Here is a 1,153,433-nt window from a genome sequence, read left to right as displayed (position 1 = left end):
AGTAAGACTGTAGCTGGCAAACACGAAATTTTCCAATCCGTGTCCGTGCTGGGCCTGAATATGGAAGTAGACCATGACATTTTATCGAGATTTGTGACGTAAAAATTAACGTGATCCTAGACTTTGAAAAACAAAAACGGAGTGGTACATTTTTCAACAATTTAAGACACTAAAAAATACTCAAAATAAGGGATTTTGAAAAAAATTTCACGATCCTAGAATTGAACAAAACAAAAATCATTATATTCAACCTTGGAAAATTTTCAAGTTTCGGGTTTCAAATAATTTTAATAATATTCCATAGAATCTTGACCTGAATACCTATAGAATTTTTCGGAAAATTTAAAAAGAATTGAAGTGTTGATATCAACAAAATTTGGAAGATAATTCCTACAAAAATCTTGGAAAATTGGTAAGGAGTTCTGACAAGAACTCTAACATAATTCTGAGATGAAGAATCAAGATTAAGAACCAATGGAATCATACTCAGTGATTAATTGAAAAATGGAATCATACTCAGTGATTAATTGAAAAATAAAAAATAAAAAGAAATTCTTACGACATTTTCATGAAAATTCTAAGGGTTTTCTGAGGAGAATTTCAAGAGATTTCAGAAAGGACTTCCGAAGGATTTCTAATGAGAGTTTTGACTAGAGTTCAAAGAAAACTTTTGAAACGTTCTCCGTGTTACGCTAAGCTGACGGCTTAAGCGCCACCTTTCAAAGAAGGACCGTCAACTCGTTCTTAATTACCCGGCAAGAAACTTCCCTTCTCAGGGCAGGTCACTCAGATGTTGACACAAACGAACTTACTTATTTTGACCCAAACGTCTAAAGCCAACCAATCAGATTAGGATACTCAAATTTAAAAACACCAATTCAAACCGCAAAAATGAAATAATTCTTTAAAATCAACCAAGGGGAAATATGCAATAGTTATTTAAACCCAAACCAATCTAACAAATATAAACATATACAAATAACGTGACGCAAAAGATGTGTGGAGTAACTAATCTAAACTAGAAGTAATTTTTATTTTATTCAATTTAATTGGACGAAACCCGAATATACTAAACTTGAATTTATCGAGCTAGCGATTTATTAATTAAAATTCAAGGGAAATCGAAATTTATTGAATTAAGGCAAACCTAACAGTTTCCTACTGTGACGTCACGTTTCTAGTTCATGTATGTTAGCATATGCATTCAAGATCACATAAAACTAATGTGAGCAGTTTTCGGACAGATCTGACCTGGTTCCTTCAGCGTCCGGATGTCCCGCGACGTTCTAGTACGCGAACTCAAACAGGTCAGGTGGTCACCAAAAGCTTACGCACCAAGATGACTCGCGCGTGGGCAAGTAAGGGGTATAGCAGGCGTCCCCAAGCGTAGTGGAGTGATGAGCTGTAGTAGCGGTTCGCAGTTTACGCCGCACGACTTGGCGAGACGAGTCGTTTCAACTAAGGCTACCAATTGCGCAGTAGCAGTGGTAGTGCGTCGTAGCCGAACGGTTGTGCTACGAGAAAATGCGCAGTAGCAGTAATGGGTGGGCGTAATGGCCGTCCGACTAACAGCCAGCATAAGACGCTGGATGTCCTAGCTGCTTGAAACAGCCCGCTCCAGTTTCGACGATATTTGCCAATTCTAGCACTAGCCAACACAAGCCGATACAAGCCGCCCGCGTTGACTGGGCAAGGAGGGCCTGTTAACGCGGAAATCTCACATAATTTGCTCATCAATTTACTACTAACTAATTAGGCTTACCTGTATTTCAAATTTCACCAACTTTACAATATATCTAGACTAACATTTGAAAGGGGCGGAAGAGCCAAAATGTAAACAAACCATATTTTGCCACATATAGAGAGAATAGTTCACAAACTACTCGATAAACACGAAAATGTAGAAGAAAATATCACTTCAAATCATCAAAAACGTTTCTTCTTACATGGCGTATTTCCAACTTTCAACTCTATGATGCATCTGGTTGTTACGCCTTGCACCAGAACTACGAATTATATCGTTTTAATATGCCAAACGTATTGAGTCTGTAGTATCTAGTCACGCCCGATTCATTTGAAATGCATCCGATTGATAGTTCACGTGTAAACAACGAACAGAAAGGAGACCAAAAAATCTCCGGGCGTAATTCCACTCTCACAAAATTTGCGAACGAAGAACCAAGGCGGAACAACAAACAAAAAATCGCGAGGGTGTACTTCCACGGCGTATCACCAGTGTTGACAGTTCAAAGGGTGGAAGATTCGGGGGGTAACAACATGTATGAAATTATCAGGGTGTATGATGTTTTCTTCTCAATTTCACGACAAAGAGAACTTTTTTTGAGCTTTTAGTGATGCATGATGATAGATTACACTATTAACTATATGTCAAGCTTATAAAATCATCCAGAAAATGGAAAGTCGTGAAATAGGATTAATTTTTAGGTCATCAAAATTCAGAAGCGATTTTCTCGATACGGTCATTTTGGAATTACGCCCTTTTCAAATGTTAGTCTAGATATATTCAATATCAATTTCTATTTTGATCAAAATATGATCCTGCACTCGACAAATTCAAAACTGTGGAAAATTATTTAAATGGATTTAAATCATCAAAATTCACAAACCGCCCGAACTTACTTCGAGTTTAGATGTTGCGCAGTAAATTTCAATCTATTCTCTTTAACTTAAATCAGCAATTATCAACTTCTGATAATTTCAAAGCACTCCACTCAAATGATTCGATAGACGCAGAGTAGCTTGGGTTGTGCCTAAAAACTACTGCGTAATTTCTACCTATTGGCAGATTCGAGAGAATAAACGAAGTTGTACAAGGTGTTAGGCACAATAGCCAAATCTATTGAACTCTCTACGACGCAATGGTTTTAAATTTTAAAAATGGTATCTTAACTGCCGTGTCAAAAACTAGGTGGCGTCTACAAAAGGTGTGTGTCTAAGATAGCATACAGACTGACAGCATGCTCTGAAAATTCATGGACATCCAAAGCTTTCATGAAGCTTATCTTTACTTGTATAGGTAGTACGAACGAACGGGTAAACATTAATAGAAAAATAATAGGGTTCAAAACAACGTTACACTTTGAAAAGAATTTCATAGGGATCGAATACTCAGGATAGTGGATAAATGGAATTCTAAGGACAATTCCATGGAAATTCCTATGAGAATTGCAAGGGAATTCGAAAGCGAATTCTAAAGTATTGAAAGAAGAGTTTTCTGTTAGTTTTGACAAGTATTTCACAGTTGTTCTGGAATTAACGCGATGGAAAATTTAATAAGAATACTGATTTGGAACCTTAAAAAATCTAATCAAGGTATATGTTATGTTGAGATTCAATTTTCATACATATCTTTTTTTGTACGTGTGTTAAGATTTATTGATTTTTCCCAGTTATTTAATTTCTATATCAGCAATGAAGAATCTTTTCAGTCCTTGATATAACTTGTAATGCAACTTGGGCTTCCTGCGGTTTGTCTGGATACGCCGATCGCAAAGGTATGATACAATAACACATCAAATAATCTCACGTCCAAGTCTAAACGATGAAACACTCTTGTTTTTGTAGCCCTTTTCCAAATTCGCCAGGCTGGTAGTAAGCACGAAACTGATTAAAAGTTTTCCACATTCCCACCATTTCACGTACACTTCACCAAAATAACATTCCAACGAAGTGGTTCACTAAGAGCACCATCCGTTTGACCGTCCATAACCACCAACTAAGCTCAACGAACGATGGCAGCAAAGAATATGAATATAGTTAACCTTTGACCTCTCTGCTGTATGTACTGTGTTGTGATATTACATGACAGTTACAGAGATAGGTCTCTTTATATTCATCGCAGAATAAACATTTGCTTTCATCCAACATGGCTCCTGGTTCGGGCTACCGGAAAGGGGACAACTACAACGAGCGAGCTTTTTCACGTGGGAAGGACAATAAAAGCTCCGACTTTGGCGAACGTAGCTGTGTCGTGTGGTTTGCTGATGATAAGAAAAGCTAAGCTTGGGAGGTCATCAGTAAGTGGAAGCTTGTTAAAATTGAGTTTATTAGCGAATTTAAATTGCAAATATGTGTTTCGCAAGATCAAACAAACTAAGGGTCATGCTTGGTCACGTTCACAAAGCTGAAGAACTCGTCATCTCTGATTGCATCATAAAATCAGGCCACACTTGCTGGCAACTGGAAATCATTTTGATATGAATTTTTCACTCAAGCCCGATTTAGAAGCGTAGGAAAAAAAATGGTTGAGTTATTAAAAACTAATCAAATGCTCCTATCTAATCCCATCAAATAATCTTCGCGCTCCACACTCTTAACAAAACAGAAAAACCTTTGAATTTCTCACGATTAGCGCGTGAGTCAGCACTGTTTCCAGAAAACTACTTAACCGGCCACTTACCAGCACCCAAAGTTGGCACTTGACCAAAGTAAATGGACTCGATGTTATTGCTTTATTGCTATACGAAAACATACCGCGCAAACATTCAGTTCAACCTCACTTACGAACTTACTGTACTTTAAAAGTACACCCCTTCGTATCTTGGTTTTTGTATTGTTCAACTTTATGTCAGCTTCCGTCCCTATTCTATCCCTATAATTTCATTGCGTTTTGCAGCTCCTCCTCCAAAAACATCACCTCTGACCGCACACCGAGCATCGCGCGATGCTCTATGCTACCGATTGAGGTGTGGCGCGGTCACGGTGATTGTCACATGCCGGCTCATTCCACGAACCATTCAAAAGACCCCACGACGACGACATTTTCGATGGGAACCGCGGTGCGGTGGGTTGGGAAATTAATCCACATTTCGTCAGAGATCGTCATCTTGGCCATCACCGGCGGTTGCCATCATCGTTAGGCGTGGAGAATAATTACCGGGTGGACGGGTTGATGTGGGCTACGTTATTACGAGGCACTTTTTAAGAGGTTGCTGCTTGGCACTTTTATTGTTTCAAAACGACCGAAAAGAACACTGCTGCACAGTGCACACGTACTTACCTAGCTCTCCCACTCTCGGACCCGGGCTGTGCTGGATTAATGAAGATACACGTTTCGGAGCATACGTATGCACTTGACGGAAGAGAGCCGGATCGTAAGGAAAATACGTGAAGTTGTATGTTCTCTATTATGACAAGCTTGTTAAAAATGAGCTTTTGTGTGTCACGTACTTATCACGGTGGTGGGAGGCACTTCGCGAAAGACTTCCTTTAACATTATTCCTGGCCTTGTTTTGCGATGTATGCTTTTACAGTTTTAGCTGACTAAAAATTTGAAGGCTTTAAAAAGTCACACCGGATTTTAGGATTACTTTTTTTTCCTAGCCATCCAAACCTTCCCTACTCTTTGCTTTCGATCAGTTCACTCGATTCATCCTGAAGCAACCCAATGCTAGACGTTTTCATCGAGCCAAGCTTATCAACACCCTTGATAGTGGTAATCACATCGCTTCCGGACACATTCAGCTTAGACTTCACCAGCAGCACATCCTTCGAATCTGTGGTACAGGCTTGGGCTTCCGCCAGAGCAGCAAACTCATCCGGCCGAAGGCTTCTCAGCTTTGGCACCTCCGTAAACCAATCGCCGATCAATGCTTCCTCCACCGTCCACCGAATGATCGGATTCGGTTCCAGCAGATTCGCGATCAACGATCTGACCTGATCGGAGAGCTTGCTGCGAACTTTCGACCGAAACTGCCAATTCCGGGACATCTGCGCATCGTAGACCACCTTGGTGCGACCTTTGAACGGCATCGACTTATTCAACATCACGTACAACAGCACCCCGTAAGCCCACATGTCTGAAGCCCTGGCTTCGTACGGTTGTCCCTTCAGAATCTCCGGAGCCGCATAATCAAACGATCCGCAATACGTACGGCTCAGCTCGGCCAAGCCATCCTTCATAACGTGCCGCGCAAATCCGAAATCGCTCAGTTTTGCGTTGAAGTTCGTGGTGATCAAGATGTTTTCACACTTCATATCCCGGTGAGCGATCCCAAGCTCGTGCAGATACTGTAAAGCCAACGCCACCTGTCGTCCCCAAATTCGCGATTGATTTTCCCCTATCGGTCCGCGGGCCAAGATGAACGTCAGCAAGTCGCCCATCTCGGCATAGCGCATGAAGATGAATATCTTCGAGTGACATTTCAGTATCGTGTGCACTCGAATGATGTGCGGGTGACGGATCCTCAGCAGGACTGCTAGCTCCCTCGGTAGAAACTTCTTTTTGAACTTTGAACTGCAAGATGTGGTGTCGATCAATTTGCATGCCAGCTTTTCTACACCAGCCGAATCTTTGGATGCGTACTCCGTTAGGTAGACCTGAGGAGGAAGGCAACCGGTTGAAGTATAGATGTGAGATTGTCAGGACTATTTGACGCACCTTGGAAAATGTCCCCTCACCCAGGCGGGCGATAAATCGGTACCCTAAAGTTTTGATATGCTCTTGTGCTGACTTTTTTCCGCCGACGGATTCTACTTTGGAACACATAATTTGGAAAACATGTCTAAAGAGAAGGCAAATTTTGACAGAAATTCAATTTACGTTTGTCATCAGAGAGCGTAATTTGTTTACGAATGTGGAACAATCGGTGGCATACTTGGATGCCACATTGTGCATCTAAAAGGTGGGTAAATGTAACCCGATTATGTCAATCCACAGAGCCCCTTCGGGGGACGGACGGACGTGCCCTTGAAGGCATCGTAAATCACGATACCCCATCGTCATTGGACGTCCGTTAGTGTTGTTACCCTGCATAATAGCCTCTGTCATCGGTAACATTGAAATCCATTCATTCATGCACCCGTTGAATGAAGTTGTCACATCCGGATGACGGTCCCCTCCGGATCTCGCGTGGATATCACAAAGAGCACAGCTCCAATGCCATTCGACGAGGCCTTATTGCGCTTTGAAGGTGAATGGATCTCCTCTCAAATGCAAACGCAGAAAAAAGAAGAAGACAAGCGAACACATTCCATGAATAGACTAGCCTGAGATTTCCCATTCAAATGCTGCTCTCTTTTGAATTGTGGGACTCTGGATTGCTTTCATGCATAACGAGACTCACTCAGGGCATTATGGGCCGCAATGATCAAGGAATAATTCTAAAGCATGGCGACGAGGTAAAACGCTAAATGCCATTTGAGAAGGTGTAGTCTGAATGTGTGCTGAATGCTTGACAGTGGAAAGTACGAAAGCATTTTTACTCCTCTATGGAGATGAATTCGATTGACTATGTCAATATTGGGGTGATTTACTGCTTTTGGGTATGGGTATTAAAAATAAGGATTATCTTAGATTAAACAAAATGATGAAATTGGAAGAAAAGCGGTTGTCTGTTATCGTTTAGGGGAAAACTTTGTTATGAATGTAAAACTATAGGGGAAATGCAGGTAATGTCGGCCTAAGTGTCCCTAATTTGGGCCCATACATAAATTCAGTAATCGACTAAATTTTCAATAGCAACCAAAAATATCCATTAGTAACGTCCCAATAACGCGTTCATCTAGATAAAATTGATAAATAGCAGATTTTTAGCGATGGGCCCAATCTTAGATCCATAGCCCAAAATTAGAGACATTTCCCCAATTACAGGGTTTCTAAATCAGTGGGTCGTAGATATATCGTAGGAATTTAAACAACTTGTTTTCCAAATTTTATGGAAATTTGATTTGAACATTATGTTTAGTTCATCAATATTGAATTAAAATAAGGACGAAGACAACATATCAAGAAGACTGACAGCAACTGCACTATGTATGTATGTATACGTAAAGGATACCACTCATTGTTGCAGGACACAGTCATATGACTTGATCAAGTGCGACACCTGGTTGTATTCAATTTACCATTGTATGAAGGGCAACAAACGGAGGGTGGACCCATAAGCAGAGCCACTTACGCGTGATCCACGTGAGCAAGAAGAATCTCCTTCCAATGATAAAAATGTCCCATCGGTACTTAATAAATTTATATAATTTTATGCAAATATGTAGAATATAAAAATATAATACAGTCAACTCTCCACACCACGATATTCTATAACACGATATTCTATAACATGATATTTTCTATGACTCGATAGATTCTGTGGTCCCTTAATTTTCCCATGTATCGTACTCTACATAAGTCGATATTTTTACAATTGATGCTTCCTTTGGTCGAAGATCTATGTAGCGTTATTTTGTTCCTTATTTTGAAATATATCAAGCAGGTTATATTGAATGTTCGAGGCGGATGCTGGGTTATTAGGCCGAAGATAAGTAGGCTGAATGGTTACTAAGCCGAACGGTCATTAGACCGAGTGGTTATTAGGCCGAATGTCCATTAGGCCAAATTGTGGAAAATTATTTCTAAGCATTTGCGACGAAAATTTGCTGGTTTGAAAAAGGGAATAACCAGCAAATAATAGAAGGAAAAATAAGGTTATTCAATATTGGACTCAAATCGCTCACAATTATTCCGTCTCATGTCAGGAAGAAGAAGAAGAATAGAAATTCAGGATGTCTACTACCTTGTAAAACCTAAAAAACCGGTCATCTTCAGGAAATTTTATATTCCTTGGAAAAATCTGGAATTCTCGAGGAATTTCATCATTACTCAGATTATTTTCATATTCTCTTACTAAGATTTTTTTAAAGAATATAATGCATTTTATTATGCAGGTATTTAATTTTCCTCATGATTTTCTTTCATCTCATTGAACTTAAATAGATCCTGAGCAAATGTATCTTCAGTAACACAATAAATTTAAAAAATCAAAGGCTTGAATTTTTAAATTTGTGTATTTTTTTTTAATTGTGTACTTAAACATAATTCAGGGTGTCGACTCAATGAAGAAAACCAAATTCCCTGATATTCCAACAATAAAAAAAAAACATGTTCAGTACCTACCCGTTTTTGGCAACACGGTCTATAACATTAGCTATTACATACTTTCCCCAGATATGTACTAGTACAGTACTAGTACTAGTATTCTCTGACAATTTTGTTGATGAAATACCACATGGACAACTAGCCCATGAAGAGCGGTTCAGTAAAATCTCAAATTGAATAAAGCAAAGAATGCAAAAAACCATAAATCACGTGTTGCCAAAAACGAGAAGGCACAACATTTTTCAAAATTCACAAATTTAAAACGTTGTAAGCGCCAGGTGATCAGTGCAAGCAGTAACCGGGATGCTACTATGATTGATAGTGATGTGTGCAGGAAACAGTAATCATCTTGATATAAATCAGCAAGTTCATGATAAGTTGCTAACCTCGATTTACTTTAAGAAACGGGAAGAATATATCTGCCCCTCGTGTTATACATATGAAACACTTGTTTTTAATCCCATTATATTTGTTTTGTTTTCGGCACATTTTGAGACCCAGCTCCGCAAGAACATTATTCCGGATAAGAGGCTTAACCAAAAGCTAATTCACGGGTGGATTCCTCCAGTGGGAAATTGTAGAAATAGCACTTTCACCTCCAAAATTATGTTAGTTAATTTCATCTAAATTGCAATAGCAGCAACACTACAATGCTAAAACTTCACTGAGAAGCTAATTTTACGAGGTTCCCAATGAAGACCTAGACTACTCAATAAAGCCACTCTATGCTGTCAAGGCAATGAATCAATGTCGTATATTTGAATCATTATTCAATCATAAAATGTGCTACTCCAAGCAATTGACAAAATCCTCCCAAGCCCAATGTCGAAAATTCACATTTAATTAGTTCTCTGAGCTAATCAAGCTGTTAAGAACACCATAAGGAACAATAATTAGAAGTATTAAAAAAAAGTAGAAGAGTCTGTGTCTAGGGGCACGAAAGGAAGCTTGACGTAGGACCGCTAGTGGACGGAACAAATGTGAGTTCTTTTAATTGATCAATCATCAATTATCTTAACCCTTTCCGTTTTTTATTTGTAAGCGTATCAAATTTGTAGTATTTATTTCAAAGAGAAAGTTGATGAAGAGAATCCATGGGACTATCAACTTGAGCATTTTCGATTCATCTACCCGACTTTAAAAGGTGTATTTTGATTTTTTTGTTACTTATGAATTTTTAAGTTTTGTGCATTTTGGTATTAAAGTGTATTCAATTCACCCCTCACAGGATTTCCTTCCGAATTATATGAATGGAGCGGGGCGGAAAGTATCGTTTGTGCAGACTATGTAAAAAAGGAGGGACTTCGAGATATTGAACTCGTGAGAGGTAATTTTCTCACAAATTTGATTTTATTGGCTTTCTGGGGCTGAATATACACCCAAAGCGAATTATTCCCACTTCTCTCAAATTCTATATGGATTTTTAACACTTCCTACCAGCGTGTTCTGGAAAATGGTCGGACGATGATTAATCTCACCAATACATTCGGGCCTACAATTCCACACCTTCTATAGAGACCAGGTTGAGCCTTGATAGCTAGCAAATAATACTCTTTAACAAATTTTTGGTGGCTCTGAAAAGGACCGTTTTTTAGTGATGGTTGAGTAATTCTGAGCTGGGTGTTCAACACTTACTACTCTCTGACGACTGTGCTGGGGAAGCAGCATATGCATGTAGGTAATTGGTGGATTTGTTAGTTAATTCGATGCTTTTTGACAATGCTGGACATTTTACAGTTTTTCAATAGTTTCTTGTTGAAAATCAACATTCGGAAGCATTGTTATCGATGCGTAGCCATATTTATGATCGATTGGTGATAAAATTATTGAAATTGGACCAGGGCAGCTGAGTTCTTAACGTTCAAAATCTTTCCTAATTTGTTACATGTTCCATTTTCGGTTTTCACAAGGTGTACCCCCATATAGAAATCAAAAAAACGTAGTCCTACGTCAAAAAATCATCATCTTCTCTTACAGCAGGGTTTGGACAAGGCAAGTTAATTGATCAATTTAGTTAAAACCATGCAATTCAACTGACTTGATCAACTCAGAAAAAAGTTGAACCAGACTCAACTCTTCAAGCCAACAGACTTCAACTGAGTTGATCAATGACTTGCCTTGTATAAACCCAGCTTAACTCTTTACCATTCTTGCATTTAGTTAAAGGCACTCCAATGCACTCAAAGGATTCAACTGAATCGAGCAGACGCGGCAATCTACTCGAAGGTTAAATTATGTCAGATGCAATTAGGTGTAGCATCTATTAAGAGCTTCCCATTTGAAAGTTAAATTTTGCAACAACTAACAACGTTTAGCTTCTGACGGATTTCACGCCAACTCGTCTTCGGAGTTGGCAGCACCCTCTCAGAACCTTATGAAACTTTGTGGGTGTGGAGACTTAGCAATTTTAAGCAACTTTGAGTACTTATTTTTTTCAAAATTTATCTCGCCTAACATTTGATAAGGGTCAAAGTTTTTTGTCGATTTTTTTTTCAAATCGATATAGCTTAAAAATGACAAGCCCTACAAAATAGTGATGTATGGCGAACTTTTAGCAAATAATCTGAAATTTTATAAAAAAATTTAAATAAATTAAAAAATTGGTTTCTACACTCTAAAAAAATATATTTAAAAATTAAAAGTCATTTTCCCAAAAATGGTACCCCTCAGATTTGCTTGATATTTTTTCTCGTGAAAGGCAATATAATTACCTAACTTTTCTTCATACATCGCAAAGTGGGCGCTTTTAAGGAAAAAAAGTTGTTCGAACAACAACTTTTTCATGTTAATTTTTTTTAGCGTGTTTCACTCAAAGTCGAATAGTAATACGCGCACAACCTTATTAAAATCCGTTGAAACTTAATGAGCATAAAGATTTTGACCTTTTGATAATCTGGGCGTGCTTAAAACAAAATTCTAGCCTAACATTTGAAAGGGCCTAATACAGAGGATTTTCCTGCATTTCGAATGGTGTTTTAATAAATGAAAACTCTAGTGTTTTTGTTTAGTGCATAATTTATTTTCCTATAATTCTCCATACATAATTTGAGTTTTTCATTGATTATTAGTCTATCGGAAACAGAGTGAAATTTTTCGGAGTTTCCTTTGAATGTGAAAATCGCTTAGTAGAAATTATGTTTTGAGAAATAGGTACAAAACAATGAAATTTTTGTGTACCAGGTATAGTTTTTACATGACTGAACAGCTCCTTAAGTTCATCGGACATCTTTGTGTATTGATCATTTGATATGAAGCAGAAGTTCAATTTTGTTATGCTTGTATCTGTTTGTTTAACTGCCCAGTCATACAGTTCTTGTGGAGTTGTGATTGTGTTTCCATAATCTAGAGCAAGACTTGCTCTCTTTGCCATTCGTTTGAGAGTTCCTCCAATTGCGTCACATGGGCCTTTCCCATGAGACGTTGCGAAGAAGTGCCATTCTGCTTCCAATCCATACTTGGACTTGAAGTTGCACAAACTGGCAAAATTCTTTTTATTTTTGTAATGAGCCGCTGCTCCATCTGACATGAAAGTAATTTTTGTGAAACTAATAGATTGTTTAATGAAATCTAACAATTTTGATATAAATAATTGAACTGCTATTGTATCATGGGTGAATACTTCTGAAATAATAATAAAGCTTAAATATTCCAACTTGTTTTCTTTTATGTAGTAAATTTCGAAAGGATGTATCGTAGCTTGATTATTGTTCCAATGATACCCCTGTGCTGAGTTTTGAATAATAAATGAATAATTTTCAGAAAAGTCGCAAATCACTAAAATTTCACCGTTTTGAAGAGAATTTTTTTTATTACTTATAATGAATTACTTATAATGAATTACTTATAATGAATTACTTTTAATGAATACGAAGAGCATTAAGTCATAACTTTTTGGATTAGCTGCATTATCAAAGTTACCTCCATTATCAAAGACATCCCCGTTTACGGTACATCGATGCCGCATCTGAATTTTCCCCATGTTTGTGGAGCACGAGCTGCATAAACCGCATATCGTACAGTCGTGAAAATTTGATAGATTGTTCACCGAGGTTGGCCTACCAATCGATCAAATTTGTACGATAAGCGGTTCATCCAGCTCGTGCTCTAAAAAAATGTTGAAAATGAAGTTGTATCTTCGATGTACAATCCTTAAACCACACAGTTGAAACAGTTAAAGTTATTATTATTTACCTAGTAGTGTATCATCAAATTCCTGATGTTCTGATTGCTGATGACTTGTTGATGGTTGCGGCTCTTCAAACTTCCGAGCATGGCTTGATTCTTTTCCATCCGATCGCCTCTTTTTCGGGAGAGGTGTCCTATTGTGCACTAAAATTCCACGACACGATTCACAAATACGCATTGTTACATCCAATTGATGATCAAAGCCCCATGAATGTATTTTCTCTATGAGACTTGATGATAAATTACGTAAATTATTGCGGCTGCAATTGGGATTGTTTATGTTGGCACTACATTGCACCCTTTTAATAATCAATTCAGCAGATTTTTCCATTGTTGTATATATAAACACTTTTTCGTTTCAACAACTATGCAGCACTACACTTTCAACAACTATGCACTACAGCAACTATGAGCATTGTTGTGATATCACCAAACTTAAATATTAGATTATGTCGGTAGAAACAGACTGCGGTGCTTTAAGTTTATACCTTATATCTCTCATGTGACTACCTGCGTTGTTATATAACTGCTATATAGCAGGTAACTTAACGATTATTTTAGGCATGCCTTAAATAATCGTTAAGTTACCTGCGCTATTATATGTATTCACTTGAGAGATGAGGTATAAACATATATATGCATATTGCTTACTAATGGACACACCTAATACATAAAAATAAATGAATGATTATTTTTCTAATTAAATTAATCACAAATACATGAATTGAAATATTTTCATGAATAAAACATACTAAGTGATTTTTACTTAGTTTACCTGTTGATTTGGAACAATTTGAGGGTGGTTTTATAGAAGTTGGATAGAGTGTATGCATATATTATAATACAATCCATCACAGGAAAGTGCAAACCATGCTGAGATGGCTGTTCCTCATTAGAACGTTTTGTTCTGAACTCTTATTGGACGATTTGCAGGTAACTTCTCTGTACCCTTTTCAAATGTTAGGCTAGATTTCGCCCAGATTATCGAAAAGTATACCCATAAAGTTTAATCGAATTTTAATAAGGTTGTGTGCGTATTATATTCGACTTTGAGTGAAACACGCTAAAAAAAAATTAACATGAAAAAGTTGTTGTTCGAACAACTTTTTTTCCTTAAAAGCGCCCACTTTGCGATGTATGAAGAAAAGTTAGGTAATTATATTGCCTTTCATGAGAAAAAATATCAAGCAAATCTGAGGGGTACCATTTTTGGGAAAATGACTTTTAATTTTTAAATATATTTTTTTAGAGTGTAGAAACCGATTTTTTATTTTATTTAAATTTTTTTATAAAATTTCAGATTATTTGTTAAAAGTTCGCCATACATCACTTTTTTGTAGGGCTTGTCATTTTTAAGCTATATCGATTTGAAAAAAAAAATCGACAAAAAACTTTGACCCTTATCAAATGTTAGGCGAGATAAATTTTGAAAAAAATAAGTACGCAAAGTTGCTTAAAATTGCTAAGTCTCCACACCCACAAAGTTCCATAAGGTTCTGAGAGGGTGCTGCCAACCACTGGATGAGTTGGCGTAAAATCCGTCTTCTACGGAAATGGGTTTGTATCTACCCTCACGATCTCAGTTCAACTCAGGAATGTGCCAACACCAGTGGGAGCTGAATCTATATTAGGCCCAAAATCATTGAAATACCCTTTTACATAAATGAGTGTTTCTTGCTCAACTTACAAAAATGCAACATCAAGCATTGAGCAATCCAAGGGGTAATTAACTCTGCACACTGTGCCGAAACACAGCATGGCACACTACTCGGCACTTTAGGACAAACGTTGACAAGTAGGATACAATCAACATAATATAAAACGGCATCACTGTCGAGACGTTTTGCCAATCGTTGCTAAGGTTGACTTCTTTGTTTACTGCATTGGGCTTCACATTGGGTTCGGATTGCAAGGAAAAATGCTGTGAGTATTGCCTGCACCTGTCTGCACCATGAAACTAAGTTTATCCCAAATTCCAGCGGCTCGTGGTTTCGTCCAGCTTCACGCCAACAGAGTTCTTCCACACGAAATGCAATCGGCGAACTGAATGGACAACAATCCTCTGAACGACGACAATATTGTGCCAACTGGGGAGGATTTTTGTTTTGTTCTACAAGGTTGTTATGCAGAACGAACGATAAAGGAAAAAAAAACCACATCATAGGGGGTGTGGGTGATGGGTTTTGTATTTCGACCAGGTTTGAATCCCGGTCTTGCCAAATTTTATCGTTTACTCCTACGTTTTTCCTTAGGTATCCTTGCCAGTCATTGGTTTAAATCTTCGATGGGAAATCCACAGGACTTTATAGGGATGTCCATTCAAGTCCCAGTACTTATTGGGGGGGGGGATGTCGATACGTATTAACCCCAAATATTCTATCAGATCTGGACGATTGTCTTAGCGAAACAGATCAATGCAATCAAAAATGTAATTACATTTTATTCCATGAGTACACCCCCATCATCAACGATTCAATCTGCACTCTTCTGTTGCACTAGTTCGTCTCAAAAGGACCCGGTGCGATGGGTGGCCTACCAATCAATCAACTATAAGGCCTTGCTCAATCTCGAAAGTGCATAAGGCATGACGACACTAAGTATTTTGCTGTTCGGTAAGATCCCATGGGCGTACAGATGAACAACAACAACCACAGGGTACAGTTGAACTGCAGATGCGAAGTTTATCTGGATCGTGCACAATTTCCGAGGTATGACAGATTTGACGTGGGGGGACATTTAATGATTTTCACTGGTGGTACATTGGCCATTGAACTTGATAGGCTTGAACGTATTCCAAGCAACACATATCCATCAAAATAGGTTGCTGTAACTTGATTGTGACTGAAATAAGGTGCATTCAAGTGTCCACAACTGTTATGTGACAAGTGTGTTACTAGGGATGTAATTCGGTGATGGTAGGAGACATCACAATCTGCGATACGATAGGCTTGATGATGTCTTCGAGGTTGCGTAGTTCTGAGTCGATCAGAACTATTTTGAGGATGTTGTTTCTAGGGTGGGAGTGAACTTTCGTCCGTTCGAGTTCTGGGTTAGATTTTGTCGGGAAGCATTTTACTGGTAGCTGGTGAAAATTTCGTCCACCGTCCGTTTCTTGTGGACGGGTCGTATAGGTTGTATTGCTTCCAGTTCCTCCTCCACTGCCCAATCCGCTCTCATTCTAATAAGAACCATGGTCACGAATTACTGAAATGGAAAATGTAAACACAATCACAAAAGTCTATCTTCAGGGTTGCCAAACTCATGGGATATTGACACTTTGATTTATACACTTCTGAATGATCGACACAACGCTTGGCACAGCTTTCGGCACTGCCAAAACTCTTGGCACAGCATTTGTAGCAATCAAAAGTTCGCAACTCTATTTAAAATTTGAGATGATCAACCATGCTTAAACTATATCGAATAATTCAGTTGTTTGAAACTAGCGTTGTCAGACATACTTAGTAATAAGTTTCTGTGATTCAGAAATATTTCCCTGAATTCGAATTAAATTCTCTGAGATTCCCTGATTTTTCAGGACCAAAAATTAATTCCCTGATACTCCCTGATTTTTCTAGGTAGTCGACACCCTGTAATTATACTCGGAGAAATTTTCAAGAACCTTCTTTCCTTGGTACTTTTCAAGATCACAAATTTGAAACGAATCAAGATTAAGGACCTTGCATGATTTCCAAGGCTCATGAAATTGGATGATAATTTCTAAGTATGCTTGGTATACACAGTTTTGGCCACGAACTGTTCATTTGCTAATAATTTTGCACAGAGTTGACGAAGCATAGATCTTTTTGAAGCAATCGATAGAATAAAGTAGTATATTTTAATTCTAGTAATAAACTGTATTTGATTTTGCGTCGCAAAAATGAAGTGAGAAATGCTCGCTGCACATCTCGGACTATAAGTGTAAAAATTCATTGTTGTTGATTAAAATGTTAAGAGTTACCTACTATTTGCATGTCTATAGTAAACTATGATCCTAATCCATCAATTACTTTAAAGAAAAAAAATCAACACCTGAGTGAAAAGCTATTAACAAATGAGCAGTTGGTGTGTACAACTGTGCATGTCAAACATGTTTCTAAGGAACCCATTCCAAGGGAGTTCTGGAAAGAACTGTTAGGAAAACATCAAGTGCCATCTACTTTCAAGGTAGTCATGACACCAGATTTTATGTTAAATCTGAATAGGGGAAATGCTCCTATAGTTGCGGTACGTTAGAAGCGTTAGGTTCGTATAGTTGTGCATGGAGACTCAATACACAACTATAGGAACCAAACGCTTCTAACTTACCGCAACTATAGGAGCGTTTACCCTACCAAGGTAGTTCTGAGTAGAATAGGATTCGAAAGAAATTTTAATGAAAATTAATATGAATTTCTGAAGTTAATTCCTAAGGAATTCTTAAGATGACTCCAAGGAAATTCGAAGAAGAATTCCAAAGAAAGTCTGAGGATAATTTCAAGAAGTTTCAGAGAGAAAAATAATCCGAAGCATAATTCCAGCAGGCGTGTTTTCCGAAATCAAAAACATTCGGCTCCAGTGTTAACTGAAGTCAGAAAAACTCGGCTTCGGTGTTTGCCGAAGCATCATACACCGGTACAAAAAATATGTTTGCTATCAAGCACTGACAAGGAGTGTAAAACTCAATGCTCTTGGTGGTGTGTTTGTATGCAAAATCCGTGCAAAATGGTTCGGTGTTTTTACCATGGGTGGCAGAAAGTTGAAAGATACTTCTGAGAAACTCTGAAGTACACTCCCGAGCATTTTTTTAAGGACACCCCCAAAAAAACATGACAAATTTGTTATGTTCATATCTCTGTCATGTTACGTCCAATTTTCGTTCGCTTTAGATCATTTGAAAGGTATTGAATGGAACTTTGCTCGTAGGCAAATTGTTCAATATAATTTTCAAATTTTGTCTGCTAAAAGTTCACCCAAAGTTACAATATTTTTCAAATTTTACTCTGAAGAATCGTGACTGATTTTCTCAGAATTGGGTTGGCCAAATTTTGAAATAAAAGTAGTAGTAGAACACTTAGCAGGGCTGGTAGCGATCACTGCTGTCAAAAATAGTGATTTTAGTGACCATGTTGAATAAATAAGGGACCAAATAGTGACTTATAGTTGTAAAAATAGTGACTAAAAAGTGACCTAAGACCAAGAAGTTTCCAAGAATCTGCATTCAAATTCCATGTACAGTTTTAAAGATCTGAGGAATTTTATTATAATTTCTAAGGACCTACATAATTCCAAGGGAGTTCTGGAAAAAAAAATCATTCAGAAAAACATCAAATGCAATCGAGGTAGTTCTGAGGAATTTTTAGATTTCTTATGAAGCCTTAGTTTTGAGTAGAATTCCAAGAAATCTTAGGAATTTCTGAGGAGCACAACTCTTGTGAACTTCACCGGAGAATTCCAAGGGCATTCTGAGGATAATTTCATAAAGTTTGTGGGAGAAAACGAATCCGGAGCAGAAGTCCTTGGAATATTTATGAAAATACTAAAAGGAGCATTACAAATTAAATCTGAGAATAACTCCAGAACATGTTTAAAGGAATTCGGAAAATAAATTCAGAACAGTTTGCCAAACAAATTATGAGAAGAAATCTAAGGATTTCCTGAGGAGAAATGCCAATTAATTGTTAGGAGACTTTCAATGTAAGTAGAATTCTAAGGGAAGGATTGAGATTCAAAGAGAAATCTGGAATGAATTCAATGAATACGCAGAGAATCTTTCCAAAGAATTTCTAATTGTGGAGAATTTCAAAGTAATTCTAAGGAAAACTAAAAGAAGATAGCTTCATCGAGATTTTGAGGAAATCTCCGTTAAATATTGAATGAACTTTGAGGTCTTCAGAATCACTTGAAAATTCTCAAATTTTTCCTGAAGTTAATTGAACTGCCTTGAAGTTCTTTGGTAGTTTGATAAACTAGCCTGATGCTCACAATACTTCTCCTCAAATTCTGAAGTTTCTTCAATTTTTCCAACGATCGTGGATCTTTTTTAAAGGTTTCACAATTCACTGAAGTTCTGTAAACTTCTTTAAAATTTATGTGACTTCTCTAATGTTGACGGAACTGCTCTGAGGTTCTCTGTTCTTTTCTGAAATTCCCAAAACTTCTCTAAAGTTGTTGCAGTTCTTATGAAGCTTGTTGTACTGCGCTGAATTTAATTAAATCGTCCTAAAAATGCTTCAGTGAACTTCTCAACTAATGCAAAGACCTCAAAAAAAATTTTAACGTCTCTGAAGTTATCTGAAAATCTGGGAATTGCTTTAATTTTCAAGTTTGCGGATCTCATCTCATCAAGCTCCATAGATTTCTATGAAGTAATGTTTCTGAAGACCACTGTCCTTCTGTAAAGTTGCCGAAGTTTTCTAAATTTCTGGAATTTAATGGGATTATTTTGAAGCTATCTGATCGTCCTCGAAGTACTCGGAACTTCACTGAATATCATTAAACTGTCTAAAAATATCTAAATTTAGTTCTCTGGAATTTCTTGAAGATATCGCTGCTTGGTAAAAGTTCTCTTCGTTGATGTTCTTTAATCAATTTAGCTAAATTTTCACGTTTTCCGGATGTCCATATAATTTTGATCATGTTCCAGATATTCTCTCGGAGCTTTGCAGAAGTTTCCGGAAATTCTCTGGGTTTCTACAATTTTCTTGAAATTATTTGAACTGCCCATTGATTATCTGATCTGTCTAGATGTTCTCGAAGCTCCCCTAAAGCTCTCAAGCTATTTACGATTATAGATTTTAAACTGCTCCAAAAGTCTAGACTATAGTTACGGGAACTGCTCTTAAGCTCTGAAATTCCCTAAAGATTTCTAGATCCAGCTTTTCTGAGGTGCTTAGAACTTCTTAGAAATTTGCACAATACCCCTCAAGTTTTCTTAAATTTATCAAGTTCGTTTGATACCTGTGAAGTTCTCTGAAATTCTAGGAACTTCATAAAAGTTCCTGAAAAGTCTCGGATGCTAAAAGAACCGCTTTGAGGTTCTTATAGCTTCCAGTAAGTTTCCCATATTTTTAGCGTGGTAACTTCCCTTACGTTCCTGCAGTTCGTTTAGAGGGCTTCACTGAAATTCTCAGCATTTCCTTCGCCACAGTTCCTACAATTGTTGTAAAGTTAATGGACCTACAACGATGATCTCTATCATTTCATAAAGTTAATTATGAACTTGAACCTTACTTACTTGGAAAACTCAGGTAATTTTATCCAGAAAAATGAGTAGACATCCTGTATATAGAGAGAGACGATTAAACGTCACAACGAAAAGAATAATCAATCTTGAAATAAATTCACTCTAAAAAAGTTGAAAATAGTGACTTATTGCAAGAAAAAGTGACTTTAGTGACTTGGCCTTAAAAAAAGAGACTTTTTAGTGACTGACTTGAAAAAAGTGACTCGCTACCAGCCCTGACTTAGGGATTGTCCATTAATTATGTCACACTTTTTTGGGGATGGGAGGGGGTTTGGAAACTGTGACGAGCCTTACAAAAAACAATTACGGTTCATACAAAATATGTGACAAAGGGGGGAGGGGGGTTGAAAATGGTCCAAATTGGCGTGACATAATTAATGGACCTTCCCTTATGCTATACCATTCATACCATTCAAATAACCTTTGGAGATCGAAAATTAAATAAAACATATTTGCATGTTTTTTTGGGGTGTCCTTAAACTTATCATCGGTAGTGTACATTCCGGAAAAAGACTGAAGAAACATTCAATAGTAGTTGGTATATACTTCCAGGGCAAGCCAGACTAATCTTCCAATAGAAGTTGGAAGAAATTTTTGCGGAAAGTAAGAAGAAATTCCCACAAAAAATTCAAAAGAAACCGGAAGGATGTGTAAAAAACAAAATGGAGTAGTTGACATTTGTTTCGGAGTAATTGAAAAAAAAACATCCAACGAATCGAACCCAGCCGCCTCCAGGATGGTCTTGCTTTATAGCTGCACCTTTACCTGCGACTGAGCTATAGGAGGTCCTAAATTACTCTAAGAAGTTCAAATAAGTCGTCCATTATAGAAACCTCATTGAATCCTAAAATCTTTTATTAGAGCAACACTGAGAAGCTAATTCTCTAACCAGAGGTTTTTAAGCATACAATGAATAACTAGAATACTCAATAATGCCACTCATAGACAGTCAAGGCATTGCTTGTCCAATAACCTTTGACTCAGGATTCAATCATAGCCATGCTACTCCAAACAATCAAGAATTCTTTATATCACACCAAGATTTAAACAAAATGGCAACACTGCATGCATGCATGCACGGTAAGAAAAAAGTACCCGACGGCCAGTTCACTTTTCCTTACTTTTGACTTAGTTATCTTTATTAAGGAGACTTTCAGCCGAATGCTGGTTCTCCTTCTAATGTTGTCAAAAATAAAGTGTAGTAACCCAACGTTGAGTACAATAATATTTAACTATTTTTCAATCGTGTCGAAAATATTGGTGTTACTTGCCAAAAAGGACAAAATTATCATTAATACAGTACATTTTTGTGGCCATAAAAATAACATGAGATTTTCGACATGATTGAAGTGCATCCTCTTGGATGTAATATTAAAATTTATTTTTTGCTGTGTATTGTCAATATAGTGATTCGTGTAACGAGCGCCTTAGCGTATTGCCGTTAATGTTGTCAATAGGGAAATTTATGTATTCTCGTCAATCTTTTATGGGCTTTTTTTTAAGTAACTCACACTTAGGGTAGAGAACTACTTCGGCCTAATCGCCCATTTTGGACCTATCGAGGAGAAAACTTCAAATAAATCCATGATTTCAGAGTTAACAAGTCAATTATGCGTATGGTACGATACTTTAGTAAAGAAGCTACCGAACGAAGTCAATGAGAACGCGTGATATGAAGGTTTGTCCCCTTTATTCCCAAAACAAAAGAAGCGCTCCCATCGAACCAATTTTTACCTTCATCCGATAGGCCGAAGTGAATTCATTGGCGTTTCAATGGGTTAGGCCGAGTTTAGAATCCGTAGGCCGAGTTTGACGTCAAGAAGCAGTGCTAGACTTTTGACAATATCTCAACGATTGGTTTCTCTTTATCAAATCTTACGGTACGTACGGAAATGCACAAAAAATTGGAAGCCATCAGTAATAATAACATTCCGTTTGGTGCTAAACTGCGCCAGATTAAGAAAGACGGGGAAAGGCGGGTTGGGCTTAACAGGCCGGAAATGGGGTAGTTAACCCTATGCAGTGTTTGTTTGTTTACATTCATCTGCTGCCTGCTGCTCTATCCATTCCAATCGATAGAATTGTTAAAAACCGCTTTAAAATGTTTTTGCAACACTCCAAACTACTCAGGTGAGAGTGACTATTGTAGGCAACCTCGTTTTCTTCGACAACTTTTCCATTTGAACTGCGTGTTAATCTGCTGTTCTATTATCGGCAACTCGAAATCATCAACATTTTTTAATGCGTATGTTTCATTTCAAGAAACATCTACCAAATGCGTTTGCTCAGTCGTAAAAACCTAATCAGATTGAAGTTGAAAGACTAAGGAATCGATTGAATACATTCAGCTATGGGTGCCGAAGCCGACATTTACCCTATATTGATAATATTATAATGAAAATTGACAATACGACGTTTGTCAATATATTGACATGCGTAATGGGTGCTCTAGAGAACTCTCCAACTGGTAGAAAGAATCGATACAAGAATTCTTCAAACTGGATTTACGAACAATTTAATCGTTCCTGTTGCCTCGTAGGCAGCAAATTCTTTACACAGACTAATTCACATCAAACAAATACCCGATTAAAATCCCCACATTGCGCATACACATCCTGGGAATATCACCGGAATAGTCTTTTTCTCATCCATTCTCGCGCCTTACGATCGACCACAAAAGTCAAAGAACAATCCAAGAAAACAGACGGAAACGTGCCAAGGTTGTCTGATGAGCCTTTGGCACGCCATAGATACCACCTACCGCCACACCAATCACAGTGTTGAATGCGACCGGCCAACAGCCAAATCACCCAAGGGAAAGAGAACGATTTATCGGGGAACTTCATGTCATACTGCAGCACAAGCAGATTGTACCTACACCAGTAGTCTAGATTTAACCCCCTATATTTAATACAACCAGTAACGGCCGCCACAACGACGTTGACGGCCGCGCTAATAGGCGTAGAAGATTTGTCCAAATTAGATAAATTACGGTCTGGTAAGCTCCTCCACAAGGGTACAGCCTTCTTCGGGTACTTGAACAGGAAAATTTGCGTAGCAAACCTCAGACGGATGACAATTTTTTTCCGGTTGACTTAGCCCGTGTAACATATGGATTGAAGGGGGACAAAATTAAGAGCCCCATATTTCGCTGACTTCTCTGCCATAACGGTACAATCTTGAGAGAGAGAAAAACACAATTGCCGACTGCGACGACAACCGTGACAGATATCAAGATATCAAATGTTTTTCTGGGGAGGAAACAATTACCGGAGGTGAATTATCGTGGAAAATTGAGATCCCCTGTTCCTCATCAAGTCACGTCAACCGCAACTCAGATAGCAAAAAAAAATACTATCACTCCGAAAAAGTTTTTCCCCAATGGCGGTGTGTTTTGCCATTTTTTTTTTGCCGTTAAATAATAGCTTTAGTCGGTGGCTAAGTAACAGCGGCACATGCGAGGTTGCTGAAAAATTGCTTTCGCCAGTCAATCAGTGGCGGCACTTTTGAACGAGAAAAAAAAATCTCCGACAATGCGGTAGAGCTTCATTAGTTTGTCAAATGCAAACCATCCCCTGTCGCCGATGGTGGCCTAGCAGTGTACGGAAAGCGAAAGTGCGACTCATTATCCTACACATGGCTAAAAGCTAAATGGGCGTTGGATCATCATCATGTTGTGCCGGTGAAAATTGATTTCTGCCATATGTGTACGAGCGCAGGTAAAAGTAGACTTCGATTATATCCGCAAGCAATGCCCTACTCAATCCGTGAGGTCAATCTTTGATGTAACAACTATCCAAATTCAATTACGAACTCTTGCACAACCTCACGTGCAACACGACAGATCCATTTCATCGGAATCACACCACAGTATCCGTTGTGCTCACCGAATTGTATGCGCTATATCACATGCCCGACCAACATTGGGATATACTCATGAATAAATTCCACTCGAAGCTGTCTCGCAAATCTCGATATCACTTTCCCTTGCGCCAGTCAGTACGCTTGCTCACATACACAGAAACACATCCGAATGTGTATGCATTATTCAACGAGATATATTTCACATCCTTCCTGCCCTAGCCAGCAAACCGACGACGACTGACTCCCGGATGCTTGCGGTTTACTACGAGCTTCAGGATTCATAAAACCGGCGACGATGGGTGTTGAACAATAATTTCTGCAGTATCATCATCCTTCCTGGTACTTCCACTGCTCTCAGGAACCTCATCACGAATTTTTCGTTTTTAATAGTCCCACCAGCGACGAGGGCAACCAATCTCAAAAAGGTTTGCAGAAAGCTTTTTATCACCACTCAACTTTGACAACCTCCCATCCACCCAAAAGATGCGCATTAGACTGATGCAAAATTTGAAGTTTTCGCTCCACAGCTGATTAGCCTGCCTAAACTTGAACTCATTTAGTAAGATACTGCCTTGGTACAAACCATTTGAAGTTTGTATGGAAATTACGATGGGAAATCCAAATGCTTTGTTCATATCTATCTAACAATTTACCATATCGCTCTGGTTTGAAAATTGATAACTGTGCTCATAGGGGATTTGCTCAGATACCAGACCACTTTTCGATACAATGTAAGGAACAAAAGCTAATAATTATTCAAGTCACTGATGTCTTATGATTATGCTCAATCAACTGTTCAGCATGCACCATTGGTGTTTCTGGTATGAAGAGTAGAGCACAAACGTCATGCCTACTATGTCACTCTGCAGAATACAGTGTTACCCGTAACGAATACGAAACCAAAAGGGCAGTAAAAGCCAGGCGAAAAGCACTCCGGAAGCTCAAACGCACCTCCCTAAACGATCCAGCAAGAGAATTGCTGGTCGGACTTCCTGGAGAGTATCAACGCCGAGCAATCGTCAGCGGAGCTATGGAGGCGCATTAACACCCTTAGCGGTAAGCGGAGATCTTCCCCATTCCAGATTCGAACAGACACCGTCACCATCACTGATCCAACCGTCGTAGCAGACTAACTGAGCAAATACTTCGCCAAACTATCCGACATCTGGGAGTACAGCGAAATCTTCCGACAGCGAGTTGGCCCCTTTCTGTCCTCTGCGTCTGTCTTCGGAATTCCTCCAGACAACGACGACCTACCGATCAACAGCCCATTTTCCTGGGAAGGACTCGTGTTCGCTCTCGGTCGGAGCAACGGGAACTCGGCCCGAAGGCAAAACGAAACTTCTCGACCTTTACAACCAATTCTGGACCGCTGAAGTATACCCGGAAAACTGGAGAGAAAGCCTTGTTATACCGTTACCGAAAACCAATGTCGGGACCAAGGACTGGGATCACTGGGTTCCGTCCCATTGCACTGACCTGCTACATGGTCAAAGTCCTGGAACGAATGGTCAACAGGAGGCTAAGGGGCTGCTTGACCATCGGCAGCACGCCTTAAGGCAAGGGTATGGCACCTCCACCTACTTCGCCACTCTTGGGGAAGTCCTGAAGGAGGCACAGGAACAAGGTCATCACGCGGAGATCGCTGGACATCTCCAAAGCGTTCAACCGAACATGGACACCAGCTGTATTGAAGAAGCTTGCTGATTGGAGCCTGAAAGGACACATCCTTCACTTCGTCCGGAACTTTCTGACCGACCGATCTTTTCTGGTATCGATCGGAAACGTGCAAACCGGAAGTTTCAGTGAGGAAACCGGAGTGCCACAGGGTTCGGTGATCGCGGTCACCCTCTTCCTGGTGGCCAAGAACGTTTACATTGTAACCTTCGACGAATGTTTCAACCTGTGTCAGATTTGCCTTATGAAATACCAAACCATTGTATTTAAATATAAATTTCATGCTAGAATTTATTGAATTATATAAATTAAAACCTAATAAATTTATTTCTATTTGATGAACTCCAATGCCGTAAAGTAGAAAACATTTTTTAATAAAATAGACCGAGGAAGTTGTGAACCGTTTTCATGCTTAATTTTGGAAAAAAAATCATTCCAAAAGACGAGCAGCACGATAAAAATACTGAATGTATCGTCAAATGAGACGACTCACAACCCTACGAGTCAGATAGGAGTTGTGCAGATAGGGTTTTTGAAATTCTAGCTAGTGCAGGGAATCAGGTGGCTCCACTGCTCGAACATTGCTACAGCGAAGATTACCACCTACTGCTCGACTCGCACGAAGTGAGAAAAACCCAAAGGCGCGTAAATCACGTGATACGATCGTCATCGATGGGCTGATGATCGTATGATGATAATTGGCTACCTAAATTCAAACCCGGCACTTCTATATAAAGGTCCCCGATCCTTAATAGAAGCAGGGTTGCTTCCACTCACTTGCTATAAAAAGATGATTTTCTGAATTTTGAAATCATTCGATGTTATAATGATAGTTTGTACTTGTTAGATACAAGAAGCGGATGAAAGGCAAGTATTTGACTCATAAAACCTGTCAATTTTGCTACCAGAGTGTTACAATAAGCGATTTTATGATTCGTGAGCGTTCACTCAGAGTGAGCGCTCGTGAGTCGTAAAATCGCTGATTGTGACTATCTGAAAGCAAATTGGACAGGTTTCATGTGTCAAACACTTGCCTTTCAACCTTTTCTTGTATCTAACAAGTACAAAATATGATTATAACATCTAATGATTTCAAAATTCAGAAAATCATGTTTTTATAGCAAATGAGTGGAAGCAAGCCTGAATAGAAGTCTGTTGTATCCTGGGAAGCGAAGAAGATTGGTGCATTTTAGAAAGTTAGTTCAGCAAGTGAGATTCAAACCCGTTATTCTACCGGTGTTAGAGAAGTTAAAGGACAGTCAGTAATAAGTACTCTTGCCGGTTGAGCAGTGCTGATAAAAATCCTTTCTTCTACACTCAACATAACTGAAAATGAAGACAACCTTAACAGATAGACCAACTACCTGCATGAATTTGAATTTTGATATAAACAAATTCCCTTGATCTAGGCAACCTCTGAGTATCAAAAATAACATTTGTTTTTCTTCATTCGTGGCTGGATTCTCATTATCGCCTCTGTTGTTGTAAATATTGATGTTCGTCTTCATCTTGGTCGGGATGATATTGAGAATCAAATGCAAAATGATTATTTTCATTTTAAACAAATATAGCGCTGAAGAACGTGGTTTTTAGACATAAGTCGACGGCAAAGTATTGCCTCAAGCTGAACTGATGATAATATCGAAGATTTAGGCAGTGTGGTCGACAATATTCAAAATAATCATTTTGCCCAAAATGTCGTTGATTATTTTGCTTTTGAGGATCACTTAAGATTTTGAGAATTTTGGGTTTGATAATCGAGCACTGGTGAATATCAACAAACGCGTATTCGTTGATGTATAATAAACTAATTTGTTCATTTCGCTCGTTTCGTAACTACGAAGATGTTCAAAACAAACGCAATTCATCGACACTGGGTTGAAGCGATACTCCTTGCATGTGATGGTAAATGATAAAAACAGACACTGCGGTTGAGTCTCAAAAAAAAAACGTTAAAGGAGCTTAGCTCCAAGTGAAACCTAACTCGCGAAGAACAATACACGGTAGTGCGCGCTTTAGTGGCCACGTGGTGGTAAACTGGACCTCCTTATCACTGACGTTGAGGCCAGTTAATATTCCGAGAGGTCGTCTTCCGGTTTGTGTAATGTAAGTCGACACCCTGAAGAACTGTCCGTGAAGTTTAAAACCGGTTAGACAAGGGGTCGCGGTGTGAGTTAGTTTGAATTCCTCTCGAAGTGTGTGAAGATTGTGCACAGTGAACCGCTTCCCAGATGCGCTGAACCGGTCGTACGTCAACACACGACCTAGCACCACGTTTTGTATCGGAACGGTATCAGCATCGGCCCTGAAGCGATCCAGCGACGAGGAAACACGTGGCATCCAACGGCAGCGGCGGCGGCGGTATCAGCGAGGCAAGCATCAGCAGACATCAGACAGTGAGTCCAACCCTTAGAACATTTTCCTTTTCCTAAAATAAAAAAAAGTGCTCCAAAGTTTGATTTAATTTCCTATGAATATATTTTTTTGCTTGGTGTTCTTCACGTAACGCTTGTGTTCTAAATTCTGCATGCATCGAAAGAAAAGTTTCACGTTGGGATTTTGTCGTTGGTTGGATTCAGGTGAGTTTCTTCTAGTGCGGTTTGCCGACCCTGAAAATTAGAGTTAAGCTAGCTCGGCTGGCTAGTGAAGACGTCCGCGCCAAATACGGTGGGAAGTCTCCAATAGCTACAACATCTTCGTCTACGCGGATGACGTCCTCATTGTAACGGTGCTTCCATTTATTAACGTCCTTTTAAACAAACCACCTTGAGAAATTGTAACGGTGGGTCCCACCCTGCAGAGGACGAAACTGAGAGCGCAAGCGGCAGTCTCCTCGGTGGTCAGATGGGCTGACTCTGTTGGTTTCCAGCTTTCCGCCGGCAAGAGCGTGCGCTGCCATAAATGTACCACCAGGCATCGCAACAACGGATAGCCCATCATGATGAAACAACAAGCTATACCGACCAAAAACACCGTGAGGGTCTTGGGAGTGCTCCTCGATCGGAATTTATCGTTTGAGCCGCACTTCCAACAAGTCAAAAAGGACGGTCGCAGTCGGTTCAACCTGATTAAGACCATCTCCCGCCTCCACCGATTCAACAATCGCAAAATTCGCTTCCGCGTAGCTCGAACCATCATCGACAGTCGCCTACTGTACGGTGTAGAGATTACATGCCTTGCCGCCGAGAAAGCCGATTCTGGAACCGGTGTACAACGGCTACGTTCGAACAGTCTCCGGTCTCCTGCCCTCTAGCCCGGCCGACGCTGCATGAGTTGAAGCCGGTATCCTACCTTTTCGGCTCGTTTTCACCGTAGCTACTGCTACCAAAGCCGCTGCCTTTTTCGCTAAAACGTCGGGAAACACCAGGATCGTTCTGCTCGACGAGGCGAACCAACTCCTCCGCACGGCCGCCGACTTAGATCTCCCTCCAGTGGCCAGGGTCCACTGGGACGGAGACAAAAGTTGGAAATCGCACAAGAAAAAAATTGACAGCCGAATCAAGGACCGCTTCAGGGCAGGAGACAAATCGCTGGCTTTACGCCGGTCAGTTGTCGAAACTCTCGGGGCGCACTACCAAGGTTATGAACTTAGGTACACCGACGCACAGTGGGACGAATTAAAAAAAATGGGACATGGCAATTTGCGACGAAACTACTGAGTATAGCTTTTTGTTGTATTCTAGAATGTTTCTTTATTTTTTAAGTACTTTATTTAAGTAGTGAAAATTTTAGGTTAAGGAGGGTATACACTCAGATAAAAAAAAATAACTTTTTTATGTTTTGTTAAATTTGATGAACACCTATGAAAACATTGAAGATGAAGTTTTTTTAAGAAACTTTGTCCAAGGTGTAAACTTTCTATCTCTCAATTGGACGAAGTTATAGGGTGAAAATGGACTACAAACGGTAGTACCCCCTTAAAAAACGTTTTTTCACCATAACTTTTTTCTTTGAATTTTTTCGATTTTTAAATATTCTACAAAGTTGTAGGTGCTTAGAAAATGCACATTTTTGCAGAAAACAGTAAATCATTATATCTTTGTTGGAAGGATTTACGCCTGTATTTACAATTTTTTTACGCTATCTTTAAGGGGGTGTACCTTGCAGGTTAGCAGGTATTAGCAGCTAATGACAACGTCATTTCATTCAGCAACTTGTACCCTACTGTTTCATATACAATTCATAGGGGGATCCAACGCGATGCTTAATAATTTTTTTTTAAAATGTACCTCAATGTTTTGTAACGTTTTGCTGTTTTGTTTGGAAAAATCCAAGTATGTACATACCTGAAGACAAAAAACGTGTTGCTTACTGTTAATTATGACAAAAGAAATCATTATGGTGAACATTTGCACTAGCTATCAAAAGTAAACGGCAATTAAGCAGGTGTTAAAACATTTATTCAAACTCTTTTGATTCTTGTTTGGTTACAATGTTTATTACAGTTGATCGTTCTCCTCAAAATCTTCATCGCTGGATGAACATGGCATCTCGTTATTTAAAATACTCGGTTCTTTCAAAAACTTCAATGCGTCCGAATGAAATGCTTTTCCTTCTTGGAATCTTTCGCATTGATGAAATCAATGGGTCTGAAGACACCATCAGTCGGCTTAAAATGTCTTGATGTGTGGCTACACTGTTGAATACAAAAACAAAACATAAAGCATAACTATGATTTGAAAATATAAAAAGCACATATCTGTACCGTGAACATTTCCTTGCCCGATTTTCTCGAAAGTTTTTGATGTCCTTATTTCGGCATTCTTGAGGTTCTTCTGATAGAGTACCAACAGGAAGAATAGAAGCTCTTATAATGTCTGCGCCGTGAATCAGGAAAATTCCAGGATTCGTTAGGGTCAACATCAATTACGGGATTTAAACGCAAATAAGTTCAAATGAATGTGTTACCACCTACTTTATTGCCGTTTAATATTGATAGCTAGTGAAAATGTTCACCATAATGATTTCTTTTGTCATAATTAACAGTAAGCAACACGTTTTTTGTCTCCATGTATGTACATACTTGGAAAAATCTTCATGAAAACAGCAAAACGTTACAAAACATTGAGGTACATTTTTTGAAAATTTATTAAGCATCCCCTATGAATTGTATATGAAACAGTAATGTATAAGTTGCTGAATGAAATGACGTTGTCATTAGCTGCTAATACCTGCTAACCTGCAAGGTACACCCCCTTAAAGATAGTGTAAAAAATTGTAAAAACTGGCGTAAATCCTTTTAAAAAAGAAATAATAATTTACTGTCTTCTGCAAAAATGTGCATTTTCTAAGCACCTACAACTTTGTAGAATATTTAAAAATCAAAAAAATTCAAAGAAAAAAGTTATGGTGAGAAAACGGTTTTTAAGGGGGTACTACCGTTTGTAGTCCATTTTCACCCTATAACTTCGTCCACTTGAGAGATAGAAAGTTTACACCTTGGACAAAGTTTCTTAAAAAGACTTCATCTTCAATGTTTCCATAGGTGTTCATCAAATTTAACAAGACAGAAAAAAGTTATTTTTTTTATCTGAGTGTATGCTCTCCTTAACCAAACATTTTCACTACTTAAATAAAGTACTTAAAAAATAAAGAAACATTCTACAAGACAACAAAAAGCTATACTCAATAGTTTCGTCGCAAATAGCCATGTTCCACTTTTTTTGAATTCGTCCCACTGTGCGACGGCTCTCTCTCCAGGAGCGGAGCGGGAATGGGGGTCTCCGGAGATGATCTGCTTGCAGGGTCACATTGCGCAAAAACTTTTTCATACAAGCGTTCGTACAAAAAGTGTTTCGTTTCGAGATGCGCAATGTGGCCTATTTACTTCCGGATAAAAAATCATAAATTTTGAGCCGTCGGACGATATCAGTACATAAGGTTTTGGAAGTGTACATTTGTGCCCTATCGGAGCCGGTGCCAGGGAGCCTAAATGACTAAATAGGAAAAAAAATACTGGGCAGGGTGCCATTTTAGAAACCTTTAGCCTTCTTTTGAGGCCAATAGATTAATAATCGGTTCAAACATGGATTTTTGTGAGCTAGTTGCAGTCTGGGTCTTTTTAGATCCTAATGCACAATGTGTCACTCTTTTTGAAGCACCACTCCTAGAGGTCACTGAAAGCTTCTTTTGACAGCAAAATGTTCGTTTCCGAATCTTAGAAAAGGTTAGAAAATTTCAGGTCTCTATCATATTTCGTTATTAGACCCTAATGCACTAGGAAGGTTAAAATGACGATTGACTGAAAAACTATCTTCTGTAAAGTTGCAGCTGAGAAAATTTCCTACGAGCACAGTTATCAATTTTCAAAGCAGAGCGATATGGTGAATTGTTAGATAGATGTGACCAAAAAACTTGGATTTCCCTTAGTAATTTCCATATAAACTTCAAATGGGTTGTGCCCAGCCAATTTGTTTCTAAATTAGTTCAAATTGAGGGTGACTAATTAGGACCCGATTTGGAACCGTTTGATCACTGTGGAGCGAAAATTCCAAATTTTGCATCACTCTAATGCGCATGCATAGACACCACATCAGGTCGGGGTAGACGCAATCGTTATTTTATTACCACACCGGGATTCGTAGGATGACGCTCACGTGACTTTCATTGAGATTTTTGTTTTCGTTTGAACGAACCTCTGAGAGCGAGATGAAAATTAGCATAACGAATAAGAAGCTCCAATTTTCCATTTTGGAGGATTGCATGTGCCGTTTTCAGGTGACATGCTGAAGATTTTTGGTGTGCATCTGATGCGGGTGTTACATACCGTTGCAATCTGTGGAAAAAAAGAAAAAAAGAGGAGAAATGTTAAGTTGAAAGGTGTCAAAATCATTATGAGGATTTATAGATCGTTGAGGGACAAGATAATATTTAAAAAAAATCTTCCGAAATCCTTCCTGGTACTATAAAAACAAAACAGAGCCATCGTAAGCAATTTAATGAATATTGTATTGGATGCTTCGTTCCTGAGATATTCAAGAACTGGAATTCATTTAGTGGCATATGCCACCGGCTCAAAAACGTTGAAAACCTAATTTATGGCCATATTCATATTCAACCCTGTTCAAGAATGCACAGAATCTTATAGTTTTACTAATTTGTAGTCACTTAAACGAATTGATTTGTTTTAATTTTGAGAATCGGTAAACATGTATATTGAGGCTAACGTCTACTGAAATATAATAAATAGATGTATTTCCTTGGCCGCAATTACTTAGTACTTCTAGGAAAAAACACAGAAGCTGTGAGAGGAACTGGGGGTAAGACGGACACCGTAAGGATTGTTTTCATCGACAATAAATACAGTACAGGCGATGGAAAATCTGCACCACGTAAACGACACACGGAAGTTCTACAAGAAGCTAAATAGTGCCGCAAGCCGTGTGCCTTGCACACTTGGACGGTAACCTTCTCACGAACGAGTGTGAGATGATTGAGAGGTGGAAGCAGTACTACGACGAGCACCTCAACGGTGATGCAGCAGAAAACGAAGGTGGCACGGCAATAGAGCTTGGAGTACGCGCAGAAGACGACATGCTACCGGCCCCTGATCTTCAAGAAGTTGAGGAAGAGATCGGTCGGCTGAAGAACAACAAAGCAACTGGTGTAGATCAACTACCAAGTGTGCTATTAAAATACGGTGGTCAAGCACTGGCTAGAGCGCTGCACTGGATAATTGCCAAGATTTGGGAGGAAGAGATAAAACCAGAGGAGTGGATGGGAGGTGTCGTATTCCCAATCTACAAAAAAGGACGACAAGTTGGATCGCTGCAACTACCGCGCGATCAAACTGCTGAGCGTCGCCTACAAGGTACTCTCCCAAATTCTACGCCACCGCCTGTCACCATTTGCAAGGGAGATATGGCAGATTATGGATTTCCGGATAAATTGACGCGATTGGTCAAGGCGACGATGGATCAAGTGATCTACGTTGTTCGAGTGTCGGGGACACTCTCGAAACCCTTTGTTCCTCGAAGGGGTTTACGGTAAGGTGATGAACTTTCGTGTCTGCTATTTAACATCGCGTTAGAAGGTGTGATCAGAAGAGCTGGTATATACACGAGTGGCACGATGTTCACGAAGTCCATCCAGCTTCTTTGCTACGTGACGAAGTTGACTATCTACAAGACGCTGATTAGACTGGTGGTTCTCTACGGCCACGAGACCTGTACTATGCTCGTGGAGGGCCAACGCGCCCTTGGTGTTTTCGAACGGAAGATGTTGCGTACCATCTACGGTGGAGTGCAGATGGATGACGGAACGTGGAGGAAGCGAATGAACCACGAATTGCACCAGCTGTTGGAAGAACCATCCATCGTCCACATTGCAAAAATTGGAGGAATACAGCGGGCTGGGCACGTCGTAAGAATGCCGGACGAAAACCCAGTGAAAATGGTTCTCAAAAGCAAACCAACAACCAAGAAGAAGAGGCGCGCAGCGGGCAAGGTGGATCGACCAAGTAGAAGGCGATTTACGGGCTCTTCGCAGACTACGAGGCTGGCGACGTGTGACCATGGATCGAGTAGAGTGGAGACGACTTCTTCGGACAGCAGAGAACATCAAGGCATTAGCCGAATTGGTAAGGTAAGGTTACGGAAACATGATGAAATAATTTTAAGAAACTTTGTGGAAGACGACAATTTTATATCTCTCAAGTGGACGAAGTTATGGTGCTCATTTTTGCAGGAAAAAAGCATCTCTTTGTTTTAAATATTTACGTCTGATTTTATATTTGTTTAACACCAACTTTAGGGGGTGTAACTCTCAACGTCATTTCGTTCAGCAACTTATATCCTACTATAAATAAACATATAAAATTCATAGAGGAATCCAAGGGTATGCTTAATAAATTTTCAAATAAAGTACCTCAATGTGTTGTTACGTTTTGCTGTTTTCATGACCATTTGTCCAAATATGTGCATTAGGGTGGGTCAACTTAACAATCCACTGTTTCTCACTGCTCTTCAATGCATATTGAGGTCCCCAACAACTGTGCAAATTTGAACGAATAAGGTTAAAATCTCGATATGCGGGAGAATTTTAAATTTGGTATGGGAAAATGTATTGGATCCTATTCATTTGCTTACCAAACATCCAAATATTGCTAAATTTCACCAAATTTCACCCCTTCTTCTACTTCTTCTTCTTCTTCGCATTTCAAGCTTAATGCTTATCGCAATTTAGCTTATTGCAGGGCTGGTAGCAATCACTGCTGTCAAAAATAGTGATTTTAGTGACCATGTTGATGAAATAAGTGACCAAATAGTGACTTACAGTTGTAAAAATAGTGACTAAAAGTGACCTAAAAGTAGTCCTTATGATGGCACGCCCAAAATTTAATTTTTTATGTTTTAGACTTATTCAATTAGTATCTCATAAAATTTATTTACGATATGAACCTTTAAAGCAAAAGATTCAACAGAAAGTTTATGGCCAAACCTACGGTAACTATGATAACCATTATAAACGCTCACTTATTTTCCCTGAACTTATCTACGCTTACCTGAAGTTCTCTAATTTTTTTTTAAAGAATCCGGTAAATTTTCTGATTTATATTTATAATTCCCTGACGCTTCCGACCTTTTCGGATCAACCATAGAGATCTTGAAATACCCCATAATTCCACGGAAGTCCTTATAAGTCGCTGCAAATTTGCTTAAGTGAATGGAATTATTCCGAAGCTATCTAATCATCGTCAAAGTAATCGGAATTTCGTTGAATATCGTGACACTATCTAAAAGTATCTAAATTTAATAGTAGTTCTCTGGAATTTCTTGAAGGTATCACTAAAAGGTGCTAAAAGTTCTCGCATTTTTTTAATTAATGAAACTTTGTTGATGTTCTCTAATCACCTTAGCTAAATTTTCGTATTTTTTAAAATTCTTGAAATCTCCAATCTCAACACCCTTAAAATACTCTCACGTTTCTTGGATTTTTATAACGTTCCAAAAATTCTCTCGGAGCTCTCTTTATTTACGGTTTCTACAATGTCCTTGAATTTTTTTTAGCTGCCTTTTGATTTTTTGATTTGTCTTGATGTTCTCAAAGCTTCCCTAAGGCTTTCAATTCTATCAATCTCGATTCTGCTCGGAAATAAATGGAATTCCCGTTAACACCTTTAAATTTCCCTGAAATTCGCTGGACTTCTGTGAAGATCCTGAAATGTTTCTGAAGTTTTCTTAAATTCTCTGTACTTCCCTGAAATTTTCGGAACATCTTAAGGGTAGTCGATTTTTTTTTTCCAGCACATCATGGAACTATCCTGAATTTTTCTAAATTTACTATTATAGATCTTTAAACTGGTCCAAAAGTCTGGACTAAAGCTGTGGGAACTGCTCTTAAGATCTGAAATTCCCCAAAGATCTCTAGATATAGCTTTTCTGAGGTGCTTAGAACTTCTTAAAAATTTGCACAATACCGCTCAAGTTTTCTTAAATTTCTCACCTGTGAAATTCTCTGAAATTCTAGGAACTTCATAAAAGTTCCTGAAAATTTTTGGATGCCAAAAGAACCGCTTTGAGGTTTTTAAAGCTTCCAGTAAGTTCCCCATATGTTTAGCGTAATAACTTCCCTTATGTTCCCGCAGTTTGTTTATGGAGCTTCACTGAAATTCTCAGCATTTCCTTTCATTCATCAGCACTTGTCCAAAGTTTCTACAATTGTTGTGAAGTTAATAGGACTGCAATGAAGATCATTAATTTTTCATAAAGTTACTAATGAACTTGAAATAAATCATTCATTTTTTCCCTTAATTCTGGCACTTCGGAAATTTTTAATATCTTGAAGTTGTGCATGGAATACGAAACTTCAAAACATTGAATAGTTTTAGATCTTGGACATACTTAAATTAAGTGAGTTTTTTTTTTTATTTATTAAAGAGAGAAATTATGTAAACTTCAACTGGCCTACGGATTCTAAGCTCGGCCTAACGCATTGAAACGCCATTGAATTTACTTCGGCCTATCGGATTAAGATAAAGATTGATTCTGTTGGAGCGCTGCATTTGTATTTGAGAATATTGGGTGCAAACATTCATGTCACGCGTTCTTAAAGACTTCGTTCGGTAGCATTTGAACTAAAGTATCGTACCAAACGCATAATTTACATGTTAACGCCGAAATCATGGATTTATTTGATGTTTTCTGCTTTATAGGCCCAAAATGGACGCTTAGGCCAAAGTAATTCGCTACCCTAATTTGATCAAATCTAATGCTCCGTAATGGTGCACTTAATGTTGTCTGTACTTTCAAAAGGATAAGGATGAGGCACGACAAGGCGTCCTTATGTTTTATACTGGAATAAATTTAATTTTCATTAAATGGATGGATCGCACCAAATGTTGAGCTGGATGGCTCAAATTGTTCCAACAGCAGCGTTATAAAAATGGCAAATCGATGGGAGCATCTAATCTAAAAAGGTTAAATGATGCCCATTTTTTTCCTTTGGCGGTTGGAACAAAAGCACTAACTCTAACCTTAGGTGGTCAAGTACTCACGATCCGCTAGTGTTGGTGAGTTATTTGCCATAAACAACTCCCCAGTTTGGTAAAGGAGATAATCAACCCGATTCGTACCTTCCTCAAAATTGATCTTTGCTCGCTTTCTACTCTCTATATACAATTTTCACACTGCCGTACTCTAACGGAACTAGGGTTTTTGATCTAATTTCCGTCTTACTAAGGATAACCCGTGCTTTACCTCTCTGTTCTGAACGAATTCAAACCAAAAATGGAATATTTCTGTCAAAGATGACTTCTAAATTTATCCACCTTTCCATACGTACCGTTGGAAATTGTCGAGATATCGTTCAAAATCTAATACTGCTTCTTGATTCTTAATTCGTTCTACGAGTTTCAATTCCGTCCTAACGCATTGAAACGCCATCAGATTTTCTTCGTCGTACGGATAAACGTAGAAAAAGGGGATTCGCTAGGAACGCTTCTTTTGTTTTGAGAACAATGAGCGTAAATATTCGTACAATGCGCTCTAACAGGATTTATGTTGTAGTTAATGAACTAACGCATCGGAACAAACCTATTATTGATTTGTGCACGGTGAAATCATTGATATTACCGAATATATATTAAGCTAGCTACATTTTCACTTAGAAGCTAGCTGACAATGACGTGGCTGTGGTCTGAAAGATAGATGTTTTGGACTGGCCTGCTTGTTCTCCGGCCCTAAATCAAGATAAACATTGCATTAGGTCCTAAGTAACATTGAAAGATTCTTTTCGTCGACTTCATCTTTGCATCCCCATGGTCATGTGAAGACATTCCCAGGTATTTTTAACACACAGATCGATAAAAGAATCTTTTATCTAGCATCTAATACGACAAACACATAAAGAAGCGGTTCTGTGCTCAAGTTATTACGAAAGAGAAAGTCGACGAAAAGAATCGATTAATGTTACTTAGGACCTAATGCAATGTTCAGCTTGAAATCTGATTGAGAACCTCTGGGAATAATTGTTCGATTTATAATGATAATCGTAAATTTTCAACAGTCCAGGAAGTGAAAGCTGTTATTCTTCAAGCATGGAATGAAATCAAGCTGGCAACACTGCAGAAATTCATCCTTGGTATGCCGAATGGTATCTTTCAGGCAATTAGGCCTCCTCGTGGTGTACCCTGGAAACGATGGACCACCAGTACTGCGGTACTGATCCAGTCGGATAATCGAACAACAAACGAGGGGACGCGCCGGACGGCGCCTTGCGATCGATGTCAGTAAGATCGCAAGTATGTATACTGACACACTGGCATTATGTAGGATACAGAGTGGAAACTTCTCATAAACCACGCTACGGGCTGGCGGCCAAGGTATTTCATCCTCTTAGTACAGTCGGGTGGTACCGACCGAAACGACGTTTGAGCTAATGCCTTGTTCGTCTCCGTCCCATAAAACCCTGGCAGGCCTTAGAATACGTTCCTCCCGTGCCACCCAGTTGGGGGACTGCGGTGGGAATAGGTTCGGTTGAGTTATTCTCGTCTTACGCGATCCGGCTCTGAACATAACGCCCCATGAAGGCCTATGTCAACCCTTGTCATGGACCTCACTGCTCGCATAGGCACCCATGGGGATCAATCAGCGACTATTCCATTTGCACGGTAGGATAGCGGTCTAAGGGGGAGCCAATAGTCGGGATGATTACAACAAATCATCAAAAAAGCTCAAAACCCCAAACCCCCAGTGAACAAGTCGCCGAGGAGGCGACCGCGATTCCATTCGCGAAGGGTGGTCTATCCAGATCTCCCCAACACAGTGACCCGAACAAACGGCCGAAATCTCCGCGCGACGCAGAGACAACGGCCGAGGTCGGTGGACAGCCGGAGGAGCAGCCGAAGGACTGGCCCGGGCTAATCAGAGCCATGAATAGCTTTGGGTCCCTCCCTAGGTTGCTTGCAATCGCGGGACAGCTCGACGCCATCATTGAGTTCACGAGCACGAAGAGCAACATCGCAAAGGACCTAAAGCAGGCCGAAGTCTACCCAGACGGACGCCTTCAACTTCGCGGGCAACAACACGATGTCCAGCGAGGCCCTCCACTTTGCCGTTACGCAGGGACAGAAGCGCGATCGGCCCTCACCCTCGCCAGTAAAGGGCGCGGCACGCCATAAGAGACGGAAAGTCTCTGCACAGGTGGAGTGCGTGGCGGTGGCCCATCAGTCCACTGCATCAGTGGACGTACCGCAAAAGAGGGCTGGAATAACCAATAGAAACTCAGTTGAGAAAAGTAGCGGCTCCAAGCAGGGCGGTAAGAAGAGCGCTCCCCCGAAACCCCCGGACAAAACTGCCCTCAAGAACAGTGCTGGCCGGAACAGGAACAAGATGAAGGGCGAAGCTCTCATCTTCAAGACGGAAGCGTCGAAATACGCGGAAGTCTTGAAGAAAATGAGAACGGACGAGCGTCTTGCGGAGATGGGCAGCAACGTGAGGAGCATCAGGCGCAATCGTACAGGCGAGATGCTTCTGGTGCTCAAGTGTGGTGCTAAAGACCAAGGACCAACCTACCAGAAACTGGCAAAGGAGGTCGTTGGTACTGAGGTGCAGGTGAAGTCGCTAGGCTCGACGATCACCATCCAGGTCAAGGACCTGGACGAAGTGACTGAGGCGACCGAGATAGTGACGGCGCTCCGGGAACAGTGTCAAGTTGAGGTACCGCAAACAGCGATTACCTTGAGGAAAGGACTGTTTTCCACCCAAGTCACTCACTCACTGAAGTAACCTGCGACATTTCAAATTCAATCAAAACAAATTCAATCACACAAAAAGATGTACAGTAAGTTACTCTTCCTTGCTAATGTATTGCCTGCCATTCATGCAAGCGGATATAAAATGGAGCTGTTAATCATGTCGTTTCCCTCTCGCATAACGACTGGAAACATTTCCGAAAGACGACTGCAACCGTGGACCGGGCTTGCGTGAAAGTAAAAGTTCATTAAGATGAAGATTTCTTCTTTTCAACGCGGCGTCGTGTGGTGCTTCAGTAACGTGTAAATTGACGTACGAAAAAAAAACAATTTACAAGTTGGTTTTATTAAAAGCCCCATGCTCGTTTGTGATAAACAAAGGAACAAATTAAACACCTGTTGTGCTAACAAATGATTTCCCGTGTTTCAGCGGCACATCGATAATTTGTGTGGATTTCGTTCAGCCCATTATGAAGACGGATTTACTGTTCAAGAGAGGTTGATCTGCTGTGGCGAGAAAGAGAGACCTCCAACAAAGACCCTTTCCCGTGTATCATTGTGCTGATAAATCGGCTCGAAAGCAGATATTTCAATAAATAAGACTGGAAGCACCTACAAGAGAAAAGCTCGTCACTGACCCACGTCCAAAACGCATCAAAAAGGTTCACATAACATTCAAGTGTGTGGATTTGAGCGAGGGCTTTCAAAATGATAGGAAAAAAAATAAATGAAATTCCGGGAGAGACAACGCGGCGTGTAACTGAAAATAAAATGCAAATTTTTGGAGTCAGTCAATCTTCCTATCCTGCTTTGAAACCGGCTGGTGGTTGTTCGTCAGCGAAGCTTTCTTGTTCCACATGCTTCTTTGACCTAGATGTAGATAACAGTAAGGGATATTGATTTCTTCAAAGTACCTCAAACATGCACGGTCGATCAGAGTGACTCGTCAACAGTGGATTTACGCAAAAGTGAGATGAATTTTCTTCCAAGCAAAAGCCGTGGAAATCCATGAATATTTTACTACTTCTAGACTGAGTGAAACACCAATTGGGCCCCCGGAAAATTCAACTCGCTTTTGAGTAAATTCACTTTTGACGAAGTTTTGAATCGGTCTAATCGACCGTGCGTTACCTAGAGACTTCCAAATGACAAACTGTGCAAGGACGGTACGTACTATCGTGTACGATCAGATCCGTGTGCATTGTTCACTGTACAAGCAAGAGAAATGTTCACTACATTGCAGTTGTACCGAGTACCTATTACGAAAAAAGCGTGAGTGAAACCCGTAATGCCATAACCGCACCACCAACAAACAGTGTGAATCTCCAGAGCTGGCGACGAGCACGCGCGCGCATACTTAGCGCACAAGCTATGAAACTTTACACCTCTAGGTTATGCACGGCACATGGGCTCGGGGGGGTACGAACCACTCAACTTTACTTTGTGTCATGTTTTCACCTTAACTCCTGCTTCTCCTCACATTTTCGGAATGTGTAGATACATGTATGTCCGCCGTGCGTGCGCTTTCAAGTGCTTACCCATACCATACCACCCTTAGTAGGACTCTGATTTTTAATTAAGCCTTGCGGTCAGCATTCACAATCCCCAACAAGCTGATCGCATCAGATCTCCCATGGCTGATTGATTTCACCAAAGTGCAGTGCTGCATCTAGGCTAAAGCCGACCGCTCGTGTAATCAAATATCGCCCATATTTTATAGTGCGAAAACAACAGTGGAAATCAATAGCTCAATCAAGTTGCGCTAAAACAAGCCGCATGATCTTGTATGGCAGTTGCCGTCCAGACCTACATTCTCTTCTCTGGTAAGGGGTAGGCAGCACCTGTGCCACCGATTCAATCGATCAATCGACTGCGATCGAGTGACCAATGTCGGACAAACCCAAATGTGAATGGCGGCCGCTGGCTAGCTTTAGGTTTAGGTCCTACACTGCTGCATATGGCATTTTCAACCGGTGGGCACTGGCTGTAATAGCTGACAATAAGTCTACGGGTGATAGGAGAGCGTAAATCACCATTAAAACGGTGCTTTGTGTGCTATACTGGGTGGTAATGTAGCCTTAGACGAAAATGGGGAGATTTTATCCCATTCAAGTACGAAGGTTTCATTCGAGAGATCGTGTATTGTAAAGTTTGAGCTCGCCCATCGCCATCCACTGATATGTGGATACTCGTCAAGTGATGAATGCACTGTTGAATTAGTCATTAGTGGAAAAATATGCTCAAAGGCTGGAGCTTTGAAGGCTTTTGTAGCTCTACAAAGCGTTTTTATAACTAGATGTTCTTTTGAAACATAATGATACATTACGCCAACGAAATAGGATGTTGACTCTCAAACCGAACTTGAACTTACGCAAAAGATCCGAAAAAAAACAAGCTTTGATAAGTTTCAGAATTGAAATCGATTACGGAGAAATAACAATGAATTTTCATTTCAAATTCAGAATTTTATGTTTATGTTTAGTAAAAAATAATGATTGCAATTATCACGTTATTTTCGAGGTACTTAGAATCAATTTGAATAACTTTTTTTTAGACTCCAGTCCTCTTATGATTGTAAAGCGTCATAATTAACAAAGTACCTGAATTATGGATTGTTTAAGATCGCAACGCTATCGGGCTGAATGGGTCATTTAACCAAATTTTAGAGGGAGAGATAAAATTAAGAAAGTGTTTCAAACTGAAAACGGCACAAGACATTTTTTAAAGTATCGTGATCTGTACGAATATAAATCTTAAAAATAAATGTAATCTTAAGAACAATTATAATTTATAATATTCTGAGGCTTGACATGTGTTTAGAGTAAAATTTGAAATTGATAACGGATAACCTATGAAAATCTATCCTAGATATGGAAGAAAAATAGGATTAGATTTGTATCCAACAATATGAATCTGAGAACAATACTCAAAATGTGGGATTTTGAAAACGTTTTTAGATCCCAATTTTTTTTTTTCGGTATTCCAGATTTGGAAAAATTTTGTTCACTTGGAAAAATGTTCAGGGTTCTAATAATTTAAAGACATTTTTATAGAATTTTTTAAATTCAACGGAGTTCTGACAAGAATCCCAAACTAATTCTAGGATTAAGTCCTGATGAACTCTTAGAAGAATTACAAGGGAGTTGTGAGGATAACTTCAAGTAGAATTCCTAGTTGATTCTGAAGAGAATTGTATGATTCTGAGGAAAATTTTAAGGAGAATTTAAAAGTAAATATAAACAGAATTTAAAGAGTTTTCTAATACTAATTTCAAATGAATACCGGGGAAGATTCACAAGAGAACTTTAAGCAAGATCCGAGAAAAATGCCGAAGGAATCGTGTTCTGAGGTAAATAACGAAAAATGCTGAAAAATTTAAATTACATACCAAAGTTTCAAGAAAATCAGCACAGAATTCCAAGGTATTCTGAGGAGAATTACAAAGGATTTCTGAGGAGAGTTTTGCGAAAAGTCAAATAATTTCAAAGGTATAAATAATTTCAAAGGTTTTTGAGCTGAAGAAACATGTTTGCTTGATTAAGCTCAAGCTGTTATTCAACTTTCTATTTTTGTTGCAAATTCCTGGTTGTTTCCCGGTTTTCACGGTTTGTGTAATGGTTTAACCCGATGGTTGTTTTTAACAATAATTACTCAACAAAATGCAATTCTACAAATGAATCAAATCTCGTTAAAGTGTATCTCTAAATTGAGCATACAGCTGGCCTTAAGTTTTAGATTAACGAGCACAACTTAAAAAGATAGATTTCTGAATATTTGGCTGCTGGTTATAAAACATTTATTGGTTGGGTGTGAAAAGTTGGAGCTGTTTTAGAAAAACGCTTTTTTCACAAAAAAAAAAACAATATTTTTGAAGTACAATGTACCAAAACTTTTTGAAATTTTACTCATTTATAGTCATATCTTTCATATGCTGAATTTTTACAAAACTCCATCCTCTACGAATAAAGTGCGTTTTACTAAGATAGATTACTCAAACTTCATACTCACGGATATAAATCTCCTTATACCTTTTGGCGTGTTGCTGATTATCCATAAAATGTATAAGACAATCAATAAGGAGACGCCTTTCAAAAAGTTAATGAAGATTGCGTTGCAAATGATATGTCAATGTATTTTCAAAGAAACTATGAGTAGTGTTCCAGGAGACTTTGAAGGCATTCGCAAGGGAGAGTTTCCAGAAATCCTCTGAAGGACATTTTGAGAAGAATTTCAAGGAAATTCTGAAGAAAAATTTCCATGGAATGCTGAGGTTTTACCCAGGGACATTTTGGGAGAATGGTGATCTAAATTCCAAGAGATTTACGTTGAATATTCTAAGCGAATCCGGATGAAAATTATATAAGGCATATTCTCGCGAGAATTATTAAGAATGCGAAGATAAATGAAGAGTGAATTTTAAGAGTTTTTTCGAGGGATTTTTTTTTAATTTTCTGCGCAGAATACCGAGAACTGTTGTGGAGAAATAAGATTATTGAGGAGAATCCTGAGAGTAAAACTAGGGTAAATTGCCAATTATTGCACAGCTAAGCACGTGCTTTTTGTTATTTTGCGTCATAGCATTGAGGGCCTCGTGGTCGTGCGGTTGGTGGCATCACCCGTCGTTCAGCCGTATTGTGAGTGCCACGAACTGAGGGTTCGATTCATGCTCATGCCGGTGGAACTTTTCGCATCCCGAAAATGTCCCTACTAGTCTACTGGGTGTTGTGTGTTGTCCGTTGCCTAGTGTTAAGAGTTCAGTCTGTGCAACTTTTAATTGCCTCATTCCAAGGATGAAAACGTTTTTGAGGTAAAGATTCCAAAAGAAAGCTTTGAATGCGATTCATGACTCATTTCCAGAGCTCATTTGCAAATTATTTTCGTAAAACTTTATGTGTGAAACATAATAGATCTTTTGAATGTGTCTCTTATTGCACACTAGACTGATGCATAATTTGCTTTTTTCGCTCCACAGTGCTTAAATGGTTTCAATTCGGGTCCTGATTAGCCTCCCAAAGTTACAACTCATTTAGTTAGAAACAGACTTCGCACAAGCCATTTGAAGTTTATATGTAAATTACTATGGGAAATCTCAAATTTTTGTTCATTGCCTTCTAGTCTATTTCCATATTGAGCTGCGAAAAAGTTTGATAGCTATTCTTATATAAAATTTTCTCAGCTACAACTTTGCTGAAAATCGTTTCTATGTAAAACGAGACAGGAAAAAGTTATTAATTACTTAAGAGATTGGTAAACTTATGACATGATCAAGCAGCTGCTCTGTAGGCAACACTGTATTTTGCAGTGCGACATGATTTTTGTGTCCTATTCAACGCCCCAGAGCATGATCATAAGACATCAGCGCATTGAACCATTGATAACTTTCAACTCTTGCATTTAATCAAAAAGTGGTTTTCAGCAAAGTTGTAGCTGGGAAAATTTCCTACAAGTAAAGTTGAAAGCTTTTGAAGCAGACCGATATGGTGAATTATTAGATAGACATGAACAAAAATCTTGGTTTTACCATAGTAATTCCCATACAAACTTCAAATGGTTTGTGCCATCTCAGTTTCTCACCAAATGGGTTCAAATTTTGAGAGGTTAGTTAGGATCCGATTTGGAATCATTTAAGTATTGTGGAGCGAAAATTTCAAATTTTGCATCACTCTATTGCACACCCATACAATATGGCTAAATGCATCTAAGCATATAATTTTTCAGCAAGCAGAATCATTCAGCGATTATGTTAGAAGATTGAAGGTAACTTTATGGTATATTCCGGATGAAATAAATTCCCGGTTTCTTCCCGGGTGACCAACACATTTTTCCCGGTTTAATTAAAACAACTAAATATGGTTAAAAAAAATATCGGTTAAATTTTAAAGATCTTACATTTAACAAAAAAAAAAATCAATTTTTACTCTTGGATTCGACCAAATTTTAAAATTCCAATTTTTTTAAGAAATGTCTGAATAATATTCATGAGAATACCAAATGAGTTTTGAAGAGAATTGCACAGGAATTTTAGGGATAGTTCTCAAAGAAATCTTAGGCGAATTCCAACTGAATTTGACTAGAAGTTCCACGAAAAGTTGTGAAGTTTTTCAAGAAGAACTAAAGGTGAATCCCAAGGGAGTTCTGAAGAGACTATTATTGAGATTATAAATAGAATTCTAGGAAATTCTCAAGCAAATCTGAAGGACTTTCATGGAAAAGTCTAAGGGAATTTGGAGGAGATTTCAATATGGCTACAATCCTGACACTACCCCTAATCTGCGTATGAAAATCTATTAAATGTAAATCAATCAATCAAAGAGAATTCTAAGGAGAACTCCAAGGGAATATCGATAATAGTTCATATATTCATATATTCAAAGAAATTCTGAGTAGCGCTCCAGGAGATAATGAAGAAACTTCCAAGAAAATTCCAAGATATAATTTTAAAGGCATTTTGAGACGAATTTTAAGGGAATTCTAACGAAAATTCTCATGGAATTTTTAAATGAAACAAAGTTTAGAAAATAATGGAGATAAACTAATGCCTAAAGCATCGTGAAGAATACAATGCAAAATTCACAGAGAATTTACAGGACTTTGGTGAAGGCTTTACCGAATATTCTGAAAATACCACAGCAGACATTTTGGAATGATCTTCTTTAAGAAATGATCAGAGATAAATAATAAATAATTTTGTTTATTTGGAAATTGCAAATTTTTCAAGACCCCATTTACATAGACGTTCAAGATCCAGGATTAAGATTTTTGTCTGAGAAAACTTTAACTAAACATGTTTTTATTACTCCATGCGTCAGCTTCGATTTACATAGTTGGAGATGCTGAACGTCAAATATCATACTTAAAATGGTCATTTTATACGATACACGAGGAGATGAAAGTATAGAATTGATAGTTCCGTTAGAATACGGCAGTGTGAAAATTGTATATAGAGAGTAGAAAGCGAAAAAATTGAAGGTACACATCGGGTTGATCATCTCCTTTGCCAAACTCCCCAGGGATGGGACCATCAGGGAGCCTGATTGAAGCGATTTGGATGGGAAGAGTGGAATTGCCAACTCCCTGTTGTTAACATTTCTTGAATTGAAGATGGGCTCTTCTCCCCACTCATTCGGACATTCCCTCGTATGATGGCTTGTTCTGTATCGGGTTGGTCATTTTTTCATCATCGCAATCGGATTACATCGTAAGACTTTTCAAATTGAATTTGTTATTACAGATTGAATCATATATGAAAAGGAATTAAAATTTTCACGTATATGGCCTCCCCTTTTGAATGTATAAGCCCTTTTTCTGCATGCTATACGATACGGTATATTTACGGTACATTTATCAGTCGATGCTGTAAAAACGAGGTCCTGGTGCCCCGCACGGCTGCTCCCCGTGGACGATGTTCTAAAAAACGCTTTTTGCGGTGCCAACTGCGGTTTGTGATGTAATCATCTGAAAAAAAAACCATGCCAAATCGTTAAGCATGTGTTAAACTAGTCCTTGATCGCTCGTTTTTTTTTTTTAATTTTTTTGACAAAATGGCGGCCTTGCAAAGTTGAAGTGCCGATTTTTGATCCTTAAAATTTGTCTTTGATCGGCTGTAAAAAATCGAAATTAAATGATAGACGAAATCCGAACGATCGTGGACTGCACAAAATAGTACTGAACAGAAATTAAAACGAATCGGACGAATCGAATGTATACATTTCGAGAAAATTTTGGCACCGGTTTTGAAAATATGATTCCGAGATAATCGCGTTTAAAGTTTCAAGTTGGGTTTAGTCCACTATAAGTGAATATTTTTGTACGTCTCATAACTTTCACAATTTTCATCGAAAATTGAGGAAATATTCTTGACTTTATATACTTTCGATTAGGACAATAAAAAAAATCGATTTTTTGAAAGTTTGCAGGTAGGCGTAACCCCTTAAAGGGGGAGTACACTTTGATTTTTCAAAAAATGCATTTTTTGGTTTAAAATGTTCCTTGGGATGTATACTTTAATTTAGAAAAGACTCCTAGTCCGCCAGAATATTCCTTACCGCTTTGCGAAGCGATTTCCTAAAACATGTACCGGCGCGCTGAGAGAGAGATTTTATCTTTAAACGCGTTTATCTCGAAACGGGGTTTTTCAAACTGGCGTGGGAAATAACTCTAACCAGTTATCATCAAATTTGGATATCGCCTAGATTTTCTTGTTCAGAATTAAATTCTGCTTATTCATGCGTATTCACATTTTCGATTTTGTCAAAAATTGATTTTAAATCCACGATTTTGTAAGCATTTTTAGGGTGAAAAAATTGACTTTTTTTTCTAAGGCCACAACTTTTGAAAAAATTAATTTAAAAAATCCGGAATACGTATTTCAAACCAAAATTTCATTACTAATCAGGATTTTTGTTCGATTTATGTTCCAGGCTCACATGGAAAGGAGTATTTTGCCACGCCGTTTTCCGACTTCCGCGCGAGGATGCCCGCGCGACGGGCATCGAGGAGACGCCAATCGAGTTCAAAAAAATACAAATTGTAGTTCGAAGGATGACTAATAAATGGGTTATAACATATTTGCCCTCCCTGAATGTTTTATTGTTTTAAAAAATTAACGAAAATGCCTTACTTTTTAGACGTTCAATGTACTACCCCCTTAACAAATGATGGTAGTGTTCATACGACAAACTGCATAGTAGATGTCAATGTGTGCTGCCGGTGGCAACAATACCAATTACCAAAAAGTCTGTGAAACACGATGGTGCTATGAAATCAAATTTTTAAATCAAACACTTATAACCACAAAAAAACCAATAATGATTTTAGATGGAAAATTAATCTTAAAATTTGGCAACACTGTAAACAATTTATTCTTGATTTCATGTTTTCTTGCTCGAAAAAAAAAATTTGGAAAAAAATAAAATGGATTCTTTTACTTAGAAGAACATTGAAAAAAATATAATTTCTTATGATTTTTAGCATTCTTTACTTCAAAATGCTGTATCTCAGGAAATACGCAAATGACTTTTTTGAAAACCAGTCATGATTCTTCAGAGTAAATTTTGAAAAATGTTGTAACTTTGGGTGAACTTTTAGTATACAAAATTAGAAAATTAAATTGAGCAAATAACCTACGAAGAAAGTTTCATTCAATACCTTTCAAATGACCTAAGGAGAACGAATATTGAACGTAAAATTACAGAGATATGAACGTAACATGTTTGCATGTTTTTTGGAGTGAATTCAAATTTGTTACCGGGATACTTTTATTTCATGAAAGTTAGAATTTGCAAATTGAAACCAAAACAGGAGGCCCCACTATCGAACATAGACCAGGGCCTTGCCTAAATCTGAAGAATTTTTGAAATAATCCTTATGAGATAAGTATAATCAAACATTGAAAAAATTTCAAGATTCAGATATGTGAGATCTCACACTTGGAAAAATACTCTATGGACGTGCATACAATATCGCAGAAACGGAGAAATTTTCTAAATTCTGTGACACGTAAAGTTTTCATGGTCCTAAAGGTTATTGTAAATATTCAAATTGTCAGACTCTGGGACCTGCTTGTTTTTTTTTGAACTCAACTCAGACTTTAATTATTGGTATGATGTGCATTGGAAAAATAAAGAAAAATCCGAGCATGTAGAAATATTCGATATTTCAGACTTGAATTTCGGAGATAGCAGGGTGGCCAGTGAAGTTTTGAAATTCCCGGTTTTTTTCCCAGTTCAAATCTTAAAAAAAATCCCGGTTGTTAAGGGGAGGTTTACTTGGATTTGGCTGAAAAAAGTTGAACTTTGGAATTTTTTTTCAGGAGAATGAAAAGACATACGAACTTCCGGTTTCGATAATCATATTTGTCCACTATTCCTGAATACTTGGAAATTTTTTGAAGGTAAAAAAACAAAATGGCGGCTCAAAATGGCGGCTCGCGTGGAGGAGTGTCAGTTAGGTTTTGCTGCAGAACTTCGAGTGCACACCCTCTGGTGGTGAACTGAAATGAAAATTTTGTATTGTGGTTAAAGTTGATAATATTCCCTATGGCTTATACCTAACTAGAACGAAATCCGACAAAAATTGACCAAATTATGGACATTTGAAAATTTAGTGTTTTTTTTTTTCTCACTTTGACCTTGCTTAAAAAATAGTAACTAACCATTTTTTTTTTCATTTTAGGTATAAGCCATACAAAAAATAGTATCCTTCAAAGCGCAATTTTTCGATTGTAAATCGGATCATTTGTTCAAGCCCTATGCTCTAAGTTGTTATAAAAAATATGGTTTCGAGAAAAACGCGTTTAAAGTTTTTGTAAACTATAAGTACTACCTGAGCGTCCCTCAGCGCGCATGACAAAGGTTCACTCAAAGCGCCATAACTCGCTAAATATGTTTCGGATAGTAAAATCCTTTTGGTCACATATTCTACAAACATGTAGCTTTCATTTTAGGCAAAAAAAATCAATTTTTTTTTTGAAAAAATCCAAGTAAACCTCCCCTTAATATTCAACAAAAAACCAAATTTCATGCATTTTTAAAAAGGCGGCCAACTGTAAATTTTCGGAATTTATTTGATTTTGACATTTTTACTTAGCAGATGAGTACTTAAGGGGGTTAGATTTTGATAAGTTCTTTAGTGGGAATGACACCGATGCTGTTTTATTTAAGCATTCCGTTGACAAACCAATTTAATTACTTCATGGTTCATGAAATTTAATACCCACCTTGAAGAATATTACTGAAAGGATATAAAAAAAGGTGATTTACGAAGATTCCCAAGGGGCTATGACATTTGTGTAGAGTCTGAAACTAGAACTATTCTTCAAAATTTTCGTGATGCAAGATTTGGAGAAAAAATAATTAAAATGTGTGATTTTGAAAAAAAGAAAATATCAACTGAAGTCATAATTGTCAAGGCTCTGAGACTAGGAACCATTTGAAGGGTTATAGCAAATAAAAGGACTACCTATAGAATCTTGCGAACAAACCCTGGAATTTTTAGTAAAATTTAAAGGTAGTCAAAGTGTTGATTTCAAACAAATATTGAGGAGGAACCCCACATTATTTTCGAAGGAGAAGTTCTGAGCTGAATTCCAGAATTATTCTGACATGAAGTCCTTAGAAATTGTTAGATGAATTAGGAGGGATTTCAGAGGACAGAAATGACAGATTAATTTTAAGAAGAATTCCAATAGAATTATGATGAGAATTCATCAAGAAACAGAGTTCTAAGAGTGTTCTGGGGATAATTTCAACCCTAGTGCGAAAGATTCATCACTTCAACTCCAACAAAATTGATTGCAAACAAATGCTGATAATTAGAAAGATTTTTTTTAAATAATCCAAGGGGTTTCTAAATAAAATTTCAAAAGATTTCTGCTGATTTGAATAGAATTAAAAGAAAATTTTGAAAAGAAATTCATAGGAATCAAAGTCTTCGAATAGGTTCAAGGGAATTCTAAGAAGAATTCCAATCAAATTCTTAGAAGGGGTTTCAATAAAATTCAAAAATATCAACGGTAATTATTAAGCGGAGTGTTTTCTGGTTAATTTCAGAACAAAATATGATATTTCAGAGCAGAATTCCAAGCTAATTCTGGAATTTATATCATGAGAATTTTGAGTAAAATTGCATGGTTATTTTGATTTCGAATTAAAAATGAAAAATGAAAACCTTGGAAAAGAATAGTTCAGATTCGGTTTTTACAAATATTTGTTTCCAAAGTCGATCATCTTCAAAATTTTCTTTTAATGCCCATGCACTTTACATCTGAAATTGAAACGACAAAATATTTCAATTGCTGAGTGATTAAATTCTAAAAACAATAAGGCGGGAAACTGAAGAAAATTATACAGCAAATAGAGCTAGACATTCATTTGGTGAAGAATCACTCTTTTGTAATGGTTTATTCTGAAATTTTGGTAAAAAAAATTGTTCCTATGGCATGGTAAATTTATTTTTCCCGGTTCTCTTATTGAATTCCCGGGTATTTCTCGGTTACTTTTCAAATTTCCGGATATTTCCCGGTACTTCCGGTTAGCTGGCCACCCTGGGAAAGCAAATTTTAAGGAGAGTTCCAATGGAATTCCGAGGACAATCTCAACGGCATTCCAATAAAAGTGTTTAGAGAATTCCGAAAAAAAAGTTATAGGAATTTTAAAAATAATTCCAACGGAATTCATGTCTTTTGAGATGTAATATGTAGATTCACTTCCTCGACGTTGATTCTGGACGCATAACAATGGTTGTCGGTGAAGCAAAGAATTTTACATTTGACTATGGTGTTCATTTTTAAAGTAGTTAATACCACATTTCTTAACTTGTGCTTCACAAAATTAATTATATTTTAAAGGAATAAATGTTTTCAATTCAATTCCTAGACATATCAAACGTTTAGCAACACTTACAGAATTTAAGAGACACTGCATTTCGCACTTTAAAACTGTGCTTTGAACAGTTATCCAGTGTCGGGGGTCGTGAGCATATCTGACGTTGCTGAAAATCACGATAGCATCAGATTGCGGGGTTGCTACCCGAGCAAAGTTGGATATCAAAATAATATCAAATTATGTTTTTGAAATCATGTTGCTAACATATTTTGATATCTTATTTTTTAATTTCAGTTGAGTTTATATTTTGATATTTTTTTTTTTGATATTTCTAAAACATATAATTAAAAACAAAATTTGATATTTTTTTAAAAGAGCTTCCACATTTATCACTGAAATCTACATTTTGTTTTTTTTTTTCTTACGAGTCAACCAGCACGCTTGCTATTTTCTTTATGAACATCACAAAGACAATTCAAGTTGAACATTGCATTAGGTCCTAAATAACATTGATCGATTCTCTTCGTCGACATTCTCTTTTGTTAATAACTTAAGTACAAAACCGTTTCTTGTTGTGTTTGTCGTATTAGATGCAAGATAAAAGCTTCTTTTACAGATCTGTGTGCTGAAAATACCTGGGAATGTCTTTACATGGCCGTGGAGATACAAAGAGAAAGGCGACGAAGAGAATCTGCCAATGCAATGCTCAGCTTGAATTATGATTTGTACAGTTATATTTTACAACATTTATTGATCTTAATCTACCTGCGAATTCAATTTACTAATCGACATATAATAGATATCGATAGAGCTGATTGAAATGTAGGTTTGTTTTTATTTTGAATAAATGAAAACTTATTGATAATATTTTTTGATTTTGTATCTTGATATCAACCAATAGATTTCAAAACATTCAGATTACTAAATTTGATTTCATGATATCAAAATAATAACTTATTTAGTTTTTTTTTTATTTTTTGTTTTCCTACCATAGTTATAATAACATATTGATTACTTATTTTGTTTGCAATTAACGAAATTACTGATAACAAAACGCATACATGGATTTGTTATCAAGAAAACATGATTTGTTATCTTTTTGATATCCTTCATATACCATTTAGATCTCATTTTTGTTATGATTACTGTTAACTCGACCACACGGTAGGCAAAATATGTTATCACGAACGCTGATATCAAAACATCAAAATTAGTTTTCATTTTGTTTTCATTCTCTGCTCGGGTAGTGTATTGCTTTGTTGATTATTCATGAACTCTTGATCGCTGGAAATGCTTGTGAATATTTGAAGTGGACAAAAAAGTGAACGCCTAAGCTTTTTCACATTTACATCGCTGTGAAGCAACTGAAAATTGTTGATGGTATTTATATCTCTGTAATTGTAACCAGTTTGTTTTTTGTTTGCTAATCTGTTCATACTCAGTGGCGTTTCCTTAACCTCAATCTACCTGTGCACCAACTCTCAAAACATAAACAATTATCTAAATATTGCTTGCAATGGATAGATATCGAGTAAACTAGAAGATTAAGTGTATTTTTCAACCGATTCGAGTATGAATATGGCATTAAATCTGGTTTTGAAAGTTGGTGCACAGGTAAAAAGTGAGGTTACGGGACGCCACTGTTCATACTTAATTATTTTAAACAAAACTCGTCCAGCTCAAACCTTTGTAGGGGTCATCATCATTTATTTTCTGAGCTGAATTGCAAGGAGAAATCAACATAATTATAACAGAATTGTGGCAGAACTTCCGTGATTTATGGAAGAATATTTTTTCTAAGACAATCGTACAAACAGATAAAAAAGTCAAATCGAACAAATCCACACCCCATTTGCACGAAAAATTTACGATTACATGGCACATCGTAGCAGCAGCTGTTGGAAGTTAAAATATGATGCAATGAAAAATTAACTAGATTAACACAACCCACCCTCCCCATCATCGCATCCACCATTTGCACAATGCACGGCGAGTAGTGGGATAGTCGAAAATTCTCACGCAAAAATCAATGAGATCATAAATAATAAGTGGAACAACGCCACAAAACAAATGGGAGAAAACGAAACAAGAACAACACCAGACAGCGCTCGAAAAGAGTTACGAAGCCCCCCTCCATCACAACTCTCACTCTCTACCCTAATTACTGGGGATGGAACTTGGTGTGCCTCGCATCGGAAGACGCCAAATTAGCCGCTATTTTAGGCAAATCAATAAACGCTTTTTGATCGGTAGTGGGTCGGATTTTTTGGCTACGCTTTTATGGTTTGGATGGATCTACAAAAATGTCCCGACGAAGCCGAGCTCGGAGTAATAAAAAAGACTAATATTGATTGCTGTGTGATTTTTTTTCTCGATTTGACCCTGACTATAAGACATTATTCCTGAGAAATGATTCGGCCACGAGAAGTCATCAAATCGGTAGATAAAATGCTGTATATTGCAAAATAAGAAACTCTTGAGAGACGGAACGTTTCTATTGAGTGTGAAAAGCTCATCGATGAACTGTGGTGGCTGTGGCTCTGTAGTTTATGGAGGCGAAGTAGATACTCCACTCGACCGAAGAGCTCTGCTACTGACCGTGCGTGTGGACCATGCAAGAGGGATGATGGCCAACAGCTTAACGGATTTTTCGTGCGTGTTGAATGCGGTAGGTAAGCGTGGAGAATTATGGCTTGTAATTTGGCGCTTCGCTTACCACTAACACCAGCCAGGGTTGCTTCCACTTCTTTGCTATAAAAAAAATGTTTTTTCGGAATTACGGGATCATTAGATTTTATAATGATATTTTGAGCATATAAATTACAAGAGGAGGTTGTGAAGTATGTGTTTGAAACATAAAACTCGTCAATGTCATTTTCAAAGAGTCACTTTCACATATGTGTCAAACACATGCTTCACAACCCTCTTGTGGCTTACAAATATAAAATTTCATCATAAAACCTAATTATTTTTTTTTAGAGCGAAGTGAGTGAAAGCAACCCTGCTACCAGCATCGTCCGTGATGTAATATCGTTTTCTTGAGAAAAAACCCTTTACATTGTAGCACGTATTGGAAAATATGTAAAGGAAACTATGCTTTTACAAAGTTAGTTCAAAATTGAAGTCTGTTATGTAAAAGTGAATGTGTGTTGAATTTTAGGCAATTCAGATGTCATTTTATTTGGATTGACGACCTACATGTTATCTCCAGACGCCTTCCAAAAAGTTAATGAAGATCATGTATCAAATGAAATGTATAAATGGTCACACATACCGTTTATGCTTTCCTCTATGTGGTTTGTCTTATGGAATGTATAAGGCTGATGTTTCGGCAAAAATATATAAGTGAAACACATGAATAAAATGATTAATTTTAATTTCGTGTAATTCGAAGAACGTGGTTTAAAACATGAAAGGTACCAGCTATTGAGTCAGAATCATATCTAATGACAGCTTTTCCATTGCTTTTCGTGGAACATATTTAATATCGCAATTTATGGAGGAAAACGATTTCCAAAGAATGTCCCATCCTAAATTTGCCAACTATAAATGCCTTATACAGGCACTATACCAATACCAATACAGGCACTCCAGCAGGAATTCCATCGCAGCATCCTTCCATGTGGCACTGGCTGGGAGGCAAAAGGCGTTCAAGTGGGAATAACAAGCAGGATTGTAGGGATTTACGCGCATGCGACTGTCGGCATGGGTTTGCCTTTTGCTCGTTCCGCTCGCCGGATGGAAGCGAAATCGACTGCGTGAAACTGTCTGGATCGATGATTTCATTACGGAAATAAGCAACGATTCCTTATCTCTCTACAAAATAGTGGCAAATCATGGGCTTCATAGCGGTCCAAGATCAATCATGCTAATGATATCATTAATTAGTCGCTAGTGGTGGCACAATCAGCTAGGTTTTATCTATTACAGGGTTAGATTTCCATTGACTCGAAACCTAGTAATGACAGCAAAGTAAGCGCACGTTGCCGTCGTAGTCTAAAATTAGTCCATGAAATCAATATTTATTACCTCAATTTTTCATTTCCAGCTATACGGCACACACAAGTGAAAAGTTATAATTTGATTCCGGTTGGGTGACATAGGATTTACGTCACCCATAGCGGCCGGCTTGGTTTATCTACCAACTCTGACTGACAGAATATATCGATTTCTGCAATCGATTACGCGTTCGCGCACACATGGCAAGGCACCTGCCAGCCAGCCAGTAGCGACTTGATGAACGTCAGCAGAATGACAGGAAGCCTGTCTGTGTGCAGCAGCGGCGGCAAATACCTATATCTAATGCTTCCTGTGTTTTTGTGCTGAGCTAGAACGTGTAACGCGAGGCAGCTTATCGCCGTTTCAGTTGCGATTCATTCGGTTCAGCTGAACCCGAAACTCCAATCGAAACTGCACCCTGACTCACGTAAGAGGATTAAGGTGGATCAGCAATAAATAAGTTAAACACGATGCAGAAACCACCTTCCAATTTCCGAAGAATCGTCTGGGGCGAAGAATCGACGGTGAAGACGAAGGTGGTAAACAACGTTGACCTTGAACTCTGGAGTGGGTATCCAAACCCCTTTGAACCACGCTCGGCTACTCCAAGAATAAACAAATTATCATTTTCGGGGGAGCACGGATATCGATTTCTTTTCCGGAATTTTTCCACTACTCTTCATGCGGGAAAATCGACTAGATTCATATACTACCTACCTTCTCATCAAAAGTTATAAACAACAGCAACCCGTGTTCGAAGGTGTTTGGATTGCGTGAGTTGGATTGGCTTTCGTCGTTCAAAGCCATAGGTACGCAGAGAGCGCAGAGGCGGTTCCAGGGTGTGGCATTTGCTTTTTCCCTTAACAACCACCTTCCACTCAGTCGGTGCACTAATTCAGCATGTAGTAGCCCAAATTCCCAGTCGTCCCCTTCGGTCCAATTTCGTATTCATAAAAATTAATTTCCTACACTGCATGTTCAAAAGATGCTTTCTGAGCACATCTGTAAACCTGTTCGACCGCGTTACGAAAAGTGGTGGGTTTTAATTTTAAATAAGCCAATCTATTGGAAATTTTTCTACGAATCTATTAAAATGAACACTTTATCAATTTTCAAAAGGTCTCTATTGAAAATTACACAAATGTCCAACTGTTGCAATGGTGATCAAAATTATCACCTATTGCTTGGAAAAAGCACCCTAACAGCTCAGCATTACTCAACCATCGGTTCTTTTCAGGATCACCATAAATTAGTGTTGTTTAAGAGTTAATTTTCATTGAACGTCATCACATCACCCCCAATGCTCTTTGATAATATACACAGCAACCAAACGTTTGTGTAACCGTATTGAAGTGGTACATAAAAATTCTCGCAATGACCGAATACAACATGACCTTGTCAATTAACCGGAAGCACATCGAATTAAGGTAAGGTTTTCTCCAGGACGCAGAAAACAGCAAAAAAATCTCGAATTTATATGATTTACGTGACTTCTGAGTATAGTAAAGCATTAGCGTGAGAGGTACGGTAAGGTATGAATTTATTCATTTCTTTCAAAATTTCCTGAGCTTATCTGATTTTCCCTAAATTCTTAAAGATTCCCTGAACTGGTTTACGATTTCGAAAGCTTCTCTCAGGTCCTCTGTGCTATCAGGAGTTAAATTGATTAATCAGAACTGCTATACAGAGGCGTCGAGTAACCTCAATTTTTACCTTTTTTTAAAATTCATTTGATAATGCTCAACCGAATTAACTTTACAGAGCCGATGATTCTTGTTCACTATACAATACATCTTAAAACTATTGTCAAAAGGTACAACACAATAAACATTTTATCTTCCGCTATTCAATAAGCCTCCTCCACCAGAACGGGAGCTGCTTTCAGTGGTCTTATTGTATGGCAGATTCGCCAGCGGGGGTCAGAGCGCTTCCATTGCAGCAATGGACGCAAAACGTGGTCAATACTCACACATTCATCACGAAACGGTTGCTTTCCAAAGTCGACCGAAAGAACTGCGGATGAAGAACAATGAGGGTGACCACACAATCGTTGCTGTCGAGTAAACAGAAGATCGCGTGACACACATCGAGAGTGGCCTGCTTCTGTCGACAGCCGAGTGAACACTGACTCACTTTTTACTTGTACCCCGTTGTTAGGAAATATGCATTTGTGTCTATATGTATACTCGAATCGATTGCAAAAGACCGAGAATCTCCTAGTTTTACTAATAAGTGTCCATTTGAAGCAGTGTTTTCTTATCTTTTCTAAGGTTTACCGGAACTTATTGAAAGTTGTCTTGGGCATTTACTTCTCTGAAATTACATGAGTCTTTGTTAGGTTTATCTGACCTTTTCTGAAAATTTCCTAAATTTATCTTAAATTTCCTGGGTTTTTCAGAGGTTTCCTTGGATAACTTTAAGGATATATGTATATTCTGAAGAATGATAAGATAAGAGTGATGAACTGTATACAAATTCACAAAACATCAAGGAAAAGCGGTCGAAGTTTCCTAAAACCTAAAAAACCTTCCTCGAAAGTCCTTGAACTCACTCTCCAGAAAGTGTATAAATTTCCTAATAGTGCCCTAAACTTTCTTCAGATTCTATGAAATTCTCAGAACTTTTGTTGAAACTGAGGTTCTGTGAAATTCCCCGAGGTTCCTTAAATCCTTATTAGGGTTTCAAAAGCTAATCTGAGGATTCTCGAACTTAAGCTCTCAGAACTTCATTTCACTTAACACCCGAATCGGTTACAAAAGGCTGAGAATCTTCAAGTCTTACTTATAGCCATTCCATAGCAAAACGATATAGTGGTTCTCAGAATTTCAAAAAAAAAATGTAGTTTTGTTTCTTATCTCAAAATATTAGACACTTATTATTTTTTATTTTGTCATCAGGAAGACTATTTCCATGTTAAGGTGGTCCAAACAATTGACTTTTTTTTAAATTCAAAACTTTTGAATCACTGGGCCGATTTCAAAGATTAAAATATCAAATAAAAGGTAATTGAAAATATTTTTTTAGAAAAAATAAAATCATAAAAAAAAGGGATTTTGTATTTAAGAGCATTAATTGTATTTGTTTTTATGGTTTTCATGGTTTGTAGAGAGAGAGAGAGAGCGCAATATGTTTTTATATTCTTCCATGAAAATTTAGGCTTTTCTACACAACTTATAAAAAAATCAGCTATGTCTTTATTTTTTTTTTCGTTTTTGAGTTATATTTTTTTTTAAGGTTACAAGTTTTGAGTTTTCACTCAATACTCCTACGCGACTAGGCTATGTCACGACACATGGCAGTCTAGTCTAGTCTAGCTCACCCAATCTGTTGAGGGTATCTGATAGCCATTTTTTCTCAGCTTTCAGATGGTGGCCTCAGAACCAGAAACAGTGGTTGCAAACATAGTGAACAATACGTTTTTCTGATAAAATCCAATATGGCGGTCAAATCCAATATGACTGCCAAAAAATATCCATCCTGAATGGAAGCCTTATCAATCCTCTTCATAATAACGCGTTGTTTGCAGGAGGGATTCATATTAAATTTCAACGATTTAACATGATAAATATGTCAAGAATTGTTAGAAATTCAACCTTTTTGAAAACCGTTTGGCGAGTGAGGGGTTCATTAAATGTGTCAATGGCGGCCTGGTTTCAACGACAATTACTCTATATCATTTTGCTATGGAATGGCTGTTATAATATAAATGCTGAATGTTTAGTGAACAAAATAAAACACCCTTACATGGATCGAGTGATGTGCGTTGTTCGAGTATCGGGGACACTCTCGAGTCCCTTTGAATCTCGAAGGGAGTTACGGCAGGGTGATGGACTTTCGTGTCTGCTGTTCAACATCGCGTTAGAAGGTGTGATCAGAAGAGCTGGGATAGACACGAGTGGCACGATATTCAGGAAGTCCATCCAGCTCCTTGGCTTCGCCGATGACATTGACATTATGGCACGGAACTTTGAGATGATGGCGGAAACGTACATCAGACTGAAGGCTGAAGCTAGACGGATTGGACTTGCCATCAACGCATCAAAGACAAAATACATGAAAGAAAAAGGTTCTAGGGAAGACAATGTTAGCCTCCCACCCCGAGTTCAGATTGACGGTGACGAAATCGAGGTGGTCGATGAGATCTTGTATTTGGGCTCACTGGTGACCGCCGAAAATGATACCAGCAGAGAAATTCAAAGACGCATTATGGCAGGGAATCGTGCCTACTTTGGACTCCGGATGACGCTCCGGTCGAATAAAATTCGCCGCCGCACGAAGTTGACTGTCTACAAGACGCTGATTAGACCGGTGGTCCTCTACGGCCACGAGACCTGGACTATGCTCGTGGAGGACCAACGCGCCCTTGGTGTTTTCGAACGGAAGGTGTTGCGTACCATCTACGGTGGAATTCCAGCTCAAGTGGGTACAGAATTTAAAAAAGTTGTGGTTGATGTCACCGATTTGAGCCAAACTTGGCCAAAACGCTTATTTTGGCATCCTGAACAAACGCCTTTTTTTTATTTTACTCTAAAGTGCCTAGATCCTTCTGGGCCCCCAACCCTGGATTTTCGAGATTTTTTCAAAACTTCAACTTTCAGAAGAGATTACTCCACAACCAAATAAGCTATTCGTGATATTAGAACATCAATTTGACGTTTTTTTTTTAATGAAGATTCACATAGGTATACTCACGTTTTGGTTTTGTAATAGTAACTACAGTAAACAGACTGATTACTGGCAAGCATAAAAATTGTCAAAAATGGCATATTTTCACCAAGGGGCGGGATTTTTTATTTCTTAATATTTTGGGCTCAAATTTTCACCACACTTTGGAAAACTCTTCTACTTGATATGTTTCTATGAAAAAAATGATTTTAACAAATAGTTTTTGAGATATGACCAGATGAGTGAGTGGTAGTTTTGAGCTTTTCTGGTGGAAAATCAATGCTATTTAATATTTCTTATTAAATCAGTAAGGATGTTGGCGAAAATGGAGGAAGTAAGTATCGGAGTAGTCCAAACCGCCATCCGGAAGTTCGGTGAAGAAGTTACCTTCGAGGACACATCGAAATATAGCCGTAAACCGGGACCATTGGACCGAAATGTGCACCAGAATATCACAAATCTTTCGTCAATAAGAAAAATGCCTCCGTTCGAGAGTTGTTCAAAAAACTGAGAACATCGAAGAGTAACGTCCAAAGTGCCAAGGCAAGAAACGTTCTAAAAACGTTTAATGATCAGCATCCGTCAACCCGAGGGATCGGAAGCTATATGATAGCCTGCTGTGTGGCAAATTGGTGTGTGTTATCATGGACGATAAAATGATTAGACAAAATGATCGGGACAGGCAAGTTTTGTCGAAATTCAAAATTCAAACAAATTTTGATGATGGTCAGGAAGTTGACGATGCCGATAGGTCAATTTTTACCGAAAAAATTGGTAAGAAATCCATGCTTTGGCAAGCGATATGTAAGTGTGGCGAGTTGTCAAAGCCATTTGTGCTGAAGGAGACGATGAATACTGTATAGCTTGGTACAAACCAAACAATATGCAATTCGTGCCAAAAGAGATGAATCCGGAGGCCCGGTCAATCGAAACTTTTTGAGCCCTTTCCGATGGATATCTACGGAAACACTTAAAGGCAGCAAATTCAATCGAAGAATTTTAAAAAGAGCTTGAGCTTGATTGATCGCCCACGGTTGCTACTCTGTTACTGCCAGATCAGCTGTAATTACACAGAGAATCAATAGACGATGCTTGGGACTAGCAATCATCCTCAATGTGTAAAAACTGGTGATCTTAAATTAGGCAATACCAGCGCCGGCCGCGCCCGAACACAGGTCAAGAAAGGAATGGGAAGGATTGTGTTGACATGACACTCGCTTTAATGGAAGCCGAGAACACCTCTGCACTTCCACGAGGAATCACTGGGATATTGGATAAGAGGGTTGGGTTTGCAGCAGGGTTCGTTTTGGTAAACGATAAGCTGAATTGATGTCTTAACGATCATATAACGCGAAGGAGCTTTGGACTAAACCCACGGTCTTCTGCTCAGTAAGCAAAAATGTTTGCCACTAGGCAAACGAGCACCTTTTTAATCACCGAGTTGCTGTTATTACCATGTAGTCATATTAACAAATAAAACGATTGACGAATCTTGAATGTGCATGGGCCTGAGATTAGACTCATGATGTTCTGCTCAGTAAGCAAAAACGGTTGCTCTAAGGCCACCGAGCCCCTCATATCACATAATACCGTTGCTCAAATTTGTGTATCCATTCAAACCCGGAACCAACGACAACAACGAGTTTCGCAAAATACACGATACACAAGCCATACATCTCTTTGATACGTAAGGACCTGGGACAGCGTTTTTCTGCTCAGTAAGCAGGCCACTGTAACCGACGATCTTTCAAATCCGAAAACTAAAAACTACGAAAAAGTACTTAGGCCTTCATTAAGTTCCACTGCACGTTCAATGACAGGGTCCTATCCAGGATTACATCTGAAAAATCCAAATCTGGCCAACGCCCACCCTAAACCTAAACCTGTTCTAATCCACCTGAAATGACTAACGAATGGAAGACTTTGACTACCCAGCCATGCAATAGTCTCATTCCGTGCCTTATTACAACTTGATGATTCTATTGCGCTCATCTTTTGGCACCACCCAGGGGAGACTTGGTCCTGTACCCAATGCTTAACTTATCTCCATTCCACTCAGCTACTCGCAATTTCTTGTGATATAGTGGGCGGAATATTATTATATGAGACAATTCAATGCAGACGTCTTTCCAAATTTGGCAGATCGACAGGTAATCGGTGAGTTACCACGATAGTTGCTATTCACCCACTCGACAACGTCCCATCGTCAATGCCTGCTATGAGAATTTCCCATTGCATACGTCAACGAAATGACGTCATCGAGCTATCGATCAACTACCCTGGTTATCGTCTGGTACCTTATAGCACGATGCTAGAAGGCGAACCGAAAGAATCGATGAGCTACCTCTCCCCCTCAATCGAAGAATTTTAAAAAGACTGGACAAAAGTGGCCAAAATTATCGACAAGGAATCTGTGCTGAAGCTCATGGGCAGCGTCAGATCAAAAGTTCGCTCCTTGGCATACGATTAAAGGAACTTCGGATTATATTGATCCAATTGACAGATAATACTATAGAGAACATATATATGTAAAAAAAATAGTTCATCAACACAACGTTGGTTTATTCCAATAATAAACTGTGCTTATATTTTCTGGGACACCCTATAAGTGCATGTTGGGGAGAACTCCAAGTCATTTTTTTTTCATGAGTATTATTAATAATATGAAGAAGACCTGCACAAAATTTCGAAGAGAGTTATGAAGAAACTTATAAGAGATTTCAAGTTTTCCATACAATAAATTCAAGATTCTGGACACAGAAAAAGAATCAAGATTCAAGGTTTGGAAAAAAATTAAATTTTCGGGCTTAGATTTTTGAGAATTCATGCTTAGATAATTAAATAATCCTGGATTTAGAAAAATCTTCAAAGCTCAGGGTGATTTATTTAAAATATGTTATTACGGAATTGGAGGGGAGATTAGGAAGAAGATTAGGGAACGTGAGAAGTTTTCAAGATCCAAAACTAGCAACAATATTTGAAATGCTGAACTGTGAAATGCGAATTTGAAATTAATTCAATGACTTAAACTTTGAAAATTTGAAGTTCGAAATGGTGTATGATGATGATGATAGTGGTCAACCACTCATTGTATCACGGAAACTAGTCCAATAGCTGAGGGCTCTTTTCACTGTTGAACTTGATCAAGCTTAATAACCTCTGATTGGCATCAGAAAATCGCTGTATGAAGGACCAAAAACGAATGGATGGAATGATAGACAGTTCGTCTATTCATTTCCTTGCAGTGGTGTCCCGTAACCTCACTTGTTACCTGTGCACCAACTTTCAAAACCAGATTTAATGCCATATTCATACTCGAATCGGTTGAAAAATACACTTAATCTTCTAGATTACTCGATATCTATTGATTGTAAGCAATATTTAGATAATTGTTTATGCTGTGAGAGTTGGTGCACAAGTATATTGAGGTTAAGGAAACGCCACTGTTTCCTTGGGACAGTTAAGAACCTTCTTCCAGCAACTTGATCAGCCAAATTAGTTAGTCAGAAAACGTGCCATCCAACAGGAAGATGTCCCAATGAATGGGGAGAAGAGCCCGCTCTTTATCCAGGAAATGTTAACAACAGGGAGTTGACACCTTCACTCTCCTCATCCAAACCGCTTCAATCGGGTGCCCTGATGGTCTCTCATCATCCCAAATTGGTTATATATAGTATGCTTGGTTCCGGGTCTTTATATATATTAAGTGAGTTATTTAACATTATATGCCTCTTCCAACAGCCAACCCCAGCTAACTATATTTTATAAATCATAATGTGTTTTTTTGACTTCAACCCACCAAATGAAAGATTGAAGTCCATAAAAGCTCCTTCAAGACGAACTCGATTTAAGTCAATTCTCATACACAAAAAACTGGAAAGTATGTTGAAAGTACCAAAAAAGTTATTTATTAAAAATAAAATATGTTTTAACAGCTTTCTTATAAACATGGAAATTATGGGAAAACTTCTGAAAAAAACCTGGAACTCGGAAAATTTTATTTTGCTAAATTATTAGACACCTTGCATAAGAACCAGCTAAGAATCTTACTTTAATAACCTTGGTGTTATTTCTAGGATTTCTTTCCAAATCCGCTTCAAATTCGACCAAAATAAGAAATTCCTAAAAATCCAGTCCTGTCCAAGGGCCTTGGAAACATAATTGTTTTCCTTATTTTGCATCGAAATTCACGGGCTTTTCTCGTTGATTTCTAATTCCAATTTTTTTTTTTTTTCGATGCCCAGCTCACTGGTTACCCTGAACAAGGTCCATTTAGGAGCTGTTCATTAACTAAGTCGACAGTTTTTGAGAGATTTTAATAATAATAAGATCAATTCGAGTTAGACTAGGTGCCCATGACCACATTGCTTTCTCCACATCTGGGCACGTTCCGCGTACCCCGGGGAAGTGACCAGAATCTGATTGGAGTCAAACCTCATGATATTTCTATATTGCTAAGAAGGGTCAGATCGCATCATAGGTGGATTAATTTAGGTTTCTCTCGGATTGTACTTGGTTGGACGAAAATGAGATCGAAAATTCGATTTGTATAACGAAGACAAGGCTCAAGGCTAGCGGGGGCCCTCACCAGGGCAATATGTTGTATACTTTTGAACGTAGGACCTCGGCTTTCGAGAACACATCGAAGGTGCAGTTCCAAAATTTGGCGGCATACAAATGTTAACAAGCTTGAATGTAAGTTGTTTTGTGCGATGTATGCGTGATGTTGCCTTTTCCTCGGCAGCCTGAAGCCGCCTGTGTGATGCGAGTTTTGTACTGTTAATTATTATAATTATTCTGAAAAGAGAGTGAAAAGTTTTTCTTTCCTTTCGATTGAAGCATTGACCTACTGGGGAAATCGACCGTGAAACGAGGAAGAACCTTAAACGGACGCCGCCGCCACCTTCATTGAATCGGATCCGAGTGAACTTTCCAGGAGCTTTCTCCGCCTTCAACACCTTCGGTTGGGCGACTTACTTTCGGCCTCAACCTGCTCTTCAGCGACGCATATGTATCACCACCTTCGCATTTCGTATGGCTTTCGAAATGGAAAACCGAAACAATGCAGAGCAATAAGGCACTTAGCATCCGAAATCGGTTGCATGCACTAGTAACCGCCGCGTCAACTTGAGTAACCTATTCGTTTGAACTGTGAATCGGCGCCACGGTTCGTGGCGCAGTGCGTTGGATGATGCATCAGCAACGATCATGATGATGATGATGATGATGACCGCCGTCGAGGATGATGAGATCTAAACTCTTTTAATTACCATTACAGCAACAGTAGCCGCCTTTATGACCGTTCGCTAATAGTGAAGGAAGGTACATGCGCCAGAGATAATTAACATATTGCCATGTTGGCTTTTCGCGAGCAGCTTTCATGGTGCATCTTGGATTTTAAGGTCAACGAATAGCTGCCTCAAGATGAGCAGCGCTGAGCCCAACAGCAGAATTGAATGTCTCCTTTTAAATAGCTGAACGCAGCGCGCATAGAACTCTAATCCTTATCGACAATCTTGCATTCCGGAATGCTTCTTTCAGTTGTGAGGTACATGCAAATAAGCTGTAATAAATCATGCACACTTGGGTCGTTCGGCTAAAGAACTTTCTTCGTTTACTACAAAGTTAGATTAGTAAGGGAAAAACGCCACGCTCAACTGGAATACCAATCACGCCCCGTCTGCGCACAATCTACACACATGAATCGTCGTTTGAGTATCTTTCCTGGAAACAGCACCATATAGACCTACCCGTTTTGCCATCTACCACCATCAGAGCTATTAAAGTAGACACCTTTCATGCAACTCCCCGCTGTTATTAAGCAATCAAACCAGGTAGGGTGGCTACATAGGTTCAGCGGCATCTTGGCGTTGATAATTGGGCTACCGGATTGAACAGTCAAGACCTGGGAGCTACGCACGTTGTAGTAGCTGCTTTTTCTTAAGGTCATTCGCTTTCCCGCGACTACGTTCTAAAACTCCCGGTTCTACGTATTTACCCGCCGAGTATGATGAACAAAAGGTAGAGTCCAATAATTGCTCACACGTACTTACGCTTTGCGATGACTACGGCACAAAGGTGTATAGGTAGTATAGGCACTTCCAAGGAACCTGTCGGACTAGAACGTAACATCCCCTCAAACACAGGGAACCTTGCGGCTTGGCAGTGGCACGATAGATTAATTGAATTTAAATTTCCAACCGTTTGGTTTCGTTGTTTCTGTGTGTTCTTCCTCCGAGCTAGGCACCAGCCAATGATATCCCCAACAATCGGTTGTTGTTATTCTCTGATGAAGTGAGCCCTGCTGGAGTGTTTTTGCAGCGGGAAATTCCATCTTGGCGATTTTTTTTTGTTCCTATATAATGGTCTTTAACAAACAGCTTTGCGTTGCGGTTTGCTTTTGTGGTGTCTTTTCTGCAAATTGCTTTATTCTTTCGATCGATGAGAGGATTTCAATGTGTTGATTTCAGGGTTGCTAATCGATGAATTATGGTAATCGATGCTAGCGATAACTTTGCGATAACCTTAAAATGATTCCACCCCAACGATTGTGTTAAGCATAGTCTAGAACACCGTTTCTTAAATTACGGGTCTAGGGTTGCCCTCAGGTGGGTCGCGGAAATTCTGTTTCCGTGCTGATCTTGTTTTCCGTGCTGAGCGCACCAATGCTACCGATGCCAGGGAGGCAGCTCCCATACCTGGACCCTACCTATCGACCCATCAACTCACGAACAGGGGACCAACGGCATTACTTCCCGCGTAATCAGAGATGTTATGCCTCAGAACATCCCGGCAGCGCCGACTGGGATTGAACCCAGGCCTGCTGGGGTGAGAGGTAATCACGCCTACCACTACACCACGGGCGCCGTTAAATTTAATTTTATAATTGCTCTGAATTTAAAATTATGAAAACACATAAATTTTCATATAAATAGGGAATCAAACGGAATCATTCATTAAAGGGTTTAGGTGTTTGATGAGCAATGTCTGTTTAATTCCCAAATAAAAAATGTTTCTAAATAATAATCTAAATGATCTTTGCTGTGATTTGCAGACTGTTCTTCAAACATTTTTTTACGCTTTTAGTGAATTTAATTATAGCGAAATTTTTGCGTTTTCAAGAGCCAGTCTTGAAATTTTATGATCTTTTTGGCAATGTTTCCGTTGACAGATGGCGGTGTTTCAGGCCCTTTCAGATTTTCTAAGGCCATTTTAGACGCATTGGAAACATTTTGAAGATTGTAGGTGTCCGCTCACGGACACTGAAAATGGTGTGGGAAATCTTCGGCCCGGAGGATCCCAGCTGTACGGCCAAGTCCCTCTTCAAGGGGAATACCAAAGGTATGGATGGGGGTTACGAAATGCTCGACTTGCAGGGATTATCGCATTGTGAGCCTTGAGAAAGCCTGATTGTTTTCGGCGTGTCACGGAAAAGGAGAATGCGTTTTTTGTTTAGTTTAAACTTTGTATTTGATGATCCGTTCGATACAATGGTTGGTACACGTATATGCGCTTTGCGCGAAAGGTGGCTTCTTTTATATTTTAAATTCTTTTTCTTCTTCTCCTCTTTTACTATCGTGGCTGCTGTGCTAAGCTATGAAATCCTTCTAGTAGGAGGAGCCAAAGTTTGCGTCAACATGCTCACTTTCGGTAGTGCGTGTGTTGAAGTGGAAAAGGGTTGAAGTTAGTGGGGTGACCGATTACCCGCGGTTGGCTCGGAGTTAATGGATGGGACTTTGCCAAATAATATGAGGCGGAAAACGGGGATCAATCTAATTAGCACTAAAAAGAATAAATACAAGAAAATCACACAAAACGTTCGCCTCGTGCGCGAACAGTAGGCCTTGTGACGTTTGTTACACCATTTTTGACGTCTACAAGATCAGATTGTCATTTTCAATGCTATTCAGGCTTGCACAACTTTTGATGGTATAGGACATTCTTATTCAAAAAAAGTTCAAGCCGCGGTGGAGCTATTTTTGCGTGTTTAAGCTCATTCTGGCGTTCTAAGATCGCTGTTGATCCAGTTTTAATTTTAATTATATTTTATCATTTTACAGATAATCCTTTTAATAGCTCTCCCGGTGGTGTCAGAAAATTTTTCCCATTTATTAGCTGTTTTGGTGATCAACGCTCGAAAGATATTCATGTAGTTTACAACTCGTGATGTAATTTGAAGGATTTTTTGGCGGAATTTTTTGCGATTGAGCGTGTGGAAGATCATTTTGGTCATACAACATCTATCTTCAAAATTGATGGGTGGTAAGTTTATGGAATATTTAAAAGTGGGTCACAGTCAACGAAAGTTTGAGAACCACTGTGATAGAATCTTACCTTTTTTATTAATATTTGGCGTTGTAGGTGTTTGCATCACTAAGCATAAATTCTTCTGTCGGAAACATTATCGAGCAGCTACAAACAGCCGAACAAATAGTATGAAACAGTACATAAAGGCCATTTATCTTGTTCTTCGGCCAAAGCTTGGCTCTTCTGCCAAAATATGGCAGTCTCGGGAGACTATAAAACATCTAACATATAACATATGATTCCAGAGTTATTCGTCGCCAATCCGGTGATCGCCAGCTTTCGACTACGTGAAGCTAGATAAGAAACAACGGAGCAGAAGCGTTTCATTCAACCGGCAATTCGGTTTTTCCTCGACTCGGAATCAGATGACCTAACCTCTTTCGTCGCTAACTGGGCGACCACACCAACTATCGTAAAGTTGGTCAGCACACTCTGAAACATCGTTTGGGTACTGTCTACCGTCACAGTCATGTTCTTCAAGGACTGTACCTGCTATCCGATCTCTGCGTATCGCTATAACCATATTTCTCTGCCGGTGCAAGCGCACTCGACGTTCCTCGACATCCACTGTTGACCACCCAAGGTCGAACAGGATCCGAGCCATCGGTATAAAGTCCGTTGGTACCTCATGAGCTAACCTGCTAGCCAACAGCCCAGCGATTGGAGTCGCTGGGGCGTGAGGAGATGTTAAATAATCGCTGTTGACCAAACAGCTTCCGAGTCAAACGGTATCGAGCCCATTGGTGCCTCATACGCTAACATGTAGCCATCAGTCCAGTGAACGGAGTCTCGTCAAGAGTAGAAACAACACACTTCAGTGCACAGCAGTCGTGTTGTCCCGTCAGCTTATTGAGAAAGCAAGTACACTATTCTCTGGGCGCTCTTTCCTCCAGAAAAGGAAACCTCACAACCGTGAAACCTCGGTTCGACCGAGGGCTCAGCTAGCACCTCAACTTCGGAGGTTCGGCTAGTTTGAGTATTCAGTGGAGTGCAAACGACATAAAGTGCCCTGTAAGTTCAAGTTCAGACATCAACCAAATCGGCCAACAGAAGGAATCAGAACGTAGCCTACAGATCATCGGAACTAATCCACTGAAGCCCACGAGTTGATATCAATCTTTCGCGCAAGTCTGGAGAGTAAGTTAAGACGTATGTCATCAGTCTAGCGACAGGAGCTCGCTGGAACCGCGACGAAAGTTTGAAGATCGACGAAAGAAGTTCGTCGGAGCCATGGCCGGCGTCCGGCGATGCGTTCGCTGGAGCCATGGTAAAGGCATCGTTCGACGTTCGAATGCAGCCTAGATCAGCAGTCGAAGCAGAAGCAGTGAACCGGAACAAATTTTGTGAGCTCCGAAATTTGAAACTAACAGCACAGACAAACAGACATAAATCTCGCAAGTTGTTCATCGAACATGCATTCAACGGTCAATTTAAAAGTATCTTAGTTAGCCATCTGTTCAGCGCACTGCCCACCACAGTGTACTCAACGGATGGCGGTAATGTTTTAGTGACGATGTTCTACAGTATGTCTGTTTGTCTGTGGTAACAGAATCATAACGTTTTTCTAAGTTACATGTACATTGTTCCAGTTAAAAATAAACCGTTTGTTTCCTGCCGGGATAACCTCTATTAGTTTGGGATACATTATTGACTGCTTTCGAGAACGTAATTTAATTTGAATAGCTTGACAATCGTCACGTCGGCTTGTGATATGATAGCCTGAACAATGCGTTAAGAACAAATCGAAAAATTGAACGTCCCATGAAAGTGGAACTTAACTCGTAGCTTTTAGTTTTCGGATTTGAAAGATCGTGAGTTGTGGCTTGCTTACTGAGCAGAAAAATGCGGTTCCAGGTCCTTTCATATTAAGGGGTTACGCCTACCTGCAAGCAGTGCTGAGATTTGTCATTGTCATTGACAGACTTTTGCGCGATATTGACAAAATTGTTTGTCACATTCATATCATTCACACTCATTCATTTTTTCGTCAATGACAAAGATTCACCTGGTAACAGAAAGGGTAATTTCTTGCATTCTGAGTCACATTATTGTTATCCAAGCTATTCAGGACGTAGATGCTTGTTCACTTTAATGGCTCCATGTGAATGTTTTCCTCAAGACATTTAATTTCATTTTGAATTTAGCTAATAAACAAATCAGCACATGTTCGTCACTGACAAAAATGCTACTGACAATTGACATGGTTTGCCTTGACGATGACTGTTAGCTCAAACGAGTGACCAAAGCAGAATTTTGAGTATCACCGTGTATTGTCGAAATTGTGCAGCACTGCCTGCAAGACCGAAAAAAAGCAAAAGTTTGGATTTTTTTTCTCGAAAACGACGCAACATATTGAAAATCGGTTTTCTGCCGTTTATTGAACACACATTAAATGGTACATTTATCAGTCGATGCTGTAAAAACGAGGTCCTGGTGCCCGCACGGCTGCTCCCCGTGGACGATGTTCTAAAAAACGCTTTTTGCGGTGCCAACTGCGGTTTGTGATGTAATCATCTGAAATAAAAAAAAACCATGCCAAATCGTTAAGCATGTGTTAAACTAGTCCTTGATCGTTCGGTTTTTTTTTTAATTTTTTTGACAAAATGGCGGCCTTGCAAAGTTGAAGTGCCGATTTTTTATCCTTAAAATTTGTCTTTGATCGGCTGTAAAAAATCGAAATTAAATGATAGACGAAATCCGAAAGATCGTGGACTGCACAAAATAGTACTGAACAGAAATCAAAACGAATCGGACGAATCGAATGTATACATTTCGAGAAATTTTTGGCACCGGTTTTGAAAATATGATTCCGAGATAATCGCGTTTAAAGTTTCAAGTTGGGCTTAGTCCACTATAAGTGAATATTTTTGTACGTCGCATAACTTTCACAATTTTCATCGGATCAACTTGATCTTTTGAGGAAATATTCTTGACTTTCGATTGGGACAATAAAAAAAACGATTTTTTGAAAGTTTGCAGGTAGGCGTAACCCCTTAAAGAGATTTATGGTCAAATCGGTCGTGTTTTTTTCGAAGCTTCTCGTCGTCGTCGGTGCCGTGGTTGAATGGTTACAACAACTCGATTAACGGTATGATGTGATATGAGGGGCTCGGTGGCCTTAGAGCGACCGTTTTCGCTTACTGAGCAGAACATCATGAGTCTAATCTCAGGCCCATCCGCATTCAAGATTCGCCAATCGTTTTATTTGTTAATATGACTACACGGTAATAACAGCAACTCGATGATTAAAAAGGAGCTCGTTGGCCTAGTGGCAAACGTTTTTGCTTACTGACCAGAAGACCGTGGGTTCAATCCCAGTTACGACATCAATTCAACTTATCGTTGAACGAACTCTGCTGCAAACCCAACCCTCTTAGCAAACATCCCAATGATTCCTCGTGGAAGTGCAGAGAACTCCTCGGTTTCCATCAAAGCGAGTGTCACGTCAACACATTCCTACCCATTCATTTCTTGACCTGCGTTCATGCACGGCCGGGGCTGGAATTGCCTAGTTTTAGATCACCAGTTTTTACACATTGATGATATATTCTCGGGGCAATTGTGTGGCAAGTACAATCATTCTCTATGCCCAGGGAAGTCAAGAAATTTTCCAACCCTAGAAATTCCTAGATCGGACCGGGATTCGAACCCAGCCACCTCCGGCATGGTCTTGCTTTGTAGCTGCGCCTTTACCGACAGAGCTAAGGGAGGATTTTAAAAATATGCTCTTTAAATTCTAAACGATATACTGAAAGATTTCTGACGAATATTTCAAGGACATTTTGATGAAAATGATGGAGAAAAATTCCGGTAAATTCTCTCGAGTAAAATTCCACAATTTTCTGGAGCCACATAATCAAAGACACAAGTTATAGTGCAGATATTCATAAGATTATTGAGAGGAATCCTGAAAATAACTATGAAGACATTTTGAAATGATTATAAAGAAAATCCATGAGACATTTTTGAGATAAGTTCCAAAGAATTTGTTTCCTTGATTTATTTTCCGTCGATCTTGCTTTCCGTGCTGAGCACCAATGTGATCAGAGATGTTATGCCTCAAAACATCCCGACGGCGCCGACTGGGATTGAACCCAGGCCACCACCACCACCGGCGCCGCTCAGTTCCAAAGAAATAATTTAGTCAAATCCAATGATGGCGTAATCAATTGCAAAATGATATATTTGTGCACTCATACGCTCTCAATATCACGCATGATATTGGAATACAATATCAGGCTCCTTTGGTACTGCGAGACTACTCATCACATGTGAAATTCCAGCTGAGAGTTGACTCAACACAAAATTGGTTCCGTTGCACATTTATCAAGAAAGAGATAGAAAAGATTACAATCTCTCTTTACTCTTCATCCAACTCTTAACGAAGTTACTGGTGCCAGTGGTGATCGAAGTTTCAGGTTGCGTTCGGGTGTAAAGCAAACATCTTGAAACTCAAACTCACCACAGTTTGGTGATAATCGGGGCTGGTGAGTTATGTTAGCTTAATATTTGGAGTAACGATAACACAGCTTTTCTGCTTGTTGATATTTGGTCACGAAAATCAAGCGTGGTCATCGGAGAGATTGATTTTTTGATATTTCCTCAACACTGGTCCAATCAGACATGGCAAATTTTACAAGATCTGAAATCTAAGGCCAAAGATTTAAAAAAATAAGATTCTGAGACTTCAATTGAAAACAAATCTCATGATCCTACCTGGTATAAAAAAAACTGTTCAATATTATGGGGCTTAACATTTCTGAAACGTTTATTAGCGTCTACCTCGCTGTAGTTTGAATAGGGTAATAGTAAGATGTATGAGATCTATTGGAATTGGCAAAAATCCACCGGACGATAATTCAACATCCCAGACATGAATAAATTGTCTAGATTCTGCGACAATATTTTTAAGGTTCTAACTGTGACAAGATTCTTAAGGTTTTAAAATTAACAAAAAGTATTCAAAATGTTAGACATCGGACATCAAAAAAATTTTGAGAATGCAAAGTTCACAAAATATAACGTATTTGGGGCTTAGAAATTGTTAAGGATTCTCATTGGAATCATTTAGGAGAATTATCACGATCCTGGAATTGAAATTTTTTTGAAAATTTTATACATTACTATTTTTTGAGATCTCAGACTTAATTTTAATTATTTCGTACTAAGGAAAAGATAAGAGTTCCAAATTTGAAGAAATATTCAAAATTCTAAGATATATATTCTAGAATCTCGGACTTAGATTTTTGTATTAATAGGTTTCGATATAAAGACAGAGAGAGAAGGATTAGTAATTTCCTTTTTATTCCACTACCTTATATGCTTAGCCTTGACAGATACGCGTATTTCGTCTATAATGTGCAGACTTCTTCAGTGTCTTGTACTCGACTATTAGTACAAGACAGTTAAGAAGTCTGCACGTTGTAGACGAAATACGCGTATCGGCCAAGGATAAGCTAATAAGGTAGTGGAATTAAATGGAAATTACTAATCCTTCTCTCTCTCTCTCTCTCTCTCTTAATACAGGTATTCCACGAAGACGCCCACATTCATCAGGAAGTTTCGATAGTTTGATGTTCCAATCAAATTCCCGATTAATGCCCAGTTCAGTGTTCACCCTGCTTTTCATGCTATTTTGGTAATTTCAAGACCATAATGACATTCTAAAGTCATTTAAATTTGGAAATCTAGGCCATTTTTGGCGATCTGACGGTTCAATGGGAGTTGTCATTTTTAAATTCTAAGAGCTGTGTGGCCATTTTGCCGTTTTTAAAGCTATGCTAGGCCATTTTAGTGTTTTTAAGCAATTGCCCTGTGAAACCATTTTTGGTATTTAGACGTAAAGTTTCTCCAGATATCCTTGCGGTAATGACCATAATATAAATTGAAGCTATTTAAGGTTCTACAAAGGGTAAGTAATTTTGTGTTCTTCTTCTTCTTTAAATATCATAAAATCATCATCATTAGTTTACACATACATTCATATATTATGAATACGAAAATTTAAAACATGTATTTCGTGGGTAAAACACGAAAATTTCCTGGGTAAAACACATTCACTGTATTTACTTACTTGTGTTCTTCGAAGTATAGCACAATTAAACGCAATCGAATACACGAAACTCAAAACAACTGCTTCACAAAACTCTTGGTGAACAAAATTCATCACAAAGAAAACCATTTCTACTTTACTGCTTTGCTAGCAATCGTGAAAGTATCATTGAAACAGCGGTGCCAGATGTATTGCCTCTAGCAATGAATTTAAGTTTATTAAAGCAATTAATTGCGAAGTCTGCCTTATTAACATAGATGAGTGGATGTATTTAATGGTGGATAAATATCAAAAACTGATTAAATAAAACATAAATGACCATTTTAAACATTTTACCGGTCCAATTAAAAAAGTCACAGAAGATTGAATTCAACACTAACAGGGTTGATGGCAGCAGTGCACGTAGCTTGTTATACACTTTCCCGCTCAGGGGTGTAAACAAACTTGCATACAGCGCAGTCTGGCAGTGCTTATGTTTTGTCTGCTACATTCTTATCCACTAGATAGTGTGACATCATATTTGCTGTTGTATTGAAATGAAGGAAGAAAAGAGATGGTTAAGTTTTCCTCACCATACCAGTTGATATTTATGAAAAATGGGCAGTTTTGGCGTGGGGACATGCACTTCCAATGAATTTTACCAATACATTTAGAAAATGATGATCGAAGAATATTTCAAAAAGAAGAAGTAAACAAAATAATGACCCTTTGTAGAACCTTAATTTTATGCAAAAAATGCACTTGGTGGATTAATCTGGGTTTTAATACTTGTTCGACTTTTTTTTGCTTTTGATTTAAGGCAATCAAGCAGTTTGAATGCATTCAAACGTGAAGTTTACGATTTTCAGAGTTGATTGGAAATGCTAAACTAATATCAACAAGAAGCTTTAGTGTGATAATGTATTAGCTAGAGAAAGTTCTGAAGAGGATAGCTTGATAGTTCCACTAGAGTACGGCAGTGTGAAAATGAATATAAGTTGACATTGAGCGAAGGGCCATTATTTTTTTTTATTATTATTATTATTATTATTATAGTCACTTTAACGCTCTTGGGTCATTCGTTACTTGTCTGGGGGTGAGATTTGAACTCGTGACTTTGGCGTGAGAGGTATGGATTTAAACCACTACGCCGGGGTCGCCCCCAGGGCCATTAATGCGACAGTACTAGAGTCAAACGCACACTTATCTACCTAGCTCATATATTAATGGTGTTTCTTCAAATCCACAGGCAAAAGAGTACGCGTTTGACTTGCTCATATACTGTCTGCGACTGTGGAATATTTCTACCAACGTTTATCACAACCTAAAACCTCACATTGCCTAAAGCATTTCCAGGCAATGGTGTGTTATAATGCAACTCTTCTTTACCCACCTATTGTTATGCATCTCTCGTCATGACCAACGTATTCATCTCAGAGAGAAGCAGCATTGTTAACGGTTGCAACAAAAGTTTGAGAACCACTGATCTAGAATATGATGGTTCAATTGAATCATGTATGTATCTACAGAAATTGAAAAATTCCTATCCTAAAATTGATCTCCATCCAGAGCCATTGCATGCGTTGTTTTCAGGGTTTTCGGTATCGAAGTTCAAAAGATTATAATAGGTATACAAATAAGAACTTTTAAAAATCCGCACAGCCAATCGAATATAAAACTCGAATATCAACTTTGACCCACTTATGGCTTGTTTCAAGAAATCCTCTACCAAAAAACATCAATCCCCCATTTACCCAAAAAGCTATTTATTTTGGGATTCAGATGACAAGATTTCCACCTCTATAAGCTGCTGTCAACTTCCAAAGAGGACCCAACCTCTTGCAACATATTTCCCAAACGCTGTTACACGTGTGATAAGCTGTTGTACGGAAGAAGCGGATGATGCAGAAATAATGGAATCGGAATTGCCATGTTTATTAATAGTCGCCTTCCGAAAATAAAATCCAAGTCGTGTCGTACGAAGCAGGGAAAGAAGAAAAAAATATCCAATCTGGCATTTGTTTACATTGAAAGTGGCTTCATTCGATTGGGGAACGTTCTAACTCAAGCAAGCAAGGAACGACGCAGACTGACGTTCGCTCGCAGTGGGAAATTTTACGGTTGACTGAAGAGGCGCATTAGTATCTTCAATTCCGATAGAGCGGTGTCGGCGAAGAAAGAAGGATGGTGTAATTTAGACGGATTTTATGCTTTAAATACTTTCTTCCTCTCACGGGAGATGGAGGTTCTGAACGATGGTCGGCCGGTAAGTATCAACAGTCGACCATCGCTGTTAGGTTATACATGCAGAACTTCCGGTAAATGATGACGGCGTGGCGGCGGTGCGAAGCAGTGGACCATGTGTGCGGTACTCGTTGGTACTTTATTGCACCAGGACAGCCACATAAAGTGTGAATAAACATTTTAGCAGCGTGCCTGCTTCTTATTTTTGTTTCAAAGAGAGCAACATTGTAGCTTGTTGACAAATCTGATTTGTTTGGAGCGGTGTTCAATTATTTTTTAATAGCTATGAGAACTTTTTGTTAAACAATGTATCAAATGGGAGTTTGTCATGAACCAATGGAAACTATTAATACCTATTACATCGCTTTCATCTGAATCTTAGCGACTTAATCGACGCGATTATTTCTTGATATCAATTCGGATTATATTCTTGAGGCAGTCAGAACAAATATTATGTAACAAAATAAAAACACCAAAAAACACCTTGAACAAATTGCAGTGCGCCAGATCAGCAATCTAGCTAGATAAAATGAATAATTTCTTGTGGAATCGTCTTAGCGATTTGATGTCTTCGGACAAGTTCAGTTCAGTGGATTTATTTCAAAGCAGTTCTGTTTTGTATCTTTTGATCGAGGCATTTTAGGGACTCGGTTACTTTGACGAGGGTTGCCTTGAGATACAGTCAACTTTCGCTGGCTGGGCTAAACCTTACCCAACGAGTAAGAGGCGTTCGTTAGTTGGACTGTGCTGTCATGCTGAAAATTGATTGAGGGATATACCGATTGTTTATTTTCATCAAAATCGTTCAGCAACTATCCGCTCTTCGAAAAAGAATCAGCACTGTCAGAAATGACGTTTAACTTCGATTTAGGTGGGCTACAGCCCAACTAAAGGGAACCCAACTAACGGGAGCCCAACTGAAACGTAGCCCACTTAAACTGTAGCACACTGTACCACATGATGAATTGTGGCTCAGAATCATCTTGAAGTGCTCCTCTGAATTCTTCTGAAAATTCAGTCCGAATTCTCTTTAGATTTCTAATGCTTCTCAGAAAGCTCTTGGTACTATCCTGAAAATCTTCTCATTATTTAATGAGAATTGTAACATTAAAACTCGATACTATTGGTATTCTTCTCGGAATTCTATTGAAATTATTCTCAGAATTACATTGGAATCTGCCCTAAAACTAAGCCTCAAAATTCTTCTATAAATTCCCTTGGAATTCTCATCAGAAGTCTCGTGAAATTCTTCTCAAAACTTATTCGGATGAATCAGAATTGAACCTTCCTCACAATCGGAATTCTACTTAGAATCACCTGGAAATTCTACTGAGAACGCTACTTAAATTTCCCCTGGAGCACTTCTCGGAAACACCTTAACATTGTTTTCGAAACTCCCTTATCGCAAATCATGGTGAGCAGGTTACCATCATGTGCATTTGTTTGCCCCGGAATTTTGGAAATACGGCGATACCGTGGACCCCCGGTAATCCGACCGTTTTTAATCTGCACACTTTTTAATTTGAACCTCGCTAATCTGCACGCCGTGCAAATTAAACAATGGCTTAAACGTCATTTAGCACATGGATGTTCGTAGGGAGGCAACCTGAGCCGATCTTTCCAAGGTAATCTCCGCAGGGCGAATCGAACGAAGCAACGTTGAACTCTTTCAATTCAGGCAATATGGAATTATGTCAGTCAGTTGGTCATTACTTTTCATGATTTATTGGTAATTAATTTATGATAACAAAATATTTTATTTTATTCAAGAATTTTCCTACTTGAGAAATTGTTGTCCATCAAAGGAACAAATCACAAATATTTCAATTGTAACGTCGCTGGATTCCATGAGTAAAATCACGAAAGGTCGACAAACCGACTAAATGATTATACTTTTAAAAGGACACCCAGAGCATTTTTCTGATCCAACCGACAGGATCGAGACGACGTTTCTGCGGGGAAGAAAATCAATACAGAATCCTTACCGCACACGACTACAACAACCGTACCGAAAAATTTAGCCATAAACACAAATACACACCTACCGGAAGAAGTAGCTCCGCTCGGCAATCTCTGCCAAAGTTGGTGGATCGGTTATCTCCCAGTTATTAAACTGCCACCATCAATGAAAGAGCAGGATACTTAAATCCTTACCGTTTTTATTCAACACGTAAAAGCTTCGTCTCCTTCTTTTTCTGGGGATGCACCTCAAACACGACAATCACTGCTGCCGAAAATTATTCACTTACTTATTTTGCACAATTTTTTTTTTTCATGCATTCAACTCGGACTGGCTTCATGGACCGTCACTACCACCACTAGCACTTACTGCCCGTCGCAAATGCTTCTTTTTTTTACCTCACTTTACGCAACATAATAATGGTGGAACTTGACTCTCCTCCCCGCGCACAGAGACGGGAAAAAAGCACTTTATTTACTTCTATTTTTCGTTATTTTTTCACCATGCTGAGGTGCAAGCTAAACTGCGTGCATTTCCAGTGCCACTGCTGCTGCTGCGACTGACAGACAGGAGGAGTGATTGATTCACTTTCGATTTTCTTTTTTATGATTTCTAACAGCCTCAGCACTTTACTACACTCATGCAATAATAATCGAAAAGAAGCTCTCGGTTCAATATTTTCGTCAGATTTGCGAATTGGAACTGCTGCACAGGCTGGATTGGAACACCAAACAACGCACTCCGATTCCCGTGTCCGTCTGAGATGTTTGCATGGAAAAAGCGAAAAGAAAACAGCGAACTTCTTCCTACACACGCACACCACTGTGATCGTACGGATTGTTGTTGTTTACATTCGTCGGCGGCCACGGCCAAACGGGATTCACACGCACACAACCTCACTATTCTCCGCACTCCACACGCAACGATGTCGTTCGTTACATCACGAGTGAATGTGTATGTGTGGCGCAAATTCGTGCACGAATGTTGTTCTCCAGCAGCAGTCACAGCCAGAGGAGACAGCGAGAATCCGCGCGACGTTGGTAGTGGCCCCGCACAAACAAGAGAGCAAACGAAGAAGGCCCTTCACCTTTTCCTTTCGCCACTAGCAGTCACTACGTTGGCTGAGCGAACGAGCGAGCGACGGCAACCGTCAATGCGATTCTCTGCGTGCGATGGCAGGCAGCTGCGGAGCCTGTTTACATGTGTGAGTGTTCTGCTTCTGCTCTGGCTTGCCAACCAGGATTTTTCTCCAGCCGAGCCTGAAAAAAGGCGAGACACTCCTTCTTCCTGCCCAGAATGTCCCGTGGCAAATGTTGAATTCCAGCTTCTAGGTTCAAATTTGGTCAAACCGAGGGTTCACTTTCACAGAGCACTACCTTCAGATACCACTCGACGGTGTCACACTCATGGATCTTAGCAAACTCGTTTGCCATTAACACCTTCAGCAGACACCTTCTCGATCAGGAACATCCCCTTTGAATATCCAGCATCCACTATCACTTCACTTCCAAACTGCCTGTAGCCGATCATGCAGTACTCAAAATCACCATGAACTCAATCACTCTTCTGTCACTAAATTTGCCTTTAAAAACTTCAGTCTTTCACTTAATTCAGTATTTCCACCATTCATCAAAAAGTAGTTTTTTTTTCATTTCAATCAACCGCGACGCCGATTACAGCCACCAACTCACATCGTTCCACAGAAACAGCTCAAAAACGACTGCGAGAAAGTTGTCCGTCTGAAAACCAAGCACAAGGCACAAAAGCTTACATACACACTCATCCATATGCAAACGGAGCGAACACGAGAGAGAACATTTTTGCCGCTGTGTTTGTAGGCTGTGAGACTCAATTGGCACTAGACTGGCGAACTAGCTGTGGTAATGCGTGAACGTGACCCTATTTTTAAGTCGCGAAAACAAGGAGATTTAAACCAAATTTGTTGAATTAGTACGCTCAACGATTATCAATCCATATAAAATAACCACACAATTACAATAAAATGCAATACATTCCGTTGTGGACAATGAACTCGATTGTACCAACAATCAATACGAAACTAACGATTTTAAATTGGCTCACTTCTTGACTAGCCTATTGGTCCCAAGCAAACGATTAACGTATCCCATTCTAGCCGAAATTCTACTACTACACAATGTTTGTTTTGATTTGCTATGAAAGTTTGACGGATAAAATGAGGGGTTAGTAGATTTTCCTATGTTTCGAGGGGTGAATCGATTAGCTTGGGACCGAAGAAAGTACCAGAGCTGAGCCAAAAAGTTGAGCACGTTTTTTCGGGACCTTCTACTCTTAGAGTTACCTCTATGATTGTACAGTCAACTTTCGCTCATTGGGCTAAACCTATAGCCCACTTAGTGAAACTTCTTCTTCTTCTTCGCATTCCCAGCTTATTGCATATCGCATATTAGCTTATTGCGTGCTCTCAACTTAGTATTCTAGATGCACTTCCACAGTTATTAATTGAGAGATTTCGATGCCTGTCTAATTTTTGCATTGGTATAATTGTGTGGCAAGCGAGGTGGCAAGTCCAATTATACTTCTGTGCCCAGGGAAGTCGAGAAATTTTCCAACCCGAAAAATTCCTAGACCGGACCGGGAATTGAACCCAGCCACCTCCAGCATGGTCTTGCTTTGTAGCTGCGCCTTTACCGACTGAGCTAAGGGAGGCCCCATTTAGTGAAAGGCTTGCGTTATTTGGGCTGAGCTGTCAAGCTGAAAATTTGTTGAGACCATAGAGGTAACTCTAAGACCAGATGGTCCCGAAAAAACGTGCTCTACTTTTTGGCTCAGCTCTGGTACTATATTCGGTCCCAAGCTAATTGATGCATTCCTCGGAACATAGGAAAATCCACGAGCCCCTCATTCAACACTGCGAAAAAATTACGAGGCTCCAATGTTTCGGAAACTAACACTTATTATGATTCCCTATCTCTTACCTGATTAGCTGGTTTTCCTGGTTGAGTGGCCAACCTGAATTCCTCACATTCTCATTATTATCATTGAATTCGAAAATACATTTGAGTCAATCTCCAAACATAAAAATAAAACCTAAATTCAAACAATAAAATGCATTAAAATCAAAATCAAGAGGATAGTTAAATGGATTGAACGTATCCAAAAATTACGATATGTTACCAATATCAAGAAATAAGCGAGAAAATAAGTGGACCACTAACATTTATTTTGCATTCGTCAAAAAAGTTACTTAAAAGACCATTTCAACGAAACAAGTTACGTTCAGTCGAAAATAGTGACTTTTAAGTGACCAGCAATAGAAATAAGAATTATAATTAAAAAATCTTTTGTCTGCTCGGTCACCAGCTTTCTCTCTGCCATGGTCCTTCCTTACACTTCCGATGCAAGAGAAAAAGTGCTGCCCAAGGTTGCAAATACTCATTTCAGCTAAAATAATGTTTTTCGGAATAATAAAACCAAAATATGGTATGATGGCATGTTTAACTTGTAACTTACAAGAAGAGGTTACAAAGTATGCGTTTGAAACATAAAACCTGTAAATTTTGCTTTCTATAAGTCACAATCAGCGATTTTCTGATCGCTGAGTGAGTGAGTGAGTGAGTGAGTGAGTTTGTGAAAAATCGCTGATTGTGACTCTCATGAAGTGAAATAAACAGGTTTAATATGTCAAACACATTCTTTGCAACCTCTTCTTGTATCCTACCAATTCAAAATTTGATCATGGCATCTAATTATTTCATAATTTAGAAAAACATTGTTTTAGCTGAAATGAGTATTTGCAACCTTGGTGCTGCCATCCAAAACTTCGCATCGCATTTCAGTCGAGCAATAGAGATTTTCACGTCCTGTTGTATTTGGTGTGATACGTGAGAGAGTGTTAGTGAAAATCCAAGGAAAATACACAGCAAAAAATTAATTTTAATATTACATACAAGAGGATAAACTTCAATCATGTCGAAAATCTCATGTAATTTTTATAGATACAAAAAAAAATAAATGCAGTAAAAGCCGAGGGAGACGACTCTATCTACGATGCAGAAAATATTGTGTTTTGCTGTGGTTAGCTGCGCGTACGCTGAGTAGATAGAAAGGAGATTTATCACGATTTTGAAGATTTCCTGCAAAAAGATGATGCGCGATGCAAATAGATGCGAGAAATGAAAGAAGATTTTTCGAAGATTTATTCGCTAGTGTGAGATTTTTTGAGCATCTAGAATCGAGATTTAGATGTGTCGCCCCCCTCGGTAAAAGCAACCGGTCAGCACTCGTGTTTATTTCAGTTACCGTGGGGACATAATTTGTGATTAGCCCTGGTCCCTTTCAAATTGTATCATTATTTATGTACGGTCATTATATTTGAAATGACGTTTCACATTCATCTAGTGATGGCCGATTCATTCGAATAATCGATTGACAAACCGAAAAGTAAAATATTTGTAATCGGTTATATCATGCCGACATAAGCATTAACTTCTCCAGAGGATCATCACGCATCGTTTCAAACATGTGCTATACTCTCATTGGTGGAAAAATGACAGCACAGCGAACAAAAAATAATCGATTAGTTGTTAATCGAGTACTTAAAAAATGGGACATCTCTGATGGTTTTTTTTTTAAAAGAGGGCAAAATTTTATCTCCACCGAAGGGGCAGCAAATCCGAGGGGGACGATAATAGATGCGAGAAATGAAAGAAGATTTTTCGAAGATTTATTCGATAGAGTGAGATTTTTTGAGCATCTAGAATCGAGATTTAGATGTGTCGCCCCCCTCGAGCAAATCCACAAAATTACCTTGCATACAGGGGGTATTCATTGGATGAAAGGGACCGTGAAAGAGGACATACATACATTAGAAAGTTTTTCTTCCGACAGTTTCATCTTAGTGTTCTTCTTTGGTAAAAGCAGCGTAATTTTAGTTCATGCACTGTATAGCAAATCGCTGTCAAACTTATTTTGACAAATCTAAATTCATATTTTTTTTAGGTTAGTCAGAGGAAAATAATAAACAGTTTTACACGGTGATGCACCTGCTAATGTACGTGCGTTAAACGTCTCTAATCATTATCCAGCTTTCCATTCTCGGTAATGGCGGCCTGTTTGAATGAATAAATGTATCCTTCCCTGTGCTTTTTGACACTATCTGGAGGTTCGGATTTTGAACCCTCCCTTTCCCTCTCCCAGTAACAGAAGAAAATGGAACAACATACGGCCTCCAGTAAGTGTCAAAAAGCACAGTGAAGGATATATTTATTCATACAAACAGGTCGGCATTACCGAGCATGGAATGCTGGATAGATTTAAATGAGAGAAACGCGAGGGGGACAACTCTATCTACGATGCGGAAACGATTTTGTTTTAGCGTGGATAGCTGCGCGCACGCTGAGTAGATAGAAAGAAGATTTATGACGATTCTGAAGATTTCCTGCAAAAAGATGCTGCACGATGCAAGTAGATGCGAGAAATGAAAGAAGATTTTTAGTAGATTGGTTTGCTAGTGTGAGATTTTTCGAGTATCCATAATTGAGATTTAGATGTGACGCACCCCTCGGAGAAACGAAGGAAGTTTTTTCTCTGGCTAATTCGATAGTGGTAATTTTCGAGCATGTTAAGATTGAGATTTAGAAAGGACATTAGTTAGCATAGTCCTTGAACCAGGGGGCACATTGCGCATCTCGAAACGAAAGACATTTTGTACGACCGCTCGTATGAAAAAGTTTTTCGTTTCGAGATGCGCAATGCCACCCCAGTTACGAACAATCTGAAGAGGGTTGAAGGCACTGCGATTGTTAAATACACGAGAGCACAGTCGCTAGCTCGTTTACAAAGCAAAAAAAATTAACATCGATCAACGTAATTCAAGCTGATGTTTGATTTGATTGCATCATTATCAATAGCAAAAAGCAGATACAATATAACATAACGTATTTTTTTCGCAAAATCGGTAAACATCGTACTACGTAATATAATACCCCGTTCACATTACAGCGTATATCACGTGATATACGCTGTCTTGCAATGAGCACTCATACATCTAGTTTTCACTGGAAATCCTATATATGAGTGCTCATTGCAACAGCGTTGCCAGGTCATTTTCAGAAAAATCTGGACCAGTTGAAATATAAAATCTGGAAAAATCTGGAATGCTTAAAAAAAATCCAGTTTTTAACATAATGCTATTGAATCAAAGTGATGTGCCAATCTCCCGTAAATATCGGTCAGTATGATCATCTAGAATTTATGTAAAGTACTAGAATGATTATGAATGACATGTTTAAATAAATTATATAAAGCAAATAACTTGTTAGCATTGCTGAATTCATCCAAACGTTGAAAAGTTTTGACACAGTGTGCCTAAAAAGTTTAAATATCCATTACGCAGCATTGTAAAAATTGAATTAAATGTGGGTAAAATAGTACAGAAAATATGTTTAGAATTGTTTTTTTAAACTGTCACTTTTTTAAAAGGAATGATAAGCAAAGCATCAAGCAAATTTGATGGGATGGATTTTTTTTTAATTAATAATCGAGATTTTATTAGTTCTAAATAATTCTAATATTACCCTGAGGTTGATCAGATTTACAATTCAATTCTTGACATCATACAACACACAACACCCAGTAGGCAATTTTATTTGGAAGCAAAATTCGCCTGGCTGGAAATCTAAGTCTAACATTGTGGTACTCACACACAGTTTACCTAAACTTCGGGTAACTCCACTATTCGCATGACCATTACGAATAATTTATGCCAAAGAATAATTTTATTATATTATTAAAATGAAAGTCTGATAGCTTCATTTTTTAAGCCTCAGGATCTTGAAATAATTCTATTTTTCCTGGGTCCCAGATCATTAAATTTTTGGTTAGTCTGAATTTACTTGGAACTCTTCACAGGATATGTTCGCTTTTTTTTAGTTTGATTGGAATCATTCTAATATTCCATCATACTTCTTTTCTATTTTCCCCTAAAAGATTCTTGATAATATCCAAACTTTTCTAGTAACATTCTAAGAGTTCCTAGCATTACCTCTTGTAATCTCTTATAAATTCTTAAAATATTCTTCATGATTCCCTTGGTACACTCTTAAGAATGACCGTCACGCTCTTTTCAGACTCATCCGATAATTCTCTTTGAACTGCTTTGTAGGTAAGGTTAGAATTGTTTTGAAATCCTCTTCAGTTATTTCTAATTACTCAAGTACTTTGCCAAAATGGTTTTGAAAGTTTTCCAGAAATTGCACATAATTCCGTTTAACTGCTTTAAAATTTGATTAAAATGAATATCCATAGAAACATTGTACAGAATCCCATTGAAATTATTCCCATGATTCGTATCAGCATACTCCTTAAGTTTCATCATAATAATTTTCTACGATTTCTCTTCTGGGTATTTCCTTTATTCACAAAATCTCCATGCAATTGTCATCAGAGTTGACAAGACAATTGACACCGTCTTCAACCAGAGGTTGCACAGACTGAATATTTAACACTAGACAACGGACAACCACCACACCCAGTAGACCAGTAGGTACGTTTACAGGTAGTCAAAATTTGCACCAGCTGGAGCGGGAATCGAGCCCTCACACACTCACAATACGCCTGAACGACGGATGAAATCACACTACCACGAAGCCCACAAAGATGGATGGAACTCTACTCAGAATTAGCTTGAAATTCTCGTTTGATTTCACAAGGAATTCACCCTACACTTTACTGTGAACTATTTTCAGAATAACCTTAAAATTACAATAATGTCCAACGTTGATGAACTTTAATATCAAAGTAACAAGAGTGTCTTTTTAGTTTGTGATTAGATGTTAGATAAATTTCAGTGATATTTTAAAGCAACATGTTTAAAAAATCTGGAAAAATCTGGAACATATTTAAAAAAATCTGGAAACATGCGTGGTCTGTCTGTGTATCTGGCAAGACGACTAAAAATCTGGAAAATCCAGATAAATCTGGAATACTGGCAACGCTGATTGCAAGACATCCTATATTACGTGATATAGGCTGTAATGTGAACGGGGTATAACACAACCAGCGGAATAACCTCTGTGCAGCTGCTTGGATGTAACAACTTGGATTCAACAACTTTTTGTTCTGTGTAGTTTATTTTCGTTAATTAACCCTTATAGACCTTTTATAGAATACACAATACACTGTTTCATCTTACAAATGACGTCTCGATTTGAAAGATATTTATTTAAACCGCAAGGAATTGTCATCATATATATGTGATCCACCATCTTGATTCTCGTTTATTATCATGTTCTTTAGAGCCCTTCCCCCTTATTCTAAGAGCAACGTGACTCTCTGTCACCGCTGCCGGTGAGGTGACTACCGATAATCTGACCGGTAATCTGCACGCCGGTAATCTGCACGCCGTGTAAACTAAAAATTGTTCAAACTTCATACAGCATATGAAATGGAGGAAAGCGAAATGGAATGATGCGAAACGGAAAACAAAATCAAAACAAAACAACAAATAATGCTACCAGAAACATGCATTTCTGATGCTTATATGGTTACTAGAAGCGCAAATTAAAAATAAACCCCCTAAACTCGCAGAATATGGGCGCTTGTAGCATGCCATCAAAAATATCAATGAAAAAAATATGTCTTGTTTAAAAAATATATGATAAACCCTATCCAGCTTTCGATGCTCGGTAATGGCGGCCTGTTTGTATAAATAAATGTATCCTTCACTGTGCTTTTTGACACAGTGTCTTAGAGTTACCTCTATGCTAGTAGGTCCAGAAGAAACGTACTCAAGTGTTTGGCTCAGCTCTGGTACTATCTGCGGACCCAAGCTAATCGATATCGATATATGCACCTCTCGAAGCATAGAAAAATCCATGAATCCCTCATTTTATCTGTCAAACTTTCATAGCGAATCAAAACAAACAAAGTGTAGTACTAGAATTTCTACTAGAATGGTGTATGCTTAGATGTACTTGGGACCAATAGGCTAGTCAAGTAGTGAGCCAATTTTAAATCGTTAGTTTCCACCGGTTGATAATAACCAGCATGCCTTCCATTCATTTTGGCTAAAATATGTTTTATGAAACTATGGAATAATAATATATTATGATGATATTTGTGTGTGTAAGTAACGAGAAAAGATTGTAAAGTTTGTGTTTGACACATAAAACCTGCAAATTTAGCTTTGTCAAAGTCACAATGAACGATTTTATGATTGCCTCTTCGCGAATAGTGTAGAGCGAGGAGTGGGTGAGGTAAACGTCAAAATCACTTATTGCTATTCTCATGTAGCAAAATTGGCAGGTATTATGTGTCAAACACTGACTTCACAATCTGTTATTGTTGCTTACACAAACAAAATATTATCATAATATCATAGAGATAACCCTAAGACCAGAAGGTCCCGAAGAAACGAGCTCAACTTTTTGGCTCAACACTGGTACTATCTTCGGTCCCAAGCTAATCGATTCACCCATTGAAACATAGGAAAATCCACGAACCCCTCATTTTATCTGTAAAACTTTCATAGCGAATCACAACAAAAATTGTGTAGTACTGGAATTTATACTAGAATGGGGTACGTTAATCGATTTGCTTGGGACAAATAGCTAGTCAAGTAGTGAGCCAATTTTAAATCGTTAGTTTTCACCGGTTGATATGGCTACTAGCTTTTAGAATTTTAAACATAGCTCGTTAGCGTCACTTTTGAACCAATTCATCGATAAACAAATCATATAGTGGAAATGGCTCTACTGTTGGCCTATGGATCTAAGATTGGGCCCATCGCTAAAAATCTGCTATTTATCAATTGTATCTAGATGAACGCGTCATTGGGACGGCACTAATGGATATTTTTGGTTGCTATTGAAAATTTAGTCGATTGCTACATTTATGTATGGGCCCAAATTAGGGACACTTAGGCCGACATTACATACATTTCCCCTATTCATCTAAAATAGTGCAAAATTAATGCGATTATCTAAATAAAATGGCATCAATATTGTCCCACCCCTTATTCTGCGAGTCTAATGAGGTGACAAAAGTCTCGTCGAGTGAACAAAATTTCCATTGGATTTGCACGAAGTGACCTCACATCATGTGGAACGACACATTCTCATCCTCGTTCTCATCCATCCTCATCCCACATCAATTTTATCTTCAAATTCGCATTCTAATCTAAACCCACGAAAAAAATCATACATTTTTTTTACTATTCCTGACATCCCTTTGCAACTTTTGGGCAACCCTATCTATTTATTTGCATAATATCCTGAACATCCCTGTTTATCCTCTTGTTTATTCCCATCTATTCTTCCCATCCCTAGAGTCGATGTATTGGCGTTGACGAGAGCTCTGTAACTCTTCACTCCTATGGAGAGATCTCATATGTAACTGTCAGTCCACAGACAAACAGACGTAACTCTTCATTGTGTATCTTCGTTCACGCATTTAACGGTTGATTTGAATATTATCAGTTCCGCGAACTACTCGCCGCAGCGCTGGCATCGAATCACTTTGACGTTTCTATACATTCTATAGAACTTTTATGCAATATTGTTTGCGAGTTAGCGGGCAAGCTTGTTTTCCGCGAGAAGCCTGAAAGATGTCACTACTGAGGTCCTATGTTTTGAGATACTATGTTTTCAAGAAAAACTTTTTCAAAGAGTTACGTCTGTTTGTTTGTGGTCAGTCTATGTGTGAAACATGGCGGACTTTTTCTTTTCTCTCACTCCAACGCAAAACCCCATAAGGAACTGTCAAAATGTGTGTGAAGAAACGTCACTTCGGGACTGGTGTCATGGCGAATAATGAGTCACGCCAAGAGAAAAACAGTTGAACTCGCATCACGGTTTTCGAAAGATTCCCTTTCTTTTCACTTGGCAACAGAGGACTTCTACATCAACTTCAAATGACTTCCAGCGAGAAAAAAAAATAGCGGCTGTATTAAATCATTATATCAGTGATTTTGTCAAATTATCTTATCAAAAAATAGTAGAAATTCTCATTACTGATCATTACCAAACGTATACCATGACAATTTAATGCTTACTGCGTGATTATGACCATTTCTTCGATTATATTTTATTGCAATACCTTTCGTTGACCTCTCATAGCATCGTAATGTTTGTTTACTTTGCACGATAGGTAGCCGGTTTGACAGTTCAATAGGTAGACTTGGCTTCACTCTTGGCGTGACTCATTATACACCGACTCTAGCCATCCCATGTTTAACGTAACAGAACAAGAGTAAAATCGATTGTCGCGTGTGGGATTTTCCGGTTTGGGCCGTATGTAGGGGAAATGGATGTAATGTCGGCCTAAATGTCCCTAATTTAGGCCCATACTTAAATTCAGCAATCGACTAAATTTTCAATAGCACCCAAAAATATCCATTAGTACCAACAATCAATACGAAACTAACGATTTTAAATTGGCTCACCACTTTAGTAGCCTATTGGTCCCAAGCAAACGATTAACGTACCCTATTCTAGTTGAAATTCTATTACTACACTATGTTTGTTTTGATTCGCTATGAAAGTTTGACAGATAACATCAGGGGTGTGTGGATTCATGCAGAACATGCAGGGGTGAGTGAAATAGCTTGGGACTGCTTGGGACCGTTGTTCTGGTACTGAGTGAGCCAAAAATAATAATGATTTTCTTCGGGACCTACTAGTCTTAGAGTTACCTCTATGGTATAGGTGTCGTCCGGTGTCGTCGTTTTTTAATGAGAAAATTAAACAAAAATGAGGTAGTGGACCAAATTTACCTTTAGGTAGAGTAAGCAGAGTAGTGTCATAGAGGTAACTCTAAGACCACTGGGTCCCGAAGAAAATCATTATTATTTTTGGCTCACTCAGTACCAGAACAACGGTCCCAAGCAGTCCCAAGCTATTTCACTCACCCCTGCATGTTCTGCATGAATCCACACACCCCTGATGTTATCTGTCAAACTTTCATAGCGAATCAAAACAAACATAGTGTAGTAATAGAATTTCAACTAGAATAGGGTACGTTAATCGTTTGCTTGGGACCAATAGGCTACTAAAGTGGTGAGCCAATTTAAAATCGTTAGTTTCGTATTGATTGTTGTTATAACTCTGTAGTCTGAACGTACTATTACATGATATGGGCCTTAGTCTGTACGGGGTATAATGAGGTGACAAAAGTCTCGTCGAGTGAACAAAATTGCCATTAGATTTGCACGAAGTGACCTCACATCATGTGGAACGACACATTCTCATCAATTTTATCTTCAAATTCGCATTCTAATTCACACCTACGAAAAAAATCAGATATTTTTTGACTATTCCTGACATCCCTTTACAACTTTTGTGCAGCTCTATCTATTTCTTTGCATAATATCCTGAACATCCCTGTTTATTCCGATCTATTCTTCCCATCCCACGCATCCCACACGCACGCCATAGCAGCATATAGAGTTAACTCTAAGGGTAGAAGGTCCCGAAGAAACGTGCTCAACTTTTTGAATCAGCTCTGGTACCATAGAGATAACTCTAAGACCAGCAAGTCCCGAAGAAACGTGCTCAACTTTTTGGCTCAGCTCTAGTACCATAGAGGTAACTCTAAGAATAGATGGTCCCGAAATAACGTGCTCAACTTTTTGGTTCAGCTCTGGTACTCTCTTCGGTCCCAAGCTAATCGATTCACCCCTCGAAACATAGGAAAATCCACTAACCCCTCATTATATCTATCAAACTTTCATAGCGAATCAAAACAAACATTGCGTAGTACTAGAATTTTGACTAGAATGGGATACGTTAATCAATTTGCTTTCCATCTGTCAAATTTAAACCAAAAGTTTGAAAAAAATCCACCAAATGGTTCAGAGCCTTAATCAATAACTTTCTACTGTCAAATTTTAACCAAAGTTAAAAAAAATCCACCAAATGGTTCAGAGCCTGAGTAGTGTTTTGATCGGTTGGTACATACGACAAACAGTTTTTTAAAGAGAAAATTAAACAGAAATGAGGCAGCGGGACCAAATTTACCTTTAGGTAGAGTAAACAGAGTAGTGTCTGGTACACGGTTAGAAAAAAGTACCCAAAATTAAGTTATTTTCACTCATCTCGGCACTATAGTCATAGAGGTAACTCTAAGACCACTGGGTCCCGAAGAAAATCATTATTATTTTTGGCTCACTCAGTACCAGAACAACGGTCCCAAGCAGTCCCAAGCTATTTCACTCACCCCTGCATGTTCTGCATGAATCCACACACCCCTGATGTTATCTGTCAAACTTTCATAGCCAATCAAAACAAACATAGTGTAGTAATAGAATTTCAACTAGAATAGGGTACGTTAATCGTTTGCTTGGGACCAATAGGCTACTAAAGTGGTGAGCCAATTTAAAATCGTTAGTTTCGTATTGATTGTAGCTATAGTGCAGGAACCCAAAAGTAGGTAAAGCGAGCCAAAGTAATTTTCATTTACTCTGCACACATGGAATTTTCCACTAGTTTTTTAACCAAAAGTAAGTTAGTTGTTGTACTCAACAGTAGGTAAATATGATTATACCCAACGTTGGCTTCTCACACTTTACTACCCCTGTTGGGTGGTTTTGCTCCTTCTTTTTTGACAACATTAGAAGAAGAAAATGAGACAAACTAGTCAAAAGTAGGTAAAAGTGAACTTGCCGTTGGGTACTTTTTTCTTACCGTGTAGCATTAAAATGTCAATTAGTTTACGTTTGTTACATACCACCTATTCAAAAAGCACTCCAGATATTTTATTGTAATTGGCAATCTAACGATAGCGCTCATGGCGAATAGGAGAAATAGAAAAAATATTATGGTCTCAAAATTTTGCATTTTAAATATAGGGCCTTAATGCGAGTGTCACTTCACGGTGAAGCCATAGAGGTAACTCTGCTTAGAAGGTTCTAAAATAACGAGCTCAACTATTTGGCTCAGCTCTGGTACTCTCTTCGGTCCCAAGCTAATCGATTCACCCCTCGAAACATAGGAAAAACCGAGGGAAAAACCAATAACCCCTCATTTTATCTGTCAAACTTTCATAGCGAATCAAAACAAACATTGTGTAGTAGTAGAATTTCGACTAGAATGGGGTACGTTAATCGTTTGCTTAGGACCAATAGGCTACTCAAGTAGTGAGCCAATTTAAAATCGTTAGTTTCGTATTGATTGTTGGTGAAGCTTTTGCCGTGTAAATCAAATGGGAATAACTTCATCGTGAGGTGAGGTAACTCGCTGTCACTAGTGAAGTGACAAAGGTCACCGCGAGTGAGGTTACTCTCCGTGCAAATACAATGGAGAGAGACCGAGAGAGAGACCTCACTCGCGATGACTATTTTCACCTCACAAGTGACAGCGAGTCACCTCATCTCACTAGCGGAGCAGAATAGGCATCATTATATAGGTCAGCGTTGTCCCTGCCAGATTTTTGATTTTTTTTAAGTTCATGAAAAATGCATATCTTTGGAATGTTTAAAATTATGGACATTTAAAAATTGAAAAAAAAAAGTTCAACAAGAACTTTTGGTTGAAATTTGGAACATTTTTTAAAACGTCTTTTCATGTAATTGATACTTAAAATACACAAAAACCGTACTGACAAAAATTTCAAAAGATTTATCAATAGTTCTCGTCGAACGATTTTTTGTCAGTTGTGTCCAAAATTTTAAATTTTTAATAATCCATTGCTTGAAAGAAAAAACAAATCATAATAATCTTGGGTTTTAACAATTTTAATTTTTTTTCCCTAAAATAAATGAAGCACATTGTTTATACATTTCGATCAGAAATGCCGTTTCGGTGCTACAATTGTTTGAAAAATACGCCATTTGGAAAATTTTACAAGGTCTAAAATGGCTAAATTTAAGCAAATTTTCTTACAAATCGGAGAAGTTCGATTAAAAAAATGTTTTCGCTATTTTGCCTGGAACTACTCATGTGAAAAATTCCATTCAAATTGAAGCGTCCAACCGCTGTTGGAACTGCTTTATAACAAAAGCGTCCGAACTGTTAGCAAAGCCCTATAATTATTAACTTTTATTTGACTTATTTAACACAGAAACTTCCGGTGGCAGTAAGTAAGTTAGGCATCGACATGTACACATGAGTGCTAGGTGTTTTCATAAATATTATAGAGAAGATTCCTTACTCGGTGCATTTTCTCTACCGGCATGGGAATATATTTTATGAGGGGAATAAAAACAGATGCTTTTTATGCATGTCGGACAAGCTCCGGATTTTTTTTTTATCTTTATTATAGAGATTTTTAGCCTAAGGTTAGTTCAAGAGCAAATTTTCATTACGTCGAATGTAACAAAGGTAAACAAAGTCGAGCTATCAGTGTCAATCGATTCTCCTGCTATTACATTATATACTGTCCGAATATAGGATCAAATCCCATTTTTAAATTTAATTTGCCAGTCAAATTGCTTTTTGACGTAATCACCTTCCGATCAAAATAGTTTTCGATGTTACTTAAGTCACCCAATTTCTATGGAGATGCCGTTTGACTTAAGTAACAGCGCTGAGAAACCCGTGAAAAGTGTACGTTCGTCGTTTCGCTTTCTCATTATTAAAGTGAATAAATCGAACTGTTTGTTGCTAAGATGATTTCGGTGGTCCTAAAATGATGAATGGGCTGCACGTAAGGAGACGTAATTGATAATTCTCCCGAATATCCTGGTAAATACACTTTGACTTAAGTAACAATAGGGGCCACCAAACGACGTATAATAACTTTTGACTCAAAAACCAGTATTTTTTAGCATGAAAGCTAGCGGTTTGCATTTGTATGATTAAAACCCTGCTAAATATGTGAAACATTGCTATCACTATGAGATTATATGTGTTTACTTGGAAATAGGAATAACTTTTCGGTCATCAAAACAAAACTTTATTTTTCTCGGATTGGTGCGAATGTTACTTACGACATAATGAAAATTTGCTCTTGAGTTCATCTCTACCGGATAAGTAGATCCGGGTGATCCTGGAGGCCAAAGACGAGAAAGAATAAGAGCAGTACAAGTCAAATAACAAAATAATTCTACAATGTGCATGAAACTTTGCAGAATTGTTTGTGCTAAAATTTGGCATTTTTTTCAAAATGGCGTATTCGATTTTTTTAATTAATCATAGCACGAAAACGTCACTTGCTTTTTTTTAATAAATAATAGCACGAAAAAGTTCCAAAGATTTATAAAAAGTTGTTATTTACGATTTTTGTCAATTTTCAAGTTTATTAGAGATGAACTAGCCTACACACTTAGAAAAAATCACCGACTTCGGTAATTCATTTACCGAATTCTCAACAGCTGAACGGTCGGTAATGTTTTCGGTAATCGAGAACATTACCGAAAGATCTGTAAACTGGATCAGCAAAATTAGCTGTCAAATTTACCGAACGATCGGTAACATTTACCGATGTGCATTGCTTGATTTGTAGTCGACTTTACCGGAGAACTGTAATTTGGAGGACGATATGCAAATCGAAAATTACCGAGTGATTTGTAATTTTATAAAAAGGTCACCGACTCAACTGTAATTTGCTGTAATATTGTTGGTGGTCACTGCAACGCATGCAAAAATTTGGCTGCAGCCGTGATCAATAAGCTAGTGTTGCAACACTTAAACAGAGACCCTGAGTTCGGTAAAAAAAATTACCGTCTTAGATCGGTAATGCTAAAAATTACAGATGTTTCGGTATTTTCTCGCTTTATTGCTGAAAACTGTAAATGAAATGACCGAATTTCGGTAATTTTATTTTAATTTACCGAAAACGGTAAACATTTTTACGGGCAGGTCTGTAAATCAGCTTCATCACTGACTTCGGTGAAATATTTTACTGAAGTTTCGGTAAACAAAGCGTTCCGTTACTGAGTTCGGTAACGGTCTAGGTAAACGTCAAATCCACCATATTGTTATTTTCGATCGACATTAAAAGCGTTAGTGCTTGTGCAACACCAAGATAAGCGAATCGTAGATATTTTCCGTAAATAATTAATTTTCGTTATCTAAATAAATACCGATTACAGATGGCCGATGTTATTGCTTGTTTTTTTTCTGTCGGTCCAAGTTCCATTCCCGTTGGCGACGATCTTCCAATGCTTCCTTGTTTTCAGTGTAGCGCCGAATCTTTCCGACAAAAACTTAAGTTTTCAGATAGTCGCCAACGGTTTTGTTCATTGGTGGTGTAATTTGCAACACTAGCTTATTGATCACGGCTGCAGCCAAATTTTTGCATGCGTTGCAGTGACCACCAACAATATTACAGCAAATTACAGTTGAGTCGGTGACCTTTTTATAAAATTACAAATCACTCGGTAATTTTCGATTTGCATATCGTCCTCCAAATTACAGTTCTCCGGTAAAGTCGACTACAAATCAAGCAATGCACATCGGTAAATGTTACCGATCGTTCGGTAAATTTGACAGCTAATTTTGCTGATCCAGTTTACAGATCTTTCGGTAATGTTCTCGATTACCGAAAACATTACCGACCGTTCAGCTGTTGAGAATTCGGTAAATGAATTACCGAAGTCGGTGATTTTTTCTAAGTGTGTAAGGCTAAAAATCTCTTAAATAAAGAATTGAAAAAAAAAAAAAAAAAAGTTTGTATTTTCATAAGCTTTAAAAAAATAAAGTCAGTAGTATTAAATGACATTTTTTGTTATTTAAATTTTTAACATATTCTTGGATTTTTCATTCAAAATAAAAAAAAGTGCATTTTTTTTTACGTTAAACTTTGTCTTCGACGTCATTTCGATTGGATGTGACGTTTCCGTGATGAAAAGTGACAGGATTCAAAATGGTCGAATTTTAGCACATACAGAAATATCACGATTTTTTCAGCCCCTCCACACATCAGACTTTAATTTTTCAATAATTTCATATAACCGTAATTCCAAATATGTCTCATTCCTTTTCAAGATGGATGTTTAAGGTATGTGCAAACCACTGAAAAAGCGCATGGGTTCCGTAGAATATTAGAAAAGATTTTCTGACAAAATCGGGTCATTACGTCATTACTGTATGTGAACGATTGCGCTTAATACCATAGAGGTAACTCTAAGACCAGAAGGTCCCGAAGAAACGAGCTCAACTTTTTGGCTCAGCTCTGGTACTCTCTTCGGTCTCAAGCTAATCGATTCACCCCTCGAAACATAGAAAAATCCACTAGCCCCTCATTGTATCTGTCAAACTTTCATAGCGAATCAAAACAAACATTGCATAGTACTAGAATTTCGACTAGAATGGGATACGTTCATCGTTTGCTTGGGACCAATAGGCTAGTCAAGTAGTGAGCCAATTTAAAATCGTTAGTTTCGTATTGATTGTTGTTAATACCCCGTACAGACTATCGCCTATATCATGTCCCGATCAACCATTTCGTTAATTTTCTATACATCGATAAAAATCGATAGCGATCGTCACCATTTCATGAATAATTGTAAAGATGCTAAAATTTTAATCGTGAATCGTTTATAAAGATCTTTCTCAAAATATTGCTACTGTGATTTTTATTTTTTACGAGAATCCCACCACGCATGCTATCACGGGTTATTAAATATAAAACGTGAACAACTACAATGGTAAACATTTGCAGCGTCACGGCCATCGGTCTTCTCGTTCATTTACCGGCAGATTGCTTCTTCCGATGAAATGCCGAATATGTCGATAAATAATCAAAACATTGCCATCTGTCACCTGGTGTGTCTCAAACTCTCTTTAACCAGCGATGCAAATCGATAACAAGGAGATTATAAATGTGCATCGATGGCAATCTTTGTTGTTCTTTGTCAAAGTTAAAAGTTACGATGATATCAGTATTTAAATATTTATTGATGAATATTTGTAAAGAATACTAAAGTCCATGTGACATATCGAAATTAAAAGAAATTTAGTATGGCACCTTTATAGATTACTATCATATGACCGATGAAGAAATAATCTTAAATGTAATTTTCGATCAATAAATATGCTTAAATGTGTACATCGAAATCATAGAAAATTTAAAGTAAAGAATTGCCGACATAAATCTTTATTTCTGTATAACGAACTTTGAAGAAGTTTCACGAACGGTTGGTCGGGGTAATATAGGCTGTCTTGCAATGAACACTCATACATCTAGTTTTCACTGGAAATCCCTCGGGAAATCCTTTGTATGAGTGCTCATTGCAAGACAGCCTATATTACATGATAATATAAGCCATAGTATGTACGGGGTATAACAAACAATTTATTATTAAAAGTTTCATGAAAATCGAATAAGGTCGATTCGTCATTTGCCGTGCACGCTAATTCAAAACTACCCAAATTTGGGTAGAATCCACCCAGATCGTTCAAAACTGAACCTACCCAAAAATGGGTAAACTGTGTTGGGAGTGACAAGTTGACAAATGAACAACGTTGATCGGATTCATTCTCCCAGCACAGTTAACCCATTTTTCGGTAGGTTCAGTTTTTACCGATCTGGGTGGATTGTACCCCAATTTGGGTAGTTTTGAAATAGCGTGTGGAATTGTTTAGAAGAAAAATAAAAGAAAAAACATTATTTTTAACACTTTCGGTTCCGTTAAGTTTTATCAAGACAGTTGAGCCTTTCGAAATAAACGAATTGAAAATTAAAAAAAAAAAATAGTATGCCTCGATGTTGAAGTTATGGGAGCCTAACCAGCTGTAGTTATCATTTTAAAGCAAAGGCACTATTTCATTTGAATCCTCTTTTCCATAACTGGCACATTATTAAATAAGTGCAACACCTCCCCCACGTGGCTCTTGAAGCAAGCAGTAAACAGTTCCCTTAAGTAGGTAGATTGCAATTCTAGACCTTACAGGTGCAATTTTATTTTAACCGGTTTCTCTTTCTTTCAAACCATGTTTTGAATTAAACTTATTGGGACTTAACTTTCGGATACAAAGATAGGTTTTCGATTGTCACTGAGTCATGGTCTTCGTAGGGTCTTATCCAGTCAGTTCTTTTTTTTTATACGAAGTTGAGTTTTTTGGATGCCAGATACTATTTTTTTCTCTCAAAAACACAAACATAAACAATAGACTGGTCAGACAGAAATGTTAAGTAAATACAAACAAGAAATATCTGTATTGCAAAAATACTTTTAAGGAACCACTATTGCATCTTTAAATAACATAATAAATAGCTTTTGTAAATTGTATTTGTTCTGTTGTTTGATCGTTCAAAACGAACCGGAACCGTTGTCATCAGTAGTAACCTTCCGGAGCTGGATTATCCGGACCGGACCGGTATCTCTCTCACACTAAAGCTCACTCGATGCGTCACGTCACTCCGCTCTCCGATGAGTTCGAGACGCACTATCCCACACCATGTGAGCTCTTGATTTGGTTTTGCATTGTACAGTTTCAGTCCAGTTGCGATGCTTGTAAAAAAGCACCTGCTTGTTTAGATGGAAGAAAGCGGAATCGGATTCATGGAATCCAAATAAACGTTTTGCTCCTGCCTGCTCACTGTGAGCAGCATTTGCATGTAGGTTAATTGCAAGATCTTATAACAAAATGCAGTCTCTTAGGTTTTGTTGGTTTCGATGTCACCTCAGTAGTACGTAGAGAGAACACATTTTGCTGCGATTTTATAAAAATCAGTCCCATTTGAACAGTTGAATTTCGTATAGCTAAGTCCATAAGATTTCACCACACTCGGCCGGATGTCGGCTCTCGTTATCACAATTTCTCTTCTATCATTCGAAAGGTTTCCTCTTAAATGTGATTCTTCCCGCAGATGCAGTACGAGTCGCACCCGAGGGGGGTTTTTTTTTGGATGGTATCAGGAAAGTCCAATTTGGGTTTGGTATCTCACATGTTTCGGTATTGCCCAGTCCATTTCATTTTGCACAGTGCATTGCCACCCAACGCGGACGAATGCCACCAAAATTCACACCACCAATTTTTTTTTTGTGTAGGCGAACAGTTCATGGCTACTGTTCGAAGCACCACCGTTTCTTTGGTATTCACACTGGTAAGTTTGGGAAAAAGTTCATCTCACTCGGTTGGGTTGTTTCTTAACCTTTATTTGATTACTAGTAAAAGTTCATAATTTAAATTTCATTTGTTGTTGTTGTTTGCTTTGCCTGTCGATACATAGTAGTTATGTATTTGTTGCATCATATAGAGTAGGTAAATATCTTAGTAGCATACTAGCAGTAGTAATAATTGTAGTTTTGTTTTGTTTGCAATTTTAAACTTTCTAAACACGATTACACAATTATTAATTTTTTGTATTTTTTTTTTCTTTTCTTCAGATTGTCTGTAACACACTTTTCTTTTCTACCATGGAGATGATCGAGATCCACTTTAGCACTGTGTCCATGCTACTTCCGCCTTTCCGTCGATAGACAATCACAAAGATGTTTTCTTAACTGTATGAACTTTCTTCCTATTGATGTGAGAATACTTTTTTTTTGTCGTTTCTACATGGAACAGATTTGCTCATCATGAATCTGTTAGGAAAGTTCTTCCCAAACTTTGATGTAATCTTCTGTTTCTTCTTCCAATAAAATCCATATTTTACGGACTGGAAAAATCACTTGCTTTCTTCGGGAAAATACCACACTGACAAAGGCCTAAGTCCGTTAAGAGGAACCGTCGAGCTTCATTTTAGTTTCTTCACTGTCGATTTTCAAATGGGATGGGCTACGCAAAATGCCAACACAAAAAGCACTGTCTTCTTCCGTTTCGCCATATAGCAAAACGATACGAGGGAACGAGATCACTGAAAAGTTTCACTACAGCCTCCACGTGACGGCGACGACGTCTACCTAATAAACTAGATAATTTCACTAGGCTGCTGGATAAGATGATACGAAGATTCTCTGCTCCATTTGTCGGTGTGGCAAACTACTCCAAGTATCAATTGGGTAGCCGATGCAGGTGATGATGATAAATATGATGTTGTTAATCAAAGTTGGTTATTTTTCTTCTCTGGCTCGTAAAAATCAATAATTGCATGTGGTAGTTCCATCGATGAATTATCACACGGAGCAGTAACTTATGTGCAGGTAAGGACGCAGCTTAGCGGTATCTGCTGGATGACGTCCGATGTGAAACGGGAGAGGCTGTCATAAATTGAGATAGAAAAAGATCATTCACTATGTGTGCAATGCAATGTCAAATTTAGGATTAAATTCTTTGCGGATGGCGATGTTACTCATGATCACTGGTTTAGGGTTAAATGGGATTGGTTGATTTTCCGTGATTGTAGAGACTATCGTACATAATGACATAACTTTACAGTTTACTTGATAGCTGTAGAAGAACTATGGGGGGTTGAGAGTTCATAGTCATAGAATTTTCATTACCATCAGCTTATTATTATCACATTATATTCGATGTTTGAGTCTAATATAACAGCGGGACAAACGCTCGAGCTGTTGAGTTGTTGATCTTGCATCATATCTATGAGCATTTCTTCTTTCGACCATTGTAATGATGACGGCCTATTGCTTTCACATGTGCCTATATTTTTTAGTTTTCTTATCCTTTGCAATGGAATTACCATCTTAAATGTAGCATATTGAACTACTTCCATTGAGCAGTATTATGTGTGCAACTAAGTTCTCACTGTTTTTTGATGAAAATTATTTCAGTTTAATGGTTTGGTTACAAATGAATCATTCAAACTATTGCCCATCTACAACTTTTTTTTCCATCTTTCTGGTAGAGCTCGAATACCATGACGTAGAAGTGTTCGTCTTTTGAGGCTATCCACCAAGCAAGCCATTTTGTTGTGTCTTCATATGAGCGGAACTGCAGTAATAATCGGACGGTACAATATCTGGGGAATATGGCGGGTGGGGCATGACTGTCCCTTTTGAGCGTTACTAAGTAGGTTTTAACAGGTTTGGCAACGTGAGGCCGAGCGTTGTCATGCTGTAGAATCACTTTTTCGTGCCTCTTCTCGTATTGTGGCCATATTTCGCGCAGTGCTCGGTTCAATCGCATCAATTGAGTTCGATACGGTTTCCCAGTGATGGTTTGGTTTAGTTTCAACAGCTCATAATAAATAACACCGACATGGTCCCACCAAATACACAGCATAACCTTCACAGCGTGAATATTCGACCGAGCCGACGACGTAGAAGCAAGACCGGGCAGTCCCCATTATTTTCTCTCTCTTTGGGTTGCTGTAATGAATCCATTTTTCATCACCCGTCACGACGCGATGAAGAAAACCCTTCCTTTTTGCCGCTGGACCAGTTGTTCACAGGTGGAAAAACGACGTCTCTTGGCTTCAAATCATAAGGAACCCAAGTTCGATGCTTTTGAATCATTCCCAACGCATGCAATTGCTTGGAATCGGCTTGGCGGATAACTCCTGAGCAATGCCTTCATTTTTTTCCCTTTATTAGAGATTTTTAGCCTAAGGCTAGTTCATCTCTTTTAAAAATTACAAAAAAGAATTGGGACCTCAAAAGGAGGATCCCAATCTTGGCAAGTGGGTATTTAGCTTAATTATATAAAATATTGTAAAAACACTACCAAAAGGGCCAACGAATTCCAAAGCACAAACAGAAAACACTCAAATGTTGTAAGGTTGTTGTTGAGGGCGTCTGCTGCCGGGGACTCGTCGCCAAGCAGACTTCGTATGCTGGTTCCCTCCAGACCGAAGGCAACCCGAAGGTCCTCGAGCTCCACACAGTTGATGAGGATGTGTTCTACGGAGGCTGGCACTCCGCAGGTTTCGCAGGTTCTCCGGAACGGTGTTCCTCCGAAACTATGGAAGGCCCTGCTATGCCCGGTGCGCAGCCTGGACACCACTTGCTGCTCCTTGAGGCTCGGTCGATCCTTCCAGGGATCGGTGGTCGCCTTGATTTTTCGTAGTTGGTGAGTTCGATTGTTCCTCCACTCGTTGTCCCACGCTCTCCGAACCGTCCGCTTGATCCATTTCTTGAAAGACGGCCGCTGCCTCAGCGGAAAACACCGAGCACTGGGCCGGAAGTGAATTGCTGACGACCAAACTATCTCCTGAAACCCCCATTCCCACTCCGCTGCTGGACAGCGAGCCATCAGTGTAGCTAATTTCGTGATCTTGATAGTGCGCCCCGAGAGTTTCGACGACTGTCCGGCGCAAAGCCAGTGAGTTGTCTCCTGCCCTGAAGCGGTCCTTGATTCGGCTGTCGATTCTGATCTGATGTGATTGCCAACTTTTGTCTCCGTGCCAGTGGACCCTGGCCACTGGAGGGAGATCTACGTCGGCGACCGTGCGGAGGAGTCGGTTCGCCTCGTCGAGGAGAAAGATCCTGCTGTTTCCCGACGTTTTAGCGAGGAAGGCAGCGGCTTTGGTAGCGGTAGCTGCGGTGTAGACGAGCCGAAAAGGCAGAATACCGGCTTCAACGCAAGCGGCGTCGGCCGGGGTGGAGGGCAGGAGACCGGAGACTGTTCTTACGTATCCGTTGTAGACCGGTTCCAAAGCAATGCCTTCAATTCAACGTCTTCGAAGCTGTTTGGCCTTCCTACTCCTTCCTCACTAATGTGCCACAGCGGTTTGTTTACCATATGTCTAAGCTTGGTTCATGACGTTTCCGATATGTCACAATCGACTAGCAACTGCTGGAGCCATCTATTGAAAAACAGCAAAAAGCATCTATCATATACGTATGTCATGGCTAGGACACTTTCGACTTAAAAGATTCCCCGTCATTCAATTTAACATTCACTGTTTAAGTTTTATTCAAACTGGCGAAGTGGTGCTCAACTTGATCAGTTGCTTATCTTGTATTGTATCGGAAATCACTGATTCAAAATCTGCTATCTTTCGTGATTGAATTCCATCTCTGTGCCTTCTTTGGCGTTAGAGCTATCGATATGCTTATCTTGTATCATATCTATGATCATCTCTTTCATTGGCCTTTGGTTTGAGATTCTCCATTCTTCGTGATACAATTGGCGTCTATGTTTCAGTAGACTCGCTGTTTAAGCGCTGACAAGTTGTTGAGTTTTTCAGTTTGTAATTTTTTTTACGAAGGATCTGCAAACATTTTTTTTTTTTCCTATTGAATGGTTGCATTGCCTGGACACTAAAAAATACTGATTTATTTTGCTTATCTTGTAGTACAACCATCTCAACCATTTATCATTGTGCAAGTCGTCTCTTACCTACGAAAAGAAAACAATCCAAAACAATTCAATTTAAACCGCAACCAACATGGCAACTCACCTTCAAATCATCGTCGTTCCCGGTTGTGATAGCCTCTGCCACCGCGATGGCTGCGATCGTTCCGATGATTCCGGTCACGATCCCGCTGACCACGATTGTCGTCTCGATCGTTCTTGCGACCGTGGGACGGGCCACCGCCAGCCGACAGTGGTACCACCGGTGGTGGAATATGATAGTTCGGTAGCGGTGGAGGAGGGCCTTTCATCGAGGGCAATCCACCTGCCGCCGAAGTGGGAATCGATGTTGTACCGGGAGCACCTCCCGGTGGTGGTTTCCACATGAATTCATCGTATTTGTCGTACGGATTACCACGTGGAGGCGGAACACCGGCTGCACCAGTTACGCTTCCAGGGATAGCTCCCGGCGGAAGGGGATAATCGGGAATAGGTAAGCCTTCATAATAGCGCGGTGGTGGCAAACCTTCGTACGGCATCGGCATTCCAGGGAATCCTGGCGGCGGAGCGTACGGCATGGGAGGCAACTGATGCTGCATTGTGCGCATATAATCGGCAACGTATGCTTCGGCTGCAGCGGTACTGCTATAGCGTTCCCAACTGTGAAAACCAGCAGCGGATGCTGCAGCAGCTGCGGCAGCAGCTCCATGAGGCATACGAGGACCATGCCCACGACGAAGATCCTTGCGATATGGAGGGAACATCCCTGGGCGTCCTTTTCCATGAAATATCTTCCTTCGACCACCGCGGATCGGACCACCTCCACCACCACCACCACCACCTCCTCCTCCTCCTCGGCCACCTCGCATCATCGAACTTGAAGGGCGCGAAAAGTTCGGCGGACGCCGGAACGATTTGGAAGCAGCCTTCTCTTTCATCAATTTGGATGCTTCCTTCGATTTCTTTAGAATTGGTGTCATTTCAACTGATGTATCCTCCGGGAATAATCTACACAATTCTTCCGCCACCTTCGGTTCAATTTCCTGCCCATCTCGTCCTATTTTCACCGGTTTATTTTCATTCCATGGATTATACAAGTGGGTAGTACTTGTGAACGGAAGCTCTTTTTTGCACACCCAATCGATTTTGATAACACCTCCAAGCGCCTTGGCAGACATTCCCGGTGGAAGTACCCATTCAACTGCCGGTAAATCCCGACGAGCTTCAGCTGCCATGCGAGCGAATCCGGCAAATTTGCCACTCTCTTTGACAGAAAATACCAGTACAACATTGCGGCTCTCTCGGAACGCCTGATTCAGATTAGCCTCATTCGGTGGCAAGGTGGACCAGACGCCCTTTGTCTTCGAAATGGTGACATTTTCCGTGTTATTCGATTTGATCAAGAAGAAACGAGTCTCTCGGAAGAGATAGTTAATTTTAGTAATGTAATCATACGATTTGACGGAATTTTTCACGGAGCTATTTTTCGTTCTGCTTCGTTTATTTTCCGTGGCAGTAGTCGTGGCCGCCGTCTGTGGGCTCCGACTGCGAGATTTCCGCTCCTTCTTGGTACTGTTATTCGCCGCGGCAGTTCCACCGCTACTTCCGCCATCTTTTTCCCCATCTTTTTTGGGCTCTTTCTCCTCCTTCTTCTTGGCTTTCTTCTTTTGCTGTTGCTTTTTGTCAGCAGAATTTCTCCGCTCGGTATTCTCGTCGTCATCTTCTTCGTCATCATCGTCGTCCGAGGAATCGGAGCTTACCTCACTGATACTGGGATTCGTCGTGGTACTGTCGGAACTTGCGTGAGACGCCTCACTCCTCGTATCGTAGCTATTCTCCAGCGCTTCCGCAATATCTCGTTCTGTTTCGTCCAGACCGAGATTCACTGCGTCCAGATCGGCCATCTTTTCTGTGTCTGACTACTCTCGTTCTGCGCTCGTATAGCAGAGGGACAAGATGCACATAAAAACGCACACAAACATACACGATCACTACTACAACTGCTGCTGCTACTACTGTTGCTGCTGATGTTATGTACCGACAGAGGTAACGCACACACAACAAAACAATGAACCCGTTTTCATTCGCCGCAGTCCAAGATAATTATGATGATGGCGATGATGATTGAAGAGCTACCCCGAAACAACGGCCAGTGTTGTCAGGGTTGATCGAATGTATGATCACAGGTTCTGAAAGAGAAGGAAAATGGATTGCGTTATTGAGCTGTGGGACGAAGTTTGATTGCGAAGCCTAGGGCTTCCTTTTTGAAACCTAGAAGTAGTCACATAGTCACTATGAACGGAGTTTCAATTTGTTGGTCAAGTCAAGTGACATATCAAAAATTAATGTTTGTGTCCTCATATAAACAATCGCACAGTGAAGTTCACGGAAACATGAACATGAAGTTGCAAGAAACATGCAGACATGAACCGTATTGGAGCATGTAATCCGTAATTAGCTGGTCGGGGTTCGAGATGCAGGAAACTCCTCAATCGTAGAACTCGTTCAGGTGCATAGATTTCAAATTCAGCCAAAATCCCGGGAGAATCGATTTCGCTTATCAGCACTTTTGCCGCAAAACCCTGGTTAATCTTCCGCCTATGTTCAAGAGTTTCAATACCCAGGAGTTGGCAACGATCTTCGTAGGGTGGAAGGTTCGTTGGATCATTCCAAGAATGGTGGCGAAGAGCGTAACGAACGAATTTCCTCTGAACAGACTCGATCCTCGCTATCTAAACTGTTTCATACGGACACCATACTGCTACACCGAATTCCAAGATCGATCGCACTAGAGAACAATATAGAGCTGTTAGGCTGATAGGCTTCCGAAATTCGTCAGAGATCTTAAAGATGAATTCGAGTTGCCTGTTAGCTTTGGCTATGATATCCGTGTAATGTAGCTTAAATATCTAAGCGGAATCAAGTGTAATTCCTAGATCACAAACGTTTTCCACAAACTGCAAAGGTTGGTTATCGTTCGTATTATTGAATGCAATAGGTTTTAGCTTGCGATGGAAAGTGATGAAAATACATCGCTGAACACTCAACGTGAGAAAATTCCTACAGCACCACTCTTCGAAACTATCGATCAGGTGCTACCACCGCAACCAATCAGTTAAGCATCGCACTACCACGTACATCTTGACATTGTCTGCATATAATGGCCGGCGTTGGAAGTAACAAACCGATTTTCACACAAAGTTCTCGATTTGTAAGGTACTATTCAAACCAACGAGTGAGTCCTTGAGAGATACCGAGCTTCTCCAGTTTGGCAAGTAGAATGGCATGACCAACCCGGTCGAAAGCAGCCTTGAGGTCCGTGTATCCGTGTCCGTGAGGTTTGTTGAGACCGAACGTTTGGGGGAGGAAACCATGATGGTCAGGAGAAATGTAGTTTCTACAGCTGGCAAATAAAGCGTCGTTTATGGTTATCTCGAATACTTTCCTCGGTAATTCTCCACATTTCGCTTGTATCCTTTCTTGAAAATTGGGAACATGAACGAAGATTTCCAACGAGCTTTGAAAGCTCTGTTGAGCATCGTTTGTGTATGGACGGTGGAATGCCGTCAGGCCCAACAGCGTTCGAGAATTTCAGGTTCTGGATGGCAGAGTCTCTATTATATTGGAATTCTTCCAGAAATTGTTTAAGAGCTGAATTTTGCGTTTTTAATAATTTAATTTAATATCAAAAGTGACGTACGAATGTGTCAGTCTCAATGTCGATTTTTTCACCTCCACTTAAGCCTTAAACCAGTTTAAGCGTGGAAGTGCACCTAGAACACTAAGTTGAGAGCACGCAATAAGCTAATTTGCGATTAGCAACAAGCTTGAAATGCGACGAAGCAGAAGCAACATATTTCGTCTTAACTACTGTATGGCTTTCTTAGTGCCAAGTACTCAATATAAACAATATGATGATATTTTTCAATTTCAAACCCTTCACGCTCCATATTGGTTGGGAAAAAGTGACATTAGTGAATGACTTCAAAATAGTGACCTACTGTGTTACCTGCCCTATAACGAATATACGTTGTGCCCGTGGGCCCCGGATACAACGTATACTTCGTCTAATTTAACATAGCATTTGTCATGCAAAATTAGACGAGTTCATGTTCCCCGGATACAACGTATATTCGTTATGAGTCTGGTAAGACAGTAGCCACAATCTATTTTACTCTCGTTCTATAGTTAAACATAGTGTCGGAAGTAGTGCTCCATAATCGTACAATGATGCGCTATACAGCGCACTACTTCCGACACTATGTTCAACGTCTACAGAACGAGCGTAAAATCTATTGAATTACCTGATTTATAACGAATATACGTTGTATCCGGGGGAACATGAACTGGTCTAATTTTGCATGGCAAATGCTATGTTAAATTATATGAAGTATACGTTGTATCCGGGCCCGCGGGAGCAACGTATATTCGTTATAGGTCAAGTAACACAGTAATGGGTTTTTCCGCATTTCAACTGTACCGATAATACAGTCGAAATTCGCTGGCTGGGCTTTTAATACTTGGGCCTCCGCTAGTTGGATCATAACCTAATTAAAAAGCAATTGAATGTCAAAGTCGCATGTCATGAATTTGTCAATGAAACATAAATTCTGCCAGTGGGTGAGCATTAGAGTGATGCAAAATTTTAAATTTTTGCTCCACAATACTTAAACGATTCCAAATCGGATCCTGACTAACCTCTCAAAATTTGAACCCATTTGGTAAGAAACTGAGATGGCACAAACCATTTGAAGTTTGTATGGGAATTACTATGGTAAAACCAAGATTTTTGTTCATGTCTATCTAATAATTCACCATATCGGTCTGCTTCAAAAGCTTTCAACTGTACTTGTAGGAAAGTTTCCCAGCTACAACTTTGCTAAAGACTACTTTTTGATTAAATGCAAGGATCGAAAGTTATCAATGGTTCAAAGCTCTGATGTCTTATGATCATGCTCAATCAACTGCTCAGCAGGCAACATTGGTGTTTCTGGGGCGTTGAATAGGACACAAAAATCATGGCTACTATGTCACACTGCAAAATACAGTGTTGCCTATAGAGCAGCTGCTTGATCATGTCATAAGTTTACCAATCTCTTAAATAATTAATAACTTTTTCCTGTCTCGTTTTACATAGAAACAATCTTCAGCAAAGTTGTAGCTGAGAAAATTTTCTATCGACCTGTTACGCAGCTCAATATGGAAAAATACTAGAAGGCAATGAACAAAAAGTTGAGATTTCCCATAGTAATTTACATGTAAACTTCAAATGACTTGTGCGAAGTCTGTTTCTAACCAAATGAGTTGTAACTTTAGGAGACTAATCAGGACCCGGTTTGAAACCATTTAAGCACAGTGGAGTGAAAAAGTCAAATTTTGCATCAGTCTAGTGAGCATATGCGTTTAGGACTGCAAATCAAATGTAATGAATGTAAATATTTGCTATTTGTACGAGTTTAATTTGACACGAGACATTTGAGTTTAATTTGAAATTGGTTAAAGAAAATACAAACAAAAATTGTGCACATAATATGATTTGCTTATTCCACTCAGCTTCAAGTAACTTGCTTCAATCCACTGTGATTGAATCCGTTTTTTGAAAAATCTTCCGTAGAGCTGATCATCGCAGTATTGTCCATGTGCTGTCTAACCTAGATTGGGAGCATATTCTAGATCCTGTAGACGTCAACATTGCTGCACAAACCTTTTCTCACGTCTTGGCATATGTAATTGACAGACACGTTTCCAAAAAAGATCATCCATATCGACTCTCGCGTCCCGTGGATGACGAAAGATCTTTGCTCGTTGAAAAGAACTAAGAAGGCTATGGTCTCAGAAGATTTATTAAACTCCGCACACTGCCGCTGAAATGCTACTATGTCAGACTCAACCACGAGTATAAGCAGTTAAGTCGTCTCTGTTTTCAACGCTATCAAAGGGGGATTCAACGGCGGCTAAAATCACACCCGAAATCCTCCTGGAACTTCGTCAATGCAGGGAAGTCGACTTACCCTCTTCCATGATTTTTAATGGTGAAACTGCTGGCAATCAACAAGACATTTGCAACCTGTTCTCAGCCAAATTTGCTAGTGTGGTTGAAGACAAGCAACTCTCCGCTAATCTCATTACTTCCGCGGCCAGTAATGTTCCTTTGGTCAACCAAACGCTCAGCGTGGTCGAAGCCACTACAGATACGATTTCTAGAGCAGCATCTTAACTTAAGACTTCAGCTATGGCTGAACCCGATGGTGTTCCGTCGATTATTCTTAAAAAGAACATCACTTGTCTTTTAGATCAACTGCGCCGCATTTTTCAGCTCTCTCTTTCCAGCGGTATCTTTCCGTCTTGCTGGAAGACTGCGGATATGTTTCCTGTGCATAAAAAGGGAAGCAAACGCGACGTTAACAACTACCGCGGAATCACGTCGCTGAGTGCTGTATCAAAACTTTTTGAATTGGTTGTCATAGAGTCCCTAAATGCGCATTGCTAGCAATATCTAAGTATAGATCAACACGGATTCATAACTGGGCGTTCCACAATTACGAGCTGTGCCTAACGTCTTACATCACAGACAGTTTGATTGCTCGGACCCAAAGGGACGTTATCTACACAGATCTTACGGCAGCCTTCGATAAGCTGAACCACGAAATTGCGATCGCTAAGCTTGATAGGCTAGGGATCGGTGGAAATCTTTTGAGATGGTTTCGTTCATACCTCACGGAGCGCCAACTGACAGTAACTTCCCTAATAAAAATTGTATGGTTAATTTGCTTAACGACGTGTTCTGGGTATCATCCAAACCATTTGTGGAATAGTTCAATGATTTGGGTTATCGTTTGTTTATGGTTATTTTTTATTAGGGTTTGGGTACTTGTCGCTCAGCAAGCTTCTGCGCAAAGTCCGATATACCTCAGGGTAGCCATCTGGGACCATTGGTATTTCTTTTTTTTTTATATATCTTTATTAAGGAGACTTTCAGCCGTTGGCTGGCTCGTCTCCGAATACCCCAGAGGGGGGTATTCCTAGGAGAAAAGGGGGTTTACAGAGTTTTTAGAATGTACAGAGTTTTGGTTTTTGAAACTTATGTTTCCTGTCTCAGCTAGCTGTCAAATTTTCATTTCAAAGGCTGTCTAAAGGACCCCGGTAGAGCCCCACCGGCAGAGGCTGCCAGGTGAACCTGGCAGCTGCTACCGGCAGGGGTTGCCAGGCCTGCTATCAAAATAGTATTTTTCGTGTTATAGTGACTAAATTCAGGACCCCGGTAGAGCCCCACCGGCAGAAACTGCCAGGTGACCCTGGCAGCCGCTGCCGGCAGGGTTGCCGGGCCTGCTATCAATATCGTATTTTAAATATTTTTGTAGATTCCTGCTTCCTTCGTAAAGCAGATGAGTTGGATTTCCACTACCGGGTCGTTTTGGAGGACGTCCCGAATGTTGTCGGCCAGACCGTACAACTCCCGTGATCCGTGGAAACACGGGCAGTTGATAAGGATGTGCTCAACCGTCATCGTTGTTCGGCACGCGTCGCATCTCCTCCGGAAGCCTCCACCGCTGCTGCTTCCCATGTTGTGAGTAATCCGGGTGTGACCGGTTCGAAGTCTGGAGAGTATTCTTTGTTCCACGTAACTTTTGGTGTCCGTCCATGGGGCCGTTTCCCCTTTGACCTTTCTAATGAAAAGCTCTTGGTTGCTGTTCCATTCGTTGCCCCATGCTGACCTGATGGTAGATTTTATCCAGACTTTCAGGTCTTGTCTGGGGAGTGGGCAAGACGGCCGCTTCGTCCGGTGGCCGCGAGGTGGTCGGCTTCAATGTTACCGGCGATTCCGCAGTGGCCCGGTATCCACATGAAGGTGGTGCCGGGTTGTGTGTGCTTCTGGATGGCCTGAATCCACGGGTGGCGTGCAGTGGAAGATTCCAATGCAGCCAGAGCGCTGGCGGAGTCCGTGAGTATGCATAGAGGGGAGGAGGATGGTAGGGAGGCCGCGTAATGTAGGGCTGCTGCTTCTGCTGAGAAGACCGAGCATTGGTCCGGGAGTTTCCAGAAATGGGATGTTCGGCCATCAGTTACTCCAAAACCTACTCGGCCCCTAGCCTTCGATCCGTCGGTGTATCGGAGTTGGTGGTTATGGTACATCGTTCTCAGTCGCTCGGTGAGGCAGGTTCTCATTTCCGCCGAGTTGTCCCCTGCTCTGAATCGGTTGGCCATGGTTCTATCTGATCGGATGGGGGAGGCATCCCACTCCCTGGCTCCGACCCAGTGGAGTTTAGACACCGGAGGGAGCTCCTGGTGGGCGGTCTCTTGGAGAATTCGTTTCCCCTCCGAGAGGAGATAGAAATCTCTGTCTCCGCTGAGTTGCTCGTCGAGTCCCACGGCTCTCGTACAAACCGACTCCGCAATGAAAAACCGGAACGGTAGTGTTCCGGTCTCAATGCATGCGGCGTCGGCTGGTGTTGATGGCAGTAGACCGGCTGCAATCCGAGTAGCCTGGTTGTATATCGGTGCAAGACGGGAAATGATGGAGTCGCTGGACGCGCATAGAAGTTCGATTCCATATGTCAGTCGGCTGTGGACGATGGATCTGGCGGTGTTCATCACAATACCTCGGTTGTTCACCTTGTTTGGACTGGATAGGGAGCGAAGGATGTTTAGTCTTGTTCGACAGTTGGCCTTGACCTCGTTGAGGTGGGGGCCGAACCGGAAGTTTCGGTCAATCGTGACTCCTAGTATGGAGATGGATTTCCTCCTGGGGATTGCCTGCTTGTCGATCCTAATCGGGGTCGGTAGTGGCCGGTGACCATGCCGGCAGACATGGGAAACCGAGCTTTTCTCGGCTGATATCGCAAAGCCTGTCGTGGCGGCCCATCTACCAACCGCAGAAACCGCCGCCTGCAATTTTAACTTCATTGCTTTTAGAGTTTTCCCGACTACTAGGAGCAAGATGTCGTCCGCATACACCAGGATGTATATTTCCTTTGGCAGTCCCACAAAGATTCCGTTCATTGCCACCAAGATGATGGTGACAGCAATTACGGAACCCTGTGGAACTCCAGTCTCCTCTCGCCTGGTGTTGGATCGATGATTACCGATGGTCACCTGGAATGTCCTGTCCTGTATGTAATTCCTCAGGAAGTAGAGAATATTTCCTCCAAGACCCCATTTGGACAGTTGGTGTAGGACTTGTGGTGTCCATGCCCTGTTGTAAGCCTTAGCCAGATCCAGGGAGGCCAACTCTACGTGTTGGTCCTTACGGAGTGCCTCCTGGACGATCTGGCCGAGGCTATTAAAATAGGTGCCGGTTCCGTGGATTGGTATTTCTCCTTTACTTCGACGACGTTCACCATGTTATCACAGGGCCACGATTATCGTTTGCAGACGATCTGAAAGTTTTTCTGCGCATCCGCTCACTCGCCGACTGCCGTTTTCTCCAAAATCAGACTGACTGGTGGCCAACCCAGCTAAGTGTACCATCATTACTTTCTCACGCAAGAAACAACCGATTATTTTCAACTACAAACTTCTAGGCATCGAACGGGTGCATTGCGTGAAAGACTTAGGCGTTTTTCTAGACTCAAAGCTGACATACTCACACCATATATCGTATGTCGTCGACAAAGCGTCCAGAACTCTTGGTTTTGTTTTCTAGATTACTAAGAACTGCTTGAAGTCGCTCTATTGCTCTCTCGTACGATCTACGTTGGAATACTGCTCTACAGTCTGGAGCCCGAACTACAATAATGGGGCCGAGCGAATTTAATCTGTGCAACGCGCTCCGTAAGCTGGCTTGGAGATACCCACTTCGTCTTCCAAGCTCCGAGAATCGCTGCCAATTGATCAATGTCGAGCCCTTACGTATCCGAAGAGATGTTTTCTGAGCCTTAACCGTCGCCGATAATCTGCAAGGAAGAATCGACTGCGAAGCAATTCTGCACCAAGTGCATATTAATGTTCAACCTCGATCACTACGCAACAGTCTTATGCTGAGACTTCCACTTCTTCGAACTTATTATAGCTTCGGAAGCGCTATTTACGGCTTGCCGAAAATTCTCTGCCTTTTTCGCTGACCGAAGGCGCTTGACGCCCAGCAGCTAAGTGTAAAATTTAAGACTTATACATTAAATGTAAATTTTTTTTAAGTAACTTGACAATGCTTTCCTAGTTATTTTCGTTTGTAACTTTAGTATATGTAGTCTGTATAATCTGTACTTTTTTTACAACACAACATTGGAACTATTTCTAGTCTGTTGATGCAAAAATAACAAATAAACAAATTAGTTAGTTAGACCGAGGTGGTGACCCAACCAGCGAATTTCGACTGTATAACGTATAGGACGTGAGGTCTCTCTTAGCTCAGATGGTAAAGGCGCAGCTACAAAGCAAGACCATGCTAGAGGTGGCTGGGTTCGATTCCCGGTCCGGTCTAGTAAGAATTTTTCGTGTTGGAAAATTTCTCGACTTCCCTGTGTATAGAGTATGATTGTACTTGCCACACAATTATACTAACGCAAAAATGATACAGGCATCGAAAGCTCTCAATTAATAACCGTGGAAGTGCATCTAGAACACTAAGTTGAGAGCACGCAATAAGCTAATATGCGATATGCAATAAGCACAGACAAACAGGCATAACACTCGTTAGTTGTTCATCGAACAAGCGTTTAACGGACAATTTAAAAGTATCGTAATTGGTAGTACCGCCACCTGTGGCGCGCATATGTAGTTAATTCTCTTGCGTTTAACGTTTACACACTACCGCCATCTGTTCAGTGTAGTGCCCACCACAGTGTACTCAACAGATAGCGGTAATGTTTTAGCGACGATGTTTTACAGTGAGAAATATGCAATGTGTTATGTCTGTTTGTCTGTGCAATAAGCTTGAAATGCGAAGAAGAAGAACGTATACTGTGTTACCTGACTTATAACGAATATACGTTGTATACGAGTACCCCGAATACAACGTATAGTTGGTCTAATTTTACATTGCAAATGCTACGAAAATTTAGACGAGTCATACGTTGTATTCGGGGAACTCGCATACAACGTATATTCGTCATAAGTCAGGTAACACAGTAGGATGAGAGTAAAACCGATTTTCGCTACTTAATGGGGGTTTCAGCTGTAACGATAATAAGTCTGATCGATAACTGGACAAGTAAGCGCGTTTCCTCTTATTAAAAAGTGTAATAAAAGAACACTATTACGTCAAATCGTTTTGTTGGCTTCGGTGCCAGTGTTCGGAAAATAATTCTCAAATCTCATTCATTGAGCCTCCCTTAGAGAGAGTAAACTCACGTGCGAATGTGGAAAATAAATCTCACGCTTGAGATGCTCATGCATTTTAACACACTCATGCTTACAACATTAAAAAAATAATCATTCCTGCTTAAAACTCATAAAAACGGTTAAAATATAAATTGATAGCATGCTTGGGCATGTTGGTAGTTTTCCATCCACTGATGCAATATCAACAGTAACAGCAATGGATAACGCCAAAATATAAAGCAATTAATTTTTGAACTTGTAAACTCACGGGGATTAATGTGCAGTTGAACTCATAGGCGAGTAAACCTAATAAAAAACGAACGATAACCCCAATGATAGAACTACTCCACAAAAGGTTTGGGTGATACCCTGAACACGTCGTTAAGCAAAATAATCATAGCGAATTCGTTATTACCGGATAATTTTGAGATGTGGGCGTAATTGCTTTTGTAAACAAATACGTCTATCGCCGATTTCTCGTAAATTGAAACTCAATCTCACGAACAAACCATACCAAATGATAGAGGAATCATTTCTCTACCTGTTTGTGCCGTTGCGAGAAATCGGCGATTGTCATGTTTGTTTACAAAAGCAATTACGCCCTAATCTCAAAGTTCTCCGGTCAGTTCCACCCTGGATCAGGTATCAAGATTGAGCCTGCTTGTTTTCTGACAAACGTCAGTTTGCTCGTTTGTTTTTAAAACCTAGTTCAGGTTCACACTGACAACAAGTTCGGTTTCGCACTGCGTTGGAACTGGTGTTAACCCCAATAATAAACTTGTTATTAGGAAACTCACGCATCAGATTTAAGTTTTTCCGAACACTGTTCGGTGCCCTTATTCCTTATGAAGCAAGAAATAAGTGCTCCAAAGACAATTAAACGATTTCCGTCCTACTAAGCACAACCCGTAAAGCGTGGGTTCTGTTCTGAACGAGTTTAAACAAAAAATGGAATATTTCTGTCAAAGATGACCTCTAAATTTATTCACCTTTACCTACGTACCTTTGGATTTGATAAAAAGTTACAAATTGTTGAGATATTGTTCAAAATCTAATACTGCTTCTTGATGCTTAATTCGTTCTACGAGTTTCAATTCCGTCCTAAATGGTCCTAACGCATTGAAACGCCATTAGATTTTCTTCGTCCTACGGATAAACGTAGAACAAGGGGATTCGCTATGATCGTTTTTGTTTTGTTTTGAGAACAATGAGCGTAAATATTCATACAATGCGCTCAAATAGGATTTATGTTATAGCTAATGAACTAACGCATCTGAACAAACCTATTATTGTTTTGTGCATGGTGAAATCATTGATATTATTGATCTTTTCTGATCGATAGAACGGAAATGGGCGAGTACGACGAAGTAATGCTCTACCCTATGTGCACTTTTTTGCATTTTTGGAGCAGTCCAGTTTTAGTTTCAACCAACAATATGACGTTTTTTAGTTGCAATTAACAATATGAAGTCTGTTTTATAAAATCATCAAACATTTTAATTGTCCGATTTTCAACTTTTCATAACGGTACTGAATAATTTATTATTAATAATTATTATTCTGAAAACAATCTGGCAACACTGTTGCCGTGAGAGATCAACCCGAGCCCGATGAAAAAGCGTTCACCTATCGCTTCGCCTGTCACACACTCACACTCCGACCAAAAAACCCACCCACATTTACATCGCTCCGGAGACCGGACGGACGAGGCCCTTTTGGTCATCCACCCCGGATGGCTGGGCTAGGAAAATTTCCCAAAACTTATCGCTATTTTCCCTACCAAACCTTACATTTTTTGCCGGAATTGCATTCGCACACCATTCAAGGGACACTTAATTCACTTTTTCAGCTTATTTCGCTCGGTTTGGAATCGATTTTGCACCCGAATTTTCACCGTAAAAATCGAACACTCGTAGTGCGTTTTGCTTTCTACCGTCACCAACATCACACCACTCACCACCACTACGGGAGCGGATCGATTTTCTTTTTCTTTTTTTTTGTTGGGTGCCTTAAACGTGTGAGTGTTTTGTGTTTGGAAAACATCAAGCCGGTTTTTTGTTATAATATCTAGATCAGTGTCGGTGTGCCTTTGCAGCAGAATGTCATGCAAATCCCGCCCAGCTACTCCCGCATACTTAACTCTACCAAAACATGTTTTTACTGGATGTGCTGTTGAACAAGGAGTGAATTTTGCCCAAATTTAGCGAAATTTTCGAATTTCAATAGGATAAATCTAACCATCATGAAAAGAAAGGAAAAATCCGAAAGTGAAACTGGATTCGAGGGATGGGTAAGCAGTTGGTTTTGTCGTTTTTGGACTCATAAATTTGTTATCCGAATAGTGGCGCGAATGTACTCTACCGTCGCATTAAGTTACTTTGAGACAATCTATATAAATTTAAAAAAAAAACTTCCCATCATTTCCGTAGGGCGACTACATGGGTGCCAAAATATCCAAACTGGAGGACCAATTTCGTCACAGTGCCGCAAGCGCGGGCGAAAAGCTATCGGATCTATTCGCCGGAATTTCAATCTTCGTCAATGGCTACACCAATCCTTCGTCCGACGAACTGAAGCGGCTCATGATGCAGCATGGTGGAATTTACCATCACTACAAACGCTCAACCACGACCTACACCATTGCCTCAAATCTTCCCGATGTCAAGGTGAAATCGATTACTTCCGAGGTGATCATCAGTCCCCAATGGGTAGTGGATTGCATCGAACAGAAGCGAATCGTAGACCATTCCAAATATTTGCTGTACTCCAATCATAAGCCTTCGCAACCGAAGCTGGCATTTGGGAGACTCGACAAGAATGTCGATATCCAGAAGCCGGTAGCGAAACCGGACGGAAAAGACGATATAAGCAAGGATGAATTTATGAGCCTGATGAGCAAGTTGCATGTACTGAATGAGAAGATCAAGGAATCGGCGAGTGCTGAGAAGAAATCCTCTACGGACGAAACTAAGCCACTCCAAGAAGAATCGAAACAAAACGAAATTATCGGCGAAGCGGAAATCGCAAGAATGGAGGAACAGGTCCTATCCGAATCCACAGAGGTTTTCGACCAAAACCCCACACCGGAAGAACCAACCACTAGCAAGGCGGATGTATCCGTTAACGATTCGAAAAAACCGTCTCCGCGTAAGACCATGAGAGCAACCGATCCCAATTTCCTCGCCGAATTCTTCAACAACTCCCGTCTGCATCACATAGCGACCCTGGGAGCAGGCTTCAAACAATACGTCGGAGAGTTGCGAGAATCGCACGATGGCTCGTTCCCGGAGCGAGAAACCCTGCGTCGCGCGCTACCCAAATCAGACGACCTCGATGGACCACGTGGTCCATTCATCATGCACATCGACATGGATTGTTTCTTCGTATCGGTTGGCTTGCGGAAGCATCCTCATCTGCGGGGGCAACCGGTGGCCGTGACGCATTCGAAGGGATCCGATGCGGGCAAGGTACAGTCCCGTCCGGGACAGAACCGTTCTCTGGAGATCGAACTGTACCAGAAGCGACTGGAGGAAAGGTACAAGACACCGGATATTCCGTACGAGTCGCGGCTGCTCAATATGGACGATAACAACTCGATGTCGGAGGTTGCATCCTGCAGCTACGAGGCGAGAAAGATGGGCGTCAAGAATGGGATGTTTGTCGGATCGGCACTGAAGCTGTGCCCGAAGCTGAAGACGATTCCGTACGATTTCGATGGATACCGGGAGGTGGCTTTCACGCTGTACAATACCATTGCGAGGTAAGTGCTTGTATGCACTTCTGTAGAAGGTATTGGAAAGAAGTTTAAAGGGCTTCCGTCGAATGTTTGAAGTGCTTGAAGATATGGAATGTTCAGAGAACTTGTTCTAGTCTTGTAGGCGTTGTTACGCAGGGACTTCTAGGAACGGTGTAAAGGACTTGATATGTATGTTTAGACAGCTGTTAAAGAAACATTATTCACTAAAATTGCAAAGGACTTTTAGCGGAAGTTCTGATGACTGTTAAAAGATGTGAATGCAGAAAAAAAACTAAATTGTTCAAAGGGTGTCCAGAGGAATTTCAGAAGTCTTCTTGTAAGATAAGTTTTCATAGCACGAACTCCTTACAATGTTTAAGAAAAGCATTGTAAATTGAAAGGCTGTTGACTCTTTTGGAGTCCCACCCCCGCGCACAAGGACGATGATCAGCCGCCCCTAACATGGCGAACAGACGCTTGGGTTATATAGGCCACGTTCTCCGGAGAATGAAGCACTCCCCCCCTCTCCACCAAGACACAACCAAAGTTACACCGGAATTGGTTACCCGATCTTTCATATAGGATACTGGGCAGGAAGCTAAGGACCACTACTTGGGGTCTATGTGAAGGGATCTATCACGTAATATTTCTAAGCGGTGTTTTTTTCTTAGAGCAAACCGGATTACTTTCCGAGGAACCTTACAAAACAACTCCTTTGATAATCTTATACGTCATCTTGAAGTGGCGTCCCGTAACCTCACTTTTTACCTGGGCACAAACTTTCAAAATAAGATTTAATGCCATATTCATACTCGAATCTGTTGAAAATACATTTAATCATCTAGTTTACTCGATATCTAGCCATTGCAAGCAATATTTTGATAATTTATTGTTTATGTTTTGAGAGTTGATGCACAGGTAGATTGAGGTTAAGAAAACGCCACTGATCTTCCCTAGAAACATTGGAGACCTTTAAGTTAACATTCAAAAATATTCGATTGAATAACACAAAACCGTCCAGAAAATTTCGGAGGAAAGTGCAGATGGAATAGACACAGACAAACAGACATGACACATTGAATATTTCTCACTGTAAAACCAAGGGGGGGAGGTGGCTGTCAAATACGAACAAACGTCGCCTACCTCGCATGCCTCGCATAACTGGTTCCAAAGGTAAACAAGCCATAAGAAACCTACAGCGATTGTTTACGTTTGGAGCCAGTTTCATACAAGAATGATCAGTAGGCTGATTTGACAGCACGTCCCCCCCCCAGTGTAAAACATCGTCATTAAAACATTACCGCCATCTGTTGAGTACACTGTGGTGGGCACACCGCTGAACAGATGCCGGTAGTGTGTAAACGTCAAACGCAAGTGAATTGACTATGCGCGCCACAGGTGGCGGTACTACCAACTACGATACTTTTAAATAGTCCGTTAAATGTTTGTTCGATGAACAACTTGCGAGTGTTATGTCTGTTTGTCTGTGGAATAGATATTCTTAAAAAAGCAGCAAGAAATATTTCGAGAGGAAGTTCTAGGGACTTCCAGTGCTATTAGAACTTTTATAACAGTTCTTCCACGGAAAAATTGATCAAATTCCTGGGAAGGTTTGGCGGCTTTCAGAGATCATATTGAAATTTCCAGCTTCCTTCTTGCATTTTTTTAGGAAAAACCTCATTCTCTTCGATCTTCCCCCCAGGTACACCCTGAACATCGAAGCGGTCAGCTGTGACGAGATGTTTGTAGACCTGACCGACCTGATCCAGGACATCGGTGCCGACGACGTGATGGACTTTGTCGGCTTCGTCCGAGAGCAGATCAAGGAATCCACCGGCTGTCCCTGTTCGGCCGGCGTAGGGGCCAACCGTTTGCAAGCCCGCATGGCCACCAAGAAAGCCAAGCCCAACGGGCAGTACTACCTGGCACCGGAGACGGTCGGCGAATACATGCGCGACATTCCGATTAGCGAATTGCCGGGCATTGGGCCCAGTACGACGTATCGGTTGAAGCAGCTATCTTGGAACACCTGCGAGGATCTGCAGATGGTTTCCGGTGCCATTTTACAGCGAGAGTTTGGGAAGAAATTTGGCGATACGATCTATCAGGCCTGTCGAGGAATTGATGAGCGTCCGTTGGTGTACGAGCAAGTTAGGAAATCGGTGTCCGTGGATGTAAACTACGGGATTCGGTTTAAAGAGGAGGCCGAGGTTGAGCGGTTTATGAAACAGCTGTCTGAGGAGATTCATAAACGACTGAACGAGATCAAGAAGCGTGGCAAGTTGATAACGGTAAAACTGCTGGTTAGGGCATCGGATGCACCGGTTGAGACGGCCAAGTTCATGGGCCACGGACTGTGCGATATCATTACCAAGTCTTGCCCGTTGAAGGATTTCACGTGCGATTTGGCACTAATTGAGAGGTCGGTATTGGCTTTGATGAAGCAGATAGCGGCACCACCCCATGAGCTACGGGGGATAGGGCTACAGATTTCCAAGTTCGAGGAGAAGAAGGCTCACACGGAGTCGAAGAATTCTTTGAAAACAATGTTCGAGAAAGCGGCGGCGAAGCAGGAGTCGGCTGTTCGGTCAGAGCAACCATCCGTATCGAAGCTGGAGGTTACGCCAACCAAAATCGTATTGATTTCTGCTGCCCGGACAGAAGTGACTCCAAAGAGGAAATCGGAAACAACACCGAAGAAGCTGAAACCGGCGGCGCCTAAATTCGGTCGCGGTCGCGGTCGGCCACCAAAGCACCTATCGTTGAACAAGTCCAAACAAAGCAACGATATGCTGCGGTTCCTCAAGGAGGGTAAGGCGGACTCCAGGGCAGAAGGAATCCCCGAAGGTTTGGATGCAGAATTCCTGGCTGCCCTACCGGACGAAATCCGTGCCGAGGTAATCAAAGACTACAAAATTCAAGCTAGAAGCCATAAAAGTGAACCGGTTCAGCAACTCAAACCGAGAGAACCTTCCCCGAAACCGTCCACGTCCTCGAATCGGGTAATCGAAGAAGCGCCATCCGCTACCGAGAAAATCAGCGTGGATTTGAAATTCCTTCAGGCTCTGCCGCCGGAACTCCGTCAGGAAGTCGAGAGGCAAATCGAACTGCAGAAGGATACCATGGTCATAACCAGCAGCGAACCGGAGTTCTACGAACGTTTGCAGGTCACGCCGGAGTCTAGCCCGGCGAAGGAACTTCCGCCACCTCCGGAAAGTGTTGAAACGAAGGAACCGGAAATGGGGCCGAATATTCTGCTTCGAGCGGACTGGCGCAACATGCTGTCGTCGTGGGTTGACAGCGCCGATGAGCCGGAAGACGTGGACGTGGATATGATTGCAGCCAATGCCAGGGAGCTGGTGGATGGCAAACGGTTGTGCGAGGTTCACCTGGCGTTACGATTTATGTTTCGGATCTTAGAAGAACGAGCGCTTTGCCCATGGCATCAGGCTTACTTTAGAATTGTAGATGCGGTTCAATTGGGAATGCTAGAAGTTTATCGCACCAAATTGGCCGTAAATAGGGATTTTGGCTGCGGTAATGCCGATTGTTGCAATGCTAAGGAGTAGAGGAAGTCCTTTTGAGTCCCCTTTGTTATGTTTGGAAAGTTCTAATAAACAGTTACTGCAAATACGTAAATCATTTTATTCTTAATACGCTTACTTAAGTTACTTTTGGTCACCAAAAAAAATCAAACCTACGCATCCTTCATGACCCGCTTACGCATCTCTTCTTCCCACTCGACCGGATGGACAGTTTTTCGGTGCATGTACTGCTTGTTCTTGGTGTTGAACCGCTCCGGACAATGATTGCAGCCGTACAGATTCTCCCCGGTATGATGGATCGCTATGTGTTCCTACGAGAAAAAAAAATGATGCGAATTTTAAATAACCTTTCCACGCAAGCACCCTCCCAGTCAAAACTAACCCTCATATGATGCGGCCGTTTGAACTTTTTGTGACACATTTCACACTCGAACCGGCTCTCGGTGTGCGCCCGGCGCATGTGGCAATTTAGGGCGTCCTGATTGCGCACCTGTTTGCCGCACAATTCACACGATAGTGCCACGTCTGGTTGGATGTGCATCCGCCGGATGTGCTTCGTCAGGCAGTACTTGTCCGTCAACCAAACGGAACACATACTGCACTGGACCCGGTTCTCCGTCCGCGTGCCCAGATGACCCTTGACGTGCGTGTCGAAGCACTGCTTCGAACGGAACACCCGTGCGCACACTTCGCACACGTGCTGCTCCCCGTCGCCGTGCATCGCTACCAGATGCTTTTTAAGTGAACCTTGCGATGCCAGCAACTTGGGACACTGCGGACAGGGGACGGATCCATGGGCCACCATGATGTGCGCGTTCAGGTGGGCATTGGATACGAACGGCTTCAGGCAGGTGTCGCACTTGAATGGACGACTTTCGTTCGGTGAGTGAACTTCTTTGGTGTGCTCTTTCAGCACTTTGCTGGAACTGTAACTCTTGTTACAGATATCGCAGTGGAATGCATCCGGATTCAGGTGCAGCTGAATGTGTTCAACCATCCAGCATTTTTTAAAGATCTTCTTGTTGCAGCATTTCAAATACCCCTGCTCGTCGTGGACGTACTTGTAGTGTTTGCGCAACTCCGTAAAATCCTCTAGCGGTTCGGAGCACAAATCACAAGAAAGCTTATAATGCTGCAACACAAGTTCATCGATCGAAGGCCCATCCGTCTTCGATTTTGGTTTTTGTTCTCCCTTCTCTATTTTCGCCTTCTTAGGAGTACTTTTCCTCGGTTTGTACTTTCGCTTCGGTTTCACATCTTCTATAAACTCATCGTCTCCGACGCTTGGCTTCTCATCCGACTCTGAGTCGTCAGAATCTTCCCCATCATCATCATCTTCATCATCATCGTCGTCGTCCGCTTCTCCGAAAATGCCCAACGGAGTCCAGTCTTGATCCACCTTCTCATCCGCAACCATATCTTCAGTAGCCACTTTAGCTTCTTCCCCTCCTCGATCCGCTCCAATAGTAGCTTCACAATACGTATCCAAACCCATCCATTCCGCATCGTCGGGCTCCTTCTTGACCACGTATTCCATCTTGATCAAACCACCGCTTTCTCCCATCTCCAAGGTTTCGTAGGAAGCAACCATTTCCAGTGAGCTGGACGACGATGTCGGAACTAGCGCGGTTCGTAGAAATTCCTGATTCTTTTGAACCTGCTCGGCATAATCGTAAAATCCGCTGACCGTTGCCTTGCAGGCATCGCAAACCACGGTCGGAATGTCCCGATTACGCGCGACCTGCGAAAGCAAAACAAAAAACATTCACAGCGCTGCCAGACACTCATCAAACAGAAAACCCACCTGAAAGTAGAAAATTTTGTCGATTTTCTTACGGAAATCCTCGTCCTCCAGAGCCATCGGGGTGCTGTTCGGGTTCTGGCCCAGGCAGAGACGGCAAGTCTCTGCCATGTCCATTGTGCCTTTCGATTTCACTTTGGCAGTAGCACTCCCTGGGGAGGAAAAACACTCATCTAGCGTTACGCAACTGAATGGGAAATTCGCATCGATTGAGTTAGAAATTTCATCATTACCTTAAAATAACTGTGCCACCGTGTTGAGAGACGTAATTTGGGAATACCTACAAGATTTTAGCGTTAAAATTGCTGAATATTTCTATGAGCAAATTGAAAATCCCGACAACTTTATGTTTTGTTGTTTGGTGTCGCCAATCGCCATCACTGTCATTAGTTTTGTGAGTGTGTGTGTGTCGAGGCTGAAAAGCGTTCCCATGCAGCAGACAAATGGCACTATTAAAAGAAATTCAGGAAAGAATTTTCAAAAGAACCTACCGTTAACTCCCGGTAATCTGAACACTTTTTAGTTTGAACCCCGATAATCTGCACGCCCTAATAAAATTTGTATGGTTCTTTTGCTTAACGACGTGTTCCGGGTATCATCCAAACCATTTGTGGAATAGTTCAATAATTTGGGTTATCATTCATTTATACCCCGTACAGACTATGGCTTATTATGGATATTATCATGTAATATATGTTGTCTTGCAATGAGCACTCATACATCTAGTTTTCACTGAATCCTGATGAATGTGGGCTCTTAGTGGAATACCTGTATAATGAGAAAGAGAAGGATTAGTATTTTCCATTAATTCCACTACTTTATTTGCGTATCCTTGACAGATACGCGTATTTCGTCTACAATGTGCAGACTTCTTCAGTTTCTTGTACTAATACTCGAGTCGAGTTGTTTGTTTTGATTCGCTATGAAAGTTTGACAGATAAAATGAGGGGTTAGTGGATTTTCCTATGTTTCGAGGGGTGAATCGATTAGCTTGGGACCGAAGAGAGTACCAGAGCTGAGCCAAAATGTTGAGCACGTTATTTCGGGACCTTCTGGTCTTAGAGTTGGCCTCTATGGTGTTACGGTATTTTTTCTATTAGGGCGCCGTACAAACTAAAAATTGCTCAAACGTCATCTATTACATGGAATAGAGTAAGTGAAATGGAACGATACGAAACGGAACGCAGAATCAAAACAAAACAGCAAATAAAATATTGGTTTGATATTGTAATCCCAAGGATTTTCCACAGATCTGAACTGATTTGTACTTCAACCACCGACGAACCGTCATGCCACAGGAGCTTTTCGTTTGTCCACAATTCGATTTGTTAAACGAGCGATTCTAACTTTCAAACGGGCGATCAGATATGTCAAACGAGGTGAAAGGCAAACCATGGCAATATAAATTCTACGTGGGTTCGTGTCCTTGCTCATGATATGACGCGATTGGATGAGTAGATGGCGGTAATGTTTAGCGTATTTTAAATATGGCGTCTTGGGCAAGAATTTGAATGTTGGTTGTATGAGCTGTCACGTCGATTTGTCGGTGCTTCAACTATTCACACAAAAGAAATCCGTGTCATCAAAAATATTCCTAAACACCAGGATGCTTGCAAAAATGATACAGATTTTTTTTTTTTTCATTTATCAGGAAAAGTGAAAAAGACGTGTTCCTGAATATCAGGAAGCTTAAAGTAGTTGATGTTATCTCTTTTTCTCTAACGAAAATTGCATTGAATTCACTTCGGCCTATTGGATAAAGCAAAAATATGGATAAAAATTGATTCGGTCAAAGCGCTTAATTTTTTTTTTTTTTTTGAGAATATTGGGTACAAACCTCGGTACAAACATTCAACAGTACACGGAACCAAATTTTGTTCATTTAAATCAAAAATATAAATGTTCATTATATAAAAATATAAAGAGTTCAAAGTAAATTGAAAACACGTTTTCAACAAAAAAAATGTATGTTTGAATTAAATTCAAAAGCATGTTTATTTCAACAATACATATTCTGGGTAAACAATTTTCAGCGTGTCCTTTTTTCCTTGTTGTTTACATTCGGCAAACTCAACCGAAAACGGGCTGCAAGCGGCGAAACCGAAGTAGATGTTCTGGAAATCCACGTAAGTAAGTGTTCCAAGCTCGACAAAACCAGTTGAACCCCACAATATCAACGTCACTCCGTCGTTTCTGATGCCGATCCCTATTGAGAAATCCAACTTAAATCCCTGCGCGCCAGGTGGCAGGAATAAGCAATAACCGACGGTGATAAGTTTGTGACAGCCCTTGATAATTTCATAGATTGTTTTCAAAATTGTTTAATTTCAATGTAATTTCATGCAATTTTTTTGTCAGCATGGATGAACCTTGTACAAAATGCATAAAATTATTTTGTAATGCATTGTTCCTAAATAAAAAGCTACTTCAAGACAGTTAAATTACAGAAAACATGTTAAGGTTTGAAATCATCTGCCGATAAGGCAACAGACAAAGTTGGCCGACTAAATGCATCGACGAAAAACTATTAAATAGGCCGATTGCTCGGTGTAGCACCAGACGAAAAACGATTTAATCTGCTGATTAATACACCGACTGAAATTAATTTTTAAGTGGCAATAGATTTAGTCGGTGAACGAATCGGGTGATCTGGATGATGTATGTTTATTTGGAAGATATTTTCGAAACAAAGCACGATAAAATTCAGAATTATATACCATTATTACGAGTACTACTTTTTTGCTCGGATCGTGTTTTGACTCCCACAGAAACTCGCTAGAATAAATACAAAATAATAGTTTTTTGGTTGAAATTTCAAAAATTTATTCAGTTTGACACATTATTTCGGACTTATCACCGCTGCGATTGCAGCGCCACGGTAGCCGATTGAAACTTGGATTTTTCAATTGGATTTTACAGGATTTTACCATAGGAGTAAAGAGCTATACCTGTATACAGAGTCACCGTCAACGCCAATAAACAACGACGATCGCAGGGGGATCTGTCATTTTCAGCGATGTGGAAGTCATGGTTGCCAGTAAACATTGTATGTTGCCGCTTGACATTTTGACAGCTCATTCGACACAGAAACACCCTGAAACACCCAAAAACATACAAGAAACACAATCAGCACAGTCACAAGGTGGTAGAGTGACTTACCCTCTGTCTGTGGTGGAATCATTCGAATCGGTGGAACAGCCGTAAATCGAAAATATTAAGCCGATGATGCCGTATCGGTCATGGGTTGATTTTCCATATTAGGAGATCGAACCAGAGCGTTAGACTGGGTCATTTGTAATAGAGTCGGTGTATAATGAGTCACGCCAAGAGTGAAGCCAAGTCTACCTATTGAACTGTCAAACTGGCTACCTATCGTGCAAAATAAATAAACATTACGATGCTATGAAAGCTACACGAAAGGTATTGAAATAAAATATAAAATTTAATCGAAGAAATGACCATAAACACGCAGTGAGAATTTAAATTGTAATTAGAATCGTATGGTAATGATCAGTAATGAGAATTTGTAATATACGTTGCTGATTTAATCCGACAAAATCACTAATATAATAATTTACTGCAGCCGGTAATTTAATTTCTCGCTAGAAGTCATTTGAAGTTAATGCACAAGTCCTCTGTTGCCAAGTGAAAGGGAAGGGAATCTCTCAAAAACCGTGATGCGAGTTCCACTGTTTTTCTCTTGGCGTGACTCATTATACACCGACTCTAATTTGTAAGAATGAGTTTCATTCCACTGAAAATTACAAACAAGTTTGAACAACTCTTGAGGTAATGTCCTGGATAATGTAATGCATAATTACCTGGATACTAGATTAATTCAATCCGTTGAGTCAAGTTTGTCCAAATCTGGTGCTCTGAACTATGATGAAGTCCAACATTGGCCCTGCGAAACATCTTCAAGAATGTCGGAAGCTAAAAGCGATAATCTGCGGTTCCGGTTCTGCAAAGTTAAAATTAATGAAAACTAAATATGCGATCATTCCCCAAAATTCTCACTTTAATGATTTTCTGCCTGGTAAATCCGGTGGAAGCTAGGGTGGAAGCAAAGTGAGTGAAGTGTAAACTCAATTTCCATTCAATTGGAAGCTACTTCGCCTTGTTTTGTGTCGCTCGTTAAATTTAGCGCCAAACCGAAGTCCAGTGCTGCCAAAAACATCGCAATGAAGAAGTATTTTTGACAGTTCATCAACTTTTATTTTAAAAAAATCACTTTTAAAATTACGAGTTGAAAAGTAAAAGAAACACTTTTAAATCAAAAACTTTCGTTTTGAATATTTTCAATGTTAAAACTACACAATTTGGAAAACTTTTAATTTAAAATTGCATTATTTTTATAGCAAAAATATTTGTTGTTTGTGTGTACGTATACGTAACCCTTGGATTCCGACCAGCAGCACCAGATCGGATTCTTCACAGGCTCAGAATTCAGTCAAAACTGAAATGGAAATTACGATGGTTCCATCGTTCCATTAAGGTGATACGGCACGTCATGTAACAATGGCTGTCCCCACAATCATTAAATAAACGTGTTTTGGTATGCGTACGAAAGACATCTTCCTACAAAATAGTAAATTACTAATTACATACCTTAAAAAATGGGCCGAAATTGTATGCATAAGATCTGGATACATATTTTTACACTTTTTCACCAAAATATTACCAGTTCATTCACGCATTCGCAATATTTGCATGAAAAAGTACGATCAGTCGATTTTGTTCTACTCTGGGCATGTAATTTAAATAACTGTTTTCACTAGCTTCCACTTTTCAGAACCACACTAAAAACAATAACGATACGTGCTTCTACAAGCTCTTTCAATTTAATTCACTTTTAAATATGATATTTACTTGAATAATATCATTTGCATCGTTAAAAACGCGAGCCGCGAATAATTTTGTAAGCTGAAATTGTTTTGTTTACCTTTTTTCTACACACCAAATTACGAAGGTGTGTGTGCAAATCATCTATCATCGTATCCAGTGTTGTCAATTAAATTGAAACAAAGTGTTTAAAAACAATGTTTTTATTGCTTTTGAAGGTTCTTCAACTGTGTGCAATTTATAAACCATCACTTATAAATATTAAAACAATTTCTTATTTTTTTTCAAGAAAAGAAATTGAAGTAAATAAACCTACAAATCTTCTATAGAGAACCTATTTGTCATTCTGGTTGCACTGGTCGAAGCCATCAGCTGATATTAAAAAGGCGGGAATATAATGATGCAAAATCATAAACATACACGATAAGAAAAAACGTACCTAGCGGCCAGTTCACATTTACCTACTTTTTACTTTGAGTATAATCACGATCATATTCGCCTACTCCTAGGTATAACTGACTTACTTTTGGGTAGAAAGCGAATTTTCAATTCCATAAGATTTGAACACAAGTAAATGAAAACTACTTTGACTCACTTTACCTACTTTTGGCTTCCTGTAATAAAGTGACGAGATCTGTGAAAATAACTTACTTTTGGTACTTTTTTCTTACCATGTACCTGGAGGTATGAGTGCTGGAAACATTTTTGGACCGGTCGTGTATAAACAAAGTATACAAAGTGTGGCTTTGAATTATTACTACTACTACTACTACTATGATTACTTGACTTGGTTGGCCTTGGTGGCTAGGCGTATGATATTTTTCTGTATAGAAAGGGATGTCCTTGGGAGGTGGTAGATCGTTAATTTTGGCAGATTGAATAGAAATGTAGTAATGGTGCCAATAATGAATGATAAATAGACATTCGACCTATTAATAACGAACTCTAGCAGCTATGTTTACGGTAGTTGCGACAGTACATGATGTACACCCACACCCCTACAGCATCAATGATAATCATTTCACTGACACATAGAAACGAGAGAAAAAAAAAGCAAAAAAAGCGTGACGTATCGTATCACCTTAATCCATTGGTATTAATTTTAAAACAATATATGTTACATTACTTGTTGGTTGAAAGTGTCTTTTTCGATTATATTTGCCCACCTGAGGCCACAAAACTACCCACGAAACTAAATGACCGAAATCGATATGAAAACAAAAAATTAAAGACCGGATGGAAAAAACATTATGCGCACCAGCGCAATATTTACCTTGACAAATACAAACTGAACGATTTCTACGCCTTCATCCCGACTAAGTATAATTTTGAATTTAAATTATAATCAACCCGTAAAAAAAAAGAACCGTAGAGGTACAATGAAATGTATTGTAACCATACAATAGAGTTTATGGTATTTACAATAAATCGTATTCTCCACAACGATAAAATAACAATAGAATGTATTGTTTCTACAATATAATCAATGGTAAATGGGGGAATATACAATAGATTAAGGGGGTCGTTATGTATCTTAACCATACGAAAAATCACTATTTCCCGAACAAACTTGAACCATTTACCATTAATTGTATTTTTGTTCTATTGTTGAAAACTCTTACTATATGGGACGTATTGTACATCTATTGTAATAACAATATGTTAAAACTTCGTGTACTATATACACACAATAAGATCGATTGTTGGCAATAGATTTACTTGTAACTGTATTTTATTTTATGGTAATTGTATGGTTATTTTTTCCGGGAAATCAATGTTTAAATATTGATAAAACATAAAATGATTAGTTTTTAATCTCTCTATGTTTAGTAAAATTTCTGAGTGTATTCGTACCGTGTGCGGAAATTCTTTTATGCTGCATGGGTTTTCTGCTTGACGGCTGCCAACTCAAAGTTGGTTCTACTTTATCGGTAACAAACAGTGATCCGAAACGAAGCGTAAACATCTTTTGTGGAATCGGCGTTTTTCAGATTCAACTTTTCTAAAAAAATCTTGAAAAAAGTAACTTAAGCTTAAGGGAGCTAAAGTTCTATTCGCCTGGTAATAGATAGTTTTAGTGTTGCGCAAGAAATTGCTAAAAGTTCGGTTCACTAGCAACTTTCATACGACCGACTGGTGTTGTGTAACTTGATAGGGAAGTGAAAGTATATCGTGCGGAAACTACTGATTGATTCTTTTTGGAACCGGAACTAAAATGCCTGCAAAATGCCGCTTATGCCTGTCCTACTGTCCTCCCTCGTCGGTGGAGAACGACGATCTGCGTCGGGTGGTCGATAAGGTTTTCTACTTCAAGGTACGGGGGAATTTATTTACTAGATGATTGAATTAACGCTGTTCAAACTCCGTAGATTTTCCGAAGTCAAGATGATCCAACGTTGATCTGCGAAACCTGCAAGGAGACGGTAGATGGATTCTACGAATACGCCGAGAGCGTATGGAAGAATCAGCAGTTCCTGCGGGAGAGTTCGATTCCTTCAACCAGTAGCAACAATCAAGTCGTTACGAAGCTTGAGATCGATCAGCAACTGGGTGGATTTCCTAGGGAACAAAAGCTTGCCAAGAAGGTGAAGGTAGAAGAGGACGAGGAAGAAGTTTACGAGGTAGAAACATATGTGGAAACAAGTTATGAAAATGCGGATGATGGAGAAATCGATGTTAAGACTAATCGCGTATGGATGACAGAGGACGACACTGAAGAGGTAGATGAGTCGGATGAGGCAGAGGGCGATGCGGATGAGAAGCATGATGAAACGATTGTATTCGAAATCGAAGAAGTAGATGTAGACAGAGCACCCAAACGAAAATATACCCCAAATAATAGAGTAGAAAAAACGGCTCCAAAGTCGGATCGTGAAGAGCAACTACTACAGCATTATAAATTGAGCTGTGATTTGTGTTCGGAACCGTTGGCTGGTTTCTCTGAACTGATGAGACACTTCAAACACGTTCACAACGAACAGGGATATTTGAAGTGTTGCAACAAGAAAATCGTAAAGAAATGCTGGATGATTGAACATATTCAGGTGCACATGAATCCGGATACGTTCCACTGCGCCATCTGCAAGAAGAGTTACAGCTCAAGTCGTGTTCTAAAGGAGCATACTAAAGAGGTGCACACGCCGAACGAACAGCGATCGATCAAGTGTGATACCTGTCAGAAACCGTTCGCAACGCAGCGTGCACTCAGCGCCCATTTGATGGTGGCTCACGGATCTGTTCCTTGTCCGCAGTGTCCCAAGTTGCTGGCCTCGCAGGGATCGCTGAAGAAGCATTTGGTCATGATGCATGGCGAGGGAGAGCAGTTTGTGTGCGACATTTGCGCCAGGGTTTTCCGCTCAAAACCGTGCTTCGATAAGCACGTCAAGATCCACCTAGGAACGTTTGAAGCTGCACGGGTGCAGTGCGGTTTGTGTTTCGCTTGGCTTACGAACAAGTACTGCCTGAGACAGCATATGCGTCGCATTCATACCAACGAGGACGAAGTGGTGACGTGTGAGGAGTGCGGTCGACCACAGCGCAATCAGGTCATGCTCAGACTGCACATGGGCCGGGCCCACGGAGAAAGTCGTTTCGAGTGCGACATTTGTCTCAAGAAGTTCAAACGGTCACATCACATGAGGGTGAGTTTAGTAACTGTTTGGATTTGATCTGCGTTTGTTGATGCTACGATTTTTTTTTCGGTTTTATAGGAACATAAAGCGATTCACCACACCGGCGAGGATCTTTACGGTTGCGACTACTGTCCAGAGCGGTTCAACAACAAGAACAAACAATGTTTGCACCGGAAGACGTGCCATCCGGTTGAGTTTGAGGAGGAAATGCGCAAGCGTGCTATGAAAGACATGTAGACTTAAGCCTAAGATTGTGGTTTGATGTGTTAGCTTCATACAGTAACAAACTATCTGTACCCGTACAAATGAGTCTATTTATTTTTTTCGAAACTTTCGCCTCAGCCAATCGACTCTTCGATGCAACAGCTCATCCGTGGCTCGATCTCACCCAGTCCCGAATCGCTGGTGCCCCCATCGTCAGTCACCACATCGTTCATAAAGTATTCATAGTTTGCCCAGTATGGATCTTCCTCGGTAAATTCGGCCCCTACTGTCGATGGTTGGTCACTTGATTCGTCCGCATCTCTGGAGCACTGCTTGGCGGCCACTCGCATCAGCAGTCGCTGCAACCGGGTTGGGTCGCATTTCAGCTCGATACCCAGCACAAGTGCCACTTCGCGATTCAGTTCCAACATTCCGGATGAACGTTGCTGAACGCAAACATTCCTCTTTCCAACGTTCCGGTTCAGTTCCCCCACCGATGTCTGAACGGCCATCTCGCGAACACGTGTGCTGTGGTACTTTTGCACTCCGACGTTCCGTTTTTCAACTTTCATGGTTTGGGCCGTGGCATCTTCTCGCAGCACGGTATCCGTATTGACCCCAGCGTCGGTTTTCATCTTTTTAGCCTCCTTCTGTGGAGATAATTGAATCTCAGCATCTTTCGTTTGGCGCTTCGACACGTTTGGCGATAACTGAACAGCGACATCCGTTTGGTCTGGTTTCGCAAATCCCACCTGTACCCCAAAATCCTTCGAAATGATCCCACCCCCTTGAGAAGCCTGAACTGCCGCCTCACTTTTCTCAGTGCCCTCCGTATTCACACTGACCTCCTTCCGAGCTGGACAAACATCCTCACTGAACAAATCCCGCGACTCGGTCTGGAGCTTCAGCTGTTCGTATGCCTTTCGGGACTGTTCCAGAACCCGTTCCAACAGATCGTCCCGCGGATTGCCCAGCTGTCGCTTCTCGTGTTCATCGTACTGCATCAGCAGGTCATGCTGGCCGGAGAACAAACTACCGGACACGTTGACCGAGCTTTCTTCCGTTGAGCTCTCCGGAATCTCCAATCCACCGGCACTGTCGGAAGTGCGATGCCGTTGTGAAGTTCGCGTTTTCGGCTTCCGCTGAGTGTACGATTTACGGGGTCGGCCACTTGCCCGTTTGGCACCTCGGCATGATTTTTGCGAACATTCGACTACTTCGTCTTGAGCTGGAAGGGAAGAACAGGTTTTGGTGTACAGACTTCACGAGGATTAATCAATGGAATGCTTACAAAATTCCATAGTTTTCAAATTTGAGTCGACAGTTTGCGTAAACATGTGGCCTGTTGATGCGTGAGTATAGCTTGTGAAAATCCAATGGCGGTAAGCTCCTACTCGAATTAACTTTTAATACCGTCCTTGTATGGATGATCTGCAAAGTGTTTGCATAGAGTCGTGTTGATTAACTCTGATGTCGACATCAAGGCAGCCGGACATTCTTGATCAGGATTTAATCCGAGTATAATACCGGTTGGAGCTTACCACCATAAAGGGCCACCCACATTAAATCCGTTTGCGTTGCGTTGACGTTAATTTGACAGTTAGACAATAGATTTAGCTGTCACTTTGCCGCAACGTGTCCGATCTGGATCTAATGTACGTGGGCCAGGAAGAGGAGACAATTTCTTTGGTACAAGCAGTGTAAATATTTACCTTATTTGACAGAACCCAGGTAATCATGACGTTTGATTATTGAAAACAATTTGAATGAAGAAAAGAGACCTACTGCTGGCATGATTACCTGGGTTTTTGTCAAATAAGGTAAATATTTACATTGCTTGTACCAATGAATATGGGGCTTTTTTTGAACCAATTTTTTTTGTCAAACGCGAACCAGTGTTTGATTGGTCGGGTGAACGTTTAGAAACGCGAGAAGTTTTACAACATGGAATCTTTTTTCTTGTATTTTGAAATAGTATGAAATAGTTTTTGCCTAAGAGAAGAGGTGACACTATGGGGGAAAAATTAACCACTTTTCTGTCAAACGTGAATCAGCTCGTAATTGGCTGATTTGATGTATTTATGTATTTATGTATTATTATAGCATACTTTAACACCGTGATAAAATTTACAATGTTAGTTGGGAAGCTCCGTCAAGGTGATGCAATCCATACAAAAAGATTCCGACCGTCCTAACGACCTAAGTATGAAGCTGGAAGGAACCACAGCCGATGAGGTGGTGCTAGGTATGCTTTGGAGGCCACAAAGCGATGAATTCTCCTTTTCCACCCACATGAATCCTGAGATTCATCTACTGATAGAGGACGAAACCACAGACAAACAGACGTAACTCTTCATTGTGTATCTTCGTTCACGCATTTAACGGTTGATTTGAATATTATCAGTTCCGCGAACTACTCGCCGCAGCGCTGGTATCGGATCACTTTGACGTTTCTATACATTCTATAGAACTTTTATGCAATATTGTTTGCGAGTTATCGAGCAAGCTTGTTTTCCGCGAGAATCCCGAGAGATGTCGTTACTGAGGTCGTATGTTTTGAGATATATGTTTTCAAGAAAATCTTTTTCAAAGAGTTACGTCTGTTTGTCTGTGACGAAACGATTCCAACCAAAAGGCAAGTGTTGAGGGCGGTGATGACTGTTTTCGATCCATTAGGACTCATTTCCTTTTTCACGGTACATGGGAAAATTCTAATTCAAGAAATTTGGAGAACTGGAACGGGATGGGATGAACACATAAGCCAGGACTTGTTCGTTGATTGGCAGAGATGGAGTCGAGCACTTGGTGAATTAGGAAAGGTGGCAGTTCCCCGATGCATGTTTCCGGAAAAAATTAACCAACCCGTCACGAAGGTCGAACTGCACACCGTCGTTGATGCGAGCAAGTCGGCTTATGCTTGCGTCGTGTACATCCGGTACCTCTTAGGTGATGAGGTAAAATGTTCTCTGGTAACAGCCAAGAGCAAAGTTGCGCCTTTAAAGCCACTCAGTATACCTAGGCTGGAATTACAAGCCGCTCTCATTGGAGCTCGCCTAGCGACGAACGTCTGCGAGATAATCTCGATACCTATAACACGACGAGTCTTCTGGTCGGACAGTACGACATGCTATCGACTAAGCTATCGAGGTGCAGTCCTCTATACAATCTCGCGGTATTTCTGGATGAGAACGGAGTGATGAGGATTAGAGGTCGTATAGGGGGCTGTACCTCAAATCCCCCACGAAGCTAAGTATCCCATTCTTCTCCCTAAGGATCACCCCGTAACGCTTCTGTTAATCGACAGGTACCATCGACGTTATCTTCACAGCAATCGTGAAACGGTTGTAAACGAGGTGCGCCAACGCTTTTGGATTCCGAAGCTCAGGGCGGTGGTACAACGAGTGAGCAAGGACTGCCAGTTCTGCCGGATCCGCAAAGCATCAGCTCAACCTCCAGTAATGGGACCTCTGCCTAAAGTGAGACTGACGCCATTCATCAGGCCGTTCACCTACACCGGACAGGATTATTTTGGTCCTATACTCGTCAAGGTAGGACGCGGCTTGGTCAAACGGTGGATTGCACTTTTTACGTGTCTGACAATACGTGCAGTCCACTTGGAAGTGGTCCATTCGCTGAACACCTCCTCATGCATCAAGGCTATCAGAAGATTTGTGGTCAGAAGAGGGGCCCCAGACGAGATATATTCCGACAACGGAACGTGCTTTGTCGGAGCCAACCGACAATTCTAGATAGAGCTGGAATTAGGGCGTAACAGCTTTTGTAAACAATGACTTCTATCGATGATTTCTAGGAATTCAAGGCTCTTCAACGCAGACGAACCCAACCATCGGATAGGGGAAGTATTTCCCTACCCGTTGAGGATGTTAGTTTGTGTGGGCGAGCCTTGAATTTCTAGAAATCATCAAGAGAAGTCATTGTTTACAAGAGCTGTTAGGCCCTTATTCCAGCTCTATCTAGAATTGATGGAACAGCTGAGGGAAATCAACGAAGGATGTGCGAGCGTTTTTACAAATGCGAGAACCAAGTGGTTGTTTAACCCTCCCGCAGCTCCTCACATGGGTGGAGTGTAGGAGCGAATGGTACGCTCCGTGAAAGTTGCAATGGCAGCTGTAGCAGGAGCACCACGCCATCCCGACGATGAAACTTTGGAGACAGTCGTACTAGAAGCGGAAGGCATCGTGAACACACGACCCCTCACATACGTGCCCTTGGACGTGGCCACAGATGAAGCATTAACCCCAAACCACTTCCTGTTGTACGGAAATAGAGGGGTTACTCAACCAAGCACGGAGTTTGTGGCACCTTGTCAAACATTGAGGGACAGCTGGAAACTTACTCAGCACTTGGCCGACGAGTTCTGGCGTCGCTGGGTTAGAGAGTATCTTCCAGTTTTGAGGAGACAAGTGAAATGGTTTGAACCGACCAAACCCTTGGAAGCCAATTACTTGGTCATTGTCATTGAGGAATCAGCACGGAATCATTGGGAGCGTGGAGTTATTACCGAGATCTACCCAGGATCGGATGGTCATGTGCGGTCGGCGATGGTCCAGACCAGTACTGGCATTAAGAAGAGGCCCGTAACGAAGCTTGCATTACTGGATGTCAGGAAGGCTCAGAGCAAAGAAGATGATCGTGGTTCCCAGCAACACGGGGCCGGGTATGTTGAGAAAGCCCCTCGATTGGGCAACGGAGAGGTGTAACTGGGAACACTGCACGATCGAAGAGGTGTGTCAAAAAAGAGAGAGTGAGTAGAAACGAAGGACAGAAAACAAACGTGTTCACAATTTAGAATTTCATTTTGCGCGATTATATCTCAAATCAGAAAGCTAGTTCTGAACTCGAATAATTGAATGTAAGATCGAGAGTTGTTCAAGTAAGAGAAACCATTCCAAATGTTTTCGCTAATCCTAATTACTTTTATTTACTAGGATAAGATACCCACAATTTCGGGTGGGTTAGTTAGGTTAGGATACAAAAGAGAACCGTTTTGTAAGTATGTAGCCTGTTGAACTCTGTAAAATCATAACCTAATGTTCAAATAAATTGCAGCCTTAAAGTTTCTCGAAAGCAAACTAAAGGACGGATCGCATTTGACTACTTTCTCTGCAACAGTCATCTCTTCCTCTTAGGTTTTTGCACGGTCGTTTCCGCGAGAGAAGAACTCGTCACAGACAAAAAGAAGCCAGTTGTCTCCTCATCATCAAAGGAAAAGAGCCTGAATTTATAAAGAGACGACATCTTATCCATTTGACAGGTCTTCTGCTCGATTGGAATGACTTTTCCTATGACTTTGACAGACAATCGATTGTTCCAATTTTGACATATCGCCTCTTTATAAATTTAGGCTCTTTAATCAAAGGTGTAAATTGTTTACATACACGCTAACTTGAAAGTACACCCATTAAGGGTACAAAATACCAATTTTACAAAAAAGTGAGGTTAACCCAAAAGGCCTTTTTAATGCAACACCAATGTATTGCGTATTTCACACCAAACTGGACTAATAAGTGCGTTTTCACTTATTAAAAAGTGTGATTAAAGTGCGAGCTTCCGTCTAATCGTCTTGGTGTCTTCGGTGCACTTATTTCTTATGATGCAAGTAATAAGTGCTCCGAAGACACCAAAACGATTTGACGCAAAGGTGCACACTTTTTGCATTTTTGGGGCAGTCCAGTTTCAGACGCAATCAGCAATACACAGTAAACAAAATTATTATCGATAAACGTATTTCAAGCTGATCTACGAAATAATGATGGAATAGCAAAACGCACATACAATATTACATGATATTACCAACAATCAATATGAAACTAACGATTTTAAATTGGCTCACTACTTGACTACCCGCATAAACGTGAACCATAAATTGACCTTACCTAAAATGGTTAAAAATTGTTTATAATCCCTGCTAAACTTTAACTGAAATGGTTATAGAACTTTACATGAACGTTTAATAATAAAGTTTCAACCTTATGTATTATGGTTTTTTGGAACTGGACCTTACAAATAATGGGTTGTTAAGAACCATTACCATTCCAAATTCTTGTTTTCTCCATACATTTTCAGAAAGAGAATTATATAAGAACGTTTTTACTTATGATTTGAGAATATTAATGGTAATGGTTATGGTAGTCAGTAAGGTCCATTAATGGTTTTGTATTATCGCTCAACTTTACGTGGAATATATCGTGAATTGGTAATCAGTAAATTACAGGCAACCAATTCGCGATATATTCCATATAAAGTTGATCGATGTTACAAAACCATTCGTGGACCTTACTGACTACCATAACCATTACCATTAAAGTTCTCAAACCATAAGTTAAAAGGTTCTAATATAGTTCTCTTTTCGAAAATGTATGGAGAAAACAAGAATTTGGAATGGTAATGGTTCTTAACAACCCATTATTTGTAAGGTCCAGTTCCAAAAAACCATAATACATAAGGTTGAAACTTTATCATTAAACGTTCATGTAAAGTTCTATAACCATTTCAGTTAGAGTTTAGCAAGGATTATAAACAATTTTTAACCATTTTAGGTAAGGTCAATTTATGGTTCGCGTTTATGCGGGTAGCCTATTGGTCCCAAGCAAACGATTAACGTATCCCATTCTAGTCGAAATTCTAGTACTACGCAATGTTTGTTTTGATTCGCTATCAAAGTTTGACAGATAAAATGAGGGGTTATTGGTTTTTCCTATGTTTCGAGGGGTGAATCGATTACCTTGGGACCGAAGTTAGTACCAGAACTGAGCCAAAAAGTTGAGCTCGTTTCTCCGAGACCTTCTGGTCTTAGAGTTACCTCTATGATATTACCACCGACAAACCGACATGACACTTAATTCTGACTTAAGCCTGTTAAGCCCGAATATCGTAAACGGCTGATTTAAATGTGCAGTGATCCGAACTGCCAAAACCATAGGATTGTTTGATCTAGATAAAAATAATTTGCCCAGAATAGATCAGACACGAACCAATTCATAACTTTTGCATGCGGGTTCACGGCTTAGCACACATAACACGCGTCGCGAGACAAGACACAACACTTATCGTTCTTACAACATTTAAAACGGATTAAAAATTACCTTTCTGTCGACCGGTTTCGGGCGCGATGCTGCCCATCTACGGGACAATGTCCGACTGGTTACAATAGGATTGCTACGCTGTTGTGTAGACGTCCAGAGAAGAGAGTTGTTACTGTATTTTCAGCTTCGTCAAGTTGAACAAAGATGATATGATGGGAGGATCATCTTCATTCATCAGTGGTTCCTGTGTGTTGTTGATATGCATTGATTCCCATGCATTGAGGTGTGAGGGTTTTCGTACTGTTTTGATGAGCTTCGCACTTTTCCAATCAATTTGATGATTGGAGGCCGTCGTGTGCGCCGCCACAGCTGAATCGTTTGATTTTTTGTTGTCGACAGCATTTTTGTGTTCTTTAAGGCGGACTTTTACTTTGCGACGGGTTTGTCCGATGTACACCGAGGGACAATCCTGGCAGGGAATTCGGTAAATTCCAGACTGCTCATCCGCCGGAATCTTGTCCTTAAGGTTACACAACAGGTCGCGTAGAGTGTTGTCGCTTTTGTGTACTATGTGTAGTCCTTGACGTTTGAGTGTGTTTTTGATTGGGTTTGTGACTTTTGGATAAAATGGTAGGCTAATCCTCTTAGCTTCATCCCTCTCCGGCTGTAGTGTGGTTATGTTCTGTAGGCGTTTCTTGCGTTTGTGTTTTTGTAAAATTTTGCTGGTGAACTCCTTTTCGTATCCATTTACTTCCGCCGCCTTGTAGATACGTTCCTTTTCTTCAGCGAACTCTTCTTCCTCCATAGGTACATTATAGAGACGGTGTGCCATAGAGTGGAAGGCGGCTTGCTTTTGAGCGCCGAAGTGATTGGAGTCCGAGGTGATGTATCGATCAGTGGATGTCGGTTTTCGGTAAATACCGAATTTCAACGTGTCGTCCTCCTTTCTGGTGACCATCAAATCTAGAAAGGGCAATTTTCCATCCACTTCTCTTTCTACTGTGAACTTAATTGAGCTGTGGCGGCTTAGCTAAATATTTCCCGCGAACACGGAGCCAGATGTCAGTAGTGTGTTTTGGTTAGAAATTTTATTGTTTTTGCTATGGTCATTCATGTCGGTTTGTCGGTGGTAGTGGTGTTGCCATGTGGTACACTGAAAAATTGCAATAGCAAGTGCGTCACCAAAGTTTTCGAGCCGCTCTGTCACTTCGTTTGTGGTAATAATCATAAAATTATCCAGTAGTTTCTGAAAAAGGATTGTGATATGCTCACTAATTTTAATTGTTTTGTTAGTGTTACTGGGAAGTAGAATGCATCAGTATTTTTTTTTTCAAATAGATGAAGGTCTTTATCCCTTGATTTCCTATGATCGCTGTCAAATCGAGCAGGTACATAACTTCCCCTTCAAGGAACTCGAACTTCTGGGTTAGCTTAGTATATAACGGCTAATATAGCTCATGTAGGGGATCCCCACCTTCAGCTACTGCTTCGATGTAGTGGTCACTGATGGTTTTTGTACCGCGACAATTTATTTTTGGTTTTCATCAAACGTCACTGACCAAACTGACCGTAACCAACTCTGGTGGTCAGACATATTAGGCATATCCTCAGCAATTTTACCAGTCGATTCCCTCGTTAGGTTTGTCAGGGACTGCCGGCATGAATTTTGAACTTTTAATAAATGCTTGATTTAGTAGATTTATTTGGCCATACTCAAGCTCCAACTGATTCCAATAGTACGCCTAACAGTTGAGTTTGTATATTATATTTAAAAGTTTTTCCATCGAGTAGCAATTTTGACAATACTTACCTCATCCCATGCCTCTTCCATTTTAAAAGCGGCACCAAACTTTTGAGATTGAGATGCCCTAATAAACAAATACCATAAACGAACTGTATCCCGGATTGGTAAACTATCCCACAAATGGTTTGGATGATACCCCGAACACGTCGTTAAGCTCTCTTTTATGGTTATTTTTATTAGGGTGTACAAACAACTTTTAAAATTCTAGGGTTAATCACTGTTTCACCGGTATTGACGGATATTTTTATTTGAAGTAAACAAACCATAGTAACGGGTAAATCGATTAGAAAAAAATCAGCGCTCAACAGTGTTGTCGTTTCATATAATATGTTTCGTGTCATACACACTTAGATTTTTTTGCCGAGATTGGCACCACTGAGCAGGCAAAATTTATGTTTGTTAACTGAATCTCAGCATATTTTTCACTGAGATCTAGCAAAATAGATTGCCGAGCTGCTCGATGGTGCCCATCTCGGCAAAAAAATCAGCGTGTGCCTCAACGTACCGAACAGTGTGTCAAACTGTGTTTGGGCACAGTGTGCAGAGTTGATTCCCCCTTGCCATGAGGGCCAACTTTTGATCACCAATAGACATGACGGGACAGGTCTGTTGCGTTGCAGTGAATTTCTCACGCTATAGGCAAATCAAAGTTGACTCCCGTGGAAAATAGAAGAACAGAGAAAGTGATGATGATTTAAAAAATTTCCGAAATGATCCGGAGAAGGCCTGTTATGAAAATGAGTTCGTATTTGGTGTGCTTTATGATGGGTCGCCTTAAGTTTTCGGCAAAGGGTGTTCTTTCAATTACAAATTTCAACATCTTATTGCCTTCACACCACTAATCCGAAGTCGTGAGTGAGCTGCACATTGGCAAAAAACGTAAGAATTCCATAAGAAACACTTATGAATTTTAGCCACAAGAAATCAGTATGAATTTCATTGATTTGCCTTAAGAAAAATAATGTTGACAAAAAAATAATAAATCGGAGCAGACTGGAGCCGAATCATGGACGTTGGGCCCATATGTTGACCACTCATCTTTCAACGCTTGGGAAAATGGAATGATTAAAGACGTATACTGCCGCTCTTCGCATGTCGGTCCCATGGCAAAAATCAGCAAGCCGAGAAAATCGCATTTTAAGCTTGATTCGTACCATTGCTTCTTATGTGATGAGACAACCAATTTGGCTGTCTTTCCAAACTTTTTCAGAACAAAGCTTATGAGTTCATCCAGTATTATGAAAATATGGGTGATCAGCTACCATTTGCATTGTAAAACTCAGTTTTGATAAAAATTGCTTTAGGACCGACATGCGAAGAGCGGCAGTATAAGAGCTACCTCATGTTACCCGAAAATCATTCATAAGTCACGCTTATGAAATTCATATGAGTTGTTCATAAGTCGAGCCTTATGAAATTCTCAAGTCTATTTGCCTCGGTGTACGATTCGAAGTGAACAAATATATCAATTCCGGTATAAACTCGGAATATCTTTAATCTTTTTCATGTCTATTCAATATGCCAAAATGTTCGCAATGGAGTGCTAAATAACTATGTTCAATAACCGTTTGTATCATCACTATGATAAATTGTGTCACTACTATTATAACCGCCATCCAATGATAAGATTTTCCTCGTCAAACATCTTTGCTTGACAATTGTGGAATGCACACATAACAAACAGGTTGGTATGTCACTTTGACATTGAATATTGAGCAACTCGACTTACTCAGAGTTACTCAAAATTTACTCCAATTTTACTCATTATCAAAAGCTGTCTTACCAACAATCAATACGAAACTTACGATTTTAAATTGGCTCACTACTTGACTAGCCTATTGGTCCCAAGCAAACGATTAACGTATCCCATTCTAGTCGAAATTCTAATACTACACTATGTTTGTTTTGATTTGCCATGAAAGTTTGACAGATAAAATGAGGGGCTCATGGATCTTCCTATGTTTCGAGGGGTGCATCGATGAGCTTGGGACCGAAGATAGTACCAGAGCTGAGCCAAACAGTTGAGCACGTTTCTTCGGGACCTTCTAGTTTTAAACGCTGTCCAGACTGGAAAGTTATAACATGTTATAACGGTTGTCAAATAATTGCAACATAGAAACCACCATCAAGACAGCGCTTCAGACTACAGAGTTATAACATGTTATAGCGCTATCTTGGTGGTGGTTTCTGTGTTGCAATTATTTGACAACCGTTATAACATGTTACAACTCTCCAGTCTGGACAGCGTTTTAGATGGTTTTAGAGTTACCTCTATGGTCTTACCACAGACAAACAGACGTAACTCTTTGAAAAACTTGTTCTTGAAAACATAGTATCTCAAAACATATAACCTCAGTAACGACATCTATCTGGCTTCTCGCGGAAAACAAGCTTGCTCGCTAACTCGTAAACAATATTGCATAAAATTTCTATAGAATATATAGAAACGTCAAAGTGATCCGATGCCAGCGCTGCGGCGAGTAGTTCGCGGAACTGATAATATTCAAATCAACCGTTAAATGCATGAACGAAGATACACAATAAAGAGTTACGTCTGTTTGTCTGTGGTCTTACCCCTAGTATGCAACTAAAAATCTGAAAAGAAGTTATTTTTTCTATATTATATGTCTATTGTGTAGCCCATACGTTTTCTACTAACATAGCATCAACCAGATTTTATTAAAATAATTTGTTCGCAAAATAAATGCAATTAAGATTGCACTCGTATGTCTCACCGTGCAAAATTTTGAAACCATCATCACTTTCATAGTTCTTCTATTCTCCACAAGTGCCAACTTTGATTTGCCAATACGGTGCTCTGCAATTGCATGACTCATATTACGCTTCATCCGGTAGAAAGCATATTTTCATAACAACGCTATTGCCAATCGATTCGGTTCCAATCCAGCAAGTGATAACAATTGTCTAACGTTTCTAAGAATTCATTTTGCATTAATCGATACTTTTCGTCAAATTTCTGCTTCGTTGCTAACGCTGGTTATTAGACTTCCACATAAAACAGTGTGGGAAGCAAAACAACCCAGCACAGACAAACAGATGTATCGCTTTATTCTGGATGGTCGTTTGCGCATTTAAAGATTGGTTTGAATATTATCATTTCCTTACATTTACTTTTGCTGATATAACTGCAAAATATCTGTTTGTTAACTGAAATCAAATTTGATAGCTGAGTCTCGACAATTGTTTTACTGAATCTTAGCAAAATAAATTGCAAAGCTACTCGGCTGTTGGACAGCTGTCGAACTTGCCGTTTTCGTTCCGCTTCCGCCTACAGTGCTTTTGAGCAGTACGCGAGCAAGCTTGTTTTCCATGAGAAGCCCAAAAGATGTCGTTACTGAGGTCCTACACAGAAAAAAAGCTGTTGAATATTACATCCAAACAGCTGCACATAGGTCAATCCACTGGTTGTGCATTATTACGTTGTATTACGATGCGTTTTGCTATGACATCATTATTTCATACATCAGCTCTAAAATATAAGTTAAAATTCACCAAATGGAACACTTATACACAAACTTATTTCAAGAGTTACATCTGTTTGTCTGTGATTCCAGATACACTAGGAAAGAACATGTTTGAATTTACAATCACCAACAAATTCATGCCAGTTGAATCAAATACTCTTTCACTCCGATGGATGGTATCGGGTAGTCACATATGTCAGAAAGAGACTTTCGTTCTACAGCTATGGGGCATATTGAACTGGTAATAACTGGATAGTATTTAAATTGAACGCTCCACTGATATTGCATCAGTTGGATATCTTTCCTCCAGTACTGCAGTCAATCGAATCGTTGAACAAGTTGGTGAGTTAAACATATAATTTATACAAATGAATTTAACGTTCACTTCAATGTTGAAAGCAAGGGGTATGTATGACATTAAGATTTTCCAAAGTAAAAAAAAGGGAATTCTTAGTGTCGCACCCCCTGTGTGATACCTGGCTCGTAACCAACATATACGTTGTATTGCTATGCTATGTTGCCTTATTGTACATTAGATGAGTTCATTTTTTCCGGATACTACCCAGAAACAATTTGAGCTGCTTAAAAACTGAAGAAGCAAATGTTTGCCTGAATAAGCTCATATTCCGCTTTCAATGTTTGTTGGCAAACATTGAAAGCTGAATAAGAGCTTGAGTATGCAAACATTTGCTTCTTCAACTAAACAATAGCTTACTTAGCTTTTAATCAGCTTAAAGTCTATTTTTGTTCCTGAAAAAAAGGCTTTTGATTTTGAGCTTATAAAATAATTGTTGTTTTCCTTAATAATATATTATTTTCCCTTCCTTTGCCTTAAAAAAATTTGATTGTTTCCAGATTTTTGTCGCTATCATGCCGAACAGAAACGAGGAAAAGAAAGCGGAATTCATCCGCAAATATGTGCAAGCTCTCCCCCGTGGAGCGTCAGAAGCCGAACGTCAGAGGGCCGTCCAAAGAGGCGTCGAGGAGTTTAATTATTGGTGCAATGCTAGATATTGATGATTCACTTTATATTTCCTTGATGTAATATACATGCATGCTTTAGAAAATCAACCAACAGTTGTTATAATTCGAAATTTGAAAGAAACTTCAAATCGGTGGTCCACCTCCGATCGTATATCAAGAGCAAATTTTCATTACGTCGAATGTAACAAAGGTAAACAAAGTCGAGCTATCAGTGTCAATCGATTCTCCTGCTATTACACTATATACTGTCCGAATATAGGATCAAATCCCATTTTTAAATTTATTTACCAGTCAAATTGCTTTTTGACGTAATCACCTTCCGATCAAAATAGTTTTCGATGTTACTTAAGTCACCCAATTTCTATGGAGATGCCGTTTGACTTAAGTAACAGCGCTGAGAAACCCGTGAAAAGTGTACGTTCGTCGTTTCGCTTTCTCATTATTAAAGTGAATAAATCGAACTGTTTGTTGCTAAGATGATTTCGGTGGTCCTAAACGTGCAGCCCCGTAAGGAGACGTAATTGATAATTCTCCCGAATATCCTGGTAAATACACCATGACTTAAGTAACAATAGGGGCCACCAAACGACGTATAATAACTTTTGACTCATAAACCAGTATTTCTTAGCATTAAAGCTAACGATTTGCATTTGTATGATTAAAACCCGGCTGAATATGTTAAACATTGCTATCACTATTAGATTATATGTGTTTAATTGGAAATAGGAATAACTTTTCGGTCATCAAAACAAAACTTTATTTTTCTCGGATCGGTGCGAATGTTACTTACGACATAATGAAAATGTGCTCTTGATATGATCTGTTGGAAAATCGAGTTGACAATAGGGCGTCACCTTTACACACTGATATTATTTTCTCTTCTTACTCTTCTAATCGATTTTTTTTTGTAGTTACAATAAGATATTAAAAAGTTTTTAAAACTCTTTCTTAAATTAAAGTGTCTCGGTAATAAAATCGGAAAAAATACTAGTCTCAAATTATTCAATCCTCAATTCAATCAGCCCAAAACGAGTGTGGTTTCGTTTTGTTTTTAAGTTGATAATTGATGAATCTACGTTACGGTCGGCCAGCAGATGGAAATGATGTGAAAATGATAATGACGTTTTGCTAGCAGTCAAATCGTATGGAATATTTTTTAGTACATCATCCCTTTTGTGGTTTTGGATTTCAGACCTAGGGTAGATGTACCAGTTATGGCTATACGTTCCTATTATGGTGTGTTTCAATTATGGCCTATGCGAATTCCATAGGCCATAACTGAAACACACCATAATAGGAACGTATGGCCATAACTGGTACACCTACCCTAGGTGTCGCATGCACTGGTGCAGTTTCGCGTAGATTCGTCAATAGAGTAAAATATCTCCGACTTGTAATCAGGGTTGCGTTAGTGAGTTCTTTGCCGATATATTTAAAGAAAACCTATTTAAAAAGTTATGTCTGCTTTTCTGTGATGAAATCTTAAAATACGTCTTTTTATCAGAAATTTCCTCAAATAAAACTTTTATTATTTGTTCTATGATTCTACGGGTGATAAAAACTCAAAGGCATTTTTACGTTTATCAAGATTGATGAATTTACGCGAAACTGCACCAGTGCATGCGACGCCTAGGTTTGAAATTCAAAACCACAAAAGTGATGATGTACTATCCCATACGATTTGACAGGTAGCAAAACATCATTATCATTTTCACATCATTTCCATCTGCTGATCGACTGTAACGTAAATTCATCAATAGGCTAGGGTCCAAGAATCCCAAAAAATTGCTGAATTGGGAATGGAAAGGTTATGCGTTTGGTCAAAGATGTCAAAGCAGAAAGATGCACGACGCTCACGATCTACAGGAGACATGAAAAGCGCCAACTAATACAGCTTTCCATGCTCGGTAATGGTGGCCTGTTTGTATGAATAAATGTATCCTTCACTGTGGTTTTTGATACTATCTGGAGGTACGGATTTTGAACCCTCCCTTTCCCTCTCCAAGGAACAGTAGAAAATGGAACAACATACGCCCTCCAGTTAGTGTCAAAAGCACAGTCAAAATCAGAACCTCCAGATAGCACAGTGAAGGACACATTTATTTATACAAACAGGCCGCCATTACCGAGCATGGAAAGCTGGATAGGAACACTTCAGTAGTAAAACCGTAGAGGTAACTCTAAGACTAGTAGGTCCCGAAGAAACGTGTTCAACTTTTTGGCTCAGCTCTGGTACTCTCTTCTGTCCCAAGCTAATCGATGCACCCCTCGAAACATGGGAAAATCCACGAACCCCTCATTTTATCTGTTAAACTTTCAAAGAGAATCAAAACAAACATAGTGTAGTACTAAAATTTCGACTAGAATGGGATACGTTAATCGTTTGCTTGGGACCAATAGGCTAGTCAAGTAGCGAGCCAATTTCAAATCGATAGTTTCGTATTGATTGTAGGTAAAACATCGTCGAATGAGAGCAGCAACAAGTGGGAGAGATCCAAATGTCCAAGCAAACGATCATAATCTTCGAACCAGCGGGAATTGGTGAATTTAAGTGACGGTCGACCAGCAGATGGAAATGATGTGAAAAATGATAATGACGTTTTGCTACCTGACAAATCGTATGGAATATTTTTTTATATTTTCTGTTTGTCTGTGGTTTTACCTTTGCTTAAATTCATCAATGACGCTCTTCAAACGCAATTTATTACACCATTTAACAATCCCCTAGCAATACAAAAACCAATAATTTTATTCAAATTTAATGACCGGTGGAAAGACAAATTTGGTCTTTCTATCGGTACCTGCAGGTACCTGTTTTCGGTTTAAGGGATTTGTTGAATTCTTTCGGTCCTGGGTTAAGTATGCAAATTATACTAGGTCAGTTTCCGTACTTGTTTTTATGCCTTTGCTGTAAAAACAATGCAATCCAAATGCAAATGCAATGCAATCCCAGCACAACGCCTCCAACACATATCCTCTAGTTACCTCTATGGTCAAACCTCGATAGTCCGGCCATGATTTTGTCACATGAGCGAGGGGATACTGAAGAACGAACCGAAGGTGGTTTCGCTTACCAAAATCAAACCCAAAATATTGGCAAATCAAAGCAAAGCTAAAACTAGTCACGCGACACCTAGTTTTCAGGTTCGCAATTACAAAAATGATGAAGTACTAAAAAAATGTCATGTAATTTGACAGATATCAAAACGTCATTAACATTTTCACCCACTCGCCATCTGTGAGTCAATCGTCACTTTGGTTCTTCAATTGATCATTGATGAATTTAAGCAAAGGTAAAACTGGCCATGCGACACCCAGTTTTCAGATTTGCAATTACAAAACTAATTTTTTTTTGTAGTGATCCAGTGGCAGCACTTGCTTAAACTCTACACTGGACCCCTTTTATTGATAAATTTTGCTTCTATGAGCCTCTATTTTAAATCAACACACAGACGTTCCTAGGCTATGGTGCCCGTTTGGTCACTGTTGTTTTTGTGCTGATCCAAATAGTTTTGATAATATAATTGCGCATTTTTTTTTTTAAGGTTGATTTTTGTCCCAGTCTTGTCTTCTGTCGTCACTTATTTTGTCATTTTGTCTTGTGTATTAAACCCGACTTGTCTTGTTTATTGTGTCAACTTGTGTCTATTGTCCTTCCCCATCTGTTACTCTGTCATGACTAATTTCATTGATATATAAAAATAGTAATATCAATTACAGGATAATATGGTTATTTCTCGATTACTTTTTCAAAGGGAAGCACCAGCTCCTGCAAACAATGCATCCGATCGTCGATCCGGCGCAACCGGCAGCTCGCACACGCTCATCAACACCACCAACAGGTAGAGGAAAATTTCCCCTACCTGATGATAGTGCCAGCCCGCGTGGCGAGCCACCAGTTAAGCCAAATCAACGACCAAACGCACCGCCTACAAAAGCCAATACGCTCCCTTGAAAAAGTTATCGAGATTTCTACTAATTAATGAATTATTGACAATTACCTCTCATGATCCTTGGCTCTGATTTTAACTTACCACTTTTTGATTATTTATCAAATACCTCTCCCAGAATATATAACTCCCCGATGCTTTGTTGGTTTCTGGTCTCATTTGGATTGGTCCTGAATTTGTTTGACATCCTGTTCGAAGTAATTCTTTGAGTTCCAGCTTGTACGTGTCTCACGTTATATGATTCGCCATTCATAAAGATAATGGGTTAAAAGGGAGTAAAACATACATAAAGGTAGATTAGTATTAGTTGTACTTGATCCAAACAATAGAAAGAAGCATAGATGACTTAGTAGAAAAATAAAACTAATATATAACTAAAAGTGCAATGGATAAGTGTTAGTTCCGGGATCATTTTAGTGTTAGTAGTTATGTTAGTTTTGATCCGTATTCAGGCCTGGCGGTCCCTCCAGCACTATTTGCAGCAATTGTGATAAGATTATGCGACACTGCTACTACTACTATGTTAGATGTATGACTTGTCAATTTTCGCAACGCAATGTCTTTCAATAAATCACTCAATCAATTTGATGTTTGAAAATTTGCTCAAAAAGGCTTTGTTGACACATCATACCTTACCGAAAACTAAAGCATAACAATCCTAATTCTTATTTCAAACCTATCAACATATTTAACACATCTTTCCTAAAACTTCACTTGTTCGTAAGCGCCTGGTTGAAGATATGACTTTCGCTATTGACATTGTCTGTAATTAACAAATACACTAAATAGGAAGATTTATTATACAACTTCATAGGCTAGTCGCCTCCCTAAGCGGACCCCCCGCGTCCTATCTCTTATGTTAATTAACTTTCTGAATTCTATAATTTAAGTTTATTTAATAAATAACTGAAATCTCTAATCTACCTACACAATCATAACCCATGCTTTTAAACTACAATTTAACGTGTTTCAAGTACTTCTGGCTTTCACATATATTAATTATATCTTAGTTCGTCCCAGATGACACCTTCAAGTGACTCAAATGCTTCACTTTAAAGTTAGTTTCCAAGCTAATTTTAAATTGTATATTGTATAGGGTAAATGTTCCAATTACGCTCTCACGTTTCCACTATGTGGCACCACAAAAATACATATGGGTATGTCACAATAGAAGCACACCACAGTGAAAATCCCGAGCCATAGTTCAAACACTTATCCCAAATCAAAATGAAGCACATATAAGATTAGTTACAATACCATGTACAAAAATGATGTTTGGTTCTCTCATGCAGTGGTTTATCAGAGAGGGGAAGCTCAGTAATCTCCATTGCCTGCTCATGACGCCATTCTAACGCGGCATGAGCCAGCAACGCCGACCATAAACCCACCGTCTCCAACACTCCACTAGTATGAAATTAAGCCCCCCCCACCAACAGCAAGGTGCAAAAACTAGCCAAGGGGAGGGAGATTTGCAATTACAAAACTGATGATGTACTAAAAATATTCCATACGATTTGACAGGTAGCAAAACGTTATTATGATTTATCACATCATTTCCATCTACTGGTTGACCGTCACTTAGAGCAACCGTAACGGTACGCTGCTAAACTCATTTTAGCAGCCCTCATCATAGCGCAGCTACCGTATCGGGGGTTGCCATACGAGTAACTAAAATAGCAGTCGGCTTCTCGGTGAGAAGCGCGTTACCAAATTTAGCAGCGCGATAGCAGCGCTGCAGAAAGGTTGCTATTCGTAGAAATGTAAAAATGCTCACTACCGGTACGGACTACGGCGAGTAAATTGATAACCACGATAGCAGCGACCGGTGTAGGGAAGAGTGACTAAACTAAAATGAGAGCGCTGTGCGCTGTTAAAATAGTCGCGCAAATAACAACGACCGTTACGGTTGCTCTTAAATGCATGAATTAATCATGTTTTGTTGTTTTTGACATCATCCACATCCAGAGGGCCAGTCACTTTCGAATGTATGGGAATTGTAGGAAACCATTTGGAAATGCATGAAAATTTTTATTTTGAATTCATTATCGTCTTTATTTTAAAAATCAAAAATTGCACGAGTACATTACTATGGTGATAAGGTAAACACTCGTTTATTTGTTTCCTTCTGTGAAAGCATGGTTAGTCAGAAATCGTGGATTTTCTGATATTCTTCATACTGCAAAAATGATTTTCGGTTACGGTCGACCAGCAGATGACCAACCATTTCGTTAATTTTCTATACGTCGATCTTCAAAGTCATTCATAAGGAAAATCGAAAGCGATCGTCACCATTTCATGAATAATTGTAAAGATGCTTAAAGTGTAATCGTGAATCGTTTATAAAGATCTTTCTCAAAATATTGCTACCAATCGTTACCAATGTTAAAATATCGATTGTGTTGCCGCCAGATCAAAATATCGATTTCTGTTGTAAAATCAAAACATCGATACACAACTGCTGATTTTAGTTGTGATTTTTTATCTGCATAATTTCTAGTTTCAATCCCATGCCATCTGGGGTGTACTGATTTCGTTGTCGGTTGCTAATCCTCGGGTCCACGGCTGCTGTTGATGAGCTAGTATGTGGTGTATTGAAATTTCTGTAAATCTTTTCATACATGAATTCAATATTTATTTGTCATAACCATCAACCAGTCAGCCATGTAGGTGTAACAGAGGTCAAAAACCCAAGTAACCAAAAGTTCTGATAAAAGGCAATTTGTGGCTTAAGCAGCTTAGTTAGTGATGGTCTTTAGAATTCTAAGCAGCCTCATTTTTAAGTCGTTATAAGAACTTGAAAGTTCCGGTATCATAATTGAAGAGAATTCTAAGCAGCTTCTGGCGGAACTTGAACGGAACTTTTAGAAAATAAATTAAAAAAGGTTGTTGTCCTCTACACCAATTCTATGTTTAGTTCGCACTTTTATGAAAGTTATTTCTAAAGGCAGGTATTAATGTGTATTGATTTATCAGCATTAGTAGTAGTAATGGAGCTGTTTGAAGAATTAAACCCAGTCCTTCTGCGTGAGAGCCCCAGCACGAACCGCTGCGTCATCTGAAATATATTAAAGTGAGCTGTTGTCCCGCATACTGTTGGAGTTTTTAGTGCCAGCTGACTGTCTTGCATACGAAACACAACACCTTGATGAATTTGAAATTGGTATTTGCCCGCATGGTATTCCAACACATTTGTGGCGCAGTGGTTAGCGTTAGTAGATCGCATGCCGAATACACGGGTTCGAATCCAGGAAATTACTTTTTTAATTTTTTTATGTTTTAACAGAATGTTGATGCACTGCATAAATATAAGAATTATGATTTATTCGGGCCACTGATCATTTAATATTTACGTACATTAAATGTTGTTACTAATAAAGACTTGTGCGGATTGCTTCATGTGGCTTGAAAGTTCTGTCGGAACTTTATTTGAACTTCATGGAACTTGAAAGTTCTGTCGGAACTTTGTTTGAACTTTATGGAACTTGAAGGTTCGGTCGGAACTTTATTTGAACTTTATGGAACTTGAAAGTTCTGTCGGAACTTTATTTGAACTTTATGAAACTTGAAAGTTCTGTCGGAACTTTATTTGAACTTTATGGAACTTCTGTCGGAACTTTATTTGAACTTTATGGAACTTGAAAGTTCTGTTGGAACTATATGTGAACTTTATGGAACTTGAAAGTTCGGTCGGAACTTTATTTGAACTTTATGGAACTTGATGGTTCGGTTGGAACTTTATTTGAACTTTATGGAACTTGAAAGTTCTGTCGGAACTTTATTTGAACTTTATGGAACTTGAAGGTTCGGTCGGAACTTTATTTGAACTTTACGGAACTTGAAAGTGATTTTAATCGTTGAATGCGGAACTTTTGGTTACTTGGGAAGGTATCAATTTTCCTCATTGGGTTCCAAATGCCGAGAATCCCACCACGCATGCTATCACGGGTTATTAAATATAAAACGTGAACAACTACAATGGTAAACATTTGCTGCGTCACGGCCATCGGTCTTCTCGTTCATTTACCGGCAGATTGCTTCTTCCGATGAAATGCCGAATATGTCGATAAATAATATAAACATTGTCATCTGTCACTTGGTGTGTCTCGAACTCTCTTTAACCAGCTATACAAATCGATAACATGGAGATTATAAATGTGCATCGATGGCAATCTTTGTTGTTCTTTGTCAAAGTTCAAAGTTACGATGGTATCAGTATTTAAATATTTATTGATGAATATTTGTGAAGAATACTAAAGTCCATGTGACATATCGAAATTAAAAGAAATTTAGTATGGCACATTTATAGATTACTATCATATGACCGATGAAGAAATAATCTTAAATGTAAGTATCGATCAATAAAGATTTTTAAATGTGTACATCGAAATCATAGAAAATTTAAAGTAAAGAATTGCCGACATGAATCTTTATTTCTGTATAAAGAACTTTGAAGAAGTTTCATGAACGGTTGGTCGGGGTACATCATCAGTTTTGTAATTGCTAATCGGAAAACTAGGTATCGCATGGCCAGTTTGTTGCTTACAAGACATCTTCTTCATGGCCATGTACGATAAATGTTTTCGAGCAATTTTTAATTTGCATGGCGTGGCAATTAGCGGGGTTTCAAATAAAAAGTGTTCAGATTAAGGACGGTTAGATTATCGGGGGTCCATGTATACATTTGAATTTCACGGAATTCACTGACTTGATTGGAACGGAATCGGTTGGCAATCGCCTCTATTCTTGTTTTCGTTCGAATCGGATACGCCATACGAACGAAAACAGCGAATAGCTGTTTATACATTTATACATTCAGATCAAAGCGTTGCTATGAAAATATGCTTTCTACCGGATGTAGCGTAATATGATTCATCCAATTGCAGTGGAACGTAGCGTGAGAAATTCACTGCGACGCAATAGACCTCGCAGCGTTGCCAGATTGTTTTAAAGCTTATCGGTATCAAAGGTATTAAAAAATCGGTAATTTCTATTTAATTAATTTTATATTTTTGCCGTTTTTGAAAGCGAAAATTTTAACGATGGTAACGACTGGGACTTGAGGGGAATTGCTTTGTTTAACGGCTTTCTCAGTCTTAAAACAGTCTTTAATTTTTAAATTATCGGTGTCCTCAAGTGGTGATCAAATTTGTGAGAAAGTAGTTTTTTCAATTAAATATCATTAAATGAAAACAAAATATGGAAAATCAGCCACAACAACGACTAAATTATTGACAATAACGACAAACTATATTTTGTATGTAAGGTAGCCACCATCCCTTCGAAGATCTTGTCTTGTATGCAGCTCCACTTAATAGCAAGATCAATTTGAGCTACCGATCTGAATTCACAATATCGCTGTATGAAGGGCCAAAAACGGTGGGGTGGACCCGTAAGCAGAGGCACTTACGCGAAATCCACGGGAATTTAAGAATCTCCTTCCAACGATACGATCCAACAAATCGAATAACGCAATTCGCAATACTTATTAAGCTTCCTACAGGATGGTTTGTTAAGAAGGGTGCGTCAATCGCCCTGAATCTGTTGGAGTAGAATTCACACCACCACAATCGAATCGGTAGGATAAAGAAAATGATAGTGTTTATTCCCTCCTAGACTCCGGCTGTCAATCATACCATCGTCCAGTTTCAGTTTGAATGATACCCTGGTGCTCCCTCCCAACCCAGTATTTATTTATATAATGAAATTATATGAAATGGAGAAATGAAATATATCAGAACATTAAAATATGACATAGTGAAATACATTTATATGGATAATATAGTTGCTACTGCAATGAAGAAGTATTTTAAATATAATACGATGCAGCTCTATACCTCCTGAGCTCACAATGGCAGGTGCATGTAACACTGAAATGTATAGGATATATTAAGCAATTGAATATATTTTGCTCGAATGATACTAATAATAATGCTAAAAATTGTGATGAATAACTAGAATAATGAATATTAATTTGTGTAGATAAAATAGTTGATATTCTGCAATGAAAAAAAAATACATATTTTACATATAATAAGATGCATCTCTATGTTTCTTCTGCTCACAATATCAAGTGGATGTAGCACTGAAATTTCAAGGTTATATTAAACAAATATATATTTTGATCTTGAATTATACTTGATATTCTCTCCTTACAATAATGTAAGGATGTAAATGTAAAGTGTGAAGTATAACTAACAAGACTAACAATAAAATGGGAATCTCGTCTAAATGAGAAATAACCTGTATAAAATTTAAGCATATAATGTTATGCATTGTTGTTGCTTTCACTGCTTCATCCGCTAAATTTTAATTTCGATAAGTAATGCAAAACAATATAAATATATAATTGTTCCAGCTAATATTGGTCATTAGGTAGAACTTTTAGTAGTCTGCAGAAGGTTAATTATTTTATTGTTGGTCTTTTTATGATCTATCAACGAAAAGCTGAACTAAACATGAATAATTGATATCGATGAATCCAGTATTTCAGATATGTTTTGAATTTCTTTTGAATGGATAGATTATCCTTGTTTTATTTGAAATTCAACATTGTTTGGTCCATGAAGGAGTATGCTGTTGAAGTGAATAATGAAATGAAAATAATTAAATTCAATATGTGTCTCCGTTAGATCAACCGGTAAAGGCATAGATATCAAGCAACGACAAGCAATGACTTTAAAAACGCAAACGTCACGAAAAGTGGAAGGAGTGTAAGTTTACCTCATTTAAGTTAAAATACTGAATAGTTTGAAATGCATAAATAGAATTTAATGATATAACATGATAAACAATGATAACAATCTAAAAAGATATAGGAATTCAATTTAATAAATGAAATATATAATAATGTATATTAAATTCATTCAACTATAACTCTATATTGGATCATCGGTTGGGATGATGATGATGATGATCATCGCGTTAGGGAGATATATAGTAAAGGAGGATTGATTGTAACCGTAGGAAGTTTAATATAATAATATGGAGTCAAGATCCTGATTCCCGAATTAATTTTGTCTCAATAACAGGAATTCCTGAAACCAAAAATGAACAATTTTGCGTACTATTATTAAAATAATATTCAAATGTAATATTTTTAAGAGGCCGGACGTAGACTGAAAAAAAAGTAAATTATTTAACAACCACTGGTTTACGTATCATCAACAAAGAGCTTGAAAACAAGTCAATGATTGAAGAAAATATGCTGAGAATTCCTTTGCTGATGATGAAATGGAACTATCACTCATTGTAGCAGGACGCCTGTCATTAGCTGTGGGCTGTCCTCACTGTTAGAGTTGATTAATCTTAATAACCTCTAATTGTACTCAACCTACTATTCATGCCTTTTGTAGTTCCTCAATGACAAATCTTACCTTACCAACTACGGATTTTACCTGTACATGAAAGACCTTACACACACACACACACACACACGCACGCGCGCAACTGACAGTGCAACATTACAGACAGCCTTCCGCACACCGTTGTTGCATCAACACCGTCGCGCTAAACACACATTCTGCTAACCACTTTGTCATTGCATGGTGAACTCCTCCAACGAGTCAGCATTGCATAGCAACCATAGCAACAACTGAATCCACCAATATAAAAACATGCATCCATTTCTATATGTGTGCATAAACAAACGCCTATCACCCGCACATTTTTTACCACAGTTCTTCCGTTTTCTTGTGATAGTGATTCTACGTTTTAGAATTTTACCACCACAACTTAGCATGCACAATCCAACACATTTGCAGCTTTCCACATTTCTCACTTTTGTGAAACGCCGGCGAGGCATAAAAAGAGGGGAAAATCATCGCATTCTTCGGGACACTTCTCTTCTTCACTCTTATGTATGCGTGAGCGTATGGGAAGACAAAGGCCTGCCCACGATTTTCGTCGCACATTTTTTCGATTGCACTTTTCATTAACTTTTAACTTTAAATAAACGCTCATTTCCTCTATCTGAGGAACCACAAGCGACAGCATACATTCAAAACGTTACACTTGCATTTACAATACTTTTTTTTTCCAAAAATATATAAAGAACAGTTAACTAAACAGAAAAAGAAAATGGACCGATACCGAAACACATTTGCCCCCGACGAAGGCAACCGCGGAACTGACAATAACGACAAACTATATTTTCACTTGAAAAAGGCCACAACCCATCGTAGTCGTTGCAGTGTTTTAAGGCTTAGAATGCCGTTAATCAAAACAAAATGTTAGCTTTTGTACAATGATCGGAAAATTCCGGAAGAAAACTCCGGGGAATGTTTGACTTAGCTTCTGAACGAAACACACAAAAAAAACATCTAGAGAAAGAAGAAAAAGCTCTCCTGGATGAAGTTCGAGGAAAGTTCTAAGAAAAGTTGGAAAAACATCTGGGAAACTTCTAAGACACGAATTGAGAAACTTAGTGGCGATAATTTAAATAAACTATCGGAAACAAAAATCGAATGTCACATCTAAAGGAAGCCAGAAAAGTTTCGGAAACCGGAAGTAAATTTTCAAAAGTAGACATTTCCAGGAAAAGCCAGAAGAAGCTCGGAAAAACCTTCCAATAGAAGTCGAACAAAAAAAAACCCTTTGGATTATGGTCAAACTTCCAGAAGATGAAAAAAAAATTATGGGAGAATTAATTGAACTTCCTGGAGACGCTGGCAGAAACTTCCTAAGGTAGATTGGAAGAAACATCTGAAGAAAGTCGGAAGCCAGAGCGCTTACGGAACAGTCGAAAGAAACAAGGACATAATTCCGGAAGAAAGAGATTCCTGGGGGATGTTCTAATGATCCAGAAAATTTTCCTGATATTCATAAAACATCCCAGAAGACTTCGCAATTTCCCTGAATTTTTCGGAACATTCCTGAAATCCACTTAGGAATATTCCATAATTCCTCGAAATTCCTTAAAAGTTCTTGTAATCTTCCTGAAATTAGGGGTTGTTTAGGAGTTCTCTGGTCATTCTCGAAGTGCTCGGAACTTCCCTGATTATAAAAAGACTACCGGAATCGGAATATCTCTAATCATCTTTGAAGGTCTCTGGACTTTCTCTCACAATTCTCTCCAATTTATTGTAACATCAGCATTGAAGTTCTCAGATCTTCCCGATTTTTTTTTTTATTTTTAAAAGTTATCGACACTGCCATTAAACAGCATAGAACTTTCCATAAAATGTTCTCACAATGTTCTAATGTTCATGTAACTTCCCTTACGTTTCCTAAATTTGCATGAGCCCCTCTGGACATTGCTGAAGTTTCCGGAACTCCTTTATAATTTCAGCAATTTAATTAATTAATTCAGGCATAACATTTGATAACGACACAAAAGCATTTGTAAACAAACTTTCTAAGGCCCTTTACTGCCGCTCTTCGCATGTCCGTCCCATAGCGAAAATCGGCAAGCCGAGAAAATCGCGTTTTAAGTTTGCTTCGTACCATTGCTTCTTATGTGATGGGACAACCAAAGTGACTGTCTTTCCAAACTTTTTCAGAGCAAAGTTGATGAGTTCATCCAGTATTATGAAAATATGGGTAGTTCATAGGCGTAGCCAGATAGGGGCAGGGGGGGGGGCGACTGCCCCCCCCTAAACTCGGCAACACAAAGGCTTTCGAGGAAATGGCGTTCGGTGAAATGGCATTCGGCCAAATTTTCCATGGTAATTTTTTTTTCGCCCCTCCCTAGCTCGAAACCTGGCTACGCCCTTGGGTAGTTTGCTACCATTTGCATTGAAAAACTCAGTTTTGACTAAAACGACTATGGGATCGACATGCGAAAAGCGGCAGTTTAAACGCGAACCAAAGTACGCCCACGCAAACCAATACCACTTTCGGAAAGGTGATAGTTGCCCCTATCCGATGATGTTGTTGGTTTGCGTGGGCGTACTTTGGTTCCCATGTAAATGGCCTTAAAAAGTGTGTTTACAAATACTTGTGTGCCGTTATCAAATGTTATGCTTGAATTGATCTGTCCTGATGCTCTCTTAGCTTCACTAAAGTTCCGGTATAAATCGGTATAAAATCTTATAAATCGGTATTCTGAGGAACCTTATCTGTATATCGGTATCTAATTTGGCAATTGGTATAAGCTTAAAGCTGGGTTTAGACTAGGCAAGTCAAATGATCAACTCAGTTGAATTCAATTGGCTTGAAAAGTTGAGCCTGGTTCAACTTTTTTCAATTCAAGTGAGTTGATCAAGTTAGTTGAATGGCATGGTTTACACGTTCAATTCGCATTCAAGTCAGTTGAATTCAACTGACATGATCAATTGACTTGCCCTGTCTAAGCCCAGCTTTATTTGCACACCATCTATTCTATTTACTCAATTTCATGTGCAAAATGACTTTTGAACAACTTTTAGTTTGTAACCTCGGTTTGCACGGTGGTTCAAATTAAAGTATCAAGATTAAAAGCGGTCAGATTACCGGAGGTTCACGGTAATAGCTAATAGAGTAAGTGAATCAGTTTTTTTTTCAAGAGGTTCCCTAATTGGCCATAGCTAAATTTTCATTTTATCGTATATAAGTTACTTTCCTGTTGACCGAATAAGTAATTCCAAAAACTCTTCCTTTTTTGCCCGTATAAATCTGGTAACTGCGTCACTATGGCGAAACCCTCTACTTTTACACCTTGTGCGATTAATGGTAGATAATAATGTTGCTCTTTCCAAAAAAAAAAAATCACTTTATTTAAATTGAATAAATCACTTTACTTACCTTATACGTAGGTATACGCTTTTAACTTACTTACTCTTTCAGTTTGATTCTTGGGGTGCACTCACCCGATAGCACCTGTCCAAGGTGTCCAGCACCTCCTTGGCGTAGGTGCATTGCGCGATCTTTTCCAGCGGTTCGCCCTCGATGGACATACAAATCTCCTCAATCGCATCGCAGTCACGTTCACATCGGATCCGGTGCATTACCTCGCGGGTGCTTGAATCTTGCTCGACGAAATATTCCTCCTCCGGGGGCGTCCGGCGCAACGTGAAGATCAATCCAAGCTGGTCCAGGTGAGCCAGCAATCTTGTCCGCCATTTGTTGTAGGTGCGTTGTTTTTGTCCCTTGAAGACACCGACGCTGTGACGTAGTTTGGCCTTCTCCTTGGTGGACTCGTTGGGAACGATCGGGCAGGAAGCAGCATCCGTGAACTGTTTCATTTCCGCTTTCGTCTTGCACGTTTTGTGGATGGACGACGGGTGCTTGAAGCTGGAGGAGCTCATGCTATAGGCCAGCGGGGAATCTTCTTCAACAAGCGGTCGCGGTAGTTTAAGATTTGAATGGTATTAGGATAGATATTATAATCCACATATACATCACAATGTCATGTATGCGCACTCTCTACCCCATTCTAGTCAAAATTCTAGTACTACACAATGTTTGTTTTGATTCGGTATGAAAGTTTGACATGAGGGGTTCGTGGATTTTCATACACGGCGAATGAGAACTACCCAAATTTGAGTTTAGTTCACTCATAATCGCCAAAAGTACAGGAACTCAGCGATGAGTAAATTTGCCTCATGTTTTCCCAGGTTTTTCCAGGGAAAAAATCCCGAATTTGAGAAAATTAAGGATTGGATTCACTCAGTCTATTGGTACTACTCCGAGACTGAATAAAATTTTCGTCAATTTCCTCATTTTCCGGCAGATTTTTTAGGTTTTCCACAGGAAATCATAAGACAAATTTAACTCATCGCTGCGTTCCTGCACTTTTGGCGATTATGAGTGAACTAAGGCTCTGAACCATTTGGTGGATTATTTTAGCTTTTGGTTAAAATTTGACAGATGGAAAGTTATCGATTAACCCTGCTATCCGAGCGTGATTATTTCTGACAGACAATTGTTAAGAAGTTAAATTTTGACGACCGTGGCTCGAAGACCGGTCGATCGACAGCACGGGGATTTTCGAACATAAGAAATAACTTTCGAAATGTCACTTTTAACTACGAGTTAAATTTAACTCGGCAAATGGTTCACAGCCTAAACTCAAATTTGGGTCGTTCTCATTCGCCGTGTATGTTTTGAGAAGTACATCGATTATCTTACCTCTCGAAAGAAGGGGAAATGTATGTCAAACTGAGTAAAAGCCACTCAGTCAGCAAAATCCTGGGATTGGAAAAAATGCCAGTCATGTCGGAGGAAACCTCATAGAAAATGTTACTCAAAACCGGCTGAAATGCCTTCAGGTAAGTACGAATTGCTTAGGGAAACGGTGTTGAACCGTTTTTTGATCCGGTAGAATGAATCCGGAGCAAGCAATTTCCATTTCCTTGAATAAAAATCAAAACAAAAACCCTCCCCGCAACTGAAAATACCGGCGAGTGGATTTGACTCAGTCTACGTGAGAACGTAGTTTACTCAAAAGTGAGTCAACATAAGGCTACTCAATTTTGAGTAGCCATACTTGCCGCTGAGATGAGTACATTCGACTCAATTTTGAGTTGACCAGAATAAGCGTGATAACTAGATGAATGTGAAACGTCATTTCAAATATAAGGACTGTACATAAATAATGATACAATTTGAAAGGGACTGGGGCTAATCACAAATTACGTCCCCACGGTAACTGAAATAAACACGAGTGTTCACCGGTTGGATAATCTGTCAATCTTACTTAGGACCTAATGGAATGTCAGCTAGAATTCGATTAAGCTGAACATTACATTAGGTCCTACACGGTAACCGCAAAATACCCAATAATGACAACAAAGTAAGCATTTTCGAGGGAGACTGGGACTACCCACTAAATGAGTAAAAATATTACCCATTTATGAGTATTTTTTACTCAAAAATAAATACTACATGTAGTCATTATTGGGTATTTTGCGGTTACCGTGTAAGTAACATTGATCGATTCTCCACGTACACTCAAAAATGTAAATAAACAAGGAAAGTTTAAAATTTCAACATTATAGATAGAAATTATCCTCGGAATTCGCTTGAAATCTTGCTTAAAATCCCTTTGGAATTTCTCTCAAAATTTGATTTTCTCGGTATTCTTTTTAAAATGATCTTGGAACTATCTGCAAGATGCACTAGAAATTATCCGTCTTTGAATTCTCCCCAGAAATATTTTGGAATTCCCGCATAAATCACAACCATAAGGTTACCACATTGAAAATGGTTTATCTTCCTGTGAAAACCATAATGAGAATGGTTCAGTCAACTTTAATCGAACCATACCTAGATAAAGTTTTGACCATATTGATTAAGGTTTTCGAAGACCTAACCATACGAATAATGGGTGGTTAAGAACGTTCACCATACGAAATCTCACTTTTTCCCATACATTTTTTGCAGAGAAACTATAGCCTAACCACATCAGAAAAGGTTCAAGTTGGAAATGTGAAACCTATTTCCATTAATGTTCGAATAAGGTAGTACGTTTTAGAACCAACCATTGTTGTTAACTTCAATATATACTATGAACGGGTAGAAACGACCATACTTATTGACGTTATAATACTGTCGTAGTTTATGTGGAATTCAGCAGATATTGTTTGTTCTTTAATTTTAATGTGGTTTACAAGATTGCTTTTTGTGAATACCTCTCCCTTCACTTGGGAATTGTTTTTATTGTTCTTCATATAAACAGAGCACTAAAAGAAATACACCCTGAAATACGAACCTTCATTCTATTTGAACCTGCTTCGATTTCCTGTTTGGGTTAATGTGAGCCAGAAGAATCAAAATTTCCAACCCATGTAGACCGCTGTTTCTTATCCATGATGGCTGGGATTGTCAAAGGCCCTAGATATTTTTATAGGAAATTCATGCTTTTTTAGAAATACTTTATACTTTAAGCTGGTATTACTTACGTTATTCATTTTTCTCTACGATAAAACAGGTTTTCCATTTGGAGTAAAGTTTTAAAAATAAAATAATAAAGCATAAAAAACACCGTGAACTCATGGCCGCCGTTCCAAAGAAAAGCATTTTCCTCTGTTTGTGCCAGTTGTAAAAACATAAAGCAACCATAAGCGAAACACGTAAGCATTGTACAAGTTGTATACAACTTTTATTCGTAATGTTTTGAAACAGTTCAATATAGTTTCGTAAAGTTGATCAACCTTAACAAAATGTAGCTGGAACATACCAGAAACTGTAACAGTATAAATTAATGTTTCTTTTCTGTTTATTACATTCCATAAACCATAACAAAACTATTTTGTATAAAGTTAATATAGTTAGTAAGGTTTCAGTGAAGTTTGAACTATTCTAGAAATGGTTCTTTTCTATGCGGGTTGTCATAAGAATTAAATATCCTTGAGGTTCTTCTCGGAATATTTCAGAATTTTTTTTCTTTCTCGCAACACCTTGGAACTGAAATTCTCCTAAAGTTTCAGAAGAATTTCCTCTGCATTCTCCAGAAATTGTTCCCAGAATGAGTTGAAATTATCCTCGGAATTCCCTTGACATTTTTCTCAACATCCCTTTGGAATTTCATTCAAAATCTGATTCTCTCGGTATTCTTTTCGAAGTTATCTTGGAACTATCTGCAGCATTCACTAGAAATTATTCGCAGAGTTTTCATGGAATCATCCCAGAAATCTTTTCTTTTAGAACTGTCCTCAGAATTCAATACCCTTAAGGTTCTTCTCAGAAGTCAAGTTTAAGTTGCCCGCCCATTCACCAAACTGTTGTTATTTTTCTACCAGAAATTTTCAATTCAGCTTGCCTCTCCATGCAGCAGATTGTTGTAAATCTTACACCAGAAATTTTCAATACTAACTTGCCCTATACAATTTTACACCAGAAAATATAAATTGATCAGAACGATGCAAATTTTCCACCGTTAATGTTCAATAAAAATTAATTTTTTTGCATAAGCGCATTTTTATGACCGTTACCGCACTTCCAACACTTCTTTGTTCATTTTGGAGATTTTTCGAAGAAGAAAAATACAGATGAAAAGATTTTTATAAGCAACAATACAGATTTGCTTTTGGCAACCCTGAGCTGCGGATGTTGCTTCTTCTTATTTCCGGAGTGATTTGAGATTTGGGCGTAATTGCTTTTGAAAACAAACACGTCAATTACTGATTTCTCTTGAATAAAAGCTCAATCTCACAAACAACCTACCTCATAGTGTTATTACTTTTCGAGATTGAGCTTTTATTCGAGAGAAATCGGTGATTGACGTGTTTTTTTTACAAATGCAATTACGCCAAAATCTCAAATCACTCTGGATTTGTGAAATGTCGATGCATGCTAAGATTTCTGTGAATCAGCAATATATTAAATAGTTTATCGTGGTAGTAGTATCAGTATCGAACGTTTTGTCTTTATCGTTGGTTGCTTTTGCTTTATGTGTTTTGGTTTCGCTGATTGTCGGTGCATATAGAACTGAAAATGGTATTTAAATGGAACGTTGCACAAATCTGGCATTAGTTCTACTCGTTGCCTTCAGGTCTGCGCATTCAATCTAATTGTTAAACTTTGTAGTTGGTGAGTCAAAAATTCAGAATTTGAATTTAAGGGTTGGTTTCATCCCTGCACTTAAATCATAAACCAGGTTTACCCTAAGTAGCGGTTAAACCTGGTATATGTTTAAACCTCAGGTGATTAAATCGGCCCTGAACAATTAAAACTGTAATGGCGTATTACGTATTACTTCCTTTGTATTGTATGTGGCAATAACAATTATTTTTGTTTTATTTTTCCAGAAATTCGCCGTCCACAATGCCAAACAAAGCCGATGCCCAATCCCGAGCGGATGCCATCCGCACAAATGTTCAAGCAGCCCACGTTCAAGGAGCGAAGGGAGACGCCCGGGCCGCAGCGGTACAACAAGGCGTCCAACAAGCAAATGCTGCAAAAGGGCAAAAGTGATTCACTTCATTAAGTTTGAAATAAAATATAATAGGATTTCCCCTATTTCATAAAAGCTTGTGTTGGTTTAGATTTGACAAATTTGTCATATGGTTGAGAGAAATTTCATCGGACCTCACTGCACTTCGACATCCTAAGCTAAAGCCCTAACTAGAGCAATTTCACGGTTTGGTGCTGTGGGCGGTCCGTACCCCACTCTTTATTGTGTACTCTCCTTGTCGGTGGTTTCCTGATGGCAGATCGCATCTTCACAAGTGTAACTTTTTTACAGTAATCGACAATCACTTATCAGCTAAAGCGTTCGGTATTCATTATACGTATTCAAAAAGCGCATCGTATTCGTAAGTACATACACAGCTGGTAAAATGCTGGCCATAAGATGAGCGAATACTTTTAAAAGCCGTAAAGTACTGTTCTTAAGTGTTGACCAAATATTTAGAAACCTATGACAAAGGAAATTTCCACGATGCTGTATTAAAAAAAAAAAATCTTGACTTTTATATATTTTCAAGATAATTACTGCCGCTTCTCGCATGTCCGCCCCATAGCGAAAGTCGTCAAGCCGAGAAAATCGCGTTTTAATTTTGCTTCTTACCAATCCTTCTTATGTGATGGGACAACCAATTTGACTGTCTTTCTTATTTGTTTTCTGCAAAAAAAAGCTGTTGAGTTCATCCAGTATTATGAAAACATGTTTAATTAGCTATCATTTGCATTGGATAATTCAGTTTTGACAAAAACGACTGCGCCATTGTGGTGACCGGCCTTGTTTTTGTTATCCATTTTGATTTTTTTTACAGAGCAGTTAATAAGTGTCACTAAGTGGGCTACGAGTTTAGCCCAACGAGCGAAAGTTGACTGTAATCGGTGCACATAGGTCCAACCATGATTCAAATGCATTGCTGAAAACGTGTAATCAAATCCTATTTTGAGAAAATGATTATTTCTTCAGTATATAATACTATATGGGGTATAATACCCCGTATACATTACAGCCTATATCACGTAATATAGGCTGTCTTGCAATGAGCACTCATACATAGGATTTCCAGTGAATACTAGATGTATGAGTGCTCATTGCAAGACAGCGTATATTACGTAATATACGCTGTTATGTGAACGGGGTATAACACATGATCCTCCGGATCTCCATGATCGACAATGTGTCATTCAAATGACTTTGCAAATGACGTTGATTTGGAATCGCCGCAAAATCGATATTTATGCATATCGTGTGTATTTATTCCGTGAAGTCGTGTTTCCAGTAGAAAACCGGAATATTCACGACTTCACGGAATTGTCACGTTCTGTATACGTTATACCTATACATAGTTTCGGAAGTATAGTGCGCTGTAGTGCGCAGTAAAAGTATGGACGTCTGTCAAAGGTTGTTCCAATCGAACCGTCAAAATGCACCGCTTTGCTCGATTGGAACAGTTTTTTTCAGTTTTGTGGTGACAGTCGTCCATATTTTTACCAACAATCAATACGAAACTAACGATTTTAAATTGGCTCACTGCTTGACTAGCCTATTGTTCCCAAGCAAACGATTAACGTACCCCATTCTAGTCGAAATTCTAGTACTACGCAATGTTTGTTTTGATTCGCTATGAAAGTTTGACAGATAAAATGAGGGGTTATTGGTTTTTCCTATGTTTCGAGAGGTGAATCGATTAGCTTGGGACCGAAGAGAGTACCAGAGCTGAGCCAAAAAGTTGAGCACGTTATTTCGGGACCTTCTAGTCTTAGAGTTACCTCTATGGTTAACCTTTCCTCACCATACCAGTTGATATTTATGAAACATGGACAGTTTTGGCGCGGGTGTACTACCAGAATGTTCGAGGAGTGCGTACGAAAATTGACGACGTTTTCTTGGCTGTTTCGTCATGTCATTATGACGTTATAGTGCTTACGGAAACATGGCTTGATGACAAAATATTTTCACCACAGCTTTTCGGAGATTCCTACACCGTTTACAGAACAGATCGCAGCAATATTAACAGTCAAAAATCACGTGGCGGCGGAATGTTGATCGCTATTTCAACTAATTTCAACGGGTACATTGATCCCACTCCGGTAAATGTATCTCTAGAACAGCTTTGGGTTAAGTTGAAACTGAATCAATGTTCAGTTAGTATTGGTGTAATTTACCTTCCACCTGACCGCAAGAATGATTTACTTAGTGTGAATAACCATATCGAGTCTATCGAAGCGATACATTCACACCTTGGGAATAACGATCATGCTATTCTTCTTGGCGATTATAATCAATCGGGACTTGTCTGGAACACACCAAGCAACGATCGCCCTTCCGTAGATGCATTGCAGTCTCACATCTCTGTTGCTTGCGCCTCGTTACTCGATGGCTTGAATCTGCTCAAGTTAACTATATTACTAATCAGAACATGCGAATGTTTGATTTCGCTTTGGTGAAAGAAGCAACGCTCTCTCGCTGCCACTCTCTTTTCTTGATGCCGATCATCCCGCTTTTGAAGTAACTATTAGTCTCGCACAGCCTACTGAATTTGAGAGTTTCCCGGACGAACCTGGACTTGACTTTCACCGCGCTGATTTTGGAGGATTACTTGAAGCGCTTCGCCAAACTGACTGGCACATCCTTTAATCCGCTGAAGATATTGACATTGCTGTAGAGTACTTCACCAGTGTGTTGAAGAGTTACTTGGTTGATTTTGTTCCACTGCGCAGGCCATTTTCGAAACCATCTTGGGGAAATATACATTTACGACGACTCAAACGTCTAAGATCCAAAGCACTCCGAACCTACTGCCAGTCTCGTTGTCCTTTTTCCAAGCAACATTTCGCACGTGCTAGTAACAATTATCGCACGTATAACCGTTGTCTGTACAAACGCTACTGCAAACGAACTCAGGAAAATCTACGCAGACATCCACGACATTTTTGGAAATTTGTCGACTCTAAACGGAAGGAGAATGGGTTACCCGTTGAGATGTTTCTGGGCGATGAAGTCGCCACCTCCGCTTTGGAAAAGTGCAATTTGTTTGCCACTCACTTTAGATTCTACGTCGTCTGCACGTCAAATCACAGAAGCTTGTAGAGATACACCTAGTGAGGTCTGTTCTCTGAGAAGCTTTGCGATCTCGTCGAATCAGATGGACTCCGCAATAAACAAATTGAAATACTCTGTGTCCAGTCCAGATGGCATACCATCAAGCATCCTTAAAAACTGCGGCGAAGAGTTGATTTTCCCTCTTACGACACTTTTCAGCATATCATTACGGAAGCGTAGTTTTCCCACAAGCTGGAAAACATCGGTCATGTGGCCCCGTGTTTAAAAAGGGGGATCGACAGAACATCGAGAATTACTTCGAAGGTTTTCGAAATCATAATAATTGATGTACTTTTCGGCTCCTGCAAGAATTATATTTCTACGGATCAGCACGGTTTCTACCCCAAAAGATCAACATCTACCAATCTCGTCCAGTTTACTTCGTTTTGCATACGCAACATTGATGCTGGTGTTCAGATCGACACCGCATACACTGATTTGAAATCAGATTTCGATAGAGTTGACCACGGAATATTACTGAAACGTCTAGGATGAACTGGTGTCTCTGCGGATCTTGTTAGCTGGTTTGGATCATACCTTACGGATCGTAGCCTCACCGTTAATATCGGATTTGAATCTTCGGAACAATTTTCAAACTTATCTGGCGTGTCACAGGGTAGCAACCTGGGTCCTTTGTTTTCTCACTCTTCATCAACGCGCTTTCTCTCGTACTACCATCTGGCTGCCGTGTGTTTTACGCTGATGACGTCAAAATATACATGATCATTAAAGGTATCGAGGACTGCTATGCTCTACAATTGCTGCTGAATAGTTTTGCTGATTGGTGCACCCGGAACATGCTGACGTTGAGCATCCACTAATGTAACGTTATATCGTTTCATCGCAAGCTCAACCCGATAACGTATGATTATTCAATTTATGGTCAGTCCCTTGAGCGTTGTCTTCAAGTTCGTGATCTTGGTGTCATCCTGGATTCAGCGCTGACCTTCCGATCGCACTACAACGATGTTATCTGTAGAGCCAACCGACAGCTGGGATTTATGTTCAAAATATCCTGCGAATTTACCGATCCTCTCTACCTCCGGTCTCTGTACTGCGCACTGGTGCGATCGATTCTGGAATCCAACTCTGTAGTATGGTGCCCGTACCAGTCAACATGGACTGGTAGGATCGAAGCAATTCAGAGAAAATTTGTGAGATATGCCCTACGACGCCTTCCGTGGCGAGATCCGTTAAACCTACCACAATATGGAGATCGATGCAGATTATTAGGACTGCAAACGCTTGAGCAGAGACGGAATGATGCCCAAGCGGTGTTTGTAGCTAAACTTCTCACAGGACAAACTGACGCACCGGAGTTACTAGGTCAACTTAACCTTTACGTTCCTGAACGATTACTTCGCCAACTCCTTGTACGGCCTTCATGATCCTGTCCGCTTTATGTCGACTAGGTTCAACGAAGTCTACATCCTCTTCGACTTCAACTCTACTGTGGCAACATTTAAGCGTAGACTGACTGAATTGCATTAATGGATCGAGTGAGATTCGTTATTGTGAAAGATTCACCACTGCCGACGAGGATTGCTTCGGATGATGGATGTCCAATGGAGCTGATAGAATTATAAATGTTTTATGTTTTTGACTACAGTTGATATTTGAAGCCATGTTCACTTTATGTTATGTTCACGGATGTGCCTGTTTTGTAATGTTTGTACTGTATTGTGAAAAGATATGGGGTTTTTACGAGGGGGACAACTCTATCTACGATGCAGAAAAGATTGTGTTTTGCTGTGGCTAGTTGCGCGCACGCTGAGTAGATAGAAAGAAGATTGATTATGATTCTGAAGATTTCCTGCAAAAAGATGATGCGCGATGCAAGTAGATGCGACAAATGAAAGAAGATTTTTCGAAAATTGATTCGGGTTTTTACGCCATTTAAATTGGCTTTTCCCCATCACATTCATCAAGACGACAAAAAGTCAGATGAATAAATAAATACATAAACAAATAAATAAATAAATAAAATAAAAGTAAGTAAATTTAAAAATGGGGTATGATCCTATATTCGGACAGTATATAGTGTAATAGCAGGGGCATCGATTGACACTGATAGCTCGACTTTGTTTACCTTTGTTACTTCGACGTAATGAAAATTTGCTCTTGAATTCTGCTTTTTGCGATTCACGTTGAGAGAGCTGAAAATCCAACCGCCGCCGTTCCAACGGCGTTGGCCTGGAATTCTTCAGGCCGGACATCGTTTTTTGAGTGGGGCCGTGTTTACGAAATTCAAGTGATTGTTTATCTCTAGCCTCTAGAACGCTATTCTTCAGTGTGGGCTAAGCTCTGATTTTCCCCATACTGGCGTTACTGTGTCCAATATGTCTTCGTAGAAGTAAATTTATTGTTACGTGCTGATGCATTAGATTTAGCAAATGATAGCAATTTGCTATAGGATTTCATTTCATAATTTCCTGCTCTTGTTTATCGGTTTAGGAAAAATACCGAAAGTGGAATAGCGTTCCATCCTGTTAGCGAATTCGTTTATTATTCAGTTTCAATCTGGATCGGGATCGGGTATCAAGATTGGGTCAGCTTATTTTCTGACAAACGTCAGTTTGATCGTTTGTTTATAAAACCTACCTCAGGCTGAGGTTCGCACTGATTAAAAGTTCGCTTTCACGCGATTTTTGTGTATCTTCGCTAAAAAAAAACCAACCTACAACTGATGATTATTTTAGTTGGGTGTGCATTTCGATGATGACAAAGCAAATATTGTCCTAAGCCGGAATCAAAAAACACTTATCACTGTTGTCGTTGAAAAAAGATTAGGTTTACGATGTTTTTTTATTCAATAAGTTGCATCATATTGAATGGGAATAATATCCCTGATACGTATGACACAAGTGTATGGTAGTGTAAGCAAGGTGCAGTTGTTTATTATTAATACAGCTGAGCTGATTGCACATAAACCGAAAACGTGATTCATTCAACAGACGGAACGGGTGCAATCAAACTTCTTCTTCATTCCTTTATTTATAACGTCGGTCTCTGCTCCGCAATCTATAGTAGTGCTAATCACCGACAGACATCGATTGCTATCCATTGACGACAATCGAATGTGCAGGGAGGCAGGTTCCACACATGCGAACGATATCGCACCCAGCAACACCGTGTGACACATGGGGGGGGGGGGGGGGTCAGCGGCGCCGGTGGTGTAGTGGTAAGCTTGATTGCCTCTCACCTCAAAAGGCCTGGGTTCAATCTTAGTCAGCGCCGCCGGAATTTTCTGTGGCATAAAATCTCTGATCACGCCGAAAGGGAAGTAAAGCCGTTGGTCCCCGGTCTTTGAGTTGATGGGTCGATAGGCATGGTCCAGGTGTGGGAGCTGCCTCCCTGGCGTCGATAGCATTGGTACTCAGTACGGAAAACAAGATCGACGGAAAACAAATCAAGGAAAAAAAACACACACACATGCGCCCGGAATTAAGACTATACTTCCCTTTCGAAGGAAGACGTGGCCAGAGATTTGTATGCCTCAGAAAAAATCCAACCGACCTCGGCTGGGATTGAACCCAGACCCATTGGGCGCCGGCTGTGCAATCAATTAGTTAGTTCAGTTTGTGCAGTTGGTCAGTTGAAAGTTTACAATCACATTGTAAAATGATGCAAGTAAGTTAGATAGGATTTTTGGTTTAATTTCTGTCCTACACACCAAATTTCGATTTTGAGTTTCAGCAAAAAAGTTTGCTGAAATAAGTTCAACAAAATAAATCTTTGTTGAAAATCAGTATTAGCATTTTAAGCTTTGCTGAAATCCAGTAAAACAGACATATGTCAGAGAATTTGCTGATAATCAGTATTCAGCTTATACCTTCCTGTCCACTAAAATGACAGATTTCGCAAAACCTGTCGCTGCTATCTGACAACAAATTTATACTTTGCCATTAACGTTTTTTCGTTGCCACTATTCCGGCCATTCCGGCACGGTGAGTAGGTTTTTTAAAAATCTAAATTTCGGGAAAACATGGAACCAGTAATGGATTTTTTTCAGAAATTGACGACAGACTGGCATTAATCTACTACTACCGTGTACCTTTATGGGATCATCATAGCGGTAACTCTAAGACCAGAAGGTCCCGAAGAAACGATCTCAACTGTTTGGCTCAGCTCTGGTACTCTCTTCGGTCTCAAGCTAATCGATGCACTTCTCGAAACATAGGAAAATCCACGAAGCCCTCATTGTATCTGTCAAACTTTCATAGCGAATCAAAACAAACATAGTGTAGTACTAGAATTTTGTCTGTAATGGGATACGTTAATCGATTTGCTTGGGACCAATAGGCTAGTAAAGTAGTGAGCCAATTTGAAATCGTTAGTTTCCATCGGTTGGTATCATGATGAAGTGAACATAGTCAACGAGGACCCTAAGGATGCCGTATTCAAAGGATCCAACCAGCATTTCGAAGTTTCATCGATGATGGAATGATCTTCGAGGACTGGATCCGTCTGTCCCCAAGAACACGGCATCACAACTTTTGAACAAGTGAGTGAGGTGGAAATCTCCATGCAGCAGACATTGACAGATTCTCTTCGTCGACTTTCTCCTAGTATCCCCACGGCTATTCCCAGATATTTTCAGCCCACTTATCGATTCAGCCCACATATAGTACTAGAATTTCGACTAGAATGAGGTACGTTCAACAATCAATACGAAACTAACGATTTTAAATTGGCTCACCACTTGACTAGCCTATTGGTCCCAAGCAAATCGATTGACGTACCCCATTCTAGTTGAAATGCTAGTACTACAGTATGTTTGTTTTGATTCGCTATGAAAGTTCGACAGATAAAATGAGGGGTTCGTGGATTTTCCTATGTTTCGATGGGTGAATCGATTAGCTTGGGACCGAAGATAGTACCAGAGCTGAGCCAAAAAGTTGAGCTCGTTTCTTCGGGACCTTCTGGACTTAGAGTTACCTCTATGGTATAGTTGCTTTGATATCCAGTATTTTATGAGTGCTCATGGCCGCCACAATCTGGTTGAGTTTCTGGTAGGGAACATATTATTTGAAGTTTGGCTGTAAACGGTCAAATTTGATTTTTTATACGTCAAACGACACAACCCAAACATCAAGTCGAATGTTCCCTACCAGAAACTCAGCCAGATTGTGGCGGCCATGAGCACTCGTAAAATGCTGGATAGAGTTTTGCAAGATAAATATAAAACATAACAAAAAGTAGTAAAAATCAATGCAGATCGAATCACTCTCCAGACTTATTGTTTTGAATGATTGGCATTTTTATATCTTATTTACGTCAATCGTCTTGATCCAAAGTAAATTATCGCAAACAAACAGACGAAATGCCTCACATAATGATTATCTTCACTCAACGGTTAGTTTATTTTTTTGTTTCTTTAGTTAACGACTGAAAGTCATGTAATTAGGTGTTGGATATAAAGGGTGATACGGTCAAAATTTGGTCAAGGGAAAACGCGTGTAAATCGGTGAAATCGTTTATTTAAAAAATCAAATTAAATTTCTTTTTCAAGTTCAATTAGTATAAAATTCAGGAAAAATATTCAGTTAGGCTTCCGCTTTTCCAAATCCGAATTGCCGGGCCTTACGTTTGACCCCTTCCATCAGATTTTGTACAGCCACCTTGTCCACCTTCTTCGCCGCAGAAAGCCAGTTTGCCTTGAACTGCTGCTCGCCCTTAGCAGTTTTTTGGTCTTCTTTAGATTCCGCTTGACAATAGCCCAGTATTTCTCAATTGGGCGGAGCTCTGGCGTGTTGGGAGGGTTCTTGTCCTTGGGAACCACCTGCACGTTGTTGGCGGCGTACCAATCCATGGCCTTTTTACCGTAATGGCAAGATGCCAAATCCGGCCAAAACAGTACGGAACAACCGTGTTTCTTCAGGAAAGGCAGCAGACGTTTATTCAAACACTCTTTCACGTAAATTTCTTGGTTGACAGTCTCGGAAGCTATGAAAATGCTGCTTTTCAAGCCACAGGTACAGATGGCTTGCCAAACCAGATATTTCTTTGCGAACTTTGACAGTTTCATGTGCTTGAAAACATCTGCTACCTTTCCCCTTCCTTTTGCCGTATAAAACTCCTGTCCCGGAAGCTGCTTGTAGTCGGCTTTGACGTAGGTTTCGTCGTCCATTACCACGCAGTCAAACTTCGTCAGCATCGTCGTGTACAGCCTCCGGGATCGCGCTTTGGCCGTCGTATTTTGTTTATCATCGCGATTTGGAGTCACTACCTTCTTGTAAGTCGATAGTCCGGCTCGTTTTTTGGCTCGATGCACGGTTGTAGACGATACACCCAGCTTTTTTGCGGCATCTCGGAGAGAGAGGTTAGGGTTTCGCTTGAAACTACCGGCAACTCTCTTTGTCGTCTCAGCGGCTTCCGGTTTTCGATTTCCCCCCGATCCAGACTTCCTGGCTGTCGACAAACGTTCCCCAAACACTTTAATTACATTTGTAACGGTTTATTTGGCAACTTTTAGCGATTTTGCCAACTTTGCGTGCGAGTAGCTCGGATTTTCGCGATGCGCGAGCAAAATTTTGATACGCTGCTCTTCTTGCTTGGACGGCATTTTGACAACTGAAGAGTGAATTCCAAAATCAAAATAGGAGCAACATTCTACACACACACACCTTCAAAATGAGGGGTGTTCAGGTTTTTTAAATGCAAAATTGAAAGAAATACGTCAAGTTGATATTGACCAAATTTTGACCGTATCACCCTTTAATTAGAAGATATTAAGATGCAAAACACACATGATCGAACGGGGCATTTGTGTGTATGTGTATGTTCTCGCTTCCCTAATAAAAATTGTATGGTTAATTTGCTTAACGACGTATTCTGGGTATCATCCAAACCATTTGTGGAATAGTTCAATGATTTGGGTTATCGTTCGTTTATGGTTATTTTTTATTAGGGTTCGCTTCTCAATATCTTTTTTATTATATAGGTAACTCTAAGACTTGGCTCAGCTCTGGTACTATCTTCGGTCCCAAGCTAATCGATGCACCCCTCGAAACATAGGAAAATCCACTAGCCCCTTATTTTATCTGTCAAACTTTCATAGCGAATCAAAACAAACATTGTGTAGTAGTGGAATTTCGGCTAGAATGGGGTACGTTAATCGTTTGCTTGGGACCAATAGGCTAGTCAAGTAGTGAGCCAATTTAAAATCGTTAGTTTCGTATTGATTGTGTACTAACGAACAATACAGCGCCCGCAGGCAAAGTGGATGGAATAATCAAATATTATCGGGTTTTGTTTGCGATGAAATGATATCACATTGCACTTGTTGGCAGAGTTGCGACCTATCACAATCACGATCGCCAAACAGCTGATGGTAGTAAGGCTTTGTACATTCCTATCAATGAGCTCGTCGAAACTCACTCCATGACCATCTATCAAGTTGACGAAAGAAATAAAAAGCAACTGGTGAATGTCATCTTCTGTTGCGATCCATCACCGATCTGGTCATTCCCGACAATCACGACACTCATCTGTGCTCGTTTTGAAGCAGTTGCTGCTTTGCTTGCTTATGCGAGTGTGTTGGCGAGTGAGCCCAACAGCTTCCGTTTCATGTTGCCTGCTTTGTTTGTAACTCATACAGTCGCGCCTGCCGAGACGAACTTGGAATGCGTAGGCATTATTTCTTCTGTCGTTTCGCTTTTTTTCATGATCGTATTGCAGAAGTCTTCACTGTTTTCGTTGTGCTTTTTATCATCAGCAGCGAGTGTAAAGTTTTGCTTGTGAGCAGCGACTGGTGATTGTTGTTTGCCATGGCTCTAATACCCCGGACAGACTATGGCTTATATCATGTAATATAGGCTGTCTTGCAATGAGCTCTCATACATCTAGTTTTCACTGGAAATCCTATGTATGAGTGCTCATTGCAAGACAGCTTATATTACATGATATAAGCCATAGTCTGTCCGGGGTATAACTCTCACTGCGTGACAAAACGATCTGTCAGCGATAGTCGGTTGATGCGAAGACGAGTGTCACGTGAGTGTCATGATATTTTGCATCACTGCATCCCATTTTTAAATTTATTTTCCAGTCAAATTGCTTTTTGACGTACTCACCTTCCGATCAAAATAGTTTTCGATGTTACTTAATACCCCGTTCACATTACAGCCTATATCACGTAATATAGGCTGTCTTGCAATGAACACCCATACATAGGATTTCCAGTGAAAACTAGATGTATGAGTGCTCATTGCAAGACAGCGTATATCACGTAATATACGCTGTAATGTGAACGGGGTATTATACCCAAGTCACCCGAGTTCTATGGAGATGCCGTTTGAAGTAACAGCGCTGAGAAACCCGTGAAAAGTGTACGTTGGTCGTTTCGCTTTCTCATTATTAAAGTGAATAAATCGAACTGTTTGTTGCTAAGATGATTTCGGTGGTCCTAAAATGATGAATGGGCTGTCAATGAGAGTGCAGCACACGTTTGAAACGATCGGTGATGATCCTCTGGAGAAGTTAATGTTTATAGAGTTCTCCAGATGCACAAAAGTGTGCGTGAGACCGCGCGCTACCTTTTTAAGTAGTGGTTATATCGCAATACTTTTTTGGTTCTTCTTCTTCTTCATTTTTATATATGGATGTAGGATTTTAGTGTTCGTGAGATTGCGCTTGGAGATCTCTATATCAACATGATATTACCGATAACAGATATTTTACTCTTCGATTCGTTAATCGATTAATCGATTATTCGAATGAAAATCGGCCATCACTAGATCAATGTGAAACGCACTAGCGTGCACAGGAATCTTGTTAAGGAGGGGCAATTTTTTTTTCTGGTGTATTTAATCTGGGGATGGGGAGTACTCCAAAGTGCGTGGGAGATAGTGTTGTCCACCCACCACTGTTTCCCTATGGTTTTATTTAACTAATTTTAATTATTTTTTGCTCCGGTGGTGGTTCATCTTCTTCACTGCAAACTGCTTTCAGACAGGCAATGGAAATTGGAAATTAAATCCCATCGCCGATGTCGATGATGAACCGTCCCAAAGTACCGCCAGTCGGGGTGACAGAAAATGATGCCGATCATTCAACATGTTTTAAAGATGATATAAAGGACAAACCCGAATTTATTGCAACGCACATAAACAGCTATATCTTTTTAACCACGGTAACAAATGTCTTCAAATTTTCAGAGAAGATTCTTAGACGATTTTTTAGTAAGACAACAATAGACCAAGGTTCAATGGCAAACTAATACCCGCTTTTCAATTAGGGAATCAAAGCTGTCTTTAAACTTTGTACAGTTGCGAAAAAGTCCATCCTCAACATTCCTTGAGGTTGCTTTCGAAATTTTTAGAACTCTATGAGCTCTTTTGAAATTCTTCTCAGAAGTCATCTTGAATTATTTTTAGAACTCTTCTTGACTTTTACTCAGAACACCTTGGAACTGAAATTCCCTTAGAGTTTCAGATGAATTTCCTCAAAAAAATATTCCCGGAATGAGCCAGAAATTATCGGTATTCCCTTGAAATTTTCCTCAAATTCCCTTTGGAATTTCACTTAAAATTCAATTTCGGAATTATCTAGGAACTATCTGCAGGATTCACTAGAAATAATTCGCAGAATTTTCTTGGAATACTCCCCAGAAATCCTTTGGAGCTGTCCTCAGAATTCAATATCCTTGAGGTTCTTCTCGGATTTGTTTAGAACTTTATGAGCTCTTTTGAAATTCTTCTCGGAAGTCTACTGGAATTATATTCAGAACTCTTTATGATTTTTTCTCAGAACACCTTGGAACTGTATGAGATAGAAATTATCCTCGGAATTCGCTTGAAATTTTGCTTAAAAGCCCATTAGAATTTCTCTCGAAATTTGATTTTCTCGGTACTCTTTTTGAAATTATCTTGGAACTATCTGCAAGATGCACTAGAAATTATCCATAGAATTTTCTTTGAATTCTCCCCAGAAATATTTTGGAACTGTCATAAGAATTAAATATCCTTGAGGTTCTTCTCGGAATATTTCCGAACTTTTGTTTTCTCACAACACCTTGGAACTGAAATTCCCCTAAAGTTTTAGAAGAATTGTTCCCAGAATGAGTTTGAAATTATCCTCGGAATTCCCTTGACATTTTTCTCAACATCCCTTTGGAATTTCATTCAAAATTTGATTCTCTCGGTATTCTTTTCGAAGTTATCTTGGAACTATCTGCAGCATTCACTAGAAATTATTCGCAGAATTTTCATGGAATCATCCCCAGAAATATTTTCTTTTAGAACTGTCCCCAGAATTCAATACCCTTAAGGTTCTTCTCGGAATTCACCAAACCGTTGTAGTTTTTCTACCAGAAATTATCAATAAAGCTTGCCCATTGCTTCATTCACCACAACTGTGCAATTTTTACATCAGGAATTTTCAATTCAGCTTGCCTCTCCATGCAGCAGATTGTTGTAAATCTTACACCAGAAATTTCAATACAAACTTGCTTCCATACAATTTTACACCAGAAAATATAAATTGATCAGAACGATGCAAATTTTCCACCGTTAATGTTCAATAAAAATTTCTTGACAGAGCTGGAATTAGGGCGTAACAGCTTTTGTAAACAACACGGTGATTTCTCGAAACTCAAGGCACGCCCGCGCAAACCAACATAACCAACGGGAAGGGGAAGTCTTCCCCTACCCGATGGTGATATTGCTTTGAGTGAACGAGTCTTGGTTTCTAGGAATCATCGAGAGAAGTCATTGTTTACAAAAGCTGTTACGCCCTAATTCCAGCTCTATCTAGAAAAATTGATGCATAAGCGCATTTTTATGACCGTTACCGCACTTCAAACACTTCTTTGTTCATTTTGGAGATTTTTCGAAGAAGAAAAATACAGATGAAAAGATTTTTATAAGCAACAATACAGATTTGCTTTTGGCAACCCTGAGCTGCGGATGTTGCTTCTTCTTATTTCCGGAGTGATTTGAGATTTGGGCGTAATTGCTTTTGAAAACAAACACGTCAATTACTGATTTCTCTTGAATAAAAGCTCAATCTCACAAACAACCTACCTCATAGTGTTATTACTTTTCGAGATTGAGCTTTTATTCGAGAGAAATCGGTGATTGACGTGTTTTTTTACAAATGCAATTACGCCAAAATCTCAAATCACTCCGGATTTGTGAAATGTCGATGCATGCTAAGATTTCTGTGAATCAACAATATATTAAATAGTTTATCGTGGTAGTAGTATCAGTATCGAACGTTTTGTCTTTATCGTTGGTTGCTTTTGCTTTGTGTGTTTTGGTTTCGCTGATTGTCGGTGCATATAGAACTGAAAATGGTATTTAAATGGAACGTTGCACAAATCTGGCATTAGTTCTACTCGTTGCCTTCAGGTCTGCGCATTCAATCTAATTGTTAAACTTTGTAGTTGGTGAGTCAAAAATTCAGAATTTGAATTTAAGGGTTGGTTTCATCCCTGCACTTAAATCATAAACCAGGTTTACCCTAAGTAGCGGTTAAACCTGGTATATGTTTAAACCGCAGGTGATTAAATCGGCCCTGAACAATTAAAACTGTAATGGCGTATTACTTCCTTTGTATTGTATGTGGCAATAACAATTATTTTTGTTTTATTTTTCCAGAAATTCGCCGTCCACAATGCCAAACAAAGCCGACGCCCAATCCCGAGCGGATGCCATCCGCACAAATGTCCAAGCAGCCCACGTTCAAGGAGCGAAGGGAGACGCCCGGGCCGCAGCGGTACAACAAGGCGTCCAACAAGCAAATGCTGCAAAGGGGCAAAAGTGATTCACTTCATTAAATTTGAAATAAAATATAATAGGATTTCCCCTATTTCATAAAAGCTTGTGTTGGTTTAGATTTGACAATTTGTCATATGGTTGAGAGAAATTTCATCGGACCTCACTGCACTTCGACATCCTAAGCTAAAGCCCTAACTAAAGCAATTTCACGGTTTGGTGCTGTGGGCGGTCCGTACCCCACTCTATTGTGTACTCTTCTTGTCGGTGGTTTCCTGATGGCAGATCGCATCTTCACAAGTGTAACTTTTTTACACTAATCGACAATCACTTATCAGCTAAAGCGTTCGGTATTCATTATACGTATTCAAAAAGCGCATCGTATTCATAAGTACTTACACAGCTGGTAAAATGCTGGCCATAAGATGAGTGAATACTTTTAAAAGTCGTAAGGTACTGTTCTAAAGTGTTGACCAAATATTTAGAAACCTATGACAAAGAAAATTTCCACGATGCTGTATTAAAAAAAATCTTGACTTTTATATATTTTCAAGATAATTACTGCCGCTTCTCGCATGTCCGCCCCATAGCGAAAGTCGTCAAGCCGAGAAAATCGCGTTTTAATTTTGCTTCTTACCAATCCTTCTTATGTTATGGGACAACCAATTTGACTGTCTTTCTAATTTGTTTTCTGAAAAAAAGCTGTTGAGTTCATCCAGTATTATGAAAACATGTTTAATTAGGTACCATTTGTATTGGAAAACTCAGTTTTGACAAAAACGACTGCGCCATTGTGGTGACCGGCCTTGTTTTTGTTATCCATTTTGATTTTTTTTACAGAGCAGTTAATAAGTGTCACTAAGTGGGCTACGAGTTTAGCCCAACGAGCGAAAGTTGACTGTAATCGGTGCACATAGGTCCAACCATGATTGAAATGCATTGCTGAAAACGTGTAATCAAATCCTATTTTGAGAAAATTATTATTTCTTCAGTATATAATATTATACGGGGTATAATACCCCGTATACATTACAGCCTATATTACGTAATATAGGCTGTCTTGCAATGAGCACTCATACATAGGATTTCCAGTGAATACTAGATGTATGAGTGCTCATTGCAAGACAGCGTATATTACGTAATATACGCTGTTATGTGAACGGGGTATAACACATGATCCTCCGGATCTCCATGATCGACAATGTGTCATTCAAATGACTTTGCAAATGACGTTGATTTGGAATCGATTAAGTGGCGTGGAGCAAAATCGATATTTATGCATATCGTGTGTATTTATTCCGTGAAGTCGTGTTTCCTGCAGAAAACCGGAATATTCACGACTTTACGGAATTGTCACGTTCTGTATACGTTATACCCACAGACAAACAGACATAACACATTGAATATTTCTCACTGTAAAACATCGTCGCTAAAACATTACCGCCATCTGTTGAGTACACTGTGGTGGGCACTACGCTGAACAGATGGTGGTAGTGTGTAAACGGCAAACGCAAGGGAATTGACTATGCGCGCCACAGGTGGCGGTACTACCAACTACGATACTTTTAAATTGTCCGTTAAATGCTTGTTCGATGAACAACTTTCGAGTGTTATGTCTGTTTGTTTGTGTTATACCTATACATAGTTTCGGAAGTATAGTGCGCTGTAGTCGTACGATGTAGCACAATAAGCAAGCTATTGAAGAATCAAAGTAACGATTGACTCACAGATGGCGAGTAAAGTCCTACAGTAAAAGTATGGACGTCTGTCAAAAGTTGTTCCAATCGAACCGTCAAAATACACCGCTTTGCTCGATTGGAACAGCTTTTTTCAGTTTTGTGGTGACAGTCGTCCATATTTTTACCAACAATCAATACGAAACTAACGATTTTAAATTGGCTCACTACTTGACTAGCCTATTGGTCCCAAGCAAACAGTTAACGTACCCCATTCTAGTCGAAATTCTAGTACTACGCAATGTTTGTTTTGATTCGCTATGAAAGTTTGACAGATACAATGAGGGGTTATTGGTAAAGCCCTACAGTAAAAGTATGGACGTCTGTCAAAAGTTGTTCCAATCGAACCGTCAAAATGCCACGCTTTGCTCGACTGGAACAGCTTTTTTCAGTTTTGTAGTGACAGTCGTCCATACTTTAACTAGAGGACTTTAGTTAGTGGATTTTCCTACACTGAAACAAAGATAATAGTTAGGAATACTATTTTGCAGAAAACACTTATTTTCAGTATAACTACGTTTAAAACCGTTAAATCTACCATGATTTAAGTATAGTTGACTATAAATATAATCAAATTTACTACCATTCTGTCAAAACTACTATGCTTACTCAAACGGCATAGTAGTTTTAATAGAAAAAAAATAAAATTAAATGAATTTCGTTTTTGCAAAAATCTATTGGTGGTAGTATTTAATTTAATCCATCAATATAGTATTTTTGCCAATGGATTTTGTTTCTGAGTATGTTTCGAGGAGTGAATGGGGTGAATCAATTAGCTTGGGACCAAAGAGAGTACCAGAGCTGAGCCAAAAAGTTGAGCACGTTTCTGCAGGACCTTCTAGTCTTAGAGTTACCTCTATGGTTAAACTTTCCTCACCATATTAGTTGATATTTATGAAACATGGACAGTTTTGGCGCGGGTGTACTACCAGAATGTTCGAGAAGTGTTGTGTGTTGGTTGGTTGAGCGTCAAGAGCGTCAAGAGCGTCAAGAAATTACGGGAGTACCAACTCTGCTTACAATCCACAATCAGCTGCAACTCCTCATACATTTTGACATCGTCAACGTAGAATAGCCGGCATCTGCACTGTAAGAAAAGACCTGCCATATATCGAATGATTCGTCATACAGTGGGTTAACAAATGCCAATTTCTTGTTTTCGAATGAAACCAGCTACAAGTGAAAAGCATGCCTACACACCAAAAAATTCTGAATTTTACTGGCGATGTAAACATCCATGCATGCAAATATTCATACATGTAAACTTCCTTTTCACGTAAACTAGCAACTTGCAAGAAATGTTGCAAACAAAAGTGGACAGTTGTATACAATATATGGGATATTACATGACATGTCTCATAAATTTACACGATCTATAATCTAAAATTGTATGATATATGACGCTCCATTTATGTGCATCATAGTAACGGAAATTTACACTACTTTTTTTTAGCTGTGTAGCATAAAGTGAAAATCTGTTTTATAGTAGATGATAACGGACGTTAAACTTGTATGAAGTAAAGATTGTTTCCGGAATGTACCAAACCAAACGAACATAATCTCAAATCTGAGAGATAAATGTATCATCGAAGGCCCATAACGAAAATCATTCATTTTCCTAATGAACTGCTGATTGGTGTATGAAAAATGTGATTGAAAATGCAAAAAGTCAACAGCTAAGTATCTGACAGACATGTTGAAAAGGACGTAGCTTTAATTTTACAAATTGAATTTTGAGTTTCTGTAGGCTGTTATCTTCAACGATGGATAAGTTTTAGATTGGTTTATACTTCGGTTTATATTAAATTAATTAATATGGTTTCAATTTAAGAGAGACACCAAACACTGGAGGCCGAGGAACGTTCCCAGTAGGAGATGCAGGAACAGTAGCATCGAAAGCTGCTCTACAATGATGCCGTTCGGACGCGGGAAGGTGTCATGGACAGTTTCCTAGAGACACTGCAGGCGGGATTGGAGGGCGCAACTGAATCGAAGCCGATCGCACTCAGGAATCACATTCAATGCTTACTCCAGTTGGAAGATGCTCTCGGAGCTGTTGGGACCTTCATATCTTACTTATAATTATATAAAAATAATGCATTGTAATACTTAAATATTATCTATTTTCAACAGAAAATATTGCTACAACTAGCACTCAATGTAAATAAGAATAGCATTTATTTAACTTATTATATTCATTTGATTTACGTCCACCAATGCTTTCAAAAATTGAACTAAAATCATCCTAGATTAGGATGATAAGCATCCAAGTTGTTGTGGTTTTCACAGATGATGAACTGAATGACAATCATCTCAAACTCGATTCCGTATCGAGCGCTGAGTCGGTTAACACGGTCCCGGTCTCTCACACGACATAAAGTATTAGTTGTGATTTTTTTCCACCCGCGTGGTTTTTTCGCATCACAGTGCAGTGTCCAGGTGATAAGCGCGCGTGTCTCGGAAGCACCGAAATTCGGCGAGCCCGTTTATTTCGAGTGTCCATCTCTACCCATCCCGGTGAAAGATCACCATCATCACGACGTCTCCATTGTATCGCAGTTATCGACGTCTCCATTGTATCGCCACCTGCAGCTGCAAGCAAGCAGTAGCAAACGGCATAAGTATAGTAGAATAGTTTTTTCGATTGCCTTGCTATTGTATAGCAAAGTTGCCTTGTGGCAGTGTGCTCTCCCTAATAGGGTGGGGCATTTTTGCAATTAGTAAAAAGTTATTTTTTTTTTTTGTATATAATTTTTTTTTTGATAATATTTTTTTTGTATGGTTGCATGGCAACGAAATATTAACAACTAGTAGTTAAGTAAATTAATTGGTGAAAGTTATTCTTAAGTTTTTTTTTTTTTTTTTTTTTTTCATTTTTAAGCGGTTGTGCACCGCTTTTGCGCAACACTTATGGCGTCTTCGGATGCCTACGTTGCGCGAACCAGATACTACCAACCGTCTTCGAAAGGACCATGGGTTGTCTTTTTTCGGCCCAAAAATAAACCTTTGAAAACTCTCGACATTACGAGAGATTTGCTGCGGAAGTATCCGGGAATCTTGGTACACAAGGAAAGATTCAACAAACTGCGGGTAGAAGCACCGACTTATGATGTGGCAAATAAAATTGCTGAACACGAGCTTTTTAGTGTTGAGTATAACATCTACATCCCTTCTCGAGATGTGGAGATAGAAGGCGTGGTCTCCGACGCGAGTCTGACTGTCGAGGACTTGAAACATGCCTCGGGAACTTTTAAAAACTCGACATTCGCTACCGCGCTAGTGAAGATACTGGATGTAAGGCAACTGCATTCAGCATCTTTGCTAGACGGTAAAAAAGTTTATCGGCATTCAGACTCGTTTCGCGTGACTTTCGCAGGTTCGGTTCTCCCAAACTTTGTTAAAATTGATGGTGCTTTTTTTCCGGTGCGGCTGTTTGTACAGAGGGTATACAATTGTACCAACTGCAAAAGGCTGGGACACTCGGCCAGCCATTGCGGCAACAAAACTCGTTGTGGCAAATGTGGTGAAAACCACAAAGAGGATTCTTGCCACAAAGAATCAGTAAAATGCGCTTACTGTGGCGAGAATCCTCACCCTTTGCAGGAGTGCCCGATGTACAAGCAGCACTCCGATAAAGTGCAGCGTTCAATCTCTGGACGCTCCAAGCAGACATATGCTCAAATGGTGAAGGCTGCATCAGCCGTCCAAGATGCAAACCAATTTTCGATTTTGTCCGCTGAAGAATCGGACTCTGACTCATCCGATGAAGGTGATTCTACGGTGGTACACGCACCTTCAAAAATGGACGGATCCTCAAAAAGAAAATGCCCCTCCCCGAAAGTGCGCCGTAAGAAAACAAAAGTCACCTCCAGAAGATTGGCAAATTCCCAGGGTAATGGGGATGAAAAAACGAAACCGAAGGCTCCTGCTGAACCAATCCCTGGATGCAGCAGGAATTTTCCACCATTGCCCAAAAAAGATAAGAAAAATAATAAAGCTGCTCCTCAAACTTCTCAAAAGAAATCCAAGTTCGAACGAGGTTTGCTAGCTTTTTCGGACATTGTGGAATTCATATTAAATATGTTCAACATACAAGACCCTCTTAGAAGCTTAGTTTCTGCCTTGCTTCCAACGTTAGAATCATATCTTAAGCAATTGACTGTTTCATGGCCCCTCCTTGCATCAATCATATCTTTCGATGGATAATTCGTCGAACGAGGTTGAAGATATGATCACGGTGCTACAGTGGAACTGCCGTAGTCTAGTGCCTAAACTAGACTCGTTCAAATTTTTACTTCACAATTCTGATTGTGATATATTTGCTCTCTGTGAAACATGGCTTTCTTCCGATAAAGAACTCAACTTCCACGATTTTAACATTATACGCCTGGATAGAGACGATTCTTATGGAGGAGTACTTTTAGGGATCAAAAAGTGCTACCCTTTCTACAAAATTTCCCTTCCTGCTCTATCCGGCGTCGAAATCGTTGCTTGCCAAATAAATGTGAAGAACAAAGATCTTTGCATAGCTTCAGTATACGTTCCACCAAGAACCTCCATTAGCCGTAGTCAACTCTGGAATCTAGTTTCGATTCTTCCATCCCCAGTATTAATTCTGGGTGATATGAACTCCCATGGTACTGGGTGGGGCGATCTATATGACGACAATAGAGCGGCTATTTTTTACGATTTATGTGACGATTTCAATTTGACTATTTTGAACACTGGTGAAGCGACACGTATAGCAAAACCTCCGGCTCGAGAAAGCCGACTCGACCTATCTTTGTGTTCAAGATCGCTATCATTGGATTGTCAGTGGAAGGTTATCAATGATCCCCATGGTAGCGATCATTTGCCAATCATCATTTCAATAAAGTGTGGCCCTCACTCTGCAGAACCATCTCGGGTTCCATTTGATCTTACAAGGAACATCGACTGGCAGAAATATGCAACGGCGGTGACAATCGGTGTCGAATCAATAGATGCGCTTCCACCATTGGAAGAATATCGATTCCTAGCCGATTTGATTTACAAAAGCTCACTGGAAGCACAAAAAAGAAAAGTTCCAAGTGCACCCTTTAAAAGGAGACCAGCCACACCTGGTTGGGACGAAGAATGCACAAAATTGTATGTAGAAAAATCTGATGCTTTCAAAGCTTTTCGTAGACACAAAACCTCCACTTACTTCGAGGAATATTCAAAGCTTGAGACAAAGCTGAAACAATTAATCAAAGCAAAAAAACGCGGTTATTGGCGCAATTTCGTCGAGGGACTCTCACGAGAAACCTCAATGAACACCTTGTGGAGGGTGGCTCGCAACATGCGTAACCGCTCATCTTTCAATGAGAGTGAAGAATACTCCAACCGATGGATATTCGATTTCGCTAAAAAGGTCTGTCCGGACTCAGTTCCAGCACAAAATATTCTTCGAGAAGCGTCTCCTAGCGGCGGCTCTTCGGATAGACCATTCTCAATGCTGGATTTCTCTATGGCTCTTCTTTCATCGAACAACTCCTCACCGGGAAGCGATATGATTAAATTCAATCTTCTGAAAAATCTCCCAGATCTCGCTAAAAGACGCTTGCTAGACTTATTCAATTCCTTACTAGAAAACAACATTATACCGCCTGAATGGAGACAGGTCAAAGTAATAGCCATTCGAAAACCTGGCAAACCAGCGTCTGACCATAACTCATACCGTCCGATTGCCATGCTTTCGTGCATTAGGAAATTGTTGGAGAAAATGATCCTTCGGAGACTCGATCACTGGGTCGAATCAAATAACTTGCTATCAAATACACAGTTTGGGTTCCGCAAGAGCAAAGGAACAAACGATTGTCTAGCGCTGCTTTCCACAGATATTCAACTGGCCTTTGCGCACAAGGAGCAATTGGCTTCAGTATTCTTGGACATTAAGGGGGCTTTTGATTCAGTTTCCATTGAAATTCTGTCAGACAATCTGCACAGATGTGGACTTTCTGGAATTTTAAATAATTTCTTGTACAATTTGTTGTCAGAAAAGCAAATGAACTTTTCTCTTGGAAAACTGACAACTTCCAGAATTAGTTACATGGGCCTGCCCCAAGGCTCATGTCTCAGCCCTCTTCTTTATAACTTTTATGTCAAAGATATCGACAACTGTTTGGCAGAACAATGCACGCTAAGACAACTTGCAGATGACGGTGTGGTTTCCGTAAGAGGTCCACATGCCGTGGACTTGCAAGGACCATTGCAAAATTCCTTAGATAACTTGTCTTCTTGGGCTATGAATCTAGGGATCGAATTCTCGCCGCAGAAAACTGAACTGGTAGTGTTTACTCGAAAGCGGTACCCAGCCCAAATGCAGCTTAATCTTTTGGGCAGAAACATTACCCAATCATTGTCTTTCAAGTACCTTGGGGTCTGGTTTGATTCAAAGTGCACTTGGAATGCCCATATTACGTATTTGAAGCAAAAATGTCAGCAGAGGATCAACTTTCTCCGTTCAATTTGCGGCACATGGTGGGGTGCTCATCCGGGAGACCTCATAACGCTTTATAAAACAACTATTCTCTCTGTTCTAGAGTACGGCTCTTTCTGCTTTCTCTCGGCAAGAAAAAGTCACCTAATAAAATTGGAACGAATTCAATATCGTTGTCTGCGTATTGCTCTAGGCTGTATGCACTCAACGCATAACATGAGTCTCGAGGTTCTGGCAGGGGTAACACCCCTCCAGAACCGTTTCTGGGAGCTCTCTCTCAGAATACTAATCAAATGCGGAGTGACAAACACACTTATAATTGCTAATTTTGAAGAAATTCTTGGGCTGAACACACAATCTCGATTTATGAGAATCTACCACCACTACATATCGTCGGATATGTGTCTTCCTTGTTATACTCCAGACCGTGTTCACTTCACCAATCGCAGTTCCTCAATTGAATATGATCTGACCATGAAACAAGCAACTCATGGGATTCCCGATCAACTTCGACCTATTATTATTCCGCGTATTTTTACTGAAAAGTACCAACAAGTCAATTGCATGAAAAGATATTTTACAGACGGGTCCCGTCTCAATGGATCCACTGGCTTCGGTGTCTTCAATGAAAACTCTAGCGCCTTCCGCAAACTTCAGGAACCTTGTTCCGTTTTTGTTGCTGAGCTGGCAGCAATCAACTTCGCATTGGGGATGATTTCCAACATGCCCGCAGACCATTACTTCATCTTCTCGGATAGTCTCAGTTCGATTGAGGCTATTCGGTCGATGAAACAAGGTAGGCACTCATCTTATTTCCTTTCAAAGGTAAGGGAGCAGATGAGTGTACTGGTCGAAAGATCATATATGATTACCTTTGTATGGGTCCCCTCACATTGCTCAATCCCAGGCAATGAGAAGGCAGACTCTCTCGCAAAGGTGGGCGCGCAGGAAGGCGAATTTTATGACAGGCAAATTTCACACGATGAATTTTACCATTTAGTGCGTCAGAGTACCCTTTCGAGTTGGCAAACCGATTGGGACAATGGAAATCTTGGACGGTGGTTACATTCAATTATTCCTAATGTTTCTTCGAGAGCGTGGTTTAAAGGCTTAGGCTTAAGTCGTGACTTTATTCGCGTGATGAGTAGACTTATGTCCAACCACTACTCGCTAGATGCTCATCTCAATAGAATAAACCTCGTGGACAGCAACATCTGTCGGTGTGGAAACGGTTACGATGACATCGAACACGCAGTTTGGCAATGTACGGATAATGACGCCGCCAGAGAGCGACTTTTGAATACCCTCGAGGCCCAAGGAAGACAACCCTATGTTCCTATCAGAGACGTGTTGGCAACCCGTGATCTCTGCTATATGCAGTCCGTTTATGTTTTTCTTCAAATGTCTAGTATAAGAATTTAATTCCTTTTGTCTTTTGTCTCTCTTTATTAGTTTTTGTTTGTCTTGTCCCCCCGTCTCGATGAGTCTCATCGTCGCCCACTGGTCACCCACCATAGCCGGTCAAACTCCGGACGAAGCTAGAACAGCACTACCGTTCATACTGGCGACAACGCTCTGATGAGACAACGAAACCCTACCCCAAGCTCCTCCCCTGATCCTATCCTTCGAAAATGTACCCTTCTAACCTCGAGTAAGCCGCGAGTAATCGGCCCAACTCCTACTAGACATAGAATTAAGTGAATTTTGTTACACACAGTGAACAATGAATTATCGGCTCCGTAAAGCTAACGCGATTGAGCCTTCCAAATAAACGAACTAGATAAAAAAAAAAAATCTCAAACTCATCTGATAATAGTAATAGGACTTGGGTGAAGCAATAATCATTCGATCAAAGGATGATGTTTTGGTTCAGTGTAGGTGGAAGTACACGCTATTTCAAAACTACCCAAATTTGGGTAGAATTCACCCAAATCCGTCAAAACTGAACCTACCCAAAAATGGGTAAACTGTGTTGGGAGTGACAAGTTGACAAATGGACAACGTCGATCGGATTGATGTCAATGTTGTTCATTTGTCAACTTGTCACTCCCAACACAGTGTATCCATTTTTTGGGTAGGTTCAGTTTTGACGGATCTGGGTGGATTCTACCCAAATTTGGGTAGTTTTGAAATAGCGTGTAGACACGAAAGCTCGTTGACGAAAAGCGAAAACAGAAGGGGTCCCAGATTACTACCTTGGGGAACGCCGGAAACGTTCGTGAACACTTCAGAACGAGAAGCTCCAATCTTAACGCAAAGCTAACGGTTCGTAAGGTAAGATTTTGAACCACGAGTTTCTCAAGCTTGCTCAAAAGAATGTTGAGGTCTACTCGGTCAAATGCAGCCTTGAGATCACAGCGTCGTAAACAGCGTCGATTTGTCCGCCAGAGTTCATGGTCCGAACGCAGAGCGACACGAATTCGGTCAAATTGGTTGTAACTGACCGTTTTGGGTAGAATCCATGCTTAGCCGTGGAGATGTAATTTTTACAAGAGCTGAAGAGCGCCTCATTGATGATGATCTCGAATACTTTGGAGCTCAGCAACATAGTGATGTGATGCCTCTGTAATTCTGCACATTCCTTTTATCGCGAAAATTTCCACGCCTCAGGAAATTTACTCTCCTGTAGTGACAGATTAAATAACTACACCAAGGGAGTGAGCAACGACTCCGAACACCAGCTTCAGAACGGACGCAGGAATGCCGTCTGGCCCGACAGAAAACTTTGAAGAGCTAGATTGACGGTTTGTTCACTGATGTGAAACGGACGGAGTTTAAATGCATCTGTTGCAGAATCGCTTATAGCAATCGTGACTTGATTTGATGAGGCCGAAGATTCATTGAACGAACTCATGAAATGTTGAGCAAAAAGGCGGCATTTCTCCGGTTCAGATTCAGCGGTTTGCTCACCGATATGAACTGACAATGGCAAACCGACATTGTTCTTTTTAGAGTTAACGAACGACCAGAAATGCTTTGGATTTCTGCGAAGAGTTAAGTTTTTTTTTTATTAGGGAGGCTTTCAGCCTGAGGCTGGTTCGCCTCCGGGGCCTTCTGCGAAGAGATGATTGCGTTAAACCACGGTGGCGGGGCGGGTAATAGGTAAAAATTCAGCCATGATATCCCAAATCATTTGACTGCAATATTCAACTGCATCGTCAACACATCCAGCTAATTCTAATGGTCGCCAATCGATACCGGAAATAGCAGCACTAATCGCAACATAGTCGGCTCGACGGAAATTCAGTGTACGATTATTATCGGAACAATCCTCAAAAACGATTGGCGCTGGGAGGTTCATCAGGACGTCTAAAGCAGGGTGGTCTGCATCAAGAAAGATCAGAGGTTCTATGGCTTCCGAAACGGTGCATGCCAGAGTCGTTAGACAGAACAAGGTCTAGAAAGCGATCCATTGATCTGCGTAAGGCCATGTAAAGCGAAACCGTCGATAAGCGTTGAACTAGCAGCCGATAGAACCGATTGAGGACCCATCGTACGACTTACTCCACCGGAGCAAAGGCTGTTTATAATCTCCGAGCTGCAGAGCATAGTCATTGAATTCCAAATTGGTTCACTAATTGCTCGACTTGGCGTAGTGATTCTTAGCCACAGCTGTTCTAGAGCATCGGAAACAGGTGTCGGACACCTCCACCACGGGTTTTTGCACTGTTCGAGGCATTACGGTCTGTGCGATAAACCGAAAAGGCATTTCCGAACAGTTGAACACTGCATAAACGGTCATCTAGACATGTCTCCGTCAATACAATGACATCATAATCGCACTCGCTAGCGGACAAAAGGAACGAATCTACCTTGGTCCGTAGTCCTCGAACATTCTGGTAGTATATGCGCCGGAGATGAGCTACGTTTACAGCGCTAACTGCAACAGATGCGTTGTCGGCCGATGGAGCCGTGGTGGAAGGTGAAGAGCTGCATACAATACCACTGGAATTCGAATAGACATACTAGAGCAGGTTGGAAGACCCTATCTCTACATCCATCAACGGGTCTGGGACGACTGTGAAGAACGCAGGCAGCGGTATGCAGAACCGTGTCGGAGAGATCAAGGGCTTCCAAAGTGCCATCTTTGTTTGTAACTCACACAGTCGCGCCTGCCGTGACGAACTTGGAATGCGTAGGCATTTTTTTAATTTTCTTATGTCGTTTTGTTTTTTTTTCATCATCGTACTGCAGAAGTCTTCACTGCTTTCGTTGTGGTTTTCATCATCAGCAGCGAGTGTTACATTTTGCCTGTAAGCAGCGGCCATTACTGGTGATTGTTGTTTGCCATGGCTTTACCTTTCACTGCGTGACAAAACGTTCTGTCAACGATAGTCGGTTGATGCGTTGACGAGTGTCGAGTGAGTGTCATGATATTTTGCACCAGGTATTTAACAGGACGCTTGATGCCGCTCTAATTTGCAGAATAAACATTTGCTTTTCAGTTCGCCGTAGTATTTTACTCCACTCAATTAAGGTGCATCGCTCTGCAATCTTTCATTCTGATTTATCTCATTATCACCTCGAAATTTCAAGAGCACAAATATCAGCTCTCACAAAATATACAACGATGTACTTTTAATGCAAACAAATACAAAATCAAAGGTATAAGACACAGTCCACACACCAAGGCTGAATCCCGTCAAACTCATCCCGGTAGTAGCTGATGTGACACATTGATTTACTGTGACTGGTAGCGGCAGCTGCTGGAACCGGTGCCAAACTGAACGCCACAAAATTGGCTAAGTCATCACCAGCGGGATTCGTTGTCGGATTTCCTGAATTAGATTCGAACTCTCCAAACTCTTGACCGCCCTTGATGCAGTCGGAAGCGTCGGAATCGTAGATTTGGCGTGCCCATGAATTAAAGTCGTCGAAATCGTCCTTGGCGGAGGCTTCGGCGGACAGGTTCCGAACAGGTCTTTCAGAATTTCATTGCTTGACTGCTGTTTCCCGCTAAACGTGTTGATGATCTCTTCGGGGTCGGTGTTGCACTGGGTCGACTAGTTGATGCCCAGATTGGCTGATTTGCTATCCTGATAAAAACCGTACTCACTGGAACCGTCTCCACTGCCACCATACTACATTCCACCTGTCACATCCAAGTTGTCCTTTCCGCCAGGTTTTCATCGCTTTATCGATCAGCTCACGATCGCGATCAGCCTTGGCTTTTGCTGTTTTCATACAATAAGGTATAATTCTCCAACGACTGCAGATCGTAGATGTAATCCTGCAAATGTTTCGCATTGATTTTGTTAATTTACGTTAATGATTTGTTAATAATGTTAGTTACGTTCGAAATTGAGATGGACTAACAAAGGTCTCCAACAGTCGACCAAACAATAAAAATAATCATCAATTTTAGTTTATAAACAAATGTGGATGTTATGGCTGCCAGTAAGCATTAATTTTCGCTCAAGGTTTTGACAGGTAGGTCGACATGCAGAAACACCCTAAAACACCTGCTGATATCCAAAAACACGCAAGAAACACAATCAACAAGCACAAGGTGGCAGAGTGACTTACCCCCTGACTGGAACTCTATTTTGGGACTCTTCACCTTAAAAGGTAGTCTTGGAATGTACGCAAATTTTGCAAATACATAGTAGGAAGATCTCCGAAATTTGTCTTGCATTTTATACAAACGGTTACCCCAAGAAATGTGATATTAAAAAAAAAAAAAAAACAAACGTTCACACAAGTGATTCAAATCAATAAATAATATTGTAACTTCGTATCCATTCAACTTCTATCAACACTTTACGGATGTTGTAACATCAAAACCACTAGCGTCGCCGATTGCCAACTTGCCTATATACCATAATAATATTACACATTCTCAATTTACTTAGGCTAATAGATATCGAGCTACCACTGTCCTTCGATCAGTCGTGCATGTCCCATTCCTAACTATAACTTCCACTGCACGGATCAATTATTTTTGCCTTCATAATATCTACAAATCTATTCGCAATACGGAGCGGAATAATTGAATTAAAACTCAGTGTGTCACCTCTACGTGGTAAACTTATCTAGAAAAGTATCTCGGGCTCAAGACGTTAGGCAACGCAGAGAACCAGAATGTTTCGTCGAATGACATGTTTCTATTTTCAATACATTTTTTGTAATAATAACTCACTAGCACAGATTGTGTTGTGTTACTACTATCGAAGACAACATATCAAGAAGACTGAAAACTCTTCCATTCTCGTCATCTGCCGCTCAACGTTAAATGCTTCGAACGATAGCAAAGATTACAACCTCAGAAGAAAGGTTTGTGTTTTTGCTCATTTTTCTATGCAGTACTTCCACTTCCGCTCGAGCGCAACGCTACTGTATCTGTCGCTTGGATTCCGGCAGAGTTGCCAGCCTTTTTGATTTGATGTCTTCGCTACTATACTAACTCGTCGTCGATCGTCGAGTTGTTACAATCAAACGACTCAATTTCGAACAACTAATGGAAAATGGAAGGGAAACAATCGCCGTACAGCGTTTATCGCGCCCAATCCAACGCCCAACGGGTTTGACTTTTGTAATAACTTTCGCTCGAATCGGCTAAGGCTCTTTCGACGTTAGATTGCTATTACCTACTTACCTATTTCCGCGCTGGAGGCTGTAGGAATAGATGGAAGTTGCCGTTAGCTAGTTGGATGGCAGAAATTTAATCTCAGATCACTCACATGAATAAAAACCATTTTGGGCATCCACCGCTTGACCAGCGAGTCCAGTTCGGCTTTGAGCTGTGCTTCCAGACTTTCGTCGGACGTGTCCTCTGCTTCGGTACCAGCTTGCTGGGGTTGAGTATTACCGACCGAATCGCCACCGGAGGTGTTCGTACTGGCCACCATCGAACCGGCACCTGGCACCGGAGTACGCTTCCCGGATTGCTGGACACCGCCACTGTTGTTGACCATCGCAGTTCCCGCGTTTCCGTGGTAGACATAGTCCAGTTGCAGCTCCGGCAGTGGCTGCCAACCGGCCTTCAGGGGGTACAGATTGTACAGCAGCTCGTACGACGAAAAGGCAAAGATGGTGACGTTCAACTGAGAAGGTGGACATTTAGAAGAGATTTTTTTTGAGAGGGCGAACAAAAATTACCTGCCGATGACCGGAGAACATGAAGCTATCGGAGCTGTTCAACAGTGCTTGCAGGTGAACAATTTTCCGCGTCGGGTTCTTCAACGTGACCCGGAGGGTCATCGGCACTCGAACGTACATCTTCTCCTCCAGATAGCAGTAGATGTTCAGCGGAGGATCTATCACTTCTGTAATCATCATAATGACAGATTTCAGTTTGTATTTATTATGACCTTCAGGACGACCAGCCTTACCTATCCCGTTAATCACAAATTTGGACTCGTTGATCATGCTGGGCGCACTGCTGCGACACCACCGAATGCAGTACACCCCGAAGATCACCATCTTCTCCTTGACTGCACCGGACTGGTCCGTTCCACTGGGTTCCACGGAACGTGCTTTGGCGGGTACCGTTACCGAAGGAGTAGCTGATTGAGTACACAACGCAGCGTTGATGAACCCGTTCCGCTCGTTGTTGGTCAGTTGAACACAGTCGATAGTATGGTTGTAGATGTTCTTCACCTGTGCTAGATGTTTGGTAAAATCCTCCTTCTGTTGCTGGTCGCCCCCGGGGCCAGAACCACTAGTCAATGGTTTCACCTTGAAATCGTCTGCACTACCCGTCGACGAAGTCATTGCAGCACCTGTCGTTTGTGAAGGACAAGCCGGAGGCACCGGAGAAGATCCCGAAGTAGCAGCATTGAGAGATTGGGATGAACTCGTTAGTGGAAGATTCAACTGATTCGTTAGGTTGGCATTAGTGCTACCGATGATCGTGGCATTGGTGGGCAGTTTGGCCAGCAAACTCCGGTTGAATTGGTCGTCCGGCGGCTGACGGTTTGCAACCGCCCCCGCCGATGGGGCCTGCAACGCACCGTGGTCCGGCGTCCGACTACGGCTGAACGTCAGGTGGACGTCGTTGTTGAGATAATCGCTTTGCATTATCCAATCCCGGCTGCAGTTGATGGAGTTCAGCAGCCGAAGGTCTTCGAAACGGGTGCCCTGGCGGAGCTTGGTCCCGGCGACACGCTGCTGGCCCTTGTACGGTTTCTCAATGATGTTGTGATCCTGCGGGGCGAGGAAACGTTAGAAATGGAATTTTTAGTACTAGTACTGCTGGTCGTTAGGACCTGCTCTCTTCACTTTTAACAATATATTTTGAAAAGTTCAATGATCGGATGGATTATAAAACAATTTTCCAACATAGTTGAAGATGCTAATTTCAAATAATAGACTGTGGAAACCCGTGGAAACGAACGATTTCAAATTGGCTCACTACTTGACTAGCCTATTGGTCCCAAGCAAATCGATTAACGTATCCCATTCTAGTATAAATTCTAGTACTACACTATGTTTGTTTTGATTCGCTATGAGAGTTTGACAGATAAAATGAGGGATGCGTGGATTTTCATATGTTTCGAGCGTTTCGAGGGGTGCATTGATTAGCTTGGGACCGAAGATAGTACTAGAGCTGAGCCAAAAAGTTGAGCACGTTTCGTCTGGTCTTAGAGTTACCTCTATGACGACTCTATCTACGATGCAGGAAATATTGTGTTTTGCTGTATGGCTAGCTGCGCGTACACTGAGTAGATAGAAAGAAGATTTTTCGCGATTTTGAAGATTTCCTGCAAAAAGATGAAGCGCGATGCAAGTAAAAGATTTTTCGAAGATTTATTCGCTAGTGTGAGAATTGAGATTTAGATGTGTCGCCCCCCTCGAATGGCATCATTGCCATAGTTTTTATTTTCAAATCAAATTTAATTACCCATCTGTTCAATTTCAGCTGGAATTTTCACTTTTTACGACAATCATAACAAAACCAATAATTGACAGCTATTTATTTCTACCTATGTGTGTGAATGCACTAGTGAATGAACACACACCATCATACACAGGTTTCACTTTTGCTCAGAAAAGGCGTTGCTGTTACCAGGCATGGAAAATCATTTGCATTTATTTCGTGCATTCATTTACATTCATTTGCCTCTAACTTTTTTCTTCAACAGCATTCCGCAAAATGATGTATAAAACTTTTGTAGGTTTTGTTGTTAACTACAACTTTTGCTCATAACTCAAATCTGTATCTCTCATGCATCACGAACTAGACCGGGCAGAACTTGTTACTGTTTTTCAGTGAATGTAAAATTCATTCACTGAAAAAGACTAGTGGCTTCTGTTCGCTCTGGTTCGTCATGCATCAGAGATACGGATTTGACTTGTTAACAAAAGTTGTAGCTTATAGCAAAACCTACAAAAGCTATTTACATTATTTTACGGAATGCTGTTGAAGAAAAAAGTTAGAGGCAAATGAATGTAAATGAATGCAAATGATTTTCCATGCCTGGCTGTTACTGTCTCCTAATGTTTGGCAGAGTTGCCAGTCTTCTTCATTTGTAGTCTTCGGTTCAAGTCTACCCAACAAAAAATTTAAGCTGAAGCTGAATAAGCATATTTTTGGCTGAACAAGCAAACTCTTGCCTGAATAAGCTCTTATGCAACTTAAAATGTTTGTTGGGTATTTCCTATTCAAAGTTTCAAAGTAAAAGTTAAAGTCAAAATCTTGAGTTTGATTAAGGATTTTTAAATGACTTTGAGATCCTGAGCGGCGAAGATGTTTGAAAAGGTATTCTTGAAAGTGCTAAGACCTTTAATCAATTAATTGTGATGACCTCCTGAAGAAGCTCTCTTCACTTTCAGCAATATTATTTGAAAAGTTCAAACATCATGTGAGCTTGTGAAGAATATTTTGCAAAGCTCAACATTTTCGATAATTATTATAATTCGATTATTTCTAATGGTACTATGTTGGTACTACGGTACTACTGCTCGCAGGGGTATCTTGTAGGCAGGCTTTCTGAAACTCCTCAAACTCACTGGAGGTTTTAAAACACTCTTGTCCTGCGAGTTTAGCCAGTCCTCACCTCGAGTGAGTGGCGGTAGGGATATGGAAGAAGTAAACAAAAACTCCTCGAGAGAGAGGGAGAGTGAACTTCAGCGAGAGGATTATTTGACGTGAGGTGCGCTTTTTGAAGGCCCACGCACATTAGATCCGGATTGGACGCGTTGCGGCAAAGTGAAAGCTAAATCTACTGTCTAACTGTCAAATTTACGTTATTCAACGCAAACGGATCTAATGTGGGTGGCCCTTGAGACTCCAGATGACTTTTTTGTTCGAAGCAAGAAGCTCAGCGTTTACTCCAGGGGCCTGGCTGGCGGCCATGTTTTGGATGCATTCATCTGCTCTTGTCTTTCTGCTTACAACACGATTTTGCGTCCCTGTCCTTCATGTATACGTCAGGTGGGTCGTATTTGAATAAGGCCCGTGATCTTCCCTACTGTCAAACGTATAGGATTGATATGGGGTTGCCACCTTAATAAAAAATAACCATAAACGAACGATAACCCAAATCATTGAACTATTCCACAAATGGTTTGGATGATACCCAGAACACGTCGTTAAGCAAATTAACCATACAATTTTTATTAGGGCAGTCTCCTGCATTCTACTCCTCAGAAAAAGGCTACGCTCAACTCATTTCTAAAGCAAACCCCACACGCATCAATATATTAACGCGAAGGGGAATTATTGACAATAATATTGATGATGTGAATTCAGAAATATTGTCAATCTCGATATATTGACGTCAATATAGAATGTATTGACAATACGATTATTGTCAATAAAAGTAATCGTGTAGGGTCTACTTAGCTCGCGAGTAAGGCTCCATCAAGCCAGCTTGTAAGTATGTATTTAAAACTTGGTTCCTTCAACACAGCAAGGGCCTAATCTAGAGTCCAAAGTTGAAGTTTCTGTATAAATCTTGAGTTTGACGCTTGTTAGGACCTCTGCTGATGTTTTTCTGAAGGCAATCTTCTTTTCAATGTTAATTCCACAGTTGAATTTTTCATCAAAATCCTGAGTCGGATGCTTGAAAAAACTTCTTACATTCTTCTGATGCATTCAAAGAAAAACGATCGTAGCTGAAGTTTCATTAGGAGACCTTCTTTTAGACATCTGTTATTTGATGACCTTTGTGCTCATGATTCATTGCTTAGAACAAGCAACATAGCAGGGGTCTACTCTAGAGTTCAATGTTGAAGTTTCAGTCAACATTTTGAGTTTGATGCTGGTTATTATCTCTGCCGATGATTTTAGAGATTATCCAAAGGACAACCATTTTTATTTCTGAAGGTACTCTTGCAAGCTTCTGTTCAAAGCTAACTGCTCAGTTGAAGCTTTCATTAACATCTTCAGTTTGATGCTTGTTAGGACCTCCCGTTGATGTTATGAGGGGACACTGCAGCGTTTTTCGGTGATATTGTGCTCCTGTGGTGCGAGAAGACTTAAGAAATGTTCGACGACGCTGCGAGGCGGAAATATGCTAAAATAGGAATTCTTTAAAACAAGTTAATACCTTTAACTAGAGCATTACTGATCCTCGTTAGGACTACCTGCAAGATACTTTTAAATGTATCAGTTAAACAGTTCAGAAAGTAATTAAAAATGCAAAATTTCAGATATTTGGAAGTTATGTTTATCTTAAAAAGAGGCCCTTACTGGGTTCTAAACGCATTTCTGAAGCTATCAGGGTCTCTTGCAAGCTTCCATTCAAATCTATGCTGCTTGAACACAGTAAGGGCATACTATAGAATCTAAAGTTTAAGGTACTTATTAGGACCCCTGCTTATGATTTTAGGGGTCACCGAATTGATGAATTCAAATTCTGTTCTGCTCAAAGCTAATTCCAAAATTTTGAGTTTGATGCTTGTTAAGACCTCTGCCCATGATTTTAGGGGTCACGGAAGACACTTCTTGCATTCTTCTGATGAATTCAAAGAAAAGCGATCCAAGTAGGATGTCGTAGCTGATGTTTCACCTCGAAACCCTCTGACGCCTTCTTTTCGAAATCCATTATTTGATGATGACCTGATTCGTCGCCACTATTTCTTACGACAGATTACTTACACTGATAAACTGCGTCTCCAGCACGTCCACCCCGTCCGGTGCCTTCACCTCCATGTTGACCCGCAGGATGAAATCCTCGTTCTTGTACGCCCGCGCCAACGGTTGCCGGCTCAGCGTGTAGAATCGGCCGCTCAGTTTGATTTCCTCCACGCACGGCACCACGACCGTGTCCTCCTTAATCTTCCGAACCTGTTCCTCGTTCAGATGCTCAATCTTGACGTTATGACTGCTGGTATACTTTTGGCCGGTGCGATCGCTGGCCAGCAGCTTGGCCAAATCTTCCTTTTCGCTGTTCGGAGTGGACGGGGAATCCGTCACGGAGTGCGCTGCCGGAGCCGTTTTCGTTTGGTGAAGATTCTCCGTCTGGTAGTACAAGCGCTGGCGCAGTTCAATGTTGCCCTCGATCAAGCTGGTAACGAAGTAGGAAACGCTGCTGGACGATTGCATCTGAAGCTCGCCGATGTCGATCTGCACCTGGGAGTTGATCTTCTGTAGTGGGCTGGTCAGATCGGTCGTGAGGAATACTGAAAGGAATGCAGTGTGATCAACTGGAACACAGTCTACAGTGCGCTTCAATACCGACCATTGCTTCGTAGATTTTGCGGAACACTTATGCTGACACCGACGTTCTGCAGACAGAGATCCGAATTGTTCAAAATCTTCGTCGTTATTCGGTAGAACTCGTTGGTCAGCATTGGCTGGTTGTTCTGTTTAGTTTGCGACCCTAGATGAAACCTGCAAATAATCCAACACTCTAATTTCGCAACCGTTAACTTCAAACCGTAAATACTCACGTTGGAATAATATAACACGAACTAATCACAGCGATCTGCTCCATGCAGTCCCGATGGGGATTGTAGTTTTTGAACACCCTCTGAACGTTTAGCTTTTCCCGTAGCGAGAGCACCGCATAGGTTCGTTCCGAACCCATCTGCACTTCCAGCCGGAAGATGTGGACGTCCACATTCTCCATGAATTGATACCGCTCGCCGACGAATACGATCCGATAGCATTTGTGGGGTTCCAGAATAAACTCCTCGATCGGTTTGAGTGTGTTCTCCTCGGACGACGCTTCAATTGGAGCGTACTCGCAGTACTGAATGGCCGGAACGCGAACCGAGCTGGATTTGAGATCCGTCAAGAGGACGGAGAAATTCTTCAACTTTAAAGGAACTTCCACGATGGATCGGATATACAGCTGCAGGCATAGTTTTTCGTCGTTTTTGATCTGACGCTGATCGAACGTGATCTTGCACTCCAGCAAATCGTTCAAGCGGTCGAGATCTAGTTTGATAGGACTGCTGAAGGAAGACAGGGCCGTTTGCCAGCTGGCCGACAGCTCCGGAGCTATCTGACTGCTGGACACCGGCGACACGTTGTGGAAGACCTTCCAGATATTCTCCAGAATCAGGATCCGTTCCGCCTTGTCCATGGCGATCCGCGGCGACAGGGTCTCGATGCTACACTCCACAAAATGCGGCACCGAAGCGGAGAGATAGGCGGAGCGTAGGGTTTTCAGCAGGACTTCCGTGAATATCGTGTACCACTTGTCCACTCGGTAGTCGGACAACATCAGCGAGTACAGGGTGAGGGCTTTCGAGTGATCGCCACTTTTTAGGTACTCTTCGGCCATGTCGATGGCTAGCTTCTTGCGGAAGCGTAGGCATTTGTAGACCTTGTACTGGGCCATCGCCTGCCCCAGTAGGATGATGACGGCCGCCGAATGGTTGTGGGATCTTTCCATCTCCTGCACCAGGCAGATGATTTGCTGCTCCGATACGGGTTCGCCGGTTTTCGTGCCCCGGATACCGAAGAAGTCACTGTACAGCGCTGAGTTTGGGTTGGCGGAGGATGGCTGGAATGAGAAATGGGAAGACTGATTGAGGGTTGGTTGAGACGGGGAATTTTGACTGTATATGTAGTTTCTACAGGGTGGAATAACCTGGAATCTTCAAGGAATTTTCAACTTTCTTTATAAGGCAATTTTTTAAGAATAGAATATATTGAAGCACGCCAGAGAACCTTGGCAGGAATTTTAAAATATTTCATAACACAAAGTAGTTCTGAGTAGGATTGAAAGTAAATTTACAAAAGAATTCTGTGGATCATTCCAAGGCAATTTCCAAAGAGAATTCAAAGAGAGTTCTGACTAAAATATTTTTTTAAGGGATTTGTAAGGAGAACTGAAAGCGAATTCTAAGGAGAGCTCCAAGGTACTTGTAGGTAGAATTTCACGAGAAGCAGGAAAATCTAAAGGGAATTCTGACAATAATTCAATGAAGATTCTGAGGATAATTCGATAAGTACGCGTAGGAGAATTTCAAAGAGAATTTGAGGAAAGTTTCAACGATGTTTTGAGGTAAATTACAAAGGAATATTGTGGAGAATTTCAAGCTTGTTTCTGTAATCATCTTTAGAGAACTCAAAGAAGAGATCCAAGGCAATTCTGAGGAACATTTTACGGAACCACTTGAAGATAGTTCTGAAAGGAATATAGAATTTTAGAAGAATACTAAGTGAATACTGAGGAGAGATATTTTCAGGAAAATTCTTTGAAGATTAAGAATTTTATGAAAATTGCAGGGTGAATTAAAAAGCGGTTTATAGAGAATTTCTAGAGTATTATGGAGCAAATAAAAAAGGAGTATACCTAAGATGAACTCTGAGGTAATTTTTAGTTGATTCTAGAGGCAATTCTTAAAAAGCCTAAATTCCAAGTTGATTCAAACACAGACATTTAATAATAAAATAAATCAAGTGTATGAAACTTCTTTTATTCTAAAATTTCTGACGCATTAAACATTTCTAAGTTTTTAAGCTTTTAATTTTTTGCTAATTTTCGTATCTAAGGCAGTGCTGAAAATTGTATCCGTCACTGCATAAGTTGAGCTACTATGACGACCATTGCAACCGCTCCCGCCATTCCCAGCAAGCGAAATGTAAAAATTGAGTACTCACCTGTCCGCTCGCTCCCGGCTGTCCATCACTTCCCGGGATCGCCGCCGCCGTCGGTCCCAAAGCCGCACACTGCAGGAAGGCTTCCTTCCGCTTGCCGATGTATTCCGCTGCTTTGTGGAAGTAAATTCCCGGATGCTGCGTCTGCAACGGTGCCAGGCCATTTTTGACCGCGTCGCAAAACAGTTCCCCGAATGCACTGTACTGGACGCTCAACCAGGCGTAGTGCTCGAACAGCAGCTCCTTGAAGCCCGCCCGGCTGCGGTACTTGTTGATGTGATTCTTGAAGTGGGAAATCGCGTCCTTCGGGGCGTTCACCTTGAAGTACAACCGGCAGATCTTGTAGTTGACGAAGCCGGCGATGGTTTTGATTTCGAGACAGTTCGTATCCACGATTCGCAGCTCGTCCAGATTGGCGTACGTTTGCCGGTAGTGCTTCAGTGCATTTTGCTGGTCCAGTTTCAGTTCCGAGATGAAGCCCAGCTTGAAGAGATGCCTGATTTTGAGCATTTTATGCGTCTCGGTAAGCTGATCCTTGTGGGAACGGATTTGCTTCATAATTTGCGTGTAGCACGATTGGGAAAGTTCGAGAAAAGCGGACTGCAACCGCAGAATCTGCCCCATCAGGTGATCGTTGTGGGTTAGCACAAACAACATTTTGGCATTGATGTCACAGTTGTTCGTTAGATGGGCTGCGCGTTCGGAAGCCAATAGATCCTCCCCCTGGGGCAACGCAGCGCCTTTTTGAAGCAGAACCACCGCCAGCCGGGTATGTCGACCTTGAAGGGAATTCTTCAGCGATTGTATCATTGAAGCACAATCCCGCTGCTTTTCGCTCCACTGGGGATCGTTCCATTCCAAGTCCTGAAAGAGAACCACCACCGCTGGAAGAACGTGAAGATGCTTCAGCATCCAATTCCGCTTCAGAATCCCCTTCGGATGGTACCACTCGTAGGACTGTCGCTTCGGTTTGGATACCGGAAACTCATAGTTCGATGGAAGCAACTTATACTGGATCGCCTCGCTGGAAAGAAACCAAAATAACAACTCGCCCCAAAATCGTAAATCCAATCAACCGAGTTACCTCTCCGGTTTCTTACTGTTGTTGAACGAATCCCAGATCGTCTTGTGGGTGGCATTTCGCTGCACGTCCAACCCGGACAGTCCGACCAGCGGTTGAGCGGTTGTGACCAGCTCCGATGGCAGAACGCTAGCATCCAGTGTCATCACTCTCCGGCCCTCCCCTTTTTCCTCTTTTTTCTAAGCGTAGCCCGTATTATTCAAGGATGATGACACTTTCTCGTTATCAGCTTTCCTTCGATGGGATTTGTCAGCAGCCCGGAAACTCACTCGCGACGCGTCGAACGCAACGTTTCGGAATCGGACATCAATCCACCACCAAGCGGGAGGCCAGTTGGGTCGGAAAAAGGCCAGTAAAATTGGAGAATTTTCTCTGGGGAGGCTGCGGAAAACTGCGGGCAATCGCGAGCGAACGAAACGGATGATGACAAAAATTTTCGCACAGAAACCGAGACGATGACAGTTTCGGGGTCGATCGACGATGCAGAGCTGTCAGAGTGCGTTTGTGTGCGTGAGCGCGCGTGTTGTCAGAAAGTCAGTGCGGAAGGCCCAGTGCAAAAATAATGTAGGCAAGAGAGGTGCACGGAAAAAATGCTGGCTTTTCACCATCACATCGATCGTCCCGCATAAACAATAACCATAAGAAGCACCTAACCACCAATTCGGGATATCATCCCAACATTATGTGGTATGTTCGTATCATCTATGATATCGTTAGTGTATGATACCCGTTTATTAAGGGTACCATCAAATTTAAATCGCTGAAAATCCGGATTTTTTTTTGCTGATTTTGGCCATGATGAAAGATTAGCAAACTATCCAGGAAAATAAAGTTGCTGCAGATTTCTGCAATTCAAACTTCTGTCAAAATGCAATTATTTCACTGAATCTTCAGTAAATCTATTATGTTTTGCTGAAGCTGCAGTAAGTGTTTTTTGACAGTACTTTTCTGGTCGCCCAGCAATATTTTTGTTTTCCACCTTTGCTGAATTATCAATAATATTTTATCCGTTTGTTTTCGTTTTGGTAAATAGGGTGTTCCTGAACTGTATTTAATGGATGATTACACTAGTTTACAAAACAACATAAAAAGTGTAAACTTTAGTGGTTGACCAACGTTTCTAATGCAAAATCCTACGCTGAATTCAATGCCGTGGTCAGAAAAAAAAATTAAAGTAGAGCCATTTTTGAGATACACAAAAATTTTGATTTGTTGAATTTTGGACAAAAGTACGATTACTAAAATGTCAATATCTTTGATATAAAATGTCAATTATCACCAATTTTAAATCTTTTTTTATGAAAGTGAAGCTAAATAAATTTACTATCGTTCACTAGAATATTATGTCTTAATTAAAAATTTAATTTTGAAGTCATTTAAAAATTTACAGCATTTTTTTTTATTTTTCCTGCGAATTTTCCATAAAAATTTTGTTTTAATCAACATTTTTAATGGGATAAAAAGATTCAAAAGATCATTCCATAATTTATTCTTAAAGTCCATTAAAAACTGGAGAAAATGAGCCTTTAATGGATGAAATCGGTTGGAAATTGTCGAAGTTATGAAATTTTTTGTAAAATCATGGAAATTGAATATTCCAAGATTGGCCGTTGTCCCGCTCCTAGGTTCATGCACCACTTCCAGTAAGCCTTTCTGCGGACGTGTACGCATACGGTGCATTTCACTAACACTATCAGCTGTCACGCAAAATTAAATGGGATATTTTCAACAATATAATTTACGCTAGTGTTTGTGAGACCGCTCGGCGAGAACCTAACGCAACCAACTCAATTTGACAGCTTTCTTTCTTTAACATTGCTTAACGATGTATACGACAAAACGTGAATTCAAGTGTAAAAATGATCCTTAAAAGTTTTGTTACGCGTGTGGCAACTATATATTTACAAAATCGGTCAATTTCACTGCTTCGTTGCAAACTGCATACAGGCTTTATTTTAAAATTGATCCTGGAGACTTTGACGAACCGTGGATTCCAAAAGTATTATGTAGTTCGTGCAAAACGTGCTTGGCTAGGTGGATGTCAGGCGCAAGGTAAATTGATTTTTCGAATAACTTTCATATAAACAATTTATGTACAGCATGGTAGTGCTTTGTTCTTTCCTGATCGACATTATCTTACTTCATCTATTTTTGATAAGTGTTAATGTCTTACTTACTAACTCACTTATTTGTTATCTGTCAGTCGCTATTTGTCCTTTGACATGCCCACCATATGGCGTTTTGTCATGCAACGGATTGTTATTTCTGCTTGACAAAAGTTAAGCAACAAGGACGTCACAAAACAGTTGAGTATTCACAAGTGGCTTCTATGACAAAACCTGTTCCACATTAAAGTTCGGTCCCGTATCCTGTTTATCCAAAGCGGAAACGAGCGCCCTGTGTTGAATCGACCGTTACAAAAAGTGAGGAGGAATTCAAGGAGGAATGCGAGGAAGACTTCGAGGTGGAATTGGAAAGAAACCCAAAACTGTTTACACAATCCGAATTTAATGATTTGGTGCGAGATCTCGACTTATCGAAGGAGAAATCCGAATTGCTGGCATCACGCTTGAAAGAACACAACATGCTGAGCAAGGAGGTCAAAATTTCTTGTCACAGGAATCGTCACAAGAAATTTGACAAATATTATTCTACAAAGGACAAGGCATGTTTTTGCCATGACGTCAACGGCTTGTTTGAAGAGTTTGGTGAGCCATATGATCCAGCTGAATGGCGTTTATTCATCGATAGCAGCAAGTTGAGCTTGAAAGCCGTTTTACTGCATCAAGGGAATAAGAAACCTTCTATTCCATTAGCTCATGCCGTTAATATGAAGGCAACGTATGAATCAATGGCTCTATTGCTCAATTTGATAAATTACAATCAACACAATTGGAAAATTTGTTCCGATCTTAAAGTGATTGACTGGATTGCAACAGGGATACACAAAATATATGTGTTTTTTGTGTAAATGGGACAGTCGAGCTCGTAAGGAACACTACGTCCGAAAAGATTGGCCAAAACGGGATAATTTCACAATTGGTAAAGACAACGTTAAAAATGATCCTCTTGTGGTAAAAGAACGCATAATACTTCCACCACTACATATAAAACTTGGGCTATTCAAAAATTTCGTCAAAGCGTTGCAAAAAGAAGGGCCGGCATTCCAGTACTTGAAATCAGTATTTCCAAATTTATCTGACGCAAAGATAAAGGAAGGTGTATTTGTTGGCCCACAGATCAAAAAACTGCTCAATGATTCCGCATTCAATACAGTTTTGACACCAGATGAGGAAGAAGCGTGGAAATCGTTCCAGCGTGTTGTCACAACCTTTTAAGGAAATTTCAGAAGCCCAGATTATGAGGAAGCCGTCGATGAATTGCTCAAAAATTATGAGAAAATAGGTATAAATCAAAAATATTGTGTTTGTTACATATAATTAATTTCAAATCCTTTTATTTCACTGAACAAAGGTGTGAATATGTCTTTGAAGATACATTTCCTACATTCTCACATGGATTTTTTCCCGGAAAATCTTGGTGACGAGAGTGATGAGCACGGCGAACGTTTTCACCAACAAATGAAGATGATGGAACGTCGTTACCAAGGGTTTTGGGATGAAGCAATGATGGGTGACTATTGTTGGTTTCTGATTCGAGAAACAAGTTCAAAACATCGAAGACAAAGTCATTTGATTCTCAATCATTTTTAATAAAACCTAAATAAATTTCTTTTGTATCAACTCGGTTTTAAATCCTGATATGCCTTAATCAAATTGATATGTAGAGAAAAGAATCTCCCATGAAAACTTTACACGCGATTTGGATGCTTACAACGACACCTAGAAAAGGAACTCTAAAGCTGTTGTATTTCAGCAACATTTTTAAGTGTTTTACAAAAATGCTCATAACTTCGACAATTTCCAACCGATTTCATCCATTAAAGGCTCATTTTCTCCGGTTTTAAATGGACTTTAAGAATAAATTATGTAATGATTTTTTGAATCTTTTTATCCCATTCAAAATGTTGATTAAAACAAGATTTTTATGGAAAATTCGCAGGAAAAATAAAAAAAGATGCTGAAAATTTTTAAATGACTTCAAAATTGAATGTTTAATTAAGACATAATGTTCTAGTGAACGATAGAAAATTTATTTAGCTTCATTTTCATAAAAAAAGATTTAAAATTGGTGCTTTAGTTCCAAAGATATTGACATTTTAGTAATCGTAAACATTTTTGTATATCTCAAAAATGGCTCTACTTTAATTTTTTCTGACCACGGCATTGAATTCAGCGTAGGATTTTGCATTGCAAATGATCATCATCTTACCGAGTTCAAAAATGCTGTAAACTAGTGTTACTGATTAATGTTGTTAAAACATAATCATAGTATAAAGTTGATCTAATAACAACGTTTATTGAATGATTTGAGCTATTCAGGGTGAAATTCTCGAGGAACATCTTGCGGACAGTGCTTGCTAACATTAGATGGAAAATGTTGGTTAATTGATAAGATGATAACTTTGATTCACTTACTTTATGATTCCTGGTCAATTCGACAAGTATATACACACCAAATTTTGAAATCAAGTTCCAGCAAAATGATTTGCTGGTTTGTTTTCAGCAAAAACAAATTTTACTGTACATTCAGCAAACATGCTCATTTTGCTGGAGGCTCAGTGAATTTCAAGAACTGTCAAACTGTTTATCGATTTTCCTTTTGAACTACATGTTGTTCATGTTGCAATGTGTTTTTCTCGAGTTTTTTCTTGCCAATCCTCTGATAAAATTTAAGAAAATGCAGGTAAATATTTATTAAACCATTGAATAAATATAAAATCTTTGTGTTTCGTGAAAAATAACAACTCTCTATTCTTAACAGCCTCTACGATTAAAGATCAATTGTTCAACCAGCTTATAGTTACATCCTGTCTGCCTTTCATAAATAACCGTATTTATGATGGATGGTTCATAATCAGCGTTAAAAGGAATATGTAATCAACATAACGGTGTAATAAATTAATGTTATCAAGTGTATGCAATTCTGTAATCTATTTATTGTTAATATGAAAAGACAATAGGTACATTAAACTAGCTGAAATTCCAGCAAAAAGATTGTTACTCAACTTTGCTGTACATAGTAAAGATTACTGATTTTTCAGTAATGTGTTGTCAGTTTGACTTCGACCCATATTGGGTTCTTTAATTTTGAAAAATATATCGGTTTTTATACATCACCTGAAAGAGCTTCGTTTTCTGAGCACAGCGATATTTTTTTCGAACCCACACACTTTCATTTTTATTTTTAAATCAACATTTAAAGCAAAATAATAACTTCACTGTTTAACACTAAACTAACAAACTAACAGCTCACTCCCATACAAAGTGACACAGAGGGGCGCTAATAAGGTGATTTCTGCAAATGTAATCGCGCTTATTTAAAATAGTTCCAGTGTACCAAAATTGATGACATTTTGGGTTTGGGTTCCATTTTTAATGCAGATTACGATTATGCATTTACCTCAATACGCTTAAAGAACCCAATTGCTGGTCATCCAGCAAAAATATTTTGCTGGAAGGATTGCTGAGCTTCCAGCTCGGCAAAATCCAGCAAAATTTTGCTGGTTTCCAGCAATAAAAAATGATTGTGTTGATTTAGATTTTGGGTGAGTATCTACTACATACCAAAGTTATGTTTCCAATATCAGTAATAGGGAAAATGGCTCTAATGTTGGCCTATGGATCTATGATTGGGCCCATCTCTAAAAATCTGCTATTTATCAATCTTATCTAGATGAACGGGTCATTGGGACGGTACTAATGGATATTTTTGGACGCTATTGAAAATTTATTGGATTGCTGAGTTTATGTATGGGCTCAAATTAGGGGCATTTAGGCCGACATTACATCTATTTCAGCTACCGCTACCAACAAAACTCAGATATCCCTTTTCTATATTAATGAATCTCTGTATATTTTGTTTGCATGATATCCCTTACATCCCTGTTCATCCTTATTTCTATTCAGATCTATTCTTTCCATCCCACTCGCATGGCAAGCCGTTATGTTTTTAAATAAAATACATCTGAATGAGTGTCGTTCCCCCTGCAAAAATCTGTATTGAACCAATATGACATATTCCTTTTATGTGGAAGTCTAATAAATTTGCATTACAAGAAAATCCAATTAATACCCCGTTCACATTACAGCGTATATCACGTGATATACGCTGTCTTGCAATGAGCAATCATACATCTAGTTTTCACTGGAAATCCTATGTATGAGTGCTCATTGCAAGACAGCCTATATTACGTGATATAGGCTGTAATGTGAACGGGGTATAAACCATCTGATTGAAAATGTGTCAGGTAAATTCTATATAAATATCTGATACATTTAGAATGCTGATAAGTGAGCAATAGGATGTAGTATTGTATGTTTCTGTGGTGACAAAATGCGCCTTAAACGACGCAGAAATCGTCGCCATCGATATTCGTATGAAGACGATTTCTGCGTTGTTTTCGGCGCGTTTTGTTACCACAGAAACAGATAATATATGCAGGTCATAGTTAAAAACCAGAATCAATCCTCCAATGATAAAATCATACCCTTCTTCTACAAATGAATAGTTTCGTGTCATTTTCCATGCATTTGCTCATACAAAATTTAAAATTCTCCCTCAAATCCAGATCATAACCGAATTCGCTCAAATTTTGCACAGTTGTTGGCTGAGTACTGCGAACTAACTCAAAATGCTTGTCACCTGGGAGCAGAGCTGCCAGGTGGTTTTAAAAAAATCTGTATCCACTCTATTAAAAAATCTGTATTTTCTGTATTGACGATTTTTTTCTTAATTAATCATGTTTTGTTGTTTTACAAATACAGTGCATACAAAATAACCATAAAAAGTGCTTAACCACCTATTCGGGCTATCTTACTAATCATACGGGATATAATTGCGCCATTTGTGATATCTTCCGTACTTATTTATAAGAGTGATATGAAGCCGTTTGAAAATGTATGGAGATTTTAGTTTCTATTCCTTATCTTCCTGATAAGCAGTTTTAAATGCAAAAAAGTGCACGAGTTCATTACTATTTGATATTTTTAATATAGATGAATACAATTAATTACATCATTTGTGTGGTAGTTACACCGAAAAGTCGAGAGATGTCGCCCCGCCAGTGCTGGTAAAATCATTTTTGCAGTATGGAGAATATCAGAAAATCCGCAATTTCTTACGCAATACATTTTCAATGCAAGTAAAATGTTTACGAGTACTTGTATTTGTACCATTTTAATGTGCTCGGGCACTTTTCTTGTATTTAACATACATGCTTATATTGGAAATATTCAATTAATACTGTAAATCCCCATACAATCTCAAATCGTTTACTACCAGCTCCATATGCATCCGAAAGCGGTTGGTCCTCTGGGTGTGAATGCTGTCAAAAACACCATAACATTCATTTTATAAAAATCTGTATAAATCTGTATTGTAATTTAAAAATCTGTGATAAATCTGTATTCTGTATCGGGTCTGTATTAAGATTAAAAAATCTGTATAATACAGATAAATCTGTATAAATGGCAGCGCTGCCTGGGAGCCGAGTCAAACTGTCAAACGGGAGCCAAACATTCAAAAGAGCTCAGAAGTCACGTAGGTAGTTACTGTTTGAGCCACAAGTAAAGGTATAGCCACCTACTGAAAACAAATTAAGAATTATAATTATGAAACTGTCGAAACATCAACCTTAGTAGGCGGATAATGTAAATCATCGAGCGTGATGCTCGAAAAAGTGTTTTTATTTGATATTAATAATACCAAAACTGGGTTGCTGAAACAAGAATGTAATCAAACTTTATAAGAGTCATGTGAGCTTTGTGGGCAGGTGCACTCTCATCACCATGTATACGTTATTTCTGGAGTAGAGGAGGAGGAGCCAAGAGTTCTTTTGGCAGCGTGTATATACAATTTCGTGAGCTGTTTCAGCAAAACAATTTGAAACTTCGGAAGATTTTCAAACTGTTTTCTAGCTCTCTTGACAAATAAAATCGGCTGAGTTCGCAGTACTCAGGTTGTTGGAGACCTCAATGCGCATCGAAAGAGCAGTGGGGGAGCATGGGGTTGTAGCCACCGACAAACCGACGTGACAGCTCATAGAAGCTTTTTTTCAAAATCTTGCCCAAGACGCCATATTAAAAATACGTTTAACACTACCGCCATCTACTCATCCGATCGCGTCATATCATGAGCAAGGACACGAACACACGTTAAATTTATATTGACTTGGTTTGCGTCTCACTTCGTTTGACAAATCTGATTGCACGTTTGACAGATCGAATCGCTCATTTGACAAATCGGATTGCGGTCAAACGAAATGCTCCAGTGGCATGTCAGTTTGTCGGTGTTGTAACGTTGACCCACCCTAGTGCTTATAGGATGAGAAGCGGTAGGTGAATTCTTATGGGATTTAAGATAACGCATGAAGGATTTGGGCCTACTTAGAGAAACTGATGTCGAGGGTTCCCGTTACATCGCCGTTAAAGTTCTGTGCTCTGATTATTACTTCTATTGAACTGAACTGTTTTTTTTTTAATTCTTATGTCATTTGATTTGAGGGGGGTCTTTCGTTAATAATTAATCTGCAAACACATTCATTGATCTGTGTGCCATTCTGGATGCTAGATGAGAACCTCCTTTATCAAACTATGTGGCAGAAATAGCGCAAAATCTGTTTTCAAAGCTGTGGCTATCAAAAGAGAAAGTCGATGAAGAGGATCGATAAAAGTCACTTACACTCCTTTCCTTCTAAGCCGCTCATTTGTTACATGATGGGCTTTATTCATTTCAGGCCGCAGTTTGTTTCATGGCATTTACAAACCAGAAAATGTTCCGGCCATACATCTCCGGAACCAGTTCTCTAAGACTAGTAGGTCCCGAAGAAACGTGCTCAGCTTTTTGGCTCAGCTCTGATACTATCTTCGGTACCAAGCCTCGAAACATACGAAAATCCACTAGCCCCTCATTTTATCTGTCAAACTTTCATAGCGAATCAAAACAAACAGAGTGAAGTACTAGAATTTTGACTAGAATGGGATACGTTAATCGATTTGCTTGGGACCAATAGGCTAGTCAAATAGTGAGCCAATTTGAAATCGTTAGTTTCCACCGGTTGATAGTACCCAGGGGTGAATCGATTAGCTTGGGACCGAAGAGAGTACCAGAGCTGAGCCAAAAAGTATCACTATCATAGAGATAACTCCTCGGGTAATCGTTTGGTAAACGTTTGGTAATGAGAATTTGAAATATTTGTTATTATGATAATTCGACAAAATCACTGATATAAGGCATTCCACGAGTGCGGTCAGCTGATTTTTTTGTTTATTGAGAAGTTTTGACAGTTCATAGTGAACTGACAGAACTTTCTCATTGAAAATATCTTTGTTTATATTGGTATCTTGCATTCGTCAACACCTGCTCGCTCACACAGTCACAACTTTTTAGCTGTCAGGTCAACTGCGAAACGTCTCATGGATTACCTTATAATCATATACTACAGTCGTTGTTTTCTCGCTAGAATTCATTTGAAGTTGACGCAGAAGTCCTCTGTTGCCAAGTGAAAGGGAAGGGAATCTTTCGAAAACCGTGATGCAAGTTCCACTGTTTTTCTCTTGTCGTGACTCTTATACATAGACTCTAATCTCGATCCGATCACGAAATGGTTCATTCCCGAGCTTGCAACCCAGATACAGATAAAAACAACCGTTCCCAGATGTAGATTTTAATCATTTATTTACAAAAAAAAAACTTTCCTTACTGTTACAATTACTGTTGCCTTCCTTAACACTAAAGAGCATTCTTTTTTATTTGTTTTGAAATTTAAGTAAGCATTTTTTTTTCGATTCATTCCCATTTGTTAAACGGATGCATGATGACTCGATGCTTCCGCGCTCTAAATAGGGTTCAGTGTGATTTTTTTTTTCAAATTGTAAATACCGAATCAAACAATTTTCTTTAACATGACCAATACATTCAAGCTGCATCCGCTCTGCAATCTTTCTTTTTCTCTTTAAATAACTTATTGGTCTACACTTTATCGCTATTTTCGGAAAAAAAAGTTTTGTCCATTCAGTACAAACAGAATCGTCGTTACAGCTATAGTACTTTGTTTATGTTTGATTTTTGAAATTTTCGTGACACTGAGTAACTGCGTTTGGATTTTGTTTGCCGTTGTCTACAATCGAAAGAAAAAGTAATGACATGTTGCTCTTTCGTAAGACCTAAGAAGATCTAAAGCGACCAATCGCAGTATGTTTCTAAAAATGCTTCAAATGCTTAGTTTTGCGGATTTTCCGGACTCCGTTTCACAACACTGGTTTTGTTTTTTATGTGTTTTGTTTTGTTTTTCGTTCAAAACTGTCAACAAATAAAATGTTTTCACTTTCTACAAACAATATACGGCTTAAATCTAGACTAACTTTTTTTTTACAGTGTACACACGAGTAAGATGCATTAGTTTTTTTTTCTTGGAAGAGACGGGAGAATAAATAAATTTTCCGCTTTTTTGGTTGTAAAATTCTCACATTCGCACGTTTCGCATTCATTTCGTTAGCCCACAAAATTAAACACGTTTTCCTATTAAATGCTGAAGAAGAGTTCATTTTTACAATCACTTTTTGAGTGGTAGTTTTGTTTTGCATTGAAGTTCAAAAGTATCATTGCTTTGTCGTTGGTTTCGATTACAGAATACTATTTTTGCTATATTTAGTTCAACATTTTTGATACTTTTCAACTTCACACTGAAACGCCCTCTTCACTCTTTTCTTACAAGCGGAGCGGAACATTAATAATAATCATAATTTGACTACATTTTTCCTTTTCTTATTATCATTATTGTGTACAGTTTGCCCATTTGCCTTTACTTTTGTTTAATATTGGCATTTTCGCTCTTTCCCGGTCAAGAAAAATACTATTGAAAAAATCTTTTCTACTGAACACTTCCAGGTTGTCAATTTGACAATCGACTTTCTGCACTTTGTTCACTCATCAAGCATACGAACTTCATTCGGCAATTTTTATTCATCAGCATCTTCCAGTGCATGATGACAGTTGATTTCCGTCATCGTCTTCGCCAGTATAATATACCTAGTAGGCCATGACCATTTGCGTTTGCTTCTACTGTTATTGTTCTTCTCTTCATCTGATGCGAAGACATCGACGTCACTGCACGGATTCGATGGTGGTGCAAGGGGTCCACCACCACCACCACCCCCACCAGTACTATCACTCGTTCACTCTATATAACTTTGGCAGCCTTGGGTTGCGTTTTGTCTCCTTCATCCTCTTCTACTTCTTCTTTGCCGTCATGATGGATTTACATGTTTTCTAGCCTATTGTTTTATTGTTTTCGCGATGTTGCTCTGTGACTGTTGTTTGTTGTGTATGATGGATGGGTAACTATGTTTTTGACTTCCTTCTCTTGCGGGAAATGCTCAGCCTGTTTACGTTTCCTGCAATACTTCGGCAAGATGGCGACTGTAGTCGTCCTCGTTGGTAAACTCGAGCGTGTGTCTGAAAAAATAATGGAACAGATTAGGGAGGATTTTTCGCTTAAATCATCTTGTAGTCAAAGAGCAGCGCATGTGTCCAATATGAGGCAGCTGTTTCGACGAGTTATGGCTTATTTCTAGATAGAGCTGGAATTAGGGAGTAACAGCTTTTGTAAACTTCCAGCAGGCCTGGGTTCAATCCCGGTCGGCGCCGCCGGGATGTTCTGAGGCATAACATCTCTGATCACGCCTTCCTTCGGATGGGAAGTAAAGCCGTTGGTCCCCGGTTCATGAGTTGATGGGTCGATAGGTAGGGTCCAGGTGTGGGAGCTGCCTTCCTGGCACGTCGGTAGCATTGGTGCTCAGCACGGAAAACAAGACCGACGGAAAAAACAAACCAAAGGAAAAAAAAAAAAGCTTTTGTAAACAATGACTTATCTCGATAATTTCTATGAAGCCAAAGCTCGCCCACTCAAATCAACGTCACCATCGGGTAGATGAAGACTTCCTCTTCCCGTTGGTTATGTTGGTTGGCGTGGGCGTGCCTTGACTTTCGAGAATCATCGAGAGAAGTCATTGATTACAAAAGCTGTTACGCCCTAATTCCAGCTCTATCAAGATTTAGGTGATTTAAGCCTTTTTAACGGTTTGTATCTAGTTTAGCATGCCATTTTAGCATATTCTTTGACCATTTTGGCGTTTTAGATGCCACTTCAGTGTTCCAAGGCTATTTTAACATATTGAAAGCCATTTGGATAAATATGGCCATATTGGTGGGTTTGAAGGAGTTTTTGTGATCTAAGGTCATTATTTAGATCTTTGAACATTCCTGCGTTTTCATGGCCATTTTCAGATCATTAAGCGAAGGGGACGACTCTATCTACGCTGCAGGAAAGATTGTGTTTTGCTGTGGCTAGCTGCTCACTAGAGTGATGCAAAATTTGAAATTTTCGCTCCACAATACTTAAACGATTCTAAATCGGATCCTGATTAACCTCTAAAAATTTGAACCCATTTGGTGAGAAACTGAGATGGCACAAACCATTTGAAGTTTGTATGGGAATTACTATGGTAAAACCAAGATTTTTGTTCATGTCTATCTAATAATTCACCATATCGGTCTGCTTCAGAAGCTTTCAACTGTACGTGTAGGAAATTTTCACAGCTACAACTTTTCTCAAAACCACTTTTTGATTAAATGCAAGGATCGAAAGTTATCAATGGTTCAATGCGCTGATGTCTTATGATCATGCTCAATCAACTGCTCAGCAGGCAACATTGGTGTTTCTGGGGCGTTGAATAGGACACAAAAACCATGGCTACTATGTCACACTGCAAAATACAGTGTTGCCTACAGAGCAGCTGCTTGGTCATGTCATAAGTTTACCAATCTCTTAAATAATTAATAACTTTTTCCTGTCTCGCTGTACATAGAAACGATCTTAAGCAAAGTTGTAGCTGAGATTTTCTATAAGAATGGCTATAGAACTGTTTCGCAGTTCAATATGGAAAAACACTAGAAGGCAATGAACAAAAAGTTGAGATTTCCTATAGTAATTTACATGTAAACTTCAAATGGCTTGTGCGAAGTCTGTTTCCAACCAAATGAGTTGTAACTTTAGGAGGCTAATCAGAACCCGATTTGAAACCATTTAAGCACTGTGGAGCGAAAAAGTCAAATTTTGCATCAGTCTACTGCTCACACGCTGAGTAGATAGAAAGACGATTGATGACGATTCCGAAGATTTCCTGCAAAACTGATGTGCGATGCAAGTAGATGCGAGAAATGCAAGAAGATTTTTCGAAGAATGATTCGCTAGTGTGAGATTTTTTGATCATCTAAAATTGAGATTTAGATGTGTCGCCCCCTCGTCATTAAGGTATTTCACCAGGCGTTTCACAGTTATAGCAACAATCAATACGAAACTAACGATTTTAAATTGGCTCACCACTTTAGTAGCCTATTGGTCCCAAGCAAACGATTAACGTACCCTATTCTAGTTGAAATTCTATTACTACACTATGTTTGTTTTGATTCGCTATGAAAGTTTGACAGATAACATCAGGGGTGTGTGGATTCATGCAGAACATGCAGGGGTGAGTGAAATAGCTTGGGACTGCTTGGGACCGTTGTTCTGGTACTGAGTGAGCCAAAAATAATAATGATTTTCTTCGGGACCCAGTGGTCTTAGAGTTACCTCTATGGTTATAGCAAAGATATCAAATTAACAAGATATCCCACTAATCAATTCCTCGAACAAGGCAATGTGTGATCGCAATGCCCCCTGGTGAGTGCACAATGTACCTGTTGCAAGTCTTCAACTAACTTCATCACCAGGGATCAATAAATGACAGGTGTCAGCATGACAGATGCCAGTGCGGACGTTGATGATCAGCCGAAGGAAGAGGACGATATCATCCTCGATGTCATCACCATTAGCAAGCAAGATTCACACTTTGTTGTGATTGCTCTGTTTTTCAATCCACTTTATACGCAAAAAAAAAACTCTTGAGAAGTCAATCACACATGCAAGCTTGCATCATGATGGGCTTATAGTATGTTTTGCTTTCCAGTGAAAGAGTGTCCAATATCACCACCGGTATCAGTAAGATGCAAATCTCAAAAAGTAATTGATGATTTGCGAAGCTGCTGTAAGTAAACATGGAAAAATATTCTCGTTCTCTAAGGAATTGTTCCAACTGCCACTGTCACTGCCACGTATCGAAATCATTGCTAAACAATTTAATCAAATATGCCGTCTTCCTTGGCCAACGCAGCTCGCATTCTATAGACCTTTTTGACGTTTAATTGTCTTTCTCTATCTAGCACACATGGATGAATGCACTGTTTGTTTTCCCACTAATCTGTTTCCCTCTTGCTCGCACTCGTTCAATTTAAATGGTGCAATCGTGTGCGCGGATTGAACGTCAAAAAGCTCTATTCAAAAAATTACGTTGGCATATTGATTACTTTTCTAATTTATAACGTAGGAAGGTATTTGAAAACGTCGGCGAATGCAAACGCAGACGGAAGCTCTCAAAACTGATTGATGACGTAGAGTCTTGACACCGCTTCTTGTTTTGATTTGCGCTGTACCATCCGTTCATTGGTGTGGGTTCGTACATGTATAGATTTTAGTGTGCGTGTTTTATTCCAACGCTTCAGTTCCACATTGTCTCGTCACAAACCTTTTGGCGTTGTCATCTGTCTCTATAAATTCCAAAGATTTTAGTCTAAGTTAAGAAAATGAAATTATCAAACAAGATTTTGCAAAGATGTCCTGCCCTCTGGGATTTTTAATTTTTACTAAGGCTCTGAACCATTTGGTGGATTATTTTAACTTTTGATTAAAATTTGACAGATGGAAAGTTATCGATTAGCCCTGTTATCCGAGCGTGGTTACTTCTGACAGACAAGAAGTTAAATGTTGACAACCTTGGCTTAGAGTCGGTGTATAATGAGTCACGCCAAGAGAAAAACAGTTGAACTCGCATCACGGTTTTCGAAAGATTCCCATTCTTTTCACTTGGCAACAGAGGACTTCTACAACAACTTCAAATGACTTCTAGCGAGAGAAAAAAAATGCGGCTGTAGTAAATCATTATATCAGTGATTTTGTCAAATTATCTTAACAAAAAATAGTAGAAATTCTCATTACTGATCATTACCGAACGTATCCCATGACAATTTAAAGCTCACTGCGTGTTTATGCTCATTTCTTCGATTATATTTTATATTTTATTGCAATACCTTTCGTGGACCTTTCATAGCATCGTAATGTTTATTTACTTTGCCCGATAGGTAGCCGGTTTGACGGTTCGATAGGTAGACTTGGCTTCACTCTTGGCGTGACTCATTATACACCGACTCTACCTTGGCTAAGTTCTTCTCGAAAACCGGTCGATCGACAGCACAAGGATTTTCGAACATAGAAAATAACTTTCGAAATGCCTAAGGCTGTGAACCATTTGCCGAGTTAAATTTAACTCGTGGTTACAAGTGACATTTCGAAAGTTATTCTGTATGTTCGAAAATCCCTGTGCTGTCGATCGACCGGTCTTCGAGAAGAACTCAGCCGCGGTTGTCAAAATTTAACTTCTTGTCTGTCAGAAATAAGCACGCTCGGATAGCAGGGTTAATCGATACCTTTCCATGTGTCAAATTTTAACCAAAAGTTAAAAAAATCAACCAAATGGTTCAAAGCCTAAAATGATACTGTCACCATAGGCCTTTTTAATGGGAACTAAACAATCGATTCAACCTCTGGTGGTGAATAGGAGAACGTCAAAAAGAGTGTTGTGAGCAGAAATTTTTGCCTTGAGACATAGGAAGCGGAACACTTTTTTACTTTTCCTAATAAATTGGTTCATCTGAGATACTCGAGGACTTAATCTACAGTTGAAAAATTTAATTCTGTAACGTTTTTGCAAAGATCCTGCTGGTGTTCAGGAATATTTTTGTTGGGAAAAATGGAAAATTAGAAAAGTTCATAAGTGGTTATGATCTTCCGGATTTCTTGTGTGTGAATAGTTAAGGTACAAATCAGTTCAAATCTGTGGAAAATCGTACAATAAAACAATTACCGATAGAAATTGGCAAGATGTTGAATGAAAAATGCTTTAATTTGCGTTGTGAAAAATAGTTATTCTGATGTAAACAATCGATTTGGTTGACGTTTCTTCTCGAACTCGCGTGGCGCACTCTACGTTGGTGGTGCATTAAAAAGGCGTATTGAACAACTGAACAACCACAGCAAATCAAGTATGCCAACGAAAAACTAACATAATTTACTTGAATTGAGTTGGCAACATGCCAAGGTGGGCATCTCACACCAGGTCGTTGAACGTCTATTTTTGCTATGCAAGTGCACGTGTCCAACATCAATCACGACACATCGCAGTTGCCGGAGGAATTCTCTTGTTAATAATCCTTCCTGTCACCTATCACCCTCTCGGCCAATGTCGGCTGAAAATCCGAAACGACTGCAGGACTGTGCTCCAGAATGCGATACACATCTGAGTAGGTATGTGGCCTACTATGTGTGCGTTCTTGTCCTACAGTATGGCCGAAAAATCTCACAAATCACTTCCCCCGTTCCCACTCAGTAGCCTCTGACCAACAGCAACAATAACGGCTACTCTTCTTCTACGATGGTCGGACAGTGGGACCACATCCGTACCAAAGATACTTACCTACTGACGTCCCGTTTCCGTCGTCGTTGTTCGTGGGGCAGTGCTTCGACGCAGAGCACTATGAACCGATTATCGCAGGAATACCGGTCCTGATCTAGTAATTTATTGCCGAGCAAACTGCTGGCCAGCCCGACCTTGTCCGTCGAGTCCGAGTGCCACGAGTCGCAGTACGTGTCCATCGCTCGCTCACCAAGCGCGCTGGCACCGTGCCACACCAGCTTCTGGGGCCTGGAAGAAAAGGGGGAAAAAGGAAAAAAAAAGAGAATAAGTTACCACGTCAGAATGCCAGTTGAGTGGCGGTGAAACTGTATTAGTTTGTGTGACGGATAAAATGGAAAAGTGTCCTTCCCCTTTTCTTGTGTTTATGTGGGCCTCAAGAATGTCATTTGGTGATGGGTTGATTGAAGTGCTTCAATGTTATAAGATACATCCATGACGTTTATTTTTTCACGGTTATCACATTTGACACTAAGAGGAAGAGGAGACAACTTACTTCTTTTTGGGTGTGATGTGTTTTTCTTCTCTCGTGGAAACGATCGTGCAAAAACTATTTCATTATGGGTGACGCAGCCAACTTACAAAATACAAGAAAATAGATTCCCTGTTGTAGAAATTCTCGCGTTTCTATACGTTCACCCGACCAACTGGTTCAAGTTTGACAGAAAATTGGTTCAAAAAAGGCCCCCTATTGTCTCCTCTTCCTCTTAGATGTGCTGTACAGAATCTTTACAGAAAAGTAAGTACGAGAACAGATCTTTTGTGTTCTATAAGGTGATCCAAGAGACGTTTCTCAGTGGAACTGACAGCTAGAAATCTAGAGTGTGTGAGTGAAATCAGTTTGTATCAGCGTGATTTATTTGCTTTTTTGACATATGTCAAAAAACCCTGAAGTAAAAAGTCACTCATCGTGTTTTCTGACAGATGACATAATATATATAGCTAATCTTTTTAATCCTATCTATTTTTCCTTATCTTTTAAATATATCATGTAGAGATTATACGACCTTCCCGTCGGTAATAGCTCAATATTTTCCCGTCGAATATTTTTAAAAGACACTCGTTAAATAAAAACTGGAATCAAACCTCGAATGAAACAGCAGGCCATGAATTATCTAAAATACATCTTTTCACCACGTGTACAGTTAAAGAGGACTCTATCACACTCACTCACAAACGAACACCCATCCACTTATATTTCACCTGTCAAACGGCACATAATTTCCCATAAATTCTTCTTCGAAATATGAAAAGACCCGGAAATCTTCTCCGCAAAGCTGGAAAAGTCTTTCTACAAATATCAATCATAAAACCCGAAATATCCACCGCACACATCTTCTATACATACATTGAAGCAGCGCAGATGAGACACACACACTCAGCGTGACACACTCGAATCGCATTTCCCCATTTCCTAGAAAAATGATCCCAGCTAGAAAGAGGGGGAGAAGGACCCCCATGTAGGTAAATAAAACGTCATAACCTCACACGTCAAATTGAGGCCAAATCAAATCCGACACCGGATGGCACTCGATGGTGCACCTTCCCGGGCAGAAAACGGATAGAATCTGGGAAAAAAGGAAAATTAATTCGATTTCTATTGATTGGCTGTAGCCGGTATTTTTGTGCGAGTGTATTGGGTTTTCTAATCGAGCTTAATGTTGCTGAGGTATCTATATTTTCGGTTTCTTGAATTAGATTTTCGCATATCCTTGATATAAATCTGTATGACGAATTTCCTGGTTTGGTGAATAGAAAATTCAACAAAACCACTCAGCACTCACTCTAAATTTTAGGAATGTACCTACCTCGATCGATTAAGGTGCCCTTTAACAAAATGCTTGATTTTCTTATTTTTTAGCGCTCAAATTTTCTCGCGTATTACTTTCCTTATTCTATCAGGAAAGGGATGAAAGGCTTCAGAAGAATGGCCCAGGTTTAACCTGACATATAAAACGATACTCCGATAACATAACAAAAACACATCGCATCCTCCCTCACACTTCCACCCTCGAATAGACGAATGGTGGGGAAAACGCGGAATATGTTTTAAATTTAATATTTATTGTTTGCCCTTCCATCATCTATGTAAACATGTTCGTTCACAGAGCATTATACATATTCAGTGGGAGCATCTGCATCACCTTATTCGCAACCTCTGTCTTTGGCTGGCTTACAGACAGACTACCTCGACCGAAAGTAACAGAGGAAAAATGCTTCAAGGGAACCATGTGACCAACAATCAATACGACACTAACGATTTGAAATTCGCTCACTACTTGACTAGCCCATTGGTCCCAAGTACCTCATAAGCGTACCCCATTATCGTACTCCAGAATCTGTCATAGTTTGTGTTTGTTTTGATCCACCTTAAAAATTTGACAGAGTTTAATGAGGGGTTCGTGGGTTTTCCTAGGTTTCGCGGGGTGCTTCAATTAGCTTAGGACCTAAGCCAACAGATTGAGCATGTTTCTTCGGGACCCCCTGGTCTTAGTGTTAGTTTATGATGTACGCGAATCTATCACAAAACTAGATGAACGTTTCAAAAGGTCCTATCTGCGTTGATCTACTCTCTTCATCGACTTTTGATAACTATGCAAACAAATTTCGTGCTATTTTCATTCGCATTACATTACGCTCAATTATGTTTTTACACGATGTTTTTTGTCTTTTTTTAATGATATTTTGAAAAATATGGTGGTATTTAAAATTTCGTACTCATCCGTAATGAGGATGAAAACTTTGACCCTCATTCCATGGGTTGTTTAATTTAAAAAAAACATACCGGTATCTATACATCATCTAAAACAGCTTCATTTTCTGAGCACAACGATATAATTATCGATCTCTTAGACATTTATCTTAAGACGTTTTAAAATCAAGATTTAAATTTTGAATTTTTGGCACTCAATCTATTAGATGACAGCTCGCTCCCATAAAAAGTCCCGGGAAGGCATGGTGATTTCTGATAATGTAATCGCATTTATTTACAAAAAAAAAGGATTTTGGGTCCATTTTTAATGCAGATTACGAACATGTGTTTACCTCAATACATTTAAACAACCCAATTGCGGTGAAATTTTCTTTGTTTTGAAGCTTGAAACTACCGAATTATAATGCCTGATTTTTACCGAACGGTTCTGCCATTCAGCTGTTGCAAATTCTGTATTATTTATAGAATCAGTCAACTGGTTTTGGAGATATGGACGGAACAACATCCGAAAAACATGGACTTAGCGAACTAAATAGTCGGAAGTCTACGAGCGAACTTAGTGAACTAGAACGAAGTCGGGTTTCTCGGCAACCACTGAACCAAATTTGACGCAGCAATCACCAAATTAAAGGTTTCATGGTATCATGAAAAGTTTTTGAACAATTTTGGAATCGGTCAACTGATTCCGGAGATATGGACGCAAACCGAATTGGACACAACAACCACCAAATGTAAGGTACTAAGATCTTATAGAACATTTTTGAATATTTGAGGAACAGGTCAACTGGTCAACGGAGATATGAACGAACCATGATCCGGTTTGTATGGGCTATGAGACTAAATCCGTCCTAAAACGAAGGCTGTGTTCCATTTGGTGAATTTTCACTTAAATTTGACAGATGGAAAATTTTCAAATAAACCTGCTATTCCAGCAGACTTATTTCTGACAGACAAGGAATCAACTTTGACAGACGCTTTCTCGAAAATCGGCCGATCAACAACAGAGGGATTTTCGAACATCTTAATTTATTTTCGAAGTGTCAAATTTAAGTGAAAATTTTGCAAATGGAACACAGCCTAAGATCACTCCTGTGGCACAAAAGTCATCCAAGAACACTTTGCTTGAAGCCAATGTTTTGGTTCTTTTTGTTCGTCAGTTATTGATAGCTGGATGTAAACATTAGGCGTTTCAGCTTCGTTTATGCGTTTGTTTTAACGGCCATGGTAACACGTTGCGGTAGGTGGAAATTTATAAAGTGCGTGGAATTTTCGGTGTATTTCAGTTGTTTTCTATTACTCGATGACATAATAAGAGGGAAGTGCATGAAAGGGAATTCACGAATCAATGCTCGTGCTATTTATGAACGTGAGTGGATGGTAACGTACACGAAGAAAAAGTACTACCCAAAATTTGAGTTCTTTTTACTTAACATTGAATAATTATTCAGCTTCTCACTTGCACTCTTTATTAAAAGGAACGAGAGATTCGACCCAACGTGGCGTCTTGCAGTGAAACTTTTTCAAGCTTTCGCCTCCTACATTTCGAAGTGAGAACTACTAGAAGGAGGATAGTTTCCAAATTTTCCAAGTAAAACAGACGCTTTTTGCGGCAAATCGGTCCATAAAGAAAAGCTGATAATTTCCCGTGGAAACTTTTGCTTGAATCGTGTAAGAAAACGTGTTTGAAAACTATTTGTTATTATTTCGGTATGGATCGTAGATGTTTTCATGGCAAATTATGCATAACAAGTTTGCACCCACAGGGAGAGGTTACCTCCCGCATTTTCAGAAAATGGTAAATATGTGCGATTTTCACTAAGATGAGAGTGGAAATTAAGTGAATTTACTTAGGATAGGTTGTATCATGCTGGTGGTAATAGAGAATTGGTTGTATAGGACGCCAATATTCAATAAATGTTCATTTTGGCCTATTTTAAGCAAACACATTGATACTCACAATTTTCGACGGAAAACGCACCGGAACTTGATTTACTCAACACGCACCATAGTATAAAATGGTGCTAGATGGTCTTCAAAGTGATAACAAGATGGCAAATCATCTTTATTTTGAGTAATTGAGCAATTTACTTCTGTTTACCATCATATTTACGATGCAGCATTGATGGAGCCGTGAAATGAAATGAATATATCTTATGTAAGTTCACCTGGAAAAGTCAAAGATGCACATCAGTCTGATCGTAAAAACGTTTTCTTCTTCAATTCGAATGTTATATTGGAAGGATTTCACGCAGGCTTGATGAAAATTATGATTTAATGCTAATTTTCACGAATTTTATATGCAGTCTGTCAACATTATCATCATCATGCGGTGGCGACATCTGCGTTGAGCTTTTGCGGCAATCTTCCAATAGTTCAACTCAATAAGTTACTTTTGAGTAAATTGCATATTCTCCAATTTACGTGCATTAAACTTAATTTTGGGTTGAATATAAATAGGGGAATTTACGTATTCTCGGCAACCTAAGTAGCGATCTTCTTTCTATAGCCTTTTTCTATAAGGAACGCACACATATGCAGTATTGGTTTGTTTACAATCTTTTGCTGCCAGCTGCTCTAACAATTTCAGTCGAAAGAATTGTCAAAAACTGTTTTGAAACGCTTTTGCAAAGCTCCAATCTTCTCTAGTGAGAGCGAGTATTGTCGGCAACCAGTTTTTCTTCGGCAACCGTTCCATTTGAACTGCATGTAAATCTGCTGTTCTATTATCGGCAACTCGAAATCAGCTACAATTTGTAGTGCGTGTGTTGCATTTCAAGAAAACCTTGCTAGATTGCTTTTTCTCAGTGGTAAAAATATAGTCAAATTGAAGCTGAAAGCATAAAGAATCGTTTGCATGCATTCAGCGAAGTGTTTTCGTAAGAAAATCCAGTGAAAATAGTGTTTCAATTTGGGTTGCCGAAAATAGTCTGTCATGCCGAAGCCGTCATTTCCCCTACTTAAGAGTAAGTATTTTTTTTGCTGGCGTTAAATGGAAACTACTATATATATATATATATATTTTTTTTTTTTTTTTTTGATTATAGTCACTATAACACTCTTGGGTCATTCGTGACTTGTCCGGGGGTGAGATTTGAACTCGTGACTTTGACGTGAGAGGTATGGATGTGAACCACTACGCCGGGGTCGCCCCTGGAAACTACTATATGCGATTTACTCAAATTTGGGTTATAGGGCTGAACCCCGGAATTAAGGGAAAAGTACTTAATTTTGGGTAGTTTTCCATCTCTATGTATGAACGAAGCTTAAAATCCAAGGGGGGAGGTGTCTTTCAAATACGAACAATCGTCGCCTACCTCGCATAACTGGTTCCAAACTTAAACAAGCCATAAGAATCCTACATGGCGAGATGGACCAGCCATGGTCTTAGCCTAAAGCAAAAAAAAAAAAAAAAAAAAAATAGAATCCTACAGGGTTTGTTTACGTTTGGAACCAATTTCATACAAGAATGATCAGTAGGCTGATTTGACAGCACGTCCCCCCCAGTTAAAATCACGATGACATCAACGCCACCACTACTACTGACGGCAGTTTCAAGAAGCAATGGCCGTGCCAAAGGATTTACAAAGATTGCCAGTTCCTCCAATAGAGTTTGAAAACCTTTACTAAGTTTTCTGCTGCCGGACCGGTGGTGTAGTCGTAAGCGTGACTACTTTCTCACTCAATGGGTCTGGGTTCAATCCGAGGTTCAATCCCAGCCGAGGTCGGTGAGGCATAAAAATCACTGGTAACGTCTTCCTTCGAAAGGGAAGTAAACCGTTGGTCCCGGTCCTGTACATTCGATTGCCGTCAATAGATGGCAATCGATGTCCGTCTGTTATTGGCACTTGATTGCGGAACAGAGACCGTCGTTAAATAAAGGAAAGAAGAAGAAGAAGTTTTCTGCTATTGAAATGATGAATTAAATACTAGAAAATTATTTTCAATTTGAAGAACTACATTGCTTAGTTTATATTTTTATGTTTAGATTATTTTGTAGAAAGGTGAGGTGAGTCTATTTTCAGCAAGGGTGCGAAAGTCCCAGATTTATTCAAACTTTGCCAAAAACATCTCTAAAGTCCAATGAATTAATTCATAGTCGAACGAATCCATTTTATCGATCATATCTGATATAATTGAGTTTAAGTTTCTTAAAACGAATAATATGTTTTTTGTATCGTTCACATCTCTGCTATCGAGTCACATCTCTATAATTATCATGACAGGTAACGGTGACATCCGTTTGTTTATAAGAAAGGAACATCGCGAAATCTTGACCAACAGAAGAAAAGACGAAATAAGCTTTTGTAATCAAACTGTTAATGCTCTTTTCTCGTGAACCAAAGTTCGCCTTGACAAACCAAAACCACCAGGGAAAATTATCCCCTATTTGAAAGTGGTGTTCGATTGGTTAGGTAAGTATCGGTTTGCGAGATAAGATCATTACAATTTGTTTGATACTAAATAAAACAGCAAAAAAAGGTCCATTTAATTCCACTTAATAAGTTTTGGTATCTATGACAAATACGTATTTCGACTACAATGTGCAGTCTTCATCAGTGTCATTCCCACTAAAGAACTTATCAAAATCTAATCCCCTTAAGTACTCATCCTCTAGGTCAAGTCAAGATCACAGGTATAAAAATGGAACTACAATGTGTTGAATCGGAACCTACCTAACTAATAAAAAATAAAGATTTAAGTAAACTAAAGGAGATAATCTATACAACTCTTTAATAAGGAAAATCCCAAAGGCTTGGTAGCCATCATAGTGAAGTAATGAAATTGGGTTTCACCAGCTAGCATTGTTCATTTGGAGGAGTGAGCTTTTATTTGCGAGAAATCGACGGCTACAACCATTGTTTACAAAAGCAATAACGCCCCTTTGAAATGTTGGCACTGAATTCATCTTTGCCTTTCATGCGCTTCGAGATCACAGACTACCAGTGCTGATAAAAATCATTTCTTCTACACTCAAATAAGCTGAAAATTAAGGCAACCTTGGAGGAGAAACCAACTACCTTCATGAATTTGAATTTTGACATGATAAAAATTCTATTTATCAAGGCAACCGCTGAGTTTCGAGGGCAACATTTCGTATTTCGTAACATGCGTATTCATTATATTCATAATCATCATGATTTTGAGTATCAAATGCGAAATAATTATTTTAATTTTACACAAATATACCAGTGTGGAACGTGTTAGGTTGATTTTCTCACTCAGATCGATGGAAAATTATTGACTTTCCCAGAATTGATGATAATATCGAGGTTTTAGGCTCTTGGATCGATAATATTCAAAATAATCGTTTATGCCAAAAATGAGTTTGATTTTTTTGGTTGTGAGGATTTTTTTTTTTTTTTTTTCACTAGTAAAATTTGTTTTATTCAGAAAGTTAAAAAATAATTACAGTACAATCATTCAAACTTCGTTTTCCAAAGCAAATTCTAATGCGGTTACGTCGATTACATTATTACATTGCATAATAAAGGTGACATATTTAATGAACAATTTGAGTAATTTACATTTTTTGTTTGTGTCTATATTCCTTAATTGGGGCCTCAAGAGTTCGTCAATCGAGAGTCGGCGCCATCCATTGAGTAGAGTTGTTATCTTTCGCTTCAGTAGTCCCCAAGCTGGCTCTACCCTTACGCATTCGCTGAGCTTGTGCTGCAATGTTTCACATGCAGCGTTGCAGTGCAGACAGTTTTCTCCATCGGCTCTGTTCATTCGATACATCAGTTTTCGGTGCTCAAGCTTTCCGTTGACCAACAGAAACAAGGCGCTCCGTTCATTCGAGTTCAGCTTTCGCATGGATATGTTTTTCCAGATTTGGCGCCAGTTCGCTGTTGGATGCTCACGAGTTACCTTCGGTGCTTCAGTTTGGCCTATGAAATGGTTATGAATGCTATCGGCGGAGAGGTTTTGTTGGATTTGCGGAGGGAATGTTGGGAGACTTGAAAGAATGAGTTTTATACAAGGACAGTCTGCAGGTAGGGTAGGATTTGTCTGGGTAAGAATAGACCTGTAGAAAGGAAGGGAACCGATATCACTCACATGTCGATGAATGAGAAGCGCCTTGCACTTCATGGCTGGTAGCTGGAGTTTTAAGCCACCTGCTTCTCTGCTACGCGCCAGCTGTTGCATTGGAACTCTCGCCGTGATGCCTCTCCATAGGAACGTGCCCATCGTCGCCGTAAGCTTTGCAGTGTGAGCAGCAGTCAGAGTGAGAATGGATGCGAGATACCATATTTTGGAGGTGATGAACGTGTTGAGAAGGGTGACTTTCTGGTTGAGGGTGAGCGTACGGAGCGAGTGGAGATATATCTGCTGAGCGAATTTACTGATGAGAGCATCCCAATTCAGCCTGCCCATGCACCGTATGGAATTTGCGAACGTCACTCCCAGAATGCGAACGGTGTTTTCATTCCGCAGCCACGGTACTGTGAGTGGCATGGTATCAGTGTAGCCTACTGATATCGTTGTAGATTTCTCCAGACTTAGCCTGGCACCAGAGACACGTTCGAAGCGTTGAAATGTCTCTCGTATTTGGTTCATTCTACTCACACATGTGCTGATCACCGACACATCATCGGCATATGCAACCACGAGATCAGGTCCACATATACCCTCGAGCCGCTTGAGCAGAGGGTGTAAATAGAGAGCAAATAAATGCATAGAGAGTGGATCTCCCTGGCGAACCGATCTCTCGATGGGGAAAGCATCCGAGAGATGACCGTTTACCATCAGGCGAGAAGATGACAAATCTCCGATTTTGTTGAGTAGCTGAATGAGGTTCGGATCGAACCCGAGTGAGCACATGTTCCGAAAGAGAAATGCACGATCCACATAGTCGAAAGCGTGACGGAGATCGAAAGATGCTAGCAGACCCCGTTGTTTACATTTGACCAGCTGTGCGATACGATCCTTTAAGGCGAGCGTGGCCTGAAAGATGTTTCGGCTGGAGTTGGAGCATTTTTGACTCTCGCTGAGCACACGGTGGGTTCTCATCACGCTTTCCAGACGCTGCTTGAGGACACGAGAGAGGATTTTATAGTCGAAGTTGAGTAACGAGATCGGCCTGTACGAATGCGCTGTTGGATCGTTTCCCCTCTTTTTTACTAGCACGATCACACCGTCGACGAATTCGGCCGGAAAATTTCCCGAAAGTGCCTCATTTATGACCAGTGTGATTTCTCTCCAGATGACGTCGAACGTTTTGAGATAGAACTCTCGGGGCAGAGAGTCTCCTCCGGGGGATTTGTTCGGGCTGCTCGTCTTGATGGCTGTGAAGATATCGGCCGGAGTAATTTCGTTCATACAGGACTCACTTACCGGATCGTTTTCTGGGATCACCCTCTCACATTCGAATGTGTCCGCTGCTTCCCTTTCCGTCTCACCCGCAGCGTATAGTGATTGGTAGAAACCAAGCATGTGCCGCTCAATTGCGCCGGGGTCGTCGATGAGTTGGTTATCGTTGTCACGCAGCTGTGTGATGGTTGTTCGTTTCCTACGCCTGACACCCAGCTGGAACATCGAGATAGGTTCTCCAGAGATAAAATTCTCGTTGATGCGCATGAAGGATTGTGTGAAGTTTCGCTGAAGGGTCAACATTTTTGCTTTCACACGGTTTATAGTTGACAGCATCGCAGGATTTTGATAGTATCTATCGTACGCTCGTCGTAGTTCTCCATAGAGGCGTTGATGTTCTTGATTGAATTCGTCGAAAGCAGCCTTTGACTTCCAACGGAAAAAGGATTTTATTTTGGGCTTTGCGCACGCTAGCCACCACTGCATCCATGAACCGTAATTCCGCCGCTGGCGGGTCCAGAATTGCCAACGCACTTGAAATTCGTGAATGTTGTCTGGTGTTAATAAATGGGGACGGAGCGACCAAAACCCACGACCTGGCTCGCGCCCTGATTGTGGGAGGCAAATTCGTGCTGTCACGGCTTTATGGTCAGAAAAAGAGCATACATGCACATCAGCTGTTCTTAATTGACTCCGAAGGCTCTGGCTGACGTACATACGGTCTAGACGAGACGACGAGTTGTGTGTGATGTACGTGTAGCCGGGGATGTTTGGACAGAGTTGTTCCCAAACGTCGAGAAGCTGCAGATACTGTACGGATGCGAGAAGAGCGGGGCTGTGATTGTTTCCCGTTGCGTCACGTTGACGTAGGACACAGTTGAAATCACCCGCTACTAGTGTGCGTTCTGTGCCATGGCGGAGGTAGTAAGCAAGAGTATTGGTGAAGAAACGCTCCCTCTCTGCACAGAGTGCGGTACCAGATGGAGCGTACACGTTGCATATTGTTGTGTTTTCCAGTTGTAATGCAATCAACCGTCCGTCTAGGCTTTTTTCGACGTTTGAGAATCGCAGATGCTCCTTCAGCGCTATTGCCGTCCCCCTTCGTGAGTGATCCACATTGCACACAACAGTGTAGCCGGGCAATGTGAGTTGCTCGTTTTCTACTTCTTGAAAGAGTGCGATGTCTATATCCAGCGTGCGTAGAAAGGTTTGTAGTGCGTTGAGTTTTGTCGAGTTGGTGATAGTGTTGATGTTTATCGAGGTGATATTGTAACTGCAGAGAGCCATTATAGTTCGCAGTCTACCTCCTCGCTCGCATCACCGTCATAGTGTTGTCGCTGCTTCTTGCCTGGAGGACGACCACTACGGCGCTTGCTGCTTCCAGAGGCAGATGACCCATCGGATTCGTTACCATCGGTAGTTTGTCGTGTGACCATTCTGCTGACAGAATTTATCAGAGCCGGCGGCGCCATGAGAGTAGCATTTTGCTCGGACTGATTTGTTTTCGCCAGCTTTGACGCAATTGGGTTTTGTTTAGGTGACTTCGGAGCAGCGAGCGTAGGCTGCACGGTCGGTTGTTGGGATGGTGGATTTTTACGTTGTTGGTTCGTCTCAACGGGCTTCGGTCCGAACGGTTTAACGAGAGGCGATTTCTCCTTCGTTGCAGTGGGTTTCGTGGCGTTGGGTTTTGGCGCGGTGGGATTCGGGCCGATGGGACTCGGGCCGATGGGTTTCGGTCCGGTTTCTTTTGCTACATTGGCATACGTCTTCTGCACAAGTAATTTCTTGTTTTGTACACAAGAGATGCCATTGTGGACGAATTCGCCGCAATGACGGCATGTTTGCAGCTGTCCGGAGTAGGTCACATTCGTTGACTGACCGTCGATAGTGACGTAGCTTTCGATGTTACGTTGCAACATCATGCGCACAATCCGAGCGCCGGTCGGGCGTCCAGCAAAGCGGTATTTGCTGTCCCAGACTTGCTCGGTCACCGAGAGAACCTCACCGTATGCGCTTGGAGCTCGAGCGACTTTTTCGTTCGTGGTGAGCTCGGACAGGTCCGTTAGCTTCACCTCTACCGATCCATCCTCCAGTGTGATCCGAAGCTTGTACGTTTTGCCGTCGACCTCGATTTCGTGGATGTTGTCGTGCTCGGCAACGATTTTTTGTGCCAGCTCCAGGTCGACAACCTTCACAAAAGCGCATCCAAGAGCCCTACTTGGCTGGAGTCGGAGCACCTGCTCGTATTCTAGACCCAACTCGATTGCAACGAAATCATGAAGCTCCTCGAAGGACGGCTTCTTCGGCACGTTTTCGTAATGAATACGAAACGTGTTTTCGCGTCGGACACTCATCGCGGCGGAACTACGCGGCGACAAGAACTCGCGAAACAAAACTCTTCAAAATAATGAAAACAATATAGCTTGCGAATGCCTTCCAGCGAGAATAAATCGACTGCTTCGCTTGGAAGTTGAGCGCTAACTAGGATCGCTTCCGATTTTGACAATTTTGGGTTGGAAACTCAAGCGTTGATATCAACAAACGCATATTCATCTATCTAAACATCATCTATCATCTAATGAACTAATTTGTTCATTTCACTCGTACGTTGACAGCGATGATTTTCAAAACAAACGTAATGCATCTACACTGGGTAGAAGCGATAGTCATTGCTTGTGAAGGTGAATGAGAAAAACAGACACTGCGGACTACGACTTGGACAACCCTGGCATCCGGCGAACATTACCATCGACGGTTTGGTCACGTTTGGCCATCAATGCCGGTAGTCAATTAGGTCACCAACCCTCCGTGCAGATATTTTCGTTGCTTCCAGAGTTATAACTTGAAGCTTGAAGGGTTTGAAACAATCACAGCAAAGCAAGTGCTCAGGAAGTGACAGTTCACATCACGGTACACACTAAAAATAATTTCAGCATAATGCTCGATAAATCTAACACATTCAAGGTATCGATGAATAGTGGATGAAATCGGATAATATTGAAAGGCGCGCGTTTATTTATAACGAATCGAATTTATCCAAAAAAAAATAAGCAAATTCTATTGGGATTCGTTAAAAGAAATGTAGAACGGATAACTTTCGTCCCCCTCGATTTTCAGCCCACACTGAAACAAGGACCATAGTTAGGACTACCATTTTGCAGAAAACACTTATTTTCAATACAAGCACGCTTATTACCGTTCAATCTACTTTGATTTCAGTAAAGTTTACCATGAATATAAGCAAATTTACTATGACTCTGGTAAAACTACTATGCTTGCTCAAAATGCATAGTTATTTTGATAGAAATAACAGTAACATCAAATGAAATTGTTTCCGGCAAAAATCTATTGGTGAGGGTTTTTAATTTAAACCAGCAATATAGTATTTTTGCCAATGGATTTTGTATCAGTGTATCTTCGTTTAATTTGAACTTTTGTCTGTTTGGCTGTTTGTCTCTTCTACTTTAAATTGTTTGTCCCTTTCACCTTTTGTCCGTTTGTATTGTTGTTTCACTGGAATTGCTATGACCTTTTGTCCTTCGACCTTTCTAATACCATAGATTAGATCAATGTGATTCCACGATTCGTTAATGACTCGTTATCTCTGGTTTTACTTCCATTTTGGTTGCATAAAATTAGCCCTGTGTCAGTGATAAATTCACTTACTCGAAAGGAAATTTCCCCGGAAAAATTTGAACAATCAATCGTCTGTGTGCTTCCCGCAAATAAATTACGCTCACTTTCACATGATTAATTGGAGATTATGATTCGAATGATATATTAGCTTAGCAGGACGAAGAAACCACAAGGAAGGAAATCAAATCCCCCCTCATGCATCAACACCGGGAAGACTGACACAGAAAGATGGGTCATTTTTTGATATGTGTATGTATGTGTGTGAATGTATGTGTTCGCATTCTCGGATTACAAACGTGCCCGTTGTGCCTATCCCCTCAGTGATGATGTGACGACTTGATGGATCAGATTGATGGTCTGACTTTGGGGGAGATGTCCACCCGCCAACATGACCATTATGGTCGATGATTATGTCGTTTAGCAAAATGAGCGTTCTTTTTTTCATTGGTCAGGATGTAACAGATACCGAACGTGCAGCGTGTGATAGTGACAGATAGACCAAGCTATTCGAGAAAGATGCGAATCTGATTGATTGACTGACCTCTCGGCTTTTCGCTGTTTCGGTTTTTGTTTTGCGTGCTTTGTTTGGAATTTATTGCCGCCATTTGTAAACGGGGATATTACCCCTCTAAACGACCCAATCGGAAAGTTCATCAAGATGGCAAATGTTAGCATGGGTAGGTGGGCGAATGGGGGTAGGATAGGTCACGTAAAACGTCATTTGTATCGTACCGTATCGCGGGAAGACCCCATTCACCACGTGTCGCTGGGAGCTGAATCGTTCCGAAGGGAGACATAATGGACGTCATCACTTACCAGGTTATGTCGGTGAGGACATTTTTCCCGCTGAAGCTGTATATCCGCGGGGTCTGCGGGAAGTAGCCACCCTGGCCGTTGAAAATGCTATTCCACGAGTTGAATAGCACGTCCCCTCGGGTGTTGACTACTGGAAGCCCTCGGTCCGCTATCCGCACGATGGTGTCCAGGTTGGTGATTCTGTTGAGGGGGAAGGAAAAATAGGAAAACGGTTGAGTTTGGCGGTTTAAAAATATTTCAATATTTAAGAACTCGTGGTTCATCTTACGCTCCTAAATACAGTAGAACAGCAATAGCACATCACCCAATTGGGCCTAACAATTTGCCTCAATTTAATTCTTGCGCATTGCCGAAATCGCATTGCGTTCGAGCGGTCCAAAAGGCAGCTAAACCGAAATCCCGAAATAATGGAAATTCCAAACAATTCAGTGTGTTTCACGGAAAATAACTGGGACGTAAATTGCGCCACTAGTGCGCACGAGTTGCCTTTGATGGAATTGTTTGTGAAGAAGTATGGAATTTTCGACAGCAGTAGGCATCTACCTATTCCGCCAGCATGTAGGTACCAACCGGAGTGAGCAAGTTCCCGCACGGCATGCGTGGTGTACCGACAAACGGATAAAGTCGTAAAATTAGCGTACCGGAGGCTCATTTGGGAAAATCACAGCCTCCGGTGTTTAACTGATTCGGATGGAAAAGTTGTCCCCAGCGGGCGTTGTCGTCAGTAGACAGCAAAAACGATAACAGCGAGGACTGAGAGGGAGATAGTCATTTGGAATAATGTCTAATTTTATCGCATCCGACGAATTAACGTATGTCTGTGAGTGAGGTTTTCAGTGCGGAGGGAAATAATGACGCTAAACTGAAAATTGGCATCCTGGGACTCCGAGTCGATATGGTTTTTGGAGGGAGAGGATAGTTCCAATTGGTGGTTCGTTCAAACGACGCCGACAACGACGACGATGATGGCAGTTAGTCAAAATTGGCTCTATCATGTGGTGGAGCGTTGAGCTTGTCTTAATTTTCTATGACTTTGATAAACTGCGAGCTATATTTAGTATTGCGAGGAGACTTGTTAGCCTATCAAGGATTGCGTTCTCATGCCTCATATATACTGTTGCAGAGCGACGGAACTTTATGCAATTTTCCAGGTGTTTAAACTCTTCCACGCTCAATTAGTTTTTGGGTGATTTAAATATCAATCAACGGGAGCTAATTAAAATTGCCTGAGTTGTCCAGAACTTTTAGGGGAAATTTTAATGTTTATAAAAAAGTTGTTTAAAAAAAAATATATGCGTTAAAAAATATGTTTTTATGTTTTTAGATTTCACACAAAAATAAAATATGATAATAGGAATTTTGCAGAATTAATCATTAAAAGAAGCTTTAGTTATTCATTTAGACAAGTTAGCAGGATGGGTTTATCAAAAAAAAAAAAAAAAATGGCGTTCAAAAAACTTTGTGCTTTCCTTATTTGTATGGCACTTTATTCACAATATTACAAAATGATCACGGTACACTGAATTTTGAATTTTTTACGCAAAGTAATTTTAACACAACTTGGAAAGCCGAGATGTTGTCAAATTATAAAGAATATTGTTCTAGTTTTAGTAAAACACTCTAGAATTAGTTTAGTAACACTCAAATAGTCTCTTTATTGACTAGCGAACTGTACTCTTCGATACGCTACAGAGTTCTCTCTCACTCGATGAATTAATCCCAATGAATGAAGTAAGAAGAAAGAAATGAATGACAACCCTCAAGGGCTGTACTCTGTAGGGATGTGCACATTCTACACATCCTCCCTGTTTCAACGAAACTACATAGTCCTTCAGCTTCTCTGGAATACGGGAAACCCGTTTTGGACGACTGTCGATTGAACTGCACAGAAAAAATTCTGAATTTTAATTGTGATGTAAATATTCATCCACGTAAATTTGTATTTCATATCACGCAAATGAGCAACTTGTAAGCAATATTGTTTGCAAAGATGGGCTTTTGTATACAACATTAGCAACATTTCATGAAATGTATCAGAACTTTCGATTTATAATGAAAACTTATATGATATGTGACGCTCCATTTATGTGCATCATATTGAACAGAAATTTACTCTACTTTTTCGATCTGTGTGGATGCTGAATTCGAACTCTTCTTGGGTTTCGGTGACTGACACATACGAAGCGCTGGAATCGGTAGTATCGGCGGAGTTGAAACTGGCACCACTGCCTGAGGTGGTAACTTGTGCTGAGAATTCTGGTTGAGAACTGATTGAGAACTGTCAACTGGATAACCGTAATTTGTATCATTGTATCTTCATTTTCTCCTTCCGGTGGCATCGAAACAGGAACTGAGTTTGTTGTGAACTTTTCCAGCGACGATTCGGGTTCCTTACGTGGCTTCAAGTGTTTTAAACTTCAACGTTCACTGTGTAAGATCGATCACTGAGACGATTTGCAACGGTTCCAGGTGTCCATAGTTTGGAAATATCCGGATTCATCTGCACGTACACTGCAGATCCAGTCTGTAGCTCAGGTAAATTTCTTAATTTTCTGTCGTACCTCAATTTAATCTTTCGTCTGTTTTCCTCAATTGATTCAGGAATATGTTCGACAACTTTCGGCATAAGATTGGCCCCAGATGTTGGAATTCCACAACGTGTAGAACGAGAAAACAAACGAGCAGCAGGACTAGAGCCAATTGTATTCGGAATGTTTATCCAATGCAAAAGTGTATACCAGAAATTCGTTCCGGTTTCCTCCGACTTCGTCAGTAAACGCTTTGCAATCTTCACGGCTGCCTCCGATTTACAGTTTGCCTGCTGATGATGAGGAGCTGAAGTGATGTGGTCGATATCCCATTCAGATGCAAACTTTCTCATTCTCTGGTTGATGAATTATCGAAAATCTTTCCGATTTCATATTCGTCCTCGCTTGCCTCCGATAAACTTTCGAATCGGTACTTTCGTCCTTCACCTCCTTCACCTTGCGCGACTTCCTGTAGTGGAATCTGTTGCTGGCCTTGCATACCTTTTGGAAATGGGTCTTTCCGTTGCACCTATGGCACCGCTTACCAAGAGCGGGACATGAACCTTTAGATAAGTCATGACGATCTCCACAGAACTTGCACCGTTGCGATTGAGGCTTGGAACTGAATTTAGTTTTCGCGACTTTGTTCGAGACTTTGTTCACCTCCACTTCCGGATAGGATACTGAAAGTTCCTGTGACCGCTTAGTCGTAATCTCATCAGCTCGGCACATGTCTATTGCTTTCGTTAACGTTATGTCCGCCATGCTCAACATTTTAGTACGCATACTTGGCCACTTGTTGGACGTGACCGCCTTATATGCGATGAGTTCAGTCTCCAGCACTCCGAGTTTAGCCATTTTTGCCAGAGTCTTAAGACGAGAGGCAAAATCGTCGATTGATTCTCATGAATAGTCAAGCCGGTCCACTATAATATTCCTCTTTGCGACAACTTTCTCTCGTATGGCAACGTTATGTTTTTAGATTTCACACAAAAATAAAATATGATAATAGGAATTTTGCAGAATTAATCATTAAAAGAAGCTTTAGTTATTCATTTAGACAAGTTAACAGGATGGGTTTATCAAAAAAAAAAAAAAAAAAAAAAAATGGCGTTCAAAAAACTTTGTGCTTACCACTTTATTCACAATATTACAAAATGATCACGGTACACTGAATTTTCGCTTGCCTCCGATAAACTTTCGAATCGGTACTTTCGTCCTTCACCTCCTTCACCTTGCGCGACTTCCTGTAGTGGAATCTGTTGCTGGCCTTGCATACCTTTTGGAAATGGGTCTTTCCGTTGCACCTATGGCACCGCTTACCAAGAGCGGGACATGAACCTTTAGATAAGTCATGACGATCTCCACAGAACTTGCACCGTTGCGATTGAGGCTTGGAACTGAATTTAGCTTTCGCGACTTTGTTCGAGACTTTGTTCACCTCCACTTCCGGATAGGATACTGAAAGTTCCTGTGACCGCTTAGTCGTAATCTCATCAGCTCGGCACATGTCTATTGCTTTCGTTAACGTTATGTCCGCCATGCTCAACATTTTAGTACGCATACTTGGCCACTTGTTGGACGTGACCGCCTTATATGCGATGAGTTCAGTCTCCAGCACTCCGAGTTTAGCCATTTTTGCCAGAGTCTTAAGACGAGAGGCAAAATCGTCGATTGATTCTCATGAATAGTCAAGCCGGTCCACTATAATATTCCTCTTTGCGACAACTTTCTCTCGTATGGCAACCAATGTTGTTTCCGGGTTTGCACTTTCCGCTGCTGTCAACTCGAAGTTAAAATACTTTTTCCTTGCTGGCTTGACCGACAGCAAGAAACTTATGTACTTTCTGTGAGTTTTCTTCCGGTGGCCACCGGTCCATACCAATGGCCTTAGCGTAGTCTTTCCAACTTTTCTTAAAAAAATCTATATTCTCTTGCATGTCACCCTCCACCGCTAGAGGCGACAGCTGCGGAACCTGCACATTCGACGCACTTGGCCCACAGAGAACAGACATTGAGGCTCGAACAAAATTTCTCTTAAAACTTGTGTAAAGATTCGTATTTGACTTAAGCGCTACTAACGGTGACTTCCCCACTTAAAAACCTTCTTTGACAACATGATGGCGCTGGCGTTGCAAAACTTACAGTAGACACTAAGTGCTGGTAGCGCCAAGTGGCAATTTTCAACAGATAATTTATCGATACTAGCGCCTAATTGGTTGAAAATGATAAATTTATAGAGGAAATCAGGAGATGCTAGCACTACGTAACGGCGACGCTGTGGTGCACGAAATAAAAGATGTGCCCATTCTTTGTTAAATTAAATACGGTGCGCATATTATTTTATGCTTACTTGACCGATACGCTGTATCGAGGCACCACGCTACGGCAAGTGCACTGCAGTTCAATCGATCGCTGAGTACAAAGTTCTATACGCGAAGTATTGATTATTTTGTCACGCTGACTTCAGCATAAGTCACTCCAGAAGTCTCCCCATTAGAACCCGTGCAAATGAACAATGTAGCGCAACATAGGGCCACCTATTTAAGGCCAACGAAATTGATTAATAAAGCAGTTGTGTTCTGAAGTCTATTCAGTACAAGTACTTATAGCCTCTACGCTCTTATTAGGGATCCCTCTGGGTAGTCCCTGTTTGATACCGTTTAGGTTTCCTATCTAACTGTCCATTTGGTGGACAGTCTCTCTCTCTCTCTGGAGACTGTTTAAAATGACAGTCTAGTCATTCCGCCGGAAGTCCACCGCCGTCAATGCCGATATATATATATATATATATATAAACAGACTTTCTACACACTAAAAAAATCTGAATTTTACTGGTGATGTAAACATCCATGCATGCAAACACTCATGCATGTAAACTTCCTTTTCACGTAAACTAGCAGCTTGCAAGAAATGTTGCAAACAAAGGTGGAAAGTTGCATACAATATATGGAATATTGCATGACATGTCTCATAAATTTACACGATTTATAATGTAAATTTGTATGATTTATGACGCTCCATTTATGTGCATCATAGTAACGGAAATTTACACTACTTTTTTTTAGCTGTGTACCACAACGCGACTTGAAAAAGATTTTCCCCCGGATCGATTTCGGGTTTTCATCGACGACTCTTTCCGCGATTTCGACAATAATGACGCGAAATTTCACTTGAAGCATACGCTAACTTCTGACACCATGTTCTAGTTTTAGTAAAACACTCTAGAATTAGTTTAGTAACACTCAAATAGTTTCTTTATTTACTAGCAAACTGTACTATCCGATACGCTACACAGTTCTCTCTCACTCGACGAATGAATCCCAATGAATGAAGTATTTAAGAAGAAAGAAATGAATGACAACCCTGAAGGGGTGTACAAGGTTGCAAAGACTCATTTCAGCTAAAATAATGTTTTTCAGAATAAGAAAACCAAAAGATGGTATGATGGCATGTTTTACTTGTAACTTACAAGAAGAGGTTACAAAGTATGCGTTGGAAACATAAAACCTGTAAATTTTGCTTTCTATGAGTCACAATCAGCGATTTTCTGATCGCTGAGTGAGTGAGTGAGTGAGTGAGTGAGTTTGTGAAAAATCGCTGATTGTGACTCTCATGAAGTGAAATAAACAGGTTTAATATGTCAAACACATTCTTTGCAACCTCTTCTTGTATCCTACCAATTCAAAATTTGATCATGGCATCTAATTATTTCATAATTTAGAAAAACATTGTTTTAGCTGAAATGAGTCTTTGTAACCTTGGGGGTGTACTCTGTAGGGATGTGCACATTCTACAACAGGTATTTTTAAATCAAGAGCGTACAATGAAAAGGACCTATGTTGTTTTAGAGATACACCTAAGTGTATGTCTATTCACATAGATTTTTCGTATAATAACTCAATCATGTTATCAACTCACCATTTGCTTATTAAAATTCATGCACAAAAAATAACTACAATCATAATAAATATGAACAAACAATCATATGACCAACTGGAATATACCTCCAGAAACCGAACAATGGATAGGTCCTAAGCAGTGTTGGGAAAATCTAAAAAAAAATCTAATCTCACCAATGCCCAAGATTGCGCTTGATTTTCGTAGACAAAAATCAACATGCAAGCAACTGCGGATGATATTACAAGCTGTGATATCGTAGCTACGAATATCAAGCAAACCAAACTCACCAGCTACAATTGTAACCAAACCGTGGTGAGTTTGAGTTTCATGATTTTTGCTTTACATTCGAACACGATCTGAAACTACCGTCACTGCTGGCAGTAGTAGCTTCGTGTTTGCCATCGGTGAAGAGTAAAGAGAGATTACAAACTATACTTCGACAGTGAGCATGCATAAGGGCCTATACGCGATGATCGATTCTCTTCGTCGATTTTCTCTTTTGTTAATAACTCGCTAGATTTAACATTTCTCGGTGCGTTTACTGTTGCTTTTGATAGCCAATACAACCTGTTACTACTCTGCATTGAACAAATTCCAGAAAATTGTTTCGCTTAGCTGTAGCAATGCAAATAGAAAGTCGATGAAGAGAATCGATCATCGCGTATTCGCCCTTATGCATGCTCACTGTCGACTTTCTGTTTCTAATAGCGAATTTGTTTATTATCGGCGTTGGAACCAGTTCCAACCCAGTGCAAAACCGAACTTTTTGTCAGTGCGAACCTCAACCTGAGGTAGGTTTTAAAATCAAACGATCAAACTGACGTTTGTCAGAAAACAAGCAGACCCAATCTTGATACCCGATCCAGGTTGGAACTGAATGATAAACAAATTCGCTAAAAGAAAATGAAGTGCAACGATTCCTGTCTACGCAACTTTCGGCTTCATTTTTACGTGCTGTGAATAGTCTCACAATATCAAAGGGGCTTGAAAAATAAATATCAAGCATGATAAAGGGTGTATTCGATAAAAATGGCAAACCGAAAATGTTCTGTATCTTTTGAACCGTATGAGTAAGAAACCTGAAAATTTGAGTACATCTTATTCATAGTGTATTGTTTATTCGTTATTCACACAGTAGTTCCATTCATATAATCGAAACAAGAAATTGTCCGTGAAACAATGTCGTGCACTTACAATCAAAATCCAGAGGCTTCCCATCTCTAAAAAGCTTGGAATTGCAAATACATCCTTGTCTCGTGTGATAAGAACCTTCAAGGAGCGTCTGAGTGCCCGATGGAAGGAAGGGAGTGGTCGTAAAAGTGGCCCAATGGTCAGTAAAATGGCCAGGAAAGTGGTACAACAGTTCAAGAACCGTCCAAACATGTCAATTCGAAATGTCGCTAAAAAGTCCAAGGTGTCAGTCGGTTTTTTGCAGAAAACCATGAAGCGCGCTGGGTTACATGTTTACAAGATGCAAAAGCCTCAAACCGGAATGAAAAGTAAAACATCACTGCGAAAACCCGCGCCGGAAAACTTTACACGAAGTTGCTCACCGAATCGTGTTGCATCGTGATGGATGACGAAACTTACGTCAAGGCCGACTTCCGTCAACTTCCTGGGCAAGAATATTTCGTTGCCAAGTCTAAGTTCGTTCAAAAGAAGAAACTAACGAAATTTACAAAGAAGTTCCTGATCTAGCAGGCGATTTGCGGATGTGATGAAATAAGCGCTCCCTTCATCACTTCCGGAACAATCACACGGAAGAGTGGCTTAAGAAGCGTCTCTTGCCATTGATAAGGAAACACAAAGGATCAACTCTGTTTTGGTCTGATGTAGCATCCTGCCGCTACGCCCAAAACGTGTTGGAGTGGTACCGAGCCAACGGAGTCAATTTAGTGTCAAAAGATATGAACCCACCAAATTCACCGGAACTTCGCCCAATTGAAAAATTTTGGGCAATTATGAAGAGGGAACTTCGCAGACATCCAAAAAAGTATTAAAACAGAGCTGAAGAAAATTTGGGTAAAAACAACACTTGGAAAATCGGTTGTCAAAATTTGATGGGTGGAGTGAAAAGGAAGATGCGGGCATTCGGGATGGGAGATGAATGGCTTAACTTTGGTGAGTAAATATATGTGTGCCATTTTTATCGAATACACCCTTTATTTTGATCCAATATCACGCGTGTTATTGAGAGCGTATGAGAGCGTTATTCGTTAATAACTTGGCTACAAAACCGTTTCTTGGCATGTTTGCCGTATTGGATGCTAGATAATAGCTTCTTTTATCGAACTGTGCGTTGAAAAAGCAGTAAATGTCTAAACATGGCCGTGGGTATGCAAAGAGAAAGTCAACGAAAAGAATCGGTCAATGTTGCTTAGGACCTTATCCATTGTTTGGCTTGATATGTCAAAGTAAAACGAACACCTTGACTGGGATAATCGAAACCCTTAAACAAAAGCACGGACTATGGAATTTCCTGTTTAAATCAAGGGGTCAAAATGCATAGCTTTGTTGGATTGAAACAAATTTAAAAGATACAATACAGCTGATTTGTTCCTCTGATGTAATTAAATCTTAATCCCGGTGTATAAATAAGCCTATGGATAAAACAAATATGAAATCTCTAACCATTGAAATGGCGACAGTCGTTCATACTTTTAAAAGAGGGATTTGTGTTATAAAAACATCGGTCACCGCAGAGCACAGACTACATAGTATAAGTGGGACAAAGTGAGAAGATTTGATCCCCAGCAGTCCACGAAATGTTCACGAAACTATGTATTTTCTAAAATAATCATAAAAAATAAATTTTCCTTAGAAAATCATCCAACCCATCTAGAAAACTTTAAGTTGCCTTGAGGTACGTTCTACCTGTACCCATACAGATTGCATGTGGATCTTGTGAGAATATTTTGAGAAGATTTAATCTCCAGAATTTCACAAAATTTTCACGAAACTATGTATTTTGTAATCTATCTATTCTATATATATATAAATGAATTTCTGTGTGTCTGTCTGACCCTTATAGACTCGTAAACTACTGAAACGATCGGCGTGAAAATTTGTATGCAAGGGTTTTTGGGGCAGGGAAAGGTTCTTATGATGGTTCGAGACCCCTCCCTCATCTGTAAGGGGGGGGGGGGCTCCCATACAAATGAAACAGTCATTTTTGCATAAGTCGAGAACTTATCAAGTAAATTGAACCAAATTTGGCATCTGGAGGTCATAGGGGGTAGCTCTTTAGAAAAGAAGAGGGAGAGAGGGGGCTACGTACAATTTTTTTTTTTTTTTTGAATTGGCGCATAAACTCAAGCTAATATTGAATGCCAAGCAAGGCCGGGCACACTCAGCTAGTATAATCATAAAATTCAATTTTCCTTTGAAAATCTTCCATCCATATAAACTTGAATTGCTTTGTGGTATGTTCAACCAGTTCCCATACAGATTGATTATGTATACTTAAAGATATTTAAAAATGCCCTCTTCCATGTTTGTTGGTTATCTACATTCAGGGATAAACAGAATGTTTAGCTGGATGTAGGTATTTAAGGGTATTTCGATATAAGGGAAATGGATGTAATGTCGGCTTAAATTCCCTTAATATGGGCCCATATCTAAATTCAGCAATCGTCTAAATTTTCAATAGCGACCAAAAATATCCATTAGTACCGTCCCAATGACGAGTTCACCTAGATAAAATTTATAAATAGCAGATTTTTAGCGATGGGCCCAATCTTCCCTAGGCCAACATTAGAGCCATTTCCCCTAATTGTTTTAAAATCACGTTTTTGGTCATAAAGTACATAAAGTAGCGTAGAGTACACTTATGTAAAAAAAATTTTTGGGTCAAATAGGTCTAAAATTTCCCGAGGAATGCAAAGCGGAAGTCAGATTTCAATGTATTTAAAAAAGTTTTATATAAGTAAGTACACAGCAAAAAAATAATTTTGATATCACATCAAAGTGGATGCACTTCAATCGAGTCGAAAATATGGTGTAATATTGCTTGCCAAAAAGGACAAAATTATCATTAATACAATGCATGAACTGACATTACGCAGCTTTTACTGCATTTGTTTATTTTTATGGCCATAAACATTACAAGAGATTTTCAAAATGATTGAAGTGCATCCTCTTGGATGTAATATTAAAATTTATTTTTTGCTGTGTATGGTAAATTTTAAAGTACTTTAAAAATGGTACACTACATTTGGAAGGTAATAAAGATTTTCAAAAAATCACCCGTCTATTCAACAGGACACCCAAAACAAGGAATTTACGAGGTACGTTCAAAATCTTAAAGGTACGCTATGGTACGCTGTTGGTACACTATGAAAAACATAATTTTATCAACTTTAGAGAAAAGTGTTCTGCTGGATAGATTGACTTGAAAACTTCCGCTGTGAATGCACAATGTCATGTAGAACAGGCCCAGCAAAGTGAACTTGCCTCACTCTCCTCTCCTCAATACAACAGCGTGACACTCGTCACTACCAAAGAATAATGGCAGAATGGAAGAGACAACACGCTTGCACTGTCAGACCAGTCCCCCATGACATCGGCGAAAGTAGGGAGAAATGCATAAAATAATATGGACAAAAGTCACCTGCATTATCGTAATAAACTAGGCACCGCTGTACCATAGAGGTAACTCTAACACCACAAGGTCTCGAAGAAACGTGCTCAACTTTTTGGCTCAGCTCAGGTACTATCTCCGGTCCCAGTCGATGCACCCCTCGAAACATAGGAAAATCCACGAACCCATTTTATCTGTTAAACTTTCATAGCGAATCAAAACATAGTTTAGTACTACAATTTCGACTAGAATGGAGTACGTTGATCGATTTGCTTGGGACCAATAGGCTACTCAAGTAGTGAGCCAATTTAAAATCGTTAGTTTCCAACCAGTGCTACATCTTTGTGGACTATACGGGGGTGAAAAAGAAAAAAGAAAAAGTGTGACGAAACAGTGTTAGGTTTTAAAGGCTTGTAACTTTGTCATTTATAAATAAAATTAAAATCCAAATACATCAATCGATAGGAAATAACTCTACAAATCTGCTGAAATAAATACTTTTTTAATGTTTCATAGAAAAAACTTTTTAAAAATGTACAAATGATATTGTTATCGATTTTTTATGAAATAAACGTTTTCACCAAACCCAGTTGTCATAATCGAGTACTACTTGGTAGTACATCGTTCTGCTTGAACATGAAAAGTTTGTTTTTCCTTGATTTGTTTTCCGTCGATCTTGTTTTCCGTGCTGAGCACCAATGATACCGACGCCAGGGAGGCAGCTCCCACACCTGGACCCTACCTATCGACCCATCAACTCATAGACCGAGGACCGACGGCTTTTTTTTCCTCTGTTCGGGACCTAACACCACTGCGACCAGTAATTTGATCTATTGTAGTATATCCCGTGTCCTTAGTTTAGTGCATGTCGTATTACTCCATCACTATTGAGAAATAATGAAGTATTGGATTTTTTAACAGTTGTCATTCTCGCATTTATCGCAAGGATCCGACTCTAATTGAAAGGTCCCGCTATTTATACCCTTCGGAGTGTTGCAACACCCTCCAAAGGCGCGCCCCTTTGTCAGTCAAAATTGGATTCCTTAGCAACAAAATTAAGGTATGACACCGATAATGACCATGCATCAGAACCCTAGTCTTAACCACTTTAAACTAGGAAACATCGAATAGAAGATTAGGAATCACATAGAAGAAGACTAACCAACTCATTTTTTCCTTGTTTCAAGATCATCCTCGGTGGACAAAGCCGAGTCTTGTCATTATCAACAAGGCATAAAAAATAACAAGGACTAAGATGGGTTCCTTTGATTACTGAAAAATTCTATTCCCCTAGTTCGAAGTATTCAGGACTAAAGGGTGATACGGTCAAAATTTGGTCAAGGGAAAACGCGTGTAAATCGATGAAATCGTTTATTTAAAAAATCAAATTAAATTTCTTTTTCAAGTTCAATTAGTATAAAATTCAGGAAAAATATTCAGTTAGGCTTCCGCTTTTCCAAATCCGAATTGCCGGGCCTTACGCTTGACCCCTGCCATCAGATTTTGTACAGCCACCTTGTCCACCTTCTTCGCCGCAGAAAGCCAGTTTGCCTTGAACTGCTGCTCGCCCTTAGCAGTTTTTTTGGTCTTCTTTAGGTTCCGCTTGACAATAGCCCAGTATTTCTCAATTGGGCGGAGCTCTGGCGTGTTGGGAGGGTTCTTGTCCTTGGGAACCACCTGCACGTTGTTGGCGGCGTACCACTCCATGGCCTTTTTACCGTAATGGCAAGATGCCAAATCCGGCCAAAACAGTACGGAACAACCGTGTTTCTTCAGAAAACGCAGCAGACGTTTATTCAAACACTCTTTCACGTAAATTTCTTGGTTGACAGTCCCGGAAGCTATGAAAATGCTGCTTTTCAAGCCACAGGTACAGATGGCTTGCCAAACCAGATATTTCTTTGCGAACTTTGACAGTTTCATGTGCTTGAAAACATCTGCTACCTTTCCCCTTCCTTTTGCCGTATAAAACTCCTGTCCCGGAAGCTGCTTGTAGTCGGCTTTGACGTAGGTTTCGTCGTCCATTACCACGCAGTCAAACTTCGTCAGCATCGTCGTGTACAGCCTCCGGGATCGCGCTTTGGCCGTCGTATTTTGTTTATCATCGCGATTTGGAGTCACTACCTTCTTGTAAGTCGATAGTCCGGCTCGTTTTTTGGCTCGATGCACGGTTGTAGACGATACACCCAGCTTATTTGCGGCATCTCGGAGAGAGAGGTTAGGGTTTCGCTTGAAACTACCGGCAACTCTCTTTGTCGTCTCAGTGGCTTCCGGTTTTCGATTTCCCCCCGATCCAGATTTCCTGGATGTCGACAAACGTTCCCCAAACACTTTAATTACATTTGTAACGGTTGATTTGGCAACTTTTAGCGATTTTGCCAACTTTGCGTGCGAGTAGCTCGGATTTTCGCGATGCGCGAGCAAAATTTTGATACGCTGCTCTTCTTGCTTGGACGGCATTTTGACAACTGAAGAGTGAATTCCAAAATCAAAATAGGAGCAACATTCTACACACACACACCTTCAAAATGAGGGGTGTTCAGTTTTTTTAAATGCAAAATTGAAAGAAATACGACAAGTTGATATTGACCAAATTTTGACCGTATCACCCTTTACGTAGTAGAGATCGAATAATCGGTCCTTCTCAGGACCACACATTTTTACAGAAAGAGTTATATTCCTGGGATGAATTGACAGTATTGAACGATTTTCAGTTTTCTTGGATCACGATCAAATATTACAAAACACCTTTTGTTCACTGTTTTCCTGGAAATTATTGTTAAAAAAACTACAATTAAGTAAAGAACAAAGTTCAATTCCGTTAACTTTGACGTAGAACTACGTGTTTGTGGACAATAATTGGGGGGTAAATCATAAAAATGTTTTCACAAAATAGTGTCAGGTTTTGAGCCCTTATAACATGGTCATTTATGAATGAAATTCAATTTAAATTACACCATTTTATTCAGCTTAAATGTATGATTTGTTTGGTAAAAGAATGATAGTTGCTTATCATTTGATTAAATATTGAAAATTGATCACAGTTTATAGTTGTAGCCAACCAATCACTTGCTCGCTTGTTATAACTATCGAGAGATCAGAGAGACGAGCCGGTACCACTCAATATTAAAGGTCATTTTTTTCTTTGTTTTTTTTTATTCTATTCATTGACCTACATTAGCAAAATATCGAAAAAAATGTGGGGCTTAGAATGCTAATCTAAATGCTTAAGGTGAAAATGAATCGGTTCAGAATGACTCACTTCAACGATTTTTGCACAATTATTTTGTATATTTTAATTATTTATCAATTAAAGAACTTACTTTAATACAAACCATTTTTTTGTAATACAACCCCGAGCATTAGATTTCGTTTTCCTAGGCAATCAACTGGCTTTTGCATGTATCTGTGCGTGAGCAGTCTCATGGTGAAAGAACAATATGATTTGGAATGCTCGCAGAAAACACACGGCGAATGAGAACGACTCAAATTTGAGTTTAGTTCACTCATAATCGCCAAAAGTGCAGGAACTCAGGGATGAGTAAAATTTGTCTCATGGTTTCCTGTGGAAAACCTAAAAAATCTGCCGGAAAATGAGGAAATTGACGAAAATTTTTTTCAGTCTCGGAGTAGTACCAATAGATTGAGTGAATCCAATCTTTACTTTTCTCAAATTCGGGATTTTTCCCCTGGAAAATCCACAAAAAATTACTTATCGCTGAGTTCCTGCACTTTTGGCGATTATGAGTGAACTAAACTCAAATTTGAATCGTTCTCATTCGCCGTGCAGAGAAGCGAAAAAAAGTCACACGGCGAGGAGATCCATTAATGAATTAGCAAGAAAAACCATCACCACCGAAAGCAGGATCAAGCTCGCCCGTGACGTTTTTCGATCGCAATAATTGATGAATATACGCGTGCAATTTGTGAACCCTGAAAAAACCTAGAATTGAATTTCTGAAATCCAGTGGCCACCTTGATACATTTCTTCTTCGACTTCGCATTTCAAGCTTCATCAACTTGTGTTCTAGATACACTTCCACATTTATTAATTGAGAGCTTTCGATGCCTGTTCAATTTTTGAATTAGTATAATTATATGGCAAGTACAGTCAAACTGTATGCCCAGGGAAGTCGACAAATTTTCCATCCCGAAAATTCCTCGACCGGACCGGGAATCGCACCCAGCCACTTCCAATATGGTCTTGCTTTGTATCTGTGCCTTTACCGACTGAGCTAAGGGAGGCCCCAACCTTGATGCACATCACCGTTTAGTAGAAGCTTTTCTCCTCCAAATCAAGTAGTGCATTTTTGCATTCATTTTGAATCATATTGATCTTAGTTTTCAATTTTCGGGTGATTTGATGTGTCGCATGATATGTTTGGCACGTTTTTGGTCATAACTGATATCAGGCCCGTACTTGTGAACAAACCGGGGCTTTTTCGGAGGCAGAATTTGGTGAGATCCATCTGATTACAAATCAATAACAACATCAATAATATAGGGGAAATGACGGCTTCGGCATGACAGACTATTTTCGGCAACCCAAATTGAAACCCTATTTTCACTGGATTTTCTTACGAAAACACTTCGCTGAATGCATGCAAACGATTCTTTATGCTTTCAGCTTCAATTTGACTATATTTTTACCACTGAGAAAAAGAAATCTAGCAGGGTTTTCTTGAAATGAAACACACGCTCTACAAATTGTACCTGATTTCGAGTTGCCGATAATAGAACAGCAGATTTACATGCAGTTCAAATGGAACGGTTGCCGAAGAAAAACTGGTTGCCGACAATACTCGCTCTCACTAGAGAAGATTGGAGCTTTGTAAAAGCGTTTCAAAACAGTTTTTGACAATTCTTTCGACTGAAATTGTTAGAGCAGCTGGCAGCAAAAGATTGTAAACAAACAATACTGCATATGTGTGCGTTCTATAGAGAAAAAGGCTATAGAAAGAAGGTCGCTGCTTACGTTGCCGAGAATACGTAAATTCTCCTAAATGAATAGTTCCATATATTACTAAATACGCGCCAGATTTCGAAGCATTACGTTTCGGAATCACAAATGCTCAACATTTATTTAAAACAATCTACATTTGCCAGCAAAACTGACTAGGTGTATCCTATGGCTTACCTTCCCTACTAACATAATTCCTAAATTCCCGTGACATTTATGAGAGGTCGTAGAGTTCTCTGCATCTCTCTTAAGTAAATGTTGAACTAACATACCTTTCCTATCCCTACCAGTTGTAAGGACGTGACCAGGACAATCCTTAACTGTTGGAGCGGGATATGTCTTTATCTGGGAGATAGAAATTATTTCCTACTTACTATCTGTCCAGTAATAGATATCCGTCTTGCTCTTAAAAGTTCAGAATTCATACCACCTACCACTTTCGCAAGTTGTTTCACAAGTATTTGAATATATTCTGAGAAAACTTCAGCCTTTTTGATGAAGGTATTCTGATATATCTTGGTATTTTTAAAGATCATTAGAGAATTCCCTGAATTTCGGCAGAACTTCCCTGAAGTTCAGCAGAACTTCTCTGAACTTCGGCGAAACTTCCTTGAACTTCAGCAGAACTTGTCTGAACTTCGGCAGAAGTTCCCTGAACTTCGCCAGGACTTCCCTGAACTTCGGCAGGCATTCTCTGAACTTCGGCAGGACTTCCCTGAACTTTGGCAGGAATTCCCTGAACTACTACAGGACTTCCCTGAACTTCTGCAGGACTTTCTCGAAGTTCGGCAGCCCTTTCCTGAACATTGGCAGGACTTCCATGATTTCCAAGAATTGAAATTGCAGGACATCCCTGAACTTCGGATGGACTTCCCTGAACTTTGGCAGGAGTTCCCTGAAATTCGACAGAACTTTCGGCAGGGCTTCCCTGAACTTCATCAGGACTTTCTCGAAGCTCGGCAGGCCTTCCCTGAACAATGACAAGACTTCCCTGAACTTCAGTAGGACTTCCCTGTCCTTCGGCAGGACTTCCCTGAACTTGGAATCTTGGAATTGAAGTTGCCATTTCAGTAGTAGAATCATCATAATTATACAATAATATTGTATTTACGAATATAGTCAAAATTTCAATACTTCCCATTTTGCTAATTTGCAATGCTTGTTGGTATAGGTGCATTTTGAATTTGGGTGTAATTTGAACGGGTGTGCAGTCAGTATCAACGGAAAAGCATTAACTTTCACCTTAAGTAAGGGAAACGTAGAAAATTTGACTGCAGTTATCGTTTTTAAGGATCCTTAATTGCAAACACCATTTCTTGCATCTATAACAGTATTTGCACCACCTCTTGCACAGTGAAATTCCCTTTGCAATGTGAATAGAAAACATTTCTTAATTAAATTTGAAACAGTTAACTTTTCCCGAAAACTGGATTCTTGCTCACCAAAATGATTCACTTAGCACAGTTTACCGGTGTGTTTGGTAAGTCGATGAAAGAGAAATTCTCCATCGTGAAGACGTGACGCACCGAACACTGCTGACAAATGCAACTACCAACGAACAAAAAATCCTGCCCCCGTTCCCGGCCCCCACCTCCCGTCACCAGTTGCTCAGAATGTAAATGAGCGCGAAAATGTTGTAATTGAATTCGTTAATGGGTGGGAATGCGAACAAATACCTTTCTGTGCCCGACCGACAGACGGTGAGTGGGTGTGCATTGCGTATTTTGCTGGAATGGCACAATCAAAAGCTCGTTACTCGATTAAAATTTTACAATTCCGGGGTCGGGGACAAACTGGTTTGGAATGCTTTGCGAAGCCGCAAAACCAATGCTGAGTGCTAAGAGTGCCTGGCAAGTAGGCAAATTGCAAATTGAAAAGCGGCTTAAGATCACGCTATTTTTATGGGGGGTGTGGGATGGGAAATGGCTTCCCAAGAGACCTATCAAAACATTGGTCTGCCAGTCCATCTTCAATCTCGCGTGCAACTTTCTATTCATCGTCTCCGGCCGAAGGTCCCTGCATGCATGAAATCCTCCGATGGATAGAACGATGAAATTTTTATGACCGTCCAATGATGATCGCACGTTCTTTCAGGTAGCTGTCTCTATTTCTCTTTTAGGATTGCATAATAGATTCCCAACGAATGCGCGCTTCACAGCTCACGTCAGAAGATTGGATGATATGGCCTAGATTTCGTCCCGTCCGCATCTTTTACAGAAGCGGAAAAATTCAGAACAGTAAAAATAGAAAAAAGTAGGTACCAGCAAATGGAAAGCGAAAATTGAAGTCATTCTTTGGCGGGGGGCAGCCAGCCAACGCAGCGTGCCAGATGAATTGTGGAGCTTCTTCCTTTCGACCGAACAGGACGAAGAAGGTAACAACCTACACGATGATGGTGATGTTGGTTGATGCAAGTAGCAATGATGCTGAAATTTCGATGAATAATAAAGATGCACAAATGCAGCACTGAAATATTTAAATCGATTGATGTAGGTAACATAACGTCGAGGGTTGCATGCTTTTCGGTAGATGGCGAGGCGAAGGATTCAGTTGTTGCTACATTACTGCTCAGAGCAATGTGCAGACGATGTACAGAATCGGATTTGTTCCATTGGATAAGCTAAATTTTTGATATGCATTCTACCCGGTTTCGCAGAGTAGAGTAATTGAACTCTGGTTTAATTTTCTTGCATTGTGGCACTGTTTGTGCATGCTGAGCACAGTCTTCAAGGTTCAGCATAGCACTGATGTGCAAGCAGGCTTTTCCACTTACCTGAGCATTCATTCTATGTTCACGCATGCACTTGAACTTGCACCCCAGCATGAGAGCAATGTTTACGTTCGAACATCGCAGCGTTTGAAAAACATCGTTCGTACTCAAGCATAGCTCAGCTTTGATTTCCGTTGTCATTGTGTGACTGGCAAACGCGATACATTTTCAGCGGGGTGGAAAACTAATTTTTATCCAAAAATCTATTATTGGAAGGAAGTTATTGCTGGTAAGTACCCCGGAAGCGGCTGTTATTGTGAAGCTATCATGTGCTATCAGCTATAAGTAAATTTCAACAAATACCATAAATAATTCTCCTGCTGGTTATTTGCTGTTGTGTTTCACAACTATCTGAATTTGGTAATTTGGTTCATTAAATAAAACAATAAATAATTTTCTACTAATCCTTAAAAAAAGAAGTGAATGAACTTTGACGTTTAAGATAGAGGACGTTTCAAATATGTCGTGCACAAAATTGTAAACCCCCCTCTTATGTCGCGCATCGTTCCATACTTATCATTTAAGGCCCCTCCCCACTTTTTGTTCCCTCTGCATATCGTTTTACTACATTACTATTGAGAAATGATGAAGCATTCGGTTTTGATACGGTCATTCTACTTTTCATAGCACGGAACCGATTTTAATTGAAATGCCCCTTCGAAGAGTTAGAGCACCCTCTAAAGGAACGCCCGTTTGTTAGTCAAAATCGGATTCCTAAGTAAACAAAATGACACCGATATTGACTATGCATCCCTAGTACCCTAGTCTCAACCACTTCAGCAACTTCACTGATGTGCATTGCATAAGTATTCCCTCATACACACACCTCAACAACGTTTATGTCCGCACATCGTTTGCTTCAGGGTTTAAAAAAACATCGTTCGTATTCCAGTGCAGCAAACAGGCGTCGGTATTGGAAAGAATGAATTAGATTAAAAAGAATTATAAAACGGAATAATTCAAGCTCGAACCATGAACTTTGAGTGTATCAGACTGGCATGTTCACCTCTCGGCTGTTATTACTCTGAAAGATGTGTACCGTGGAGGCACCAAATTCGAAGCGGTTCCTAAATCGACGCACTCAATAATGTTCGACTATTTTCAATCATTATTTTTGAAATTTTACTTCTGCAAATATTAGTAGGATGATGGTGTAACAAAGTTTAAAAAAATATCTTGTCAAAATCGAGATGCGATGAAGCGTTCATCGATTTCGTCTGTTCTTTCTGTTGCAACATAGCAAGCCTCAATGTTCACACTTGCGTGTAGGTACCACTAGCGTGCACAGGAATCTTGTTAAGGAGGGGCATTTTTTTATATGGTGTATTTAATCTGGGGATGGGGGAGTACTCCAAAGTGTGTGGTGGATGGTGCTGTCCACCTCTCACTATTTTTCTACTGTTCAATTTAGCTAATTTCATTATTTTTTACTCCGGTGGTGGTTCATCCTCTTTAACGCAAACTGCTTTCAGACAGCCAATTGAAATATGCAATTTAATCCCATCGACTATGTCGATGATGATCGGTTCGTCAAATGGTTGCCATATTAGGGCTTTAACCGAAACGATACATTTGCTGCAACGTTGTTGCCTTGGTGGTTGGGTTCAGCTGAAGTCACGTCAGATGGTGGTGATAGCACCGACAAACCGACATGAATGACTAATAAGAATCGCATTCTCCTTTCGCATGCACACTGCTTCGACAAGTACAAGGTTTAAACATTGCGCATAGCAGTGAACAAACAGTATATTGCTCTTGATTAATCCAATCTTGATCGGTGGTGTTGAGTACTTGGCACTGATGAAGTCTTCAAGAAGTAAATGAAATACGCGTATCTGTCAAAATATAAGCAATTATAACGGAATTAAAAGGAAATAAACCAACACACTCAAAGCTCTTCATAAAAGTATATTGCTGTATTTGTCCTTGCACTTGGCTTGTATTACAGCAGTGCTGCCAGCCATTGTGCTGGCACTGTCAAAACATACTGCCGTCAACTGCTCCCAAGAAATCTGCATCGCTGTCAGGACCTCAGCAATGGTATTGAAGATGGTCGTCGCGTCTGTTTTCAACACCCGTCTCACACCCACGGATGTTTCCGTCGGCCAATTCGGCGTTATCAATATACGGGAAATGGATGTAATGTCGGTACAAACGCCTCTTATTTGGGCCCATAGATAAATTCAGCAATCCACTAAATTTTCAAAAATATCCATTAGTACCGTCCCAATCACGCATTCATCTAGATAAAAATTAATAAATAGCAGACTTATACCAACTTTTCAATTAGGGAATCCAAAAGCATCTTCAACCTTTGTACAGTTGCGAAAAAGTCCATCCTCAGAATACCTTGAGGTTCTTTTCGAAATTTTTAGAACTCTATGAGCTCTTTTGAAATTCTTCTCAGAAGTCCTCTGGAATTATTTTTAGAACTCTTCTTGATTTTTACTCAGAACACCTTGGAACTGAAATTCCCTTAGAGTTTCAGAAGAATTTCCTCAGTAGTTTCAGAAATTTTTCCCGGAATGAGCTTAAGATTATCCTCGGAATTCGCTTTAAATTTTGCGTAAAATCCCTTTGGAATTTCACTCAAAATCTAATTTTTCTCTTTTAGAACTCTTCATGTTTTTTTTCTCAGAACACCTTAAAACTGAAATACACTTAAAATTTTGCGTAAAATCCCTTAGGAATTTCACTCCAAATTTGATTTTCTCGGTATTCTTTTTGAAATTATCTTGGAACAATCTGCAGGATGCACATCAAATTAACCGCAGAATTTTCTTTGAACTCTACCCAGAAATATTTTAGAACTGTTAAAGAATTCAATATCCTTGAGGTTCTTCTCAGAATATTTTAGACCTTTTTTTTCTCAGAACACCTTGGAGCAGAAATTCCCCTAAAGTTTCAGAAGAATTTCCTCTGAATTCTCCAGAAATTCTTCCTAAAATTAGCTTGAAATTATCCTCGGAATTTCCTTGAAATTTTCCCCAACATACCTTTGTAATTTCATTCAAAATTCGATTCTCTCGGTATTCTTTTCGAAATTATCTTGGAACTATCTGCAAGAGTCATTAGTAATCATTCGCAGAATTTTCATGCAATCATCCCCAGAAATCTTTTCTTTTGGAACAATCCTCAGAATTCAATACCCTTGAGGTTCTTCTCGGAAGTCAAGTTTAAGTTGTCCGTCCATCCACCAAAACGTTGTAGTTTTTCTACCAGAAATGTTCAATAAAGCTTGCCCCTTCATTCACCATTGTGCAATTTTTACATAAGGAATTTTCAATTCAGCTTGACCCTCCATGCAGCAGATTGTTACAAATTTTACACCAGAAATTTTCAATACAAACTTGTCCCCAGAAAATTTCATTTGACTAGAACGATGCAAATTTTCCATCGTTAATGTTTAATAAAAATTGCTTCTCCAGTCTTCTGATTGGTGCAGATTTCCTTTTTTTCATTTTCCACCAGTAATTTTCAATATAGCTTGCTTCTCCTATCATCAGAATGTTGCAGGTTTTCCACCAAATAAAGCTTGCCCCTATTGTCAGATTATTCATCATAATTTTTCAGTAAAGCAGCTTCCCTTCAATCATCAGTGCAAATCAATGGTGCAAATTTAACACCAGAAATTATTATTAAAGTATGTTTCTCTATTCAGCAGAAGGATGCAAATTTAAGACCAAAAATTTTCCGAAAAGCGTGCCCATCCGTTAATTGTTGTGGTGCAGATTTTCCACCAGATATTTTCAATATAGCTTAATTTTAAATAAAGCTTGTGTCTTCATTTACCAGACCAGTGCAAGATTTCCACCAGAAATGTTCTGTTCATTTCATTTATCAGAGCGATGCAAATTTTGCACCAGAATTTTTCAATAGATCATGCTCCTCCATTCATCAGAACGGTGCACCAAAAAATTTCCAGTGAAGTTTGTTTCACCATGCACCTTTGTGGGTCAATTTTCAGGCTTTACCTTTTCATGCACAATAATGGTACAAATTTTCCACCATAAATTTTCAATGAAGCTTACATTCATCAGAACGATGCAAATTATCCACCAGAAAAATGAATAAACCTTGCTTCTACATTCACATGTTGCGAACTTTCCACCAGAAATTTTCAGTTAAATGTGCAGCTCCAGATTTTTAGCGTGATTCAATTAATTCATTACGATTAGTCATTCATTTTGATTAGTCCCTCCATGTTATTCAGTTTGATTAGTCTCTCCATGCACCACCTTGATGATATTTTTACACCAGAAATATTCAATAAAACGCTTTTTCTTTGTTTTACCACCTCGAAGTTTAATTTTTTCAACCTTAAATTTGCCCTCTTGTTTTAACCCTCCATTAGCCACCTTGAAAAAAAAATACACCAGAATTTTTTTATACCGGTGCGATGCAATTTTTCGACCAAAAAAATTCATTCAAGTTTGTCCCTTCATGCACCTTTGTGGTGCAATTTTCAGGCACCATCTCAAAGGATTGACGCAATACAAAGTTTTCATTTACCTTCAAATCAAGTTCAGGTTATTTTACCTTCAAATCAAGTTATTTTATATTATAATTTTGTTTTTTTTTCCTTTGGTTTGTTTTTTCCGTCGATCTTGTTTTCCGTGCTGAGCACCAATGCAACCGACGTGCCAGAAAGGCAGCTCCCACACCTGGACCCTACCTATCGACCCATCAACTCATGAACCGGGGACCAACGGCTTTACTTCCCATCCGAAGGAAGGCGTGATCAGAGATGTTATGCCTAAGAACATCCCGGCGGCGCCGACTGGGATTGAACCCAGGCCTGCTGGGGTGAGAGGTAATCACGCTTACCACTACACCACCGGCGCCGTTTCCTTTTATCATAATTTTGTATATGTGAAAATATTTTTATTTTTAAAAGGGTGGGCAATTGCCCCACCTTGCCCCACCCTGTGCACGCCAGTGACTAGGTACGAAGTATCACGTTCGATGTGTAGAGTACACCTGAGTTCGAAAGATAACACGCGCGTTCAATGAACGTGCACTGAAGAAATTGAAACTCAAGCTCAACGCCGTCTATGTTTCGTGAAGCCTGCTAGAAATTCAGAAATGTAACTCTGAAGTTTTCATAAAAGTACTGTAAATCAACCATTAAGGGACTTTTTAAACTTATAGAATCACGAATTACAGCCTTTAACATCGAACATCAACATGTTCTGTATTCTTAATATCTGAGATTTTCTGCCTCTCCCTTGTAAGTATTCGTAAGAAAATTTATTTTTAAAATCTTACGTAATAATTGCATGGTCCCTTAGTATACCTTTCAGAATAATCATTGAGCTCTCCTTAGTACCATCTGGAAATTATACTCAGAATTATTATGTAAATTCGCTACGAACTAACCTCAGAATTCGATTAGAATCCTCCCAAAATTTGTTTGGAATGCTCCCAAAAGTTCTTTGATGTACTCTTTGAAATCTTCCTCGTCACTCCCATGAAAACCACCTTCAGATTCAAAATCTTGGAATTTTTGTCAGAATTGGAAATCTCGTTAGATTTCTCTTGCAATATTCATCAGAATTTCTCCGGAATGATTTTCAGAATTCCCTATGCATTCTGCTCAAAATTCCGTTCGAATTATTCAGCCCCAGATATGATCTCAGGTCCAGATCCTTTCAAAAATGCTTTGTCCAAACTTAATCGTTAGGAAAATTGAGGAAATTTCAGGTAAGTCTAGAGTAATTCAGGGAAGTACGAAGATTTTAAGGAAAGTTCCATGAGGATCAGGTTTTTTTTTAATCTTCAAAAGAACGTCAAGACTCAACGTCGTCTATGTTTCGTGAAGACTAAAGGGTGATACGGCCAAAATTTGGTCAAGGGAAAACGCGTGTAAATCGGTGAAATCGTTTATTTAAAAAATCAAATTAAATTTCTTTTTCAAGTTCAATTAGTATAAAATTCAGGAAAAATATTCAGTTAGGCTTCCGCTTTTCCAAATCCGAATTGCCGGGCCTTACGCTTGACCCCTGCCATCAGATTTTGTACAGCCACCTTGTCCACCTTCTTCGCCGCAGAAAGCCAGTTTGCCTTGAACTGCTGCTCGCCCTTAGCAGTTTTTTTGGTCTTCTTTAGGTTCCGCTTGACAATAGCCCAGTATTTCTCAATTGGGCGGAGCTCTGGCGTGTTGGGAGGGTTCTTGTCCTTGGGAACCACCTGCACGTTGTTGCCGGCGTATCACTCCATGGCCTTTTTACCGTAATGGCAAGATGCCAAATCCGGCCAAAACAGTACGGAACAACCGTGTTTCTTCAGGAAAGGCAGCAGACGTTTATTCAAACACTCTTTCACGTAAATTTCTTGGTTGACAGTCCCGGAAGCTATGAAAATGCTGCTTTTCAAGCCACAGGTACAGATGGCTTGCCAAACCAGATATTTCTTTGCGAACTTTGACAGAGTCATGTGCTTGAAAACATCTGCTACCTTTCCCCTTCCTTTTGCCGTATAAAACTCCTGTCCCGGAAGCTGCTTGTAGTCGGCTTTGACGTAGGTTTCGTCGTCCATTACCACGCAGTCAAACTTCGTCGTGTACAGCCTCCGGGATCGCGCTTTGGCCGTCGTATTTTGTTTATCATCGCGATTTGGAGTCACTACCTTCTTGTAAGTCGATAGTCCGGCTCGTTTTTTGGCTCGATGCACGGTTGTAGACGATACACCCAGCTTATTTGCGGCATCTCGGAGAGAGAGGTTAGGGTTTCGCTTGAAACTACCGGCAACTCTCTTTGTCGTCTCAGCGGCTTCCGGTTTTCGATTTCCCCCCGATCCAGACTTCCTGGCTGTCGACAAACGTTCCCCAAACACTTTAATTACATTTGTAACGGTTGATTTGGCAACTTTTAGCGATTTTGCCAACTTTGCGTGCGAGTAGCTCGGATTTTCGCGATGCGCGAGCAAAATTTTGATACGCTGCTCTTCTTGCTTGGACGGCATTTTGACAACTGAAGAGTGAATTCCAAAATCAAAATAGGAGCAACATTCTACACACACACACCTTCAAAATGAGGGGTGTTCAGGTTTTTTAAATGCAAAATTTAAAGAAATACGTCAAGTTGATATTGACCTAATTTTGACCGTATCACCCTTTAGTTTTTACTTAGAGATACCGAAGAATGCTGGGGTTCCTTTTCGACCAATTGTGGAAAGATCTCTTGGAGTCCATAGTAAGAACGACTTCCGGCAATAATGCGTCTCTGAATTTATTACTCTTACCCGACGTACACAAATCCATTCACCATTACACTTCTGACTCTGTCGCGCTCGGTTCCTTTAATCCTATAATCAAACCCTTTCTACTTCATGTTTGAACCAAGCGTACTGCTATGACACCTCCTGGATCGTTTTTCAGATTGTGTTCACGACGTCAGCGAAGCAGATGAACTGGCTGGATTTACTGAAAATTGTGCCCGCCTCTACAATAACCATGAACACCGCTGCCAAGAACTGCACAACTGTCGCTTCAATCACCGCACCTGGAACTGGAACCACGGTTACCTCAACAGCTACCTTGACAAATAACCGAGGGCCTCACGGACAATCTAACCGTTTAAGGGTTGTTATGAGAAACGAACGTCGAAGGCAGCAAAGCAATACCGACACAACCGAAGTGTTGAAACCATTCTACATTACCCCTTTCCACGTCGAGCAGACTGAAGAAGATGTCCTGGAATACCTCCGCGAAACCTTCAACATCGAAAATTCTACGGTGCGCTGTGTGAAGCTGGTACCTAGAGGCAAACAAGTCAACGAGCTAACCTTTGTCTCCTTCAAAGTATCCGTTTCACCCGACTTGGAAACCACTGTAAGGGATTCATTCTACTGGCCTCATGGAGTAAATGTACGTGAATTTGAATCAAAAAACGACGCGGCTCCAATCAACCTACGACCACCAATACTTCCACAATAAGTTTATCGATACACTCTACATCAACTACTCGCAACTCCACGCAACTTTCATCTACTCTGGGACGCAACGGTGTTCGCCCTATGGAAGCCACCGATCCTCTCACCACGGTCGTGCCTTTCCTGCCATCGTCCATCAGTCGTCCCGGCCCTGTGTGTGAGTTTGGAAACGTGGTCTTCCAAACTAATACCGCAGGCAAGCACGATTCATTCTTGTTCAGCCCAACTCCTGATTCGTTGCTTGGTTTCAGTACTACACCGTTTAGCCGTCATTATTCAAGACCTTCAACTCAGCATGTTTCAACTCTGGGACGCAACGATACTGCGCTACATGGAAGCCCCTAATCCCCCTACCACAGTCGAGCTTTTCCCGTCATCGGCCAACAGTCGTCCTGGCCATGTGTGTGGGGTCAGAGAAGGGGTCTTCCAACCCGCTATCTTTGACAAGTACGTTTCTGTTTTAAGCAGTTCAACTTCTGATCAATCTACTGGTTCTAGCGTTGCAATCAACTGTCCCTCTTCAAACGTCAGCGAGTTTAACCATCCAAACAGCACGGTAGTGACCAGCAGCAATAATGATGCCGCTCATTCAGGACACAACTTTCTATCCGTCTACTACCAGAACGTCAGAGGTCTGCGCACTAAAACGACAGAATTGAAGTTAAGGCTATCGAGCTGCGACTACGACATAATTGTTTTTACCGAAACATGGCTCCGGTCTGATATAAGCGATACGGAACTCACTTCCGACTACTCTATATTTCGGTGTGATCGAAGTGTAACTACTAGTAATTCTTCGAGGGGTGGTGGAGTTTTCGTAGCTGTTAAAAATAATTTGCACTGTACTGCGGTTTCTTTGGACGATTGTAGACAGCTTGAACAAATTGTTGTACGAGTAACACTTCCTCACCATTCGCTGTTGATCATTGGCATCTATCTTCCCCCGAATTCCGACGCAAGTTTATATTCGGCTCACGCTACGGCTGTCCAGAGCTTATCGGATCGTTCGTCGGACAATGACATTATTCTACTCTTCGGGGACTACAATCTTCCTCATCTGCAATGGTGCTTCGATGAGGACGTTAATGGGTTTATACCTTCGAACGCTTCCAGTGAACAAGAACTCAATCTCACCGAATCCATCTCTGCGTGCGGGCTGGTTCAAGTGAATTCTTATACGAACCTGAACGGTAGACTACTAGATCTAGCATTCACGAATTCTCCAGATATCATTGAAGAACTGCGGCCACCACTTCCACTCTTATCCACCGACGCCCATCACCCACCGTTTATTTTACTAGTGGATGTGCACAGCGTCATCATAACCCACCAAATCGACGCGGATTCGGATGCAATTGACCCAGATTTCAGGCAATGCAACTTTGATTCACTTAATGCCGCGTTTTCGTCGATCGACTGGCAGCTTCTTCTACATGAACACACTGTTGATGCAAACGTTATCTTGTTTTATGACAAGCTGTATGAGATTATTCACTCAATTGTTCCTCGTCGCCGTCGTATTTCAAGTTGCGTCAACAGGAAGTCTTGGTGGACGGATGAATTGCGAAATCAGCTTAATAGACTGAGGAAAGCACGCAAACGATATTTCGCTGATAAATCGAACGAGAACAGAGATTCCCTTCATCTAATTGAACCATCCTATAATGAACTTCTCTCTTCAAGCTACCAAGGATACATGCGCAAACTTGAATCCAACCTAAAACAAAATCCGTCTATGTTCTGGAGGTATGTTGAAAAGCAAAAGGCTAGCAATCGTGTACCGAATAACGTTATCTACGGTGATTCCATGGCCAGCACACCTGAAGATGCTGCCAATATTTTTTCGAATTTTTTTCAATGTGTGTTCTGTTCAACTTCTCCTGTACCTTGCCCGGATTGTTTCCAACACCTTCCAATCTTCAGTTTTTCTTGTGACGAAGTGTTAAGTACGTTGGCTAAATTAGATGCTTCGAAAGGAGCGGGAGTCGATGGTCTGCCACCGATATTAGTGAAGAACTGCGCTGCATCTCTGGTTGAACCATTGACGTTACTGTTTAACTGTTCGTTAGAACAAAAAACGTTCCCAAGTTTATGAAAACCGCGTCAATGATTCCTGTACACAAATCTGGCAGTTTAAACAATGTGGTAAACTATCGAGGGATTTCAATTCTCTGCTGTCTGGGAAAGGTTCTCGAATCACTAGTGCATAAGGTCGTGCTGAATGCAGCGAAACCGATTATCTCTGAGTATCAGCACGGATTCACACCACACCGGTCTACTACAACCAACTTACTGTGCTATACCAACGTACTGTTCCGTGAGATAGAACGTCGCAACCAGGTGGACTCTATTTACATCGACTTTTCGAAAGCGTTCGACACCGTCCCGCATGCCTATGCCACAGAAAAACTGAAACACATGGGATTTCCGGATTGGATTGCGAACTGGATAAGGTCATATCTAACGGGTCGAAAGGCATTTGTGCAAGTGAACTCGTCTCGTTCCAATACGTTCGACATACCATCTGGCGTACCACAGGGTAGCGTGTTAGGACCTTTGCTCTTTGTCCTCTTTATTAACGACCTGTGCCAAAATCTTCAGAATTATCGCGTCTGTACTCGATTGTATTGTACTGCAGGCTGACATCGACGTAGTGTTAATCTGGTGCAAAGAGAATGGTATGAGCGTGAACATCAATAAATGCAAAACGATCACATTTAGTCGCTGTTTGTCAACGTTCACTCACCAATATCGAATTGACACTACTCCGCTAGAACGTGTGCAATTTATTCGCGACTTGGGAGTTATAATTGACTCTAAACTTAGATTCAGCGAACATGTCTCCACCATGACAGCAAAGGCTTTCTCCGTACTCGGGTTTATTCGTCGTAATGCTTCTCAACTAACCGATGTGTAAGCATTAAAATCACTCTTTTGTGCTTTAGTGCGCAGCATTCTTGAATACGCTGCCCCGGTTTGGGCACCACAGCTTCTAGCGCAATGTTGAACAGGACGCTGGAAAGGCCTTGTCGAAGTCCTTTACGAGTTTCAAATGAGTTCGATAACTCAGCCGATATCTTCACACAGCATTGTACACCATCCATCCAGTCAGTTTCTCTGGAAAACCGTTCTATTCCATAATTTTCCATAGCTCTTCATGATCAATAGTATCATTAATGGCCTTGAAATCGATGAATTTCAAGGCAGGAGGGTCTTGAAGGTGTTGCGTACCATCGGAACGGAACGTGGACGGAGGAGGCGAATTGATAAGAGCTGCTGATAGAACCATCATTCGTCCACACCATCAAAATTGGGGCGGCTACGGTCGGCTGGGCACGTCGTAAGAATATCGGGCGCAAAAAAAAACCTAAACGTCTCTGAAGTTTTCTGGGCTTCCTGCAAAAACGTCTCAACATTTCTTTCTATTTTGCTGAAATTAATTAAATTGCAATGATCTACCCTGAAGTTCCCTCCATATTTGAAAGTTTGAGGATCTTCAATACAAATTTATTATCGTGATGATCATTGATCATCTTTGAAGTTTATACAATTTTCCTGAATCTGTCAAAGTTTTCCCAGAATTTTCTAAGTGAAATATCTGGAATTTCCCTGAAGTTAATAGAATTGCTCTGAGGTTCATTGATCTTCCCTGATGATCTCGGAACTTCACTCCAGCTCTTGCGATTTTCTTGAAGATTTTGATACTGTACTTCCTTGCAGTTCTCTGAACTTCTGGGAAATTCCTAAAAATTTCCAAAAAATTTCTAAACCTCTAAAGTTTTCTGGGTTTCCTGAAAAAACTGGAAACATGTCAAAATTTCTTTGTATTCTCCTGAAATTAATGGCATTGCAATGATCTACCCTGATGGTCCCTCCATGTTTGAAAGTTTACGGATCTTCAATTAAAAGAAATCATCGTGATGATCATTGATCATCTTTGGAGTTTATACATTTTTCCTGGTGTTCTCTGAACTTTCCTGAAGTTCTCAAAGTTTTTCCAGAATTTTCTAAATTTCACTGGAGTTCTGTGTTTCCTAAAATTTTAAAATTTTAACTGCAGTCGTCCATAAAATTCTTTAAGGTTCCGATAATTCCCTATTGTTAAAACGAAATAATGAATGCAGTTCCACTTAATGATTAAGTTCTCGATTTATTATCAAAATTCATGAAACTGTGCTTAATTTATCAGAACTAATTCTTCTAGATCTTCTCCGAAAGTCTAGAATTTTCTGACATTTTCGATGCTTCCCTCGACTTTAATAACCAATAATTTTCCTTATGTTCCCGCAGTCTGTCCAAGAAACTTCCCAGAAATTCTCAGAACTTCTTTTAAGTTCCTTAAAATTTCATGAACTATTTGGAAACTTATCTAATCTTTCTTTTTTATCTAGGAAAGATTAGATAACTTCCCTAATAGCTCACGAAATTTTAAGGAACTTAAGAGAAGTTCCGAGAATTTCAGACTGCGGGAACATAAGGAAACTTATTGGTTATTAAAGTTAAGGGAAGCATCTCTTGGAACCTTCTTGAAATTCTCACTGTTCTCCTCATAATGTTCGTGGAATCACTCTGCAATTAATGGAACTGTTCTAAATATCTCTGGAATTCCCTAAAATTTTCGGAACTTCTTTTATACTGTTTCCTGAAAAAAAAAATTAAACTGACATGCAATTTTCCTGATATTTATGGAACTGTACTGAAGTTCTCAGAATTTCCCAAAAAGTTCGCGTAACATCTCTAAAGATCATTAAACCTGGAGAGAGCTTTCAGCCTGGGGCTGGTTTGCCTCCGGAGGGGGATATAGATTTTTTCTTTAAATTTCCAGAAGTTTTTGAAACTGCCCTGAAGTTCATGGACCATCCATTATAAACTCTAAACATCCGTGAACTTCTCGGGACTTTCATGATATTAAACAAAAATCGGAAGTTCCTGGGACTTCCCTAAACTTTCCGTCATTTTCAGATGTGCTTGAAACTCCTCTGAAGGTCTCAGAACTTTTCGTAAATTTTCTGAATTCCTCTCAAGTACTCTGAACTGCTTCATAACTCCTAAAATTTTCCCAAATTAAAAGTTTTATGATCTTTCCTGATGTTCTCGAATCTTCCGAGATCTTTTGGAAAGTTCAGTAAACTTTATAGAATTTTAAAAATCTTTAGGAAGGTAACGGAAATTTCGGATCAGTTTCGAGAACTTCAGGGCAGTTCTTTGATCATGAAGATGGGGGCGACCCCGGCGTAGTGGTTAGCAGCCATACCTCTCACGCCAAAGTCACGAGTTCAAATCTCATCCCCGGACAAGTCACGAATGACTTAAACTTAAATACTTAAGAAAATGGTCTCACTGCAATTTTGAAATGATGGTGAAATCATAATCGTTATTGATCGCTCTTAATTTGGATGGAGAGGTGGGCTGTGAATACTTATAATGTTGGATGATGAATGAGTTTGAATTAAGTTATGTTGAATATGAGTGCTGCTGGTAATCAAGAATTAGGTGCTTGTAACAATGGGATCATGAATAAAAGATAATCTTTTCAATCAGGAAGTCAGCAAATCTGAAATTCAGAAATTCAAAAAATCAGAAAACCAGCATCAGACAATCAAAGATCAGAAAATCAGAAAATCTAAAAATCTGTAATTCAGGCGATCAGGAAATCTGAAAATCAGAAGCCAGCATTTCAGAAAATAGGAAAATCAGATAATCAGAATACCAGGAATTCAGAACATTTGAAAATCAGAAAATTAGAAGATTCGAAAATCTAAAAATTCAGTAAATCAGACATTTAGGAAATCAGAAATAAAAAATATGACAATCAGAAAATAGGAAGAACAGAAAAATATAAAAACAGAAAACCAGAAATTCCGAATATCAGAAAATAAGAAAATCAGATAATCAGGAAATCAAAAATTCAGAAATTCATAAAATCAGGAAACCAGAATCAGACAATTAAAGATCAGAAATCAGAAGATTTGAAAATCTGAAATTGAGATTATTCTGAAAATCAGAAGTCAGCATATCAAAAAATTGAAAAATCAGATAATCAGAAAACCAGGAAATCAGAACACCTGAAAATCAGAAAATCAAAAGATCTGAAAATCTAAAAAATCAGAAACCAGCATACCAGAAAATTGGAAAATCAGATGATCAGAAAATCAAAAAATTCGAAAACCAGAATATAAAAAGATCCGAAAATCAGGAAATCAGAAGATCCGAAAAACAACAAAAAATTTCCAGAAGTTTTTGAAACTGCCCTGAAGTTTATGGACCATCTATTATAAACTCTAACCATCCGTGAACTTCTCGGGACTTTCATGATATTAAACAAAAATCGGAAGTTCCTGAGACTTCCCTAAACTTTCCGTCATTTTCAGATGTGCTTGAAACTCCTCTGAAGGTCTCAGAACTTTTCGTAAATTTTCTGAATTCCTCTCAAGTACTCTGAACTGCTTCATAATTCCTAAAATTTTCTAAAATTAAAAGTTTTATAATCTTCCGAGATCTTCCGGAAAGTCCAGGAAACTTTATAGAATTTTAAATAATTAGGGAGGTAACGGAAATTTCGGATCAGTTTCGAGAACTTCAGGGCAGTTCATTGATCATGAAGATCTGGAAGGTTACAGGATTTGTAGGAAAGTTATCAGAACTTGGATCATTAGGACAGTTTATTTAGTTTCAGGAAAATTGTCAAAACCCAGATCTTCGGAGAAGCTTAGAAAAATTCTCGAAAGTTTATAGATATTTAAGTAAACATGAATACTTCTTGGAATCACCCCTGAAGTTCTCGGAATTTTCCATCTTAAAAGTTTCCATTAGTTTCCAGAAGTTGTTGAAACTGCTCTGAAGTTTACGGTAAGGACGAGCCCTAAACTCTAAACAAGTTCTCGGGATTTCCTGGAAATTCTATGGAGAATCTTGAAAATGTTTAGGGATGTAACGGAAATTTCGAGAACTTCAGTGCAGTTCCATGATCATGAAGCACAGGAAGGTTACAGAAGTTGTAGGAAAGTTATGAGAACATGGATTTTCAGGGTAGTTTTCTAAGTTTCTGGAAAATTTCGGGGAAATTCAAGACGTTCCGAGATTTTCGGGGAAGCTTAGAGAATTTCAGGAAAGTTGCGGGAACTTCAGGGATCGTCAGAGAACTTCTAGGCAGTTCCATTAACGTCAGGAAAATTTTTAAAGAAGTTCCGAGAACTTCAGGAAAAACTTTATCAAAGATTACAGATCTTTAGAGAATTGAACGTAAATACTTCGAGGAACCACCCCTAAAGTACTCGGAATTTTCCTTCTCCATAAATTTTCTGATGTTTTCAAAACCGCCCTGAGCTTCACGTAACTTCCATTAAAATCTCTAAACATCCGTGAACTTCTCGGCTTTATGTTATTGGGACTTCCAGGAAGTTCTCGCCATTGTTCAAAATTACTTGGGACTTCCCTAAAGTGCCTGCCATGCCTGCAGACTGTTTTAAAATATTCTTAATTTCTCTGAAGTACTCTGAACTTCTTCAAAGTTCCTGCATTTTATCAAAATTAATGGAACTGGTGAAGTTCTCGAATTTTTGCTGAAGTTCTTGGTAATGCCCTAAAGCTCTCAAAACATCTTTAACATTCTAAAAAATTTAAAGTATATGCAACTGCCTTGAAGCTTTATGAACTTTAATAAAGTTATCGGAATTTCTGTGTTCCGGAATTTTTACTAAAGTTTTTTTTATACTTTCCTGGATTCATCTAGGCTTCCCTAAAAATATTGGAACTTCTAAAAAGTTTCTGAAACTCTCCTTATGTTAGCGGAACTGCCCTTGGCATCTCTGATTTAGGAGTGAAGATCTCAGGCTCATGGAATTTCCGTGAAGTTCGCAAAACTAACCCATCCCTCTTCTTTTGCTTATTACGTCCCCAATTGGCACTTTACTCAGACTCTCAACTCAGTGTTCGTTAAGCACTTCCACAGCTATTAATTGAGAGTTTTCTAAGCCTGTACCATTTTAAAATAAGTATAGTATTTGGCAAGTACAATAATACCAACCGGTGGAAACTAACGATTTTAAATTGGCTCACTACTTGACTAGCCTATTGGTCCCAAGCAAACCGATTAACGTACCTCATTCTAGTCGAAATAATGAGGGGTTGGTGGATTTTCCTATGTTTCGAGGGGTGCATCGATTAGCTTGGGACCGAAGATAGTACCAGAGCTGAGCCAAAAAGCGTGTTTCTTCGGGACCTTCTGGTCTTAGAGTTACCTCTATGATAATACTCTATGCCCAGGGAAGTCAAAAAATTTTCCAACTCGAAAAATTCTTAGACCGGTCCAAGAATCTAGCCCAACCGGCTTCAGCATGGTCTTGTTTTATAGCTATGCCCTTACGTACTGAGCTAAAGAAGACCCTATAAAGAACTAGCTTATAACAATCTTTAAAATTCCTCAGAATTCCGGACATCCGTGAAATTTTCTGGACCTCCATGAAGTTGTGTGGACTTTCCTGATGTTCTCAAAACTTACTTATCGATCTTTGAATCTCCCTGAAGATCTGTGGACTTGTCTGATGTTCTCGGATCTTCTTTAAAATTCTTTAAATTTTCCTTCTGCCTACAGCATGATCTTTCCTGAAGAATTTAAATCTTCTTTGAACTTTTTAAATCTTCTCTGAAGCTTTCGCAATTTTCCAGAAGTTCTTGGAACTGTGGTGAAGTTCTCGGAATTGCCTTTAAATTCACGGAAATCTGTAAGCTTCTCTGAACTTCTGTGAAACTTTCGAAACTTCCAAGAATTTTTAGAACTTCCTTGATTTTTCAGAAAACTTCTTGAAGCTAATGGAACTGCCCCGAAATTCTCTGATCTTCCCTGAAGTTCTTTACATTTTCCGAAATATGCTTGGAACTTTCCTAAAGTTGTTCCAAGAACTTCTCTGAAGTTCATTGAGCTACTCTACAATTTTGGATTCATCTCTGACAGTGTTAAGACCATCCGCAATGCTGTTACAAGAATCAGCATCCCTAGGAAGGTTTCAGCTCCTGAAGAAGCCCTTGAATGGGACTCACGTTATTTATTTCGAATTTATTATTTTCATTCCGTTTTCCATACATTTTCGCACACTAACTTTGAATTTTTCCCGCAAATCCAGATCACCAAATTCGATCATACTTATCACAGTTTTTGGGGAACTCAATACAAATCGAATGAGACGAGTAGGGGTTTGTAATAATGGCCCACTTTTAAGGCCCTTGTTTTTCGCAGCCTACAAAACGTCAAGGAAGCCTATGACTACATGAACCACGAAAACGAAAGTACGATTGTAGGAATCTCAGGAAGATGATATTCTCTAGCTGGTCAATTGCATCTTCCCGAGTTAGATTAGAGGGCCATTCATTGAGAAGCTGCATTGGAATTACGGATGTCCGGAACAGATGCTCCAGAATCAACTGGACATGGTCGGCATTGTTGAGAATGAACTGAAAACTGGTAGAAGGGCTGGGCATTGTTGTCCCTAACCAGACTGCGATACGTGTGGATTCCTACTATCCATCGATCATATTTTGATTGAGTGCCCCATATACAAGCCGAAACTTCGAAACTGTAACCTATCCCACTCAATTAATAAGACCGACATCATTCTGATTCTATTTAACTAGCTTCATGTCGGCGGGCTTGAACGTTCGTCATGCGATGTAAGGGGATCGATGGCCTAGTAGCAAACATTTTTGCTTTGTGAGCTGAAGATCATGTTATCGCAGGCTGCATTTCATTACTGAGTTGATAGAGTTACATCATTCGCTTATCAGACTGCAAATATTGTTCGCGTGAAGCAGAGCATGTGCTCTCTCTCTCTATTGTTGTACGTCAGGATATATTTATTGTAAGGTTGACACACATTGTACCATTATATATTTAAAAAACTTTGTGGTGTTTAATAGTGTCTTGACTAACCACTCTATTGTCGTTAATCTGAACACTGTGATTTTTTTTCACAATGTGGTAAATCTCTAGAGGTATTCATTTGAAAAGGGTTTCACTAGCATTTCATGCTTTTCAATTGATATTTAGAGTGATGTTAACTACTTCGTCCTGCTTCTCTATGGACAAAAAAAAAAGTAAACGGACTTACCTCGACGACAGGAACGCCCTGAATGTCCCCAGGAGACCGGCCCGCCGCGCTTGCCGGTAGCAGTTGTAATCGGCTCCGCGGATGCCCTGCATGTCACCGGGGAATGGTTCGTTAAGTGCTCCCATCCGCAGCTGTGTGGAATAAGAAATAAGGAGATTTCCAGATCAGATTTTCACGCTTTTCTTCGGCTTACCAACTAAATGGAAGGGGAGGCAATAATCAAATGATCGTAAATAAGGACAGTTTATGAAAGGCACACAAAAACCATAACCTAACAAATTGATGGAAAATGGAATCGTCTTTTGTTTTCATTCTAAAACTATAGGAATAAAAGAAACTAAACCACTCGCCACAGAACTGAAAACGATAAAATGTGAGTTGTATTCCTACGCTACGGAATGAGAGTGTGCTGGTTTTTCTTTCAACTGGTTCCGGGACAAGGGGGGACAAATACAGGGATGTGAAAATTAAAAATTCTGCCGTTTTTTACCATTCTGGGCAACCACTGCATATTTTTTCGGTTCCGTACGTCCCAACCAAGAGTTTTTTTTTTGCGTGGTTCGTTTGTTTGGTTCAACAAACGTGTTCAAATCGAGAATTAGACGAGAGGGAAAGCAGAAACGAGAGAGAAAAGACAAGAAAGCCAGAGATAAGGAAAAAGGTTTAGCCTTCGCCTTTGAGATGCTTTTTTTTTTAATTTTCTTGCAAAAGTCGATGGAAATCAGTGCCATAAAAAGAACAGAAAAATATGAAGGGGAAAAGGTAAAGCAAGTTTTAGTAGGTAGTACGGAGGGTGCGAAGCGAAGGTGAGTGGGTGGGTCGTTATCTGGAATTGTAATTGCTGAAATTCAATTATTTTAATCGTGATTCTAATGATGGTGGCAGCATTTTAAAAGAAGACATTTGGATGATGGTGTGGGGACTGGAGTGTGGGTGGGAGGGGGGTGGGGGGGTGGATAATGCTAGAAAGAAATGATTTTTTAGTCCTTCTTCTGTTCCTTAAGTGCTTTTTCGCTGATGATGGCGGTGATTATGGCGGATCTCGCTGGCCTCTTTGAATACTTAAGAAAATGGTCTCACTGCAATTGTGAAATGATGGTGAAATCATAATCGTTATTGATCGCTCTTAATTTGGATGGAGAGGTGGGCTGTGAATACTTATAATGTCGGATGATGAATGAGTGATGTTATTAAAACGAGTTTGAATTAAGTTATGTTGAATATGAGTGCTGCTGGTAATCAACAATTAGGTGCTTGTAACAATGGGATCATGAATAAAATTTAATCTTTTCATTGGGAAGTCAGCAAATCTGAATTTCAGAAATTCTGAAAATCAGAATCAGACAATTAAAGATCAGAAAAAAAAAGAAATTTAGAAAATCTGAAAATCAGAAGTCAGATCAGAAAATTGGAAAATCAGATAATCAGAAAACCAGGAAATCAGAACATCTGAAAATCAGAATATCTTACAATCTAAAATCTAAAGAATCAGATAATCAGACATTCAGAAAATCAGAAAAAAAAAATCAAAAGATCTGAAAATCTAAAAAATCAGTTAATCAGACATTCACGAAATCAGAAAATCTGAAACTCTGACGATCAGGATATCAGAAAATCTGAAACCAGCATATCAGCAAATTGGAAAATCAGAAAACCAGTAAATAAGAAGATCCGAAAATCATAAAATAAGAAGATCCGAAAATCACAAAATCAGAAAACCAGAAATAAAAAATCTAAAAATTAGAAAATAGGTAGAACAGAAAAAAAACATAAAATCAGAAAACCAGAAGATCCGAATATCCGAAAATAAGAAAATCAGATAACCAGAAAATCAAAAATTCAGAAATTCAGAAATTCAGAGAATCAGACAATTAAAGATCAGAAAATCAGAAAATCAGAATATCAGAAAATCAGAAAATCTGAAATTCAGACAATCAGGAAATCTGAAAATCAAAAGCCAGCATATCAGAAAATTGGAAAATCAGAAAACCAGGAAATCAGAACATCTGAAAATCAGAATCAGACCTCCAGGAAATCAGTCAATCTGAAATTCTGACAATTAGGAATTCAGAAAATCAGAAACCAGCATATCAGAAAATTGGAAAATCAGAAAATCAAAAAATCAGAAAACCAGAAAATAAGAAGATCCGAAAATCATAAAATCAGAAGATCCGAAAATCACAAAATCATATAATCAGACAATCAGAAGACCAGAAATAAAAAAAATGACAATCAGAACAGCAAAACATAAAATCAGAAAACCAGAAGATCCGAATGTCAGAAAATAAAAAAAATCATATAATCAGAAATTCAGAAATTCCGAAAATCAGGAAATCAGAACATATAACCCAGTAGCACACTTTCATCACAATAAGTTATAGTAACTTGTTTATGTCTGAAATAAGACGTATATAAGTTCCTACAATTGATTTTTGACAAGCTTGCTACTAGGGAAACATAACAAAATAAATTCAGGAAATCTGAAAATTTGAAAATCAAACAATTTAAAATTCAGAAATTCTAGAAATCATGAAATCAAAATTTTCATTTATTTTTCTTTTTTTATTTTTATTTTTTTCAGAAAATTAGCCGATCAGATAATCAGAAAATAAGAAATTTTGAAAATCCGGGCATAAGAAAATAAAAAAAAATCTGTAGATTTGAAAATTTTAGAATAAAAAAATCAGAAAATCCGAACCTCAGAAAATAAGAAAATCAGAAAATCAAACAATCAGAAATTCAGAAAAAAAAGAAGATCAGAAAATCAGATAATCAGAACATGAGACAATCAAAAATTCCGAAAATCCGTGAATCAAAAAATTCTGAAATTCTAAAATCTGAAAATCAGAAAATCAAAACATCATATAATCAGAAAATAAGACAATAAGACAATCATAAAATGAGAAAGTTAGATTGCCAGAAAATCAGAAAATTCAGATATCAGAAGCTTTTGATAATCAAGATATAAAATCAGAAAATCAAAAAATCAGGTAATCCGAAAATCAGGAATCCCCAAATTCTGAAAATCAGAAAATCTGGACACCTTTTTTAAAGATCTGAAAATTTCAAAATCTAAGTATCTGAATATCTGAATATCTGAAAATTTCAAAACTATAAAATCCTTGGTTCATTTAAATAAGAAAATCACATAATCAGAAAATCAGAAAATCCACACATCATAAAATCATAAAATCAGTAATTTAAAAATTTTGAAAATGAAAATCAGAAAATTCTAACATCAGAGATTCTGAAAAATCATAAATTCAGAGAAGTAGAAATTTAAGAAATCAGAAAATCATAAAATCAGAAATTCAAAAATGTAGAAAATTAAGAAATCTGAAAATCAGAAAATTAAATAATCAGAAAATAAGACAATCAAAAATTCAGAAAATCCGTGAATCAAAAAATTCTGTAATTCTTAAAATCTGAAAATTAGAAAATCCAAACATCAAATAATCAGAAAATAAGACAATAAGACAACCATAAAATGAGAAAGTTAGATTGCCAGAAAATCAGAAAATTCAGATATCAGAAACTTTTGATAATCAAGAAATAAAAAAATCAGAAAATCAAAAAATCAGGTAATCTGATAATCACGAATCCCCAAATTCTGAAAATCAGAAAATCTGGGCACCTTTTTTGAAAATCTGAAAATTTGAAAATCTTAGTATCTGAATATCTGAATATCTGAAAATTTTAAAACTATAAAATCCTTGGTTCATTTATATAAGAAAATCACATAATCAGAAAATCAGAAAATCCACACATCATAAAATCATAAAATCAGTAATTTAAAATTTTGAAACTGAGAATCAGAAAATTCTAACATCAGAGATTCCGAAAAATCAGAAATTCAGAGAAGTAGAAATTTAAGAAATCAGAAAATCATAAAATCAGAAAATTAGATAATCAGAAAATAAGACAATCAAATATTCAGAAAATCCGTGAATCAAAAATTCTAAAGATCTGAAAATCTGAAAATCGATACATCAGAAAATCAGAAAATCATAAAAATAAAAAAAATCTGGTAATCCGAAAATCAGAAAATCAAAAAATCAGGAATTCCCAAATTCTGAAGATCAGAAAATCTGGACATCAGCAAATCAGAAAATATAAAAGTCTGAAATTCTAAATATCTGAAAATACGAAAATCTGAAAATTAAAAAATACTTAATTTATAAAATTAGAAAATCAGAAAATCCGCACATCATAAAATCATAAAATCAGTAAGAAAATCAGAAAAAAAACAGAACACCAGAAATTCAGAAAATCAGAAATTCAGAAAAGTAGAAAATCAGACAATCAGAAATTAAGAAAAGTAGAAAATTAAGAAATCAGAAAATCAGATAATCAGATAATCAGTTAATCAGAAAACCAGATAATCAGAAAATCAGAGATGCAGAAAATCATAAAATTAGAAAACAAGAAAATCAGAAAATCAGAAAATCAGAAAATCAGAAAATCAGAAATGCAGAAAATCAGAAAACGGGAAAATCATAAAATCATTGGGTAATTTTCCAGCGTTAAAACTTCAATTGGTAAATCTTCCATTTTGAAGCTTTTATTCGTCAATTATTGCCCTAAACTGACAGATCCAGTTAATTTTCTAGTTAATGTTCTAGTACTATGTGCAGCGAATCCAAACACATAAAGCTACCAACGATACAGACAAAACGGTTGCTACGACCATGACAAACTCGCTCTGTAACATAGCTCGATCCGAGTGGTAGATGGATAATGATATATTGCTTGCCTGCTTTGTTGCAATATACATGATGAGGACATAGCTTAATATGAATCGAGAAAAGACATAACAAAAAAATCCCATTAACACACGTGTAGGTATCATCTTCGGCTTTACTTCGTGAAGCAGCTTGCCAACCATTTGCTCGTTTCCTTCTACCACCCCGAGTGAGTTGTGTCGCACGGGCTGCTTGTCATGAAAAAGAACGAAGAAGATTATATCATTATTGCTTTGCACTTCTGACATAGCGTTATTATTCGGTTCGTTGATCGCTTGTCATTTTGTCATTTGGAGATATTTTTTATTCCTTGACTCTGTGTGGTTAGTTTTCTAGTGGAAAATTGTTCTAGTGGCCAACTGTCCATTAATCAATTTTCTAGTGGTTTATTTTTCAGTGGTCAACTTTCCAGAGGTAAATTTTCCAGTTGTTAATTTTTCGGTAGTCAATTTTTCAGTAGTCAATTTTTCAGTGGTAAACTTTTCAGAGTTAAAATTTCAATTGGTAAATTTTTCATTTTTAATTTTTCACTGGTCAATCATTTTTTTTCCTTTGGTTTGTTTTTTTCCGTCGATCTTGTTTTCCGTGCTGAGCACCAATGCTACCGACGTGCCAGGAAGGCAGCTCGCACACCTGGACCCTACCTATCGACCCATCAACTCATGAACCGGGGACCAACGGCTTTACTTCCCATCCGAAGGAAGGCGTGATCAGAGATGTTATGCCTCAGAACATCCCGGCAGCGCCAACTGGGATTGAACCCAGGCCTGCTGGGGTGAGAGGTAATCACGCTTACCACTACACCACCGGCGCCGTTAAAAACTGACAGATCTAGTAGTAAATTTTCTTATAGTAAAATGTCCAAAGGTAATTTTATTGTAGCCAATTATGCAGTGGTCAGTTTTCCTGTAGCCAATCTATAAATTTTCTAGTGACTAATTTTTCAGTGATCAATTTTTCAGTGGTCAATTTTCCAGTGGTACAATTTTCCAGTTGTCAATTATCCAGTGCTTAATTTCCCAGTGCTTAATTTCCCAGTGGTCAATTTTCCAGTGGTTTATTTTCCAGTGGTTGATTTTCCAGTGGTCAAATTTCCAGTGGTCAATTATGCAGAAGTCTATTTCGCAGTAGAAATTTTGTTAGTCAGTCAGTCAGTCAGTCAGTTTTTCAGTGTTAAATTTGCAATTCAATTCTAATTTTTCCCGGTTGAAATTAGTCAATTATTGCCCTTAGCTGGTTGTTCTAGTGGTCCATTATACAAGGGTCAACTTTCCAGCTTTCCAACTTTCAGTGGTCAATTTGACAGTGGCTAGATAATAATCTAGTTGTCAATTTTTCAGTGTTAGAATATCAATTGGCAAATTTTCCATTGATCAATTACTACCCTATACCGACAGTTCCAGTGTGAGATTTTCTAGTATTTCTAGTAGTCAATTTTCCAGCGGATCGTTTTCCGGCTGTCAATTTTCCAGTGGTATATTATCTAGTGGTAAACTTTCCAGTGGTAAATTTTCCAATGGTCAATTTTTTAGTGATTCATTTTCCAGTGGTGAACTTTCCAGCGCTACATTTTGTTGTGGTCAATTTTTCAGCGGTAAATTTTCCAATGGTTAATTTTGTAGTGGTAAATTTTTCAGCGGTATGTTTTACTGTGGTCAATTTTCTAGGGGTGAATTTGCAGTGATAATTTTTCCAGTGGTCTATTTTCAGTAGTCTATTTTCCAGTGGTCTATTTTCCAGTGGTTAGTTTTGCATTCATCAATTATCCAATTGTCTTTTCTCCAGAGGACAAATTTGTAGTTATCAATTTGCCAGTGGTAAATTTTCCAGTGGGAAATTTTCCAGTGGTCAGTTATCAAGTGGTCAATTTTTCAGAGGTCAATTTTCCAGTGGTCAATTTTCCAGCGGTCAATTGTCAAGTGGTAAATTTTTCAGTGGTCAAATTTCCAGTGGTCAATTTTTCATTGGTAAATTATGTAGTGGTAAATTTTCCAATAGTAACTTTTCCTGTGTTCAATTTTCTAGTGGTGAATTTGCAGTGATCATTTTTCCAGTAGTAAAGTTTCCAGTGGTCTATTTTCTTGTTGTCAATGTTAAAATTTCCATTGGAACTTTTTCCATTTTTATTGGTTTATTGGTCAATTATAGACCTTAACCAGTGGTTAATTTTGCATTCATCAACTATTCGATCGCCTATTCTCCAGAGGACAATTTTGTAGTTATCAATTTGCCAGTTGTAAATTTTCCAGTGTTCATTTTTCCAGTGGTAAATTTTCCAGTGGTCATATGTTAATTTTGCATTCATCAACTATTCAATCGCCTATTCTCCAGAGGACAATTTTGTAGTTATCAATTTGCCAGTTGTAAATTTTCCAGTGTTCATTTTTCCAGTGGTAAATTTTCCAGTGGTCAAATGTTAATTTTTCATTGCTCAATTTTCCAGTGGCCAGTTGTCAAGTGGTCAATTTTTCAGTGGTCAATATTCCAGTGGTCAATTTTCCAGTGATGGATTATCAGGTGGTCAATTTTCCAGCGATAAATTTTCCAGTGGTAAATTTTCATGTGGTCAATTTTCCAATGGTCAATTGTTCAGTAATCTATTTTGCAGAGTTGAAATTTTTTTAGTCATCAGTTTTTCAGTGTTAAATTTGCAATTCAATTCTACTTTTTCCCGGTTGAAATTAGTCAATTATTGCCCTTAGCTGGTTGTTCTAGTGGTCAATTATACAGGGGTCAACTTTCCAGCGGTCAATTTTTTAGAGGTAGATTTTCCGGTGATCAATCTTACGGTGCACAATTTTCCAGTGGTAAATTTTTCAGTGGTCAATTTGGCAGTGGTTTATTTTCTAGGTGTCAATTTTTCAGTATTTGAATATCAATTGGCAAATTTTTCATTGATCAACTATTACCCTATACCGACAGTTCCAGTGTGAGATTTTCTAATAGTAAATTTTGCAGTGGATCGTTTTCCGGGTGTCAATTTTTCAGTGGTCAATTTTCCTGTAGTAAATTTTCCAGTGGTAAATTTTCCAGTGGTAAATTTTCCAGTGGTAAATTTTCCAGTGGTAAATTTTCCAGTGGTAAATTTTCCAGTGGTAAATTTTCCAGTGGTAAATTTTCCAGTGGTAAATTTTCCAGTGGTAAATTTTCCAGTGATTCATTTTCCAGTGGTGAACTTTCCAGCGCTACATTTTGTTGTGGTCATTTTTTCAGCGGTAAATTTTCCAATGGTAAATTTTGTAGTGGTAAATTTTTCAGCGGTATGTTTTACTGTGGTCAATTTTCTAGGGGTGAATTTGCAGTGATAATTTTTCCAGTAGTAAAGTTTCCAGTGGTCTATTTTCAGTAGTCTATTTTCCAGTGGTCTATTTTCCAGTGGTCAATTTTTCAGTGGTCAATTGTCAAGTGGTAAATTTTTCAGTGGTCAATTTTCCAGTGGTCAATTTTAAATTGGTAAATTATGTAGTGGTAAATTTTCCAATGGTAACTTTTCCTGTGTTCAATTTTCTAGTGGTGAATTTGCAGTGATCATTTTTCCAGTAGTAAAGTTTCCAGTGGTCTATTTTCTTGTTGTCAATGTTAAAATTTCCATTGGAACTTTTTCCATTTTTATTGGTTTATTGGTCAATTATAGACCTTAACCCACACCACCAGTGATCTATTTTCCACTGGTTAATTTTGCATTCATCAACTATTCAACCGCCTATTCTCCAGAGGACAATTTTGTAGTTATCAATTTGCCAGTGGTAAATTTTCCAGTGTTTATTTTTCCAGTGGTAAATTTTCCAGTGGTTAAATGTCAAGTGGTCAATTTTTCATTGCTCAATTTTCCAGTGGCCAGTTGTCATGTGGTCAATTTTTCAGTGGTCAATATTCCAGTGGTCAATTTTCCAGTGGTGAATTATCAGGTGGTCAATTTTTCAGCGATACATTTTCCAGTGGTAAATTTTCATGTGGTCAATTTTTCAGTGGTCAATTGTTCAGTAATCTATTTTGCAGTTGAAATTTTCTAGTTATCAGTTTTTCTGTGTTTCAAATTCAATTCTACCTTCTCCAGGTTTAAATTAGTAAATTATTGCCCTTAGCTGGTTGTTCCAGTGGTCAATTGTACAGGGGTAAATTTTTCAGTGGTCAATTTTCCAGTGGTAGGTTTTCCGGTGGTCAAATTGCTGGTGGGTAATTTTACAGTTGTTAATTGTTCAGTGTTAGAATATCAACTGGCAAATTTTCCATTTTTCAAGTTTCAGTTCATCAATTATTGCCCTGAACCGACAGTTCCAGTGTTCGATTTTCTAGTAGTAAATTTTGAAGTGGTCGGTCTTCCAGGAGTCAATTTTTCAGTAGTAAATTTTTCAGTGGTAAGTTTTCCAGTGGTCAATTTAACACCGATGAGCTTTCCAGTAGTAAATTTTCCAGTGTTCATTTTTCCAGTGGTAAATTTGCCAGTGGTTAATTGTCAAGTGGTCAATTTTTAAATATTAAATTTTCCAGGGGTCAATTGTTAAGTGGTCAATTTTCCAGTGGTAAATTATGTAGTGGTCAATTTTCCAGTGGCAAGTTTTCCTGTGGTCAATTTTCTAGTGATGAATTTGCAGTGATAATTTTTCTAGTAGTAAAGTTTCCAGTAGTCTATTTTCTAGTTGTCAATGTTAAAATTTCTATTGGTAATTTTTCCATTTTTATTGGTCTATTTGGTCAATTATAGCCCTTAACCCACAGTACCAATGGTTTATTTTCAGTAGTCTATTTTTCAGTGATCTATTTTCCAGTGATTTATTTTGCATTCATCAATTATCAAATTGTTTATTCTCCAGAAGACAATTTTGAAGTTATCAATTATCCAGTGTTCATTCTTCCAGTGGTCAATTGTCAAGTGGTCAATTTGTCAGTGGTCAATTTTCCAGTAGTCAATTTTCCATTGGTCAATTATCAGGTGGTCAATTTTCCAGCGATAAATTTTCCAGTGGTAAATTTTCATGTGGTCGATTGTTCAGTAGTCTATTTTTCAGTTGAAAATTTTCTAGTTATCAGTTTTTCAGTGTTTCAATTCATTTTACCTTTTTCAGGTTTCAATTATTAAATTATTTCCCTTAGCTGGTTGGTCAATTTTCCAGTGGTAGGTTTTCCGGTGGTCAATTTTCTGGTGAGTAATTTCCCAGTTGTCAATTTTTCAGTGTTAGAATATCAATTGGCAAATTTTCCATTTTTCATGTTTCAGTGTTCGATTTTCTGGTAGTAAACGTAGAATATATCGGGAATTGGTAATCATTAATTTACAGGCAACCAATTTCCAACTGTTCAATTTTCTAGTGTCCAATTGATAAAAGCCTGGTTTTTTAATTGCCTTAATTGCCTACTTTAAAAAAAATGAATTATCTCATTTTCCATAGTCAGTTTTTAACTTTAAAATGTTCTTTTGTCTATTGGTTTGCTTCACTCGTTCTTTCAGTTTATTTTTATTTTTGGTCCAATTATAAATTGTTAATTTTTCAATTGTCCAACTATCCAAAGTTGAGCTTTGCCCAATAAAAGAATTCGACTTCAATCGACTAAGCCATAACGCATTAATTAATACGACTAACCGATTTCAACTGTCCAATAGTTTTCCATTCCATTTCCAATGGCGACCAAAAATAAAACAATTCAAAAAGCACTTCACCGACTTTCCACTTCCCAGTTTGACTTTCATTAAACCGTACTCCACCCCCATGCCCTCGCCGCGCTCTTGACAACCGTCCGTGAAAATTCAACCGACCATTAAATAAGCCTTCACGCAGCAAGAAAAGTGTCAAAAAGAGTTCAAACTGCACTTTCGTCTCATCTTCATCGTCCTCAGCTGGTCGTCGTGGTTGTCGTCGCACTGCATGCCAGCCGGAAAACAACCAAAACCGGCGGCGCGCGGCCGTCCATTTTGGGGAACAAGTGATGACAGTTAGTCAGCCGGTTGCCATGCAAAAATCTGCTCGGAACTTTTGTCACGCTCCCGGAGGGCAAATTGCACAGCCGGAAAAACAATTTCTGCTCATCTGGTTCCGAAAAAAAAGCCATTATTCGGACGCAAAAGCGATTTGTGGTTATTCTTCTTTTTTTTAGTAGGGAAAAGTTAAAGCTTTTCTCCACAGTTCCTGGTCACTTGAGTCGTCCGTCGGGGGGACATAGCAAGGCCACGGAAATTATGTCAGCTATAAAATTATCGTTTATTATCATAAATTAGGATTCGCTGCTCGGTACGGTGCTTGTTTGAAATCCGGAATGCATGAAGGAAAAGTTTTGACCAGTTGTCAGATTTTTGGCGGGAGATTTGGATTCCGCTCTGGTTCCCGGCAGGAAGTTGATTTTTTGATTGTATGTTCATGCGAAGGTTTTTTTTTCGGAGGAATTCGGGGAGCGTTGCGGTCGGAAGCCAGCCACAAGCGACGAGTGAGCGTGGTGAAAAGTTTGAGATCATAATTTTCACACGCTCCGGGCCAAATACGCGAGGGATAATTTTCCGTTACTGTCGAGATCAATTAAAGTTTCGGCAAGTTTTCCCTCCGCAGGCTGGCAGCGGGCGGAGGAAATTATGTAAATTGTTGACTGAGGAAAATTGAAATTTTATGCTTTAAGCTTCCTCGAGAGATGATGCCGATGATGATGTGGGTGGTTTTTCGCTGTTTCTGGGAGCTGATGCGAGATGATTGTTAAAAAAAAAAAAAAGATGTGATGTGAAAAGAAAAGCAACAGAGAAATTCAAAACAATGCCAAAAATAACTGAGGTGCCCAGAAAAGGGTTCTGAGTAAACAAAGAAGGAGTAAAGGATTTTCAGGCTTACGAAAGAGGGTGGGGAAACGGTGCGAAGGTGAACAAAAGAAGAAAAGCTTTCTTGTTTTACTTTTTTTTTGTTTGATGGTTAAGAGGGGACGCTTCGAGGATATATTTACCGACTCATATTCCGGGGTCGCTGTGAACTATAGGCATGCAGGCACATTTCGGGGTTGATTGTTTGGTTGGTTAGTAGTTGACGTGAGGGAACGGAGCGTTAGTTGGCCGTTGGTTGATGGGAGAAAAGAAAAAGGAGAAGTTGTGCAGTGAATAAATCTGTTGTAATTTGTTTCTTCAGGTTAATTGGTTTCGTATTACATAACAACTGTTGACGTTTAGTAGGCACTCTATATTATATTTTCGATGCGGGTTAAAATGAAAAGTGGCGATTTTTGGATTATAGTGCTAGGCATTTCACTTCGTACAAATGAACCTGCCAAACCCAACAAACAATTTGAGCTGATTAAAAGTTGAATAAGCCATTTTTTAGCTTAAGAAGCAAAGCTCTGCTTGAATAAGTTCTTATTCAGCTTTCAATGTATGATGGGAAACTCTTCAAAATCCAATATAGTATTTAGATGCGTTTATAAAAGATGTTTTTGAGAAAAGAACTGTATCGCATCAAATGACGATCACCTGAGAACAGTATACAATAGGATCTTTTAATGGTTCCAAGGAAATTATGAGAAGAATTCTAAGGGGGAATTCTAAGTAACATTCCAAGTGAATTCTGAGTAGGATTCACGTGGAATGGAGGTTTAAGGATAATTCCAAATGAGTTCCAAAGAAATCCAATGCTTAGGATAGTTACAAACATATTCTGAGCAGCACTTCAATAAATTTTTGGGAGCATTTCTTGCAAACTCCGTGGAGAATGTCGACGGAATCCTGCAATTTTGAGGCTAAATCCAAAGGAAATCTGAGGCGAGTTTCAGAGGAATTCTGAAGAAAATTTCATAGGAATTCTGTGCCAAATTTTAAGAAATTTCTAGGCGAATCCTCAGGATAGTTTATCCAGAAGTCTGAGGACAATTCCAAAACAATTCTCAGAAGAGTTTCAAGGACATTCAGAGAATTTTATCTAATAATAATTGATAGAAAATCCTTCAATGGAATGTTTTAACGGATATTCAAAGATACCTCCAATGGGCTACTGAGAATTTCAAATTCCAACAGAATATCGAGTAGAGTTTCATGAGAGTGGCTTTGGAGAAAAATTCCACAAAATTCGGTGGAGGGATTTTGATGGGTATTTTTTCGAGTCAAATAGGAAATGTTGATGATAATTCCATGGAAATTTTCTGGATAATTTTGAATAAGACAAATTTGAGGAGAATTCCATGATAATTCCGAACAGAATTTCATGGCATTTTGAAAGGAGTTCTGAGTAGAATTTAAAGGTAATTTTGGAGGGGAATCCGTGAGAAGAATTCTGGGTGAATTCTAAGAAGAATCGTAAGGGAATTCTGAGGAACATTCGAAGAGAATTCTCAGTAGGATTCCCGGGGAATGGAATTTAAGGATAATTTCAATTCCAAGGGCTTTTCTGGAGAAATCTGAAAAGAACTTCAAGATAAATCTGAGGAGTATAACATAATTCCGAACAGAATTTCGTGGCATTTTGAAAGGAGTTCTGAGTAGAATTTAGAGGTCAATTTGGAGAGAAATCCGTGAGAAGAATTCTGGGCAAATTCTAAGAAGAATCGTCAGCGAATTCTGAGGAACATTCGAAGAGAGTTCTCAGTAGGATTCCCGGGGAATGGAATTTAAGGATAGTTTCAATTCCAAGGGCTTTTCTGAAGAATTCTGAAAAGAACTTCAAGATAAATCTGAGGAGTATAACATAATTCCGAACAGAATTTCATGGCATTTCGAAAGGAGTTCTAAGTAGAATTTAGAGGTAATTTTGGAGGGAAATCCGTGAGAAGAATTCTGGGTGAATTTTAAGAAGAATCGTAAGGGAATTCTTAAGAACATTCGAAGAAAATTCTCAGTAGGATTCCCTGGGAATGGTATTTTAAGGATACATTCAATTCGAAGAGCATTTTCTGAAGAATTCTGAATAGAACTTCAAGATAAATCTGAGGAGTAGAACATAATTCCGAACAGAATTTCGTGGCATTTTGAAAGGAGTTCTGAGTACAATTTAAAGACAATTTTGGAGGGGAATCTGTGAGAAGAATTCCGGGCGAATTATAAGAAGAATCGTAAGGGAATTCGGAGGAACATTCCCGGGGAATGGAATTTAAGGATAGTTTCAATTTCAAGGGCATTTTCTGAAGAATCTTGAAAAGAACTTCAAGATAAATCTAAGGAGTATAACATAATTCCGAACAGAATTTCATGGCATTTCGAAAGGAGTTCTAAGTAGAATTTAGAGGTAATTTTGGAGGGAAATCCGTGAGAAGAATTCTGGGTGAATTCTAAGAAGAATCGTAAGCGAATTCTGAGGAACATTCGAAGAGAATTCTCAGTAGGATTCCCGTAAATGGAATTTAAGGATAGTTTCAATTCCAAGGGCATGTTCTGAAGAATTCTGAAAAGAACTTCAAGATAAATCTGAGGAGTATAACATAATTCCGAACAGAATTTCATGGCATTTCGAAAGGAGTTCTGAGTAGAATTTAGAGGTAAATTTGGAGAGAAATCCGTGAGAAGAATTCTGGGCAAATTCTAAGAAGAATCGTAAGGGAATTCTGATGAACATTCGAAGAGAATTCTCAGTAGGATTCCCTGGGAATGGTATTTTAAGGATACATTCAATTCGAAGAGCATTTTCTGAAGAATTCTGAATAGAACTTCAAGATAAATCTGAGGAGTAGAACATAATTCCGAACAGAATTTCGTGGCATTTTGAAAGGAGTTCTGAGTACAATTTAAAGACAATTTTGGAGGGGAATCTGTGAGAAGAATTCCGGGCGAATTATAAGAAGAATCGTAAGGGAATTCGGAGGAACATTCACGGGGAATGGAATTTAAGGATAGTTTCAATTTCAAGGGCATTTTCTGAAGAATCTTGAAAAGAACTTCAAGATAAATCTAAGGAGTATAACATAATTCCGAACAGAATTTCATGGCATTTTGAAAGGAGTTCTGAGTAGAATTTAGAGGTAATTTTGGAGGGAAATCCGTGAGAAGAATTCTGGGTGAATTTTAAGAAGAATCGTAAGGGAATTCTTAAGAACATTCGAAGAAAATTCTCAGTAGGATTCCCGGGGAATGGAATTTAAGGATAGTTTCAATTCCAAGGGCTTTTCTGAAGAATTCTGAAAAGAACTTCAAGATAAATCTGAGGAGTATAACATAATTCCGAACAGAATTTCATGGCATCTTGAAAGGAGTTCTGAGTAGAATTTAGAGGTAAATTTGGAGAGAAATCCGTGAGAAGAATTCTGGGTGAATTCTAAGAAGAATCGTAAGGGAATTCTTAAGAACATTCGAAGAAAATTCTCAGTAGGATTCCCGGGGAATGGAATTAAAGGATAGTTTCAATGCCAAGGGCATTTCTGAAGAATTCCGAAAAGAACTTCAAGATAAATCTGAGGAGTATACCATAATTCCGAACAGGATTTCATGGCATTTTGATAGGAGTTCTGAGTAGAATTTAGAGGTAAATTTGGAGAGAAATCCGTGAGAAGAATTCTGGGCAAATTCTAAGAAGAATCGTAAAGGAATTCTGATGAACATTCGAAGAGAATTCTCAGTAGGATTCCCTGGGAATGGTGTTTTAAGGATACATTCAATTCGAAGAGCATTTTCTGAAGAATTCTGAATAGAACTTCAAGATAAATCTGAGGAGTAGAACATAATTCCGAACAGAATTTCATGGCATTTTGAAAGGAGTTCTGAGTAGAATTTAAAGACAATTTTGGAGGGGAATCCGTGAGAAGAATTCTGGGTGAATTATAAGAAGAATCGTAAGGGAATTCGGAGGAACATTCCCGGGGAATGGAATTTAAGGATAGTTTCAATTTCAAGGGCATTTTCTGAAGAATCTTGAAAAGAACTTCAAGATAAATCTAAGGAGTATAACATAATTCCGAACAGGATTTCATGGCATTTTGATAAGGAGTTCTGAGTAGAATTTAGAGGTCAATTTGGAGAAAAATCCGTGAGAAGAATTCTGGGTGAATTCTAAGAAGAATCGTAAGGTAAATCTGGGGAACATTCGAAGAGAATTCTCAGTAGGATTCCCGGGGAATGGAATTTAAGGGATACTTTCAATTCCAAAAGGAATTTCTGAAGAATTCCGAAAAGAACTTCAAGATAAATCTGAGGAGTAGAACATAATTCCGAACAGAATTTCATGGCATTTTGAAAGGAGTTCTGAGTAGAATTTAAAGACAATTTTGGAGGGGAATCCGTGAGAAGAATTCTGGGTGAATTATAAGAAGAATCGTAAGGGAATTCGGAGGAACATTCCCGGGGAATGGAATTTAAGGATAGTTTCAATTTCAAGGGCATTTTCTGGAGAATCTTGAAAAGAACTTCAAGATAAATCTAAGGAGTATAACATAATTCCGAACAGAATTTCATGGCATCTGGAAAGGAGTTCTGAGTAGAATTTAGAGGTAAATTTGGAGAGAAATCCGTGAGAAGAATTCTGGGTGAATTCTAAGAAGAATCGTAAGCGAATTCTGAGGATCATTCGAAGAGAATTCTCAGTAGGATTCCCGGGGAATGGAATTTAAGGATAGTTTCAATTCCAAGGGCTTTTCTGAAGAATTCTTAAAAGAACTTCAAGATAAATCTGAGGAGTATAACATAATTCCGAACAGAATTTCATGGCATTTCGAAAGGAGTTCTGAGTAGAATTTAAAGACAATTTTGGAGGGGAATCCGTGAGAAGAATTCTGGGTGAATTATAAGAAGAATCGTAAGGGAATTCGGAGGAACATTCCCGGGGAATGGAATTTAAGGATAGTTTCAATTTCAAGGGCATTTTCTGGAGAATCTTGAAAAGAACTTCAAGATAAATCTAAGGAGTATAACATAATTCCGAACAGAATTTCATGGCATTTTGAAAGGAGTTCTGAGTAGAATTTAAAGGTAATTTTGGAGGGGAATCCGTGAGAAGAATTCTGGGTGAATTCTAAGAAGAATCGTAAGGGAATTCTGAGGAACATTCGAAGAGAATTCTCAGTAGGATTCCCGGGGAATGGAATTTAAGGATAATTTCAATTCCAAGGGCTTTTCTGGAGAAATCTGAAAAGAACTTCAAGATAAATCTGAGGAGTATAACATAATTCCGAACAGAATTTCGTGGCATTTTGAAAGGAGTTCTGAGTAGAATTTAGAGGTCAATTTGGAGAGAAATCCGTGAGAAGAATTCTGGGCAAATTCTAAGAAGAATCGTCAGCGAATTCTGAGGAACATTCGAAGAGAGTTCTCAGTAGGATTCCCGGGGAATGGAATTTAAGGATAGTTTCAATTCCAAGGGCTTTTCTGAAGAATTCTGAAAAGAACTTCAAGATAAATCTGAGGAGTATAACATAATTCCGAACAGAATTTCATGGCATTTCGAAAGGAGTTCTAAGTAGAATTTAGAGGTAATTTTGGAGGGAAATCCGTGAGAAGAATTCTGGGTGAATTTTAAGAAGAATCGTAAGGGAATTCTTAAGAACATTCGAAGAAAATTCTCAGTAGGATTCCCTGGGAATGGTATTTTAAGGATACATTCAATTCGAAGAGCATTTTCTGAAGAATTCTGAATAGAACTTCAAGATAAATCTGAGGAGTAGAACATAATTCCGAACAGAATTTCGTGGCATTTTGAAAGGAGTTCTGAGTACAATTTAAAGACAATTTTGGAGGGGAATCTGTGAGAAGAATTCCGGGCGAATTATAAGAAGAATCGTAAGGGAATTCGGAGGAACATTCCCGGGGAATGGAATTTAAGGATAGTTTCAATTTCAAGGGCATTTTCTGAAGAATCTTGAAAAGAACTTCAAGATAAATCTAAGGAGTATAACATAATTCCGAACAGAATTTCATGGCATTTCGAAAGGAGTTCTAAGTAGAATTTAGAGGTAATTTTGGAGGGAAATCCGTGAGAAGAATTCTGGGTGAATTCTAAGAAGAATCGTAAGCGAATTCTGAGGAACATTCGAAGAGAATTCTCAGTAGGATTCCCGTAAATGGAATTTAAGGATAGTTTCAATTCCAAGGGCATGTTCTGAAGAATTCTGAAAAGAACTTCAAGATAAATCTGAGGAGTATAACATAATTCCGAACAGAATTTCATGGCATTTCGAAAGGAGTTCTGAGTAGAATTTAGAGGTAAATTTGGAGAGAAATCCGTGAGAAGAATTCTGGGCAAATTCTAAGAAGAATCGTAAGGGAATTCTGATGAACATTCGAAGAGAATTCTCAGTAGGATTCCCTGGGAATGGTATTTTAAGGATACATTCAATTCGAAGAGCATTTTCTGAAGAATTCTGAATAGAACTTCAAGATAAATCTGAGGAGTAGAACATAATTCCGAACAGAATTTCGTGGCATTTTGAAAGGAGTTCTGAGTACAATTTAAAGACAATTTTGGAGGGGAATCTGTGAGAAGAATTCCGGGCGAATTATAAGAAGAATCGTAAGGGAATTCGGAGGAACATTCACGGGGAATGGAATTTAAGGATAGTTTCAATTTCAAGGGCATTTTCTGAAGAATCTTGAAAAGAACTTCAAGATAAATCTAAGGAGTATAACATAATTCCGAACAGAATTTCATGGCATTTTGAAAGGAGTTCTGAGTAGAATTTAGAGGTAATTTTGGAGGGAAATCCGTGAGAAGAATTCTGGGTGAATTTTAAGAAGAATCGTAAGGGAATTCTTAAGAACATTCGAAGAAAATTCTCAGTAGGATTCCCGGGGAATGGAATTTAAGGATAGTTTCAATTCCAAGGGCTTTTCTGAAGAATTCTGAAAAGAACTTCAAGATAAATCTGAGGAGTATAACATAATTCCGAACAGAATTTCATGGCATCTTGAAAGGAGTTCTGAGTAGAATTTAGAGGTAAATTTGGAGAGAAATCCGTGAGAAGAATTCTGGGTGAATTCTAAGAAGAATCGTAAGGGAATTCTTAAGAACATTCGAAGAAAATTCTCAGTAGGATTCCCGGGGAATGGAATTAAAGGATAGTTTCAATGCCAAGGGCATTTCTGAAGAATTCCGAAAAGAACTTCAAGATAAATCTGAGGAGTATACCATAATTCCGAACAGGATTTCATGGCATTTTGATAGGAGTTCTGAGTAGAATTTAGAGGTAAATTTGGAGAGAAATCCGTGAGAAGAATTCTGGGCAAATTCTAAGAAGAATCGTAAAGGAATTCTGATGAACATTCGAAGAGAATTCTCAGTAGGATTCCCTGGGAATGGTGTTTTAAGGATACATTCAATTCGAAGAGCATTTTCTGAAGAATTCTGAATAGAACTTCAAGATAAATCTGAGGAGTAGAACATAATTCCGAACAGAATTTCATGGCATTTTGAAAGGAGTTCTGAGTAGAATTTAAAGACAATTTTGGAGGGGAATCCGTGAGAAGAATTCTGGGTGAATTATAAGAAGAATCGTAAGGGAATTCGGAGGAACATTCCCGGGGAATGGAATTTAAGGATAGTTTCAATTTCAAGGGCATTTTCTGAAGAATCTTGAAAAGAACTTCAAGATAAATCTAAGGAGTATAACATAATTCCGAACAGGATTTCATGGCATTTTGATAAGGAGTTCTGAGTAGAATTTAGAGGTCAATTTGGAGAAAAATCCGTGAGAAGAATTCTGGGTGAATTCTAAGAAGAATCGTAAGGTAAATCTGGGGAACATTCGAAGAGAATTCTCAGTAGGATTCCCGGGGAATGGAATTTAAGGGATACTTTCAATTCCAAAAGGCATTTCTGAAGAATTCCGAAAAGAACTTCAAGATAAATCTGAGGAGTAGAACATAATTCCGAACAGAATTTCATGGCATTTTGAAAGGAGTTCTGAGTAGAATTTAAAGACAATTTTGGAGGGGAATCCGTGAGAAGAATTCTGGGTGAATTATAAGAAGAATCGTAAGGGAATTCGGAGGAACATTCCCGGGGAATGGAATTTAAGGATAGTTTCAATTTCAAGGGCATTTTCTGGAGAATCTTGAAAAGAACTTCAAGATAAATCTAAGGAGTATAACATAATTCCGAACAGAATTTCATGGCATCTGGAAAGGAGTTCTGAGTAGAATTTAGAGGTAAATTTGGAGAGAAATCCGTGAGAAGAATTCTGGGTGAATTCTAAGAAGAATCGTAAGCGAATTCTGAGGATCATTCGAAGAGAATTCTCAGTAGGATTCCCGGGGAATGGAATTTAAGGATAGTTTCAATTCCAAGGGCTTTTCTGAAGAATTCTTAAAAGAACTTCAAGATAAATCTGAGGAGTATAACATAATTCCGAACAGAATTTCATGGCATTTCGAAAGGAGTTCTGAGTAGAATTTAGAGGTAATTTTGGAGGGAAATCCGTGAGAAGAATTCTGGGTGAATTTTAAGAAGAATCGTAAGGGAATTCTGAGGAACATTTTCGGGGAATGGAATTTAAGGATAGTTTCAATTTCAAGGGCATTTTCTGAAGACTCATGAAAAGAACTTCAAGATAAATCTGAGGAGTATCACATTATTTCATGGCATTTCGAAAGGAGTTCTGAGTAGAATTGAAAGGTAATTTTGGAGTGAAATCCTTGAGAAGAATTCTGGGTGAATTCTAAGAAGAATCATAAAGGAATTCTGAGGAACATTCGAAGAGAATTCTCAGTAGGATTCCCGGGGAATGGAATTTAAAGGATACATTCAAATACAAATACAAACTCTGAAGAATCATGAAAAGAACTCCAAGATAAATCTGAGGAGTATAATATAATTCGGAACAGAATTTCAAGGCATTTCGAAAGGAGTAGTATTTAAAGGTAATTTTGGAGGGAAATCCATGAGAAGAGTTCCAGGTGAGTTCTAAAAAGAATCATAAGGGAATTTTTAAGAACATTCGAAGAGAATTCTGAGTAGGATTCCCGAGGAATTAAATTTTAAGGATAGTTTCAAAAGAGTTCCAAATAAATCCAATTCTGAGGATCGTTGCAAACATATTCTGAGCAGCACTTCAATAAATTTCTGGGAGCAATTCTAGCAAACTACGTGAAGAATGTCAACGGAATCCTAAAGAGAATTCATTTGCAATTTTGAGGATAAAACCAATGGAAATCTGAGGCGAGTTTCAGAGGAATTCCGAAGATAATTTCATAGGAATTCTGTGCCAAGTTTTAAGAAATTTCTAGGGGGATCCTCAGGATAGTTTATCCAGAAGTCTGAGGACAATTCCAAAACAATTCTCAGAAGAGTTCCAAAGAAACTATGAGACGGTTATGAAGGAAATCGAAATCTGAGAATGATTGAGAGAAAATCCTTGGAATGTTTTAATGGATTTGCTAAGATACCTCCAATGAGATTCTGAGGATAATTCCTACAGAATATCGAGTAGAGCTTCATGAGAACCCAAAGCGTATTTCAAGTGACTTCGGAGGAAAATTCCAAAGAATTTGGTGGATATTTTGAAAGGAATTTTTGCGAATAAATGTAGGAAATAGTGATGAGAATTCCATGGGAATTATCTGGATAATTTTGAATAGAATAATAAAACAAATTTGAAGAGATGTTCAGGATAAATCTGAATTTAATTTCATGGTAATTCAATGGTGTAATCGAATCACTTTTGAGTAGCTATAGCTTCCGGTGGAATGAGTACGTTCGACTAAATTTTGAGCTGTTGCGAGCTACCGTTTCAGGATGTTTGGCTTATCGGCGTTTGGCATAAAGACGTTTATCCGAATGGACGTCTGGTCGAATGGATGTTTGGCCGAAAAGACGCTTTTTTTAAAATAATTAATTTAAATGAATTATTGCTTCGAACACATTCAACTATTCAGAAAGCATTCAACGTGTATTTTTGTTACTGTATATGTGAAGTTTACGATTTTCAGAGTTGGTAGGAAAAGCTATACTAATATCAATATGATACTTTAGTGCCATAATTTATTAGCTAGAGAAAGTTCTGAAGAGGATAGATTGATACCTCCACTAGAGTTGGTTTTATGAGGGTTCTGTTGACCATGATTTAGACTTGTACCATGCTTCAACAGTTCTGAGTCTGATTGGATAAAAAATTACCGTTTTAGAAAGTGTCATGTTGGCGTGATTGGGACAGTCTTAAGGCTGCCAACACTGTACTAATCTACCTGTTTACGGTCGGCTGATGTTTATTCAACATTCGTTATTGTGTTGATTCAATATTGCTTTGCTCTTTTGGTATTTTTTGCAATCATTATTCGTCGTTTTGTTGTTAAAAAAAATACGAACAAACCAGGTTTCCCTTATCATAAGTCTATCTATGTTGATATTCGTTTCCCACGAAGTACGCTTTCCAACGAGCATCCAATGTTTATCGCAACAGCCCAATCTATTCCACCAGTCGTTTCATATTTACGCCGAAAAGATATTTATACTGATTGTTTGCACAATTCCCAAATTGAGCAGCATACTAAATATGATTTTTTCAGTTTATTTTCGGTTGTATTTTTTTTGAGACAGACAAAAACTGGCCAAAAGAATACTCGAGTCACTCGACAAAGCTTTCCCCCCACCCGTTTCGTTTGCCCCGCCTGCCACCACACAAAGCTTCTGAATAAAATAGAGAATAGATGAAAATATTATCCCGCGGGGCTTATCGCGTCCGAGTGTTCCGAATGTGTGCACGGGTCTAGCCTGACGCAGATCTCTCTATCTGAGAAACGAAAAGGAAAATATTTAGCGTACCTGCTACCAACCAATCCAGCAAGTACTGTATAGATGCACATCGTTTTCCCCACCATAGCCGTCGGTACCGTAAACTGGAGGGAAGTTGACCACTTTATTGCATTTTACAATACCGAAGACATCATATCAAGAAGACAGGCAGATTTGTCAAAGTTGAAGTGATAAGTAGGAGCTCAATCTCTCAATATGCATTTTGATGGCATACGATTTGTGATTTTCCACTCCCAGACTTCTGAATAGAATACCCCTTTTCCTTGATTCGGTTGCCGTCGATCTTGCTTTCCCGTACTGAGTACCAATGCTATCGATGCCAGGTAGACAGCTTCCACAGCTGGACCCTACCTATTGACCCATCAACTCATGGACCGGGGACCAACGGCTTTACTTCCCTTCCAAAGGAAGGCATGATCAGAGATTTTATGCCTCATAAAATCTCGGCGGCGCCGATTAGGATTGAAACCAGCCCCTATGGAGTGAGAGGTAATCCCGCTTATTACCACTACACCATCGGTATCGCTAGAATAGATTATCTGATACTGAAAAAGTTGTTGGTATCTTTTCTTATTCACTTTGATTAACATCCAAAGACTCTCATTTTTTGCATACTCGACACAAAAATATACATTTTAAGCCCCGCCCTACTCATTTAAACGGCGGGAAATCCTGTTAGGGGAGGGGCGTAGAAATTTTGTTGTTGTGCCGAGCAGGCATGGAAAATCATTTGCATTCATTTCGTGCATTCATTTACATTCATTTGCCTCTAACTTTTTTTTTTCAATAGCATTCCGCAAAATGATGTTTAGAGCTTTTGTAGGTTTTGTTATTAACTACAACTTTTGTTAACAAGTCAAATCCGTATCTCTTATGCATGACGAAGCAGAGCGAACAGAAGCCACTACTATTTTTCAGTGAATGTATTTTACATTCACTGAAAAACAGTAACAAGTTCTGCCCGCTCTATTTCGTGATGCATAAGAGATACAGATTTGAGTTTAGGAGCAAAACTTGTAGTTAATAACAAAATCCACAAAAGCTCTATTCATCATTTTGCAGAATGCTGATGATGAAAAAAATTAGAGGCAAATGAATGTAAATTAATGTATGAAATGAATGCAAATGATTTTCCATGCCTGGTGCCGAGTATGCAAAAAAGTAGGGAATTCAAGAACAGAGATACCAGATATGTTTTGTAGTATCAGGTGCTCTATTTTGAAGTCTGTGAAAGGGATGTATAACGGAAATCAGTTGATACATTATTTCCGATAGATCATCCGGAGCTTTCACTTTTTAACCGGTAGATGGCGAGATTGTGCGAAGCGATGAGTCTTCTTGATATGTTGAATCCGATAAAGCTTATCTTCAAGGCGGAAGATCTAATGGCGACCAGCTTCCCTCCGTTCGACGGTACCTTGAGGCTATATACGAAGGATGGAGCATTGCCGTAACAACATTGTTCGCTTCACGTGCGGAGGGGCTGGAGCCCGCAGTGCCAGCAGCGGATGATAATGAAGAGACGTTTTAAATTATAAATATTGGATTATTATTCCGAAAAATGAAACATAAATTTCAATGACAGCGTTTGTGTCATAAATTTTTCGCCGAATCGCCACCGTTGCTCGATGTTGTGCCGTATCAATGCAGTGGGGATGCCGGAAAGGGGCGGTAGCTTTGTTTCATGGGAAGCAGAAAGTGGCCTAATTTGAGGGCGACGGATAGGGTCGGTCGGCCAGTTCTTTCCGGGATTGGAAAATTTGACTACTGTGTGTGTGTGGGCGACCCGTTTTCATCCGTCCGTCGTTCGGTGCGGGAGGATGAAATTTTGAGGGGATATAAATTGTATTTTATTCTCGCCAGGATGAGGGCACAAAAGGCCATAAGCTTAGTAAGAGGCAGAGGGAGAGAAAGTATGGCCGTGGAACCCGGCAGACAGGTCAGGTTTGGCTTGGTGAAGAGTGAAGAAAGTGAGAATAATAAAAGATTTATTTTCGAATGTAAACTTACGAATGGTCCTTCCAGTGGCTGCGGGATGTTGTTTATCAGATTGGAAGCCTGCAGGTCGGGCCGGTGGGGCGGTGGTATCACGGTGGACGTTGGAGGTGCTGGCGTTGCGATCGGGACCAGTGTTCCAAGCTGTAAAATGAGAGGGAAAGAAATTTGTGGATTTAATATCGGTCGTATCGATTTTACGGTGAGTGACCTAATTGGGACCGAGGGTGGAGAGATTTAGGAAGGTGTTTTGAAAGATCGTTCGGTTCGGTTTATTTCAGCGGCGGATTATTTGTATGTTTAGAAGAGTTGAGCACTCTGTTGAAGCGAAGAGTTAGTACACAATTCAAGTTCAATTATGCAAAGTGCAAAACCCAAACATGTAGCCCCCGAAAAGGAAAATTAAAAACATCGAATCTCCATTTTAATTACCGCCTACAATAGTAGCCTCCCATTACATGCACTAAAAGAGCAGAGAGAAAACGATTTGCACCGAGCAGCATTCACTATATTGCCACAGCCTGGTGCCGGTGCAAACAAAATTCGTGGCTTTTAAAAAGGCAAAGTTTCCCATCCATAATAATTGGATCGAGGACACGAAGGAGCTTCGAAGTTAATGAAAATTGCATTTTGCACGTCGTAATAGCCACCTACCTACTCACGGTCCGCCATTATGCGATAATGAGATGTTGAGGTTGTGTGGCAACAGTGAGCGAGATAGATCGAGACGAGATTGGAATATCGGTCGAAAATTTGCAACGCCATTTATGGATGTTGTGGCCAAATTCCTTGATATCAAAAGCAAATTCTGTTGCTATCTTTTTCGATTTGCTTGAATCTTTGCATAATTGTTTGTTATGGTCAATCATTCTCATTTGAGCTAAAATTCAGCCATTTTGAATCTTCCAAAAACACCAACAAGCCGCCCTGAAAAAAAAAAACAAAGCTGCAAATACCGAAGAAAGAAATACGGATCGGAACAATCGGCACAGACCTACGCGACGAAATAAGGACTACGATTGGAAACTCGGAACATGGAACTGCAAATCACTCGGCTTCCCGTGTTGCGATAGGTTAATCTATGACGAACTTCAACCACGCAACTTCGAAGTCGTAGCACTGCAGGAACTTTGCTGGACGGGACAAAAGGTATGGAAAAGCGGACATCGAGCGGCTACTTTCTACCAGAGCTGTGGCACCACCAACGAGCTGGGAACCGGCTTTGTAGTGCTGGGTAAGATGCGCCAACGCGTGATTGGTAGGCAGCCGATCAACGCGAGGATGTGCAAGTTGAGGATTAAGGGCCGTTTCTTCAATTACAGTATCATCAACGTGCACTGCCCACACGAAGGGAGGCCCGACGACGAGAACGAAGCGTTCTATGCGCAGCTGGAGCAGGTGTACGACGGCTGTTCGCAACGGGACGTCAAAATCGTCATCGGCGACATGAACGCTCAGGTAGGGCGGGAGGCAATGTATAGACCGGCAATCGGGCCAAACAGCCTGCATGCCGTATCGAACGACAACGGCCACGTGAACTTTGCAGCCTCTCGAGGAATGGTAGTTCGAAGTACCTTTTTCCCCCGCAATGATATCCACAAAGCCACCTGGAGATCACCTGACCAACACACAGAAAACCAAATCGATCACGTTCTAATCGCCGCGAAATTCTTCTCCGACATTATCAACGTCCGCACGTACCGCAGTGCGAACATAGATTCGGACCACTACCTAGTTGCAGTATGCATGCGCTCAAAACTCTCGACGGTGCATAACACACGTCGAAGTCGAACGCCGCGACCCAACATTGAGCAACTACGGGACGCCGGAGTTGTCCAGGACTACGCGCAGCAGCTGGAAGTTGCACTACCCACGGAAGAGCAGCTTGGCGCAGCTTCTCTTGAAGATGGCTCGAAGGAAAACCGTTCAGCCATAGGTACTGCCATAGTACTGCTGCAGCGACACTAGGTACTGCAATCCCGGACCGAAGAAATGACTGGTTTGACGGCGAATGCAAGCTTTTAGTAGAGGAGAAGAATGCAGCACGGGCGAGAATGCTGCAACACCGCACGAGATTGAATGTGGAGCGATACAGACAAAACTCGGTTTTCCGAAGGAAGAAGCGTCAGCAGGAAGACCGAGATCGCGAGGCGATGGAAAATCTGTACCGCGCAAACGACACACGGAAGTTCTACGAGAAGTTAAATAGTTCGCGCAAAAGCTACGTGCCGCAAGCCGATATGTGCAAGGACTTGGACGGTAACCAGTGATGCCACATTTTGTCGAAGTTCAATCTGTATTTTCATCGCAAAAAATCTTTTTAATCTGTATCTGGCTGACAAAAATCTGTGAAAAAATCTGTATAGTTTCTATATTATAGTCTCATTGCGAATTTACGTAAATCTCCATTGAGCAAATTCGTAGTTCAGAAGGAGTTTGTTCAATGTTTTGAATCATGAAAAATTACTAAAGTTTGCTCTCTAAAGAATTTGTCTATTTTAAAAATCTTGAAATCATACAATCTTGATTTTTGGACTGTTTTGTCTCTTCTACTGTCTGAAAATACAAAACATTCAGTACCAGTTGCAAGATACAAATCTGTTTCCGACTGAAAATTTCCTAAATGAAGTAACTATCACAATACCCTAGAATTTGATTTATTTATGTCTCAGATTACGCAAACCTTTATCTGGACATTTGACATAACACAGAACTTTTACAGGAAGTTTAGTCGAATTGCATGCAAATTTTTTATTTCTGTAATCACGCTTTTTAAATTTAAAAATATCCAGTTGATTCTTCGACTCACAAACTGTAATCAACCACTTTGTGGGTTTTCTAAAATGGCTTGTTTACCGAGTTGACAAAAATATATTTAATTAACCTTCGTATCTGTCACCAGGTGACGTGGTTAATTAAACAAATAGAAAGGAAACTAATATTCCTTCCAACGAGAAATCAGAACATCAGAAGTGAAAAATACGATTTGGGTTTGATGCTCAGATTGAATTCAAGCTGCTCAAAAGGAAGAAATGATTATTTATATGAATTAATAAATTAAAAAAAAACAATACAAAATATATTCCCTTTATTTGAAAAATCTGAAAAATCTGTATATTTTTCAAAAATCTGTAATCTGTATATACAGATATCTGTATCAAAATATTGAAAAAAATCTGTATGATTACAGATAAATCTGTATATGTGGCATCACTGACGGTAACCTTCTCACGAACGAGTGTGAGGTGATTGAGAGGTGTAAGCAGTACTATGACGAGCACCTCAACGGTGAAGCAGCAGAAAACGAAGGTGGCACGGCAACAGACCTTGGAGCACGTGCAGAAGACGACAGCCTACCAACCCCTGATCTTCAAGAAGTTGAGGATGAGATCGGTCGGCTGAAGAACAACAAAGCAACTGGTGTAGATCAACTACCAAGTGAGCTATTAAAATACGGTGGTGAAGCACTGGGTAATTGCCAAGATTTGGAAGGAGGAGATATTACCGGAGGAGTGGTTGGAAGGTGTCGTATGCCCAATCTACAAAAAGGGCGACAAGTTGGATTGCTGCAACTACCGCGCGATCACACTGCTGAGCGCCGCCTACAAGGTACTCTCCCAAATTCTATGCCGCCGTCTGTCACCATATGCAAGAGAGTTCGTGGGGCAATACCAGGCGGGATTCATGGGTGCCCGCGCTACCACGGACGAAATTTTCGCGGTTCGGCAGGTTCTGCGGAAATGCCGCGAATACAACGTGCCCACACATCATTTGTTCATCGATTTCAAATCCGCATACCACACAATCGATCGAGATCAGCTATGGCAGATTATGCACGAGTACGGATTTCCGGATAAACTGCGCGATTGGTTAGTGAGCGCTCAACTTCCGAGCTGAACATACGCGTTTTTGTTATTGCTCGTGGAAGTCGAACACGAACTAATTTCCAGTGTTAACTGTGTTTTTTCGTATTCTGCTCATCGCTGAGCCGTTTTTCCGTGTCGCTGCGCGTCCAAACGACTCCGCGATGGGCCGTCGAGAAAATACCTTTCGAATAGATTTTTCGAATGTGCCGAAGAAACCGGACCTTGCCAAAGTCCACAAATTCTGTGCGACCATTCTTGGTCTGAAACAAGGTGAAGTGCTACGTATACAGAACAGCAGAGCCCTCGGTGTTTCGTTCGTGAAAGTTGTCGACCTAGAGTTGGCGCAACGAATCTGCGAGGAACATGACAACCAACACGACATTACCGTCGACGGAAAAAAAATATCCGCTAAGGATCACGCTGGAGGATGGAGCAGTGGAGGTGAGACTCTTCGATTTGTCCGAGGTGTCGGACCAAAAAATCGCCGATTTTCTCGGAAGGTATGGTGACGTCATATCAGTACGAGAGCAACGATGTGGAGCCGATATCGATTTCCCTGGTATTTCGACCGGTGTCCGCATAGCGAAAATGAAAGTCAATCGTAATATCGAGTCGTGGGTCATCATCGACGGTGAAGTGACGAATATATCGTATTTCGGGCAGCTACAAACATGCCGACACTGCCGCGAATACATCCACATCGGGGCTACTTGCGTGCAGAATAAAAAATTGCTCGTGCAGAAGTCGTACGCCGATGCCGCAAAGCAGATGCCTTCACAAAAAACATCTCAAGCCGACTATACTCCGAACCAAACCAACACACACTCGAACCAAATCGCTCCCAGTGCGAATCAAAGCAAAACAACTTCGAACCAAGCTGCACGGCCCCGTTTCGAACCAAACTCGGTCAACCCGGCTACCATGCCGCCACCGAAACAAGTTTCCCACCGACAACAGAAATTGTTACCACCGATCCGCAACGAACAGAATTTTCCCACGCTAGCCTCTTCCTCGGCTTCGATTCCCCCATCGGACAGCGGGTCGTTGACTCCCTCTACAGGTCAACAGCCCCCTGCTAGCAGTGGAGTGGATCGCAAAACTGCTAGTGGCAAGTCCGATGGCAACGAAACAGATTAGTCTATCGGCTCATCCAGCTCAAGAAGGCATCTCCGCAATCGACCACCAGGCAAGAAGCCTCGGGTGGAGGACGACTGCGACGACAAGCGAGATGGGAGTAACCAACTGTCGTAATGGCTGAGTTCTCCAGTTACAACCTCGCCTCCATCAACATCAACAATATCACGAACGGAACGAAAATTGACTCTCTTCGGACCTTTGTACGAACGCTGGAGCTAGATATCGTTTTCCTCCAGGAGGTGGAGAATGATCAGCTCTCTCTCCCTGGCTTCAACATTGTCTGCAATGTGGACCAGGCAAGGCGAGGAACGGCAATCGCGCTGAAAGACCACATTCAGTTCTCGCATGTGGAGAAGAGCCTGGATGGCCGCCTCATCGCTTTGAGGGTGCAAAACACGACTCTCTGTAATATCTATGCGCCATCGGGGACAGCTGCTCGTGCGGAAAGAGAGAGATTCTTCAACGGCACGATCGCATATTACCTTCGGCACAACACGCAACACGTCGTCCTCGCTGGCGATTTTAATTGCGTGCTTCGCCCGAGCGACTCCACGAGTTCAAACACAAGTCCGGCGCTCCAAGCGACCGTACGGCAGCTGCAGCTTCAAGACCTGTGGCTGAAGCTATATCCCACAACCCCCGCACCCACATACGTTACGCACAATGCGGCATCCAGGCTCGATCGCATGTATGTAAGCTATGGGCTTTGCGAGCATCTGCGAAGTGCTGCCACACACGTATGTTCGTTCACAGACCACAAAGCTCTTACAGCGCGAACTTGCCTTCCGCACCTCGGTCGTGAACAAGGACGTGGATTCTGGTCCCTCCGTCCTCATCTTTTGACTGCCGAAAACATCGATGATTTCCAAGTCCGGTGGCAGTTTTGACCCGCCAACGGAGGAATTTCCCCAGCTGGATGGCATGGTGGATCTCATACGCGAAGCCAAAAATTAAATCGTTTTTCCGCTGGAAGTCAAGCGAAGCATTCAGCTTCTTTAACGCCGAATACCAACGTCTCTACGCGCAATTGAGGCTCGCGTATGATGGCTACTACCAAAATCCAGGCATGTTGACGACTATCAACCGCGTGAAAGCGAAAATGCTCACGCTGCAGCGACGCTTCGCACAAAATTTCATTCGGATCAATGAAACATTCGTAGCTGGAGAGAGCATATCCACCTTCCAGTTGGGTGATAGACGGCGTAAAAAAACAATCATCACAAAGCTGCAGAACGAGCGAGGAGAACAGATTCAAGGCTCCCTGGAGATCGAGCAGCACATGCTCCGATACTTCAAGGACTTGTATGCGGCGGGGGAGACCAGGCAAGTTGGGGAGGAGATGTTTGAAACCGAGAGAGCAGTACCCGAGAACGACGAAGCTAACGCTGCTCTTGTGGCAGAGATCAGCATCAACGAATTGAAAAATGCCATCCGAACGTCACAAAAACGAAAATCGCCGGGTATCGATGGTCTACCGGTAGAGTTTTACCATCGAACTTTCGACATCATCTATCGAGAGCTCTACTTCGTCACCAATGAAGCTATGACGGATGAGCTACCTTCGGAATTTGCCGATGGCACTATCGTACTGGTTAAAAAGAGAGGTAGCGATGGAACAGCTAGAGCATACCGTCCCGAGACGGCTAATACATAGGTGTAACAGTCGGAAGAAGTGTTAGTTTGTTTACTTAAATGAACCATGCCCATTTTGTTATGGCATGTTTGCTATAAGAAATGCGCCTCGTGTTTATTAGCGAATTTCACATCAAAGATTGATTCATTGAGTAGGAAATCAGTTTGGCACGGCATTTGTGACCAGCATACACCTTCCGGTAGTATGAAACAGGTCAAAAACTGTTCAAATCCGCAGATAAAATTTTTGTTTTGAATTTCTGTATAGCAAAATAGTGAACTTTTCGTGAACATTAACGGCAAAGAACTCACCAACACTGGGAGACTGTGAGTTCCTGCACACCTGTCATAAAACCGTCTCGATACCGTCCGATCAGCCTGCTCAACGTCGACTTCAAAATTCTCTCCCGCGTCATGAAGACCCGCCTGGAACACATTCTCCGGACACATCGAGTCCTGAGCGACGCGCAAAAATGTGCCAACACCGATCGATCCGAGACGGCTAATACATAGGTGTAACAGTCGGAAGAAGTGTTAGTTTGTTTACTTAAATGAACCATGCCCATTTTGTTATGGCATGTTTGCTATAAGAAATGCGCCTCGTGTTTATTAGCGAATTTCACATCAAAGATTGATTCATTGAGTAGGAAATCAGTTTGGCACGGCATTTGTGACCAGCATACACCTTCCGGTAGTATGAAACAGGTCAAAAACTGTTCAAATCCGCAGATAAAATTTTTGTTTTGAATTTCTGTATAGCAAAATAGTGAACTTTTCGTGAACATTAACGGCAAAGAACTCACCAACACTGGGAGACTGTGAGTTCCTGCACACCTGTCATAAAACCGTCTCGATACCGTCCGATCAGCCTGCTCAACGTCGACTTCAAAATTCTCTCCCGCGTCATGAAGACCCGCCTGGAACACATTCTCCGGACACATCGAGTCCTGAGCGACGCGCAAAAATGTGCCAACACCGATCGATCCGAGACGGCTAATACATAGGTGTAACAGTCGGAAGAAGTGTTAGTTTGTTTACTTAAATGAACCATGCCCATTTTGTTATGGCATGTTTGCTATAAGAAATGCGCCTCGTGTTTATTAGCGAATTTCACATCAAAGATTGATTCATTGAGTAGGAAATCAGTTTGGCACGGCATTTGTGACCAGCATACACCTTCCGGTAGTATGAAACAGGTCAAAAACTGTTCAAATCCGCAGATAAAATTTTTGTTTTGAATTTCTGTATAGCAAAATAGTGAACTTTTCGTGAACATTAACGGCAAAGAACTCACCAACACTGGGAGACTGTGAGTTCCTGCACACCTGTCATAAAACCGTCTCGCGATCGATCCATCTTCCAAGCCACGCTCTCGCTTAAGGATCGTGTAGCACAACTAACCGCGAGAAAGCAAAAAGGGCAAATGGTCTCTTTCGATCTCGACCACGCGTTCGATCGGGTCTCTCACGAGTTCCTGCATCGGACTCTTCTATCTCTGGGTTTCAACCAGGGTTTCGTCGGCTGGCTCTCTCGGATCGCTGCTGCGTCTTCGTCACGTCTGCTGGTGAATGGGCGCCTTTCACAGCCGTTCCGTATAGAGCGATCCGTACGGCAGGGAGACCCAATGTCGATGTTACTTTTCGTGCTTTATCTCCATCCCCTCCTCACACGGATAGAGCGAGTTTGTGGTGGTGACCTTTGCATTGCATACGCCGACGACATCACGTTGATTGCAACACAAACAATAGACCGTATTTACCAGCTGTTCGGCAGTTTTGAGCTAGTTGCCGGGGCAAAATTAAATCGGCAAAAAACAGTGGCTATCGATGTTGGATTCGTCAATGGGAACCCACTTGTAATACCAGGACTGCAGACGAAGGAGAATGTGAAGGTTCTGGGTGTTATTTTCACCAACTCAGTGCGGCTGATGGTGAAGCAAAACTGGGATGCTTTAGTAGCCAGAATAACACAACTTATTTGGTTGCATAATATGCGCTCCCTTACCCTGCAACAGAAGGTGATTTTGTTAAACACCTTTATTACAGCGAAGGTGTGGTATCTTTCGTCTGTAATACCACCACAGTGTGTTCACACGGCGAAACTGACAGCGACGATGGGAACATTCCTGTTTCGTGGACTGCCCGCACGAATTCCAATGCAGCAGTTGGCACGTAGCAGAGACAAAGGTGGACTAAAGCTACAATTGCCGGCGATCAAATGCAAAGCGCTTCTCATCAACCGCCACCTGCATGAGATCGATTCCATTCCCTTTTATCGTTCCCTTCTCTCCCAAAATATTCCTCCCCCTGCCGATCTTCCTTGTTTCAAACTGCTTTCTCAGCAGACTGCTTTGCTTCCACCCAACATCCAACAAAATCCCACCAGCGATCAAATTCATTGCCTCTATCTTGAGCAAACCGAACTGCCAAGGGTGGAACGGAACCAGCCAGGTCAAAATTGGAAAAAAATCTGGACAAATATTTCGTCCAGAGGATTAACGTCGTGCCAACGCAGCGATCTCTACATGTTAATCAACGAGAAGACGGAGCACCGCAGACTAATGAACATTATCGGACGTGCAAATGATTCGAATTGTCAGCACTGCATGGTGTCTATTGAAACGCTACAGCACAAGTTCTGCGAGTGCCCTCGTATAGCTGCAGCATGGACGCACGTACAACGAAGAATAATGACGACTCTTGGCGGATGGCAACGACTTTCCTTCACCGAGTTGATACGACCAATCTTGGGCAACATTGCAGCAGCCAGAAGAAATGAAATTCTTAAATTGTTTATAAAATACATCAACTATATTAATGCAAATATTAATAACAGAATAGATGTAGGTGAACTAGAATTCCTTCTGAATTTAGAAGAGTAATATTTTTTACAAATTGAATGTGATATCTATTAGCTAAAAATAAACAAACTATATTTTACAAAAAAAAAAAAAAAAAATTGGTCAAGGCGACGATGGATCGAGTGATGTGCGTTGTTCGAGTATCGGGGACACTCTCGAGTTCCTTTGAATCTCGAAGGGGGTTACGGCAAGGTGATGGACTTTAGTGTCTGCTATTCAACATCGCGTTAGAAGGTGTGATCAGAAGAGCTGGGATGGACGCGAGTGGCACGATCTTCAGGAAGTCTATCCAGCTTCTTGGCTTCGCCTATGACATCGACATCATGGCATGGAACTTTGAGACGATGGGGGAAACGTACATCAGACTGAAGGCTGAAGCTAGGCGGATTGGAAGAGGTTCTATGGAAGACAATGTTAGCCTCCCACCCCGAGTTCAGATTGACGGTGACGAAATCAAGGTGGTCGATGAGTTCGTGTATTTGGGCTCACTGGTGACCGCCGAAAATGATACCAGCAGAGAAATTCAAAGACGCATTATGGCAGGGAATCGTACCTACTTTGGACTCCGGAGGACGCTCCGGTCGAATAAAATCCGCCACCGCACGAAGTTGACTGTCTACAAGACGCTGATTAGACCGGTGGTCGATACCTGGACTATGCTCGTGGAGGACCAACGCGCCCTTGGTGTTTTCGAACGGAAGGTGTTGCGTACCATCTACGGTGGAGTGCAGATGGATGACGGAACGTGTAGGAGGCGAATGAACCACGAATTGCACCAGCTGCTGGGAGAACCATCCATCGTCCACATTGCAAAAATTGGGCGACTACGGTGGGCTGGGCACGTCGTTAGAATGCCGCACGACGACCCAGTGAAAATGGTTCTAGAAAGCTACCCAACAGGAACAAGAAGAAGAGGCGCGCAGCGGGCAAGGTGGATCGACCAAGTAGAAGGTGACCTGCGGACCCTTCGCAGACTACGAGGCTGGCGAACTGTGGCCATGGATCGAGTAGAGTGGAGACGACTTCTTCGGACAGCAGAGGACAACAAGGCCTTAGCCTGATTGGTAAGGTAAGTAAGCCTATATTTTTAAGTTTGCAGTTTATGGATCACTTTCTTTTTTTATGGATCAATTGCAATATGTTTATGGGTAATTTGTACAATTCCAATGCTCATTATTTTGAAATTTAGCGGTACATTTTTACAATTGTGTTGCTAAATTTCACATAAAATATTGATAATATTGATATTTTTTATGGATCATCCACACTTTTTTTAGGGATTTTCTCCGATGTTTTATGGATTTTTTTTTATTAATTAATTTATTTGTACAGGCTCAATCGAATAAACTTTACAGAGCCAAGTTATCATTTGCGTTATACATAATTGATGTCTTAAATCTAGATTTAAAGGAACTGAACCGATTACTCGATGATTTACGATACAAATATTTTATTATTCCTAAAACATGAACTTATTCCTATTCAATTTGGTATCCACAGTGTAATTATACAATTATTAGAGAAACAAACATTAAAAAAAAACCCACACGAATAAAACAAAAGCTAAACACAAGGTTAGTCAAACTTACAATCTAAGGTTAATATTCTTAAAGAAAACGTATATAAGTTTCATAAACTCCAGATCGCGTCTACCCAAAATATCTCGAACTGGAACATTAGGTTGTCTACCTCGAGCCCGAAGGGAATCGTACAGTTCAGATCTGACTCCACGATGCTCAGCACAAGACCAAATAATGTGATCTGCGTTCTGGTAACCTTGTCCACATTCACAGAGATTGCTGTCCCCCAGCCCAACACGGAACAAGTGAGCGTTTAACGAGTAGTGATTGGACATGAGGCGAGACATCATACGAATGAAGTCTCGACCCACATCCAACCCCTTGAACCAAGGACTCTTCGATACCTTAGGGATGATCGAATATAGCCATCGTCCCAAACTTCCTTCGCTTCATTTATTCTGCCAGCTGACGAGTGACTGTTGACGATAAATGAAGAAAAATTCATCGTAGGCGATTTGTCGATCGTAAGTATCGCCTTCCATAGCGCCCGCCTTAGCAAGTGAGTCAGCCATCTCATTGCCCGGAATCGAGCAATGAGATGGGACCCATGCAAAGGTGATGACAAAAGATCTTAAAGTTAAAGCACTTAAAAGCTCTCGTATTTTCATGAGAAAATACGAGGAGTGCTTTACCGGCCTCATAGAGTGAATAGCCTCGACAGAACTGAGACTATCCGTAAAAATAAAATAGTGATTTGGTGGAAGTGAAGTGATCGTTTCTAGCGTATAATGTATTGCCGCCAGCTCAGCAACATATACGGAACAGGGAGCTTGAAGACGACTTTCTCCGAAGAAATTAATTAAAATAATGTGGTTCTCTGTAATAGAATTTTAGTCCACCTTCCGCCCCTCACCGCCAGGTTCGCTAGTATTTTTGTTTTGAATTAATTCAAGTTGGTTTTGTGTGCAATGATCTGGCAGCCCGCGTTCTCGCTCGCGTTGACGAGGTGCTGTTTTCTCACTCATCGAAGGAAATTTTGATTAGAGTGAGAAAGTAAGGAACAGTCAGCGCGGGAACCGTGTGCGTTACTATAGGTGCGGCAGAAGGAATGTAGACAACTCTTTCGTTCTCACGGTGTTCTTACGCATGATCCAATGTTACGTCACACTAGATCATGCATAAGAACGTCGTGATAATGAAAGAGCTGATTTCCTTCTGCCTCACCAATCACATTGAGATGTTTCTTTTTTGATTCTGAGAAAAGTTGACCTGAGTAGCCCGAGTAGCCGAGTAGCCACGGATTCATTGAAATAGATAAATATGATAAAATACCCCAAGTAAATAAGATCACAAGCAATATCGCATGATAAAACCCAAATTCAATCAAAAAAATATCCAAAGATATCTAATGAAGAATTATTTTCTAGAAATTTAGAAATTATCTACATAGGTAATACAGAGATTAAACATTTGTTCAGGCTCCTTTCAAGAATTTCAACATTCAGGATTGAGCAAATAGCTTTCAAAATTCTTAGACTTCGAACAGCTGTTAAGATTTCATGCTTACAAAATAATTAAGTTCCGAGTCTAGGAAAACTCTTTAAATTAGAAATTTTGAGTCATACGGCACGAGTTGAACCTCAGCTTGTTAACCGAGCTTGTGCTGCATAGGTGGAAAAGATTACTCAGTTGAAAACTTCATCTGCATGATGACTGGATAGTTTGATAACTGGTACTTGTCGATGACGATGATCTCGTCCAATTAACCAATTCGACAGGGACATCCACTCCGATACAAACGTTAGCTCCACTACCCGCACCCGTGCCGGAAAATGTTTTACCTCTCTGGAACCGGTTCGAGTTGCCAAACAAAAACGCCGACTGCTGTAGTAATTGGAAGTCGATCGATGTCGAAGTAATAGAAAAAAATATGAATAAGAATAGGCTGAGCAGTCGAGGCAGCAAGAGATAAAAACGTGACATCAAATCCTATGTCCCGATCGATTCGTATACAGAAGTTTCACTGCGCCGCCTGGTTGGAAAGGATTCCCCGCGACATGAGGGAGCGCCACTACGCGAAGCATGCCGGCCTTACCTATCGGGTTGATATCGATCCAGTGGTCGATCTGTACGACGAAACTACTGTCACGGCGATTGTAACTATGAAAGTGCACCGGCAAGTGACGATTTACTGCGACAAATGCAACGTACCTAAGAAATCGTCTCTCGGATTAGTATTCCACCGGTTGGTTTTGCATGATAAAACACAACCAGTACTCGTACTGTCTGGTTCTGCAGAAGAAAAGAAGAAGCTGGAGCAGAAAAAACAAGCTTGGGTGGATCCTTCCAGTTCCGCTACAGAGGAGCAAATGCATACCGACACCGATTATGGCCGGGTTCTGTTTGTTGGCGTCCAACAACGATGTCTTCTCGATCGCGGATGACTCTGACTTTAGTTAGAAGCACGGACTGAAGAATTCTGTAGCAACAATTGCAACTAGCACGAGTCATTGACTGCTCAACATCGTTTACTTGTAAGCAAATGTTAACCCTATGTGCACCCGTAATCATTTTAGCCTATGGTCTTTCATTATACAAAAGAAGTGCAGACGACATAATGACATGCCGTTTGACAACAGGCTCTCCCTTTCAATTTTCGTCAGAGAAAAAGAGATAACAGGTGGTACCCCCTACTTTAAGCTAGTACATATGAGTAGATAGTGTTGCCGTGAGGTACACTCGAAAATTTTAAATGTAAGTGCGTCAAATCAAATTTCGAGCCGCTCCGTCTGTCACTTCGTTTGTGGTCTCCAGAGTGTTGAAGCGGTTCCAGGAGCGGTTGACGTTGGACCACGGCAAAGGAGCTGGAAGAAAACCGGGACCGGAGAACAAAAAGACGGAGGGAAAGGTGAAGCGGATGATTAAAGCAAATCCCAACGTCTCAAGCCGTGATTTGGCTAAAAAGATCGGCATGTCGCAGAGCTACGTCCAGAATGCAAAGAAGAGAGCTGGACTACATACATACAAGGTACAGAACTTCCCAAACCGCGATGAGCGGCAACAATCGACGGCTAAAACTCGGGCACGGAAGCTCTACGAGAAGATGCTGACAAAATATGGCTGCTGTGTGATGGACGACAAAACGTATATAAAAGCCGATTTTAAGCAAATTCCGGGGTTGGAGTTTTTCACCGGCAAGAGCAAGTTCGATGTGGACGACAAATTTAAGAAGAAGAAAATGTCGAAGTTCGCCTCCAAATATCTCATTTGGCCGGCCATCTGCTCTTGCGGACTGAGGAGTGAGCCTTTCGTGACAAAGGGCACAGTAAATGGCGAGATCTACAAATCTGAGTGCCTCGAGAAGCGCCTTTTGCCGTTCTTGCAGCAGCACGACGAAGCTCCGCTATTTTGGCCAGATTTGGCATCATGCCACAATTCTAAAAGTGTCCTGGAGTGGTATGAGGCCAATTCTGTCCATTTTGTTCCAAAGGACATTAATCCGCCAAACTGTCCGGAGCTGCGCCCGGTGGAGCAGTACTGGGCAATAATGAAGCGGGAACTTCGGAAGAGCAAGAAGACAGTCAAAGACGAGAAGGACATGTTAAGAAAATGGAAAAAAAAAACTGAGAAACTGGTACCAGATGACACTGTAAAGACTTTGATGGAGGGCATCAAGCGAAAATGCGTTCAATTTTACACTCAAGGCTCCATCGATTAACTTTTCTTTTGATTTTTGAAGTAAATATATGTATATAACTACCCTAAAATTTTGGTTTGATTCTAAACATTATAAGAAAATTGGCATGACATTTTCGGTGTCGCAATAATATCGTGTTTGCTCTTTAGTACAATGACATAAAACGAGTTTGAGGGTTCTGCTCAAGAAGCTTTTCAAAATTTTCGATTACCAGTGGGTTCAAAACTTCACAACGGGTGAGGAGCCTGAGGGACAATTCCGAAAACCGATCCGATAGTGGCAACATGCCCGCCAACACTTCTAGACTCATCGTATGAGTCGAGTGCATGCATCCTAACGCGATACGAAGACAACGATACTGGATACGTTCCAGTTTGATGATGTGAGTTTTAGCCGCCGACTGGAAACAAAAACTACCGTATTCTAAAACCGATAAAATCGTTGTCCGGTACAACGTTAGAAGATCTTGCGGATGAGCTCCCCACCACGTTCCGGTAATTGTTCGGAGAAAATTGATCCTTAGTTGGCATTTTCGTCTCAGATACTCAATGTGGGATCTCCAGGTGCAATTGTAATCGAACCAGACCCCAAGATATTTGAAGGACATAGAATGAGTGATCGGTTTACCCAAAAGTTGAAGCTTCGGTTGTGCTGGGCTATGCTTCCTAGAAAAAACGACCAACTCAGTTTTCTCCGTGGAGAATTCGATACCTAGCTGGATAGCCCAAGTAGGCAAATTGTCTAAGGTATCCTGTAAGGGTCCTTGCAGGTTGACCCCTTTGGGCCCTGTCATAGACACTACGCCATCATCTGCAAGTTGTCTCAACGTGCAGTTGTCACTTAGACCATTGTCAATTTCTCTGACATAGAAATTGTACAAAAGGGGGCTTAAACATGAGCCCTGGGAGAGACCCATGTAACTAAATCGAGAAGCTGTAGAGTTTCCGTGAGAAAAGCTCATATGTTTTTCTGACAGCAAATTGTACAAAAAATTATTCATTAATGGAGACAATCCACAAACGTGGAGTTTCTCTGAAAGAACTTCAACGGATACTGAATCAAAAGCCCCCTTGATATCCAAGAACACAGAAGCCATTTGCTCTTTCTTAGCAAAAGCTAACTGAATTTCCGAGGAAAGCAACGCGAGACAGTCGTTCGTTCCCTTGCCCCTACGGAATCCAAATTGAGTATCTGAGAGTAGATGGTTCGTCTCAACCCATTTGTCCAAGCGAAAAAGGATCATTTGCATGTTTTTAATGGAACGTTTTTCAATTTTTTATAAATATTTTTATCAATTCTAAAGGTGCATACTTAGGGCTGCCATTTATTATTTCACATTGTATGAGCACTTTGTCGGAATTGCTATTAGTAAGAAGGGTCAGATCTGAGCATAGATTGATTAATTCAAGTTTTTTTTAAATAGTTCTACTGTACCAACACTTTGCTTTGAACATCCCAATTGAAATTTCTACCAGCAAACATTCGCCGGTTATAAATTTGTGTTGACTGTGTGTAATCAGTGAATGAAAAATGCCTTCAAAAAAACGCTAAAAATGGTTCATATTTCGATAGACAGACTTCGAACCGCAGAAAAAAGCAACATCCATCGTCACGTTAGAAAGCATTTTCATGTAGCCATGGTTTTGTGCAGTCTGCTTCCAACGAGTTCCGTCCTGGTTATTGTTCGTAGTAGTTTTTCAACCCATTCCCACCATTTCGGAGCTTCCCCTTGCTCCCGGTTTAATTAATTTATGATTAAAATACTTGAAAATTATGATGCTGTTGCTACTGAAAATTTGCATGGACCCGACTTCTCGTCTCTCTTCCTTTTACGCTTTTATTTTGTATGTAAAAAGAGTACGTGTGTATGCAAAAGTTGATTTCCTACCATGGCAAAAAAAAAACAGAAATGAACAGAAAATTTCATAGTATTTATTCACGATGAAATATGACCACTGGCCACAGAAGGGAGCAAAAAGCGATCCATACAATTACAATGAAAATCGAGAGCACAAGCAAGCCGGAGCACGAGGGCACGGAATTCGCGGCTGGTCAAGCGAACAATGAAACGGAACGATCGGTGGTTGTAGTGGAAGAATATTCCACATAATAGAATTTCGAAATTCTCTCCGGAAGCGATGGGTGCGAGAAGCGTAAATCTTGCAACTGCTGACCCTCGTCCATTCGGGATCGGGGTGGGAGGTGCTGGGGGAAACTTAATGATGGTGAACGGTTATATTGTTGGTTGCTCGGTTGGTAATTCTGCAAAAGTTTTACTGTCCTGGATTGCGAGCGAGCGAGCGAGTGAAACCGAGACCTCTGCACGATCCCCGGGGAAATTCGTTGTAACCTATATAAAGCCGAAATCGGTTACGGAGTTTCTTCGAAGCAATAAAGAAAACGCGTCGTAGAAAAATGAAATCTCTCCCGCTTTCAATCAGCGTCGTACTGCGAAACGAGTTCCCGCGGTTCCGTGATGATGACGATTATGGGGATGAAGGTTGGAAGGGCCGGCCATCGTTACAATAATGGAATACTTATCAGGCGGAGAGGGAGAGAGAGAGAGAGGAGCGAAAGCGAAACAATCCCTTCTTTATTGGGGGTAATTTTCCGGCCACTTAAACAATAGTAATACGAACGCTGCAAAACGAGATGGGTGGATCACTCTCTTTTATGATTTAGTACATTTCCGCTGCTGAAAATGGTAGTTTGTTGCGAGGAAATTTATTGTTTGCCAATGTGAAATGGACTACAATTGGACTGCGTTATAGTTTTCTATGGTAGATTTGAGCGGTTTGATTTTTATCTGGACGGGAAGGCATTGTTAGATTCAGGATGAATTTCTATCTTGAATGTTTTTTGTATTCCTTGTAAAATAAAGGAGGAATTCTTATCGAAATTTCAAAATAATCCTTTTAGAGTTACGCAAAAGTTCCTCCTCAAATGAATTCCTCCTCAAAATTAATTCCTCCTAAAACCTATGTAAAACTCAGGATGAATTCTTCTTGAAATTCAAGACCATTTTTTTTTCCAAAACTCTGTATAAATCCCATTCGGCATTCAGGAAAAATCCCATCCACAGTTCGCTGCCACAAGTCGACCAAGTAGATTAATTATCGCCGATAAGTTCAGTGTTTATTCTGCAGCGTTCCGGTCATAAATAACCGTTCAGCCGACCTTTGCCTTGTAACAGGATCTTTTTTCTCTCCAACGTACGTACTTTCAGTTTCAGTTTGCACGGCACAGACACGGTTAGAGTTCCACTAATGATTTACCCCTCCGAAAGCCCCACTCGGGTACCATTAGGCCGAATATCGTCCACAATAACTGCCTCCCGTGTGCCGTGTGCTTTTGCCAGTCGGAAATTTTATTCTGTTTCATATCCTATAAAAAGCTCAGCTTGTCTACTGCTGGCTCACTGCCCGTTTTTCTGTTTTGTTTTTGGAGATAGAGAAACATTAATGCGAAGAAAATTTTCATAAATTCCATCCGATGACACCTACTCGAGTGGCTGGCGGAGGCTTAGGATCCATGATAGAGGGGAGGGGTCAAAGTCATACATTAAAGTGAGGGTCATTTGACCTTTCGTCGGGTGCCGTGCCGTTATGAAAAATGGAGAACCGCTTCAGGGAAAATCACAGCCGGAGATTTATCATGTTGCTGTGCCGGTCGTTCCTCTGTGCTTTTTTTTTCGATTTAGTTCGGTGAATATTTTGGGGTTGTATTGGCTCCACAGGAGGTGACAACGCTGTCGCACTCTCTGATGGGAGGTGTCGTTATGAATTCGAAATGTGTAGGCTGGCAACTTTTCGTGACGGTTTGATTTTTATTGATATACGTGGAGATTTTCAATGGCTATTGGATCAAATTCTGAAAGGAAAGTTCGTCTGGACTGGAATAATGAAAAATGGAATGGGCCAAATGAAATAATGAATTTGAAAGTTCATTTTTCAATTCGTCAATTGAAAGGACAATTATCAATAAATATTTTTTAAAAGGACAATTTTGAACTGGACAACTGAATTTCAATTCCTGTCCTGTCACCAAGACTTGTGTTTGAATTTATTGATGAGCTTTTCTCAAACTGCTTAAGTTGCCTGACGAGTTTTTCTGGATTAAATATGCACTGTATTCATGATGACTTTTATCAGATCAAACGGTAAATCTAGACGAAAATGTGAAAAGGGCCAATCAACAATATGAAAACAATGACTTTAACGTCTTTTTTTTCACGAATGTCAACACACCCACGCTAACTTACTACACCATTTGAAAGAGAAACCTTCCCCTACCAGATGCTGTTGTTGGTTTGCCATAATGAGTCTTAATCCACGAGAAAGCGTTGAACGTCGGCCATTGTTTACAGATGGTTAACGATTGGACCTTTTCAAATGATCGCTTAATTTTTTTTTGGGAAATTAGAAATGTATTTTTCTTGGATTTCTGATTAAATTTTTCTGGGATTCCGAATGCACTCATTCTGGATTTGATAGTAAGTTTCTCCCAAAAATTCAAGATGAATTTCCTCCAGATTTAAAGTTAGATTGCTCTTGAAATGAACTCTTCTCGGAATGGTTTCTTCTCAGAACGAATGCTTATCGAAGTGCTGTGCGTAAATCTCACTCAAAATTCTCGGAGAGTTTATCTGGGATTTTTTGTTGAATTTCACTCGAAATTTTCGATGAGTTCATTTCGAAGTTCGCGATGAATTTGTCTCGATGTGTTTGATAAATTTGATGAATTCCTACCGAAGTTCTCGATGAATTCCTATCAAAATTCTCGATGAATTGTGTTAGCAATTCTTGCTGATCTGATTTGAATTTCTTCATATGGTTAATTCAGGATGAAATCCTCGCGGTTCGAAGTTCGCGATGAATCCCTATCAAAACTCTCGATGAATTGTGTTTGAAATTCTTACTGATCTCATTTGAGTTTGGTTCATTCAGGATGAAATCCTCACGGTATTCAAGATAAATTGCTTTTGGGTAGAGCAGTACATTCCTTTTGAAATTTTGATTTAATTTATCCAGAGCTAAGATATAAAGTTCTCCCGGAATGTAGAGTGGACTCCTACTGAAATTCAAAATGTACTTCTTGCAGTATACACAGTTAATTTATTTCAAAATTAATTCGTTTCTCCTTTCCAAACCTTGAAATGAATGCCTTTTTTAAATACTTGATGATTTTTGCTCGAAATTATCAATAAGTTTCTCGAATATTCTCGAAGTTTTTAGGGAATTCCCTTAGAAATTCTCAATGGTATTCTGTCGACATTCTAGATGAATGAATTCTTCTCGAAATTAGGAATGAACTCCTCTAGGAATTCGGATCAAATTACTTTTCCACTCGGACTTAGGAATGCATTCTTCTCAAAATTTGGAATGCATTCCTCTCGAAATTTGGAATCAAGTACTTCTGGAATTTGGAATTAATTCCTTCTGGAATTCGAAATGAAAACTGTCCATTCATCATGAAATTTTATTTTATTTTCCCGGAATTAGGAAAAAAATTTCTCCCGGAATACAGAATACACTCCTCCTGCAATTCAGAATATTATTTTTTGCATAGTAGAAGATGAATTTATTCCAGAATGCATGAATGACTCGTATCTACATTAATTCCTCTTCAGATCAATTCTTCTTGGAATGAAGTTCCCTTAGAATGAATGCTTATGATAACAACTTGATGAACTTTGCTCGAAATTCCCAATAAGTTTCGTATCTCGAAACTCTCGATGAATTAATCTCAAAGTTCTCGATGAATTTGTCTCGATGTTTTTAGTGAATGCCTATCGAAATTCATAAAAGTATTCTATCAAAATTCAATATGATTTCGTTTCGGAATCTGGATGAATTCCTCTCGCAATTTCGAATGAATTCCTCTTGCCATTCGGCATGAAACTCCTCTCATCATTCGGAATGAATTCCCGTCGGAATTTGGAATGAATTTCTCTGGGAATCCCGAATGAATTCCTCTCGGAATTCGGAATGAATTCCTCTAGGAATTTATAGTGAATTTACCTCGGAAGTCATAGTAAATTTTCCTCAAAATTCGGAATGAATTCCTCTTGGAATTCGGAATAAATCCCTCTAGAAATTTGGAATTAATTCTCGCAATCCAGAATGAGTGAATTTGTCTCGGAATTCATAGTAAATTCTTCTCGGAATTCAGAATGCATTCCTCTTGGAATCCATAATGAATTTGTATCGGAATTCATAGTGAATTTATCTCGGAATTCATAGAGAAGTTCGCTGGAAATGAATGAATTTATTTTTCCCGGAATACATAGTGAATTTATCTCAAAATTCAAAGTGATTTTCTTTCAGAATTCATAGTAAAATCCTCTTGGAATTCGGAACGAATTCTTCTTGGATTTCGGAATGGTATTCTCTCGGAATTCATAGTGCATTTCTCTCGGAATTCATAGTGAATTTTTTTCGGAATTCATAGTGAATTTCTCTCGGAATTCATAGTAAATTCTTCTCGGAATTCGGAATGAATTCCTCTTGGAATTCGAAATGAATTCCTCTCGTAATTCGGATTGAATTCCTATCGGAATTCGTAAAGAATTCCTATCGGTATTCGTAATGAATTCTTCTCGCAATTCGCAATGAATTACTCTCGGAAATCGGAATGAATTTCTTTCGGAATCCGGAATGAATTCCTCCCAAAATTCAGAATGAATTTATTTAATCATCCGGAATAAATTCCTTTCGGAATTCGCAATACATTCCTCTCGTAATAAATTCCTCTCGTAATAAATTCCTCTCGTAATAAATTCCTCTCGTAATAAATTCCTCTCGTAATAAATTCCTCTCGTAATAAATTCCTCTAGTAATAAATTCCTCTCGGAATAAATTCCTCTCGGAATAAATTCCTCTCGTAATAAATTCCTCCAGAACAAATTCCTCTCGGAATAAATTCTTCTCGGAATTCGGAATGAATTCTTCACGGAATTTGAGAATGAATTGCTCTTGGAATTCGAAATGACTTCTTCTCGGAATTCAGAATGAATTCCTCACGGAAATCGGAATGAATTCCACTGGGAATGCATAGTGATTTTTTCTAGAAATTCTTAGAAAAATTCCTCTTGGAATGTGGAATCAATTCCTCTAGGAATTAAGAAAAAAATGCCTTTTGGAATGCGGAATGAATTCCTCTAAGAATTTGAAATGATTTCCTCTTGGAATTAAGAATGATTTTCTCTGGGAAATCAGAATGAATTCCACTGGGAATGCATAGTGAATTTTTCTAGAAATTCTTATACAAATTCCTCTTGGAATTTGGAATCCATTCCTCTAGGAATTAGGGAAAAATGCCTTTCGGAATTCGGAATGAATTCCTCTTGGAATTCGGAATAAATTCTCCTCGGAATTCGGAATAAATTCCTCTCAAAATTCGGAAAAAGTTCCTTCCGGAATTCGGAATGAATTCCTCCCGGAATGAATTCATCATGAAATGAATTCCTCTAGGAATGAATTATTCTCGGAATGAATTTCTCTCGGAATGAATTCCTCTCGGAATGAATTCCTCTCGGATTGAATACCTCCAGGAATGAATTCCTCTCGGAATGAATTCCTTTTGGAATCCGGAATTAATTCCCCAGATCAATTAACAATTCAAGAGCCACATGAGAAAAGGGCATACAAGCTTTTTGTAAACAAACCTTTGTAGGCCCTTTTCTCACCAACCGAGGGTCGCTTATGCTAACCAACAACATCATCGGGAAGGGGCAAGTTTCCCCTACCCGGTGATGTTGATGGTTTGCGTTGGTGTCATATGGGTGGCGAGAAAAGGGCATAAGAAGATTTGTTTACAAAAAGCTTGTATGCCCTTTTCACATGTTGTTCTTGAATGTCAAAACATGAAGTTTACAGTTGTCTTTTTTTAAAAGGTCTACAGTAGTCCAATTTACCATAGTCCAATTTTCAATTGTCCAATTAACAATAGTAAAAATTACAATTGTCCAAATTTCAATAGTCTAATTTACAATAGTCCAATGTTTAATTTTACAATTAACAATGGTCCAATTTCCACTTGTCCAATTAACAATTGTCCAATTTACAACTGTCCAATGTCTATTTTTTTCAATTTACAGTTGTCTAATTTACAATTGTACAATGTCAAAATTCTCGATGAATTGTGTTTGAAATTCTTACTGATCTGATTTGAGTTTCTTTTGATGGTTCATTCAGGATGAAATCCTCATGGTGTTCAAGATAAATTGCTTTTGGGTTAAGCAGTACATTCCTTTTAAAATTTTGATTTAATTTATCCAGAGCTAAGATATAAAGTTCTCCCGGAATATAGAGTGGACTCCTACTGAAATTCAATTTACAATTGTCCAATTAACAATTGTTCAATTTACAGTTGTCCAATTTACAATTGTCCAATTAACAATTGACCAATTAACAATTGTCCAATTAACAATTGTCCAATTAACAATTGTCCAATTAACAATTGTCCAATTAACAATTGTCCAATTAACAATTGTCCAATTAACAATTGTCCAATTAACAATTGTCCAATTAACAATTGTCCAATTAACAATTGTCCAATTAAAAATTGTCCAATTAACAATTGTCCAATTAACAATTGTCCAATTAACAATTGTCCAATTAACAATTGTCCAATTAACAATTGTTCAATTTACAGGTGTCCAATTTACAATTGTCCAATTTACAATTTTCCAAATTAACAATTGTCCAATTAACAATTGTCCAATTAACATTTGTCCAATTAACATTTGTCCAATTAACAATTGTCCAATTAACAATTGTCCAATTAACAATTGTCCAATTAACAATTGTCCAATTAACAATTGTCCAATTAACAATTGTCCAATTAACAATTGTCCAATTAACAATTGTCCAATTAACAATTGTCCAATTAACAATTGTCCAATTAACAATTGTCCAATTAACAATTGTCCAATTAACAATTGTCCAATTAACAATTGTCCAATTAACAATTGTCCAATTAACAATTGTCCAATTAACAATTGTCCAATTAACAATTGTCCAATTAACAATTGTCCAATTAACAATTGTCCAATTAACAATTATCCAATTAACAATTGTCCAATTAACAATTGTCCAATTAACAATTGTCCAATTAACAATTGTCCAATTAACAATTGTCCAATTAACAATTGTCCAATTAACAATTGTCCAATTAACAATTGTCCAATTAACAATTGTCCAATTAACAATTGTCCAATTAACAATTGTCCAATTAACAATTGTCCAATTAACAATTGTCCAATTAACAATTGTCCAATTAACAATTGTCCAATTAACAATTGTCCAATTAACAATTGTCCAATTAACAATTGTCCAATTAACAATTGTCCAATTAACAATTGTCTAATTAACAATTGTCTAATTAACAATTGTTCAATTAACAATTCTCCTATTAACAATTCTCCTATTAACAATTGTCCAATTAACAATTGTCCAATTAACAATTGTCCAATTAACAATTGTCCAATTAACAATTGTCCAATTAACAATTGTCCAATTAACAATTGTCCAATTAACAATTGTCCAATTAACAATTGTCCAATTAACAATTGTCCAATTAACAATTGTCCAATTAACAATTGTCCAATTAACAATTGTCCAATTAACAATTGTCCAATTAACAATTGTCCAATTAACAATTGTCCAATTTCCAATTTCCAATTAACAATTGTCCAATTTACAACTGTCCAATTTACAACTGTCCAATTTACAATTGTCCAATTTACAATTGTCCAATTTACAATTGTCCAATTTACAATTGTCCAATTTACAATTGTCCAATTTACAATTGTCCAATTTACAATTGTCCAATTTACAATTGTCCAATTTACAATTGTCCAATTTACAATTGTCCAATTTACAATTGTCCAATTTACAATTTTCCAATTAATTGTCCACATTACAATTGTCCAATTTACAATTGTCCACATTACAATTGTCCAATTAACAATTGTTCAATTTACTACTGTCCAATTTACAATTGTCCAATATACAATTGTCCAATTTACAATTGTCAAATGTCTATTTTTTCAATTTACAGTTGTCTTATTTACAATCGTCCAATGTCTAATTTTCTAATTTACAAGTGACCAATTAACAATTGTCCAATTCACAGTTGTCCAATTAACATTTATCCAATTTACAATTGTTCAATTTACAATTGTCCAATATACAATTGTCCAATTAACAATTGTCCAATTTACAATTGTCCAATTAACAATTGTCCAATTACTAAGTGTCCAATTTACAATTGTCCAATTTACAATTGTCCAATTTACAACTGTCCAATTTACAATTGTCCAATTTACAATTGTCCAATTTCCAATTTTCCAATTTACAATTGTCCAACTAACAATTGTCCAATTTACAATTGTTAAACTTACAATTGTCCAATTTACAATTGTCCAATTTACAATAGTCCAATGTCTATTTTTTCAATTTACAGTTGTCTAATTTACAATTGGGTTCTTTAAGGGTATTGCGGGAAATGCACATTCATAATCTGCATTAAAAATGGAACCCAAACCCAAAATTTCATCAATTTTGGTACACTGGGACTATTTTAAATAAGAACGATTACATTTGTAAAAACCACCTTATTAGCGCTCCCCGTTGTCACTTTGTATAGGAGCGAGCTGTCAATTTGTCAGTTTAGTGTCAAACAGTGTAGTTATTATTTTGCCAATCTTCATAAGAATTGTTCAACAGTTCGATTTCGATGTTCAAATTCGCTTGCATTCAACCTTTTCCCAGCAGTCCCACCATAATAACCATAACTTCAGACCAGCAAGTAGGCTGTCAATATGCCCAGATTATATCGATACGAACGAAAGTTCAAGATCACTCCCATTATAATGGAAACCGAGTGATGCATCAGGAGTGGGGAAGGATTACTGACCCGGTTGTAATGCTTCCGGGCATCCAAGCTGCCGAGAGGCTAAGTGCTAGTCGTGGAAAAGGAGACTATAGTACTTACTGCAATGTATTGCCAGCCTTTGTTCACCCGCACCAGCAGTGCTTCCTCGTCAATTATGTAGGCGAGCGTTCCGACGGGGCTCGTAGAAGACATCTGTGGATATAAATTAGAGGAAATAAAAGAAGCATGAGAATTGGTTCGGAAGGGTGTGTGTGTGTGTGTGTGTGTGTTGGTTGAAGGAAAGGGGTTCATTTTGGACGACGACAACGGTGGACCTCTGAGGGTAAGCTCTGGATTTTGCGGATAAGGCTTGACACTGTCCAGCAGCAGCAGTCGTTGGTCTTGGTTGGATGATGGCGTGGATGCGGAAAAAGAGTGCATTTATTATTCATGATAAGGTCTTATTTATGTTTGCGTTGCGCCTGCATGGTATGCACAAACACACGTCACATGGCTGATGAGACCAGGGTGTAGAAGAGAAATGATAAACTCCTGAAGCTGTGACCATTGCCAGCAGCACACAGAGCTTGTGGTTGACAATGTGGTCCGAAGTGTTCGGTTTCCGGGTTGAAAAAGTCAGAAAAGTTGTCTGTTTGTAGAGTTTTTTTTGCATTCAAGAATGTACACACATAGATGAAGCTTAAAATTGCATACCTATCAGGCGCTAGATAAAAAAAAACCCTTCTAAAAAGACTGCTTTCAGTGATTTCAACCATGAGTTAACACACATAAAAACTTCCTCGAATGACTATCTATCTATACATCACCGGAACAGTTTCAGTTCCATCATCCATCTCGTTGCATCATAAACCGGAAGAGTTGAGTACCCGGAAAACGAGAAACATTATCTCCTGCCCTAGGCAGGACGGTAGTAGGTTCATACACTTTGTGTTCTTTTTGAAGTTACGAAAATGGAAAAGAAGCGTATGTGGGGTGGCTGAGGTCAAAATGCTCGACGTGGAAGGAATCAAAGCAAGATATTCCGGAAACTCAATTATGGTTGATTAGAAATTCTGTATGTTATGAAAAGCTCTTGATGGGTTTGCATTCGCCTTCCGGTGATCACAAATAATATTTTTTGCATATTTCATCATGCATCATCCGATTTTGAAATTAATTTCCATTTCAAGGAGCATTTTCCGTCATCTCCCCCATGCACACATAAACCACCACATACACGAAACTCATCGGGGTAATGATGGGAAAATAATTCCCGGTGTTATTTGTGGATAACTTCGAAAGTTTGCTCTGCTCTTTTGTGAGTGTGTAGGTATTGCGTTCTTTGCCCTCAGCGTTGAGATCTCCTCAACCTACAGCTGATGATGATGATGATACTTTTCCTGATGGGAACCGGCGTTCGTTCTTGTTCTGTAATCATCATTACCCGTTGGTTGAGGGTTCGTGGACCGAGGAGGGTGATTTCGGTCAGGGATAAATAATTTACGTTCATTTTCCGGGATAGGAGGTATCCGTGATTTGAGGATTCGCACTTACCCTGGACATGGCTTCGGTGTTTTGGAAGGTTACTGCTCCCGGTACGATCCGCGTGTTGGGTGTTTCGCTGTCACTGTTGTCGTAATGGTGGCCTCGTCCTGGCGGTCCTGGAGGTCCCGGTGGTCCTGTGGAGGTAGTTTTTATTTTCGGAGGTGAGATTTGATCAGGCTGTGATACGGTGCTAAGCAATGAGAAAAATGTAACTGAAAGCAAATCGCAAACCAAAATACCAAGTGCTCTACCGCCTAGAAGCAATGGAGAATTGAAGTGAGAGTGGCGAACAATGTAAGAGACAAGCGAGAAAGCTAATAGATGACAGTTAAGTTCCTTTTATTATTCAAACCTCTTAACGAAAGCTCTATGAAGAGGTATTGGAGCGGGTAGAGTGAATTTCCTTCATTTATGAGTATGAATCATAATTGCTTATCTTTTGACAGATGCGCACACTTCGTCCTAGACTTTTTCGGTGGTAAGAACTCATACACCACTCAGCACTCACCATCACAGTGATGGATGAGTTCTTGGCACTAAGGAAGTTGAACGGAGTTGATTGCAAATTACTCATCTCACTCTGAAAGATCTTTACAGTAAGATTGATTTGATTTAGGATAAGGCTACCAAACATTTTTATTCAAAGCAATAAATCAGCATTTTGTTTAGTAAAAGCAAACCTTAGGCATTTTTCAGGATTGTTCAGGAACTCTGAATTTTAGTGTTCTTTTCTGTGTAAGTTGTATTACAAAATAAAATCAACTCGAGAACCTTCAGGCATTAAAGGAACTATGTAATGGCTATACAGTGCCTTCCCAAATTTTGGCAACACGACCTCATCAACTAAATCTTTCCTCAAATTTGTGCTAGCGCTTTCTGAGGAATTTTTCATGAAATTCCAAGTAGATAGGATGCTTAAAGAGGGGTCTAGTGATATCAAAAATGGAATTGAGCGTTGGATGGATTTTATAGGAAGTGAAGAAGACAAAAGTCATGAGTTGTCAAAAACGGGAAGGCACTGTAGTTATAATAAAGAAAGAGTGATTTAGTTCTGTATATACAAACATAAGTTACTGTTCTGTTGATAATGGATTGGGTACTGTTCATATGTTAACTGATTTAAATCAATCCGGATTAATTCATATTGATGTTCAGAACGAATTCATCTTGGATTAACTCATGTTCGGCCAATGTCCACAAAACTAGGACAGAAGCTCGTCACGTCCGGCGTCCTTTTAAAGGGTTAGTACTGCTACTGTTAACATTTTAATATTCAATTCAGTGGTGGATCTTTAATATTTGATACTTTTTGCAATGATTTGATACTTTTTGCACACTTGTTTCGCATGATGGCGCTGGTGAGCAAATATACACTGTTTTACATAATATCTCGCCTTCATGACTATTTAGAACTATCATGCCCTCAGCAAAGCTGTTAAGTTGCGTGAAACCTTCCACATAGCGGATAGTTTTGTTTAAAATGTATCACAGGTGGCGCTACAGAGCAAACTATTGTTTTGTCTAATTTCTACTGACTTTCTATGTGGAAAGCTTCCGTCTTCGACATTGAATTAGACCTTTCTAATAGCGGGTCTTGTTGTTCCAAATTAACTCACTAGGAGGTGCTAGTGCTCATAATATTGCTTGACTCATTTCTACTGATGCTAACCACGAGAGGCTTCCATCGTCTTTGGCAAAGTTCTCCAGATGGCATACAGTTTTGACAAAAAATGTATCACTAGGTGGAGCTAGTTAGCAAAATATTGTACTGATTTATTTCTACTGTTACTAAAGTTCCCCTCACAGAGAAATTACTTGAGTGAGACCCTCTAAGATCATCATATTAGTAAGATGGTACCCTAGCTGCACACACGTTGCAAAACAGTTGAGGCAACTTTTATGTGACTTATTTTAGCCACAATCAAGTTGCTACAATTTTCTACCACAGCTTTGTGCTACTTGGGTGTATAGTATAATTTCTTGTTTATGATTCCAAGAAAGACTTTCTTTTCTTTATAACTTTGAATTGCTACAGGAATCAAGGGTCAATTCCTAAGAAAATTTAGAGAATTCGTGTGAAACTGCGGAATGCTTTCTTGAGGAAATTTAAAAGTTATTCCGGAAAAATAGAGACTCACGAACTTCCAAAGAATTATTCGAAATTGTTTTCACTGATCTAGGAACTCAGAATGGATGAGTTCACGAGGAATTCGAACTCACGCACCGAAGAAAGTTTGATGGAATTGGGGGGCAATGTTTACTAAAAATGAAGATTAATTCTTCATGAATAATTAATAATCAGGACTATACCCAAGTATCATTTCTGGTTTTATGAGGGTTCTGTTGCCCATGATTTAGACTTGTAGAATGCTTGAAAGACTCGATAAAACTTGCAATGTTTCTTGGGATATGTTCATTATATATCATTCATGAATTTCCTGCTGTCCTATGAATTCATCGGTGCACTCGCTCACGCATTCCTCTTGGAATAAGGGATGTAGTCTTCTTAGAATTTGTAATAAATTCTTCACGGAATTAAGTTTTATTTCCTTGAGAAATTTCCGATGAATCAGTTAGTTCTAGACTGTAGGTCGAAGCCGCCTCGTCATTTTGAATAAATTCCTTCAGAAATTCAGAATGACCTGCTCTCGGTGCTGAGAATGAATTCTTCTCGGGCTATAGAATAAAGTCTCTTTGGAATGCAGAAAAATTTCAATTATTAATTTTTCTCTCGCATGAATTTCTCCCAAATTAAATGATGAGATTCTCTTGAAATTCACGGAGAATTTCTTTCAAAATTCTCAGTACACGTTTCTGAAAATTGTCGAAGAATTTAGGTGGAATTACAATGAGTTGCGTTTGGAATTCAAAATATATGACTCTACTACTTCAAAGTGATTTCCTACATAGGAATTCAGGAATTTTTTCCTTAGGAAATCATGATGATTTTTTCTCTGGAATTCATGATGAATAACTTTGAGATTCGTTAATATTTTTTATTGGAATTCATGACGAATTATTTTTCTAATTCACGATTGTGTTACTTTAGGAATTTTGTTTTGAATTTGTATGCCCCATGGACGTTTGCCAACTTGTAAATTGTTCACGAAGTATATCGGATAGACCCTTCTTAGAATCCTTGTTGAATTATATATAAGAATTCAGGAAGTGTTTCCTTAGAAAATCATGATGAATTTTTCTCTGGAATTCATGGTGAATTATTTTGAGATTCATGTATTATTCTTATTGGAACTTGTGACGAATTATTGTTCTAATTACATGATGAATTCTTTTTGGAATTCATGATGAATTCAGCGGGGCTGTCCAGAAACCAAGTTTTGAGTTACTTTAGACATCCTGTGTGGAATTTGTATGCCCCATGGACGTTTGCCAACTTGTAAATTGTTCACGAAGTATATCGGATAGACCCTTCTTGGAATTCTTGTTGAATTATATATAAGCATTCAGGAAGTGTTTCCTTAGAAAATCATGATGAATTTTTCTCTGGAATTCATGATGAATTATTTTGAGATTCATGTATTATTCTTATTGGAACTTGTGACGAATTATTGTTCTAATGACATGATGAATTATTTTTGGAATTCATGATGAATTCAACTGGGCTGTCCAGAAACCAAGTTTTGAGTTACTTTAGACATCCTGTATGGAATTTGTATGCCCCATGGACGTTTGCCAACCTCTAAATTGTTCACGTAGTATATTGGATAGATACTTCTTGGAATTCATGATGAATTCTTCTTAAAATTCATGATGACTTCTTCTTGAATTTTATGAATTGATGATGACTTCTTCTTAAATTTTATGATGAATTCTTCTTTAAATTCATCATCTTTAAATTCATGATGAATTCTTCCTGAAATTCATGATAAATTCTTTCTGAAATTCATGATGTATTCTTTATGGAAATCATGATGAATTATTCTCGGAATTTATGATGAATTAATGATAAACTCTTTAAGGAATTCATGTTGAATTCCTCTTAGAATTCAGAATATACACCTGACAGAAAGGGGAATAAATTCTATTTCGATTGCAGGATTAGTCCCTCTAAATATTCAAAATGGAATCCTTTTGAAGTGAAGTTTGTATGTCCCGTGGACATTTGCCAACCACCCTTCTGCCCTTAAATTGTTCACGTAGTATATTGGACAGCCCCTCTCTGGAAATTCATGGTGAATTATTCTTGAAATTCATGATGAATTCATCCTGACATTCATGATGAATTCTTCTTGAAACTCTTGATGAATTCTTTTTGAAATTCATGGTGAATTATTCTTGAAAATCACGATAAATTCTATTTGTAATAACTGATAAAGTTTTTTTGGTGGTGTTCATGGGTCATGGTGAAATCTTCTTGGACTTCATGATGAATTAACGACAAACTCTTCTTGGAATTCATGATGAATTTTTCTTCGAATTCAAGATAAATGCCTACCAGAATGATGGAGAAAATATATTTCGGTTGCAATATACAAATGAAATACTGAATGAAATCCTTTTGAAGTGCAATACATACATACTGGATTGAACAGGACATACTATAGACGTTTGCCAACCAACCTCCTCCCTTTAAATTGTTCACATAATATATTGGAGAGCCCTTTCTTGGAATTCATGATGAATTTTTCTTGAAATGCACGATGAATTCATCCTGGATGGATTTTTCTTGGGATTTATGATGAAACATTCTTCGACACCCCTTTTTGGAAATCATGATGAATTTATGATTAACTGTACTACAAATTCATGATGAATTATTCTTAGAATTCAAGATAAACGCCTATCAGAATGATGGAGACATTCGGTCTATTTCGGTTGCAGAATTAATCCCTCTCGATATTCTCCTCCCACTAAATTGTTCACGTAGTATATTGGACAGCCCCTTTTTGGAGTTCTTGAGGAATTTTTCTTGAAATGCATGATGAATTCCTCCTGAAATGTATGATGAACTCTTCTTGTAATTTATTTTAAATTATTTTTGGAATTCATGATGAATTCTTTCTGGAATTCGTGATGAATTATTTTTGGAATGCATGATGAAACCTTCTTGGATACCCCTTATTGAAAATCATGATGACTTTATGATAAAATCTTCTAGGAATTCATGATAAATTCTTCTTAGAATTCAGGATAAATTCCTATCATAATAATAAATAAATTCTGTTTCGGTTGCAGAATAAGTCCCGCTTAATATGCAAATTGAAATTTTTTTGAAGTGCAATTCGTATGTCTGTATTTTACAACCACCCTCCTCCCACTAAATTGTTCACGTAGTATATTGGACAGCCCCTTCTTGGAATTTTTGAGGAATTTTTCGTGAAATTCTTCATTAATGAAATTCCTGAAATTCATGATTATTTCTTCTTGAAGTTCATGATTTTTCTCGGCATTGATGATGAAATTTTCTTGTAAATCATGTTGAATTTATGATGAACATTTCATGAACATGAATGCATGATGAATTCCTCCTGAAATTTATGATGAACTGTTCTTGTAATGTATGATTTTTTTTTTAATTCTTAATGAATTCTTTCTGGAAGTGGTGATTAATTGTTTTTGGAATTCATGATGAAACCTTCTTGGAAATCATGATGAATTTATGATAAACTCTTTTAGGAACTCATGATAAATTCTTCTTAGAAATCAGGATAAATGCCTTTCATAATGAGAAATAAATTCTGTTTCGATTGCAGAATTAATCCCTCTTAATATGCAAAATGAAATCCTTTTGAAGTGCAATTCGAATGTCTGCATTTTGCAACCACCCTCCTCCCACTAAATTGTTCACGTAGTATATTGGACAGCTCCTTCTTGGAATTCTTGATGAATTCTTCGTGAAATTCTTCATGAATGAATTACTGAAATCCATGATGATTTCTTCACGAAATTCATGATTAATTCTTCTCGAAATTCATGATGAATTCTTCTTGAAATAAATGATGAAACCTTTTAGGTATTCATGATAAGTTTTATCGGCATTCATTTTGAAGTTGGAATTTGTATATTCAGTGGAAATTTGCCGACCGCCCTTCTCCCTTTAAATTGTTTACGTAGTGCATTGGACAGATCCTTCTTAGACTTCCCTATTTGAAATTCATGATGAATTCTATTTAGCATTCGTCATGTATTCTTTTATGAATTCATTATGAATTTTTATTCAAATTCACGATGAAATCTTCTTGGATGCCCTTTGTCGGAAATCATGATGAATTTATGATATTCTCTTAAAGGAATTCATGGTGAATTCTTCTTATGATTCATCATAAACTCTATTTCAGTTGCAGAATTATTCCTTCTCAATAATCAAAATGAAATCCTTTTGAAGGAAAATTTGTATGTCCCGTGGACATTTTCCAACCTTCCTTTTGCCTTTAAATTGATTACGAAATACATTGGACAGCCCCTTTTTTGGAATACATGGTGAATTCTTTTTGGAATTCAGTACATTGGGCAGCCCTTTCTTGGAATTCATGATGAATTATTCCTGAAATTCATGATGAATTCTTCTTGAAATTCATGATGAATTCTTTTTGGTATTAATGATAATTTTTTCTTGGACATCATGATGAATTTATGATAAACACTTCTAGGAATAATGATGAATAGCAGAATTAGTCCCTCTTAGTATTCAAATTAAAATCCTTTTGAAGTAGAATATGTTTGTCCCGTGGACATTTCATGAATAATTCTTCATGAAATCAACGATGAATCCTCTTTGAAATTCACGATTAATTCTATTTGGAATTCATGGAATTCATCATGGAATTCATAATGAATTCTGCATGGAATTCATCATGGAATTCATAATGAATTCTTCATGGAATTCATGACAAATTCTTCTTGGATATCATTTTGAATTTATGAGTAACTCTTCCTGTAATTCATGATGAATTATTTTTTGAATTCTATTTCGATTTCATGACTAATCCCGCTCAATACTCAAAATGAAATCGTTTTGAAGTGAAGTTAATACATCTCGTGGACATTTGTCAACCACGCTCTTCTCTTAATTGTTCACGTAGTATATTGGACAGCCCATTCCTGGAATTCATGATAAATTCTTTATGAAATTCTGGATGAATTCTTCGTGGAATTCATGATGAATTCGATTTGAAATTCATGACAAATTTTCTTGGAAATCATTATGAATTTATCTTTGAGTTCAGGATATATGCCCAGTGTGTGTACCGTGAACATTTGCCATCCACACTCCTCTCTCAATTGTTCATTGGATCACCCCTTCCTGAAATTCATGATGATGTATTCACCTTAAAATTCAGGTTCCTTTTTGGAATTCATGATGAATTATTCGCGTCCTACTTGGAAATCACGATAAATTTGTGATAAACTCTTATAGGAATTCATGATGAATTGTTCGTAGAATTCAGGATAAATGCCTATCAAAATGTGGAATAAATTCTCTTTCGATTGCAGAATTAATCCCTCTCAATATTCTAAATGAAATCCTTTTGAAGTGGATTTTCATATGTCTGTATTTTCCAACCACCCTTCTCCCACTAAATTGCTAAGGTTATTTTTGACAGCTCCTTCTTGGAATTCTTGATGATTTCTTCATGAAATTATTTATGGATTTTTCCTGAAATTCATGATGAATTGTACTTGAAATAAATGATGAATTCTTCTTGACATTCGTGATTATTTTGATTTTGGCATTTATGATTATGCCTTCTTAGAATTCCGCTTAAATTCCTCTCAGAAGGAAGAATGAACTCCTATTTCGATTGCAGAAATAACCAATCTCAATATTCAAAATGAAATTCTTTTTTAGTTAAAGAAGAGTTCGACAGTGAGCATGCATAAGGGCGAATACGCGATGATCGATTCTCTTCATCGATTTTCTCTTTGCATTGCTACAGCTAACCGAAACAATTTTCTAGAATTTGTTCAATGCAGAGTAGTAACAGGTTGTATTGGTTATCAAAAGCAACAGCTAACGCACCGAGAAACGTTAAATCTAGCGAGTTATTAACAAAAGAGAAAATCGATGAAGAGAATCGATCATCGCGTATAGGCCCTTATGCATGCTCACTGTCGAGTTCTTCTCGTAATGGGTGCCATATATCTCGTTAATTTTGGTGCCATGTTTTCCTCTGAATTGAGCAAGAATATCTCCTGGAGTTACGGATGATGTTGGGTTGAAAGCGGATGAATGTAGGATGAATCCCTTTCATTATCAGGATCCAATATTTATCTTTTTTATTGGACTTTAATCAGGCTGATTTTATGATGAATCAATGTGAATTTGTGAATACTTATGATGCTTGGAGGCGAACCAGCCTAAGGCTGAAAGCCTCCTAAATAAAGCTAAATTAATTAATTACTTATGATGATTGTAAATGATTTCTTAATTAAGCTAGATGAATGTATCATACACCAGAATGAATATTTAATTTCTGATCCAGATTTTAGTATGATATCAGATTTAAATGAATGTTCAGAATTTCTGGCGAATTTCTCTTGGATTTTTTTTTTTGCAACATATGCATAAATTTAATATTATTTAATAATTTTGATTTCTTTATTAGAAAACAGTTCTTTGGGAAATTGCAATTCCTAAATTTCTGATTAATTGTTTTTAGTAATTCTTGCAATTTTGTAGGTCTTTGGATTTAAGAGTGTAGGATGAGGATTTAGAATGAATTCAATGCACATTTTCTGCATTCGAAATCAATCTACTTTGAAATGAAGAGATCGAAATACATTTTACACCATAAATATTAGGAACCTTTGCTCAATTCAATTTTCATTGGTTAGTAACTTCCAATGTGTTTTCAAGTAATTCTCGAAATTTATTTTAAGGAATCATTGAGTCAATCCTCTAACAACTCCTCAGATTTCTTATTAGATCTACATATAGGGTTATGGGATATAATTGAAGCCTGTGTGCTCTTATTTTAAGTCTTTCTAGTAGTGCCTGGATTATTCTCATTTATACAAATTGGTCTTGCCGACAACTTGATTCAATTCTAAAACACCAGCACCATTGCTTAACCATATAACCACATAAGATAACGACAAGAATCAAACGAAATAGAAAATCGAAAAAGCTAAATTACATAATTACATCTAGAGGGGTTACGAAAGCTAGTGAGAAAAACGTTTCAGAAAAAAATAAACCAAGGAAAAATGGAAACATCCATATGTAGTTTACCAGCCGTACTATCTTCTAGTTCCCTGTGGTGCTTCAGCTCTCTAAGTTGCTTTAGTTCGTCTAAGCTTGAGCGGCCTCCTGTAACATTTGCGAACGAGTTTGGTTTTGTGTCAGCATTTTGAGATAGGTTATAGGTTCGTGGGAAAAAGCAACAGAAGATAGTTTTCCGGGAATTTTAGTCCAATGAACAGAAAGCAAATTTGCGAATGGATGGAACGTAAGTTCAGTTAGACAAAAATGCTACTCGATCAATTTTGTTTTCATGAAAGATAGTTTACAAACATGAACAATTTTAGGGTGATAAATCGCGTCGCTCCTTACCTGGTCGTCCAATAAAGTTCGGGTCGCCAAAGTACGGGCTTCGTGAGTCCATGCCCGGATCACCCTTCTCACCGGCAATGGAAACTCCGGGCAAGCCGGGAGGTCCCGGTGGTCCTGGTGGTCCTGGCAGTGGGATGTACTGACCCGGAGTACCGGGTTTCCCATCGAGGCCGTCCTTACCGGTTTCGCCTTTTGGTCCTCGAGGCTGTAGTGTGGGAAGAATAATTAGTGAGAGTTTGGATATGGGTGCTTGATAGTGACTAAGATTGAAATACAAAATATAGGTAAATTACTAGCTATTGTTCGATAGCAATCAAGTTGTGCTTGTAGAATCCCCATTGATGGTCTGACAAAGCCTATTGCACAACTCACATCCCAAAGGTAAAATTTCCGATCAAAAAGCCCTTGTTTCATTGAACCACAAATCATGACTGCTGATTTTAATCAAACACCACGTGGTTGTTCCTTGCGCCAACTTTGGCATCAGCTTGTAAGAAACTGTCACCAAGTGTCAACACGGTTATAATTGATTCCTCACGCGAAGAATGTGAATGTATGTGTGATGCACACACAACAAGTCCTCATTTGCATGCACAAACCGGATGACGCCACCACCACCCACCATCCCACCATTCTGTATGCCAAAACTCTTACTCGCTGTCAAGAGTTTCGCTGCTCATTCGCTGCACCTTGGAGAATGGCAGAATGTTTTGGATTTCGCATTTCAACTTTCGGGAGGACTTGAGGGAGCATGGCTCGTAAGAAATGTGGCACGGATTTGCACTCGCTAATCCGCACAGCAGGTTCTTCAGCCTTTAAGTTTACGCTAAAAGACGCCCTTCATCATTGCTGGGAGGGGGGCGGGTGGTGAGAAGCAAATCATCATCTCCAACCGGTCGACAACGTCAACAACAGGAACAACTAGGGATGCCGTTATTGCTGTTATGAGCTATTAGACAATCAATCGTTAGTCGTTTTTGCCTGTTGTTTTGGTCTCTTGGATGATAGTGGAGATTGTAGTTTTATTTCGAGGAATGGGAAAGATAGCTCAGTCATGCAGTCAATTATTAATTTTCGATTTGTATCACATGTTCCGATGATTGGATCGTTATCTAAACATCAAAGATTAAGAAGTATTGCTAGTGTTTTCTTTTTTGTCAGATGTAAAATATGATCAGAGGTCTCATTGGGGAGGTCTAATCGAAGCGTTTTTCGAATGAACAGTCGTTTTGTCTTGATTACATAATGTGGTTCCAGTTTAATTTCATATCGAAGATTTAGAAAACATGGATTGTTTTGATGTGATGTAAAGAGCTTGGTGACCTAGTAGCGACAGGTTTTGCTTACCGGGCAGAAGATCGTGGTTTCAATCCTTGGCTCCGTATTATTGTAGAAGTCCCTTCTAGTTAAAAACACACGGGCAGGACAGTACATCCATGGAGGTAACTCTAAGGCCAGAAGGTCCCGAAGAAACGTGCTCAACTTTTGGCTCAGCTCTGGTACTATCTTCGGTCCCAAGTTAATCGATGCACCCCTTGAAACATAGGAAAATCCACGAACCCCTCATTTTATCTGTCAATCTTCCATAGCGAATCAAAACATACATAGTGTAGTACTAGAACTTAGACTACAATGGAGTACGTTAATCGATTGGCTTGGGACCAATAAGCTAGTCAATCTGATTAGTGACGCAGTAATGGAACATTTTTCCTAGGTTTATGGGTTTATGTTTCGTTATTTATGGTCACCAATTCCTTTATTTATGGTACAACTGTAATTTTTGAAGGGATTTTGCTTTTCGTTTTACCGTTGCAATTTATAATTTTTATATTTTCTAGGAGTAAAAGTTTAGGAAGGCAACACTTCTTGGTAATGACGTATGCTCAACGCGACAGTAGACTCCTTCGGCAGACGTCATTTCATTTAAAAAGCTTCATGTTACCGGACTTGAATGATCGGATGTTAACGTGGTTTGTTGTGATCTAAATGGCGCGGTGGCCTAGTGGCCATTTTTGCTTCCTGCGCACAAAATTTTGGGTTCTATACCAGGGCTCTTCTAAGTTGTCGTTATTCTGCACATAGAATCGTACTAGTACGACAAATAGAATCATACTCCATGAATAATTCAACTCTCAGCATTTATTTGCCAAATAATTTCTGGTAATACAAAGTCTTTCCATGTAAGCCACCAATTCTATCGGGTAGGAGAAATTTCAGGATCAACCATCCTCGATTTGCATGAAACTTTGCATAATTGTTTGTTATGAACAATCATTTGAATTTGAGCCAAAATTTGGTCATTTCAAATCTTGCAAAAAAAAGTGTGTATTTTTCAGAAAACCATAACTCGGAAACGGCACTTCCAATCAAAAAATAAATCAGGAAAAATATACACGGTATCAAAATTCAAATGTATTTGGGTTAAAATTCAACAAAATTACCCTCTTATATATTTTTTTTATATATTTTATTATAAAAAGTAGAAGAATCTGTGAACGGTAACTTGACAGAACCATAATTGGTCGGTGCATTTGTTTTTGGGTTTGATTTTTTAATTGATAAAAAATCTGTAATTGGAACTCTACATTTTTTGTAATGGTGGCCTTAAAAAGGGCCGTTGGTTGTTTTATCTGGTATTCCTCATATGGATTGTTGCAGTTATTAGTTGTTTTACTATTTCACTATTTGTACTACCTGCTTAGTCCTACGTCAAAAGCACCTTAAAATTTGCTAAATTCGGATGGTAAAATAGGAAGCACCATCTTGATCGAAATGTAAGTATTATTGACAATAATTATAACTAGATGAAAGCAAATTTTATATGATAGGAACCTGGATCAACGGTATTTAAACATGCGCATTCAATATCGACCATTTCTAATTTTGCATGTCAAATTCTTTGACTCTCCTTTCTTTTATCCTTTTTTTTTTTTTTTTAACTCTTTATTTGTTCCAAATTTAAAATAAATTACATTTCATTTTAACCTAGGTGCTCCAGTTACTGCAGTAACGTACCAGCCTTAATTGTTATGATATATATCTAAGTGTTTTTACATTGTTCATGTCTTGGCAATTCAGTATTTTAAACAGGTTTTTTTATACCTGCATGTCAGTATAACAATTGATATCTTAAAAGTAAAAACTAAAACTAAATCTTATCTAAGTATAAAGGGAATTAATCGTTGCAATTGAGGATTGCAACGATTTTTGCCTGAAATTATTAATTATGTTGTTGGACATTTGTGCTAAAGTCTCAACATTAGAAATTCTATGTACTTCGGTTGTACTGTACCAGGGAGGCAACTTCAAAATCATTTTCAGAATTTTGTTCTGAATCCTTTGAAGTGCTTTTTTCCTGGTAGTGCAGCAACTAGACCATATTGGCACAGCGTAAAGCATGGCCGGTCTAAAAACTTGTTTAAATATTAGAAGTTTATTCGTCAGACAAAGTTTGGATTTCCTGTTTATAAGAGGATACAAACATTTTATATATTTGTTACATTTGGCTTGAATGCCCTCAATGTGATCTTTAAAAGTTAATTTTTGGTCAAGAACTAATCCAAGATATTTCACTTGGTTTGACCAGGAAATTGGAACTCCGTTCATAGTGACTATGTGACTACTACTAGGTTTCAAAAACGAAGCTCTAGGCTTATGTGGAAATATTATAAGTTGAGTTTTAGAAGCGTTGGGAGAAATCTTCCATTTTTGTAAATAAGAAGAGAAAATATCTAAACTTTTCTGCAGTCTGCTGCAAATAACACGAAGACTTCTTCCTTTAGCGGAAATGCCTGTGTCATCAGCGAACAAAGATTTGTGGCAACCCTGAGGCAAATCAGGGAGGTCCGAAGTGAAAATGTTATACAATATAGGCCCAAGAATGCTACCCTGAGGAACTCCTGCTCTAACAGGTAGTCGATTAGATTTGGAATTTTGATAATTTACCTGCAGAGTTCTGTCAGTTAAATAATTTTGAACTAATTTCATAATATAAAGTGGAAAATTAAACTTTTTCAATTTAGCAATCAAACCTTCATGCCAAACACTGTCGAATGCTTTTTCTATGTCTAGAAGAGCCACTCCAGTTGAGTGGCCTTCAGATTTGTTTGAACGAATTAAATTGTTAACTCTTAAGAGTTGATGAGTAGTTGAATGCCCATGGCGAAATCCAAACTGCTCATCTGCAAAAATTGAGTTCGTATTGATGTGAAGCATCATTCTATTCAAAATTATCTTTTCAAAAAGTTTACTTATTGAAGAAAGCAAACTTATTGGACGGTAGCTAGAAGCTTCAGCTGGATTTTTATCCGGCTTCAAAATTGGAACAACTTTTGCATTTTTCCATTTATCAGGAAAGTATGCCAAATGGAAACATCTGTTAAATAATTTTACCAAGAAAGACAAGGTACTCTCTGGGAGTTTTTTGATGAGGATATAGTGGAATTTTCTATCTATTTTCTATCATCACCTGGAGCTTTCATATTTTGAAAATTTTTAGTTATAGACCTTACTTCGTCCAAATCAGTCCCCCAGGAATCATCAAAAATATTTTCCCGAGAGAAAATATTCAGAAAATCCCGAGCAACCTGATTCTCAATAGGACTAGTAAGACCCAAACTGAAATTATGGGAACTCTCGAATTGCTTAGCAAGTTTCTGAGCTTTTTCCAAATTTGTGATCAAAATTTTACCACCTTCTTTAAGCGCTGGAATAGGCTTTTGAGGTTTTTTCAAAATTTTTGTGAGTTTCCAAAAGGGTTTGGAACTCGGGTCTAATTTAGAAATATTATTTTCAAAAGTTTTGTTCCTCAGGGCAGAGAATCGCTTTTTAATTTGTTTTTGCAAATCCCGCCAGATAACTTTCATGGCAGGATCGCGTGTTCTTTGATATTGTCTCCTACGGACATTTTTAAGACGGATCAAGAGCTGAAGATCATCGTCTATTATAATTGAATCGAATTTAACCTCGCATTTTGGTACTGAGGCAGATCTTGCTTCAACTATAGAAGTAGTCAGAGATTCAAGAGCATAATTAATTTCATCTTTGGTTTGCAAAGGAATGTTTGGATCGAAGTTATATTCCATAAATGTTCGATACTGCTCCCAATCAGCTCTATGGTAATTGAAAGTAGAGCTGTTGGGATTACAAATTATTTCTTGGGATATTTCAAAAGTTACTGGAAGGTGATCAGAACCGAAGTCAGCATGGGTAACCAATTGGCTACAAAGTTGACATGAATCAGTTAAGACCAAATCAATAGTGGAGGGATTTCTTGCAGAAGAAAAGCATGTTGGGCTGTTTGGATATTGAATAGTGTAATAACCTGCAGAACAATCATCAAACAGAATATTACCATTGGAATTGCTTTGAGCATTATTCCATGAGCGGTGTTTTGCATTAAAATCACCAATAATGAATAATTTAGACCTATGACGGGTAAGTTTCTGGAGGTCACCCTTGAGAAAATTCTTTTGCTGGCCTACGCATTGGAATGGCAAATAGGCAGCTAAAAACGTAAGTTGTCCAAATTTTTTTTCAACAGAAACCCCCAAAGTTTCAAAAACTTTGGTTTCAAATGAATAAAGAATTTTATGTTTGATTCGTCTATGAATAATGATGGCAACGCCACACCAGGGTCCATCAAGACGATCATTTCTATAAATCAAGTAATTTGCGTCCTTCTTAACCTTATGGGCAGGTTTAAGGAACGTTTCAGTTATAACGGCAATATGCACGTTATGAACTCTCAAAAAATTAAATAGCTCGTCTTCATTATCTTTAAGAGATCGAGCATTCCAATTTACAATATTTAATGCTTTAAAATCCATTACTGAATTTTAAAGTCATGACAATATTATTTGCAAATTTTACTCTAATTTGAATAGCATCAAACATGGAGTTAGATTTAAGCATATCAGAAATCATGTCAATTAATGAATTCTGTAAAAATTCCATTTTGGGGGCAGTAATGCTTCCTAAGTCAAAATTGTCAAAATTTCCGTTAGAACGTTGGTTAGTATTTTGATTTCTACCCGCTGCAATAGCAGCATAGGTAGCTCCATTAACTCGCTGAACATTGTTAGCAGTGAGGGGAGTAGGTACAGATGAAACATTTGAAGCAGGGGAGATATTTGTACCTACGGGTACGAATGTAGAATTTGTTCCTCGCTGACCGTTGTTAACAGCAGAGGAATTTGTACCTGGTCGGAAACGTGGAGCGTTTCCTACCTGACGGTTAGAACGAGATTGTAGGATCGCTTTGCGAGTCTTACATTCCCAAAAATTGGATTTGTGGTTTTCACCACAATTTGAACATTTAAATTTCTTAGGATCTTCCTTCACAGGACAGTCGTCCTTTGCGTGAGAGGAATCACCACAATTCATGCATTTAGCTGGCATGTAGCAATTTTTAGTTCCGTGACCCCATCCCTGGCACTTACGGCACTGGGTGAGGTTTTGGAAATTTCCTCCAGTCTTCCTGAAGTGTTCCCACTTCACTCGGACATGGAGCATAAGGCTAGCTTTTTCTAAGGCCTTAAGGTTGTTTAGTTCACTAGACTTGAAGTGAACTAAATAAAAATCATTAGAAATCCCGTTGCGCGAATCGCCAGGACGGGATTTCATTTTCATTTTGATTACTTGGAGTGGCACAACTCCAAGTAATTTTGCCAGTTCATCTTTGATCTGATCCAGGGATTCACCACTGGGCAGTCCTTTCATGACAACCTTGAACACACGTTCAGTTTTGGTGTCGTAAGTAAAAAATTTGTGCTTCTTCTCAGTAAGATACTTGAGAAGACATTTAAATCCATCCAAGGTTTCAGCCAATACACGGCATTCACCCCGACGTCCAATTTGTAGTGAAAACTTAACTTTCACGAAATTCAAAAGTTCCATGCGAAGAGCATGGAAATCGGTAGTGGTTATCACAATAGGGGGAATCTTTTCCTTCTTGGCATTAAGCCGGGAAAGTTTACTAGAATTTTTCTTGGATGATGGATCATTCTCATCATCCGTGAGCAAATCAAATTGATTACTCAAATTAATTTCATCAGAAGGGGGGTCAAGAGTTTGCCCCTTTCTTTTGCGTTTAGGCGCCATGGCGGCAGTAAATTTTTATCCAAATCGACTTCCAAGCAGATTACTATAAGAATCTGAAGGATCGAAGAGGAATTTTCCAAATCGATATCCAAGAAGGATTACCTCGGGTAGGGTCCAAACAAGGATCGAAGAGGAATAAGAGTTGAACAAGGAAGAAAATTTTTACAGGTTGAGCACTGAAAAGTGCTGTTTAAATTTGTTGTAGCTTTAGGTAGTAGTAACACTTCCTTCAGCAAAAAGCAAATAGATCCGCACGGCAAGAGAGCACGATGCGGACTGTTTCTTTTATCCTTCACTTATGCATCTACACTTCTATGTAAAGAATCAACTCAGACCTCATTTATTTTCGGCAGATTTCAATCGACTCGCATATTTTTGTAGACGTTACGCTTCTGATTATCTGATTATTATATTACATATTAATATATATCAAAAAATCGGGATGAGGAGGGACCATCAGGGCAGCCAATTGAAGCGATTTGGATGGGGAGAGTGAAAATGTCAACTCCCCGTTGCTAACATTTCGTGGATAAAGGGTGGGCTCTTCTCCCCATTCATTTGGGCATCTTCCTGTTTGATGGCTCGTTTTCTGATCAATTGACTGATCAACTTGTTGTAAGGAGATTCTTAACTGTTCGAAGGAAATTAATAGGCGAATTGCCTATCAATCCATCCATTCGTTTTTGGCCATTCATACAACGGTTTGCTGATGATAATCAGAGGTTATTAAGCTTGATCAAGTTCAACAGTGAGGAGAGCCCACAGGTATCGGAATAGTTTCCATGCTAAAATTAGTGCTTGACCACTATCATCAACATCATCATCATCATCATCATCATCATCATCATCATTATCATCATCAAAATTTCCAAACAAAATACCGTGTATATTATTCCAAGAGATACTTAATTTTCCTCTACAACTTTGTCTCGGCCGTCATTTCGATCAGAAGTGACATTTCCATGCCACAGATTATTAAAACATGACAAAGAAGCCATCTAAAAAAAAACATAAAACTCAAAATGGCTGAAATTTGGTAATATGTGAATGATTGCCCATAACATACAATTATGTAAATTTTCATGCAATTCGGAGAAGGTCGAGTTTTTCCGATTCTTCATTTGGCGTGGAACTGCTCTGTTGCTTGATTTGTTTTGCGTCGATCTTGTTTTCCGTGCTGAGCATCAATGCTACTGACGCCAGGAAGGCAGCTCCCACACCTGGACCCTATCTATCGACCCATCAATTCATGAACTGGGGACCATCGGATTCAATTCCCTGATCAGAGATGTTATGCTTCAGAACATCCCGGCGACGCCGACTGAGACTGAAACCAAGCTTGCTGGGGTGAAAGGTAATCACGCTTACCACTACACCACCGGCGCCGCTACAACTTATCTGTTGTCTTGGAAAAAATATCCGGAGAACAGCTGAAGATCTTCAGATTATGATCTTGATTAATATGAAGTCTTAAAAAAGAACCAGCTGGAGTTCTTTAAAGGAAAATCACATGATAATACAGCCATTCCATAGGAAAACGATATAGTGGTTCTCAGAATCGCAAAATATTAGACTCGTTTTTTATTGACCATTTACATGATAGGTTGGTCAAAAATCTTTTTTTTTTTATCAAAAGATGACTTTTTTTCAGAAATTTATTACTTTTGAACTACAAAGTCGATTTCAAATATCAATATATCAAATGAAAGGAAATTAAAAAAACATTTGTAGGAAAAATATTATGATACTAAAAATGTATTTTGTTTTGAAAAAAAAAACATTGATTGTATTTGATTTTTATGTTGAAAACCAGACAGAGGGCGCAATATGTTTTTTATATTCTTACTTGAAAAAAAAAAATCAGCGATGTTTTTTTTTTGTTTTTGAGTAACATTTTTTCAAAGTTTTCAAGTTATTGTTTTCAAGTTCTGACCAATACTCCTATGTGATTAGACTACCATGCGTCTCCATGCGACTTGATTTATAGCAGCTGTTACATGGTCACAACGCAAGGTAGTCTAGTCGCATAGGAGTATTGAGCGAAAACCCAAAACATGATTACTTCAAAAATATGTAACTCAAAAACGAAAAAAATACTTTGGTAATTTTTTTTTACGTTGTGTACAAAAGCCTAAATTTTTAAAGAGAATATAAAACCATATTGCGCTCTCTGTCTTTAAACCATGAAAACCATAAAAACAATTACAATCAATGTATTTCAATTCAAAAATAGTGTAATTTTGGGACAGCCTAGTGTATAGTCAAAAGGTACAACCCAATAAACACTTTATGTTCCGCTATCCAATAAGCCTTCTCCATCAGAACGGTATCCGCTTCCAGTGGTTTCATTGTATGGCAGTTTCGCCAACGGGGAGCAGAGCGCTTCCATTGCAGCAATGGACGCAAAACGAGGTCATCACTCACACACTCATCACGAAATGGTTGTTTACCAAAGTCGACGACGCATCAAACGAAAGAACTGCTGGTTAAGAACAATGAGGAGGACCGCACAATGGTTGCTGCCGAGTAAACCGACGATCGCGTGACACACATCGAGAGTGGCCTGCTTCTGTCGACAGCCGAGTTAACACTGAGTGGAACCTCTATCGATTTTCCTCATAGTCGAGAAGTTTTTCTTGAAACAACCTGGAAAATAGAACTTACTTTTGAACAAATTCACTTTTGACGAAATTGAGTCAACTCTGAACGACCGCGTGGAAAGTTTGTTCAACATTGTAGAAGTTAACTTTGTTTGCATTCAGGATACTTCATTAAAGTTCCGGGACTTTCTTTTAACTTCAGGGCACTTCGTTAAAGTTTAATGGACTTCGTGTAGTTCAGGTCAATTTTGAGTCTATCTGAACAACCGTGCAGTTCTACGAAGTTCACCCGATTTGTCACAAAGCTCCCAGAATTTCAACGAAATTCTTTGAAGCTCTACGAAGTTCCCCGGAGTTACATTAAACTTCCTGAATTTCTACGATGGCAGTGAACATTTAAAAGTTCTAGATGTTTTAAGAAGTTCAATGAGCCTAATGAAACGAAGTTCCCCAGATTTCACCGAAATTCGCTAGATTTCTACAAAGTTCGCCTGTTTTTTACAAAATTTAATGAAGTTCTACAAAATTCTTTGCACTTCTACGAAGTTTATTGTGCTTTTTCAAAGTTCGTTGAGAGTTCGTTCAAAGTTACAAAGAATTGCCATTAAATTTTCTGCAGTTTTTGAAAGTTTCTACAACCTCTTTGAATTTGAATTGTTGTTCTATCAACTTCTACGAATCGCCCTTGACTTCTAAGAACGTAGCTGAACCTCTGTGATTCAGTAGACTCAGTTTTTTTTTAAATCCAAAATATTGAGCACGTTCCCCCGACAACACGTTTTAAAAGTAGTGCTGAAGATACTTTGTCGAGTTCGTTGAAGATTTTTATCTGAATACAGCTGGCATTCCATCGAACTTTGAATTTCACAGGCAGTCCTGTTTTGGGTCGATTAATCGATTATCATTTCGATTAATCGATTAATCGTAATAATCGAATACATTCCGACACCCCCAACGTCAACAATAACGACAACAACCACAGTTGGCTGGCAAGAGTGATGATGATGGGATAAAGACGGCAGAAATGAAGCGGAGCTTAGCATGCATTATTTATAAAGTGCAAGTTTCGAGCTGGAACCCGCTTAAATCTTGTAAAATAGTTTAGCACGGAGCTTGCAGCCGTAGCAGTATTGCTCGCGCCCTGACTCCGGTGCGGTGGGTGTATCCCACATCGTTGGCTGGTTGGGGGGAAGGATTTAGAAGCTGGTGCACAGCACAGCTTCTTAGTAAGGACTCTCGCCGCCTTTGGCACGGTTTCGGGTCGGTTCTCATCGTCTTTGGTCTAACAAAGTGCTTCAACTTGAAGGAAATGAGTTTCTGCTTTAAGCATTCTTCTCTTAGAAGTACATCCTTAAGCGTCATGCTCTCCCTTTAGGGAGCAGGCGAATGTGGGTGATGCTGGTGATGCATATGGGTGATGGTGGTCCAGGGGGGGGGGGGGATGACATTTTTCCATGAAGTCGGTGCTCCTCATCGTCCCTGGGTCGGGACACGGAGACGAGTTAGAAATGCTAAAGAGAACATGAAATATATACTTCACACAAATTGTGCTTCTCGCTTTCTTTGCGGGACTCTGCCTCATGGTTTGCTTCCCCGGTGGCCCGAGGGAGCCGGTGTGGGAGGAAATCCAGCACCGAGAAAGTTGGTAACGAGACCTGGTTTCTTTTCGGACGAGGTGAAATTTATGACCTTAAAAGTGTAAGATTTGTGCCGGAATGCTGGGGCTCAGAGAACAGCTTTAAAATGGCTTTCACTTCTCCCAACTGGACCGGTAGCCATCAGCAAGCAGCAACCACCGGAAGTGAGAAATGGTACCGGAGTGTTGAGAAGCTGGTGAAGTAAGAAAAATTACCCGGAATCAGTGGTGCTGAAAGGCGTGTGTTCCACCGCAACAATGTAGCAGCTGAAATCTGGTGTGCAATTTGATCTATTGCTTTGTGGAAGTGCGAAAGGATTTTCCGTTCGACTGCGATTACACGAAGTCGTGCTGGACCGAGTGAGTGGTGAAAGCTTTCAGAGCGGACCACTCTCGGATTGAGTTTGTATTTTTATTCTGTGTATGAAATCTATCGCTTCCCATATGGTCGGTCAGACCGACTAAACTTTCCGTCAGAAGTGGATTTCCTGAAAAACCAGAAAAAGCTTCTCGAATACGGGGAAAATTCATGAACATTTAGCTGATTCTAGGAGTACACTAATATACTGAGTGAAACCTCTATCGCCTCACATATTCGGAGAAGTTTTTCCAGGAAATTGAGTCGACTCGAGCAGACCACACAATGTTCGACGAAAATATCATTCGTTAAAAAGTTGTCAGCGAAAAAGAAACCAATCATTTGGGAATCGAGAAGCTTTGAACATTTCCACAGCGGATGGCGTTATCATTTGAATTTTTCATTCCAGCGCAGCTGGGTACAATCAACAGAATGGCTGCCCTTAATAATCTTTTGGACTCTTTCCCCATTCCCACACCGGTTTACATGTCATACATCCCCGAGTCGGGTCGCAGATGTCGAACAAAAATCACAAACCAGTGCATTGGATATTCCATTTAAAATTTTAAACTCTCAACTGAAAAATATCCTGCATGCTTAGCACAAAACATGTACCGAGGAATGCAGTTCAAAGCAGCAGATTCTCTTCAAACTCGGCGAACGGTTGGAAAGTATTTCGCAACATGTTCTGTTAATCTGACACAGGAATGTAACTCAATCGAAACGAAATGAGTTCGTTGGGAAATTACAGGGAAATTCCTGGCATGAGAGTTTCATTTTGATGCATGTTGGAAACTTGAACCAAATGTTGCAGTGTGTTGGTGCACTGAGAGTTGCAGATTAATTAACGTTTTCCATCGAACTGAATGCAGTTGAACTGGTTTGTGTTTTGTTAAGACTTGAACATATTGAGCAGTTCCACGCCAAATGGCGAATTGGAAAAACTCGACCTTCTCCAATTTGCTTAAAAGTTTGCATATTTGTTTGTCATGGGTAATGGTGCACATTTTTGCTAGTATTCGAATTTGTTAATTGACCAGTTTCAGACAAACCAAGGAATTCGTCGATCGCCAGCATGTAGGGAAGATCACGGGTTCCCAATACATTTCTTACTTCACGGAAGGGTTGTCTGCCTCGGGCTACAAGGGTATCCAACAGTCGTGCTCTGGAGGCGTCATTACCCGGGCAATACCAAACTGCGTGATCGATGTCATCATAACCGGTTCTGCACCTACATATATTGCTGTCAACGTGGTTTATTCTGTAGAGATGTGTGTCTAGCGAGTAGTGGTTGGACATAAGTCTTGACATCACGCGAATGAATCCCCGACTTACGTCCAGACCTTTGAGCCACGCTCTTGAAGAAACATTTGGAATAATGAAATGTAACCACCGCCCAAGAGAATTACTTTTCCAATCCTTTTGCCAACTTAAAAGAGAACTCTGGCGTACCAATGGGTAAAATTCATGTGAAATTCTTCCATCATAGATCTCGCCTTGTTTGTCTGATGCATCAGTGGTAAGGATAAAATCTTTGGAGAAATCGGGATATTGAAGGATTCTAGGAGAAAGTAAGTGTCGTTTTAATAGTAGAAAACTTTCCTTTTCTTCCTCCTTCCAAGAAAATGAAGTACCTTTTCTCAATAAATTATTTAATGGTTTCGCCAAGTTTGCAAAGTTGGGAACAAACTTGCGATAGTAATTACAGAAAGCTACAAATCGGCGGACTTCGTCTGCATTTGTAGGTTCTGGATAATCTCTAATTGTTTGAAATTTAGAGTCATCTGGCAGAATGCCATTATTTGTGATTTTGTGACCTAGGTAAGTAACTTCGGTCCTAAAGAATTTGCATTTTTGTGGGTTGAGTTTTAAATGGTAAAATCTCATTCTCTGAAATATTTGCTCAAGATTGTTCAAATGATGATCAATTGAGCATCCAATTATTACAATGTCATCAATGTAGACGAATGCGCATTCAGGAGTTAGTCCAGCTAAAGCGATATTCATCATCCGCTGGAAGCTGTTTGGGCTGACATTTAAACCGAATGGTAGTCTTTTGAATTGGGAATGTCCATCTGTGGAAGAAAATGCTGTATATTTTCTGGAGTCTTCCTCTAATGGGATTTGGTGGAATCCTGCCATAAGGTCAAGGGTAGTAAAGTACTTTGCCCTGCCTAGCTGGTCCAAAATTGAATCTATACGCGGCAGTGGAAATTTGTCTGCCAATATTTTTTTTTGTTTAGTTGACGGTAATCGACAACTAATCTCCATTTCTTTGTGCTATCCTCCGACTTCTTTGGTACTAGTAGAATCGGTGAGTTAAAATGTGATATTGAGGGTTCGATTATATCGTCTGCCATCATTTTGTTAATTTGATTACTGATCTCATTCGCTTGGGAATGTATCTGTTTATAGTTCGGTATGTACACATTAGATTCATTCTGTAAATGAATGGATTGTTTATAAAAATTATGTTTTGTTAAATGTTCGTTAGGTAAGCAAAATGTATCTTGATACTTAAGGATCAAGTTCATGAGTTTGCTTTTTGTAAAAATAGGTACATGTTCTAAGTTCATTTGCAATATTAGTTCATGTTGCCTTTTATTTTCGCTTGAATTGGGTATGTTTTCTGGTAAAATTTTGTTATAGTGCCTCAATGCATCTATTCGTGGCTTGAAGTTTCTTACAACAACTTGGTTTTCTGTTGCGTTTACAAATTTAACATATTTCGATGTCGGAGATACTATGGTATTTCCACAGAAAACACCTGGTTGGATTTCCTGTAATAGTACTATAGAATCTTCTATTATTGGAAAATTCGGTATGGTTCTAATTACTTCGCATCTGGCGGGTATAGTAAATGCGTCTCTTACGTTATCTTGAATAGGTATGGTAACGCTATGATTCGCTATATTAATATTGAGCAACCATGATTCGTAGTCGATGTTGCACTTGAATTTGATTAGGAAGTCTCTTCCCAGTATTCCGTCAGTGGGAATGGGGAAGTCACTGCTAACTATTTGAAAGTTATGTACTAGGGTTATGTTATCTACAATAAGGGCTGTTTGCATTTCAGCTATTGTTTCAATAGTTGTATTAGTTATACCGTTGATTTTGTATCGTTTATCTATATTTATTTGTTGGTGTGGTGGGATTTTCTCGTCTTTGAATATTGATATATCTGCTCCAGTATCGATGATAAAAGAGCATTTGTTATTTGTCGTTTGCGTCTTTACTGAAATGTAGTTTGACGCCTTGAGGTTCATTGAGAGGATGGTAGTGGTCCTCTCGGAATTTGACCAAAAAAATGTAGCTGTTGGAAATTTGGTTGTTGTTGGTATTGTGGGGGCCATTGCGTGTGGGGTGTTTTGCGGTGTTGTCATCGGGTGTGAGAAATTTACTGGAAATGATTGTATTGGTTGGGGGTGTTCTGTTTGAATGGTATAGACGCGTCTTGAAGTATCGCGCCTGCCCCCAAAATTGTTCCGTGGAGGATAATAATTCGAAGAACGTTGGTAATTATTGGAATTAGTCCGGGAATTATTTTGGAACCTATTGTTGCCGCGATGATTCTTATTAAATCTTCCACGATAAGATGCTGAGTTGCCGCGATAAGGTCTATTACCGCGTCCGTTTCTCTCATAGTTATTGTTTCTGTGTGAATTTATAGTCATAATTTGGGGCGTGCTATTCTGTGATGCATTTTCCTGTTCTTTTTGTATCGCATCTTTTATGTTATTGAAGGTTCCAGCTTTCAGAATTAATCTTGTTTCGGAATTTACGCTATTTATTAGAGCATCAACTCCCGTTTTGGTTGCCATGGCTTGAGATACGCCTTCTGAAATCTCTTGTTGTAGGTAGATGCTTTTTAATTTCATCGTGAGTGCATCGAACTCGTCACAAAGACTGTTAGTGTCGTTTTTTGTTTGATATTTTTAATTTTTGCGATTATATTTTCTGGTGTTTGGTGGTCCTTGCACCTCGCTTTGATGTCGTTTATTACATCATCGATCGTGTTTAGGTTTCCTGGTAAGCCTATTCTGGCTTTACCTGTCAGTCGTGTTTTGAGAAATTTGACTGCAATTGGAATTTGATCAGCAGTTATATAGTCTTTCAGCAGCGTGGCTGCATCGATGAAAGAGTCTAGATGGTCTGGGTTCCCATCGTATGGTTGCACAATGGCGGTCGCCGTTTTTATGTCGAATGGCATTTTCAATTTTTTTGTTTGATAATTGGTGAATATACACGGATAATTTGAAAGATAACGTGGGTTTTGAATTTGCTAGTTTTTCTTGCAGTATTAGATATAGTTTGCTGTATAATAATTTTGTACTTTTGATTGTTTCTTCTAATTTATCTGTGGGTATTTCACTTTCATTTTCTTGTAAATTTTGTTGTATTTCCTCGTATACTTGCTTCGTAAGTTTAAGTTTACCTTTAATGATGCTTCTACGATAAATTCTATTCGTAGCTTTTGATAGGTTTGTATACGTTAAGTTTAGTTGATCTATTAACGAGTTGTTTTTGTCCCTACTTGTCATTTGGCACTCTTAATACTAATTAATAATTACTGATGTGTTACATACGTTTTTGCTTGGTTTTGTTCATTCACATCGCTTTCTGCTGTCGCGCTGCATTACCTCGTTGAGTCATCCCGTTGTCGCACTGCATTATCTCGTGTAGTCATCCACTTGTCGCACTGCATTATCTCGTTTTCGTTTGTATAAGGTAGAATTCTGGTGCTCGACACCCGATCCGTTGAATCGGTTCTTTACTCCACACTAGTTCCCGTACATCATCACAAGGAAGTCAAGTTCAAGTTCGCGTTTTGTTGTTTTTCGTTATCGCAATGCATTTCATTTTCGCACTCCCGCTGGTTTCTGTTTACTTTAATCGTTTTCCTTCGCGTACCTGTGCAAGCATTGACGTAGCATAACTTTTTGTGGTTCGGTTCACTTGTATCGTTCAATTTGTTCAATTCAATAATTCTTAGTGGGCACTTTTTTCACACTTCTTTGTGGGCACTCTTTGCTTCGCGCTGGGTTATACCCTGCGGACTGTGGTGGTTTTTTCTACAGCCTTGTCCAGAGTTTTCATCGCTAATCTTGCGATTACTTTCACGACCGTTACTAATGTTTGAATCGTTGAAAGAACCAGAATTAGGTTCAACTTCCAATTTTGTTGTTCGTGGTAGCCAGTGTGTATTTCCTGGTTTTCCACTATTGTAACGGTTTGATCTCCAACCGTTTTGGAGTTTTCTTCTTTTGTTTGTTAGTTGCCCATTTTCGGTTATTACAATTGTTTCAGTACAATTTTTTTTTTTCACTACTGGCTCACTTTGAACTGGTTTTTTTAAACTCACTTCACGGTCTGCCATGTAACGTTGGATTTCTATGGCTCGTGATATTTTTGGAGTAAGGGCATGTTGTCGGTTCGAGTAATGAGTTTTAACTGATTTTTATTTGCACCACTTAAGTCTAAGAAACTTAACTCTACATTTCGTACTTAATCGGTAGGAGGTAACCTTTACTAGTCTCCAAACATAATCAACCAATCACGTGACTTCGTCGTAGGTGATGGTGACCAGTTACGCGATTCCATTCGCCCGAGTACATAGACGAAGGTTGCCGAAAAGATATGAGGAAAGCATTTGGGTCTGTTGTTTTCCGGGTCGCTGTAATTGTCGCTGCGCTTATTATTCTGTGCGCGCATTCTGGATCATAGCGCAAAAGGAAAACATGTGGTTGCAATAATTTGACTGTTTATATATCTGTGGAACAACAAGTGCGGATGGCACTTTTGTTTGGTTTACAAGTGGCTCGACTTTGTAGGTCTCGAAAATGTCTTCGTCATGAAATTTGAGATTGTAGGTTGGATTCAATTTGGATGATTTATAGTATGCTACAATGAATAGACTTCTTTAGTTTGTTTTGTGTGATTTGCAGCATTATTTGAATTAAGGCTACTAATGGGGTCTGATTAACTGCCTCTTTCTCTTGAGCCCACTCTATAACCGACATTTCGTATTTAGATCTATAAGCAAACTGCTGGTCAGAGTTCCTCTAGAATATTCAATTAGAGGATGTTCCTGAATAGACAGTCAAACAGCACGTAATGTTGTGAACAACTTCAATGACAGTTTTCCCGCAGTGTTCCCACTTTATTTTCAATAATCCAATGCCTACGAGATTGTGCCGATGGATGTGCCCAAGCTGTGCCGAGTCTAATTTAGGCATAATGTGCTGAGTGACATACCTCTTGTAACAACCTCAGACACCGAGAAAGCTTTGAAAATTCAGCTTCAAGTAAATTATGTTAATTCTGTAGTTGAAATAGTTTAAAGATCCTAACACGCAGAAAAAAAAATTGAGGTAAATATAAACGTAAACTCTGTTTGTATTAGATTTATTTCAAACGTATTTTATGTTTAAGGTCATGTGTGTCACATCAATGTTTAAAATAAAAGTCATGCTACGTTTCTTTAAAAATATTCGTATTGAAAATAAACGTGAATATCTTTCCTTTGCCAGTTTTGGAATCAAAAATAAATATTTTTATTTTAAACATGATTTTGAATCCTTCAAATTTGTCGAAGCTCTTAACGGAATTTCTTTATGAAGAGCTTCAGTGCCAAGTACTCAACACCACTGAAGAATCCAACTTTTATCTACGAGTTAAATACTAATCAATAGGTACTAAAAATCAGCAGGTATCCACTGCCGTGTCACAATTTACCTAATCAGGTACCTAAATTAAGTCTCCAATAGGTAGATGCATGCTACGATGTGTGGTTTTAGGTAGCATGCAAAAGAATCTCGAGTATCCGTTTCCTTGATCTCTCTTAAGTAATGCTGATGGATTATGTTTAAATATTTCTAAACTTTCTGCTACGTCTAGTTTCCAAGGCGAAGATAAACACCGCAGGATATTAATGTTATCCTTTGTCAAATTGTGCCCTTTTGTAACGATATGTTCTGCAACTTTGGATTTAAATTCATAATGAAGTCCTTTATCCATCTCTTTGTAAGCCTTTTTACCTCTGCAATGTGTTCCTTAAACAGGGTGTCTACTACCTGGAAAAACCTGGAAAACCGGGAATTTACAGGGAATTTTATTTTTTCTGGAAAAACCTGGAATATTCAGGGAATTTCCCAATTATCACTTCATTCGTAATTCAATAGAAGTTTTCCGTTCAGATTCTCGAAACGTTTCTTGAGGACACTGGATTTGACAAGCATCTGACATCTAAGACAACGTGTGCGAACAAGACAAGTTCATTCAGAGAGTCTTGTCACGCTCGCTCTTCGCTGATTTGTATGTGGAGGATCAAAATCGTCGAAAAAAGGAAACAGTCGAAAAAGAGAGACTGGCCAAAGGAAGCATACGAAGCATGTATTGTATAAGAATAAGCATGCCAGACAGCAGGTCTGAGAACCTACATAGATTTTTTTTGAGCTTCAGAGAGGGTCGGAGATCTACTGTAAATTTGTTGAGCTTCAGGGTAGCTCGTAGATCTTGAGAACAGAACTACAAACAAATTAAAATTAATTAACAGAAATTCATAAAAACAACATCACAAGAGAGGTCGTAGATCTTCAGATAAATGTTCAAAGAAATTTTCAAAACTTCAAGCAAGCAAAAATAATTTCAAATCAATTTGTAAAACTATAAGCGAAATTTTGCAAATCTTCAGGGAAATTTGCATAACTTCAGACAAGTCCAAGAATCTACAGTGAAATATAAAGTATTTCACAGAAGTTTGGAGATCTTCGAAACATTATTGAACATCAGAAAAGTTCGTAGATCTTCAGAACAAAGTTACAGAACTTTGAAAAAAATTACAGGATTTCTGAAAAAGATCACAAGAATCTCAGAAATGTTAATGGATCTTCAGTAAAAATTGCAGAACTTCAGGGAAGTTCGGTGGTTAAAAAAAAAAATTTTACACGATTTCAGGAAAATGTTTAGATCTTGAGAGATACATTTAAAACTTCAAAGAAGCTCAAATATTTTCAGATAAATGTTGACAACTTGAGGTAATCTTCAACGAAATTTTCAAATCTTCAGGGTAACCCGAGAGGAATTTACAAAACATCAGAGAAGTTTGTAGATCTACTGAGAAATTTATAAAGCCTCAAGTTTTTATTTGTAGATCTTGGGAATAGAGCTACGGAGCTTAAGACAACTTTACAGAACTTTAAAGATACTTGCAGGAATTTGACAGAAAGTTTCACAGTTTCACACAAATGTGAGATCTTCAGAAAAATTCGTTAAATGTCAGAAAAGCACCTCAATTCCAAAAACAAATCGCAGGGAAGTACAAAAGTCCAATATTTTGCAGAACTCCATGGAAGTCGGAAATATATAGATCTAAAGAACATCAGAGAAGTCCGTAGACCTTAAAAGAAGTCCGTAGACCTTAAGAGAAGTCTGTAGAACGTCAGAAACTTCGTACGTTTTTAGAAAAAAAATGCAAAACTTCAGCAAAACTCACAGATCTTCGGGAAAGTTCGCCGATCTTTAGATCAAGAATCCACAAAGAAATTTAAAGAACTTTAAGAAAAGTTCGGAGATCTACTGTGAAATTTATGGAACTTCAGGGCAGTTCGTAGATCTTTAGAGAAGAAATACAGTACTTCAGAAAACTTTACAGAATTTGAAATAAATTTTAGGATCTTCAGAAAAGTTCTGAGGATAGATCGTAGATCTACTGAAAAATTAGCAGATGTTTAAATAAATTTTCAGAATTTTACTGTGGTTCTTGGATTTTGAAAGACATTTACAGAACTTCAGGTAAGTTCGCTGATCCTTAGAGATATTTGCACAGCTTCAGAAAAATTAGAAAAACTTCAGAATACTTCCTAAAACTTCCGGAAAGCTCAAAAATTTCTTTTAATTCTTTAGAAAATTGTATAGATGTTCAGAGATATTTGCAGATATTCATTGAATCATGAAAATCTGCAGAGAAAAATACGGAACTGTCAAGAAGTTTGTAGATTATTAGAAATTTTGTGAACATCAGAGATAATTGTTGATCTTTTAGGATCTTAAATCTTCAGGGATTCAGGAACTTTGTAGATTTTTAGGAAAATTTGCAGAACTTCTGAAGAACACACAGAACTTCAAAGAAATCTGTAGAACTACCGAGAAATTAGCAGATTGTAAGGAAAGATTGTTGATCTTTAAAGAAATTTTACCGGAGAACAGAAACAAAACTTCAGGGACGTCAGAAGGTTTGAAGACCTTGCAGAATTGAGTTGTTAACAGAAATTTTCAGAACTCAAGGAATCCTGTATATCTAGTGAGAACTTTTCCCACTAGCTTGTCTAAAGTTGGTATCGACATCCTGGCGAAGTTTTGAAATCCATTTTCATCTTCATATCGCAACTCTTGATAGACAAGATGAGCCAGATCCCAGCCGGTGTTCCTCCTGAGCAACCATTTCCTACTCCACAAAGTTCACCTTCTCTTTCTCATTTCATTTAAAATAATAGAAGCAAATACGTCTGCCGAAACTAGAGCAATTTTCCGGTAATTCATGATGGAAGTATTTACTTTTGATTCCTGATACAGTTTTGTTTTGAAATCTAAATTGGCAGTTCTTTCGACATGTGCAAGCAGTGTGAACACCAGCAAACAGGGGGGTTCGACAAAGTGTGTCGAAAGTAAATTCGAGCAGATTTTTCATTATGGCGGCGGTCAAAATCAGACCATTTGCCGGCACCGGTGGTGTAGTGGTAAGCGTGACTGCTTTCTCACCCCAATGGGTCTGGGTTCAATCCCAGTCGAGGTCGGTGGGATTTTTCTGAGGCATAAAAATCTCTGGTCACGTCTTCCTTCGGAAGGGAAGTAAAGCCGTTGGTCCCGGCCCATGTGTGTTGTGAATGGGTACGATATCCTACGCAGGTGTGGAAGCTGCCTTCCTGCACATTCGATTGCCGTCAATGGATGGCAAACGATGTCCGTCGGTGATTGGTACTAGATTGCGGAACAGAGACCGACGTTAAATAAAGGAAAAAGTAAAAAAAATCAGACCAAGAAATCAGATAGTCTAAACGGACCTTAAGAGATTTTAGACATGTGAAACCATGATTTATTCTATCTTGATCTTCCAAACAGAGTTGAACTCAAACATATTATCAAAATGATATATTGTTTTTGAAAGCATATTGTTATCAAATTTTGATATAACGTTTTATCGAAATACGTTGAATTAAAAAAAATACTACACAAATACCAAAAAAGAATGAAATATTGATTGACGTAATGTATGAATAACTAATGTGATTGCAAAAACCAAATACAATATTACACCCATGGATATAATTTCTTTTCGCAAATTATGTGTAGAATAAATGCACCAATAGTGGAGGTACTTTAGTGCAATGTGTTCCTATGGTGGCTTATAGAGTATCCCTAAGCCGCTATAGAAGTACATTACGTTAGTACAATGTACTTCTATAGCGGCTTAGGGAGACTCTTTAAGCCACCATAGGAACACATTGCACTAAAGTACCTCCCCTATTGGTGCATTTACTAAACATAAATTGTACAAATTAATATTAAACAACCTATGTGCATCTGTTCTGCTGTAATATTCAAAAACTTTTTTGCTGTGCCGACTTATAAGTACCAACGCCCAAGTTTGAACAATCGAAAATAACATAAATCAATAAGTACATAAAAGGGATTCCAGACGGATAAATAGATAAAATAATAATGTGTATGCACCTGGAATTTTTTTTCATCCGACCTGGAAAAACCTGGAAAACTCAGGGAATTTGATTCCTTGGATTGAGTAGACACCCTGTTAAACCTTGTTTCTAAAGTCTTTTTCGTCTGACCAATGTAGATTTTTTTTCGTCTGTGCAATAGAGATTTGGTAGACTCAGGCTTTCGCTAAGACATTTATTGAATCTTTTGTTGATCCTAACAGTGACTTCAGCTGATTTGTCCTGCTGTTGAATACTAAATCTAGGCCAAAACTTCTAAACTTCGAAATCAATGGTTTGGCAATGTTTTTGTCGAAAATCACCGCTACCCGTATAAACCCTCAGTTACTGGTGTAAGAGTTGTCGAAATACGCCTTAAATGATTCCTTGTTCTTTTATCGATTACTGCTTGAATGTTTTTTTCTTGATACCCATTAAGTCTAGCGATTTCAAAAATGTGAGCTATTTCCTTTGATTTGCGTGTATCGCTAAGAGGAAGAGTTTGCACACTGTGAACCATGTGGTGAAAAGCGGCCATTTTGAGTTGATGGGAATGGTTTGAAGTGCTTGGTATTACCATAGAGATAACTCTAAGACCAGAAGGTCCCGAAGAAACGTGCTCAGTTTTTTGGCTCAGCTCTGGTACTCTCTTCGGTCCAAAGCTAATCGATGCACCCCTCAAAACATAGGAAAATCCACGAACCCCTCTTTTTATCTGTCAAACTTTCACAGCGAATCAAAACAAACATAGTGTAGTACTAGAATTTCGACTAGAATGAGGTACGTTAATAGATTTGCTTGGGACCAACAGGCTAGTCAAGTAGTGAGCCAATTTAAAATCGTTAGTTTCCACCGGTTGGTATTACCAACAATCAATACGAAACTAACGATTTTAAATTGGCTCACTACTTGACTAGCCTATTGGTCCCAAGCAAACGGTTAACGTATCCCATTCTAGTCGAAATTCTAGTACTACGCAATGTTTTTTTTGATTCGCTATGAAAGTTTGACAGATAAAATGAGGGGTTATTGGTTTTTCCTATGTTTCGAGGAGTGAATCGATTAGCTTGGGACCAAAGAGAGTACCAGAGCTGAGCCAAAAAGTTGAGCACGTTATTTCGGGACCTTCTAGTCTTAGAGTTACCTCTATGGTATTACTCTCTTTGTGTTTGTTGGTTTCCTATAGATTTCGAAATTGAACTAAGACGTTTCCCTAATGATGAGAAGATCTAAGAAGGGGAGTTTGCCGTCTCTCTCTTCTTCGTGAGTAAATTTGATGTCCTTGTGAACGTTGCTTATGGCCTCCAAAGTTTTTGATAATATTTCCCTTTTGACAATGCTAAAAATGCAACAAATCCCTATCCTCCAGAGTATTTTCTAGGTTAGCCATGAACAATTCACATAAAAATGGAGAAAGCTGATTGCCCATAGGCACGCCTTTAGTTTGTTTATAAAAATATCCTCTGAAAATGAAATAATTTTCCTCCATACAAAGACGAGTAAGCTTGAGATATGATCGAACTTTGTTTTTCCAAGTAGAATCCTCACGTTGCTTCAGAAGTCAGTCCTCTAAAAGGCTGATGGCTTCCTTTACTGGTACACTCGGAAAAAGTGCTGTGACATCAAATGAAACCATGACTTCATCTTCCCGAATCCCTCCTGATGCCTGAAGTTGATTTGCGAGAATTCCTGTGTGCTGTTAACTGAGCGAGTGGTAAAGGGTTTAGGCATATTTTGAAATTCCTTTACTAACCATTTGGCAAGCTTATGAGTGGGGGATCGTTCAGCCGAGATAATCTCCCTCATTTCGTTTCCTGGCTTGTGAATCTTTGGTAAACCTTTGATCCTAGGTAGAATAGGATTTGAAACTTTCAATTGATTCGTAGTGTTGCCAATAAACGCCTTGCACTCTTTCAACGTTTTATCCACATGTTTAACCACAGATGGGAGGGGGTCAATCCTCAACTGTCTGTATGGGCCATTAGTCATTTTTTTCCGTCATCCGATTGTCATAGTCCTCTTTGTCTAAAATCACTACTGCATTATCTTTGTCCGCTTATGTATAGAATACCGGCTTTGTTTTTAGTTCTTCGAGAATTCGAATTTCTTTTTTTTCGGTTTTACTAGGTGAATGTCTCTTTCCGTTTTGTACTGTCTCTGAAATAATATTCCTGGCAGTCTCGTGTAATTGAATAGGAAGTGTGCGAGTGATGGCCTCTTCCACGCCAGGTTTTGAGGAGATCACATATCCTAATCCCTTGGTGAGAAGGTTCAATCCATCGAAAGTTTTGTGGGTAATCGCTCGACGCAGCAATTCTCAGAAGAACATCATCATCATCATCCAGAGACCAGTCTTTCACCACGAATGATGGGTAATCTTTCGGAAAACCCCCGGTAACAACGAATGTTCTGTGTTCACCAGCTCCACTGGCGCTCCGGTCAGTTCTTGATCTTATGGGCCACTACCAGATCCTGTGAAATGACCAGCGAAAGCACTACCGTTTTCTGGTTGGTCTTCTACGCCTTTATCACCGCCAACGATTTTATTCTTATTCGCCACCCACGCCAAACACAAACACTTCAGTGTCAAATACAATTGATATTTCGATATTGTTGAAATAAACATGCTCTTGAATTTAATTCAAACATAAATATTTTTATTTTAAACATCCTTTCAATTTTTTTAATTCAATGTGTTTAGAGTATAAACATTCATATTTTGATTTAAATGAACAAAATTCGTATCCGTGATGGATTGAAAAAGTAAGAGGTTGTTTCCAAGACACGACCGAAGATTTGACGTAGGATTACGTGGTCGGTATAAATATTTGGCAACTGTGTTAGGGAAACCACTTTTTTTCCATCACGGAAACGCCTCGTTTTCTGATGACAAAATTACGCATTTTCGTGCACAAAACGCACGGATTTTTTGGTTTATTCAATAGATCATAAAAAAACGAAAATTGATTGGAGGAATTTCTTGCTCAAGTTTTCCAATCACGATATATTTGTGATCAATCATATAAATTCGAGATTTTTTGGTTTTTTCTAGCGTTTTAGAGAAAACCTAACCTTATTTTGAAGTATTTCTGGTTAATTGACAAGGTCATGTGGTATTCGGTCATTGCGAGAAATTTTATGTACCACGTTAATACTGCTACGCATTTGACCAAAAACGATTGGTTGCTGGGTACATTATAAAAGAGCTTTGGGGGTGATGTGGCTGGCAGCAAGACGAGCGAATCTTCAATAAAAATTAACTCATAAACAACAATAATTGATGGTGGTCCTGAAAAGAATTGTTTTGTTATGATGGTTGAGTAATGCGCTGAGCTATTAGGGTGTTCAACACTGGTTAGGCTGGTGAGCTGTATGTTGGTTGGAACGAGGGTGACGCGTTTGGCATAGATGGCCCACAGCGACTCACGACGAGCAACTGAATCCGATCAGTAGCGGTGCGGCTTCTTCCTCCATCTTCGGTGAATCGAGGGTTCTTGAAGGCAGGCTTGATAGCTAGCTGCTTGCGGGGAACCTTTCGTTGTGTACTGGAGAACAGTGTTCAACGCCACGCCGAAAGCACTGTTGCTGCTGCTGGTGATAGCCGACCGGCGAAAGCGGATGGAATTCGGTTTTGAAATCTTTGTTAGGGAAAGCGCTTTTTGCAGGCAGTCGGTGATAAATTTGATCAACATCGCAACTGTTGGATATTTGTGTGATTTTCAATAGTGACCTATTGAAAATTGATAAAGTGTTCATATCAGCAGATTTGTAGAAAATTTTTCGATCGATTGATTTGTTTAGAATTAAAATCTATCCGCTATTGACAGAGTTCTAAGTGGTCAAAGTCTGAGCACTTTTCGTAACACGGTCGATTTTATTTTTTTTAATTGCACCCCCAATATGTTGTAATCCTACGTCAACACATTGCTTGTATTTCTTATTTTAGGGTTTTCATGGTTTGTAGACAGAGAGCGCAAAATATTTATATTTTTCCATCAATGTTTAGGCTTTTTACACAACATATAAATGATTTACATATTTTCGAAGTAATCAAGTTTTAGGTTTTCGCTAGACTACCATGAGTCTCCATTGATTTAGAGCGACTGTAACATGGTTGTCTAGTCGCATGGTAGTATTGAGCGAAAACCCAAAACTTGATAACTTCAAAAAAATATAATTCAAAAACGAAAACAAACACATCGCTGATTTTTTGACATGTTGTGTAAAAAAGCCAAAATTCTCATGGAAAAATATAAATCAAATTGTGCCCTCTGTCTACAAATCATGAACCCATAAATTAAAGTGATAAAAGTTTACCATCAGCAAGTAAACAGATGATAGCGGAATTATTGATTAATTGGAACCTGTGTCAACAAAATCGGTTGAATACTAAAGAAATGGGAGCAACAACAATTTTGTTTTTCGGGATAAAGTTGGGTAGGTATAAAGGTTAATTGGTTACTGGAAAGGTTTTACAGTCAATCATCATTAAGTTTGTAAAGTTTCCCAATGTTATAAATTAAATACCAAACAACTGTAAACGAATCAATCAAGCGGCAATTAACTACCAATCTACAACTAAAGCTGAAACATTGCCAACTTCCATGCTGCAAATCCCTTCAATGGGATTCGTAGAATTTCCCGCAAGCTTAAATTGAATAATTCCTTTGATGGTTACATTCTCCATTCCAACTAACATTCAACCTTTAGGAGAGTAATAGTTCATGCTATCAGACATCAGACCATTCGTGTCCTCTGATGAAAATTCCCACCAGCCAAACTCCCACGTACCGGGGAAGCACATCAAGCAGCCGGCGGTTGCAGCTTCCACACCACAGAACTGACTGCATTAATTGGGATTCCACAGCACTTAACGATAAGGTTTACATGTGCAACGAAGAAACGATTCCCCTCCAGTTGTAGCATATAACTAAGATAGCAAAAAAAAAAAAGAATCACTGTTACTTACCCCAACATCGCCTCGGTCCCCCTTTGGTCCTTTATCTCCCTTTAGTGTCTGGGTTGACGGTCAATGGGTCACCCGAGCACCAGTAGCAGCAGCATCAGCAATTGTAAAAGTAACATGTAGAGAGGAAAAATAACATGAGCAAAATCATCCACCCACATCTGAGGGCGAGAGCTGGTCTCTGTATGTGAACTAAATTTAAGCTCGTTTGTTAGGAGGGAAAAATTTAATGATGCACTTGCTGGAATCCCTATCTGTCGCATGTGGTCCGGCGGGAGTTGGTTCGCAGAAATGGCTGCGAATCTCTGTCTGGGAAATTGTTCCTTTCTGAACCGTTGATACTTTCCCAGCCATGCACACGACACGCTGCTGTTTGCTCTTTTACGGTAGAGCTCCAGCAGCGTGGATCAACATTCCTGACGTCTGACAGGGGAAAATTAATTATCTTGTTGTATCCTGTCACGACGAGGACGCCGCCTATGACTACGACTGTGATGCGACGGTTTTGGCTTTGGAGCGTTGAACTACTTACCGGGTACGAGTTGATGTCCGGTTGTCCGATGGGGCCGGGCTTGCCGCGCCGACCCCGAGGCCCCCGTTCGCCCTTTTCGCCTTTGGTCGCCTGATGGGAATATACGAAGGAGAACGGAAACCCGTACAAAAGATGGCAATTAATTCTAGTTTATGGGATTACGAGGGGATTTACAGTTGACGGTTGAGGTTGTTGGGAAAACTTGGAATTACCGACCCGATCGGAAGTGGTTAGGGCGTGTGGATTTGAATCGGTGGGCGATAGAATTTGATAGGGGATTAACAGATGGAGGTGTGCGTGCGTTTGTGTGCTTACCCGGGTTGAATTGAATGAGGCGTTTTCGTTGATGATGAATTCCGGGCCTTTTTCACCTTTTGGGCCGGTGTTTCCCTTGTCGCCTTTGTCGCCCGGTAGACCTGGGTGTCCTGGCATACCGGTTTCTCCTGAAATTGGAAATTTTGCGACAGTGGGGATTAATGCAAGTCGTTTCTTGTATATACGATGATTTCTTAGTTTTTGACGAATTGGTATATTTTTCAATGTTATACCTGCAGGTCAATTAACAGTAGGGGATTTGCTTTTGTTATCGGACAAAATGAGCCGTTGTGTATGTTGAATAGATAGTATTTTTTATTATATAATTCAACATTACAGCAAAATGAAAACCAAATTTTAAAGAACGGGTAGTTTTCAAAGAAGGGAAAATAGTATAAAATCATATTTTACTTTCAAGAATTTGTTTGAATTCATGATAAATCAGTTTCAGAATATTTACATCAGCTCTAGTCCTTTCGACCGTTTGTCCCTTTCCACCTTTTGTCCCTTTTGATTTTTGTCCCTTTCGACCTTTTGTCCTTCCGACGTTCTGTCGTTCGACCTTTTGTCCCTAAGCCCGGTCTGCTTGGTCAAATGAGTTCCTAAAAGTCAACTTGCAATCCGACCTTAAAATTCCGAAGTGAAACACCTACCTGGCAATCCTGGCGTTCCATCGAAGCCGGTTGGCCCTCGCAAACCGGGCAAACCCGGTGGCCCCTGTTGGCAGCGACAATCCGATGTGCCGGTGGTATTTTTTGCATCCGTATTCACCACTATTCCGGGAGGTCCCGGTGGTCCAGCCGGTCCGACGTCACCGGTGTGTCCCTTGTCTCCTTTCGTTCCCGGGGATCCGGTTTGACCGGGGATTCCCGGAACTCCCGAAGGACCGACCGATCCCTTCGGTCCCGGTGCTCCCATCGATGTGTGACCCTGAGAATTTGAATTTTTTTTTATTAGAGTTGAGCTCAATTGAAAAGCGTTCCATGCAACAAGCATTCATGCAAAGAAGATAGCATTAAACACAAAAGAAATCCACTAAAGGTACACCCAACAGTTTCCTGTGAAGAGGAGGAGAATGTTTTTCTGAATCGCTTTTTAAAAGTAAACTTTTTAAGGACAAGAGGCTATTCAAGCGATGCGAAAAGTAAACTTTTCTTTTCCCACCTTTGGAATGGGGTTGAAGGAGAAACAACGCAACATAAAAGCCCAGGGACGACAGGGTGAAGGTTGTCCAGAGCAAACGAAACCAAGCTTAAGCTACCTATTCGAGCAATACGGGGAAAGTTGGTGGAAAAGCGGTCTTGAAAAGAAAAATCAAAACAACATTTATGTGGGGCTGTCGAGAGTTTTGCTGTTGTTGCTATTGCTAAGTGAGAAAAGATTAAATTTGGCTGGGCCGGATGGGGGGTTGCATTTCTTCCGGTTTGCAGATTGCGAAGTTTAAGCGAGGGGTAGGAGTGCTTTGCAACGCTAATGACACCGCTTGGAGCATGCTACGGTGGGTGGAACTTGCGGTATTGTGGTGAGATGAGATGGGTAGAGTTTCGAACCGGTTCGTTTAAAATGTTCGGTATTCTGTTCGCATCTTTTTGTCGGTTTGGATCCTTTCCCGGAAGAAATGCAACGTCAACACCGTCCCCCGCTTTGACCGCAGCCACAAAAACTCAAGCACTCCAGCAACAACAGCCGCAACAACAACAGCGATTCTCCACAGCCCACAGGCAGCTACGAGTCTAGGAGTTGAGAAAACCGCAGCGAAAATCGCTTTTCCCCTACCCGTTCTCCCTTGGCACCGGTGAGGCCCGGGTCGCCCCGGTCCCCTTTGCTGCCCTGTTCGCCCTTCGGACCAAGTAGGCCGACGTCGCCCTTGTCACCCGGTTCACCCTTGGATCCGGGCAAAGCGCTCCGCATGCCTTGGATCTGCGAGCCCAGCATTGATTCCTAAAGTTGTATGGCGGATGCACGGTTGGGAAGACACAGAAAGAGAGAAAGAGAGAGAGAAACAGAAAATCCTGCCGTCAGTATCACCGAGGATAGCATTGATTGTGTGCCTAGGCATACCGGAGAAAGGAAAACTTTATAACAAAAAGTCATCGAGTCGAAAACAACAAGAAACACGGTGAAATCAAAGTGAAGGAGCAAGTTTGAATCAACAAACAGTCTTGTGTGTTTTCTTCCTTCACAAATAACAGAAAAGTATAGAAATACGGATACACAAATACACTTCAATCGAAAGCGCACCGTCTCTTTCGAGTGTGGATAATATTGTTTCTATCATCCTGTGAGAGTTGTTGTGGTTTTAGGTTCAGTGTAGTTTTATTTTTTGTGTGTGAGGTTCTTTGATAAAAAGTTTACCTGCAGAGAATGTTGCAACTGCAGAAGGGATCAGAAACGTGGAAGCAGGTTCGCCAGCACTATTGATACATGGTAGATTGATTTGGAAAGTTGTAATTAAACTTTGAAAACATTGTGCAACATTCTGGGACAACCATCCTCTTCATCAACTTTATCTTTCGTTAGCAATTTGGCTTCCGTTATGGTGGTGGAGCAGCGGACTTCTTTGCGAACTAATCAATGGTTTCTTTGAAACTTACAACCGTCGATCAGTAAGAGCGAGTGACCATGGAGACGCTTGGTCTTTAAAATAGAAACAAACCGATGCATTGCTTAAACAATGGCAACTCATATGGAGATGGATTCTGCAGTTTTATACCCCGTACAGACTATGGCTTATATCATGTAATATAGGCTGCCTTGCAATGAGCACTCATACATAGGATTTCCAGTGAAAACTAGATGTATGAGTGCTCATTGCAAGACAGTCTATACTACATGATATAAGCCATAGTCTGTACGGGGCAGTGCTGATAAAAATTATTCCTTCTACACTCAACATAGCTGAAAATGAAGACAACCTTAACAGATAGACCAACTACCTGCATGAATCTGAATTTTGACATAACACAATTCTCTTGACCAAGGCAACCTCTGAGTATCGTAGTCAGCATTTGTTTTTCTTCGTTCGTGGCTGGATGTTCATTATCGCCTCCGTTGTTGTCAATATTAATATTCGTCTTCATCTTGGTGGCGATGATTTTGAAGATCAAATGCAAAATGATTATTTTCATTTTACTCAAATATAGCACTGAAGGACGTGTCGTGTTAGTTTTTACACACAAACCGATGGCAAATTATTGCCTCAAGCTGAACTGATGATAAAATCCCGGTTTTAGACTCTGGAGTCGACAATATTCAAAATAATCATTTTGCCCAAAATGTCGTTGATTATTTTGCTTTTGAGGATCACTTCTGATTTTGACAATTTTGGGTTTGATAATCAAGCACTGGAAAATATCAAAAAACGTGTACTCGTTGATGTATGATCAACTCATTTGTTCATTTCACTTGTACGTAACAGCGAACATTTTCAAAACAAACGCAATTCATCTACACTGGGTTGAAGCGATACTCCTTGCGTGTGATGGTAAATGATAAAAACAGACACTTGTACGGGGTATTAAAATAGTAACGAAAATGTATCCCTTCATGTTTGTCGTATTTATTGGTTGATAACAACTTCGCTCAATGATCCAGTCCGTACTCTTTCGAAGTTGATCATACTTACTCGTGATTTCTTGTCAATAAATAGCTGTCAAACCTATTCCGAGCAGGTTCCGGTTGAATCAACACTCGTCTTTATCAAATCCTAATTTTCTTCATTTTTGCGACAAAACCTTTACAAAACTTGCTCCATCGAGGATAATACGCGATTTTCGGAAATTTGGATTAAAGCTTAATCCTCAATTCGGTAAACACCAAGAGAGGATTAAACCACAGAGGTAACTCTAAGACTAGTAGGTCCCGAAGAAACGTGCTCAACTTTTTGGCTCAGCTCTGGTACTATCTTCGGTCCCAAGCTAATCGATTCACCCCTCCAAAAATAGGAAAAACCAATAACCCCTGATTTTATCTGTCAAACTTTCATAGCGAATCAAAACAAACATTGCGTAGTACTAGAATTTCGACTAGAATGGGATACGTTAGTTGTTTGCTTGGGACCAATAGGCTAGTCAAGTAGTGAGCCAATTTAAAACCGTTAGTTTCGTATTGATTGTTGATTAAACTATGAAAGAACGCAACCTTTCTCTCTCGTATTGTAGAGAGTGTATATGTTTGGGTATGTGGGTATTCAGTCCCGGAAAAAAACAGTTGCTATTTTTTTCAGATTATCTCTGGAGCAACCTATTAGGGCCTATCAGCATTTGTAAACAAACCGTTTCAAAACCCTTTTCTCACAAACCGAAGGCCACACACGCAAACCAACAGCCAGTGCTGATAAAAATCATTCCTTCTACACTCAACTTAGCTGAGAAAGAAGACAACCTTAACTGATAGACAAACTACCTGCACAGCAAAAAATAATTTTGATATCACATCAAAGTGGATGCACTTCAATATCATAGAGGTAACTCTAAGACAAGTAGGTCCCGAAGAAACGTGCTCAACTTTTTGGCTCACCTCTGGTACTATCTTCGGTCCCAAGCTTGTCGAATCACCCCTCGAAACATAGGAAAAACCAATAACCCCTCATTTTATCTGTCAAACTTTCATAGCGAATCAAAACAAACATTGCGTAGTACTAAAATTTCGACTAGAATAGGGTACGTTAATCGTTTGCTTGGGACCAATAGGCTACTAAAGTGGTGAGCCAATTTAAAATCGTTAGTTTCGTATTGATTGTTGCTTCAATCGTGTCAAAAATATGGTGTAATATTACTAGCAAAAAAGGACAAAATTATCATTAATACAGTGCATGAACTGACATTACGCTGCTTTTACTGTACTTGTTTATTTTTGTGACCATAAAAATTACATGAGATTTTTGACACGATTGAAGTGCATCTTCTTGGATGTAATATTAAAATTTATTTTTTGCTGTGTGCATGAATTTGAATTTTGACATAAACATATTCTCTTGATCACAGCAACCGCTGAGTAGCGAAGTAAACATTTGTTTTTGTTCATTCGTGCCTGGATGTTTATTATCGCCTGTGTTATTGTCAATATAAATATTCCTCTTCACCTTGGTGGGGATGATTTTCAGGATCAAATGCAAAATGATTATTTTCATATTACACCAATATAGCGCTATAGAACGTGCTGTGTTGTTTTTTATAACTCAGATTGATGGAAAATTATTGCCTCATGCTGAATTGATGATAATATCGAGGTTTTAGGCTCTGGAGTCGATAGTATTCAAAATAATCATTTTGCCCAAAATGAATTTGATTATTTTGCTTTTGAGGATCACTTCTGATTTTGACAATTTAGGGTTGGATAATCAAGCAGTGGTGAATATCAGCAAACGCGTATTTTTTGTTGTATAATGAACTCATTTATTCGTTTCGCTCGTACTTCATAGCGAAGGTATTCAAAACGAACGCAATTTATCAACAATGGGTTGAAGCTCTACTTCTCGCGAGTGATGGTAAATGATTAAAACAGACACTGCCTACAGCACCATTAGGTAGGTGATGTGCATTTTTCTAATGTTGCTCCGAGTTTTTATTTTGCTCCAGCTCCAGCAAAAAAAAAATGTTTAGACGTGTTCGACAAACATTGCGATGGTTTGGATAAATTTCTGAGCAACCTGATGTTATCGAAGAATATCGGAAGCTGTGCTTTGAATTGTTGGGTACTTTCCTTCAAAGTAATTTGTGATCATCATTGTACCTGTAAATCTTCTATTCTTATTCCGCTTTGATCCTACCCGTGGTAATCCTGCTTGGGTATCGAGTTGGAAAATTCTTCTTAGATCCGTCGGATTCTTAAAGTAATCTGCTTGGAAGTCGATTTGGAGCAACTTTCTTCTGCCGCCATAGTGTCTAAGCACAAAGGAAAAGGGCAATCTCTTGATCCCTCTTCGGATGAAATTTATTTGAGCACAATGAGAATGATCCATCATCCAGGCAAAATGCCACTAAACTTTTCCGGCTCAATGCCAAGAAGGAAAAGGTTCCCCCTATTGTGATAACCACTTCCGATTACCATGCTTTTCGTACGGAACTTTTGAACTTCGTTAAATTGAAGTTTTCACTTCAAATTGGCTGAGAAGCAACCCAAATATTTTCACTTAAGGCACTTACACTGAACGTCTGTTTTCAAGGTTGTCTTGAAAGGTCTGCTCAGTGAATAATCGCTGTATCAGATCAAAGATGGATTGAACAAATCCAAGTAATCAAAATGAAAATTAAATCCCGTCCTGGCGATTCACGGAACGGGATCTCCTTTTTTTATTATTATTATAGTCACTTTAACACTCTGGGTCATTCGTGACTTGTCCGGGTGAGATTTGAACTCGTGGTATGATGTTACCTACTACTACCAGTTCACTTAAAAATTTTCGCAAAGATTCCAACAGCCGAGTGATTCTGCAATTTATTTTGCTGAGATTCAGTAAAACAATTGCCGAGACTCAGCTAACAAATAACATTTTGCTGAGATATCAGCTAACAAACAGATATTTTGCAGAGGTATCAGCAAAAGTAAATACCGAGGTAATCGGCTGTTGGAGATTTTACCGAGCTAGATTAAGTGTGTAGTAAACTGAACAACCGTAAGGCCTTAGAAAAAGCTAGCCTTATGGTCCATGTCCGAGTGAAGTGGGAACACTTCGGGGAGACTGGAGGAAATTTTAGACTTGTTGTTTGCTGCAGAGAAGTAAACCATGTTTGAAATTTGCAGATGTATAGAACCTCGTTGAGTTGTGTGCTTTTGAAATTGCGAGGTGTGATAGAAAAAATGGACTCTACAAGGAAACACCTGGAGAAGAAGAACAAGATATCCCAAAACCGTCTCGATGAGTCTCATCGTCGCCCAAAGGTCAATCACCATAGCCGGTAGAACTCCAGACGAATCTAGAACCGAACTACCATTCATACTGGCGACAATGATCTGATGACAACGTTATTTGAGCATTGTCGCCAGTATGAATGGTAGTTCGGTCTGGAGTTCGACCGGCTATGGTGGGTGACCAGTGGGCGACGATGAGACTCATCGAGACGGTTTTGGGATACCTCGTTCTTCTTCTTCAGGTGTTTCCTTTACAACTTTTAGCGATTTTGCCAACTTTGCGTGCGAGTAGCTCGGATTTTCGCGATGCGCGAGCAAAATTTTGATACGCTGCTCTTCTTGCTTGGACGGCATTTTGACAACTGAAGAGTGAATTCCAAAATCAAAATAGGAGCAACATTCTACACACACACACACCTTCAAAATGAGGGGTGTTCAGGTTTTTTAAATGCAAAATTGAAAGAAATACGTCAAGTTGATATTGACCAAATTTTGACCGTATCACCCTTTATTTCGATATTTCTCAAATATCTGCTTGAACATGAGGAAATTGGAGAAACAGATTATTCAGTGCGAGTAAAAATGTCTTCGATTTGCTTCATACTCGAGCAGATTTTTGTGGAAAATTGAAGAAATTTACTCAGTCTATGAGTGATCTGCTATATTTTGAGAATTGAAGTCATATTCAACGGACAAATAAATAGACGCGATATTTTGGGTACTGCGAAATTTATGAGGGATGATAGTTAGAAAATTTAGTTAATCTACCAAAACGGGTTTGATCGAAGGGAGTCGAACTCTATGGTACATTAAAGTGACAATTGAGTTCAAACTTTATCGTTTGTCTTGAAGGATTAGTTGACGTAGAATGAACTGATGACATGGTGGATAGCGATTGCAATTCGAGAATAGTTTTAAAATTCAGAAGTCGTTCAATCGACTGGATCGCTAGAAAGCAGCAATGCGTTAGCTTGCTGTCAATAGATGCAGAATACTTTTTCCGAGTCCTGTCTCTTCCAGCTACCCTGCTTGTTGAAGCTAATGTACGGCATTGGCCGTTAGGTCACTGACCCAGTGACGATGCACGATGACAGGACATCGATAATCGATTCAACCAACCGGTGGAAACTAACTAGCCTATTGGTCCCAAGCAAATCGATTAACGTACCCCATTAAAGTCTAAATTTTAGTACTGCACTATGTTTGTTTTGATTCGCTATGAAAGTTTGACAGATAAAATGAGGGGTTAGTGGATTTTCCTATGTTTCGAGGGGTGAATCGATTAGTTTGGGACCGAAGAGAGTACCAGAGCTGAGCCACAAAGTTGAGCACGCTTCTTCGGGACCTTCTGGTCTTAGAGTTACCTCTAAGGTTCAACTTTGAGCGAGAAGTGGTGTAACAGAAGTCAACTGCTGTAAGACGAAATCAATGATCCAATCATAAGCTAGGTCTGGCGACGACATAAGGTAGGCACCCCTCAGTATCAAATTTGTAAACAATGCAAATTAGTGCATGAGCTGTGCATGACTCTCTTGAAACGACAGCCCAAGCAACATTTATGGTTTTATTGTGGTCCATTGTAAGCTTAATACACCTCTTTAAAACCACGATAAAACAAATAAAAAATACTCGGATGTTCGTTTTTTCGTTGTTCGTTTTCGTAAGCAGTTGACCGATGCACGGTAAAACGAAGCTTATTTCAAGACTGGTTTCACTAAGTACACATTACTCAGCAGTTCAAGTAATCAGGAAAGTGTTTTCATAAGCAACAAACTGTATCAATATTTACTTGCACTGAACAAAAGTTTCTCCGATTATATCCAACTTTTTTTTTTCCTTTGGTTTGTTTTTTCCGACAATCTTGTTTTCCGTGCTGAGCACCAATGCTACCGACGTGCCAGGAAGGCAGCTCCCACACCTGGACCCTACCTATCGACCCATCAACTCATGAACCGGGGACCAACGGCTTTACTTCCCATCCGAAGGAAGGCGTGATCAGAGATGTTATGCCTCAGAACATCCCGGCGGCGCCGACTGGTATTGAACCCAGGCCTGCTGGGGTGAGAGGTAATCACGCTTACCAATACACCACCGGCGCCGTTATTATATCCAACTTGTGGAAGATGAGAAAGTTAATGGTCATGCTACTATGCTCTCGATACTTTTCTGAGTGCTATGCTATCCAATATAAGCTGAACATTTCATTCATTGCTCATGAAAACATGCAGAAGTTGAAAATTAAGAAAAGATGATTCAATATCAATCCATGATGATGTATGATTTTTCCAGTTGATAATCGGATTTCGAAACCATATATTTATCTGTTTTCTTCTAAAAATAACAGATCAAATTGGTTCGAAAATCATTACGTCTTCGCCAGACCTAGCTCATAAGTTCATAAAACACAATAGAAATTTCTTCACAACAAGCAAAATTTTGTAATGGTAACAAGCAAGCATGGGAAAAAATCGCAACAAGTAGTAGCTTGTGTGAGCCCAAGGCGCCTAATACATAGGTGACACAGTAGGAAGAAGTAATAGTTTGTTAACTGAAATGAACTATGCCCATTTTGTTATGGCAAGTTTTGCTATAAGAAATGCTCCTCCTGTTTATTAGTGAAATTCACATCAAAGATTGATTAATTGCGTAGGAAATCAGTTTGGCACGGCATTTGTGACCAGTATACACCTTCCGATCGTATGAAACAGGTCAAAACCTGTCCAAATCCGCCCATAAAAAAATTGTTTTGAATTTCTGTATGGCAAAATAGTGAACTTTTCGTGAACATTAACGGCAAAGAACTCACCAACACTGGGAGACCGTGAGTTCCTGCCCACCTGTCATAAAAAAAAAACATCTCGGTGTGAGCCGCTCTGATTTCGTCCGTATTCTCATTGCTTCTATTTTCTTCGATGAACTCAGAATTGAGCTAAACAGACAGCTGAGCGCGTTTAATCAATCTTTGATGTGAATTTCGCTAATAAACACGAGGAGCATTTCCTATAGCAAAACTTGCCATAACAAAATGGGCTTAGTTCATTTTAGTAAACAAACTAACACTTCTTCCTACTGTGTCACCTATGTCAAGACGGTTTTATGACAGGTGGGCAGGAACTCACGGTCTCCCAGTGTTGGTGAGTTCTTTGCCGTTAATGTTCACGAAAAGTTCACTATTTTGCCATACAGAAATTCAAAACAAAATTTTTTATCTGCGGATTTGGACTGTTTTGGACCTGTTTCATACCACCGGAAGGTGTATGCTGGTCACAAATGCCGTGCCAAACTGATTTCCTACGCAATTAATCTAGCTTTGATGTGAATTTCGCTAATAAACACGAGGAGCATTTCTTATAGCAAAACTTGCCATAACAAAATGGGCGATTCATTTTAGTAAACAAACTAACACTTCTTCCGACTGTGGCACCTATGTATTAGCCGTCTCGCACCTATGTATTAGGTGCCTAGAGCTGAGCGTAACACGAACGATTTTGAGTGTAGTAGTGTGGATGATTCATCACTTATTATTTTTTCATGCTTGCTGAGCCTTTTACGCTTGCATTCAGCTAAGTGAGCTGAGTGAGAATTTGGCAGAGAGAATCACCTTTTGTTTTCTAGCTTTAATCGTAAATCGACAAATTTAAATTGGTATTAACATGGAGAAAATAATTATACTGTAACACATAAACATATGCGTTACGCAAAAACTGTAAAACTGTTATGTCCAATTCAACTGATTTAAATCACTGAGTCGAAAAATATCTCATTCAATTTAGCGTTCGGTTTTCAAGCATCCCTTCGGGTTCTCCCTCGGTCGAGAAAATCGTTTGGCTGCCGTCAGAGATGCCAGATTTTTATTTCGGAAGTGTGCGAAAAATGTCTGTGAATTACAGAAATGTCTGTAATTGGGCTGCATAGAATTAACAGAAGGTTTGCGTGTGAAGGGGGTAATCATCTTTTGTCTCGAAATAGTTTGTCAAATTTGAAATTTCAGTAAAGCCATGTTCGAGCAGAAAAGACCTGCTTTTAACTAATTGAACCTAATTGGAGCTGGAAATGCATCCATTTACGCAGTATACGTTAAAAAGCAGTTAACAAAAAGATAAATTACAATTACACGACAAATGAGGTCGACTCTAAGTTGTGATTAGTTCACTCATATTATTGAAATGTTGTTAACTCATAGACTGAGTAAAACTTTCCGAGCTTTTACAGGAAAAGTTTCATTTCACACATAGGGTTCATGTTAATTAGTGGTGCAATTCCCAATTATTATATCACATGAAAGTAATGTGAAATTCTAATGAATATTTTCCATTGGATATGTGATTTTTTCTTTGAGTGTATACTTCTAGAATGAGTAAATTTTTTGTTGATTTTCGACATATTCAAAAAGATTTATAAGGCTCGAAAATTTTACAAAGTCTACAAGTAAACTACGTTTTCTAGAGCTTGAGTAATTTAACGAAGCCAAGTACGATGAATTGGCACTTAACACTGTTGTATCGATTTTACAAATACAGTTTTAAAATAAGATATATCAAGCAACATATTCATTAAATTTTGCAAAATAGTTACACACTTGGGGGAGAAAAAATTGGATAAATGTATCACAATTTGCTGATACCAACCTTTTTGCCTTTCTCGTACACCAAGGCTATGATATCACTTGAAAAATATAATTTCGTTCCAAGACCCGGAGAGACGAATGGCATATACCAATAGGCTCATCTCAACGGTATCGGAAAATGTTTCTGTGTAACTCACTCATTTTCCGCAGAGATGGCTGGATCAATTTGAGTGGAACAAATTCCAGAAGAAGTGTTTCAGATCCCCATAGATCGCTATTGATTTATTTTGTGGTTAGAATTATGGTTCCAAAGCTATGAACAAAAATGTGAACTCCAGATCTAACTGGGGAATGCTCGAAAGATGGATACAGAGCCTTCCCGTTTTGGCAACACATGATTTTTGTCTTCTTCAATTTCTAGAAAACCCATCCAACGCTTAATTCCATTTCTGATGTCACTGGACCCCTCTTTGGAGATCCTATCTACTTGAAATGTCATAAATTAATCCCCAGGAAGTGCTAGCCCAAATTTGAAGAAAGAATTAGTTGATTAGGTCGTGTTGCCAAAAACGGGAAGGCACTGTCAAAAACTCATATTGCGACACCTCAAATCACATTAGAATTTTACTATAAGATCAATGGTGGACATATTCAGACCCAATGATCACAATGGCCGCTTTCAAATGTACCGGGTACCGGAAGTGGACAGATTTTGACATGCGCCGAAATGCATCGTGCGATACCTCAAATCACATGGAACTCAACATAATGATTAGTGCATGTATTTATATTGTTTTTCCTTAACCTGATCCTTTGTAAAAGTTTGTAATGGGGTTTCCTCTTGGGTTCCCTTTGATTTTTCTCGATTTTTTAAAACATTTTAATGACTTTTATTCAGGTACAACGACGAAAATGGCTGCTTCGTTCAGCACTCAAACCACAGACGGACATACATAACACATTGAATATTTCTCACTGTAAAACATCGTCAATAAAACATTACCGCCATCTGTTGAATACACTGTGGTGGGTAGTACGCTGAACAGATGGCGGTAGTGTGTAAATGTCAAACGCAAGGGAATTTTAAACGTCAAACGCAAGAGTAAACCTCAAACACAATATGCGCGCCACAGGTGGCGGTACTACCAACTACGATACTTTTAAATTTACCGTTAAATGCTTGTTCGATGAACAACTTGCGAATGTTATGTCTGTGTGGCTGCTAAAACTGTTCTCGAATAAAAATAAGGAATAGGATGGAAACACACTGTCCGTTTCATTCACTTTTTGACAGTGACTATAGACAGTCAAGTTATAGACCGACCAACGTAAGTTGACGTATCAAAACAAACCGTCAAATCGTATGGAAAATGTTCGATTTGGATTCAACATGGCATCTATAACAGTGACTGCTCGTTCGTGTGGTGGATTTGATTAAAGATGTAAAACAGTGTAACCAAACAAATTTTAAAATTCTCTCTCGATTACAAAAGTCTGTAAATATCTGTGAAAAAAAAACTAAACAATCTGTAAATGTCTGTAACGAAAAAAAATGTCTGTGAAAAAAATAAAAGTCTGTAAATTCACAGACATATCTGTAAATCTGGCATCTCTGGTTGCCGTTCAGTGTATAATGCATTCCTTCTATTGCTGTCTGTTCCGAATCTACATGCAGAGTCACATGGATTTTTCCATGCTTGGCAACAAGGCATTGTCATGGCAACCACATATAAAATGTTGACAACATTCTGGCTACTTTAACCAAAGATAGAGTGATACTAGTGAAATTTGAAAATATTTCATAGTAATCCACCATAGTTTCCATACAACCTTCAATGATTTTGTTTATTTATGTTTGTTAGCTGATATCTCGGCAAGTTGTTCACTGAGATCCAGCAAAATAAGATGCCGAGCTGCTTGGTGGTGCCCACCTCGGCAAAAAATCTAAATTTGTACTTTCAATATATGGGAAGAACATGACACATTTCGCGATTTCTCCATTCAAAATTGTCATTTGCAGTGTGGCTTATAAAACTTCGATACAAATAAACACCATTCCTGAGGTTAACTCAAAAGTGATGAAAAACCAAATGGGGCTGATATGCGAGTATCGGCAATAAAGAACCCTCAAATCGCGATTAAGGCCATATTTGCGGCCATTGTTTCGCAGGAAATTGAAGCCGGCTATAATTCCTGTCCACCCTGGGATTCCACCTGTCGGAGGAGCGGTAATCTTCCTGATATTACCTGAATCCGTTTGTTTAATCATCATGTTTCATTTGTTCAAGATCCATTAAAAATTGCTGCGGGAAAACATGTTATTGAACGATAAATTTATTTAAATGGATACGTTTTCATGATATGTTAATGCTAAAATGACATGGACGAAACGCTTGAAGCCCACTTGTAAAGACATACTTTTCCATTGTTCCACTTTCATTTAATTGAAATTCTATTGATGCAACTCATTTCTATCAGTTAATTGAATTCGAATAATGCCAAAACAGCTCATTTCTCCTCGAGCGATGGGAAAATTGATGTACCTTTTCCACTTCCGTCCAATTTCTTCTCTCTTCCGTGCCGTCGCCTATCATCAACTGAATAAACAATAGAAGTACACACAAGCATGAAGTTGAATGAAATTAGATTTGTCATATTTCTGCCAACAATACGACAGTGCCTACGACGTATGGTAGCGTACAGTTTCTGCCTGCCGGGGGTTGACAATTGTTTTCATTCCTGCTGCTTCTTTTTGTTTGTTTCTTCCTCCGACGTTGTTCTATTCATCCAATTTCAGCAGCAGCAACTATGCTTGCCTACCATAAACACATTTTCATGTTTCATGTCGGCAGGACCCGGCGGCAGACCGAGTCAAACCAATCCGGAGACCAATAAAAATATAGAAACAAGCCAAGAATGGGAAAAATCACAGATCCTGCACAATGCGATGAATAGAGCGAGAGAGCAACAGCACCAATATGTATGCCAAGGTTGTCTGACACTTTGACTTTTTTCCCTTGGATTTCGGGGGCGGTGCGGTTCATTCGAACTGGATCGGATCGGTTTTGTGGTGAAAGCGTGGTGGGAATGTTGCCCGCATGATGCAAGAGGTCGTGCCTTGGGTAGGTTGGCAGCAGGGGGTGTGTGTCAAATTGGGGAATTGTTTCACATAAATATTTCATTTCGCTGCTTTGGGGCAGGCTGCTACATCCGACCGATGCCGACCCCTAATGAGATCAAATTCGGGGTACTCAAAGGAAACAATGTCGGTAAAAGTGCTTCCACGTTTCTGATGGAAATGTTTGTTTTTTTTTGCGTCATTGAAAGTGTCGAAATTTAGTTATGAATTGAATAGATCTGCAGTGAATTATCTGTTACTCTGGTTATACCTTGAACATCCGCGATGGATTCCAACTTGTCTAGAATTAGAACATTTTGACAAAACAGATATTGTGTTATGGGTTAAGAGAAAGAAAGAAAGCATGAAATTGTAAAACTTTGATGTTAGATAGTTGCGGTTTGCAGCGGAGATGTGGTGAAATATGAGGTTAGAAAATGTTACTCATCATTTCAATTAGTTACATTACAAATATTTTTTTTCTTCGGTTGGATTGTGAATAGAAACAGTTGACTTACATCGTAGTTCTCGGGAATACCCGGCGGTCCCGGAGATCCAGGTAGACCGGCAGGACCCGGCATGCCATCCAAGCCGGACTCCCCCTTGCTACCCTGGATACCTGTGGAGACAGGGATGAAAAGGAAAGACAATGATGTTGAAATAAAATTTAATTTTCATTACACTCATTAAGCTCGACAGCACTTAACTCTGTCGATGTTCTGAAAAGAATGGGGGGGGGGGGGGACTCATGGTAAGAGGATAAGGTTTAATGTTTGTTATTAACTCACCCTCCGTTCCGGGTAATCCGGGCTCTCCACGGTCGCCTTTGTCACCCTTGGGACCGGCAACGCCCCGCTCACCGGCGGGTCCCGTTGCTCCCTGTTGGAAAAAAGAGCGAGAAAGGGGGGAAACATGATAGAATTGCATTGAAATCTACACGGCCGTTGAATCCGTTTCATATTAGGTTGCATTTACTCGAATTCGCAAAAACGTAGGTCACTCATAGACTGAGAAATGTTTTCTCGAATATGAATTTTAAATCATATTTGAACATATTTTTTGCGAAACTTTGCTCGACATTTACTTATCTTTGAGTAAACATTTACTTAGTCTATAGTACGTTTTTGCGAATTTTAGTGATCGGTACCCAAATATGAGTCGCATTCAACGGTCGTGTATAGGATAATAGCTATACATGCTAAGGCGAAAGAACCCGTAATGAGAATAATTACACCCATTTTGAAGCAAAGTGACTTACACGCTATTTAAAAACTAACCCAAATTTGGGTAGAATCCGCCCATATCAGTCAAAACTGAACCTACCCAAAAATTGGTAACTATGTTGGGAGTGACAAGTTGACATATGAACAAAATTGATCGGATTCATGTCAATGTTTTCCCGTTGTCAATTTTTGGGTAGGTTCAGTTTTAACGGATCTGGGTTAATTCTACCTAAAATTGGGAAGCTTTTAAATAGCGTGTATCTCATGAATGGGTAAAACATTTACCCATTTAATGAGTTGCTATTACTAAAAAATGAGAAACTATTACCCAACTTTTCTTCAAAATGGATGAAATTTCTCACATTAATGGATACTTTCATGTTAGAGTGCAGACACTTACGGTCAGTCCGGGTGAGCCGGTCTTACCCTCGCGACCCTGTGGCCCTTCCGGACCACGAAGGTACTCGCGCAGGATGCTGTCCATTTTCAGCTCCTCCATGATGAGTGTGACGTTGCAGAAGCACTGATTCGGGAACTTTCGGTTCGGGAAGGCGTCGTAGAGCTGTGACGGTAAGAGAGGGGGTGATTAGTTTGATTCGATAGGCAGTGAGGAGGTTGGAGTAGTTGGAAAAAATAATTGGGTAGGTAAAATGAAACAAGGAAAAGTAAATTAACGACAATTGATCTGTTGTATGATTTAACTGAAATTATAATATTGAATAATTAAAACAATTTAAAAAAAGTACAATATTTTTAGGGTCGTCAAAAAATATTGTAAAACTGTTAGAATTTCATGAAAATTCTAATGTGGTGGGATTTTGTACATTCCATCAAACAAGTTTACATGGAAAATTAGCTATCTGGATAAAATGTGGTAATGCCCCAATCATTGAAGGGCTTAACCAACCGGTGGAAACTAATGATTTTAAATTGGCTCACTACTTGACTAACCTATTGGTCCCAAGTAAATCTATAAGCGTACCCCATTCTAGTCGAAATTCTAGTACTACACTTTGTTTGTTTTGATTCGTTATGAAAGTTTGGCAGATAAAATGAGGGGTTCGTGGATTTTCCTATGTCTCGAGGGGTGCATCGATTAGCTTGGGACCGAAGATAGTACTAGAGCTGTGCCAAAAAGTTAAGTGCGTTTCTTCGGGACCTTCTGGTCTTAGAGTTTTTTTTTTTTCCTTTGGTTTGTTTTTTCCGTCGATCTTGTTTTCCGTGCTGAGCACCAATGCTAAAGACGTGCCAGGAAGGCAGCTCCCACACCTGGACCCTACCTATCGACCCATCAACTCATGAACCGGGGACCAACGGCTTTACTTCCCATCCGAAGGAAGGCGTGATCAAAGATGTTATGCCTCAGAACATCCCGGCGGCGCCGACTGGGATTGAACCCAGGCCTGCTGGGGTGAAAGGTAATCACGTGGTCTTAGAGTTACCTCTATGATAATACTTTATGCCCAGGAAAATCGAGACATTTTTCAACCCGAAAAATTCCTTGACCGGGCATTTTGAGATAGATGGGTCTTAATTTTTTTTAAATTTTCTTCGAAAAAAAAATCATATTTTTTGCCCCAGAAAAACATTAATTTCTTTACAACTTTGTCTCAGACGTCATTTCGATCAGAAATGCCGTTTCCGAGCAACAATTTTTTGAAAAATTTTAAGGATGCCATTTTGAAAATTTCACAAGATTCATTTTGATCAATAGGAGGGACAAATGGTTGAATGGACAAATGGTCGAATGGACAAATGGTCGAATGGACAAATGGTCTAATGGACAAAAGTTCAAAATAGAAAAAAAGCTTGAATGGCCAAAAGAACAAAATGGACCAGTGTTCGGAAAAGCTCAAAACCTCAAATCTCATGCATGAGTTTATGCGCCGTCAGGTTCGAAAATTCATGTTTCTATAGTTTATCGTTATTCATTGTTAATACTATTGTTTGTACAACAGTAATTGGAAAACTACCACAACATGCATAAGCATACTCATTGACGTTTGAGAGGTTTTTGTGAGTTTAAAGCTGAAATGATTTTTCGGTGTTGAGAGTGTAAGTGCGTGAATATGCATGAGAATCTCAACCATGAATTTTGTATGCCGCATTAGCACGCAAGTCTATCATCGCATGGAGACTCAATGAATGAGATTTGAGCATGATTTTCCGAGCACTGAAGTGGACAAATGGTCAAAATGGATAAGCTGGACAAGTTGATGGGTGGCTAACTTTCAAATATTTTTCCTTCCTTAAATCATGAGTGGTTCTTTGGAAAATTAAGTAAAAAATAGATATCATGTTTGTCACGGCAATTTAAGAGACAAATAATTGCATTTTTCTAGAATATATTACTTTTCTAATCATGAGCAGTTCTTTTGGAGTATTTTTTTAGTTATTCTTAAGTCCAAGCGAAAATTGTCTAAACAATAATTTGTCAAATTATCTGTTGGTTTTTTGAACATTTGTCCACTTCGCCTTTCTGTCCATTTTGACTTCGACCTCTTGTCCTTTCGACATTTTGTCCATTTCAACCTTTTGTCCACTCGACCTTTAGTCCCTCTAATTTAAATTCGACATTTTGTCCATTCTACCTTTTGTACCTCTAAGTTCAATTCGACTTTTCGCCTATTCGACCTTTTGTCTCTCTAAGTTCAATTCAACCTTTTGTTCATTTGACCTTCTGTCCCTCAAATTTCAATTTGACCTTTTGTCCCTTCGACCTTTTATCCCTCGAAGTACAATTCGACCTTTTGTCCATTCGACATTCCCAACTAACATTTTCAGCTTTGTAAGCCAACTTTTCCGGCGTTCTGCTGTAAAGTAGCTGAAAAGAAGCTGCAGATACAGCTACAAGCAAAAGCTAGCAAAATAGTTTTGGAGAGCATTTACTCAACTTTCTCACAACCATTATTCAATTTGTCAGTCGCACTGAATAACATCAGCCAATAAACGCTAATGTCACTTCTATACACACACTACCCAACTTTCAACTAGTAGCTGCAAAACAAAGCTAACAAAATGAATATATTACTCATTTGATGGCTTCTACACAACCAACCACTCTTGCTGAATAACATAAACATCAAAAGTGCTTTTTCAACAACTAAATAACCTTAATAAATAAGCTTATAAACTGTGTTAGAGCAACTTCGGAAGCATTTTCACAGTCAACTAGGTTTATTTTTAGACGTGTGCAGTTTTACAGCTTTTACTCTGTTCTTTTATAACTAGTCGAGAAAAGTGATTCATGTGTACTATTATAAAGCCTCTACTCAGCGATTTTGTTGTAGAAGAGAATGTTGATTTGTTTACATAAGTTCAAAGTGTTGGCGTAGCACAGTTGGTAGTGTCAAGGTTTGCCAATGAGGTCGTCTCGAGTTCGATTCCAGGTTCCGGTGCAGAGTTAAATAATTTGGTGACGATTTGTAACTAATTTCGATTAATTTGATTCACAGCAAAATAAACAAAATAAAATCCTTCATAAAAAAGCGTAAACAGTATTTAACCCGGCTTCAAGAGAAAGCTTGTGTAGTGATTATTGGATAACCGGGAAAAGGTTGAATAAGCGCCTTTCAAGTTCACACACAACTAAACAGCAGGATAACAGCTGTATAGAAGCGTTAATGGATATATACAATAAGAGCTTCTCCCGACCGTTCCAACAGCCATAAGTAGCTGACTAAGTTCGCCAGATTTGCTTGTATAGAGGTTGAGTAAAGGTTTCCTCATATCGTATAACGTTTGAATACAGCTTGAGGCTGTATAAATGAAATGAGTAAAGCGTTTACATTGTGAAAATTGTTAGTTGGGTTTTGTCCTTCGATCTCTTGTCTTTAGACCTTTTGTCATAGATTATTTTTTTAAGGAAGCTTTTAGGAAAGATCTGTAACTTTCATGGAAATCCTGCAAATTTTAAAAACGTTTTGCGAACTTCAGCGCAGTTTTGTGATTTTCAAACTTAAGGAACGTATTGCGAACTTCAGGGAAAATCTGCGAGCTTCAGGGACATTTTGGAAACATCCGGGAAGTTTTACAAACTTCAGGAAAACTCTACGAACTTAAATGAAGTACTCCAGGGACGCTATGCAAACTTCAGTGAAGTTCTGAGAACGTTAAAATGATTCTGTGAATTTTAGGAAACTGCTTCAGACTTTGGGAACTTTCTGATTTTTTTTGGAATGTTCTTCGAGCTTCCTTAACTTCAGTAAAGTTCTACAAACCTTAGGGGTGTTCTGTGAATTTCAAGCAAGTTTTGCGAAGCGAGAGGAGATTTTACGCGACAGTAAAAATTCAGATTTTTTTTGGGAAAATACTGTCAAATACCCCACAGTATGGAATCGGGGTGACGTGTAAGAATCAGAAATCAATGTTTGATATCATTTTGAAATTCAAGATGGTGGCTTCCAGCTACAGCAAAACTTGGAAATTCTGTCAAATACCCCACAATATGGTTATTTTAGGAATCGGAGTTACGTCTAAGAACTGGACATCGATATCTGACGCTATTTTGAAATCCAAGATGGTGGCTTCCGGTTTCAGACAAACTTGGAAATTCTGTCAAATACTCCACAAAATGGATATTTTTGGAATCGGAGTGACGTGCAGAGACCGGGAATCGATGCATGACGCTATTTTGAAATGCAAGATAGTGGCTTCATGTTATATTTTTTTATTTAAATCTTTATTTTAGAGATTTTTTGCTTAAGGCTAGTTCATCTCTACTTCCGGTTACAGAAAAGCTTGGAAATTCTGTCAAATGCTCCACATTATGGGTATTTTTGGAATCGGGGTGACGTGTAGGGACTGGAAATCGTTGTCTGAAGCCATGTTGATCCAAGATGGTGGCTGGATGCCACCATATTGGATTTTAAAATGCTTCAAACGTGTATTTCCCGTCCCTACACGTCACCCAGATTCTAAAAATACCCATAGTGTTGGGTATTTGACAGTATTTTTCAGTTTTTCTGTAACCGGAAGTCGCTATATTTGATTTCAAAATAGCGTCATACATGGATTTCTGCTTCCTAAACGTCACTCCGATTCCAAAGATACCCGTCATAGGTGCATCATATTGCAAAACTATCAAAATTCTCGATCCAATGAAATTCCGTATACGGTCTATCACGCTTCACACTCACTCGATTCTACTCATTTTTTATTCCACACTAACTCTCCCAAGTAACATTTTAAGTTTTATGAAATACTACAAAGCAACTATAAAACAACCTTCCTAAAACTCTGGTCAAGGCTATTTTGTCATTAATGCATCCACCAAAACCTCATTAAGACTAGAATATGTCTAGTTGGCCCACCCTGGCGAAGGTTCTGAAGGGTGTATTCTCGAAGTTCTTCCATATTGATTTACTGCAAAAGGTTGTATGACGAACGCATTGAGAACCATTTGAAAGCTACAACAAAAGCTATTTAGCAACAATAAAAAACCCTTTCCGAGGCATCACCCCTAGCCGCTTGCTTAATCCACTTGAATAGCATTAATCAAGATAGAAAAGGATTTATGAATCCGATCTTATCAAAATAATTAAAATAGAAACTGTTGGTATAAAAATCTTGTTGAATATTCAAATTTATTACAATAGTTCTCATTAAGTGGCTTAGTTTTAAGTGCCTTTTCAAATTTTAAGTGAAATGTACGTGAAAGCATCGAAAAAAATACGTCCGCCCTCGTAAAGCGTCGATTTGACTAATTATTTTATATTGAAAAAAAAAAAAAAATATATATTCTTCAGATCGAGGTAGGCCGAGATTTTTTTTTTATGATTTTCGTAAAAAGCTGAATTACTAAGCAGGAATGTTTTACACTTTGAAATGCTGTATTTATACTAAATTTTTTGTTCATTGCCGTTATAAAACCATCATAAATCAGAGTGGATGCCAAATGGTTACTGAATTGTTATTTGGATCTACTACAAACAAGATTCTAGATTTGTTTGATCAACCTGTTCTGATGCTGCATGAATGAATTTGGATTTGAAACCAGTATGTGCACTCGAGTGGCCACGGAACGGTCCTCCGGAAGCTCCGGAACATCTCAATTAGTAGAAAGATCCTAAAGCTCAGCATTTTTTTAAATCACTTATTTTGATACTACATTAATGAATTTGGATCTAGGACCAGCATGCACAGTTTGCTGGCCGCGAACCGGTCTTTCGGGAGATCCGGACCATGCGTAAAAGTGATCAATTCGTAAAAACATCCAAGAACTCCATGATTTTTTTGAAATCACTTATTCTGAAGCTACATGTATGAATTCGGATCTAGGACTAGCATATGCAATCAGGTAGTGGAATGGTTCTCTGGAAGATATTGAACATCCACAAAAGTATTCAATTCGCATAAAAAGTCCTAGAGCTCCACAATTTATATTTAAGTCTTAAGAAAAAAAAAAAAAAAAACAGGTACTACTGGCAAACATCACTCTCACTCACTTTATACTACATATGGCTACGAAGACTTTTAATATTTGATTTTAAAATAATAATTCGAACAGTAGCAAAACTACCAGATGAAACCCCTAATTAGAACTGACCGAAAGATCTCTGAACTTCTCTTAAGTTCTGTAGACTTCCTTAAAGTTTTTAAGTATCTTTTTTAAACTTCCCGAAATTTTACTGAATTTAATTGAATCACTTTGAAGTTCTTCGATCTGCCTTGAGGTTGCCACAATTGCTGAAGTTTTGAAAACTTCGTTGAAGCTCACGGCACTTCGTCAAAAATCTCTCATTCTCTCTGAACTTCTTTGGACTTCCCTGAGGTTTTAAATCTTTTTTGAAGGTCAGTTCTATTGTTTCCGAAATTTCAATCATATTCATTAAATTCGCTGAAGACCCCGCTTATACTAATGAAACTGATATGAAGATCTCTGATCATCTGCAAAGTTGCAAGAACTTCCCAAAATATAATAAAACTAACATTGGTTCTATATTGTAGCTTAGGGTATTTCCGTTGATATCGTATAGAGTTTTTATATAGTATGTGTTACACATTTTACAAAAATATTAAAAAAACATTTTCGTGTTTTTCGCCTTTTTGAAAAAGCACTCAAACCATCACTTATGAAATGTATTTCCTATACAGCCATCACAAATTCAATGTTGTATTCTTACTGCTTATGAAGTTTTCTGATTATATACTCATTCAAAGTTTCATATTTAAAGCAGGCTTGCAATTGCTCATTACAGCTAAAATGCTATTTTTCGTTATTATGAAACAATAGGATACTATAATCATAATTTTTATTTGTAAGATGCAAGAAGAGGTGGTAAAGATTGTATATGACATAAAAAATGTGTCAATTTTGCTTTCAGAAGGTCACAACTAGCGATTAGCTGTAACGATGAGCAACGCGATGAGTAAAATCATAAAATCGCTAGTTGTGACCTTCTGAAAGCAAAATTGACAAATTTTATACCTTCTTTTTTTTCCTTTATTTAACGTCGGTCTCTGTTCCGTAATCTAGTGCCAATCACCGGCGGACATCGATAGCCATCCATTGGCGGCAACTGAATGTGCAGGAAGGCAGCTTCCACACCTGCGTAGGATATCGCACCCGTTCACAAACAGACATGGGCCGGGACCAACGGCTTTACTTCCCTTCCGAAGGAAGACGTGACCAGAGATTTTTATGCCTCATAATAATCCCACCGACCTCGGCTGGGATTGAACCCAGACCCATTGGGTGTTAGAAAGCAGTCACGCTTACCACTACACCACCGGCGCCGGCTAAATTTTATATGTCATATACAATCTTTACCACCTCTTTTTGCATCTTACAAATAAAAATTATCATTATAGTATCCCATTGTTTCATAATAACGAAAAATAGCATTTTAGCTGTAATGAGCAATTGCAAGTCTGATTTAAAGAACTAAATTGTTTGAGTTTCACCCATTTTTTTTTTCTACATTCCTCGAGCATTATCAAAGTAACTTCAAATCAAAAAACTGAAGTTCGGTCACAAAACTAAAAAAATAATGCAAATGCTTTAATTTCCGTTAAACAAATTACTAACGAATTAACTCTTGGATCCTCAGTACTTTAAATTTAAAATTTGAAAAACATTCATTGCTGTAACAAATATTTAGAATATACTTTTAAAAAACTATCAATGTTAACCCGTTTTACGGTACCTTAAAATCTATTTACATTTCTGAAGGTCTTTAGACGTTCTTGAAGATTCCTGAACATTTTAACTGATCTCGAAATTTCCTTGAACATAATCTGATCGTCACTGAATTTCCTGCAATTTTGTGCAGCTCTTTACACTGCAATGAAAACCAAGGAATTTTTTTAAAATGATCTCTCATTTTCCTGATGCTCATATCTCTTATGTTTATGAAAATTGTTTAAAGGCCTTGGTACTCTGATGAAGCTTCGGAAATTTCCTGAGTTTCTTGGAACTTCTTAACATTGCTTCAATTTCTTTGAAATTAGTTGAACTGCCCTTAGTTTCTTTGATTTGTCTTTCTGCCCTCGAAGCATTTCTGAAGTTCTCTCAATTCCTTTGATGCTCTTGGTACTATCCTGAACTTAAATAGAACTGTCCCAAAAACCATTCATTGAAGTTCCTGAAATATTTCTGAAGTTTTCTTAAGTTCTCTGAACTTCCCTAAAATTTTCGGATCTTCCTAAGAATTTCTCATAGTTTTTCTGAAGTTTACGGAGTTGACCGGAAATTATCGGAACTTTCGCTTACTTCAAACTTCTCTGAATGTCTGGCCTTTTTTGAATTTCTCGAAGTTATGAATAAAACAGCAAAAAAGGGTAATCTTCCATTTAATTCCACTTAATTAATTTTGGTATCTATGAAAGATACGTATTTCGACTACAATAGGCAGTCTTTATCAGTGTCATTCCCATTAAAGAACTTATCAAAATCCAACCCCCTTAAGTACTCATCCCAGTTATGAAGTTATTGGAATTGCCGTTAATATCTCTGAAATTCCCCAAATCTCTTTAGTCTTACTTCTTTGAGATACTCTTTTTTTTTCCTTTGGTTTGTTTTTCGTCGATCTTGTTTTCCGTGCTGAGCACCAATGTTACCGACGCCAGGAAGGCAGCTCCCACACCTGGACCCTACCTATCGACTCATCAACTCAAGAACCGGGGACCAACGGCTTTACTTCCGTGATCAGAGATGTTATGCCTCAGAACATCCCTGGGCGCCGACTTTGATTGAACCCAGGCCTGCTGGGGTGAGAGGTAATGACGCTTACCACTACACCACCGGCGCCGCTGTTTGAGATACTCGGAAGTTCTTTAAAATGACAATTTTCCTCAAACTATCTGCACATCTCTGAAATTCTTTTGACTTAACTTTCTTAAATTTTTAAGTTCATTCGTTGAAAATTTTTGGACTATCCACAAATTTTTAGTTTGACATTTCGTTGTCAAAACTGGTGAGGGGTATTCGAATGGAATATTAAGTGTTTAATATAAATAAATTTGAAATTATTTTTATTTCACACCGAAATCAAGAAGCATTAAGCCTTTCTAAATTCACGAGTTTGAATGCTGTGAAAATAACGATAACAAGCTTTACACTGTTTCAATTCAATGCACGTGAATTTTTTTAACGTCGATTAAACAGTCCATTGAAGTTCCCCTCAATGTTTTTTTGACGTTTGACAGTCAGCCCAGTTAGCGAGTAGAATTCGTTAAGGGGCTGTTCATAAACTACGTAGACAGTTTTTCTGGGATTCTAGACCCCCCCTCCCCCTGCGTAGACAATTGTCCATACAAAAAAATTTAAATTTGTATGGGCTGTGGATAATTGTCAACCCCCCCCCCCCCCCTAAACTGTCTACGTAGTTTATGGACAGCCCCTAACTGGGCTGCGCTTTTAGCCCAGTTGGCGAACAAATTCTGTACCACAAATTTCTTGAAACTAACCTGAAGTTCTAGGAAAGTTCCTGATGTTCTCACAGTTTTCCTGATATTCATGGAACTGCCCTAAAATATTCTGAACTTACTCAAAGTTCACGTATCTTACTCATAGGTCTTTAAGCTTAAATTTTCCTGATTTTAATGGAGCTGCTCTGAAGGGCTTGATCTTCACTGAAGTAAATTTTCCTGAAATCTATTAGATTGCCATGAAGGTGTCGAAACTTACTCTCAAAGATCTTTAAACTTTCCCAAATTTCTTGCAATCAGAACTTTTTAAAGTTTTTTTTTTCAGATGTTATTAGATCTACAGTATTAAATTCGACCAACCGAGATTGATACATTCACGAGCTAAAATATGTAATCTAGTAATCCAGATGGGCATCCAAAAATGCCTTTATGCATTTTGGTGTGCAACTTGAATAAGAGGAGCATAGGAAGATTGATATTTCGATAATTTTTAAGAATTTACTACTTCTATGGATGGTCCGGATCTTTCATAGGATTGTTTTGTGACCACCAGTGTGACCATGCGCAAATTCAGATTCAAATTCATTCAAGTAGCATCGCAACAAGTGCTTTAAAAAAAATCACTGAGCTTTGGATCTTTTTTACGAATTGACAACCTTTACGGATATTTTGGATCTTCATGAGGTCCTGGGTCTGTAGTTGGATCTCAACTTTCAATCTTCAGTCTTCATGGTCAGGTATAAAGTAGAGCGTTTCTTCGTCGTAATCGCCCATTTCCGTTCTATCGATCAGAAAAGATCAATAATATCAATTACGATGCGTTAGTTCATTAGCTACAACATAAATCGTATTATAGCGCATTGCATGAATATTTACGCTCATTGTTCTCAAAACAAAAGAAGCGCTCCTAGCGAATCCCCTTTTTCTGCGTTTATCCGAAGGACGAAGAAAATCTAATAGCGTTTCAATGCGTTAGGACGGAATTGAAACTATCAGAACGAATTTAGAATCAAGAAGCAGTATTAGATTTTGAACAATATCTCAACAATTTGTGACTCTTTATCAAATCCAACGGTACGTATGAAAAGGTAAATCAATTTGGAAGTCATCTTTGACAGAAATATTTCACTTTTATTTTTCAAATCCGTTAAAAAAAAGAGCCGTTTTCTGCTTGGTAGGACGAAAATTAGATCAAAAACCCTATCAAAATTGTCGAAAAAAACAGTCTAGAAACTCTGTGATTAACTTCAGCTCGAAGTTCGACGATTAGTTTAGCAACTACCGGTGTGAAAGTCGAAATCATAAATTTACTATCGTGATGCAATGCAATGACATGACAATGACAATGACAGTAATGACCAGTGCGTAAACTAGTTGCTAAATAAAATAGCAACGGCTGAAGTAGTCAAACTAGCAACTGAATAGCAACGCATTGGTGCGGGTGGTCTAATAGATAAAAATAATCTGTCCGGAACAGGCCTGAACATACACATTACAGCTAAAATACTATAGTACTTTTCGAAATTTTGAAACTTTGAGATATTATAATAATATTTTTAATATGTAAGCGCCGGAGATGAACCAGCGTCTGGCTGAAAATCTCCTTAATAAAGACAACCAACCAACCAACCTAATATGTAAGATGCAAGAAGCGGAGGTAAAGTTTGTGTAAGACACATACAACCAGTCAATTTTGGTTTCAGAAAGCCACAATTAACTATTTTAGCTATTTTAATATTTTGACTGTGTTCGAAGTTGTTTTTGATGAAGTCCTCCGTAAGGCACAAGTTAGGTGTTATTTCTCTCAGTTAACAGTTAATTCTAGATAGAGCTGGAATTAGGGCGTATCAGCTTTTGTAAAGAATGACTTCAATCGATGATTTCTAGAAATTCAAGGCTCGCCTACGCAAACCAACCTCCTCATCGGGTAGGGAAAGACTTTCCCTATCCGATGGTTGTGTTGGTCTGCGTGGGCGTGCCTTGAGTTCCTAGAAATCATCGATAGAAGTCATTGTTTACAAAAGCTGATACGCTATAATTCCAGCTCTATCTAGAATTATCCACAATCTGGTATTGGCCTGTTTTCCGCTGAAATTTTATAATTATCATCTGCTAGACTGCTTCTCAGAAACTCTCTCGACTAGACTAGGGAGGTGGAAATTTTTCCTGGATAATTGAACTCTGCAAATAATAAGACAACATCGACCATTTAGCCAGCCACCTGCAGCGAGGGCCATTTTCGTCGTCCGCTCAGCCCATAGAAGAAGTTGCTCCCTCATTTGCTAATGAACAGACATAAATAAAGTGGTACACAAACAGGCTTGGTGCGCCGTCGTCGTCCCGGCCGGGGCATCCAAGTGAAAATAATTAGAACGATGAAACGAATAAATCGAGGATCAACATAAACAAGAACAGCAACAACACAACAAACGAAACCGAATAAGCCAATATAATACAATGAGACGATGAGCGGGGAAGATGATATATTTTATTCCATCTCTTAATTACCTGGGATAATCTCTTCTGATCAGATTAAATTGCCACGAGCGCAGCAGTATGCAGCGGTGCGAAATGGGGAGAGCGCAAGAGAGAAATTGAATTTTAATAAACTATGACCATCACACCGACAGCCAACCGTTCCACCGTGTGTTCGCACAGACGATGCTGGCGGCACAAACGGACCAGTTGTTGATTAGGTTGGTCCCCAAAATTAAATTGCTTCCAGGACCACCCTAAAGCGCAAACAAAACTCATCCATTGACGGAAACTGTACTTACCGCTTCATCGCCGGATCCCTCGTCGAACAGGCCGGATCCTTTGGGACCGGCAGCACCGGGTGATCCCGGTGGTCCGGGGGAACCCTGTGGACCTGGTGGCCCCGGAGGCCCACGTATAGAGTCGCCCGGAGGTCCCTTGGGACCACGCTCGCCCTTGTCGCCCTTGGACCGGTAGGCGTACTCCGGTGGGGGTGGTGAAATCATCGGTGGCTCGAACAAATCGTCGTCGTCTCCGCTTGACTGCAATGAAACAGGGAGAGAAAAGGAAGACGTATTTAGTCCCGGTGTGTTTATCTGCAACAAACAGTTTACAATTACAACGGACGGTTCAAATGGAAGCGATTATTTGCTCGCTGGCTCGCTGCGAACATCAAAAGACCAGCGCTTGGGATTTAATTAGGAAATTAGCAACGAAAATCCTGGATCCAATTTGTCGGTTATTTAATCCCATTAAGATTTCGGCCCGAGCCAAAGAGTTTGGTTGTTTGCTTTGCTCCTCTGGTTGTTGAAGCATACATTTTTAATCGATTATCTTGCTTTTCTTCCCGGAGTAATTTTTCATGATCTTTCATTCAATTAAAACTTTCAACAAGTTTCGAATGTTTCCGATGTGTACATTCACTTTTCGGTTCTTGTTTCCGTTTCGCTAATCCGACGAAATTCGACCATGAGCGGAAACTTTGATGTAAGAGCTACTTTGTGTGTGTGTTTTTTTTTTATCGGAATTTCGGATCAGTGTAATGAAGACGGGTTGGTTGGAGAGGAATTTCCATGCTTCATTTGCAGAAACTTGGCGGATGAAAAGAGCATCCGACCGTTCAGGTTAATCGATTAGCTGATGTTAAAATTTGAACTCTGGCAAGATTATTTTACTGGTTTTCGAAGGAGCTGCGTGTTTGAGACGGGAGGGGGGCCATTTTAACGAAACCTGTTGCTTTGCTTTTAATGCCCGTGAATATCAAGTAGAATTTTCAAATACACTCTATCGGTTACGCACAATAAGTTGTTGTCTTTAGTTCCTCTTAGTTGGCTACACTGAGAAAACTGCATTTTTCAGAAATACGTATCAGCCACTTCATAGTTTAAGCGATATAGTGGTTCTCAGAATTTCGTAAAAATATGTAGTTTTGTTCCTTTTCGCAAAATATTAGACCCGTTTTTTTGTCATTAGGGTAAAAATTTCCATGTTTGGGTGGTCCAAAAAAATCGATTTTTTGACGTAGGATTACGTCTTTCGGCAACATATTGACGGTGCAATTACAAAACACCATAATCAACCGCGTCACGAAAAGTGGTCAGGTTTTGACCACTTATAACTCTGTCAATAGTGGATGGATTGTAATTCTAAACAGCCAATGGATTTTAAATTTTTCTACGAATCTGCGAAAATGATTACATTACAAGTTTTCAATAGGTCACTTTTGAAAATTACACAAATCTGAAAACTGCTGCAATGGTGATCAAAATTATCACCAATTGCTTGCAAAAAGCGCTTTCCCTAAGACAGATTTCAAAATCGTCATCAGCAGCAGCAGTAGTAGTGCTTACGGCACCTGACGTTGTACATTGTTCCACAGTCCACAAAGAAAGGCAAGCAGCGAGCTGCAGCCCACATGAGCGTCCAATCGCCGAAGAAGCCGCACCGCTACTGATCGGATTCAGTAGCTCTTCGTGAGTCGCTGTGGGCCATCTATGCCAAGCGCGTTACCCTCGTTCCAAACAACATACAGCTCGCCAACCTCATCTGTGTTGAACACCCTAATAGCTCAGATATTATTCAACCATCACGACAAAACGGTTCTTTTCAGGACCACCATCAATTATTGTTGTTTAAGAGTTAATTTTTCATTGAACGTTCGCTCGCCTTGCTGCCAGCCACATCACCTTCAAAGCTCTTTGATAATGTACCCAGCAACCAAATGTATGTGGTCTAATGCCTAACGGTATTGAAGAGGTACATACAAATTCTCGCAATGACCGAATACCAAATGACCTTGTAAATTAACCAAAAACACTTCGAATTAAGGTAAAGTTTTCTCTAGGACGCTAAAATAAAAGCAAAAAATCTCGAATTTTAATGATTGATTGCGAAAATTTCAACAAGAAAATCATCCAATAAATGTTCGCTTTTTTTTATTTTCTATTAAATAAACCAAACATTTCCGTGTGTTTTGTGCAAGAAAATGAGTAATTTTGTCATCAAAAAACGAGTCATTTCCGTTGTGGAATAAAGTGGTTTCCCTAACACAGTCGCCGAATATTGATACCGAGCACGCAATCCTACGTCAAATCTACGGTCGTGTCTTAGATACAACCTCTTACTTTTTTTTTCAAAAAAATCATAGCTGGGTCGATTTCAAAAATCTTTTTTTTTATTACAGTCACTTTAACGCTCTTGGGTTATTCGTGACTTGTCTGGGGGTGAGATTTGAACTCGTGACTTTGGCGTGAGAGGTATGGATGCTAACCACTACACCGGGGTCGCCCCCTAAAGATATCAAAGATCAAAATATCAAAAGAAAGGTAATTGAAAATACTTTTCAGTAGACTCTCATGCATCTCAAATTTTCACGTACTCACACTCACATCAGCAAAAGTTCAGTCTAATGAAATGCTAGTAAAAACGGATCAATTGTCATTTGATAGCATGGACATGAAGATTTCTTCAGTTTTCCTTCGAATAATGCAAACATAAACACTAAGAACCAAAAAATGAAAAATGTCAAAATATAAAGCAATGATTTTTTTCCGAACACTTATCGCTGATTATTGTGCACTTGAATTTCGCAAGACCAAATTCTTAGGTAAATGAACTCATGCATGAAAGCTGAATTTTGAGTTTTATGAATATCTCCGAAGTTCCGTGAAATTTTCCGAAATTCCATGAAGTTCTCCGAGCTTCTGTGAACTTCTTTATTAATCCCTGAAGTTCTCCAAAGTTCCGTGAACTTCTTTGAAGTTCCGTAAAATTCTACAACGTACCGTAAAGTTTTCCACAGATCCATTGACTCCCCAATATTCGTGACATTTTTTGAAGGATCATGATATTCTTTAAAGACCTTTGTACATCCACGGATTTGCTCTACATTTTAATAAGTTCGTTGAGGGTCCCTGGCCTTCTACGAAGTATTCTAAATAAATATTAAAATTCGTAACCTTTTCGGAATAAAATCGCGTCTCTCAAATATTCTCTAACAAGAGCAAATATCTTTAAAAAAAAATCCGAAGACCTTCAAGTGAATAATGATCTCCTGAACCTGAACCTGAATTCTTGAAGAAAATATAAGTAGACTTTACTTTTTTTTTCAAGAATCCAGGTTGACCTGATATTTTTATAAAGATCTTAAACCGTCCAACAATTAATAAAATGTTTCTCAAATATTCTAAGAAGATAGCAGGTAGATCATCAATTATTCCAAAGATGATAAAATATCTTCATAAGTCCTCTTCAATGTTTTCAATATTTCAGGTTGATCAATTGTCCAAGAAATCTATCAATTATTCTACAATATTTTTTTCAGGCTAACTTCTTGCCCTCAATCTTAGTGAAGGTCCTAATAAGCGGGATCAGGTTGTGTGTAGCAATTCGTGATGTATCATATAATTGCGTATTGCTCTCAATTTTCTGCGCAAATTTATCCTGAATTGAATGCAGTAGATGATCGACGCATCTCAGAAATCATTACGGGAAGATCTTGGGTGTACCCTTATTGTTACGCTATCATCCTAGCCTATGGTATTCATTGACTACGATGAAGCTTTCGATCGACACGGATGAAATCATTAACCTCATCGAAGTGCGGTACGAGGCTTTCAAGTGCAAAGTTTTGCGTAAGAGAGCTTTGTCTGACCCTATCCAGGTCGCCAGTGCTGGGTGTCACCAGCAACGGCAGCAATACCAAATCGGACAACCCTTTCAACTTTACGGTAGCTAGATAAGCAGTGTATAGAGGTGGAAGTTTCCAATATCTCTGCAGACAGATAGCGCCAGACGATAAGACCAACAGCAACACATACTACGAAAGAGTGCACAATATGCAAGGAAGATTGGAGTCCAGTAGACCAACCACATGACATGACTCCTAGCCTGGCAGAGGCAGGCCAGGAGTCATGTAGCGAAGCCTCACCAAAAAACGACAGAAATTTGACTTGAGTCCTGGTCAAAGTTGAAGCAAGCAACCACCTAGGTAAACATCTTTCACGTCCTCTATATATAACTATAGGTGGAGCTGTAGGCCAATCATCATTTCGGACAAAACCAGCAATATTTTCAAAGTATCGTGAGGTTCACTTGCGAAGGGTAGATCGAGATCTAATCTCGGCCTATACTCCTAATTTGAATTGGTGGAAGTTCAAAAGAACGCTCCTCAAAGCTTGAGTGGTAACGATAACGATAACCCTAAAACTATGCAGGATCCGTTTCCAGGTTTATTGAGGACAAATTTTCCAGTATCTGATAAGTCAAGTAGTAGTAACTCACTAATACTACATCATTCAAGTTTTCAAATTCATTTTGAAATCTTTGCTCATTCATGGAAGTCATCGAATCGTGGTATGTATCAGTGATCCAACCTAGGATAGTTTCATCAACATAATGAATCGCTTGCACTAAAATGGATTCTCGTACCAACCAACCAATGATTAAAACGTTCAAAATATCTGTATGAATTCCGAATCCAAAATGTAAAACAGATTCACTTGCGTTATAAAAACATTTGATTTATTACTATTAGATGGCTTGAATTCAAATTCAGTTGATCGAAAACATAAAAAAGTAAGAGGTCGTATCTAAGACACGACCGTAGATTTAACGTAGGATTACGTGATCGGTATCAATATTCAGCGACTGTGTAAGGGAAACCACTTTTTCCCACAACGGAAAATAACTCGTTTTCTGATGACAAAATTACGCATTTTCGTGCACAAAAAGCACGGAATTTTTCGTTTATTCAATAGAAAATAAAATAGTGAAAATCTATTGTAGGAATTGCTTGCTAAAATTTTCCAATCGCAGGATATTCTCGATCAATGATTAAAATTCGAGAATTTTTTGCTTTTTTTAGCGTCTTGGAGAAAATTTTATCTTGATTTTTCTGGTTAATTGATAAGGTCATTTGTTATTCGGTCATTACGAGAATTTGTATGTACCACTAATACCGTTACGCATTTGACCACAAACGTTTGGCTGCTGGGTACATTATCAAAGAGCTTTGGGGATGATGTAGCTGGCAGCATGGCGAGCGAACGTTCAATGAAAATTAAGTCTTAATCAACAGTAATTTATGTTAGTCCTGAAAAGAACCGTTTTGTCTTGATGGTTGAGTAATATCAGAGCTATTAGGGTGTTCAACACAGATGAGGCTGTCGAGCTGTATGTTGTTTGGTACGAGGGTGACGCGCTTGGCATAGATGGCCCACAGCGACTCACGAAGAGCTACTGAATCCAATCAGTAGCGGTGCGGCTTCTTCGGTGAATGGCCGTTCATGTGGGCTGTAGCTCGCTCCTTGCCTTTAGTTGTGTTCTAAAACCGAAACATAAGCAACTCGACGAAGAGAACGTTTGATTGAATTTATTTTATCGTTTCTTTCCACTAATTCTTATGTCAAAAGGGCCACTTACATGTGCCGGTCTCAGGGAACCGAAATGTACATGACTTATTCGTAATGAGTAGTCATAATATGATTTAATGGCCCAAATTTGGCAAGGTTCGTACGATGATAATTTTTAGAAAATAAATCTATGTCGCAAATGGCATGATGGTATATAAAAGTTTAATTTCGATAGGAGTTCCATTGAATTAATTCTCTGTTAGACGATGTCGTTTATTTTGTTTGTTCAATGATTTATTTGATAAGGCTCAATCGAATCAACTTTACAGAACCGAGGATTCTTGTTCACTATACAAAACCAGAGCTTAAAATTATTGACTGCCTAGGCTGAGTGTGAAAGCACTGCACTATTCAATCCATTGCTCTGTGCAGACCGTTTGTACCAAACGGTAGAGGACGAGGCAATGAAAGAGCCAACAAAAACATTCAGTCACTCACGAGCAGGCGACGCACACCGCTTGCCTTCGCTCACACAGCATGTAATTGAGTCATTTTTCCATAGAAAATGTACGCTCAGTCATTCAAAACAAATATTGGGTACCATCATGGCAGAATAAACGTGTTGACTGAGCTACTGACTGAGTGCTCGGCTGTCAGTGATTCGTTTACCTCTGAATCATTCAGACTCTCACAAAGCAGTGAATGATGAGGCAGATGGCAGTTCATATTCATATCAAATTGACTCAATGAACCTGACTGTTTTGCGCACTGTACAAAACATCTTAAAACTAGATATAGTCAAAAGGTACAACACAATAAACACTTTATCTTTCGCTATCCAAAAAGCCTCCTCCATCAGAACGGGAGCTGCTTCCAGTGGTTTCTTAGTATGGCAGTATCGCCAAGCGGTTCCATTGCAGCAATTGGCGTTGACGGCACCGCCGAAAAATCGTCTCATTTAGCAAAGATTGACAGTTTCTTATGAGAATTTTCCGTGGATGGAAAGGATAGTACAAAGTCCGCCATGTTTCACGCACAGTCTGACGTTTGCTTATGAATTTTAACATTGGAGTAAAGAGCTACAGAGTCGCCGTCAACGCCAATGGACGCAAAACGTAGTCAGCACTCACACACGAAGCGGTTGCTTTCCGAAGTCGACGACGCATCGACCGAAAGAACTGCTGATGAAGAACAATGAGGAGGACCACACAATAGTTGCTGCCGAGTAAACAGACGATCGCGTGTCACACATCGAGAGTGGTCTGCTTCTGTCGACAGCCGAGTGAACACTGTCGATGTCGTTTATGAATGTGACAATATGATCTCGGATTAATGGGCAAGAGTGGTGAGATGTTTGCAGAGTTTTGAGGAAATAAGGACATGATGATCGGTGGTACACTGTTCCTCAATAGACCAGTGCCAAATTTATATGGGTTTCCCGTGATAGACATACCGAGAATCAAATCTACCACATCTGCATCATCCGAAAATGGAGACGGAGTCTTCTTGATGTTCGGAATAAATGCGGCTCTGATATTGCATCTCACCTAATTTTCGATAACCATCTCAGGTAATCACCAAGCCAATAGCGATATGAGGTTAATTATACTGGCTTCGGTGTCTTCAACGAAAACTCTAGCGCCTTCCGCAAACTCCAGGAACCTTGTTCCGTTTTTGTTGCTGAGCTGGCAGCAATCAACTTCGCATTGGGGATGATTTCCAACATGCCCGCAGACCATTACTTCATCTTCTCGGATAGTCTCAGTTCGATCGAGGCTATTCGGTCGATGAAACAAGGAAGGTACTCATCTTATTTTCTTTCAAAGGTAAGGGAGCAGATGAGTGTGCTGGTCGAAAGATCATATATGATTACCTTTGTATGGGTCCCCTCACATTGCTCAACCCAGGCAATGAGAATGCGGACTCTCTCGTAAAGGTGGGCGCGCAGGAAGGCGAATTTTTTGACAGGCAAATTTCACACGACGAATTTTACCATTTAGTGCGTCAGAGTGCTCTTTCGAGTAGGCAAACCAATTGGGACAATGGAAATCTTGGACGGTGGTTACATTAAATTATTCCTAATGTTTCTTCGAGAGCGTGATTTAAAGGCTTGGACTTAAGTCGTGACTTCATTCGCGTGATGAGTAGACTTATGTCCAACCAAACCTCGTAGACAGCAACATCTGTCGGTGTGGAAACGGTTACGATGACATCGATCACGCAGTTTGGAAATGTACGGATAATGACGCCGCCAGAGAGTGGCTTTTGAATACCCTCGAGAGACGTGAGACGAGAGACTATCAGAGACGTGTTGGGAACTCGCGATATCTGCTATATGCAGTCGGTTTATGTGTTTCTTCAAATGTCTAGTATAAGAATTTAATTCCTTTGTCTTTTGTCTCTCTTTATTAGTTTTTGTTTGGTTTGTCCCCCCGTCTCGATGAGTCTCGTCGTCGCCCACTGGTCACCATAGCCGGTCGAACCCCAGACGAAACTAGAACCGCACTACCGTTCATACTGGCGACAACGCTCTGATGAGACAACGAAACCTTGCCCCCAAGCTCCTCCCCTGATCCTATCCTTCGACAATGTACCTCTCTAACCTCGAGTAAGCCGCGAGTATTCGGCCCAACTCCTACTAGACATAGAATTAAGAGAATTTTGTTACAAACTAAGAACAATGAACTATCGGCTCCGTAAAGCTAATGCGATTGAGCCTTCCAAATAAACGAGCTGGTTAAAAAAAGGTTATTTATAGGGTTTCAGGACTTTATATTACTCATACATCAGCATTATAAATGGTGATTAGCGCACTGGATGGTTACTTGGGATTGATCGGTTTCAGTTGTGAAAAGAGATACTAGGACGGTGATTCCACGCACGCAGGATCTTCAAGCAAAAATAGGTCGTACGTTGAATAGCTTGACACTAGAGCAGTGAATGTTACAGAAACTAGTATTATAGAATAACAACCGACGGTCATGGGCCACATGAGTTAGCTGGGCACTCAGAGAAAAGAGTAGATCACGGATGATACCTCCTCAATTGGAGCCAAGAGTGAACAATGGTATTCGGCTCTAGAGAAGGAAGTGCTCCTGCAGATGGGGACAAGTGAGCGTGGGTAATCTCGTGGGTGAACGACGAAGAGAAGAAAACAGTAACAACTGGTGATATTCGTCTGGTTTGTTCAGCATCCGGTAGTCCCTAATCCCTGTTCAATATGATGCACATAAATGGAGCGTCACATAAAGACTGGAACGCGCAAAAATTGGTCGACAAAAACATCGTTTATTTCAGTCAAAATTCATATCACAAATATCTTATTATTTTTCTTTTGATAGTTCAATTCATATATTTAAAGGAAAAAAGTTCGTTTATTCTTTTGGTTTGTCAAATCCGAACTGCCGTGTCTTCTGCTTAACACCTTCCATTAAATTTTGCACAGTGGTTTCATCGACCTTATTCGCCGCCGAACGCCAGTTAGATTTAAAGTGCTGCTCGTTTTCCATGGATTTATTAGTTTTTTTTTTAGATTCCGTTTGACCATAGAGGTAACTCTAAGACTAGTAGGTCCCGAAGAAACGTGCTCAACTTTTTGGCTCAGCTCTGGTACTAACTTCGGTCCCAAGCTAATCGATGCACCCCTCGAAACATAAGAAAATCCACTAACCCCTCATTTTATCTGTCAAACTTTCATAGCGAATCAAAACTAACATAGTGTAGTACTAGAATTTCGACTAGAATGGGGTACGTTAATCGTTTGCTTGGGACCAATAGGCTAGTCAAGTAGCGAGGCAATTTAAAATCGTTAGTTTCGTATTGATTGTTGGTACTATGTACTGCGTAAATCCGAAGACTACAAATCAAGAAGACTGGCAACTGTCCCTTTCTCCCATACAAAAGTCAATCGTCACTGATAACAGCGCCTCTGTCAATCAGAGGTGGAACTTTGAAGCACAAGTTTTAGTGAGACTGCTCATAAACAGTGACTGTGTGTGTGACCTAATGTCACCGAAATGAATAATCATAACACGGTACTCGTTGTTGTTTTTGTTTTGCTCTACAAAATTTCACGGCAATTTGTATCTTAATCCCAGCAAGCCTGCGGTTTTCCAACTCCAAACCGAAAAACTTGTAATGGTAGTAGAGGATTGAAACTCGGATCGATACCTAGTGAAAGTAACTTTTGCTTGAGAACTAGGAATCGAAATATTGTTTATTTTGCCTGTCAATTATAAGGAATTGGCAGCTTCCACCACCATTGAGTGAACTACCGTCATTCGGAAGCTGCTAAAAATTCAAGGATTCAATATGAAGATCCAGTACCTACAGCACGATCCAACGGAAGGCGTAGCAGGATCAAATGTTGGAGAAAATGAAAATGAAAGGTTGTAGGACTACAATTCCAAACGGTACGTATTGATAAAGAATATATTTCTATTTTAGATGTTGTCAAAACATGAAACAACCGGATAGTGCTCCTCTGTATGCTTTAACAATTCATGGAATCGACCGACCCAACCCCCCCCCCCCCCCCCGAGCTCCACTGTGGCCAGGTGCCAAAGCCGTGCGGAACGGGCATGCATTTTACTAATGCACCATACGAATGCCCATAAATGCATCACTAAAGGGCTTCGTAAAGTGGAAGATAATTATGAGATAGCAAATTAATGATCGAGCCATTGTGAATGGCATCATTACCTTAGTTTTAATTTTCAAAACAAATTTACTTACGCATCTGTTCAATTTCAGCGGAATTTTACTCGTTGTCAGCATAAAGCAAAGTAAGAAACGTTTCACTTTTTAAGACAATCATAATAAAACCAACCATTGACAGCTATATATATTTCTACCTATGTGTGTGAATGCACTCGTGAATTAATACACACCATCATACACGGGTTCCACTTTTACTCATAAGAGGCGTTGCCGTTACTGTCTCCTGATTTTTGGCAGAGTTGCCAGTCTTCTTGATTTGTAGTCTTCGGTAAAACCCAAATAAGACAATAGTATATAACCTTGCAAATTTTTAGAAAATCTCAATCTGGTTAACCTGTTTTTTTTACTCAACCGATTTTAGTAAAAACAGAAGCATATGAAAAAATTGTGTCTTGAGTATAAACAAGTAAAATTTCAGTATATTTGGTTCATTGTACTGCGGGATTTTTTTTACTGGGATACTCCCAAAAGAAGCATTTTACTAAAAATACTAAAATTTCTTACATGTTCTACAAATTACGCACAAAATTGTAGCAATGAATTTAGAACATCTGACCAACCAGCAGCAAAACGCTTAGGAAAGGTTATGGACATTATTGGAAAATTAACAGTTTTTTGAACTGTTGGGAAAGGAGCTATTACCGGAGAAGAGCATGTCCAATCTTTAAAAGGGTGATCATTTGGATTGCTGCAACTACGACGTGATCACAATGCAATATTATCGCACCAATACTATGCCGCTGTCTATCACCGATAGCAAGGGAAAAAGCTTTGCTGCATGGGAATGCTGAGCGCAATATTATGCCGGTGATTTATTCAGCATACTCAGGATTGGGCAATAATATATCACGGTTAATGATTAATTAATCTTCAGCATAATGCATGATCAAGCTCATGCTTTGAAAAAATCTAAAGAGGACTTCATGATGATCTATGCTTACCTTTAGGTCTTTGGTTTGAATCCATGAACAGTTGAATGTCTTAAGAATAGCGGCGCCGGTGGTGCAGTAGACTGATGCAAAATTTGAAATTTTTGCTCCACAGAGCTAAAACGGTTTCAAATTGGGCCCTGATTAGCCTCCCAAAATTTGAACTCATTTATATGGGAATTACTATGGAGAAACCATAATTTCGGTTCATATCTATCTCAAAATTCACCAGTTCACTCTACTTTAGAAAATGATAGCTGAGCTTGTTGAAAATTTTCTCAGCTACAACTTTGTTCAAGCTCAGTTTTCGATCAAATGTTAGGATCAAAAGTTATTACTGACTCAAGTCACTGATGTCTTATGATTATGCTCAATCAACTGTTCAGCAGGCAACATTGGTGTTTATGGCGCGAAGAATAGAGGATAAAAATCATGGCTACTATGTCACACTGCAGAATACAGTCATTTCGTTCGCAATTTTTTCATACAAAGCTCGAAAAAATAGTGATAATTTCTGTTCAGTATGATGCACATAAATGGAGCGTCACATGTCATATAAGTTTACATTATATATCATGTAAAGTTCTGAGACATTTCATGCAATGTAGCAAATATTGTATACAAAAGCCCATTGTTGTAAACAACAATGTTTACAAGTTACTCGGTTGCGTAAAATGAAATACAAGTTTACGCGAATGAATGTTTACATCACTATTAAAATTCAGAAATTTTATCTGTGTAGCTCATTCTTCAGTGAAATGATTCTCTGACAAACAGTGAAATTTTTTTTTTTTGAAAATGAACTTTCCAACCACAAACGAAGTGACAGACGGAGCGGCTCGAAAACTTTGGTGACTAACCTGCTATTTCAATTTTTCAGTATACCACATGGCAACACCACTACTACTGGATTGTACCACATGGCAACACTACTACTGGATTGTATTAGCATTTTCACAAAATGTATTAGAATGTTTTGGTTCTATCTCTTTCACTCTACTCAAAACTGAAATGCATAAAAAATGACAAAATGATACACTACTCTTTGCACACTGTCAAAGAATCATTGTACACAAAATCAACTTTGTTCAAATCAAAACAAAAAAACTAACCCATCTGGTGGATGATGGCACAAGCTTCCAAGAAAATTCTATTACAGTGAACCACATTATTTAAATGGATTTCTTCGCCAGTTAGTCGTCTGTCACTTTGTTTGTGTTTCCAACACTGCTCCCATGGATCGTCTTAAAAATTAGCCTCACTACTCATGAGTGCTTCGATGTTGACAAACGATAGGTAAGTGCATGACGGAAAGTTTCTCTGCAAGGTCAGTATTGATTGAATTCAGTATAATAGACAGTTGAAATTATCGCCATGCTTCCACACAATCGTTAGGTTTCAAACCAAACATTTTCAAAATAACAGTTGCAGCAATCCCAACTATTAATTCCACCCATGGGACCTCAGCGTTTAAGTACATCTTCAAATTAGCACACGCAATCATCCCTCTAAATATAGCATACGCATACATTCATCCCACTCTGACGCTAAGCACTGCAGCTCTTCTCCACCGTCATTGAGAGGGATCGCCAGCAAACAAATGGCGAAGCACACACAAATCGTTCCCCATCCGCAGAGTAAATTTTGCTCATTTGCTTTACCACTTCATAAAATGTCTCAAAAGAGAGCAGTTAGAAGCGAAGAAGCACTTATCAAAACTACACTCTCTAGATCGCAGCTGCCGGAGTGAAGTGAGTCTGTTCCAGTAAAATCCAACCGCATCATACATATGACTGTACGTTTGTGTGTGTGTGTGACTAACAAAAACGCAAAGTGTTAAAATAACTTAATTAAACCTAACTCCCACATGGGATCATAAAGTTATTGAATTACTCCTGGCAGTGCAGCACGTTCTCCCGCTGGCTGGCTGGTTGGATGGCTCCTCGCTCGGTAAGGCGTCTGATTGCGAGGTCAGATAAAAGTCGAGTAAAAGTTTCGTGCAGCTAAATGGATTTCGAGCGTTTTTACGGAATGGAGGAAACGTTTTAGTGTAATCCGAAGCGTGAATCCAGAAGAAGAAAAAAAAATGTACCGGGCGTCTCCACTTAAATCGGAATCGAGAGTAAAAAGCACCCAAACAGGAATTCAACGCCAGACCACCAGAAAGTCACTGCAGGTCAAATTGTGCACAGCTTCTTGAATCTCGCTCTAGGTACCAAGTACGTCTGCCGGACGGGGATCTGGCTCGAATTGTCTTTACAACATCCACCGCCCGACCGTTACGTTCGTTGCTGTCGGTTTGGCCGCATGGAACTGGAACAACAACAACAACAAGAGCGGCGCGGTTCTCACAAGGAGATATTCTTTTGTCGTTGACAGTCCCAGCAGCAGCAGCAACGGCGGAGATAACGAGCAGCGAAGAGCAAAAACACCACCACGATGAGACCATGTACTTGAAAAGAAGTTGAAACATAGCAAGTTCAGAAGGGACAAAAAAAAAATTCTAGAAAACAAGTGCTTTAAAGCGATTTCCTTTGCCACCAGCACCGGCAGAAGTGGGTGGCATTGGGAGGGAGACCCCTTCGGGTGATGTTACAATGCAGATAAAAAAGTATAATGGTGGTAATTATTTCGAAGACGCTTTTCTGCGGTAATGAAATTATATGGGTATGTTCGCTGGAAAAAAAGAGGTTACGATATCTACTATGCACTCGTTGTTGGCTTCCTGGCAGGGAGCGAAATTGCAACCCTTGTGAAAGACACTCGAACATGTACTCAAGATCCATAGGATGAAAAGCGTATCGATTCAGTAGGAGCACAAGAAGATTGCTTAATTAGTTACTTGTTTGAAGTTTTTCATGAATAAATTCCCTGATATTCTATTATTTTCCAGTCGCTTTTCTAAATTATCAGACAGTGTGGAGGTGACAGTAATAGAGGAAATCAGAAAATAAAAAATAAATGAAGGATCCTGATTAATAATTAATATGTGAATCTACAATTTTGCTACTATTCTCTACAGGATAATTAGAAGTTTTTGTTTTAATTACTAAGTAATTTATAAAGCTCGTTATTCATTAAAAGGCACCCTTATTAAAATTGTGATGGTTGCTAATGTTGGTTTGTATAATCGCAATTATTATAATTACGATAGTGTTTTTAAAGTAGCAAAATATCAGTAAAAGTTTATTCGGTTTCCATCAAATATTAAACTTTTAACCTTTTAGGGACGGATTAATGTTTTTTCAGTAGTTTTCATCAAAAAAAGCGAAATATTTTTTGGGATGTTCCATCGCATGTCCACACACCAGTGTTTGAAAATTTGTCAACATGCCATTGAACTACCGTGTGTCAGGTTAGTAATTGTTCATGAATAGATATTCACAAATGACTGAAGTGTCAGACACCTTTTCCGAATAAGAGTATTCGCGCTTCACTTTTCCAAATGTCTTACTTAGGATAAATGTAAACAAAACAAGTTAAGCGATACAAACTATTGCTCTTCTATCGTTGAATGTGATACCAAAACATCCATCCAAATTTTTTTTCCATTTATTTAAGATAATCAGTGGTCAAAAATTGTCCAATGTACAGTTTTAAATAATGGGTGCATGATTGATACTTCGGTCATTCGGACTGCCTAACATGATTGGTGCTCCTTTTCTAAAGGCGGGCCAATCTAAAGTTAGGTATTCTACTCTGAAATCTGTGAAAGGGAATCTAGTATCATGTAGAACAAAACGTCCAATGTAACACTCATTGATTATGTCATTGAGAAAAATCGTCCAACATGTCCGATGTACAACTTGACTAATCAAAACGTCCTATGTGCTTTTTTTTCTGTATTGTAGCATAAAATTCAAAGTAAATTGTGAGATTTACCATTTCCACTGAATTTTCTACGTTTTTATTCACTGAATACATTAAAAATAGTATTGCAAACTGTATTGTTTCTAAACAGTTAAAATAATAATCTGTTGAACTTCAACTTCGATTTTCTTAAAATGGTGGATATGTTACATTGGTCTATTTGAAAAGTGACGCGAGTATTCAGTTTTGTAGCACCAAACGAATAAACGAAACGAAGAACGATATCTAATACGTCAAACACAACTAGAAATGGTTATGTGCTTAAGTTATTAACGAAAGAGAAAGTCGACAAAGAGAATCTATCAATGTTACTTAGGACCTGATGTAATGTTCAGCTTGATATCTTCTCTTCGCATCTACACTGAACGAAAAGATCCGCAATAATTGAATGATTTGCGCTATGGGGCTAAACCAATACACTAATAAAAATTCGTTGATTATTTTTATGTGTCCCACACATGAATTTTTGCAATGTGATAAACAAATGATAAATATATGTAGGGCACATAGTTCTTATGCGTACACGTCAAATTCATGTGTAACCACACATACTATTCATTTGACTCATAAATTTCATGTGTACTTCGAAGTGGATTCTGTTTATGTGTGGATACATGAAAATCATGTGGAATTTTACATGGAAATTAACCAATAAAAATGTGTTGAATTTTATGAGTGTACCATATGCATTTTAATTTAAGATGACTATCATTGATTGATTGATTGATTTCTTTATTATAGAGACTTTCAGCCGTTGGCTGGTTCGTCTCTGAATGACTATCATTCTGCAGAGAGCAGAACGCATTCCAACTGAAGGTACTATTCCTTCTCATAACAATGTTTATCCTGTATTCGAGAGGAAAATCATCTGATTTCAAAACAACCGTCATCCAGTTTATTCGCAGCTATCATTCGAAAAGGCGGTTTTGATGTTTCGATTTGATTGGTCTGAGGTTTCATTCGAACAAAGGACGGTGTTTTGGTACAGTGTACCGCACATCATTGCCGCACAGACAAATACAAAGCAGTGGATGATACATAAGGAATCGCAAACGTCATCTTTCTACCGCACCAACTCTGACAGTAGCAAAGTGCAACTAGATAAAGGGCGAACACGAAATTATTGCGACACCGAAAATGTTTAGAATCAAACCAAAATTTTAGGGTAGTTTTTTACATATATTTACTTCAAAAATCAAAAGAAAAGTTAATCGATGGAGCCTTGAGTGTAAAATTGAACGCATTTTCGCTTGATGCCCTCCATCAAAGTCTTTACAGTGTCATTCGGTACCAGTTTCTCAGTTTTTTTTTCCATTTTCTTAACATGTCCTTCTCGTCTTTGACTGTCTTCTTGCTCTTCCGTAGTTCCCGCTTCATTAATGCCCAGTACTGCTCCACCGGGCGCAGCTCCGGACAGTTTGGCGGATTCATGTCCTTTGGAACAAAATGGACAGAATTGGCCTCATACCACTCCAGGACACTTTTAGAATAGTGGCATGATGCCAAATCTGGCCAAAATAGCGGAGCTTCGTCGTGCTGGTGCAAGAACGGCAAAAGGCGCTTCTCGACGCACTCAGATTTGTAGATCTCGCCATTTACTGTGCCCTTTGTCACGAAAGGCTCACTCCTCAGTCCGCAAGAGCAGATGGCCTACCAAATGAGATATTTGGAGGCGAACTTCGACATTTTCTTCTTCTTCAATTTGTCGTCCACATCGAACTTGCTCTTGCCGGTGAAAAACTCCAACCCCGGAATTTGCTTAAAATCGGCTTTTATATACGTTTCGTCGTCCATCACACAGCAGCCATATTTTGTCAGCATCTTCTCGTAGAGCTTCCGTGCCCGAGTTTTAGCCGTCGATTGTTGCCGCTCATCGCGGTTTGGGAAGTTCTGTACCTTGTATTTATGTAGTCCAGCTCTCTTCTTTGCATTCTGGACGTAGCTCTGCGACATGCCGATCTTTTTAGCCAAATCACGGCTTGAGACGTTGGGATTTGCTTTAATCATCCGCTTCACCTTTCCCTCCGTCTTTTTGTTCTCCGGTCCCGGTTTTCTTCCAGCTCCTTTTCCGTGGTCCAACGTCAACCGCTCCTGGAACCGCTTCAACACTCTGGAGACGGTTGAATGGTGAATGTTCAACATTTTTCCCAACTGCCGGTGCGACAGGTCAGGAAATTTCAGGTGTTTGGAAAGAATTTGTTCTCTCAACTCGCGTTGGTTCACCTCCATTTTCGTTGAATCGAAAAACACGACTTAGAGTTTGACAGCATGTACACAAGACACATCAATGAGAAAGTGTGCAAAATTTGGTTGATTTTTACCCAATGGTAAAAAAAGTTATGCCCTGTTGAATGTGTCGCAATAATTTCGTGTTCGCCCTTTACATAAGAACAGATAAGAACCATTCCTACGTCCTGCGGTACCTTACGAGCGAATGAGGGAAGAAATAATCGAAGGAATGGATCGCGGATAAGTTAGTTAGTTTAGCTTTATTATGAACACGGACCAATGTTACTAGTTGGACTACACTTCATGGTCGGTTTAAAATGAATGGAACTGAATTTATATACAGTCAATAAAATTCTGATTTACTCTGATTTTAAAGTCATATGAAAAGATAACTTCCTGGCGTCTTTGGGGAAGTTGTTAATTGTCCTCCTTCTGGTACAATTGGTCTTCCAGCGGGACCTCTGTGCGATCCGGAACATCCGTAAAAGTGGTAAATTAATTAAATTAGAGCTAGAGCTGCGCAGTTTTTAGGGACAGCCCTATGGGGTTCGCAATGGTGACGTTAGAAATACGTGTTCTTATATAATAAATCTTATTTGTTAACTGCAGCAAGAGCTTGTGTTTTGTGTAGGAATAGGAATTTGAGCGGGGTTATCTCTTTAGTATGACACGCTTCACATGTACTGGACAACACCACACTCACCACGCGGTGATTGAATAAACACCGTTTGGTGAGACCGAATGGAATGCAACTTTGAAATCTGTGTTAGGGAAATCGCTTTTCACAGACTATCGGCGATAATTTGAACTATCATAGCAACAGTTGCACATTCGTGCAATTTTCAATAGTTACGTTTTGAAAAATGATAAAGTCTTGAATTTAACAGATGCGTAGAAATATTTCTGATCGATTGGTGATAAAATTATTGAAATTGGTCCAGGGGCAGCTGTGTTATTAACGTTCAAAATCTTTCATAATTTTGTTACATGTTCCATTTTCACAAAGTGTACCCCCATATAGAAATCACAGACGTAGTCTTACGTCAAAAATATGGCGTTTTAGCCCGAATATGTAAAGTTGGCTCATTGAAAGATCCGGAACATGCGTAAAAGTTGTCAATTCATTAAACTGGTACTAGAACTCCATGGTTTTTGCGAACACAATTTTTGATGTTTTTTTTTAGAATAATTTGACATTGTGGCCAGAATATGGACCCTTGGGATCACAGACTGGTACTTCTGAAGATCCGGAACATCCGTAAAAGAGGTAAATAAATTAAACTGGTCTTAGAGCTGAGAGATTTTTGCGTATTCATGTGTGGCCAGAATATGCCACAGAAGATCAATTCTTTGAGATCAGGAACACCCGTAAAAGTGGTCAATTCATGAAACTGGTCCTAGAGCTAACTGCTTGTTTTGCGAAAGAACTTGTTGATGAGTTTTAAGAAATGATTTGGCAATGTAGCCAGAATATGCTCCCTGGGGACCACATCGGGGAAGATCCCGAATATCCGTAAAAGTGGTCAATTTATTAAACTGGTCCTAGAGGTGCATGTGTTTTTGCGCAAGCACCTTTTGATGTGTTTTCAGACTGAATTTGGCATTAAGGCCAGATTACGGAGGTCACAAACAGGTTGTCCAGTTGATCTGGATTATCCATAAAAGTGGTCAATCACGCTTGCGACAACGTATGAAAAATCCATGAATGGGTGTCTTCGGGAAAGTTTTCATATATTTTTTGGACAACTTTGCAGTGACCTTGGTTATCTGAACAACTTTGCAGTGAACAGTTATTTCCCAGAATGCCAAAGTCTTGAGATATCATACATGCACAAGATTTTACGTGCACTAGCGCCGTGTAGTGAGTAGGTTTGACACTTAGTGTCAATTATGTAGAAGACTGTATTTTCCCCTATGTGGTACACACTATTTTAAGTCTTCTAAATCGGAGGAGGATTTGTGAGGCACTTTAATTTAAAAATCAACTCTTGTAACACCGAGTAAATAAACAACTCTAGTAACATCTAAAATTTGCGGAGCTCTAGCTACCGATAATCCGGATCCTTTGGAACTCAAATAACTTCAGGCACCATCGAAACATTAGGAGCTTTCCAAGAAAGATGTAAGTATTTCGTAAGTTCGTGCAATTTTGGGGAATTACAAGCAGCTATGTAGAGAGGGAGTACCAACCACAAGGCGTGAGTCCGTGCCCTATTCCTTAAAATTTCTCAAAATTAATTTATTTTGAATTTGTGAAATCTCGGTCCTAGCATGTGGAAAAAAAAGTCCAATCAAGATTTGTTTAACCCTTAATTCTCCCTGCAACAGAATTGAGCAACATGATGAACTTTAAACTATATCTGAATTGATTTAATCGTTCCGAAGCTTTCCTGGAACTATCTGGAGATTGCTTGTAATTCTCTTCACATACCCTATTACACTATATGTCAAGCTTATAAAATCATCCAGAAAATAGAAAGTCGTGAAATGGGATTAATTTTTAGGTCATCAAAATTCGGAAGCGATTTTCTCGATATAGTAATTTTGGAATTACGACCCTTTCAAATGTTAGTCTAGATTTGAAGAAGAAAAGGAGACAAACTAGTCAAAAGTAGGTAAAAGCGTGTAAAAAGATTTCATGGCAGTGTGATCTCGTGCTTTAACTCTCGCATCTCGTTTCGAAGTGTAGATTCAACAGTGATTAATTGTTTAAACTATAACAAATAACAGTATCGTTACTTTGTTCTCGTGTATCGCTAATTCATTTGGGTATGGATACTCGCCTTGCTCTTTTACAGATTTTTTACATAAATTGGTACTAGACCTGTATGGCATGCCTTGAAATCGTATCAGCCGGCTTCAGTTGTTGAAAACGGATTTCATCGAACATCATTTCTTATCTTGTTTGGCAACTCACTAGGTAAGCCGCCTTCAATATGATCTATCCCCCTTGTTCGCTGCGCACATCTTCGTCTTGTTCCAGTCGGATCGCTACCAAGAACCATTTTCATTGAGTCTGAAAAGATAAATTTACTATATTTTTTTTCATTGAGTCCGACATTGTTACGATGTACCCAGCCCACCGTCGTCACCCGATTTTCGCTTTCGATCCAATTTTCTTAAGTTATAAACCTGCTGCAATGCTACTTAATGATTCAATTCTTTTCTACAGTGATTCAACAAATTCTGAGCTAAATCCAATCTTTTAAAAATTGGTTTAACATTTTTAGAAGTGAGACACTTTTCAAACTGAGTCTGAACTTTTTTGAAGGGAGCTCAAACTTTCGAATAAGTCATCAACGTGTTTCTAACTTGAGACTAGATGAGACTCACCCTATGTGGCTCAACCAAGACTCCCGGATATCTAGCTCAGTAGCATGAGACCCCTGAACTGTGTCACAGGGCCGGCATGCTACTTGGTAATTTGGAGGGGTACGCGGAACAAACTGTACAGAAACTGTGGGATTTCTTACGTGATTGTGAAATTAATTGGAAACTAAAGTGTGGGTGGAAAAAGTCTAAAAGTTTATTAAAATGGAACTATGGTGCGGATGGTTTTATTGGGCTATTATGGGGTGTGTTCTGTGGGTTTCTGCTTCCTTGGTACGTACCGGTGGTGTTTGCTGGACGATGGCTGTGATTATGTTGGGCAGCTGTTGTTTGACCGCGATGGCGATCCGTGGCTTAATCACTCCGTCGACAATGGCGGATCGGTGCCTTACACTGGTCTGCAAGATGGCGCCTGGTGACTGAAGCTGTGGTCACTACAATGGCGGGTTTGAGGCTTGAGTTTGCGCGTTGCGATGGCGGTTCGCAACCAGGGAATATGGCAATCCCTGTGCAGCTACTGAAGTAGCTTTTTCGGTGTCAACGGCGTCTCCCTTCGTTGGCGAACATCAGCTGACCGTGACAAGGCCACCTTGGTCGAGCCGAGAAGAGTCTTCCTCCTTAACAATTAGGACTACCGAGTCCGAGGTTGCTCTCCTTTGTGGCAATTATTAAGCCGGAGAGTTGAAGGTCCTTGACATTTAGACCAAGACAGTCGAGACTGACTTGGTCGAAAAGTGCCGATCGTGAGGATCTCCGTGGAATACCAAACAAAAAAGGTCCTGAATGAACACCAGGAACATAAAACGTTCTCTGCACTTTGGTTCACTTTTGCACTCCACTCACGTCTTCTAGGCACAAACGCCGGATGGTTGACCATCCCAGCTATCAAAAGCCCTCCTTTTCCCATCCAGTTTCAATTCGTTCCTTATTACTTATCACCACCCATCCATATCATCTCCTTCGCCTATTGAGTTTTTCTACCACAGTTGATTATAACACCCTTTCGATCCTGTCACATCCAATTAAGCTTATAAACAAATATCATTTTCAAACTACCTACTAAGACAAATTTATACATTTTTCAATAACAGCAATTTTACCTACTAATCCACTAACCCAACACTGACACTAAACAAACACTACAGTTTCCTAAAACAACATGCACAAATTAAAACCTAGGATATTGTAACTAAACGGTTACAAACTGTTTCTTAACTTTTCTGTTATGTTATGCAATGATTTTTAAAGTTGCAAAGCTTTCCTGAAGAGATCCAACTCCCGAATTCAAGCTTCAAAGAATTGATTTCGCATTTTCTGAAGAGAGGCCACATTAGCTGATTTAATAATCCCCTTCCTAAATGAATCCAAGGTTTCCTGCATTGACTCAACTTTTTCCGAACTGAATCCAGATTTGCCAGAACGGGTTTGACATTTCCGTGAGTGAGCCCCAGATTTTTGTTAACTGCTTTGATATTTGGCAAGGACACCATCTTGTTAAGGTCATCTAGCTTTCCTAAAAGTGTAGAAAGTTTTCCGAAGTGAACCGACACTTTTTTGGCCTTAAATTTTCCAAACGGAGTTCAACCTTTTCTGAAGCGGTTCAATACCTTCTTTAGGGAGTTCAAACTTTTCTGTTGAGTAATTGAATTATATTTAATGTTAGTCTAAGCTTTCCTGAAGTGATTTCACTAGCTTCTATCGTAGATTTCGCTCCCCTACACAGATTTTTTTTTATATTACATCCAAGAGGACGCAGTTCAATCTACAATCAATACGAAACTATCGATTTTAAATTGGCTCACTACTTTACTAGCCTATTGGTCCCAAGCAAATCAATTAACATACCCAATTCTACACACTTAGAAATAACTAATTTTACACGTGACGGAATCCATCTTTGACATAAAGGATGACACGTAAACAAACATGTCATGTAAAATTAAGGGCTCCGAAATTGAACAGTTCGTTACTCGACGAAAAGTACGTTTGATTGAACTGAATTTTGCGTTTGTTTTGACCCAAATTTATGTCAAAATTGACGTTCGTATATGTCAGTCTCAGAGCACCTAAATTTACATGAATTTTTCTAAGTGTGTAGTCGACATTCTAGTACTACACAATGTTTGGTTTGATTCACTATGTTTCGAGGGGTGAATCGATTAGCTTGGGACCGAAGATAGTACCAGACCTGAGCCAAAAAGTTGAGCACGTGGGACCTACTAGTCTTAGAGTTACCTCTATGGTTCAATCATGTCGAAAATCTCATGTAATTGTTATGGCCACAACAACAAATAAATGCAGTAAAAGCAGCGTAATGTCAGTTCATGCACTGTATTAATGATAATTTTGTCCTTTTTGGCAAGTACCATATTTTCGACACGATTGAAGGGCATCCACTTTGATGTGATATTAAAATTATTTTTTGCTGTGTAGGCCCCTCCTCGTTCTTGTGCAATTCACATCCTTTAAAATTAGGCTGAGATTTTAAAGAATGGACCTTCGTGGTGTTCATACCTGATGGGAGATTTCTTAAGCAAGCACAATTGTTCAGAAACTGGGTTTACATCCACAAAAGTACGTATTTTTATAGAATTTTTTTTCGATTAGTCAAGTTGGATTTGGCTCCGTACTTTGACAAACAGGCATGGATTTTATAGAATAGACCTTTGTGAGTTCATGAGTGAAGTAGATTTTTTTGAAGCCAGGTTGGATTTCTGTTCTATCGTTTTTTATTTGTTTTACAGAATGGAACTTGTTGAATCCAAACGTGAAGGACGAACCTGGTTAATATTCACAGAACTAGGTATTTTCAGAGAAATTTGATTTTTATGTTGATCGATTCTAGGAAGTTTGTAGAGTAGTTGGTGTTTCCAAAGTTGGGATACAGCGGATACTCAGAGTTCCATAAGTTATTCGCCCCTCAATTGGTTTCACTAATTTGTAAACGTGAATCTTCTGCAGATGAATTACCCAAAACTCATTCGTTTACCATTCCCGCCCAGGTCAAACACACCTCCTTTCCTCTGTGTGGTTTCTGTGGCTTCTCCCTTGTTTGAATTTTAATCATCCTCCTCTGAGCTCTCGGTAAGTGCTGTGTAAACATTAACTTTTCAAATGCGTGTTTCTTTGTGTTACTAACCCCCGCCACTCTGCAGAGTAATAATGGATGGCAAATGAAAACTCGCTAATTTCGTTCATCCCCACCCACACCCACCGAACTTTCCTTTTGATCCCCGTGGGAACAATTTTCCCTACATTTGTTCTTCTTGGGACTCCCATCTTGAATTTTCTTCTCCAATGCGTGAGAGTGTGTTTCCGTTCAGCTTGTGACAGTTTCGTTTCACGCTTATGAAACGAAACACGAAACACCGGGATAAGTCGTGTCTGTTTTCCACAGTTGTCGTCTTAATTTTCGTTTTACTCAAAAAAAAAAAAGAATCATCGGGAATGAACGACGAAGCAAATCCGCACTGGAAATCGAGCAAACAGAGCGACCATTTTTAATTGGCAATTTTGTGTCTGCTATTTTATCACATTTTGACTCAACACAGAAAGAAAGCAACTCCCGGGAGCCGGTCGTTCGCCGTTTGATGATGTTGGCGAGGATTTCCCGCTCCTTCTCATTTTCCTCGCTTGTGAACTCCGACATAAAAAGGCGACAATTTTAATTCCTTCGTTTGAAACGATTACGCTGCAGCTAAGAACCCCCTCTCTGAGCCCCACCGCGCTGCCAATCAGGATTCATGTCAATTTTCCTAATCGATTCGCGTAATCCACGGTGACGACCTGTCTCGGTCTCGGTCTCTCGTTCAATTCCGTTTGGCAGCTCGTGATAATGATTTGCGCTTTTGATGGTTGTGTATCCATTTCTTCCCAAGAATGCCAAGAGTGGAATTGGCAGCAGCAGCAACAGCGGCAAGATTTATAGCAAAATTATCGAAGCGTAAAAGCTTATGATTCGAATAATGAAAGTTGATCCTTTTTCCTATTTCTGGGATAATTGCTGGCGGAAAATCGGGCGTCTTTGTGCGCACTGGAAAGGAAGGCTTTTTCTTGTGCTCGATTTTCAGTGTCCGTTTCGGCTTTGTTTGTGTCTGTGAAATGAAAACCTTGTTCCTACTTTGCTTACAACTGCCATTCAAATTCGACATCTGCTCCTGAAGAACGGACATTCTCTGTTGAAAGTTGCTCCTTCCAGAGCTCTTGTGTTCCGGAGAAACCATTTCAGATTAATCACCGCCGATAGGGAGGGCAATTTTTGTAATTTGTAAGCATTCCACCACCACCAGCATGTCACATTCCAGGAGTCAACCTCAATTCTTCAGGAACAACATTCCACCCATAAACAGGTGCTTATGCTGTTTTCTTCCCTCCTCGTTTCAATGGTATTTTGAAGACTGGATTTTTTTTTGTTCGGTTTAATTTTTTGGTCACGAGGGTCCAGTCGAAAAGTCACATTTCTTTTGCCCACCCAAAAGCGACGGTCGTCCTAAGCAAATTTAATTAACTTCGGCTATCAGCACGCTGGGCATTTTGAAACAGCGCTGGGAGTGGTGTTCGCCGAGAGGCATACAGTAATCGCTCCGCTTATGCGGTGGGTGGACGATTCCACCGGCTGTACTTCAATCAATTGAACTGATTTTCTGACACTAATCACATACAAAAAATCAGCGAAATTGACGGAAGGACAGCCGAGAAACAGCGGGTGCGTGGACGGTACCACCCACCGCATAAATGGAGGGAATACTGTATGTTGTTTGTTGTCCGTGGATACATTTGGGGAGAACACGGGAACGGTGTGTGAGATCTTTTCTAAAATGGGATTACCTATAAGAGGCTCCATGGTTTTGTTAAAGTCGCATTCATGATGGAAGACTGTGGAAAAAAATCGTATCATGCTAAAAATTCAACTATAGAGATCGAAAGTAATTTTGAACTAAAAGTCTTCAATCACATAAATTTATGAGTAAAAGATTCATGAGGCAGTTTGATTTGAAAAAAAAAAATTGTGGGGTTGTGTACAAGACGCATCGCATGGTTGACGTAAACTATGTTAAGCTGTTTAGTGAAATTCTAGTGCATTTTTCTTGATATTGATTTAAAATAAAGTAGAAGTAACCTATGATTTCGGTCCTATGTACATATATTGGATTCCATACTTAGTAAAACTTGGCAAACATTCAGAACCTTATAAAAATACGAATATTTAGTCTATTAAAATGGATTACATCATTACATCAGATACGAGTGACCAGTGATGGAAAAAAATCAAAAAAACTCAAAATCAGGAACGGCCGAAAATCACTGCTGACGTTGAGATCAGCAAAATCACAAACAGAAAATCACGACTGATTTTATCTTAGCTGTTCTTGAGAGTAGCAAAATCACACAGCAGAAAATTAAGGCTGATTTTAAACTTAGCTGATTTTGAGGTAACAAACTATAGTTGAAGATGCTAATTTCAAATAACAGACTAAAAAGATAATTTTTGTACGATAGATGGGGAGATGAAAGTATAGAGTTGATAGTTCCGTTAGAGTACGGCAGTGTGAAAATTGTATTTAGAGAGTAGAAAGCGAGCAAGGACAACTTTTATGAAGGTACAAATCGGTTTGATCATCTCTCTTAACCAAACTCCCCCGTTGGAGAGGGATGGTGAGGGGTATTCACCCCCACCACCAAAAAATAACCAAACGGAAAATCAATAGCTTGGTATTACAGTCAAAGTAAAAAACCGACATCCACCGCCATTTTGGAATCCAAGATGGTGGACCAAAATCCAATATGGCGGCTTCCGGACAGTGTTTATGCATTTAAACCCATGCAATATGGGTATCTATGGAATGGGCTCTATGAGTAAAAGTGGAAAATCGGCATCCGCCGCCATTTTGGAATCTAAAATTGCGGACCAAAATCCAGTATGGTGGCCTCCGGATAGCGTATATGCATTTAAACCCATGCAATATGGCTGTCTATGGAAAGGGCTCAATGAGAAGAAGTGGAAAATCGACATCCACCGCCATTTTGAAATCCAAGATGGTGGACCAAAATCCAGTATGGCGGCCTCCGGATAGCGTATATGCATCTAAACCCATACAATATAAGTATCTATCGAATGGGTTCGATGAGTAAAAGTGGAAAATCGATATCCACCGCCGTTTTGAGATGAACAATGGTGGACCAAAATCCAATATGGTGGCCTCCGGATAGCGTATATGCATCTAAACCCATACAATATGGGTATCTATGGAATGGGCTCGATGAGTAGAAGTGGAAAATCGACATCCGTCGCCATTGTAGAATCCACGAATGATATGATGATATACAAGCAACTTCCGCACCTTAGTTTTTGATTTCTGGAGAGTTCATGAAAGATATCAAATAAAAAATGTTTCTCTGAAACAAGTTATCCTCTCCGCAATGAATGTAGTGAGATACAACAATTCCTAAAAAATATGTTATTTTTTCAAGTAGCACCATCAATAGTTTTATATTAGGTCTATGTAGCAAAGAAGTGAGTGAAAGACGATACTTTCAATATTGGACAAAATTTTGGTTTACATTTCAGCGAAGTAGGGGAAGCAGGAGTATAACGATCTTACGCGGTGATCTACGCACCCCTTTGTACTCCAATTTGAAGGACAACCCTAAGAAAAATATATCATGCATCATCATTATATACCTTACAGCGTGTTCCTAGTATCATGAAATTTAGCTACTATAAAAGCGTCCTTATTGCTTTTTGGTTTAGCATTAGTCGCCATTTCTACGATGCCCCTTATCACGAAATCTTTTAGGTTAACACTCCGAACACGATGCCTCCGGTAAAATGTGTAACGGCAAATTAGCAATGTTTGAAACATTATTACGCAGCAATAGAGGAAATGACGGCTTCGGCATGACAGACTATTTTCGGCAACCCAAATTGAAACACTATTTTCACTGGATTTTCTTGCGAAAACACTTCGCTGAATGCATGCAAACGATTCTTTGTGCTTTCAGCTTCAATTTGACTATATTTTTACCACTGAGAAAAAGCAATCTAGCTGGGTTTTCTTGAAATGAAACACACGCTCTACAAATTGTAGCTGATTTCGAGTTGCCGATAATAGAACAGCAGATTTACATGCAGTTCAAATGGAACGGTTGCCGAAGAAAAAGTGGTTGCCGACAATACTCGCTCTCACTAGAGAAGATTGGAGCTTTGTAAAAGCGTTTCAAAACAGTTTTTGACAATTCTTTCGACTGAAATTGTTAGAGCAGCTGGCAGCAAAAGATTGTAAACAAACCAATACTGCATATGTGTGCGTTCCGTAGAGAAAAAGGCTATAGAAAGAAGGTCGCTGCTTAGGTTGCCGAGAATACGTAAATTCCCCTATATCAATATGTTTTCAATCTATTGATACCGAAACAATATTTAAAGCTGGCAGTTTCAAATGGCGCCAATAGATTTGAAATTCGTCAAAAAAATGGCGGAGCTATGATTTTTCAAACATTGTCAGTTAATGTTAAACATTGTCAGTTGCGTTAATATCCGGAGAAGAAGGAGGCCATATTTGCTTCGACTAAAAATGATCGAAGCAGGTGCAGAATCTTGGATGAAGCAAATCTCTGTGCCTGTGAACTTCAACTGGACCCACGGCAACACCTTCTGGTGTAAAGAAAAGTCCAGATATACATCCTGGTTTATTTTTACTCCATCCGGAATGTGAAAAACAGGAGATTTCTTCCCATTCGATGCAACTGCTGCCCAAATCATCGCCCAGCGCTCTGTAGACAAATTTGTTGTTGAGATCAGCCGAACTCCGATGCTTGTATAGCACTCTGTCATTTTGACGGTTAAATTTGCGGCCGACGTCAAATAGCTTCTGATCCGAATAAATCACCACGATGTCAGGGTTATCCGCAAGCCACTTCTTCAGGATTTTCCAGCCGCTTTTTCTTTGCTGCTTCTGAGAGAAGTTGACGTTGGTGCAGTTTAGAAGGATAAAGGCCAAGATCTCTTTTAACCACGATTTGCATCGTCATATTTAATGGCCATTTGATTCATAGACCTTACCGGATTCCGCCGAATTTTGTTGACCACCGCCTTTTATCAACGCCCGTGTCCGAACAGGACGGGGTCTCCCTGACCCAGGTCTTCTTGAAGCTTCACTTCCATCATCCAATTGTTTTTTTTTGCATCGCCAGACAAACTTTCGATTCACACCAAGCAGCTTGTGGAACTTGAAAGTTCTGTCGGAACTTTATTTGAACTTTGGAGCTTTTGGTTACTTGGGATCGAACTTGAACTTGAATATCGGTGAGTCAAAAGCAAAAGCACCAAAAATTCTGGTGGGGGCCTAGATAATTAGCTGCGCCAATGGTGAATTCTGATAAATCCAGAGTAGAATTCCGATGTATCCGGTGGAGGATTCTGGCGAATCCGGAGGAGGATTATGCCGAATCCCGAGGAGGATTCTGCCGAATCCGAAGGAGGATTCTGCCGAATCCGGAGGAGGATTCTGCCGAATCCGGAGGAGGATTCTGCCGAATCCGGAGGAGGATTCTGCCAAATCCGAAGGAGGATTCTGCCGAATCCGGAGGAGGATTCTGCCGAATCCGGAGGAGGATTCTACCGAATCCAGAGAAGGATCTTGACAAATCTGGAGTAGGATTCTGATAAACCCGGAGGAGGATTCTGCTTAATCCGGAGGAGGATCTTGACGAATTCGGAGAAAGATCAATCTGGAGGAAGATTCTGCTGAATCCAAAGGAGGATTCTGAATAATATTATGTTTATTACTTTTGTTGCATATTGTTATAAGGTAATTACTTCTTTAATCCTTAAAAATAGAAATTTCGTTATTAAACTACATTAATTTCTTTTTCTGTACCGTTAATATGATTTTGACAACTTTTTGGTCATATAACATATTCAAAACAATATACAGAGCCGTGTTTTTCGCCTCAAGTATTTTTATTTAAGTCCATAGGAGGATTCAAACGAATCCGGAGCAGAATTCTGACGAATTTGGGTAGGATTTTGACGAATCCGGAGCAGGATTCTGACGAATCCGGAGCAGGATTCTGACGAATATGGAGCAGGATTTTGAAGAATCCGGAGCATGATTCTTACGATTACAGAGCAGGATTCTTACGATTACAGAGCAGGATTCTGAAGAATAAGAAGCAGGATTCTGACGAATCCGGAGCAGGATTCTTATGATTACGGAATAGAACTCTGACGATTACGGAGCAGGATTCTGACGATTACGGAGCAGGACTTCGACGAATTCGGAGCAGGATTCTTACGATTAAAGAGGAGGTTTCTGACGAATTCGGAGCAGGATTCTGACTAATCTGGAGCAGGGTTCTGATGAATCCGGAACAGGGTTCTGATGAATCAGGAATAGGGTTTTGATGAATCCGGAGCAGGATTCTGAAGAATCCGGAGCAGGATTCTGACGAATCCGGAGCAGGATTCTGACCAATCCGGAGCAGGATTCTGATGAATTCGGAGCAAGGTTCTGATGAATCCGGAGCAGGGTTCTGACGAATCCGTAGCAGGATTCTGACGAATCCGGAGCAGGATTCTGATGAATCCGGAACAGGGTTCTGATGAATCAGGAGCAGGATTCTAACGAATCCGGAGCAGGATTCTGACGAATCCGGAGCAGGATTCTGATGAATCTGGAGCATGATTCTGACGAATCCGGAGCAGGATTCTGACGAATCCGGAGTAGGATTCTGACGCATCCGGAGCAGAATTCTGACGAATCCGGAAAAGGATTCTGACAAATCCGGAGCAGGATTCTGACGAATCCGGAGCAGGATTCTGACGAATCTGGAGCAGGATTCTGACAAATCCGGAGCAGGATTCTGACGAATCAGGAGTAGGATTCTGACGAGACCGGAGTAGGATTCTGACGAATCCGGAGCAGGATTCTGACGAATTCGGAGCAGGATTCTGACGAATCCGGAGCAGAATTCTGACGTATCCGGAGCAGGATTCTGACGAATCCGGAGCAGGATTCTGATGAATCTGGAGCATGATTCTGACGAATCCGGAGCAGGATTCTGACGAATCCGGAGTAGGATTCTGACGCATCCGGAGCAGAATTCTGACGAATCCGGAAAAGGATTCTGATGAATCCGGAGCAATATTCTGACGAATCCGGAGCAGGATTCTAACGAATCCGGAGCAGGATTCTGACGAATCCGGAGCAGGATTCTGATGAATCTGGAGCATGATTCTGACGAATCCGGAGCAGGATTCTGACGAATCCGGAGTAGGATTCTGACGCATCCGGAGCAGAATTCTGACGAATCCGGAAAAGGATTCTGACCAATCCGGAGCAGGATTCTGACGAATCTGGAGCAGGATTCCGACGAATCGGGAGCAGGATTCTGACGAATCCGGAGCAGGATTCTGACGAATCCGGAGCAGGATTCTGACGAATACGTAGCAGGATTCTGACGAATCCGGAGCAGGATTCTGACGAATCCGGAGCAGGATTCTGACGAATCCGGAGCAGGATTCTGACGAATCCGGAGCAGGATTCTGACGAATCCGGAGCAGGATTCTGACGAATCCGGAGCAGGATTCTGACGAATCCGGAGCAGGATTCTGACGAATCCGGAGCAGGATTCTGACGAATTCGGAGCAGGATTCTGACGAATCTGGAGCAGGATTCTGACGAATCTAGAGCAGGATTCTGACGAATCCGGCGCAGGATTCTGACGAATCCGGAGCAATATTCTGACGAATCCAGAGCAGGATTCTAACGAATCCGGAGCAGGATTCTGACGAATCCGGAGCAGGATTCTGATGAATCTGGAGCATGATTCTGATGAATCCGGAGCAGGATTCTGACGAATCCGGAGTAGGATTCTGACGAATCCGGAGCAGAATTCTGACGAATCCGGAAAAGGATTCTGACAAATCTGGAGCAGGATTCTGACGAATCCGGAGCAGGATTCTGACGAATCTGGAGCAGGATTCTGATGAATTCGGAGCAGGATTTTGACGAATCAGGAGTAGGATTCTGACGAGACTGGAGTAGGATTCTGACGAATCCGGAGTAGGATTCTGACGAATTCGGAGCAGGATTCTGAGGAATCCGGAGCAGGATTCTGACGAATCCGGAGCAGGATTCTGACAAATCTGGAGCAAGATTCTGAAGATTACGGAGCAGTATTCTGATGAAGGAAGAGGGGTTGTGGTGGAGTTATTGTTCGCAGAGATTAATTTATTTCGTTAGTCCAAATTAAAAAAAAATATTAAATGTTGCCTAGACCATCTTGGATTTGCATGTAAATTTGCATTACAAGTTTACCTCGATATAACGTAACTGTCACTTTTGACTTCCATCGTTGATTGCTAGCTAACCATCATTAAACAACATCAGAGATATGAGATAATCCTTCATCTATTGCTCATGCCAATTTGAATAATTGAATTGTTATTTGTGAGATATTGACGATGGAAGTCAAAAGTGACAGTTACGTTATATCTAGGTATACGTTATATCGAGGTGACGTCTGAGACAAAGTTGTTTAGAAAAGTAAAGTTTTGCAATTTTTTTAATTTTGGGAAAAATATCATAAATTGTTTAAAAAGTGAATATTAAAAAAAGTTTTATTAATTTTTATATATATTCTTTAATATAGCTTATTAATGAAATATGCAAATTAGTGGAGTTTATAAAACAATGGACACCTGAAAAATCATGTATTTTCTCACGTTAACAAGATTTTTAATGTGATGTTTGCACACATATCGATATATAATGTCTCAAATGTTGTGTTTTATACAGGATTAAATATTTTTTTAAATAGGGGAAATGGCTTTAATCTTTGCCCAAGATCTAAGATTGGGCCCATCGCTTAAAATATGCTATTTATCAATTTTATCTAGAAGAACGTGCCATGAAGACGGTACTAATGGATATTTTTGATAGCTTTTGAAAATTTAGTCGATTTTTGAATTTATGTATGGGCCCAAACTAAGGGCATTTAGGCCGATATTACATAAATTTCCCCTGCTTCAATAGTTTGCATTTTTAATGAGCTTTTTTTTTAAAACAAAATATTGAAAAATTGATGATAAAGTTTGTAAAATATTTGAGATTTTAACATGTTGTTTTGAAGTTGAACTCTTACCAGTGAGTTTTTTTTAAGGGAATTATTTAAGGTCGTGAACATTCTATGAGATTCTGGGATTTTTTTCAGCGCAAGCTATCGTTTTTTGGGAAATCCAGGAATATTAATTTTTTTCGCGATCTTGGACATAGCACATGGAAGATGAACAATTTCAAGTTTATAGAACTACAGTAATGAACCGATCAGACTTTTATCGTAAATAATTGCACTCAACCGGAATTCCAAATCTTTCTCATTCATCTTCAAGATGGATGTTCAAGGTATACTTGAATGCAACAAAACCACTGAAAAGCACGTAGAACATTAGAAAAGATTCTCAAAAAGGTGACTGACAAAATCGGGTCACTACTGTATGGGAAATATAAGAGGTTGAATGATTCTGACACTTTTCTTTTGCAGATTTGAGACACAGGAAACTTGAAAACACCCTCAGCTTTATGAATAACCACTTTGTGCTTACAACCAATTGGCAGATACGTTCAAAATTCATCAGAAATCACTCAGAGATTTTCTCCAACTATCCCAATTCCAACGCACGATAAATTCCATCAAAGCTAAATCCGAAACCACCCTCGCCCCAACCCCCTACCTCCGGAACCTGGCAATGATGGCATGTTCCTAACAGGTAAGCTCAGGTCGTCACATAATGAAGCGAAACGAGACATCCGGGGGACATTCCGCGAACGAATAAAAATGAAAACAATCTCACAAAACCATAAATTTGTTTTCTTTGTGTGTCACAGGCGACCTGTTCAACCGTCGTCGTCGTCGTCATCCTGGTCGTCACCGTCAACGACACCGTCGACGACTCGTGTCCCATTGTGTGTGTGTGTGTGTGTGTGTGTGTCTGCGACGACGAGAACGAGCTTTTTGGGGCCATAATAATTCAGAACCACCGCATTCCTAAACCTGGTGTGTGCGTGTTTTGGAATGGCTTGTTGGAAGAAAAATTCGCTGCCGCCAGGTAAGACGGTGTGGCGGCGGGACAATGTTTCCTCGGAGCGAGCTCTGCCAAAGGGGTTGCCGTGGAAAAATATTACGATTGTTTCGAATGATCTATTTCGTGCCATAAACAACCACCGTCGTCGTCGTCGTCGTCCGTCGCTCGCTGGCTCAGGTTGTGTCGCGCGTTTTCTTCATTTCCGAGTCGAGTAAATTTTCTGTAACGATGATGATGAGGTGGAAGATTCAACAGAGCTGGGAAGGCAGGTGAATATCTAGGTTGGGTTTATTTCGAGGCGCGTAACGAAACGACAACAGAAGGGTGGTTTATTATGATTGTTACTAAACGAAATTTGGGGTGGCTTTTGGGCTTCTGAACCGGGGGAGGTGGGTGTTTGAAAGAGTTAACAAACGATTCAATTTTATGGAACACGCGATAGGCTCACCAAAGGGAGATTGAGAAAGTACTTTTTGAATGGGATGTGAATTGAGATTGATCCAATAGGCACGACGCGACGTTGGAATTTGAGAAGCGAGATTTGAAAATTGAGTCGGAATCCTGTGCAGTCGTTTGAGGGCAAAAAGAAGAGTTCAGAAGTGGGTATTTTGATTGAGGGGAACGACGAACTGAACCCAACCGCGCATCCCCATCGTTTTACTTCTATCGCTTCATTATGGTCTAATCCGAAGTTTCCTTGCAAAAAAACTAAACGCCACGTGCCGGAAAACTAGCAGGAAAATAAATCCGTCTAGAATTGTGTCAGTTTCTGCTCATGAGTGGCATTCCTACAGGACAGAGACACGAGTCACGATGGGTTCTAGTCGTAGGTCGGTAGTCATCTCACGTTCTGTTCGAAGGAGCAAAACAGGCTCACCATGTGCTCCGGGGACGAACGTGGAAAACACAATACGTCGTTCCTGCCTCGTTCCAGGAAAAGCTCCTGTTTGTGTGCATTATTCGTTCCAAGTAGAACACACAGGCTGTTCGTCAGAATTTAATATATGCTCGGAGAGTGACGTCGGTGAACCGGCCGATGACGACTACGTCCACTGGACGGAGTGGAGTGATGATTTTCTTGTGCGAGTTTCGTCGGACATAAAAAGCAGGAAATTTTCGCCTGTTTGTCATTCAGTCGCAGCAGCAGCTCACGAAACATCACAATGAACTTCGGTGATGCGTCGTCAACGTCGTGAAACGAAAGCAAACCGGATGGGACGTGTTTTGGGATAAGATGGGGGTTTTCCTTTTCTGTGAAAGTCGTTGAAGAAAGGTTAGAGAGAATGTTAAACCAATAATGGAGCGACCGACATCGTTATCATTTAACTCCTTCTCTGCCTCAACCGTTCGTATCAGGGGTTATCTGCATGGAAATGAAGAAGGAGGGGGACACTGTAGGAAAAATCGATACTATCTGGCTTGGAGTTGTTAAACTTTACGATTGTCACTGTTTTCAGCTGAATTCAATCGGTGAAGAGCTCCCAATTTCTTTCCACGAATTGTGGGAAAACAGTTTGCCATTTGCCCAGCATCTTTAAAACACAATTCGTTAGCATTTGGCTCATGTTGTATTTGAATATTTCTGACTGTTTTGGGTACTGCTTTAAACATTATTTGAAGAAGAAATTATTCGGATCTGATCTGACATTTAAAATAATTCCAATGGAAATTGCTATAATTATCATTTGTTATTATTTATGTGTCGTGCATCAGTCCGTTCTGTTACAGTGACAATTACGTATAATGTCTCACTTCTATGACAAACAAGTAACCTGGACTAAACAGTTTCTGCTTTACACTGTATTATTTTTAAATTCCTTGGATTCCAAAAATGCGTCTTTCATTGATTTCTGACTAAACCAAGTGTTTGTCAATCGCTTCTCACGTGTATTTTGTGTTTTTCGCTAGGTTCCGTTCAATTTGGGTCGTGAAGCGTTCTCCGTTGTGTGCTGCTACTGGTAGAATCTGGAAAATATCGCCCCAATTTTAGATCCCCAGGTCGTGAAAGTTAGAAATCAAAAGCATTCCTCCAGTTGATAGTTGTCTCGCATTCTTTGCTGATTGTTATCACCAATTTTACTGTGTTGTGATAGTTGAAAATTGCCGTTTTACCGTTTAAAACTGAGATCTGCCACCGATCATCGCATAATTCGATCTATCCTGAATAAAACAGAGGTAGGATTGTGCAAAAACTACCGTGAAAAATTTGTTTTGCACTGTCCGTCCATCGCCATCATTATCGCCACCTCCTCCTGAAACCGCCTTCTGCCTCCGACAACCGCCGCCTCCACTAGCCATCATCACGCTCTCGTACCGTTCTGCCACGAAGCCACTCACCTGCCTCAACAATTATACCCCGTTACCTACCGCATAAAAAGCCGTTGTACCGCATATTGTCGCATATTTCCTGGCCGCCGCATCTAAAAGCATACCTCATCATCTGATCATCTGCCTAAGAAGTCATCTCTTGTACCGTATTCATCGCACATCATCCGAAACGTGGCTTGGCAGCGACATATTAAACTCTGAACTCTCGTCCGACTTTGTGATTTATCGTCTCGATCGGAATCCAGCCACATCTCAACTGCTACGTGGTGGCGGCGTACTGATCGGTGTCAAAAAGCATTTACGTTGTAAGTTGGTTCCACTAGTTAATGCCAACTGTTTCGAGCAAATGGCCGTGTGTGTTTCGTTGCCAATGCAGTCGGTCTACATATGTTGCGTCTACTTAAGGCCTAACTCGGACTGCGCCATGTACTCCAATCATGCATCTTGTGTTCAAGAATTGTGTGAGCTTGCTGAAACTACCGATACAGTCATAGTTTTGGGAGACTATAATCTGCCTAGACTATCATGGCAATTTGATGCCGACATGAATTCTTACATCCCGACCAACGCTTCATCTGAACAAGAAATCGATCTGACCCAGTCGATCCTTGCATGTGGATTACAGCAGGTTCAGGATGTACGTAACGTAAACGAGAGATTACTTGACCTGGCTTTCGTTAGTGATACTGACAGAATCGAACTGTTCGCATCGCCCTGTGGAATTTTAAAACTCGACGCTCATCACAAATCTTTTATCATCAAATATGACTACCTTCGTAATACTGACGACGTTGGGCTGGACCGTTGTTATTACGATTTCAACTTCTGCAATGAACCCCTTATCAACGCCCGGATAGGCTCGATAGACTGGAGGACGCTTTTGACTGATTGTGACGTTGACGATGCTGTTTTCCGGTTTTATGGTGCAATTTTCGATATCATCCACGAATATACTCCTATTCGACGACATTGCCTCCGTGTTCACTACAATCAACCATGGTGGACCACGGAACTTAGGAACCTCCGAAACAGGTTACGGAAAGCAAGGAAACGTCTTTTCAAACAACGGACTGAGGAAAACAGGCGATTACTTCACGACATGGAGGAGCACTACACCAGCCGGTTGAACACAGTTTTCCATGAATATGTATTGCGCATTGAGTCGGAGGCAAAGCGGGATCCATTGTATTTTGGGACCTACGTGAAGAAACTTAGGCGGAATGGCTGTATACCACTCGATGTGTCCTATAAAGAAACTTGTGCTGACTCCGCGGAAGAAGCTTCTGATCTCTTCGCAAAGTTCTTCAAGAATGTTTTTTTCGACTACCCCTCCCGCTCATTCTCCGGATGATCGTCGTGACTGGATGAGCAGCATAGCTCATTACAACTTGCATTTGCCGCAGTTGGATGTATCTGTTGAAGAGGTGATGAAAGTTCTTTCATCTGTAGATCCCTCTAAAGGCCCTGGTCCAGACTGTTTGCCGCCATCATTCAATAAGAAATATTCTGCATCTCTCGCTTCACCTGTGTCGATTATCTTCAATCGTTCGCTAGTTAGTGGTGTTTTCCCCACAATGTGGAAGGATGCGTCCATCACACCTATTCACAAAGCTGCAAACATCCACAACGTTGAAAATTATCGCGGAATTTCGATTCTAAGCTGCCTCCCAAAAGCTCTGGAGAAGATCGTATATGAGTTCGTATATCAAGCGGTAAGGCCAATAATTACCGAACATCAGCACGGCTTCGTGAGGAAACGCTCTACAACAACCAACTTAATGGTGTTTGTCAACTCGCTGATCAACTCCATTGAAAAACGACGACAAGTTGATGCGATCTACGTGGACTTCAGTAAGGCCTTCGAAAGGATTCCACATGTGCTTGCAGTGGACAAAATGAGGTGTATGGGCCACGAAGTGGCTACAGTCTTACTTAACTGACCGCTCAGCCTATGTGAGCATTAACGGTGTTAATTCGCCTAGTTTCGAGATACCCTTTGGTGTTCCCCAAGGTAGCCATTTGGGGCCTTTAATTTTCATCCTGTTCGTGAACGATCTGTGTAGTCGACTGTGTTCTTCGAAACTTATGTTCGCCGATGACTTAAAGATCTTTCGTACAATTGAGTCAAGACTTGACTGTTGCGCACTCCAGAAGGATATTGATTCCCTTTTGCGCAGGTGATCATTGAACGGTATGCAGGTTAATGTCATAAAATGCTGCGCAATATCTTTTAGCCGTTCACGCGATCCCTTACAACATGACTATAGGATAGGACTCAGTAGTTTGCTCTTCGTTTCTTCAGTTAAGGATTTGGGTGTTATCATCGAATCTAAAGTCAGATTCAATGAGCACATCTCCATGATAACTGCTAAAGCATTCGCCACATGAGGTTTCTTGAAACGAAACACAAACGCATTCCAGGACATCTACGCGCTGAAATCACTATACTTTGCTCTCGTCCGCAGTCTTCTAGAGTATGCTGTTGTTGTGTGGGCACCCTTTCACGCTATTCAAGCTAACAGAATCGAAGCCATTCAGCGAAACTTCGTAAGATACGCTTTACGTGTTCTGCCCTGGAACGATTCGGTAAATTTGCCGCCTTACGAAGAACGGTGCAGGCTGATTGACTTGGACACGTTGGCAGCAAGAAGGAAACTACTTCAGCGACTCTTCGTGTTTGGATTGGTTAACGGTGACGTGGATTGCAACTCTCTTGTGAGCCAAATCTACATCAATGCTCCTCAAAGAGTTCTACGTAGTTACACGTTTCTGTGGCAACCTACCCATCGGACCAACTATGGATGCAACGAGCCGTGGACTTTGTGCTGTCGTGTGTTAAATGAAACATTGGATGTATATGATTTTAACATTAGTAAGTCTACTTACAGACATAGAATTCGACACCTAGCCTAGAAAATATCTGTACAACATTATGTTGAAGATTTAATTAAATAAATAAAAAAAAATCAGAATCTAGTCAACGGCAACAGCAGCACGAGGAGAGAGGTCGTTGTGATGCAAGGCAGAACCTGTCCCTTTAGGTAGATCGACCTGCCATCTAACATTTCTTCACTGCATTACCAATCGTCGCTCGTATTAGAGCATCTACACCGTTGCAACAATCTATGATAATTTTTAACTGCCATTGGCTGATGGATTTTTGACTCCCGGAAAATTTTCCATCGATTTCAGGTGCTAAAAAAATGCAAACCAGTGGTATTTTAGGCGTGGAATTTGCTGAGATCTATCAGACTATAAATGATTTATTGCTACCGTATTGAGCCAGCACTGTTTACTAAACGTATTCTGTAGCTTTACCTTCCCCACTAACCTTTCCCACTAACTTTTCCCACTAATCTTTCCCACTAACCTTTCACACCAACATTCCCCGCTAACAGTGATGGATCGCTCTTTTGAGACTTTTTCGCTACTTTTTAATATAGAATGCCTACGTTAAATCGAAGACAACAAATCAAGAAGACACACAGTAGCGCTGCGCTCGAACAAAGATGGAAGCAACGCATAGAAAAATGAGCAAATACATAAACCATTCTTCTCTGAGGATGGAACCTTTGCTATGCAATTTTATATGAGCATTTACCTTTGAGCGGCAGATGAAGCGATTGTGCCTGTCTCATACCGGTCGTTTGAGAAAATTGAAGACAGCAAATCAAGAATACTGGCAATTCTTCCATTCTCTCATACAAACGCTATGAGACAGGTACAATCGCATCATCTGCCGCTCAAAGGAAAATGCTTCGAACGAATTTGATAGCAAAGATTACATCCTCAGAAGAAAGGTTTGTGTATTTGCTCATTTTTCTATGTGTTGCTTCCACCTTGACACAAGTGCGGTGCTATTGTATCTGTCGCTTGGGTTCTGGTAAAGTTGCCAGTCTTCTTGATATGATGTCTTCGGTTGAAACCAATTGAATTTTTTGTTAACCCATCTTAAAATAGATGGTTTAGTGCTTTTAATCTCCCTATCAAAATTTAAAATATTCTCACCGTAGAGCCACACTAAGCGCTGAAGCTACACACGAGAGCGCTCTCAAGCGTACCTTTAGTGAAAACACAGAGTGTGGCTCTACGGTGCGGATATTTTGAATTTTATAGGGAGATTAATAGCACTAGACTCTCTTTGTTACGTGAAAATGCATCGGCTCACCCCTCACCAAGAACATCGCATGAGTCTGAGTGCACTATAGTCTATAGTGTGTGCTTTTTGTTTATAGGTAAGGAGATACCGTGCTTTCACTTTGATTACAACCTAAAGAGAAGTGATATGGTAATCAGAAGCGAAAGCACGGGCGTAGTAAATAAGGAACTTATTGCGTTACTTATTCTCTATGAATAATCACTGAAGATGGTATGTTGTCTTAGATGTATGTTGTCTTAGATTTAACGTAGGCATTCTATATTAAAAAGTAACGAAAAAGTCCCAAAAGAGCGATGCATCCCTGCTCATGAATCTTCCCCACACCCTCCTGTGACACATATGAGAGTTCTCTGCATTTATCTTAAGCAGTGTTGGGAAAATATAAAAAAAATCAAATCTCCCCAATACCCAAGATCACGCATGATTTTCGTAGCCAAAAATCAACAAGCAAACAACTAAGGTTGATATTGCACGCTATGATATCGCAGCTCGGAATATCACGCTAACAAAACTCACCAGCTGCAAATCTCAACAAACTGTGGTGAGATTGAGATTCATGATTTTTGCTTTGCTCCCCAACGTAAAAGAAACTTCCATAACGGCTGGCAGCAGTCACTTCGTGTCTGCCATCGGTGAACAGTTAAAAGAGATAGCAAATTATTCTTTCTCTTTCTAAGAAAACGATGTGCAACGGAATCATTTTTGTGTCAAGTCAACTCTCAGCTTGATTTTTGCACGTTGTGAATAGTCTCGCAATATCAAAGGAGCTTGTAAAACCAATATCAAGCATGATATTTTGTTTCAATATCACGCGTGATTATGAGACCTTATGAGAGCAGAAAAATATCATTTGATTGATGATATTGCCAACACTGATCTTAAGTAAGTGTTACTCTAACAATCCTTTCCCATCCACGGAACGTGGCCAGGTCATAGCATTACAGGAGTGGAATAATAGCACGAAAACGGCTCATCTTATCAAAACGATGTCTGAAACAAAGTTGTAGCATACTGGATTGTCTTGGATTCCAAAATGGCGTCTACGTTACACTTCTCATTTGAGGCATCAATTTACCACTCTCCTTAAATATTAAAAAATGAAGAAGATGCAGCAGCGTTTCTGATGAACTTATGCGTTTATAAATTAGAATTTATGGAGATCTTTAAATGATTAAAAATAAAATGAAATCCCTAGAATGTAACAAAAATGCTGATAAAGATTTATCATGAATTATTTGATAAAAAACAAAACCAGTGATCCATTTGTCAGGATACAGAAAACCTACAACATTTTGAATTTATATTTAAAATGGTTGACTTTGAAAAACAAAAAAGAGACATTTTTCGCTGTGCCCGTCAACCTTCGATTTTTCCCAACCTGCATACAGAAAAACGCGACGACAAGTCCTGCCTACATATTTACGGCTTGACGTCCACCTTAATCCTCACATTTCAAGACCAACAATTGAAAAGGTCTCATCCGATTTAACAAACAAAACTTCTTGCGGTCATTTCTCGTGAATCCCAGGAAGCATCACCAGGTAGGGAAAAGCTCCCCCTTTCCGATGGTGTTGTTGGTATGCTCCGTCGCACGAGAAAAGGCCGCAACAAGTATTGTTTACAAAAGCTGATGAGGCCTTTTCAATTGTTGATCTTGATTTGGCAACTCAACGCGAGCACGCTGCTTGCCTTATCTCATCCGGAAAGCACCACGCTTCCACTGACTGCACTGCGAAGAGCCTACCTTTGTGTGTCTGATGTCACATCCCTTATACGGACGAACGTGGCTGGCTGGCAGCAGCTTTCATTAGGCTCGTAAAACTAAATATTCAAATTTGCGGAACGATTGATGTAGGTACGATGGAATGTCATGCAACACGACTGACACGTTGAGGAGTTTGCGGGAGCGGGAGTTTTGGGCTTCGGTAGCTACGGCAAAGCAATTCTCGCACATCACGCTTCTCGCTGCTTGATCGTCATTTCACTTGATGGTGGCAGGCCTACGTTGGCGCAGCTAATGGGGGTGCCTAGGGTGCCTGACCCCCTACATCACAGATTTTTTGTGATTCCACTACTAACAATTTAAATTATATTAATCTTCAAAAAATTTTGGAGGGGGCTTGCCCCTCCCAGGCACCCCCATTAGCTATGCCAATGGAGGCCTACCGTTTGCGGATTCTTGGCTTGCCCGATGAAAGCAGTCAGTAGGGACAGGAAAGGACGCTGACGACGACGACGACGGCGGCGCAAACATAGAGCGGATGTAGGAAAAGTGCGTTTTCCAGCGTTGAGTGGTTGCGGATGGTACATTTCTTATGTGCATGTGTGTGGTTGAGCTCACGGAAGATGACAGCGGCATTTACGAGGTAGTTTATGGTGGGACGTGTCGTGGCCGTAAGAGAGTTTTTCACTTAGCGAAAGAAGATTTCAATGAAGGTATTTGAGATAGGCTGTGCAACGTGAATTCCAAAGAATTCCAATTCGAACATAGTTTTTGAATCAATTCCGAAATCAATTCCACGCCTGGTTAGCAAACGGTCAGTGCCTCCGCAACCATATGCTCCCGTTTATTGTATGTTAGTTCGAACCAGCTCGAGTCAATCAGTGTACGCACAAATTGCGTTTCGCCAAACAAAACTGTTTGCAATTCAATTAAAATTTATCGTTGCGTGTTCGACTACAATAACAGCAACCGGAAAGTTAAAAAAAATCTAAATCCAATATTCTAAATCCAACGTAGTTTTAGTTTGGTAGGAATGTGTTAGTTTTTACCAGTGTTCGGCAATACGACGGAGATTTGCACTTATTGCTCCTGTGGGAATTTCCCGGTCAGTAGAACCTGTTCCACCGTGAAATGAAGCGCTGGAATTGAAACAAATATTTCTATCCTGGTTGGCATTATGCGTTTTTGCAATCACTGGAATATGTTCGGAAAAATTGATTAACTCACTATTGTGTTGAATAGTTGCCAGGACAGCTCCAGTATTGAGTTTTGTTTTCAATTAACGATTCCCAATCAATCAACACGTTTCAATAATGTATAGCCTTTCAATTACAGAGGGCGACGTCAAAGTTGTTAATTAATTTACCCGGTTCAGTTAGTGTCCACACCATCATAGGAAGGTACTTACCAGACCGATATGGTCGTCGGCAAATAGTTCACCGTCAATGTCGTCGCTGTCCCGCAGGAAGTCGTCTTCCTCGTAAATTACATTACTAGAGTCGTCTAGCTCCTATGTGTGGTTGTGACGGAGTGTGTATTGTTGGATTAGGAGGTGTGCATCAATGTACAGTGAAACGAAAAAAAAGTAAGAAAACAAAAGCGAAATCAAAAATTAAATATACTGGAAGAAGGGCTACTTACAACTGAATAGGTTACTAACGAAAGAAGGCCAAAAAATGAAAACCAATTTGCTACTTAAATTAAATGAAAAAAAAAAACTCAACCGAAAACTAGGATGGATGAATAATTATGTTTTTTTTTTTAAAGAAATGAGTCTTATTTATTGAAACAATTTTTCGGAAAATCTTCGGAGTGCTGCTGACAGTGATGCCACATGTACAGATTTATCTGTAATAATACAGATTTTTCTCAATATTTTGATACAGATTACAGATATTTAGAAAATTTAAAGATCTTACAGATTTTTCAAATCAGTGGAAAATATTTTTCATGTTTTATTATATTTATTAATTCCGCTAAATAATTCAATTCACTCTTGGAGCATCAAACATAAATCGCATTTTTCACTAAATAAATTCGTATTGAATTATCAATAGTTGATAATTTTGAAAGGGCTTTTGGTGTTTAGATGTTCGGATTTCTGATTTCTTGTTCGAAGGGATTTGGATTTGAAAAAATAAAAAAAAAATAACCAGATAAAGATTTTTGTACTGAGACTTTAGTTTTTTGTGTGTCCTATGAATATTCAAGTGAATCAAGTTTAATTCTGAAATATCCGATTTTGGTTACATTATTTATATTAGCATGTCTTCAAACAACTTAACAAATCCTGAAAAGTCTTCAAAATGTAGGCATGAAAAAAAAAATACCTTCACAGAGTTATAAATGTCTACAAAATGAAGACATGTCTTCAAATCTGATATCCCTGGTATTGAAGAAACTAGGAAATGGGAGGAAATGGAAGCTCTAGTAACCCTTAAACAAATGAAAGTGAGCTCCGTTAAAATGCAATTTTAGCTATTCAAACTAAACTACGACATTCAAGAAGTTTGTCCTGTAAAATTGAGGAAAATTTTACTCATTCATTGAGTAGCTCAATTTTTTTTCAATTTTGAGCTACTCTCTTAAGAAAACTTAAAATTTACCTTATATTCAAGCAGATCTTTGAGGAAAATCGAGGAAAAAAATTCCTGTATTTTTCCTGAAAATAATAAAACTATCCTGAATTTAAAGACGTTTGAAAACCGACCAAATTCAAAAAGAAAAACTGCAAGGGACAGCCCTATGGGGTTGTACGTAATGGTGACGTAGGACTACGTGGTATTATATAATAAATCTTATTTGTTAACTGCAGCAGAAGCTTGTGTTTTGTGTAGGAATAGGAATTTGAGCGGGGTTCTCTCTGTTTATACTATTTAGTATGACGCGCTTGACATAGATGGCACACAGCGACTCACGAAGAGCTACTGATTCCGATCAATAGCGGTGCGCCTTCTTCCTCCTCCTATAGATTGTCATGTGGGCTGCAGCTCGCTGCTTGCAGGCAGCCTTTCTTTGTGAACTGGAGAACACCACCACTCACCACACGGTGATTGAATAAACGTCGTTTGGTGAGACCGGATGGAATTCAACTTTGAAATCTGTGCTAGGGAAATCGCTTTTTGCAGGCAATCGGTGATAATTTAAATTATCATAGCAACAGTTGTACATTCGTGCAATTATCAATAGTGACATTTTGAAAAATGATGAAGTCTTAACTATAGCAGATGCGTAGGAATATATCAGATCGATTGGTGATAAAATTATCGAAATTGGTCCAGGGGCAGCTGAGTTATTAACGTTCAAAATCTTTCATAATTTTGTTACATGTTCCATTTTCGGTTTTCACAAAGTGTACCTCGATATAGAAATCACAGACGTAGTCCTACGTTAAAAATTAAAATAATAAGAATTGTTTCGGCCTCCGGTGCACTATATTCGATATGCTATCAGTTATACAACCATATCTAAAGATTATTTCATGAGGATGACATTGACGATGGAGCATTCAAGATCTTGTTGTGAATATTAACTCCATTAAATTTTGGCCGACTGGTGCTTGACCGAATGAGCCAATTCGAGCTGGGAAAGCGTAAAATGAGTACGGTACAAGTCATACAGAGAGCTTCAATAGCAACGGCAACGAGACGACAAATCGAATCCAATGAAGTTTCCAGTCCAATGGAATGGATATGTCAGCGAACCCATACGTAACCCATTCAATAATCGAATAATACTGGGAAGCCCCAGCATTGCATCCGCAGTGAGTGAGAAGAAGCAGGAAAGCAGAGTAGAAATACTCATTTCCGATTGCCATCAGTAACCCTCGATTACGCCCGGTACCGGTCCAGGGGGAAACGAATATATCATCCCGAAAAAAGACCCTTTTCCGTTACATCCACACAAATAGGAATGGCAAAAAAAATCCTTTCCCATGACTAATGGGTTTTCTCTGAATGAGCGAATGAACGGGGTTAAAGTATGATATTTGCTATTAGCTCTTTGTAGTATGCCGACAACTCACCACCAATTGATTCCCGGAATGGTGGTTCGCAATTAGAACCATTAGCTGAAGTTTGATTGAAGTTTGAAAACCTCTCATCCTTATACTCACAAAAGAAAAATGAAAAACTCAGATCAGGTGGCTTTCAGCATCCTGCCAGTTCACAGAATGTTGGTACTTCGCAAAATCCTCCGGTGTGCACGCTTTCCGGGACCGGCAGAGCTCTGATGTGAATGAATAATGAATTTAACAAAATGAAAAATACTTCTCTCCACCTGAGCCCATCACCAGCATCAGGAAGCCAAACGCAACCACACGCGCTTCCGCCGTCGACGCCGCTGCCGCATCCAGCGTTTTTTCTTTCCCGGAATGCCACGAGAGTTCCGGGAAAAATTTAGACCGTGCGTGACGGAACTGACTGAGTGGGAGCTGCAGCCTCACGGTTTTTCGTTTTAAACGAAACTTATTTATTCGAGTAAATGAAAGACACTTTTTCCATTAGAATTCACTTGTTATATCGGAGAAAGGTACTGCCGCTGCAACCCTTCGTCAGTCGTCATAGTTATTTGCGCACCAACAGGCACCGGATAGAGGCGAAACGGAACCGAAAAATTTATATACTTCATCGGCTCTGACCTCTTGGAACTTTCGCATTCATACACACTAGAACCAGGTTGGTCTCATTCGTTCTCCTTCGCAAAAACGCCGGGTATCGAAGACCTATGCCGGAAAGGAAAATTAAATTTAGAGAGGTACAATCCCGGGATAACCTCGATCCATCATTCGGAAAATCTACATGGAACACCTGGTGGAATTGACGGTGCATGGTGTGTGGAGCACTGCTCGTTGGTGTTGTGAAATATGAAAGTACATGTTTTCATCACTGTCGAATTTTCCTGGGAAATATGCGTAGTTCATTTGTGAAATTTGAAATCATAAACGTCATCGTCTGCTCCGTTTGGACCGGACAAATTCTGGAGGAGCAGACAAACAAAGTATCCGGTTCCAGCTTTGCCCATGATTCCAACTAAGTGTCATCGAGGCTATCGGCATCGAAATTACCATCTTCAGCAAACCTCTCACTTGCATAGCGGCCTAATTTCAAAAGCAAACCCATGTTTGGGATGGTACCAGCATCAAGCTAGCTAACAATGCAATGCATCAAATAACATGAGATTTCGCTAAAATAGTGGACATGTTCTGGGTGCCCCCGGGGAAGTGATCAGATGTAAGCCAAAACTCATCATGCAACATATCAAATCACATGAGTATTCAAAATTAAGATCATCGGTGGTCAGACCACATCTGGATATGTTCCGGGCACACCGGGAAGGAACCACTCAGAATTTTTTTTAATTTAATTGTGGTGTAAACATTCTTGCCGGAAACTTGTATTTCATTTCACGCCAACTAGCATCTTGCAAGAAATGTTGCTTACAAAGATGAACTATTGCATACAATATTTACTACTTTTCATGAAATTTCTCCGAACTTTACACGGTTATTAGTGTAAACTTGTATGATATGTGTCACTCCACTGATGTGCATTATATTGAATATATCTCGATGAACATTTCAAATGGTCCTATCTGCTTTGATCGATTCTCTTCATCGACTTTCTCTTTTCATAAACACTGCTATGCAAACAGATTTCGCGCTAATTCTACCACATAGTTTGATAAAGGAGGTTCTTATCTAGCGTCCAAAATGGAAAATACAACAGGGAAAGGTTTTGCAGCTGAGTTATTGACGAAATAGAAAGTCGATGAAGAGAATCGATCAATGTAGATAGGAGCATTTGAAATGTTCATCGAGATATATTTACACTACTTTTTCGATGGGTGCAGTTTCTGGTTATGGCACTACGGCCGAATCATGTTCCGGTGAATATGGGTCTCGAGACTAGAAGTGATCTGAAACATGCCAATCACATCATGCCAACACATGGGAACTCAAAAACAAGATCAATGGTAGCCATACTGACTGTCCAAGGCCACAGTGGCCATATCCGGCCAATTACCAGTTTCTGTCTAGGACCAACACCCATCATGCGAAACCTCAAATCACATGAGAATCCAAGCTGAATTTTTATTAATTTTTATTTTATTGTATTTTATTTTATTTGTACTGTCAACAGGTTTAACAACTCCAATGGCTAACTTAAATTAAGTAACATGTAAAAATAACACTCCCTTTCCCTATCCTTTGACAATGTACCTCTCTAACCTTGGGTAAGCCGCGAGTATTCGGCCCAGCTCCTACTAGACATAGAATTAAGTGAATTTTGTTACAAACAAAGAAAATGAACTATTGGCTCCGTAAAGTCAACGCGATTGAGCCTCACAAGTAAACAAGCTAGATAAAAAAATGTAAAAATAACATCAAACAGATAAGGCTCTGACAAAATAATTTTTCATCACACTCGAAACAATTGTCAAAAACACGACACATACCTAGTCTTGATGGGCTTGTGCATTCCATAAAGTCTGGAACCTGCAAAAATTGGTCAACTTCAAATTGGTGTATTTCTGTTAAAAATGCATAAAAAAAACCTGAAATGCTGCATTTGGAAGTTGAGTGTATGTATATACAATGGTTGCTATGATGAGTTTTCACCGTTTGCTCTCCAGTTTTCAAAATGACGTCCAAGCAAGAGGAGCAGCGTGTCAAAATTTTGCTCGCGCAGCAAGAGAATCCCACGTTCCCACACGCCAAGTTGGCAAAATTGCTGGATGTGGCCAAATCGACCGTGACAAACGTTTTATAAGTGTTCGGGGAGCGTCTATCGACCGCCAGGAAAACTGGAAGTGGCAGCAATCGTAATCCGGACGTGGCAGCGACGACGAAGAAGGTGGCGGTAAAATATAAGCGGAATCCTAACCTCTCCATCCGGGACGTCGCTGGCAAGCTCAATGTCATGGTGTTCTCGCCTTGTTGCCAGCCACCTCAATCAAAAAGCTCTTTGATAATGTACCCAGCAACCAAACATTTGTGGTCAAATGCGAAACCGTATTGAAGTGGTACACAGGGATGGAAAATCATTTACATTCATTTCGTGCATTCATTTATATTCATTTGCCTCTAACTTTTTTCATCAACAGAATACCGTAAAATGATGTATGAAGCTTTTGTAGTTTTAGATATGAACTACAACTTTTTTTTAATAACTAAAATCTGTATCTCTTATGCATGACGAAATAGAGCTGGCAGAACATGTTTTTGTTTTTCAGTGAATGCAATTAACATTCACTGAAAAACAAAGGTGGGTTCTTATCACTCTGATTCATCATGCATAAGAGATACAGATGTAAGTTGTCAAAGCCTACAAAACTTTCAAACACTATTTTATGAAATTCTGTTGATGAAAAAAGTAAGAGGCAAATGAATGTAAATGAATGCACGAAATGAATGTAAATGATTTTCCATCCCTGGTGGTAAATACAAATTCTCGCAAAGACCGAATACCACATGACGTTGTCAATGAACCAGAAAAACTTCGAATTAATGTTAGCTTTTCTCCAGGACGCTAGAAAAAGAAAGTAAAAAATTCTCCAACTTATATAATTCATCGTGAATATCTTGCGAAAGGAAAATTTTAGCAGGAAATTCTTCAAATCAATTTTTGCATTTTTTACTATCTATTGAATAAACTAAAAATTGCGTTTTGTGCACGAAAATTTTGTCCTCAGAAAACGACTTGTTTCCGTGATGCAGGGCTGGTAGCGAGTCACGTTTTAGTGACTCGGTCATTTTTTTCAAGTCAGTCACTAAAAAGTCTCTTTTTTTAAGACCAAGTCACTAAAGTCACTTTTTCTTGTAATAAGTCACTATTTTCAACATTTTAGCGTGAATTTATTTCAAGATTGATTATTATTTGTGTTGTGACGTTTAATCGTCTTTCTCTATATACAGGATGTCTACTCATTTTTCTGAATATAATTACCTGTGTTTTCCAAGCACAGTCCAAGATCTAAAAATATTCACTGTGTTGAAGTTTCGTATTCCATGTACAAGTTCAAGATATTGAAAAGATGCAAAGTGCCAGGATTAAGTAAAACAACAAATGATTTATTTCAAGTTCATAATTAACTTTATGAAAGATTAGAAATCTTCAATGCAGTCCCATTAACTTTACAACAATTGTAGGAACTTCGAAGAAGTTCTGAGGAAAGAAAGAAAATGCTGAGAATTTCAGTGAAGCTATATAAACAAACTGCAGGAACATAAGGGAAGTTAATACAGTGGAAATATGGGAAACTTACTGGAAGCTGTAAGAACCTCAAAACGGTTCTTTTAGCATCCGTGACTTTTCTGGAACTTTAATGAAGTTCCTAGAATTTCAGAGAAGTTCACAGGTGTGAAGCGAACTTGACAAATTTAGAAAACTTGAGGGTCATTGTGCAAATTTTTAATAAGTTCCAAGCACCTCAGAAAAGCTAGAACTAGAGATCTTTGCGGAATTTAAGATCTTAAGAGCAATTCCCGTAACTATAGTCCAGAGTGTTGCGCAGTTTAAAATCAATAATCGTAAATTAAGATAAATTCAAGATAGTTCCATGATGTACAAGGAAATATTAGAAACCTTAAAGAAGTTTCGAGAAACTCAGTGAATTTCCGAAAACTTCAGCAAAAACAACTGGAAATTTTATGAACATCCGGAAAACGTGAGAGTATTTTAAGAATGATGTATCATTGAGATTTCAAGAACTAAAAAAAATACGAAAATTTAGGTAAGTTGATTAGACACCAACAACGAAGTTCCATTAATAAAAAAAGCGAGAACTTTTAGCAAGCAGCGATATCTTCAAAAAATTTCAGAGAACTAATTTGATATACTTTAAGATAGTTTAACGATATTCAGTGAAGTTCTGAGTGCTTCGAGGACGATCAGACAGCTTCATAATAATCCTATTAACTTAAGCAAATTTGCAGCAACTTACAAGGAGTTTCGTGGAATTATAGGGTATTCCATGATTGATCCTTAAACGTCAGAAGCATAGATAGTATAGATAGCATAGTTCAGAAAAAATAAGCGAGTGTTAAAATGGCTATAATGCTTAAGGAAAATTGTCGAAACTTCAAGGCAAATCAATTAATTTCAATAAAGTTGCGGGTTCTTAAAAAAATACTAATAAATTCAGGGCAGTCTAGAGAACTTTAAAGAAATTCAGTAATCGTCTAGGCACCAGGAAAGTCTAGACTACTGAAGAAGTTTTAAATTAGTGTCGATAATTTAAGGGAAGTTTTATGAACTTCAGAAAAATCTTGAGAACTTCAGTGAAAATCTTAGAACTATATTAATTATTTCGTTCGAATTCCATGAAAATTGCGGGAGCACAAAAGTTCCAGAAATTTAGAAAAACTTCGAAACTTCACAGAAGGACAGTGTTCTTCAGAAACATTACTTCATAGAAATCGATGGAGCTTAAGATGAGATCCGTGAACTTCAGGAAATTTTATGAACATTAGCAAAATGCGGGAGCATTTGAAAGAAGTTTAGTAAGCTCCGAAAATTAGTTTCAGAAAATTAGTGGGGAATTTGAAGCAGTTCCCAGATTTTCAGATAACTTCAGAGACGCTAAAAAGTTGTATAAGTTCAGAAGTTCACTGAAGCTTAAACATTTTTAGGACGATTTAATTGAGGAAATTTTAGGAAGCCCTAAACAGTTCTGGATTTAAGGAGAAATATTGTGAGGAAGAGGCTTGTTTATCAAACTACAAATGAACTTCAAGGCAGTTTCATTAACTTCAGGAAAAATTGAGAACTTTCAAGTGGTTCTGAAGACCTCAAAATAGTCCATTCCATATTCAACGGAGACTTCCTCAAAATCTCGATGAAGCTATCGTCAGAATTAAATGTTCTTTCAGTTTTCGTCGGAATTACCTTGAAATTCTCCACAATTAGAAATCCTTTGGAAAGATTCTCCGAGTATTCATTGAATTCATTTCAGGTTTCCTTTTCAATCTCACTTCTTCCCTTGGAATTCTACTCACATTGAAAGGGGGGAGAGGTAGCTCATCGATTCTTCCGGTTCGCCTCCTAGCATCGTGCTATAAGGTACCAGGCGATAACCAGGGTAGTTGATCGATAGCTCGATGACGTCATTTTGTTGGCGTCTGCAATGGGAAATTATCATAGTAGGCGTTGACGATGGGACGTTGTCGAGTTGTTGAATAGCAACTATCGTGGTAACTCACCGATTACCTGTCGATCTGCCAAATTTGGAAAGACGTCTGCATTGAATTGTCTCATATAATAATATTCCGCCCACTATATCACAAGAAATTGCGAGTAGCTGAGTGGAATGGAGATAAGTTAAGCATTGGGTACAGGACCAAGTCTCCCCTGGGTGGTGCCAAAAGATGAGCGCAATAGAATCATCAAGTTGCCATAAGGCACGGAATGAGACTATTGCATGACTGGGTAGTCAAAGTCTTCCATTCGTTAGTAATTTCAGGTGGATTAGAACAGGTTTAGGTGGGCGTTGGCCAGATTTGGATTTTTCAGATGGAATCCTGGATAGGACCCTGTCATTGAACGTCGCGTGAAAGTGGAACTTAATGAACACCTAAGTACTTTTTCGTAGTTTTTAGTTTTCGTCGGTTACAGTGGCCTGCTTACTGAGCAGAAAAACGCGGTCCCAGGTCCTTACATATCAAAGAGCTTTATGGTTAAATCGCTTGTGTATCGTGTATTTTGCGAAACTCGTTGTTGTCGTTGGTTCCGGGTTTGAATGGATACACAAATTTGAGCAACGGTATTATGTGATATGAGGGGCTCGGTGGCCTTAGAGCAACCGTTTTTGCTTACTGAGCAGAACATCATGAGTCTAATCTCAGGCCCATCCACATTCAAGATTCGTCAATCGTTTTATTTGTTAATATGACAACATGGTAATAACAGCAACTCGGTGATTAAAAAGGTGCTCGTCTGCCTAGTGGCAAACGTTTTTGCTTACTGAGCAGAAGACCGTGGGTTTAGTCCCAAGCTCCTTCGTGTTATATGATCGATAGGACATCAATTCAGCTTATCGTTTATCAAAACGAACCCTGCTGCAAACCCAACCCTCTTATCCAACATCCCAGTGATTCCTCGTGGAAGTGCAGAGGTGTTCTCGGCTTCCATCAAAGCGAGTGTCATGTCAACACAATCCTTCCCATTCCTTTCTTGACCTGTGTTCGGGCGCGGCCGGCGCTGGTATTGCCTAATTTAAGATCACCAGTTTTTACACATTGAGGATGATTGCTAGTCCCAAGCATCGTCTATTGGTTCTCTGTGTAATTACAGCTGATCTGGCAGTAACAGAGTAGCAACCGTGGGCGGTCAATCAAGCTCAAGCTCAAGCTCAAGCTCAAGCTGGAATTCTACTCATATTGAAAGTCTCCTAAAAATTCATTGAGAATTTGTTTGGCAACTCTCCTGAGATTATTTTTCGAATTCCTTTGAAGATGTTCTGGGGTTATTCTCACATTTAATTGTAATCTTGTAATCCTCCTTTTAGTATTGTCAAACAATGTCCAAGAACTTGTGCTCCGGATTCATTTTTTTTTCCCACAAAATTTATGAAATTATCCTCAGAATGCCCTTGGAATTTTCCGGTGAAGTTCGCAAGAGTTGTGATCCTCAGAAATTCCTAAGATTTTTCATTAAAATTTACTTTTAACTAAACTACTTACTTTCAACTAACTAAGGCTTCACATGAAATCTAAAATTCATAAGAAACAATGAAAGATTGCATTTGATGTTTTTCTGAATGACTTTTTCCCAGAGCTCCCTTGGAATGAGGTCCTTAGAAATTATAATAAAATTCCTCGACTCTTTAAAATTGTGAGTGGAATTTGACTCAAGATTCTTGAAAATTTCTTGAAGTATTATAGCTTTTTAGTCAAGAACTAGTTCAAATTATTTTTTTTAGTAAATATGCATGTTCCAAAACCCAAAAAAATATTTATTATATTAAATTTATTCGTAACTGAAGATTAATCCACTGTGAATCTTCAAAGGTCAAAGTGTGAATGAAAATAACGAGAAAAATTAAATAGTTGTATTTTAAAATTCATTATTTTCTTTAAAAAAAAAAGATTAGTTTTCTAGGTATTTTAAGGAAACAAAAAATTTCCTGAGGATTCCCAGTTTTCCAGATTTTTGAAGCTAGTAGACACCGTGACTAATACGGTGGGTTTGGTTATAAATTTTCTATTGAATCTTTAGCTTTAAAGGTTCATATCGTGTTAATGAGATAATAATTGAATAAGTCGTGATGTGCCTACTCTTAGGTCACTTTTTAGTCACTATTTTTACAACTATAAGTCGCTATTTGGTCACTTTTTTATTCAACATGGTCACTAAAATCTCTATTTCTGACAGCAGTGATCGCTACCAGCCCTGGTGATGGGAAAAAGTGGTTTCCCTAAGACAGTCGCCGAATATTGACACCGAGCACGTAATCCAACGTCGTGTCTACGGTAGTGTCTTGGATATAACCTCTTACTTCTAGTGTTGCAGACATGTACATAAAATAAACTTAAGAATCCAATGCAAGCATTGCACGTCCCATTTTTACAATTTTCGGTGTATTGGTCCAAGTTGTTATGGAGGGGACAGTTGAATCAAGCTTTCTATACATTATCAGCTGCTTTGCTAATTTTCCCTCCTTCATCATTACATCCCTAACCAACGCTTCCTTCATCATCACAACAGAAAGAAAGATCATGATCCCAACAAATCAAATCCATATGCATGCATCCCAATCAGCCCGGTAGCCCTTGGAATTTCATTTCTCGGAACAGGATTGCATAACCACTTTTCGTTATCCTTCCTCTTACTATCCTGCCGTGGGAAAACCCAAGGAAACCCGGAAAGCAACAGCTTGGCACAGCATCATTCATCCGTAAACGAATGCACACACGGCATCCCCAAAGTATCATCAAGGGAGTATGTAAGAATGAACTTTCACTCATGCCATAGATACGTACGGTGTCACGTCGAGAGCGTAATTAAAAAGTTTAATTAAAAACTTTGTTTTGCGAGCTGCTGCTGCTGCTCGCTCGGACGACTCGACGGCTCACGAAGCGAGAAAGATGAATGGTTGAGTGGTTTATCATGGGTGGTGACGATGGAGTAAAAAACAAAAACCGTTCTTTCATGGTGAGATTTTTTCACCCGCACTTCCACTTCCGTTTGTCAGTCAGTCAGTCACTCTTCAGGCGGAAAGGGCGCGAAATCGTGCGATGGAAAACGAGGGCAGGGGGTTAAGCTTCTGTTTTAGTTTTGTCAGACGTTAATGATCATTTTTTGTGCACACACACACATACACGTTCATCTGGAAGGTTGAATGGGATGGGAAGGGAAGTGAAGTGTTCCATGCCCAGATCTACACTTCCCGGTTCAGTTCCTCCGTACTCGTCGTGGTGCACGTCATGAACGAATGGGCGTTTCAGCGGAGAATTACTATTGCAAAAAGAGAGAAGTGCACGAAGAAAATAATACACTCACTTGGTGACATCATTTTTCAGAAATACGGTGTGGTTTGACTTTTCAGAATGAAGCTTATGCTATGTGAAGTGGAAGTGGACACAATTTCAAATAGAGTATAGTGAATGTTTCCGCTGACTACTAAGGATCGTAGTAAGTATTAAAAATAGGTTGATATTTTTCCCTTTACTTTTCACTACAACGTTGTCACAGACGTCATTTTTAATAGAAGTGACGTTGTCGTGCTACGATTTATGGGAAAATGTCGATACAGTGTTTGGATGGATAGTGTCCGGATGAGTACCAGACAATTCAGAAGGCAGATTAGTATTGCTAACTCATGTCTGCTCTACAGCTGAAATTCAGAATCAGCTTACCAAGTTCTGGGAACTAGAAACATGCAGATCAACCAGCATCCTCTCAACGGAGGAATCAGCATGCGGAGAAATCTTCAACAGGACTACAGTTCGGGATGAAGCCGGAAGATTCATTGTCACTCTCCCGAAGAAGGAACACCTCATCAACCAGCTAGGAGAATCGAGAACATTCGCCATCAAACGTTTCATGGGACTAGAACGACGTTTCGCATCGAACCCCGAGCTGAAGGAGGAGTACACGAAGTTTATCCGTGAATATGACGTGCTAGGGCACATGGAGGCAATTTGTGGAGAATCTACAGAGGAAAGGGATTATTACCTGCCACATCACGCCGTGTTGAAACCAGATAGCACCACTACCAAGCTGCGGGTAGTATTCGATGCTTCCTGCCGTACGTCGAGTGGAATCTCGCTTAATGAAGCTCTGATGGTAGGACCAGTAGTGCAGGATGCTATTCAAGACATTTCCATACGCTTTCGTCTACATCGCTATGTTCTGGTTGCTGACGTAGCTAAAATGTATCGCATGGTCCTGAAGCACATAGCTGATCGTCGGTTCTTGAAAATTGTTTGGAGGGACAACGGAAACGAACCGATTCGTACTTATCAATTAAAAACGGTTACGTACGGAACTGCTTCTGCGCCCTATCTCGCTACAAAATGTTTGCAACGTTTGTCGGAAGATGGCTGATTATGGCTGATGGTCCGTTAGCTGCAAAAGTGCTCAGGCAGGATTTCTATGTGAACGACATGCTGTTAGGTGTAGATGACATTGCGGAAGGCAAGGCATTGATTCAAGAAATTATAGCGCTGTTACATATCCTTCGAAAGTGAAACTCCAATTCGAGTGATTTGCTGATAAACGTACCAGAAGGCATGAGGGACAGTCGTTCTATTCTGGAGCTTGAGTCGTCAGCTAATTCCAGCGTTAAAACACTAGGATTAATGTGGAAGCCTAGCTCTGATCACTTCAAATTTTGCACACCATCGTTGAATCCCACTTCAATAATCACCAAATGGACTGTGCTTTCGGATGTTTCCTGCATATTCGATCCACTTGGCCTAGTAAGACCAGTTGTAGTTCAGGCAAAAATCTTCATCCAAGACCTGTGGAGGAAGCAATGTGGATGGGATGAATCGCTGGCCGAGAATCTTCAGGAGCTATGGCGGGAATACAAGCGGAGTTTAGCAGGTCTGGACACACTGACGATTCCTCGTTGGGTTGGATACAGCAAGAATGTCGCAATTGTTGAACTTCATGGATTCTGCGATGCATCAAACAAGGCCTACGGAGCTTGCATCTATTTGCGCACCATGTTGGAAACTGGCGAAATGTCTGTTCACCTAGTGACAGAACAAATTTAGAGTAGCTCCTCTGAATAATCCGGAGAAGGCTGAAAAGTGTGAAACCACTCTTCGGTTGGAGCTTTCGTCAGCGCTTCTGCTCGCACCTTTTTTATGAAAAGGTGAAAACTGCTCTCCACTTGGAAGCGCAGTCATTCTTCTGGACAGATTCAATGATTGTGAAGTGCTGGCTATCATCATCTCCAGCTAGATGGAAGCAATTTGTTGCCAACAGAGTCTTCGAAATCCAGTACATCACGAGAGGGGGAGTTTGGAGTCATGTAGCGGGACTGGAGAATCCAGCAGACATTATCTCACGAGGGATGACCCCAGCACAGTTGCAGTATGAGACACTATGGTTTCACGGCCTAGCGATCAACGAGTTCAAGAAGCAGAAATTCAAATGGAAGTATTGGAGAAGAAAACCGTAAAGGCAGCGCTTCCAACCGCTATTCTCAGCGAGATATTCAGTTGAAGATCTTCGTTGATGGACCTCGTAAGAGTCATTGTGTACATAGATCGTTTCCGCTCAAACACACGGTCGGAGAATCTAAATAGACGACGCGTTGGTTTTGTAACTTCCTTAGAGCTCGACAAAGCTCTCAAAACTTTAGTTCGTGTTTCTCAAAATGAAAGTTTCTCGCAAGAAATCAGTGACCTGAACAGTGGACGAGCAGTACGAGACTCCTCAAAGATCAAGTCACTGAATCCTTAGCTGATCGAGGGCATACTCTGCGTTGGCGGTGGGCTGAAACACGCCATCATATCGGAAAATCGGAACCATCCATTCATCATTGATTATCGTCATCCTTTCGCCAAGCTTGTTGTGGTTTACTATCTCCATGCAGGACAACAATTTCTGATTTCTGCCATGCGAGAACGATTCTGGCTTACGAATGTCCGAAATCTAGTTCGCACAGTACTGCATGAATGTGTTGCATGTTTCCGATCACATTCACAAGTTCACGAACAGCTAATGGCAGGCCTTCCTCTTGAACGAGTCACTCCCTGCCTTCTCTTCCAGCGGGTTGGAGTTGATTACTGTGGACCATTTACAATCAGGTACCCTCAACGTCGTGCACAACCGATTAAATGTTTCGTCGCAATCTACGTATGCCTGGTAACGAAAGCGGTTGACTTAGAGCTAGCAGCAGACTTGTCTACACAAAGGTTCCTAGTTACTTTTAAACGATTTATCGCTCGCAGAGGAAAGCCACAAGTTGTAATGTGCGATAATGCAAAAAACTTCGTTGGTGCAAGACGAGAAATCGCTGAGGTTCACAATCTGATTAAGTCAAGGGACTTTCAGAATTCTGTTGTAAATCTTGCAGCTAAAGAAGGCATAGAATTCAAGTTCATCCCTGCACGATCACCTAACTTTGGAGGACTGTGGGAATCAGCAGTCAAGTCCTTCAAAACCTCTTCTAAAGGATGAAAACCGGTGGCGGAAATTCACGCAGGAGCAGATGGGAACGTTCGAGTCGTGACGGTGCAAACCAAGGACGGCAGCTATCGCAGAGCAATTTCAAAAGTATGCATTCTACCGATACGAGACAATCTTGCTTAAGCAGCTGAGGAGAACTAGGACTCGTCCAACGGCGGAGGATGAGAGGCCTCCACATACCAGTTAAGTTACGTATTTCTTAAAATTTCAAAAAGTTGACTCCCCCATTCCCCATTCAATTTGGACGACTCAAGCTACTCACTGAATTTCATGTTGTCTCTGACCAGATAAGGTAATCTGTGTTGTCCGGTGGTAGTTCCATGTTGCATGTGTGGTGCATTTTGTGTCCATTCAGTTCCTGCCTGATTTCAATTGAAATCACAGTGGCGCCGAGCGCCTGCATTGCGCAGCAGTGCTACGTCAGAGCCAATGCTAAATCCCGTCCTATTTTGACACTTCCGAGGTACCTCCAAATAACAACTGCATTCCGGGCAAGAAGATGTACAGTTCAAACCCTGGTTCAACGAAGTGGTCGTCAGTGAACATGGCCAGTTCACCTGATCGATCATATCATCGGGGAGCCAAATCGAACCTTAGCAGTCAAGAGGGAAGTCTACCTATCAGGAATCATCGAAACGTCATCATTAGCGGGAGATCATCGATGCCAGAGGTTGTTTATTCTTACATAAATTCAATTTAATTAGCACCCTCTCATCTGATGTAGTCACCACCACCGATCGAACCACGGCGTTCGGCTCGTTCTGTCAGTCCACCAACAGAGGTCACTGAGAATGTTCATCCCGTCCACCAACATTCACGTTGAAGCAACAACGTCTTAGCAGCAATTCTCGATGAACATTTCAAATGGTCCTATCTGCTTTGATCGATTCTCTTCATCGACTTTCTCTTTCGTCAATAACTCAACTGCAAAACCTTTCTCTGTTGTATTCGAAGTTTTGGACGCTAGATAAGAACCTCCTTTATCAAACTATGTGGTAGAATTAGCGCGAAATCTGTTTGCATAGCAGTGGTTATGAAAAGAGAAAGTCGATGAAGAGAATCTCATCGAAGAGAATCAAAGCAGATAGGACCATTTGAAATGTTCATCGAGAATTGGTCCGAAGATTCACCGGTTGCAATCTATGTTCAGAGGAAATCTCAGCATACAGTCTATTGAACCATCGAGGTAACAAGATTGGTTACTATCCTAAAGCGAGAGTCAGCATCGCCCTACAGAAACCATCAAGAAGTCGTCTAGTCAACACCTTACCAAATCTGCGAAGTAAACATTTAAATCGTCAAGCACACTTTGTCGCCCGAAGATCATCATCGAGCGAACAACTCTGGCAGGTAGCTTATTCGTTGTAGAAAATCTTCGGGCAGTCCAACATGGCCTGTCAGGTAAGTTGTTCCGGTTTTATACTGGCTCGAAGGATCACAAATGTTCGCGCGTTAAACCGACTTTTCGGACACAACACTTTAATTCATTTTACAAAACAAAATACACTTTATTCAACGTGAACACTAAACTGATAATAAGTTTATTTAAAAAGGGAACACAAACGACGTGTGCGCTATATCTCACAGAAAATTGCATGAATTTTTCAAACGGTGTAGCAACGATTGGCAAAACGTCAACTCTCGACAGTGATGCAGTTTTATATAATGTTGATTGTATCCTACTTGTCAACGTTCGTGCCATGCTATGTTTCGGCACAGTGTGCAGAGTTGATTACCCCTTGACATGAAGCTTTAGTGAGAGAATTTAGAGAAAGTTCTGCAGAGGATAGATTCATAGTTCCGCTAGAGTACGGCAGAATGAAAATTGAACAGAAGTTTAAATTGAGCGGAGGGCCATTAATGCGACAATAATCAAATGTGCACTCCTTTGCCTAGCTCATTTGATGGGTAAGGGGCTTAGAGATATTTCCTCAAATCCACAGGCAAAAGAGTGTGTGATTGACTTTCTCAAATACTTTCTGTGGCGGAATAGTTCTAGCGATGGTGTGTTATAATGCTATTCTGCTTTACCCAACTATTGTTTGCTTCTCTCGTCATGACCGTAGTCATCTCAGAGAGAAGCAGTAGGGTGGTGTTGCGTGCTGCATTATTGATGGTTACTCCCGCCTTGAGCTATTACATTAAATCAAAGTGTTTGATACTTCATTCGTCTTTTGCTAATTGGCCTGCAACTGCTCACATTTCGCTATTTAAATGTAACCGGGAAAAGTATGTTGGGCACACAGGAAAAACCGGGAAAAACTGGAAAATTTATTTCTTAAATTCCGTGGCCACTCTAACTATACCTCTTGTTTGAATCTTGACAGGGCTTTGTATGGCATCAGTAATTGAATGTTCTTGATGCAATTCCAGCACTAATTAACTTTGCAAATGAATCGAATATCAGTAATCTAAAAAGCTTGCCAAATACCGAATGTACACAGCTAAAGGGTGATACGGTCAAAATTTGGTCAATATCAACTTGACGTATTTCTTTCAATTTTGCATTTAAAAAACCTGAACACCCCTCATTTTGAAGGTGTGTGTGTGTAGAATGTTGCTCCTATTTTGATTTTGGAATTCACTCTTCAGTTGTCAAAATGCCGTCCAAGCAAGAAGAGCAGCGTATCAAAATTTTGCTCGCGCATCGCGAAAATCCGAGCTACTCGCACGCAAAGTTGGCAAAATCGCTAAAAGTTGCCAAATCAACCGTTACAAATGTAATTAAAGTGTTTGGGGAACGTTTGTCGACAGCCAGGAAGTCTGGATCGGGGGGAAATCGAAAACCGGAAGCCGCTGAGACGACAAAGAGAGTTGCCGGTAGTTTCAAGCGAAACCCTAACCTCTCTCTCCGAGATGCCGCAAATAAGCTGGGTGTATCGTCTACAACCGTGCATCGAGCCAAAAAACGAGCCGGACTATCGACTTACAAGAAGGTAGTGACTCCAAATCGCGATGATAAACAAAATACGACGGCCAAAGCGCGATCCCGGAGGCTGTACACGACGATGCTGACGAAGTTTGACTGCGTGGTAATGGACGACGAAACCTACGTCAAAGCCGACTACAAGCAGCTTCCGGGACAGGAGTTTTATACGGCAAAAGGAAGGGGAAAGGTAGCAGATGTTTTCAAGCACATGAAACTGTCAAAGTTCGCAAAGAAATATCTGGTTTGGCAAGCCATCTGTACCTGTGGCTTGAAAAGCTGCATTTTCATAGCTTCCGGGACTGTCAACCAAGAAATTTACGTGAAAGAGTGTTTGAATAAACGTCTGCTGCCTTTCCTGAAGAAACACGGTTGTTCCGTACTGTTTTGGCCGGATTTGGCATCTTGCCATTACGGTAAAAAGGCCATGGAGTGGTACGCCGCCAACAACGTGCAGGTGGTTCCCTCCCAACACGCCAGAGCTCCGCTCAATTGAGAAATACTGGGCTATTGTCAAGCGGAACCTAAAGAAGACCAAAAAAACTGCTAAGGGCGAGCAGCAGTTCAAGGCAAACTGGCTTTCTGCGGCGAAGAAGGTGGACAAGGTGGCTGTACAAAATCTGATGGCAGGGGTCAAGCGTAAGGCCCGGCAATTCGGATTTGGAAAAGCGGAAGCCTAACTGAATATTTTTCCTGAATTTTATACTAATTGAACTTGAAAAAGAAATTTAATTTGATTTTTTAAATAAACGATTTCACCGATTTACACGCGTTTTCCCTTGACCAAATTTTGACCGTATCACCCTTTATAAATTTATCTTCCAAACAAAGAAAACCACAAAATTCACTGCGAAACCGTACCTCTGGCGATGCCATCATAATTCCACTGAAATTAACCGCTTTTCACGCTATTCGATTCCATTATAAAGCCCACAAATTTCCTCCAAATTCAGCTATTGGTCTTCCATCGCTGGGCACATTCGTGCATTTTGCACACTTCAGAAGCATCATGCTTGAGACCACATTTTCAATCAAACAACCAACAATTGCTGCTTCTGCCTCATGCCCGTCGTGAATGTGATTGCACGGTGGACGGAATTTTTCCTTTTCATATTCCAATTCCCTCAATCATTTCGCGTGCACGCTCGCAGCCAATATGCTCTCAGTGGAAAATCTTCAGCATTTCTATTGAAACATCCACGGCAGCAACAACCCTTTGATGCCAGCCGGCAGCAGCAGCTGGTATGAATATTGATTTCCATTTCAATCCCAACATTGGTGAAATTCTGTTGCGACTCCGGCGGAGCAGCTCTCGGTCCCTCCGGGTGAGTGGGCTTGAAATTTTCCACACATAAACGCGCACTCCCAAACGAACACACACGCAGCGGAATCCTTCGTGAGAAGAACCAGCCAGAATTCATTCAAAACGTCCCATTATATTTCCATTACACACTCGACTGAGCCAAAAAGGAGGCAAGTATACATTTCCCTCCCAGATCGCAATATGTAGGTGGTAAATCGGCACACCTAGATACATATATGCAATGTTGCACGAATGGATGCTGATGCAGGGAAGTGGGACGATTCGAAGTCGAGTGCCTTGAACTTTGGTTTTGAATTCCAAATGTAGGTGCATACACTCCGGTGAAACATTCCAACCTACGAACGTCTATTTTGAGCGTTTGTTGCCTCTGAGGCTTTATGTTCTGCACTGATGCCGACAGAGCGATATTGATTTAGATGTATTCGAATCAAAATTCAATATTGCGATATGCCAATAGTTTAGTCGCCGCTGACGACGACGACGACGACGACGAGTTGCGCTTTCGTGTCTCGAGAGGAAGTGATTCGGATAGGAATTTGCGTTGTACAATAGGCTCGCAGGATTATTACTTGGAACCTTCGCATGGATCAACGGATGATACGAGTGAGTGAGTTCATCAAAAGTCTGGCGAAATAAAAGGTGTGCCGTTCATCACTGCAGCTTTTTCTTCTCACACTTCTCTGTCTATGTGAGCTTTAATGCACCTTTTCTGCATCACGATTCAGTCTGGTGGCGTGCTGTGTCACCGATTTTCGAAAATATCTACATTGTATGCGAAGCAACTTAACTGGCTGGATTTATTGGTAATCGCCGCCCTTGGCTCAGTCGGTAAAAGCGCTGCTTGCCATGCTGGAGGTGGCTGAGTTAGATTCCCGGTCCGGTCTATGAATTTTTCGGGTTGGAAAAATTGTCGACTTCCCTGTGCATAGTAGTATGATTTTACTTGCCTAATGCAAACTCACAGGCATCGAAAGCTCTCAATTAATAACTGTGGAAGCGCATCTAGAACAATATGTTCAGAGCATGCAATAAGCTTGAAATACGATGAAAAAAAAAAGATATCGATAATCGTGCCCCGCATGTTGCAGAACACCTTCTAGTGCTTACTTGTTCATTATTTTGCGTAGCTCTTTACGGTAAATATAATCGTAATCAGTTTATAAATTGGTGAATAGGTGGTACATAGGAACTCGTAACTTTAGGAGGATCTGTTGCAATGTATCAATTTGGACTGTATTCGATTGCCCGTCCTCAAAACTGGTTTAATAATTTCCCAAAATTCTGCCTGCTAGGGTCAATAGACACCGGAAGATGATCCCGCACACATTTAAATGAATTATTTATTGTCTCAACTTGTTGGTGCTACTTGATAACAAAAGAGATTTGTGCTAACGCTTTTTTTCTGATAACCGGTATGACCTCAAAATTGTATGATTGAAGAATTGCAGACGACGCGCTGTCCACCACATCGTAGGTGCCTGGTACATTTTGAGGCATACTTAAATGATCTATATTTCTTGAATTTGTGTGGTTTACATGTATAACTTATCAAGTGACACAGATGCGTCTTTTCAACTTTAGTTCCTGTGAAATTTCAATTATTATTAATTACAGTTCCTAGTCCTATCAGGCCTGTTTTAGAGAATGACCACCTTGGTGGGATTGGTTTGCTTGAAAATTTGAAAAAGAAGACTACTTATAACTACTATTTACAACTACAACTAACCTACAACTACTATATACACCTAATCTACTATATACAAATTGCTTATCAAAGCATGTTCTGATAAATTACATTTTTGTGCAAATTTAGTCTTAATTTCGTTAATTCTGGAATCTATTTTGGCAATGCCTGCCTCTTCGTGTAAATTTGTTATTCTAGTGTCAAAAGGACGATCAAGTACCATCCTCAGCACTCTATTCTGAGCGACCTGGATTTTGTTCCTGTGAGTCTGTGCACATGATTCCCACACCGGAGCTGCGTAGAGGATCGCAGGTGCTATGATTTGTTTGTAGACGGCCAGTTTGTTTACCCTTGAGAGGCGAGATCTGCGGCAAATCAGCGGATACAGACACCTAACCAAGGCAGAACACTTGACTACTGTTTTCTCTACATGCGAACGGAAGAGGAGCTTTTCATCGAACAACATCCCGAGATAGGTTACTTCGGCGGACCACTCAACCCTTGTGCCATCCATGATTACAGTACAAGATGGAGCCGGTTTCAGTTTGGGCGATTGCCGATGGAGGAACATGATCGCTTGTGTTTTGGTGGCATTGATTTTGATTTTCCACGTGGTGGCATAATCAGCAAAGGCGTTAAGGCATCGTTGAAGTTTGTTCGTTATTTCGCGAGGCATCCTTCCTTTGACGGCTATTGCGGTATCATCTGCGAACAGGAAAAACACGCAACCGTCTCCAAGGGGAGGAATGTCGGAAGTGTAAATGCTGTAAAGCAAGGGGCCCAGCAGACTACCTTGCGGGACTCCTGCTGGGATCGAAAACGTGTCTGAGAGACAATCATTCAACGATACCTTAAACGACCTTTGCTGGAGGTAGTTACGGGTGATTTTAATAAGATGTAAAGGAAAGTTGAAGTTACAAAGCTTGTACACAAGTCCATCATGCCAAACATTGTCAAACGCCTTTTCAACGTCTAACAAGGCCATGGCTGTGGACTTGGATACAGCTTTGTTACTTCGGATGTTATTTATCACCCGTACTAGCTGGTGATTGGTGGAGTGCCCCTTTCTGAACCCAAACTGTTCCGGAAGGAGAATGTTATTTTCCTCGACAAACTTGAGCAAACGATTGAGAATGAGTTTCTCGAACAATTTGCTCAGCGCTGAAAGGAGGCTGATTGGTCTGTAGCTTGAAGACAATGTTGGATCCTTACCGGGTTTGCGGATCGGTATGATTTTTGCTACTTTCCAGATGCTTGGAAAGTAGTGCAGTTCCAAACATCTGTTGAAGATAGCGGTTAGAAGAGACTGCACTTTCATGCTGAGTCTCTTCAAGATCAAGTTAAATATACCGTCAAACCCGGGAGCCTTCATGTTCTTGGTGCATTTCAGCGCTGAGCAAATTTGTTGTACTGTAATCATATCCGCCGGAGGTACGACACAAGGGGAGGCATCTAGGTTTTGAACGCATTGCGCAACCTGATCATCGAGCGGACTTTGGATAGTCGAGTCAAGCAAATGCGATGAAGCGACATGCTTGCCGATCGCATTTGCTTTCTCCTGTGGGGTAATTAAAAGCCGATCGTCATCATTTTCGACTTTGAGAGGTGGAACGGGTTTGGGATGATTTTTCAGGACCTTGGCTACCTTTCAGAATGGTCTGGAGCGGTCGTCCAGATTCTGGACAACACGCCCGAAACTTTCATTTCGGAGTGAGTCCATTCTGGAAGCAATCTGCCTGTTCAGATCGGCCATTTCACGTTTTTTGCCCAGGTCTCCAGTCCTCTGAAACTGGCGTCTACGCACATTTCTCAATCGAATCAATAATTGGGTGTGGGAATCAATAGCAACAAACTTACCCCTCACAGGAACTTGTCGAACGCATGTCTCGTCAGCCTCGGATATGGCCTGTTGGAGTCCTTCCAACGCCCGGTCGATGTCATCTACGGTGTCGAGCAGTGGATTTTCATCGATGTTGCTGTCCACCATTCGACCGTACTGCACCCAGTTGACATGGTGGTAGTCTTTACGCAGGCAGCCTCTAGCAGGAACCACGTTGACACCGACTTCAGTCACCACCGGTTGGTGGTCGGAGCTGAGATCGTTGTGCGTCTCCGGCTTGGATAGTCCGATGTTTGACAGGAAAAAGTCTAGCGTGGAGGGATTTCCCGCCGGAGAGATGAAAGTTGGTTCGTCCGGAAATTGCACTGTGTACAGTCCATGTTGTGCGTGGTCGAACAATAGACATCCGTTTCGGTTCCTCTGGTAGTTCCGCCAAGCTTCATGGCGGGCGTTCAGGTCGCCCCCAACGATGAATCGGGAGCTAGTACGGGTGATGGCGGTCAGGTCCTTCTTGAATTGGATTCCTAATCCATTGCTTGCAGTACACTGGCGTGGGCAGTAAACAGCGATGAACCGGACGTTTCCAGTTGGTGATTCCACCTCCACACTAATGGCCTCGATGATAGAAGTGCGGATGTGGGGCAGAGTGCAAAACTTGATTCCCTTTCTGACGATGACCGCTACACCACCCCCCCTGGAGCTGGTGCGATCAAGCCGGATAATGTTGTGGTCAGGCAACCAGAAGCTGTCACCGAACTTTAGGTGGGTTTCGGTTAGAAGACCCACGTCGATGCTATGCTTGCGGAGGAAGTCGGCAAGCTCAATCTGTTTAGCTCTTACAGAGCAAGCGTTCCAGGTAGCGATGGTTAGCGGTTTAGACACCATATTGGATGATGAACTTACCGAGCACTTGGATCTGTTCGGGCTTATTGCGGCACTTACGTAGAGCACCGGTCATGTTGATAAAAATCTCCATCAGTTCGTCTGCTGAGAACAGATCGGGATTGTTTGTTTGAGCTGTTGGTTGCCTCCAGAATCCAGGGGGGGATGGAGAGCTTTGTCCAGCAGAAGATCCAGACGTTTCTTGAGGGGGCGTGGATCGCACCCTGGGATTCGCTTGTCCACGAAGAGGTGGAAAGTCCTCTGTCCTGAAAGCCGGGGCCTTATCCTTCCTTCGTGCTGGTTGATTGTTGGTGGACGCTTGATTTCGGATGCGCTTGAAATCCTCGCGTTTAGGGCACTGCTTGTTGGATCCTTGGTGAGCACCACCACAGTTGGCGCATTTGGACGCCACAGCTTCATCCGCAGCACATTCGGAGGTGGCATGGTCTTGAGCGCAATTTCCGCAGCGTGGCTTAATGTTGCAGTTGCGGGTACCGTGTCCGAAATTCAGACACCGCTGGCACTGAGTCACATCGCGATGGCCGCCACGGTATGGCTCCCAGCGAACGATGATGGAATTGATGGACCGGATGGCTTTCAGTGCGTTGAGCGTCACCGTTCCCTTCTGGAAGTGTACCAGGAAAAGGCTATCCGGATACGCCTTCACATTCTCGTCTCTTCTTGTCATTCGATACACGGCACTTGGGGCCAGCTTGTACCGGTCCCTGATTTCTGATTCGATAAACTTCGGGTTGAAGTTTGGTAGGCCCCTGATGACGACCTTGAACGGCTTCTCACCGGGAATGTCGTGGGTAAAGAATTCCACCTTGGAAGTCCTCAGGTGGGCGACGACCACGTCAAACTCCGTTTTGGTACGGAGCATCACTTTAGTGCCGACTCTGCCCAACTTGTATTCGGCTTTAACACCCAGCGTCGCTAGATCCGCAATGAGCACATTAAGATGGGCATTTTTCACTACCAATGGAGGTAGCTTCACTTTTGCCGAGCTCATTTCGGCAGTATTCATGGTTTCGGCAGCGTCACCGAAATCTCCAACATCGCTGTTGTTCGTCGCAGTGACATCGGACTGGCCTCGATTCTTCTTCCTCTTCTTACTGCGTTTTTCCAACACAGCTGGCTGGATATTCCCATCCATGGGGAGAACAGCAAACCTGTTCGAGGTAGGCACACCGGAGCTTCCTTCTCCGGGGTTCTGGACCTTCGCCGGGCTTCGCGACCGATGCTTCCCCATTACGGGGCACACACACACGCACGACAAACCGCGAAAGAGAGAGCGCGAACACTATCGCAATGAACTTTTCAAACAACTCGAGAGAGCGAGCTAACACCGAACTGAACTGCTTGACGATCAAGCAGAGAATCTGATTTCGAGGCATATTATTTCGCGTCCCTTTTATGTTCCTTCGTGTCTCATTCGTGTCACATGTGCTGCGTCTCATGAGCCCAGCTCGGCGAGATCGAGCGAGAGCAGCATAGTACCTACGTCCTGCGTGCATAGCTGATATGGAGGTCGGTAGAAATTTGGTGACAACAAACAAACAAACAAACAAAAACTGTTTATCAAGTAGTCCCGTCCCATTCTCGTTGTGTTCTGCTGTGTTAATTGACAGTTTAATTAAGTAGAATCGGTTTTTTTTTAGTTCCGTGAATCTTGCTTATGATTGTACTGCAAAAGATGAGCCAAAAAATATCACTCAAGGATGAAGATCTTTTTCGCATCAACTACTTGGCTAGAGAAGCTATTTGTTTACAGGTAAAGAATTGAACCAGCTAATGGCTAAACACTTCTAAAATAACTATTCGTTTGCAGTGTGAGAGGAAAATTACGGATTTACGCAAGTTCAGCTATTATCGCCACTACCGATCCATGCACAAGGAATTTTCACGACCACATGGTCTGTTGGATAAAGATGACGATGAAGGAGAGAGCTCAAGGAAAATTCAGAAAATTGAGGTACGACTGAATGCTAAGACGCTGACCACCTCATTAATTGAACTGGTTACGGTGAATGGGCTTCCTCTGAATGTGTTACGATACCCAGCGTTTCAACGAATCATCCGACCCATTGAAGATGAGCTAAAGACGGTGCAGCACTTGAATCCGAATTCAATTAAGCCGTTTCTGAGGAGTGTCTGCGGGCAAATTCAAAAGATTATTGTTTCGGAAATCGACGGTATGTTTGTGTGCGTTAAAGTCGATCTGGCGTCCAGAATGGATCGGGATTTCATATGCGTAAACATCCAGTATGTGAAAAATAATTACATTATTATCAGAACGCTTGGCGTCATCGAGTTACACGTTAATCACACAGCTGTTAACTTGACCACAGAAATTTTAAAAATTCTGCACCCATACGGAATTGACATTCGACGCATCTTAACGGTGACATCTGACAATGCGAACAATATTCTTGCCACAGTAAACCGTCTCAAGATGACACAACAAGAGGCCCTCAACGATTTTGATGCGTTGCTTTGTACTGAAGGACACACGACTCGTCCAAGAATTTCGGATGCAGTGTCTGATGACGAATTGGAGGAAACGGTTGTGGTCGATGATATCGAAATCGAGGATGCGTCGGAAGACGTGAGAATGGAAAAAAGGATGGAACTCATAGATCCAATTTTGCAAGGAGTTCGTTGTGCGGCACACACTTTGCAGCTGGCAGTTAACGACACTATAAAAGCAGTAGAATTGAAACATCAACTTTCAAAAACTCGGAGTGCTGTGAAAAAGCTGAGAAAACTACCCTACAAAAGGATGTTTGAGGTCAGCAATAAGAAGAAGCCAAAGCTGGACTGCTTGACTAGGTGGAATAGCACCTATATGATGGTGAACAGCTTGTTGGAGGTGAAGGACTTCATTTGTACGTTGACGGAAGGAGTCGAGGAAATGATCATCGACATTGATTTGTGGGAGTTTATCCAGCGCTTTTCGGCAGTCTTTCGACCTGTAGCTGAAGCAACTACGAGATTGCAGAGCTCTCAAATTACTTTTGGTGATTTTTTCTTAACATGGGAGAAATGCACATTTGATCTCAAGAGTTCCAAAGATGATATGGCGTTAACACTCACCAGCAAAATGGATGACCGACGAGTGAAACTTATGGACAACCCTTCATTCCTGGCTGCGATATATCTTGATCAGCGGATCAATTTTCGGAACACGCCATTTATGACTAAGGATCAAAAGAAAATCGCAATGGTGAGTAAACATTTTTTTCGGTTTTTGAAACTTCAGCTAACATTTACTTGTTATTTTATTAAAGTTTAAGGACTTTTTAATGTTTGGAATAATATGCGTGTTGTTTTCAACCCCTGCAATTGCTCGGTTTGTCTTCCAACCAATTGACCACTTTGTCAAGCAGTTTTGGCGTGACTTTCTACCAGCAATTTCACAAAACTGGACCAACTAATTTCTATGTTTTCATGAAACGCACAAATGTTGGCTACTTTTCTCGAGGTTCCAGGAGAAAAAATCTCAAAATAATGTTTTATTTCAAAGTTCGAGTGGTAGTAAACGTCATTTTAACTGCTCGAATGAAGTGGTTAATTGAGCCGATTTTCTGTAGGTGCACACCCTAATCACAACCACATTGCTTTAGTCTGATGTACGTTTCCGCCATCATTTCAAAGTTCCATGCCATTACTCGAAGACAAGAGTGTTGCTTATTCTCGGACAACGCACATGACTCGCACCAAAAATGAGCTATGAATGTACTTTTTTGGAGCATTCCGATCCATTCAATGGAGAAAAACAGAAAGTATATAATGTAAAATAACCACAATGCTTATTTTGGGAACACGATATGATTTATTTTGGAAATTGTGCGTCTCAAGATTTAGGTAAGAGGTGGAATTAAATTTAAATAGGAAAAGAGGCAAGGAATATTGCAATAAACCAAAAACCATTGTGGCTCTTAAAGTAAGCAATAATTAAAGGACAGCAAATGTTGGTACGATATGGTTGGGTTTACATGTCTTGACTAACTCAAGGTTTTTCATACATAATAAGTATACATATAAACTGCTGAACTAGACTTGAAAACTGTTTTTGAAAAGTATGAGAGAAAGGTCGGTGTTCATGCTATGGCTCGATTTGCAGTAGGGTGCAAGCGTTAAGATTTTGTTTGTGTTTTAAGCATGATTCGTTATAAGGAAGAGGATGAATGTCGCGATCGCGATCGAGAATGTGAGCTTGGCACTTTGGCAATCGAAACTGCGAAAAAATAGGCTTTCTCGGTTATATATGTATATATGACGTACGCATGATGCGGGACATTATTCCACCTTAATAGATTCATTCGGGAGATTTGTTGTAATGTAAGGGGCTCGGTTCTATAGTACAATCGTCACATTACTGAGTTGATAGGGTCGCATCGTTTGTCTACCAGGCATCGCAAAACAAGTCTTATTCGTGTCAATTTTGGAAATGCATTCGTTGATCATATTAGCCCGTGTAGCGTATTACACTAAGTTTCCCTATGCTTCATTTCCTCTAAGATAGAACTGGCATGTGTACTATCTAAACTCAAACACCTACTTGCCATAGCAACCAAATTTCATTTACCTACACCCTTCACAAATTCGAGCTTTGCGCTTCTAACATCGACCATACAGCACATGTGATGCGACACGCGAAACCAGCGCGAGCCTCGCGCACGTTAGTTTTGTTTTCGTTGCGATGGGAGACGGTTCGTTGGGAGGCTCGCTGTATTTCGCTTACCTACACCTTCCAGAACTTCGAGCTCTGCAGTTCTAGCATGAATCGTAGCACATGAGATGAGGCACATGAGATCAGCGTGAGCCTCGCGCACGCCAAGATTCTTGGGTGTCGCATTTGTTTCTCGTTCGAATCTTATTCTCGCGTATCTCTTTCTCGCTCGTCACATGTTGTTTTTGTTGCGACGGGAGACGGTTTGTTGAGAGTCTCGGCAGCACATTTTTGCACACACGAGGAAAAAGTAACTCTGAACACACCATCGACAGGAAATGCTCTCGAAACGTGGGACTTTAGGTAGTGATGAAAACGTCGCTAGAACTATTCCACAGCCGCAGTCAGTTTATGAGCAAAAGAAGGACGCACATTTTTTGCCTGTAGACTTGGAGACATACTTCAAGTTTCCGCGTACATCGTACGGGTTAGGCAAAAGATGTGCGTCTAACTTCAAAAACTGTCGCATTAATGGCCCTTCGCTCATTTTCAACTTCTATTCAATTTTCATACTGCCGTACTCTAACGGAACTATCCACCTACTCTCTTCTAAAAAATCATTCTCTAGCTAATAAATTATCACACTAAAGCTTCATGTTAGCATTTCCAACCAACTCTAGAAAAAAATGTTTTAGAATCTTGAAAAAACTACAAGGGACAGCCCTATGGGGTTGTACGCAATGGTGACGTAGGACTACATGGTTATATATAATAAATCTTATTAGTTAACTGCAGCAGGAGCTTGTGCTTTGTGTAGGAATAGGAATTCGAGCGGGGTTCTCTGTGTTTATACTCTTTAGTATGACACGCTTAACATAGATGGCCCACAGCGACTCACGAAGAGCGGATTCTTCCTCCTTCTATGGATGCTCACGTGGGCTGCAGCTCGCTACTCGCGGGGAGCCTTTCGTTGTGTACTGGAGAACACCACCTTTTTGTGAGACCGGATGGAATTCAACTTTGAAATCTGTGTTCGGGAAATGGCTTTTGGAAGGCAATCGATGATAATTTTAATTGCCATAGCAACAGTTGCACATTCATGCAATTTACGAAAGTGGCATTTTGAAAAATGATAAAATCTTAAATTTTAACAGATACGTAGAAGTATTTCTGATCGATTGGTGTTAAAATTATTGAAATTGGTCCAGGGGCAGCTGAGTTATTAGCGTTCAAAATCTTTCATAATTCTGTTACATGTTCCATTTTCGGTTTTCACAAAGTGTACCCCCATATAGAAATCACAGACGTAGTCCTTAGTAAAAATCTGCAATTCTCGACAGGTAAAGAAATATGTTCAAGACTAATATTAAAGAAGTGGGACTTCCGTAATTCTCACCAACGAAACCGCCGCCAATAAATTCAGTAGCAGAAATATAACATGTTGGCTGTTACCCAACCGAGTCGTGGTTTGGCTCTTTTTATCAATGTTGTCAGTAGTATTTCAAAAGAAACCTCAGATAAATTCAAAGAGTATTCGGTGGAGTATTCAAATTAAATTTTAACGACCATTCCAAGGGAATTCTGAACACATAATGCCATGAAAATACTGACAAGAACTCCAAAACTTCAACGCAAAAAAAAAAATAAATCTTGATCGCTATCTTTTGGTCCGAGAATCTTCTCCTCAATGGTATTTTCGGTGATGAGACTGCTTCTTTTGACCAATACGATGGACGTCCATTTGAGGGTATCAGTTGGAATCTTGATGATTGCAATATCGGCCGCATAGGTAAATTGATAGCCAAACCACCGGCACCGGATCAACTACATTAAGATGAATTTCGCATGGTAGTCGTCAATTATCTTTGTACGATGTTCATGAGGTGTTTGACCACGGATAGCCACACCAGTAACGGAAATCTTCCATACATACGAGTCATCTTACTGAAAAACAGCGTTCGAGAGCCTTGCTCTTGCTTCTTCAAAAGCAGCATATCCATAACGACAATCTTTCCCCTGTTCTCCAATAGATGATTTCCTTTGGATCGCTTCGATCCTGGCAATCCACGTTGATTGATACGGGCACCAAACTACAGCATTTGATTCCAGTATCGAAGGCGTCACAGAATTCGTTGGCTATCTTGAAGATGAATCCAAGCTGTCGGTTAGCTCTGGAGATAATATCGTTGTAATGTAAACGGAAGGTTAGCGCAGTGTCTAGGATAACTGCTGAATCCCGTACTTGATACACACGCTCAAGAGGCTGCTGGGCGATGTTGTAGTGTACTCATGTATCATTGGTTTCTGTTTTCTGTGGAATGCTTAGCGTAAACCTATTTCTGCAGCACCACTCAGCGAAACGGTCTATTAATTGCTGTAATGCGACACAGTCCTGAAGACATTTCACCACCATGTAAATTTTGCCGTCATCAGCATAGAATAGGTGGCAGCCAGGGGGCAGGGGCAGTGTTTTACATAACTCATTGATAAAAATTGAGAACAGCAGGGGGCCCAGGTTGCTCCCCTGTGGCACACCTGATATGTTGGTGAACGGTGCAGAACATTCACGTCCAATCTTCACAATGAGTCTCCGGTCCGTAAGATATGATCTAAACCAGCAGGTCAAGTTTGAAGAAACTCCAAGTCTTTCAAGTCGTTCAAGCAAAATCTCAAGATCAACTCGGTCAAAAGCAGATTTTAGGTCAGTGTACACTGCATCAACTTGTGTGCCAAGATCCATTTTACGCAAGCAAAATGAAGTGAACTGGACGAGGTTCGTAGATGCCGATCTCTTGGGATAGAATCCGTGTTGATCTGAAGAAATATAATTCCTGCCGGAGGTGAACAGAATGTCGTTGATTATGATCTTAAAAATCTTCGAGCAGGCGCACAGTGAAGTTATTCCATGATAGTTCTCAACGTTACGCTTATCGCCCTTTTTGTGAACTGGAAACATAATGGAAGTTTTCCAGCTGGAAGGAATGTCGAACAGTTGAGCCAGAGGGTTAATCATAGCATCACAACATCTCTTCAAGATACATGACGGAATACCATCATGGCTAGGTGAAGTGAAGTATTCCAATTTATTGATGGCAGATTTAACCGGTTGGAGAGAAATCTGAAAATTTCCCAATGAACAGACGTTGCGTGGCGTGTCTCTGCAAGCATTTTCGACTTGAGCTGGAGATGACGTAGAACCATTGAAGGCACCCTTGAAGTGATTAGCGAATTGCTCGCACTTATCAGATGAGGTACTGGTGAAACGATTGCCCAAAAACATTTCAACAGGTAATCCACTATCCTTCCGCTTGGAGTTGACGAATTTCCAAAAATTTGCATACGTAGAGTGTAGCGTTTGTACAAGAAGCAATTGTATGCCCGATATCTGATACTAGCTCGATTGAATACCTGCTTAGCGAACGAGATCTGCAGTATTACAGAAGTGCTCTCGATCTCAGCTGCTTCAAATGTCGCAGATGTGCATTTCCCCAAGCTGGCTTCGGGCTGGGCCTACGCAAAGGAACATGATCTGTTAATGACTAGCCAGATGGGCTAGTTTAAAGGGATTCCCCTAACCTATGGTCTAGTTGAGATCGTCTGGGGTGGGCTACACTCGCCTCTTTTGTTGGCTAGCTCGAGCTTGAAACCCTAGAGCTTCAAGGTCGGCTCCTGGCCTGACGACACTGATCAGAAGCACAAAACACCTATTAATCACTTTTACTCTTTATTGTCTAACTCACTTGTTATGTCTGTAGTGTGGGTGTGTATCTTGCTGGCCAGTTATGACGGGATTCTGCAGTGGGTGGGGGTTTTCGGCGGTGGATGAACGGACTGTTCACCGTGGATGCCGGCGCTCGACGGTTGTCACCGTGTGGCACGACGGATGTTGCACTGGGGCTCGATCGGGTGATCGACGGTGGTTTCTCAGTGGTCGTCGGTGTATTACCGAGGGACACTTGCTACACGGGTGCTGGCGTGTTAACGGACGCCCTCGTGGTTTAGCCCGTAATTAATGGGTCCTGACTTCGTATTCGGTGGTATTAGCCGGTATTTGTTAGCGACTCTGTATATTTCACTTCTTTTCAAAACTTTTAACAAACTTGGCAGATCGATCTATCTCGCGCAATGGCTGAAGTGAAAGAGAACCTTCTTTTCAGTTTGACCCAGTAGCTTCCCCCTTGATCTAAGCCCATTTCCACCTCCCTCCCACTTTCCCACCACCCCTTGTCCATATCCTTCTCCTGTTTCCAACGTCCACCTTCATCCTTACTCCTTCCCGTTATGTGTTCTATGTTATGTGTTGTTGGTGTGACTGGGTTACCATAATATTCAATTGGACCGTTGGTTTGGGAGTGGTATTTCATTTGACTTACTCATTTAATTATATTTACATTCAAAACAAGACAATATTGCATACAAGAAACTGATATACCGATTGAATTCACAATGAATACACATATACTTTATTCCTCGCTCTCGCTATCTCCTGATTTTTCTCGCGCGAAGTGAATCAATAGGGTACAGGAAGCAAAACGGTAACAGCCAACAGGAACCAAACGGTAATGTTATGCATAATCCGAGTGAAGCGATCAACAGCATCGTCCACATCTCCAGAAGTATCCAAATGTGCCCAGTCAGTATGGTAAAGTGCATCCACCATTCCTTTGAAATCTTCGGGGAAGTCCTCAAAATCGAAACCTCTAGAAACGTTGTTTACGACTGTTAACGGAGGGTGATCAGCATCGAGAATAGATAAAGGTTCCATAGCTGTTGGTTGACCGTTTCTTGAAGAGTCCCAAACTAAACCAGATGGATTGTAATCTCCTAGTCACGTAGGATTACACCTTCAAGCTTCAAATGGATCCAGATTTGTAACGACTCCAGCATAGGTCAGCGTTACCAGTACCGTTCAGCTCCATCGGCAGTACAGTAGCAGTATTCGTCCTGTTTTTGCAGATACTGCAGATTCAGTGCTGGTGATTTGCTGCTGAAAAGTAGGGTCCTTACAAGGCCACATCCTGCAACTCTCGAGCCGTTGTTCGGTCAATTGGTCATCTACCAAACCAAAATCACTTGAACAACACCGAACTACTTTTCACGGCACAATCACACGGAATGTTTATTGGTTCCACTCAACCTAATTAACTTTCAATTTTTAACCGAATTTTACTGGTTGAGGTACTACAATTGAATTCTCCCGGAACTCCAACCCGATGGCAAAGCCGAACGTCTTACCTTGGGATCCTCCTTCTTGGCATAATCCATTCCAACGTCAAAAACCTCCAAGAGCTGCTTGCCCGAAATCATCACCTTCAGCAGTTCCTCTTCCTGATTGAGCAGAAAGGTGCAGTGCTTCTGAATCGTTTCCATCGTATTGACTAGCAACATTCGGACGACATTGGAGCAGTAGGACTTGTAACGCGCACCCAGAGCAGATAGTTCTTGTCGCTGAATGCACTGGACGTCAAGCTGTAATAACCACCCGACTGGATAATCGCCGGGTAGCACATGTCCAGCTGGTTGGTATCGACATCGGAGACTCCGTCAGAGCCTGCTCGACACCCCGTTTTACTTTCTTATTAGAATCGATTATCTCCATGATGTGAGCCTTGAGGTACTTGTTGAATACGTCTACCGTCACCAGGCAGGCCTTCTTGATGGTGATAACCTCGGAGTCCTCATTGGAGTACATGATGTCGAAGCTCTTGTCCTTGAGGAAGGCTCGCCACGATTCACAGAATTCACCCGGGAAGTTCATAAACCATACCATAACATAAACGAACGATAACCTAAAATGTCAAACTTTTCCACAAATGGTTTGGATGACACCCAAAACGCATCGTTTGCAAAATAACCATTCAAATTGTATTAGGGTTGTCTTTGTCGTTCTTATCCCGAACCAACAGCTTCACCGACGGAATGTCCTCCTCACCGTCCTTCTCGATCTGCTTCAAGAAGTCGATCTTCTTCTTGCTGGTCAGGAACAAGATGGACTTTTCGCACAGCACCGTAATCCTATCGGTCAGCTCGTATCCCAGCAGCCAGGTCTGCAGCGTGGTGGATTTGCTGTAGATGATTTCCTCGTCTACGTCGACCTCCGTCAGAATGCAATTACCTTATGCAGCAAATTATCATGGGAAAACTCCGGTTCCTTCCAGTTGGCGTAGAGGCGTCTTATTCGTCGGTAGAAGGAATGCTAATCGAACACGATATTCGACATTTTCGGGGCCGTTCAACTATCGCATCCAACGGTTTTCGATGCTGGGACACTTCCGGTTGCTCTCCGGTTTTTTGTTGTGTCCTGTTCAACGGCTGAGACCGCTCACGGTCCATCTCGCCAGTATTCCTCCGATGTTATCGTTTCGATTGCAAACCAAAACATTCAAGCTGGCAGAAAAACTGGGTTGTCAAATATACCACAATATTCGTATTTTACAAAAAAATCGCAGCTTTCTCTATGACCGGCACAATCGGCACACTTGCGACACACTGAGAAAAATGTTGTCCCAAGATTGGTGTGCGGAGTGACCTACCCCTTGCGTTGGCAAAAATATTGTATTTAGTGTCTTAACAACAGGATATAATATTTGCTTAAGGGGGTATTCCCGATCTTTTTTTTCAAAAAATCAAATTTTTTTTTCACGTTTTTTTGTACTTTAGACTATATACTTTCATCCCCCCAAGCCGTTTTCCGATCAGCGAATTCGGTGTCCAGGCATAGCTGACTAATGGTAAGAACCCCCAAATGGTTTTAACTAAAGTCAAAACTTTAAACGCGTTTTTCTCGAAACCACATTTTTTTTATCGGGCGAAGATTTTTCTCAGAAACTATAAGAGATATTGACTTGAATCTTTGCGCATTTGGTTCCTTATTAAATTCTTTGGAGCTTCTCCCACTTTCAGCCAAAAATATTAACATTTAACATTTTTTGAAGCACCTTAAAGCTGCACAAAAGCGGGCTAAAAATCGCCTGTTTTTTCATATGGCCGCCATTTTGTTAATTTGCAAGATTTTTTGCTGCCAACGGAAGAAGCTCCAGAGAATCTTATGCAGATTATAATTTCATCACGAAATCTGTTTCAGATGAAGCCGTTCCAGAGAAAAGTCTTCGCCCGTCCAGGCGTTTGCGGCGAACAGGGGTCTGTTTGCCACCATTTTGTGACGTCAATAATGTCTTTTTTTATGTCGAAAAAAATTTATTTGTAAACTTTAATGTTCAATAAACAAGAATCCCAAAGAGTTAGGCGCATTACTATTCATTTTCCTTGAAAAAAAATTAATTGAAAAACAGGCCGAAAAAAGGCAAAAGATTGGGAATACCCCCTTAACTGTTTGGTAAACAGTTTTTTCAAGAAATATTTCCTGTTTTCCTAATAACTCAAAACAGTAGGCTGTGGAATTTTGACGTTGATGGAAGAGTTGTTTATTTTGTTCAGATGAAACACTGGGCCCAATACGTCAAGTTTCCAGAATGAAAGAGTGGGTTTCCTTGTTAAACCAGCCATGATAGCGGCCATTTGTAGATTCTATCAATATTGTCCATTTCCCGATAACAGTTTCTATTCCTGGGTGGTCATCCTCACGAACGACGCGGCGGAAATGGTTGTACGATTGGTCGTTATATGAACGTATCACCGCAGAAACCATCCGGCCAGATGTTGAATGGGACGTAGGCAGCTTCACGGAGAAGATAATTGCAGCAGCAACTCGTGCCATACCGCAAACCAGCGGCCGTATGGGGCCTAAAGCGGTACCATGGTGGTGCCCTGAAGCGAAGGCGGCGATTCGACATCAACGAAAGTGTCTTCGATCTCTGCGGCGGCTGCAGACATCTGATCCTGATCAACCCGCTGCATTGGCGAGGTTTCAGGAAACCAGAGCTGTAGCAAGGATAAGGCGATAAAGGAAGCAAAAGAACGATCGTGGGAGAACTTCGTGGCCAAAATTGCACCAAGCAGCACGAAAACCGAACTGTGGCGAACGATGAACACGCTACGTGGCAGCCGACAACAACGTACCGTCGCACTCAAGCGATCGGATGGCTTCACCGATGACCCCGAAGAAACGCTTCCGCAGTATTCTAGCCAGTTTTTACAGCGATAGATCTGCGACCTCCAGTTACCCTACTTCTTTTCAGAAGACTAAGGCAGCAGCTGAAAGAGAGTCCATAGATGTTTCGCCAAACACGGATGACGTGGGCTCTCGAGAAAGGGCAAGCTGCCTCGACAGGACCCGACATGATAGGGTACCCAATGCTTCGACGTCTACCTTTGTCCGTGAAGATGACACTGCTAGAGCTGCTCAACCGGATCTGGCGTAATGGAGAGTTTCCCACCAGCTGGCGAAATGCAATCGTGGTGCCCATTCCAAAGTCAAACTGCCTCGATACCGGACCCGCTGCGTTCCGTCCAATCTCGTTCACTAGTTGCATGGCGAAGCTGCTTGAACGCATCATAAATCGACGATTGATCACCGAGCTAGAGTCGAGTGGGCGACTCGACAAACGACAGCACGCTTTCCGTGCCAGGCGAGGCACCGACACGTATTTTTCCGAGCTCGAGAGAACGCTTCCAAGCACAGACGAGCACTGTCTGATAGCATCCCTGGACCTGTCGAAGGCTTACGACACCACCTGGCGGTGCGGCATAATCCGCACTCTGAGGTCATGGAGAATACGTGGTTGGATGCTGAACATGATGAAAAGCTTCCTCTCGGAGCGAACGATCCAGGTATCCGTTGGGGGGCATATGCCTCGCCAGTATCCGTTGAAAAACGGAGTTCCGCAGGGCTCTGTCCTGTCAGTGACGCTGTTCCTCATCGCGATGCAGCCCATCTTCCGAGTAGTGCCCAACAGAGTCTTCATTCTTTTGTACGCGGACGATATCCTCTTAGCAGTGCGAGGTGCTAAAACTGAAGGCTTACACCGAAAACTACAGGCCGCCGTCAAAGCCATCAACAAATGGACGAAAAGCGTTGGTTTCACTGTGTCGGCAACAAAGTCACATGTCTTCTACTGCAGTCCGAACGCACGACGGGATCCCGTGCGGGATATCTCTATCGAGGGAACTCCCGTGCCAAAGACCAACCGGCTGAGGATTTTAGGTGTAACCATGGACCGAACGTTATCCTTCAAACCTCACTGTAATATGGTTAAGAAAGCATGCGTATCTCGGTTACGAATTTTACAGCTGATCGGTGCAAAACTTCCACGTGGCAATCGGACTTCTCTGCTGCAAGTTGGGTCAGCCATAGTTACTGCGAAGCTGCTCTACGGGATTGGACTTGTTAGTCGAGGAGGGCCAGCAACCTTGCAGACTCTCGCTCCTGCCTACAACAAAATGGTTCGCTCCGCTTCCGGAGCATTCGTGACGAGCCCGATTAACTCGGTGATGGCCGAAGCTGGGACTCTACCCTTCGAACTGCTAGCAGCACAGACCACAGTACGCATTGCCATCCGAATGCTCACAAAGAACCAAAACAGCAGCACCCTACCTCTGATTACACGCGCTTCAAATCGCCTCCAAGAATTAACCGGTTCAACGCTTCCTGCTGTCGGTTCACTCGTGAGGCAGAGCAATCGCTTGTGGCACGCACGAAAACCGACGATAGTGTGGGATGTGAAAAGAAGCATACGCGTTGGAGACCCACCGGAGAAAGTTCGTCCAGTTGTTCGAAAATTACTGGAAACCCGCTTCCGTAGTTCAACCATCGTCTACACGGACGGCTCCAAGTGTGAAGACACGGTAGGAGCTGCATTCTTCAACGAAGGGTTATCTAGGACCTACAGTCTTCCGAAGGAATGTAGTGTTTTCTCTGCGGAGGCTTACGCTATTAAAATGGCCGCCACCATCCCTAATGTTCAAAATGAGTTGGTTATTCTGACGGACTCCGCAAGCTTCCTACTGGCTTTGAAGGCTGGAACTTCCCGGCACCCTTGGGTGCAGGAAGTAGAGAGAATCGTGCAAAGCAAAATCATGCGTTTCTGCTGGATCCCTGGACACGCCGGCATTAGGGGAAACTCTGAAGCTGACCGACTAGCCAATGAGGCTAGAAGACAACCAGCCATCGGCGTACCGATTCCAAGCGAAGATGCGATAAAAGCGGTAAAACATGCGATACGTGGTCAGTGGAATAGGCAGTGGTTTAGCACAACAGAATCGAAGCTGAGGGAGGTGAATTTCAACACGCACAGATGGACAGAACGAGGAAGTTCAGCCGACCAGCGTATGCTTACACGTCTGAGAATCGGCCATACGCGACTAACCCACACGTTTCTTCTGAAGAAGGAAGCCCCACCGGTGTGTGAATGTTATGGCACGGTGTTGGATGTAAAGCACATCATTCTTGAGTGTAGGAAATACGACGAAGAGAGAAGTAAAAATGACATCAGCGCCAGTCTACGTGAAGTTCTGGCCAACACGGAAGAAAGAACAACACAAATGCTTAATTTCCTACATGAAACGGATTTGTACACAAAACTATAGAATAACAAATTACAAGAACTTTAGAATAACAAATTGCACAGGTGAAAGAAATTTTAAGCAACACGAAGTAGAAGACTAGAATAACAAATTAAAAGAACTGTAGAATAACAAATTACACAGGTAAAGATGGTAGAAAGATGAAGAAATTCGTGAAAAAAAGCGAAGTAGGAGAGTAGTATGAAGTGAAGCGAAGGAAAAAAGTAATTGTTTGGAAGCAATGAAGAAAAGACGAGAGAAGCAACTGAATTGTAGCACTTACACTAACCAAAAACACTTGCACACCATACACAATACACCAAACATCAAATCGAACGGACATGAATGCATCGCGGAGATGTAAAATGTCTTTAATAAACAAAAAAAAAAAATATTGTCCTTATATCAATTAGGAAAATTTTCAAAATTGTGGACTTAAAAAAAAGTTTCAACTAGTGGATCTCCCAGACGTAGCGAAACATTGAAAGCTGTTTCAAATCTTGTCCTATAGAAATAATTTATCAATGTGGTATAACTATGACCCAATTGATTTGCCTTTTTTAAAATGGCTGAAGAATTCCTTGCCCTGACCGGTAATCGAACCAACCGCCTCCTGAACCTCATTTGTTTTATCAATTCGGAACTCTGATTCCATTGATGCTGGATGTATGTGTGAAAATGTAAAATTTTATTTCATTATTTTCTCGAGACAATTACCTACTAGCTTAATATGAATTTACATCGCTCTTTTCGTATGTTGTTCGTGGATTAATATGCTTGCAACTTTTGTCAGAATTTCGAAATTCATGTTTTGCGACTAGCAATTTTTCTGATCAATTTACAACTCAGTCAATCATCCTGATAGCTCTTTTATCATCATATTTTCCAAAACGCCGCAAGACATATGCATACAAAAACAAAAATCCAACTCATCCGAAACAATACACGCTGGAGACAGACACGGAATTGCTCTCCTTTCTAGCAATGAAGCAACAGGAAAAACATTCACCATCTGTACTGTTTCCGACAGTCACCCGCGGGAGACAATTTTTTTATTCCATTGCATTTCAGATCTATATGGTTACTGGAAGTTGTAAATGTGTGGAACGGTTCATCGATTCGTTTCGAAGAATGCTAATATCCATACGATGGTTAGTTGCCCTGGTACAATTTCGAATTTTTGACTCTTAACCTATTGTTATTGTTCTGGCTCTACGTACTTAAGGGGACGAATAATCAGTAGATGGTACTTACGGTTGCCGTTCGGTTACAGTGCGTCTTCACAATCTCTGGATTGCCGTACAGCTTCAGGAACAGTAGCGTTCCCTGGAGGAGGAAAATGTACAGCGGTTTTAGCATGATTGCAAGAGTTTTGTTTGGAAGCACTTATCACTTGAATAACGTTCAAACCAAATCGCTTTGTCGTCGAGATTTTGCCCAGTGTTGGCTAACTGAAATGTAGGTTTTTCGGATACCTGAATGGTCGGAAAGGGGAGATTAACTTGTTCTCGAAATCAGAACTAATCTGATTTTACATTTTAATTGTATCGATTATAATCCAGCACGGCATTATTACTGATTCACATCCTGGATAATTTCGCATCGCAACAATCGCTTTTATCGAATAAATATTTCATTCAACCGCGTCAACAGGACTTGAAGGTGGGATATTTTTCTCCCAAGCTAATCCGTCCGTCCATTGCGCGGGGAATCCTTCGAACTGTGCTGCCGCTGCTTCTGGGGGGATTAAGTAAAATATTCATAACCACACTGCCCGACCAGCGCGGCCAGTCATTAATCCGTAAACAAATTGACACCACAAACAACACAAACCACCTCGCGCCGGTCGGAGCGCCGGTAATCCTTAATTAAAACAGCTAAATACAATGTTGCTAAATACAAAATGTTGCTCACAATATCCAGCGAGCGCAAAAATTCCGTGAATTTGATTCAATTTATCGGTGCATAAATTATGAGAAATGATTGATCCCAAAATTTAGATCAAAATTTCATGATCGCAGCAAATAATTCCCATCGAAATATACTGCAACTACAATGATGATGATGATGATGATGATGGTGGTACAATCTAATTCATGTCAAGCACACCTACCAAATCAGACCCGACATTCTCGCTCAATTTCGATATCCACCCGAAACCAATGAACTTGATGTTAATTAATAAATCCCGGAATTCTGATCCGTTTTCCGCATCGCTACAATTACGCTACAGATATCATATTCAATAGCAGTACATCGGTGAACACATATGGAATCACTGTACCAGAGACTGGCATTTGGGCGGAAAGCCCATCATTTATTCAACCAACCTACAATGTTAATCTGCCATAATCGCTGTCCGGTTGGTGAGCTTTACAAACCACGCACCGAAAATACACTGGATGGCTTAGTTTTGCATTCCTCTTTTTTTAGACCCCATCCGAGTGGAAACCTCGCCGAGCGATGCATCCCGCCCGGCGAGCTTTCCTCTCGGTTGGGGTGCCAAAATTTTCAACATTCGTCGCCCGATGTAATCGTGCCCGTAGTCCACCACTGGATATGAATCTATCGAAATCCGTTGCGCTCCTTCCGCACCAGATGGAAACTCACCAAACCATGGCAATGAATGGGGTGCACGCATGCCTTCAATCCAATCCAATGCACGTCGAATGCAAAACCGAGCGATTGTTTATGAGATGGAGCTCCCACAGGAGCCAGGAAAAACCACACGCGAGGAACACAACAGCCAGTCACTCGCTAAGCGCAGTCGAGAGTGATTGGTTTCGGCGGCCTACATATTGAATGCTCCGGTTGAATGTGGTTTTTGGGTGGTAGTTGAGGTACGTTCACCGACAGTTATAGTTAATGCGGCGATGATAGTTTGTAGATTGTAGCTCTGAATGATTCAAAAATGGGAGGGAGATCCATTTTCGATGCTCCTTTGTTCAATTGTCCGATTTTGAATCGATCAATTTTCAATTATTTAATTTTGGAGTACAAATGACAGTGGATTCAAATTTTGAAATGCCCAACTTTCAACTGTCCAATTTTGAAGGGTCCAATGTACAGCTGTCGAATTTTTAGAAGTGCAGTTTACAATTAGGTCCAACATTCAAATTTTCAATTTTCAATTGACCAATTTCCGCTTGTCCGATTCCCCATAGTCTATTCCAATTATACAATTTTAAGAAGTCCAATGTGCACTGTTCAATTTACAGTCGTCCAATTCGCAAAAATCCTACTTTGAATTGATCAATTTTCCACAGTCGAACTTTCAAATGTCCTGTTTCCAAGTGTTCCATTCCATTGTATATTGTACAATTTATGATTGATAGGTATATATATATTAGAGAATGCACGTTTAATGGCTTTATTGATGGCACATGGATCTAAAGCTTGACTTTATCGATAAAAATCATCAGTACTTCATTTTTAATTGGAAAAATTAGCTATCTGGACAATACAAATGAATATGTACTTTTGCTTGCAGCCAAAAAATGGTCGAAAAATTATTTCCTTCGAATGGGTTCAATTTAGGACGACATTAGGGACATTAACCAAATCTTACCTATCAAAGTGACAACACATTGATTATTTTCAAAAGACTCCCAATCATAAGATCATATGACCACCTTGGCATCGGTTAAGAAGTGATCGGTTCTGAATGATTCAATGATTTTTGAATTATTTAATGATTTTTAATACTCCATTATTCAATGGTTCAATTTTGCTGTACAAATGTCAGTGGTTTAATTTAAAACAAAATAATTCGAAAATGCCCAATCTGTCCAATTTTCAAGCGTCCAATTTGCAACTGCCAAGTTTCAATTTGTTCACCTTTTGATTGTTCAATTTTCAACTGCCCAATTATAAATTGTGCAGCTTTCAATTGATCAATTTTCGGTTGTCCAATTTCCAATTGATCGATTTTATATGATTTTATATGATTTTATCAGACAATCATGAAACAGAAATTCAGATGATTTCAAATCAGACGCATTGAAAATATGAGATTTTGAGAATAATTTAATATGAGACTATAAGAAATTATAAGAAAAAAAAAAAAAAACTATAAATTTTTTAAATCTGATAAGCAGTAAATCAGAATATTAGAAACTAAGAAAATCAGATAATCAGCTATTTTTTTTTCCTTGATTTGTTTTCCGTGCAGAGCACCAATGCTCCCGTGACAGGGAGGCAGCTCCCGCACCTGGCCCCTACCTATCGACCCATCAACTCATGAACGGGACCAACGGCTTTACTTCCCTTCCGAAGGAAGGCGTGATCAAAGATGTTATGCCTCAGAACATCCCGGCGGCACTGACTGGAATTGAACCCAGGCCTGTCTGATCGCTCACCACTACAGCACCGGTGCCGCTAAAATCAGCTATTAAAAAAGGCATAAAAATTAGAAAATTTGATAATCTTAACAACAGAATATCAGAAAATCAGTAAACTAGAAAATTAGAAACTCAGAAAAACTAAAAATCAAAATCGAAATCAACATCAAATTTAAAATCATAACTTAAATCAGATAATCAGAACATAAAAAAACAAAGAATGGGAAAATCAGAAAATCATATAACCGGATAAAATATATATAAAAAAAAACAAGATAATCAGAAAAAATAAACTTCAGAATATTAGACAAGCAGTAAATAAGAAAATCAGAAAGTCAGGAAGACAAAAAATCATTTTCGTGCGAACCCAAGTACGCCCAAACATTGAGTAAATCAAAATTCGGAAATTAGATCATGAGAACGTCAGAAAATCAAACTCAAAACCGATTCAGGAAATCCGAATATCAGAAAATCTTAAATTCAGCAAAACAAAAAATTAGAAATTCAGGAAATCTGCATATTAAGAAATTTGATATTAGAAATCAAAACATCAGAAAATCAGATCATCAAAATATCAGGATTTAAAACAAAAACTCGCATTTCATTTGAAAAGGGCCCATCAACTTTTGTAAACAGAACTTGTTAAGGCTTTTTCGAACGAGCCAAAGTATGACCAGAAATTCAGAAAATCAAAATAAAAAATCAGCAAATCAGAAAATAAGAAAACCAAACCGAAAACAAAATCAGAAATCCAAAAATTAGAAAATCGTAAGATCAGAATATCAGAAAATTCAAATTTCAGAAAATTAGAAAATAAGATCAACAGAAATTCTAAAGAATCAGGAATCAGAAGCCAGAAAATCAGAAAATCAGGAAATCAAAAAAAAATAAATCAAAATCATAACTAAAAATCAAAAAATCTGAGAATTTGAATGTCAGAATATCAGAAAAAATCATAAATCAGAACATCAGAAAATCCAAAGAAAAGGCAAATAAACGTTTGTGAACAGAACTTGTTAAGCATTGTTCGTACGAATCCAAGTTCACCAAGAAATTTAGAAAATCATTATGAACTTGAGAAAATCGGAAAATCAGGTAATAAAATCGAAATCAAATACAGAAAATCAGATTGTCAGCTAATCATAAATTAAGATAATCAGAAAATCAGAACATCACCGAAGATTAAAAAAAAGTCGGATATCAGAAAACAGAAAATCAGAAAATCAAAAAACAGAAAATCAGAAAACCGAAAATCAGAAAACAGATAATCAGAAAACAGAAAATCAGAAAATAGAAAATCTGAAAACAGAAAATCAGAAAACAAATAATCAGAAAATAGAACATAAGGTAACCTGAAAATCTGTGATTATAAAAATTAGGTACTCACATAATCTTAAAAACATGAAATCAGATTATCAGAAAGTAGAATATTAAAGAAACAAAAAACCAGAACTTCAGATCATTGAAAAATAAAAAAATAATAAATATAAAAATTAGAAAATCGGATCGTCAGATTTCAGAAATCGGATATTCAGTAAATCAGAAAATCAGAACATCATCAAATTCAGAAATGTAGAATGTCAGAAAATCATAAAATCAGAAAATCAGCATATCATTAAATCAGAAATGAAAATCTGAAACTCTGATAATCATAAAATCAGACAATTATGAAATCTGATCGAAAATCAGAAAATTAGAAAAAGACAGCATCTCATTGAATAAGAAAATCGAAAAAAAAAAAAATAAAAATTCAGGAAATCATGAAATGAAAATCAGAGATTCTGAGAATAAGAAATTGAGAAAATCAGAAAATCAGGTAATAAAATCGAAATTAAAATCAGAAAATCAGATTGTCACAGAATCAGAAATTTAGATAATAAAAAAATAAGACCATCAGTAAAATTCAAAATTAAAAGGTAATAAATCAGAAATCAGAAAATTAGAAAATCAGGAAATCAGAAAAGTAGAATTTGAGGCAATCTGAAAATCTAAGATTATAAAAATTAGGTTATCAGATAATCTGAAAAATATTAAGTCAGATTATCAGAAAATTAGAAATCCTGAATATCATTTAATCCGAAAATCAAAAAAAAAAAAATCAGAAAATCAGGAAATCAGAAATTGAGAAAATCAGAACAGCTGCAAATAAGAAAATCAGAAAATCAGAAAATCAGAAATTCAGAAAATCAGAAAATCAGAAAAAAAAAATCAGAAAATCAGAAAATCAGAAAATCAGAAAATCAGAAAATCAGAAAATCAGAAAATCAGAAAATCAGAAAATCAGAAAATCAGAAAATCAGAAAATCAGAAAATCAGAAAATCAGAAAATCAGAAAATCAGAAAATCAGAAAATCAGAAAATCAGAAAATCAGAAAATCAGAAAATCAGAAAATCAGAAAATCAGAAAATCAGAAAATCAGAAAATCAGAAAATCAGAAAATCAGAAAATCAGAAAATCAGAAAATCAGAAAATCAGAAAATCAGAAAATCAGAAAATCAGAAAATCAGAAAATCAGAAAATCAGAAAATCAGAAAATCAGAAAATCAGAAAATCAGAAAATCAGAAAATCAGAAAATCAGAAAATCAGAAAATCAGAAAATCAGAAAATCAGAAAATCAGAAAATCAGAAAATCAGAAAACCAGAAAATCAGAAAATCAGAAAATCAGAAAATCAGAAAATCAGAAAATCAGAAAATCAGAAAATCAGAAAATCAGAAAATCAGAAAATCAGAAAATCAGAAAATCAGAAAATCAGAAAATCAGAAAATCAGAAAATCAGAAAATCAGAAAATCAGAAAATCAGAAAATCAGAAAATCAGAAAATCAGAAAATCAGAAAATCAGAAAATCAGAAAATCAGAAAATCAGAAAATCAGAAAATCAGAAAATCAGAAAATCAGAAAATCAGAAAATCAGAAAATCAGAAAATCTGAAAATCAGAAAATCAGAAAATCAGAAAATCAGAAAATCAGAAAATCAGAAAATCAGAAAATCAGAAAATCAGAAAATCAGAAAATCAGAAAATCAGAAAATCAGAAAATCAGAAAATCAGAAAATCAGAAAATCAGAAAATTAGAAAAATTAGAAAAATCAGAAAATTAGAAAATCAGAAAAACAGAAAATCAGCAAATCAGAAAATAAGAAAAATTAGAAAAATCAGAAAATCAGAAAATCAGAAAATCAGAAAATCAGAAAATCAGAAAATCAGAAAATCAGAAAATCAGAAAATCAGAAAATCAGAAAATCAGAAAATCAGAAAATCAGAAAATCAGAAAATCAGAAAATCAGAAAATCAGAAAATCAGAAAATCATAAAATCAGAAAATCAGAAAATCAGAAAATCAGAAAATCAGAAAATCAGAAAATCAGAAAATCAGAAAATCAGAAAATTGAAAATTCAGAAAATCAGAAAATCAGAAAATCAGAAAATTAGAAAAATTAGAAAAATCAGAAAATCAGAAAATCAGAAAAACAGAAAATCAGAAAATCAGAAAATAAGAAAAATTAGAAAAATCAGAAAAGAAAATCAGAAAATCAGAAAATCAGAAAATCAGAAAATCAGAAAATCAGAAAATCAGAAAATCAGAAAATCAGAAAATCAGAAAATCAGAAAATCAGAAAATCAGAAAATCAGAAACTCAGAAAATCAGAAAATCAGAAAATCAGAAAATCAGAAAATCAGAAAATCAGAAAATCAGAATATCAGAAAATCAAAAAATCAGAAAATCAGAAAATCTGAAAATCTGAAAATCAGAAAATCAGAAAATCAGAAAATCAGAAAATCAGAAAATCAGAAAATCAGAAAATCAGAAAATCAGAAAATCAGAAAATCAGAAAATCAGAAAATCAGAAAATCAGAAAATCAGAAAATCAGAAAATCAGAAAATTAGAAAAATTAGAAAAATCAGAAAATCAGAAAATCAGAAAAACAGAAAATCAGAAAATCAGAAAATAAGAAAAATTAGAAAAATCAGAAAATCAGAAAATCAGAAAATCAGAAAATCAGAAAATCAGAAAATCAGAAAATCAGAAAATCAGAAAATCAGAAAATCAGAAAATCAGAAAATCAGAAAATCAGAAAATCAGAAAATCAGAAAATCAGAAAATCAGAAAATCAGAAAATCAGAAAATCAGAAAATCAGAAAATCAGAAAATCAGAAAATCAGAAAGCATGAAACTTGAAATAAGACATCAGAAAATCAGAACAATCTCGCGGAACATTTGAAAAGGACTATTATCTTTTGGAAACTAAAAAGATAATCAGAAAATTAGAAAATCAGATCATCAGAAAACCCACCAGAAATTGAATATCTGGCATACAGAAAATTAGATAATCAGAATATCAGAAAATCAGAAAATCGGAACATCAGACGGTCAGAAAATTAGATAATCAGAGAACCAGACCATCATAAAATCAGAAAACGAGAAAATCAAGTATCCAATTCTCAATTTTAGTTAGTTATTAGTTGTCAGATTCTTATTTGTTCCATTTTAAAATGTTCAATTGTTCAGCTGTTCAGCATTCGACAGATGAGCAAATGCACGCCAAATAGCGAAAAAATATCGAATTTCAGATTTATCCTTTCGAAATTCCATGAACGTTGCATAGATAGAGCTGAAATTAGGGCGTGATTTCTAAAGTGTCAGGGTTCATCTACGCAAATCAACATCACCATCGGATAGGAGAAGCCTTCCCCTATCCGGTGGTTACGTTGATTTTCGTGGGCGTGCCTTGAATTCCCAGAAATCATCGCAAGAAATCATTGTTTACGAAAGCTGTTACGTCCTAATTGCAGCTCTACATAGAGTTGTTTGTTAGTGGTAATGATCTAGGTTTGCGCTGGAATTAGACCATTTTGACTCTCTAAATCATAGCATGAAAACGGCTGATCAAATCGAAATGACTTGTGAGGAGTAGTTGCATTGATTACCTTTTCTGCATAATTACACGCTGAAAAAAAAATCCCAACTTTATGTCGAAATTTGAAGATAAATTGTTGAAAACTTCAATAACAAAAAAATAATATATATATATATATATAAGGTCATAAGCTTATCAACAATACTAACTTTTCTGATATTAAACACAATGGGCACTTTAAAATGAACCGATATCGTAGAACATCAACTTATAGTAAAACATTGAACTTTCTGTTTCAAACTTCGCATAATCGTTCGCTAGGGGAAATGAACCAAGTTTGTACATAATAAGGCCATTGTGACTCTTATCTTATTAAAAAAAAACATCTAAATTTCGTTAGAAAATCAGAAAATCAGAAAATCAGAAAATCAGAAAATCAGAAAATCAGAAAATCAGAAAATCAGGAAATCAGAAAATCAGAAAATCAGAAAATCAGAAAATCAGAAAATCAGAAAATCAGAAAATCAGAAAATCAGAAAATCAGAAAATCAGAAAATCAGAAAATCAGAAAATCAGAAAATCAGAAAATCAGAAAATCAGAAAATCAGAAAATCAGAAAATCAGAAAATCAGAAAATCAGAAAATCAGAAAATCAGAAAATCAGAAAATCAGAAAATCAGAAAATCAGAAAATCAGAAAATCAGAAAATCAGAAAATCAGAAAATCAGAAAATCAGAAAATCAGAAAATCAGAAAATCAGAAAATCAGAAAATCAGAAAATCAGAAAATCAGAAAATCAGAAAATCAGAAAATCAGAAAATCAGAAAATCAGAAAATCAGAAAATCAGAAAATCAGAAAATCAGAAAATCAGAAAATCAGAAAATCAGAAAATCAGAAAATCAGAAAATCAGAAAATCAGAAAATCAGAAAATCAGAAAATCAGAAAATCAGAAAATCAGAAAATCAGAAAATCAGAAAATCAGAAAATCAGAAAATCAGAAAATCAGAAAATCAGAAAATCAGAAAATCAGAAAATCAGATACTCAGAAAATCAGATAATCAGAAAAATCAGAAAATCAGAAAAACAGAAAATCAGAAAATCAGAAAATCAGAAAATCAGAAAATCAGAAAATCAGAAAATCAGAAAATCAGAAAATCAGAAAATAGAACATAAGGTAACCTGAAAATCTGTGATTATAAAAATTAGGTACTCACATAATCTTAAAAACATGAAATCAGATTATCAGAAAGTAGAAAATTAAAGAAACAAAAAATCAGAACTTCAGATCATTGAAAAAAAAAAAAAAAAAAAATATATAAAAATTAGAAAATCGGATCGTCAGATTTCAGAAATCGGATATTCAGAAAATCAGAACATCATCAAAATCAGAAATATAGAATGTCAGAAAATCATAAAATCAGAAAATCAGCATATCATTAAATCATAAATGAAAATCTGAAACTCTGATAATCATAAAATCAGAAAATTATAAAATCTGATCGAAAATCAGAAAATTAGAAAAAGACAGCATATAATTGAATAAGAGATCAAAAAAAAAATCAAAAATTCAGGAAATCATGAAATGAAAATCAGAGATTCAGAAAATGAGAAATTGAGAAAATCAGAAAATCAGGTAATAAAATCGAAATTAAAATCAGAAAATCAGATTGTCACAGAATCAGAAATTTAGATAATCAAAAAATCAGAACATCAGCAAAATTCAAAATTACAAGGTCATAAATCAGAAATCAGAAAATTAGAAAATCAGGAAATCAGAAAAATAGAATTTGAGGCAATCTGAAAATCTAAGATTATAAAAATTTGGTTATCAGATAATCTGAAACATATTTAGTCAGCTTATCAGAAAAATAGAAATCCTGAATATCAGAAAATCAGAAAACCAGAAAAAACAGCATATCATTTAATCAGAAAATCAAAAAAAAAAAATATCAGAAAATCAGAAAATCAGAAAATCAGAAAATCAGAAAATCAGAAAATCAGAAAATCAGAAAATCAGAAAATCAGAAAATCAGAAAATCAGAAAATCAGAAAATCAGAAAATCAGAAAATCAGAAAATCAGAAAATCAGAAAATCAGAAAATCAGAAAATCAGAAAATCAGAAAATCAGAAAATCAGAAAATCAGAAAATCAGAAAATCAGAAAATCAGAAAATCAGAAAATCAGAAAATCAGAAAATCAGAAAATCAGAAAATCAGAAAATCAGAAAATCAGAAAATCAGAAAATCAGAAAATCAGAAAATCAGAAAATCAGAAAATCAGAAAATCAGAAAATCAGAAAATCAGAAAATCAGAAAATCAGAAAATCAGAAAATCAGAAAATCAGAAAATCAGAAAATCAGAAAATCAGAAAATCAGAAAATCAGAAAATCAGAAAATCAGAAAATCAGAAAATCAGAAAATCAGAAAATCAGAAAATCAGAAAATCAGAAAATCAGAAAATCAGAAAATCAGAATATCAGAAAATCAGAAAATCAGAAAATCAGAAAAACAGAAAATCAGAAAATCAGAAAATCAGAAAATCAGAAAATCAGAAAATCAGAAAATCAGAAAATCAGAAAATCAGAAAATCAGAAAATCAGAAAATCAGAAAATCAGAAAATCAGAAAATCAGAAAATCAGAAAATCAGAAAATCAGAAAATCAGAAAATCAGAAAATCAGAAAATCAGAAAATCAGAATATCAGAAAATCAGAAAATCAGAAAATCCGAAAAACAGAAAATCAGAAAATCAGAAAATCAGAAAATCAGAAAATCAGAAAATCAGAAAATCAGAAAATCAGAAAATCAGAAAATCAGAAAATCAGAAAATCAGAAAATCAGAAAATCAGAAAATCAGAAAATCAGAAAATCAGAAAATCAGAAAATCAGAAAATCAGAAAATCAGAAAATCAGAAAATCAGAAAATCAGAAAATCAGAAAATCAGAAAATCAGAAAATCAGAAAATCAGAAAATCAGAAATTCAGAAAATCAGAAAATCAGAAAATCAGAAAATCAGAAAATCAGAAAATCAGAAAATCAGAAAATCAGAAAATCAGAAAATCAGAAAATCAGAAAATCAGAAAATCAGAAAATCAGAAAAGCAGAAAAAACAGCATATCATTTAATCAGAAAATCAAAAAAAAAAAAATATCAGAAAATCAGAAAATCAGAAAATCAGAAAATCAGAAAATCAGAAAATCAGAAAATCAGAAAATCAGAAAATCAGAAAATCAGAAAATCAGAAAATCAGAAAATCAGAAAATCAGAAAATCAGAAAATCAGAAAATCAGAAAATCAGAAAATCAGAAAATCAGAAAATCAGAAAATCAGAAAATCAGAAAATCAGAAAATCAGAAAATCAGAAAATCAGAAAATCAGAAAATCAGAAAATCAGAAAATCAGAAAATCAGAAAATCAGAAAATCAGAAAATCAGAAAATCAGAAAATCAGAAAATCAGAAAATCAGAAAATCAGAAAATCAGAAAATCAGAAAATCAGAAAATCAGAAAATCAGAAAATCAGAAAATCAGAAAATCAGAAAATCAGAAAATCAGAAAATCAGAAAATCAGAAAATCAGAAAATCAGAAAATCAGAAAATCAGAAAATCAGAAAATCAGAAAATCAGAAAATCAGAAAATCAGAAAATCAGAAAATCAGAAAATCAGAATATCAGAAAATCAGAAAATCAGAAAATCAGAAAAACAGAAAAACAGAAAATCAGAAAATCAGAAAATCAGAAAATCAGAAAATCAGAAAATCAGAAAATCAGAAAATCAGAAAATCAGAAAATCAGAAAATCAGAAAATCAGAAAATCAGAAAATCAGAAAATCAGAAAATCAGAAAATCAGAAAATCAGAAAATCAGAAAATCAGAAAATCAGAAAATCAGAAAATCAGAAAATCAGAAAATCAGAAAATCAGAAATTCAGAAAATCAGAAAATCAGAAAATCAGAAAATCAGAAAATCAGAAAATCAGAAAATCAGAAAATCAGAAAATCAGAAAATCAGAAAATCAGAAAATCAGAAAATCAGAAAATCAGAAAATCAGAAAATCAGAAAATCAGAAAATCAGAAAATCAGAAAATCAGAAAATCAGAAAATCAGAAAATCAGAAAATCAGAAAATCAGAAAATCAGAAAATCAGAAAATCAGAAAATCAGAAAAACAGAAAATCAGAAAATCAGAAAATCAGAAAATCAGAAAATCAGAAAATCAGAAAATCAGAAAATCAGAAAATCAGATACTCAGAAAATCAGATAATCAGAAAAATCAGAAAATCAGAAAAACAGAAAATCAGAAAATCAGAAAATCAGAAAATCAGAAAATCAGAAAATCAGAAAAACAGAAAATCAGAAAATCAGAAAATCAGAAAATCAGAAAATCAGAAAATCAGAAAATCAGAAAATCAGAAAATCAGAAAATCAGAAAATCAGAAAATCAGAAACTCTGATCACGCCTTCCTTCGGAAGGGAAGTAAAGCCGTTGGTCCCCGGTTCATGAGTTGATGGGTCGATAGGTAGGGTCCAGGTGTGGGAGCTGCCTTCCTGGCGTCGGTAGCATTGGTGCTCACCACGGAAAACAAGATCGACGGAAAACAAATCAAGGAAAAAAAAAAAAGAAAATCAGAAAATCAGAAAATCAGAAAATCAGAAAATCAGAAAATCAGAAAATCAGAAAATCAGAAAATCAGAAAATCAGAAAATCAGAAAATCAGAAAATCAAAAAATCAGAAAATCAGAAAATCAGAAAATCAGAAAATCAGAAAATCAGAAAATCAGAAAATCAGAAAATCAGAAAATCAGAAAATCAGAAAATCAGAAAATCAGAAAATCAGAAAATCAGAAAATCAGAAAATCAGAAAATCAGAAAATCAGAAAATCAGAAAATCAGAAAATCAGAAAATCAGAAAATCAGAAAATCAGAAAATCAGAAAATCAGAAAATCAGAAAATCAGAAAATCAGAAAATCAGAAAATCAGAAAATCAGAAAATCAGAAAATCAGAAAATCAGAAAATCAGAAAATCAGAAAATCAGAAAATCAGAAAATCAGAAAATCAGAAAATCAGAAAATCAGAAAATCAGAAAATCAGAAAATCAGAAAATCAGAAAATCAGAAAATCAGAAAATCAGAAAATCAGAAAATCAGAAAATCAGAAAATCAGAAAATCAGAAAATCAGAAAATCAGAAAATCAGAAAATCAGAAAATCAGAAATCTGTTCCATTTTGAAATGTTCAATTGTTCAAATGTTCAGCATTCAACAGATGAGTAAATCCACGTCAAATAGCGAAACAAATAATGTATTTCAGATTTTACCTCTCGGTATTCCATAAACATTGCATAATTGTTCGCTAGGGGTAATGATCCAAGTTTGCGCTGGAATTCAGCCATTTTGTCTCCAACCTAATTTTTTTTTCAAAATGGCGATATTTTTTAGTATATCATAGCTTGAAAACAGCGCATCTAATCTAAATGACGTGTGAGACGTAGTTGCAGGAAGCTTGATTGCGTTTTCTAATAAATTCAAACTGAAAAAAACATCCAAAATTTGTGTCTAAAAATAAACATAAATTTTTCAAACTTCAATAACAAAAAAGTACATTTGTAAAATTATCAATCTTATGTTTGAAAGCTTATCAAAAATACAAAGTTTACTGACATTGAACACAATGGACACTTGAAAATGGACTTAAACCGTAGAACATCAACTTTTAGTAAAATTTCGAATGGTTTTTATTAATTCCTCATAATTATTAAATTTAAAATCCAGAATTTCAGAATATCAGAAAATCAAAAATTTAGAAAATCAGAAAAGAAAAAAAAACCTTGAAATCAGAAAACGGAAAATCAGAAATTCTCGCGTGAAATTTGAAAAGGGCTGATCAACTTTTGCAAACAAAACCTGTTCGGCTAACTTTTTTTCCTTGATTTGTTTTCCTTCGATCTTGTTTTCCGGGCTCTGCACCAATGCTACCAACGCCATGGAGGCAACTCCCACACCTGGACCCTTCCTATCGACCCATCAACTCATGAACCGGGGACCAACGGCTTTACTTCTCTTCCGAAGGAAGGCGTGATCCGAGATGTTATGCCTCAGAACATCCCTGCGATGCCGACAGGGATTGAACCCAGGCCTACTGGAGTGAGAGGTAATCATGCTTACCACTACACCATCTGCACCGCTAATCGGCTCACTTAGAGCGATTCAAAGTACGCCCAGAAAATCAGAAAATAAAAAAAGAGAATCAAAAAATCTAAATATCAGACAATCAGAAAATTCGACAATCAGAAAATCAGCACTGTCATATTATTCTAAAGAATCAAATTTCAATATTTTTCAATAAACCACAGCATGAAAACGGCATATCTAATTTAAATGACATTTCAGACAAAAATGTAGGAAACTACTAAAAATCGAAATTTATGCCAAAAAATTAAAAAAAAAATTGAAAACTTCAATCACTTAAATAGGCTGAATTATAGGAGTTTTAAACTTTTGATGATTCGAAGCTTATCAAAAATGCTAACTTTTCTGATATTAAACACAATGGTCACTTCGAAATTGACCAAAATCGTACTACATCAACTTGTAGTAAAATTTGTGATCTCTTGTTCACGCAATTTTTATGTAGTTTGTGCATTGGAAAAGAATTTCTCAAGAATTTAAAATTTAATATTTCCGTCTCCCGTAGCCAACTCAAAATATTCATGGTAGCTATTCAATGTTCCATGGGATTGTCAAATGCTTCAAAACATTCAACGTTTGCGATTGGGTCGAATGAATTTCAAATTTCAAACTTCATGTTGCTTAAAATGAATAAAACATATTTGTGAAAAAAGGTTCAAAATTTGCATCAGATTAGATATGCCGTTTTTGTGCTATGATCAATTGAAAAACTATCGAATATGCCATTTTGAAAAATTGTGTGAACCATTTTGAAAAATTAGGCGCGACTCAAAATGGCCGAATTGCAGCACAAATGTAGTTCATTGCCGCTAGTGAACAGTTATGCGAAGCATCATGGAATTCGGAAAACGAGAAATAAAGTTGATTCGTCAGGTGGTGTGGATTTGCTCAGATGGAATATCAAAATGATGTATTTTGAATTGTCAAATTTCCAATTGTCTATATTGACAGTTGTACAATTTTCAAGTGTTAATTTTTTATTGCCCAATGCACAACTGATTAATGTTCCTCAAAGTTTTTTCATTTTATTTTCAAAGCCCATTTTTCTATCTTAATTTTTGTTTTCAGCTGTCCAATCCTCAATATAACAGTTATTAGTTGTCAAACTTTCCATTGATCAATTGTTCAATGTTTCTGTTTCCTTTTCGCTGTTTTAAATTTCAGCTGAGTAATTTTATCTAAGTGTTTTATTGTGTTGGAGTGTTCGACTGTGAGGTTCTGCAATAATCAGTTTCGGCTTGGCAGTCTGGCAATCACTCATCAGAACAAATTAGTTTTGTAATTTGTCCCTACGTTTCGGCTCTGATTCATTATTACTTAGATTTATTATATAAGTGTGTGTTTTGAATTGACTTGTCTTTTACTAGACCCGCACTAGTTTCCTTGATTTGGATAAAAAAATTTCACGACTGCAACATTCTACATGTCCAGTAGATCATATATCATCAACTCCAGTCATTGATTTGGTCTAAATCAAATTGGTCATATTGCCCTACTGTAGTTCGCCCATTGACCAATTTCTTCAATTGAAGCCAGTTTTCATTTTAAGATTAGCCCAGTTGTTTGATTGGATTGGAATTGGTTTAAATTAAATAGGTCATATCGTAATTGGTCATATTGTCCTATTGTAGATTGACCATTAACCAATCTCTTCAGTTGTGACCAATTTGGTTGTCTACATGTGCAATTGTAGATTTTGAATAGTCAAATCTGCTGCATTTTGACTATTTCAGTTAATCCCGCCGTTTAAAAACTGTAAGTAGACCATATTGGTCAACTTGCAGATTGTCTTTGAATATTTGAGATCTCTAACTTCATCTCATGATGCAGCAAATACCCACGTTCCAACAATACAATTGAAACCCACGAAAGTCGTTCAAACAGTGTGAAAATTTCCCCCACTCATCTGCAGATCCTGCTCCACCTAAGGTTCCCACTTTTCTTCCCCACCTGCCATTGTCTGTGACGCCTCTATTATACGGTTTTATTACCGGTTAATGTGGGTAGGGCACCTGCCGTCGGCGAACAACAATTGATGTGATGCGGGAACCCAGTCTGCTGTTTCCCACATTCTCCCGTCCAAAAGGGGGCCATCAAATAAAATTGTTTCTAATTTCTCCCGGGACCAGTGTCCACTCTTCCCGGTCAATTCATTTCGAGAGAGAGAGAGAGAAAGCTTTCGAACCAGGCAGCAGGAAAAGCGACCCAACCAAAACTGAAAATCGACTCGGTGGAAATAATGGATGGGAAAACTATGAGCTGGGAGTTTGTTTGTCGGTGGGTGTGGGTGTGTGTGTGTGCATCAGTTGAAAAAGGGGTAATTTCCCTGGACTCTTTTTTTTCTGTCCTACCGTTGGATTGCAGAAGGCAATCGAGCGAAGAGGAAACAGTAAATTTGTCAGCGAGAAAATATATTTTTTGCCCCCGAACGGATGAGGGGTTTGTTTGCTTTGGACCAATAGAGTCCGTGAAACTAGCACGTGTGTGAAGTAAACTTTTACAATATTCTGGTCGGTGGGCTCAAATGTTTTTTATGATATGTATAGCAGTTGTTGAGCGATGGTTGGATTAGATTTTTGCTACATTTCCTTTGAACTGATTCGATGGAATTCACAGTGAACTTCAGTAAAATTTAATGATAGTTCACGATGAGCTTCCGTATGGCTATTGCTAATGTTCATCTAATCGTTGAATAATAGCGCGAAATTCCTCCACAAAAAATAATTTTCTACCAGCGAACCAAACTAATGACCGTTGTACCCTATCCTACAGCACAAAGATCGGTATTGACACAGCAAAAACACTTCTGTCCTCAGAACGTGCCCGCAACAAAACTGCATCGAATTATTTTCCAATTAGAGCCCAAATATCCTCCACTCTGTGCACAAATTCGATCCAAACCCGGGACCCCGGAAACGAATGGATGAAACCAGCTGTGTCAATCCATCTGCCATCGGTGGCGGCAGTGGCGGCGACGGCTTGACAAAGTGGCCCAAGCGGAAACTCAATGACGAAACGCTTCACGAGTGTTAATTTCTAGGGAAGTGGCACTCTCTCTCTTTTTCTCGCTATCGTATTCCGAAACTTTTCCAGTTGTAGAACACTGTTTGCATCTCAACAACAAGAACGGATGATGGTGGTGGTGTCCCATCTGGGAGATGGCCCTTGGTCCATGTCTCATCAGACTGGTTCAGAATTCTGGAAGGCATGAGATGACGATCGCTGAAGCTTGAGGCTTTTTGACCCGTCTAGTTTACAGCAAAAACGTGCTGCACGAAAGTAGTTTTTCGTATTCACTGTTTCGTCCTGATGCGGAGCACTTTGGGGCAATATTTTAGGATACACCACCAGGCGACTGTACACAGATGCACTCTTTTTGTTATCACTTCACTGCTGCTACCGCGACCTACGCTCATCTACCTCGGACTGGGTGCATTTTAATATGAGAATAAATGCTGTTTCGTTTTTCGCGGAATTTTCAACTGTAACTGAAACTGTGCAATGTTTTCCAAACAACCCGGAACCCGAGCGCGCTCTAACGATTGGCACTTGAATTTAATTTTCATTAACCGGCGGACTCTGCATCCAGACGCGTGTCGCCCAGTAGAACGAACGAACGCACGGACGGACGGACGCGAGTTGGGTCACTTGTGCACTTGTGCGTCTGGTCAGCTGATGGATTTGAGTCGAACTGAGGGAGTTTAGGGTTCATGTGATCCGGCACTTGTGTGTCTCTCGCCCTGTGCGGTGTTGACTCGATCCAAACGCGCCTCAATGCATATGCATACGGCGGAACAGTGGCCAACTACTTACGCATGTCTGGTTTGGTCAACAAAGAAGGAGGCTTAAGAGGGCAGAGTCGGACTTTAGGGAAGTTGATATGGGAATGTTCTATCTGTAAGACGGAATTTTTCTACATACTAAAAAATATTTTTTTTATTCTTTATTTGAGAGATTTTTAGCCTTAGGCTAGTTGCCTATGGCTAAAAATCTCTCAAAAAAAAAAAAAAAAAGTAGAATGGTCTGTGCCTAGGGGCACGAACGGAAGCTTGACGTAGGACCGCTAGTGGACGGAACAAATGTGAATATTTAGTTCTTTTAATTGATCAATCGTCAATTATCTTAACTCTTTCCGTTTTTTATTTGTAAGCGTATCAAATTTGTAGTATTTATTTCAAAGAGAAAATTGATGATGAATCCTTTGAAGTGCTTTTTTCCTGGTAGTGCAACAACAAGACCATATTGGCACAGCGTAAAGCATGGCCGGTCTAAAAACTTGTTTAAATATTAGAAGTTTATTCGTCAGGCAAAGTTTGGATTTCCTGTTTATAAGAGGATACAAACATTTTATATATTTGTTACATTTGGCTTGAATGCCCTCAATGTGATCTTTAAAAGTTAATTTTTGGTCAAGTACTAATGCAAGATATTTCACTTGGTTTGACCAGGAAATTGGAACTCCGTTCATAGTGACTATGTGACTACTACTAGGTTTCAAAAACGAAGCTCTAGGCTTATGTGGAAATATTATAAGTTGAGTTTTGCAAGCGTTGGGAGAAATCTGCTATTGTTGTAAATAAGAAGAAAGAATATCTAAACTTTTCTGCAGTCTGCTGCAAATGGCACGAAGTCTTATTCCTTTATCGGAAATGCCTGTGTCATCAGCGAACAAAGATTTGTGGCAACCCTGAGGCAAATCAGGGAGGTCCGAAGTGAAAATGTTATACAATATAGGTCCAAGAATGCTACCCTGAGGAGCTCCTGCACTAACAGGTAATCGATTGGATTTGGAATTTTGGTAATTTACCTGCAGAGTTCTGTCAGTTAAGTGGCCTTCAGATTTGTTTGAACGAATTAAATTGGTAGCTCTTAAGAGTTGATGAGTAGTTGAATGCCCATGGCTAAATCCAAACTGCTCATCTACAAAAAATGAGTTCGTATTGATGTGAAGCATCATTTTATTTAAAATTATCTTTTCATAAAGTTTACTTATTGAAGAAAGCAAACTTATTGGACGGTAGCTAGAAGCTTCAGCTGGATTTTTATCCGGCTTCAAAATTGGAACAACTTTTGCATTTTTCCATTCATCAGGAAAGTATGCCAAATGGAAACATCTGTTAAATAATTTTACCAAGAAAGACGAGGTACTCTCTGGGAGTTTTTTGATGAGGATATAGAAAATTCCATCATCACCTGGAGCTTTCATATTTTGAAACTTTTTAGTTATAGACCTTACTTCGTCCAAATCAGTCCCCCAGGAATCATCAAAAATATTTTCCCGAGAGAAAATATTCAGATAATCCCAAGCAAACTGATTCTCAATAGGACTAGTAAGACCCAAACTGAAATTATGGGAACTCTCGAATAGCTTAGCAAGTTTCTGAGCTTTTTCCAAATTTGTGAACACAATTTTACCACCTTCTTTAAGCGCTGGAATAGGCTTTTGAGGTTTTTTCAAAATTTTTGTGAGTTTCCAAAAGGGTTTGGAACTCGGGTCTTATTTAGAAACATTATTTTCAAAAGTTTTGTTCCTCAGGGCAGAGAATCGTTTTTTAATTTGTTTTTGTAAATCCCGCCAGATAACTTTCATGGCAGGATCGCGTGTTCTTTGATATTCCCAGACAACCAGAATACACGTATATTCAAAGTTGTTTTCGTGATATACAAACATATATACAAACAAACAATTCGTATATAATGCAAAGAAATGGCTTATACGTACAAAAGTGGAGGCCATATATGTGCATATTTTAATTTAATTTTAAACGAGTTGATTTAACATCATAAACGATTTAATCTGTAATAACAAATTCATTTTGAAAAGTCTTACGATGTAATCCGATTTAATTTGTGATACAGTACGATGGAAAAATGAGTCATCGCATATTGGTCGGAAATTTGCATTCTATACGATTTAACTTAAACATAATGCGAGGTATGCCATTCTTATATGCGATTTTGACTAAAACTGTAGCAATTTACGATACTGTCTGTACATTATTATACGACTTCTGGTTGTCTGGGTTGTCTCCTACGGACATTTTTAAGACGGATCAAGAGCTGAAGATCGTCGTCTATTATAATTGAATCGAATTTAACCTCGCATTTTGGTACTGAGGCAGCTCTTGCTTCAACTATAGAAGTAGTCAGAGATTAAAGAGCATAACTAATTTCATCTTTGGTTTGCAAAGGAATGTTTGGATTGAAGTTATATTCCATAAATGTTCAATATTGCTCCCAAACACCTCTATAGTAATTAAAAATAGAGCTGTTGGGATTAGAAATTAATTCTTGGGATATTTCAATAGTGATCAGAACCGAAGTCAGCATGGGTAACCAATTGGCTACAAAGTTGACATGAATCAGTTAAGACCAAATCAATAATTGAGGAATTTCTTGCAGAAGAAAAGCATGTTGGACTTTTTGGATATTGAAAAGTTTAATAACCTGCAGAACAATCATCAAACAGAATATTACCATTGGAATTGCTTTGAACATTATTCCATGAGCGGTGATTTTCATTAAAATCACCAATAATAAAGAATTTAGACCTATGACGGGTAAGTTTCTGGAGAAAATTCTTTGCTGGCCTACGCATTGGAGTGGCAAATAGGCAACTATAAACGTAAGTTGTCCAAATTTTGTTTCAACAGAAACTCCCAAAGTTTCAAAAACTTTGGTTTCAAATGAAGAAAGAATTTTATGTTTGATTCGTCTATGAACAATGATGGCAACACCACCACAGAGTCCATCAAGACGATCATTTCTATAAATTAAATAATTTGAGTCCTTCTTAACCTTATGGTCAGGTTTAAGGAACGTTTCAGTTATAACGGCAATATGCACGTTATGAACTCTCAAAAAGTTAAATAGCTCGTCTGCATTATCTTTAAGATATCGAGCATTCCAATTTAAAATATTTAAAGCTTTAAAATCCATTACTGAATTTTAAAGTCATGACAATATTATTAGCAAATTTTACTCCAGTTTTAATAGCATCAAACATGGAGTTAGATTTAAGCATATCAGAAATCATGTCAATTAATGAATTCTGTAAAAATTCCATTTTAGGGGCAGTAATGCTTCCTAAGTCAACATTGTCAAAATTTCCGTTAGAACGTTGGTTAGTATTTTGATTTCTACCCGCTGCTATAGCAGCATAGGAGGGGAGGGGAGTAGGTACAGATGAAACATTTGAAGCAGGGGTGATATTTGTACCTACGGGTACGAATGTAGAATTTGTTCCTCACTGACCGTTGTTAACAGCAGAGGAATTTGTACCTGGTCGGAAACGTGGAGCGTTTCCTACCTGTCGGTTAGAACGAGATTGTGGGATCGCTTTGCGAGTCTTACATTCCCAATAATTGGATTTGTGGTTTTCACCACAATTTGAACATTTAAATTTCTTAGGATCTTCCTTCACAGGACAGTCGTCCTTTGCGTGAGAGGAATCACCACAATTCATGCATTTAGCTGGCATGTAGCAATTTTTAGTTCTGTGACCCCATCCCTGGCACTTACGGCACTGAGTGAGGTTTTGGAAATTTCCTCCAGTCTTCCTGAAGTGTTCCCACTTCACTCGGACATGGAGCATAAGGCTAGCTTTTTCTAAGGCCTTAAGGTTGTTTAGTTCACTAGACTTGAAGTGAACTAAATAAAAATCATTAGAAATCCCGTTGCGCGAATCGTCAGGACGGGATTTCATTTTCATTTTGATTACTTGGAGTGGCACAACTCCAAGTCATTTTGCCAGTTCATCTTTGATCTGATCCAGGGATTCACCACTGGGCAGTCCTTTCATGACAACCTTGAACACACGTTCAGTTTTGGTGTCGTAAGTAAAAAATTTGTGCTGCTTCTCAGTAAGATACTTGAGAAGACATTTAAATCCGTCCAAGGTTTCAGCCAATACCCGACGTCCAATTTGTAGTGAAAACTTAACTTTCACGAAATTCAAAAGTTCCATGCGAAGAGCATGGAAATCGGAAGTGGTTATCACAATGTTTTCCTTCTTGGCATTAAGCCGGGAAAGTTTACTAGAATTTTTCTTGGATGATGGATCATTCTCATCATCCGTGAGCAAATCAAATTGATTACTCAAATTAATTTCATCAGAAGGGGGATCAAGAGTTTGCCCCTTTCTTTTGCGTTTAGGCGCCATGGCGGCAGTAAATTTTTATCCAAATCGACTTCCAAGCAGATTACTATAAGAATCTGAAGGATCGAAGAGGAACTTTCCAAATCGATATCCAAGAAGGATTACCTCGGGTAGGGTGCAAACAAGGATCGAAGAGGAATAAGAGTTGAACAAGGTAGACAAATTTTTACAGGTTGAGCACTCAAAAGTGCTGTTTTAATTTGTTGTAGCTTTAGGTAGTAGTAACACTTCCTTCAGCAAAAAGCAAATAGATCCGCACGGCAAGAGAGCACGATGCGGACTGACGACGAGCTACTGATTCCGATCCTAGCCTAGCGGTGGGACTTTTTCCTCCTTCTCTATGGTTGCTCATATGAGCTCTGCAGCTCGCTGCTTGCAGGCAGCCTTTCGTTGTTGTTGTTGTTGTTGTTGAAAGCACTCCTGCTGCTACTGCTGCTACTACTGCTGCTGCTGGACTGGACAATTGAATAATCACCGTTCAGTGGGACCGCATGGAATTCGATGTTTAAGTCTGTGTAAGTTGTTAGGGACTTAGGGAATGCGCTGTTTTCAGACATTCGGTGATAATTTTGATCACCACTGCAACAGTTGGACATTTGGTATTTTTCAATAGTGACCTATTGAAAATTGACTAAGTTTTCATTTTAGCAGATTGGTAGATAAATTTCGAATCGTTTGGCTTGTTTAGAATTAAAATCTATCTGCTATTGGTCGACACCTGACCTCTTTTCGTAATTGTGTGCATTTTGGTTTTTTGAAATTGCGTGGATTCTATAGATCCTGTGGAGATCTATCTAGCCCTGATGTATGAGTTGGTAGAGGGAAAAATGTAAACTTTGCGGGAGACGATGTCTTAACACTCGAAAGCAATTTTGTGAAATATGAAGTAAAACAAATCCTAGCTAGTTCTGCATGATGATTTTGTTTGATTTTATTTATTTGTAATGTTGCCGGGAAATACCAGCTGACGATTAGTTTTTTTTTTTTATGATAACTCCTTACTGAAAAACAGGCAAAAACTCACAAACAGGCTGCTTTATCATGGTATACAGTGTGATAATTCAATAATCAATAAATTATCTCAACATTTAGTGGTAAACCATTCATTAATTTTGGTAACATACAAAAAATTCTATAATCCACATAAAGTTTCATATGTAAGCGCTGATTAAAACAATCTTTTCGACGTCACTACAAGGGTGATTGATTAAACAAAAGAAACTAATCGTGCGGAATGAAAGCCGAGGAAAAACTAATTTCACCAATATATTCAGGCCTACAATTCCACACCTTCTATAGACAGGTTGAGTCTTGATAGCTAGCTGCTTGCGGGAACTGATGACCTTGACCAATGTCCAAATAATACTCTTTAACAAATTTTTGGTGGCCCTGAAAAGGACCGTTTTGTACAGATGGTTGAGTCATTCTGAGCTGGGTGTTAAACACGGATGAGGCTGTCGAGCTGTATGTCGTTTGGAGCGAGGGTGACACGCTTGGCAAAGATGACCGACCCGCAGCGACTCACGAAGAGCTACTGATTCCGATCCATAGCATAGCGGTGCAGCTTCTTCCTCCTTTGATGGTTGCTTTTGTGGGCTCTGCAGCTCGCTGCTTGCAGGCAGCCTTTCGTTGTTACTGGAGAACAATTTTCAACGCCACACGCCGAAAGCACTGCTACTGTTGCTACTGCTGCTACTAATTTCGACGACCGAACACCACCACAGTGGTGTGGTCGTTGGTAGCGTTTGGTTCTGAGTATGGCGATGAGTGTGCAAAATATTACGCAATTCCATCCTCCCTATTCGCACGCGCCCGAGGATCGTATGCGAATGCCACTTCGACTTGTTTCGTCTACTTACTGCTGGGGAAGAAGCATATGCATGTAGGTAATTGGTGGATTTGTTAGTTAATTCGACGCTTTTGGACAATGCTGGACATTTACCAGTTTTCAATAGTTTTTTGTTGAAAATCAACATTCTAGCCATATTTCTGATCGTTTGGTGATAAAATTATTGAAATTGGACCAGGGGCAGCTGAGATATTAACGTTCAAAATCTTTCATAATTTGTTACATGTTCCATTTTCGTTTTTCACAAAGTGTACCCCCATAGAGAAAAAAAAAATGAAAATTTAATACATTTAATAATAATACAGTTTTCAAAATGACGTCCAAGCAAGAGTAGCGTGTCAAAATTTTGCTCGCGCAGCAAGAGAATCCGACGTTCTCACACGAAATATCTCGATTTGGCCACATCCAGCAATTTTGCCAACTAACATTGCTGGATGTGGCCAAATCGACCGTGACAAACGTTTTAAAAGTGTTAGGGGAGCGTCTGTCGACCACCTTTAATCGTAATCCGGACGTGGCAGCGACGACGAAGAAGGTGGCGGTGAAATATAAGCGGAATCCTAACCTCTCCATCCGGGACGTCGCTGGCAAGCTCAATGTCTCCCATACTACTATGCAGCGGGCCAAGAAACGAGCCGGGTTGTCGTCGTTTAAGAAGGTGCTATATACAAATCTGCTCACAAAGTTCGACGTGTCGTTATGGACGACGAAACTTATGTGAAGGCGGATTTCAAGCAGCTTCCGGGATAGAAGTTTTTTACCGCATCAGGAAAAGGGAAGGTGGCTGAAATTTTCAAAACCATCAAACTATCGAAGTTCCCGAAAAAATATCTCGTCTGGCAGGCCATATGCAAGTGTGGTCTAAAAATCGGCATTTTCATTACTATTGGAACCATCAATCAAGAGATCTACGTCCAGGAGTGCCTGGAAAAACGGCTGCGACCATTCCTAAAGCAACATAATAGACCTGTGTTGTTCTGGTCGGACTTGGCAAGCTGCCACTATGGGAAAAAGGCAATCGAGTGGTACGATGCGAACAATGTGGTTGTGATACTCAAAAACCACAACCCTAGCACCAGCCCAGAACTCCGCCCTATCGAACGGTATTGGTGGGTCTTGGTCAAACGGAATCTTAAAAAAAAAAAAGTAATAAATCCATGGAAAACGAGCAGCAGTTTAAATCTAACTGGCGTTTGGCGGCGAATAAGGTCGATGAGACCACTGTGAAAAATTTAATGGAAGGGGTTAAGCGGAAGGCACGGCAGTTTGGATTTGGTGAACCAAAAGAATAAACGAACATTTTTTCCTTTAAATATATGAATTGAACTACTAAAAGAAAAATAAGAAGATTTTTGTGATATGCATTTCGACTGAAAGAAACGTTTTTTGTCGACCAATTTTTGCGCGTTCCAGTCTTTATGTGAAAAACTAAAATACATACATTCGTGACGGTCTTCGGCGACAGTGTCGTATGACACAGGCTGACATTTTAGTTTGGAACTGTACTATAATAGATTGTTTTGCAAGTGTCGGAGGCAAAGGCAGTCGATTATCACCCACCGCCTCGCAAAAGCTCCACCCTGCAGCTAGATCCAGCCCTGTCTGTGACAGCACTTAAAAATGACCTCATGTCTCCAGTCGGTAGCCAACTGCCGTCCATACGGAACCTATCATAATATTTAAAGTACACACATTGCCTCACCATACAGCATCATCGTCATCCCGCCCGATCGCGCTGGATGCTTCGGAGCGAGTACCAATAGCCTCCGCGCATCACCCAGTTTTTAATGACCCTGCTACTGGCTTCCATTCAATGGCGCGCATACATTTGGAATGCTTCGGAAGATGCAACATGGGACTGGGTTGTTTATTTGCCTTTATGCTCGCGCTAGTGCCACAACAACGCAACCGATTAATACAAACAGCAATCGCGGAGTCGCGTTCAAATAAATTGTTGGATTACATGTGGCGTTAAATTGAAGCGCTGCAGCATTGAGTCTGATGCATGCTCGGAACGGCTCACTTACTTTGAATAATATTGCGCTAACGAGCGCGGGAGATGTTACATTTATCTATGCTGGGTTCAAGTGTGTGTGTGTGGATGTGCGGTTTGAGGGAACATTATGGACCAAATTCCAGAAATGAACAGTTGTTCCACATAAAGGACCTCCGCTTTATTTTTATTTTTTTTGCTTGCATAAGTGGAAAGCTCAGTGGGAATTCATGAGCATATTTGAATAGTTCTACCTCGTATTTTTGTTTGGTAAGGTAGGTAAGGGTAAAGTGGCAATAAGAAGAAACAAATATGCAACCAATTTCAACTAGCATATAGACTGGCAGTAGCAGCAGAAGCAGCAACAGCGACCGGTGTGTGCCGTTTCTCATTTCCATTTCATGTAGGGCATATCCACCGACACAGTTCTAGGTTGACAGCTACGGGAGGATATGAACTGGAAAGTGTTCTCAGGGATGTAGGAAGGGAATTCCCTTAAAAGGTGATGTGTCACGAGGATCTCTTCATAATCGATTTCGGGAAAAGATTCCGATCATCTTGAAATGTTCCGTACTTCGTAAACTTAATAATTAGGAATATTTCCCATAGTTGTCATGCCCTTACAATTGGCATTATGCGCCACTATGGTACTATTTGGAGAGTTAGAAACCTACCATTCCTTTCCAAAACGACCCCGCACGCTTATGTTCGGAGGGAGCCTGTGAGTGGCAATAAAAACTATTTCTCTTCTGGATGCTGCTTATCATCGTCATGAGCATCATCATCATAATCATCACCACCATCATCGTCATAGTAGTAGATCACAAAGTGCACGCTTGGGCTCCTCGACGGGAAGCGATTCTTCTGGGAAGGGCGCAGGTACTCGCTTCATGTTTGTGGCCCACACATCCTCCTGACGTTCGCTGCCAAGCCGTTCGAGAGTGGGACTCAAAAGTATGAGGTATAAAGAAGCGGAATAGTTTTCCCAGCGCAGAGAAAGCTGTGCATAATTTATGCCCATTCCGATTGCAAACACTGTTCCTATTTTTTACCATGAATGAAATCTTCCCCTGGCAAGTTCTTGTTCGTTCTTCTCATCACCACCAACACTGTTTCAAATAAAATAAATTCTACCCAAACGATTGTTATTGTAGCATTGTTATGCCCCAGTTCGGTTGGTTGGCATTTTCGGTAGAGACGATACCTTTTCGGAGAAGTTCAGTGCCTTCCAGCTGTTGTAGGACCGTAGTCCTTGGAAGCCACCGGGGAACTCAGCTGAAGGCTGCAAACTACAACAGAACCTCGTTGCCGTATTGTACAACCTTGTCGCATACACCTTGGGATGTGTGTGTGTGTGTGTGTGCTAAATGGTTCGAGAAATGAATTTTCTTAATTTCTGCTGGTTCATTTTAATTTCATAATTGGGTCAGAGCAGTACAACGATTGCAGCAGAGTTTTCAATCTGCCAGTATGTTTAGTCAGTGTGTGCGGTGTGGTTAGTCTAACCAATTTTACCGCAAATGGACAAGAAGGGCTGCTGCAGTCCCAATCCTGGAAACCGTCATCCCCTCTCCCGGTGGATGGACTATCATCAGCAATGAGAGTCTTACAAGGCGGCCATCAATGCCGACGACGACGACGACGACCATGATGATGGTGGAACACCATGTCGGTCGTCGTGCGCAAGGTATTATTCATAAACATGCCAAGAATTGTAGTGCCGGCTGCGCTCAGATGATGGTGCTGTGCACCAGTTTTGACTTTTGCTTCTGAAAGATGCAGGCAAAATAGGATGTACTCTCCCACTCTGGCAAAGTGGTGGCATGGTGTGCAATGTCATTTCAGTAAATTCAACTGAAAATCGATTTAAAGCGACAATCTTCGGATGGCTTTTGGCACACTTCCATTCAGATGGGATGCACTTGGAGGAGGTGATAGGAATCGGGTCAATCGGTGGAGAATGGGAAAGTTTGAATGTGTGTCGGTGACTACTGCGGAACGGTGTCGTGTGGGATGGACATGAATGTAACGTTACTGTGAGCAGGGATCGTCTGGAAGCACGAGCACAGTTCAAAAAAGCTTGCGTTGTGTGCTATAAGTCTCCTGCACTCATTTTTTTTTTGACGTAGGACTACGTCTTTGATTTCTATATGGGGGTACACTTTGTAAAACCGAAAATGGAACATGTAACAAAATTATGAACGATTTTGAACGTTAATAACTCAACTGTCTCTGGAACAATTTCAATAATGTTATCACCAATCGATCAGAAATATTCCTACACATATGTTAACTTTAAGACTTTATCATTTTTCAAAATTTCAGTTTTGAAAAATGCACAAATGTGCAACTGTTGCTATGATAGTTAAAATTATCACCGATTGCCTGCGAAAAGCGATTTCCCTAACACAGATTTCAAAGTTGAATTGCATGCGGTCTCACAAAACGGTGATTCAATCACCGCGTGGTGAGTGGTGGTGTTCTCCGGTACACAACAAAAGGCTCCCCGTAAGCTGACCTCAATCGCTGATCAGATCGTGTATGGTGATGTCCAGTCGTTGGCATCAGCAGCAGAAGCAGCAGCAGCAGCAGCAAAGCTTTCGGCACGTGGCGTTGAACATTGTTCTCTAGTACACAACGAAAAGTTGCCTGCAAGCAGCGAGCTGCAGCCCACATGAGCATCCATAGAAGGAAGAAGAAGCCGCACCGCTAGTGATCGGAATCAGTAGCTCTTCCTGAGTTTTTGTGGGCCATCTATGTCAAGCGCGTCATACTAAAGAGTGTAAACAGAGAGAACTCCGCTCAAATTCCTATTCCTAAAAAAAACGCTAGCTCCTGCTGCAGTTAACAAATAAGATTTATTATATAAAACCACGTAGTCCTACGTCACCATTGCGTACAACCCAATAGGGCTGTCCCTTGTAGTTTTTTGTTGAGAGCAAGAGGTCAGAAATTTGAGAGACGTGCAATGTTCGTAGGAGCGCACAAATAAAGCACAAATAGAGCTCAAAATAAGCACAATTGAAATAAATACAAAAGCAAATTTTCATTACGTCGAAAGTAACAAAGGTAAACAAAATTGAGCGATCAGTGTCAATCGATGCTCCTGCTATAACACTATATACTGTCCGAATATAGGATCACATCTCATTGTTCAGTTTTGTTTAGCAGTCAAATTGCTTTTTGACGTAATCACCATCCGATCAAAATATTTTTCGATGTTGCTTAAGTCAAGCTGAACATTGCATTAGATCCTAAGTAACATGGATCGATAATTAGTTAATAACTTGAGCACAAAACCCTTTCTTGTTGTATTTTCCGGAGAAAAAAAAAGTAGAAGGGTCTGTGCCTAGGGGCACGAACGGAAACTTGACGTAGGACCGCTAGTGGACGGAACAAATGAGAAGAGCATTTAGTTCTTTTAATTGATCGATCATCTATTATCTTAACTATTTCCGTTTTTGAATTGTAGGCGTACCAAATTTGTAGTAATTGTTTTCAAAGAGAAAGTTAATGAAGAGAATCGATCAAAATCGCTAGCAGCCCTGCTTTCAAGTTTGGTTACAAGATTACAACTCTGGAGGGAATTTTGTGGCGTCGTTGGGGGCGTGTGGTTCTGAATATGGACAAACAGGCACGTATAAGTTCTATTCCAACTCTTTACTGTAATAAGCTTGTTGTCCCTGAAAAGAGCCGTTTTGTTGCCAAAGTTTGTGATGATTTATCCTCCGAAACCGTACAGAGTGCGTCTCTGTCGCTTCAAAGCGTAGACATGGCCGCTTACGCTTGGCATGTTCAGTGTACCTAGGTGACAGCATCACGGATCTCATTTTCCAGGAACACCTTCAGCACACCTCGTAGATCAGACCAGAGATACGTTTGACAACGCCACGGCGAACCTCAAGACGGATGGCGGTTATCACGAAGACCAAAAGGTTCTTTACTAAGACCTTTTTCTTCTTTGCTGAGACCAATCAATGTTGCTTGTTGGGTAGAAGAGCAGACTGCTGCTATTGCTGCTTCTGCTGCTTGCTCACGACACCGTCTGAAGCGAAAATGAGTTGAGGCTTTTTTTTTTTACTTTAAATGATCTTTATTTCTTGTATTTGAGTGGTTTACTTATCAAGTGACACAGATGCGTCTTTTTAACTTTAGTTCTTTTGAATTTCAATTATTATCAGTTACAGTTCCTAGTCCTATCAGGCCTGATTGCATGATGAGTTGAGGCTAGGCAGCAGCGCTCTTTTATATCTTTTCAGGTTAAAGCAGAATGCAGTGGTACTCGATTTTGATGATGTTTATATCAAGAAAACAGTGATAAAATTATCACGTTTTACTTGACATTACCACCTTTTCAATAGTTTTTTTTTGTAAAACATGATGCGTAGAAATATATCTGATCGATCGGTGAAAAAATTATTTAAATTGGTCCAGGGGCAGCTGAGTTATTAATGTTCAAAATCTTTCATAATTTCGTTACATGTTCCATTTTCGGTTTTCACAAAGTGTACCCCCATAAAGAACTCACAGACGTAGTCCTACGTCAAAAAAGCTAGATAAAAGCTTCTTTTATCGATCTGTGAGCTGAAAATGCTAGCGATCTGCTTTGTTTGATTAAAACCCTGCTCAATATGTTAATGATTGCTATCGCTATGAGATAATATCTGTTTAATTTTAAACAGGAATAACTGTTCGGTCATCAAAACAAAACTTCATGTTTGTAGGATCGGTGCGAATGTTACTTTCGACATGATGAAAATTTACTCTTGATCTCATTGCTTGATGAACTAAAGCCCTACAGTAAAAGTATGGACGACTGTCACCACAAAACTGAAAAAAGCAGCTGGGTGGTATGCCGCCATGTTATTGAAACCAACATCTGAAACGTCCCAATTCCAGTGTGAACAGCAAAAATGGCGTGACTGAATTGTCTTATTTTTATCAAATGAAATTATTTTCCCTTTTATGCCATATAAATGGTTGACTTCGTGGTAGAAAATCAGAAAATAATATTTTATGAGTCCTAAGTTTATTTTTCACAAAATGTAAGCAAACATATTAAGAATATCCATAATATCAGTCACGCCTTTTTTGAAATTCTGACTTGAATCTTCTATTTGTTTACAAATTATGAGCTGTCAGTGGGGCCCGCAATTCGCGGGTCCGCAGCGATGTTAGCTCTTTTCAAGGCAAGGCAAACAAGATAGGGATGCCACCTAGCTGGAAAAAAGCTGTTCCAATCGAGCAAAGCGGTGCATTTTGACGGTTCGATTGGAACAACTTTTGACAGACGTCCATACTTTTACTGTAGGGCTTTATGATGAACCGGTCCAAAATCAATGTAAACATAAACAACACTTTGGATTTTAGTTCCATAGCATGGAACAATATAACACTTCGTTCAAATTTTAAAAATTATAATGTTTTTGAAAATAAGCACAATCTGCATGAGCGCACATTATTCATTAGCACAAGATCATAGCTTAAGCTCATTGTACGTCTCTTTATTTTTGACGTGCAAACACACATATGCATATGTTTACTCGTCTGTGCTTTGTGCTGTTCCTTACCATTGGCTGTGACACCATAAGGCTTCAGAAAAGAACTTGAGATTTTTAAGCTAATAGTTTAATCAACTATTTAGATTAACGTCAATTCGCTACCGAAATCACCAGAACTGAGCAACGGCAACAATTCCCATTCATTGCATCACACATACAGTTGCTCTCAAAATTGAGCGTACAAGTCTGTTTAAAAGTTTTTAATTCATTTTTTCGGTTGAACTTTCGATTGATTTATTTTTTTAAATATCCTACGATATAGTAATTGTCCAAGCTCTACGAAAAGTTAAACAAAAGTACAAATTGTTATCCTTGAGTTTTTATTAAAATTGAAATCATAAAATAACAAGCATTTCTGCGACACAAAATTGAGCGTACATTTCCGATACCCTTCCGGTTTTTGATGAATTTACTGTAAATTTTGACAGTTCGGTAGCATACAGTGTTTTTTGCTCTGCTGTGGTTCCGGTTGTTTTCAAATTACGACCAAAGTGCTTGTTTTCAATAAGTTTAAGCAGAATGGAAGGCAAAAGGAAGCAAACCGATCTTGCCACTCGGAAATTAGTCATCAGCTTGTACTGCAAAGGAAAAACCATGCGGGAAGTTGGTGCAATGGTTGGACGTACTCATTCCACGGTGCAGAGGATCATAAACAAGTGGAGATATGAAGGAAAGTTGCTGAATAATCCCGGAAGAGGTCGTAAACGCATACTCTCAGCAGGCGATGAACGTTTGATTACGCGGAAAGTTAATCAAAATCCAAAGATCTCCGTTCCGGAACTGACGTCAGAGGTGACACAGATGATCAATCGACCGATTTCCACAGAAACCGTCCGCAGGACCCTTCGGAAGAATAAGTTACACGGCCGAGTTGCTCGTAACAAACCGTTCATTTCGGCAGTGAACAAGAAAAAGCGTCTTGCGTTTGCGGAAAAGTATGTTTCAAAGCCTGTTGAATTCTGGGAAAGGGTTTTGTTTACGGACGAGACCAAAATAAACCTGTTTGGTTCCGATGGAAAGCAAATCGTCTGGAGAAGACCAAATACAGCGTTCAAATCACGGAACTTGAAACCAACGGTAAAGCATGGGGGAGGGAACGTTATGCTTTGGGGTTCGATGGCGGCCAGTGGAACAGGAAACATTGAGTTTATCGACACAACCATGGATAAGATGTTGTATATGAACATCCTGAAGAAACATGTCAAGCCAACTGTCGAAAAACTCAAGCTCCCATCGGATTATTACTTCCAGCAAGATAACGACCCAAAGCATACAGCTCACATCGTCAAAGAATGGTTGCTGTATAATGTGCCAAAGCAGTTGAACTCTCCACCTCAGTCGCCGGACCTCAACCCGATCGAACATCTGTGGTATGAACTTAAGGTACGGGTCAAGAAAAGCCATCCTACGAACAAAAACGACTTGAAGTTGAAGATAATGGAAGCATGGAATTCGATTCCATCAACAGTCACGAAAAAGTTGGTGGAATCGATGCCCCGCCGACTGAAAGATGTTATTGATGCCAAAGGAGGACACACCAAGTACTAAATCCAGTACGAAATCGATCATTCATGAACATTTTTATAAGTTTTCATAAGAATTGAATTGATGTACGCTCAATTTTGTGTCGCGAAAAACCTTGTCATTTTATCATTTGATTTTATTAAAGACATAAGTATCACCATTTGTACTTTTCTTTCACTCATCATAAAGATCGAATAATAACAATATGGAAGAATAAAAAAATATATTTTTTTAACTTTAAACAAGAAAAAAAATCTGAAAATAAACTCGGAAACAGACGTGTACGCTCAATTTAGTGAGTAATGTAGATGTTTATCTTTGTTAAAAATACCTGCACAAAACCCACGAATGCGTGAATCTAGTAGCTAGCTATGCTAGCGTTAAGGCAACCGTAGTTGACATGACATATTCCGTGGGAATTGCTACACGCGTGTTCAACCTCCACTGGTGCCATCTGCCCGTATTTCCGTCCATTTCTCACGGGTGGTGAACTTTCATCGAATTTCCCGCGTCGGTTTGACCCTGTTTTGGTTAGGTTATTGGTCGTTTCGGTGCAGCTGGTTCTCCAAAGTTTGCAGTCATCTTTATCCATGGCTGAACTTGGGGTAATCGATTTCGAACCAGTACTTTGACACCCTGTAGTTTTGTTTTTATTTGATTACTCCCAAACATACTGCATCCGTCCGTTCCGCCGAACTCGTGCCCAATTCCATCAAATTTGTTATTAAATAATAGCAAAATCCATTCCAGTGCACTACCCGGTTATCAGGCAACCAATCAAATCAACTCTGCCGATGCAACGTCAAACTACGCGCTCCTGCATTGCTGCAAATCGTTGCGTGTTGTGTTATGATCCGGTGTGCAGAACTGCGGAGATTAGAATTCGATATGCAGCAGCATCAACATCCGGAGATGCCGCGCACTCATAACTATGAGATAATTTTTCTGTTTCCCGTGTTCCGGATCTGGAATCGAACATCGAACTCAACTGTCATGGGGAGTCTCGGTGGGGGGTGGGGTGCAGAGAGAATGGCATTTGATACCAATCAAAATTGGTGTGTCAAGGGGAAGGTAGTCAATTTGGAATTTGTGCTCTGCCGTGTTGTTCCACCGCGGGAAATGGAAAATAAACAATCGTGACAGGACGTAATATGTTTATTATGTGTGATTTATAATATGTTTGGCAAACGAGTGTGGTGGCGGAACATGCTCGGGAAATGGTTTCAATTTTTGCCTGATTTTTCAGTGCAGATATTGACAAAAGGAAGGAAGTGTTTTTTGTAGGGCCGGGCGTGGAAGAAAGGCAGTGGGAAATTGATTGAGTTGTCGGTGTGTTGATGTGTGGTTGTTCCAGGGTGGATAATTTTTCAATCAAATTGCTATATTCATAGAGAGAGAGATAGAGATAGTGATAGAGAAAGCAAAAGCGACGGTAAGTGGTAGCTTGTCAAATGTCAGTGAAGGGACATAAATTGGGTTTTGTTCGCGTATTTATGTGAGTAGTCTGGCAGGTCAACGACAACTCACCGATGGACTTACTCTAGAGAGTGTTCAATTCGATATTTTGGCTAACTCACTATGCGATTTCGAGAACATGGACCTCAACATTCATGTGATGCACAGTTCTGTAAACTATAGACATTGTTGGCTTCCCCACTGCAATTCATAATTCACAAAATTCTAAACATTCTGATATGTTACATTGCAATGTGGCTAAACACTTACAGTTTTATTTCATGAATTTGACAAGCAGCATTGCTAGTTCAGAACTTGTACAAGTAAACTTCGATATAAGGTACCCTCGATATAAGGCAAATTTTTCCGGTAATTACTATACTAGTTATATCTTTTTGTTTTTCCTTGATTTTGCTTTCCGTGCTGAGCACCAATGCTACCGACGCCAGCTCCCACACCTGGACCCTACCGATCGACCCATCAACTCATGAACCGGGGACCAACGGTTTTACTTCCCTGCCGAAGGAAGGCGTGATAAGAGATGTTATGCCTCAGAACATTCCGGCGGCGCTTTTGGGATTGAACCCAGGGATTGGTCAAGGAATTCTGCTTCATGTACCGGTTCGGATGTTTACTGGCTTTGTACGACTTGTATCCGTCCCTGGAAAGGATGTTCCACACCGTTTGAATGTTGGCATTGTACCTTCTGGCCACATCTCGGATCGAAAGACCGGGGTTAGCTTTACCGGATCTCAACACCTTGCTGCGCAGCTGACGATCCCTGGTTCCAGTTTTTTTGTAGGTCAGCTGATTCCTTTCCACACTCAGGGTTTCCTTGTAGGATTTTATGCATTCGACAAACTGTTGTTTTCCGCATCTTCAGCACTTTAGCCAGCTTGGAAACGGACCACTTTGGATTTTCCAGGTGTTTGTGCTCAATATTTCTTCTTCTTACGAGTTCCATTTGACGTTATTTCTGAACGCGATCGACTACTTTGATCAAACTTGCACCAGTTGTTCTCTATAGAAGTGTAAACAACCCACTGTCAAAAAATTTGATCCCCAACACTAGAGACGTGCTAGCTTTGCACGAGGGGCGTACCAATTTACTTTTAGTTAGCATTTTGCATAAGTATATACGGTAAGAAAAAAAATCTTCATAATTAAGTTAAAAAAAAAACTCACCGTAGGGTTCTATCATTTGAGGTCTACCGTTGAGTGAATCAGAAAAGCGGCGATGGGTCAAATTTACTCATCTATTGAGTAATAATAGATGAACTCAAATTTAAGTTAATTTTATGTTAATCATCGTTTAGCTCAAAACGTAGTATTTGTCATTATTGATTGAATTAGCACTTTCCGTAGTTGTTTAAAATGTACATGTTACTAAATTGTATAGCGTATTTACGAAGAATATCCTGAAATATTTATCGATACGTTCCGTTTAACTAAAACACGCTGCGATTCAAAGTAAAAAATAACTCAATTTTCAGTTAATAGTACTCAACCGTTACGTTTTCACCGTTGGGTACTTTTAACTTAATTTTGGACGAAAATCATAGCAACCTGCACTGCCATCGACGCTGTCATTTGTTTGTTATCCATCGCCTCCGTTCCTGCTCAATTAGTCCTCGCATTAGTCTTCGTTAGAGTTTGGTACATATCCCGCATAAACATAAGAAACGCCTAATTGCCAATTGAGGATATCATCCCAACTCTATGCGGTATGGTCGTACCATCTATGATATCGTTTGTGTATGGTACCCGTAGGGGGTAGTGACACAAAAAGTTGCAACGAAAACCGTTTGGATGCTGGTACGTTGGGTATTTTTCACCTATTCCATTCGATTGATCGTTAGGTAATTTTTACTCAATGGATTCTTCAACAAGATTACTCAAAATTGAGTTTTCTTGCTTAACTTAATTTTACCTAGCCCCGCTGAAACCACGTGTTGAGTGAAAGGAACTTAATTTTGGGGACTTTTTTCTTACCGTGTATCTTATAGAGGAATAATTTTTTGAAAAACTAATCATGTTACCATGCTTCTGCGTTAATATTTCCTTCAGATGTCACTGCTATTCGTAATGGTGACATCGATTGGAAATCACGCATACACTTAGTTCCGTTCATTATTAATAGAGGGCAGTATGGTCAAAAAATGTATTGTACCTCTATATATGCAGCTAGATTAACACCCAGGAGGGACTCTTTCTTACATATTCTACGACATCAATACTGGCCGAGGTCTGCCCTTGGATGGAAAACCTAACTGCATAAATAAGAGTTCCAATATATTTTCAGGGCTAGGTACTATATATTGTGGTCCGTGAAAGGAAAATCATATATTGTGTGGCATCAATATACATCAATTTTCTCTCTCAAATTTGAATGTTTCGGCGCTCTGAAGGCTGGTAGTAAAACGGCTAAAACTGTATGTGGAAAAATCAGTTTTAATTAATTGTAGCTTGTGTAACATTAACTTCCGGGAAATAAATTAACGACAAAGGCCATGAATTATTTTTTTAGGTTGCCGTTCACTTTTTTTGACCTAAGTATGCATCGAAAGCAAGTTTTTCCCATTGCTCTCAATTTCTATGAAAGGGTTTTTTATTACTTCCTACAAGCGGAACAGCGCCAGGCATGGAAAATCATTTGCATTCATTTCGTGCATTCATTTACATTCATTTGCCTCTAACTTTTTTCATCAACAGCATTCCACAAAATAATGTATAGAGCTTTTGTAGGTTTTGTTATAAGCTACAAGCTTTGCCCACAACTCAAATCCGTATCTCTTATGCATGACGAAGCAGAGCAAACAGAAGCCAGTATTGTTTTTCAGTGAATGTATTTTACTTTCACTGAAAAACAGTAAGAAGTTCTGCCCACTCTAGTTCGTGATGCATAAGAGATACGGATTTGAGTTTTGACCAAAACTTGTAGCTAATAACAAAACCTACAAAAGCTCTATACGTTATTTTGTGGAATGCTGTTGATGAAAAAAGTTAGAGGCAAATGAATGTAAATGAATGTATGAAATGAATGCAAATGATTTTCCATGCCTGGACAGCGCCATCTCTAATATAATCTAATCTTATCTAATCTAATCTAATACAAACGCACCCAGTAGGAGAAAGTATCCTGAAAAATGATTAGGTTAGATAAGGTCTAATCGTTTTTCTTGTCTTATTGACGTTTACAGCATATCTGAGATATGATATAAACATCAATACGGCCAGGCCTACTGCGTTGTATTTACCGCAAAGATGATTCTTTGAAATGAATGAGAACATTTCTTGAATCTACAGGGGTGGAAGGATGCGTGGACATACCGTACCAAACGCTCCGAGTTAATATGTGTAGTTGTGTGTAATGTGTACATATTAGTACAATATTGAAGAATTATAAAATAATGCAATTGAAGGATCTTACCGAATTTTCTCCTATGTTGGTAATGATTATTTTGCGCCTTGCATGCCCAAAAACCAGATTGTGAGCAATCTCGTGACAGGCGAGCTCTAGCGAATGATTAATCACCCCTCCAAAGAAATATGCCACCAGGAAAATCATCTTCCACGATTGGTCCTTCATTATGAACAACATCGCAAACTGCGTTAGTACCATGGCACCAGCCACAAACTTGAACCGCGGATCATAACCGAAAACTTCTTGATCTGCGGATACTTTTGCAGGATAATCTTCCTTCGACTGACATGTGGTTCCTCGGTGTAACATCAATCGAAATCCGTCCTGGACACGTGCTGGCCCACTGCGGTCACTTTTTGATTGCTTGGGAAATACTCCCAAAATGAAAAAAAAAATCCGAATTTACAACACTGCTTCACGTAGAATAGTGAACACACTCGGCCATAAAAGTCTGCACTCGCGAACTTCTCTAGAAAAAATGCGACGAAAAATATAGACGAACAATTTGACAACCGGAAAATTCTCACGTCCGTCCTACCAGCGGGACAGCGCCATCTCTGTGGAAAATGACCACGTCACAGAAATTGACGTGTTCGATAAAATAAATTATTATAAAAAAATCGGTATAAATCGGTATAGAATCTGAAAAATCGGTATTCTGAGGGCCTTATCTGTATATTGGTTTCAAACTTGACAATCAGTACAAATACCGATAAATAAGTACCGTGCGGGACCGAAATCCGTACACCTAAGCACGAGAGAATCATTAACGGTCAATACTAAATAATGCTATCACATTATGCTCTGTATCACATCTTTTCCCCATACATTTATCTTTATTTTACCATTATTTGCAAACACCAGGTCTTAAAATAACCTTTAATTATAAGAAAAAAGTATTTAAATTGCACATCTCTTGAATCAAAATCCGTACAGCGTTCTACGATTGAATCAAAATCCGTACAATTTTGAATCGAAATCCGTGTTGAATGAGGATGAATCAAAATCCGTACATGCATGTAAATCGATCTAAATCAATGAAAAAAAAAAACATGTTGCTGTCTTGAATAAAGTATTTATTTAGAAGTTGCTTGGCTAGGAGTCCAAAACAGATATACTCGTTTAAATACACTAGTTTACAGTATATTTGAACGTTGTACGCTGATCGTCATTTTCCATGAAAAATCGTGCGCTGAATCCAAAAATGTAGTCCAAAAAATCTCAGCAGGATAGTTTTTGAGATATAGGTAAAAAATTAAATATCAGTTTAAAAAAAACGTGTTTACTAAAACCACAAATACCTCCGGCTGTAATGAAGTAATATTAATTATTTTAACGCCGAATTAAACGTGATAAAATTTGATTTCGATCATTACAACATTTTTTTCCGTGAGAGTAATGGTAGAACCACAATAAACATATTTATTTACATTGCTTAAAAAATTAGCAGAAATTTAATTTTCTAAGGAAAACTTAAAAAAAAACTAATAAATAATAACAATACCACTAATCTCACTGACAATTGATGTTCAATTGATCGAACGAAAAATCTCTTACCTTTAATTTAGCGTTAAATTAATTGATATTTATATTGTTGGATTCAGCGTACGATTTTACATAAGAATCATTCGTCAACGGTTCAAGTTCATTTTTTTTACTTTTATTTTTTAACTAGTAATATCAGCGTTAGATTAATTGATGCTCCAATCGATTCAAAGGAAAGGTAAGTGATTTCTTTTTATTTAAGAAGGTGACTGCTCTGGATTTTAATGCTAACTAATATCATGCTTAAGGATTCATTTCCTCCAAATTTTATTCTATACCAGTGCTTTGGGTTAATTATTATTACTAGAGTTTACCTCCGATCACAACTTCGAGGTCTTTGAAATTTGACATGTGATAACGTGCAAGATGCGCCATACTTTGGAACTTGGGGGCACTCCAGCTCAACGCTACAAAACATTATTAACCGGGACTAAACTGGGCGGTGTAGCTTGAACAATGTTGTCGAATCAATAATAGCAAACTGAATAGAAGACTGCCGAAACATCTATAATACACCGATAATGGAAACGCTCCACCAACCCACTGGCATCAAGCGATAGAATAAGCGGTTCCTTAGATGGTAGCCCTATAATGGCGGATAAGTGAAAAAAAAAAACTACAAATATCTTAGAGACCAACATAAAAAGACGATGAACTGACATCAAAGATTAGTTTTTCGTTTTGTGCATGAAAAATAAAATAAACGTAAGTTAACGACTAAAACTTAATTTAATTTAAAACGTCAAGAGAGTAATAATTATAAAAATGCAGATCTTTCAATGCTTCTTTTCCGCAGCTTTCTTCTGCTTCTTCTCCATTGTTGCCATTGCCTTTTCAAGTTATAATGCTTTCTTGCTTCCAGCTTTCTTTCCTCTTCTTCATCTTCTTCCTCCTCTTCCTCTCTCGCTCAACCTTTTTCTTTTGTCGTTCCTCAATCCTTTGTTTCTTTGCGTTCTCTTTATCAATTTTCTCCCGTTCATTTTCATGTATATTTCCGGCCATTCCTCGCTGGTGGCTACTGTTGGGAATGCTCTCTTGCCCATTTCTGTCTGCTCTCTGTAATTTGTATATGCGTGTTGGTGTAGAGAAGCTGCGCTGTTTTCCTTTTCGGCTGGTTCTTGACGCTCTTCATTAAAAGATATTAATAATTTAACATTTACAATACGAATAAAATAAGAGAGTAGCGATTCAATACGGCATCTCTTATGGTGGTAAATGGAACGGCAAAATCCCTGGATGCTTCTCGGTAAGATTTCCCCGCACGCATCATTGCCACAGTCTTCTCCAAATCCTCCGGCGTGTATTTAGCTTCCATGATCTGCTGAAAAATATTGGATAAAGTAGAGTCGTCATTGTGAATGCACAAGTGTACGGATTTAGAATCAGCTGTTATATATGGATCGAAATCCGTACAGTACTAATTTTGATAAATAAATACCATATGAATGATCCATTGCTTAGAATTGAGATATAAAACGATAAACACTTACCTTTCCGATCGACCTTCAGGAAACTACTTGCAAAAATCACTTAAATACGCTTAACAACTGGAAGTAAATCCGAGAGATTTTCTTAGAAAATCGTTAAGAACGCAACCGATTGATAGAAATGCCCGACACGTGATAAGGTTTTTATTTTTCTTATTTTAATTGCATGACATACTGCTTAATTGTTGACGTAAACATCAAGCTAATGCATGAATGAACATGAATATGTATTCATGTATAATATTAACATTGTTATGATGCATATAAATAAACAAATTCAACAGGGTGTACGGATTTCGGTGCTGTACGGATTTCGGTCCCGCACGGTATATCTGGCAACGTTGGCCTGGAGGAAACTTGGACTGAACCGAAACAACACACGAACATCAAAAAAGAAAGTTTCGTTGAAGCAGTGAAGACAGTACTTGAATCGACCTTTTACGAATCTAAAGGGGAGGTTTATGGACAGCGGTTTGGAGTACCGTTGTGTTCGCCACTATAACCAGTGATTGTCAACGTTGTTATGGAGAAACTGGAACAGGACTGTATTTATTTATTTTAATATGTTTTTCTTCATCGGACTTAACGTGTCTAAATGAAGCCTGATGGGGAAAAGCCTAGAAATGAATCACAATAATACAATACAATTACAACGACCCTAGTAACACGCTTGTCGCATATCGGTTGTAGAAACTTCTTCACGACTAATTTCAGTCATAAACAAGTTGCTGCAACTAATCTCAACGGAAGTGTGCTACTCGGGGAACATTAATCAAGTCTATAGCATAAAAAAAGTTATCCTCTGAATGTTTACATCACTATTAAAATTCAGAATTTTTATCTGTGTATGGCATAGGGAATCAGGTAGAAGTCCTCGTCCTTCTCAGGAGTCTGCGTTGAATACCGTGACGAAAGGTTTCCGCTGCACAGTTAAAGTCGAAAAACTCGTAAAACTCCTTAAAACGCCCAGACATGAACCGTATTTGGGTCATGCAAGCTGTAGTTCGCAGCACGAGGTCCAAGATGCAGGAAACTTCTCGACCGAAGAACTCGTTCGGGTGCGTAGATTTCGAATTCAGCCAAGATTCTTGGAGAGTCGTTATCACCAATAAGTACTTTCGCTGCGAACACGGCCTGACTAATCGTCCGCCTATGTTCGAGTGTTTCAAGACCCAGGAGTTGACAACGATCTTCGTACGGCGGAAAGTTCACAGGGTCATTCCAAGGAAGGTGACGAAAGGCATACTGAACAAATTTCCTTTGAACAGATTCAATCCTCGCTATCCAAACTGCTTGATACGGACACCATACTACCGAGCTAAATTCCAAGATCGATCGCACTAGAGCTTTTAGACAGGCAGGATCGCGAAACTCGTCAGCGATCTTGAAAATGAACCCGAGTTGCCTGTTAGTTTTCGCAACGATGCCCGAGTAATGAAGCTTGAATGTTAAGGCGCAGTCCAGCGTGATTCCTAGGTCACGAACATTGTCCACACGTTGCAGAAGTTGGTGATTTATCGTATAGTTGAATGCCACTGGTTTCAGCTTGCGATAAAATGAGATAATATTACATTTTTGTACATTCAACGTGAGATAGTTTCTTGAGCAGCACTCTTCAAAAGTTTCGATTAGGTGCTGAAGCCGCAAGCAATCGGCGAAGCTACGAACAATCACATAGATCTTCACATCATCCGCCTAGAACGATCGGCAACCAGTTGGGAGGATCAGTCCGGCCTCATTCACAAAAATCGAGAATAGCAATGGTCCCAAGTTGGTACCTTGAGGAACACCGGAGCTGTTTGAAAAATAGTCCGATTGCTCTGATCCGATTCTAACACAAAGTTCCCGATTGGTCAGATAGCACTTGAACCAACGAGTTAAACCCGAGGATACACCGAGTTTTTCAAGTTTAGATAGCAGTATGGAGTGGTCAACCCGGTCGAATGCCACCTTAAGATCTGTATATACAACGTCCACCTGCGCTCCAGCTTCCATATTCCGAAGCCATAAAGAAATGAACGGAGGTAGATTTGTTGAAACTGATCTCTTGGGATAAAAACCGTGTTGGTCAGGAGAAATGTAATTTGCGTCGTTGATGATGATTTCGAAAACTTTAGAGCAGGCACTGAGTGTTGTGATCCCTTGGTAATTTTCGACGTTTCTCTTGTCTCCTTTCTTGTAGATCGGGAACATGAATGACGATTTCCAACGCTTAGGGAACTTCCCCTGCTGTAATGAAATATTGAACAGCTTCGAAAGTGGTTTGTAAGCTCTGAACAGCATCGCTTCAGGATGCTTGAGGGGATCCCGTCAGGGCCAGCAGTATTGGAAAATTTCAGCTTCTCAATGGCGGATTCGACGAGGTCTACTATAACCGAGGTAATCAAAAAATTGTTCTGCCAGAAGATTACATTTCTCAAGGGAATTGCTGGCGATTCTATCACCCAGGTGAATTTCGACTGGTAGCCTCTCCTCGTTTTGTTTGGTATTCACGAATGACCAGAACTATTTTGGATTAAGTCGTAAATTAGCCTGCACACGCCTTGTGTAGCTCTTGTAAAGAATGCGGTTGTGCGATATTCGTTGCTCGCTGTTGAAAATAATCGTTTGGTGAATGGGTTACGAGTACGACAGTATTTACGGAGGGGCATTCGATCTCAGACGCTTCAAATTCCGTAGTCGAGCATTGGACCATGCGGGTTTGGGAGAGGGTCTCTTCAATGGGACAGAATCAGTTATTGCCCATCAAAAGATCTCAGCGAAGTAGTTGATGGCTTGATCAATAGAAGAACACGTGTCGAGGAACTGCCAATCTGCCTGGGCAAGCGAGTGACTCAGCACGACGAAATCTGTTCTACGAAAGTCGAGCTCATGTACATCAATAGGGGGGGGGGGGGGTTATCGTAGCGAACATGATTAATGATGAAACTGGAGGCGAACAAATACGGATTAAGGTGTACAGACGATATGTGGAAAACTGAATGTATGTAGCCAGAAAGGAGCACATCCAAATGATCGTAGAAAGATTTAACAGCTTCCACGATCGGTTACAGTTCACAGTGGAAGAAGAGTGGGTGGTAAAATTTAAATCCTAGATATGATATCACGTTCCAGAATACAACAAAATAACAACATCGTAGTTACCAAAAAAATAAACAATATTGAGAATAACATACGCCCTTCAAATGTCGTAAAAGAACTTTTTTTGTATTTGCCCAACAAGAGATATTAACATTTGAAAAGGATATATTTTTAGCAACGCATCGGCGAAAGATATCGACAAGTTTGGTGCAGCAAAAATTTGCGCCTTTAAAAGATCTAAAAGTTATTTGGTGACATCTTTGCTGAGAAATTTGAAATAAGAAAATTAGAGCAAAAAAAAACTGTTTTTTAGAGACACCCTAACTCAATTAAGGAAAAATGCTCTTTAACGGTCTATTTAAAAGATACAAAAATGTTCTTTTTTGCACAATTGCTTGAAATTAGCACAGCTATAACTTTCCCTATAATGTATACATAAATTCCTTCAAACAAAAAATTAAATTTTTGATTTCAATGGCAATAAGAACCACCCTAGAGTTCAATGTCATAAAAATGAGGGCCTTACATGCAGGCAAAAGAACGTAAGAATTCCATAAGAAACACTTATGAATTTTAGCCTTAAGAAATGAGTGTGAATTTCATTAATTTGCCTTATGAAAAATAATCTTGAAAAAAAATAATAAATTGAAGCAGACTGGAACCGGAAAATGGACGTTGAGATTAGGGGGCCTGTGTGTTGACCACTCGTCTTTCAACGCTTGGAAAAATGAAATGGTAAAGGCGTATAAGAACTACCTCATGCTCCCCGGAAATCATTCATAAGTAACGCTTATGGAATTCATTTATGTTGTTCATAAGTCGAGCCTTATGAAATTCATAGGTGTATTTGCCTCAGTGTACTATAAGAAACAACTTTGTAGAAAACACTTTTAATCGAAAATTTCAATGTCAGACTCAAACTTATCCTTCTAGCTAAATCTGCGTGTTCACTTGGCTGTCGATAGAAGAAGACCACTCTCGATGTGTGTCACGTGATCGTCTGTTTACTCGGCAGCAACCATTGTGTGGTCCTCCTCATTGTTCTTCATCAGCAGTTCTTTCGGTCGATGCGTCGTCGACTTTGGAAAGCAACCGTTTCGTGAGTGCTGACCACGTTTTGCGTCCATTGCTGCAATGGAAGCGCTCTATCTCTCGTTGGCGATACTGCCATACAATGAAACCACTGGAAGCGGCTCCCTTTCTGATGGAGGAGTGTTTATTGTGCTGTACCTTTTGACTATACTTTTAAGATGTATTGTAGAGTGAACAAGAATCCTTGGCTCTGTAAAGTTAATTTGATTGAGCCTTATTTAACAAATTAATAAACTACAAAAACCTAAATCGGCACTCTGGACCACTGTGCAGTGGTTCAAATGTTATGAATTAAAAAAAAAGTACTCTAAAAATGAATTTTTTGGACCACTCTTACATCGAAATGGTCACCCTAATGACAAAAAAAAAAACTAGTCTAAAATTCTGCAATAAAGAACAAAACAACACATTTTTACGTAATTCTGAGAACCATTATATCGTTTTGCTATGGAATGGCTGAATACCTTAATAGTAAACCATGATTTACGCAAATTGTGAAGCCCATCATTTCGAAAACAACTAAATACATTGTTAATTAACTATTGCGGGAAATCAATAATAGTTTTGAGAACATTTAATTTGTTGCCACCTAACCCCATTTAATTTTATATGGTTGAAGCTTAAATACGTGTTGGAGCAGCATCGCTGCTGATGTTTCCGGCAGTTTCTGGAACTGGATCCCATTGCAGGGGGTTGGGTTTTCCCCGATCCACTTGTTACACATTTGAAACAGACAAGCTATGGGAAAAACTTTTCCTCCATTCATACCCAAACTCGTACTAACGATACGAATGGATCAAATGTGCCGGCTTTGAATCTATCAAACGAACGTCCACATCTACAACCCAGGCATCCAGGTAGCGACTAATGGGCAAAAGTTAATCCTATTTGATGGTTGGAGAACGAGCTACTGCTTTGAACTTCCCATCACGCCACACCGACCAGGAAAGGGAGGCTTCTCTGTGTCCATGCCCCGCTGCAACGAGTGCTTTACACCGGGTTAACATGGTTCGGTTATGTGAGGGCCTACACCAAGCATAAAGGGTTGAGCATCAAAAAAGGGTTGGTAAATACCGATTCAACAGTCGTGGACTTCCAATGGCCCGGAATCCATTTCATCGGTACCGCTTCGTTTTGTTTATTTTGATGCAACTTGATAGTATTCAGAGAACACTCAGAAAGCCTGCCCAGTTCAATCGAAAATACGCATTTCAATGCTATTATCTAAGTTGAATAAGTTTTCTCCGACAAACATTTCAAACAGACTAGAAATTTACGTTTTCATCCAAGAACGAACAAAGGGAGATTTCGTTGCTTGCGTTCGAAAGAAGACAATCCAATGTCAATCGAGTGGATCTTCGAATCGGAACTGTATGAAGGAGACGAAAGTTTCCAATTGGCATTTACCGAAAATTGTACACTCCATCCAGAATTGGTCGGAATCGGCCAGCCAACAGTAGACAATGAGACAATTGAATGAAACAAATCGAATTGTGAAGCCCCAGTTCATCGCTTGATGGTTGTTTGAATAGAATTTAATTGGAAATGTTTGAGTGAGCTTTGTTCGAACCATTGGAGAGGTACGAAGGACTTTTGCTGTACGGGGGATGATTGAATGGTACCGTTTAATCGAAATTTTATGTTGAATTTTTAATGATATTGACACTGAAGTTCGGTATGCGAAATCATCTGGTGTTGTTTTCTGTCCTTTTGCAGTTTTTTTCTTCAAATATTAATTGTTCCATTGTTAGCAATCCTTTTGTGTCATGTTCATTTGCTGTTTTAAATTTTATTTTTATTGCGATCAGTGCTGGTTTACTACAGGACATTTGAAAATTCAACATTTTTTTATCGGAACGGAGCACAAACCAAAACAAACTTAACTGTAGTGGGGTTAAAATGTCGTGACATTTCTAAGCTGTAAAGAAACGCGAGTAGGAATCCTTCTGAAGGATTAGTAATTTTCATTGATGGTTTGGTTGTCAACCGATCGGCGACCGTATTCACGGAAGAACAATTGACACACCTCAACAAGGGGCTACGATACGTGCTTCCGTCTATTAACGTCTCTTTAAACTGTTCCCCTGGTAGAGGCTACGATACGTGGTTACAACCAACGTGGAGCAGATCATCATTGACGTGGTGATAGCGATTACCATGACATTTCCAACATCAGCACAGAATAAGGGCAACGTCGTTACGACAATCAGCTGACAACAAAGATTAACAACCTACAGAGCATGGTGAAACACGTGGATAATACACTGAAGGAGTGTAAATCAATATTAGGAGATGGGGCAGGTCGTTTACAGGAATCCAATCTCTTTCTACCCAGGATTGAAAGTCTTCCCAAAGTCAACGAATGAAATGCAATAGATCGTCTCTGCAGTTAGTTCCCCTACCCACAAACTAGCGAAGTGACTAGTCACAGAGCTCCAGAGTATGCCGAATCAGTTCCAGAGTAAGGCAGTGAGTAATACCCAGGAGTTCACCTAGCAATTACAATCATCAGGAGACATCAACGAGCACGAGGCTATGGTATCTTTAGACGTCATAGCTCTTTTCCCCAGTGTACTGGTCATGGAACCTATCAACTGGCTATTAACACAACGAGAGGACGTACCTTAAGCTGGCCCGCCTTTGTAGAGATCTAGGTACTTCTCTTTCCGAGGTAACTTATACAAACAGACGACACGATCCACAATGGAAAATCCCCTATCCCCCTTCCAGTGTGATCTTTTCATGGCTAACTTGGAGACAATCCTGAAGGAGAACGTCAGCCCCTTCTCAAATTTAGCTGGACAACACTTTGTATGATTGACATCGGATACCAAATAAACCTCTGCATCTCCACGGCTGTCACGGAAAGGATTGTTATGTTAGTGAGGTGGGTTATTTTAAGATCAGAATTCACTGTGGTAAGTGATGCGGATCAGTAAAAGCAGCAGTCTGTTATTATTTATGTCTAGTTGGGATAGAATAAGGCATAGTGAAAAATTGTAAGGAAAAGGACCGATCTGCTCAGTAAGCAGAAACGGTAACCAGTAAGCTACCGAGCCTCGTCACACCAAAAATAGTGTTTAGAAGAAAAAGAGGAATCCGCTCAGTCTTGAGGACATCCATTCTAAAGCTACGATCAGGCTAAACAGTTTCTCTTTTGCAGTTTGTTTGCCACAGACTTGTAAATATTTTACTGTTGAACATTTGTCTGGCAACGTGATCATATTACCAATAGTTTACACAAGTGACTGTCACAGTCAAATTTGACTGTCACAGTCGAATTTGACTGTCGACAGACAATATCTTTGCAGTTATTTTCATTGATTGTGACCGACTTTTTGGTGATTACACTGTAAGGACAGAGAACAATGTGCAAGTTTGACAGCTTGATGGTTGACAGTGAACGGAAGAGCGATTAAAGTTTAAAGCATTTGTTTCCAAGTTGAGTGATAGAATTCCGGTAGTGTAATGTAAGGTTTCCTCATTTGACCACTTATGGGTCACCGTTCCAGGATTATGCCTGGTGGTTTTGGGCTCACTGCAAAAGGTCCTATCTGCATTGATCGATTCTCTACTTATAACCTATAATTAATCATAAACCTTATCTTTAATTCTATTACTAAACACATTTTTAAACAAATTCAAACCGAACTCATCACTAACGTCATGTTAATATAATTGCATATATAGAGGTAACAGATATGCTTTACAGTCAGTTGATGGTAATTCATCGAGTGTATGTCTCCTGTTAAGCAATTGTTTTGAAAACGTTGGCTCTACATGTAAAAAATTAATTGTTTATACATAATTGTGGTTTGCTTAAAATTTATTTCCCGGAAAAAAATGATCGTCAAAGTCCATGTCTTTTTCGGGTTATGTTAATGGGGGAGGGGGAGAGGTTGTTAAGGGAGAGTGGGGTTTACATGCACGTTTTTTCAAGTTACATTCCTCATTGTGGTGGTCATGGTCACGCCGTGATCCACCGTTAGCCGCTGACTTGGTCCTGCTTGCTGCGCCACGCCGTCCGAAACGGTAAAGAGCAGAGGCAGGAGAGCAGCGCTGATTTATATCTTTTCAGGTTCAAGCAGAATGATGTGCAACCAAGTGGTATTCGTTTATGATGACTGGGTTTGGGAAAAAGGCTTATTTCATGAAAACAGTGATAAAATTATCATTTGTACATTTTCAAAAGTTTAATTACAGAAAAAATTGGAAACACATTTATTTCAGCAGGTTCGTAATGTAATATCCTATCGATTGGCGTACTTGGATTTTAATTTCATCTATAAATGACAAAGTTACAAACGTTCAAAACCTAACACTCCTTCACCACACATATTTTTTGATTTGCACCCCAGTATAGTCGACAAAAACGTAGTCCTACGTCAAAAATAGCCACCTTCCATCACATGGTGAAGGAATTGCAGTACATCTTCGAAACAACGAGAGTTAACGGATACATTTGTTCAAGATATTTTCAGTATGCTTAGCCCCCAGTTCGGAAGGGCCCCAGCTCAGAAACATCAATGATATCCTTCTCAATAATATGTTTCAAGAAATTTATCTTTGGTTAGTAATCAAATCAATAAAGTAATAAAGTAATTTCAGCGCTTTGGAGGCGAACCAGCCCAAGGCGGAAAGCCTCCCTAATAAAGATAAATAATAATAATAATAATAATAAGTAATCTCAGTAATCAAAAACGACTAGCCTTCATATCACAACACAGCATTTATGATGGAGTTAATTTTATTACCGTTCATACCCAAAGGCGGTGCCCCTGACATCAGAACAAGCCGCGACCGACGATCTTTCAAAGCCGGAGACATGAAGCTACGAAAAAGTATTTATGTCTTCACTGAATTCTACACACTTTGAAATACCTAATCTTACACATGACGGAATCGATCTTTGACATAAATGATGAGACGTAATCAAACATTGCATGTAAAATTAAGTGCCTTGAGACTGAAAAGTTCAAAAGTACGTTTGATTGAGCTAGATCTCACGTTTTTTTTTATTCAATTTTATGTCAAAATTGACGCTTGTATATGTGAGTCTCAGGGCACCTAAATTGGGTTCTTTAATTTTGAAAAATATATCGGTTTTTATATATCATCTGAAAGAGCTTCGTTTTCTGAGCACAGCGATATTTTTTTCGAACCCACACCTTTCATCTCGATTTTTAAATCAAGATTTAAAGCAAAATAATAACTGCACTGTTTGACACTAAACTGACAAACTGACAGCTCGCTCCCATACAAAGTGACACCGAGGGGCGCTAATAAGGTGATTTTTGCAAATGTAATCGTACTTATTTAAAATAGTTCCAGTGTACCAAAATTGATGAAATGTTGGGTTTGGGTTCAATTTTTAATGCAGATTACGAATATGCATTTACCTCAATACCCTTAAAGAACCCAATTAACATAATTTTTTCTTAGTGTGTAATTTTACGCGATGATTTTTGATTTTTGATAATTAATTTGAGTTATTTTCAATCACATCGTATAAGTCTAATGGAACCAGCTTTACTTTCATTTGATCTAGAAATGAACATACTCTCCGGAATTTTAAATTATGTTCCAAAATGAGCAAAGGCTAAACTCACAGAACAATTAATCACGCACGATCGAGGTCATCTTGCCGGGAACGAACGGAAATCAAGAAAAATGATGACAGTGGCGCCGGTGGTGTAGTGGTAAGCGTGATTGCCTCGCACCACAAAGGGCCTGGGTTCAATCCCAGTTGGCACCGCCGGGATTTTCTGAGGCATAAAATATTTCTTTCTCTCTCTCAGGGACACGTCTACAATTTGCAGACTTCTTCAGTGTCTTGTACTAATACCGTAGTATAAGTGCAATACACTGAAGAAGTCTGCAAATTGTAGACAAAATACGCGTATCTGTCAAGGATAATCAATTGAGGTAGTGGAATTAATTGGAAATTATTAATGTTTCTCTAACTCTCTATACAAAAAATTTGAGTTTCCGTATAAACTTTAAATGGTTTGTACCAAATCAGATTCATACTAAATGCGTACAAATTTTGGGAGGCTAATCCAGACCCAATTTGGACCGTTTGAACACTGTTAAACTTTTGCATCAGTCTACTAACCACGTCAATGTATGTAAATATATATTACATACAAGTGAACAAAAATGAGTGAATTATTAATTAATTCATTCAGTGAAGTTGACCCCCCTCCCCTCCCCTTATGCAACTACACATATGAGATAGAGCAATTGTTTTTGAATGATTCATTTGAATATACCAAATCGCCAAAATAAGAAGCTCCGAAAATATTTCAGTTTGGAATCCCATTGGTACACCGGCAGTGTTGGCAGAAAAAGGGATTTTTGGGGTTTAATTCAAACCATAAATATTTGAATAGTCATAACTTTTTCTAGATACATTCTAGCACCGTAATTTTTTTGGCAAAGTTGTTAGGCACTCCCTGGACTATATTTGCACATAGTTGCATGGTTCATGCAAAATTGTGGTCTCTAGGGATAAAATAGTTGGTTTTCCCATACTAATTTCCATACATATTTCAAATGCAATGCGGAAAGCCGAGTTAAAACCAATCGTCCCCAAATTTTGCACAGTTGCTTGGGACTCTAAATGGAACCAAAAACGGGTTGTTCTCGATTGGTGAGGTAAAGTTTGCGTTTTTTTCCATATAACGATGACCCACTCTAATGTACACTTGCAGCCGTGCTTGTGCTAAACAATTTCACAACGGATGATGGTTATGAACAAAAATTCAAAATTTACCAGCACTGATTGCGATATAAATTGTTTACTGTGTGATTTTCATTTCGTTTTTGAAATATTTTAGATTTCAATCGTTCTAATGCCAAAATGGCATTAAAACTCCAAAATGGCTTTAAAATGCCACAAATAAGCATTATCTCCTGAAACCTGGAAAAGGCATTGAAACGGATTTAAAACTTCAACACTTTGATTAATCCACCTACCGGTGAAAAGTGCCTTTTTCGTTTAATATTCAACAGCTTTTTTGGGTTGTACTAGTTTTGTTATACATTTAACGTATTTTTGATTTATTTTGAATCATGAATCGTTTTACTTTCGCTTTAATTTCGGTTAGCTTCCTTTCTATTATCGTTTAACTTTAGTTCAAGTTACATTTTATTTAGTTCATCTTTTGCTCTACATTCGTTGTATTTCCATTCAACTTGTATCCTGCTTGCAATATGTTTTCATCATATTTTTGTTCTACTATCCTTTTTTATTAATTTTATTTTCCTCATGCCTTCATTATAGTTTCAATCTATTTTCGTACTATTTTCGATCATATTTCATTCTTGTTTAGATCATTTTTTATGTACTTTCATTCTGATTTTCAATAAAGTATTGTTCTTCTTTTATTCTAGTTTTGTTGTAGATTAGTTCTACTGCCATTCTGCTTTCAACATACTTTCGATTCATTTAGTTGTATTTTCGTTCTTCTTTGTAACCGGTCGCGTAGCGAAGCGTTGGAAGGGTTTCAAAGGCCAACTTGAAACGGTTTTTAATTCAGCCACCACTAAATAATATGTTACTATACATAACGCTTTCTTTAGTCCGACTGCTTTTTCTAGCCCAGACAGGAACGAACGCCACACGAACCGTTCGTCGCTCTTTTGAGTACAGAAAAACCTTTCTCAAATTCTCTCAAATTGATCGTCTGACTTAGCCAATCACGAAGCGACACATGTTGGCGCAATATCGCGTGATTCTACCGATGACTACTGGAACCTCGCACACGAAGAAAGTAGATCATTTGCAAATCGACGTTTAAAGTAGTGTGACGAATGTAGTACAAAAGTGTAGTAAGGTAAACATTGAGTTTTTCATTTTGCTGTCTTTGTGTAATTTCGCGTTTCGGGTCGAAGGCCAAAACCTTCGAACGAAGGTTTTTTTATTCCGGAGAGATCAAACCCCACGCTTTGTGACCACTCCTGCCAGCCGTCGTCGTCAGCTTGTCCTCCGAGTCATAATTCACGGTTGCGAAGCTTCACCGGCGCCATCTCGCTAGCCCGCTGCAACCCAATTCTCCGTGCAGTGTGAAGTGTGAAGGCACACGTTATCGGCAACCGACGCTATCGTTCATCAAACGGCCATCCGGCTGAAAACCAATTTGATGGTAAAACGGCGAGCATTTCATGCGATCGACAATTTGGTCGCGTTCCAGACGCGCAGTGGGCGCGCTAGCTATCGGCAGTAAATTGGACATCCGTCCGAACGTAATCTCGGCAGCAAGATTCCGGCCATTCTCACCGATCAGTCGTCCGAACGCACTCTAGTCGCACAGTGGATGCGCTAGCTATCGACAGTAAATCGGCCACCCGTCCGAACGTAACCTAGGCAGCAAGGCTGCGGCCATTCCCATTGGATCGATAGTCGATAGTCCGACCACACTCTAGTCGCACAGTGGGCCATCCGGCTGAAAGCAAGCTCGCGAGCAAGGCTGCAAGCGTCCCAGTCGATCGGTCCTCCGGCCAAAAGCAAGTTCGGCAGCGCTGTGAGCGTCTACGTCGATCGGCCACATGGCCGTAATCCAGCAGCGACCGTCAGCACCAACCACCGACAACACCATTGTTCACCGAGTAGCCGTCCATCGTCAGCAGAAAGCAACTGAGGTTGTGTACCAAGGTCAGATTAGAACATTACACACTTAAAAAAAATCATGTAAATTTGGGTGCTCTGAGACTGACATATACGAGCGTCATTTTTGACATAAAATTGAGTCGTAATAGACGCAAAACTCAGCTCAATCAAACGTACTTTTCGTCGAGTACCGAACTTTTCGGTCTCGGAGCACTTAATTTTACATGACATGTTTGTTTACGTCTCATCCTTTATGTCAAAGATGGATTCCGTCACATGTAAAATTAGGTATTTCTAAGTGTGTAGGTTAACGAGAAACTTTTATATGTACACACTACTAATCCTTTAACTCAAAACCACACATGTGTAACCTAGAAATATATACGGTAATGTCAATGCATACAAGTCGATTTCATCTTGCGAAAACCCTAGTTACTTATTTTTAACTCTATCAAGCTTTTGGTGACGTTAGTTGTTTGGTTTGAGAGTCTTTTGAGTTTGGCTCCGCGATCGTTAGACCCGTCCTGAGTGAGCTAGCTGGGTAGACTTTACAACGCGCATTTCCACATCACGCTGAAAGGCGTGTTGGCGCTTAAGCGGATTGGTAATATATTAGCTTAGGGCAGTGGTTGCATCTGTCCGTACCAGAAAGGCAGTCTCATTTTGTCAGTTGAGTTCCGTTTATGTTGCGTGGTTGAGATCTGTTCCACTTCGGATGACGATCCCGGTGTCCACGGCACAGGCGTTCCAGAAAACAGAGGTGACGTATCGTTTCGTTTAGTCTGGCACGGTTTTTGAGTCTGCCGCGGAAACATCTTGTTACATCTGTTGATCCACTTTCGTTCTACTTTCAATCTATTTTCTTTTAACTTTAGTTGTACTTTTGATCTGCTTACATTAAACTTTTGTTCAACTGGCTCTCTCATTTCATTCTACTTTCATTATATATTCAGTCTACTTTCATTCTGCCTTTATTCTACTTTCATTCTACTTTTACTCTTTTTAACTTAAATTTTCGTTTTTCTTTTGTTCTGCTTTCGTTCTACTTCAGTTCAACTTTCCTTCTTGTTTCATTTTACTTTAATTGTATATTCGATTGACTTTCGTTCTACTTTCATTCTGCTTTCGTACTCCTTTCGTTTTAATATCGTTCGAGTAAAGTTCTACTCACGTTTTTCTTTCGTTCTACTTTCGTTCAGCTTTTGTGTTTTCTTTTTCTCTTCATGTTTTTTTTTTTAAACCGAAATGTTAAATCAAGTTCGTGTTCTTTTTTCTTTTCAACTGCTCAGACGGGTATACTGTTTCATTTTTCGTCCCTTTTCTCAACCAATCAAACAATTGCAAACAGCATTTACGTTACAAACTTTTCACGATAAATCAAACGAAGCTCCTTCGTTTACCTTCGGGCATCGAGCAGTCGATCAATCCAGCATTAAAACTTGTACTACATGCCTTCTTCCGCTTGAATCATCCGGATTCGAACAAACCCAATCACAGCTAGTGGCACTAGGCATGTAGGTACTTGATTGCGAACTATTTCAAAATTCCACTCTAATCTTCTGCTTCATCAACTGCTGCTCGATATCCGATTACCTACATGCTAGAATATCCCTACCAAGAGGGCCACAAACAAGGGAACATTTCGGATGAACAACAGCACTACAACACCCAAGGCTGACAGACAGATAGCACGAACCGCAAATTCCACTTATGAGCGCTTGACACAAACTGATTTGTGTCGTTTTAAAGTGGCGCAGCAGCAGCAGCAGTTCATCAGCTTTCGGCCCAAAGATGGTCGGATCAACCTTATAACGTGTGCCGGCAGCCGATGGAGTTCAACTTCAGGCATGTTCATTCAAACCATTCTCGAATTGGGGAACAAATTTCAAAAACAAATCCCAAAGCCAGTCTACCGTTGATACCTCACCCGAACTTGTTGTGAGAAGCCTTATGGTGTGGTAATTAGGATACTATACACCGAAAACTTGCGAAGCCCTTAGAACAATAAGCCTTTGCTACGTCAAAGCTTCAGACAGCCTCCGTTCATCCGAACCCGGTTTATTGTTCTTCCATTTTCCAAGATGTATACATTCGGGTGGCAAAATTGTACACAAGAGCTCCAACGGGTCCACAAAGAGATTTACCCTTTCTTACGACGTGAACCGAAACCACACGTTGGAACACAAGCTAATGAGCACATGGGGGGAGCTCTATTGAAGTTTGCTTGTACCTCGTTTCGTTGGATCCCTCATAGAAATTCGAACTCTGGTCGACGGATGATATAATTGCTGATGAAGCCCAGGCAACCATGTAATAATTAGCAGTCAGTGTTTTCCGATTGAGTAGAAGCAACATTTTGAACAGGGCAGATGTTCGCTTGAACAGGAAAACAGGAAAAGCAACAAGTTGGATGATGAAGCAGTGATAACGGCCTAATAATGTTTTCTCTCTTAATACAAGTATTGGAATGGTTGGAAAGTGAGGTTCCCATTCTTTATTTTTCAGTGGATGCAAAACTTGAATAAATTCGAGATAGGGTAAATTATGGCTTCGGCACCCATTGACTGTTTTCGGCAACCGAAATTGAAACGTTAATTTCGCAGTATTTTCCCATCAAAACTCTTCGCTGAATGTATTAAGCCGATTCCTTACCTTTTCAGCTTCAATCAGATTACATTTTTACGACTGTGCAATCCTGTTATGCCATATTTTTCTTTAAATTAAATATACACACTACAAAATACGGCTGATTTCGAGTTGTCGATAATAGAACAGCTGGTTAACACGCAGTTCAAATGGAAAGGGTGCCGAAGAAAAAGAGACTGCCGACAATAGTCACACTCACCTGAGAAGTTTGGAGCGTTGTAAAAACATGTTCAACCCGTTTTGATCAATTCTGTCGATTGGAATGGGTAGAACAGCAAGCAGCAGATAAATGTCAACAAACAAACCTGTCATGTATGAGTGTGACGCTGAGAAATCGCTGATAGAAGTTCGGACGCTGCTTAGACTGACGAGAATACGTAAATTCCCCTAGTTGAGTATCGTGTCTACACAATCTTGTACGCTGCACAGTAGGCCTGGCCGCTTTAATGATTCTGTTACTCTATTGAGCATTCAATGCTTGTGCTGAAAATAATCCCTCTGAATGTCCTATATGAATAGGTCTGTTCCCGTACTTGCTTTTTTGCTTTGTCTGTAGGTGGCTGCAGCTTTCTGTAAGTTGCTGAAAGAAAATAATATGGTGCAGCAAGTTCGGGAACATCCCGCATAAACGATAACCATAAGGAGTGCCTAACAACCTATTCGGGTTATCATCCCAACAATATGTGGCACGATGGCACGATTTGTGGTATCGTTCATGTATGGTGCTCGCTTATTTTGCTGTGCAGAATCTAACTGAAAAGCAAGTACGGGAACACACCTAATATCATATCGACATACCGTGGACCGTTTTTGGTTTGAACACTTTTAGTTTGAACCCCGTTAATCTGAACGCCATAAACATTTGCTCAAACGTCATTTAGCACCTGGCATTAAGAAATCCGAAATAGAACAAAGGTGAAGCGGAACGCAGAATCAAACAAAACAGCAAATAAGGCTACCAGAAACTCACTTTTCTGGTGGTCGTAGGGTTACTAGAAGTTCAAATTAAAAATGATCGCCGTTACGAAGTGTCGTTCAGATTAGCAGGGGTCCACGGTACTAGCAGTGATAGGCATTTGGAAATCATTATTTTTTGCTTCTGAGTGTGAGCGAAACGAGTTCTGGGGGATTATTTTCAGCGCAGGAGTCTACTTCGGTGCCAAATGCGCAATAACGTGCCACAAACATCAAAATTGAGATGAACAATTGTAGATGATCGTCTATGCTTTTCCAGCATTCTTTCATGAATTGGCTCCAAATCCAAATGGATGTTCAACGGGTTTACTTGAATAGTTAAAAGGTCATTCAAATCAAAAGATGCTTCTTGATCAGCCAGAGCAATGTCAAAAAAAGTTTATTTTCAATTTATTAAATTCCAGGGGATGTTCGGAGTCCTGTGAATATGTGTAGGTCTTTTAGAATAGGTTCAGAGGAATATTTCCGAGGATTTCCCAGAATAGTCAAAAGGACATCTAAGAGACATCTACGGCAGCGTTTTTGAATCTATGGGTCTCGGACAGGTAATGCAAATTGATTTATTTCAACAACCTATAGATTCTGTTTTGCTAGTTGCATTTTCATGTATTAAAAATTTACGAAAATTTAAAGAAATTTGATGGATGGATGAATTGAAATTATCATTTACTTATTTAAATCTCTTAACGAAATCATACTTTCTGTGATTAATGGGCGAGTTTTCGGTTGTTTTGGCGTTATCAGGGCTGTTCTATTATGAAATATCAGGAGTTAATAGATATTGTGGTATTTTGGAAAGTCATCATTTTGACTTTATTGTGCAATTTTTGGCTTTTTGTAAACCAGTTAAAAGATTAAACATTATTATGAAAGATGTAATTTTTAAGAATATTAGAAGAGCTGTCAGATTGCTTTAATATTTGATAGGATTTTTTTTTTGTATATTAATTTATTTGATAAGGCTCAACCGAATTAACTTAACAGAGCCGAGGATTCAGGGTCACTATACAATACATCTTAAAGCTATAGTCAAAAGGTACAACACAATAAACACTTTATCTTCCGCTATCCAAAAAGCCTCCTCCATCAGAACTGGAGCCGCTTCCAGTAGTTTCATTGTCAAAACGTTTCATTTCATTTTCAAAACGTGGTCAGCACTCACACACTCATCACGAAACGGTTGCTTTCCAAAGTCGACGACACATCGACCGAAAGAACTGCTGATGAAGAACAATGAGGAGGACCACACAATGGTTGCTGCCGAGTAAACAGACGATCGCGTAGCACACATCGAGAGTGGCCTGCTTTTGTCGACAGCCGAGTGAACACTCTGATAGGAAATTTTGGCATTTATTAATTATTTCCAGGCCATTTTACACCGGGTAGGTGCATCCGTATCGAGCTAGTTTAGCGATTGCGATCCCATTTTTGGATTTTGCTCCACCAAGCTTTATTGATTTCAAATCAGATCTTGATATTTCTCCCATATTTTGAGTTTATTTGGGGACGCGTTTTTATTTAGCTGCTGATTTTCATTTGGTGATTTTAAACATTTTCACCATGTTTAAACAAACTTCCGATTGTTCAACATTTCTCATGGATGGGATCGAAATAGATCAGACCACGGCGGATGACAAGTGAATAATAAAGGAAGATCCAAGAGCGGTGTATGTTGGGAGCTGTGTTAGCTGATGGGCAACGAAGAACCCAAGGTGATCGCGATGGTGTGAATCTTATAGTGATACTGAGAGATGCCGGACTGTTGCATTCGATGCATCTCTTTCCAAGGGCTGGTCCTTAGTAAAGATCTACAAAATCTTTCTGAACTGCATTGAGGAGCTTAAAGAATTATTCGGGTGATTTATTTAGTTCGTAACACTACGTTTCATATAAACTTTCACTTATACAGTACTAAGAAAACAAATTGAGGAACTCGGTAGCTTAGCGTCTGCCACTTTTGCTTACTGAGCAGAAGATCGTGCATTTATTCTCAAGTTCCTAAAAAAAAAATCATATGTTTTTGGTCGTATTGCCAGCTTGAGGGGTATCCTGACCTAATACTGTAGCTAGCCCGGACGATCCGACTTAAAACGCGTGGCTTAAGCGCCACTCCACAAGGAAGACCACACGCCCAATGTATATTTGCCCGGTTGAAACTCTCCTAAGGGCGAGTCCATTAAATTTCCTAGAAAGGATTTACGGATCAGGCAAGCCGGCTTTCAACTAACCGTCCAAACGGGAAAACCCTATTATCTCCGTAAAATCACAAACATGATAATCACTCAGAGAGTCGGTGAGAGCTCACCCATACCAAAAAGACCTCTACGAAAGAGAATTTATCCTCATCGGCAGTCTCGTCACTTGGCACTAGATGTCACCCCGATCTGGAAGTGGACTACTCTCCCCAACATTCAAACTCTCAACAAGAGGACGGGACCCGACAACTACAACGGAAAACGCAAAGTGATGTCGAATGCATTCAATCAGTTAAAGCTAGGGAGATGGTTCGTTTAAGAAAACATTTATTACAACGAACTATTCAGACGGTATATGGACGGAATAACTCTCCGGACGCCACATTCCAAAGTAAAAAAAGGAAGGCTTGACTCATCAGATGATTGTTGGCTTACGTGATCACAGTCGATGACCTATCGACATGTTCGACGCACTCGTAGTAGCGTTTCACACCCCGGTGCGATGGCGGCTACTCTGCCGTGCCGGTAGGTCGACGAACCGACGGGTGGACCGTGTCTACGTAGAGATCCCCTGAGTCTCCTCGGACAGACTTAATTAACGGATCCGTCCGCTTTTAGCCGGTTGACGATTGTCGGGGAAATTTCGTCCGTCGGGGAGAAGCTGCTGCGCTCGGGTACGGTGAATTATGCTGCGAACGATTTAAAGATGGCTTCACCAGAACAGTGAGCACAAGTATGGGCACGGACATGGACAGCACATATTGAGCACATCTCTAATCACCTGCAATTTTATAGTCTGCCTCCTGATCGCACACAAATTCTTCACGAAAACCCTAGCTTCTAGCTATGGAAACGAACAAAAATAAACTTGACGTCACTTTAAATTACACACTTTAAATTGAAAAACAACAACCACGAACAAACGCGCACACTTCAAGTTCGTTGGGAAGTCACGGACAAAATGATCGAGACCGTTAATCCTCAGATTAAAAAAGTGAAGCTCGGACGAACCGGAAGTCCATCATTTCCCGAAACCCTTCGTGTCCTATCGTGAACCTAAAGACACGAAAAATAACTTGACTCGTTTAATCGTGTGGCTGTCCCTTTCCTACCTTATCCATAAATTAAATGGACCCCTCTTAGGAAAGATTTCAGCAAAAATGCTTGTGTCTTCCTACTGCCTACACTAAGGAATTTAATTCAAACTAATTTAAACCTATTAAGTTATAAACAAATTTACACGAAATTCCTGATCGTTACAATACACCACCCAATTCTCCAACTCCGTAGTACTTATGAGGGTGTCGCTAATTCAGTGGCCTCTCGTTGAGTAAGTACTGCGTCAACATTTCTTCCCTATCCCTAGTTACGGTAATAATAGGTGTGGCCGGGAGTAGCGACAGTAATATTTTTGATATTCTTGTTTAGATTGGAAAAAAAAATGGTTACTCCCCAGCATTATTACTGAAAGCAGTCTGACTAGGCATTTCAAACGAGACTTGAGTGTCAGTAGTATCAAATCTACGAAGTATACCGTAACAACATGTTGATCGGCAATCCATTTCAAATCCTTCTCAAACGCAGTTGTTGTCGTCGTTGGTGAGGTCACCGCCGGGATCGAAATCAACTGACAGCTGGTTGAACAAGAACTTGATCGTAATTGTTTTGCTATACAAGGAGCTCGATGGCCTTGTGGCAACCAATTTTGCTTACTGAGAAAATCATGGGTTTAATCGCAAGCTTTCTCACATTATAGAGTAATAGTTTAAATAGTTTTTTAAATAGGCAATAGATTGGGGTGCAATTTCAAAAAACCCAAATCGACCGCGTCATGAAAAGTGGTCAGGTTTGGCCCACTTATAACTCTGTCAATAGCGGATGGATTTTAATTTTAAGCAAGCCAATCGATTGGAAATTTCTGTTATTTTGCTTAATGACATGTTTCGGCTATCATCCAAATCATTTGGATTCTCATTCGAGTATGGAATTTTTTTGTTATAAGGGCAGCTGTAATCGTTATCAGTGGGGTCACCACTTTTTAACAACATGTTAAAAGGTAATTTGATCGTAATTGTTTTGTGATATAAGGAGCTTGGTAGCCTGGTGGTGACCGATTTTGCTTACTGAACAGAAGACTGTGGGTTCGAGCCCAAGCTCCTTCGCGCTATTGAATCGTTAGGGCTTCAATTCAGATATCGTTTACCGAAACTAATCCTGCTACAATCCCAACCCTTTTATTTAACATCGCAGTGATTTCTCGTGGAAGTGCAGAGCTGTTCTCGGCTTTGATTGTAGCGAGAATTATGTCAAAATATTCCTAGCCATTTCTTTCTAGACCAGCATTCGGACGTGGCCGGTGCTGGTATTGCCTCATTTTAGATCACCAGTATTTACACATTGAGGAAGATTGCTAGGCCCAAGCAACGGCTTTTGGATGTCTATGTAATTACAGCTGATCTTCTGATCAATCATGCTCATGCTCAAATTTGGATGCGAACTCATACTGCGCTGGTCCTTTGAAGTTCGTATTGTTCTCATCGTTCTAGCCCTTCGCTGTAATGTTCTGCGGAAAAGTTTTCCATCTGTACTAATGTGAAATTTTCTCAGCTGCAACTTTGCTCACAGCCGGATTTGGATTGAACGTCTGGACAATTAGTTATTAATTAATTAGTAAGATGATCCAGAAACTGCTCAGCTGGCAACATTTGTGTGTGGAAAATCCAAGCTACTATGTCATATGTCCAAGAAACAAAGTTGCCCGGGAAGCAGTGGATTAATCATATCAAGACCAACTATTGAAATGGCCTTAACTTTGTAAATGAAGGTTTCGGTTCGCGACAAAATGGCCTTACAAGGTTTGTTTACAAAATGGAGTTAAGGCCATTTCAAATGTTGGTCTTGATATCAGAAAATATCGGCTTCGAAATCAGTTAATAACTAATAGCTTTGAAGTCAAATCAAAACGTCTTCAGCAAAGTTGTTATGGCGAAGCTCTAGAACTTTTCCCATAGTAAATCCCATATAATTTTCAAAGGGCCAGTGCAGTATGATTTTTTTGGAGAATGATCAGGACCTGTTTAAGAATCAGTTGAGCTTGTTGATAGCTTGAACCACTCTTATGTTTATGTCGGCGCATTCAAGATTACTTTGATAGCTTAAAGGACATTTTAAAAGTAATTGTTCGGCCTTATGGGCGTTGCAAGTTAGAAAGAGGAGTTTTGTAAAAACCTTCAAGGGACAACCCTATGGTTTTGTACGCAATGGTGACGTAGGACTACGTGGTTTTATATAATAAATCTTATTCGTTACCTGCAGCACGAGCTTGTTTAGGAATAGGAATTTGAGCGGGGTTCTCTCTGTTTATGCTCCTTAGTATGACGCGCTTGACATAGATGGCCCACAGCGCTTCACGAAGAGCTTCTGATTCCGATCCATAGCTGAGCGGCTTCTTCCTCCTACTATGGATGTTCATGTGGGCTGCAGCTCACTGTTAGCAGCCAGCCTTTCGTTGTGCCCTGGAGAACACCACCACTCACCACGCGGTGATTGAATAAACACCGTCTGGTGAGACCGGATGGAATTCAACTTTGAAATCTGTGTTAGGGAAATCGCATTTCACAGGAAATCGGTGATTATTTTAATTAATATAGCAAAAATTGCACATTCGTGAAATTTTCAATAATGACATTTTGAAAAATGATACAGTCCTAACTTTAACAGATGCGTAGGAATATTTCTGATCGATTGGTGATACAATTATTGGAATTGGTCCAGGGGCAGCTGAGTTATTAACGTTCAAAATATTTCATAATTTTGTGACATGTTCCATTTTTGGTTTTCACAGAGTGTACCCCCATATAGAAATCTAAGACGTGATCCTACGTCAAAATATTTCATCGTTTTGATGCGCTTTGCTATTTACTTTTAAGGTTCAATTTACTTTGATGTATTTTTTAAAAATTCAAAGCAGTTTTTTTCGAGGCATTATTTTAGATTGCAACGTCACGTCATTTTGCGTAAAATATCAAAAGGAATTGAATAGTGCGAGCTTTTTGCAAGCTGAAATAATGCGTCGGATAAAACTGCTTTTGAATTTTTTTCAAAAAGCATCAAAGTAAATTGAACCTTAATACTACTTTGTCGTTTTGATAAGGCCAATTTTTTATTGATTTGGCAGTTAAGAGCCATCTAAATTAGGCATTTTTGTAGGATACTTTGGCTTCTTTTTCAAATCGTATCAAAGTCTTTCTATGTTCGGGTTTCTGGCAATTATGCAGTTTATTTTTGCGTTTTATAGTAAATTTTTGTGTTGTTAAGACCATTTTGGCTATAAATGATCTGTATTCAATAATGGTAGAGCTTTTGGAGGATTCTCAAAGTGGGTCGCAATCGTAAAAAGTTTGTTGGGTCTTTTGAGGAAGCTTCCGCAGGCCTTCAAGGAAAATATAAAAAATTGTCATGTTGGGTGAATATGAAATCCACGGGTAATTAGAAGACCCTCAAGAGGTAGTTCAATGCGTAATAACATCGATTTCGTGAAGTGTGTAGTTACTTCGCTCATGTTTGAGCCCATCTCGAATCCATTCATGTCGACCCATTAGCCGTCATAACTCATAATCAGCGAATGATGCTCGGTAATTTAGCGTAATCGAATCTCCACACTGCCATCCCAAACGCATCGCACATGACTCGGGAAATAACCAGAAGGGATCGTTTAGCATTACCCCACCCGCATACATACATATTCAGCACCACGAACGAGTCACCTTCTCAACACCGATGACAAATTACATTGCCGTTCTTCGTTGGCGGCGGTTGGTGGGTGGCTCGTCGAAACACGTTCACCACCATCAGATGGCTGCCGCTCGGCTGTTGGCAAATGTTTGTTATCACTTTCACATTTATCCATATTTATGCCACACTGTTATGCCACACGAGGTGAAGTAACTCTGCACCACCCTCCATTTCCCCGTTTTTGGTTGGGAAAAGCGATCCCCCGATCACACAGGATCTCGTTCTGCTCACTCATGGTGCCGCACTGAATGCCTTCACGCAAAAACCATTTGCTACCTCCACACGAAGGCACACACACATATTTATCCAAACATATATTTTCTGTCACGCATATGCGCTTGATTGAATTTGTTTCCCATCAATCACCTCACCAGCACCAGCACCACCTCCCCAACCGCCGGGGAAATTTTTCCAAATATCATCCTCCTCGGATCGAAAGCAAAACCAGTGTGTAATCATGATTGTTGCAAAATGGCCCGGTAAGGAAATCCATAAATATTCTCAAAAGTAAAGGAACTTCTTCAGTGGAGGAAAAACTGACATCGTAAATCTTTCGCCTTGAGGCGACCGCGCGAATAAATAATAAAAAAAACTACTAACGACCGCCTAAGTTCCAAATGTTGCAAAGAAGTGTGACACAATTTCCTTCCGTTCACAGTGGACACGTTTTACTAACGATACCGTTTTTTATTCAGCTTCAAACTTCCATCGAAGCTTATTTTTGCGCAGAATGTTATCCTGGACTGGACTCATAGAAGAAACCTTTCCTCGGGCTCTGGAATTTCCAATTACATCATCCACGCTGCTAGACATGCATTTTTCCTCGAGACAAGATTCCCGCGTCGCAAAAGTTTTGCGATTTCAGGGAGGAATTTTCCTCCACCTCGCTTCTCCTGCTGCTGCGCCAACCGATGGCGGTTCGCAAATTACGCAACAATAGATCAAGGAAAGTATCTCAACAATTTTCCACGCGACTTTCAACTTCAATCCAAGCGTCAAGCTCAGCCAACGCAATCCTGAGCTAGGGGACTAAATATGCGATGCGATTGCATAACAACGCTCAAGTACGGTGACCTTTCCGTGGATTAGAGCGTTTTGTGGAGGTGGGCTTGGGGTTTCTGGAAAGACATTTTACCTACAGGTCGTGAACGTGATTTCTGATTGTGTAATTCACTGAGTTGATGAAATTTCATGCCTGAAGGAAAGGTCAACAACTGGTAGAAGGAAGAAACGTGTTTCAATATTTCTACATTCGTAGCATTGGCCGGTTCGTAGCATTAATACATTGACAATCGTTGAGCTTTAAACGTTGATGAAATATAAGAGAGTAGATAAACGATCAACAAGGCAAGTTACTCCATTTTGACCGAAAATCAGCATTTACTACAGAACCTCCATTATAAAAGAAGAACGCCCAACCATAGGAGCGCGTTTAAAGGCTTTACAGTACTTTTATTCAGACATCAAAGTTACAGCATTAGATGGTTACATTTCTTCACTTCGAACGAAATTTCGAACCTTCCTCTTGCTGGAGCCCATTAGCGCCCGCACAGTGGAAACGGCCACGGAATTAGGGCATTTCTTCCATTTTGCCCGCATTTACTGGATGTCCTTGACTGCGCCGCCGCTTCGTCGAAGTCGCTGCTTTGAAATTGCCCAGTATTTTTTGATTGGTTGAAATTCCGGGCAATTCGGAAGATTCATTAGCTTTGGGTCAAAAATCGATCTTGTTGGCACCATATAACTCCAGAACCACCTTGGGGTAGTGGCAGCTGGCCAAATCGGACCGAAAGATGAATTTGTCCCTATACTTGCAGATGAACGGTAATACACGCTTTTTCAGGCATTCTTCGATGTAAACTTGGGATGTCATCGCCGATGATGTGACGAATGGTTCCATTGTCAGGCCACAACTGCAAATCGCTTGCCAAATCATGGCCTTCTTCGTGAACTTGTCGGCAAACACGAACTTGAAACGTCCCGGCACATCCCCACGTTCAGTCGCAATGTAAAACTTTTGACCGGGAAGCTGCTTAAAATCGAGTTTGACGTATGTTTCGGCATCGATCAAAGTGCAGCCCTTGTGTTTCGTCGAAGCACGGTCGTACAAGAGCCTTACACGCTTTTTTGGCCACGGAATTCTGCTTCATGTGTCGGTTCGGATGTTGATTGGCTTTGTACGACTTCTATCCTTCCCTGGCAAGGATGTTACACACCGTTTGAAAGTTGGCATTGTACCTTCTTTATTATTATTATAGCCCATCTGACTTGATAGTCTCAATTAAACACTTTAATCTAAATGTAGGCCGACAGCAAACGATGATGAAACCTGGAGGCATTGATGTCAAAGTCAAATAGGTCAGAGGCTTCGTTGAATTGATGAATCATGGCGACAAAGGAACTGTTTGCAGCATAGTTGGTTGCATGTACTACTTCATGTAGCAAGGTTCTCGGACGGAGTGTTCGGGCAGGAGCATACAGATTAATTTTGGCCAGTAACTCAGGAACATCATATTCTGCGAGCAAAACTTTAGCAACGAAGACGACCTGCGATATGTTTCGTCGCTCAGCAAGAGTATCCAAACCCAGTAAACGACAGCGGTCAGCATACGGTGGTAAATTCAGCGGGTCACTCCACGAAAGATAGCGCAGTGCGTATCTGACGAATTTGCGTTGAACTGCTTCGAATCGTCCACTCCATACTGCTTGGTAGGGATTCCAGACAACACACGCGAATTCCAGTAGTGAGCGTACCAATTCACAGTAAAGGGTTTAAAACACAGAGGATCACAAAATTCCTTAGATATCTTGAACATGAATCCAAGCTGACGATTAGCTTTGTCGATCGTGGTTGAGAAGTGGTGACCTTTTCATCCAACATGACACCGAGGTCTTTAACGTGATCGAAACGCTGAACTGCAGTCCCAGAAACGTTATAATCAAACAATTCGGCAGTCCTAGTTCGACGGAAACTAATTACCCAGCACTTTGAGACGCACAGGACCATAACATTACGTTCACACCAATCATTAAAGATTTCAAGAAGGTTTTGTAAAATCATCGGCAAAAAACCATTTACCTCCACGTTATAGAATAAGCGTTACATCGTTCACAAATAATAAAGGGCGAACACGAAATTATTGCGACACCGAAAATGTCATGCCAATTTTTTTATAATGTTTAGAATCAAACCAAAATTTTAGGGTAGTTTTATACATATATTTACTTCAAAAATCAAAAGAAAAGTTAATCGATGGAGCCTTGAGTGTAAAATTGAACGCATTTTCGCTTGATGCCCTCCATCAAAGTCTTTACAGTGTCATCCGGTACCAGTTTCTCAGTTTTTTATTCCATTAACATGCCCTTCTCGTCTTTGACTGTCTTCTTGCTCTTCCGAAGTTCCCGCTTCATTATTGCCGAGTACTGCTCCACCGGGCGCAGCTCCGGACAGTTTGGCGGATTCATGTCCTTTGGAACAAAATGGAACTTTTAGAATAGTGGCATGATGCCAAATCTGGCCAAAATAGCGGAGCTTTGTCGTGCTGCTGCAAGAACGGCAAATGGCGCTTCTCGAGGCACTCAGATTTGTAGATCTCGCCATTTACTGTGCCCTTTGTCACGAAAGGCTCACTCCTCAGTCCGCAAGAGCAGATGGCCTGCCAAATGAGATATTTGGAGGCGAACTTCGACATTTTCTTCTTCTTAAATTTGTCGTCCACATCGAACTTGCTCTTGCCGGTGAAAAACTCCAACCCCGGAATTTGCTTAAAATCGGATTTTATATACGTTTCGTCGTCCATCACACAGCAGCCATATTTTGTCAGCATCTTCTCGTAGAGCTTCCGTGCCCGAGTTTTAGCCGTCGATTGTTGCCGCTCATCGCGGTTTGGGAAGTTCTGTACCTTGTATGTATGTAGTCCAGCTCTCTTCTTTGCATTCTGGACGTAGCTCTGCGACATGCCGATCTTTTTAGCCAAATCACGGCTTGAGACGTTGGGATTTGCTTTAATCATCCGCTTCACCTTTCCCTCCGTCTTTTTGTTCTCCGGTCCCGGTTTTCTTCCAGCTCCTTTGCCGTGGTCCAACGTCAACCGCTCCTGGAACCGCTTCAACACTCTGGAGTCGGTTGAATGGTGAATGTTCAACATTTTTCCCAACTGCCGGTGCGACAGGTCAGGAAATTCCAGGTGTTTGGAAAGAATTTGTTCTCTCAACTTGCGTTGGTTCACTTCCATTTTTGTTGAATCGAAAAACACGATTTCGAGTTTGACAGCATGTACACAATACACATCAATGAGAAAGTGTGCAAAATTTGGTTGATTTTTACCCAATGGTAAAAAAGTTATGCCCTGTTGAATGTGTCGCAATAATTTCGTGCTCGCCCTTTAATAAGTAAATAAAGAGAAGAGCAATGGTTCCAAAGTGCTCCCCTGTGGAACTCCTGATCTGTTCGAGAAACAGTACGATGAGTAGTTTCCAATGCATACAGTAACTTCACGTTGTACGAGGTACGATCTTAGCCAGCTGCAGAAGGAAACAGAACATCCAATTTTTTCAAGCTTTGATAGCATAACGTCGTGCACAACTCTATCAAACGCAGCTTTAAAATCAGTGTAGATGGCATCCACTTGAAATTTCTTGCATACATTTTCCATACAGAACGACGTAAAGCTGACGAGATTAGTTTCCACGGAGCGGCCAGGAAAGAAACCATGTTGACATGTACTTATGTAATGCTTGCAGGAAGCAAACAATCTCTCATTTATCAGCGACTCAAACAACTTAGATTCAACCCCAAGCGAGGTAATCCCACGGTAGTTTTCCACATTGCGTTTTTCTCCTTTCTTGAAAATAGGGAACATAGTAGAGCGTTTCCATAGTGCGGGAAATTTCTGTTGACGAAGTGACAGGTTGAAGAGTATGGACAACGAAGCAGCTTAGATATCGGAGCATTTTTTTAGGACAGCAGATGGAATAACACTCGGACCTGGTGAAAATGATGATTTGGTTTTACTCATCACAGAGAGAACGATTTGTACATCTACGGCAAAAACATCCATGTTTACGACGTCGGTTGGCACATCACGGACGGCTCTGTCACCCCCCGCACCACCAAACCCGTTTTAGCCTACCCCACCTAATCCCTCTCCCCCCACACCGCCAAAACCGTCTCCCCCTACTCCGCCTAACCCCGCCAAGAAAACAAAAACTGCCCCCCCCCCGCCATAAGGCATACCCAGACGCCTCGACAGACCCATGGGTTGTTTTGTTCCGGCCCAAGCAAAAACCGCTTAACGTTAATCAGATCGAAAAAGATCTATTTAAACGTTTCTCGTCCGTGACCGACATTTTGAAGGTGAGGCCAGACAAACTGTGCATCACTGTTGGTAACCGCAAGCAGGCGAATGAGATCGTTGCCTGCGAGCTTTTTACGTTGGAGTACCGCGTTTACATTCCCAGTCGTGACGTGGAAATCGAAGGAGTGGTCACCGAAGCGAGTTTGACCTGCGATGACTTCTTGAAGAGGGGGGTTGGTGTCTTCAAGAACCCCGTTCTTCCAGAAGTCAAGATTCTTGACTGCTCTCAAATGCAGTCAGCATCCCTCGACGGGACAAAAAAATCTACTCGCAGACTGACTCGTTTCGAGTGACTTTCTCCGGATCGGCTCTGCCGGATTACGTCCGAATTGGGAGGATTCAACTTCCTGTGCGGTTGTTTGTACCAAGGGTGATGAACTGCACCAAGTGCAAACAATTAGGCCACAAGCCACGATGCGATCAGTGCGGCGAGAAGCATGTGGAGGGTGCTTGTGGTGCTCCTCCCAAATGTGTTTATTGTTTGGCACCTCCGCATCCTCTCGCAGATTGCCCGAAGTATAAACAGCAAGGAAAAAAACTTGAACGGTCTCTGAAGGCGCACTCTCAGCGTTCCTTTGCGGAGATCTTGAAGACTTTCAATCCTCCTCCCAAAATCACTTCGGAAAACAATAAGTTCAATCTTCTCCCAGTTGACGAGGACGACACTGACTCAGAGGGCAATGACGGAAGTCCTTTTGTTTTCAAAAGTCCTTCAAGGAAGCGATCCAAGAATGACTCGCAGAAAACTTAAAAAAACTGACTCCCAAGCCCCCTTGAATAGATCAAGAGGTCACGAAAGTAAACCGAAACCCAATCCACCGGGTTTTAAGCCTGTCGATTATTACAAAGAATTTCCGGGGCAGTTTCGCAACCAGAACAGCAGAGCGCCATGTTCACGCTTTCTGGAATTGTGGACAGCATTATGTTCAACATCACTGACCCTCTACGGAGCATCATTAACATGATCGTGAAACCTTTTCTGAAGCAATTTGCTTCCATGTGGCCCCTCCTTGCTTCATTCGTATCCTTCGATGGATAATTTTCCAAAAAAATGATACGGTATCTCTCCTTCAATGGAATTGTAGAAGCATTTTACCAAAACTAGACATATTCAAATTTTTACTGCATAACATACACTGTGATGCGTTTGCTCTCTGCGAAACATGGCTCTCTCCAGATGTTAACCTTTCTCTTCACGACTACAACATTATCCGTCTCGATCGTGCAGATTCGTACGGTGGGGTGCTCCTAGGGGTTAACAAACAACACTCATTCTACAGAATCGACCTTCCTCCAGTGTCGGGTATTGAAATTGTCGCATCCCAAGTAACATTGCCAGCTCTATAGAGGTTTTAGCATTCTACAAGTTCAAATCATGGTCTACGATCAAACCCTGGTTCAAAGGGTTGGATATGAGTCGTGATTTTATTAGTGTAATGTCCAGGCTCATGTCCAATCACTGTTCGTTAAACGCCCATCTCTTCCGTATTACGCTTGCCGACAGCAACTTGTGTTTGGCATCTTCAGCACTTTAGCCAGCTTGGAACCGGACCACTCCGGATTTTCCAGGTGTTTGCGCACAATATTTTTTTTCTTCTCTCGAGGTCCATTTGACGTTATTACACCACTTGTTCTCTATAGAAGTGTAAGCAAACTACTGTCAAAATTTTTTGATTTCCAACACTAGAGGCATGCTAGGGGCGTACCAATTTACTTTTAGTCAGCCTTTAACCGTTTCGTCTCGGAAAAAGTATTATGTTAAAGGCGCATAAAAGCTACCTCATATCGAAGACAACATATCAGGAAGACTGGCAAGTCTTCCTTTTTCTCAAACGACCGGTATGAGACAGGCACAATCGCGTCATCTGCCACTCAAAGGTAAATTCGCCGAACGAATTGGATAGTAATAGTTCCATCCGCAGAATAAACAATTTTTTGAAGCTGATGCTACCGGGCGTTAGCAAAGCCGGGTATTACTCACACCATGAAACTATATGGACTATATGAACTTTCTACATGGACAATTGAAATATATCTAGATAGAGCTGGAATTAGGGCGTAACAGCTTTTGTAAACAATGACTTCTCGTGATGATTTCTATGAACTCAAGGCACGCGTACGCAAACCAACAAAACCATCGGGTAGGGTAAGTCTTCCTCTATCGGATGAAGATGATGGTTTGCATGGGCAAGCCTTGACTTTTTAGAAATCATCGAGAAAAGTCATTGTTTACAAAAGCTGTTACGCCCTAATTCCAGCTCTATCTAGATATATCAGTATCTAATTAGCAAGCAAACGTGTAAGACCACTTCTCTTTGTGTATCCGAAACACGGGAAAGGCGGTCGTTGGCGGTTTGTCGGGAAGTAAGTCCGGGAAGTTGTTGGGCCAATGGAGAAGATTGGCCGGAATCCGAAAACGGACGGTGTTTACATGCTGTAGACAGGATATTCAGCCGCGCGAGTTAAAAACCCGTAGTGTGATACTGCCCACAGAACACTAGAACACTAGCTTGGAAGACAATAGAGTGAGTGACAAAAGAAACGAGTGGTCATGCACATGGTTGCCGCGGAAAAAGTTTGTTGAAAGGTGGCAGAATTAAGTGTAAGGTTCATCTATGAGCCACGAAGGTTCAGATTCCGAAAAATACGAAAGCGGAACTGATCGTGAAAATATCAGTGATACTGAACTTGATTCCCCTCGACCTGCAGATCAATTTGTGACTGTACGGAAACCGAGCAAAATGCCACGGGACGGTGATCAAGATTCAGATGCGGTTGCTGCTCGGCTAAGGGCTGAGTTGGACGCGAAAGATAACCAGGTGCGTGAGGTGGTTCGACGGCCAGATTTCCGTGAGTTGCGAGAACTAGTGAGTAACTTTGACCCGAAGGAAGCCACGTGCCTTTCGGCCGAAGAGTGGATCCAAGAGATCGAAACTACTGCTGCTCATTACGGATGGGATGGACCGACAAAATTGCATTGTGCTCGTTTGAACTTGGAAGGCTCCGCTAAGTTGTGGTGGTCTGGCGTTCAAAATGAAGCCATCACATGGGCTCTGTTCTCGGCGAAGCTGATCCGAGCTTACCCATCGGCTCGCGACCAAATCTACTATCACACTCAAATGACCAAGCGTCGAAAAAGGAGAGATGAGACGATCGAAGAGTATGTCTACTCTCAAGTGGCTTTAGGGAAAAGAGCCGGCTTTGGTGAAGGTGTAATAGTGAAATACGTGATCGCTGGATTGGGAGAGTTCGTGTCTAAGTCCCGAGTACAGTTGGGTGGAAGAATTGAGACGGTAGAAGAGTTGATATCTCAGCTGAAATGGATGGAAGGTATGAACGATACACCATCGGAATCGGTTGCTGCACGAGTGACCGAGAGGCAGAAGGAGAAAGTAGCGACGTGCTATAGGTGTAGTCAACCGGGGCATAAAGCGATGTCTTGTCCGGCGTTTGCGGAAAGATGCTGCTACAATTGTGGTGTTAGTGGTCATATGGCGAAAAATTGCCCGAATCCGAAGCCGCCGAAGGCCGGACCTTCAAGAATTCAAGTAGTGGACGAAGATAATAACTTTGTGCGAGTCGTGGAAGTGGCTGGCATGAAACTAAAAGCTCTAATCGATTCAGGGTGTAAAGTTTCAACGATTCAATGTCGGTTTGCTGAAAAAGCTGGAAATAGTGAAATGGCAAATACGACCTTGGTCGGTATTGGTGGAAAAAATGTGAACGAAGTGATGCGAAAATTTGAAAAGTTGCTAGAAGTGCTTAAGGAGAGTGGTTTCACCATTAATCTGAAGAAATCACACTTTTTTAAATCATCCGTCGATTTTCTGGGATTTGAAGTGTCGAAGAACGGAATTCGTCCGGGCGCTATAAAAACACAGGCCGTTCAAGAATTTCCCGTGCCGGAAAGTGTGCTGCAGGTTCAACAATTTCTTGGATTGGCCGGGTTCTTCCGAAGATTTATTCCGCGGTTCAGTGTCGAAGCAGCTCCGTTATTCACGTTGTTGACAAAAGATAGCAAGTTCGAGTGGAAAAGTGATCAGGCTAACGCGTTTGAAAAGCTGAAAAAGGCATTAAGTGATCGACCATTATTAGTGTTGTTTGACCCGAACTGTGAGTTAGAACTCCACACAGATGCATCACAAGAGGGTCTGGCTGGAATTTTGTTGATGCAGACGGATGAAGGTTGGCAACCGGTTAGCTATTACAGTAAGCGTACATCGGAGGCAGAACGAAAATACCACAGTTACGAATTGGAGGTGTTAGCAGTTGTAGCCAGCGTCGAAAGATTTCGTCATTATTTGATCGGGAAGTTCTTTGTTCTGCGTACCGATTGCAGTGCAGTGAGAGACACATACGAAAAACGAGACATGAATGCACGAATCGGCAGGTGGTTTCTGAAGCTCACTGAATACGATTTTCGGTTGGAGCATAGGCCAGGAAGCTCCATGAGACACGTGGACGCGTTGAGTAGAAATCCAGTGGAAGGCGGAAGTAGTGTTGATCCCGTTCTGTGCGATATGATGGCTATCGATATAAGCAACAGTGATTTTCTAGTGGCTCTGCAAAGACAAGATCCTCGATTGTGTGACATTGTAGATGTGTTAGGGAGATCTCCGTTAACTGATGAAGAGAGACAAATGCAGCAGAATTATCAGTTAGATCGGCATCGGTTGATAAGGTTGGTGGAAGGGGAGAAATGTTTTGTAGTGCCAAACCGTGTTCGCTGGCGTCTAGTTCACACATACCACGATGAAATGGGCCACTTCGGGGAGGACAAAGTGTTGGAACGGCTGCAGCAAAAATTCTGGTTCCCGAAGATGCGTAAGTATGTACGATCCTACATACAAGCGTGTCCGCAATGTGCGTTCCATAAAAGTAAAGGTGGAAAACCCGAGGGATTTTTACATCCACTACCAAAAGAACCCGTGCCGTTTAGAACAGTACACATGGATCATATGGGGCCGTTTGTCCGATCGGCCAGAGGTAATTCGTATGTGTTGCTTCTCACTTGTGGGTTTTCGAAATTTGTGGTTGCCCGAGCGGTTCGGTCGACGAAAACGGGACCGGTATTGAACTTTCTAGAAGATGTAACGGCCATATTTGGAACACCAGGTCGCATTATTACAGACAGGGGTACTGCATTCACTGCGAAGAAGTTCGAGGAGTATTGTCGGGTGAACGCTATCGAGCACATCAAAACATCAGTAGGGTCGCCGAGAGCGAACGGTCAAGCTGAGAGAGCGAACAGAACAGTGCTCAATTCAATTCGGTGTATGGTTGGGGAGAAGAATACGCGTTGGGATGAGCAGCTGCAGAAGATTCAGTGGTCAGTAAACAACATGCCGAACTCGACCACAAACCTGACGCCGAGTGTATTGGTGTTGTCTTATGAACCACGAGACGTACACCAGAATGCCATCATATTGACACTGCAGGATGAAGAAGATAACGTGTTGGAGAATACCTCGGAGTTGAGACAGCAAGCAACAAGAGCGATCGAGAAAAGACAACAGCTACAAAAGCGGTATTTTGACGAACGCCGCAGAAAGCCGATCAACTACGAAGTCGGCGATATGGTATTAGTGGAACGAGATCTCACGGCGATGGGTCATAGTCGGAAGCTGGAGGCGAAGTTTAAAGGCCCATATTTCATGAAAGCGGTATTGGGTAATGAGCGGTACGAGCTGGAAGATATTCCGGGCTTGCATGGATCGAGCCGAGCGAGAACAACGGTGTATGCAGCTGATCAAATCAAGCGATGGTGCCAACTCGAGGATCTCGAAGGGTACGACGAAGCGACGTTTGATGAGACGACGGGAAGTGAAAGCGAAGATTAACGTGTGAAATAGTTTTTCGATGTAGATTGAATTTTGGATTGCATTGAAAGTGAATTAAACCTAATTTGAAATCAGGTTGGTCTGGGTGTCCGGTTGTAAACAATTTTTTGAAGCTGATGCTACCAGGCGGTAGCAAACGTGTAAGACCACTTCTTTTTGTGTATCCGAAACACGGGAAAGGCGTTCGTTGGCGGTTTGTCGGGAAGTAAGTCCGGGAAGTTGTTGGGCCAATGGTGAAGATTGGCCGGAATCCGAAAACGGACGGTGTTTACAAAAGGTTTGTGTATTTGCTCATTTTTCTATGCGTGGCTTCCACCTTCGCTCCAGCGCAGCACTACTGTGTCTGTCGCTCGGATTCAGGCAAAGTTCCTAGTCTTATTGATATGTTGTCTTCGCTCATATGCTATCTATCTTGCAGAACTACAGCTACAGAAGAAGCACACTCTATAGAGAATAGAGAGAAAAGAGAAAGAAATTTAACACCGTTGGAGTGGCAGCACTCCACCACATGAAGATTGAAAAGTGCTGCACGATTGAAAATACTCTTTCACGTCTCTTTGGAAATGAAAGTGCAATCTCGCAACAGAGTGTGTTTTACTCGCAGAAAATTGAGAAGCGCCCGATCCCTGGTTACCGTTAATGTTGAGTCCGTTGTTTGAAGCACTTGACTCAAGTGTCAGAAATATGAATCAGAACGGTTTTTGAGTTTTAAACATATTTGTGGTCAATATTTCAAAAAAAGATATCGTGTGTATTTTTCCCAGAGAGAATTTATTTTTATCTTAAACATTGACTCACACGCTCATTTGAAGAAAATTAAAAGATCAACAATGGCCGACTTATTGCACAAATGTGAATGATTGTCCATAAGACACAATTATGGAAAGTTTTATGAAAATCGGAGAAGGTCAAGTTTTCCCGATTCGTCATTTGGCGTGAAACTGCTCTTTTCTGCTTTGGTTGGTTGGTTGGTCGATTTGAACTTTATGAAAACCACTGTCTCCTTCAAAATGCGGTGCAAATGATCCAAAACATTAAAATGTTATTTTGTTTGTAAGACATAATCTTTGAATTACAGTAGAAATTGTTAGAAACAATCAAATGGTGTTTCAGAAAAACTGAAGCACCAAAAAACGTTCTAGAATGATGAGATAGCTAGCCAACTTTGTCACATGACTTTTGTTGATTAAAAATGACTTTTTTGTTGCCACATGATTATTAAGTACCGTATGCGTGATAATGTTTGCACCAATGTCAAAATTTAAAAAAAAATCTCAAAAATTTCGTCTTCAAGTTTTTTTTTTTATTTATTCAAAGAGGGGATGTTTATCAGAGTCTTAAACTATGTTAATCATCGATCGAGTTTCCACTTGCCGCAATTACGGCCTCCACACGCTTCCGGAATGCACGGCAGGTTCTAATAATGTAGTCTGGATCCATTTCTCTCCAGGTACGGGCCAATGTTTGGCTGAGGCTTGCTGTACTCGGGTGGCGTTTAGAACAGGCCTTGGCCATCATGACGCGCCATATTGAGTAATCCAGCGGATTGAGATCGGGGCTGGATGGTGGCCACATATCCTTCGCCCAGAACGGGAGATGTTCCGGCAACCACTTCTGAGTGCGGTTCGAGGTGTGGCACGGAGCCCCATCTTGTTGAAATACAACATTTGGCTTCGGACCGTACTGTTCTTTGATCCACGGATCTTCCTTGCCGTAAAGTCACTGATGCCGTGTTCCTTTGCCATTTTCCTTATTGAACGCACTGGTTTCATCAGAATCTTCCTTTTGATTGCAGCGATAACCCTTGGAACCCGAGCTGACCTCGGACGACCTGTGGCCACCTTCGCGGATAGTTGTCCTTTCTTTTCTCGGTCCAAAACCCTTTTGACGGTCCACCAGGACACTCCCACGGCGATTGAAATGTCTTTTTGCGACATTTGTGCGTGGGACAAATCACGAATACGCTACCACTTCGTCATGGTGCAACTGTCAAACTAAGTAAATCTTTTTCTTTTATACACAGCCTACTACAGTATGAGCTATAGGTTACGTGCATGCAAAGAAAACCAAGGCATTGTATGCACAGGTGAAACGGGAACCTTATTTGTACGATGGTGCAAACATTATCACGCATACGGTACGTTACAAATTCGGTATCATCTGGTTTACTTCTGACAAATACACCCCTGTCAACTCCAAGCAGCGATCAATTCATCGAACTACCACTGTTCATCAACACCTTCAAGCTCTAAATCTCCCCACAAAAACCACTCCGATTCGATCGCAATCGCACTTTCACGGGACAAAGTGTCACTGTACCTACCAGGCTGCACCGATTCGTCACCATCGGACATCGAAAAAAAAAACTACACCCATTAAGCGCGACGTTTAACTTTCATTGTGGCCAGAATTGTTCCGCATTTTCACAGCTTATCACCAAACTTTTCCAGTCCAGCTCCACATCCGCACCTATCGAGCCACCCAGCAACGTTGACACCAGGCGAAGGCCGAAAAAATCATAATCTCGAAATTATACGCTTTATTCTCGGCAACCCATGTACGGCTCGTGCAATTAATAGCCACTTTCGGCTGACGCCCACGGGGGAATGGTGAAATTGCTTACCGAGCGTTCCGAGCGTTGCTGACTGCGGAAAGTTAGCTGGCCATCAGCGGTGGTGGTGGTGCGTGTCCTTTATCACTAATTCGTGAGCGCTATTAGAACCGACTGAATCCTGGGTGCAATCCGGGCAGAGTTCAGCAGCAAACGACGCAACGAACAATGTGCGTTTCAACCTCTCGAAAACAATGGAGCCGAGCCGGAGAACGAACGCTGCCTAGCAGCAGCGACCAATTCATTGACTGTTAACATGATTGAAGGCTTGATTAAATTAAGTGGATGTGTGTTCTGGCGCGATATCTCCATTGGGAAGCAGCGATAAATTGACGATAAAGGGAGCGGTTCGCGATCCGAACAAGCCCGTTGCCGGTGGTGGTCGGGTACAGTTGCCTGGTGATCGAAATGGGTTTCCCAGTAGCAGAGTGTGAAAGTTGTCTACCATTACAGTAGGGTGTGGGTGGACGAGTTCTAAATTTGGAGCGATGCAAATGATCAAGGTTTGCGAAATGCGTTTCATCCATCGAACAAACCCTTCAATTACCAAGTCAAGCCCTATTTATCCCTACATGCCTTTGTTGGGGGTAGATGAAAACTTTTCCATCGCTCGCAGCTGCCGTAGCGGTACACACCGATTAAAGGCTTTACGTTCCGATTCAACTTTTCCCGGAAAACGAACAAAGAGAAAGCTCGCTCACCTTAGCAGGAATAACATACACAGACCTCCCGACTGGCGCAGCAGGTAAGTCGAGTAACACGAAATGTACATTAACGAAATAAGTTTTCCCCCAGGGCCATGTCATCGTCCTTGTTGGCGGTCGGCGACAACTTGAGTCTAGTAAATGAGAAAGACGGCTTTACCGGAATTTGGCTGCAGAAAAAAAAAAAAAAAGAATGAAGAAGCCAAGTTCCATTCTCCCCGGCACAGTCGAAGTTCCTCGAAGCTAGGATTAATCCATAGGTACGTCAAACCCAATCATATTCCGATTGTGCCAACCCGGGGCGGTTATTGGCGGTGGAAATCGTCTGGGTTGTCAGCAGTGATGCTTTTCGAGCAGATTTACTTTTTCCTCGAATTTGTGCGAATGGATTTGTTCGCTGGGGAAATTGTTGCTTTGAAGAGGTGAAAATCCCTCCGGTCTCACAGATTCAAGTCACAGTCAACAAAACGGGCGCGTTCTACATACAACAGACTGAGTTGTTGAGTGCCATGTGGGAACGATTTTCTAATTGATGTCAATTCCACGGAAGGTAAATGCCAGTCATCGCAGTCATTCGTGGAAAGGCATTCTATTGATAGTATATTACATTAAAGTTTACGCCTTCTTTTGGATGGAATTGAATGGAATAATGAGGCAAATTTTATTGAAATCATTTGAGAGCTCGCGGCTGATGTATAGAAGGGACTGTTTTGAGGATTTTGGCTCTTTCAGTCTTCCAAAAGTAGCCAAAACGTTGTATTGGCTGAGCTCCCCAACGTTTCGGTGAAATATTTCACCACTCGCTGAAGATGATGAAATATATTACCGAAACGTCGGAAAGCTGACGCAATACAACGTTTTTTATAAATACTGATTGAAACATAATTTAATCAAATAAATTTGAAGGGTCTCACCGGAATGATTTGAAATTAGCCAGCCTCCCAAATGCAAGATCATCTCTTTGATCCAAATAGCCACAGCCAACTCTGATAAACAAATACTCTGTTACTAGGGCGGTCTCTTCTAGACTGTCAACTCTTCTTAATTAGTGGGTCTCTGCTGGATACTCCACCTCATTATCTCTATAACTAGGGGGTTCCTTCTGGCTCCCCACCGCTATTTCAAACTCTGTCACTAGGGGGACCCCTTCTGGATTCCCAAATATTCATCAATAGATGAACTATAGCCTCTGGCTGAAAGTCTCGCTAATAAAGATAACCTAACCTAACCTCCAAATAGCCATGGTGACGCGAGGTGAGTGATCCTAATTGCTTGGTGGGGATGAAAATAAATAGGGCCGGCCTGTGGTAGAGCTTGTTTGGATGGCTTTCTCCCTGCGCTTGGAATTCACAGATCTGCCCGCTGCCCGCTTTACAGTTACTGACCAATTCTTGATAGAGCTGGAATTATGGCGTAGCAGCTTTTGTAAACAATGACTTCTCTCGATGATTTCTCGAAACTCAAGGCACGCTCTCGCAAATCAACATAACCAACGGGAAGGGGTGGTGACGTTGATTTGAATGGGCCTTAGCTTTTTTGAAATCGTCGAGAGAAGTCATTGTTTACAAAAGCTGATACGCCCTAATTCCAGCTCTATCTAGAATTTCATTTCCGTTTTGTGGTGGGCTATCTGCAGCTTCGCTTCTTGCATTCAGTTACCAATCGTGTCGATCGTCTCAGTCGCCAACATTTCCACCTCTTCCAGCGTCTCGCCTGTTACCGTCAAGACGACGTCGTCCGCAAAGCCTACGATATCAACTCCTATGATCAGCTTCAGCGTTAGCACGACCTTGTACATCCCATTCCAGAGCGTTGGACCAAGGATGGAGCCTTGTGGAACTCCCGCTGTAATCCTAATTGATCTATGTCCCATGTTGGTCTTGTAAATCAGAACCCGGTTCTGGATGTAACTCCTCAGGATCATGTACAGCTAGTCATCCCAAGTAACATTGCAGGTTTTATCGTGGTTTTATAGCATTCTACAAGTCTAAATCATGGTCTACAGAACCCTCATAAAACCAAAATTGCTACTTGGAATGGACCCTCATTCTATGCAGCGCTTCGGCGATGGCCTCCCAGCTGGTACTGTTGAACGCATTCTTGACGTCAATCGTTATCACGGCGCAATATCGATCTCCTCTCCGCTTCTGTTTGGACGCTTTCGCGGCTCTCTCGGCCACTGACCGAATTGCATCCATCGTCGATCTCCCTTTCCTGCTCACTCTCCGTGCAATTCATCAACCTGTTTAGAATGACCCTTCCAAGAGTTTTCCGAGTGTATTAAGCAGGCCTGTACGATGCTGAAACCCCGGGCTGTTTTTTTTTCTGGTTTTGGCAGCAACACTACACACTAAAAAAATCTGAATTTTACTGGTGATGTAAACATCCATGCATGCAAACATTCATGCATGTAAACTTCCTTTTCACGTAAATTAGCAGCTTGCAAGAAATGTTGCGAACAAAGGTGGAAAGTTGCATACAATATATGGAATATTGCATGACATGTCTCATAAATTTACACGATTTATAATGTAAATTTGTATGATTTATGACGCTCCATTTATGTGCATCATAGTAACGGAAATTTACACTACTTTTTTTTAGCTGTGTAGCTTCTGCACGGCCAACCAGAACAACTCAGCCACTGAATGCAATTGACTCAGAGCATTGTTTTTCCATACGAAATTTACTCATTTTTAGAAAACCTGCAGTTACTCATAGCTTATGAGTAACTGTAGGTTTTTACAAATATGAGTAAATTTCGTATGCAAAGAAAATGCTCTGAGTCAATTGAATTCAGTCGCTGAGTTGTTCTGGTACTATGACGAGCACCTCAAACGGTGAAGCAGCAGAAAACAAAGGTGGCACGGCAACAGACCTTGCCAAAATTTGGGAGGAGGAGATATTACCGGAGGAGTGGATGGAAGGTGTCGTATGCTCAATTTACAAAAAGGGCGACAAGTTGGCTTGCTGCAACTACCGCGCGATCACACTGCTGAGCGCCGCCTACAAGGTACTCTCGCAAATTGTATGCCGCCGCCTGGCACCATTTGCAAGAGAGTTCGTGGGGCAATACCAGGTGGGATTCATGGGTGCCCACGCTACCACGGATCAAATTTTCGCGATTTGGCAGGTTCTGCAGAAAGCCCATTTGTTCATCGATTTCAAATCCGCATACGACACAATCGATCGAGATCAGCTATGGCAGATTATGCACGAGTACGGATTTCTGGATAAACTGACGCGATTGGTCAAGGCGACGATGGATCGATTGATGTACGTTGTTCGAGTATCGGGGACACTCTCGAATCCCTTTGAATCTCGAAGGGGGCTACGGCAAGGTGATGGACTTTCGTGTCTGCTATTCAACATGGCGTTAGAAGGTGTGATCAGAAGAGCTGGGATAGACACGAGTGGCACGATCTTCAGGAAGTCCATCCAGCTTCTTGGCTTCGCCGATGACATTGACATCATCGCACGGAACTTTGAGACGATGGCGGAAACGTACATCAGACTGAAGGCTAAAGCTAGGCGGATTGGACTTGCAATCAACGCATCAAAGACAATGTTAGCCTCCCACCCCGAGTTCAGATTGACGGTGACGAAATCGATGAGTTCGTGAATTTGGACTCACTGGTGACCGCCAAAAATGATACCAGCAGAGAAATTCAAAGACGCATTATGGCAGGAAGACGTGCCTACTTTGGACTCCGGAGGACGCTCCGGTCGAATAAAATTCGCCGCCGCACGAAGTTGACTATCTACAAGACGCTGATTAGACCGGTGGTCCTCTACGGCCACGAGACCTGGACTATGCTCGTGGAAGACCAACGCGCCCTTGGTGTTTTCGAACGAAAAACTTAAGCAAACGGTCAAACAGTCGAAAGCGAGTACACTTTCGTGCTCAGCTTCTTCAATACCAAGTTGAATATACCGTCAAACCCAGGAGCCGTCATGTTCTTGGTGTTTTTCAGCGCTGAGCAAATCTGCTCCACTGCCGTCAGTGCAGTTTTCAAACAAAGGAGTTTAGCTATACTTTTATTAAATATTGATGAAATCTAATTTAGAGCAAATAGAAAAAGTCATGATTTTTTTAAATACCTTTTCCGCAAAAATATGTGGGATTAGAGCTTATTGGGGACAAACTCTTATTGTAGGGTAATTTGAAGAGATAACTTCCTGGCAGTGCTAAGATTTGTCATTGTCGTTGACAGACTTTCGCGCGATATTGACAAACTTGTTTTTAATATACACACTACGAAAAAGACATGTAAATTTAAATGCCCTGAGACCGAAACATGCAAGCGGCCCTTTTGACATAAGAATCAGTTGAAAAGGACGAGAAAATCACTTCAATAAAACGCACTTTTCGTCGAGTTGCATATGTTTCAGTTTCAGGACACTTAATTTTACATGCTATGTTTGTTTACGTTCCATGATTTACGTCAAAGCTGAATTACGTCTCGTGTAAAAATAATAATTTCTAAGTGTGTAGTCACTGATAGACATGTTCCTGAAAAAATCCTTCGTCAAAATCTCATTCAGTTTTTCGTGAATGACAAAGATTCACCTGGTAACCAATAGTGAGGTGAAGTGACAGTGAAGTGATAGTGAAGTGATAATTTTTACCTCGGATGAGGTGAGTCTCCGAACAAATTGAATTTTCACCTCACCGGTGACAGCGTGTCACCCCATCTCACACGCTGCGCAGAATAGGCCTACTAAGATCAGTTTCATGAATTGACCACTTTTACGGATGTCACGGATCTTCCACAGGATCAGTCTTCCCAAGAAACATTGCAAGTTTAATCACGGTTTTAAAGCATGCTACAAGGCTAAATCATAGTCTGCAGAACCCTCATAAAACTCATATTGCTACTTGGGTTGTGACTTACCGGAAACTGACTCTTCCCAAAAGGTGGCCAACTATCTGCTTAACAACTTCATGAAAGACATCAGAAAGTTATCTCTACAAATTGCAGTACAATTAGCTCAAATCTCATATGGTACGTGTATTCGTTAATGCCGGATCAACCGTATTATAATAATTCGGCAAGAACGAATCCGTACTATAGGAATCTTGACTGACGTAATTCAGATGCCGTCAACGGAAGAGGAGTGGCTTTAAATTGCCCAGGGATTCGAAGAAAAATGGTAGTTCTCGAATTGTATAGGAGCGTTGGATGGAAAGCACGTCAACATAAAAGCCCCTGCAAACAGTATCAACGACTACTTCAATTACAATTTGTAGACGCTGAATACAAATTCACCTAAAAAGGCCGGATCAGTGACGGCGGGGTATATACTGACTGCTCATTCGTCAACTCGATGTATAGGAATGAGCTACATCTCCCATCGCCGAGACCACTTTTCCAGAGGACCAAATCCAAGCTCGGGCGAGAAGGATTGTGGAAAATGCCTTTGGAATTGCTTCAGCTCGCTTCCGCGTTTTGCGACGGACATCAGAACTTCCGCCATATCGACTGTCTCTAATAGTCCGTGCGGTGTGTGTGTGTGTGTTGCATATTTTTTTTGCTTTCCCGAGAGAGCTGTCATTTGTATGCCCCTCCGGAAACTTGTGATTCACCGGCAAAAGATGGTGGGAGCTGGCGTAGATATTGGGGAAAATCAATTCAACATACTCCGCGAAGGGGTTCTGATGAGGCAAGGTCCATTCAAAAGGAGTTCACAGAATACTTTTGTCAAGAAGGGCAAGTATAATTGTTCTGATTAACTCGTTCCTTCCGATGTTCACACAACGCTGATTATAATCATTCATATGTATCCATAAGAATTCAGAACAGCAACTATTGGAAAACAATAAAAAACTGTTTTATTAAAACAAAAAAAAAAATGATTATTTTTAATAACTTTGCCGAAAATTTGCCGGATTATCTCGGAAACATCTGGGAAGCATCTAGAATATTCGCTGTGAATGCCTTGAATCTCCGTAGGAAATATGTGGAATCCCTGTTAAAATGTTTAGAAGTGCATAAAATAGAAAAAAAAAAACTTTTTGAATGTCCTTTTGGAGCTCCCTAACGTAACGATTGAACGTTACGCCTTAATAAAAATGTTATGGTTAATTTGCTTAACGACGCGTTCGGGGTATTATCCAAACTATTTGTGGAATAGTACAATCATTAGGGTTATTGTTCGTTTATGGTAATTTTTTATGAGTGCAGGGAGGGATTTTTCCTAGAGATTCAAGATTCCTATAGTACGGTTAATAGGACCCGGCATTAACGAATATGGGATTAGAGCTAATTGGGACCAAAAACTGATTGTATGGCAATTTGAAGAGAAAGCTTCCTGATGTATTTGGAGAAATAAGAAACAGTCAGTTTCCGGTTGGACACAAGTCTGGTCATGTGGAAGATCCGGAATATCAGTAAAAGTGGCCAATTCATGAAACTGATCCTAGAGCTCCGCGGCTTCTTCTTCTTCTTCTTATTCGCATTTCAAGCTTATTGCTCAGCACATATTAGCTTATTGCGTGCACTCAACTTAGTGTTCAAAATGCACATCCACAGTTATTAATTGAGAGCTTTCGATGAAAATACCAATGCGTGAATTTGTATTTTGCGTGGCAAGCACAATGATACTCTATGCCTAGGGAAGTCGAGAAAATTACCAACCCGAAAGATTCCCTCGACCGGACCGGGATTCGAACCCGCCGCCTCCAGCTTGGTAATACCGTGCCTTTACTGACTAGACTATGAGGCCCCGATAGCCATAGACATCTCATCAGAATGAATTCAGAGTTGTGTTAGGAATATGGACTCTGGGGACTACAAGATGGTCTACCGGAAGATCCGGATCATCCGTAAAAGTGGTTAATTCATGAAACTGATCCTAAAGGTCATCGTGTTTTTCATGACACTTTTCCTGGAACTCTACGTTTTTTTTTCAAACCCATTAATTGACATCTTATTAATATGAATTCGGAGTTGTGATCTGAACATTTACTCTTGGGTCCACGAAATGGCCCTCCAGAGGATCCAAATCATCCCCTAAAGAGGTAAATTCATGGAACTGATCCTAGAGCTTTTCTGATCGTTCAAAATCATTTATACGATGGGTGCGCACTAATGGGTGTTTTTTTTCAAAACCACTTAGGGTAGAACGCTACTTCGTCGTAATCGCCCATTTCCGTTCTATCGATCAGAAAATATCAATAATATCAATGATTTCATCGTGCACAAATCAATAATTGGTTTGTTCTGATGTGTTAGTTCATTAGCTACAACATATATACTATTAGAGCGCATTGTATGAATATTTAGGCTCATTGTTTTCAAAACAAATGAAACGCTCCTAGAAAACTCGCTTTTTCTACGTTTATCCGTAGGACGAAGAAAACCCAATGGCGTTTCAATGCGTTAGGACGGAATTGAAACTCGTAGAACGAATTTAGAATCAAGAAGCAGTATTAGATTATAAACAATATCTCAACAATTTGTCACTCTTTATCAAATTCAACCGTACGTATGGAAAGGTGAATAATTTTAGAAGTCGTCTTTGAAAGAAATATTGCATTTTTGTTCAAACCCGTTCAAAAAAGAGAGGTAAAGCGCGGGTTGTGCTTAGTAGAACAGAGTTTAGATCAAAAGCCCTATTGGAATCTTACCAGAATCAATTTGGAGTTATGACCTTAAATTTTACCCTGGGGACAAAGGTCCCAAAGCCGTATTTAGGAAGACAAAAATATTTGCGCTCAAATCATCACTCTTAGGTATATGTCTTAATGCAATTTTCTTCGTATTCTTTGGCCAATATTTTTATGTTAGTGAAATTAGGGTGGTCCATAAAATTAGTGAATTGAAAATACAAACTTTTTTAATATATGAGATCGACAGTGTCCAAAAAGTTGTATATTTTTTCACGATTCGGCATCAAAATTTATTTCTGGCTTTATTCACGGTGATTTCAAATTCAAACGATAATCAGATAGCAAGCGAATAACTATAGGAAGACTATTTCGGTTCCAGTAACCTTTTGCACAGAAATTGAATCGATTTGCGATGTTGAACAATGTTGTTTTGCATATTTTCCCCAATCTATGTCTCATGTTTGGTCAACATTGAACAATTTATTTTCTTAATTTTTGTCATACTATTGATCCGTTTCCCATACAAACTTTTACAAAACTAATCCAGATCATATTCAAATTCGTTCAAATTGAATGTTACATCAAACCGCTCCCTGGACTACGCACTAAACGATTCTCAATAGTTATCATCGCACTCAAACATGGTCCAACCCCTCCCGAAATCCACCCCTTGAATCATATTCTCAACCTGTCAGATCATTTTTCCGCTTCGTAGGATATTTTGTTTTTTATTTTCCGATTGCACCGGAAACAAAAATCGGAAATTCGAATCCACTTCAGCGTGCACCCTCAATCATCATCACCAGGATGCAGCATCCTTCCAAGTGCACCCTCTGCCTGCCACCTGCGATTTCTGTTTCCACCCTGTTGAACACAGCATCCTTCACAACGCGTACTTTATATTTATTTTCCTTTCTTTTTTTTTGCTGCTTTCCTCTCTCGAGCGCGACATTTTCCGATTGCAGTTCCCGACACTTCATTCATCCAAGTTTGTGATGCCATCGCCATGATCATCATCACCATCATCCTCGTCGAAAGTCGGTCACCATTTTTCTGACAAATTTCACCTCTGTGTTGATTTTGGTTCGGTTGCTTCTTTTAGCGGCAAGAGGATGCCTTTTGCTTCATTTTTTTTGTCCCACTCTTGCGTCAAAATGACTCTTCTCTTTTTCCCTGAATTTGAATTTTTCATTTTTATCGCACCCCGCGCCGTGGATGATCTCTTCAACGTCAGGAAATTGTTTACTTCCACTTAACTGCTAAAATATTATCTTTAGTTAGTAATAAAATATGTATCTTTTAGTGTGCTGCTTCCTTTCGCTGCCTGGCTGCTCGGTCACATCATGCATCCTTGAAATGGGTAGAGACATACAAAAAAAAAATGGAACAGAGAGCCAAGCTTATGCTAATGGAATGCTTTAAACAAGAGTTAACTCATCTTGTTGGCGCTCGTTTCGCCTCGCCCTTGTCCCGAAACAGGACTTCCGTATTTTTCTCACCAGAAACAACGGAAAGCGGAGAAGCCAGAGACCGAGGGGCTGGTGGCGAAATAATAATTGTGCATTTCCAGCCCTGCCTGGCTCCCTTCCTTGGTCCTTGGCAAAACGGAAGTTGTTTTCGGCAGTGTGCACGATCTCCGCTCGCGCGTCTGCTTATACATTTTATGAATGCTAATGCATCTCCTTCTAGCACGCCGACCGAACTGCCACAACTGTGCACCGGGAGGGAGTAACTCTATACCGGGGCCGGAAAAAAAGGGTAAGTGGCTTGGTTCCCAACATTCGAGCGAAACGATGAATGTTTGTGTTTTAACATTTTTTGGAACGACTCCGAACACGAAAAGGGAGCAACTGTGGCTGTTGTTTAACATCGGCTTCTGAAGTAACTCGACATCCGGTTGCTGCTCACTCACTCTTGGAGCAGAAAACGAGCGGGATGGGATCGGAATGAAAGTAGCTAGATGGATGTGTTGCATGAGCGATGGTGAGGAGTTGCTGCTTTTTAATGGCGGGTAATTAACTTGCTTCAGCTGGAACCGGGACGGGGGTAGGTACGTCCTTGCTCAGACAGTTAAACATGTAGTTCGCATTGTGAGTGCGGTGTGGAATTTTGACGTTTACGGAAAAGTTTTCATTATCTGAATTATTATGCTTGACGCAGGTAGAACAGCAAAGTTGGGACATCTATTGGATGGCTCATGAAAACTATTCGAAGGAATGGATGCTAAACAAGAAAATGGTGTGAGCACATCCACAGCTGTTAATTGAGATTTTTGAAAGTCTATATTTTGCAACCCGGTTGATGGCAATCGAACCCGTCGCCTTAAGTTACACGTTCATCGTTGGAGTGTTGCAATCAGCGATTTTATCATCATAAAATCACTGCTTGTGACTCTCTGGAAACAAAATTGACAGGTTTTATGGGTCAAACACATACTCTTCAACTTATTTTTGTAAGCACGAATTATCGTTATTGCCAGTGTTGCCATCGTTGCCAGGTCCAGTATCAGAGAAATCTGTTCCAGTCGTAATATACAGTCTGGAAAAATCTTAAATACTTTTAAATAACCAAACAAACACCAATTTAAATTATAAAGCATATAGGGAACACTGACTGGTACAAAACGCACCCCCTGGGTAGAACGCACCAGCTGACATTCATTTATCGATGAACATTTCAAATGGTCCTATCTTCTTTGATCGGTTCTCTTCATCGGCTTTCTCTTTTGATAACCAACGCTAAGCAAATGCATTTGGTGCTATTTTTGCCACACAGATAAATTTTGTACGGACGTAATGCGAATCTTGATTTGTCAATAAGGGAACAATTACAAGGGAAAGCCCTATGGCTTTGTACGCAATGGTGACGTAGGACTACGTGGTCTTATATAATAAATTTTATTTGTTAACTGCAGCAGGAGTTTGTGTTTTGTGTAGGAATAGGAATTTGAGCGGGGTTCTATGACTATGATTGCTCTGAAAAGAGCCTTTCGATATGATTTTTAATTGGGACACTAAAAATATAACTCTTTTGGAAAACCTTGGTGGCCCTGAAAAGGGCCGATGGTAGTACAGGCTTAAAGCCTTTGGAAGATGATCATGACGTGTAGGCATCTGGATCAGCAAATCCCATATTCTACGGGTCAATAATTGGGCACTCGCAAGAGTCTCAGCCCGTCTGCTGCTGGACAGAGGTTGAACTGGTGTCTGTGACAGGCAGTGATGCCACATTTTTTCGAAGTTCAATCTGTATTTTCATCGCAAAAAATCTTTAAAATCTGTATCTGGCTGACACAAATCTGTATAAATTCTATAGTATGGTCTCACTGCGGATTTACGTAAATCTTAATTGAGAAAACTCATAGTTCAGAAGGAGTTTGTTCAATTTTTAGTATCATGAAAAATGTCTAAAGTTTGCTTTCTAAAAAATTTGTCTATTTTAAAATTCTTGAAATCCTACAATCTTGATTTTTTGTAGTGTTTTGTATCTCTTCTACTGTCTGAAAATGCAAAACATTAGGTACCAGTTGTAAGAGAAAAATCTGTTTTCAACTGAAAATTTCTATAATGAAGTAACTATCACCATTTCCTAGAATTTGATTTATTTGTGTCTCAGATTACGCAAACCTTTATCTGGACATTGGATATAACACAGCACTTTTACAGGAAGTTTAGTCGAATTGCATGCAATATTCTTTATTTCTGTAATTACGCTTTTTAAATATAAAAATATCCAGTTGATTCTTCGACTCACAAACTGTAATCAACCACTCTGTGGGTTTTCTAAAATGGCTTGTTTACCGAGTTGACAAAAATATATTTAATTAACCTTCGTATCTGTCACCATGTGACATGGTTAATTAAAGAAATAGAAAGGGAAACTAATATTCCTTCCAACGAGAAATTAGAGCATCTGAACATCAGAAGTTCATTCGAAAGATTCCAAGTCCATTCGAAACTAAAACAATAATAATTTATTTAGTGAAAAATACGATTTGGATTTGATGCTCAGATTGAATTTAAGCTGCTCAAAAGGAAGAAACGATTATTTATCGGATTTAATCAATATAAAAAACAATACAAAATACATTCCCTTCATGTGAAAAATCTGAAAAATCTGTATATTTTTCAAAAATCTGTAATCTGTATACACAGATATCTGTATCAAAATATTGAAAAAAAAAGCCGTATGATTACAGATAAATCTGTATATGTGGCATCACTGGTGACAGGTTGGAAGGCCGCAGAATATCACAATCCACCCAGCTAAAGCTCCTCCCATTTTTAGTTTTTCTCGTTCTCTCAACAAATTGGTAAATCTTAGCCTTTAACAGAAAGACGCTTAACACTTTTTTCGGCGAATTTATGATCCTGTTTCACGTCATGGTTCTTCTCTATGCCTGTTCAGATAAATTAGTACTTTTATTTATTCTCTCTACTGTGCTTAATAAAACCAGTAGAAGTAAGAACCCGAGTAGCACACTTTCATCACAATAAGTTACAGCAACTTGTTTATGACTGAAATAAGTCGTATATAAGTTTCTACAATTGATTTGTGACAAGCGTGCTACTAGGGAAGGGACGTCGGTTACGCGCTTGAATAATTGAAAATTTGATAAATATTCAATCGAATAGCTGGAAAAATCTTTACGATTAATCGTTAATCGAATAAATGGCCTTTTAGGCATCCCTAGAAAATAGTGTAATTTCATGTTTTTTGGTGGTCCTTCGAAAATGTTGAACAGCAGAAATACAACCAGCAAGTGTAACCCAAGAACCAAAAGCGGTGCGATGCTAGTTTTCATTGCTATGACTCTAAAGAAGAGAGAGAGATTAGTAATTTCCATTTAATTCCACTACCTTATTGGCTTATCATTGACAGATACGCGTATTTCGTCTACAATGTGCAGACTTCTTCAGTGTCTTGTACTAATACTCGACTGCATAAGTCTGCACATTGTAGACGAAATACGCGTATCTGTCCAAGATAAGCAAATCAGGTAGTGGAAATAAATGGAAATTTCTTATCTTTCTTTCTCTCTCTCTCTATTCACACACGCCCGAAGAGTGGAGGCGAATGCCACTTCGACTTGTTTCGTCTTCTAACGACTATCTGATGAAAGTGTTGGGGAAGCAACAATGCTACATTGACATGTTTTTTTCTAGAAACGATTCTCTGATGACTGTGTTGGGGAAGCGGCATATGCGTGTACGTAACTGGTGGATTTGTTAGTTATTTTGACGCTTTTGAACAATCTTTATTACTTTTTCAATAGTTTAGAAATATGCGTGGAAATATTTCCGATCGATTGGTGAAAAAAAAAATTATTGAAATTGGTCCAGGGGCAGTTGAGCTATTAACGTTCAAAATCTTGCATAATTTTGTTACATGTTCCATTTTCGGTTTTCACAAAGTGTACCCCAATATAGAAAATACAGACGTAGTCCTACGTCAAAATTGAATTTACCCAAATCCACTGTTCACGGTGTGCTCAAATCATTTTCGGAACGTTTGACGGTCGAGAGAAAACCGAGAAGTGATGAAAACATTGGATGTGCTGATCCTGTCATGGACTGAGAGGCGAAGACGATACTGAAGAAAAACCCGAATCTCTCTGTTCGAACGATGGCTCGTAAAATATGAATGTTACCTGTTGTCCAAAAATCAAAACAGCGTTTGGGGCTGAAGTCTCATACAGTAAAAACTGTTCCAAATCGCAACGACCAACAAAATTTGACAGCAAAATCACGGGCTCCACGGGTTTACACTGACGAAGTTTTCTTTCATGCATGTGTTTTCATGGACGATGAAGCTTATGTCCTGTAGGATTTCAAGCAACTTACAGGGCTGGATTTCTATTCTGCTATGGCCAAAAATGCTACAGCTGACTATTTCAGGAAGGCGAAGAAGGTATCGAAATTTCCCAAAAAATAACTTATTTGGCAAGAAATTTGCACGTGTGGCCGATATAGTAAATTTTTCCTCACTACAGGCATAATCAACAAGAAGATTTACCAGAAACAATGTCTGCAGAAGTGATTGCTAAGGACTGTTCATTAATGAAAGTAGACACCTGTTTCTCAATGGAAAATATTTATTTTCGAACAAATTCAGTTTTCTTTATATAAATGAAAATCAACATACATATGACCGATTTCACGTGAGTTTGAATGTTTACTTCTCATTTCTGAAGATCGCTCGGACTTTTCTCTTGACCCATTAGATTCTGCACAGCTTTCTTCTTAACTTTTCATTGTGCTGCAGACCAAATTTTCTTGAAGCACACAACAGAGCTTGCTTCTCTTCCATCTTTCTTAACGTGCCGTATCTTTCGATAGGACGTAGTTCAGGGCAGTTTGGGGGGCTTTAGAATTTTTCGACAAAATCGACTTTTTTCTTCTTGAGCATCTCTAACGTAGCAGATGCCGGATCCGGCTAAAACAAAGGAGAATCGGTATGCTTTCGGTAGATGGGTAGAAGCCGTTTTTTTTGTAATTTTTTTCTGTAATTTTGCACCATTGATTGTGCCCGTTGTGAAATACGAAGAACTCTTCAAGCCACAGGAACAAGGGACCTGCCACAACGAAAACCTTTTTCCAAATTTTTCGGTTCGGATGTATCGCACATCATCAGGCACATCTGTCTTCTGCTCAGCGTTGAAAAATTGCGGCCCGGGAAGTGTAATGGTATCCAATTTGACGTACGTCTCGTCGTCCATCAAAATGCACCGGTTCGGCTTTCGAAGGAGAACGTCATCCGTGACAGTATTTTCGAAGAATCTTTCTGTGAATCCGTCCTTTTGGGTGCTTTTTGCTTCTTGTAGGTTCTGATATTGTTACGTTTTTTGATATTCTGCACAGTTCCGACGCTACTGTTCAACGAACGGAACACGGTTTATGCGATTTCAGAAGGCGTACTGCTACCAGCTCCTTTTTCTGGTCTTTCTGATCTTCAAGAGAATACGTATTTGTGCAGCATTAATCTGCTAGTTGATAAGCTGATCCGACCCATCGTTCGAAATTTCTAACTTTTTTTATTTTTCAGGTGTGTTGCCAAAATAAACAATGTTTTACACACTGAGCGAAAATTCACAACTTTTCGTTACGTTTTAAACCATTGATAAACAGGTGTCTACTTTATTTAATAAACAGTCTTTACCCTTCATCAAAAGCCACGAAGAAAACCTTTTGTTCTGCCCCGATTTTGCAATTACGTCCAATCGAGAGATTGGGCTCTGATGAAGCGGAAGCTATCTGGAAGGAAACAAGGATATCAAAAACTACCAAAAAATTTGAACAAAGACGGAGTCTGTACAAACCCTAATGGATGGAGTTAAGCGCAGAGTTCAAAAAAATATGCAAATACCGAATAACTACACGAAACGAAAATCAATTATTTAATTCATGTGTTTCACTTATACATTTTTGCCAAAGCATCAGCCTTATACATTTCATAAGACAAACCACATAGGTCCTATTAGAATGCATAAAAGGTATGTGTAACCACTTATACATTTCATTTGACACATGATCTTTATTAACTTTTTGCAAGGCGTCTGCTTATTAGTTGACTTATACAATTTATGAATAATCAGCAATGGAAATTTGCCAAAAGGTATAAGGAGATTTCTATCGGTGTATGTTTCGATTTTGAGAATTTTTGAATCACATCCCATGAATCTGAAATAAACAACTACAATTGAAATATAATGCGAATTGTTTGTTTTACTTAAGTTTTTATGTGTCCGGATTATTGTGGATTCAGACCTTAATCAGTATCTGGAGATACAACAGTATACAATATTTGCATGCACCGGTAGCACCGCCTAGTGGCATAATTCAGAGCGTATCTGTACACATCCCAGCTTTATTTTAGCTCCCGGGAAAATTTGCCGAAGACAGCACTCTTCTATATGTTAAGGGTCTTGCGATTCAACAGCACAGAATATTTGCATGCTAAATACACACAAGATCCGCCTAGCTGCAGAATTCCAAATTGGTGTCAACCACCCAGTAGTCCTTGACCTCCAGATCAACTTTGCCGAAGATATCACCGGTCTAAATAATCAGGATCTGGACATACAGAAGCACAGATTATTTGCATGCTCACTAGTGCCACCTAGCGGAAGTTTTCTGAATTGATCAACTTTGCCGAAGACATCATCGGCAATCAGGATCTTGAGATACTGCAATACAGAATATTTGCATGTGGGATGCTCACTAGCGGAAGAATAAAGAGATTATCTGTCCACCACCCAGAAAATCGACATATTTTTCCATGTGGAAAATGATCATTGGGAATAATTAAGTACCATATCAAAAATTGAGCATTTTTCGTTGAAAACAAATATTAGTTTTCGCGTGTGGATAAGTGTAAATTAAGATCTATCACGTCTTAAGAAGTTTTTTTTAATGATATTGAAATTAAAGTGAAAAATCTGGGACAAGAATTTGTTTCGAGTAGCTGTGTTGCTGTGGTGTCGCGTCGGACGGTTTTTATTCTCGCTTGTTTTTGGTGCTTTGCCTCCCTCCCAAGAAGAGTTTTACCGGGTATTTTTTTTTTTCTTCTCTTGGTGCTGGCGTTCTCCCTTCCGGAGAATGCACGCGAATGAGGTGTCAAGCAAAAATTCGGTGCAAATGAAAAACTTCGAATGTAATTCAAAATGTCGTGTTGGGCGGAAGATTTTTCCGATTACCGCGAGTGAACAAACCGGTCCATTTTCGGAGGCAGAATTTGGTTAGTTTGGTTTGGTTAATCAATCATAAATGCATATTTCCATATATTACTAAATACGCGTCAGATTTCGAAACATCACATTTCGAAATCTGGAAGTGTGATTGCAATACCATTATTCATATGATAACGGTAGTGTTTACATGCGGGGCTTATTGTATGTGAAAGTAACCTCGGAATGGACGGGAATTACCAGGCATTCTGAAATGGGTTGCTGAATCTGCAGTAGAGTTATCGCTTTCTAACTCCCGGACTAAACTTACTTTAAATTATTACATCAAAGATTGTTGTAAGCAAATTTCTTCCATGATACCACTGCCGGCCAGTGGGGGTTAGATTGAATACACACACACACATATATCAAAAATTGAGCATTTTTCGTTGACATTTAGAGGTGGCAGAAGGGGTCTAAGTCCCAAATGTTAAACGAAATTGTTTTCAAATAAAACATATGCTTCTTTAAACGGCGCCGGTGGTGTAGTGGTAAGCGTGAGTGCTTCTCACCCTAAAAGGCCTGGGTTCAATCCCAAACGGTGCCGAGGCATAGACATAACGGAAGGGAAGTAAAGCCGTTGGTCCCCGGTTCATGAGTTGATGGGTCGATATGTAGAGTCCAGATGTGGGAGCTGCCTTCATGGCGCCGGCAGCATTGGTATTCAGTACGGAATACAAGATCGATGGAGAACAAATCAAAGAAAACAATATGCTTCTTTAAGTAAAGATAAAACGGTGGCTGTCAGACTTGCCCGTTTATATCTACTGTATTTCCTGACTTATAACGAATATACGTTGTATACGAGTACTCCAAATACAACGTATAAATCGTATGATTTTACATTGCAAATGCTATGCATAATTAGACGAGTCATATTTACGTACTTACTCGTACGCAACGTATATTCGTTATAAGTCAGGTAACACAGTAGGCGCTGCGGAAGAGAAACAAGTTCTCCGATATACCCAAATAATCTACAAACAAGCAGAAGTATCATTTTTCATGTCTTTTTTAACTGTATGTTATAACAGAGGCAACATGCGTAGAATCCAAATAAATTATTATCTTACTAAGAAATTTGCAATTTCGTTATATTTTGAAAATCAATAAAAATTTAAAAACATAGAATTTTTTTTCAAGCGGTTTACAAGCTTTCAAACTTAACCAAATTTTAGGGCATTACTTGAGACTTATTTAAAAAAAATCAAAGATTAATTTTTTTTTACTACGAATTTATTATTTTTTTTTCAGTGTATTTTTTTTATCAACGATTATAATTACCTGCAACTTTTTCTCAAATATCATTTTGATCAGATCAATCATTATCATGATATGATTTTTGAAGAAATATAATTCATTTCATACGCCTTTTTTCATAAGCTACTCTAAAGAAAAAAAATATATTAAAAAAAAAATCATCCATTGCTAGCAACGAACATCAACTGAGACAAATAGACTTAAGAATTTCAAAAGGCTCGACTTATGAACGACACAATGACATATTTTCGTCTAACATGAGTTAGCACCTATACTGCCGTTATACTCATAACTGTCCCATGTTCTATGCAATCCTTATGCACAGTGGGACTCTTATGCGTATAACGGCAGTATATGACATTAGATATTCCATTTTAGCAGCGTTGGTGGTGTAGTGGTAAGCGTGATAACCTCAGCAGGCCTGGGTTCAATCCCAGTCGGCGCCGCCGGGTTGTTTTGAGGCATAACATCTCTGATCACGCGGGAAGTAAAGCCGTTGATCCCCGGTTCATGAGTTGATGGGTCAATAGGTAGGATCCAGGTGTGGGAGTTGCCTCCCAGGCGTCGGTAGCATTGGTGCTCAGCACGGAAAACCAGATCGACGGGAAAAAAATCAAGAAAAAAAAAATCCATTTCCCAAGCGTTGACAGACGATTGGCAGGACTCGTAATCTCAACGTCCATGTTTCGGTTTCAGTCTGCTTTGTTTCATTATTTTTTGTCAACTTTATTTTTCATAAGGCAAATCAATGAAATCATATTGATTTCTTGTGGCTAAAATTCATAAGTGGTTCTTATGGAATTCTTACGTTTTTTTTGCCTTAGTGTATGAGTAATGTTTCATTCACATCGGAAACACTCATGTCCAACCGGTTTGCGTTTTGGACTGGAATTCTCGCGTCACTTTTTAAATAGACTAGTATATAGTAATCCTATTTATAGAGATTTGTGGAAGCGGCCATTTTGAGCCAATCGAGTAGCGAGAACTGTCAAAATGTGAGCCAAATGAGCATTAGACTGATGCTAAATTTGAAATTTTCGCTCCACAGTGCTCGAACGGTTCCAAATTGTGTCCTGGTTAGCCTCCCAAAATTTGAACTACTTTAGTAAGAAACTGACTCGGCACAAACCATTTCAAGTTTATATGGGAATTACTATGGGAAAGCTTATATTTTTGTTCATATCTATCTAACAATTCACCACATCACTATGCTTTGATGAAAAAAAAAAACCAAAAACCAAAACCAAAAAGTTTCATATAAACTTCGAATGGTTTGTGCCAAGTCAGTTTCTTACCAAATGAGTTAAAATTTTGGGAGGCTTATCAGGACCTGATTTCAAACCGTTTGAGCACTATGGAGCGAAAATTTCAAATTTTGCATCAGTCTAATGAGCATGTCTATCGTTTGCCAGAATGCTTTAGTTGAAAAGTATTGTAAAAAGTAATCGGGGTGATATAAATTCAAACAGAAAATAAATATAAAAAACGTATAGCAGTGAAATGCATATGTTTTTGATATTGATGATCAAAAGCACTGCGACGGCAAATCACGGAATGGTTTTCGCACATCATGTATTTGGTGATGATGAACCGGGATTGCTTCAGAAGTTTCCACCTTCTTAAGTGCAATACAATTGCGTGTGCTCGAAGTGGTACTGGAAGAAGCATTAAATTTTAACTAAATACCATCAAATAATTATCATTGTAACATACACTGCAAACATGAATAGAATCCACAAGGGAAAAATCTGACGGTAGTCCACAAAACACCAGCCATTTTTACGAAGTTCCACGTTTTTCGGAAACTGGAAAATTCTCCCATTGTTAAACTTCGTTGTACTTCCACGACCGTGGTTAGGGCAAAACATGACAATGCACTTCATTTTCAATAAATGTTATTCGAAATTTAAGGAAACATAGTTGATCAGATCACTGAGAATTCAAACAACGTAAACTAACTCGTCATGTAAACAATGATAAAGTCACACACAATGCTGAAACATTTTGCTCCGTGCCAAGTGTTGGCAGCTTTTGTAAACAAAACAAATCACGTTGCCAAATCGTCTGATAATATTTCCGCTTATCTCTGTATATAGGATTATTGAAATAGACCAATATAACATGTACGCCATTTTGAGACAGTCGAAGATGAAGATCGGCCGATTATTATTTAAACTATTTAGCAACAATATATTTTGTAACATTATTTTTAGCATAAGCAGCGAATAGGTTCCGGGTCATTTGGATGAATGCCGTTTCGCCGAATGCCGTTTGGCCAAATGCCGAACAACAAAACTCCCACGAACTGCTCATGTTTGAAAGATGGAAAAATCTCCTATTTACTTTTACGTTTACTGTGCAAAAATAATAAGATCATCAAAACTCCAAAGAACTGGCCATGTTAAAAAGGGTGGCTTAAAATACCAATTACATAGCTAAGAGCTTATCTTTAAAATAATAGTGAATCCATCGATCATATAAAATTTCAGTTTTATACTATATACATATTAATAAAAAATCCCATATTTATATTGTCAAAAAAACCAGAATTGTGGAAAGTAAATAAAGTCCACAGGGCTGCCATTAAGGAATCTAGTAGTATTCAAAAATTGTAAATCTCATTTCAAGTATTCGGCCAAACGGTATTCAGCCAAACGTGAATAATGACGTTGAAAATTCAGTAGAAACGGTAACATTACATTTTTACTTTAAATTTCATGTTGTAACATATAGAAAAACACATTGGACGTTTTGACTAGTCAAGTTGTACATCGGACATGTTACATTGGACGATTCTTCTCAATAACATCATCAATGAGTGTTATATTGGACGTTTTATTCTACATGAAACTAGATTCCCTTTCACAGATTTCAGAAAAGAGTACCTAGCCTCAGATTGGTTTTCCATTAGAAATTGAGCACCAATCATGTTAGGCAGTCCAAATTTCCAAAGTAACAATCACGTACCCAGCATTTAAAACTGTATGTTAGACAATTTTTGACTTTGATTATCTTAAATAAATGGAAGTAAATTTGAATGGATGTTTTTGTATCATATACAATGCTGGAAGAGCAATTCAACTTGTTCGATTACTTTGTTAAGCCTCCGTTGCCTTGAGTTAACACATATGGCTCAATTGTTTATCCTGTTTCTCCCCCTTTTTTATCTCTCGTTGTGTTTGTGTTTGTGTTTGTGTTTGTCTCTTGTGACAATAATCCTCCCTATTGCCCTGCCCTTGAATGGGGGGTTTGACGATGGTTTGTCAAGTTTCATTTTGCATTTGTTTTTGTTTTCATCAAAGTTATTATTTATATAAGAAATATAATATTTCCATATAATTGTAATTTAAGGTTTGCTTTTGTAATTGCACGATAAATAGTTTACGGCAATTGAAACATTGAGTTGTATAAACTTGACGAATCATACCTTTAACATAGTAGTAGTTACAGTGTCGCATGATTGAACAAACACTGCCTGCAACTAGTGTTGGAGAGGCTGGCTGGGTTGACTACGGATCAAAACGATCATAACTCTAACAATAAAATGATCCCGAAACTAATGCTCATTTATTGCACTTTTAGTTATAAAGTAGTTCTGTTTTCCTAGTAATTGATCTATGCTTCTTTCTATTGTTTTTATACTTTTTCAATAATCTGCCTACGTTTCTTTTTCTTTGTTTATCTTTATTCTCTTTTTATTGTTCTGCTCTCTGTTCTAATACCTCTTTGTTTTCTCCCTTATGTTTCATCTCTAATTTGTCTGCTATATCCCACCATCACGACGAGAGATGAGCTACCCGACATAGTACACGCCTATATGGGCGCCCAAAATAGAATGCCGCAAGTAAGTATATCACCAAAACAACTCAAGATCCAGAAATAATAACCGATGGCGCTGCAGAAAAATGAGGTAACTTCTACAATGTACTGTTATTTGTACAATAATACTCATATTACTCATATTCCTTTAAACAATCGTCACGTCGGTCATAGCTTGTGAATGATTGCAAAAATACTTTTTCGTAGCCTTTTGTTTTCGGATTTGAAAGATCGTCAGTTGCAGTGGCTTGCTTACTGAGCAGAAAAACGCGGTCTCAGGTCCTTTTATATTGAAAATGTATGGTAAGATCGCTTGTTTATCGGGTATTTTGCTTGTGATATGAGGGGCTCGGTGGCCTTAGAGCAACCGTTTTTGCTTGCTGAGCAGAACATCTTGAGTCAATCTCAAGCCCATCCACATCAAGATTCGTCAATCGTTTTATTTGTTAATATGACTACATGGTAATAACAGCAACTCGATGATTAAAAAGGAGCTTGTTTGCCTCGTAGCAAACGTTTTTACTTACTGAGCAGAAGACCGTGGGTTCAATCCTAAGCTCCTTCGCGTTAAACGATCGTTAGGACATCAATTCAGCTTATCGTTTACCAAAACGAACCCTGCTGCAAACCCGACCCTCTTACCCAACATCCCTGTGATTCCTCGTGGAAGTGCAGAGGACTCCTCGGCTTCCATCAAAGCGAGTGTCACGTCCACACATTCCTACCCATTCCTTTCTTGACCTGCGTTCAGGCGCGGCTGGCGCTGGTATTGCCTAACTCGAGATCACCAGTTTTTACACATTGAGGATGATTGCTAGTCCCAAGCATCGTCTATTGGTTCTCTGTGTAATTACAGCTGGTCTGGCAATAACAGAGTAGCAACCGTGGGCGGTCAATCATGCTCATGCTCATGCTCATATAAAATGCTAGAAGAGCAATAATTTACATCGAGTAAATCGATTTGTTTGCATTTGTTACTTAGGACCTTTTGGCATCCCTGAGTGATATTATAACCTTTCGTTGCACCTCGGTGTACTAAATAGAAAGGCAAAAATGTATTCAGAAGCTTGAAAACTCCTGTTCTACACGTCAACTTCACTGAAAAACACTCCAGAAGGCTGAAGTCTATCGAAAAACGACTACCCCTCTCTGTTTCTCTCACTCTCTCTTCAAGGATGACAATCATTGGCTCTCGAGCAAACTCGTTTAGAGCAACCATTTCGCTGCTGTCATTTATCGCACCACAAAAATGTGAACCCCGTCCGTCGAACGAAAGGAGACGGCCGGAGGAATGTGTTTGCAATCAAGTGGAAACACAGAAAAAGTGGTCACCTTTCTTCCGCCTCACGGACGGACATGACCCATGGTTTTCGGGTGCGCTACAGATGTGCCCCATTTATATCCACCGGGCGAAAGGCGATTACTATTCTGCTGGCTTGGTCAGTGTTTGTACCATGATTGTTCCCATTCCGAAGCCGGGCTCTAAAAGGCAATGCAATTGAGATCCATATAGAATGGAAGCTCGGTAGAGGACCACATGCATACTGAAAAAAAAAATGATCCTTCCAAAATAGCCTCCACTTTTTTTTTTATCCCAGCACAAAGGACGTGCAAAAACAAATGTGTGACAACTGTTTCCCTCCAGATTCGTCGGAACGTGTCCCCGAAGCGGAAGGAATGGCGTTCCATCGTTTTTCTTTTTTTTTTTGCCTCCTATAAAGCATCCTCAATTGTGGCTTCGATTGCAGTTTTATTTGCGGGATGTCCGCCACTCTGCATTCGGAACAAGTTTGGGCGATATGTCCGCCCATCTTCCCCACATCGAGAGAAACGCTTGCAAAAATGCACTTTTCAGAGCAATAAATTATGAAAAACGAATGACAGTCCAAAGGGCGTTTGTCCTCGCATGTTCACCCGGCAACCGCATGACAACCGCACGGATTTAGTAGCTACAGAGAGAGATCCCGAGAGAGGAAGCGTTGCTACAAATTGTCGCAATCGAAGTTGTATTTACAACTTTCGATTATCTGCTCGAAGGGGATCGAACAGAGAAAAGAAGACGCCTGCTAGATGGGTAGCAGATGCAAAAGCGCCGGAAAATGCTCGTTAGTGCTGGTTGCAAACTTGCAACTGGTGTGCGCTCTCCTGTGACTCAGTGGGTGGCGAAACACAGCCTGGCGCCGTTTGCTTCCGTAGATGCTGAAAGGGATGAATAGCGGCAGAAAAAAAAAAAAACTGAAACTAAAACAGAACTGTATTTGGCCGCATTTTTCTGCGGTTGATGCACCACTTTTGCACACCGGGCTGTCGGGTCAATGTAGGTGGCGGAAAAGTGCAGCTTCCGTCGAGCTTGAGTGGAAAAAAAAAAACGGATTGCAGGTCATTAGAGAAAAGCTCTGTGCAGCTTTTAGGTCATTTGGCTTGGCAGTGGCTGACATTTTAAATACTATTTTAATGAATAAAGTTTTATTTATAACCGAGCTTGTTTAAATCGCTTTCTATGGTATTGCCTTTAATTGCCAATAGGGAAACGAGTTTTGGACAGTTGCCTGCTGAATTGTCAAACACCATCAACACTTCATCATTCCATCCCAAATGATGTTTACACCTCATTGCATTCGTTTTAATTATCGTATTCAAAGCTACAAAACTCACAACGAGTGAGGACTTAACGAAATCAACGTAAAATCCCACTAATTAGCCACAATGTTATCGTTCGTCCACCACTTCAACCAACGCAATGAAGTCGTTCTCGTCGTTTCCAGGCAGCAAATCCTCTCTCAGACCCAAATGGCTCGCTCTGGTAATGAAGACAACATTCATTCGCCATTTCCCCCACCCGCCCCGGGACCATTTTTCCGACTTTGAACCGGTTAGCCCTTCCCGTGAAATCGTTTATTTGGCACAATCAACCGTGATACGCGTTAAGACCATGGCCCACTCGCTAACAGCGATTCAACTTTTCGAACCAAAAAAAAAAAAGGCAAATTGCGAGAGAAACATCAATTATGCCCAAACCCGGCCTTGCACTCATGGAGATCCTTGCAAAATGGACGATTTTCGCACTAAATACGCACATCCCAAATTGGTTTGTCACTCGCGCCATCCGATGGAGACAAATCATTTGGCTTGCCTGACTTGGCGATGGCAGGAATTTGTTTCCGCGAAGAAGCCGGTACCGGAGAAAACGAGGATACTATGTTTATGGTGCTACATTTTCTGCCATCAACGCCCCCTCCTTCCTACATCGTTTCTCGATTTAGTCCATCAGACTGGAAATAATTTTTTTCCCCCGCGCTGTTGGTGAGCATCTTTCGAGATCCCCGACCAACCGACCGACCGACATGACACAATAATTTGCCCAACAGACAGCTTTGACTTGACGAGGATTAAATTTAACCTCCCCCCCCCCTCTCATCATTATTGGGATCTGTTTGCTGGGACGCGGCAGCCAAGCTGCTCGCTCGTGGATTGATTGATGGAATCCATTTCGGCGGGGTTTTCCATCCAGACAGGCAAGGCTCGGCTGTTGGGCCTTTTTTTCCCAGGACTGTCTCGAGCGTGCGCCCGTCTTCCAGCGCTGTCGGTTTATTTATGTAGATTGTGGTATTTTTTGGGGGCCGGCTGAATCCGGCAAAACGGGCGACAGATGTTTGATAATTTTCGTCGAGTCAAATTGACTGAGCTAGTCAGCGGTGGATGATTTTTTTTTTCGCTACGAATTATGACAAGTGAAATTCGGTGCGAAGAGTGTAATACCGGTTAATTGAAAGAGGGTTTTGTTGGAATATATTATCAGTAGAATAATTCTTGTACCATCTGGATCGGAACATTCTCGTGAGCTTCTAAAGAACGTAAGAATTTGAAGACAAATATCCAATCCAACATTGAGAAAATCATATTTGCAGCTCAGGCCGAATAGCAAAAATGTTTATTTAGAGTGTATTTTCTCCGACTACAGAGCTGGTAGCGAGTCACTTTTTAGTGACTTGGTCACTTTTTTCAAGTAAGTCACTAAAAAGCATCCTTTTTAGTCGCCCCATAACGTGGGTAGATCAGCTTTTCGTGGTACGTTACGAGATGTAAGATCTACCACCGGTTCCTAGTCTTGACTTCTTCAAACTAGGGGAACAGGATTTTTCAGTAATCAAAGGAACACATCTTACTTTTTATGCCTCGTTGATAGTGATAAGACTCGACTTTGTCCACCAAAATAAGATAGTTAGTCTTCATCTATGTAATTCCTAATCTTCTATCGGTTATTCCATAGTTTGAAGCGGTTAATACTAGGGATCTGATGCATGGTCATTATCAGTGTCATTGCTTATTTTTCTTGCTAAGGAATCCAATTTTGACTGACAAAGGGGTGCACCTTTGGAGGGTGTTTCAACACTCCGAAGGGTACAAATAGTGGGACCTTTCAATTAGAATCGATTCCTTGCGATGAAGGCAAGAATGACAACTGTATCAAAACCGGATACTTCATCATTTCTCAATAGTGATGAAGTAATACCACATGCACTAAACTAAGGACACGGGATAAACTACAGTAGATCAAATTACTGGTCGTAGTGGAACAGAGGAAAAATAAATAAAAAAGACCAAGTCACTAAAGTCACTTTTTCTTGTAAACAGTCACTATTTTAAACTTTTTTTTTAACGTGAATTTATTTCAAGATTGATCATTCTTCTTGCAGTGTGTAGGATAGGCCTACATTTTGTTCTAATTTTTGAACAATTCGAAGTTGACGACCTTGTATAGAATTTTTTGACGTTTAATTGTCTTTCTCTATCTACAGGGTGTCCACTAGAGTGATGCAAAGTTAAAAAATTTCACTCCACAGTACTCAAACGATTCCAAATCGGATTTTGACTAACCTCTCAAAATTTGAACCCCTTTGATGAAAAACTGAGATGACACAAACCATTTGAAGTTTGTATGGGAATTACTATAGTAAAACCAAGATTTTTGTTCATGTCTATCTAATAATTCACCATATCGATCTGCTTCAAAAGCTTTCAACTGTACTTGTAGGAATGGTTCAATGCGCTGATGTCTTATGATCATGCTCAATCAACTGCTCAGCAGGCAACATTGGTGTTTCTGGGGCATTGAATAGGACAAAAAAATCATGGCTACTATGTCACACTGCAAAATACAGTGTTGCCTACAGAGCAGCTGCTTGATCATGTCGTAAGTTTATCAATCTCTTAAATAATTAATAATTTTTTCATGTCTCGTTTTACATAGAAACGATCTTCAGCAAAGTTGTAGCTGAGAATATTTTCTATAAGAATAGCTATCCAACTGTTTCGCAGCTCAATATGGAAAAATACTAGAAGGCAATGAACAAAAAGTTGAGATTTCCCATAGTAATTTACATGTAAACTTCAAATGGCTTGTGCGAAGTCTGTTTCCAACCAAATGAGTTGAAATTTTGGGAGGCTAATCAGGACCGAAAAAATCAAAACAACAACAACAACAACAACAACAACAACAACAACAACAACAACAACAACAACAACAACAACAACAACAACAACAACAACAACAACAACAACAACAACAACAACAATTAACGCAAACGTTTTTAAGACAAGACAATCAGTTTTTAAGAAACAGCTTTACATAATTTTAGTAAATCTAAGATCACAACATTTTTAATGTTTTGCAGTTTCGTATTAGCAAAATTGTGTAGACTTTTAAGAAGTTATATTTATCTCAGAAAAACTAAAATTATGGAATTCCAGAGATCTTAAGTGAAAGTCCCCGAGATTTTAGCCCAGATTATTGGATTGGTTTAAAAATCTATAAGCGTGAGTTTAGACAAATTCAGAATAATTCCATGGTGTGCTGAAATGAAATTGAGAACCCTCAAGATGTTCCGAGAGATTCAGTACAGAGACCTTCAGAATATTTATGAAAACTTCAGAAATATTTCAGGAACATCACAGAAAATTCCAGGGAAGTTTAAAGGTGTTCACGAGAATTCCATTTATTTTAAAGCAGAACCGAGACCTTCGATAGAATTGAGAGCTTTGCGGAAGCTCCAAGAGCATCAACATCAGATCATAGAATTAAAGGGCAGTTAAAAAAATCAAGGAAATGGCAGAAACCTTGAGAAAGTTTAAAGAAAATTTAAGGGAATTTCCGGAAACTTCATTTTACTCAGAGAAAATTTCTGGAACGCAATAAAAGTTATATGAGCATCCGGGTAATGTGAGAGTATTTCAAGGGTGCTATATCGTATAAATTAAAAGAGCTAAAATTTTTCGAAAATTTAGCTAACTTGATTAGAGAACATCAACGAAGTTCCATTAATTAAAAAAATACTAGAACTTTTAGCAAGCACCGATATTTTCACGAAATGCCTGAGAACTTCTAAGAAATTTAGATATTTTTAGATTATTTCGTTAATTCAGTGAAGTTCCGAGTACTTCAAGGTCGATCAGATAACATCCCAAAAATCCCATTAATTTAAGGAAATTTGCAGCGACTTACAAGGAGTTCCTTGGAATTATGGGATATTCCGAGAATTCTGAAAACTTTAGAAGATTCAGAAAATTTACCAGAACATTTGATAAATTTCGAGAAATTAAGGTAAGCATAGAAAACTTCAGGGCTGGACTTTACAGGGAGAATTAGTGATTTAAGGCAAAGTTGCGCGTTTATAAACTTTATAAAACTGAAGGAAAATTGCATAACTTAAAGGCAATTCTAGCAATTCCAGTAAAATTGCGGGTTCTTAAAAGAAATAGATATTCAGGGCAGTCTGGGGAATTTTAAGGAAATTGAGAAATATTTTGGCCAGTTTTAAAAACATCAGGAAACTCTAGACTATTGAAGAAGCTATGAATTAGTTACGAAAATCGGCAAATCTTGAGAACTTCAGAGAAAATTACATCAATATTTCAATTATTTCGTTGCGGGAGCTTACAGAAGTTCCCGAAATTTCGAAACAACTTCGAAAACTTCACAGAAGTAGAAAGATCTTCAGAAACATTTCGAGAACTTCATAAAAGTCTATGGAACTTAAAGGAAGATCCGAGAACTTCAGGAACATATATGGACATTTTGGGAGCATTTCAAATAAGTTTAGTAAAGCTAAAAAAACAAAGGGAATTCCGAGGGCGTTCAATTCCATTAATTTCACTAAATTAGCGGAAAATTTCGAGAAGTTCCCAGATTTTCAGAGAACTTTAGAGATGATGAGAATTTTTTCTCTCACCCCAGCAGGCCATAACATCTCCGATCACGCCTTCCTTTGCAAGGGAAGTAAAGCCGTTGGTCCCCAGTTAATGAGTTGATGGGTCGATAGATAGGGTCCAGGTGTGGGAGCTGCCTCCCTGGCCTCGGTAGAATTGTTGCTCAGCATGGAAAACAAGATCGACGGAAAACAAATCAAGGAAAAAAAAAAACGTAAGTCCAGAATTTCACGGAAGCTTAAACATTTTTAAAAAAGTTCAATTAAATTCAGGGTTGTACAACAAGCTTCATGAGAACTGCAAACAATTTAGAGAAGTTTCGAGAACTTCAAGAAAGATATTGATCTCGCTAAAAATCTCTACAAAAAAAAACTTCAAGATAGACAGATATCCTCAGAGCAGAGATATTCCAGAGCAGCAACATCACATAAATTTTAAAAAAGTTTCGCGAAATTCAGTGAATTTTTAAAACTTTAGAAAAGATTCATGATCGTTTATTGTGGAAACTTTAGGAAGTCCGAAAAAGTTTAAAGAACTTAAAAACAATGATGAGAAGTATGGCGAGCATCAGGCTAGTTTCTCATACTACATAAGAACTTCAAGGCAGTTTCAGGAATATTTTGGGAACTATCAAGTTGTTCTGAAGACCTCAGAGTAGTCTATTAACAGAGTTTTCTTATGAAAATTCGCTTGGAGTTCTCCTCATCGTTCGCTTGTATTCTACCGAAACTCTCATGTAATTATTCCAGAAATTATCTTGGAACGCTTCTCTCAATACTCTAAAATATATCACAAGAGTAAAGTTAGAATACTTTTCGCCACTATCCTCCGAATCCAATTTTCGTTTAATTTTCCTAGGAATTGCCTTAAAATTCTCTTCAGTAATAAATCCTTTGGAATAATTCTAAGAATTTTATTCATGATGTAACGGTTTGAAGATAGATTCTTTTAAATATTGGTAGTTTTTGGCCATGTTCGAATATAAAGACTGACCCCCTTTTTTGTTTTCAATGAAAGATCTCTCGCGATATTTACAGCGATACTTCTGTCACTATCATTGGATGAGAAATCGATGATAGAGATTTTCCTCAAAATCTCATCGAATTTTTTGAAATGACAGAACGTGACAGTGTTGTTATCATCGTAATTACTAGTTCATTTAATGCTATTAAAGTTACTTGTACCGAGGAAATCTTAATGATATATTCACTCTACCAATTACATACGGTTGTTTGCTTAAATTCATCGAAATCAGTTCGAAATGTTGATGTCAAAACCGCATAAGAATTATTATCATGAGTGCTTGATCATTGAAAAATGACAAGAAAGCTAATGATAGGTAGTTTCGTATCGTGATAGTGAGGGGGTCTGTTTTCTCATCGTCACATGATGGCCGTGATATTTACTAGCTCTGGCTAGCACGCCTATTGTGTTGGGAATCGAAAATCCTTGACAGTGGTTTGTTTACCTTCTATAGAGCTTTTTAACGTTTAATCAGCGCACACTATTGCACCATTTAAATCGAACGAGTGCGAGCAAAAGGGAAACAGATTAGTGGGAAAACAAACCGTGCATTCATCCATGTGTGCTAGATAGAGAAAGACGATTAAACGTCAAAAAGGTCTATACACGTTGTTTCTGGTGCAAGTTTGATCGAAGTAGTCGCGTTCAGATAAAAACGTCAAATGGAACTAGGAGTGGTCTGGCTAGAGTGCTGAAGATGCCGAAAACAACAGATTGTTGAGTGCTCAAAACGTACAAGGAAAGGAGTGTGGAAAGGAATCAGCGGACCAACGAAAAAAAGTGGAACCAGGGATCGTCAGCTGCAAGGTGTTGAGGCAACCGGTGGAAACTAACGATTTTAAATTGGCTCACTACTCGAATAGCCTATTGGTCCCAAGCAAATCCATTAACGTACCCTATTATTGTCAAAAATTCTAGTACTATACTATGTTTGTTTTTATTCACTATGAAAGTTTGACAGATACAAAGAGGGGTTCGTGGATTTTCCTATGTTTCGAGGGGTGCATCAATTAGCTTGGGACCGAAGATAGTAACAGAGCTGAGCCAAAAAGTTGAGCACGTTTCTTCGGGACCATCTGGTCTTAGAATTACCTCTATGGTTGAGGTGCGTTAAAGCCAACCCCGGTCTTTCGATCCGAGATGTGGTCAGAAGGTACATCGCCAACTTTCAAACGGTGCGGAACATCCTTGCCAGGGAAGGATACAAGTCGTACAAAGCTAGTAAACATCTGAACCGGCACATGAAGCAGAATTCCGTGACCAAAAAGCGTGCAAGGCTCTTGTACTACGGTGACAAAACATACTTCAAAATCGATTTTAAGTAGCTTCCCGGCCAAAGTTCGTGTTTGCCGACAAGTTCACGAAAAAGGCCATGATTTGGCAAACGATTTGCAGTTGTGGCCTGAAAACGGAACCATTCGTCACATCATCGAAGATACATCGAAGAATGCCTGAAAAAGCGTGTAAAGCGTGAGCAATGGATCCGTTGTCGGATGAAAAAGAGGCGCTTTTGCTAGTTTATTTACAAGCAGAGGAAAATGCGTTGAAGTACTTGGGCAATTTCCTTTATTTTAGTGATATTTGTTTACAGTTTTGTGTGATATTACAGATTTCTCACGACTGGAGATCACGGAAGTTCGTGGAGTTTTAAAGAAAGTTTGTCAATCTTTAGAAAACATTTCAAAACTTAACTTCCTCTAGAATGCATATCATCAGAAAAATTTGCAGATCTTCGGAAAATTACATAGACAGAACATCAGGGAAGTTCGCATAGCTTCTATGAAATTTGCAAAACTTAAAAGAAATATCTTCCGATAAATTTGCAGAACTTCAGGAAAATTCGTAGATCATCAAAAACGTTGCAGAATTTCAAAGAGGTTCACAGAACTTTAGAATTGTTGATAGATCATCAGAGAAATTTGCAAAACATAAGGGAAGCTCATAGAACTTCAGGAAAGTTCATAGATCATCAAAGAAATTCAAGTTGAAGATTGAAAAACATATCTTCCGAGGAATTTGAGAAAGTTCAAGGAAGTTCATAGTGTATCAAGGAATTTCGTAGAACTTCAAGGAAACATGAAGAACTTCATACTTGTGGCGTGTTGAGCTGTTCAATATTTCCAGAAGAATGATCATACTGAATTCTTGGGTGTTAACGATAATTACTAAGCATACTGGTATCTTTTTAGATTTTTTCGAAGAACTTTGAACTCTCGGACAGTCTATTGAGTTCGCTCTTAGTATTCTCCCGATATTTCAGATGAATTATCCCAGGAAATTTTTTTAGTTCGGCTAAATACTTCTCCGGAACTCACCTTTGCATTCATTTGTCATACTCCTAAAAAATTCAATGGAACTATTCTCAGTTTCAGTTTCTAAATTCTCCTTATAAATAAATGTTGTTCTACTACCATATTCCTTAGATTTAGCATAGCATATGCAATTGTACAAATCGTGGGTGATCAACTATCATCAAAAATACCTTAGATTTCTCCTCCGGAAGCACTGCTGGACAACTGTCATTTAAGTTGTTCAGAACACGACGTGCTGTTTGACAGTATGTTCAAGAACATCTTCTAATTGCAGATACCAGAGGAACTCAGACCAGCAGTTCACTTATAGATCTAAATACGAAATGTAGGTTCTAAAGTGGACTCAAGAGGAAGAGGCAGTTAATCAAACCTCATTAGTTCTATTCTCACCCTCTATAGTCGGTCTCTAACAATGCTCCCCACCGGTTCCAACTCTTTCCCGCCGAAAGGCTAGATTTCTGGTCTGCCTTTGAGGGCATTATAAAACACTAAAACACAGGACTTTTATTACCCTATGGATCACAAAACACCGAAAGTTCACACTCGCCACTTCCCGCGTCACCCGCAATCCGATTTATCCTTGCGATTTCAAACCAAAACATTCAAGGTGTCAGAAATACCGGGTTGCCGGGATGGGTATTTGGCAAACAATCGCAGCTTGCTCTATGACCGGCACAATCGACATACTTGCGGCACACTGACAAAAAAGATGACCCAAGATTGGTGTGCTCTTCTCCCCATTCATTGGGGCATCTTTCTCTTGGATGGCTCGTTTTCTGACCAATTGGCTGTTCAAATTGTTGCAAGAAGATTCTGGAATGTCCCAAGGAAATGAATAGGTGAATTGCCTATCAATGCATCCATTCGTTTTTAGCCCTTCATACAGCGATTTTATGATGAAAATCAGAGGTTATTAAGCGTGATCAAGTTCAACAGTGAGGAGAGCCCACAGGTATCGGACTAGTTTCCGTGCTACAATGAGTGGTAGATCACTATCATCATCATAAAAATCAAACGTGATCATGTTCTTTGTTGATAGTTGATTTTTTTTTATATTTTCCCAACACTGATCTTCACTATGGAGTAAAATCACAAAGAAAAGAAAGAAATCCAATTTCGTGAGTGATGAAAATTTGGTTCAACTATTTTATTGGTTTTTTTTTTTTAAAAACATTATCTTTTACTGGTGAAAATTTCCAAGTGGTATCTTTTACCATTTTTGAGTTATGAACAAAAAATAAAACTTAGAAAATTTTATTTTAACTTTTCCCATTTTCCTGGATTTGGATGCTTCAAAAATCCATAAAGGGTGTACCGTTTAAAATCTGCACACACTCAAATTGCACTGATGTTTGATCCGTTGGTTACATATTTGAATGTGTATTGTTTTCACTCTGTGAGTTGATTTCATCAGGTGTGCAAAAGTTCAACATGGCGACTGAAGAACAGTGATGCGCGAAAAATTATTGCACGAGTACTTTCAGACTAAAGATCTCTTGCATCGTGCCATCGAAAAAAGTTGGGAATCACAAATTCTACGGTGTCTGGAATCATAAAACGGTTCGAAGAACAGTCAGGCGTTCTTCGATCGGAAACGGAAACCGAACGCCTTTAAACGGAAACCGAAGGCCTCAGTTCGAGATTTGGCTAAAAAGTTGCATGTGAGCAAGACTTTCGTGCAGAATTCCAAAACTCCAGCTGGACTACGTACGTTGAAGGTTCAGAAACCCCCAAACCGTGACGAGAAACAGAATACGGTCGCAAAAAGCCGTGCCTTGAAGTTGTACGACCAGAAGTTAACGAAAACACACTGCTGCGTAAAGGACGACGAGAAATATGTGAAGGCGGACTTCAACCAGATTCCAGGAAACCTGTATGTGACTGCCAAGGATAAGTGTGATGTTCCCGAGAACCTCCGGATATAGAAGATGTCAAAGTTCGAAAAGAAGTTCTTAATTTGGCAAGTCATTTGTACTTGCGGAAAGTGGAGTACACCTTTCATTACCGCAAGCACCATGAATGGGCAGGTGTATTTGGAAGAGCGTCTTCAAAAGCGGCTCCTCACTCTCCTGAAGACCCACGACGGTTCGACGATCTTCTGACCGGATTTGGCATCATGCCCCTACACGAAGGCATCATGCCAAACACTCCGGAACTGCGCCCAATAGAAAAATACTGGGCCATTATGTAGGAGCTAACAGGTGGTGAAGAATGTAGAAGAAATGAAGAAAGTATGGGTTAATATGCAAAAAACTGTCGATTCTGAGGTCGTGCAGAACCTTATGGCTGGGGTTAAGGCCAAGGTTCGCGCATTCGGGTATAAAGGTGGAATAAATTAAATGAATCGTGTCAAAACTAACTTTAATTTTTTTTTACTCCCTGAAAATTTGGTGATAAAAACTCGAATTTCGAGAATGAATTTTGTGTGAACGGATTTTAAACGGTACACCCTTTATCTCATGAACCAAGTATCGTAAAAACAAAGTTTTTTTTCGTGAAATCGAAACGAAATTGTGTCAGAAAAAAATAAAAAATATGATCTGAAAAATGTTTTCCGCAAACATTTTCACGATTTAAGAAAATAGCAAAGAAAAACAAGAGAAATAATTTTCCGTGTAGCGAAAATTTTCCTTGAAAGCTTCCATTGGTGAACAATTCACAGTGGTGTCTCTTTCCTTTTTTGAGCTATGGGGTTTTAAAATATTTGAAGATCGAGAAAATCGAAAAAGTTGATATCAAATTTTCCTGGCAGTTAGTTTTTTGTTCATAACTCAGAAACGGCAAGAAGCTCCACTTAGAAGTTTTCACCATTGAAAGATGTTAAGCATGAGAAAAACAGTTGAAACAATGTTCATCGCTCAGAAAATGATTGATTGATTTCTTTTATTTATTTTCGGGAAAATTTTTTTTTGTTTCATTCATATGTGGACAAAATTACATAGCATTCTGATAGTCTTCTGCCCCATATGTGAATTATTTACCATAACAAAATGTTTTTGCATAGCTTCATGCACATCGGAGAAGGTTGCGTCAGATCGATTTGCCATTTGGCGTGGAACTGCTGTATGGCCACCGACTTTTTGCCGGTGAAAAGAAGTCTTACCGACATGCACGGTCGATTGAACAAACTCAAATTTATGTTTCGGTTGCTTAAATTCATAAAAACGTTGTTTAATCATGCACTGGATACCATTTTCCTTGATTTTCCAGGATTTTTTTTTCTAATATAATGAAAATCGACAAAGGTTTCACTCAGTTTTTAAAGGTTGAACACGAAAAAAGCGTTTTACTTTTCATAGTTCAATGTAACAGCTAAACATTAGTAGGTATTAAGCTTTATGTAAGACCATTGTTTCAGTCTTCCTTCTTACCATAGGTCATTGCTCAAACTTTTCTTCGTACACGACCCACTTGTTCGGCTGCCAAATTCCATTTCCGCTTGAGATCCTTCAGGTCAATTGCAGTTCCACTCTTTTTCTTCAGTGTGTGCTTCACAATTGACCAGTATTCCTCAATTGACCTTAGTTCCGGAGTATTGGTCGGATTCATCTCCTTAGGATCCACTGTGACGCAATTTTGACGGAATTTGAGTAGTAGCAGTTTGCCAAGTCCGACCAGAATAGGCAATCATGCTGCTCCAGAAAAGGCAGTTAGTCTCTTCCGTAGGCACTCCTCCTGGTAATTTTGCAGGTTCGAAAGTTTCGCTTTTTAGCCCACAACTGCAGATTGCTTGCCAGACCAGGAATTTCTATTTCTTTTTGATTTTGCATTCTTCTGGGGTACTCTTCCGGTGAACCGAGGTATAACATTCTTGCCCAGGAATTTGATCGAAAACTGTTAGGAGCTGATGGATTAGGATTTTCGACTCGAGCGTGCAGGATCGAATCGCGACGTGCTTGCTCCGGTGAAGCTATGATGTAAACAAATGAATTTATCTTGACGACCTATGCCTACTGTGATTCTATACACTCTTAGCTTGATTCAGTGAAATTTGAAAAAAAAACTCAAAAAATGCCTTAATGGCAGCGTTTTTAATGTGGCCGGATTTTTTCGTGTTCAACCAACTGTGAGTAGTTAGGGGCGCCAGTGGTGTAGCGGTAAGCGTGATTACCTCTCACCCCAGCAGTCCTGGGTTCAATCCCAGTCGGCGCCGTCGGGATGTTCTGAGGCATAACATCTCTGATCACGCCTTCCTTCGGATGGGAAGTAAAGCCGTTGGTTCCCGATTCATGAGTTGATGGGTCGATAGGTAGGGTCCAGGTGTGGGAGCTGCCTTCCTGGCACGTCGGTAGCATTGGTGCTCAGCACGGAAAACAAGATCGACGGAAAAAACAAACCAAAGGAAAAAAAAACCAACTGAGTAGATTGTCGTCGATTTTTCTCATATTCGAGCAGATTTTCGAGGAAAAGCGAGGATCATTTTCCACAGTCTGTGAGTAACGATGTTTTTACGATTTTGTGTGAGTTGAGCGCATCGGCCGTGTGGGTAACTCAACTAAGAAAACAACAGAAGACAATTAGCTTCCACAGAAACTTGCAAAGGTCACATACACGCAAAATTATGTCTACTGTTTCGGTAATGTTCCACCTGCTTGCACGAAAACTCCCCAATCCGCACGAAACGGTAGACAAATAAAAAAAAAAACCGTCGCATGCAGACTTGAACCGAGGCTGAGACGAGTTTGCCGAAAGTGTTTACCTTTTCTTGTACTTCTTTCTGCCAAATTAAACCTGCCTTCAGGTGGGATGAGATGAGATGGGGTGATAGCGTTTCGCATCTATGGACCCGACCAGGACATATGCCGACGACGATGACTAAAATGATGATGGTCTGTGGATCCACTTGCCGTTGTCCTTGTACTTCGGTAGGTTGCTATGTATGTGAGTGAGTTTTGACTGGGATGATACGAGACAGCAACAACAATGGGGAAGAGTGAGTAGGTGGGGGTCTTCTGAGGCATACACTCAGAGCATTATGCAAATTGACAGCGAGTTGAGTGTGTAGTGTTGTGAACGAGTATTTGCTTCGCCGGATGCCTCTAGCCTGTAGCCAATATTTCTACTGAGAACGCAATACGATGTGTCGTCAAGCGATGGTGTTATTGTTCATTTCCGGAAAGCAAGGATTAGCGCAAGTTTCACTTTGGTTATTGACTGTCGTTCTCGCCTGAAGATAGCTTTTATCGCTAAGCGTTTGCTTAGTGACGGTTGTCAACAGTGGCAGTGGTAATAATATTTGACACCCTTAGTGCGATTGAATTGTCGTGTTGAATCAGTGATTTAAACTGATACAGGTTGTGAATGTAGATTCTATTTTAATCGACTTCGTTACCATTTATCGTCAGGAAAGAAAATGAAGTCTATTTGAATTAAACATGAAATTTGTTGGTTCCAAATTTTTAACAAAATGCTTAAACTGAAGCTTTAACAGTGCATCTCCAGGCGTCTCAATAGTAAACGTTATCCAAATGTTTGAATTCATAATTTGAAGCAAACGATCCAAAACTCCCACCTTCGGAAATCGTCTTTGTTGCATCGACGGCTTTCATATCTTGCTAGTCGGATAAAAATACCTCCTAGGAAGCGACAATCCACGTTCCACGGGAATTAATCTCTTTTCCATACATTCATCCCACGTGGTTTTAGAGGCGGGATTTGTTCCGGCCCTCAAACCGACTTGTGTGCAGTGCGAGCCGTCGCGTCGTCGTCGTCGTTGGTTTTCCAGGAGGCAAATTTGCACACTCAACCGGAGTCACTTTTTCCACCGGATTTATTTTCGGAGCAATCAAGACTGGAAGGGAGCCTGCGCTTCCGTCTGTCGGATTTAATGCCTCACGTTATCCATTCTGGGATTCTGGGATTAGCTTGACTCGTGCACAAGAAACTTGCCTTTCAGGCTCCTGTTTCCGCGGAATTAGTAATCGCATACTGGTGGGAAGTACGGTGGTGGTGGTGGTGTCGTTGTCTACGTTTCGCATTATGAAGTTCGAGAAACATAAGCAGAACAAGCGAAACCCACAGCATCCACCCGGACGTCGCTTGCTCCGTGCGATAGACCATGGAGGCAGCTAAAAATATCCCATTTTTTCCGGGGGATTTGTTTTGAGGTAAACCGTGAAATAACATCGTAGTGAAAGGCTCCGTTGCAAAGCTTTTGCACTCTCGGAGTAGATATTTGGTTAGGGCGATGAGCACCAGACGGGGAAAATTGTTCGTTGCCTTCGTGGGAGGTGTGAAAATGTTTTTTTGTTGCCTCCCGTTATGGGGTTTTTTTTTGTTCGAGCATGTTGGAAAAATTGATTCCAGTTCGGATTTTTTTTAAAGTGTTGAGTAGTAGTGCAGTTGAGTTGTGGAATGGCAGCGATGAGAGTTCAGTAGCTTAAATAAAAGCATAAGCTGACTTAATGGAAATTCTAAATTAGCAGAAAGAATCCCTAGGGTGCACAAGTGCCTGGCGATGCTGTGAACAAGCACGCTTTTCGGTAACGAGACAGGCGTGCTGTGTCACCGCATTGCTACGTATTTTGCACCCTTGGGGATGTGATTGTTAGGGATGTTCAATTTTATCCACATTGATCCATTTAAAGTGAGAGCTCATAAACTAATTTGACGAAATATTAAGCGTTTGAAGTTATGAATCAATTTTGAAAAAAAAATGTCATAGAGGATATTGATTATTGAATTTTTTAACATTATATTGCCACCAATTGGGTCAAAATATTCAAGTGAAGATAACATTTTATATCATTGCAGAAATATCAGAAAGCCGTGTTTAGTAAGACAAAACATTTTGTGGTTAATACTTTAGTTTGATGTTGTCGTCGGGAAGGTTTTTCTATGTTGCTTTGGTCAACATTTTGATGTAAGGTCAATTACAGTGGATATTATGGCTATTGAGTTAACAATATCAACTTTTTGGATATTCGAAACTAGCATAATGTTGAACAAAGTTGTTTATGGCACAGCATCCCTTCAAAGATCTTGTCTAAGCCATAATTGTGCGTTTTGATTTGTGAAAAATCAAAATAACAAAATTTTGGTTCAAAGTTTTTAGGTTCTAGGTCAAAATGTATGAGAAAATGACACCTCTTCACTTTTTTGATCATAGAATTGGCTTATTATACTCGATTTAGCTCAACGTTCTTTATATAAAGTCAGGGTCAGCAGGCTTATTGGCATTAGTGAAATGTGCAAATGTTTAGTGGTGATCGTATTCTATTACAATGCTTATCTTTTTACATGAAACAGCTATCTTTTTACATGCGATGGTGCCTGAAAATTGCACCACAAAGGTGCATGAAGGGACAAACTTCAATGAAAGTTTCTGGTCAAAAAATTGTACCACAGTGCACAGTGGTCCATAATGCAGAATTAGGTGGAATGATATGTTTTGAGACTGGAATTGAAACTTTAGCCTAAAAGTCTCTTCTGTAAAGTTGTTTCTTATAGTTAGGTCCTCATTTTTATGACAATGAATTCTAGGGTGGTTCTTATTATCATTCTAAGTTGTTTGTTTGAATAAATTATGGTATATATTCTTCGACAAAGTTATAGTGGAGCTAATTTCAAGCAACTTTGTTGAAAACAACTTTTTTGTTTCTCTTAAATTGGCCGATTTAGAGCTATTTTCTTGAATTGAGTTAGGGTGGCTCTAAAAAAAACAGTTAATTTGCTCTAGTTTTCTTATTTCAAATTTCTCAGCAAAGGTGTCTTGAAATGACTTTTAGATCTTTAGAAGGCGCAAATTTTTGCCACAAAAAGTTTGTCAATATCTTCCGCGGATCAAGAGTTATTCACGTTTTTTTATATGCTAAGAATATGCATTTTTCAAATGTTAATATCTCTGTTTTTTACTGCATTTGAAAGGGCGTATGTTTTTTTAACTAGTTCATTTATTTACTAGGCTCAGTCGTGTGTGACACTTTGCAGAGTCAAATATCAGTAATGCTTGAATTTACTATTTAAACAGCAGTAGTTCTAGGTTAGTATTGGGTACCAATTACTCGTGGTGGGCTCGAGGTTACAATTTCGATTGGAAGGAGCTAGGTAGGAATCTGGTTTCTGAAGCCTCCTTCAAAACTCTCGGACGGTTGGCCAAATCCTGGCTGAGCAGGGGCAAGTAGCACATAAACAGAAGGATAATAAGACTGGGACACAATGGCTGGGAATTGTTTGGAAAGGAGGGGATGGTCACATCAAACTCTAACATCATACAAACAAAGGAATTCGTAGATCGCCTGCATGAATAATATGAAAAAATTAAAGGTATGTTATTTTTTAAACTCGTATAAAATCAATTCGAATTTATTCATATTTTTTACTGTATTTGGGTATATATAAGAAGAGATACAAACAACACATTTCGCTATAAAACATTCGTCTTAAAGAGTTTTAAAAGTTTCTAGAGGATGACTTTCAAGAGAAATTTGAAATAAAAAAGTTAGTGCCAAAAAAACTATTTTTCCAGGAACACCCTAAAATGAGAACGTTAAGAGATAGAAAACAAAAAATTTCAACAAAGTTGCTTGCAATAAACTTAGCTAAAAAATTTTCAAACAACACATGTTTTTATTTTGTAAAACAAAAAAGTTAGTTTTGAAAATTCTCTAGTTTGAGGACCACTCTGACGTTTGCAAACATCAAAAAAAGGGAATTTTTAAGAACAAAAACTTCTTCGAAGACACTAAATGTCCAAATATTGAAACAAATGTACTAGCACATTTTCTTTAAATTTGTCATTAGAGTGGTCCTATGAAATCCATCTTTTGCCAATAACTTTTTTATTTGAAATTTCTCATGAATGTCATCTTGAAGAGACTTTTAAAACTCTTTAAGGCGACTGTTTCATAGCGAAATTATTGTCTGAATCTCTTCTAATAAAAAAGATACCACCATTTTTTTCATATTATTGAGAATAGCATACGTCCTTTCAAATGCCGTAATTTTTTTTTTTTGCCCCAACCAGAGATATTAACATTTGAAAAGTGCATATTTTTAGTATAAAAACGTCAGTAACTCTTGATCGGCCGAAGATATTGACAAACTTTTTGCAGCAACAATTTGCGCCTTCTAAAGATCTAAAAGTCATTTGAAGACACCTTTGCTGAGAAATTTAAAATAAGAAAACTAGAGCCAAATAACTGTTTTTTTAGCGCCACCCTAACTCAATTCAAGAAAATAGCTCTAAATCGGCCAATTTAAGAGATACAGAAAAGTTGTTTTCAACAAAGTTGCTTGAAATTAGCTCAGTTATAACTTTGCTCAAGAATATATACAGTACTGGACAAAATAAATCATACACCCATATAACTTTTCTTTGGAGCTCGATATATCAGGTAGATTCAAACATAGAATAATGGTTTGTTCTGCAATCCTTCTGTATATTTTTCGCTAAAACTGTGAAGGTATAGAATATTCAATATGGCAGCACAATTAATCATCAATAAAAAAGCGAAATGAGCAATAAAAAATCTCAAATTGGCCACTAAATACTACAGGGGTGCACCAATAAACAAAAAACAAGTTGGAATAAAAATGAAGAAAAAGGCAATAAACAAATAAAAAGCTTCTTTTAATAATTTGAATGTGAGCGGTTAAAATGGCAAAAAGGGCAATAGTAAATACAATACGCTCAATTAAATAAGGATGAATCTCCACTAAATTAGGAAATTTGAGCAATAAATAACTCACTTTCGTCACCTGCAGTTGAAGATATTTTCCCATAAAAGTGGCAAAATGAGAAATGCCATATTGAATAACCGCAATAAATAAATCTAAAATGTCCCACACAAAGCGCACAGTTATCACTGTTTTAATCCAATTATGCTGTAAAATCGTGATTATTTCCCCAAGAAAAAAAAAAAAAATGAAAATATCTTTTGAAAACTGAAAAAGTTCCAGGAACCAGGAGATAAATGTATGCTTGAACATGAGGATGAGCCATCGTAAAATATGAATCGTTCTTAAAAAAAAGAAAATAATTCATGCAGGAAAGTAAAAATGAGCAATTAAAAACGAACACTGCGCAATATAAAATAAAACAAAATTCCAATGATATTCAGGAAATATTCCTTTAAATTGAAAGTTTATGAGCCAATAACCCCGATCAATTTCCATATGGTATTTTCAAGACAGCGATAAGTAGTGAAACTGTGTCTTGGCTAACAAAGTCGATGTCGATAAAGAAGATTAACGAATGTGGGTCTCATTGAAAAAGGTACCATTAAACAAAATCAAAAGAGCACTAAAAACAGCTGTTTGAGCAATATATACGTCACAAAAGAGCACTAGAAAATGCCATTTGAGCAATATAAAGGTAATAAAAGTCACAAAAAGCACAATGAATGTCCCAGGGAAAATTTCAAAAACGCTCAACAAAAAATAAGAAATGAGCAAGAAACGTATAAAATTAGCACTCTGAAAAATAAATTGAGCATTTTATAGGCCATGAAGGTCACTAAGAACGAAAACAATATCTTTTGAACCATCGAACCATAGACAAACAGACATAACACTCGCATATTGTACATCGAACACGCATTTACCGGTCAATTTAAATATGTGTTAGTTGATAACACCTTCGTCGGTGCCCCCCCCCCCCCCCCAAATAAATCATTCACCTGATTACTTATTGAAAATTCTTGGTTAATTCAACTTTCAACTTACATTTTAACACTCTCAGTATTTGATATGACCACCCTTTACTTTCAACACTGCTCTTAACCGTCTTGGCATACTTTCGACGAGGTTTTGTAGATATCCTGAATCGATATTCTCCCACGCTGCTTCAAGAGCTTCAAAATAAACGTTTTTGTTGGAAACCGATGCTTTATCCACTTTGTTGTCCAAGTAAGGCCACAAATTCTCAATTGGGTTGAGATCGGGAGATTGGGGAGGCCATTCCAGCGTTTTGATCTGATTTGATTTGAAAAATGCCGTTGTTTTCTTCGCTGTGTGCTTTAAGTCATTATCTTGTTGGAAAATGTAAGTGGATTCCAGGCCAGTTTTCAGCAGCGAAACTTCCAGATTTTCACTTAACAAGTCAATGTACACATCTGCACCTCTTAAGTAAATGTTGGACTAACATACCTTTCCTATCCCTACCAGTTGTAAGGACGTGGCCAGGACAATCCTTAACTGTTGGAGCGGGATATGTCTTATCTGGGAGATAGTAATTATTTCCTACTTACTATCTGTCCAGTAATAGATATCCGTACTGCTCTTAATAGTTTTGAATTCGTACCACCTACGATATTGTGCAACTTGTTCGATGCTAATGCTAATGCTAATGCTAACAAGTCAATGTACACATCTGCAGTAATTATTCCCTTTATATGAGCCAAGCTTCCAACACCAGACCACGAAAATGCTCCCCATACCATGATATTTCCGCCTCCGTGTTTAACCGTCTTTTGAATGTATGGTTCCTTAAGAGCTTCACCGGAACCTCGCCAAACCCTTGATCGCCTTTTCTGTCCAAATAACTCAAATTTGCTCTCATCCGTCCACAGAACTCGTTTCCAGAAGTCCACAGTCATTCTGGCGTACTTTTTAGCAAATCCCAGTCGCTTCCGTTGGTTCCGCTTGTTGATAAAAGGACGCTTCGATGCCAAACAGCTTTTCAAATCGCTCTCGTTAAGTCGCCGGCGAACAGTAGGTCGACTTACATTAAGATCCATCGATTCCACAATATGCCTCGACGAAAACTTAGGATTCTGCTTAGCCATTCGAACAATTCTGATGTCATCACGATTACTTGTCGCACGATGACAGATAAATTCCTCACAATTCCTCGTGTTTCGTACTTTTTCCATACGTGCTGAACAGCTCCAACTGAGGTCGAGTACTTGTCGGCAATTTTCCGAAAAGAAATTCGCGATCGTGAAGAATCACCAAATTTCAAACATCGAGCGAAATCTGCTTTCCCGACATTTTCCACTTTTCAAATGACGCAAACAAAACACAATGGTGCGATGGGCACGCTTCCCGGAACAAGAACTGTCAAATATTACGCCGTGATGCCAAATCTTCAGATTTTGTTTTTATTCGATGGCTAAAAAATAAAATCTTAGGAGTGTATGATTTATTTTGTCCAAGCACAAAAGTGAGCATATTTTTTTTTAATTTGTAACAAAAATAGTAGAATATTAGAACAATTTTCATTGAGCCAATTGAATGCACCATGAGAAATACTTGAACTTTTCTGAATATACTGCTGAAATTGCGTGCAAAGTAGCAAAAATATGATGTTATGTACTTTTTTGGGTTGAGCGTATGATATAATTTGTCCAGTACTGTACCTTAATTTATTCAAACAAAAAAGCTAGATTTTTGATTTTAATGATAATAAGAACCACCCTAGAATGCATTGTGATAAAAATGAGGGCCTAACTATAAGGAACAACTTTTTAGAAGAGACTTTTAGTCTGAAGTTTCAATTTCAGGGTCAAAACATATCATTCCACCTAAATCTGCATTCTGGACCACTGTGCAGTGGTGCATACAAACAAAAATTTCTGGTGTAAATTTTTGTTTCAAGGGGGTTCATGGAGGGTAAATTTAAAGTTGAAAAAATTCACCTTCGTGCTGGTAAATCGAAGAAAAAACTTTTTATTGAATATTTCTGGTGTAAAAATATCATCAAGGTGCTGCATGGAGGGACTAATCAAAATGAATAACTATGGTGGAAACATTGAATCACGCTAAAAATTTGGAGGTGCGTATTTAACTGCAAATTTCTGGTGGAAAGTTCGCAAAACTGTGGTGAATGTAGAAGTAAGGTTTATTCATTTTTCTGGAGCATGATTTGGATCATTCTGATGAAGGCAAGCTTCATTGAAAATTTATGGTGGAAAATTTGCACCATTCTGGTACATGAAGGGCAAAGCCTGAAAATTGCACCACAAAGATGCATGGTAAAACAAACTTCACTGACAATTTTTGATGCACCGTTCTGGTGAATGGAGGAGCATGCTTTATTTAAAATTTGTGGTGCAAAATTTAAACCGCTCTGATAAATTAAATGATCAGAAAATTTCTGGTGGAAAACTTGCACTGGTCTGGTAAATGAAGGCACAAGCTTTATTTTAAATTTAGCTAAACAGCAAAAAAAAATTGAATTGTGATGTAAACATTGTAAACATACACGAAAATTTTTGTTTCATTAAACGCAAACAATGCAATGTTGTTTAACAAAATGGGCTTTTGTATACAATATGCGCAACATTTCATGAAATGTACCTGAACATTACACGATTTATAATGTAAATTTATATGATATATGACGCTTCATATATTTTCATATATATTCAAATTTCTGGTGGAAAATCTGCACCGTTCTGGATGGGCAAGCTTATCGGAAAATGTTTGGTCTTAAATTTGCATCCTACTGTTGAATAGAGAAACAAACTTTAATAACAATTTCTGGTGTCAGAGGTTTTGGCACTCCTCTGATGATTGGAGGGAAGCTGCTTTACTGAAAATTTATGATGAAAAATTAGAAAATAGGGGCAAGCTTTATTTGGTGGAAGACCTGCAACATTCTGATGATACGTGAAGCAAGCAATATTGAAAATGTCTGGTGAAAAATGGAAAAAGGAAATCTGCACCGGTCAGAAGATTGGAGAAGCATTTTTAATTGAACATTAACGGTGGAAAATTTGCATTCGTTTGCAATTGAAATTTTCTGGTGTAAAATTTTCTGTGGGCAAGTTTGTATTGAACATTTCTGGTGTAAGATTTGCAACAATCTGCTGCCTGGAAGGGCAAGCTTTATTGAACATTTCTGGTAGAAAAACTACAACTTAAACTTGACGTCCAAGAAGAACCTCAAGGGTATTGAATTCTGAGGGCAGTTCCAAAAGAAATGATTTCTGGGGATGATTCCATGAAAATTCAGCGAATGATTTCTAGTGAATCCTGCAGATAGTTCCAAGATAATTTCGAAAAGAATACCGAGACAATCAAATTTTGATTGAAATTCCAAAGGGTTGTTGAGGAAAATTTCAAGGGAATTCCAAGGAAAGTTTCAAGCTTATTCTGGGAAGAATTTCTGGAGAATACAGAAGAAAGCCTTCTGAAACTTTAGGGGAATTTCAGTTCCAAGGTATTCTGAGAAAAAAAAAAGTTCTTAAATATTCCGAGAAGAACCTCAAGGATATTGAATTCTTAGGACAGTTCCAAAATATTTCTGGGGAGAATTCAAAGAAAATTCTGCGGATAATTTCTTGTGCATCCTGCAGACAGTCCTAAGATAATTTCGAAAAGAATACCGAGACAATCAAATTTGGAGTTAAATTTCAAAGGGATTTTAAGCAAAATTCCAAGCGAATTCTGGAGATTATTTCTGAAACTCTTTAAGAATTTCAGTTCCAAGGTGTTCTGAGAAAAAATCATGAAGAGTTCTGAATATAATTTCAGTGGATTTCTGATAAAAATTTCAAATGATTACTGGGGAACATTAAAAAAAAATTCTGCGGATAATTTACAGTGAATCCTGTTGATAGTTCTAAGATAATTCCGAAAAGAATACCGAGAAAATTTGAGTGAAACTCCAAAGGGATTTTGAGGAAAATTTCAAGGGAGTTCCGATAATTTCTAGCTCATTCCGGGAATGATTTCTGGATAATACTGAGGAAATTCTTCTTAATTTCTAAGGGAATTTCAGTTCCAAGGTGTTCGGAGCAAAAGTCAAGAAGAGTTCTAAAAATAATTCCAGAGGACTTTTAAAGAGCTCATAAAGTTCTAAAAATTTCGAAAAGAATCTCAAAAAATTCTGAGGATGGACTTTTTTGCAACTGTTCAAAGTTTAAGGACAGCTTTTGGATTCCCTAATTGAAAAGTTTGCATTAGGTTGCCATTGAACCTTGGTCTATTGTTGGTCTATATTCGTCTAAGAATCTTCTCCGAAAATTTCCAGTCATTTGTTACCGTGGTTAAAAGTCAAAATATACATAAACGTACTGCACAAATTTTCTGAAAGGTAACTGAATAAAAGATGATACCAATATCTTGAAGAATATATTTTCTTTGGTTTATATTTTTAACCTGTAAAGAAGAGCATGACGCAAAACATTATAACAAAATTTTTCTATCAAAATATTATTCGGACTGTAACTTTAACTACCAAGAAATTTTAGAAACTTCAAAAACTATTCTCAATGTTATTCTGGATTTCCAGAGCCAATTCTACACATCATCAAACATCAAACATTTTGCTACCGGTCTTTTCGGACGATCCAAGCTGTCCGATTCCTACAGGGTTCAGAAATTGCAAGAAAGCAACCAAGTTGCTGGGCAAACACAATCGCAGTGATACCCATATTGGTAGTATGGAAGCGTGGAAGGATTTCAAAACCAGGAAGGGTATCGACGAAGAACTGGACCACCAAAAAACAGCTATGATTGCTGCTAGAGAGGCTACAAAATCGCTTTATAATGGAACGTTTCATCGATATTGTGCGCATACAGCTTTCCTCCGAAGAACACGTTACCCACTGAGTTGCACCCACCGCTTTGTATCGGTGGGTTTTCAACCAAGCGTTCTGATTTTCTGCGAGTGACCCATGCATGTGGGTGATTACATGCAAAAAATCAGACCGACTGGTTGAAACCCTGCCGAGAAAAGCGGTGGGTGCAACTCAGTGGGTAACGCGTTCTTCGGGGAATAGCTGTACTTTGCAAAGATGGTTGACCACTACGTGGACATTCGGAAGGAGCGGAATGCGTGCCACCCAGTTGGTGGCTAACTACGATACTGTGCACTTGGTGTAAGGTGCCAAAAAATGCAGACAAGTAACCGTATTCAAAATGACATGACTACGTCGTTGCACAATGTAATGTCAGTAGAGGCAGTCATTGCAGTTGGCGATTTTCATCAGGTATATTGAAAATGATCGGCCGACGGAAACATTCGTGGGTGTGAGACGGGTGTTGAAAACAGACGCGACGAAGATCTTCAATACTATTACTGGGGTCCTGACAGCGATGCAGATTTCTTGTGTGATGGCAGTATGTTTTGACGATGCCAGCACAATGGCTGGCAGCACTGCTGAAGTACAAGCCAAGGATTCAACGTACAATTTTACACGGGAAATAGCCATCAGCGTACAAAGTTCAAATATGCTGTAAACTAGTGTTATCAACTTATTCTTGATCTTTGTAGAGAATTTCTCTTGATGATTGTTCAATATTCTACCGCAACAACAAGGCCCGAGATCAGGCCAGCTTAGGGAATCAGTCGTTTCTAGTATAATGTAATACACAATTTGTTCAAACACTCGCTCATCTAAATATTCTGGATGATGATGCCATCCATGCCAAAGATAATTGCTCTTCAGCTCACCAGTGAAAATCAGTTGCCCGATCGGATAGTTTCTTTTAGTTGCAGTATAACATTCTTGACCAGGAAGCTGTTTTAAATCAGTTACACAAAGAAAAAAAAAATGAATTTAATGAATGCTCGTTCAGAATGTTAAAATGCTGGTTCTCTTGTTTTATAGCCATCTTGAAAACTGAATGGAAAATTCCTAAATAAAAAATGGCAAGAGATTTTGTGGACAACGTTTGTTATTTGTTCAAGTGCAAGCTGTACAGAAATGCATTAGATTTGAGTAGACCACTTTTTGAACATACCACCCTTTATGGTACACAGCTAAAAAAAAGTAGTGTAAACTTCCGTTACTATAATGCACATAAATGGAGCGTCATATATCATACAAGTTTGGATCATAGATTGTGTAAATTTATGAGACATGTCATGTAATATCCCATATATTGTATGCAACTGTCCACTTTTGTTTGCAACATTTTTTGCAAGTTACTAGTTTACGTGAAAAGGAAGTTCACATGTATGAATGTTTGGATGCATGGATGTTTACATCGCCAGTAAAATTCAGAATTTTTTGGTGTGTATGGTTACCTCAGGATTCCTTCGTCATAACATGAATCTCAGAAAGCTTTAAAAGTCTTTCGATGAAAACATTCATGACTTCAGGAACACGACAAGTCAATGCCGAAAAATTACCCCAAAACGGAAACGTTAAAAGATAGAAAATATGTAAAACTGCTGAAGATTTTATGTCTTTAAAAAAAAAAAAAGAAAGTTGGTATTTTAATATCACCTAATTTGAGGGCCATCTAATTGTTCACAACCACCAAAAGAAGGGACTTTTTAATGATGATGATGATGATGATGATGATAATGATAGTGATCTACCACTTATTGTAGCACGGAAGCTAGCCCAATAGCTGTGGGCTCTCCTCACTGTTGAACTTGATCACGCTTAACATCCTCTGATTGTCATCAGCAAATCACTGTATGAAGGGCCAAAAACGAATGGATGGATTGATAGGCAATTCGCCTATTCATTTCCTTGGGACAGTTAAGAATCTCCTTCCAACAACTTTTCAGCCAATTGGTCAGAAAACGAGCCATCCCACAGGAAGATGCCCCAATGAATGGACAGAAGAGCCCGCCCTTTATCCACGAAATGTTAGCAACACAGAGTTGACATCTTCACTCTCCCCATCCAAATTGCTTCAATTGAGTGCCCTGATGGTTTCTCGTCATCTCCAAAAGAAGGGACTTATAAAGCACGAAAACGTCATCAAAGTCACCAGGCGTGTAGATATTGAAACAAAAATATTATCCAGTGTTCACTAGACTGATGCAAAATTTGACATTTCGCTCCACAGTGCTCAAACGGTCCCAAATCGGGCCTTGATTATCCTTCAAAAATTTGAACTTATTTGGTAAAAAACTAACTTGGCCAAGGGGTAATAAACTCTGCACACTGTGCCAAAACACATCGTAGCACACTGATAGGCACGTTAGGGAACACGATGACAAGTATGACACAGAATCTATATATATAAAAATGAATTTCTGTCTGTCTGTCTGTCTGTCTGTCTGTCTGACCCTTATAGACTCGGAAACTACTGAACCGATTGGCGTGAAAATTTGTATACAGGGGTTTTTGGGGCCGTGGAAGGTTCTTATGATGGTTCGAGACCCCTCCCCCTTCTGTAAGGGGGGGGCTCCCATACAAATGAAACAGAAATTTCTGCATAACTCGAGAACTAATCAAGTAAATGGAACCAAATTAGGCATGTGGGGGCGAGTGTGGGGGTATGAGGAGATAATCATAGGGGGTAGCCCCTTAGATAATAGGGGGGGGGGGGGCTACGTACAATATAGCATGCTTTTTTTTTAAATCGGCGCATAAACTCAAGCTAATATTGAATCCCGATCAAGACCGGGCACACTCAGCTAGTATAATATAAAACAGCATCACTGCTTTGTGTTGACATGCTGCCTAAGGTTTACTACTTTGCTTACTTCAAAGTAAGGGGGAAGTTTTCTTTGTAATTTTATCAATTTTTGTCGATTTTTCAGCAAGGTTATCCCAAATTAAAATAAAATATTACACAATTGGCGAGACTCTCCGTGCTCTGGGGATGGACCTCTATCGAAAAACTACAGGGTATTTGACGGATGTCGAAAGGATTTATGTTTTGGGGGAAACCCAAACAAATTAAGGCTTGTACTCGAAAAAAATGCACCTTTTTTATCCGTGTGTAACTTTTTTATCCGTGGGTAAAATTTGATGAAAATCTGGGTATAACTAGTTGGGAGTGAATTGTTTACATGTGCAAAATTGCATAACAATCAGTTCAGTGGTTACTGAGATGTCATCGAAACAAGAAGAAAATCGCCGGAGAATTTTGCGCGCCGTCATGGAAAATCCGACTGCGACCATGAGATGGATCGGAAGACAACTGGAAATCACCCATACAACTGTGTCTCGGGTGGTAACATCGTTTAAGAAGTCCAAGATGACCGAGCGGCGGGCTGGAAGTGGAAGAAAATCGAAGACAGCTGACCCTGTGAAGGCCCGGAAGGTGTTGGATTATTTCAAGCGTAATCCGAACCTTTCGTTCGTGACGCGGCTCTGAAGGCAAAGTGTTCCGCCTGGTTCGTTCAAATAACCATGAAACAAGCTGGGCTTCGTGTATTCAAGGTCCGGAAGGCACCGAACCGGCGTGATCAACAAAACACGGCGACCAAATCCCGCGCAAGGAAGCTGTATCGAGAGTGGTTAACGAAATCGATGTGTGTGGTTATGGATGACGAAACCTACATCAAGGCAGACGCAAAGCAGATACCGGGGCTGGAGTTCTACGTTGCCAAATCACGGTTTGATGTTCCGGAAGACATAAAGAAGAAGAAAGTGGACAAATTCGCCAAAAAAAATACTTGCTCTGGCAGGCCATATGCCGATGCGGTAAACTGAGTAAACCGTACATCACAATGGGTACCATCAACAGCGAAATTTACCGCACTTAGTGCCTCTAGAAGTGTCTGTTGCCCTTCCTGGGGTCCCACGGAGGCGAGACATTATATTGGCCGGACCTGGCATCATGTCATTACGCGCGATCGACGTTGGATAGGTACAGAGACAATAACGTTGTTTTTGTACCAAAAACCGTCACCCCCCCAAATTCACCAGAGAATCGTCCGGTTGAAAGATTTTGGGGCATAATGAAGGCCAAAGTTCGAAAATCGTCCAAGGTGTTTAAGAACGAGCTGGAGTTGAAGAAACAATGGATGAAAGTGACCAAAAAGGTCAGCTTCTCCATTGCACAAAATGTAATAAGGGATCGTAAGGGAAAGGTGCAGGCTTTCAGCGATGGAAAGGAAATTGAATAAAGTATTTATGCCGAAACATAATCCATATGTATTAGTTCATTCCCTGAAAATTTCAAGAAAATCCGACTTAAAATAAATTTTTGGCGAACACTTTTGTCTGGTGCATTTTTTTTTTTCGAGTACAGGCCTTAATCAGAGTCAGAGCCACGTAGAATAGGCCTGCTTACCCCAGATGGCCGAACAGAATGCAAATTTTAAAGGTAAAGAGAATTGCAGAATCCAGTTCCAATTGCAGTATTGATGTATGGTGTCAGCAAGAACCCGATGCAGAACGGTCCTGCCATTCTGTAGATGCGTCCAATCAGTCAGCCATACAGCTCATTCTGTGGACTGAACCATCTTGGAGTTGAGATTGACTGTGGAGGCTGGTGGAGCTAGTTGATTAGAATTGTAAAGGTAACCACACCGGAGGTAACGAAGCCAATCTGAACCACGGAATTAACAAACGCAATCGGAACCGCCAGCAGTTTCAGGGCTATAAATACGCAATTCTGGCAAGACCAAGCAAGGATGAACAATATGAATGAATAACAAGCAGATACAAAGCGGATCAAACTGTTGGATATTAGTTGATGGAAGATGTGGATGAACGGATTAAAAGTAAGAAGTTGAGAGCCATCAGAAAGACGAAGAAGCGCATTACTAGTAAATTTTAAATTCTTTAATGAAAAATCTCAGTGGTTTGGGCCTCCTGTTTATTTCTAAGGGTGTTCAAAAGTTCAGTCATGGAAAATCACAGTCGTTTGACTATCTCACCAAAAACTGTACAGCTCAGTTATGTACTCAACAGCGACTGCTGGAATTAGGAAGCTACTGAAGGTCTATTGCTGCTTCTACTATCGCCGGTGGGAATTACGGTCATCGTATACTGGCTAACAGTTCCAGCAGTGGCCAACGATCTAGCGCTTGTCAATCTTCTCATTCGTTTGGCATCGTTGAACCAAGAGGAATGAATGTTCTACAATGCGTGTTATTTGATGCTCGTTTTATTTATAAACAGGACATTACCCTCGTATATACTTTGCAATATGCACACAAATAACTCGTTTAATCATCCGTGAGAACTGGACAAGGTAAACAAATAATCTCAAAAGTCATAACTGACTGACGGCTTGATTGCTATACTTCGGCGCATTCGGCACAACGCTGCTTCGATGCTTAAAAAAAACCCAATCTTCATTCGATTTTCAGTTTACAGTTCATGGGTTTATAAGGTTATTAATATTTTATATTATGTCATTTTCATTCTATCCATTAAGGTAATAACTTTCAATAGCTTCTTTGGAGATACTTTTTGAACTTTATTACCTATTAAAAATTAGTAAACCTCATAAAGAATCAACACATACATAGCCTTCGGCAAAATCACTTTGGCTGGTATCATTTAATAAATCGTCCTTCTAGGAAATGTAGCCGACAGCGGTGCTGCCCAACCTACCCTTCCTACCCAACTGCCACCGCCCCATTCCCCCGCGAGTAGTCACGTATGAAAATGTCAAAAAATCATGCACATCGCGTGGGGTAATAATAACCTATTTCCTTCGTGTCTCGGTGCACCGATAAAACAACTTTATGATACACCTCCCTTTCCCCTACAGGCGCTGTTTCATCGCAGTTCAGTGCAGAGCTTCCCAACTTTGAGCAAGCAGTAGTGCACTGCAGCAACAGCAACCAAGTCAAAGTCGGAGCTTCGGCAATAAACCTCACATTCTGAGTCAGTTTTTGCCCGAAAAATTTCCCAACTTCCCAGTCCTGGCTCGAAACATGAATCCGTAACGAACGATGATCATCAGTCTACTCAACGCCAAACATGGCCCCTCCCACCTTTCACTGTTTGCGAGCTTTACCGTCGTGAGGCCCTTGTTTCAGGTAGCGTGCAATAAGCGTTCACTTTTTGCCCTTTTTCCGACCCCCCTAAAGTTCCTCCATATGATACGGTTAAAATTGAAAACGTGCGATATGGCACCTTTTTTCGAGCGTGCCATAAAATATTAAAATATGGGTTATGTGGGGAGCATACGTGCAGCAACGTGGCTTTCCGTCCAGGTGGTAACAGGAGGAAGAGGAGTAAGTACCCAAATTGAGAGTTCATTTGGATTTTGTTTGAGTTTCCCTTTAGAGGAAGTATTTTCCATTGTACCATACGTTGGGCTAGTGGGCTTTGAAAAAGTTACTAAATTAGTGAATAATTGAAGTTACGTTAATGCTCACTGCAATGTAGCAGGTGTGCAGTTGCAATTCATGAAAATGACCTTATGCGGAGCAGGCGTTCGCACCAACTTTAGAATCAACTTGGTTTCGGTGGAATTTATCTTAAAGATACTTATCGGATCGTGTCGCCCCCCGCCCACCCCACAAACGCCCCCCAATCATGCAAACTTCATCCGAAGAAAGTCAACCAACTTTTTGCTTTTGCATAGTTTAATCTTCCCCATCGGGGATATGACGTTGGGCACCGCATCTCGATTGCAGCTGAGTTCCAAAGTGAAACTTTATCCTTTTACACGTCATGGTGCCGGTGGATGAAATGGTGTCAATGAAGAGCGAGTGCCTGGTGCCGCCACAAGTATTCCGGATGTTGCCTCTGGGCCGGCCAGATTGTAGCTGCGAGATTACAGCGCATGCTGGAGGCACCGAAATGGGAGGAGCGGATGGGAAGTGTCGGATTTCCTTTCGGAGTTTGGTGCAGCTGGGTGACAAACGGTTCGCTGGAATCGATTTCAGCCGCGGCACCACCGGCTGGTAGAGAGAAAGGAAGGATGCATTGCCAAAGGCAGTGAACATGAGTGTAATAAGCGATAAGCTCTTCGCTGGAAGCTGCTACTGTACTATAGAGAAGTCGACGTAATGACCAATTAACGGAAGCTTACAGCAAACGTGATGGAAGTGTTAATGGGTGATAGTTTTGAGGTATTCTGGGAAATAATGGAACATGGGTATCTGTTAAAATGTGTAACAAAAATATGCCGAAAATTCGAACATTCAGTATTGCGGCCACGTTTGTTTTTATGGTGGTTCTAAAATAAATAAAGGTTCCTTTCCGGAATTCGAGCTGCATCTTTAATCGTAACATTGATTTTCGATAGTATTCATCAGGGTCCTGTTTGAAAATTCTGTTGAACAACCCACGAAGCAGTAAATAGCGAATTCTAATAACATTTACAAGCTTCCCGGTGTTGAACCAAATGCTCCCAGAATTTTTTCCGACTTCTCAAGAATTTTCGCTCGGGTAATTCTTCCAAAAGTTTCTTCCAACTAACCCCTTTAAACATTCTCCGATTTGCATGAAACTATGCATAATCATTGGATATGGTCAATCATTCACATTTGAGAAAAAATTCAGCAATTTTCAATCCCGCAAAAAATTTCAAAATGGCCTATTCGCACACTGACTTATTTTTACCGAACTCAGAAATAAGTCTGCTGGAATAACAGGTTTATTTGAAACATTTCCATCTGTCAAATTTAAGTGAAAATTCACCAAATGGAACACAGCCTCAGTATAGTCTTTGACGAGATTAGAAAAGTTGAGCGCTTGGCGATCGTTTCGATAACTTCAACATATGCTGAGCACTCGGTAGTCAAGCCACTCCTGCGAGCTGTCAAATATTACCAAATAGACTGCATTAGTGTGCCGACAAGTTAGTGTTTTTTTGAAAAACTTTCTGCAAAAATATATAAATGCTAGGGGTCGACAGCTGAGTAGCCCAGTATTTTTTTGACGATGATCGGGAATTACGGAATGTGTTTTATTCCATAAATTTCTGAAAATCAGCGTTCTTTCGGAAATTTACGACCTCCAAACGACCGTCAAAATTACCTGATTTTATGTTCATGATTAAAGTCAACTATACACGAGTTTGGGTTGGAGAAAGATTTCAAGAATCGTCAATGATGAAGAAAGTTCTGCTGAATCTGGAAAAAATGAAAATGGATAGAAGCCCAACCCAATGGAATCCCATGAATTTACCATAAAGGAATTCAAATAGAACAAGAAGCAGTTTTAAACATCACAAAATTGGTGAAAGCTATCATTTTTTATTTATTAAAACACTCACACAGACACTCACACACACACATACACATTTACTTTATTTTGACACATAAATATAGCATAACCAATGCTATCGTAAATCTACCAGAAACGTTTACCGAACGTATGGCCTTACTCTGCCCACTAAGAAACCTCCAAACTCTTGCGACACTTATGAGCAGCGTTGCCAGGTCATTTTCATAAAAAATCTGGACCAGTTAAAATATAAAATCTGGAAGGCTCCAAAAAATCCTCATTTCAACATAATGCTATTGAAATCAAAGTGATGAGCTAATCTCCCGTAAAAATCGGTCAGTATGATCATCTGGAATTTATTCAAAGTACCAGAATGTTTATGAATTACAAGTTTAAATAAATTAACAAATATAAGACAAATAGCATTGCTTAAATCGTCCAAAAGGTAAGAAAAGTATTGAGACAGTTAAACCGTGGTAAAATACTGCAGAAAATATTTTTAGAATCGCCTTTTAAACTGTAATTTAAAAAAAGGATCAAAAGCAAAGACTCAAGCAACTTTGATGGGATGGATTTTTTAAACTAATAGTCGATGTAGTCCTTACTTTTTGATGCAGTACCATAATATGTCTTAGAGATTGTAATAGTTCTAAATAATTCTGATATTCAACCATATTCTTTTTTTTAGTTTGAACCGTATTTTCCATACAAAAAAAAAAACTTTTTTTCAAGAATATGGGTGATTACCCTGAGGTTGATCAAACTTACAATGTAATTCTTGACATCATAGTAGGCAGAAGGCAATTTTTTTTTTTTATTGTAAAATTCACCAGGCTGAAGTGGAAATCAAAGCCTAACATCGTGGTATTCACACACAGTTTACCTAAACTACAGGTAACTCAACTGTTTGCATTACCGTTACGAATAATTTTATAATATAACTAAAATTAAAGTCTGAAAGCGGAATTTATATATATCCTGGGTCCAAGATCATGAAACTTTTTGTTAGTCTGGAACTCTTACAGGATATCTTCGTCCTTTTTTCAGAGTTCCATTTGAATCATCCTAGAATTTCAACATACTTCTTTTCTGGATTCCCCTAAAATAATCTTGATAATATCCAAACATGTTCAGTAACATTCTAAGAGTTCTCTTGTTATCTCTTATAAATCACTCTCCGATTCCACAACCCCCTCAAACTAGCAATAATTTCCAAGAATTGGCATAGTTTTGTTATTGGCCGTCACACTATTCTCAGATTTATCCGATAATTCCCTTTGAGCTGCTTTGTAGGTAAGGTCAGAACTGTTTTTGAAATCCTTTTCAGTATTTGCTAAGTACTCAAATACTTTGCCAAAATGGCATTGAAAGTTTCCATAAATTTCCAGATGTTCTTTTGGCATAATTCTGATTAAATTTCTTAAAATTTTATAAAATTGAATCTCCATAAAAACATTGAACAGAATTCCATTGAAATTATTCTCACGATTCGTATCAGCATACTTCTTAAGTTTCGTCATAAGAACTTTCTTTGATTTCTCTTACGAATTCTCTTTCAATTCTTCACAATATCTCCATGCAATTGTCATCAGAGTTTTTAAAAGACAACTGACACTCTCTTCAACCAGAGGTTGCACAGGCTGAAAACTTAACACTAGAAAACTGACAACAAACCACATCCAGTAGACCAGTAGGGAAATCTTCAGGTTGCGAAAAGTTCCACTGGATAGAGCGTGAATCGAACCCTCACTTCGTGACACTCACAATACGCCTGAAGGACGGGTGACACCGCATGACCAGGAAGCTTACAAAGATGGATGGAACTCTACTCAGAATTAACTTGAAATTCTCCTTTGGTTTTGCAAAGAATTTGCCTCACAGTTCACTGTAAACTAGTTTCAACATTGCCTTAAAATTCTGAAATTCTGTGGCAACTCTAATGAAATTCATACTGCTGTAACTCAATATTTACAGGTACTTAAAAATGCTAACAATTATCAGATGCCTTTCAAATTTTCCTTATGAATTATCTTCAAAAATCTCACAAACATACTTCAAAGTCCTGATGGTTGTCTGGATTCAAAAGCCTTGCTAATTTTCCAAGGCTGAATTCATTGTTTTCAATTCTGAACAGTTTTCGATTTCAATAAATTTAAAAATTATGGATATTGCTTCATATTGAAATTTTTATTTTTTTTTTTAAATATAGAAAATAAATAAAAATTCCAATTAAACAAACATTCAGGCCTACTATGTTTAAAATTTGAAGATTTTTTTCAGCGAATCATCTTTAGAATATGGCTCCATTTTCATGATTCTGCAACCCATTAACATGCAAACATGTTGTTTCAATTCCATGTACGATGTTGTAATAATTTCCAACGTTGATGGCCTTTGATAATAAAAGAAGCAGTTTTTATTTTTTGATTAGAGTGTTGATCAATTGCAAAGATATTTTTAAAGCAATATGTTTGAAAAATCTGGGAAAATCTGGAACATATTTTAAAAATCTGGAAATATACGTGATATTTCCAACAATCAATACGAAACTAACGATTTTAAATTGGCTCACCACTTTAGTAGCCTATTGGTCCCAAGCAAACGATTAACGTACCCTATTCTAGTCGAAATTCTAGTACTACGCAATGTTTGTTTTGATTCGCTATGAAAGTTTGACAGATTAAATGAGGGGTTATTGGTTTTTCCTATGTTTCGAGGGGTGATTCGACAAGCTTGGGACCGAAGATAGTACCAGAGGTGAGCCAAAAAGTTGAGCACGTTTCTTCGGGACCTACTTGTCTTAGAGTTACCTCTATGATATTTCTGTGTATCTGGCCGGATGATCGAAAATCTGGAAAATCCTGATAAATCTGGAATACTGGCAACGCTGCTTATGAGAGGTCGTAGAGTTCTCTGCATCTCACTTAAGGGGGGAGTACACTATGATTTTTCAAAAAAATGCATTTTTTTTTGGCTTAACATGTTCCTTGGGATGTATATTTTAATTAAGGAAAGACTCCAAGTCCGCCAGAATATTCCTTACCGCTTTACGAAGCGATTTCCTAAAACATGTACCGGCGCGCTGAGAGAGCATTTTTATCTTTAAACGCGTTTATCTCGAAACGGGGTTTTTCAAACTGGCATGGGAAATAACTCTAACCAGTTATGATAAAATTTGGATATCGCCTAGGTTTTCTTGTTCAAAATTAAATTATGCTTAGAAATACGTATCCACATTTTCGATTTTGTCAAAAATGGATTTTTAATCCACGATTTTGTAAGCATTTGTAGGATGAAAAAATGGACTTTTTTCCTTAGGCCACAACTTTTGAAAACATTAATTTAAAAAAAATCGGAATACGTATTTCTAACAAAAATTTCATTACTAATCAGGATTTTTGTTCGATTTATGTTCCAGGATCACATGGAAAGGAGTATTTTCTCACGCCGTTTTCCGACTTCCGCGCGAGGACGCCTGCGCGACCTGGTGCACCGGCCACGGGGAGACGTCAATCGAGTTCAAAAAAATACAAATTGTAGTTCGAAGGATGACTAATAAATGGGTTATAAAATATTTGCCCTCCCTGAGTGTTTTATTGCTTAAAAAAATTAACGAAAATGCCTTACTTTTTGGACGTTCAAAGTGTACTACCCCCTTAAGTAAGTGTCCAACTAAAAATCCTTCCCATCCCCAGCAGTTGCAAGGACGTGGCCAGGACAGTTCTCGATTATTGGAAATACTGCTACTTTCATCTAAGAGACCGAGATCAATCCCATATCCCGACCAATACGGTAACTGACGGAGGTGGCAATACTCACATAAAATGGTCTAGGGCGTGTACCTCCTACGAGTTTGTGCAACTTGCTTAATGATAATGCTAATACTAATGATTAAAGTCAACACTATTCGTCTACACATTATCGGTTCAATTGGCTCGGAAACAACCAAGAAATCGCGTTAGGTGGACTTCACCAACCAGAGCCAAATTCGGGAAATTCCTGTACAGACATGTATGGAAAAGGATAGACGTGAGTTTCATAAAGATTACCAAGGCTGGGTCGCCTCTCTTTGGTTTAAAGAATATGCTGCAAAAAAAAGTATATAAATTTTACTGATAGGGGAAATGGATGTAATATCGGCCTAAATGTCCCTGAATTGGTCCCATACATAAATTCAGCAATCGACTAAATTTTCAATAGCGACCAAAAATATCCATTAGTACCGTCCCAATGACACGTTCATCTAGATAAAATTGATAAATAGCAGATTTTTAGCGATGGGCCCAATCTTAGATCCATAGGCCAACATTAGAGTCATTTCCCCTACCTCGCGAAATTCCAGGGGGTAACCAATACAAGCATTTTTATCACTGTTCGATCCGCTCAAAAGTTCCATCAATTTTCACTGATTTTCGTCTAAACTTTTAAGAAAGTTTACTTTTCACTGCGTACGATAAAATTATCTACACAAAATGGTGCGCTTTTGAATGTTTTGTCAGATGTTCCACGTATGATAAAAAAGCAGTTTGTACAGTAAATTTTAACAATTGTTCGACCATGAAGTGATGACCATTTAGTAAAAGTAGCATGATTACTGACAAATTGACCACAGGAGAGAATTTAGAAAACAAATCAGTGATAACAATAGCAAAACACAGAAAATTATTTTAGAAAACACTGGTCTTCAGTAACTCACATTACTGTTTTCGGTACAAACATGGAAAAATAGCCGAATGTATAGCAATTTAATATTTTTGCCGAGTATGGTCCGCTTAAAAAAGCACCGAACATCGAGAATGTGATTAATGTCCCTTCCAATCGAAAGTATCTCAGAAGTATCTGAGACAAAGTTGTAAGAAAACAAAATTTATTAATTTAAAAATAAACACGGTAAAAATTTCGAGAAATTTTGATTTAAAAAGACCCATACAAGTAAAATATAAATAACAAAAAAGAATCCTTTTCAATTTTTTTTTAAATTTTTTTTTCCTATTAAAAGGCTTATGAAAAAGGTTAATTTCTGTGAAAATTTCAAGTTGGGAATTAACAAAAATCCTAAACCAACAACTTTTGATCAAATTTTTGAAATTTTTCATTCGGGGAAAGTAGCTAATAGTAAGACAGTTTTTGATAATCAATTTTTCAAAAATGTCCAATGAAAGCTACGAACAACCTAGTCAACATTTCGGTCCGTATAATTCCGGATATACACAGTGATGTAAGAACCAAACTAATCGTATAAGATACACAGATTTGCTATATACGTACCAAAGTGGAGACCATATACTTACATAATGGATTTCCAATATCGATTGTGCCGATTTCAATATAAAAGAAATACGATCATCCATAAAAAAAAATCAAAAAAGCAATTCCTGCAGCTAGTTCCGATACCTCTACCTTCGTATACAGAAACCAATACTACACCATATAAGAACTTATGAAATACGGAGTATTATATCAGTGATAAATTATGAGCTTCAAAAAGCCTAAATGAACTTGGAAAGATTTCGATGTCAATGAAAAGCATTAGATTATGTTAACGATTGGATCTTGATTCCACGGTACACATCATGTGACAAACATATCTGCTAATATACAAATACAGTCAAGATTCCTATAGTTAGTACGGTTCATAGGGACCGCACTATAGGTACCGAAATTAAAAAATACACGTCCCATATGGGATTAGATCTAGAGATTAGCTAAACTCTTATGGCAGGGAAATTTGAAGAGATGGCGTCTTTTGAAAAGTTATTATGGTCCACACAAGATCTTCCGGCACGGCATCCTGCCTGCTGCCACCGGAGAGTCGCGTTGATCTTTTCCTGTATCCGATTCAGGATAATTTTGCCGAGAACTTTGAGAAAAACACACAGTAACGTAATTTCAATTTCTCAAAGATGGTTCAACGCTACCCATCAAATCCTATGCAACACTTGCGCCATCTTTCTTACACACTTCCCACTTCTGCTCTTGCCCTTCATAATCGCCCAGAATTTTTCTATTGAGCGAAGTTCTGGCGAGTTTGGCGGATTTGCCTCCTTCTGCAAAAAAAATAAAAAATAAAATAACATCGTTGGCTTCCTACCACTCCATCACCGGTTTCGCGTAATAACACGATACCAAATCCGGCCAAAACAGAGTGTCACCTTCGTGGGACCGCAGGAAACACAGCAGGCGCTCCTTCTTTGTATATTTGGCAGGTGATGGTGCCGGTCGCTATGTATGGCTTGCTGAATTTGTCGACCTTCTTCTTTCGGAACTTCTCCGAAACATCCAGGTGGGACTTGTCGACGAAAAACTCCAGGCCGGGGATCTGCTTGGCGTCCGCTTTATTGTACATCTCGTCGTCCATTACGATGCATTTCGGCTGCACCAACCACTCGCGGTACAGCTTCCTGGCGCGGGATTTGGCCACCATATTCTGCTTATCGGTTCGGCTAGGGGCCTTCCTTACCTTGAAGACATGAAGTTCGGCCACCTCCCGAATCGAAAGGTTCGGATTGCGCTTAAAGTAATCCCTCACCTTCCTTGCGCTCACGGGATCGGTCGTCTTCGCTTTTCTTCCGCTGCCAGCTCGCCGCTGGGTCATCTGGGTCTCCTTGAACGATTTTTCCACACGGGACATGGTTGAACTTTCGATGCCAAACTGTTTCGCGATCCACCTGTAGGACTGGCCTGTATTTTTCCGCTCCCATGATTTTTTGTCGAAGCACTTCTTGCTTGGAAGCCATCTCGATAACCACTTGACAGATTGTGACGAGATTCTTCACATGTAAACATTGTACTCTAAACTAGTTTAACTCAAAATTGCATCAATGTTTATCCATGCAATAAATTATACTCAAAAGAATGTGTTACATTTTTTTCTAGTGCAATCTTTAGTTGATGCATCATTTGTACAGGAACCTTGTTGGAATTCATACTTTGGATAGCGGCCATCAGTGATCCACTCTTTTCGCTTTTGTTTTCCCTTGTCTCGATGAAAACATTCTTGATGGCCTTTCACTGTTCTTCTACGTCGCAACCTTCCGGAATATCTACTTCTCTGGTCTCAAGTTCTTCAACGCATCTTTTCACAGCTTGATGTTCTAGTCGGCGTGTGTTGAATCGCAATTTCACCGATTAGAAGGTCAATCAAATGGGAGTCAAACATTTGCCCGCGCTACCACGGACTAAATTTTCGGCGATTCGGCAGGTTCTGCAGAAGTGCCGCTAATACAACGTGCCCACACATCATTTGTTCATCGATTTCAAATCCGCATATCCGATATCCGGATAAACTGACGCGATTGGTCAAGGCGACGATGGATCGAGTGATGTGCGTTGTTCGAGTATCAGGGACACTCTCGAGTCCCTTTGAATCTCGAAGGGGGCTACGGCAAGGTGAAGGACTTTCGTGTCTGATATTCAACTTCGCGTTAGAAGGTGTGGTCAGAATATCTAGGATATACACTAGTGGTACGATCTTCATGAAGTCCATCCAGCTTCATGGCACGGAACTTTGAGACGATGGCGGAAACGTACATCAGACTGAAGGCTGAAGCTAGGCGGATTGGACTTGTCATCAACGCATCGAAGACAAAATACATAAAAGGAACAGGTTCTAGGGAAGACAATGTTAGCCTCCCACCCCGAGTTCAGATTGACGGTGCCGAAATCGAGGTGGTCGATGAGTTCGTGTTTTGGGTTCACTGGTGAAAATGATACCAGCAGAGAAATTGAAAGTCGCATTATGGCAGGGAATCGTGCCTACTTTGGACTCCGGAGGACGCTTCCCAAGTAACATTACAGGTTTTATCGTGGTTTTATAGCATTCTTAATGTCTAAATCATGGTCTATAGAACCCTAATAAAACCAAAATTGTTACTTTGGTCCGGTCGTATAAAATTTGCCGCCGCACGAAGTTGACTATCTAAAAGACGCTTATTAGACCGGTGGTCCTCTACGGCCACGAGACCTGGACTATGCTCGTGGAGGACCACGACGTGGTGTTTTCGAACGGAAGGTGTTGCGTACCATCTAAGTTCGGTGAAGTGTAGATTGATGACGGAACGTGGGAAGGCGAATGGACCACGAATTGCACCAGCTGCTGGGCGAACTATCCATCGTCCACATTGCAACAATTGGGCAGCTACGGTGGACTGGGCACGTCGTAAGAATGCCGCACGACAACCCTGTGAAAATGATTCTCGAAAGCAACCCAACATGAGAGAATGAAGAACCTTCGAAGAAGAATGAGGTGTCCTATTTTGTCTTAGGTTGCGATTAGTTACTTAAAATTTAGAAAGACCATTCCACGAGCAGTTGTCATTTGTCACTTGATTGATTTTCTGATCTCCAAGAATTAATTTTGAATTTTCTAAGCCTTTTTTTCCAATGCATGATTGAATAAAGTGGGACAAGCAGAACGTTGAAAAAACAGATCAAATCTTGGAACGATACTCAAGATGAAGGTTAACCTACTTTACAATAGATTAATATTTATCTCTTTTCGGATACCATGTTGAAGGCTAAGAACGTGTGCTTGGATGAAAGACATCTACTCGTAAACATGTAGTATTTATATTTATCCTTAAAAAATGCAACTTCCAGCAAAACATATCAGTTCCTAAAAACCATACCAACAAATTCCTCCCCCACTCCACTCACCAACTTGCCTCGTATTCTGTACATCAAATCACCGACAGCTTCGACCTCTTCACCTGAGCAAACATTACCCAGCTAGCAGTGGCTTTGGGTAGCTACCTACCAACTGCCGACAACTAATCACGCATTATTACTCTTTCTCGGAACGCTGCTTCCGTTTGTTCACGGTCCGTTGAAGATGAGGGCAAACATCTCCGCCAGAACCGAATTACCTCCTCGCCGAGCTGCTCGATTGTGTGCCAAAGCAAACACTCTCATACAATCTAAGAAGATTTTTGGCCAAATTCCCACACGGTCATGGATGCGATGGGGGAGTTAGAAGGCATGACTCGGTGCTGCCGTGGCACTTGGCGCGTCGATTGCTTCGCAAAACACCAGAACAGAACCAGCAATACCTATGTGTATTTTCCTACGTCGGAAATGAAAAACGAAATAACAGAAGCAATATAGCAAACGCCCGACGACGACGACGGCGACGATGACGACGGGTGCTGACTGCTGCCGGGTGCCAAGAACTCTCTTCTGGCTTGGCACAGCTTGCTAGTGTGGCAATCAAAGGTGCAAAAAATTGTACTCCGAATGTGAAAGGGCGTGGGTGGCCAAACAATGGTATTTCGGGCAAAGACGAGGTGGGGGCTGGGAAGGGGCCTGATAAGAGTCGGCAACGTGTGTGTGTGTGTGTGTACGAGTTATTTCAACTAGTTTGCCACGTTTTGCTGCGATGCGATGAGTATGTTGCAATAAGGAAAAAGGTGAGCAAAAAGTAGGAACCTACCCCTAAACCTCTCCAGGGGCAGTTGGTTGGCGAGGTTATGCAGAAGAACTAGGGCAAACAAAAAGCTCGTCGGTGTGTAGTTTCGTATGTTTCTGGGGCTGGCTGCAGAGAGACGTTCTTATGCTACCTACCGAGAAGCATCAAGGCGGAACACAACTGACTACCTTTGGTAGGGATCCAGGAACGGAAAACTGTTGAAGGAAATTTTCAGCTCGCTCGGTGGAAAATCGCACAGATCAAATGGATTGTAGATTCCGTTTGCTTTGCGACGAGGTGGAAAAATATGGTGTGCTCAACAGAAGGGTCGAAGGAAACTTACCGTTGGTTGAAACTTGCAATACATATCTTAAGAAGAATTCAAGCATTAAAGGATTCGTGAAGTTGAACATCTCTACGGCTTTCCACAAGTTGCGGGACACGTCGAGCAAAACAATCAAAATTGCGCCTTTGTTGCTCGTCCTCCCAGCAGTTGCGTTGCGTCTGCCGAATAAACCCGGGCCGGGCCAGACACCGAGCGGATATAGAAAATAAACTATTTATCAACTTTAGTTCTTTCCTATTGTTAGTTCCGTACTAACGAGAATCCTATTACTGCTGCAGGTGTGTGCTGCGGTGGTGCTGGCATCGTTTTGACAACGGGAGCCTTGTGACTTTGCGTGTGTATGTGTGTCTGTTTCTGAACAAGTACTTGCTCCAGCCAGAGTCCTAACGGCATAGGTGGAGCTAGGTTCCCAGTTAGGTGTCTTCCCATTCATCAGATCTTCACCTTTTTCACGCTCAAGATTATTTTCAGAATACCCTCGATATTATTATCAAAATTTCTCTCGATTTTTTTCATAATATTCCGTTTTAATTTGTTTCGTTTTCGCACAATCCTCCTGTAAAAAAATGAATTTAAAATCCGTTGTGCTACTGCGAATGAGCCTTAACAAAAAAAAAACTTACTTAAAAAAAACTATTCTCAGATGTTGTGAGTTTGATCTGCTATGGAATGTAACTTAAAACTGCTGCCAAATAACTTCTGATTGATGCTGTCAAATATATAACAATCTGCCAAGGATTCCTTTGGAATCAAAATAACTTCAGATTCTAATTTCTTTAGAATTTAAATCACAATTTTCTTGCAGATTTTGTCAGAATTCCTCAGATTTGCAAAAGTACTCTTGTCAGAATTCACTTGGAGTTTAGGAGTTTTGGATATATTTTTGAATTATTCTCTGTATTCTCTTTGAGTTCTTCTCATAGATTACTTGAAAATCTTCTGGACATTTCCTCAAAATCCCTTTGGAAATCTCTTCAGAATCTACATTATACTTCAATTATATAAAAAAAAGAAATACGAAGAGATTTCCTCACAAAGCCTTTTAATTTTTTTTTTTCATAATTACTTTCTAGTCTCATCGGAATTTTTTATCCTTCCAGCAGTCGCGCTAGATTTTTTTCAACGATTTCCTTGGGCATTTTTAAAACGTTTATTCAACACTTGAAAGATGAAGAGTTGTGCTTGAGACACCATTGATACAATTCAAGCTGGACTGTAAGAACAGAAGCTGATTTTTGGTTGGTTTGAGCTGTACAAAACTGATTAAAACCACGCTGAATATATAGTTGATTAGTAGTGCATAAAGTGAACTGTATCCCCATAATTCAACCTCATCATGTTAGCTGACCTAAATATTAAACAAGACTTATTCAAGCTTGACACTTCTGCACAAATCAGCAATGAGCTACAAATATTTTGATAGCCTGATATAAGATTATTAATCTAATTGCAACATTTTGTTAAATGTCGTCAGTGTCGTTGCATTTCCGGAATTTTAGTTCTTCTAAATTCACTGCCTGCCTTACTTATCCCAAGAGCGCCAGCAACCCTTTTTAACATACAAGGGTTGGAAAAGACTGTTATATAATGCATTAAAAAGCTTATTATTTATGTTACTGTTAAGCTTTCGGTTGATTAAAATCACCAGATTTAGATGTTTAAAAGCTGAACAAAGGTTACCGTGGTCTATGTACAGCAGTTATTGAAATTAAAGCTGAATTGAAATCGATGCAACAACACTTGTTAAGCATCACATTTTTATATGGAAATTTTCTCTTTCATTCGCTTACAAAAATTCCACGCATTTTTCGGTGATTTGAAGCGAATGCTTTACAGAATTCTTTAGGAGTTCATTCTGGAATAACTTTTAAGTTATGCCAATTCGAATTGAGATTCCACTGCCATTTTTTGTTCTGTAAATTTATCCAAGCTCAAGACAGATCCCTATTTTTTCAAGCTTAGATCAAAAGTTCTTGTTTAAGGTTTCTAATAAAATGTCTTACTACAATTTTTCTCTTTCCATAAATAGACCTTTTAACTTTAATTCTTAAGTCTTAATGATAGATTGGAAATATTTCGAGGTCTTGAACTTCAGAATATCAACTTAATTGTAGAGTTCATAAAATCTGTCACATTTTTTTAGGAGAAATATTGTTTATGATTCGTGAAACTAAAATCAAAATTTTTGAATCCACCTTTTTAGTTTGTCACCCTTGCTTGGTCAGTTTTGACATTCTCTTACTACGGCCCTATGTGTGGCAATTGTGTTCATCTGCTTTATTTTTTTTTTATTTATTGTCACAACATAAAAAATTTATTTGGAAGTTTAGTCAAATTGCATACCATATTCTTTATTACTGATATTACTATAGAGGTAACTCTAAGACCAGAATGTCCCGAAGAAACGAGCTCAACTTTTTGGCTCAGCTCTGGTACTCTCTTCGGTCCCAAGCTAATCGCTGCACCCCTCGAAACATAGGAAAATCCACGAACCCCTCATTTTATCTGTCAAACTTTCATAGCGAATCACAACAAAAATAGTGTAGTACTGGAATTTAACCTAGAATGGGGTACGCTAATCGATTTGCTTGGAACCAATAGGCTAGTCAAGTAGTGAGCCAATTTAAAATCGTTAGTTTCGTATTGATTGTTGATATTACGCTATTCAAATGTCGAAATATCTTCGAGTCTCAAACCCAAAAATTGTATGTATGGCTCACAAAAATAATAAAGATATACTAACATCTATGAAAACGAGTAATCAGAAATCAGAACATCTGTCCGTTAAAAATTAACAAAGATAAAAAAAATAGATAGGGGAAATGACGGCTTCGGCATGCCAGACTATTTTCGGCAACCCAAATTGAAACACTATTTTCACTGGATTTTCTTACGAAAACACTTCGCTGAATGTATGCAAACGATTCTTTATGCTTTCAGCTTCAATTTGACTATATTTTTACCACTGAGAAAAAGCAATCTAGCAGGGTTTTCTTGAAATGAAACACGTGCACTACAAATTGTAGCTGATTTCGAGTTGCCGATAATAAAACAGCAGATTTACATGCAGTTCAAATGGAACGGTTGCCGAAGAAAAACTGGTTGCCGACAATACTCGCTCTCACTAAAGAAGATTGGAGCTTTGTAAAAGCGTTTCAAAACAGTTTTTGACAATTCTTTCGACTGAAATTGTTAGAGCAGCTGGCAGCAAAAGATTGTAAACAAACCAATACTGCATATGTGTGCGTTCCATAGAGGAAAAGGTTATAGAAAGAAGGTCGCTGCTTAGGTTGCCGAGAATACGTAAATTCCCCTATTTTATTTAGTGAACATAAAATTTGAGTTTGGTGCTCATAGCTGCTCAAAGAGATGGAACGATTATTTATCGGAATGAATAAAGATAATCCAGAGTTAAAGGCATATTTCGCTTATTTGACATTATGGGTAAATCTGTATGTTTTTTGATAATCCGTAATCTGTATTTACATCTGTATCAAAATATTGAGAAAAACCCGTATGATTGCAGATAAGTCTGTATATGTGATAGGGTAGAGCGCTATTTCGTCGTAATTGCCCATTTCCGTTCTATCGATCAGAAAAGATCAATAATATCAATGATTTCACCGTGCACAAATTAAAAATATGTTTGTTCCGATGCGATAGTTCATTAGCTACGACATAAATCCTGTTAGAGCGCATTGTTTGAATATTTACGCTCATTGTTCTCAAAACAAAAGAAGCGCTTCTAGCGAATCTCCTTTTTCTACGTTTATCCGTAAGACGAAGAAAATCTAATGGCGTTTCAATGCGTTTGGACGGAATTGAAACTCGTAGAACGAATTAAGAATCAAGAAGCCGTACTAGATTTTAAACAATATCTCAACAATTTGTGACTCTTTATCAAATCTAACGGTAGGTATGGAAAGGTGAATAAATTTTGAAGTCATCTTTGACAGAAATATTCCATTTTCAGTTAAAACTCGTTCAGAAAAGAGAGGTAAAGTGCGCGTTGTGCTTAATAGGACGGAAATTAGATCAAAAACCCTATCACTGATTGTGCCAACTGACTTTACAAGAGCAACCTGGTAGAAAAGTACGATGAACGTTCGGTGCTATTCGGGATTTCTATTCGGTGCATAGTGCCGAGCAGAGGCGGCAACAGTACATTTTTTGCAAAACCATCCTCCAGAGCAAAACAAAACAGCCAGCACACGGGCGATCGTATATTTCTACATTACAAGCAAACAGCGGAGATAGAGAATAGTAAAAATGTCGTAGCCCATTATTTTTCAAACAGTTTATTGAAATTACATTTTAGCTGCAAGCTTGCGTGTGACAGTAAATTATTAACTCCCTTATTTACGCATCATTTAAATATCTAAGCTTATGAGTGGTTAGTATTCGTTCTTATTTTATAATTCCATGCAATAAACATCAAATAAATGCTATAATTAGCCAGAAATCAGCGAAATTCTACATTACATAAATTTATGTCGCACGCGCCGCTGATCTTGTCTGCTTCATTGTGCGCAAATGTTCTGTCGCCTGCAGAAAACAGTTTAGAAATGTCATGACATTTTTTCCGCTTGTCAGATTGTGTTTGTGCGTCTTCTGTTTGGTCATTGCGCAAAGTAGGGTAAATTATGGCTTCGGCACCCATTGACTGTTCTCGGCAACCGAAATTGAAACGTTAATTTCACTGTATTTTCCAATCAAAACTCTTCGCTGAATGTATTAAGCAGATTCCTTACCTTTTCAGCTTCAATCTGATTACATTTTTACGACTGTGCAATCCTGTTATGCCATATTTTTCTTTAAATGAAATATACACACTACAAAATACGGCTGATTTCGAGTTGCCGATAATAGAACAGCTAGTTAACACGCAGTTCAAATGGAAAGGGTGCCGAAGAAAAAGAGGCTGCCGACAATAGTCACAGTCACCTGAGAAGTTTGAAGCGTTGTAAAAACATGTTGAACCCGTTTTGATCAATTCTGTCGATTGGAATTGGTAAAACAGCAGGCAGCAGATAAATGTCAACAAACAAACCTGTCATGTATGTGTGTGACGCTGAGAAATCGCTAATAGAAGTTCGGACGCTGCTTAGATTGACGAGAATACGTAAATTCCCCTATCAAATGTTAAGGAAAAAACGTTAAACTCCAGTACTCGTGCCACCACTGGTGCCGAGCAAGTTTGCGAGAGCAGATAGAAAGAAGAGCACGACAAACGGTCGGTGCTTTCACCGGTATCGGAATCAGCTCGTTCGATAGAAAGAGAGGAAAATAACGAATGGGCAATGCGAAGAGCTTCCGCGTCTTCTGATCGGGGAGAAAGCCTTAGTTTTTAAACGGATGTCATAAATAGTAGTTGTGTTTCACGAGTGCGTCAATTGGGAGCCAGTGTGAACTGTCAAACGAGAGTCAATCATTCAGAAACAACAAATGCAGTTACTGTTCTTATCTATCGTCAAGCATTGTAATCTCATGAAAATGATCCATACTTTTCATACCACATTCTTAATTTTAAGCTCAAAAACAAAAACCAGCAGGCTCAATGATGAAAGTATGAAAACTAGCACAGTTTATATGACTCATCTGAGTTTTCAATTGCAGTAAAACATACTTTGGCGAAACATGTATGTAAACAAACTTTGATAGAGTCATGGGGGCTCGAGCCCTACTGGCTCAGAGTTTTTTGCGGGAATCAACTGAGATCTAGCAAAACAGTTTTAAACTTGAAAACATTTTCTACCAATTTTCCATTGGCTTGCAAAATAAAATTGAACGACTCCGCAGCAACCAGGTTTTAAACTGTGAAAAAAATATACCGTGGAGTACTGTTTATAAACAACAACACGCTGAAAAATGCTTGCATAACCGACCACTGGGACCGCCGCTATCGCCAAAATGAAGTACTCAATTTATAAATGGTCTAGCCTTTACATAAAAAATCGTACTTTTAGTAAAAATTTAGTACTAGCTAAACAATTTGACTTAAAATTTGTGTTCTACGATTTTCGTAAATTTTCAAGTGGCCAAATATTTCAATACTTCAGATATTTGCATTATATAAGAGCATATTGTTCTAAGCGTTATAAAAATTGAAAATTTTGAAGTATATAAGCTCTTACCAATTTTTCTGAATTTTTACTCAAAAATACGAAATTAGTTGGTTTGTTTTCCGTCGATCTTGTTTTACGTGCTGAGCACCAATACTACCGACGCCAGGGAGGTAGCTCCCACACCTGGAGCTCCCACACAGCGTCGAGCAAAACTACTGATTCCTGAGATTGAATGACAATCAAGTCGAATGATTTTATGATCAGTAGTAAGTTATTTTTGTTTACATTTCAAAGTAATGTTTTATCTGTATCATCCGATAATTAATCACATATTAACAGGTACATTAAGCGTATGTTTTTCATCATGAACCAAAATTAATATATTTATTCATAGCCCCTTTACGAAAATCATTCTATTTCAGGTTTAACATCATCTTTCGGTTATTCTTCATATCAGTTAGCAAATGGTGGTGAACAAACAGCATTGTGACTGCACGAGTTTGTTTATTCTGTGCAAAAAAAAAGGTGAAATTTAGAGTGATTTAGTAGTGATTTGTGAAAAATTAGACTATGGTGATAATATGACATTCGTTGACGAGAAAACTCGGGTAGTAGACGAAAAATTCTACCATATTTACACCGTTGCCTCGCAAATTGGTATACCCGTAGCCATAGTTCTTGCATTGTTCGGTTGGTCCTTTGTTTCAATATTTCTCATATTTTTTATTAACTAGTTTCTTTATGTTTTTTATAAAAAATCATAACCCTACGTTAACCGAAACCGAATGGGAAACTGTCTTGCAAGGCACCGGATTGGAAGGCAAAGGCTTGGAAGTGTTCACTCAGATAGTGGCATGCATGATATGTATAGCACTGGCGTTTGCTATTATGGCTTTGTCGAAATTATAAACCATTGCATCTATAAAAAGAAGTACTGCACATTAACTCAGATAAATAAAAGACGAAGGTCTTTGAACAATTACAGGCTAGAACAGGGATTGTCGAGGATGCCAGATATAGATGAAACAACTATTAAGTCGAAGAAATTTTTCTCATTGAGAATGACTGCTAGTGAAATGTATGTATTTAGCATATATTTTACATTTATAGTTGGACCATTTTTTAACCCTCAAGACCCAGTTTGGAAATATGCAACAGTTTTGATCAGGATAATAGAAAGTGTGAATGCACCTGCTTTTACTTCGAACGATTTGCATCAATTGAATTACTTAAGTAGGGAACATCATAAATTATACACTTCTCTTTTCCAACAAAGCGTCAAACCAAAATAACATTTCTTAACACATTACTCGAAAATAATTGAACACAGTGGTCCACTAAAAAAAAAAAAAAAAAAAAAAATAAGTTGCTTTAGATATGAGGTACGACATAGGAACTTCAAACAGTATTTTGATAACACATCTTTACGGAAAAATCCATGTTACACGATGTGCGTTAAGGCAGGCATACTTTTTACGTATGATGTTCTAAACAGTAGCTTCTTAAAATCGGAAACTATTGCTGACTTTGTGGATAGTACTTGGGAATAAAAAAAAATTTAACAACTTAAAAACCACTTTCATGATCGCTAGTTTAGAACACATTCAAACGACCAAGTCCCTAACATACAAAAATATGAATTATAAAGAAGGTCACTTTTTGACCGTTACTTTTGAAAAAAAAAAAAATTACATTTGATAGTATGTAAATGGTCTAAAAGAAAATATCAAGAGCACTATCAAGCTTCTGAAATAGGTTATAAACAAAACTGCATCAATATGATAGGAATAGATATGTTTGATGGTCCTCCATTTGCACTTGAGCGAATAGAAAATTTACTGATGTGCAGAAGAAGAATGCATGCATTTGATGACATTTAATGAGACGAAGGATACAAACGGAGATCAATTAGTATGTTAAGTTAAGATCTATATTTTTGTAATAAAGTACATGTCAATAGTAATTATTATCTTATTTATTATTTAAATATTATAGAAACATTTAATTATACAACCATTTCATTAGAGATGCCTCATGTAATCTCAACAGTAGAAAATAAGCATTTCTTTCGTCTCTCTTGATTAGTGGCTAATTCTTTTCGTAATCAAATTAACAACATTTTACTTAGTAATGCTTATAATTGATTGAAATGGTTGTGTAATTATTTATTTCAATAATATTTCTGAAAAGCAAATACCTTTATTAAGCCAACTACATAGATATGGGCATCATTTAAATACGATCTGATTTTCTTCCATTTTAAAACTGATAAGTTGAAAAGTTTATGTATGCAAATCATTCACTTCTAGTTCTATTTTGATTTGATTGATGTATGATTATTACGCTGATTTTAAATTATATTCGTACATTTGACTTGATTCTGTCAAAATATGAATTGAATGACGATCTTCTTAAAATCATCTGATTATAAGCATGGGGCTTGGGTGAAGCAAAAATCATTCAGTAGGCGGTGGGTGTTTTGGTTCAGTGTATTGACCCATCAACTCATGAACCGGGAACCAAAGGCTTTACTTCCGAAGGAAGGCGTGATCAGAAATGTTATGCCTCAGAACATCCCGGCGGTGCCAACTGGGATTGAACCCAGGCCTTCTGGGGAGAGAGGGAATCACATTTACCACTACACCACCGGCGCCGCTATCAAATGGACCGTATTTATGTTTCACAGAAAGAATTTATTCTTTCCTACAACATCGTTTCGATCAGAAGGGACGTTTTCGAGCTACAATTTATTGTGAAATGTGAAAGACGCCATTTTGAAATAAATTACGCGATCGAAAATGGCCTAATTAAAAAAAAGGGCAGTTGGTTTTCCATAACAAACAATTATGCAAAGTTTAATACAAATCAGAGAAGGTCTTGTTAGAGATTAATTTTTTGTGTGCTATTTGGCCTGAAACTACTACTCTTTGAATTCACTCTTTTACCTAATCGCCCATGGTGGAGGCCATTTTCACCAACCCCTCACTACGTCCCTGGTTGTTGTTGGTGATGTTGATGATGATGATGGCAAGGATGAAGCTGCGTTTTCCTCTAAGAGTTTAAGTGAAAGAAAAAGTAACATATTTCTTCTTCCTCTCCTGTTGACGTCTTGGCGAACTGCTGCTTCTATGGCAAAGGGTATCTAAGCCCTGGGTGACCCGGAGGAGGTGGATGGAGAGGAAGGGCAAAGAGAAATGCAGTGCTGTGGTTTCGGCTCTTGTTATGCGGCTTCTATTATGAGCAATAGAATGGTTGGTGGAGGAAGGAACAGGGGGGGGGGGGGTGTACGTTGCTTGTTTAGTTCATCCTACATGGAGCAGAAAGTTAAGATGCTTTGCACAATTTCTTTTTAATAAAAGCATTCCAGGTGAAACCATATGAGTTGGCATGGATGGTATTTTTGCTATTGTAGTTTTCGGAATGTAAGAGCATGGCCCATTTGAAGCTGATCGTGTAGTTTGGTTAAAAGTTGAAAATTTATTTCAAGGACGATATTAATTTTCCGTTTAAAAAACTTTCTAAAAACCCCTAATTTAACTGTGTCAAATAGGCATTCCTTTTCCTGTAGCATCCATCTCAATTGGTTTGCCCAGAAAAGTTTTCGCTTCGACTTGTTTGCACACCAATTTGCATTTCACACTGTGGCGCCTGCTCTTCACCGAGCTGAGCCGTCTCTTGCTCTGTATAATGCAAATCTAACTTGCAGAGCGCGACACCCGACAGCAGCGGAGTAATGGCGTTTGGAGTGTAGTTACATTACCTCCTGCTCCTGCACTGTCGAAAAAAACCCCGGAAAAGCAATGGTGCTGCACCAAGGCAGGATATGCCTTCTCCAAAAAACGAGCAACCAACGCGCAAGTTTTATAATTAATTTTTCACTTTTACGCTTTCCGCTGGAGCAATCGCTCTGACAAGTTATGCGCGAAAAGCTGAGGCTCCAACTGCAAGGAGAAAGTTTCTCCTGGGCGAGACGTTTATTTCCGGGAAATTTTAATCGTAACTGAGTAGGAAATTGGCGCAACGAGATTCGCGTGTGCAACGAATCAATTTCGGTGATTAAATAATAAGCTTGAGTGAGCCGTTTTTCTTCAGTGTCGAAATCGTCGAATCGATATTTCATCGGATGGATTAGGAAAACCGTCACGAGTGAGGGTGAGGGGAGGGGGTTGTATTGGAAAGCTACGTATATACAATCGTCGTGTTTATTAAGTGCAAATTCATATTTCATTGCTGGCAAGCAAATCTGAGCGGTATGTTCCCTTTCCCGAGAGAGATTAGCGCAGCCAAACGAGAGGAGGATGCACAAGTTGGATGAAAGCTCGATTGTTCGATTGCAAATGCGGAGCCAGTCCGGACAAGCCGGATGAAAATCAAACAATCAACAACAATCGTGCTTGCCGCGCTACATCATCGAGAGCGGGGATGAGGGGTGAGAATTGTGAGGCGAAGAAAATGTGAGAAAAATGATGTGGAAAAGCGAGCAGCAACGTCGATCCAGTCGGAAAAATATGAACAATCGTCGATAGTGCCACACAGTGGTACAAAACCATGGACATCGCAGACAAAATATATGAAGGGACGGATATAGTTGATAATCATTCCAAATTCAGTGGTATTAGTATCATCAGCATATTTGAATTTGAGAGTATTGGACTCAACAGACACCTCAATTTACAATTAAATCCATCCCACTGTGCACAGCATCGATGATGCACCGTTGCATCAATCCCTCCGGTGGGATCCTGGGACCGGCATTCATAATCAACAGCTGGTTCCATGAGAGTGAAAATGAAATGCGAAATCGACCTATTGAGTCCGTGCAGTCAGCTTCATCCTGCTGACAATCCAACAACACTCACAAGGCACTTTCAGTGAGAAATATTTCCTCCATCAAGACCTTTATCGTGAACAACTTCCACCACCACCACCACCATCACCACAAATCGTCATGCATTTTTCAAAACATCATTACCTGGATTGTGCGTGGGTGTGTGTGGTTATCCTCGCCATTCGAAGGAAAAGAAATTGCTCTCATCAAGGTGAATCATTTACTTCCCCATCCGGCCGCAATCGTCCGACGTCGTACTGGAATTTTCATCCCTAAATCCCATCCACAAACCGGAGAGATCCGCACGCGTTTGCATGTTTGCAAAGGAAATGAGATTTCTTATTGTTTTTTTTCACCTTCACCCCGCACCACCCCATGCGGGCAGGACAACCCCGGTGTCTCACTCCAACGCGCGCCGTACCGGTTCGGGCTGGGGCTGCAAAAATGCTTCCATTTCCTGCTTCTCGCACTTGAGCGGTGAATCGGCTTTTCGTTGAAAAATGAACTGAGGGGAACGATACCGAACGAACGGCTGGGTTTCATTTTGCTGGGAATAAAGCTCTTAATAAACTGCCATCGTGATAGGAGATAAGACTTCTAATGTTTTCCTACTAGGCCAATTTCGTTAAATCTTTGAAGGGCTTCCTCGAAAGCCACTCAAGTATGTTGAGCTGGTAGGTGTGTTCAATTTGTGATGCAGTGACATTGTTTGTGATTGAAAATGAGTTAAATTTTAGAATGCAGGTCGAAGGAACCGATGGTTGAATGACATTTAGAATTAGAGCTACGAGAGCAGAATGTCGAATGGCCAAAATCAACAACAAGTCTAAATGGACAACAATTCGAATGCTCTCCCATGAATATACCCTTCTTCTGATCATGGCCAGTTGTTTGGGAGCCTTTATAGTGATTTAAACTTTGACTAGGTCATCTTTCATGTTGACCTGTTGGGCCTTTAACCAAATACCTATAAATTAACAATATGGTTCAGCCGTCTATTATCCCCAAGACACGATTTTTCCCGACACTAGCGGCTCTAGTGACGCGAAAGGTGACTAGTACACTGTAAATTGAGCATAACAAGCCTATCAAAAATAACTCACAGTTGAGTAAGCTTTTACTCACACGGTAAAAAAAAATACCCAAAATTAAGTTTATATCTCAAGCGCTGCCGGGATTTTCTGAGGTATACAATCTCTGATCACGAAGGGTGCGTGTTGGAGCTGCTTCTCTGGCGTCGGTAGCATTTAGCATTGGTACTCAGTATGGAAAACAAATCAAGGAAAAAAAAGTTTATTTCATCCACCTAGGTACTAAAGTGTGGGAAGCCAACATTTAGTAAAGTCCCAGTTTAGATGCACAAAAATTGCACGAGTACATTACTATGGTGACAAGGTAAAAACTAGTTAATTTGTTTCCTTCTGTGAAAGCATGTTAAGTCACAAATCGTGGATTTTCTGATATTCTCAATACTGCAAAAATGATTTTCCTACCAATGAAGGGGCGACATCTCTCGGATCTTCTTGTATAGCTACTACTCAAATCATATAATTAATTTTAAGTATGTACTCGTAACAAAGCGCTTGGATGGGTCAATCGAATGCAATAATGGTGCACGAACGAAGGCGATGGAGCACACAAAAGGCAGCGCAGGTTGCTATGATTTTCATCCAAAAATAAGTTAAAAGTTCCCAGTGGTGAAAACATGACAGTTGAGTAATTGATCGATTTTTGTTTTTATTTTTAAGTTTTTGAGTTTTTTTAAATTCAATGTTAAGTGTGACTACGTCTTACGGGAAAGTACAGGGGTTACATCGAAAATCTAAAATTGCGACCGTCATGAAAAGGTGTAAGGTTTGGAACGCTTATAACTTTGTTATGTATCCAAAGGTTTAAATCCAAAGGTTAAAATCGGCAAGGGAACGAACGACTGTCTCGCGTTGCTTTCCACTGAAATTCAGTTGGCTTTTGCTAATAAAGAGCAAATGGCTTCTGTCTTCTTGGATATTAAGGGGGCTTTTGATTCAGTATCGGTTGAAGTCCTTTCAGACAAACTCCACGCTTGTGGCCTTTCTCCATTAATTAATAACTTTTTGTACAATTTGCTGTCAGAGAAACATATGAGCTTTTCTCATGGAAACTCTACAGCTTCACGATTTAGCTACATGGGTCTCCCCCAGGGCTCATGTTTAAGCCCCCTTCTGTATAATTTCTACGTCAGAGAAATTGACAATTGTCTAAGGGACAACTGCACGTTGAGACAACTTGCAGATGACGGCGTAGAGGCCGACCTGCAAGGACCCTTACAGGATACCTTAGACAATTTGTCTACTTGGGCTATCCAGCTAGGTATCGAATTCCCCACGGAGAAAACTGAGTTGGTCGTTTTTTCTAGGAAGCATAGCCCAGCACAACCAAAGCTTCAACTTTTGGGTAAACCGATCACTCATTCTATGTCCTTCAAATATCTTGGGGTCTGGTTCGATTCCAAATGCACCTGGAGATCCCACATTGAGTATCTGAAGCGGAAATGCCAACAAAGGATCAATTTTCTCCGAACAATTACCGGAACGTGGTGGGGAGCCCATCCGCAAGATCTTCTAACGTTGTACCGGACAACGATTTTATCGGTTTTAGAATATGGTAGTTTTTGTTTCCAGTCGGCGGCTAAAACTCACATCATCAAACTGGAACGGATCCAGTATCGCTGTCTTCGTATCGCGTTAGGATGCATGCACTCAACTCATACGATGAGTCTCGAAGTGTTAGCGGGCATGTTGCCACTCTCTGATCGGTATTCGGAATTATCCCTCAGGCTCCTCACCCGTTGTGAAATTATGAACCCACTGGTGATTGCAAACTTTGAGAAGCTTCTTGAGCTAAACCCTCAAACTCGTTTTATGTCATTGTACTACGTGTACATAACACAGGATGTCAGCCCTTCGCAGCATAATCCCTATCGTGTTTGCTTCTCCGACTTCGACAATTCTGTTTTATTTGATTTATCCATGACGCAAGAGATTCGCGGAATCCCAGAGCATCATCGTTCCATGATTGCTCCGTCAATTTTCGCTGCAAAGTTTGGCCAAGTTGATTCCGCAAGATCGTTCTTCACAGATGGATCACTAATAGAGGCGTCCGCAGGTTTTGGTATTTTTAACGAATTTCATAGCGCCTCTCGAATGCTTCATGCTCCTTGTTCCGTATATGTTGCTGAACTGGCGGCAATACATTATACGCTAGAAACGATCGCCTCACTTGCACCAGATCATTATTTTATTTTTACGGATAGTCTCAGTTCTGTCGAGGCTATTCGCTCCATGAGGCCGGTAAAGCACTCCTCGTATTTTCTCATGAAAATACGAGAGCTTCTAAGTGCTTTATCTTTAAGATCTTTTGTCATCACCTTTGCATGGGTCCCATCTCATTGCTCGATTGCGGGCAATGAGAAGGCGGACTCGCTTGCAAAGGTGGGCGCTATGGAAGGCGATATTTACGATCGACAAATCGCCTACGACGAATTTTTCTTCATTTATCGTCAACAGTCACTCGCCAGCTGGCAAAATAAATGGAGTGAAGGGAGTTTGGGACGATGGTTGTATTCAATTATCCCTAAGGTGTCGAAGTGTCCTTGGTTCAAAGGTTTGGAGGTGGGTCGAGACTTCATTCGTGTGATGTCTCGCCTCATGTCCAATCACTATTCACTAAGCGCTCACTTGTTCCGTGTTGGGCTGGGGGACAGTAATCTCTGTGAATGTGAACAAGGTTACCAGGACGCAGATCACATTATTTGGTCATGTGCTGAGCACCGTGGAGTCAGATCCGAGTTGTACGATTCCCTTCGGGCTCGAGGTAGACAACCTAATGTTCCAGTTCGGGATATTTTGGCTAGACGCGATCTGGAGTTTATGCAACTCATATATGTTTTCTTGAAGAATATTAACCATAGATTGTAAGTTTGATTAACCTTGTGTTTAGTTTGTGTTTTGTATGTGTGTGTGTATTTTGTTTTTTTGTAGATTTGTTTCTGTAATAATTGTATAATTACAGAGTTGATATAACGTCGATAGGATTAAGTATTTGTTTTAGAAATAGTGAAATTTTTGAATCATAAATCATATTCCAAATCTCCTTTTCCCTCTCCCGATCCAAACAATTGTCATCCACTAACCTCGAGAAGACCGCGAGTAATTGGTTCCAATCCTTTAATTTTAGATTTAAGACATTTATAATGTATAAAGAAAATGATAACTTGGCTCTGTAAAGTTTATTCGAATGAGCCTGTACAAATAAAGTAATTAAAAAAAAAAAAAAAAAAAAAGGTTAAAATCCAAAGGTGGGCGTTGGCCAAATTTGGATTTTTCAGATATAATCCTAGATTATTTAATACTCTAGTAACCTCAAGTCCGTGCTCTGTCACAATGTTTCATTGTGATTAATCAACACTCAAAGGGGTAAAATATAAAATTTGGGGTAAACTTGAAAGAAAGGGAACTTGGAGTGTAGAGCGCACTGCCCTCTGGACGATTCTGAAGCCTGGCCAAGTGAGTGGGGTATGGGTTTATTTGATTGAACGTCATTTCCAATGTATATATTGATACATTCAAACCATTGGCATTTGAGATAAGACAGAGATAGGATGCGGAGGACCCGCTTAGGAGGAGCGTAACCCATGTTATGGCTTTCATTTATTAAATAGTTCAGATAGGCTAGAAATGACAGGTTTATAGTGAGAGAATGTACCATATTGGGAAAGCATAATTTTCATAGGGTTCAAAGCGGTTGAGCTGTTCGTTTGTAGTTTGACCTTCCTTCAAAACCAATTTGGCTCTAGAACAATTTTAAACTTGTTCTGCATTATTCACATGTTGCAATATTGAAAAGAGCTCGATATAAGATAGCCACAGATAACAGACGTTGAGGCTCCAAAATTTCTCTAAAAACTTGTGTAAAGATTCCTATTCGACTTAAGCGCCACTAACGGCGACTTCCCCACACCCTCTTTGACAACATGATGGCGCTGGCGTTGCAAAACTTACACTAGACACTAAGTGCTGGTAGCGCCAAGTGGCAATTTTCAGCAGATAATTTATCGATACTAGCGCCAAATTGGTCGAAAATGATAAATTTATAGAGGAAATCAGGAGATGCTAGAGCGCTACGTAACGGCATCTTTTCCACTTAACTTTACACAAGTTTCTGACCGAACTTGGACGTCTGGTCTCTGTGAGATAGCTTAATACAATTAAATAGAAATGCCAAAAACTTATCGAGTAGTTTAGCTGTTCTGATTTCGGTACAGTTTGTTGTGATTGAGTGTCGGAGTTTGTGAGTAAGCTGAAGGATGTCTCGCTGGATACGCCCAAGACTGGACGGGTGGTAGCTGGTGGCCGTGAACGGTTCCTAGGGAAAGCACTAGATGCGACCCTCATCCCAGATGACCATGGCAATACAGGAAGTATTACAACAAAGGTAATTGCTATCAGATATTTTGCAAACAGTGACAGATAGCGGACATGAAGAACCAGTGGAGGTGCCGGGCAAAGGTGTTTATCCTGGTAAGTTACAAATTCGCTGTTGTAGTTGTCGTAGGCGCCGTCGTAGTCGCTGTCGTAGTCGCTGTCGTAATAGCCGTCGTAGTCGTAGACAGTACCGTTAGTATATTTAAAATTAACCATCAACCGCTGAAAATATGGATTATCCCGTATTTCTGTTGTTCATTACATGCCAAGTGAAATTCGAGAACGTAATTTCATTTAAATAGCTTGTTTAACCAGGTCTTAAGCAATCTTCACGTCGGTCATAGCTTGTTATGATTGCCTGAACCATGTGCAAAGAGAAAATCGAAACATTGAACGTCGCGTGAAAGTGGATCTTAATGAAGGCCTAAGTACTCTTTCGTAGCTTTTAGTTTTAGGATTTCAAAGATCGTCGGTTGCAGTGGCTTGCTTACTGAGCAGAAAAACGCGGTCCCAGGTCCTTTCATATTAAAAATGTATGGTAAGATCGCTTGTTTATCGTGTATTTTGTAAAACTTTTCGTTGTCGTCGGTGCCGTGTTTGAATAGTTATAAAAACTTGAGTAACGCTATAATGTGATATGAGGGGCTCGGTGGCCTTAGAGCAACCGGTTTTGCTTACTGAGCAGAACATCATGAGTCTAATCTCAAGCCCATTCACATTCAAGATTCGTCAATCGTTTTATTTGTTAATATGACTACATGGTAATAACAGCAACTCGATGATTAAAAAGGAGCTCGTCTGCCTAGTGGCAAACGTTTTTGCTTACTGAGTAGAAGACCGTGGGTTCTATCCCAAGCTCCTTCGCGTTATATGATTGTTAGGACATCAATTCAGCTTATCGTTTACCAAGACGAACCCTGCCGCAAATCCAGCCCTATTACCCAATATCCCAGTGATTCCTCGTGGAAGTGCAGAGGTGTTCTCGGCTTCCATCAAAGCGAGTGTCACGTCAACACATTCCTACCCCTTCCTTTCTTGACCTGTGTTCGGGCGCGGCCGGCGCTGGTATTGCCTAGTTTTAGATCACCAGTTTTTACACATTGAGGATGATTACTAGTTCCAAGCATCGTCTATTGGTTCTCTGTGTAATTACAGCTGGTCTGGCAATAACAGTAGCAACCATGCTCATGCTCATGCTCATGCTATAGATGATTAAATTAAAATCCAAATACACCAATCGATAGGAAATAACTCTCACATAGCAGAGTGCTAAATGTTTTTCCAATTTTCTTTAAAAAAATCGTTGAGAAATGTACATATAAAAAGTGATAATTTTATCACTGTTTCAATGAAATATACGTTTTCCCCAAACCAAGTCGTCGAGTACCATTTGGTTGCGCATCGTTTTGCTTGAACCTTCAAAAATATATAAGAGCTCTGCTGTCGTTCTTCCGCTCATTAAAGCTTCGGGCGTGGCAAGCAGAAGCAGGAGCAATTCAGCGAAAGGTGGATTTTTTCCCTCTGCCTCTGCTGAACATTACCGCAGTCAGACTAGAGCGCTGCTGTTGTGAATCCGCTCATTTTCATATCGGACGGTAGTAGTAATCAGCAGTATCACCTTGATGACAACCAACGATGGGGAGGAGACGATGTGGAATTTGTGGAGATCGAACAATTGATCCTTTTCAGGACCACACATATTTTACAGAAAGAGTTATTGAGACTGTTTTCGGTCCCATTCAAATAATATGAAACGCGTCAAATGTTATTTTTATACAGCAAAATCTCCCATCCTCCTACATCGACAACCTAAAAAAATCGACGTTAATTTTTTCACCCGCCAAGAGAGCCAAAAATTCAAGTTGAAAGAAAATTTGCATGTCATGTATGCTGTACCTCTCACAACTACAACATAGTCTTAAACATGTCTGGTACCTCTTTTTATTAAATTAGATTAACATCTGAAGTCCATACTTTTTTTTAATATTCTGCACAAAAGATACTTTCTGTCACGCCCCATTCATAAAAAAAGTGGGAAATCCTGTCAGGGGCGGGGCTTAGAAAGTAGTTTTTTTTGCAGAATATGTAAAAAGAAGAGACTTCGGATGTATTTTTTCTGCAGAATATGTAAAAATGGAAGGACTTCGGATGAAGTATACAAATTACAGATCTTCTTCTTCTTCTTCGCATTTCAAGCTTATTGCATATCGCATATTAGCTTATTGCGTGCTCTCAACTTAGTGCTCTAGATGCACTTCCACAGTTATTAATTGAGAGCTTTCGATGTCTGTACCATTTTTGCATTGATATGATTGTGTGGCAAGTCCAATCATACTTCTATGCCCAGGGAAGTCGAGAAATTTTCCAACCCGAAAAATTCCTAGACCGAACCGGGAATCGAACCCAGCCACCTCCAGCATGGTCTTTCTTTGTAGCTGCTCATTTACCGATTGAGCTAAGGGAGGCCCCCAAATAACAGATGCATTATTATAAGAACTGTCAAAATTTAATGAATTTACACGCCAGTATTCGTGAGATTCTGCTTGGCGAACTGAATTTTGATGATTTAGGGATTCATTTACATTCATGTATCAAGTGGATTAGCGAGTTTCTAGGTGGTGCTGTGTTTAGTTCGGTCCACCAAAAATTAAACCTCTGAAAATGGATTGGAGCGTCTTTGTGTAAATGCAAGAATGGCTATAATTTAAGAGATAGATTTCTGAACAATTGTAGTTCTAGTTCCTCATTATGTGCTTAAGAATGAACATTTAGAATTATGATTGCTTGAAGTAGCAAATTATGATTAAACATTGAACATGGACCAAACTTTCAAATTTTGTTAAAGCACAACTCTGAATATACAATTTTCGATTATGCTGATAGAAAGAAAGTGAGGGGGCAATCCCAAGCAGGGCTCTACATTTTCGAAGCTCTAAAATGAACTCGAGTTTTGTTTCTCTCATACAAACGTGTTCAACGCTTCATTTCTATAACGCCTAGCTAGACTATCAGCAAGAAATGAGAATGAAAAAGAAGCACGCTTAGAAGGAAACGCTGGCTGTGGATCTTCTCGTCGTTGCTTTGCTCATCGCTTTCAATGCAAGTAATGTCGATTTTCTAGTTAAACGAAACCTCATTATGGCTTTCAATCCCCTTTCACGAACACTTTATCACCGCTCTTTCAATTTGTTTAAAATGTGTTATGTCCCGTTTTCGTTATTTTTTTTTTAGATAAATATGTGGATAGAATATAAATTAAACATATTACGTGTAATCTTCAAGTGTTTTCACGTGAGAAATGCTTTAAATGTATAATTTCATTTTCCGCCATATATGTCATGAAACCTCTGTTGATATGTTTCATGAAAAAGAAAACTATCAAAGCCGAGCGCTCTTTCGCTCATCCGTTTCACCGAAGCTTGAAAAGAAGACCAATGGAGCGACGGGAGAAAGAGAGACAAGCGATTGAACATTTGTTTGTGCACGCCGACTGAGGTTCTAGAATGCTGCGAAGCTGTTCGACTTTAACAGAAAAAGAAAGCCGGCAGTCTCTTCGTCGCATCGATTTGGTCGATTGAAGCTGATATTGTGACGCCCTGATCCCAAGTAACCAACAACCCTACTTACTAATAATGCACCAAAGCCCTGTATTAGTGTATGTTATACAACAAATTGTGTTAGTGTATGTTTATATGACAAAATCAATCCAAATAAGCGGGCTTATAGGCTTCCTCCCAAGTAACAATTTGGGTTTCATGAGGGTACTGTAGACCGTGATTTTGACTTGTAGAGTGCTTGTGAACGATTTCCCACCGGAGGTATCCCACTGCGATCAAGTGTTTGGTTAAACGTGTTATCCATAACAAATGTTCTACTGAGATGGTATGGGCATTAGACTGATGCAAAATTTAACTTTTTCGCTCCACAGTGCTTAAACGATTTCAAATCGGGTCCTGATTAGCCTCTCAAAGTTACAACTCATTTGGTTAGAAACAGACTTCGCACAAGCCATTTGAAGTTTACATGTAAATTACTATGGGAAATCTCAACTTTTTGTTCATTGCCTTCTACTCTTTTTCCATATTGAGCTGCGAAACAGTTCGATAGCCATTCTTATAAAAAAATTTCTCAGCTACAACTTTGCTGAAGATTGTTTCTATGTAAAACGAGACAGGAAAAAGTTATTAATTATTTAAGAGATTGGTAAACTTATGACATGATCAAGCAGCTGCTCTGTAGGCAACACTGTATTTTGCAGTGTGACATAGTAGCCATGATTTTTGTGTCCTATTCAACGCCCCAGAAACACCAATGTTGCCTGCTGAGCAGTAGGGTGTTTCATTTTGAAAAAAGTGATGAATTTTTGATAGGCCACCCTCCAGTTCGATTCATAGCCCCAAAATATGAACCTGTGCAAAAAATGGTAAAGATTGATGAAGGTTTAGAGGTCGCGCCAATGATTTGGATTTTGTATGGAGATTTTGGTGAATTAGTATGGGAAATTATTGATTTTCGTTTACATTGCTCTAACTTTGGTTGTAGTTGTCCAAACGTTGAAAAAAAAAATATGTGGTTGTCATGACAATGATCAACAAGCCTGTTGTTGTTGCGATGAAATTGGCGTTGTTGCCTTGTACATATTCATCTGTCAATTTACCCTATTTTGCCATTTTTTCACATTTTTATAATTCTTGATACGCTGCAAAACTGAGCGTAGCAACTGTAGGCTTTTTGTTTATTGCCATAGCAATAACATACTAAATTTTTTCGACATTTGGACAAGTAGAAGCAAAGTTATAGCGATATAAGCGATTTTTTTAATTCTTCCATAGTAATTCCCATACAAATTTCAAATCATTGGCGCGACCTCTAAACCTTCATCAATCTTTACCAATTTTTGCACAGGTTCATATGTTGGGGCTATGAATCGAACTGGAGGGTGGCCCATCAGAAATTCATCACTTTTTTCAGAATGAAGCACCCTACTGAGCAGTTGATTGAGCGTGATCATAAGACATCAGCGCATTGAACCATTGATAACTTTCGATCCTTGCATTTAATTAAAAAGTGGTCTTGAGCAAAGCATTTAAGTAGCTGGGAAAATTTCCTACAAGAACAGTTGAAAACTTTTGAAGCAGACCGATATGGTGAATTATTAGATAGACATGAACAAAAATCTTGGTTTTACCATAGTAATTCCCATACAAACTTCACATGGTTTGTGCCATCTCAGTTTCTCACCAAATAGGTTCAAATTTTGAGAGTTTAGTCAGGATCCGATTTGGATTCGTTTAAGTAGTGTGGAGCGAAAATTTCAAATTTTGCATCACTCTAATGGGCATTGAAGTGTGCACGAAGAATACATTTTATAATGGGGGATTAAAGACAAGTGTTTCATATGCCGAAATATTTCAAACGAAAAGTCCTTAAACATTCTGAAAAATAACTAATAAAGATGAGAAAATTGACATGTCAAGGAGAAAAAATTGAGTAAATTGAGGAAATAAGTTACTTCTACTATATTTTAAATCAATATCAAGAAAAATGCACTAGAAGTTCACTAAACATCTCAACGTAGTCTACGTCAACCATGCGATCGTGTCTTGTACCCCACCTTTGTTTGTTAATCTGTTACCCAAATTTGGGTTCACGATTCTTAACGTGTTGAAAGCTTTATTCCTGACAGTTGCCAATATGGTATACAAAGAGGGATGGCAAATATATTCTGCATTTTCTTTTATTTGTTTGGTTCACCTCATTCAAGCTATAGCAGATATCACGTAATTTAGGCACTTTTGATATCATATTATATTACGTTATTACATTATTACGTTACTAATATCAACTATAGTCTGAACGTAGTACAATAACACGACGTTAGGGTAGGCGTGTAATATGCATGAGAAAGCTAACACTGTTTGTTACACCTTTTAGTTGACTAAACTTATGAATTGATTATACGCTTAAATAATAAGGCCATGAATGTCACATGCTTATTCTGGTCAACTCAAAATTGAGTCGAATGTACTCATCTCAGCGGCAAGTAGGGCTACTCAAAATTGAGTAGCCTTATGTTGACTCACTTTTGAGTAAACGACGTTCTCACGTAGACTGAGTCAAATCCACTCAGCGATATTTTCAGTTGCTGGCGGGTTTTCGTTTTGATTTTTATTCAAGGGCATGGAAATTGCCTGCTCCGGATTAAGTCTACCGGATCAGAAAATGGTCCAACATCGTTTCCCTAAGCAATTCGTACTTACCTGACGGCATTTCAGCCGGTTTTGAGTAACATTTCCTATGAGGTTTCCTCCGACATGAGTGGCATTTTTTCCAAGTCCAGGATTTTGCTCTTACTCAGATTGACATTTCTCGTTTACTCAATTTTTGACAACTCGATACATCGGACGAAAGTGAGTACGATTGACTCACCTAGTGCGTAAGCTGAAGTTAGCGTGCACCTTTCTCACCGGGAGAGGGTATTACCAACAGTCAATACGAAACTAACGATTTTAAATTGGCTCACTACTTGACTAGCCTATTGGTCCCAAGCAAACGATTAAAGTACACCATTCTAGTCGAAATCCTACTACTACACAATGTTTGTTTTGATTCGCTATGAAAAAATGACAGATATATTGAGGGGTTCGTGGATTTTCCTATGTTTCGAGGGGTGAATCGATTAGCTCGGGACCGAAGAGAGTACCAGAGCTGAGCCAAAAAGTTGAGCCCCTCATTTTATCTGTCAAACTGTCATAACGAATCAAAACAAACATTGTGTAATAGTAGAATTTCGACTAGAATGGGATACGTTAATCGTTTGCTTGGGACCAATAGGCTAGTCATGTAGTGAGCCAATTTAAAATCGTTAGTTTCGTATTGATTGTTGATATTACTTATGCGTCTTTTCAGAAACATATGGGAATTCTGGAAGTGAACCATATTGTTACTGAAGTAATGAAATTGGGTTGTTAGTGGAATGCTTGATATAAAACAGAAAAAAAGGTTATCTTCCATTTAATTCCACTCAATTAATTTTAGTATCCATAACAGATACGTATTACGAATATACGTATTACATATTGTTAATTTATAATATCTAGATAGAGCTGGAATTTAGGGCCTAACAGTGTTTGTAAACAATGACTTCTCTTGATGATTTCTAGAAAGTTAAGGCTCGTCCACGCAAAAGAAAAGGGCAAACTCTTGATCCCCCTTCTGATGAAATTAATTTGAGCAAGCAATTTGATTTGCTCAGGGATGGTGAGAATGATCCATCAGTCAAGAAAAACTCTAGTAAACTTTCCCGGCTTAATGCCACGAAGGAAAAGATTCCTCCTCATGAAAGGACTGCCCAGTGGTGATTCCCTGGATCAGATCAAAGATGAACTGGCAACATTACTTGGAGTTGTGCCACCCCAAGTGTAAAAAAAAAATGAAAATGAAATTCTGTCCTGGCGATTCGCGAATAGGGATGTCTAATGCTTTTTATTTAGTTCACTTCAAGTCTAATGAACTAAACAACCTTAGAAAAAGCTAGCCTTATACTCCATGTCCGAGTGAAGTGGGAACACTTCAGGAAGACTGGAGGAAATTTCGTAAGTGCCAGGGATGGGGTCACGGAACTAAAAATTGCTACATGCCAGCTAAATGCTTGAATTGTGGTGATTCCTCTCACGCAAAGGACGATTGTCCTGTGAAGGAAGATCCTAAGAAATTTAAATGTTCAAATTGTGGTGAAAATCACAAATACAATTATTAGGAATGTAAAAGTCGCAAAGCGATCCCTCAATCTCGTTCTAATGAGACAGATAGAATATTTTAAATTGGAATGCTCGATCTCTTAAAGATTATGAAGACGAGCTATTTAACTTTGTGAGAGTTCATAATGTGCATATTGCCGTTATAACTGAAACGTTCCTTAAACCTGGCCATAAGGTTAAGAAGGACTCAAATTATTTAATTTATAGAAATGATCGTCTTGATGGACCCTGTGGTGGCGTTGCCATCATTGTTCATAGACGAATCAAACATAAAATACATTCTTCATTTGAAACCAAAGTTTTTGAAACTTTGGGAGTTTCTGTTGAAACAAAATTTGGTCAACTAACGTTTATAGCTGCCTATTTGCCATTCCAATGCGTAGGCCAGCAAAAGAATTTTCTCACGGGTGACCTTCAGAAACTTACCCGTCATAGGTCTAAAGAATAATGCTCAAAGCAATTCCAATGGTAATATTCTGTTTCATGCTTTCAATCAGATCGTAGGTGCCTGGTACATTTCGAGACGAATTATTTCGCGTCTCTTTTTTATTCCTACGTGCCTCATTTGTGTCACATGTGCTGTGTTCCATGAGCTAAGCTCGGCGAGCTCCAGGTAGATCGGCAGCGTACCTTAGTCCTGCATGCATGCTAAAAGTGGCTGGTTGGTGATAAAGAAAACAACAGAGAAATGATTATCGAGTAGTCCTGTCACATTCTCGTGTTACTGGCTGGTACAGCTGATTGATTTAAACCAGTTGGTATTCAGTTTTTGAGGGTTGAGGGATTGTGATTTTATAGATGTAGCGGAAGATGAGTTAAACGTTTACGATCCAATTACCGGCGGGGTTATTTGTTACTGATCCATGGAATTTTCATGGTTCATGATTTTGCTCCACCAAGTTCAAACGATTTCAAACAAGCTCCTGATCATTCTCACAAAATTTGATCTCATTAGGATGCGAACTCATACTACACTTGGCCCTTTGAAGTTTATGTGGGAATTGAAAAATTGAACGTTAGGATAATTAGTTATTAATTGACTAGGAAGATGATGTTCTTCTGACATGCTCTATTTACTACTCAGCAGATAACGTTGGAATAATAGGAAAAACAATCCAGGCTATTATGTCATAAGGGCAAGATGCAGTGTTGCCCTGAAAGCAGCCGATTAATCCTACCAGAAAGTTATCTACTTAGAAATATATTAATAACTAATTTTCTAGACATTCAATTAAAACGTGGTTTTCAACAAAGTTGTTGCTGGGAAAATTTCACGTAGGGGGGGGGGGGGGGGGATCTCCAATGGACAACTTTTTACGTAAATCATTATGGTGTAGGGCTAGAACGATGAGGACAAAAAGTACACTTCTTATAGCAATTCCCATATAAACTTCAAAGAGCCAGTGCAGAATGAGTTCGCCATCAAATTAGCTCAATTTTTGGGAGATTGATCAGCCTGATTTGGAACCAATTGAGCTTGGTTGATGAAATTGAAACCATCATAATATAATAGGTACTTCCCAGCTGGCAGAGAACCAATAGTTCAGAAAGCCCTTTAAAAAAAAATGTCTTCGCTGTTGAAATTGATTCGTGTGACTTCATCCAGCTGTAATTTCAACCTTTCAAGCTGTAGCCGATAATATCACTAGTATTTATCATATATATAAATCTTATAATATTTCTAATATATTTATTTAGAAAAAAAAAGCATGGTGTGTTCATCCCAAGTAGTAGTCAACTTGAAAATATGATGAGAAATAAGAAAACTGGATTGTAAATTTTAGGATGAATCCAACATATTTGTTACACTCTGAATTGGAAACCATGTTTTCCAAAATGTTTTTTAGTAGGCTCAATATCTTTGAAAGCTCTGCGGAGCCGAAGGACTAAACAAATATTAAAATGGAGATCTAAATCAATTTCCTTCTTTTTTTTTGTTTGCAACGCATCGAATCTCGACAGATCCGCAAACCGTTTCTGCCGAGGATGCTGGGCTTCATTTTTGCATGCTTTATCGGCCTCCTGAGTGCACGTCCATTATCACCACCTCTTCATGCTGGACCTCTACCACTTTCTCTGTTGATTTACTGGTGCTGTCTGACAATGCGTCTACAGCCACTACACCACACAGTAAAAAATAAGTTTTCATATTACATCCAAGAGGATGCACTTCAATCTTGTCGAAAATCTCATGTAATTTCTATGGCCACAAAAATAGACAAATGCAGTAAAAACAGCGTACTGTCAGTTCATACACTGTATGAATGATTTTTTTTCGTTTTGGCAAGTAATATTACACCATACTTTTAACACGATTGAAGTGCATCCACTTTGATGTGATACCAAAAGAAAAGATAATTTTAAATAGAATGATGCTTCACATCAATACGAACTCAATTTTTGCAGATGAGCAGTTTGGATTTCGCCATGGGCATTCGACTACTCATCAACTCTTAAGAGTTACCAATTTAGTTCGTTCAAACAAATCTGAAGGCTACTCAACTGGAATTGCTTTTCTAGACATAGAAAAATCATTCGACAGTGATTGGCATGAAGGTTTGATTGCTAAACTAGCTAACTCTGCAGGTAAATTATCAAAATTCCAAATCAGATCGACTACCTGTTAGAGCAGGAGTTCCTCAGGGTAGCATTCTTGGGCCTATATTGTATAACATTTTCACTTTGGACCTCCCTGATTTGCTTCAGGGTTGCCACAAATCTTTGTTCGCTGATGACACAGGTATTTCCGCTAAAGAAAGAAATTCTCGTGTTATTTGCAGCAGACTGCAGAAAAGTTTAGATATTTTCTCTTCTTATTTACCAAAATGGAAGATTTCTCCCAACGCTTCCAAAACTCAATTTATAATATTTCCACATAAACCAAGAGCTTCTTTTTTGAAACCTTATAGTAGTCACATAGTTCCTTTGAACGGAGTTCCAATTTCCTGGTCAAACCAAGTGAAATATCTTGGATTAGTACTTGACCAAAAATTAACTTTTAAAGATCACATTGAGGGCATTCAAGCCAAATGTAACAAATATATAAAATATTTGTATCCTCTTATAAACAGGAAATCCAAACTTTGCCTGACGAATGAACTTCTAATATTCAAACAAGTTTTTAGACCGGCCATGCTTTACGCTGTTTCAATATGGTCTAGTTGTTGCACTACCAGGAAAAAAGCACTTCAAAGGATTCAGAACAAAGTTCTGAAGATGATTTTGAAGTTGCCTGCTCCCTGGTACAGTACTACCGAAGTACATAGAATTTCGAATGTTGAGACTTTAGAACAAATCTCCAACAAAATAATTAATAATTTCAGGCAAAAATCGTTGCAATCCCTTTATACTTAGATAAGATTTAGTTTTAGTTTTTAGTTTTAAGATTTCAATTGTTATACTGACATGCAGGTTCAAAAAACCTGTTCAAAATACTGAATTGCCAATGCAGGAACAATGTAAAAACACTTAGATATATATCATAACAATTAAGACAGGTAGCTGGAGCACCGAGGTTAAAATGAAATGTAATTTATTTTGAATTTGGAACAAATAAAGAATGAAAAAAAAAAACCAATAACCGATCCGTAATGCCTAATCTAGTCTATTTTTGGTGCGTTTGAGATCGATTAAAAACGATTAATTAAACCAAAAGAATAAATCTTCCAAGAATCGATTCAAGATTGCTTATCATTATATCGGTTACAAAAAAAAACCAAATTTAAGATTCAATAATTCGTTAATTTTTGGAGCTTTCGTCAAATTGATTGTTATTCCGAAACCGGGCAGTGTTTCTCTGAGCTCTAGGTAATAAAATCTCCATATGAACCAACCACTTTTTTCAAAATTTAAACCCCACCACACAAGCCAACGTTAACCCAAAACGGTTAACAACAGCCCGGTTCGATTATTAAATTGCCTTCTCCGGTTCGCGGACCAGGACGGGCCGCCATGCAAAACGATTCGCGCAATATTCACATTCATTCGATTGTAATTGAATTGTCCCAACAAGGACCGGAAGCCCGGGGAGCCAGTCGGTGACAATAATTGTGCTTGCCGCTCGCCGAAACATCCGAATGAATGACGGAAAACAAAATCCTTCGGAATTGAACCGTCCGCTGACTGACTGGAGCAGCGGCGCTTCAAATGCAATATTTTTCCATTTTGAATATTTTATCATTTCCTCCTGTGGCGCGCCCCCCGTTGGACGGGTGAACAATTCAAAGCATTTTTTTCTCCCTTAAGTACCGAGAGCTCCACCAGTCTATATACTCCGGATACTCCGGTAGGGTTTGACGCCCGCTGTTATTAGCCATGAGGAGGAAATTTTTTTTTATCGTTTCATTTCGAGACTGAATCAATTGGAAATTTTATTTACTTTTTCGTCCCCCAAGCGTTTGCGCTGTCCACCTCGGATGCATGTATATATTTTTATTGGTTTTGATGGGTGGAAATTGCCTGGCCACAAAAGCGTACTCCAAATGCTGGTTGACCGCACTCGGTGAGTGGAATAGGGGGGGGGGGGGGGGGTGGATATCCGGTTTGGAAATGAAGTCCATTCGTCGAACCACTTTCGATGGGGTTGCGATGCGACATTGTGTCGAAAAAGGGGGAAAAATGGATTATAATTGTTAAATTGTTTCCCGATAGGGTGGTTTCCGAAGGTTGGAATGGTGACATGGCGATGGTAGATTTAGTTGATTTGAACAGTCCTGAATGATACAAATTTCCTGAAGTGAATGGGACTTGTTTCTTGCTTTTTGTGGTTATGGCCAATTTTGAAGATTTTCTTTTTTCGAATATCGCACAAATTACGGAAATTTGACAAGATGAGGCAAGTTAGAAAAACATTTTTAAAATATTACCTACTACACTCAGAATCAGCAAATTTTTTCCTCTACTACAATTTTGAAGCTTATTGATAACGAGCCTAACCAGGACGAAAATGACAGACAGCACCAGTCGCTTATCGTATCAGAAGTCGTTTCCGCGTGAGTGACTCTCAGCAGGGTAATTCGAAAGTAGTCTCCTAGGAATTTGAACACCCAAAATTTTCCACTTCTCACACCGCCATTGGCGTAGCTAGACAATTTATCTGGAGGGGGTCTAGATAATTCTGGAGGGGGGCCTAGATAATTCTGGAGAGATCCTAGATAATTCTGGAGGGGGCCTGCCCCCCTGGCACCCCCATTAGCTACGCCAATGCACACCGCAGCTGCTGAAATAAATCTGGGCCTCATTGACGTAGTCGAAACGAAGCGTTTTTCCTATGAACGCTTATAGGAAAACAGCCCCTGTTTTCCAGTTTCCCACCACCAACCTCTGAAGCAGCATACAAAGAAGCACAACAAATCAATGTAAATAAGCAACTTCACCAACTTAAACAATTTTTCTTGGAAGCCCAAGTTCGTTTCCGAATGAACATCCCATCTGAGAAACGGAAAAACTTTTCATCTCGTCCTGGATTCGCTTTCCACTACCAGCGCGCAACGGCGTTCGAGTCCGATTTCCCACTTTAAGCCCACTTGAGCTTTGATTTACATCAAGTTGAACAAATGCCCACTCCTCCGTGGCACTGGTCCAACTGGTGACCAAGATTATCATCCGGTCGTCGTTGTCGTCATCGTCGTCGTTGGCTCGAAATAGACCGGTAAGCAGAATCAAATTTCCTCCGTCAAGAGGATGAACGAGGCTCGATCCCTAGTTTCGAAAAAGAAACGGAAAAAGTTCGAAATAGCCCGCTATAATAGGAAAGGCGGACATTGGAGCGGGCCACGTCCACCAAGGAAAACTTCGTTATGTTCCCGTTGTTTCATTGTTATTCTACTGTTAATAACTTTTATTTAGATTTAATTCCATTTTCCCTCGGACCCTGGTGGCGGGAGAGCGACTCCCGAAACTCTTAAGTGGCTCTTGGCTGACGACTGACGGCATGATCCTTCCCTTGCTGTCCCGTTGTTCCCGTTGTTTTTCACCGGACCGTGTATCTCCGGTTTCTGACAGCAGCGAGTGGCGAAGAAAGTTGAAGTAAATAAAATTGAAACTTCGTTTTATGCTTTCTGATGTAATTTTGGTTGGAGTTTTTCTATTTTCGCTGATACGCTTTGCAAGTTTCCTGGGAAGGTCCAAGTGGAAACGTAACAGGCCGGAAACAGGCTTGTTTAAGGGAGTGAATAGATTTTTCACCAACCGTAATCATATTGACAAGGGACTAAAAAAATTATTTGTCAACTCGCCCTCCCTCCATTATGAGCTTTGATGAGATTTTGATGAACCCTTCCTTCCACTCCCTCGAAATCTTGCTAAGATTTTACAAATTAGGGTAACTGGTGACGGTTGGACCTATTTAGGCCGGTTTCACACGACGTCAAAATTCATGTCATATTTTTTTTTATGAATTCAACATATAATTATGAAAAATGCGTGCTTAGACAAAAGGTCTACCTTTCTTGTTTCTAAAAATAAGATCAAAAGTCAAATATTATGACCAAATTATTTTATAAAACGTTTTTATTCAGCAAAGAGATGATGTTGGTTGGACCTGGGCAGGCATGGAAAATCATTTGCATTTATTTCGTGCATTCATTTACATTCATTTGCCTCTAAATTTTTTCATCAACAGCATTCCGCAAAATGATATATATAGCTTTTGTATGTTTTGTTATTAACTTAAACTTTTGTTAACAAGTCAAATCCGTATCTCTGATGCATGGCGAACCAGAGCGAACAGAAGCCACTACTGTTTTTCAGTGAATGTAAAATACATTCACTGAAAAACAGTAACAAGTTCTGCCCGCTCTAGTTCGTGATGCATAAGAGATACGGATTTGAATTGTAGCTAATAACAAAACATACAAAAGCTATATACATCATTTATCGGAATGCTGTTGATGAAAAAAGTTAGAGGCAAATGAATGTAAATGAATGTATGAAATGAATGTAAATGATTTTCCATGCCTGGACCTGGGTACTGCGGACTCACAAACGGGAGCCAAAAATTCAGAAGCAACAAATACAGTTACTGTTATTACCCATCGTCAAGCATTGTCTTCTCATAAAAATGATCCGTATTTGATCAGAAACTTTTATATCGTTTTACAATAATTGATCCATAGATTTTGATCGCGGGCATTTTATCGACACCTATTCTGACCAAGGTCTTTGCTCATTTCAGCTAAAATAATGTTTTTCGGAATAATAAAACCAAAAGATGGTATGATGGCATGTTTTACTTGTAACTTACAAGAAGAGGTTACAAAGTATGCGTTGGAAACATAAAACTTGTAAATTTTGCTTTCTATGAGTCACAATCAGCGATTTGCTGATCGCTGAGTGAGTGAGTGAGTGAGTGAGTGAGTTTGTGAAAAATCGCTGATTGTGACTCTCATGAAGTGAAATAAACAGGTTTAATATGTCAAACACATTCTTTGCAACCTCTTCTTGTATCCTACCAATTCAAAATTTGATCATGGCATCTAATTATTTCAAAATTTAGAAAAACATTGTTTTAGCTGAAATGAGTCTTTGCAACCTTGATTCTGACTATTACTTTTTTATTAACTCTCTTATTTGTTGCAAATTCAAAATAAATTACATTACATTCTAGGTGCTCCAGTTACTACAGTAACTTACCAGCCTTAATTGTTATGATATATAGATATGGACATACCGATGCTCTACCTATGATCAGCCGATCATGGCATAGATGCAACCCCAGCATTATCTACCGAATTCCAACGACAACCAGCTGTAACCCGACACTCGTTGAGCAACAGCAGAACGGATGCGGTTTTCCTGACTCAACACGACACACGCCGGACGGAACATCGCTGACGATGACAACCTGGATTGGACTTGGACTCCTGACGCAGCAGATCGCAAGCCATCGACAGGTTGAAGGAAATATTATTCAATTAGGAGTAGCCAGTTGAGTTTAGTTAGAGCCAGTGGCAAGACATAGTGAGATAACGTTAGTATGTTTGTGAAACCTTTTTGCTAGAATGAAAAAGTGATGAAATCTTTTGTTAGATTGAAAAAGTGATGAAACATTTGATGTACAGAAAAAGTGAATAAATCTGTCCTTTAGGACATAGTGAAACCTTTTTTAAAAAGATTTTGATGACAAATCATACATAAGTGGCGCAGTCGTTCGGAGCACTCTACAGTGCAGTGAAATTGGCTAGTTTTGATAGACTCTTGTGCAAAGAACCGGAGAAAAATCGAAAATTAGTGTCGGACCAACGACAGCGGACGTGCCGGTTAGTAAGCCAAAGTGACGTGATATTGGCTAGTGCGGGACAGGAAAACTAGTGAATGTAAAAACCCGATCCGTGGTTAGAGCAGAAACAGTGACCTTCATCCCAGCTACGAAGATACACAAACGAAGTCTTACGCCATCCCTCAACCCGTAGGTGACTTGTGCCGCCCGTTCCAAGAAGCTGTGCTGGTGGTTTTCAAACCTTTGAGAGTGCGAACCGTAAGTAATTTAATTTAATTTACCCCTTTCATGAGCAAATTTAATCCGTTGCCAAAATTGAAAGCACGGAAATTTATTGCAAAAATGAATCCCCAGGAAAATCAAGTGATTGACCTGCAAACAGTGTACAACAACATGCTTAGCATGGAACAGAGGCTAAATGCTCTGCAAGTAGAAAACAATAATTTGCGTGCAAATCAAAACATGCAACAGAATGCTCCACAACAAGCATCTGACATTTTTCGGATCCCAGATCCGATCAAATCATTGCCCAGCTTTGACGGCAAGAAAAAACAAGCTTCGGCATGGGTCCAGACCGTAAGGCGAACCCTCGAAATGTTTAGAAATCGTGTTCCAGCAGAAACACTTTCGATGTATGAACAATGCATCATACATAAAGTTGAAGGCGATGCCAGAGACACATTATGCTCAAATGGCAACCCTCAAACATTTGAAGAAGCAGCATCAATACTGCTTGGTAGCTTCGGCGACAGAAATACTATCGCCACCTACCAAACTCAAATATGGAATATGAACATGACAGATTCTCTTCATAATTACTAACGAAAATCAAAAGAAATCATGGTAAATATAAAATCCTTGGCTAAGGAAAACGAAATTTACAGAACCAAATGGGATGCAATAAACGAGTTCATAGAACAGGAATGTTTAGCTGCATTTATTAATGGCTTACATAAACCTTATTTTGGTTATGCACAAACTGCACAACCAGAAAACTTGGAAGCAGCGTACGCCTTCCTTTGCCGTTTTCAGTGCGCTGAACAAACTAAGAAACAGACAAACCAATTGCCGAATTCAACACACCCCCAATATACAAATAAAAATCACAATTTCAGGCAAAATAAACCGTTTGGCAATCCACAACAAAAGTCAGACAGATCCAAAATAACCCCCATGGACGTTGACCCATCTTTAAGGTCAAGGCAAGGAAAACTGTTTAATCACGACTCAGAACCCGTAGAAGAAAATCTAGAAAATCAAGAGCAGGAAAATTCGGACTCTGAATCTGAGTACGAGACAAATTTTCAAATAGATATTCACAACAAACCATCGAAATGAATGCTATAAACGGCCTCCCATTCATCCGAATGCAATTGAAAAATGGTAGGGAAGCCAAAATTTTAATCGACAGTGGGTCGAACAAAAACTTTGTCTCACCAAATTTAGTACCAATATCCTCAAGAATTAAATGTAAACCCATAAACATTGTAAATCAGGCTGGAAAACATCAATCTAATCAAAAATTTATTACAACATTATTTAATTTGAAAAAAGTCCCATTTTACTTATTCAAATTTCACACATTTTTTGACGGAATACTTGGATACGAGACACTATCTGAATTAGAAGCAATAATCGATGTTAACAACGCTAAAATAATTTTACCAAAAGAATCCGTCAAAATGGAAATTCGGAAATTAGGACCTTCCAACATTACTCTGAATGCAAACACAGTAACACAGAAATTTTGGCGACACGGTTACCTTTAAATGGACAAAACCAGCAGTTACCTTACAAGTAGATAGCAGCGTTGAAATAAATAACATGAATTGTAGACCAGTTAATCAAACATCTACTTTGTCCCTTCCCGAACTAGAAAAACTTCTCAGACTCCAACATCTTAATTTCGAAGAAAAATCCGCACTATTAAAAATCCTTTCCAAGAACATTCAAATCATTCACAAGGAATCCGATAAATTATCTTGCACTACTGCAATCCAACATCGCATCAAAACCGTGGACGACATTCCAGTCCACACTAAGACCTACAGATACCTTCACGTGCATAAAGCTGAAGTTGAAAAACAGATCAATGAAATGCTAGCAGACGGTATTATTCAAAATTCAATCTCCCCGTGGACCTCTCCAATTTGGATTGTCCCGAAAAAGCTCGATGCAAGCGGTAAGAAAAAATGGCGTGTTGTCATTGACTATCGCAAGTTAAACGAGAAAACGGTGGATGATAAATTTCCCATTCCCCTTATTGAGGAAATTCTCGATAGGCTTGGTCGTAGTACTTATTTTACTACATTAGACTTAAAATCCGGGTTCCGCCAAATCGAGGTGCACCCCAAGGATAGGCCTAAAACCGCTTTCAGCACCGACAAAGGGCATTTCGAGTTTATCCGTATGCCCTTCGGATTAAAAAACGCGCCTGCGACATTTCAGCGCGTAATGAATCACATTCTAGGTGATTTAATTGGAAAATGTTGCCTAGTCTACCTAGACGACATTATTATTTTCGGCAACTCTTTGCAGCAACACTTGGATAACTTGAATAAAGTTCTTCAAAGACTGTTGCCATCATCACCTGGAGCTTACTTCGCCAAAACCAGTTCCCCAGGAATCATCAAAGCATATTCAGATAATCCTGAGTAACCTGATTCTCAATAGGACTAGTAAGACCCAAACTGAAATTATGGGAACTCTCGAATTGCTTAGAAAGTTTCTGAGATTTTTCCAAATTTGTGATCAAAATTTTACCACCTTCTTTAAGCGCTGGAATAGGCCAAAAGGGTTTGGAACTCGGGTCTTATATAGAAACATTATTTTCAAAAGTTTTGTTCCTCAGGGCAGAGAATCACTTTTTAATTTGTTTTTGCAAATCCCGTCAAATAACTTTCATGGTAGAATCGCGTGTTCTTTGATATTGTCTCCTACGGACATTTTTTAAGACGAATCAAGAGCTGAAGATCGTTGTCTATTATAATTGAGTCGAATTCAACCTCGCGTTTTGGTACTGAGGCAGCTCTTGCTTCAACTATAGAAGTAGTCAGAGATTCAAGAGCATAGTTAACATCATCTTTGGTGTGCAAAGGAATGTTTGGATAGAAGTTATATTCCATAATTGTTCGATATTGCTCCCAATCAGCTCTATGGTTATTGAAAGTAGAGCTGTTGGGATTAGAAATTATTTCTTGGGATATTTCAAAAGTTACTGGAAGATGATCAGAACCGAAGTCAGCATGAGTAACCAATTTGCTACAAAGTCGACATGAATCAGTTAAGACCAAATCAATAGTTGGGGGATTTCTTGCAAAGAAAAGCATGTTGGGCTGTTCACCACAATTTGAACATTTAATTTCTTAGGATCTTCCTTCACAGGACAGTCGTCCTTTGCGTGAGAGGAATCACCACAATTCATGCATTTAGCTGGCATGTAGCAATGTTTAGTTCCGTCACCCCATCCCTGGAACTTACGGCACTGGGTGAGGTTTTGAAAATTTCCTCCAGTCTTCCTGAAGTTTTCTCACTCACTCGGACATGCAGCATAAAGCTAGCTTTTTCTAATGCCGTAAGGTTGTTTAGTTCACTAGACTTGAGGTGAACTAAATAAAAATCATTAGTAATCCCGTTGCGCGAATCGCCAGCACGGGATTTCCTTTTCATTTTGATTACTTGGAGTGACACAACTCTCAGTAATTTTGCCAGTTCATCTTTGATCTGATCCAGGGACTCACCACTGGGCAGTCTTTTCATGACAACCTTGAACACACGTTCAGTTTTGGTTTCGTAAGTAAAAAAATTGTGCTGCTTCTCAGTAAGATACTTGAGAAGACATTTAAATCCGTCCAAGGTTTCAACCAATACACGGCATTCACCCCAACGTCCAATTTGTAGTGAAAACTTAACTTTCACGAAGTTCAAAAGTTCCGTGCGAAAAGCATGGAAATCGGAAGTGGTTATCACAATAGGGGGAATCTTTTCCTTCTTGGCATTAAGCTGGGTAAGTTTTCTTGGATGATGGATCATTCTCATCATCCGTGAGCAAATCAAATTGATTGCTCAAATTAATTTCATCAGAAGGGGGATCAAGAGTTTGCCCCTTTCTTTTGCGCTTAGGTAATAAATTTTTATCCAAATCCAAGCAGATTACTTTAAGAATCTGAAGGATCGAAGAGAAATTTTCCAAATCGATATCCAAGAAGGATTACCTCGGGTAGGGTCCAAACAAGGATCGAAGAGGCATAATAGTTGAACAAGGTAGAAATTTTACAGGTTGAGCACTGAAAAGTGCTGTATGTTGTAGCTTTAGGTAGTAGTAACACTTCCTTCAGCAAATAGCAAAAAGATCCGCACGGCAAGAGAGCACGATGTGGACTGAACTTTGAAGTTTTTATAAAAGTACTGTTAAGCAACCAGTATTTAAACTTAATTAATCACGAATTACAGGTGTTTTTGAGCGTACCAATTTACTTTTAGTCAGTCTTAAGTTAAACATTTAACAGAACAGCAAATTAGCAGAGCGCAGGAATTTTCATCAGACCATAATTTGTCCAACGCCTCTGGTTGTCACTAATGTATTTGACATTTTTAAGCAGTAGTCAGATTTAAATCCTGACTAATTGAAGCCTGAAGCTGGTCTGTTTTGATCCAACATGTACTTATTTTGAAATTAATCAACTAAACAGAACTGAATCATCATTCGAAACGATTGTTAGTTGCCTCGTTGAATCAGTCTCCATCCCAAATCAAAACATTTAGAAGATTTTCACTTTCATCAAAGCTCAACAATCACTCGCAGAACCGAGTGCCCATTAGCCTGAACAGAGTCGCGTTGTTATTTCTTCCATCATCAATCGCAGACTCTTCTTCGGAGTGCTTTTTCAGAAAAACTGAAGCGTCCCATTCAATTACAGATCTCAGCCCTTCATCGGAAGAGTTGGTTACCCCTTCGTTCTCCCACTCACCCACGATGCCACCCTCAATTCAGTGATGCAATAAATCAAACCGTTCCCTGGGAGCCATGCCAATCCGCCCAGGCACAAGACGAGATTCCGTCGCTAATTATTCTTCATTAGTGCCACTCTTCCTTACCGGGAGAGGAGATTTCCTTCACTACTCGGCACAAGAGATAGCCTTATCGCTGGCAGCCGCATTTTCATCTATTTAATTTCGGATCTTTGACGCAATTATCCTCCTTGACTGGAAGGATCTCCAGTAGGCTTCTCACTATAAATAGGCCGTGGAATAAGCTTCGAACAAGGCCGTCGTCATTGCTAGGCGGAAGATGAAACAGGAGGAGGCCAGCAGTCCTCCATTTTCGCGCCATAATTTGATTTATTCTTTAACGAATTTATCCTCCTAAATGCTGCGCCAGAGCGTGGTCGTCCGGAGGCAGGATTGTTTTTTTTTCTCTTTTCACCAGCCTTGGAATTTTGGCTTTTTGTCTTCTGAATGTTGGCGAACTGTCGTCAGACTGCAGGAATTTCTCTTTCAGTCATGCGAGCTGGGCTAAGAATTGGTCCATGATGGTCCGCGAAAAAAAAAACATAGTCAGAAGCGTTACGCCTACTCACTGTTCACGGACTGACTGGCAGGAACGAAATTACGGCCCAGAAGATGAAGCGTGGCTCTCTAATGCAAATGAAGATTGAATAAGATAATATTTCCGTTGCGTGACAACATAATCCTGTTCTTAACGTTTTTTTTTTGGTTCGGTCGGGAATGGGCTTTTGATGTTGTAACATATTTGAACAACAGATATCCATTCCAGAAAACGCGGGTGAACAAAACATTGAATTGGTCACTGAATAACAACAACAACAAATTAGGGACCCTATTAAAAGGCTTCTTGAAACGTTTCAGTGCTTCTAAAAAGTGATGTAAGCGTCCTTGAAATGTAGTGATTTTTTAAACGTTTCGTCGCATCTTGAATCGACCAAATCGCACTCAGTCAGGCTCTATGGGCAGCTCTGCCATGCCATATCGCATAAGTTTCAGTCCTACTCCAGTGTTTTTAGTTTGTGTGAGTGTATTCACTCTAACATCCATTGGCCGGCAGTGCTATTATGGAATAAATCTGCTTTCAATTAGCCTTGAATTGAAAATTTGGAAGAGTCCGGGAGATAGAGTGTGATAACTTTACTGCAGATCCAATAATCCATTTCAGAATGCCTGGTAGTTAGCGACCGAGGTCAATTTCACATACAATAAGCCCCGCATGTAAAAACTACCGTTATCGTATGGATAACGGTACTGCTAACACTCTTCTTCTGCTGGAATTTTCGGCTTCAGTCTAAAGCAGGGTACCCACTCGTGGATGACGTGGTTCTCGAATAGATGAAATCATGAGCTGCTGTCCACCATGCAGCATCTTACGATGGTAAGGCTTGTACTCGAAAATAAAATGCACCATTTTTATCCGTGTGTAACTTTTTTGATGAAAATCTGGGTATAACTTGTTTGGAGTGAATTGTTTACATGTGCAAAATTTCATAACAATCGGTTCAGTGGTTATTGAGATGTCATCGAAGAAAATCGCGTCGTCATGGAAAATCCGACTGCGACCATGAGGACAACTGGGAATCACCCATACATCTGTGTCTTGGGTGGTAAAATCAAGGAGTCCCAGACGATCGTGTGGAAGAAAATCGAAGACAGCTGACCGTGTGAAGGCCTGGAAGGTGTTGGATTATTTCAAGCGTAATCCGAACCTTTCGATTCGCGACGTGGCTCTGAAGACAAAGTGTTCCGCCTGGTTCGTTCAGCAAATCATGAAACGAGCTGGGCTTCGTGTATTCAAGGTCCGGAAGGCACCGAACCGGCGTGATCAACAAAACACGGCGGCCAAATCCCGCGCAAGGAAGCTGTATTGAGAGTGGTTAACGAAACCGATGTGTGTTGTTATGGATGACGAAACCTACATCAAGGCAGACGCAAAGCAGATACCGGGGCTGGAGTTCTACGTTGCCAAACCACGGTTTGATGTTCCGGAAGACATAAGGAAGAAGAAATTGGACAAATTTGCCAAAAAATACTTGCTCTGGCAGGCCATATGCCAATGCGCTAAACTGAGTAAACCGTACATCACAATGGGTACCATCAACAGCGAAATTTACCGCACCGAGTGCCTCCAGAAGCGTCTGTTGCTCTTCCTGCGGTCCCACGGAGGCGAGACATTATTTTGGCCGGACCTGGCATCATGCCATTACGCGCGATCGACGTTGGATTGGTCTAGAGACAATAACGTTGCTTTTGTACCACAACCCGTCAACCCCCCAAATTCACCAGAGATTCGTCCGGTGGAAAGATTTTGGGCCATAATGAAAACCAAAGTTCGAAAATCGTCCAAGGTGTTTAAGAACGAGCTGGAGTTGAAGAAAGAATGGATGAAAGAGACCAAAAAGGTCGGCTCCACCATTGCACAAAATGTAATGAGGTGTCTTAAGGGAAAGGGTCAGGCTTTCAGCGATGGAAAGGAAATTGAATAAAGTAATTACGCCGAAACATAATCCATATGTATTAGTTCATTCCCTGAAAGTTTCATTAAAATCCGACTTAAAATAAATTTTTGGCGAACACTTTTGTCTGGTGCATTTTTTTTTCGAGTACAGGCCTTAGTGGCCAACCAAAATGTGTGTGAACAAATGATGTTGGTCTAGAATCTACGGGTGTTTGCGACGGGTTGCAAGCGATGCGTGACGAAGCCGGCCGCCGACGGAGATTATTCCGTCTTGGAGTTGCGGCTTCAAAGACAGAATCTTCGATGATTCTCGAACTTCTCTACCATTCTTCAGATCTTAAGGCTCCTGCGAGAAACTTTCTCGTACCAATATCTTCATAGCTTCATCAAGTTTCAGCGTTGTGAGGAATCCAAGACGTCGATTGTTGAGATTCGTTGGTTGTGTATTATAGCGAAATATGACCATCCATGCAGTGAGGCGTAGGGGATCCATGTACGATGATCGTAGGCTAGAAGTGTTTCTAAGATCCGCGGGATCGAATTCCTCTGCACGGATTTGTGGGGCTGAAGTCCAGTTGTGTTCGTCTGAACTTAGCCAATACTGACCGTTAAACCAAAGCGATTCGTATTGCAGATGAGCTGGGATCATCCCACGGGATGATTCCAAGCGCCGTCCTTGGTAATATGCTGAATCTCCAAAACCCTATTCACAACAAACTGCTTCCATCTGAACGGCGACGAAGAAATCCATCACTTGACAATGGTTGAATCTGTCCAAAAGAAACATTTCGCTTCGATGCCAATGCGGTGCATGACCTTTTCGAACAGGTGAGCTAACAACAAGGTTGACGACAGTTCTACGCATGGAGTGGAGAACCGCTTGTTTCCTTTCTTCAAGTGGTCCAGTGGTGCAACGCGAAACTTCGCTGTCAACAACCTCACAAACACAAAACACCGAAATTTCACACACCCGCCACTTCCCGCCTCATCAATCCGATTTATGCTTGTGATTTCAAACCAAATCATTCAAGGTGTCAGAAATACCGGGTTGCTAGGATGTATATTTTACAAACAATCGCAGCTTGCTCTGTGACCGGCACAATCGGCACACCTGCTGAACACTTGGGGCACCCTGATAAAAAAAAGATGGCCCAAGATTGGTGTGCGGAGTGACCTACCCCTAGGCGCATATAATTAATTTATAACTAGATAGATGTCACCAAATTCCGACTCCAAAATAGCACCGGTTCATTCATTTGCGGTAATCTTAAAGAGCTCTTTCGGTCCTAATTTTGTTGATAAACAAACACAGCACTTATACACGAATCCTGATGAATGTGGGCGTCAGCGTTGCCAGATTGTTTTAAAGTTTCTTGGTATCAAAGTTTTTAAAAAGTCGGTATATATCGGTATTCAATATTTTTAATTTATTTTATATTTTAGCTGTTTTTGAAAGCGAGAATTTTAACTTTTGGACTATGATCGGAACATTCTGAAAGAAAACTTCGCTAATTCTGAAGGAAAATCTAAATAAAAAAGAAAGAAGCTCTTCTGGAAGAAATTTGAGGAAACTTCTAAGAAAAGTTGGAGAAACATCCGGAAACTACCAAGACAAGAATTGAGAAACCTCTAGTCTCTCTATTCAAAGAACCCACAAAAAAAATTCAAACTACATCCAAAGGAAGTCATAAAAGTTTCGAAAATGGAAGTAATTTCCAGATGTAGCCAGTTCTAGGGGAAGCCAGAAGAAGGTCGGAAAACCCTTCCAATAAAAATCGAAAATCTAAGACGGAAAGAACGTCCTGAAGACGCTAGCAGACACTTCCTAAGGTAGATTGTAAGAAACTTCTGGAGAAATCCGGAAGCCAGAGCGCCTACGGAACAGTCGAAAGAAACAAGGACATAATTCCGGAAGGAAATTTTTCTGATGTTCATAAAACATCTCTGAAGACCCCGCAATGCGCCTGAAGTTTTCAGACCATTTCTGAAATGCACTTAGGAATATTCCATAATTTCACAGAATTCCTTAAAAGTTTTTGAAATCTTCTTGAAGTTAATGGGGCTGTTGTATCCAAGTACTCGGAACTTCCCAGATTATAATGAGGCTACCTGAATATCTATAATCATTTTTGAAGGTATCTGGACTTTCTCGAAGATTACGAAGTTTCTTAAGTGCTCTCACAATTTTCTTGACACATTTAAAATTTTAGTTCTTGGCACTGCCATTAAAAAGCACGGAATTTCCCATAAAATGTTCCACAATGTTCTAATGGTCATGTTACTTCCCTTACGTTTCCTTAATTTGTGGAATATTGACTGAGTTTCTCGAAAATCCTTTGAAATATCAGCATTTCCTTGAAATTAATTGATGTGTCCTGATGTTCACGGAGCTTCCCTAAAGTTCTCTTAATTCTCTGAAACAAATGAAACTTTCCTGAAAGCCATTAAATTTCCCTGAAGTTCTTTGAACTGGTGAAGTTTCCTAAATATTTCTGATGTTTTCGTAAGTTCATTGGAGTTCGCTGGACTTTCCTGAAATTTTTGGGTTTTGGTATTTGAACAGAAATTAATGAAACTATGTTGGATTTATCGGAGCTTTCTCAAAAGTCTAGACTTTTCTGAAGTTTCGGAACTTCTTAAAAGTTCTTACAGCTAGTGTGAAGCCGCAATAAAAATCTGGAAACATCCCTGAAGTTCAGGGGAATTTGAAAAAAAAAAAACTAGTGGGAGAAGACGGAAGAACCATTCGAGCGAAGGCTAAAGAAGCTTCCAAGGGAAGTTGAAATAAGTTTTCGGGAAGAATTGAGGAATAAGTTATGGTGTAAGGTGGAAGAAAATTCTAATCGAAAGTTGCAAGAAAATTCAGGAAGTTAGAAATGTACAAAAACTTTAGGAAGTTAAAAAAAATGTTTAAAAAGTATTTTGCGAGCCATCGACTGTTTCGCGATTCATGGGTAGCCAAAAACGGTGAAGAAATGGAAACATTAGTCAAAAGAGTATCAAGCATGTGACATTTTCAAAAATGATTTTTTTTATGAATTTCGAGGGCTCAAAAATTTGAGTTATTTAAAGAGACACAAGTCTCTCACAGTAATTTTCTTCAAAATTCAAGTATGGTTATGCAATAGTAATTTTAATCATTTAAAAAACATCGATATAAATCGGTATACAATTTCAAAAATCGATATTGTGAAGAATCTTATCTGTGTATCGGTATCTAGTTCGGAAATCGGTATAAATACCGATAAATAGGTATATCTGGCAACGCTGGTGGGCAGTTCGCTCGCGTCGTTCGGCGGGAACGGTTGTCTTGAGTCAAAGAGTCTGGATTTTGTTTTCTTTTGTGTCTTCAAGATTTTCTATCGGTTCTACTTTCAATTGTGTGCCGAAATTATTTATCAAGTCTGTTTTTCATTGTTAATCAAATTATCGAGTGAAATGTTAGAATTATTAATAATGGTTTATGCTAGAGTAGAGTGAATGAACATGAAAAAAGAGCAGCACAGTGTTAATTTTGTTTGATCTGACTAAGTGCATGGACAGGATGGAGAGCTGTACATAAAATTAAGTTGTGGATTGTGCTTTCAAATCATTTTCATGAAGAAAGTTGTGAAAATTATTGAAATTGAGGTTTTCATTGACGAATAAAAGCGCATATCGTGGAGCTAGGTTGTATTGGTGAGAAGAAGAGTAATCGGTGTGCAACATGAAATGTAAACGGTAAAAGCATTATGAAAGATGTCGCACACGTACGAGGAACGAGACAGTGTGAGTGAGTATGCATAGCTGAAAATTCTCAACGTCTAGAGAGAAGATTGAGATAGCGCAAACCGAAGGAGTATTCCCGCTTTACATAGATGTTGCCAGATTTAATGTGCGGATTAAAAGATAAGTAAATTGTTTTTGTTTGATCGGAATAATTATGTTAAAATATGAAGCTTTATTTATAAAAATGATTAATGAATTTGAATTTAGCAAACTAATCCATGTCCAGCAAGAAGTGGCACTACAACAAGCATCATCGTCACTGTTTTTATTTCAATATACAGCATTTCCAGAGCAGGTATTTCAGCAACGAGGATGTCGAAACACCAGCTTTTTAGGGACCAGCCATAAATGACGTAGCATAGTTATTACCAACTTTAGACACCCTCCCTCCTCGTAGCGTATTTTGCTATGCCTAATACGTAACCGGTCACAATTTCTGAAACTAAAAAAAAACCGTTCCCCATCAAATGCTACGTGATTTATGGATGTTCCCGTACAGCGTTTCAAAATCAGTAACGAAATAAGTACTGTATGTGTGAGAGAGTATTCTCCGCAGATTGATTTCGCGCGGCACTTTTCAATGGATCCTGCCTGCATTGATCGGTCCTCTCCATCGACTTTCTCTTTGAATCGCCATGGCCATGTTAAGATACTCCCGGAGATTTTCGACACACAGTTCCATAGAAGAAACAAAAATCTAGCATTTCATAAAACAAATACGACAGGGAACATTTTTGTATCCGAGTTATTTACAAAAGAGACGGTAGATGAAGATAATCGTTAAACGTGGACTGGTCTATTGAGGGGGGATTTGATCTCCGAATGGTGTTTATTCTTAAGTGTATATGTGTTGGATGGCACAACCGGGAGAGGCGCACCGCTCAATGAAGCTTTCAAGTATGACTTTTATGTGTGTGTGAGAGTACTCCAATGGAATAGAATAAGCGTGAATGCAAACTGCGCTGTAAAGTCAGAGATGCATATGCCGTGTTCCCAGTTCGACAAATGATATCGATTACTAGTATATTAAAAGGTACGTCCGTCTTTATGATTAGCTCAGATAAAAGGTCATATAATTTGAAGCTGCTTATATTTCTACATTTCAATGAAGTACAACGAGCAAAGCATCTTGGGTGATGCACCACCGAGCTTAGTAACTGGCCAATACCATTTGAATTTTGAGGATTTCACCGCAAGGCACACTAAATTCAATAAATGTAGGCAGATACATCATATGTTGTTTGGCATTATTTCACTATCTTTCTGCGTTTCTAGATTTCATAATCAAAATTGACAATGATTTTTTTCGTATCTAATTTGCAGTTAATAATAAGAAATTATTATCTATTTTATATTTAGCATGATGAAAATATACGAAACACATGAGCGTCAATCGAAGAACATCCATGCAACTTTTAACATAAATTGTATAACCCCATTTTTTAAATTGTTTTAGTAGCATAGAACCTGTCAACTCATAAAAGTATTGATATTGGTATAATGCGAAAACGAATACATTACATGAAATTATATTTATTTTGTTCAAAATAATTAATTAATTGTTCAAATATTTACAAACAGGATATAAATACGTCTGGAAGTAAACAGCATAGCATCATTGGAGATAATTTCAAATTGCCTAATATAACCTTACATTACAGTGTAATAACCAAATAATTTTACTCTTACATGCTTTTAACTATATACAATCATTGTTGATTTATTCATTAGTATCCTTGCAAAAGTATTGTTTCATGTCCAAATAACCTAGATTTTTCGGTCTATTGATTCATTGCTTAAAATAGTATCGATATTTTCAAAATATTCCATGATGCGATAGGTCATTCTATGACTAAATGTTTAAAGCCTTCTTACATATTAAGGGGTAATAATAATTATAAAAAAAGTGCAATTGTAAAAATTTAAAATCTACGTTATTTGAACATTTTCATGCTTATTTCCTATTATATTTTGCAATTCACTATATATTTAATAAACTTCAAATAATGCATGTTATATATTTAAAATTATATTGTATACTCATAAAATGCGGGGAAGGGAGGGAGCATCAGAGTATCATTGAAGTTGTAACTGGACAATGGAGTGGAGTGCCAGCTGGAGTCTAGGAGGAAATGTTCTGTCATTTTAGATAGTTGCATTTTACTCCAACAGTTGCAATGAATTTGACGCGCTCTTCTCAAACAAACCATCCCGTGGAAAGCTTATCATGTATTGCGAATTTCGTGGTTCGTTTTGTTGGATCTTATTGCTGGAAGGAGATTCTTTTATTCCCGCGAGTGTCGCGTAAGTGTATCTGCTTACGGGTCCGCCCAATCCTTTTTGGCCCTTCATACAGCAATATGTTGAATTCAGAATGATGGAATAGTGAATAGTGGAATACCTGTATAATGAGAGAGAAGGATTAGTAATTTCCATTTAATTCCACTACCTTATTTGCTTATCCTTGACAGATACGCGTATTTCGTCTACAATGTGCAGACTTCTTCAGTGTCTTGTACTAATACTCGACTGGTATTACAAGACACTGAAGAAGTCTGTACATTGTAGACGAAATACGCGTATCTGTCAAGGATAAGCAAATAATGTAGTGGAATTGAATGGAAATTACTAATCCTTCTCTCTCTCATTATACTTATACACGGTCAATTATTGAAGAAGTTTCAGGGTGTCCAAAATCCACCAGCTACAAGAGTTTTACACTTTTTGCACTAAATTTTCAGTTAACACTCCTTAAAAATCACGGAAAATAAGGCAACAGCAAATTAAAAACACATCAGTTTCAATGCACGTCTTACCTCGATCCCACTCCAGTGTCTTTTAATTTGTGCCTAATACCCCGTACATACTATGGCTTATATCATGTTATATAGGCTGTCTTGCAATGAGCACTCATACATCTAGTTTTCACTTGAAATCCTATGTATGAGTACTCATTACAAGACAGCCTAGATTACATGATATAAGTCACAGTCTGTACGGGGTATAAACTAATCATCAAACCAAGAAGTAATCAACTCTGCACACTGTGCCGAAACAAATCACGGCACACTGTTCGACACATGGTTAGGGCACACTTTGACAAGTATGGCACAAAATATAATATGCAACGACATCACTGTTTTTTGCTGACCTTTCTTCCAACAGTTGCTAAGGTTTCGCACTTGATTGACAGCCGTCGATCTTCAGTTCAGGATGACATTAACAAATCCATCTAGACGATCTATACGATCAGATTCCAGATTAGAAAACAAACATATACTTTGCTCGGATCTCACCTGCAGCCAGTAGTTCGTTTAATACCCTGCAAGAGTTGTTAAAGTTTGTAACCAACACTTGCTAGGCGCTTCCGGTAGCGACAATATCGGTAAGGGTTGATGCATATATTATGTAACGCTCTAAGGTGGGAGGGGGGAGTGTCTAAGATTTTGTGACATGCAATGCATTAGGTAAAGGAAAAACGTCACGTTAGGGGGGGGGGAGGGAGTAATTTTTTGTTCGATTTAGCGTGACATAATTAATGCATGGGCCCTTATCACGGTTCACATGGATCAATGCCCAGGGTGCCCAGACACATAGCGTCATAAAATCAGGCACCTTCCTGTCCGGATGAGTGATTCAGGGCACTACGGGTCGCTCATCCTGTTTAAATCAGGATTATTTAAGTAAATATTTTGATACCCAATTGTGCATTATTAAACAATTTAATTTGTAAAAAATTAAGTTTTGTTTTATTCACTCAACAATATACCTTTTAACAAACTAAACCTGATCCTTGACCCCTTCAAACCTTCCCCTTGGCATACAACAGAACCGCATTCGGCACCTCGTAGTTCCACAGTTTCTCCGCCGCCTCGCAGTTGTTATCGCTATCCTACTGCTTCATAATCAACGCCACGGACGAAGAACCGCGTCCAGCTCACCAGAAACTCGAACTATGCCGTAATGTACTCGTGGTTCATGTAAGGGTTGACGAGCGTTTGCGGCTTTATGGGGATCCACCGGAATTGGGCTTCGGAACCGGCTTCCACCAAGGCTACAATCAGTGTTTTGTTGGTGATAAGCGGCCCGAATCTTGAAACAGATTTGGTTTTCTTTGGACAGTTTGCTTATTCGGATAGAATTTCCGTACTGCAGCAGTGATTTGAGGTTGAATACATCAGCTCATCACGCTCTTTTTTCTTGCACAATCACAAACAAACAAACTCAAAAGTCATTAAAACTTCAGTGCTGCCAAACTCATGGGATACTTGATTGGCACGCTACGACACAGCTTTCGGCACAGATTGAGGTGTGCAGAGTTGATTACTCCTTTCATCAAACATCTTTTTGAGATCCTGAAGATTTCTACGTTATCCAAAATTTTCCGGAGTTAAGATCTTGATGTTCTCAATGTGTGTTGAATACGCACGTTGTCGACATATTTAACACATCATCTGAGCTTCTAAAGATTGTATGCCTAAAAAAGTGTTGCTTTTTGAATCAGTTTGACGCTTCTTGAAGTTTTTATCCGCTACTTGAAACATTTAAACATTTCTACGCTGATTTTAAAGAGCTTTCCACATTTTCTGCGCCATCCCACCGTTTTTATTGATTCTGGAAAACTTCAAATCCATTCTGCACCTCTTCAAAGTTCAAAGTCACAACCCGCAAAAGCCCGCCTCCACATAAATCCGTCTGTCCGGCAAACCACTCTGAATCATTGCCCAACTTCCAGACCAATTTCCGCCGCTAACCGCCTTCGATGAGGCAGACATTCGCCATGAATAAAAAATCAATTCCGGAAGCCGGAAAACCACAGAAACAAAACATTTTCTCATCAACCGACCACGAGCCCAAAACGCTTGGGAGGCAAAGATTCAACCCCCGAAAAGTTCCGCTGGAAAAGTTGTTCGGTATTCGATAAACAGCGAAACTTTTCCACTATTTCAGCTCTTGATTACCTCCGACCTCTTCCCCATTCCACGGCCCCAACAACAACAAAAAAAAAGTTCCTCTTTTCATTTGACCGCATCATCATTCTTTCCGAAAGTGTCACTCGGGCAACCAGCCTCCGACAATTCCTCCCACCCCTGCCCACATTGATTGCAGTTGTTGACTTCGTCCGAAAGGACGGAGAAACCCGTCAGACCCGTCACAGCAGTTAATTTATCATCGAGCTTAAAAATAATAATTTTCACTTTTGCCTGTGTCGGTGGGAAAGTTCCTCCTGAAACGCGTTGGAGGAAAGGGTTTTCGGGTCGTTGGCTTGGGGGGGAAACGGAAGGACTTCAAATGGCGTCAAATTAAGCTGATTTAGCTTCCTTTCTGTACAACAACAACAACAACATCAACAACAGCAACCAGCACGAGACGGACACTTTGGGAAGCCACGAAGAGAAGGGCCACTTTTCACTGAGTTGTTGTTTCGAGACAGTGCGAGAGAAATGGTTGGTCGAAGAATAAGTTGAGTAGAGCTGATGGGATGGGTTCGAGGCTCGTTTGGCGTCTTAATAAGTTGAAAGGTATTCGGAAGAAATATGAGTAGCTGTTTACCTGTTGTCGTGGCTGAGTGGAATGGATATTTATAGCGGAAGCGTTCGCTACGGACTCAAAGTTAATCTTTGTTCATAATCACTGGTCTTTCTTTAATGATTGCGTTTTTAAGGCCAGGGATTTGCTGCAGTGAAGTAACAGTTGGAAAAGTGGAATTTCGAATAGTAATATGCCAGGAAATTATTCAAGGGATGGAATAACGATTCAGATGGTTTTCAAACGCTTCAGAAGAACAAATGAGTTTAGATAAGTTGAGCAAATCTTTCGAATATACACTGTAGTGGCAAGTAGGACTGCCTATCACCCCAAAGGGACTGGGTTCAATCCCAGTCGGCATCGTCGAGATTTTCTGAGGCACAAAACCTCTGATCACGGAATCCTTAGGAAGGGAAGTAAAGCCGTTGGTCTCCGGTTCATAAGTTTGATGGGTCGATTGGTAGGGTCCAGGTGTGGGAGCTGCCTCCCTGGCGTCGGTAGCATTGGTGTTCAGTACGTACAAACGCTTCAACAAGTATCGTCAAATCAAAATTCTCAAAAATAATATATTATTGCGTCACATAGCCTACACATCAAATCACAAAATGTTCAAAAGCTACAAAACAAAATCTATAAGAAGGCATTATATTAATATTAACATCCATTATTCTCAAAAATAAATGAAGCGTTGCAAGCGAATCCAGGTTCGTCTGCCTTCACCCATATGCCGAAGTGAATCTACTGACGTTTCAATGTGTTTGAATGTAATTGAAACTCATAGGGTTTTTGATCTAATATCCGTCCTACTAAGCACAGCCCCCGCTACAGGTTGTGCTTAGTATGATGGAAATTAGATCCTAACCCTATTCCACATATTTCCAATATCGCAAATTAAATCATCCGTTCCATGTCAATACCTATCATGCCAATATTAATTAGCCGTCAATCAAAGTCATGGGTTGCGGATTAATATATCTTCAGAGTAACAGAGACCCACTAAGGATCCAGAAGAGGACAATGGGAAAAATCCCCCACCCACCCATACCGGGTATTTTAGTTTGATCTTTACTCGGCACCTAACAATGTGGCTTTGGTTTCCAGACGCCTTTTGTCGTCAAGTCACATTTCAATACGAGGTTCAACTTTCCAACCACATCACCATGAGGGCGGAACTGAATTCCTATGGGTAGGTCATCCATCCTTCATTCATACTATGAAGGTAGTTGCCATCGGCTGCAGTGCAGTGATTAATTTATCGACAGCCATCAATTAAGTTCGCTATTGTTCTCACTAGATTATGTGCATTTGAAGTTTGATGCTGTCGGAACAGGAGAGGCTAGTGGAGGATGGCCGCCCGTTCGCACGGATTGATGATAGGTTGTGCGAGGGCGTTTAGATAGGTAGTGCTAATGCAAAGGATGTGGTTAACCTGAAAGCCAGCAGGCAGGAGTTTTGCTGTTGACAGGATCGCTGGACGACCAGAAAGCTTTAATTAGAGTTGAGTGAGATGATGGCTGTGGATTGAAAACTGTTTCCAGTTTGGGTGGTGTTGTTTCTTTGGAGCAGTTCCACGCCAACAAATAACAAAAAACCATGCCATCCTGAAAAACGGCGATGAACTGAAGGTGGAAAAGGAGGAGAAAGTTTTCCTGTTCTTGCTAAAAGTTGTTAAGTTCAGAACATATGAAACATTTTGAAGAAAACGTTGTATTTTCATTTTCCTGTAACAAATAAATATGTGGATGCTGTTACGTTACAATGTAGCAAAATATCCGTTCATCCTAAAAAATGCCATTTCTCAACATGCAAATTAAAGCCACATAGCATCAATTCTCATTTACTTACGCGTCATTGTGTACGATGCTTAATAAATCTGAAAACTGACACAACTCACAATTGACAAGCTCACGAGAATTTTACTGTCAAAACAAATATTTTTTCAACGTGGTTACGTTTCGTGCGAAAAGTGAAGCGACAAATCTTAGATTTTTGAATTGCTCCGAAAAATTCCAAGGACCTTCATGGAACCAACAGCTGAACCTTCGACAAAATCAGCGCGAAACCGAACTTTTTGTCAGTGCGAACCTCACCCTGAGCGTGGTTTAAAAGCAAACTAACAAACTGACGTTTGTCAGAAAATAATCAGATACAATCTTGATACACGATACAGGTTGGAACTGAATAATAAACGAATTTGCTATTAATTTTAGCGATGATTTATTGAAATACACTGCGTTTCCTTACGGACGATTTGAAGATTTCTTTGTTGATGGATACCAATGGTTGTTTGATTGTTGGATACTCAGGTGAAGAAAATGTGTATTTATAATGCACCGTGCAATAATTCAATACCAACAATTGCAAAGGCCTCAACTCCATTTTGCAAACAAACCTTGCAAAGCCATTTTGTCGCGGACCGAAGTCCGCCAACGCAAACCAACAAAATTAATAGGTAGGGGAAATTCTCCTCTTCCCGATTGTCTTTTAGGTTTGTGAATGTAGGTTTCGTTTCACGAGAAAATGGCCTTATAAAGTTTGTTTACAAAATGAAGTTGAGGCTTTTTCAATTGTTGGTCTTGAATTGTGTAAGCATTAAAGAGGGATGGGGTGTTTGCAATTTTCTAACGATATCTTTCCTAGAGAGGGACATATTTTATTTAAGGATTTAGAAATCAAATGCAGAATGCTGTAGGATATTGATAAGGGTGGAGGAGCAATTGGTATGATTTTACAAAGTCTTACATTGTATGACCCATGTATTTGATACTTGTCAACTTTTTTCTTAAATAATCCTGAACTGTGGTAAACCAAGCAAATATTGAATTGTGTTTAACCTAAAGATATATAATGACTTGTTCAACAGTTCAACGTTTGATTACTCAGCAATAACACCTCTAGCTACAATTCCAATATTTAGAGGGGAATTCCTATTTATGTAAGGATTTTTTACTGATCCCTTGATACTTGGGCTTCGGTACTGTGGATACGATATGCGGTCAGCATCCTTATTATTGGAGCTCAAGCGTCACGGTATCCGGAAAAATAAATAGCTGCAAAATCTCTATCCATGAATAAGCATTCGTGACTACAGGTAGTAGGTGTTCATGCAGATATAAATTCTCACAATAATAATTTCTGGTAAGACTTTTTTCTTTATACATCACAACTATCACCATATTCGTTTTGGGGGGGGGGGGGGGGGCAGCCTAAGGGTTTCAAAGTATTTGTAGACTGGACAAAGGTTCGTAGATTTGCCAGTCCCTTGTCACGTGTTGATAGACGTACATCTTGTCGTTTGTCTTCCAAAGGTCTTCAGTGAAGTTGATTCACCCTGCTGCAACAAACCATCAGGCAGAACTTTACAATCAGTGAAGTATCTGCAGTCATAGGTAATCCTTGCACTGATGGTGGGTTCTATTCACATCACACATCACATCACAACTATCGCGATATCCGTGATTTTGGAAGAGGAATGACCGTCAAAACCGTATTTATGCTCGAAGTGAGATGACGGTCAATTTATAGGTTTTCTTATTTTTCCTTGGTGATGTGATGGTACCACATGACAGATGTTAGTGATATTGCGAATGAGTGAGAAAAGCAAAATAACGATATCTCACGGTTGTTGTGTCATACTGGTGAGAAGTTTTACGGAGAGAGGGTTCTCAGTTGTTTTGATTGTTAACCGTAGAAATCTCTTTTGTCAATCTAAAGAATGTCAGTATCGTAATGCAACTCAGCACTGGTCATCATGCACCAGCGTACCCAGAATTCCTCAACGAACAAAACATCGAAATCGCCATCATCACAGAAACGCGCCTGAAGCCCAAGATTTACGGCTTCCTTCGTGATTTTTGGCTTATGAGGCTAGATTGAACCAGCTCCAGGGGAGGGGGCGTAGCCATCGCTCTAAGGAGGAACATCAACTGTTGGTTGCTGTCGAGCTGCCAGCTGAAGGTTATCAAAGCCGTAGGGGTGGAAGTTTCAGCTCCTGTCGCCCCCAAACAAGTCAACATCAGAGATGGGTCGGCAGCAGAGCTGCGAAGAGATAATGTCTAGCTAACACGACGGTGGCACAAATTCATCATCGCTTGAGACCTGAACACCAAAACATCAAGCTTGGGGCAACTGTCGGCGCAATCAAAACGGAACCATCCTGTGCAGTACAACGCTACCATCGATATCTACATCAGCAACATGGGCAACAACATATCGCAACCTATCACCTACCAGGAACTCAGCTCGGGTACTATCCGGTGGTGGCCGAAGTTTATCCCTCGGTGAACCGATTCGAAGCTTCACGGCGCAACTGTCATCCTGTCAACTGGGATCAATATCAACTAACTGCGTCGATACAACAATGGGCTATGATGTCCAACCGGAAACGTCCGCGAAGACGTTGACCGCCCAAGTAACCAAAAGTTCCGCATTCAACACTTCCAAGTTCCATAAAGTTCAAATAAAGTTCAAATAAAGTTCCGACAGAATTTTCAAGTTCCATAAAATTAAAAAAAAAATCCTTGAGAACTTTCAAGTTCCATAAAGTTCAAATAAAGTTCCGACAGAACTTTCAAGTTCCATAAAGTTCAAATAAAGTTCCGACAGAACTTTCAAGCCACATGAAGCAATCCGCACAAATCTTTTTTTTTGTAAAAAAAATTAATGTACGTAAATATGAAATAATCAGTGGCCCGAATAAATCATAATTCTTATATTTATGCAATATTCTACCCAAAAAAAAAATGAAAAGTAATTTCCTGGATTCGAACCCGAGTATTCGGCATGTGATCTACGATTGCTAACCACTGCGCCGCAAGTGTGATGGAATACCATTCGGGCAAACACAATTTTAAATTCATCAAGGTGTTGTGTTTCGTATTCAAGTCAGTCAGCTGGCTCAGAAAACTCCAACAATAGGCGGGACAACAGCTCACTTTAATATATTTCAGATGACGTAGTGGTTCGTTTTGAGACTCTCACGCAGAAAGACTGGGTTTAATTCTTCCAACAGCTCAATTACTACTACTTATGCTGATAAATCAATACACATTAATACCTGCCTTTAGAAATAACTTTCATAAAAGTGCGAACTAAATATAGAATTGGTGTAGAGGACAAAAACCTCGTTTAATTTATTTTCTTAAAGTTCCGTTCAAGTTCAGCTAGAGGCTGCATAGAATGCTCTTCAATTATGGTACCGGAACTTTCAAGTTCTTATAACGACTTAAAAATGAGGCTGCTTAGAATTCTATAGACCACCTTCAACCAAGGTGCTTAAGCCATACATAGCCTTTCATCAGAACTTTTGGTTACTGGGGCGGTGTCTACAATCCATCGAGGAGACAATATCCCGGGCCAGGGAAAAACACGTGCCAGTATCCAGACAGGTGAGTATACAGTATCCAGCATCAACGCTCTGGTCTGCCTGTTCATAAGATAAATTGCAACCGCCTTCCCAACATTATCCAAGCCAGCCAGACTTTGCTAGTAAGATCCGTTCTCTCCCGGATTGTGCTAAGCCGTTCTGGAAACTTACCAAAATTCTTAAAAACAAGCCTTCCACAACTGATACCGCTGAATCGTTCTGACGATTCAGTGGTTCATCTGATAACCCCTGTAGAGAAGGCTGCAGTGATAAGTCAACACTTCGTCAGCTCCCACAATCTCGGACAGAACAGTACACACGAGGCCGCGGTTGCAGAAAACGCAGCAAACCTCCATCAGATTTCCAACTATTTTCCTGAGGAATTGAAGATCACAGCTGACGAACTGTTGGCCTATATCAAATCAGCCAAAAATATGAAGGCCCCAGGTTTCGACAACATCCTCAATCTGAAACTCCAACATTTGAGTTTCCGATTCTTCAACCGTCAACCGTGGAAATCAGCTAAAGTCATACCCATCCGGAAACCTGGGAAGGATCCTTCCTCTCCTTCAAGTTACAGCCTTCTCTCAGGGTTGTCCAAGCTGTTCGAAAGGACAGTTTACAGCCGGATTCTAACATCTGCCGAAGAAATCAACATCCTACTCGAGGAGCAGTTTGGTTTACGAAAAGGTCGATCGACCGTCCACCAACTGACCCGAGTAGCAAACATTCTTAGACGGAACAATGCTGTTCCTTAAACATCTGCTATGGCGTTGAAAAAGCGGCCTGGTGTACAAGTGCATCGATACGGTCTTTCAATCTTCCTCTTGAAGATCATACAAAATTATTTATAGGACAGTACGTTCCAGGTATCTCTGAATGGCATCACATCGGATGCCTTCAATATTGGTTCAGGCGTGCCTCAAAGAAGTATCATTGTGTCCATCCTGTTCAATCTGTTCACCTCCGATATTCCGGCTCTCCCTGATGGTCGACCGTTGTCTCTGTTCGCAGACGACATGGGTAGGGTCATCGGAGCTCTGACTACCAAACTCCAGAGAGGCTTGGATGCCCAGCTGGAAGATCCGTATCAACATGGCGAAGACCCAGGTCATAATTCTTTCACACTCAAAATCTCCCAGGCTTGTTCCGTCTGAGAATAGTAAAATCTGCCTAAACGACTCAGTGGTGGAATGGTTCAAAGTGGTAGTCTACCTTGGCTGCTTTTCAGGGAGCACGTTGACAAAACCGAAAATCATGTGCAACATCTTGATAAGGTCATTGTATTCACTTATCAACAGAAGGTCCGCCCTGTCCTTGAAAAATAAGCTTGCTGTCCTGAGTCAAGGTTTTGGTTGCTGAACAGATGTTCAGAATTTTCTCACAACGCGGCGATAGTGGTGGACAGAAGTTCAGAATGTTCTCACAACGCGACGCTTGGAACAAGTGAATTTCCTGGATATGCTAGGGAGTTAGTTATGGCACTAGTGTTCTAATTTTTGGCCCTGGGGCCATACGAAAATTTAGATGCCAAATCTATAATTGCATGGAAATAAATTTGGTAAAGAATGAAAAAATATTGAATATTAAGATAGGGCCAATTATGGAATCTCTTGGACCAAAAACTGGCTCACTCATCCTTCTCTGTATTCGGTAAAGTTGTTCACTGTGAGAAAAGCTTTTGGTTGGTGGAAAGAAGTTCAGAATTGTCTCACTACGCAGCGCAAGTGAATTGCTTGAATATGCTATATCTTGGGATTGTTATCATATAGAGGGATACATTCTTTGGCAAATTTGTTTAGTTGGTCAAGGACTTTCAGTTGGCGGATAGAAGTTCAGAACTTTCTCACTACGCTATGTCTTGTAATCTTTGTCATATAGAAGGCTCTTGACCTACTGAACACATTTTCCGAAGATAGAAACCTTCTATATAACCCGGATCCCAAGATGTAGCATATTCAGAAAAATTCCCCGCGTCGTCAGATAATTCTGCCTTTCTGTCCATCAACCAAAATGCCTTGGCTTACCGTACAGCTTTGTTATAGACTGTAACCTTACCCAAGTAACAATTTTGGTTTTATGAGGGTTCTGAAGACCATAATTTACACTTGCAGAATGCTTTAAAACTGCGATAAAACTTGCAATGCTACTTGGGTGTGTATAGCCTAGAGCCTAAGATATAGCAAATTATGTACTAGCGCCACGTAGTGAGAAAATTATGAACTTCTGCTGTGAGAAAATTATGAATTTCTGCTTCAGCTATAAAAAAAATATTTTTCGGAATTATGCAATCATTTAATGTTATAATGATATGTTGTACTTTCAAGTAACATGAAGAGGGTGTAAAGTATGTGTTTGACTCATAAAACCTGTCAATTTCGCTTTCAGAGCGTCAGAATCAGCGATCTTATGATTCGTGAGCGTTCACTCTGAGTGAGCGCTCACGAGTCGTAAAATCGCTGATTGTGACGCACTGAAAGCAATATTGACAGATTTTATATGTCAAACATATACTTCACAACCTCTTCTTGTAACTTACAAGTACTAATCAGCATTATACTATTTCATGATTTCATAATTCCGAAAAACATCTTTTTATAGCAAGTGAGTGGAAGCAACCCTGCTACTCACCATTCCAAAGTCCTTGACAAACCAAACAAATTCATCGAATACTGTAAACTTCTACATGGCAAAGATCCCAAGATATATATATGCACGAAATTCACTTGCACACTAGCGCCGAGTAGTGAGAAAATTCGGAACTTCTATCCACCTCCCAAGTAACACAAATTCATAGAATTATGTTTTGTAAACTGCTTCACAATCAAAACTAGTCGTAGAAAGGTTATATAAACTGTTGTATAACATGTGTGTTGCTTAGGCAATCAATAGTCCTTAACCATCTGAACAACCGTTTCGTTTTTTCAGCCATCTGAAGTTGCCGAAGATGGCAACTTTCTATATGGAAAATATCCCAAGTTATAGCATATTCCATAGTGTGAAAGTTCTGAAATGCTGTCCACCAATCAAAAGTCCTTGTCCAACTAAACAAATATGCCGAAAACAGTTACTTTCTACATGGATTGGATCTCAAGATATATGCAGGAAATTCACTTGCACTTTAGCACCGCGTAGTGAGATTATTCTGAACTTCTGTCCACCAACCAAAAGTACTTGACCTACTACCTAAGCCAAAAGTACCTTGACCTGACCTACTGAACAAATTTGCCGAAGACTGTAACGTTCTACATGGTCAGGATCACGATATATTCCGAGGAGGAACGGACAGTACTGAAAGGTTAATTACAATTATGAACGCTCTTTAAAGGAGGCACAAATACGCGAAATCAGTGAGAAACCAGCTCTAAATTAACTGTAACAGCACTGATGAGACACCCATTAGCAACGTGTCCGGAGGTCAAACCAACTTGCATTTGAAATTCTCCAGACTGGTGTTTCTTTTAAGGAAATTGATTGAACTTAAAGTCTTCAATTCATGATTTGTCGTATAACTTCGTCGAAATGGTTAATTGGAGGCTTGGTCTTGTGTTCACCACGTGTGTCATCAAAGATCTGTCTTATTGGAGTGGTCCTTTGGAATTTTGCCAAAGGTTTTCCTCAAGGCTCACTGGACATGGCCCAATGGCTCTATTGGCTTACCCTCTGGATCTTCTGTTCGAAGATGTAATCCTTCACAGGAAAATGGCAACATTGTATATTTTTTGTCAAATTTATCGATGTTAAAAAGTTACAATAATTGGCCCTTGTGGCCCCTGTTAAGAAAAAAAAATCCTCAGGCAGCAACCATAATACAGCAAACCTCGTTACTTCACTAGCAATCAGCCGTAATTGTTCTCAATTCATCGTTCTTAATACCATCGAATTAATTCTCCACGTCAATCTTTTTCCACCACTCACTTTGAGCACACAACGGATCCGGAAGTGTTCGGAAAACATTTTCCTTCCCCGATGACGTCGGCGACGGTGGCGTAGTCTTCAAAGAGAGTCGAGCGTGTCAGGAGGAGATTATTTGTAGCTAGAAATCCCACATCAACCGGGTGAGCACGTTTCGATTTTTCTGAACACACCTCCCCCTCAGTTGCACACAACTCGCACTCAGATCGAAGGCTTGAGGATTTCCGCCACATACAGAAGACGACCGACGAGGGGACGAGGAGCTTTGATAAGAGAAAGATTTGCTTCCGTTTCGCTGTGCTGTCATCCGTCATGCTGTATTCGGTGGAGGAGGTGCCTCCAGGGACTCGAGCATTTCTCATCCCCTTCCAAAGTGGGTCTTCACTCTTCGGTGTTCGTAATCCAATACGTGTGTTATCTAATTTCGTTTGGTTTTGCTTTACTCCTGCTGCTTTCCTGAAAAATTAGATCTTACACGAAAGCTTGCAGCTTTGATGTATACTTCTGTGAGCCAAAGGTGAGTGAGCACGATAGGTGGTACGAGGTACGAGGGGCGGAGAACGGAAAACATTTCCTGTGACTGCTTGCGATTCCTTAACTTTGTAAATACACACAATCGGTAGAAGGATCACAGACGTTGTGGGAAATGAGCGAAATCGCTACAAGTGCTGAACACATTGTTGATCGGCAACAACGGACATCGGGAGCAGGAGGAGGAGGAGAAGAAGGACTGGAGGATGAGGAAACTCGAAAGACGTTTTGTTGTTGGCCAGGGGTGATTTAGAAGCAACAAACCATCATCCAATTCTTGTTGCCTCTTAAATGGATAATGAAACATGCCAGCAGTATGCGGCATTTGGATGGTTCAAATTATAAATTGTGCTCCACACATCGCAATCATTTCAAAATTAATTACTGATGATCCTGTCAGAAGTTGAAATCATTTGGTCAAATATACTGAATATAGTTCACTCGTCGATTTTTCAAACATCACGCAGGGGACAGCAACTTCCTGTTTAACACACCACCTAACGTCAGAAAAGGCAACCTTCATGAATTTGATTACAGTCAAGGGGTAAGTGAGTTGCAATTATTACACTCGAAAAATGTAAATTAATTTCATTAATTACATCAGGGAAAAAGATGTGCACATTGCTTATGCTTGTAGATACCTATGGGAACCCCACAATAATTGTTTAAACATTTTTTGATTTAAATCCAGGGCACTTGGAAAAACCTGGAAAGTCAAGGAATATCTGGGAATTCCTTTTCGGACCTGGAAAATCAGGGATTGTCAGGGAATTTCATTCAAAGTCAGGGAAATATATATTTATAACCGAAACATATTAATAAGTATGGCTGACTTCGCTAGTTTCAAACAACTTAATTACTCGTTGTAGTTTAAGGATGATTTTCAATTTCAAATTTTAAATAGAGTTGCGAAGTTGTGGTTCTTCAATGCTTGCTGTTGCATTTTTGCAAGTGGAACAAAAGTAACTCAAATAAAATGGTATTTCGATGAGTTTGAGCCTATTATTTGTGGAAATGTGCGTCTCTTAAAAGATGTTATACCCAATTTCGTCTGACAAAATGTAACTTTCAAGTATATTCTGCGTCTGCTCGATCCAGCTGTGTCCAACAAAAATCGATCCCTTGAGCGCATTGGAACGCATTTGAGTAAATGCAAGAATGATTAAGGGTTAAGCTGGGCTTAGACAAGGCAAGTCATTGATTAACTCAGTTGAATTCAATTGGCTTGAAAAGTTGAAAACCTGGTTCATTTTTTTTCAATTCAAGTCAGTTAAATAGTTTACACGTTACAGTTTTAATTCAACTGAGTTGATCAATTAACTTGCCAAACCCAGTTTTAAGAGAAGATAATGATTTTTTTTTCTAAATACTTCTAGTTATTGTTCCTTATTGTGTTCCTAGCAGCTTGATTAGCTCAGAGAACTAACTAAATCAGAATTTAAGATAATGGTCTTGCTTGGGAGGTTTTTTATATTGCTTGGAGTAGCACTTTTATGATTGAATAATGATTCAAAGATACGTAGACAAGAATTGCTTTGACAGCATAGAGTGGCTGTGTTAAGTATTCTAGGTCTTCATTGAAAACCTGGTTAGCTCGTAAAATTAACTTCACAGTAAAGTTTTAGTATGGTATTGTTGCTGCTATTGCAATTTAGATGGAATTAACTTAAAGAATTTTGGAGATGAAAGCGTCATTTTTACTATTGCCCACCGGAGGGGTCCGCCCGCGAACTAGCTTTAGGTTAAACACATTATCCGGTATAATTTTCTTACGGAGCTGAGTCTCAAAATATGCTCAATGCAAAACAAATATTATGGGATTCAAAACAAGTGTTTCATATGTGAAATGCAGGGTGACCAGTGAACCGGGAAAACCGGAAAAAGCAGGAATTTGAAGTCACCGGGAAAATCCCACGAATTTAGTTGACAAATCTGGAAAAATATATCTCGTCCTTTCTTCGAAAACAATAAGATTTCAAGACGCTTGGACTGGTCTCGATTTTCAGGATAACTAAAGTCACTTTAAGGAACTATCACGAGAATTTTAGATGTTTTTTTTTCCAAACAAATTTGAGCAGATTTTAGAATGAATTCTAGAGATAACACCAAGATATTTCAGGGAATATTTTCTAGGGAGCTTTAGAAAAACCTCTAGCAGAGTTTTTACTAGATCTCCCAAGAGTTAAGGGGATTCCAGGATTCTTGAAAAATACCAATAAACGCGAATTTCGAGGGTACAACTCCAAAATAATTATGCGAAGATCTATAAGGATAGTCCGAGTACAATTCCAAGCGCATTTAGAAAGGAATTTCAAGAGAATGTTAATGAGAATTCCATGCAATTCTCAGAAGAATTTAGAAGAGAACTCCAACAACAAACATTTGGAGACAATTCTCAGTGGGAGAATTTCGCCTTCCAGATGGTGTTGACAGGGAAGGGGGATTTAAAGTTTTGCTAACAAAAGCTCATAGGCTCTTTTCAATTGTTGGTCTGAGTTGAATTCTACGGAGAATTTCATACAAATATAACAAAATTTAAGTCTGAGCTAATTTGCTAATTTGAAATTGTGCTGGACCACTCTTCATGGGTTAGAGGTCCGTGTGGTATTTCATGAAAAAATGTCCATAAAGCACTAATATATTCTAAGGAAAGTTTAAGCTGTGGAGTTTTGTTGCCAAAACCGAGTAGGTACTGTACCTGGATTTTTTTTGAAAATTACCGGTAAATCAGGGAATATTAGGGAATTTTGTTTTCTTCGTTGAGTCGACACCCTGAAATCTCTGTTGTAGCTTTCAAGTTTCCCTCGTAATGTTTATAGAATACATAGGTTGCCTTTTCTGACGGAAATCGGCCAAAAATCGTATCCCAAAAAAAAAAACAAAGGAGCAGTGTTGGCAAAATCGTCCATCAATTGATATTTTTCCATTCTCAATATCACGCCTGATATAGGAACAAAATATCATGCTTGATATTGATTTTACAAGCTCCTGTGACACTGCGAGACTATTCACAACGTGCAAAAATCAAGCTGAGACTTGACTCAACACAAAAATGATTCCCTTGCACATCGTTTTCTTAGAAAGAGAAGGTATAGTTTGCTATCTCTTTTTACTATTCAACGATGGCAGACACGAAATGACTGCTGCCAGCCATTATGGAAGTTTCGGTTGCGTTCGGGTGTAAAGCAAAAATCACGAAACCCAATCTCACCACAGTTTGTTGAGATTTGCAGCTGGTGAGTTTTGTTAGCTTGATGTTCTGAGCTGCGATATCACAGCTTGCAAAATCAACCACAGTTGTTTGCTTGTTGATTTTTGTCTACGAAAATTAAGCGTGATCTTGGGCGTTGGCGAGATTTGATTTTTTGATATTTTCCCAATACTGCAAAAGAGTGAACTACAGTGAACTCGCTACAACTCAAGGGGTACTCAACTCTGTACCCTGTGCCGAAACACAGCATGGCACAATGTTTGGCACGATAGGACACACTTTGACAAGCAGGAGACAAACAATATGATATAAAATGACATCACTTTCAGATTCACGTTCGAAATACGTATTCGTGTTGAGACGCAAATGAAAATTAAGCCGGCTGCGGAGCAAATTTTGAAGAAGTCTGATATCGTATCATCAAGGAATTGAGAAGGAAATTGTTTGTACATCCGACAAAATTTGACTACGCTGGGGGAAGGTAACTATAAGCTGGTCAAACTGGGGCTTACCGACCGAAAAATGCCCGGCGGTTGCCTTTTATGAGGCCAGGCATTCTCATCAATACCAAGCAACTGGATTCCCTATATGGCGGGGATGAACCTCGATGAACCCTCACATTCTCGCCCACATGCTTTCACCAAAGGTCACCCACCGAAGGCTTTATTCCAGAAAAAGCTTCTTATATTTGGACTAAATATTTTTTTCTGTCGTGGGTATCTGATCTCGAAGTGTACACCGAAGAATCAGAGCAGGATGACCTGCGAGAGTTTAGGTATAAGTTTGTTATGCAAAATAATCAATAAATAAAAAAAGCTCATCCCCTCAGATTCAAATACTGGTCTTGCCGAGGATCACCCATGGATATGCCCAAGATGGCAGTCACATCACGGCCGATAAGAGACCTACTGTCTCCGAAACCTTCAAATTGTTACAGAAACCTATAGTGAAAGATTACGAACTGATTTTATGGCAACGACTTTAAGCGCTAAACAACGGACAAGAATTGGAACATGGAATGTACTGACGCTAGCCCAACAGGGTAAACTCTCACAACTCGCCAGTGAGGCCCACGGTATGAAGCTAGAAATCCTGGATCTACACAGGCAATTTCAATGCAAAGATCGGCTCCGACAACTCGGACAATGAGCGCATTATGGAACGCCATGGTCTCGGAGATATGAGCGAGAACGGTGAGCTGCTTGCAGAGTTTTGTGGCAACAACAACATGGTGATCGGGGATTTGCTCTTCCCCCATCCCCCCATTGCATAAAGTCACATGGGTCTCTCGTGATGGATATACAGAGAACCAAATCGACCATATCTGCATCAGCCGAAAATGGTGACGGAGTCTTCTTGATGTTCGTAATAAACGCAGCGCTGACATCGCGGCTGACCATCATCTCCTGGTCGGTGAGATCCGTCTACGTATTGCGCGGGTTCAACGGCGGGAGGAGAGACTCGGGCGGCAATTCAACACACGCCGATTGGAAGACCCAGTAGTGAAGAGATCGTTCGTCGAAGAACTCGAGGCTGGCGCAGCTAAAATTCCGGAAGGTGGCAGCCTGGGTGAGCTGCGCACTCAGAGGAAGGAGTGGATCATCGATGAAACCTGGAGGAAGATCGAGGAACGGAGAGAAACAAAAGCCGCGATAGAGCGAGCAAGGACCCGAGAAGCCAAGAACGAGGCCCGTAAGCGGTACTCGGCTCTAGAGAGGGAAGTTAAGCGTTCCTGTATACGGGACAATCGAGCGTGAGTGGACTCCCTGGCTGATGAAGGGGAGAAAGCCGCAGCAACTGACGATATCCGCCTCCTCTATGATGTTTCACGACGCCAGAGCGGGGCAAGGATGAACCCAAGGATGCCTGTGAAAGACGCGACTGGACAGTTGCTCACCGACCCCACTAACCAGTTGAAACGTTGGTTTGAGCACTTTGAACAACTTCTCGAAGTTTCAACGGTCAACCAACCATCAACATCTCGGCATGATCCGCCAAGGGTGAGGCGCGTTACTCGCGTCAACACTGAAGCTCCATCATTGCAGGAGATAGAAGCAGCCATCCGAAGTATGAAGTCCAACAAAGCCCCGGGGGTCGATCGCATATCAGCAGAGATGCTCAAAGCTGACCCCATGCTATCCTCACAAATGTTGCATCCAGGGTGCCTTCCATTAATTTTGGCGAAAAACATGTTTTATGAAATTATGGAATAATAAGATATTATGATATTATTTTGTATGTGTAAGTAACAAGAAAATATTGTAAACTTTATGTTTGATACACAACACATGCAAATTTAGCTTTAACAGAGTCACAATGAGCGATTTTCTGATCGCCTCTTCGCGAAGAGTGAAGAGCGAAGAGTGGGTGAGATAAATGACGAAATCGCTTATTGCGACGCTAATGTAGCAAAATTGGCAGGTATTATGCGTCAGACATAAACTTCACAATATTTTCTTGTTGCTTACATAAACAAAATATTATCATATAATCTTATTATTCCATAATTCCATAAAACATTTTCTTAGCCAAAATGAATGGAAGCCACCCTGGTTGCATCAACTATTCATCAATATCTGGGACACCGCGACTTTTCCGGCCGACTGAATGTAGTGCATCTTGGTAAAAGTCCCCAAGAAGGAGGATCCAACCATATGCGATAACTGGGGAGGCATCATGTTACTGTGTATTGTTCTCAAAGTTCAGTGTAAAGTTATACTCAATCGGATACAGGAGAAGATCGACGCGACTCTCCGACGGCAGCAGGCAGGATTCCGTGCCGGAAGATCCTGTGTGGACCATATTGTCACGCTCCGCATCATCCTGGAGCAGGTCAATGAATTCCAAGAGTCTCTGTACTTGGTATTCATTGACTACGAAAAAGTCTTCGACCGACTAAACGACGAACACTTGTGGGGCACGCTGAGACGCAAGGGAGTCCCTGATAAGATCGTCAACCTCATCGAAGCGCAGTACGAGGCTTTCTCATGCAGAGTGTTGCACAACGGAGCTTTGTTTGACCCGATTCGGGTAATCGCCGGTGTGAGGCAAGGATGTATATTATCACCGCTATTGTTCCTCATCGTAATCGACGAGATCATGGTGGCAGCCTATTACTATGGAGCATCTCAACGACTTCGATTTGGCTGATGATGTTTCGTTATTAGCACAACGGCGCTCTGACATGCAGAGTATCCCTAGTAGCACGCTTATCACAAATCAATTGTAGAAACTTATATACGACTTATTTCAGTCATAAACAAGTTGCTGTTACTTATTGTGATGAAAGTGTGCTACTTGGGATGCTCGACGACCTTCTGGAATGCTCCTCTGAAGCAGGTCTAACCAGCAACGTCAACAAGTCCAAATCGTTGGATGTCAACACGGAAAACCGTTCCAATTTCACGGTAGCTGGGCAGGCAGTGCAGAAAATCGGAATCAGACAGGACATCGCAGCAGAGGCAGACCCAGAGGCTCATGGCGGTGGAGCCTAAACTGTGAAATTCAGAACGTTGACCGAAAGATTTGGGCACAGGTCAAGACCAAAGCTAGTAATCGCCCAGGATGGAAATCTTCCACAAAGGCCCTTTGCACCCCTGGAGGTGCGCAGGATCGTTAAGTAAGTAAGTATTCCATCAGACCTGGATCGGTATACGATAGGAACCCCGATTTTGCTTGAACACCGTACAAGTTTGAGGGCTTCACTTCTTCTTCCACCTCCCGATCCGCTAACGCTCTAATGATAATGAAGGGAAGCTCATTGCTTCCATCAGAGAAATTGAGCATTTAAACACAATCAAAAAAGTCATAGCTTTCGAAGTTGCCAAACTCATGGAATATTGACACCTTGATAGGCACGTTCGACACTAAGAGGAAGAGGTGACAACTGGCTTCTTACTATTTTATCTCTATCTCTATCTCTATCTTACGCACTTCAAATCGGCCAATCACGAGCAGGTTTGAGTTTGACAGAAAAGTGGTTCGTTTTCGCCCCCGTATTGTCTCCTCTTCGTCTTAGGTTCGGTAAAGCATTTGTCAGAGCTTTCGGCACAACACAATCGCTCGGCACCGATTTAAATGAGCAAAGTTGAATACCCTTTGCTACAACTCGATATTGAAGGGACCATTGAGTTGTAGAATAGAATAGCAATCGCATACAAAATCGCAATCACAGTAGCCATGAAATTAATTTTTACTATGCTTTTATAACTCAATATCGAGTTAGTGGACATCAAGTTTTGGAGAGTTGACTATAAATTTTTAATACGGTATATATGTTAGGATGTTACTTTCAATTGCAGTGGCTCCTCGAAGTACACATTGAAGTTACATAAGTGGACGTTCCATATACTTCAACCATGACACTTTCGAACATCAAAATTAATTATTGATTTATTTACCAACCGGTGGTGACCAAATATGTGTTGAATGCTACTAATTTTAAAACTTTTTCTTATGAGCATGTACAGCAGTTAGTTTGTCTTTACTTTAGATACTTTCAGCCATAGGCTACCTCCTATACCTATTTCTTGCTATGCAGAAAGTATGAAAAGCTTTCCTAGTTATTTATCGTAACTCAACTTAAATTTCAAAAGAAAACTGAAAGCCGACTTAAAGGTAAATCAACCGAAAACAATGCTAAAAACCGATTTCCTTCATCAACTTGATACTTCTTTTAAAACGTACGTATTAGAGCACCCGCACCAATACGTTGCTAATTCTATTTTAGCAACCTCCACCATAATGCAGTAACCACACTGGGGGTTCCTATTCAAGTTCGGGAAATAACAATCTGCCTCTCGGTGAAGAGCGGGTTGACAAATAAAGCAGCACGATAGCAACCGGCCAAAGCGTTGCAATCTATGAAATGTTTGTGTTGTTTTTCATTTGTACATTGTGATATATGAATAAATTTGGATTTGGGACCAAAATGTGGACCCAAGCATTCCTCTGGAAGACCCAGAACATCCTTAAATGTGGAAAATTCGGAGAAAAGATCCTAGAGCACCGTATTTTTTTTAAATCACTTATTTTGATGCTACTTTGATGAATTTGGATCTGGGACCAGCATGTGAACTCTGTTGGCCACAGCTCGGTCTTTCGGGAGGTTCGAACCATGCGTAAAAGTGATCAATTCATAGAAAAATTTAAGAGGTTCACAATTCAGCTTCATGTATTAATTAGGATCTAGGACTATCATATGGAATCAGGTAGCGGTGTGGTTCTTTTGAAGATTTTGAACATCCACAAAAGTAGACAATCCTCGTAAAAATCTTAGTTTTATATCGACTTTCGTGAGGTTTTGAATCTTTCCTGAAGTTCATTAATTTTTCTATTGTTCCGAAAATTTTAATTATATTTATAAAATTTTCTGAAGACCTCGCATTGTTGCTGAAGCATCGCAAAATTCATGAAATTCTTGAAATATCCCACATTTTTTTTGAATTCCTTGACATATCCTGCAATTTTCCTAAAAAAATGAAACTGTTATGAAGATCTCTAATCATCTACGAAGTTCCGAGAACTTTCCAAAATATAAATACTTCTCTGAAGGTCTCTAGACGTTCTTGAAGATTTTGGAACATTTTAAAAGATCTCGCGATTTTCTTGAACATAATCTGATCGTGGCTGAAGCTCCTGCATTTTTTTGCAGTTCTTTAAACTGCATTGAAAACCATGGAACTCTCCTACAATGATCTCACATTTTCCTGATGCTTATGTAGCATCACATATGTTTCTGAAATTTAAATAAAGGTCTTGGTACTTTGATGAAATTTTGGAAATTCTCTGAGTTTCTTGGAACTTCTTAAACATTCTTCAATTTCCTTGAAATAAGTTGAGCTGTTCTTAATTTCTCTGATCAGTCCTTCTGCTCTTGAAGCATTCCTGAAGTACTCTCAATTCTATTGAAGTTCTAAACTGAATAGAACTGTCAAAAACAATCTCGAAGTCTTTCTGAAGTTTAGGGAATTGCTCGGAATTTATCGAACCTTACCCATACAAATCTTCGAACCTCCTTGAAAGTCTGGAATTTCTTGAATTTCACTAGTTTATGAAGTTATTGGAAGTGCCGTTGATATCTCTGAAATTCCTTAAAACTCTCTAGTCTAACTTCTTCGAGGTTCTTGGAAGTTCTTCAAAATGTCAATTTTCCTCAAGTTATATCCACATATCTGATATTATTTTGACTTATCTAAAGTTCTCTGGATATTCTTGATATTCTCAAATTTTCTTATAAATTCTTGCAGTTTCTTGAATTTTTATGAATCATTTTGAAACTTCTGAAGTTTTCCTGAACTTCACCAAAATTTCCAAAAGTTTTCGGAACTTACCTTTTGTTCGCACAGTTTTCCTATAAAACTTCCTTAAATTCTCAGTACATTTTTTCATTCCTCGGACTCTCCTGAAGACCTGTATTGTTTCCTGAAGTTTACGGAACTTCCCTCATGTTCGTCTGATGATGTTCCGAAATTAATGGAACTGCCCAGAAGACCATTTCCCTGGATTTTCTGTGTAGCTTTCTTAATGTTTTAAGTTCATTCTCTGAAGTTTTTTTTTCTATCCTAAATTTTTCGAAACTTCTTGATTGTTTCCTCTATTTTACTAAAATAAATGGAGCTGCCATAAAGTTCTCAAAACGAACCTAGAATTTTAGGAACGTCTCTCAAGTTCTCACAGTTTTCCTGATATGCATGGAACTGCCCTTACATTTGCAGAACTTACCCGCCGTTCACGTAACTTACTCATAGGTCATTGAGCTTCAATTTTCCTGAATTTAATGGGACTGAAGTAAAATTTTCTGAAATCTATTACATTGCGCTGGAGCTGTTGAAACTTACTCTTAAAGATCTTTTAACTTCCCCACATTTCTATCAATCAGAACTTTTTTAAGGTTTCAACATTTTTTGATACATTCGCAAGCTAAAACAATTTTGGTTTTATGAGGTGTCTGTAGACCATCATTAAGACTTATAGCGTGCTTTAAAACCACTATAAAACTGGCAATGTTACTTGGGATGTAATCTAGTAATCCAGATGTTCATCAGAAAATGCCTTTAGATCGATATTTCGATCATTTTTACGAATTGACCACTTTTATGGATGTTCCGGATCGCCCAGAGGAGCGTTTCGTGACCACTAGTGTGCGCATGCTGGCCCAGATTCAAATTAATTCATGTAGCATTACAACAAGTGATTTAAAAAAAAAAAAACCCGCTGGGCTATTCGGATCTTCCGGAGGACCGTTTCTTGAGTGCCTGGGTCAGTAGTTGGATCTTAACCTTCAATCTTCTGTCTTCGTGGTTAGGCATATCAATATTGTCGAAAAAACAATCACGAAACTCTGTGATCAATTTCAGTTCGAAGTTCGACGATAAGTTTAGCAACTATCGGTGCGAAAGCCGAAAACGTAAATTCACAATCGTGATAGCAACGACCGGTGCGTAAACAAGTTGCTAACTAAAATAGCAATGGCTAAAGTTGTCAAACCAGCAATCCGAATAGCAACGCATTGGTGTGGGTGCTCGTAGAACGTTATGCCGGTTTATTAGAAAAACATTACCCGGCCCTGGTGCTTCAAAAAAGCAAATCGAAGGTTCATTGGACCTTTCGTCTAAGAAATCTTGAAACTGAGACACCAATGACAATGCACAAACTCTCGCGATGCAAAGACCGCGCACAAATTCCAAAGTCCACACGGACGATGGGATCGACTCAAAGTTGAATTCGACTCAGTTTAGCAAAAAGTGGATTTGCTTTTCCAGCTAAAACTTAGTTGGAATAGCTCGGAAGATTCTGCTCACTTTGTGGGAAAATCCACTTTTTACCAAAATTGAGTCGATCCCATCGTCCGTGCACACTTTTGCCCCGGAAAAACAACAAAAACCAAAAACCAAGCGGAAAACGATCGCTACCGACAACGCAGTCTAACTCAGAACTAACTGTCGTTGGTTCGTTCGCATCAAGGCACCGATGGCTTTTGATGTCGTTGTGGCGTTGACTTCTTTTTTTTTCCTTCCTTTCTTCCGGTGAATGATTCTTGTTTTTCCTGTTCTCGTCCCGTTTTCCTTCTACCAAGAAGGAGCAGATCTTGCGAGTGAGCATTACATAAAGATTGCCTACTGGTGGCAGCCGACATCGATTCGAGTGAAAATCGTATCGACCCGCAGTCGAAGGGCAATCATTCGATTGAAGTGAAATTCTCGCTCTTGTAAGCGAAAAGACGTTGCAATGTCAGCCAGCCAGAGCGAGCCAACGAGGAGCGAGCGATACGAGTCAATGGGACCGGAATAACAAAATTGAAAAACAATGTTAATTGAAATAAATTGATGTTGTTTTTCCGCTTCCGGGGATGGCTTTCGGTGGACGGGACTGCTTGGAGATGGGGGGGAAGCGTTTTTTTTTTTTAACTTTTCTAGTAGCAACATGAAAGAGTGTCACGCAATTCCGTCGTTACATTTTCGGTTGTTTGATTGAATCCCTTCGGCAAAAAGGGATCCTTGTTCACACGCCTTCGCAAGTGGGTGCAACAGTGGAAGGGTGGTATTGCGTGGGCCATGAAAACAGTTAATTACAATACAATTTGTTTCCAATCACTTGACGAAGCTTTCATCGCAAATAAAATGTGATTTGAAGAAGAAATGCTCATGAATATTTCTATTGATGGCCTATTTTGGAATGATTTAGAACACTGATCGATGTGACCAGATATTCTGATATCCTCCTTACGCTTAAGTACACTGAAAATAAAATTAGTTTGTACAGCAAAATCGTTCGTATGCGGGATTCTCTTGGGGACGAATCGTCCACTATCACTATCACTTAATCTAGGATACAGCTAACTATCAAACTTAGTGTTTTGATTCTTTCGGCTGTCGGGACATCCATGCTGGGCCCAACAAAGTCACTTTTAATCGAAAATCTTCAAGCGACGACGAAGCTGTCAACCATCATTTTCATTTGAAAGTCATTCTGTCTTCTCTTCGAGCAGATCTCCTTCAACATCAACAGAACCTTTTTCGATCCGTTTGTTTTGGCTTGAATTATGTTCATTTCGTCTTTCATTGTCAAATGAACTTGCTTTCGCATTAGTGCGAAGCTGTTCGATACAAATTAGCGCAGTTTTTCTGACTTTTGTTGATTGTTTACTCAGTTCATTTAAGCGTATGCGCAAAGATCTGTGCACGTGGATGTCAGATTTATCATTGTCGGGTAGTTTGTTTGCCCATCAATATGGGTATTTTTGGAATCAGGGTGACGTCTAGAGACCATAAATCGATGATCGACGCCATTTTGAAATTCAATTTCAGAAAAAGTGGGAAATGCTGATGCTGACCCATCAATATTAGTAGTTTTAGAATCGGGATGACGTCCAGTGACCGGAAATTCCGGAAAACTTCGAGATTAGGAAGTAATTGCTTTTGTAAACAAACACGTCATTTGACGATTTCTCGCGAATTAAAGCTCAATCTCAAAAACAAACATCGCAAACAGGTAGATGAATGGTTCCTCTATCATTTTATATAGTTTGTTCGCGACCCAACAAACAATTTTAGCTGCAGACTAGCTTATACAGGCAAATATTAGCCGTATAAGCCATTTTTTGGCGGTATAAGCTAATCTGCAGCTAAAATTGTTAGTTGGGGAGATTGTTCTTTTATTCACGAGAAATCGGTGATTGACGTGTTTGTTTACAAAAGCAATTACGCCCAAATCTCAAAGTTCTCCGGAATTGATATCTGACGACATTTCGAAGTGCTACATGGTGGCTCCAGATTTCATAAAAAGTGGGAAATACTTATGCCGACTCATCAATATGGGTACTTTTGGAATCGGGTTGACGTCTTGAAGATAGAAATCGATCACCGACGCCATTTTGACATCGGAGATGGTGGCTTCCGTTTTAAGAAAAAAGGGAAATACTGTTGAATTCCCCTTCACTATAGGTATTTTTGGAATCGAGATGACGTCTAGAGAATGAAAATCGATGTTCGACGATGTTTTGAAATCCAAGATGGCAGCTTCCGATATCAGAAAAAGTAGGAAATTCTATCAAATACCCATAAATATGTTTTTATTTAAGAATCAGGGTAACGTCTAGAAGCCGTAAATCCATGTCCGACGCCATTTTGAAATCCAAGACGGCGGCTTTCGATTTGAGTAAAAGTGTCAAATACCCTAAAATATGGTTTTTTTGGAATCCAAGATGGTGGCTTCCGCTTCTAGAAAATGTGGGGAATATTGTCTAATACCCATCAATACGGGTGTTTTTGGCATCGGTATGACGCCTAGAGAATGAAAATCGATATCCAACCCCAGTTTTAAATCCATGATGGCAGCTTCCGGATTTAAAAAATTTGAAAATTCTATCAAATACCCATGCTAATGTTTTTTTTTTTTAAATTGGGGTAACGTCTAGAGGGCGTAAATCGATATCCGACATCATTTTGAAATCCAAGACTCTAAAATTTTTGATGACACCTAGATGCTGAAAATCGTTGTCAGACGCCATCATGAAATCCAATATGGTGATTTATGGTTTCAGAAAAAATGGGAAATACCCATCAATGTGGGTATTTTCTAAATCCCGGTAACGTTTAGAGGTCTGAAGCTGATGTTTGACGCCATTTTACAATCTAAGATGGTGGCTTTTGATCAGAAAAGGAAGGAAATACTGTCAAATACCGATCAATGTGGGTATTGTTGGAATCGGGGTGACATCTAGAGGTCAGAAATCTATGACCGATGCCATCTTGAAATTAAAGATGGTGGCTTCCGATTTCAGAAGAGGTGTCAAATAGCGTACAAATGGTGTTGGATATCGATTTTCTAAATTTACGTGTCGTCCTCGTTCCGAAAATACCCATATTGTAGAGTATTTGATACTTCTAAAACCCAATGGCCACCATCTTGAATTCCAACATGGCAGCGGATGTCGGTTTTCAGCATCTACGTGTTATCCCCGTTCTGAAAATACCCTTACCTTAGGGTATTTGACGCTTCAAAAACCCGGTACACTGAAACCTCCGCAGTATTTGACGCTTCAAAAACCCGGAAAACTGAAACCTACGCAGTATTTAATTTACGTCCCTCTTTTTACGAAGTTAATCCCAAATTAAACGAGGTTTTTTTTTACGAAGTGAATCCCAAATAACGAGTTTGGTTTTTACGAAGTAAATTCCAAATAACGAGTTTTTTTTTTTGATTTTGGGGAACTGGGATATAATGTGAAATACCCCACAATATGGATCTTGTTGGAATCGGAGTGACGTGTAGGGACCGGAAATTGATGTGTGACGCCATTTTAAATCCAAGATGGCGGCTTCCGGCTACAGGAAAACATGGAAATTCTGTCAAATACCCCACAATATGGGTATTTTTGGAATGACATGTAGGGACCGGAAATCGTTGTCTGACGCCATTTTGAAATCCAAGATGGTGGCTTCCGGTTACATAAAAAACTTGGAAGTTCTGTTATATACTCCACAATATGGGTATTTTTGGAATCAGGGTGATGTACAGAGACCAGAAATCGATATCTGACGCTATTTTGATATCCAAGATGGCGGCTTCCGGTTACAGAAAAACTTGGACATTCTGCCAAAAACCCCACAATATGGGTATTTTTGGAATCGGAGTGACGTTTAGGGACCAGAAATCGATGTCTGATGCCATTTTGAAATCCAAGATGGCGGCTTCCGGTAACGTAAAAACTTCGAAATTCTGTCAAATACCCCACAATATGGGTATTTTTGGAATTGAAGTGATGTGTAGGGATTGATTCCAAAAATACCCATATTGTGGGGTATTTGACAATATTTTCAAAACCTCTTTTTACAAAGTAAAGCCCAAGTAACGAGTTTTCTTTTTATGAAGTAAATCCCAAATAACGAGGTTTTTTACGCACTAATTCGATTTACGAACCCTCGTTTTGGTTCGTAAATGGAGGTTCCAGTGTATAGGGTATTTGAAGTTTAAGAAACCCGATGGCTACCATCTTGGACTCCAGAATGGCTTCGTTAATTTAATTTACGTTTATTTTAAAATAATATTTTTTATTACTGCATATAATCCGGATCCCATCCCTATTGGCAACCGATATTGTGCAGATACTATCCGGATACTATATTTTGATGCCTTAAGACATCGAATGAACCCAGAATTGAAGTGAAAGTGAAAAAACGAAGGAAACATTTTTCGAGTCATTCATTGCGTCAATTGAAACAATCTAGTACGTTTATTTGCAAGGCTCATTTGCGTTAGCTTTACGGAGCGGATAATTCATTGTTCTTTGTTTGTAACAAAATTCACTTAATTCTATGTCTAGTAGGATTTGGGCCGAATACTCGCGGCTTACCCGAGGTTAGAGGGCATAGTCGAATGATAGAAAAAGGGGAGGAGCTTCGGAGTAGGTTTTTGTTGTCTCATCAGAGCGATGTCGCCAGTATTAACGGTAGTGTGGTTCTAGATTCGTCTGGAGTTCGAACGGCTATGGTCAATTGAATCAAGTCTTTGCCTCAAATAAAGCGAACTGATGCACTTGACGAACGAAACAAGCGATAGTCAAGCAGGCTTGCCTAAACTCCTCAAACTCAGATTATGCCGTATAGATGCTCATTCATCGTGAGCTAGTTCATCCCTCACATATAAAGAGCAATGGTGTCAAATCCAAAGAGCGCAAAAGAGCTCGAACTCAGATTGATGCTCAAGCTGGACTTCCACGAACACGCATCACGATGAGTGATGCGGGGTTCGTTCTTGAGTGAGGCGTGATTTACATCGGCACAACATTTTGAACTTCGGGATGGACTCGGTGAAACCGTAAGTATAGAGCTTCGTTATGCATTCGGAGAGAGCACGCACGGCCTTTGATTTATGCACGGTTCTTCCATTCAATATTATGGTACACAACAATACATACAATGGACTATAGGATCATTCCCAGAGCACGTAACATTTTGAGAGATTGATGTTTTTTTTAACTCGGGGACCACTTTTTGGGTTACTCAAACTCAGTCACAAAAATCTTTGATCGTTTTTTCCGCTAAGTGATTTATGAGTGGATACACGAAATTATATTTCTGACTTAGAATTTACGAGGGAAAAACTAGTAAAAGCACTAATTACTCCGTTTATGAATTATCCCTTGGTGCTGTCTTCGTATTCTCCTGTTGCCTTTTAACATGTTCATTCATTCAATTCGATACCCTCGCTGCACACACCAATACCCGGAAATCTTTCTGGACCAACAATTGAAATTGGCAGAACAACCAAACGTTAGCAATGGCTTTAAACACAAACTTCTTGAGAATCAAAACACTACCACGTAAACTAAAATTTCCATTTGATAAAGGAAGTTTACAATATCAGATGATGGCGTTAGATTGTTTGGATATGCTTTGATTTTCGAAGAATTTATGTTTAAAGCCATTGTACATTTTGTTGTTCCGCCTATTTCAATTGTTGGTCTAGCGTTGTTTAAATCAGGTGGAGTCTGAAGCGATTAATGCATAACCTTCAGTTGGTTGCAAGATGTTGCAGAAACGCAAATCAAATTTTGATACGGCTCTGTTCTTCAACAAGTTAGGAATTCAGCAGATGGCCCAAAAGTGGCAAAACCGAAGATGGATCCGGAAACCAACTCGACAAAACCGGTGGAACTCCACTGTATCAACTTCACCCCGACGGTTCCCTGCATCCCGGACAAGGACCCCAATTCCCACAGCTCACCCTTAATCGCACCCCAAAATAAGCAGGGATTTAGATGCCCTGCCCGAAGATCTTTTTTATTTTCATTTCTTTGCAATCCGTTTTATTTAGCTTTACCCTGCACTCAAATACTGAAATAATTTCAAAATATGTTTATTTTGTTCCCATTGCTGTCAAACCAATCAAAAATAAATACGTTTATTTTCAACACGAATATATAGAATAGAATATAGACAGTTACCCTATGAATATATTTGCCACTTTGGCGTTACGGAATGTATGCATACGTTCCATAACGTTTTTTTTTTTTTTAAATTTGCACTTCTTTCTCAAATACAATACAAAATCACTCATTCATGCGCACTGGGAGAAGCCATCAAGAGCCAAGCTCTCACGAAGTTAAAATTTCTGCTCGGCAGGTAGAGTCGATGTACACCCGAGAACGAGCTCCGCATCCCTCACAAAGATGCGGGTTGGCAAGATCCCTGCTTGAGCATCAAGTATAGCTCCGTGAGAGCAAAATATTTCATCATCAAAATATGCTGGAGCTCAGCTTATTGATGACTCTTGATGGAGCTTTTGGCAAGCCTGTAGTCAAGTCATGTTTAATAAGAGGAATGTTCATCGTGACTCGAAAACAAGAAACACAATGACTTACATGAAAATTATATTGCTCGAAATGAAGCAATTCTGCGGAGAGTTCATTTTCTTTTCTTTGTTTCGAAAATGCAGAACCGTGGTGGAGACTCTCTACTCCTCCTCCAGTGGAGCTCTGTCTTGTTCAGATTATATTTATTTTTTGTTCTCTGTAGTTACGTCTTTTTTGTATTGAAAAAAAGACGTTCTGTTATGTAGCGCAAACTCTGTATAAAATACTTTGCGAAGGATCCTCCTCAGAAAACCCTTACAAGCACAACATATCATTATAACATGTAATGATTTCATATCAACCCTGTTTCCTATCCAGTTCGCTGTTTGTATTAACTTCCACGAAATTCCCTGATCAAAAACTCATCCCTTTTACTCCTTCTTACTGTTATGTGCGATTCAAAATGCATGCGATACCGAAAAAGAACAGCCATTTGGCACTTCTAACTTTTGGCGGGCACGCAGTATCACTCACCTCGGACCGAAAACGGCAAACCAGGCACGCTTTCACCGAGCGGGAAAATTTCATCTGATTTAAACACCGACAAAAACTCCAATAAACTTTCAACAAATTATTCATTGTGATCATCTTTATCACTCGTGCTCCAGCATCCGCCCCTGTCAAACTGCGAGACACGACGAAGCAAAGGAGCGAAAATACAATCTTCATCTAGTTCACCGCTGACAAACGAGAAAAAAGTTCAATTTCTCACGCTGCCTTTTTCCTTCCCTTTATCTACCCGCCAAAAAAAAAAACAACCCCTTTCTTTCACAAAGTGTGCCAAGCGCTCGTCAAGACAACGCACAGGCTCCTGCCTCGGAGGACCGCCCTGGTCTTTTCTTATCTGAACCTCCTGGCAGCCCCCGTCGTTTTCCACCGTTTCTCTTTTGATGCCGCTGCATTTAATTTGAAATTCATTAAATATGAAAATGAGCTTCGGAGGAAAAGCTTCGCAGGAGCAGCGTGTGCGCGTGTTCCCACTTAATCGAGTCGTTGAAAATATTGCCCTTTCGCCGAATAAAAAAACGACCGACCGGACGAACGAAGAAAAGTGCAAAACGGCAGTGTCTTTCCTCCTTGGGGGAATCTCACGATTTCAGGTTTGTTCAAAAAGGGAGAAAAGTCAATATTTGCGGGATGAAAGTTCTTTTATCTGGGATCTTAAATTGCGAACCGGTCACCTCACAACAGAAGGGGATAAGTTATTCCGAAGGGAGTGACCTTCTGCACCTTGATGGGATCAGCTTGTCAGCTTAGTTTGTTGTGATTCAAAGGATTTGAAGGGGGGGGGGGAATGGTCTGAATTTTTAACACTAAATCGAATCAAATCTTAGATCAAATGTTTATCGATCTAGTTTCAAGCGGTAGGGAAGCATCGTTACGAGATATATCGTCAAAACTTTCGATAAATTTTCTTTTGAGAAAACCATGTTCCACTTGGAGCTGCTCTGTCAAAAACAAAAAAATGAAGGAGGAAGCATCAGGCAGGAGAAAAGAAAAGCGAAAAATTTGAACAAGATGAGCTTATGGCCTGAAAATCCTCTTTTCTCCGAAGATGCCGCTGGGATGGCAGGACATTATAAACTCGTCGTAGTGTCTGCTTGGGCTGCGTGCTTCACTTCTGGTTTATGATTATTTAACCAAGCTGTGTTTAAAACAAGAAGAAAGAAAGTTCAACTTGACAGGTGAATCGATTCCGTCCGGAGCAGCAATCATTCAAGTTTAGACGATTTTTTTTTCCGGGAACGAAAGCGATGATGATGCTACTTCGGTGCTGCTATATTGCAACCGGGAAAGGGGCAGAGAAAAAAAAAGCTGATTTCCATTTAGATGGAGTTGAAACAGAGGCTATCAAAATCGAAACATGTGGAAATGATGCCTTGGGTGGATATAGTCAAGCGAGCTCTCCTTCTTCGAAAACATTAATATGGGAATTAAAATTATCTTAAGTTGTTGATGTGCCATCAAACGGAACCAGCACGAATGTGATCATTGAGGTGAAGTTGAATTCATCTGAATACCAGTTTTCGTGAAACAGATGCGAGGGACCCAGTCAAATTTCCCGGCTTCCAAACTCTTTGCTACAAGCTGATTTGGTTGGCAAGATAAGGTCGTTTGGGCAGTGCTCACAAAAATAAAACGGTCCTTTATTGCGTAGCTACCAAGGGGTAATCAACTCTGCACACTGTGCCGAAGCACATCACGGTACACTGCTGGCACGCTATGGCACAAATTGATAAGAATGACACAGAATATATTATAAAACGGCATCACTGTTTTTTTGCTGACGATTTTCTAATAGTTTCTAAGGTTTCGTACTTTGTTGACAGTCGCTGATCTTCGCTTCAGTATGAATTTAATAAATCCATCGGATTAGACGATCGTATCCCGGATTAGAAGTCAAACCTATAGGACTTTGCTCGGAACTCTCCTGCAGTCAGTACTTCGTCTAATACCCTGCAAGAGTAGTTAAAGTGTGGTGAAAAATAGCAGCGCCGAGATCATAACCATCAACAGCAATAACTAGATCATCCACTTTTGCAACCAACGTGATTGTAACAATTGCTTGTCTTTCCGGTAGCGACAATATCGGTAATCCCGGTTTACATGAGTCAATTCCAAAGGCACGGTGGCCAAATACATAGCGCCATACAAATCATCCTCCTCGGATGAGCGATCTTCATAGCCACCGGTAGCTCACCCGTTCAAATAAACAGGATTCGTTCAACTATGATACCCTATTGTGCAGTCTTGGACATATTTGATAGGCTTTCTTTAAACATTGTTTTATGTTTTATTCATCTACCAGTACAGGTTTACCTCAATATACAGTAAATATTACTTTTAACTTCCATCGTCGATATCTCAAAATTACAATTGGCATTTACAAACGATGGAGGATGGTCTCATATCTTCGATGGTGTAATTACATTGCTTGATTTAACGATCGTTAGCTAGAAATCAGCGATGGAAGTCAAAAGTGACAGTTACGTTACATCAAGGTATACCTGAATACATTTCAACAACCTAAACCCGATCCTTAATCCCTTCGAACCTTCCCCTTGGCACACAGCAGAATCACATTGGACACTTCGAAGATGTTTATCTCGAAGACATCGGTAAAATTTATTTATTTTTTTCAAAATTCCCGGTAATCTTCAAGCCGATGAACGCTTCGGCACAGCGTTTCGCATAGCTTTCGAGACAGCGAAAACTATCGGCACAGATTGAGGTGTGTAGAGTTAATTTCCCCTTGGTAGCTACTCAGATTTACTATCCTAATAGTGTTTTTTAATCAGAAGAGGGGACAGAAAAGCGTCCAGAATCAGCATCCAAAAGAAGCCTTGTTTAGAATTCCGCAAAAGATTCTTTTAGAATCTCCCATAGGGTAATCAACACTGCACACTGTGCCGAAACATAGGATGGCACCCTTTTCGGCACGTAAGGCACACGTTGACAAGCATGACACAAACAATATTAGATAAAACGGCAGCACTGTTGAGTTTTGCCAATCGTACTCATTGCTATGGTTACTGCTTTGTTTACTTCAGATACTGAAAACAAAATTGAAAATGAGCAGTTGACTTCCGATTCCGCCCCATCTCTATTATCGTCATCACCGTTATCATCCATACCAACAGCAACGACAACGCCGATGACGACGACGACTAAGACTCCGCAATCGGCATAGCAGCCAACACGATCACTACCCAGCACCCAAGTCCAAACATCAGCAATTCTTCCCCAGCACACAAAGGTAGCACAGTAACGAGCAAGGCATATTCCTACATTAACCAGTCGCCATCCGGCAGCCAAAGATGTCACCAACCCTTCGACCTGCCAACGACGGAAGACACCTCAGCAAATTTGTCGCCTTTGCAACAGCAACTAGGCCACCACGTTCCCTCTTTAAATTTATCTTACTCAGCTGATCGATAGGACTTCGGTAGGTTTGGTTATAATAGAATTCAATCAATCAGTCTCAGTTGGTTTTAGACCTCAGTAGAGTTAACTAGTGTTTTTTTTAAACTTAAGTCTGGCTGACACATCCTAACGTTACTTGTCCGAACAATTGTTCCCATATTTCGCACGATAATCGGGGATTGGTGGCTTATCTTTGGGAGTTTCTCCAAATCAGATCCAACCAAACCAGAAGGACGATGAAACCGAAACAATTATATCCAATGTTCGACAATTCCAAATACTTTAAATATCGCTTCTGCTGGTGTTGAACACTTGTCCGTATCGGCGTGAAACATATCCACCGGTTTGATTTCCCGTTGAACAAACGCCGTCACGTCCTTCTCAAGTCCCTTTTCAGCTGCTTTGCGAACTTCCTCCACGCGTTTCGCTCCACAATCCCTATGCAACGCTTTTTGGTTCATTAGCTTCAAGACAGACGCATCCTTCGCGGTCGGGAGAATGTTATCATCTCATTTGGAAGGACTTGCAAAATCGGAGGCAAAGGAAAATGGTAATTACAGCATCAGCATTAAATAAAATAAAATAATTGGAGTATCGGCTATGAAGTCTGGTGAGTTCAAACCTAGCTTTTTAACTGCCCAACGTTTTGTTTGGTTTTGGCAGTCTTCCTTGGGAGAAATTAATTCTACCGTAATTAAATTTCTCCTGAGGAAAGCTGCCAAAATTTTCTGAGTATTTTTCCATCGAGAAACCGTTGTGAACATAAACAAGCACAAAAGTCATTATAATTTGAGGGTTGCCAAACTCATTGGCGCATTCGGCACAGCTTTTGGCACAGCTAAATCACTCGACACGGATTAAGGTGTGCAGAGTTGAATACCCTTTGGAATCTCTCTATTCATCTCTGCACACCTTAAATCGTGCCGAGTGATTGAGTTGTTCCGAAAGCTGTGCCAAGCACTGTGTCGAATGTGCCTATCAAGTCCAATAAAAGTATGCCTATCAAGGTGTCAATATTCCATGAGTTTGGCAACCCCGGAAGTTATGACTTTTGGAATTGTGTTTACAATCTCAATTTCCCTGATGCATCATGACAAGCATTCACCTTCATTCTCATTAGAGCGTTAGCGGGTCGGGAGGTCTAAGAGGAACTGGAAACCATCAAACCAATACGTTGTTCATGCCGTATTTTACCCTTCCACAATATCCTGGCTCGATGTGTTTTTGAATTGTTGATGGTGTACAAAAACAAAGGAGAAAACCGATTGGTGATGAATGAAATTCCATTCTATTAAATCCTCCCCGACTAAAGTAAACCCATAATTTGAACAGGCGCTAGGAGAAACATCGTCGAATCAGTTTTAAATCATCTGATCGACTCAGAAGTGCGTGTCCATAAAGACATAACCCAAGCCTATAGTATTGATGATTATGATGCCTTTGTGATTTCCCTCTCACATATTATAAAATAGAGTAACTGACACTGCTAAACTTGTCTGGTACCTCTATATATGCATTGAGATTAACGTCAGAAGTCCCTCCTTTTTTACATATTCTGCTCAAAATATACTTTCTGCCCCACCCCACTTAAAACGAGGGATAACGATTTGTTTTCATGAGAAAAATGTGCAATTTTAAAGCACGTCCAACTGTAGAACATTGAAAAAAAAATGGAAAACTTAAATAAAAAAGTTATGGGGAAAATATGTTTTTTTCCAGGGGGTACTACCGTTTGTACTCCACTTTCATCCTTTAACTTCGTCCACTTAAGAGATAGAACATTGTCGTGTTGAAAAAAGTTTCTTAAAATAATTTCATCTACAATGATGTTCATCAATTTTAACCAGATACATTTTTTTTTATCTGGGTGTATACCACCCTTAAGCAAAAATTTTCACCACTCAAATAAAGTATCTAAAAATAAAGCAACATTCTAGAAGACATTAAAACGATAAACTCAATAGTTTCGTCGCACTCCCATTTTTTTTTCTATTTCGTCCCACTGTGCGTTGTCGCCAATATGAATGGTTGTGCGGTTGAGACGGGAGGACACGACAAACAATCAAATATGAGAGAGAGAGACAAAATACAAAAAAATTAAAAAGAGACGTGACTTGAATTTGGGCCTCCCTTAGCTCAGTCGGTAAAGGCGCAGCTACAAAGTAAGACCATGCTGGAGGTGGCTGGATTCAATTTCCGGTCCGGTATAGGAATTTTTCGGGTTGGAAAATTTCTCGACTTCCCTGGACATAGAAGTATGATTGGACTTGTCACACAATTATACCAATGCAAAAGTGGTACAGGCATCGAAAGCTCTCAATTAATAACTGTGGAAGTGCATCTTAGAACACTAAGTTTAGAGCACGTAATAAGCTAATATGCGATATGCAATAAACTTGAAATGCGAAGAAGAAGAAGAAGTGACTTGAATTGTTGAACTTTCGAAGATCTTCAGAACAATATTGGACTTTCAGCTTCTGAAAAGTTCATAGAGCTTCCAATGTGCTTATAGATGTCTTCCAAGATGTCCATGGAACTTCCGAGATTCATAGAACTGTATCTTCGAACATCATCATCATAGCAGTTCATCGAACTGCACATATGAGGATAGAACTTCCGATGTGTATTATTATTATTGTTGTATTGTATTGCTTAAAAGCACATCTTTTATTGAGCTTCCAAGCGGTGCATAGAACTTCCAAGCGGTTAATAGAACTTCAAAAATGTCCCGAGAACTTCCGACCAATTCATAGAACTTCCAGGACAGGACTTTTGAGAAATTCATAGATTTTTCGAGATGTTTGCAGATCTCCCGAGATGTTCATTGAACTTCCGTGTAGATCACAAAACTTCCGAGATGTTCATAGAAATTCAGAGATTTTCATAGTACTTCCGAGATGTTCATGGAACTTCTAAGACGGGCATAGAGCTTCCTGGATGATCATATCACTTCCGAGCAGTTCATAGAATTTCAGAGAAATTCATGGAACTTCCAAGATGGGCATAGAACTTCGTAGATAATCATAGCACTTCCAAACAGTTCGTAGAACTTCCGAGCAGTTCAAAGAACTTCAGAGATGTTGATAGAACTTCTTAGAGGCATTATTATTATTGTCTCTATTAAAAACACGCAGCTTTAATTGAATTTCCGAGTGGTTCATAGAACTTCCGAGCAATTAAAAGATCACAGAAATGTCCCGAGAACTTCTGACCAGTTCATAGAACTTCCAGGACACGGCTTTAGAAAAATTTGTAGAATTTTCGAGATGTATGTAGATCTCCTGAGATCTTCATAGAACTTCCGAGCAGTCTATGGAACTTCCAATAAGTTAATAGAACTTCCGAGATGTTCATGGAACTTTTAAGACGCGCATGCTGCTTCTTGGATGATCATATCACTTCCGAGCAGTTTATAGAACTTCAGAGAAGTTCATGAAATTTCCAAGATGAACATGGAAGTTCCTAGATAATCATAACACTACCGAACAGTTCATAGAACTTCCTAGCTGTTCATCGAAATTCAGAGACGATGATAGAACTTCCGATGTGTATTATTAATATTGATGTATTTATTAAAACACATCTTTTATTGAACTTCCAAGCGGTGCATAGAACTTCCGAGCATTTAATAGAACGTCAGAAATGTCCCCAGAACTTCCCAGCAGTTCATAGAACTTCCAGGACAGGACTTTCGAGAAATTCATAGATTTTTCGAGATATTTGTAGATCTCCCGAGATGTTCATAAAACTTTCGGTAGATCACAAAACTTCCGAGATGTTCATAGAACTTTCGAGCAGTCTATGGAACTTCCAATAAGTTAATAGAACTTCCGAGATGTTTATGGATCTTCTAAGAGACGCATGCAGCTTCCTGGATAATCACATCACTTCTGAGCAGTTCATAGAACTTCAGAGAAGTTCATGAATCTTCCAAGATGGGCATGGAAGTTCCTAGATAATCATAGCACTTCCGAACAGTTCATAGAATTTCCGAGCACTTCATATAACTTCAGAGATGTATTATTATTATGGTCTCTATTAAAAACACGCAGCTTTAATTGAACTTCCGAGTGGTTCATAGAACTTTCAAGCAATTAATAGATCACAGAAATGTCCCGAGAAACTCTGACCAGTTCATAGAACTTCCAGGACAGGACTTTCGAGAAATTCGTAGATTTTTCGAGATGTATGTACATCTCCCGAGATCTTCATAGAACTTCCAAGCAGTTCACAAAACTTCCGAGATGTTCAAAGAACTTCTGATATTCTCATAGAACTTCCGAGATGTTCATAGAATTTTCGAGCAGTTCATAGAACTTCCGAGAAGTTAATATAACTTCCAAAGTTCGCATAGTACTTGGCATGGAACTTCCTAGATGATCATAGCATTTCCAAACAGTTCGTAGAACTTCCTAGCAGTTCATATAACTTCCGAGATGTATTATTATTATTATCTCTATTAAAAACATATCTTTACTAGAACTTCCGAGTGGTTTATAGAACTTTTGAGCAATTAATAGATCACAGAAATGTCCCGAGAACTTCTGACCAGTTCATGGAACTTCCAGGACGGAAATTTCGAGAAATTCGAGATGTATGTAGATCTTCGAGATGTATGTAGGTCTCCTTAGATCTTCATAGAACTTCTAAGCAGTTCACAAAACTTCCGAGATGTTCATAGAACTTCTGAGGTTCTCATAGAACTTCCGAGATGAACGAAAAACGGAATTTAGTTAATTCTTTGAAAAAGGCACAATACATGTGACCGATACGTCAGATGAAAACTTAAAACCCCGTTTTTGAGCATCAAAAGACTGAAAGCCACATAACCTCCAACATACTTCCGAGATGTTCATAGAATTTCCGAGCAGTTCATAGAACTTCCGAGAGGTTAATAGAACTTCCAAAGCTCTCATAGAACTTGACATGGAATTTCCTAGATGATCATAGCACTTCCAAACAGTTCATAGAACTTCCAGGCAGTTCATATAACTTCAAAGATGTTGATAGAACTTCAGAGACGTATTATCATTATTGTCTCTATTAAAAACACATCTTTAATTGAACTTCCGAGTGGTTCATAGAACTTCCGAGTAATCAATAGATCACAGAAATGTCCTGAGAACTTCTTACCAGTCCATAGATCTTCCAGGACTGGACGTTCGAGAACTTCGTAGATTTTTCGAGATGTATGTAGATCTCCCGAGATCTTCATCAGTGTTCGGAAAATATCAAATATGATTTTGCCAACACTGATCTTCATAGAACTTCCAAGTAGCTCTCAAAACTTCTGAGATGTTAATAGAACTTCTGAGATTCTCTTAGAACTTTCGAGCAGTTCATAGAATTTCCGAGCAGTTCATAGAACTTCCGAGAAGTTAATAGAACTTCCGAGAAGTTAATAGAACTTCCGAGAAGTTAATAGAACTTCCAAAGCTCTCATAGAACTTGGCATGGAATGTCCTGGATGATCATAGCACTTCCGAAAAGTTCATAAAACTTCCGATAAGTTCATATAACTTCAGAGATGTTGATAGAACTTCCGAGATGTATTATTATTATTGTCTCTATTAAAAACACATCTTTAATAGAACTTCCGAGTGGTTTATAGAACTTCCGAAAAATTAATAGATCATAAAAATGTCCCGAGAACTTCTGACCAGTTCATAGAACTTCCAAGACAGGACTTTCGAGAACTTCGTAGATTTTTTGAGATGCATGTAGATCTCCCGAGATCTTCATACAACTTCCAAGCAGTTCACAAAACTTCTGAGATGTTAATAGAACTTCTGAGATTCTCTTAGAACTTTCGAGCAGTTCATAGAATTTCCGAGCAGTTCATAGAACTTCCGAGAAGTTAATAGAACTTCCGAGAAGTTAATAGAACTTCCAAAGCTCTCATAGAACTTGGCATGGAGTTTCCTAGATGATCATAGCACTTCCGAAAAGTTCATAAAACTTCCGATAAGTTCATATAATTTCAGAGATGTTGATAGAACTTCCGAGATGTATTATTATTATTGTCTCTATTAAAAACACATCTTTAATAGAACTTCCGAGTGGTTTATAGAACTTCCGAAAAATTAATAGATCATAAAAATGTCCCGAGAACTTCTGACCAGTTCATAGAACTTCCAAGACAGGACTTTCGAGAACTTCGTAGATTTTTTGAGATGCATGTAGATCTCCCGAGATCTTCATAGAACTTCCAAGCAGTTCACAAAACTTCCGAGATGTTCATAGAACTTCTGAGATTCTCATAGAACTTCCGAGATGTTCATAGAATTTTCGAGCAGTTCATAGAACTTCCGAGGAGTTAATATAACTTTCAAAGCTATAATAGAGTTTGGCATAAAATTTCCTAGATGATCATAGCACTTCCAAACAGTTCGTAGAACTTCCTAGCAGTTTATATAACTTCAGAGATGTTGATAGAACTTCCGAGACGTATTATCATTATTGTCTCTATTAAAAACACATCTTGCATTGAACTTCCGAGTGGTTCATAGAACCTCCGAGCAATCAATAGATCACAGAAATGCCCCGAGAACTTCTGACCAGTCCATAGAACTTCCAAGATAGGACTTTCGAGTAATTTGTAGATTTTTCGAGATGTATGTAGATCTCCCGAGATCTTTATAGAACTGCCCAGCAGTTCACAAAACTTGCGAGATGTTCATAGAACTTCTGAGGTTCTCATAGAGCTTTCGAGATGTTCATAGAATTTCCGAGCAGTTAATTGAACTTTCAAAGCTCTCATAGAACTTGGTATGGAACTTCCTAGATGATCATAGCACTTCCGAGCAGTTTATAGAACTTCAGAGAAGTTAATAGAACTTCCGAGAATTTGATAGAACTTCCAAGAAGTACATAGAGCTTCTGAACAGTTCATAGAACTTCGGAGGTGGTCATAAATCATTCGAGATGTTCATATAAATTCCCAGATGTTCATATAGCTTCCCTCAAGTTCACCAAACCCCAACGCGATTCGAAATATCGCTTTAATTTCCGTTTCCGTTTTATTTATTTCCGTCAAGGTTTCCTCTTTACCTTAGCTTGAAACCAATTTTGTGACGTTATAAAATCGCTCCGTGTGAACAATAGGGACACGCAGCAATCGCTGATAAAGAGCCGATGGTTAATAACACCGTGGGTGTTCAGCGCTTTATAACGTATATATTTTACAAAAAAATTACTGATTTAAGCGTTTTTTCATATGATTACCCTGCCACCTGGTGGTGCATCCACCTATGCATCACCAATCATAGCAACCCTGTTGTGAACAGAAAAAAAATGACAGCGTTATCAGTTGATTTGTAGCAGCCATGGCGAAAACAATCAAGCACTACACTGAACGAAAACACCCACAATACTTCGACTGATTATTGTATTGCTCGAGCCCTTTAACAATATGCTGTCGGATTTCGGATGATTTCCTTATGGTTGAATTGGTCATAAGCCGATGAGCATCCATATAACTGTCCTCCAAATAAAGGATGATCTTTATTTGAAAATTGGCTTTAAACTACTGGGCTCCGAGGGCAGCAAATTAAGGATAGGATGACTTGAAAATGCTTTAGACTAGATTATTAATTGGATTGTTTACATTTCCATTATGAATAGCCATGAACAGCCATTTATCATGGATACAAAAATTACTTGTTGATAGAGGAAACTTCCTGGCAATCTAAAGTTTCCGCTCTTTACAATTGCTTGTACCACCTCTGATAGCGATGGCTATGCCTCCACCTCGTTTGTTTGCTCAGAGCAGCAAATGACGTTCGATAGAATTAGTTACATCATCGTTTTGAATGATTTGCGTTAAGGGGCTGAACCAATACCAAATGCATTTCAATATAATATGATTCTAATTTTACGCATTCCAGCTGGCCCTATAGTTCTTATAACATCTTCATCCTGTATTCGAGAGGAAAATCATCTGATTTCAAAACAACCGTCATCCGGTTGCAGCTATCATTCGAAAAGGCGATTTCGATGTTTCGATTTGAATGGTCTGAGGTTTCATTCGAACAGATGGCGCCACGCTATGTCTGAAGGCACTTTTTTTGCAACATTCATGTACCTCAGTTTTTTCTTCACAGAAAGTTAGTCTTGATCCTAACAATCAAATCTGCGAAGGTTTTAAAATATTTCATCTTGGGTTTTTTGAGAAAAAGTGTTTTGAAGTTTACTTAGCTGTTAACAAAGGCGTATACGGACTATTGATTATACAAAACTGTTACGGATCGAAACAAATTCAGCTGAAAATGATTCAAAAGGGGATTACAGTTGTCAAAACACTAAGTTTCAATGATACAGTAAGATTCGCTCTTTGGTACCGTCAGATATCGTAACAATGTCAGAATGTTTAAATTAATAAAATAATTAAACATTGGTTTATTTAGTCTCTAAATTTACTATTATTGAGCCATTCCATTGCAAAACGATATAGTGGTTCTCAGAATTTGGTAGGAAATGGTAGTTTTGATCCTTATCGCAAAATATTTTTTTATTTTGTCATTAGGGTGACTATTTCAACGTTAGGGTAGTCCAAAAAATCGTTTATTTTTTATTTATTTTTTCAAAAATGACTTTTTTCAAAAATTTATAACTTTTGAACAACAGGGCCAATTTCAAAGATCAAAATATCAAATGAAAGGTTATTAAAAGTACTTTTAATGATGAAATGTAATGATATTTAAAAAATACCGATTTTATATTTGAAAACATTGATTGTTTTCGTTTATTATGGTTTTCATGGTTGTAGATAGAGGGTTTTTTTTATATTTTTCTTAAAAAATTTAGGCTTTTTTACACAACATATCAAAAAATCAGCGATGTGTTGTTTTTCATTAGCTGATGATTAAATTTCATCCTTCAAAAACTGCACGATTATCAATCAGGCAATGGCGTTTATCAAGCACCTACAATGGCGAGCAGCGAATCCAAATTGCGTATGCTGAGTCGCATCTGCGGCAGCCACCATATTGCGTTATTGGGATCATTCTTGGTCGCGTTGTCTTTCCTCATAGCTGATTTGAGGCCGGGCTGGATAGTTTGACGGTCGGTATGTCTCATATATTTAGCCAATTTTAGCGTCTGAAATATAACAAAAGTATAGTTTGAAGTCATGTAAAATATAAAGTTATAAAGATAACTGTTACATACTAACCTTATTAACACTCAGATTAAGATCTTTCTTAAAGCTGAGTAAATCTTCGTGAGAAATCTTAGATTTTTTTCCTGACTGTTTCAAATTTAAACCCATTGGTCTTCCTGCTACGTTTGAAAAACTAACCTAGGCTAGTTTTTTACATGCTAACTATCTAATTCTTTTGGCAACAAAGTGATGTTTTCATCTTCCAATTTGGAGAGATTCTGAAGTTCCGGTGTTCATTATATGCATGACGTTTCTCAGGAGAAACCTGCGTTCAACATAATTTGAATTTTTTTATGAATTCCTTTTTCTGTGGTGTTTTTTTCTTACAAATATCTTCACACCCGCACAACTTTGACTGTCGAGTTTGGTTTGAACTTCTTGTTAACATCTTTCTTCTGGATATTTGTGAACCTCAATTTTATAAACTGCTCCCTTTTTTATACCGGTAAACGGCAATGTAACATGCGTGAGCCGTACTCACGATTTTTTTAGTTGATAAACTCTCATTTTTACGCCCTTCCACCCTGCTCATGCCTTCGATCACATGTCATAAAGGAAGCGTAAAAGAGAAAGAAATATCGCAACCAATTCTCACTATTTTACCTGTTTTCTAAGACATGGGGTGGGAGTTGTTCCACCAACGACCCGATGATACAGATTATAGAAGTTACATTCAAATTCAAATCCCTGTTCATAAGTTTTTCCTTGATTTCGTTGAACTTCGATGAAATTCTTCAAACTTTCATGATTTTCTTTGATGTTCTCGATTTTTTTTTCCTGGAATTCTCAGATATTTAAAAAAAAATCATAGTACTTTCCTAATATTATTAAATTTTCCCTGTGGTTCACAGACCATCCTAAAGTTTGCAAAAATTTCCTCACGTTTAAAGAACTGTTTGCAGAACATCATTGAAATTCATATAATGTTTCTATAGTTCACAGAACTCTCTTGAAGTTCGTAGAACTTACCAGGAGGACATTCAACTCCTCTGAAGCTCACAAAATGTCCCTGAAGTTGGCAGATCTGGAGAGCGAAGCACACCCTTAAAGTTTGAAGAATTTTCCTGAAGTCTTTCCTGAAGTTCAATGAACTTCTCTGAAAGTTATTGAATTTCTCTACTTCTTTGGAGGAACTTATTTAAAGTTTGCCGAACTTTCCTAAAATTCACTATAGTTCCATATAGTTCGCAGAATTTCCTAGAAAGTCGCTGAACCTTCCTGAATGTTTCCTTATTCAAAATATGGGAATTGCAATGAAGCTCTAGCAATTCTGTAGTAATTCAAGGTTAGTACTACCTAAACTCACTGGGCAAACGTAGCTAACTGCATGTGAGTTTCATTTCTGTATTATCGGAAAGACGATTTTCAAACCAATTCGTCATTGTTGCCAGAATTTATTTTCGATCTCGCCATTAAGTCAAACATGAATATTTATTTTTTTTTTAAATCCAAGCAAATTTAACTTCACCACCTGCTGAGTACGGGACACAAAACTTTCTGATACTCACTATCTCCTTTATTGAACTCCAGTAAAAATCTTTCAACGATCGTCGCTACTAAAGTGGCTTGATTTTTTTTTTACAGAGTCGCTTTTTTGAAGCACAACAAGCGAATTCTCTATTTTCTTCATGCAATTTTTTTTAACTTTTTTCTCCAGATTTTCTACACGATATCTCAAATAAAAACAAAAACACTCGAAACAGGACGAAAATCAATGCCTAGTACGATTACGTGGCTGCCTCAGACTGTCCTGCTCGTTTCTTTCTTTTTTATTCTTATGAGGAAAGAGAAATTAATTAAGAAGTTGTTCTAGCAAAAAATATAAATTGACTTTGGTCAAAGTCGACATAATCAATACGGATCTTACTTGAGAGTCAAAGAGAACTCTTTAATGCCATTTAGATTAATGCAATCATCATTTGAACCTTTTTTAACTGCATTTGTTCAATTCGTAATAGTTTTGTATCGTCAATAGTCCATATATGCCTTAATAATCGGCTTTGTAAACTTCAAATCACTTTATCTCAAAAAACCCAAGATGAAATATTTTAAAACCATCACAGATTTGATTGTTAGGATCAATACTAACATCCTGTCAAGGAAAATCTGAGGTACATGAATGTTGCAAAAAAAGTGCCTTCAGACGTAGCGTGTGGCGGTGGTTTGGTACAGTGACGATGGTTTGTTCGTACTGCCAGCTCCACCCCAGAGCGATGATATCGCGAGGCACTTCGTGTCCGCCGTATACAACCGATCCGGCATTTACAACATCCTCTCCCTTGTGGAGAAAGCCGAGAGCATCGAACGGAAACCTGATTCCGGTCACCCGACGATGCTGCGCGACCGTAAAGTGCAGCAGAAGCTGAGGACCAAGGGCAAGGTGGCCTCATCGTTCCGCGCCTTGGACCGGGAGATCGGAGCAACCGGCCAAACGATAAATAAGTACCTGGACAAGATGGACATTGTTATGCGGAAGCGTCAGTCGAGGCTGGCCGAGTCTGAACAGCAGGCAATCACCTAGAAGGAGCGGCTGAAGGTGCTGGTGAAAAACATCTTTCCACGACAAAGCGCATGGAAGACCGCCAACCCTCCCAGCTGCGACCGATAGAACATTTTCGGGCGAACCTCAAATGTAGGATCTATTCCAATAATTTTGTGGTCAAAACGGAGAAGCAGCTGATCGCCAAGGTCACGAAAGAGCTGAATAACATGCCGACATCGATCTTTACATCAGCCGTAAGACCACCCGGCAGGGCGCCGAAGCATTTTTGTAGAAGGCTTAATAAACGTAGGATTTAAGGAAGGTTTGTTCTATTGAATTGCCTTTTGTAGTTTGTTTCTTTCATCGCTATCCGAAATTAGTTCATTTATTTAATGCATACATCAGTTAAGCTTTGTAAAAAAAAAACTTGCGTTTCCATTTGCGAAACTTTGATTGCTGGAATTTCGATTATATTTAAGAGACCGCAAAGTTGCCCAATTTTCGTAAACTGTCTTGTTTTTGTAAATTTTCTTATTTCTGTAGATTTCTCCCAAAACGTACTGGCATCCCTGGTTAGGACCGTCAAAGAAATTGCGCATCACTGATTAATTGAGTTAGAATCATTCTAAGGATGTGTCTCCTTCAACAGAATAAAGGAGTTTTTATAAGTGTTGTAGATGTTCCAAGTCCGGGTTCCCGTTTTCCGATTCTCGAACGTGGTTGCAGTGGTCGGTTCCAGTAGAAATTCTGCTTAAAAGGAACAAATATCCCGCAACCCTATGCATACGAAGATTTGTACTGAAACGCAAACAAGTTCTCGAAACACCAAGAACGCTTTGTGAAACATTTATGTGTAACCGCTTCCAGGAACACGTCTCCCGTCGGAGTCCTCGCCCCGGAAAACTTTCACCCACAAATTTTCCCCGCATCCCATTTAAGCAACAGCACACTTATCCTCCCCCATGTGTGCAGTACATGTACAAGAATCGTCCTTAATCAGGAAAAGAACAGTTTTCGGTACAACTTTATCGCTTCCCGTCCCGTTTTTCCTGCCCTATCCCCCCAACTATAATCTATCTAAGGCTCACCTGTATCCTCGCGGCGACCCGTTCGTTGTGGAACCGCACCGGAACGAACCATCCGCGGGTCGAACCGGTCACCAGGACGATCCCGAGCAGAAAGAAGCACACGAATGCCGCAATGACGGCTTTGGCTCGGCCCGACACTACCATCGCCATGTTGTTTGGCACTCACTCACACACACGTAGAATCAGACACACTTAATTGATATGGTGATTCTTTTTTTTTTTTATTCTTTCCAACGCCGCTTTTGAATGCGTTGATATGTGTGCCTGCTCAAACAGCGGCACACAATTAATCGCCCCACCTGGCTCCTGGCATTAATTACTCGCACCAACGGGAAAAAATTGCACTTTAATTGATTAATCTGACATTTGCACCGGGAATTTTCAATTTTCAACTTTTGAACCGCGCAACCACTGGAGCACGACGCCGGCCGACCGATGGCGAGGGCGTCAGTCACGCGAAATTTGTTCCGCAATTATTCATCGATTGATAGAGCAAATAGCATCAATTTTATTTATTCAATCTATTTTGGGTGATTCTTCTTTTTTTTTGTTTGTGTGTATGGGAGTGGGAGGAATGTATATTTATTTTACTTTTGTACGCGAAATTGATGAGTTTGTATCAAGGGACACACGGTGCTGCCTACGGGTGAGCAATTTTTCACCAACTTTTTCCCAATTATTCTTGGGAAGCGTGCGGAGGAATTCAATCACTTTCAGCTCACTTCCGGTCGGTGTGTTGTGGAGAATGGATAGCACGGTAAAGGGAATTTCACTTTTGCTTGCCAGTCGAACCGATTAAGCTTTCCGTGTCCCGATGTAATAACACTTTTTCTTCGGGTCGTTTGCACTTTTCCACCTCTTTTGCTGCTACCCGGTTGACTAGAGCGGAGGGGGGCTGATTAATGGACACACACTTTTCTTTTCCCCACCGGACTCAAACTGGTGCTAGTAACACACACACACACACACATACGGCCGCACAGTTAGTCCGTTGTCGGTCCTAGGAGAGAACCCAATTAGGGTCGAATTTTTTGAGGATCGGCGGGGCGCCCGAGGTTCCACAACCCAGCTTAATGCTAATCGCTTAATTATTTAATTAGGTTTCTCACAGTCCGAGCTTTCGGTAGGTAGTTTCAGTGATAAATCTCTAACAATTAGTAACGGAGCAGAATGGAAAAGATTTCACTATAAATACGTGTTCCGAACTTCTTATTTTCTTGTTTTAAATAAACTCTTTTCGAACCTTCATGTTTAACGACTATGACTTTTATGTTCTTTTTAAAATACTCCTCCCGACATCCTCATAATTGACTCGCACACAGGAAACTTCCGTAATTAAAAACTTTCTTACTTTTCTCTAAAAAACTCATAAAATGTCTCGCCTTCAACGATATCACAGAACGTATTGATTTTTGCTTGCCCCTTGCCTGTCGCTCACATCCACCGCCACATTTGCGAATCCATCAAACCGAGCGAACCGGAACAAGCGACACGTCTTTAACGAGCCATAAATGTCACTCCGGAAGCGAACAGGATAAAAAATAAAAACGACCGAACCGAACGCACTCGCGCAACGAATTTACGACCGAACGGAACCTCCTCCCGGAGTCAATCCTTTTTCCCACTTTTCCGATCGCGATCGCCGGGGATCGAAGTCTCCTCCGGAGTTCAATCACGCCACACCGCCTTGCCTTAGGAAAGTTCTATTTTGTTTTTCCTTTCCCGCGAGGGGGCTGACACTTATTCAATTATGTTAATTATCTTCTTGTTCTTGTTGCACCGTTCTTCGGAGTGTATCAAATTTTGGTCACGTTCCTAATTTTTTTTCGGGTGTTATTTTCGGCTGCATGCTTCACTGACTCATTTCGGCGTCGTTGGAAAAAACTGTCGACGATGACAAACTGATGACCTTTTCGTTCCGTTTCACGACAATTTTTCGTGGGTGAATGAGAACGGTTTTGCTTGGGTCAGTTGGTTGCTTTTGTGACTTTTATCATGGGGTGGTTTTTGTTTTGTTTATACGGTTGATGGTGGATATTCTGTAAATAAAGCTTGCGTTGTAATGTGGGGCAACATTCCAACATTGGTGTGGAGCTTGCGATGGTAGCGGAATGGAGTATCTAAGGGTCGTGGGAATTTGAAAATGAATGGATTTTTCTCTAATGTCAGCATGATTATATACAATTTTAAAAATTCTATTAATTATAACTTCCGAGTTTCGACTTCCTTTTCAATGTAGATTTGTAATGAACCTCTAAATGGTGGTCTGACCTGGCGTAGCGGTTATAATTCATGCCTCTGACGGTGGTCTTTAAATAACACCAAAATTGAATGCAACTGCTTTTAAAAGAATCCACTCAAAGTAATAGAAGCTAACGAAAAGTTTGTATTTGTCTGTATCAGTAATTTTAAATAGTTGAGACCCGGAGGGGTAGAGTAAGTTATCTCAGAACTAGGTTTCAAATGCTCATTTCACATAAACAATTTGTTCTTACATTCAATCCAAGTGTTTTGTTACTTCATACGTGAAATTTAAGATATTCAGAGATGGTAAGAAATGCTATACTAATATCAACATGAAGCTTTAGTGCGATAATTTTTGAGCTAGAGAAATTTATAAAGAGTATTGATTGATAGTACAGCAGTTTGAAAATTGAACAGAAGTTGAAATTGAACGAAGGGCCATTAATACGATAATACTAATCAAATGCGCACTCCTTTGCCTACCTCAGCAAAACGGGGAAACAACTTCCGGCACTCCGTGGCCCTCGGGGTTTTTAGACTATACCTTTCCAGGTTGTCGATATGGACTCCAAGCTTCCCATACTTGGTGTCCAGCTGGCGGCACCGGTGAACATCTCCGTCGCATGTGCATACCTGCCATGCGGACGGCTGCCAAACCTGCACGATCAACTCAGCGAAGCCATAGCTAAACTACCGGAACCGCGCATCCTGCTTGGGGATCTGAACGGGCACCACCCAAGCTGGGGCTGCCCCCGCTCCGACCCTCGAGGTGTTACCCTGGTCGATATTTTTGAGAAGGAAGACATGGTGATTCTGAATGACGGTGTGCCCACGTACTTTAACGGGCGGCATACTTCTGCCATCGACGTCTCTGCTGTCAGCCGCTGCTTTGCCGGAAAAACTCAGTGGAGCGCGAACACGGATCTCTATGGTAGTGACCACTAACCCATCAAAGTTCAACTTTCGACCGCCATCTTCCCGATGACAACACGGAGGTCCCGATGGTGCTATGAACAAGCGGACTGGGATAGCTATTGTGAAGCCTTTCAGTCCTTGTTACTACAGCGTAATCCGAACAACATTGAAGACTTTTCAGAAGTGATATACGAAGCAGCAACAGCAACCATCCCAAAGACCAGCAGCGTTCCGGGGCGAAAAGCGCTACGCTGGTGGAATGAAGATACGAGGAAAGCCGTTAAAGCCCGGCGTAAAGCACTTCGCCGTGTAAAGCGCCTTCCTATCGGACATCCCGACTGTGAGGACGCTCTGCGTCACAACCATGAGTCGCACAATCAATGCCGGCAAGAAATCCGTTTGGCGACACGGATTTCTTGCCAGCACGAACCAGGTGGATGGACTTTCTGGAAGGAATGAATTCGTCACAGTCTTCGGCCGACTTATGGAGGTAAGTCAACGCCCTCAGTGGGAAACGGCGCATGACACCGCTCCACGTACAGATTAACGGTGAAACTGTTTCTGACCCTGCAATCGAGCGGACGAACTCGGCTCGTACTTTGCCGACCTTGCAGCCATCGAGAAGTACGAAGACGAATTCAAGCGGAAAGCTAAGCCTTCGACGTCATCCATTGCAAGTTTTTCTGTTTCTTCTGACGCTGGAAACTCGGACATCAACCAGGCATTCTCCTGGCTAAAGAGGTTACCAACGCCCAGGCCAGCTACGGATGCTGGAGCTTTTCAACAAGCTCTGGCTCACCAACTCGTATCCAGCGTCGTGGAAAGAGAGCTTAGTCATTCCTATCCCAAAAGCCAATGAAACAACCCGTGAAGCTAGCAAGTTCCGTCCAATAGCCTTGAAATGCTGTATGGCCAAGGTTCTGGAGCGAATGGTCAACAGAAGGCTAAAGCATTTCGTTGAAGCCGAAAACCTGCTAGACCATCGACAGCACGCCTTCCGTCAAGGGTACGGAACGTCAACTTATTTTGCAACATTAGGGGAGCTCCTCAAAAGTGCCAACGATAGCGGTCTCCACACCGAGATCGTCTCGCTGGATATATCGAAGGCCTTCAACAGGACGTGGACGCCCCTCGTCTTAGAGCAGCTTGTCAACTGGGTTCTGTGTGGACTTATGGTCCACTTCATCAAACATTTCCTGACCGATCGCTCTTTCAGAGTCGCAGTGGGCAACACGAGGTCCCAGCTTTTCAGCTGACGATGTACTTATCGTAGCTGCCGACCCAACAGCAGCACGTAACAGGATCAAGGCCCAGGCAACAGTCTCCGCTGTAGCCAGGTGGGCCAGCGCAGTAGGTTTCCAGCTTTCGGTCACCAAAAGCGTCAGGTGCCACGTGTGTCCATTAGAGTGATGCAAAATTTGAAATTTTCGCTCCACAATACTTAAACGATTCCAAATCGGATCCTGACTAACATCTCAAAATTTGAACCCATTTGGTGAGAAACTGAGATGGCACAAACCATTTGAAGTTTGTATGGGAATTAGTATGGTAAAACCAAGATTTTTGTTCATGTCTATCTAATAATTCACCATATCGATCTGCTTCAAAAGCTTTCATTTGTACTTGTAGTAAATTTTCCCAGCTACAACTTTGCTCAAGACCACTTTTTGATTAAATGCAAGGATCGAAAGTTATTAATGGTTCAATGCGCTGATGTCTTATGATCATGCTCAATCAACTGCTCAGCAGGCAACATTGGTGTTTCTGGGGCGTTTAATAGGACACAAAAATCATGGCTACTATGTCACACTGCAAAATACAGTGTTGCCTACAGAGCAGCCGCTTGATCATGTCATAAGTTTACCAATCTCTTAAATAATTAATAACTTTTTTCTGTCTCGTTTAACATAGAAAAAATCTTTAGCAAAGTTGTAGCTGAGAAAATTTTCTATAAGAATGGCTATTGAACTGTTTCGCAGCTCTATAAGGAAAAAGACTAGAAGGCAATGAACAAAAAGTTGAGATTTCCCATAGTAATTTACATGTAAACTTCAAATGGTTTGTGCGAAGTCTGTTTCTCACCAAATGAGTTGTAACTTTGGGAGCCTAATCAGGACATGGTTTGAAACCATTTAAGCACTGTGGAGCGAAAAAGTCAAATTTTGCATCAGTCTAGTGTCCATCCCGGCACCGTGTCAGCGGACCACCTATTAAAGTTCAAAACCAGCCCATACCACTGAAGAAGACGGTCCGTATTCTGGGGGTACTTGTTGACCGGTCCCTCAACTTCGAGCAGCACTTTAAGGCGATCAAGAACGACTGCCGCAGTAGGATCAACACGTCAATCGTCGATTTCCCGCGAATAAAATCTCAATTTCGAAAACTAACAACACTATGAGGTAGAGAAATGATTCCTCTATCATTTGGTATAGTTAGTTTACGAGATTGAGTTTTTATTGACGAGAAATCGGCGATTGACGTGTTTGTTTACAAAAGCAATTACGCCCAAATCTCAAATCACTCTGGAATTGTGACACTCGTTTCCGGGTTGCAAGAGCCGTCATCGATAGTCGCCTACTGTACGGTCTTGAGATGACGTGCATCGCCACTGAAAAGCTCGTGCAGATACTAGCAGCAACTTTTAACACCTACGTTCGGATTGTCTCCGGTCTTCTTCCGTCAACGCCCGCCGATGCCGCATGCATCGAAGCGGGTATTCTGCCCTTCCGCCATCGTATAACCGCAGCAATTGCAACGAAAGCCGCTGCTTCTACCGCAATGACCTCCAGAAATGACAGGATCTTTCTCCTTGATGAGGGGAACAGACTCCTCCGCATGACTGCCAATTCGGAGCTCCCCCAGTGGCCAAGTGACGGAGTCAAAAGTTGGCGCATACCTCCACCAAAAATCGAGAGTCGGATAAAAAGCAGGTTCAAGGCTGGAGATAACTCTGCAGCGCTGAAGAGAACAATAGCCGAACTGCTAGGCTCGGACTACCCAACCCATGCCCACATATACACGGACGGATCGCTTTCCCGAGCCGGGGTCGGAATTGGAGTAGCCGGAATTTCAGTACCGATGAGTAGCAGCCTACCACCACAATGCTCGGTTTTCTCCGCCGAAGCTGCGGCCATCTTTGTTGCTGTTACAACACCCTCGGACCGGCCCATACTGGTGCTATCCGATTCGTACAGCGTGATACAAGCCCTTACATCGGAGACCATGACTCACCCCTGGATACAGGGTATTGTGGAGGCCACACCTCCGAACACGGTGTTTTCCTGGATCCCTGGGCACTGCAGTATCCCAGGAAACAACGAAGCCAACAGCTGGCCCCCGTTACACCGACGAAGTGCCACTACAGGACATAAAGCGATGGATAGTCAGCAAAATGTGGGAAGCCTGGGAAGCAGAGTGGTGCCAACCCCAATCTCTTTTCATCCGAAGAATCAAAGGAACGACGAGCAAGTGGACGGATATGTCGAAACTACGGGACCAGAATGTGGTTTCTCGTCTTAGGACAGGCCATACAAGGATCTCACATAGTTTTGGTGGGACACAGTTCCATAGAATGTGCTACGTTTGCGGAACCACTGCATCGGTGGAACACATCCTATGCCTGTGTCCGCAATACCAACAACTACGGGAGCAGTACGCACTTCCCAACAGCATTAGGGACATACTGGGCGACGAACCTTCCACTTTAGCGACAGTTATTTATTTCCTCAAGGACGCTGCGTTATACAACAACATTTAGGTCCTTTTAACTTTCTTTTGGCTGACGGTACATCTCTACCGGACGGGGGATTACCCCTCCTACGGTGGAGCTCCGATCTCCTTCAAAACCCTACCTAACTTTGATGTACCAGATTGTTGTTTTTTCTCGTTGCCTGTATTGTTAGTCTTTTTACTGGAATCTGTTTGAATTGCTTCTATTTGAGTACATGTGAATTGTAAACCAACTCCGTAACACAATTTTCTGACAGAATCCCCCTCTGGGGCCTCCCATTTTATAGAGATGAACTGACCAACGGCTAAAAATCTCTCTAATAAAGTTAAAAAAAAAACTCTTGATGGTTGAGGGGTTTTGATATATTTCCTCAAATACACAAGTAAAAGAGTGCGCGTTTGACTTGCTTATATACTGTCTGCGGTCTTTTCTTTATTTAACGTCGGTCTCTGTTCCGCAATCTAGTGCCAATCACCGACGGACATCGATTGCCATCCATTAACGGCAATCGAATGTGCAGGAAGGCAGCTTCCACACCTGCGTAGGATATCGCACCCATTCAACACATATGGGCCAGGACCAACGGCTTTACTTTCCTTCCGAAGGAAGACATGACCAGAGATTTTTATGCCTCAGAAAAATCCCGCCGACCTCGGCTGTGGGATTGAACCCAGACCCATTGGGGTGTGAGAAAGCAGTCACGCTTACCACTACATCACCGGCGCCGGCTACTGTCACTACTGTCGTTTATCACTACCTAAAGCCCCACGTTGACAAAAAATTCCAGACAATGGTACCTTAGATAAAACTCTTCTTTATCCAACTATTGTTTGCTTCTCTCGTCATGACCAATATTGGTCTGGACTACGTACGTATTCATCTCAGAGAGAAGCAGTATGCTTTCGGCAACGAGGGGCTTTAGCTAGTGATAAACGTCGCTAGGACTATTCCACAGCCGCAGACATTATATGAGCAAGTCAAAAGCACACTCTTTTGCCTGTCACTGTCATCAATGCCACTCACCCATCAAGTGTGAGGTAGGCAAAGGAGTGGCCCTTCGCTCAATTTCAACTCCTGTTCAAGTTTCACACTGCCGTACTCTACAGGAACTATCAATGTATCCCCTTTAGAACTTTATCTAGCTAATACATTATCGTACTAAAGCTCCATGTTGATAGGATAGAGAGCTACTTCGTCGTAATCGCCCATTTCCGTTCTATCGAGCATAAATCATCAATAATATCCATGATTTCACCGTACACAAATAAAAAATACGTTTGTTTCGATGCGTTAGCTCATAAACTACAACACAAAGCCCATACGAGTGCGTTGCATCAATATTTCAACTCATTGTTCGCAAAACAAAAGAAGCGCTCATAGCAAATCCATTTTTTCTATCTTCATTCGTAGAACGAAGAAAAACATAGCCAAACCAATGGCGTTTCAATGTGTTAGGATGGAATTGAAACTCGTTGAACGAATTTGCAATCAAGAAGCAGTGTTAGACTTCTTACAATATCTCAATAGTTTTTGACTTTTTCTCAAATCCAAGAAAGGTAAACAAATTTGAAAGTCAGCTACAGCAGAATCGCTCCATTTTTGAGTTCATATACTTTCTAAAAAGAGACGTTAAGTGTAGGTTATGCTTGGTAGGATAGAAATAAGATAAAAAACCCTATTAGTATAGTATTTTCTCCCAACTCTGAAAAACATTGTTCTTAATAAGTACCAATTGCCAGTTGCTGTCATTTTCAGAGTTGTTACGAGAAGTTTGAAACAATATCAGGCTCATATACACTTCAACTTTAATGTAAAGGTTTAAATTGAACTTTGTAATTGGGTTCTTTAATTTTGAAAAATGTATCGTTTTTTATAGATCATCTGAAAGAGCTTCGTTTTCGGAGTACAGCGATATTTTTTTCGAACCCACACACTTTCATCTCGATTTTTAAATCAAGATTTAAAGCAAAATAATAACTTCACTGTTTGACACTAAACTAACAAACTGACAGCTCGCTCCCATACAAAGTGACACCGAGGGGCGCTAATAAGGTGATTTTTGCAAATGTAATCGTACTTATTTAAAATAGTTCCAGTGTACCAAAATTGATGAAATGTTGGGTTTGGGTTCCATTTTTAATGCAGATTACGAATATGCATTTACCTCAATACCCTTAAAGAACCCAATTGGTAATTGGGACCCTCCAAGAGCCTATCTTAAAAGGTGCTAGAACATTTAGAACTTTCACAAAGGGTCCTACACTTCCATGAGATTATCTAAATGAGGTTTCTAGAAATTGTATTATGGTTTCGAAGAATTTTTGAGGTTCATTGTGTTTTGGTTTTCTAGACGTCATGAAAGTACTGAATTTATTTAAATGTCCTGTGCTTTTCTTAGATCTTAAAAGCAATTTCCTACGCATTTTAAAGATTTCCTAATTTTTTTAGAAGTTCTCTAAGCTTCTATCATTACTCTAAGCATTCCTGAGGATCATTTGCACGTCTTCGAAGAGACGTTGAATTGTTTGATGTCTGCAGACTACCCAGGAGTGCAGGGAGCATGCTGAACTTGTCAGCTAAATTCTAAGATATTTTTTTTTTTATTGGGTTTTAAGCTGGAGCTGCGTGACAGCTTAGTTTTCTAGACTTGACCCATTTGAATACATTTTGCTTCTATCTTTGACAATACAGCAGAAGGACTAGCCTATGTTGGCAGCTTTAACACTGGATTCCGTGTGTTTTGTTTCAAGATAGTTATCCGCATAGGATAGGATCCACGTAGTAAACCGATTGAATAAGTAAATCCGTTTCGAACAACATAGCTTAATTATTTAAGTTACGAAAACCGCGCGAGTCCCGAAATCCGTGCGAGACAACCGAAGCGAGTAAAAAAGGCTTATTATCAAATTTTGGTTTCCTCCCTAGATATTCTACTCATTTTACTATTGAGCTATGTTTCAATTTAGTGTGTTTTTTACCGCACGTATCAATCATTTCAAAATTTTGCGACCGTACCGAACAAATTCAAAACTACATAAGCTCAAAACACGTTTGACAAGCTCTACCGAATTGCGAATCACTTCTGCGTAAGCTCCGTAGACGTAGGCGCATTGAATCCGACAGCCGCGAAAATTTAAACATGCATCAATACCACATAAGAAAAGATCGATTTTACAGTCACGTAGGGTTTAGTTCATAGATTAACATTGACTGCTGATTACAAATGGAAGTACTTGAACACTAAGAAATAAGTTAACTCAAATGCTTTAACCGGATATATATGAGATTTCGCGTATTGAGAAAATAATATAGTTATCGAGTACAATAAACTCATGGGAAAACAATACCTACAAAAAATTAAAAGTTATCAATTGTCACATACCTCTACTTTTACTTATTTCCTTAACTATTCCTCTTCTTGTTAATTTGCTAAATGCTATTGGTTTGCTTGCGTTTTCTTATTGAAGTTCAAGACTAAATTGGAAGATTTATTCTTAAAGGTTAGTTGCCTCCCTAATTCTTTTGTTAATGTTAATTGCAGTTGCTTTCGATAACCAATACAACCTGTTACAACTCTGCATTGAACAAATTCTAGAAAATTGTTTCGCTTAGCTGTAGCGATGCAAAGAGAAAATCGATTAAGAGAATCGATCATCGCGTTTACGCCCTTGTGCATGCTCATTGTCGAAATGTTCAATCGCTTGTCTCTCCCGTCGCTCCATTGGTCTTTTTTTCAAACCTTCGGTGAAAACACTTGAAGATTACACGTAATATGTTCAATTTGTCTTCTATCCATATATTTATCTAAACAAAATAAAATAAAATCGGGACATAACGCATAATCAGCTAATTGAAAGAGCGGTAATAGAGTGTTTGTGAAAGAGATTGAAAGCCATAATGAGGTTTCGTTTAACTAGAAAATCTACGTTACTTACATACATTGAAAGCGACGCAAGCAACGAAGAGAAGATCTACAGCCAGCCTTTCCTTCTAAGGGTGCTTTATTTTTCATTTTCGTTTCTTGCTGATAGTCTAGCTAGGCGTTATAGGAACGAAGCATTGAAGACGTAGTATGAGAGAAACAAAATGTCGAGTTCATTTTACAGTCTACTCGGGAAAAAATCCCAGCATTATTCCAAATATCTGTGGTACAATAAATATGTGTTTTTAGCAAGTAACTTCTTTTTTTTTTAACTATTTTTGGATTTTGATGGATCAATGATCAATGTCTGTATAAACCTGTAAGTTTTTACCAATGACTGTACAATGTTTGTACTGAGCAGTTTAATTGTTTATTATGAATTTTTGCCTAAATTCGATCATTTTGTCTTGAAAAATTTCAAAATGCTTACACGGAAACGGCACTTCTGATTATCGCTCCCGGAACAACATTTCTGAAAACAGTAGCTGTAGTAGCGAAATGTACCCAGATTTTTGAGTTGTTAAGCCTGCAAATACACTAAGTTCACCATAACACTAGAGCCACCTGATGATAGAATTCTGAACAAAAAATTCCGGAATTAAAAATATCTTAGTCCTGTGTACAACATTGCTCAAAACAAAACATTTTTTATAGCCAGGATCCTGAATATATAGATCCTCCATGTACATGAAGTTGGCCAAATCGATAGAGCCACTTGGAGAGAGAATTCCAAGCTTAAATGTCAACCATTCAAAAGATCTTCCCCCTGAATAAAATGGCTGAAAACACCAATTTTGAATATACCCAGGATCTTGAGACACTGATCCTGCAAGTATAAGAAGTTTACCGGAACACTAGTGCCAGCTATCAAGAGAATTCTGAACAAAATTTATCACAATTCAAATCGTCTTAACTTAGTGAACAACATTGTAGAAAACAGCAACCTTGTATATAGCCAGGATCTTTAGATGATGATCCTCCAAATACATGAAGTTCGTCACCTAGTGAGAGAACCCCAAACTAAATACTCAAGCATTCAAAAGCTCTTAGCCCCCTGAACTAAATGTCAGAACACTGCAAATTTGAATACGTCCAGGATTTTGAGATGTCGATTCTGCAAGTACACGAAGTTTACCAGAACATTAACTCTCCACCAGTCAGTCTGCATCGTGCTATCTTGCCGTGCGGATCTATTTGCTTTTTGCTGAAGGAAGGGTTACTACTACCTAAAGCTACAAAAAATTTAAACAGCACTTTTCAGTGCTCAACCTGTAAAATTTCTACCTTGTTCAACTCTTATTCCTCTTCGATCCTTGTTTGGACCCTACCCGAGGTAATCCTTCTTGGATATCGATTTGAAAAATTCCTCTTCGATCTATCTATAGTTCTATAGTAATCTGCTTGGAAGTCGATTTGGATAAAAAATTACTGCCGCCATGGCGCCTAAACGCAAAAGAAAAGGGGCAAACTCTTGATCCCCCTTCTGATGAAATTAATTTGAGTAATCAATTTGATTTGCTCACGGATGATGAGAATGATTCATCATACAAGACAAAATCTAGTAAACTTTCCCGGCTTAATGCCAAGAAGGAAAAGATTCCCCCTATTGTGATAACCACTTCCGATTTCCATGCTCTTCGCATGGAACTTTTGAACGTCCTGAAAGTTAAGTTTTCACTACAAATTGGACGTCGGGGTGAATGCCGTGTATTGGCTGAAACCTTCGACGGATTTAAATGTCTTCTCAAGTATCTTACTGAGAAGAAGCACACATTTTTTACTTACTGTCGTTGAGCACCAAAACTGAACGTGTGTTCAAAGTTGTCATGAAAGGACTACCCAGTGGTGAATCCCTGGATCAGATCAAAGATGAACTGGCAAAATTACTTGGAGTTGTGCCACTCCAAGTAATCAAAATGAAAATGAAATCCCGCCCTGGCGATTCGCGCAACGGGATTTCTAATCATTTTTAATTAGTTCACTTCAAGTCTAGTGAACTAAACAACCTTAAGGCCTTGGAAAAAGCTAGCCTTATTCTCCATCTCCGAGTGGAGTGGGAACACTTCAGGAAGACTGGAGGAAATTTCCAAAACCTCACCCAGTGCCGTAAATGCCAGGGATGGGGTCACGGAACTAAAAATTGCTACATGCCAGCTAAATTGAATTGTGGTGATTCCTCTCACGCAAAGGACGACTGTCCTGTGAAGGAAGATCCTAAGAAATTTAAATGTTCAAATTGTGGTGAAAACCACAAATCCAATTTTCGGGAATGTAAGACTCGCAAAGCTATCCTACAATCTCGTTCTAAGCGACAGGTAGGAAACGCTCCACGTTTCCGACCAGGTACAAATTCCTCTGCTGTTAACAACGGTCAGCGAGGAACAAATTCTACATTCGTACCCGGAGGTACAAATATCACCCCTGCTTCAATTTTTTTTATTTATACTTACTCCCCCTCGCTGCTAACAATGTTCAGCGAGTTAATGGAGCTACCTATGCTGCTATTGCAGCGGGTAGAAATCAAAATACTAACCAAAGTAATTCTAACGGAAATTTGGACAATTTTGACTTAGGAAGCATTACTGCCCCTAAAATGGAATTTTTACAGAAATCATTAATTGACATGATTTCTGATATGCTTAAATTTAACTCCATGTTTGAAGCTATTCAAACTGGAGTAAAATTTGCAGTTAATACTGTCGTGACTTTAAAATTCAGTAATGATTTTAAAGCATTAAATATTTTAAATTGGAATGCTCGATCTCTTAAAGATAATGAAGACGAGCTATTTAACATTTTGAGAGTTCATAACGTGCATATTGCCGTTATAACTGAAACGTTTTTTAAACCTGACCATAAGGTTAAGAAGGACGCAAATTATTTGATTTATAGAAATGATCGTCTTGATGGACCCTGTGGTGGCGTTGCTATCATTGTTCATAGACGAATCAAACATAAAATTCTTTCTCCATTTGAAACCAAAGTTTTTGAAACTTTGGGAGTTTCTGTTGAAACAAAATTTGGACAGCTTACGTTTATAGCTGCCTATTTGCCTTTGTAATGCGTAGGCCAGCAAAAGAATTTTCTCAAGGGTGACCTTCAGAAACTTACCCATCATAGGTCTAAATTCTTCATTATTGGTTATTTTAATGCAAAACACCGCTCATGGAATAATGCTCAAAGCAATTCCAACGGTAATATTCTGTTTGATGATTGTTCTGCAGGTTATTACACTATTCAATATCCAAACAGCCCAACATGCTTTTCTTCAGCAAGAAATCCCTCAACTATTGATTTGGTCTTAACTGATTCATGTCAATTTTGTAGCCAATTGGTTACCCATGCTGACTTCGGTTCTGATCACCTTCCAGTAACTTTTGAAATAACCCAAGCAATAATTTCTAATCCCAACAGCTCTACTTTCAAATGCCATAGAGCTGATTGGGAGCAATATCGAACATTTATGGAATATCACTTCGATCCAAACAAAAGATGAAATTAATTATGCTCTTGAATCTCTGACTACTTCTATAGTTGAAGCAAGAGCTGCCTCAGTACCAAAATGCGAGGTTAAATTCGATTCAATTATAATAGACGACGATCTTCAGCGCTTGATCCGTCTTAAAAATGTCCGTAGTAGGCAATATCAAAGAACTCGCGATCCTGCCATGAAAGTTATCTGGCGTTATTTACAAAAACAAATTAAAAAGCGATTCCCTGCCCTGAGGAACAAAACTTTTGAAAATAATGTTTCTTAATTAGACCCAAGTTCCAAACCCTTTTGGAAACTCACAAAAATTTTGAAAAAACCTCAAAAGCCTATTCCAGCGCTTAAATATGGTGGTAAAATTTTGAACACAAATTCGGAAAAATCTCAGAAACTTGCTAAGCAATTCGAGGGTTCCCATAATTTCAGTTTGGGTCTTACTAGTCCTATTGAGAATCAGGTTGCTCGGGATTTTCTGAATATTTTCTCTTGGGAAAATATTTTTGATGATTCCTGGGGGACTGATTTGGACGAAGTAAGGTCTATAACTAAAAAGTTTCAAAATATGAAAGCTCCAGGTGATGATGGAATTTTCTATATCCTCATCAAAAAACTCCCAGAGAGTACCTTGTCTTTCTTTGTAAAATTATTTAACAGATGTTTTAATTTGGCATACTTTCCTGATAAATGGAAAAATGCAAAAGTTGTTCCAATTTTGAAGCCGGATAAAAATCCAGCTGAAGCTTCTAGCTACCGCCCAATAAGCTTGCTTTCTTCAATTAGTAAACTTTTTGAAAAGATAATTTTAAATAGAATGATGCTTCACATCAATACGAACTCAATTTTTGCAGATGAGCAGTTTGGATTTCGCCATGGGCATTCAATTACTCATCAACTCTTAAGAGTTACCAATTTAATTCGTTCAAACAAATCGGAAGGCCACTCAACTGGAGTTGCTCTTCTAGACATAGAAAAAGCATTCGACAGTGTTTGGCATGAAGGTTTGATTGCTTAATTGCAGAAGTTTAATTTTCCACTCCATATTATGAAATTTGTTCAAAATTATTTAACTAACAGAACTCTTCAGGTAAATTATCAAAATTTCAAATCTAATCGACTACCTGTTAGAGCAGGAGTCCCTCAGGGTAGCATTCTTTGGCCTATATTGTATAACATTTTCACTTCGGATCTCCCTGATTTGCCTCAGGGTTGCCACAAATCTTTGTTCGCCGATGACCCAGGCATTTTGGCTAAAGGAAAAAGTTTCGTGTTACTTACAGCAGACTGCAGAAAAGTTAAGATTTATTTTTGGTTTGTTTTCCGTCGATATTGTTTTCCGTGCTGAGCACCAATGCTACCGACACCAGGGAAGCAGCTCCCACACCTGGACCTATTGTCAAGATTTTTAAGCTCTGCCTAGTAGTAGCCACATAGTCACTATGAATGGAGTTCTAATCTCTTGGTCAAGTCAAGTGAAATATCTTGGATAAGTTTTTTTTTCTAAAAATTAACTTCTAAAGATCACATTCAGGGCATTTAAGCCAAACCTAAGAAGTAGGGGAAATGGCTCTTATGTTGGCCTATGGATCTAAGATTGGGCACATCGCTAAAAATCTGCTATTTATCAATTTTATCTAGTTGAACGCGTTATTGGGACGGTACTAGTGGAAATTTTTGGTCGCTATTAAAAATTTAGTCGATTGCTGAATTTATGTATGGGCCAAATAAGGGGCATTTAGGCCGACATTACATCGATTGCCCCTATATAACATGTTTGTATCCTCTTTTAAACACGATATCCATACTTTGCCTGAAAAATAAACTTTTAATATTTAAACAAGTTTTTAGACGGGCCATTGCACTATCAGGAAAAAAAGCGCTTCAAAGGATTCAGAACAAAGCTCTGAAGATGATCAATAGTCTCATCATCAATTACAACAGAGACGTTCTCATTTACTCGATTTCGCGAAATTACCATAAATTTAGATTTACTTGTATTCAGTTTCAACTGCTACTTAGAGAACGCAAATCTTGATTCAAGCGTAAAACGGCATCATCTAAATCCTTAGCCGCAATGAATAACATAGTATCATCTGCAAAAAGATTAATGTTGCAAAGTCGTAAAACACGTCGCAAGTCATTAACATACATAATAAATAACAGGGGCCCTAATACACTTCCCTGGGGCACTCCAAGGTTATTCCCCACGGGACTGGAAACAGCATCACTAAAAACAATCTGTTGAGTTCTGTCAGACAAATAGCTTTCAAACCATTTATATGCAGTACTCGTAATTCCAAAGCGCTTGATTGATCATAAGAATAAGGTCATAGAAATTGTTTCAAAAGCTCGTTTTTGATCCAAAATAACAGCAACAATCGTATCTTTACACTCCAAGTTATATTTCCACTTCGTTTATACCAAATTCAACGCAGTTTCACAAGAATGATCTTCCCGATATCCCGATTGTTCTGGTATCAACAAACTATTACTATTTAAATACTCCAACAGCTGGCCTTTAACAACAAATTCTAGCAAATTTTATAATGTGTGCAACATGTTGATGGGACGAAACTCTTTGGCTTTAATCGTTCCAGCAACTTTTTGAAAATTAACCACTAAGGATTCCTTCCAAATTAGTTGCACACTTCCCAAGTAACATTGTAAGTTTTATTAACGTTTTATTGCATTCTACAAGTCTAAATAATGGTCTACAGAACCCTCATAAAACCCTAAATGTTACTTGGGTTACAGTTTGCAATGATTATTAATGATCATTAATAAGGTCCAGTAAGATGTGGCCAATGACATGAAAGCAATTTTCAATAACTCTAGCATTAAAATTATCTACTCCAGCCGATTTTCGTAATGAAAAACAAATAACGCTAAGTTCATCTAATGGGTGAAAAACTTCAAATCTACAACTTCTTTTAACTGGCTGTTTTATTTCGTCGACAAAATAATCATTAAATTTAGATGCAATTACTTGTTTTGACTGCTCTAATGTGCCATTAAAAGTTATGGACCGCGATTTGCTGTCAAACCTTCGGTGAAATGTTCCGCTCTCTTTTATAAACATTATAAGAAATCAACCTGAGCCAGGGTCCCCCTTCAAATTGGGGCGCTGGCTTTGGCCCACCATTGCCCTACCGCTTTAAATTTGTTGCCCTTCTAAAAATTTGCCACGATTTCTACAGAGTCCCTGAGGTCTTATGAAGTTTTTTTTAATATTCTATGAAGCTTCTTGCTACAAAGCTTCTTGACGCTCTATAACATTTCCCAAACTTTTACGAAGTTCTCTTGTGGAGATTTCTGAAATCAAAGGACGTTCTCGATTTAATTTAATTTTTCGAAGGTCCATGTAGGGACTCACTTATATGAATCTGAAATAGTGTACACCTTTCCTCACGCGCAAATTTTAAAAGTAGAGTTGTGTCATGTGCAGACATTTACTATCGATAACTTATGTCTTGTCAGCTACACAGAAAAAACTCTGAATTTTAACTATCGCTTAAAATCTCCCTTCGTTTCATTTTGAGCTATACTTGGCTTAATTAGCTTGCATACAATATTGCTAATTTATGCGATACAGCGCTTAAATTTACACGAAATATCGCTCAAATGTATGCGTTAATTTTATGTGCGCTGTATCTCGCAGAAATTTACATGAATTTTTCAAATGGTGTAGAGCCATGGCCAACTTCAGCCCAACATCCTATTTACGCTTATGTATATGACAGTTTGAAAGTCGGTTTTTCAAGCGATATGTATTCCCCTAAAAAGGAATTAAGAGAAGCCTCCCTTAGCTCAGTTGGTAAAGGAACACTTCAAAGCAAGACCATGTTAGGGGTGATTGGGTTCGATTTCCAGTCCGATATAGGATTTTTTCGGGTTACAAATTTCTCGACTTCCCTGGGCACAGAGAATTAGCGTACTTGCCAGACAATTATACAAATGCAAAAATGGCATTGAAAGCTCTCAATTTAAAAGCGTGGAAGTGCATCTATAACGCTAAGTTTAGAGCACGCAATAAGCTAATATGGGATAAGCAATAAGCTTAAAATGCGAAGAAGTAGCTATAACCATCATGTGACCAAAATGGTAGGATTCATTAAGCAAAGAAGCATGCTTTACGTCTTCATCATTTCTTTTACCGGTGTCCTGGATCATGACCCATTTTCATGCAAAAAAAAAATACTCCATGACGATAACAGGTACATACATTGTCAATGCCGGTATTTTCCGTGTGAATTATTTTTTAATGAGGCCTGTGGACTTCTCTCTTGAACGCATTATCTAAAATGAGGCACCTGAATAATTCATACCTTAAGCATTGTACACTCTAGCCAAACGTGAACTAAATTAAATAAATTTAAACCTGATTTTCTTACACTCACAAAATTCCTCACATCTATATTGGGTAATTCCACATAATATTCATCACACTTTAACAAAATCCACTCAGATAAACACATGAAGTTTTTTTTTTATTTCAAATGAAACGTATGTGTGTTCAAACGTGGCATTTTTACACATTGGAATTATGCCTTAAAATTCTTGAGTGGGACAATACTGCAACATGAGGATTTGTTCCAGTGTACAGAATCTGTATGCATATGTAAATCGACAAATTTACCGGTACGGTGTAGTTGATAAGTTACACTGAATATTTCATGGTAGGATTTTATCCATAAATGCGTTGCTAGTAAAATGCTTCGCCAGCCCATACCATCAGCCACCGTTGCCGTCAAAACAGATCAATTTCCACGTCTACTTATGTTAATAATTCCTCCACTCCCTCATGTTTTGATAAGACATAAAATACGACCCATACAAACTCCGTTCCGCTACCATCGATCAATCCGGAAAAAGAGAAAATCTTACATTTATCACGAAATCAGCTGTTTCGATTCTCCAAGTGCCACTCCATTCCGCATCGGTGTGGAAATTGATTTATTACCGCCACTTCACTTTCCCCCCTCAGTTTTCCCGAGCATTCATCCGTACGGCGTAATCCCTGCGTTGTTTCCGAGAAGCAAAAAGAAAACACTTCACTTCACTTAACCGTCCGGTGTTTGTTGGTAAGTACACCCCCACCGGATTGCTTCGTGCTGATTCCGGGTGGGTATTTGTTTACATGCACACACTGGAAGCACCAGGCGTCGCCGATTGATTCAGGTCACGTGTATGTTTGCTCAGCACATTTCCCGCGATTTGGGTCCGGATCTCCAGTAATTCAATAATATTTCGACTGGCACATAACGTAGCATAGCATAATGCTAAATCCCAGCTGCCGTCTGCAGTTTACTACTGTTATTGTTGTTGTTGTTGCACTGAACTATTGACCTGTATCCTTGTGTCGGACGGCAGTAGCCGTCATCAGCCGCCTGTCTGTCTACCAACGACACGGACCGAAGGACACACTTGGAAACCAAAACACTTCCGCGTGCCTACCGCTCGTAAGAACTAACGGTCTAATTTGGTTTCATATTTCCTACCTCGGTTTCAACATGCCATTCACTTCCGAGCGTTGGACGAGCATAAAAATAGTCGGAAACACTAGCACACCGCACGCATTCACGAACATGAATAGTTCTCAATTTGCTATTGATACACACTTTTCCCCTACAGGGGGCGAAGGAAGGGGTGGGAGGAAAACTTCAACTTGAGACAAACTTCACTCCCCGCAAGAGGAGGAGCAGTCTTCCACTTTAAGGACAACTTGTTCTTCAGTCCCGGCAGACGCTCATACCACCACAAGTGTGCGGCGATAGCGAAGACGACCGATAGATGATACTCTTTGATATGTGGGAATTCTTCAGTTTTCCCGGGAGGAAAAACAGTGGAAAACTTTTTCCGATATGGCAGGTTTTAGAGTTCCGATATGTGTTGCGTTGCGAAAACTTTTGTCGGCGTTTTAGGAAAGTGTATCCCAGTGGTAATCTGCCCCGCGGACATCCCGACGACGATGACGACGACGACTACGTCTAGCCTCCCGCACGGCGACAACCGACGAAAACACGCCGCGACGCTTTACGATCGAATTGAAATCGAATTTCCTATCGATTGGTAACGATGGTGGGATGCTGCTGCTGCGGCGACGACGGCCCGGACTATCAACAGAGTAGCAGCAGCTGCACAAATTGACCCGCGAACGACGCTGTTTGATTCGACGATTGGAACGACGCGGCTTTGCCGGAAAAACGTGTAACTTCATCGCGGTCCGTCGACAGACTGAAATTTGGGCAGCCCTCCCTCCACAGTCTGTACCAGCAGCCAGACGGAAACGCACATCGTGTCGGTCCTCGTCGGAACGGGTCGCATGAACTCCGCTGGGAACTCCATCCAGCAGCCTTCGGGTACGGCCAACATAAACGGAGAGTGCTCTCAGGGGTTCACTCCGGCCACAGATCCTTATCAGCGACGGAATGAACGGTAGCCAAACGAATCCTTGCTTTCTAGTTCAGCAGGCAATCCGCTGTCGGCGGAAACGGCGCATGACTCGCTTCGGAGAGCTGGTCGTGCGCAAACTCGTCCTCACTCGGCCGAAAGCTGCTCTTTTCCCCTCACGGAGATGACGAACGAAGTGAAAGCTTTATCCTTTCCGGTTACAAAGTCCCTCAGACGTCACGCTTCCACTGCCCGGCTCAGTCAACAACATTCCGAGACAGATTTATTGGTTCAAGGTTTCGCACCGGTGAATTTCGGACGGGGTGTGCTTTTGGCCTTCTCACGTGCCAACAACCGAGGGCGATGCGATGGCCGTGTTCTTTTGCCTCGTATCGGTTCTCGTGAGTAAGAGTGTGAGTGTGCCATCGGAGGCGCACTCGGTGACGTCACCGTTTAAAGCGGATGTATTTTGGGTGAGCATTTGTGGAACTTGGATGGATTTTCCTTAAAATTGGATTGAATGTTGATTGGTGGAATTTTCAACAATTGGTGCGATCGTTGTTTTCAGGGCTGATGTTTTCGATTCCACATCGGTTCAGGGGTGTAACTATGGGGCAATTTGGACAAGGGGCTTTTTTCCTGCAGGTCAACGCTGAACGCTGAACGAACCTATTTTATTTTCCCCTCTCCGAATTCCATGAAACTTTCCTCAGTTGATCGCTAGGGGCAATGAACCAAATTTGTGCTGAAATTCAACCTATTTGACTCATGCCAAATTTTACTATAAATCATAGCACGAAAACGATTGAATCGAAACTACGTTTGAGACGGAGTTGTTGGAAAATGTATTGCCTTTTCAGAAAAATACACACTGAACAAAAATCCTTCATTTTCATCAATAAATAAAAAAAAAACTGTTGACAACTTCAAAAACCAAAAAAAAAAGACAATTTTATGATTTTTGAACTTCTGTTTATCAAAAATGATAGTATTCGTGAAATTGAAATAACGGGCACGTCCAAATTGACCATTTAAAACGTTTTTCCACAAAAAAGATTTAATTGCTTTAATGCAGAAAACATTTGTTTTAGTCCAGAAAATCGTTTCGTATTTGCATAATCACCTAAATATCGCGTGGAAAAAAAGTTAAAAAATCCGCTAAAATTTGATTTTTAACTATTTTTGTTAATTGTGAAGTGTGTTAATTTCAGTGAAGTTAGCATTTTTGATATGCTTTCAAATGAACATAAGTTATAAAATCATAAAATTGTAGTTTTCTGTTCTACCACTTCGCCTCAGACGTGATTTGCATCAGTTTACGGTTGAGCAGATCCACGCCAAATGAAGAATCGGAAAAACTCGTCTTTCTCCGATTTGCATGAAACTTTGCATAATTGTGTGTCATGGGCAATCATTGACATTTTTGAAAAAATCGGACATTTAGGATTTTGATTTTTTTTTTCAAAACGGCGTCCTTGTCATTTTTCAATAAATTGTGGCACGAAAACGTGACTTCTGATTGAAATGACATCTGATACAAAGTTGTAGAGAAACTTAAAGTCTTTCTTAAAAATAAAAATTACATGGTATTAACTTAGACATTTTGAGAATACTAAAATATTTCAAAAAGTAGAGGAAATATCTATGGATCTAAGATTAAGCTCATTGCTAAAAATCTGCTATTTATCAATTTTATCTAGATGAACGCTTCATTGCTTCGGTACTAATGGCTTTTGAAAATTTAGATTGATGAATTTATGTGAGGGCAAAAATTAGGGCCATTAAGGCCGACATTATATCCAAAAAAAAACTATTAGAAATGCAAACTTTTGCAAAATTTAAGAAACCGTGGACACTTGAAAATTGACAAACACCGTTAAACAAGAACTTTCGGTAAAAATTTTGATCTAAATTGACTTTATCTCTGACGTCATTTTCATAATTTTTCGTCATTTCCAAAAATTCAAAAATTGTGATGAAAACTAAAATTTTTCAAAAAGTAAATGGGGTTTTCCAGCCCAAGTGGGTACAGAATTTAAAAAATGTTGTGGACGATGTCACCGATTTGAGCCAAACTTGGTCAAAACGCTTATTTTGGCATTCTGAACAAACTTTTTTTTTTTGATTTTGCTCTTAAGCAGAGATGCCAGATTTACAGACATGTCTGTAAATTTACAGACTTTTATTTTTTCACAGACATTTTTCTCGTTACAGCCATCTTACAGACTCTTTTGTTTTTTCACAGATATTTACAGACTTTTGTAATCAAGGGTAAATTTTTAATTTTATTTAGATACACTGTTTAACATCTTTAATTAAATTACACGTGCGATGCATTTTTCAACACGCATACGATTTGACGGTTTGTTTGGGTACGTCAACTCACGTTGGCTGGTCTATAAGTTGAATTAATGTAGTCACTGTCACTGAAAAAGTGAATGAAACGGACAGTGTGTCGACGAAGCAGCCATTTTCGTCGTTTTGTACCTGAATAAGAGTCGTAATAATGTGGAAAAAATCGAGAAAAATCAAAGGAACTCTCGGGAACCCCATAACGAACTTTTTCAAAGGATCAGGTAAGCTATAAGTTATATATGTTTCATTTCTGGGTCTTAGTATTATGTTTGCTGGTCCAAATCGTTCCGATGCTTCGAAGCCGTTCCGTCGAGAAAAGTCAGTGAGTTTTATTGAATAATTTCTTCATTTTTTTGGGCCATATCTCCGCCACACAATGTGCGATGGGGATAAAATTCATTAGCGTCCTATGCGAGAACCAAACAAGCAAAATAAACGTGATTCACTTTTTCTCTACTATCAATTAGTTTCAATGAGGTTTTATGGAAAAGCAACATAAACACTGGCACTAATCATAATGTTGAGTTCCATGTGATTTGAGGTATCGTACGATGTATTTTGACGTATGTCGGAATCTGTCCACTTCCCGGGGTACCCGGTACATCTGAAAGAGGCCATTGTGATCATTGGGTTTGAATATGTCCACCATTGATCTTTTAGTAAAATTCTAATGCGATTTGAGGTGTCGCATGATGAGTTTTTCATGTATCAATCTTTTGCAAATTCCCCAGTGGAATCTGGAATTCATATTTTTGTTCATATCTTCGGAACCATAATTTCGGGGAAAAATTCAATAGCAATCTTTGGGGATCTAAAACACATTTTCTGGAAGTTGTTTCACTCAAATTGGTCCGGCCATCTCTGCGAAAATTGAATGAGTTACACTCATACTCTTTCATACATACATAAAGGGTGATACGGTCAAAATTTGGTCAATATCAACTTGACGTATTTCTTTCAATTTTGCATTTAAAAAACCTGAACACCCCTCATTTTGAAGGTGTGTGTGTGTAGAATGTTGCTCCTATTTTGATTTTGGAATTCACTCTTCAGTTGTCAAAATGCCGTCCAAGCAAGAAGAGCAGCGTATCAAAATTTTGCTCGCGCATCGCGAAAATCCGAGCTACTCGCACGCAAAGTTGGCAAAATCGCTAAAAGTTGCCAAATCAACCGTTACAAATGTAATTAAAGTGTTTGGGGAACGTTTGTCGACAGCCAGGAAGTCTGGATCGGGGGGAAATCGAAAACCGGAAGCCGCTGAGACGACAAAGAGAGTTGCCGGTAGTTTCAAGCGAAACCCTAACCTCTCTCTCCGAGATGCCGCAAATAAGCTAGGTGTATCGTCTACAACCGTGCATCGAGCCAAAAAACGAGCCGGACTATCGACTTAGTGACTCCAAATCGCGATGATAAACAAAATACGACGGCCAAAGCGCGATCCCGGAGGCTGTACACGACGATGCTGACGAAGTTTGACTGCGTGGTAATGGACGACGAAACCTACGTCAAAGCCGACTACAAGCAGCTTCCGGGACAGGAGTTTTATACGGCAAAAGGAAGGGGAAAGGTAGCAGATGTTTTCAAGCACATGAAACTGTCAAAGTTCGCAAAGAAATATCTGGTTTGGCAAGCCATCTGTACCTGTGGCTTGAAAAGCAGCATTTTCATAGCTTCCGGGACTGTCAACCAAGAAATTTACGTGAAAGAGTGTTTGAATAAACGTCTGCTGCCTTTCCTGAAGAAACACGGTTGTTCCGTACTGTTTTGGCCGGATTTGGCATCTTGCCATTACGGTTAAAAGGCCATGGAGTGGTACGCCGCCAACAACGTGCAGGTGGTTCCCAAGGACAAGAAGCTCCGCCCAATTGAGAAATACTGGGCTATTGTCAAGCGGAACCTAAAGAAGACCAAAAAAACTGCTAAGGGCGAGCAGCAGTTCAAGGCAAACTGGCTTTCTGCGGCGAAGAAGGTGGACAAGGTGGCTGTACAAAATCTGATGGCAGGGGTCAAGCGTAAGGCCCGGCAATTCGGATTTGGAAAAGCGGAAGCCTAACTGAATATTTTTCCTGAATTTTATACTAATTGAACTTGAAAAAGAAATTTAATTTGATTTTTTAAATAAACGATTTCACCGATTTACACGCGTTTTCCCTTGACCAAATTTTGACCGTATCACCCTTTACATACATATATACAAACATACATAAACATTTTCCAATCCCGTTGAGATGAGTATATTGGTATATGCCATTCGTTTGTCCGGGTCATGGAACGAAATTGTATTTTTCAAGTAATATCATAACCTTTCGGTACACCTTGTTGGTTTCAGCAAATTGTGTTATATTTAGCCAAGTTTGTCTCCCCCAGGTGTGTAATTGTTTTGCAAAATGTAATGCATATGTTGCTTGATATATCTTATTTTAAAACTGTGTTTGTAAACTCGTTACAACAGTCTTAGTCTTCTTTTTCTTATTCGCATTTCAAGCTTATTGCTTAGCGCATATTAGCTTATTGCGTGCTCTCAACTTAGTGTTCTAAATGCACTTCCACAGTTATTAATTGAGAGCTTTCGATGCCAATACCAATGCATGAATTTGTATATTGTGTGGCAAGCACAATGATACTCTATGCCCAGGGAAGTCGTGAAAATTTCCAACCCGAAAGATTCCCTCGACTGGACCGGGAATCGAACCCGCCGCTTCCGGCTTGGTAAATAATACCGTGCCTTTACTGACTAGGCTATGAGGCCCCTCACAAATGTGTCGTACTTGGCTTCGTTTTACAGTACTCTCCATTTCTCGGCGATCTTTATTTCGATATTCCTTCCTATCTCTGAACCATTTCAGCAACCCTGATTCTGATTCATCAACAATTTTTGAGCACTAAGTGTTTAGAATCGTATTAATAACCTTATAAATAGCTCTTTTAATTGTCGATTCCTCCATATTTACCCTAACCATAGGCACGTTATTTCGCCTTTTTGACTACACACTTAGAAAAAAATATGTAAATTTAGGTGCTCTGAGACTGACATATACGAACGTCAATTTTGACATAAAATTGAGTCATGAAAGGCGCAAAATTCAACTCAATCAAATTCCTGTAAAAGCTCGAAAAGTTTTACTCAGTATATGAGTAAGTCCGTTTTCAAGAATATGAGTGAACCAATCTCAACTTTGAGTCAACCTCATTTGTCGTGTAATCGTAATTTATCAATCTTTAAAATTTGTCGAACCTCTTAATGGAATCCTTTTATGATGAGCTTTGAATGTGTTGGTTTATTTGTTTTACATTCCGCTATAATTGCTTATCTTTTGACAGATACGCGTATTTCGTTTACTACATGCAGACTTCATCAGTGCCGTTCTGAATCTTTTTTATGAATAGCTTGTAACGTATACGGTGTAAATGGATGCATTCCCAACTCCAATTAGGCTCAATTCGTTACAAGCAGGTATTTTACTGCTATTTCAATTTTCGCATCTACTTCATCCCCCTCCCCCCTCACCCGCAAAACTTCTGCTAATTGTATGCAGCCCAATTACAGACATTTTTCACAGACTTCCGAAAAAAAAAACATCTGGCATCTCTGCTCTAAAGTGCCTAGATCCTTCTGGGCTACAACCCTGGATTTTCAAGATTTTTAAAAATGTCATCTTTCAGAAAAGATTACTCCACAACCAAATAAGCAATTCGTGATCTTAGATCGTCAATGTGAAGGTATTTTAATTTAGATTTTCAAAAGTGTACCCACATTTTGTGTTTGTTATAGTTGCTACAGTAGACAGGCTGATTACCGGCAGGTATCCAAATTGTCAAAAAATGGCATATTCTCACCATGGGTGGGATGTTTTATTCCTTAATTTTGGGCTCAAATTTTCATCACACTTAGAAAAATTCTTCTACTAGATGTGTTTCCAAGGGAAAATGATTTGGACAAATGGTTTTTGAGATATGACCAGATGAGTGAGTGGTAGTTTAGAACTTTTCTGGTGGAAAATCAATGCTATTTAATATGTTTTATTTTTTCTTGAATTCCTTCACGCCGATGGCACAATATTATTTTTATTTTATTTTTCAAATGTTCTGAGCAGGATTCTCATTATATGAAATCATAACTAGCTCATTTATTTACTTCTATTCATAATTTAAATGTGGTCCTAAAAGTGAGAATTACGTTCCTATGGGATACAGCCAAAACGTTGGGCTTTGAGGTATGATGAAATCAAATAGATTAGCAGATACAGGCCGGACTCGATTATCCGGAGGCTCGATTAACCGGAGGCTCGATTATCCGGGGCTCGATTATCCGGAGAAAATGGCTCGATTATCCGGAGTCATATTTTTTGCAAATTATTTTTCATAAACCGCTTGGAAAACCGACTTTCGATCCGAGGACGAGTAACATACATCGTTCGACTCAGTCTGACAAGATCGGGAAATGACTATATTTAAGTGTTTGTGTGAAATTGTTACAAAATCCGGCGTTAAGGGGTTTTGGATAAACTTTGACCTGAAAGGAATCAAACATATCATGTGCCACAACAACATACAAAAACTGAATCTCATGATGGTCCGTTCACTAATTACGTCACGTTTCAGGGGGGGGGGGAATGGCAACCGAACAAAATTTTTGAAGATCCGTAAAAAAAAAATGTACCAAAGGGCCTTTAACCCTCCGTTACTCGCGCTGTTGTACTTTGTACAACACACATGAGTTTTCCATTGCCATTTTGTTGCTGAGTTACCAATCGATCTGAAACCAGCGAGTATTCCTCAACAAAATTGTTTTAATCTAAACAAGCTAAACTTTGATTAAACTAAAAAATGCGAGAAAATGTAAATGGAAATCGCGAAAACTGTGACCATACTACGTGGGATTTTACTTAATTGATTACAACATGGAATATATCAAGATTCTGGCAAGATAGAAAGTTACTGTCTCTGACAAAGTTGTTCAGGAGATCATAGCCTTGTCGCTGGTGGACAGTAGTTCAGAATTTTCTCACTACGTAGCGTTAGTATACATGTGAAATTCTCGCATGTGATATATCTCGAGATCCTGACCAGATAAAAAGTTACTGTCTTTCACAAAGTTTTTCAGGAGGTCAAAGCCTATTGCTTGGTGCTCAATAGTTCAGAAATTGCTCACTACGCGACGCTTGTATACACGGGAAATTCTCATATAAAATATCTCGAGTTCCCAACCAGATAGAAAGGTATTGTCTTCGGCATAGTTGTTCAGGATGTCAAGGCTTTTTCACAGGTGGACAGTAGTTCAGAGTTTTCTCACTTTGCGGCGCTACTATAGATGTGAAACTCTTGCATATAAAATGTCTCTAGATTCTGACCAGATAGAAAGTAAATGTATTCGGCAAAATTTTTCAGAAAGTCAAGATCTTTTTGTCACCCAATAGTTTAGAATTTTCTCACTATGCGGTGCTAGTATATACGTGCCTTTCTCCCATATTCAATAGCTCGAGATCTTGATCAGCTAGAAAGTTGCTGTCTTCGGCATAGTTGTTTAGGGGGTCAAGACTTTTTGGCTGGTAAACAGTAGTTAATAATTTTCTCACCACGTGGCGTTAGTATACATGTACACTTCTCGCATATGCATATCTCGAGATCCTGATCAGATAGGAAGTTGTTCAGGAGGTCAAGATCTTTTGGCTGGTGGACAGTAGTTCAGAATTTTCTCACTTCATGATGCTAGTATACATGTGAAATTCTCGCATATAAAATACCAAACGTTCTTGACCAGATAGAAAGTTACTGTCTTGAACAAAGTTGTTCAGGAGTTTAAAGCCTAGAGTTTATGAGAAAATTCTAAACTATTGTTCACCAGCCAAAAGACTTTGACCTCCTGAATAACTTTGTTGCAGACAGTAACTTTCTATCTGGTCAGGATCTCGAAACAAACCACGTGCGAGAATTTCACGTGTATTCTAGCGCTACGTAGTGAGAAAATTTTGAATTACTGTCCACTAGAGAAATCTATCTGATCAAAATTTCGAGATATTTTACATGCGAGAATTTCGCGTGTATACTAGCGCCACGTAGTGTGAAAATTCTGAACTATTGTACACCAAGCAATAGGCATTGACCTCATGAACAACTTTTTCGAAGACAGTAATTTTCTACCTGTTCAGAATCTCGAGCTTAGCATACGCGATAATTGTACACGTTTACTAGCGCCATGTGGTGCAAAATTTCTAGGCTACTGTCCACCAGCCAAAAAATCTTGACCCCCTGAACAAGTTTGCCGAAAACAGTAACATTCTATCGGCTAAGGATTTCGAGCTATTGTATATGCGATAATTCCATGTGTATACTATTTAGCACCGAGTAGGGAAAAAATTCTGAACAACTGTCCACCAACGAAAAGATCTTGACTTCCTGAAAAACTTTGTCAAAGACATTTATTCTTTATTTCGTTATCTAGTGATGTATCACATGCGAGAAGTTAACATGTATACGAGCACTACCTAGTGAGAAGATTTTGAACTACTGTTAATCAGCAAAAAATCTATGATCTCCTGAACAGCTTTGCCTAAGACAGTAACTTTCTATCTGGTCAGGATCTCGAGATATTTTATATGCGAATTTCAAGTTTATACTAGCGCCGTGTAGTGAGAAAATTCTGAACTACTGTCCACCAGCCAAAACTACTTGACACCCAGAACAAGTTTGCCGAAGACAGTAACTTCTATCTGCTCAGGATCTCGAGCTATTGTATATGCGAAAATTGCATGTATATACTAGCGCCACGTAGTGAGAATTTTCTGAACTACTCCACCAACGAAAAGATCTGGACTTCCTGCAAAACTTTGCCGAAGACAGTAACTTTTTATATGGTAAGGATCTAGAAATATTTTATATATGCGAGAATTTTACAAGTATACTAGTGCCGCGAAGTGAGAAAACACTGAACTACTGTCCACCAACGAAAAGGCCTTGACCTTCTGAACAACTTTGTCGTCGACAGTAATTTTCTATCTGGTCATGATCTCGAGATATATCACATGCGATAATTTCACATGTATTCTAGCGCTACGTAGAGAGAAAATTCTGAACTACTCTCCACCAGCGAAAAGATTATGATCTCTAGAAAAACTTTGCCGAAGACAGTAATTTTCTATCTGGTCAGGATCTCGAGATTTTAATGTACCTCATGATAGGTTATTATCCAAGTCCGATTCTGGTCACTTTCCCGGGGCACCTGGAACTTGTCCGGAAGTGGCCAATATGGTCCAAGGTACTTAATTTTTTCCACCATTGATCTGGTTATCGAATTTTGATATAATCTGATGTGTCGCATGATAGGTTATTATTCAAGTCTGGTTCTGGCCACTTTTCCGGAGGCACCCGGAACTTGCCCGGAAGTGGCCAATATGGTCCAAGGTACTTAATTTTTGCCACCATTGATCTTGATATCAAATTTTGATTTAATTTGATGTGTCGCTTAATGGGTTTTGTTCCTTTCAAGTCAAATTTAGCCTTATGGCCCATAAACGCCAGAACTTGTTCCGGCCATATCTACAAAACCAGTGGTCCGATTCCATAATCCTTCAAAAGCGTTCAATGGAACCACTCAAACATTAAATGAGACCACACAAGACGAAAAAAAAATTTTTTTTTATGGCTCGATTATCCGGAGGGCTCGATTATCCGGAGTGAATTTTTTTTCAAGACTCCGGATAATCGAGTCCGCCCTGTACATAAAATTTCAGTTGTGGATGACAGCTGCTACTGGAATAATACTCTTATTTGAGTAATTATTTTTTTAGATACAATATTATAGTTATAAAGAAAAATAAACGTTGAACCTTTATTTTTTCATTTGATGAAAACACACTTTCCATTCATGAACGTAACTGTCATGATCTTCTTCTACGCATTTGAAGCTACGCACAGCAAACAGTTGCAGACTTATATTTATTGCCATGGAGTACAAAAAAAAAAGCATTGATTTTCCACCAGAAAAGCTCAAAACTACCACTCGCTCATCTGGTCATATATCAAAAACTACTTGTGCAAATCATTTGTCCTTGGAAACACATCAAGTAAAAGAATTTTCCAAAGTGTGGGTAAAATTTGAGCCCAAAATATTAAGGAATAAAAAATGTCACCCATGGTGAAAATAGGCTATTTTATGACAATTTGGATACCTGCCGGTAATTAGCTTGTCTACTGTTGTAGCTATTACAAAAACAAAATATGGGTCCACCTTTAAGAATTTACAATAAAAAACCTTCAAATTGACGTTCTAGGATCACGAATAGTTTATTAGGTTATGGAGTAATCTCTCCTGAAAGTTGGAAGGAATCTAGGCACTTTAGAGCAGGAAAGATCTAGGTTCTTTAAAAAAGGCGTTTGCTCAGAATGACCAACTTAGGCTGGAATGACCCATATCTTAATTTTTTTTGGCAAACTTTTGCAACATTTAAAAAACCGTGGACCCGTGAAAATTGACAAACATCATTGAACAAGAACTTTCCCTAAAAAAAAAATCAATATGGCCAATTTTATGCAAAAAATTAAATGATTGCCCATAATTATTTTAAGTTTCATGCAAATCGGAGGAGGTAGAGCCTTAAATTTTATTTTGTCATTTGGCGTGAGAGTTACCGACCATCTTAAATTGAGATTTAGATGTGTCGCACCCTCAGGCACTCACGAATCGTAAAATTAATTATTGTAACGTTCTGAAAGCAATATTGTCAGGTATTATGTGTCGACCACATATTTTACAACCTTTTCTTGTAACTTACAACTCCTGATTATCATCTCAACATAAAATGAATTCATAATTCCGAAGAAAAAAAAAATAGCAAAAGAGTGGAAGCAACCTTGACAGGTGTAAAGTCCCAAGTAGGGACGTATAAAAATTATAAATTTAAAAATTATATTTCGTAGGCAATAAACCTTCTAATAAATATTGAAAATGTTAAAATTAGGCGGCCTTCAATATCGTTTATTGATGATTGACTTTTAAAAATACAAAATTATTTTCCTATCCCATTCAAAATTAGGCACCGGACATGTTGAGTTGATTATTTTTCGGTAACTCCAAAGTTTATATTTTACAGTAACCAGAATGGCAATCTGCAAAATAAAATGCATTTTATATAACAAACCTGTCGAAAAAATCTAAAGCGCATCCGACAGCACATTATATTTTGATGTTGCAGAATTATGACAGATATATACAGACCGCACCATTCCATTCAAAATCATGAAATTTTCCTCGATTTGCCTCAAATTTTACGAAATCCGACAAAAATTTTGCTCAGCCTACAAGTATACTTAGTCGGCGCCGGTGGTGTAGTGGTAAGCGTGACTGATTTCTCACACCCCAATGGGTCTGGGCTCAATCCCAGCCGAGGTCCGTGGGATTTTTCTGAGGCATAACAATCTCTAGTCACGTCTTTCTTCGGAAGGGATGTAAAGCCGTTGGTCCCGGCCCATGTGTGTTGAATGGGTGTGATATCCTACGCAAGTGTGGAAGCTGCCTTCTTGCACATTCGATTGCCGTCAATGGATGGTAGTCGATGGTCGTCGGTACTCATAGACTTAAAAAGGTAAATTTTTCCACCTATTCATGCACATTTTGAAGAAAATTGATGAAAGTTTTACTCACTCAGTGAGAAATCCTGAGGGGGACGACTCTATCTACGATGCCGAAAAGATTGTGTTTTGCTGTGGCTAGCTGCGCGCACGCTGAGTAGATAGAATGAAGATTGATGACGATTCTGAAGATTTCCTGCTGAAAGATGATGCACGATGCAAGTAGATGCGAGAAATGAAATAAGGTTTTTCGATTGATTGACTAATGTGAGATTTTTTTAAAGATTTAGATGTGTCGCCCCCTCGTGTAATCCCACTTCCTTCCCACTTCATGTACGGTGTCTAACGATGTGACTACCGCCACATCCATGAACTTAAACAAAACGTACAGGTACGCTCTTTATAACCTTCCGATCGACTCGTATCTCTCTGTTCTCTCATAGCAAGCAAGCACGCGATTAGTTTATTGCGGCTTAAAAATTTGATCGACTTTCAATTCTTTTCCAATCGTAAATTTCCATAAATTTTATACCAAATAAATTTTATATCAAAGTTGATTCAAATGGTGTAAAAAGAATTGATATTCATCCATAAATGGGCAAGTTGTAAGCGTTTAAAACCTGACACTATTTCGTTACATTTTTTTTTATTTGCGCCCCAGTATAGTCCACACCCTACTGCGTCAAAAATTAAGCGTGTAGCCTCTATTTTTAGAAAAGATAGTTTACGTGTATTAAGCTCCTATCCATAGGAAAGATCCGGTAACCAACCCCGGTGGGACCTTGGTCGTCTGCTGACAGGGAAGGGGGGACTCCTCTCTCCGGCGAGTGCAGTCTTCGAGCGTCTGTTCACCATAGTCTCAAAACGGCGTCTGTTCTCCATGTTAGGAGTGGCTGATCAATGTCCTGGTGCCAGCGTGGGACTCTAAACAGTGCGTTGTGCACGATGGTCCTCCGGCGAGACAATGGGGGTTGGTGCAGGCCCACAAGCCAGTCGTAAAAAAACTAAAGTACAGGAAGCAAGCAATGTCAATATGGACCGGAACAATGTCGAACCTGCGGGTTCTCATCTCAATAAGCCGGAAATAATGCATAGACCCAGGCAACGAAAACGGACTAACGATTGGAAACTCGGAACATGGAACTGCAAGTCTCGCAATTTTTTTGGAAGTACCCAAATTTTACCGATTTACTGAGGGTCCGCAAGTTCGACATTGTAGCGCTGCAGGAGGTTTGCTGGAAGGGATCGTCGGTACATACGTATAGGGATGGTTACACCATCTACCAGAGCTGTGGCAATACACATGAGCTGGGTACAGCTTTCATAGTGATGGGTGAAATGCAGAAGCGCGTGATTGGCTGATGGCCAATCGATAGCAGAATGTGCAAGTTGAGGATCAAAGGCCGTTTCTTCGATGTCAGCATTATCAACGTGCACAGCCCTCACTTAGCAAGTGATGATGAGGATAAAGATGCTTTTTTTGGAACGGGAATACGACAGCTGCCTAAGCCATGACGTCAAAATCGTTATCGGAGATCTTAACGCTCAGGTCGGCCAGGAGGAGGAATTCAGACCGGTTATAGGAAAGTTCAGCGCTCACCAGCTAACGAACGCCAACGGCCTCAGACTCATCGATTTCGCTGCCTCTAAGAACATGGCCATACGTAGCATAGCCTCCCATATCGGTACACCTGGAGATCACCGCAGCAGACAGAATCGCAAATCGACCACATTTTGATCGACGGAAGGCTCTTCTCGGACATTATCGACATCAGGACCTATCGAGGTGCAAACATCGATTCGGACCACTTCCTTCTAATGGTTAAGTTGCGCCAAATACTTTCCGTTGCCAACAACATTTGGTAAGCGGCGCCGGTGGTGTAGTGGTAAGCGTGATTGCCTCTCACCCGAAAAGGCCTGGGTTCAATCCCATTCGGCGCCGCGGGGATTTTCTGAGGCACAAAATCTCTGATCACGTCTTCCTTCAGAAGGGAAGTAAAGCCGTTAGTCCCCGGTCTATGAGTTTATGGGTCGATAGGTAGGATCCAGGTCTGGGAGCTGTCTCCCTGGCGTCGGTAGCATTGGTGCTCAGCACGGAAACTAAGATCGACGGAAAACAAATCAAAGAAAAAAAAAACCAACATTCGTTACCGACGCCCGCCACGGTACAATCTGGAGCGACTGAAGCTGCCCGAAGTCGCAACTGATTACACGCAATACCTCGACGCAGCATTGCCGGATGAAGGAGAGCTCACCGAAGTCCCTCTTGAAGACTGCTAGAACAACGTGAATTTGCTGAAGGTGCCATTGGGTTTGTGGAGCGGAATCGACGGAACGATTGGTTCAACGAGGAGTGTCAGACGGTTTTGCACGAGAAGAACGCAGTGCGGTCGAGGATGCTACAACAAGGAACCCGTCAAAATGTGGAGCGTTACAAACAGAAGCGAAGACAGCAAAACCATATTTTCCGGGATAATAAGCGCCGTCTGGAAGAGCTGGAGTGTGACGAAATGCAGCAGCTGTATCGTTCTCACGAAATGCGCAAGTTCTACGAGAAACTCAACGCATCCCACAAAGTTTTTGTGCCGCGAGCCGAAATGTGTCGGGATAAGGAAAGGGGTATCTTGACGGGCAAACGTGAGGTGATTGAAAGGTGGAAGCAGAACTACGATGAACATCTGAATGGCGCAGAGGCAGAGGACCAAGGCAGCAGAAGGAATGGCTTCGTAGGTTATTTTGTGAGTTATTTTACTGTGATCAATGTACACTAAATTTGAAATAGACATCGACTACAATAGGAACTGACACTATTTCGTCACACATTTTTTGTTGATTTGCACCTCAGTGTGCAAAACGCCATGCATGTTGTGGGATACAACAATTGCCAAAAAAAAAATCACCACTGCGTCCTAGCAAGAAGTACGGTCGACTTGTTACGCGCTCCGTTAATTTGGAAGTTTTCTCGCTATTATCTGACGTAAATAATCAGTTTTTCTCGCTTAGTGATTCCTGGCATAATTCCCGATAAATTTATCAAAAAGTGAGTTTTTTTCTGAGAAGAAAGTGTGTTTTCGGCATCATCGAAAATTGTTTTTGCGATTGGCAATTCGCCAATCATTTTGCGCACCATCGGTGCGTGGTCACGCATACCTGTGCACACGGATCATCGTCATCGAGTGTCAGCATCTGCCTCCACATTCAAACCGCTCATCCATCATCGTGTGTTCAGCTGAGTGCCGAGCTTCATACAAGCACACACCAACGAAGACCGCCCGCACACGCGGATCGAAGATCATCCAAGCTGCGCGTCGCTCCGCTGCTGCTGTGTAAACGCTCGGTGATAGTAGTATAGGATTATCAGATAAGTTTTTGTTCTTGTTTCTTTCTTTCTCCCATCTGTTAAATTTTAAGTTTGTGTTTCTGTGCTAGTATTTTTTTTTTTCTTCGTGTATTGTGTCCGAGTAATTTTGATTATCGTTGCAGTGGTAGAGCGTTTTTCGCTCCCACTAGTACGGCAAAATGGACATTTTGTCGGAAGACGAAATGGACGTTTTGTCGGAAGACGACACCACTTTGCCACGCGATAGCAAGAAGGGTCGAAAACGTCTGTCATCCCAGAAATCAGATGATGCCATCCCTGCTTCGTCATCTCAGTCTGGTAATGGACAGGGACAGATAAGCCCCCGATCGCGAGCCTACCCAGAAGACTCGACTGGCCCATGGGTTGTTTACTTTCAGCCCAAAAAGAAACCTTTGAATGTAATGCAAATTACTAATGATCTGACGAAGCGGTTCTCGGCCGTGACCGAAATCTCGAAGGTGAGGTACAATAAACTTCGCGTTGTCGTCTCTAACCTGAAACAAGCTAACGAGATTGCTGCCTCCCAGCTCTTTACACTCGAATATAGAGTGTACATCCCAGCTCGTAATGTGGAGATCGAAGGTGTGGTCACCAAAGCGAGTCTGACCCCCGAGATCTTGGCGAAGCAAGCGGTTGGCCGTTTCAAGAACCCCTTGCTTCCCACGGTTGAGATACTGGAAGTCCAGAAGCTGAACTCAGTATCTTTCAGCGAGGGTAAAAAGAGCTTTACCCCCACAGACTCGTTTCGGGTGACCTTTTCTGGTTCAGCCCTTCCTCACTACATCGAGTTAGGAAAACTTCGGCTACCTGTGCGTTTGTTTGTTCCTCGGGTCATGAACTGCCAAAACTGCAAACAGTTGGGACATACGGCCTCTCACTGTGGCAGCAAGGCACGCTGTTCCAAATGCGGGGAGAAGCACGAGGATGGCGCCTGCACAGTCACTGCACCAAAATGCGTGTACTGTAAGGGAACTCCTCATGGTCTCTCATCGTGCCCGGCGTACAAACAACGCGGGGAGAAACTAGAACGCTCTCTTAAGGAGCGTTCCAGGCAGTCTTTTGCAGCAATGCTAAAAACAGCCACACCATCAACCAACGACAAAAATCCCTTTGCTGTTTTGTCTGATGACGAGTCTGACTCTGACTTGGCTGAGGAGGGAGTTTCTTTCAGTTTTCCGGAAGGTTCTGCACGGAAACGAAAACGCATCCGTTCGCGGAAAGTTGCAGATAAGGAACCCCAAATCAGCTTGCCCAAATCAAGGAGTGATGGAAAAAAGGAAGTTTCAACTCCTCCTGGTTTCCGCAGAACTGACTATAACCAGAACTTTCCATCTCTCCCGGGGACATCAAAAACCCCTGATGGCCCATTTTTAAGAACAGAAGCCCCTTCTTCATCCGGGTTGTTCTCATTTGATCAAATTGTGGACGATATTCTCAAGTACCTCAATATTTCTGATCCTCTCAAAAGCATTGTTCTGGCAATGCTTCCTTCTGTGAAGACCCTCTTGAAGCAATTGACATTGAAGTGGCCCCTCATTGCAGCAATCATTTCCTTCGATGGATAATTTTCCAAACGAGGTCGGGGATTTGATCACTGTTCTACAGTGGAATTGTCGAAGTCTCATTCCTAAATTAGATTCTTTTAAGTTTTTAGTTTACAATAATGATTGTGATGCATTTGCTGTTTGTGAAACTTGGCTCTCTTCAGATATCGATCTTCCTTTTTATGATTTTAACATTATTCGACTGGATCGTGAGGATTCGCGTAGAGGAGGGGTACTTTTGGGGATCAAAAAGTGCCATTCCTTCTATAGAGTGAATCTTCCACGGTATTGAAGTTGTCGCATGTCAGGCGATTATTAAAGGTACGAGCCTATGTATTGCTTCTGTTTATATTCCTCCTAGAGCCGTTGTTAATCGCAAACAACTTTCAGATATCTGTTCGGTACTTCCTGCTCGACGGTTGATTATGGGAGATTTGAATTCCCACGGTATAGACTGGGGGGAACTGTATGATGACAACCGTTTTACTTTGGTATATGACCTCTGCGACAGCTTTAATATGACAATTCTTAACAATGGAGAAGTAACACGTTTGGCTGGCCCATCCTCGAATGGAAGTAGATTAGACCTCACACTTTGCTCGAACTCATTATCGTTGGATTGCACGTGGAATTTGATCCAAGATCCCCACGGTAGTGATCACTTGCCGATCAAACTTTCAGTTGCCAGTGGGTTCAATCCGTCGGAACCCGTTAACGTCGCGTACGATCTTACCCGTAATATCGATTGGACAAAGTTCAAGAATGTGATAGAAGATGCCCTAACGTCGGTAGAAGGGCTGCCACCGTTGGAGGAATATAACTTCCTCTCCAATCTGATCTTGGACAGCGCGCTTCAAGCTCAAACTCGGCCGGTTCCAGGAACGTCTTTCCGTAGGAAACCTCCTTCCCCTTGGTGGGACCAGTAATGCACTGAGGTTTATCGTAAAAAGTCCGACGCGTTTAAGCGTTTCCGGAAACGTGGAACACCCGTACATTTCGAAGCGTACTCGGCTCTTGAACGCGAACTCAAGAGCCTCATCAAAGCCAAGAAACGCGGATACTGGCGGCAATTCGTGGACGGATTATCGCGCGAAACGTCGATGAATACGCTTTGGAATGCGGCACGAAGGATGCGTAGCCGGTCTTCAAACAACGAGAGCGAGGAGTACTCGGATAGTTGGATTCTCAAGTTCGCGCGAAAAGTATGTCCTGATTCTGTGCCGGCACAGATGATTCCTCGTGAAACGACGAATTCGGTAGACGAGATCAGCCAGCCTTTTTCAATGCTGGAGCTCTCACTCGCGCTCCTTTCGTGTCGCAATTCGGCTCCTGGGGCTGATAGAATCAAGTTCAACTTGTTGAAAAACCTCCCAGACGTCGCTAAGAGGCGCATGTTGAACTTGTTTTGTCAGTTCCTGGAGCTCAATATTGTTCCGGATGATTGGAGGCAAGTGAGAGTTATAGCCTTTAAAAAGCCTGGAAAACCCGCTTCAGATCATAACTCGTATCGTCCCATCGCGATGTTATCGTGCACTCGAAAATTGTTGGAGAAAATGATCCTTTTTCGCCTGGACAAATGGGTTGAGTTGAACCACCTACTCTCAGATACTCAATTTGGTTTCCGTAGGGGCAAGGGAACGAACGACTGTCTCGCGTTGCTTTCCACTGAAATTCAGTTGGCTTTTGCTAATAAAGAGCAAATGGCTTCTGTCTTCTTGGATATCAAGGGGGCTTTTGATTCAGTATCAGTTGAAGTCCTTTCAGACAAACTCCACGCTTGTGGCCTTTCTCCATTAATTAATAAGTTTTTGTACAATTTGCTGTCAGAGAAACATATGAGCTTTTCTCATGGAAACTCTACAGCTTCACGATTTAGCTACATGGGTCTCCCCGCAGGGCTCATGTTTAAGCCCCCTTTTATATAATTTCTACGTCAGAGAAATCGAAAATTGTCTAAGTGACAACTGTCCGTTGAGACAACTTGCAGATGACGGAATAGTGGCGGCCCAGAGAGGCCAACCTGCAAGGACCCTTACAGGATACCTTAGACAATTTGTCTACTTGGGCTATCCAGCTAGGTATCGAATTCTCCACGGAGAAAACTGAGTTGGTCGTTTTTTCTAGGAAGCATAGCCCAGCACAACCAAAGCTTCAACTTTTGAGTAAACCGATCACTCATTCTATGTCCTTCAAATATCTTGGGGTCTGGTTCGATTCAAAATGCACCTGGAGATCCCACATTGAGTATCTGAAGCGGAAATGCCAACAAAGGATCAATTTTCTCCGTACAATTACTGGAATGTGGTGGGGAGCTCATCCGCAAGATCTTCTAACGTTGTACCGGACAACAGTTTTATCGGTTTTAGAGTACGGTAGTTTTTGCTTCCAGTCGGCGGCAAAAACGCACATCATCAAACTGGAACGGATCCAGTATCAATTTCTTCGTATCGCGTTAGGATGCATGCACTCGACTCATACGATGAGTCTCGAAGTGTTAGCGGGCATTTTGCCACTCTCTGATCGGTTTTCGGAATTATCCCTCAGGCTCCTCACCCGTTGTGAAATTATGAGCCCACTGGTGATTGCAAACTTTCAGAAGCTTCTTGAGCTAAACCCTCAAACTCGTTTTATGTCATTGTACTACGTGTACATAACACAGGATGTCAGCCCTTCCCAGCATAATCCCTATCATGTTTGCTTCTCCGATTTCGGCAATTCTGATCATTTCGATTTATCCATGACGCAAGAGATTCGCGGAATCCCAGAGCATCATCGTTCTATGATTGCTCCGTCAATTTTCGCTGCAAAGTTTGGCCAAGTTGATTCCTCAAGATCGTTCTTCACAGATGGATCACTAATAGAGGCGTCCGCTGGTTTTGTATTTATAACGAATTTAATTGCGCCTCTCGAATGCTTCATGCTCCTTGTTCCGTATATGTTGCTGAGCTGGCGGCAATACATTATACGTTAGAAACGATCGCCTCACTTGCAGCAGATCATTATTTTATTTTTACGGATAGTCTCAGTTCTGTCGAGGCTATTCGCTCCATGAGGCCGGTAAAGCACTCCTCGTATTTTCTCATGAAAATACGAGAGCTTCTAAGTGTTTTATCTTTAAGATCTTTTGCCATCACCTTTTCATGGGTCCCATCTCATTGCTCGATTCCGGGCAATGAGATGGCTGACTCACTTGCTAAGGTGGGCGATATTTACGATCGACAAATCGCCTACGATGAATTTTTCTTCATTTATCGTCAACAGTCACTCGTCAGCTGGCAGAATAAGTGGAGTGAAGGGAGTTTGGGACGATGGCTATATTCGATCATCCCTAAGGTGTCGAAGAGTCCTTGGTTCAAGGGGTTGGATGTGGGTCGAGACTTCATTCGTATGATGTCTCGCCTCATGTCCAATCACTACTCGTTAAACGCTCACTTGTTCCGTGTTGGGCTGAAGGACAGCAATCTCTGTGAATGTGGACAAGGTTACCAGAACGCAGATCACATTATTTGGTCATGTACTGAGCACCGTGGAGTCAGATCCGAGTTGTACGATTCCCTTCGGGCTCGAGGTAGACAACCTAATGTTCCAGTTCGGGATATTTTTGCTAGACGCGATCTGGAGTTTTTTTTTTTTTTTTCTTTGGTTTGTTTTTTCCGTCGATCTTGTTTTCCGTGCTGGGCACCAATACTACCGACGTGCCAGGAAGGCAGCTCCCACACCTGGACCCTACCTATCGACCCATCAACTCATGAACCGGGGACCAACGGCTTTACTTCCCATCCGCAGGAAGGCGTGATCAGAGATGTTATGCCTCAGAACATCCCGGTGGCGCCGACTGGGATTGAACCCAGGCCTGCTGGGGTGAGAGGTAATCACGCTTACCACTACACCACCGGCGCCGTCGGACGATCTGGAGATCATGAAACTCATATATGCTTTCTTTAAGAACATTAACCATAGATTGTAAGTTTGATTAACCTTGTGCTTAGTTTGTATTTTGTGTGTGTGTGTGTGTGTGTGTGTGTGTGTGTGTGTGTGTGTGTGTGTGTGTGTGTGTGTGTGTGTGTGTGTGTGTGTGTGTGTGTGTGTGTGTGTGTGTGTGTGTGTGTGTGTGTGTGTGTGTGTGTGTGTGTGTGTGTGTGTGTGTGTGTGTGTGTGTGTGTGTGTGTGTGTGTGTGTGTGTGTGTGTGTGTGTGTGTCTGTGTGTGTGTGTGTGTGTGTGTGTGTGTGTGTGTGTGTCTGTGTGTGTGTGTGTGTGTGTGTGTGTGTGTGTGTGTGTGTGTGTGTGTGTGTGTGTGTGTGTGTTTTTGTATATTTGTTTCTGTAATAATTGTATAATTACAGAGTTGATATAACGTCGATAGGATTAAGTATATGTTTTAGAAATTATACTGAATTTTTTTATTCATAAATCATAATCCAAATCTCCTTTTTTCTCTCCCGATCCAAACAATTGTCATCCACTAGCCTCGAGAAGACCGCAATCGCGGTCAAATCCTATAATTTTAGATTTAAGACATATATAATGTATAAAAAAAATGATAACTTGGCTCTGTAAAGTTTATCCGATTGAGCCTGTACAAATAAAGTAATTAACAAAAAAAAAAATAATAGTCTGACAAGAAAGTTAAAAACTGTCTTGTTAAAAATAAATTTACAATTGTTATCAATCCCTCCTTAAAACTGTTCTGAAATTCAAGCATAAACGTCATTAGCAATTGTTTATTAATGTCATGATAAAATACTTTCAAAACATGTTCTATCATTATAAAAGCAACCATAAAACAATTAGGTTTTGCATTAGTAGGTTTTTAAAACAGCAAAAAGCTGAATTACTAAGCAGAAATGTTTTACACTTTAAAATGCTATATTTAAACTAAATGGATTGTTAATTGCCGTTATAAAACCATCATAAATCAGAGTGGATGCTTAATGGTTACTGAATTGTTACTTGGGTACAGCAAAATCTCTAGGACTACTATTGCGGAAACTACTATGAGAAAAGTAAACTGTTTGTTCTCATCGTTCTAGCCTTTCTCCATTATGACTTACAGGTGAGCTTGCTAGCTATGCTTTTGGGAAATTTTCTCAGCATAAATTTTCCACAAGAGTTCAAGACCACTTGTTAATCGAACGTCGTTCATTGAATATCCACTCTTTCCAACCGTTTTTACCCAACGCGGTACATCGAATCAGAAAAGCAAACATTTCCATTCACCTATCGAACGAGTGGTTTTCATCCGTAAGCTGAATAGATTCATAATTAGAGCTCAATTACTCAATTCCATAACGATTCTACCCAGCTTTGTAAGTGGAGAGCCGCCGGGTGGTAGTTGATGAATGTCTATAAAAAAAATATCGATTGGGGCTAACCATCTGCATCGCGTGATCCGAGCCGGGTGGTTAAATTTTTACTCCACTTTAATAGGTAGTCCCTGTTCCACTCAATGGTCATCCAAACTGATCCGGTGGATGGTGTAATTCATTGCTGGGGGGTAGCCAGATGAGAAATTTTTTTTTTTTTTTTCCAGCCCCCCCATTAGCTGCCATAAAATCCAATAATTAATAAATTTGTAATTTCGCCGCAAACCCTCGGTCGCCTTCTTGGGATTAAGATGAAAAATGCTAGTTCAAAGAGTCTTATGGTAATTATTGACATTTCCAATTCGATTTGAGGGAATCAATCGATTTCGATGAATTTTTGGATTAATTGAAGATTGGTGCTATTTTTGGGTCATTGCCCTTATGGAATTTATGTACAGGTTTATTTTAAGGTTGGCCAGGATCAATCAGCTCATGATTGAAATTTGATTGGAAAATTCACCTTACGCTTAGTTGCCCAAAACAAATGCACCCCTCGAAGCAGTGGAATCTTTCCCCTCAACTTTCCAATCACTTTATTAAGGATCGAATACTCCGTCGTCGCCGTCGTCGTCGTAGTTGCTGCCCTTCCCTCTGACTGGCAGAAAGCATGTTTTTCTACCGATAAAACTAGACCAAGAGCAGCGAAAGTGCAGCTATATCAACATACATATTTTCATTCATACAATCCCCCGTCTATCGAAGGTTTACCCACATATCTGGCTAACATCTCGTGCCGCGTAGTTTCCCTCAATTTCCCCCCGCGCTCTATCTCTCTCTCTCTCCCTCAGCCAATCCAATTTCCCATGCGTGTTCAGGGAGCGGCGCAGAAAGGCCATCTGGATTTTATTGATCTACTTTAACTCTGGAACCCGGTGGCAGCGATGGTGGTTGAATCGCGACCCGTAGTTATGATCTCCCGAAAATGCTTTTAGGTACTTGGATGTGAGTTCAATGCTATCGTTTATATAAAGCATATATGACGGCTGCAGGTTGATTCTGCTTCATCCAAAAACATGATTTATGACCAAAGTAAACATTAATCAATCGGTTTGTTTTACGATGGATGGCAATTCCCGATAGTCGATAAAATGTATGGAATGTTGAAGGGGAATTGATCATAAGTGGATTTTTATTGTTCCCGAAAATATGGTTCATGAGTGTAAATATACTGGAATGTATTTCTTTCTGCCACGCGAAATTATTCATTCAGAGCCAAGCTATTCATTCTCTCGTAAAGTTCTGCAGCATGGTAACAGTTTAAATATGGAAATACACCAATCGGGAAATCACCCTCCCTCCCCCCCCCCCCCACATAGCGTTATGCAGATGATAGCTTTTTCACAAAGTCACCCAACCGAACTCTTTTGGCTTCGGAGAAATTGTATTCGCTTTTCAACATTCAAATGTCGATAAACAAGCGAAATTTACGTTTATTATCATTTGGATGGAAATGCGATTTCGGAGAAAAAGATGAAAATATATAAAAAAAAAGTTTTGCTATCGTTAATTTATGCCACGATACTTCGCTTTTCGACAGTTCCGCTTTGGAGTAAGAGGTTTGCCGGGAGGGTACGGATGGAGCTGACGATTTCAGTGGCTATCCTCCACTTTATGGGATCTGCAGCTTTGGGATATTTTTTCCTTCTTCTTCTTCTTCTTCTTTTACTGTCACTTTCGATTCCGAATGTCCAAAAGTGGGCTTCTGGGTTGGGATTGTTCTAAAGTTGCAATGTGGGCTGGTCCTTCTGTGTATCGCTGGATATTCTCAGGAGGGAGAAGTGTAAATGTGGCTGATTATAAAACAGATAATTTTTTGACGATTACCTATCTTGTCAAGTGTGGCTTACAAACAAAGCTACGACCAATAATGGAAATATATATATATATATATTTTGACAATATAGAATTTTGTTGTTCCGTTGTTCCGTAAAAAGGAATACCGTCCGTTTTCCTGAAGGAACACTTAACGTGTTTACTGAAGCCTCTGAGTCATCTCTTCGGATTGTCACCAAATGTATCCAGTTCATAAGAAAGGGGACAGGAAGGATGTAGACAACTACCACGGAATCACCTCGCTGGGTGCTATCTCAAAACTCTTCGAATAAGTTGTTATGGAGCCATTGTAATCACACTGTAAGCAGTATCTCCATGAAGACCAACACGGATTCGTTTCCAACCGATCAACGACTACTAACCTGCTATGCTTCACCTCGTACGTTACGAGAAGTCTAGTTGAGCGACATCAGACCGATGCAATCTACTGCATTTGACAAGATCAATCACGCTATCCTCATCGCTAAATTGGAACGGCTTGGGATTAATGGATGTCTACTATCTTGGTTCCAGTCGTATCTTATCGAACGTCAACTCAGTGTGTCTATTGAGGATTGCAATTCGTTTGTTTTCCCAGCAACTTCAGGTATTCCTCAAGGAAGTCACCTAAGGGCCAGTGTTGGCAAAATCATAAATCAAATGATATTTTTCCGCTCTCATACGCTCTCAATATCACGCGTGATATTGGAACAAAATTTCATGCTTGATATTGATTTTACAAGCTCCTTTGAGACTATTCACAACGTGCGTAAATCAAGTTGAGAGTTGACTCGACAGAAAAATGATTCCGTTTCACATCGTTTTCTTAGAAAGAGAAAGTATAGCTTGCTATATCTTTTTATTCTTCACCGATGGCAGACACGAAGTGACTGCTGCCAGCCGTTATGGAAGTTTCAGTTGCGTTCGGGTGTAAAGCAAAAATCATGAAACTCAATCTCACCACAGTTTGTTGATATTTGCAGCTGGTGAGATTTGATTTTTCGATATTTTCCCAACACTGCCTCGGGTCAATAATTATCTTAATTTATTTCAACGATGTAAACTTTCTGCTAGAGACACCTCGTTTGCCATTCGCTGATGATCTAAAGATTATTCTCAAGATTCAAACGCATGCTCAGATTGATAGATTCAGTGACTGGTGTGACTTGAACCGCATGGCAGTAAATCCTAGCAAGTGGTCGATAATCAACTTCTCTCGAAAAAAAATACCCCTAAAAGTTCAATTACACACTCCTGGGTAATTCAATTGAACGAGTAGGTCACGTGAAGGACCTGGGTATTATGTTGGACTCACAACTGACGTTCAAACAGCACATTTCATTCATTGTAGACAAACCATCCAGATCTTTGGGGTTTATCTTTAGGATAGCTAAGGATTTCACTGACGTGTACTGCCTTAAATCGTTATACTGTTCCCTAGTACGATCTACATTAGAATATGGCGCAACTGTTCGGAACTCTTTTTATCATAATGGGGTTGAGCTAATCGAGTCAGTTCAACGTAAATTAATTCGCTACGCTTTTCGGCGATTACCGGCTACCCCCTTATGAGGAACGTTGATCATTAATACACCTAGAACCTCTCAACACTCGTCGCGACACTCTAAGAGCTATATTTGTTGCTGATGTTCTGCAGAATCGAGTTGATTGCCCAGCTTTATTGGAACAAATAAACATCAATGTGCGGCCTAGGTCCTTGAGAAACAACCAGATGCTTCGATTGCCACTTATTAGAACTAACTACGGCTTGCATAGTGCTATCATCGGTCTTCAAAGATTATTCAACCGAGTTGCATCTGTGTTTGACTTTCACGTGTCACGTGAGTTACTGCGACGAAAATTTTCTTGGAGAACAAATCGTAACGAGTAGGTTTTAGATTTTACTATATGTTTTATTATGTACATGAAAGTCAGTAGTGTAAACTAACCATCATTGGGGCCACGGGCCTGTTGATGCAGAAATAAAATAAAATAAAAAGCTGTTTTTAAAAACAGACAGAGCAAGATATATAAGTTTGTATGGGGGCCCGCATAAGAAATACATATCCAACAAAGTCGATTTATTCACAAAATACATTCTATACTTGACTACCAATAAAGAATAAACATATAACTCAAGCTCTTCCCATTCTAGAACGACTTCTCGTTGTATTATTTGGCTACACACAGTTATTAAAGACTTATCGGAAGGTTAGGGTAGAAGACACTGTTTTAGGCAAATTTGTAAGTGCTTTGCTTGTCTGTATTTTTCAATATTTGTAATTATAATTAAGATAATGAATTGAAATTCATATGGCAAACAGGTATAATATGGCGCCCAAAATGCAAAAAGGTTGTATTTGCATCGTTTGCACTTCAATTAACGGAGTAATCTCGATGATCCGTTGCTTAGGAAATTAGGAATAACATGTATGCTCTATTAAACTTATGTTTGCATTTTCGAAATTTTCGCTCCACAGTGCTCAAACGGTTCCAAATTGGACCCTGATTAGCCTCCCAAAATTTGAACTTATTTAGTGAGAAACTGACGTGGCACAAACCATTTGAAGTTTATATGGGAATTACTATGGAGAAACCATAATTTCGGTTCATATCGATCTCAAAATTCACCAGTTCACCCAACTTTAGACAATGTTAGCTGATCTTGTTGAAAATTTTCTCAGCTACAACTTTGTAGAAGCTCAGTTTTCGATCAAATGTTAGGATCAAAAGTTATTAATGATCCAAGTCACTGATGTCTTATGATCAACTGTTCAGCAGGCAACATTGGTGTTTATGGCGTGTAGAATAGAGGACAAAAATCATGGCTACTATGTCACACTGCAAAATACAGTGTTGCCCACTGTACACTTAAACAATTAATAACTATTTCATTTGACGTTTGGCTGAAAAACAATTTTCTGCTAAATTGTAGCTGATAAAAATTCCCATAAGAAAAGCAATAGAATTTGTTATCAGTACAATATGTAAAAAGGCTAAAAGACAATTAACAAAAAGTTTTGTTTTCCCATAGTAATTTCCATATAAACTTCAAAAGGTTTGTGATAAGTCAGTTTCTTATCAAATGAGTTTAAACTTTCGGAGGCTAATCAGGACCCGATTTGAAACCGTTTGAACACCGTGGAGTGAAAATTTCAAATTTTGCATCACTCTAATGCTCTATACTAAAAGTAAAATATGCCACGCAATGAAGTTACTCAATGCAGCTGTACGGATGTAATAATCAACAATATTTTTGTCGTAGAGTTACGTCTTTCGGCAACATATTGGAGGTACCATTTAAAAAAAAACCAAAATCGACCACGTTACGAAAAATGGCCAGGTTTCGACCACCTTTAACTCTGTTAATAACGGATACATTTTAATTTTTAACAAGACAATCGATTGGAAAATTTTTCTACAAATCTGCTTACATGAGCACTTTATCAATATACAATAGGTCAACATTGAGAATTACACAAATGTCGAACTGTGGCAATGGTGATCAAAATTAACACCTATTGCCTGCAAAAAAGCACTTTCACTAACACAGATTTCAAAATCGAATTCCATCCGGTCTCGCCGAACAGTGTTTATTCAATCAACGTGCTTTCGGCGCGTGGCGTTGAAGATTGTTCTCCAGTACACAACGAAAGGCTTCCCGCAATCAGCGAGCTGCAGCTCACATGAGCGTCCATTCACCGAAAAAAGGAGGAAAAAGCCACACCGTTACTGATTGGATTCAGTAGTTCTTCGTGAGTCGCTATGGGACAAATGCGTCACCCTCGTTCCAAACAACATACAGCTCGCCAGCCTCATCTGTGTTGAACACCCTAATAGCTCAGAATCACTCAACCATCACGGCAAAACGGTAACTTTCAGGACCACCATAACTCTTAAGCCATTGTTTAAGAGTTAATTTTCATTGAACGATCACTCGCCTTGCTGCCAGCCAAACCACCCCAAAGCTCTTTGATAAGATACGTTTGTGGTCAAATGCGTAACAGTATTGAAGTGGTATTTAATAACTCTCGCAATGACCGAATTCCACTTGACCTTGTGAATTGACTAGAAACACTACGAGTTAAGAAAAGGCTTTCTCCAGGATGCTAGGAAAAAGCAAAAAAAAAATCTCGCATTTATGTGATTGATCGTTTGGAAAATTTTGCCAAGAAATTCCTCCAATAAATGTTCTTTTTAAATTATCGAGGTATTTATTATATCAAAAATTCCGTTCTTTTTGTGCACGAATATGCATAATTTTGTCATCAGAAAACGAGGTGCTTCCGAGCACGTAATCCTACGTCAAATCTACGGTCGTGTCTTGGATAAAACCACTTACTTTTTTTTTGACGTTGTGCTACCGCTGTGTTTTCTATCTAGGGGTACACTTTGTGAAAACCGAAAATGGAACATGTAATGAAATTATGAAAGATTTTGAACGTTAATAACTCTCTGCCCCTGGACCAATTTCAATAATTTTATCACCAATCCATCAGAAATATTTCCACGTGGATAGGGAGGATGCAATTGCGTAACATTTTGCATACTCATTGTCATATTAAGAACCACACGCCCCCAACGACCCCACAAAATGCTCTCCAGAGTTGTACACTCATAAAATTCGACACATTTTTATTGGTGAATTTCCATGTAAAATTCTAAATGATTTTCATGTGTCCACACATAAACAGAATCAACTCAAAAGTACACATGAAATTTATGAGTCAAATGAATAGTATGTTTATATATAAGAACTATGTGTCCGACATGTATATATCATTTGTTTATCACATTGAAAACAATTATGTGTGGGACACATAAAACTAATCATTGAATTTTTATTAGTGTAATATTGCAACCAAACTTGGGAGCAGGAGTGCAAGTGATTTTGATCGATTCTCTTCATCGACTTTCTGTCTCGGTAATAATTCGACGGCAAACACATTCATTGATACGTTTGTTGTTCTAGATGATAGAAGAGCATAGCAGAAATAGTGCGAAATAGGTAAGTGAAGCCATGAAAAAAGAGGAAATCGATGAAGAGAATTGGCTTTCAACCCTCTGCTTCTAAGCCCCTTAATTCAGTTGTCATCATAGCAATGAAAACTAGCATCGCATTGGTTCTTGGGTTACACTTGCTGGTTGAAATTCTGCTGTTCGACATTTTCGAAGGACCATCAAAAACATGAAATAGCACTATTTTCTATGGACGATTAATCGCAAAAAATTTCCAGTTATTCGATTCGATATTTATCGAATTTTCAATTATTCGAGCGCGTAACTGACATCCTTTCTTATTTCTACTTGTTTGATTAAGCGCAGTAGAGAAAATAAAAGAAAGTACTAATTTATCTGAACAGACATAAAGAAAAACCATGACGTGAAACAGGATCATAAATTTGCCGAAAAAAAGTGTTAAGCGTCTTTCTGCTAAAGGCTAAGATTTACCAGCTTGTTGAGAGAAGGAGTTTAACGAGAAAAACTAAAAAGAAGAGGAGCTTTAGTTGGGTAGACACTGATATCCTGCGGCCTTCCAACCTGTCGCAGACACCAGTTCAACCCCTGTCCAGCTGCAGACGGGCTGAGAATCTTACGAGTGCCCAATCATTGAACCGAAGAATATAGGATTGTCCGGATTTGCTGATCCAGCTGCCTACACGTCATCATCATCTTCCAAAGGCTTTAAGCCTGTACTACCCTTTTCAGGGCCACCAAGATTTTCCAAAAGAGTTATATTTCTGAACAAGTTTGAAGAAAACAATCATATTAAAAGGTTCTTTTCAGGGCAGTCATAGTCATACCAAAGAGTATAAACAGAGAGAGCCCCGCTCAAATTCCTATTCCTACTCAAAATAAAAGCTCCTGCTGCAGTTAACAAATAATATTTATTGGGGGCAAACTACGCCACTGTCGTCCAGCTTCACCCAACCCTGCGCATCGGAATAATATCACTTCTTGGCAAGCCTTTTGACAACCATTGATGAGTAGCTGTCATTACCATTTCCTATAGTTATTTCTGCAAAACCATCCTTTGTTAATCACAAAAAAGGCAGAGATTAGAATGTGAAGCTAATAAGGTACGAAATAGTATATTGCTGAATTTATACCGTCATCCTGACTGTGCTTTCTTGAATTAAAGGACAAGGAGACCAAATGTAGGTACATTGAATTCTTTATTGACACTCGATTAATTAGCTTTGCCTGAATAAACTTACAGCTTTGAGCTCGCTATACGAACCTAACCTTGTGTGCTGCAAAGGGAATCCGAAATTGTCTCAACACAAATCTCAAAGATTTGTGGATTATCGTGTTGGAATTAGTGCTAAAGGATGCCGGAAACTAGCAGATTCGACTACGAGCTATGTGACCAGGCTAACAACAGCGAAGACATGGTTCTTTGCGAAGGTTGCACCAAGTGGTTTCATTACAGTTGTGCCGGATACGATGAGGAACGTAAAGAGGAAAACTGGAGGTGCCGCCTGTGCATCCGTGCCTCCCACCCGGGCGACGGAAAGACACTGGAGAAGAATCCTAACGGAATTGTAGCAGGTGAAAGTCACCCGATCAGTGAACGTGTACGTCTTAATCTGAAAATGCTGGAGGAGCAAAAGGCTTATCTACAGAAGGAAATGATGGAACTGGAGCATTCAAATCAGCTGGAAAAGAAGAAGTTACTGTTGAAGAAGGAGGCTTGAAAAGCACGGTACGAGATTTTAAACGAGACTCGTGACGGTGTCAACACTACCGGTGGTGAAGTGGAAACCGTCTACCGAATGGCAGAGTGGATGAGACGGTTGAATCAGGTCACGGTGTGCACGAGTCAGCAAATAATTGCAGCATCTCGCACAACGATGGTTCCTACGACCAACTCCGAAACGGTCCCACAGTTCCCTGCTGCGGGGAGTAACCAAATTGTACCGCCGACAACAGCTTTTCCGTCATGGCAACCTACTACTTTCGTTCCTGGTTATGGACCGTACACTGTCAACCCACCGCTAGTGTCTGGTGCTGTTCATTCGTCGTACGCAGCGGGTCAAACTTCGGGCTACATGCACGACTTTCAGCCCGGAGGAGGAGCAGTACCCCTGAATTCATCGACGCCAACAACGAAAACAACCTGGATCAGTGTCTGCCGTCAACAATTAGCTCAGCGGGACAACTTGGAGGTTACTCGTCTCAAGGGGGCAGCGTAAGCCAACCGTATCAGGTACCGAGTAGCGTAGGAAGTATAGTATCATTAGGTCAAGCTCCCTGCCCACAATACACAAACAGTAGCGTAGGCCCAGCCGTCAATCTAACAGGGAACCCAATAAATGTAAATCCATCATGGTTACCCCTACTATTTCCTACAAGTCTTCTCCAACAATACCCGGATGCCTCACAAGTGTACCCCGGTTGTCTTTAGGTACCAATGGCGAATCCCAACATCCCTCAAGGGCCCTTTCTGAATCAGCAATAAACCGTGAAGCAAACGCATCCACATCTCGTCAACTAGTGGCGAGACATGTTATGCCTAGAGAGCTACCGGTGTTCATCGGTAATCCGGAGGAGTGACCAATGTTTTTTAGTGCCTTCAACACATCCACAGAAGTGTGTGGGTAAAGTGATGTAGAGAATCTTAGTCGTCTTCAACGGTACCTGAAGGGCGTCGCTCTGGAAGCAGTGCGCAGTCGACTCTTATTGCCTGAATCGGTGCCACAGGTGATGCAGACGTTGCAGCTTCTATACGGGCACCTGGAGAAGATAATCTATGCATTGCTTGCGAAGATCCATGAGGTTCCTGCACCCAAGGCAGAAAACCTGCATACGCTTATTGCCTTTGGGGTGGCAGTGCAAAATTTCTGCGATCATCTGGAAGCTGCGGGTCAAGTGTTGCATCTGTCCAACCCAGTGCTACTGCAGGAGCTAGTGGACAAGTTACCGGCAAATCTAAAACTGGAATGGCTAACGTTCAAACGTCAGTTCCTGGAGGCCGACTTGCGCGTATTTGGCAGATACATGTCGAATCTGGTGTCAGCAGCGGCGGAGGTGTCCCTAACTCTGGATTCTAAGGTGAAAAGTTTCGTCGACGCTCATCTTGCTTCATCAAACGCGACGGATGCATTGAAACCAAATCCGGAATCATCGAATGCCTGTTTTATCTGCGGCAATCCGGATCATAGGGTGAAGGAGTGTGAAGCCTTCAAGAATATGTCTCGGGAAACACGGAAGGGAACCCTGTCGGTCTCAAGCTCGCTGTGATGTGCAAGGGTGTCGAATGCGTCATCACCCGATTCTGCATGGAAGTCCGGTGAATCCGATGTCCACAACAAGGCCTATACCACAACAACGAACCAGCGCACCGCAAACAGGAAACCAGAATGAAGATGTGAATGCTCATAGTACTCCGAGCTCCACTCTATTTCGCATTCTATCGGTTAAGCTCTTCAACAAAGACCAGACTATCGACACGCTGGCCTTTATCGACGAGGGCTCGTCCGTTACGCTAATGGAGAAGAGTCTCGCTGACTCGCTCGAGGTTTCAGGAGTAAAGAAACGACTGTGCCTGACCTGGACGGGAAACATCACGCGTGAAGAAGAAGACTCCCTACAAGTAAAGATCGAGATTGCGGGAACTGGAGGTAAGAAGCGTTATATACTCTAAGATGTTAGGACTGTTGAATCGCTGGCGCTGCCAAAGCAGACGCTACGGTATAAGGAACTGGCTGAACGCTATGAACATCGGAGGAAGCTGCCAATAAAGGATTTCGAATGCGAAGCGCCAGGAATCCTGATCGGCGCGAAGAACACTCACCTCACCGCTACCCAACAAATAAAAGAGGGTCAACTGGATGAACCAATTGCTGTCAAATGGGCAATCTACCGGGTGATACCGAAAGGAACGATCTGTCCCAGCTACAACCTTCACATTTGTGGCTGCGACACAGAGTGCGAGCTGCACGAGCTAGTGAAGCAGTACTTCACGGTTGAAAATACAGGAGTTTCAGTAGACCGGAGCCCCGAATCTGAAAATGACAAGCGGGCTAGAATGCTACTTCAAAGAACAACAAAACGGTTCGAAAACGGTTCGAAAACGGTTTCGAAAATGAGCTGCTATGGCGTTATGATTACGTAGAGTTTCCTGAAAGCTACGCCATGGCGGTCCGATGGCTGCAGTGCTTGGAGCGGCGATTGAAGGCAAGTCCGGAAGTGTTCCAGAACATACAGCAACAGATAGTGGAATACCAGGAGAAGGGATACATTCACGAAGCGACAGAGAATGAACTAAGATCAGCTGATCCACGCCGGATGTGGTACCTTCCGGTAGGCATTGTACAACACCTGAAGAAACCAAACAAGATTCGCATTGTATGGGATGTAGCGGCTGTAGTGGGCGGAGTCTCCTTAAACAGTATGCTACAGAAACGACCGGATCTAGTGGAACCCCTACCGGACGTTCTATCCGGCTTTCGGGAACGAAGAGTTGCAGTTGTGGGCGACATAAAGGAAATGTTCCACCAGCTTAAGATGCGTCGAGAAGATCGTTATAGCCAACTGTTTCTTTGGCTTGGAGAGCTGGGACAACCGATCAAGACCTTTGTAATCGACGTAGCAACCTTTGGATCAACGTGCTCACCATGCTCGGCGCAGTTCGTAAAAAAAACCTGAATGCAGCTGAGCACGCAGAGCGGTATCCGAGAGCAGCAGAGGCAATCCAGCGTCGCCACTACGTCGATGACTATCTGCAGAGCTTTGACAGTGAAGAAGAGGCGTGCCAAGTTGTAGAAAAGGTCAAATTGGTCCATAAGTAAGGTTATCCAACTCATCCGCGGTTCTCAGACGGGTCGGGGATGTTAATTTATCTCCAACAAGGATTGGAGAGTGAGTGCTGGGGATGCAGTGGAAAGTCGAAGAGGACGTGTTCGTCTTTTCCAGCAATGTTAAGGTGGAAGGCGTAATGGACGTGTAATTATTAAGGATATCTGGCGAACAAAGACTGGATGAGACGATGTAGTGAAGGGCGCAATTATGGAGCGATGGTGTGATTGGGCTGGAATGTTCAAAGAGCTAGGAGTTATTCAAGTACCACGTGCCTATTTCCCGAGCGTATCGTTAGAAGGAATTGGAGATCTACAGCTACACATATTTTTGGACGGCAGTGAAACAGCGTATGCGTGCGTCGCTTACTTTCGATAGGGGCATAGTAAATACCACAATGCCCTCGTATCCGCAAAAGCCAAGGTTCCACCATTGAAAACGCTCTCCATCCCGAGACTGGAGCTCCAAGCGGCATTTATAGGGTGCAGGATCATAAAAAAATTATGCAGCAGTCAGAGTCTACCGATTAGGCGAAAGGTATTCTGGACAGACTCTAAGACCGTCCTCGCTTGGATCAATTCCGACCACCGCCGCTATTGACAGTTCGTAGCCTGCAGGATAGGCGAGATTCTGTCGAAATCAAATCCCGATGAGTGGAGATACGTACCATCGGGGCTCAACGTTGCAGACGACGGTACAAAGTGGCGAAACAGACCAAATTTTAAGGTCACTGGTTCAAATGACGGGAGTTCCTAAGAAGTTCGGGGGAACAATGTCCCCTAAAAGCAGATGCAGAACTCACCGAAGAGGAAATAAGGCCTTGCCACATCCACATCAACGACATGCAAGAAGAGATCATCGATGAGGGCCGATTTTCGAAGTACGAAAGACTCTGGCGGACATTTGCTTACATCCATCGCTTTGTGGATAACAGTCATTGAAAGCGAACAAAACAACAGTTATTGACTTCCCATCTCAGCAGCGAAAAACTTGCAAGGGCCGAGAATGCTATCTGGCGGCTGACTCAACAATCCGCGTTTCCTGAAGAGATGGTACAACTCAAGAAGACGCAGGAAGGGCACCAGTCAAGGCTTGATCGTACCAGCCGAATCTACAAACTATCGCTATTCATCGACGAACACGGAGTCATCCGAATGGACACACGAATTGCTGGGGCAATATTTGTGCCATACGATATCAAATTTCCCATAATCCTTCCGAAAGGACACCGCCTAACCAATCTGATCGTCGACTAATACCACAGACGCTACCTTCATGCAAACCGTGAAACAGTCACCAATGAAGCCCGGCAACATCAACATGACAAAATTCGAGATTCATACCTACCAAATATTAAATAACTGATTTTTCACGGAGCATTTATCCATCTGCCATCGATCTTGCCCCATAAACATTATCCGAGCAATCCCCACAGTGGCCATCGTTTCAATTCGCAGCATCTCACCGTGTCCACCGTTCCATTTCTCCACACAGAGAAAACTCTTTTTCCCCGGTACCAAACGGTAAACTCTTTCAGACCTACAAAGTACGTCTGTGAACGTCACTAGAACTACTCCATCCAAAAGTGCATATTTAGGAACGAAAGATGGTGCTGACCAATTTCACAATACTCGACTGGTTTTTGTTGTTTTGCAACCATAATTGAAGCGACCAGTTGCTAATGGCTGGTTGTGCCGCCCTCAGTCAGATCATTTCAACCCCGCCTATTTAGTTTCAGCCGGATAGGGGCATTTGTTGTTGATTTCCCTTTTGTGTTTATGCAGGAAAAGTTTTTCCTTTACGAATTTAGAATAAACGATAGCTTAATGGGAAAGGATGTGCCTTGTTTTGCTGTGTTGGTTTTCTCAAAAAAGGGGTTCGGAAAGTAATTCGATAATTGAGGTTTGTCTTTGTAGTCCAATGTAAACATTGCCGCAATTTCGAAACAATTACCTTTCAGTTGAAAGATAACTTTATTTTCGCCGTACCAAAATATCTCGGAATGGTCAAACTTTAGCACAAAGTATCCATAATATGAAACATTCGTCTCGGTGGGGGAGACACACATTTGCTGCAGTTACCACTAAAATGGGTCATCGCCGTTCCAAGCACTGATGCCAACTAGTCAAGTGAGTCGAAGCTGCAAACAGCCTCATAAAGTGAAATAGTTCTCGTTTAGTTTAATGTCTCTCCGGGGTGCAACATCTTCTGCTCAGCCGGGATCACACGGGAGGATGGTGACGGCATAAGTGTGCCACAACCGCAACAACTTTAACTGCGCTTTACTGTGCCAACCGGGCGAGATATTATCAAGATCGTTCCTGCTGGACTTCCCCCTTTTGCCACTTCCTTTAAAACGGGTGGGGGTAACTATCTTGATTGTGCGTTTGCTGCGTCGTCGAGGTGGTTGACGGTTGGCTAATGTGGTTGAAACTTCCTCTTACCAAGTGCCTTACACGGGCGCGAACAACCCGGGATTATTTGCATAAACTGTTAGTGATATGTGTATAGTTTGCATTGGAGTAACTAAGGAAAACTCCTAAGGGGGATAAATTTACGAATCGAATTTTTCAATTAGGCAATTAGCGAACAATTTTTATGTGTATGGTAAATAAGTATTGGTAGTAACAACTCTAGAGTGGGCTACATTAATACAGTAGCAGTTGCCCCCCCGTAGTTACGCCAATGATAATTCGTATGGTGGAAATCCCCCGCAGAGGAACAAGTCAGCGCTTGAATTAACTGTTTCATCGTTCGCAGTTTGTGGACATTTTCTCGAGGGGCGAAACCTTTTTCACCTCCTTCTGCTCCGCAGCGTCGATTTCTTTCAGAGTGGCGATTTGGTTTGAACGTTGTCTCAAGTGCAATCAAGTAAAAGAAAGGAAAATTCTCCAAAGGCACTTACCTCGAAGCTCCGCTTCAAAATCGGTCCCGCCTGGGCAATGTACAGTGTGGAAGCCGCATCGAATATCAACATCCTCGGTTCCTTCTTCACCGTGACCGTCTCCGTTTCGACACAATTATTGTAGAACACAATCTGATTGTTCATCACTTTGAAGATCAACTTGATCCAAGATTTGGTATAGGGAATCTGAAACGACGCCAGCGGTTGACTAACGCGCTGCACGTTGGCATCCGTATAGATCAGCGTAACGTTCCACTGATCCGTGGCGATGATCGGTTCCAGCAGCAGCCCCAACTGGACGACCGTGTCCAGTGGGTTGACCACGCTGAAAATGTAACCACCGGAGCGGGAGCCGGGCCGAACCGTGGCGATGATCGTGAACTCCGTCAGCTTCTCCGGCAGGATGGTCCGGTAGGGGGATTTGATGTCCGCATTCGATGCCACGCCGAACGCCGGGAATCCGTCCGAGCCGTCGACGAAGGTGATGCCGTCCTCCGGGGGGATTTTGATCGCCAGCAGCAGGTCGAACTCCGCGAAGACATCTGGAAAGGAGGATGGAAAGGAGGATGCAAACTTTAACGCGTGAGTTGAAGCGTTGCTATCGTTAAGTTCGATGAGACTAACTGAGAAAGGGAGAGTCTCTTCTATTCAGATAAAAGATAAATTTACAAAAATGGGGTCTCATCGGCTGTGAGTGTGCTCGAAAATATTAGGCCTGCCCAACATTTTTAAATGTTACAATCCCTATCGACTGTCAGGTCAAACATTTTCATTTTAAACTAGAACCGGTTTTTACGCGGTATATTTTTAACTTTTTAACCTTTGCGTGTCGTCTAAATTTTATAGATTTCTAAATTCAATTAGCTCTAAAACATGATTTTTCATTTTTTCTTGTTTACAACAAAGTGAATTTTGTCGGGAATCTATTAGTGTTTTGGGATCAATACATGGTTCCGGAGTTATTCCGGTTCTCGTTGGGGTCACTTTGGTCGGCATTCGGCTTTACTGCATCACATTGCATCCCGGAAATGTTCTGGTGCCCCCGGCTAATTTTCGACAAGAACCAAAACCCATCGTACGACATATCAAACTCGACTGATAATGACCTTATTGATAGTCCACGGGCATGTTTTGGTGCCCTTAGAAATATTACGGTCTCTCAGAAAAGTGGCCGATTCTCGACAAGAACCAAAACCCGTCGCACGACATATCAAACTTCATGGTTTCTCTTAACTCGGCGGGTAATGGATTTATTGAGATGACATATTTACATTACCCTCGGGGAAGTGGTCAATTTTCAACAAGAATTAAAACTGGTCGTGTGACACAGCACAGTTTATCATTAAAAAAAAAACTCGGATGGTAATGGCCTTACTGAGAGTCAACGATCACACTAGTTCCGTTGGGCATGTTACGGTGCCCCGAAGAAGTAGCCAATTTTCGACAAGAACCAAAACCCGTCGTGTGACATATCAAACTTCATGGTTTTTCACAACTCGGCCAGTAATGGCCTAATGGAGAATTCACGGTTATATTCTCCATTATCTACCTGAACTAAACTAGGCATAATTTCAAGATTTAACGTAGTTCTGTCCGTTTTTGCTTTATTGAAAGTCCACGATCACATTGGGGCTCTCGGGCATATTCCGGTGCCCCGAGGAAGTGGACAATTCCCGATTAGAACCACAACCCGTCGTGTGACATATAAAATTTTATTATGGTAATGGTCTTATAGAGAGTTCACGATCACATTGGCCTTCCCGGGCATGTTCTGGTGTCCCCGGGTAAGTGGCCAATTCTCCAGAAAAACCAAAACACGTCATGCGACTTATCAAACTTTATGATTTTGCTGAACTCGACCAGTAATGGTCTTTTTGAGAGCCCACGATCCCATTGGCCCTGCCGGGCATGTTCCGGTGTCCCCGGGTATATTTTCAATTCTCGACAATAACCAAAATCCGTCGTGTGATATATCATACTTCATGAAAAAAAAAAATGAGAAATTATGTTTTTAGAGCTACTTGAATTTTGAAATCTATGCCAATTTAGACGTTAGGCACGCAAAGGTTAACAATCACGTTATCTGATTTGGGCCAAAAGTAATCAAACTGAATACTGAAAATATAACAATTTTTGGTGTAAATCCAGTTATGTAATACAAATGTGTAAAGTGATCCTACCATGGAAAAATCACATGAGCTAACATAACCCAAACGTTTGATAATGTTCAAGTATGTGAATTGATCACCGACCGACCAATTTTGGTTTTAACTTGGTTTTTTACGTGGTTTCCATATTTTTACAAAATCTGCAACTTTTGTCTCATTTATCAAACATTACAAATTACCAAACTAAATAAATAAAACAAATGAGCGAATCGAAATCTAGAAAAATGTGTGAGTAAAACGGAACAGCGACACCGCAAAAAATTGCGCTCTCTCGAATGCACACAGGCGAGATGTTTGCCACAAACCATCGAGAATTTTGTAGTGAACCTCTCATTCACACAATTCACGCAAGCAGAGCTTGGTCTACTTAACAAAGGGTCGAATTTTGATGTTTCCCCCCAGTGTGCCCCCTTTTCAGACATTATAAACAATATTGAAAGTGCCATCCAAAATGACCAACAAGGGTGTAAATCGGCAACTCGTCACAATGTCAAGCAATGCATTTCATGAAGGGCCCGCAAACAGAGCAACATAGAACGTATCAATTTCGACACTTGGTGTACGATCCGGTTGTTGAAAACCCGTGATGTGAGCTATTCCTGTGCGGATAAGGGAAACGCCGTAGTAATTATGGACAAGGACTCACGCGTCCGTAACTTGATCAATACTGGCCCGTATGACGCATATAAATTCAAGAACGACAAGTCAAAAAATCCTCTCAATTCGGTGGGAAATTACCCTTTCTGGATCTGATGATCACCAGGAAGCAGGACGACACACTGAAATTCGATATTTACCGAAAACCGGCATCTACTGATCGATCGCTTCCTAAAACACACTTAAACGACAAGGACTTGATATGTCCGCTATGTACGATGTTTCTACGATCTCCATGAATAATGCTGCTACCTCTACTGCTTCTAGACCACCACCATCACCACCGAGACGCATCGTGGATAGCACTGTGGAAGCCCCCGATTTCTCTGCCTCAGTCACGCTTATTCCAGCCAGCACTCAGCATAGTCGTCTCGGCCCTGAGTGTAGATGTAGGTCTGGGGTCTTCCATGCAGTTACTACTGGCAAGTATACTGACGATTCAGCCTCTCTTTTTGCTGATACCGCTTCAACTTCTAGCTGTGTTTCCGCTTCTGCGGCCTCCGCACTAGCCACACTATGTCTATACATCCGTCCTGCCAACTGCCAGCAGGTTTATGCCACCACCTGCTCTTCCTCGGATACGGGACACCTTAAAACAGGCACTGAGGAAGCTTCCGAACCTCCCGACCCAGTCGCGCTTGCTGCAAATATCCGCCATCTTCATCGTCCCGGTCCTGTGGTCGGTGATGGTATCGGGGGCTTCCGGCCTGCAACCTCAGGCGAGTATGATTGCGTTACCGAGCTTTCGGTACCTGATGTACTTTCGATTTCCAGCTCCCGTGATTGCTCTTCTAATGGTCTCCGGATCTACTACCAAAACGTGCGTGGGCTGAGGACTAAAATCGACTCGTTTTTCCTTGCTGTTGGAGAATATGCCGAATATGATTTGATTGTGCTGACGGAAACGTGGCTGGACGACCGAATTTACTCATCGCAACTTTTCGGGTCACTCTATTCCGTCTTTAGAACTGACCGGTCTCCCCTAAACAGTCAAAAATCGCGCGGTGGTGGAGTCCTGATTGCAGTATCAACGAGACTAGCCAGCTACGTAAGTACGTCACCCATTGCCAGTCAACTGGAACAGCTGTGCTGTGGATTGTCGTAGAATTTTCACAAATCAAGCTTTGTGTAGGCGCAATCTACCTGCCTCTCGCTCACCGTTCTACGAACGACTGTTGCGACTCGTAGTTATCGAAATTACAATAGTTTTCTCTATAATCGACACGTGAGACGCAGGAAGCGAACTTTCGCACGAATCCTAAAAGTTTTTGGTCGTTTATCAACTCCAAACGGAAGGAATCCGGGTTGCCTTGTTCCATGTTTCTCGGGAATGACTCGGCTAATAGCGAAAGAGAAAAAGGCGACTTGTTTGCTCGTCATTTCAGGCAAGTGTTCCACGATTTTTCCGCTTCGCCGGCACAAGTGCTGGATGCTACTGTTTGGGATGCCACGTGATGTGTTTAGTTTCGATATTCCGCGCATTTCAGCTGCAACACGCAAACTGAAGCTCTCGTTCGCCACCGGACCTGACGGCATTCCATCATCAGTTCTAAAACGTTGTGTAGCCAATCTCTGCCTTCCACTTACGAGGCTATTCAATCTCTCCGCAAAGCAATTTGAGTTCCCCTGCCGCTGTAAATTTTCTTATCTATTCCCAGTCTACAAAGAAGGAGATAAACGGAATGTCGCAAATTATCGTGGAATCACCTCCCTGTGTGCCTGCTCAAAACTGTTCTAGATTATCATAAATGATGCTCTGTTCGCGTGTTGCAAAAATTATATCGGTACAGAACAACACGGCTCTTACCCTAAGCGCTCCGTGTCCACGAACCTGGTGCAGTTTACTTCTAACTGTTTGCGATGCGTGGATTAAGGATGGCAAGCCGATGCTGCGTATATGGATCTAAAAGCTGCATTTGACACGGTGGACCATAATATCTTTCTTATCAAGCTGGAGATACTTGGCATGTCGTCAACTGCTGTTTCAGATCTTACTTGGTGAATCGCTATGTACATGTCAAGATTGGCGCGTCGGAATCGGATGTTTTCTCAAACAACTCGGGAGTTCCGCAAGGCAGTAACCTAGGACCGCTACTGTTTTCGATCTTTTTAAACGACGTCGCCTTTCTGATACCATCAGGATCCCGCGTTTTCATGCAGACGATACGAAAATCTACAAAATTATTAAAAGTCTTTCGGACTGTTGGGATCTCCAGAATATGTTAAGTATTTTCACTGGTGCTCAAGAAATTTGATGAGTCTAAGCATCGAAAAATGTAACATTATTTCCTATTATCGAAAAATCGAACCAATCATGTTTGACTATGTTCTCTACGGACGCTGTCTTGCTCGTGTAGAGCAAGCACATAAAGGATCTCGGCGTTACCTTGGACTGCAGACTCACTTTCAGAGTCCACTACAATGACATCATCTTCTTCTTCTTATTCGCATTTCAAGCTTATTGCTTAGCGCATATTAGCTTATTGGGTGCTCTCAACTTAGTGTTCTAAATGCACTTCCACAGTTATTAATTGAGAACTTTTGATGCCAATACCACTGCATGAATTTGTATATTGTGTGGCAAGCACAATGATACTTTATGCCCAGGGAAGTCGAGAAAATTTCCAACCCGGAAGATTCCCTCGACCGGACCGGGAATCGATCCCGCCGCCTCCAGCTTGGTAATACCGTGCCTTTACTGACTAGGCTATGAGACCCCACAATGACATCATCTCCAGAGCTAATCGACAATTGGGCTTTATTTTCAAAATTGCCGACGAGTTTCGTGACCCGCTATGCCTCAAGTCACTTTACTGCTCGCTTGTGCGATCCTTATTGGAATCAAGTTCAGCTGGATCACTAGAATTGAATCCGTTCAACGCAAGTTTGTGAGATATGCTCTTCGTTTCCTCAACTGGCGTGACCCAATAAACTTGCCACCGTACGAGGAGCGTTGCCGTCTCCTGGGAATCGAACCATTAGAGGTGAGACGGACGGTCGCTCTAGCTATGTTTGCTGGAAAGCTGCCTACAGGTGACATTGACTGTCCAACGCTGCTGGCTCAGGTAAATATGTTTGCTCCTGAGAGGCCTCTTCGTCAACGCGACTTTCTGTTTTTGGAACCACGGCGCCGAAAATATACACAACACGAGCCAATTCGAGCAATCAGCCGGCAATTCAACAACTTCTTTTATATGTTCGACTTCAATGTATCAGCTGACGTGTTTTGCCATCACTTGTCCTTTTCCGTACCGTTGACCGTAACTATTTAGTTAGTCAGAGAACCTTCACACCTCAACGCATGGAAACGCATCACCAACTCACAGGAGCCGTTGATGAATGAAGATGATCCTCCCATAAGCCTGTTCAACTTGAGAAAGCTGAGAATTCAGTGGACGTCCACATAACAACGTAGGCTTATTGTAATCTGTCGGACATTGTCCCGTAGATGGGCAGCAACACGCCCGAAACCGGACGACAGAAAGGTAATTTTTAACATGTTTTAAAGTTGTTAGAACGATCAGTGTTGTGTCTTGTCTCGCGTCGTGTTTTGTGAGTGAAAGGAACGATCTTCTTTTTTTTAAAGATAAGCAGCTTAGTGATTCAATAAGAAACTGTTCTCCAACACGCGTTGCATTTTGATCTTCGAAACTGTTACCGAAAAAAGGCAAATATGGTTCCAAATTTCCATCGAAAAAAGATAAACGAGAAAACAGCAACCCGCGGGCCGGATGCGAAGACTTTTTCTAACCTCGTTGCGGGCCGCACAAAATGAGCCCGAGAGCCGTTCGTTGGGCAGGCCTGGTTTAAATGAACGGCGAAAGCTTTTCGCGAGCGCTCTGCCGGTTGCATACTTGAAGGCAGTTGCAAGGTTGTTTTCATACGATGTTTCATATTAAGCATACCAGTGGCGTTCAATGCAATTGCATCGAATCATCTCACAAGTTTCAATCTGCTGATGCTGCGCTGGAAAGTATTTTATGACAGCACAGTTGATCAAGTGAATGGTCTTCAATTCCCGCCTTTTGATATAGAATTTTAAATTGGAGAATAATTGTATGATGAAAGAGCTAGCATCTGAATAACTCATGGCTCAAATGTTGTTCGCATCGTATTTGCACTGCTACAAAAATTAACCAGGCGTCTCCATGCAACATTTGAGTTTCAAGGAGACGCATGATGACTTTTAATCCTTCGTTACTCGCGTCAAATTTTGTAACACCAGTACTCACGCGTTGTACTTTGTACAACGGTACGACGTTTCCATTGTCATTTTGTTCCCGAGCTACCAATCCATCTGAAACCAACGGATATTCCTCAAACAACTTGTTTTGAACTAAACAAGCTAAATTTTGATTACAGTAAACCCCCAAAAACTGATAATAGGGAAAATGTAAATCTAAACCGCATAAACGGTGTCCATACTAGGTGGGATTTGACTTAATTGGACATGGACTATATCCAGATCCTGACCAGATGGAAAGTTACTGTTCTGGGGAAAATTGTTCAGGAGATCATAACCTTTTCGCTGGTGGACAGTTGTTCTGAATTTTCTCACTACGCGGCGCTAGTATGCACTTGAAATTCTTGCATATAAAATATCTCTAGATCCTTACCAGATAGAAAGTAAATAGGGTAGAGAACTACTTCGGCCTAAGCGCCCATTTTGGGCCTATCAAGCAGAAAACATCAAATAAATCCATGATTTTGGCGTTAACATGTAAATTATGCATTTGGTACGATACTTTAGTTCAAATGCTACCGAACGAAGTCAATAAGAACGCGTGATATGAATATTTGCCCCAATATTGTCAAATACAAATGAAGCGCTCCGACCGAATCCATCTTTATCTTCATCCGATAGGCGTTTTCATTGGCGTTTCAATGGTGTTTCAATGCGTTAGGCCGAGTTTAGAATCCGTAGGCCCAGTTTGGCGTCAAGAAGCATTATTAGACTTGTAATAATATCTCAACAATTTGTTTCACTTTATCTAAGATTTGATACGTATGGAAAGGTAAATAAATTTGGAAGCCACCAGTAATAATAGCATTCCGTTTGGTGCTAAACTACGCTAGATTAAGAAAGATTGTGCTTAATAGGCTGGAAATGGGGTAGTTAACCCTATTTGCGGAAAAATTGTTCAGGAAGTCAAGATCTTTTGCAAGGGGTACTCAACTCTGCACATCTCAATCTGTGCCTAGTACTTTATCTGTGCGGACAGCTGTGCCCAGTGTTGCGTCCAACGTGCCACATTGTGGCAATCAAGCTGTCGGTCTCAGTACCCCATGAGTTTGGAAACCCTGTAGTTATCCATTTGATCAAGATATTACTTTTAAGCTAAGACCACAGTTAAAACAATTCGGATTAGATTTAGTTTTCACCAGTAGACATAACCAGTTGAAATCATTGTTAGGGTCCACTAAAGACCCAGTTAATGTTTTAGGTAAAGCAGGTGTATATAAAATTAGCTGTAATCACTGTAACAAAGTATATGTAGGACAAACCAAGAGAACTTTAGCAACTATTTATTTATTTATTTATTTATTTATTTATTTACTTGTCTTCGTATAATAAAAACGCACAGACAGAATTATTAATGTCTAGTTAAAGAACTAATCCTATTTTTAAACATGGTTTTCGAAATAATAAAATCATAATCTTCACGCGATTCGTTGAAACGACGGCAGCAAACATCCAGTGGATTGTTTTGACCGTAGACTGTATGTTGAGGAGTGACATCTCCGTCCCCTTTAAACTACAACCCTGATGTCCACTGGATATAACTGCGACCGCTTCCTATTGTTCTGCCGATCATCCATCCAGTAGACAAGTCAGAGCAGAAACTGGTAGGAAGCCTGAAGTGATAAACAACCCTTCGTGTCTACCTACAATGAGAGTAGCCGATACGGAGTGAGATGCCATGGGAGATTGTAGGAGTCACTGCGTATTCTAAACGCAGTGGTGAATATGCTCGTGGGAGTTGAGGTAGTAGTAAGAGAGAGATCTTATTCTCCCTGTTCCAACGGATGGCCCCGAACTTCATCGATCGTCGGTCTGTGGATGACCAGTGGTATTTTAGGAGCAAATAGTCAGTTAGCATTGTCCGATCGTTAGCGCCGGTCAAGAGCCACGCATGGCTAGTTTTTATCGTTTAGATTAAGTGTCTATTGTTAGTTTAAGGCAATAAATGTAGTTTGTGTAGTTAGTGTTTTTTGGTTAAATAGAGTGTTTCAATTAAGCCGCGAGTGTAGTGATTTTACGGCGGAAAAATTCCCCACCAAAAACCTATGGATTACTACCATTAACCCATTCGAAGAGACCGAGTGTTGAGGATCCACCCAGTCGAAGGAGCCAATTATCCAGCTCCCCAACACTGTACGATGCTTAGGAATACGGAGAAAGTCATTTTGTCGCGTCTGTCTAGCCGGTGCATTAAACTGGATTTCATCAGCATTGTTGTCCAGAATGTCGAATATGAACAGCCGTTGCAGAAGAATTCTTCTATCAGCCAATGTTGAAAGACGAATTAAAGCACAGCGATCCTCGTACGGCGGAAGAACAACCGGATCGTTCCATGGTAACAGTCGTAGAGCGTAGCGGACAAAGTTACGTTGAATCTTTTCAATGCGAAAGGAAAGCGTGACGTGATACGGTGCCCATACTAGAACGCCATATTCCAGTATGCTACGCACTAGCAAACAATACAATTTTTTTAGACAGTATACATCCTCAAATTGCTGCGTGTTGCGCTTGATGAACCCTAGTATCGCATATGCTTTGGCGGTGGTTGTTGCAATGTGCTCGGTGAATTTCAGCTTACTTTCCAGTATTAATCCAAGATCCTTGATTGATGACACACGGTTGACACTTGAAGCGTTCATCTTATAATCGAAAATGGCGGTTGTCTTAGATCGGTTGAACGAGATGATGTTACATTTACGAATATTCACTTCCATTCCGTTTAATGAGCACCATTCAAGAAGCGAGTCGATATCCATCTGAAGAGTGCAACAAACGACCATGGAGGTTATGAGGCGGAAGAATTTCAGGTCATCAACGAACATGTACTTCGCTGATCTGATGAGTCCGCACAGATCGTTAACAAACAGCACGAAAAGTAATGGTCCCAAATGACTTCCTTGGGGAACCCCGGAAGTAATTGAGAACGTTTCAGATGAGGTTCCACCGAGGCGTACAAAAGCCCAATGCTCAGACAAGTACGATTCAATCCATTGAGTAAGCCACTGAGGGAATCCCATGCGTTTGAGTTTTTCACTGCCAGTGCATGCGGCACTTTGTCGAATGCTTTAGAAAAGTCGACATAAACTGCATCGACCTGTTGTCGCTTTTCAAGGCTGTCCACAAGAGAAGAAACGTATCACATCAGGTTGGTTGTTGTTGACCGCTTCCTGACAAATCCATGCTGACTCTCTGATATCACATATTGAACGTTACGATACAAAGAATCATGGACAAGACTCTCCAAGACTTTAGGAAAGGGAAATATGCCCTCCGAAAGAGATCTGTTGAAGAGTATATTTACTCACAAGCAAAGCGATTGACTCCGCACACTGATTGATGAAGAAAGGTGACAGACGATCTGGACCTGCTCCTTTCGAAGTGTCGATAGAAACCAGCTTAGCAAAAACATCTTTGACTATATGTTTTTAGTATTACTTCTACGTGAAGTCACCGATTTACATAGTTGAAGATGCTAATTTCAAATAACAGACTGTAGTGGTAATTTTTATACGATAGATGGAGTAGATGAAAGTATAGAGTTGATAGTTCCGTTAGAGTACGGCAGTGTGAAGATTGTATATAGATATTAGAGAAGCGAGCTAGGACAACTTTTAAGGAAGGTACAAATCGGTTTTTTCATCTCTCTTTACCAAACTCCCCCCTTTGGAGAGGGATGGTGAGGGGTGTCCCCCCCGCCACCACTGGCAAAAAGAGATGAAAACCGACCCGCTCAAGTACCAACTGTGTGTTTGAAACAGTTCTACCGATTTTTTACCGCACTTCAGTTGTTATTTGAAGGAAGGCATCCAGTCGTAGGTTTGGAAATTGCAACTATTGTTTACCCCTACCACGATATGTGCTCCTGTCATCGTCGACTTGACGATCTCGAGGGGACACGGGTGGGGTAGGTGCTGCTACTGTACCTTTCGACAGAAAAACATATAATTTGTTCTATGTTTGTATAAAAACAATATCAAGCCTAATTGTCCCATGTTGAAATTCTACGCATAACTGTCCCACAAAATTTTTCTTGACTGAATCTATCATTAACAAATCGATTTGTGTACACAAATTATTGAAACAGGATTTATATAATCAAAAGAAACGGTATGAACCATTTTAGGAAGTGGAAGTTTTATTTTATGTTGATAAATATTAAGAAAAACGGGATTTCATATTAAAACACCAGTTTCTAATTTCAAACAATGCATTATTAGACACTTACGTAGACACTCGCCACCCCCACATTCCTCCTATAGTGTCTACGTGTTTCATGAGAAGCCCCTTTTATAATATGATAATACGCCGCATAAAGGTCAACTCCGTATGGAAGAAATTTGCATGTGCATGTCAACTGCCGGTAATCGCAAGTCAGTCCCATCTGCATTTTTATCAATTTTTAGTTAGCATCATTATTCAGTTTATCTTTCTATGTTTTTTTTTTGAGAAGTCCTATTGAAAAAAGGTGGTTTGTTCAAGAAAAATGAAAAACAATATCAAATTGTCCCACAGCGAAAAGTAGCCACAAGTCAGTCCCATTAGAAAAACATATGATAGAAATGTTGGACAACACATTGTATCATGAGATTTGTCTCAAGGCAAACTTTGTCCACTTCCCCTAGGGTATCCGGAACATGTCCGGATGTGGCCAATATAGTTCTTACGATACTCAGTTTTGACCGCCAATGGATATGGCTTTGAATTCTCATGTGATTTGATGTATCGCTTGATAAATTTTGATCTAAAAAGGATTTACCACTTCCCCGGGGATACCCGGAACATATCCGGGTGTAACCAACATGGTGTTGGTCACTCATTATGACTCTTATTGAACTTATATTTGAATTCTCATGTGAATTGATGTATCGCATGGTGGGTTTGGCACGTTTATGAAAAGCTCTGGTCGGATGAAGACCCATACTCACCGGAATATGTTCCGGCCATTGCTTTGGAAACAGCGGAACAAATCCAGAAACATGCAATAACGTTACATGGGACCATGGTATCTTTCTACTGTTCAATACTGTGCTAAACTATTGCAGCATCGTCATGGAATTGTGACTGACTTGCGGTTATTTTTCTAATTGACGTTACATGTAATCGCAAGTCAGCCACACTCAAATTTTGGCCATACAATAAAAATTTCACGATATTTTTCCAATATTTGTAGGTAAAAATATATGCAATCCATATCATTGTACGTATATTTTTAAAACTATCCCTCCAAAATAAGTGTCAAATTAGAAAACTTGTAAAATCTTTGAAAGTCGTTTTCTCATTTTCAGTTTTTTACAGATGGGACTGACTTGCGATTGTGGGCAGTCAACTCATCCAAATTATTTCTTGAAATCATCGAAGCCCATGGTCAACGATCGTGTAACGTATTGATCTTTTGTCCAGAAGATGTCAGCCGCCATAAATCTATGGTTGGACTCAAAATGATTAAGCACAATCTCCTTAAGGCCTACGTTCATCTTGCTAAGGAGTAGAACAAGATGTTAGGAAGTTTAAGTTCTAAATAGTGCATTCATCATTAGTTTCTTGAAATGCCCATACTTTTAATAGTTTTATAGAAGTAGCAATGTCAACAAATTTACTGTTGGTATAATTTAATGATGGAAAGCTATACAAACTATCCAGGATCTTCCAAAACTTCGCGAAGAACGCAAGCACACTCATGCAAGCACAAGAGTAAAGACGTCACACGTAACGTGGCCATCAAAGCAACACTGAATGTAACAGTTCATAGTGGGAATAACATGCGTAGAATATCCTACTTCATTGCTATTTTTTAGGCATAACAGTCCCATTAAATATTGTTCGTATAAAAATAGGCTTAACTGATTTAATTGAAGGTAATTTCTGTAGTTTTCACTAAAACATTAGGATTCTGTTGAAATGTGAACAATGCGGTAACTTATTTTAACGTATATTTCTTCCAATGAGCAGAAATGATTCGAAACATTATTCGCGATTTTCTCAGAAGCAACTTTTGAAACATGGGACTGATATGCGTAGAACGGCAGTATAGCGGAGGTTAAGAATGACAAAAAGCAAGAAGAAAAAGGCCTAACATATGCTTTAAAATCAAAGATTGCAGAACATGCATAGGACCACCAATTATCGACGAAGGACATCACGATTTTACGGACCGTATCTACACCATGGAAATTGGATGTCGAGATCAACAAACAACGTAATTCAACTTTACTTAACAGGGATCAAGGAAACGGACACACATGGCTTTTCAAGTAACTACCTAGGACACATCAACGAGTAAGCAGCGGAGTACCTGTTCCTACAGGAAATTAAATTTAAGTTTACCTAGTTTCTAAGTGCAAATGTACCTGTATATGTTAATATGTATTCGGTAAATGCGATGTTTTTCTTCAGTCGACTATTAGTACAAGACACTGAAGAAGTCTGCACATTGTAGACGAAATACGCGTATCTGTCAAGGATAAGCAAATAAGGTAGTGGAATTAAATGGAAATTACTAATCCTTCTCTCTCCCATTCTACATTTGATATTGTTTGTTTACAACTACAAGCTCTCATGGATGGTTCATTGAAAAACGGAAACGAATGATATTTTTTCCTAAATTTGCTCCCTATTTTCAAAAGATGGTTAAAGGTTATTATCGATCATGTTGATAAAGCTGAAAATGATGGTACTTCTACTTAAATATATTTCTGAACAAGAAACATTGCATTAGAAGCTGTATTTAAGATTTATCTTCTATACATAATGTTTGCAAATAGACTAGGGCGTTGCTTGACAAAAATAAATCTTTTTTCGGCTACTGTATAAGACAAATGTATGCGCAAATGTTTGCTTTTTGATGAGTATCATTCTCCAGTTAAAGCAATGGTGTAGAAGTTACCCAAAACCATGATGCCTCTAGGGTTTTTGTCTTCACGGCATAGTTAAGGAACAGATGTGAGTGGTCAAGATTTTTATCGACCTGTAGATTATAATTATTATAGTTTATGATATTAAAATCACCTTTAAAATTCATTTGCAACGGGCCGAAGTCGATATCGGTCTTGTCGGAAACATCACACCAACCAGCTGCAGCATACCGCCGAAATGTTCTGTCTTCTCTGCTGAAGCTGCTGCCATTTTTATCGCTGCTACAACGCCCTCGGACCGACCGATCCTGGTCCTCACGGATTCGCACAGCGTCAAACAAGCCCTGAAATCCTAGTCCCCAACTCATCCCTGGCTACAGGCGACGATGAAGTCCGCGCCACCAAACACGGTATTCTGCTGGATTCCGGGGGACTGTGGAATACCAGGCAACTCTAAGCTGACTTTCTGGATGGGCCATGATCGTCTGCCCCTCGCTATACCAACGAAGTACCGTTACACGATGTCAGGCGCTGGATCGTGAGCAAAGTATGGGAAGCTTGGGATGCAGAGTGGGCCCAAAACCACTCCCTCTTCATCAGACGAATCAAAGCACAGTGGTTCCCCTTAGAACAAAAGTTGACCAAAACCTCAACATTGTTGCAAATAAGCAAAAAACAGTTGAAATAGATGGTTTTTAGCTGTACGAAGAAAACTTGACAATCAAGACGGAGTATAGTAGAACCAAAACCAATGCACAATGTCCCTGCAAAGGCCTCAAAATCCAATATCAATCTGAGTAAGAAATTAACCAGTAATAGACCCCCATACGGTAGTAGAAAATACACAACTTAACAGCAGCAGTGACAATGTCGCACATTTCCAGGGTCAGTTGTTTATAAACAGTTGCTACCGCGTCGTCAGCGATGCGCGCTGGCTTAACTAGGTGCTTCGAGAAAGGTCAAAGTAAACATTGGTGAGTAAGCATCCTACATAGCCGTTCCTACCGCGAGGAGCATTAATTCTTGTTAAAAAAACAGACACCGACTTTCCAAGAGAAAAGCTATCTGTCTCGCTTTATATGTACATACTGGAGAAAAACTATTGTGTAGAGTTTAAGTAACAAATTCATGTATAAAAGGTTTCGAATAAAAAAATAATCGGGGCAGTTGTTCTGATGAGTTGATTATCCGAGGTTTGCTAGGTGCGGACGAGCACAGTTCCAACCTCAGGATAACTGATTCATCAAAGAGCTTTTTCCATACAGTAGAAATGGAATTGCACTGTCTTTCATTTCACGGAGAAAGAAAGACCACGCGAGTTGTTGCTCTACGTTGGGCACTTCAGCACGGGAGTGAAACATGGATGCGCAACGGAATATGGGTGCTTCAGTCCCAAAGCCGTATTTAGGAAGACAAAAATGTTTGCGCCAAAACCGTCAGTTTAAGGTGTATGGTTTCTTAGGGAAAGTTGCTTCATGTTTTTTGTTCAATCTTTTTATGTTCGTAAAATTAGGGTGGTCCATAAAATTGGTGAATTAAAAATACAAACTTTTTTATTATTTGAAAAAGACCAAAGCAGTGTTCTAAACAGTAGTAGAACATTCAATTCAAAGCAACTTTGTTGACGACACAACGTTTTTATCTCTTATGGTTCATGAGTAATGATTTTTCTAAACAAGCAGGTTAGGGTGGCCACTAAAAGCGGTTTTCTTTGAATATCTGTTCATGCGTTAATTTCTCTTGAAAACATTGTTCTGATTACATTAAGAACTTTTGATGACGCATATTTTTGCTCAACCAACTAGGTTACTTTATTTTTTGATTAGAAAGTTAAAGGCTATTTTCTTCGAAAAAATGGCTCTTTTTAATTGTCAATATCTCAAAATGGAGCAAATCGATTTTCAAACATTTAATTTCATTGGAAACATCGTATTTTCTAAAATCTAAAAAAAAATCTGCTAGAGCTGCTTAAAGCATGTAATTTAATTAAAAAATAGGAAAAAATTTCAGCAAAAACTAGCCATAAATTTTCAAATTAAAGAGATAATAACTTTGCAAAAATATGCGTCATAAAAAAATCTTAAAATGTCTAGTATAAAATTTTCACGAGAAATGAACGTATAAAAAGATATTTAAAGAATGCCGATTATCTAGGGGCCACCCTAACCTCATAACTCATGAACCATAAGAGATAGATATATGGTGTGTGTGTGTGTGTGTGTGTATGTGTGTGCGTGTTGGTGTGCTTTAAAAAAGGCATTGTGAAGCTTGCTACAGTATACACCACATATTATATAACTCAGAAACAGATATTTTCCAAAGAATACTTTACTTGTTATTCCTAATTTCAACATCTTCCGCAAAAAATCGTAAAAAACATTAGAGCCTATCTGAAAGCTAACTTTTTTAGCTAGGTTACTAAAGAATAGTGGGCGAATGTGTCCGTCATATGTTTTGCTTATTTTTTTTGACGTAGGACTACGTCTTTGATTTCTATATGGCGGTACACTTTTTGAAAATCGAAAATGGAACATGTAACAAATTAAGAAAGATTTTGAACGTTAATAACTCAGCTGCCCCTGGTCCAATTTCAATAATTTTATCACCAATCGATCAGAAATATGGCTACGCATCGTTAAAAATGCTTCCAAATGTTGATTTTCAACAAGAAACTATTGAAAAAGTGGTAAATGTCCAGCATTGTCCAAGAGCGTCGAAATAACTAACAAATCCACCAATTACCTACATGCATATGCTGCTTCCCCAGCACAGTCGTCAGAGAGTAGTAAGTAGACGAAACAAGTCGAAGTGGCATTCGCCTCGAATCCTCGGGCGCGTGCTGATAGGGAGGATGGAATAGCGTAATATTTTGGACACTCATAGCCATACTCAGAACCACACGCTCCCAACGACCGCACCACTGCACTATGGGCAAAAATGGGTCCAAAATTACCCAAAATTCAATATCTCAACAGCACGCTGAATTCCGGCCATGAAAAACGACTTGTCCCAAGGGAAATCGTCCGGGGAATCGATTGCACGTGGTCCCATAGACCGGAGAGCCTTGTAGGTATGTGTTTTGGACTATTTTACCCCATTTTCCCCTACTTTTGGGAGGAAATGTTTTTTCACAGCTCTATTTTTCGTAAAACATAAGCACTTTATGCATGGTTTTTGAATACTATGTCTTTAAACAACAGTTCATGAGGTATTAGGGGAAAATTCTTTTAAAACAGATAGCAGTAAATTAAAACTTATTTAACCCCAATTAACCTTAAAATTAAAAAAAAAATCTTTTTATTGCAGACAACCTTTGGGGTCATTCAAACAATCGCATCGTTCAACATTTTTATGAAATAAAATAAATTTAGCGAGATTTCACTTTTACCCCTAACTCCCCTATAAAGTGTATCCCGTAGTCTCCTAACATCTCATGAACTGTTGTTTAAAGACAAAGTATTCTAAAACCATGCATAAAGTGCTTATGTTTTACGAAAAATAGAGCTGTGAAAAAACATTTCCTCCCAAAAGTAGGGGAAAATGGGGTAAAATGGTCCGAAACACATACCTACAAGGCTCTCCGGTCTATGGGACTACGTGCAATCGATTCCCCGAACGATTTCCCTTGGGAAAAGTCGTTTTTCATGGCCGGAATTCAGCGTGCTGTTGAGATATTGAATTTTGGGTAATTTTGGACCCATTTTTGCCCATAGTGCACTGTGTGGTGGTGTTCGGTCGTCGAAATTAGTAGCAGCAGTAGCAGCAGTAGTAGTGCTTTCGGCGTGTGTCGTTGAAAATTGTTCTCCAGTAACAACGAAAGGCTGCCTGCAATCAGCGAGCTGCAGAGCCCAAATAAGCAACCATCAAAGGAGGAAGAAGCTGAACCGCTATGCTATGGATCGGAATCAGTAGCTCTTCGTGAGTCGCTGCGGGTCATCTATGCCAATCGTGTCATCCTCGCTCCAAACGACATACAGCTCGACAGCCTCATCCGTGTTGAACATCAAGCTCAGAGTTACTCAACCATCACTACAAAACGGTCCTTTTCAGGGCCACCAAAAATTTGTTAAAGAGTATTATTTGGACATTGGTCAATGTCATCAGTTCCCACAAGCAGCTAGCTTTCAAGGCTCAACCTGCCTATAGAAGGTGTGGAATTGTAGGCCTGAATATATTGGTACAATTAGTTTTTCCTCAGCTTTCATTTCGCACGATTCGTTTCTTTCTTTTAATCAATCACCCTTGTAGTGACGTCGAAAAGATTGTTTCAATCGGCGCTTACATATAAAATTTAATGTGGATTATAGAATTTTGTTTTCCTTTGTTTTGTTTTCCGTCGATCTTGTTTTCCGTGCTGAGCACCAATGCTACCGACGCGCCAGGAAGGCAGCTCCCACACCTGGACCCTACCTATAGACCCATCAACTCATGAACCGGGGACCAACGGCTTTACTTCCTATCCGAAGGAAGGCGTGATCAGAGATGTTATGCCTTAGAACATCCCGGCGGCGCCGACTGGGATTGAACCCACGCCTGCTGGGGTGAGAGGAATATAGAATTTTATGTATGTTATCAAAATTTATGAATGGTTTGCCACTAAATGTTGAGATAATTTATTGATTATTGAATTATCACACTGCATGTCTTGAAAAAACAGCCTGTTTGTGAGTTTTTGCCTGTTTTCAAGTAAGGAGTAGTCATAAAAAACAAATCGCCAGCTAGTATTTCCTGGCGACTTTACCACATAATAGGGTAGAGCACTACTTCGTCATAATCGCCCATTTCCGTTCTATCGATCAGAAAAGATCAATAACATCAATGATTTCACTGTACCACTGATTTCACATACTAAATCAATAATATTTAGGTTTGTTCCGATGCGTCAGTTCATTATCTACAACATAAATCCTATTAGAGCACATTGTATGAATATTTACGCTCATTGTTCTCAAAACAAAAAAAGCGCTCATATAGCGAATCCCCTTTTTCTACGTTTATCCGTAGGACGACGAAAATCTAATGGTGTTTCAATGCGTTAGGACGGAATTGAAACTCGTAGAACGAATTTAGAATCAAGAAGCAGTATTAAAATTTTTAAACAATATATCAACCATTTGTGACTCATTATCAAATCTAACGGTGCGTATGGAAAGGTGAATAAATTTAGAAGCCATCGTTGACAAAAATATTTAATTTTTGTTTAAAATCATTCAGAAAAGAGAGGTAAAGCGCGGGTTATGCTTAGTAGGACGGAAATTAGATCAAAAACCCTACATCAGGGCTAGATAGACACCCACAGGATCTATAGAATACACGCAATTTCAAAAAACCAAAATGCACAGCATTACGAAAAAAGTTCAGGTTTCGACCAATAGTAGATAGATTTTAATTCTAAACAAGCCAAACGATTGGAAATTTATCAACCAATCAGCTTAAATGAACACTTAGTTAATTTTCAATTGGTCACTATTGAAAAATACCAAATGTCCAACTGTTGCAATGGTGATCAAAATTATCACCGAGTGTCTGAAAACAGAGCATTCCCTAACACAGAGTTAAAAATCGAATTCGATGCGGTCCCACTGAACGGAGCTCATTCAACCATCGTAAGTTCAGTCCAGCAGCAGCAGCAGCAGGAGTGCTTTCAACAACAACAACAACAACAACGAAAGGCTGCCTGCAAGCAGCGAGCTGCAGAGCTCATTAGGGGCAACCAGAAGGAGGAAGAAGTCGCACCGCTAGGCTAGGATCGGAATCAGTAGCTCGTCGAGGTCAGCTCAGCATTACTCAACCAGTATACAAAAGGAGAACCATCATAAATTTGTTAAGAGTTTTATTTGGACATTTATCAGTGTCATCAGTGGCCGCAAGCAGCTAGCTATCAAGGCTTAACCTGGTCTCTATAGAAGGTATGGAATTGTAGGCCCGAATGTATTGGTGAGATTAATCATCGTCCGACCATTTTCCAGAACAGCGTGTTAGGAAGTGTTAAAAATCAATATATAATTTGAGAGAAGTGGGAATAATTCGCTTTGGGTGTATATTCAGTCCCCAGAAAGCCAATAATATAAAATTTGTGAGAAAATTTGCTCTCACGAGTTCAATCTCTCGAAGTCCCTCCTTTTTTACATATTCTGGACAAAATATACTTTCCTCCCCGCCCCATTCACATAATTCGGAAGGAAATCCTGTGAGGGGTGAATTGAATACACTTTACTACCAAAATGCACAAAACTTAAAAATTCATAAAAAACAAAAAAAAAAAATCAAAATACACCTTTTAAAGTTGGGTAGATGAATCGAACATACTCAAGTTGACAGTCCCTTGGATTCAGACCCTTCCACATTTCTTATATCTTTATTAAGGAGACTTTCAGCCGTTGGCTGGCTCGTCTCCGAAACATGTTTTGCTTAGTCTTAATGTGAAAAAGTATATTTTTGCTAATTTTTATTAGAAATTGACACTCTTTTCTACCATCAATTTTAAGTCAAATAAGCCGAGGAACATTTCTTCTGGGGCAACCAAGTTTAAAAACACATTATTATTTGCTATATTTAAGCAAAATAGTAACAAGAAACATAACGTTTTTTTTCAAAAAATTGTGATATCGCTACACTATAACAACCATAAATAAATATTTAATCAACAGAACTGCACAAATAATTCAATTTAAGATACTCTTAACATGTAAAAATGATAAAAAAATATTGAAATGAAAATATATCAACTTAATTTTTTGAGGTTTTGGCCAGCCAGGAATCACTGTGCAAAGGGGCGACGAGAAAGTGGACAGAAACGTTGAACCAGCAAGATCTCGCACAATTCCGATGGAACGCCGTTCCACAGGACTTGCGTCGGTTGTAGAACCCCAGCCTCAATCGAGCACATTTTATGCGTATGTCCTCAGTATCAGAACCCTTCGGGAACTCCACGGGCTACCAAATAGCATACGCGACATGCTGGGTGATGATCCCTCCACACTGGCAGCAGTAATGCGCTTTTTAAAGGATGCTGCATCGTATTTTAAAATTTAGTCTTTTTTAAATTTCTTTCGGCTGTTGGGACATCTCTGTATGATGAGGGGCCTCCCAGTTCCCCCGGTGTAGAGCTCTGTCTTATTCAGACTGTAATGTTTGGGTTCTTAATATGCTTGGCGTGGAGATTTATTTGGCCATACTCCAGCTCCAACTATTTCCAAAAGTACGCCTTAAAGTTGAGTTTGTATATTATATTTAATAGTTTTTCAATCGAGCAGAACTTTTGACAATACATACCTCATCCCATGCCTCTTTCATTTTAAAAACGGCACCAAACTTGGTACATCTCAAATAAATTTTTATAATTCTAGGATTAATCACTTTTACACCAGTATTGAGGGATATTTTCATTTGGAGTAAACAAACCTTAGCAACGGGTAAATCGATTAGAAAAACTTCAGCAATCACCAGTGTTGCCCTAGGAGTAAGACAACTGTACTCAGAGTTAATTTATTTGCAGTGAGTAAATTTGAGTTACTCATATTTACTCAAAAACAAACAAAGTAGTCTAATATTTTTCTTCAAATAGTGTTCAAACAATCCCCATCTGACAGAATGTTTTGATTTCAAGATTTAGTTTTCATTCATTAAAAGATCCAAGTTAGATGGCTCTTGTCCAGGCCAGGGGATGTTTAGGTCTCTTTTCCTTTCTAGAATGGATGGCTAAAGTGTAATGTCTTTGAAGTTTTTGGTGATGTGGTGGTGTTAGTGTTTCTATATCCCAGCCATTTCTGATTACCTGGGAATCTTAAAATAGCTGAAGACTCTTCCCGGGAATCAAGAAATATTTTCGGTAGTTATTTATTAAAACTTGAACTTCGTCAGAATTTCCCCCGGAAGATTTTTGCGACTATTTCTGGAAGTTTCTTCCAACTTCCCCTTGAGGATTTCGATCAGCTTCTTCGGAAGGATTCTTATGATTTCTCTGGGAGGTTTCGTCTGACTTTGCACGAAAGTTTCTTCCAACATCTTCTGGAAGATTTTTTTTAAACTTGCCCTGAAAGAATCTTCCACCTTCTCCCGCAAATTTCATCCATTGTTCAACGGAAGTTTCATCATCTTTTCATTCCAACAGTATCAGATTACAATCAGAAGTCCTACCGCTAGAAGTGGAAACTATTTCCCATTTCATCCGAACTTCCCACGGAAAACTTTTCTGAACTATTCTGAAAGTTTCATCCGGCTGCCTAAATTTGCATGGAAGTCTCTTCTAACTTCGCCCGGGAATTTCTCACAGATTGTTTCAGAAGCGTCTACCGGTTTCGTTTGAAAGATTCTTCGCCAGAAAGCTTTCCTGACTTCGCACTAAAAATTCGTCAAACTTTCTCCGGAAATTTCAATCAATTTTCCCCAAAAGTTGTGTGGTCATTTTAAATATAACATATGTTTAAGATGATTTTCGTACAAAAAAACTGCTTCTCGGGAAGTCAAACTAGTTTTCTGAGAAACGGGAAATGATAATTCTGGTAAATTGCCGGGGCAGGAAACACGAGATGGTGTGATTTCAAGACTAAGGAAGTCAGAATTTGGCCAAATGTTTTCAGAAGATGAATTTATCTCATGAAAATTAATACTCAATGTCACAACCCAACAAACAATTTTAGCTGCAGATTAGCTTATACAGCCAAAATTTTCCTTATGCAGCTAATTTTTGCCTGAATAAGCTAAGCTGCAGCTAAAATTGTTTGTTGGGAAAATCGTTCAAAGAGGTTTCATATTTTGTTACAATGTCAGAGTTAGGGTCAACTCTCTCCAGAAGCGTTCGTTGTTTTTCCTGATACTCCTGCAAAAAAACATCAATAGACACTAGTTGAAAAAGGTTCAACAGGAACAGGTTAAACGGCGCCGGTGGTGTAGTGGTAAGCGTGATTACCTCTCACCCCAGTAGGCCTGGGTTCAATCCCAGTCGGCGCCGCCGGGATGTTCTGAGGCATAACATCTCTGATCACGCCTTCCTTCGGATGTGAAGTAAAGCCGTTGGTCCCCGGTTCATGAGTTGATGGGTCGATAGGTAGGGTCCAGGTGTGGGAGCTGCCTTCCTGGCACGTCGGTAGCATTGGTGCTCAGCACGGAAAACAAGATCGACGGAAAAAAAAAACAAACCAAAGGAAAAAAAAAAAAAAGGAACAGGTTGAATTTTCATCGTCTAGTGTTGTTGTGTTGATCGATATTTAGCACAAAAGGAGCATTGTTGAATGCGGTCTTTTATTTAACTGTTCATCACAGGTAAAAATAGGTCAATTCTGGACAACTTCATAGTTGATTCTATTTTGAAACTCATATGAAGTTTGTCAATGATCGATCGTCGAAGGGATGTAGGAACCACCAAATACCATTTTTTCAAACTGGGATTGTCCAAAATCTACCTTTGGATTGACTGGATTATTTGGAATCCCCCCCTGGACAGTCATGAATCCCCCTCAATATTGAGTGAAATTCTTACTGTGTTACTGTGTCCGGAATCCTCCCTGGGATAGTTCATATTCCTTCTAAGGATTTTCCGAAGTTACCTTTGATAATTTTGGGAAACCTAACTGGGATTGTCCGAAATTCCCCTAGGCTTGTTCGGTATCTCTACTGAGGCTGCCATAAATCCCCTTTGCGATTGACTCGAACCCTCCTAAAGATTGTACAAAATCCAGCAGTAAAACAAGACAGCTCTGACTGTTCCGTAAGATCACCATAAAAATCTTCCATCGATTTTGAGCGGGCAGCTTGTAGTTCCTTTCATACACGTGCAATTGCCCTTTCATTGCTGAAAGATCTTCCCAGTAAAGCATTGCAAGCGCACCGTTGTTGCTTTGCTTTGCTTTGCTTGACAGTATCGTGTATTTGTGTTGAGCAACGCGAGTTTCTCAGAGTTACTAAAAATTAACTCCGGTTTTACTCATGATCAAAAGCTGTCTTGCCCCAAGGTGTTGCCGTTTTATATAATATTGTTTGTGTCATACGTATCAGCGTGTGACTTAACGTGCCAAACAGAGCGTCGTACTGTGTTTCGGCACATTGTGCAGAGTTGATTCCCCCTTGATCTTTTCGTTGGTGGACAGCAGTTCAAAATGTTCTCACTACGTGGTGCTAGTATACACGTGCAATTCTGGTATATACAATAGCTCGAGCTCTTGAGCTTCTTAGAAGTCCTTGAAGTTTTACGAAGCTCCCAGATGTTAAAGAAAAATCCCTGAGCCTAGTCCAGAACATAAGAAAAGTAGTAGCAGGACTTTAAAAAATCTTTGTTTGTGGTCCAATTTTATTAAATAATAACATGGAACTTGACCAGCTTGTCAAAATATCGGTGAGTAAAAAAAACGCCAAAACTAAGGCTAGATAATTCTAGATGGGGCCGGGTCCCCTTGGCTACGCGAATGATCCAAGCTTATCGTAGGCAGATCTTCCGTAGAGATAAGAGCGTAACCAATCCACAAGCCAACCAGGAAATCCTAACCGTTCAAACTTTTTTAGCGTTAAGTCGTGCACTACCTTGCTTAGTGCTTTAGAAAAATCAGTGTAGATACTGTCAACCTGGCATCGAGTGTGCTAACGTACGACATGAGGTTTGTGATGGTTGAACGGTTCCTCACAAAATCATGCTGGAATTAGGAAATGACAGGTTGAGCGGCTGTATATATTTTGTCGTGAATCATCGATTTCAATATCTTTGAGATGCAGCACATTGGCACTTCGTTTGACAAACGTAAAAGGAAGCTTGTCTGGTGCAGGACCCTTAGATAGAACTTTCATCGTCTGCTATTGAGAGTGTAGGCCTCAAGAAGATAATTGTATACGATGGAAAACTTTCTACCAGATTAGAGGAAACACGTGGGTAGTCCGAAGAATAAACGCTTTGGAAAAGTCAACACATAAGTTTGCAGATTCAGCAGTGTCACGGAAAGTAACGCCTCCAAACGACATTTCTGCCGGTATTGAGTTGGGCGTCTTTATGAAGTTTAAAAAAGATGAAGGATTGTACTTCACATCGGCTCCGTATTTGACAGTTTTTTTTTTCTAAAACCGATGTCCGCAATCTTGAATTCCAAAATGGCAGCGGAAATAGAATTTGTATTTGACTGTTCGTTTTTTAAAAACCGATCTTCTTCTTGCCGTTATTTAACGTCGGTCTCTGTTCCGCAATCTAGTGCCAATCACCATTAACGGCAATCGAATGTGCAGGAAGGCAGCATTCACACCTGCGTAGGATATTGCACCCATTCAACACACATGGGCCGGGCCAACGGCTTTACTTCCCTTCCGAAGGAAGACGTCAACAGAGATTTTTATGCCTCAGAAAAATCCCACCGACCTCGGCTGGGATTGAACCTAGACTCATTGGGGTGAGAAAGCAGTCACGTTTACCACTACACCACCGGCTCCGGCTTCAAAAACCGATGTCCGTCATCTTGGAATCCAAAATGGCGGTGTACATATATTTTTGACATCTACACGTCGTCTTCGTTCCGTAAATATCTGGAGGGGGACGTGCTGTCAAATCAGCTTACTGATCATTCTTGTATGAAATTGGTTCCAAACGTAAATAAACCATGTAGGTTTGTTATGGCTTGTTTACGTTTGGAACCAGTTATACGAAGTAGGCGACGATTGTTCGTATTTGACAGCCACTCCCCACCCCTGGTAAATACCCATATCTAGATAGAGCTGGAATTAGGGCGTAACAGCTTTTGTAAACAATGGCTTATCGCGATGATTCCTCAAAAGGCATGACTCTCCCTGGCAAATCATTACCATCGAATAGGGGAAGACTACCCCAAACCGATGGATATGTTGGTTTGTGCAGGCGTGCCTTGAGTTGCTATAAATCAACGAAGGAAGTCATTGTTTACAAAAGCTGTTACGCCCTAATTCCAGCTCTATCTAGATATAGTCCATTCTATATGCGCTAGTATTGATGGTCCAAAATTGAGGATAACAATAAAAAACCAACATTTTTGGCTGCAGCCTTTTTCTAAGTGTTTGACAGAAAGTGGGCCTACACACTTAGAAATTATCGCCGGCTTCGGGTATTTTTACAGAAATCTGAACAGCTGAACTTTTCGGTAAAATTTATGCAATTCAATTCAATTACTTTTCAGCTAATTTGAAACTAAATCACCACTAAAATGACAAGATTTGATCATTTAAACAATGTTGAACATGTTTTAATATTATTTTCAAATTAAATAGCCTTTAAAATGAAGGTCAAAGTTTTACCGAACGTTCAGCTGTTCTGATTTTGGTAAAATTTACCGAACACGGAAACAAAATCTTAGTGTGTAGTGTTTACGGTTTGGACTAAGAAAATTTTCACAAAATGTTCCAATGATTTCTAATGTGTGATTAGAAATGATACTAATGTGCGAGCGCGCATATAAATGTACTCAACTGCTTCTGCATTTCCGATGGATTAAAATATGGTAACTTCCATAACATAGTTCCCGCTTGACGATAACTCTACCTTTTGTTATTGAGTGGATCTGGTGACAATTGGGTGGGTTGATGTGACCTGATTATAGTCCATTTTGACAAACGTCAGTTTAGTGGCACCGACGGTGTAGTGATAAGCGTGACTGCCTCTCACCCCAAAGGGCCTGGCTTCAATCCCAGCCTTTGGAAGGGAAGTAAAGCCGGTGGTCCCCAGTCCATGAGTTGACTAACTCTAATGCAAAATTTGAAATTTTTGTTCCACAGTGCCCAAACGGTTTAAAATCAGGTCCTGATTAGCCTCCCAAAATTTTAACTCATTTGGTAAGAAACTGACTTGGCACAAACTATTGGAAGTTTATATGGAAATTAGTATGGGAAAACCAAACTTTTTGCTCATTGTCTTCTACCCATTTTCCATATGACTTTTTCGAAAAATTTATATAACTTTTCTTGTCAAATTAAATTGTTATTAATTGTTTAAGAGATTGACAATATTATGGCATGATCAAGCAGCTGTTCTGTGGGCAAGACTGTATTCTGCAGTGTGGACATAGTAGCCATGATATTTGTGCTCTATTCTTCGCACCAGAAACACCAATGGTGCCTGCTGAACAGTTGAATGAGCATAATCATAAGCAGGCATGGAAAATCATTTACATTCATTCACCTCTAACTTTTATCATCAACAGCATTCCGGAAAATGATGAAAAGAGCTTTAGTAGGTTTTGTTATTAGCTACAACTTTTGCACATAACTCAAACCTGTATCTCTTATGCATCACGAATAAGAGCGGGCAGAACTTGTTACTGTTTTTCAGTGAACGTAAAATACAATCACTGAAAACAGTAGTGGCTTCTATTCACTCTGGTTCGTCATACATAAGAGATTCGGATTTGAGTTGTAAACAAAAGTTGTAGTTAATAACAAAACCTACAAAAACTTTCTAGACTATTTTGTAGAATTCTGTTGATGAAAAAAAGTTAGGGGCAAATAAATGTAAATGAATGCACGAAATGAATGCAAATGATTTTCTATGCCTGATCATAAGACTTGAATCATTAATAACTTTTGTTCCTTACATTTGATTGAAAAGTGGGTTTGAACAAAGCTGTAGCTGAGAAAATTTTCTACAATCACCGCTATCATTTTTAAAAGCATAGTGATGTGGTGAATTGTTAGATAGATATTAACAAAAACATAAGTTTTCCCATAGTAATTCCCATATAAATTTGGAATGGTTTGGGCCAAATCAGTTTCTTACTTAAGTAGTTCAAAGTTTGGGAGACTAAGCAGAACCCAATTTGGAACCGTTTAAGCACTGTGGAGCGAAATTTTCAAATTTTGCATCAGTCTAAAAGGCATGGTTCAGGTGTGGGAGCTGCCTTCCTGGCAGTTCCTGGAGAGAGTTCTGAGCTAATATGTCCACCATCCGAAAGGACTTGGTCATCTGAACAACTTTCTGTATGGTCAGGATCACGAGATATTCTATGTTGGATCCATATATCATAGCACCCGTCATAAGTAATATGAAAGTGACGAACCCCTAGTGGCGTAGTTTCCAATTAAACCTGAATCAAATCGCACAGGCTTGTTGGTCTAATCCAGCTAGTACAACAACTTGTTAAAGACAGTATATGCTTTATATATTGAAACAAATGAGATCATCCACCACAGCCCCTATTAGTGAAAATCTCATAAGCTGTGGGTATCCTTATTCGCAGTCAGGGATGGAAAATCATTTACATTCATTTCGTGCATTCATTTACATTCATTTGCTTCTAACTTTTTTCTTCAACAGAATACCGTTAACTGATGTTTGAAGTTTTTGTAGCTTTTGATATTTACTACAACTTCCCAAACAACACAGAAAACATCTCAATTCTTTTATTTTTTTTTTATTTAAGTTGCCCAGAGATCCCTTAAACGGGACAGGAAATACATCTTGATACGACAAAGTTTCAACTTTGTTGCTTCATTTACTTTAGGTCACAATAATGAAACTCAACTGTTTCAATGTACTGCTTGGATGACCTGTCAAATCATGCCTCAAATGGGAGGAGCAAACATGTTACACTTAAATTGGTATGAAGTTATATGCTACGTGATATTGTATGAAACACTTGAGTAACAAATCTAACTTGTGTTGTGTTTGTTGAATGAGAGTTCTATAAAACATTATGGTTCTTAAAACTTTGGTGCAACAGAGTGTGAACTATATGTATTTTGTACCTATTGAGCAACTGTTTCGAAATGTTACTAAAAAGTTGACGAACCAAGATGTGTTGAAGAACCTATTTGCAATCTTGTTCCAATAAAGCGTATGAATCTATAAGTTTTCAAACTTCGTTTTGCAACCAACTGAATCAAGTTGTCACTGTAAAGGTTTGTTGTAACCATCTAGTATCTACCATGGCTCAAATATGTCTTGTCACTTTGATGTTGTAATATATTTTTGGACAACATTGGCAAAAGCGGAGAAATCGTAATGCATGTGTTAACATCTGCGTAGGAAATGGAAGACCAGGACGAGAACGACAGGATGGCGGGGGACGATGGTGACTAAAGACGATGCCATCAGCGGCTGGCGTGGCCGTAGTCTCTCAACCGACCGGGTGTTCCAAAGGGCTAAATAGTACGGTGAAAAGCCTGAAGTGACGATGGATTGGTTGTTGCGTGAGCTAGGGGCCAAATATGTTGATACCGCCGAACGGAGATGTGGCCGTTGAGGATCCGTTAGAGAAGGAGCTCGTATTGCCGGAACTGCTGGTGAACTGGAAACGGCACCAAATAGCGGATGGATTGCCAGAACTAGTAGCTCATAATGCCGAAACCTGATGGCTGCTGACGGAGGAGCTGCACCGATGTCGCTACCACTCGAGGTCACATTGCTACTGACAAGTGACGTTTAAAGCACGCACATACTCAACAAATTCTATGAACTACGCATTTGCTGCTTATTTTGAACAGAACTAGAACATGGATACCATCGAACATACGTAATGGTGCCGTTATGTTGAAAAATCGTTGCGGCGTTGTTGCAGTTCAATATGAATCATTATTTTAATATCCACTCATCTGCAACGTAAAAAGTACTTGATGTAAACTTTTCATGGTGTCTTGACAAATAGCTACATCATTGTAACGTACTAATTAACATATTTGCAACAGTTCAGTGAGCTTCATTATATCTGGAGGAACCGTACACTACCGGCCGAAATTATGTTGCTATAATGGAGAATGTTCACAAATATTCCGAACATTAAAAAATTAAATCAATTCAGAATTTTACACTTGTTAATGGTTATGAGAGGGTGTTTTGATGTGTTAACGGTGCAGGGCATTAAAGAACTATATTGAGTTCTCCATTTTGGTTGCCTCTATTGTCTTATGGTGTAATGTTCTTTTTTTTTTTATCTAGTTCGTTTATTTGGAAGGCTCAATCGCGTTAGCTTTACGGAGCCGATAATTCATTGTTCACTGTGTGTAACAAGATTCACTTAATTCTATGTCTAGTAGGAGTTGGGCCGATTACTCGCGGCTTACTCGAGGTTAGAAGGGTACATTTTCGAAGGATAGGATCAGGGGAGGAGCTTGGGGTAGGGTTTCGTTGTCTCATCAGAGCGTTGTCGCCAGTATGAACGGTAGTGCTGTTCTAGCTTCGTCCGGAGTTCGACCGGCTATGGTGGGTGACCAGTGGGCGACGATGAGACTCATCGAGACGGGGGACAAGACAAACAAAAACTAATAAAGAGAGACAAAAGACAAAAGGAATTAAATTCTTATACTAGACATTTGAAGAAAGACATAAACGGACTGCATATAGCAGAGATCACGGGTTGCCAACACGTCTCTGATAGGAACATAGGGTTGTCTTCCTTGGGCCTCGAGGGTATTCAAAAGTCGCTCTCTGGCGGCGTCATTATCCGTACATTGCCAAACTGCGTGTTCGATGTCATTGTAACCGTTTCCACACTGACAGATGTTGCTGTCCACGAGGTTTATTCTATTGAGATGAGCATCTAGCGAGTAGTGGTTGGACATAAGTCTACTCATCACCCGAATGAAGTCACGACTTAAGCCCAAGCCTTTAAACCACGCTCTCGAAGAAACATTAGGAATAATTGAATGTAACCACCGTCCAAGATTTCCAGTGTCCCAATCGGTTTGCCAACTCGAAAGGGTACTCTGACGCACTAAATGGTAAAATTCATCGTGTGAAATTTGCCTGTCAAATAATTCGCCTTCCTGCGTGCCCACCTTTGCGAGAGAGTCCGCCTTCTCATTGCCTACAAAGGTAATCATATATGATCTTTCGACCAGTACACTCATCTGCTCCCTTACCTTTGAAAGGAAATAAGATGAGTGCCTACCTTGTTTCATCGACCGAATAGCCTCAATCGAACTGAGACTATCCGTGAAGATGAAGTAATGTTCTGTGGGCATATTGGAAATCATCCCCAATGCGAAGTTGATTGCTGCCAGCTCAGCAATTATTTTGTATCTTATCATATTAAAAAAATAAAATTTGCATCCAGAAACTAATAATAAAAATTGACCTAAAAAAGTATTTTCTAATAAAATATTAAATCGAATTAATAAATAAACTCCTCGCACAGTCAGAATACTGCGGCCCTTTAATATTATCAGTGGGCAGGTTAGACTTTAAATTAAATTCAAAAAGACATGTTTTTGATAAGGTGTAATGTTCTTCAGGTGAATGCTTTGATTTGTATGTTGTCAAAATTTCGGTAGAAATCTTTGCTTTATAATTATAAGCTATTTTTAAAAAGATCAGTAAATGATGACTAGATGATTATGAAATGAAGTCTTCTCGCGCAATAAGCTGGGATTTTGAATCCTATGGGTTCGAAGTAAGAACTCAAAGCGTTATTGGATAATAATATAATGATCGACCAAGGGGTCAACAGCAAGGATTTAAATATTGACCAGAAATTGATTTATTATTATCATTATTATTATTATTATATTATTATTAATTTATTTGATAAGGCTCAACCGAATTAACTTTACAGAGCCGAGGATTCTTGTTCACTATACAATACATCTTAAAACTAAAGTCAAAAGGTACAACACAATAAACATTTTATCTTCCGCTATCCAATAAGCCTCCTCTACCAGAACGGGAGCCCCTTCCAGTGGTTTACTTGTATGGTAGATTCGCCAACGAGGGTCAGAGCGCTTCCATTGTAGCAATGGACGCAAAACGTGGTCAGTAGACTGATGCAAAATTTGACTTTTTCGCTCCACAGTGCTTAAATGGTTTCAAATCGGGTCCTGATTAGCCTCCCAAAGTTACAACTCATTTGGTTAGAAACAGAATTCGCACAAGCCATTTGAAGTTTACATGTAAATTACTATGGGAAATCTCAACATTTTGTTCATTGCCTTCTAGTCTTTTTCCATATTGAGCTGCGAAATTTTTCGATAGCTATTCTTTTAGAAAATTTTCTCAGCTACAACTTTACTGAAGACCGTTTCTATGTAAAACGAGACAGGAAAAAGTTATTAATTATTTAAGAGATTGATAAACTTATGACATGATCAAGCAGCTGCTCTGTAGGCAACACTGTATTTTGCAGTGGGACATAGTAGCCATGATTTTTGTGTCCTATTCAACGCCCCAGAAACACCAATGTTGCCTGCTGAGCAGTTGATTGAGCATGATCATAAGACATCAGCGCATTGAACCATTGATAACTTTCGATCCTTGCGTTTAATCAAAAAGTGGTCTTGAGCAAAGTTGTAGCTGGGAAATTTTCCTACAAGTTAAGTTGAAATCTTTTGAAGCAGACCGATATGGTGAATTATTAGATAGACATGAACAAAAATCTTGGTTTTACCATAGTAATTCCCATACAAACTTCAAATGGTTTGTGCCATCTCAGCTTCTCACCAAATGGGTTCAAATTTTGAGAGGTTAGTCAGGATCCGATTTGGAATCGTTTAAGTAATGTGGAGCAAAAATTTCAAATTTTGCATCACTCTAGTGGTCAGCACTCACACATTCATCACGAAACGGTTGCTTTGCAAAGTCGACGAAGCATCGACTGAAACAACTGCTGATGAAGAACAATGAGGAAGACCACACAATGGTTGCTGCCGAGTAAACAGACGATCGCGTGACACACATTGAGAGTGGTCTGCTTCTGTCGACAGCCGAGTGAACACTGGACCAGAAATGGATGATACGCAGCAGCTAGCTGGTATATTTATTTGGAGTTGAATTTTTGTTTCTTGTTTCCGGGAGTCATACGAGTCCCACAACTGATCTCCAAAGACTATCTTCGGAATCCGTAACCGCTCAAGTTTTCTCAATTTTTAGAGAATATTGACGGGTAACGGGTAACAATATTGACGACATCATCGCACAAAGATGGGCTCAAAATCCGCAGAAAATCAACCTTTCGGTTTTGTTGGGAGTCCAACTTTCATCGATGAGATTGAAAGTGTATTGTTACATGCTAATTTTCTATGAAATCTTTGAAAAAAAATGATTTTCTTGGATTATTTATATCTTTTCCAACATTTGGGATCATCCAAAAATTTATATATATATAGAGGGAAGGGGGAGAAGGGGGTTAACATTTTCATAAATACAATTTATTAAGTGAAAACCATAATTTTATCTTAAGCGATTTAATGTCAAAACATCTTCAAATACATTAAATGCACAAATGCATGTAAAAATTTATCCAAATCAATTTCTAACGATTTTCTGAAAATTTTAAAATCTTAGAAAAAATTTCGCGGGAACGATTACGAACTGCAAATTTTACAGAGTCTTACAAGCACGGGAGGGGGATTTAATGATCATTCAAAAACCCTTACATAATTTGTGGATGGCTTCCTATTAGAAAAATCAAAACGCACCGAAAGAAAAAAAAAATTGAACCGGTAAACTTTCGTTTGATTTTCAAATCCCCAATGTAAAAAAATACACTATTTCAGTTCATAATATTTTCAAAATCAAAAGATTTTTTAAATACTGCAATGCTTATAAAAACTTAAGGAGTTTGCGGTTCTATTGCAATGGGTAGATAACAATATTCTGTTCAAAAATGACGAAATTATGAAAGTTTTAGCATTTTTCAGTGATAAATAGTGGGGGTTTGCGAGTTTAAGTCATTAATTCCAATTGGTTTCCAGGCTTTTTTCATTTGTTTTTATTTCATTTATTTATTTGTTTATTGATTGATTGATTTTTGAAATTGATAAAAAATTATGACATTTATTTTATTTAAAAGAAATGTTTAATTTTAAATAGATGCATAAAATACTTCTTCAAATTAGTTTTTAAGCATTTTTGCGTTCAATAAACTTTCTGTCAGCTAAAAAATTAAAATTAATGGTATCACTAGGTATTGCATAAAAAACGTTTATTTGGTTTAAAAAAGCTGATCACTTATTAGGCCTTGATTGTTACTTGTACAGTATTTATTTTAAATTATCTATGCTGATTAGAATTTAGGTTTGCGGCTACGGGTCGGACACTTCATGAAATAGGGGTCTGGTAGGTGTGTTCTAGTTGCCCACTGATGTGACGGGGCGTCGCATCTACCAGCTTGTCAGAATATCTTTTCGGTGATCGGCTCACAACAGAAACAGCCAACAGCCTTGCCTTAGAAAGCCGAAAAAGTGCCTGGGCACATTATGTAGAGTGAGCGGACTAGTTATCAATATTTTAAAGCAATTAATTTCATGCTTCTATTCAAATGACTTTTTCTACGATTTTTTTTGTTTATTAATTTATTTGATAAGGCTCAACCGAATTAACTTTACAGAGCCGAGGATTCTTGGTCACTATACAATACATCATAAAACTATAGTCAAAAGGTATAACACAATAAACACTTTATCTTCCGCTATCCAAAAAGCCTCCTCCATCAGAACTGGAGCCGCTTCCAGTAGTTTCATTGTATGGCAAATTGTTGTACGCCAACGAGGGTCAGAGCGCGTCCATTGCAACAATGGACGCAAAACGTGGACAGCACTCACACACTCATCACGAAACGGTTGCTTTCCAAAGTCAACGACGCATCGACCGAAAGAACTGCTGATGAAGAACTATGAGGAGGACCACACAATGGTTGCTGTCGAGAAAACAGACGATCGCGTAGCACCAAGGAATCAAAAATATCTCCAAATGACAAAATGACAAGCGATCAACGAACCGAATAATAACGCTATGTCAGAAGTTCAGAGCAATAATGATATAATCTTCTTCGTTCTTTTTCATGACAAGCAGTCCGTGCGACACAACTCACTCGGGGCGGTAGAAAGAAACGAGCAAATTGTTGGCAAACTGCTTCACGAAGTAGAGCCGAAGATGATACACGTGTGTTAAAGGGATTTTTTTTGTTATGTCTTTTCTCGATTCATATTAAGCTATGTCCTCATCCGTGTATATTGCAACAAAGCAGGCAAGCAATATATCATTATCCTTTTACCACTCGGATCGAGCTATGTTATAGAGCGAGTTTGTCATGGTAGTCGTAGCAACCGTTTTGTCTGTATTGTTGGTTGCTTTATATGTTTGGATTCGCTGCGTAGCACACATCGAGAGTTGCCTGCTTTTGTCGACAGCCGAGTGAACACTGACTTTTTCTACGATTGTCATCTCTGATTTTGCAGTCTAAATAAAAACATCAGTCTGATTTTTCCGCATCACCTCACAAAAATATCCAATACATTTATGTGGTTAACTTGAATGTCATTTACATATTACATGTATTCGAAAACATCACAGTACTGTTTTAAATATTTCAGTGAAACATTGCAGCTATGTCAGTTAAAACCTCATTTGCAACTTGTGTCATTTAAATATCATGTTACATGTACCTTATGCCACAGAGACTCCACCTTCTGCGCTTTTTAAGGTACAATGATGTTTTATATGCGGTGCGTTGTCCATAATTTAGACCGTCTATTAGTCACACTAAGGTTGTTGTTACTCGCTGAGAAACAAATGGTGTTGCTTGGGTTTTGTTTGTAACTAAAATCTGAATCTCTTATGCATGTCGAAGTAGAGCTGGCATAATATGTTATTGTTTTTCAGTGAATGCAATTTACATTCACTGAAAAACAATGGTGGGTTCTTATCGCTCTGATTCATCATGCATAAGAGATACAGATTTGAGTTGTTTACAAAAGATGTAGTTAATATCAAAGCCTACAAAAGCTACACACACTATTTGACGAAACTCTGTTGATGAAAAAAGTTAGAGGCAAATGAATGTAAATGATTTCCCATCCCTGTTCGCAGTTCATTCTTCACGCTCCCGTTACCCCGGCAATAAGGATTCCTGACTGAACCTTTCGCTTGACGTCTGGTTTGTATTATTTGGTGCATTGGCGAAATTTGGTGCAGTGGTTGCTAAGAAAAACCCCGGTTTTTATTTCGTTACACACACAAGTTATGGTAACTTCGATATAACGAACGAGCGATATTGAAACCCTTCTGTAAGAAGGGTAAAAATACTTGATAGGCCAGCTCTGGAGGCTTGCAAAGGTAAAGGTAAGATAACCCCGGTAGGTCAGGAAGAAGTGGGAATCCATTCAATAAGTCCTGTAGACTAGTGATTCAGTAATTTTAAGAGGATTTGTTGGGAAAGTTCATACGACTAAAAGGGCACGGGCTGAGATTTATCTTGTCTATGATTGTTCAACCAGGCATTGTATATCATGCACGATTCCATCACACATTGGCCATATTATCTTCCTCAAATCCTTTAAATCTTCAACGACACATGAAAATCAACACCTCACATTCATCATTAAAATCGATTACTAGAATATGCACCATTACACAATATGGCACTGATATAGAACGGGATGTGTCTACCGTCATCACTTTCGCAACGACTGGATCCATAAGTAATCGTCACACGAGAGGAGGGAATCTCTCCTACCGATCCATGCATACAGGAACCCTTCCGAATATGCGGTGGGTGGTACCGTTAACCTACCGCGGTTTCTCGACTGTCCTTCAACCAATTATGATGATTTTTTTTAGGTGATTAGTTATCTACAGAAAGTCAGCTCAATTGGTAAGGCTTGTGCTCGAAAAAAATGCACCATTTTTATCCGTGTGTAACTTTTTTTCCGTGGGTAAAAATTGATGAAAATCTGAGTATAACTAGTGTCGAGTGAATTGTTTACAAGTGCAACATTTCATAACAATCGGTTCAGTCGTTATTGAGATGTCATCGAAACAAGAAGAAAATCGCCGGATAATTTTGCGCGCCGTCATGGAAAATCCGACTACGACCATGAAATGGATCGGAAGACAACTGGGAATCACCCATACAACTGTGTCTCGGGTGGTAAAATCGTTTAGGGAGTCCCAGACGACCGAGAGGCGGGCTGGAAGTGGAAGAAAATCGAAGACAGCTGACCCTGTGAAGGCCCGGAAGGTGTATTTCAAGCGTAATCCGAACCTTTCGATTCGCGACGCGGCTCTGAAGGCAAAGTGTTCCGCCTGGTTCGTTCAGCAAACCATGAAACGAGCTGGGTTTCGTGTATACAAAGTCCGGAAGGCACCGAACCGGCGTGATCAACAAAACACGGCGGCCAAATCCCGCGCAAGGAAGCTGTATCGAGGGTGGTTAACGAAACCGATGTGTGTGGTTATGGATGACGAAACCTACATCAAGGCAGACGCAAAGCAGATACCCGGGCTGGAGTTCTACGTTGCCAAATCACAGTTTGATGTTCCGGAAGACATAAGGAAGAAGAAAGTGGACAAATTCTCCAAAAAATACTTGCTCTGGCAGGCCATATGCCAATGCGCTAAACTGAGTAAACCGTACATCACAATGGGTACCATCAACAGCGAAATTTACCGCACCGAGTGCCTCCAGAAGCGTCTGTTGCTCTTCCTGCGGTCCCACGGAGGCGAGACATTATTTTGGCCGGACCTGGCATCATACCATTACGCGCGATTGACGTTGGATTGGTATAGAGACAATAACGTTGCTTTTGTACCAAAACCCGTCAACCCCCCAAATTCACCAGAGATTCGTCCGGTGGAAAGATTTTGGGCCATAATGAAGACCAAAGTTCCAAAATCGTCCAAGGTGTTTAAGAACGAGCTGGAGTTGAAGAAAGAATGGATGAAAGTGACCAAAAAGGTCGGCTTCACCATTGCACAAAATGTAATGAGGGGTCTTAAGGGAAAGGTGCGGGCTTTCAGCGATGGAAAGGAAATTAAATAAAGTAATTATGCCGAAACACAATCCATATGCATTAGTTCATTCCCTGAAAGTTTGCAAGAAAATCCGACTTAAAATAATTTTTTGGCGAACACTTTTGTCTGGTGCATTTTTTTCTAGTACAGGCCTTAGAAGGATAGCCGAGAAATAGCAGTAGGTGAACGGTGCCACTCACCGCCATTTATGGAGGGGTTACTATTTGTGAGAATGTAACAACCACGTAAAAGCCCCATCGAAGCATCCCACCTGGGAATCTGCACTCAAACTTTCATTAGACTGATCCGTGTCTCATCTGATTGGATAGCATGGGGACATTACAACAATGTTGGCTCGTTAGGATTCTCGGTTTCTCGGATTTTTGCATAAACATATGCAAAGTGTTTTCCGTTTTTCTAACCACCACACCCCGGTAGCTCATCGGAAGTTAGCTTTCTCAGGAAGAAGTGGGAATCCATTCAAACAAGAAGACATACATAGGTAAGTTGATTGTGTCTGTTTGGCGAATGTTCTGATATATGTGCCGGCTTCTTCGAGGAGAAATCTCAAAGAAAGACCACATCATGCAAGCAAGTGTGATACCTTAGGGGCTTAAGAGTGTCAAGGTAACAAATTGCTGAAAATGCAGCAAAGTCTGCCATTTGTAATGGCTTTTCTTGATTATTATCAAACCGGGGGGAAAGCGTTGATCAAAAGCCTGTCTGCGAGCGTGAGTGATCCTATTCTATTCCTAAAGTGCAAAAAATCCTTTCGTCATCATCCCACATGCAACTTCAATTTCCACGCTGTTGCATTTTTCATTTGCTAATAGCAGCACTTAATTGTCACTTCCTAGAGTCAGTCGCTGTCATCGTCGCCGACGCTAATCCCAATGTAAAGCATCATTAGTGATTCCCTTTCTCTTGGGAGACAGCAGGTTGCCAACGGTGGATGGGTTCAGATTCATGAGAGGATCGACTTCCAGCATCAACAGACGGTTCAGAAGCGTCGACAATGTTCACTCATCCTTACACCCAGTCACTTTCCCGACTCATTCTTTCCATTTTCGCTTTGACTCCTGCAGACACAAGTAGCTCCCATGAGCATTCCGACGAGGGCGTCGAAGAAATGCACATCCGTCGATGGCGCCGAACAAGGGTCGGGATGGGGTGCATCACAAGTGACTCTTTTACGATTATCTCGCTATTCTCATGCCAACACACACAGTGTGAGTTTTGTGCATCTGATGAGCTTCCTTCAACAGCGTCGTTGAACGTCTGGAAAACCATTGTCGCAAAACTCTCCCCATCATCGCCGGCAGCATAATGGTCCTCGACAAGATGTGTTTGCACCCATCATCGCCCTATGTTCCGACAACGCACAGCACATGCTACTTGACGGTGGGAAAATTGAGGCATTATCCCGAAGCCATGCGGTTGGCAGGATATGTTGGATCTCTTTCCACCCCTCGCCCCGCACCACCTTTTTCAATTCAAAAGATTAGTGACACACTGCAAAACATACATAGGACTAGTGATAGCGGTGATGCTTACCTCTGATCCCCTGACCACCAAACAGACCCAGCTCCGATGCCGTTACCGACGGTTGCCAACAGCTCAACAGCAGCCACAGCCAGGGTATTCCGTAGAACCACCTGTTAGGAAGGAAATGAGGGAGACAATATGTTATAAGTATGTGGATTTGGTAAGTAGTTGTCACTATCGTCGACATGATTTAAAGTGGGGAATTATGTTCTTTCTTAGGAATTCCTTCTTCAGGGAAAAAGTGATTTTCAAAATTAGAGCTTTCAAGTCGCCTCTGTCATCGCACCGTAACCAATTCTATTTTGCCAGATGAATTTATAGAACCCATAAACCGAAGCCACTAACCCCCACCCCCCACAAACAATTCCCGTGGTGGTAATAAAATTTATTTTTCAATTTAGCCGTTCCCACCATAAAGATTTTGAATATGGGTGAAGTTTTCTGCTTCATTCATAAACGGGCCTCAATGCCGCCACCGCCGTCGATGCAGATGAGTCACGTACGTTGGGAATCGTTTTGGGTCACAGCTGTGTTCTTTTGGAATTGAAGCGGGATGGGATGGGTCTGAAATGGAAGAATTATGAAATTTTTCCGCCTATGTCAAGGCCAGTCGGTTCGCTTGGGCCGGAGAGTGGTCTGGTCTCGGGTCTGACGCAGTGTAGATCTATGCGTCTGGCGCCGCCGGGCGGTGTGCGGTGAGGATCGAATTTATTTCCGAAATATTCAAATGGAAGCGGAAGGCGATTGAATTTGGTAATGGTTCTTCATACACTCGCGCTTGAGTGGGTGCTGAAAGTTGAGAAAATTGAATGCCTTATCTTACAAGCACATATGCGAGTGAATGGAAAATGTGTGGCCGATTGCTAACGGGTAATAAATTTTCATTAACTGTGGTCGAGAGAATGAATGAGGAGGATCGCCGTCGGTGATGGAGAAATTATAGAGCAGGAAGACGAAGAACTGCGTGTTTTGCTATATTTCTAGCATTTTGTGAAAATTTATTACAGGGGAAAATGATGCAGTCGATTTTTTATACATTCAAGTTGAATAGGAATGAGTTCACGTTTTAGTAACTATGAAATATTTGTATCGTAAATCATATTTCAAACCTCCTTCTCCCTCCCCTCATCTATGAAAGTTTAAATCTCTACTAACCTCGAGACGACCGCGAGTCCTCGGTTCAATTCCTTTAACTTTAGATTTTAATTTTAGATTTAAGACATTAATAATGTATAACGCAAATTATAATTTAGCTCTGTTAAGTTTATTCGATTGAGCCTGTACAAATGAATTGATCTACAAACAAAAAAATTACATTACATTACATCACCTCCATCTATAGAAATCATGTACCCAGTAGAGTAAATGACGGCCTCGGGACCCATTGACTGTTTTCAGAAGGCCAATGACAAGGCCGATACCAACAGCAGCGTTTGACAGTAGGCAGCATGTTTCAGGCTCAAATCATTTATTTTGCTATGCTGGGCCCGCTGTCACGGTATAACATGTTGCCTGCCACTGGACTGGTTTTCAGCAACCAAAATTTAAACGGTGATTTCACCAAATTTTTTGACGTAGGATTACGTTTTTGGGCAACATATTGGGGGTGCAATTTAAAAAACCAAAATCGACCGCATTACGAAAAGAGGTCAGGTTTTCACCACATATAACTCTGTCAATAGCAGATGGATTTTAGTTCTAAACCAGCCAAACGATTGGAAATTTATCTACAAATCTGCTGAAATGAACACTTTATTAAGTTTCAATAGGTCACTATTGAAAAATACACAAATGTCCAACTGTTGCAATGGTGATCAAAATTATCAACGATTGCCTTCAAAAAGCGATTTCTCTAACACAGATTTAAATATCAAATTCCATGCGATCTCCCTGAACGGTGCTCATTCAATTACCGCGTGTGGTGGTGTCCGGTCGTCGGTGTCAGCAGCAGTGCCTTCGACGTGTGGCTTTGAACATTGTTCTCCACTACACAATGAAAGGCAGCCTGCAAAGCAGCGAGCTGCAGAGCCCACATGAGCATCTATTAAAGGAGGAAGAAACCGCACCGTTATGGATCGGAATCAGTTTATTCGTGAGTCGCTGCGGGTCATCTATGCCATGCGCATCACCCTTGCTCCAAACAACGTACAGCTCGCCAGCCTCAATCGCGTTGAACACCCTACTAGCTTAGCATTACTCAACCAACGAAACGGTCCTTTTTAGGATCACCATAAATTATTGTTGTTTAAGAGTAAATTTTCACTGCACGTTCGCTCGCCTTTCTGCCAGCCACATAACCCCCAAAGCTCTTAGATAATGTACCCAGTAACCAAAAGTTTGTCGTCAAATGCGTAACAGTATTGAAGTGGTACATACAAATTCTCGCAATGACCGAATACCACATGACCATGTCAATTAACCAGAGACGCTTTGTTTGGTGAGACTGGATGGAATTCAACTTTGAAATCTGTGTTAGGGAAATTGCTTTTCGCAGGCAATTGGTGATAAATTAAATTATCATAGCAACAGTTACACATTCATTCAATTTTTAATGGTCAAATTTTTGAAAAACGATGAAGTCCTTAACTGAACAGTTGCGTAGGAATATTTCTGATCGATTGGTGATAAAATTATTGAAATTGGTCCAGGGGCAGCAGAGTTATTAACGTTCAAAATCTTTCATAATTTTGTTACATGTTCCTTTTTCGGTTTTCAAAAAGTGTACCCTAGACTGCCAGCGAAAATGGTGGTTTTTAATTTCGCTAACAAACCATATACAAAATGTTTATTGCCTCGAAAAATGACCCTATGCAAAATTTGAGCTCAATCGGACATGATTTAGGGGTGGAGCAAACGCGTCAAAGATTGACTTTTTTCACTCTCGAAAATCTCCCAAGGGGAAATCAAAAAAAAAATTGTATGCCAAATGTCTTAAAAATGCATGAAACGTCGAGATTTGGTGTTATCTCGAAAAAAAATTTTTTTTTCAAAAATCGACTTTCTGGGACTTAGAATTTTTTCATGAGTTCTATATGGAATATAGAAGATTGATGAGTCGGCTTCTAAAACTGTTCACAATTGTCTCCAACCTGCTTATATATCGAATTAAACCACCATTTAGGATCTAATACGAAATAATTCACTAGGGTGGTCCAATTATTCTTCATTAGGGTGGTCCAAAAATTCAAAAATATATGAAAAACCACAACTTTTCATCAGAAAGTCCTGAAATCAATTGTAAAAATATCTTGAATTGCGTTAATCTGTTTTTTTTGGGAATCATGAATTTTACACAAGAGGAACATTTGCCTGAAAAGATGAAAAAATACTTTGCGTTGGGCGCCGCACGCTTTGAGTTGGAGAAGGCTTTCTTTTAGTTCAGATCGGTAACCGAACCATTGAGGGCTTCGAAAAGTAACCTCCTGTTCGGACCGAAAGACTGTCAGAGTCAGCTCTCAGGCAAAGATTGTCTTTATTCAAAAGAATTATTCATTTATATATGTTTTTAAATTTTGGTCTTAACCTATGCTTTGTATATGAGTGAGCGAGACATCTGGAGTGACTATCGGCAAAAAGGTTCTTGACTGCTGTGTCAGAATTTTGGTGGACTATGGATCTATTGAGTTGTGCAATTTGACGCCACCCGTTGGAATGCCCGTCGGTACGGCCACACGCGGGGCGAAAAGAGGAGAAGGAAAATAGCGCTTATCGGTGTGTGGTATTGCAGTGTCACATATGGTTGCAATTGAATAATTTCCTAATTTCGGTTACAATGCATTTTTGAGGCGGATGGCCTTTACGACTGGTTGTTGATGTTTGGTGTGGATTGATATGGATCGACAGTGGTTCTCAAATTAAATATTACTACAACTTGTTTTATACTTTGCCATATATTTCCTTATTAGCTACACCAAATCAGATTTCCTGGTACTCTTATAATTTTTTCGATTATATTCAACTAATTGTAAAATGCACTGCTTTTGAATTGTATGTTTTAATCAATGCTAAAGGGTGATACGGTCAAAATTTGGTCAAGGGAAAACGCGTGTAAATCGGTGAAATCGTTTATTTAAAAAATTAAATTAAATTTCTTTTTCAAGTTCAATTAGTATAAAATTCAGGAAAAATATTCAGTTAGGCTTCCGCTTTTCCAAATCCGAATTGCCGGGCCTTACGCTTGATCCCTGCCATCAGATTTTGTACAGCCACCTTGTCCACCTTCTTCGCCGCAGAAAGCCAGTTTGCCTTGAACTGCTGCTCGCCCTTAGCAGTTTTTTTGGTCTTCTTTAGGTTCCGCTTGACAATAGCCCAGTATTTCTCAATTGGGCGGAGCTCTGGCGTGTTGGGAGGGTTCTTGTCCTTGGGAACCACCTGCACGTTGTTGGCGGCGTACCACTCCATGGCCTTTTTACCGTAATGGCAAGATGCCAAATCCGGCCAAAACAGTACGAAACAACCGTGTTTCTTCAGGAAAGGCAGCAGACGTTTATTCAAACACTCTTTCACGTAAATTTCTTGGTTGAAAGTCCCGGAAACTATGAAAATGCTGCTTTTCAAGCCACAGGTACAGATGGCTTGCCAAACCAGATATTTCTTTGCGAACTTTGACAGTTTCATGTGCTTGAAAACATCTGCTACCTTTCCCCTTCCTTTTGCCGTATAAAACTCCTGGCCCGGAAGCTGCTTGTAGTCGGCTTTGACGTAGGTTTCGTCGTCCATTACCACGCAGTCAAACTTCGTCAGCATCGTCGTGTACAGCCTCCGGGATCGCGCTTTGGCCGTCGTATTTTGTTTATCATCGCGATTTGGAGTCACTACCTTCTTGTAAGTCGATAGTCCGGCTCGTTTTTTGGCTCGATGCACGGTTGTAGACGATACACCCAGCTTATTTGCGGCATCTCGGAGAGAGAGGTTAGGGTTTCGCTTGAAACTACCGGCAACTCTCTTTGTCGTCTCAGCGGCTTCCGGTTTTCGATTTCCCCTCGATCCAGACTTCCTGGCTGTCGACAAACGTTCCCCAAACACTTTAATTATATTTGTAACGGTTGATTTGGCAACTTTTAGCAATTTTGCCAACTTTGCGTGCGAGTAGCTCGGATTTTCGCGATGCGCGAGCAAAATTTTGATACGCTGCTCTTCTTGCTTGGACGGCATTTTGACAACTGAAGAGTGAATTCCAAAATCAAAATAGGAGCAACATTCTACACACACACACCTTCAAAATGAGGGGTGTTCAGGTTTTTTAAATGCAAAATTGAAAGAAATACGTCAAGTTGATATTGACCAAATTTTGACCGTATCACCCTTTATACTACGCTCTGCATTATCATTAACTATTTCCAAACATTGAACCCGTCTTTTGGCATTTTTAAACTCGATGGGACTACTCCACTGCTCCATATCGACATTCAACAACGACTTCGGAATTTGGAAAGCTTTAAATAAGTTTTCAATACCACTGCTGCCTTGTACAAACGAGTGTAGTTCAATCGTTGAAATATCGTTGGATTCAACAATGGATCTGGCTGTAATGTTTTTATGAGTATCTGTAAAAAAAAAATCATTAGAAAATTAAATGCAAATGTATCAATTAAAGCATTAACCTGATAGAAGTAAGGCTTCGATGACCTTTTTCTTAACCGGGAGGTCTACATTTTCGTCGAACAGACATAGTCCGATAAGGCTGTTGTCCAAATATTGCAAGTGAGTTAAAATTCCTTTATCTACTGCTTTCGCAACGTCTTCATCAACAGTTTCATATTCCTTCAATATTTTTAACAGGCTCAGATCGTTGTTGGGTGCCATCGCAGCACACGGAGAAAGAAACCAACTTTTCAAATATTTTTTTACAATGAACACACAAAATCGAGCTAGTTGATTTATAGTTTTATCTGGTAAAGCAAATTCATGCCGAAGAATAAACATTTTCAAAGAATAAATGATTTTGGCCATCCACCTTGCATTGTGAAAAGCACCAGGAGCTCTTATTTGTAATTTTTCATGGATTTTTCCACCCTAATATAAAATGGCAAGTTGTAGAACATCTCGGTAATCACCACGGTGGTGTTGCTTTCTAATTTGTTTTTCATAAAACTCCAATAACGCCAATCTTTCTATTTCCGAAACAGCTATTTAAAAAAAATCTTCATCCATACCTGAATGGTATAAAGTCTTTTCCAAAATGTGCCATTTTGATTGGAATTTCTTAAAAATCTCAACATTTGGAGACTTTGACGTTTCAAATTTCAGAATTTTAAAAGCTTTGCCATGTAGCAGTTCATGTATGTGGTGTCTACAAGGGAGGCCTATAAGCTGCATCTTAAACAATTTGTCCAGGTACTGACAGGCACTGACACGCACCAGTAATGGTTTTTACATACCTGTTTTGATTTTTGGACCACCCTAATGAAGAATAATTGGACCAACCTACTGAATTATTTCGTATTAGATCCTAAATGGTGGTTAAATTTGATATATAAGCAGGTTGGAGACAATTGTGAACAGTTTTAGAAGAATCCATCAACTTGGAAATGAAAATGTCATTACAATTTCAACAATATTGCATTCAGATAGATTGACAATTTTTAAAGTTCGGCAATCATGATTTCACCATCTTGAAAATCGTGAACCATTTTGAAAAACAATCACCATTTCAGATCTCTTCAGATCTGATCTTCAAAGCCACCATTTTGAAATTTAAATTTTCGTTGCAAATTCAGATTACCATCATTTTACAACAAAATTCTGTTTACGAATTTATCAGAGATCAACCATCTAGCAGTTGACTGGCCCACATTTATATGCGGGAAATTTTTGTTATTTTTGTTTCAACGGGCCAACCCCTAGATTTGGCGTGCAATTTTGTTCGTATGGTAAGGTTAACTTATTTCTTTTAAATCAAATTCCCGGTTTTCACAACTCTCCCGGTTCGTTAGCCTCCCTGCCATTCACATTTAAAATCATGGTTAATTCTAGTACCGAAACTATGAGAATACCAACAACCACAACTATAGGAGCATTTTCTCTGGTAAAATTGTGTTTTAAATAATAAGTTTGAATTTAGTCCATACATACATTAAGCACCACATCTTTTCAAAATACTATCACAATATTTCGACGCCAACAAAATCACGTCCAGAGCACTTCAGTTAGTCACACTGAACTTCTAGAGAGTTCAGCAAATCCAATGGCTTTTGATTACCCATTTGTTCAAGTGAATGGCGAATAATAATAATTCATGATTCAAGACACGCACTGCCTTTCAACCTAACTGTGTTGATCCTTTCTCTCCACCGTATCGCCATCATCATCATTGTAATCTACGTCAATGTTGATTCATGAGAAGCCACAACATTGCGACTTGCGTTTCTTAACCTGAATGGATTCCGGAATAATGAATTCGTAGTCCATCCGTGAGAGTCATCTGCTCCCCCTTCGGACTCGGTTGTTCCGTGTTTTGTTATTAAATTAGTCATAATTATAGCCGCTCGGATGGATGACGGGTCTCTGCTCATAATGCAGGGCATTCACCAACCACCCATCTACCCACACAAGTGCGGTTAGCCCGACTCTTCCTAAGGTGTGCCCCAACTCGACGGCGAAAGGGAAGCATCAATTTACAATGTTCATATGTAGGTACATATATTGTTCCATGTGGTGGGAGACCTGCCAATACGTACTATGGTGGGTGGCCCAACCAGAACGGCAACTGACTCCGGGATCGACAGGATTCCTTTGTTTGCACGTCTGCAAATCGTCGCTCGGGGATTGAGAATTGCTGGATTTGCATAAGTAACTACTGGCAACCGGAGAATGGATTATGGTCACAGGTGTTTCGAAGACAACGCCGACGACAAGCTGCCATTTATGATATCTGGAAATGTTTGTTTTCGTTCAATATGCGATTTCCGATGGATGAAACTCAGGAAGATGTTAAACATGGCTCAAGATTTCCTGTCTTTAAATATTTTCTTCACTCTGAGCTGAGATTTAAAACAAAAATAATCTTTTTGCACTCCACCAGCCTGTAAACACAAGTTGTTTGATTACCCACTCAATAAAAAAAAAACAATCGATGAATTCTGATACTGCAAGTGAAAAAAACAAACGCTATCAATAGCCCACCCCAAGGAAAGCAATGAAAAGTAGTTAAACAAATTGGCCTCCTCGAAAAACCGTTTATCCAATATACACCTAATTGATATGCATTGCCTCGTGCCTCTGGCAACGGGTGTATTCAAGCGAAAATGTCAGTCAAAGGCGAAGCAAATCTCGTCGCCAAGAGAGATCAATCGAGCGCTAGGATGAACAAACATCACCAACCAACCTAATGAGTATTGTACAAATATTGGCACACTTGTTGTCAAATGACGAAAGAACAAAAAAACAACATCTTAATTATGATTTGCTGGCGGCTTAATGGGCGATTGCTATCTTTGCCGAATTGCGAGAGTGCTTGCTGAGCAGCTTGTTTGAGTAGGTCGGTCAAGTTTTGTCACTTAACCCACTTAACGGAAAATCATAACTCCCTCATCTCACAACTGCATGGATTGCAGATTTACACATCTTCATTCGTCTCAGTGGTGCTCTTTAATTGCTCAGCGTAATTGTGCCGGCTCGTGTTTGCCTCGTTCTGAAGGAGTGTGGTCAGAGGGGAAGGTGCGTGTGAACGATCAACACAAGAGAGTTAACATGTAAGGGCACTCGAAAGGGTAATTGAGTGTTTCACTTTGAACTTGATCTGATAGTGAGTGAGATCTTTTCTGTCGTGATGATCATTGATGACGAATCGGCAATGCCATAGGGTAACGATCGAGACTCCGTTTCAGATGTACATTAGCTGGAAGCTGGTAGTAACGCGTCTTACTATAGCCATGTCCATTAGACTGATGCAAAATTTGAAATTCGCGCTCCACAGTGCTCAAATGGTTCCAAATTGGGACCTGATTAGTGTTCCAAAATTTGAATTCTTTTGATATGAAACTGACTTGGCACAAACCATTTGAATTTTATATGAAAAGTACTATGGGAAAACCAATTGTTTTTTCATAGCTATCTAAAAGTTCATGGCTACTATGTCACACTGCAGAATACAGTGTTGCCCACAAAACAGCTGCTTGATTCATGCCATTAATTGATATCTTTAAAAAATTAATAAAAAATTAAATTGACGTTTGACTGAAAAACGTAGCTGATGTAAAGTTGTAGCTAAGAAAATGTTCCAGAAAAATAGTTATAGAATTTTTTAACAAAGTATAATGGAAAAAGGCTAGAAATCAACGAACAAAAAGTTTGGTATCCCACGGTAATTTCCATGTAAACTACAAATGGTTTGTGCCAAGTCAGTTTCATATCAAATGAGTTAAAATTTTGGGAGGCTAGTCAGGACCCGATTTGTAACCGATTGAGCATTGTGGAACAACAATTTCAAATTTTACATCAATCTAATGTCCATGCCAAATAGCAAAAAAAAAATCGCAATACCAATGCAATACCAAAACAATACCGCACAGGTATTATGTCAGATTAGAATTAGGTAAGTCCCCTGTTCGGGTAGTTTTGGTCAATCATGTACATTAAATCAAATGAGAAAGTAGATGATGAGAATCTATCAAAGCGAATAGGACCTTTAGAAATGTTCATTCGATATTTTTCAACAAATCTGTTCCATCCAAGTAATCACGATGTTCCATTCAAGTAATCGCAGCAACCTACAGCTGCGACCGAGATGGAAAAATTAGGGATTCGAAGTGTAGATGTCAACCTGAATAAACGTATAGTTAGAAGCACTCAAACTTTCTTTATTCTTTGAGAAGAACACTTCAGTTGGCGACGAGGATTTTTCTGGAAGCTCACAAGTTCAAGAAATTCCAGAATCGAACTGAGGAAGGATGGCGGCGACAAACGAAGAACTCCAAGCAGCGATTTTGCAGCTTCTCCAGCGGTTGGCCGTTCCACAAGCAACGAATCCAGAGCAAGTTTTGGAATCCCTGTCGACGAACATCAGCGAGTTCTGCTTCGATCCGGAGAACGGCACCACATTCGAAAAATGGTTTGCCCGTTACTCGGATTTGTTTGAAAGCGACGCACGAAGTCTGGACGACGCAGCAAAAGTTAGGCTTCTGCTCCGGAAGTTGGACACGTACTCTCACAGTCGCTACGTCAACTACATCCTTCCGAAACTACCAAAGGACGTCACGTTTTCCGATACCGTCAAGACACTCACAAAGATCTTCGGCAGACAGACTTCCGTATTCCACAAACGCTACCAGTGCATGCAGCTACTCAAGTCCGAGGCCGACGACATAATCACCTATGGCAGAAAAGTCAACAGGGCATGTGAACGAGTTCCAGAATTTGAAGATTGCTCACTTCAAGTGCTTGATTATCGTCTGTGGTCTCAAAGCACCACGCTACGCGGACATTCGAGCAAGGCTTCTATCCCGGATTGAAGGTGAAACGGCTGATGCTCCGGTGACAATTCAAACTCTGATCGACGAGTTCCTGCGGCTCGTCAACATCAAGTCGGACACTACGATGATTGAACATCCATCAAGTTCGAAGAATTCGGTCCATAGCATTTTGGAGAAGAAACCCGGAAACCAGCATCGTCTACTGACAACGGAAAGCAAGTCCACTCCTCGTACTCCATGCTGGCAGTGTGGTCAGATGCACTACGTCCGTGACTGTCCAGTTTCTGATCATCTCTGCAAGGTATGTAACCGCATCGGTCATAAAGAAGGCTACTGTAGCTGCATCAAAAAGTCTTCAAGCGACTCTTTAACTCAACCTCGAGAGAAGAAGCAGTTCCAGAAGAAGGCCGGTCCCAGATCTCAAACCAAGGGAATTTTCGTGAAGCACATCGCAAACAGCAACCGGAAACGCAATTATGTGACCATCAACATCAACGGTGTCATGTCTTCGCTACAACTGGATTCTGCAAGTGATTTCACGGTGATTTCCAAGAAAACTTGGCAGCAACTGAGACGACCAAAGCTAACTTCATCATCGATCGAAGCCTCCAACGCATCTGGTGGACCACTCGTTCTCATCGGAGAATTCCATTGTGAAGCAGTCCTCAATGACATGGTCAAGCGTGGTCGGTGTTTCGTAACGTCATCACCAGATCTCAACGTAATGGGTATTGATTGGATCGACATGTTCAACTTGTGGTCGGTTCCGTTCGAAACTCTCTGCAATCAAGTTTCTGCTGTATCCAGACCATGTTTTGCCGAAGCTAGAGCACAGCTGCAAGCCGAGCATCCGGCGGTTTTCGACGACTCGCTGGGCCACTGCAAGAAGACCAAGGTAAAGTTATTCCTCAAACCTAACGCCAAACCAGTTTTCTGTTCGAAGCGACCAGTTCCGTTCAACACGATTCCGCTGGTGGATGCAGAATTAACACGTCTTCAGTCTCTGGGAATCATCACGCCGATCGATTTCTCAGAGTGGGCCGCTCCGATTGTAGCAGTACGCAAGCCGAATGGTAAAGTTCGCATCTGTGCGGACTACTCCACGGGCCTCAATGAAGCGCTTGAAGCAAACCACTATCCTCTACCTACCCTGGAGGAGATCTTCGCACAGCTCAACGAAAGCACCATATTCAGCATCATCGACCTTTCCGATGTATACCTGCAAGTGGAAGTAGATGAAGAATCGAAGAAGCTCCTCACCATAGACACGCATCAAGGCCCCTTCCAATTCAACCCGCTCGCTCAAGGGGTGAAGTCAGCGCCTGGAACATTCCAAAGAATGGTTGACAGCACGATAGCCAACATTCCTGGTGTTCGGTCGTTTCTCGATGACGCTATCATCTTCGGAAGAACCTGGGAGGAACACAAGGCGTCACTAGACAAGCTACTACAACGTCTAGGGGAAAATGGGTTCCATGTCAAGCTGGAAAAGTGCCATTTATTCCAAACCGAAATCAGATATTTGGAGCATATCGTCGATCGAAACGGCATCCGTCCGGATCCAGAGAAGCTTCAAGCCATCGCCTCTATTCCGGCACCCACCAATGTTTCCGAAGTGCGATCGTTCCTGGGAGCCGGTAATTTCAACGGCAGATTCGTGCGCAACATCCATGAACTTCGTCATCCTCTCGACCAATTACTCAAGAAGGATTCGAAGTGGCAGTGGAATTCCGATTGCCAACGGTCTTTTGAGCAATTCAAGCAAGTCCTGCAGTCCGATATGTTGCTGACGCATTACGACCCGAAGTTACCAATCATCGTAGCAGCGGACGCCTCCAGCACGGGCATCGGTGCAGTCATCTTCCATGAATTTTCGAATGGACATCTGAAGGCAATCCAGCACGCATCAAGATCCCTCACTCCAGCGGAGAAAGGTTACGGGCAGCCGGAAAAAGAAGCACTTGCACTAATATATGCGGTAACGAAGTTTCACAAGTACCTTCTTGGGCGCAGATTCACTCTGCTCACGGATCACAAACCGCTGTTATCAATCATTGGATCGAAGAAGGGCATTCCTTTGCACACCGCAAATCGACTTCAACGATGGGCATTGATGCTTCTCAACTACGACTTCGACATTCGGCACGTGTCTAAATACCAACTACTTCGGATGCGCCGATATGCTCATCGACCGTTCTAAGCAGCAAGAAGAGGAGTACGTTGTGGCAGCGATATCCCTAGAAAAATACATGGTGAGCATTATTCAAAACACTATCGAGCAGGTACCAGTTTCGTTCGCAGACATCAATAGTGCAACACAGGCAGATGAACCACTACAAGCGGTGCTGCAGTTCATTCGTGAGGGTTGGCCAAACGATGCACGATCAGTCAAAGATCCAGAGATTCGAGTCTACTTCAACAGGCGGGAGTCTCTCACCAACGTCGATGGCTGTATACTTTTCCACGACAGGGTAGTCGTTCCGAGCAAGTTCAGAAGGCAAATCCTGAAGCAGTTTCATCGCGGACATCCCGGCATGGTACGAATGAAGTCTATTGCACGCAGTTTCGTTTACTGACCCGGAATCGACAACGACATCGAGAATTTCGTCCGGCAATGCACTCCCTGCTGCACTGCTGGAAAAGCACCAGTCAAAACAACGCTTGAATCGTGGCCCATCCCTGATAAGCCGTGGTCACGCATCCATATTGACTACGCAGGACCTGTGGACGGCGTATTTTTCCTGGTAGTTGTCGACCCGTACACCAAATGGCCCAAAGTATACGCAACTAAAACCACAACGACAAGAACAACAATCAAGCTACTTACTCAAACGTTCGCAACATTTGGCATGCCAGAAACCATCGTCTCAGATAATGGTACCCAGTTCACCAGCTACGAGTTCAAGAATTTCTGTGAGAATCAAGGCATCCACCACGTCCGCACAGCACCATTCCATCCTCAATCAAATGGGTTAACAGAACGGTTCGTGGACACCTTGAAGCGCACTCTTCGGAAGATTCGATCGGGAGGAGACACACTGGAGGAAGCATTGCAGACGTTTTTGCCCAACGGCTGACCTAGGTGAAAAGTCTCCTGCAGAAATGATGTTCGGACGACCGGTCTGCACAGATTCGTCAATGCTACTACCGCAACACAACTGTACATCAGCAGCACAACCGAAAGCAGATGAGCAAAACAAGCGTTTCAACAAGAAGCATGGAGCGATTTCGAGGCAGTTCGTTCCGGGTGATGCTGTATGTGCTAAAGTCCATGAAGCAAATTCCTGGAAATGGCAGGCTGCCACAGTAATCGAGCGTGTCGGAAAAGTCAACTACAACGTTTTCCTGGAGGATAATCAGCGGTTCATCCTTTCTCATGCCAATCAACTGAAGCAACGTGCGGGCGAATCTGGTCCAGATCCTAGTCCAAGCCAAGGTCCTAGTCTGTTATCGGTATTCTTCGACGGTTTTGGCCTGGATGTACCATCCGTTCCAGCAACGATACCGGCTGCAGTGCACGACGAACTTGGTCCAGTTGATGAAGAGTTTGGAAGTGATAAGGCGGAGTATGTTTCGGATGATAGTGAGGCAGACAATCCACCACAGCAAGATCCAGTACCAGTTCCGCCAGCAACAAGGGAACACCGGCAGACTCGTTTACCAGCTAGATTCGAGGAGTACTGGATGAATTAAGAGGGGAGATGTTCCATTCAAGTAATCACGATGTTCCATTCAAGTAATCGCAGCAACCTACAGCTGCGACCGAGATGGAAAAATTAGGGATTCGAAGTGTAGATGTCAACTTGAATAAACGTATAGTTAGAAGCACTCAAACTTTCTCTATTCTTTGAGAAGAACACTTCAAAATCATAACTCGAAAATATCGCTTCTAATCGAAATGACGTCTGAGGCAAAGTTGTAGGAAAAAGTAATTCCATTTCTGGAAAAAATATAGTTTTATTTAGAACTTCAAGGCAATTGTATGAGTTCAGAATTGCATTCATACTTCAAATCTCCACGTACATCGTACGAGTTAGGCAAAGAAGTGTGCGTTTGACTTGTACTGTCGCATTAATGGCCCTTCGCTCATTATCAACTTCTATTCAATTTTCATACTTGCGTACTCTAATTGAACTATCTTACATACCCTCTTCTAAGACCATTCTCCAGCTACAGTGTTGGGAAAATATGAAAAAATCAAATTTCACCAATAAACAAGATCGCGCTTGATTTTCGTAGACAAAAATCAACAAGCAAACAACTGCGGTTGATATTGCAAGCTGTAATATCGCAGCTCGACATATCAACATACTTAGAAATTATCGCCGACTTCGGTAATTTTTTACCGAAATCTGAACAGCTGAACCGTTCGGTAAAGTTTATGCTATTCAATTCAATTGCTTTTCAGCTACTTTGATACAAAATCTCCACTAAAATGACAAGATTTGATCATTTAAGCAAGGTTGAACATGTTTTGAAATTATTTTCAAATTCAATAGCCTTTAAAACGAAGGTCAAAGTTTTACGGAACGTTCAGCTGTTCTGATTTCGGTAAAATTTACCGAACACGAAAACAAAATCTTTGTGTGAAGCTAGCAAAATTTACCAGCTGCAAATCTTACCAAACTGTGTTGAAATTGAGTTTCATGAGTTTTGCTTTACACCCGACCGCAACCGAAACCTCCATAGCGGCTGGTAGCAGTCTCTTCGTGTCTGCCATCAGTGAAGAGAAAAGAGATAGCATTATTATACGTTCTCTTTCTAATACCCCGTTCACATTATAGCCTATATCACGTAATATAAGCTGTCTTGCAGTGAAAACTAGATGTGTGAGTGCTCATTGCAAGACAGCGTATATCACGTGATATACGTTGTAATGTGAACAAGGTATAAGAAAACGAGGTGCAACGGAATCATTTTTGCGTCGATTCAGCTCTCAGCTTCAACTTTACACGTTGTGAATAGTCTCACAATATCAAAGGAGCTTGTAAAATCAGTATCAAAAATGGAAAAATATCAATTTGCTAATGATTATGCCATCCTGCTAATAAATTTTCACACTAAAGCTTCAATCAAATGTGAATTTGGAATAAATAAAGAGCTTAAACAAATGGGCTACGATGGAGCAGCGGATGGAGCAAAACGCATAGCGATAGGAAGCTGCTGGGTCGAGATGAGAAAGGACAGGTGAGCAGGAACTCAGGACTCCCAATGTTGGTGAGTTCTTTGCCGTTAATGTTCACGAAAAGTTCACTATTTTGCCATACAGAAATTCAAAACAAAAATTTTTATCTGTGGATTTGGACCGTTTTTGACCTGTTTCATATGACGGGAAGGTGTACGCTCGTCACAAATGCCGTGCCAAACTGATTTCCTACGCAATTAATCAATCTTTGATGTGAATTTCGCTAATAAACACGAGGAGCATTTCTTATAGCAAACGTGCCATAACAAAATGGGCATGGTTCATTTTAGTAAGCAAACTAACACTTCTTCCGACTGTGTCACCTCTCTTACTCGCCTAGCTGTTGGGTGGTGTATAAGCGGCGAAGAATGCAAGAGACGTTCAGTGAGTCTTAAGCTGTAGAACAGAGTGGATCTGGGGCGGTGATACTGGCCGACGACATTGAGTCAACCTCTTGGACAGCTTATATATGTGGTCGCCCAGGTTCTGGGACCTCTACGTCAATCCACACTACCGCCACCGATAGCCACGAGGATCGGTAACTTGACATCGACAGCGACAGGAGATTCGGTGGCATCCGGCAATCTAGCATCAGGACATCACCTAAGCGCTGACACCTATTAGTCCTAGTAAGCCACCAACGACAATGCTATGCATTTCGAGATCGCCATCGTCCGCGGCCTCCCACGTGCATAGAACCCTACATCCAGCCGTTATCCAGGCCACCGGCACCCTTTAGGGCCTGGGTTCAATCACAGTCGGCGCTATCGGGATTTTCTGAGGCAGAACATCTATGATCACACCTTCCTTCGGAAGCCGTTGGTCCCCGGTCCATGAGTTGATGAGTTTATGGGTATATAGGTAGAGTTCAGGTGTCGAAGCTGCCTCTCTGGCGTCAGTAGTGTCTGGCATCCTGCGTCCGCCACCATTTCTGTTGCCGTAATCTACCGGCGTATTCCTGGCGATCGGCCCACAAGCTGTGATGATCGAAGATCGGCTTGCCTGCATCTTCGGCCTACACCATCAACCGCGGTCGTTCATGTGCTGGACGGACTGTCCCCGGAGTTCCTTGGGTAACCTCAGCCACGTCACCGAAGTCGACAAAAGCGTAAGTGCTTAATCCTCCCACTCGCCATTGGAGGAATATAACATTATATTAAACTGCACGCTATATATAATTTACTAACTCATTCGGAGTTTCGAAGTTTTTAAAAAAAATACCCAACACGAACTACACGATCTCGATGTTGAGCGCGGAATGAATTCATTCAATTGTGAAAGATTATATCAAACCTATCGAAATGCCCTAAAGTCCCTACACAGCAATTCCAATCTAGGCCACTGCTACTAAGTTGTCGTTCGGGTCCGAGGTTCAGGATAGTGCTGCGTCGTCAGGTTGATGGTGTTGTTGCTATCCGCTATCGATGGTGGCAACCGTCGTTGTTGTCATATGCTGAGTCGTCAGGTGGAAGTCATTGGCTCGTTGATGTCGTTGCTACCGGCTATCAAAGATGATGATGGTGATGAATCTGCTTAGCCAAGCGATTCCATGAATTCCTTGATGGTCACCGGTGTCTTAAGTGTTGGGTGATTAGGGTTAACCTTATAACTAACTTATATACACTATATCCCAAGTAACATTTCAAGTTTTATAAAATACTGCAAAGCTACTATAAAACAACATTCATAAAACCCTAGTCAAGACTGCTTTACCATTGATGCATCCACCAAAAACTCATTGATGCCAGAATCTGTCTACTTGGCCCACCCTGGAGAAGGTTCTGAAGGGTATATTTTCGAAGCCCTTCAAGATTGATTTACTGCAAAATGGTTGTACGATAAACGAACCAATTTAAGCTACAATAAAAGCTATTTGGCAACAATTAAAACCATTATCCGAGCCATTTGCCCTAGCTGCATGCTAGGTTTACTAGAAAAACAACAATCAAGATAAAAAGGGTTCATAAATACCATCCGATCTTATCAAAACAATTAAAATTAAAACTGATCGTATAAAAATCCTGCCGAATTCCCAAAATTATAAAATAGTTCTCATGAAGTGGCCTAGTTTTAGGTGCCATATAATATTTGATGTGAAATGTACGTGAAAACATCGAAAAACTTGAGTCCGCCCACGGAAAACATCGATTTTATATATATTAATATATTTTCCAGATCGATCATTAAGCTTAGCCAAGATTTTTGTTTCTCATGATTTTTGCATTCTAAATATTTTCTCATTGCTAAATTAACTAAAATAAAGTTATATTCAAGGAAATAAAGATTGAAAATCGAAGATTGTAAAAAATAAACAAGATAACTGTAATATGGCAGAGGCATAAAAGTTGATTTTCATGGGCCATTTGTGAAAAAGTCATTTTGCTTTCAAAAAATCCTTAACAAGGTTTTGAAATGGCTTTTATGAAGAAAACTCGTAGACTGAATTGTATTTATCTTAACCTATTTTCCTATCCCGTTCAGATTTATGGGGGCAATGTTGCCTACAAAATGTTAAACTTCAAAGTTTGTTTATCTTTCGATAGTTGCGCTGTGCGATTCAGCGTTCTTCCAGGCGATTCTCTCCCGATGGCTTGGAAGCAGTTACTCAGAAAGTGTTCACAAAATTTCGCATTTCGCATAGCTGTAACCTCGATCATTCCCGAAAAGATCCCAATCTTCCGGATGGTGCTGGAAGTGCACCATCAAACGATGCAGGAATGTACGGTTGAATGATTTTTTTTTCTCCAAGTGATGACTCTTTAGCCGAATAAAATCGCAGCTATGGATTGGAAACCAACTACCCAAGCAACCTAAAGTTCGGATTTTACTTGAGAAACGAACTCAAAAGTTCACATCTGGTTCAAATTCAGTTCCGTGGAACTTTCTTGCTGATTAACAAGGCACTACACGTACAAACAGAACTAAATGCTCTTTAAAGTACCGTCAATATTTATTGGAACCTTGAAAGTTCAACAGAAGTTTCTTGTTCCCGTTCATTTGAACTGTGGAGTTCACAAAAAGTGAATAAAGAACTTGTTTCGAACCTCTAACACAAAGTTCAATCTTAGTACTAACCGTACTTTTAAGCAGCGCGAAAGTTCACAATTAATCTATGTTGAACTTCTTTCACGTAAAGTTCTAAATAAGTTCGAAGGAAGTTCGACTTGAACCTTGACTTGAACTTGTAAGCAACTTTAGAAATGTCAATTTCTAGCAGCTTTTTTCGTCACGGATCAATTTATCTTGTTCTGCGAAACTGTTTGCGTTTGGCCAGAACAAAATGTGTCTACTTTTTGATTTCCGCAGCAATTGGTTCTTCTAAAGAAACCCAACTAACAATTTAACAGGGGTTGGCATCAGCGTCTTAACACAGCTCCTTAAAACAGTTCGACTTGCTCTGCTTGATCTCTCGTTTAAGTGCGGCCCTGGCCGCTCGAACACTTCTCTTCGTTCCTCTCTGTCTGCTTCCGCTCTTGCTCTCTGAACACGTCTTCTGGCTCTAAGACAACTAGCGCGGAGAGTGCTAAGTGCCTCGTTCCACCAGTATACTGGACGCCGTCTGTTATTTGGCTCCAGTTTCCTCGGCATGGTCGTGTCACATGCTCTCACTAACGATTTGCGGGACTCCTGTCCACACGAAGTGCCTCAACGAACAGATCCTTGTCGAAAGCCTTCGTCTTCCACTTTCGGTCACAAGGTCTCGTCCTCCGTACTGCCACAGTATTCCGTTGGCTGATGCCATATCGTATCGCCTGATGGTCGCTATGGATATATCCTTCGCACACTCTCCAATCCATGTTTGCCATCAGCGACGGACTGCAGAAAATAACGTCGATAATGGATTCCCGGCCATCTCTGCGAAAAGTGCTGCTGGTGCCTTTATTGGCCAGCATAACTTCCAGTTTTGCCAGAGCTTCCAGCAGTCTCCTCCGATGACTACCGGTCGTCGTCCGACCAGCTCTTCGGTAAGTCCATCCAGCATCTCGTGGAACTTCTCCATCGTTCATCTGGGGGGTGCGTAACAACTACACATGAAGATTCCGTTGATTTTGGCGATCACGAAGCCTTCGTATGAGCTCGCAACCACTTCTTGAATGGGGTATCTGCCCATAACTTGTATAGCAGCCATCCCAGCTCTTTCCGCCACCCAGTTACCGTTATCGGGAGGGACTCGATATGGTTCCGCAATGATGCGACGTTGCAGCATTTTGTTTCTGTTGTCGACTGCCACAACAGTTGCTGAGCAATGTCGCAATTATTGAGGTTTATTTGGGTTACCTCCATTACTGTTGGCCTGCCATCGCCTTTTTGTATGTTAGGCATTTAAAACCTCCCGTCGTATGATTGTTACCGTCCTCTTTTTTGCAGAGCATACACCTCGGATGCTTCGTGCAGCCTCTTGCAATATGGCCTTTCTCTCCGCATTTCCTGCACAGATCAGATCTGTCAGGGCCATTGCAGTTCCTCGCCTGGTGACCGAATCCCATGCACTTGAAGCATCGCTCCAATTGCTTGGTAACCCGAGGAGTGGCTTTCAGCGAGCACAATGACCAGCCAACCTTGACCTTGCCCGTCTCCAACAGCTTATTCGCTGCAACTGTCGAAAGCCGTATAACCGCCGTTTGCATGCCGCCGTACGCCTTCCTCATGCGGATTGACATCGGGACATCTCCCAGATCGCAGTCCACTCTCAACGCGCTTCTTAGCTCCTCTTCTGTGGTGATCTCGTCCTGGTCCCTGCACTCGACCACTGTCTCCTCGTACCTTCCGGAGGAGTGCTGCATACGATGTTTTGTCTGTCTGTCTGTCTGTCTGTCTGTCTGTCTGTCTGTCTGTCTGTCTGTCTGTCTGTCTGTCTGTCTGTCTGTCTGTCTGTCTGTCTGTTTTTTTTTTTTTTTTTTTTTTTTTTTTTTTTTTTTTTTTTTTTTTTTTTTGGCGAGGAGGAAACCTTCAAAAAGGCCATCGTGCCACCGCTTGACGACTGGGCGCACAGTCGCGGTGACACGGTGTGTGGGATTCTTACCGCACTAAAACCTCCTTAGACGCCTTGCCCTTTTCCCCCGGAACCACTTGTCGTATTACTTCGGAGGGGGCCGTGCATTACGCACCTCACTTTACCTCAGCTAATTGGCGCTTCCAGTTCGCTGATCGTCTCTCCAATTTGTGAGCCATTTATCTCCCAGCGTCACGTTCTACTCGGTTATCCCTGGTGGTGGATACAGCCTACTCTGACGGAGAGTTCTCCCGGCTTCGGCTTTCAGTTCGCACTTGTGTGAGCACATTACTACTTTCTAGTTGGTCTTCCCGCCATTTTCGCTGCAGCGCTGACATGATCTGCGTTACTGCTCTGCTGACGGCGTTAAAGGTGCCCTCTTCTCGACACATTTCTTCGACGACATTCTCCGTGCTAAGGGCGAGCATATCCTCTCGCACATCATCAAATCTAGGACATTCGAAGACCACGTGCTCTGGTGATTCTTCCACATTCCCACACTCCGGACAGAAGGGTGACGTTGTGTGTCCGAACCGATGCAGGTACTTCCTGAAGCAGCCATGACCAGACAGGAACTGCGTCAAGTGGAAGTTGACTTCTCCATGCTTCCTGTTCACCCAGGTCGAAAGAGTCGGTATTAGCCTGTGTGTCCATCTACCGTTCTCTGCTGCATCCCACTCCTGCTGCCACTTAGCCATCGACTCCGTTCTCACCATTTTTCGTACTCCTCTGGTTTCTCTCGTCATATAGCACTCGTAGTCCTCCGCCAAGGTGATGCCGATTGGGATCATACCGGCGATAACGCATACTGCCTCCATCGAAATGGTTCTGTACGCACTCACGACTCGCATGGCCATGAGCCGGAACGTACTGCTCAATTTCCTTTGGTTCTGCTTCGTTTTCAGCCCTTCAATCCAGGCTGGACCTCCGTACCTTAGTATTGATGAGGAAACACTAGCCAGAAGACGTCTCTTGCTGCTGCTTGGACCAGAATTGTTCGGCATGATTCTGGCTATTGCGTTGATGACCTTCGTCGCCTTCTCGCAAGCATATTCGATGTGGCTATTAAAGTTTAGCCGGTCGTCGATCATCACTCCCAGATACTTAAGCATGCGCTTCGAAGCAATGGTGTGCTCTCCAACGGTAATCTCTGCCCGCTGCACTGCTTTGCAGTTACTGACCAACATCACTTCTGTTTTGTGGTGGGCTATCTGCAGCTTCGCTCCTTGCATCCAGTTACCAATCGTATCTATCGCCTCAGCCGCCAACATTTCCACTTCTTCCAGCGTCTCACCGGTTACCGTCAAGACGACATCGTCCGCAAAGCCAACGATCTCAACTCCTTTGGGCAGCTTGAGCGTCAGCACGCCATTGTACATTCCGTTCCACAGCGTAGGACCTAGAATGGAGCCTTGGGGAACCCCCGCCGTGATTCTAAGCGATTTCTGCCCCGTGTCTGTCACGTAGACAAGGACCCGGTTCTGGAAATAACTACTTAGAATCCTGCAGAGGTAGCCCGGAACCCTCATTCTATGGAGCGCCTTGGCGATGGCATCCCAGCTGGCGCTATTGAATGCATTCTTGACATCGATCGTAATCACGGCGCAGTATCGATTTCCTCTCCGCTTCTGTTTGGAAGCTTTCTCGGCTCTGTCAATCACTGTCCGAATTGCATCCACCGTCGATCTCCCTTTCCGGAATCCAAACTGTCTCTCCGACAATCCGTGTTCACTCTCCGTGCATTTCGTCAGCCTGTTGAGGATGATCCTCTCTAAGAGGTTTCCTACAGTATCCAGCAAGCATATTGGCCTATACGATGCAGGATCCCCCGGCGGTTTTCCGGGCTTCTGCAACAGCACAAGCTTTTGTACCTTCCACCTATCAGGGAACTGACCATCGTCCAGACATTTCTGCAGCACCATCCTGAACATGTCCGGGAACGTCTGGATCGCCGCCTTCAACGCCACGTTGGGAATTCCATCCGGGCCGGGAGCTTTATTCGCTTTCAACCCTTTCGCTGCTGCTATGAGTTCCTCGTTGGAGACTTGTTCAACGTTGTCTTCATCTACCTCGCCATATGGTGTAGGTGGCCAGTTCGTTGGGTCATGCTGTGGGAAAAGTCCCTCCACGATGACTTTCAGCTTGTTGTGACACATTTCAACCGGCATCGTTGGGCCTCTGATCTTCGCCATCGCAACTCGGTATGCGTTGCCCCAGGGGTTGGCATCGGCATCGCGGCACAACTCCTTGAAACTATTTGACTTGCTCAGCTTTATCTTTCGTTTCAGTGCAGCCCTGGCCTCTCGGAACACCACCCTGCGCTCCTCTCTGTCTGCTTCTGTTCTTGCTCTCTGAGCACGCCTTCTGGCTAGAAGACAAGTAGCACGGAGGGTGCTAATTTCCTCGTTCCACCAGTAGGCTGGACGCCGCCTGTTCGTTGGCTCCAGTTTTCTCGGCATAGTTGTGTCACATGCCCTTGCTAATAATTCGGTCAACTCATTCGCACTTAGGCCCGGGACGCTGTTGTCTACCCTTAGAGCTTCGATGAAGAGATCCTTATTGAATGCCTTCGTCTTCCACTTCCGCTCGCTTACTTTCGTCCTCCGCATTTCCACCGGTGTTCGTTCGCCGATACTGTACCGGATCGCCTGATGGTCACTATGGGTGTACTCCTCGCACACTGTCCAGTTCATATTTGCCATTAGCGACGTACTGCAGAAAGTAACGTCGATAATGGATTCCCTACCATCTTTGCGGAAGGTGCTGATGGTTCCTTCGTTGGCCAGACTGACGTTCAACTTTGCCAGAGCTTCCAGCAGGCTATACCCTCTTGCGTTGGTACATCTGCTCCCCCAATCCACTGCCCAAGCATTGAAGTCTCCTGCGATGACGACTGGTCTCCGTCCAATGAGCTCTTCGGTGAGCCCATCTAGCATCTGGTGGAACTGCTCAATTGTCCATCTCGGGGGTGCGTAGCAACTACATACAAAGATTCCATTGATTTTGGCGATCACGAAACCTTCATATGAGCTTGCCACCACTTGTTGTATGGGATACCTGCCCATGACTTGTATGGCCGCCATTCCTGCTCTATCCGCCACCCAGTTACCATTATCGAGAGGGACTCGGTCTGTCTGTCTGTCTGTCTGTCTGTCTGTCTGTCTGTCTGTCTGTCTGTCTGTCTGTCTGTCTGTCTGTCTGTCTGTCTGTCTGTCTGTCTGTCTGTCTGTCTGTCTGTCTGTCTGTCTGTCTGTCTGTCTGTCTGTCTGTCTGTCTGTCTGTCTGTCTGTCTGTCTGTCTGTCTGTCTGTCTGTCTGTCTGTCTGTCTGTCTGTCTGTCTGTCTGTCTGTCTGTCTGTCTGTCTGTCTGTCTGTCTGTCTGTCTGTCTGTCTGTCTGTCTGTCTGTCTGTCTGTCTGTCTGTCTGTCTGTCTGTCTGTCTGTCTGTCTGTCTGTCTGTCTGTCTGTCTGTCTGTCTGTCTGTCTGTCTGTCTGTCTGTCTGTCTGTCTGTCTGTCTGTCTGTCTGTCTGTCTGTCTGTCTGTCTGTCTGTCTGTCTGTCTGTCTGTCTGTCTGTCTGTCTGTCTGTCTGTCTGTCTGTCTGTCTGTCTGTCTGTCTGTCTGTCTGTCTGTCTGTCTGTCTGTCTGTCTGTCTGTCTGTCTGTCTGTCTGTCTGTCTGTCTGTCTGTCTGTCTGTCTGTCTGTCTGTCTGTCTGTCTGTCTGTCTGTCTGTCTGTCTGTCTGTCTGTCTGTCTGTCTGTCTGTCTGTCTGTCTGTCTGTCTGTCTGTCTGTCTGTCTGTCTGTCTGTCTGTCTGTCTGTCTGTCTGTCTGTCTGTCTGTCTGTCTGTCTGTCTGTCTGTCTGTCTGTCTGTCTGTCTGTCTGTCTGTCTGTCTGTCTGTCTGTCTGTCTGTCTGTCTGTCTGTCTGTCTGTCTGTCTGTCTGTCTGTCTGTCTGTCTGTCTGTCTGTCTGTCTGTCTGTCTGTCTGTCTGTCTGTCTGTCTGTCTGTCTGTCTGTCTGTCTGTCTGTCTGTCTGTCTGTCTGTCTGTCTGTCTGTCTGTCTGTCTGTCTGTCTGTCTGTCTGTCTGTCTGTCTGTCTGTCTGTCTGTCTGTCTGTCTGTCTGTCTGTCTGTCTGTCTGTCTGTCTGTCTGTCTGTCTGTCTGTCTGTCTGTCTGTCTGTCTGTCTGTCTGTCTGTCTGTCTGTCTGTCTGTCTGTCTGTCTGTCTGTCTGTCTGTCTGTCTGTCTGTCTGTCTGTCTGTCTGTCTGTCTGTCTGTCTGTCTGTCTGTCTGTCTGTCTGTCTGTCTGTCTGTCTGTCTGTCTGTCTGTCTGTCTGTCTGTCTGTCTGTCTGTCTGTCTGTCTGTCTGTCTGTCTGTCTGTCTGTCTGTCTGTCTGTCTGTCTGTCTGTCTGTCTGTCTGTCTGTCTGTCTGTCTGTCTGTCTGTCTGTCTGTCTGTCTGTCTGTCTGTCTGTCTGTCTGTCTGTCTGTCTGTCTGTCTGTCTGTCTGTCTGTCTGTCTGTCTGTCTGTCTGTCTGTCTGTCTGTCTGTCTGTCTGTCTGTCTGTCTGTCTGTCTGTCTGTCTGTCTGTCTGTCTGTCTGTCTGTCTGTCTGTCTGTCTGTCTGTCTGTCTGTCTGTCTGTCTGTCTGTCTGTCTGTCTGTCTGTCTGTCTGTCTGTCTGTCTGTCTGTCTGTCTGTCTGTCTGTCTGTCTGTCTGTCTGTCTGTCTGTCTGTCTGTCTGTCTGTCTGTCTGTCTGTCTGTCTGTCTGTCTGTCTGTCTGTCTGTCTGTCTGTCTGTCTGTCTGTCTGTCTGTCTGTCTGTCTGTCTGTCTGTCTGTCTGTCTGTCTGTCTGTCTGTCTGTCTGTCTGTCTGTCTGTCTGTCTGTCTGTCTGTCTGTCTGTCTGTCTGTCTGTCTGTCTGTCTGTCTGTCTGTCTGTCTGTCTGTCTGTCTGTCTGTCTGTCTGTCTGTCTGTCTGTCTGTCTGTCTGTCTGTCTGTCTGTCTGTCTGTCTGTCTGTCTGTCTGTCTGTCTGTCTGTCTGTCTGTCTGTCTGTCTGTCTGTCTGTCTGTCTGTCTGTCTGTCTGTCTGTCTGTCTGTCTGTCTGTCTGTCTGTCTGTCTGTCTGTCTGTCTGTCTGTCTGTCTGTCTGTCTGTCTGTCTGTCTGTCTGTCTGTCTGTCTGTCTGTCTGTCTGTCTGTCTGTCTGTCTGTCTGTCTGTCTGTCTGTCTGTCTGTCTGTCTGTCTGTCTGTCTGTCTGTCTGTCTGTCTGTCTGTCTGTCTGTCTGTCTGTCTGTCTGTCTGTCTGTCTGTCTGTCTGTCTGTCTGTCTGTCTGTCTGTCTGTCTGTCTGTCTGTCTGTCTGTCTGTCTGTCTGTCTGTCTGTCTGTCTGTCTGTCTGTCTGTCTGTCTGTCTGTCTGTCTGTCTGTCTGTCTGTCTGTCTGTCTGTCTGTCTGTCTGTCTGTCTGTCTGTCTGTCTGTCTGTCTGTCTGTCTGTCTGTCTGTCTGTCTGTCTGTCTGTCTGTCTGTCTGTCTGCTCCAGCATCAAACATATCGTCGTCTAAAGGCATGATACAGCCGAGCAAACAACTTTATTAGCTCGTATCAAAAAATCGTGTTACAAGATTATGACCTACAATATATCACATCCAACATCCGTTGCAAGTCACCGGTTCCTCCGCACACACACACACACACACATTCCTCAAATACCATGGGAACAACCCGTCAAAGTGTCAAACGGGATCTCTCTCACTATCCTATGCTAATTTGCTGCAGCCCTTAAGTCGCTAAAGCGTTAAACAGATTACCACCTGCTGAATTAATTTTCTCCATCCTCCGGAGATCAACCGTTCATAAATATTGGTCATCACATAGCGAACGGTGCTGCGCGGTGCACATCTTACGAGATTTATCACGTCTGCCATGCTACGGAAAGCCGAGGTGTGCGAGCGCTTGAGCAATAAATTTCTCACAAAAAAAACTGACACGCTTCAAACATTGTTTGGCAACTTCCTATGTTTCGAGACAACTTTACCACTGCTGCTAGAGATTAAGCATATGTCACCCGTGGAGCAGCTCCCGTGGCACTGACTGGAAGGGGAGTGAGGGAATCTTATTTTAATCCATGCACACTCGCGCCCACGCCAACTTTGAACGACAAAACGACGATCTACCCATGTTCATTCAACGCTGAAACACTTGTGCAGGTCGTCGTCGGTGGTGTCATTTTGCGGGTGACACCGGCGCTGTGCTCGCTGGCAGGTAGGTAGGACTACTAACTATTTGCACCCGCGAAAGTGAGACTTTACAGCCTGTTTGAATGCAATTATGCGACTAAGCAGGGATGAACCAGTACTGTGGCTTAAGTTTATGACTGTCTGCTCGGTGTCGTGACTTTACACCGCGTGACGAGGAGTCGGCGAGGTAACAGACATAACTATTTATGAACTTTGTGTCGAGAGGGGTTCGGATGATGCTACCGTACATGGATTTGTGACTGTTAGACTACACTGATCGCGGGAAAATTTTGGTAGTTAATGGTGTAAAATTTAAAATGATCAATCCGGTTTTAAACAATTCTGCAAATTTAAAACGATTTTATTACTGACTCTAAGCAATTCTGCACGCCAAAATTATATTGGATTTGTTTGACGATTAATCACTGCCTCCAGTGATATGAATTTTTGGAAAGCTGAGTTCTAAGAAATCTATGTGCCATTCACATTCATTCCAGATAATTTGCTTCCAAAAATAAACCACAGAATATGAAATCTGTTTGCTATGTGAGCTTTCCGATAACAATGGTTAATGATCTACCAATTAGAGTTCTATGTTCACAATTTTAGATATTTGCGTGTAGTTTACCAACAATGGAATGGAAGGTTGGAAAGAGACTCTCAATCCCTGTCATATGCATGAAAGGTCAATGAATGAGTCACATGGAGAATGATTCATACCTGAAACGTTTTGACATAAGAAGTTGCTGAACAGATTCACCTCTAGCTAATTGCTCACCTCAGATGCCACCCCCGTTTCCCGCCTGCGTCCTATTATCGGTCTCCTACCGATCGCCATCGCTGTCGCGAAACAACGAACGTGTGCCTATAGCCGAAAATTTATTGCTCTTTGATAGCCCGCTAATCGGATGTTGAAAGACATTAGCCGGGAGTTCGTGACGGGAATGTCAACCAGCACCGCAGCAGCACCGTTTGTTCATCAACTTCAGGCGGGCGGGTGCTAAAACGATTAGCCTGATGAAGCGGTGCGAATTTTCGGCTATTGTCGCCAATATTGGCAAATGAGGGAAATTTGCATGATTATTCAGTTGATTAGCTGCGGAGGTTGTCGATTCCGGTTGCGTACCTTTAAAAGTACATTCGACGGCGAGTTTGACATCGATTTGAGAAGCTCCGCAGAGTTGGCGAGGCGGTGGAAGGGAATGTTGAATCGACTAAAAGAAGGTTCTGACTTTGGATGTAATAGCGGGTTGCATCTTCATTAAGTGTAATTGTTATGATTATGATCGGGATGAATATCATCATTTACGATTGTTTATGATTTTAAGGACGCGGCATGAGGCGAAGACGACGACGGCAATGATAATATCGATGGGAATGGCGCTAAGCCTATAATTTATCTGTTGGGAACTACGCTGCACATTCGGACCTTAGAAGGACAGTGGGCGGGGCTTGTGTCGTGAGCCTCGAGAATTCAATTCCAGACCTTTGGTTGAGCGCTAGCACTTACGGACAGTGATTTGTTGCGAGTGTCTTCTGTTGTCTCCTGTCAGACGTTTCTGGGCGGTTGTTTCATGTGTTTGAACATATATACTAGACAGGAGACTCACACAGTTTTATCTACACGTTGGAACAAACAACTTCATTATTTCTATCATACTACAACGGTTGCAACATAACCACATTCCTCGCATGCTTTCGTGCATTTTCAGAAACACAGCATCAGTGGTGTTGCTAATCTTCAACACCACTTCCAATGATCCCCCAAACGATATTCATAAGACGTATCAGATACATTGTTACATTTAAAATCGTACAAGCGGTTGGGCCTACGCAACATGGTTTATAGATGTTTCAACCAAAACGGTGCTTGTCGTTTGTTTCGACTTGTAGTAACCGATGACTAAGTTTTTACACATCAAGTGTCTTATATGAACAGAACGTACACACTAATCCAGTCAGTAAGGTTTTACTGGGTTTTTGAATTGCGGAACTGTTCGGTAAAACTTAAAAAATCTGTGGAAAATCCAAAAATAAGAAAATTTATTCCGAACTTGTGCAGACTTGGTTCTGTTAACCCCATTTAATGGTAGAAAATAAAATTTATCGAATTAATTGATTCCTTATGGATAACGGTCATTTGAATTTTTACCGACTTTTTCAGCAATTCAAAAACCCAGTAAAAAAATAATCTAAGTGTGTATGTACACACTAGAGTGGGTCAAGTTTCTAAGGTGGATTAAAACCTCGCGTTCCCCAGTGCTTTTTTGAGATGAATTCAGGTCCTCAACATCAGTGCCAAATTCGAACGAAATTAGCTCTGGATTTTTTGGCGTAGGACTACGTCTATGAATTCTATATGGGAGTACACTTTGTACAAACCGAAAATGGAACATGTAACAAAATTACGAAAGATTTTGAACGTTAATAACTCAGCTGCCCTTGGACCAATTTCAATAATTTTATCACCAACCGATCAGAAATATTTCTACGCACCTGTTAAATTTAAGACTTCATCATTTATCAAAATATCACTTTTGAAAAATGCCCGATTTTTTTTACATTTAATTTTCTTTTATTCAGTTGTTTTGTTTAACCATAGTTTTACATTGTAAGTGATCAAAATTAGTTATTCATTCTTTCCTTAAATTACTTAAAGCCATTGGCAAAGTTTTGCTCATTGGTGTTTATCATTTTACAGTGTGAACATTTGGTCTATTTTAAATTTTTAAATTTTAAATTTCCTCTCTAACTACATTTAATCCTAACCAAACCTACAGTAAACTTATATTGGGTTCCTGGCCACTGTGGAATTGAAGGGAATGAAATAGCCGATACGTAAGCCAGGCTAGGATCATCACAGCAATTCATAGGACCAGAACCATTCTGTGGAGTTTCTACTTGTTCTCTTAAAATGGAGTTCAAGAAATGGAAAAAAAATGAAAGTGGAGACCAATTTGATCAACACTTCCATTGCTAGGCAGTCGAAACGGTTCATAATTCCGAACATTTCAATGACTAGCAAAATTCTTGAATTATCAAAGAAAGATCTCAGTGTCTATACTGGTTTGATAACAGGACATTGTCCTTGTAAATATCATTTGAAGCTAATAGGAAAACTTCAAGAGGATATGTGTCGATTCTGTGGCATAGAAAAGGAAGACTCTGAACACCTGCTATGCTCTTGTGCAGCAATCTTCAATAAAAGGCGTATTTTTCTGGATAAGGGGCTGGCAGAACCCTTTGATATTTGGAATGCAGGTCCCAGTAAAGTAGTACATTTCATTCGAAATGTAATACCTGGCTGGGAAAATACTTTTGGTCAGTCTATGTCGGTCGCTTCACAAAATAGTGATACGACATAACTGATAAAGCAATATAAAAACGGGGAATATCACAATAGATCAAAGTAATGGTCGCAGTGATGAATACACCCAACACGGGAAAAAACCAAACCTACTATTTACACAATTATGGATAAAGATTTCTAATTTTTTCGTACTCTGAATTTAAAGTCCTAGTTTGGTGCCAACTGGCGAGCGCAGTCATTCTCTAGTCGATTTAATCGAAATTTGCCAGCCAATTAACGTCGGCTATCCGTGTGCTTGGAGGCAGACTCAGAATCATCTTCAGGAGCTTGTTCTGCAGGACTTGGAGCTTCTTTCGTTGTATTTTAGCGCAACCCTTTCATACCGGAGACCCATACTCCAGCATAGGCGCAACAATCTGCCTGTAGACAGCCAGCTTGTTGACGGTGGATGCTTTCGAGCGACGGTTGATGATCGGATACAGACGTTTCAGCATGATGGTGCCTTTTTTGACTCGTTCTTCCACGAGCGACCGGAAGATGAGCTTACTGTCGAGAATCAGGCCAAGGTAGCGTACCTCGGGTGACCACTCAGTTTCAGCGTTCAGAACCTTTATCTTTGATGACGGTTTGAGCCGGTCGGTGTTGCTATGCGGAAACACAATGGTTTGGGTTTTGGGGTTTTGGCCGCGTTCACACATATCTTCCAGTCGGTGAGATATATGGTGTAGGCATCCAATCCGTCTTGGAGCTTCGATACGAAAGTGCGCATTACTCGTCCCTTGTAGCTGATTGCCGAATCGTCAGCAAACAGCGACAGTGTTCCACCTTGCGGCAGTGTCGGTATGTCCGATGTGTACAGATTGTACAATATGGGTCCCAGGATGCTTCCTTGAGGGACTGCAGCGGGTACATCATATGGTTCCGAGAGAGCACTGCCTACGCATACTTGAGACGTTCTGCCGTCGAGGTAGTCCGAGATGATCTTCACCAGGTAGCTGGGGAACCGAAATTGCAGAAGCTTGTGCACCAAGCCGTGGTGCCACACGTTATGGAATGCCTTTTCGATGTCCAGTATCGCCATGACCGTTGTCTTCAAAACCGACTTCGCCTGATTGATGAGGTTTGAGACCCGCTTGATTTGGTCCATCGTCGAGTGACCTCGTCGGAATCCAAATTGCTCGTCCAGTAGGATGATGTCGTTCGCCTTGATGTGCTCGAGAAGTCTGGCGTAAATGAGTTTTTCGAACAACTTGCTAAGCGAGGAAAGCAAACTGATCGGACGGTAGCTTGACGGGATCCTTTCCCGGCTTCGATATCGGTACCACCTTGGACCGTTTCCAGGCAGCTGGGAAGTGTCCAAGCTCCAGGCAGCGATTGAAGACGTTCACCAGAAGAGTATGCGATTTCGGTCCCAAATTCTCCAGGACAATGTTGAAGAGTCCGTCGAAACCCGGTGCCTTCATGTTTTTCGTCGACTTGATGGTGTTCACCAGCTCATCAAGTGTGATTTTCCGGTCTGCCGGAAGCTCGCTAGGCTCAGTAGCTAGATGATAGACGCTCTCAAGCACCGAACCCTCCATTGGGCTGACAATATCTCGACCCAGATTATGCGAAGCCATAAAATGTTGAGAAATGGAGTTCGCCTTTTCGACGGCGGTTATGTGAACCTCATTATCAACTCTAAGAGGCGACATGGGGTTTGGTTTGTTTTTAAAGCACTTTTGTTAAACGCCAGAAGGGCCTAGAGTAATTTGGTAAACTACTGAGGTCTTTTGCAAACTGCCTGTTCCTAAGTGTTTCCACCCTAATGGAAATTATTGTGTTTAATTTGTTATATAAAACATTCCTACTAACGTTTGGCGTTCTTTGGAACTGCCTCCTAACACAATTCCTAAGAGAGCGCTTGCAGCACACCGTCGATTTCTTCCGTCGTAGCACGGGGCTAGCAACCGTCCGCCATGTTGGTGAGAACGATGTCGAGGGTGGACACCAGCTGGTGAGTAGAAGGTTGGCGAGTCCAGATGTATGACCACTTTGTGTCCCGCCTGCAGGTCCGTGTTACTTCTTACATTACCCCACAGCGAGTGGCGTGCCTGAGATCACCGGCGAGGATAAACTTACCCTTCCGACAAGTCAACTTTTGGATGTCATTCTTGAAACGATCGAATGTTCCATCCGACTCCTTACATTGGGCAGGACAGTAGATGGCAATGAGTGTGATGAGACCATCCGGCGATGCCCGTTCGACTTTAACGGCTTCCACGAACGATAGACGAATTTGCAACTGTTGCTATGATAATTAAAATTATCACCGATTGCCTGCGAAAAATGATTTCCCTAACACAGATTTCGGAGTTGAATTCCATCTGGTCTACCAAACGGTGTTTATTCAATCACCGCGTACACAACGAAAGGCTCCCCACAAGCAGCTAGCAATCAAGGCTGCCCTCAACCGCTGATCGAATTCAGTCCAATCACCGTGTGGGTTGTGTCTGGTTGTCGGCATCAGCAGCAGCAGCAGTGCTTTTGGCGCGTGGCGTTGAACATTGTTCTCCAATACACAACGAGAGGCTGCCTGCTGCAAGCAGCGAGCTGCAGCCCACATGAGCATCCATAGAAGGAGGAAAAAGCCACACCGCTATTGATCGGAATCAGTAGCTCTTCGTGAGTCACTGTGGGCCATCTATGTCAAGCGCGTCATTTCCTCGTTTTGTTTTCCGTACTGAGTACCGATGCTACCGACGCCAGGAAGGCAGCTCCTACACCTGGACCCTACCTATCGACCCATCAACGCATGAACCGGGGACCAACAGTTTTACTTCCCTTCCGAAGGAAGGCGTGATCAGAGATTTTATGCCTCAGGAAATCCCGGCGTCGCCGACTGGGATTGAAACCAGGCCCTCTGGGGTGAGAGGCAATCACGCTTACCACTACACCACCAGCGCCGCTTGCTTTGGATTTTGATTTGTGAGAAAATTTTGGGAACGTATACACAAAATGGATTGAAAATATTTGACGGTACATTTGTTTTTGGGCTTTATTCTCTGAATTGTTCGAAAATCTGTAATTTTTACTTTATTATTTTTAAAAGGGTAGTTTGTTATTTTATCTGGAATCCCTCAAATTAATTGTTGCAGTGTTAGACATAATGATTATGAACTAATGCAGTAGACCGGGATATCTCACTGTTGCTAGGATCTGTAATCAAGACAAGTATGTTACTTTTATAAAATTTCAGATAATTATTAAGGAAGGCCTGTAATTCCAAGGTTTGTTAATATCTTACTCGACGCGCAGTTTGGTTTAAAAAAAAAAGGGTCGGTCAACTGTTCATCAACTGACTCGAGTAGCACCAATCTGTCTCTAAAATATCTGCTATGGCATTGTTGGGTGTTGAACGAATCTGGTCTTTCAATATTCTTCGTTAAGATCATCTTAAATTTCCTCCGTGATACCTTCAACATTGGCGCCGTCGCTCCTCAAGGACATTTCGACTCTCCCAGATGGTAACTGTTTGCAGAAGACACATCCATCGACTACAAAGAAAGAGTAATCGAAACTCTTACTGCCAAACTCTAGAGAGACTTTGATGTTGTTGTTGTTTCTTTATTAAGGAGACTTTCAGCCCAAGGCTGGTTCGTCTTCGGGAACCCAGAAAGGGGTTCCCCAAGTTACAGTTGTTGTACAAAGGCTTGGATGTCCTGTCTGAGTAGTTCAACAACTGGAAGATCCGTATCAACGCCGTGAAGACTCAGGTCATAATTTATTCATCATTCCCAATCACCTAGACTTGTTCCGTCTCCTTGAATGGTTCAGTGGTTGCATGGTCAAAAGAGCTTGTGCAACTTGGACTAAGCACATTGACAAATCTAACACCTCTTTCACCACTTATCAACAGGAAGTTCATCTTACCCCTGAAAGTTAAGCTTGCTGCCTTTAAACAACTAATCCTACCTGTAATTGAGAATGGTATGCCAAACTGCAACGGATCCAGAACGAGATCCTTAGGATGATTCTAAATAGTCATCCACGGACTTGAAAATCTGACGTTCCTGTCTCACTGGGATTCAGACATTAGAATTTAAGAGTGTTCATCCTAGAAAGGTTCAGATTCACCTATCTGAGATTAGATCAATAAATCATAAGTGATCTATCACGTTAAGTAAAGTTAGTGTAAGGTGGAAGCTTCAATATTTATATGTAAACATTATATAGGTCAGCATGAAGTAAGAGGTAAAATATCAAAAAAATTGGATCAGAAATGACGGTACCAAATCCATAGTTTATTGTAATTGATATGAGATAGTAATTGCTTAGTTTGATATTTAATGAATTGCGAATTGCAATCCAAGAAGAAGAGCCCATTAGGCGAATCAATGTTATGCTTAACCGTAACGTTATATTGAAAACTATCTCTATTTTCCACAACTGGAATGATGATGATATTCTTAGCGTGGTGCATGCAATTTTCGTTAATTTTCTTAGTTGTTCAACTGTTTTCACTGTTTTCACGCCAAACAATTGCTGGGTAAATTGCACGTCGAATGGAACATTGTATGACATATTTCACATTAATGCTATGGAAAAAGATGCGTTCGAAAACACTCCCCTTTTCGTTACATGCCTCAAGAAATCCATAATGTGATCCCCCGTATAGTAAAGAAAGACGTAGCCCTACGTCAAAACCTGAATTTATCCTCTTATGGTGTGATCTGACCCTTCTTACGTATTTCATTTGTGAAAAAAATACTCAAGTCTGCATTCAGAAAAGACAAGAGAAATCATTTCTGATATGCGTCTCTGCGTCTGAATTTTTATTTGATACGTACAGAGCCGTACTCAAGATTTTTGTTAAGGTGACGAACTCTCAGTATTACGCCCCTTTTTCACTTTTACAATGCCCTCATCACATTCCATAAGGATAACGTAAAAGAGACAGTTTTTTAGCCCAAGGATGCCAGGTGTATTTACAAAAAAATCATCAATGAAATCGACGAGATGTTTTCACATGTTTACACCGCTACTTTTAAATTTGTAAGTGAGGGATAGAGATCATTATTTAAGATTTATGAAATTGAGTATGTCCAGAAGTTCAGGGACCTTCTTTGAAGTCAAGGACAATTCGTAGAAACTCGTAAAACTTCTGAAAAGTAAAGGGAACGTTATAGGGTTTCATGGATTTTCATAGATTTTCAAGAAACATCGTAGAACTTTCAAAAACTTTGTCGACATTGATTAAGCTGCATAGAAGTTCTGGAAATTTTCTAGATGTGAAGTAAATTTGATAGAAGTTCAACTAGCTTTGTATATGCTCAGCATGCTTTGTACAAGCTCAGTGCACTTCAAAGAATTCTGTAGAACTTTCCACACACTACACAGACTTCACTAGCACAAAAACAAGCCACACAGCGTTACATACAGCATTTTTTACAAGACTGACCCATCTGAACCACTTACAAGCAGAAGCACTCAAGCCATTTCCTCACTCGTTCATGCATATATGTGTGTGTGCGTGAGTGCGTGTTTATCTACATCATACTACACGCTAACTTGATTTCCCTTAAGTTCGATCAGCAGATCGAGTAGATTAAATTAAGTTACATGTTGTTAAAATCAATATATGTTGTTAAAATCAAGGAATCAAAAATATCTCCAAAATTCAAAATGAAAAGCGATCAACGAGTCGAACGACAACGCTTTTTTTTTCAGAAATAGAAAGCAATAATGATATAATCTTTTTCCTTTCTTTTTTTATGACAAACTGCCTTTGGCATATAGCTTGCTCGGGCCGGTAGAAGGAAACGACCAAATTGTTGGCAAGCTCCTTCACGAAGTAACGCTAAAAATGATACACGTGTGTTAAAGGGAACCTTTTTGTTATGTCATTTTTGGATTCCGATCAAGCTATGTTCTCAACCATGTATATTGCAACAAAGCAGGCAAGCAATATTTCATTTTCCTTCTACAACTCCGATCAAAATGTATTACAGAGATAGTATATCTTGTTAGTAGTAGCAAGCGTATTGTCTTTTCTTTATCAATGACATTATTTATCATCGCTTTGAATCTGCAACCTTCGCTTAGAAGCCTCCCTTAGCTCAGTCGGTAAAGGCGCAGCTACAAAGCAAGACCATGCTGGAGGTGGCTGGGTTCAATTCCCGGACCGGTCTAGGAATTTTTCGGGTTGGAAAATTTCTCGACTTCCCTGGGCATAGAAGTATGATTGGACTTGCCACACAATTATACCAATGCAAAAATGGTACAGCCATCGAAAGCTCTCAATTAATAACTGTGGAAGCGCACCTAGAACACTAAGTTGAGAGCACGCAATAAGCTAATATGCGATATGCAATAAGCTTGAAATGCGAAGAAGAAGAAGAAGAAGAAGAAGAAGAAGAAGAAGAAGAAGAAGAAGAAGAAGAAGAAGTAGAATCTGCAACAATACTCTCTCAACTAAATTTTTATGCACCGTTGAGACCTCTTAGAACTCGAAAATTATTCCTTAAAAACACATGTAGAACAAATATTGCAAAAAAATGGTCCCATCAATCGAATGATGCGCCACTTTAACATACATTGCGAAGAAATTGAGGAAATAGAAATAATGCATAGCATGCTAGTAAAACATTGTAAACATTGTATGTAGTCTACTTTGCTTGACGAAAAAAATAAGTAAATATAGGAGTTCAGAGAACTTTGTTGAACTTCATCGAACATTGTTGATCATTTGTTGAAGCTCAGGGATTTTTCTTAAGCTTCATTAAACTTTTTAAAACTTCAATGATTTTGTTCAGGGGACACCGTAAATATCCAGGAAATTTAATATAAATTCAGAAAAATTCGAAAGGTGTCAGTGATTTTTAAAGAAATTAAGGAAACTTTGTGAACATTCGGGGATGCTTTGTAGAATTGAGAGCTTTGGAATTAAGAGAAAGTTAATTAAAGTTCTTTTTGCTCCAGGGCACTTCGTTCTTTTAATGAACCTCAGTTTAATGAAAATAGATCAGGAAATTCCATGAAAATTCAGGAAACTTTATAAACATCAAGAAATATCGCAAAAAAAAAGCAAAATTCATAAAAGTAAAGTTAATAGTAATTAGTCATGTTATTCGATAATCGTTTTTCATTTAATTAATAATCAATAATTTTTGTTGTTGATTTATTGACTTATGTATGTATTGATTTATTGACTTTTGGATTAATAGATTTAAAGATTTTTGATCTTTTTAATTTATTGATTTATTGATTTATTGATTTATCGATTTATTGATTTATTGATTTATTGATTTATTGATTTATTGATTTATTGATTTATTGATTTATTGATTTATTGATTTATTGTTTTATTGATTTATTGATTTATTGATTTATTGATTTATTGATTTATTGATTTATTGATTTATTGATTTATTGATTTATTGATGTATTGATTTATTTATTTATTGATATCTTGATTTATTGATTTCTTGATTTATTGATTTCTTGATTTATTGACTTATGGATTAATTAATTTCAAGATCTTTTGATCTATTTCTTGATTAATTGATTTCTTGATCTATTGATTTATTGATTTTTTGATTTATTGATCTATTTATTTTTTAATATCTTCATTTATTGATTTATTGAATAATTGATTTTTTTATTTATTGATTCATTGTTTAATTGATTCATTGTTTAATTGATTGATTGAGTAATTGATTTATTGATTTTTTTATATATCGAATTTTTGATTTCTTGATTTATTGATTTTTTGATTTATTGATTTATTGATTTATTGATTTATTGGTTTCTTAATTTATTGATGTCTTGATTTATTGATTTATTGACTTTTTGATATATTGATTTCTTGATTAATTGATCTATTTATTTATTTATTTGTTGATTAAAATATTTATTGGTTTTTTGAATTATTGATTTCTTTATTTATTGAATTTTTGAATTTTTGGTTTCTTGTTTAATTGATTTTTTGATTTCTTGACTTGTTGATTTCTTGATTTATTGATTTATTGATTTATTGATTTATTGATATATTGATTTATTGATTTCTTGATTTATTAATTCTTTGATTTATTGATGTATTTATTTATTGAATTGTTGATATATTGATTTATTTAGTTAATAATTAATTAATTTATTTATTTTTTTGTTTATTGATTAATTGATTTATTTATTGTTTGATATGTTGATTTATTGCTCTATTGATTTATTGATTTATTGATATATTGATTAATTGGTTTCTTGATTTATTGATTTCTTGATATATTGATTTATTGATTTATTGATTTGTTGGTTTATTCATTTATTGATTTATTCATTTATTGATTTATTGATTTATTGATTTATTGATTTATTGATGTATTGATTTATTTATTAATTTATATCTTGATTTATTGATTTCTTGATTTATTGATTTCTTGATTTATTGACTTAAGGATTAATTGATTTCAAGATCTTTTGATCTATTTAATTTATTGATTTATTGATTAATTGATTTATTGATTGATTAATTTCTTGATTAATTGATTTCTTGATCTATTGATTTATTGATTTTTTGATTTATTGATCTATTTATTTTTTGATATCTTGATTTATTGATTTATTGAATTATTGATTTTTTTATTTATTGATTCATTGTTTAATTGATTCATTGTTTAATTGATTTATTGAGTAATTGATTTATTGGTTTTTTTATATATCGAATTTTTGATTTCTTGATTTATTGATTTCTTGATTTATTGATTTTTTGATTTATTGATTTATTGATTTATTGATTTATTGGTTTCTTAATTTATTGATGTCTTGATTTATTGATTTATTGACTTTTTGATATATTGATTTCTTGATTTATTGATTTATTGTTTAATTGATCTATTTATTTATTTATTTGTTGATTAAAATATTTATTGGTTTTTTGAATTATTGATTTCTTTATTTATTGAATTTTTGAATTTTTGATTTCTTGTTTAATTGATTTTTTGATTTCTTGACTTGTTGATTTCTTGATTTATTGATTTATTGATTTATTGATATATTGATTTATTGATTTCTTGATTTATTGGTTCTTTGATTTATTGATATATTTATTTATTGTATTGTTGATATATTGATTTATTTAGTTAATAATTAATTAATTTATTTATTTTTTTGTTTATTGATTAATTGATTTATTTATTTTTTGATATGTTGATTTATTGCTTTATTGATTTATTGATTTATTGATATATTGATTAATTGGTTTCTTGATTTATTGATTTCTTGATTTATTGATTCATTGATTAATTAATTTATTGATTATTTTATTTATTGATTTATTGATTTATTGATTTATTGATTCATTGATTTATTGAACAATTGAATTATTGATTTATGGATTTTTTGAATAATTGATTAATTGATTTATTGATTTATTAATTTATTGATTTATTTATTTATTGGTATATTGAACTATTGATTTATTGATTTATTGATTTATTGATTTATTGATTTATTGATTTGTTGATTTATTGATTTATTGATTTATTGATTTATTGATGTATTGATTTATTGTTTTTTTGATATATTGATTTACTGATTTATTGATTTATTGATTTATTGATTCATTAATATGTTGATTTATTGATATATTGATTTATTTATTTAATTTTAACTTGTTTTATTGATTTATTTATTTATTGATTTATTGATGAATTGGCTAATTAATTATTCTTTTTTTTCCTTTGGTTTGTTTTTTCCGTCGATCTTGTTTTCCGAGCTGAGCACCAATGCTACCGACGTGCCAGGAAGGCAGCTCCCACACCTGGACCCTACCTATCGACCCATCAACTCATGAACCGGGGACCAACGGCTTTACTTCCCATCCGAAGGAAGGCGTGATCAGAGATGTTATGCCTCAGAACATCCCGGCGGCGCCGACTGGAATTGTACCCAGGCCTGCTGGGGTGAGAGGTAATCACGCTTACCACTACACCACCGGCGCCGTTAATTAATTAATGGATTAATTAATGGATTTATTGATATATTGATTTTATGATTTTTTGTTTTATTGATATATTGATTTATTGATTTATTGATTTATTGATTTATTGATTTATTGATTTATTGATTTATTGATTTATTGATTTATTGATTAATTGGTTTATTTATTTATTTTTTTATTAATTTATTGACACATTGATTTTTCTGATTTATTGATTTATTGATGTATTGATTTTCCGATGTATTGATATATTGATTTATTGATTTATTGCTTTATTGATTTTATGATTTATTTTTTAAAAAATTGCTTGGTTTTTAGATTTTTTGATTTATTGATGTATTGATTATTTTTTTATAGATTTATTGATTTATCGATGTTTTGATTTATTGATAATTGCATTTATTGATTTATTGATCTATTTATTTTTTGATTTATTGATTTGTAAATATATGGGTTTCTTGATTTATTTATTTATTTATTTTTTGAGTTTGTTGATTTATTGATTTATTTATTTATTGGTTTATTTTCTAATTAATTTATTGATCTATTGGTTTGTTGATTTATTGTTTTATTGATTTATGGATTTATTACTTTATTGATTAACTGATTTTTTTGATTTATTCAATGTTTTATTTATTGATTTATTTATGCATTGATTTATTGATTTATGGACTGATCAAAATATTTATCTATCGATTATTGATTTATTAATATTAAGATTTATTGATTTATGGATTTATTAATTTATTTATTACTTTATTGATTGATTGATTGATTGATTGATTGATTGATTGATTTTTTGATTGATTGATTGATTGATTGATTGATTGATTGATTGATTGATTGATTGATTGATTGATTGATTGATTGATTGATTGATTGATTGATTGATTGATTGATTGATTGATTGATTGATTGATTGATTGATTGATTGATTGATTGATTGATTGATTGATTGATTGATTGATTGATTGATTGATTGATTGATTGATTGATTGATTGATTGATTGATTGATTGATTGATTTATTTATTGATTGACTGATTTATTGATTTATTGATTGATTGATTTCTTGATATATTGATATATAGATTTATTGAATTATTGATATATTGATTAATTGATTTATTTTTATTTTATTTATTTGATGATTTGTTGATGATTTGGCCTTTGGGTTTATTGATTTAATGATCTTTTGATTTATTGATTTATAGATATATTGGTTTATCGATATATTGATTTATTGATTTGTTGATTTATTGATTTATCAATTTATTGATTTTTTTATGTATTGATATACTGATTTATTGATTTAAGGATTTATTTATTTATTAATCTTTTCATTTATTGATTTATTTATTTATTGATTTATTGGTTGTTTCAGTTAGTTTATTATTTATTTATTTCTGCTCTGACTTGACCTGTTAAACCAAAAACCTTCAACGATGGTCGACCTAGATTTTTCCCAACATTGCATTCCTCATGCAGTAACATTTAGCAACTACAACTCGAAGTACTCACTATTTCCTGCTTGGATGGTACCGGCTTTAAATCTCTTAGACTCCACCTAACCAGTTAGCAAGCCTCGAGCGAGATTTACTGCCAGAGTATGACATGTTGTCATAAAAACAAATTTAAGCTAAGATTCTCCTTTGATCTCCATTCATCCTATCCCACAGCAGCATCCGGAACAGCACCAGCAGCTGAACACACAAGCTATGATCTCCGCTGGACCACTGCTAGTCTTCAACCGAGTGCAGTCAGATGGATGCTGCCGCTGCCATCGTCGTCGTCGTCGTCGTTATATATGAAGAATCGTTTAGGAGATTAATTTTCGAGAAAATAAAAAATACCAAACCGGGAGAGCCGGCCACTTGTTTTCTAATTTGAAACGATTTGTTTTTCGCTTTCATAGACGCAGTTTGAAAGTTTTCGGCTTTTGATTCATCTTTCTGGATTTGTGTCATTTCTTTTTGGGTTGTCGGGAGCGACTCTGGAGAGAGTGCATGTTGAAACAAACTAGTTTTTGATTGACTTTTATGGCTTTGTTGAGTAATTGAATTTACTTTTTGGTGGGAGCGAAATGAGTGTTTTATTACTTTTTATTAAATATTCGCTTACGTAACAGTTGAAATGATGTATCACGAGATAATGTGTCAGAACTCAGCTACTCGATCTAAGAACGTTCTGGAAAACGCATAAACATGCGCTCGATCAGGCAGGGTTTGTCCAAAGCATTCCAGCAGCTCCGGGGACTTGTGAACCGATACACGGAAATCCTCCAGAGAAATGGCTCCATCTCGATCGACGTCCATCCTTCGAATGAGAATGTCAACAAGGTCCTTTACAAATTCTTCAACTTCCTCCTCCTGGTGTCTGATGAAGCAGTTCCTAAGCAAAATCATCATGTGCTCACGTCGAATCATGCCTTCTCCTCCGATGTCGTACGCTCGGAAGCAGTGTTCAATTTTCTCGTCAAAGGTCCCTCTGAGGAACAGGGACAACATTTTGGCCCACGATTCCATACTAATGAAGGCAGTGACACCATTGTCCAGTGCGGCACAGATTCGTCCAACCGTTTCGCTATCGGATATCCCGAAAACACTATCAAAAACCACATCCAGCTGATGACGGGAAACCTTCCCCTGGTTGTCCTCGTCGTCCTTGGAAAGCTTGTGGTACATCAGCAGACAAACCTCCAGCTCCTGGTTCGTGAAATGGGTCTTCTTCACCAACCGCCGCACTAATCGGCTAACCTTGTTCAGGAAACGCATCTCCTCTCCGGCATCCAGGGTCAAATCCAGTGACATTTTCTGGTGAAATTTTCTACTTGAAAAATTTCCACAACAACAGCGAATTTCAAAACCGAAATCTCTGCGATTACTGCGATCGTCTCGGATGTCGACAGAGGAACCCATTCAGAACATAATTTCACACCTCCCTCCACCACAATCCGCGCACAGTTCTTCGCAGATCATAAATTCCACTCGAACTCATGCGAGCATTCCCCCGACCATCTGATTCACATTGCAAATGTAATGCCCTTCCCCTTTCCCTTGTCGGAATCATCCATAAATTTTAATAATTTCATTATCTCTCAGCCCATAATTCACCAAAGCTGAATGGCAGTTAGTGGTTATGCATGGTTCTCGCTTTTTTTTTTTTCTTCAGCTCCGGCATTCCTCTCGATCCGGTTGTGGCACTCCACTCCCTGCGGCAGTCAGCGGTGCATTTTTCTCTGGCTGAGGGCAAACGCCACCACATCGTCGTCGTCGTCGTTGTCGCAGCATAAGGCAAACATGCATATTAGGGTGGGTCATCTTTACAGCCCCTGTTCTCCACCGCTCTTTTAATGTGTTTTGAGGTCTAACCAATTTGGTTATAGCCTCGATTTGCAGCAGAATTTTAAATTTGGCATGGGAAATGTAAGGGAAACGACACGACCCTATTCATTAACTTATAAAAAATTCAAATTTTGGATCAAATTTTACCGAATCTCAGACTTAGATTGGAAATACTATACAAAACAACATTGTCCAAGACTGGAAATCGATTTGATATTTGTACAAAATGTAACTAATCTTCCACTCTAGACTAAGTTTTCCACACGTTCCTACAAGCTCATATATACGCCTGTAGGTATGTGCGGTGCAATAGATCAAAATAATATAGAATATCTTTTTTCTCAGAAGTCTACTTGATTTATAGTCTTCGACAAAGTTGTTCTGCATAGTATTCGCAATCTGTTTCGTTTCCCATACAAAATCAAGAATCCTTCCGGAAATCCAGATCATAACCAAATTGGTTCAAATTGGACACCGTAGTTGGGGACTTCAATACACATCGGAAGAGCAGTGAGGAGCATGGGATTGTGATCCACCATACAAACTTGACCCACCCTAATGCATATATTCTCTCAGCATAACAAGTGAGGGCGAGAAAGAGAGTACCACAGAGTCATAAATGCTCAAGCCAAAGACGAATATGATTCTGCTGCTTTTGCCATACGCGATGACTCCTAATATAAATAAATAATTTATGCTCGCGCGCTTTGCCCGATGATCTTGCATTGGATATTATGGCATGATGGGTGCTGCTGGCTGCCAGTGCGGGTCTCATAAAGTTTGTCAACAACGGTTAGGGCTTTGTTGGCTGGCTGCATGGCTGTCGACCAAATAATGGGGATAGAAATGGTTCAACGTCCAAATTAAGATCAGCCGGAATTTCATCAGCAGAAATGTTGCAAATTATGACATGAAATCATAATGCTTCTGAATATCAATACAAATATTTGATGTTCTTAAAATGCGACCTTAACTCAGAAGAAATAGACAGTTGTGTTGGAATATTCCCAGCAAGCGATTGACGTAGCAACCGAGGTTTTCATAATAAAGGATCTTGATGCCGTTTTCATTCCAAGTAAAACTCTCCAACAAGGAAATCATGAGAAGGATTAGTAATTTCCATTTAATTCCTCTACCTTCTTTGCTTATCACAACGTCAACTACACAGAAAAAGGAAAATCCTCTCTTTTCTCATAAAAAGAAGCTTCTGCTCTTTTCAAGCTTACGTGTTTTCGATGTTCTCGTTGCTCCACGCACCGGTCATCGCCTTGTAGGAGGACGAGCACAGTTTCATAATGAACGGGAATTTTGTGTCTTTGTGATCGATCGCGCTGTGATTGCACTTCATGATGGCGTTCACCGCCTGGGTTACGCTCGGGAACTTGACCAATCCGGAGTAGGAACTTTGCGATTTCAGCGGGAACATTCGCACTTGCGACGGGTGGCAGTCCTTGGTGGTGAATGAAGTCAGCAGCAGGTCAACGAAAGGAAGCGATTGTTCTTGGATGCGTTGTAGTCCTTGATGTGATGTGATGATAATGTCCCACCGTAGGTCTGCTGCCGACCCGTCCCTGGTGGTGACTTGCTTGGGGCAGTAAGTTGCAATGATGGTGATAGGGCCGACAGGAGTGGAGACTTCTGTCCTGAACAAGCTTAGGTACCTCATATTTATAAAGCATACGGACTATGACGCTTCACGCTCACTCGATTCTACTCATTATTTATTCCACACTAACTCTATCTACTACAATCGCTTTCTATCACTACGGGAAAATGGCTCAGGAACGGTATACCGCCAACAACGTACAAGTCGTACCCAAGGACAAAAACCCTCCAAACTCGCCGGAGCTGCACCCAATCGAAAAATATTGGGCAATCGTTAAGTGGAACCTCAAGAAAACTCAGAAAACAGTTGGAAATGAGAAACAGTTCAAAGCATCAAATAAAGTTGATACAACAGCGGTACAAAATCGGACGGAAGGTGTGAAATGTAAAGCCTGACAGTTCGCATTTGGAAAATCGGCAGCCTCAAAAAGAAATAAAGTTTAATCATTTATTCAAGAACATAATCAGTGTGCACTTAATCATGATGGACCAATGTTTGATCGTTACTGATGATCCCAGAATTTTCCTCATGTTCTAGGAAGTTGACGCTACTTCCCTAAAAAATCTCTAAACTTTCATGAATTTCTCTCAAGTTCCTCGAAGTTCTGTTGACTTCTCTGATATTGTTATGGATTTACCTGAAGTCGACTGAGCTTTGCTGGGGTCATTAGAACTTTTTAATGTTTCCACAATTTTCCTGAAGTCAATCGGATTGCCTAAAAAAAAATTTAAAGTTTTTGAAACAACCTTACGATTACGGAACTTTTTCTGAAGATCTGTGAACTTCCATAAAGTTTCCTCCATTTTTCGTATGATCTCTTTTTGATACTCTCGGTTTTTTTTCTGAAATACTAAGAACTTAAAGAAGTTTTGAAAATTCCCAGAAGTTTTCGACGCTTCGTTAAATTTCTGTATTTTCCCTGAAGTTGCGGTTCTCTTACCTGAAGATCTTCTCAAAAGTACTTGCAATGCTCCTGATATTCTTGGTACTGGCCTGAGCCTTTCAGAACAGTTCTAATAATCCATAAACTTTCTTGAAGATCTCTGAACTTCTGTGAAGTTTCTAAATTGTGGAAGTGCATCTAGAACACTAAGTTGAGAGCACGCTATGAGCTAATATGCCATACTCAATAAGCTTGAAATGCGAGAAAGAAGAAGAAGAAGAAGAAGAAGAAGAGAAGAAGAAGAAGAAGAAGAAGAAGAAGAAGAAGAAGAAGAAGAAGAAGAAGAAGAAGAAGAAGAAGAAGAAGAAGAAGAAGAAGAAGACATATCTAGACTTCCCTGATTTCACAGTAGTTTTTAAAAGATTCCACAATTTTACTGAAGTTAAAAGCATTGCCTTGAAGTTCCTTGACTTTCCTCCTAGATTTTTAAAATTTCGTTGAAGCATGCGGAAATTCACCTTCTTTTGATTTGCTGGAAGTTTTTGGTGCATCACTGAAATTCCTTATTTTTACGCAAAATAAATCTGAACCCCTCCATGCACATGAAAACTCAACCCTTTCAAACCGGACTAATAATTATTTGAGCTGTACATAACTTCAGATCAATACAAAATCTAATTCGTTTGTCGTTTGTATCAATAATATGTTAATAATATGTTCAATAAAATATGCATTATTTTGAGCTTCTTATTTTTTAAAATACGTCGATGGGTTTAGATGACATTTCTTGCGTAACATTTGATAAGGGCCTATCTTGGTTTACCACGGCAACATAAACGTATTTCTCGCTAAGCTCGCAGCACAGTTCGACAGAAGATGATGTTAGCTTGCGCCTGAAACAACACACTGAATGGGAAATTCTTTTGCAGTCGTGAAAGAGAAAATCGATGAAGAAATCCATTCTCTTCATGGATTTTTTCTTTGCATTGCTACAGCTAGGCAAAACAATTTTCTAGAATTTGTTCAATGCAGAGTTGTAACAGGTTGTATTGGGTATTAAAAGCAACAGCAAACGTACCGAGAAATGTTAATTCTAGCGAATTATTAATAAAAATAGAAAATCGACAAAGAGAATCGATCATCGCGTTTACGCTCTTACATATGCATGCTCACTGTCGCTTTTCTCGTGTTGCGTGAGATCTCCTCTCAAAATTGTCTAGAAGGGTGCCATTGATGGTACATCAAAAGAGCCATTTTAGTTGTTGCTCAGATCGGCCGTGTTTCAACTCTAGTTTATCACACTGCCACCTAGGTTCAAACAAATTAAGTGGTCTCTAGTACTGCGTGCAGTACCTAGGAGACAGTCCCAAGTAACCACCAAGCCCGCTAACTACCCGATAATCGCCTTTTTTGCGATATAAGGTTAATATAGGGTTTCCGAACTTTATATAAGTCGTATAGCAGTCTTATATGCCAAAAAGGGCGATTAACGGGCTTGTTGGTTACTTGGGGTGTAATCAGCTTAGTTCAAAATGAATGGGCAAGTATATCAAAATGTTATGAACGCAAATCAAGGAACGTTATCAAAGATGATTGCAGCAATCCATTATTTCTGCGTAATATTTGAAAAGGGCCTATGTCCAAAATTTAAACATATTATAATAACAATCTTAAGCACCGCTAAATAGCTATCAATCGTAAAGGAATGTTCTGCATTATCGATAAAAATCTTTAAAAATAACTTGATTTTCAAATCGGCGGATTATTTTATATGGATAGCTGACATAACGACTTTTATTTAATAATTATTGTAGCACTGCAAAAACTATTTCTGTTCGCCACGATGGTTATGATGGCATTTTAATATTTGATTTAATAGTAGATTAATAAAAACAAGTAGTCTACAAAGGTTTGAGACTCGTGCGCGTATTACGGATATAGAGGACTGAATTTAATATTTGATTAAAAAAATGTGATTTTGAAGCATATTTGGAAGATACCTTGAGTTAGTGGTAAGTTTTCTGGCAAATTTTGGGGGTTCGTGAGCATTCCTAACATTGCTGAAAATTATGATAGCATCAGATTGCGGGGTTGCTAGTGTAATAGGATGCTTTGTTGATTGTTCACTAACTCTTGATTTTAGGTGGACAAAAAGGCGAACTAAGAGGTGGACGCCTGAGTTTTTCCACATTTATATCGCTGTGAAGCAACTGTAAACTCTAGAGGGAACCTGGTTAAAATGTCATATTTAATTATCTTAAAGATAAATGGTCCATCTCAAACCTTTTGTAGGGGTAAGAGGTGGGACCATCATCATCATCATTTATAGGCCCACACGCTAAAACGGCCTAACACATATTTTCTAAGTCTAGTGACGTAGAAGGGCCGATTATTGTAATTTTTCTAATCAAAGCTAGGCCTTACTGCATTTATTTTACGTTATAAAAAGGTTTAGCCAAGGGCCTACCATTTCTGATGACAAGCACAATGGCTCAACAAAAAGGGCGTAGCACAATGGCTTAACAACAAATCAAATTCGTTTGAAGCATTTACCTTTGAGCGGCAGATGACGCGATTGTACCTGTCTCATAGCGTTTGTATGAGAAAATGGAAGAGTTGCCAGTCTTCTTGATTTGTTGTCTTCGCAAAAAGGCTTATTAATGGGTGGCATTAAATTATTATCGATTTTCATGTATTTTCGAAAACTTTTCATATATTTCAAATGTTGTGTACTGAGATATAGTTGCTATTGTTATTTTGAACAAAATACATGCCTAAAATTCTTAATTTTTTTTTATATATGAATTGAATCTGTATCTCGGTAATGAATTGACATATAAATAAGATTAATACATCCAAACAAAAGTAATTTACTGTACTTTTAGGAAAAAATATCAATTCAAACATTTCTCTTTGTTTCTAATGAAAATTTGCACTTTCTTCTTTATTCCTTCAATCAAACGCTGCACACCTCCGGAGTCAACTTCCTTGGCACATTTATTCCACATTTTGTTGGTCATCTGAATCGCGTCCCGAGCCGTTTTTCCACTTTTATTAAGCTTCCGCTTCATTATTGCCCAAAATTTCTCGATGGGCCGGAACTGCGAGCAGTTGGGTAGATTTATGTTTTTATCGATGAAATCTATGTTATTATCGCGGTACCACTGGATAACTTCCCGGCTGTAATGGCAACTCGCCAAATCTGGCCAAAACTTCATGGGACCTTTATGGGCTTTAATGAAAGGTAGTACGCGGTTTTTGAGGCATTCTTCCTTGTACAGCTTCGAGTCCATCGTCTTATTCGTCACGAACACTTGGGTCTTTGCCCCGCCGCCCTTGCCAAACCATCAGTTTTTTGGCAAATTTGTCCATAAAAGCAAACTTAAACTTCGCAGGAACATCTCCTCATGCCATCGCCATGTAGAATTTTTGGCCAGGAAGCTGTCCGAAATCCATTTTGACGTAGGTTTCATCGTCGATGAGCAGTAGAGTGATGCAAAATTTGAAATTTTCGCTCCACAATACTTAAATGATTCCAAATCGGATCCTGACTAACCTCTCAAAATTTGAACCCATTTGGTGAGAAACTGAGATGGCACAAACCATTTGAAGTTTGTATGGGAATTACTATGGGAAAACCAAGATTTTTGTTCATGTCGATCTAATAATTCACCATATCGGTCTGCTTTAAAAGCTTTCAACTGTGTTTGTAGGAAATTTTCCCAGCTACAACTTTGCTGAAGACCACTTTTTGATCAAATGCAAAAATCGAAAGTTATCAATGGTTCAATGCGCTGATGTCTAATGATCATGCTCAATCAACTGCTCAGCAGGCAACATTGGTGTTTCTGGGGCGTTGAATAGGACACAAAAATCATGGTTACTATGTCACACTGCATAATACAGTGTTGCCTACAGAGCAGCTGCTTGATCATGTCATAAGTTTACCAATCTCTTAAATAATTAATAACTTTCTCCTGTCTCGTTTTACATAGAAACGATCTTGGGTAAAGTTGTAGCTGAGAAAATTTTCTATAAGAATGTATATCGAACTGTTTCGCAGCTCAATATGGAAAAAGACTAGAGGACAATGAACAAAAAGTTGAGATTTCCCATATAAATTTACATGTAAACTTCAAATGGCTTGTGCGAAGACTGTTTCTAACCAAATGAGTTGTAACTTTGGGAGGCTAATCAGGACCCGATTTGAAACCATTTAAGCACTGTGGAGTGAAAAAGTCAAATTTTGCATCAGTCTAATGAGCAGGCATCCTTGATACTTCGTCAAAACCTGCTGGTAAAATTTCCGAGCTCGAGTTTTGGTGACGAAACCTTGCTTCAACGTTCTGTTTGGTTGCTTGCTGGCTCGATAAGAACGTTATCCTGCTCGCAAACGAATTCTTCGAACGGTACTGCGAGCAGCAGCGTATTTTTTTACGATTTCATTATCTGATAGTCCAGGGTTTGCTCTGACGGTTCTCAACACCTTCTGGTTCAGCTTGCGGTCATAAAGGGTGATACGGTCAAAATTTGGTCAATATCAACTTGACGTATTTCTTTCAATTTTGCATTTAAAAAACCTGAACACCCCTCATTTTGAAGGTGTGTGTGTGTAGAATGTTGCTCCTATTTTGATTTTGGAATTCACTCTTCAGTTGTCAAAATGCCGTCCAAGCAAGAAGAGCAGCGTATCAAAATTTTGCTCGCGCATCGCGAAAATCCGAGCTACTCGCACGCAAAGTTGGCAAAATCACTAAAAGTTGCCAAATCAACCGTTACAAATGTAATTAAAGTGTTTGGGGAACGTTTGTCGACAGCCAGGAAGTCTGGATCGGGAGGAAATCGAAAACCGGAAGCCGCTGAGACGACAAAGAGAGTTGCCGGTAGTTTCAAGCGAAACCCTAACCTCTCTCTCCGAGATGCCGCAAATAAGCTGGGTGTATCGTCTACAACCGTGCATCGAGCCAAAAAACGAATTACAAGAAGGTAGGGACTCTAAATCTCGATGATAAACAAAATACGACGGCCAAAGCGCGATCCCGGAGGCTGTACACGACGATGCTGACGAAGTTTGACTGCGTGGTAATGGACGACGAAACCTACGTCAAAGCCGACTACAAGCAGCTTCCGGGACAGGAGTTTTATACGGCAAAAGGAAGGGGAAAGGTAGCAGATGTTTTCAAGCACATGAAACTGTCAAAGTTCGCAAAGAAATATCTGGTTTGGCAAGCCATCTGTACCTGTGGCTTGAAAAGCAGCATTTTCATAGCTTCCAGGACTGTCAACCAAGAAATTTACGTGAAAGAGTGTTTGAATAAACGTCTGCTGCCTTTCCTGAAGAAACACTGTTGTTCCGTACTGTTTTGGTAGGATTTGGCATCTTGCCATTACGGTAAAAAGGCCATGGAGTGGTACGCCGCCAACAACGTGCAGGTGGTTCCCAAGGACAAGAACCCTCCCAACACGCCAGAGCTCCGCCCAATTGAGAAATACTGGGCTATTGTCAAGCGGAACCTAAAGAAGACCAAAAAACTGCTAAGGGCGAGCAGCAGTTCAAGGCAAACTGGCTTTCTGCGGCGAAGAAGGTGGACAAGGTGACTGTACAAAATCTGATGGCAGGGGTCAAGCGTAAGGCCCGGCAATTCGGATTTGGAAAAGCGGAAGCCTAACTGAATATTTTTCCTGAATTTTATACTAATTGAACTTAATTTGATTTTTTAAATAAACGATTTCACCGATTTACACGCGTTTTCCCTTGACCAAATTTTGACCGTATCACCCTTTATGTTCCACTACGACGCTTACCTTGAGGCACTCGATCCACGCTCTTTTGCTCCCTGAAACGTTTGAGCACATCATACACGGTTGATTTGGCGATTTTCAACGTTTTTGCGATTTTTATTGCGGACCACGTTGGATTATCATCGTGGGTGTGTAGAATTTTTGCTCTCCTCTCGGCCTCCATCTGGAATAATTTTTGACTCACTGCACGAAACACCGTGAAATTTATACCACAGAAAGTGGGCGCCTAGGTAAACAAACCGCTGTAAAATAATTCGGAACAACAATAAGTGATTCCGGATTCTAACTGGACAGAACTTTACATTATTGACATAGGCCCTTTTCAAATGTTACGTGAGATTTGATCAAATTTAGTGGGGCTCTTTGCGAATCAATCACGAACATATTGTATACTCAAAAAGCTCCACACGTCATCATCATGTGTCTCACACTTAATTGAGCACTTATTGTGAAACACATCCATTTCATGTTCGAATCTTATGCTGTGAACTAGAGAGGGTCTAGTATAGGTGAGGAGCGGATTCAAAACATACTCTCTTGGCAACCTATGTCAAGATGATTTCTAGCAACACTGCCAATGCAACCAAGATAGGCGCTGCTCGATTGGCTCTGGCTTTGACACTTCGTTTGGCTCAAAATCAGCCAGTCCGCTCCTCTCTTATACTAGACCCTCTCTACTGTGAACCATGCCTCAACACTATTGGTTCAAATTGTCACACACTTGGAGTCTATGTGTCTCACATGGTGATATCAAAAGCTTTGCACATCATAGTTCAGTGTTCTACTTTATCGATTTCTACTTTACCTGCAAAATTGAATCGGCAAATATATAAACAAAGCTGCATTTTTTAATGCGTCTGATATGGAAATTGATCCCGAACTCTTGAGGTGTGCTGCTGCCGTTGTCTTCGTCTGATCTCACTGCGCCTCGGTTGTTCTCATATATGAGGCTGGTTGTTAAGGATGAAGTCACAACTCATTTTATCGATGTTTACATTGCAGAACATGCCATTTACATCGCATTGAAATGCGAAACACTTCAAACCCACTGGTGTGAACAGTAGTGTGATTCAATGTGTAATACACTTAAATTGATAGAGAAAAATAATCAACATTTCAAAATTTCAAACACTAGAGATCAACGTGTAGAATACATTGAACAATGATGAAATACACTTAAAATAAATGTGATTGTGCATATGAAAAATCAAGTGCTTAAACACTTCGATCAGACGTGTGGCCTTTTTAGAGTGCAGCCGAGCACATTCAGATCAAGTTGAGGAAAAATAATCAAATTTTAGACCCTCTCAGAATTTCATGCAACTTCGCATAATTGATCGCCTATTACTATTACCAAACCTTCTCCTTCAGGATTGCCTTCAAGCTAGCCATGATAAGTTCACACAGGAAGGGGGTAGAGGATTTCCCATTGGGACTATTTATAATTAGCGGAAATTGATTCCTAGGATGCCGGTATTATTATTATATTAAACGAACCCCCCCCCCCCCCTCCACCCCCAGCATATATAAGTATACATTAAATGTTCGGATTAACGGGCCATCCGGTATTCGGTGCACTACGGTAATATATACAGTCAGATTTCGCTCGCTGGGCTACGTTTTAGTTGGCCTACCTAAATCGAAGTCAAACGTCATTTTTGACAGTGCTATTTCTTTTTCGAGGGGCTCATGTGTAAACAATTTGGATAGTTGCTAAAGCATTGTGATGATAATATTCACTCGGTGTATCCCTCAACCAATTTTCAGCTTGAGAGCCCAGCCCAACTAACGAAAGCCTTTCACTAAGTGGGCTGCAGGTTTAGCCCAACGAGCGAAAGTTGACTGTATACGAGTGCAATCGTAAACAACTGTGGAATTGTTCAGATAACAGAGTAGAGAACAAACGTACAATTCTGGACGAAATAAATGAGACGAAGAAGAACCACAAGAGTCTTCTGGGACGTCTGGAGACTAAACTGAACTTCTATATGGCAGGATTTGCTCATTTAGTATTGATGTTCAACGCTCCCTTAATGTCATACTTCACAGTTATGGGGATTATTAGCGGTAGAACCAAATTCTGGCTTCATCTGCAGGTTTCAGTTAACGCCCAATTATTTCCGTAATGCTGCAAATCAGCAAACGGATCATTCTGAAATCCATGCAAATAATTCAACTCCGAATTCCTACCAAATCAAGCGGAAGGCAGACTTTCCCGTCTCGTCATCATCCCAAAACATGCACTAACTTTAATTTTAATAATGAATCCACCCGAAATTAATATGCATGAGACTGATGCGGTGAGGCTCTTCGAGCCTCATCAAACACATCCACGCCGAAGGCTCAGTCAGATTTTAAACATTAAAATCATCATTGCTCCCAAAACCCTCCTGTTGGGTTCGGCGATGACGCGGTGATAAATTGCCTCTCGCATGAGTTATCGCTGTTTTATTCTCGCGGTGCTCACGTACCTCAATAGAGGTAGGTACAAGTTCTGCGATGTCGCGGATGATAACATTCAACAACATCATCATCGTCCTCCAGCAGAGTGTGATTCAGTTCGGAATTTTAAAGCTCTGAACTGGTTCCGATACATATGCATGCACTCTGGAACATCGCGATAAGCTTTTGTGCCGGTGTGTTTGCAGGATCGGAAGAGCCTGTCCGCCTGATTGGTTCTGCATTCTGCATTGGTGGGAGATTTCCGATCTCAATCGGCTCCGACGGGGAATTTATTCTTTTTTGCTGCCTGACTATCGGTAGGATCACGGGGCATTATCTGTTCATCTGTTCGTCGTGAGGATTATTTTCAGGATGTAGTGGTGATTAAGCTCTGACGCAATTGTTTAGATTTGCATAAATTATGGATTCGGGACACGTTCGGCTGTTGTAATTTGTTTAAAAAATGAACATATTTTCACACCACCATGAAAGAACCCGAAACCACACGCTGTTATTAACAACACGGAATGCTTCTTCCAACATTGCAAAAGCCATCGATTAGAACAACAAAAAAACCCTGCCAAGACGAACGCCTCTGCTGCGCAGAAATGGAAACATCAATTTTTCATCATACATATCAAGTATCTGCCAGAGGTCGCCAGACCGAGAAGATTCACTTAATTACTCGTCGGTTTACCCGAAACTATCTTCCATCCATCCATTCATCCATCCATCCGTTCTTGCTCAACAACATCCGCATGGTGTGTGGGTGGAAGAACCAGCAATCCATCGCGTCACTTCGTCGGTTCGAGTCTTCTGCGAGCACTTGTTGAGTGGATAGGTATCGGAATCACCATCTTTGCTATGCTTCTGCTCCGGTTTCCTCCATTCAGACCAGACACCGCCAGACTGAGAACAGCAACAGAGAGTGCTTCAGCGTAGCATTGGGAAATGCGGGGAAACCGTCGATGACGCGAATCTTTATGGAGAATCAGATGGGACGACGAAAGTAATATTCATCTGAAAGCAATATCTTTGAGATGTGTGTGTGTGTGTATGTGTGTGCCGCTTCCCCGGTTCTGGTTGAAAAGGGGTTCTTTTTTTTCTTTTTTGAGAGGTCGGGAGATTCAGCCACTGGATGGGAGGGCCACGTGGTGGTCTATTTGCTGCCGACATCCATTTCCTCGTTGCGGGTTGTGTTCGATGCGACCGGCGAAAGCTGATGCAATAGAAATAATAGGGAGATGACTCTAATGTCGTTCTATTTGTGTATTCGGACTTGATTATTTGATAGGTATGTGATCATAGGATGGGTTTTCAGCAGTAAGAATCGAAAAAAAATTTAATTTTTTTTAACATTAATGGTTTAACAATGGTAGCTTTTGAATATCCACGACATTGGTAGTAAGAGCCCTCATCCCCCCTTTTGATTAAAAAACTACATGGGACAGCCCTGCAGCTGAGTTCTACGCAATGGTGACGTTGGACTACGTGGTCGTATATAACAAATGTTATTTGTTAACTGCAGCAGGAGCTTGTGTTTTGTGTAGCAATAGAAATATGAGGGGGGTTCTCTCTATTTATACTCTTTAGTATGACTATGATTGCCCTGCAAAAAACCTTTTGATATGAATTTTAGTTAGGACATGAACATAATTTAAACTTTTTTTTTTAAATCTTGGAGAACCTGACAAGGGTTGATGGTAGCACACGCTTAAAGCCTTTGAAAGATGATGATGACGTGACAGGAAAATCCGATCGGTTCAATTATTGGGCACTCGCAAAAGTCTCAGCCCGTCTGCTGCTGAACAGGGGTTGGTCTGCGACTGGTTGGAAGGCCACATCAATGTCCACTAGAGTAATGCGAAATTTGAAATTTTCACTCCACAATAATTAAACGATTCCAAATCGGATCCTGACTAACCTCTCAAAATTTAAACCCATTTGGTAAGAAACTGAGATGGCACAAACCATTTGAAGTTTGTATGATAATTACTATGGTAAAACCAAGATTTTTGTTTATATCTATATTATAATTCACCATATCGGTCTGCTTTAAAAAATTTCAACTGTATTTGTAGGAAATTTTCGCAGCTACAACTTTGCTCAAGACCACTTTTCAATTAAATGCAAGGATCGAAAGTTATCAATGGTTCAATGCGCTAATGTCTTATGATCATGCTCAATCAACTGCTCAGCAGGCAACATTGGTGTTTCTGGGGCGTTGAATAGGACACAAAAATCATGGCTACTATGTCACACTGCAAAATACAGTGTTGCCTACAGAGCAGCTGCTTGATCATGTCATAAGTTTACCAATCTCTTAAATAATTAATTACTTTTTCCTGTCTCGTTTTACATAGAAACGATCTTGGACAAAGTTGTAGCTGAGAAAATTTTCTATAAGAATGGCTATCGAACTGTTTCGTAGCTCAATATGGAAAAAGACTAGAAGGCAATGAACAAAAAGTTGAGATTTCCCATAGTAATTTACATGTAAACTTCAAATGGCTTGTGCGAAGTCTGTTTCTAACCAAATGAGTTGTACTTTGGTAGGCTAATCAGGACCCGATTTGAAACCATTTAAGCACTGTGGAACGAAAAAGTCAATTTTTGCATCAGTCTAATGTCCACCCAGCTAAAGCTCCTCCCCTTTTAGCTTTTCTCGTTGAACTCCTTCTCTCAACAAGTTGGTAAATCTTAGCCTTTAGCAGAAAGACACTTAAAACTTTTTTCGGCGAATTTATAATCCTGTTTCACTTCATGGTTCTTCTCTATTAGTACTTTTATTTATTTTCTGTACTGCCCTAAATTAAACGAGTAAAAATAAGAAGGGATGTCGGTTACGCTCTCCGATAATTGAAAATTCGATAAATATTTAATCGAATAGATTTTTACGATTAATCGTTAATCGAATAATTGGACCTTTAGGCATCCCTAGAAAATAGTATAATTTCATGTTTTTGGTGGTCCTTCGAAAATGTCGAACAGCAGAATTGCAACCAGCAAGTGTAACCCAAGAACCAAATACGGGACAATGCTAGTATTCATTGCTATGACGACAACTAAATTGAGGATGATAGTGTTGGGGAAGTAGCAATATTACATCGACATGTTTCGTCTAGAAACGATTTTCTGATGACTGTGTTGGGGAAGCAGCATATGCATGTACGTATAGTTATATATAGTTAATAGCTACTTTGTCGCTTTTCAACAGTTTCTTGTTAAAAATCAACAGTCAGAAGTGCTTTCAATTTGTAGAAATATTTCTGATCGATTTGTGATAAAACTATTGAAATTGGTTCAGGGGCAGCTGAGGTATTATCGTTCAAAATCTTTCATAATTTCGTTACATGTTCCATTTTCGGTTTTCACAAAGTGTGTCCCCATATTGAAATCACAGTCGTAGTCCTACGTCAAAAAAGACAACAGAGCGGTGTAAAAACATGTAAAACAGAAGAGTTGAGAAACCGAGATAAGTAGGCTTTTCGATTAAATATAATTAAAAGATTGTATTCAAGTAATAATTTTACGCTAATGTTTATTTGCGTATAAATATGAATGATCTATTGTTCGGATACGCTATATATTTTACAAATGAGCACTTTTGTTAAAAAATCACGGAATGAAGCAAATGATCATCGTAATGTTCTGACGTCTCTAGAACTTTCATCTTCTAATCCAAAATCAAAATAGACCGTTTCGCATGCCTGTTTGCCATATAGCCCCAATCCTGATCCTACGAAGTTGCAGAACTCTGGTACATGGATGCGTAACATATGTAACTTGGAGCTATTTGGTAGTCCTGTCTGCAAATTCTTCAATTCTCTGAAATTATCCAGAAATTAAGTTTTCTTGAAGGCAAGCTTTGAACTCCTCTGCAAAACGGTCAAGTACCTACAAAAAGTCGCTTAATAAAGTTAATAATTATAAGAGAAGAGTTAAATTGAATTCTTACATTTTTTAAATACTGAGCGGTCCACCAAATTTCAACAAAGTCCTTTTTCTCAAGTAATTTGTGGAAGTTTCTACCTGTGAAGTAATACTTGCTATGACGTTGACATGAACTTCGCTTCACCCATTGTTCAGCAGTTGATGGATCAACAGCTTCAACACCTTTGCAAATGGCGTTTACGATCCCAAGTACGATTTGGAGCATGGGTGGTGTACAAAACAGTTTTTTTGATTAGGAGGTCCACACAACATTGGTTTTTGAACACAATTAAAAAATGCTTTGCTAATTTATCATCAGCCCCATCAGTCTTCCATTTTACGTAGCTTGTGTTTATTACTCTTACTGGGCTGCTCAAATTCGAATGGAAGATGTGCAACAGAAAAGAACTCCTTGCTGAAAAATTAATTTGAAGAAGTATGTTATGCACCTATTTTTAACTTTTATTTTTGAATAAAATTTATCAATTTCAAAAATCTATCAATCAGTAAAGCAACAAGCAAATCAATAAATGAAATTAAATCAAATAAAAAAAGTATTTTAACCAAATCAAATGAATCACTTAAACTCCCAAACCCCTATCGTCTATTACTAAAAATTTGCTAAAACTTTAAGAATTTCGTCATTTTTTAACATTTTGATCGATCCATTGCAAAAGAAATGCAAAATCCTCAAGTTTTGATGAGCATTGCAGGACTTAAAAAAAGTAGAAGGGTATGTGCCTAGGGGCACGAACGTAAGCTTGACGTAGGACCGCTAGTGGACGGAATAAATGTGAAGAGCATTCAGTTCTTTTAATTGTCTATTATCTAAACTCTTTCCGTTTTTGAATTGTAGGCGTACCAAATTTGTAGTAATCTTTTTCAAAGTGAAAGTTGATTAAGAGAATCCATCAAAATCACTTGCACCCCTGCTTTCAAGTTTGGTTACAAGATTACAACTCTGGAGAACATTTTGTATGGTCGTTGGGGGCTTGTGGTTCTGAATATGGACAAACAAGCACAGATAAATTCTATTCCAACTCTATACTGATGTAAGCTTGATGGCCCTGAAAAGGACCGTTTTATTGAAGAGGACATCCATGGCCACTTACACTTGGCGTGTTTAGTGTAGGTGACAGCATCACGGACATCATTTTCCAGGAACACCTTCAGCACACCTCGTAGATCAGACATGAAATACGTTTGACACGACCACGGCGAGCCAGACGACCGATGGCGGTTATCTCGAAGAACTTTGCGATGACGCTTGGCGCCTCCTTTACCAGACCTTTTCCTCCTTTGCCACGACCAGTCAATTGTTGCTTGTTAGGTGTGAAGGAGTGGACTAGTCACCATCTTCCTACTGCTGCTATTGCTGTTCATCATGCCGTTCGAAGCGAAAATGAGCTAATGCCATAAAGCAGCGCTCTTTCATATCTTTTCAGGTTAAAGCAGAATGTTGTGGTATAAAAGCTACAAAGACTCCTCCCATTATGAGTAGTTTGCTATCATGTATCGACACTGGCTCTTTTCCTTTTGCGTACACGGCGAATGAGAACGACCCAAATTTGAGTTTAGTTCACTCATAATCGCCAAAAGTGCAGGAGATCAGCGATGAGTAAATTTGTCTCCTGTGGAAAACCCAAAAAATCTGCCAGAAAATGAAGAAATTGACGAAAATTTTATTCAGTCTCGGAGTAGTACCAATAGACTGAGTGAATCCAATCTTTATTTTTTTTTAAATTCGGAAATTTTTTCATGGAAAATCCTGGAAAAACCTGGACAAACATGAGGCAAATTTACTCATCGCTGAGTTCCTGCACTTTATTTCTTATTTCTGAGATAACTTAACTCAAATTTGGGTCGTTCTCATTCGCCGTGATATCACCTTGAAGGATATCGGCACCGGTCTTCTTCTTCCTCGCATTTCAAGCTTATTGCGTATGGCATATTAGCTTATTGCGTGCTCTCAACTTAGTGTTTTAGATGCACTTCCACAGTTATTAATTGAGAGCTTTCGATGCCTGTACCATTTTTGCATTAGTATAATTGTGTGGCAAGTACAATCATACTCTATGCCCAGGGAAGTCGAGAAATTTTTCAACCCGAAAAATGCCTAGACCGGACCGGGAATCGAACCCAGCCACCTCCAGCTGTGCCTTTACCGACTGAGCTAAAGGAGGTCCCGGCGTAGTGGTTAACATCCATACCTCTCACGCCAAAGTCAAGAGTTCAAATCTCACCCCAAGAGTGTTAAAGTGACTATAATAAAAAAAAAAGGTCCCGGCGTTAGTGGTTCGCGTGATTACCTCTCACCCCAGCAGGCCTGGGTCCAATCTCAGTCGGCGCCACCGGCATGTTCTAAGGCATAACATCTCTAATCACGCCTTCCTTCGGGAAGTAAAGCCGTTGGTCCCCGGTTGAGTTGATGGGTCGATTGGTGGGATCCAGGTGTGGGAGCTGCCTCCCTGGCATCGGTAGCATTGGAGCTCAGTACGGAAAACAAATCTCGCGTCATTTTTCAAAAGGTCCTATCTACATTGATCGATGCTCTTAATCGACATTCTCTTTCGTGAATAGCTCGGCTTCACAAATGTTTCCTGCCGTCTTCGTCGAATTAGATGCTAGATTGTTGCTTCCTCCATCGAAAATATCCGACCGTGGCGATTCAAAGTTGACCATGTTTGATCAAAATGGCTTCCAGTTTGATTACATGAGCATTTTGTGTGGCGTTCGTTCTGAATATGGACAAACAGGCAGATGAATTCTATTTCTACTCTTTACTGTAATAAGCTTGGTGGCCCTGAAAAGAGCCGTTTTGTTGCCAAAGTTGGTGATGATTTAACCTCCGAAACCAAACAGAGTGCGTCTCTGTCACTTCAAAACGTAGATGAAATCTATGGTTACTTGGCGTGTTTAGTGTAGGTGACAGCACCACGGATCTCATTTTTCAGGAACACCTTCAGCACACCTCGTAAATCAGACCGGAGATACGCCAGACACCGCCACGGCGAGCCAGACGACGGATGGTGGTTATCTCGAAGAATTTGCGTTTGGTTTTGAATATGGCGATGAGTGTACAAAATATTACGCAATTCCATCCTCCCTATTCGCACGCGCCTGAGGATCGGAGGCGAATGCCACTTCGACTTGTTTCGTCTACTTACTACTCTCTGACGACTGTGCTGGGGAAGCAGCGTATGCATGTAGGTAAGTGGTGGATTTGTTAGTTAATTCGACGCTTTTGGACAATGCTGGACATTTACCATTTTTTTAATAATTTCTTGTAAAAGACCAACATTTGGAAGCATTGTTATCGATGCGTAGCCATATTTCTGATCGATTGGTGATAAAATTATTGAAATTGGACCAGGGGCAGTTGAGTTATTAGCATTCAAAATCTTTCTTAATTTGTTACTTGTTCCATTTTCGGTTTTCACAAAGTGTACCCCCATATAAAAATCAAAGACGTAGTCCTACGTCAAAATCTTTTGATTCTGAAATATTATGAACTGTGTTATATTCGACGTTGGGAGTTTGAAAATCAAACGGAAGTTTACCGGTTCGCTTTCTTTTTCGGCCTATTTTGATTTTTTTTTCTAAAAGGAGGCCAAATTATGCAAGGGTTCTCGAGTGATCATTAAATCCCCCTCCCTTCCTTGTAAGTCTCTGTAAAGTTTTAAGCTAGCAACCATCCCCCGAAAATCGTCCTAAGAATTTAAAATTTTCAGAAAATCGTTAGATATTGATTTGTTAATATAAATGATTACATGAATTTGCTTATTTAATTTATTTGGAGGTATTTTGACATTAAATCACTTAAGATCAAATTGACAGTGAGCATGCATAAGGATGTATACGCGATGATCGATTCTCTTCATCGATTTCCCTTTGCATTGCTATAGATAAGCGAAACAATTTTCTATAATTTGTTCAATGCAGGGTTGTAACAAGTTGTATTGGCTATCAAAAGCAACAGCAAACGCACCGAGAAACGTTAAATCTAGCGAGTTATTAACAAAAGAGAACATCGACGAAGAGAATCGATCATCGCGTTTACGCTCTTATGCATGCTCACTGTCGAAATTATGTTTTTCACGTACTAAATTGTATGTTTGAAAATGTCAACCCCCCTCTCTCATTTATCGATGGTGTTCCAGCTATGTTGAAAATAAGTAACAAATGCGTAGTTTGAACACTCATAGAATAAGTTGAGTATTTGCGTGCTTTCCTATGCATGCATTACGATTTCTCCACTTTTGCCAAAAGTATTTTACAACATCACAGTGACATGACATATTTGCGCCATGGTAGGTACTAGATAGTTGCAACAATCCTTTACAGTGACAACTTGATTCAGTGATTGAGAGCAAGCTTGCAAAAAGGTTCTTCAACACATCTTGGTTCGTCTGCTTTTTATCGATATCTCAAAATAGTTCTTTGACTATATGTTTTTAGTATGACTTCTACGTGAAGTCAACGATTTACATAGTTGAAGATGCTAATTTCAAATAACAGACTGTAGTGGTAATTTTTATACGATAGATGGAGTAGATGAAAGCATAGAGTTGATAGTTTCGTTAGAGTACGGCAGTGTGAAGATTGTATATAGATATTAGACAAGCGCCACCACTGGGGGGGGGGACACCCCTCACCATCCCTCTCCAAAGGGGGGGTTTGGTAAAGAGAGATGAAAAAACCGATTTGTACCTTCCTTAAAAGTTGGCCTAGCTCGCTTGTCTAATATCTATATACAATCTTCACACTACCGTACTCTAACGAAACTATCAACTCTATGCTTTCATCTACTCCATCTATCGTATAAAAATTACCACTACAGTCTGTTATTTGAAATTAGCATCTTCAACTATCAAAATAGTTGCTCAATAGGTTTAAAAAATATATAGTTCACACTCTGTTGCACCTAAGTTCCAAGTTTTATGGAAGTCCCATTCAACAAACACAACACAAGTTAGATTTGTTGCTCAAGTGTAATAACTTCATTCCAACTTGAGTGTAACATGTTTGTGCCTCCCATTTTTTGCATGATTTGAGATGTCATCCAAGCAGTACATTGAAACAATTGAGTTTCATTGTTGGGACCTAAAGTAAATTGTACCGCGCAAAACGCGGCTAACGGTTTTCCGTCTTCTGAATCGTTCCCTGGCTCGATAAACGGACGGCTTAAGCGCCACCTCCAAGGAGAACCGTCTGTCGAGTCTTGTTTTCCCGGGTAGAAACCCGACCTCAGGGTGGGTTTGTTCAATCAGAACCATAAATTTAATTTCAAAACGAAACAGAAGACTCAAACGGTACGATGGATCGAGATTCTCCACACAAAAAGGTCGCCTAAATCGCGACGAGAGAATAGTTGATGCTACCAGTCGTTCTATCTACTCACGAAAAACAACACTCACCAGTATCATCACCCGAGGAACTCACTTATTCAAGAATCTGAATAAGACTGATTTCTGAGTATAATCTGAGAGACTGATTTCCCAGACACACAGTGGGGCAGCGAAGCCATTCGTGTGGCCAAAACCTCTAGCGCCGTTGGTTTGCTTTCTACAGTGATACAATGTTCTACAAAGTTGCTCAATACTAAAAGCGCCATCTTTTGCAGGTTTCATATTAGTTCATTTTTACGTCACATAGGTGGCGCTCGAGTCTATCTTTTGAACGGAGCATCCTAGCCGAATGGTTTTTACCGCAAAGTTGTGTAATTTGAAGTGTTGAGAAATGTTCTCGAATACATCAAAACTCTATGACTCATATTAAGCGAGATATCGGGCAATTAGGAAAACTAACCTCTAAAATTGCGTTTTTTCCTTTTTTTCACCTCTATACATCAAATGTATATGTTTTATACTCTGATAATCATCAAAATGGTTTGACTCATCCAATAAATACCCATTACTTTATATATCATGCTTTATTATAAAGTTTTTAACATAAATGTCTCAAACAAGAGATGTATAAAAATGTCAATTACTCAAAATATAGCAAAAAGTAGCAGCCAATTTTTTTACAGTGATTAGTGTAGATATTGCTGGGTAAAATAACGACCACAGTTCAACAGGCAACTGCAAGCATTTTCATATAACATCATTTGAATATTGCATATGGTAAATTCTTTCAAATTTGTTGAAATTTTGCTTTGTGTGTAAAACATGATAAAATGTTATTGATGAATGCAATAGATGCATGATTAGATTACTAGGAGACTTAAAACTGCTGGTTTATAATGTCCATCCTCCAACGTCCTCCATAGTGTCCTTTCGACTTGTTTTGCAACTGTATCGTTCTCGAAATTTTCTGAAGTCTTTATTTCTGGCTTCCTGAGCCTCCTCGCTTAACATACCAATTGCAAGCAATGCAATTTGGATTGCTTGCGATCCGTGGATTAAAACCCTTATGGACAGAGGCTGGCATTGGATACCATTTATAAAGGTTAACATAAAGACGAGCAGTTTCTTCAGCAAAATTTCACAATGCTGCTATTTTGATCGAAAATCCGGAAGACATCGTATGAAGAATTGTATCGCATCGGTCAATTAGTTCTTCATTAATACCAGTTATTGCACTTGTTTGGGTTGCGTTAATGAAGAATCTGCGTGCTTCTGTGCTTGTGTTTCTGATTGTTTGTAATCTATTCAGATCAATAACATCTTATCATGTTTTACACACAAAGCAAAATTTCAACAAATTTGAAAGAATTTACCATACACACTTAGAAATAACTAATTTTACACGTGACGGAATCAATCTTTGACATAAAGTATGAAAAGTAAACACAAATTTCATGTAAAATTAAGGTCCCCGAGACTGAAAAGTTCGATACTCGACGAAAACTACGTTTGATTGACTTGAATTTCACGTCTATTATGACTCAATTTTATGAAAAATTTGGCGCTCGTATATGTCAGTCTCAGAGCATTTAAAATTACATCAATTTTTCTAAGTGTGTATGCAATATTCAAATAATGTTATGTGAAAATGCCTGCAGTTGCCTGTTGAACTGTGGTCGTTATTTTACCCAGCAATGTCTACACTAATCACTGTAAAAAAATTGGCTGCTACTTTTTGCTATATTTTGAGTAATTGACATTTTTATGCATCCCTTTTTTGAGACATTTATGTTAATAACTTTATAATTAAGCATGATATATAAAGTAATGGGTATTTATTGAATGAGTCAAACCATTTTGATAATTATCAGAGTATAAAACATATACATTTGTCGTATAGAGGTGAAAAAAAGGAAAAAACGCAATTTTAGAGGTTAGTTTTCCTAACTGCTCGATATCTCGCTTCATATGAGTCATAGAGTTTTGATGTATTGGACAAAATTTCTCAACACTTCAAATTACACAACTTTGCCGCAAAAACCATTCGGCTAGGATGCTCCGTTCAAAAGATAGACTCGATAGGCGTAAAAATGAACTAATATGAAACCTTCAAAAGATGGCGCTTTTAGTATTGAGCAACTTTGTAGAACATTGTATTGCTGTAGAAAGCAAACCAACGGCACTAGAGGTTTTGGCCACACGAATGGCTTCGCTGCCCCACTGCACTGTGAGACAGTCTAACCTGGCGTACAAGAAGATAAACACAAAAAAGTAGAACGACGCAAAATGTGAGAATTCTCGAAACCTAAAAATAGGTTACATTTATTGGGGTAAACTACCCAAGTAACCATCAAGCCCGCTAACTACCCGATAATCGGCCTTTTTGTGATATAAGGTAAATATAGGGGTTCCGAACTTTATATCAGTCGTATAGCAGCCTTATATACCAAAAAGGGCGATTAACGGGCTTGTTGGTTACTTGGGTACTATAAAACCTTTAAGTAAGTTTATTTAATTGCATTACCTAGGTTTTCGTCATTCGTGTTTCTTCCTCTCTAGTTTCCCTACTGTAAGCGGATTTATTCTAGTTTTCGCTAGCTATTTTTACTCATCGAGCTCTTCTTTCGTGGAGTGTGTGTGTGGTGTCGTCAACGCATGCGCATGGTTAGGTTAATTGTTTGATTTACTCATGAATTGGTCGGCAATGCAGATATCGGCTGGTTTACGACGGTATTGTGGCTATCGCTCGAAATGCGGCGATTGGTGAAGCTACTGCGGAAATTCCCAGTCGATCGCGTCGAAATGGACGTAATGGCTGTAGACGACGTTGGCGACGTTCCGAAAAACCCTCAGATCAAATCGTGATCATAGTCTTCGTGGTCGGAAGTACGTCAATTGCCGAAGTAATTAACAACCTTTTCAAACGACAAAACTCATCAACTACGATCTTGAGCTCGCTTCAATCTATTTCTGGTTCGATTGATTATTTTTACGAGAGAGAATGTTCGGATTCGAACCTTGGACTTTACGACGAGTCTCACAAAGCAGTGTGAGTTTCCAGTGGCGGATAAAATGAATTTTGGAAGGCAGCTTGTATGCAAGCTTTTCGTTTTTATGCGGATTTACAATACGTTTTATTTGTAATGGGGATTTCAATTTAATTTAAGTGAGCGTATAATCATTCCGCAAATGGCAAAACAAAATATAAATTCCAATAAATACGTAGCAATCCTTATAGTAAGCAACAAACTTGAAACTGTTTTATATCAAGATGTATTTCTTGTACCATTTAAGGGATTTCTGGGTGACTTAAATAAAAAAAAATAAAAGAATTTAGATGTTTCCTGTGTTGTTTGGGTTGTACTTTCATACAACATTCTGAAATCACCTTCCGCCCCAGGCTCCAAAGGGCTACCCGTTGATGTGTTTATTTTGCTACCCTTCGCACGCGTCACTTAAATTGCGGCCACTCGACGCAGAAACATAATCACGCCAATTCCCTCGGAGTTTTTCGTTTGACGACGATAATAATTACAGCGATGATTCCCGTGATCAAAACACACCATCCCGCGATATAGTAGGTAATCATAATAACGGAGGATGCTCAATTTCATTCCGCTCGTTTCGCTTCTCGTGTTACTGATTTATGGGCCTTATATCATCGCTTCGCCCCCCGTCCATTGGGGGGATATCCTCACTCATCATGCTCGATCCAATTTCTGCGCCGTATGCAATGTAGATTGTGGCAAACACTTGCCTCACACGTGTTATTGATGGGCTTTAATTTTCGGTTGTTTGGTTGTTGGTTTTTTTTTTTCAGGAAAACATCACTCCTCTGGGGGCATCACAGGTAATTTCTTCCTCCATTCGACGATGGTTATTTTTTGACACTGTGAAAAATGGTTTGACTGCGAAATTTGTTTGCCAAACATCCCACAGTGCGGTGATTCAAGGCGATTACATTTGGGAGCATGCTGTTCCTGAAGAAGGCATGTTAGTTGATTATTCTACACCGCTCGCATTTGTGTAAGCAACATAAATTTAGCCTCGCTCGGGCCGTTACTCATTTAGTAATGGGACCGAAAACATCAAAGCGAATATTTTCGGCATGCGTCAAGCAACAAATTACCAGTCGTTTGAATCATGAATGAGTCTTCTGACCAACGACGCCAAGGCAACTGGCTGGTACGCTGCCATGTCAAGTGTGAGCTGCAAAAATGGCGCGACTGGATTTTGCTATTTTTAGACAATGAGAATATTTTCAGGTAAATGATTGACTCAAAATGTGAGCGAGAATATGAAGAATATCCTAAATATCAGTCGAGCCATTTTCGAAATTCTGTCTTGCATCTCCCATTTGTTTACAAATTCTGGCAAAGGAAAACGCGATAGGAGTACCACCAAGCAGACTTTCAGAACGATAATACCGACCCGGATTAGAGAAGAGCACACAGTGAAACGTGACTCACTACTAAACCCATTGACCCACTCGTTTCGCACTCTTCTCGCTGATCCCGAAAGCGTGTCCGTCTGTGTTTGACCGCGTAGGCGCGTAAATCACCTGCGAGCGAGAAGACAGACGCTGAAACATGCTACACAACAATTGAAATATTAATGGCTCATTAGAATGCAAACATTGTCGCCCCGGTTGCGATTAGGATTCGAAAAGGCGAGCAATCTCCCAGCGTTGTCTTTGTTGTCGTTCTCTTTCGGTGCGATATCGAGAGCACGACGACTGTTCCGTTTTCGCAACCTATCTCGGAATGGGTACGACTGTAAATCATGGCTGTTACGAGGAATTTGGGATGTAGTTTTTGATTGGCTCTCTGTCGAAATGGAGAGACTTCTAGGAACGTGAATCGTTTGATGGTTGAATGAATGTCTCGAAGCTTGACAAATTGAGTCAGGCATTCTAGCAAATGTCAGTCACTCAAAGATGATTAACAGTTCAGCTAATTTGATGAAGCAATTTTAAACAAGCAGAGCGAATTTCTTCTCCACACAGCTCGGACAAAACATCCTCCAACTCATCCCGCGATGAAGCAGTGGAATATCCAACCCAATCAACCCGTCGAAATGCAGTCGAACAAAGACCTTTGTTTACCAATTTCCCGTCGAAAGAACAAGAACATTGAACCCCTCGCTCCGATGACCCATATCCAATACTCGCTTAACTCTTGTATCAATTTGCACGTCGTTTACTCCTTCACAACAAAACAGCGTGCAGCAAAGTAATCTTCATCATCATCACCATCTTCGCCGTTGTGCATCTTCCATCCCATCTCATCTGGATCCGCCAATAATGGCGGAGGAGGAGGAGGAGGAGGAGTAGACTGCGTCTTTCTTTAATGCATTTGTACCCGTCTCGTTCCCTGCATACGACCCGCCAGGTCAGACACCGGCGCACAGCACGATGATGTAGACCCCTCCCAACCCCTCCTATTCAAAAGCGAACTTTCCTCACTTTGTTCTGAAACCAAAACTAACAACCTCCGCCGCACACCGCAACCAACGGAACGGGCTAAATGATTGATGAGCTTGGACCATCCACCATTCAGTAGTAGCAGAGGATTGAGGATGCATATTTCGCAGCTTACTAACTACCGGGACTAGCGGGTCTGATGATCAACAGCATCAACGGTTTGTGCGGTGCTAATGTAATAAAAAATTGCACCGATTTGGTAATCGTCCATGTGACGTATGTATGTTGATGAATGATGGATCGGAACTCCACTGGTAAAATTTTTTTGGACGTCCACGATTTATTCGAATGTACATACTATTTCGTTGCATGTTCAAAGGACATATTTTCATACATTTTAGGACCACCATAAAATACAGAAAATTATGACTAGAATTTGTTTTTTGAATTCGGATCGCAGTAGGCTGCCGTTGAAAATAGGCGTTTCTTCCTGCATGTTTTTCTCCTCTAACTTATAGCGAATTCGTTTATTATTCAGTTCCAACCTGGATCGGGTATCAAGATTGGATCTGCTTGTTTTCTGACAAACGTCAGTTTGCTCATTTGTTTTTAAAACCTAGCTCAGGTTGAGGTTCGCACTGACAAAAAGTTCGGTTTCGCACTGAGTTGGAACTGGTTCCAACCCCGATAATAAACGAATTCGCTATTAATGTTTCCCATAAAAATGCTTTTAATAGTGTGTTGAACCTGAGTTTCAAATTTTGCACGAAGTTTGGAGTTGGAGTTGCGGAGGTCAAGAAATAGGGAACTGCTTTCAGGTTCCACAATGAATTCCCGTTTGCTGGTCGAGCGAAACGAGCTACTGCAAATTTGGTAGCAAATTGTAAGTTTGCAGCAGACGGACAAGTTTGAAAATGTAAGCACGCAAGCTACAAACAACCAGTACACTGCAGTGCTCAAGAACCAAATTCTCGCTTTTGAATCGCCACTAAAACCGAATTTCAATAGTCAATCAACGAACTTTGAAGCTTTATCAGAAGTGAAGTAGGGGTATTTAAAAAAAATTAAAAGAGTTTGAACCACGGCTGGTACTATTACGTCAAGAAGAAGGATGATTTGTGGACAGTATATGAAAACACTACGAGGCAGCTTGTTGCAGGTCCCTTAATTCCTTCGGTATGACGTTTCCTTTTTATCTATTTATACTTCATATCCATTAGTGTTCAAGGTAGATCATTATCAGCAATAGTTTACCAAAACGAACCCTGCTGCAAACCTTTCCCCACATCCAACATTCCTGTGATTTCTCGTGAAAGCGCAGAGGACTTCTCAGCAGGGTTGCTTCCACTCACTTGCTATAAAAAAGAAATGATTTCCTGAATTTTGAAATCATAAGATGTTATAATGATATTTTGTACTTGTTACATACAAGAAGAGGTTGAAAGGCAAGTGTTTGACTCATAAAACCTGTCAATTTCGCTACCAGAGTGTTACAATCAGCGATCTTACGATTCGTGAGCGTTCACTCAGAGTGAGCGCTCGCGAGTCGTAAAATCGCTTATTATGACTATCTGAAAGCGATTTGACAGGTCTCATGTGTCAAACACTTGCCTTTCAACCTCTTCTTGTATGTAACAAGTACAAAATATGATTATAACATCTTATGATTTTAAAATTCAGAAAATCATGTTTTTATATCAAGTGAGTGGAAGCAAACCTGCTTCTCGGTTTCATTACTTACTTACTTAAGGGTCCTGTGCACCACCAGTGGTGCAAAAGGCCAACGTGAAAGACTTCCATCCTGAGCGGCTGCTTGCTTTTGCCTTGACCTGGGCCCAGGTCAGATTCCTATCGACTTGCTTAATTTCCTTATTGAGGCTCCGCCGCCATGAGCCCCTGGGTCTGCCTCTGCTGCGATGTCCTGCCGGATTCCAATCCAGCGCTTGCTTGCAGATTTCGTTTCCGCCCCGTCGAAGTGTGTGGCCGACCCACCTCCACTTTCGCTCTCGAATTTCTGTTGCTATCGGCTTCTGATGACATCGACGATGGAGCTCGGCATTCGAGATCCAGTTGTGAGGCCACCAGGCACGAATTATATACCGCAGGCATCGGTTGATGAAGACCTGCAACTTTTGAGTGTTCTCCGCTGATACACACCACGTCTCGCTGGCGTATAACAATACAGATTTCACGTTCGAGTTGAAAATTCGGATTTTGGTGCGTTGACTTATCTGGTTGGATCTCCATACGTTTCGTAAACTCGCAAAGGCAGCCCTAGCCTTCTTGATTCGTGCACCTATATCGCTCTTGGCTGCCAAGATATTGGAAACTTTCGACCTTCTCCACTGCTTGCCCCACTACCGTAAAGTTGGAAGGGTTGCCCGTGTTGACATCCAACGATTTGGTCTTGTTTACGTTGATGGTGAGACCCGCCGCAGAGGAGCGTTCGGCTAGGTCATTGAGCTTACTCTGCATATTGGAGCGCCGTTGTGCTAGTAGAGCAACATCATCAGCCAAATCGAAGTCGTTGAGATGCTCCATGGTGAAGGCTGCCAAAGCAGCCCACGGTTCGGTACACGGTCAATTGCTCCTACGATGAGAAACAGTAGCGGTGATAGTATATATCCTTGTCTCACACCAGCGACTGTCCGGATAGGGTCGGACAAGGATCCGCTATGCAGAACTCTGCACGTGAAAGCCTCATACTGCGCTTCAATGAGGTTGACGATTTTATCCGGGACTCCCTTGCGTCTCAGGGCGCCTCACATATTCTCGTGATTGAGACGGTCGAAAGCTTTTTCGTAGTCAATGAATACCAAATAAAGGGACTCTTGGAATTCATTGACCTGCTCGAGGATGATGCGGAGCGTGACAATATGGTCCACACAAGATCTTCCGGCACGAAATCCTGCCTGCTGCCGTCGAGGAGTCGCGTCGATCTTCTCCTGTATCCGATTCAGGATAACTTTGCACAGAACTTTGAGAACAATACACAGTAACATGATGCCTCGCCAATTGTCGCACACAATTTCAGATACCCCTTCTTTGGGACCTTCACTAAGATGCCCTGCATCCAGTCGGCCGGAAAAGTTGCGGTGTCCCAGATAAAGGGTGATACGGTCAAAATTTGGTCAAGGGAAAACGCGTGTAAATCGGTGAAATCGTTTATTTAAAAAATCAAATTAAATTTCTTTTTCAAGTTCAATTAGTATAAAATTCAGGAAAAATATTCAGTTAGGCTTCCGCTTTTCCAAATCAGAATTGCCGGGCCTTACGCTTGACCCCTGCCATCAGATTTTGTACAGCCACCTTGTCCACCTTCTTCGCCGCAGAAAGCCAGTTTGCCTTGAACTGCTGCTCGCCCTTAGCAGTTTTTTTGGTCTTCTTTAGGTTCCGCTTGACAATAGCCCAGTATTTCTCAATTGGGCGGAGCTCTGGTGTGTTGGGAGGGTTCTTGTCCTTGGGAACCACCTGCACGTTGTTGGCGGCGTACCACTCCATGGCCTTTTTACCGTAATGGCAAGATGCCAAATCCGGCCAAAACAGTACGGAACAACCGTGTTTCTTCAGGAAAGGCAGCAGACGTTTATTCAAACACTCTTTCACGTAAATTTCTTGGTTGACAGTCCCGGAAGCTATGAAAATGCTGCTTTTCAAGCCACAGGTACAGATGGCTTGCCAAACCAGATATTTCTTTGCGAACTTTGACAGTTTCATGTGCTTGAAAACATCTGCTACTTTTCCCCTTCCTTTTGCCGTATAAAACTCCTGTCCCGGAAGCTGCTTGTAGTCGGCTTTGACGTAGGTTTCGTCGTCCATTACCACGCAGTCAAACTTCGTCAGCATCGTCGTGTACAGCCTCCGGGATCGCGCTTTGGCCGTCGTATTTTGTTTATCATCGCGATTTGGAGTCACTACCTTCTTGTAAGTCGATAGTCCGGCTCGTTTTTTGGCTCGATGCACGGTTGTAGACGATACACCCAGCTTATTTGCGGCATCTCGGAGAGAGAGGTTAGGGTTTCGCTTGAAACTACCGGCAACTCTCTTTGTCGTCTCAGCGGCTTCCGGTTTTCGATTTCCCCCCGATCCAGACTTCCTGGCTGTCGACAAACGTTCCCCAAACACTTTAATTACATTTGTAACGGTTGATTTGGCAACTTTTAGCGATTTTGCCAACTTTGCGTGCGAGTAGCTCGGATTTTCACGATGCGCGAGCAAAATTTTGATACGCTGCTCTTCTTGCTTGGACGGCATTTTGACAACTGAAGAGTGAATTCCAAAATCAAAATAGGAGCAACATTCTACACACACACACCTTCAAAATGAGGGGTGTTCAGGTTTTTTAAATGCAAAATTGAAAGAAATACGTCAAGTTGATATTGACCAAATTTTGACCGTATCACCCTTTATTACAGAATAGTTGATGCAACATTTGTGCGGATAGCATGGGGTCAGCTTTGAGCATCTCTGCTGATATGCGATCGACCCCTGGAGCCTTGTTGGATGTCATGCTTCGGATAGCTGCTTCAATCTCCTGCAGTGATGGGGCCTCGGAATTGACGCGAGTGATGCGCCGCACCCTAGGCGGATCATGCCGAGATTTTGATGGCTGGTTGGCCGTCAAATCTTGAAGAAGTTGTTCGAAGTGCTCAAACCAGCGTTTCAGCTGGTCAGTGGGGTTGGTAAGCAATTGTCCAGTCGTGTCCTTCACTGGCATCCTCGGGTTCATCCTTGCTCCACTCAGGCATCGTGAGTCGCCCGCTCTATCGCGGCTTTTGCTTCTCTACGCTCCTCAATCTTCCGGCAGGTTTCATCTGTGATCCACTCTTTACTCTGGGTGCGCAGCTCACCCAAGTTGTTCTCGCTTGTTTCTATAAAGGCATTCTTGATGGCCGTCCATTGTTCTTCTACGCTGCCACCTTCTGGAACGTCCGCATCTCGAGTCTCAAGTTCATGAACAAAAGACCTTTTTACCGCTGGATCTTCAAGTCGGCGTGTGTTGAACCGCCGCCCGAGTCTCTCCTCCCGTCGCTGGATCCGCGCCATGCGTAGGCGGATTTCGCCGATTAGAAGGTGATGGTCAGACGCGATGTCAGCGCTGCGTTTATTCTGGATATCAAGAAGGCTCCGTCTCCATTTTCGGCTGATGCAGATGTGGTCGATCTGATTTTCGGTATGTCCATCGCGGGAAACCCACGTGACTTTGTGCACTGGCCGATGGGGGAAGATCGAGCCCCCGATCACCATGTCGTTATTGCCACAAAATTCTGCAAACAGCTCACCGTTCTCGCTCATTTCGCCGAGACCATGGCGTCCCATGACACGCTCATAGTCCGTGTTGTTGGAGCCGATCTTCGCATTGAAGTCGCCAGTGTAGATCTTGATGTCACCCTTTGGAACCTTAGCCACGACGGCATTCAGTTGACTGTAAAAATTCTCCTTGTCCTGTAACTCGGCAGCATCGGTTGGCGCATAACATTGGATTATGGTAAGGTTACGAACCCGTGTTCTAAATCTGGCAACGACTATCCTCTCATTACCAGGCTCCCACTTGATGAGCGCAGCACTTGCCTGGACGCTAAGTAGGAGACCAACTCCACGATGGCGGGGAGCGTTTTCACCTCGTTTTCATGCTCATTAGACTGATGCAAAATTTGACATTTTTGCTCCACAGTGCTCAAGCGCTTCCAAATCGGGTCCTGATTGGCCTACCAAACTTTGAACTAATTGGGTAAGAAACTGACATGGCACAAACCATTTGAAGTTTATATGGAAATTACAATAGTAAAACCAATTTTTTTGTTCATATCTATCCAACAATTTACCATTCACCACTCTACTTAAAAAAAATATAGCTGTAGAAATTTTTATCAACTACAATTTTGTTGAAGACCACTTTTCGTTCAAATGTAAGGAACAAAAGTTATTGATGATTCAAGCAACTAATGTCTTATGATTATGCTCAAACATCTGTTAAGCAGGCAACATTGATGTTTCTGGCGCGTATAAAAGAGCACAACAATCATGGCTACTATGTTACACTGCAAAATACAGTGTTTCTCACTAAACAGCTGCTTCAGGATGCCATAAGAGTATCAATCTATTAAACAATTAATAACTATTTTAATTGACGTTTTTTTTTGTATTAATTTATTTTTACAGGCTCAATCGAATAAACTTTACAGAGCAAAGTTATCATTTGCGTTATACATAATAGATGTCTTAAAGCTAGAGTTAAAGGAATTGAACCGATTACTCGCGGTCGTCTCGAGGTTAGTAGAGATTTACAGTTTTATGGATGGGTAGAGGGAGAAAGAGGTTTGACTTATGATTTACGATACAAATATTTCTTTATTCCTAAAACATGAATTCAATTTGGTATACGCAGTGTAATTATACAATTATTACAGAAATCAACATTAAAAAAAAACCACACGAACAAAACAAAAACTGAACACAGGTTAGTCAAACTTACAATCTAAGGTTAATATTCTTTAATAAAACATATATAAGTTTCATAAACTCCAAATCGCGTCTACACAAAATATACCGAACTGGAACATTAGGTTGTCTACCTCGAGCCCGAAGGGAATCGTACAGTTCAGATCTGACTCCGCAATGCTCAGCACAAGACCAAATAATGTGATCTGCGTCCTGGTAACCTTGTCCACATTCACAGAGATTGCTGTCTCCCAGCCCAACACGGAACAAGTGAGCGTTTAACGAATAGTGATTGGACATGAGGCGAGACATCAGACGAATGAAGTCTCGACCCACATCCAACCCCTTGAACCAAGGACTCTTCGACACCTTAGGGATGATCGAGAATAGCCATCACCCTAAACTCCCTTCACTCCATTTATTCTGCCAGCTGACGAGTGACTGTTGACGATAAATGAAGAAAAATTCGTCGTAGGCGATTTGTCGATCGTAAATATCGCCTTCCATAGCGCCCACCTTTGCAAGCGAGTCCGCCTTCTCATTGCCCGGAATCGAGCAATGAGATGGGACCCATGCAAAGGTGATGACAAAAGATCTTAAAGATAAAGCACTTAAAAGCTCTCGTATTTTCATGAGAAAATACGAGGAGTGCTTGACCGGCCTCATAGAGCGAATAGCCTCGACAGAACTGAGACTATCCGTAAAAATAAAATAATGATCTGGTGCAAGTGAGGCGATCGTTTCTAGCGTATAATGTATTGCCGCCAGCTCCGCAACATATACGGAACAAGGAGCTTGAAGCATTCGAGAGGCGCTATGAAATTCGTTATACATACCAAAACCAGCGGACGCCTCTATTAATGATCCATCTGTGAAGAACGATCTTGCGGAATCAACTTGGCCAAACTTTGCAGCGAAAATTGACGGAACAATCATGGAACGATGATGTTCTGGGATTCCGCGAATCTCTTGCGTCATAGATACATCAAAACTAACTGAATTGCCGAAGTCAGAGAAGCATACACGATGAGGATTATGCTGTGCAGGGCTGACATCCAGTGCTATGTACACGTAGTACAATGACATAAAACGAGTTTGAGGGTTCAGCTCGAGAAGCTTCTCAAAGATTTCGATTACCAGTGAGTTCATAACTTCACAACGGGTGAGGAGCCTGAGGGACAATTCCGAAAACCGATCCGATAGTGGCAACATGCCCGCCAGCACTTCTAGACTAATCGTATGAGTCGAGTGCATGCATCCTAACGCGATACGAAGACAGCGATACTGGATCCGTTCCAGTTTGATGATGTGAGTTTTAGCCGCCGACTGGAAACAAAAACTACCGTATTCTAAAACCGATAAAATCGTTGTCCGGTACAACGTTAGAAGATCTTGCGGATGGGCTCCCCACCACGTTCCGGTAATTGTTCGGAGAAAATTGATCCTTTGTTGGCATTTTCGTCTCAGATATTCAATGTGGGATCGCCAGGTGCATTTGAAATCGAACCAGACCCCAAGATAATTGAAGGACATAGGGCTATGTTTCCTAGAAAAAACGACCAACTCAGTTTTCTCCGAGGAGAATTCGATACCTAGCTCGATAGCCCAAGTAGACAAAGTATCTAAGGTATCCTGTAAGGGTCCTTGCAGGTCGGCCCCTTTGGGCCCTGTCATAGACACTACGCCGTCATCTGCAAGTTGTCTCAACGTGCAGTTGTCAATTAGACAATTGTGAATTTTTCTGACGTAGATATTATACAAAAGGGGGCTTAAACATGAGCCCTGGGGGAGACCCATGTAACTCAATCGAGAAGCTGTAGAGTTTCCATGAGAAAAGCTCATATGTTTCTCTGACAGCAAATTGTACAAATAGTTATTAATTAATGGAGAAAGACCACAAGCGTGGAGTTTGTCTGAAAGGACTTCAACGGATACTGAATCAAAAGCCCCCTTGATATCCAAGAATACAGAAGCCATTTGCTCTTTTTTGGCAAAAGCCAACTGAATTTCTGTGGAAAGCAACGCGAGACAGTCGTTCGTTCCCTTGCCCCTACGGAATCCAAATTGAGTATCTGAGAGTAGGTGGTTCGTCTCAACCCATTTGTCCAAGCGAAAAAGGATCATTTTCTCCAACAATTTTCGAATGCACGATTACATCGCGATGGGACGATACGAGTTATGATCTGACGCGGGTTTTCCATGTTTTTAAATGGCTATAACTCTCACTTGCCTCCAATCATCCGGAACAATATTGAGCTCCAGGAACTGACAAAACAAGTTCAACATGCGCCTCTTAGCGACGTCTGGGAGGTTCTTCAACAAGTTGAACTTGATTCTATCAGCCTCCGGAGCCGAATTGCCACACGAAAGGAGCACGAGTGAGAGTTCCAGCATTGAAAAAGGCTGGCTGATCTCATCTCCCGAATTCGTCGTTTCGCGAGGAATCATCTGTGCCGGCACGGAATCAGGGCATACTTTTCGCGTGAACTTGAGAATCCAACGATCCGAGTACTCCTCGCTCTCGTTGTTCGGAGACCGGTTACGCATCCTTCACGCCGCGTTCCAAAGCGTATTCATCGACGTTTCGCGCGATAATCCGTCCACGAATTGCCGGCTGGTCCCACCAAGGGGAAGGAGGTTTCCTACGGAAAGACATTCCAGGAACCGGCCGAGTTTGAGCTCGAAGTGCGCTGTCCAAGATCAGCTTGAAGAAGAAGTTATATTCCTCCAACAGTGGAAGCCCTTCTACCGACGACACGGCTTCCTCTATCGCGGAATTTGGAATTTGGAAGATTCACTCTATAGAAGGAATGGCACTTTTTGATCCCCAAAAGTACCCCTCCTCCACGCGAATCCTCACGATCCAGTCGAATAATGTTAAAATCATAAAAAGGAAGATCTATATCTGAAGAGAGCCAAGTTTCACAAAGAGCAAATGTATCACAACCATTATTGTGAACTAAAAACTTAAATGAGTCTAATTTCGGAATAAGATTTCGACAATTCCACTGTAGAACAGTGATCAAATCCCCGACCTCGTTTGGAAAAAATATCCATCGAAGGAAATGATTGCTGCAAGGAGGGGCCACTTCAATGTCAATTGCTTCAAGAGGGTCTTCACAGAAGGAAGCATTGCTAGAACAATGCTTTTGAGAGGATCAGAAATATTGAGGTACTTGAGGATATCGTCCACAATTTTATCAAATGAGAACAACCCAGATGAAGAAGGCGCTTCTGTTCTTAAAAATGGGACATCAGGTGTTTTGGATGTCCCCGGGAGAGGTGGAAAATCCTGAGTATAGTCAGTTCTTCTGAATCCAGGAGGAGTAGAAACTTCCTTTTTTCCACCACTCCTTGATTTGGGCAAGCTGATTTGGGGTTCTTCATTGTCAACTTTCCGCGAACGGATGCGTTTTCGTTTCCGTGCAGAAAAACGGAAAGAAGTTCCCTCCTCAGCCAAGTCAGAGTCAAGCTCGTCATCTGACTAAAGAGAAAAGGGATTGGTCGATGGCGTGGCCGTCTTAAGCATTTCTGCAAAAGACTGCACGGGCACGACGAGAGACCATGAGGAGTTCCCATACAGTACACGCATTTTGGTGCGGTAGCTGCACAGGTGTCATCCCCATGCTTCTCCCCGCATTTGGAACAGCGTGCCTTGCTGCCACAGTGGAAGGCCTATGTCCCAACTGCTTACAGTTTTGGCAGTTCATGACCCGGGGAACGAACAAACGCACAGGTAGTCGAAGTTTTCCCAGCTCGATGTAGTGAGGAAGGGCTGAACCAGAAAAGGTCACACGGAACGAGTCTGTGGAGGTAAAACTCTTTTTACCCTCGCTGACAGATACTGAGCCCAGTTTTTGGACATACAGTATCTTCACCGGGGGAAGCAAAGGGTTCTTGAAACGGCCAACCGCCTGCTTCTCCAAGATCTCGGGGTCAGACTAGTTTCGGTGACCACACCTTCGATCTCCACATCACGAGCTGGGATGTAAACTCTATATTCGAGCGTGAAGAGCTGGGAGGCAGCAATCTCGTTAGCCTGCTTCAGGTTAGAGACGGAGACACGAAGTTTATTGTGCCTAACCTTCGTCATTTCAACGGCGCTGGTGGTGTAGTGGTAAGCGTAATTACCTCTCACCCCAGCAGGCCTGGGTTCAATCCCAGTCGGCACCGCCGGGATGTTCTGAGGCATAACATCTCTGATCACGCCTTCCTTCGGATGGGAAGTAAAGCCGTTGGTCCCCGGTTCATGAATTGATGGGTCGATAGATAGGGTCCAGGTGTGGGAGCTGCCTTCCTGGCACGTCGGTAGCATTGGTGCTCAGCACGGAAAACAAGATCAACGGAAAAAACAAACCAAAGGAAAAAAAAAAAAACCTTCGTCATTTCAGTCACGGCCGTGGTGTGAGGGTCGGCACTCAGCTGAACACACGATGATAGATGAGCATTGTAAATGCGGAGGCAGATGCTGACACTCGATGACGATGATCCGTGTGCAGGTATGCGTTACCACGCACCGATGGTGCGCAAAATGGTTGGCGGATTGGCAATCGCAAAAACAATTTTCCTTCCGATGATGCCGAAAACACACTTTTTTCTCAGAAAAAAAAACTCACTTTTAGTTAATTGTTTAACTGGGAACTATGTCAGAAAACACAAAGCGAGAAAATTGATAATTTGAATCAAACGAATATCGAGAAAACTTCCAAAATAGCGGAGCGCGAACTAAGTCGACCGTACTTCTTGCTAGGACGCAGTGGAGCGATCCAAAATATTGATTGGCAAATATGATCTAGCGTCGAGTAGCCAGTTACCGCGGGTGCTCTATTCACCTTGTTTTTTTTTTTTTAAGTAAGTTCTATAACTTTTGCGAAGTAATGTGAAATGCTACATTGATAACAAACACGAACAAAAGGGAACCCTTTTGCGAAAGAGTAATAGAACATACTTAAAAAAAAAACACGGTTTGTGGTACATCGGTTTTGCTTTGGAACTATTATAAGGAAAAGCAGTCCAAAATGCGCTCCGGGGCAAAATACCCTATGCGGTTTGCATAGCATTCCTGTTTTTAATTCATAAATTTGACAAGCCACAATGCTAGTTAAGTACTTAATCTAGCATTTCGGCTCAAAAAAGCCCAGAATTAAGAGTGGAATAGCTATGAAAAATCACAACGGGCGTTTTTCCCGAAGTGTATTAGTCCTCCGTTCCACCCTAATTGCAATAACGGCAACCTTACCTTTTTGGAAGCATTTATGCATTTTTTTTTTCGGAAAGCATAAGAGAGCGTGGGTGTATCTCCCTGCCGACGAAGGTGAGAAAGCCATAACAACTGGCGATGTCCGTCTCCTCTGCACGGCCAATGAGATCAACCTAAATTTGAGATCAGTTTACTCATAATCGCAAATAGTGCAGGAACTCAGGTGAGTTAATTTGCCTCATGTTTTTCGAGATTGTTCTAGGAAAAAAAATCCCGCATATGATAAAAGAAAAGACTGGCTTCTCTCAGTCTATTGGTACTACTCCTAGACTGAGTTAAATTTTTGTCAATTTTCCCCATTACTGAACTCCAATTTGGGTTGATTTTATTGACCGTGTGCGATATCTCAAAGTACCTGAGTGAAACAAGGATTAACTTATCATAGCCTATGAGAGACATGACACATGATGATGATTATATAAGGATTAATTTCTTCATTACCGTTGAAAGTTATGAGCAGCATATATGGTCTATTTAACACCCAACAGACCCAGGAGCTCATGAATACTTATCAGTCACTTTTACCTCCAACCAAGCCCTCTCAAAGCATCATCAACTACTGGTCCTAAGTCAAACTGAAAGCAAGTGGAATTTGTTCTGCTAACGACCCGGGTGTCGTCGTATCAGTCGGCGTAAGTACCGTGTTTGTGAGTTTCATTCTTCAACTGATGCTGCATCAACAAGCAGTTTCCCTGTCGGCTCGGTCTCTGCGGATGAATTCCAAAGAAACTGAAAACCCGGCAAAACGCTTCACCTTACCCCATTAGGGACTTTTCTCTCAAGTTTATGCCACTTCCATTGAACCACTTCAGCAGGACGAAACACATTAGCAAATGTGATAACTTGCAATTAAGCGCAAAGTGAGAAATGATTACCCCGGGTCTTACTACGAAGATGGGCCTCGGGCAAGAAGCGGCGAAAAGAAGTTGTCATCTTGGACTGCAACTGGAACACGGCCGACCATTCTTTTGGAGCGAACAGGAGTCTGTCTGGCGCGGTATGAGGAAAATGAAACAATGATTAATTTGAAGAGTTCCATGCCACTGATGGCAATTATTGAGGGTGCGAAATGATGAATCATTTCCACGGATCAAACACGGGAGAATAATGGATGAAGGTAAAAATGCCGCGAATCTGGCAAATTTTGAGCTGATTCCGGAGAATGGAAGGATGACGTGTTGAAAGGGTAGAGATTGATGTGGACACGAGAGTGCAACGATTCTTTTTTTTTTATTGCAGCGAAATAATACTGCAAAAAGGCTTGACGGTCGTTATGTTTTTGTTGTTACTGGCAGTTGGGTTTGATGAAAGCATTTCGAGGCGTTATTGATTGAAGACAGTGTAAATTTAAATTTAATAATGCATGCTTCATTATCATATGTTGTGAGGGAATTGAGAACATGTTTAAAGGTTGAAGGGAGCTTAAAATATGTTTTTTTCATATCTGTGTCTTTAAAAAAATCGGTGGGGTTGTGTACAAGACACGACCGCATTGCTAACGTACACTACGTTAAACCAACAATCAATACGAAACTAACGATTTTAAATTGGCTCACTACTTGACTAGTCGAAATTCTAGTACTACGCAATGTTTGTTTTGTTCCGCTATGAAAGTTTGACAGATAAAATGATAAAATTTTTGGATTCCCTACTTAGTAAAACTTGGTTCAATTCAGGACCTCATAAACATGCGAATACAAAATCTATTACATTTGGTTCCTAAATTACAATCAGATATGAGAAAGGCTTTCTTCAGCTGATTCAATGAAGCGTCCAACAATGACCGTCATGATGGCTTCAATATTTCTAGGACACAAATCTTGGACGGTTATAACATCACTCATGAAATTGAAACTCATTGGTTACTGGACTGCAACAAACGTGAAGTTTCAGTTTCTTTGTTATAAGTTTTGTGAGAGATGATATCTGTACTCTTGAAATTTTTATGTGGTAATGAGATTTATCAGAAATAAGGTTTCCTCAGCGATTCAACTTCAAAACGCTAAAAATAAATGCACACACAAAGACGGAGTGCACAATTTTGCACCAATGTTATGAAACATTTCATAGTTGATCGGGATGATATCAATTAGCCATGAATCCCTCCAATAAGTTCTCGGTACATCTTTTATTTACCGATTGAGCAAATAAAAAAAATACTAAGGCTGTGTTCCATTTTGTGAATTTTCACTTAAATTTGACACTTGGAAAATAAATTAAGATGTTCGTTATTCCCTCTGTTGTTGATTTTCGAGAAGGTGTGCGTCAAAATTGATTCCTGCGTGCGTCGGTCAGAAATAAGTCTGGTACAATAGCAGGTTTATTAGAAAAAATTCCATCTGTTAAATTTATGTAGAAATTCGCCAATAAAATACAATTTAATTTATTTTTTAGATACAATCTCACGAGCAAGAATGCTTTTTTTATTATAGTTGAGGGGATTAGAAGGAAAGAGGTGTAAGTGACATAGATCGATTCCATTCATCGACTTTTTCTTTCGTTAATAATTCAGCTGCAAACACATTCCTTGATTTGTGTGCCATTCTGGAGGCTAGATCAGAGCCTCTTTTATCAAGCTATGTGGCAGAAATAGCAAAATCTGTTCATAAAACTGTGACTATCATAAGAGAAAGTATAAAAAAAACAAATCAATTAAGTAAGGGTATTATTCAAGTAGCAGCTGTCATCCAGAACTAAAATTAGGAACGTATTTTTCACTTTAGGACCTCAATTAAATTATGGCAGAAGTAAATAAATGAGCTAGTTATAATATAAATGCTGAGAATGCTGCCCGGAACATGTGAAAAATAACGTAAAAATATTATTGTGTCATCGGCTTGATGGAATTCATGAAAAAAAATATTAAATAGCATCTATTTTCACTCATCTGGTCATATCTCAAAAACTATTTGTCTAAATCATTTGCCCTTGGAAACACATCTAGTATAAGAGTTTTCCAAAATTTGAGCCCAAAATATTAAGAAATAAAAAACCTCGCCCATGATGAAAATAGGCCATTTTATTACAATTTCGATACCTGCTGGTAATTAGCCTGTTTACTGTAGTTTCTATAGCAAAAACTAAATGTGAGTACACTTATAATAACCTACATTAAAAAACCTTCAAATTGACGTTCTAATATCACGAATAGCTTATTTGGTTGTGGAGTAATCTCTTCTGAAACATGAAAATTTAAAAAATCTCGAACATCCAGGGTTGTTGCCGAGAGGGTTTTTTGCACTTCAGAGCAAAATAAAAAGGCGTTTGTTCAGAATGCTTTTTGGCCAAATCGGCCAAATTGGGATCAAATCGGTGACATCGACCAAAAGGTGATGTACCTACTTGAAATGGAATGACCCCTATTCGATTCGAGTTCAGGATGAATAGATTTGACACGACAGTAGCCGTTTGCAATGCAATATTTGCATACTTAGAAATACCTAATCTTACACGTGACGGAATCCATCTTTGACATAAAGGATGAGACGTAAACAAACATATCATGTAAAATTAAGTGCTCCGAGACTGAAAAGTTCGAAAGTACGTTTGATTGAGCTGAATTTCACGTTTATTATGACTCGATTTTATGTCAAAATTGACGCTCGTATATGTCAGTCTCAGAGTACCTAAAGTTACATCAGTTTTTCTAAGTGTGTGGTTACAATCTAACTGGCCACTACTATCGACGGATATGTTGCTTTCCCCAACAAAGCATGGAGAGGAAGCTACATGAATACATCCTGGAACATCTTCAGCGAGGTCAAATGGAGCGACCGAGTACACACGACGAGAGCGTTATGATCTACGAGATTCCCTACTGGAACAAGCTGCCTACTGATACCAAAGGCAAAACATCGCAAACTCTTTCAAGCAATCGCTTAGGTTTTGAACCATTTGCCGAGTTAAATTTAACTCATGGTTAAAAGTGACATTTCGAAAGTTATTTTCTATGTTCGAAAATCCCTGTGTTGTCGATCGACCGGTTTTCGAGAAGAACTCAGCCACAGTTGTCAAAATTTAACTTCTTGTCTGTCATAAGTAACCACGCTCGGATAGCAGGGTTAATCGATAACTTTTCATCTGTCAATTTTTAACTAAAAGTTGATGGGTCGATAGGTAGGGTCCAGGTGTGGGAGCTGCCTCCCTGGCGTCGGTAGCATTGGTGCTCAGCACGGAAAACAAGATCGACGGAAAAAAAATCAAGGAAAAAAAAATACTTCACTGGCAGTTGTGATTTGATTGATCTTCTCTGTATTGTTAAACTATTTTTTTCCTTCCGTTCTAGACATTGTCAAACGCCTATTCAACGTCTAGCAAGGGCATGGTTGTGGCCTTGGATATAGCTTTGTTACTTCGGATGTTATTCATCACCCGTACTAGCTGGTGATTGGTGCAGTGCCCCTTCATTATTGTACCCAATTAGGCATAAATACGTTAGGCATACGTAAGTTAGGCATACGAACGTTAGGCATAATGTACGTTAGGCATAAAGTCATTAGGCATAATGGACATTAGGCATAATTTACCTTGCTGCTTTGCAACTCTAGAAACCTGTTTCGGACATGGTAAACAATGCTTAAATTGGGCTAAGCGTTGAATAAAATATGATACAAGCTATACAGACATAGTTTATTTAATAAGCACAGTTTGAAATCCATTATTTCGTCATACCAAAAGTGGCGTGGCTATATATTTACTTAGATCCAACATTAGTAGCGATAACGGTTAAGTAATCTGGCAATGAAAACTCAGCATAGTTTTGAACTATATCTTGAAATCAATCGCTTCTAGAAATAAAAAAATCACACATTTGTTGTAATATATTCTTACACACATATTGCAATCGTCAAAGAAGAAAAGGTTTTCCTTAAAGAACAGCTCATGAAATAAAGAATGGTGAATTCTGTGGCTTTTTATACAATAACAAAAAAAAACAGCTAAGGTTGAATAAAATATGATGCCAAAGAACAGCTCATGAAATGAAGAATGGTGAATTTGGCGGTTTTTCATTCAATAACAAAAAAACATACCTGTTGCTTCCAGGATTTCCTGCCATACTTTTCGATACAACGATTCTGTTTTTGTTGTCATCAGAATGAAAACTAGCGGAACCGTCTGCTGATGTGAGGGAGCGATATTTCCATGAACAGTGACGAGTTGCCGAAACAAACAAGCAACTGTGGCAAACGAATCAACTGTAGCCCAATACTTTGCCTGTCCAAGACGTCGCAAGTTTTCATGAGTCCCAAAAATTAAGGCTCTTTCATTATTGTCACCGATGTCAGCAATCAATAGACGGTCCCCATTAACATCCTTCTGGAATTCATCGTGTAGATTATGCCTAAAGTCCATTATGCCTAACGTCCATTATGCCAAACGTTCATTATGCCTAACGTCCATTATGCCAAACGTCCATTATGCCAAACGTTCATTATGCCTTACGTCCGTATGCCTAACGTCCGTATGCCTAACGTCCGTATGCCTGACGACCGTATGCCTAACGTCGTGTACCCACTTTCTCGAACAATTTGCTCAGCGCTGAAAGGAGGCTGATTGGTCTGTAGCTTGAAGACATCGTTGGATCTTTACCGGGTTTGCGGTATACTTTTTGCTACCTTTCAGACGCTTGGAAAATAGTGCAGCCCCAAGCATCTGTTGAAAATAGCGGCCAAAAGAGACAGCACTTTCTAAGTCTCGTTAAGGGTAAGTTCAAACCCGGGAGCCTTCATGTTGTTGGTGCATTTCAGCGCTGGGCAAATTTGTTGTACTGTAATCATATCCGCCGGAGGCACGACCCAAGGGGAGGCGTCTAGATTCTGAACGCATTGCGCAAGCTGATTCTCGAGCGGACTTTGGATAGTCGAGCCAAGCAAATGCGATGAAGTGAAATGCTCGCTGTTCGCATTTGCTTTCTCTTGTAGGGTGATTAAAATCCGATCGTCACAATTTTCGATTCTGAGAGGAGGATAGTCCGGAAACTGCACAGTGTACAGTCCATGTTGTACGTGGTCGAACAATAGACATCCGTTCCGGTTCCACTGGTAGTTCACTAAGCGGCACACTGCCGAGGGCCGGGGTTTTGTCCTTCTTGTGTCTTCATTGGTTGTTGGTGGCAGCCTGTTTTCGGATGCGTTTAAAGCCCTCACGTTTGGAGCACTGTCTGTCAAAACCATGATGAGCACCACCACAGTTGGCGCATTTTAACGCCACGGTTCCATCCGCAGTCGGAAGTGGCGTGTTCTTAATCGCAGTTGCTGCAGCGTGATGTTACAGTTGCGGGTACCGTGTCTAAAATCGAGGCACCACTGGCACTGTGCTACGTCAGCATCGAGTTCGTTGAATTCCTCAACGAAAAACTACAAGGGACAGCCCTATGGGGCTGTGCGCAATGGTGACTACGTGGTCTTATATAATAAATCTTAATTGTGCAGCAGGAGCTTGTATTTTGTGTAGGAAAAGGAATTGGAGCGGGGTTCTCTCTATTTATACTCTTTACTATGACGAGATTGACATAGATGGCCCACTGGCAACTCACGAAGAGCTACTGATTCCGATCAATAACGGTGCGACTTCTGCCTCCTTCTATGGATGCTCATGTGGGCTCAGCTCGCTGCTTGCAGGCAGTCTTTCATTGTGTACTGCAGAACACCACCACTTACGAGGTGATTGAATAAACACCGTTTGGTGAGACGGGTTTGAAATTCAACTTTGAAATCTGTGTTAGGGAAATCGATTTTTGCAGGCAATCGGTGATAATTTTAGTTAGCATAGCAACAGTTGCACATTCGTGCAATTTTCCATAGTGACATTTTGAAAAATGATAAAGTCTGGGAACTGACATCCGATTGATGACCTTGACAAATGTCCAAAAATACTCTTTTACAAATTTATGGTGGTCCGGAAAAAGACCGTTTTGTCGTTATGGTTGATTAATGCTGAGCAATTAGGGTGTTAAACACAGATGAGGCTGGTTAGCTGTATGTCAGGGTGGCCAGTGAATTTTCATTTTGAAATTCCCGGTTTTTTCCCGGTTTTCCCGGTTCAAATCTTAAAAATTTCCCGGTTGTTAATATTCAACAAAAAGCTGGAAAGAATTTACTGAAAGGATAAAAAATGTGATTTATGGAGATTCCCAAAATTCTGGGGCTTTGAAATTTGTGCAGAGTCTGAAACTAGAACTTTTCTTCAAAATTTGTGATAAATAACAATCTTCGTGATGCAAGATTTGGAGAAAAAATAATTAAAATGTGAGATTTTGAAACAATTTCAAGATCACAGATTTGAAGAAAAAAAAATACTTATGAGTCGTGGAGTCATAATTTTCAAGCTCTTGGAAGCATTTTAAGGGTTGTAAAAAATTACAGAACAATCTATAGAATCTTGCGAACAAAGCTTGGAATTTTTGGTAAAATTTATAAGAATTCAAAGTGTGATTTCGAACATATATTGAGAAGGATTCTCACACCGTTTTCGAAGGAGAAGTTCTGAGCAGAAGTCCAAAATTAGAGTCCTTAAAAATTGTTAGCTGAATTTGGAGGGATTTCTGTGGAGAAGAATTCAAGTTCTAAATTAATTTTTAGGTAAATTTAGAAGATTTCACAAGGCGGCTTATTACGGATGTCACTTCACGCTGAAAACTTGTCACTTGTCGTCACGGTGAAGTGATTCCCATTTGATTTGTACGGCAATCACGGCTCTTATTCTGAGTATCACTTCCTTATCACCGTGTAGTGACACCCGTAATAAGGCCCAAGGAGTTATGAAAAACAAAACTTTAAATCGTGAGGAAAACGACAGATGAATTCAAAGAAGAATTCCAAGAGAATTATGATCAGAATTCAACATGAAACAGAGTTTTAAGAGTGTTCTTGGGATAATTTCAACCCTATTGCGAAAGATTCATCACAGAGCTCCAACAAAATCGATTGCAAAACATTTGCTGATAATTAGAAAGAAATTCTTTAAAATACTCCAAAGCGTTTAGAATTAAATTAAAAAACTGAAAAGTTTTTAAAGGAATCAAAGTCTCCAAATAAGTTCAAGGGAATTCTAAGAAGGATTCCAACTAAATTCTTAGAAGGGGTTTCCAGTAAATTCCAAAAATAATTCATTGGTAATTATTGCGCGGAGTGTTTTCTGGTTAATTTCAGAAGAATTCCATGATAATTCAAAGCAGAATTCCAAGTTCATTCTGGAATTCATATCATGAGAATTTTGAACAACGAAAAATTGAAACACCGGAAAAGAATAATTCAGGTTCGGTTTTTACAAATATTTGTTTCCAAAGTCCAGCATCTTAAATATTTTCTTTTAAGGAACATGCACTTTTCATCTGAAATTGAAACGACAAAAATCAATTTGCAATATTGCTGAGTGATTAAATTTTCAAAACAATAAGACGGGAAACTGAAGAAAATTATGCAGCAAATAGAGCAAGACATTCATTTGGTAAAGGATCACTCTGTTTTAATGGTTTATTCTGAAATCCTGGTGTAAAAAATTGTTCCTATGGTATGGTTAATTTATTTTTCCCGGTTCTCTCGTCGAATTCCCGGATTTTTCCCGGTTTTCCCGGTTACTTTTCAAATTCCCGGATATTTCCCGGCATTCCCGGTTTTCCCGGTTTGCTGGCCACCCTGTATGTTGTTTGGAATGAGAGTGACGCGCTCGGCATAGATGGCCCACAGCAACTCACGAAGAGCTACTGTTTCCAATCAATAGCGATGCAGCTTCTTCCTCTTTCTATGGATGCTCATGTGAGCTTTCATTGTGTACTGGAGAACAAGAACAAATCACTGCTGCTGCTGCTGATGCCGACGACAGGACACCACTACACACGGTGATTGAAACTGAATCCGATCAGCGGTTGAGGCCAGTCTTGGTAGCTAGCTGCTTGCGGGGAGCCTTTCGTTGTGTACTGGAGAACACCACCTCTCACCACGCGGTGATTGAATAAACACCGTTTGGTGAGTCCGGATGGAATTCAACTTTGAAATCTGTGTTAGGGAAACCACTTTTCACAGGCAATCGGCGCTAATTTTAATTATGAAAGCAACAGTTGCACATTCGTGCAATTTTCAATAGTGAAATTTTGACAAATAATAAAGTCTTAAATTTAACAGATGCGTAGAAATATATCTGATAGATTGGTGATAATATCATTGAAATTGGTCCAGGGGCAGCTGAGTTATTAACGTTCAAAATCTTTCATAATTGTGTTACATGTTCCATTTTAGGTTTTCACAAAGTGTACCCCCATATAGAAATCACAGACGTAGTTCTACGTCATAAATATCTATATTGCCATCATCACCAAAACGCACCCGAAACCCAAGATTAACGTCTTCTTTCCCGATTTCCGGCTTGTGAGGCTGTATCAAACCAGCTGCGGGGGAGGAGGAGTCGCCATCGCTCTAAGGAGGAACATCTACTGTCGGCTGCTGCCCAGCTTCCAGCTGCAAGCCCAAGCAGCACACTTCCATCGAAATAAGTTGCTACAACTTGATTGTGACTGGAATGGGTTGCACACAAGTAACAACGATTGTTCAGTGACAAGTGTGCTGCTAGGGAGTAAATCGAAGACCCGAAATTCTGAGATCCACCTCTTCAGACAATAGAGGAGCGGAGTACGCTCAGCATTTAAAGGTTCATAGACGCTTTTCTGTGATAAAACCACCAGATCATACGCGATCTTGCTAATTAGGTTAAGTCATTAGTAGTTAGGTAATACATCAAATTCATTTTTTAATGTATGTATGTATGTAATATGTATGTATGGAAGGTAGCCACAATCCCTTCGAAGATCTTGTCTTGTATGCAGCTCCACTTAATAGCAAGATCAATTTGAGCTACCGATCTGAATTCACAATATCGCTGTATGAAGGGCCAAAAACGGAGGGGTGGACCCGTAAACAGAGACACTTACGCGAAATCCACGGTAATTTAAGGATCTCCTTCCAACAATACGATCCAACAAATCGAATAAGGCAATTCGAAATACTTATTAAGCTTCCTACAGGATGGTTTGTTAAGAAGGGTGCGTCAATCTCACTGAAACTGTTGGAGTAGAATTCACAGCACCACAATCGAATCGGTAGGATTAAGAAAATGATAGTGTTTATTCCCTCCTAGACTCCAGTTGCCATACCACTCCAATCGTCCAGTTTCAGGTCAAATGATACCCTGATGCTCCCTCCCTACCCAGTTTTTAAGTTAGTTGTTCTAATATTAGAATAATTCAAGCAAAATGCACCCCAAGGGGTGTCCTGCAAACTAGTTGTAAAATGTAAACACTTAAACTAGAATAACAAATTGAACAAAAATGAAGAGCCCTTCAGGCTAATCAATTGGAATGAACGAACAATGTAAAATCACAAACAATGGAAAATAAACGTAATTTTACTACTACCTATGAGAGGAAATTAATACTTTCATTAGTGTTAAGATTAGTCGATGGTAGTCGTGGTTAGTCGGAAACCAAAATGTAGTTGCTTTCATAATAGTTGCGCCTCTATATGTATCAATATTGCGCCTTACTAGTTAACATTGTAAGACCACAGTACTGGTTAAGATCCAAATCTCAATTGCAGTTTAAATCAAACACATTTTCATGAAAAAATATCTTTGCATCTAATCGCCTGATTCAATTTGCAACAATCTCCCATCGAGATCGCCCTGATAAATTGCAACACTTAACACATAATGCCGCCCCAGTTAATAGGCGTCCCACGGACTGTCTAGCCTCTTTACCTTCCACTTGGAATCGCAACGGACACAAACCATGTTCTTGCACGTGGACCATCCTGGACCTACCGACGAAATGTTTTCGTTCTCTCATTCGCGCCCGCAAACACTCGCTTATTCATAGCCAGCCGGGCTCGATAGACCCTAATCTTGCCCATCGCATCTAGCAGCGGATGGCATGTCGATTTCCTGATCTGCCCCACATGAAATGCCCAAAGAACAGACGTGGCGTAACCTCTAATGACAGTTCATTTTTCAATCTCCCCCCTCAAGAACTAATCGTGATCGTCGAATCTCTTCCCGTGTATCTGATTTGCATTTTACGCGATGCAGTTCTCGTCGTCGTCATTGGCGCGTTGCAGCTGCTGCCGTGAATTGAAACGTGCTAGGAAAAGGCGTGTTCGAATTTGACACCCCATGGATAAGATAGGGGCTTGGATTCGTTTTCGGAGTGCTACTTCAATCGAAGAGATGCAAAACAAGGGGCCTGTTCAAAATCAAAGTTACAATGTTTTCCCTTATCTGGAGTTGTGTCTGATTCCCCTCAGAAGCAGCCAGGTCAGACACCGTCTGTTGAATATTAATTTTAAAATATTAGCTATTGATCGGAGATAATTAAGACACATTACCTCCGACTGCGATCTGCTGCTACTTTGCCTTCTTGCTTGGGACATGCCCATCTATAGCTGTGTTCACACGGGCAAGCCCCACATTTGCAAGATTTATGTTCTGTACCGATAGTATATAATTGAACGTCCCAATGCTGCTCGATGGCTGCGGTGTGGGTTCCATCCCCTTCCAGTTCCGGCTGCATCAGCACCGCAAAATTTTTAATCAGCAACCATTGCCGACTACAAAGTAGTAACGTGTGCTGTACGCAAAATTGGCCTGATTGTGGTTCCCTTGCTTCCTGCCGGGGATTGGTACCAGCCCAGGAAGACCACCGAGAGAGAAAAAAAAAATCAAAAACTCATTTACGGTCGTGTGGCTGTCAATGAGCGCTCGAGCAGGAGTAGCAGGACCAGGTGAAAGCAGGCGCAACCATAAAAGCCACAAAATGGCCATTTAATTACATTAAGCTTTTTTTCCGAGCACGCATAGTACGCAATTTTACACGGGTGGATTTGTTTGCCCTTGTTGGTGGAAAAACCGTGGAAATCCGGCAGCCAGAATGGCAAGTGACTAACCGATTCAAGTGGAAGGAAATTGTTGCGGTTCGAAAGCTATGTCGGCTCGGTGAACCAATGACCGAACAAACGCCGCGAGAGTAGTGATAAATGAACATCAATGTGCAGCCTCTTTTTGTGCATTCTGTGCGGGGTTTTTGTTTCAAGGCAATCGAAAAAAAAAAAAACATTGTGGAATTGAAATTCGGGAAAATCGAATTGCTATTGAATTCGAGGAATAGGGATGCATCGCTGCTGAAGAGGAATTTTACGTTGGCAGCCTGAACGGCGGACTCTATGGGCGAAGCTTTTTGATTTATGTGTGCAAGTTATCTACAATGGTGTTGCAACAAAATGCAACACGGTTTTCAATGGAAGAGCTTGCAGCGATGTTCTTTTATTGAAATGCACGAATTTTGCGCTTCATTTGTTGGGCAGCGAATGCCGATTGGGCAGTGAAGTGGATACACATCGGTGAATGGGTGCAACTAGTTTTGAATTCTGGAATGCTTTACTGTTGTTTCAACAAACTCAAATCACACATCAGAACATCAGAAAATCGAAATCAATAGAAAAATGTCAACCAAAGTAATATGCATGCTGTCGAATTCTCTTCCCTTCCATTAGCAACATAGACAGTGCCGTATTAACGGTAGGGCGATGGTGGGCTAAAGCCAGGGATCCAATTTGAAGGGGACCCCGGCTCAGAGACATCAATCTTATCCTTATCAATAAATGCTTCAATTAATTGACCGTTGGTTAGTTTTGTACCTGTATCGAACACTAAAGCATGGAAAACTTGAAATAATTAATCATACAAGTTGATAACATGTGAAAAAAAGAAAAACTCTGATAGACAGGGTGACAGGTAATTCGTGTTACACCCGAAAGTAGGTGAGAGTAGACAACATTTACAGCAAGATAGGCCGAAAAATCATTCCTTACCGGGGAAGACTGGCTCAATTTATTCGCGATGATGAGGAGGCGCGAATGAAGAGTCGCTTTTCTTGTTTAGTTTGCAAGCAGACCAGGTATAGCCAATGTGGTTTCGATTTTAGCTCTTGTCAGATTTTGGCCACATTGGCAAAATGGTACCCGGAACACAGGGCCTGCTAACGTTAACTGAGGATCAGGCTCAAACATATGTGGAGACCCATCGAGTACATCAAAGTCGATTTTTACAGTAATTAACCTTGTTCAACAAAGTTAACTGTCCAACAATTCAAATCACGTCTTTCAGAACTATCAACCTACCCTCTACATACCTTTGTCTAGCTAATAAATACACTAAAGCTTCATGTTAGATAGCATTTCCAACCAACTCCGAAAATCGTAAACTTGACGAATGAAGTAACGTAAAAACACTTTGAATTATGCAGAGTTTCAGTCAAATCGGAGAAAGTCGAGTTTTTCCGATTCGTCATGCTTAATAATTGCGTTTGTTATGCTTAATAATTCATATTTTAGCTGAAATTTGCCCATTTTAAACAACATTTCAAATCGGTGCATATATTTTTCAACAAATCATTTCGACTGACTCGAGGTTGTAGCTGTCGGAAAAAAAAAATTAATTCCTTTTCAGGAAATATTTACACGCTAATTTTTTAAGTGATTAAGAGTTAAAAAGAGTGTTTAAATCTTAAATCAGCTTTAAATACAATCCAACACTGAACAATACTTTGTTGCTCTGTCTTTTGCCACGATGCCTTTCTCACCATTCAGTTTCAGTATTCTCGACAGCACCTCTTTCAGCACTCGTTCTAATGGCTTCCAACGCCAGCAGCTTGCCAGCTTCCACTTCCTCAACCGCATCCGAAGCCGAACCCACAGAAGGGAACTCACTCTCTATCTCACCCAACTCCGACTGCAAACCGAACGAGTCGACGTCGATGCTTTGCTCCGTAAATTAATTAGAATTTATTAGCATACTTACACGCTGCTGTCATAATTTCAATTTATTCATTCATTCGTTTCACTCTGGCCTGACGCTAAATGACTGGAGCCCCGATGAAAAATGCCCCAACGACGGCTTATTGACAGTTTTAATCGAGCTTAAAGTTGTCAATTAACGCGCACGGAGCCATTCTCCCGCCACCCCCCCACCCAGCCGACTCGTTGCGCCTCTCACTTCCTACCGGTTTATTGGGCTCGTATACTGTTTCATTTCATTGACAAGTTAACAGGCCAACGTCGGGAACAGGTTGTTTGGGGTGCAATAAATGTTGGCACTCTTGGGGGAATTAAATATCGACTTTATGTGGTTCGGGCTCGATTTTAAACTGAGTCAATTTTTCAAAACAATTTTGGGTATATTCGTAAAATATGATGCCATTAAATCTAATAGTTAATTTTATCGGTAAATCACACCCTAAACGGTGCACAATTAGCCAAGGTCCTATCTGCTAGTTCGGAACGTCATTGGATAGCTGATAGCGTTAACAATTACAATTGTGCAATTCCCATCACCAATCATAGGACTTTCGAATGAATTTATTACGCAGAGCACAGCATACAAGCAATGGCAACTAAACTACAGTAAACCACTACTGGGTTTTATGAGTGTGATATGGTAATTAACTGAACACAAACATCGGGGTTATCTAAATCATGCGGTTTTTTTCGTAATCCATTACAATGGGGTCCATCAAATTAAAATGGGTGTCTTAATTTATGTTGGAGATATCTAGGCTACTAAACGATCTTATGTAATAATTGGTCAAATTAAAATTTACTAATTGAATAGCTTTCAATTTTTAATGCTATGTGGAGTCTTCCAAGACATAGGAGCCTTCAACTATTCAATTTATGGATGTAGGAATTTGAATTGATTATTAAAAACTGTCAAATTTTGGAACGTCCATCTTTTTACTGGGTCATTATGAACCTCCCAATGCTTAACAAACATTTAAGCTGACTAAATGCTGAGTTGGCAAGTTTTTGGTCAGATCAGCCAGTTACATCTAGAGCAGTTCCAGACCAAACGACTAAAAAAAAATGTTGATTCGGCCTTCTCCGATTTTGCATGAAATATTGAATAATTCCGGAGTGATTTGAGATTTGGACAAACTCAACTATTCCAAATCACAGAGGAATCATTTCTCTATGTAGTACTTCAGACCCGTATTAGAATAAATTACGATAATTAGACTTATCAAACTTCAGCTTTATTAACAATCTTAAGACCGACGTGTACTTTCTCTTTGATAGCCATTCACTCTGTCTTCCTTAGCTCCTGTCGCTATAATCCACCGTTACCATAACGAGGGGCTAGCAGATTTACTCCGCTACCACATCTCCCTTTCTGTTGTAGACCGGAAGTATCACCTCACAACGTGAAGTCTCTGAATGCATCTGGTAATCCTGGATATTTGCGTCGATGCTTCCGAGCTTCAGCATCAGCAATATCTCGCTCGTGGGATTCGTCGGGCGGTTGTGGCACGTCGATATTTCTACCAACCTGCTTTAGATGAGATGAGTTTCTTAGGTATGTTTTACCTGATGTGTTGTCCTCCACTGTCACACGAGGTCCATTCTTCGCAACCACAGTGTACTCGGTTGCTGCGAAGTTCGGTGTAAGTTTGTTACCTGATAACAAGTTTTTCATCAAAACTGTATCACCAGGCTTCAGGGTTGATTGTTTTGCGTTACGGCAAGCATCTGCTGTCTGTCTTCCTCTTTCCTTTATAACACGGTCTCTGTCAGACACTTCCAAAGAACGCGGACAATGTCGAAGATCTGAAAGAGATGGAATTTTTGATCGTATTGTTCGGCCACAAACCAACTCAGTAGGGGTTTTCCCTGTAATGGAATGTGGGGTGGTGTAATACATCATTAAATAATCTTGAAGGTCGGCTTTCCAATCTCTTTTCAGTCCATGACTGATCTGAAGCCTTTTCAGCAAGGAACGATTTTGTCGTTCCACCAAGCCGTTTTCTTGTGGCCAATAAGGTGTTGTGAAGTTGAGAGTGATCCCGCGTGCTTTACAATATTGGTCGAACTCATCAGAAGCAAATTGACGCGCGTTGTCGAGTGTTATTGTAACTGGATATCCTAAACGTGTGAAGATTCGGTTGAGCTTATAGCTATGGTATCCTTTGCTGTGATTCGGGTCATGATCTCAACTTCTTTATATCTGCTGTAGTAGTCTATAATAACGAGCAAATATTCCCCTGTGGGCATCGGTCCTAGGAAGTCGATCGCCACATCTATCCACGGGTCTGTAGGAATTTGGCGTCGTTGCATGGGCTCAGGTCTTTCAGGCAAACTGACGAGACGACATCCTTCGCACCTCTCAACATATTGGACGACTTCCTTATCGACACCTGGCCACAACACACGTTCTCTTAACCTCTTTTTCATAACTGTTTCCCCAGGATGGCCTTCATGAGCCAGATCGAGCATTCTTTTACGCAACTTCTGAGGTACAACAAGTTTAGTTCCCCTGACGAGAACATCACCTACAAATCCCAACTCATGTTTAAACGCTTCATACGACTTGACATCCGTTTGCTTCCATATATCTATCTGCAGGCAATCACACAGTAACCCAAACGCGTAATCATTGCGTGACGCATCTTCAAACTCGTTAGTGTCAATCGCTGCTGATCCAACAATCGTCAACACTAGGAAATTGCTGTCTCCGTCAAATTCTTCGTTTCCAACATTTTGTACCAATCGAGTAAAAGGGTCTGCGATATTGCTGGAGCCCTTCCTATATTTTACGACGAAGGTGAATGCCTGGAGACGCAGTACCCATCTTTCTATGCGGGCACATGGTTTGGACGTTGGAGAAAAAATGGTTTCGAGTGCCTTATGATCCGTCTCAAGCTCAAAACGACGTCCTAGTAGGTATACTGAAAACCGTTCCACTGCCCATACTATAACGAGCGCCTCCTTTTCTGTTTGGCAGTATCTCTTTTCTGAGTCTGACAAACATTTGCTGGCATAAGAGATGATGGACCCTTCTAAATTGCACAAGTACTGCTCCAAGTGCAACAGGTGAAGCATCTACGATTAGTCTTGTCCGCAACGAGTTGTTAAAATAGCTCAATGTACGTATATCACATATCATTTCTTTCAGCGCATCAAACGATATTTGATGCTAGTGCTTCCACTCATACTTAATGTTAGAACGCAGCAAGCTTCGCATTGGAGCTGACACGGTACCCAAATCTGGAAGAAAACGTCCGACATAATTTTCAAGTCCTAGAAAACTCCTCAATTCTTCAACGCTCTCTGGAGTTCTGAAGGATCTCAACACCGTTAGTTTGTCTTCAACCGGTCTGATTCCCTCAGCCGAAAGGTGATGTCCCAAGAACTGCACCTCAGTCACAGTAAATTTGCATTTCTGATGATTCAACAAAACGTTCTTTTCCTTCAAGACGGTTAGCACCGTCTGCAACGCCAAGGCGTGCTCCTGTTTCGTTTTCCCAAAGATGAGAATATCATCAAGGCAATTCACAACATTCTCACAACCCGAAAGGATTTGTTCTAAAACTCGTTGAAATATTTCAGGAGCGCAGGATACTCCGAACATCAGTCGCTTGTAGCGGAATAGCCCTTTGTGCGTGATGAATCTTGTTATGTACCGTGATGCCTCGTCGAGTTCTACTTGATGAAATGCGTCCTTAATGTCTAGACGACTAAAGAAACAAGCCTCACGCAACAATGGAAGAAAATCTTCAAATGTTGGCATCATGTAGCTCTCGCGTTGAATTGCACGGTTAGCTTGGCACATGTCAACGCACAGCCGCAATTCGCCGTTATCTTTAACTATAACGACCAATGGCGATACCCATGGACTAAACTCTGAAACAGGTTCTATGATATCCATTATTTCGATGCTGGCCAGTTTTTCTTCGACTCGACCGAGCAGTGCTATCGGCGGGCGTCGTGCGTGCTGTATCACTGGTACTACTTGATCATCAATAGCAATTCTTAATTTTATACCTGAAATTTTCGGGAACGGGTGCTTCTCGTCCTTCCACAGTTGATTAACTTCGATTGGTTGAGTACTAGGAAGGCCTAGAACCAGAACTCCCATTTCAACTGCAGTAGTTCTTCCGAGTAACGGCTGTGTTCCTCCCTGGATGATGTAGAACGTGGCCTCGCTTTCAGTTCTGCGTGAATCATCCATGATTGAGATGGTGCTTTCGAGCATTCCGCGTACCACTATGGGGCTAACATTGTTACCATAGGGATGGAATGTGTGGTCTGAATCTCGAAAATTCTCTATGGATATTCCTTCCCGCAATAGATTCTGCCATGTGGTGCTATCGATGATGTTATTTTGACAGCCAGAATCAATTAGCATCTGTACCGGTACACCACCAAGGTTCACCCAGATTAACTTCTCACCATCGCCGATGCTGTAAATAAAACTGCCTGGCTTCGTTGCTGCCGCACCGCTCGTAGTCGGATTCTCTGAATGATCAACGGCTCTAACCATTTGTATTTTAGAACCTTTCCATTCCTGTGGTCCTTCCGCTCTACGCTTCACCGAACGAGATGGGTTGGAAGTTTTGCACCGTTGTGCGAAATGTCCTACCTTTCCACACTTGTTGCATTTTTGATTCTTAGCGGGGCAATTTGCATCATTACCGTAACGCCCTGTGCGTCCGCACCGATAGCATTCACCCGCAGGAAACCGCGAAAGTTGAATTTTGTTTACATCCTGGCTAGTGCCTGGTCTTTGAACATCTCTGGAATCATGTCCTGCAGATGAGAACTGACTGACTTGATATTTCAACGACCCATAAAACTGAATAATTTTGGTAAGACTTTCTACGGTGAGCCTTTCCTCGGAAAGTAACTTCTCTTTCAGTTCGGGTGGAGAGAACAAAATCATTTTATCGATGATACCAATTTCCCGACTTTCTTGTGCCGTTGCTCCAAAATTGCACCGTTTTGCGGTATCCATTACACGAAGAAGGAATTTTTCCAGTGGCTCTTCTGTATCTTGCTTCAACGTCCAAAATACATTCCGTTCGAAAGCATCATGATACTTTGTAGCAAAAAACTCATCTAGCTTATTTAACGCAACCTCGAACGGATCTACGCCACTACACGGTTCAACGTCTGCTCCCGGAATCGATTCAAAAACCTCCTGTACTTCAGGGCCGGCAAGAGCCAAGAATATATGTTTGAGCCTGACTTTGTTTGCTTCTCGATTCGCGAGCTGAACATATTCAAAATTCTTCCTGTAGCGTTTCCAAGCGTCACGAATCTGGTTCTTAGGCAATACCTTGAAGTCGAAATGAGGGACGTTCCACTTATCTATTTCAATATTTATCATATGATTTAGTCACTGTGTCAATCATCGGTCTCGTAGACCTCGCCGTGTGCCGTGTACACCAGTTTTTTTTTTTTTTTTAACACCGGTCTCGTAGACTCAACTTCGAAGTTCTATTTACTTTGACTCTTAGACTCTTGTATCGTGCGTGCACAAATCCTTTGGATTCTCGGTCTCTAGGGCCTCTCCGCCAGTGGCCGGACTTATCCTTGAGGAAAAATAAAACATGAAGTGAAACAAAATTAATCTCACATAATGACGCCATTTTGTTTTGGCCAAAAAGCATTACGTATATTGCGTTGTTGATATTTCAAGTTTTTATCGCTTTTTATTCTTACCTTAAATTTCGTTGCTCTGTTTTTATCCTCGTCGCCAGGTTTGTAGTACTTCGGACCCGTATTAGAATAAATTACGATAATTAGACTTATCAAACTTGAAATCTTAATAATCTTAAGACCGACGTGTACTCTCTCTTTGATAGTCATTCACTCTGTCTTCCTTACCTCCTGTCGCTACCATCCACCGTTACCATAACGAGGGGCTAGCAGATTCACTCCGCTACCACACTCTACATGAGTGTGTTGTTAGTTTTCAAGGCTGAGTTTTTATTCGCAAGAAATCAGCGATTGACATATTTGTTTACAATAGCAATTACGCCCAAATCTCGAAGTTCTCCGGAATTGTTTGTTATGCATAATGATTCGCATTTTTGCAAAAAAAAAACGGCCATTTTGAATCTTCTATTTTTTTTTTTCAAAATGGTGTCTATGAGATTTTTCAACAAATTATAGCACGAAAAGGTCACTTCTAATAGACAAAGATGTTGAGAAAAATAAAGACTTTCTAGTAAAAATATACATGGTACATTTTTTTTTATCAAAGTGATGAGTAAAAATTCTAAGCACTTCAATATCTTAAAAATGTCCTCATTCAAGTTTTAAAGTTTTTTTTTTTTAAATGAAGCTCCTGAAAAATGCGAAATGGCTGGTAAATCGCTGGACAAAGCGTACCATTGATACCCCGCGTATCTGAAAGTATAAAATAGACCCCAATGTGGTCCTTAGCCTATTGTTCAGCAACTCGTATCCATACCTCCCCGCGGTGCCGGCTGAGGTACGAGTAACCATAGGAAAGATCGGTTAACCAACCCCGGGGGAACCTTGGTCGTAAGCTGACAGGGAAGGGAAGGCTTCTCTCTCCGGAAGGCGTAGCCTAACCGAGAGTCTGTTCTCCATGTTAGGGGCGGCTCAAAAAGGCGTCTGTTCTCCATGTTAGGAGCGGCTGCCAGCTTGAGATTCTAAACAGAGCTGTGCACGATGGTCCTTCGGCGAGACAGGGGGTTGGTGCAGGCCCTACAAGCCAACCGTAAAACTCAAAAGGTACAGGAAGCAAACAATGTAAATACGGACCGGAACAATCGGCATAGACTCGGGCAACGAATACGGACTAGCCATTGGAAACTCGGAACATGGAACTGTGAGTCTCTCAATTTCTTGGGCAGCATTCTTTCCGACTAATTGAGGGTCCGCAAGATCGACATTGTAGCGCTGCAGGACGTTTGCTGCAAGGGATCGTCGGTACATACGTATAAGGATGGTTAAACCATCTTCTAGAGCTGCGGCAACACACATGAGGTGGGTACAGCTTTTATCGTGATGGGTGTAATGCAAAAGCGCGTGATTGGTTGGTGGCCAATCGCCAACAGAAAGTGCGAGTTGATGATCAAAGGCCGTTTCTTCAATGTTAGCCTAGTAAACGTGCATAGCCCTCACCTAGGAAGTGAAGATGATGATAAAGACGCTTTTTATGCGCAGCTGGAACGAGTATACGACAGCTGCCCAAACAATGACGTCAAAATCGTTATCGGAGATCTAAACGCTCAGGTTGGCCAGAAGGAGGAATTTAGGCCGGTTATCGGAAAGTTCAGCGCTCACCAGTTTACGAATGACAACGGCCTCAAACTTATAGATTTTGCCGCCTCCAAGAATATGACCATACGTAGTACCTATTTCCAGCACAATCTCCCATATCGGTACACCTGTAGATCACCACTACTGACAGAATCACAAATCGACCACGTTTAGATTGATGGAAGACACTTCTTGGATATCATCGACGTCACGACCTATCGCGGCACAAACATCGATTCGGACCACTACCTTGTAATGGTAAAAGTGCGCCAAAGACTTTCCGTTGTCAACAACATTCGGTACGTGACGGACGCGCGCCACGGTACAATCTGGAACGACTCCAGTTACCCTAAGTCGCAACTGACTACACGAAAGCCCCTCTTGAGGACTTCTGGGATAGTGTCAAAGCAGCCATTAACAGCGCAGCAGAAGGTGCCATTGAGTTTGTGACTTTTTTTTTGACTTTAAATGATCTTTATTTCTGGTATTTGTGTGGTTTTACATGTATGAATTAACAAGTGACACAGATGCGTCTTTTCAACTTTAGTTCATTTTGAAATTTTTAATCATTATTTAAAGTTTCTCGTCCTATCAGGCATGTTTTTAAGAATGACCACCTTGGTGGGATTGGTTTGTTTTAAATTGGAAAAGGGAAACTACTTATAACTACTATTTACAACTACAACTACTATATACACCTAACCTACTATATACAAATTGCTTATCAAAGCATGTTCTGATAAATTACATTTTTATGCAAATTTAGTCTTAATTTCGTTTATTCTGGAATCTATTTTGGCAATGCCTGCCTCTTCGTGTAAATTTGTTATTCTAGTGTCGAAGGGACGATCGAGTATCATCCTAAGCACTCTGTTTTGTGCCACCAGGACTTTGTTCCTGTGAGTTTGAGCACTTGATTCCCACACCGGTACAGCATAGAAAATTGCAGGTGCTATGATTTGATTGTAGACAGCCAGTTTGTTAACCCTAGAGAGGCGGGATCTGCGAGAAATCAGCGGATACAAACACCTAACTAAGCTTGAACACTTAACTAACGTCTTTTCTATATGCGAGCGGAACAGGAGCTTCTCATCGAATAGCATTCCAAGGTACGTAACTTCAGCAGACCACTCAACCCTTGTGCCATCCATGACTACTGTGCAAGAAGGTGTCGCTATCAGTTTGGGTGATTGCATATGCAGGAACATGATAGTTTGGGTTTTGGAGGCTTTGATTTTGATTTTCCAAGTTTTTGCATAGTCAGCAAAGATGTCAAGGCATCGTTGTAGTTTGTTTGTAATTTCGCGAGGCATTCTGCCCTTGACTGGTATCGCGGTATCATCTCCGAACAGAAAGAACACGCAACCGTCTCCGAGGGGAGGAATGTCAGAAGTATACAAGCTGTAGAGCAAGGGGCCCAACAAACTACCTTGTGGAATGCCTGCCGGGATGGAAAATATGTCGGAGAGGCAACCATTCAACGATACCTTGAACGACCTTTGCTGAAGGTAGTTACGGGTAATTTTGACCAAATGCAACGGTAAATTGTAGTTACAAAGCTTGTATATAAGTCCGTCATGCCAGACGCCTTTTCGACGTCTAGCAAGGCCATGGCTGGGACTTGGATACAGCCTTGTTACTTCGAATGTTGTTCATCACCCGTACTAGCTGATGGGTGGTGGAGTACCCCTTCCTGAACCCTGTTTTCCTCCACAAACTTGAGCAATCTATTGAGAATGAGTTTCTCGAACAATTTGCTCAGTGCTGAGAGGAGGCTGATCGGTCTGTAGATTGACGGCAATGCTGGATCTTTACCGGGTTTGCGGATCGGTATTATTTTTGCTATCTTCCAGATGCTTGGAAAGTAATGCAGCTCCAAGCATCTGTGGAAGATGGCAGTTAAAGCTGCATAGACTTAATGAAGTAATGAAATTGGGTTGTTAGCGGAATGCTAAATAATAGAGCAATAAATAATAAAAACCAAAGATTTAAGTAAGCTAAAGGAGAAAAATCTATATGTACAGCTCTCTAATAAGGAAAATCCCCAAAGGCTTGGTAGCCATCATAATGAAGTAATGAAATTGGGACTTGCATGCTAAGCCTTTTTATGATTAGGTTAAATACGCCGTCAAAACCGGGGGCCTTCATATTCTTTGAATATTTCAGCGCTGGGCAAATCTGTTCTACTGTAATTCCATCCTCCGGAGGCACGGCACAAGGGGAGTAATCTACATTTTGGACGCATTGCGTCACCTGGTTTTCGAGCGGACTTTGGATAGTTGAGCCAAGCAAATGCGATGCAGCAATATGATTGCCAATCGCATTTGCTTTCTCTTGTGGGGTTATGAGCCGATTGTCATCATTTCCGACTCTGAGAGGTGGAACGGGTTTGGGATGAGTTTTTAGCACCTTAGCTACCTTCCAGAATGGACGGGAGCGGTCATCCATATTCTGGACAACACGCCCGAAACTTTCATTTCGGAGTGAGTCCATTCTGGAAGCAATCTGCCTGTTCAGATCGGCCATTTCACGTTTCCTCGCTAGATCTCCAGTCCTCTGAAACTGGCGTCTACGCACATTTCTCAAGCGAATCAGTAACTGGGTGTGGGAATCAATGGCAACAAACTTACCCCTCACAGGAACTTGTCGAACACACGTCTCGTCAGCCACGGATATGGCCTGGTGGAGTCCTTCCAATGCCCGGTCGATGTCCTCTACGGTGTCAAGCGGCGGGTTTTCATCGATGTTTCTGTCGACCACATGCCCAAACTGCACCCAGTTGACATGATGGTAGTCTTTGCGCAGGCTTTGAGCAGGTGCCACGTGGGTGCCGACTTCAGCCACCACCGGTTGATGGTCGGAACTGAGATCGTTGATCGCCATCGGTTTGGATAGTCCAATGTTCGATAGAAAAAAGTCCAACTCCATTACTGGCAGCACACTGACGAGGGCAGTATACGGCGACGAACTGGACGTTTCCGGTTGGTGATTCCACCTCCACACTAAGGGCCTCGATGATAGAAGTGCGGATATGCGGCAGCGTGCAGAACATGATTCCTTTTTTTTTTTTTTTTTTTTTTTTTTTTTAACTCTTTATTTGTTCCAAATTCAAAATAAATTACATTTCATTTTTAACCTAGGTGCTCCAGTTACTACAGTAACTTACCAGCCTTAATTGTTATGATATATATCTAAGTGTTTTTACATTGTTCCTGTCTTGGCAATTCAGTATTTTAAACAGGTTTTTTAAACCTGCATGTCAGTATAACAATTGATAGCTTAAAACCAAGGTTGCAAATACTCATTTCAGCTAAAATAATGTTTTTCGGAATAATAAAACCAAAAGATAGTATGATGGCATGTTTTACTTGTAACTTACAAGAAGAGGTTACAAAGTATGCGTTTGAAACATAAAACCTGTAAATTTTGCTTTCTATGAGTCACAATCAGCGATTTTCTGATCGCTGAGTGAGTGAGTGAGTGAGTTTGTGAAAAATCGCTGATTGTGACTCTCATGAAGTGAAATAAACAGGTTTAATATTTCAAACACATTCTTTGCAACCTCTTCTTGTATCCTACTAATTCAAAATATGATCATGGCATCTAATTATTTCATAATTTAGAAAAACATTGTTTTAGCTGAAATGAGTATTTGCAACCTTGCTTAAAACTAAATAACTAAAACTAAATCTTATCTAAGTATAAAGGGAATTAATCGTTGCAATTGAGGATTGTAACGATTTTTGCCGGAAATTATTAATTATTTTGTTGGACATTTGTGCTAAAGTCTCAACATTCGAAATTCTATGTACTTCGGTAGTACTGTACCAGGGAGGCAACTTCAAAATCATCTTCAGAATTTTGTTCTGAATCCTTTGAAGTGCTTTTTTCCTGGTAGTGCAACAACTAGACCATATTGGCACAGCGTAAAGCATGGCCGGTCTAAAAACTTGTTTAAATATTAGAAGTTTATTCGTCAGGCAAAGTTTGGATTTCCTGTTTATAAGAGGATACAAACATTTTATATATTTGTTACATTTGGCTTGAATGCCCTCAATGTGATCTTTAAAAGTTAATTTATGGTCAAGTATTAATCCAAGATATTTCACTTGGTTTGACCAGGAAATTGGAACTCCGTTCATAGTGACTATGTGACTACTACTAGGTTTCAAAAAGGAAGCCCTGGGCTTATGTGGAAATATTATAAGTTGAGTTTTGGAAGCGTTGGGAGAAATCTTCCATTTTTGTAAATAAGAAGAGAAAATATCTAAACTTTTCTGAAGTCTGCTGCAAATAACACGAAGACTTCTTCCTTTAGCGGAAATGCCTGTGTCATCAGCGAACAAAGATTTGTGGCAACCCTGAGGCAAATCAGGGAGGTCCGAAGTGAAAATGTTATACAATATAGGCCCAAGAATGCTACCCTGAGGAACTCCTGCTCTAACAGGTAGTCGATTAGAATTGGAATTTTGATAATTTACCTGCAGAGTTCTGTCAGTTAAATAATTTTGAACTAATTTCATAACGTAAAGTGGAAAATTAAACTTTTTCAATTTAGCAATCAAACCTTCATGCCAAACACTGTCGAATGCTTTTTCTATGTCTAGAAGAGCAACTCCAGTTGAGTGGCCTTCAGATTTGTTTGAACGAATTAAATTGGTAACTCTCAAGAGTTGATGAGTAGTTGAATGCCCATGGCGAAATCCAAACTGCTCATCTGCAAAAATTGAGTTCGTGTTGATGTGAAGCATCATTCTATTCAAAATTATTTTTTCAAAAAGTTTACTTATTGAAGAAAGCAAACTTATTGGACGGTAGCTAGAAGCTTCAGCTGGATTTTTATCCGGCTTCAAAATTGGAACAACTTTTGCATTTTTCCATTTATCAGGAAAGTATGCCAAATGGAAACATCTGTTAAATAATTTTACCAGGAAAGACAAGGTACTCTCTGGGAGTTTTTTTGATGAGGATATAGAAAATACCATCATCACCTGGAGCTTTCATATTTTGAAATTTTTTGGTTATACACCTTACTTCGTCCAAATCAGTCCCCCAGGAATCATCAAAAATATTTTCCCGAGAGAAAATATTCAGATAATCCCGAGCAACCTGATTCTCAATAGGACTAGTAAGACCCAAACTGAAATTATGGGAACTCTCGAATTGCTTAGCAAGTTTCTGAGCTTTTTCCAAATTTGTGATCAAAATTTTACCACCTTCTTTAAGCGCTGGAATTGGCTTTTGAGGTTTTTTCAAAATTTTTGTGAGTTTCCAAAAGGGTTTGGAACTCGGGTCTAATTTAGAAACATTATTTTCAAAAGTTTTGTTCCTCAGGGCAGAGAATCGCTTTTTAATTTGTTTTTGCAAATCCCGCCAGATTACTTTCATGGCAGGATCGCGTGTTCTTTGAAATTGTCTCCTACGGACATTTTTAAGACGGATCAAGAGCTGAAGATCATCGTCTATTATAATTGAATCGAATTTAACCTCGCATTTTGGTACTGAGGCAGCTCTTGCTTCAACTATAGAAGTAGTCAGAGATTCAAGAGCATAATTAATTTCATCTTTGGTTTGCAAAGGAATGTTTGGATCGAAGTTATATTCCATAAATGTTCGATATTGCTCCCAATCAGCCCTATGGTAATTGAAAGTAAAGCTGTTGGGATTGGAAATTATTTCTTGGGATATTTCAAAAGTTACTGGAAGGTGATCAGAACCGAAGTCAGCATGGGTAACCAATTGGCTACAAAGATGACATGAATCAGTTAAGACCAAATCAATAGTTGAGGGATTTCTTGCAGAAGAAAAGCATGTTGGGCTGTTTGGATATTGAATAGTGTAATAACCTGCAGAACAATCATCAAACAGAATATTACCATTGGAATTGCTTTGAGCATTATTCCATGAGCGGTGTTTTGCATTAAAATCACCAATAATGAAGAATTTAGACCTATGACGGGTAAGTTTCTGGAGGTCACCCTTGAGAAAATTCTTTTGCTGGCCTACGCATTGGAATGGCAAATAGGCAGCTATAAACGTAAGTTGTCCAAATTTTGTTTCAACAGAAACTCCCAAAGTTTCAAAAACTTTGGTTTCAAATGAAGAAAGAATTTTATGCTTGATTCGTCTATGAATAATGATGGCAACGCCACCACAGGGTCCATCAAGACGATCATTTCTATAAATCAAGTAATTTGCGTCCTTCTTAACCTTATGGTCAGGTTTAAGGAACGTTTCAGTTATAACGGCAATATGCACGTTATGAACTCTCAAAAAATTAAATAGCTCGTCTTCATTATCTTTAAGAGATCGAGCATTCCAATTTAAAATGTTTAATGCTTTAAAATCCATTACTGAATTTTAAAGTCATGACAATATTATTAGCAAATTTTACTCCAGTTTGAATAGCATCAAACATGGAGTTAGATTTAAGCATATCAGAAATCATGTCAATTAATGAATTCTGTTAAAATTCCATTTTAGGGGCAGTAATGCTTCCTAAGTCAAAATTGTCAAAATTTCCGTTAGAACGTTGGTTAGTATTTTGATTTCTACCCGCTGCAATAGCAGCATAGGTAGCTCCATTAACTCGCTGAACATTGTTAGCAGCGAGGGGAGTAGGTACAGATGAAACATTTGAAGCAGGGGAGATATTTGTACCTACGGGTACGAATGTAGAATTTGTTCCTCGCTGACCGTTGTTAACAGCAGAGGAATTTGTACCTGGTCGGAAACGTGGAGCGTTTCCTACCTGACGGTTAGAACGAGATTGTAGGATCGCTTTGCGAGTCTTACATTCCCAAAAATTGGATTTGTGGTTTTCACCACAATTTGAACATTTAAATTTCTTAGGATCTTCCTTCACAGGACAGTCGTCCTTTGCGTGAGAGGAATCACCACAATTCATGCATTTAGCTGGCATGTAGCAATTTTTAGTTCCATGACCCCATCCCTGGCACTTACGGCACTGGGTGAGGTTTTGGAAATTTCCTCCAGTCTTCCTGAAGTGTTCCCACTTCACTCGGACATGGAGCATAAGGCTAGCTTTTTCTAAGGCCTTAAGGTTGTTTAGTTCACTAGACTTGAAGTGAACTAAATAAAAATCATTAGAAATCCCGTTGCGCGAATCGCCAGGACGGGATTTCATTTTCATTTTGATTACTTGGAGTGGCACAACTCCAAGTAATTTTACCAGTTCATCTTTGATCTGATCCAGGGATTCACCACTGGGCAGTCCTTTCATGACAACCTTGAACACACGTTCAGTTTTGGTGTCGTAAGTAAAAAATTTGTGCTTCTTCTCAGTAAGATACTTGAGAAGACATTTAAATCCGTCCAAGGTTTCAGCCAATACACGGCATTCACCCCGACGTCCAATTTGTAGTGAAAACTTAACTTTCACGAAATTCAAAAGTTCCATGCGAAGAGCATGGAAATCGGTAGTGGTTATCACAATAGGGGGAATCTTTTCCTTCTTGGCATTAAGCCGGGAAAGTTTACTAGAATTTTTCTTGGATGATGGATCATTCTCATCATCCGTGAGCAAATCAAATTGATTACTCAAATTAATTTCTTCAGAAGGGGGGTCAAGAGTTTGCCCCTTTCTTTTGCGTTTAGGCGCCATGGCGGCAGTAAATTTTTTATCCAAATCGACTTCCAAGCAGATTACTATAAGAATCTGAAGGATCGAAGAGGAATTTTCCAAATCGATATCCAAGAAGGATTACCTCGGGTAGGGTCCAAACAAGGATCGAAGAGGAATAAGAGGAGTTGAACAAGGTAGAAAATTTTTACAGGTTGAGCACTGAAAAGTGCTGTTTAAATTTGTTGTAGCTTTAGGTAGTAGTAACACTTCCTTAAGCAAAAAGCAAATAGATCCGCACGGCAAGAGAGCACGATGCGGACTGTGATTCCTTTCTTGATGATGATCGCAACACCACCCCCCCTGGAGTCGATACGATCAAGCCGGATAATGTGGTGATCAGGCAACCAAAAGCTGTCACCGGATTTAAGATGGGTCTCTGTTTGGAGGCCCACGTCGATACTATGCTTGCGGAGGAAGTCAGCAAGCTCGAGTCTTTTTGCGTTCCATGTGACGACAGCTATCGGTTTAGACACCATACTGAATAATAAACTTACCGAGCACTTGGATCTGTTCGGGCTTGCTGCGGCACTGACGAAGAGCGCTGGTCATGTCGACGAAAATCTTCATCAGCTCATCCGCAGAGAAGAGATCAGGATTGGCGTTTTGTGCTGGTGGTTGTCTCCAGAATCCAGGGGGGGATGGAGAGCTTTGTCCAACTGAGGCACCAGATGTTTCTTGGCGGGGGCCGGATTGCACCCGTGGATTTACTTGACCGTGTTGCGTAGCAGGAAGAGGCGGGAAGTCCTCCACCCTGAATGCCGGAATGTTTTCCTTCTTCCGTCCTGGTTGACTTCTTGTGGACGCCTGCTTTCGGATCCGCTTGAAATCCTCGCGTTTGGGGCACTGTTTGTCGGACCCGTGATGAGCTCCACCACAGTTGGCGCATTTGCACGTTTCCGACTCGTCGACAACGCACTCGGAGGAGACATGATTTTGGGCGCATTTGCCACAGCGCGGCTTGATGCAGCAGTTTCGGGTGCCGTGCCCGAAATTCAGGCAACGCTGACATTAGGTGACGTCGTGACGGCCGCCACGGTATGGCTCCCATCGGACAATGATGGAATTGATGGAGCGGATAGCCTTCAACGCATTAAGCGTCACCGTTCCCTTCTGGAAATGCACCAGGAAAAGGCAATCCGGATATTTATTGACGTTCTCGTCCCTCCTTGTCATCCGGAAGACGGCAGTTGGGGCCAGCTTGTAGCGGTTCTTGATCTCCGCTTCGATCAACTTCGGGTCAAAGTTCGGTAGACCCCTGATGACGACCTTGAATGGTTTCTCACCGGGAATGTCATGGGTGAAGAATTCCACCTTGGAAGTCCTCAGGTGGGCGATGACCAAGTCATACTCCGCTTTCGTACGCAGCACCACCTTGGTACCGACTCTGCCCAAGTTGAATTCGGCTTTGACGCCCAGCGACGCCAGATCCGCGATGAGCTCGTTAAGATGGGCATTTTTCACTACCAGCGGAGGTAGCTTCACTCTTGCCGCGCACCTTTCAGCAGCATTTTCTATTTCGGCAGCGTCGCCGAAATCTTCGTTTGTCGCAGAGGCATCCTCGCGACCAATTGTGCCATCGGACTGGCCCCGATTCTTCTTCCTCTTCTTGCTGCGTTTTTCCGTCACAGCTGGTTGGATATTCCCATCCATGGGGAGAACAGCAAACCTGTTGTAGGTACACCCGAACTTCCTTCACCGGGGTTCTTGTCCTTCACCGGGCTTCGCGAGCGATGCTTCCCCATATCGGGGCACGCACACACACAACAAACACCGCGAAAGAGAAAGAGCGCGAACACTTCACCACGAACTTTTCGAACAACTCGTCAGAGCGAGCAAGAGCCGAACTATACTGCTTGACGTTCAAGCAGAGAATGATGATTTTGACTTCCTCCACCATGACGGTTTCCACGCTTGTTCGTACCACCTCTGATAGCGATGGCTATGCTTCCACCTAGTTTGTCTGCTCAGAGCAGCAAATGACGTTCGATGTAATTATTTACATCATCTTTGTGAATGATTTACGTTATAGGGCTGTACCAATACCTAATGCATATAAATTTAAGATGTAAATCCTTCTGCAGAGAGCATTACGCATTCCAACTGAAGGCCCGTTCGCTTCTAATATCAATTTTCATCCTGTGTTCGAGAGGAAAATCATCTTATTTCAAAACAACCGTCATCCGGTTGCAACTACCATTCGAAAAGGCGATTTCGATGTTTCGATTTGAATAGCCTGAGGTTTCATTCGAACAGAGGACGGTGTTTTGGTACGGTGTACCTCAACCAAACAACCTTACCAAAACCACTACTGATAACGTTTTAAAATACCGGAAAATCGTCTTCCCTCTCGACCGATGAGACGAAATCTTTCCTATAGCACACAAATATTTCCATATTTCTGCTGGTAAGTTGTAAGTGACAAATTTCTCTATTCGCCTAGCTTAAATCACACAATATATTACATGAATTCATCTTAGTTTTCTACATTGTTTTACAACAACGAGCTCACAGCACTTGTCGGTTTTCATTTATTCGCACACTGCTTATGCGTTAATCTCATAATGGAAACCTAGCTAGACTTTAGAATAAACGTATTAAAACGCTTTTTTTTACGAACGAAAAAACGCATCAGCAAAGAAACACCACGTCTAATTGTTCCTGTCCAATTTTCCCGCTCTAATAGTTCTAAACAACGAATAAAAAAAAAACACATCATTTGGTCCGAAACTCGCCTTCCATGCCATCCCAATCGAGCGTGCTACGACCATCGTCACCAATAATGTCGTCTTTCCATCCTGAGCACCCGGTTGAATGAAGCCATCCGTGCGCGGAATAATAAATGTCGGATTTGCAGTCATTTTCATGGTAGGGTTTTCAAATATGTTATCACCACCCTCTCATGCTGTGGCCTAGGCGGATAACCGCGGGGATATTCAACAGCTGCCACGCAGCCACCAAGCGAACCGAAATTCTCGGAAAGGCCAAAAGCCAAAAGGCAATCTTGACGGAGCTCTTTTTTTTCTATCGTTGTATAGTGGGGGATAAACTTTTCCTGCAAAATCAATCCTCCGGGGGCTGGGAAGCTGGATGACCGGATTTGGGATTAGTTTAGCCAAGTGTCGTGCCGCACAGCCTGGTTTGTCACCACCAACCGGGACCGCCAGACGATGGTTAGTTTAAACCAAATTTCGACTGTTCAATCCATTTGTGTCAACTACGACCGATGCCAATACACTTGAGTTCGTTCAGGGCGTTCTTCCAAATGGCTCTATCAATTTTGCACGGATCGTTTCCATGCCAGGGTCCGGTCCCCGTTTGGCCCCCGTTATTTACAGGCAGCACCAAGAGTGTGCAATATCGGGATGCCCTTTTTTGTTGTGCCGTCAAAGGGTCGCATTTCTTTCGCCATCATCTGCCGGGGACGGCGACAAACAAGTGAAGCAAAACATGAAGTCAGACCGGCGATGCAATCGGGTGCCGGTTGCAATTTGCTATCTTAATAACATCTTGCCATGGTTGATAAATTTCACGCGTTTCGATTGAACAGCTTTTGAGCATTTATTTAAAATGGGATTTTTTTTTTCCGGCTTCCGCCATTGAGAGATCAATTTCGCTAGTTGTCGGTCGGTAGGAAGGACCTTTTGGATTGAATTGTTGTTATTGTTTTTTTATTGCGATAAATAAACCAACTCAACGATGAATAAATGTGGGCCTGATTGAAATGCACATCCGATAATGAGACAGTGGAAATGTTAATCTGCCGTGCATGATTCTCAATTATGCTCAATTAGCGTCTGATTGTTGATGTTTGCACTATTGCTTGAAGGCCTATCAGCTGTTGAATGATATGTTGGGTCAAATAATTAAAGCGAATATCGATATTAAAGTCAAACAAAATATTTGTTTTAATTAGACTAAAGCAATTTAATGTTTTACTTTTGACGCACGTTTCTCATGTTAGGTATTGAATAATAAAATAAAAAGGTAAAACGGTACATGAAATTTTTCTCGCAAGAAAAGAGGACAAATAATAATGAAAGTAAAGAAAACTATAACCACAGACAAACAGACATAACACTTGCATGTTTTTCATTGAACATGCTTTTAACGGCTAATTTATTTTTATCTTAGTTGGTAGCAGTGTCTGTTTTTATCATTTACCATCACACCCATGAAGTAAAGGGTGATACGGTCAAAATTTGGTCAATATCAACTTGACGTATTTCTTTCAATTTTGCATTAAGAAACCTGAACACCCCTCATTTTGAAGGTGTGTGTGTGTAGAATGTTGCTCCTATTTTGATTTTGGAATTCACTCTTCAGTTGTCAAAATGCCGTCCAAGCAAGAAGAGCAGCGTATCAAAATTTTGCTCGCGCATCGCGAAAATCCGAGCTACTCGCACGCAAAGTTGGCAAAATCGCTAAAAGTTGCCAAATCAACCGTTACAAATGTAATTAAAGTGTTTGGGGAACGTTTGTCGACAGCCAGGAAGTCTGGATCGGGAGGAAATCGAAAACCGGAAGCCGTTGAGACGACAAAGAGAGTTGCCGGTAGTTTCAAGCGAAACCCTAACCTCTCTCTCCGAGATGCCGCAAATAAGCTGGGTGTATCGTCTACAACCGTGCATCGAGCCAAAAAACGAGCCGGACTATCGACTTACAAGAAGGTAGTGACTCCAAATCGCGATGATAAACAAAATACGACGGCCAAAGCGCGATCCCGGAGGCTGTACACGACGATGCCGACGAAGTTTGACTGCGTGGTAATGGACGACGAAACCTACGTCAAAGCCGACTACAAGCAGCTTCCGGGACAGGAGTTTTATACGGCAAAAGGAAGGGGAAAGGTAGCAGATGTTTTCAAGCACATGAAACTGTCAAAGTTCGCAAAGAAATATCTGGTTTGGCAAGCCATCTGTACCTGTGGCTTGAAAAGCAGCATTTTCATAGCTTCCGGGACTGTCAACCAAGAAATTTACGTGAAAGAGTGTTTGAATAAACGTCTGCTGCCTTTCCTGAAGAAACACGGTTGTTCCGTACTGTTTTGGCCGGATTTTTCATCTTGCCATTACGGTAAAAAGGCCATGGAGTGGTACGCCGCCAACAACGTGCAGGTGGTTCCCAAGGACAAGAACCCTCCCAACACGCCAGAGCTCCGCCCAATTGAGAAATACTGGGCTATTGTCAAGCGGAACCTAAAGAAGACCAAAAAAACTGCTAAGGGCGAGCAGCAGTTCAAGGCAAACTGGCTTTCTGCGGCGAAGAAGGTGGACAAGGTGGCTGTACAAAATCTGATGGCAGGGGTCAAGCGTAAGGCCCGGCAATTCGGATTTGGAAAAGCGGAAGCTTAACTGAATATTTTTCCTGAATTTTATACTAATTGAACTTGAAAAAGAAATTTAATTTGATTTTTTAAATAAACGATTTCACCGATTTACACGCGTTTTCCCTTGACCAAATTTTGACCGTATCACCCTTTAGCGCTTCAACCCAGAGTAGATGAATTGTGTTTGTTTTGAAAATCTTCGCTGTTACGTACTAGCGAAATGAACAAATCAGTTCATTATACATCAACGAATACGTCCATCTGAAAGCAAAATCGACAAATTTTCTGTGTCATACACAAACTTTACCGCCCATTCTTGCTTTTTACAAATAAAAACTATCATTATAGTATCTCATAGTTTCATAATTCCGAAAAATAGAATTTTAGCTGTGATGAGCAATTGCAAGCCTGACTAGAACAATAGTAATTATTATAGTTATAGTATTTTTTTTTTATAGAAATCTTAATTTTTTTAATTCTTTATTTGAAAGATTTTTAGCCATAGGCTAGTTCATCTCTTATATTTTATAGAAATCGGTGATTGAAGTGTTTGTTTACAAAAGCAATTACGCCCAAATCTCAAATCACTCCGAAATTATTTTGATGGATTTTAACAATCTTCGTTTTCAATGTGTATTTCCATGGATATAACCAAGTCCCCGACAAGGTGACAGATAACCTAATAGTGTTAATATTAAAACACAAACAAACAAACAAACAAACAACAAAAAAGCTCCTGATGCTTCAATTGCCCAAAGTTTTATTTTCGAGATACTCGTTAAAATTCACTTATCGCATAATTTGAGCAACTTTCGCTCTTTTGAGATGTTATTCGTGAGTGTTAAATCTTGAAAGTATTATTAACAAAAAACCCAATTAATTTCCTTAACCTTTGCTGTTCACAGTTTTTTTAATCATACGCATGAGTTAAGATTTAATTAATTAGCTAAACTAGCTAGCCGTATATAGGGCCAAATAGAAAAATACACTTTTCCCATACCGTCTCTTACTCATAATTAATTATGTCTTAACTCATGCGTATGATTGAAAAACTGTGAGCAGCAAAGTTTAAGGAAATTAATTGGGCTTTTTGGTTAAAAATACTTTCAAGATTGAACACTCGCGAATAACGTCTCAAGAGAGTGAAAATTGCTCGAATTATGCGACAAGTGAATTTTAACCTACGCGTATCTCAAAAATAACAACTTTGGGCAATTAAAGCATTATGATCTTTTTTGTTGTAAATTTATAGTGTTTTAATATTAACGCTATTTTAAAGATATTCGATAACTATTGGTAGTATTTTGGAAAATCCTTATATTTTAAATAATTCATAACTTTTTTGTTTATGATTTGCCCAGCAAATGCACAGTGTCAGTAGGTATTTCTGTATCTAAACTAAAAAATAAATATAAAAAAATTATTTTAAAAAAAATATTCAACTTGAGTAATTTTAATTTTATTTTTTTTTGAAAACAATAATAATTTATTTAGTGAAAAATACGATTTGGATTTTTGTGCTCAGATTGAATTTAAGCTGCACAAAAGGAAGAAACGATTATTTTTTTACATTGTATATTTTTTATGAAAGGCACAATACTTGTCCGCAACTTCTTCCAAGACACCATCTCAATCAAACAAATCGTTTGCAAGATATATGTTTTTCTATTGATGCGTATCATTTTTGTATAAGCCCGTTTTCAAGTGTTAGTCGTGTACAAAACTAGGGAACCAAATATGTAAAATGGCATGTTGGACAATAACAAACAACTGTGCAAAGTTTCAACATAATCGTAGAAGGCCGATCAAAAAATTAAAAAAAAATCGTCATTTGAAATGGAACTGCTGCGTTGCCAAATCACGGTTTGATGTTCCGGAAAACATAAGGAAGAAGAAAGTGGACAAATTCACCAAAAAATACTTGCTCTGGCAGGCCATATGCCAATGCGGTAAACTGAGTAATCCGTATATCACAATGGGTACCATCAACAGCGAAATTTACCGCACCGAGTGCCTCCAGAAGCGTCTGTTGCCCTTCCTGCGGTCCCACGAAGACGAGACATTATTTTGGCCGGACCTGGCATCATACTGGCATTACGCGCGATTGACGTTGGATTGGTACAGAGACAATAACGTTGTTTTTGTACCAAAAACCGCCAACCCCCCAAATTCACCAGAGATTCCGTCCGGTGGAAAGATTTTTGGGCCATAATGAAGACCAAAGTTCGAAAATCGTCCAAGGTGTTTAAGAACGAGCTGGAGTTGAAGAAATAATGGATGAAAGTGACCAAAAAGGTCGGCTCCACCATTGCACAAAATGTAATGAGGGGTCTTAAGGGAAAGGTGCGGGCTTTCAGCGATGGAAAGTTCATTCCCTGAAAGTTTCAAGAAAATCCGACTTAAAATTAATTTTTAACGATCACTTTTGTCTGGTGCATTTTTTTCGAGTACAGGCCTTTTTATCAAATTGCAATACAAATACTTTGGTTTCTTCAATTATATTTTGCTCTTGAAATTGATCAACATTCAGGTTATTGCTTTGAGCATAGAAGGCTTGCTATGGGCCGAATGAATAAAAAAATATTTACTTTCCCTTGTCTATCTTACGGAGTAAGTATAGTATCTAAATAGTTTGAGAGACTGAAATTGAAAATTAGTCAAATTGAATAAAATTCAACATAATTAGCTTCATTGCATTTAATGTCTTGGACAGACGTACAAAGTACACCGTTGTACTAACGTTGTACTAATTTAAGCTATTACCTCAAATTGTACATTATGCAGTACTAGCTGCGTAAACAGTATCCCCCCACTCCGGCTCTTGTTAATCCGATTGCAGTGTTAGGTTGGTACCATTGTTTTGTATGCATTTGACAGTTAGATTATTGGATAAACCTCACTAATCCGGCCACAAATTTGTCGAATTAGCGGGGAAATACTGCAAAAATAATGCTCTTTGTTTGCTTTCTGTTCATCATCAACGATAACACTAGTTTACAGGATTTTTGAACTCGGTAAGGTGATGATCATTTCCAATGCAAAATCCTACGCTGAATTCAATGCCGTGGTAAAAAAAATCTAAGTAGAGCCATTTTTGAGATATACAAAAATTTAGATTTTTTGAATTTTGGACAAAAATACGATTACTAAAATGTCAATATCTTTGAAACTAGTGCACCAATTTTAAATCTTTTTTTATGAAAATGAAGCTTAATAAATTTGCTATCGTTTACTTGAATATTATATCTTAATTAAAAATTTAATTTTGAAGTCATTTAAAAATTTACAGCATTTTTGTTTTATTTTTCCTGCGATTTTTCCATAAAAATCTTGTTTTAATCAACATTTTTAATGGGATAAAAAGATTCAAAAAATCATTCCATAATTTATTCTTAAAGTCCATTCAAAACCGGAGAAAATGAAACCGGTTGGAAATTGTCGAAGTTATGAAATTTTTTTGTACAATCATGGAAATTGAATGTTCCAAGATTGGCCGTTGTCCCGCTCCTAGGTTCATGCACCACTTCCAGTAAGCCTTTCTGCGGACGTGTACGCATACGGTGCATTTCACTAACACTACCAGCTGTCACGCAAAATATAATGGGATATTTTCAACAATATAATTTACGCTAGTGTTTGTGAGACCGCTCGGCGAGAACCTAACGCAACCAACTCAATTTGACAGCTTTCTTTCTTTAACATTGCTTAACGATGCATACAACAAAACGTGAATTCAAGTGTAAAAATGATCCTCAAAAGTTTTGTTACGCGTGTGGCAACTATATATTTACAAAATCGGTCAATTTCACTGCTTCGTTGCAAACTGCATACAGGCTTTATTTTAAAATTGATCCTGGAGACTTTGACGAACCGTGGATTCCAAAAGTATTATGTAGTTCGTGCAAAACGTGCTTGGCTAGGTGGATGTCAGGCGCAAGGTAAATTGATTTTTTGAATAACTTTCATATAAACAATTTATGTACAGCATGGTAGTGCTTTGTTCTTTCCTGATCGACATTATCTTACTTCATCTATTTTTGATAAGTGTTAATGTCTTACTTACTAACTCACTTATTTGTTATCTGTCAGTCGCTATTTGTCCTTTGACATGCCCACCATATGGCGTCGACCGTTTTGTCATGCAACGGATTGTTATTTCTGCTTGACAAAAGTTAAGCAACAAGGACGTCACAAAACAGTTGAGTATCCACAAGTGGCTTCTATGACAAAACCTGTTCCACATTCAAGTTCGGTCCCGTATCCTGTTTATCCAAAGCGGAAACGAGCGCCCTCTGTTGAATCGACCGTTACAAAAAGTGAGGAAGAATTCAAGGAGGAATGCGAGGAAGACTTCGAGGTGGAATTGGAAAGAAACCCAAAACTGTTTACACAATCCGAATTTAATGATTTGGTGCGAGATCTCGACTTATCGAAGGAGAAATCCGAATTGCTGGCATCACGCATGAAAGAACACAACATGCTGAGCAAGGAGGTCAAAATTTCTTGTCGCAGGAATCGTCACAAGAAATTTGACAAATATTATTCTACAAAGGACAAGGCATGTTTTTGCCATGACGTAAACGGCTTGTTTGAAGAGTTTGGCGAGCCATATGATCCAGCTGAATGGCGTTTATTCATCGATAGCAGCAAGTTGAGCTTGAAAGCCGTTTTACTGCATCAAGGGAATGAGAAACCTTTTATGCCATTAGCTCATGCCGTTAATATGAAGGAAACGTATGAATCAATGGCTCTATTGCTCAATTTGATAAATTACAATCAACACAATTGGAAAATTTGTTCCGATCTTAAAGTGGTTGCCATGTTGACTGGATTGCAACAGGGATACACAAAATATATGTGTTTTTTGTGTAAATGGGACAGTCGAGCTCGTAAGGAACACTACGTCCGAAAAGATTGGCCAAAACGGGATAATTTCACAAATGGTAAAGACAACGTTAAAAATGATCCTCTTGTGGTAAAAGAACGCATAATACTTCCACCACTACATATAAAACTTGGGCTATTCAAAAATTTCGTCAAAGCGTTGCAAAAAGAAGGGCCGGCCAGTACTTGAAATCAGTATTTCCAAATTTATCTGACACAAAGATAAAGGAAGGTGTATTTGTTGGCCCACAGATCAAAAAACTGCTCAATGATTCCGCATTCTATACAGTTTTGACACCAGATGAGGAAGAAGCGTGGAAATCGTTCCAGCGTGTTGTCACAACCTTTTTAGGAAATTTCAGAAGCCAAAGTCATTCGATTCTCAATCATTTTTAATAAAACCCAAATATATTTCTTTTCTATCAACTCGGTTTTAAATCCTGATATGCCTTAATCAAATTGATATGTAGAGAAAAGAATCTCCCATGAAAACTTTACATGCGATTTGGATGCTTACAACGACACCTAGAAAAGGAACTCTAAAGCTGTTGTATTTCAGCAACATTTTTAAGTGTTTTACAGAAATGCTCATAACTTCGACAATTTCCAACCAATTTCATCTATTAAAGGCTCATTTTCTCCAATTTTTAATGGTCTTTAAGAATAAATTATGGAATGATTTTTTGAATCTTTTTAACTCATTAAAAATGTTGATTAAAACAAGATTTTTATGGAAAATTCGCAGGAAAAATAAAAAAAAAATGCTGCAAATTTTTAAATGACTTCAAAATTAAATTTTTAATTAAGACATAATATTCAAGTGAACGATAGCAAATTTATTAAGCTTCATTTTCATAAAAAAGATTTAAAATTGGTGCACTAGTTCCAAAGATATTGACATTTTAGTAATCGTACTTTTGTCAAAAATTCAAAAAATCAAAATTTTTGTACATCTCAAAAATGGCTCTACTTTAATTTTTTTTTTTTGACCACGGCATTGAATTCAGCGTAGGATTTTGCATTAGAAACGTTGGTCAACCACTAAAGTTCACACTTTTTATGTTGTTTTGTAAACTAGTGTAATAAAGGAACTGATTTTCTAATGTCAAAAATTGAATTCTAGATTTTGGATTTATAAATGGCCAATTTAAAAAAAAAAAACTTTAATAACGATTTGTGCATTTTTTAGTAAAATTTCTAAACGATTTAATTTGCTGTTATTATATTATTCAACTTTAAACCACTTTCTGTAATATCTTTAAAAAAAAAGTTCATTCCACGGATCAAATGTTCTTGCACTATTTGTTTGTCAATTTTTTTAAAATTTTAACGATAATTTCCACGTGCCGTTGAGCAAAACAGATGAAGCAGCGCTTCAGACTTACCTTTCAAACGTTGATAAATACCTGCAATGAATGGAAAATAAATTGTTATAAATATAATCAAACTGCTAAATCATCATCATTAATAATGCAACTTATGGTTAAATAACTTGATCACGTCGATTAAAGCCTCAATTGATTATCGCACGTCATAGTCATTAAAATTATCCAATCTTTCGTCTCACATTCCTCTCTAATCAAATTATTCCCTCCTTCCACTTTGGGCCACTCCTACAGGTTGGATGCAAGATAAATGCACGAGGTTAAGAAGCTCTCATTAACCCCCGCCAGCCCCCAGCTCCCCAGCTCTTATTATGCTTACCCTGCCATGCCAGGCTTAGCTGCTTTTTAACGATCATATTTTTATGACACCCGATTATTCTTCATTTTTTTTCCAAACCATCCACGTGTTGTAACGGATCGCTATTCCATCCAAGGTTCGAAAGTATATTAAGACGAACTGAGCAGTTTGTTTTTCCCGCTGATAGTTTAATAACCAAAACATGGGCACAATCTATTTAGTACGGTCGTCGTTCTACCGTCTATTCCTTCTTGCGACGTGAGTTGAGTATTTCCCTTAATGGTATTTTCGATTCCACAGCTCCCGGGAGTAACCCCGGGTGCAGTTCCTGCTCCGCCGAATCAGATTAAACTAATGAGTTATGATGGCAGAAGACCAACGACGGCAAAGCCAAAGTCGCGTTCCGGACCATTGACTGGCGCCTGTCATATAAGTTAGCACTACTTAGTTCCACTAGTAAAGGGAGTGGCAGCAGCGGGGTCATCACCAGTAACAGTTTACGAACGAGGTCAGCTCCTGATTAAGAGCAATTTCATGAGACGTGTTTAGTGACGGTTCGTTTACGCGGCTAATGGGGGAAGCGGAAGTTTACAACTTTGAAAGATCCAATTCAATCAAGTTCGATTAAAACTGTCCGCGGCCGTCGGGAATGAGAAATCAAATTTAAAAATATCCCAGAATTTAGGTCGCAGTCGTGCATCCACTCCCACAAACCGATCAACAGATAGTGCAGCTAGGGTATCATGTTGCCCGCTGAATTCCCATTCTCCGAATTCCTGAAACTGATACCCATAATCCAAACGATCCGAACGTTCACACGTCGAGCATCAGCTGGTGTTCCAACTTCCAAGCAATTAATCTCTACGCTGGCTGCTGCCTGGTGAGCAGTGAGAGTGAGAGCGCAGCGTTGTTAACTAACAATCCGTAGATCTGTTCACGACAAAAGTGGACACCCTCTTTTAACTTTATCAATACAACGTCAAATCAGATAGTGCTTGATGCTAGACTTGATTAAGTTTGTTATGAACTAAAGTGATCTTATTACAAAACCCCCAAAAGGTTGTCCACTTTTCTATGTGTGCAAAATCCCCAGGTTAACCACACTGGTGAGAGGCAGCAGCAGCAGCAGCAGCAATAGCATGTCTCATCATCGATGTTTGGCGCGCGACGCAACATACCGGCGGCGGCGGCGGCGGCGGCGTCGTCGTCGTTCGAAGCTTTATGTATTAATAGAATCGCGAGAATTCCCACTGAGAATTGGCGTTGAGTCGCTCACAGCTGGCAGCAGCCGGTGACTGGTGTCGATGGATAGTGTGATAGCACTCAGCACGTCTCGGTCCTCCTCGGTCCAGCAATGATGAAGAATGGGTTGAGCGAATTGGCTGCTGCCAGTCGAAATGGTGGTCAGTTATGCTGGCGGCAACGGAAGCGATAGGAATAGACGTGTTCCACACGGTGGGATATGAGTTGTGGTTTCATGTCGCTAGTGGTACATACCGACGATGATGCTTGCTCGGTTTATGATAGATAAATGTGGGTAGTTCTCAGAATAAGATAGTTTTTTTTCCGCTGGAGGATGTTGTTTTTCCAAATATTTTCAGAAAATGTAGCTTTAGTTATTGATTGTTGAATTTGCAAAATTGGAAACTGAAAATTGAGCTGAATTGTAAAAACCAGGGCTGTGACGTAGGAGTCGAGGAGTCTGAGTCGGAGTTGGTGAAATTATGCCGACTCCAACTCCTAATCCAGATCAAAAGATTGATATTCTTAAATTTTCATCTCATGTGCCATTTACAATTACTTATATAACTATGAAATTCTATTCAGGATGCACAGCAAACAAGAAATTAGTTTCACATCAAACAGATGCTTGGAGCTGCACTACTTTCCAAGCATTTAGAAGATAGCAAAATTAATACCAATCCGCAAACCCGGTAAAGATCCAACATTGCTGTCAAGCTACAGACTGATCAGCCCTCTCAGCGCTGAGCAAACTCATTCTCAATAGATTGCTCAAGTTTGTGGAGGAAAACAATATTCTCCTACCGGAACAGTTTGGGTTCAGGAAGGGGCACTCCACCACTCATCAGCTTGTACGGGTAATGAACCACATCCGAAGTAACAAGGCTGTATCCACGTCCACAGCCATGGCCTTGCTAGACGTCGAAAAGGCGTTTGACAATGTCTGGCATGACGGACTTATATTCAAGCTTTGTAACTTCAATTTACCGTTGCATTTGGTCAAAATTACCCGTAACTACCTTCAGCAAAGGTCGTTCAAGGTATCGTTGAATGGTTGCCTCTCCGACAAATTTTCCATCCCGGCAGGCATTCCACAAGGTAGTTTGTTGGGCCCCTTGCTCTACAGCTTGTATACTTCTGACATTCCTCCCCTCGGAGACGGTTGCGTGTTCTTTCTGTTCGGAGATGATACCGCGATATCAGTCAAGGGCAGAATGCCTCGCGAAATAACAAACAAACTACAACGATGCCTTAACACCTTTGCTGAGTGTGCAAAAACTTGAAAAATCAAAATCAATGCTTGCAAAACCCAAACTATCATGTTCCTGCATAAGCAATCGCCTAAACTGATACTGGCACCTTCTAGTTAATATAAAAATTAAAAAAAAATCAAATTGTTCACCTCTATATTGAACTCCGGAGAATTTTTGAATTGCAAATAAGACGAATTGTACACTTCCAAATTGGACAATTTGCAAATTGAACAAAAGAAAATTGGGCAATCACCAATTGGATAACCACAAATCAGACATTTAATAATTTATCAAGTGCAAACTGTTCAATTTCAAATTGGACAGTTTCAAACTTAATCATTGTAAGTTCATAAATTACAGATTTAACAAACTCAAATTGTATACCTGCAAATTGGACACCAGCAATGTTGTTTACAAATTAATTAATTGAAAATTGATCATTGACTAATTGGACACTAGCAATTTGGACAAATTTGACAATCGTTAATTGGATACATAAGACAATTCAAAATTGCAAATTGTCCATTTAAAAAATGAACAGTTGAAAATTGGACGATTTAAAATTGGACGATTTAAAATTGGACAATTGCAAATTGTGCCCTTGCAAAGTGGACACTTGAAATTTCGACAATTGCAATTAAGATAAATTGTAGAATTGCAATTTAGACAATTGAAATTTTTTTTCAATTCCAAGTTGAATAATTGGTGTTTGGAAAATGGCAAATTTGACAAGTGAAAAATGGTCAATTTCAAAATGAAAAATTCGAAAATTGAACTATCATAAATTTTTCAAACTAAAACTGGACAATTGTTATCTATTCAATTAAAAATGACGATTGCAAATAATGCAATTGAAAACTCTAGTTGTACAATCGCATATTGGACTTTAAAATTGTTAAAATTGGATAATTGCAAATTGGACAGTAAAAATTTGGCCAACTTAAAATAGCCATTACAAAAAGAACAATATCAAATTGAACAAATTTAAATGTAAAACCCGCATATTGGACTGCTGCAAAATTCAACTGAACAATTGCAAAACAAATTAATCAATCACAAATTGGGCATTTTCAAATTGGACTGTCACGAATTGGACGATTTAAGAATTGAACAATTGAACATTGGGCAACCTCAAATTGGACAGTTGCAAACTGAACCACCCTAACAAAAAAACTATAAACGAATGAGGACCCAAATGATTTAACCGTTCCACAAACGGTTTGGATTTTACCCAGAACACGTAATTAAGCAATATAACCATAACTTTTTTTTATTAAAACATGCAAAAAAATAAATTTCAAATTGATCAAATTCAAAATATACCTCTGCACATTGGACACTTTAAATTTTGGCAGTTTCAAATTGGAGAATTTCAATTTAGACCATTGCCAATTGAACAATTATAATTTGGAAAATTGTGAATTATGTTATTGAAATTTGCAAAATAGAAACCTAAACAATCCAATATTATAAAAAATTACAAATTTTTCAATTTGAAAATTGAACAATTGAAATCGGGTCAAATTTTCAGTTAAAAATTGGAACAAATGTTAACTTTTCAATTTAAAATTGAACAATTGCAAACTAAACAATTGCAAAAAGAACAAATTCCAACTTTTCACCTGCATATTGGACTCCTGCAAATTTAACAATTGCAAATAAGACTAATTGGGAAGTTCCAAAATTTAAAAAATGGACCATTGGAAATTGGACGATTTCAAATTGGGCACTTGAGACATTTAGCAATTCCAAATTGGAGAATTGCAATTAAGACAATTGCAAATTGGGCAATTGCAGTTTGGAAAATGGAAAATTTGACAAATGAAGAATGGGCAATTGCAAATTGTAAAATTGAAAATTGGAGTTTCACAAATTAGATAAAATAAAACTGAGCAATTGTTTTATAGTCATTTTAAAATTGAACAATTTCAAATAAAACAATTGCAAATTAGTTTGAAATTAACAATCTTATATTGGATAATTTATAAAAGGATAATTGCAAATTGGACACTAAAAATTTGGCCAATTAAAAATTGAACAAGTGCAAACTATTTAATTTGAAATTGGACAATTGCAAATAAAACAATTGCAGAAAGAACAATTGCACATTGAAAAAATTCAAATGTTAAACCCGCAAATTTTCCAATTGCAATAAAACAAATTGGGTATTTTCAAATACGACCATTTGAAAATTGTACAATTGAACGTTGGACAATCTCAAATTGGAAAGTTGCAAACTGAACCATGCAAATAGAAAAATTGCAATTTGATCAAATTCAAAATATCCCCCTGCAAATTGAACACATGCAAATTGGACACCTACAATTTTGGCAGTTTCAAATTGGTGAATTTCAATTTGGAGCATTACCAATTGAACAATTATAATTAAAAAAATTGCGAATTATGTTATTGCAATTTGCACAATAGAAAGCTAAGCAATCAAAATTCGAAAATCACAAATTTATCAATTTGAAAATTAAACAATTGGAATTTGGTCAATTTGAAATTAACCAGTTAGAAATTGGAAAATTTTAAATTGAACAAATTTAAAATATTCAATTTTAATTTGGACAATTGCAAGATGACCCATTGCAAAGAGAACAATTGCATATTGAAAAATTCCAATTTTTCACCTACATTTTGGACTCCTGCAAATTTAACAATTGAAAATAAAACCAATTGGACAATTCCAAGTTGGAGCGTTCCAAATTAAACAATTCAAAATTGAGCAATTACAAATTGCACAACTCCAAATTTGACAATTCTTAATTGGACAATTTGTAATTTTTTTACAATTGAATATTGTACAATATCAAGTTGGACAGCTACAAATTGGACTATTCCAAATTGGACAATTACAAAATGAAAAATTACAAATTGGACAATTTCATATTGGACAGTTACAAATTGGACAGTTACAAATCGAACAATTACAAATTGGACAATTATAAATTGGACAGTTACAAATTGGACAATTACAAATTGGACAATTACAAATTGGACAATTACAAATTGGACAATAACAAATTGGACAATTACAAATTGGACAATTACAAATTGGACAGTTACAAATTGGACAATTACAAATTGGATAATTACAAATTGGACAATTACAAATTGGACAATTACAAATTGGACAATTACAGATTGGACAATTACAAATTGGACAATTACAAATTGGACAACTACAAATTGGACAATTACAAATTGGACAATTACAAATTGGACAATTACAAAGTTGAAAATTAACAATTGGACAGTTACAAATTGATCAATTACCAATTTTGCAATTCCAAATTTGACGATGTGATTTTTTTTACTATTGAATATTTAACAATTACAAATTGGACAATGACAAATTGGGCAATTACAAATTGGACCGTTACAAATTGGACTGTTACAAATTGGACAATTACAAATTGGACAATAACAAGTTGGACAATTACAAATTGGACAGTTACAAATTGGACAGTTACAAATTGGACAATTACAAAATGGACAATTACAAATTGGACAATTACAAATTGGACAATTACAAATTGGACAATTACAAATTGGACAGTTACAAATTGAACAATTACAAATTGGACAATTACAAATTGGACAATTACAAATTGGACAATTACAAATTGGACAATTACAAATTGGACAATTACAAATTGGACAATTACAAATGGGATAATTACAAATTGGACATATTGGACGGTTAAAAATTGCCCAATTACAATTACAAATTGGACAATGACAAATTGTACAGTTAAAAATTGGACAATTTCAAATTGTACAATAACAAATTGGACAATTACAAATTGGACAATAACAAGTTGGAAAATAACAAATTGGACAATAAAAAATTGGACAATTCCAAATTGGACAATAACACATTGGATAGTAACAAATTGGACAATTACAAATTGGACAATTAAAATTGAACAATTTCAAATTGGAAAACTAACAATTGGACGATAACATATTGGACAGTGATTAATTGAACAATAACAAATTGGACAACTACAAATTGGACAGATACAAATTGAAAAATTTCAAATTTGACGATTTCAAATTGGACAATTACAAATTGGACAATTACAAATTGGACAATTACAAATTGAACAATTACAAATCAAACAATTACAAATTGGACAATGACAAATTGGACAATTACAAATTGGACACTTACAAATTGGACATAAACAAATTGGACAATTACAAATTGGACAATTACAAATTGAACAATAACAAATTGGACAATTAAAAATTGGACAATTACAAATTGGACAATTACAAATTGGACAATTACAAATTGGACAATTACAAATTGCATAATTACAAATTAAACAATTGCAAATTCAACAATTACAAATTCAACAATTACAAATTGGACAATTACAAATTGGACAATAACAAATTGGACAATTACAAATTGGACAATTACAAATTGGACAATTACAAATTGTACAATAACTTATTGGACAATAAAAAATTGGACAATTACAAATTGGACAATAACAAATTGGACAATTTAAAATTGGACGATTACAAATTGGAAAATTACAAATTGGACAATTACAAATTGGACAATTACAAATTGGACAATTACAAATTGGACAATTACAAATTGGACAATAACAAATTGCATAATTACAAATTCAACAATTACAAATTGGACAATTACAAATTGGACAATTCCAAATTGGACAATGACAAATTGGACAGCTACAAATTGGACAATTACAAATTGGACAATTACAAATTGGAAAATTACAAATTGGACAATTACAAATTGGACAATTACAAATTGGACAGTTACAAATCGGACAGTTACAAATCGGAAAATTACAAATTGGACAATTGCAAATTGGACACTTACAAATTGGACAATTACAAAGTGGAAAATTAACAATTGGACAGTTACAAATTGATCGATTACCAATTTTGCAATTCCAAATTTGACGATGTGAATTTTTTTACTATTGAATATTTAACAATTACAAATTGGACGATGACAAACTGGGCAATTAAAAATTGGACAGTTACAAATTGGACAATTACAAATTGGGCAATTACAAATTGGACAATTACAAGTTGGACAATTACAAATTGGACAATTACAAATTGGACAATTACAAATTGGACAATAACAAATTGGACAATTACAAATTGGACAATTACAAATTGGACAATTACAAATTGGACAATTACAAATTGGACAATTACAAATTGGACAATTACAAATTGGACAATTACAAATTGGACAATTACAAATTGGACAATTACAAATTGGACAATTACAAATTGGACAGTTACAAATTGGACAATTACAATTTGGATAATTACAAATTGGACAATTACAAATTGGACAATTACAAATTGGACAATTACAAATTGGACAATTACAAATTGGACAATTACAAATTGGACAATTACAAATTGGACAATTACAAATTGGACAATTACAAATTGGATAATTACCAATTGGACATATTGGACGGTAACAAATTGCACAGACAATTTCAAATTGGACACTTACAAATTGGACAATAACAAAGTGGAAAATTACCAATTGGACAGTTACAAATTGATCAATTACCAATTTTGCAATGCCAAATTTGACGATGTGATATTTTTTACTATTGAATATTTAACAATTACAAATTGGACAATGACAAATTGGGCAATAAAAAATTGGACAGTTACAAATTGGACAATTACAAATTGGACAATTACAAATTGGACAATTACAAATTTGACAATAACAAATGTGGCAATTACAAATTGGACAATTACAAATTGGACAATGACGAATTGGACAGTTCCAAATTGGACAATAACAAATTGGACAATTACTAATTGGATAATAACAAGTTGGACAATTACAAATTGGGCGATTACAAATTGGACAATTGCAAATTGGAAAATTACAAATATGACAATAACAAATTGGAAAATTATAAATTGGACAATTAAAAATTGGACAATTACAAATTGGACAATTAGAAATACAAATTGGACAATTACAAATTGGACAATTAAAAAGTGGAAAATTACCAATTGGACAATTACAAATTGGACAATTACAAATTTGGCAATTACAAATTGGACAATTACAAATTGGACCAGACCAATTGGACATATTGGACGGTAACAAATTGCACAGACAATTTCAAATTGGACACTTACAAATTGGACAATAACAAAGTGGAAAATTACCAATTGGACAGTTACAAATTGATCAATTACCAATTTTGCAATGCCAAATTTGACGATGTGATATTTTTTACTATTGAATATTTAACAATTACAAATTGGACAATGACAAATTGGGCAATAAAAAATTGGACAGTTACAAATTGGACAATTACAAATTGGACAATTACAAATTGGACAATTACAAATTGGACAATTACAAATTGAACAATTACAAATTGGACAATTCCAAATTGGACAATGACAAATTGGTCAATTACAAATTGGACAATTATAAATTGGACAATTAAAAATTGGACAGTTACAAATTGGACAATTACCAATTGGACATATTGGACAGTTACAAATTGCACAATTACAAATTGAACAATTACAAATTCAACAATTACAAATTGGACAATTACAAATTGGACAATGACAAATTGGACAATGACAAATCAGACAGTGATAAATTGGAAAATTACAAATTGGAAAATTTAAAATTGAACTATTGCAAACTGTTTGATTTCAAATTGGACACTTGCAAACTGAACCATTACAAATAGATAAATTGAAAATTGATCAAATTCAAATTTTACACCTGCAAATCGGACACCTGCAATAGAAAACTTGCAAATTGTACACCTGCAATTTTGACAATTTAAAACTAGATAGTATCAATTAAGACAGTTACAAAGTGGACCATTGCAAATTGGACAAGTGCAATTTGGAAAATTGATAACTGGACAATAATAAATTGAACAATTGCATTTTGGTCAGTTTCAAATTAGGCAATTGCAAATAGGAGAATGGCCAATCAGTCAATTGCAAGTTAGATAATCTTATATTGCACAATTTAAAATTGAACAAATACAAACTGTTTGATTTAAAATTGAACGATTTCAAACTGAACCTTTGCAAGAAGAACAAATTTAAATTTTACACCTGCATATTGGAGTCCTGCAAATTTGAGAATTGTAAATACGACAAACTGGGCAATTCCAAATTGGACAATCACAAATTGGACAATCACAAATTGGACAATCACAAATTGGACAATCACAAATTGGACAATCACAAATTGTACAATCACAAATTGGACAATCGCAAATTAAACAAACAAAAAATGGATAATCACAAATTGAGCAATCACAATTTGGATATTTGAAAAGCTTACAATTGCATACTGCATTATTTTAAATTGGACCGACGCGTACTGAACCATTGAAATAAGATAAATTGATCAACTTCAGATTGTACACCTTTAAATTGGACACTTGCAAAATAGATTTCTGCAATTTTGACACTTTCAATTGGATTATTGCAATTTAGGCAATTGCAGATTGGTTTATTGAAAATTTTACAATTAAAGCTGGGAAAATTTAAAATTTTCAAAAATTCATTTTGCAAATTATTATATTTTAAATTGTACCATGACATTTCAGGCAGTTGCAAATTGCAAGTTGTTCATGGAACTAGCATTTAACGGTTAATTAAAAAGTATCGTAGTTGGTAGTACCGACACCTGTGGCGCGCATAGTCAATTCCCTTACGTTTGATGTTTAAACGCCATCTGTTCAGCGTACTAACCACCACAGTATACTCAACAGATGGCGGTACAGTGAGAAATATTCAATGTGTTATGTCTTTTTGTCTGTGTTTATAATTTAGACAATTTCAAATAGAACATTTGAAAATCATACAATTGCAAATAAGACAGTTGCACATTGGACAATTGCAACTTGGATTATTGAAAATTAGACAGTTACAAATTGGTCAATTGCAAACTTTACAATTCTTAATAATATGAATATTCAATAACGAACATCTTTTGTATATGTTTCACATAAAATATTAGCTGTTAATGTTGAACATTTTTATCAATACTGAATTGCACACCTGCACATTTAACAAGCAGATTTTTTTTTACTAGAGATATTTACAGAATTAACCGAACTGTATTAGAATTTTATGAAATTTTGCCTACTGGAAAATATTATGGTTTCATGAACGAAAGAGAAGAATTCGTGGAGGGTAATTTTCTCGGAAAATTTACGTTAAAGTTTTTGGAATGTCCCGAACATCACAAATTTTAAAAATACATAACTCATGAATCAAGCATTGTGGCAAGAGCATCGTTTATTAAAATAATAAAAAAGCAATCCATAAAAAAAATAATCTGAAAAATATTAACCGTGAAAATTTTGGCAGTAGAGAAAAATCGCAAGCAAAATCAGGAAACCAATATTTGTTCATATGCTTTTGATCATGCTTGAAAACTTTTTATCTTTCACTGGTGACAATTTCGGAGTGGTTTAAATGACCGAAAAGCTACGCGGCGCTAGTGGTAGAGTGGTAAGCGTGATTACCTCTCACCCCAGCAGGTCTGGGTTCAATCCCAGTCGGCGCCGCCGGGATGTTCTGAGGCATAAAATCTCTGATCGGAAGGGAAGTAAAGCCGTTGGTCCCCGGTTCATAAGTTTATGGGTCGATAGGTAGGGTCCAGGTGTGGGAGCTGCCTCCCTAGCGTCGGTAGCATTGGTGCTGCAAAAATCCCCCTGATCAATTCTCAAACATTGAATTCAACCACAACCAAACTTAAATTTTCCAAACCACATCGCCTATTTAATAGAGTGCAAAAGACAATGTATCACAATTTGTAATCAGCGCGAAAAACTATCATGTTTGTGCAATCACCAGCTTCCCGGATTGGACGATTCGGAGAATGACAGTGGACCGTGTCGTGTCCGGGTAAATTAGCTGCCGTTGTATTCAATTATAGTCCATCATCATCTGCGGTTGTTACGACCGTCACTAGAAGACAAATTGCCGTCATTCGCCTGCGAACTCTGCTTAGGTTTATCTGGAAGTGTTGAACCACATAAATTCAAACATTTCCGTTCTGACTTTTGTGACACTTGCCAACCGATTGCGTCTACTTTCCACCGACAGAACCTTTTTCATAATCATTATAAATTACCAACGAATGAGTGGCAATCTGCCTGATATGTGTATGTGTTTTTTTGCCGGGTACAATATTAAAATGTCAAACATATGGATGTGGTAGATTGGGCCAAGCTGAGCGGTGTTGGGATGGCATCGAATTCGGTTTTTAATACATTTTGGATGCTGAAATCCAAGAATACCGAGCATCCCCAGAGCGGTCTCGTCAGACTGATCTCATCAAGGAACCCCCCGTGTGCGACAAAGTCATGCTTTCGAGTTTTGTGGGCTGCCAAACGAGCATGCGAACAACAAGACTAAGTCTGAATGTTTCAGCTTATGCACGGTGTGCGCTTCTAATCCAGTTTGAAGTTGCTCGGCGGCCTGGTGACCTACCCTTGCCTTCCTAGTAGACGTACAAGCTCCGCAAAACATCCATTGCCACCCGTCAACATCCTTATCTTGGGTTGCCGTCGTCGCCGGCGTCGTGCCCTTCACCCCTCCTCAACATCGACAAATGGCAAATGAAAAAGCGGGTTAATGAGCGGATTTGCTTCGACGCACGCAGATTAGATCTGGGTGTCAGCTTCTTTTTCGAGTGCTGGGATGCTGGGCTGAGCTCTCTGTTAATTCTCAGTTCATTTCGGTGCCATGCATCATCGTTCGAATAGGTACCACCTCTGCAGCAGCAGCGCAGCAAAAGTCTGAAATGCAAAACCATCAACCGGCAAATTAGCCATCGACCATCATGCATGTATGACGATACAATGAGAAGGGGAGGGGAGGTGGGGTAGGAAGGGAGTGCACAGAATTAGCAACAGTTTTGCACTTGTTTCGCTTGTTGGTCGCCGTTGTCGTCGTTGTCGCAGTCGTCAGGCGGCTTGTCACATTTTCGTGACACCCGTTTTGGACTTTTGTCAGTTTATTAATTTATGATCTGATGCTGTGCAGTCGCTGTTTGTTTTCCGGATGTGAGGCATGGCGTCTGTTGGTGTTATGGTTTTTATAGCCAAGATGGCGCTGCGTGATTTAACGAGGGCTGATTCACACGAAATGCCGTGCCGGGAATGAATGATGCGCAAGTCTCTAGAAAGTTGAAACGTTTTTCAATTGAATTCTTGAATTTGTGCCGTCAGTTGTGTTTTGAATCTGGTGTTGAGAAATTGGAATTTTATTGATCAATTGTCCAATGTGCTGATGTCCTACAAGCAGATTTTCATATTTTTTTTTTTTTTATATTTCAATATTGATTTGTAAAATCATCAATTATGAAATTTAAAATAGTCCCAAATGGGACAAAATTCCAAAGCACAATGATTTTCAAGTGTATGATTTTCATTTCCCGAATGAATATGCAAATGTTTAATTTTCAACTATATAATTTGCAAGTGCTTAACTTATTTTCAATTGTCCATTTCCGGTTTTCAAATACACAGCTGTCCAAATTTCAATTATCAATTTTTCAACTACCCAATTTTCAATTGTCCAATTTTCATGTATCCAATGTTCAGATTACTAATTTTCATTAGAACATTTTTCGAATTTAAAATTTTGAATTGTAAAATATTCGACTGTCAAATTTTCGATTACCCATTTTTTGTTTTTCTAATGTTCAGTTGTCCAATTTTAAAATGTTATATTTTCAATTGCCCATGTTCGATTTTCAATTGTTCATCATTTGATTGCTCAGTTTTCAACTGTCCAATTTTCAGATGTCCAAATTTTCAATTGTCAAATTTTCGAAATTCCACTTTCGAATTGTCCGTTTTTTGATTGTCCAATTGATTGTCAAATTTTTTATTGCCAAATTTTTGATTGTCAAATTTTCGAAGTTTAATTTTCAGTTGTCCAATTTTCAGATATACAATGCCCAAATGTCCCAAATTTTCGAATATCTAATCCAATTGTTTAAATTTCAAGTGTCCAAATTTAAATTATTTTATTTTCAATATTCCAATTTTAAAATTGTTCAATTTTTGGTTATCTAAATTTCAATTATGAAATTTTTGAGTTTCCAATTTATGATTGTCCAATTTTCAATTGTGTGATTATCAGTTGTCTTATTTTAAATTTTCCAATTTTTGACTGCTTAATTTTCAATTGTCCAATTTGCAATTTTATAATTTTCAACTGTCCAATTTTCAATTGTAAATATTTAATTAGGGGAACTGACGGCTTCGGCATGACAGACTATTTTCGGCAACCCATATTGAAACACTATTTTCACTGGATTTTCTTACGGAAACACTTCGCTAAATGCATGCAAACGATTCTTTATGCTTTCAGCTTCAATTTGACTATATTTTTACCACTGAGAAAAAGCAATCTAGCAGGGTTTGCTTGAAATGAACAAATTGTAGCTGATTTCGAGTTGCCGATAATAGAACAGCAGATTTACATGCAGTTCGAATGGAACGGTTGCCGAAGAAAAACTGGTTGCCGACAATACTCGCTCTCACAAAATCTTAAATTGTAAAATTTTCAATAGACATTATTGCAGTTGTCATATTTTCAATTGATTAATTTTCAATTGATTTATTTTCAATTGATTAATTTACTTTTATATGTTTTTCAATTGTCCGTTTTACAAGTGTTAAATTTTCAGTTATTCAATTTTCAGATGTCCAATTTTCAATTGCTAAATTTTTCGCTCCCCGGTTTTGAATTGTACTATTTCATTTGACTAATTTGCAATTGTCAAATATTCGATTGCCTATTTTTCAATTGTTCAATTTTCGGTTAACGATTTTTCAGTTGTACAATTTTCAGATGTCCAATTTCCAATGCTCCAAGTTAAAACTGATAAATTTTATTTTTTTCAATTTTAAGTTGTCCTGTCCTGTTGTATTTTAATTAGTCAATTTTGCAATTGCAATTGCTCAATATTTAGATGTTGAATTTTCAACTGTCCAATTTTTGAATGCCAATTTTTGATTGTCCCATTTTGGATTATCAAATTTTAAACTGTACAAATTTCAGTTTTCCAATTTTTCATTCTCTAATTTTCAATGTTAAAATTTTCAGTTGTTCAATTTTGATTAAATTTCAGTTGTCCGATTTTCAATTGTCAAATTTTGGAATTTCCATTTTTCGGTTATCTTATTTTTGATTGTCAAATTTGCAATCGTTTGATTTCCGATTTCATTTGTTCAATTGGCAACTGTCGAATTTGAAGTTATCTTATTTTCAACTGAAAAATTTGGAGGTGCTATTTTTTTCAATTGTTCATTTTCCGGTTTTCAGATATGCAATTTTTCAAATGCATTATTTTCATTTATCAAATTTTCAATTGTCCAATTTTTAACTGTCCAATTTTAAATTTTCTTATTTTCATTTGTCAAATAATCAGATCTCCAATTTTCAAGTGGACAATTTTAGAATTTCAATTCTTCAATTTTAATATTATCGACTGTCAAATTTTCGATGCTTCGATTTTCGATTGCACATTTTTTGTTTTTCCAATGTTCAGTTGTCTAATTTTTAAATGCCCAATTTTCAATTGCTCATGTTTCGACGGTCCTATTTAAAATTGTTCAATTTTTGACTGCCCTATTTTCAATTGTCCAATTATCAGCTGTTCAAATTTGCAAAATGAGAAATTTTCGAAAGTCCACTTTAGGATTGTCCATTTTTAAATTTTACAATTCTTTATTGTCAAATTTAAGATTGTCAAATTTTCGATTGTCCAATTTCAAGTTGTCCAATTTCAAGTTGTCAAATTTTAAATTTTTCAAATTTAAATTTTCAAATTTTGAATTGTTTGATGTTGAAATGTCCAATTTTCAATTCTTCTATTTTCAGCTGTCCAATATGCAATTGTCTAATTTTAATATTGCAAAAGTCATAATTTAAATTGATTAAATTTCAACTGTTTAGTTTTCAATTATCTATATTCCAATTGTCCGATTGTCACAATTGTTCAATAGTCAAAGTTTTGGCTCTCTGATTTTAAATTGTACAATTTAATTTAACTTATTTTCAATTGTTAAATGTTCGATGGTTCATTTTTCAAGAGTCCAATTTTCAGTTGACGAGTTTTCAGTTATAGGTACAACATTCAATTTTTAATTCTCCAAGTTTCAACTGCTAAATTTTCAACTGTCCAGTATTAAGTTGTCCAATTTTCATGTGTCCTATTTTCATTTGTACATTTTGCAATTGCTTTATATATAGATAGTAAATTTCCAACCACATTTTTGATTGTAAAATTGTCTAATTGCCGTCTAATTGTAGGTTTCTAATTGCCAATTGTTAAATTTTTGATTTCATTTGTCCATTTGCCAATCGTCCAATTTTAAGTTGTCCAATTTGAAATAATCATATTTTCAACTCCAATTCGCAAGTGCTTCACTAGTTTTCAATTGTCCATTTTCCGGTCTTACAATATGCAATATTTTCATATATCAATTTTTCAAATACATAATTTTGAATAACCCAATTTTCCATTGTTTCCATTTTTAAATGGTTAACTTCCAATTATAAGATATCCCATTTTCAATCGGACAATTTTCGAATTTCAAATTTTTGATTGTTAAATTATTGATTGTCCAATTTTTGTTCTCCTATTTTGTCATATTTTCAGTTGCCCATATTTCAAATGTCAAATTTTCAACTGCCCATGTTTCAACTGTCCGATTTTCAATTGTTCAATTTTTGATTGCCTTATTTTCAATTTTCCAATTACCAGGTGTCCAAATTTCCAAATGTTGAATTTGTTCTTCTTGCAAAGGTTCAGTTTGCAATTGTCTAATTTTAATTTTTACATGATGCATTTGTTCAATTTACATATATCCAATATAAAATTGTCTAACTTACAATTGACTTATTTGCAATTGTCCTATTTGCACTTGTCCAAATTGAAATTGACAACAATGCAATTGTTCAATTTATTACAGTCCAATTTGCAATTTTTCAATCTATACTTGTCCAATTTGCAAATAACCACTTTGTAACTGTCTAAATTGAAATTATCTAATTTAAATTTTGCAGAATTGCAAGTGTCCAATTTGCAAGTATCCTATTTGCAGGTGTCCAATTTGCAGGTGTACGGTTATAATTTGATCAATTTTCAATTTAATAATGTAATAGTTCAGTTTGCAAATGTCCAATTTGAAATTAAACAGCTTGCAATAGTTCAATTTTCAATTGCTTAATTTGTAATTGTCCAATTTGTTATGGTCCAATTTGTAATTGTCCAATTTTGTAATTGTCCAATTTGTAATTGTCCAAGTTGTAATTGTCCAATTTGTAATTGTCCAATTTGTAATTGTCCAATTTGTAATTGTCCAATTTGTAATTGCCCAATTTGTAATTGCCCAATTTGTAACTGTTCAATTTTCAGGTATCCAAATTTCAAATGTCCCAACTTTTCAAATATCTAATAAACACTAGTTCAATTCTCATTTGTCCAATTAAAACTTATCTTATTTTCATTAGTCCAATTTTAAATTATCCAATATAAAAATTGTTCGATTTCTGATTGTTCAACTTTCAGTTGCACAATTTTCAGTTGTCCGATTTTAAATTGTCAAATGTACAATTGTAGAATTTTCGATTGCCTAATTTTCAATTGTTCAATTTTTGATTGTCTTATTTTCAATTATCAAATTTAATTGTTTCTACTTTATAATTGTCCAATTTTTAATTGTCCAATTTTCAATTGTCCGATTTTCAACTGTCCAATTTTCAATTGTCCAAGTTTCAATTGTCCAAGTTTCAATTGTCCAAGTTTCAATTGTCCAATTTTCAATTGTCCAATATTCAAATGTCCAATTTTAAATTGTTCAAATTTTCCATTGTCAAAATTTGAATTGTTTGATATTCAAATGAACAATTTTCAAATGTTCTCTATTAAGCTGTCCAATCTGGAATTGTCCAATTTAAAATTGATAATATTTCATCAGTCGTATTCAGGCATGGAAAACATTTGCATGAATGTATTTGCCCCAAACTTTTTTCATCAACAGAATTCCGCAAAATGATGTTTGGAGCTTTTGTAGATTTTGTTATTAGCTACAACTTTTGTCAAAAACTCAAATCCGTTTATCTTATGCATGACGAACCAGAGCAAAAAGAATCCACTACTGTTTTTCAGTGAATGTATTTTACATTTACTGGAAAACAGTACCGAGTACTGCCCGCTCTAATTCGTGATGCATAAGAGATACAGGGGCCTCCCTTAGCTCAGTCGGTAAAGGTGCAGCTACAAAGCAAGACCATGCTGGAGGTGGCTGGGTTCAATTTCCGGTCCGGTCTAGGAATTTTTCGGGTTGGAAAATTTCTCGACTTCCATGGTCATAGAAGTATGATTGGACTTGCCACACAATTATACCAGTGCAAAAATGGTACAGGCATCGAAAGCTCTCAATTAATAACTGTGGAAGTGCATCTAGAACACGCAATAAGCTTATATGCGATATGCAATAAGCTTGAAATGCGGAGAAGAAGAAGAAGATAAGAGATACAGATTTGAGTTACGGGCAAAAGTTGTAGCTTATAACAAAACCTACTAAAGCTCTCTACATCATTTTGTGGAATGCTGTTGATGAAAAAAGTTAGAGGCAAATGAATGTAAATGATTTTCCATGCCTGGTCATATTTTTATTTAGACTATTTTCAACTGTTTAGTTTTCAATAATCTATTTTTGAATTGTCGATTTTACAATTGTTGAATTTTCAGTTGTCTTATTTCTATTTGTCCAATGATCAGATATTCAATTTTCAATTGGATAATTTTCAAATTTCAAATTTTCAATTGTTAAATTATCGATTGTCAAATTTAGGATTGTTTAATTTTTGATTGCCCAATTTTTGATTTTTAACTGTTCATGTTTCAAATGTCCAACAGTCAAATGCCCATGTTTCAATTGTTCAATTTTTGATTGCCCAATTTTCAATTGTCCGATTATCAGGTGTCCAAATTTCGAAATGTCAAATTTTCAAAAGTCCACTTTTGTTGCCCATTTTTCGATTTTCCAATTCTGGATTGTCATATTTTTGATTGTCATATTTTTGATTGTCATATTTTTGATTGTCAAATTTTCGATTGAACAATTTTTAGCTGCACAATTCTTAACTAACCAACGTTCAAGTTTCTAATTTTAAAATGTTTATTACTTTTATTCATTTGTTCAATATCCTATTTTCAATTGTTAAATTTTAAAATCGTCCAATTTCCGTTGCACAAATTTCAATAATCTGATTTTAAATTGTCCGATTTTAAGTTTTGAATTTTTCCAGTGTCCAATTCTCAGTTGTACAACCTTGATTGCCCAATTTTCAATTTTTAAATTTTCGGTTGTTTTATTTTCAATTTATTAAATTTTTAAGTTTCTTATTTAGAATTGCCAATTTTCAATTGTTTAATTTTCACATGTATAATTTTCAATTTGCCAATTTGCAATTGTCCAATTTTCTTTTTTTCAATTTTCAATGATCAAATTTTCAAGTGTCCAATTTTAAATTGTCCAATTTTCAATTGTCCAATTTTAAATTGTCCAATTTTCAATTGTCCTATTTTCAATTGCGCAATTTTCAACTGTCCAATTTTCAATTGTCAACTTTTAAATTGTTCAAGTTTCAATTGTCAAATTTTGAATGGCTTTAGATTCAAATGTTCTGTATTCAGCTTTTCAGTCCAATTTGAAATTGTCCAATCTGCAAGTGTCCAATCTGCAATTGTCCAATTTTCCATTTTTAATATTTCAATAGTCATGTTTTCAATTGATTAATTTTCAACTGTTTAATTTTCAATTCCGGAGAATTTTGAGATTTGGGCGTAATGCTTTTGTAAACAAACAAGTCTATCACCGATTTCTCGTAAATTGAAACTCAATCTCACAAACCAACCATACCAAATGATAAAGGAATCATTTATCTACCTGTTTGTGCCGTTAATTCTTTAGATTGAGCTTTAATTGGCGAAAAATCGGTGATTGTCGTGTTTGTTTACAAAAGCAATTACGCCCTAATCTCAAAGTTCTCCGGATTTATCTATTTTCCGATTGTCCATTTTACAAGTGTTGAATTTTCAGTTATCCAATTTTCGATTGTCCAATTTTTTGGCTCTCTGATTTTTAGTTTGTACATTTTCATTTAACTAATTTTCAATTGTCAATTGCCCATCGATGTTCAATTTTCAGTTGAAGAGTTTTCAGTTGTACAATTTTAAGGTGTCCAATTTTCAAATCTCCAAGTTTCATCTATTCAATTTTTAACTGTTCAATTTTTAGTTGTCCAATTTTCAGCAGTCCTATTTTCATTTGTCCATGTTGCAATTGCTCAATATTTAGAAGGTTAATTTTCAACTGTCCAATTTTAGAATGCCAAATTTTGGATTGTCAAATTTTCAGTTTTCGAAATTTCAATTATCCAACTTTCAATATTTAAATTTTCAATTGTTCAATTTTGATTAAATTTCATTTGACCGATTTTCAATTGTTAAATTTTGGAATGTCCCTTTTTCGGTTATCATATTTTCAATTTTCTTATTTCCAATAGTTAATTTTTTGATTTCATTTGTCCATTTGTAAATAGTGCAATTTTCAGCTGTCCAATTATAAACTGTTCAATTTTTAATGTTAAAAGTTCCTATTCCCCATTTTTTTGATTCTCCAATTTTCGATGTTCCAATTCCAATTCCAATTAAGCTTTAATTGGCGAAAAATTGGTGATTGTCGTGTTTGTTTACGAAAGCAATTACGCCCTAATCTCAAAGTTCTCCGGATTTATCTATTTTCCGGTTGTGCATTTTCAGTTATCCAATTTACGATTGTCCAATTTTTTGGCTCTCTGATTTTAAGTTGTACAGTTTCATTTAACTAATTTTCAATTGTCAATTGTCCATCGATGTCCAATTTTCAGTTGAAAAGTTTTCAGTTGTACAATTTTCAGGTGTCCAATTTTCAAATCTCCAAGTTTCATCTGTTCAGTTTTTAATTGACCAATTTTCAGCAATCCTATTTTCATTTGTCCATGTTGCAATTGCTCAATATTTAGAAGGTAAATTTTCAATTGTCCAATTTTCGAATGTCCAATTTTAGAATGCCAAATTTTGGATTGTCAAATTTTCAGTTTTCGAAATTTCAATTATCCAACTTTCAATATTTAAATTTTCAATTGTTCAATTTTGATTAAATTTCATTTGACCGATTTTCAATTGATAAATTTTGGAATGTCCCTTTTTCGGTTATCGTATTTTCAATTTTCTTATTTCCAATTGTTAATTTTTTGATTTCATTTGTCCATTTGTAAATAGTGCAATTTTCAGCTGTCCAATTATAAACTGTTCAATTTTTAATGTTAAAAGTTCCTATTCCCCATTTTTTTGATTCTCCAATTTTCGATGTTCCAATTCCAATTCCAATTAAGCTTTAATTGGCGAAAAATTGGTGATTGTCGTGTTTGTTTACAAAAGCAATTACGCCCTAATCTCAAAGTTCTCCGGATTTATCTATTTTCCGGTTGTGCATTTTCAGTTATCCAATTTACGATTGTCCAATTTTTTGGCTCTCTGATTTTAAGTTGTACAGTTTCATTTAACTAATTTTCAATTGTCAATTGTCCATCGATGTCCAATTTTCAGTTGAAAAGTTTTCAGTTGTACAATTTTCAGGTGTCCAATTTTCAAATCTCCAAGTTTCATCTGTTCAGTTTTTAATTGTCCAATTTTTAGTTGTCCAATTTTCAGCAATCCTATTTTCTTTTGTCCATGTTGCAATTGCTCAATATTTAGAAGGTAAATTTTCAATTGTCCAATTTTCGAATGTACAATTTTAGAATGCCAAATTTTGGATTGTCAAATTTTCAGTTTTCGAAATTTCAATTATCCAACTTTCAATATTTAGATTTTCAATTGTTCAATTTTGATTAAATTTCATTTGACTGATTTTCAATTGTTAAATTTTGGAATGTCCCTTTTTCGGTTATCATATTTTCAATTTTCTTATTTCCAATTGTTAATTTTTTGATTTCATTTGTCCATTTTTCGATACCTCGATTTTCAATGTTCCTATTTGCAATGTTCCTATTTTCAATATTCAAAATTTCTACTATCCAATTTTCAGTTGTCCAATTTTCAGTTGTCCTATTTGCAATTGTTCAATTTTCAACTGTCCAATTTTCAATTGTCCAATTTTCAATTGTCAAATTTTCAATTGTCCAATTTTCAATTGTCCAATTTTCAATTGTCCAATTTTCAATTGTCCAATTTTCAATTGTCCAATTTTCAATTGTCCAATTTTCAATTGTCCAATTTTCAATTGTCCAATTTTCAATTGTCCAATTTTCAATTGTCCAATTTTGAATTCTCCAATATTTATTTATTTACTTATCAATAGTCAAATTTCCAAATATTCAATACTCGATTGTCCAATTTCCAATTTTCCAATTTCAAATTGTCCAACTTTCAGTTTGCAAGTTTGCTATTATCAAATTTTTAATTTTATAGTTTTCAATTGCTCTATTTTAATTTAATTTCAGTTTTTCAATTTTCAATTTTCAAACTTTTTTTTTATTTATTTAAATTATGATTAAAATAGAGTTTGTACATTGGTTCACAATTACAGTTAACATTTTTTCTTCCATTGACATTTTCGTTAACACTTCACTTTTGTTCCTTTTTCCTTATTCAAACCTTAACCTATCTTAACCTAACTTACATTCTAGTATTAGAAAAACCGTTTACCCGCGGTGGACTCGGGTGTTTGAATGTCCATGTCCAATTGTCGATCATTAAATATTCGTCCAATTTCCAATTGTTTATTTTAATTTCAGTCGTACAATTTTCAATTCGGAAATTTAGAATTTTCAAATTTCCAGCTATCCAGTTTTGAATGGTTCGATTTTCTATCATACATTTTTCGATTCTCCAATTTTCGATGTTTCATTTTTCAACAATCCAATTTTTAACCATTCAATTTTCAGTTGTCCAATTTTCAACTGTTCAATGTTCATTAGGCCATTTTGTAAATGCTCAATATTTAATTGCTCAATTTTTAATTGTCAAATTTTAAAATGTTGTTTCTAAAAAAAAAACAAAATTGACCGCGTTACGAAAAGTGATCCGGTTTTGACCACTTATAACTCTTTCAATAGCGGATAGATATAAACTCTAAACAAACCAATCGAATGGAATGTCATCTACGAATCTTCTAAAATGAACACTTTATCAAATTTCAAAAGGTCCCTATTGAAAATTGCACGAATGTGCAACTGTTGCTAATATAATGAAAATTAGCACCGATTGACTACAAAAACGCTTTACCTAACACAGATTTAAAAATTGGGTTCACTCCGGTCTCACCGGACGGTTTTTATTCAATCACCGCGTGTGGTGAGTGGTGCTGTCCAGTGGTCATCATCAGCAGCAGTCGCAGTGCTTTCGGCGCGTGGCGTTGTAGATTGTTCTCCAGTACACGACGAAAATCTGCCGGCAAGCGCAAGCTGCAGCCCACTGAGCAGTTCATTTGCTGAAGAAGGCGGAATAAGTTGCTTTTTTCACTGATAACGAGATATGAAATCAAGTTAATATTTACTTTACTTTTGCTGTGACATCAAAACTACTCTTCGTAATCCTACGTCAAATATACGGTCGTGTCTTGGATACAGCCTCTTACTTTTTTACATAAAATTTACGGTTGTACAATTTTCAATTTTCCATTTTTCAGTTGTCCAATTTTAAACAAATCAAATTAAAATTCTAAAATTTTCAATTGTTAAATTTCAATTTCATTTCAGTTGCCCGATTTTCACTTGTCAAATTTTTGAATGTCCAATTTTCGATCATCAAATTTTCGATGGTATCATTTTCAATTGTTTTACTTTTAATTTCAGTTGTTCATTTCTCAACTGTTCAATTTTAAATTGTCCAAATTCCCATTGTCTATTTTAGCACTGTCCAATTTGCTAGCATTTTCCAAAATGAATTTTTAAATTTTCAATTTAACAATTGAAAAATGTGCGATTATAAAATTTGCAACTGATGATTTTCATATGGACTTACACGGAGCTGCGCAACTGCAGAAAGGTTTTTTTAGCACTTGAACCAACAATAACGAAAAACGAAAACAACTACAACGCACTATTAGCATAGAGGTAACTCTAAGACTAGTAGGTCCCGAAGAAACGTGGCTCAGCTCTGGAACTATATTCGGTCCCAAGCTAATCGATTCACCCCTCGAAACATAGGAAAATCCACTAACCGCTCATTTTATCTGTCAAACTTTCATAGTGAATCAAAACAAACATTGTGTAGTACTATAATTTCGACTAGAATGGGGTACGTTAATTGATTTGCTTGGGATCAATAGGCTAGTCAAGTAGTGAGCCAATTTAAAATCGTTAGTTTCCACCGGTAGCTATTAGAGTCTAGCTATCGGGCATATTTAGAACAATGCAAAGCAAAACCCATCGGCATTTTGGAAATCGTCCAATCGTATTCTGGAAACCGAACACAACGGGATCACTGCAAGTTCCTCTGTCGACGTACGAATCTTGGATTTGAGCTTTTTTTCTAATAGTTTACAGCACAGCTTTACCGCCTCTGCACCCTTCCAGTTTGAATCAAATCCAGAATAACGACCTGAATATGTCTGAATACATCCTTTCAAAAATTCGTCGGTGGGTTTTTAACGCGATGTTATCTCTTAAATTCCCATAACAACCGTCCAAAAAAACCAACATAAATGTTGATTTTTCGGTCCGGTGATTGTATAAACATAATAGTCTGCTTGTTTTCCATACCACAGTCAATTCCAAACCTGCTTGGTTTGAATCCGTGGTTTGTTGGTTTAGTTTGTTTTAATTAATTTCCCACTATCGATTTCCCAAGAAACGCACGCCATAAATAATACACACCACCAGCCGAACCAGAGTGGTCAAACCATCCCATTTAATCGAAGATCTGAAACGTGGTTGCACGTCGAGGTGAGCATACGCACTACTCGAAAAACCTCTAGATTCAAATCAACTCACAAGCTCTCAAGAAAAAAAGGTTAAGAAAGAGGCAGTTGCAGAAGCCAAGAGAGCCAAATAAAACAACAAGTTAACATGAGTCCCGCCCCGTCTAGCGAAACGAAAACGAAATTCCATCCTTCAAAAGTAGTTCCCAGTCCGAACCGTATGGGAAAAGTATTGAGCCAATCTGGAAATTCAAAACAAGTAACAAAATATGCACGGGCAATCAATACTCTATCGGCATCGGCACGCTTCGAGCAGCCCCCGGGAAATCCAACGAAACGTCAGTGACATTTATTTTTTATCGCAAGGGAGATAGATTTGCTCGAATGCACTTGCTGTAATTCTTGCTAGTGCACACTGAGCCCTCAGCTTCGACGACGGACCGGGGCACATGCTTTGCATATCAATGCTTTATTTTTTATTTTTTTTTCTATCCATTTTTTTTCTGTGTCAAGATACCTACTACACTTGCTAATGCTACTTCTGCTACTGCATGCTGGGTGGATGTTGTTTGTGTTTTTGTTTTTGTTTTCGCTCCCATAGCTTTCCAGCATTTAGCGATGGGGCCCCCAAGAGAACGATAGAGAAGGAGAGGGAAAGGAAGGTATTTACATTCAGTGGATGGATATTTTATAACGTTTTTTTTTGCCTATCAGTGCCGAGTTGCTAGATCCCTACTCGACTGGATACAAATTGACCATGCTCAAGAGGTAAACATGTTTCTACCAGGGCTTGGAACGTGCTGGAAACGTTTTGCCGGGACGTTGATAGCAATTTGTAGTTGATATTTTTACACGACTCTGTTTTTAACGTGAGATGGATTAGAATGGTCCTGGAAATGCTCTGGACCTGCACAAAAAATTAGGTTTTTTGAGCTTCTGAACAGCTGAAAATGTCAGTTAACTAGAATAAAGCGGAAAATTATTTTAAAATCGAAAATTTTCTTGAAATGCGTGTATTCTTTTAAAGTTGTTTGGAAATGAAAAATTAATAGTAATAATAATACTATTGCAAATTTTATTAGGTGTGACTGATTTTTTCAGTTTACCGATTTTTCAACTATCTATGCATAATCTATAACAAATGGTCGAAAGGTCAACATTTTTTAAATATCTCGTAAATATTCTTAAATATTTCTACAAACTCTGCCAAAAACCATCACGGCACACTGACAGGCACGTTAGGGCACACTTTGACAAGTATGGAACAGAACATAATATAAAACGGCATCACTGTTTTTTGCCAATAGTTGCTACGGTTTCGTACTTTGTTGGCAGACGCTGATCTTCGCTTCAGGATGAAATAAATAAATCAATAGGACTAGACGATTCCGGATTAGAAGTCATACCTATATCACGGATCTCTTCTGCAGCCAGTATTTCGTCCAATTCCCTGGAAGAGTTGTTACAGTATGGTGATAGATACCATCACCGAGATCATAACCAGAAACAGTATTAACTAGCTCAACCTCAGAGTCATCCACTAGGAAAAAAACATTCGCTAGATTCGGATTAAGATGGAAGAACCTTCTCACATAAGACATAATTTTTCTTCCGTGAGAAACCATAAGCATCCTTTTTTCCCAAATACCGTATGCGTGATAAGGTAACCAACTGATTTTGGACCCCTAGAGGAAGTGAGATCACGTTTATGTCAAAATAATATTATTTGTTTATTATTATTATGCAATTTACATGCGGTTGTGTTCGAAAGCTACTCATCTTGGATGTAAAATGTCACTAGATGTTTTATTCATTGATATATACTCGAAAAATAATTCTTTTCACATCATGATATTCACATATTTTGGACCCTTCCACTGGATTTTGGACAGTGTCCATAATATATTTTGGACACACTGAATGGGAACGAATATATTTTGGACATGCTGAAGTTCTTTCAACCTATGAGCCTAAAATTAATTACGACGGTCACTTCTTCCTATCTCGCATTTGCTAGGTCCGTCTAGGTGGGAAAATTTTCAAAGAAGGTGCCGTAAAACGGGGTGAAATTGATCAGCGGGGTGAACTTGATCGCTGAGTATACCCATACTTATGCATAATATTTTTACAATGTATACAAAGATACATTCGTACGCTTAGTAACGAAAAACATGTTACACATGAAAAATATCACGAGAAATTTCAGCGATCAATTTTGCCCCGCTGATCAATTACACCCCGTTTTACGGTATGCATAAAAGTTAACCCCCCGTTACTCGCGCTGTTGTACTTTGTACAACACATGAGTTTTCCATTGCCATTTTGTTGCTGCCAATCGATCTGAAACCAACTTTTAATCCTCAAAAAACTTGTTTTGAACTAAAAAAGCTAAACTTTGATTACAATTAACCCCTAAAATGCGGATAATAGAGAAAATGTAAATGGAAACCGCGTAAACGGTGTCCATACTACGTGGGATTTACTTAATTGGTTACAACATGAAATATCTCGAGATCCTGACCAGATAGAAAGTTATTGTCTTCGGCAAAGTTGTTCAGGAGGTCAAAGCCTATTTCTTAGTGTACAAAAGTTCAGAATTATCTCACTTCGTGGTGCTAGTATACATGTGAAATCCTCGTGTATAAAATATCTCTAGATCCTGACCAGATAGAAAGTAAATGCCTTCAGCAAAGTTGTTCAGGAAGTCAAGCTCTTTTCGTTGGTGGAGTAGTTCAGAAATTTCACACTACGAGGCGCTAGTATATACGTGTAATTCTCGCATATACAATAGCTCGAGTTCTTGACCAGCTAGAAAGTTACTGTATTGGGCAAACTTGTTCAGGGGGTCAAGACTTTTCGACTGGTAGACAGTAGTTCAGAATTTTCTCACGACGTGGCGTTTGTATACATATACACTTCTCGCATATGATATATCTCGAGATCCTGACCAAATAGAAAGTTACTGTCTTTGAAAAAGTTGTTCAGGAGGTCAAAGCCTATTGCTTGGTGTAGAAAAGTTCAGAATTTTCTCACTATGTAGTTCTAGTATACACGTTAAATTCTCTCATATAAAATATATATGACAAGATAGAATGTTACTGTCTTGGGCAAAGTTGTTCAGGGATCAAGGCCTTTTGGCTAGTGGACGGTAGTTCAGAATATTTCACTTCATGGTACTAGTATATACATGCAATTCTCGCATATGATATATCTCAAGACCTGCTAAAAATGTACTGTAATCGGTAAAGTTGTCCAGGAGATCAAACCCTATCGTTGGTGGAAAGTACATAATTTTCTCACTAGGTGACGTTGAAAGACACGTGAAATCCTTGCATATAAAATATCTCTGAATGACCCGCATACTAGTGCCACGTAAAGGGAAAATTCTGAATTACTGTACACCAACGAAAAGATCCTAACATCCTGAACAACTTTGCCGAAGACAGTAACTTTCTGTCTGGTCAGGATCTGGAGATATTTTATATGCGAGAATTCCTCATGTATACTAGCGTTGCAAAGTGAGAAAACTCTGAACTTAAGTCCACCAGCAAAAAGGCCTTGACTTCCTGAACAACTTTGCCGAAGACAGTAACTTTTTATATGATCAGGTTTTCGAGATATTTTATATGAGAATTTCACGTATATACTAGCACCATATAGTGAAAAAATTCTGAACTATAGGCTTTGAACTTCTGAACAATTTTTTCGAAGACAGTAACTTTCTATCTGGTCAGGATTTCGAGATATATCACATGCGAGAACTTCACATGTATACTAGCGCTATGTAGTGAGTAAATTTTGAACTACTGTCCACCAGCAAAAAGGTTATGATCTCTAGAACTACTTTGGCAAAGACAGTAACTTTCTATCTGGTCAGGATCTCGAGATATTCCATGTTGTAACCAATTAAGTCAGAACCCTCGTAGTATGGACACCATTTACGCGGTTTCCATTTACATTTTCTCTATTATCCGCATATTTTGGGGGTTAACTGTAATAAATATTTAGCTTGTTTAGTTAAAAGCAAGTTTTTTGAGGAATACTCGTTGATTTCAGATCGATTGGTAGCTCGGCTGCAAAATGGAAATGGAAAACTCACACTGACTGTTGTACAAAGTACAACGCGTGAGTACTCGTGTTACAAAAGTTGGCGCGAGTAACGGAGGAAATATAATATAACATAAGGAAACAACTGATCATACCATAAAAAAAATCATTCAGAAGTAAATCTTAATACGGAGACCTGACTCTATGCTTGCAGTCCATATTATTTTTTGTATGGGCTGTTCATAAACTACGTAGACGGTTTTTGAGAGATTTCAACCCCCTTCCGTAGAAGACAGTCTCAAACACAAAATTTAAAAAATTGTATGGACCGTAGACATCTGCCAAGCGCTCCCACCCCCCTAAAGCGTCTACGTAGTTTATGAACAGCCCCTTAGTTAAATGCGTTTGGGAGATAGGAAAACTTTTGTGGAAAACTAGGAACTAGGTAAACTAGGAAAACTAGGAAAACTCAGAGTGGACCACTCTACGTGTTTTGCCGTTTTTCCCATTTTGAATTGCCTGATAAACAAGAAATATATTTAAAAACAATGAATTCATATAATTTTGATTGATTTACTTACCAATTTAATCAGAAATCTGAGATAATAGCACGATCGACCAACCGGAATTTTTTTTGTCGCTCTTTTGATGATTCTCATTTGATAAGTGTCCAAAATAAGTTGGTAACATTTTTTTACGATCTTTTTTGGACACTTTTTATTTAATACTTTTTAAATAAAATCTTAAAGTGAAATCTTTATAAACACGTCAAATACATCTTCCAAAGACAGATAAACTGATTTGATAAAAAAATCATTGAATTGTATATTTTAGACCAAATTTAAAACAAGTACACTAACGCCGATTCCTCTTGACAAACGTCGAAACATGAAACTTTTTCGATAACATTTTCTAAAACTGCATAAATTGAGCAATTGTAAGCAATTTGAGGTGAACTAATGATCTTGAGACATAGCAAGTAATTGAAAGAATGTAATTACAACATCAACCCAGATGAATTTGAAGAAACTAGACAGTAAGCGAGGAAAATATATGAAAAGGGAACCAAAATATGTAGGGGTCCAATTCAAGTTGGTTACCCTAATGTTTGCACCATTGAGCAATGTCAAAATAAAAAAAAAATCTCAAAAATTTCGTTTTCGAATTTTTTTTATTTATTCAAAGGATGTTTCTCAGAGTCTTAAACTATGTTAATCATCGATCGAGTTTCCACTTGCTGCAATTACGGTCAAAACGCTTCCGGAATGCACGGCAGGTTCTAATAATGTAGTCTGGATTCATTTCTCTCCAGGTACGGGTCAATGTTTGTCTGAGGCTTGCTATACTCGGGTGGCGTTCATGGGTGGCATTCATGACGCGCCATATTGAGTAATCCAGCGGATTAAGATCGGGGCTGGATGGCGGCGACATATCCTTCGCATCGATAGCCCTCGGAACCCGAGCTGACCTCGGACGATCTGTGGCCACCTTTGCGGATAGTTGTCCTTTCTTTTCTCGGTCTAAAACCCTTTTGACGGTCCACCGAGACACTCCCACGGCGATTGAAATGTCTTTTTGCGACATTTGCGCGTGGGACAAATCACGAATACGCTGCCACTTTGTCATGGTGCAACTGTCAAACTAAGTAAATCATTTTATTTTATACACAGCCTACTACGGTATGAGCTATAGGTTACGTGCATGCTAAACAAAATCAAGGCATTTTATGCACAGGTGAAACGGGAACCTTATTTGTACGATGGTGCAAAGGTGTACAGTTGAACATGCTTATTTCAAATAACAGACTAAAGTGGTAATTTTTATACGATTGATGAGGAGATGAAAATATAGAATTGATAGTTCCGTTAGAGTACGGCAGTGTGAAAATTGCTTATAGAAAGTAGAAAGCGAGCTAGGACAACATAAGGAAGGTACAATTAGGTTTTTCTCTCTTTACCGAACTCTAAAGGGTGTCGGAAAAATATTCCGGGGGAAATCTGCGAAACCATCCAAGGAGGAGTCAAAATTGTTTAATTTATTAGCGAAACAGACGTAATGCTTCAATCCAATTAAAAGTATGAGCATGCTCATGAGCATGATTGACCGCACACGGTTACCTTACCTTACCAATCAGGCTAAGGCCTTGTTGTCTTCTGCTGTCCGAACAACGCGTCTCCACTCCGCAAGTCGCCTTCTAATTGGTCGATCCACCTTGCCCGCTGCGCGCCTCTTCCTCTTCTTCCTGTTGGGTCGCTTTCTAGAACCATTTTCACTGGGTCGTCGTGCGGCATTCTTACGACGTGCCCAGCCCACCGTATTCGCCCAATTTTTGCAATGTGGACGATGGATGGTTCTCCCAGCAGCTGGTGCAATTCGTGGTTCATTCGCCTCCTCCACGTTCCGTCATCAATCTACACTCCACCGTAGATGGTACGCAACACCTTCCGTTCGAAAACACCTCCACGAGCATAGTCCAGGTCTCGTGGCCGTAGAGGACCACCGGTCTAATCAGCGTCAACTTCGCGCGGCGGCGAATTTTATTCGACCGGAGCGTCCTCCGAAGTCCAAAGTAGGCACGATTCCCTGCCATAATGCGTCTTTGAATTTCTCTGCTGGTATCATTTTTGGCGGTCACCAGTGAGCCCAAATACATCGACCACCTCGATTTCGTCACCGTCAATCTGAACTCGGGTTGGGAGGCTCACATTGTCTTCACTAGAACGTCTTCCTTTCATGTATTTTGTCTTTGATGCGTTGATGGCAAGTCCAATCCGCCTAGCTTCAGCCTTCAGTCTGATGTACGTTTCCGCCATCGTCTCAAAGTTCCGTGCGATGATGTCAATGTCATCGGCGAAGCCAAGAAGCTGGATGGACTTCTTGAAGATCGTGCCACTCGTGTCTATCCCAGCTCTTCTGATCACACCTTCTAACGCGATGTTGAATAGCAGACACGAAAGTCCATCACCCTGCCGTAACCCCCTTCGAGATTCAAAGGGACTCGAGAGTGTCACAGATACTCGAACAACGCACATCACTCGATCCACCGTCGCCTTGACCAATCGCGTCAGTTTATCCGGAAATCCGCACACGGTTGCTAATATGCTATTGCCAGATCAGCTGTAATTACACAGAGAGCCAATCATCCTCAATGTGTATGGTGATATCAAACTAGGCAATACCTGCACTAGCGGCGCTAGTGTGCTTGAATTTGTGATTCCCTAGTTTGTTATAACTTGAAATCCTTGCCATCTAGAAAGTTGCTGTCTTTGGCGAAGTTGTTGATTGGATCAAGACTCCCTTTTTCAAAAATAAATTAATTGATTATTCGGCAACTTCGCCCTGCTGCTGTATATATGAGATGTTCTTCGTGCTTTATAACAAGAACCTGTCGGTCTAGGGGCTACAAAATGCTGAGTGACAATCTGGAAGGAGCGATATACCTAGCTCCGGTACTCACAAGTTCCTCCTTCACGTCTCCACGAGTCATATGATCACAAAAGACCGCCAGCTGAAACATGGACACAGCTGGGTGGCGTAGCCTGGGCAATGTTGTCAATCCGACAATAGCAGAGTGAGGAGGTGCGACGCGAACACTGGCGCGGTAACCATGGCACGGTGATAGAGGAAATGCTTCGCCAACCCGAGCGTCTGTTCATCATGGAGGTGCGGCTCAAATAGCGTCTGATTGGCATCCAGCGGCTGAATAAGAAATGCTCTTCCCCGGAAACTACACCTAAGATGGCAGCCCCATCACGGCGGATAGGAGACCTTAGGCCAACCACCTACTGTCTCTGAAACCTTTACACTTGTTACAGAAACCAACAGAGAAAGACATCGAACTGATTTAACGGCAACGACTTTTAGCGCAAAACAACGGACACGAATTGGATCATGGAATGTATTGACGTTAGCCCAGCAGGGTAAACTGGCACAACTCGCCAACGAGGCGCGACGCATGAAGCTAGAAATCCTGGGACGGAGTGAAGTTCGTTGGTCAAACTTTGGAGAACACAAACTGCCGTCGGGACAGGTACTACTATACTCTGGTATTCGAGGTGAAAACGGTCCCCGTTATCGTGGAGTTGGTCTCCTACTTAGCGTCCAGGCAAGTGCTGCGCTCATCAAGTGGGAGCCTGTTAATGAGAGGATAATCGTTGCCAGATTTAGAACACGGGTTCGTAACCTTACCATAATCCAATGTTATGCGCCAACCGATGCTGCCAGTCAACCGATGCTGCCAGTCAACTGAATGCCGTCGTGGATAAGATTCCAAAGGGTGACATCAAGATCTACACTGGCGACTTCAATGCGAAGATCGGCTCCGACAACACGGACTATGAGCGTGTCATGGGACGCCATGGTCTCGGCGAAATGAGCGAGAACGGTGAGCTGTTTGCAGAATTTTGTGACAATAACGGCATGGTGATCGGGGGCTCGCTCTTCCCCATCGGCCAGTGCACAGAGTCACGTGGGTTTCCCGTGATGGTCATACCGAAAATCAGATCGACCACATCTGCATCAGCCAAAAATGGAGACGGAGCCTCCTTGATATCCGGAATAAACGCAGCGCCGACATCGCGTCTGACCATCACCTTCTAATCGGCGAAATCCGCCTACGCATGGCGCGGATCCAGCGACGGGAGGAGAGACTCGGGCGGCGGTTCAACACACGCCGACTTGAAGATCCAGCGGTAAAAAGGTCTTTTGTCTTGAGACTTGAGACTCGAGCTGCGGACGTTCCAGAAGGTGGCAGCGTAGAAGAACAATGAAACAAGCGAGAACAACTTGGGTGAGCTGCGCACCCAGAGGAAAGAGTGGATCACAGATGAAACCTGGCGGAAGATTGAGGAGCGTAGAGAAGCAAAAGCCGCGATAGAGCGAGCGAGAACCAGAGGAGCCAAGAACGAAGCCCGTCAACGGCTCTAGAGAAGGAAGTCAGCAAGCGTGGGTGAACTCCCTGGCCGACGAAGGGGAGAAAGCCGCAAGGATGAACCCGAGGATGCCAGTGAAGGACACGACTGGACAATTGCTTACCGACCCCACTGACCAGCTGAAACGCTGGTTTGAGCACTTCGAACAACTTCTTCAAGTTTCGACGGCCAACCAGCGATCAACATCTCGGCATGATCCGCCTAGGGTGCGGCGCATCACTCGCGTCAATTCCGAGGCCCCATCACTGCAGGAGATTGAAGCAGCTATCCGAAGCATGAAATCCAACAAGGCTCCAGGGGTCGATCGCATATCAGCAGAGATGCTCAAAGCTGACCCCATGCTATCCTCACAAATGTTGCATCAACTATTCTGTAATATCTGGGACACCGCGACTTTTCCGGCCGACTGGATGCAGGGCATCTTAGTGAAGGTCCCAAAGAAGGGGGATCTGACTGTTTGCGACAATTGGCGAGGCATCATGTTACTGTGTATTGTTCTCAAAGTTCTGTGCAAAGTTATCCTGAATCGGATACAGGAGAAGATCGACGCGACTCTCCGACGGCAGCAGGCAGGATTCCGTGCCGGAAGATCTTGTGAGGACCATATTGTCACGCTCCGCATCATCCTGGAGCAGGTCAATGAATTCCAAGAGTCCCTTTATTTGGTATTCATTGACTACGAAAAAGCTTTCGACCGTCTCAATCACGAGAACCTGTGGGGCGCCCTGAGACGCAAGGGAGTCCCGGATAAAATCGTCAACCTCATCGAAGCGCAGTATGAGGCTTTCACGTGCAGAGTTCTGCATAACGGAGCCTTGTCCGACCCTATACGGGTAGTCGCTGGTGTGAGACAAGGATGTATACTATCACCGCTACTGTTTCTCATCGTAATCGACTAGATCATGGTAGGTGCAATTGACCGTGTACCGAACCGTGGGCGGCTTTGGCAGCCTATCACCATGGAGCATCCCAACGACTTCAATTTGGCTGATGATGTTGCTCTACTAGCACAACGGCGCTCTGATATGCAGAGTAAGCTCAATGACCCAGCCGAACGCTCCTCTGCGGCGGGTCTTACCATCAACGTCAACAAGACCAAATAGTTGGATATCAATACGGGCAACCCTTCCAACTTTACGGTAGCGGGGCAAGCAGTGGAGAAGGTCGAAAGTTTCCAATATCTTGGCAGCCAAATAGCGTCGGACGGCGGGACCAAGAGCGACATAGGTGCACAAATCAAGAAGGCTAGGGCTGCCTTTGTGAGTTTACGAAACGTATGGAGATCCAACCAGATAAGTCAACGCACCAAAATCCGAATTTTCAACACGAACGTGAAATCTGTGTTGTTATACGCCAGCGAGACGTGGTGTGTATCAGAGGAGAACACTCAAAAGCCCTCTAATGCAGAGCTCCATCGTCGATGTCATCAGAAGCCGATAGCAATAGAAATTCGAGAGCGAAAGTTGAGGTGGGTCGGCCACACTCTTCGACGGGGCGGAAACGAAATCTGCAAGCAAGCGCTGGATTGGAATCCGGCAGGACATCGCAGCAGAGGCAGACCCAGGGGCTCATGGTGGTGGAGTCTCAATAAGGAAATTAAGCAAGTCGATAGGAATCTGACCTGGGCCCAGGTCAAGGCAAAAGCGAGTAGCCGCCCAGGAGGGAAGCTGGTGGTGCACAGGACCCTTAAGTAAGTAAGTGTCATTCTAGGAAAATATAACATTATCAAATCTGCCCTTAAACATTGTTTGCTGCAGGAGACGACTTCGAGCAACACAAAAGTCCAACGTGGAACGGAGTCAAGGAGAGTCGAGTTCGTCATTCAGCAATATCACTTCTATCATTCCTTCGTAATTTTCACCCAGCTGCTATGTTAAGTTTGCGTGTAGATAGTTGACATTTAAATAACAATCTTATTTGGTATGGTTGTAAAAAATATTCAGGAAATAAAACGAAGCACAGAATCCTTTTGGTGGAAATTTGTTACGTTTAAAGGGTGATACGGTCAAAATTTGGTCAAGGGAAAACGCGTGTAAATCGGTGAAATCGTTTATTTAAAAAATCAAATTAAATTTCTTTTTCAAGTTCAATTAGTATAAAATTCAGGAAAAATATTCAGTTAGGCTTCCGCTTTTCCAAATCTGAATTGCCGGGCCTTACGCTTGACCCCTGCCATCAGATTTTGTACAGCCACCTTGTCCACCTTCTTCGCCGCAGAAAGCCAGTTTGCCTTGAACTGCTGCTCGCCCTTAGCAGTTTTTTTGGTCTTCTTTAGGTTCCGCTTGACAATAGCCCAGTATTTCTCAATTGGGCGGAGCTCTGGCGTGTTGGGAAGGTTCTTGTCCTTGGGAACCACCTGCACGTTGTTGGCGGCGTACCACTCCATGGCCTTTTTACCGTAATGGCAAGATGCCAAATCCGGCCAAAACAGTACGGAACAACCGTGTTTCTTCAGGAAAGGCAGCAGACGTTTATTCAAACACTCTTTCACGTAAATTTCTTGGTTGACAGTCCCGGAAGCTATGAAAATGCTGCTTTTCAAGCCACAGGTACAGATGGCTTGCCAAACCAGATATTTCTTTGCGAACTTTGACAGTTTCATGTGCTTGAAAACATCTGCTACCTTTCCCCTTTCTTTTGCCGTATAAAACTCCTGTCCCGGAAGCTGCTTGTAGTCGGCTTTGACGTAGGTTTCGTCGTCCATTACCACGCAGTCAAACTTCGTCAGCATCGTCGTGTACAGCCTCCGGGATCGCGCTTTGGCCGTCGTATTTTGTTTATCATCGCGATTTGGAGTCACTACCTTCTTGTAAGTCGATAGTCCGGCTCGTTTTTTGGCTCGATGCACGGTTGTAGACGATACACCCAGCTTATTTGCGGCATCTCGGAGAGAGAGGTTAGGGTTTCGCTTGAAACTACCGGCAACTCTCTTTGTCGTCTCAGCGGCTTCCGGTTTTCGATTTCCCCCCGATCCAGACTTCCTGGCTGTCGACAAACGTTCCCCAAACACTTTAATTACATTTGTAACGGTTGATTTGGCAACTTTTAGCGATTTTGCCAACTTTGCGTGCGAGTAGCTCGGATTTTCGCGATGCGCGAGCAAAATTTTGATACGCTGCTCTTCTTGCTTGGACGGCATTTTGACAACTGAAGAGTGAATTCCAAAATCAAAATAGGAGCAACATTCTACACACACACACCTTCAAAATGAGGGGTGTTCAGGTTTTTTAAATGCAAAATTGAAAGAAATACGTCAAGTTGATATTGACCAAATTTTGACCGTATCACCCTTTAGTATGTGGACTGTCATGTTGAATTTCCCGTTTAGAAAAAAAATGAGAATTTGGTTTTTGATCAATCAATGTTTACTTCGGTTTCTGGTAGTGTACTTTTTACGTTTGATGTATATGTATACTGCCGTTATACGCATAACTGTCCCATGTTCTATGCAATCCTTATGTACCGTGGGACTCTTATGCGTATAACGGCAGTATATATATACAACAATTCCATAGAAAAAAGTTATAGTGGGTCTCAGAATTTCATGAAAATTGGTATAGTTCTTTCTTATCAAAAAATATTAGACTCGTATTTTTTTATTGCGCCATTAGGGTGACCATTTCCGTGTTAGGGTGGTCCAAAAAATCATTTTTTTTTTCTAAAATGTCTTTTTTCAAAAATTTATAACTTCTGAACCTCTTGATTGATTTTTACGATTGACCCTTCAAATGAAAGAGGTTTTAATGTTGTTTTAAGAAAAATTATGAAACACTCAGAGATATTTGATTTTGTAGGAAAAAAATATGTTACAAATGCTTTTTCTTGATTTTCACTGCGAGGGTCTTCAACAACTTCTTATTTTAGTATTTTTAATTGAAAGATCATTTGAAAAAAAATGATTTTTTGGACCACCTTAACACGGAAATGGTCACCCTAATGGCGCAATAAAAAATACGAGTCTTATATTTTTTGATAAGGAAGAACTATACCAATTTTCATGAAATTCTGAGACCCACTATAACTTTTTTCTATGGAATTGCTGTATATGTATATATATATATGTATATAAAAATTACAAACGATTACATCTCAGTTTCTTCCTTCCATCCCGAAAGAAGGCTTTCACATTCCATCAGCAATTCGAAAGCCTTAGTCTGGCGCTCCTCGTTCGTGTCGAGAGTGACAAAGCGCTGCAGCTCGGTTAGTTTTTGGTGTTGGTCCTCCAATTCTTGAGCGCTTGGTGCTGGTATCTCAAGGCTATCGTCCAAATCGCCAGGAGTTTCAAGATCTCCCAGTACTTCTTCAACCTTTGTTTCCTTTTCTACAATCAGTTCATAAATCTTAGCTCGCTTTATATCAACAACTCCCAGCGCCGGTCCCAGAGCTCGAATGTCTTGCGGGACGTCTACATTGTCGTTGATGGTTTCATTGACATTTCCGCTGATTTCAGGTGGCAAAAGAGCATTCCAGCAGTTCTTGAGCGTAGAAGGCTTTATATCACGAACGGCTTTTTCTAGGCTTATCTTTGATAGTGAACTTCTTCCACGATTTAATCAAATCGTCCCCTGTTTCATCCATTCGGTCCACAATCGGGCGGTTGCTATGAGGGATGTAACGCAACTTAAAGTTTGCGATTATCCCTTGATCCAACGGCTGTAGTATGGAAGTCGTATTTGGAGGGAGATAAGTCACTGCGATGTTCGGATGACGTTGGATCGTTGTCCAACACCAAAAGGACTTTGAACGAGAGGTTATTGTCCCGACACATTTGTTCAACATCTGGAGCGAAAATGTTGTTAAATCAGTCCGAGAAAAGGGATGAGGTCATCCATCCCTTTTTGTTAGCTCGGTAATGTATCGGCAGCTGATCTCTGCTGATGTTCTTGAGCGCTCTTGGGTTCACCGCTTGAATGATTTGACCATATGGGAACCCGACGCGTTGGAACAGAAAAGTATAGTGTACTCTTTTTAATCGCCTTGATCTCTGGAACAATTTTTGAGATGTTCAACGACGTAAGATCGCTGAAGCATTTTCCGATAGAAAAGTTTAGTCTCGTCCCAATTATAAATTTGCTCTCGAGTGTATCCGCCTTGTTCGATTATTTCTGAAAATGTTCGTGGAAATATGGCACCTGATACGACATCAGCCGAAGCCTTCTCGCCGCGTATACGTACATTGTGCAACTTGTTTTGTTGTTCATCTCGGTCGAACCACCCTTTGTTGACAGAGAAATGTTTAGCATCTTCTCCGGTCGTGCGCTTCAATTCTTCAGCGTAATTTTCGTGAGAAGCCAATCCTTTCTCTTGAATGGCAAAAAAGTCAACAGGCAAATTTTTATAATTTATATCTTCGACGGTGTGGAATGCAATTTCCATTTTCTTCATTATCGCATTGCTTGCGTAATGATACTGATCTTTCACGTTTGGCGCTAAGCCCGCCATTTCCTAGATTTTATCCTTTAGAGAAATAATGGTCGTCACCGATGATTCACTGACCAAGTGCGACCTAGGTACTGCTCAGACCATTCTCAGTTTCTTCGATTATTCGTATCTTTTCGGTCAGTGTCATCGATATTCGTTTTTGAAGCAACAAAACAGTAACGAAGACAGTAACTTCCTAGATAGTAAAGATTTCAAGATATCACATAAACAAGGAAATCACAAACACATGCATACAAGCACCGCGTAGTAAGAAAATTCCGAGCTCCTGTCCACCAACAATAAGATCTTGATCCACTGAACAATTTCGCCGAAGAAAGCAATTTTTAGATGACAAGGATTTAAAGATATCATAAAAACCAAGGGCTTCATTAATTCATGCTCACTAGCGCCGCGTAGTGAGAAAATTCCAAATTTCTGTCCACAAAACTTTAGGTCTTGATCCACTGAACAACTTTGCCCATGACAGTAACCTTCTATATGACCAGGATCGCGAGATATTCCATGTTGGTCCCTATTAGGTCAAATCTCATTTGCTACGGGTACTCCATTTACGCGAATTCGATTTACGCGGTACGTATTACTCGCGCTCTTCGGGGGGAGAGTGTAGAAGCAAAAGGCATGGTAAAAGTGAAATTTAAGCGCAACTTCCATCTATTACGCGCTCGTGATGGCCGCCACAGCATGGTCAACAGATGACGATAGTGTTCCAGGGACGATATTTTGCCATGCATAATATTCACAACGCATCGTGTGTGTTTGTCTGTGCCCTAACCATGACTCAGACTCACCGGTCAAGATACCTCCTCATTCATTAGTCAATAAAAGATCAAACCCATCCGTTTCAATAGTATTACTTTCCATATTGGTTTCGATATAGAGGAAGCATCCTACTGCACGTCCATCAAACAAATCAACGGGCGGGCGGGCGTGCGGACGGTGTGCAGTGGGACGCTTCTAATAAACAAGACAAATTAAAATGAGTTGCAAGTCAAACATGACCGTACGGATCGTACTCTACTCAAACATGGTTGTGCCGTCGGCCTCGGTCCGGACCGGTCGTCTTCCAACAGAACAGCAACAACAACTGGTGCGGACGAAAAGAACGAGCTAGTTCGTCGTCAGCTGGGCTACGGTGGCGATGATCCAGTCAGAGTGCAGTAAGCAGTAAGCAATTATACAAACGATTAAAACACAAACAGAAAGCGAAAGAGATGCTACGGGGAGCGAACGAAGGAAGACGGTAGAATCTTGTAAGGAAGGCTCACCACACACCAGCAGAGTAAACACCCAATGACTAACGAGATAAACTGAGACAAATGTACATAAACTGCTGCACGTGCCAAACAGTCGACCTACAGATCCGGTTGATTATCGCAACCGAGTTTTCGGATTTGGGAAGAGTTCCATTCAGTCTGGATTCGGAGCGAATTTGATTACTTCTGTGGATTGTATTTCGAGAATGGATATTTTCGAATCACTTCCATCATCCCAAAACATCGACACATATCACTCAGCACAGAACAGCTGACTTCAAGTCAAAGGAAGGCTAAAATCAATCTTTTCCCGATGTTGTCTCAAGTGTTCCACATCATGGAATATTGCGAAAAATCGCACCACCAAGTCGGGTGTCACACGTGACACGACTATTGGCTCAGCTGTCAACAACCATGGAGCGGGAAAATTGGAAAACTTTCCAGCTATTTCGGTATTCAGCGTTCGGCAAAACAGCATGCTTGTTCGACTAGAAATTTAATATCTTGCTGCAATATTGCCCTTGGTGCTCACGCTTCAAACTAATCTCTAATCTAGATTCAATTAGTTCGGGAAATGCTCCAAATATTCCAACGAACGTCCCAACAGCCGGAATATGCTGTGTGCATTCCTGTTTGCACTGGAAGCTGATACGGTTCAGTTGCAGCCGATGCAATACTTCATCGAGTACAAGACCACTCTATTGAGCAGCAGCAAATTGATGTAACGTTCACTTTGGAGCTCGGGGTGCGGCGTACTTCAAACTGCTTTGCTATTTACTTAGTACGGACATAGGTACTACCGCAACACACAGCTGCAGCGAGAACGTTATCATCTCTTTGTGGATGCTGGAATAACAATACATCACAACGGGACCAACAATCAATCAGAACCGTATGGAAGCTGCTTGTCGAATGTGGTCTGAACGGTGGGATGTCGCAAACGGTGGTTGGATTCGAATTCATTCGAAGTGTAGAGTTTTTTTTTAACATAGGTTGCTGGGCAGATCTGAGGCAAAAATCGTGACTAAAGTCTGGTCCACTTATAATCCGAACACATGGGAAAAAAATCAGATCTCCAAAATGAGAAAAATGACTCATGATTTCATGAACACAGCGTATTTTCATGATATGAAAATACACCATGAATAATATTCATGATATCATGAGCAACTTTTGCGTAACGCAGCAAACATTCCAAAAATCATGAATCATCCGAGTTGAAATCATGAGCTAAATTCATGGGTTTAACTTTTAACCAAAAAATGCAGATAGAATAAAATAAAGCATCAAACTGAATTCGAACCATGAACCTTGAGATCATTAAATCCATTCGTTGACCACTAGGCTATCAGTACTTGTACAAAATTGAAGACAAAAGGCGTATAAGAGATACCTATGTAGTGCGGCTTATGAACACAGTTTTCCAAGTACGTGTAACGCTTGTAGTGGTCTTGATTCCACTGCATTATGAAATCATGAATTTCCATGACGAAATCATGAATCATTGTTACGATTTCATGGGATGCCAAGTTTTTTCATTTCATTTCATGAAACTGGAATCGGATTTGTTTCCGTGCAGGTCTTTCTCGAGATTGATTTGATGTAAGAAAAATATAAATTAGTCAAAATGAAGGTATTTTACTGTACTGTCATAAAAAATGCAAAATTACTCCGACAGCGTTCGGATGAACTTGTGGACTTCTTTCCCGCCATCATCTGCCGCACACTGGACTGGTCAACCCCAGCGGCAATTTTTTCCCATCATCGAGCCATCTATGCAGCTTCCTGAGTCTACTATCCAGTTTTCTTCAACTTCCGCTTGATAATTTTCGATTGGGCGGAATTGCGGGCAGTTGACATCCTTGTCGGCGAAACCCTCCTTACTGTCGCGGTACCACTGTAGCACCTCCCGGCTCTAGTGGCAGCTTGTCAAATCTGGCCAGAACTTCACTGGATCTTTTTGAGCCTTGATGAAAGGTAGTATACATTTCTCCAGGCACTCTTGCTTGGTTCAGTCCGCAGCTGCAAATTTCTTGCCAGATCATAAGTTTCCGGGTGAATTTTTCGGCGAAAACATACTTGAATTTTCTGGTGGGGAGAGAGGTAGCTCATCGATTCTTCCGGTTCGCCTCCTAGCATCGTGCTATAAGGTACCAGGCGATAACCAGGGTAGTTGATCGATAGCTCGATGACGTCATTTCGTTGGCGTCTGCAATGGGAAATTCTCATAGCAGGCGTTGACGATGGGACGTTGTCGAGTTGTTGAATAGCAACTATCGTGGTAACTCACCGATTACCTGTCGATCTGCCAAATTTGGAAAGACGTCTGCATTGAATTGTCTCATATAATAATATTCCGCCCACTATATCACAAGAAATTGCGAGTAGCAGAGTGGAATGGAGATAAGTTAAGCATTGGGTACAGGACCAAGTCTCCCCTGAGTGGTACCAAAAGATGAGCGCAATAGAATCATCAAGTTGCCATAAGGCACGGAATGAGACTATTGCATGACTGGGTAGTCAAAGTCTTCCATTCGTTAGTCATTTCAGGTGGATTAGAACAGGTTTAGGTTTAGGGTGGGCGTTGGCCAGATTTGGATTTTTCAGATATAATCCTAAATAGGACCTAGATTATTTAATACACTAGTAACCTCAACTTCTGTCACAATGTTTCATTGTGACTAATCAACACTCAATGGGTAAAATATCAAATTTGCGGTAAATTTGAAAAAAAGGTAACTTGGAGTGTAGAGCGCACTGCCCACTGGACGATTCTGAAGCCTGACCAATATATATAGATACATTCATACCATTGGCATTTTGTATTTGAGATAAGACAGAGACAGGATGCGGAGGGCCCGCTTAGGAGGAGCGTAACCCATGTTATGGCTTCCATTTATTAAATAGTTCAGATAGGCTGGAAATGATAGGTTCATGTTGAGAAAATGTACCATATGGTGCCCGTTCACTGATCAAAATTAAATTAGATTCAAATCGTCAGGCCCTGCCCTGTAATAATTTTGACGATGATTTGTCAAGTTTCATTTTGCATTTGCATATAACTGTAAGTTTCGGTTTGCTTTTGTAATTGTAAGATAGATAGTTTGGCTCAATTGAAACATTGAGTTGTATAAACTTGACGAATCATACCTCTAAAATAGTAGTAGTTACAGTGCCGCATTATCTAACAACCACTGCCTGTAACTAATGTTGGAGGGGTCAGCAGGGCTGATTACGGATCAAAACTAACATAACTCTAACACTGAAATGATCCCGAAACTAACGCTCATTCATTGCACTTTGAGTCATAAAGTAGTTTTATTTATTTTCCTACTAATCTATCTACACACTTAGTTTTTTCTACCGAGCTCGGCTGTGTGGGTCTCGGCGGGGAGGGGGTTTCGCTGAGATCTCGGCGGGAGTGACATTTGATTGCCGAGTCTCGGATAATGCCTTTTCTAATAATCTGCCTACGTTTCTTTTTTTTGTTATCTACTTCATCCCTTTTTTATTTGTCTGCTCTTCTTTCCTCTTCTCTCCTTTTGTTTTGTTTGTTTACATATAACTAATACTAATACCTCCTTGTTTTCTCTCTAATTTGTCTACACGGGAAAAAATCCGATCTTCGAAATGAGAAAAATGACTCATGATTTCATGAACACAGCGTATTTTTATGTTATGAAAATACACCATGAATAATAGTCATGATATCATGAGCAACTTTTGCGTAACGCAGCAAAGATTTCCAAAATCATGAATCATTAGAGTTGAAATCATGAGCTAAATTCATGGGTTTAACTGTTAACCAAAAAATGTTAAAAGAATAAAATAAAGCAACAGACTGGATTCGAACCAAGAACCCAGCGATCATTAAACCCATACCTTGACCACTAGACTATAAGTACTTGTATAAGATGGAAGGCAAAAGGCGTATAAGAGATACGTATGTAGTGCGGTTTATGAATACGGTTTGCCAAGTACGTGTAACGCTTGTAGCGGTCTTGATTCCTCTGCATTATGGAATCATGAATTTCCATCCCAAAATCATGAATCATTGTTACGACTTCATGGGATGGCAAGTTTTTTCATTTCATGATTTTTTATTCATGATAATGGAATCGGATTTGTTTCCGTGTACTATGTCCCACCATCACGATGAGAGATGAGCTACCGTACATGGTACACGCTCATATACACTCCCAAAATAGTATGCCGCAAGTAAGTATATCACAGAGGCAACTAAAGATCCAGAAACGAAAACCGATAACGCTGAAGATAATGAGCTGTGGTGATTTATTTATACTAACCTAAACACAACGTGGGGTGACCCAAATCCAAACGATCACTAACCAAAATAATAGACTTATCTGTTTTCAGCAGCACTACACCAGCCAGCAAAGTTCAACAATCCATCGTTGCTTATGCCTTTGTTGTCGTTTGGAACCAGTTTTGCGAGGTAGGCGACGATTGTGCGTATTTCTCGCGTAAGTTTTGAAAAGAGCCTATTTATAGCCTGAACAATACGTAAAGAGCAAATTGAAACATTGAACGTCGCGTGAAAGTGGAACTTAATGAAGGCCTAAGTACTTTTTCGTAGTTTTTAGTTTTCGGATTTGAAAGATCGTCGGTTACAGTGGCCTGCTTACCGAGCAGAAAAACGCGGTCTCAGTTCCTTACATATCAAAGAGATTTATGGTAAAATCGCTTGTGTATCGTGTATTTTGCGAAACTCGTTGTTGTCGTTGGTTCCGGGTTTGAATGTATACAAAAATTTGAGCAACGGTATTATGTGATATGAGGGGCTCGGTGGCCTTAGAGCAACCGTTTTTGCTTACTGAGCAGAACATCATGAGTCTAATCTCAGGCCCATCCACATTCAAGATTCGTCAATCGTTTTATTTGTTAATATGAGTACATGGTAATAACAGCATCTCGGTAATTAAAAAGGTGCTCGTCTGCCTAGTGGCAAACGTTTTTGCTTACTGAGCAGAAGACCGTGGGTTTAGTCCCAAGCTCCTTCGCGTTATATGATTGTTAGGACATCAATTCAGCTTATCGTTTACCAAAACGAACCTTGCTGCAAACCCAACCCTCTTATCCAACATCCCAGTGATTTCTCGTGGAAGTGCAGAGGTGTTCTCGGCTTCCATCAAAGCGAGTGTCATGTCAACACAATCCTTCCCATTCCTTTCTTGACCTGTGTTCGGGCGCGGCCGGCGCTGGTATTGCCTAATTTAAGATCACCAGTTTTTACACATTGAGGATGACTGCTAGTCCCAAGCATCGTCTATTGGTTCTCTGTGTAATTACAGCTGATCTGGCAATAACAGAGTAGCAACCGTGGGCGGTCAATCAAGCTCAAGCTCAAGCTCAAGCTCGATTTGTTATCATTTCCTGTGATAAGTGGATCCGAAATCATGCTCAGTTTCCACTGGTAGTGCAGCAACCTAACCCGACAGAACTTGATGTCCTCCATGGTACCTTGGTGAATCACTTGCTCCATGGATTTAAATAAAGTTGACAGCTTGGCTTGGCAGTGGTGGATGCTGTTCACATCGGTCATGATAATATCGATTCTGAAATTTTTCCAAAAAATATAGCACTTCTGATCGAATTGACGTTTGAGACAAAGTTGTGTCTTTCTGGGAAAAATAAACAAGTTGAATTGTTTGCCAGAACGAGACTTTTTATCATGACTAGGAGATCGTTGAAATTCAATCTACTTTTGCTACATCACCCAACTCGGGCCATCCCTCATATTAATTGTTTATACTAAAATTAAATTCCCGTACACTTAGAGCGGAAGCGATAACCTCTTCATTCACAAGATGAGACGGCAGCGTCAGATAGTGCGTCTTTCTATACGATGAAGCTGCGGTGTTGATCGTCTCCAGCTCTACAAGCTCTGCCACTCATTCATGGAAACAAGAAGTGCGTACCTCCTTAACGATGCACACACAATCAAACCGCCGCCATGGCCGCGTGGCTGACACACTCTCACCCCAAAATTTAATACCTCTGAAAGCAGATTGTACATTCGAGTGCGAACCGCCGCGCGCACCTTCCAGGAAGAAATCATCTCATAACGGGTTGACTCACCCAGTCCCAGTCGAATGGCGTTCGGTGGAAGGTAATTCAATATCAGATGCTATTCAGCCGCCCGTTGTGCAGTGTCTGGAGTGTTTGCTGCCGTTGGAGGCTGCTAACGATCATCTAACTTACTCTTATCTAGATTATGATGGATATAAAATTTTACAGCAGCAGTTTACTGCTCAAGTTTCTCGGTTTTATTGACGTTCATGTTCTTTTTTGTTTTTTTGGCAATTTAGAGATGGAAGAAAAGTTATTTGAATATGACATTTGAGATGATATCATGTGACAATAAATGCATAATTTCACCAAATATAAATATTCACATTCCTAGATTAGAATAAAACCTTGCTGACAGGAAATGTATTGCAGTTGTCGTTTAAAGATGTTAACAGCCAGCATTAAACACGTACTTAAATGCATCATGACCGCAGAATCGGTCAACAACATCAAAACCACAAATCTTTCTCCCATAAAGCGTCGATGACAGCCACTTGATCTTTGACTGTAAATGGCACCACTTTTCACCGCAAGAACGGATACGACTAGCCATTTTATTGTTTCATAAAACCGCAATTAATTTATGCAGTTACCCTTCTTTACCATCCGACGACATACCATGTGATTATTCCTAACCTGACAGCAACCATCAACGACATGATTATTCCATTTTCTTTCATTACGACAGAAAACCGAAGCATTCCATTTCGAATGGCTCCTTCTGTGAAACAAAGCGATGCATGTTGAAATGAAGTTCAGAATGACTTTTGCCAGCCGGCTTCCGTGTCTCGCTCAAAGGATGAATATTTAAGAATCAAACTCTGCAGGGGTATGAATTTTTCATTCTCCAAACTTCCGTTGTCTTCGTCCGGAGTATGCTTTAAAAAATAAATTAACAATGGTCTGTTCCCGTACTTGCTTTTTCGCTTTTGCTGCACCCAATTGGAAAAGTAGGCAAAATTTACAATGTTTCGCGACATGAACGGATTCTGCAAAGGAAAAAGTTTTGTAATTTTTATATATGATATGATAAAATATGCGACGTGGAAATACGCAATTACATTTGTGGTATGAAAAATATGCAGAGGCAGTCAAATATCCAACCTTACATTGGATGTAAGATAAATTTGTTTTGCGTGTGTGTGTAAGTTGCTCTAAGTAATAATGTGGTGCTTGTACAGGAACATACTTTTGCCTTTTCACTGTACATAATGTTACAGAGAAGCAAGCTCGGAAACAGGCCTAATTACTTCTTGGCAGAATCAGCTCAAGACCAACGGAGCGGAGTTCAGTTTCAGAGCTTCAAGAAATTAAATTGCGAAAACCGCAGTCCCATATCGTGTGAGGGGAGAAAGCCCCTTAGAAGATTTCTCATTCTCTCGGTCTGTTGATTCAGTTTGGGAAAGAACGGAACAACCGCATTTTTTTCACTTTCACTTCCGAGGGTCGCTGGCTGCGGAAGTTTTCACGCAATTTTCCTCCGCTGTTGCTCTAAATTGCTATGACACAGTGCAGTGAGTGGTTAACTTTCTGTGTTTATTGTGCGGAAAATGTGCTCCTGCTTCGATGGCAAGTGCTACCAGTAGCTGGGGAAAGTGTCGAATGTGTGGAAACAAATAGTAAAGTTTTACTATGCATTTAAATTAGTATGGACTGTAGAGACCCGCCTAGCACGTCCCCTCCTCAACCCATCTAGCTTGTCTACATGGATTGTGGACAGTTGGGTATAGAAGAGTTGCATTATAACATTCCATTTCCTGGAAATGCTTTCGGAAACGCGGGGCTTCGTGACAAACGTTGGAAGAACTACTGGATTCTCTAATATTATTGTTTGAAGTTTGTTCGTTTGGCTTGCCGAAGCCAGCAATGGAAGAAATTGCGAATTTTGTGAAACCGATGGACGCGGATCCCACTCAGATGATCGCTACTTACTGTATAGTGGAGCAAAAACCTATGTTCATGAAGTACACATCAGAAGATTTGATGCTTTATTGTTTGCTACACAACCGTGAACAATTAATTTTCCACTATACCGATGAAAAGTCAGTTGAGGTACGCATGTCACCTGCGGTAGGTCCCCGATATCAATCTAGCATTGGTGCTAGTGAAATACGGTGATATAAAGTGTGTAGTACAAGAGAAATTTCCAGCTGCCTTGGGCCTCGATATGCTGACAGGTTTCCGAGGAAGTTTCATAGACGTTAAAAAGGAGATTCCTAACTCGCTGCATTTTTTCAATCGAAAGGGGAACATACCCAAGTAACATTTAACGTTTTATGAAGTACTACAAGGCTTCTTTAAAACAACATTTTTTAAATTCCTGGTCAAGATAGCTTTGCCTTTATTACATCCACCAAGACCTCATTAAGACTAGAATCTGTCTAGTTGGCCCGCCCTGAAGAAAGTTCTAAAGAGTGCATTATCGAGACATTTCAAGAATGATTTGCTGCAAAAAGGTTTTATGACGAATGCATTGAGAAGCATCCTTATTAAAAGTATAATAAAAGTCATTTAGCACCAATACTTGTGCCATTTGCCTTTGACGCTTGCTAAATGCACTAAAATAAAGCATCAATCAAGATTAAAAGGAATAGGGGAAATGACGGCTTCGGCATGACAGACTATTTTCGGCAACCCAAATTGAAACACTATTTTCACTGGATTTTCTTACGAAAACATTTCGCTGAATGCATGCAAACGATTCTTTATGCTTTCAGCTTCAATTTGACTATATTTTTACCACTGAGAAAAAGCAATCTAGCAGGGTTTTCTTGAAATGAAACACACGCACTACAAATTGTAGCTAATTTCGAGTTGCCGATAATAGAACAGCAGATTTACATGCAGTTCAAATGGAACGGTTTCCGAAGAAACACTGGTTGCCGACAATACTCGCTCTCACTAGAGAAGATTGGAGCTTTGTAAAAGCGTTTCAAAACAGTTTTTGACAATTCTTTCGACTGAAATTGTTAGAGCAGCTGGCAGCAAAAGATTTTAAACAAACCAATACTGCATATGTGTGCGTTCCATAGAGAAAAAGGCTATAGAAAGAAGGTCGCTGCTTAGGTTGCCGAGAATACGTAAATTCCCCTACATAAATATCGTCCGAGCTTGCCAAATTCATTGATCCAAAATGAATCTGTCAAAAATGCTCATAAATTTCCTCATCATTAAAATTAAAGAATTACAGGTCGGACTCGATTATCCGGACGGAGGGGGCTGAAAGAGGGGTTGTTTTGTATATTGAAACTCGGTTTATATTCATTCATAATTTGAATACAGTGGTGACCCGATTTTGTCAGCCTGTAGAATTCAATTAGTATCGTTTGAGGTGAACTGTTTTGTGTACTCGTTGATGGTATTTTATTGATTGCAGGACTCAATAGTGACATTCTTCGAGAATTATATTCGGAAAATGGACTCTGAACACCACAGGGTGACCCTCTGGAAGATCCGGAACAAGCATGAAAAAGCATGATTGACCGCCCACGGTTGCTGCTCTGTTATTACCAGATCAGCTGCAATTACACAGAGAACCAACAGATGATGTTTGGGACTAACATTCATCCTCAATGTGTAAGAACTAGAGATCTAATATTTAGCAATACCAGCGCCGGCCGTGTCCGAATGCAGGTCAACTAGGGAATGGGAAGGAATGTGTTGACGTGGTACTCGCTGTGAAGGAAACCGAGAAATCCTCTGCGCTTCCACGAGAAATCACTAGGATGTTGGAGGTGGGGGGAAAGGTTGCACGCACACGCAGGGATCGTTTTTGGTAGAGCGATTATAATACACAAACACACACACACGCGCGCGCGCGCACTCATCCAATTTCTATTTTTAGATCAGGACCCACACTGTGGTAAGTGATGCGATCGGTGTTAAAGAAGAATTTGTTTTCATTAAAATCTAGTGGGTATAGAATAAGGCAAAGTGAAAAATTGCAAGGAAGGGGACGGGCCTGGGATTGAACTCCCGACCTTCAGCTCAGTAAGCAGAAACGGTAACCACTGAGCTACCGAGCCTCGTCATGGTGACCCTCTGGAAGATCCGGAACAACAGTAAAAGTGGCCAATTCATAAAATTGGTCTTAGAGCTTCGTGGTTTTTTTTTTTTATTGGGTGTCAAGTTGGAGCTGCGTGACAGCTTAGTTTTCAAGACTTGACCCATTTGAATACATTTTGCTTCTATCTTTGACAATACAGCAGAAGGACTAGCCTATGTTGGCAGCTTGAACACTGGATTTCGTGTGTATTGTTTCAAGATAGTTATGGAAAAAATGCTGTGACGTATGCGCGTAGATACATCCGCGTAGTAAACCGATTGAATAAGTAAATCCGTTTTGAACGAAATATCTAAATTATGTAAGTTACGAAAACCGCGTGAATTCCGAAAGCCGTGCAAGCGAGAAAAAAAGGCTTATTATCATTTAAAGAGTGCCACCAAAATAAATATGATAGCCTATGTTGGCAAGTTGCCTATACGTAAGCGCACTACGACGCGGCTCTCAATTAAAGGAGTAACAAGTGTGATACTATCACTGCTAGACTAGATCTTTAGTTCTCTCATGCAGTGGTTTATCAGAGAGGGGATGCTTAGTAATCCCCATTGCCTGCCCATGGCGCCATTCTATTGCGACATGAGCCAGCAACGCCATAAACCTACCATCTCCAACACTCCACTATAAAGCATGAAATTAAGCCCGCCCACCAACAGCAAGGTGCAAAAACGAGCCAAGGGGAGGGTCTTAGAGCTTCGCGGTTTTTTCAATACAATAATCATGGTTAAATAAACTCGTAAAACTTGTCAGGCAACTTATTGTTTATTTAAGAATAAAACAAATTCATTCGTCCAGTAACAAAGCATGAAAAAAAAATCAAACGTTTACGTGCAGTAAATCAATTTATTTCAGGAACAACAAAAACAACTTCTTGAGTAGTGATATGCATAAAAGTAACAAAGCAAGAGATATAAAAATCAAACAATTACATTCCGTGAATCAATTATTTTCTCTAGAACATTTCTACGTACTTCTCGCAGCAGGAACTGTGTTTCCAATGGAAGTCCGTATTCCTCTGTCCAAGCAATTACTTGATCGATTCCAGATAAAGCTGTTTCATTTGAATAACAATTTTCAGATTCGTCATCCACATCAATCTGGTGTCGTTCCAAAACTGATGAAGCATTTGCTCCCTCGACAGTTGAAAACGTATTTTCGCCATCGCAGAACGATATGTTCGGGTGCAAAACGATGTTCACAATATTATCGTCGTTCAGGACGTCAAACTCCACGTCCTCTTCGTGTACGGTATTGTCCTGGTCCATCAATTTCTGCTGAATCGAAAGTAAGCGTTCTCGTACAACCGCCAACGGGATGTTATCTTCATCTTCGAATTCTGGTGCTATGTACAGAATTTTCCATGACTTGGCAATGGAACCAGCCGGTACCTCGTCCCAAGCCTCGGCTACCCAAAACATAGCATCCTTGATGTTGATTCTCTTGACCATGTCATCGAATTCTCCTTGGCGTCCTAGAAGCTCACGCATAAGCTTTTGCTTGTAGTTGGACTTGACCATCTGGATGACGTTTTGGTCCATTGGCTGCAACAAGGCTGTTGTGTTTGGTGGTAGGAAGATCGTAGAGATTGCTCCATCTGCAGTTCTAAGCTCGTCGGCGCTGCAATAAGCGGAACAGTTGTCCAACACTAAGACGGCCATTACCGGCAGTATAGCACCTTCCAAAAATGTCGTTACCTTAGGAACAAACTCCTTCAAAAACCAATCCTTAAATAACTGCCGGGTCATCCAGGCATTTTTTGACGAGGCATAGTATACATGGACGTTCTTCAATGCTCTTGGTCGTTTTGACTTTCCAATCATCATAAGCGGAAGTTTGAACGAACCATCGGCATTTGCGCAAGGCATAAACGTCACACGCTCCTTGTTCCCCTTTCTTCCTGGAGCTGATGATTCGTCCATTGTGACATATGTTGACGAAGGAGTACATTTGAAATAAAGCCCGCTCTCGTCAGCGTTGAAAATCTGGCTGGGAGATAGGTGTCTAACGATGGTTGCAAAATGTTCAATGTACGAATCAACGGTTGCAGCATTGTTAGAAAGTTTCTCTCCCGTTATTTTCAGAAACCTGATGTTGTGTCGTTTTATGAAATTCACGATGTATCCACGGCTCCCTTTGAACTTCTCATCGTTGTACAACTTTCCGTACAGTTTCACTGCCTGAACCGTCAACTTATCCTGGCTAACAGGGATATGGCATTCACGTTTCTGAAGAAACCAAACGAACAGAGCTTCGTCGAGTAGAGGATATTTAGCCCTTTTGAAGGTTTTCCGTTTGTCTACAGATTATAAATTTAAATGAGAACATGTGCATCGTATAAATTTCAAAAGGCTTACTCATCCGAAGTTGACGCTGTGCGATCTGTTCCATGATTTTCAGCTTGTTCTTCTTTAGGTCGTATGCAGTCGATTCAGCGATGTTATACTTCCGCCTTATTTCGATCATAGGTTGCCCTCTGTCGAGATCTAGCAAAATTTTTACTTTTGTAGCAAACGTCAGGACAATTCTGCTCTTCTTTCCTTTCATTGCAACTTTCACCATTTTTTAGAATTTGAATTGTCCGAAAGCAACAGCCGGAAACACCACTACATAGCACAAAGAACAAATTGCACAAAATGAAATAACCTACACTTACACTCCTACGATTGGCAAAATAAGTGCCGGTGTGAAGGCCGTTACACAATAGCGCGTGGGGCGTCACGTCGCCTCGGGGGAATTCATCCATCAAATGACAGATGTAACGCATAAAGCGTTACTTTTTCTACTTTAACGACTTGAAAAAGGTAAACAAAAAAATGTAGTGTGTTGGTTTTCCTCGTAACGTTTTAAAACAATTCATTATGATTAAGGGACCATAACAAAATGCTTCTGGAGCATACTAGTAACTGTAAAATAAGAAAGTAATGTTTTTTGATGTTCATTACATTCCATATAAAAGCAGAACCTTTTTGTACTAGGTTAACATAGCTGGTTAAATGTAGGTGTACCAGAAAAAGTTATTTTCTTTGCGGGTAATTGGCTAATTTATTTTTTGCTTCCCTAGAAATTCCCAAATAAAATAACAAAAAAAAAAAAAAAAAAAACATTACGTTCTTTAATTGCAGATTTGATTTTTTTTTGTGATTCGATTATCCGGAGGATTTGAATATCCGGAGTGAAAAAAAAATCGATTCTCCGGATAATCGAGTCCGACCTGTAGTAAAATTATCAAAACTCTTATTGTGGTCTAAAGTCTGGAACGCGCAAAAATGGGTCAACTTCAAATTGGTGTATTCATGTTAAAAATGCATAAAAATAAACCTGAAATGCTGCATTTGGAGGTTGAGTGTATACACAATGGTTGCTATGATGAGTTTTCACCGTTTACTCTCCAGTTTTCAAAATGACGTCCAAGCAAGAGGAGCAGCGTGTGAACATTTTGCTCGCGCAGCAAGATAATCCGACGTTCTCACACGCCAAGTTGGCAAAATTGCTGAATGTGGCCAAATCGACCGTGACAAACGTTTTAATAGTGTTCGGGGAGCGTCCGTCGACCGCCAGGAAGCTTGTAAGTGGCGGCAATCGTAATCCGGACGTGGCAGCGACGACGAAAAAGGTGGTGGTGAAATATAAGCGGAATGCTAACATCTGCATCCGGGACGTTCCTGGCAAACTCAATGTCTCCCATACTACTGTGCAGCGGGCCAAGAAACGAGCCGGGTTGTCGAAGTTTAAGAAGGTGAAGGTGGCGAACCGAGATTTCAAACAAAACATGTCGGCAAAGCATTGTGTCGTCATGGACGACGAAACTTATGTAAAGGCGGATTTCAAGCAGCTTCCGCGACAGGAGTTTTATACCACATCAGGAAAAGGGAAGGTGGCTGAAATTTTCAAAACCATGAAATTATCGAAGCTCCCGAAAAAAAAAATTTCGTCTGGCAGGCCATATGCACGTATGCGGCATTTTCATTACTACGGGAACCATCAATCAAGAGATCTACGTTCAGAAGTGCCTGCAAAAGCGGCTCCTACCATTCCTAAAGCAACATAATAGACCTGTTCTGTTCTGGCGGGACTTGGCGAGCTGCCACTATGGGAAAAGGCAATCGAGTGGTTGTGGTACCCAAAGATCACAACTCTCCCAACAGCCCACGACTCCGCCCCATCGAACGGTATTGGGCCTTGGTCAAACGGAATCTCAAAAAAAAAACTAATAAATCAATGGAAAACAAGTAGCAGTTTAAATATAACTGGCGTTGGGCGGCGAATAAGGTCAATGAGACCACTGTGCAAAATTAAAAGGAAGGGGTTGAGCGAAAGGCACGGCAGTTCGGATTTGGCAAACCAAAAGAATAAACGAACATTTGTTCCTTTAAATATATGAATTGAACTACCAAAAGAAAAATAAGAAGATTTTTTGTGATTTGAATTTCGACTGAAAGCAACGATTTTTTTGTCGACCAATTTTTGCGCGTTCCAGTCTTTATTTTTAGGTGACAGATTAAATCTTATGTGGAATGTGCTCCAGAAAATCGATCAAGGACTGCCACCCGTCGCAAGTGCGAATGTTCCCGCTGAAATCGGAACGTTCCTCCTCCGGATTGGTTGAGTTCCCGAGCGTAGCCCTGGCGGTGAACGCCATCATGAAGTGCAACCACAGCGAGATTGACCACAAAGGCACAAAGTTCCCGTTCATTATGAAGCTGTGCTTCTCTTCGTTCAAGGCGATGAACGGTGCGTGGCACCGGCACTTGGTAACCCAATGTAGACAGCGGCCACAGCGCCTGGTGGTGTGACGCCCATTTCGGTGATGGGCGACTGCCTCAAATCCGAACACGATGAACCAATGTAAGATGGAGTACGGGTCCTTTGAAGGAAAGCAAAAGCAACGACTAGACTTGGTGGAAATTCACGGTAGTGTTATGAAAAAAACTATGGTATTGTGGCAACATCAATAAAAAAATTTGACACATGCACACTGCGCAGGCGCCGAAAAAGTTCAGTGTTGCCAGTAACTTTAAAGATCAGAAAAATTGTAACCATGGGTGCCAAACAGTGCCAATGAATGTGCCCAGGTGTGCCCAAGCTTATTTTTCGCACACTGTGTGGAGTGACCAAGTGACCCTAAGCGACTCTAACGGAACTATCTACCGACCCTCTTCTAATACCATTCTCTAGCTCAGTACTTCCCAACCTAGGCACCGCAAAAACAGATACAGTTTACTACTTGCATTAAAATCTAATTTTTCTTTTACATATCTATAATAAGCGTACACTCTATTCTATCTACTGCTTCAAAAAGAACTATGTTCCGTCAACTGTGTGCAAAGTTATTAGCAAATGAGCAGTTCGTGACCAAAACTGTGTATGCCAAGCATGGGTTTGTGTATTTGCTCATTTTTCTATGCGTTGCGTAAAAATGCACAAATGCACACAATGATTTACTGGACATTTCAGCTGATTTCATGGTACTTATGAACCTTTAAACAGCAGCTTTTCCGATGATATATGGTACAATTACACTTCAAAATGGTGCAGAGCGGTGCATACTTAGGAGCATTTTCAAATGCTTAATGTACAGTTTTCTCTATTTTAGGGAGCGTACTTTAAATATTTACTGAGCATTTCAAGATTTTGAACTTATTTTGATCAATCATTTAAGGAGCAACCCGATCTATTTTAAAGAGATTTTTTTACTTATTAAGGATAATTTCATCTGTTTTATTGAGCAAAAGTAGGGCTGCCATAAAGAAATCCGCCCTTCTTTTCTATGTAATATCGGTGCGCCGCGGCTTTTTCAGAAAATTTCAAACTGCGCCGCGGTAGCAAAAAGGTTGGGAACCACTGCTCTAGCTAATGAATTATCACACTGAAGCTTCACGTTAGATAGCATTTCCAACCAACTCTGAAAATCGCAAACTTCGCGTATGAAGTAAAATTTTCCTGAAGCTTACATGGCACAGTAATTAATTGAAAGCTTTCTATGCCATCCAGTGCATGAATTTGTATTATTACAATCACAATGATACTCTATGCCCAGGGAAGTTGAGAAAATTTTCAACCTGGGAATGGAACATACTGAGTTCTTAAGGTGGTATGGTTCAGCGTCCACAGGCACTTTCACTGCCACTTCGAGTTTTCTAGGGAATTAGTCTCGGGCACTATTGCGATTTGAGGCACTAAATTATCATCACAGTTTTGTTATTGTATGTTTTCCGGTAGCAGATAATGGCCTCCTGGAAAAAGCGAAGTGGAACCAGAGCCCGAGGTTCTGGATCGTATCACCTTAAAACAATTTCTATGTAAAGATCCCTTCAGACCGATCACGTTTGTCATAGTGGTTTTTTGTTCATGATTCCGTTATAAAAAATCTGGGACTTTGAACAGTTATCTAAAGTCTATGACTTGGAAGATTGGTAACTACACTGCAATGCTCCGCAGCTGAGCTGCGAGTGCAATGACATAAAATGGACATCGACTTATTACCACAACCCACTTCTCTTTCTCTCCCTTCCGCTCACAGAATTCGCCGATTCTGTGTCTCTCGCTGTGTGTTCCGCTGAGACTGAGCAATATTCGATACCGTGGAACATCTCCGCAGTTATGTTTTCTTTCGGCGCAGAAGATGTGCAGTAATCGAAAGTTAAGAATGTAGTTCAACATTTACAATAAAATTCTACCAAATTTTCATGTGCGTAGTCCACTGCAACAGCCGAATGTACGAACGAATAGAGTGACCATAGCGCATTTTAAGAAAACGTCACATGTTTTTATGGCTGTTTTAAATCAATAATTACGAAGAAACCATAAAGCCTACAAGGTTACTACCAAAGGAACAAATCACCATTTTTTTTTGGTACTTTCAACATACTTTTCAATTTTAATGTATGATAATTAACTTTAATCGAGTTCTTTTCTAAAAAGCATTGATTGCTAAGACTTAAATCTTTCATTTGGTATGTTGAAATCAGAAAATCACATCAAGATTAAAAAAATATAGCTAACCAAAGTTGTCAATAAAAAATAACATAAAATGTTGAATAACTCACTTAGCAGTCATTTCCGACCCTATGTTTCATGGGGATTTTTTCATAACTTTAGGAGCCCTATCTACCCTGAAAATATGTAAAACCCGAAACCAAACACCCTGTATAGTAAAGGAGGGTTGACTGTAACCGAAGGAAGTTTAATATAATAAGTGATATCATTTTGAGTAGAAAATTTAATGACTCCAAAAGATTTTTGATGAGAGAGTAGAATTCTTATACGGTATACTAGAAAGTCTAGAAAAATCTGGACGAATCATGAAATGTCTAGACCTGCATGTATGTATCTCTGGATAGTTCATAGAAGTCTGAAAGATTCCAGATAAATCTAGAAGATTGGCAACACTGGCTACAAACAGGTAAACAGTTTTGAGCCTATGTGCTAAATATAAATATGAACTTTAAACGTGGATTTCTCGTAAATAAAGATTCATGCAGACAAAACGATACCAGCATCTGAGAGAAATATTACTCTATCGGATGGTATAGTAAGTTTGTATGGGCTATGTTTGCGTTTGACTTGTAAAGATTGAACACAAAAAAATCCGGACACGAAAATCTTGTTGGGGTTTTAAAATACGTAGTAGGTATTACGTGGAGAATTATCGCTTTCTTGCTCTTAAATAATTTGTTGTTGACTTGCCATCTTCGCGAGTAATGTTTGGCATGTGCGTTTTTGACATTTGCTTCCAAAAGTAAAACTAACCAATTTTTTTTTTTGTTTTCCTTTGGTTTGTTTTTTCCGTTGATCTTGTTTTCCGTGCTGAGCACCAATGCTATCGACGTGCCAGGAAGGCAGCTCCCACACCTGGACCCTACCTATCGACCCATCAACTCATGAACCGGGGACCAACGGCTTTAATTCCCATCCGAAGGAAGGCGTGATCAGAGATGTTATGCCTCAGAACATCCCGGCGGCGCCGACTGGGATTGTACCCAGGCCTGCTGAGATGAGAGGTAATCACGCTTACCACTACACCACCGGCGCCGTTAACTAACCAATTTGTATGGATGGAAACAGTGGTGCCAATTCAAATGATAATACATTCAGGTGTTATACAGTACATATTTTTCAACGACAAATCACTTTGTTTTGAAACGCAAATCACTTGAAAATCAATGATAAATCACTTCGATTCGTAGTGCCGCTTGACAGACTTTTTACCGTGTATCCTATCTAGCGCGAAAAAGCACCTTGACGGAACCAAACAAAACATAATTTCATCCAACGAAACGTGTCAAGGCAACAAAAAATCTGCACATGTCCAAAACCTTTTTCTGTGTAGTAGGCTGTCGGAATGGGTAGTCTATTTCGAAGCAGCAGCCTGGCGGGATGTTATTTGTTTATTTAGCATCCTTTTTCCTGTGCTCTGTTTTTTTTGCATATTGCTTAGACAGAGGTCCTTCCGCATCATTGCAGGAAAAAGCACAGCCTGCAAAAAAAAGTATTTTTAAGTTATTGCATGCCCAGCGGTCACTCCATTACTGTCGACGACGACCACGTTGTCCCGACTTCTATTCGGGTTGGATTTTACCTTAGCGGAAAAATTCTGGCAATGCGAAATATTTTGATCCCATCCTGCTGTGCTTCCCACATTCATTAGTTTGCCAAGATTAGACTTGTTTGTTTTGCTCTGGAAACGGAAATATCCCGAACAAGGAATCCAACAACACTTAGCACGTGTGATAACACCACGTTTTCGCTGCGAAATAGAATTTGTGGAAAAATGGCATCAACGAAGCCGAAAAGAAAAAAAAAAAATAGAACATGAATCCCGAGAGATAGAGCGTGAAATTGTGAATGTTTTGCTGTCATTAAAATTGATTGCATTGCTCTGGACGATTGGGACAAATCGAATGAACCGCACCGCCATGAGACCGACCGACGACGATGGCACACATCAGCTGCTTTCTAGAAGTCAGGGGCGTATTTAGAGTTCTAAATTGAAATTTGCTTCGGCTACGATCCGAACTTGCAACGCTGATGGTGTAAGGTGATAGTAGTGGGGCGATCTTTTCCAAATCCGGTCATGAACAACATTTGAAAGTGCTCCCCATCGACATCGACCGACAGCAGGTCAGAGAGGTGGTGTCCCACAAAAGTCGAGATACGGACGCGTTGATCGGTGAATGCAGTTAATTTGTTTAGCGACATCAATATTTGATGGCACCGTCGATTGGACGGAAACTTGAAATGAGCAATCAAGGTAAATTGATCATTTTGGCATCGCTTAACCTGTGAAAACTTCATACCGAAAAGTGATTGAATTTCATTTACGCTATCAGATAATCACCATCTTGGCACGAAATTTGCGACAATCTCGTGCATCCATTGACGCCACAAACGATGCGATACATCAAGCTGCTTCTCCCCACCAAACTCCATTTCAACAGCTCAGCAAACGAAACTTTTTACTCCGACGTACTGGAAATAGTTTTCGACGCAACTGAGCAGGAAATCACTATCCCTCAATCTCTGTGCGAAAAAAAAAGTTCAGGATCATCAAGATTCAATCCTGCCCGGAGCCGAGCTTCTGGTTATCAACATTATCCTATCGTTATTATTATTTGCGTTATGAACGAACCTGCAGCACGCGAAAAAGATAAACCGACGAAGTTTATGCTTCGAAAACATTTCTCCCGAACGAACTCTCAATCGCAACAACCAAGTCTTTGGCTCTGTTGAATCCTTTGAATTTTAATTCCAACTCGCCACCCACCTACCACCACAAGTATAGCAAGTAGCCTCATCATCATCATCATCATCATTGCAGATTTTCTCATTGGAAAGGAGTAAAAATTGAAATTGTTGCGAAAGAAAGTTTGCGTGCTGAATGGAAAAGGTGGATTCCAGTCAAGTGTAAGGAGGGCGATGATCCGTCGAAGCCATTGAAGCCAATGAAAACTACGCGGTTCGGACTTGGGCGGAAAGTTTGATCGAATGTCTGATTGCTTATCGTGGAAAAGTTTGTTGGAGGGAGGGTCGATGGCATTGATGGTTTGAATGACTCCGTCTGTGTAAGCGAACCTAATAAAAGAAAGTAGAGTCAGGAATCCTTATTGCCGGGGTAACGGCGGCGTGAAGATGGAACCGCGAATAAGTGTTGGTGCCATTCGATTCAGGTTTAATTGGAAACTACGCCGCTTGAGGCGCTTCACTTTCATATTACTTATGAAGGGCGCTATATTATATGGAATAAACATCAAATATCTCTTGACTACTGGCCATGTAGAAAATTGCTGTCTTCAGCAAAGTTGTGCAGGTGACCAAGTTAAGAACTCTCTTACTACGTGGCCCTATTGTGCACATGAATATCCTGCATAAGGTGTATCTCGAGATCGTGGCCGTATAGAAGGTTACTTCCTTCAGTAAAGTTATTCAGATGACCACGTTCCTCCGGATGTTAGTTCTGAACTCTCGCACTACGTGGCTCTAATGTGCACGCGAACTCCCTGAATATGCTATCCCAAGTAACAATTTCCAGTTGAAGAAACGCTTTCGTTTTGATTTTGTTCAGCTGCATGTTGAATAATAATTGCACAATGTGTTAACCACAACTTTTATAAAACCCTTGTTTACACTGGTTTGGAGAACCTATACAACTGCAACACAAAGGTGTTGTCTAACGTATTCAGTAAAACGTTTATCCAAAATCAATTTCTTGTTGAAGAAACGCTTCCATTGTGATTTTATTCAACTGCATGCTGAATAATAACTGTACAATTTGTTTATTACAACTTCTGTAAAACTCTTGTTTACACTGGTTTGGAGAACCTGTTCAACTACAGCATTATATGTATACGCGGTATAGGAGTAGAAGCAACTTTTATACAACGGTTATAGATACATATTAAACTCAAGCTTTATTATTTTGGTGAAAGCTCTTATACAACGTTTGTAGACACTTCTTGACAGCTGCTTTGAAATTTAGTAGAGAGTAAACCTGAGAGGCGTTTGTTGCACTCTTTTATGACTCCTAAATAATCATTGTACAGCAAGCGGTGAAAAGCGTTTATAGCACTTTTCAATGACTCGTTAACAACCGGATAGAAGCAACTTTTATACAACGTTTATAGATACATATTTAAAGTCAAGCTTTATTGTTTTGGTGAAAGCTCTTATACAACGTTTGTAGACACTTCCTGACAGCTGCTTTGAAATTTAGTAGAGAGGAAACCTGAGAGGCGTTTGTTACACTCTTTAATGACTCCTAAATATTAATTGAACAGCAAGCGGTGAAAAGCGTTTACAACACTTTTCAATGACTCCTTAACAACCGGATAGAAGCAACTTTTATACAACGTTTATAGATACATATTTAAACTCAAGCTTTATTATTTTGGTGAAAGCTCGTATACAACGTTTGTAGACACTTCTTGACAGCTGCTTTGAAATTTAGTAGAGAGTAAACCTGAGAGGCGTTTGTTGCACTCTTTTATGACTCCTAAATAATCATTGTACAGCAAGCGGTGAAAAGCGTTTATAGCACTTTTCAATGACTCCTTAACAACCGGATAGAAGCAACTTTTATACAACGTTTATAGATACATATTTAAAGTCAAGCTTTATTGTTTTGGTGAAAGCTCTTATACAACGTTTGTAGACACTTCCTGACAGCTGCTTTGAAATTTAGTAGAGAGGAAACCTGAGAGGCGTTTGTTACACTCTTTTATGACTCCTAAATATTAATTGAACAGCAAGCGGTGAAAAGCGTTTATAGCACTTTTTAATGACTCCTTAATAACCGTTGTGTAAGTACTCACAATATTCACAGATTAAAATTAGTTTAACAATTGTCGTGGTACGCCAAAATAATTGCTTGTACAGTTTTTATCAATTTAATTTATTTGTGCACATTGAAAAAATATGTAATTATGCCATAATTCACATTCTGTGATCATGGAGGAAGTAGTAACAAGCATCTGTTTAATCTTTGATTGATATTCTTTCAATTAATCTCTCTAATCATTAATTGAGAGAATTTATCTAGAAATGTTATCGTTGATTATATGATATATGTCTTAAATTAATGTTTGCATTTATTAATAACACCTATATATAATTTACCTCTACTCCACCAAAGGTTTCTCGAAGCAAGATTCGAACTCATGATCCCGGATTGCCAGCCGCTTCTGTTTCCATCTGCTCTATTCTTGAATACATATTTTGATCATATGAGAGAAGTATATCAAGCTCATCTTGAGTAACTTCTCTTGCAGTCGAATAATCTTTGCCTTATGATTATATAAACATGCCTGTCACTTGTGCTATTTTTAGCAACAAAATTGTGGTTGGTCGAACGTAAACAATCATTTAAGAGTGCTCCAAGCAGTTTTTGAAGCTTTTAACCAAATGGCAATACAACTACATTCTTGTACAACTCTGGAAGCTATTATTCAACGTTTGATCAACTCAGGTGTTATATAAGAGCTCCCAATGGTTTGTTTTGATGCGTTTATTCCACATCCTATATGGCTCCTGTCAAACAGTTTAACCGAACGTAAACAATCATTTTAGAGTGCTCCAAGCAGTTTTTGAAGCTTTTAACCAAATGGTAATACAACTACATTCTTGTACAACTCTGGAAGCTATTATTCAACGTTTGATCAACTCAGGTGTTATATAAGAGCTCCCAATGGTTTGTTATGATGCGTTTATTCCACATCCTATATGGCTCCTGTCAAACAGTTTAACCGAACGTAAACAATCATTTAAGAGTGCTCCAAGCATCTTTTGAAGCGTTTAACCACAAAGGCAATACAACTACATTCTTGTACAACTCTGGAAGCTATTATTCAACGTTTGATCAACTCAGGTGTTTTATAAGAGCTCCCAATGGTTTGTTTTGATGCGTTTATTTCACGTTCTATATAGCTCTTGTCAATCAGTTTAACTAAGGTGCTATAAAAGTTATCGTAGGTCTTATAAAGCATATAGTTAAACCGAACGTAAACAATCATTTAAGAGTGCTCCAAGCAGTTTTTGAAGCTTTTAACCAAATGGTAATACAACTACATTCTTGTACAACTCTGGAAGCTATTATTCAACGTTTGATCAACTCAGGTGTTATATAAGAGCTCCCAATGGTTTGTTTTGATGCGTTTATTCCACATCCTATATGGCTCCTGTCAAACAGTTTAACCGAACGTAAACAATCATTTTAGAGTGCTCCAAGCAGTTTTTGAAGCTTTTAACCAAATGGTAATACAACTACATTCTTGTACAACTCTGGAAGCTATTATTCAACGTTTGATCAACTCAGGTGTTGTATAAGAGCTCCCAATGGTTTGTTTTGATGCGTTTATTCCACATCCTATATGGCTCCTGTCAAACAGTTTAACCAAACGTAAACAATCATTTAAGAGTGCTCCAAGCAGTTTTTGAAGCTTTTAACCAAATGGCAATACAACTACATTCTTGTACAACTCTGGAAGCTATTATTCAACGTTTGATCAACTCAGGTGTTATATAAGAGCTCCCAATGGTTTGTTTTGATGCGTTTATTCCACATCCTATATGGCTCCTGTCAAACAGTTTAACCGAACGTAAACAATCATTTAAGAGTGCTCCAAGCAGTTTTTGAAGCTTTTAACCAAATGGTAATACAACTACATTCTTGTACAACTCTGGAAGCTATTATTCAACGTTTGATCAACTCAGGTGATGTATAAGAGCTCCCAATGGTTTGTTTTGATGCGTTTATTTCACGTTCTATATAGCTCTTGTCAATCAGTTTAACTAAGGTGCTATAAAAGTTATCGTAGGTCTTATAAAGCATATAGTTAAACCGAACGTAAACAATCATTTAAGAGTGCTCCAAGCAGTTTTTGAAGCTTTTAACCAAATGGTAATACAACTACATTCTTGTACAACTCTGGAAGCTATTATTCAACGTTTGATCAACTCAGGTGTTATATAAGAGCTCCCAATGGTTTGTTTTGATGCGTTTATTCCACATCCTATATGGCTCCTGTCAAAAAGTTTAACCAAACGTAAACAATCATTTAAGAGTGCTCCAAGCAGTTTTTGAAGCTTTTAACCAAATGGCAATACAACTACATTCTTGTACAACTCTGGAAGCTATTATTCAACGTTTGATCAACTCAGGTGTTATATAAGAGCTCCCAATGGTTTGTTTTGATGCGTTTATTCCACATCCTATATGGCTCCTGTCAAACAGTTTAACCGAACGTAAACAATCATTTAAGAGTGCTCCAAGCAGTTTTTGAAGCTTTTAACCAAATGGTAATACAACTACATTCTTGTACAACTCTGGAAGCTATTATTCAACGTTTGATCAACTCAGGTGTTATATAAGAGCTCCCAATGGTTTGTTATGATGCGTTTATTCCACATCCTATATGGCTCCTGTCAAACAGTTTAACCGAACGTAAACAATCATTTAAGAGTGCTCCAAGCATCTTTTGAAGCGTTTAACCACAAAGGCAATACAACTACATTCTTGTACAACTCTGGAAGCTATTATTCAACGTTTGATCAACTCAGGTGTTTTATAAGAGCTCCCAATTGTTTGTTTTGATGCGTTTATTCCACGTTCTGTATAGCTCTTGTGAATCAGTTTAACTAAGGTGCTATAAAAGTTATCGTAGGTCTTATAAAGCATATAGTTAAACCGAACGTAAACAATCATTTAAGAGTGCTCCAACAGCTTTTAAAACTTTTAATCAAATGGCAATACAATTACATTCTTGTTCAACTCTGGAAGCTATTATTCAACGTTTGATCAACTCAGGTGTTTTATAAGAGCTCTCAATTGTTTGTTGGGATGTCTCAAAATCCTGCCCATATAGGATGTTGCTGTGCAATGTGAGTATTTCCAGAACAGGCCGTGTAGAGGCCGGATATCGATGCAAGATGCCATTTTGGAATCCAAGATGGTGGCCATCTGTTTTAGAAATACTGTCAAACACCTAGCAATATGGGTATTTTTGGAACGAGGATGACGTGTAGAGGTCTAAAATCGTTGTTGGAAGTCATTTTGGAATCCAAGATGGCGGACAACGGTTTTAAAAAACGGTAAAATACCCAACAATATGAGTATTTCCGCAACGGCGACGACGTGTACAGGTCGAAAATCTATGTCCACTACCTATTTTGAATCCAAGATGGCGCTTTTAAAAAAGTACACTGGAGTTGTACGCAATGGTGACGCAGGACTACGTGGTCGTATATAATAAATGTTATTTGTTAACTGCAGCAGGAGCTTGTGATTTGTGTAGGAATATGAATTTGAGCGGGGTTCTTTCTGTTTATACTCTTTAGTATGACTATGATTGCCCTGAAAAGAACCTTTTGTTATGAATTTTAGTTGGGACATTCTCAGAAATTTAACTCTTATGGAAAAACGTGGTGGCCCTTAAATCCTTTGGAAAATGATGATGACGGATAGGCAGCTGGATCAGCAAATCGAACCGGACAATCCCATATTCTTCGGTTCAATGATTGGGCACTCGCAAGAGTCTCGGCCCGTCTGCTGCTGGACAGGGTTTGAACTGGTGTCTGCGACAGGTTGGAAGGCCGCATATATCAGTGTCCACCCAGCTAAAGCTCCTCCCCTTTTTAGTTTTTCTCGTTAAACTCCTTCTCTCAACAAGTTGGTAAATATTAGCCTTTAGCAGGAAGACGCTTAAAACTTTTTTCGGCGAATTTATGATCCCGTTTCACGTCATGGTTCTTCTCTATGGCTGTTTCGATAAATTAGTACTTTTATTTATTTTCTCTACTGCGCTAAATCAAACGAGTAGAAAAAAGAAGGGATGTCGGTTACACGATCGAATGATTGAAAATTCGATAATTATTTAATCGTATAGCTGGAAAATTCTTGGACTTTTAGGCAGTGAATAATTGAACTTAAAGGCATCTCTACAAAAATAGTGTAATTTCATGTTTTATAGCTGTCGAACAGCAGAATTGAAACCAGCAATTGTAAGCCAAGAACCAAAAACGGTGCAATGCTAGTTTTCATTGCTATGAAGACGACTGAATTAAGGGGCTTAAAAGCAGAGGGATGAAAGTCAATTCTCTCCATTGATTTCCTCTATTGATGACCATGGCTTCGCTTACCTATTTCACACTATTTCTGCTATGCTCTTCTATCATTCAGAACAACAACCGTATCAATGAATGTGTTTGCCGTCGAGTTATTATCGAAACAGAAAGTCGATGAAGAGACTCGCTCAAAATCACTTGCACCTTTGCTTCTAAGTTTGGTTACGCGATTACAACTCTGGAGAGCATTTTGTGTGGTCGTTAGGAGCGTGTAGTTCTGAATATGGCGATGAGTGTGCAAAATGTTACGCAATGGCATCTACCCTATTTGCACACGCCCGAAGATCGGAGGCGAATGCCACTTCGACTTGTCTTGTCTGCTAACGACTCCATGATGACAGTGTTGGGGAAGCAGCATATGCATGTACGTAATTGGTAGATTTGTTAGTTATTTGGACTTTGGACACTTTTCAATAGCTTCTTGTTGAAAATCAACAGTCGGAAGTAGTCGGAAGATGCGTGGAAATATTTCTGATCGATTGGTGATAAAGTTATTGAAATTGGTCTAGGGGCAGCTGAGCTATTAACGTTCAAAATCTTTCAAAATTTCGTTACATGTTCCATTTTTGGTTTTCAAAAAGTGTGCCCCCATATAAAAATCACAGACGTAGTCCTAAATCACAAATAAAATCACTATGTGCAAAAGAAACAAAAACTTATACTCGTTCGTACTAACAATTTTCGTTCGTTAGGAATGTTTTAACGTTGCCATTTGAAAAACAACGTTCAGAAAATTGTAACAAGTACGCTTTCCATGTGTTTAGCTATTTAAGTTGGTTATTCATTTGAACAGAATTCAAATTTATACAATTTAGTCATTTAATTCAAATGCATGATAGTTTCGTTATTCACATTTAATCCAAATAATATTCACCGCGTCGGTTCGAGAGTTGCAACTGTCATACAAAATGAGTTCCCTGCGTTCAGATGCAAGCGCAAATTAAATTGTAACTGCCTGTTGAGCGTACCGACGTGATACGTCGAGAAGCGAATTTCCATTTAAAATGCGTTAAGCTTTTTTTCCGTTCGGCTTGGCACCCTCCCCCTGAATTTCGGAGAGAAATTGTCTGGATACTTGAACAGCCCGTCAGAAAGAGATGCTGCGATGCTCTATTGCGAAATTGCGAGAATTTTGGCGTTCGTGAAATTGGACTTTGTTCAATTCCACGATTCCGAGGGCAAAGTTGTGTGCTAGCGGCTAACTGAGCTTGGATCGTTCAATTTGAATCGACTTGTGGAAGAGGCAAGAGTTTCTTATATCGTGTCGTGGTGTGTTAAAACAGGTAGTTAGTGACATGAGAATTACCAGAAGGATTGTTAAAATATTTCCCTTTCCTTTAGTGACAAGTAAGGCAAGCTCTAGCTAGTGAAGTGCAGTGGGCGACAAAGTGTGTGGAGTTAATGAGGTAAAGGTAGTAATTCCTAGACCACAAAATAGGTCGACTTACTAGCGTGCACGTGTGCTATCCCCATAGGTTCGTGGTAGCGAAGGCCATTTGCCAACAAACCACCTTTCATGAGAGACACCTTTTGACCCCACCTGTCGACTTAGGAGTATCCCCGAGGCACATGGTCGGGAGGTCGCGTCCGTCAATCTACGTGACCTGGACAGGCAGGCCAAACGAAACCGACATCTGTACCCATCGCAACAGCGCACAACCAACGCAACACGTGGTCGTGGGTAAGGACGAACGAACGCATGTTCTGCGTTCCCGCGTAAGCCTGCGCTTTCGGTGAGTGAGACCAATCCGCATCATATGATCGCATCCGCGATAGTTTCTGGGCCGAAGTAGTGCGCATGCGCACCGCCGTCTCCTCATCAATCTGCAGCGACATAAAACCTATAGGTTACGAATTAACTTTACAGAGCTGAGGATTCTTGGTCACTATAAAACTATAGTCAAAAGGTACAACACAATAAACACTTCATCTTCCGCTATCCTAAAAGTCTCCTATAGTAATGTTATCTACTTGTGGACTGTTTTGTTAAAAAAATCATTTATTTTCAAAAAGCCTCCTCCATCAGAACTGGAGCCGCTTCCAGTGGTTTCATTGTATGGCAGTTACGCCATCGGAGGGCACAGCGCTTCCATTGCAGCAATGGACGCAAAACGTGATCAGCACTCACACACTCATCACGAAACGGTTGCTTTCCAAAGTCGACGATGCATCGACCAAAAGAACTGCTGATGAAGAACAATGAGAAAGACCACACAAAATGGTTGCTTCCGAGAAGACAGACGATCGCGTGGCACACATCGAGAATGGCCTGCTTTTGTCGACAGCCGAGTGAACACTCAAGCAGAAATGTAGAGAGCAAATAATACACAAACAAATGTATCGATCGGAAAAGCTTGTTTCATTCGAGTTGAGCTTTGGTGTTGAGATGAGCTCTAGTAAAGGGCAATAATTGTGATGTTCCCCTAAATAAATACAGTTGAACTCCCAATTACACGGTTTTCTTTATGAAAGCGCATTAGGAAAAGCTCTCAGGTTTTAACGTCTTCGGAAATTTTCATGTCGTTCCGTCCCCATTTGTAGTTTACTGGATGATCAGCCCGATTCTGATATCTGGCGTCTCTCAAATCTTAGTGGTCGGAACGATAGATCGTTTTGGTTAGGCCCGTGATGAAAACCCCCGCTCACGTGACTTCTGTTCTGGATAAATTGTTGTTCTTGTGCACCTGTAATCTTTCCAACAGCCAGTCAGCATTCTCCTCGTATTCGGGAAACATCGATCCAATCCTCAGGAAGGTCTCAGGCTGGGCAAACCTGCAATCTGCTGGGTGGTCTCTCTTTGGGAGTGGCACTTAAACCACCTATGTTGTGAACGGAAAGCTGGACAGGCAGGCGGGTTACAAAATCAAGGGGAAGGGAGGGAAGTCGAGAAGCTTTCCAACCTGAAAAATTCCTAGACCGTACCGGGAATCGAGCCCAGTCATCAACAGCATGCTTTTGCTTTGTAGCTGCGCCTTTACCGACTGTGCTAAGGGAGGCCTCCCTGTGTTACTTGGGTAGCTTAAAATAAATAGCTCTACAATTTTGTCGAACATTCTGCTGGTCTATCTTAAATAACTGAAAAGTTGATATTTTGAACCGTAGGACCACCAATAGATTGTCCAAAAAATATATCAAATATATACACCATTAACCTAAATCTGATGACTTGAGTGCAAACATGTATTGTCTTACTAAATACGCCTTTAGAATCATTGCACGATGGTCCAGGATGAAAATAAAACGGATGATTTTCAACAAACCAGTGACTGAAATTATTTCAACCTACTTTGCTAAAGAAACATATTTTATATCACGTTGTCTTCTTCTTCTTCTTCTTCTTCTTCTTCGCATTACAATCTTATTGCTTATCGCATGCTAGTTTATTGTGTGCTCTCAACTTAGTGTTCTATATGCAACTCCACAGTTATTAATTAAGCGCCTTCGATGCTTAATCTAATCTAATCTAATCTAATCTAATCTAATCTAATCTAATCTAATCTAATCTAATCTAATCTAATCTAATCTAATCTAATCTAATCTAATCTAATCTAATCTAATCTAATCTAATCTAATCTAATCTAATCTAATCTAATCTAATCTAATCTAATCTAATCTAATCTAATCTAACACCAACACAGCAAGTTCTTAAAAGCATCCTGGAAAATGATGGATATACCTCCATATTTTTTCTTATCTATTTGATCTATGTTTCACATCGAAGATGTGTCACACATATCAAAATGGCCAGGTCTACTGTGCTGCATTTAAGGGACAAGATGATTCAGAAAACATCGGGCCTGTTTAAATGGAAGATTTAAACACGATGCTTCAGAATCCAATAAATGGATGAAACGTGTACATCTCGTACCGTACGTTCCGATTTTGGTAATTATATAATTGGTTGGTTGTTGGAAGCATCAAAGCGTCTCCGGAGACGAACCAGCGTTCGGCTGAAAGTCTTCTTAATAAAGATTACTAACTAACTAGCATCAAAGCTAGAAAGGTTGAGCTCCATTTTCTTCTGACGGTTGGGACATGAGCACTAACTCTTGTCCTAGCATTTTATGACTTATGGCTATGGCGCCATTACTCGCTTTCTGGAAAGAGAAGAGGGAAAGGAAAAGGAGAAGGACAAAGGGAGTAGGATTATGTAAACTCTATGAACATAAACAATATTTTTGATTTGAAATATACAATATAGAAATGCATAACGGCGGTGGTCGCTACCCGAGTCTTGTCACTATTATCAAGTCATAAAAAGTAACAAGGACTAAAATGTGATCCTTTGATAACTGGAAAATCCTGATTCCCTAGTTTGAAGTTGTCACGACTAGGGTTCGGTGGTAGATATTTTACCAGTAACGCACCACAAAAGGTGATCTCCCAACGTTACTGGTTTGAAAAGATAAAAATTTACAAAATGGAACGAACTCACCAAGTTTAGGCAATTGAACCTGAAGGCTGCCTGACATGTGTTGATGTAGAAGTCCGAATTGTAGACGAAGCTTGACGAAGATCAACATGAACTTGTCCGGTTTATGGTAGTTGCGTCGATTTGAGATAAACAAATGTTCGGATGTATGTAGTCGGTTTTGATGTGCATTGGCAAGCCTTTTCGTGGCCAATAGTCAGGTTCAACGCTGCAACTCAACGAATAATGGAACTAATGATGGGACGCCTCGTGGAGGTTCTACTTGGCTTTGGCGGCAACGTATTAGAAATTAAGGGAGCTTCATAGATCTTCATACAAATTCGTAGAAAAATTGAACTTGGAAAAGTTCTGAAAACTGCGTAGAAGTGGAACATTAATGTATACCCCGTACAGACTATGCCTTATATCATGTAATATGAGCTGTCTTGCAATGAGCACTCATACACCTAGTTTTCACTGGAAATTTTATGTATGAGTGCTCATTGCAAGACAGCCTATATTTCATGATATAAGCCATAGTCTGTACGGGGTATTAAGTTTGAGGAGCTTCATAGAAGTCAAGGGAACAATATTGTATTTCAGGGATGCACATTTTTGATCGGTAACCTCTATTTAATTTCAGAGCACTTTTTTTTCAGTTTCACGGACTTGAAATATGTGTGGAAATTACGTACAAATTCAAGAAATTTCGTTCGTCGAACTTCGCGGAAAATCAACGAGAAACGAAGAAATGCAGCAAACTTTGTAGAAGTTCAAGGATCCCCGCTTCAGTTAGCAATCTTCGTTACAGTTTGTCAGAAATCTTATCTCAAAAAATCTGCATGGACTTCTTGGAGGTTTTGGGAACTCCGTGCAAAGATGTTCAGAGATCTTCATAGAATTAAGAGAGATGGAACAAATGTGGAATTTGGAATATTGAAGGATATTTTGGCTGTTCAGGAAACGTTGCATAACTTACAGGATTTTCTTTCAGATATCCTTCCTAGACAGCAGAAAAAATATTCAAAAGATCTCAATATAGACGAAGATATTAGTAAATTTCCTTGTTTATTTTCCAAGAATTCAGGTTGATCAAGTTCTGAGGATCTCCAACTTTTTTTTAATTCACATTTTCTTTCAAGACTGTAGTTGTTCAGGAAGCATTGAAAACTTATCCAGCTAATTGAATCTGATGGAATCTTGAATGATGAAATTATATTTTATGGACATGTTTGTACAATATCTATAGGGAAGACCCATGTCTTGGTGATTTAGCTATTTTTTCAAGAATTAACGCTCCATTAATTAGCTGAATTCCGGACATAAATTTCAACGAAGAGATGGAGATTTCTACATATAGTCCAGTGGCGTCACGTCCACATGTGCAACCTGTGCACAAGTGTAAATAATTTAAAAAAAAATGCGTTTAGATTTTTATAGATTTTATGGCCACATTATAGCTGTACTTCTTAACTCCACACCACAATTGACCATGAATACACTATTTTATAGTGTGGCTCAATTGAATCCTCGGCCATTTGTTGCTTCAAACAGGATTAAATTCAGTTCGGAAGGTCTGTCTAATCCCTAATGCATTGATTTCTGAGCATGTTGATATCACTACCATGACAAAACTCATTAAAATGTGCACCTAAAGTGAGTTTTTTTGGGTGGCGGGTGGAAAGTTTGTGAATGGTCAAATGCCTGATGTAAGCCAAGCAGACCTTCTATGACCTCTTGAAACATACCACAAGTTTTCCACAAAAAATGGCGGTTTGCACCACTAGTTGTAATTGAAACTTTCAGAGGTCACGCGTGATGTATGGGTGCCTAAAGCGTGCATTTCTCGCTGTGCACTTGGATATCTGATTGCAGGCAAAGAGAGTAATGAAGAAGGAGAGCGGAAAAGCTCGCTCTCACTCTCTTGTCAGTTGTAAATCTCTCAATCAAATCTCTCCGATGGTTGCGCCTGTCAAAACTTATGAGCTTTCCTGGTCCATTATGATAGTGTTGTTCTGATGAATAAAGAGTAAATCAACTGTTGATTAATTCAAGTTTGCTACCCAGGCGACTTCATGAATTTTCCCTATATTTTGACACTGTTTTGTTACAAAAAATGTTTTCGGAAGTGTTTGACGGAAACTCTTCGACTTCCTTATGATAAAAACAAGAATTAGTTAAGTTTTGCAACTCCTCCTACTTCGGTTAACGTGAAAAGGGCCATACAAGTTTTGTTTACACAAGATGATAGGTTGAAGGGCCGTTAAGTTTGGTAGTTATTGATATAGTAATAGAGAATATGTCCTTCGAATTCATTGAAAAAAAAAACTAATATGTAGTGGTAAACTATAACGAACAAAGTTTGGTGAGGCACGTGACGCCATTGACATATGCTTGATGCAGTTGCCTTGACGCAATTTGATTGAATAGCATCTTTGCGAGTTTTTAATTAACCGTAGATTAGCAAAATTTAAAAAAAAATGCAACGGGCCCCCCTAGACTCCCTCCAGATACATTTTCTAGCTACGCCAATGTCTATATGCACTTCCACAGTTATTAATTAAGAGCTTTCGATGCCTATACCATTTGCCATTTACCATAGGCTTTTTTTCAATGCACCACTAATGTAGAGGGCACCAGGCGAGTTAGAGAGGAAACGTCAACCAAACCGTCTGTTTACATCAGAATTGGGAGATTGCCGCAAAAGCTCAACGCAGATACCGCCACTGCATGATGATGATAATGTTGACAGACTGCATATACAATTCGTGAAAATTAGCATTAAATCATAATTTTCATCAAGCCTGCGTAAAATCCTTCCAATATAACATTCGAATTGAAGAAGAAAACATTTTTACGATCAGACTGATGTGCATCTTTGACTTTTACAGATGAACTTTCATAAGATATATTCATTTCATTTCACGGCTCCATCAATGCTGCAACGTAAATATGATGTAAACAGAAGTAAATTGCTCAATTACTCAAAATAAAGATGATTTGTCATCTTGTTATTCTATAGTATGGTGCGTGTTGAATAAATCAAGTTCCGGTGCGTTTTCCGTCGAAAATTGTGAGTATCAATATGTTTGCTTAAAAAAGGCCAAAATGAACATTTATTGAATATTGGCGTCCTATATAACCAATTCTCTATTACCACCAGCATGATACAACCTTTCCTAAGTAAATTCACTTAATTTCCACTTTCATCTTAGTGAAAATTGCACATATTCACCATTTTCCGAAAAATGCAGCTGCGCAGCAGGTAACCTCTCTCGCAAACTTGTTATGCATAATTTGCCATGGAAACATCTCCGATCCATAGAGCGTACCATAAATACCTTACCAACATCACTTTTGCCCATAGCAACAAATCAAGAATACGTTATTTATTAGCTCCATTGTGAAGCCCCCCGTTTTCCATTTCCTAGCTAATGGTTGGCAAAAGTGATGTTGGCAAGGAAACATTTCAATTATTTATGGTACAAATTACTGTGTTACTCGGAAAAAAGAATTTTACTTTACCGCACTTTTTTCCCCATTAAGTGATCGTTTGTGCATTTTTACTGAACATTTCAGTTGATTTCATGGTACTTATTAACCTTTAAACAGCAGCTTTTCCGATGATATATGGTACAATTACACTTCAAAATGGTGCAAAGCGGTGCATACTAAGGAGCATTTCAAATGCTTAATGTACATTTTTTCTCTATTTTAGGGAGCGTACTTTAAATATTTACTGAGCATTTTAAGATTTTTAACGTATTTTGATCAATCATTTAAGGAGCAACCCGATCTGTTTTAAGGAGATTTTTTATACTTATTAAGGAACATCGTCATTGTTTAATGATTCATTCACCTTTTTACCAAAATGATTTGCGTCTCAACTATTCACAAACGAGAAATCCGGATGATCATTACCATTAAGGTAGTATTCTGATTTTTCATTGTTTCTCAACAAAATTATTCCTGAACACCGACAGGATCCTTGCATAAACGGTGTAGAATTAAATTGTTCAAATGTTGATCATTTTTTGGAGAATCTCAGATTAATCAATGTATCAGAAAAAATGAAAAAGTGGTCCGTTTCCTACGTCTCACGGTAAAATTTTTTGCTCACAACACTCTTTTTGACGTTCTCCGATTCACCACTAGAGACTGAAGCGATCGCTTAGTTTCTATTATAAAGGCGTATTTACCACTGTAATCATACTCTATGCCTAGGGAAGTCGAGACATTTACCAACCCGAAACATTCCTAGACCGGACCGGGAATAGGGCTGCTTGTGTACTATTTTCAAATTAACCAATCTTCCATGGAGTTGTTCTGTGTCATATCATTCGTATAGCATCCAGTTTCATTTTAACTAAATGTGACCGTAACATTTGAATTCAGCTCACAATGTTTCGATAACCTCATGAGTAGGCACCGTCAAACCAATCTAAACCTTACATCACGATCCAATAGCTGCTGGTGTAAAATTAACCCAGACATAATCCCGCTGTAAATCCCTTCATCAGACGCATCATAAACCAACCATCCCCGGTTCGCTTTGGTTCGGATTGCCTCCGCGTCTCGTCGAGGATCATAATCTGGGATAATCCCACCAGCGCATTTACCATTCAGCGTGTAATTGGATTGACCGAATTTGCTTGCGCACCAGCTCCAAATAACGGTACACCCTCAACTCTTCGTGGTTCATAACTTTTCGCTGGGTTCGGGAAATTAGGAGCGAAAGTTAAAAACTTGACAGTTTTCACTAGCTTCAAAAGGAACTCAAGCTCAGTGTGTCACAAAACGAGGGGATTTATGGGAGATAATGTCCATTTCGTTATCTCTTGCTCTACTGTGTCCCATTTTGAGTCGTTGCCTTAAGTGGCCGTCCAGGACTTTCTTACGGGCTGTTGTGGGAGTACATATACATATATTTTTAGCTGAAAGAAAAGGGTTTTCCTTTGGCAACTTTTTTTTTCGTGCAAACGAGCCAACGAGTTATGAGGATTACTTCCGGTATGATCCTGCCCTTCGCTCGCTCTGGTTGGCGGTTTTGGGACTTAATGTGGGTCGACTAGGGTTGACTGGGATTTGGATGGAGATTGCTGTCGTATTTCAGTGCAGATTGCTTGCCTTATTAAGTACAGCATAAAATATTTCAAATATAGCACATATCTGTCCGTCATCAAATCGGATGGAGCGGCTCGGTCAGCACACTTGCTTATATGTTTACGACCAGTCACGCCACGCCGTCACCCTCGTTGTTGCCATCCGCCAAAAATAGGATTATCTTGTCGCATGCCCAAGCTCTTGTTAATTTAGAAGCCCATGCTGTTCGGCATGCTGAAATAGTCTTCACCGTTGTATTTCATCCCGACTCCCATATCGCACACACTGCACTCGCTACGATAGACTTTGTTACTGATCCCGGAAACCACCGCCAAAGTCCCCGCTGTCACAAATGGAGACTGAAACGACATACATCCCGTCTCTCAGTGCGCACCAAGACCGTTAAAGTCCCCTCCGGTGCCAGCAATCGGTGGCCATAACTGCCAGCCCCGAGAAAGGAGAACAGGGAGACTAGGAAAGCCCACATGATTTAGAAACGTCCGCCGTTTGCCGGGAGAAGTCATCTAGGAGGACCCACTGCTGCATCGCTTCTTCTGGTTAGCGTAGGCAAAATGTGTGTGTGTGTGAAATGACTATAATGGGCCAATATGTGACAGGGTTAATAATCATAAAATTTTGGCAATAACATGGTACGAATAGGACTCAGCAGGAAATCATGCACACTGTTGCGGTGCCGGGGCTTATATGCGATGGTCCAATAAACGGGTCAATGAATGGGTTGGTGAAGTTTTCCAAGACGGACTAAACTTGAATGGAAATGAACTGCGGAAATTAATGATGTTTTAATATTTGCTGGTCTTATGCCCAAGGAAGCATGTTCCAATTTGAATACGCACAAACACGTTGCTTTTATGGTACCATTTGATTACCCTTGATTGGGTACCACCAAGCGTCTCCATTACAAAACATAAAGATTTCTAGGAAGGATACTTTTACTATACTAGTTTTAACAACTAAGTTGGGGTAACATTTTAAACGATTGACTTATCATGTTTTTATTACTTCATGCGTGAAGTTAACAGTTTACATAATTGGAGATGCCAAACTTCAAATATCAGACTTAAAGTAGACGTTTTATACGATATTCTTATATGATTAACTGGAATTAAAATTGCAGCCAATAGAAGGTCACATTTTTAAAGTCAGGTTGTGTACAACTTCTAGTGCATTTATTTTTAAACACGGACTAAAATTCAAATGACGTCCCTCAGAAACTCTTCCTTGAAAGTTTGTTGAGCAGTTAGTATGCAAAACAATTCCAGCTTGTTGAAGATTTCAATCAAGTATTCTGCATAAAACTGTTTGATTTCGGCGTATCAGTCAATTACTCTGATTTTTTTTCTTTTTGATTTGTTTTCCGTTGATCTTGTTTTCGGTGCTGAGCCCCAATGCTACCGACGCCAGGGAGGCAGCTCCCACACCTGAACCCTACCTATCGACCCATCAACTCATGAACCGGGGACCAACGGCGTTACTTCCCTTCCGAAAGAAGGCGAGATCAGAGATGTTATGCCTCAGAACATCCCGGCGGCGCCATGTGGGATTGAATCCAGGCATGCTGGGGTGAGAGGTAATCACGCTTACCACTACATCACCGACGCTGCTAATTACTCTGATGTAAAACGACACGTTTGAAATTCTTCCCTTTTTTATTCATCCTTACATATTAAGAAATGACTACTTTTACACGAGTCTTAATCTAAATTGGACGTTAATCATCGAACGTAAACAAAAATTTCATGTAAAATTAAGTGTTCTCAAACCAAAACATAAGCAAGTCGATGAAAAGAACCCTTGATTGAATTGACTTTCTCGTTTCTTTCAACTGCTTCTTATGTCAAAAGGGCCGTCGGTCTCAGGGAGCCGAAATTTACATGACTTTTTCGTGGTGTGTAGGATTCATATGTAATCTCGTGGTCCTCAGAATTACCTTGTATATCATATAAATTATGCCCGATTCAGTTCTCTTCGAAATTCCCGTTAAATTCCCCTTGGAATTTTACTTAATTCGACTTCTATTTTTCTTAGAAGTTTTCAAAATTCCCTCAAAATTATCATCAGAATAACTATGAAATTCTTGACAGATTTCGCTTGGGATTCTTTTCAGAAGATACTTGGAACTCTGTACAAAATTTTTATGAATATCACGTAACAAATTCTTTTGAACACTTCTGATTATTTATGAAATTATACCTCCACATTCCAATAGATTCATGCTTCGAATTACCTCATAAATTCCATAGGGTTCTCTTTAAAATTGCGTAGAATTACTCCCACCATTTTCAAGAAATTAACATTTGAATTCCCTACGAACTCTCTCCTTAAAACAAGCTTGAAACTAGCCTCAAAATTCATTAGGAGTTATCTTATCCGTAGAAATTTAATTCAATTCTTCTCAGGACTACCTTGTTATTAAGCTCAGAAGTTCTCACAATTTGCCTCGAATGCACCGTTTTTCGCCTAACCCGTGTCATGCTTCAATATGCCGACAGCTTGCGTGACATGCTTGGTTCTGTCACTGTCACCTGCCAAATATTGCCCCCGTCGTGGCTTTAAATATGTTAGTTTGGGCTACTTTTAACTTTTCGAAAGGGTCTAGTTTGTTCAAAATGTATCCATTTTTTCCCAAACGCTACAAACTTCATGTTGCTGGGTTTGGACGGTCGTCTTCGTAGCGATTAATTGAGATGGATAAAGCTCGGTGGCGTAGTAGCAACCATGTTTGCTTACTGAGCAGAAGGTTTGTTGCCAGACTCGTTCTTATAATACATGTTTTATTTTTGTAGAAAAAAACGTAGAAATCGCTACTTATAGATCTCAGTCGGAGCTGTGCGGAAAGAATATAATCACATGCTGTATCGGTGTTTGAATTCATAGCTTACGCCTTCAGTCCGTATCGTTCTCGCTTGCCGTGTGGATCTATTTTCTTTTTGCTGAAAGAAGTGTTACTGCTACCTGAAGGTACACCAAGCTTAAACAGCACTTTTCACAGTTCAACACTTATTCCTCTTCGATCCTTGTTCGGACTCAACCCGAGGTAATCATGCTTGGATATCGATTTGGAATGTTCCTCTTCGATCCTTCAGATTCTTATTGTAATCTGCTTGGAGGTCATTTGGGGAAAACGTTTAACTGCCGCCATGACGCCTAAGCGCGAAATAAATGGGCAATCTATTCAAAAGGACTGTATTGCAAAAAGAAGAAGTAAGAATGAGTATTACAACAAAATATTTGAAGACACATGTAGTGCCAAAGTATGGAAAATGAGTTTATATGTCGATAGGTAGGGTCCAAATGTGGGAATTGCCTCCCTGGCATCGGTAGCATTGGTGCTCAGAACGGAAAACAAGATCGACGAAAAACAAATCAAGGAAAAAAGGGCAAACCAGGTTTCTAATATTAAGCTCCAATGGATGTAAAACATCGATTAATTTAGAACTTGTGAAATGTTTTAGGATTTCTTTGTTAACAGTGGAGCAGAGCTCGCAGCTAATATTCCAAAGAATAATTTTAATTCACTAGGTACTGTAGCTCACCTTGCCCGAACTTTTTTCTTGAACCTAATGATGTCATTGAGGTATCGTCTTTAATAAATGATTTAAATTTTAAAAATGCGGTGGACGTGATAATCTACTAGCAAGTGTCATTAAACATAACCTGAGTGCATTTTCAAATATCTTTACAGAACTTTTCAATAGCATACTTAAGCAAGGGAGATACACTGGCTGTCTCAAAGTTGCAAAAGTGGTGCCTGTTTTTAAAGCTGGTGATGCATCTGACCCTTGCAGTTATCTTATTCCCACGCTGTCTATTATCAATGAAAATTTAGAGAAATTGATAGTTAATAGACTTGTTAAGTTCTTTAACAAATTTAACGTTCTGTATACATTCCAATACGGGTTTAGGAAAGGAAGTAGTACTTCTACTGCAATAGTTGAGCTTGTCGATTTTTTGTTGAATCAAATTGATCATAAATGTATCGTTGTAGGCCTCTTCGTTGATTTAAAGAAGACGTTCGATACTCTTAACCATAATATTATTTTGCCTAAATTAGATTGCTACGGCATACGTGGACTGGCAAATGACATTATTTGTAGTTATTTAAGTGATAGGCAACAGTTTGTGGTACTGAACGATGCACTGAGCTCGCACCGACCCGTAAACGTAGAAATTCCTCAAGGAAGTAATATTGGAACCCTCTTATTTCTGATCTACATCAACGATAATGGAAATTTACCTCTTAAAGAAATAGCCAAATTATTTGCGGACGATACAGCACTTTTTTTACCCTAATCATGATTCTTTATCTATTATTTCTTGCATAAACGATGATCCACAAGTTCTCATGAGATACTTTGATACAAATTTACTTTTGTTAAACTTATCCAAGACTAAATATATGGTGTTCCACTCACCAAGGAAAAAATTCTTCCTCACAATAGTCCTTCAATTGGATCTAATACCCCGTTCACATTACAGCCTATATCACGTAATTTAGGCTGTCTTGCAATGAGCACTCATACATAGGATTTCCAGTGAAAAGTAATAGACAAAGTATCTAGTTTTAAATACTTAGGTTTGGTGTTAGATCCTATGCTCTCTTGTTTAAAAAACGTTTTTAGCCTACCGCAATTGTATTCTTTTTCCAACTTTACACCAACATATCGCACAGTATTCTCCCATTACGTGGCTTGTGTGAATTTCAGTCTTGCTTGTTTATATACGACACGCTAAAAACCTCGAACATGCATCGGAACCTCATCGGTATGCAAATATTTTAATTCGTTCGTGGGCATTTACATGCCTTGATCAAATAAGAATCTCCTTTTATGGTCCATATGTATATAACGTACTTCCGAAACGCTGGAAAAATTTGAATAATTGATTGTTATTTAAAACCAGTTTAAAACAACATTACAAATCAAAGATTCATTGATAGAAATTCGGAGACTATATTATAAGAATTGCACTCATTATCATCATTGTATGACATTCACTATTAAGCTGTATATATTAATATTTTGAATCATTTATATTTATACGTAAGGGATCCCTTTAAAGAAACTTAGTTCCACTGGGAACATCCCAACATCATTAACTTTGCTTGTGTTACACCCCAAAATTTAATATATTATTATTAACTTATATTAATTTTTAAATTAAAACCTTAACGAGGAGAGCTCTTTTATGTGGGGGTGAGTTGGTGGGCCTAAAAAAAAGAATTGCTCACGGATGATGAGAACGATCCATCATCCAGGAAAATTTCTAGTAAACTTTTCCGACTTAATGCCAAGAAGAAAAATATTCTCCCTATTGTGATTACCACTTCCGATTTCCATCCTCTGCACGGAAATTTTGAACAAATATCTTACTGATTTACTTACGACACAAAAACTGAACGTGTGTTCAAGGTTGTCATGAAAGGACTGCCCTGTGGTGAATCCCTGGATCAGATCAAAGATGAACTGGCAAAATTGCTTGCAGTTGTGCCACTCCAAGTAATAAAAATGAAAATGAAATCCCGTCCTGGCGATTCGAGAAACGCGATTTCTAATTCTTTTTATTTAGTTCACTTCAAGTCTAGTGAAGTAAACAACCTTAAGGCCTTAGAAAAAGCTAGCCTTATGCTCCATGTCCGAGTGAAGTGGGAACACTTCAGGAAGACTGGAGGAAATTTCCAAAACCTCACTCAGTGCCGTAAGTGCCAGGGATGGGGTCACGGAACTAAAAATTGCTACATGCCAGCTAAATGCATGAATTGTGGTGATTCCTCTCACGCAAAGGACGACTGTCCTGTGAAGGAAGATCCTAAGAAATTTAAATGTTCAAATTGTGGTGAAAACCACAAATCCAATTTTTGGGAATGTAAGACTCGCAAAGTGATCCTGCAATCTCGTTCTAACCGACAGGAAGGAAACGTTCCACCTACCCGGACAGGTACAAATTCCTCTGCTGTTAACAACGGTCAGCGAGGAACAAATTCTACATTCGCTTCAAATTCTTCATGTATACCTACTTCCCACGCTGCTAACAATGTTCAGCGAGTAAATGGAGCTACCTATGCTGCTTTTGTAACGGGTAGAAATCAAAATACTTCCCAATGTAATTTTAACGGAAATTTTGAAATTTTTTACTTAGCATTACTGCTTCAAAAATGGATTTTTTACAGAAATCATTAATTGATATGATGCTATTCAAACTGGAGTAAATTCTGCAAACAAAATCGTCATGACTTTGAAATTCAGTAATGGATTTTAAATCAATGAATATTTTTAATTGGAATGCTCGATCCCCTAAAGATAATAAAGACGAGCTATTTAACTTTTTGAGAGTTCATAACGTGAATATTGCCGTTATAACTGAAATGTACCTTAAACTTAACCATAAGGTTAAAAGGGACGCAAATTATTTCATTTATAGCAATGCCCCAAGTAACAGATCAAGCTGAACAATAAGAACAGAAGCTGATTATTGGTTGATTTAAGGTGTAAAAGCTGAATAATAGCAGGTTAAATATATAGTTGATTAGAAGTGCGTGAAGCTAATTGTATCCCTATAATTCAACCTCAATAGGTTAGCTGATCTAAAGATTGCTGCAGTTATATAAATTATAAGTTTTTCCAAGCATTCAATAACAGTCTTTTCCAACCTTTGTTCAGCCTTCTAGTTTTACTTTAAAAAAATAATTGAAGACCGCTTTATATCTTATATATTTTTATGGGACTGCAACAAGGTGCTGACTAACCAATTGGATTTACATATTTATAATGTTATTATAAGTCTAAAAATGTCCTTTGCATTTCGGGATTCAAACCGGCAGTCGCTGATTCATACCTTCTGGACCACTTAAGCATATGTGTGGCAAAAGGTATGATCATTGACTTGAAACACGTCAAATTTAAGTTGAATAACAGCAACCGGAAGAGTATTATACCGCAATGCAGAATTGTAAACAACAACTGGTGACAGTAAAACATTCCTCTCATTTTCAAGTGCAGTTAACACAATGTGCGCGATCGTCATGTGGAAACTGTTTTAGTGCCATAGCTGAGTTATATTTTTGGATATCTGTCTGAAAATTCAATGCAATATAGCAGTCTAAACACAGAAATACAAATGTTAATGCTTCCGACGTCGTCGCAGCCCACTTTTACCTGCAGCTATTCCTAAAAAGCTTCACTTTCTTGTCTCTACTGCTGCCACTGCTTGGGATTAGAAAGGTAGGCAGTGAATATAGAAGAAGTAAAATGCCGGAAATGCAACGAGTGACACTGACTACGTTTAACAAATCAGGCTATCACAATATTTGTAGTGCATTGCTGATTTGTGGAGTAGTGTTAAGCTAAAATAAGGCTTGTTCAATTTTTAGATCAGCTAACCTATTGATGTTGAATTATGGGGATACAATTAGCTTCAGGCACTACTAATCAACTGTACATTCAGCCTGCTGTAATTCAGCTTTTTAAACCTTAAATCAACCAATAATAAGTTTATGTTCATACTGTTCAGCTTGACTTGTTACTTGGGTGTCAAGCTTTTGGCTGATTAAAATCACCAGATTTAGATGTTTAAAAGCTGATCGTCTTGATGAACCCTGTGGTGGCGTTGCCATCATTGCTCATAGACGAATCAAACATAAAATTCTTTCTTTGTTTGAAACCAACGTTTTTGAAACTTTGGGAGTTTCTGTTGAAACAAAATTTGAACATCTTACGTTTATAGCTGCCTATTTGCCATTGCAATGCATAGGCCAGCAAAAAAAATTTTCTCAAGGTGACCTTCAGAAACTTACCCGTCATAGGTCTAAATTCTTCATTATTGGTGATTTTAATGCAAAACACTGCTCATGGAATAATGTACAAAACAATTCTTATGGAAATATTCTGTTTGATGATTGTTCTGCAGGTTATTACACTATTCAATATCCAAACAGCCCAACATGCTTTTCTTCAGCAAGAATCCCTCAGATATTGATTTGGTCTTAACTGATTCATGTCAACTTTGTAGCCAATTGGTTACCCATGCTGACTTTTATCGTGGTTTTATAGCATTCTATAAGTCTAAATCATAGTCTACAGAACCCTCATAAAACCTAAATTGTTACTTGGGTTCGGTTCTGATCACCTTGCAGTAGCTTTTGAAATATCCCAAGAAATAATTTCAAATCCCAACAGCTCTACTACCACAGAGCTGATTGGGAGCAATATCGAACATTTATGGAATATAGCTTCGATCCAAACATTCCTTTGCAAACCAGAGATGAAATTAATCATGCTCTTAAATCTCAAACTACTTCTATAGTTGAAGCAAGAGCTGCATCAGTACCAAAATGCGAGATTAAATTCGATTCAATTATAATAGACGTCAATCTTCAACTCTTGATCCATCTGAAAAATGTCCGTAGGCGGTATATATTCAAAAAACACGTGATCCTGGCATGAACATTATCTGGTGGGATTTGCAAAAACAAATTGAAAAGCGATTCTCTGCCCTGCTGAACACAACTTTTGAAAGTAATGTTTTTAAATTAGACCTGAGTTCCAAACCCTTTTGGAAACTCACAAAAATTTTGAAAAAAAAAAAACAATATCAAAAGTCTATTCCAGCAATTCAGAAAAAGCGCAGAAACTTGCTAAGAAATTCGAGAGTTCCCATAATTTCAGTATGGGTCTTACTAGTCCTTTTGAGAATCAAGTTTCCTCGGGATTTTCTGAATAGTTTCTCTCGGGAAAATATTTTCGATAATTTTTAGGGGACTGATTTGGACAAAGTAAGATCTATAACTAAAAAGTTTCAAAATATGGAAGCTTCCGGTGATGATGGAATTTTCTATATCCTCATCAAAAAACGCCAAGAGAGTAGGGTATACGTCCCTAACCTCGGTCTAATATGCAGCCATAGATTACGTTTTTAATCATAACTCATCAATTAATTTACCTGCAAACGATATTCTACTGCTAAATGGTATGCTTAGATATGCTTATCATGTCGTTTGCTATCAGGAACCGCAAAAAGTTGAAAAACTTACTTTTTTTAAGACAAAAACTCACCAGGGAAATGTATGTAATATCGGTCTATTGTCCCCAAATTGGGTCTATTTATGGATGCAACTTCGTCCTATCCTGTTTGATTCTCAAAAAAAACGCTCTTGGTAACGTTTTCTTATGTATTTTTTTTTATCACTATCACTGTTAACTTAATACTCTTCATTCCTCAAAACATTTCTTAGAGAAAATTTTACGAAAACTACATTAAATCACTCAAGTTAAAAATTAAAAATTAAAAATTTCGCTTATCGTCTTTCGACCGCAGAATATCTAAATCAAAACATTGTGATGTTCATTATACAGATTTGGCAGAAAAAATCTCCCTTCCTGTTCGTTCCTTATCATCCAAATGCAAACCACATTGTTGACGTTACTCTTATTGCTATATGCTGTCAAATGAATTTCATGGGCCAAAGTTAGGAACATAGAAAAGAAATGTGTCCCTAAAGTTGGGTCCATGATTTACTTGTGAAAACGTTGTTAAACAATTAAAATAAACATAAAATATTCAAACAGTAACTGTGAGTTTTACGTCTAGTGTGTATTATCAGGTAATTCCATTCAATAAATGCCATAATCAGGCCATTTGATGATCGTCAGTGCAACCTTCCCATCTTAACCTTAGAAGTCATGGCGGCTAAAAACTCCGAACAGAGTGATATTCTCAACCAGTTTTATTACTTACGAGAGCTGAAAATGTATTGAAATGTTGTGATATAAATTGATTTGTGTGTGGTACACATTTATCAATCATCAGTGATCAATATTTTCCTTATTTTTTGTGTAATATTCCTTAATTAATTATTTATTTGCGTGATAGGCCGAATGAAAGGACTAGACCCACATTACATACCGTAACCCTACTTTGTTTTTCTGGGTAAAACTATCTAACAGATGTTTCCATTTGGCATACTTTCCTGATAAATGGAAAAATACAAAAGTTGTTCCTCTTTTGAAGTCGGATAAAAATCCAACTGACGCTTATAGCTACCGTCCAATAAGTTTGCTTTCTTTTTTGGGATAATTTTGGGTAGAATGATGCTTCACAGCAATACGAACTCAATTTTACAGGCTGAGCAGTTTGGATTTTGTCATGGGCATTCAACTATTCATCAACTCTTAAGAGTTGTTGTCGCACATAAGGGCGTCTGTTGGTTCGGTGCCGTGAAATGGTCAAGTTGGGGACGAATACCGAGACGGACGAAAACGGACGTTCCATCATTTCTTCACGGATACACAAACGGGAACACGGAATACAGTTTCTCATGGTTAGTTTATTTACATGCGGAACACTTATATATGGTCAGCAGGTACGTTTGATAGTTATATTTAAGGACCATTAATACGCCGATTACTATGAATAATGGCTAATTTATATGGCTGGAGTCTTATAGTATCTCGATACTGCCGTATTTTTGGCGGGAGAACCGATTTGGAGCCGAGGAGAAAAAACAAATAGCTTTTTATGTATATTCTACGTCTATTTGTTCAGCAGATTGTAGCTGCTCGATATATGTTGTCAATCAGTAAAGCTTCCCTAGGCTGATAAGTAATGTTGGGCCGTGTTTTGAGCGTACTGTATTGATGTCGTTCATTGTAATATTTGCAATAAGTTAACTATCAGTAATGGCCGAGCGATATGTTCTTTTGTGAATTGCAATTGTCGTTCAGTCACTACTCAGCACTCCCCGATAATCTATCACGGAAAGCTGAGGAATCACGGAACTTTACCGAAAAAATACAGAGGAATCGTGAATATCACCTGCGGACTCAGTTCATCAACCAACTTTTTGCGCAAGATGGAAAACAGTGATGACATTGAAAATGTCATAGTGAATGGAACTTAAAAAATTGACAGTGATCAATGTCTAAAGTGTGATATCTAGATCAGTGAAGTACAGTTGAGCAAATGGTTATCCAGAACAGTGAAAGTCCGAACACAATGAGCACGGTACAAAAGTCAATCAGTGCTACAAAAGAAAATTTAACATGGAGATGTTTTTAGATCTTAGAAAGCTCGGAAAATCAGCAATGAAGACTGATTATTAGACTGATGCAAATTTTGACATTTTCGCTCCAAATCGGGTCCTGATTGGTCTCCCAAAATTTGAACTCATTTGATAAGAAACTGACTGGGCACAAATCATTTGAAGTTTATATGGAAATTACTATGGAAAATCCAAACTTTTTGATCATTATCTTCTAGCCTTTTTCCATATTGCGTTGTTCAAAAGTTCCATAGCTATTTTCATGGAAAATTTTCTCAGCTACAACTTTGCACACTAAAGTTTTTCAGCCAAACTTCAATTAAAATAGTTATTAATTGTTTAAGAGATTGATAATCTTATGGCATGATCAAGCAGCTGTTTTGTAGGCAACACTGTATTTTGCAGTGTGACATAGTAGCCATGATTTTTGTGTCCTATTCAACGCTCCAGAAACACCAATGTTGCCTGCTGAACAGTTGATTGAGCATAATCATAAGACATTAGTGACTTGAATCATTAATAACTTTTGATGCTTGTATTATGTCGAAAAGTGGTTTTCAACAAAGTGGTAGCTGAGAAAGTATGCTACGAGCACAATTATCATTGTTTAAAATAAAGCGATATAGTGAATTGTTAGATGGATATGAATAAAACATTTGGTTTTCCCATAGTAATTTCCTTATAAACTTCAAACGGTTTGTGCCATATCAGTTTCTTACCAAATAAGTTCAAATTTTGGGAGGCTAATCAGGAACCGATTTGTCAAATTTTGCATCAGTCTACTGCTTATAATATCAGACGGGACTTTCGTGCTTAGTAAGATGGCTCGATGATCTGTAGGCGCAACAGTTCTAACCGCCATTTCAAATATACTGTGGGCAAAGAAGCGATACAGAGTGTGTGATAAGTGATCGCGTTGTACTAAAACTCAAACCGCCCCACAAATAAATCTGGCACTAAGTCAACCGAAGAGGAATACGGAACTCCAGAGCACACCAAACAGGCTCTATTGTCTGCGAGTTTTTTGTTGTTGCTATACTACCCAGGGGCCTCCCTTAGCTCAGTCAGTAAAGGTGCAGCTACAAAGCAAGACCATGCTGGAGGTGGCTGGGTTCGATTCCCGGTGCGGTCTAGGAATTTTTCGTGTTGGAAAATTTTTCGACTTCCCTGGGCATAGAAGTATGATTGGACTTGCCACACAATTATACTAATGCAAAAATTGTACAGGCATCGAAAGCTCTCAATTAATAACTGTGGAAGTGCATCTAGAACACTAAGTTGAGAGCACGCAATAAGATAATATGCGATATGCAATAAGCTTGAAATGCAAAGAAGAAGAAGATACCACCCAAGTAACCAAAAAGCCCGCTAATTCGCCTTTTTGCAATATAAGGCTGAAACACGACTAACATAGGGCATGCTAAGCTTTATGTTAGCCGCATATTAGCCTTCTATTGCAAAAAGGCGAAATAGCGGGCTTGTTGGTTAGTTGGGTACTACGGTTATATCTACTGACCTACTAATCGAAACTGGGTCAAATGAGTTAGCCTTGACCCAGTGTTTTCGTCATCAAGATGATTGTGCGGGGTATGGTTTCGGATGAATTTTTGCTGTACTGCAAGTTGATCACATCACCAAATCGAATGATTCTGGATGCGCGTCCGTTTCGACACTGGTGACTGAATTTTCCTTTGTCACCAGCTTGGCAACTTCCTGCTACCACAGTTTGGTCAGTGACAATGGAAGATCTTCGGAAAGGATCCGAGGGCTGGCCCAATTTTCAGGCAAGTCTCGTTATAATTTTAATTTATAAAATAAAAAGCTTCCCTAGGCCGATACGTAATGTTTAAACATTGGCGTAAACAAGAGTTATCCTAGTTGGAGATACTTAACATCAAATAACAGACTTAAAGTGGTCATTGGAGAAGAAAGCATATAGTTGATAGTTCGGTTTGAACACCAGCTGCAATTTCCAAGCCTATCGACAAGATGCTTACGTCACATGACGACTTGAGTGTGAAACAATCGATAGAACTGTTTCCGCACATCGAAGGTACGTGAGCAAATCGGCGATCATCTCTTTTGCCAGTGGTGGCGGGGAGAGATACTTCTCACCATCCCTCCCCAACAGGGGAGTTTGGTAAAGAGAGATGATCAACCCGATTCGTGGCTTACTCAAAAAGGTCCTTTGCTCGCTACTACTCTCTATGTTTCACACTGAAGTACTGCCGTAGACATAGAAAAAGCAATCGACAGTGTTTGGCATGAAGGTTTGATTGCTAAATTGAAAAAGTTTAATTTTCCATTGTATATTATGTTTCTTTTTATTTAGTTCAAAATTATTTAACTGACAGAACTCTGCAGACAAATTATCAAAATTCCAAATACGAACGACCACCTTTAAGAGAAAGAGTTCCTCAGGGTAGCATTCTTGGACCTATATTGTATAACATTTACACTTCGGACCTTCCTGATTTGCCTCAGGGTTGCCACAAATCATTGTTCGCTGATGACACAGGCATTTCCTTATGCTTGATATTAATGTAGAATGTCTACTCTCCTTTTGTTAAAACTACATGGGTATTAAAGGGCGAACACGAAATTATTGCGACACATTCAACAGGGCATAACTTTTTTACCATTGGGTAAAAATCAACCAAATTTTGCACCCTTTCTCATTGATGTGTATTGTGTACATGCTGTCAAACTCGAAGTCGTGTTTTTCGATTCAACGAAAATGGAGGTGAACCAACGCGAGTTGAGAGAACAAATTCTTTCCAAACACCTGGAATTTCCTGACCTGTCGCACCGGCAGTTGGGAAAAATGTTGAACATTCACCATTCAACCGTCTCCAGAGTGTTGAAGCGGTTCCAGGAGCGGTTGACGTTGGACCACGGCAAAGGAGCTGGAAGAAAACCGGGACCGGAGAACAAAAAGACGGAGGGAAAGGTGAAGCGGATGATTAAAGCAAATCCCAACGTCTCAAGCCGTGATTTGACTAAAAAGATCGGCATGTCGCAGAGCTACGTCCAGAATGCAAAGAAGAGAGCTGGACTACATACATACAAGGTACAGAACTTCCCAAACCGCGATGAGCGGCAACAATTGACGGCTAAAACTCGGGCACGGAAGCTCTACGAGAAGATGCTGACAAAATATGGCTGCTGTGTGATGGACGACGAAACGTATATAAAAGCCGATTTTAAGCAAATTCCGGGGTTGGAGTTTTTCACCGGCAAGAGCAAGTTCGATGTGGACGACAAATTTAAAAAGAAGAAAATGTCGAAGTTCGCCTCCAAATATCTCATTTGGCAGGCCATCTGCTCTTGCGGACTGAGGAGTGAGCCTTTCGTGACAAAGGGCACAGTAAATGGCAAGATCTACAAATCTGAGTGCCTCGAGAAGCGCCTTTTGCCGTTCTTGCAGCAGCACGACAAAGCTCCGCTATTTTGGCCAGATTCGGCATCATGCCACTATTCTAAAAGTGTCCTGGAGTGGTATGAGGCCAATTCTGTCCATTTTGTTCCAAAGGACATGAATCCGCCAAACTGTCCGGAGCTGCGCCCGGTGGAGCAGTACACGGCAATAATGAAGCGGGAACTTCGGAAGAGCAAGAAGACAGTCAAAGACGAGAAGGACATGTTAAGAAAATGAAAAAAAAACTGAGAAACTGGTACCGGATGACACTGTAAAGACTTTGATGGAGGGCATCAAGCGAAAATGCGTTCAATTTTACACTCAAGGCTCCATCGATTAACTTTTCTTTTGATTTTTGAAGTAAATATATGTATAAAACTACCCTAAAATTTTGGTTTGATTCTAAACATTATAAGAAAATTGGCATGACAATTTCGGTGTCGCAATAATTTCGTGTTCGCCCTTTATTTTCATAAAATTAATCAAAACCTCAATCTGCACAGCACCAAGGTACGTGAACCTTTCCACTAAAATTCAATGCGATGCCCACACCGTTACCATCTTCATTACATCATTCACTTCCCGGTTGTGCATTGTTCTATTCATGTTCCTTTGAAGCGCAAATAAAATAGAGAAGGGGTCCAGTTATGAGCTCCGGCGAAAAGAAAAGCAAATCCCCTGCCCTCTCTTCCGCAAGCAACTCACAATATGCCGATTCATCAAATTAGATTTTATTAGACTTTTCTTCACGTTCGAGTGCGAGAAGTGATGTAACAGAAAGGAACAAGCGCCAGTTGGCAGCCAAGCGAAATGTGCCGTCATTAAACGAACGAGAACAGCGTCCTCTAATGTGCGAGAAAAATGGAAAACGGTGGGACAAACATAACGAAAATTTGAGAATTCTCTGTCACACTTTGAAGCTGTTTGCAGAAAAGGTCTCGAGTCTCCATTTCCACGGCGAATGAGAACGAACCACATTTTAGTTTAGTTTACTCATCATTCAAATGAAGTGCAGGAACTCAGCGATGAGTAAATTTGCCTCATGTTTCTCTAGGTTTTCCAGGTTTGTACAGGATAAAATTCCTGGATATGAGCAAAGTAATGATTGGATTCACTCAGTCTATTGGTACTACTGCTAGACTGAGTAAAATTTTCGTCAATTTTTCCTCATTTTCCGGCAGATTTTTGAGGTTTTCCACAGGAGGCTAATTTACTTATCGATGACTTCCTGCACTTTTGGCGATTATGAGTAACCTAAACTAAAATTTGGGGCATTATCATTGGCCGTGCAGCAAATGCGTTGTATGGTGGAAATTTTTATTGAAGGCAATGAGAGCTTGTAGCATGAGTTTGTTAGGGCAGGAATGTAGGAAAATGTTCTGGAAAATGTAATAAAATTATAAATATACACGGGCGCTAAATTTCACTCGACTTTGAGATCTGTTTACTCATATGGGATGATGCATATATTATGACACGCTTTGAGAGGTGGTCTAAGATTTTTTGACAAACAATGCATTATGTATAGGAAAAACGTAACAATATGGGGAGGGGTTCCTCGATTTAGCGTGACATAATTAATGCATGGGCCCTATTCGAGTATACCACGGTCACTCATAGGCTGAGTAAAATGTTCCCAGCTGAGTAACATTTACTATAATTCGAGGAAAATTTTATTCAGTTTATGGTCGCTTATATCCGGATTTTGCTGATTTGAGTAAAGGGAACATACATTCAAGTGGCATTCAACGGCCGTGTAGAAAATATTATTTTTTACCCAGCATGATATGTTTGAGAATCTAAAGCGATTTTCAGCGAATGTGATAAAAGCACTTTCTGATCAATTTCGCCGATCAGCAGATTGAGAGAATTTCACTCTTCAATTAATTAAAATTGGAAAACGGGTTTATCTTTTTTCCCAGAACAATGCTCAAGAGTATCAACTTCAAGACCCACCCAGGTGGTAAGCTAATTGAACTCTTAGTCTCCATTCGATCGACCTATTTCCAACCCAGCCGGAATAATCCCTTTCGAAACACGGTAATCTACAATCCTATTGAATGCCTTCGATTGAACTCATCGGCCGACGGCAAAATCTCGACAACCCAGTCCATACCAGCAGCAACGAATCACTCGCACAGCGACAATTTTCAAGGGGAAGGCGAGGGGGTAGGCATTTTCAGGTTTCATGAACTTTCACATCGTTTTTCCTGTCTATTACCTAACCGACAACGTGTTTAGTTAATAAGTCCCGGCACGATCCGAATTATCTAGACTTTTGACGACCAGATTTGTATGTTCTCGCATTCGACACACACACACACACTATAATCCGATTACGCTTAGCTTCTCGTGCTGTTCCCCGTTCGTCGGTTAGTGTTTACAACCGTAATCGATACATCCGTTCGGTCTGTATTGGAAATGATCCCTCTATTCTGCAACATAAATGGCTGCGTGCTTTGAATTTCCCCCCAAAAAACGGCCGGCTGATGTGGATTCCAACGGTATCATATTACACCCACTTCTCGGAGCCCCACGGTCGCTATCGCCTACGTCACTTCCTGCAGCAGAAGGCCCAACTGGGAAGTGGGAAACGGTTGGTGAAGGGAGGGCATATGTGTTGTTTGTCTGTTGTCATGTCGTTGATTTTATGAGCCATTTGACTGTTTTATATCTTGTTTTTCACTCGCCCACTTTCTTTGAGCTGCCGCGCACTTGCCGACTTTCGACTCCTGATGCTTGGGCAGATGATGTTTGTTTTGGGGGCATACAAAAGGAACTGTGCCAGGATGGTGGTTTAGCTTTTTGTTTTCACTTTTTCATTTTTTGACAGAAATGTCAATGGGAAGTATCCTCGTAGGTATAATAATGAGAAAAAGCTTGGAAAGAGTTACTGTAATGCACCGAAATCCGAACACTTAGTCCATAAATCCGGACGCTTTTAAAAGTTAATTTTCAAAACCTACCATGCTCCAAATTTATAATGACTTTATGTCATCGTTAAGAATTATCAGATATGTTCATTATGTTGCAATTAATTAAAAATAAAAATGTCCAGATTGACGGACTGTCTATTGTAGAACCATAGAGGTAACTCTAAGACCAGAAGGTCCCAAAGAAACGTGCTCAACTTTTTAGCTCAGGTATGATACCAAAGAAGAATACTAAGATAAAACAGTCGGAAGACAAACTTTATATTTTAGGGTCCTTTTTCACGGTCCCTTTCATCAAATGAACATCCCTCGTATTCAAGGTAAATTTGTGGTTATGCTTCCCCTTGGTAGAATTGAAATGTTGCGCTTTTTAACGTAGGACTACATTTTGATTTCTATATGGGGGTACACTTTGTGAAAACCGAAAATGGAACATGTAACACAATTTTGAACGTCAATAACTCAGCTATCCCTGGACCAATTTCAATAATTTTATCAGCAATCGATTAGAAATATTCCTACGCATCTGCTGATTTGAGACTTTATCATTTTAAAATGCCACTTTTGAAAATTGCACGAGTGTGCAACTGTTGCTATGGTAATTAAGATTATCACCGATTGCCTGCGAAAAGCGATTTTCCAAACACAGATTTCAAAGTTGAATTCCATCTGGTCTCACCAAACGCTAGTTGTGACCTCCTGAAAGCAAAATTTTATATGTCATAAACATTGTTTACCACCTCTTCTTGCATCTTACATATACAAATTATCATTATAGTATCTCATTGTTTCATAATACCGAAAAATAGCATTTAAGCTGTAATGAGCAATTGCAAGCCTGCTTCTGAGGATGTTATCTTTGCAATCAAATTCTTTCAAAGCATTTTATCTTTGAGCAGCAGATGACTCGATTGTACCTGCCTCATAGCGTTCGTATGAGAAATGGAAGAGTTGCCAGTCTTCTTTATTTGTAAGCTTATATCGGCATGATATAACCGGTTACACATATTTTACTTTTCGGTTTGTTAATCGATGAATAGATTATTCAATTAAAAATCGGACATCACTAGATGAATGTAAAATGTCATTTCAACTATACGGGCCGTTCAAAAATAATGCGACAAATCAAAGGAACCGGGGATAATCACAAATAACGTCCCCACGGTAACTGAAATAAATATGAGTGACCGCTTGCTGATACTGTCTTCGGTCCCAAGCTAATCGATGCACCCCGCGAAACATAGGAAATTCCGGTACGTTCATCGTTTGCTTGGGACCAATAGCCTAGTTAAGTAGTGAGCCAATTTGAAATCGTTAGTTCCCACAGGTTGGTAGAACTCTTTTCAAAACTAAATTTGTTCGAGCCGTGGGCTCCGTATTTGCCGGGATTCGGAGGTATTTCTTCCCGTTCGTACCTCGAACGGCGCACAGAAAACAGAGAAGAACTTAAGCACCCGAAAGTATTGCTGCTATCCCACCTTCCCAGTAGAAGATGTGAATTAGCCTCTCAGTCACCTTCCACTAACGTTGTTGTTCGTGAATTTCATGTTATTCACGCACGGGCACACGATTGATCAAACACTGATCCCTTAACATTGACGCGATAAATATCAATTTCGGATCACACGCAATAAATTCGAAATTTAACACTTCACTTCCTTTTAATTTATTGCAACCGACGGATGGTTAAAGATCGAGGTATATTGAAAATAACACGACAATAGATTTGGTTGTGAACGCTCGGATATCTATTTGCTTCAACTTCAACCTTCAACTGCGCAATTGGAATATTTTTTAACAAATTATGCTAAATTGGACCCTTAAATCAAAGGATGGTGGTCAAAGGACAAAAGCTCACAATACAAAAGGTCGAATGGACAAAATTTTGAATTGGCAAAAGGTCTAAATGGAAAAAAAATAAATGTTCAATGGACAAAATATCAAAGGGACATAATGTTTAATGGACACAAATTCGAATGGACCCAATTTTGAATGGAAGCAAAGGTCAAATGGACAAAAGGTTGAACTGACACAGGTGAAATTAAATTTAAAGGAACAATAGTTCTAATTAAATTAAAAGGGGAAAAGGGTGCAATTGTCAAAAGTTCGATACGATCAAACTGTCGAATGGATAAAAGATTTAATTTGCAAAAGATTGAATTGAAAAAAAGGTTGAAATAGTCAAAAGTTGCAATGGACAGGTGGTCGAATGGATAAAAGCTTGAATGCACAAATGGTCGACTGGACAAAAGGTCAAATAGGTAAAAGTTCAAAATAGACAACAGATCGAAATGGATAATAAAGGTCCAATGGACAAAAGATCAAATGGACAAAATATAGAATGGAATAAAATTCTAATGGACAAACAGTCAAATGGATAAAAGGTCAAATGGACAAAAGGTTGAATGCAACATAAAGGGACAATAGGTCGACGAGACAAAGGTCAAATTAAATTTAAAGAATTAAAAGGTGAAATTGACCAACTGAATGTGGAATCGACTAAAGGTAGAATGGGCAATAGTTAGGATGACAAAAGGTCGAAATAGACACAAGGTTGGAATGAAAAAAAAAGGTCGAATGGACACAATGTTGAATGAAAAAAAGGTCGAATAGAACAAAGGTCGGCATTGAAATGACATTGAAATGAAAAAAAAAGTCAAATGGACAAAAGGTCGAATGGAATAAAATTCTAATGGACAAATTGTCAAATGGACAAAAGGTTGAATGCAACGTAAAGGGAAAATAGGTCGACAAGACAATGGTCAAATTAATTAATTTTATAGAATTAAGAGGTAAAATTAACCAAAATTTTAAATGAACATACTGTGGAATGGACTTAAGGTAGAATTGACAAAAATTAGGATGACAAAAGGTTGAAATGAAAAAAAGGTCGAATGAACGCAATGTCGAATAGACAAAAGATCGAATAGGAAAAAGTTTGGAATGGAAAAACAGTCGAATGGTCAAAAGGTCAAATGGAATAAAATTCTAATGGATAAATAGTCAAATGTACGAAAGGTGGAATGGAAAAAAAGGTTGAATGCAACTTAAAGGGACAATAGGTCGACGAGACAAAGGTCAAATAAAATTTAAAGAATTAAAATGTGAAATTGACCAAAATTTTAAACGACCAAACGGTGGAAGACTGTAACCGTCGATGAACGTCCTCTGTAAGAACTCCTGCAAACGCAGTGGTTTATGCGCCACTCTCGATAACGAGAGACCACTGGTCGTGTTTAATAACTTAGCTGCTAGAAGCATGAGCAAAATTCTCCAGGGATTCTCAACGGTTTTTCTATGAAGCTAACATATCTAGATGGCCACAAATTTCCTTATAATGGTCAGCTTTGTAAGCGGTCACGGTAGTCGACACATTTTCTATGATAATCGACTGCCTTTGCCTCCGAAATTTGCAAAACAAGCTATCAAATTACAGTACCAATCTAAAATGTCATATGATAGGCCCTGTCATATGACAATGTCGCCAAAGACCGTCACGAATGTATGTATTTTAGTTTTTCTCATAATAAGACCTGCTGATGTTGTTCTTGGGTAAATTCTGAAAATAACAAGCAATGATATCCTAGTGATAACATTTCTGATCAGAAATGGTTTTATTTACACCAAATTGAGGAATTAGAACGAAATCACACATGTCATATGAAAGTTATTTGATCATTTTCTTTTTGCTCGAATGTCATTCAACCGTTTGTGTTGTGTGAAAGAGACGACGGTAGAGCATGAGTGTATGAATACAAACAGACTGTCGCGCACGTCAACGAAGCGAGTGTATTAAAAAACGTCAACTGTTTCAACCCCTGCTCTTGGTTCAGAAATGAATTACAAGATTTATGTTAAATTCTTTTTCATGTATATTAATTCTTTTTTTTTTTTCTTTCAGCATAGACCAAAACCAAAACAATCTGGACGCTTCGAGTCGTTAGCGTCGTCGGGGGATGCTTCTTCGAACAGCGACCGAACTAAAGGTGTGGGGGAGGATGCCGGCAAGACTCATTCGTTTCCGAACGCAGGCAGGCCAGTCGATTTCTTTCGAACTCGTTTTACAACCAGCAATCTGGTGGGTCAAGCGAAGATCCACACCGGTCCTTCGCCACGCGCACTCAAGACAAAGATGGCGGAAAAAAGACGAGCCCTTAGGCCGTATATTAAAAACGCCCATTGGATGCTTTCAATTTTAAACTAAAATTCACGCAAGCAGTATGTTTGTCCTTTGTGATACACATAGTCACTACTGCTTACAAGCCGACTTGGGACTGAAATCCCCTATCCGATTATCAAAATCAGCGATAAAGCTTCAAATTCAATAGTCATCGTTTTTTTCCTTTTGACTTTACAAATACTTAATAAATTAAATTACACGAATTACCATAGTACACTGTGATTCTAAAATAAGTGGGCCATCTACGTTTAATCCTAACACTAATAATCTGTACACAATATACGCAAGAGCTTTTATACTAAATTTAATTAGCTTTTTTATGGCCAGAGAGGCAGGAAGCTAAATCTTTAGTTCATTAAATTTAATTACTGCTATAGAATTTTAGCATATATGTACATATATAAAAATGTGAATTTTTATTCATAATGTAATATTTTTTTTATCTAGCGTAGAAATTAACTTAAATAATCAATCAACATATTAACAACAAGCCGAAGAACGTTACAAGACGTCTTTCAATCTTTTATAATTTCTTATTCCTGCGCTCAAAAAAATCATTGTACACTTAGCTGAACTTACTTTATTGATAAAAGGCTTTTTCCTGATCTGGGAAGGGTCTGGATGAAATTAAACCACTTGGAATGAAATTCATTCCCTTTGATTTCATTCCGTGCAAATACGGTTCAGCTTTTGCTAAATTACTTTTATTATCTTTAAAGTTTTCATCATGGGAGTCGTCCAAACATTTAGATAAATGGTCTGTATTCTATTTAACATTTTTAAATTATTTTTAAAATGTTTACGGAATTTTTGTTTCAATGTAGCAATAACATTTTACATTTGACAGTCGAGTATTAGTACAAGACACTGAAGAAGTCTGCACATTGTAGACGAAATACACGTATCTGTCAAGGATAAGCAAACAAGGTAGTGAAATTAAATAGAAATTACTAATCCTTCTCTCTCTCATTAAACATTTTTTTTTATATATTTTATCATAAAATCTCAGTGTTCACTCTGCTGTCGACAAAAACAGGCAACTCTCGATGTGTGCCACGCGATCGTCTGTTTTCTCGGCAGCAACCATTGCTCTTCATCAGCAGTTCTTTCGGTCGATGCGTCGTCGACTTTGGAAAGCAACCGTTTCGTGATGAGTGTGTGAGTGCTGACCACGTTTTGCGTCCATTGCTGCAATGGTAGTGCTCTGACCCTCGTTGGCGTAACTGCCATACAATGAAACCACTGGAAGCAGCTCCAGTTCTGATGGAGGAGGCTTTTTGGATAGCGAAAGATAAAGTGTTTATTGAATAGTGACCAAGAATCCTCGGCTCTGTAAAGTTTATTCGTTTGAGCCTTATCAAATAAATCAATAAACAACAATCATACAATTTCATACAATTTCCTTCAAATCATTATTTAACAAATTGTTATAAGACTGATAAATTTTGAGTTATATTTTTTTGTAGAAAATATTCGAAAAAACGTTCCACCCTTTTCAAATGGTGGTCAAGATTTTTTAATGAAGTAAGCATACAAAGTTTGCTTGGTAAAATATATCTTTACATCGACAAACTTTCATTGATCTGAGACTTGGCGTGAAATTCGTCAAAATATTTTACAATATGAAATTTTCGATCGGATCTGTGTATATTTGACTGCGTCAAAAGTCAAAAATTCCTACCTTCAAATGCTTCAAAAAGCATGATTCACAGCACCCATCACACTCCAAGCTTCGTTTCTGAATTCACCCATTCATCAAGCTAGACTTTGACAAAGTTCCAGCCGCCACCATTCGATCCATCTCGAATAAGCCCAACAGAAGTACTCCATTCCTTCTAATCCTAGTCTGTTCATCAAAATCACATCTTATCAGGGGGAAAAGATCTACCTTCCCATAAAAAAAGAAGATGAAAAAGATGAAAATCACTCTCCCACCACTAGACCAACAGACCACCTGAGCATCGAAGGAAAGTGAAACTTTTGCAGCTTTGCCACCCAACCACCCAGCGCAACGTGACACCTTCGTTTGGTCCCATCAGCACAATCCCAAACCGAGATTTGGTCGGTAATATCTCTTCGGCAAACACACACAATCCCAGACGGGCGGCGGTCTGATCCCCCTTGACAAAAGTTTCCCCCATTGCTGGTGCTGCTGTGGAAGAAGCGGAGGACAAGTTTTCTTTTCTTTCGATAAGGCAAATCGCAAGAAAAATTGCAATCAGTAACTCACTCAATGTCTCCCGTGGCACTCATTTTCACCCTGCTTGATTTCCTAAATGGGGGAGGTGATTTCAGCCGGTGGTGTTCTGTTCTGGCTTCCCGCATTCTTCGTGATGGTCTATCGTTAGTATGGCTGTTGGATTCGATTGGGATCCACGGTGTGCCGGCGCTGCAGGTGAATGGTATTAAATTGTTATAAGTATCTGCACGCGTGAGCTGGTTTTTCGAGGGCTTAGACACTGCTGGGAGCCGACGCAGCATGGCGAGGGAATAAAGAGTTTGTTACATCGAAGCTTATGTGAGTAACCGGTAAGAAGCTTTCAAGTCGGATTAAAGGCGGGGAGGTAGGTTTATTGGAAATCAGTCAACGCCCGGGTCTAAGGGATTGGAAAGCCATTATGGCGCGGGATGCGGAGTGGAACATGGTTAAATTTTATGCTATTTCGGTGGAAATGTTACCCGAGTGGGTGGGCATTTCTGGAAGGTTGTGTCGCGATTTGCAAAGGTGTTGTCGCAGGACGACATTTCATTACCCGCAATGGGATAGGGAGTCATCCACAAATTATGTAAGGGAATAGGGGTGGTTGATGTTTTCTTACATGAGCTTCAGTAGTTAGAAGACAACGATGTTTTCTCAATCGTTCTATGCCAAAAACCTGAACATACACTGAAAAAAAAACGCAGTAGGCTCTGCTCGCGAACGGTTGGTTTGTTTTTGCTGGCGCACGCTATGTCTGAAGGCACTTTTTTTGCAACATTCATGTACCTTAGATTTTATTTCACAGGATATTAATATTGATCCTAACAATATGTGATGGTTTTAAAATATTTCATCTTGGGTTTTTTGAGAACAAGTGTTTTGAAGTTTACAAAGCCGATTATGAAGGCGTATATGGACTATTGACCAAACAACTATTACGAATTGAACAAATGCAGTAAAATAAGGTTCAAAAGTTGATTGCATTAATCCAAATGGCATTAAAGAAGTTTTCTTTGACTCCTGAGTAAGATCCATATTGATTTTGTCCACTTTGTGATAAATCAATTCAGAGTTGCGACCTATCACAATCACCATCTTCAAACAGCTGATAGTAGTAACGCTTTGTACATTCCTATCAATGTACTCGTCGAAGCTCTCTCCATGACCATCCATCAAGTTAACGAAAGAAGTAAAAAGCAACTGTTGAATGTCGTCTTCTGTTGTGATCCATCACCGATCTGGTCATTCCTGACAATCACGACACTCATCTGTGCTCGTTTTGAAGCAGTTGCTGCTTTGCTTGCTTATGTGAGTGTGTTGGTGAGTGAGCCCACCAGCTTCCGTTTAATGTTGCCTGCTTTGTTTGTAACTCACACACTCGCGCCTGCCGAGACGAACTTGGAATGCGAAGGCATTGTTTTCATTTTCTTCTGTCGTTTCGCTTTTTCTCATGATCGTACTGCAGAAGTCTCCACTGTTTTCGTTGTGCTTTTCGTTATCAGCAGCGAGTGTAACGTTTTGCTTGTGAGCAGGGACCATTACTGGTGATTGTTGTTTGCCATGGCTCTAACTCTCACTGCGTGACAAAACGATCTGTCAGCGATAGTCGGTTGATGCGTAGACGAGTGTCACGTGAGTGTCATGATATTTTGCATCACTGAATCAATTAATATTTGTTCGTAGTACACTATCTTGCTTAATTTTTTTTCCCTCATAAAAGTTAAAGAGAAAGAAGTGAGCAGGACAGCCACGTTATCATGATAGGCATTAATTTTCGTCCTATTTCGAGTGTTTTTTTGTAGATGTATCGTGTAGAAAATTAAAAAAAATCTCATGCGGAAAATAGAGAGCTCGCTTGTCATGCTTCAAAAAGCGACTCTGTTAAAAAATGAAGTCGCTTTAGTAGCGACGATCGTTGAAAGATTTTTACAGGAGTTCAATAAAGGAGATATTGGTTCTCCGAAAGTTTTGTGTCTTATACTCAGCAGCTGGCGAAGGTGGTATTTATCACTCAATCATCCTGAGGGACGGAAAATTTGCTTGGACTTTTAAAAATAAATAGAAATGTTTGACTCGTTAATACAGGATTTCATACACATATGAGGTTAGTTACTCTTGCCCAATGAGTTTAGGTAGCCCTCACCTTGAATTACTACAGAGTTGCTAGAGCTTCATTGCAGTTCCCATATTTTGTCCATGGACATTTTCAGGAAGATTCAGTGACCTGCTAGGAAATTCTGCGAACTATAGGGAACTGGTGGGAATTTTAGGAAAGTACTGCAAACTTTAAATAATTTCCTCCAATGAAGCAGAAAAATTCAACAACTTTCAGATAGGTGCATTGAACTTCAGAGAAGTTCTAAAAACTTCAGGAAAATTATTCAAACTCTAAAGATGTGCTTCGATTGTCAGAGAAGCTCTATAAACTTCAGGAAAATTATGCCAACTTCAGGGACGTTTTGTGAGCTTCTGGGGAGTTCAATGTCGTTCTGGTAAGTGCTATGAACTTCAAGAGAGCTTTGTGAACTGAAGCAACATTATATGAATTTCAATGATGCTCTGCAAAAAGTTCTTTAAACGTGAAGAAATTTTGGCAAACTTTAGGATGGTATGTCAACCACAGGGAAAATTAATAACATTAGGAAAGTACTGTGAAGTTTAAGAAATATCTGAGAATTTCAACTAAAAAATGCCAAACTCAGAGACGTTCAAATAACATCAAGAAAGTTTGAAGAATTCCATCGAAGTTCAAATCAAGAAAAAACAGGGCTTTGAATTTGGATGCAACTTCTATAAGCTGTTTCATCGGGTCGTTGGTGGAACAACTCCAACTCTATGTCTTAGAAAACAGGTATAGTAGAAAGAATTGCTTGTGATATCTCTTTCGTTTTTACGCTGCACATGAGCAGGGTAAAAATGAGAGTTCGTCACCTAAAAAAATATCGTGAGTACGACCCATACATTGCCGTTTACCGGTATAAGAGGGTTTATAAAAAATGAAGTTCACAAATATCCAGAAGCAAGATGTTAACAAGAAGTTCAAACCAAACTCGACAGTGAAAGATGGGTGGGTTTGTAGATATTTGTTAGAAAAAATCACCACAGAAAAAAAAATCATAAAAATATGCAAATTATGTCTGACGCCAATAGCAGGCAAAAAACTAGCCGAGGTTATTTTTGTAAACGTCGCAGGAAGACCATTGGGTTTAAAACAGTCGGGAAAAAATTCTAAGATTTCTCACGAAGATTTACTCAGCTTTAAGAAAGATCTTAATTTGAGTGCTAGTAGGGTCAGTGTGTAACAGTTATCTTTATTACTTTATATTTTACATATCTTTACACTATACTTTTGTTATATTACAGACGCTAAAAATAGGCTAAACGTATGAGACATACCGGCTGCCAAACAATCCAGCCCGGCCTCAAATCAGCTATGAGGGAAGACAACACAATTGGGTAGCTATCGATTAGCTATCGACTCGGCATACGCAATTTGGATTCGCTGGTTGCCATTGTAGGTGCTTGATAAACGCAAATGCCTGATAATCGTGCAGTTTTTCAAGCATGCAATTTTTAACATCACCTAACGAAAAACAACACATCGCTGATTTTTTTATATGTTGTGTAAAAAAGCCTAATCTTTTAAGGAATAATATAAAAACATATTGAAACCTCTATCTGTAAACCATGAAATATGAGAACCACTATATCGTTTTGCAATGAATAATAGTAGATTTAGCGACTAAACCATTGTTTAATTATTTGATTAATTTAAACATTATAAGATCATGACAAAGCTACGATATTTTACGGTACCGAAGAGGGAATCTTACTGTACCAGCATTTTGATAACTTAAGTCTCATTTTGAATCATTTTCAGCTGAATTTGTTTCGATCCGTAACAGTTTTGTATCATCAATAGTTCGTATACACCTTTGTAAACGACTAAGTATACTTCAAAACACTTTTTCTCTAAAAACCCAAGATGAAATATTTTAAAACCATCACAGATTTGATTGTTAGGATCAATGCTAACATCTTGTGAAAAAAATATGAGGTTCATGTATGTTGCCAAAAAAGTTCCTTCAGACAAAGCGTGTGGCGCTGCTTTCATCTGTTTTCCGCTGATTTTTAATTGTAGCAGGTAAAAAAAAAACATTAGTTTTCGCGTGAGCATAAGTGTAATTTAAGATCTTTCACGTTTTAAGAAGCTTTTTATTGATATTTTAAATAACGTGGAAACGTAATATGAATTTGTTTCGAGTAGCTGTGTCGCTGTGCATTTAAGAGGCAAGATGATTCAGAAAACATCGGGCCTGTTTAAATCTAAGATTTAAACACGATGCTTCAGAATCCAAAAAATCAGCAATCATACTCAATGTGTAAAACCTGGTGATCTCGAATTAGGCTATACCAGCGCCAGCCGCGCCTGAACGCAGGTCAAGAAAGGAATGGGTAGAAATGTGTTGACGTGACACTCGCTTTGATGGAAGCCGAGGAGTCCTCTGCACTTCCACGAGGAATCACAGGGATGTTGGGTAAGAGGGTTGGGTTTGCAGCAGGGTTCGTTTTTAGAAAACGATAAGCTGAATTGATGTCCTAACGATCGTATAACGCGAAGGAGCTTGGGATTCAACCAACGGTCTTCTGCTCAGTAAGCAAAAACGTTTACTACTAGGCAAACGAGCTCATTCTTAATCATCGAGTTGCTGTTATTACCGTGTAGTCATGTTAACAAATAAAACGATTGACGAATCTTGATGTGGATGGGCTTGAGATTAGACTCAGGATGTTCTGCTCAGTAAGCAAAAACGGTTGCTCTAAGGCCACCGAGCCCCTCTGTAGACGAAGCTTGACAAAGATCAACATGAGCTAGTTCGGCTTATGGTAGTTGCGTGGAATGTCTTTCCTCGATTTGAGGTAAACAAATGTTCGGATGTATGTAGTCGATTTTTGATATTTTCTATTTTTTTTCTTCTTTTTTTCCTATTTTTTTGGAACCAATTACATCAAACTTTAATTTCATTAGGTTTTGTAGGAGAACACGACCACGTAAATGTTGAAATAAGTGCTTACATTTTGAAGTCCAGAGAGAAGCAGCAAAATTTTAAACAAGTGTTAGAAGTCCCATTGAAAAATATGCAGTGTTTGAGCTGAATTTGCATCGTTTCATTCGCAAGAATTTTGCAAGCAGGACGATAAATGATATCGAGCGCGTATCAACACTCGCTATGTTTCTCAATTACCGTCAATTGAAAATTTCTTCAAAAAAAAAAAACGTTGATCCTTGTTGATCGAAAAGGCAAAGGAGGAGCTACAGACAATCATAACAAAAACATTTCGACCACTATGGCTAAGGTGGAACACCCAGATAGATGTATCAAAGTTACGCAATATTTACTAATGAAAATCGTTAATATGCATTAACTGGATATTTCGTGCTGTAATCATAAGTTGACTCACTAAAAAACTTACACCCCTTCCCGTCTAACCAACTCATATTGATAATTGATGATTTGAATCGATAATTCAAATGCATCACTGGACCAAATAGTGACTTTCAAATAATAATTGAGGGGATTAGAATGAAAGGGGTGTAAGTGACTTTGATCGATTCTCTTCATCGACTTTCTCTTTCGTCTATAATTCAGCTACAAACACATTCCTTGATTCGTGTGTCATTCTGGATGCTAGGATGAGAACCCCCTTTATCAAACTATGTGGCAGAAATAACGCAAAATCTGTTTATAAAGCTGTGGCTAACAAAAGAGAAAGTCGATGAAGAGAATCGATCAAAGTCACTTACACCCCTTTCCTTCGAACCCTCTCAATCAAGTTACCTTATCATCTTAGGTTTGAAAAAATGCATGATTTTCTGAATAAATTTTCCCAAAAATACACAAGAGAGCGCAAAATGTCAGTGATTTTCCAAAATGAACATCAAATAGACTACAATTTCTCATTATATCTCAGAGATATATTGAGTTATATTTGAGATATTTGGATTTGAATCAAGCAATATATTTTATTTAAACGAATACAGCTTATACTATTCTATAATTTACATTAGGTTGGGTTAAGTTTGTATGGCAGATCACAACTCCATACTTCCAATGCACTTTCGATCTGTGTTGAGGTTCCCAGCAACCATATTTGAACGAACATTACTTCAGAGCGCCAGATGATCTATTCGGTGCGGATCGTGCGAACGGATTAGGTGATGTGCTGTACGCCAATGCTTCTTGCATCGAGTTCTTTGCTTCGCGACTCTTCTTCGTCGCTATCTGATATCGGACTAACTCCGAACGTGACCCCATTTCAGTCGCAGCATGGCCAATAGCGGGCCGTTTCTGCAGATGTGCGTGATCAGTAACGTTCCGGGGAGCATTTGACTAACTTCTGACTACAGTACCATGGGGCACGTTTATTCTGGCACTTCAGACACAGTCCGCGATGCTCCGCGGAGATAAGGACTATCGCTCTCCTAGACTTAAACGATCAAATCTAACCACCCGTTCACAACGACACTTTCGAAAGACGCTTCCTTGCCGGCCTAGAATTGCTTAACCAGACAAACCAACTATAGGCAATGATCCAGACTGAACTACGATAAACGACCCTGTCCTCAAAATGAATACCGACAATAACATGAATAAACGACACTGACGCTGTTTTCTGAACCAAGTTTTGGCATATTGATAGGTAACCCTGCATTAACCTGTAATACTTCCACTGTATTATTTTATAGATATGTTGTACTGAAGGCCAAGGGGCTCCGTGAACCAGCCCAAGGCTATTAATTTCTATAGTAAAGATAGGATAAGACAAGATGTGCGATAAGATGAATTCAAACGATTCGCATCCCTACTAAACAAATACCAAAAAAAAAACTAACGGTAGAACAGGGTATTCCTTCAATCGTTTGGATGATTCCCCGCACACATCGTTAAGCGCTTTTTATGGTTTTCTATTAGGGATACCTGCCAGTACCTGGTACAACTAGTAAGCAAACTAAACCAATCTTCCTTCTCTTCCAGTCAACATGTCCTCCACGGTAGCCGCCCCGAAGACCAAGGAGCTTCAGAATGGACCTGGCCCGGCATCACAGGACGAGTTCGGAGCTCACAACTATCACTCGATTCCAGTGGCGCTGGAACATGCCGAGGGAGCCTACGTATACTCCGCGGTGAACCAGGGTCACTGCCATCCGAAGATCGTGAAAGGCCTCACCAAACAGGCACAGGTGTTGGCACTGACCTCAAGGTAATTGTTTGCGTTTTTTTTTTTTTCATCAACTTAAACCACAAATGCCATTTCATCATTTTGCAGAGCTTTCTACTCGAACGTCCTTGGAGAGTACGAAGAGTACATCACTCATCTGTTCGGGTACTACAAAGTCCTTCCGATGAACACCGGTGTCGAAGGAGGGGAAACAGCATGCAAACTTGCCCGCAAGTGGGCCTACACGGTCAAGAAGGTCCCCGATAACAAGGCCAAGATCATCTTTGCCGAAGGAAACTTCTGGGGTCGAACTTTGGCAGCCATTTCCTCGTCAAACGATCCATCCAGTTACGAAAGCTTTGGTCCATTCATGCCAGGATTCGAACTTGTTCCTTACAATGACGCTGCTGCGCTGGAGAAGGCCCTGCAAGATCCGAACGTTTGCGCTTTCATGGTTGAACCAATCCAGGGTGAGGCCGGCGTGGTTGTTCCGGATGAAGGCTATCTCAGAAAAGTTCGCGAACTTTGCACAAAGTACAACAAAGTACGGGACTTGCACGAACGGGTCGCATGCTAGCCATTGATCACGACGAAGTCAAACCGGACATTCTGATCCTGGGAAAGGCCCTCTCCGGTGGAATGTACCCGGTGTCGGCAGTGTTGGCAAACGATGAAGTGATGCTCTGCATCAAGCCCGCTGAGCACGGATCGACCTATGGTGGAAACCCTCTCGGCTGCAAAGTGGCTATGGCTGCTCTGAAAGTATTGGTTGATGAAAAATTGGCGGAAAATGCCGAACGCATGGGACGCAAGCTGCGGGAATCGCTCTCGGAACTGCCAAAGGATGTGGTTTCCGTGGCTCGGGGCAAGGGTCTGCTGAATGCTATTGTGATCAATTCCAAGTACGATGCCTGGGAGGTTTGCCTAAGGCTGAAGGAGAACGGATTGATTGCTAAGCCAACGCATGGTGACATCATTCGGTTTGCGCCTCCATCGGTTTTACCTAATAAGAATATCACTAGTTGTACCCCCGGTTGGCCGAATCCAAATTGCGGGGCCTTTCGTTAAACTCCTGCCATCAAATTTTGTACAGCCACCTCGTCCACTTGGTTTGCCGCAAAACGCCAGTTTGGCTTAAACTAATGTTTGGTTCCAACAGTTTTTTTTTGTGGGTCTTCTTCAGGTTCCACTCGACGATGGCCCAATATTTTTCGATTGGGCAGAACTCTGGCTTGTTGGGAGGTTTATTGTCCTTGGGCATCTAATGCACGTTGTTGGCTCCATGGCCTTTTTTCCGTAATCGCAGGATGTTAAATCCGACCAAATCAGCACGGAACAATCGTGTTGCTTCAAGAAAGGCAGCAGACGTTTCTACACACACTCGTTCACGTAAATTTCCTGGTTGACGGTTCCGGTTGCAATGAAAATGTCGCTTTTCAAGCCACAGGTACAGATTGCATGGCTTATTCCCCTTCCGGTTACCGAATAAACGCAATCGAACTTCGTCAGCATCGTCCAGGATCGTGTTTTGGCCGTCTTGTTTTGTTTATCGTCGCGATTTAGAGTCACTACCTTCTTATAAGTCGACAGTCCGGCTCGTTTTTTAGCTCGAAGCACGGTTGTAGACGGCACTCTCATCTTGTGTGCGACTTCTCGGACGGAAAGGTTGGGATTCCGCTTGAAACCACTGGCCATTCTTTTTATCGTCGCTTTCGATTCCCCCCCGATCCAGACTGTCGACAAACGTTCCCTTGACACTTTTATTACGTTGATGACAGTTGATTTCGCCACTTCCTAACGGTTTCACGTACCCAGCGAGCAAGTAGTTCGGATTTTCACGATGTGCGTGCAATATTTTGATGCGTTGCTCCTCTTGTTGCAGAATTTGGTGAGATCCATCTGATTATACATTAATCATAAATGCATAATTCCATACATTACTAAATACACGCCAAATTTCGAAACATCACATTTCGAAATCTGGAAGTGTGTTTGCAGTACCATTATTCATATGATAACGGTAGTGTTTACATGCGAAGCTTATTGTATGTGAAAGTAATCTCGCAATGGATGTGAATTACCAGGCATTCGGAAATGGGTTGCTGAATCTGCAGTAGAGCTATCGCTTTCTAACTCCCGGATTCAACTTGCTTTAAATTATTACAAATTTCTTCCATAATACCACTGCCAGCCAGTGCGAGCTAGATTGAATACACACACAAACACACACACACACACACACACACACACACACAAACGTGAACATACACTGAATGAGCGATTTATTTACTGATTTATTTTTGCCAACTCAATTAAAACGATTTTCTAAAAAAATCTTACTAAGATTTTAGGGGCGATGGGGCTTAACTTAAATTCATACACTGTCTTACGAACGGGGATGTGGGGTCTTATTATAACTCAAAACACATACACAATTAGTGGATGACCCCTTGTAGTCAATGGGAGTGTAGATTGGCATTTGAATAGAATTTTTAGATTCGTGGTACCAAGAAAAGCCTGACGTACATGATGTCATGTATGAGCGGTAATGATACGTAAATCACAGCTACAAGCTTGATAATCTACAGAAATTGAAGATTCCAACCCATTCCATTCAATAAGCCGTCAAAATCCTCGTGCTCTACCTCATCAGAAAGCAAACTCCATCCGGAAAACCACCTTTCACGCTCAGATTAGCATCCAATCACGATAAATCCAACAACACACCCCTCCTCCGCTGAAATGGGCAAACTTGACGAAAGACTCGTACTAATACATTCCCGGTAAACGGCCCGTCTGCCAAAATGAATACATAGTTATAATCCCACACGGGGAGGCAGACGGTAAACTTTCCTCCAGACAGAATGTCGATTTCCTTTCCCGAAACAGTTATTTCACTACTTTACTGCCACTTCAGGACTTGTAGGTTCCATACATGCCTACTGACGACGGCGGACGACTGGCCGGAGCACTACTGCAAATAGAAATAAATCTCACCCGGATTACCGGGCGAATTAGGGCGGGCAAAACACTATTATGCGAGTTTTATGTGGCTTTCGTCGACGGCTGTGGTGGCGGGGGAGGTCGCCGTCATCGTTACCCTGCTTGCTCTTTCTAATGCCCGGATATCGTTCAGGGTTTTCTTCGGTTTTCCTTATTAGAGTTTCGATGAAATGAATGGCTGATGTTATTTTTTTCCCTCTTACGGCGGAAATAACTAGATGGCGGAATGGTGAGTTTTCCGTTGAAAATGCTTGTTAGCCACACCGAAAACTGCGAAACACAAAGGGTGAGTTGGTCTTCCACGAGCATAGTCCAGGTTTCCTGGCCACAGAGGACTACCGGTCGCAGCGTTGCTGGATTTTTTTCATGCTTACCAGTATCAAATGTTAAAAAAAAATCTGTATTTATCGGTATTTACATACTGTTTTAATTAATTTTATGTTCAGCCTTCGAAAATTCAAACTTTTGGACTAAAAACGGAAAATTTACTCTCCATAAGATGTCCAAACAAATTTCCGGGGATTTTTTTTTTTCTGAAGGAAGTCGATTGAAGAATCAAAGTGACAATTGCCTCACAGATGGCCAGTAGGTGAAATGGCATAATTTTTTTTAGGACATCATCATTTTAGTAATTGCGTATCTTAAAACTAGGTGTCGCATGACCAGTTTTGGCTTTGCTTTGATTAGCCAATAAAACTTCCAAAGAAAAAATAAAGTAACTTTTCTGGATGAAGTTTGAAGAAAGTTCTTTGAAAAGTCGGAAACACATCCAAGGAACTTCCAAGACGATTATTGAAGAGCTTCTGGTGAAAATTTAACGAACCATTCGGAAAAAAAATCCAGAGGAAGCCAGAAAAGCTTCGGAAATCCAAAGCAAATTCCAGGAGTAGTTATTTCCAGGGGATGAGTTGGAAAAAAACCAACAGGGAATTGCTTATGGAGAAACTTCCAGAGGAAGACGATAGAAATTTCTTGGAGAATTCAATTGAGAAGACGGAAGAAACTTCCTGGAAGGTAGATTGGAAGAAACTTATGGATGCCAGAGGGCTTACGGAACAATCGTAAGAAACTTAAAGGAGAAGTTGGGGAAACATTCCGGAAGATAGAGATTTCTGGGGGCAACACTCCCTGAAGTCTCTTACATGTTCTAATGATCCAGCAGTTTTTCTGATAGTCATAAAATATCGCTGAAGACCTCGCAATGTCTCTGAAGTTTTCGAAAGATTCCTGAAATGCACTCCCATAATTCCTCGCAAACTCCTTGAAAGTTCTTGCAATTTTCCTGAAGTTAGTTGGATTGTTTATAAGTTCTCTAATCATTCTCGAAGTATTCGGAGCTTCAATAAAACTTCGGCAAAATATCAAATCTTCTTTGAAGGTCTTTGGTCTTTCTTGATGATTTCGGAACTGTCCTAGCAGCACACTTCAAGCAACTTTTATGTGAGTTTCTGCCACAGCTTTGTGCTGCTTGGGTTCTGAAGTTCACTCACAATTTTCATGACATTAATGGAACATCAGCATTGAAAATCTCTGATCTTCCCGATTATTTTAAATGTAGAAAAGTTCTTCAAACTGCCATTACAAGCACGGATCTTCCTTAAATTGTTTTCTCCATTACATGAGTTATTAATGTTACTTACCTTACGTTTCCAAAATTTTCATGAAGTTCTTGGAACTTTGCTGAAGTTTTCAGAAATTCCTTGAGTTTCTTGGAAGTTCTTTAAAGTTTCAGTAATATTTTTGAACTTAATTGATCTGTTCTGATTTTCTCTGAGCTTTTCTTAATTAATCTTTATTCATCTGAAACGAATGGAACTGTGCTGAAAACCATTCAATTTTCTTGAAGTTTTTTGGACATGTGAAGTTTCCAAAATATCTATGATGTTTCCTCAAGTTAACTGGAGTTCTCTAGACGTTTTCTGAAATTTCTGATTTCTTGAATTTTAACAGAACCTAATGTAACTGTCTTTAATTTATAGAAAAAAATCGGTATTCTGATAAACCTTATCTGTATATCGGTATCAAGTTTGCAAATCGGTATAAATACCGATAAATCGGAGTATCTGGCAACGCTGACCGGTCGCTTGTTCGTGGCAAATGAACGCCCCTAAACACATACATCTCCTGAAATATCTCATCAACGAGTGAAATATTTCGTAGATAAATGGACGTATGTCTGTTCTTTCTGAAAATACAACCTTTGTTTACACGGCGAATGAGAACAACCCAAATTTGAGTTTAGTTCACTCATAATCGCCAAAAGTGCAGGAACTCAGCGATGAGTAAGTAAGCCTCATGTTTTCCCAGGTTTTTCCAGGATTTTCCAGGGAAAAATTCCCGAATTTGAGAAAAGTAAAGATTGGATTCACTCAGTTTATTGGTACTACTCTGAGACTGAATAAAATTTTCGACATTTTCCGGCACATTTTTTAGGTTTTCCACTGGAAACCATGAGACAAATTTTACTCATCGCTGAGTTCCTGCACTTTTGGCGATTATGAGTGAACTAAACTCAAATTTGGGTCGTTCTCATTCGCCGTGTATGCATTAGCAGTAAGTCCGAAAAGCAATTGTATGCGGCTGCATTTAAAATCCGGACCTTCTTACTCGGAAAAAAATCCGTTCCCGAAAACGGGAACGGACCGTGAACTAAAAATCACGGCCAACTATCCAGAACAAAATTTTCTCAAATATACACCGTGAACTATGGTTCACGGCTGTGGTTCACGAATATGGGAACTCTTTTTTTCCCGTGTACCTTACCAATCAGGCTAAGGCCTTGTTGTCCTCTGCTGTCCGAAGAAGTCGTCTCCATTCTACTCGATCCATGGCCACAGTTCGCCAGCATCGTAGTCTGCGAAGGGTCCGCAGGTCACCTTCTTCTTGGTCGATCCACCTTGCCCGCTGCGCGCCTCTTCTTCTTGTTCCTGTTGGGTCGCTTTCTAGAACCATTTTGACTGGGTCGTCGTGCGGCATTCTTACGACGTGCCCAGCCCACCGTAGTCGCCCAATTTTTGCAATGTGGACGATGGATGGTTCTCCCAGCAGCTGGTGCAATTCGTGGTTCATTCGCCTCCTCCACGTTCCGTCATCCATCTGCACTCCACCGTAGATGGTACGCAACACCTTCCGTTCGAAAATACCAAGGGCGCGTTGGTCCTCCACGAGCATAGTCCAGGTCTCGTGGCCGTAAAGGACCACTGCTCTAATCAGCGTCTTGTAGACAGTCAACTTCGTGCGGCGGAGAATTTTATTCGACCGGAGCGTCCTCCGGAGTCCAAAGTAGGCACGATTCCCTGCCATAATGCGTCTTTGAATTTCTCTGCTGGTATCATTTTCGGCGGTCACCAGTGAGCCCAAATACACGAACTCATCGACCACCTCGATTTCGTCACCGTCAATCTGAACTCGGGGTGGGAGGCTAACATTGTCTTCCCTAGAACCTCTTGCTTTCATGTATTTTGTCTTTGATGCGTTGATGGCAAGTCCAATCCGTCTAGCTTCAGCCTTCAGTCTGATGTACGTTTCCGCCATCATCTCAAAGTTCCGTGCCATAATGTCAATGTCATCGGCGAAACCAAGGAGCTGGATGGACTTCCTGAATATTGTGCCACTCGTGTCTATCCCAGCTCTTCTGATCACACCTTCTAACGTGATGTTGAACAGCAGGCACGAAAGTCGATCACCTTGTCGTAACCCCCTTCGAGATTCAAAGGGACTCGACAGTGTCCCCGATACACGAACAACGCACATCACTCGATCCATCGTCGCCTTGACCAATCGCGTCAGTTTGTCCGGAAATCCGTACTCGTGCATAATCTGCCATAGCTGATCTCGATCGATTGTGTCGTATGCGGATTTGAAATCGATGAACAAATGATGTGTGGGCACGTTGTATTCGCGGCATTTCTGCAGAACCTGCCAAATCGCGAAAATTTGGTCCGTGGTAGCGCGGGCACCCATGAATCCCGCCTGGTATTGCCCCACGAACTCTCTTGCATATGGTGACAGGCGGCGACATAGAATTTGGGAGAGTACCTTGTAGGCGGCGCTCAGCAGTGTGATCGCGCGGTAGTTGCAGCAATCCAACTTGTCGCCCTTTTTGTAGATTGGTCATACGACACCTTCCATCCACTCCTCCGGTAATATCTCCTCCTCCCAAATATTGGCAATTACCCAGTGCAGCGCTCTAGCCAGTGCTTCACCACCATATTTCAATAGCTCACTTGGTAGTTGATCTACACCAGTTGCTTTTTGTTATTCAGCCGACCGATCTCCTCCTCAACTTCTTGTAGATCAGGGGCCGGTAGTCTGTCGTCTTCTGCGCGTGCTCCAAGGTCTGTTGCCGTGCCACCTTCGTTTTCTGCTGCTTCACCGTTGAGGTGCTCGTCATAGTACTGCTTCCACCTCTCAATCACCTCACACTCGTTCGTGAGAAGGTTACCGTCCAAGTCCTTGCACATATCGGCTTGCGGCACGTAGCCTTTGCGCGAACTATTTAGCTTCTCATAGGACTTCCGTGTGTCGTTTACGCGGTACAGATTTTCCATCGTCTCACGATCTCGGTCTTCCTGCTGACGCTTCTTCCTTCGGAAAACCGAGTTTTGTCTGTTCCGCGCTTGCCTGTATCGCTCCACATTCAATCGCGTGCGGTGTTGCAGCATTCTCGCCCGTGCTGCATTCTTCTCCTCTACTAACATTTTGCATTCACCGTTAAACCAGTCATTTCTTCGGTCGGGGATTGCACACGCAAAAAAAACCGTTCCTTTATTCGTGAAGAAAAAATCATGATTCCGTGAACTGCTAGTTCATCTGAATTCATGACTTTATTCCCGTAAACGTGATCACTTAATTCGGATTTTCAAGAATGTAATCACAAATCCATGAACATAGTTCACACCTATTCAGTGCAACCAAAAAAACGTAACGCCATATAAAATTCAAAGTGAAATCATGATTTCGTGAACCATGAACCCATAAGCGTGATTTCGTTCCTGCTATCGTGAATTTGGATCACGAGCAGTTGTTTATGGCCAGTTGTTTGGCAGGCAAGGTGTCCCGGGGCAAGGTTCGAGTTCACTTATATCAGCTAGATATGAACTATTCCGGCGGTGGCAGTAGATTTGGTAAATCAACGAGTGCTGAATTCACCAATCAATATATTTTATACGGCGAATGATCGTCTTGTTTACGGGCACTGGTACAGCAGCAATTTCGTCTACCTTCGGAGTGAACAGTGGAGCCGGCTCCAGTGCAGGTGGTTTGGGCGCTAGCTGCTTTGAAGAGTTGTCTGGATTTTTTCCCCGGGACTGGCTTTGTCCTACGCTTCTTCTTCTGTATGGCAGGTTCTAGGTTTTCGTGGTCGTAATTTAACTGCAGATTTTTCGGTGGTTCTAACGGTAGATCTTGGTAAACTACCGGCAGTGGTGCACCGATTATTTCATGGTCAAAACATTGACAATAATATTATTGTTTACATTTTGAAGCTCATGAACCGTGCTTCCGTTTTCTAGAACAGGTTCACGATATCAAGCACAACTCATGAACATAAATCACGTTTACCAGAACAAAAAATCATGATTTTCAAAACAGAGTTCACGTTTCTATGACTTATATTACCATTGCTGGTGGCCGGTGCACCGTAACGCAGGCGTTACGATTATTTTGTGGAACAATGTTCACGATTCCATGAATTTTATTCATGGTGTATATTCGTAAACGAAATTTTTACTTGTTCCGAAAATCGTGACTTGAGGTTGACGGCAGTACTACCTATGGCGGAACGGATGTCCCTCCAGCCATCTTCAAGAGAAGCTGCGCCAAGCTGCTCTTCCGTGGGTAGTGCAACTTCCAGCTGCTGCGCGTAGTCCTGGGCAACTCCGGCGTCCCGTAGTTGCTCAATGTTGGGTCGCGGCGTTCGACTTCGACGTGTGTTATGCACCGTTGAGAGTTTTGAGCGCATGCATACTGCAACTAGGTAGTGGTCCGAATCTATGATCGCACTGCGGTACGTGCGGACGTTGATAATGTCGGAGAAGAATTTCCCGTCGATTAGAACGTGATCGATTTGGTTTTCTGTGTATTGGTCAGGTGATCTCCAGGTGGCTTTGGGGATATCCTTGCGAGGGAAAAAGGTACTTCGAACTACCATACCTCGAGAGGCTGCAAAGTTCACGCATCGTTGGCAGTTGTCGTTCTATACGGCACGCAGGCTGTTTGGCCCGATTGCCGGTCTATACATTGCCTCCCCGTCCTACCTGAGCGTTCATGTCGCAGATGACGATTTTGACGTCCCGTTGCGAACAGCCGTCGTACACCTGCTCCAGCTGCGCATAGAACGCTTCTTTCTCGTCGTCGGGTCTCCCTTCGTGTGGGCAGGGCACGTTGATGATGCTGTAGTTGAAGAAACGGCCCTTAATCCTCAACTTGCACATCCTCGCGTTGATCGGCTGCCAACCAATCACGCATTGGCGCATCTTACCCAGCACTACAAAGCCGGTTCTCAGCTCGTTGGTGGTGCCACAGCTCTAGTAGAAAGTAGCCGCTCTATGCCCGCTTTTCCATACCTGTCCAGCAAAGTTCCTGCAGTGCTACGACTTCGAAGTTGCGTGGTTGAAGTTCGTCATAGATTAACCTATCGCAGCCCGGGAAACCGAGCGATTTCCAGTTCCATGTTCCGAGTTTCCAATCGTAGTCCTTATTTCGTCGCGTAGGTCTGTGCCAATTGTTCTGATCCGTAATTCTTATTTCAATATTTGCAACTTTATGTTTTTTCCACGGTGGCTTGTTGGGCCTACCCCAAACCCCTACCTCACGGTCAGAAAACTTGCCAAAAAGCTTTGTTTTCCTGCAAGAACTGCTCACAGCGCCTCTTCCATATTCTATGTAATTGCAAAAGTGTCTCATATCCTGGTTGACCAAAAATTATTGGAAAAAGTTGTTATTTCGAATTTGTGTGATAATTTGATTTTATAACCATACAAAATTTTGTGTTTATTTTACAAAATAACACAAGAAAAAACATAAAAAATCAATTAGTATCAATCTTAGGGAAAATCTTCAATACACCTTTCTCTTATTTTCTACTTCGATTGCTTTCTTCCGATTCCAGCCTTGTCAACTTACGATGTCTCTTCAATGGTTAAACTTACGTTCTCCAAAAACTCCATTTACTCTTCTTCTGTTTCGGCATGTTTTATGTAATATGAAACAGCTGCGTCATCGTCGCGATGTTTAGATGAAAATGTTTTTCGGTTAAGAGAAACAATAGGGTCCGAATTCAACAGCAAAAATCTCATCAAGTCTTCGTTTGTATTGACTCTTGATGTTTCCTTTTGTGGTTTAGTCGATTTTTCCTGATAATTTTAGGGGTAGCTTCGCCAATGGGTAACTCGAACATTGAAATAATGTTGGCGCTATGTATCAACAGTTTATGATCCGTCACAGGCATGTAATAGGGAAATTTACGTATTCTCGTCAATCTAAGCAGCGTCCGAACTTCTATTAGCGATTTCTCAGCGTCACACACATACGTCACAGGTTTGTTTGTTGACATTTATCTGCTGCTTGCTGTTCTACCAATTCCAATCAATTGGAGGCGAACCAGCCTAAGGCTGAAAGCCTCCTAAATAAAGCTAAATAATAATAATAATAATTCCAATCAACCGAATTGATCAAAACGGGTTGAACATGTTTTTACAACGCTCCAAACTTCTCAGGTGAGTGTGACTATTGTCGGCAGTCTCTTTTTCTTCGGCACCCTTTCCATTTGAACTGCGTGTTAATCAGCTGTTCTATTATCGGCAACTCGAAATCAGCCGTATTTTCTAGTGTGTATATTTCATTTAAAGAAAAATATGGCAGAACATGATTGCACAGTCGTAAAAATGTAATCAGATTGAAGCTGAAAAGGTAAGGAATCGGCTTAATACATTCAGCGAAGAGTTTTGATAGGAAAATACAGTGAAATTAACGTTTCAATTTCGGTTGCCGAAAACAGTCAATGGGTGCCGAAGCCATAATTTACCCTACCAACTGTAATGAGCTAAGTATTGATCCCTTGTTTCTTGTAATAATATTTGATATTTGGGTATATCAATTGGTTTTCCGCTGGCTACTACTCTCAAAATCGTACCAATTTTTCGATGAGAGTTTCGTCAATTCTCGTGATAGCAGCACTTGTAACAGGATCAGACAAAAAATTACGCGCAGTGTTGCCATCATTAGAAGTACACGCTATGTCAAAACTTTCCAAATTTGGGTATAATCCACCCAGATCGGTCAAAACTGAACCTACCCTGGGGCCGACTGCGAGTAGAATTTTCATTGGAATCATCGTCAACATTTGTATCGTAAGCAGGCAATTGAATTGATGACTTCAACCAAGCATTATATTTTTTAATAAAATACTTATTTACTCGATGACCTCCAAGAGGGTTAGGAGTTCAATTTTGAGCAATACACGATGCAAAATTTGTGCAAATTCTTCAAAACGTGCTCAGGAGGGTCATCCGATAAGCAATAGCGGAAAATACATGGCGTTCTTTTGCTTTCCTCACATGTGACCCATTTTTCAAAAATCTTCTGATTTAAAAGCAATTTGCGTTGTTCTACAAAAGGTTAAAAATCTGGTAGAGTGGTGAAAAGTTGCATCTAAATCATACATGGTCTTGTAAAGGACACTTTTACCAATAATTCTATGAAAAGTTTGGGGTGAAACTTCATGGAACTTTTTTTGAATCGTTAATTAAAGTTTGAATAGTGTTTTTAAGAAGATCAAATTCTACACAAGCTATTCGTTCCGGTGTATCCGAACTGAGACCAAAATTAATCCAATCGGTAATTGTAACACTCTCTACTGACCTTGACTGTTATTGCCCACTTTACTGGAATTGATTTTACGCATGCGATAGGAAACTCTGAGGAGCAAACCACCAATTTACTGAATTTTCAACGTCAAACTGAACTGTACCCAAAAATTTTAAGGATACAAAGAAAAGAAGGAGGAACAGCCGTAACCCGGTGTAGCTGAAAGAAGCTGAATCAGATAACAGAGCAAGGAAATAAAGAATAATTAATAGAAGAAGGGGTGACATGCAGGTTTAAAAACCCTGTTTAAAATACTGAATTGCCAAAGCAGGAACAATGTAAAAACTCTTAGATACATATCATAACAATTAGGTAAGTTACTGTAGTAGCTGGAGTACCTAAGTTAAAATGAAATGTAGTTTATTTTGAATTTGGAACAAATAAAGAGTTGCCAAAAAAATAAAAATAGAAGAAGTAGCAGCCGAAACCCGATATAGCGGCAAGAAGGTTAGGCAGATAACGGAGTAAGGAAGAATGTGAAGTAGGAAAACATGTAACAGAAAACGAAGCCCAAAAGATGAGGAAGATCAAGAAGATAAAGCAGAAAATAGCAAAATGAAGAAGACGACATCGAAGGATAATTAGAGAAATTCTTAAGACGTAGAAAAGGAAAACAAGGCAATGGAAATAAAGTAGGATGAAAAAGGAATATGATGAAGAAGTAAAAAAACAAACAGAATTACGGAGAGAACAAAGAAGAAGATGGATTAAAGAGTGAATGAAGAAGAATATCAACAAGCAACAAATGATCACATAGCAGAAGAAGTGAAAAATATATAAGAAGATGACGCAGTCGATTCAGCAAAACAAAGAGATGAAGGAGACCCATCAACAGGATGTCAAGATAAGTGAACACACAACGAATAAATTAATATGACATGACTGCATGGAAATTTTCTCGACTTCCCTGGGCATAGAGTATCACTGTGCTTTTCACACTATATTCAAATTCATGCCTTCATACATTAAATTAATAACTGTGGAAGTTGAGAGACGGCAAAACGCTCGCCACAGAAGCGTTAAAATCCTAGATGAATAAGAAGTCTCCAATGATAAAACTCAGAGGAAAAAGAATCCGGGAAACGCGAAACAGACAACGACGCAGGTGGTGTAGTGGTAAGCGTGAGTGCCTCTCACTCCAAAGGGCCTGGATTCAATCGCAGTCAGCACAGCCGGGATTTTCTGAAGCATAGAATCTCTGATCATGGCTTCCATCGGAAAGGGAGTAAAGCCCCCGGTCCATGGGGTGATGGATCTATAGGTAGGGCCCAGGTGTGGAAGCTGCCTCCCTGGCGTCGGTAGCATTGGTACTTAGTATGGAATACAAAATCGACGGAAATCAAACCAAGGAAAAAAATAAACAGAACTCATCAGTTTGTATCCAATTTAACTGAACCATTTCCACTTCTCCCAGAATCTAAATCCTACTGAATATGGACGAAAACAGTACCCTGTAGGACGTGGAAAAATGATTGTAAACAAACACATTCCGTCCGTCCTACGATGGTGCTTTTACCGACCGACCAACCGCATTGTGAAGCCTTCCACGTGTGCCACATCGGAGAGCTTCCTCCGGCCAATCTATGATCGAACGACGAATGACAAACCACCTTGCAGCACCCTAAGCCTGGGGTGGAATATTTAGAGGGTGGCAACTACAATCATAACGCAGCAAACCCTCTCACGCGCTGGATAGGAAGACATAACCATTTTTCGAACGAGAAGGCCTTTCCTGATAGCGTCCGCTGTTGGCGTCGTCTTACGTGGGTAGTATTATTGCGGCTACGAGTGGAGTGTCATCGACGTCGGTGTCGGCGCCATTAAGGAAAATGGCTAATGACCTGGAAAGTTCCGCTAGCAGATCCCAAGTGGACCGATGAAAAACTCAACCCCTCTATGCGGGACGGCCGAAGACCGACGGCGACGTTAGGCATTGTTGTCGCTTCTTGTACCGGTTAGTAGGTGAGGTTTAATCCGCTTGAAGTGAAGCAAAGTGGCATTAAATGGCAAAGCGTTCGTCTACAGGGACCACCGTCTTTTAATTATTGATGGCTAATTCGCTCACAGCCGGTGGTAAGTGCTGTGGAATAAATCAATTTTATGAGTTTCCCAATAATTCTTCGTTCGAGAAAAGTTTCAATGTTTCCTGGAAGTTTCATATGAAGCAAGGGGAGTTTGGGTCGTGAATCATTTTCCGATTCAAGACAGGTCTTCCCAGAAAGCCAGCAACAGCAGCTCGATCTTGAGAAACATACGTCACTCTCTTTAGTGCATCAGCTTGAAAATAGAATTCTGATTCACTTCATTATTCTCCTTCTGATGTGACTAGGTCAGATGACAAATTGGATGGATTGCAGCATTCCAATTTTTCTACCTCATGTAGCACAAAATTTGCATATTTAATAGCACCAGCCTGCCCCTCTAGGCGATTAATCCAAAGTGTGAACAGACGCTCATATAAAGGCAATATGTATGATGATTGCATCCGAATGATCAGAAAACCGTGAACAAGAGTGAGAGCCCCTGATTGCGCACTTGACTCAGCAGGGCGACCGATGAATGCCGAGATATTGCTCAACTTATGACGAAATCCTCTCCTCTATTCAAAGCACGCAAATCGCTCTATCAATGGAACCAGTCAACCAGCCCGACGACGCGGGCAAACAACTGTGCGGAGGAGGGGTGAGAGTTCCTTTCCTTTTCCTTGTAGCAGCACCATCGTGGTAATCGCGTGTAAATGGGTCGTAAAATCACTGCAAGCTGATACGCTCTTGAAGTCTTTTGAGCTTGGAACAGGTTGGGATTCTTCTGAAGTGCTGGTTCGCCGGTCGTTCGGTGGCATGGGAGCAGTATTTGGACGATTGAAGCAGCGAGTTGTCAATTTGAGAGCCACTTGAAAAATGTCCATGGGTTGAAAGTGGCCACCTGGGGGGTTATGGTTTCAAAGCTGTTGGATGTCGAGTTTAAAATAAAAAAAGGAAAAGTCTGAAAATCTGAATATCTGATGAATCAAAAACTCAGATTGACAGTTGAAGGTAATCAAACACAGTTTGATTGTGATGTTTTCTCTTTTCTAATCAGTGTGGGGTTTTTGTATTTCAAATCCGGCAAGTTGGGGTCTTATTCCAATAATTGGCCTTAGTGGGTGAATCATTTAAAATATACGATGCTACACAGATATACATTTTCTAATGAGTAAAATTTCAATGTTTTACAATTAATCATATCATCAGGCTATTTTCCATAGAGATATGGTGCTGTTCCGCTGATAGGAAGTGATAAAAATTCCTATATATAAATATAGAGAAGTGGGAAGAATTCGCTTGCGGTGCATATTCAGGTTAAAAAAGTGAACGACAGCCTAAAGATATCAGACAGGGACTGGGTTGTTCAGTTGATTGATCAGTATTTTCCCATACATTTTTTAACCGCTTTCCTACCAGTCCTAAAAGAGCCAAAAATCTAAGAGCGAAAATTTTCTCTCAATCTCTCAACATGCCATGTATATTGATTTCACAGACTACAAAATATAGTACCTAGCTATGAAAAAAGGTTGGAACTTATGTGCGGCACTAGAATCGATCCATCGATTTAAATGGGTACAAAAGAATCGATATTTGCAGGATCAATATTTTATTCATAATGCCGAATGCAGCGAATACTGAACGGCCGGTCAACCCGGACATTTAAAATATAATTAAATATTACGTTTACTTTGCAAGATAACTAATATGTGTGATTCAGAACGATACTAAAGGACTATGACAAAAGTTATGTGATTTTTGGAGCATAGTAGGCCGTGATAATAATCTTGACAGTGTCCGGATTTATGGTTCAAGTATACGGATTTTGAGTCCTTACGGTGTATTTTGAAAATTGAAATTAAATATCAAAGATAACATCAAGCTGAACATTCCAATAGGTCCTAAGGAACATAAACAGATTATCTTCGTCAACTTTCTCTTTGTATCCCCACGGCCATGTAAAGACATTCCCAGGTATTTTCAGTACACAGATCGATAACAGAAGCTTTTATCTAGCATCTAATAAGACAAACACATCAAGAAACGGTTCTGTGCTCAAGTCATTTACGAAAGAGAAAGTCGACGAAGAGAATCGATCAATGTTACTTAGGACCTAATGCAATGTTCAGCTTGACATGTTTGAATTTTCATTTACTCATGTTTTTCGAGAGATTTGTTTATTTATTAGAATAATTGATTTAGAAATCTTTAAATGGTGTGCCTGTAGTCTTTGTTGTAAACCAAGATTCGTCGATTCATTTAGCATAAAAATATCATAATAACAATGATATTTTGTATTTTTAGGTTGTTTACAATAAGAGATTATAAGGAACGGGGTGTTCACTTAAAACCTGCCAATTTTGCTTCCAAAGAGTCACAATCAACGATGTTCGGATTAGAGATAGAATTAGAGATAGAAAATAGAGGAAATAGAGAAGATGTAGCGATAGAAAATGTTATACAACATTAGGAACAATTATGCTGATGCTAATTTTGAGGGTATGTATGTGAAAGAAAATCAGTTTTTCTATGAACAAAAGTTACATTCATTTGCTTCTTTTCATGATTGAAAAGATCGAACGGAAAGATCGATTTTAACGATTTTTTAATTAATAAAAAATTGGTTCTAAAAATCGAAAATGGAGATCAAAAACATCCATCTCCTATAGATTGATTTAAGATCGCTCAATACTAGTTGGAACCCTTATTTCTCGATGAAGGTCCTATCTGCTCTGATCTATTCTCTTCATCGACTTTCTCTTTTGATAATCACTGCTATGCAAACAGATTTCGTGCTATTTTACCCACATAGCTTGATAAAGGAGGATCTTATCTATCATCCAAAACGTAAATACAACAGGAAAATGTTTTGCTTGTGAGTTATCAACAAAAGAAAAAGTCGATGAAGAGAATCAATCAATGCAGATAGCCCAAGTAACATTGCAGGTTTTATCGCGGTTTTATAGCATTCTACTTGCTGAAGGAAGTGTTACTACTACCTAAAGCTACAACAAATTTAAACAGCACTTCTCAGTGCTCAACCTGTAAAAATGTTCTACCTTGTTAAACTCAAGGTAATCCTTCTTGGATATCCAATTGGAAAATTCCTCTTCGATCATTCAGATTCTTATAGTAATCTGCTTGGAAGTCGATTTGGATAAAAATTTACTGCCGCCATGGCGCCTAAGGGGCAAACTCTTGATCCTCCTTGTGATGAAATTAATTTGAGTAACCAATTTGATTTGCTCACGGATGATGAGAATGATCCATCATCCAAGAAAAATTCTAGTAAACTTTCCCGGCTTAATGCCAAGAAGGAAAAGATTCCCCCTATTGTGATAACCACTTCCGATTTCCATGCTCTTCGCATGGAACTTTTGAATTTCGTGAAAGTTAAGTTTTCACTACAAATTGGACGTCGGGATGAAACCTTGGACGGATTTAAATGTCTTCTCAAGTATCTTACTGAGAAGAAGCACATTTTTTTTACTTACGACACCAAAACTTAACGTGTGTTCAAGGTTGTCATGAAAGGACTGCCCAGTGGTGAATCCCTGGATCAGATCAAAGATGAACTGGCAAAATTACTTGGGCACAACTCCACTACAAGTAATCAAAATAAAAATGAAATCCCGTATAGGCGATTCGCGCAACGTGATTTCTAATGATTTCAAATGTTCAAATTGTGGTGCAAACCACAAATCCAATTTTTGGGAATGTAAGACTCGCAAAGCGATCCTACAATCTCGTTCTAAGCGACAGGTAGGAAACGCTCCACGTTTCCGACCAGGTACAAATTCCTCTGCTGTTAACAACGGTCAGCGAGGAACAAATTCTACATTCGTACCCGTAGATACAATTATCACCCCTGCTTCAAATTCTTCATCTATACCTACTTCGCAGCGGATAGGAATCAAAATACTAACCAACGTTTAGTTCTGCTTCATTACTGCTCCTAAAATGAAATTTTTACAGAAATCATTAATTGACATGATTTCTGATATGCTTAAATCTAACTCCATGTTTGATGGTATTCAAACTGGAGTAAAATTTGAAAACAATATTGTCATGACTTTGAAACTCAGTAATGGATTTTAAAGCATTAAATATTTTAAATTGGAATGCTCGTGCTTTTAAAGATAATGAAGACGAGCTATTTAACTTTTTGAGAGTTCATAACGTGCATATTGCCGTTATAACTGAAACGTTTCTTAAACCTGACCATCAGGTTAAGAGGGATGCAAATAATTTTATGTTTAGAAATGATCGTCTTCATTCCACTGCGTCCTAGCAAGAAGTACGGTCGACTTAGTTCGCGCTCCGCTATTTTGGAAGTTTTCTCGCTATTCGCTTGATTAAAATTGTCAGTTTTTTCTCGCTTAGAGTTCCCAGCTAAATAATTAACTAAAAGTGAGTTTTTTTTTTCTGAGAAGAAAGTGTGTTTTCGGCATCATCGGAAGGAAAATTGTTTTTACGATTGCCAATTCGCCAACCATTTTGCGCACCATCGGTGCGTGGTAACGCATACCTGCACACGGATCATCGTCATCGAGTGTCAGCATCTGCCTCCGCATTTACACCGCTCATCTATCATCGTGTGTTCAGCTGAGTGCCGACCCTCACATAAGCACACACCAACGAAGACCGCCCGCACACGCTGATCGAAGATCATCCACGCTGCGCGTCGCTCCGCTGCTGCCGTTTAAACGCTCGGTGGTAGTAGTATAGGATTATCAGATAAGTTTTTGTTCTTGTTTCTCTCTTTTGCCCACAGTTAAATTTTAAGTTTGTGTTCTGTGTTTGTAGTTTTTTTTTTTTTTTGTGTATTGTGTCCGAGTGATTATCGTTTCAGTGGTAGAGCGTTTTTCGCTCCTACTAGTACGGCAAAATGGACATTTTGTCGCAAGACGAAATGGACCTTTTGTCGGAAGATGACACCACTTTGCCACGCGATGGCAAGAAGGGTCGAAAACGTACGTCATCTCTCTCTGGTTCATCGTCTCAGTCTGGCAAAGGACAGGCTCAGATAAACCCCCGATCGCGAGCCTATCCAGATGACTCGACTGGCCCATGGGTTGTCTACTTTCAGCCCAGAAACAAACCTTTGAATGTAATGCAAATTACTAATGATCTGACGAAGCGATACTCGGCCGTGACTGAAATCACGAAGGTTAGGCACAATAAACTTCGTGTCTCCGTCTCTAACCTGAAGCAGGCTAACGAGATTGCTGCCTCCCAGCTCTTCACGCTCGAGTACAGAGTTTACATCCCAGCTCGTGATGTGGAGATCGAAGGTGTGGTCACCGAAGCGAGTCTGACCCCCGAGATCTTGGAGAAGCAGGCGGTTGGCCGTTTCAAGAACCGTTTGCTTCCCCCGGTGAAGATACTGGATGTCCAAAAACTGGGCTCAGTATCTGTCAGCGAGGGTAAAAAGAGTTTTACCCCCACAGACTCGTTCCGTGTGACCTTTTCTGGTTCAGCCCTTCCTCACTACATCGAGCTGGGAAAACTTCGACTACCTGTGCGTTTGTTCGTTCCCCGGGTCATGAACTGCCAAAACTGTAAGCAGTTGGGACATACGGCCTCCCACTGTGGCAGCAAGGCACGCTGTTCCAAATGCGGAGAGAAGCATGGGGATGACACCTGTGCAGCTACCGCACCAAAATGCGTGTACTGTAAGGGAACTCCTCATGGTATCTCGTCATGCCCGGTGTACAAACAACGCGGGGAGAAATTACAACGCTCACTTAAGGAACGTTCCCGGCAGTCTTTTGCAGAAATGCTTAAGACGGCCACGCCATCGACCAACGACAAAAATCCCTTTTCTCTTTTGTCAGATGACGAGACTGACTCTGACTTGGCTGAGGAGGGAACTTCTTTCTGTTTTTCAGCACGGAAACGAAAACGCATCCGTTCGCGGAAAGTTGAGAATGAAGAACCCCAAATCAGCTTGCCCAAATCAAGGAGTGGTGGAAAAAAGGAAGTTTCTACTCCTCCTGGATTCAGAAGAACTGGCTATACCCAGGATTTTCCACCTCTCCCGGGGACATCCAAAACCCCTGATGTCCCATTTTTAAGAACAGAAGCCCCTTCTTCATCTGGGTTGTTCTCATTTGATAAAATTGTGGACGATATTCTCAAGTACCTGAATATTTCTGATCCTCTCAAAAGCATTGTTCTGGCAATGCTTCCTACTGTGAAGACCCTCTTGAAGCAGTTGACATTAAAGTGGCCCCTCCTTGCAGCAATCATCTCCTTCGATGGATAATTTTCCAAACGAGGTCGGGGATTTGATCACTATTCTACAGTGGAATTGTCGAAGTCTTATTCCTAAATTAGACTCTTTTAAGTTTTTAGTTCACAATAATGATTGTGATGCATTTGCTCTTTGTGAAACTTGGCTCTCTTCAGATATAGATCTTCCTTTTTATGATTTTAACATTATTCGACTGGATCGTGAGGATTCGCGTGGAGGAGGGGTACTTTTGGGGATCAAAAAGTGCCATTCTTTCTATAGAGTGAATCTTCCACAATTTACAGGTATTGAAGTTGTCGCATGTCAGGCTATTCTTAAAGGTAAGAGCCTTTGTATTGCTTCTGTTTATATTCCTCCTAGAGCCGTTGTTAATCGAAAACAACTTTCAGATATATGTTCAGTACTTCCTGCTCCACGGTTGATTATGGGAGATTTTAATTCCCACGGTACAGGCTGGGGGGAACTGTATGATGACAACCGTTCTACTTTTATATATGACCTCTGTGATAACTTCAATATGACAATTCTTAACAATGGAGAAGTAACACGTTTGGCTGGACCATCCTCGAATGGAAGTAGATTAGACCTCACACTTTGCTCTAACTCATTATCGTTGGATTGCACGTGGAATGTGATCCAGGATCCCCACGGTAGTGATCACTTGCCGATCAAAATTTCGATTGCCAGTGGGTTCAATCCGTCGGAATCCGTTAACGTCGCGTACGACCTCACCCGTAATATCGATTGGACAACGTTCAAGACCGCGATAGAGGAAGCCGTGTCGTCGGTAGAAGGGCTTCCACCGTTGGAGGAATATAACTTCCTCTCCAATCTGATCTTGGACAGCGCGCTTCGAGCTCAAACTCGGCCGGTTCCTGGAACGTCTTTGCGTAGGAAACCTCCTTCCCCTTGGTGGGACCACCAATGCACTGAGGTTTATCGTAAAAAGTCCGACGCGTTTAAGCTTTTCCGGAAACGTGGAACACCCGTGTATTTCGAAGCGTACTCGGCTCTTGAACACGAACTCAAGAGCCTCATCAAAGCCAAGAAACGCGGATACTGGCGGCAATTCGTGGACGGATTATCACACGAAACGTCGATGAATACGCTTTGGAACGCGGCGCGAAGGATGCGTAACCGGTCTTCGAACAACGAGAGCGAGGAGTACTCAGATCGTTGGATTCTCAAGTTCGCGCGAAAAGTATGTCCTGATTCCGTGCCGGCACAGATGATTCCTCGCGAAACGACGAATTCTGTAGACGAGATCAGTCAGCCTTTTTCAATGCTGGAACTCTCACTCGCGCTCCTTTCGTGTGGCAATTCGGCTCCGGGGGCTGATAGAATCAAGTTCAACTTGTTGAAGAACCTCCCAGACGTCGCTAAGAGGCGCATGTTGAACTTGTTTTGTCAGTTCCTGGAGCTCAATATTGTTCCGGATGATTGGAGGCAAGTGAGAGTTATAGCCATTAAAAAGCCTGGAAAACCCGCGTCAGATCATAACTCGTATCGACCCATCGCGATGCTATCGTGCATTCGAAAATTGTTGGAGAAAATGATCCTTTTTCGCTTGGACAAATGGGTTGAGACGAACCACCTACTCTCAGATACTCAATTTGGATTCCGTAGGGGCAAGGGAACGAACGACTGTCTCGCGTTGCTTTCCACAGAAATTCAGTTGGCTTTTGCTAAAAAAGAGCAAATGGCTTCTGTATTCTTGGATATCAAGGGGGCTTTTGATTCAGTATCCGTTGAAGTCCTTTCAGACAAACTCCACGCTTGTGGCCTTTCTCCATTAATAAATAACTTTTTGTACAATTTGCTGTCAGAGAAACATATGAGCTTTTCTCATGGAAACTCTACAGCTTCTCGATTTAGTTACATGGGTCTCCCCCAGGGCTCATGTTTAAGCCCCCTTTTGTATAATTTCTACATCAGAGAAATTGACAATTGTCTAAGTGACAACTGCACGTTAAGACAACTTGCAGATGATGGCGTAGTGTCTATGACAGGGCCCAAAGGGGTCAACCTGCAAGGACCCTTACAGGATACCTTAGACAATTTGTCTACTTGGGCTATCCAGCTAGGTATCGAATTCTCCACGGAGAAAACTGAGTTGGTCGTTTTTTCTAGGAAGCATAGCCCAGCACAACCAAAGCTTCAACTTTTGGGTAAACCGATCACGCATTCTATGTCCTTCAAATATCTTGGGGTCTGGTTCGATTCAAAATGCACCTGGAGATCCCACATTGAGTATCTGAGACGAAAATGCCAACAAAGGATCAATTTTCTCCGAACAATTACCGGAACGTGGTGGGGAGCCCATCCGCAAGATCTTCTAACGTTGTACCGGACAACAATTTTATCGGTTTTAGAATACGGTAGTTTTTGTTTCCAGTCGGCGGCTAAAACTCACATCATCAAACTGGAACGTATCCAGTATCGTTGTCTTCGTATCGCGTTAGGATGCATGCACTCGACTCATACGATGAGTCTAGAAGTGTTGGCGGGCATGTTGCCACTATCGGATCGGTTTTCGGAATTGTCCCTCAGGCTCCTCACCCGTTGCGAAGTTATGAACCCACTGGTAATCGAAAATTTTGAAAAGCTTCTTGAGCTGAACCCTCAAACTCGTTTTATGTCATTGTACTACGTGTACATAACACAGGATATCAGCCCTTCACAGCATAATCCTCATCGTGTATGCTTCTCCGACTTCGGCAATTCAGTTAGTTTTGATTTATCTATGACGCGGGAGATTCGTGGGATCCCAGAACATCATCGTTCCATGATTGTTCCGTCAATTTACGCTGCAAAGTTTGGCCAAGTTGATTCCGCAAGATCGTTCTTCACAGATGGATCACTAATTGAGTCGTCCGCTGGTTTTGGTATTTATAACGAATTTCATAGCGCCTCTCGAATGCTTCAAGCTCCTTGTTCCGTATATGTTGCTGAACTGGCGGCAATACACTATACGCTAGAAACGATCGCCTCACTTGCACCAGATCACTATTTTATTTTTACGGATAGTCTCAGTTCTGTCGAGGCTATTCGCTCTATGAGGCCGGTAAAGCACTCCTCGTATTTTCTCATGAAAATACGAGAGCTTTTAAGTGCTTTATCTTTAAGATCTTTTGTCATCACCTTTGCATGGGTCCCATCTCATTGCTCGATTCCGGGCAATGAGATGGCTGACTCATTTGCTAAGGTGGGCGCTATGGAAGGCGATATTTACGATAGACAAATCGCCTACGATGAATTTTTCTTCATTTATCGTCAACAGTCACTCGTCAGCTGGCAGAATAAGTGGAGTGAAGGGAGTTTGGGACGATGGCTATATTCGATCATCCCTAAGGTGTCGAAGAGTTCTTGGTTCAAGGGGTTGGATGTGGGTCGAGACTTCATTCGTATGATGTCTCGCCTCATGTCCAATCACTATTCGTTAAACGCTCACTTGTTCCGTGTTGGGCTGAAGGACAGCAATCTCTGTGAATGTGGACAAGGTTACCAGGACGCTGATCACATCCTTTGGTCTTGTGCGGAGTATCGTGGAGTCAGATCACATTTTTATGATTCCCTTCGGGCTCGAGGTAGACAACCTAATGTTCCAGTTCGGGATATTTTGGCTAGACGCGATCTGGAGTTTATGAAACTCATATATGTTTACTTTAAGAATATTAACATTAGATTGTAAGTTTTATTAACCTTGTGTTTAGTTTGTATTTTGTACGTGTGGGTTTTTTTATGTTTGTTTTCAAGATGAATAGAAATTAGTTCATGTTTTAGGATTAATTAAATATTTGTATCGTAAACCACATTTCAAACCTTCCTCTCCCTTTTCCCATCCAAAAAAAATTGTAAATCCCCACTAACCTCGAGACAACCGCGAGTATCCGGTCCAGCTCTTTTAACTTTAAATATAAGAAATCAATAATGTATAACAAAAATGATAACTCGGCTCTGTAAAGTTTATTCGATTGAGCCTGTACAAATAAAGTAATTAATATAATATAAATGATCGTCTTGATGGAGCCTGTGGTGGCGTTGCCATCATTGTTCATAGACGAATCAAACATAAAATTCTTTCTTCATTAGAAACCAAAGTTATTGAAACTTTGGAAGTTTCTGTTGAAACAAAATTTGGACAACTTACATTTATAGCTGCCTATTTGCCATTCCAATTCGTAGGCCAGCAAAAGAATTTTCTCAAGGGTGACCTTCAGAAACTTACCCGTCATAGATCTAAATTCTTCATTATTGGTGATTTTAATGCAAAACACCGCTCATGGAATAATGCTCAAAGCAATTCCAATTGTAATATTCTGTTTGATGATTGTTCTGCAGGTTATTATGCTATTTAATATCCAAACAGCCCAACATGCTTTTCTTCAGCAAGAAATACCTCAACTATTGATTTGGTCTTAACTGATTCATGTCAACTTTGTATCCAATTGGTTACTCATGCTGACTTCGGTTCTGATCACCTTCCGTTTGAAATATCTCATGAAATAATTTCTAATCCCAACATCTCTACTTTCAATTACCATAGAGCTGATTGGGAGCAATATCGAACATTTATGGAATATAACTTCGATCCAAAAATTCCTTTGCAAACCAAAGCACAGTGGTTGAAAAGTACATTTTGACGCTCTTAATTAATAGCACCATGGAGAGCGGATTTAGAGTAAGGACGTCTTCAACAAAGTTGATGAATATGACATGCTTCATATTTTAAATGCATGGGTTTTGTGATTAATCCCCCTAAAAGTGAAATGAAAAATTTATTTTTTCACAATGTCGAGACAAATGGTTGACGTTTTCAGCAAAGTTGGAGCAAAAATGATTACAAACAACTTTGCCGAAGACATAAAAGTGCTAAATTTCACTCAAATCGAGATAGAGAGCGTTGTTTGAGGACGGACCCCCAAAAACACGTTTTTCATCAAAACACATATTTTCTTTAATTTTAGGTCCTCATTATATTCAACAAAGTTGATTGGTATACTAAAATACACATCGTTCTAGAACATACTATACCTGCATCATTTCAATAGGATGAGTTATTGATAAATTTTCTTCTATTTTCCTCATATTTTGGACTTGCGTATCTTTCTTAGGTGCAAAAAGATGCAGATGAAATCAAATGCATTTAAAATTACATTAAAAGAGCTTTCAAAAGGTGGTAAATTTGTCCATCCACGACCGTCTGCTGGAGAGTTATGATCAAAACAAACACCCGTAGATAGGCTTTATAGAAGTCATGTCAACAACAAGGGGATAGTGTGTTTTATACCGCGTAATAAATTCGTTTCCATAGTAACCGACTCAATAAACAAATTTCCTACTTCTCAAAGCTTATCAAATTCAAGAACGGCACATTTTCTTCCCAAAAATTGCCCAGAAGGCAAAACTGAAGCATCAAGAACGAAAAAAAAAAAACTGTCAAATTCAGTTAAACTTGTGAGTCGATAAGTGTTTTTCCATAGTGCTCATCACTGTTTTTCATCAAGCGTGAAGCAATTCTAGATAAACATTTCAAAAGCTCTTATCTGCATTGATCGATTCTCTTCATCGACTTTCTCTTCCGTTATTAACTCAGCTTCAAAACCTTTCGCTATTGTATTTCACGTTTTGGATGCTAGATAAGAATCTCCTTTATTAAACTATGTTGAATAATTAGTGCGAAATCTGTTTGCATAACAGTGGTTATCAAAAGAGAAAGTTGATGAAGAGAATCGATCAAAGCAGATAGGACCATTTGAAATGTTTATCGAGAATTGTGAAAGTACAGGGTGATTCAGAATAACTGTCACCGATTTCACAAATATGCAATTCTCAATGGGTAAAATGGGTATATGTTCAAGTATTTTTGTTTTAAGTGTGTACAAATATCAGCTTGTATTGATAGTAGGATTTGAAATTTCATTCGTTTGTGATTTCAAGCAGCCATTGACGTCAAAATAGAGAATGGCATAAATCTTTAAAAAAATCGTGTGTTATCTTTTAGAAACTGAAATCTCTTCGAAAGAATGTAACATTTATTTTTGCATCATTATAGAGGTACAAAGGAACCATGCTTGAAAAATCCGTTCAATATCAGAGCTTAAACGCATCACCAGGACTCAAAAAGTGCTGAAACTAAAGCGTGCGTGCCAGCTGTGGTTAATTTTCATGACAAATGTGGCTGATAATTAAGGTAAAGGGAGAGAGATTTGAAATAAACTATGCTTAGTTGAAGGTTATATATGTAGAATATCTGGAATATGATGATATCAAAAATTCATGCAAGCGTTCAATCGTTATGACCATTTTTAAAAGGGACAGTTATTCCGAATCACCCTGTAATTTCATTTTCCGTCATATACGTCATGAAACCTCTGTTGATGTGTTTCATGAAAGAGAAAAATATCAAAGTCGAGCGCTCTTTCGCTCATCTGTTTCACCGAAGCTTGAAAGGAAGACCAATGGAGCGACGGGAGAAAGAGAGACAAGCGATCGAACATTTCAAGAGCAAATTTTCATTATGTCGTAAGTAACATTCGCACCGATCCGAGAAAAATAAAGTTTTGTTTTGATGATCGAAAAGTTATTCCTATTTCCAATTAAACACATATAATCTCATAGTGATAGCAATGTTTAACATATTTAGCCAGGTTTTAATCATACAAAAGCAAATCGCTAGCTTTCATGCTAAGAAATACTGGTTTTTGAGTCAAAAGTTATTATACGTCGTTTGGTGGAGAATTATCAATTACGCCTCCTTACGTGCAGCCCATTCATCATTTTAGGACCACCGAAATCATCTTAGCAACAAACAGCTCGATTTATTCACTTTAATAATGAGAAAGCGAAACGACGAAAGTACACTTTTCACGGGTTTCTCAGTGCTGTTACTTAATGCAAACGGCATCTCCATAGAAATCGGATGACTTAAGTAACATCGAAAACTATTTTGATCGGAAGGTGATTACGTCAAAAAGCAATTCGACTGGTAAATAAATTTAAAAATGGGATGTGATCCTATATTCGGACAGTATATAGTGTAATAGCAGGAGCATCGATTGACACTGATAGCTCGACTTTGTTTACCTTTGTTACATTCGACGTAATGAAAATTTGCTCTTGATTTGTTTGTGCACGCCGACTGAGGTTCTAGAATGCTGCGAAGCTGTTCGATTTTAACAGAAAAAGAAGGCCAGCAGTCTCTTCGTCGCATGGATTTGGTCGATTGAAGCTGATATTGTGACGCCCTGGCTGTAAGCCACAACGATGGCCAACAGGAGTATACACTCCCACCCCTACGGCTTCGATTATCCAGCTGGAAGCTTGGCACTTCCGAATCGTGTTTCGAACAGCTCCGATGGTTACACCTTCCAATTTCGCTAATTGACTCGGAGAAATGTTGGGGATAGTACACCATTTGTGCACGATCTGTTTGAGCTTTTCTAACTTTCATCCACTCTTTCTTCAAATCCTTGCCGTTTTTGAAGACCTTCCCTGTTTTCCGAAGCTTGCACTTCATAATCGCCCAGAATTTTCTATTGAGCGAAGCTCTGGCAAGTTTGGCGGATTCGCCTTCTTCGGCAAGTTGGCTTCGTACCACTCCATCACATGTTTCGCATAATGGCACGATGCCAGATCCGGCCAAAACAGAGTGTCACCTTCGTGGAACCGAAGGAAGGACAGCAGGTGCTTCTGGAGGCATTCTTCTTTATATATTTGGCCGTTAATGGTGCCAGTCGTTATGTACGGCTAGCTGAATTTGCCGCACCCACAGATCGCATGCCACACTAAGTTCTTCTTGGCAAATTTGTCAGCCATCTTCTTCCGGAACTTCTCCTGAATATCCAGGCGAGACTTGCCGATGAAAAACCCCAGGTCAGGGATCTGCTTGGCGTCTTCTTTAATGTGCGTCTCGTCGTCTATTGCGATGCATTTTGGCTGCAGCAATCACTCGCGGTACAGCTTCCTGGCGTGGGATTTGGCCACCGTATTCTGTTTATCGGTTCGGTTAGACGCCTTCCTTACCTTGAAAACATGAATTCCGGCCCGCTTCATTGTCTGCTGGATAAACCAGACAGATGAATTGACCTTCTTGGCCACGTCCCGAATCGAAAGCACTTTTTACTTGGAAGCCATCTCGATAACCATTTGACAGATTGTGACGAGATATTGTACATGTAAACATTACACTCTAAACAAGTTTTAATCAAAATTTCATACATTCTTACCCCTGCAATAAAAAGTTATACAAAAAATAAAGCGCATTTTTTTTTCGAGTACAATCTTCAGTATTTTTACGCCAAACTATGCGCATAAGCTTGAATATTGTGGAAGAACCTGTGCTGGTGCCTGCTTACTACCAGCAAGCACTTACAGTTCCAGTCGGCTTTCAGCAGTTGTTCTCCCTCCTCAGCAGTCAGTCCCAGTTATAACTTCAAAAGGATCATCGCTGATCAAACAAGCTCTCGAAACAGCTATACTTGTAAACACCTGGAATTTCACCTATAATGCAACGATCCCATCAGCATCGATTGATCGAGTAGTCGTAACAGCAGTCCCATTGAAAATGGTAATAACTAACTCCGATCCCCTTCTCGTTAGCACAATGCACGTTAGCTACAGCGTGAAGATTCCATCACAGCACATCAAACATAGCGTGGTGAGCAATATTCCAACCGTGGCCCCTCCAATAAAATCCGCCGCTACAGTTTCCGATATAGAAAACATCTCCCCGGTGGGGCAACAACCGATTAACACCCAATTCCACCTCCAACCCCCAAGGAATATTCAGCCGCCGTCATTTCTGAAGCCGAAGAGGAGGAGGACGTTGAAGTAACCGGTACCAATGTTTCCGGTGAGTGCGATCCTCGTCCGGACTTCAAACCCATCAACGATCAACCGGACGAAATCGAAGTGAAAACCGGTCAGGAAGACGAAGAACAAATCAAGCTGACAAATTATCTTCGTCGACTTTCTCTTTGCAGTCCCACGGCCATGTTAAGACCAAGTACAGGATCGTCATGAGACGTAATCAAGTTCACAAGATCGCTACCAATCACGCTATGGCTTTATCCAACGAAAAACCGAAGAACACACGTATGTAGTGATGTTCAACTTCAAAGGAGACTGCCGTCGACGGCCGCAGCAAAATCACGGTGGTGTATCGCATAAACGGGACCGTATCTCGATCATCCGGAAGGCACAGCAGAAGCACCAAACGAGAAAGGATGGATGTCCACCGTCAGTAGAACGGCACAGTGGCAATTCATAGCTCGGTTCGCAGTTTCATCCAGTGGCAGTTTGCCAAACCATGGGCACGGGATTGCTTCGACGAGTATTGTAGTACTTGCGGGGTACGTAATTTGCCAGATTTTGAGTATTTGGTCAGGCAAATCGAGTTTTTCCACCATGTCAAGCCGGACAAGCATTCGCCCTTGGTAAGTGTAAGGCAGCTTGGCTTCACAGTTGGTAAGGGTTGAACGAAGGTTATTAAGCAGAGATGATGCAGGATGCAATCAATTTAACTGTCTCCGAGTTTTGCTGAGCTATTGAGTTCTGAAAACGTGTTTTCTTTTATTGTTGTTTTGTTTGACAGCAGCTTTTCGGCTTCGCATGAAGGTACACCTTCAAATGTTGCTGTGATGCGAAAATTGAGAAAGCAAATGACAGTGATCTTGCTCATTGAGCAATGTGAGTTACTGGAAGTGCCTCAAAAGCAACTCAGAAATTGCTCATGATTAGGAGCTGTCTTGCCCCTTGGCATAAACCTTCTCCAAAACGTGTGTTTGTTCGAATTAGCTTGTGTATGCGTTTTTCATCCTAAATGAACATGTGATTAATCATAAAATCCCATCGACCCACTTTTGGCTGTAAATATTTGTCAAATGGATATATTATTTGATGAAATGGTGGAAAATTGATCTGCTGAAAACAACAAAAACAAGTTGAAGATGCTAACTTTCAAATAACAGACTGTAGTGGTAATGTTTATACGATAGATGGAGTAGATGAAAGTATAGGGTTGATAGTTCCGTTAGAGTACGGCAGTGTGAAGATTGCATATAGATATTAGAATAGCGAGCTAGGACAACTTTAAAGGAAGGTACAAATCGGTTTTTTCATCTCTCTTTACCAAGCTCCCCATTTGGAGAGGGATGGTGAGGATTGTCCCCCTCGCCACCACTGGCAAAAAGAGATGAAAACCGACCGATAAAAATTCCAGTTCACATGAAAGTAATCCAAATGCAAACACAGCATGCTACCAAAAAAAACTCTCATAAGTCTTTTAATTTAAAAAAACATACCGATTTCAAAACTTTGCAATTACATTCAACTAATTGTAACCTCAGATAGCCTAGTTAGTAACGGCATTTTAGTTATTGACATTAAGATTCGATCAGAGGTCCAAAGTTTATAGATTATTTTTGCACGCTGAATGACCTAAATAACACCGCTGTCTATGATCGAATTAAATGATATTACAGATTGATATGTTGTTTACTTTTCGACATTCAGATATATGGAATGAGAGAAGATGCGAGATAAGGCGGATTACAACGAACACGGCGATCCCACCCGATGTAGTTCCAAATCATTCAGATCATCCAGCTCCGTTACCGTTAAACCATTATCAACCCATTTAAAAAAAAAAACTCCTTTCGCCACGAGTATCGTTTTATCTTTTTCTATACGGCTCTCCTGCTGAAGTAGTCATGATCTGTTTCTGGTATTCTCCTTCCAGCGGTGAAGCAGTTGTCTGTTTCCATATGATTTGTTTTCATAACAAAACGCACAGAAAAAAATGTACCCAACTTGAAATGACTCAACTCAGCATTGCAGAAAGCTTACAAATATCAAAAGTTTTCTGACTTCTATGCCTCAAGTACTTGCAATATATGTGATAAAAGGGCCAGAAACATTGCTTGACGGTACTTAATTAGTATAATGCTTGTTGGCATTTGTCATGCTGTCAAGATTTAAAGCAAAGTCATGATTTCACGTTCGTTTGATGATTATGACTTAAATGCTTCACTTTGAAATTAGTTTCCAAGCTGAGGTACTAGCTGAGTGTGCTCGGTCTTGCTCGCGATTCAATATTAGCTTGAGTTTATGCGCCAATTAAAAAAAGCAAACTATATTGTACGTAGCCCTCCTCATATCTAAGGGGTTACCCCCTATTACCTTCTCCTTATACCTCCACATGCCAAATTTGGTTCCATTTGCTTGATTAGTTCTCGAGTTATTCAGAAATTTCTGTTTCATTTGTATGGGATCCCCCCCCCCCCTTACAGAAAGGGGGAGGGGTCTCTAACCATCATAAGAACCTTTTCCGGCCCCAAAAACCCCTACATACAAATTTTTCACGCCGATCGGTTCAGTAGTTTCCGAGTCTGTAAGGGTCAGACAGACAGACAGAAATTCATTTTTATATACACTCCCGAGCATAAGGTCAGGAACACCCCCAAAAAAACATGACAAATTTGTTAGGTTCATATCTCTGTCATGTTACGTCCAATTTTCGTTCTCTTTGGATCATTTGAAAGTTCAATATATAATGAAAGTTCAAATTTTGTGCGCTAAAAGTTCACCTAAAGTTACAATATTTTTCAAAATTTACTCTGAAGAATCGTGACTGATTTTCTCAGAATTGAGTTGGCCAAATTTTGAAATAAAAGTAGTAGTAGAACACTTAGGGATCGTTTATTATTTATGTCACACTTTTAGGGGGAGGGGAGGGGTATTGGAAACTGTGACGAGCCTTACAAAAAACAAATAAGGTTCATATAAAAAATGTGACAAAGGGGGGAGGGGGTTGAAAATGGGCCAAATTTGCGTGACATAATTAATGGACCTTTCCTTATGCTCTATACCATTCATACCATTCAATTCATACAATTCGAAAATTGAACAAAATATATTTGCATGGTTTTTTGGGGTGTCCTTAAACTTATGATCGGTGGTGTATATAGATAGAAGATATGCTCCAACTACACTCACACGTTTCCACTATGTCGTCCAATAAAATTACGTATGGATATGTCACAATAGAAGCACGCCACAGTGGAAATCCCGAGCCATAGTTCAAAAACTCATCCCAAATCAAAATGAAGCACATGTAACGAATGCAAAAGTTTCAGGCATTCAGCAGCTTAAGCGCCACTCTCGTAAGTTGAGAGACTGCTGTTGCTGTTGGAGTGCTCGGCTAGAGACTCTATTTCAAGGCAGGTAGTTAACGCTCAAACACCCGAATCCAATTTAGCTTTCCCAATCCGCAGGCCGAAAAACTATATCCCTAACTCAATCTGAGAATAATGAGAGGATATTCTGTCCCCCGCAGCGGTGTGATCGAAACACAAATCAATTCCCCAGAACACCCTATGTGGCAACGTCAACTTGAAAATAAAGAACCTACATATTTGCTTTTAGGATTGCTACAGGTAAAATCATTGTATTAATCATTTCTCAATTTTGGGTTCCCTGCCTGAAAAGTGACGTCACTAGGTCCTGTTTTGTGGGTACAAAGTTCGCTTAATTCTACGCTAACCTGTGTACTGCTATGCTGGCTCACGATGGCTGGATACGCTGATCGACAACTTCGTACTGACCTGGAATCGGTCTCGGTAACCGGAAATCATTCACGTTCGGGTAACCGGGACGACGATCATGCGGTCACGCTCACCTTGCGTAAGCTACCAAGCGCACGTCGGTAAGTAGGTAATCGGCTCGATCGGGGCTCCCGCGTATGAGTTTAGTTAGGGCAGTCCTGTGCACGTTAGCGCACGTGCGATGTTTCGACGTCCGATGACGTAACGGCTCGTAACGAATGGTTCGGGCCGTTGATAGCTCACGTTACCTGAACGGTCGCCACAAACGACCACGTGGCAGCGATACTGTCGTCTTCGCTGTTTTCGTGCAGATTTTGTGTGGGGTGTCGGACCGTAGGGTGTTGGGCGGCCTAGCTTAGTCAAGCTCGGCGTTTACCGTATCTCGGTGCTACTTGGTTCACCACTGAGTCAGCACAAACCGACTGAAACAACCGATCAGCGAATGAGCCACTCCAAACAAACACCCACGTTGAGCGGTGGGTATTGTCCCTGTTCAACGTGTACAAGTTTGTAGAAAATCACAGCTTTCACCGAGCAATTTTTGTACGAGATCTTACCTGACTAGTTTTAAGTTTCAAATTCAGACAACTAGTCTAGTCTAACTTGACTACACAGGTTAACCACAATCCTAGGAACACATATAGTTTTAAATTTGACTATTTATTTAGGAATTTTTACAAGACTAAACTCACTGTTACGTTGATAATCAGGCCGCACTATCAACTTTTCACAAATTGAAGGTTACTTAATATCTAACTTTAAGCAGCGATACTTTTTTACGTGTTCTCAAGAGGACGCGGACCACCAAAGTAAAATTCAAAACCCCATATGGACCACTCGATTACTAAATGTCTTTTTAATCGCCTCAAACAATACGCTATTGTATTGGAGCTGCGGGAAATGAATTTCATCTCATTTTATCCTACGCTAAATGATGCTTTCTTCTTCCCACGAACATCGATCAGTGGGAGTTTTTTTGTTGACCAGTAGCTAGTATATTTTGGTCATCATATCTTTTTCGGAATCATCAACCAGCCCGGAGGGAAAGTAAATGAGATCCGTTGGATAGAACTCACATCAAATTTTAAATACACGGGCAAAGCAGTTTGTCATTTCACGTAGAGAGGGCGAAAAACTTGCATGAAAGTAACTGAAGCTTTGATTTGAAACATAAAGCTCCAATACTACAGATGAGTTCACAATGTAGCTTACACACATATAAGATTAGTTACAATACCATGTGCAAAAATTATGTTTAACATTGTTCCCTGAGTAATACCTGGGCACTTCCTGAAATATTTTAATGGTATAATTCCCATTCAAAACCCAAATAAATCTGTGTAAAAATAAATAAAATAAGAGTGATTTGTGGCAAACCCCGCCAGTATCGCATCCAACGTCAGTGCCTATACGTATGCGTACTACAACGCTGCTCTCAAACAAAGGAGTAACAAGTGTGATACTATCACTGCTGGACCAGATCTTTGGTTTTCTCATGCAGTGGTTCATCAGAGAGGGGATGCTTAGTAATCCCCATTGCCTGCCCATGGCACCATACTATCGTGGCATGAACCAGCATTCTTCTTCTTCCTCGCAATTCAAGCTTGTTGCATATGGCATATTAGCTTATTTCGTGCTCTCAACTTGGTATTCTAGATGCACTTCCACAGTTAATAATTGAGAGCTTTCGATGCCTGTACCATTTTTGCATTAGTATAATTAAGTGGCAAGTACAATCATACTCTGTGCCCAGGGAAGTCGAGATATTTTCCAACCCGGAAAATTCCTAGACCGGACCGGGAATCGAACCCAGCCACCTCTAGCATGGTCTTGCTTTCTAGCTGCACCTTTACTGACTGAGCAACGGGATGCCTGAGCCAGCAACGCCGGCCATAAATCTACCATCTCCAACACTCCACTATAAAGCATAAAATTAAGCCCGCCCACCAACAGCAAGGTGCAAAAACTAGCCAAGGGGAGGGAAAGCAAAGTCATAATTTCCCTGCTTGACACCAAACTAACCAGTTATCAGTTCATTCCCATTCAAAGTCCCACCGAGGGGCGCTGAGATGGTGATTTTTACTGATGTAATCGCATTCACTTAAAATAGTTCCAGTGTATCAAAATAGATAAAATTGTGGATTTCGGATCCATTTTTAATGCAGATTACCAATATGCATTTACCTCAATTGATAACTGTGGAAGTGCTTCATAGAACACTATGTTGAGAGCAGGCAAAAGCTCGTGTTAAAGCATCAAAGCCAGACATGGAGAGATTTGAAGTTTTTTAACAACTGATTAGATTTTATTTTTTTTCATATCACTGTTCTATACTGAAAATTTTAGTCGGTAGTGTGTTTTGAAAAACCCTAATAACCAAAAATAGTTGATTTAGTTTTTGATGTACCTGAATGTCAATCAAACGTTCCCTAAAGAAGTGCTTGTTGGCTTTCTGTTGTATTGTTTGTACCTATTAAATGTGAAAAATGTCGTTTCTCGTTGTTCAAAAACGGAAGTCTAAGAAATCCAAACCACGTTTAACAGTGGTTCCCGCAAAATGGGTTTATATGGGGGTTTATAAAATTCAAAGAATATTTTTTCACTAGATAACTTATGGATGCTGTTACAAAACATTTGCAGGCTGTGCAAAGTCTTTGTAATCGTCAATTATGTCTAACCTGCCAAACGAAATGTACCAAATTATTTAATACACATAGACTTTTATTTGTTTTGATGAAACATATTTCACCATACTTCTTATTTGTACGTTGAAACATAAAATACTAGATTTGTGTTAAGGGAAATGGATGCAATGTTGGCCTGAATGCCCCAAAAGCCAAAAATATCCATTAGTACCGTCCTAATGATGCGTTCATCTAGATAAAATTGATAAATAGCAGATTTTAGCTATGGGCCCAATCTTAGATCCATAGGCCAACATAAGAGCCATTTCCCCTATTTGTTAAACAAAATATGTAATCAAAATGTCATGCTTTTACAAACGTGTTTCCAAATACCTGAGCGATGCCAATTTAAAACAAACATATTTACAAGCCCAATGGATACGTGAGCTTATGTGTTCTATTGCATTTATCATACATTAGTATGACTCAATTAGTGAAATAGTACTGCTGTTGTGATTTTATATGACAAACTAAATATCATACCATTTGACATTATGTTTTTAGTAATACTGGGGTTCGCTCGGACTACCACAGTCCCCCTTTCCTTAAGCTTCCTGCGTATGTAATGGACAGCCCCTTATTGAAAATTTCTCGTTTCCATGTGTCTTATTTTCTGTGGTATAATTTTCAGTTGCCTAAATTTCAAGTGTTCTATTTACAACTGTACAGTACATTTTTTTCACCAAATCACCAAACCAGCATGTCTAAAATGACACAGTAAAGCTATAATCGACCGTTTTCCGGCAATCAAAAAAGATTTGCGAGCATTCCAACACAGCCGTCCGTTTTCTATTTTATACTCAATTTGACATTTATCACCCTCTTACGTCCGTACATAGATTTTCCCAAGCTACGTTTTTATTGCCATTTTTTCCCCCCAGAGTCGCTTACGAGATTAACGACTGAACATACAGTCACTTCTTGCTCGAAGCTGTGATTTTTATGACAAACGATCATAGAAACGAATACCGAGAAGACACTCTTGTACTGTTAGTTACTGCAATCACAAATAAATAAAAAAAAATAGCCGTCATGCTTGTACTTACTTCATTGCTGCTGCTGTTGCATTTACGTGGGCGCTTCCTCCCTCAATCAGACGGCAGATTAGTCAACTGGCGCCTCGAAAGAGTTCCCTCGCTCCCTCTTCGCTGCTGCGGTTGATTCCGATAAAGAACAAATCACGTTTCACTTCTCACTTTCTTCTGACAAATAAAACACTTATTTCCTTTTCGGCTTTTTTTTCACTCAGAATGATTGATGGTTTGTTCCCGCAGAGCCCGAAACTTTTGATTCCTATTTATTCCTAGCACTCACACTTCGCACTTTATCAATTTTCACGTGCTGCAATCAAAAGCGTCGTCGGCGGTGACCGTTTTCAATTTTCTTCTAATACCTAGGAAAAACATGATTCACTGCTCTGCGAACTGATTTTCCCCACCCTAATTCCGGTCCCACTTTTCCGCCGTGGTGCAGATCGGAGGGAAAATCAACACAGAAATATATAATCACTGCTCATTTCGGTGGAATGATACTTTTTTTTCTTCTTCTCTCCTCTGCATCACTTTTCTTTTCACAAGCGCGGCACTTTGTGCACAACTGTGATGCTAGGAGACTAGAGCTATTTTTCTTGCTCTTGTTGCATGTGGGTGTGTGTGTGTGTGTGTGTGTGTGCGAGTCACTGTTTGATATCAGAATGCCAAAGCAAAACGGTTCGGGAGCGGGGTATTAAAATAATAAATGACTTAGATTATTATCATGAAAGCAGCAAAATAAAATCAACATTCTGTGCGAATGGTAGAACGGTTCTGGGACCGTTTGATCAAAACAGTCGTTTGGTGACCTAATCGTCTGGTTTGCACCAGTCTAAGCACATCAGCATCAGCACAGTCACAGACTCGTCTACGAGCTCCGAGAGCGAAATCCTGCTCATTTTTTCACCACCTTGCAGCACAGAGCACGTGAAAATGGTGATGTGTGTATTTTTCCCAACCGGTAGAGGTGCTTTCGATGCTCTAATTATTTTTCGTTGCTCTCCCGTGACCCCAACCCTCCGTTGCCTTGGAGTTTGCCATACGTAGTAGGAGTTGGTTTGTACTGTGAGATGACACTTCACTTCGATTGAAACAAAAATAGGATCGTAAAACCCTCTGGAAGTATCGCACAAAACCAAATGGTCAACAACAACAGTGGATCACTATAATGGTGATGGTGAATATGTTTCGTGTTTGTTTACTCTGGCACGGCAATTCGACATGCCAATCATGATTACGACTCACCGTCGCATCGCTGCACTTGCCAGCAGCGCCCGGGAGATAAGTGCGAATAAGTGCGGAAAACAAGAACAACGATATTTTGAGAATTCTCGGGAAGAAGCATCATTGATTTGCTGCAGGTAGGGTAAATGATGGCTTGGGCACCAATTTATTGTTTTCGGCAACCAAAATGTTAACGTTAAACGTTTAAATTTACCAAAACACTTCGCTGAACGATTCCTTAGAATTTCAGCTTCAATTTGATTACATGTTTACGACTGAGTAAATCTGTTATCCCAGGTTTTTATTCAACTGAAATATGGGTCATTTCAGCTCAAGTGGGTACAGAATTTAAGAAAGTTGCGGTCGATGTCACCGATTATAGCCAAACTTGGCCAAAACGCTTATTTTAGCGTAAAAATTTCAACTGTCAGAAGAGATTGCTACACAACTAAGTAAGCTATTCGTGATCTTAGAATATCAATTTGAAGGTTTTTACACGTCTACACGTATAGATGTACCCGCATTTTGTTTTTGTTATAGTAACTATAGTAAACAGAAGGGTTCTGCATTTTCGAAACAAAGAAAAGAAAATGAACTCTCTGCATAATCGCTTTACTTCAAGCAATATCATTTTCGTGTAAGTCATTGTGTTTCTTGTTATCGAGTCACGGTGAACATTCCTCCTGTCAAACATTACTTGACTATTACTTGTTTCGTTCGTCAAGTGCGTCAGTTCATTTCATTTGGAGCAAACATTTGTTTCAATTGACGCAATGAATGACTCAAAAACTACTTCCTTCGTTGTTTCCACTTTCACTTCAATTCGGGGTTAAACGAAAATTAAGTTAGCTCCGAAAAAGTCTCAAATACCCTACAATACGGGTATTTTCGGAATGAAGACGACGCGTCGCGACGCGAAAGTGCTGACAATCGATGTCCGCCAACATTTTGGAATCCAATATGGCGGATATTGGGCTCAGAAAAAGTGTCAAATACCCTAAGATATGGATATTTTCCGAACGTGGACGTCGTGTAGATGCCGTAAATTAACATTCGACGCCATTTTGGAATCCAAGATGGCAGCCATCGGGTTTCATAAAAAGTTTCAAATATCCTAGATTATGGGTATGTATCGAACGGGGACAACACGTAAATGCTGAAAAACTATATGCAACGCCAATTTGCAATCCAATATGGTGGCCATCGGGTTTCAAAATCGGTTCAAAATCGATATTCTACGTTATCTTGAATTTCATCGGCATCGGACATCGATGTATGGCCTCTAGATGTCCCCCCGATTTCAAAAATACCCGCATTTATCGGTATTTGACCCAAAGCCACCATCTTATATTTTAAAATGACGTCAAACATCGGTTGCTGGTCTCTAGATATTACTGGGATTTTGAAAATAACCACATTGATAGCACATGACATATTCACCAGAAGACATATTCACCTGATTCTAAAAAAAAAACCCCATATGTATGGGTATTTGATAGAATTTCCCACTTTTTCTTAAACCGGAAACCTCCGCCATGGATTTAAAAATGGCGTCGGATATCGATTTTCCTTTTCTAGACGTCATCTCGATTCCAAATTTACTCATATTGAGAGTATTCTACAGTATTTTCCACTGTATGACATGGAGACCACCAGCTTGGATTTAAGAATGACGTCACATAACTATTTCCTATCTCTAGCCGTCACCTCGATTCCATACTAATGGGTTGGCTATAGTGTTTCCCTTCTTTTTCTCGTAAATCGGAAGCTGCCATCATGGATTTCAAAATGTCGTCGGATATCGATTTCCGGCCCCTAGACGTCACCCCGATTCCCAAAATACCCTTATTGATACATTTGGCATCCACGTGCACAGATCTATGTGCATGCGCTTAAATTAACCGAGTGAACTTCAATGCGAAAGTAAGTTCATTTGACAATGAAATACGAAATGAACACGAGTCTAGCCAAAACAAACAGGATGAAAACTGATCGAAATTGGTTCTGTTGATGTTGAAGGGGATCTGCTCGAAAAGAAGACAGAATGACTTTCAATTGAAAGTGATGGTTGACAGCTTCGTCGTCGCTTGACGATTTTCGATTGAAAGTGACTTTGTTGGGCCCTGGTAAACAGGCTGATTACCGGCAGGTACACAAATTATCAACAAAAAAAAGGCATAGTTATACCATGGACGGGAGTTTTTAGTTCTTAACCATTTGGGCTCAAATTTTCACCACAATTTGGGAAACTCTACTACTTGATGTGTTTCTAAGGGCAAATGATTTTGAGATTTTAGTTTTTGAGATAGGACCAGATGAGTAGTTTTGACCTTTTCTGGTAGAAAATCAATGATATTTATTTGTTTTTTATTTTTCTTGAATTCCTTCACATGTTCTGAGCAGGATTTTCAATATATGAAATCATAACTAGCTCATTTATTTACTTCTGTCCATAATTTATTTGTGTTCCCAAAAGTGAAAAATACTTTCCAATGGGACACAGCCAAAACGTTGTGCTTTAGAACTACGATGAAATCAGATAGATTAGCAGATATGTAAGATGTTATTGTGTGTCTCTAGAGACAGCCTTAATAAATCATTCATGAACTTTGTCGTTCGCTTCTTTCTAGGAAATTATTGTTAAACAAACAACATTTATTTAAAACTTATGTTTACCCATACAGCTTTACCCTCTTTACTACCATTTTCCAGATTGCCATGGAATTCAAATTTGAGAGAGAAAACTTGCTCTCACGAGCTCAATCTATCAACATGCCGTGTATTTTAATGACACTCCATCTGAGATTTCCCGCCCATAGGCTGCAAAATACAGTACCTGACACTACAAAATATGTTAGGTACCTTTATAAATGCATTTAGATAAACATCCAAAGTCCCTCCCTTTGACGTAGGACTTTGTGGAAACCGAAAATGGAACATGTTACACAATTATGAAAGATTTTGAACGTCAATAAATCAGCTGCCCCTGGACCAATTTCAATAATTTTATCACCAATCGATCAGCTACATTTCTACGCATCTGTTAAATTTAAGAACTTATCATTTTTCAAAATGTCACTATTGAAAATTGGACTAATGTGCAACTGTTGCTTTGATACTTAAAATGATCACCAATTGCCTGTGAAAAGCGATTTCCTAACACAGATTTCAAAGTTGGATTCTATCCGGTCTCACCAAACGGTGTTTATTCAATCACCACGTGGTGAATGGTGGTGTTCTCCAGTACACAACGAAAGGCTCCCGGCAAGCAGCTAGGACCAAGGCTGGCCTCAACCGCTGATTGGATTCAGTTTCAATCACCGCGTGTGTTGGTGTCGAGTCGTCGGCATCAGCAGTGCTTTCGGCGCGTGGCGTTGAACATTGTTCGCCAGTACACAACGAAAGGCTTTCTGCAAGCAGTGAGCTGCAGCCCACACAGTAGCTCTTCGTGAGTCGCTGTGGGCCATCTATGCCAAGTGCTTCATACAGAGAGAACCCAGTTCAAATTCCTATTCCTACACAAACCACAAACTCCTGCAGTTAACAAATAAGATTTATTATATAAGACTACGTAGTTCTACGTCACCATTGGTACCATACAGTTTTGACCGCACTGCCCTCTTTTAACACTTAACGGAACGAAATGTATGTGCAATTTCTTATAGATGTCACCTTTAACTACAGCAGTGACAATTGAAAGAAAATTATCGCAGAAGCATGGTAGCAACATGATTAATTATCTTACTATGACAATTTTTTAAATGAATCATATCGTCCGGCCATTTTCCACAAAGATGGCGCTGTTCCACTGGTTGGAAGTAATAATTATCCCCATATAAAAATTGAGAAAAGTGGGAACAATTCACTTTCGGTACACATTCAGGTCATAAAAAGTGAACGACAACCTGAATAAATTAGTTAGGGATTTGAGTAGTTCATTTTTTTCCCGGAAATTATTGTTAAACAAGCTACAATTAAATGAAAATGATTTTTCCCCATTAAACTTTAACTTCCTTTCCTATCAGTCCCCAGAGTGTCAAAAAATTCAAATTTAAGAGAGAAAATTTGCTCTCACTAGTTCAATTTCCCAACATGCCATGTATTTTGACAACACTCTATGTGTGATTTTCGTCTCACAGACGACAAAATAGAGTATCTGATACTGCAAAACATGTCTGGTACCTCTATGTATGCATTTTGGTTAATATCCGAAGTTCCTCCTTTTTCACATATTCTGCACAAAAGATACTTTCTGCCCCTCTCCATTCATAGAAATCGGCGGGAGCTTCGGATGTTAATCTAAATGCATATTTTAGAGGCGTTTTGCACTGCACTATCCTTTGTGAACAATTAACGTAAAACAGATTATGCGTAGTTTCCGATAGATGTCAACGCCAACAACAGCAATTGTTTTATCTCGTGATCCCAACTTGAAAATGAAATGAATTCAAATTAAAACGATTGGAATCGCTTAAATATTAAGTGCATCACACCTGAAAAACTTGAAATTACTTGAATATGAACTGAACCAGACATAAAAAGTTAGGAATCACTTGAAAACACTACCAGCCATAAGTATGGAATTGCTTAGAAAAGTATTGCAACACACACTAGCATGACCCAATTCAATAAAGTTCAAAACTACTTTGGAAAGTACTGAATCACTTCAGGAAAGTTCTGAACCGCTTGGGAAAAGATTGGAAATATTCGAGAATATTCTGAAGAGTTTCAAAGCACATCCTGATCACTTCGAAAAGAAATTAATCACTTCAGAAATGTTCAGAATCACTTCAGAAAGTACTGAATTATTTGAGAATTTTTTAAATCCCTTTAGGAAGTATTGAATTAATAAAAAAAAAGTTTGTTATCACTTCCGCAAATACTGCATCACCTTGGAAAGCACTGAATCACTTAAGAAGAGTTTGGAATCACTTCAGAAAGAACTGAATAACTTGAGAAAAGTTCGGCATCACTACGGAAGGTACTGAATCACTTCGTACAATTTCGTAATTACTCCGGAAAGTACTTATTCAATTCATAAAATATTTAAATCACTTCTGCAAGTATTGAATCACTTCAGAAAAAAATTGGAATCATTTCATTAAGTTCTGCAAATTTTCAACAAGCCCAGCTATAATTTTCTTTAGCTGAATGAACTGGTGAGTTTCGAGATAGATATGAACCAACATTTTGATTTTCCCATAGTGATTTCCTTATAAACTTCAAATGGTTTGTGCCAAGTCAGTTTCTTACTAAATAAGTTCAAATTTTGAGGCTAATCAGAACCCAATTTGGAACCGCTATGAGCACTGTAGAGCGCAAATTTCAAACTTTGCATCAGTCTAATGCACACTAGCACCACGCAGAGACAGACATCCTAACCAATGTCCACCTTCCGAACACCTTTGGTTTCCTGAACTAATTTGGTGAAGACTTGAACTTCCTAGGTGGCCAGGATTACGAGATAAAAAATCCAAAAATGCTAAATGTTACATGCGCCATGCAGTGACTGAATTCCGATCCAAACAGTTTCCCTTTCAGACGCCCTTGGCGTCTCAGCAACTTCATCCATTTTAATCTATCTTGAGCAGTTGGTTGTCATCATTGAAATAAATATCCTTAGGATTATTTCCAAACTTGGGAAAATCAATTTTCCAGACATCAAACTTGCAATACTTCTGGGGTTCATTCCATATGCCCTTAAATAGTTTGTAGAATTCATATTATTCTGGTTCCAATTTAGGCTTACTAAAAAATGAGATGACTTTCTACTCATAGTGCATTGGAAACTACATACACATAGTTCAAAAATTCACCGAACGTAAACATTACAGGAAACAGTTCAATGCATATCACAATCTTCACCAACGTAAGAGGTTCGTAATTCAAGATCTGCATGCAAGAAACGTATTGCTCCATCTTATTTCAACTACAAAGTATCGGAATCCTATACTCTCACCTATTTACGCAAAAAAAAGTGAAAACGCCTTTAATGCGGCCTACTTCTTGAAAATCAAAGGTCTTCACAACACTACCCAAGAAATCCTCGCCTTGGGACGCTCTATTAAAAATACGTATCGGGTTTGTTTCAGGCGGTGGGAGAAAGAACTAAACAGAAACCTTTAAAAGCAATATTGAGCTAAATATCGGAATTTTCTGAGGCATACAATCTCGTTTACGCTGGATCTCGATCGAACACGCCTTCCTAAAGGGAAGTAAAGCCGTTTGTTCCCGGTCCATGAGTTGATGGGTCCAGGTGTGGGAGCTGCTTCCCTGGCATCGGTAGCATTGGTGCTCAGCACGGAAAACAAGATCGACGGAAAACAAATCAAGGGAAAAAAAAACCAATACAAAACTAACCAAAGATTGATTTCATATTATTGAGTAGGATATGATTGATGTCTCTGAGCCGAAGGCCCCCTCCAAAGCCCACCATCGCCCTACCGTTAATACGGAACTGTGCCCAAAGCTGAAAATTTGCTAATAGAAGAACGGACGCTGCTTCGATTAACGAGAACACGTAAATTCCCTTCTACTTACAATTCATTTTTTAAATAGCTCGAATTCACAATGAACCATTCAAACTGACAGCACGATTAGCATTTACGCCTGAAGGCCATTATCAGAAATATTTCAATGAGGGGTAAAAAATGCTTTGGGGCTTCCACTGTCATTGTCATAATTAACAATCAATCTCACGAAAATGAAAACATTTCCTGTGTGCTGAAAATCAATTACGATTTCATACTGTGGGGCACGAAAATGGTTGTAACACATCCCCGGCAGCACTTAATTAATATTCGTCCATCAGCTGTCACCTGTGCCGAACCGAACGAAAAGGATGTCGAATAGATTACATTTCATAAAAGAGCCTTCCCAGTAAATTCGTTTCCCCCTTCGTTCCAATCATCCAGTTCAAAGGACAGACACGAGTTGAACAAAGAGCACAATTAGCTTTCCTGGAAAATACTTTTCACCTTAAATTGATATGAAACGGTGGTACCATTTATTGTAGCTGTCAATCATCTGACAAGCAGGGCACAAATACGAGTGGAATATTTGAATACATAGAATAAGCATGGTGGTTGAAACATTGTGGCAAACATTATTTAACGGTCCCCACCTAACTCAGCAAAAACAACATAATTTCATTCAAAGTGTTTTTATGTTACTTCATACGCGAAGTTAGTGATTTTCAGAGTTGGTTGGAAATGCTAACATGAAGCTTTAGTGTGATAACAACATAATTGTTAGTTCTTGGAAAATGCTCAAGCTTCAGGTTTGAATTCTTAATGTATCATAATAATGATTTTTTTAGCTCTCCGACCAAACAGCTAAGAACTGATTTTAACGCTCAGAAATCAATGAAACTTCGCATATTTGTTCGTAGGAGGGAATAAACCAAGTTTGTTCTGCAACTCAGCCATTTTGAATCACGCATATTTTTTTTCAAAATGGTGTATTCGATATTTTTCAATTAATCATAGCACGAAAACGAGTCATCTAACTGGGCTGCGTTTTCATTGAAAATACACACTGAAAAAATAAAGTACACATTTTTGTCAAATAAAGAAAAAAACAAAAACTGCTTGAAACTTCGACATAAAAAAGCAGAATTTTAAGATTTTCGAACTTAAGCTCATCAAAATGTAATTTTTCATAAATGTACACAATGGATGTTTTAAAATTAACCAACATCGTAGAACATAAAATTTTAGAATAATTTTGGAGCTTTTATTTCACGCAATATTTATAGAGCATTTCCAGCTCAAAATGTATAAAACTAAGCCACTTTTGTCCAGACCATTTCAGATTTTAATGAAACTTTGAACATACAGTTGTGTTCGATAAAATAGCAGCGCATGCCGATATTCGTACAAAATGGTCAATTTTCACATGATGTAACTTTGTTAACTTATGATCAATTGAGCTGAAACGTTCGCCAAAGAACTACAAATTTGTTCAATTTTACGATTACAAAATATTAAATTTTTGGAAGCACCTGCCGGAAAGTGAGACACCAGGTTAAATTGTTCTAAATAACAGCAGTTTTGTATTTAAAAATTTGGTGCTGCAAATATTCGAAACATTTTTAACTATTATGTACATTTGTATATTGGGTGGGGATTTTTAGAATTTTATGTTAAATTTAAAATCTCAAAATTAAGCTGACATGAACATTATTATTACTGCTATTATTTTGAACAATTTTACCTGGTGTCTCACTTTCCGGCAGACAGTGATGCAAAACATGATGACACTCACGTGACACTCGTCTACGCATCAACCGACTATCGCTGACAGAACGTTTTATCACGCAGTGAGAGTTAGAGCGATGGCAAACAACAATCACCAGTAGTGGTCGCTGCTCACAAACAAAACGTTACACTCGCTGCTGATGATGAAAAGCACAACGAAAACAGTGAAGACTTCTGCAGTACGATCATGAGAAAAACCGAAACGACAGAAGAAACTGAAAACAATGCCTACGCATTCCAAGTTCGTCTCGACACACGCGACTGTGTGAGTTACAAACAAAGCAGACAACATTAAACGGAAGCTGTTGGACTCACTCACCAACACTCTCACAAAATCAAGCAAAGCAGCAACTACTTCAAAACGAGCACATATGAGTGTCGTCATTATCGGGAATGACCAGATCGGTGATGGATCAACACCGAAGACGACATTCACCAGTCGCTTTTTACTTCTTTCGTCAACTTGATGGATGGTCTTCAACGAGCACATTGATGGGAATGTACAGAGCGTTACTACCATCAGCTGTTTGACGATCGTGATTGTGATAGGTCGCAACTCTGCCGGCAGGTGCTTCCAAAAATTTAATATTTCGTAACCGTAAAATTAAACATATCTGTAGTTCTTTGGAGAACTTTTCAGCTCAATTTACAAAGTTACATCATGTCAAAGTTGACCATCTTGTTTGAAAATCGGCATGCGCTGCTATTTTATCGAACACAACTGTACAGTGATGGCCTTTAAATTAGCTTCATAGGACGATTTTCATACAAACTAGCCAAATTTGGCTATGTTTTGATATGATCAATTGAGCTGAAATTTTGATACAGAACTACAATACACTGGCTTTAGTAAGGCCTTTGACAGAGTAAACATTCCCTTACTTCTTTTTAAATTAAAACGTTTAGGTATGATAAGTAGGGAAACAAGGGGCAAGTGTGCCATATGGGGCAAGAGTGCCCACAGCTATAAATTGGCTATACAGTTTTTTTTCGATCTTATTTTGGCAAAATGTTATTCAAAACACAGGAATCATATAATTATATTATTACTGGCTTGTTTTGTGATATATAATGGTCGAAAAAATAAAAATACAGAACGTTGCTTATTCTGCGAAAATTGTAATAAGAAAGCGTTCTCTTAAAATAACTGATTTATAGTTGTTTTGCTTCATTTAAATAACACACAAGAAGAAATGAAAATCTTGGATGTACTGTTGTTGATCTCCAACTACACTTTTAACATAAAATTTAAAAAAAAATAACATGAAAAATACATATTATTTACCGATCACACCAACGGGGCGAAATAATCAATTTTTTCTGGGGTAAAACTGCCACTGCAATTGTCAACCTAACCTCAAACTATCATCAGTCAAAAATCTAAACAGTGTAGTGCGGTTCCAGATATGGTTCGAAGATATAAGCGGATTTCTTCACGGAATCGGTGGCAATCCACCAGTATGATTGCCGCAGTGGAAGCCGTGCACATTCAAGGATTGTCGGTGAGGCGAGCAGCTTTAGAATATCGAGTTCCACGTAGAACTCTTGCCAAATACCTGTCGCAGGCGATTGAAGAGTTCGAAATGCAATCGAGAATGGGGAGGTTCGATACAGTGTTTTCAGCAAAGCTGGAGTAAGAGCTTGTAGAGCATATTCTCGAGATGGAAAAAAAGATTCTTCGGGCTCTCAGCACATGATTTTCGAAGTTTGGCTTATGAATTGGCCGAAAAACAAACAATTTGAATCATCCATTCAATCAAGCGACTAATGTAGATTGGCTGTGCGGTTTCCGAAATCGTCACAAGGAACTGACTCTACGGGAACTGGAAGCTACATCAGCAGCACGAGCGCAAGGCTTCAATAAAGTAGTCGTAGGAAAGTTCTTTGACATCCTGGATAGGGTTACCATATGGTATCCTAAAGGAGGACATGTTCTCCTTTTTCAATAATTTTTCTTCGCGTTCCTTTTGCCCAAAAATGGCCTCCTTTTTAATCCTTGCATATTTCCAGTAACAAATTAATTAAATTGTTTTCAAACAGCGTTGTTTGCAGAGCTGATTTGTTTAATTATGTCGCAACTTTATCTTATCTAGCCAATGCCATTCGATGATGGGACCATAGAGGTAACTCTAAGACCACTGGGTCCCGAAGAAAATCATTATTATTTTTGGCTCACTCAGTACCAGAACAACGGTCCCAAGCAGTCCCAAGCTATTTCACTCACCCCTGCATGTTCTGCATGAATCCACACACCCCTGATGTTATCTGTCAAACTTTCATAGCGAATCAAAACAAACATAGTGTAGTAATAGAATTTCAACTAGAATAGGGTACGTTAATCGTTTGCTTGGGACCAATAGGCTACTAAAGTGGTGTGCCAATTTAAAATCGTTAGTTTCGTATTGTTTGTTGGTGGGACTAGGAGTATACTACAGCTGTCAACTCCCCACATTTAGGTTGCGGTCAAGATTGCTGTCCATTTCGTGAATTCAATCTAAATTTGACGGATGGAATTTTTTTAAATAAACCTGAATATTTCAGACAAACCAGGAATCAATTTTGACAATCAATTTCTCGAAAATCGGACGATCAACAACAGAGGCATTTTCGAACATTATATATTATTTTCGAAGAATCAGTGAAAATTCATCAATTTTTTCTGTATTTTTACTTAAATTTGACATTTCGAAAATAAATTATAATGTTCGAAAAACTCTCTGGTAAATTTAACAGGTTGCTTAGATGTTCCATGTTGGTTTCAATCGCGATGACATGTATCCTGATTTTTGTACATGATAAAGGCTGGGATGGTTTTAAGGCTGTAAAGCTGCAGTGTTCATGCAAATCAGCTAGACGAGAGCATTTCCAAGTATCACACATGAATTATGAAGGCTAGTTTGATGCATTTTTCAGAAGTAAAACGAGAAGATGAATTAAATTGATATCTACCACAAGTTATGAACAATCTCAATTGAACCTTCGCAAATCATGAGTTTTGTGATAGCGCACATATTATTAAAACGTTTGATAAAAACTCATTGTCCTCCTTTAATGTTAAGAAAAAGAATCATTGTCCTCCTTAATCTCCAAACCTCAAATGAAATGTCCTCCTTTTCAAGTTTTTGATATGGTAAGCCTAATCCTGGAGGAAGCGAATGTCACCAAAAACTTCAACGCAAGTCGCATCTACAACGTCGATGAGACTTCCATTTTAACCACAAGTTATATTTTTATATTCAGTTTACGTTTTGTATACCTAATGGAATTTCACGTTTCAGGTTCAAACCAAAAATCAAGTGTTGGCTTTGAAAGGGCGTCGCCAGGTAGGCTGCCTTACATCAGCCGAAAGAGGGGTGCTAACGACCGCATGCATTTGCATGTCAGCAACTGGTCATTTTATACCACCCTTCCTCATCTTTCCAAAAAGCAGATTTAGCTGTAACGGAAGTGGCTGGATGACGACCAGCGAATCCAAACACATAAAGTAACCAACGATACAGACAAAACGGTTGCTACGACTACCATGACAAACTCGCTCTGTAACAAAGCTCGATCCGAGTGGTAGAAGGATAATGATATATTGCTTGCCTGCTTTGTTGCAATATACACGGATGAGGACATAGCTTGATATGAATCGGGAAAAGACATAACAAAAAAATTCCCATTAACACACGTGTATCATCTTCGGCTTTACTTCGTGAAGCAGCTTGCCAACAATTTGCTCGTTTCCTTCTACCGCCCCGATTGAGTTGGGTCGCACGAGCTGCTTGTCATGAAAAAGAACGGTGAAGAATTATATCATTAGTGTTTTCCACTTCTGACATAGCGTTATTAATCGGTTCGTTGATCGCTTGTTATTTTGTCATTTGGAGATATTTTTGATTCCTTGATGACGACGGACGAATTCATCATGTGGTTTGACAATTTTCTTGGTTATACAAGGCCAACTACTTCGAGTCCTGTCCTGCTTCTGCTAGATGGTCAAAGCACCCACACGAAAAATTTGGCCTTTGTGGAAAAAGCAAGAAACAACAATGTGACTGTCATTTCTTTTCCCCCTCACTGATCTCATCAGCTTCAACCACTGGATGTAAGTTTTATGGGACCTCTAAAGACTTACTAGTCGAAGGCTCAAGAACTATTTCTGAGAAGCAACCCTGGGAAGGTTGGCTCGCTAAATTATGTAGGGGAATTTACGTATTCTCGTCAATCTAAGCAGCGTCCGAACTTCTATTAGCGATTTCTCAGCGTCACACACATACATGACAGGTTTGTTTGTTGACATTTATCTGCTGCTTGCTGTTCTACCAATTTCAATCGACAGAATTGATCAAAACGGGTTGAACATGTTTTTACAACGCTCCAAACTTCTCAGGTGAATGTGACTATTGTCGGCAGTCTCTTTTTCTTCGGCACCCTTTCCATTTGAACTGCGTGTTAACCAGCTGTTCTATTATCGGCAACTCGAAATCAGCCGTATTTTGTAGTGTGTATATTTCATTTAAAGAAAAATATGGCAAAACAGGATTGCACAGTCGTAAAAATGTAATCAGATTGAAGCTGAAAAGGTAAGGAATCGGCTTAATATGTTCAGCGAAGAGTTCTGATGGGAAAATACAGTGAACTTAACGTTTCAATTTCGGTTGCCGAAAACAGTCAATGGGTGCCGAAGCCATAATTTACCCTAAGTGCTTTGTTTGGTAAGGCCTACATTCAAGCAGCAACCCCAACGGTTGCCATAAATTGATTTAGGAAAACCGGAATCGTCCCACTGAATCGAAATGTCTTTACGGAAGAGAATTTCGCTCCATCATTTGTGACCGACGTTCTGTTGGTCGAAGTGGATCATCGAAAACCGGATGACGACAATAAACCTTTCCTCGGTTTCAACGAAATGGAGATCATGAACCCTCAATTTGCTAGAGCACCCTTAGAATGCGATACAACGACCTCGGCAGTGCCTGGTGTTTCTAAGAAACAAAACCAAAGCAGTCCATTCGCGGTCAGTCCAACTGAAATTCAGCCATTCCCGAAACGGTCTGCAAGACAAACTAAAAGAGGAAGGAAGCGTGAGCAAACAGCAGAACTAACAACAACAACTTAACATAAAGCCCTTAAAGATGCCCAGGCCATGAGAGATATTCAAAATATGAAAAAAAGAGAAACGAAGTTCTGCTACAACATCCGATGTACCAACTAAACGACGACGTCAAGCGCCAGGGAAAAAAAAGTTCCATCATTAACTCTCCACCGGACACCCTTTGTGATCGATGTGGACTAAGCTTCAAGCTATCGGATAACGGTGAAAACTGCAATAAGTGCATGAATTGCAACACATGGTTCGACACATGCAACGGAAATGATTGTCCGTTTTGCCTAATTTGAATATCTGTAACTACCGCGATATCGCGATATGATTGGTAATGTTCAAATTACAAAAAATTAAATAATAAAAATATACGTTGATTTTCAAACCATAAATTTATTTTTATTATAATTCTCGAGAAATTCCACGTGGTTTAAAAATGCTCAGATTCAGCTTTCCTTCAAAATCTGTTAACTTGTGCAGGTGGGCACTTTTGCCCCGTACTAAAAAAAATCTGCTGAAAAAGTTACCACCCAAAAGGAATAAATTTTCCAAGTTATTGTATTTTTAATCATAATGAATCAATAGTAAATAACCATTGACTTATAAAAAATAAACGTACCAGCTGCTGATATATATATATTTTTTAAACAAAATGAATGTTTTCAGATTGAAAACGCTTAAGGTGGCAAACTTGCTCCTTGTTCCCCTACACTTTTAAAAAGGATTGGATCATACTTGACAGAAAGAACACAGACGGTCCGCTTTAAAGGAAAAATATCTTCGCAAGTTTATGTTACCTCGGAAGTTCCACAGGGATCTCATTTTGGTCCTTTTTGATTTATTTTATTTGTGGATGACGTGAAGTTTGTGTTAAATCGCTTAAATGTGCTCATGAATGCTGAAGATATGAAACGATACATGGAAATCTTAAACAATTCTGATTTGCTACATTTTCAAAATGAAATTGATGATTTCTACAATTGGTGCGTTAAAAGTCTGCTGGATATTAATGTTAAAATATTTTTTTTTTCCTTTGGTTTGTTTTTTTCCGTCGGTCTTGTTTTCCGTGCTAAGCACCAATACTACCGACGTGCCAGGAAGGCAGCTCCCACACCTGGACCCTACCTATCGACCCATCAACTCATGAACCGGGGACCCATCCGAAGGAAGGCGTGATCAGAAATGTTATGCCTCAGAACATCCCGGCGGCGCCGACTGGGATTGAACCCAGGCCTGCTGGGGTGAGAGGTAATCACGCTTACCACTACATCACCGGCGTCGTTAAATGTTAAAATATGAAATATTACATGTTATTCCAGAAAACACACTACTCTACATTTTACATGTACTCTAGGAAACCAACACTTTATATAGCTTACGTGAGATCAATTCTAGAATATTCCAGTGTGGTTTGGCTCAATACCATGAAACTAATATAAATCGTATAGAACCAGATCATAAACAGTTTCTGTTATTTACTCTTAGGAAACTAGGCTGGACCTCTTTTCTCCTTCCTTCTTATGAGTCCCGTTGCATGTTGATAAACATTGAAACACTTAAGAAACGAAGAGAAATTCCAATGATTTCCTTTGTTAATGATTTTGTCTCACAAAGCGTAAATTCAGAAAAAAATATGAGCAAGCTTAAATTTTTACGTACGCATTTTAAGAACTCGAAATGTATTTCAACTGTCCCCTCACAGAACGAATTATGGTAAAAATGGACCAATCAATAGAATGATGAGAGTGTATAATAATTATTGTGAGCGTATAGATCTAACGATGTCTAAAGATACAGTTAGGAGAACACTAACTGCTAGGCTTTCATCTCGTTGAGTTTAAAACAATTTTTATTTCTTAGATATTTGTATATGTAGTCACAAACGATCTACACTGATTGACGACAAATAAATAAACAAATAAACAAATGAACAAACTTGCCAGAAATTGACGGGTTGGTTGAGAATGGCCAACTAATTAGCACATTTATAATTCAAAATTTCCAAAGTCCATTATCTCGGAAATTTTTGACAATATCGTAAATAACTGTCATAAGCACGCCGTCGTTTATTGGAAATATGGTTGAACATTTTAAAACTAGATTTAAATTTTAATTATTTGGCCATTTTCAACCAGCTTGTCAATTTCCGGCAAGTGCTTCCAATAATTTGATATTACGTAAACGCAAAATTTGGCATTTTTGTAGTTCTGTGTCAAAGTTTCACCTCATTCGATCATAATAAAACATAGTTGCAACATGCGAAAGTTGACTAGTTTGTATGAAATTCGGTCTATTGTGTTTATTTAAAGACCACTACTATATGTTGGTTGCCAGCTGGACACTCTTCACAAAAGTTGATATAATTATATTTTTCGTAGTACCATAGCGTACCTTCAAGGATTTTGAACGTACCTAGCAAATTACTTGCTTTAGGGTGTCCTGCTGCATAAACGGGTGATTTTTCGAAAATCTTAATTAAACCTTCCACAACTTTCACCAATTTAATGTACCAATAGCGTACCTGTCGATGCTGAGGTTCATTTTTAACGTACCTTAAAATTTACCATACTTACTTATATAAAACTTTTTTAAATACAATATATGTGGACTCTGACCTCGGATTTTGATTCCTCGGAAATTTAAGGCCAATATGACCAAAATAATACATTACTTAAGTGTATTCTACGCTACTTTATAACCAAATAGGGGAAAAGGCTCTTATGTTGGCCTATGGATCTAAGGTTGGGCCCATCGCTAAAAATCTGCTATTTATCAATTTTATCTAGATGAACTTGTCATTGGGACGGTACTTATGGATATTTTTGGTCGCTATTGAAAATTTAGTCGATTGCTGAATTTATGTATGGGCCCAAATTAGGGGCATTTAGGCCGACATTACATCCATTCCCCCTATATCAAAATACCCTTGGATACCTACATTCAGCTAAGCATTATGATGTCGACAACCAAAAAACACGAAAAAGGGCATTTTTAAATATCTTTAAGTATACAGAATCAATCTGTATGGGTACAGATTGAACGGACCTCAAGGCAACTCAACTTTGGATGGGATGGTCATTGGATGGTGATGTGAGTCATTTAAAAACACCTGTCAAAAAATAAAATAAAAAGTGTGCTAACAAAAAGTCCAAAATATATACCAACAGTTCTTATTCTAAGATTTACATCAATTTTCATGTGTACAAAGTTCTGTTCGTTCCAAAAGTTCAAATATTTCAAAGTTTTGCATGCTTCATAAGTTTTTTTTTTTTCAATGAGAAATTAAACAAGGAAATTTTGAGATGTTTAAATTTCTAACACTCTTTTTGAAGAGTTGATTGGAATTGCTATCTAATATCAACATGAAGCTTTAGTGCAAGCTTGCAAATGCTCATTACAACTAAAATGCTATTTTTCAGATTTATCATGTTATGAGATATTTTAATGATAATTGTTATTTACAAGATGCAAGAAGAGAAGGTAAAGTGTGTGCTTTCAGAGGGTAACAATAGCAATTAGCTGTAACGATGAGCAACGCGATGAGCGAGCAATCAGCGATCATAAAATCTTATATGTCATATACAAACTTTTCCACCTCTTCTTGCTTCGTACAAATTAAAATTATCATTACAGTATCTCATAGTTTCATTATTACAAAAAAAAGCATTTTAGCAATTACAACCCTGCTATAGTGTGATAATTTATTAGCCAGAGAAAGTTCTGAAGATGGTAGGTAGATAGTTCCACCAGAGTACGGCAGTGTGAAAATTGTATGGAAGTTTAAATGAGCGAAGGGCCATTAATGCAACAGTACTTGACCCAAAAGTCCTCTGGACTAGGCCCAAAAGTCTTCTGGACTTAGTCCAAAAGGCCTCTGGACCTGGCTCAGATGTCCTCTGAACTAAGACCAGAAATCTTCTGAACTTGTCCCAGAATACCTCTTGACTTGGCCCAGAAGTCCTATGGACTTGGTCCAGACGACCTCTGGCCTTGACTCAAAATTCCTCGAGACTTATCCTAGAATTGCTCTTGAATTGGCACAGAAGTCCTCTGGACTAGGCCAGAAGACCTCTGAATTTGGGCCTGAAGAACTCTAAATTTAGCCCAAAAGACCTCTGGACTTAGCCCAGAAGTCCTCTGGACTAGGCTCAAAAGACCTCTAAATTTGGCGCAAAAGTCTTCTGGCCCAGAGGTCATCTGGACTTAGTCCAAAAGTTCTCTGGACATGGCCCAGATGCCCTCTGAATTTCGCCCAGAAGCCTTCTGAACTTGGCTCACAAATCTTCTGGACGTGGCCCACAAGTCCAATGAAGCTTTACGGTCATTTCGGTGATTCTGTGGTAATTTTAAAATTTTCAAAGCAATTTTAAGGGATTAGGCCATTTATGTTATGAAGCTTTTCTGCTGAATTGGGCCTCCCTTAGCTCAGTCGGTAAAGGTGCAGCTACAAAGCAAGAGCATGCTGGAGGTGGCTGGGTTCGATTCCTGGTCTGGTCTAGGAATTTTTCGGGTTGGAAAATTTCTCGACTTCCCTGGGCATAGAAGTATGATTGGACTTGCGACACAATTAAACCGATGCAAAAATGGTACAGGCATCGAAAGCTCTCAATTAATAACTGTGGAAATGCATCTAGAACACTAAGTTGAGAACACGCAATAAGCTAATATGCGATATGCAATAAGCTTGAAATGCGAAGAAGAAGAAGAAGAAGAAGAAGAGAAGCTTTTCTGCTGGACTTGGTCCACAAGTCAACTGAATTGGGCCCAAAAACACCTTCCTCATTCCTTTATTTAACGTCACGGTCTCTGTTCCGCAATCTAGTGCCAGTCACCAACATACATCGATTTCCACCCATTGACGGCAATCGAATGTGCAGGGAGGCAGCTCAACTTTGGATGGGTAGGATGTCGCACCCATTCAAACACACATGGGCCGGGACGAACGGCTTTACTTCTCTTCCGAAGAAAGACGTTACCAGAGATTTTTATGCCTCAGAAAAATCCCACCGACCTCGGCTGGGATTGAATCCAGACCCATTGGGGTGAGGAAGCAGTCACGCTTACCACTACACCACCTGGACTTGGCTCATAATTTCTCTGGTCTAAGGTCAAGGCATTCAAATGAACATGGCTCAGAATTCCTCTGGACTTGACCCAGAAGAATTCTCAACATGGACCAAAAGTCCTTTGGAATTAAATAAAACTCAAATTGGAATCTTGTATTAATGATCACCTTTGCTGGAGGCATTAACAAACATATCTAACACGGCGTCACCAGTGATGTAGTGGTAAGCGTGATTGCCTCACACCCCAAAACCCCTGGGTTCAATCTAGTCGGCATAAGCCATAAAATCTCTGATCACGTCTTCCTTCAGAAGGGAAGTAAAGCCGTTGGTACCCGGTCCATGAGTTGATGGGTCATTATGAAGGGTCCAGGTGTGGGAGCTCAACATGGAAAACAAGATCAACGGAAAACAAATCAAAGAAAAAAAAATCTCTAACATCGAAACATCCCAGTTCATGTCAATATATTTTGCATAATTTGACCACTCCTCTCGAGAGGTCCGCCCCCAACGTTTGAGTAGCTTAGCAGGAGTGTAGATCTGAGTAGCTTCTCAGTAAAAAAAAAACCTTTTTCCAAGGTTTACGGAACAATTCATTGTTATCATGCCATTAGGCCGAGAGCTACTAGTCCTAACACCAATAGGCCGAATAGGTCATTATGCCGAATTTTGAAAATTAAAGTATTTCTTGTACCTTTGAGAATAAGAGCTCTGTCTAAGAAGGGATAAAACATTACATAACCTTAAATTTTATTTTGTGATGATTTTGCAGTTTTTCAGAGATATAAAATCGTAATCTTCTTTGTAAAAATTAAAATCGTGGAGTTTGGATCATTCAAATATTCTGTTTTATTCATTTTTATTCTCATTCTAAGAAATTCAAATTAAGATTGCATTCTTAATACCAATTTCAAGATTACAAGCATGGATACTTTTCTTAGTTTAGGCAATCAGATAAGTTTTAAGATCATGAGCGTAGAAAATATTTTTTAAACTGAGACTTGGTAAGAATTTTGAGATCTCGCATAAAAGAAGATCGTCTGCTGAAGAATTTTTAGACAATGGTTTCTCATAAGACATTTTTGCTTCTTTCGATCATGAGCAATTCTTTCAAGTTTTAAGATTAACTATTTGCTGCCACGTCTGTTTTTCTTTTCCTTGATTTGTTTTCTGTCGATCTTGTTTTCCGTGCTGAGCACCAATGCTACCGCCGCCAGAAAGGCAGCTACCACACCTGGACCCTACCTATCGACACATCAACTCACTCATAAACAGAGACCAACGGCTTTACTTCCCTTCCGAAGGAAGGCGTGATCAGAGATGTTATGCCTCAGAACATCCCGGCGGCGCCGACTGGGATTGAACCCAGGCCTGCTGGGGTGAGAGGTAATCACGCTACCCACTACACCGAAGTAAAGCCGTTGGTCCCGGTTCATGAGTTGATGGGTCGATAGGTAGGGTCCAGGTGTGGGAGCTGCCTTCCTGGCGTTGGTAGCATTGGTGCTCAGCACGGAAAACAAGATCAACGGAAAGCAAATCCAAGGAAAAAAAAAAACTATTAGACTGACGTTTGGCCAAATGGCATTTAGCCTAGTGGCATTCGATCTAATGATACATCACAAAAAATAAAAATCGATTTTGTCCGATTTTTCAAATTTTCTAAAATTTAGAGCAACTTGAGAATTTTTATTTGGTACTACAGTAATGAACTTATTTTGTCAGCCCTCTTTTAGAAAACATTTTCTAATGTTCTACGAAACCCATGCGATTTTTCAGTGGTCTTAATGCACCAAAGCATACCTTAAACATCGATCTTGAAGATGAGTGAGAAAGATTTGGAATTACGGTTATGTAAAATTATTGAAAAATAAAAGTCTGATGCGCGGAGCGGCTGACAAAATCGGGTCATTACTGTATACAGAACTCGAGGGCCATTTTAGATAATAAATACTACTAAGACATACTAAGACATTTTCCGAGTATTTGTTTGTCCACATTTTACTGAATCAAGCTAAGAGTATATAGAATCACAGCAGGCATTGGTTGTCAGGATAAGTTCATTTGTTTACAACATGGGTTCACCGGAGCAAGCACGTCGCGATTGGATCCTGCACACACTTGAAACGAAAATCCCGGTCTATCCGCTCCTGACAGTTTTCGATCAAATTCCTGGGCAGGAATGTCATACCTTGGTTGACCGGAAGAGTGCTCCGGAAGAGAATAAAATCAAAAAGAAGTTGAAATTCCCCAAAACAATCTGCAGTTGTGGGCTGAAAAGCGAAACTTTCGTTACTTCTGGAACCATAACCCAGCAAATTTACCCGGAGGAGTGCCTACGGAAGAGACTACAGCCTTTTATGGAGCAGCATGAGGGCCTATTCTGGCCGGACTTGGCAAGCTTCCACTACTCAAATTCCACCAAACAGTGGTACAGCGAAAATGGCGTCACAGTGCCAGTGGTTCCCAAGGAGATGAATCTGGTCAATACTCCGGAATTAAGGCTTATTGAGGAATACTGGTCGATTGTGAAGCATATACTGAAGAAAAAAGATTTCAGAAGGATTTCAGAAGGATTTCAAGCGGAAATGGAATTTGGAAACCAAAAAATTGGGAACAGGACTCGTGCAAAAGATGATGAACCGTGTACGAAGAACAGTTCGAGCAATGACCTATGGTAAGATGGAAGACTGAAATAATGTTCTAACAACAAGCATAATACCGAAGACAACATATCAAGAAGACTGGTAACTCTTCCATTTTCTCATACGTCCGGTATGAGACAGGCAGAATCGCGTCATCTGCCGCTCAAAGGTAAATGCTTCGAACGAATTGGATAGCAAAGGTTCTATTCTCGGGCAAAGTTGCCAGTCTTCTTGATATATTGTCTTCGATAATACCTTACAATGTATAGCTGTATATAAAACGCATTTTAAAACCCCAACAAGATTTTCGTGTCCAGATTTTTTCGTGTTCAACCTTTATGTTTATGAATCCAGATGACTGGTGGATCATTCACTAGTAGAAAAATAGAGTCAAGATTTCTTTAGTGTGGATTCGTTCTTGCCGGATTCCTATAGTACTGATGCCACTGGATTCGGAAATTTGAAGAGATAACTTCATGACGTCTTTGGAGAAGTTGTTAAGCAGATAGTTGGCCAACTTTTGGGAACAGTCAGTTTCCGGTAGGACACAAGTCTGGTCCTGTGGAAGATCCGAAACATCCGTAAAAGTGGCCAATTCATGAAACTGATCCTAGAGCAACGCGGTTTTTTTAGAAGCCACTCATAGACGTCTTATCACAATAAACTCGAAAGAATGACCAGCAAATTCATGCTGGGGACCACGGGATGGTCCACTAAAAGCTCCGGAACATCCGTAAAAGTGGTCAATTCATGAAACTGATTCGAAAGCTCCGCGATTTTTTCGAAACCACTCATAGAAGTCTTATCACAATAAAATCGATGTTTTGACCAGAAAATTTAAACTGGGGACCACGGAATGCACCTCCGCAAGATCCGGAACATCCGTAAAAGTGGTCAATTCATGAAACTGATCGTAGAGCTCCGCGGTTTTTTCAAAACCGCTCATAGACATCTTATCAGAATTAATTTGAAGTTGTTTTCGGATTATGGACTCTGGAGACTACAAATCCGGAACATTCGTAAAGTGATCAATTCATCAAATTGATCCTAGAGCTCCACGGTTTTTTTTTTTCAAAACCACTCAAAGACGTCTTATCACAACAAATTCGGAGCTTTGACCAGACAATGGAAGCTGGGGACCACGGTATGGTCCACTTATAGATCCAGAACATCCGTAAAAGTGGTCAATTCATGAAACTGATCCTAGAGCTCCGTGGTTTTTTTTTTTCGAAACTACTCAAAGACATCTTATCAGAATGAATTCGGAGTTGTGTATGGAATAAGGACTTTGGAGACTAGAGAACGGTTTACTAGAAGATCCGGAACATCCGTAAAGTGGTCAATTTATCAAATTCATCCTAAAGCTCCACGGTTTATGAGAAAGCACTCATAGATGTCTTATCACAATAAAATCGATGTTTTGACCAGAAAATTTAAACTGGGGAACACGGAACGGTCCTCCGCAAGATCCGGAACATCCATAAAAGTGGTCAATTCATGAAACTGATCCTAGAGCTCCGCGGTTTTTTCAAAACCACTCATAGATATCTTATCAGAATTAATTTGCAGATGTTTTCGGTTTATGGACTCTGGAGACTACAGGACAGTCCAGTAGAAGATCCGGAACATCCGTAAAGTGGTCAATTCATCAAATTGATCCTAGAAATCCACGTTTTTTTCAAAACCACTCAAAGACGTCTTATCACAACAAATTCGGAGTTTTGACCAGACAATGGAAGCTGGGGACCATGGGATGGTCCACTTATAGATCCAGAACATCCGTAAAAGTGGTCAATTCATGAAACTGATCCTAGAGCTCCGCGGTTTTTTCAAAACCACTCATAGATATCTTATCAGAATTAATTTGCAGATGTTTTCGGTTTATGGACTCTGGAGACTACAGGACAGTCCAGTAGAAGATCCGGAACATCCGTAAAGTGGTCAATTCATCAAATTGATCCTAGAAATCCACGTTTTTTTCAAAACCACTCAAAGACGTCTTATCACAACAAATTCGGAGTTTTGACCAGACAATGGAAGCTGGGGACCATGGGATGGTCCACTTATAGATCCAGAACATCCGTAAAAGTGGTCAATTCATGAAACTGATCCTAGAGCTACGCGGTTTTTTAGAAAGCACTCACAGACATTGTGTTTGGAATATGAACTCTGGAGACTACAGGGTTGGTTCACCGGAAGATCCGGAACATCGGTAAAAAATGGTCAATTCATGAAACTGATCCTAGATCTCCGCGGTTTTTTCGAAACCACTCATAGACGTCTTATCACAATAAATTCGGAGTTTTGACCAGAAAATTGATACTGGGGATCACGGGATGGTCCACTGAAAGATCCGGAACATCCATAAAAGTGCTCAATTAATGAAACTGATCATAGAGCTACGCGGTTTTTTCGAAACCACTCATTGACATCTTATCAAAATGAATTCTGGGTTGTGTTTGGAATATGAACTCTGGAGACTACGGGATAGTTCACTGGAAGATCCGGAACATCCGTAAAAGTGGTAAATTCATGGAACTGATCCTAGAGCGTCACGGTTTTTTTCAAAACCACTCAAAAATTACTATAAATAATAACTCAAATGGCTAATTCTTTCAATTTTCATGGGATGAATTAAAATATAGTCCCTCGTTAACTTGTAACTACAAAGAAAGATCTCCTAGAAGTTAAGAGAAAGAAATCCAAGAAATCCAAGGAAAAGTATTCAAAAAATCCGTTGAAAGCGCCTAGAAGTTATTAAATACTTAAATTTAACCTAGAAATCATTCACGATAATAAATAGAAAAACTATTTATGACCAGTTCTTTAAAAAACAGAGATCAGGTTTCTTCAACTATTCAGTTTAACGGTTGTTCTGGATATTCTGGAGGACCATCCAATGGACCCTGGGGTCCGTTTTCCAGTCACAAATCCAAGTTCATTCTGATGAGACGTCTTTTATCTTCCAAAGAAGCGTATATGATCTTGCAGAGGAGCATTCATGGTCTCCAGAATCTATCTTCCGATCATAGCTCCGAATTCATAGAGAGTTTTTGAAAAAAATACTGAGTTCTAGGATCAATTTCATGAATTGACCTCTTTTACGGATGTTTCGGATGTAGCCGTATTTAGGAAGACAAAAATGTTTGCACACAAACCGTCAGTTTTAGGTTCATAGTGTCTTGGGGAAAGTGTCAAATCGATTGTTCTATAACTTTTTTAAACAATGCATTGGGTTATCTCACATCAAAAAAAAAAATATTTGTATTTTCATTTTATCAATTTCTATGGACCACTAACATAAAAATATTGACCAAAAAATACGAAGAAACTTTGCACAAGACACCATATACCTAAACGTGATGGTTTGGGCGCTAATATTTGTGTCTTCCTAAATACGCCAGGGTCAATTTTCTGGTCATAACTCCAAATTCATTCTGATAAGACCCCAATGAGTGGTTTCGAAAAAAGCGGACCTCTTCAGTTTCAATAACTGAACAATTTTATGGATGTTCTGGATCTTCCTGGTGAACCATCTCGTGGGCTTTAGAGTCCATTTTCCGGTCACAACTCCCATTTTATTCTGATGAGCCGTCTGTGAGTGATTTCGAAAAATCAGAAGAGAGCTAGGATCAGTTTCATGAATTGAACACTTTTATGGATGTTCCGGGTCTTCCGGAGGACCAGCCTTCTGACTTTCTGGATGCAAAAGGAGGTCATCTATCGTGTTAATAACTTTTCACAAGACATCAAGAAGTAATCTCTTCAAAGTACCCTTCAATAAGTGTTTGTCCCCAATTAGCTCTAATCCCATATGCTACGTGTATTCGTTAATTTCGGTTCCTATTGTGCGGTCCCTATTAACCGAACTATAGGAATCTTGACTGAATTATCCTAGGACAGTAGAAACACTATTCTCAAGATTCAAAACGTCGTCTACAAAAATGAAATTGTTTGGGCTGCACGAAAAATTATAATCATTGCAAATCAGAACGACCACTTCTTGAATGTTATGGAATGGGAGAAACCATTGAAATGCACAAATAAGTACGATGTTTACAGATTTTGTTTCAAAATTATAACTGTGCTGAAAGATCCCTAAAATAAGCACAGCATAAATCATATGTTTAAACTTTTTCAGGATGTCTGCTCAACTATTGTATTCGGTTACTATTTGTTTAACCTTAATCAAATCTGTCTACCAAACTGTGAACAGTAATGCAAAAAAACTCAGGAAACAATTTTGTCCGGCTACTCAAACAAAAATCAAAGCACTTGAATCTTTCCCACCCCTCCACTTCTGACATACCAATCTCAGGTCCAAATCCCACTTTTCTGCTCTACTCCGATCCATCAGAACAGGCACACATACTCACACACACACAAACACTTTACCGGCCCAGTGAGAAGTTTTTACAAACAATTTCCGCAAACAAAACTCGAAGTGTAAAGATTGAAATCCGAGGGCATCAAAGTGAACACAATTCCATTTTCCGGAAAGCATTCTGATCCTACAAAGGCCGCTTCTACTGCCACTGGCTCCTTCAACCATCACATCAAAAATCATAAAAAACGACAACAATCCACCGCCCCCAGGGAGAACTGAATGCCGTCTTCGTCGTCCATTCCGGATCCATCAAGAATAAACATCCACACTTCACCACACCATGAGCCGGGTCCACTATTATGAGGAGGGCGGGTGGCAGTTTAACTTTCACTTTCACGCTTCGCACCCCTCAATAGGGATATCAATGCACTCGATCTAAATCACACACTTCATCTTCACTACTCCCTCGACCCCTTCACACCCTCCATAACCGAAAAAAAAATTGACCATGAACTGAAGCACCACCTCCTAGGAAGGAACTCGCACGACGTCGCTACCGACAACGAATCAAAAAATCATCACCAACAAACCTAGAAGACCAAACGCAGCGCTCTACAGACGGAGACAGCAAATTCGATGCGACCGTACCGAGGACACACTGTAGACTGAACGGGATGTCGATCGGTTGGGGATCCTGCCGTTGAGCGCTCTCCCCATGATGGCAGCAAGAGTTCCACAACCCCAACATGCTGCGCAACATGTTTCTTCCCACTGACTGCTGAGAGTGAGAGCGGGCGCGAGATTGAGAACCCCCTTTTCCCATAAATGTTGCAAAACAAATGTCATACCGGCTTTGTGAAATGAGCTCCACCGTGGTGAGCAGGGAGTCGGCGGACGACCGCGTGGTCGTTTGTTTTGAGTGCGTCCGCCGTCGACGGGGGTGGTGGTGGTGGTGGGTGGGAGAGCGAGAGTGTTTGTTTACACCATGGCATGCGGCCTAGAAATACGGTGATGGGACTGTTGGAAGCCGGCGTCTGTTTTCGATTCGCAGCCGCGCGAAATTTTTCGAAAGGACCGCGTGTTCACTCGCACGCTGCTGGATCGGAGATTGTTCTGCGGGGAGCTCACTCTCGGCGTTTGGTTGCGAGAATGAGTGGATTGGGGAGTTGACGATGCTGTTGCGGATGTTGCAGTGATTGGGGAAGCGATTTTGAAGATTGAAGAGTGTTGTCTTTTTTGTTTGTTTGAAAATTCATGACAATATTGTCGAGAAGTTATGGAAACGTTCAGAAGCGCCCAACAAAGAAGCTCTGGTAATTTCATACGAAAATTTCCTAAAGCTGCGCCCCGGAAGATTTCCGAAGCTCTGCGATTTTGAATCCAGAAGTTTTGGAATCTACCATTGGTAATTTATGTGAACTTTAGACAAATCACTCTAAGAGCTTTCATCTGTAAAATCAAGAAAGTTCCCATAACTTCAAACAAAATGTTCTGGAAACTTTCAATGGAATATTCTGAGAACTTCTTCAAACTATTTAAAAAGAAGTTCTGTGAATTTTTTACAAGCATCAGGAAACATCGAATTGCGAGTCATAGACATTTTCAATAAGAATTTCAGGTAACTTTTAAGAGAAGGTTCTAGATAAGCACTTTTGGAGAATCTCAGATGAAATTTGCTATCATCAATGGGGATCTTCTGAGAGCTTCCAAAGTGATTTATTTATGGCCTCCTGGTAAATAAGTTATGTTGAGATCTCAGAAAATGTGACTGAGTTTCAGAAAATGGTTCGTCAAATGCCAGCATCAAACGTTGTTTCTGTTGCTGGAAGGTTTGCTTGCAGAAATTCAACGAATCATTGTACTATTAGCAAACGACTTTTTTGCCGAGAAGGGAAAGCAAAACTAATTACACTCCCGACCATAAGTTTGGGGTCACTTACAAAACAAAATACGCAAATGCATTTTATTCAAATCTTTGTCATTTTACGTCAAATTTTCGGTCTCCCTTTGTCATTTGAGAGGCAATGAATAAATCTTCCTTTGTTCATAAATCGCTCAATTAAATGTTCACATAACCTCATGATGGATTTTCTCAGAATTGGATCGGCTAAATTTTGAAATTAAAGTGGTTATAAAACCTTTGTTCACTACCCATCGGGACCCAGTTGAGAAAATTTGGTGGAAAAATTTAGAAAATATTTGAGTCATAAAAATATGTAGGGGATGACGGAGTAAGACGGTCACCCTAGCTTGAAGTAAAATTTATCCAAAACTTTATTAAATGTCCTCGTAAAATTTGGTGAATATTGTTCATCTGAGTACTTTCCATAGTTACATTGATTTTCAGAAAATTTACGTTTCAATTGATTATGATTTAATATAAACCCAGAAAAGATCAAACAATGCACAGTGGTCCAGAATGCAGATTTAGGTGGAATGATATGTTTTGAGCCTTGAAACTTTAGACTAAAAGTCTCTTCTACAAAGTTGTTACTTATAGTTAGGTCCTAATTTTTATGACAATGAATTCTAGGGTGGTTCTTATTATCTTTAAAATCAAAAATCTAACTTTTTTGTTTGAATAAATTAAGGTATACATTCTTCGGCAAAGTCGCCTTAAAAAGTTTTAAAAGTCTCTAGAAGATGACTTTCATGAGAAATTTCAAATAATAAAACTAGCGCTAAAAAATTATTTTTCCAGGAACACCTTTGTTTTTCAACACCTTTGAAATAAGAAAACTAGAGCAAAATAACTGTTTTTTTTATAAAGCCACCCTAACTCAATTCAAGAAAATAGCTCTAAATCAGCCAATTCAAGGGATAAAACAAGTTGTTTTCAGCAATGTTGCTTAAAATTAGCTCAGCTATAACTTTGCTGAAGAATGTATACCTTATTATTCAAACAAAAAAGTTAGATTTTTGATTTTAATGATAATAAGAACCTCCCTAGAATTCATTGTCATAAAAAATAAGACCTAACTTTAAGGAACAACTTTGTAGAAGAGACTTCCAGTCTCAAGTTTCAATTTCAGGCTCAAAACATATCATTCCACCTAAATCTGCATTCTGGACCACTGTGCAATGGAAAAAAAATCATGCGGGGTAAGGTTTTCTCTAAAACATCACTTCAGATTGAAAAAAAAAACACTCTCGTCGTTTTGTGCGAAAAAAAAAGGAAAACAGCCACGAGAGCTTCTTGCAATCTGAGGTGAAGGCTCAGAGAAAACCATTTTTGAAATCTATATTCACTGCAGAAAGTGACCTCCTTAAATAGCTGAATTTTAGCAAAAATGCGAATGATTGTCCATAACAAATAATTATTCAAAGTTTCACACCAATCGTAGCAGGTCAAATTTTACCAATTCGTCATTTGGCGTCAAACTGCTCAATTCCTTTATCTAAGATGTAGAGACTAATCCCAAATTTTTATCTTACCACAACGGATGAAAGTGAGTATTTTCCTAAACAACAGCGCTTATGACCTTCAAATTTCTTCAATGTATATTATGTAGTCTATGATATACAATGGTTTTCTGTTACCAACGGCAAGCTTTAAGATTTCTGATGAATGTTGGCGTCCTCCAATCTCAAATTCGGGGAACTTTCTGCGGAAATATTGTTAGAAAGCAGTTATTGTGGAAACTAGACTCTGGGCTTAGCCCAAAAGTCTTCTGGACTAGGGTCAGAAGACCTCTCGACATGGCAAAGTCCTCTAGTCCTCTGAACTTGGCGCAGCAGACCTCTGGATTCCACCTAAAAGTATTTTGCACTTTGCCTAAAAGCCTTCTAAACGTGGCCCAAATATCCTCTGAACCTGGCCCAGAAGTCTTCTGAACTTGGCCTTACATTCAGCTGAACTTGGCCCAAAAGTCCTCTAAACTTGGCCCAAGAGCTGTGGACTTGGCCCAGAAGCATTCTGGGTTTTTTTCCAGAAGTCTTCTGAACTTTACACAGAAGTCCTCTGGACTTGGCCCAGAAGACCTCTGGACTTTTCCCAGTAGTCTCCTGACAATTTTGGCGAACTCTGAACTTAAATCAAAAGTTTTGTGGACATAGCCCAGATGACCTCTGAACATGGCCCAGAAGTCTTTTGCACTTGACCCAGAAATCTTTTGAACTTGGTGTTCAAGACCTCTGGACTTGGCTCAAAAGTCCTCAGGACTTGGCACAAATGACCTCTGCACTTGCCCCAAACGTCCTCTGGACTTGGTCCAAAAGTCCTCTGTACTTGGCCCAGAATTCTTCTGGACTTGGCCCAAAAGTCTTCTGGGCTTTACCCAAAAATCCTCTTTACTTGATTCAAAAGTCCTTAAGACTTGACCCAAAAGACCTCTGCACTTGGCCCAAACGTCCTTTGGACTTGGTCCAAACGTCCTCTGGACTTGGCGCAACAGTCCTCTGGACTTGGCGCAACAGTCCTCTGGACTTGGCCCAAAAATCCTCTGTACTTGGTCTAAAAGCCCTCTGGAGTTGGCCCAAAAGACCTCTGCACTAGGCCCGAAAGTCTTCTGGGTTTGGCCCAAAATTTTTCTGGACTTTGTCCAAATATTCACTAGACTTGGCCCAAAATTCCTTTGGACTTAGTGCAGAAGTTGTCTAGGCTTGGTGCAGAAGCTCTCTAACAGAAGTCCTGGATTTTTTCCAAGAAGTTCTCTGTGTTTTTTTAGATGTCCTCTGAACTTTACACAGAAGTTCTCTGAACTTGGTCCAGAAGACCTCTGCACTTTTCCCAGAAATCTCCTGACATTTTTGGTGAATCCTCTGGACTTGGCTCAAAATGTCTCTTGACTAGGCGCGAAAGTCCTCTGGACTTGGTTCAAAAGTTCTCTGAACTTGGCCAAAAAGTCCTCTAGACATGGTCCAAAAGACCTCTGGACTTGCTTGACAAGTTCTCATGATTTGGTCCAAAAATCCTCTTGACATGGCCCAAAATTCCTCTAGACTTGGCCCAAAAGTCCTCTGGACTTTGCCCAAAAGTCCTCTTTACTTGACTCAAAAGTCCTCAAGGCTTAACCCAAAAGACCACTGCACTAGGTCCAAACGTCCTCTGGACTTGGCACAACAGTTCTCTGGATTTGGCCCAAAAATCCTCTGTACTTGGTCTAAAAGCCCTCTGGAGTTGGCCCAAAATACCTCTGAACTTGGCCCAAAAGACCTCTGGACTAGGCCTGAAAGTCTTCTGGGTTTGGCCCAAAATTCTTCTGAACTTAGTTTAAATATTCACTAGACTTCGCCCAAAATTCCTTTAGACTTAGTGCAGAAGTTGTCTAGGCTTGGTGCAGAAGCCCTCTCAACTGGACTTATCACAGAAGTCCTGGATTTTTCCAAGAAGTTCTCTGTGTTTTTTTAGATGTCCTCTGAACTTTACACAGAAGTTCTCTGAACATGGTCCAGAAGATCTCTGCACTTTTCCCAGAAGTCTCCTGACATTTTTGGTGAATCCTCTGGACTTTGCGCAAAATGTCTCTTGACTTGGCGCAAAATTCCTCTGGACTTGGTTCAAAAGTTCTCTGAACTTGGCCCAAAAGTCCTCTAGACATGGTCCAAAAGACCTCTGGACTTGTTTAAAAAGTTCTCATGATTCGGCCCAAAAGTTCTCTGGAATTGGCCCAAAAGTCCTCTAGACTTGGCCCAAAAGTCTTCTGGGCTTTGCCCAAAAGTCCTCTTTACTTGACACAAAAGTCCTCAAGGCTTGACCCAAAAGATCTCTGCACTTGGTCCAAACGTCCTCTGGACTTGGCACAACAGTCCTCTGGACTTGACCCAAAAATCCTCTGTCCTTGATCTTAAAGCCCTCTGGAGTTGGCCCAAAAGACCTCTGGACTAGGCCCAAAATTCATATGGCCTTAGTCAAAATATTCACTAGACTTTGCCCAAAATTCCATTGGACTCATGCAGAAGTTATCTTGGCATGGTGCAGAAGCCCTCTCAACTGGACTTATCACAGAAGTCCTGGATTTTTCCTAGAAGTTCTCTGTGTTTTTTGTGTTCTCTAAACTTTGTGTGAATCCTCTGGACTTGGCTCAAAATGTCTCTTGACTTGGAGCAAAAGTCCTCTGGACTTGGTTCAAAAGTCCTCTTTACTTGGCCCAAAAGTCCTCTAGACATGGTCCAAAAGACCTCTGGACTTGCTTGACAAGTTCTCATGATTTGGTCCAAAAGTCCTCTTGACATGGCCCAAAATTCCTCTAGACTTGGCCCAAAAGTCCTCTGGACTTTGCCCAAAAGTCCTCTTTACTTGGCTCAAAAGTCCTCAAGGCTTAACCCAAAAGACCTCTGCACTTGGTCCAAACGTCCTCTGGACTTGGTCCAAACGTCCTCTGGACTTGGTCCAAACGTCCTCTGGACTTGGCACAACAGTCCTCTGGACTTGGCCCAAAAATCCTCTGTACTTGGTCTAAAAGCCCTCTGGAGTTGGCCCAAAAGACCTCTGAACTTAGCACAAAATTCTTCTGGACTTAGTCAAAATGTTCACTAGACTTTGCCCAAAATTCCATTGGACTTGGAATGCAGAAGTCATCTTGGCTTGGTGCAGAAGCCCTCTCAACTGGACTTATCACAGAAATCCTGGATTTTCCTAGAAGTTCTCTGTGTTTTTTGTGTTCTCTGAACTTTTCACAGAAGTTCTCTGGACTTTTCCCGGAAGTCTCCTGACATTTTTGGTGAATCCTCTGGACTTGGCTCAAAATTTTTCTTGACTTGGCCCAAAAGTCCTCTGGACTTAGCCCACATGACCCAAAAGTCTTCTGGATTTGGCTCAAACATTATCTGAACTTGGCTCAGAAGTCTTCTAGACTTAGCCCAAAAGTCCTCTGAACTTGGTCCAAAAGACTTCTGGACTTGTTTAAGGAGTCCTCATGACTTGACCCAAAAGTCCTCTAGTTTTGGCCCAAAATTCCTCTAGAATTGGCCCAAAAATCTTCTGTGGACTTTACCCAAATTTCCTCTGGACACGGCCCAAAAGTCCTCTGGACTTAGTCCAAAAATCTTCTGGGATTTGCCCAAAAGTCCTCTTTACTTGACTCAAAAGTCCTCAAAGCTTGACCTCTGCACTTGGTCCAAAAGTCCTCTGCACTTGGTCCAAACGTCCTCTGGACTTGGCACAACAGTCCTCTGGACTTGGCCCAAAAAACCTCTGTACTTGGTCTAAAAGCCCTCTGGAGTTGGCCCAAAAGACCTCTGAACTTGGCCCAAAATTCTTCTGGACTTAGTCAAAATGTTCACTAGACTTTGCCCAAAATTCCATTGGACTTGGAATGCAGAAGTTATCTTGGCTTGGTGCAGAAGCCCTCTCAACAGGACTTATCACAGAAATCCTGGATTTTTCCTAAAAGTTCTCTGTGTTTTTTTGTGTTCTCTGAACTTTTCACAGAAGTTCTCTGAACTTTTCCCGGAAGTCTCCTGACATTTTTGGTGAATCCTCTGGACTTGGCTCAAAATTTTTCTTGACTTGGCCCAAAAGTCCTCTGGACTTAGCCTACATGACCCAAAAGTCTTCTGTATTTGGCTCAAACATTCTCTGAACTTGGCTCAGAAGTCTTCTAGACTTTGCCCAAAAGTCCTCTGAAATTGGTCCAAAAGACTTCTGGACTTGTTTAAGGAGTCCTCATGACTTGACCCAAAAGTCCTCTAGTTTTGGCCCAAAATTCCTCTAGAATTGGCCCAAAAATCTTCTGTGGACTTAACCCAAATTTCCTCTGGACATGGCCCAAAAGTCCTCTGGACCTAGTCCAAAAATCTTCTGGGATTTGCCCACAAGTCCTCTTTACTTGACTCAAAAGTTCTCAAGGCTTGACCTCTGCACTTGGTCCAAACGTCCTCTGGACTTGGTCCAAACGTCCTCTGGACTTGACACAACAGTCCTCTGGACTTGGCCCAAAAATCCTCTGTACTTGGTCTAAAAGCCCTCTGGAGTCGGCCCAAAAGACCTCTGAACTTAGCCCAAAATTCTTCTGGACTTAGTCAAAATGTTCACTAGACTTTGCCCAAAATTCCATTGGACTTGGAATGCAGAAGTTATCTTGGCTTGGTGCAGAAGCCCTCTCAACTGGACTTATCACAGAAATCCTGGATTTTTTCTAGAAGTTCTCTGTGTTTTTTGTGTTCTCTAATCTTTTCGCAAAAGTTCTCTGGAATTGGACCTCTGGACTATTCCAGGAAGTCTCCTGACATTTTTGGTGAATCCTCTGGACTTGGCTCAAAATTTTTCTTGACTTGGCCCAAAAGTCCTCTGGACTTAGCCCACATGATCCAAAAGTCTTCTGGATTTGGCTCAAACATTCTCTGAACTTGGCTCAGAAGTCTTCTAGACTTAGCCCAAAAGTCCTCTGAAATTGGTCCAAAAGACTTCTGGACTTGTTTAAGGAGTCCTCATGACTTGACCCAAAAGTCCTCTAGTTTTGGCCCAAAATTCCTCTAGAATTGGCCCAAAAATCTTCTGTGTACTTTACCCAAATTTCCTCTGGTCATGGCCCAAAAGTCCTCTGGACTTAGTCCAAAAATCTTCTGTCCCACAAGTCCTCTTTACTTGACTCAAAAGTCCTCAAGGCTTGACCTCTGCACTTGGTCCAAACGTCCTCTGGACTTGGTCCAAACGTTCTCTGGACTTGACACAACAGTCCTCTGGACTTGGCCCAAAAATCCTCTGTACTTGGTCTAAAAGCCCTCTGGAGTTGGCCCAAAAGACCTCTGGACTAGGCCAAGAATTCTTCTGGACTTAGTCAAAATATTCACTGCCCGAAATTCCATTGGACTTGGAATGCAGAAGTTATCTTGGCTTGGTGCAGAAGCCCTCTCAACTGGACTTATCACAGAAGTCCTGGATTTTTCCTAGAAGTTCTCTGTGTTTTTTGTGTTCTCTGAACTTTTCACAGAAGTTCTCTGGACTTTTCCCGGAAGTCTCCTGACATTTTTGGTGGATCCTCTGGACTTGGCTCAAAATTTTTCTTGACCTGGCCCAAAAGTCCTCTGGACTTAGCCCAAAAATCCTCTAGACATGGCCCAAAAGTCCTCTGGACTTAGCCCAAAAATCCTCTGCACATGGCCCAAAAGTCTTCTGGATTTGACTCAAACATTCTCTGAACTTGGCTCAGAAGTCTTCTAGACTTAGCCCAAAAGTCCTCTGAACTCGGTCCAAAAGACTTCTGGACTTGTTGAAAGAGTCCTCATGACTTGACCCAAAAGTCCTCTAGACTTGGCCCAAAATTCCTCTAGAATTGGCACAAAAATCTTCTGTGAACTTTACCCAAAAGTCCTCTGGATATGATCCAAAAGTCCTCTGGACTTGGACCAAAAGTCCAAGCTTCTTTCAATTGGGGAAAATAAATTTACCTTCTAAACTAAACTAAATTGCATCGCAAACTAAATTAGATCCTTTCTTACAAAGAAGGATGTATAGATCATTGATCTAAAATCCATCATGCGACACCTCAAATCACTGGGTCCCCGTGGGGTAGTGGTCAGAATTTGAGCTATCATGCGATACCTCAAATCACATTAGAATCTGAAAATAGGATCATTGAGAGTAAGAAGGATTCGATCTTACCACAGGTGGATAAATTCAGGATTTTTATTTTATTTTATTTTTCATTTATATCCTACAGCCTAGCTGAACATGGCATTGTTTTCTTTCCATCCGCAGATTTCTTTCACCAGGATTCTGAAAAGTGCAATTATAGCATACACCTGCTACATCGCTACCTGAAGAGTGCTGCGAAAAAAAAGCGCAATCCTCCTACGCCGACAGTTTCCACTTCAAACCACCCACTCAAACGACAGCATAAACGAGCCAATATACTCTCACTAGCCGCAGGCCATAACAGCACACGTAGACACATTTAGCGAAGCACCCAAACTACGCAACCGACAAAACAAGCTACTTGCCGTGGAATGGAGCATAAAAGGCGAGGAGTCAGGAGCATTGCACATTTTCCAACTGTCGGAGAGGATACAAATACAACACACAGGTGGTTTTCACAAATGCCTCCGACTCGACTGGCTGTGGGTTTAACTGCAAAATAGGCTCCATTTCGTCGTTGCCATGATTTCCACTGCGGATGAAATGTAAATGGTTAGTAAAATTGCAAAACTTTGCTTCTGCTTACAGCATAAGATATGCGCGAATGTTGTCAACAGTTGCCAACGCTGACCATTGGACGACGACATTAGCAGCTAACAGTTGTAATCATGCTGCACTACGGTGCACCAGGGGCGTTGTAAAAACCGTAATCATATAAATTTTATATTTAACATCAGCCATTCGTATCCGTCCCAGTTCGCCGACTGTCGTTGGCGTTGGCATTGAACGCCCGAATGGCACACGTTAGGACTTGGTTCTGCTTGTTGTCGTCATCGTCGTTGTGGTTTGGGCTGGCATAAAAGAGTGACTGCTACTGCAGCAGCCTGGTGCAAGAACACCAAACCGGCAGCCAACCGCCAGACCGACAGTGATTTACCGAGGAACGGCGCACAAGTTTTTCAACAACCGCTCGCGTCAAGGTCTGGATTATCCTCGCGTTCGGTTGCCTTTTCACTAGGTGGAATCGACCCGATTTGGGTATTGACGGGTTTTGTTCCATTCGCAGGGGGAAAAAAGGATTAACTGTGGAAAGTGGTGGAACATGACACACTTCGGACGAGTGACGGTCCTTTTATCCGTTTGTCCGGATCGGTAGTTTGCGGTTACCGTACAAGGGTCTTACGTGTTAGGTAACAGAGCGTATTTGCATGCTGTGTGTGATGGCTTGGGGCCCCAGATAGCCTAGTCAGATAAGGTCCGGTATTACCAAGACGGAGATGACGGGTTCGATGGGTTGCCACGCCAAATGACGACTCGATTTGACTCGACCATTTCCGATTTGCTTGAAACCAGAGCCGAATTTGAGGGGAAGAGGGCCATTTTCCCGGGCCCCACGGCCATGGAGGCTGAGCAAATATTTGTTGTTTTTAATTTATCATATTTTTTTCTGCTAAAGCAAATAATTTTCAAGTTACGGTCAATCATAATGTTTAGGTCTGAACTTCTGTGTTAATTTTATATATTGCTCTGGGCTTGTTGATCAATTGTTGAGTCGATGTTACTGTTTATCTCGCAGCAAATTAGCTTTGAATAATTGCAAATTAATGTAATCAAGAACATCGGTAACTAATGAATGCCTGAGTTTTTTTTTGGCTGAACATCGAAAGCAATGTGTCCCACTAAATAAAATGCTATTTCAATCCACATTCTCCCGATAGCAACTATTCCGTAAGTGATCTGCCAACCACGTTCTTAGCAGCATACTATTATAATTGCTCTGAATAAATTCTACATCCCGTATCATCATGGAGCAGAGCCAGCACAGCCGGTGTCTGTTTCCATAGCAGTGATATAGCTCGAAACAGGTCTCATAAGGATGATGATGATGATGCTGATGGATTCCATTTCAAAATGAAACATTTCTATTCACTGACAGGTGAGAAGCTGAGTGGGAGTAAGCGTTGCTTCCTCCTTTGGAAATCAACCATGCGTTCCTTTTATGCTCGGTAGAAATTGTTTCCATAATGAATGGAACATTGACTCAACGCTTGGTTTTTGTGTCTGTAAAGGAAAGTGACTTAGTGGATGAAGCTCAGCTTGATCATACATATTTATAACAAACGGGGAAAAGTGTTGATATCCATATATAGGTTAAAGTTTTCGATCGAAACTGCGATGATGACAACCGAAACAACTATTTTCTCCACAAACGTGTAAATTCTGGAGAACAGAATAGGACATTTAAAGGTGGCACTGCCTAATAATTTGAACTTTTTGTTTGGTTCTCAACAGTTAACAGTGGGAAGTGTTTTCGGATACGTAAATTTAACGATTCCACAGATTTTTGCTCATACCAATGAGAATTTAATTCAAAAAATGTTGAGACAATCTTCCCCTTAAGAGACTGCAAACTCGTCTAATGACATGTTCTCTTTATCCTCTTCAAGCATATCATACAATATACAATTTCTGAGAAAAAAAAAATTAACACAGGAGACAAACCGGAACCACCTGAACTTCCCTTTTTTTCCGAAACAATCATCCCTTTTAATACTGCAAACGTCTTTGAGTCATCGTCAACTTCTTTGATCTTTCTCCAGCATTCTCTGTGTAAGATAAGAAATGAAAATAGCAACGCAGAAGTAGAAAACTGACAAACAAAGGAAATGTATCTCACATTATTATTCCCGTAAGCCTGGTGCTGGTGGTTTTTTAACTAGCTGCCTTTTGTTGTCAATAACATGCGAAAACGCCTGTCAGATGTCGAGCAAGAAAGTGAGACTTAAATTGACACACAACAAACGGAAGCACTCAATTAAAGATTGTACTCGAAAAAAATGCAACATTTTCTTCTGTGTATAACTTTTTATTGCATGGGTAAACATTAATGAAATTTTGAGTAAAACTAGTTTAGTGTGCAATGTTTACATGTGCAAAATCTCGTCACAACCTGATAAGTGGTTATCGAGATGGCTTCCAAGCAATAAGTGCTTCGACGAAAAATTATGGGAGCGGTCGTAGAAAATCCAGGCCAGTCCCACAGGTGGACCGCGAAACAGTTTGGAATCGACAATTCGATCGTGTCCCGTGTGATAAAATCGTTCAAGAAGATCCAGACGACCCAGCGGCAAGCTCGCAAAGGAATAAAAGCGAAGACGACTGACCAGAGCGGCACCGGTGGTGTAGTGGTAAGCGTGATAACCTCTCACCCCAGCTGGCCTGAGTTCAATCCCAGTCGGCGCCGCCGGGATGTTCTGAGGCATAACATCTCTGATCATCTGGCGTCGGTAGCATTGGTGCTCAGCACGGAAAACAAGATCGACGGAAAACAAATCAAGGAGAAAAAAAAGACGACTGACCCCGTGAACGCAAGGAAGGTAAGGGATTACTTCAAGCACAATCCTAACCTTTCGATTCGGGACGTTGCCAAGAAGGTTGATTCTTCAGTCTGGTTCGTCCAGCAGACAGTGAAGTGGGCCGGACATCATGTCTTCAAGGTAAGGAAGGCACCTAACCGAACCGATAAACACAATACGGTGGTGAAATCCCGCGCCAGGATGCTGTACCGCGAGTGGTTGTTGCAGCCGAAATGCATAGTAATGGACGACAAGACACACATTAAAGCGGACGCCAAGCAGATCCCCGGCCTGGAGCTACCAGCAGCCAGTAATCTCGACGGGAACGACGCGCAAAGTTCGAGGTGTAAAACTCGAACGCTGCGCACTTGATAGGAACCGTCTTCCTACTGCTGCTGCTGCTGCTGCTGCTGCTGCTACCTGCTTACTCGCCGTCTGAAGCGAAAATGAGTTGAGGCAGTTTTTTTAAATGATCTTTATTTCAGTTTAACTTGGATGATTACCATATACATTTTACTAAGTGATTTAATTGCTTTCTTCATCTTTAGGTGTGGGCAAAATTCAAAATTTGTTTTACAGAAATAGTCCTAGACTTAGTACACGGTCGACCACCTTGGTGGGATTGGTTTGTTTTGTTTTTAGAATTTGAAGAGAAACTAATTAATACTACTATTTACAGCTTAAAACTAACCTACTCTACTATATACACTTAACCTACTATGTACAAATTGCTTATTAAAGCATGTTCAGAAAGATTGCATTTTTGGATAAATTTGGTTGTCATATCCTCAATTTTGGAATCTACTTTGGGAATTTCTGCCTCTTGATGGAGGTCTGCTATTCTTGTGTCGAATGGACGATCTAGGATCATCCTCAACACTCTATTCTGTGCAACCTGGATTTTGTTCCTGTGGGTCTGAGCGCACGATTCCCACACCGGGGCGGGGCATAGAAGATCGCGGGGGCTATGATCTGTTTGTAGACAGCCAGTTTGTTTTGCCTTGAGAGGCGGGATCTGCGGCAAATGAGCGGATACAAACACCTAACCAAGGTGGAGCACTTAACTAGGGTTTTCTCTATGTGCGAGCGGAACAGGAGCTTCTCATCGAACAACATCCCGAGATAAGTAACATCAGCGGACCACTCAACCCTTGTACCATCCATTATTACGGTACAGGAGGGAGATGGTTTAAGTTTTGGCGATTGTCTGTGAAGGAACATGATCGCTTGGGTTTTCGAGGCGTTGATTTTGATTTTCCACGTGGTGGCATAATCAGTAAAGGTGTCAAGGCATCGTTGGAGCTTGTTCGTAATTTCACGAGGCATCCTACCCTTGACGGCTATCGCGGTGTCATCTGCAAACAGAAAGAACACGCAACCGTCTCCTAGAGGAGGGATGTCCGACGTGTAGATGCTGTAAAGCAGTGGTCCCAGCAGACTCCCTTGCGGAACACCTGCTGGGATCGGAAATTGTCCCGAAAGGGAACTATTCAAAGACACCCTGAACGACCTTTGCTGGAGATAGTTACGGGTGATTTTCACAAGGTATGGTGGAAAGTTGGAATTACAAAGCTTGTATATAAGTCCGTCGTGCCAGACATTGTCAAACGCCTTTTCGACGTCTAACATAGTCATGGCTGTGGACTTGGATACAGCTTTGTTACTTCGGATGTTATTCATCACCCGCACTAGCTGATGATTGGTGGAATGCCCCTTACGGAACCCGAACTGTTCCGGAAGAAGAATGTCATGTTCCTCCACAAACTTGTTCAGTCGGCTGAGGATCAATTTTTCGAACAGCTTGCTCAGCGCTGAGAGCAGGCTAATCGGTCTGTAGCTTGACGGTAGTGAAGGGTCTTTCCCAGGTTTGCGGATCGGGATGATTTTTGCCACCTTCCAGATGCTTGGAAAGTAGTGCAGCTCCAAGCATCTGTTGAGGATGGCAGCCAGCAGCGAGTGGACCCTCGGACTGAGATTTTTCAACGCTAGGTTGAATATTCCGTCAAATCTGGAAGCCTTCATGTTCTTACTGTATTTCAGTGCTGAGCAAATTTGCTCCTCTGTAATCCGTTCTTCTGGAGGGACGGCACAAGGGGAGGTATCTAACGTCTGGACGCACTGCGCAACCTGGTTCTCGAGTGGACTTGGGATTGTAGAGCCAAGCAAATGCGACTGGGCAATGTGCTCCCCAATCGTATTGGCCTTCTCTTCGTTGGTGATAAGCCGTTCGTCATTGACTCTAAGTGGTGGAATGGGCTTGGGGTGTGACTTCAGCACCTTGGCAACCTTCCAGAATGGTCTGGAACGGTCGTCCAGATTCTGAACGAGCCGCCCGAAACTCTCGTTCCAGATTGAGACCATTCTGGAAGCGATCTGCCGATTCAGATCGACCATTTCGTATTTACGCTGCAGATCCCCAGTCCGCTGAAACTGGCGTCTACGAACATTTCTGAGCCAAATCAAGAGTTTGGTGTGGGAATCAATTGCTTGAAACTACCCCTCACAGGAACTCGTCGAACGCACTCTTCGTTAGCCACGGATATGGCTTGATGGAGACCCTCCAGGGCCCGGTCGATGTCCTCCACTGTGTCGAGCGGTGGGTTGTCGTCGATGTGGCGGTCGACCACGCGCCGAAACTGGACCCAGTTGACTCGATGGTAGTCCTTCCGCAAGCACGGTGTAGGGGCCACGTTGCAGCCCAGCTCGGTCAGCACCGGTTGGTGGTCCGAACTCAGGTCGTTGACGGCAACCGGCTTGGATAATCCGGTGTTTGCCAAGAACAGGTCCAGTGTCGATGGGTTGCCCGCCGGTGATGTGAGGGTTGGTTTGTCCGGAAACCAGATGGAATAGAGACCATGCTGGGAATGGTCGAATAGCAGGTGGCCGTTCTGGTTCTGCTGGTAGTTCCGCCAGGCCTCGTGCCGGGCGTTCAAATCCCCTCCAATTACGAAGCGGGCATTGGTGCGGGTTATGATGGCAAGGTCGTTCTTGAACTGCTGTGCTGTACCATTGCTAACGGTACATTGCCGGGAGCAGTAGGCGGTGATGAACCGGACGTTTCCGGTCGATGTTTCCACCTCTACGCCGACGGCCTCGATGATGGAAGTGCGGTAGTGGGGTAGGGTGCAGTACTTGATGCCTTTCTTGATGATGACCGCGACACCGCCTCTCCTGGAGCTGGTGCGATCAAGCAGGACAATGCTGTGGTCGGGCAGCCAGAAGCTGTCACCGGTCTTGAGGTGGGTCTCGGTGAGAAGGCCCACGTCGATGTCGTGCTTGCGGAGGAAGTCTGCAAGCTCAATGTTTTTCGTCCCTACGGAGCGAGCGTTCCAGCTGGCGATCTTTATGGTTTCACGGTCCATAATTAGCGACGAAGGAGATGATAGCTTGGAGCTGTTGTGTTCTTGTAGCGCAGGTGCGCTTGATGATGATGGCCTGGGCCAACAATGTGACGATCTCATCCGTTGACAGCGGAGAATCATCTGTAGCTTCGCTGGTTGTACCGGCCAATCTCGGAGCAGGGGGTTCCGTCGATGGCCCGGAGGCTTAACCGGGTACTGCAGCGGCAGCCGACTGGGCAGCAGCCAACTGTTGGTTGAGCGGGAGCGGTGGCAACACTGGAATTGGCCGTGATTGGACCGGTGATAACGGAGGAAAGTTCTGCGCGTTGTTTTCCAGAACCTTCTTGCGACCGGGCTGGCTGTTGGACGAGGCCCTCTTCCGGATCTCAGCGTATTCGGCCCGCTTCGGACAGGCCTTACTCGTGGCCTTGTGGGCGGCACCGCAGTTGGCGCATGTGGGAGTGACTTCCTCGATGCTGTCGCAGTTGTCGATCTTGTGGTTTTTGCCGCATTTGATGCAGCGGCTGGCCATGCGGCAGTTCCTGGTGCCGTGCCCGAACAATAAACAGTTCGAGCACTGAGTGACGCCACGGTGGGTCGGCTTATACCGCTCCCACTTCACCTCGATGTGAAACAGTGTGCGTGTCGTCTGGAGATCCTTCACGGTTGTGGAGTTCTTCTCCAGATGGACCAGGTAGAGCTGGTCACGATACTTGATGGCCTTGCTGCGGGTCATCTTGTGGACTTCGACCAGCTTGAGGCCGTTCGCCTTAATCTCGTCCATTAAGGTGGTGGTGTCCATGTCGTGGAGCCCACGCAGCACCACTTTCAGTGGCTTGGTGACCTTGACGTCGTGGGAGAAGTACTCCAGCTTCATCGTGTCGACGAGGGCCTGGACTGTGTTGAAGTGTTTTGCGGCCGGGACCATCAGTTTGTAGCCTTCCGTGCACCGTTGAATGGTGCAGCGAAGGCCCTGCTTAATGTAGAAATCCAGCTGCTCCCATAGCCCGGGAGGGAAGCCCTTCACATAGAAGGGTGGCAACTTCACTTTTTTCGGCACCGTCTCAGGGTCCGACTGCGGCTGGGCTCCGTTCTGCAGGGTGGAGAACGGATTATTGCTCAGCAGCTTTTTTGCTGCCGATGCGGTGGCGCTGCTGTCTTCAGGTCTGGGTCGTTTAGTTCCGGGATGCCCCGGCTGCGGGTCCGCAACGCCCGTCGGGACGGGCAATGGGGTTTTCTTCTGCTTCTTCTGGGCTGGCTCGGTGGTCGCGCCGTCTCCTTGGAGAGTCTGTTTTCCCGGTAAACCGGCACTCGCGTTACCGCGCGATTTCTTACCCATGGCTGGGTCAGCGAGAGCGTCACTACACAACGCGGAGCTAATTCGATTTGTGAACGAACGAACGAACGAAACTAGAGAGAATAAAAATCGACTGAACTGCTCAACAGTCTGGCAGCGAATAAAATGATGATGAGTTGAGGCACATTAGCAGCGCTGTTTTATAGCTTTTCAGATTCAAGCAGTGCAACCAAATTGTACTTGATTATGAGGACTGGGTTTGGGGAGAACGTTTATTTCATGAAAACAGTGATAAAATTATCACTTTTGATTTGTCTATTTTTAAAACAATTTTTTTATGAAGAATTGAAAAAGCGTTTATTGCAGCAGCTTAAGAAAGGTATTTCCTATCGATTGGTGTACTTAGATTTTAATTTCATCTATAAATGACAAAGTTATAAGCGTTCAAAATCTTACATCTTTTCGTGACGGTCGCAATTTTAGTAAGTACCTTCCCGTAAGACGTAGTCTACGTCAAAACAATCCCATAACACATGTGTATCTTCTTTGGCTTTACTTAGTGAAGCAGCTTGCCAACAATTTGCTCGTTTCCTTCTACCACCCCGAGTGAGCTGTGTCGCACGGGTTGCTTTTCATGAAAAAAGGAAGAAGATTATATCATTATTGCTTTCCACTTCTGACATAGCGTTATCATTCGGTTCGTTGATCGCTTGTCATTTTGTCATTTGGAGATATTTTTGATTTCTTGCTAATGTTTTCTATTTTATTTTGTGAAAGTTTGAAAAGGATCGGTCAACTAGATAATTTCTATAGCGTTTTTTTCCGTGATCCAATTTGGTGTGGGACACTTTTTATTTTGCTGTCTTCGTAATGATTTATGCAACCTAGTGATCCTTATGGCACAATTGTATTCGGTTTAATGCTTAACTTAAATGTATATCGCACAACCGGGGAAGTTTCCAAAATTGAGCATGAGCATAAGATTGATTGAACCATCCACGGATGCTACTCCATTATTGCCAGATCAGCTGTAATTTCACAAAGAATCAATAGACGATGCTTGGGACTACACACTTAGCAATAACTACAATTACACGAGACGTAATCCATTTTGAACGATAAATCATGTAACGTAAACTCACTGTTCTTTTTAAATTAAGTGTTCTAAATCCGAAACTTAAGCAGCTCGTCGAAGAGAACGTTCGATTGAATTGATTTTCTCGTTTCTTTCAACTGATTCTTATGTCAAACGGCCCGCTTCCATATGTCACTCTCAAGGAACCGAAATTTACATGACTTTTTCGTAGTGTGTAGCATTCATCCTCAATGTGTATTAACTGGTGATCTTAAACTAGGCAATGCCAGTGCCAGCCACGTCCAAATGCGGGTCAAGAAAGGCATGAGTAGGAATATGTTGACGTGACACACGCTTCGACGGAAGCTGAGAAATTCTTTGCAATTCCACGAAAAATCTCTGGGATGTTTGATAAAAGGATTGGGTTTGCAGCAGGATTCGTTTTAGTAAACGATAAGCCGAATTGATATCTTAACGATCCTATAACGTGGAGTAGCTTGGAATCGAACTTTTGGTCTTCTGCTCACTATGCAAAAACGTATGCCACTTGGCAATTGTACTTCTTGTACTTACAGCACACTACTTGCGATCGATTTTTTGTTATTACCATGTACTTATATTAACAAATAAAGCGATTAACGGATCTTGAATGTCGGGAGGCTTGAGATTAAACTCATGATGTGCTGCTCAATAAGCAAAAACGGTCACTCTAAGGCCACCGAGCCCCTCATATCACATCATACCATGTATGATCGAGTTGTCATACCCGGTACCAACGGTGGCGTCGTAAAGTTTCGCAAAACTCATGATAAACAATTGATTTGAGTATAACTATCGATAATGTGAAAGGACCTGGGATTGATCCCACCGTTTTTTTGCTCAGTAAACAAAAACGGTTGTCCAAGGCAGCCAAGTCCGTCATATCACAAAACACCACTTGTGAACAAGTTGATGATATTACCATTCAAACCCGATGGTGGTGCCATTTACACATTAATCCGACGATCTTTCAAACCCGGTGACGCAAAAGTGGAAAAGCAAAAATTCTACTTTTACGCGACGTTCATTGTTTCTATTTGGTCCTTACGTAAGACAGGAGTAGAACCCATAAAAGTTTCAAACACAGGCTAGCATGCCTCTTAGATTACAAAAAATTACGACCATCACGACGATTGCTCAAGCGCTGGGAAAAGAAGCTAATTCAATAAAATCACGCCCCTGAAAGCGGTCAACAATGTTTCAGGGCAAATTACTAATAGGTATTTGAAAAATATGTCTAGACGTGTCGACGCCCATTCAACGGTACTAACAAGATTTTTTTTTAATGCGTTTATTTTTCCAGGCTCATTTGCCGTAGCTTTGCGGAGCCGATATTCATCGTTTGGGTTACAAAATTATTTAAAACTAACATTTAGTAAAGCGGGGGCCGATTACTTGCGGCTATCTCGAGGTTAGGGGTAACAAATTGTAACAAACTGGTGGCAGGGTACAGATTGAGAACACATGGTTTTTTAGAGCAATGTGCTCTTGATCTAGAACTAAGCGACATACTGGAGAAAAAGACAAACATGGGGGTACACCGATGGAGACCTAGCAACTTAAGAGAACACAAGATGACACTAACTACTAAATCCTCAGATCGGTCCGTTTTAAAAACACATAAATTAAATTAAAATATTCGAGATCTCGGCTCGCCAAGATGTCTCTAATGGGCCGCAAAGGTTGTTTTCCTCGGGCCCTGAGGGATGCGGATAACTCGGATGTAGGGTACATGACCAAAGCACGTGATCGATATCGTGATAGCCACTACCACAATAGTGAACTCGAGCAAAGTGAGAGGTCTGATCTGCTTATTTTTGCTGGAGGTTTGGCTACTCGTATTGCTTCCCCGGTGTTCAGAATTGTCATTTTGAAGAAGTCACACATGTCGTTTATCAAGGTTGAGCGGTAGTCGTCGTGCAGTTCCTCCTAGAATGTACCGTGAGAGTTAAAATCTCCCAAGATCAACCGTGGCTCCGGCATAGCCGTGCAGATATCCGAGAAACTTTGACGAGAAATCGCAGTTCTCGGTGGAAGATATACTGAGGCAATACTAAGGCATTTACCTCGAATGTTAACCTGACATGCAACAACTTCAATGCCTGTCACCGAAGGCAGATCGATTCTGTAGAAGGAATGGAGTTTGTTGATCCCCAGAAGCACCCCTCCATACGAATCTGCGCGGTTAAGGCGAATAATTTTGAAATCGTGGAAAGCAAGATCGTTGTCTGAAGAGAGCCAAAGGGCAAATGCATCAGAAAGTGAGTTGTTAACTAAAAATTTAAATATGTCAAGTTTTGGCATAAGACTTCTACAGTTCCACTGAAGAACAGAGATCATATCCCCGACCTCATTCAGGGAATTATCCATCAAAGGATATGATCGATGCAAGGACGGACCACCTAGAAGCTAGTTGCTTCAAAAGAGTTTTCACCATTGGCAGCTCTAAATATTAATGCTCCTCGTTGAGTCAGAGATATTGAATATACTGAAGAAGCTATCCACAATACCAGAAAACGTGAACATGGGGGCATGTTCTTGCTGATTAATCAGCTGCTTTTCTGGCCGAAAAACTGGGACATCTGGGGTTTTAGAAGATCCTGGAAGTGACGGAAAGTTCTTGTCATAATTACAAGGTTTAAAACCCGGTGGAATGGGTTTCGGTGGATTTTCCTTACCTCTTGATATTTCCAAGGTGGAAGGGTGGTCCGTACGAGTGGCCTTACGAGGCTTTTCGGTGGTGTGTTTTTTTGCTCGTTTTCTCGTATTGCCTAGACAAACGGACTACCCTCACCGACCTCTGAGTCAGAGTCTAAATCATCAACTGGCAAAATGGAGAACGTGTTAATGTTTTTTGGTGTGGTCTGAGAAGATGGAGCGGTATTCTTCAAGAGTTCTGCTATTGTTCTCTTGGAGCGAGCTTGCAGAGACCGCTTAATTTTTTCTCCCTGCTGTTTATACCTCGGGCAGTCAGTCAGGGTATGCAGGCTCTCCTTGCAGTACACGCATTTTGGAGGAGCACCGCAAGGGCCCTCTTGATGTTGCTCGCCACACTTATCGCAGCCTGGTTTGTTCGAGCAGTATTCCGATGTGTGACCAAGTAGTTTACATTACGAGCAGTTCATTACCCGAGGTACAAACAGACGTACAGGCAGCCGAACCTTGCCTTGAAACGAGTTCGACGAGGAATACGATTTTTAGAGCCTACGATGGATACTGACTGCATTTGAAGGCAGTCGAATATCTTCATCTTCGGCAGAGCACGGTTTTTAAAGATTCCGAAGGAATCGGAACCTAAGAAATCATCACTAGTCGCTTCGGTGACCACTTCTTCAATTTCTACCTCACTACTGGGTATGTAGACTCGGTATTCCAATGAAAAAAGCTCGCACGCAACAATTTGGTTAGCCTGCTTCCGGTCATCAACGGTAACGCGCAGTTTTATTGGTGTTACCTTGAAAATATCGGTAACGGCCGAAAAATGTGTTGTTAGATCCTTAGAGATCCTCGGAATGTTCAAAGGTTTTTGTTTGGGCCGGAAAAAAACAACCCATGGGCCTTTCGAGGCTTCTAGGTAAGCCTTTAGGCGGGGGAGCGCAGAGGTTTTCGGGGGAAATGGTGTGGGGGGTGCAGGTGGACGAGGAGGGGATGGTGGGGGAGAGGGTTGTGGGCGATACCGTTTCTTGGGATATGCTCCAGTATTTTTGCTGGAGAGCGAGTCAACTGGAACGTCAAGGGTTTCAATTTCAACAACTTCTTCGAGACTTTCGTGTGAGGTGGAATTAAGAGTTTTGTCGTCTGAGATGGAAAGCGATGCTGATGCCGACAACCGCACACAACCACACACGGTGATTGGACTGAATCCGATTAGCGGTTGAGGGCAGCCTTGATAGCTAGCTGCTAGTGGGGAACCTTTCGTTATGTACTGGAAAACACCACCACTCACACCACGGTGATTGAATAAACCGTTTAATGAGACCGGATGGAATTCAACTTTGAAATCTTTGTTAGGGAAATCACTTTTCGCAGGCAATCGGTGATAATTTTAATTATCGAATCAACAGTTGCACATTCGTGCAATTTTCAGTAGTGATATTTTTAAATGATAAAATCTTAACAGAATAGACGCGTGGAAATATTTCTGATCGATTGGTGATAAAATTATTGAAATTGGTCCAGGGGCAGCTGAGTTATCAACGTTCAATATCTTTCATAATTTTGTTACATGTTCCATTTTCGGTTTTTATAAAGTGTACCCCCATATAGAAATCACAGACGTACTCTTTCGTTAAAAAAAAGCTCAGGGCTGAAAGCCTCTAGCAAAAGGATATGAAGTACAAATACTGCCCGTTAAATTCACGATGCACTGAAGATTTAAGTGCTACGCGACGTAAAGTGAATAAAAAATAGCATCTAAAATTATCTCTCCTGCGCTTTATCCTCTTAGTTATTTCACGAGAACTCGTATTTCCTATCCATGATTAATGGTTAAATCAATTTCAATGTCAATAGAAGATTTTCAATTATGAATGATCGTCTCCATATGATAACCAGCATGTTGTTATCTAACCCTGCCTACAAGTAATAGTTTAGACACGAACAATTTATTGCACATAAATACGGCTTTTGACCAATTTTGCTAGAATATGCTATGCCTAGGAAAGTCTAGAAAATATTCCAACCCGAAATCTAGCCCGAGATCTAACCCGCCACTTCCAGTTTCGTTATAACCACGCCTTTATTGACTAGACTACGGAAGGTCTTATACATATTACCTGAATTTACCTCCGTAACTCACTATCAATATCAACAGTCGATACAGTATGTGAACGTAAATATTGTTCCTCAGCCCTCATGTAGCATCCCAAGCAACATTGCAAGTTTTATCGTGGTTTTATAGCAGTCTACAAGTCTAAATCGTGGTCTACAGAACCCTCATAAAACCCAAATTGTTACTTGGGATGTAATCCCTCCATTCCACCCACCACTGTTTATCGGCTGTCCTTCAACCAACTACGCTGATTTTTTTTAATGTGATTTGTGTGAACCCTAAATAAGTTATCTACATAAAACCAGCTCCATTGGTTGAAGGACAGCCGAGATATAGCGGTGGGTGGACGGTACCTACCAACGCATAAATGGAGGGATTACTGTATTTTCTCTTATGAAGCAAAAATGGTCTTTCATGATTTCTGTAGAGATTGGTATTTCCATCCAAGCAATATTTACCCTCATATTATTTCCCTGAAACAAAAACAAAACCCATGATCCCACCTCTTACTTCCAGCATCCACCATCTGTACCATTTCGTCGGCTTTTATTAACCTTGGCGCTATCGTCCGCCTGCTACCATCATCAACCATACCAGAACATCATTTTCCTTGTTTCACTTTCGGTGATTTTCCATCATTCCATTTTCTCGCACACCGTCCTCATCTTTGTCGTCGTCGACGGAAAATGCTTCCTCATCTGGTTGTCTGGTCATCCATCGAACGATGATGATGATGGCAATGATGGGACATTCCGGAATCTGAGTGATCTCCCTAGCTCGATTTTTTTTTTGCGCGTTCATTTTCCCGCCTTTTTTTTCGCAACACGACAGCCGTTTGTGGTGTCATAAATTTTGACTTGGACCGTTGCCCGGCTAGGTTCAGTTCTGGCGTCGATAAATTAAACGATACGACAAGGTTTCGGGAATTCCCATAACAATATTCATTAAAGTCAGATAAATAATTCATTCCACACAGCAGCAGCAGCAGCAGATGGAGAGAGAGAAAGCGATTTGAATGTTTCCCATATGTTTCGGAAGTTGCTGACTATTTAGCCGAGGGTTTTACAACGCATTGGAGACATTGCTGGTTCAGCGGGCTGGAAATTCTCACCCGGCCCCCCTCCGTTCTTTGGTAATCCAAACATATGGTAATCCAGGCACAATCTTATCAGCTCTCGCACCCAACCGGGTGTGCAAACCACATGTGTGTCTGTGTGAGGATGGCTGGGGACAAAGGCGATGGTCGTCCTAATTAAAACAGTTTCGGTTCATTAAATTAACATTAATCGCCTCGCTTGAAGACTTACAGCACTGAGTTTCCATCGACTAAATAGGTTCGTCTGCTGCTTGTTAAACGATAATGGCTTCCTCCGGTTGCTGCTGCCGCTTGGTAGAATACGGCTCCAACCCATAAAGCTCTTACGCTTTATGTCCTGAATTGTTTTTCGGTGGACCATTGCTGGACGACGGACGATGATGGGATTTCCCTTCTTGTTCCCATCAAGTGCACACAACCGGAGCAACATGGCGGGGAAAAATAGTTTTCCACAACAAATAATGGCGGCGTCTGCAGACAGCTGATGCCAAGGCGGAAGAGAGGAATTACTTTGATTTTAATTAAATTTATCTTCACGCTCGGCTGCAAACGTAAACAGAGCGTGGGAAACCTGGGATGGGAGATGCAACTCAAAATGGTTTGTCTGGGCGCTGCTGTCGGGAGCAAGGGGACGCCTCGCGATGCTAATAGAGTCTGATTGCATCTCGAATCTGGAGAGTGGTCGTTTCTGAGGGTTCGAGCTGATTCGAGTGATGCTGACAGCTCGTTCGGGGAATGATGATGATGATCCTTTTAAGAATGTGGAAGAAGTAGGTTTAAAACTGACACGTCAACTAGGCTACTCCAACTTTCTATTGTCATTAAAAAATATTGTCCAAAATGTTAGTATATCGTTGCCCAATTTTAGATTAACTTGTGTTCAGATTATTATTAAAGTCTCTTGACTTTTTCGGCGATGAGATTTCCACTCGTGACCTTCAGCGCGAAAAGCATGGTTGCCAAAAGTCAGACAGTATTGCATTATTTCATTCAAGACGTTGCACTTGGTTTTCGTTTTGTCAACCTGCTCTCTGAAAAGCAGCCCACTGCACAGTGGTCCAGAATGCAGATTTAGCTGGAATGATATGTTTTGAGCCTGAAATTGAAACTTTAGACTAAAAGTCTTTTCTACAAAGTTGTTCCTTATAGTTAGGCCCTCATTTTTATGACAATGAATTCTAGGGTGGTTCCTATTATCATTAAAATCAAATATCTAACTTTTTTGTTTGAATAAATTAAGGTATACATTTTTCGGCAAAGTTATAGCTGAGCTAATTTCAAGCAACTTTGTTGAAAACAACTTTTTTGTATCTCTTAAATTGGCCGATTTAGAGCTATTTTCTTGAATTGAGTTAGGGTGACTCTTAAAAAAACAGTTTTTTTGCTCTATTTTTCTTATTTCGAATTTCTCAGCAAATGTGTCTTCAGATAACTTTTAGATCTTAAGAAGGCGCAATTTTTTGCTGCACAAAGCTTGTCAATATCTTTCGCCGATCAAGAGTTATTGACGTTTGTATACTAAAAATATACACTTTTCAAATGTTAATATCTCTGGTTGGGGCAAACAAAAAAAAAGTTTTTTTGCAGCATTTGAAAGGGCGTATGTTATTCTTCATAATATGAAAAAATTGGAGGTATGTTATTTTTTAAACTCGTATAAAATCAATTTGAATTTATTCATATTTTTTACTATATTTGAGTATATCTTTTTTATTAGAAGAGATACAGGCAACAAATTCAGCTATAAAACATTCGTCTTAAAGAGTTTTAAAAGTCTCTAGAAGATGACTTTCATGATAAATTTCAAATAAAAAAGTTATTGGCAAAATATGGATTTCATAGGACCACTCTAATGACAAATTTATATAAAATGTGCTAGTACATTTGTTTCAATATTTGGACATTTAGTGTCTTCGAAGAAGTTTTTGTTCTTAAAAATTCCCTTCTTTTGGTTTTTGCAAACGTCAGGGTGGTCCTCAAATTAGGGAATTTTTAAAACTAACTTTTTTGTTCTACAAAATATAAACATGTGTTGTTCAACAAAGTTGTAGATAAGTTACTTGCAAGCAACTTAGTTGAAGAAATTGTTTTTCTATCTCTTAACGTTCTCATTTTAGAGTAATTTTTCGGAGTTGACTTAGGGTGTTCCTGGAAAAAATAGTTTTTTAGCAATAACTTTTTTATTTGAAAATTCGCATGAATGTTATCTTCTAGAGACTTTTAAAACTCTTTAAGAAGAATGTTTTATAGCTGAGTTTGTTGCCTGTATCTCTTCTAATAAAAAAGATATACTCAAATATAGTAAAAAATATGAATAAATTCAAATTGATTTTATACGAGTTTAAAAAATAACATACCTCCAATTTTTTCATATTATGGAGAATAACATACGCCCTTTCACATGCTACAAAAAAACTTTTTTTTTGTTTGCCCCAACCAGAGATATTAACATTTGAAAAGTGTATATTTTTAGTATACAAACGTCAATAACTCTTGATCGGCGAAAGATATTGACAAGCTTTGTGCAGCAAAAAATTGCGCCTTCTTAAGATCTAAAAGTTATCTAAAGACTCCTCTGCTGAGAAATTCGAAATAAGAAAAATAGAGCAAAAAACCTGTTTTTTTAAGAGCCACCCTAACTCAATTCAAGAAAATAGCTCTAAATCGGCCAATTTAAGAGATACAAAAAAATTGTTTTCAACAAAGTTGCTTGAAATTAGCTCAGCTATAACTTTGCCGAAGAATGTATACCTTAATTTATTCAAACAAAAAAGTTAGATATTTGATTTAAATGATAATAAGAACCACCCTAGAATTCATTGTCATAAAAATGAGGGCCTAACTACAAGGAACAACTTTGTAGAAGAGACTTTTAGTCTAAGGTTTCAATTTCAGGCTCAAAACATATCATTCCAGCTAAATCTGCATTCTGTACCACTGTGCACTGTCAAGAATTAGTCTGAGGTTGATATTCTCAGAAGGAACAAGTCTGGGAGATTTTGAGTGTGGAAAAATTATGACCTGGGCCTTCGCCACGTTGATACGGATCTTCCAACTGTTGAAATACTCAGACAGGACATCCAAACCTCTCTGGAGTTTGGTAGTTAGAGCTCCGATGACCCTACCCTTGTAGACAATGTGTCGTTTGCGAACAGAGACAACGATCCACCATCAGGGAGAGCCGGAATATCGGAGGTGAATAGATTGAACAGGATGGGTCCAGGGATACTTCCTTGGGGCACACCTGCACCGATGTTGAAGGCATCCGATGTGATGTCATTCAGAGAGACCTGGAACGTCCTGTCCGATAGATAATTATGTATGATCTTCACGCGGAAGATCGGAAGACCGTATCGCTGCAATTTACACGCCATCATGCCAGACATTATCAAACGCTTTTTCAACGTCCATAGCAGATGTTTTAGAAACAGTCTTGTTCCGTCTAAGAATGTTTGCTACTCGGGTCAGTTGGTGGACGGTCGATCGACCTTTTCGAAAACTAAACAGCTCTTCGAGTAAGATGTTGTTTTCTTCGGTAGATATTAGAAGCCGGCTGTAAACTGCCCTTTCGAACAGCTGAGAGAAGGCTGATTGGTCGGTAACTTGAAGGATAGACTGGATCCTTCCCAGATATAGTCGTAACCAGACCGAGGTTTCCAGCCTCAGCCACGGTTCCATGAATCTGCTGCTCCCTCTGTTGGTCCGCTACTGATGCTATTCCTTCTGCTGGTGTCCTTTGCCGGTCATCCGCTCTCTCCAAAGTCCATCATAAGAATACCGTCAACGACTTTTGACTTCTTTTTTTTAACTAGTTCGTTTATTTGGTAGGCTCAATCGCATTAGCTTTACGGAGCCGATAGTTCATTGTTCTTTGTTTGTTACAAAATTCACTTAATTCTATGTCTAGTAGGAGTTGGGCCGAATACTCGCGGCTTACTCGAGGTTAGAGAGGTACATTTTCGAAGGATAGTGACTTTTGACTTTAAATGTTCTTTATTTCTAGTATTTGTGTGGTTTTCATGTATGAGCTATCAGGTGACGCAGATGCGTCTTTTAAACTTTAGTTCTGTTGAAATTTCAATTATTATTAATTACAGTTCCAAGTCCTATCAGGCTTGTTTTAGAGAATGACCAGCTTGGTGGCATTAGTTTGTTTATGCCGTCAACGAGCTTTGGTATCTCATATTTTATACCTCTAGCTACATCAAAATTTCCGAACCAATGAGATCCCTACATACAGTCTATCACGCTTCACGCTCACTCGATCCTACTCATTTCTATTCCACACTAACTCTATCTACTACATTATTCCCCTCTCTTACTCTCATTAATTGAAGAATGGGGGCATATTATCAACCCTCTCGTGGAAATTTCATCTACCCTCTCGAGGGAATTTCATCTACCCTCTAGGGGGAATTTAATCTACCCTCTCGAGGGAATTTCATCTACCCTCTCGAAGAAATTTCATCTACCCTCTCGCGGAAATTTCAACTACCCTCTCGCGGAAATTTTATCTACCCTCTCGGAGGAATTTCATCTACCCTCTAGGGGGAATTTCATGTACCCTTTCGACGGAATTTCATCTACCCTCTCGAAGGAATTTCATCTACCCTCTCGCGGAAATTTCAACTACCCTCTCGCGGAAATTTTATCTACGCTCTCGGAGGAATTTCATCTACCCTCTTGGGGGAATTTCATCTACCTTCTCGGGGGAATTTCATTAACCCTCTTGAGAGAATTTCATCTACCCTATCGAGGGAATTTCATCTACCCTCTCGTGGGAATTTCATCTACCCTCTTGTGGGAATTTCATCTACCCTCTCGAGGGAATTTCATCTATTCTTTCGGGGGAAATGCATCTACCCTCTCGAGAAAATTTCATCTACCCTCTCGCGGAATTTTCATCTACTCTCTCGGGGGACTTTCATCTACCCTCTCGAGGGAGTTTCATCTACCCTCGCGAGGGAATTTCATCTACCCTCTCGCGGAAATTTCTTTTACTCTCTCGGGGGAATTTCATCTACACTCTCGAAGGAATTTCATCTACCCCCTCGCGGAAATTTCATCTACTCTCTCGGGGGAATTTCATCTACCCTCTCGCGGAAATTTCATCTACCCTCTCGGGGGAATTTCATCTACCCTCTCGAAGGAATTTCATCTACCCTCTCGCAGAAATTTCATCTACCCTCTCGGGGGAATTTCCTCTACCCTCTCGAGGGAATTTCATCTACCCCCTCGAGGGAATTTCATCTACCCTCTCGAAGGAATTTCATCTACCCTCTCGCAGAAATTTCATCTACCCTCTCGGGGGAATTTCCTCTACCCTCTCGAGGGAATTTCATCTACCCCCTCGAGGGAATTTCATCTACCCTCTCGAAGGAATTTCATCTACCCTCTCGCGGAAATTTCATCTACCCTCTCGAGGGAATTTCATCTACCCTCTTGGGGGAATTTCATCTACCCTCTCGAAGGAATTTCATCTACCCTCTCGCGGAAATTTCATCTACCCTCTGGAGGGAACTTCATCTACCCTCTCCAGAGAATTCCATCTACCCTCTCGAGGGAATTTCATCTACCCTCTCGAAGGAATTTCATCCACCCTCTCGCGGAAATTTCATCTACCCTCTCGGGGGAATTTCCTCTACCCTCTCGAGGGAATTTCATCTACCCTCTCGCGGAAATTTCATCTACCCTCTCGGGGGAATTTCCTCTACCCTCTCGCGGAAATTTCATCTACCCTCTCGGGGGAATTTCCTCTACCCTCTCGAGGGAATTTCATCTACCCTCTCGAAGGAATTTCATCAACCCTCTCGCGGAAATTTCATCTACCCTCTCGAGGGAATTTCATCTACCCTCTTAGGGGAATTTCATCTACCCTCTCGAAGGAATTTCATCTACCCTCTCGCGGAAATTTCATCTACCCTCTGGAGGGAACTTCATCTACCTTCTCCAGAGAATTCCATCTACCCTCTCGAGGGAATTTCATCTACCCTCTCGAAGGAATTTCATCCACCCTCTCGCGGAAATTTCATCTACCTTCTCGGGGGAATTTCCTCTACCCTCTCGAGGGAATTTCATCTACCCTCTCGAAGGAATTTCATCAACCCTCTCGCGGAAATTTCATCTACCCTCTCGAGGGAATTTCATCTACGCTCTTGGGGGAATTTCATCTACCCTCTCGAAGGAATTTCATCAACCCTCTCGCGGAAATTTCATCTACCCTCTCGCGGAAATTTCATCTACCCTCTCGGGGGAATTTCCTCTACCCTCTCGAGGGAATTTCATCTACCCTCTCGCGGAAATTTCATCTACCCTCTCGAAGGAATTTCATCAACCCTCTCGCGGAAATTTCATCTACCTTCTCGGGGGAATTTCCTCTACCCTCTCGAGGGAATTTCATCTACCCTCTCGAGGGAATTTCATCTACCCTCTCGAAGGAATTTCATCTACTCTCTCGCGGAAATTTCATCTACCCTCTCGCGAAAATTTCATCTACCCTCTCGGGGGAATTTCCTCTACCCTCTCGAGGGAATTTCATCTACCCTCTCGCGGAAATTTCTTTTACTCTCTCGGGGGAATTTCATCTACACTCTCGAAGGAATTTCATCTACCCCCTCGCGAAAATTTCATCTACCCTCTCGTGGAAATTTCATCTACCCTCTCGCAGAAATTTCATCTACTCTCTCGGGGGAATTTAATCTACCCTCTCGAGGGAGTTTCATCTACCCTCTCGAGGGAGTTTCATCTACCCTCTCACGGAAATTTCATCTACTCTCTCGGGGGAATTTCATCTACCCTCTCGCGGAAATTTCATCTACCCTCTCGGGGGAATTTCATCTACCCTCTCGAAGGAATTTCATCTACCCTCTCGCGGAAATTTCATCTACCCTCTCGGGGGAATTTCCTCTACCCTCTCGAGGGAATTTCATCTACCCTCTCGCGGAAATTTCATCTACCCTCTCGAAGGAATTTCATCAACCCTCTCGCGGAAATTTCATCTACCCTCTCGCGGAAATTTCATCTACCCTCTGGAGGGAACTTCATCTACCCTCTCCAGAGAATTCCATCTACCCTCTCGAGGGAATTTCATCTACCCTCTCGAAGGAATTTCATCCACCCTCTCGCGGAAATTTCATCTACCCTCTCGCGGAAATTTCATCTACCCTCTGGAGGGAACTTCATCTACCCTCTCCAGAGAATTCCATCTACCCTCTCGAGGGAATTTCATCTACCCTCTCGAAGGAATTTCATCAACCCTCTCGCGGAAATTTCATCTACCCTCTCAGGGGAATTTCAGCTGCCCTCTCAGGGAGCACCAGTAGCATTCTCACAAGAAAGCTTTATTTGGTTCTCACTTACCGAGTTGCGCCAGTGTCGTGACTGGACCGAGGTTTCCAGCCTCAGTCACGGTTCGGCTACTGCTGCTATTCCTTCTGCTGGTGTCCTTTGCCGGTCGTCCGCTCTTTCCAAAGTCCGTCATAAGAATGCCGTCAACAAGTAGTAGTAAAATTTACGTTTATTTGCTGGTTTTTAAAGTTTCAACATTTGGTTTTACATTTCAATTGGCTAGCCTTTGGCTCTTCAACTTTGTTCTAGTTAATTGGTTATTCTAATGTGATGATTGCGTTTAGCGCTAATTTACAGGATACCCTTTTATGGGATTGTTTTCGTTTGATTTTAAAAATTCAATATCCTACCTACTTGAGCACAGGAACATACCTAACTACTTGAACTAGGTTACCAAATCACGAATGATCTGCTGGTTTGATCGCAGACAGGGGACTCCCTCCTCAATTATTTGTAGACCGGGTGAATCTCAGAATTACGAGTTCGTGGTGGACTGTACTGAGGATCATTCTGAGGATCTTGTTTTGGATCCTCTGAAGCTTTAAGTGGTGGCACTTAGCACAACTCTCCCAGATTTGCATACCATACTGACTCAATAGCCGGCAGAATGATCTGCTTGTGGACAGCAAGCTTGTTTTTGAGGGACAGGGTGGACTTCCTGTTTATCAGAGGGTAGAGCGACCTGATCAAGATGTTACACTTGGTGAATGTCTTGTCCACATGGGATCGGAATAGCAATTTGCTGTCGAGGGTGAGACCAAGGTAGACTACTTCACTCGACCATTCAATGGGAGTGCTATCAAGATGGACTTTGACGTTAGCAGACGGAACAAGCCGAGGTGAATACGAGTGTGGAAACAGAATAGCTTGTGTTTTAGTTGCATTGATACAAATCTTCCAGTTCTTGAAATATTCCGACAGAACATCCAGGCCTGACTGTAGTTTACTCGCCAGAGCACGGATCACTCGACCCTTATAGATGATGGAGGTTTCATCTGCGAACATTGACAGGATACCACCACCCGGCAGGGGAGGAACGTCTGACATGAAAATGTTGAATAGGATAGGCCCAAGCAGGCTACCCTGAGGGACCCCTGCATCAACGTTGAACGTATCAAAGGGGGCATTGTTCAAGTATACCTGGAATGATCTGCCCGACAAGTAGTTTTTGATGATCTTCACGAGGTAGATCGGAAAGTTGTATCGATGCAGCTTGTACACTAGACCATAATGGCAGACATTGTCGAACGACTTCTCAACGTCCAACAACGCAGATGTATTGGAAACTGACTTGTTCCGCTTGATGATGTTAGTAGCCCGTGCAAGTTGGGGGATGATAGAGTGGCCTTTCCTGAACCCAAATTGCTCTTTGAGAAAGATGTTATTATCATTTGAAAACACAAGCAACCGGCTGAGTATCTATCTACTTTTCGAATAGCTTCGAGATGGAGGACAAGAGGCTGATGGGGCGACAGCTTTTGGCACTGGTAGGATCTTTGCCAGGCTTGTGTGTTGGAATCACTTTGGCTAACTTCCAGCATGCAGGGAAGTAGCCAAGCTTCAAAAATTTGTTAAAGATAAGGGTAAGATGGTTGAAGAAGTCAATACTCAAGTTTTTCAACTCGAGGTTGACTACTCCATCCATACCCATGGTCTTCATGTTTTTAATGCTTCTAACAGCTGCTATCAGCTCATCAGCCGATATTTTACTATCATCATGCACTACTACGGAGATGTCAGCGACTCTAGACATTGCCTCCAGTACGGCAGGCTCATGGGGACTCACCATGGTGTGGCCAAGATTATGTGAAATCACAAAATTTTGGTCAAGAGCATTGGCCTTTTCAACTGGGGTTATGTGTAGGGATGGGTCCAAGTTCTGGTCAACAGAGGAAAGCGGAGGGATCGGCCTTGACTTATTTTTCAAAATTTTGGTCATCTTCCAAAATGGTTTTGCACAATCTGGGAGAGAGTGAATTTTTTTGGTAAAATCGTTATTTCTGAGTTCCACCATCCTGGCCTGGATAATTTTGGTTAGTCTATTGACATTGATCTTCAAGTGGGACAGCGCAGAACGCTGGAACTGCCTACGAGTGGTGTTACGGAGCCTGATAAGATCTTTGATCGGGCTGTCAAGGTTCAGAGTATGACTCACCTGTCTGGATGCTGGTACGTGTTGCTCCCTGGCAGGGGATATCGCCTCTTCGATGGTTTGCAGACACCAATTGACTTCTTCGAACGACTCCGGTAGGACGTCGTAGTCGATTGCGGTGTCCACACAGCGCTGGTACTGCTGCCAGTTGACACGATGGTAATTTCACTGGGAAACTTGAAATCTATTGGCCGCAGAACCTACTTCGGCCACCACCGGATAGTGGTCCAAGCGGTTGAGAGATGTTATCGCCCATGTTGCTGATTAAGATGTCGATGTTGCCATGAGCTCCGGATCGACTCAACTGGGTGGAAGTGTCCGGACACAGGATGTTGTAGTGGGCTTCCTGCAAATCGTTACCCCAGGCTTGATGCTTGGCGTTCATATCGCCAGCGATGATGAAATTTTGCCGCCGTCGTGTTAGCTTGATGATGTCTCTTCGGAGGTCTGCGGCCGAGCCGTCCCTAATGTTGGTTTGCTTGGGGCAGTAGACCGCGATGATGGTGATTGGACCAAGCGATGTGCTCACCTCATCCATGTCATCGACTTGCCCACAGGACGCAGTTGAGCCGCAGTTTGCCTTCATATGGCAGTTTTTGGTGCCATGGCCATAGGAGAGGCAGTTTATACACTGCGTAACATCACGATGTTGGGGTTTGTAATGCTCCCAACTGATGATGACCTGAAACAGGTCCCGGATTTTGGATCTCAGAGCCGCAAGACTGGTGGATCCCTTCGTGAAGTGCACCAGGAACAACTGGTTACGGAAGCTGGTGTTTTGGTTGGGACGCCGGTTCATCGGATACACTGCCTTGAGCCCAAGTCGCTCCAGCTCGGATTCACTGCAGCCGCCTCGAACGACGGTAATTCACGCAATACCACCTTCAGCGTCTTGCTCGATGGCAGATCATGCGTGAAGAAGTCCACGTTGTTGTCCTTCAGGAAACATTTGTTTGTACTCTTCCAGGCTGGAGCACATGACTTTGGTACCAATGCTGCAAAGCTTGAAGCGAGGCAGCAGCTTGTGTTTTGCCAGTTCGGCACCCAGCTTGGCAACATCCTTCACCGGCGTGAAAAGCGGGGGAATTCGCTCTCGTCTTGCAATGGGAACGGCGTCACCATCGCCATTTTCTTCCGGGAGTACTGCATACTGCTTGGCTTGCAGTACTCGTTTTCCGGCGTCATCCTGCGACGAGCTGGGCTTGATTAGCATCTTCTTTGAAGGGCCCGCTGCTGGCTCATTGGCACATTTTCGCACCATTTGTTTCGTGTTTGCAAGTTCAATTAAACTTGCCAGAACGTGAGAAGGTGGCGACACTTCCACGGCGCAACGCGACAGCACAAAACGAAACAAAATCGAATCGAGAACTCGGGCGAAAATACGGACTGAACAGCTCGACAGTCGAGCAAAGAATCTGCCGTCTCATATTTATACCTCTAGCTGTATCAAAATTTCGGAACCAATGAGATCACGTTTACCTACGGTCAATCACGCTTCACGCTCACTCAATTCTACTCATTTCTATGCCACACTAACTCTATCTTCTACAGATATGACTTTAGCTGACTTCCATTCCGAGGGGAAGTAGCCAAGTTGAAGGCACAGATTGAAAATCTGTGCCAGATGATTGAAGAATCTGGAACTCAAATGTTTGAGCAGATTGAGGATTTTGTCGAAACCTAGGGCCTTCGTATTTTTGGATGATTTGATATAGACCAGCTGTGATCTTGGATTCATCAGGAAAGATGTTGGGAATCTGATGCAGGTTGGCTGCGTTTTCAGCAACCGCAGCTTTGTCTAGACTTACCCAAGTAACAATTCTGGTTTTATGAGGGTTCTGTAGACCATGATTTAGACTTGTAGCATGCTTTAAAACCACTACAAAACTTGCAATGTTACTTGGGTTATGCTGTTCTGGCCAAGATTGTGGGAGCTGACGAAGTGTTAACCTATCGCTGTAGCCTTCTCTATAGGAGTTATCAGATGAACCACTGAATCATCGGAACGATTCAGCGGTATCAGTGGTAGAATGGGCCTAGGCTTGTTTTTAAGAAATTCAGAAAGTTTCCAGAACGGCTTAGCACAATCTGGGAGAGAGCGGATCTTACTAGCAAAGTCGTTATTTCTGAGATCCATATCTGTCAAGGTTCAGAGTAATGCTCACCTGTCTACAGGGTTACCCACTCGAAGTGTTACCTATTCAAACGACTATATTTTTTTTTGTGTGAAATATTTTTTATTGATTTCAATGACAGAAATGTTTGAAAATACTCAAAATTTCAGAATCCATTCACTTTAGCTCGATGTGGCCACCTTTTGCCTTGACTATGGCCTTCAAACGGTCAAAAAACGAGTTGCATGCTGCACGAATGTGAGCTTGTAGTATTTTGGTCCATTCACGTACAATCGATTTCTTCAGCGCATCCATACTGGCATATTTTTTAGTCCGCACCTTGCTCTCTAAAATGGACCAGATGGAAAAGTCCATCGGATTTGCGTCTGGCGAATTCGAAAGCCATTGTGTCGACGAAATGAAGCGTGGAATATGATTTTTTAACCATTCTTGGTTAATTTTTGCTTTATGTGACGGTGCCGAGTCTTGTTGGAACGTCCATGCTTTGCGACCGAAGTGTTTGCGTGCCCACGGCTCTAAAGCAGCTTCCAAAATATTTTCACGATAATAAGTCGCATTTACTTTGACACCAGGCTCGATGAAAACGCGCCCATCAGCGGTCACGGCTGCCCATACCATCACTTGCGATGGGAAATTGCTTCGGGTGGCCATTCGTTGGCTTATATTCTCGTACGTGCGTTCGGTCAAGTAAACACGATCGTTTTGAGAGTTTACGAATTGCTCGATAGGGAAATTTTTCTCATCATAAAACACAATGTTTGGAAATTCGCCACGTTCGTGCAAGCGCAACAACTCCTTTGCTCTTTCGAGTCTAACATTTTTTTGCTGTGGTGTAAGATCGTGTGCTTTTTGGAACTTGTAGGGCTTGACCTTTAGCTCAGTTTTCAACAGTCGTTGCATTGAACTTTGTGAAATTTTCAGCTCTTTAGCCATTTGATTGCCACTTCGACGTGGATTTCGTTCAAGTCGAGCCTTCACTTTTCGAATCATCTCAGGTGATGTTGCTATTTTTTTACGACCACCTCCATGGCGTTTTGCAATGCTGCCAGTACTATTGTAACGACTTATGGTGCGATACACGAACATTTTGTTTACTTTGAGATGTTTTAGCTGCCGAACAATTGCTGGTTGTGATTTTCCAGCCAAATATAAAGCAATCACACTATTTCTTTTAAATTCCATCACGAAAACTTTTTTCTAAAAGACGGAGAGAAAAATGCTTTTGTAAGCTTGTAAACAATAGAATGAACTGTCATTGGTATAAATTTGAGCGCGCTGTCATTAATAGTGTGGTAGTTATAGCAGTTTGAATCTGGTAACACTTCGAGTGGGTAACCCTGTAGATACTGGCACGTGTTGTTCCCTGGCTCGGGATGTCGCCTCTACGATGGAACGCAGACACTGGTCCCAACGACGCAATGTTGGGACTGACCCCAGTCGACACGATGGTAGTTCCGCCGAAAAGAATCAAATCGGTTCACGGAGGAACCAACTTTGACCACCACCGGATAGTGGTCCGAGCTCAATCGGGTGGATGTTGTAGCGAGTTTCTTGCAGATCGTTGTTTAGGATGGTTTCGTTTTGGTTGCGATGACTGTTGCCCCAAGCTTGATGTTTGGCGTTGAGGTCACCAGCAATGATGTATTTCTCGCTCCTCCGTAAGTTTTACATTTCATTATTACCTTACCATTTTCTATCAGTCTAGCTCCTGCCCTTGTACCTTCTTTTGCACCACTTAATTGTGCCATATTTCCTATTGCAAGGTTGCCCTGCAATCCTAGTTGCAAACAAAGTACTCCAATCACGCACAAATACCCGGATCAACGATGGGAAATAACGCTCGCAATTTACATCACGACAAACCGCTGATCGTCATTCATCCAAATGACATCATTGGCCTAGTATTCCAACGATATACCTCCCAACAAGCGGCCAGATCCGAGCCGACAATCAAAATTATTGTCACGTGCCTTGGGTGATTGTCTCGGAACAAGGGTGCGCTTAATTTTGAACACACATGCCGGATGACAGCACAGCCTGACTGCACTCCGTCGAAAAGTGTTTTGATCGGCCTATCGATTTTCATCCAAATAGACTAGACCGGTTGACATCACAGTGTGGTTGATTCATGCTCTTGTAATTTATGAGCGACAATCGAATCTGTTCGTGACCTGATTATTGCGAGTCTTTAATTTTAATAACACGATACCTGAGAATTCCGAAAAGACAATGGGTTAATATGAGGAAGACGATTCAGATGATTACAACCTGCGCATTTTGCTTTCCGGTTTTACAGCTGTCAATGAGTCAGTGACATTTAAGGTATTGTTACAACTATGTGGAAATCATTGAAATAATCTGTAAACATCAAAACTGGAAATACAGGATTTCAGCATTAATTTCCCGATAGATGAAGGGGTTCCCCGAGCTTCTTCCGATCGCTAATCAATGACACCCAATTCAATCTGAACGCTACCAACCATCATACAGTTAAGTAGCCACCTCATCAGCGACAACACTTTCAAGTTTGCCCACATCGTCACCAGCGACTAGCGGCTACATTTGATCGTTCACTGCTGCCTCCCACCATCATTATGTTTGACGAAGGAAAGGTAAAGCCAAACGGTTTCGCCTCTAGACCCGTCGGCAAGGGCGCATTTATCAACTTGTTGATAGACTCCCGTTCCATAAATCAATTCCGTCGCGAGTATCTATCTACCTACAGATGTGCATGCCCCTGAGCATAACCAATCGTTTCGTTTGTTGGGGCCCAGGGTTGGGTGCTGGATTGTCGGTCGCTCTGTTCTCCCCGCTGTTCAACGAAACGAAGTTGTCACTGTCACCCTATTTTGGCAAAAACCCTTTTCTCGGAAGGTACAGTACGTAGGTGGCATGCAGGGACAGGCTAGACAGACAGACAGACAGACAGACAGCGAAGTCGGCTTATCCCAATGTAATTACTACTGCTGAGGTGTCAATTCGTACACACACTTCCTGGTTGAGCACCACCCTTCACCTCTTCGTGATCCATAACGACGGCGACGACGCATGGAGTACATCACCGTCATTGTTCAAGCAACCCACCCGAAACAGTCGATCCGTTTTTGTATGCTTAAGCATGCCGAGTTCAAAAGGTGCGTACCGATTCATAAATAAATGTTTGAGCAGCAAAACTGCATCTTCTCGTCGTTGAAGTTTTCCTGGTGGTTGCACGATGAAGAAAGGTTCAAAGTGTTACAGCTTCATCACCTACACGCGAGAGCGTCAACAGCGTGCGTTGTTTCAAATGCGATGCGATAATGGAGGATGGCATGCAGCGCCGAAGTGTGACGAAAGCCTTTTTTTTACTTTTCCGAAAGGGTGCTGCTTGAAACTGGATTTACTTGTTACATAGAGGCATTCAATAAGCAGACTGTCTGTGGAAAGGTGTATCGTTTCAATCTGCGATGGTAGATCTACCAGTTGGGAGATGCGTTCTGGTGATGAGTGTGCAATTATCGTTTCGATTTGGTGGGATTCTACCGCAAAGGAGGTTTAATGAGATGATCTCTTCAAGATGCTAAAATTTAATTGGATGTTAAGACGGGAATGATGGAAAGATGTTGGAAGAATTAACATCATAGCGGCGCCGGTGGTGTAGTGGTAAGCGTGATTACCTCTCATCCCAGCAGGCCTGGGTTCAATCCCAGTCGGTGCCGCCAGGATGTTCTGAGGTATATCATCTCTGATCACGTTGCCGTTGGTCCCCGGTTCATGAGTTGATGGGTCGATAGGTAGGGTTAAGGTGTGGGAGCTGGCATCGGTAGCATTGGTGCTCAGCACGGAAAACAAGATCGACGGAAAACAAATCAAGGAAAATAAAAGAATTAACATCAAAGTCTCGACAAGAAAACTATATAAGATGACAAGGATTTTTTTCTTATTTCTAAATCATGCTCAGTCGAGGTAACCCGAGGACTTATCACTATTAATAAGGCATAGGGGCAGATGGTATTAGAACACCCAGTGGGGTAAGAGGGACCACAGCCAGTTCTGTATGAAATCCTCAACAATCTTACCAATACTCAATATAGAAAAGATTAACGACATGTTTTTATCATTTTGAAACACCTTGTTCGATGGGACTTGCACGATCTAATTTTGAAAGGAACAAATATAAGACTTTTTGATGAACAAACGATGTTTTCTGACGTTTGTTTGTACCTGTTTCCTTCAGTAGGCTGTACTGCTTCTGCAACTGTAGATAAAGGTATGTAAAAATGCAAGAAATATGTGAAAATATACCATATTGAAAAAAATGTAAACCAGCGGTAAGGCGGACCTTTTTTGACGGGGTAAAAGCGGCACCCTTAATGATTGCGAAATGATTGATTGAAACTCAAATAATGTTTCGCCAGATCACGTATTAAGTGACATTGATTTCACTTAGCTCATTCAGCCATCTCTGGTGAGATGTGACCATTCCTACTAATTTACATTCGTAAAATAAAATAAATTTTGATTTGCATCCGGAACATTTCCGTGGGTTGTCCATATTGATTCCAGTTCCATGCCCATGGTACCATATTAGCCACCAATTTGATCGGATAGGTGACCTCTTGGAAAATGAAGTTGGAAAATTGAGAATGTGACAGTTGAAAAATGACCAACTGAGAATTGAACAATTTAACAATTAAAAATTGGACATTTTTAAATTGAACAACTGGAATTTGGTAGAGATGAACTAGCCTAAGGCTAAAAATCTCTTTAATAAAGAATTAAATAAAAAACTGAAATTAGGAGGATTGAAAATTGAACATTTGAAAATAGGACATTTTAAAATTGGACAAATACAAATTAAACATTTTAAAATTGGACTTGATTCATTATTTGATTCGATTTAAAATTTTCCAAATGAAAATATGACATTTAGCAAGAAATATAGCACAATTGATATTTGGACTATTGAAAATTTCACAGTTTAAAATTGGACAATTTAAAATAAGACAACCGAAAATTATACAATCCAAAACTGGATTTGTATGAAAATTGGACAATTGAAAATTGAACAATTGAAAATGGAACTGCATTGAAAATTAGACAGTTGAAAATGGGACTTATTTGAAAATTGAGCAATTTAAAATGGAACTTAATTGGACAGTTGAAATTAGAACAATTGAAAATTGGATAATTGAAAATTGGATAGTTGAAAATTGAGCAATAAAAAAATATACATTTGAAACATGAACAATTGAAAGATGGATAATTGAAAATCAGACAATCCAAATTGGATATTTGAAAATTGGACAAATGAAATTTGCAATTGTCCAATTTGTATATGTTCAATACAAATTGGACAATTGCAAATTGGATTGATTAAATATTGGACTTGATTGAAAAGAGGACGATTTAAAATCCAACAATGAATTATAGACAGCTAAAAACAGGAAAATTTAAAATTGGACTATTGAAAATTTGACTATTGAGGATTGAACAATTAAACATTGGACGACTAAAATTTGGACAACTGTTAATTTGTCAACTTAAAATTGAACATTTTAAAATTAGACAGTTGAAAATTGTTCAATTGACAATAACACAATTTGAAATTGGACAATTGAAAAATGCACTTGGACGAAAATCGGAGTTGTTTGAACAATGTTTTTGATTTAAAATTGGATATGATTTAAAACTGGACAATTGATAACTGAGCAAGTGAAAATTTAACAATTGTATCTTGGACAATTCAAACTTGAAGTATTGTATATTGTACATCAGAAAAATTACCAACTGATAATTGCACTTGATTGAACAACTGGATATAACGGCGCCGGTGGTGTAGTGGTAAGCGTGATTACCTCTCACCCCAGCAGGCCTGGGTTCAATACCAGTCAGCGCCGCCGGGATGTTCTGAGGCATAACATCTCTGATCACGCCTTCCTTCGGAAGGGAAGTAAAGCCGTTGGTCCCCGGTTCATGAGTTGATGGGTCGATAGGTAGGGTCCAGGTGTAGAAGCTGCCTTCCTGGCACGTCGGTAGCATTGGTGCTCAGCACGGAAAACAAGATCGACGGAAAAAACAAACTAAAGGAAAAAAAATAAACAACTGGACAGTCGAATATTGGAAAATTTAAAATTTAAAATGGAGATAATTAAAAATAGAACAATTGAAAATTTTATATTTGAAAATTTTACAGTTGAAAATTGGACAGTTGAAATATGAACGATTGTAAATTGGACAATTGAAAATTGGATAAGTGAAATTTGGACGATTCAAAATGAGACTTTATTTAAAATAGGACAGTTTAAAGTTGGCAATTTGAGAATTTTTTGGAATTGGAATTGATTCAAGATTGGCCTTGCTTGAAAATTATATAATTGAAAATGGGACCGTTTTCAATTTGAAATTTTCAATTGTCCAAATTTAAATTGCTCAATTTAAAATTGTTTAGTTTTTAACTGTCCTGTTGAAAATTGTCAAATTTTTAGTTGTCAAATTTTTAATTGTCCAATTTTGAATTGTCCAATTTTAAACTGTCCAATTTTTAACTGTTCAAATTTATTCAAGTCCAATTTCCAATAATACATTTTTAAATTGCCCAATTACCAACTGTCCGCTTTAAAACTAATTAATATATTATTGCATAATTATAAATTGTCGAAATTTAATTCAAATCCAATTTTCAACTGTCCAATATTCAGTTGTATAATTTCCAATTCTTCATTTTCAGTTGTCCAATTGACCAAATTCCGACTACAAAATTTTCAATTTTACAATTAAACAATAAATTTCGATTTAAATTTTCCATGGTTTTTTATTTAATTGTCCAATTTTCAACTGTCTAAATTTCAATTGAACCATTTTTAAGTGTCCAATTTTCAGTCATCCAATTTTCATTTGTTAAATTTTCTATTGTTTTCAATCGAAACCAGTTTTCAATTGTTCAATTTTCAACTGTTCGATTTTCAATTGTTCAGTTTTCAATTTAACAAGTCTACAATAAGGTTCCATTTCCAATTGTCCAATTTTCAATTGCCAAATTTTCAATTATCAGATTCAATAATCTAATTATCAATTGTACTATTTTCTATTGTAAAATTTTCAACCAAATCCAGTTTTCAACTTTCCAATTTTCAATTGTCAAATAGTCAAATGTCCAATTTTTAATCATCCAATTTTTTAATGTAAAATTTTCTATTGTCAAATTTTCAATCAAATCCAGTTTTCTATTAACCAATTTAAGACTGTCCAATTTTCAATTGTTCAGTTTAAAATTTTTCAATTTAACAATTAGGTCACATTTCCAATTGTGCAATTTTCAATTGTCAAATGTTCAATTGCCCAATTTCAATTAATAAAATTTTAAATTAGACAACAATTAAGTTGTCCAATATTATATTAACGTAGTTTTAAATGTCAAATTTTCAATTGTCCAATTATCAACTGTCCAAATTATAAATGTCCAATTTTCAACGCTTCAATGTGTAATGGTCCAGTTTTAAATTATTCAGTTTTCAATTCGTTAATTTTACAATCATGTCTAATTTTTAATTGTTCAATGTTCAATTGGCTTATTTTCAATTATTCAATGTTCAATATAGTTCAATCTTCAATCAAATCCAATTTTCAATTGACATATTCTTAATTTTCTTATTATCAATTGTCAAATATGCAATGACAATTTTTCATTTTTCAATTTTAAACTTTTGAATTTTCAACAGTCCAAATATTCAGTTTTTCAATTTTCAATTTTCCGATGCTCCAAAAAAGTTTTATTTTCAACTAGCTGAGTGTGCATGGCCTTGAATATAAGCTTGAGTTTATGCGCGCCAATAAAAAAAAAGAATGTACGTAGCCCCCCCCCCCCCCCTCTTATCTAAGGGGCTATCTCCTATGACCTCCACATGCCAAATTTGGTTCCATTTGCTTGATTAGCTATCGAGTTATGCAGAAATTTCTGTTTCATTAATATGGGAGCCCCCCTTTAAAGAGAGGGGATGGGTCTCAAACCATCATAAAAACCTTTACCTGCCCCAAAAACTCCTGCTTACAAATTTTCACGACGATCGGTTCAATAGTTTCAAGTCTATAAGGGTCAGACAGACAGGCAGAAATTCATTTTTATATAGGAGAAATGGCTCTAATGTTGGCTATGGATCTAAGATTAAGCCCATCGCTAAAAATCTGCTGTTTATCAATTTAATCTAGATGAACGTGTCATTGGGACGGTGCTAATGTATATTTTTGGTTGCTATTGAAAATTTAGTCGATTGCTGAATTTATGTTTGGGCCCAAATTAGGGACACTTAGCCGACATTACATACATTTCCCCTGTATAGATTCTATAATTTTCAATGGTCAAATGTTCAATTGTGCAATTTTCAGTTTCAAATTTCAAATAAACAATTTTACAATCAAGTCTAATTTTAATTGTGCAATGTCCAATCGTCCAATTTTCAATAATCCAATAAAAAAAATCAATGAAAGTTTTCCATCTTTCAATTTTACAATTTGCAATGAAGCCAATTTTCAACTGTCCAAATTTCAACTGTCCAATTTTCAATTGCACGGTTTTCAATTGTCCAATTTTTAATTGAATTCAATTTTAATTTTCAATCATTCAATTGTTCAATCACAGTGGCACCGGTAGTGTAGGGGTAAGCGTAATTACCACTCTTCCCAAAAAGCCTGAGCTCAATCCCAGTCGGTGCCGCCGGGATTTTCTGAGGCATAAAATCTCTGATCATGCCTTTCCCTTTCGAAGGAGTAAAACCGTTGGTCCCCGGTCAATAAAACCGTTGAGTTGATGGGTCAATAGGTAGGGTCTAAATTGAGAGCTGCCTCCCTGGCATCGCATCGGTAGCATTGGTACTCAGTACGGAAAACAACAACGTCAGAAAACAAATCAAAGAAAAAAAAATGTAGCATCTCAGAAAATTCAGCTAAGATTTTAAAAGCCCAGTGAACTTTGTAGAAGTTCATTATGCTTTGTAGAACTTCAATGAAATTCAGTTGAACATCAAACTTCAGATTATTGCGAAGAACATTGAAAGTTTTGTAGAAGTTCAGGAAAATTTGTAAAACTTCTTCAACTATTGTGAGCAAATTTGTTATCTTTAAATAAATTTAACGAATTTTGTAGAAAATCAAGAAACTGTGCTGAAGTTGAGTACTTGCTTACTTAACGATCCTGCACACCTCCAGGGGTTCAAAGGGCCTTTGTGAAAGATTTCCATCCTGGACAAATTACTAGCTTTGGCCTTGACCTGTGCCCAAGTCAAATTTCGGTCAACGTTCTTAATTTCACTGATTAGGCTCCGCCGCCACGAGCCTCTGGCTCTGCCTCTGCTGCGATGTCCTGCTGGATTCCAGTCCAGTGCTTGCTTGCAGATTTCGTTTCCGCTCCGTCGTAGTGTGTGGCTGACCAACCTCCACTTCCGTTCACGAATTTCTGCCTCTATCGGCTTCTGATGGCACAAACGATGAAGCTTGGAATTTGAGATCCAATTGTGGGGTCACCAGGCATGAATGATGTACCGCAGTCGGTTGATAAACACTTGCAGCTTCTGAGTGTTCTCCGCTGATACACACCATGTTTCACTGGGGTATAACAGCACAGACTTCACGTTCTAGTCTAGTCTAGTCTAGTCTAGTCTAGTCTACACATACACAGCCAGTACTTGAAAGAATCCTGGAAAATGATACATCTATCATTTTTCTTGTCATTATTAATGCCTGCTGCACATCAAGGATGTGAAACAAACAATAAAGCGGCCAGGTCTACTGTGTAGCGTTAAGTTAATTTTTGTGGAAGTGAATGTTTACCATGTCTACTTAATAAGTATAGACAGTGGTTAACATTTAATCCACAGGTAATCAAAGAGCGGGGACATACCGTACCAACCGCTCCGTATGCAGGGCTATATAAATCGTTGGGAGTGACAGAGCTAAGAAAGTTAATGTACACTCCTTGATTGTCCGATCTCCTGGGATGGAACACAGGTATTTACCCCTTGTGTTCGAGCGTACAGTCCTCCCTCCGTACAAGCGTGGACGGCACCGCCAACCCACTGCCATCCCTCAATCGATCCAGCCGACCTCAGTCGAAGGACAACAGAGAGCGGTGTGCGGACGTAACCTATACGGAGGGAATGCTGTATTCGCCTAGGTTATAGCGCCTTTGCTCGCTACTATTTTCTTCTAGCGGTTGGGACCTGAGCACTAACTCTTGTCCTAGCCCTATATGGCATATGGTTATAGCGCCATTACTCGCTTTCTGAAAAGAGAAGAAGGGAAGGGAAGGAGAGGAAAAGGACTTGGGAAAAGGAAATGCGGAATTCCTTTCCTCATTAGTATTTGTATCGTCAACTTTTATGAAAACTATATAAATCATTCTTCCTTGGTCAGAGGTATTATTACGACATTTGAATAAGATTGTCTTATCATTTCCCTAATAAAAATAACCATAAAAGAGAGCTTAACGACGTGTTCGGGGTATCATCCAAACCCTATGTGGGATGGTTTACCTATCCGAGATACAGTTCGTTTATGGTATTTATTCGATTATCAAATATAAATCGGTAACACTGTCCTGCAACCGATGTAGGAAGCACCAAAGAATATATATAGACAAATCTCAAAAACACAGTTTTAACTGATAGTACTTTATAAACATCAAACTGTCCAATATTGGATCCTGCCAATTATTAGCACCAGAATAAATTGCAACGGACTCACCAAATTGATCCATGAACGATGTCTTGTTGCAGTGATCTCCATACTCAAGGGTTGGTTGACTGGGCTCGAAAATAGGTTTTCCTATTCTTAGTATCGGACAAGCGAACCAAAAATCCTGTATGGCCAATCAGTTGATTAGTCAGATGATGAAAGCACAATTGTGGCTGAATGGATTCAGGCTGCTAATCGGAGAATCTGACCCACTTGTAAGGAACACAAAGAGCCACAAAGAACAACCAATGGTGCTAGGTTCCGAGATGATCAGTGGTTTAAGAACTCTGGGGTGGCAAATAGTTGAAGGAACACTAATTACAACTTCACAAAAGTCTAGAAAAAACGGAGCAAAAATTGACGACTGAAAATTTTCTAAGTCTCTCTTCGAGCACCTAACAGCACAGACTTCACGTTCGAGTTAAAAATTCGGATTTTGGTACGTTGACTAATCTGATTCGCTCTCCATACATTTCGCAAACTGGCAAAATCATCCCTCGCCTTCTTAATGCATGCACCTATGTCGCTCTTGGTGCCGTCGTCCGACGCTATCTGGCTGCCAAGATATTGGAAGCTTGCGACTTTCTCCACTGCCTGCCCAGCCACCGCGAAATTGGAACGGTTTTCCGTGTTGACGTCCAACAATTTGGACTTGTTGACGTTGATGGTTAGACCTGCTTCAGGGGAGCGTTTCACAAGGCCGTCGAGCTTACTCTGCTTGCAGAGCGCCGTTGGGCTGCCAAATCGAAGTCGTTGAGATGCTCCATGGTAATAGGCTGCCACAGCAACCCACGGTTCGGTATACGGTCAACGGCTCCAACCATGATCTCGTCGATTACGATGAGGAACAGTAGCGGTGATAATGTACATCCTTGCCTCACACCCGCGATTACCCGAATCGGGTCAGACAAAGCTCCGTTGTGCAACACTCTGCATGAGAAAGACTCGTACTGCGCTTCGATGAGGTTGACTTATCAAGAACTCCCTTGCGTCTCAGAGCACCCCACAAGTTTTCGTGGTTTAGTCGGTCGAATGCTTTTTCGTAGTCAATGAATACCAAGTACAGGGACTCTTGGAACTCATTGACCTGCTCCAAGATGATGCGGTGCGTGACAATATGGTCCACACAGGACGGAATCCTGCCTGCTGTCGTTGAAGTGTCGCGTCGATCTTCTCCTGTATCCGATTGAGGATAACTTTCCACAGAACTTTGAGAACAATACACAGTAACATGATGCCCCACCAGTTGTCGCATACAGTTGGATCCTCCTTCTTACGAACTTTTACCAAGACGCCCTGCATCCAGTCGGCCGGAAAAGTCGTGGTTTCCCAGATATTGACGAATAGCTGATGCAACATTTGTGAGGATAGCATGGGGTTAGCTTTGAGCATCTCTGCTGATATGTGATCGACCCTCGGGGCTTTGTTGGACTTCATACTTCGGATGGCTGCTTCTATATCCTGCAATGATGGAGCTTCAGTGTTGACGCGAGTAACGCGCCTCACCCTTGGCGGATCATGCCGAGATGTTGATCGTTGGTTGACCGTTGAAACTTCGAGAAGTTGTTCAAAGTGCTCAAACCAACGTTTCAACTGTTCAGTGGGGTCGGTGAGCAACTGTCCAGTCGCGTCAATCACAAGTATCCTTGGGTTCATCCTTGCCCCGCTCAGGCGTCGTGAAACATCATAGAGAAGGCGGATATCGCCAGTTGCTGCGATTTTCTCCCCTTCATCAGCCAGGGAGTCCACCCACGCTCGATTGTCCCGTATACAGGAACGCTTAACTTCCCTCTCTAGAGCCGAATACCGCTGACGGGCCTCGTTCTTGGCTCCTCGGGTCCTTGCTCTCTCTATCGCGGCTTTTGCTTCTCTCCGTTCCTCGATCTTCCTCCAGGTTTCCTCGGTGATCCACTCCTTCCTCTGAGTGCGCAGCTCACCCAGGTTGTTCTTGCTTGTTTCAATAAAGGCATTATTGATGCTCGTCCACTGTTCTTCTACGCTGCCACCTTCCGGAATTTTAGCTGCGCGAGCCTCGAGTTCTTCGACGAACGAACTCCTCACTGCTGGGTCTTCCAGTCGGCGTGTGTTGAATCGCCGCCCGAGTCTCTCCTTCCGCCGTTGAACCCGCGCAATGCGTAGACGGATCTCACCGACCAGGAGATGATGGTCAGACGCGATGTCAGCGCTACGATTATTCCGAACATCAAGAAGACGTTTTCACCTCGCATACCAGAATATAAAAGTACCTGTCCCGAAGGCAGCTTGTGTTCTCCAAAGTTCGGCCAGCGGACTTCACTAAGTCCCAGGATTTCTAGCTTCATATGGTGGGCCTTACTGGCGAGTTGTGCTAGTTTCCCCTGTTGGGCTAGCGTCAGTACATTCCATGTTCCAATTTTTGTCCGTCGTTTAGCGCTAAAAGTCATTGCCATAAAATCAGTTCGTAATCTTTCACTATACACGAAACGAAAATCAATTATTTTATTCATATGTTTCACTTATACATTTTTGCCAAAACAACAACCTTATACATTCCATAAGACATACCACCAGATCCCTTGTACATTTCATTTGACACATGATCTTCATTAATTTTTTGCAAGGCGTCTGCTTATTAGTTGACTTATACATTTTATGAATAATCAGCAATAGAAATTTGCCAAAGGTATAAGGAGATTTCTATCCGTGTAGGTTTCTGTAACAATTTGAAGGTTTCAGAGACAGTAGATGGTTGGCCTAAGGTCACTTACCCGCCGTGATGGGACTGCCATCTTCGGTATAGCTTTCGGGGAGAAGCATTTCGTATTCAGCCGCTGGATGCCAGTCAGACGCTGTTTGAGCCGCCCCTAACATGGAGAACAGACGCTCGGGTTTTGTAAGCCACATCCGAAAATGATGCAGCTCCCCCTTCCCTGTCAGTATATGACCAAAGTTCCCAACCTTATAAAAGTTTGAGAAACTTCGGTTGCATTTAAGGGAATTTTATTATTTTGAAAGAACTTCATAAAAGATCATTTAGCTTTAGTGTTTTGAAAAGGTTAATGGACTTAAAATATCGTTTGGAAATTCCTTATAAATTTTGAAAATTTATAATTTGCTTTGTGAACTGTGGTATTCACATGATCTACAAATGTCAACTTCGAGTCAAGAATTACTCCTAAGTCCCTAATTTTATCGCACCTCACAACCAGCTTTTTTTCCTAGAGTACATGTAAAATCTAGAGTAGTGTGTTTTCTGGAATAAGATATAATATTGCATTTTTTAACATTAATGTCCAGCAGACTTTTAACGCACCAACTGTAGAAAACATCAATTTCATTTTGAAAATGTAGCAAATCAGAATTGTTAAAGATTTCCATGTACAGTTTCATATCGTCAGCATAAATGAGCACATTTAAACGATTTAACACAAACTTCACGTCATCCACAAATAAAATAAATAATAAAGGACCTAAATGAGATCCCTGTGGAACTCCCGAGGTAACATTCACTGGCGAAGATATTTTTCCTTTAAAGCGGACCATCTGTGTTCTTTCTGACAAGTATGATCCAATCCATTTTAAAAGTGTACTTGTCATACCTAAACGTTTTAATTTAAAAATAAGTAAGGGAATGTCTACTCTGTCAAAGGCCTTACTAAAATCAGTGTATAAGGTTTCAACCGTATTACCTCTATCCATTGCTTCAATAGAAAAGTTTACAAAATTCCAAAAGATTTGTAGACGTTGACCGACCTTTAAAAAAAAACATGTTGATTATTTGAAATGTGATGCTTAACCTGGTTCAATTTTTTTTTGGTTAATAATTGCTTCAAACATTTTAGGAATGCATGACATAATTGCAATACCTCTATAATTTTAATGTCAGACCGTTTGCCAGATTTAAATATTGGGACTAAAAATGATTTTTTCCAAATTTATGGAAAATCACCTGTTTTGAGAGATAAATTGTAAAGCCAAAACAATGGTTTAACAAAACTAGTTGCTAATTTTTTCAATAAAAATGGAGGTATTTTATCAGGACCAGGTCCTTTGCCGGCATCGAGACTTTCAAGAGTCATAAAAATTTCTTTAACAGTGATATTATTAACTGGATTTTTTAAATGTGATTTGGAAAAAAAAACGAGCAAATAGGTTACAAATATCCTCACTATCAGTGCTATCAAACTCTTCAAACTGCATGCGTGATGGGAATGTACATGACTTCATTTTTTCGTTCGCGAAGTTAAAGAACGTTTTGGGATCAGATTTTATATTGTTCTCTACTTTTGAATTGTAATTCGTATATGCTGACGATATTTCTGCCTCAAGTTCTCTGCAAATAACAACGTATGTTTCTAAATTTTGTGACGTTTTAAACTTGTTATACGACTTTTGTGCTTTCTGCTTCCTGTTTTTAATATTTCTGATTTCTTGTGTATACCATATAAGATATCGTCTTTTAGGAACGAATACTTCAATGATATTGAATAAGATAGTTTAAAATATGTCAACAGCCTTGTCCATGTCGTTTTCATCTTTAAAAGGTTTTGCCAATTTATGTTATTCTGTCTGCTATAAAATTCAGGAACATTTGCATTTTTAAAATCATAAACTAATTCAAAATCAACAACGCTTGGGCGTGACCGATGCGAGTCTATGAACACTGAGTATTCAATAGCCGTATGATTTTTTCCTTCCATAATGGAACTGCTGCTTCTACAATACAAAAATATTCTGTACAATTAGTAAACATAAGATCCAAATAGGAATTGAGCTGGTTACGAACATGGTTAATTTGATGAAGTCCCAAGTGGCTGCTTTTATCAAAGATGAATTGCAAAGTATCGTTTTCACCTACAACTGGTAACAACAGAGAATCATTATCACTATCCTGAATAAAATTAACAGTAAAATCTCCATAAATATGAATTTCGGTTCTTGGATCTTCTCTTTGAATTTTCAGTTCTGAAGTGAAAAACTTTTCGTAAGCTGGTTTTTTGGAAAAGTGTGGAGGAAAGTAGACATAAGGGAAAATATGTTCTTCACCATTTATTAAAATTTTAACCCACACATCTTCAAATTCTTTATGTTTGTCACTAGCAATTTGTGCAGCTTGGAATGTAGCATTCACAGCAATATGTACATCACCACCTGATTTTTTACCTGATAATGATAAATCGCGGTCACATAGAAACACACTGAATTTACTACCAAAGACCTCTTCGCTATTAATACTTTCAGACCAACTTGTTTCTGTTCCAATTATTATATCATTATTTATTTATTTATTTATTTCATTTATTTTATACGCACTACGCATACGGTTAAAATTTTGGCAATAGACTGTAGTTTCATTTAAAAAAGAGCTACTTGATAAACTAGCGACATGGTCACTTAAGTCGTGCTGGTCAGGGGGTGAAGTTGCTGCATACTGCCCGACATCCCTCAAGTTATGTGAGATGCCAGGATCCTCGGGCTCAGCTGTGTTGTCATATTCTACCTCAGATGAGTGCGTCAGTTGCGCCGAAAACACGCATGTCTACATGTGCACGGTTGACACGATGTAGAGGAAAAATTCCCCGGAGCCATACCATGTGAATTCGGAAGACCGCTTACTGGGTACGGGTTTATAGTTTCCCCTTTTTCAAAGTGCATCGTAGGTTGATAATTTTTTTTTTTTTTGTATATTAATTTATTTGATAAGGCTCAACCGAATTAACTTAACAGAGCCGAGGATTCATGGTCACTATACAATACATCTTAAAGCTATAGTCAAAAGGTACAACACAATAAACACTTTATCTTCCGCTATCCAAAAAGCCTCCTCCATCAGAACTGGAGCCGCTTCCAGTAGTTTCATTGTATGGCAAATTGTTGTACGCCAACGAGGGTCAGAGCGCGTCCATTGCAGCAATGGACGCAAAACGTGGTCAGCACTCACACACTCATCACGAAACGGTTGCTTTCCAAAGTCGACGACACATCGACCGAAAGAACTGCTGATGAAGAACAATGAGGAGAACCACACAATGGTTGCTGCCGAGTAAACAGACGATCGCGTAGCACACATCGAGAGTGGCCTGCTTTTGTCGACAGCCGAGTGAACACTGATCGGTTGATAATTAACCGGCAGTCTTTTGAAGACATTTTTTGT

At 39.8% G+C, this 1,153,433-nt stretch overlaps 10 protein-coding genes, 1 long non-coding RNA gene and 1 pseudogene across 18 annotated transcripts; 3 read left to right on the top strand and 9 right to left on the bottom strand.

Annotated features, from left to right (window-relative positions):
- Window positions 1–5,092: 5,092 nt before the first annotated feature.
- On the bottom strand, window positions 5,093–6,535 carry LOC135708612 (testis-specific serine/threonine-protein kinase 3-like). Its single transcript, XM_065230714.1, has 2 exons — window positions 6,401–6,535; window positions 5,093–6,339 (listed from the first exon to the last, which is right to left on the bottom strand). The coding sequence occupies exons 1-2, from the start codon at window positions 6,506–6,508 to the stop codon at window positions 5,359–5,361; spliced, it is 1,089 nt and encodes a 362-aa protein (XP_065086786.1). The 5' UTR covers window positions 6,509–6,535; the 3' UTR covers window positions 5,093–5,358.
- A 93,361-nt stretch (window positions 6,536–99,896) lies between these two features.
- Ythdc1 (YTH domain containing 1) lies at window positions 99,897–117,830 on the bottom strand. The gene is made up of 3 exons (XM_065230467.1): window positions 117,672–117,830; window positions 104,729–106,811; window positions 99,897–101,627 (listed from the first exon to the last, which is right to left on the bottom strand). Exon 2 carries the CDS (start codon window positions 106,524–106,526, stop codon window positions 104,736–104,738), a length of 1,791 nt encoding a protein of 596 aa, XP_065086539.1. The 5' UTR covers window positions 106,527–106,811; window positions 117,672–117,830; the 3' UTR covers window positions 99,897–101,627; window positions 104,729–104,735.
- A 219-nt stretch (window positions 117,831–118,049) lies between these two features.
- On the top strand, window positions 118,050–123,201 carry Rev1 (Rev1 DNA directed polymerase). Its single transcript, XM_065230713.1, has 3 exons — window positions 118,050–118,171; window positions 118,311–119,641; window positions 121,320–123,201. The coding sequence occupies exons 1-3, from the start codon at window positions 118,124–118,126 to the stop codon at window positions 123,184–123,186; spliced, it is 3,246 nt and encodes a 1,081-aa protein (XP_065086785.1). The 5' UTR covers window positions 118,050–118,123; the 3' UTR covers window positions 123,187–123,201.
- A 73-nt stretch (window positions 123,202–123,274) lies between these two features.
- LOC135708386 (transcription factor grauzone-like) lies at window positions 123,275–125,302 on the bottom strand. 2 transcript variants are annotated; one of them, XM_065230476.1, is made up of 4 exons: window positions 125,197–125,302; window positions 124,967–125,115; window positions 123,545–124,903; window positions 123,275–123,473 (listed from the first exon to the last, which is right to left on the bottom strand). In XM_065230476.1, the coding sequence occupies exons 2-4, from the start codon at window positions 125,078–125,080 to the stop codon at window positions 123,315–123,317; spliced, it is 1,632 nt and encodes a 543-aa protein (XP_065086548.1). In that variant the 5' UTR covers window positions 125,081–125,115; window positions 125,197–125,302; the 3' UTR covers window positions 123,275–123,314. The 2 variants fall into 2 exon arrangements, with proteins under 2 accessions (XP_065086548.1, XP_065086549.1); XM_065230477.1 differs by lacking the exon at window positions 125,197–125,302 and having other exon boundaries at window positions 124,967–125,128.
- Window positions 125,303–131,766: 6,464 nt separating this feature from the next.
- LOC135708609 (transcription factor grauzone-like) lies at window positions 131,767–133,753 on the top strand. The gene is made up of 3 exons (XM_065230711.1): window positions 131,767–132,119; window positions 132,175–133,446; window positions 133,516–133,753. The coding sequence occupies exons 1-3, from the start codon at window positions 132,021–132,023 to the stop codon at window positions 133,672–133,674; spliced, it is 1,530 nt and encodes a 509-aa protein (XP_065086783.1). The 5' UTR covers window positions 131,767–132,020; the 3' UTR covers window positions 133,675–133,753.
- LOC135708610 (uncharacterized) lies at window positions 133,750–135,278 on the bottom strand. Its single transcript, XM_065230712.1, has 2 exons — window positions 134,933–135,278; window positions 133,750–134,869 (listed from the first exon to the last, which is right to left on the bottom strand). The coding sequence occupies exons 1-2, from the start codon at window positions 134,976–134,978 to the stop codon at window positions 133,776–133,778; spliced, it is 1,140 nt and encodes a 379-aa protein (XP_065086784.1). The 5' UTR covers window positions 134,979–135,278; the 3' UTR covers window positions 133,750–133,775.
- Window positions 135,279–161,500: 26,222 nt separating this feature from the next.
- Window positions 161,501–162,177, bottom strand: LOC135708608 (uncharacterized). Its single transcript, XM_065230710.1, has one exon. It carries the CDS (start codon window positions 162,130–162,132, stop codon window positions 161,668–161,670), a length of 465 nt encoding a protein of 154 aa, XP_065086782.1. The 5' UTR covers window positions 162,133–162,177; the 3' UTR covers window positions 161,501–161,667.
- A 33,270-nt stretch (window positions 162,178–195,447) lies between these two features.
- Window positions 195,448–206,277, bottom strand: gry (trafficking protein particle complex subunit 11 gry). Its single transcript, XM_065230383.1, has 9 exons — window positions 205,825–206,277; window positions 204,744–205,764; window positions 202,580–203,640; window positions 202,369–202,520; window positions 201,786–202,309; window positions 197,074–197,887; window positions 196,841–197,007; window positions 196,423–196,785; window positions 195,448–196,355 (listed from the first exon to the last, which is right to left on the bottom strand). Exons 1-9 carry the CDS (start codon window positions 205,965–205,967, stop codon window positions 196,338–196,340), a joined length of 4,263 nt encoding a protein of 1,420 aa, XP_065086455.1. The 5' UTR covers window positions 205,968–206,277; the 3' UTR covers window positions 195,448–196,337.
- Window positions 206,278–216,579: 10,302 nt separating this feature from the next.
- Mp (Multiplexin) lies at window positions 216,580–1,101,127 on the bottom strand. 7 transcript variants are annotated; one of them, XM_065230395.1, is made up of 28 exons: window positions 1,101,058–1,101,127; window positions 1,073,880–1,074,226; window positions 930,115–930,135; window positions 809,186–809,286; window positions 770,051–770,592; window positions 475,065–475,136; window positions 434,784–434,885; window positions 391,455–391,694; window positions 391,186–391,200; window positions 379,208–379,369; window positions 378,373–378,463; window positions 378,103–378,203; window positions 377,856–377,885; window positions 364,824–364,988; window positions 363,701–363,977; window positions 363,048–363,175; window positions 362,733–362,822; window positions 362,204–362,251; window positions 334,828–335,032; window positions 334,507–334,584; window positions 325,323–325,447; window positions 323,889–323,981; window positions 298,194–298,322; window positions 285,481–285,507; window positions 273,818–273,948; window positions 237,043–237,222; window positions 222,570–222,797; window positions 216,580–217,398 (listed from the first exon to the last, which is right to left on the bottom strand). In XM_065230395.1, the coding sequence occupies exons 2-28, from the start codon at window positions 1,073,882–1,073,884 to the stop codon at window positions 217,329–217,331; spliced, it is 3,456 nt and encodes a 1,151-aa protein (XP_065086467.1). In that variant the 5' UTR covers window positions 1,073,885–1,074,226; window positions 1,101,058–1,101,127; the 3' UTR covers window positions 216,580–217,328. The 7 variants fall into 7 exon arrangements, with proteins under 7 accessions (XP_065086467.1, XP_065086468.1, XP_065086473.1 ...); XM_065230396.1 differs by lacking the exon at window positions 377,856–377,885 and adding an exon at window positions 274,308–274,322; XM_065230401.1 differs by lacking the exon at window positions 377,856–377,885.
- LOC135708488 (uncharacterized) lies at window positions 714,425–733,246 on the bottom strand. The gene is made up of 2 exons (XR_010518298.1): window positions 731,836–733,246; window positions 714,425–714,692 (listed from the first exon to the last, which is right to left on the bottom strand). It is a non-coding gene; the product is annotated as an uncharacterized LOC135708488 (long non-coding RNA).
- On the bottom strand, window positions 851,394–852,137 carry LOC135708607 (calaxin-like). The gene has a single exon (XM_065230709.1). It carries the CDS (start codon window positions 852,091–852,093, stop codon window positions 851,440–851,442), a length of 654 nt encoding a protein of 217 aa, XP_065086781.1. The 5' UTR covers window positions 852,094–852,137; the 3' UTR covers window positions 851,394–851,439.
- On the top strand, window positions 985,273–1,066,815 carry LOC135708508 (ornithine aminotransferase, mitochondrial-like; annotated as a pseudogene).
- Window positions 1,101,128–1,153,433: the final 52,306 nt, after the last annotated feature.

The sequence above is a fragment of the Ochlerotatus camptorhynchus genome, unplaced genomic scaffold (assembly GCF_037179485.1).
Source record: "Ochlerotatus camptorhynchus isolate MF236.1 unplaced genomic scaffold, CSIRO-AGI_Acam_v1.1 ptg000330l, whole genome shotgun sequence".
NCBI classification, from domain to species: domain Eukaryota; kingdom Metazoa; phylum Arthropoda; class Insecta; order Diptera; family Culicidae; genus Ochlerotatus; species Ochlerotatus camptorhynchus.
This window is presented reverse-complemented; position numbering and strand designations above follow the sequence as displayed.

Bases quoted from the DNA above. Each gene is read 5' to 3' on its own strand.
- gry (XM_065230383.1), bottom strand. From the start codon at position 205,967: ATGACACTGGATGCTAGCGTTCTGCCATCGGAGCTGGTCACAACCGCT. The intron at 202,310-202,368 runs GTCGGTATTGAA...CATTCCTTTCAG, and splicing joins GCAAAATCTACGAAGCAATG to TATTCCTCACGACCGATCTG. The intron at 197,888-201,785 runs GTAAGTAATCTG...CTCGCCCCGCAG, and splicing joins TGGAGACGCAGTTTATCAGT to GATCACAACATCATTGAGAA.
- LOC135708386 (XM_065230476.1), bottom strand. From the start codon at position 125,080: ATGGACATGGCAGAGACTTGCCGTCTCTGCCTGGGCCAGAACCCGAAC. The intron at 124,904-124,966 runs GTGGGTTTTCTG...TTGCTTTCGCAG, and splicing joins ACAAAATTTTCTACTTTCAG to GTCGCGCGTAATCGGGACAT. The intron at 123,474-123,544 runs GTTAGTTTTGAC...TTTTTCTCGTAG, and splicing joins AACGGCCGCATCATATGAGG to GAACACATAGCGATCCATCA.
- Rev1 (XM_065230713.1), top strand. From the start codon at position 118,124: ATGAAAAGAAAGGAAAAATCCGAAAGTGAAACTGGATTCGAGGGATGG. The intron at 118,172-118,310 runs GTAAGCAGTTGG...TCATTTCCGTAG, and splicing joins AAACTGGATTCGAGGGATGG to GGCGACTACATGGGTGCCAA. The intron at 119,642-121,319 runs GTAAGTGCTTGT...TCTTCCCCCCAG, and splicing joins CTGTACAATACCATTGCGAG to GTACACCCTGAACATCGAAG.
- LOC135708612 (XM_065230714.1), bottom strand. From the start codon at position 6,508: ATGTGTTCCAAAGTAGAATCCGTCGGCGGAAAAAAGTCAGCACAAGAG. The intron at 6,340-6,400 runs GTGCGTCAAATA...CTTCCTCCTCAG, and splicing joins GTGAGGGGACATTTTCCAAG to GTCTACCTAACGGAGTACGC.
- LOC135708610 (XM_065230712.1), bottom strand. From the start codon at position 134,978: ATGTTTACGCAAACTGTCGACTCAAATTTGAAAACTATGGAATTTT. The intron at 134,870-134,932 runs GTAAGCATTCCA...CTTCCCTTCCAG, and splicing joins TTTGAAAACTATGGAATTTT to CTCAAGACGAAGTAGTCGAA.
- Mp (XM_065230395.1), bottom strand. The intron at 378,464-379,207 runs GTAAGTGTCTGC...TTTTTCCAACAG, and splicing joins CCGGCTCACCCGGACTGACC to GGAGCAACGGGACCCGCCGG. The intron at 237,223-273,817 runs GTAAGTCCGTTT...CCCCCTCAACAG, and splicing joins AGGGCGTTCCTGTCGTCGAG to AATCACCAACCTGGACACCA.
- LOC135708608 (XM_065230710.1), bottom strand. From the start codon at position 162,132: ATGAGCTCCTCCAGCTTCAAGCACCCGTCGTCCATCCACAAAACGTGC.
- LOC135708607 (XM_065230709.1), bottom strand. From the start codon at position 852,093: ATGTCACTGGATTTGACCCTGGATGCCGGAGAGGAGATGCGTTTCCTG.
- Ythdc1 (XM_065230467.1), bottom strand. From the start codon at position 106,526: ATGGCCGATCTGGACGCAGTGAATCTCGGTCTGGACGAAACAGAACGA.
- LOC135708609 (XM_065230711.1), top strand. From the start codon at position 132,021: ATGCCTGCAAAATGCCGCTTATGCCTGTCCTACTGTCCTCCCTCGTCG. The intron at 132,120-132,174 runs GTACGGGGGAAT...CAAACTCCGTAG, and splicing joins ATAAGGTTTTCTACTTCAAG to ATTTTCCGAAGTCAAGATGA. The intron at 133,447-133,515 runs GTGAGTTTAGTA...TCGGTTTTATAG, and splicing joins AACGGTCACATCACATGAGG to GAACATAAAGCGATTCACCA.